This window comes from Halichoerus grypus, chromosome X, assembly GCF_964656455.1.
Source record: "Halichoerus grypus chromosome X, mHalGry1.hap1.1, whole genome shotgun sequence".
Classification (NCBI taxonomy): Eukaryota; Metazoa; Chordata; class Mammalia; order Carnivora; family Phocidae; genus Halichoerus; species Halichoerus grypus.
In genome coordinates this window covers 128,738,816-129,890,077 of record NC_135727.1, presented here as the reverse complement: position 1 = coordinate 129,890,077, position 1,151,262 = coordinate 128,738,816, and the positions used below count along the sequence as shown (strand labels likewise).

Below are 1,151,262 nucleotides of genomic sequence, written 5' to 3'. Positions count from 1 at the left end.
AACTGGGATCAGGCAGGTGAACACTGCTGAGTTGGGAAAAAATAAGAAATGCCAGTGGTTTGGAACCGAAGTCATCTCAAGCCCCAGTGCCCTGAAAGGCGGAGCTTTCTGTGGGAAGTTGAAGGAAAAGTTGTAGGAATGCAGGTTTCCTACTGAAAAATGGTGCACAAAATTAAGTGATCATCGTGTTATATTGCTAATTGCCTTTAGGATTAAAGAGGTGTGTGGGGCTGCCGCCGGCATAGAGTTGGTGGACCCCAGGGATGTTGCTCAGCGTCCTGCAATGCACAAAACAGCCCCCACCACTAAGGACTGTGTGTCCTCAAATGTCAATTGGTGCTGAGATTCAGAAACTCTGATTAATGGGTATGTATTTCAAGGTTTGGGTTTCTCTTTCAGTCCATATTGATTGAGTGTAGCTGTTTCTTTCTTTCTTTCTTTCTTTCTTTCTTTCTTTCTTTTTCTTTCTTTCTTTCTTTTTTAAGTAAGCTCTACACCCAACATGGGGCTTGAATTCACGACCCCAAGATCAAGTGTTGCATGTTCTACCAACCGAGCCAGCCAGGTGCCCTGAGCGTAGCAGTTTTGATAAATTGCTCTAATGGTTAATTTTATGTGTCTGGGTCATGAGGTGCCAGATATTTGGCTAAACATTATTTCTGGGTGTGTCAGTGAGAGTGTTTCTGGATGAGATGAGCATTTTCATCAGTGGACCCAGTAAAGCAGATGGCCCTCCCCACTGTGGGTGGACCTTCATGAAATCTTGGAGGGTCTGAATAAAATACGAATGGTGGAGGAAGGGAGGATTTGTTCTCTGCCTGATGGCTTGAGCTTGGACATTGAAATTCTCCTGCCCTTGGACTGGGACTTACACCATTGACTTTCTTGGACTCAGACTGGAATTGACACCACAGCTCTCCCCGGTCTCCAGCTTATAGAGAGTGTATCCTGGAACTTCTCAGGTTCCACTAGTATGTGAGCCAATTCCCATAATAAATTTCTTTCCATGACTGTCTATACGTATTGGTTGCGTTTCTCTGGAGAACCTGATTACCTATTTTATTCAAACCAGAAGTGTTTCTTGAGGGGATCGGCGTGCCACTGTCTTTCTTTATCCTTTCCCTGCTGACTGGGACATCATTAATCCTTCTGCCCTGGCCACTCCAAGCCCAGCAGGACATTCATTGTGTGGATCAGGTTTTCAACGATGAGCTTATGAATCAAAGCTGATTCTTAACTTCTGAAGAGGTTGTGTGTTCTGATGATAATCAAAGCATAGCTCTATCCAAAGTTCATTTCGAGGATCTTCAGCTGGCATTGCCAAATTCTGCTTGGGAGCCTGGAACATACAATTCCACCAAGGCAAGCCATGATTTTACGTATCCTTTCAAGACAAGTTGCTTGTACTCTCTGGGGCCCTTCTCATTGTCCCTTCTGAGAAATTATCCATGCTAAATAAACTGCCTTATGTCCACTATTAAGGGCTCCCAAAGGCAGTAAGTATTGCTTGGCTAGATTGTCTTGGTTTAAAATTATAGCCAAATATAAACCTAATTAAAATTTCCAACTAACATTTTGCAATGTCATTTTTTCCCCTGATATTAGAAACAGCTGAAGTTTTTATTGTTTGCTGCATCATGGATTTTTGCAGCAATTTACTCAGGTAGAAGAAGCCAGGAATTTAATTGGAGATAATAAGTTTATGGGTTATGTTTATAACTGATAAACATACTATTTGGCCATCCTGAGAAGAGAGAACCAACTTGCCATGGTCTTGATGTCCATGTGTTACTTTGGCAGCTCGATCTTTTCCATTTATGGGTTTATGAAACAGACATTGTCCTAACAGTATCAGCCATCACGGGCCTGGGAGTGATAGACACATGGGATGTCAGGATGAATGCCTTTCTCTGCTTTCACTGAGCTGTGCTTTCTAAAGCAGAGAATTGGTGTGTGCACTGCTCTGTGCGTGTATTTCTCCCCACAAAGGGGAAGCCAGATTGAAGGAAAACTATTTTTACAACATTCACACTGAACTTTATGATAAACACCAGGAACACGTAAGCTACACTTCACTGTGTTAACATGACAATAGAAGCCGCAAGGCATGATGAAGTTTGTGTCGTCAATGGTTAAGGGAGATTGACATCAAAATCACTCCATCTTCGAAAGTTTTATCTCTGTAGATCACTGCAGCGAATGGCTGGAGAGTGTGCAGTGGGTTCCATTTCCTCTTGGAGTCGAGAGAATGTTTATCAAGAACAGACATTAGGTGGCAAGATCTATTTTTTTTTTTCTTTTTTGGAAATGGGAATAACAAATATAAATGTTGGCTTTGGAGGTTAGGGTGGTCTGTCTGGAGACTGTGGTGGGCTGGAGGTTTTGCTGAGTGGTGGCTGGTGAGTTCTCTTTCATGGAGATTGACTTGAATTTGCTAATGAGCATTCAGGACCCCACAGCCACCTCCCTGGTCCAGGCAGAGCAGACGGGAAGCATGGTGGCTGCAAACTAATGACACCGGGACCTAACATTCCAGAGACTCCATTCTGACTGAGGAGGCTGATGTAGAAGTGAAATTTTGACTATACTGTGATCAACCAAATGGGGTTCTTCACCTTGGCACTGTGAACATTTGGAGCTGATGTGGGGCATCCTGGGCACTGTAAGGTGTTGAGCAACATCTCTGGTTTCCACCCACCTGATGTCAGGAGGACCCCATGCCAAGGCTTGACAACCAGAAATGTTTCTGGACATTGCCAAGTGTTCCCTAGGAATAAAATCACCCCATCTGCAAATAACTGATATAGATGGAGGGCTGGCTGGCTGGCTGGATAGAAGATATAGGGATGGATGGATAGATAGATAGATGATAGATAGATGATAGATAGATATGATAGATGGATGGATAGACAGACATAGGGATGGATAGATGGATGGATGGATAGATAGATAGATAGATACATAGATAGATACATAGATAGATACGTAGATAGATATGATGGATAGATGGATGGATGGATGAATGGATGGATGGGTGAAAGGACAGACAGACAGATATGATGGATGGATAGATATAGATAGATAGATAGATAGATAGATAGATAGACAGAATGGATGGATGAATGGATGGATGGATGGATGGATGGATAGATGGACAGACAGCTAAGGCAGCAAGAGTGACCTCAGCAATAGTGACATTCAGGGATGGATTTTTCTGTGTTATGTGGGGCATTCTATGCATTGTAGGGCATTGAGCAACATCCCTGGTCTCCAGCCATCACATGCCAATAACACTTCTGCCACAACAAAAATGTGTCCCCAGACATTGCTCAGTGTCCCCTGGAGGATAGAGTTGCCCCCACTTGGGAACCACTGAGCTAGAATTAAGCCGACCTGCTATTGGAGGGCAGGGGAGCTTTTACTAGAGACTGTGCTGAGTCATATCAGAAGCAAAAGCAAGCAGAAAAATCAGTAATGTGGATGCTGTTGTTATTCAACATTTTGATATCGTTCTCATCATGGATTTTTTATTTTTTATTTTATAATTTGTTTTGATTTCTTTAAATGTTGCATTAAATGTTATTTACTCAGTGTTTGCATTACATTTCTGTGTCGTTATATTTACATTATATTATTTCTTATGTTTGTTTCCTTCTTTATCTTTTTACTTTTAATTGTGGCTCAAAAAAACTCATAAAAGTGACCATCCTGACCCTTTTCAAGCATATAGTTTGGTGGTGGGAAGTACATTCACATTATTGTGCATCCATCTCTAGAGCATTTCCACCCTAACAGACTGAAGCTCTGTCCCCACCAAATGCTAACTCCCATCCCCCTCCCCAGCCCCTGGCATCCCCCATCCCACGTTCTCTCTCTATGGATGATGGGAGAGTTAGCTAATCTTATTGTGGTAATCGTGTGCAAAACATTTTGCAACATAAACTTTTAAAAAAATGTGTTTTATTTAAATTCAATTTAGTTAACATAGTGTATTATTAGTTTCAGGAGTAGAATTCAGTGATTTATCAGTTGTATATAACACCCAGTGCTCCTCATATCACATGCCCTTCTTAATGACCACCACCCAGTTACCCCTCCCCCCACCCCTTCCCCTCAGCAACCCTCAGTTGTTTCCTAGACTTAAGAGTCTCTTATGGTTTGTCTCCCTTTCTGATTTCGTCTTGTTTTATTTTTCCCTCCCTTCCCCTGTGTTCATCTGTTTTGTTTCTTAAATTCCTCATATCAGTGAGATCATATGATAATTGTCTTTCTCTGATTGACTTATTTCATTCAGCATAATACCCTCTAGTTTGATCCACGTCATTGCAAATGGCAAGATTTCATTCCTTTTGATGGCTGCATAATATTCCATTGTGTATACATACCACCTCTTCTTTATCCATTCATCTGTCGATGGACATCTTGGCTCTTTCCACAGTTTGGCTATTGTGGACATTGCTGCTATGAACTTTGGGGTGCACGTGCCCCTTTGAATCACTGTGTTTTTATTCTTTGGGGTAAATACCCAGTGGTGCAATTGCTGAGTCATAGAGTAGCTGTATTTTTAACTTTTTGAGGTACCTCCATAGTGTTTTCCAGAGTGGTTGTACCAGCTTGCATTCCCACCAACAGGGGCAACACATACTTATATGAAATCATCCCATTGCACGCTCAACACATACACAGTGTGATGTGTCAATTATATTCCAATAAGACTGAAGCAAAAAGAACATAGCTCCCTACTCTATAAAAATGGATCAACCTAACATAATAATAAAGAAAATGGATCATCCACACTGATTGTATAGCCAGGCAGGGAATTTTAGATAAAATGAAGCGCTATCCTCACAAACGTGTGCGTTGGATTTCTTTTCTTTTTTATTGCAAGAGATTATGGTTAGAAGTGTCAGCACTCACAGTGGTGTTAGTACTATAATTGTCATGGTAATGTGCTTTCATATGAAAGTGTTAGACATCCAGGTACAGCTCAACATACGGATTGATGTTGTTTTAAGGGATCTGATGCATTGCAAAATACAGCAGAACCGAAAGGTAAAGAGATTAATGATAAACATCTTCATAGCGTGTGTGCATTTTGTTCTAGTTTATTCACAGTGTATGGATAATGATGGAAAGATACTCTAACTTACAATTGCTTATCCTCTTTCTGTCCTGATGCATAAAAATGCTCACATATAAGGAGCCATCAATACTACTTAATTCTGTTTTCTGTAATGAAAGAAACTGTCTCAACGCCTATGTCGCTGATGAGTATCATTGATGTATTTCAGATTTAACTCTTTTTGGGGGGCAGGGGCAGCATTAATATTTTTACTCTCAAATCCAGCTAAATTGCCACAGTGTTCTTTTTTTTTAAAGATTTTATTTATTTATTTGACAGAGAGAGACATAGTGAGAGCAGGAACACAAGCAGGGGGAGTGGAAGAGGGAGAAGCAGGCCTCCCGCCGAGCAGGGAGCCCGATGTGGGACTCGATCCCAGGACCCTGGGATCATGACCTGAGCCGAAGGCAGACGCTTAATGACTGAGCCACCCAGGCGCCCCCACAGTGTTCTTATTTGGGATCCTACTGAGACTCAAAACTTAGTCTTATCACAAATCGGAGAGAAAAGGTGGTCAGACCGGCTGTCCGGCTGGCGTGGTCTTGATGGTTCTACCACATTCTAATCATCCATGGCTCCAAAGGTTTTTCCAGGAAATGCTGGTTTCTTTGCATGGGAGAGGGGAGACCGTCTTGATTTCTCTTTGTGAATATTCTACTTCTTTGTAACAGATTATGGGTCTTTATCGGTATCTGTAAGTAAGTTAATACATCTCCTGTTTAACACATCTAGATTGATTTTAATCATTCAGATTGATCTGAAGTTGGGATGTGTTGTTCCAATACCCAGTGTTGCTTACGTGCATTCCACATGAGGTCATTTAAACTTGTGCAGGACTGATGTCTCTGTCTGTAAGTGGGGAAATCAGGGGTGCGTGAGTGGCTCCATCAGTTAGGTGTCTGACTCTTGATTTTGGCTCAGGTCATGACCTCAGGTTTGTGAGATTGAGCCCCAGGTCAGGCTCTGTACTCATCAGGGAATCTGCTTGAGATTCTATCTCTCTTCCTCTGCCCCTATCCCTCCCCCATTCTCTCTCTCTCAAATAAATAAATCTTAAAAAAAAATTAGATGAATCGAATACCTGCTTTAATCTAAAAATCCAGACTTATTTTCCTGGGTAGAATCCATTTTATACTGATTTTTGTTCCTCTGGCTGCTTTCAGTTTGTATTTATGTTTCAGTTAAAATATTTCTATACCTGCCGAAATTGAAATGGTCTCTGGACATTTGTTTTTTCCGGTAGTGACGATGGAGAAGTTCCCATAGGCTACTATCTAGATGGGACCACTTTTTGTAAAGCATCTGCCCACACTGTCGATGCTAACACTTTACGTTTCCACAGAATGATGTTGCTTATTCTTATGGGAAGGGGACAGCTTCTGCTCACAGTGGCCCTCATGGGCGGGGTCCTCGGTCCTGTCTTGAACGAACATCCTGAAAATGACAACTGGACACCAACAGATAGCTTTGGAGAGGTGGCGTCCACGTGGCGCTGATGGAAAGTGTCTTTTGGAAACCATGTCGTGTGCAGAGTGATATAAATGATGAGATAAACAGTATTTCCCCTGGAGACTCTGCCTTTCTCCGGCAGACAAAGCGCCCAGGCAGCAGTGAATGCAAACCGTCCTCGGCAAACTGCAAGGATTTCACAGGTTGCTCTGTCTAAAGTCTCCTTCATCTCTACTATAGACTCCTCTTGTCCATGAATCTCCTTTGCCCAGGAGGCCTACCTGGAGTCCAATGGAAGACTGAGGGAGGACATTCAGGGAGACCCACCACCCTCAGAAACTGCATGGAAAATGATGTCTATAATGAGCTTTTTAAAAAGGAGGTCAGTTAAGGCTGCCCCTGATTCCCAAGGAAATCCACGATCAAAATTGGAAATAAAGAAGGAATCTCAACGTATTTTAGAATTTGTATGTGCAATGTTGATGCATTGCTCGCCAAGATCTTCCATAAAAGATGGATATTTTTGCTTCTAAGGGATGAGAGAAATTTTTAATTTTTTGAATGATTGATATCTAGGAAAATGTTTTCAAGGTGTGGCATAATACATAGTTAGGTACCGTTCTTATTGCAAAAGTTTCTTGACATAACATGTAACACTGGCTGCATTTGGAGCAAACATTTGTAGGCTAATTAGTGGGAAATGAATCATTAACAAAGGTTGTGCTGTTTTTCTCTGCTTCTGCCCTGGGCAGAATACATGGAATTTGCAGGCAGTGTAAATGGCCAAGGATTAAAGACATCAAGACCCTACAAGAGAGATTTGAAACAGGGGAAAGATATTTTAGTGTGTACACATATCTACAGATACATTCAGGGAAGTCTTAATGCAGCAAAGATGCTTCATGTGGGAGGCAGAATGATGCCCACCAATGATGTCCACACCGTAAATCTCCGGACCTATGAATATGACCTGTTGCATGAGCTGTGCCATTTTGTAAGAGTTGCCAGAACTGTCAGAGCTTCTGTAAACTTCTTCCATGAGTTGGAAATAATAATACTTGAAACAATATGGTCTAGATGTGTGAATATTGATGATGCATTGCTGTATGACCAACATAGTTCATACAACTGTTGACCATTTACTTATAGAGGATACTTGATGTCCAACGCTCAACTTGTGGGATGGATAACTCCACTGAAGATCAACATAATCCCATGTCACTCTAGTGTTCTTTGGAAATTTCTTTGGAAATTCAGTTATGCCAGTTGGATCATCCTTGGGCAAGGACCATGCGAATTTTCTCTGTATTGTTCCAATTTTAGTGTATGTGCTGCCGAAGTGAGCTTGAGGTATGACAATTGGAAAGTGATAAAGCACATCCCCCCAAAATTGCCCTTGCCTCTGAACCAGCTGAAACTTCAAGGGGGTCCTTAAAGACCAACCCCAGTTCTGGAAAATTTCCAGAAGGACTCATAGAACCCCATGAAAGCTGTTACACTCAGAGTGATGGTTTATTATAGAGAAAGGAGAGATTGAAATCAGCCAAAGGAAGTGGTGCCTGGGGCAGAGTCCAGGAGGGGTCCCAACTTAGGATTTCTATTGTTTTCTCTTGGGACTCATGGATGGTGTCACCTCCTCCCAGGTATGATGTGTGAGAACACATGCATGACATCGCCAACTGGGGGAGCTCGCCTGAGCCTTGGTGTCTGAAGTCATATCACATTATATGCCTCCCTGGTTGACCATAAGTCTCCAGTCTCTGCTGATACCTGTGTCCTTTGGTTCCTGTGCAGGTTGGAACCGAGGTGGCAGAGCCCAAATCCCCCAACATGAGTCACATTATAGACAGTGCCATGTGGTCCAAGGTGGGAGGCCAAGGAAGCCACTCTCCTCAGGGGCCTGGGAGTCACTGTCCAGGAGCCAAAAGGCCAGGCTTGTCTTTAGGTCAGGTCAGCTCTTCACCACAATAAACTCTATCAATTCTCTGATTCTTAAGTCCATTTTGAGATGTAGTTAGGATGATTGCTCTTGAAGAAACTATTGGAGGATCCAAACCCATGATGGGACCTAAGTCTTGCAATATACAAATCTTAGCTAAATGGCCAAAATCTTTTTGTGAGTACCAAGCTGCCTCTATTTTTCTTTTGCAAGTCTTGATAAAAAGTGGAGGGATGCTCCTTCAAGTCTAAGCACTTTGGATAACAATGGGAACGGTGCTACTTCTATGTGACCGGTATTGACGCGGTGCTCCAATGAAAATCATCACATATGCTTGTGAGCTATGCCATCATTCCCCCAAAACTCATTTAAAATCTGCTCCAGAATCTGTCCTCACGGCCATTCCATGATATTGGTCAGAAAATAAAAATTGCAATCATAAAGTAAAACGGGGTGGGTTACGTATTTCCGCACCCAGAGTCTCCTGGATGCTACGGAATGATGGCGTTCATCAGTGCACTGTTACAGAGACAAGAAAAACCCCGTGACTCAGGACAAGCACCTAACGTTGGATGGGTCTGCTTTCTTCTAATTGGGATATGCATGGCTGACACCTGTGTCCAAATGAAAACCAAGCTCCCAGGGTGATTGGGAGCCGGCTCGTCTCTAAACATTAATCCGTTGCCTGTCTGGGGTCTGACCGCCAGCACCATGCCCTTGCTTTTCCCTGAGCATTATTATGTATCTCTCAGGTACACCTCCGTGAAGGTCATGGGTTTCTTAATTCCAGAACTTTTGACACCCTCACTCAATTTTGTCACCAGGGATGTAGTTGATATTCCAAGAAGCGTGCACTTGTGAGTGCTGAGAAGTAGCCAAAAGTGTGGAGCTTCCGAATCTCAAATGCTTTACTTGGGCTTTGTTTTTTTAGGGAACAGCAAATTGAAAGGAACCTACAGAGATTCCTCTGTATCTTCTGCTCATCCCTTGGCCTCCCCCATAATCAACGTCCCCCAGCAGAGCAGTGCATTTGTTACAATCAGTGAACCTACATGGACATGCTGTCCATCACTCAAAGCCCATACTTTACATCAGGGTCACTCTTGGTGACCAAACCATTCTATGGGTTTGGACAAATGTATGCTGACATGGATCCATCATTATAGTATCATACAGAGTGGTTTCACTGCCTTAAAAATCCTCTGTGCTCCACATGTTCATCCCTCCCTCCCCCTAAACCCTGGTGACTCTTAATCTTTTTACTGTCTCCATGGTTTTCCCTTTTCCAGAATGTCCTAGAGCTGGAGTCATAGCATTTTCAGATTGGCTTCTTTTACTTAGTGATATGCATTTAAATTTCCACCAAGTATTTTCATGACTTGATAGCTCATTTCTTTTTAGTGCTGAATAATATTCCATCGTCTGGATGGGCCAGTTTATTTATCCAGTCACTTACTGAAGGGCATTTTGGTTGCTTACAAGTTTTGGCAGCTATAAACAAAGCACTCATAGGCATCCACGGGTGGGTTTTTGTGCGGACATAAGCTTTCAGCCCCTTTGGGTGGATACCAAGAAGCACATAAGTCCACGTGGTATTTATGTCCCTATATATCCCATCGGTTCTGTTTCTCTGGAGAACCCTAACTGATACTCCAGCTAACTGGCCTAGGAGTTGTTGAAGTTATAACTCTTCTGACCTTCAGTGGACACATCATTAAAATAAGGATAAACACACCTATGTCCTGTGGTTGTTAGGAAAATGAAATATGGTAGTTTCTGGGACACACTGGTGTGTTCCCTGCAACAGAGAGTGTGCTGGAAAATGATAATTTTTGTTTTTATTTACCAGTATATTGCTGAGAACTGTATTGTTAACCTGAACTGTCCCTCACCAAGGACACCAGGCTGCAGGGGAAAGGAAAAGTTTGTGCTGGCTGAAAGAAAGCTCTTGGGAAGCTCCTGGCTTTGCAGCATTGCTAATGAGCAAATGAACCATGTCTGCCTCAAAACTTAGCGTGAGATGAGCCCAAGGCACACGCGGTGGGCTCAGCTTCTACCTGTTGCCACTTAAGTGTCTATGGAGCTCAGACTTACAGTGGGGAGTAGGTTGATCCCTGGGCATAGCCCCTATATGGGCTTGAACACGCTCTTAGCTTGTGAAGGGATTTGGAAAGTCAGATTCTGTAAGCAACAGGGCGTGAGTATGTTGGGTGATTTTTGGTTTTAGCTCATCTACTTTCTAGCTCTGGGGCCCTAAACAGACTGTGTCCTCTCTTGAAGCTCTCAGATTCTCCTTTCACTTGTGTACAAGCAGTATTGGGTGAAATTTGTTGGTGCTCTTGAAAGAGTTTAGATGGGAAACAAAACAAAAGTAAAAAAAAAGAAAGAAAGAATATGGACTTTGGCATAAAGTGTAATGCCAACACCTACAGGATCAGAGCGACCATGTGCACATTCACCGGAGAGATTGGTTCTCGGGTACATAAAAATTTAGCTTACATTGTGTTATGTTACGAAAGGTAAAAGAGTTGTCAGGGATTGAATCACAGAGACGGGAGGTGCCCAGGGCAGAGCCCATCAGCATCCATCCAAAATACTATTCTAAGAGTGACAGACTCCAAAGTTGATGGTGCTTTTTGGATATGACAGCCAGAGATGAGATACCATGATGTGATTGGATATTGGGATGTGCATCCTGACTTGGTCTGTTCTGTGTGCAGAAAGCAACATTCTAATTATACTTTGGTTTCCCACATAGGTTAGCTTGTATGCATTTTCTGGTGTGTATGATTATCCTATTTCCCATGTGGGAAGGGGAGGGAAACAGCAAAAGAAACAAAAGAAGGAAACAAAATGCAAATTGGCATTTTTGTGTTGTTCATCCAACTTACGAGTTTGGTTAATGTCACTCCATTGCTGAATGCTGCATTCAGTCTTCATTTTTGAGCTTTAAGAGACTAGACACTGGAGCATGATTAAATTCATCCAGATGAGATATTTTGGGCTGTTCAGGCATATCCTGGTAACCTCCTTCTTAAGAATTCTGTATCAGGTAACCATACTGCATAACAAACCATCACAAACTTAGCAGCCTAGAATAACAAACATGTATGATGCATTTATTCTAAATGAGTCAGATGTCTGGATATGGCTTCTTGAGTACTCTGCTCAGGGTTTGGCTGAGCTACAATAGAGGTGCCTTCCAGGCTGTGTGTTTTTTCCTGGATTTCAGGGTTTCCTTCCAAGCTCATGGGGTTGTTGGCAAAATTCAGTTCATTGAGGCTAAAGGACTGAGGTCCACATTTTCTTTTAATTTAAATTCAATTAGCCAACATATAGTACATCGTTAGTTTCTGATGTAGTGGTCAATGATTCATCAGTTGCATATAACACTCAGTGCTCATCACATCACATGACCTCCTTAATACCCATCACCCAGTTACTCCATCCTATGACCCAGCAATTGCACTCCTGGATATTTATCCCAAAGATACAGATGTAGTGAAAAGAAGAGGCACATTTTTTTTTTTTTTTTTTTTTGACTTCCTACCTGTGCGGCGTCTGTTGGTGTTAGAGATGTTTCTCAGTTCTTGGGCACATAGCTGTGTCCATATGCAGCAGCGAACACTGTAGCTCACTCTTCAAAGCCTATAGGACAACCTCTTACTCAGACTGCTAAGACAGAGTCCCATATCACATAACCTAATCACACAGGTGACATCTCATTGCCATGTTCTGTTGGCTAGAAGCAATTCACAGGTGCCATCTGCACAAGAGAGGTGGGGTATATACAAAGACGTGTCTCATTGAGGGTACTCCTTAGGGGGCATCTACCACACCCATCTTCTGTATCTTATCTCAGTGGATTTCTGGTCCAGTGGCAACGTTTAATCAAAATAGGGTCATTAAGAGGTCTGAAGTCTATGACCTACGGAAAACCACAGGCACATCACAGACCATGAGTCTGGTATTCTTTTCCATTTCCGTGTGTGTTCCTTCTCAGGATCCCCTACTAGCCTGTTAGGGAGGATACGCCAAATATTGGTAGTAAATAGCAAACTGAAGTAACCCCTCACATTCCATTCCCCACATCTACCCAAACTTGGAATAAGTCTACTCAGGCAAACCTCAGCTGCAGACAAAAAAAAATTGAAAGCAGCAATGCTTATTCTGTTTGATTTAGCACTGAGTCCCAGGTAAGGATGTGGTCTTCCTTCTCTTCCTGTGAACTGTCTATCAAATCATGCATCCTCACCCCTGATGTGTCGGGATCCTTGTTTCTTTGATTTCATGTAGCATCCTAGCACCAGGAACAAATCCTATTTTTAATGCCTGATTAAGGATAGGTAGGATTTATAATGTGAAATTGTCACTGTTTATGGCACCAACGAATTAGTGCAGAACGAGACAGGCTGGCATCAATATGTTAACCCTAGTCTTAAATGCTAGCCTTATTTCTTTCAAGTGAGTGTTCTGCCCACTGGATAGGTTTCTTTTTTTTTCCCCCTCTAAATAGTCCATCTTACATTATGAATAATTAAAAGGTCATTTAAATCTGCACCCACAGTGACTTTGCTCTCATTAGATGAACTAGGTTATCAGATTTATTTTGTTGGTGAAGCCCGACTGGGTTATAATGGAGGACGAACCTTATTATTTTGTTATATAGAGGCTGGGGAGTCTACAGACGCAATTTACAGAATTATAGGAGCATCGCATATGTCGGCCAGATTGTAATTAAAGTTGTGATGTCCTTGGTTTCAGAGTCTTTTGTATTGTTAGCTGTGTTCTTGAGGATTTTTTTTATGCCAAAGGGTGCAGCATGAATTAAGATCATTACCCAAACTAGGTCCGTGTTAGTGTGTAGTACCTGTTGGTAACGATGGGCTTGGGTGGAAAGTTCATGGTGCACCTGTAATCATGACTACTGTCTTCCCTCCCCGCCTCCAAGTGAGCTGTGCTGCTCAGGGAAGCAATTCTTCCAGTTAATTGTACTTACGTTTTCCAGGATCCACTAATATCATCTTTTTTTTATGGATTCCCATTACCAGGGGTCAAGCACGTTTCTTTAGGTATGTCCCATAGTTTATTTGCAGGAGTTCTGCTGCGTCCAAACTAACTTCCACATCCACTGGACAAAGGAGATGTCTCAAGATTCCTCATGCACAAATCCTTCGTGAACAGCTCATGACCCCTCTCTGTGCAAAATTGTTTGTTGGTGCCGTTGCTTTTGGAACCTGCAGGGAGCTGGCATTCCCTGGGCCCTGCCACAAGCACAGACGACTTTGGCACATGGTCCTTGGATGAGATGGAATGCTGCTGGGTTTTTCAGAAGCCTCCTTTTGCCAAAATGACCCTGTGGTTCGTGCAGAATTGAAGAGAGTCTCTCTTCTGAGCCATACTTGACCAATACGAGTATTGTCATGGCTCAGTAGAGACACCTGAATCTTACAGATTGCTAATGCAGATGACCCCTTTGGTATTTTGCACGGAGGACCTTTTGCTGTGCCCTGGTCCCGGAGACTCATTCATGAGTTCCTGGATGCAAGACGGACAACACGAGTCTGGGACATCATGGTCTAGCAAGAGACGCCTTCCATGACTGAACACGAGACCTGGCCATGCTTCTTCCAGTTAAGTCAACGCTATTCTAAGGAACCTTTTCTGGTCTGTTCCATATGTTCCTCTTGTGTGTCTGACACATCCAGGGATCAACTACAGACACACCTGGGGCCAAAGGGCACATTCGCATGGCTCCGAAGGTAGACAACATTACTGGGTTTTCTCCAACCTTCCTCAGTGGTCTGCGTGTGTTATGAGTCCGCCATGTTGCCCAAGTGTGTGTTTTGGACACCCATCATTGCATCGTGGGTCAATGGTTATGACACAAAAATATGATGCTTGATGGATCATGCAGGAGAAACTTTTTAAATATTTAATGGAACCCATGTTCTGCTCCATTTATCCAAAGCACAAAAGACTCTTTCCTACAGCTATGCTTCAAATCAGACACTAATAACACATGAGATACTGTTACCTGTTTGGGGGGGAAAAGCCAGTGGCTGCTTAGGTGGGAAGAGAATCTATTACTGACCTTCCGTCTTTCTTTATGGCTCCTAGAGTGAATTCAAGGTCTCATCTGCCATGCACAAGACACATGGGTAATGCTTAATTGGAGTGAATAAATTATAGGAATTATATCCACATTCAGGCCCCAGAGGGTTCTGGTTTTTCTTCCATAGAAGCGACTGACCTCATGCTCAACTAATTATCTCCTTGGCCTCGGTTAGTTAATTGAGTTAAGATGTCAGAAGATCTTAAAACCAAAATACTATTCCTAACTTGGGTTTTCTCATCCTCATTAATTTTCAGAAGTGTGCTTCAAAGTCAGAATATGGCATTCTGCCTCGTTTTGAAATCTAGCTAGAGAGAAGGAAGAACTGCAGTTGGGTCAGAATCAGACTTTTTGGAAATGGCCAGGGACCTTCCTTCGAATTTCTGCACATTCAAAAAAAAATACGTATTTTTAAGGAGCATTTCCTTTACTGGGCATGGCAGACAGGTTTTGACTATACTCCATTTTTCTTTTGGGTGATGCCGTTTCTCCTGAGCCTTGTAGGAGAGGCCACAGCAGTAAATCAGAGTTCTTGCGGCAGAACCAGGCACATATGGGCCATAAAATACCCAGATTGGAGCTGATTGGGATATCAAATTATGGGAAGATTACCCAGGATGACAACATGATGGGTTTACTTGGCCTCAGAAATGGAGATGTTGTTTCCTTCGCCCTTAGCGTGACATATTAATGAGAACGCCAGTGGACGGGTGGGTTTGCAGCAGGGGAGGAATGAGGAAACACTCTCCCTTCAAGGGCAAGTCACAGTTTGATTTTTTTCCTTTTCCCTTTAAGAAAAGGAAAGCAGGCAAATTATGCCTCCACCAAGCAGTATGGCAATTTGCCAAGCATTTGATTCTGAATACAAGGCTGAGTGGAATGTGAGGAGTAAGATAGGATGGGATGGGATGGATTTGAGTACGGTACCCTTGCATCCCCTCCCAGAAAGGCAGCTGGGGAAGAGAGGACAGAATCAGGTGCTGCTTTTGCTTCCTTTGTTTTCTACGCCTTGGCCTCCCTGGGCTTGGCTGGACTGCAAGGAAAAAACAAATATTTGTGCTTTGTTGTTATTTATTGCCATTGGATGCAATGATGATATTTTAGAGGGGTGTTTGGACTTCTCACCTCCTGGGGCAGTTTGCATGATGAAGCAAAGCCACACAGATCAACAGTGATTAAACAGCAAGCCAGCTCCCCACCACATGTGACCAGGAAACAAATTCAACACCGTCAGAGCCTACAGACAAGAGGCTTGGAGTCCTGTTGATTTCATGAATATTCTTAGGGCGTGGAGGACCCAGCGGGGGCACAGAGCGTGAAGATGATTATGTGAACTTGCATTGCCAAAGATCTTGTTGGAACAAAGCATGCTTCATGTGTCCCCTGGGAAACTGGGGCGTGCATGAAAGCCTTATCAGAATTCTCAACCAAGGCAGGGTCTGACCTCCAGAAGGCTGCACCTTGGGGATGGATGAAGATTCTCAGGAGAAGTATTCTGTAGAATTAAAGTCACTCTTGCTCTGTAGGACTGGACTTTGGGGGACATATGGTAAAGTTCCTAAAGGATTTCATGCTGAACTCTTGGGTCGTGGGGGTGCACAGGCTCTGGTGGTCCCCATGATCTCTACGTCCCGGTGTTCATGCCTTTGGAGAATCCTCTCCCTTTGAATGAGTGTAGGATGTGTGACTTGCTTCTAACCATTTTCTTGCCAAGGGAATATGGCAAAAGTGATGAGATGTTGCTCCTGTGATTATGACGTGTTATACCAGACTCCATCTTACCAGCAAGCTGTTTGTAGAATCTTGTTCTCCTTGCTGGCTTTGAAGATGCAATGGCCTTCTGCCCTACAGGTGCACAGAAATGAATTCTGCCAACAGAATTTGTAAGTGGACCCTTCCCCAGCTGAGACCCCACAGATGAGAGCTCATCCATTGATGATAGCCTTGCCAAGGACCCAGATAAGCTATGCCCGGACTCCTGACTCCCAGAAACTTGAAGATAATAAATTGAGGTTGTTTGAAGGCTCAAAGTTTGTGGCCATTTGTTATGAGGTATAGAAAATGAATGTATTCATGCATGCTAGCAAACCTGAATACCCACTATTCCCATTGCCCTCCATGGTTCCTATCCAAGGCTCCTTCCATCTACCCAAAGCCATCTAAAACCAATGTCAAGTGGCACCTATCCACTTTTTGGATAGGAGCCCAGTTTGAGGGTTCCTATCCAAGGCTCCTTCCATCTACCCAAAGCCATCTAAAGCCAATGTCAAGTGACACCATCTCATGTCTACAAGCCCATGTCTACCTCTCCTGTCTCCCATTCTTGTTGGTGATGCCGCACACACAAACGTCCTTTAAAGGCAACTGAACTCTTCATTAGTATGCAATTCTATCACAGTATGACATGGCTATCTTAAATTCTGTCTTCTTCATGGATTGGATGCCATGTGCATATCTTCCCCAAGAAAATCTTCATTCCATCATGTTATGGGTTATGTTATGAATTTTCCAAATGGCCCACTCTCTCAACTCCCTCTGCAACATTGTGTTTTCTGATCCAGGCATTCTACAAACTCTCTTAACCTGCTTCAGCATGTACACCAGAGCCATGTCATCCTCCCGCAAACCCTTGCTGATCCTGAGTGTTAACTAAATCATTACTTTGTCCGTTCATCACTTTGGAGAAAATGCAAAAAAAAAAGGAAAAAAAAGAAAAAAAGGGCAGCACTAGGGAAACATCTTTGCTTGGTAGTTCATGCTCCATAAGCTCACCTGGATCTTCAGAGCTACTTGGCCACTCGTTAATTCACCTCTAATTGAACATTTTCCACATCCGCGTCTACAAGTATTCTTCATAAACACATCAAGCTCTTGAGCTTATTTTAACACTTTCCTTAAAAGCAAAACAGATTCAACTTCTTTAAAGTATAATTCACATATAACAAAATGCACCCTCTTCAAGTGAACAGTTTGATGTGCTTTGACAAATGTTTATCCAAGTTTAGTCACTAAAACAACCCAAAATGTACCATGTTTCCATCAGTCTAAAGTGTTCTCTTGTGTCTCTTTGAAATCAATTCCCTTCCATCAGCCCCCCGTCCCCCGACAGCTCCCTGGCATGCACTGATAGGCTTCTTTGAGTCTAATTTTGCATGTAGTTGTGTTTTTTTAGATTTTAATAGGCATGGGATTATGCACTTTATATTCTGATTTTTTTCCCCTTGGATTTATTTTTCTTAGAGTTATGTTTTAAGACGTGTCTTTAGGTGCCATGCAGATGGCCCAACCAACACCTCCCACCCTAATAAAATAATTGGTTAGGATGTCTAAAGTAATGATACCATATGTACCAACAGGGTATGAAAGAATATATTATTCACATTATGAGACTTTTATAAGGATAGCAGAAGGGACAGGGGCTGGTACAGAGGCACCTGGGTGTCTCCGTTGCTGAAGCATCTGCCTTCAGCTCAGGTCATGATCTCAAGATCCTGGGATGGAGCCCTGCGTTGGGCTCCCTGCTCAGCAGTCAGTCTGCTTCTCCCTCTGCCTCTGCTGCTCCCCTGCTTGTTCTCTCTCTCTCTCTATCTCTCTCAAATAAATAAATAAATAAAATCTTAAAAAAAAAAGGTGGTGCAGACTGATTCAAGCAAAGGAGGGGCTGGTGACTTTGGAATTTTTTTTTAAGGTTTTATTATTTTTTAAAATTTTTTTAAGTAAGCTCTACACCCAATGTGGGGCTTGAGCTCATGACCCTAACATCAAGAGTCACGTGTTCTACTGACTGAGCCAGCCAGGTCCTGCACCCTGACTTTGGATTTTTTATTGTTGTTAGCCAGGACGGGCTGGGGTTTGCGTGGTTTGAACTACCTGTTAAAGATCCTACAGCACACAGGACAGATGCACAGCAAAGGATTGCAGGGACCAAAATATCACTGGCACCAAGATGAGAAACCCTAGTTGTTTGGTATGCTGCCCAATGGCAAGTTCTGTCCTATAATTTGATATTCCTCAATGTACCTAACAAATGACACACCAAGAATAGTTACTGGACAATATGGAAAAGTCAGTCTTATTATTTAATCTTATTAAAGGAGTTGATACTTGCTGATTGATTAACTAATTGGTTAATTGAAGCAGAGATTAACCTTTTCCATTTTATGCAGGCTTTTTGAAGACATAAGTGGGCAATAGGCCAGAAAAGATATTTTCCTCCGCTCTCATTTTTGGAATAAAATCGGGTGAAATCTGTCTGATGTGGTTCATCATTCCCTCGCGTTCTCAAGTCTACATCAAATTAGAAGTGACTCCTGGGGTATCTCCTCTGTCTACGATACCCTTCCTTACTCAATTCAAAGTATGAGTGAGAAGCTTAGTACAGAAAGTTTTACCTGATTTTTTAACGTTTCTTGATTCTAGATGATTTTTGTCCAAGTGAAACATGGTACAAAAGGGATGACACAGCAACTATTTCAGATGAAAATAAATCTCAGAGCTGTGTCTGAGATGGGACCCATTGGCCATTGATGGGGATATAACTCTGCCTTCTCCATGTGGCCATATGGGCAGAAGTAATCTTGCTTTTATTTATTCTGCCATGATCTGGAAGACTTGAGACACAGGCAGATTGCTGAGGGAAATACGTGTCTAGGTTTCTCATATACTTGAGGGGCAGCAGGTGAGAGGTGTCACTGAGAGCTGTCAGAAATCTCACCGTCTAGACAGAGAATGAGCAACTCCATCCTAATATTATATCCAGTGTGGGGATGGCAGAGGGCGCCCCATCTAGTCCACTGGGCCAGGGAAGGTTTGCCCAACTAGAGGGGGTTGAGCGGTGTGAGGAAGGTCGCGTGTGTAGCCAAGGGGAGAAGCAGAGTGGGGAAGTTATTTTTAAAAATAAAAATTCTTTATTTAAGTTCAATAAATTAACATATAGTGCGTTATTAGTTTCAGAGGTAGAGTTCAATGATTCATCAGTTGCATATAATACCCAGTGCTCATTCCATCAAGAGCCTTTCTTAATGCCCATCACCCACTTACCCATTCCCCTACTCACCTCCCCTCCAGCAACCCTGTTTGTTTCCTAGAGTTAAGAGTCTCTTATGGTTTGTCTCCCTCTCTGATTTCATCTTATTTTATTCTTCCTCCCTTCCCCTATGATCTTCTGTTTTATTTCTTAAATTCCACATAGGAGTGAATTTATATGGTATTTGTCTTTCTCTAACTTATATCACTTAGCACAATACCCTCCAGTTCCATCCACTTCCTTGCAAATGGCAAGATTTCATCCTTTTTGATGGCTGAATAATATTCCATGGTGTATATATACCACATCTTTTTTTTTTTTTTTTAAAGATTTTATTTATTTGACAGAGAGAGACACAGTGAGAGAGGGAACACAAGTAGGGGGAGTGGGAGAGGGAGAAGCAGGCCTCCCACCAAGCAGGGAGCCCGATATGGGGCTCAATCCCCTGACTCTGAGATCATGACCTGAGCTGAAGGCAGACGCTTAACGACTGAGCCACCCAGGCGCCCCACCACATCTTCTTTATCCATTCGTCTGTTGATGGACACCGAGGCTCTTTCCATAGTTTGGCTATTGTGGTCATTGCTCCTATAAACATTGGGGGGCAGGGGCCTCTTTGAATCACTGTTTGTATCCTTTGGATAAATACCTAGTAGTTCAATTGCTGGGTTGTAGGATAGTTCTGTTTTTAACTTTTTGAGTAACCTCCATACTGTTTTCCCACGTGGCTGCACCAGTTTGCATTCCCAAGATGAAGCTATCACTAAGCTATCAGAAACGTTTGTCTATGAGAGAAAGCACCATTTATTTGCAGAACAGGTGCGTCCCATATGGCTGGTGCTTCACATGAAAGGCAGGGTGGGAGGGAGGTAGTATGGGAATCCTGACATGACAGCAGCAGGTATTCAGGGAGGGAAGAGATAAGGAAAGGCATGAAGAATTCACAGGCAAGGTGATGTGGAAATGTTTCACTTGAGAGGGATGTAGTCTGTTTAAGGTTTTGGGAGGTTGAAAGTGGATACACAGTGTCGACTGGTTTGGAAAGGAAACGGGATGGTGAGAAGAGTTTGAGTTCTTTCCTTGCATCCACCTCCTTTCTTTTGAGCTTTGCAACATTCCTGTTGCATAATGGAGATTGGTGTGGGTGTGTGTGTGTAGCCGCAGGGTCTTGGGAAATGGACAAGGAATTTACCAAGTGGCATTGACAGGACATGCAAGCCCATAGGATGTCTGCAGAGGGAGCAGAGCAGATTCACGGATGATTCCTAGATACTTCTGGTATGGACAGTGAGTGGTGGTGACCTCAAATGGTGCGACTGTCACCAGGGGTGAGCTGGCAAAGAGGGGTACATCGTGCATTTAGGACATCCAAATTAGGGTATCCTCTAGGTGGTAGAATATAAAAGTAAGTTCAGAAACTGCACCTTGGGGTCTGAGAAGGATCATTGGCATTCCCCTGCTCTGTGCAGAGTCCCATGTTTGCTCTAAGGATGCTCATTGCCTTGGGAGAAGAAATCTGGATTTTCCAACTTCCCAACAAAGTACTTGAGCTTGAGGAAGAAAACTGGAAAACATTGGTTGTTATTTCTCATGGTGGAAACAGACTTGAAACAGAACCCCTCTGTTTTACACTCATCCTCCTGGAGCGGCCAGTTCGCGGTGCTAGGATCAGCCGAGGTAGCCCCACGATTGTTTTGATAAGCGGGGCTAGATGTCTTATGTGGAAGGCAGGTCTGTGTCATTAAATTGACTTTACCCATTCAGCGATTATGTATTCTATTAGGCCTGTATCTATTGTACTGTATGTTCTCAGGAAGATATACAAATATCCTCTCCAAACAAGCTTTGCTTTCTTGAGACCAAGGTGTTATTTTGTATTTGGATAGGCCAATTTCCCAAAAAGTAGGCACTGTACACATTTTGACTGCAAATTATCTATTGTTTATTATTATTTGTTTCTGGAGAAGTGTTTTGAGTGCCTTTGGAGGGCAATGCACAAAATCATACTGACATCATGCTGGGTTAGTCTGAGCACCTAAAATGGGAAAAGGGAGTCTGGAGTTTGCACTCCTCATTTCTAATTCTCAGATGGGGCAGAGAAGACAGGAGATCAGGCTCTTGGAGACTGGATCATTCCCCATGGTGGCAGAGTTGTCCTGTGCATCGTGGGGATGTTTAATAGCATCCTATTGGATGCCAACAGCACCTGCCACCCTAAGTCTTAACAACCAAAAATACCTCCAGACACTGCTAAGTGTCCCAAGAAGATAACGTTGCCAGGTTTAGCAAAGCAAAATACTAGCACACCCAGTTAAATTTGAATTTCAGATAAAGAAGGGATAATTGTTTAGCATGAGTATGTCCCTTGCAACATTTTCTCTGGCTACCCTACCCGGGGGACAGACATTGCTCCCGTTTGAGGAACTGTTTGCTGTTCTCACTTAATTCCTCATGAATTTACAAATGTCTCCACTGGGATCTTTAGTCTTGGGACTGACATGAGGTTTTGCATTACAAGACTATTCAATATGGTTTTACCTGTGCATCTTTAGGGGAAACCGCAAGATCCAGAACAATCTGGTTGAGACACCCACATTTTTCCCATTTTTTGTTAATTACATATTTTCCACCTCATTTCATCTACAAAAGGGAGAGAGTGTTAAGTACTGATGTGTGCTAAACTAATCTGTTACTTGGAAAGAATGCTCTCCTTGGAGTTCTCAGTGCCCCTTGAGAATCCCGCTTGGGGGAGAAAGGACTGAACGATCCAATTATGCTTTACCAGTTGGATGAATGTCTCCTCTGTAGCACTTTCTAACACCCTGCCTCAGGCTATTTCTGCTGGAGAATCTTCAGTTGGTAAAAAATAAACTGTGCTCTTCTGCCCCACGAATCTGGGGGCCTTCATCTTCCAGCCTGTTGGTCCTAATCTAATTACCCAGTGTCAAGAGTCATTTGTTGGTAATGGCAAATGCCTCTGCTGCCACTGGGTAGCTCCTCCTGATAACACCAGGCAGCAGGCCCACAAAAGGAAAAGGCAACATTTTACAGATGATTTCTTGGAAGTTTTAGAGCGGATGAAAAGCTCAAGTATTCTTTATGTGGAGAATAATGCATAAAGTGGACACATAAACATGTGCAATTGATTTATATGAACTCCCAAGGACAAGGATCTTTGCTTGCCTTATTATTTATTTATTTATTTTTGGAATAACCTTCATTCCATTGGACTTTGCCCATGGAAAGTACTCAACAATGCCCGTTGCTAAAGGGAAGTTAAAATAGAACACTTCTACCTTTAACTGGAATCTTGTTCCCCCCCAGCCTACTGAATCATGTCACACTACACACTGTCTCCTGTTTTCTTTCCACAAAACAGATCACCCTCATCTATGATGATGATGGTGATGATGGAGGTGGTGATGGTGATGATGATGAAAATGATGATGGTGATCATAGTGGTGATGGTGATGATGGTGGTGATGGTGATGATGATGATGGTGGCGATGATGGTGATGATGGTGATGATGGTGATGGTGATGGTGGTGATGATGATGGTGATGGTGGTGGTGATGATGTTGATAATGGTTGTCATGATGATGATGATGACAGGGATATTATTGATGATGGTGGTGATGATGGTGATGGTGATGGTGATGGTGATGATGGTGATGGTGGTGATGATGATGATGGTGGTGATTGATGATGGTGATGATGTTGATGGTGATGATGATGATGGCAATGATGGTAATGATAGTGATGAAGGTGGTGGTGATGGTGTTGATGATGTTGATTGTCATGATGATGATGATTACAGGAATGGCGATGATGGTGTTGATGATGGTGGTGATGGTGACTATGGTCTTGATGGTTATGATAATTTCATTTCTGTTCCCACTTATCTATTCAAACATCTAAGAAGCTTTTCCTCAGTATTCTGCTGTAAAATTGTGAGTGACCTAAGGCTTCCGCATACACAAATCTAAAATCTCCTTCAGGGGATAAGACATCATATAGACAAAAAGATAAGCAATAAGCAACACTCTGAATATAAATTATTATAAACATTCATAAAATTTATATTATACCATATAACAATCACTGATAATGATATATTGTTATATTATGAATATGAATTATGGTAACTATAAATAATTGAGAAGCAGTGTTGTGGCCAAGAAGGCAAAGCCAGGTAACTTTTCTACAGCCTGGCTCTATGAGAGGTACCAGCATTTGCCATGTTATGTTCTATCCCTGGCATTATTATTCCTCCCCCAGAGTCCATTCTTTTGTGTGGTCTGTTCTTTAATTGGAAACCACTCTCCTCTCTGTAGTTGTAATGACTTTGCTCCTTCCCCACCCTTATTTAAATCCTGTCTATCTTTCCATATGCCCCCTCAACATCTGCCTCCTGTGATTTCTGCAACCCTCACGGATCTCCCTGCCCCAATGATGATACTCTGAAATTGGGGTCTAGTGTGTGATTGGGTCGCTAACTTTCACGGCTACTCAGCAATTCCACAAGCGTACACGTTATTCTATCTAATGGAACTTGTGCAAATGGATGGCCATAAAATCAGAAAAAGGAAAGATCTGTGCATTTGTATTTGTAACTTTTAATCAGTGGAGCTAAACAAACAAACAAACAAAACCTAAAAAAAAGTCCAGGCTTAGAAATAAATACGTTGTATAATACAGTGGAAACGAATGAAAAACTATAATAGAAGAAATGCCCCTAAAAAATGTCCACACAGATTAACAACTTGTCGATTCATTTCAATAATTCGTTTGAGCAACTTACATGGCTACGTTCATCTTTTGACCAAGCAATCCTTTAATGATGTAATGACAGAAAAGAGAATATACTTATGTATTGAATCTGGGAGGGGGGCAATTAAAACACTTTAGCTGGTGAAATAATAGTGGTGGTATTTTAGAAATGAGAACATTTATGTTGCACAGAGTTTCCTAACAATGCAGGGGAGACAGGCAGTTCTTGCAGGGAGAAAAACCATGGGACAAAATATGAAAATGTGCTAAAAACAAAATGGGACAGTATAAAAATAACTTCTACCACTGATTTTTATTCTCTGAAATCTGAAAAGAGGTATTTTTCCTACTATGAATGCATCCGTCAAAGGTATCTAGTTCAAAGTGATTATAGCCATGCTGTGCTTTTGTAAAGGAGGAGAGAATAAAGTTTTAGTATTTATTATCGGGGAAATTCCCAAGATGCCCCATTAATGTTTAGAAGCTGCAAAGGAAAATCTGAGCTTTTATCCTTGATTAGTTCAAATTATGATGAAAGCCACAAAATAAGCATTATTTCTAAAGATCTTTCCCTAGGTAATTTTCACTCTAAATTAAAATATGTTGTAGTAAGTTAAGGATGCATGTTTTAAAATTAATCTTGAATATAAATTGTGTGAATCTATATTCAAAGAGCAGTATCTTGCTCCTGAAGTTGGTATGTCTATATTTTTCATACCAGCAATACATAGCTTAGTGTAGTAAGAATGAGTAATCAGATTTGCTTTTCTTTATAAATTACCTGACAAATTTATTGGACAATGAGTACCTAAGCCTTTATTTTCCTAACCTAAATGGTGGCTTTATTGTAAAAATAGATCACAGTTGGTAAATGCCATACAACACAAAATTCTGCATGTCTGAAACCATACTGTGACTACATCCTAAGTACTTTTTGTTCAGGTTGAAGAGAAATGTACATGAAGCAGAATTCCACCCACAGGCATCTCCAGTTGGCTTGTTAATCTTATTCAATGTTTAATATGTTGAAACTGTCATTTTGGCTTCAGGTTAAGTCTGTGGATATGGGACACCTTGACTCAACAGGAAGACTTTAATCAAAGTCCCTCTGGGCAGCACATATGGCTGTCATAGCTGATCCTTTTGAATTGGAGACTTTTCCAGAATTTGTCAGATTCTTCTAACAGATATAATGCAACTTTATGAAGCCCAGTGCAGTGAATCAGATCACTAAGATGTTATTCTTAAAACAGAGGTAAGTTACGCACTCATAAATTGGCTTTATGAGCTCGTCTTTAAGAACAGAGGGAGAGCCAGCCCTAAATGTGGACAGCCAAAAGTTGGATGATTTGTGGCTGGTACTCAGATATCTGACTGGCTTTCAAATTTTGTCAGTAACTGCATCTCTTGTTCATTCACGGAGTTCCAGAAAACTTGCTTGTCTGCTCTACCCCCAAACTCCAAATGGCTGCAAACCTCTGACCTCTGGGTTTATCAATGTCAGTCACAGGTAAAAAAATGCATTCCGAAGACTTTATCTTAATATTCAGAAAGAAAATAAAAACAAAATGGCAACAGCAATAAAACAAGATGCCCCGTTAAGTTTGAATTTCAGATAAACAATGCATTCCCAGAGGAACCGATCGCCAGGTCAACTTATCTGGGATCCCTGGCGGCAGATACAGCTCCGCCATATTTATGCCATGAGCATATCTAACTGGGTTCAAGAACCAACCAAATTCACTAAGTGGTCAGACATGTGACCATGGAGGATGCTAGTTCCAAAAGTCCCTTGGGGGAGAAGAACGAGTCAATCTGGACCATCTGGTTTTCAACCATTATTGTATCTCTACAATATTACCAGTTCACCCAATAAGGTTCAGGAAATCATGGAGCACGGCTGGCAAAACTGGATACTTGGAAGAGTGGGGAAAACATGCAAAGCTATGGGTTCTTTTAGCGTCTGTGACTGTATCACATGGCAAGAGGTTATTTCTCATCAAAGGCAGCACAACAAATTCATAGATAGGAAGATGGAGAGAACACAAAAGCAGAAATTGCAAGAGAAAATGGAATGCTACATTCAGTGTAATATTAGGATGGAGTAAAAGGTCATCAGAGAAGGAAGCAGGCAAGGTTCAGAAGATAGACCCATGGTATTTAGAGGAAGGGATCAAGAGAATCAGATTATTAGCTCATTGGAAGACAGGAACACACACACACACACACACACACACACACACACACACACACACACACTGCACACCAAGATTTTTTTTGGTTGTTACGTTCTTTGCAAGGGAGGCCAAGTGTGTATCAAAAGTAGAGATTCATGATTCAATTGGAAATAAATGTATTCTTTGATGACATTCTAAAGGGCACTAGAGAAAACCAGCTTATTTTGCTATAAAAAGTAAGTGGGCTTGTGGATATTAAGGGAGTACACTGTCCTTTATGTATATGGCAGCTTCTATAATCAATCTTAGGTCCTAGAAGGTATTTCTGATCAGTTACCTAAAGCTGCTTTGTTTCTATTATTTTAACTTCACTGGCTTTTTTTTTTTCCCTAGGCAAAAAGAAAGCGGTGTCTCGGATGCTGTGGTGATCAGTTTGCCCCGGTCACACCTTACTTGTGGGTGAAAAAGCACAAATTTGAACTAGCTCTAATTGGATTGCGTTATTCAAATGCCTTCATGCTGGGGGATACCTGCATCCAAGCTGATCTGAGAAACCGCGAGCCTTTAAAACACTAACTTTGAAGAATTGAATGCCCTACTAAAATGCTGACACGTACTCTTAAATCAAGATATACTATGAATTCCTATTCCCCCAGTAAAAAATGCAACTTTGGAGGAAATCTGGTGTCTATTTATTGCTCTTTAACAGTTGTGATATCCCTTCAAATGATGCTGGGAAGAACGCAACAGTGGTCTCCCAGGTCCCCTGCAGGCCAGGGTCTTTAAACTCCCTCTCTGGTTACATTCAGGAAAGAGTCTGGTATAATCACAGAGCGTAGTTTATGATTCATTTCCCCATGTTGAAATCACATTTTTCCTCATGACATGATACCACAAATAAGGTATTTTGTGACTGTAATACCTAGACCAGTGGTTCTAAACTGGGCCATTGGCAATATCTGGGGATCTTTTTGGTATTGCATTAGTATGGGGGTGCTACTGGTGATTACTGGTTGGGGACCAGGGATGCTGCTGAACTTCCTAGAGGAAGTGCACAGCACAGCTCTCCCCCACAATGGAGAAATATTTGGTCCCAAATGTCAATAGTGCCAAGGTTGAGAAACCACACTCTAGAACAAGGGTCATGATGGAATGATGCTGCAGGGGTTTCTGGTCTACCATCGGGACCAGCTGTGATCAATTACATATTTTGATACAATGTGGTTGCATTACATTCATAAACTCATGATGCTAAATACCAAATACAAAAAAATAAAACACGTCTGCAGCCATTCCTTGGTGAACTTCTAGAAGCATGAATGGCAAAGCATAGCCTGGTATTTTCAGGGATTCAAAATGGGTATGATGTGGACCCCACCGTCGATGAACTGATAATATATTGGTGGAGGCATGCCTGGAAATGGATGAATTTAATATAATGTGGAAACTTGGTCAGGACAAAATGGAAGTCAGATGGTATTATTAACATCTACTGCTTTGTGCATGAAGATGAATTGTGTTTAATAAGAATGATTTGACTTTTTAGATATGCATATAGATATAGATGATATGGAGATATAAATCTAGTTGATTGATAGAGATGTACGTATAGATGATATAAATGCAAGTATAGATGATGTTGCTATAAATGATAAAGATAGGGATATAGGTGTAGTTGATAAAGTTACACATACAGATGACATCATCTAGAAGTGCATGTGTGTATAAATAGTAATAGTCATAATAAAATGACAATAAAATGTAGGAGATTTCCTTAGAAGACCTAAGTACTCTGTTGGAAAACTCCCTTTTCCTTGTTCTGTCTCATCTCACAGCCCTGGGTTATATGTATTTGGTACAGTTTTTAAGAAAATGTTAAGTCAGTTAGGTGTCTGGCTTTGGCTCAGGTCATGATCTCAGGGTCCTGGGATTGAGTCCCACATCGGGCTCCCTGCTCAGTGGGGAGTCTGCTTCTCTCTCTTCCTCTGCCCCCCCCCCGCTCATGCGCACTCTCTCTCAAATAAATAAATACAATCTTAAAAAAAAAAAAAGAAAAAGGATGATACTGTAATTAGATGAGCTAAGCAAACCTTTTCTTTTTCAAGTTGGAAGGAACTTATGTGTATTGTTGCTCTGGGGGAAAGCAAGCAGGTGGACAGAAAAAAGGCAAAATTACAAGCAAGAGAGTGTGACCAATGACATTAGGAGCTGTGAGACAAGCAGTTAGGAGGCAGAAATCACAGGTGAGGGAGGTAATATGGGTAGGGGGGTGTTTCCCTCTGAGATTGTGTTGAAAACTAAAAGGAGAAAACTCAACAGGAAATCCATAGCCTAAGTACCTCCCATAAAAAAACAAACATTAATAAAAATAAATGGATTAAAGATTCTGCTCAATTTGTTTAAAAGGACACAAAATATAATTAAAAAGACAGAGAAGTAAAACCTTTTAAAAATGTTATATCAACTGATGAATCACTAAATTCTACCCTTGAAACTAATAATACAGTATATGTTAACTAAATTGAATTTAAATAAAAAATTGCAAATAAATAAAACAATGTACAAAGGAATGACTTAATGACCCATTAAGGGGCTGGTGTTTTGAGGAAATAAAACCAAAGTGAGGTAAACAGTGAATCCCCTGTCTGAGAGAACAAAAAAACGTCAACATAAAAATTCATGAAACACAGAAAGGAAGCAAACAGAAAGTTTTATTGACTACAAAACTTAAGGACTAAGGTAAGAACAGGTTTTTTTTTTCCCTCTTGAAAATAAATGAAGTGGATTGATTGCTTAATTAATTAATTAGCATCTCCTTCCTGGAAGAGTCTGCAGTAGACTCTAGGTTTGGAAATGCAGTATTAGGATGGAGTTTCTTCTTCTTTTTAAAAAAGATTTTATTTATTTGAGAGAGAGAGAGCATGGGTAAGGGGTAGGGAGGGGCAGAGGGAGAAACAGACTTCCTGCTGAGAAGGGATCCCGACACAGGACTCAATCCCAGGGCCCTGGGACCATGACCTGAGCCAAAGGAAGAGGTTTAACCTATTGAGCCACCCAGGCACCCCAGACCGAGTTTCTTAAATGTGGATGTGCAGCCTAGTCTCTTGGGGATTCCATCCAGCACAGAGTCTGATTGTGCAGGTCCTGGGTTGGTGCCTTCATTATTTTACGTTAGCATCATATCATTGCTAACAAGCCCACGGCTGAGGGTGGTACTCTTCTTGCAGGGACTGCACCTGGAGGGCAAAGGTACCAGAGGATCAAGTAAGAAGCAGGGAGTACAGGAAATGAGGGCAACACAGCTTCATCCAGTGTGTTAATTAGTCTTGATTGTATCCTCCAGGTGATGGGAAGATAGTGAAATGTTTAAAGGAGTTAAATAATCACTCTCATTTTTTAAGGGTGGCAGCTGAATGGAGCATAGATTTGAAGATATTAACCTGTGGGCAGAGACCCCTGTAGACACCTTTGTAATGGTCTGGTCAAAAGCAGATGAGAGCTGAGATCAGACAAGGCCATAGTGGGGAGTAGAGACAGCTTTGGGAAATTTTAGAAGTTGTAATCAGCAGAGTATGAGGAGGTAGTGGATGTGAAGGGAGAGACATATGGATGGGGCTGGCATTTCCAGATTGGGGGATTGATTGGTACATGCACAGAAAGAGAGAACATAGTTGTAATGGCAATGTAGGTGGAGAGATGCTGAGTTCATTTTAGACCTGTGGAAATTCCTGAAGAAGGAGAGAAGCTCAAGGAAAATAGATGGGCATCATGGCGTCATTACGGAGGGTCTGTTGGAAATCTTGAATCTCTGGGTTGACCTCGGACTGTGGAATGGAATCTACTATCGAACAAATTCTAACAAGTGCACATTGCAGGGTGGAAAATCCCTGAAATGGAAAGCATTCTAGGGAGAGGCTATTACATGGGTTTTGAAGGAATTGTTTAGGAGGTGGAACAGGAGAGAAGATGTTGTCCAAACAGAGGCTGACATGGTTATGCTGAAGGGCAGCTAAGGTAGTTGGACATTCGTTGTTATATCTAAGTCTGGGTGATGTCAGATTTCTTTTAAAGATTTATTTATTTACTTTAGAGAGAGAGCATGAGCGGGAGGGGCAGAGGGAGAGGAAGAGAGAATCTCAAGCATGTTCCACACTGAGCATGGAGCCCAACGCAGGGCTCCATCTCACGACCCCGAGATCATGACCCAAGCCGAAACCAAGAGTCAGGTGCTCAACTGACTGCACCACCCAGGTGCCCCAATGTCAGATTTTCTCAAGAAGTTTCCAGCCACCCTGACATGAGCACAGAGATGTCAAATCTAGTGCAATGTAGGGCTAGGGTTTTTGCACAAGAAGAGACAGGAGAATAATGAATTCAGTGTGCTGATAAGAGGGTTGTTCAGACGCTCAGCCAAGAGTTTGGAAGAAAACCCTTCAAAACACTTTTGACTTGGGAACCATGGAGTTGTTTCTGGGCCACCCCTAGACCAAGTACAGGCAATAGCCTGAAGATATTTTGGGGTCAGTTTTAGATTGACTAAAGTACTACAGTGAATGTTGCCATAAAGCAAGGCACATGAATTGTTTGGTTTCCCAGTGCATATAAAAGTTATGTTTCCACTATACTGTAGTCTGTTAACATCCAATAGCACTATGTCTAAAAATACAATGTGCCTATCTTAATTTAAAAATATGTTATTGCTAAAAAAAAAAAAAAAATGCTAACTGTCACCTGAGCTTTTAGTAAAGTCTTTTTGCAGGTGGAGGGTCTTGCCCGGATGTCATGGCTGATGACTGATCAGGGTAGTGGTGTCTGAAGGTTGGGGTAGCTGTGGCAGTTTCTGAAAATAAGACAATGAAGTTTGCCACATCGATAGACTCATCCATCATGAATGATTTCTCTGTAGCAGGAGATTTTATTTGATAGCATTTTACCCACAGTAAAACTTGGAAGTCAAGCCTCTTGAAACCCTGCTGCTGCTTTATCAACTGAGTTTATGCTACCCACAGTGAAGTTTGGGAAACGAGTAAAGCATTCCTGTGGCAACATCATGAGATCTCAGGAATCCTTCTCATTTTTCCACTTGTCATTCTGCATTCTGCTTCCCTGCTCGGGAGCTGTTCAAGGTGGGGGGGTATCTCTCTTTTTTTAAAAAAGATTTTATTAATTTATTTGAGAGAGAGAGTGTGTGTGAGAGGGGGCAAAGGGCAGAGGGAGAGAGAGAAGCAGACTCCCGGCTGGGCAAGGACCCCAATGCAGGACTTGATCCTAGGACCCTGACATCATGACCTGAGCTGAAGGCAGACGCTTTACCAAATGAGCCACCCAGGGGCCCCAAGGTGGAGGGTATTTCTAAGAATATGAGAAATGATGTTGGTAGTGTTGAAAGAGAAAGAAAAATGTAACCTTCCAAATTTTCAAAACATCAGTCGAGGCCATAGGCACATGGAGGTCAGATTCCCTGGGTTCAAATGCTAGGACCATAAATTACGGGATGTGAGTCTCTGAGTGAATTACTTAAATGCTTTACACCTGTTTTTCTTTGTGCATAAAATGGAAATAATTATAATATCTACATTCTTTGGTGGTTAGGATTAGATGTAATGTGTTCTTCAAATGATCGACTGTTAAACTTTTTGTTGGGGTTACAATAAATGGTATTATAATAATAGTAATAATAAATTGTATAATATATGATTATAATTAGAATAATAATTATAAAGACCTACCAACTCCCCCAACAGACCCCATGGGGCTGGAATTTTACAAAATCACTGCTTTTAGGGCTAGGACTAAGGTACCAAATATGATACTTAGGGCATTTTTAACTTGGAAGGGTCTTCCTATGATCCTTGAATCAGAGCTGTGCTTTTGCACAGAAATATGAAAAAATTGCTTTACACTCATCCTGAAATGTCTAAACACAATAAGTAATACGGTTGACCCTTGAACAATATGAGGATTAGGGGTGCCAACCTCTCACACAGTTAAAAATATGGATATAGCTTTTGACTCCCCCCCCCCCCAAACTTAACTATTCATAGCCTATTGTTGACCGGTAGACTTAAAGACAGCATACACAATTCATTCACACACACTCTGTCTGTCCTATGTATTACATACTGAATTCTTACAATAAAGTAAGCAAAAAAAAAAAAGTCATTAAGAAAATCATAAGGAAGAGAAAATACATTTACAGGACTGTACTGTACTTAAAAAAAAATCTGTGTATGAGTGGAACCATGCCATTCAAACCCATGTCATTCAAGGGTCAGGTATATATTGTAGGTGGAAGTGTGGTGTTTTAAAAGGGCTGGTAGAATAAAACTTGGGGGAATAACTGAAATAGGGTCTGAATTCTCATAGCAGGAAAGCACATTTTTTGTTTGGAAAGTGCATTTTTTAAAAGTACCAAAAGGAGACTGGAGTAGATCTGGAAATTTCTCCTGCTCCCCAGCTGTTAACCTGTGTGGAGCCCACGACACCTGCTGCCATTGTCGGGTTCTCTGATCTAAGGCTGATCCCTTTTTAAAAAAATTAAATAACCAAAAAAAAAAAAAAAAATTAAATAACCTTTTATTATAAAAGCAATGCATATATTATGGAAATGTAAAATAGAGTAGAAATAGAGAAATAAAAACATCATTTTCTTTTTAAAAATTTTTTTTATTAACATATAATGTATTATTTGTTTCAGGGGTACAGGTCTGTGATTCATCAGTCTTACACAATTCACAGCACTCACCATAGCACATACCCTCCCCAATGTCCATCACCCAGCCACCCCATCCCTCCCACCCCCCTCCACTCCATCAACCCTCAGTTTGTTTCCTGAGATTAAGAGTCTCTTATGGTTTGTCTCCCTCTCCAGTTTCATCTTGTTTCACTTTTCCCTCCTTTCCCCTATGATCCTCTGCCTTGTTTCTTAAATTCCTCATATCAGTGAGATCATATAATTGTCTTTCTCTGATTGACTTATTTCACTTAGCATAATACCCTCTAGTTTCATCCATGTCATTGCAAATGACAAGATTTCATTTTTGATGGTGCATAATATTCCATTGTATATGTATACCACATCTTTTTTATCCATTCATCTGTCAGTGGACATCTAGGCTCTTTCCATAGTTTGGCTATTGTGGACATTGCTGCTATAAACATTGGGGTGCATGTGCCCCTTCAGATCACTACATTTGTATCTTTGGGGTAAATACCCAGTAGTGCAATAAAACATCATTTCCATACCACCAGTGATTACCACTGGTAACACTGTAATGTGTATCCTTCCAGATATTTTCATTACAGAGAAGCATCTTTTTACCAAAAGGGGATCATACTTCCCATTCTGCTTTATGATCTCTTTTTTCTAATTCAATAATATCCACCTTTCCATTTATAGTAAGTTCTACTCACTCCTTGTATTATCAAGGAAATACTCAAATTCCCCCAAGTAATCCCCACAATGTTTAGAGTTGGTTTGTCAGAATCCCAAACAGGACCCCAAATGATATCTGATTATTATATGCATAAAATTGTATAATATGTTTCATCCCTCCCCCCTTTTTTTGCCACCATCCCATTGAAACTTCAAGATCAGTTGGTCTACCGAACATGCCAGATTTATCTGGCAATTTCTTTGTGCTGCTGTCTGTCTGGTTTGGCTGTTTATGTTTAAATTTCTATTCCCTCCTTTAGAAATGGCAGAAGTTAAATGCCTAAAGGGTTTCATTTCAAAGAACAGACATTCGTGCTTTTGGCATAGCATGTGAGGAAGTGGGAGAGGCAGAACACTCACCTTTGGAAAACCCACTTGAGGATTTTTCTTGGTGGCACCATCTAACTATTCAAGGTCTTTGTATTGCCCTCTGATCATGTGAAGATTTATTGGCTACAAATGTAATGAAGACCAATGCCTCCTGTCTATTGACCCTTTAATTTCTCCTTTTATTTAATTACTGAAATTTATTTATCCATCAATTTGTCTTTTATTGGCTTCCATAATTATAAGGAGCCTTGACATGTAAATGGGATGGTGTCCATATCACATTAGCTGTCTACTAAAGGGCACACAAATACAAATATAAAGTTTTCTTCACGATCCATATCAGTTTGATTCATTAGTCATTCCATTCAGCTTTATCCTCCACTAAGTTCTGTGCAAGGCAGAACAAGGAGAAAAAAAAAAAACCTGATTTCCAACATTAGAGATTATATTTCATATTTGGAAAAAAGCATCTGTAGTTTTACATTATTTCATTAAGAAATTAAATTAATTTCATTAGGAAATTAATGTTTGCAGCCATTGTAAACACAGTTAATCTTTTTTTTCTCAAAGAATGCCCTGCTTCATAATTTAATAAAATTTTATTGAGTTGCAATTCATGTGCCATGAAACGCATACTCTTAAACTATATGTTTCGATGGCTTTTGGTAGATCCACAGTTAGGCATCTATCCTTGCTGTCAACTTCAGAGTATTTCGATCACAGAATATTTGTAGCAATTTCAGAATATTTTTATCACCCCTCAAAGAAACCCTCTGCCCATTGGTAGTCACTCCCATAATGTTTTCAAAGTTAAGCCACACTGTAGCATGGATTAGCACATCCTTCATGTTTCTAATTGAATAATGCTCCATTGTATGGATAGGCCACTTTTCCTTTATCCATTCATCCACTGATGAACATTTGGGTGGTTTCCTCCTTTGGCCTCTTATGAATAATGCTGGAATACATGTTCATGTACAAGTTTTTTCGTGGACCTTCATTTCTGTTGGGAGTATACCTAGGAGTGAAGTTGGTGGGTCACGTGGTGACTCTAACTGTTGAGAAACACCCCCACTATCTTCCAAAGCGGTTGAAGCGTTGGACATTCCACCAACAACGTCTGAGCCTTCCGATTTTTCCACATCCTCCACAATGCTTGTTATCGAAGGCTTGTTTTATTGTTTGGATTTTAGCTGCCTAGCACAAATTTAGCCTACAAAAGTTCAGGTTTTAACAACTGAATTGGAGACTTGACTTCCCACCACATAAAAATGGTTTGATTGATGGAAGGACACATGACCGGAGGTTTTCCTTAAATGTGTTACTTTCCGTACATTTAAAAGGCTGCTTTATACACATACGAGCATTTTCAGAAATAACCATCTTAGGTTTTCAGCTAGACTTGTAACTTGTAATATGTAGGATATACTGATTCACAATAATGAAATCAGCCCTAGCAGTAACTGCCCTTTTGTGTCTGAGAGCATCCCTCCAGCGGGATGTCGGTATCCTCATACTTGTGAGTTCCTCCTGCTCAGAAGATGCTCACAGGGAGTTCACTAATGTCCCAAAGACCTGCTAGAGTTTCCCCATTGCAGTGGCCAGCCCTGCACTATGCCCATGAGTGTGATCAGCTCTGATCACAGCATCTTCTATCAGGAAGGTGACCCCAACCCAATGACCAGGAAAACCTCCCTTGCGTATCTCATTTCTGCTGTTTTGTTACCTTTGTCTTTTCAGATGTGGGACATGTATGTTTTCCCTACCAGTTGGTCTTGGTGCCATTTTAGAAGGCTGCTAAGAAACCTAGAGCAGATGAGCCCTGGGTTGGATCAAAGGAGACTTGGGGTGTAACACTCAGAACATTGAATGCAGACCAGTCGTTCATACAAGTGGTGCATATGATGGAAGTCTTTAAACCTTTGGTGTCTAATAACTGTAGACCTTTTCATGTATGAGAGAACCAGAGCTTTCCCCATGGGAGCAAACAGCCATGCATCTGCTTTGTGCCGGAATTCTCTCTTCATCCCGCATTATTACAAAGACTTATCTGGAGCTTGCTCTGGGTCAGGCGTCCAATGGTACAATGGGGGATGAGTAAGGATAAAACAGTCTTTGTGCTTAAACCGCTATGGTCTGTGGAGAGGCAGACCCAGGATCTGACCATTTCACTAAAGGTGAGATGCACCGTCATGCTTTTCGGACACAGGACCATCCTGCAATCCAATAAGCTCCCACGGAATCAGACCCAGAGAGAAATTCTGTCTCCTCCTGGAAGACAGGCTGGGTGGGAGCACCTGTTAGTTCTAGAAGGAGTCACATTGGGGGAACATCATATGACAGGGAGGTGTCTGAGTAGGAGGGGCAAAGCCTGGGAGCAGGAAGCACTCCCCAGGTGACAGCTTACTGACTGAGCTGGTTTGAGCCCAACGGACACACAAGCTTTATACCTGCCCTCTGCTAACTCAGCATCTGCCTAGCAGACAGAGTATCCTGAATACGTCTCTTTGCTGAAAGCCCTTTCCAGCCTGCACTTAAGACTGATGAATAGCCAGTTTCAAATCCTTGGGGTTAGTCTGTGTCATGGGGTTGCTGTTTTCTCAACAGGCTGAGAAGCAGGCTGCAGACAGGTACCTCTTAGCTCCCTACAAGTGATTCTCCTGGACACTCAAAGCATCAGTGTATGTCTTATGGATGACTTATCAGGAGGGTAATTTCCTTTTCCTCATGAGCCTGTTGGGCCATATGTTGCTGGCAAGCTCTCTTGGTGCGTGCGTCATCATAGTTCAGGCTACATTCTGGGGGGTGGCATTCCCAGTGTCCACATCTCCTTCAGACCCACATCATCAGTGTGGCCCTGAAAGTGGCCCTTACCACTTTCAAAAATGGGAGAAGAGAGCCTGTTCTGTTCAGCATGAGATATGGTATGTGGCCAAGTCGTCTTATTTTTTCTATATTTATGGAGTCCTGTCAGCAGAGCCTGCCTTCTGATGGACAGCCCGGAGAATTGGAGCTGTGTTCCTGTCTGGGCATGGTCAATCATTCCCCGCCAAGGGTCCCCAGGTCCTGACACCGCATCAGTCAAAGTTTGCCAATCCTTCGTCGTGAACAAAAAAGTCACTGTTCTGGCTATGAGGAAAAAGGACCAATGAAAGTGATGGCATGGTACCTACTCTTCAGAAATTTAATTTTATTAGGTGGATCATCTACCATAGAGAGTGGGTGGTGGGAATAGACTGAGTGAAGAGGTGCTGGAAAAAGCCTCGAGAAATGCTCTTAGCAGTCAAAGGACTCAATTTTCTCATCCTTAAAGTGGGGATTAGATGAGATTATGTGAGTAAAAGAGCTCTTTGTGATTTTAAAATGATATGAAATTTTAATTGGCAGTGACTTTGCTGTCTAGTTCTCATCCTGTCCACTGCCTAGTGGGGAACAAGCATGTTGTGGCTGCAGAATGCAAATTTGTTTGATGAGTAATGTGTCATAAAGAGAGATAGATGGATAGATAGATGATAGATAGATATATGATGGATGGTGGATGGATGATGTAGATAGATAGATAGATATGATGGATGGATAGATTGATAGATGATAGATATGATGGATGGATAGATAGATAAATGATAAATAGATGATAGATACGATGGTGGATGAATGGATAGATACGATAGATAGATAGATAGATAGATAGATAGATAGATAGATAGGTGATAGATGGATCATAGATAGATAATAGAGAGATAGATGATAGATAAAGGGAGAAAGAGCTTTATTTCTCTACTACTAACCTCTCCAAAATGTTAAGAACCTAGCTCAGAGGATGGCATAAAGAAATACGTGAAATTAAGTACAACATGCCCCAAACTTCAATATGGGGAAAAGTCCAACTGACAGAGCCCCACCTGGGATATTATGGGAGATTAATAGACAAACTACCTTGATTTCCATTCAACCTATACTGAAATTAGTAGGATTTAATAAATTTCAGTGATGTTTAAAGTTTTATAAGCATTGTGTATAATTCAACACATAGCCGTTATAAAAAACAGAATGCATAAGATTTTATTTCTTTCAGAGTCACAGAGTTTATCCCACAGAGAGATTTATAATGCTTGCCTCTGAAATATCATCTGGCCAATGACAGCTTGGTGCCATTTTTCAAAACGTGTATATAGATTTGTTCTATTAAAGGAGTATATTCTGATTCTTAGAAACGGACTCAAGACCTGCCAGCTCCAAATATGTTTGGTTTCCCTTTTTAGGGGAAGATTTAAGGTCAAAATAAAGATCTTTGGAGAATTTCCCAGGCTCATACTAAACACGATAATTCTAATAGATAACTCCCCAACAAAACTTCCTTTGATCTTAGCATTTTTTTTAAAGGAGAGGATGTTCACCAATCAAATTTAAATTTTAAAAATTTAAGAATCTGGCCCTCTAGAATTTAAATAAATCATTGTCAGGCTCATGTAGTTTAGCAGTTTAATGGGTTGGAAAAAATAAATTTAAATGCTTAAAGTTTAGAAGGTTTTTTTTTTAAAGTATAATTCACATACCCTAAAATTCTTCCTTTTAAAGTAACCAATACAGTGGCTTCTCATATCCTCAGGGAGCTGTGCAAGCATCACCATATTTTCATCATCCCATAAAAACCCTGTATGTGCTACGTGGCACTCCTCATTCTCTCTGCTAATCTGCTTCTGATCCCCAAAGCTCTCAGCCATGGTCATGCGCCATAAGTGATCAAAACAGTTGAGTTCAAAGAAGACCTAAAGATGACTGATTTGCTCAGTTCAGTGTCTTGATTATTTGGAGATGTTTTTACTATAACAGGTCCCCGTGATCACAAATTCATGTCCCCCTTTAACCCAACGTTCATCCAACACAAGAGTCCCCTTCTCTGATCCTAATGAGGGCTTACAAGCAATTAGACTAGTTTGTCCAAAGACATTCTCATTCTTCTCTTTGTGTAAACTCAGGAGTTGCAGAGTCTTGACTGGGGACAGATGTCAGCTGTGCGTGGGCTGGAGAGCTTCATTCACTACCCCAAAAAACCCATCTGTACACCGCGGAACCCTGGCATCCTGACCCAGTGTGAGACGGGGGCTGTGAATGCCACCCTGGAGACAGAAATAGAACCAAATTCTTAAAAGACCAGATACCGAGATGGATGTGAAATCGTCCAATCACACTAAGTTAACTTGCTCAAAATTTACATTATCTTTTCAAAACCACCCACTATCTTCATTACCCAGTTGTGTGAATCTATGTGACATGTGATGGTGATGTCATGCTTCTATGGATCAAAACCTCCGGGGATCTGGTAACCAGGTAAGGCGTGGGATGTAGAAACTTTTCTGGAAATCGGATATGGGGCACAAAAGACCAGATACTAATATAGATATAAAACTGTTCTGTTGCCCTATTTTAGTCTCATTGGGCTGCTGTGACAGAATACCATAGACTTATATGGTATGGGGCTTATAAACAACAGATGTTTATTTTTCACAGTTTCAGAGGCTAGACGTCCAAGAACAAGGCACTGACAGGTTTTCCTGGTTCATGGATGGCTGTCTTCTAGCTGGGTCCTCACATGGAGGAAGGTTCGAGGATGGTCTGGTCCATCCCATTCATGAGACTCCATCCTCAGGATCTGATCACCTCCCAGAGCCCCACATTCTAAATCCATCTCTATGGAGGTTAGGATTTCAACATACGAAATTTGGAGGGACACAAACACTCAGTCCATAGAATGCTCTAAGTTACTTGCTCAGAATTACTATTTATTTTAAATTCCTTGGGATTTTATCACCCTATTGGGTGAAACCATCAGGCATTAATCATGGCGGTGCCATTCTACACCTTAAGCCCTCAAGTGCATGTTTGAATGTTTAAGAAGAGTGGTCACAGAATGAACCCCCTTATTTGTCTGGTGAGGAGACCACACTGAAAATGTGGAATACAGACGCTGATTGAATCCTAATAAATGCTCATAATAATGGGTCCACACTGAGATTTCAAAGACATTCAGTAATATTTTGGGGAAAAAATAGAGACCTAGTAGACTGACTGTCTATTATTACCATATATTAATGAAAAAGAGAGGCTATTTCCAACAACAAAAAAACAAGTGGCGGATTGAAGAACACTCTTGTAAAGAGAATTCCATCAACATTTTCTGTGTATTTTATCAAGTGCGTGTGAAGACTTTGCGGCCAGGCCCTGGTGTGGTTCTTGGGAAGGCATGAGTAAAAACCAAAAAACAACAAAACAACAAAAAAAATAAGAACACCTTAGGTATTAATAACAATAAATTATTAATATTAATAAAGTAATAAGTTCTTATTTGCATTCACAATAAATTTCTTATAAATAGAATTAATGCTTTATTATTTGTTAATTAAATTAATAATTTAATTATTAATAACTAATGCATTGGTCATTTAGTATTAATAATTTAAATACATTATTATTTATGATTAATAAAATATCGGGGCTCCTGGGTGGCTCAGTCGGTTGAACGTCTGCTTTCAGCTTGGGTTGTGATCCAGGGTCCTGGGATTGAGTCCCGCATCAGGCTCCCTGCTCAGTGGGAAGTCTGCTTCTCCCTCCCCCTCTGCCCCTCCCTCTGCTTGTGCTTTCTCTCTCTCTCTCTGTCTCAAATAAATAATAAAAAATAAAAAAAAAAATAAAATATCAACCGTCTGATTACTTAACATTAATAATCCAGGTTCTAGCCAACTAGAAAAATTACATGTGGAGGGACACCTCGGTGGCTCAGTTGGTTAAGCGTCTGCCTTTTGACTCAGGTCATGATCCCAGAGTCCTGGGATCGAGTCCTGCATCAGGCTCCCTGCTTAGCAGGGAGCGTGCTTTTCCCTCTGCCTCTGCCCCCACCCCACTCATGCTCTCTCTCTCTCTTTCTCTCTGACAAATAAATACAATCTAAAAAAAATTACACATGGAATTCTGTGATATGCTTACTCATCTTACTAGAATAAAATCATCCCCATGATTTGCCCAAATGTGCCTCTGTGTGAGCAAAACATCTCCTCTACTATCTTGTCTGATGCCATCCAAAATAGCTAAGATACTTGTCTTATGACCAAACGAGTTCATCGATCCATCTGGCAATTTCCCCGCCGTAGGTGTTAAGTTATTTTTCTTACCAAATCATGAAACACAGTGCCTGAGTTTCCAAAGCAAAGTGTTTTATTTTCCTTCCTAAATAGCTTGTTTTGAGGGTAAATCAATAGGAACATATAGGGTTGTAGAAACGTTTCCATGCTGGCTTCTGGAACAAATCAGACCCAAAAAGCATCACCTCACCCCTACATAAACAGGAATTCCAACAAACCTTTGTCAGGGGTGATGCTTAAAAACAACAACAAAAACCACCCAGTTGATATTTTAATTACATTATGTTATTTTGGACTTAGGAGCCACCATTGGAATCAGAATGGTGCCTCGGTAAGGAAAATGTATGCCAATCTTTCAAGAGTTATGGCTTCCCCCAACACTGAAGAGTTAGTTCACACTGGCAGGTTCTCCATCCTTGGGTTCTTTTTAAAAATTTTATTTTAATCCCATTAGAGTTAGCATACAGTGTTACAATAATTTCAGGGGTACAATTTAATGATTCAACACTTCCATACATCACCCGGTCTCATCACAACAGGTGCACTCCATCTCCAGCCCCTGTTTCCCACATCCCCCATCCCCCTCCCCTCTGGGGACCGTCAGTGTGTTCTCTAGAGTTAAGAGTCTCTTTCTTGGTTTCTCTCTCCTTTTTCCCTTTGTTCATTTCTTTTGTTTCTTAAGAAACATCTGTGGGTTCTTTTGATGAGAGTTGCAGGGAGGGCGCTAGAAAGCTTTTCAAGTACTATATGGAAACAACACTGCAATCCCATTAATAGCCTGTTCTGCATCCCAGAGATCTCTGGTGAATTTGGGCGAAAGCTGTGGGAACAAAGAGGTAGGGTTATTTGAATACAATAGCTTGTCCTTTATAACAGTTTCGCCTCCTGTTTTTATGTCCCAATAATGTAGTATTTTAGATGCTTTGTAGACATGAGCTATGCAAATGTAAGAGAAAAATAAGGGTAAATTTGAAATATGATATTGCTGGTGTTCTTTCAGTATTTAAGAATGAGTAAGTAACAGAAAGTCTGAAATTTCTAAATCAGGTCTATCAAGACCTGATTCGGAAAATAAGCTGTTCATAGATAATTCACTTCATAACTTTTCAAGAAGACCAAAAAACACACAGAAAACAAGGAAGAGACTCTCGTGCAGAAATCACTCGACTCTATCATGTGTGATAATGTAACTTCTGCTCCTGGAAAAGATTGATTACAGCAGTTGCTGCAAACGAGCTGAATGAGATAATCTAAGAATAATATCCGATATATTTGAATATGAATAATAGATTACCCGGAGAATAAGCGCCCTTGTGTTGTGAGCTGTATTTCTTCACGATGTAAAATTTTACTGTTTTCCGCACAGTGTGCCGGCTTGAGTTAAGCAGCAAGGAGCATGATTAAGTATTGATAAACGTATGCTCATGATTATGCAAATCCCGTGCGGCTTTTCTTCCACTCCGTCTCCTGTTCATTGTGTTACTCTACATGGGCAGCACTAATATTCCTGGAATTGGTAAAAACTAAAAATGAACACAACCTAATTCAAAGTCACAAGTGAATAAACAGTCATTAAATAGGACAATACTCAGATTAAAAATAGAAAGGAAATCCCCATAAGGAGATAAGGCACTCGAGAGAGAAAATATTTGAAGACTTCATTCTTTTCAACCAGGCAACCTTATAGATGTTCCAAACCGAAAAGTTACGACTTTAATAATATTGGAAAGCACTTCGCTTACAAGGACTAGAAACTTTTTTTTGTTGGTTTTGGCTTAAATTTTCCCCCATGTTCATCCTCAATTTTTTTTTTTCTCCTGATTTAATACAGAGATTTTTTTTCCCCTTTGGAAGAATTTAAAGATGGGGCAGGTGCTAGACGCTGTATGGAAACGTCGTAAGTTCTGGATTATAGATTTGTATTCTTTAAATCTCAGGTAAGAGCATGGTTGATAATAGATGTTGCCTGTGCCAATTTTTTTTTTTTTTTTTTTGCCTTTTTCTTTTCTGTTCTGTCTTCCCATGTTCTGGTGGTTGCCGGCCATCCCCGGTGTTCCTGAGCTGCCTCCCGAACGCGTCCAATCTCTGTGTCTATTGTGACATAGTCTTCTCCACTGTCTTTGTGTTTCACTGTTCTCTTTCTTTTATAAGGACACCTGTCCCTGCATTTCAGGAGCACCCCAATCCAGTATGACCTAATCCTCACTTGATTACCTCCAAAAAGACTCTGCTTCACAAGAAAGGTCACATTCACAAGTAGCTTTTTTTTTGCAGGGGACACAGTCTAGTCCCCAACATCTATGATGCGATGAGACACCATAATTCATGGGCCTCCAGAGAGGGTCACAGGCACAATAAATGTTATAAGAGATTATTCTGCCATGCTCATTTGAGCAGAGCCCCCTCATAATCAGTGTGGGGTCGATGCTTATTGCTCACTAGTTCATGATGGGAACAAGGTTTTCTCAAGGGTCTAGGTCTGTGGAGATATTTTTAGGGTCATCCACTGGGGGACTTGCCCAGGCTTAGCTCTGGAGAGTCCTACATCAGGGGAACTGCCTCAGTCCCAGGTTAACAGGGAAAATTGGTCCCCATAGAGTATGACATAGTTTCTCTCTTGTCAGAGATGTAAACACACAGTGGGTGATGTGTGAATGCTGTCCATTACCTTGGGCAGGACAACAGAGCCATGATCAAAATCTTATGACTGGTCTCCATCTATTGTACTATCTTGCTCAGGAAGACACCTTCTATTTGTCAGGTCATAAGTATATAGTGTAGTTCTTAGCTACCTATCTACTACCTATCTACCTACCCATCCACCTACCTATCCATCTACTTACTTACTTACCTACTTACCCATCTAATGACCTACCTACTTATCTATCCATCCATCCATCCTTCCATCTATCACTTATTGATCATCTATTTATATCTATCTATCTATCATCTATCTATTATCTATCTATCTATCATCTATCTAATCTATCCACCCATCCACCATCTACCGATCCATCTATCTATCATATCTATCTATTCACCTATCCATCTATCCATCACCTATCAATCATCTATTTATATCCATCCATCTATCATATCTATCTATCATCTATCTATCCATCGCTACATCTATCATCTATCTATCTATCTCCATCCATCCATCATATCTATCTATCATCCATTTACCTCTCCATCCATCCATCATATCTATCTATCATCTATCATCTATCATCTATCTATATTATATATATCTATGTACTTATCTACCTCCTTACCTACCTATTCATGGGAAACATGAATCGTAAGAAGAGAATCAATTTTAAAAGTAAGGCCCCCCCAAAATAAATAAATAAATACAATAAATACAATAAAATACAATAAAAAATATGGCCTCCATCCCTGCTGTTATTTTGCTCAGGATCCCACCTGGATAAGTCTTGTGTCCCGTTACCAACCCTCTAGCAACATCACATTCTCTCACCCGTGTTCCCCACGGAGGGAATGCCTGGCTTGGGCGGGATGGCCACACTGCACCGTGGCCACCCTCTCTGGCCTCCACCCCACCGCTCAGCATCCCGAGTCCTCAGGTCTGTTCACCGGTATCTGCCCTTTGGGCTCAGCAGCGCCACGTCCACCTGTTAACACCATAGGGCTCAGATATCAAACACCTCCATCACTACTTAGATACCTTTTCTAAAATCCATACAGGCTTTGATACTTTGATTTCCCTTAAAAATTTCAGTATGTGGTTTAAATACACCAGCAATTTAAGGAAAGAAGTAACACAAAGCACTGCATTGTGAAATCAGACCCCATCGAGCCAGAGATGTTGCCCAGCGCTGAGGTGTACTGTGAACCCTGGAGACGTGAGGAACAGAGCAGTTCAGGTGGAACAGGATGAGGTCCAGGACCTCTGACATGACTCCCTAGGTGACGGCTTCTCATGGTGCCTAATTCTGGCCCAGGCAACGGATGAGCTTTCTAACAAAGATGCATGGGACTTCACTTTCACAGAAGGAACATCCAGGATCATGAACACATCTCCTTTTTATCCTCAACTGTGTAGCTCAGGGGACATTGTCTGGGGACAATGTATGCACATGTATGCATAGGCGCTGGGTTCCCTTTCCATCAGGCAATCCTATCAGCTACCTGGATCATAGGAGACCAGTCCACAGGGAAGGACTGTCTTGCTGGCTTGTGTTTGCCTGCCCAGGTCTGCAAGTAGGAGAATTAAGTAGGGTGACAGGGCATCTCCTGCCTTCTTCCTCTCCCTAGAGATCTCTCACCTCCTCACAAATGGGGGCAAAGGATGGGACACCTACTGCTTTAACCACTGACTTCCCAGGTAAGATGTCCAAGGAAGAATTTCATTCATTCATTCGGACACACAGACATGAACCCAGCACTCACACTCATTCTCAACTCAGTCAGCTTTAAATCTTCCATGTCTGGGGGTGCCTGGGGGGCTCAGTCGGTCAAGCGTCTGCCTTCGGCTCAGGTCATGATCTCAGGGTCCTGAGATTGAGCCCTGTGTTGGGTGCCCTGCTCAGTGGGGAGCCTGCTTCTGCCTCTTCCTCCCACTTGTGCTCGCTCACTCTCACTCTCTCTCAAATAAATAAATAAAATCTTTAAAAAAATAAATAAATCTTCCACATCAGTAAAAGTAGAGAGAAAAGCTTAGTCCATTGTAATGTTAGCAAATACTCGTGCTTTATATCTAGGATATAATTGTGCAATTTTTTCATCATTCAAACAATGACAAAAAACAGCTAATCCTTCCTAAAAGATGAAGTCTAAAACTATCATGGAAAGGAAATCGACTTCTTCATCTTAGGAAAGCTTTAGCAGCCTATTCTAATAAACAATAAATAATAAAACGCCACCCCTGGAAGCTTTCATTATTGATTATAAATGAAAAACGAATGTGTGGTTTGTCAGTGAAAATAGTATGAAAGTGAGCCATAAGCTGTTTTATTTTTAAACTAGTCACGAAAGGTATGTTTTTTCTACATTTTCTTGACTTCTGCTACTGAGCTGTTTGATGTTTTATGGATTGTTTGATATTTGCAATTGTTCAAAAGGAAAAGCAGAAGGTGATTCTCCTCTGAATGTTTACCTGAGCACCTCTGCATCCACTTAAAGTTGATGTGTGAATGCACATTAAACATGAAAGTGTGTGTGTGTATGTGTGTGTGTGTTTGCCACTGGGTTAAAGATCTCCAGAGAAACAGAACCCATAGGATGCATGTGTGTGTGTGTGTATGTATATAAATATATGTATATTTATAAATATAAATGTATATTTGTATGTATATTTATATTTATAATTTTTATATAAACGTATTCTGAGGAATTGGTTCTATTATAAGGAATTAGCTCACATGATTATGGAGGTTGGCATGGTGAGCCAGCAGTCTGGAGATCCAGGGAGAGCTGATGGTACATGTGAACTCTGAAGGCAGCCAGATGCACAATTTCGTCCCTGCCCTTGCTCGGAGGGGCTGGTGTTTTTGGTCTAGGCTGGCCTTCAACTGATTAGGTGAGGCCCACCACTTTGAGCGGGGCTATCTGCTTTATACAAATTTCAGTGTCCTCCTGGCCCCAAAAGGGCATCGGAGTGTTGGATTTTGACCTGAAACCTCTGTAAAATATAACCGCCTAAGTTATAAGGACCCAATGGTGGCTTGTAACCTCCATATGCAACGACAAAGACCTCCACAATTAATGTTGCTTAATTTCTTGCCAACCAGAAGAGGGGGGAGGAAAAGGCAATAAAAACTGATGACTTATTTTGTTTCTTAAGACCTTAAGCCTGGAAATATGAGCCCACGCATGGTACACAAGCCTTGAATAAATCCGGGGAAAGATTTTTCATTTAAATGACCACGGTTCTCTTTGTTTGGCCTTTCTGATCTTAGTAAAAACTGCCATTACCCTCTCCAATAAATAAAGTTTCGGGATTATGACTGTTTTATTTTGATGGTCTCTTCCCTTAGAAGAGCAGGGCGGGTGCCAGGGAATGTCTATTTAATTCTGGGACTCGCTGCGTCTGGATTTAACTTCCAGCTTTTGATGCATTTTGCTTTTAATTGTGTTTAGCGGTTGATGGCGAGAAACAAAGCCCGGTGATAATAAAATTCATCTACCATTGCATTTGAGAGCGGGGTGCTCCAAAAATCAATTTCAGTTAGCTAAAACATCATCAGTTGCATTAAATAGATCACTCACTATAGATTGGATTCTCCTTCTTGCGGTCTTGTCCCAGGACATTGTTTGGAAATGCAAATTCAGACCTTTAAGACTGTGATCTGGACAGAATGAGTATTTCAAACCTGAGATCCTAATATTCAAAATACGGCATTTCGAGAAACTTCACCGAATCACCAAAGGGGTGGAAGGAGAGGTGAAGCATATTGACTAGGAAAGAGCCAAGCATCTCAAACTTCCTTCCCCAGTGTCTGGCAAATGGTTTTAATGTTTCCTACCCTGTTTTCCGCCAGAATAAAGAATTCCGTACCTTCGGCGATGGGTGTGCCCTCCTTACTAAGCCCCACAATAACAGGCAGATTATTAACCTCTATGCCTGACTTCGTTTATCTGTAAATAAGATCACAGTACATCTGTCATGAGACTAAAATTAGGAGGTGTGGGTAAAAAGCATGGGCGTACCCGGTACAGAGAGAGGGATTCCTCAAAAACATTGGCCGCCATGAATATCTCTCCTGCGTGCTACACTTTTCTGGACAGAGGTGGGATGAAATCAGCTCTCCCGGCGTCCAAATAATTCAATGGCTGAGGCATTGATGTTCTAGATGAATGGCAAAGGTTAAGGAGAGGCGGTTAAGACACCTATCAAGTGGGACCCACCGTCCATTAAGTGCAGGTGGAATGTAAGCACCTTGATGGATGTTGGTTCCTCGGTGGACTGGTAACTATGACCCTGGTGGGATTTACTCTGCATGCATTCCCTTGTTTGCAAAGGAGGGAACGACAAGACTTTAAGGTTATGCCAAAAGGGTGCCCAATTGCAATGCCAATGGGCATTGGCTGATCTCTTTCTTCATTCCCCAATTGGAAAGTAAGGATTGAACATAGCATCATGTTGTAATAAGGAAGGCTGAGTGCCAATCCCTAGCTCTCACTCCCCTTGTCTCCAAGGGCTATGACAGAGCTCTCCAAGATTCGTCACCGGAAGAGCGAGGATCCAATATTTGTCCCCCAGGCCTCCTTGGGTTACTGTGAATATACTGGGGGCAATTGCATGTTGGATGCTTATATAAACCATCAGGAGCCATGAAATGTCAGGGTCCTGCATTTGCTCCAAAACATCCTCTCCTTGCTTAATATAGCTTAGATTTCCTGACCTGAGATCTCTCCTTTTCAATCCCCCTTCTGCACTTTCTAGATGGACAATTAGCAAGTCCCAGACCTCACTGAACTTCGTTGTCCTGTGACTTGAGGGTGCTGGAGAAAAACAGTCCACATAGCAAATGATCTGACCTTAAACCATGATGACTACTCTCACAGTAAATTGTGGTCCTTCCTCCAAATCTATGTTCTCCTGGGTAATTCACTCTGGCAATCCCCGGTGAGACTACTTTGCATTTTTCTCCTTTCTGATCAAACCTCCAACACAGGTGACCTCTGCGCACTTGAGCAATGGTCTTGCTTTTATTTTATTTTTTTTCATTTGTCTGAAAAATAGAAGCATATTCAAGGGAATGAGTCCACCATACTCCATGCAGATACACCTGCCTTACGGAAAATGTTACTGTGGTGCGTCTGATTTACCTACTCAGTTCTTACTGATGTCTGTGGCCACCAGGATGACCCTCTATCAAACTTAGAGAACAAAATTAGCAGAGTGTGTGCCTAGTTCCTGAGTCATGATATTGTCATCCTATGTGCCCAACGAAGTGGGTTAAGATTTACCAGACTAATGACATCGTTTGATGGAAACGTGAAGATTTACAATGTGCTTCTGGGGCTGAGTCTGGGCTCGGCTCCTAGAAGGAAGTGGGTGGGTTGGTCGACAGTGTGCCCCCAGGTGACCAGCCCCCTTGTACAACCCTAGAGCCCACGGCTCACGGTGGGTGCTCATTGTGCTGATTGTGCATGAGGTCAGAGGTGGAGGGAAAGCATGTCCATGAGCAGGAGAGGAAGGGGTCTGAAGACTATTCTAGTCTTCATCTGTGGATATCTCTTTCCTGCTCTTCTTTCCCAAACCGCTCCCTCTGCTTGGACACGAGGTTCTATGCCATCCTACCCAGGCAAGGACGAGCTCTGTTGGTACTCCGTGTATCTCCTCAACCAACAATCTCTTCCTTCTGTGCCATTACCCCGCCAACATCAAACACGCCATTCCGATACAACCACATTACAATAAAACACCCCATCAAGACCCCGCAAACCTCCCACCCCTCTTTCAGAAACGCCGACGATCTCGGCTCAACCGTACTCACCACGTGGGCTCCATGTCCTGACGTTCTCTGTGAATCTCTGTCAGTAACATGGTGCCTCATACCGTTCTCATGCAGGGCTCTCTGCTGACCCATAACATTGTCATTGTTCTGTCCTCTGCTTGGTTTGTGAGCTCGGTTAGAAGCAGCTGATCACCTTCCTGACTTGCGCCCCAGATCACTGCTGTTATCCGGACGTCCTTGGGGCTCGTTCGATGGTCTTTTTGCAGAGTTCTTGATGGTTCTTCCATGTTCTCTTTGCAGGGTTCCCGGGCCAAGTCTTAAAATGAATTGTTCTTTTTATACACTCCTTCCATATTTAATCTCATCCTGTTGTACAGGCTTGCTAAAATATCATTTATTTCCTAACTCCCAAATCTGTATACGCTGTATTCGTTGCTTCCCCAGAACTGTAGACAAGTCTAAACTTGCATATCCTACCACCAACACATCACAGACATCCTCAGGTGTGCACGTGAAAAAAACTGTGGAGTGCCTCCTCCATCCCCACATCTGGTCCACCCCATAGTCTTTCTCAGGTACACAAAACATTATACCACCTGCTAAGCAGGTGTGTGCATCAACAATCTTCAGGGATTTCTTCTGACCCTTTTATGTATGACTTGCATCGAACTGATCGGTATATTCCGCTCGTCTTTGCAGACATGTTGGAAAACTAAACCTTTCCCATGACTGTACATCAGTCATTCTATTCCATGCACCAGTCCGTGTTCATCCTTGTCTTCCTCTAGTCTGGGTTTGGAGCGAGCATGTGAAGACCACGTCTGGGCTGCCTGTCTCTCCCCCAAAACCCTCTGATGATTGCCGGGTCCTTCAAAGTAGAGTCAACTTGTCAGAAGCCCTACCAGAACTTCTTCCCCTTTGCACCTCCTTGGTTCTTCCCATTTCTCTCTGTCAACCCCACTTTTGGTGGCTCGGCCGACTCTTGCCTGCATCCTCTGTAGCTCCTTCAAATTCAGGACTACCAATGCCCTGGTCATTGTTGTTCCTTTTCTGTCCCATAATGTGCCCCAGGCTGGGTACCTGACTTCCTCCAAGATGTAATATCTCCAGAGGAACCTCTCGAATGGCTCTGTGCAAAACATTTCTCTCTCTACTACTCTACTCCCAGTATGGGGATTTTCCTTTCTAGCTATTACCATCCCCTGACATATTGCATATTAACTTCTTCATTATCTTTTTCCCCCCTCTAGGATGGGAGTCCCATAAAAGAAGGGCTTTTTTCTCTCTCCGTCTTTCTCTGCTTTTTTTATTCTGCAGTGCTGTCTCCGAAATGCTTAGAAGGAGCACTCAACGTCTGATAGGTACTCCGTAAATATCTCCGAATAAGATTCAACGGGATCTCGAATTTGCTAATATTTAAATCTGCATGGGAAGGAAAAGTACAAGTTTTAAGGTTAAGTCGTATAATTGCTTCTGCAACAAATGCACAGGAATTTGCCTCTGCTAATTTGCTGTCAGTAGAAGCTAAATCAGGAAAGTGGTTTCTCTCGCTGTGCAGAACACACAATTTCTCTTCCAAGGGGACGCAAATGGTATATTTTTATTTCAGGCTAAGATTATCACAATGTTTGGTGCCGGTTGGTCATTCTCACGCTATGACAAACCAAACCAACAATAAAGCGAGCATCTTTCCCAGTATGACCTACTTTCTAATTGTGGTTTCTCTCCAGGGGGGTAATCAGAAACTTTGCTAGCAGAAGAGTCACAGATTCATTGTAGGATCTTTTTGGGGTGACGGTTTCCCTTTTATCCCCAAGTGCTTAAAATGCTAGAGGTAGGGGAGAAGGTGGCTACCCATGCCATTTTCTTTCCCTTGGTTATCACTTTTATAGAATGCTCTTTATGAATTAGAATCCCAGACACCTCCCTCAGTTTTGCAACCTGAGCAAAAAGGCATTTATCATGAAGAACTCTGCAGAAAAATAGAACATACCACACGTTGTATTCAGAGTTAGTAATAATAAATTGATTCGTGTGGGACGTCAAATGCATTTGTAATGCATTATTCATTATTTTTTATTAACGACAGCCCCCTTTTCATACAATCGGATTATTTTTAGGGCTAACAAAATGACCACCAAGGTTATAATTTCTACTGCAGTTTATTAGTACCGCCCTTCTGTCTGGAGAATAAAATGGGACTTTCAAAGTGTTCTGTATTTTTGTGGGTTTGGGAGTTTCAAGCCCAGCACATCTTTGTGTATGTTTTTAGGTGACTTTTATACAGCTAATACGTGAAATCACCATCCTTTTTAAAAAGCACCCCATCATTCTAGCGGGCATTCTTCCTTTCTGGGCCATCCGAGTTTTCAATAGAAGGCTCGCATTGAACATTAAAATTTAAGCATAATGTATGAGCTGACGGAGTTGGAACACCACGTACCTGAGTCTTAGAGGAATTGAATGAAATGCTAATAATGCAGAAGCCTGAACCCCACCACATCATAAAGAGAAGTCTTAAAAGCCTAAGTGTTAGGATTTATAGTATATTGAAAATGTGTTCTCCCAATGCAAAATGATAATTTGTCCTCTCTAACTGTGGAAACCATCTTCCTGTTTATGCCAGAGTTTCTGTAAAACATCCACACTGAAATAAACGTCTTCAAAAATCAAATTTTGCTTATGGACTCTTTTTTTAAAAAAAATTTTTATTGTTATGTTAATCACCATACATTACATTTTTTAAAAAAATTTTTTATTGTTATGTTATGGACTCTTTTTATTTATTTTTTATTTTTTTATTTTTTTATTTTTTTATTTTTTTATTTTTTTTTTAAAGATTTTATTTATTTATTTGAGAGAGAGAGAATGAGAGACAGAGAGCACGAGAGGGAGGAGGGTCAGAGGGAGAAGCAGACTCCCCGCCGAGCAGGGAGCCCGATGCGGGACTCGATCCTGGGACTCCAGGATCATGACCTGAGCCGAAGGCAGTCGCTCAACCAACTGAGCCACCCAGGCGCCCTGGACTCTTTTTAATAGAGATTTTGTGGTATTGTAATATGTCTTGGAGATAAAAATCATCAAGGTCGAATTAATCTTATTTTTGTCTCTTTGCAGTTGAAGATACTGCTTCTCCTTTACTCCTCATTGCTGGCCTTTGGTTTATTATGTTAATGGGAAAAAATGTTTTTCCCTAAGTTTATTGGGTTGGAAGAAAAAAAAAACCCACCATTGAATTTAATGTAAATTCTTAATATTCTTACAGTTATAATTGTTAAGCTGTTTCTATATGAAGCTTTTTGAAAAGCTGAATGGGCTCTTACTTGGGTTCCGGGTGGTTGGATTTGCCGTGCGCAGAATCCAAAGAGTAAAGCAGCAAGATTAGGAAAAATTTAAGCGACATAAATTAGAACATGCACTGGGATGCGAGTGGAGATAAACAGAAAAGAAGGTGGAAATTGGAAATGAACAAAAATGCAATTGTGACTGTATTTACACCATGAGGAGACCACATCATGAAGGTGAGCTTGGGAACAGCAAAAGAGGGGGGAAAATCAGTGCGACGGCAAAGGATCTGGAAGAACCGGGAGACATGGTGAGAGGAGGGAGAGATTCTGAGCCCAGTGAGCTGCCAACATCTGTTTCCAGGACATCCATGCTTGACTTGATGGAACAGAGAAGTTGAGTGACTTTCTCAGAGTCACACAGCTTACATGCGGTAGAGCAAGGATTTGAACTGAGGATGAATCTGACCTCAGGAACCATGACTTGAATCACAACACAATGATATTTTGAGCAACATCCCCAAACTGGTTGGTGCAAAAGATCAAAGCTTCTCCGTAAAGGGGGTCCCACCCTGATATTGTCCAGGGATATTTGTTCTTATCATTTTCACTGTGCATTGTATACAAACAATGCCTCGAAAACGTTATTTCGAATTCGGCCCAATCCACTGGCTATCCACTTTAATATTATTCTTTTAAAATTAAAAAAAAATCAGTTACATAACAAGATAAAAATATTACATACCCCTTAGAATATGGTAAAAAATAAAATTTGTTACATTCTAAGAACGGATATTATCACCTCCTACACACACACACACACACACACATTTTTTTACAGTCAAACTACTGGACTGACAATCACAGGCTCCCTTTAAATTCCTATTGCATGTAGATTGTTACAGTTTGGTGATTGCCATTTTCTATCTATTCTCATGTTTTATCCACTATTTCTTCATCCGATTGCATGGTACACACATGCATATGTCAGACAATGTATGTTAAATAATTATATTCCACCACCCCTCAAAAGGGAGAAATAAACAAGAAATAGTATCATGTTCCGTTTCCCCGGGATTTGACCTTGTTTTGGTTCCTGAAATGAGTTCTGCTGGAATAACGACTTCTCTGATGAAATCTGAACTTCCCTCAATGAGATCGCGAGTGTGGATGACGTTCCTTTTTAATGCGGGAAGTGCAAAAGAAAGTTAGTTTCTATGTGAAAAGCTGGGAAGAAAGGAGAGTGGGGATCAGATGGCGTCCCGAGACGCCCACGATGTACAACGAGATTCATTCCAGGCAGCTCCCCATGGAGAGCGGGGCCAGGCAGCCAGGCTCCGAGGGGCTTTGCCCATGACTGTGCCTAAAGCAATTTTTCACAGTCTGCATAGATTATTGAAATGATCGCAATGACGGAATTGATTGGTTTGGCCCTAAAACTGATTTAACTGCTGACGTGTTAATATTGTAAAAAATTTGCTTTGTACACAACCCCCAAAACCTTAAAGGAAAACTAGCAAAATCAACCTTGCATGCCTTGGCTTCCCATCTTTCCTTTAATTTCTCAATATTGCCTTTCTTCATGAGGGATCCTGATTCCATATGGCAGGATGTTGCTGGTGTGAGCAATGAGTTGCTTCATCCTAAAACAAAACAAAACAAAACAACAAAACAAAACAAAACCCTTTTTATTCCCATACAAGTTGGGATAAGTTGACCAAGCACAGCATTGTCTATAATCCAAACCATTGCCTTCTTCCTTTCTTTCGATAATAGGCTTCACATTATTTTAAGAGCAAAACTTGTCCGTTTCCACCTTTACTAGAAAACCAATTTGCTTTATACGGTTTGTTAAATAGTCTGAAGCAAGTCGTCCTTGCTAGGTTAGCTCATTTACACAGCGTGGGTGTTCTTATGGCCCCTGCCAGGGTTTCATGCCCATGTATCCTTGACAGGTGATCTGAATGCCCCCAAATCCCTAAGTGGGTCATTGTGAGTGGTGGGATAAACGTAGTATATATAGAAATCATTGCTAACTCAAAATGCTCCTAAACTAACATTTGAATTAACGGGCGTCTACATGAAAGTGATAAAAGAGAAGCATGATATCAGAAGCTTGGGGTGGATTAGAAGTCATTTTCCTTCGACTTTAAGGATGTGAAGACAATAAAAAAAAAAACGAAAAGAATTTGAATCATGTCATTATACCCAAAGACAAGCTAGCACACTACATATCTAGAGAGTTGTAAAATGATCATGCATAGAATCGCTTTCAAAGACCAATATCTGCGATGGAATTGTAGTTTCCACACATCTGACTGGGATGCATTTATCTAGATTCATCTAGATCTATCTCGGGAGTCAGGGAGACTGGGCAAGGTGGTATCCCGACTTGGAGAAGGTTGATGGGTCATCTTAGGGACTGCTATGGGGTGCTCATTTTGAACCAGGCTCTGAGAGACAGATATTTGAGTGAATGTCACACTTCAGCGGCAAGAATTCACAAAGAAATGACAGGAGCTGTTCAAAGAGCCACCAAGAGGTTCAATTCGGGTGGAAAAGCCAACACTGAGTTCCAGAAAGTCCTTACACATGTCCAGAGGCAGGAGAATTTTTTTTGCAAATTTTTTGCAAATCCTGCTCAATCTGGGTGTCTTAATTCATATCCCCGTCCAGTTGAAGATGGCTGAGATTTCCTTCTGACATCATTCATCCGTTTTTCCGCCATCGGGAGAGTTTTGCCTGTTTGTGGACCACTGGACTGTGTGTGCACACGTGTGTGCGTTCTGTTCTGTGGACGGATTCCGGGTCCGAACGGTAGCTTGGCCACATTGATGTTCAGGCAGCAGAGACAGCGGCCGCAGAAAGCAGAGTCTTGCCTCTGGCCAGTCCTGAGGCACAGACATTGTTATGAGCAGTAAGAATGCTTCCACAGAGAAGTCACCCTTTGACGTGACAACACGTGACATTTCTATAGCTTGGAAAACGTGCTTTTCTACAAGGACGGTCTGTCATTTTTAGAAGGGCTTGCAACGTTTCTCTTTCCCATCCGCCTGCTTTCAGAGTTTAAATCGAGTGCTAGCAGCCATCATCTGGATGCCTGAGGTTACAAATCGACAGGATTGAGTCATTTGGAAAGGCGTCCGTTGGCCCATCCACGGGGCTATCCTGATAAGGTCATGGGTCTGTCCCCAGGTATCCTGTGTTGGACTCTGAGATAATATTTGCATTCCTGTGGCCACCTGTGACCCAAACTTCACCTGGGACCGGAAGGAAGGGGATTGTCTACTGCAAAATGCAACCTGTCCAAACCTACTGCCCACCCATGTCAACCCCAACACTAACCATCCACAGGACCATTATGCAATCTCTCACATCTTACTGTTCTCATCTGTGAAATGGGAATAGTAAGTGCATTTATGCAGTACATAAAGATTCGATGGAATAATATGCAAAAACTGCTCAGCACAGGAATGCCATAAACATTACCTGATATGATACCAGCCCTGAGTGAAACACTAGACATAAGGGGGCACAGGGGAAAAAATGGGTGCATACTTTTCACAACTGGAACAAATAAATGACAAAAGCTTAGAAACTGTCCCTTGGTTGGGTAGGCTCATTACACAGTAATTGATCTCGACTGATCTATTCATTGCTGAGGTCACCAGAGTTTTTTTTTTTAACTTAAAAAAGATTTTTTCCAGTTTTATATCATGTACTAGTTTATATACATATAATGTATTAGTTTAAGAGATGTAATGTATTCATATAGTAATATAGTATGTACATAATATAATATATTAGTTTAAGGGATACCATATAATATGTTAGTTTAAGTGATATAATGTATTAGTTTAAGGGACATATAATGTATTAGTTTAAGGGATACCACAATAATGTGATGTAAGTAGATATTGCAAACTGATTACCACAATGTGTTTAGTTAACATCCCAGAATTTCAAAGTAATGTAAAATTATGACATTTTATTACATTATAATAAATATTGTTATTTGCAATGTATTATCATTGACCCTTAAACAACATGGGTTTGAACTGCATGGGTCCACTTACATGCAGATTTATTTTTTCGAGAAATATAGCACAGTCCTGTAAATGTACTTTCTCTACCTTATGATTTTTCTTAATCACATTTTCTCTAGCTTACTTTTTTTTGTAAGCATACAGTATATAATGTGTATAACATACAAAACATATGTTCATATGATTATGTTATCAGTAAGTCTTCTGTTTAATAGTAGACTATTGGTAGTCAAGTTTTGGGGGAATCAAAAGTTATACACGGATTTTCAACTCCATGTTGTTCAAGGGTCAACTGAATCACACTATAATTTCTATAATTGTATTATATATGTAATATTATATTATAAATACAACAAATACAACAATATTTTCTATACATTATATTATGTAGATAATATATTAAATTTTTAATGTATTTCTATTTATAATATCATAAATTATAACATAAGAAATTGATGTCCCTTTTTAAAATTGATTTATTTTAGAGAGAGAGAGAGTGAGGGGAGGGGCAAAGGGAGAGAGAGAATCTCAAGCAGACTCCACGCTGAGCACAGAGCTGGACGCAGGGCTCAATCTCATGACCCTGAGATCACGACCTGAGCCAAAATCAAGAATTGGAGGCTCAACCCACTGGGCCACCCAGGTGCCCCATGTCCCTAATTTTTGAGAGTGCATAAGAATGCAATGAATCATGATAAACCAATCTCTTGACTGGTGTTGCTGTGATCGGATATTTGTATTAGCTACTCTATTGTTCCATCTTCCAAGGAGAAACCTTCCAAGAAATATTGTTATGTCTTGCAAGGTTGAATGATTGATGCATTTCGTTACACTTCTTGAGTATGAAACAAAAGCCATATATCTATGGCCAGATGCTGGAGATCAGGCCATTGGTTAGACTGACTATGTCCTGTCGGGTCCTGCTGGGAGTCACGGACAACGATGTGTGTGATGATTACATTTGCAAACGTGCGCTGACCCTGTGCTGAGTGCTATGGGGGTCCCAAAGAGCACTGGGGATGCAGAGCGTTTCCATTTTAGTGGGGAGATACGCAGCCTTTGAAAAAGGAGGGGATGCACCTTGCCATTTATGTCCGGGGTTTTTTGTTGTTGCTGGTACTGCGTTGTTAGATTCGTGTCATCCGTGTGAGTGTGATATCACTACAGTGGCTGAGCCAAGAATTTGCCAGATGTTCCCACTCCAGACGGTGTTCCCCTCTATGGCTGATTGAACGGTTACTCTCCAATGCAGAGGATCCAAAACCCAAGCTTCTCAATGCTCTGAGAATAAAAATAAATCTATCACTTTGCACCCTAGAGTGAGCCACCATCGTAAAGAATGTAGGTATATCGGGGGAAAAATCCCAAACACGGAACTAGGGCAAAAGGATGCATTTGTATCCTTTTCATGATATGCTGGGATGTCGATCTAACAGGACCACCGAACTTTAAAAAAAATTGCTTTAAAAGCAAATGCTTTTCTTTGACTTGCAGATGGTGAATTAAGGCTTGTGTATGTGAGGTCACCCCCTAACATGTAAATGTGTGGTAAGTTGCAAAGGATATGTGACAGGGGGCGCCTGGGTGGCTCAGTTGGTTAAGCGACTGCCTTCGGCTCAGGTCATGATCCTGGAGTCCCAGGATCGAGTCCTGCATCGGGCTCCCTGCTCGGCAGGGAGTCTGCTTCTCCCTCTGACCCTCCTCCCTCTCATGCTCTCTGTCTCTCATTCTCTCTCTCTCAAATAAATAAATAAAATCTTTAAAAAAAAAAAAAAAAAAAGGATATGTGACAGGTAGGAAAACGTGATGCTGCAAGTTATAGTTCTATTGCTCAGGACTTTGGCTTGCATCTAATTCATGCAAATTATTTCAACATATTTCCCCTGATTTTATACAAATATGTGTACCCCAGAGGCTTGTTGGAAACCACTTTCTTGTTCTGCGGCTTGGCTTGTGAGTTCAGTACCTTGCCACCGTTCCACTCACCTCTTATCAAGCGCTACGACCCAGGAAATCACTTCCGGAAGCTCTCTTGACTCCACCCAAGTAAGAAAGGTGGTCTACTCCTGGATGTTGGTGTTGACAGTTTATGGAGAAACAGAGAATAGGTCGCTGGTTGCCAGAGGCCAGGGATGGGGGGGGGAATGGGTCAACAGGTGCAAACCTCAGTTATAGGATAAAGAAGCCCTGGGATGTCATGGTGACCATAGTTAACAATACTCTGTTGTGCATTTGAAACTTGCTGAGAGAGTAGGTCTTACAAGTTCCACTGGCAAGAAAAAATACATTGTAACTGTTTGAGGTGATGGGTATTAACTAGATTGGGGGTGGTGATACTTTTGCAATACACTCATGTATCAAGTTGCTGTGTTGTACACCTTAAACTAACACAATGTTATGTATCAGTGATATCTCAATAAAGCTGGTAAAACTTGAGAAAAATGTTGTGTTCTCACCTTTAACAAACTCAAATCATACAATTACTGAACCAGAAACATCGAACGTTCTGTAAATCGGTTGGAAAATTCTGTACCATACATACTCTTAATGCCTGTATAATATTCCACTCTCTAGGTTTATATCTTAAATTAGCCAATATCTCAATGTTCTAAGACATTTTTTTTTAAACTGAAACAATGGAATAAACATTTTGAAAGTTTCTTTAAAGTTGCAATGGTTTATATAGGACAGCTTCTCTGCAGCCAAATATTTGGGTTAAAGATTAAAGATGTAATTCTGTAAAAGCTTCAGAAGCCTATGTGTGAGTCTCCATCCAGAAAAGGAGCAACCACTTATAATTCTTATATCTGTGCATGGGATTGTCTGTTTGCAGTTATCTTCAACAAAATTTTATTTTTGGGGCTTGAACTCAAGATCCTGAGATCAAGTCCTGAGCTGAAATCAAGAGTCGGATGCTCAGCCGAGTGAGCCACCCAGGGCCCTCCTAAATTCTACTTTTTCATGATTGCTAGTAGGCACAGTTTTGCTTCTGTGAAAGTTTCTGCTTTATAACATGTCCTGATTTTCAGTGTCGTTTTTGTTTTCAAAAATGTCTTTGCTCACTTTTCGTTTCCTGTGGTTTCCACAACGCATTGATGTTGGAGGTTTGCCCTTCCAAATATTTGGTAAATATTTGTTCTGGTTTTCTGTGCATTTATAGTTGCTTCTGTGTATGGATTCATAATTATACTTATTTATACATCACTGTGCTCCATAATAAATACCTAAATCCAATTTTGTGCTAAATCAGTAACCAAAGGCACCAGTGAAAGTTAATAATTCTTGAAGGAAGTGTTTGTCTCCAAGGGTATTTCTGTGGGAGGAAGAGAAGCAAGGCTTCCATCAGGAGGGCACGAGGGAAATTAAAGAAGGGGGCCCTTCCCCAGGGCCTGAGTCCCATGACTTTTAATACGAAAGTGCCTCGCTTGCCCCTCCCACCCTGCTTTAATCAAAAGAGTACCAGGGTGCAGTAACACATGGCTGTTATTTCCATGGTGGTTCCTTCGGTTTCCTTGCAAAGGTTCTTTCCCAGCTTGAGAGCTGACTCACTGCACCGTCTTCCTGAATGAAGGACCTCTTTTCTCCCCTGTCCTTTTGCATAATTCGCAGAGAGGCCTCCTCCCCCACAGTTGCTGCCGCTCGCCTCCTGAGGCCCAGCGAGGGGAAGCCCTCCATAGGAGAAACTCTCCTGGTAAAAAGAGGCCCAGATGGGCAGGTTTCAACAAAGCCCAAGGCAGCAGGGGGATGCATCAGTGAGCGAGAAACGGCAGGAGTGTTGGTGAGACGTCTCTGACCCTAGGGCTGGGGTACGGGGAAGAGAAAAGCAATCCCTTTGCAAAGATTTTTTTTTTTTTTTAAGAGTAGATATTTTCAGTCTCTGTGATACTAAAAGATGGTCACCACTTCTATCTTTGCAAATGTACCAAGATTGCAATGTACCTCACTGGGAATGTGAAGTCCTTCCAATGGAAGGATTCCTATCTCCAACACCTAGTATCTGTCCTTTGGAACAAGTTATTTAGCATCCCACACTGATTTAGGAATAACAGTAGGGCACGTGGAAGCAATGTGAGGACCATGTAGTGGAATATGAAGTAAATGAGTTTCATCTTTATTACCTCGACCTGCTGTTGCATGGTGGGACCCCCACCCCCAAGTGCAGTCCAGGGATCAAGGAGGAGTTGCTTGAATATGCAAAATGCATATAGTAAGTGACATAATATTTACCATGGTTTTTTTATACGTGTATTTCTGGTCAGAAAATTCAAAGTACTATGCAGTTTTCTTGTTTATATATCTTACTCCTCTCTCTTCCCCATGCTCTGTAAGGCTGGGCACATCTCCCTACTTGATGAAACATGGTTATTTCTGATTAAAGCATCATTGAGCATCATTTGCTCAGATGAACAACAGAATAGTGCACAGGTGTGTATGAATGCATACATATCATATTTAAATATGTATGTAGATATTTCTATAACCATATCCAGAACAATACAACAGATTGAGTGATGGAAAACTGTCTTTATAGCCATGTAAATCAAAATGTTGTTTATATTATCTACAATAAAACAAAGCCAAGCTTTGCATTTTTGAAAATAATTTTGTCTTTGCTTTGTCCATTTTCATTCTCATTAATGTTGTTGAATTCGGTAAATGCTTACCAAGGAGTGGGAATGTTATAAAACATATGAAAACAAACAAGATAAAGCCCTACCTTCCATAAACAAACATTCTAGTGCCTGAGACTTTTTAAAAAATGCTTGTTCTTCAACTACATTATGCATTAATAGTTGTCTAAAAAGGTAAAAAGAGTTTCAATTGCCAATCTTATGAATTAAATATGTGTTTGTGGTTTATTCTTAGGAGACAAATAACATGAATTTCCTTGATGTATTTTTTTCCCTGAAAACAACAAAATGAGCTTTGTGCTGTATTTTAAGAGGGACATGTCTTTTTGAGATGCATTTCCAAATAATATTTTCCATCAATTAAGGAAAATGGCAGAACTTTTTGCATCTTAAATTTTACTTTTCCACAATTTTAATTTTACTTTTACAAATCCACTGTAATTGGTTCATCTTATAAAATCGCCTGCTTTGTAAACAGTAGAATGTAAATGGCTTTGCCAGTTTTGGAGCTCAGCATTCAACATTTTGTGATGAACTTACCAGGTGACCCAGTGAGGTGTTTCTAGAGAAAGATTCTCACTATGGTGGGTTCATTGGGCTCCTATATCCTGCACTGTTGTTGCTCTAAATTTTTAAAAAATTTTATGTTATTTAAATTCAATTAATTAACATATAGTATATTATTAGTTTCAGAGGTAGTGGTCAGACATCAAAAAAAAAAAAATGAAATCTTGCCGTTTGCAATGACGTGGATGGAACTAGAGGGTATTAGGCTAAGTGAAATAGGTCAGAGAAAGACAAATACCATCTGTGGAATTTAAGAAACAAAACAGAGGATCATAGGGGAAGAGAGGGAAAAATAAAATAAGACAAAATCAGGGAGGGAGACAAACATAAGAGACTCTTAACTCTAGGAAACCAACTGAGGGTTTCTGTTGCTCTGAATTTTGTTGAAGTCCCGAGTTGCCTTATCAAGTCCAAGAAGAGTCACGGCTCATGGAACTCATCCAAGGAGGAGACCAGAATGAAGAAGGAGTCGAGGAGGTGGGATCTCTCTGATGGACTTCACTCCTGAGTTTTTCCACTGGGCTCTGGTTTCAGTCACTGGCCACCTGATGCTTGCGTAAGTGGGGAAAAGATCACCGTGGACTCTCCGGCTGGCTGGCGTTGTGAGGGCTCATTGGTTCCATGGTAATCTACTTCTGTGTTTTGGCTTCATCATTTATGACCCTTGCATGGGCCTTCCACAGACCCACGATGAATTCACAAGGCCTTCTTTACCAAATTCAGTCCCTCTTACAATTTTCTGTGTTCTGTGTGGTAATGGGCTTCCTAAGCTGACGTCAGGTTGCCTAAGTGGGGACAAGTCCTTTAGCCGCTTGAACATGAATGCTGTCAAAAGAAAAGAAAGAGAGAATGCCCTTGGCATATTACATTGTTTCAAGGTCATTCTGTTTGTCCAAGGTCAGGTGTCGGGTTGTGACTGGAGTCCAATTACAAATCCAGACCTGTCCTTCAAGATAGTGCATCTGGGGAGAAGAAAGGGGAGGCAAAGAACATCTTGGTTTTGAGGTCATTAAGAGCGGGATGCAGATGGATTCTATATGGAAAATAGAATGGAGGATGATGAATGTGAATAGGTTTGCCTTCCCCCCCCCACAAATCCAACTATGAACCCTATTTCAGAGAGGATCGATACTTTATTTGGCATTCTTCCTGTGTTGTAAGATGTGCAAATGTGTCTTGATAATGTCTTCATGTTTTTCCAGGGGTTGGGTGTGGAGGTGGGCTCCAAGCAGGTGCAAATCACACACTGTGGGAGCATCAAAGGGAGGAAGGCATGAGGTTGTGTTGCTGCGTTCTGGGAAGTCCACTGCGGTCCTGGGGCACAGCGCAGTCTCTAAAAACCCACTGTGATTTCCACCTTCCAAGCTTTTCTTAATCTAACGCAGAAGTCCACAAACTTTATAATAAAGAGTTTAGGTTCTAATGGGCATAGAGCTTCTGTCACGAGTGTTCAACTCTGCTCTTGTGTGAAAATGGCCATGGAAGGTATGTCAATGAACGTGCATGGGTGTGTTCCAATAAAACTTTATTTATAAAAAGAGGAGGTGGTAGACCAGATGTCAGCCACAGGCTGTGTTTTGCCAATGTCTGGTTTAATAGGGGCAGTGTGTCAGACTGGCATGAATGGAATAAATACATGTCTCATAGTGCGCTGTGGAATGCAGAGAAGGATCAACTTTGAATCTGAGGCCCCCCCCAAAAAAACACCATATTGAACAAGATTGCACACATATACCCTTCTACTGGAGTGTGACCCACGTATCCAGGCCCCTCTTGTATTCCTCATAAACCGTTCTATTTCTCTCCGTTCAGAGTTTATCTCTATATTATGTAGCAAATTGCAGCATCGTTTAAAAAAATTGAGGTATAATTGACATGTAGCATTTTATCAGTGTTACACATGCAAACGTGATGATTCGGTATTCATATATGCTGTGAAATGATCACCACCGTGAGTCTAGCTAACATCTGTCACCAAACATAATTACACATTTTTGTCTTGGGATGAGAACTTCTATGATCTACATTTGTAGCAACTTTCAAATATATAGTATAGTATTATCTACTATATTCACCATGCTGTACATTACATCCCCAAGACTTAGGTATTTTTATAACTGAAACTTTGTTCCTTTTGACGCTTTCCATTCATTTTGCCCATGCCTTATCTCCTGCTTCTGGCAACCACCGATCTGTTCTGAATTCTGTTTTTTTTTTTTGAAGGGGGGTTAGATTCCACATATAAGTGACATCATATAGTATTTGTCTTTCTGTGACTTATTTTCTTAGCATAATGCCCTGGAGGTCCACCTATGTTGTCACAAATGGAGGAATTTCCTTCCTTTTATGGCCAAAAAATATCCCATTATATGTAGATACCACGTTTTCTTTATCCATTTATCTGCTGATGAACACTTACATTGTTACCATGTGACATCATGTTTGTTATTAGAAATGTTTAATGTTGTTTCTTAGAAATGTTCCAGTGGACATTCACACCATGGCAATTCATATAATGCTAATGAAAAATTTGGGTCTTCAGTAAATGTCTGTTGAACAGAATCACATGCAAATGACTTATCAGAGGATTCTCGAAAGATAGAACAAATGGTCAGCTTTGTTGGTCTTCCAGGCAACTGGAAAAGATGTTCAGTGTGTTATACGCAATTCATGAATCATTGAGCACTACATCAAAAACTAATGATGTATGGAGCACTGGGTGTTTTATGCAAACAATGAATCATGGAACACTACATCAAAAACTAATAATGTATGGTGACTAACATAACATAATAAAAAAAAAACTAATGATGTACTATATGTTGGCTAGTTGAATTTAAATAAAAAAATATTCAGTTTTATTGACAGACAAAAATAACACCTTCATAGACACAGGGAAATTCCATGTGTGTGTGTGTCCAGCCTCATGTGTCATGGCATACTTCATATAATATTCTCACTCCACCCACATGTGAATGTTGTGTCTCCTATAGGAAATAAAAGTTTCAAAGTTACAGGATTGGGGGAAAATGAGAAAGGGACCATGTTTATACAATAGTAATGCTGGTGATGGGGCTCATATGAGTTTGTCTGCTTTGGACAGGGTGTTTTAGAAGATGTTAGTGGTGCCAATCATTTGGAAAATTACTAAAAATTTTTTTAACTTTTTTTAATTAAGTTTCTATTTAAAAAGCAGAGGAATTCTTTCATCATTATTTTTTTTCTGAAAAAATGATGCATCTGTGTGTATGAGTATGTGTGTGTGTGTGTGTATGCATGTAATTTTATACTGTACTGATAGCGTATTAATTTTTGTTATAGACAAGAGCACCTTAAACAGATATAAATTAAATAGGTGTATATTTTCTTTGGATAGGCACGTCTGACAAGCACATCTTTGGATGTTGTCTTTGGTCTCCTATGTTCTGAGTTTCCTGAATTTCTCTTCTTCCCTCAAGTTAGGGCAATTGAGATGAATCGCCAGGATCCCCACCAGTCCCTTTAGAGAACATTCATAATGGTTGGATGGGAAAGTGCTCTAGTCCCAGTGGGGGTCTCTCTAAAAACCCTCTATAAATCTCCTTCTGTTCAAGAAACCAACCATTTATCACAATAAATAAGTAAATAAGTAATCCTCTTAAGATGTGTGTGTAATTCAGTGGGAACTCTACAGTTTCTGCCTTCCCATACATACTAAGTTTCTTTTTTCATTTTTCTCCTTTTCATATATAATCTCAAGGGGGTCTGTCCCTAGATCAAGACAAGTTTACCTATTTTACCACTAAGTTAAGCCACTCACATGTAATCAGAATAAGTAAAACTAGGGGAAAAAAATCTTTCTTACTAAAATGGTGCCTTCTATTTTGTTTCAATTAGATAGTTAATGGCATCAATGTTAGCTGTGTTGGTTCCTTTCCAGGTGTGTTTTAAAGTGAATTCTGCATCACCGTGAAGCTCAGCATTAGAAACCCAAAGGTCCTCTTCAATGAACACTTATTATTAGATACACAATGGATGCACTTTTAAAATTCCTATTTATGCCATAGAACAATCTACTTTCCGATGCTAATTTTAAACACTTAGAAAGGCCCTTTATAAATTGCTTCTAGAAAGAATGTACTGAAATAATTCCTCTGGGGCGAGCTACTTCACTCTCAGTGATTTTTTTTTTTTTTAGGGTAAGTTATGGACGGAAGAAATGGAAATGTGAGCAGTCTGGAGTGGTATTCCATGAGGGGACACGCCCAAGGTCATGACTATGAGGATCATCCACTTGTGCTAAAAAGAGGACAGGGATTTGGTGTTTGCTGTTCACTTGTCAGAACAGTGAAATTTGACAGAAATATTGGGATTTCCATTACTATATACGTGGAGCACATTTTTATAACTTCTTACCTTCAAGACATTTCAATATTTCATTACCACATTGAACCTCAGGAAAATGATCCCATCACTTTTTTCTTAGACCATTTCATTGTTTCACACACACACACCCTATTTTTTTCCCTGTGAACAATGAGGTTGAAGTAGGAACATTTAATTTTCAGCCACCCAAAACTAATTTTATTAAATGCTTGTTTACAAAGGTTTTGGTTAACAGCTATTCTAGATCATTGGCCATGGGTGTGAAATGCATTTGAACACTAGCTGATTTTTGTAGAACATATCCCTGTCCAACTTGGATAATCAGTCCGTTGTGTGCTATCCTATATGGTAGCCAACCATCACACGTGACCACACTCTAGCTACAATGAAATACAACAATACACCCCAGCTTCAATGAAACAAATACACATTTATTTCGGTGAAGTAAAAATACATGACATAAAAGTATAAATGGAATAAAATTACCTCAAATGTAAAACCCAGTTCCTTGGCCACTCTAGCCACATTTCAAGTGCTTACTGGCCATGTGTGGTCAAGGACTGGCGTTCTGGAAAGCCGAGGTGACATATTTCTGTCATTGCAAAAATTCTGCTGGACAGTGCTGATTAAGAGAAGGGAATATTTTGTGCAGAATTCAGTAACCAAAGAGCTTTAAAGAAGTTTTTTTTTTTTTTTTTTTAAATCCCTACTGGATGTCCTAAAAGTCCAGTATGCTGCAAACCAGAGTATCGCATGATGTGGGATCTTTGTGCAGATTTACCTAGTGTGTGATGTGGATAGGCACTTCTCTCTATGGAATAGAGGTGGTAGAAATCAAAGCAGGAAACCAGTTGAGATATCTACTCCCTGTAAAAGAGCAGGTGGATGGCATGAATCTTTTAACCCTGTAAAATCTTTCCAAAGGAACTTGTTTTCCAATTTACTGTGTCTGTTAATCGCCTATATTAGTTTCCTGAGCCTTCTGTGACAAATGATCACAACCTGGATGTCTTAAAGAAACCCAGAAGTTTATTCTCTGTCAGTTCTGGAGGCCAGAAGTCTGAGAGCAAGGTGTGGGTCTCGCTGGTTCCTTCTAGGGGCTCTGAGGGAGAATGTGTCCCCCGGGCCTCTGGGGCTGCTTGGAATCCTTGGCGTTCCCTGCTTGTGGATCCATGTCATGTGTTTCCATGATCCCATGGCCTTTTCCCCTGTGTCTCTCTGCATCCAAATCTCCCTATCCTTATAGGGACACACCAGTCCTCCAATGAGGATCACGCTAACCCACAGTGACCTCACGTGAACTTGATTTGATCTGCAAAGACCCTATTTCCAAATTAGGTCACATTCTGAGATACTGGGGTTTGGGACTTGAACATATCTTTTTTGGGGGTAACACAATTCAAGCCATAAGTATTCCTTGGCTTTCCACTTAGACAGTGAGTATGAGTTTATGATTGTTGAATTGAAGGAACCAGAACCCTTTGAAACAAATGGAAGGCCAGAAACTCTTGACACTTACACTCACGCCTTGAATGAAATACCTGGCTGCATCCTCCAAGATATGTATTATTGGCCACCCCATTCTGAAAGTCAGTCTTGGGTATTAAATGGGTTGTTTTGTTTTTGTTTTTGTTTTTTTCACTTCCCCAGCCTAAGCCTGATTGCAATTTGAGACAGGATGGAATCAGTCCACACAGTCCTAGAATTCAAGTAACTGCTCTGAAGAACCATTTGATAGTCTTCGATGGCGAACACACGCTCTAACTACGGATTCACACAGAACCACGAGGCGGGAGAGACACAGAGAATAATTTTTACAGCTCTCACTACAGGCTTGGGAGTCCAGTGGAGCTGCTGAAGACACATCCATTGAGCGCTGGCATTTTTATGGACATCAACAAAATGCGCTGGAATGTAGGGTTGTCACTCAGAATCCCTGGTTTCTTTGGGGAGAGGGGGAAGCTAGGTGCTCAGGGACATGGGAGTCTGGTCCTGTGAAGCAAATCCCGGCTCCATCAAGAGGGAAAGTGAGATCCCAAGGACAGGATTCAGAAATTCAGGACCTGGGGCTTCTCAAGTTCAAATTTACACTCGTCTGGGTCTGTTGACTTAATTTCTGTTTTTATGGGCAACGTCTGTTTTAGTTTTCTGGGGCAGTCGTAACGAAGTACCACAGAGTGGTTGGCTGACAACAATAGAAATTTATTGTCTCTCTCTAGTCCAGAGGTGAGAAGTCTGAAATCAAAGGGTCAGCAGAGCTGTGCTCCCTCTGAGACTCTGGGAAGAATCCTTCCTTGACTCTTTATGGTTTTGCTGGTGTCTGTGAATCCTTGGCATCCCTTGGCTTAGAGATACATCACTTCCATCTCTGCCCTCAGTCTCTGTCTGCACATGGCCCTATTCTCAGAAGGGTACCAGTCATATTGGATTAAGGACCCACCCTCCTCCAGGATGGCCTCATCCTTAACTAATTACAGCTGCAAAGATCCTATTTCCAAATACGGTCACATTCTGAGATACTGAGAGTTAGAACTCGGACATATCTTTTTATTGGGGGAAGGGGGTACACAGTTCAACCAGTAACACCCTCCATATAAAATAATCTGATAAAATTTGACCAAGTTTTGAAGCTTTGAGTTTCACTATCCCTATACTGTCTTCCCCAAACACCCCAGGTCATATTCCTACGCTGTTTTTCAGAAATACCTGTACAATCTAATGACCACTTAATGTCTAATCATTTCCTGTCTATTTGTTTTATTCTTTGATATAGAATGCAAACTTTTTAAAAAGGAAAAAGCTTTTCTTATAAGAGTTTTATACTCCCTTAAACTCTAAAAGCCCTTAGTTATTAAAGAAAGGTGGGTTGAACAACCACTTCTTTAAAACAGTCTGTTTATGCTGCAGAAAATACAATGCAATATCCTTCGATTGATTCATTCGTGGCCCTCTTATGAGATTGGAGGGTACTTTCTCTTGTATTTCATGAGTAGTTTTATTTCTTAAATGACAAGTTGTTTTTATAAGTGCAGAACGAGCACTCCATAAGACAATTCTCAAAGAGGGACGATCTCCTATTTCTTCTTCCTGCTGTTCTGCTATCTGATGTCTCACGTGCTCAAACTGGGTTCTCTGGACATCTGCTTGCCCCTAGTTTCTCCTCAAAGGATGTAGTCATCGTTCCCGGGAAGACAAGAGTTTTCACCTCAATCGGTGCATCCAGAGGGAAAGCGGATACTTTGCATCCCCGCCGAGTTCCAAAGTCAATGGTTTTCCTTATCTTGAGTTTGACAAGAGTTTCTACTGTGCACTTGGCAAATATCTACCACGGGGATAAGCACAGTGAAGGACACCTACATTTATGTTTTGTTATCAAGGAGGTGACACCTTGGGAAGGTGGTCACACATAGCATTGTGTGATGGGAGAAGCCAGAAGGAAGACGGAGTTCTGATCCAGAAGGTGGTATTAACAGGGAGGGATCACGCATGGGCAGATCCTCAAACCATACATATTCCTGTATGTGGATCATAGTTCCGAGTGCCTTGCCCAGTGACACGTTTATGAATTGACAACAGAGCCCATGAATGGTGAGGCCAGGAAGTATCAAGGGGTCTTCTGTTGAACGCAGTCAGGTGTACATACACCTGCAGCAGACACAAAGGGTTCATTCCTCTGCCGAAAGTTCCTACCTGATGGTTGCTGGGTGGCCCCAGCCTGCCAGCACCAAAGCCTGCACTTTCAGGGACAGGTAACTGCTTCCCTACAATGTGTTGGCAAAATGGCGGGTCGGCCACTGATCAAGAAGTTTTTGCTATACACCTGCCCATGGTTTTGCATAGCATTTTGGAATTTTCAGGCCAGTTTCCAGAGGGAGTTGGCCACTGATAGGGCATAAGCCTGGGCTGAGAACGGATTTGCCAGGTAGCCCTACCACCCATTCCTTCTACGTATTTCCAGGTGTTGTCTGGCCTGTGTCATCAAGATAAGGACTTTCTTCCGAAGGGGCCATTTATCAGAAAGCAAATGAATGCATTACCCTCCATCCCCTATTTCAGGGCAAATCTGTAGACTGTGGCTGGAACTCTGCTCCTGGCATGTGGGTTCATTATTTAGCTCCTGGGCTCCAGTGAATTTAAATGGGATGGGGCACAACAATACTCAAATGAGGGACTATCTCATCCCCCACGCCGCAAATCTTGATCTGTTATGGTGTCTTCCACCTCATGCTTGCAGGTTCATTCCGTCTCTGTGATTTACAACATAGAATGTTCCAGGAACATGTTTCTGAGTAGGCGCCACTGTATGTGACCAGTAGAAAAGCAGGGGAGTTTCAATGAGGTAGTAAGAAGAGAAACAAAATTATCATGGAAACTAAAGGCAAGAATTTTTTATTTTTTGTAATTGAAGTATGAAGAACATAATAGATGTCACAAATATGAATGAGATGAGTCTTTTGACCATGGAGAGGATGAGAATGGCCAGGAGTGACACGGGCACCAGGCAATGATTCCTGTGTTCATATACTGATTCCTACTCTTCTTCAGTAGACACGCATCAGCGGACTGTTTACTGGGTAGTAATTACAAGAGCAAATAGCCCTAATGTGGCAAGGGGAAGAGCAAATAGCCAAGGAGCCAACAGTCTTGTATGGGAGGAATGGTCCCGAAGCTAAATACTCCAAACACAAACGCTACATCCGTCATTGCTATGGCCTCTGGCAACTCAAATGTCTGTTTTTGCTCATGGTGGGAAGCATCGTTAGCACTTACCCGTCTGAGAAACCAGGTCCCCCCCCCCCCATGCCGCTGATTGAGGAAGATCACAAAGGTGTCTTTGAAGAAGACTGAGCTGGATTGAAGATGCCCCACGATGTGTGATGCATGCACTGAAACTAGGCATTTCAGTATGAGTTGAGTATGAGGTCATTACATTCAATTTATGGCACTCACCAGCCTTCCCAAGCTCATAGAAGTGTCACTGTGGAAGCTGAGAGGTAACTTTGAAGGTGGGAAGGGGAGCATTTTATGGAGAGTAATTACAACTTGTAAAATCTGAACCCATCAACCCACTCAACCCATGACCCGGAGAAATGTCAGGCATGGAGTCCTCTGGTTTCATTTCTCTGGGCAGCCAGGCTGACAGCTTTGCTGTGAACTTTGGATCTTACCTTGATGGCGAGGTCGGGCCATTTCAGAAAGTCAATGAGAAGTTCAGCAAGAATCAGCATCACAGTGTCAGATGCTACTTAAGAGACTCACAACTAAAAACTCAATCTTTAACTGAGTCAGCATCATAATCACATAAAGCAATGAAGTTGTTGTAAATGAATTTGCAAGTTATAAACAGAGATTCTAGAGACCTTTCTGGGTAAGAGAGTGGAAGGACATGTGAGATAGTATAAGAACACGTATCTGTAGACTTAAACGTAGAAGATGAGAACAAGTAGGTTGGAATAAAATATAATGTAGGACAATATGATATAATGCAATATGTAATATAACATAACATACAACATATAATAAATATAGCATAGTATTATAATATTAATATAATATAACATAATATAATATATTCAGTTGTATTGCAAATGCATACTTTTTGCTGGGCAATTATCTAGGTACTGATAATAAAAGAAAAAGATAGACAAAAGTCCCAGCATTGAGCATTAGTGAGATAAGACCCAATAAGCAATAGATATATTACATGATTGGCTTGTACACGATGCCAACAGGTGATCAGTGCTGTAGAAAAGAGAAAAGCAGAAGGGGATAAAGGAATTTGGGATGCTGAAGGCGTAGGCTGTTGTAATATGAAATAGGACCACCTACAATTCTTTGAGGCCCCAGGAGATACTGTGGATGAGCCTCAGAACCATGATGCTCAGGGAAAGAAGCCAGACACCAGAAGCCACGTGTTGCAGGACTCGGTTTATAGGAAATGTGCAGAACGGGCAAATCCATGGAGACAGAAAGCCTACCATTTCCTTTTCTACCAATGTGATTAGATCAAGCTTATGACATCAGGAGGAGAGTTAAAATCAGTATCTTCAAATACAACTCCGTCAGCTTCACTGCTAAGTCTGTTTCTTTAGAATGTTAATGATGGATGCCCCTATACGTATTCACATTTGTTTTTGTTGCTTGCGCTTTTGGTGTCATAGCTAGAAAAATTGTTGCCGAGACCAATGTCAAGGAGCTTTCTCTGGACTGTTGTCTTCTCAGAGTTTTGTGGTTTTGCATCTTCTGTTTAAATCTAAGTGCCCCTCAATGGATGAATGGATGAAGAAGATGTGGGATAGGTACAATGGAATAGTACTCAGCCAGGAGAAAGGAAGACATCCTCCCACGTGCGACGACATGGATGGACCTAGAGGTGTAGAAAGTCTTTGATTCTTAGGCACAATGTCCAATGGGCAGGCTAATGTACAGACAAAGGAAAATATGTGTGGTCTTCGGTCAGAGCAACCTCAAGAATGTTACCCCTGCCTGAATGTGGAGACCCGTCTTGTGTGGACCAACCATGAAGGAACTGGGCACCAGTGATGTTTGCCCAGAGCAGCTACCTGAACAAATAAACAAAGAGAAAACCATGATTTTGTTTTGCCAACAGTTGTTGGGAATCTCTGATTCCCGCTTGAGTCTAAGCAGTCTGGCAAGTTTCTTGTGTCACAGTTTCTATATAAATGGCAGCATTATCTTAGAATCTCTCCTTGGAATGGTTCAATACTCCATTTTGAATGCTATTTTTATTTCAATCTCTAATTGCTATGGGGCATTTACAGTTCTGGATAAAGTAGAGAAACACACTTTAGATTCTCTGAAGGCGCCAGGGGGCATATGACGCGAGACTAGTTGGAGCCAGCAGGTGAAGGGGTACATACTTGGCCAAGATTAATGGAAGGGTGGGAGGCGGAGAACGTAGGTAAGAGGAAACCATCCAAGCCTTTGGGGCTGGGAGGGCCATTATCAAAATAGAGTTTTAGAATCAGACAGGGCAAAAGTGTCGGTTCTTTTCTCCATTCCCAAGCAAAGCCCGAGACCAAACTCACCACAGAAGAAACATAGCATTATCATAATTGCATTTGATTTATGAATCTAAAGTCTTGGCGGTCATGTTAAAGTAAAGTATTTTCATATTCAAACAAATAATCTTAAAACTTTACTGATAGAAATTCTGTGGGGAAATGTGGTGTTTCCTCCCTCCCTTCCTTCCCTCTTTCTTTCCTTCCTTCTTCCCTCCTTCCTTTCTTCTTTCTTTTTTCTTCTTCTCTTCGTTCGTTCATTCCATCCTCTCCTGCCTCCTTTCATTTTTTTTGGAGGGGGGGTGGTGGGTAGAGGATAAGGGTAAAAGGAATTCAAATACATCTCAAAACTGCACAGTGAAAAGTTGAAAGGTTGCAAGCCCCTTGCTGCACAGTTCCCATTACCGACACAGGCACTTCAAAGTGAGAGGGGAAACCCAGATTGGATGCCTCCCAGGAGATTCGATTTAGATGCATTAATATTTCAAGGTTTGTCTTCAGAGGAGTGAGATGTGACCATCAGCACACACATCACCCCCCATTTATTAATATGTGATGGATTGCTTATCTTGCACCTTTGAAAAATGCAGCGCCAAATGCTTTTTCACTTTTGCCCCTGCATGGAATTTTAAAATCTTTCCATAGGACACAAGGTATTGACAAATTTATTTCTCTTAAGAAATAATAACTTACATAGGTAAGCACTGTACAAAGTACCTACGTATATATTATTTTATCGTAATAGTCTGGTGAGATAAGTGAGTGGAACACTGGATTTTAGGTAGGAAAAATGACGCATTTTAAATTGATTTGACCCACCTAAATTTTAAGAACTACTGAATGACAATGTAGAGGTCAATAACCAGGGTTATTTTCATCACACCACAGAGGGTATTATTACCTCATTCAAGCAAAGGGATTCCTTATGATTTTTTTGTTGTTGTCAGTTTTATTTTGGATTATATGTGGTTTCTCTTCTCATGCTCGAGGATTCTCATTGGAATAGTTCTTGGTTCTGTTTTCCCTCCCCTATCTGTAAAGCTCTAATTAAAAAGAGCTTAGTTAATCAAAGACTTTCTGCTATTGTGTACAAATTGCAAAGTAATTAGGCAAAAGGAGATTTTTAATATAAAGTGGGATCAAAATACAATAGTTTCCATTAGCTGGGATGGCATTTAGAAGGACTGATAGCTCACCACGGCCATTAGGACCACCATCCCTGGGGCATCCTCGACTTATCGCCAAGTGCCAACGCACAGCCAATATTGTTACTCATTGTCACCATCACGCCGCGAGCCTGCATTTAATTTTTTAAAGTTGATAGAGAACCATGTGAGTTTATAGTCTAGGAAAATTGGACTTTACCCATTGTGGAGTCTTAAACTTTAATATGCACAAAAATCACATGGTAATTTTGTTCACATGCAGATCCCAAGTCAGCAAAGGTCGGGGGCAGGAGGTGGTGCACTTTTCCTCAAGCTCTTAGGGATGCTAATGGTGCCTTCCAAGGACCACACTTGGAGCAGTGAGATTCTTTGCTAAACGCCCCTCGTTGAACACTGGAGGACTCTCATCACCAGACCAGATGGTGCGCAGACAGCTGCTTTCAATCGTTGCTTGACTGTAGAGCACTTCTACTAACTCTATGTCCCTTCCCAATCAAGCTCTGACTCTCAGGTATTGATGAGCTCTGACTCTCAGGTATCGATAAGCCTGCTCGGTGTGATTGTAATGACGAGATACATACAAGCAAGATAAACACACAGACACACATGCATATATCACAGTGTTTTGAGAAATATATATTATATTAATTAATATGTTATAATATATTCTATGTTATGTACACATACATACATATATATGTATATATGTACATTTATCACAACATATTATGAGAAATGGATGCATATCTATTACATGCATTATATATACTAGTGGTCTACTTATCTATTATCTATCATCTATGTATCATCTATCTATCCATCCATTCTATCTATCCGTCCACCATCTATCTATCCCTCCATCTATCCCTCCATCTATCTATCTATCTATCTATCTATCTATCTATCTATCTATCATGTATCATCTATTCAACAAGGAATAGGTTCTCGCTGCATTCTGATTTACTTTTAATTACTACAGCCTCCCTCCTTTCTTTTCTGCTTGGCTGGGAGCTCTTCCTTATAAACTATTTCTCATTCCCCAATTACATCTATTCCCCTTATGTACAGAAAAGAAAGCCACTGTTTTCTTTTTTTAGTGGATATCTCTACCTCTTATCTTCTAGTGATATTCTGGGCCATTTTTGTTTTCTTCATTAACTTCCACATAGCTATGCAAAAAGATTAGCAGTTTTCAACCATTTTGTTTTTCTGGTAATAATGGGGAACAGTGATATGGATACATAAAATCTCATTTTGGAGGAAGATTTTTTTCCTGGTAAGAGCTGTCTGTAACATGCATCTCTAGCTTCTTGGCTGAAATGAGAATCGTTCCTTTTTTATATGCCTCAAAACATACTTTGAATACAGATGCCGATTCAACCACCTTGACTCAAGAAAACACAGGTTCACCTCCTTTACATTGGACCTTGTGCTGTTCCTGTTAATATCTTTGCTATTCTCGTAGCCCACCTTCTTGTTTTAAGAAGTCCCGAGGATCTTTATTTTTAAGCAAAAAATGCTAGAAATCTAGAAACCGTTGGCTTTAGAATGAAATTTCCTCTAGAGGTGTTAATTTTCTCCCCCTATAGTATGACCTTGTAGTGTATCCTCACATTGCTAATAATTTTAAAGTGAGCTCTTGCTAGTCACACTTGCTTTGACCACTATTGGGCAGCTGTCTTCCCAAAAAGGAGGGCTGTGGTTCCAATTATGAAGACATATACTAGTGGTCTACTTATCTATTATCTATCATCTATCATCTATGTATCATCTATCTATCCATCCATTCTATCTATCCATCCATCATCTGTCTATCCCTCCATCTATCACAAATGGTGGTGACCCAAAGGTAGACACGAGGATGGTCATGTTCTGCCTGTGTTCGTCTAGCTAGGAAATCTGTCCTTAATGGCATAAGAATCAGACTCTTTTCTCTTTTTGATCTCTGACTGCATACAACAACACTGTGCAGTCCAACTTTCCATGATGGTGGGAGTGTCTCTCTTGCATCTGGGCTGTCCGGTGTGGTACTGTTATAGTTACCTGTGGCTGTTCAACACTTAAATGTGGTAGGTGCAACATGAGGAAATAATTTAAATTTTTTTTATTGTGCCGAAAAGAGCCATACATGAAATTTGCTATCTTAATTATCTCTAAGTGCACAGTTCAGTAGTCAAGTATATTCATATTGTTGTTCAATAGATCTTCAAAATGTTTTCATCTTGCAAAACAAACTCTATACCCATTAAACATGTCCTTATGTCCTTCCTCCAGCTCCCAGGTTCCACCATCTACTCGGTCTCTGTGGCTGTGACTCCTTTGGGAACCTCATATAAGTGGAGTCATACAGTATTTGTCCTTCTGTGACTGGCTTATGTCACTCAGCACCATGTCCTCAAGGTTTAGCCATGTCATGGCACGTGTCAGACCATCCTTCCTTGTCAAAGCCGTGTCATATTCCGTTGTGTGGATGGACCACATTTTGTTCATCCATTGACAGTTGCTCATCTGTTTGGGTATTGTAAATAATGCTGCTCTAGAGCATGAGTGAACAACGATATCTTTGAGTTCTTGCCTTCGGTTCCTGTGAGTATATACCCAGAAGAAGAATTATTGGATCGTATGGTAAATCTACGTTTACTCTTTTGAGGCACCACCAAACTGTTTACCAGAGCTGCTGCACCGTCTTACCTTCCCACGAGGATCTGAATTTTTTATTGTAATCAAATTTAAATAGCCACTTGTAGCTGATGGCCATCATATTGGGCAGGATAGTCTTAGTGAGTAAAATAAAAATTATTTTCACTGATTACATACAGATAAACAAAAGATAGAGGTGGGGACCTGCAATGATTACAGTAATAATGATGGCAAATTTTACTTTAAAAATATTTGGACTGATAATCAGTCTTCTATTTTGCACTTAAAAAGTAGAAAAAGCTATCTTGAAGTTTTAGGTGTCCAAGTATAAAAACGTTGCAATTTGAGTAAACTAATACTGACCATTAAGCTAAAATTTGTGCTGGTACCATCTTGAATTGAGTATAGAGATGGGTATCCTGGCCATACCTGCTTGCAAGACCACTACAGGTGAGGCTGTATGTGAAAGTTCAGAGGATACACCTTGCTTTGATGACTCATTGTTCCCCAGGAACTGGGGAAGTTTGGGAGAGGACGTTTTCCAGAGATACTGACTCCCTTGGGTCACGATGACTTGTACTTAGGAAAACTGATCAGACAGCCCACACAAGGGCTCTCCTTATGGGATGGACTCAGGATGGTAGAATGCGCTACATGGCAGCTCAGGGCTCCAGATGAAAGTATCCCAGGGGTCAGGAAGATCATCACCGTGTTAGGTTACTCTGGCTGCTGTAATAAAACACCACACGCATGTGGGTTCTGGCTGCAAGAATTCATTGTCCCCCAGTTCTGGAGACCAGAGTCTGACATCCAGATGGGGCAGGGCCACTGAGATCTAGGTGAGACAGGGCCATGCTCCCTCCAGAGGCTCCAGGGGGAGGGGGGGCAGTCCCTCTTGCCTCTTCCAGCTTCTTGGAGCTCCAGGTGTCCCTGGACTTGTGGCCACATCTTTCCCATCTCTACCTCCATCCTTGTGTGGCTTCTCCTCTGTGTCTATGTCTCCTTTTTTTCTCTTCTAAAGACACCTGTCATTGGATTCAGGACCACCCACATCCAGGATGAGCTCATCCTGAGATCCTTATATTAATTACATCTATAAAGAACTTTTTTCTAAATAGGGTCACATTCACAGGTTCTGAGAGAGAAGATATGGACATGTTCTTTGAGATACACAATTCTATCCACTGAAGCTAACTTCTGCAACCCTCTCGACTGAAGCCACCACGTACCGTCCAGACCCCAGAGGAAGGGAATTGAACTCCATGTTGTGATGGGGTGTTTTAAGGTCACGTTGTAGAAGATCATTTAATTCAGGAGACAGCGGTGTGGCCTGTTTTGAAAATACAGCCTTCCACAACTGTGACCACATCAATATGTGACCTCGGTCCAAGGCAAGTCCACTGGCTTGACCTGGTAACAGGTGTTGTGGCACTACCTCTCTTTTTTATTATGGTTGACATTCCCTGACTACGTTCAAAGTGAGCAGACACGGCGATGGCTTATGTTCCTTTGGGCACTCCTGTGCTTGGAGGTAAAAATACGCTCGCTATTGGTTTTTTAACAGGCTGCGTTTTTCTAATTGAAGTGAACCGATCAGTTCATAGCTATTAATAGATGGTTCTGGGTCTTAGTGAGTGATTTAGCATCTTGATAGGTGAAATATAAGCACATGTATGCATTATCCTTCTATCCATCCATCCATCCATTGATCCATCCATGCATCTATCTGTCCATCCATCCACCCACCCACCCACAGACCCATCTATCCATCCATCCAACCGTCCATCCATTTTTGCATTCCAATATGTTTTTACACACACACACACAGGGAGAGATTGATTGACAGTGCTTTCCACCCTGATAAGTTTGTTTCGAGAGGCTTCTTTCTGCATTTGTAAAGCGCTTGATTCAATGCTGATATGGAGAATTCGACATAGCCTAATTGACTTGAAGGTCATGGCCACATTTTAATAATATGTGGAAGAGAAGTCATCCAGCTGATCAAACAGCAGTAACACCCATTTAAGAGGGAAAATAATCCCCTGTGAAAACAAACCCGTACTGAGAGCTCTCTTTTGTGAGTCCTCTGCATTCAAATTGGTTTTGTGTGAGCAAAGATAAACATGGCTGGCCTTTCACTAACACAGAGATGCTTCTGAAATCATGACTCTTGTCGTAAATGACCTAACAAATATTAACGGAAACGAGATGATCCTCGATCAGAATGCAAATTTCTCCAGATGGTGCTGCCTGCAAGAGCCCTTACTTTCATATTTGCTTCTGTTTTGCTAGAGCATGTAAATCAAGGAATTTTCTGGACAATACCATCTCAGTGAAGTTAAGCAATTGCCTTTTTGTTCTTACGGCCGTTTCTTTCAGGACAAAGAGAACATTGAATCTATGGTGGACGCAGGAGTGTAGAGGTGTCCCAGCGAGGTCTCCTCAGGTGTACGCAGATGAAGGGAGATAAAGCGGCCCTGGCTGAGGTTGTTCAAATTAATTCTTGATGTGTGTGGTCCAGGGTTGGGCATAGCTTTGTTAGTTTGCTAGGGCTGCCGTAACAACGTACCACAAACTGGGTGCCATAAACACCAGGGATTTATTCTCTCCCAGTTCTGGAGGCTTAGTGTCTGGTCCTTCCTTTCCTGGTCCTTCCTTTCCATGGCCAGGGTGCCAGAGTTGTACAGAAAGAATAAAGATGAAGTTTCTCTCCTCATCCTTTTCTCAAAAACATACTTACTGTCCACCCAGGCTCTAAAATATCCATAAACAGAAGAGACATCATGCTCCCAGAGAGAAGACTGAAAGCAGTTCAGTTAGTAAGGTCAACAGCTCAACATGAAATAGAAGCACAACTGGGATCCTGAGGAATGCACATATCTCATACCAAGGATGTATCTGAACTTCTGCACGCTTTATAAACATGTCTTCGAATGTATGATATGGACAAGTGTTTATGTGCATCTATCATCTATCTGTCCATCCATCATATCTATCTATCATCTATCTATCTATCCATCCATCATATCTATCTATCTATCTATCTATCTATCTATCTATCTATCTATCTATCTATCTATCATCTATCTATCTATCTATCTATCTATCATCTATCTATATCTATTCAATCAGAGCTCAGTGCAGAGCTGAACCTACTGGTGTGAGTGTGCAATGTGGTGGAAAACCCTGATCTGGGTTGCATGTGACCTTCTTCTGGAAGCTCCCTGCACACGGAGATCCTGGAAAGATCCACATTTTTCTTACATTTATGCAGAAAGTGGAAGCTCAAAACAATGGTTGAGCACATATGTAAGCTGCTTGCCTCATTGCTCTGTTTTGATTCTCTCCTCCCTGTTAACCCGGGGCCCTTGTCTCATTGAGCAAATTCTTTCTCTTCCGGTGCATTTATTAACCTTCCAAAGAAGCTAGCAGGTCATTATTCTATTAGTATCGGGACCTGCAGCCTGAACTTCCCACCTCCTGGTGACATGAATCACTCCAGAGGGGCAGTCTGCTCCATTTTTCCTACTGATAACGCACATCCTTGAGTTTGACAACAACCCTCTTTTTTTATATTTTATACTTTGAATTGGGCATTCTCGCGCAGTGCATCTTCCCACAGCTATGTTTTGAAAATAATCAGCAAAATTGTCACCATGGCAAAACAATTCTTTTTAAAGAATAGGGTATTTCAAATCCATTTGACTGATTGCTCTCTTAATCGAAGGGTTTGTTTATTCAACGCTGTGCTCAGTGAACCCAGAGTACTGAACAGAGAATGTATTGGCATGAATGATGAGCACTTTCCTCCGTCAAGAGCTTCCTAGCAGATGCTAACAAAGGACTGTTAACTGCAGATTGCACATGGATGTTAAGGTGTCAGATTTAAATAAACCACATGACTATTTCACATGCTCCAAATAGCCCCGTGTTCTCCTAACTTCTGCACTTCACGGCATCTCCCTATGTCCCTTTCCCAGAACCCTGCATTGTTAAACTTGCATGTGTGCATTATGGGTTCAATTGTGTCCCCGCATAGGATGACGCCTTAATGCCTGGTACCTGTGAATGTGACCTTCTTTTTTTCAATTTTTTAAAATTTAAATTCAATTAATTAACATATACTATATTATTAGTTTTAGAGGTAGAGTTCATTGATTCATCATTTGCATATAATACCCAGTGTTCATTCCATCACATGCCCTCCTTCATGGCCATCATCCAGTTACCCCATCCCTCACCCCCCTCCCCTCCAGCAACCCTCAGTTTGTTTCCTAGACTTAAGAGTCCCTTATGGTTGACTCCCTGTCTGATTTTGTCTTATTTTATTTTTCCCTCCCTTCCCCTATGATCTTTTGTTTTGTTTCTTAAATTCCACATATCAGTGAGATCATATGATAATTCCCTTTCTCTGACTGATTTATTTTCACTCAGCATAATATTCTCTAGTTCCATCCATGTGGTTGCAAATGGCAAAGTTTCATTCTTTTTGATGGCTGAGTAATATTCCATTGTATATATGAACCACATCTTCTTTATCCATTCATCTGTCGATGGACATCTGAGCTCTTTCCATAGTTTGGCTATTGTGGATGTTGCTGCTGTAAACATTTTTGGAAATAGAATCTTAGGAGATGTAATCAATATAAGATGAACTCATCTTGGACATCCTGATATTTCTGGAAAGTTAAGTTCGAATTGTGTGTCAGATTAAAATTTATCATATGTGAATACAAGCATTAGTATTATTTGTATGCTTAATACACAATAACTAATTGGAGCTGAGAAGAACTGGTTTTATGGTTTTAATCCCAAACCTTGAAGAAAAATAGATGTTTCTTATAATATGTTGATATTACAATTTAAAATTCTATGATGATAATATAGTTAATTCTTCATCCCCTGCATCAGTGGAAGTACAGGTTATGTGGATAGAATCTTAGATAAATAATAGAAACAATTTTGTAGTTGGCAAAAATACATATGTACTTATATATCACATGACATTATATTAATATAAATATCACTCTACACACATATTTTTTATATAAATACATATATAAAATACATGTATAATGTCCACAGATACATATTTATGTGTGTATATATAGCATACCACACACAGAAATATATATATATATAATGAATAATATATATTATTTGTGTCAGCCCATGGTAATACACATATTTATCTATTTTAATATATTACCTTATATTACATACAATATTATATTTAACATTATATAATAATCATTGTCATCATATATTATATAATATTATATAATCATTGTATTATAATCATTGTATATTATCATATATTATATGTAATATTATATACTGATCATCTTATATTATCATATATTATATAATACATATTATCATGGACTGAAACAAATAATTTTATTTCCTAAAACAATGTCATACAATTTAAAAGTAACAATATCTTATTTCAGTTATCTTTAGAGCATATCTTTAATTATCTTTTTATTTTGAGATAATGTTAGAATCATGTGCAATTATAAGAATGAATACTGAGGGATTCCTGTGTCCTCCTGTGTCTTAGACACTGCTGGCATCTTGTTGTTGCCATCTATTGATTGCCCCTTCTTCAATTTGAGGTCTTCCTGGCTCTTGGTGTGACAAGGATTTTTGGTTGCAAGCTGGGCATTGTGGACATCGTGATGATGAGACTTTGGGTCTTCGTTGACCTGCCTGTTCTAGCAGCATCATGAAAACATGGGGGTGGGGGTGGTGTCTAGTTCCTGCCAGGTGGGTATACAAGTCCAGATTCTCTGCTCAGCCCCCACTGACACGTGAGGGAGAGGGTCCACTTGTCACTGGTGTTTGGACATGGAGACACCTGCTGCCCATTAGCCTCCAGTGATGATGCATCGTTGCTGCTTCCCAAATGGTGTCTGCTTACACTAGGGCCGGGGGAGTCCTCATTACTTCTGGCTGGTGGTGAAATTCTTGACTCTCCAATAAACTTTTTAATTCAGAAATGGATTCAAGGTTACTTGTGTTTTCAGAAGTTCTCTACCACATTCGTAAGGGAATGTCTCACACCTCTTGGATGGAACGAGAGTGTCAATGATCTTCTTTGGAAAACAAGACTTTCTGAGGCACTGGAGTGGCACACTGTGTCTTTCCCATGTATGCCCCTTCTCTTCTGAGAAGCAGCCAAGTAATGAAACCCCTCGTGAGTTCCCACAATGTTTCGACAATCAACATGCTGCACGCCCTAGTAGCAAGCGTTTCCTTCCAGAGCTGTTTCTTATTCTTGAGTCTCAGATTATATTGATTTATAAAGACTCTCAACTTCTAATATTCTATCCTCCAACTTCTAAAGAGTCTGTGTGAGGGCCAGTGCTTCCTGCTCAGACTGTTGTAGAGGCAAATATATCATTTCAGCTTGTTCACTTCATCCCGCTGACTTTAAGAAAATGTAAATTCTTGGGGCACCTAGGTGGCTCAGATGGTTAAGCGTCTGCCTTCGGATCAGGTCATGATCCCATGATCCTGGGATCGAGGCCCACATCAGACTCCTGGCTCAGCGGGGAGCCTGCTTCTCCTTCTCCCTCTGCCTCTCCCCTTGCTCATGGTCTCTCTCTCTCTCTGTATCTGTGTCTCAAATGAATAACTAAAATCTTAAAAAAAAAAAAGAAAATGTAACTTCTCTCTTACCTCTTTAGTGGGAAGAAAAGAAAATAAACCAGGCTCATTCATCAGCAAGAGATTTGGGCACCGAAGGAGGGAAAGACAAAGATTTATTGAACAATGCATACTTCTTTTTCTCATCTAAAATATTCACATTTATGTACTTGTCATTTTTTAATGACCAACCTTACATATTTCAAAAGAAATAAACTCTTGAGGAAACATTTGTAAAGAAAATCAGGATGTTATAAAAACTACAAATCTGTGATTCAACAGTCTTGCACAATTCACAGATCTGTACCTCTGAAACAAATAATGCAATATATGTTAAGAAAAAAAAAAAGAAGAAGAAGATAGCAGGAGGGGAAGAATGAAGGGGGGGAAATCGGGGGGGGAGACGAACCATGAGAGAGGATGGACTCTGAAAAACAAACTGAGGGTTCTAGAGGGGAGGGGGGTGGGAGGCTGGGTTAGCCTGGTGATGGGTATTGAGGAGGGCACGTTCTGCATGGAGCACTGGGTGTTATGCACAAACAATGAATCATGGAACACTACATCAAAAACTAATGATGTAACGTATGGGGATTAACATAACAATAAAAAATAAAAAATTAAATAAATTAAATAAATTAAAAAAAACCCTACAAATCATTTATAATCACACCAACCTAGAATGAGCCCTATGAACCATGTTGTCTGTACATTTCCACTGTCTGTGTCTTTCAATATCTCCCTCTGTCCACTTTCACATGGCAGACAGAAGGCCATCTTGAGAAAGGTAAACATTTACTTGAAATAATGAAACAGAATGATGGATCTGTTGTGACAGAATTCTAGTTCGTTTAAAAAACTACATATATATTTACATATGTAAATTTATATAAATCTGTACATATATTACATATGTAAATATATAAACATATGTATGCATATACATTTATAATATATGTAACACAATATATTAAATATAAAAATGTATTTAATACATAATATATTAAATATATGCATGTTTAAAATAAAAATAATAAATATAAATATATATGTTATATATTTCCAGAAATAATAATCTTTAAACACAGTGGGGACGGGGGTGTGATTATATGATTTACAGTCTCTTCTCTGGCTTAGGAAGTGAATTTTTAGCTTTGGATACAACACCCATGTAGCTTTCCCTAAGGTAGAACAAATATTATTTTGAAAATAATACAGGTATGCAAAGCACCAGGAGTACCTAGTGGGTCCATCCTGAATCTAATTTGATTGTTAGCTATGTGCATTTAAGCATGTGTTTGAACCAACAAACTTCCCATTCTGCATGGAGACATATGTACATTGTTCTGAACTTACATGGCACAGATACCATGTGCACACGCATACATACACACACGTTTGCATATATACACATACTATAGATTTCCTTTCATGCTATCTCAACGTGCCAGAGTCTGATATTAACACACTCCTTTCATAATAAGAAAACGTTCTCTATTTACAAGGCACCTGGATGCACAGAATGGTGTCCATTTTCCAGTATCTGTTGAAGCCAGGAGGGCTGGTGGGACTAACTTCCAGCCCGTAAGATGTGGAGGAAGGAAGGCACCCCTCCTCTCTTCCTTCCATGAGAGAGCAATTCTCTTCTTTCTGGCTGGACAGTGGCCATCGTGGTAAGCCTCCCTAGATCTGCAGACAAAAGCAATATCTGAGAATAGAAACGTAAGATCAAAGTATCCCAAATCCTTCACGCCTTGAAGCCATTACTAACCTTCCCTGCAGAAGAGGGGACATCTCCATGGGGTGACATTTTCACAAGCGTTATTTTTTTTTTAAGATTTTATTTATTTATTTGAGAGAGAGAATGAGATAGAGAGAGAGCATGAGAGGGAGGAGGGTCAGAGGGAGAAGCAGACTCCCTGCTGAGCAGGGATCCCGATGCGGGACTTGATCCCGGGACTCCAGGATCATGACCTGAGCCGAAGGCAGTCGCCCAACCAACTGAGCCACCCAGGCACCCACAAGCGTTATTTTCAAATAGTTCCCAGAGCCATTCTTGGGTCCTCACTAACTCATTCGACATCTATTTTTTTTTTTAAGTGAACTTTATAGTAAAATCATTTATTGAGTTCTGGGTTCTCCTAAATTCCATTTTCATGACTAATTTCCCCTGAATGAGTTTTGTTTTCCCTGAATCTCCTTCCCACTGCCTTGTTCTAAAAGCTTATCTTAGTCCTGCATTGATTTTCAATAATTTTTGAAATGCTATTTTGTTTCTTTGGGCAAAGAAATTGCCATTTGTCTCCCCTATCTTATACCAAGATCGGGATTCTAAAAGTACTTATCGGCATTGCACAGATCATGTTTTGTGGGTAGCAGGAGGGTACATGTTGAACCTGTGGCTTCAAGGTGACACCCTCTGTTTTTCACCGAAGCCAAGAAGTCCTTAAGACCCCAAATGGGCAACCCAAGAAGATGATATATCCAGTTAGAAATAGTCACACCTCTTCTTTGATGTGTCCCTGAAGTTTTATCTATAATCCTAGCATGGCTCTTATTTCAACTTCTCTTACAACATTGCTGGATACTGACCTGTCTATTCCACTCATTCAGACACTGCTAATGACAGAATTAAGGTTTTACTCATCCTTTTAACTCTCAAGTACAACACCTGTTGTTATACAGATGGGTTTGAATTTGGGAGTTACGTGGCTTTCCATCTTTTGAAGATTACGAGCAAACTCGCGTGCTTATTATATTTGTCCAGGAAGAACCTGTGGTTTTTATTAGATTGATAAAGTTGCTTGAGATTAAAAAAATTAAGAGATGGACCTTTCCACATAGTATGTGGTCAGTAAATATCGGCTAAATGTAAGTTAATTGAGAAAGTGAGGGTGTAGATGTGCATAGAGGTACCTTTTGAGGTTTCTTCACATACTTTTCCTACTTCTTATTCTAAAACCTATGTGGATGTTGAGACATCCATGAGGATTTTCACCAGCTTTATGCAGGTCTGTCCCTACAATACCTGACCTTATATTTTTTACTTCCTTCTAGGGTTTTTCTGTCTAGGGAGAGGTGCCTAGAGGTGCCTCCTGATGAACAGGAGACAGATACCAATGGATAAATGGAGACATGATTCTCCCATCTGCCATGATCATAGACAGCTCTGAAATATATCTCATAAAGTCCCTCAAACAGTCTTGTGGAATGAAACACCAGTTGCCTGTTGATTGGTGAACTCCTGGAAGCTTCTTTATTTTTTGCATTAAATTTTTAAGCTTTACTGAGGTATAATTGATATGCAAAATTTGCACACATTCAATGTACATATCTTGATGAGTTTGGATACGGGAATACACCCATGATACCATCACTACAATCAAGGTACTAAACATATCCACCACCTCCAATAGTTTCCTGGTTTTCTCTTTTTTCTGTATGTGTGGTAAGAACATTTAACATGAGATTTATCCTCTTCACATATTTGGAAGTGCACAATACCATACTGTTAACTACAGACATTGTGTTGTATACCAAATCTCTAGAACGTGTTCATCTTGCATAACAAAAGCTTTGTCTATCAGAGGAGTTAATATCTAAACAATATAAAGAATGTATACAACTCATTAACAAAAGAACAAATAACCTGATTTAAAAAGGGCAAAGAAGTTGAATAGACATTTCTCCAAAAACATCTGAATGGCCTGTAGGTACATGAGAAGATGCTCAATATCACTAATCACCGTGGAAATGGAAATGAAAACCTCAGTGAGATATAAACTCATACCAGTTGGAATGGCTATTTTTTTTTAAAAGGTAACGATTTTTGTCGACAGTGTTCAGAAATTGGAACCTGTCTACACTGTTGGTGGGAATGCACATGGTGCGGCCATTATGGAAAGAATATGGTGGTTCTCAAAAAAACTAAAAGTAGAACTACCACATGATCCAGCAACTCCACTTCTGGGTAAATATCCTCCTGAACTGAAATCAGGATGTTGGAGAGATGTCTGCACCCCTATGTTCATTGCATCATCATTCACAGTAGCCAAGCATGGAAACAACCCAAATGTGCATCGATGGGTGAGTGGATAAAGAAAATGGGGTATACACATACAAGGGAATACTGTTCAGCCTTAAGAAAGGGACATCCATCAGGCATCTGTGAATGGATCTTCTCGCCTTCCCTCTTCCACTTGCCAATCTCTCGTTATTCCCGGAATCACACTACTCAACAAACTATCTACAGGAATTCCAGAATCACGGGAATGCACAGCTGTACAGATTCCTCACGATGTCTCTGCAACCCCCATGCTCTGTGTGATATGTGACTGTGATCTGTCCCTCATAGGATGGACTGCTGCAAATCATATGGAGGTTGTGCATGGAGTGGTGTGTTTCTCTGAACAACACCCTCTTGGGTATGACTTGTGCACAGTGAAAAGTCAGTAAATGTGAGTGTAAAGAAATGACAAAAATTCAATAGGGTTGTTTAAAGAGCCTCCGGGACCTGAAAAATCCATTTCTCCATAGCAATTACCCCAACCTGCTATCTACAAAACAAATTAAGTTGCTTCTGAGATCTCAAAAGAAGAAAACAGATCATACTATATTTATATGTCCTTAAATAATATTTTCTGCCTCCCAATTTTTTCTCCCAAAAAATATCTGGGAAATGATTTCCACTTTGAATACAATGTGTTATCTGGTCTGTTAAAGACATTTTCCACAGAAAACTCTTGGAGGTTAGTCTATGCATTCAAAATGATGCAGAACAGAGATCCCAGAAAAACCATGGGGCCCTTTGAGGCTGCAATTAGAACCCAGAATAAGACATCGACACAAAGGTGTCCAGTGTTTGGGTAAGTCATGCATGCCTTATGCTCTCATTTCCTCATGACCAAAGCAGGTTTGTTGTTTCCATATTTGGTGACCTAAGAAAGTCAATATATCATGAGGCATGGAAGAAAGTTTTCCTGTGTAAATTGTAAGCACGTGGTTTTTTTGGGGGGTGGGAGTGGGGAGAGGGAGAAAAAGCAATGTGGCCACAGGAATACAGCTTTGAAGACTGTACATTTTCATGCAGAAAATTGTCACATTTTACTCTAGAAAATTGAAGGTTGAATACAGCAATGTTCCTGGAAATGCACTAGAAACAGAGATTTCTGTTTACATCATTACTTTTAAAATATCACCTGCCTTTACAGGTGTAAATAAAAGCGTGCTTCTGTCTCACCCTCCCTCCTGGGTGATAATCATCTGCCCTCTCTCAAATGAGGTAGGGAAAGAGAAATATGACTAGCACATGACGAAAAGGAGGGTATGTCCTACACTGTTGGTGGGAATGCAAGCTGGTGCAGCCACTCTGGAAAACAGTATGGAGGTTCCTCAAAAAGTTGAAAATAGAGCTACCATACGATCCAGCAATTGCACTACTGGGTATTTACCCCAAAGATACAAATGTAGGGATCCGAAGGGGTACATGCACCCCAATGTTTATAGCAGCAATGTCCACAATAGCCAAACTATGGAAAGAGCCAAGATGTCCATCGACAGAAGAATGGATAAAGAAGATGTGGTATATATATACAATGGAATATTATGCAGCCATCAAAAGGAATGAGATCTTGCCATTTGCAACGACGTGGATGGAACTGGAGGGTGTTATGCTGAGCGAAATAAGTCAATCAGAGAAAGACATGTGTCATATGATCTCACTGATATGAGGAATTCTTAATCTCAGGAAACAAACTGAGGGTTCCTGGAGTGGGGGGTGGGGTGGGAGGGCTGGGGTGGCTGGGTGATGGACACTGGGGAGGGTATGTGCTCTGGTAAGCGCTGTGAATTGTGTAAGACTGATGAATCACAGATCTGTACCTCTGAAACAAATAATACATTATATGTTAAAAAAAAAGAGAGAGAGAAGATAGTAGGAAGGGAAAAATGAAGGGGGGGCATCAGAGGGGGAGACAAACTATGAGAGACTATGGACTCTGAGAAACAGACTGAGGGTTCTAGAGGGGAGGGGGGTGGGGGGATGGGTTAGCTTGGTGATGGGTATTAAAGAGGGCACGTTCTGCATGGAGCACTGGGTGTTATATGCAAACAATGAATCATGGAACACTACATCAAAAACTAATGACGTAATGTATGGTGATTAACATAACATAATAAAATAAAATTTAAAAAAAAGAGTCAAAAAAAAAAAGAAAAGGAGGGTATGTGGCTTTGGGCAACATGTCCTGGTTGACCTTGACCTTCCCTGCCACCATATTTGGCATAACTGGGGAAACCAGTGGATAAGTCTGAAATCTTTAGCAGAGAATGTGGTAACTTCCTTCCACGTGCAAAAACTTAGTTAAACAATGCAGTGTAATATAACACGGAGCAAGAGTGTTAAATTAGCTATCACTACATTAGATATATCTAAAAATGGTACTCAATTCCCAGAAACATATTTATGAAAACCCATGAATAATCATTGGAAAAGCAGCATTGTGTGAAATGTCTCAGTAGTTCAAAGACATTAGGTATTTTGAGAGATTCATATGTTGCTAGAAACGTCAGTAATGTTGAGGGTATCTAGAAACATTAATAATAATGTGGTGCTTATAAAATGCACTCAAGTAGTTTACTTCGTTAAAAAAAAAAAAGAGCCCTGAAATTTCCTTTTTATTTTCACACTAAATGGCACATTGACATGGCTACCAACTTGAGATTTCACATATGCATTACGTGTGATATTCCGGCTTCCCCAAGAGTAAAGCCATCCTCTCTGTTTGGGTCTCCATCTTGAAATAAAGCATAATGATGCCCTTCAGACATGGCTGAGTTGCCTTGTTTTAAATTTAGATTCCACGGGGAATTAAATAGGCAGACGAACGTGTGGAGGGTGATTTTTATTAATTGGGTAATTTCTAATTACTTCTCTCAGCCATGTGTTCACTTTGAACAAAGATCGGGCAACTAATCATTCGGTAGTTTCCAGATCAGAGACTGCTGATGGCGGAGGTCACTGTGAGGATGCGTTCTGGAGGTGGCAGATGCACCAGACGGGCCTCATCCAGGTGCTTGGCTGCTGGCGCCCCGTTTCCCTAAGCCTTAGCTGTTGCGAAAATGCCAGCTGCATTTTTGAAGCAATATTTTCACTATTTTTTCAATGTAGTATTCTATTTTCTTCCTTCCTTCCTTCCTTCCTTCCTCCCCTCCTTCCTTCCTTCCTCCCCTCCTTCCTTCCTTCCTCCCCCCTTCCTTCCTTCCTCCCCTCCTTCCTTCCTTCCTCCCCTCCTTCCTTCCTTCCTCCCCCCTTCCTTCCTTCCTCCCCTCCTTCCTTCCTTCCTCCCCTCCTTCCTTCCTTCCTCCCCCCTTCCTTCCTTCCTTCCTCTCCCCTTCCTTCCTTCCTTCCTCTCCCCTTCCTTCCTTCTTTCCTTCCCCCTTCCTTCCTTCTTTCCTTCTTTCCCTCTTCCTTCTTTCCTTCCTCCCTTCCTTCCTTTCTTCCTTCCCCTCTTCCTTCCTTCTCCCTTCCTTCCTTCCTTCTCCCTTCCTTCCTTCTTTCCTCCCTTCCTTTTTTCTTTCCCTCTTTCCTTCCTTCTTTCCTTCCTTCCTTCCTTCCCTCTTTCATTCCTTCCCCCTTCCTTCTTTCTTTCCTTCCTTCTTTCCTTCCTCCCTTCTTTCCCCTTCTTTCTCCTTCCTTCCTTCCTTCCTTCCTTCCTTCCTTCCTTCCTTCCTTCCTTCCTTCCTTCCTTCCTTCCTTCCTTCCTCTTGGAAGCTCTTGCACCTCACTCCTTAGCTGTGAAGGACTGCCCTCTCTCTGTACATCAGTTTATAAAAACTTTATTGCGTCCATTCCCCTCCATAGCCCCATAAGTATGTGTGGATCTCACATCATTTGGGGTTCTTCTTGGTGTTACCACAGGAATGAAGGTCTCTCGTTTCTTCTCACATCCGAAACCAGAAGTGGAAAACTAGGGTTTGTATTTGCTAGTGCATCCCATCTCAATAGGCATGGCGTGTGTTGTAGTTTGTGCCCCCTAGAAGCTTCAGGTTTTGATGAGAAATGAGAATTCATACGCAGGTGTTTTTGGTAAGAAACTGACGCCAAGATAAAGCAGTAGAGAGCAGAGGGTGAGTTGTACTGAGAAGGGAAGAAATGGAACAGATATATAGTTTCATCACTTAAACTCTTCAGGACAGAAGTCTTTGAACTACAGCCAAGTTGGGGTGCCCCTGGAGGTGTGCATCCTGTTGTCACTTAAAAATGGGAACTCTGTGTCTACAGTCATGCAAGAGCTCCGTGCCTTCGCCTCCGAAGACCCACGGCGGCCTGTGAACCTGAACATGTTACATACACTCAGAACATGCTTTTCCCCTCTAAGATGGAGTTGGTATCACCACCCGCCTACCTCTCAACGTGGGCATGAACACCAGCAAGTGTAAATCATCCGAAAGTTCTCGGATGATTCTACGTGGTGATGCCGGTGGAGTTTGTTCTCATTATCACAGAATGGGAATTGAGATGAAATTTCCCAATCTCCATGGTTTTGGGCCAAGACGGACAAGTACTGCTGTGCTATTGAACGCAGATGAACAAAGCCATCCTAGTTGCAGAGAGCTCCTTGGTTTTACTGAGCACAGTACCTCTGCCTTCGCTAATAGGACTCAAACAATGAGGCCACCTGCAACTGAGTTCTCTGTCCTGCCACCTTCCATGCCCTGGAGCTTCCCACACGCCGGCTTTATCCCCCTGCCAGAGATCAGCTCTTGATGTGCTAAAATATTTCACACTTGCCCCCGCTCCAGCTCGGTGGTCTGGCCGTGCCCTCTGAGCGCTGTGGTCGGGGTTGTGTAAGGCGACAGTAGCGTGTGAGAACAGCTCAGGTGACGGTTGGACCTTTGTCTGAACTGCCCTGGGCCGCCTCATTAGCTGGGCTCTCCCTGCCACTCCAGGGGACGCTTCCTGGGTCAGCAGCTGCTCCCTGATGGAGGACCTCCAGATGCAGGAGCGAGCGAGCACCACCCGCTCTGTTCTCACGATGTAGCATCTCTTTGAATTTCCAAAAGAGGCATCACACCGATGGCCGTGGCCATGTACCGCGCACAGGGCCACCTTCGCAAAGGTCCTGACTCTCTGATCACTGCAGGGCTCTCAGAAGAGAAACTGAGGCATTAAAACCCCGGGCACGGGAGGAACGTGGTGGTGGGGGAGGAAGGGATCAAAGGAGATGAGAAGTTTTAAAGAACCACAGTTCTGGAAATGCCAATGTATTTCCGATTTCCGTGTGTATAAGCACTCCAAAGTTAGAGATTCGTTGACATTTTCAGAGCTATGGTTTCTTAAAAATTCTTTTTCCCTTTGACGCCCCCGAGTTCTGCCTTTGATGAATTTTCAATGACAGTGCATCAAGATTTCAGGCTAATCATTGATTATTTATCTATATCTATCTACACCTATACCCACACGTATGATCTATATTTCCAGCTACATCCATACCTATAGCTCTGTCTACATCTATAGATCTATAGCATCTATCTGTAGATAGATTTAATCATTGATTTTCGATATGCACTGATTATACACACAGATGTAGACATGCCTGTATGTATAATATCAACGATTAGCCTATAATATGGAAAACATACATGCATCTGTGTGTATGTACACATGTAATCAATGATTTGCCTTTAATTCCTCATGGAAACCCATCATGTAACTATGACAAGTTGACATCTTTTGCTTATGTTTTGGGAAGCACCATGCTCCTTGTTTGACACACATAGTTTCTGGCTCTTTGTGAGTAGGACAGGACTATGGCTAATGCTCTTGTTAGGGTCGATCATAGCGTCCATCATGATACCTGTCCCTCGTGTGACTGACATTGTGTTATCTCTCTATCCAATAACCTTCTGTTTGCATGTATATCTGTTATGGTAATGCTTTAAAAAAATAAAAAATAAAATAAATAGTAAGGTGTTATTCCTTTTCCATTTTTGCCTGGGTTCATAAATAAAAGCAGACGTGTGTTTTTATGTAATGTCATGTTAGTTACATAAACTGAGAAACAGCCCTGGGGACCTCTAAGAGGTTATAGGCAGGAGGTACAAAGTATGCTCATGTAATTAAACAAAATTAAGAGGGGGAATTAAATTCTGATGGGCAGAAGTAGGATCCGGGAAGCTTGCAGACCCGAGGGAGAGAGATTCAGGTGCCTTTCCTGAATCTCAGGGCTGCAACCAGCAAATTCTGATTTTCACTCCTAGAAGCTGGTGAAGTGCAGTCTCGTAGCTGAGACGCAGTGAGGCTCAAGTGACGTATCTAAAGCAATATGTGTTCAGTTAGAAATAGGATTATTATGCACTTTTACGAATTCAGGTTTTCGGAGCACTGAGTTACCAGAAAATTGGAAATCAAGATTAAATTTGTCATGCTGTATTAATTTGGATGACGACCAAACACAAACCAGCAAACTAGCAATAATGTAAAGGTACTTTCCACATTAGTAGCTGTGAATAAAACACCCCTATAATGTGTGCAGAAGACGCACACGCCATTTCAATAGCGGGTAACAAATAATGATCAGTTTTGAAGAGACGTTTGAAAGCCATGGGTTTCCTGCAGACCACGACATCAAACACACTGCAAAGAAATATCACATATCGTAGTCCCTTCCCAGAGATCTTTCTTTCTATAATAATCATGCATTAAACCTTAGACTTTTATAAACTTTATACTTTCCTCTCACTTCTAATGTAGAAAAAAAGGCGATTGCTTTTTTCTGAATCACAAAGGCTCACACCTTTGAGGTATGTTATTAAATTGCAATTCATGATACTCTGTTTCTATCCCGTGCATGTATTTGCCTCTTGGTATGACATTAAATCTGTCCATTGGGCAATGTTAATCACACTTGAATAGGAGCACATTGGTTCTAGTGGGAGATAAAAATTCCAAGCTGAGCTTTCTCTAAAATGGATGTAGTTTGAAATGATGGTTTCTATGTGAGGTCACGTCCGTGCATATTCCCGTGTTTACTGCCGACCCACTAACACAAAATGATGGGCTACTATTCATTCTAGTTTACTTTCGAACCATGAATGGTATCCATTTATATAGACTAGAAATGGCACACTCCTTCGGACTTTTTAATTTACTTGGTCTCATTATCCCCACAGTATATAAATGAGAAATGACAGGACTGATGAACTAGAAAATCCCCACACAGAATGCAAATTATAACTAATTGTTCACGATGCGTTTCCTTTATGTTCAATGACATGGACTTTTCGGGTTATTTAAAAAAAATCAGCATGTAAATATTTAACACTCACAAACATCCTTTCCATGGAGGAAGGATGGAAGGGGCCCTGGGTAACGGGTGAGCGTTATCCCGATTACGGTAAAGGGCTCAAGGTCGAGGACATTCTATCTCTAAGGTTGTTCTGTGTTTGAAAGACTCACCACTCAATAAACATTAATTGAGCACCTACTATGTGCAATGAGCTGCACTAAGATATAGGATCCCCACGCCCTGGGCCTCTGCCCAGAGCTCCTGAAAAGGTCTTTATTTGCCCTTTTGCCTTGCTGGCTTCCAGAAAATGAAAGTTGGTAAAACCCAGAGTAGGAATTTTAAAAATATTGTTTGTTCTCAGCACATAAGTCTCTGAGATCAGTTTCTAGTATTTAAACGGCAAACAGTTTCGATGTTCACATTGCAAACACAGTTTCACTCTCCAAATCTAAAACAGTGTCTCAATAACCCATCACTTATGGAAATAGGGGTTGGCTCACATCTGCTGGTAGGAGAGCTCATCTGTCCCTTTGTTTTTGCACACGCAGGCCTCCTGCAGCTTCTCAGGGATCAGGGAGAGGAGGAGGGCTGTCTTGGTCTCCACCTCATGGAAATTATCGTGTCTTACTTTGAAAAGCACCTTCTTCCTTTGTTAGGTGCTTTATAAGAGTATCTTGAAACTAAATATACGTTTGACGTGACAAAATGTAGTATGGTTTCCCTTTCTATGGGAGGCAGTAATACCAGAAGGAGGTGAGACAGAAAAGACAGTCATGTGTCTTCAATATTTGGGATCACCTTTATCATACAGGACCTGTGTCCTATTCTTTCTATAGCCTGCAAATTTAGCATCGTGCTTGGAAATGCACGCATTTTTTTTTTTTTTTTTAAAGGAAAGATGGCGCCAAAGCCTAGGGTGATAACCAAGTGTTGTTGGTTGAGCATTGGAAACAAAAACGAACCCCTGGATTTTTATGTCACCATACAATCTATTAGGGAAACCTTGTCAAAATGTGAAATGCTTTAAATTGCAAACACTCCTGTGCTGTACAGATATTTCCGTGTGTGTTCTACTTTGCATGTAGGTGTGGACTTGGGTGTTTGCATGCCATCGTCCCTTCCAATGAGAAGGGGTATGTGAGCCTCCACATAACCCCAAACATGTTTTGACCCTATCTGTGTGTGTGACACAGGGTGCGTTAGGACATCTTGGACTCAGTGTTCTTTCTTCGGGCTGGTTGCTAATGATCACATTCAACAGCGTAGTTTAGACTTTGAGTATAGTTTCCAGTCCTTGCAGTAAATGTTGGTGGAGCCCTACTGGCCAGGGTCCCCTCTCTCCACACCCACCCTGTTCTGTGCTCTATGCACCTGCCGATGGATTCTTTCCCCATAATGTTTAATCTCCCCAACACCTGCTAACATCCCAAGTTCCTATTCTTTCTGAGCAAATGGTGTGATTTGGAAGGGTTTGAACATTGACATCTGCATGAGGATGGACCAATGTGGTCATGCCCTTTGGAAGAGGAACTGGGGGTGCTTTGGGAGAAAATGGTCAGTCGATGACAGAGATGGGGTTGCCATGATTACCTTTATCCATGGGGGCAGCGGATGACCCCAATGGGTACCGTGACCATGTCAGTCCAGGGAAAGCAATCCGTGCCTGAGATGGAGGGTCCTGAGAAATGTGCACATAATCGTTCTAGTTATTAATGCCTGCCTACCAAAAAATCCCATGTCTAAGAACATGTGTGGTATGTGAATGTATCTACTCTTAGGTCTCTGTGATTTTGATTTTCTGCATTCGGTCACTGGGATTGAATGCACGTCCGATTTCTGGGAAGGCTCTTTTTTTGTGGTGTTGACTCTGCCCCGTATTTGTCTCCCTGTTTAGGAGAATCTGCGCTCTGGAGTTAATTGAGGTCCCTGGCACAGGATTTGGCATCCCTAGCTGGTCTTCTGCTGAATGGCCAGCAGTACCTGCTTGCTGTGTCCGAGGTCAGAGACTTCTCGTCTAGCCAGACACGCAGCAAAGGGTTTCGTTCTGCGAAAGTGTCTCCTTCATGCCTTGCTTTTGCAAAACCTGCAATCTACTTTAAATGGAGTGCAAACATAGGTCTGACTTTTTAAGACATCCTCACCTTGCTGCACAAGGCACATGACCAGGACCCAGCAGTCCCCTGCTCTTTGCTATACGTCCTGGAATGGGTTCTACTGACATTCACAAGGATTCGCCTGTCCGCTCACACCCAGAGGGACGTTTTGTGGTAGAGGATCCAATTTAGAGATGGCCAGGCTCTGAGCAGTAACAGGAGAACCTCGGGATGTCGGAGACAGCTCCAGCATGTGAGCTCGCCGTTTCAATACTTGCTTCACGGTGGGCAAGTCAAGGGCGAAGAAAAAAAGAGAAGAACAGAAACAAACAAACAAACAAAAAGAATGGAATCTGGAAAACACGTTTTCTGTTGAGCCAATGGGAAGCATTTCTCTGAAGGGGAATGGTAGAAATCGAACACTCGAAGGTCGCATTTTTATGCGCTCCAAATGCAGCCCGTAATGAACCCAACAAAAAGAGCCATAATCACCTTTACCGGGCTCTCAGCCAGCCGTGTACCTCATCTCTCCAGATTGTGCACCTAATTCCCCTCAATTAAATATGACATTTCTTTGGAAGTCTGCAAAGGAAGAGAATTTTGGCAACGTAATCTAAGCGGTGATTGAGAATCCCCAGGTGACCCATGGACCTGAGTTTGAGGATGACGTGTGACCACGGCCTTACCCACAAGAGATGATTTCGTTTGCATGGCAGAATGCTAATTCGATTTGCGTTTTTTACCGATTTAGCTGTTTTCTTCCCGCAAAAGCAGGCTTTCCTGCGACCAAGAGCCAAGTTTGATGGCAGAAGTCCCTTCTCGTGATCAGCGGCCCCAATTTCCCCCCCAGGTGTCTTGTTTACCTGTTGGGGAAGCCACAGACGAGATGCCTCCCAGCATACGGTTGGCACTGAATAAATATTTGATGGATAAGTGAGATGTGTTTCTCAGTGAGACAACACATCCAGAAAATAGAAACGTACTCTTCCTATATTGAAAAAAAACATCTTCATGAAATCACTGGCAAAGTTTCTTATTTCCTATAATCATTTTTGCAGGATTTCAAGGCGTGTTATTTTTTTATTTTTATTTTTATTTTTATTTTTTTTCCTAGATAGGCTTTCTGGAAGCACAATGGCTCTCAACGTGTGGTCTATACATAGAGCTCTGGGGTCACAGAGACCCATTCAGGGTGAGTGTGAGGTCAGTGTTTTCATGACAATACCCATAAGTTATTTATTTACTTTTTTTCATTGAGTTGACATTTCCAGAGATGCCGCAAAAGATAATGCTTGGGCGTAAATCAGGTTAGTGTCACGGGGTGTGAGGGGATGGGTGTGTTAATTCACTTGATTATGGAAATTACTTCACCGTGTATACAATATATCCAGTTATCACGTTCTACACTTTAAATATATACAGTTTTATTGGTCAACTATACCTCAGTGAAGCTGGGGGTGATAGTGGCACTGGATTATAGGGTAATTCTATTTTTTATTTTTTGAGCACCCTCCATACTGTTTTCCAGAGTGGCTGCACCATTTTGCATTCTCACGGACAATGCAAGAGGGTTCCCCCTTCTCCACATCCTCGCCAACACCTGTTTTCCTTTCTTCCTTCCTTATGCCCCTCCTTCCTTTCCTTCCTTTGGTAAAATCCATTCTAATGGGTATGAAGTGGTATCTTATGCATTCCAAACTTCCAGAGGGTGGGTATCCTATAAAGTGTTCTTACGGTAATAAAAGAAAAAGAAAAAGGAAAAATGAAGAAGGAGTTGCACTCAGTCATACAAATCATCATCATACCCTTTGCGGTCTTGCACTAACAGTTACCGAAAGTCCTACCTGGGGATGTCCTTCACGGGACAAAATCCTTCACTTGATGACATCTCGACCCTGGAGTGCACATCTTCTTAAGATGGAGCAGTGTTTTTTGCTAGAGCGAACACAGGGAGTGACAAACTAGAGTTCTACAGATTTGGGTGTTTGGCAGATCTTTTCTCAAAAATGAATGAAATGGCTCTGTCTCCCTCCAGGCAAACAACTCACGGTATTTGTGGACAATGATCAATTTGGACTCACAAGAGAACCAAAGGATTTTTTGGAAAACTTGTATGCAGTGCTGTAAACAGCCTCTCCTTCCTTAAAGATGGTTTCTGGTCCCATCAGGGCTGATTATTAACATAGGTGGTTTTGCTACTGTGATAAAATGTGTCCGGAGGTGGAAGATCTGCACAAGGCGGGGGACCACTATTTTCCAAATGAACAGCATTTGGTGTTACTACGAAATCATGCATGGATAAAAGGCCCCCTAAAATGCAAGCCATAACTGATGCAGTTCCTGATTGATTGTCATAGAACAGGCTAGGAAAATTTCATGGGTGATGTCTTGACATTCCATATGGCAAGTCACATTTAAGTAACGACCGTTTGTTGGGTTCTGGTGTAATTTCAAACCACAGCAACCTGCAAAAGGCTCTTAAAATACCCCTCTCTTTTCTAATTACCTACCTCGTGAACGCAGATTTTGTTCATCTGCCAACCACAAAAACATGTTGCCACAGATTGGATGCAGAAGAAGGTAGGGGAATCCATGTGTCTCCCATTAAAGCCAGACCTTTAAAACATTTGCAAAGATGTGAAAGAATGGCATTCTTTTTTTTTTTTTTAAAGATTTTATTTTATTTATTAGAGAGAAGGAGAGCGAGCATGAGCAGGGGGAGAGGCAGAGGGAGACGGAGAGACGGGCTCCCCGTTGAGCAGGGAGCCAGATGCGGGGCTCGATCCCAGGACGCCGGGATCATGACCTGAGCCAAAAGCAGATACTGAAATGACTGAGCCCCCCAGGCGCCCCAAATGTATAAGGTTTTTATAACCTAAAACTCCCCAATCCTCTCACCGAAAAAGAACATTTAAATAAATTCCAAACAGTGTCTGAAATTTGACAGCAGTCTATTTCCAGTTATAAATAAATACACCTTTGAATTTATAGATACTTCTTTCATTGGCTAACTTTTCCTTATGTTGATTAAAATTATTTTATTTTTTTTGTTTTGCTGTGCATGGCACTGTTTGATCCTGTTGGCTTTCCAACTGAGGTGAGAGGCATCCAGCTTTTCCAGGCTACAAAGCAGGCTCAGCGAAGGTGAGGGACCCTGCCCAGCACCACTGAGCTACCAAGATCCTTCCCTAAGCCAGTCTGCATTCTTGATGGTGGTGCTAAGTACCCCTTCCCCGCAGGAGACGCTCTGCTTTCCAATTAATTACAGGTGTTTTTACGTTTCGAATATTACACATGTAAACGCATAACTTATTTATACCCCTTGCTGTTGCAAATCGGGAGACGTGTATTATTCGAACGTGCATGGAAACTCATTAAAATGCTCTTGTTAAAAGGAAATCCTGAAAGGATCCCACTCTCCAAAAGGAAACTCAATTAAACGTTTTATTTATATATATATATATATATGCATATATATGTTATATATATATTGGTAATGAGCACTTCAACCTTAACAGATGATCTTAAATAGTTTAGATGCATTAGAATCCGTTTCTGTTTTTTTTCCCCTAAAATATGGGAAAAATTAGTACACCTTTTCTTCCTTCCAATTTGTGCTTTTGTATGACACTTTCACATTTTCAATTTTTTTTGGAATGTAATTAAGTCCTTTGGGCTTCATGGTTGGTTGAATTCCAAAAATGTTCTAACTCAATAAAAGAAAGTATTCGAATATTATGTAAATATTATTCATTTAAACATTTTAATTGGATTCACAGAGATGAAAATGTATTCTTAACATCATTGAAACTTTGCTGCTAAACAAACACACTTCCAAGTGTCAAGGTCTTCTGGATTCTCTAATAATTTTCTTTCAGCTTTCATTTCTTCTTCTGATTTGGTGCAATTTCTGGTGACCTAGCTTAATATTTCCTTTATTTCTTTTCATTCTTAATGATCATATTTTAAATTTAAAAAGTGTGAATGGGGGGAGGGAAAGGAAACATTCTGGATTCTTATATTTTTTAAATGTTGCTCTAATCCTCGTATGTTTGGCTTCTTACAACATTTCTGGGTTAAGATAATATGTTTTTTTTCCCTCTTCAGCTAATTAAAGGCTCTGATTTATTGTCTCCTAGCTTTCAGTGGTTGACTTGAAAAGCATGACATTCAACTGGCCTTCATCAATTCTTAGATGTTTCCTTTCTAGAAGGTTCTCCAACTTGTAACCAGGGAGAGGGGCTTTTGTTTTCAACCTACTCAATTTTTGTTGGAGCATTCATGTTTCTATTTCAAAAATTTCTGCAATTCAGGGGGCGACTGTTTTTTATACATGGATATAATAAATAAAATAGACACGTGTACATGTTTACATTTTATATAAATATATATTAGACATGATGTATATTATTTCACTAAGCACGCACAGGAACCCATGCACACGCGTGCCCACCTGCTTTTATAGGGACTTTTTCTTGTTTTCTGTCTGGATTCTTCTCTTTCTTTCGATGGTGAAACTTGAGAGAGAGAGAGAGAGATTGAAAGAGAGTTATCTCTCTTCTTAGCATTGTGCCTTTTCCTGTACGTGCATATGTCTGATTTTATTTTATAACTGGCAGATAGTAAGTTGTAAACATAACCTTCACTTATGCTTAAATACTTCAGTGTGCATTGTTTTTTTAAAAAAACAAAACAAAAAGCACAGATATTCCCTTAGATATCCCTGGTGTAGGACAATACTCTGATCCACAGACCTTGTTCAAACTTTGCCAATTGTCCCACTATTTTGCTTTCTAAGAAAAAAAAAAAAGCAAAGGATCATATGTTTTCTCATCCAGGACACACAATCCAAGCCCCAGTTCATAGTTCATTCTCACGTCTCTTTAATCTCCTTTGATCTAGAAGGGCTGCTGGGCTTTCTTTGTCTCTTACGATGAGAATGGAATTATTTATTGTTTTATTTATTTATTATTTCTTATTTATTGTTAGGATGCCCTTGATTTGGATATGATGGATGTTCCGCGATCAGATGAGGTTATGCATTTTCGACAGTACCGCAAAATAGATGTGATGCTTTTTCAGTGAACCACATCAACAGACAGGCACCTGGCCTGTGTTTATCCTATTTCTGGTGAGATTGGGGTCCACGGCTTGGTTCAGGATTTCTGTGGGATTCTCCTCTGTAATGGTACCAACCTTCCCTTTGCAGTTAATAGATATCTTAATAGATATCTTTACTCTGAAGGTAAATATCCTTCTTTGCACCAACTTTTACCCGCCAAGTTGGTTCTTTCCTGAAAGGATGATTTTTATGATGGTTGACAAATAACATTTTCCTGATTTTCAAGCTGTATCATTTCTTCCATGTTTATTAAATTGGCTTTCTTTTGCAAGAAAGCGTTTTCCCTTTCTCCCTATTCACTCCTTTTAGAATATGTTGATTATTATCCATTTGGATGCCCACACTGTCCCAGATTTTGGCCAGTAAGTGTCTCTGCAAGTTGTCTGCTAAGTTCTTTAAGCGTGTCCTACACATTCTCTGAGCACTGTCTTACCTTCCGGCACAGCAAGGTGATCTTGCCTAATCTGCTTCTTTCATAATCCCAGCACCGGAATCAGCCCTTTGCCCTGGTTCCTTTTAGTGGGGAATGGTGACTAGAAACCGTGGTCTAGGTGATGGGTGTGCTCATTGCTGGTGGGCTGTCTGGGGCTGTCATTCTTGTCGATCCTCTCATGGAACATAATAGAGATTAATATATAGAACTAAAATATGATATAAATATAACATAAACATAATAAGTACAAGATAATTACATACAATACATACAATCACATACATACAATATAGTACATGCAATACATACAACACATAAGATAATTTCATACAATACATCATAATAAGTACAAGATAATTACATATAATACATGCAATTACATACATACAGTACAGTACACACATGTAATACATAAGATAACTACATACAATACATGATAAGATAGTATGTAATAAGATATTGTATGTAATAAGATAATTACATACAATACATAAATACAATAATAAGCATAAGATAATTACATACAATACATACAATTATACACATACAATACAGTATATACAATACATGTAATACATAATTACTTACAATACAACAATAACCATAAGATAATTACATACAATACATACAATACAATAATAAGATAATTACATATAATACATACAATTACATACATACAATATAGTATATGCGATACATACAATACAAAAGATAATTACATACAATACATCATAATAAGTACAAGATAATTACATACAATACATACAATTACATATATACAGTACAGTAATACATGTAATACATAAGATAACTACATACAATACATAATAAGATAGTATGTAATAAGATATTGTATGTATTGTATGTGATAAGATAATTACATACAATACATAAATACAATAATAAGATTAAGATAATTACATACAATACATACAATTATATACATACAATACAGTATATACAATACATGTAATACATAATTACTTACAATTCAACAATAAGCATAAGATAATTACATACAATACATAAATACAATAATAAGCATAAGATAATTACATACAATACATACAATTATATACATACAATATAGTATATACAATACATGTAATACATAATTACTTACAATTCAACAATAAGCATAAGATAATTACATACAATACATAAATACAATAATAAGCATAAGATAATTGCATACAATACATACAATTATATACATACAATACAGTATATACAATACATGTAATACATAATTACTTACAATTCAACAATAAGCATAAGATAATTACATACAATACATACAATACAATAATCATAAGATAATTACATACAATACATACAATACAATAATAAGATAATTACATATAATACATACAATTACATACATACAATATAGTATGTGCGATACATACAATACAAAAGATAATTACATACAATACATCATAATAAGTATAAGATAATTATATACAATACATACATTAATATATTATATATAGTATGTAATACTAGATACTGTATACCATAATATATACTTTATAATGTATTTATATATAAAATATACCATATAATATGTAGCATTTGTTATACTTTATTATCTTTACTATAATATATATTAAATAGATAATATCATACATACAATATATATGAAATCTAATTCATGTGTTCCTTCTAGCTTTCCCCTTTTGTATCTTTTTAAACTCTATTCTCCAGCAATGAGCACCATGATTTCCATTATCCACAAGATATTTACTCACTTGTTTTTTTTTTTTTAAGATTAATTTATTTATTTTAGAGAGAGAGAACACAAGCCCAGGGACGGACAAAGGGAGAGGGAGATAAGCAGCTTCCCGCTGAGCAGGGAGCCCCAAGTGGAGCTCCATCCCAGGACCCTGGGATCATGACCTGAGCCGAAGGCAGATGCTTAACCGACTTGAGCCACTCAGGCGCCCCTTACTCATTTGTTCTATCCAAGAATATCCATTAAGCCATTACAGAATGGCCGACCCATAGCAGTGACAACCAGTGGTGTCAAGGGGAGTTGGACATGCATTCAGATCCCTTCTATGTTTCACCCAGGTAGACAGTCGGCATTCTGTGCAGAGATACATTTCTGTCCGCCTTCTCTTCAATGTGCTCGTGTGGCTCATTGGAAATATAGTTGGGTTCATTTGTATTTGTTTGAATTAACTTTTATGTTTTTCCCTCTCCATCCTTTTGATTATATATCTATTTCTGAGCATGTGATGCATAAAAGTCACAATTATGGGTCACTGCCTGGCTCAGTTGGTAGAACATCCCACTTTTGATCTCAGGGTTGTGAGTTCAAGCCCCACATCAAGCAAGGAGCCTACTCAAAAAAAAAAAGGAAAAAAAAAAAATCAAAGTCACAGTTGTACAAAAAAGGCATACTCAGGGAAGGGTCAATGTCCTGGGTGCCCTATTACTCATCTCCACTTCCCCGATCTTTCCATCCTGTTTATCTGTCCCCCCAAACAAAAATATCAGTACTTTCTGCTTAACTCTTATTGTATTACTTTTTATACAAATGAACCTTTTTATTTTTCACTTTACCTTTAGCTTTTGTGTGTGTGTGTGTGTGTGCGCACAAGAGAGAGACTAGGATACTCTTCTGTATTTTGTGTTTTCACTTACCAATATTATCTGAAAATTCTCCATGCTAGCTCAAAGAACCTTTTTAAATTTCTCTTTGTTTCAGTTTTCCTAATCCCACGTTGTGGGTATTCACCATGGTTTATTCAAACCCCCTCCTATGTATGGACATTTCAGGGTTTTTTTCACCAATATTTTGCAGTTGCAAACAATGTTACAGTGACTCTCCTTTGGGGTGTGTGTTTTTATACTGTCGGAAGCATATCTTCAGGGTAAATTCTGAGGACTGGGATTGATGGCTTAAAAGTAAGTGAATTCACAGTGATTCTGTTGTTGTTTGCTGTTTTCTTTGCTTTATTGTTTTTCAGATGGTGCCGAATTTACCTTCAAAGGGGTTATAAAAATTTGGGTTCCCTGGGGACCCTATGAAGACTGAAGTTTCCTCAAAGCCACAGCAAATTTTCATAAGTTTTAGGAGACAACTGGTATCCCAGTGAAGGTTTAATTTTAGTTTCTGTTTCTCTGAGGGTGGCTGAATATCTTTTTCCTCTATCAAGGGCCATATTTTATATATATTGCCTGTTAATGATTTTTTGCCAATTAAAAAAAAAGTTTTCGTTATTTTTTTTAATTTACAGAAAAATTTTATACATGAGGTTTATGTCGCCCTTAATTTATGATGTGTGTTGCGAATATTTTCCCTATTTTTCTCAGTTGCGTTTTGACTTTATAGTGCTTGGGTTTGGGTTTTGTTTGTTTTTTGTTTTTGTTGTTGTTGTTTTGCCATTCAAAAACTTATTTTGAATGTAGTCAGAATTTTTAAAAACTGTGACATATAAGGAATTCACTCATGTTATCTTTTGGCACTAATATTTTTCTTTTCTTTTTTTTTTTTTTTTACTATTTTTCTCTTAACATTTAGTGTCCCCATCTGAAGTGTAGTCTTCCTCTGGTGTGAAATACATAACTAATGTGAATTGTTTTTCTGTCTACCCAGTTGTCCCAACACTATGTAATAGAAAGTAAATTTCTGCTCAATCATTTGAGATGCTGTTTTATGCACATTCCCATATATATTTGAGCCTAGTTATGAACTTTCTCTTTGATTCTACTTATTTATTTTTTTATTATATAAAAAAGAATAGAGACCCTGTACTATTTAAATGTCTGGTAGGGCTAGTTCTCAATCACATTGGTTTGTTTTGTGTGTGTGTGTGTATGTGTGTGTTCTAATTATTTTCACACATTTTTTTTTCCCATATAAACTTTAATAATCCTCCTCCCAAGCTCCATAAATATAGTATGGAGTTGCATGGAATGTATTTATTGTCACAGGGAGAATCGACATCTGGAAATGGTTACTGTTCATCCTGTGCCCAATATCCTGTTTTTAAAGACCCGTCCTTTTTGCCCTTTGTGAGATCCCTATTCAGATGTGTTAGGCTCTGCTTTCTGTCCGTATCCCATCATTAATCATAGTTAGAAATCACTGGGAATACTGCAGAAAGACTAATCCCTCCATGTAGCCCACGACACGAGCAACAGATTTATCATGATTGTCGAAACAATGACCAGTTTCCCCATATTTTAATGTCAGTGTCTGAGACAGTCTTTGTACTCGACCAGCTCAGAGAAATGGGAGAGAGGTCAAATGTATTCTTTTATTGCTGTACTAAAGATGATATTTCAGACTTGTTTTCCTTTGCTAACTTTTGTTTTTTTTCCTTTGGCCAGAAAAAAAAAGTTAACAGTTTTAGAATTCATTCCAGAGAAGCCTTCCTTTAATCATCCACATTAGCTGCACTAATTGGACTTTTTGGTACTCGGTGTTTCCAAACCTCTGAGTAGAATTACCTTCAAGTGTTATTTGTGGTGTGGCATTAGCATTCCAAAGCTGTTGTGTAATTCTGCCAAACTCCTGAGATTTTATAGCTATAATGTCTTTTATCTGACTTTTACTTTCTTTCAATAAAGAAACTGAAGTAGTATTTTCTTTGAGATGTCTAAACCTATCCAAATTGATAATATCTGAATGACACAGTTCTAAGATTAATAAAGACCAGTGGCTGTGTTATCAAAAACCTACCAAACATATTTATCTTCAGAGACTATTATTTTACATAAAAACCCAGCACTGACTTTCATAACTTTTAGGCATATGGGCTGGGTTCATTAATATGCTAACTTCTTCACATTATTCATAGGAGCTCTTCTGATTAGATGTTAACATGGGACATTATCATTAAATAGCACAGAAAGAGCCTTTATTTTCCACAGAGTCATGAAGCCAGCTGGTCTTTCCCTAGTTTTTCCTTAGCATCAATTTTGTATGTTCAAGAAAACCATTATTTTGAAATATTTAACAGGCACGGAAGAGAGTAATCGAAGAGTTGAGATAATTTAGCCTGAAGAAATAAAACCTGAGGAATGATTAGACTTTAAAAAAAAATGATGCAGAGAACAACCATTTCCGAATTCCTTAAAGACACTGGCATTGGAAGCCAGCTAAGGTTTGGGGGGAAAGTTATGCATTGTAGGAATTTTATTAGAGTACCTGGTGGGGGGGCATATGTGTGTTTTAAAGGGTGTGCTTGTGGGGTGGTTATTATATCTTCCCATTAGGGTGATTCTAAAACCTTCAGCTCCTTTTTTTTTTATTTTTGGATTTTATTTATTTATTTGAGAGAGAGTGAACACAAGCTGGGGGACGGGCAGAGGGAGATAGAGAAGCAGACTCCCCACTGAGCAGGGAGCCCGATGCAGGACTCGATCCCAGGATCCTGAGATCATGACCTGAGCCAAAGGCGGACGCCTAACCGACTGAGCCACCCAGGCACCCCCCAGCTCTTGACTACATTGTTCACTCATCCAGTGGGTCAACAGATGTTGCCAGTTTCAGCCAATAAAAGCACAGGGTTCCCAGCTGAATATGAATTTCAGATACACAGTAAATATTTTTATTGTAAATGTGTCCATGCAAATATATGGCAAGTATTTTTTCCAGTAAAAATATACATTGTTTGTCTATGTTTCACATTTAAGTGGGCATCCTGTATTTTATCTCTGCAACTGTAGACCTATGTCTGGAGAATGCCATGTAGCTAAACAGCTGAATGAGCCCTAATTGCCGTGTTAAGTCATGTGCTGGCTTACCAGGGTGGGTGCAGACATATTTTTACAAATGCAACCATGCTTCAAGGAAATAATACGAAAATACCTGACCACGTAAAGTAGATCAACATCAAACATCACTCTGGCCTCATTGGAGGGTGGAGGGTTTATCGTGGCCTGGGATTCAACATTGAAACCTCTCTCCTTGCAAATGGTAAGGTATGGAGTCCCACCACACCAATCATGGGGAATTTTGTGTGGTAGCACACACTGCCATTTTAAATGGCGCACATCAGTGATGCTTGGGCTAATTCACAATATATTAAGAAAAGTTAACTCTGAATACAACATATTCACATGTATTATTCTTATACAGTCTAGGATTATGCAGGTCTCCTGAAGTATGGAAATGGGAGACAAAGAATGTATGTTTCATCTTATTTTATTATTATTTTTTTAAGCAGTCTCCACAGTGTGGAGCCCAATGTGGGGCTTGAAGTCACCACCCTGAGATCAAAACCTGAACTGAAATCAAGAGTTGGACGCCTAACCAAGTGAGCCGTCCAGGTGCCCCAGGAATGTATATTTTGTATGTGCATTAAATACCTTCTCTGCTAAGAGAACATGTGATCTGAAGAGAAGGAAATTCAATACAACATTTATTAAGTACCTACAACTGAATTATGCTAGAGATTGTCGGAAATAAATCGATGAATAAAAATAGTCATTGTTCTCCAGAATTCATTATCAGGGAAGGGAGAATGCTTTGCATATAAATAGCTCTAATACAAGGCATATGGAAATAAATGGTTTTGCTCGTTTTGCAAGCTTCAAAGACAACAGGAATAATGTGTTTTATATAACTTCCACTTTCAATTAAAAAAAAACCAAAATAATCCTCATGAGACGTGAATAATCCTATCAGCACGGTTGACAGGGGAGTATTTCCTGATTCTTTCTATGTATAATTAATAGAGTCCTTCTTGATAGAGAGGAGAAGCTTTCATGTGGGGACGTCTAGAATGTTGATGGTTGTAGGTAAGAAAGATATTTCAGGAAAGTGCAACAATATTAGCAATTATTTGCTGTTCATTGAGTTTGAAAATTAGGTAATCGGAAAGCTTAGCAAACGTGGTGTCTATGCCTTGATCATGTGAAATCCAGATTAAATCGGGTTAAGGCATGACTTCAGGGTCAGTGAATAGCAACGCAGAAAGGAGACAGAATGGCCATAAGGAGATGAAGCCACGATGTTGAAAAATTATTATTATTATTTTTATAGTTTTGAGGCAAATATCAAGGATTTCAATTCTCTCCCATGGCACAAAAGCTTGGACGCTCTGCCTGATTTTTAAAATGTCTGATTTATGGTGCATGTTTAATAAAAGTATTCGCAAGGATGACAGATGCCCCCAAATATCTGAACAAAAGGGAAGATACCCCTAACCTTTGAAACTAGGTCTCTTACATTCTCTGTTGAACTGGTAAGGAATGTTAAACATCCTATTATAAAGACTCAGAAACATTCATTTTGTTTTATTTTATTTTATTAGATTTTATTTATTTATTTGAGAGAGAGCACACAGTAGCAGGGAGGGGGAGGAGCAGAGGGAGAAGGAGAAACAGACTCCCCGCTGAGCAGGGAGCCCAATTTGGGGCTCGATCCCTGGACCCTGAGATCATGACCTGAGTGAAGGGCAGATGCTCAACCAACTGAGCCACCCAGGCGCCTCAACACTCAGAAATATTCAAATCCCTCTCATTTGACCATATTTGGATAAATATTTTTAAACCACCTTTTGGAATGATCTGTCCTATTTAACAAAAGGTTTTGCTAACCCTTTAACCCTTGTTTAGACATAAAATGTGAGGGTTGTAATATTGCAAACCAAAGACCATAAAGTTATTGATATGTTTCTAATACCCCAATACGGTGTATGTCCTTAAACTTTACAGGTGTCCCTCGGAGATATTGCTGGTTTGGTTCCAGACCACCTCAGTAAAGCTGGTGTTGGAATAAAGCGAGTCATACGAATTTTTTGTTTTCTTGGCGCATATAGAAGTTACATTTACACAATACTGTAGTATTGTTTTCTACTTCAAGATGGATGGGGTCATGCATGCCTCTCTCTACATATATGTCTCTCTCTCTATGTATATATGATGATTGGCTATTGCACCTTAACTAACAAATACTTTATGGCTAAAAAAAATGCTCAGTATTTAACTAACAAATATTTGATGGCTAAAAAAAATGCTCATCATCATCAGAACTTTCTGCGAGTTATAATCACTGATGAAAGATAACAGTTTATATTGATGTATATGTGTGTTTATATGTATCGTTTATATGTATCTATATAGGGAGAGACTTGCATGACACCAAACATCTTGAACTAGTAAACACATACATATATATCACACACATGCATGTGTATATACACACGTTATGTACTTGAATAAATAGAAAATTATATAAATTGTATAATGTACATTTTCATGGAAGTAAAAATAATCCAAGCAATCTGTCTACTTTTCTCAGTTAAAACTTAAAAAACCAAAAACAAGGAGATCACTGCGTGCAAAAGGCATCTAATGTATTCGTAAAGATATACAAGTAAGTTCTTTATTGTTTTTATATTTTTACATAATACAGTGTTTGACTTTAGCCAAATGAAAGCAATGCAAGGGGCTCCTGGGTGGGTCATTTGGTTAAGCGTCTGCCTTCAGCTCAGGTCATGATCTCAGGGTCCTGGGATTGAGCCCTGTGTCAGGCTCCCTGCTCAGTGGGGAGTCTGTTTCCCCCTCTCCTTCTGCCTCTCCCCCAACTCATGCCCTCTCTGTTATTCTCTCAAATAAATAAATAAAATCTTTAAAACAAAAGCACAACACAAACCTAGATAGACTGCAAAAAAAAAAAAAAAAAGGTGGGGGAGAGGATAATTAAGACAAATTCATGTATTTTTAAAGGACACCATGCCCAGTTCCACGAAATGCTAGTTTTAATGCATGCCACATTTTACAAGCCCGAAACCCCGCTTACATTTTGGAAGCACAATTACATTTGCAGGAGGAGTAATGCTGAATACAGAATGTTCTTTTCTTTCTGCTGAGCAGAATATAAAGTGATAGCGTACTCTCGGGACCTGCAGCGTCAGACTTAGTCCATTAACAAAGGACCCGATTGGAATTCATCAAATCCTCCTGATTTTTAAGCCTCGCTCTCAGAAAGATTGGGTTTAAGATAGCTGCACTGAAGTTTGCACTCTGAGAACTTTACGTTTCATGTTGGCTCTTATGCGATTTGAGTGAATTAATCAATCCTTAAAACCCCAACTAAAAGCATTTCATCAGAAACACTGCTAATATTATTCCCCTTACATTTCACAGATCTTGCTATAAAATGCTTTTAAACAGCATTGGTTGAAGAGGACAAGATGTAATGTGGGATGTGTTCCTAGAAAATGGCTCCAAATCAAGATTTACCTTATTAAGGGGGAGGATATGAACACAAAAAGCCTGAGTGAAAATAGCAAAAATTCGGAATAGATCGGCACTGTTATTCTTCACATAATGTTGAACATATCCAACAAAGAAGTACAAAGAGCCTCAGGTTACTCGTGCATGGACTTCCTGATTATTAATCAAAACAATATTTATCAATGTATATTTCTGAAAGTAGATTACGTAGAATCTGTTTCCCAAAATCAGTTGATCAATGTCTGCTAGGGCTGTATTTTATTTTCATGAGTAAGTGCCATAAATGTGAAATTGTTCCAGACTCAAGCCCTTGACATCATCCCAAGGAGCAAGGATGATTACAGAATCACAGAGTGAAAAATCTTTAAGCTGGAGATTTATTCAGAAATTCTGAACATTGATTTTCGTGGTCTCTTCCCAGTGGCACTTCTTGAACGTGATAAGCAATGTGTTATATGTGTGTATATTATATATATTACATAAGTTATATATCCATGAATATATGTGTGTATATATATATGATTGTCTATGAACTCATCAGTTTTATGTTATTTCAACATTTATGCTCATGTACATATATATAGTATATATAGAGTATATATAATATAGACTAATTAATTAATATATAATAAAGTATATTTAGATTATATACTGTATACTATAGTGTATATATAATATTCTATATAATATATAGTAATATACTATTATTATCATATTATATTATATAGTATATATAGATTATATAGATTAATATATAATATAGTATATATAGTCTATAAAAATAGACTATATATTATAGTGATATATAGCATATATATGTATGGTATATATGTATATATCATATATATATATATGCTATATACTATATATACTATATACCATATATATCCTATATCCTATATATTATATCAATATGTAATAATTAATCAATATATTAATAATTAATAACAGTAAATATAGTAATATACTATATATGCTATATATTATATTAATATATAATAATTAATCAATATATCAATTATTAATATTAATTAACAATCTAACAAATTTTATATTGAAATAATTAAATTAAATTTTAATATAATTAATGATTGATATATAATATTAATATGCTATATACTTTACATACAAATATATAGTCTATATATAATATAGTCTCTATATATTCTGCATACAATTAGAATGCTCTCACTCTAACATTCTTTTGACAGATACAAATGTCAAGTAAATAAATCATAGCTATGGCACACTCAAACTCCAAAATTCTCTTGCAATCTGCAGTGTCTTTTCAAGTTCTGTCCTTGATGTTCTTCCTGGAATGTTGCAGGCTGGTAACTAAAGTATTAGTTATCACAGACACCCCTGAAGCTGTGTAGGTCCCCATTTTTCTGGTTGGAGGCATCCTCCACCCCTCTACTGCATGTGTGAGGTAGACCAGATACCTCATTATGCTCTGGTACTCAATCCTATTGTGTTGTTCTGGGATTCTGCAGCTGACAAGTGGATCGTCCCGCTGGCCAGTGCCATATTTCTTTCAAAGGATGGCTTGAAATTGGGCTCCTCTCTCTCTAAAAAAACACCATGTTTAAACTACAAAATCATCTGTAACTTGTTCCTTTCTACTTAGAGGACATTCAGTGTGTTCCATTGTCAATGATGAGCCCTAACTAACACATTATGGAAATGCCTGCAGTAATGGACCATCCAGGCAAGGGGATTTCTGGTAGGTTATTTTTATTTGAACTGATGCTTGAATGCTATGGTCGAAGGCACTTGAATTATTAATCGCAATGCAGGGCCTCGTGAAGCCATGGTTTGGCAATCCACGTTAGGATGCAATAAACCATTTTAATTGGCTCACAGGCAATAAGAACTGTGAAGTGTGGTAGATTATACCTTACTGTGCTACGGATTTTTTTTTTTTAGATTTTATTTTTAAGCAATCTCCACACCCAATGTGGGGCTTGAGCCCACAACCCCGAGATCAAGAGCTACATGGTCTACTGACTGAGTCAGCCAGGCCCCCCATGTGTTATGGATTCTTAAAGAAAGAAAATCCTTGATTCAATATGTTATTTCTCAGCATTACCAGAAAAGAAAGGATTGTCCTATTTACCTTCAAAATAGGCTCTGATTTTTTTTATGGGCCCAGGGTTGATATATGTGAAATTTAGATGGGGTTGTGCTACTTGGTTTCAACAAAGCATGATGGGCAACTTTCCTCGGTCTCTAGTCAAGCTGATGGGGAAGATGTGATGACACTCCTAGGGTTACTTTTTTTTTTAAAGATTTTATTTATGTATTTGAGAGAGAGAGCATGAGCAGGGGGAGGGGCAGAGGGAAAGGGAGAAGCAGACTTCCCACTGAGCAGGGAGCCCAATGCGGGGCTCAATCCCAGGACCCCAGGATCATGACCTGAGCCAAAGGCAGATGCTCAACTGACTGAGTCACCCAGGCACCCCAAGACACTCCAAGGGTTGTAATGGGAACATTGCAGGGCATCCTGATGTGGATGTTCCCTCACTCATAAATACTCAGGGTACTTCAATGAGGCTGTGCCCACCTTGTTGGAATGCCTTGTAACATCCTCACCTGACATGTCATCTCACCTGCCATGTCACCTCACCTAAGATGTTACCTCCCAAGGGACTGCCATTTTTCTCTATGCCCCATCTTTTTCCTTTCCTGTGGTCTCCAGAACGATCCCAAAAGTCAGATCCCAGCTAGCCCTGGGGCCATTTGTATTAAATGAGTCCAGGGAGAAGAGAAGCATGCACTACAATGAAGGCAATATTTACCTATTTTTTTTAATCAACAAATCCTAGGAGAATATCTGTGGAAATGGGGAAAGATGCTGCATGGGCTAGTCAAAGAAGGAGGAAAATTGTTAAAAATTAGTTTCAATTTATTTTTATGGCTGCATCTGCTCAAGAGCAGCTGGGAGGCCCTTTCAGTGTTTGGTGTGTTGATTGAATACTGAGTAAGGTGAGATGTCACAAAGTCCCTGGAGGGATGTGAAATGGGGAATATGAAGGCTTTGGGCACGTGTGACCTGCCTGTGTTCTCCGTGAGGGCTCAAGGTTCTCTCCCTTTATAAGACCACTGAGAAGTATATTGATAAGCAAATCTAGCCCCTGTTAAAAATGCTGCATTATATGTGTGCAAGATGCTATGGACTGGTTTGTGTTCTCCCCAGATTTGTATGTTGAAGCCCTAATTTCCCATGTGACTGGATTTGGAGATAGGGCTTTGTGAGGTAATTAAAGTTCAGTGAGGTCATAAGGGTAGGGTTCTAATTTAGTAGGACTGGTAGCCAAGGGAAAAGCCATGTAAAAACAGAGGAGGGTGGCCTTGTCTACACACCAAGCAGAGAGTTCTCACCACAACCAAGTCTTGCCTATGCCTGGATCTCCCGCTTCTGGACTCCAGGACTGGGAGAAAGGAATGTCTGTTGTCTAAGATGCCCTGTCTAACGCAGGTAGCGTGGCCGAGCGGTCTAAGGCGCTGGATTTAAGATGCCCTGTCTATGGGATTTTGCCATTGTGGTCTTCACAGACTCAGACACAAAGGATGAGAATTGTGTTTTGTGGCATCTGAAATGCGCTCACATAATCACTGGGGAAGGAGAAAGTGAGTGACGTCCACAGGAGATTGTTTAAGCACTCAACGTCATTAGAGGTCATGGATGATGAGGCTTCAGGACCAGCAGCAGAACCGGCAGGTTTCACTCATCTTTGTTGAAGGCTAATTCACCACAACATCTTCAGGGCCCAAAGAGGAAAGCTGTCTGTGTTATGGTCCAACGCTGGGAAAGTACATGGTTACAATGAGTGGGTACTTATCTTGTGGTACGTGGTGCCTCAACTGTACCCAGATCTACGTTATTTCCAGCCTGGGAGTTGTCCAGGAAGGGCCCTCAGTGAGCCAACACTATTTACAAAACTAACGTTACGTGAGGAACAAAAGATACCAGACTTTTGAGGATTTTGGGGTCACTGGCTCTGAGTTAGCACACATCCCCCGTGGCTCAGAATGCTTCTCTGGTAACTGAGAGTGGGGACTTCTCAGGAAAGGGGTTCACTTAAATGGAGTCATGATACAAACCTATCTTATAGGTCTAAGCCACTATGTCATGGTTTCTCCTGTTTCTAAATATATGTATTTTGAGTCCATATACTTAATACCTAGCAGGGACCTGAACATTGGCTTTGTACCTTCAAGTCAGGATTATAATGGCAGGACCTGTCATGTTACCTCTTTTTACCAAAATGGTAAACCCACCCAGCAAGAAGTCCCTGGGAAATGCTGGAGATTAGTGCTGTCTTTAGAGTCTAGCAATATGTAGGGATAGTGGTCCTTTATGTATGCTTGTTATGAACTGAGTTGTGTCCACCCAGAACTCACATGTTGAAGCCTTAACCTGCAGGACCTCAGAATGGGACTGTTATTGGAAATGGGGTCTTTGAAGAGGGGATTAAGGTAAAATGAGGTCACTAGGGTAGGCCCTGATCCCATAAGAAGAGGAGATGAGGAAACAGACACACAGAGGGATGACCACATGAGGACACAGGGAGAACATGTGGTCTACAAGTCCAGGAGAGAGGCCGCAGGAGGAACCAGCCTCAGCCCTTCCTGGATCTCAGATGCCCAGCTTCCAACACTGTAAAAAATAAAAGACTGTGGTTTAAGTCCCCCTATCTGTGGTATTGAGTTGTGGAAGCCTTAGCAAACTAAATCAATGCTAATATAATGAGCCTGTTGGGCTTGGCTGAGGACTGGCAGGTTGTAGAGATTTCCTGGATCATGGTGAGCTTACTTATATGGTGATGCTGATTTCTTTGTTGTTCCACAAGTGGTTAGTGTCAACCCTGGAACCTGGGAAGCACCCATGGATACGGAAAATGCTTTTGTGTCTCTTTTCTTATCATCAAAGGTCAACAGTCAGAGGGGGGTAGTTCAAGAAGCAGGGACGTAACAGGAGACGCCATGTATTACACCGACTTCCCTCAAGGAGCTATCTTCATCAGGAGGGTATTTGATCCCCAAGATACATCAGGAGACAGGCATGTCTTAGCACCCAGTTTTGATTATATCATGGTGATAGGACCTGCTGAGCAAGAAGAAGCAACTACCTTGAAAGCCTTGGGGAGAAATGTTAACCAAGTGTAGTAAACAAGTATCACAAAAATATTAAGGGATTGGCCACTCTGGAGAAATTTTTGTAGGGTCTGTTGCTTGTGACTTGTCAGAACACTTCATCCAAAGTGAAAGAAAGGGTATTTTCCACCGCTGCTTTGGGGTATTTGAACATATTGCCCTCACTATGTTCGTTAAGTTATCTGAAGCACTTTGAAAGAGACCCACATTAAGGAAGGGGATTTTAGCAGCTCCAGGAGGCAGAGCAAGCAGCGATATGACTTGGCATTGATGACCTCATACCACCTGTAGAGTCTGCCAAATCAGAACCTGATAGGAGCATCTACAGCAAGACAAGAGTCAAGTTCAGGGTTATGAAGCAAGTGTGCCTCCTTAAGCACAGAGCCAGCCTCCTGGGGAAAACCAACTTCAGGATTGCCTTTTGAGCCCCAGAAGATAGAAAGAGAGGCTCAGGTAGAACTTAGTGACCATGCATCTCAAGGTCCCCATCGTGAACTGCCCATCCACATTGCCAGGAAGTTGGTGTGGGCATCAGCCCTTGGTCACAATTGGGACTGAGCTTCCATAGTTCCTGAGGGTGGAAAACAGGACCTAAATGTGAAGGAGCCCCAGTCTGACAGTCTGTGATCTCTATTCTGTTGCACCGCCTGTTCTTCCAAAACCTACACCTAGTGGCCTCACGGGGGGGGGGGGTCCCCATGACCACTTGATGGTGGAGGCAGATCACTGCCTGGTTTACTGACAACTCTACAGGAGCTGTTGGCACCAGTAGAAGAAGACAGTGTAGACATGTGGCCTGTTGGTGGCTTTCAGGTGCCTAAAATGGGGAAGGGGACTCAAGGAGGAAAGTAAGTTCCCTGGTGAGAAGAATTTCAAGGAGTTCCACTTGGGGTCCACTTGCTGAGGAAGAGGGTTGGCTACAATGATGGATCTACCACTTGTACCAAATACCTCTCTTTCCATTTCCCCTGCAACTTCGCGTTGGGTGTTGGTAGGGTGACCTCACCATTTAGCTTATTTTGGAGATGAAGGTGAGGTTGCCACTTAACTAGAGGGGGGATTGACAAAACCCAGAGATGTTCTCAGTGATAAATGAGATTCTGATTATTCTCAATCTGGGAGATTATTATGTTAAGTAATTATGGGTTTGATCATTGCTGTTTGGGGTTCAGTAATGGGAAAGAGAGTTTGTAAGAAAGTAGAGCAGCCCAAGGAAGGTTCTCAGACAGAAGCTCCCCACTGGCCCATCCTTCATCAAGCCCAGTCCCCTCCTAGATAAGCTGCCTTTTCTGGAGTTTGGAGATCCCTCCTCCTCTTGTGGGTAGGTTCCGCCATGTGCCCCATATCCCACCAAGCAGATGCACCCACGTGGGACTTGGAAGGTGGCAGTGAGCAACATGAGTGGAAGAAGCATGAAGAACCATTCAGTTTTGGGTTGAGGTGTTTGTTTTTCCTTGGGAAGCTGAGGCAAGGTTTTTCTTTGTGTTCAAAAGTAATTTGGTGGCAAATGCCCTAAGGGGTGGTTAACCATCTCCTCTGGTCTGATCCTTTCTACATGATCTTATTGCTTGGTTTGTCTACCTTCTCAGATATTCAGGAAGACAAGTTAACTACCACAGGAGAGTCTTTTTAAAATCAAATGTAGTGATCCGAAGGGGTATGTGCACCCCGATGTTTATAGCAGCAGTGTCCACAATAGCCAAACTGTGGAAAGAGCCAAGATGTCCATTGACAGATGAATGGATAAAGAAGATGTGATATATATAGACAAGGGAATATTATGCAGCCATCAAAAGGAATGAGCTCTTGCCATTTGCAACGATGTGGATGGAACTCGAGGGTGTTATGTTGAGTGAAATAAATCAATCAGAGAAAGACATGTATCATGACCTCACTGATATGAGGAATTCTTAATCTCAGGAAACAAACTGAGGGTTGCTGGAGTGGTGGGGGGTGGGAGGGATGGGGTGGCTGGGTGATAGACACTGGGGAGGGTATGTGCTATGGTGAGCGCTGTGAATTGTGTAAGACTGTTGAATCACAGATCTGTACCTCTAAAACAAATAATACATTATATGTTAAAAAAAAGAACATATTAGGAAGGGAAAAATGAAGGGGGGGAAATCGGAGGGGGAAACGAACCATGAGAAACTATGGACTCTGAGAAACAAACTGAGGGTTCTAGAGGGGAGGGAGTTGGGGGGATGGGTTAGTCTGGTGATGGGTATTAAAGAGGCCACGTTCTGCATGGAGCACTGGGTATTATAGGCAAACAATGAATCATGGAACACTACATCAAAAACTAATGATGTAATGTATGGTGATTAACATAACATAATAAAATAAAACAAAATAAAATTGTTTAAAAAAATTAATCTTGGGACCAAGCAGAACATGGACATCTAAATCACTAGTGGGTTGTCCAATACTTCTTAGTAGAGTATAACTCTGATATTATTGGATTCATAAAGATGTATAAATGGAGGCAATTAGCTTCAGACATTCCTCCTCTGGTATGCCAAAGGGAAGGGAGCATGTAAGGTAGATGAACACGTTTCTACTGATTTCACGAAAGGCACTATAATGCAAGAAAGATCTAGATGCACAGTCTGCAGGAAAGGTGGTCTGGGGAATGTCTCAAAGAATAATGATAATAATAAAGAAGGTAAGAGGGAGGGAATACATGGGAAACAAGAGCGATAGCGGTGAATCTCCAAAGGGCTAGTAGAGGAAGACCAAGTGGCTTCCGCTGGGATCCTCCCTGGTTGGGACACAGAGCACACGTTACTGGGAAAAGCAGCCGAGAATTGCACACATAGTTCTGGGGCCCATTGCAGTGATGAAAGAGAAAATTTTCTACATAATCCCTCTGCAGGAGCTCCGACCCCACCCCGACGGGGCAGGAATTAAGGGTTAGAGGCAACAGAAACTAATGCTTATGGAGACCTCAGTTGTGCCTCTGAAGAGACAAACAAAATAAGCCTTCTGCACACAAAGCAAAGCATCTCCAGGCTTTCTGTAAGGAAGCAGAGATAAGCGCTTCTTCCCTCTCGGTAGACACCGAGTGCCGGAGTTTGTTTATAAGAACGGCAAGGAGGGAAGTCAAGTAAACACTCTTTTTTATGAAAATGTATATAATGGAAACAGGAGCGCGGGGATGGCTGCAACAATTAAGACAGAGTGACAGCCCAGATGGACCCCGCTATTCACGGAGAAGATAAGGGGAAATACTCAAACCAGAAAAGAGCCTTTCCTAAAGCAACTAGTCGAGCAGAACATACTTAGAGAAAGGCAAACACATTCTAAGCATCCGGCTCAGTGACTCATGCTGAAATCCAAGCTAATCTCTACAGGAATAGGGACGGCAGCTTCTGCTCAACATGAAGGTGATGTAGGGTGTGGGGCCCCAAGGGGAGGGGATGGCTCAGCCAGTGATGAGGTGGGATTTCCTCAGTGCACCATCAGGCAATGAGGTAGCTGCAATTCTCTGTTCTGCAAACCCAAGGGAATCTGGCAGAAGCTGAGCACCAAGACTCACCTGCAAGAGGCTGAGCACCAGGGCGCACCTGGCACTGAGAAAGAAAAGTGGTGCCCTCCCCAAGGGTTGGTCAGAATACCTACAGCTCAGGCAGTCTATCCAAACCTAGCCCAGGTGCCAAATACAAGTCCCCCCTTGCAGTCATGGGGGAGCATGTAGAAGAGAAGTAGCTCTTTCCTTCTTGGGTATTTGCAAGTGGTGCCCAGCCTTGGGCAACACTCAGTGTGGTGATTGACAATCAGAGGTGGCAGGGATAGAAAACCAGGGATGGTGCTATGCACTGCATGGGCTATGTGATGACCCTGGAAAAGAACACCAGATGGCAGGGCAAGCATGAGCACCAAGGCTCCATGGGCTTCTGTCCTCTATCACGCTTCTGAGGACCTGGTTCTGATCCTCCTCTGTCCATGTTTCTCCATGCAAGGAGTCTAGGAGATCAAGGACCTGGACTCCATCTTAGATCCCACTCTGGATACCTGGGACCCTGGACATCTCTACCTCAATGGCTTTGCCTGCATCCACTTCAGTGCCTGTGTCTTATTCCATAAACCACACACCCAACAGTGTTACTGTTCTCGCAGGGTGATCATGTGGCTGCTGTAGGAGATGGATGGAGTATGGACGCCCATGGAGGACAGGGCTGGAATATGGATGTGTGTTAAGTGAATGGTTGGAGTATGAATATCCATGGAGGGCAGGGCTAGCATATGGATGTATGATAAGGGGGTGGATGGAGTATGGACTCTCGTGGGTGGCATGGCTAGAATATGGATGTGTGTTAAGTGAATGGATGGAGTATGGATGTCCACGGAGAGCAGGGCTGGACTATGGATGTGTGTTAAGGGGGTGGATGGAGTATTGATATCCACGGAGAACAGGACTGGACTATGGATGAGTGTTAAGGGGGTGGATGGAGTATGGATGCCCATGGAGGGCAGGACTGGAATATGGATGTGTGTTAAGGGGGTGGATGGAGTATGGATGTCCACGGAGAGCAGGACTGGAAAATGGGTGAGTGTTAAGGGGGTGGATGGAGTATGGACGCCCATGGAGGGCAGGGCTGGAATATGGATGTGTGTTAAGTGAATCGATGGAGTATGAATATCCATGGAGGGCAGGGCTAGCATATGGATGTATGATAAGGGGGTGGATGGAGTATGGACTCTCGTGGGTGGCATGGCTGGAATATGGATGTGTGTTAAGTGAATGGATGGAGTATGGATGTCCACGGAGAGCAGGACTGGAAAATAGATGAGTGTTAAGGGGCTGGATGGAGTATGGACACCCATGGAGGGCAGGACTGGACTATGGATGAGTGTTAAGGGGGTGGATGGAGTATGGACGCCCATGGAGGGCAGGACTGGAATATGGATGTGTGTTAAGGGGGTGGATGGAGTATGGATGTCCACGGAGAGCAGGGCTGGACTATGGATGTGTGTTAAGGGGGTGGATGGAGTATGGACACCTGTGGAGGGCAGGGGTGGACTATGGATGTGTTTTAAGGGGGTGGATGGGATATGAATGTTGCGGGGTAAATGGAAGATGAGTGTGCAGGGTGCGATGACCACGTGTGGATGCTAAAGAAGTGAAGACCCAGAACTGGAGGTGGAAAGATATTGGGGCAGGTCTCAGGCAGAAGACCCTCATTGTACCCCCTGCCCCATCCATGTTCCCAATTTAGATCCTGTGTTCTAAGCTATTATAAAGCTATGTCATGTTAAAACAGGAACAGAGAAGGCACAGATACACATTGCTGGTTTTCTTGATTTAATTTTATAATATCTAACTGAAGTATTTCGGCAGTTTCCTTGTAAAAGTAAAAGGCAGGTCTGCTCAGGATCCGGGTCCAAGACCCGCTCCCTGCCCAAACTTAAGATCTCTGTGTTCTCAGCCAGTCATCCGTGCCTCACAGAATTGATTGGAGCAGAGTAGAAATGGTATTGGGAAGATAAAAGGGAGAACAAAAAAGTAGATTCATAAAGGGATAGGAATAAGGTCATCAGTAGGTTGTTACATGATGTTAGGCCATGTGCTGTCATGTACGTTCTGGAACCCATGTCCTGTGATGCATACATTATGCATGTCATTTTGATATGCAACATATGGTGTGTTAAGTGGTTGACGTCATGGGCATTAGGGTACTTACGTAAAAGGATTATTTGAAGGAGCATTTTGCGTTCAAGTGGTCGAGGAGAGGTGGAAATGTAGGAATGCTCCATAGAAGGAAGAAAAGTAGTGCTCAATACAGATTCAGGGATTCATATACCTTCTGGGCCAAGAGCTAGAGAAGCGTGTTTTTGTTTTGTTTTGCAGGAAAATCACATGGAGGGAACAGGAAAAAGTTTCATTTGTGACATTATAAGGAGACACAGGTAGTATTTTCTTGCAACGGATGAAGAAACCCAGGGCTGCCCACAAGAGATAACTTTATACATAACAGGACACAGACTCGGGGAAAGAGGTTGAGGCTCAGAAGTATAAAAATGCACGGGCTCAGAACAGAACAGAGAAAATCAGCAATAATGGGCAAGTTTTTCTCTTCCATGTGTTCATGGACAAGGGAAAATTGACACAGTAAAGGAAGGCTGAGAAAAGCAAAATAGGAAGTGACACCTATTAAGGAAAGAGATAACCTTTATATAGGTGAGACGTAGGGGAAGTAGACACGTGGACAGGGGTGGTCAAGGACAGCTTTGCCATAATTTTATTCGGCATCCATGTGCAACAGTGATGGTGACAGAAAGCAGGTGTCTCCGGAGATCGTTGAGACGCAGGCACAGTAAATTCAGGAAGGCGATTCAACGTACTTTCATAGTTAAATATTTGAAGACTGTTTAAATTACGTCATGGAAGATGAATGTGTGAATATAAATGCTGGGATTTCGGGGGGAAAGAAAACGGGGCTCGTGTCCTCTGACTCAGGGTAGCAGGCAGAAAATTAAGGACTCCGTGATCCGTCAGATGTCGAAAGTATGACCACTACGTGGGCTGATGAAATTGTCTCTGTGGTTGGATAGCACGGATTAATGAACGACATTAATGAACGACATTAATGAATGACATTGCAAATGGCGCGGTTGGGTTTGTGTTGACTTCCACGATACCTCCCGAGATCACAGAGTGGACGTTCTTTAGTAAGTGCACTCAGGAATACGCTTGGGTAGAGTTCTTTGTAGGGTTTCAGTCGACAAAGAGATCAAACCCTGTATTTAGGACGGGACGTTGGCTTAAATCCCAATCCTCGCTTTATTTCCATTTCCTAAGAAACCAAATGGTTCTGGTGGATTCTGCATGTCTTGGACATGAGCGGAGTAAAAAAGTGAGTGAACCAGACTTCAGACGATACTGAAATCAGAGTTCTTCAAAGCACTGCAGCGTTTTCTCTCTTTTTTTCCCCTTCCCAGAGAACAAACAGCATTAAATAGTGTGTTATGAGCTAAAAGAATGTCACGGAAAGTTTCGGGATCTTTCAAGGCTCAGTGGTTGCTCATCCAATTTCTTTCTACCTTGGCAGAACGACAGCCCGGCTCATTATTTCCCTGCGTATCCCTGTTATCTTCTGATAGGCAAAACAATTTATTTTTAAACAAAGGTCAAACAAATTATCAGCTTTGGACTTTTCTGGTCAGGCGGAACATTCATGTGGCTGCATACACACGTTGCACAACACCTCAAAGGCAAAATATTTGGGGCAACCTGGAAATGGCAAATTTACTGAAAAGGGTAGCGGGCTTCTAATGACATAGCAGATGGTTTTTAAAATGCGTGTAGTCTGTGGTTTCCTAAAGGTCGCTATAAAATAGGGCCGATGTTGGGAGCCATTGATCCACGCGTGTCTGGTGACGAATAGGATGTGGACAGGTGAAGGCAGTTTCAGGACGGCTCAGTCGCCCACCTGTGAGCCCCGCGTCCCTGTCCCCTGAGGGAGGCGCTGTCTCATCAGTTTTTTTCCTTTTCCCTTTTATCTACACAGGTCCTTACAGCACATGCAAGGACAAGAGGGAATGAACAGGTGCGGACGCTCACCCACCTGAGATGCACCTGACACACACACCTGCCCTCCCTCGTAAGATACATAAAACGTCAGTGAAGTTGCTCATTGGCACCTAAAACCCCAACAATCCAAACTGGACCATCCACAGCCAGTAAGACCCACCTCTGATTTTGCTTTTTTTTTTTTTTTGGTTGCTGTTGACATTTTCATCTATTTGTATCTTTTTGAGGGTTACTAGATATTCCATCTTTTTCTTCACCAGCAGACAGTAACGCTTTCTTCTATGTCTGCATCATTTTCAATGACTGTTTATTATTTATTATCTTTAAAGCTGGGAAGAAGGGAAGGGGAGTTTTTAAAACACATTAAAATTCATTTCCACTATTTTTATTTTATTTTATTTTATTTATTTATTTATTTTTTTATTTTTTTTTAAGGTTTTATTTATTTGACAGAGAGAAAGACAGCCAGAGAGGGAACACGAGCAGGTGGAGTGGGAGAGGGAGAAGCAGGCTTCCTGCGGAGCAGGGAGCCTGATGTGGGGCTCGATCCCAGGACTCTGGGATCATGACCTGAGCCGAAGGCAGACGCTTAACGACTGAGCCACCCAGGTGCCCCTTTTTCCACTATTTTTAATATCACTTTCATTATTTGGAAATGGACAAACTCTATATGCAAAGGAAAAAAAGTCAGCACTGATTACCATCCGGGATGAATCGTATAGTGAGGATATACAAAATGCATCGCACATCCATTTAAATTTAAATCATGTTATTTATTTCACTGGATGACTGCCGCATGATTTAATTATTCCCTGTTGTGGCACATTTAGCTGGTTTTCTCTTCATTCTTCACTTTCATTTAAATCATGCTAATAACAAGGCAAAAACAAGTATGTAAGTATGTGGGGACTCTAAACCTTATCCAGTGGTTTTCTTAACTCCATTCCCATGAGCACTGTGACTGGATAAAATCACAGTGTTTATTTTGGAAGTGATGTTGTATGATTCAAATAACTATTTTCTTAATTGTCCATTATAACCAAATTGTGGTTATCCTAGGAATGCGCGAATGGTTGATTATCTGAAAATATATGCACAGGACTCAATCCATTTGCAGAGTAAAGGGCAAAAGTGTTTTTTAAAAAGCGTGTAACAAATGTTAATTCATGATAGAAAAAAAACTTTTAGCAAACTCAAATTTAAAAAAAAAAGAGCCCCTATATCCTGATAAAGTCTATCTTTCAAAAATTAGACAATCACTCCCAAGGAAAGTTTTTTTTTTGTTTTGTTTTGTTTTTGTATCACCAGAACTCAGATGTCTTGTCTGTAAAACGAGGTTGTTGTATTAGGCCAGGTTTAGGTGGGATTTATGATAAATCTGTGATCGTGCCTGCTTTCATGAACGGCATTTTTCTATCAGTTACAACACAGGCTGAAGTGCATTTACGGGGGTCCTGTGGCTGCTGGAACAAATGACTATAGACGAGTGGGTTTAAAACCACGTGAATTCGGGCTCCTGGGTGGCTCAGTTGGTTAAGCGACTGCCTTTGGCTCAGGTCATGATCCTGGAGTCCCGGGATCGAGTCCCGCATCGGGCTCCCTGCTCAGCAGGGAGTCTGCTTCTCCCTCTGACTCTCCTCCCTCTCATGCTCTCTGTCTCTCATTCTCTCTCTCAAATAAATAAATAAAATCTTAAAAAAAAAAAAAAAAAACACGTGAATTCATCCTCCTCCCAGCTCTGGAGACCAGAAGTCTGAGATCCAGGAGGGGCAGGACCGCTGAGATCCAGGCGGGGCAGAGCTGCTGAGATCCAGGCAGGTCAGGACCACTGAGATCCAGGAGGGGCAGGACCACTGAGATCCAGGCGGGGCAGGACCGCTGAGATCCAGGTGGGGCAGGGCCGTGCCCCCTCCTGAGGCTCCAGGGGAGGGTCCTCCCTGCCTCTTCCAGCTTCTGGGGCTCCAGGTGTCCCTGGGCTCGTGGCCACGTCCCTCCCATCTCTGCCTCCGTCCTCACGTGGCTTCTCTGTGTCCGTGTCTCCTCTTCTGTCTCTTACAAGGACACCTGTCCTTGGATTTAGGGCCACCCTGATCCAGGATGGTCTCATCTCAGATCTTTCCCTTAATCACATCGGCAAGGACCCTATTTCCAAATAAAGTCATGTTTTAAGGTACCGGGGGTTAGGACTTCAACATATCTCCCCCCGCCCCCATAAGGACGTAAGTTAATCCATAACAGTATTGTAAACAGATGTGGCAAAGGGTTTTCCTCTTGGCTGCTTGAGAGCGATGCCATGCTCCAGAGGGGGAGAGTAGAGGGCAAGCAGGTTGCTTCAGAAAGGACCTGAATTTGCCTCCAGCATCTCTCCTAAATGTAATGGGCCAGAAATGAGTGTCGCAGCCATGCCTGGAACCAAAGGAGTCCGAGGAAGTGTTTCAGCCCACAGCCCTGTGCCCAGAAACATCCCTGGAAGATGGTCTTCTAAAAGCAAGGAGGGATGGATAAATTGCACATCCACCCAGATCCCTCCCCACAGACTGTGTGAAGAAAGAAAAACCCAAAAGTACTGGAACGGATTTTTAAGCCATGCAATTGCAGTGTAGAGCTGGTGCCTTTCAAAACTGTGTCTGAAGATGGGACCTTTCTTGGCCCAGAATTTTCCAGAGTCAGGATTCTGAAATGCTGGGGCTTTCTTCTAATGGATTCACTTATTTTGACGAGCTCGTTTATTTTACTGTTTGATCAATGGATGGATTCTTCCCTATTGTCCCCTCCATGGAATGGCAGGGAAAGCAAAGTCTTGGTTTTTGTATTCTTTACAAAGTCAGCAGAATTGTAAATTCTGTGTTTCCCCCTTTGCTAGAGCAGAGGAGGAACATTCCAGAACTTTCCAGAAAATTGTGCCAGAGGCAGAAAGGTGTGTGTCCAGATTCTTTGGCCTTTTTGCCCCAGATTAAAGGTTCGTAGAAGCAAACTAAAAGTATAAGGGAGTACATTCTGGTTTTCTTTGTTTTCCCTAATATTGACCTTATTAGTATGCTGTAGTTAAAAAGTACTCTTTACATTAAGTGGATTATTTAATCAAAGGGGAATATGGGCCTCAGGATAGTTAGTTTAATGTGCTATATTTTGTGTTATTTTTCCTTAAAGACTTAAGTTCTCATTTGATTAAAAAATATAGATTCCAAAGGGCGGGGGGGTCTTAGTCCTTTCAGAAGGAATGAGAGTTTTATTTACATAAAATATATAAAATATAATATATATGATATATATAAATATATAGTACAACAATATATTATATATAAGTATTTAACACAATATATTTCATGTAATTATATATTTGTATAAATATACACTATATTTCATATTAATATAATAGGCTACATAATATATGTAATATAGTAATATAATATACATACAGATATTCTTTTTAAAAAAGCTTTTATTTAAATTCTCGTTAGTCAACATACAGTACAATATTGGTTTCAGGAGTAGTACGTACATATATTCTTAAATAATATATACAGTATTTTGAAATACTCCAGGCAGTTCTTCATATTATACTATCCATCAGCATTCGAGACCATTATAGGACTTAGGAAATTCTGTATTCTGAGCCCAAATCCGTTAATGCTAACCTACATTTGTGTGACACTTTAAAATTCTCACTACTCTCCCATTCCAGATTTGACTGTCACAAGAAACCCGTGAACTCTCCAGGCCTATTATTATCATTCTTCTTTAACACGTTGGAAGCATGGGGCCAGGTTTTTTTCCAAGTGAAGCAGTCACTAAAAGGACAAGTCTTGTCTCCTAAAGGCTGCAAGTTTGCTGGCTTTTTTCTTCCTCTTAATCTTTCAAGTGACCTTTTTGGAAAACATCCATCCCCGAACGCCTTTGAAAGCCCGAGATATCGTTTTCGGTTTCCTTTGCAGCTGGGGTGGGAAGCCTGGTAAAGGGGATGAACCACAGGTTGGGGGCCATGGGGGATGAGCTCAAATCAGGAGGAGAAAAGCCTCTTACAAAATGTGGAATCTCAACATAATGCTTGGGGTGACAAACACTGGGTCACATGGAAATTTCACTCAAGGATGGGATTCTTGTTCCCGAGCACAGAGGAGGCATGTTTCTGAGTTTAACTGGAAGGAGCCTCAGAACAAAATAGCAACAACCGGACATCATCCCCATAGGGGGCTGTCCTGTGGGGATGCATCCAAGGTCATCTTTGCAAGAAGGGTCTTTGCACGCCACGGGTAAGGAGCAGTGGGATGGATGCGTGCCCCAGACCTCAGGTGCCAGAATTCTGATTTCAACCTGAATTCTCAGAAATAAGTCTCAGCCCCCTCGTTGGCCAAGACGAGCCAGGAGTCTATTACTCGGCATACAAGGATGTGAAAGAGACAGATTGAGGACACCAGAAGGACGTGAGGACGTGAGAGGAGGTTTTTAACATTTATGGAGATGTGCTATTGATGTGGTTTTGGAATATCAGTGAGGTTCGGTGGGGTGGGGTCCGGAGCTGATGACCAGGAAAGAATTCTTGAGACGTCTCTGGTGCAAAATGGTGGTTTATTAAAGCACGGGGACAGGACGCATGGGCAGAAAGAGGTGCTAGGTTTGTGCGGGCTGGCTGATTATATACTTGAGAGTTGGGGGAGGTAAGGAAAAGGGAGGTTTTCAAAAGAATGTTCATCTCCTAAGAGGACCTACAAGGTACGGGAGGCCTTGCCATTGTGAAGTTAAGGTTGTTTTACCCTCTAGCAAGGCATTAACCTGAAGATAGTTGGGAGCTTCCTGGAGGAATGTCACACATGTCCCACCCGGAGTGGGGGGTAAGAGGGGTGTCAGTTTCTGCTTTGTCCTCAGCTAGTCTTCTGTTCCCTCATCACTATCAACACCTGATTTTTTTTTTTTTGTATTTAAAATGAAGCCCTTTTGTAAGCATGTGGTGCTGTTCCTGAATGGGAGACTAGATTCTTCTATTTAGTGGATGTATGAGTGAGGTTGCATTACAAACACTGTTGGTATTTTCTTCTGTGTCTCAATGTCTTATTTCTTAAGATCTGTACCAACAGTCACTCCAACAATAGCATATGATGATTTCAATGTTATGGGCGGAATCGTGTCTCCCCCAAAATTCATGTGTTAAAATCCTAACCTCTAAGACGGCAGAATGTGGTTGTATTTGGAGATACGGTCTTTTAAAGAGGAGATTAAGCTAAAATGAGGTCATTAAGGGGACTCTAATCCAAGAGGACTGGGATCCTGATAAGAAGAGGGGATGAGGACACAGACACACACACACAGGGATGACCATGTGAAGACACGGGGAGAACACGGGGTCTACACGCCCAGGAGAGAGGCCTCAGGAGGAACCAGCCTCAGCCCCTCCTGGATCTCAGACTCCCAGCCTCAGCCCACCTGGATCTCAGACTCCCAGCCTCCAGCCCACCTGGATCTCAGACTCCCAGCCTCAGCCCCGCCTGGATCTCAGACTCCCAGCCTCAGCCCACCTGGATCTCAGACTCCCAGCCTCCAATCCCTGGATCTCAGACTCCCAGCCTCAGCCCTGCCTGGATCTCAGACTCCCAGCCTCGGCTCCTCCTGGATCTCAGACTCCCAGCCTCAGCCCCGCCTGGATCTCAGACTCCCAGCCTCAGCCCCGCCTGGATCTCAGACTCACAGCCTCAGTCTCACCTGGATCTCAGACTCCCAGCCTCAGCCCCGCCTGGATCTCAGACTCCCAGCCTCCAGCCCCGCCTGGATCTCAGACTCCCAGCCTCAGCCCCGCCTGGATCTCAGACTCCCAGCCTCAGCCCCGCCTGGATCTCAGACTCCCAGCCTCCAGCCCCTCCTGGATCTCAGACTCCCAGCCTCGGTCTCACCTGGATCTCAGACTCCCAGCCTCAGCCCCGCCTGGATCTCAGACTCCAGCCTCCAGGAGGAGGAGGGATAAACGTGTGTTGTTGAAACCCCCTACTCCACACTATTGGGTTATGGCAACCCCAGGAAACTAATACAAGACACTTTACAATATGATGAATATATCCTATTGGTTCCAGTTTTTGAACCCCTAATATTTCAACCTATAGATGCAAACATTGACAATATTCACCAGCATATACAATTTCTCTAATAAAGGGTCTTATATGAGGTAGGAGACACGTTAGGTTTCGAAGCTGATGACCCACAAAAAATTCTTGAGACGTCTTTGGTGCAAAAAGGTGGTTTTATTAAAGAACGGGGGCAGCACCCATGGGCAGAAAGAACTGAACCAGGGTCATGAGGAGTGGCCCATTATATACTTTAATGTTGGGAGGGGGTTAGGGAGAGCGTAAGTCTCCAAGGAATTTTGGAAGCAAGGTTTCCAGGACCTTGAGGGGCTAGCTATCGTTGGGGAAAGGTCATTTATTACCATCTAATAAAACCTTAGTCATGAGACCCTCCGGATGTCTGTCAGTGGGCCATATGCTCGGGGGATGATTGCCAATACGTATCTTGCGGGTTTAGAGATAACGGAAATTTCTAAAGGAATTTTTATATGTTAAAATAGACTTACAGGATCCTGGGGTTTGGAATAAGGTTGCCTTTTGCCCTCAGCAAAGTATTAACATTGAGGCAGCTGAGTCCCTGGAGGAAGGTCACTCTGCTTGTTTCAAGGACTTGTCACTGGGCTGTGAATAGTAAGGAAATTTAATAATTTTTCTTCTGCCTTTGTTTCCCACATCATTATATGTTTATGCATTAAATTTATACACTAGCAGTCTTACTTACTTGATAAAAATGAAAGTAAAGAGAAAAATAAAAGATGTTCTGCATAGATTATACTATGCATGTGTTAGTATTTTTGTGTGGCTTTGTTTTGCATTTTTAATGGAGTTGTCTTTTTTATTACTGAGATGTAAGAGTTCTTTATATATTCTGGATATAAGTCCCTCATCAGATCTACGATTTGCAAATACTTTGTGAAGTTTAAATGGCTCCAAAGTCTAGAAAATACTTCAGCCCTATTTCTGTGTCTAATATAAATGGTAGTGAGCCATACAGTTTCCATTTAGCTATGGCTGAACTTTCCTGAACCCAATTGGTCTCCTGAAAGCACCACATTTTCCATAGATTTGCGGAGGTCTTGGACTGACCTTGGGGTTAACGTCTGCCATTGGATATACCGATCCACCTTCTACCAAGTGACTAACGAGAACAGAGAACAAGGAACACCACTGAAATATTTTTGTGATTTTTAAACGTCCTCGTAAAAGGCTGGGATAGCTGTCAAAATGTTTTCAAAGATGGCGTATTTTCTGTCAACTAGACATAGAAACGTCACTGCAACAGTGCATCTAGGAGAATGAGGCTAGCTAACGTTGACTTAGCGAGTGATTGAAAGAATTGTTAGTATATGTATATATCTGATATATATATAGTATATAGAGTGTATATATATTGTACTATACAATATATGTTATATATAACATATATATGCTATATCCATATATTATATATGTTATATATAATATATATGTTATGTATAACATATATATTATATAATATATATTATATATTATAAATAGTATAAAAATATACTATTTTCATATTTAGCAAGTGCTTGAAGAATTGTCAGTATGTATATATCTGATACAGTACATATATCGTGTGTGATATATAATAATTATGTTATAGTATATGTATCATTATATATTATAATTATTTTATATTATACTATGTATACAATATATACTAATGCACTACTATATATAATATGTATAGTACATATAGTATAATATGTATAAAATACATACATGGTATATGTTTAATATCTATAATATGTATGTAGCATATTCATTATTCCCTTGTTTAAAGTCTATCAAATATTTTAACAAAGCTGCCCGTGTGCTAAGAATGACTGTGTAGGGTTTATTCTTTCAGTTGAATATTTTTTTTTTTTTTTTTTAAGATTTTATTTGCAAGAGAGAGAATGGGAGACAGAGAGCATGAGAGGGAGGAGGGTCAGAGGGAGAAGCAGACTCCCCGCTGAGCAGGGAGCCCGATGTGGGACTCGATCCCGGGACTCCAGGATCATGACCTGAGCCGAAGGCAGTCGCTTAACTAACTGAGCCACCCAGGCACCCCCTTTCAGTTGAATATTAATAAGAAATGTACGTTTGTGACTTGGGAATATTTTTATTTCCCGTTCTGCCCCATCCTTTAGAGAGCAGAACACACTTTGAAAGGAATAATTAAGTAAAATATGGGTAATTACCATCCTATATTTATGTTCCTCTGTATTAACTAAAGACTCTTCCGATCACATATGTAGATCTGTCCTCTGGAGGTTCAGCATCTATCCGAGGAAGATGCTGACATCTTTGCACACGGTTTCCTGTGGCTTTATTTGGAATCACCAAAAGCTGGAGCCAACGCAGCTGGGGAATGGACACAGGAGATGCGATGCATTCATGCAACACAACAGGACAGGGTGACAAGATCCTGGGGGACACGTGCAACAATACGGATGCATCTCAGATGTTTCAAGCTGAGCGAGAAAAGCCAAGATCCAAAGGCTGCAAAGTGTATGAACCCAGGGGCAGGACATTCAGGAAAAGACAACACTATAGGGAAGGCACTGGGGTGAGGACTGGAGGTGTGCGGAGGGTCTGACCTCAAAGTGTAGAGATGGACACTGTGGGGGCATGAAAAGATCGTGGATCTCGGTGCTGGGGGTGGGGACATGTCTGTATGCATTTGCCAAAAGAGGCAGAACGGATACATTTGTGTGTCTTAAAAAAAAAAAATCTGAAAAAATTTTATGGGAAAAATGTTCCTTTTCATGCATGAAGCAAAGACAGAGGAAGGGGTGACAGGTCAGGGACAGCTAGTTTCGAATATAAGTCACCTTGAAGTGTGTAGATTTTTGTGGAAACGTCCCACCAGGATGGCAAAGCCCTGAGCTCTGGATAGCAAACCCTTTTGCAAGGGGGAGACGGCTCAGACACAGTGTAGCGTGAATTCCGGGACGTGAATCAGGAGCGCCTCTTAAGGTTTCAAGAAGAAAATGGAATTTGGGTCCAAAGTAGGAAAAAGACCTTTTCTCTGAGCTGGCGTCAGACCAGTGCATGGTTACATGTTAAATGTGCAAATTTAACTAATATAATGCATTAGTATAATAGACACATAGAAAATATGCCATATGTTAGTGTAATGTATGTATAGACGTTGTACTATGTATACATATTATATGTTTGGTTAAACTAAGGGTTACAGTAAATGATCTGCAGAAACCACGAATGAAAAGAGTGTGTCCCACCCAGGAAGTGTTAGGTGAGTGTCCTGCCTCCCATTTGGAGGGAGAGAGACTTCCAGTGTTCTTGCTAGGCTGCAAATTTCTGAATGCAGATGTCAACGTACCTGGGTGTCTCTGTCGAAAAATCTTCCTCAAGGGACGCCTGGGTGGCTCGGTCGGTTAAGCGTCTGTCTTCAGCTCAGGTCATGAACCCAGGGTCCTGGGATAGAGCCCTGTATCGGGCTCCCTGCTCCATGGGGATCCCGCTTTTCCTTCTCCTTCTGCCTGCCATTCCCCCTGCTTGTGCTGTCTCTCAAATAAACAAATAAAATCTTTTAAAAAAAAAGAATATTAAAAAAAATCTTCATCAGATTTAGCGTCTGCTAAACATTTATGAATTGGAAAATGGGACCCCCAAGGCAGACTTCTGGTATAAATTGATATGAACACAGCAAAAAGAAAATAAAAAAGAGGAAAACTGATGATTTAGAAGTCTTGGGGAATCCATGCCTATTTAATTATCTATCATTGGGTCAAAAGTTCCCCCCAAACTAAGAAAGAATGAAGGCTGATTAGCTTGCAGTTTGAGCCATTAAGACAGAAAAGGGAAAATACTGGATATTCCCCTTTACTGTTGTGGTCTTGAAAAAATAGTATGAAGACAGAGGGATTTGACAAAGTACCATGAGTTGTGCCATGCATTAAACCAAAACCTCAGCATATTCATAACCAACTTCAAAAAAAAATTAAGTAAATGTTACCAAAGATAATGCAATGAAGTGATACATTTCAACATCAGAGAAAAATAGAAACCAGAACTCTCTGTGCTAGGGAAGTTCCTAGCGCCATCTGAAATAACGTTCAGGTTAACCGTTAAAACTGTGATCATAATTTCGGCCAGTTAGGGAAAAAACTAAATAAAGACAAGCGCACATCAAAAGCTCTGTGATGAGGCTAACCTAGTATTCTGGGAAATATCAGCGGCCTGAAACATTTATTAGGAATTGAAAAAGAATGAAATCCCCCGGATTAGGCCTTGCCGTTGGGGAACCAGTAACGAGTGAAACAAAAACCAAAGAAAACATGAGAAAGGATTTATGCAAATAAAGGAAGAAAATGAGAACACGATTGTTGAAGTCTTTGGCGAGAGGATTTAATTTCTTCCGCAAGCCGAGACTGATTCCTCAGAAGCTGAGCTCCTGATGGAGCTGTACTTGTGTTCTGCGGTGATTGATGGATACACAGTGATGATTTTCTGGTGGTTGGGATGGGATGGGAAGCAGGAGCAGGTAGATCTGTGCTACCTGGGTGTGGGGTCTGCAGTGGGTTCCATGTGTTTTAAATCCTGCCTTCACCCTTAATTAGATATGGACACAGTCTCACGTTTCTGGACCTCTGTTTTCCTGCGTAAAAAACTGGGGATCCTCACTGCACCCACCCACAAACTCACAGTACATGGTGACATGTCTCTATAATGAGTAGCCATGGGAGTGCAGGGAGAGGTCGATCAAGGTGAACTATTATATCGTGATTTTAAACATGAATGTTCCTTAATGCGGGCACGCTTCCGCCGTTTTGTAAGACCGGGTGTCAGTTGCGCAGACGAAGATGATTTCCATTCAAGCTGAAAATCCAGCATTCGATGAGTCAAATATCGTGGAGAGGAGAAATGGAAGTTCTGCAGCCTGCAGGAGAGAGCTGAGTGTGATTTAAGGAGAAGCATAAATGCGGGCCCACATTTTTACTGGGGGAATTAATAGGAAGAAACAGGCTGAAAAGGATGACCTGCCCAAGGCTATAACCTCCAATCCAGAGGTAAAGAAGAAGCAGATTTCCTTGGCTGCAGAAGTGTCCGTAATGCTGCAAATATATGTCTCCAACCTGCAGGCTGCTTTAATGTCTGAATTAAATGACCTTTTTATGACTTTTGTTTTCAAGGTAGTCACATGAACATATCTCTGGAAATAAGTTCTATAAAATAAACCACGTAAGGTTTCCTACCCGGCAAAACTTTGTAGTCCATATTTTACCATTTTGTCCACATTAAGCAAAAAGGATTTGAAGTCACTCAACCAAAGTTAAAAATTAGAAAGGGGCTGAGATCTTTGTAGATGCATAGAAGAAGGAAATAATATCTAACAGTGAAATAACTGTAAGTAATAGATGCCTAAGTCATTTTGGCCCATCTGTATTTTGACAGAAAGTTGCATTTTTGTTGCAAACAAATTTTACAAAGTAGCCTATGCTCCAAAATAAAGAGGGTGGTTGAGGATCCTTGCAATTGGAAAATGTCCTGTGGGCTTTTCATGGGGTCATATAGAGGGCGTTGGCTCTTGGAAAATAGTTTTTAAAAAGCGGTGCTCACGTTTGCATTTCTGACAGGACCTCCCCGATTTGCTCTCCTGACCTGCTCTCTGGCTGGCTCAGTGGGTGGAGCATGGAAGTCTTGATCTCAGGGTTGTGAGTTTGAGCCCCATGTTGGGTGTAGAGACGACTTAAAAATCAAATCTTTTCAAAAATAAATAAGTAGGGGCGCCTGGGTGGCTCAGTCGGTTAAGCATCTGCCTTCGGCTCAGGTCATGATCCCAGGGTCCTGGGATCGAGCTCCACTTGGGGCTCCCTGCTCTGCGGGGAGCCTGCTTCTCCTTCTCTCTCTGCCACTCCCCCTGCTCGTGCTCTCTCTCTGAAATAAATAAATAAAATCCTTTAAAAAAAGTAAATAAATAAAATCCAAGAACAGCAAGAATATTGTAAGATACATTAAGAGAAAACAGATTTATAACAACCATGTTGTAAATTGTTCAACTGAACGGTATTCCCATGAAGATGTCGCCTCACCCACTTAGGATGGCAATCCTCAATAAAATGGAAAGTAGCAAGTGTTTCCGGGGTGGAGAAACTGGGACTCTGGGACACTGTCGGTGGAGATGTAAAGTGGGTCAGCTGCTGTGGGAAACGGTTTAGCCTTTCCGCGAAGAGTTGAAACTGTCGTGGCAATAAAACCCAGCAACCCCACGGCTGTGTTTGCGCCCAGAGAGGACCAAGAACGGGCACCAACCCAGACTTGCACGGGAAAGCACAGAGCACCTGCGATATTCACCATGGCCACAAGCTGGAAGCCACCGAAATGCCCGTGCATGGATGAACGGATGAACCAAACGTGGTCTTGTGCACACGAGGAAATAGCGTTCGGCCATAAGAGGGAACTGAGTTCTGATACCTGTTACCACGTTCGTGCCCGGGCCCTGAACACACGAGGCTCAGTGAGACAAGGTAGGCAGCAGAGGACACACCGTGTGTGATCCCATTTATGTAAAATGTGCAGAACAGGCCAATCCACGGGGACAGAAAACAGATTCATGATTGACAGGGGCTGTGGGAGTGGCTGCTAATGGGGACTGGGTCTTCCTTTTGGGGCCGATGAAAATATTTTGGACCCAGATAAAGATGAGGGTGGCATAACATTGCAAATGTCCTAAAACAACACGTTTTTTAAAAGACACATGTAATGCAAAAGGTCTTGCATGAGTTTACTCTGCTTTCCCTCTTTCCGAAGGAGGCAGCCTAAGTAAGTTTAAATATAAGGAAAAGTGAACACAGGTAATAGGGAAACATCTTCAAGGCGCAGAACAAAATGATAGGAAGAACCCAGAGAACGCTTCACGACCAATAAAGCCGCTGCTTTTAAGGGGACGCAATCACTCGGACAGAGGTCAGAAAAATATTATTGAGGGGATCGATCTGCTTTAAACTCAGAAAGCAGAGCTTGGTGGTTGTCAGCTTAGCAATGGGCCCTGATGAAGGGGAATCCCAGATCCCAACTTGGGAGCTGAAGTGTGGATGAACAGCCAGGGAGAGGAGGATCAATGAGAAGCGGATGCCTTCGGACAAACACGCACCCACAGAGGCCTGCCACCACTATTCCAATTCGCCCCACAGTTCCCATTTTCCTGCTTGCAGAGTCAGCAGGGAGGGCTCGCGTGGACGTGGTCCTGCTGGGTCGGGGTGCGTTATGGAGGACCATCGGCCGGGCTCTGATGTGAATTCCAATAAAACGCACAATGGCCAATAACCCCGTGCTGGGGATCGGCCCGCTCGAGATATTAATTCAGTAACAGCACAGCCCTGCCTGTCAATGCAATGAGTCAATGACAAATTTCCCCGGCGGCGCGTGTTGCTTGCTCCTAAACTTCTTGCATAAATAGCAGATGCACATGCTTAGTGAGTTCACGCTGGGCATGCCGCACCAACGGCCGGCCGTGTCGGAAGGCTCAACACAGAGACACGTGTCCCCGCCAACAGGTGACCCGGCTCCGTCCCAGAAACATGAAGATGCAGGAACCCCTAACGTGCATATGCACGGTGCAAAGAAGCAGATTTCTCTCCTTCTCGAAAATGATCGATTTCTGTGCCTGCATCCATTTCCAATTTGACCCCGTTTATCAGAACAATAACTCGCTAGGTAGGTTTTCCAGCAATTGCAATGTTCATTTCCTCTATCAGGGATGGAATATCTCCGTGCATTAGCTCCGGATGCATACAGGAAAGCTACATGAAAGCTGCGAGTCAGGATGCAAAGTGTCATTGTGTGGAAACATTGTAAGGTATCTGTTTTGCTCTTGCAAAGGCCTTACACTATTTTCCACCTGGAAAAGAGGACAATTTGACCCCTCACTCCACCTATGTTGTATTTTCAGAAATGCAACATACACAGAAAAGTTTTGCTTGGTCTGGTCACCATCCCTAGACACTATCCACAGTTTACCTCCCAGAGGCCAAGGTCACCCCGGGGGGGTGGGGAGGGGAAGAGGCAGAGAGTAAAATCATCCTTTGATCTGGTCGTGTAAACAAAAGAGAAAACTATTCTTATAAACAGCGAAGTTTGCTTTTCTGGTTCCGAGTTTCCATGCGCCTGAAGGCTTGGTGGGAAACGCTGTTAATGGGAATTGAGCAGGGTTTGGGAAAATCCAGATGTTATATGGTGGCAGATTTTTTTTTCCAGGAGTTGCTCATTTGGTTCAGGTATCAAAGTAAGTTGAAAAAGCCCGTTTTGCTCGTAAGGACTAAATCTTCCATATACGTGGTTCTAAATAAGTACGTGGATAAAGACAAAAGGTAAGCTTAGACATTTGCAAAAACCTTTGCAGGGATGCGTAAGGTGTAACAGATCAGCAGATCCCAGACTCTGGTTCCACGGGACTATGCCCAAGGTTTTGCAGAGAATTTCCCCTAAATTTAATACATTTAAATTGCTCCGTAATACAGATGCTTGCCCTTAGAAAAGCAAAGCCCACAGTCAGATGCTTACAAAATCATTTTTCTTGTCTTGACTCTATCAGGCATGATTCTTTACCTCAAGCTCTCAGGATCCCCACTGATTTCCCACTTTGTATAACATCTACTTTCTTATTACGTGGTTATCATTGGAAGCTAGTGCGTTTTGGATATTGTCAAATTGCTACGATGAAATGATGCTACCTGGAAGTCACTTTCCAAGAGCTCCAGAGAGCCAAGCTGTTTGGATGATTCAGCGTTCCCTGACAATTAATGACTACAAATTGGATGTGGTTATTGCCCTGCCTGGTGATGTTTTTGGTACGCACTTTCTTAATGAGCTAATTACATAGGCAATTTCATGGGGGGAAGCAGAGATAGAAACAAAATAGCCACGTGAATATTTTATACACCAAAATATATTTCCTGGACATCCTACACGAATTATGGTAGGTTTTTGTAATATATTAAAAGTGTTCGAAGAGAGGAGGACCTCAATGAATTTAAAAGGACGGTTCACTTCCATTATATGCAAGCAAAATAAGTTTCAGTGCTTATTAAGACCCCAGATGTGTGAATGGCCCCAAACTGCATTTCTAAAACCATTTTTTCATTCAATGTCCATTCAAAGTAAAAAGATGTCGCTGTGTAGTACCTCGTTTTGTGACTTCATGTGGATTGTCTATGGGTCCCTCTGTCCCCTAAAACGGGCGGCCCACTTTGTTCCCCGGCCAAAGGAATTCTGGAAAATCGGGACCTTACATACCCACTCCAATTCACCTATGCAGTAATTCATCCCCTTGTTTTTTGTTTTTATTGGAGGCAGATACACTTTTCTGATCCCCCGTCAATATATACTATCAAGTCACTGTAATGAGATTGACGGTATCAATGCACAGACAGATAAATTGATAAACGTGGAGGAAAGCAACAAAAAACAGACATGTGGTGTGAAACTGCACTGTTTCGTCCTTGAGATGAGTACGGCCAACACCACCTGCAAGAACGTTAAATGGACCTCCGCTGCATGCCACACACATACGGAGCTCCCAGGTGCGGGGAAAGCCTCCGATGGAAAAGGCTATTGAAGAAAAACCTCCTAGCTAATTTAGGGACAGAGAAAGCCACAGTTGAAATTGTTTATTTATTTATTTTTTTAAATAGAAGTAGTTGTAAAAGAAAAGATGGGAGTGCTTAGTAAAAAAAAAAAAAAAAATGCAGGAAAGGCCCCACGAGCATCATTTGTACATTTGTGTCACATTTCGGTGACATAGGTAGACATACCATAAATGCTTTCATTTGACCGAAAACACACAAACACATCTTTGGGAAAGGGCTGAGGCATCTTCCTTGTGCTGGTTGCTACCTGTAATTTGGGGTGGACTTTTTCTTCGTACATCACTGTCATGATATGTTATATTTTATACATTTTTAAGATGCTCCCTAAAAAGTAAGGTTGCTTTCGGATACCCCAAACTTGCTGCACCCTGTTAATAAAGATAAAATGATTGTAAAAAATGAGCAGATATCAAGCCTCTTGGTTTTTTTTCAGCAGCATCAAATCTGTAGATGACTGTTTTGTTCTTGGAATGAACATTTCTCTCGGATTCCCTACAAAATCCATCTCCTCGGTTTCTCCTCGCGTGCAAGCCACTCTCTTTGCATATTGTTTTTTTGTTCTACTGGCCTTGTCATGTCACGGGTCCTTGAGGTTCTTCTATTCTGGGAGAGTTCCTCTTCTTTCATTCATACTGATGCGTTTTTCGCTAGTGATTCAATATTTATAAATACAACTGCAACTTCTCCCCCGAAGTCCAGTCGGGAGCGGCTCACGATCTGCATTTAGATTTCTCACCGGCACCCAGCTCTACCAAGTCCCCAAACCTGGGGTTCTTCTTCATTCCACGTTTGATTGACAGGTGCACCTGCCCTTCCATAGCTCTTTCTCTCCCTTATTCTTCTTACCCCTTGAATAGATGCAAAAGCCAAAAATGAACTCTGACCATAGACAAGAACTAATTAAGAAGGGATCACGGGTCTACTTGTAAAACCCCAAATTACAAACCTTCTGCGAGCAAACGTAGGAGAAAAACCATGGCCTTCATTTGGGCAAAGATGTTTTAGATAAGACACCAAAAGCACGATTTATACAAATGGAAAAAGCAACAATACAGAGGGTTCCTTAACATTCTTTAAATGTCACTTTCAAAATCACGACTTATTTTATTTTACTTTTTTAAAGATTTTATTTATTTGTGAGAGACAGCCCAAGCAGGAGGAGCAACCGAAGGAAAAGCGGGCTCCCCACTGAGCATAGAGTCCGACACGGGGTATCACATTCCCCTCTACTCAGGGTCTCAGTTGGCTACATGTAGGACCTCGCAGAGAGTTCAATGAGATAATACAGGGTGCATAATGACCAAGCCCCCCAAAGCCACTAGTGACTATTTTGCAAAACACATCTCCCCGTCCCCTCTCTGTTCCTCCTCCAAGAGAAGCCGCCTTCTTTGGAAGAGACGCTGGGTTTATTTTCCATAAAAAAACATATAAAATTGTCACTGGGAGGAGCTTTTTATTCAGTAGGCAAATGCTTAGCTGGTTATCTGGAGATATCCTGACTACTTTCACTGGTGTTCTTTGGATGGTACTGAGTGACAGAGTCAGAAATCCAGAAGGCGGGAATAAGTATCTGAAATAATTGAAATAATTACAATATTTCAATCAGTAAAATTAATTTTAATTACATAATACCACGTATTTATAACTTATTTAACGATGTTAATGATGGAATTTGAAATTAGTTTTAATATTTCATTTCCTATTAATAGTACTGTCATTTTATGATTTCACTGATTTGATCATTTCATTAACATATTAATTAAAATATCTTTTTTACATAATAGTCTATATATTAGAAAATACTTATGTAATGGGAAAGTTATAAAACTATGGGATTATAATTATGAAAATACATTAAGTGATTTTAATGATTAAAATATTTACTTGTGTGTTTATTTTTTAACATGGTAAAATAGACGCTTTAGAATGTACAATTTAGTGGATTTAAGTCCATTCACAATGCTGTGCATCTATCACCACTAAATCCAGGGAAACAATTTTTTAATTAAAAGGAACATTAGGGGCGCCTGGGTGGCTCAGTCCATTAAGCATCTAACTCTGGATTTCAGCTCAGGTCGTGATCTCAGGGTCGTGAGATCCAGCCCCGTGTTGGGCTCTGCACTGGGTGTGGAACCTGCTTGAGAGTCTCTCTCTCCCTCTCCCTCAGTCCCTCCCCAATATCTAAAAAAAAAAAAAAGGAACATAAAAAAAAGGAACATTGAATTTTTAAACTCAAAATTGCATTGAGTAATAATCAGATTAAAAAACAACAACAAACAAACAAAGGAAAAAAATTAGATATTGCCTTCGTTAGCGTTTTTTAGTTGGTGAGATTTCTTTTGCTTCACACATCTGGACAGAGGTGGTCAGTTCTGAACTTGGTCTCTCCCAACTCCTAATGTAGGACTGAGGACAAAGGTGCATTCCTGTGAGTCATCAATGACCAAGGGTCATCAATGGCCAAGGACAATGACCGAGGTCTCATTAGGAGTCAGGTCACCTGACTCCCAACTTAGGCTTAATGACCTGGAGGGCAGCTCAAACTTTCCCTCTTTTGGGACAGCAGGAGGTGGGGATTGATTTACCGTCCAAAAGAAATCTTAAGGAAGGCCAAGCGTGCACAATGTCTTACGATCAAGAGAAAGATGGCAGGATGTTTTGGAAAACATTCCATGCCTTGCCTCTCCGAGTTGTAACTTGTTCAAATGATCGATGGGGAATAAAATGGTCGACATGCCGTTAGAGTCACTACATGGTGTTTCAAGACATTGCTTCACAGATAAACAAAGGGAGTGGCCAGAAACCTTATTAGTACGCGAGACTTCCCAAGTGTCCCTTGACCTGCTTGGTCAGTTTTCTTCAGAAAAAAAGGCAATGAAAACATTTATGTTGAAAATCACATTCCACTAAGAAAATGAGCATATTTCCTGGAGAACTGCTTCACTGCTTGGCTTTACATAGAGATCTATAAATTTATTTCTTGCTCTTAAATTGGAGACTTACATGTCTCATCTTGCTTCAGTATACATTAAAAAGTAATGACTATGTTTAAATTTTGAATATAGTGAATTAGAGGACATTGGAATTGTATGTACGCTGGCTTTCAGCTTTTACGTGCCGATTCACAGCAATTAAACCTTCCTTATTTGACACTGTTCTAAAGGACTAAAGAATGAAATGTAATTGTATGAAAAGTTTATAAATTAAAACACATAGAAAATATCAAATTATTTTTTAAGATTTTATTTATTTATTTGACAGAGTGAGAGAGCACAAGCGGGGGAGCAGCAGAGGGAGAGGGAGAAGCAGACTCCCCGCTGAGCAGGGAGCGCAATGCGGGGCTCGAACCCAGGACCCCGAGGACATGACTTGAGCCGAAGGCATATGCTTAATGGAATGAGCCACCCAGGCACCCCAGAAAATATCAAACTATTAAGATATGTTTCATATTTTCAAAAAATTGGTTTTCTTCTAAAGTATATAAAAATCTATTAGAAGTAAAAGATTCAGCAGAAATTCTAGTTCCTACGTATTAAATCTTTTATAACTTAAGTTGTTTAAGTAAATTTAGGACTTCCAATCCATGTTTGCAAAATGAAATTTAATCTACCACTGAACATTGACCTGGTGGCTAAAATAAGGAAAGATAATCAAAATCCCAATGTAATGTATAGAAATACATATATATGCATATTAGTAGTATACTAAATATATACATTGCATATTTATGTATATTATACATATATTATAACATATAATATATATCATATGAGTATATAATGTATACTTTAAAGATATAGTATATCAAATATATTAAACAACACTTAAAAAATCAATATATATAGTTTGATACATATATATATCATTATACATGTATTCATATACGTATCATTATACACATATTCAAATAAATATCATTATGCACGTATTCATATATATCATACATGCATTCATATATCTATAATTATGCACATATTCATGTATGTATCATTATGCAGTACATTTATGTATCATTTTGCACATATACATATGTATCCTTATGTACATACATACATGTATCATTATGCACATATTCATGTATGTATCATTATGCAGTACATAAATGTATCATTTTGCACATATACATACATAGTCTTATGTACATAAACACATATATGTAGCATTATGCTCACATTCATATATGTATCATTATGCAAGTATACATATATGTATCATTATGCACACACAGTACATATATGTATCAAACTAATGATACAAAATATAATTTTTTAAAATACTGAGATCATTTTCTATGTATCGTACTGCATCCATAAGTATCCTACATGTCATATGTATAGAACTATATATCCATGTTTTTTAAAAATGTTGTATCATGCTTGCTCTAACATGTTTCTCAGTGGCCACGCCAACTTTTGTGAACATCACTTATAACAGTGAGAACATCTGGCAGCACAATTTGGGAAATGAACAGCAGGGAGGAGTGCATGCTTGGCAGTGCTGGGAAATGATACTTCAGACTCAACAATCTTCTGCATCAGGGGTTGGCAAGCTTTTTCTGCAAGGAGCCCGGGAGTAAATACTGCCAGCTTCAGTCTTGGAGGTAAAATCGAGGATATTACGGAGGTGTTTATACACCCGTTGACGGTGTAACCATCTACCAATGGAAAAGCCACTCCTAGCCATGGCTCGCAGACCCTCATTCTGCATTCCCTCTGTGAGGTAGGGTTGGAGAAATTAATGCATTTTTTCCCGCTCATCCAAGCAATTCTGCAGCTCAGATTTGTCCGCACCTCAAAGCAGCTTCTGCTTCATAACGAGCAAGGCTGTAACCCACAGACCTTTGGGGGCATTGGGACAAGTCACCTTTGAGTTCAGGAACAAAGGTCAGTACTTGGGGAAGTTTCTGGGGACATGAAAGGTGTTAGTTGTGGGAACAGATAGGTCAGGCTGCATTTACTCTCTGCCAGAGGCAAGCCCTAGATCCCGTGGGACAGAGTTCCCACGTGTCCCTTATTAACCCCATGGTTTATTGATTGACTTGTGTTTGTCATGCAGGAGACCCCTGATGACATGGACCCCAGGTCAGGGGTCTCTCCTATGCAGGTGCATGGACTGTTTTGCAGAAAGGGATTTAAAAGCATAAACCACAGTTACAAACATTTTTTGTCACTATTCCTTGGCTCTTAATTGTGTCTAAATTTCTTCTTCACTCATTTTTTATAGAAATTTTTTTAAATATTTTATTTATTCATTTGAGAGAGAGAGCACAAGCGGGGGAGCGGCAGAGGGGAGGGAGAAGCAGGCTCCGATGTGGGACTCCATCTCAGGACCCTGGGATCATGACCTGAACCTAAGGTAGACGCCTAACTGACTGAGCCACTCAGGCGCCCCTATTCACTTTTTTAAAACAATATTTAAAATGAGGCAGCACTCCTTCATGGTAGCTCTGAAGAGTAAATGATCTAGCATGAGAGCCTTTTTTCTATCCCTGAGCAAAGAGGGCCTGTGACTTCACATAAATTTTGGAAATTGAGAATATAAGGGGGGTTGGGGCCCAGAAGGCAGCATGAATAAAGAAGGGATTTGTGGGGGAAAGAAGGACTTTATATTCAGGAGTGAGATTCAGGGAGCTATCCAAAGATGAGAGAGGAATGAAATTGGGGGTAAGTTCTCATTTACAATTCTCCGTACCTCATAAGCACTTAACAGATGCTTTCTCAATCAATCAATTAATCAGTCAATCAAACATCGATCAACCAATACATGATAAATAAGATAGTAGACATAATGTCACCGGTAAACGTGCAGTTGCATGAAAGTTTCAAGCTGGGAAACACACATTGATATATATTTCAGGACATAATGTTTATTGGCGGCATCTGGGAGGTTTTGCTATAGACTTGACAAGCAGCCAAAAGCTCTGACTTTTGGCACTGCTTTGGGAGAGGGTGAAGAGGGGCAGGGGGCACCTGGGTGGCTCAGTCGGTTAAGCATCCAACTCTTGGTTTTGGCTCAGGTCATGATCTCAGGGTCGTGAAACTCAGCCCACCGTCGGGCTCTGTGCTCAGCAGGGATTCTGGTTGAGATGCTCCCCCTCTCCCTTTTCCCTCCCCTGCTCTCTCTCTCAAATAAATAAAATCTTAAAACATAAAAATTAAAATGAACAGTTGGTTTGCATATGAATATTGACCTTGCATTTTTGTTGATACATCATGGAACCCTTGCCCTGAGTCTTTCTGCACATCACTCCATGGTGTTTTGTAGAAGTTGCTGAGATAGAACCATTCAGGGGCAAGGTGGGTGGAGAACAGTTTCCCTATGCTGACATACGTGACTTCAGTCCATGATGCCTAGAGCCTAAAACCTTACTGCACCACAGCATCCCTCCTGGAAGGAAAGGAGACAGTTGGACTCTTGGAAACCAGCACCCAGCAGTGTGAAGGATGAACTTTGTTAACCAGAGAGAGAAGGGAAATGTGAATGATCCAGACAATATCCTGAGAAGTAATATTGCTTGTGTGGATAACAGCTTTTTGAGCTGTGAGTCTTTTCTGGCATGGCTATTTAATGATCCAAGTCACTCTGGACGTGCAAGCGAGACAATGAGCACACCCTGTCGGGAAGTGAGGGTGCCGAGCAGTCCCGTTTTAGAGCACATTGGTTTTCAGCCAGGACGGCCTGTGTGACGGCGGGCTTTATGGGAGTCATTTGTCTCTGGGGCTCTCTTGGCGCCGGTCCATAGCTGGATGGAGTTGATATTGCCATGCCAGCCATCAAAGGCCCTGGCATCTCAACTCGCTCTGGAAAGCGTATTCTACTAAATGCAACTTAAGAGGATGTCTGCCAACTTCCTAAGTAGATGTTCCGTGAGAGCATGAGAAGCTCTCTCCTGCAAAAGAAGAACTCGAGAACGTTATGCCTGTGCTCTCGGGAGGCGGAGGACCGAGGGTGAGATCGTTTGCATTGAGTTGAGTGAACGGGCACTCCATCAAATTCTAATCCCGTACAGTGCCCAGAGTGCAAAAACACTATTACTGTTAGCAGTGTTCTTCTCCCATCAGAGTTTTGCCTTCCCAAAGTTACGACTTCTCACTGTGGTTTTAATTTAAATGCATGCTTAAAAAGTGAAGTCTTGAAATAGCAGGGAAGGAAGACATATTAAAGATTGACATCATGTGTCTAAGAACGTGGACAAATCCCCCACTCATTGACACATGTGGATTACGGCTTCATCCAAAGTTTGAATGGCATACCCACAAGGTTATAAATCAGATTTCTCCAAGACCCCAGCTACTCCCAGAAGCGGAAGGCAGTTGGTGATAGGAGAGCACAGAGGTGGAAACATGCAGGGTGAGTTTCTAATATTCACTGAATTTAATGGGACACTGGCCCCTGGTGTTCCATCAAAATTTGTATTAGGGAGCACTCCTTGGCTCTAGCGAGGAGCCCAAACCACAGATTGGATGAATCATAAATCTCTTAGCATGTCATGTTATGATCTTGTTTACAAACCAACTCCGTTCACCATATTTATGGCTTTCTTTAGTTAAATCTCAGAATCACCCCAAATGCAACCCCATAAAACAAACACCACCCGTAATGAACAAGATTAATAAGTTTATGCTCTTGACATTTGTGTGTGTGTGTGTTCATTGTTGCTGTTGTTAATTAACTTATTTATCTTTTGCTGTTAATGTATAAGACCTTGTCCACACTGTTTGTCCTCAGCCACCCTCTGATCTATTCTGTACCCAAACGCAAACGCTCTGCTGAGGCTCGTGTTCAGTGTTGCCATCCCTGATTTTGTCATCTTAATTGAAAAATGTTATACCTGTGTGTATGTTAATGAGCATTGGTTTCCATAAAGTTTTTCTTTCCCAACATCTAACAGTGATGAGGAATATTGTTAGAGGTCATTTATGTGTTAGATTGTTATACCTGAGTTTGTCTGCTCCCAAATGGATGGATATTATATAAATACATATTAAAAATATATATGTATAATGAAAGGAGTATTAATGGAAGGAGTATTACAACAGATGCTAATTTGGAGGGAAGTGCTGTGGGTTGAATTATGTTCCTGCCCAAAAAGATATGTGACGTCCTAACCCCCAGTCCTTGTGAGTGCAATTTTATTTTGAAATAGGGTCTTTGCAGACATAATGATGTTGAAATGCCTTCATCTGGGTCGACTCTAACCCAATATGACTTATAAAAAAGGGAATTCTAGACATAAGGACAAAATTCTGGACAGAAATATTAAGCTTAGGTAAGTTTTTGGAGTATATTATGTATTCTTCAACAAGTAAGAGTTTGGGGAATGTGCCAAAATCCAGTAAAATCTTAAAAGAAAAAATAATAAACAGAAAACATGCTGATGAATGGACAATTAAGAAATTAAGACTGGGAGTCACATTCCTGAGTAACTTTCCAGTTCTGTCCGTTTCCTTAAATTAAATTTTAATCTGTGCACGAGCCTTAGTCTCATCAGAAGGTAGAGTCGAACACTTCCTTGATTGGTTGTGTGAAGCAAAAAGTTGGCGTCATCCCGTCCAAAGGTGGTAAAACGTATGAATTCTGAGAGATTGTTTACAATCAACAAATTTATTTCCACATTCCCCACCGCTGCATAATTCAAAGCCACTCTGTGCTCAATTGGATATTTTAATCTTTAAAGCGAAGAGGGAAAATATAACCTTTTAGAAGCAAATCTTCAGGTGGGAATGTTAACGTATGTGCCTGAAAAGCCACTTTTTTTTCTCCAGCAGGCAATTTACAGTGGGAAATCATTTTCATTTCAGCCGGGAGATTGGAAAATGAAACTGTCAATAGGGGTTTTTCACTTGGGAGTCCTGGAGGTGGGATGTGGCCACAGTGGGGGCAACGGGATGATATTTTGGCCGCTTTTGTAACCCGGACCTCATTTGCATGGGATGTGTTTGGGCTTTGTGCCATGAAGCTCTGTGGATCACAACTGAATCAAGACCCATCTTCCAACAAATTTAAATTTTGGTTTTGTGAATTGCACACATTTTTTTTTCTAATGGCTCCCAGATTACTCAACACTCTTCAAATATAAATGGTAATCAGTTTATTTCAATCTGAAAGGAGTTAATGTTCACTTGTGAGCATCCTGGCTTCATTGGCGGGTTATCGGAACACGACCATGAGTCTGCCGGAGGTCCAGAAGGGTGCTGTGTTTGGCTCTGCCGTGTGAAATAAAATTCCATCCAGCGGTTCCTTTCTGGAAGGTACCCACTAGCGTATGTGTAAATGGAATAACCACTTTGGTGCGTATAATTTGCTGTAGGAAAAAGATTGTTCTATGTTCATACTGAAATCTCTTTCCCTCTGTTTTCTTCAAGGCATGCACCTTACTAATTAATGGTTTGAAATATGTTGAGAACATTTGTCAGAGTCAAACTTTGAGTGAGAAGAAAGGAGCCCTCTGGTCCTCTGGTATGGGAAGGACATGCCTTTGAGAGTTTTATGCAGCGATGTTCTTTGAACCTACAAACATTTACCTAGGGAACATGAGAGCCACCATGTGCAGTAACAGCCAGCAGCTTAGTTTGCAAAGAGGACCCCGCGAAGCCAATGAAGTAGGAAGACGTTATTCTGAATCTCGAGAGTCTTTGCTCCCGGGCAAGATGTTTCACATTCTCTAAGGTTTAAGCTGTGTTGGTTGTAAAAAAAAAAAAAAAAAACGAGATAAAATATTGAGATGTGCTTCAGATAGTTGAATTTCTACCGTAATAAGTTCTTTTTTGGGATTGCTCTTCTGAATTCACAGAGGACGTGAGATGGTCAGGATGAGTAAAGGCTCCTCCTGGGCAACATCTATAAATTGGCTGCCCAACAGGACTGAAGTTCAAGTGGACGCTCACTAGCCGGTGAGGATCTGGAATTTTCTGACCGAGAGCTGATTTCGAGGCTGCATCATTTTTTTTTTAAAGATTTTATTTATTTATTTGAGAGAGAGAGGCAGAGGGAGAGGGAGAAGCTGACTCCCCACTGAGCAGGGAGCCCAATGCAGGACTCGATCCCAGGACCCTGCGATCAGGACCTGAGCCAAAGGCAGACACTTAACCGACTCAGCCACCCAGGCGTCCCCGGGGCCGCATCATCTTGATGGCAGGGACAAAGCAGATGCAATAACTCTCTCTCTCTGTCTCTTTCAAATAAAAATAATAATTGGCAGGTAACACTGAAGCACTGCTTCTCTTCTAGGTCTTGGAGACATGGCTATGAGTGATTGGACAGGATTCCCTGCTCTTCTGTTCATACAGTATCTTCTTTCTGTGCTATTATGCAAGGAAGAGTCTACATTCCTTAAAATTAAAGCCTTCCCCTTGTGCATATATATGTGTGTTTAAGACTTAAAGTTTTTTTTGTTTTTGTTTGTTTTTGAAAAGCAGCAATTCATTGACAACGAAACAGAGAGGCAGGCAGGGAGAGTTTCCCCAGGCCGCCTCCTCCCACAGATGCAGAGCATCCCCCTATGACCAGCATCACTCACCAGAGATGGTGCTTTTCTTATTTAACCAGGGATGAACCTATATTGACACATTATAATACCCCAAGTCCACAGTTTACCTTCAGATTCGCTCTTGGTGCTGTGCATTCTGTGCGTTTGGACAAAGGTAGAAGGACGTGTATCTGCCGTAATAACATCATACAGAGTACTTCTACTGTCCCCCAAATCCTCTGTGTTCTGCCTGTGCAGCCTCCCTGCTGTCCCCCAACCCCTGGAGACCCCTGGTCTGTTTACCATCTCCATAGTTCTGCCTTCCCCTGAATGTCAGCGTTGGAATGTGTCTCACCCAATTCCTAATATTTAAGATGGAGAAATGGCTGAAAGGATGGAGACAAACATAGGACCAGTAAATGCCTTGAAGGCGGGTGTTTTTGGTTTTTTTTCTTTGAAATGTATTCATATCCACGGTGACTAGCACATGTACGGCATATCTTAGACGGGTCCTATATGGCTGATAAAAAATATGATCTGGCAACATGGTATGTGCAGTGGAAGATATTTCAAAATTCCACACATTTATAAAAAAGCATGCAGTACCATACAGAATCTATCTGACCTCTGCTCTAGATAGAAATGTTGTTGTTTCTAACGTGCAATGTGAAATATTCGAGGACAGGTCATTCAAATACGTTAGGATGTACTGTTTCACCCGTGGATGTCCACCTTGGATTTCTGACTCACCGGATTCGTTGCTCTTGATCATCATGGATACTATAATTTTTAATTAGCCCCTTCAAGGACGTTTATGCTATAAATCCAGAATTTAGCAAGCTTGCAAGAGAAACCGAATATGCATGATTTGATGTTTGGTCCTTCTCCCCCAAGATGAGTAGATGATTTGCATTTGACCATCTCTTTTGAGACCACACAAGACCCCTGACTGTTGGGTTAGTGCCAGAGATATATTTCAAGATTTCAATCCAAGTGAGGACAAAAGGAGCAAGGGCTTCTAATGGTCAAATATGTTTTCCTCTTGAATCGAATCCTGGGAATCAGTTAGGAACCTTTGAATTTAACCAGTGAGATGTGCTTCCAAATTAACAGCTTACACTTTGGTCAAAACACGACTAATGAAAGGGAATGCTGAGACACTTAGGTAAGCATTCGACGTTGTCAGTAAAATCCATCGGTCCTTTTAAACAGAGGGCCTTGGAGAATTTCTCTTATCATATTTGCAAAAAATACGTTCCCTGCCATCAACCCGGGCACATTTCGCAAAGCGGGAAGATACTGTATGTGAATTGACAGGCAACAGAGGTCTCCCGTCGCTGCCTTAAGATTGCTTTTTAGAACTTGGCTCCCAGCCACGTTGGCGATCTCTCTAGAGGCAGACCCGATGAGGCAGGGGGACCTCACACCGAACCTGAAAATAGGAGAAGGCAGTCAGAGCAGGGCTTTGAGCCATCAACAACATTATGCAAAACACAACCTGGATTGCAACAGCACGTAGAAAATTAAATGTCAGCTTGTCCATGCAAAGGGCTCAGGCATCTTGACCAAGTGCGATGCATTTAAAAAGAAGGAGCCACTGGGCACACAGGGTCCCTAAACCAAAGAGCTCTGCCATTCAAAGTCCCTCCTCCTTGGGGAGGGAGCAACAGAAGGGTATGCACACAGTTTGTGATGAGTGGCACGCTGCCGGTGTGCACCTCTCTTCAAGAACGGGGAGCTCTGTGGGACTGGGGGTGTGCAATGCTGAGCTCTGCAGCAAGGGAGAGTCCCCCAGCCACCACAGCCAACGTGGAGCTGAGCAGTTTCCTTTCTGCTCATTCAAGTGACAAATGCACACACAGCGCAGAGGACTGTCCTACGGAGGAGATGAGCATGGACCCATGCACGTGTGTTGCAGGTGCAGGATGGATCAATCACTTGGGTGTTGCAGAAGACAGCATCTCATGCCCCTGCCCCACCTGCCCTGCAATATATGCCTACACATGAGCGGTGAGCTGCTCTCTGGTTCATCAGACTGAAAGTTCCATCGATCCCTCCTTTCTCTCCACTGAGGGCTTCTCCCCACCTTTCAAGGCTCAGGACATGTATGACCTGCCTGGGAAGCCTTTTACAAAATTTGCTCTTGCAGAGGTGGCGTCTTTTAAATCATTAAGGACTGAACAAAGATGTATCCTCTACAGAAGGTGTTTTATTGGGAGGGACGTTGTATCGCCATGTGGTCACACCAGCAATGCCCCGTTTCTTGCGGACCCAATCAGGCAGGGGTCCCTTACGTTCTCTTCAGACTTCGCCAGGTTTGCAAAGAGGGAGCAGACCCACTCGCAGGGTTTGCTATATAAGCACACAGATGTTTCTAAGAACTTTCTTTAATGCAGGCCCGGCAACGATGTGTTATTTCCCAAGCGTGGCAAAAATTGTAGATTTTAGAAAAAAAGATCATCTGGAATGTGGAACTTCCTATGCAGAGAAGAACAAGGAGTGAGTCTGTCTTTCCTTTATTTTCATTTAACCACACGCCAAGTGTTTGGAGGGACAGGAAGGAAAGTCATCGAAACAATAAAAAAAATATCAACTTGACCTTTTACTGAGGACTAATCTATGCAGCCCAAAGAAACAAGCTCAGTGGAGTTTATTTTCATTAAACGAAATTATTCGATCATATGAAACAGTCAACCTTAATATTCGTTTAACCTTTTTATGATTTTCTTGCCTTCTGGGCATGCAAGGGAAAATGCCAAATGCACAGAAAAAATAAAAGGGTTAACTTTGACATGAAGCAACTGGTGGATAGCGTTTGATGCGATTATGGAAGGGCCAAGAGCCCAGTCATGTTATGGGGGAAACCATGACAATGTCCACCCAGAGCTAATTATTTCTTAACAATGGAAAGATTCTTAAAATAATGGTGCTTCTATCCTTCTAGCCATTGCTTTGCACTCAACAGGTGAGGGGCTAGATGTCTTTCACTGTCTTTAAAACAATGAGTACATTGAATTCCCATGTGGAGGTGGTTTGCCCATGTGCACTGCTCTTCAAGAACGGGGAGCTGCCCCAAGTGTTGAGTTGTGCATGTGGGTCTGCCTGTTGCGGCGGCTGCTACGGAAACAAGCTCAAGTCACCATGGCTTCACCAACAAGAATCTTGCTAACGTCATGGTCTTGCTAAGCTCATGGTTTCTGGCTAACCTCATGGTCTACCCCATGGGGAGCTGCCCACACTGGGGAGAGACAGGTTGTTCTTCAAAGACAAAGAGGGGCTTTGCCTGTTCAAGGCAAGTCGAGGTCACCCTGGCCGTTGGCGTTCTGTCATCGGACAGGATGAAGGAGAGGGCAGGTGCATGGAGCTTGTCAATGGCACCCACTGGTCTTGCCCAAAGCCCACGGATAAGAACCAGCCCCGCATCTTTGTGTAAAGGCTGAGCTGGGATGGGAATTTCGGGGGGTGACAAGGACCAGGAGACAGGGGACACTGTGAAGCCGAGCAACCAATTTCTGCCACGATCGTACTCAGTGATTGGCCCCAAGTGATGCAACACTTACTGTATTTTGTTTTTATCTGCCTATCACGGTGAGATGGCAAAGAGAGTGACTTATATCCCCCACTCTGTGCCCTGTCTTAAGGTGCAAGACCCATTGGCCGTGACCCCAACCCTGACCCCTGCTCTCCAATTCTATTAAATATCTCTGCTGGATTTCTCTCTCCCTAAATGTAGCCCAGCCTTGTGGCAGTCAAGAATTGATATTTCTTTGAGATACAAATGTGTATCAATGAAGCCCGATTTGCATTCAGAAACCAATGTTTATGACAATTGAAAGAGGAAGAAGAGGCCCAAAGAGGAAAAGAGGATACATTTTTAACAAAGATGGGTCCTCCAGTTTATCAGGAAAATGCCTAGCACCATGTTAAATAACTGGTATCTTTACATTTTTTGTTAAGATGATGATGAAATCCTTGTATTATTAATTCTACCTGGTTGTCATTTAAATTTAAGATTATATAAATACAGAGGTAGAATATATTAATGCACAATAATATATTAATTTTGTAGTGAAAAACTTAACTTTTTTCCTATTGCCAAAAGAATTACTTCGGATAGTTATGGAATATCTCATTTATGCAAATATATATACATGATATTGTATTTGTCTTCCATAAGTGGGAGACATGTTTCTTATGTTAAATTGCTTTAGTTTATGTTTCTTTTTTAAAATTTAAATTCAATTAGCCAACATATAGAACATCATTAGTTTTTGATGTAGTGTTCAATGACTCAGTTGCTTATAACACCCAGTGGTCATCACATCTCATGCCCTCCTTAATGCCCATCACCATGTTACCCGATCCCTCCACCCCACTTCCCTCCAGCAACCATCAGTTTGTTTCCCAGAGTCAAGAGTCTCTCATGATTTGTCTCAGTCTCTGACTTCTTCTCTTTTCTTTCTTTCTTTTTTTTTTTTTAGTTTATGTTTCTTATGTTAAATTGCTTTAGTTACTATGTCCATAACAATCTTCATGGTGTGATGGGGAATGTTTTTTCAGTCAGTTATGTTTTATGGGAATGTCTCAAATTTTATTTTTTTATTTGAAAATAATGATGCAATTCACAAATGTCTTTGCAGAACCTATGATGATACATTTTTTCCTCTCTGAATTATTAATCTGGAAAACTGAATTTTTAAATTTGTTTCAGAACAAATTATTCTTTATTTCTGGCATGAAAACCCTACTTCATTGCGTGTATTTTTTTAAATGTCATGCTGTATTATGCTTTTTTGATGTTTTACTTAGCACTGTTTGTAAGAGGGATTTCTCTACAGCTTTCTTTATAGAACGCCCTCACATCTTTGTATCTAGATTTGCATAAAAATTAATTTTTCTCCATTTTTGGCATCTTAGAATAAGTTAAAATAGCACTGGAATTATCCATCTCTGTAGGGATCAGTAGAACTCAACCTAAAATCCACGGGCCATTGGGAGTATCACAACTTGATTCTCAGACAGCTTGATTCCCTGATGGCAATGATTTTGTACAGTTTATTCTGAATTCTCCTGAAAGTCAGTCTAGAAATTGAAATAGTTTGCAGTCTCATGATGTAGAGCAGAATCCTGCAACATAGCTTTCCCATTTCTGTGATTTCTACTGCAGTTTTGCATGCACTGGTGGTGGAGTTGCTTTCTAGTTTTATTGGCGATGAGATTCCCAGCTCTGTGTCCCATGCACCTTGGTGGTTTCATCTTCAGGGAGGTGATGGGTCTTCAGGGTGAGAGACGAGTGAGTTCACCCACCATCAACTGCCCATTCCTTCTTTCCAGAAACTTCACTCCCTCTGTCCCTTGAACATACACGTTTCTTGCTTCTTCCACCACGGTGACTGTTAGATGTAGATACACACATTAGGGAAACCATCCATCATGGTGCTTGATGTTTATCCAGTAGGACTTTCCAAATACCAGCATTTCCCCCAGTTCTGGGGCTGACCCACCACCCCATCTATGCTAGATGCCTCTCTGCAAGAATCTCGATCAAAGCACCAGGGACTGACCTACCACCAACATCACCATGATCCCACCACGCATCCATACATTTTCCCTACCCTGAGCTTGTTTGTTGGTTACATTTGCTTATATCCCCACTGAAAGGGTGAGAAACCTTTATTAAATCAGTTTCGAATCCCCTTCCTAATATGTGCATCTTCCTATAACACCCCCAGATGGTACCAACATATCTCTAAATTTCCTTTACCACCTCAGCTTCAATATGATCACCAGGTCAATAACCGACAGTCTGATGTTTATACAACTGGAGGGGTGTCTACAAAAAAAGCATTTTTTTCATATGCTGATTTTCTTTCTTTATAACATTACTAGGGAGGAAAATCAACGGAATTCCATAGCACAGTGGATCTGGCAAACAGAGGTTTGAAAATTCTGTGATCTCGGTGGAACGCTGAGATTAGTTTGGTTGTGTATTTAAGATTACATCCTTGTTTATCACAGGAACACTCCCAAGAAGGGGGGCTTGATGAACAAAAGGTGTTCTCCAGGAAGCTTCCAAGTTTATTTTGAAGCAGGAAAAGGCTTTATATTTCACGTTACCTTTCTCAAGAATAAGGTTTCAAGGAAATTGCAGTTTAAGACTTTTTATGGAGATATGTATATATTTAAATTTACTTATATATATAACGTGTGTCTATAATGTATATGTATTTAATATATATGTATACATGTGTATTATATGTATACATATATATTATATGTATATAACATGTCATGTGTATAATGTACATATTATATATAATATATAAATGTGTATAATATATAGTATATATGTATATATCTCATACACATATAACTAATATGTATAATATAATTATGTTACTGTATTTGGTATATGTTTATATATAATACAATGTATAACATATAAATATGTATTACATGATTGCATTAAATAATTGTTATAATGTTATATGTATTTCATATATATCAGTATGTGATGTGTGTATATAATTATTATAGTATGTAATAGTTTACATGTGTAAACATTTATAATAAATTAAATGTTTTAGTGATTTAAAGTTCTTTCATATACAGCATTGCACAAACCCATCTCCAGCATACACTGACCCAGGTACCAGAATTAGACCATCCCAATTAGATGGTCGACAAAGCAGTCGGCCAAGCTAGGACATTGCTGAGCTCTCCATGATTCCACTGTCCATTCTGTTGGATTGGACCACATCAAAAGATACAATTTGACTTGTACGTATTAGCAATCATTTTCTAAAATTATATATATATAATAATGATATATATAATATATATAAAATAATATATATATTGTTTTAAGAGAGAGAGAACATGTGAGTGGGGGGAGGTGCAGAGAGCGTGAATCTTAAGCAGGCTCCATGTCCAGTGTGAAGCCCGTTGCAGGGCTCGATCTCAAAACCCTGACATCATGACCTGGGCCAAAATCAAGAGTAGGATGGACGCTTAACCGACTGCGCCACCCAGGTACCCCTAAAATGATATATTTTCTTATTTGGCAAGGAAATCTTTTGGAAAGAAATATATGTTCTCTCCATACGATTGCTATGTGTCTTCTCTTCCTTCTGTGTTTTGCTCTGTAATTTATCATCCACTCCTGGACCTCAAGGCATGAAGAGTAAACGGGTGTCCCATTTGTCCATGCAGACAAAATCCTATTATTCCACCAACTGTTGGACAACTCTTGGGAATATTAATTCTTTGTAATCGTAACAAAACTCAGATCAGCAAATAGAAGAATATATACGTGCCTCTTAATGGCAGAGAAGACATTCTGGGTAAGTTTCCAGCCATCAAGCAGTGATTCTATCACTTTTATAAGATAGAGATTACAGAAGGAGATGAAGAACTAATTCCTTAACTGTACTGTGATTCAAGGGATATTCAGAAACCCACGAAAACTCCTACAGTCTATTTTCAACAATCACGAAAGCCAACACAGGTCAGGACCGACGGCAGGGTGTGTCTTCTGTCTTGTAGGTATAGATGTAGGCTCCATCTCGAATGTACCCTATGTTATGCTAATACTGTTCTGTGTTCTTCATCTATGAAGCATCATTCTATCATATATCATTTTCATATTTTCTTCATTTCAAAGAGCCTGCATTTTTCTCTCCACATTTAATAAAGCCCATGCTTAACTTACTTCCTAGATGTTCTTTGGATGGTGGCCCAGATCCTATGAGAAGAAAAACAATGTATCAACATGCCATTTCCACATGGAATGTGAAATGGAATTTCCACATGGAATGTGGCAAACTGATTTTTTTTTAATTCTATTTATTTATTTGAGAGAGAGACAGAGAGAGTGAGCAGGAGCAGAGGGAACAGCAGAGGGAGAGAGAGAAGCAGGCTCCCTGCTCCCCGATGTCCCAGGACTCATAGCTCATGACCCGAGCCAAAGGCAGACGCTTAACCGACTGAGCCACCCAGGCACTCCTAAACAAACTGATTTTATCTAAGCTCCTTCCTGAGGCAAAAACCCATTCCAAAATCATTGCAAACACCACCATTCTCAGGACAACCAATCACTTTAAAAATTAACGGGCTTTATTTTTTAGAAATTAGAAGTACGGAGTTCCCACCTATCCCTCTGCCCACTTACACAATCTACCCTATTAATAACATCTTGCACTAGTGTGTTATATTTTTTACAACTGATGAACGAATATTGATACAATACTATTAACAAGGGGTATGGTTTACATTACTGGTTCCATCCTGGTTTTGTGTATTATGGGTTTGGACAAATGCATAATGGCATGTACAAAATAGTGTATTATGGGTTTGGACAAATGCATAATGGCATGTACAAAATAGTACAAAATAGTTTCACTGCCGTAAAAATCCCCTGTGTTCCATCTGTTCATCCCTCCCTCCCCCAAGCCCCTGGCCACCACTGATTTTTTTACTGTTTCCATAGCTTTGTGTTTTCCAGAATATCATAGAGCTGGAATCAAACAAGCTGGAGCCTTTTCAGATTGGTTTCTTCTCCTTACCAGTATGCATTTAAACTTTCTTCATGTCTTTCTATGGGTGGACAGCTTATTTCTTTGTATCACTGAATGGTATTTCATTGCATGGAGGCAGACTAGCATGTTTACCCATTCACCTGTTGAAGGGCATCGTGGTTGCCAATTCCATTCTCAGGCAGGTAAAACTTGCTGGCAGCTTTAGTCTGTTTTCTGACTCCTTCCCTACCTGGCCGCCTAGAAAAAATCCGAAGCTCATAGTTGGGATTTTTCCTTTCCTGGTGTAAACTTATCAACCTGAGTTGTAGAACATGAAAAAAATAATGACAATTCTCCCAGTAAAAATATCCTTCTCCAAACTGCCCATCCTCTTCCATGTGGCTAAAAGAGATGAGGTGTCTTCTTCTTTGTTAGAAACGAATGAAAATAGGAACCTCCATACTGTTTTCCAGAGTGGCTGCACCAGTTTGCATTCCCACCAACAGGGCAAGAGGGTTCCCCTTTCTCTGCATCCTCGCCAACACCTTCTTTCCTGTCTTGTTAATTTTAGCCATTCTGACCAGTGTGAAGTGGTATCTCATTGTGGTTTTGATTTGTATTTCCCTGATGCTGAGTGATGTGGAGCATTTTTTCACGTGTCTGTGGGCCATTTCGATGTCTTCTTTGAGAAATGCCTGTTCATGTCTTCTGCCCGTTTCTTGACTGGATTCTTTGTTTTGGGTGCTGAGTTTGATAAGTTCTTTATAGATCTTGGATACCAGCCCTTTATCAAATAGGAGACTCTTCTGTCCACTTTTATTGTAGCCAAAGGCTTAGAAAGAGGGTGTTTTCGGTCCTCCTAAAAATGAGAACTTATTATCTTGTGAGTTACCTGCGATTCTGGACCTGAGTGATTTCTCAGGTCGTGTCAAGAGCCCACTACTCTGAGTCATGGACTCTTGCTTGCGGAGTGAGAATTTCCCTATCATGTGGTTTTTAAGAAGGAAATAAGTTTGGTGTTATTGTATTTGATATCCTACAAATCATAACAGATGCCCGGATTTCTCTGTGTATGTTTGTGTGTGCCAACTATGTCAATTGATAAAGAGTGTAAAGAGTGGGGAGAAAAAAATGATCAGAATTCATTGAACTGATGACTATTAATTCTGCATTTGTATGGTGATGTTGGAAATTCTTGCCTGGGAAGGGAATGTGGGCAGTTAGCTCCGGTTAGCATGGAAGTGTCTTTCTAAACTGCCAATCTTGGGGGGATGGAGAAATATGTAGGATGGAGATGGAAATGTTTCTGTATTCTCATAAAGTAATGAATGAGCTGTCATCATTAATAGCCACAGGGAAGGGTTGGCAGCTCGAGCAGAATGAGTAAGAAAAGAGCATGATAGTCTGTCCCTGCCTAATGAAGCCGAGAGATTAAAGATACTCAATCATAGCATTTTACCAGTACACCTGGATTCTCTTTATTAAAAAGGCATTTATCTAATGATCCATGGCAAGCTATTACCAGAAATGGAGAATGGTGTTACTGATAGAAAGAGGATAAAAAGCCATCGAAGAAGGAATATTTCCTCACTGTAATAAACCTTGATAAAGTATCGATCTTTAAAGGAAAATTGTTGGTTTTGCGTTTTGCACTGGGCTGTCAAGCTTAGTTATAGAAAGAATTATTTAGCTGAATTCCCAGCACTTAGTGTTAATGAACTCAAGAGGTTTTATTTTTTTTAAATCAAGTAACTTTTATGCAAAATTGTGGTTCGATGATTGGGACAATGGTGAAAGAAAATTCTGCGTTATTAAAAAAGGAGATAGTATTACTCTGAGATAATCCATTACCCAATGGATACCTTATTCTAGATTTTGTCAATGCATCTGTTTAAAGTGATCAGCTGCAATTGTTAAAATCTTGCTCTTTTCCACCACCATTGGGAGGACGGGACAGGGGAATTCATGCATCAAACTAATTCATAATCCTCCTAAGCTGTTACTGGATTTTTAAGCAATTCTGGAGAAAATAAGCACAGAATGTCTTGGTGGTGGCATTTACGCTTAATAGAAAAACAGAGAGAAGTGAGAAAACATGAGAAAGAGAGCAAAATAGACATCTGGAATTTGGTTAGAAAACTTGAAATGTGCTTTGGTTTTAGTCTCTGTTAGTTCATTGCTGCAATTACTGTACAGAAGATGAAATATAATATTCTTGGAAGCCATGTTCGAAACCACAGAAGCCTACTGTGATGGTCATGAGTAACCTTCAACCGTGAGGTTTGAGGAAGTGTGATTCTAGCGTATTAGCTCAACATAAGGAGTATCTATTTCTGTGATGCACACAGAAATTATACATACGGTGTCCTGCAGCAGGGGTGTGGTCCTAGCATCCAGGTTGGAATTATCCATAATAAGACATATTTAAAATACAGTAAAGGAAACATAATGTGAAGTGAAAGCAGCCAATCACCAAAGATACAGTGTAGGAGTCCATGTATATCAATTGCCTTGAATATGCAGATGTATACAGAGAGAGAAAGTAGATTAGTGGTTGCCAACTGGAGAGCTGGAAGTCAGCAGGGACTAACCACGTGTAACAGGTGTCCTTTGGGGTGATGAACATGATCTGGGATAGGCAGTGGGGATGGGTGGACAACTCTGAATATACTAAACACACACACACACGCACACACACAGACACACACACACACACTGGCTTGGACACTTTCAACAATGCATTCTACCGTATATGAATTACATCCCAAACAAGCTGATAAAAAACATGAAAGGATTCCGTACCCTGGGTATGATGCCGAAGTGTTCAAATGGGTCCATGTCAATAGGTGGAAACCAACAGGTGTGTCTGGCTGTGACCATAAAACCTTTAAAAACTGAGAATCTAGGTCCTTCTGCCTCGGAGAATGGTTCTTGAATCAACCACCTTACAATGTCGTGGCTGTGAATTCCATTGCAGAATCTCAGGGGCTGAGTCAGAATCTGCATTTTAGCAAAATCCCAAGGGGGTGCTATGCACACTCACATTTATGCAAGATCCCCGGGGGTGGTGTGCATGCTCACCTTTACACAGATCCAAGGGCTGGTGTGCACACCGACATTTACACAGACCCCAAGGAAGGTGGTGTGCATGCCCACATTGAGACAGATCCCAGGGGTGCTGTGTGCACGTTCACATTTACGTTTATGGAGTCCTGAGATACACCCCATGCCATGCAGGGATCGTTCTGTTGAATTATTTTCTTGTGGCTGGAACTCAAGTGTTTCAGGTTCATGTTTGAACTAGAGGCACCACCTTTAAGAAATAGAACCGGAGACCCTGTCTTTCGCATTCAGAACCCCGGCCACTCTGTAACACCAGTTGTATATGTTAACTCAACTCACTTCGGAGGTGAGTAGGTGTTAATAACCCTGACGGGGAATACAGTCTTAAGATGACGTCAGTGGCACTTTGTTATGCAAGTGTCGTGTCATCCATACAGCTAACCGCATGTGTAACATTGGAAACATGCATTTTACGTGTCCATCGGGGCAGCCACTGTGGAACACCGTACGGAAGTTCCTCAAAAAATTAGAAATAGAATGCATGTGTCCCTTTGAGTCGCGTTGTTTGTATCCTTTGGATAAATACCTAATGTTCATAGCAGCAACGTCCACAATAGCCAAACTGTGGAAAGAGCCCAGACGTCCATCGAAGGATGGATAAAGAAGATGTGGTCCATATATACAATGGAATATTACTCAGCCATCAGAAAGGATGAAATCTTGCCATTTGCAACGATGTGGATGGAACTGGAGGGGATTGTGCTAAGTGAAATACGTCAGAGAAAGACAAATTCCGTATGATCTCACTCATATGTGGAATTTAAGAAACAAAACAGATGAACATCAGGGAAGGGAAGGAAAAATAAAACAAGATGGAATCAGAGAGGGAGACAAACCATAAGAGCATAAGAGACCCTTAACCATAGGAAACAAACGGAGGGTTGCTGGAGGGGAGGTGAGTGGGTGGATGGGGTAAGTGGGTGATGGACATTAAGGAGAGCACTTGATGGAAGGAGCACATGGGTGTTATACGCAACTGATGAATCACTGAATCTAACTCTGAAACTAATAATACAGTAAATGTTGATTAAATTGAACTTAAATAAAAAATTTAAAAAACAGTAACACCACAATACATTATTTGTGACAGATGAAGAATACGCGTAGCGTGGGGAGCACTGACGAATGTGGAGAATTGTTTAATCGATATGTTGTACTCCAGAAACTAATATAAAATTGCATGTGAATTATACGTCACTAAAACAACGAAGTAGAACCTTTAAAAACACAGCTGTAAGAAAACCGTGAAGAGAAAGACTACCCCTGATGAGCTCAAACACATGCCTGGATGCACGTTATCCAATGGAAAGGCGGCAAAACTACAAACTTGTACAGAGATGGTATAAAATGATTCTAGGGTATGTCTGTGGTTTCTGTCTCTCTCTCTCTCTCTCTCTGTGAATTTGACAAGTTTCAGTATTTATGAGCCCCCATTAGTCTTCTGCAGAATAGAGATAATGCCTGTGGCCTGTTCCTTCAGAAAGACTTTTGATCAAAGAAACTAAGGTATGTGAAAATGTTCCATAATTCTATTATGACGTAAAGATGACTCATCTTTTATCAACAAGGCTGCTGTGTTCCGAATTTATAGTTTCTTTGTGGCCAACACTTCGGACAATGATCTTGCGCTCACTTGGAAAAATTTCCTGCCCCTCCTGCTACAATTAGTTGGGGACACAGAGTCTCCTTTCCGTATGTTTGTTAATTGGGATTATGAATTACCACCTTGAAATTTATTTTCTCTAAGGTTTACTGCCTCATTTTTCATTGTGTTTACATGCTCTATGGCATTTAGCTTTTCTTAGCTATCCCATGGGCTGGCTTTGGCAAAAAAGAAAAACCATTTAAGTGAAGTGAAAAAAAAAATCCTCGTTTTGAATATAAAATCACTACCTATAACCACCTTTTTCTTAAAGCTGGAACAATTCATCTAGTTTGCTTTTCCACCTTGTACCAAGGTCTTTATTCTCAGCTTTTCCTGTTGCACGATTTAATCCACTTTATTCTTATGGTGTATTTCCAGTTGCCCAAATGGGTTTCTTCAAGGCGTCTTGGATAGATTATCTTCATAAATCCTATCAATTCTATCAGCAAATGCGAGCTTGCTTATTCCTGAATATCATCAGCCCATATTCATGGTGCATCCAAATATCAAGACAGCACAGATTCTCAGAAGGGTCTATATGATTTTATATCATGGGAAGTAGTACGTATGATGACGTTTCTTTCATTTATGCTTCCAGAAATATTGCCTAAGCCCATAGTGTGAAGTACAGTGTCTGTTCTATTCTGAGAATACACAGGCAAACAGGAAGGATGGAACCTCTTCTGTTTTAAAGATGAATACAGATAAAAAAAAAATCCAGGGGTCTTTGTGGAAAAATATATTCAAGTGCAATATATTTGTGAAAAAATTCAAATGTGCAGAAAGCATAAAGGAAAATCTGAAAGTCTTGCAATGCTCTCTCTCTTGACATGCATCCATTTTGCAACAGGACAATTTCAGTGAATAATGAACGACATCCTTCTGTGTCAGCACATGCAGAAAACCCTCACTTTCTTTTATGGGATCACGATCATACTCTTTCAGGTATTTTTAGACAGTAATTTGACTTTTATAAATTCCTGGCATCATGGACATGACGTTTCTGTTTTAGCTTCTGGGAGCTGAGCACAGATGAGGGTAGATCGGTTCATGGTGGAAGAGGTTATGCAGGCTGAGATAAGTGCATGACAACGTTCTCAGGACCTGGGGACGAGGGCAAAGGGATGTCCTGCTAAATGCGATGTTTCCAGTCTACAAGCCTACATGACTTTGGTGTTATTTACCCTGAAAGGGTAAGCACACAAATGAGGGTCTGGATGCAGAGGTTAATTTTGCACACGTTCTTCAAGAAAAGTCACAATTTCTCATGTTCTTGGAACCCAAGAAGATATCATCGTGAGTCCCTCCACACGAGGCAGCCATAGAGTTTGATGTGTCACTGAGGGTGGGGTAGGAAAGGGAGGCACCAGGGCACGTGGGCATCTCTGAGAAGCCTGGAGGGCATAGGGGGTGGTCCTGATTGGGTGGGAGAGTCCCCCTCTTATCACTCTGTCCCCTCGCGACCTTCTTGTGATTGACGTTGGAACCCTGTCTGCTTCCCAAATCTGCACTGATGGTTCATGCTGAAGGTGGGAATGTCGGTCAAGTTGCATCAGGGTTCAGCACGCTTGAACTAAGCCCCGAGCCACCTGCATCTGAGGACTTGCTAATCCCACAGGGACACTGGCACCGGGAACCCCTGGGTTCCAGGGACATAGCACCCTCTCTTGCATCCCCATCGTAAGGGCACTCTCCCTTCGATCCAGCCGTTCCTGGAACTCTCTCTCTCTGCTGGCCCCTATACACATGCAGGTGTTTTGGGTGTATGCATATAAAATTTAACTTTTTCACCATTTTTAAGTGGACAGTTTGCTGGTGTGGAGTACATTGCCATTGTGTGCAACCAGGCTGACCCTCCATCTCCAGAACGTTTCCATCTTCCCAAAGACCCCATGACATGCTAACTCCCCATCCGTGTCCCCAGCTCCTGAGAACTACCCTTCAGCTTTCTGTCTCTATGATGGTGACTTCCGTAGGTTCATTGGAACTGGAATCATACAGAACTTGTCCATTCATAAGGGGACTATTTCATGTACCATAATGACCTCAAGGCTGATCTGTGCGATTGCATGGCGGGACTTCCCGCCTTTTGAAGGCTGAATCGTATGAGTCACCACATTCGACTGTGTGAATCAACCACATTTTGCTTATCCATTCCTCTGTTGAACTTTTGGGCAGTTTCCACCTTTGGGGCCTTGTGAATAACGCTGCAAGGAACGCTGGTGCACATGGGTTGATGAGTCCTGGTGTTCAATGTATTTGGTGATGAGTCAAGGAGTAGAACTGCTAAGTCATATGGAAGCTCCATGTCTAAATTTTGGAGGAACTGCAATGACTGAAATTTATGGTTTTAAGAACGTTTGGGGTAGGAAAGGCAAATTCTTCCTTAAAAGTTCTGAGGGAGCTGGGGCACCTGGGTGGTGCAGGTGGTTAAGCATGTGAGTCTTGGTTTTGGTTCAGGTCATGATCTCAGGGTCGTGGGATCAAGCCCCGTGTGGGGCTCCGTGCTGAGTGCGGAGTCTGTTTGAGGTTCTCTTTCTCCCTCTCCCTCTGCCCCTCCCCCGAAGGACGTTTGCAACCAAAACATCAAACAGAAACAAAAAGGTCCCCTAACTCAGCCTCAGGACAACCAGCGGTTGGTTCCTGGAGAGCAGCACCATACAGACCTCGGGTGGAAGGAGGGTATGATTGGGAAAACCACAAAGATTATCCTACCGTATAAACCATCCACAAACATATTAAGTGACTTACTTCTGCACATTGGAAGTGTTCTTGCATTTCAGTGGGCACTGAAATATATTCCAATTCTAGAATAATTTTGGCCTTTCCGTCCAGTTTTCTAAGTTTCACCCTGGAATCTCCAAAGGGGTTTGAAACCAACATCGGCTCTTTTGACCATGGCTACCCTCCCATACGGTCATAATTCGATGTTAATTGTGCTTCCATACAAAAGCATTCGGATATCGCTCTGACTGCCTGCTCACTATCGGGTCTTGGTAGTTGAGATTATGGATTCTGGAGAAAGAGTAACTGGGTCTCCATGGCTTGCTGCCTCTCACAATACGCTGCGTACCTTGTGTGGATGTTTGGTGTGCATCGCCCAGCGGACAGCAGAGAGACCGAGGCACTGAGCGTCTTCTGGAAGCTGGATCCCTGATATTTCCTGTCTTTTCATTCTTGCTACACAGCCGCCAGCAGCCAGACGTGAGTCTACCGATATTGAGCAGATGTCTTACAAATCAAGTTGCTGGGTCCTTTTTTGTTTAATTCACTCTCCTTTGATCGAACCGTTCAGAAATTCTATTTGAGAGGTTGCTTTTGCTGGTTGCCATATGCTGTCACATTTCAAAGGAGTTCAGCAAATCCAGCTGGGCCACAAAAGGCGTATCTCTCCATGCCAGCTCTGATTGTGACACATACTTAATATTCACACTCTGAGTTGGGTTACTTCATGTTACACATCACTGACTACATTGGAGTAGTAGCTTCTCCATAAGCACGTGCGTATGTGGCTCAAGAAGTTCTTCCTTTCTTGTGTCCATTGCTGCCTGAAGAGCAGCCATCATGGAACCCCATCGTGCTTCTGCTTTTCCTATCAGGGGTCTTGCAACAGATGGTGAGGTCCTCAAGTACAGAGAGCCTTTATTACTCATCCCTTGACTTCCATTCTCTACAGAAAGCTTTATAGGAAGAATGCATCTGTGCACATTGCATACATGTAGGGATGAAGAGGGGGAGAGAGGGGAGGAGAGAAGAGGTGGGGAGGGGTACAGGTGGTTTTTATGGAGCAGCATCAAACATCTTACAATACATTAGAGGAGTATGCTGGTTTTTCACTGTTTGTAAGCCATATAATTGAGCTTGTTGAAGCCAGTTGTGACATTATTCTGCCTACCAAGTTTGTTCCCTGAAAAGAGGGGCCAGAGCTCATCTGATTGATCTCTTCTTTCCCCATGCCCCTTAGAAGGAGTCACTGGTTTTGACAAAAGGGTGGATTCGGCTTGCCTCGCTGCAGGGGGGGTTTGTCATCAGGAGTGGCTCTAGCTTCCCAGGCGACAGAGTCCAGAATGCATCTCAAAGCCATGGGCTTGGTGACCCGAATGGCTGGTGTGAGCTCTAGCTAAGCACTGACCCAGTGAGATTACCCACCCTATCACCCTACAGCTGGTGTCTTCTTGGCCTTTTGGGCTTCAGTGCATTGGGAGACTGGGGTACTCCATGGAACTCTGTTCTACAACTGGTCAACCCACATGTAGAGGATGCCATGTGGTACCATGCACTCCACTTCTTGGCAAGAACATCTCCAGCTGTCAGCTCCTGCTGGGTCCACAACACTCATGAGACAATTTTGTCCATGGGGTGATGGGTGCCAGGCGTTGGCATGGTTGATCAGCCACATTTGTTCTTCTTCCTGATCCCAGGCAGGGGAAAACCTTTCTCCTCCTTTTTCCTTTCTTCTTACACACTTACATCTGAAATCTGTGATCGTAGTCAAACTGAATTTACAGATTTATCTAACAGTGATGTCTCTATAATTAGGAGAAAGAAACCGTTGTGTTACTCAGGCTTCCCTAGAGAAATGGAACCTGTGTATGCACTGCAGGGTTGGGGAGGATGGTGGGATGAATAGGCAGAGCACAGGGGAGTTTTAGGGCAGTGAAACAGAGATTACTCTGTAATTAGATACAGTGCATACGTGTCCAAAGTCAGAAGGTCCAACACCAAGAAGGAACCCCAATGTATACTATGGGCTTTACATGATGATGACATGTCTCTGTGAGTTCATCGGTTGCAACAAATATCCCACGTTGGTGGGGGATGTGATTAATGGGGGAGACCATGCATGTGTGGGGATGGGATGGGGTGTATAGGAAATCGTTCTATCTTTTTCTCAGTGTTGCCATAGAACTAAAACTGCTCTAAAAAATAAACTCTTTCAAAAAGAAAAGTACAAAAAAAATAGAACAATTTATTTTTAAAATATGAAGGGCATGGATTTTGGGCATTGGAATGAATTATGTGCCCAATCCTTGTCATTCTGACATATTTTTTCCAAAGTTACTCTTCATGCCTGCTTAACTTAGTCATTTATGCTGTAGCATATTTACCATAAATAAATATTCTCAAGCCACACCCTGGGAAGTGGCATCCATAGACTTTTGCTGGCCTGTTGCAATTATTCCATAAAAAAGTTCTGAAGAATTTTAATAAAAATTTGGCAACTCCAAGTTTTGACGCAAACTGTCCCTGTGATTCGACAGTGAGTATGGTTATCATGTTAATGGCCATGTTAAAATTTACAGTCGAATCCTGGTTATTTTGTAATTCACTGTCAACAAAGTCAAAATAAAATCCTCTGTTTCACATCACGTGTTTGTGTTCATGATCAACCCCCAAGACAGCAAATTAAAGGGCTTTCTGGAATTTTTGTCATAGCGTCTGAAGCTTCAAGTCTAAATTAAAGGCTTCTGAAGAAGGAGCATCTGACTAAAACTAAAACTAAAGAAAAAAAAGAAAAGGAAAATAAAGCCTTTAAAAAGTTCAAGACAATTTCAAATGAAATTCCTTTTGGTAGATTTTCTAGAAGTCAGTTAAATTTTATTGTGCACATTATCATCTTTATAGAAGTTGGAAAATCTCTAGAGAAGTGAATTAAAGTTGGTTCTTTGCTTGTAATAAAATAAAGAATAACCTATTTTACCTAAGGGGATGTCTTCGAAATGACTTTTAAAGTAAAAATCATAAAACTTAAATAAAAAAAAAAGGAAAAGAAATCCGGGGAGACTGTGTACATCATTCTTCCTTTTTCTTCCCCCTGCCCTAAGAAATTACATAATTAATGCTGTGTGATAAATCTTGGGTACATCATTTCTTCACCTTTCGTGGAGAGTATGGTGCATCCGATCACAGATCAGAACAGATGTCGAGTCAGAAATCCACGGTGGGCAGCTTGCACGTGTGTTTGCGAATAAGCCGGTTTGCTGATAAGCCAGTAGGCACGGTGCTCCCATGTCATTCCCAGCACACGAAGGGTGAAATCCCACAACTCCTTCCCTGACTCATTCACAGAGTCCTTACCCAAACAGCCCAAACCCCCACAATTTGTAGGCTCTGCTTTAGCTGGCTAGGATGGAAATGTAGCGTATAACTGTCATTTTTAGGTTCAGAGCTGGGACTGTGGGTAAAGATTGATTTCTGACGGTTTGCCTGGCACTGGTCAATGTGTGGTGTTCCATTTTGTCACACCCCTAATGTCTGTCCCCGCAGCCACAGAAGAGTGGGAGTGCCTTGGTGTCCTGAGCACTTTAGAAAGACTGGCTTACTTGGATCTCCCTTGCAACGCTTTCCTTGAGTTATGATTTTTCTCTGCAAGTCACGATGGAATGGTTTTAACATGGGGGCGATATCGGCTGGTGTCTCTGGATTCATTGATACCCATCAGGTGAGGGAATAAACATTCATTTACTGGGGGGGGGGGCGGGCACCTGTGAAAACAGAACCGACTAGTGTAGAGGGTTAATGGTGTTTCTTTTTCGGTGTCTGCTGGGATTTGCATTGTTGGCTCAAATGTTACATGGTACAAGAGATGCAAACTAGGTTTGAACCTGCTTGATGTCTACACCTATATCGATGGCTAGTGGGGTGAGGCTGGGCTCACATGTTAAAGACCCCACATCACCAGGAACCCCTGCATAGCATACCTTCTCCTCCCAGTTACCGATCCCTCATCCTGCTTATTAACTTCATGCTGTTTATGGTGGTGTCCAGTGGTCTTACTATGTGTTTTTCTTCTTGCTTCCTGCCAGTCTCTGACCTTGAGTATAAACTCAATGAGCATACAGACCTTCTGTATTCGGCCTCTTTGCCTGGGTAAACCCTGGTAAGTAGTCCATACGATTAGATAAAAGAAAATAATATATATATACACATATTGGATACACTGTTGCCTATTTGCCTGTGTAACCCCTGGTAAGTAGTAGGTAGGGTTGGATAAAAGAAAGTATATATATATAAATATCGGATACATGGTTGCCTGTTTGCCTGTGTAAGCCCTGGTCAGTCGTTGGTACACGGCTGGATAAAAGAAAAATATACATATGCATATTGCTATAGATTGAATGCTTGTGTCCCCCTGACCCACCCAATTCGTCTGTTGAAATCCTAACTCCCAAGGTGATGGTGTTAGGAGGTGGGGCATTTGGGAGGGGATTGGGTCATAGGGTGGAGTGTCTATGGTGGGATTAGCGTCCTTATAGAAGAGACCCCGGAGAGCCCCCTCGCCCATTCCTCCGTGTGAACACACAGTGAGAACATGCCGTCTACGTACCAGGAAATGGGCCCTCACCCGACACAGGATCTGCAGGTGCCTTGATGGTAGACCTCTAGTCTCCAAAGTGTGAGAAATAAATGTCTTTTATTTATAAGTCCCCCCGCCCCACCCTGGGCCACGGTATTCTCTTATAGAAGCTGGAACAGACTAAGATGTATATAAAGTAGGTTGTACTTGTGGATGATGTATTTCCTGATTTCAGAAAGTGCCCGAAGGGAATAAAGTAGAATTATCTCAAAAGGCCAGCTGTGGTCATATCCGCAGAGATTATAAGGGAATATTAATAATGTTAAATGGTGGGTCATGGAAAATGGAAATATTAGGGAGCCTTGTTTCCATGTTCTGAGGCTTGCATTCAAGAGAGAACATTTTATAGAGCTTGACCCAAAGGTATTGTTATATTTCCTGAAAACGTAATTCAGCAAAATTTCCACTCCCATTTATTTGCCTTAGTCTTTTGAACAGTCTGAGGGGTAGACTTGAGCTCAGCCAGTTCCTAGAATAAGGAACTACATGGAAATGCCTGCCCCTCGTCATTATATCTAATTTTACTGCGAGAACTTGGGAATGAAACAAAAGGAAAATTGATGCCAGTTCCTGAAATATTTAATCTGGTGTCCTTGCCTATATGCTCATACTCAGTCAATTCTAGAAGATGCGGATGCTCCACAGAGTGTCGTGCTAGGAGCGGGAGTCTTGTTGCAAGTCCTACAGAACATATGGGGTGCCCGAGCTCTTCACAGGAGACACTTTTCATGATATAGGTTACGAGTTTTAGCTTCTACAAGGTAGGGGGAAATCATGGGTGCAGTTCTAACTCTTTTGTCTTTCAAAAGGCCACTTTTGCCGGCTAATTTTTCCCCTTCCATGTGCTAGCATGACTATGTGATGGCACAAACCATCTTCACACATCTGAAGAAGACACCTTTCCTTTCATGAACACGGTGCAGCAAGACGAGGGGACTATCCTGGATAATTCTGGATGAATGCGAGCGCAGGGCTTTCATTCTTCCAAAACACCCAGCCGCTCAAACATTTAAGCACGAGAAAAAAAAAAAGTTTCATCTTGGTCGATCCACTGTTGTTTGGTCCGTGGACACACATAACTTCCAAAACTATCTCATGATGAGTCATAAAGAGAAAAGTCAGACGATGTGTTGAAAGAACACAGGGACTGAAGCATCAGGAACACACAGAAGGGTAGTTTCAGAGTGGATTAGGATAAGAACCAAGATCAGAGAGGACCCGGGAATTAGCTGAGCCCTAATGGTTAACCCAAACTGTATACATATTCATCTAGGCAACAGGGATGTCATTAATCAGAAGGAGAAACTGATTTCAGAAAACAGTGTGCCCTTTATACTTCTGGGTTCTAAATGTGTATGATATGCTCTTATCATATAGCGTCTCTGATTCTGCACTCACCCATTTGCCATCCTATTTAGAGATCTCTTCAAGGTGTTCTGAGACTCGGGGAAAACTCTGCACCTAGCCACGGAATGCATGCCCAGGGATGTGGGCACTGGAAATAGCATTATTATCTATGGAAGTTGTAGGCAGAGCAAAAAGGAACATTTTTTTCCCCCTAACAAGAGATTTCCCCATATATTGAAGTGATTGTTTTGATGTAAGGATTTCCCTTATCGATATTTACTGAGGGGTTTTCTAAGCAACTTAGAGCAGACACGGGAGGAGCGTGTCTCGGCAAACTGACTCGGCATGTTCTGCACACCTGCTCTTCCGTGGCTGACTCTGTCTGAAGACGCAGGAGCACCGCTTACCACACTCCCCATGAACGCGAGAGGTTCGGTTTTGTTATCATGCCATCAACCCTCCATCATTTGACTCCCTGGGGGGCTTCTGCAAAGAAGCTGGGTCACTCCGTGAAAATGTTCGCAGTGCACTATGCAGGAGGGTGCCCGTTAACTGTGAGAATCTCACTGTAAACGAAAACCACACATTCTGAGATGTGGAGGGGGGGCTTCTAAAATCGTACCAAGCCCCTAAATGCCGAACTGGAACAAGGCATGTCCTCCTAAGAGCACCTGATTCCCCGCAGAGCTGACATCACTGTGTGTCTCAGTAAGCCCTCGAGGTGCGTGGGGAGATGGATCTGCCTGACTGATGGCATGGTGTGTCTGTTAACGAGACGTCTTAAGGTAAATAGGCTCCATGCTCTTCTGTTTGCTGCTATTGAATGTAAATAACAAAAAAGGAGAGAGGAAATGCAATCTGAATCGCCATGTGTTAATTTGTCAGTCTCCGTGAAGCTCAGGGAACACTTTCCTTACATCTGAATGCCTCTCCTTTGAAAAGGGGCGTTAAGACATAGCCCATGTGTTTAAGATAAGGAAAGAGGGTGCATCTCCTTAGCCTCACCTTTGTAAAAAATCTGCAGTTACCGAATTCATGCAGAAGATCAGAACATTTATCACAGGTATGTGTTAATCTTGTTTCTATGGCGTCTGGGACAGTTTTTTATGAAAGGATACTCAGGTGTTCTAACAAATGGAAGGCCTAAGGACATAGTATTTAGAGGCTTTCTTAAATGCGTATCCTTCCCTGAACGCGTATTTGAATGTACAACCTGTGAATATTCTAAATCTCCTCTGCACTCAAAATAAACTAAAAAAAATAGTGATAATTCAGTAATTTGCTTATGGTTTCATGTGTCAATTTGTGGCCAAGGGAATCTGATGTTATTAACAAATAAATAAAATGCAGGGCTTCACTCCATATAAAAAGAATAAGATAGATCTCAAATTGCACATGCATCAGAATATGTTATAGCTGAATTCAGTAAATCAATCCAACGGTTTTATCTAATCCATAGAGAAGCTGCTTATGCATTGCTCAGCCCAGGAGAATTGAATAAAAAATATTTATGGTTTAGTTTTTTTTTTTTTTCCATGCCCAAGAGCCAGTGGGTTTATGACTTTTCTTTCTATTTTAGAATATATTTTAGAATGCATGGTGAGCCTGTTAATCAAGATGGAACTTACATTAAAATTTGTTACACTTTAGAATGAAAGTATAAATTGCAACTAAATGGGTCTATGAGCTTTCTCATGAATGTTCTGTGTTCATGGAGAGTGTAATTGACAGGTACCACTTTCTGCTTGGGTCAAGGTTCTCAGTGTCCCATCTTCAAAAATCTGAATGTTTTTAAAGAGATGCAGAAACAACCAGTGGTCAGAAAAACCCAATGTTTTACATTATAAGTGATTATTGTAAACTTTGATAGAAAAGGAAAAAAAATGATTCCAGAGTTGCCTCAAAGAAGATAGGAAGGAGCATTCCCTAAATAAGAAAGCCAGGAGGAAGAGAGTTTCCAGCCACTCTGAGGGAACTCACTTGGGATAAGGCTCCTGACCTTATCCCAAGTTAGTGGATGCCATTAGTAAAAAGTGGATTGTGATCGTTATAGATCGATGACTTTGAAATGGTTCCTTGGAAAAATTCTGGAATGTGTTTTCAAATGCATGGATGATGAGCATGTAGAGAGACTGTATCTCTAGCAGTCAGTAGGAACTCCTCCACAAAAATTAAGATATGCAAGTGAGGTCAGACCGACCTCATTTCCCTTTTCTAAAATAAAGTTGAGAAGTGATCCCTTAAAAAAAAGAAACTAGGAAGGGATTCAGATCCTTCTGATCTGGATGGAGGTATGAGTCATTGTCATTATGATCACTTTCAATATGATCAACTTATGCTTATGAGACAAGAGGTGCATTTTTTAAAAGATTTTATTTTTTATTTGTCAGAGCGAGAGAGCACAAGCAGGGGGAGTGGCAGGCAGAGGAAGAGGAAGAAGCAGGCTCCCCGTTGAGCAGGGAGCCTGACGTGGGGCTTGATCCCAGGACCCTGGGATCATGACCTGAGCCGAAGGCACATGCTTAACCAACTGAGCCACCTAGGTGCCCCAAGAGGTGCATTTTTATTTCTCATCCATGTAAGGACCTGTCTCCCGTATATTGAATATATACATCTGTATTTAAGACTGTCGTTATTAAAATTTTACCAAAAATTTTATAATGCATTTATAATTGAGAGAAGGGAGTGATGGGTTGGACTTTGCCATCCAAGAGTTTCTTCTATCAAGATGTACAACCGTTTTTTAAAAAATCAAACAGGTAGGAAAAGCAGTACAAACAGCTTGATAAAGAAAAGGCTTTAAAGTATGTGGAATATGCCCATCAAGATGAGAGAGAAAGAGAGTGAGGGGAGAGGCCAGGGGAGAGAGAGAGAATCTCAGACTCCCTGCTGTGTGCAGAGCCCGATTCGGGGCTCAATGTCATGACCCTGAGATCATGACCTGAGCCAAAATCACTAGTCAGATGCTTAACTGACTGAGCTACCCAGGCACTCCAGAAATGTGATATTTAAATAGATACATAGGTATAACACATACCTACAGAAATACATTTGTTATTGTTACATGCAAAGGTATGATTGTGAATGGATATTATATACTATAATTTTACCTTTATATGTAACAATAAATGTAACAAATATACAAACTTCAGTTACGACACAATGTAATTCTGGTATACATAAACCTAAAAAATACACCCTGTGTGTAACAATACCAAATGTATTTATGGCCTCTTCCCTTACCTGCCAGGCACTGAACAAGGCTCCTGAAATATAATTGTAACATGCAGATTCATTCTTTCATATTTGTCTGAACCACAGTAATACAGTTTTTTTTGATAAAGGATATTTTGAAGGGCATTTTTTTAAATTAAAAAAAACTATTTTATAGAAATGTTTGATTTTCCCTGTTGTGTAAATGCAGTATTTTCATTTTGCATCACAACTATTTAAATACCATAATACCTTCACTTCCTGTCAGGTGCATACTTTTTAAGCATGTTTGTATTAAATCTTGGCTTCATTTCTAAATAGCTGTGAAACTTCTGGAGATCCACTTTATGCTCTGATTCACTTCCGGTTCTTCATCTGAAAAATAAAAAATGGGAACAGATATCGTGGAGTCGCAGAGGAATTAAAAAGATAATGCATTGAAAAAATGTCCGTGAGATCAAGAGCTCTGGCAAGGACAAGTGTTAATGTGGACATCCTTGTATTTGTGAAGACCCACCAGAAAATCAGCGTAAGGACAACTAACACTTATTGGGGGCAAAATATATTCTGTAGGAGTTACAAGCTGATGGAGCCCTGACGATGTGCGTGGATGCTGACTCAGCATTTCACATTCTCCCCCCCATAAATACAGCAATCCAATGGGATTAAGGATGAAGACTTTCAAAGGCGAAGGCACGTGTCTTAATGACATTAAAACCAAAATTAGAAATAATTAGCTGAGGCATTCAAACCCGAGCAAAATAATCCATGACACTCTTTGCACAAATGTCCCGTAGTGTAAAAATAGTGTAAAAACTGCTAAGATTTTACTGGCCGTGGTATCCTCCGACGTGGGCAAGTAGCAATCAGTGAGAGATGGTGAGTGATTGCAGTGGGAACAGCTCTTTATCAGAAAGAGTGAGTGTTTGAGTTGACCTTGAAGGGCAAGTCGGATTTGAGGATGTGGATATGACGGGGGCCGTTCTTGGTAAATAAAAGGCCATAAACACCATTCCCTGAAACTCTATGGTCTTGACTCAGTGGAGTACAAGTAGAAATTATAGAATCGGGAAAGTGAATTTGAGTCCAAGTGTGAATCATGTTCAGACTCAGTTACAGATGACTGAAAGGAGATTCTTCCCAGACACGAAGAGTCTCAAGTAGCAGGTTAAAATATTTTTTTTCTTTTATTTTTTAGAGACTTTCTTATTTGAGAGAGAGTGTAACAGAGAGAAAGAGAGATCATGGGTCACGGGGGTAGAGGGAGAAGCCGACTCACTGCTCAGCAGGGAGCCGGATGCTGGGACTTGATCCCAAGACCCCAGGATCATGACCTGAGCCGAAGGCAGATGCTTAACTGACTGAGGTGCGCATAACAGGTTAAAATATTTTGAGTTTGAGCGCACAGGCAAGAGGCAAGGAGTAAAGGTTTGGGCAGAAGTGGCAGACGCAATCACCACACATCTCACTTGGGGAGTCTGAGCTCCCTAAGCAGAAAGGGGAGAGTAAAACACATGTGCTCATTCAGTGCATCACAATATAAAACAAAAAAACAAAAAACCCTGCATTTATAGAAAGTAAACTGGGGACATCTGTTGAGATACTCCAAACCGAAAAGCAATGATTAAATTTTTCATTTGCAACCTGAAATGGAATTTTCAAACTCATTAGAGAAACTTAAATAACATGAGAAATGATAAAAAAAAAAGTTGGCTGTTCAGCAGAATTGGAATTATGTAGCTACTGTTATTATCTTGAAGATAAAAACTAACCGTGAAAGTGACAACCAGTTCTACTGTGAATTTTATGAAGCTAAGTAGAGATGTTAGGCTTACACAGTAAGAAATGATAAAATTCATTCTCTCTTTTATTAGCCATTTAACAAATATTTAGTAAGAGTCTTCCATATGCTACAGAGTGTGAGAAAGAGCAAAATTGATCAGCTTTGGTCCCAAAGAGAATAAAAAATTCAGCAGAAAAGACAAAATATCCCAATAAGCGAAATAAGCCGAACGTCAAGCATCCATCTCACGCACGCGTCTATATGTTGGTTGCAAGGAGAAAGGATATTTGTTCTGGTGGCTGGAAGTGATGCAAAGAGGGAAGAGTTGGGTTTTTTTTGAGATTTTACTCATTTATTTGACAGAGAGAGAGAGAGCACAAGCAGGGGGAGCGTCAGGGAGAAGCAGGTTCCCCAGGGAGCCCAAAAGGAGACTTGATCTCAGGACCCTGGGATCATGACTTAACAGACTAAGCCACCCAGGCATCCCAAGAGTGTTTTTTTTTTTTTTTAATAAAGTTTGTCTTTGTTAAGTAAATAAATTAAATAAAGCAAATGAGGCGGGCAAGGGGCTGCCAGCAGGTCTGACGGAGAAAGGGAGTAAATCAGTGGTGATGCGGATAATAAGGGAGACCAAGAGATGACAGATGGATTTGTGCTCAAGGAGACTGTTGGAGAAACTGTCAAAAAAAAAAAAAAAAAAAGGCTCAGCAGAGTCATGAGGACAACAGCTGGGTAGGAATGGACTCCAGAAAGAACAAAAGAGAGAAAAAGGAAGGTAGTGCATTTAAACAAGTGATTGGGGAATTTTTCTGTGAAGGCGAGCAGAGAAAGGTGGGGAAGGTTACATTGGAAACTACCTTTAAAATGAGAGATGGTCCAGGAGCGCCTGGGTGGCTCAGTCGGTTAGGCGTCTGCCTTCAGCTCAGGTCATGATCTCAGGGTCCTGGGATCGAGCCCCACGTCTGGCTCCCTGCTGAGTGGGGAGTCTGCTTCTCCCTCTCCTTCTATGCTCGTGCTCTCTCTCAAATAAATAAATAAAAATGCAAGATGGTAGTTTGTGTGATTGCAGGGGTGAATGATGAAGCACGGAGGAGTGTGTTTGGGGCGCCCAAGTCAGCAGTGAAAACTGGTTCAGCCCCTGGGCTACTGGTTGAGTTGCAGCAGAGAGGGGACCTCCCTTACCGTCCACAGAGGCCTTGTTCACCAACTGAGAAGTGCCACATCCAGGCTGGAGGGGCTATGAGGAGAGGAGAGAAAAGCAAAGGGACCACCAAATGCAGAGTGAGGCAGACACATCTTTGGGAGGACCGCAGGGATGGTGGAAGTGGGGGGTGGTAAGGAAGGGTGAGGGGGGGAAAGGAGGATGGGCAGGAGAGAGAAGGGGAGGTGATTATGGAAAAACAAAGAAGAAGCACAGGTGGACGAGGAAGAGGTGAGGAAGAGAAGCAGTGGGAGGCAGAGGGAAGGAGGAAGAAAAGGACAGGATACAGTGCAGGGGAGCAGAAGAAGGAGGGTGGGAGGAAGAAGAAAAGCTGGCATGGAAGGGCGTGGAGGAACACAAGGAGCAGGAAGTGAGGGCAGTATGCACGACAGCTTGGTCAGTATCAGCCCAAAGGATTCCAGCTGGACTGCGAAAATGACGAAGGCACGAAAACAAGAGGGAACCTGGTGAGCAGCATTGGCATCGGGGATGGATGATTAATGAGTTTTGAGACTCGTTTGTTGACATTGAGGGGCTGGAGGGGCACCTGGCTGGACACATCAGAGAGACCTTTGGAGATGTGAATCTGGGGCAAAGAGGAGAGGTCATGTTGCAAATATCTGATGAGGGAATGACCGGGAGGCAGGTGATGATTCAGGCTGTAACAGAAACCAGACACAAGCGGGCTTCAACACAAGACGCCATTTATCACCTGAGCCAGCCGGGAAGTCCAGCGGGCCAAGAGAGTTTCAGGCGGGGCTAAATGCAGGGACTCAGGGCCTGAACCTAGTATGGATTTTCTATTCTCTTGTCTCACGTCTCTGTTTTTCTTCTTTATTCTGCTTCTTCCATCTCCTACTCCTCCAGCAATTCTGGAGACAAAAGTCAAAGCTTTGTCTTTGGGCTTGGTAAAAATGGAGATCTTGTGGGATGACAAACTTGGGGAAACCAAAAAGTCAACTGATTATATAAGATGAGAGTTTAGAAAGGAGGACCTTGGGCATGGTAAATTTTTTTTTTTTAATTAAGTTCAATTAGCCAACATATAGTACATCATTAGTTTTAGATGTAGTGTTCCATGATTCATTAGTTGCATATAACACCTAGTGCTCATCACAACACATGCCCTCCTTCATGCCCATCACCAAGTTACCCCATCCCTCCACCCACCTCCCTTCTGTGACCCTCAGTTTGGTTCCCGGAGTCCAGAGTCTCTCACGGTTTGTCTCCTTCTCTGATTTCTTCCCATTCAGTTTTCCCTCCCTTCCCCTGTGTTCCTCCATGCTATTCCTTATATTCCACGTATGAGTGAAACCATATGATCATTGACTTTCTCTGCTTGACTTATTTCACTTAGCATAATCCCCTCCAGTTCCATCCATGTCGATGCAAATGGTGGGTATTCATCCTTTCTGATGGCTGAGTAATCTTCCCTTGTATATATGGACCACATCTTCTTTATCCATTCGTCTGTTGAAGGGCATCTAGGCAGAGTAATTTAAAAATTAATCAATATAGAGATGGGATGTAAGGTGTGAGGACAGATACAGTTACCTAGAGACAGAGTACAGTGAGGGAAAGGCAGGGAAGTCCCTAACGAAGCCAGTCGAGCTCCCCAATGTTAAAATTTGGAAAGAGATGCCAAGGAAAGAGATCATATAGATGAACCATGGATGAGATAAGAAAATGAGTTCCCACTCATGGAAGGAAGCCAAGACTCAAGGAGCTAATGGACAGCTGGGTGGAATGCTCCTAAGAAGAGACAAGTCCTATGGGTTTGATCCACAATTATCTTTGGAGACCAAAAGGCAATGTAATATCTCAGTTAGTGGCAGGAGTTAGGCTGATGTGGGCTGCTCTGGAATGATTTGTGTTTGTAAAAGCCATGTAACGGATGACTTTCTCAAGAAATGTAGACATGGTTAAGAGAATTGGGGTAGCTGGCTGGAAAAGGAAAGGCATTCTGGGGGGAATCATTTTATTTTAACTTTTCTTAAATGTGTCTGCAATATGTTTAGCATATTAAACCTCTTTATATGTATACATTGAATGAATGAGCGGATGGGAAATAATCATTTAGGGGGCAAGTTTCAAGAATCCCTCTCAGTTTTCTATGACTGCTACATCAAATCACCACAAATTAGCAGCTCTGATTGGCAGTCATTTATTATGCCAGAGTTGTCGTGGGTCAAAAGTCTGGGCACAGCATGGACCAGCTGGATCCTCTGCTTAGAACCTCACAGGGTCACCATTAAGGTATTGGCAGGGCTGTGCTCCTTCATGAAGGCTTTGGGGAAGTATGGCTTCCATGTTTACTCAAGGTATTGGCTGAATTCAGTGCCCTGCAGGTGTAGACCCGAGCCCCATGTTTCCTTCCTGGCTGTCAGTGAGGGGCCCAATTCTGCTGCTAGACACTAGCCATATTCCTTCCTCATGCTCTGCATGTGGCCTTATCCACTAATGGCAGGTTGAGTCCTTCTGATGCTTTGGGTCATTCCAATTTTTTTTCCCTGCCATATCTCTCAACCCTCTAACCAAAAATCGGGGGTTCTCTGCTTTGAAGACCTCACAGGATTAGACTGGATGGACTCCCACAATCCAGGACACTCTCCCTATGGAAGAATCCCTAAACTTAATTCCATCTGCAGTCCATCTCTTTTGCCATGTGATAGAACTTACTCACAGTTTTCTGGGATGAGAGCATGGACATTTTTGGGGGGTCATTCTCACTATTATTACAGCTAGGGAAGAGTCAGTTTGCTTCCAAGCATCCCAATGCATGTACTGTTTAGAGTAGAATGCATTTCACCTGTAAGATATGGCCAAGACCGTCCGTACTTGTTCTCAGAAGGCAGCCCTTTGAGGATGAACAAAGACAAAGGGGGCACAGCTGGGTCCAAAAAGTCTGTGTTGAGGTTCATCCAGATGGTATTTGTGGTCTTTGAGGTGGTATCACAAAGGAACATGTGTTTTTCCCTAATTTCCTTACATGGTTAAACTGTCTATTCCTTTATATACATACATATCTTCTCCTTTAAAAAAATATATATACATAAATACATATACATACATATTATATATATATATACACACATATATAAACATTTATGTATATAAATATATGTTTTATATATATAAATTTGGTAGGGCTGCCATAACAAAGTATCACAAGACCAGGCAGCTTCAACAACATATCTATTGTCTTAGTCCTGGAGGCTGGGAGTCTGAGATCCAGATGTGGACAGGCCTGGCTCCTCCTGAGGCCTGTCTCCTTGGTTGTGTAGATGCCGTGTTTTCCCTGTGTCCTCACGTGGTCGTCCCTCTGTGCGTGCCTGTGTCCTCATCCCGTTTTCTGATAACACCGGTCCTATGGGATCAGGGCCCATCCTAATGACCTCATTTTACCTTAATCCCCTCTTTAAAGGCCCCACCTCCAAATAAAGCCCCATTCTGAAGTCCTGGGGAATGGCACTTCAACATATGAATTTGGGGAGAACACATTTAGGCCCATAACATATCCTTACTTCAATTAAGGAGAAATCATTGAAAACTTTTAAAGATGTTGGCAAAAATAGCCATCTGTTATCAACTCATTTGTCTTTTTCACATTGTACTTGGCAAACTGGTGCTCAATGAAACAGCTAAAATACCCTATTTCTCAACTTTATATAACCAATTTTAGCCATTTTTGTGGTTGACTTGTTATCTCATATTTCTTGAGCATATGAGGAGCTGTGTCCAGTGGTGAGTCATGAGATTAGGCGTAAATCTTGAAACACTGCAACCATTATCCATCAAAAAAAAAAAAAAAAAAATAGAGCAATAGTGGGGTAAGATTTCTCTGGGCTTCCTTTTCATATCCCTACTGTTTTGGACAGGATTCCAAACATTGAGCATGAATGGTAAAGTCTGCCAGATTTCTTGAAAACCAACGCAACCAATTTTTATCCCAGTCAAGGTATTTTGTTTCTCTGAGCTATAGTTTGACTCATGCATAATGTGGCATTAAGATTAACAGCTCCTGGGTAGAGAACAGATAAACACGTAACATTTTTAAAGGTGCGGTAGATGTTAAACCATGGTGGTCATGCACGCAACACATTTTGTTAAGTACAACTCTGTCTCATCCGTAAGACTACGAATTTGAAAGCCACATTCGATCTTAGTCTGACTTTTATGGAAGATCCTAGCTGAAGAGAACACCTTTCATCACGTTGCTGGGAGCAATGCTGCTAATTCTCCTAGGGTACAAGGTGACATCTTTTTTCACCCAAGATTACTGACTTCTTCGCTGTAGCCATAGTCAAACTTCTCCACATCATAAAACTTCCCTGCCTCAAAGTCTTAAATTTTCTTAAGGCAGTTGGTTCCCTTGACATGTCTTTTTAACAGATGATTATGATCCAAGCCCATGCAATTCTGTCACTGTTTTCAAAGAAGAAAGTTTAATCTAATAACTTCTTATTAAATTTTTAGTTCTCAGAGTAGCACATTTGAAGGATATTCAAGGTAAACCACCTCACATCACAATTCCACTGCTGGATACCCTCATCCTTCCTAATGAAAATTTATTTCAGGCTAATAACAATTCTGGTCTTTGTTATATTGTTGAGGATTTCTGCACATGAGCTTTTTTGATATGCTAAGTTTATAACCAATAGTTTATGCTTGCCTAACTTATTTTCCATTTAAAATGAATGATAAATAGATAAAGCCTTAAAGAAGAAAAATTGGATTTTAAATCGCTCAGTTGTCTTATTAAAAAAAAAAATAACCCGGCAATGATTTACAGTTGGACTCAGACCAGACATGTATTCAGTCTATTAAAGATGGAAATCATAATGCTCTTTAAGTGGACATTTCTTTGCTGTCTTGCTCTGTCTCCCCTAGGTAAATTTAGATTTACAAAATTATTGAGTGTGCGAGCACTCGATCCTTTGCAGTGTTTGGCAATTCAAATCCTTTTAGAGCCAGGAGTAATGATAAGGGAAATGGCGGGGAATGCAGGGTTCTGGTGAACGTGTCTCAGGCTTAAAGTACCTATAGGTTAATCGTTTTTAAAAATCCATTTTGCAGGCCAAATGAAATATACTTGTGAATTCAGATAGCCCATGTGTCTCCTTCGCTGGCCCCAAGTTCAAGCTCTACCTAAATCATCTCCCTCAGGTTTCAATGGCACGTTCCTAGGATGTCAAGGGTGAGACAATGGCCACTGGGGGGATGGGCATCCTTTGAGTGAGGGGTTACCTCCAGTTCTTACAACTTGTGTCAAAGGCACAATATGGTGGTTATATGGCACAATCAATGTGGTAAGTGTGAAGCAGCATATGAGGTGACATGTAAATGCCATGTCTTATCCACCGCCCACACTGCATTCTTCTTGCCACCCTCCACTCTCCCTTGAGATATCCTGGAGCAATATTTGGGAATTCCATCCCTTATGTATGTGGGGTTCTCTCTGTTCCTCTGTTGAATGGCTATCTTGGCTCCTCACTCAGTGGCCACGTTCTCTGGCTCACTGCGTCACACCTGGCCAACATTCCTGATCTCCGTTACATACGCACACAAACACACACACACACACACACACAACCAAAGCAAGAACAGCAACAAATCTCCATTTTTCAGAGAGAGGACTTGTAAAGACACTGTCTCCAATTCACATCTTGAAATGGACATATGGGGAGATTCATTTCTTCACTGGATGTGGTTTTCCGATCTCAGGAGAAACACTCCCCTGGCCATTTCACAATATGGCACAAGATAGACGCAAAGGCCTCGTGTAGCATAAATTACAAGCTGATCTCCACTACGAGTGGCAGGGGCAACTGGATGCAGCCACTTCTGAGAATATATGCATAAGGCAGGGTGTGCTCTTGTGCCTCGTTCTTGTTTTAGGTGTGTTTCTGCTAATGTTTTATTTTTTTCCTCCACTGTCAAGAATCGTGGCCTGATTGGTACTTTTCCCATCCATTCCTGTCTGTGCCATATTGCATGGACATTCCTAATATCTTATAGGTTTAGGTCTTATTTTTGTCCCCCCAGTGCTGACAAATATGGCCTCCTAATTTCACATTTCTGTGATTACATCTGTACGTATTTGCAAGGTAATGAGATTAAATGAAGAGTAAACGATTGTAAAGTGCACGAACACTTACAGCAAAAGAGAAAGCTCCCCAGAAATGGACAGTGTTGTTAGATTTGGAGAACAGTTAAGTTAATGGACTCGTTCCAAGTGATTGATCTTTGAACAAGATGGCATTATTGGGCACCATTTTATCTACCTATCTATCATCTATCATCTATTTATTCATGGAAAAGACAGTTCCCTATGATTTACATGTAGTTACTATCATTTCTAGATATTTCCCTGTGATGCAATAAACCGTGGTTTCAGACCCGTCGCTGCTCCCCCTGCTTGTGCTCTCTCTCTCTCAAATAAATAAATAAAATCTTTTAAAAAATAAAATAAAATGGAACCTTCTGAGTCTGCTCAACAACATGACCATTTTCAAACGACAATTTAAAATTTGTCCTTGATGTCGCTTTGGGATTTTTGAGTAAGTCCTACAGCTTTCCGTAGGTGTTTTTTCTTCTTTACTCTCTTTCTATCATGTTCCTGTTGTGGTAAGATAGTCGGCATTAGAAAGAACCCATGATTATCACAATTCAGAAATTATACCAGCCAGATAATCCCCATCAAATCCTCAGTGTCAATTTTTTTTTTTTTTGCACCATTTCTGCCCAAGATCCTATGCTCCATTCTTTTGATACAAATACCCAATTTTGGGCAAAACTTACTTTCTGCCCTGACCTCTCTCCCTCCTATACCCTTGACCGGTTTTTAAGTGTCCTGTTCTTAGATTTTTATCACTGTTAATATTTTTAAAAAATCAAACTTAAGTTTAGATCAGCAAAATGAGTTACCCCCAATTTTGGCAAGAATCTAATACACTCTTAGGGTGTGTGCTTTCATATAATAAATATCAGATAATATGTGAAGAACTCTAAAGTACTAACCATCATTCTAATACCGAGGAATCTCATTTTTAAAAGATGGAATAGTAGGAAGGGAAAGATGAAGGGGGGGGAATCAGAGGGGGAGACGAGCCATGAGAGACTATGGACTCTGAGAAATAAACTGGGGGTTCTAGAGGGGAGGGGGGTGGGAGGATGGATTAGCCCGGTGATGGGTATTAAAGAGGGCACATTCTGCACGGAGCACTGGGTTTTATATGCAAACAATGAATCATGGAACACTACATCTAAAACTAATGATGTAATGTATGGTGATTAATATAACATAATAAAATTAAAAATGTAAAAAGAAATAAATAAAAGATGGAATATGGTTTTTATGTCCATGGAGTCTGTTTTCAAAGTAATTCATATTGTACAGTAATTTTTAAAATGTAATATTGGGTGTTGTTGGGTAAGGCAGTTTCATTGAAATTGTACAAATCCCCCGTGCAGAATATAATTATGTCCACTTAAGTTTAAACCAGGAATGCTTTATTCTCTTATCATTTGTATCCCTCTGCCCCCACCCCCAAAGCCACGGAAAACACTGACGACATTTATTTCCTAGATGAGCAAACACAAAAATCAAATATGGAGATTTCAGGGTTACCTTGACTAATGAGTTGGTTTGTCTTAGGACCTGTGGGACCAGACACATCCTACAAGGAAACTAGGCTGTGCGCACAAAGGTTTTGCACATGATAAGGCATCTGTTGTTCTGTTACCAGCGTCAATAAGGAGGGTATGGTGGTAACATGGAAGGGCATGGCTCAAGAGAGTCAGTTCAATCATTTCTGGAAGAAGGAAATCATAAAATAAAATATGTTTGAGTGTTTCAAATCCCAACCCAATTATTACCCCTACAGAGAACGCCACAAGACCAAAACCTGGCTTCATTCAACGGAGTCTTTTTCAGATAATGTTGATTTGGAAGCCACAAGTGGAAATGCAAAATATTTCTTAAATAGTGAGGAAAAGTCTATGAAATCCCCTTCTGGTGGCTTGGGTGAGAAAATGCAAGGGCAGAATTTGACTCTTAGTAATTGACATTTCCAATATACAAGAAATAAATGGAAACAGAACACAGAGGTTCTTTTTTTTTTTAAGATTTTATTTATTTGACAGAGAGCACAAGCACAGGGAGTGGCAGGCAGAGGGAGAGGGAAAAGCAGGCTTCCCTCTGCAGGGATCCCGATGAGGGGCTTGATCCCAGGGTCCTGGGACCATGACCCAAGCCAAACGCAGTCACCTAACCAACTGAGCCACCCAGGTGCCCTCAAAGAGGTTCTTTTTAAGGACAACTTTTACATTTTAGTTTAACGAGGTCACTACTCACTGAATGGTGTGGCCTTGAAGTTACTTTGGCACATCAGAAAATAGTTTGGATATCTGTGAAAATACTCCGGGCACCATGAAGCTTCAGGGAGTATCTTTTTAGAAATATTTAACTCAGATACACAGATGAGCAGGCCAGCAAAAATTCAGCCTACAATTAAGCTTTGCATTTTGAAATTCTGGAAATATTTAACTCAAATAAACAAATGAGCCAACCAGCAAAAAATTGACCTTTCAATTAAGCTTTGCATTTTAGAACTTGAGCTGGGAATCTCAAATGCTATCAACATAGGACTTTGCACTGGGTCTAATATGATTTTTTAACTACATTTTCAATGGCTGAGACAAGGGTGGTCTAAGAAATCTGTTGCCAAGGGTAATTTTGGCATTATTTTTGTTAGTTTGACAAGGATGATTCTTCGAACCCTGTTCTGGTCATTTCTTGGCTTTTCCTGCTGACGGTCCCTGCGTCTCAAGGAATGTTTGTGCACACACCCTATTCTGGTCAACCCTCAATTCTTGCAGCCACCTTAAGAAATCAAAACACACCAACTCCTTCCAAGGCTCCAGAATAAGTCTGCAGGACTTCTATAAAACGACACATCGGGCACTTCATCATCCTCAAGATGAAATTCACTCATTTTGTGTTCAAGTTTTTGAGAGGATTCTAAAACTGTTATTTTAAAAACCACATTCTAATCTATTTTATTTAGTTAGACTATCATGATGTTATGTTCCTATCATTGTGCATGGAAAGTGTTGAGTATCTTATTCTTTTGGAGGCAGGCTAGAGAAGTGTTTTAAGGGTTGTGTGGGAACCTTGCCATTATTGATAATGTTGCTTTGCAGAAACAAATTATTTTATTTTCTTCTGAACAAATGACTTAGAGTTGAACCTAGCAGGCATTGCACAGAAACAAAACTTCAATTAAAACTATTAATGATAACAATAAATACATGTTAAAACATTTATTTCATAACCACCAACACTGGCTTTATTTTCAATATTGATTAACGCCCTATCGTAGGATGCTTTTAACAGGCTTAAAATATTATGTTGTGACAGATTTTGATGACAACCTCAGGCACTATATTTTTAAAAGTTCTTGCCGTATTCAACAATTTGGTCCTCTGGTGGTTCAGAAATCAAGTGAATCCATTTGGGTCTAAGCAAAATGAGAGAATTATGGCTCTCCCACAAATAATTAGATGCTAAAATACAGGGACTAAATTGAAGATTGTTATTTATACATAAATTAATGAATTTTTAAATGAAATATCCCACAGCTTTAAAAAGCTGTGATTATCTAATTCTAATTAATTTTCCACATGATTACAAATAGCTCAAGCTTTTCCTATCCACAATTATTTGGATGTCTTTCCCCGTACATTTCTGTACTATCAGACAGCCTTAAAAATTAATTGAAATACATGCACGTTGCAGACAAAGGTCTAAGATAGTCTACGACTCCTTGCCGTCTGTTTTTATAAAGCATGTGTCCTGCGAGCTTATTTATTTTTATATTCATAATGTTAAACTAAAGAGGCTGCTCCCTGCTTGCCAAGGCTTGGAACTGGAGTAAGGGAAAGCTAGTCCACACATTGACGTCTGGACACGTTTCTCTCCATTGCTCGTTATGCCATTCTGTTTGAAGCAGATGCTGGTGGCTGTCTGGTGAACAGATCTTCCTTCCTTCTTGGTTTTTAGGAGGCTCATATTCTTTAAACAACATGCCCTGGAAAGCTCAGCCTCTCCCCAGCCCAGAGCATAAGGATCATTTGTGTTGGCCAGGAAAAAGACTCTCATTTTCCTTTGGTTGTGAATCATTTAGGAAAAGCTATGAGATGGATTTCTGAAGAGAGACACAGGAGAAAGTCTCAAGTGTCCTGGAAGAATTTGGGCCTCTGACCTGAAAATGGTCACGTCTATTTTCGGGGTCACCCCACAGAGCTGGGAAGGGTCTGCACCCCCAGATTTGGTTTGGTTGTTGAGATGGATGACTGCACACAGACACCAAGAGGGTAGGAAGAGTTTATTGCCCCCATAATGAGACGTTCTGGGAACAGCAGAGCTAGAGGGTTTTAGCTCATCTGTGCAGGGGCTGAGGGCAGGCCGTCCCAAGATGGGCCACTTTGCCATGAGGATCATGTTGACTTAAAAAGCAATCAAAACCCACTAAATTCAAGAAAGATTCTTTACCTGCCCCATGACTGCCTAAGAGGAATTCAGCTAGAGGACCTGCTCCAGGCACAGAGCTATTAGTATGGATAACTACACTGTGCTAGGACCAGTGCACAGGGAAGCTTGTTGGATCAAAGTCGTCTCTATGTCCCATTGTTTGTGAGTGGCTCAGCAAACACCCATTTACCAAACATTTACTTCTTCATCTTCCTGTGAACTGCATTCCTTCCCTTTGTAGTTCCAGGCCCCTACCCCCTTTTCCTCAATTCAGAATTACATATATACCTCGTTTTGCCTGTCTTTGGAATTTCCATGTCTGTGTGAGTTCCCTGTACATACAAAAGTAAATTTGGTTTCCTCATGTTAATCTACCTCATGTCAATTTGATTCTTAGTCCAGCTAGAAGGATCTTGAAAGGCAGAGGAAATTCTTCCTCCCCGACATCTGAAAATGCATAGAAGGAACCCTGAAAGAAGACAGGTTTGGGATTTTCACTGGGCTAGAGCTTGGTGCTGGGGTAAACCTCTCAAGGACACAAAAGAACAGAGAATGGGGCTTTTTTTACTAGTTTTCCCTGATGTGGAGCAGAAGGAGACAAGAGAGGCATGCAGCTAAAAAACCATAAGGGGTATAACAGTGAATAAATGGAGTCCCACTTTTTATTCCAAAGAGAAAAGAATTACAAAATATGATCACGCAAGACCTGTGTGCAGATTTCTTTCAGTATGCGAGTTGCATATCTGTGATTTTAATGAAACTACCAGGAATTGGTTATTACATAACATTTGTGAAGGTGCAAATAGTGTGATTATTTTGCATGACACATCATACAGGTTTATCATGAACGGAACAATTAACAATCCCTACGGCAATGAGTAATAAAAATAAAGGTCACCGCGTGTTCCCATTGAGAGTAGAGGTGAGTTGTTGCTGCTGTAAATGTATCAGCTAGGTGGGTAAGGTAGAAATTCTAAACAAGGAGGAGAATGACCTCTCCAGTGTTTGTGGTCTCACCCACGATGCTGCACTCTAGAATGTGGGTCTGGGCATGGGTGCACTCAGTCATCGATGCTGACGCCTCGTGCAGGCTGGGCACTGTATAGATGGAGTCTGAGGCCATATGGAAAATGGAGTGTTTACTGATTTGGGAAGGGTCCTCCATCAACATATGGCTGCACACCTTGGTTGTTTAAGGTGACTTCTCCAACCACTGATCCCTGAGATCATGACCTGAGCTGAAATCAAGACTGGGATGCTTAACCAACTGAGCCACCCAGGTGCCCCTGCTCCTGGCAATTTAGAGACTGACCTGTGTTCCACCTGGTCTTAAGGGTTAACTTGCTTCAACTGAACACACTCCTTGCTTGCTGACCTAAGGCCCTTGATCTGTAACAGAACTAATTTACTTTCTTTTGAGATTTGCAGACCACTGGCCTTCTGTTTGAAGACCCTTGGCTTTTTGATTAGCTCAGCAATCTTTTAGCAAAATGTTTTTCTTTTTTAAGATCACACAAATGACTTTACTGACCAACCTTTGTGTATTTGTAGACCTTGCCCTCCTTTGCAGTAAGAACAGAGTACTCTTGCACAATCCCTGCAGACCAAGGAACTAGACCTTCTTGCACTACCACCCCCTGAGCACCAAGGAACCAGACCTTTTTCTTTTCTTTTTTTTTTTTTTTAAGATTTTATTTATTTATTTGAGAGAGAGAGAGAAAGCGTGCGCAGGGGGAGGGGCAGAGAGAGAAGGAGACTCCCTGCTGAGCAGGGTGCCTGTCACAGGGCTAGATCCAAGGACCCTCGGATCATGACCCGAGCTGAAGGCAGATGCTTACCTGACTGAGCCACCCAGGTGCCCCGACACCGGACCTTCTTGCACTACCAACCCCTGGGCACCAAGGAACCAGACTTTCTTACACAACCTTGAAGCACCAAGATAACTTTAGCTGGCATCACTGAGTCTGCAGGTAATGAAGAATTGTCACAGACCACTCATTGCTCTCCCTTAACTGATTAAACCCCTTTAAAAATCTCTAGGTCAGGTGGACAAGTGTCTGCCTTCGCCCCAGGTTGCTGGTCTCCTGAATAAAGGTTAAGTTCCTTTCCAATCAAAAGTCATGTCTTGAGTATTGGCCTTTTGAGCAATGGGCAGCCAAACACGGGTTCGGTAACAAATACTTCACATCCTCGGAAGCACTGGGAAGGGCAGAGGGCAGAGGGCAGCGGTGAACGCAGCAGAAAAGTACATCACAGCTTGTAGTGGGACATGCTCAGAGGACGCTGGGGGAGCATGGAGGGAGGGAGCGGGGATGTCAGGCTGGTTTGCTGGGAGTGCAGCGGGGTGTGCGGGGGCTGCTGTGGGGACCCTGCCTCCCCGTCCCAGAAGGACTGAATTCTAATAGTGGATGGGGACAGTTGCTGCTACTGAGGGCATGATCCACATTTCCATTAGTCTTTTGTGAAAAATGGAAAACAAAACCCTCTGCAATTTTGGGAGTTTTCCTTCTTATTCCTTGATTTGATTCAGATATTATTTTCGCCTAATACATTTTTCAATAAGATAAATCCACGTAGCTGAGAGGCTGTGTAGTGTTATGAGGGAAAGAATATTTCCGGAGTGCCCTGTGATGATTAAATGAGTTTATTTTTGATAAGCTTCCTGATGGCATCCTCGGGCATCTTACAGCAAAGTGCCCAAGAGTATCCAGCTCTCATTCAAAGAGAAAAGTGGAAAGGCACACAGACCACACCTCCCTGAAGCCTGGCACCAGTGGCTTCTTTCTTGCCTTCCAGACGTGGCTCTTGGTTCCTCCTTGGATTTTTACACCACAAGCCCATGAGATGGAGCTTCAGATTCAGAGAAAACATTTCCCAGCATTTTCTATCTGATAGTTTTCTCAATTTCTTCATCTCTCGATCATACAGCCATAGCATCAGTGCTAATCCAGATGGGGTGAATGCAGATGAGGCACAGCGTAGACATGCATCTTGTTCTTGAATGCACCAACAAGGGAATGAAACCAAGTTGCCTAGAACCAAGCTTTCTTTAGACTAGCCTAGAATGTTCCGGTTCTCCGGCCAGAGCTGCTCCCAAATCCCTTTGGGTGCTGCTTCAATTACAATTTTATCCTTCCTCTTGGTCTTCCTCAAGGCTAGCTACGTCCATTTGTAGTGAAATGTGTAAGGGATGAGGCTGACTTTGTAAAAATATGATTTACAATTACAAAAATGAAGTGAAATATTTCTAAACACAAGAAAAGGGAAATTATGTATTTTTTTTCCCTGAAGAGCAATGTACTTTTTCTTTCAAAATTACTTTTTAAGAGATTGCGGATGAGCAGTAAAAATAGTACCAAGACTTCCCATAACCCCTGCACTCAGCTACCTCTACTACATCTTACAGTTGCCACAATGAATGCCTCATGTGGACACTTTGTTACTAACTCAAGTTTGTAGTTCATTCAGATCTCCTTAGTTTTTACTTAATGTGTTTTTCCTTTCTAAAATTCTAGCAAGGATCTCACACAACGTTCAGTCTTCTTGTCTCCTTAGGTGCCTCTTGGCTGTGACAACCTAAAGTCTGAGGACATGCTTTTTTTTTTTTTTTTTTTTTAGTTTTCCAACTTTGGTTTGCAATATTCTTTTTTTTTTTTTTTTTTTGCCTTTTAGTTTCTTTTTTTTTAATTTTTTTATTGTTATGTTAACCCCCATACATTACATCATTAGTTTTAGATATAGTGTTCCATGATTCATTGTTTGTGCATAACACCCAGTGCTCCATGCAGAACGTGCCCTCCTCAATACCCATCACCAGGCTAACCCATCCTCCCACCCCCCTCCCCTCTAGAACCCTCAGTTTGTTTTTCAGACTCCATCGTCTCTCATGGTTCTTCTCCCCCTCTGATTTCCCCCCCTTCATTCTTCCTCTCCGGCTACATTCTTCTTCTTCTTTTTTTCTTTCTTAACATATATTGCATTATTTGTTTCAGAGGTACAGATCTGAGATTCAACAGTCTTGCACAATTCACAGCGCTTACCAGAACACATACCCTCCCCAGTGTCCATCACCCAGTCACCCCATCCCTCCCACCCCACCCCCCACTCCAGCAACCCTCAGTTTGTTTCCTGAGATTAAGAATTGAGGACATGCTTTTGGGTGTAGTTGTCCACACGTAAGAAGCAGGCAGTTACACTCAATATCCTTCAAGACTAAGTATTTACATATATTGCTTGAAATTTCTTCTGCATGTGAGATTTGTGTCTTATCCCCTTACTTTATCTAGCTATCTATGTATCTATGTTTGTATGCATGTATCTATTATCTATCTTCCAATCTATCTACCTATCTACTTATCTGTCATCAATCTACCTAATCCTACCAAGCTACCTACCTATTCATCTATGTATGCACGTATGCATTTTATTTTAAGCTTTATTGATATACAAAAAATTGCATACATTTAGTGTCGGCACCTTGAGGAGTTTGGACCTCTGCATATACCTGTGGTCCCATGATCACAATTAAGATATGAAACATACCCATCACCTCCAAAAACTTTATTGTGTTCTTTTGTGTGTTGGCTTTTCTTGGTAGTAAGAACACCTTCATCATGAGATCTATCCTCTTATTTTAAAATGCGGGAAAACTGTATGCCTTGATTTGAACATATATCTGTGATATTGGTCCAGTTCATTCACCATTCTTTACCTCTGTTCTCATGTCTCATGATGCTATGTGCTGTTAGATGAACGACATGTGTCATGTGATGTCTTAGTTGGTTTAGGCAGCTATAACAAAGTGCTCCAGACTGTGGTGCTTATAAACAACAAATATTTATTTCTGACAGTTCTGGAGCCTGGAAGTCCAAGACCAGGGTGCCAATGTGGTCGGGTGATGGGCATCTTCTGGGTTGCTGTGTCTTCATATGGTGAAATGGGTGAGGGAGCTCTCTGGGATCTCTTTTATAAGGGCCCTAATCCTGTTCATGAGGTTACCACCTTCATGACATGATCTCTTCCCAAAGCATCACCTCCACCTCCAAATAGCATCACCTTGGAGTTAGGATTTCAACATATGAATTTTGGGGAAACACAAACATTCAGACCCTAGCAGGTGATAACCCCAGTGCATGGTGCACTTATGCAAATAAAAACCAAGGAAACATATGAGTGCTTAATTTCAGAGACTGCTCTCCCTTTGAGCACACTCATGATGGAGACCAAGTCACAGTCAAGACCATTGGCAAGGATGCAATAATAGCAAGTCTAAAGAGTGGGTTGATCCTAACATCTTGGTCACTAATGCTGATCCATCTATCTTTCGTGATTTCCATGAAGAGTAGGAGATGATCATGGTCATGGAACCCAGAGTGTTCTCAATGATAATCCACTCTTCCAAATTCAATATTTCATTCAGGAAACTTTTATGGAGCCCACATTCAACATGAAGCCCTGTATTGTGAGTACATCACCTTATCCCTGGCATCTCATACTGGCCCTGGAAGGTACTTGGTGCAATAAGTATTTGATGAAGGGAGGAAGGAAGGAATGGGTAAGCAGAGTAATTTAATTCAGCTGGACAGTGGACAGGCAGGGAGGAGAATCACAGAGAGTCTTTCAGGTCACACTAATGAGCTAGCACCTTATCTTAAACAATGGGGTGAATGAAAGTTTTAACCTGGGACATTCCATTCATGGATGAGTTGTGTTTTAGCAACATTGCAGTGGAACTCATGAAAGGGAAGCAAAGAACATTTGTAGTGGTCCAGGCAAGGCTTGGACCGATGAATCACTGGAAGACAAACATGGAAGAGAGGAAGAAGAAATATCAGAAAGAAAATTCACAAGATTAAATGAGAGTGAAGGATGGGCTCCTGTAGGGGTGAAGGAGTATGCATATTGGGACTGGAAGTACGAAACATTTCAATTTGAGAATGAGCCAATGTGCCTCCAATTAAACAGGGCTGGAAGATATTTCCAATATCTTTTTGCTTTCAAGGGAGAGAGCAAAGATGATTGTGTGTGTGTAAAGAGGGAGAATTGTAGTCTTTTAACCCAGAGAATCAAGAAAAGTCCATAAAATATAGTGAATTGAAGAATAAACTGAATTTTCTTGAACAAAAGGAGTTCATTGAACATTATATCAAAAACCAATGATGTACTATATCTTGGCTAATGGAATTTAAATTAAAAAAATTAAAAAAACAAAAAAACAAAAGCGGTTCATATATAATTATAGGAAAAATTGGTCCAGGACATAGAAAATGCAGGCAAAAAGTAGGGTTATGAAAGACTAAAGAGTAGATAGAGCCTTTTGGGAAAAGCGATGACTTAACATTCCTGATGCATACACTCAGAGAATGACAGCTAAGGGGTAGGATAATCCAAAGGGTGTGGCAAAACTAGACCTATTTTTTTTTTTAATGCTGGCTAGAATGATTTCAGTAGTTTTATGAGGTTGTCAGCCAAAGGTCAGCTGACTAGAGAACACAGGTAGTTGGGAAGTAGGATCATCGACAGAATGCTTTTCTGTAGGTTTTAGCTAAGAGTGGGAGGGGTCTGGAGAGGTAGACCAAAATGAAAGATCCACACTGGGTGGACTACATTTGTTTTTGACTCTTTGTCATCAGTACAAAGTTCCTTGTTCTTAATTTAAAAGTTTAGAAATGAAATGTATGGTGTGTTTCTGTGCCTCATAGGAAAGGTCCACATTAAAAAATATAAAAGATATGTTCTATAAGTAAAAGAAATATCAGGAAAAAGTTAGTTCCAGAGGACATTTCACATAATTGTGGTAATATTGCTTTCACGGTTATGATAGAAAACAGCACTCGGGGAAGCTCAAAATCTCCCAGTGAAGTTTTAGTACATCTTCCAGAAATCCAAGCAATCAATTCTCCTCCTTGGTGGCATCCACTTAAAAGCCTAGCCCATTTAAAAATATATATATACCAACTGCCAAAGTGTCAGAATAATCACTTCCCAGGGCCCCTGTCCCTGCCATATTCCATAATAGCATTGAAACCCCAACAGCCTTTTTATAGCTGACATTTGCCTGGGAGAGAAACTAACTCAGATCAAATCATCCCGGTCCATTTTGTTTGACAAAAAGGTAGTCATAGCCAGGCGGGTCTCTGCAGGAGCCCAGTGTGAGCTCTCTTCCTCAACTCTGTGTAGACTCCGGTGCTTAGAATATTCTTCACCGATTAGCATGCAGAACCATCTTCTTTGCCCTACAGGTTGCTTCTTGTATTTATACATGTTGCATTTGAAGACTCTTATGCATGAATAAAGGCTGTTTACTGCTCCATATACGAGTTCTGGGAAGACAGAGCTGTCAGAGCACTCTTTGGAGGAGCGTCCGCTGGCAATTAAGAGCTGAGGATGGAAGGAAGAGCGGAGAGGAATGTCAGAGGCACGTTGAAATGTCTCATCCTTTCTGCGTCTTTGAAAAGTTCTCGGCATAATGGCTCTAAATTATTTGTAATTTTGATAGACATTCCTCCTCCTCAACCTTCTATCTGACACATCTCATGTATTAAATATCAAAATAGCAGGCCCTGGAGATAAAGACTTTGGAGAATACCATTTGAAAAACCATAAATTTTGTAATATCAAGAGGGTTTTTTGTTGTTGTTGTTGTTTTTGTAAATAAACGATTTTAAATCACGCATACCCAAGTCTTTAATAATGCTTTGCCAATGCTTAAACAAGGGCTGATATTTTCCTAGTGAAACCAGGGACAAACTTTTGCAAAAGACATCTCCATCTTTACTCGTTATCCTGGAAGGTTCATTTGCAAGTTAAGTAGTACAGTGGAGGGTTTTAAATAAGATAGCAATGTGGATCGTTTACACGGGGAATGGAGCTGATTTCTGTTGCTCTGATCTTAATTCTGGTTATTCAGGGTGGTATCAAGGAAAAAAAGTTTCCATTGCGGGAAACAGAAGATGCACTGTTCTCTCAACTCTCAAGATTCATCTTTCCAGGATCGGCCAATAATCATTTTTTGCCGGGTGATTACATGGATGTCACAGGAGATTGGCTACCCACAACAGGAACTCACAGCCCACTGTGATTCTAAATACATGCTTTCCTTCACTAGGAAATTATATATTATTGAAGTGGAGAGATGCATTTTATATCAATACATTTTTATGGTGAATTTACAATCTGTGGGGTAATTTGTTGCATTATTCCATCTCATCTTTTTTATAACCCTATTAACACTTTATTTCTATATTATATATTGACAAATTAGGGCTTGGAGGCACTCAGTAAATTGCCCAAAGACACAAAGCTATGGCATGTGAGGATGTCCATTTATGTCATCAGGGCTCTCAACCACAAAGCCATTGACATTTTGGACTAGATCATTCTTTGGGGGTGCACTCTCTGTAGGAAATTTTGTGGCATCCCTGGTCTCCACCTGCTAGGTGCTGGAAGCATCCCACCCTCACTCAAGGATGTGACAACTGAGATGTCTCCTGACATTGCCCGGTGTCCTCTGGGGGCTGAAATACCCCAGCTTGAGAATCACTACACTGGATTATTCATGTAGACTAAAGCATTTCCCAAAGTGTACTCCAAAGACCGGAAGCATCATTCTCCCATGAGAATTCCTGGTTCTTCAGATTCCCGGGCCCCACCTCAGACCTACGGAATCAGAATCTCTGGGGTGGAGACAGCAGTATGTGTCTGATACTCCCTGGAGTTTGAAAACCACTGGCTTAAAATTTAGGTTATTTTCTAGCTTTGCAACACACACACTTTACAGGGGGAGGGTAAGAAGGAGAAAGAAAGGAAGAAAATCATGTCAGTCCTCGCGCAACTACAGAGGCTGTTTTGGGTACCTTTAGGTAATGTGTACTCAATGAAAACTGCCCGGAAGGAAATCTCCAATTTATAACTCAGTGTGTCTTGTTTTCTTCTTCTCTGAAGTGTCATGTTGAGTCACAACAACTGTGAGATGCTAAGAACCCTGACTTGCATTTTAGTAGTCTTTGGTGGACATCCTAATGAAAAAATTAGGAATTCTCTGTTCCCTGGTTCTTCCAGTGAGGTGCCATTATCACTGGCTTGTTTCCTTAAGATGGATGTCTGGCCGATTGAATAATGTAAAAGGGAAATAATTTGCAAATTCCTCCATGGTGAAGGGGCAGCCAGGTTGGCCAAGGAGTGAGGGTGTGTGAGTTTTCTGTTGCTGCTGTAACAAATGACCATAAACTTGGTGTCTTAAAACAACACATACTTATTCTTTTACAGTTCTGGAAGTCAGAAGTCCAAAATGAGTCTTTTTGTTTTTGTTTTTTAAAGATTTATCTATTGATCTTAGAGTGAGAGAGAGACAGAGAGAGAGGATGGGTGGGGAGGGGCAAAGGGGGAGAGAGAGAGAGTTTTTTTTTTTAAGATTTTATTTATTTATTTGACAGAGAAAGAGAGCAGAAGTAGGCAGAGAGGCAGGCAGAGGGAGAAGGAGAAGCAGGCTCCCCACTGAGCAGAGAGCCCAATGTGGGGCTCGATCCCAGGACCCTGGGATCATGACCTGAGCTGAAGGCAGACGCTTAACCGACCGAGCCACCCAGGCGCCCCAAGAGACAGTCTTAAGCAAGACTTGGTGCTGAGCTCGGAGCCCAACACAGGGCCCAATCTCATGACCCCGTCAGGACATGAACTGAAAGCAAGAGTCAGTCGCTTAATCGGGCACCACCCAGGCACCTCCAAAATAAGTCTTGAAGGGCAAATATCAAGGTGTCCAGCAGGGCTGGTTCCTTCTGGAGATTCAAGGGGAGAATCCATTCCTTGCCTTTTCTAGCATTAAGAAGCTTGTGGCAACTTCCTCCATCTTCAAAAGACATTACCCCACCTCCACTTCTATGATGACATCTCCTTCTCTCTACTTTGACCTTCAAGTCCTCCTCTTGTAAGGACCCTTGTGATAACAATGGGCCCAACAGGATAATCCAGGACAATCCCATCATCTCAAGATCCTTAACTTAATAACATAGTCAAAGCCCCTTTTGTCATGGCTGCTGACCTATTCACAGGTATCAGAGATCTGGTTGTGGACATCTTTGGGGGATAATTATGGAGGGTCAGTTCTCTTCCTTTTTCTTTTCCCAGAAATAACCATGAGTCTGCTGTCCAGACCCTGACAGTTTTGTCTGGAGGCCACTGTCATTCCAAGGATGTGGGGTTATATGTTGTTTCCGAGTTACGCAGCACCCCACCGCATCGCCCAGCAAATTTCGGTTGTGTGGTCCTCTGGAAGAAGCACATCAGGCTCTCTTCCTGGCCACCCCTTAGTCCTACATGAAAGCAGGACAGGGGCTAGGAAGATGAAAGGAAGGATTTGCACATCCAGAAGAGCATTTATTCATATTTCCCAAGGACTGGCTCTCATTGGATGTGGGGGCCTCTGTCTGAACCACAGCTTCACTATTGATTATCCTACACTAGGTGCCCTCTTCTCTGTGGACTTTCTCTCATAAGTAAAATGAGCATGAGCTGCTTCAAGCACGTCATTGTAATGATTTCATGAACTATTGAAAGAAACATCCTTAACATGATGTCTGCAATACTATCGGCACTCAATGATCGATCATAACATTATTTTTTTTAGGGACTTAAATGCCACCAACTCAAGCCATTGAGTCTTTGCTGTTTTACTGTTTGCTATTTATTGTTAGTAAACAGCTTTCAGGTGCCTCCTAGATGGTAGGTCTCCAAGCACAAAAATATTAGCCAGTCTGGATCACTGACTTCAACAGCTACAATTCTAATCTTAAAAACTGGAGTAGATTTTTTTTTTTTTTTTAAGATTTTTATTTATTTATTTGAGAGAGCGAGAATGAGAGAGAGAGAGAGTACATGAGAGGGGGGAGGGTTAGAGGGAGAAGCAGGCTCCTCGCCGAGCAGGGAGCCCGATGCGGGACTCGATCCAGGGACTCCAGGATCATGACCTGAGCCGAAGGCAGTCGCCCAACCAACTGAGCCACCCAGGCGCCCAAAAACTGGAGTAGATTTAATTAGCAAATATTCATTATCTAGTCATGTCCAGTGGGCTTGTAATTGATTTGAGGGTAAGGGAATATATGGGAACTGTCATATTCTATCTATTGCATGTCCCCAACAGCTGAGCCCCTGAAGGGCTGGCTTCTTGGAATCGCATTTCAAATAGGGAGATTTAGGGCTCCTAATGTGTAAAATCACAACCAGCTTCCTCTTAATCCTACAGGCCACACCCCTATAGGGGCACCCCTTCATACATCCTAGGTGGGAAGGGAATGATTTTTTAAATTTTTAAAAATTGTTTATTTATTTTTTTTAAAGTAGGCTCTGCACTCAGTGCAAAGCCCAACACGGGACTTGAACTCATAACCCTGACATCAAGACCTGAGCTGAGATCAAGAGTCAGACACTTGTTAGTTGGTTGACTGAGCCACCCAGGAGACCTGGGGAATGATTTTTTTTTAAACAATGCTTATGTCTTTCCATTATCAAAGCAATACACATAGAGGAAATCTGTCAAATGACCATTACCAGGAAGAAAGTATATTTTTCAGTAATTCTATAATAAAACCGGTGCATTTGTTGACCCCATTTATTTTATTCATGTTTTACATTGTTTGTCTCATATTCTGCATAAAAGAGCCACGAAGGAAGGCCTGAAGTGGGAATTAATGATAGTAAAATCTCCTGGTGGTCCATTTGTCTTCTCAGTTACATTTATCCAGTGATGGAGGGCATTATAATATGGATTGTCCCATGGAAAAATTATGGCTCTACTTATAAATAGGAAGGCATCCTTCATGTTTAAAGATATGTATTCAGCACTCATGGGTGCCTACAACTGTTCTAGGTGTCAGGAACAGAGATAATTAATGTATTGGTTAGTTTTACAGGATAATTGGAATTGTGAAGCATCCAGTAGACTTCTTGGCTTCTGGGAAGCATTTGGGAAACGCCAATGAGTAACCGTTTCCAACACAAGCAACTTTTGGGACTGGTTACCATTTCTGCAGCAGAAATCACTATAGATTAGGGATGAGATCTGTTTGTCATTTTCCTCCTTGTTTTTCTCAGTTTTACCGTTTTCGTTTATATTCAGGGAGAGACAGCTGTTCTCATGTGTTCTCTCTATACCAAGAGTTTTATTTTTTATTTTTTTCAAAATCTGTGTTTCATATGGTGACTTTATTTTTTATCTGTTTGTTTGCTTGGGTCATCACTGCCTCACTTATGTCCAATGTAAGCCTTGTGATGTTCTTAGAAAATGATGTTTAACTTAATCCCCGTAGGCACAGCTCAAGGACTCTGCACCTGCACAAAGACATCTTCATCCACTTTTCAACATGTGGGACCTTTACATTTTTGATGCAGTGCCCCATCTTCTGTGGGGGGGTTCGTTTACTACTACAGTGAAATACACAGTGGTCGAAAGCAATATACCAGCCCTTGGCACAAATTGTAAGTGAAACCTTGTCGTATTTGAACTCAACGAAATATTATATGGCAATCAAAAGAAATCAGATAGGACAAAGGTTAATGATGTATGTGAAATTTTGCAATGTATTGAATGAAAGAATAAGTCCTAGAACAGTATGAGCTGTAGAACACACTTATTTTAAGACTTATAATATTCTCTTAAAGAATCCCATCAATATTAAGACAATAAAATAAAATAATATATACAGAATTAAGGTGACAATGCATTTAAGGCACTGGAGGCAGGGGAATGGAATGAAGAACATGTCGTAAGTATTTACGGGTTGTTGTCAAGGTCATTGTGTGTGTGTGTGTGTTAGGTGGTGGTGGGGAAAATCAAGATAATGGGAGGGAGGGATAAAAGAAGCAATTTGTGGACCAGTAATAAGAATATGCCATAAATCAAGAATTATTAGTTCATTTCCATGCAGTGAGTTCGAATTCTGAAAGGGGAGGTCAGATGCACAATTGAAAGCATGAAGTGATGGGAATCCTGATAGGAAGAAGGAGCTCAGATTGTGCAATTATCTAGTAGGTGGGATATTTTAGAAGTGTGGCTCTGTGTGGTAATTCATCACAATCAATGGATGGGAGGTGTTACAGCACAAAGAAATTGTCTCAGGAAAAGGAAAAAATCATCTAAATAAAGAGCTGTTTTGAGCAAACATGGTTTGACCTCTAGTTTGTGTGGGTGTCTGAGTGTTTATCTCGCATGTCCTTCTCTTCCTACTCCTACATATAATAATGTTCACATGTCACCCACACGCGTGTAGAAGGAAAGGTCGGTACACCTACTGTCTTTGTCTGACTTGTAAGACTATTTTGTCTGACTTGTACAAAATTATTTGTGAGATCTTTCCAATTCAACTAATTGCAACTATGTGTTTCATATTTGTAAGCTTTCTCCTATTACACTTTGTTCTTATAGAAATGTTTTAATTCATGTCTTAATTTATCTGCGTCTAAGCTTGTCCAAGGAGACGCAGAACGTCTTTAAACCTGTGTCATTAGACACATCTATTACACATTTTTACCATACGTAATTTATTTATTTATTTATTTGGTAAAGATTTTATTTTTAACTAATCTCTATGCCGAACATGGGGCTCGAACTTACAACCCTGAGATCAAGAGTCACACGCACCACCCACTGAGCCAGCTGGGCGTCCCAACCATGAGTAATTTAAATATAAAGCAGGTGTTTACTTCTCATTTGTATTTTAAGGATCCTTCAAATGCTAGAAATAGTTTTTCTCTTAACGCCATCATGGAATTTTGGAGTAAAGAGTGAAATTTCTCTTTGGATGTTGTGTTTTTGATGTTGGGAACTGCAATTAATGCAATATAAATATTTTAACCAGCCCCATGTGAGTTTCCATGTTCTATTTTGAGAAATCTGATTGACAAGCTGGTAATTGCATTGGACATGGGCTTTCAATCAACGTGGGCACACGCTGTGCTTCAGTCGTTTGCTGAGTACCATGATAATTAATCATCGACTTTCCCATAAGATAATACTCCGACAGCCCCAGGAGACACCTAAGTATACATCAACCTTTTCCTGGGAAGGGTTAGTTACTCAGAGAGCATAAGCCTGTAATTGTATCTTTTTGAATTTTACAAGTGTGCCCTGTCAAAGGCCTCCCCTACAGCGACTTTTCTCTTCCCCTTGGAGGAGAGTCAGATTAATTACTGTCCCATCACCTTCCTGCCAGGTCCCTAACATGTAGGGAGAATCCATCAGTGGAATTCTACTTAAACATTTTCTTCAAGCCACACTCAATCTGCCTAGACCAGTTTTAGCATTGACTTACCAAAGGTTCTCCAGAATAAATGAAGATATTATTTACGGTTACTCTGAATGGGGTGATGATGGCTGAGAGAAATAGAGGAAATGATACAGAACTGCTCCAGCGTCTCCCCTGTCGGGGACCGTGATAGTCTAGGAATGGAATCCTGGAACAGCAAAATCCAGAGCACAGATGGAAAGCAAGACAAGAGAGGAGAGAGGACATCCAGATTCACAGTGTTGCCCAATAAAACATGCTATCGATGGAGACAGAGGGAAATAGGATGCCAATTTCACCAGGAAACCCACCATTCTGAAGAAAGCGATAAGGTGGAGAAATGCGTTTGCAAACCAATATCCAGGACTGGGGTATGCATTGAATCCATTCATCTTTGGTAAGTATTCTGTCTGCAACTTTATGCATCATTCATCTGCTTGAATGGAGGGCTTTTGATTTGTTGCTATACCCACCCCCCACCTGCAGGCTTTGATGTCCATTAGGTTGACTGAATGATAACACTCTTTGTTAAAGTATTTACTCTTCGTCAGGCTTTGTGGGGAGCCATGCATATTTGTTACCCACCAAGAAAGCAAGTTTGAAGGAAATAGGGCATCTTCCTATTTTGACATCCAAACAATCCAAAGAGGTCAGGATAGTATATATTATCGTCACTCTATACATGACAGAGGTGTGTGCAGTTTCTCGGTATGTATTTATAGAAGGAAGGATGCAAGGATGGAAGGAAGGAGGAAGGATAGAAGGATGGAAGGATAGAAGAAGGAGGGAAGGAGAAAAGGAAGGAAGGAAGGAAGGAAAAAGGATGGAAGGATGGAAGGACAGAAGAAGGAAGAAGGAAGGAAGGAGGGAGGGAGGGAGGAAAGAAGTAATGTGGGAGATAAAGGCAGAAGAAAAATTATGAAATTTCCTTACTACCTACAACCCATTGACAAGTCCTTGAAACAAGCAGAGTGACCTTCCTCTAGGGACTCAACTGCCTTGATGTTGACACTTCACTAAGGGCCAGAGGCAACCTTAGCCCGACCCCCAGGATCCTATAAGTCTACTGTAACATATAAAAATTCCTTTACAAATTTCCTTTATCTCTAAACCCCCAAGATACATGTCAGCAATCATCCCCCAAGCATACGGCCCACCGATAGACCTCTGAAGGGTCTCATGACTCAGGTGTTATTAGACGGTAATAAATGAACTTTTCCCAACAATAGCTAGCCCCCTTAAGATCCTGGAAACCTTGCTTCCAAAATTCCTTAGAGACTTGTGCTCTCCCTAACCCCCTCCCAACTTGAAAGTATATAATGGACCACTCCTCATGACCCCAGTGCAGCTCTTTCTGCCCATGGGTCCTGTCTCCGTGCTTCAGTAAAACCACCTTTTTGCACCAAAGATGTCTCAAGAATTCTTTCTTGACCATTGGCCTCGAACCCTAACATCTTTCCTACATTGTCAGGACAGAAGGAAGGATGGGAGGAAGGAGAAAGGAAGGAAGGAAGGTGAGAAGGAAGGTGGGAAGGAAGGAAGGACTATCATGGTCGTCCAGCGAAAAGCCAGGAGAAAGAGTCACACTGGCAATCAGAGTAAAATGAGATGCTGGAAGGATCCACAGGAGCAAGTCAATGAATCAGCTGATTTTCTCAGACATGGGAAAATGTGGCAAACACGGTGGCTGGTCCTCACTACTGGCTGTGAGCAAACTGCTGGAGCACCAGTGGACGATCAGAATAAAACAGAGAGAGGAGGAAACTCCAGTTTCGTTCCTTGTGACTCACGAGCCAAGTGTCCTTGGGGACACGCGTTGCTCGGTACTGTTCCAAAAACCTGTTGAGTCGCTAAGATTTCCGAAGAGTTTCTTCGGCTGCTGACGGCCAGGTACATGTGGTTCGGGGACTCTGTCCGGTCAGGAATATTCCAATTGGAGGGGGCTTCATGACATGCCTCATCTTTAACCAGGCAGGCAGTTTCATCCTGCGAGGATCTGCACTGAGTTCCCACTGATTTGTCCAATGTCTCTGAAACAGGACACCATCTACGTACGGACTAACAGACAGGGACAGTGTCAGCTGAGAGACACATTTCCAGAAGAATTAGAGGTAAGTGACTATTTGATACATCCTACCATCAGTGACCTCACATATAACTCCTACTTTACACCCACACCTGCTTAAAATAATAACCATATAACAAGAGGGGGAGAGAAACAGAGAGAGGATACAAACTAAAAGCAAATATTTCTAGCCCTCGATCAACTGGCAATCCAAAATGTATTTGTGATTTGAGTTCTTCAACTGGATAATCACCATGAATCTGCATAATATGCTTATACACTTATTTTTTGATGTGTGAACTTGAGCAAAGAATGCATTGCATTCATGCTCCCTCCCACCAGCCCTGGGGCCCTCGCCTTCAGACCCAGAGTCACCGAGAATTATTTAGATGACGTGATACACCAAACAACAAGGGGCTTTTTCTGAAACGATCTTCTCCTCTTGTTTATTTCTCATCCTCATTTTCACACAGATTTGTTGCCGGTGCAAACATTTATCATAGAGGCGTGACTCGAGTGTTTTCTCTCTCGTTCTGGTGGCACAGATTTCCCCCAAAAGATGCACCTGTAGCTACGGGCAGAGGACAGTCACCTGAGAAATATTTTCATTCTATCACTGAACAAGAGGAAACAGGGGGAGCGGTGGGGGGCGGATTAGTTTTTAGAGTAGTTCGACGCCTAGACCTGTATGTAGAGAATTGTTTCACAGCGAAATATAAAATGTAAAACATGTTTTGCAGTATGCGTAACTAAGATGCACAGAAATTCCCAGCTCTGGGACTATTCACTGTGCTGCGTCTTCACGGGGGAAGCCAATTAGACTGTGGGGCTGGGGGATGTAATCACCGTAGTCATGTAGATCATCAAATATGCGGTCAAAGGAAAGGGGCCAGGGTGTTGTTTATTTTGTATTCTGGGCTCATATTGCTAAGGAGCTTTATGCATATCCATCAGATAGTTAAAGAATATTTGCTTAAAGATCGCTTTCATTTACCTAAATAAACATAGCCTGTGGGGCGGAAAAATCTAGTCTCTCCCTAAATCCTGCTGTGATGCTTTGAATTGTGCCATCTTCCCACCCTCTCCAAAATAATTGGTATTATGAAGCCCTAAGCCCCAGGACCTCAACATGGGACTGCATTTGGAAGTGTGGTCTTTAAAGAGGGGATGATGGTAAAATGAGCTCATTAGTCTGTGCCAATCCCATAGGACTGGCATTCTTATAAGAAGAGATGACTATGCAAGGGGTATGACCACGTGAGGACACAGGGAAAACACAGCGTCTACATGCCAAGACCAGAGGCCTCAGGAGGAACCAGCCTCAGCCCCACGTGGATCTCAGACTCCCAGCCTCCAGGCCCCTCCTGGATCTCAGACTCCCAGCATCCAGCCCATCTGGATCTCAGACAACCAACCTCAGCCCCACCTGGATGTCAGACTCCCAGCCTCAGCCCCACCTGGATCTCAGACTCCCAGCCTCCAGCCCCACCAGGATCTCAGACTCCCAGCCTCAGCCCCTCCTGGATCTCAGACTCGCAACCTCCAAACCCATCTGGATCTCAGACTCCCAGCCTCCAGCCCCTCCTGGATCTCAGACTCCCAGCATCCAGCCCATCTGGATCTCAGACAACCAACCTCAGCCCCACCTGGATCTCAGACTCCCAGCCTCAGCCCCACCTGGATCTCAGACTCCCAGCCTCCAGCCCCACCTGGATCTCAGACTCCCAGCCTCCAGCCCCACCAGGATCTCAGACTCCCAGCCTCGGCCCCTCCTGGATCTCAGACTCCCAGCCTCGGCCCCACCTGGATCTCAGACTCCCAGCCTCGGCCCCTCCTGGATCTCAGATTCCCAGCATCCTGGATCTCAGACTCCCAGCCTCCTGGATCTCAGACTCCCAACCTCAAACCCATCTGGATCTCAGACTCCCAGCCTCAGCCCCGCCTGGACCTCAGAGTCCCAGCCTCCAGGAGCAGGAGGGAATGTGTGTTGTTTAAGGTGCACCGTCTGTGATATTTTACTACAGCACCCCAAGCAAACTAGTACACTTGCTGACTTGCTCTTTAGCATAATATTATATGTAAAAAGAAATCATGTTTGTAGGGGAAAGATCACACACACACACTCACACAAACACAAAGCATGTCTCTCTCTGATTCTTCTTGCTTTGTGGAAAGACTGCATTCCAAGTTGGCAATGAAATGAAAGGGGAAGGGTGCTCCTCCCTGAATTTCCTTTTCTGTTTCGAATTAGCTGCATTTACGGGGTTTAATTTTTACAATTCTAAAGAGAGAGACACATTTTTTGAGAACCGTGTATCAGCAACCCACGGTAAATAGGAAGAAATCCCGTATCCATTTCAGCTTCTGCTTTCAAATCCTTTGACAAAATTGCAGAATCCTTTCAGGAGCTCCGAACATTGATGTATTCACAGACTGGTGCAGTAGGGCCACCTCCTTGCAATTCTCTGGGCACAATTACAGCTAACGCGACGACTGAATACAAATTAGCAGATGAAAGAGATACCGAGCCAAAGTTAAATTAAACTGAGCCAGAACCTTCCTGTAGGGGATGCTCCCGCACTCCCCACAAGGATCAGGAAGCTTGAACAGGGACGTGAAAAAGTGGTGGGAAGAAGACTGTCTTTCCTGCCCTTCCTGATTCAGGTGAAAACAATTAGAAGCACAACTGAGGATGCTCTCTGAGTTTCTATGGCGCACATCCATTCAAGGCTTTGAAAGGAAGTATGCTTTCAAGGAAAGTCTTTGGCTTTTCCAATTTTATGCATGAAGGCCTTTTTAGGGCATCATAAGCTAAATGATACCACGTTGATAACTATTAATGTCGGCTGACTGTTGAAATGTCTCGAAGGTGACATCTGGCATGCATAATGACGTGGGCTAACAAACATCACAAGCCACTCATGAAATAACTAGGTGTAAATGGGATGTTCCCATACAACTGAAACCAAAAGGTCACAGAAAGATGTGGGACGAATAAGACTCTGAAGTGCAGGGTACAGTTAGATCAGGAGATAGAACACAAGAGTCCCCCCTCCCGCGTCCATGCATATGCCGTTTTGAATTTTAAACCACCTCCTCTCTAATTAGGTAGGTATTCTGTGAACTAACCTGGCAGAGATAATTTTATATCCCTGGAGTCATGTTTTATGTTTATTCAGTTCTCATTCTTACTTCAACGATCTAGAATTTATTTCCTGGATAAAAAAATTTTTTTTAATTGCAGATGTTACAAATCAAGCTGTGCTGTTATTGCCATTCAATCCTGGGATTTTTTTCTTTGTTTGTTTTACATATATACACATTATATAATTATATAGAAATTAATATTCATATATTATATTATTATATGTAAATCATATTCACATATTATATAATTATATATAAATTAATACTTATGTATTATATTCTATAATTATATATAAAATATTTCTAGATTATATTACTATATAAAATTAATATTTAAAATACTTATACATAATTACATGTGTTACTATGATATATTAATTATGACAATATATAAATATATGTAATATATAATTACGTATTTTTGTTTTATATGTATATATACACTCTATACACATGCATATAGAGGAACTCACATGTGTATTATATATTTACATATTTATATACATAAACCCATCAATAGATACTTTTCAATGAAGAATATGCAATTCTAGGTAGTTCTTAGCTGTAACAATGAGTAGATGAACTTTTTGATCATGTCCCCAAATACCTGATACCTTCATCCCTAATAGACTAGAACTAAGGGTTATTTGAGTTGTTAAATTGAGCATGTGTCTATTCCAGGAAAATATGGTGGGGTTTTAATCAATAAAGCATGCATATGACAATGTACCTGTGGGGTTTTGGTCACATCCAGGCACAGATATTTGACACTGGATGAAGTCTGGGGTGAATCAGAATCTCAGAGAGATGTTGGGAATCTGATATAGTGTGGGAATAATCCTATCGAAGAGGTGATCATTCAGCTCGGTTGTTGCCCTGGAGACAGTCTGGAGAAGGAAGGGGGAAATGGGATGTGTACCTGCGGGAACACTAGCATAAACAAAGAAAAGTTGAAAAAAACCAACAAAGAAGCCATTGGGAGATGATGGGTCAGAAAGGGAACAGTGTAATAGGCTGAATCTGGAAAATCACAGTGAAGTTCTAAGGTAAAAAGTCACAGTGGGGGACAAAGACGAAATGCTGAGAGTGCCATTCTTTTCTATTTGAAAACTCCAGGGCATTAAATGTTATTTTTTTATTATTTGGAATAGTATTTATCTAGTTATTAGGGAATGTAATCATTTCTGTATATTCTTTATTCCAAATTTTCTATTATTACTTTGGCTACTCTATTCCCTTTTAATTCCCTTATATTGTTTCCTTTTTTTTTTCACTTTGCGTTTGATGTATTCTTTTTTTTTTAATATATTGTTTATTTATTTGAGAGAGTGAGTGCACAAGCAGGGTGGGAGGGGCAGGGGGAGAGGGAGAAGCAGATTCCCCGCTGAGCAGGAAGCCCAACATGGGGCTCAATTCCAGGACCCTGGGATCATGACCTGAGTCAAAGGCAGATACTTAACTGACTGAGCCACCCAGGCGCCCCTGATGTGTCCTATTTATTCCAGTTCCTTAATGTGGAAGTAGGGGTCACTGATTTAAGACCTTCATTCTTTCCCAACATAGTCATTTAAAGCTATACGTTTCTCCTAAGTAATGCTTTGCCTCATCCTACACATCTACTAATTGTACTTTCATTTTGTTCAAAGTATTTTCTGATTTCTCTTCTCATTTCTTCTTTGACCCACTGGTAATTTAAAAGTGTGTTATTTAGTTCCCAATATTGGTGGATTTCCTAGATATGTTTCAATTTTGATTAGAACTTAATACCACTGTGGTCAGGTAACATATATGAGTTCATTTTTTTTTTCAGTTTACAGAGATCTGTTTATAGGTCCAGAATAGGATCTAACTTGGTTAATATTCTGTGTCCATTTGATCACATATATCACACATCTTAAAAGTAATCTCAAAAAATACCTATAGAATACAAAAGTAGGCAATACCCAACAAGAAAATTTGACAATGTCTGGCATCCAAACTAAAACTTTCAGGCACAGGAAGCAGTTGGAAAATATAACAGGTAAGGTAGAGGAAAAGAAAAATTGATCAATAAAAATGGACCCTTAAATGGCAGAGCAGGTAGAATATGAACAGTAACATTAAGTAATCATTACAGCTGTATTTCATATGTTCACAAAGCTGGAGATATTAAAGACATATAAAACACCCACACCAAACATCCAGATGTGAGAACTACAATGAGATGACCAGTTCATTGAGTGGAATTAACAGTAGATTAGGCTCTGCGGGAAGATACGGTTAGTGAACTTAAAGATATGGCAATAAAAACTCTACAAAATAAAACAGAGAAAAGATTAAAAAAAATTAACAGAACTTCTGTGAGCTGTGGAAAAACTTTAAGCACCTTAATATACATGCAATTGAAATTCCTGATAAAGAGGATCACAGGAACAATACTTGAAGAAATAATCACAAATCATTTTCTGTTTTTGATATAAATTTATAATCCCAAACTTCAAGGAGTTCAGTCAACCCCAGTCACAAACATCATGAATTAAACTCCAATTTATTGAAGTTGTAAGATGATGTGAATGCGGTATTTCAGAGAAATGCATAGTACTCCATAATTGAGTGGCTAAAAAGTAGTGCTTAAGAGAAAAATCTTAAAGCATCCAGACATAAAAGACAGATTACATACCATGGGACAAAAAGAAGGATCGAACAGGTTCCCTGTGAGAAACAAGGCAAGCAAGAAGATAGTGGAATAACATCTATAAGGTACCAAGGGGAGAAAAAGTCAATCTGAAATCATATAACAAGCAAATATATCTTTTAAAATCAAAGAAGATGCAGACATCTCAAATATACAAAAGCGGAAAGAATTCATTAGCATAGATAGCACTGCAAGAAATATTAAGAGCATCCTTCACATAGGAAATATATCAGGTGTGATTATGGAAAGATGGATCTATCCAGTGGAATGCAGAACATCAGAAATTGTAACTACATTGATTAAGTGTAAGAATTATTTTTATGATTTAAATCTCTTTAAAATATAATTGACTGTTTCTTTAAAGACCTTATTTATTTACTTAGAGAGAGAGAGCACATGAGAAGGGGGGAGAGGCAGAGGGAGAGAGAGAATCTCAAGCAGACTCCAAGCTGAGCACAGAGCCTGACCCAGGGCTTGACCCCATGACCCTGAGATCATGACCCCAGTTGAAATCAAGAGGTGGACCAGTCAACCAACTGAGCCACCCAGGCCCCCCAAGATAACTGAATGTTTAAGCAAATATGATACAAACATGAAAATTATAACTATGCTGTTACATGTTTTTCTTATTACTTAAACCTTTTTATTTTTAAGTTTTATTTATTTATTTATCTATTTTATTTTTGAGAGAGAGACAGCATGCGCACGAACAAGGAGGGGGCAGGCAGAGGCAGCGAGAGAGAGAATCTTCATCAGGCTCCAAGCTGAGCATAGAGCCAGATGCACACCTTGATCTCACGACCCTGAGATCATGCATGACCTGAGCCGAAATCAAGAATCAGACGCTTAACCAACTGAGCCACCCAGGTGTCCCCTACTTACATCTCTTTAAAAGACAAGTGATTCTTTAAGTAAGCCTGATCTGGTACGAGGAAGAGAGAAATGCAAGTAAATTTTGGTAATATTCTCATACTCTATGGGAAATGTAATATCATTTGAGTGTGGACTGTAATAGGTTAATGGTATATACTATGAACCCTGAAGCAACCACCAAAATAACAAAAGAGTTATAGCTAACACACTTACAAAGGAGAAAAAAGAGAATCATAAAAAAAATATTCAAATAATATAATAGAAGGCAAAAAACAGGAAAATGAGAACAACAGCAACGACAAAAAACCCAAAATGAGACAAAGAAGTAGAAAACAAATAGCAGATCATGTTTTAGACCTTGCTACATCAGAAATAACCTTAAATGTGAATGGTCTGTAAACTCCAATTAAAAGCAGGGTTAACCAAGATGGACAAAAGCAAGACCAAGCTATATGATACGCTGCCAACTACATATGCTGACTCCGTTTCTTGTAAAACATATTAAAGATAAAGACACAAGGAGGTTAAATTTGGTGTGGCAACATTTCTATCACATAAAGGATGTTTCACAGCAAAGAATATGACCAGTGATAAGCATTATTTCTTAACAATAAAAAGGCCAATTTATTAAAAGGATGTAAAATCCTAAATGCTTATGCACCTAATAACAAAGCCTCAAAAAATGCAAAAAACGTAAACTGAGAGATATGCAAGGACCACCACAGAAATTCACAACTTAAGTGAGGGATTGAAATAGCCTTCTCTCAACAACTGATAGAAAAAGGAGACAGAAAAATTAGTTAAGGATATCAGATATTTGTTCAACATGATCACCAACTCGTCTTAATTGTAATAATAGAATAATAGTCCACCCAAGAACAGCCAAATAGACGTTTCTTTCAAGAGAACAGAATGTATTTAGCATATTAGACCATATTCTGGGCCATAACACTTTTCTTAATAAATTTAAAATGATTTGTTGATCTCTATAAGATTTTAATTTTAATAATGGAGAGATTCCAGAAAGCAATAAAGGGGAAATACTATCTTTTAAATTTGTTTAGAGGGTTCTTGGCCATCTGTCATTGTTTTCTATATTTAATTTTACATTTATAATACAATTTATAAAGATCAAAATCAAAGTTATGTATTAAATATTTTCAGTTTTTAAAATGTTTGCCTTTTATGTAATAAGTATCATTTACCATTGTAGAATAAAAATCAAGTGAAATACATGGCTGTTCCTAAAACCAGATTTTTGAACCTTAGAATTCCATTCCTACAAAAATCCAAAGACTCTTTATTCTTGTTCTTAAGATACAACATCCTGAGGTTTCATTTGAAATTTCAGGCATGACCAATAACTATCAGAAAAAAAATGTTTTTAAAGATATTATTCTCTAGTAAGCATTAATGACCACACGTTTAACAAGTTGTGTTAAATATGTAAAATAAAAGCTAACAAATTAAAATAAGTACTAATTATTTTTAAAAAACAAAAAAGCTATCAGAGGCCTGAGCAATATCAGATTTCAAAGGACCCCGAATAAGAGCTTTGCTCCAGTAACAAAGGATCAGGGTTTGAATTTAGGGTGCAGAGAATCGTATATTAACAGAGCAGAGAAATATCATATGAATTCTGACACGAAGAACACAGCAAACTGGAGCGACGAAGTGAAGTCTGAAAGAGCTGTGCATGATATTGTTATTTATAAGGAATATGTATTTTGTCTTCCACCCCATTCCTAGCACAGAGCTCCTGAAACCCTTGGAATTTCCTAAGGGATGAGAATAATAAAGATGCCCTTGTAATGTTAATGAGATGACTTCGGTTAACTCTCCGAAGGATGGGGGCTGGTTGCCAGGGGAACCACCCACTTGATCAGCGGGTTGGAAATTTCAGTCCCACCCTTCCACCTCTGGGGAGGAGGGGGGAGAGAGGGGCTGGACGTTGATCAGTCATCAATGGCCAGTGATTCAATCAATCATACCTAAGTGATGAATGCTCTATAAAAATCCAAAAAAGACAGGCTTCGGAGAACTTCTGGGTTGTTGAACACATGGAGATTTGGGGAGAGAGGCTTACCTGGAAAGGGCATGACAGCTCTGTGCCCTTTCCCCACACCTGGTCCTATGCATCTCTTCCATCTGGTTGTTCCTGAGTTATATCCATTTATAATAAACCGGTGACCTAGTGAGTAACATGTTTTTCTGAGTTCTGTGAGCCCCTCTAGCAGACTAATCCAACCCAACTAATCCAGGTTAGAACCTGGATTCACAGCCATCCAGTCAGCCATTCTACCAGCATCTGAAGCTGGGGCACAGCCTTGTAGGCCTCGAGCCCTTACCGCGTGGGATCTGACCGTATTTCCTGGTAGACAGTGTCAGAATTGAGTTGGATCGTAGGATACCCAGTTGGTGTCTCAGAACTGTTTGGTGGTGGGAAACCCCCACACATTGAAACTGGGTGCAGAACCCGTCCTGAGAAAGGATGGATATGTGCAGCTGGGTAATACCCCTGTCCACCACTTAGGGACTTTTATAACAAGCCATTAGTGAGGAAACCTGTAATCTGCGGAAAGGATTTTATATGAGAAGGTTATTGATATGAGGCTCTTTGATCAATCTCTGGTCATGTAGGCTTTAGTAGCCAATAGGATGTCTGCATTTTGGAGCTTGCCCTTCTCAGGAGTGTGACAGGTAAGACATCAGTAAGAATTCATAGTAGCAGAGACTGGATGTTGAAGAGGGGAACTAATTTATCTCAGCTGCTCATGGTTGCGGTAAAGATGTAAATAGAAATCAACTCAGAACACACGACTTTTTTGACGGTGAATATGGTGTACCACATAACACAACTACAACTTTTCTACCTAAGACCAATCTAACATTTTATCTAAAATGCAATCCTACTGTTTCTTCACCCAGTGAAATTGCTTTTGTCTCCTCGGTACAGGCAATAGTGAATGAGCCAGCATTTGGTTTGCGAGCATGGACTTACCCTGAGCAGTTGAGGGTCCTGTTAGACGAGTTAGCACCAGCCTCGGGAAGAAGCCTGGTCCTTAAAGCTATTCACTTTTAGATACGTTTCTGTTTGTTTGTTTTTCTTTTTAGAACAGGAGCTGTGCATGAAAATTTTACAAGATGATAAAAATTTCAAAACGTGTTTGCAAAGATTTCCCAATGGTTGGGTGTTTGAAAGGACTGACCAGGCTCCATGGAGTTTTATGTATCTAGAAGCTTCATTTAAAGGAAAAGGATAAAGTGAGAGAGAGCTCACGTGTGAGAGCGAGAGAAGAGAGGGAGGAAGGAGAGAGATATAGAGAGGGGGATGAAGGGAGAGACAGACACTCGGAGAGACAGACACTCGGAGAGACAGGAATGGAGCAGACGAACATCAAGCCCCAACAAGAGACATTCGAGGCACAAGCTCCCTGGGTCTTTATTCTCATATCAACTGTGCTCTGTCTCAGAACTAGACCAATATTTGGAGGGGAGTCTTGACTTCTTCTTCCCAAGACGCTCCCAAGAAGTTCCCAGCAAGCTTTGACTGGCCTGTGGAACCAAGCCAGGCTGTCTACCTGGCAAGGCCAGCCACACACCATCGGGATCACCATGGGAATTCCAGACTTTAATACATATCACAAATCCCACTGCCTTTATCTTGTCCAAAAACCAAGAGAAACAGATAACAGATTTTGCACTCCACCTGTAAATCAACCAGATTCTCTGTAATTTTTACATCTGTCTGGGGGGCTATGTATTCAGGACATAATTGAGGGAAGAAGATGCATTTATTGGTCAAACACTTGTCTCCACAAGGTCACATTTGACACTTGGGTGCAAGGAGGGAAGTACCTTTAGGTTTATCAAACAAACATTGCAAAGTTCCAGGATACAATGCAGTATTATTAACTATATTCACCAGGCTGCATATTAGAGGTTTGGAACATAGTCATCTTATAATGGAGAGTCAATTATAGCTCAATAAATCTGGAAAAAAACCGAAACATTTCAGTTAAGACTTGAAACTCATCTACTTAAGCTCCTCTGTTTCAAATAAGGACTAGAGTGAGTGGCTTTACTAAAGCCACTTAATTAGCAGCTACTTAGGGAAATATCGTAACCAAACAACAGATACCATCAAAGTGATTAAAAACAAAAAAATCCAAACACAAGAGGTTTAACTCCTGGGACTTTTTCTTTGTTTATCCCCTACAAGAGATCTGCCCAGGTTAAAGGTCAGGTCCCTCCCACAATAAGAATTTTGGTCTTTGGGGATGGTCCCTGAAGTCACATACGCATAACTCCTGGGGTCTACAGGTCAGGGGATGAAGTGGTTGCATAAGGAGACTTTCTCCAAGTGTTACTATGGTTTTACCATGAGAAATATTGGTTTAAGCAAACTCAAACAATTTTTTCATCCCCTCTCCCCTCCGCCGGGATCTTCAGTGTATTCCTGGACAACCTCCCAAAAAGGTGAGCTGGAAAAAAAGGCATCTAAACTTAATTTGACCTCAAAGACCTACAGCACCATCTACTCCCTCTTTCCCTCATGGAAAATCTCATTTTGGGAAATAGTGACCACATGCAAGAGTTCTCAAGCCTGGTGGTTCTGTAAACATATCTAAGGAGCTTTTAGAAAACCCACATACCTGTTTGCAGCCTAGATGTTCTGAAGCAGAATCTCCAAGGGGATACATGTGCCCTGGGCTACCTCTTCTAGCAGTTGGGGAGGTAGGAGGGCTGCAGGCATTTCTCTCTCCTTGGGAATATATACATTTCCCAGAATCCTTTAGATTGCAATTACACATGTTGGTGAAACACCATCAGCATTTGGATTATGTGTCAAAATAATGCAAGTAGCAATTCAACCTTTCTTTGTCCTTAGATTATAGCTAAACGGTCCCTTTTTGTTTTCCTCTCCCTTTTTTTTTTTCAATTTGAGATTGACATGGCTTCCATTAAGTTCTGCCAGACCTCCAATCCCCCTGCCTGTCACGGCATCAGCCTTCTGTTACAAATGATTTACATGATGGTGGCCAGACAATTTGCAGAAGTCAGGCAATTAATCAGGTAACTAAAAACGCTTTTGCCAAAATAGTCAAGTAATTGAAACATCCCTGAGAAGCCGTAACTGATCTACTTATTCCTGAGAAAATTATATAAGCAGGTCACATTTCTCCCCCCAAATTTAAAACACTGGGGTACTTCCGGATATTGGGATATTTTAGTGTTATCATCCTTTCATCAGACCCTCAAAATTTCACCCCTTTCCTTCCTCTCCTCAAAAGGAAAGTAGAAAATTGGAATGAAGTATCAACACAGGAAGCCATTTTTTTTTAAACAAAATAAACAAGCATCTTTTATTGAAGATCCATAGCTTCTAATGTAATTTTCCCTGAGGAAGGGATGGAAATCTGAGTTTGCATTTAAAATAAAACAACAATATAGGAGTTCTCATTGAAGACTAAACACATATGGGTTTACTGATTTTTTTTCAAATTAGAAATAGCACATTTGGAAACATTTGGGGGTCTCTTAGGGTAAATAAGTGGGATGGGAGATAGACTTTTCTAAAACTCCAGATGCCTTTTGTACATCTTAAATATGATCAAGCATTCTTAGGAGAGCAGGATGACCCCTCACGGGAAGTGAGAATGTCTTCAGAGTGTCCTTATGGACAGACCTTGCTGCCAAAAGTAGATGGGAGTAGACACCTTCTTAGTTCTGGAATGTTCTGCACCAGTGGCAGGTCTATATTGAATGGTACCTGGGACTTCTGAGTCTTTACGTGTGTGTGATCAAGCCCTTTGGCCCAGCTTACAACACAGAGTTATAGCAGGGATTCCTTCAGCTGCCCTATGTTGTCCTTCTTGGGATATCCCTCCCCATGGTTTTTATAAAATCAGGCACTAGAAAGTAGAAGTTTCTCAGAGAGCATGCAAAAATTCTACATTTAATGGTAGCACTTATGTCACTAAAGCCAACGCAACAGCATCAGGCTATCGTGAAAAATGTTACCTCTATGAAACATATTTAAGAAGCATCCAACTACACTATGAGACTATTTTACCGGATCGTTTAACACGTGTCTATTTGCTATTTGTATTTGCTGCATCTCTGTTGAATGATGGTCAGGAAAGCAAAGACTGGGGACCAAGAAAATGGAGTTTCAGAAAGAGTAGGAAGTGCTTTGTGCCTTAAATTCTAGTAGCAGAAAATCTATGTACAAAATCACAGAAATGCAAATTAGATCCCCCCCACACACCAAGGTTCTGAATGACCCATTGGTATATATAACTGTTCTTGTGTATTTGCCCTTCCACACTGTAGATGATTCTAAGCATTTCCAAAAAGCATCACGATTCTAATTATCTCCAAATCATGTGGACAAGATGGCCCTCTTTTACCTGATTTTTCTTCGAATAAATAAGAGACTTTATTATGAAGCACAATGCCTCTTAGTGATTACAGAGTGGTCAGTTTTTCCCTTATTCTAGGGTGTTAGCAATCCTAACATCAATGGGGGACCTCACCTACTGCAAAAAAAAAATAGAACTCATACATCATGGCTATTCTGTTTTTCTTTTGTCTTTGGGTTGTATGCCTCCATGAACAGGCATATAAAATACTGTGTTTTGCTTTAATAAGCAGTAAGGATTTGGGTTCAGGCATGGCTAGACTTGGGCTGTTGGCCGACTGGCACATTCACATTCATACTCTTAGAATAGCTGCCACCATGTTTTATGCTTCTGGCATACAAACTGCAGTGTGAAGGGAAACAAGGACAAGGACAAAACTTTACTGTGGTAGGTGGGCACCACAATGTGGACAGTGAGCCCTACCCTATGTTCTGAGCTTTTGTCAGAGTGCATGGGGACAGGCTAACTTGGGTGTTCATTTAAGGAAATCTGGGACTTGCATGCAGTTAGTAGAGCTACGGATATAATCAGGGATGGGTCAGATGTGCTCTTTACTAGAAGAATAGGAATAGCCCTTGTCTAGGAGTAGACATGCATTCATGCAGGGTCCCATCCTAGCTGTCAAGTCCCAGTGAGTGCTGCTCTGGTCCAGCCATTGTCACTGCCACTGAGCTCATGTACGCCAAAGACCTACTATACATGCCACACTACCCTGCAATGTGACCTCACACCTCAGCTAGTGTGAGCTGCTCAAGAAGAAACTCTAGGGGCACCTGGGTGGCTCAGTTGGTTAAGCGACTGCCTTCAGCCCAGGTCATGATCCTGGAGTCCCAGGATCGAGTCCCGCATCGGGCTCCCTGCTCAGCAGGGAGTCTGCTTCTCCCTCTGACCCTCCCCCCTCTCATGCTCTCTCTCTCTATCTCATTCTCTCTCTCAAATAAATAAATAAAATCTTAAAAAAAAAAAAAAAAAGAAGAAACCCTAGTATTTTTTCGACTTGGTTTTCCCATCACTTGGCACAGTCAGAATAAATATTTAGTGTCTTTGTTTTAGATGGATGGGTTTTGGGAAGGTAGGTCTACATGGGTGGAAGCAAGACACTCAGAGTGTAGAATTTAGATACAGAGGATCTTGCATGTGAAAATGATAAATGTGTCTTGGTTTCAAAAGCACTGCAAGGGCAGATACCTTTAAATTTAAACAAAAGAACAACAGAGCTAAACAACCTGTAGCTCATCACTGTGGTGCCTCTTCCAGGTATCTATCCCTGACTTTTCAAGGCCATGATGGGCGCCATATTGGGAAAGATCATGGATTAGAAGACCTACAACTCCAAGTTGGTTTTGCAATTTTCCAGCAGGAAGACATTGGGGTGGATCCTAAATACAGCCTGAGTGATTTTGAAGGAGCAAAGTGAGGATAAATACTTTCTTTCTGTAATGTAGCTCTATGGCCAGAATGAGATGGCATGCAAGGACTGTGGATTAGAACACAGATTTATGAAAATGCATTGTAGTACCTGGAGAAGACTTGTATATTTTTGGAATCTTTTTTTTTTTTTAAGATTTTATTAACTTATTTGTGAGAGAGAGAGCACAAGCTAGAGGAGCAGAGGCAGAAGGAGAAGCAGGCTCCTGCCAAGCAAGGAGCCCGACGTGGAACTTGATCCCAGGATCCTGGGATCATGACTGGACCCGAAGGGAGACGCTCATCCGACCAAGCCACCCAGGCATCCCTATTTTTGGAATCTTGACAGGACCAATGGAAAGAGGTTTTAACTTCCATGGGGAACCAGTATGGTGGAGAACATCCATTTGCATGTGTTAAGTCTACTTAAAGTAAATCTACTTAAAAACTCATCCAATATATTTTTATTTTTAAAACATCATTTTTATGCAGAAAAAAAAATGAAAATCAATAAATTAGCTCCCCAATGAAAGTGGCCACCCAATATTTTACAGAGACCTTACATCTGGAGAGATCAACTCTGAAATCATAGGGCCCATTCAGAGGTCGATGGTGGTGGATACAATCTAATGAAAGGCAAGACAAATTTGGAATTAAAAAAAATAGATTCCCATATATTATTTTGCATCTGAGTTATTTCTATACTTTATCTTGTTTTATTACTGTTCAAACACTAATGACCTAGTGTTGGCTGAAAATATCTCAATAATTTACATGTGTGTTCATATTATATACTTGCAAGTAATTATTTGGAATTGATTTTATAGTCACTCATCTTTGGCTTTTTAATTATAAAAATATTAAAATAAATTTACTCATGATTCTCCTCATGCGATTCCCCATTTCTTTCAGATTATGTGCTTCTACCCTGTTGAGAGATTCTATGATTCTTCCCTAAGGAATGCTATGGTTTTTCCGGCTTGAGATTTAAAAAGTAAAAAGCGTGTTTAAAAGCCAGAGAAGGGGTAAAAAAGAAAAGGTTAAGACAATAAATATAAGCACCTCATAATGCTGCCAGCTAATTATACATGTGATCCCCGGGAAATGAAAAGGGCAAATCATCAAGGAGACAGTTTGTTTTCTCAAGTCTGTAAAGTAAGCACCTTCATTTTCAGGGCTACAGATGGTCTGTTCACGACAAGCTAACTTGATTCTGACCGTCAAATGCTTGTGGTGCAGACTGGGCATCTCTACCCAAATTGCTGCCACGCGTTTAGGCGTCCGCTTGTTTTCTTGGTTAGTGTTTGTTTTCTTTCAGCTTTCAGAGATTCTTCGCGCTGTCATTTCAACACTAGCTGTGGAATGCACTTTCTGATGGAGGAAGTTTTAGCTGCCCTGATGTTGTAGATCGGAAGACTGGTCTGTGAAAACGTAGAGTCTTTGATAGCAATAGCAGCAGAAGAAGCCCAGAGGGTGCGGGGAGCAGGGGCTGACTTAACACCCTGGGGACTCTTCTGGGCAACCTGCTTGGGGGACTTTGGCAGGTAGGCAGACCAGGAAGATAAATTGCATAGGTGTATGTGTGCAAAGGTGTGGAGGTGAATGGTATGTTCAGAGAGCAAGATGTGGGTCTCCTACAGCTGCCAACTGCCTCTGCCCAGATCAATCTTGAAGAGTGCCGGGGGGCAACAAGGAACAGAGTAGATAAAGCCAGCCCACATGTGGCTGGGGCTGTCTGAGAGCAGGTGTGTCAGCAGGCAGGGTGCAGAAGCTGATGGCTGCCTTAGCCTAGGGCAGCCCTACCTGTCTGTGAGATTGAACTAAGGGGTGAGATGGACTTCCACTTTGTCGCTGCCATGGTCTCATCTCCTGAGTCAAATAAATGTGGTGGCATGGAAACTGGACTTTGTGAGAAGCTGAGAAAAATAGGCATTGGGTGGACCTCCCAGCAGTTGAGCTGTGTCTCAAAACTGCCCATTTGGGGATGAAGAGAGGAGGCATTGTGTTGGCTGCCATCATGTACCTGCCAAACCTGGCCCCTGATACATCTTGACACCCTTACACACCCTGTTGGCCCAGAGAGATCGGGAAGTCTGCAGCTTTGCAAGAGTGTGGGATTCTGAAAAACAATTTTGTAGTAGTGCACAAAAATGTCCAAAAAAGCATGTGGGTGTCAGAGAGACCATTCAAAATACATGTCTCTCCCTAAACACTTTCAGACCATTACAAATGTTGACCATGTGTTAAGTCATAAGAACCCTCAACAAATACCAAAGATAAAAAATCTTGGAGACCAAGCTTTCTGTCTACCTCTTACTTCATATTATACTGACATGGGTGGAGACTAATTTATACATTAATAAGAAGGTAGGTAATGAATTTTCACATATTTAATAAAACATACAAACATGCATATGTAAATAAATCCTGGGTTACAGGAGGCATCATAACTAGAATTTCAAAGTATTGGCATGCCTGGATGGCTCAGTCAGTTAAGTGTCTGCCTTTCAGCTCAGGTTGTGATCCCCGGGGTCCTGGGATCGAGTCCCACATCCCACATCGGGCTCCCTGCTCAGTGGGGAGTCTTGTTTCTCCCTCTCGCTCTGCTCCTCCACCCACTTGTGCTCTCTCTCTCTCTCAAATAAATAAATAAAATCTTTATTAAAAAATAGAATTCCAAAGTATTACTAGAATTCAATCATAATGGTTGTACTGCCTATCAGAATACTATGTTGAAATAAATTGAGGGAATTTATATGTAAAACAGAGGGAATTATATCTTCAAAAATTTAAATTAGAAACACTATCTCAAAAGTGATGATCTACATTTTACATAAAGATAATAATGAGAAGAGTAGCATAAACCTCAAGGATGTAAAGGGAAAGAGATAACATAAGAGAAGAAATAAACAGTAGAGATTATAAGAGTATTATTAGGAAATTCAACACAACCAAGAGTTGTTCTTTGAAAACACAACTAGAAAAAGATGTGTGTCTCTGGCAATACTAAGAGATAAGGGGACAAAATACAAAGAAGTAGTGATGTATGTCAATTATTTCTCAATTAAGCTGGAGAACAATACAAAGGAAGAACATTTTAAATATAGGAGGGGTCATCACTACAGATAACGCAGAATTAAACGGAGAGGAAACGATTATCACAGCTTCCCGGACTTTGACATCTGGGAGGAATGTGAAAGCAAAGTTTAAGAATTATTTTTAGGGCTGGCTTACAAAGTGGTCACAAGATTGAAAACTGTATGTGTTGACAGCACTACAGCCGTGGTTAAAGGGCTTCCAACAGAGAGGACATCCATGGGCTGTTCAAGAAGTAGATCATTCTAGTTTTATACAAAAAAGACAAACAATGGAAATATAATGACCCCCATCCTACTTTTCAGGCTGATGTGAACTTAACCCCAAACCTGACAGACAATGGGGGGGGGAACCAACCAAACAAGAAATCCATTGCACTTACAAATTTGGTTTCAAAAATCAAAAGGCATTACTAACACGTTTTATCCAACAGGGTACAAAATAAAAGAGGGTGCTATGACCTACTTGGGGGTGTCCCTGCATGGCAGAGATTTATGATTAGAAATTCTGGAAATGCAATTTATCATGGAGTTGGATTTTGAGAAAAAAACTATAATTATCTGGATGGAAGGAGAAAAATCAGTGATAATATTTGAGTCTCTCATTTCAAAACAATCTGTAATTAGGAATCAAATGGAACTAACTTAGGGGATTAAAGGAATCTATAAAAATGGCAGAGAACACACCATCTGAAATGGGGAAGTGCCGTTTTTATATTGGATGGAGAAGAAGATGCATGGCTTGAGATGATTTTTATTAACCCTCCCGAGCTTGGCAAGTATAAATGAAGCCGAGGATATCAAGCATAGGTTTGGATGTGAACTGAAAACATCCCTCATGCATTGTGGGTGGGAAGAGTGAACTGGGAAAAATGCTTTGAAAAACAGGTTAGCCTGACCTAAAGCAGAACGTGGGCAAAGCCTGAAGGGAGCCTTGCGCTGTTCATATGCAGGACTGTGAATGGATGGTAGATTTCTAAACTAAAACCATGAGTTCCACCAGATGATAGACCACCCATTACCCTGATTTGCAAAAGGCAATGAAAATAAAATACATATGCCTATTCAAGAACACATGATCATGGAACAAAAGTTCATTTAACTAAAGGGAGAAAACCTTAAACAGGTTTCGTGGTGATGTGATGTTTAACTCAAGATGGGGAGATACGTTCATGAGGAGCTTGTTAAATAAATTAATGTTTGTCACGGTCCTCGATTTTGTTTGGTGTGGTGGGCTGTGGATGCTTACAACGTATAAGCAAACAACTAAAAAGAATGGGTCAAGGAGGAGCATACACAAGCCAGGTACGCCGGGGTCCCTAAGTATGCTTGAAGTGGTGTGTGTGTGTGTGTGTGTGTGTGCATGTACCCCAAGATCTCAACAGTACAGTCCATGGGTACTTGGAAAAACAAAGAGAAATTGAAGGTATCTGATATAAAATAGGATGTTGTTTTCCTAAAAACTCTTCTCTGGGAACCATATTGCAGATTCTTTTTTTTTTTTTTTTTTTTTTTTTTAAAGATTTTTTTTATTTATTTATTTGAGAGAGAGAGAATGCGAGAGAGAGAGCACATGAGAGGGGTTAGGGTCAGAGGGAGAAGCAGACTCCCCGCCGAGCAGGGAGCCCGATGTGGGACTCGATCCAGGGACTCCAGGATCATGACCTGAGCCGAAGGCAGTCGCTTAACCAACTGAGCCACCCAGGCGCCCCGATATTGCAGATTCTTAATGCAGCATTGTCTTCATTGTGTTGAGAGCAGAAATGATGAATGGTTGGACCTCAGGAATACAGATGCTTCCCACATCAACAGAAGTACATAAGGGACAGTTCCCTATCCTCAGCCCTCCCATCTGCCACTGCCACACAGATGACATACATTTGATTCAGGTGAATCGTCAAGTCTCCAGTATTGTGCCATTTGTCCCCATCTGGACATCCATGAGAAAGCTGGTTTTAAAAAGTAAGAATAGGTTGCCTTGTCAGTGCTGAATTCATTTACATGGCTAAACAAGCCTCCCCAAACGAGATCTTTGGAAATGAAAAAAAAAAAAAAAAAAAATAATAAGACAGATCAACTAGAAAAGCCTTTGGGAAAAAACATTCTGAACCCACACTTTATTGATGTTATATTTAACTTGGATGTTGGTGAATATTTTCTAAACTTGGTATTTTCAAAATAATATGCACCTCAGGCTTATAAACTGGAAACTAGCAGAGGATATGAATCTCCCTGGTTTCCACGGGTTTACTTTTGTATGGGAAGAGTTTATTAAAGACACAAAGATGACTTAATTTAATTAGTAGTCTATCTAGCAATTAGAAAACTCTAACCACAATGTTTAGACTGTTTTTTCCCCCATATTTTCCCCAATGGTGTTATCTGTGCTATCTTTAAACAAACTTGTGCACTGAGTATTTAGCACAGATATTTTAAAATGTGGCAGGTTGGAAGAAAAGGAAAATGTGAATCAGGTATACGTCAAATCAAAGCAGGCAATAGGTGGTCAGTGAAAAAAAAAATCAACATAAATATCTTTGCACCAAGTCTAGGAACACATTTTCCTTCATGCCTCAGCCAGGAGTGGAAGGTCTCCTCACAGGGTTTACAAGTGAAACAATCATTTTAAGTAGAAAGCTGCAGTTTGGAAGCCTCTGGGTGTTTACTTATTTTTTAGTAATCTTGAAAGCCTCTGGATGTTGGTGAGGTGCTGACATTGGTTGCAAGACCAACAACAGGCTGGCTCATTTCATGAGCCATACTTCTCCCACCAGCCCCCAGCACATACACTAGTGAGCTGAAGGAGGTACAAAACTTAGCATTTAACTTCTGTCAACGTTTTTGTTTTTGTTTTTCAAATGCTGAACATAGAAGGCTTGTCATTTGAGTTCTGACAATGTTTTTTTTTTTTCTTCCAAATTTAGCATTCACAATGCCGTTCGTTTGGGGAGCTTGATGAAATTGTTTCTTTGTTCCATTCCAAGAGAATAAGTCGCTCTGTGATGGCGGGTGGGCAGAGGATGCTCTGGAGATTTATAACTTCAGCAAGTGCCCTAGGTGAACTGGATTCTGAGGGGATGGGCAGTAGTCCACACCACTCCAGTGCTCACACATCTAGAACATTCGACAACAGCCTCCCAATATTCCCTGGGAATGGCTCTGCATCTAGCTGAGTTGGGTGGGAAGAATGGAGGTCGTGGGGAGAAAGAGAGTCAGCAGGAGCAAAATGACATGGAATATAATTGGGGGTGTTCTAGATTTGAGTAAAAAGCTGTCTTAATTCCCCCTCCCCACCCCATACTTAGGACCAATTTTGAACATTTGGTGAATGGTATCTCTGTCTTTATTCATGAGGTCATGAGTTCCCCCCAACTGGGAGCTGGGTTCCAGCAAGCAAGTGGATATGAAGCTCACACAGTGACTTGAAAGATGCCGTGCATTCTCCAAGACTGAGATACCTTCTCAGAAATTAGAAAGTCCTCTCTCATGGGGACACATCCCTGCCATGGGAGGTTCCACAGAGGTGTTAGCTTCTGCAAGCCTGATCAGGCTCCACTGAGTCATCAGCATTCTAATAGATGCATATATTTGTCCCGAGGCTTTGGACAGAGGTCATAACCACATATTATGCACATTCTCTCTAGGAGGAGACATTTCACTCAGCCCAAGATTATTATTTTGTCATTAGCAAATGTCTGTCATTGCTCATGAGCCCATTTTAATATCCATTTTGTGTATGCCATTCCATTTGGCACGAAGAGAAGAGAATACTGAATGTTGTTTTAGGGCAGATGGATTAATCTGATAGAGAGTTTTCTTGGTTTTGAGGTGCCAAGTTTTATTGTTTTTCATTTCAATCGTTGTACAAAAAAGAATTATGTCTATGCCTTTATGAGATAAGATACCTGCCAGGACACACATAGGCATGCACACACACACACACATGCACAATCCACCATCTTTGGGGGGAACAGAAATTGGGGAAGAATATGAAAGACCAAGAACCCAATGGGGAGTTATTCTGGGATATCATTATTTGAAGATGTAAAGATATCACCTGAGCATATCCCAACTAGGCATGACAGCAATTCATATAAGGGACCCGATCAATTCAATAACCCATAAACACCTTTCTCCCAGACAACTTGATTTTTTGTTCAAATCTTCAGCACCTAACACAGTATCATCAAAATTATTGGATGGATGAATGCATGAGTCTATTTCAAGTCGTTATCACTGTCCTCATATTTTTTTAATTGAGTACACAATATCTGACACATAGTGCTTTGTTTTTGGTTCATTTGAAATCTGAAATGAGCTCAAAAGTAAGGCTCAATGAGGTTGGCAACTTGCCCATTGGTTTTGGTTGGATCTTCCAAAAAGCACATGTTGGGGTAAACTTGTGATTGCTAGTGGTTAATTGGGGGTAAAGTCCATGAGGGCATTGAGTAAGGAAGTTCTGTAGAATATGACACAGATGAGATCCCCATGAGAGGTAAGGGGTAGAAGGAGAAGCAGGATTGAACAGGGAGAGCTTCAGACAGACATGGCAGCCTGACTCAGGCTCTGCCAGCCCAGGGGCCAGGTTCTGAAGGATAGATTGCCCACTAACTGAGTCCCACACTGGGAAGAGATGGTGAGAACCCTATCTTGCTCAGCCGTTAACTGGAACTTGACCCCAAAGACACCGAAGCTGGAAGCTCTCAGGCAAACATACTCCTTGCAACCAAAAGGCAAGTTCATGCATGGATGTTTGAGCTGTACTCTTTGGGGCCATCACACCTGTGCTACCTAGCAGGAAAAGAGCAGACAGAAGCAGGATTCAGCCCTTAAAACTCCAAACCCTTGGCTCTTTCCAGGGGGTTGCAAAGAAAGATGAGAATAATGAGATTTTATTTTATTTTATTTTTTTTTTTTTTTAAAGATTTTTTATTTATTTATTCATGAGAGACAGAGAGAGAGAGAGAGGCAGAGGGAGAAGCAGGCTCCCAAGGAGCAGGGAGCCCGATGTGGGACTCGATCCCAGGACCCTGGGATCATGACCTGAGCCGAAGGCAGACGCTTAACCATCTGAGCCACCCAGGCGCCCCAAGAATAATGAGATTTTAATGCCCATGTAAACCACTGTCTCAGGTGTCTACTTTGAGCTACTTGTAGTACGAGGCCAGATGCAAGCGGCTCTACTGAGAAGCAAAGGTTGCTTGGAAGAAGAATCAGAAGATGGACTAGAACTTCAAGTACTGCAACCACGAGCTAGCTCGGACATGGAGCCTTTCTACCCGTGCTCTTTTCTCTTCATTCCTTGAAAAACATCTAGTACATATCAATTCTCTGTTCAGAAGTATCTAACAAGGGGAGTATACACCCAGGAAAACTTTTCCTTCCACACATCAGATCAAATTCACTAATTTACTTGGATGCACTGCCAATATGCTAAAGCTTAGGAGTATGAAAACATAATTTGCTATGGGTTTTCAGAATAATAGAAATTAATGAATGCAATCCATTACTCCCCTCTATCTGTATGTTGACTATTTCCATCAATTATTTCTAGACAACTTATTAGAGGTGGTGGGATTTGGAACAGGTTGAGAGGGTTAGACGGGGCATTTGGATACTTTCCGCTTTACAATTGTGAAAATAACCACCATGAAAATCCTCAAAATGTAGACTTCTCATGTAAAATTCACTGTACTTCTTAAATGCAGCTACACATCAAAGCTTTGTAGGTAGTAGGGAAGGGAGATTGGCAATGTAACATTTAAAAGAACCTATTAAATGTCTAAAATTGCAAATTAGATGTCTGTAGGCATATCTTATTGTTCATCCACTTCTGTTTGTGATCAAATAAGCATTAAGATCCAAGCAAAATAAATTAGTCATTCTGAGCAGAAAATGAGGTTTGATTTACGACATGAACATCACACCTTGCACAGCCTGAAACTCTTTTAATGTTTCTTAAAATTGAGATTGACCCTCTTTTCTCAAAGAATGTAATTTGAAACACCTTACAACCAATTATCCCCAAATTAAATTATTTAAAATGTACACAAGACAAGGTGCATTGGTTAATATGTGCCTGGTTCATTTGCTAATGAAGAGTGAAACAATTTCTGAAGGTGTTTATAGAATTACCAATATTTATTCAACAGAAATCTATTGAATTGAGGGTAAAAGTAAGTGCTATAGTGTGTCTTTCTTTCAATTTGTTTTTGTTTGCTCACTTTTAATTATTAATGAGGCTCACAGTACTACAGATGAATGTTAACAGACACAGTAAGATGTGACTAGATACAAAGAAATTGTCTTGAAAATTTATTGGAGGCAAAAAAAAGATTTACTTTATATTTTTTTTTAATAAAACGTAAGTACTTCCAAGCATTAAAAATATTTCTGGGTCCTGGGTTTTAATCGCTTTCAAAAAAACCTGTTGATCTCTTCAATGGAATGGCCATTATCTGCTGCCATCTTAATCTGAGTTTAGAAAGAGAACCTGCCATGTTGTGCTTGTGCTTCTGTCTATGTCCTGAAAAGAGTATCATCCTATGTGGCCCTTCGTGGGAAGACAGGTGCTCACGTGGAAACCATCATGGTGGGGGCCGCTTCAGAAGACTTGCATTCTGCTCACCTCTAGTCCAATATGGTTTCCGTACCCCAAGTTAAGCAGAACCCATTTCAAGAAATTGGTGAGAGAACCAATTCCATTGTCTACATTGGAAATTATTTAAGAATATTCCTTAAAGAGAAAATACTCCTTTCTTTTCTGTAAAGCATTCTTGACATCTTGATTTGGTCTTAAATTTCTCTTTATCCATAGCAATGTGGTGTGGTGTGGTGTGGTGCGGGGTGGGGTGTGTGTGTGTGTGTGTGTGTGTGTGTGTTTTCTACTTCCTCTTCTCCAATCAAAAACACCAAAAATTCTGTTTGGAGAACAAATCCATTACAGAAATTTGAGAGACTCGGCCTTAGGAGCGGGACTCAGAATCACCCATGAAAGACAAGAAAAATATCCCTAGAGGTTGCTGGGACAAAACATGTTACATTTTCAATGACTAGTATTTTCAGCAAAATATGCTTTGGATTTCAAGTGGTGCTTTCATCATAAAATTGAAAACTGTGGGCTGGATACAATATTAACAGAATGGATTATCTGAGTAATTTAGCCATCTGTCAAGAAGCCCCAAGAGCTGACCTGCTCAGTTCTCTTACAAACTATTGCTTCTAGAGGTCCCGGACTTTGGAGGACATGTTTATATTTATGCAGAATTTGGGGATGCACACTCTCAGACTTCCTTCCTACAGTCCTGAGAAGTAGGCATTAAAGGTACATGTGAAAACAAGCTGAGATCTCTAGTGCTGCAAATACTGCTTTACACCAACTCTTCCATCTTCGTCCAGCGTGTGGCCATGGAGATCCCCAGTGGTTTGGTTACAAAGGAGAGGTTGAGTAAGTTAAAGTCGATATTTGTGCAAGAGACTATTTTACACAAAATCCTTTAGGAAGGAAGAGAAATACATGAGAGATGATCTCAGCAAGCAGACTCTACCTCAATCTAGGAGAGAATATTGGAAGGACAGATTTCACTGTACTCTTTATGGACAGAAACCCTTGGTTTATGTCTGTGAAGATACCTGGCTGGAACAGATTGTTTTCCCCCTCATAAAATCTGCCTGTGTTTGTGTTTATGTTGGTGACCTGCTGTCCCATTTGGGTAAACACCTACGCCTTTATGCCAATTCATTGGTGGTGGTTGTGGTCCAGTAAATGCACATAGATGAGTCACGCAGAAAACTCTGAATGCCCCATCAATTTCAACAGTCTGGGAAATGCATAACACTCATAGGATTTAACCTTCCTGGGGCACCTTGAGATTTCAGGTAAAGAAAAGGAACTTCCATTGGGTAATATATTAGTTGACATGAATTGAGAGATTTTTTAAAGCTATTTTTGTTGCAATATCTGTCATTATTGAGCTGTCCACATAAAGTAAACCCTAGCCCAAGGATTGTCCATCTGGAGGACACTACCAGGGTTAGAGACAAATGTGAGGACTATATTAGAATACGTGGAATTGATTTTGTCCAAGTAGGAGTGCATTTGTTCTCAGTTTCAGGAGGAAGACCCAAACGCAAGAACTAGTGGAGCCACAAAGCCAGATGTAGGAAAAATACATAAATGCAAGCATGTGTGTGTGCATATAGCAATACCTATAGGGATTTCTCAGGAGACCAGACAAAAGGATCACCTCTAAGACCAGACAGAAAGCAGGTAAAGGGAAGGCAGAGATTGGAGGGGGCACCCCAGGGCAGGGCATTGCAAGAAGTCCTAAAGAGTAAAGGAACAGGGCACCACTGAAGTTACAAAGGAGAAAATAAAATGTTGGCTGTGGGGGCGTGGGCTATTACACAACAGGAGAATCTGGGGTCAGAGATCTCCAATTAATCTCATTCCCTTGCATGAGCTGGATTAGATCAGCAACATTGGAAGGGGTTGCTTCCCGGCGAGACCAGCGAGCATGGAAACTTGATTTGGAAACTTGGCAGCAGCTAAGAGAAATGAAGAATCTGGAGACTGGCATCCATCCCCTCTGCCAGGGGATACCGTATAAAACCTATCAAGAGCTAAATGCACATCCCTTCCCAGGCAGAGGAAACAAGGGCTCTATCAGATAGGTAACAGAATCTCAACTAAATGGACAAACATGTACTGCACCATCAACTAACAAAATGAAATAGAAAGTATAAAGGATATAGGAGATGCCTCTTGAAGCAATTTTAGGAAATTTAATATAGGCAAGCTTACTCCCTACTTTAATAAAGAAGTGAATTCCTAATCTAGGGGACGACAAACGTTTTCTGTGAAGTGCCAGACAGGAAAGAGAATGACTTTACAGGCCATATTGTCTCTGTTACAACTACACAACTCTGCCATTGTTGTGGGGAAGCAGCCACAGACAATACATAAAAGAATGGGCATGGCTTGGTGCCAATAAAACTTTATTTACAAAGACATCAAGTGGGCCAGAATTGGTCTTTGGGCTGTAATTTGCTGGCCCATGTTTCCCTTGCTACACAGAATCAGCATTTCTTGGGAGATTAGAAACTCAGCCCCAAGACCTATGGAAGGGGGAAGCTATATTTCTTTTTGTTTTTTGAGAGAGAGAGAGAGAGAATGAGAGAGAGAGAGAGCATGAGTGGTGGGAGGGAAGAGGGAAATGGAGAGAAAGTCTTAAGCAAGCTCTACCCTTACCATGGAGCCTGACGCTGGGCTCAATCTAACAACCCTGAGGTCATGACCTGAGCAGAAATCAAGAGTCAGACACTCAACTGATTAAGCCACCCAGACGCCCCTAGGAGAAGCTGTATTTGTTTTTTTTTTTTTTTTTTTTTTTTTTCCAGGACCCTGGGATCATGACCTGAGCCAAAGGCAGTCGCTTAACGACTGAGCCACCCAGGCACCCCCATTTTAAGTTTTTTTTTTTTTCCACTTTGTTTTTTTATTTTTTAATTTTTTTATTGTTATGTTAATCCCCATACATTACATCATTAGTTTTAGATATAGTGTTCCATGATTCATTGTTTGTGCATAACACCCAGTGCTCCATGCAGAACGTGCCCTCCTCAATACCCATCACCAGGCTAACCCATCCCCCTGCCCCCCTCCCCTCTAGAACCCTCAGTTTGTTTTTCAGAGTCCATCGTCTCTCATGGTTCTTCTCCCCCTCCGATTTCCCCCCCTTCATTCTTCCCCTCCTGCTACATTCTTCTTCTTCTTTTTTTCTTTCTTAACATATATTGCATTATTTGTTTCAGAGGTACAGATCTGAGATTCAACAGTCTTGCACAATTCACAGCGCTTACCAGAGCACATACCCTCCCCAGTGTCCATCACCCAGTCACCCCATCCCTCCCACCCCACCCCCCACTCCAGCAACCCTCAGTTTGTTTCCTGAGATTAAGAATTCCTCATATCAGTGAGGTCATATGATACATGTCTTTCTCTGTTTGACTTATTTCGCTCAGCATAATACCCTCCAGTTCCATCCACGTCGTTGCAAATGGCAAGATCTCATTCCTTTTGATGGCTGCATAATATTCCATTGTATATATATACCACATCGAGAAGCTGTATTTGTAACAATATGCCCAAGTGAACATTATAGAATGCATTGCAGATCATTCTGTTATGCTCTGACACCTTATAAGATTCAGGGGAAGTAAAGTTGCAATGTGTGTTGCATGCACTCAGGTACACATAGACACATGCCTCGCACACATGGATATGTGCGCGCGCGTGCGCGCACACACACACACACGATGTTTGAAAAGCACTGCTCCAACCCTTGGTGATTAACGGTGTTAATTATTAACAGTACCAGTAATTCCCGCGCCAGAGGAAATGTGTTCATTGTTGATATGACTTTAAAAGGCTATGAAAATCTCAAAGGGAGAAAAGCAAACCAACTCCACAAGGAAACAATAGGAAAAGGATGTAAAGAAGAATCTCTGTTGTCTCCAGTGAGTTGTGACAGAAAGGCAGGGTCATCCTTCCAGACTTTCCATGAATGTAGGGTCTTCTGTGATAGGACACCGTCAGCACTGGGGTTATTTAGGCTGCCAGGCTCCCACCACTCTTGGATCGGGAGCAAAGAGGGGAAGGCTGCACACAGAAGTTGGCAGCAACCATGCCTAAGAAGCCCCAGAAGTAAGACAGTGGGTAAATGTGGGTCCCAGAGTATCCTGGGGGAACCCTAGCTGCTCAATGAGGTGAAGAGCCCATCTCAGCATCCCCAAACTGCAGGATGAATGAACAGAGAAACTCATTCTGGGTAAGCCGCACCTGTGGCTCTATCCTCAAGGAACCGGAAAGCCTTAGCGGGAAAATCCAGCACGCCATTTGTTATTGCATGGATGGTGAATGGCTCAGGCACGGATACAGATGTAGAGTTTAGATACAGATGTGTAGACCATAGAGATCCAGTAGAGTAGATTTAACTGTAGATCTACAGACACTGATGCACATGGAGGTATAGATGTACTTTTCTATGTTTGGGTCTATACCTACTCCCATGTCAACGTCTATATCTCTACCGCTATCTTGGATGGGAGCTACCTTCAAAGAACTCACTCTCATGGAACTTCACACTTGATGGCCTTCTCCAGGTGCACCAGAATGTTCCACCTACATGATTAACCACAACACCCCTAATCGCCGGCTCCGAAACACTCCCTGCTCTGCATTACCCAGAGAAGAAATCAGTTGCAGGACTCCCAGTTAAAAGGAAAACTGCACCTCTTACCATAAGTTTTCATGACTCCCGTTCATAGAGTTATGGACCAGAACGTAACTTGCACATCCCCAGACACTGAGCTTTGGGTAGAAGAGGAAGAAATAGTACCGAGTGGAAAAAATAAATAGCTTTTATAGTCATATGACTATACAATAATCATAATTACTGAGTAAACTGTATCCCATGTGGTGTGTTTAGACACATGTACCCTTCTCCTTCTATGTGAAAAGCTTTGTTCCTGTGTGCTTGAGAATGTTTTCTTCTCTAATCATGTTTGGGAATCAGTCCCATTTGGATGGTTGCTCATGTCTTAGAAGTGGAAACAAAGAGGAATCTTTAGGAAACATTGAGAATCTGAAGGGTGGACCCTCCTGTTATGCAATGTACTCTTGTCAGATGCAGGAGGAGTAACTGCAAGTGTTCATTGTGGCTACAATATATTCTTTCTGTGTGTTGGTATGTGCACATGCATGCTGTGCGTGTGTATGCATACACACACACACACACACACACAAAATGTCATAATCCTACACATCCCATGTACCTAGAACAACTGAGCTTCCACAACCGTGCAATAAACAAATAGTCCCCTACCTGAATACCATCATCCAGCTGATGAGTGAAAATTCCAGTAAGAAAAAAATATATATCCCAGTCCTTCTTTCCTGTTGACGATTTCTAACAAAACTAATGAACCTAACTCAACCAACACAGCAAATAACAAAGTGAAAAATAAGGAAAGTTGGTGGTATTTCCCCGACAATCTTCCTTTACCAATATACACCAAAATACACCAAAAATACTTAAAAAGTAAGACTTAAAGAAATGAGTGCCTCTCTCTGCAAATAACCTCAATCCTGTTGTGTTTAAGGCAAGCATGTGGTGAAGAAGGGTAAAAGGAGAAAGGAAGATATTATTATGGAATAGAATTAAGACCATAATTCTCCTTAAATTGGTGCATTGGACAGGGAACATATTCAAGTGTCTGGAGCTCTCCCAAACCGCACCTCTGCATACCCATCCATCACTTAATGTTCTCTAAAGACACATCTTAATTTTTGTTCATTTCCTTAAAGACCCTTGCTTCTCCATGCTTCTCTCTGAGCAACTACCGAAAATGTCATTGATGTTTTCAACAATTGGCCTATTGCTGCTAACCTCCTGGAATAAGGCACAGCACCTAGGTTATGGGACCTTACTGCTATGTGATTATATCCCCTCAATTCCAAGTGAACGAGATTAGCAAAGTCTGCTTGCCAGGTGTCAACACACAGTGGAGGAAGCCAGTGTGAGATGTACATATTTGCTGATCAAGCGATGGAGAAGGGGGATGGTGGGTCATGTCAGCATCACCTTGTCCACCTGACTAAAGCATCACCGTTCTCAAGGCTGTGCAATAGCACCTTGTCACAATTCCAAGAAATGGGGAGAGCCCTAGGTGCGCTTTACTCTGCCTTACGTTTTAAGCATCCTTGTGCTTCTCTTGGGCTCCCCCAACCTCTCAGAACGCACTGCTTTCTGACGCTGCCTGCTGTTCATTCACTCTGAGAACCTGCCAGCTGAACGCTGGATTGGGTAATTCATAATAAAGTATATTAACTTAAGGATTTGCCCATTCAAGAATTATTTGCCTATTAACACAACATAATCCCTTAAGACTAAATACCAATAGTTAAATTTCAGGTAAATGTGCTTGAAAGATTTTGAGGCATGATCTCAATGTATGTTAAAATGTTTAAAAAAAAAAACCCAAAAACCTTAGCCTTACTTTAGAGAATCAATTCAAGTTCCAATCAATGTTTGATAAAATCTGCATGCACATTTAAACCCTAGTTGTAGAAAGAAATAGATCAATGTGGAATAATTTAACAATGATTATTTTTATTTAAATATATGTAATAGATCTCTACACAAATTATATCTAAAATTTATGTCTTACCCGTACAATTTAATTCAGAACATGCGAACAGAATATGGATGGTGATGAAAATTTAGAGAGAAGGGGTACCATTCCTGGTTTTCTCTCAAAATGAGGTTTCAAACCAACAAGCTTCAGAAGCAATCACTAAAACCCCTGCATTACACACACACAAAAAAAAAAAAAGAAGAAGAAGAAGAAAAGAGAAAAAAAAAGAACTCACCTACACAGTTATGGTAAGGCCTACAGAGCTTGTATGTGGAATAAAAATTTACTATAAAATAGCATCAATTATTAATAGCATTTTTTGTATTCTAGATGGAAACACAATGCATTTTTCAAGAGGAGATGCTAAAATAGATACCAGTAATGTTCTCTGGCAGAATAAAACGTTTGCTAGCAATATACAGAAATAGGTATGAAATGGTCACCTTTAATGCATTTTGCTGCATATATGTGTTATGTAATGGATGCTATTTTACACCCCATCTTATTTTGTTGGGGTTTAATTCAACTGGGTCCTGACCATCACTGAGTAAGTGATCTTAAACACATACCTCAGTCTCTTGCAGCCTGTTTCCCCATATATAAAAAAGAAATAAACTAAATTGGATAAATACATGCATTGCAGAGCTCAGTTGCAAGGCTCTTATCTGGTCAAAAGAGGAGAAGAATGAGATGTACAAGGTATGTCCTGTCTGGAAAATGGGTAATCACAAAAACTCCAATCTTGCCTGTCATGAGGACCCTCAGTCCTTTCCTGAAGTCTGTCATATGAAGAACAGTTCTAGGGAACACTCAGGCAACTAACTGGACAAGCCAAGGAGGTGGTTTAGTATTTTTTTCCCCAGAGAAATATAAGTCCATACGGGTTGGAGTCAAAACTTCCCAGGTTCGTGCCAGCAAACTGCCTGAATCTCTCTGATATGGGGGGGTAAAGCAGATTTCTTTAATGTGTCATGGATGACATTCAGCTCAACAGTGATAAATAGATGGTAAATGGATGGATGGATGGATGGATGGATGGATGTATACGTAGATAAGAGATAGATAGCAGATAGATAATAGATGATTGACAGATAGATGATAAATACAGTTGGTTGAAGATACATGATAGATAATAGATGATAGATGATGAATGGATAGATGATAGATCTGATAGATCTGATAGATGGATGGATAGATAAACAATGGATGGATGGATAGATAGGATAGATGGGTGGGTGGATAGATGGATGGATGGATGATAGACACATAGATAAATCTGATAAATGGATAGATAAACAATGGATAAATAGATGGATGGGTAGGTGGATAGATAGATAATAAATGATGGATGGATAGATGAACAAGGATATAGTTTGTTGATGATACATGATAGATACATAGATAATTATAGACAGGTTATACATTACATGTAGTAGGATGGTAGGTAGATACCTATGGTAGATGATTGACAGATGATAGATTAGGTAGATAGATAGATAAGACAGAAAATATACCAAGTCAGACATGAAAGTGTAGTGTACAAAGTAATATAGATTGAAGTACAGTGTACATACAACAACCGCCCCCTTTTAAAATGTAATGTTCCATTAACTGTAAAATTTGGGGTTACCATGGCCACAATGAAGACATAAGCATGCTAACAAGTTCCTCTATCCCTCTGCAGCCAACCCTTTCACATTATTTCTGGTCCCAGGCCAACACAGATCCATGCACAGTCCATTAGCTTTGTCTTCTCTACAACTTCATGTAAATGGCACCATGAGTGTAGACAGACATTTGTGTCTCCCTTTGTTCACATAGCGTAGTTTCTGAAATTCATCTCTGTTGTTGCATTTATTAATGCTATGTTGCCTTTGATTAATGAATACTATTTATTGTATAAATGGGTAAACAAAATATGTTCATGCATTCAGTAGTTGATGGACATATGGCTTGCTTCCATTTTTTTTCCTATTTTGAATAAAGATGCTATGAGTTCATGCGCAAGTCTTGTGTAGACATGTGTTTTCACGTCTCTGGTGGATACCTAGGACTGGCATCGCAGGGCCATATGATTAGTCTATGTTCACATTTGATACAGCCTCAATGGTTTCCAAATGAGTAAAATAGATTAAAAATAGTTGATTTCTTGAAGTTTGTATTTTTAACGCTTGATTACAAATGTTAGCAAATGGCGGTGTTACTATTAAGATTTTGCTGGTCTAAGAAAAAATGTTATGTGCTTATTTTTAAATTAGAATTTTATTACCTGATGGGTTATATGTCCTTTTTATATATATGACACTTGGTTAGTCAATGGTTAATGTAAGAATAACTGTACACAAACATTTAATTTCTCCCAGGACCAGAGAATTCCTTAGAATATGTAATTCCGAGTTCAGAGACTAATACTGCAAACATACATCTCCAATAGATGGCATGTCCTAATTTACCACCTTATTATCTATAAAAATTCAGCATATATTTAACAGACATTTTGAAGACAGATGGTTTTTAAAATTTATCCTATTTGATTTTAGATCACAGCATGTGTGTCAGAAGAACACAAACTCAATAATCGTCACCTCTGGAGTTAGTTTCTCTGTTCATGCCCTTGAAGTGTAATAAATAATTTTGAAGAACGGATGACTAATTTTCCATGCATCAATTTCCTTTTCTCCAATTTTTCTCCATGATGTTCTGATTCTTTTCATTCATCATGATAGTGAATAAGACTCTCATGGACGGTTGTAAACCAGTGAGCAGGGACACAGTTTGGGTATAAGATAATTTTTTTTAAAAGGTGTCAGTTTGCTCTGTAAGATAATTTAAAATGAAGAACAATTTTTTTAAGTGTGTGCTTTTGCAGAAGGCAGAGTTCAGTGTTCTTCAAAATGATTCATTGATGAGACTCATTATTTGCCTTGGAGTATGACATCTTCATGGGGTACCAATTTATTGTGGGAGTGTTTGATGATAGATGATGGTCTAACTAGACGCCTTGAAAAAACGTTTAATTTCAACCTCACTCTGTGGTGTAAGTATTTGTTGATCCTACTTAAGACTGCCCACGTGGTTACCTGCTTTCAGAGGTGGCCCAAAAAATATCCAGATGAATAATTACATATTTAAGCACAACAGTTATGGTGTATTTGCATGTCGATCTTTGCCCTCGGTTGAAATTCAATGTAATGTTTCACGACATTACCCAAAGTGACCGTAATGATGCTTTCCCTTTTGTAAGGCAAATTATATTCTGTTTATCATTCCTGATTGAACAAATTAAACCTAACTGGGTCTTCTTTAGTCAAGGAATGATTATCTTGCGCTTTCTACAGGAGCATATTTTTCCTGGAAAAGCAAGGTCAATATCAACTATTCAACGAATTAGTGTTTGAATATGTAATTTCAAGGACTCTTCAGAGAATTCTCAATTTAAGAAATCCCCCATGGTCAATTGTTGAAGAATATTCATAAGAACCTCAAGCTTCAAGGACAGGACTAATTTCTTCATTAAAACAGGGCAAGAGAGAAATGGGGGTTTAGAAAATAAGCACCCCATAAAATATATTGATGTGCAAAGCTCCTTTGATTTGCTTGAAAAAAAAAAAATCTGGGCTTTTGAATATATGTGGACTTTCCATTTTAAATGTGTTTTGTTGTTTCTCTTATCAGTGGATGGTTAGTTGAGTAAGATGTTAACTTGATCTATTTCCTCACTCAGGAATTGGCTTCTAATTCAGAGGATGGTATAGCATTGGAAGATCACATGCCACTAAACAAAATGCAACCTTGTTGGATAAATTCGTTGACCCGTATATTGGAGATTCAAAAGCTGGACTTGCAGAAATTTGTTATTTTTGTTTCTAAATCCATCCTTCAAGACTTAGGAAAGAATCCACAGATGGAGTTTATTGAAACTTGTTTTCCCCTAGTAAGATGGGTAGCTTCTTTACAGTGGTGAGTTGACAAAGGGATGCCCAATATTGCAAACAGAGTTGAGGTTTTAAGAAGTAATACTGATTTATGCATGCTCATAGGCCATGTGGTTATCAGCAAAACACAATTATCCACCCAAATAATTCAGAGAAAAAATGTTTTGCTTCAGAGTAGATTTATGTTTTTAACATTGAATTTAGTTGTACCTTAATTTGGGGGAATTTACTTAACATTATGTAACCCTGGGCCTGAACCCATAACCTTGAGATCAAGACCTGAGCTGAGATCAAGAGTTGGACACTTAACTGACTGAGTCACCCAGGTGCCCCAAAACTGATATTTTTGATATCAGTTATGTCTATCTCATGGACAGAGCTCGGGTATCTGGTCCCCTGTTTCTTCTCTCTGTACACACATTCATGTATATGTATTATATATGCATAGACCTAAGATTCAGATCTACGTATCCGAATATTCTGGGCATTGGAATACATACTCATTTCCAATTGTAAATTATTCTACAATAATATTTGTTTATTTTTAAAGATTTTATTTATTTATTTGAGAGAGAGAGCAGGGGGGAGGGGCAGAGGGAGAAGCAGACTCCCCGCTGAGGAGGGAGCCCGATGCGGGACTCGATCCCAGGACCCTGAGATCATGACCTGAGCCAAAAGCAGGCGCTTAACTGACCGAGCCACCCAGGCACCCGTCTACAATAATATTTAAACTGAAACCTTATATACACATCTAATTATATATTATTTTTTATGATTTATAAATATGCATGTATATGTATATTTATATCCATGTATTTTAAAAATTTTTCCACAAGAGGTGTCAGCCCATACATTTTGTTACGTAACTTGCCTTTTTCTCTCAACTTTGTTTCCGAGGTATATTCTTGTTGAGGCATGTGTGTATGTATCACGTACGTGTATGGGTACACATGTGTGGGGAAACGGGTATCACTTATTTCTAAACACTGTCTGAGACACCTCTATATTAGTAAGCCATGAAGTCTTTTATTTATCACCCTATTGTTGAATAGTGAGATCACTTCTTGCCTGTCTTTCAGGATATTCAAACTATTTTTTAAAATATTTTATTTATTTATTTATTTTGAGAGAGAGAGACAGCGTGAGTTGGGGGAAGAGGCAGAGGCAGAAGGAGAAGCAGACTCTCCGCTGAGCAGGGAGCCCAATGCGGGACTCGATCCCAGGACCCTGGGATCACGGCCTGAGCTGAAGGCATATGCTCAACCAACTTAGCCACCCAGGCACCCCCAGAATATTCAAACTATTAAGTAGAATCTCCAAGTATCTCCCAAAGCATAGACTGATGTTGAGTGCTTTAGTGTGAAAGCTTTTGTTTCTATGGGAAATGCAACACATCAAGAAGAAACAGGGCTCAGATTTTTTCTTTATGGTAATTCCAGAACTCAAGCACATGGCCCACAAATGACCAATGCCGGATACCTGGTAGATGCATGTCCTGTTTTTGTGAGCTGTCTTGAACCATGAATGCCAATAGACGTCGGTGCCATCTTGTTCCTATGATCGCAGAGCCCCTTTCCCCATCCAGGCTCCATCCAGAAGAGCAAGGATGAACTTCCCACACATGGTGAGATGCAGCTCAGGAGATGTCTTATTTTTGTCCCCATCCCTCACTCCCTGCAGCCACCAGAAGGGGATGTGTCCTCTTACTTCCTGGGAGAAGCAACCTGGCCATTCCTCTTCTCTCCACCTGGAAACACGCAATCTTGAATTTCAAGCACGGCAGCCCCAGCCGCTCACAACCATTCTTGTTGCAATCATGGACCAACACCTTCAGGGTTTGAGGGACTGAGTTATGGCAGCCAAAAGAAAACTGCACCAATGGCTTAGCAAATCCCTTTAGGATTGACTCACCGCCTCTGGGAAATCTTTTCTGACCCCGTGTCATCCTTATCAAACATTATTTCAGAGATGTATGTGGCATAATGCAAGATCAATTAATGTCATTTGATGGACTAATTGATGAAGTTAGTCTTTTGTAATAACCCCACCAATAAACCAAAAGTAAAACTCTACCACCATGGAAAACTTTGCCATTTTGCCATGATTTTCTTCAGAATGCATGGGGTTCACACTGAACGTGCCCCTTCTTACTACCATTATACGGCAGCGAGCAGCGGATTAATATTTGTTGCATTGAAAGAATGCGTGAGTATTTTGACTGTAAACTTGTGATGTTTCTTTTTAAATGTATTTCATATATTAATAACATTTCTTGTTCTGGATTCCTATTTATATCAGTACAAAAGATTGCTTCTCCCTGAAATTGCTAATTCTTGCCAGTCGAACCTCCTTGTTGGGATTCACAAGCCCATTATTTTTTAAAATGCACCACTGTTCTACTTTTGATAAACTCTTAATGTTTTCAAATCGCTGAAGATTCCTTTATTGATTTTTTCCCCCTCAGTGGAAATTATCTTCCCATTTTAAATTACATGCGAGTAGAATTTTGACAGGCAAATGCTAGTTGATATGATGATTCGTGCCATCACGTTCCTCCTTCAAAAATACACAAGGCTATAATCTTCAGTGTTATTTCACAATGTGCCTGTAGGAATCATTACATACCTCCATGAACATTTACTGCTTATTAACACGATTCCATATATTTCCCTCACAGAACACCTGAAATAAATAATACACTATTAATATTTAAAGCATTCATGGTGACGTTAACTTTGTTTTGCTGTTTTTTTTATTGATGCGTAGTTGGATTTGCCGATAGCAAGTGTTTTGTGAAATAGCGCATCTTTCAACACCACCCCAGTCCTAGGGAGTTAGGCTGTGTGCTGGGAGTTGGCAGAATCCTTGCTTGGGTTCAGGTCTTGGGTGGGGATAACTTATGCCAGGCAGGTGCATCAGGCAGATGTGTGAAGGGTGGATGAAGGAACTCAGCCCCTGTGGTTACCAAGGACATGATGGGGACAAATCTGATGATATAGGATATGATGATATAACATATATATATATACATACATATATATATCTATATCTATCTCATATGATGATACCTATCTTAAGGGTATTAATAAAAGGCAGTCTGCTTTTAAAACCTATTTTGGTGCATGCTTCCATAATTTTTGAACTGAATTTCCAATCCATATGATGATGGATTGGAATGTCCACATATCATATCATCATATATCATGTTATCTATATCATATATATCATATCATCACATATCATATATATATATATGATATGTGACGATAGGACATATATATCATATCATCATACGGATTGGAATATCCACCTACCATATCATCATATATCATATGGTTATCTATCTATCCATCCATCCATCTTATCTATTATCTATCCATCATCTATCCATCCATCCATCATTTATCCATCTATTCATCCATCCATCATATCTATCTATCATCTATCTAGCTAGCTATCTACCTACCTACCTACCTATCTTTCCATCCATCCATCCATCCATCCATCCATCCATCAATCTATCCATCCATCCATCCATCTAATCTATCATCTATCTATCATCTATCTATCTATCTATCTATCTATCTATCTATCTATCTACCTATCTATCCATCTATCCATCCATCCATCTTATCTATCTATCTATCTATCTATCTATCTATCTATCTATCTATACACACACACACATATATATTTATATTCTAGTCCTGGCTTGCATCTCTTGCTAGGGGTTTTCATGGGGACCGCGTTGTGGTCTCCCTGGTTGTTTTTCCTGCCCACGTCATTTCTGGTTCTGAAATATCCATATCACTCTCTAAAGCTCTTACAAATTCTATTAATTAAGGGCTTCCCATTAATGAATCCATTTCTGTTTAAACCAGCTGGAAGACTTCTTTGAAAAATGCTGATCCTGTAATAGGAGCCTGATCCTCCTAGCTTTAATTAGTGTTTTGGTTAATGATGTTGCTAGTGAGCTCTGGGACGCAAACCTTCCCAAGGAGTCCCAGAACATCTCAAAGGCATGGGAAATGTTTTCCAATGCTCCTACCCCTTCGCAGTCCCCAATTTCCTCCATCCTTGATTTGTGCCTGTTTATTCGCATGTTCCAGAAAGTGGCACCTTGAATTTAAAAGACAGGTCACTCCATACAATTTTGAAATGAATGAATTAGTGTAAAGAAAGACACATTCATCTCAAGGGTATTAATTAAAGGCAGTCTGTTTTTAAAACCTATTTTGCTGCGCGTTTCCATATTTTTGAACTGAATTTCCCAGCCAGTGGAGGACTCCTCAGAACTTGACATGAAGCCCCAACATCTCATTATACCTATGTGTTCTTTCAAGAGCAATCCCTCGGAATATCTGAGGGCACCTCCACGTTAAATCCCTTTACCTATTTTAGGGCAGTTTTCGCTTCCTGTTTTTCTTCTTTGCTCCACGTTGGAAGAATCTCCAGTGATTAGTAAACTTTCCCCAGGATAATACTCCCAGGTGCCTTGCAATTCCAGCATCCTTCTCTGTCAGTAACTGTGATTGTCTGCTTTTGAATACGGGTCCCAGGCTCGGAACAAAATCGTGTATATTGATCAAGACTTGTGACATAGATGGGCCTTCGATGAAGGTGCAAACAATGCAGTCTTCCTGGATTAGCTTTTCCAGCGATCAATAATAATATTCCTCACCCACTGGGAGCTTAGATCCAAACCCAACCATTGGTATTCTTAATCTGGGTATCTGAAGAAAGGAGCAGATTTTAAAGAAGAAACAAAACATCCGCGAACCTACCGAGCAGAAATAGTGTAGCCCTGCAGTTTCTACTCCTTCTGTGTATGGAGGGAAATCATTGAAACATTTGGGATCATCTGTAACTTGCTACTGTGTGTTCTGCTCATTTAATACTGTTTCTTATTTTTTCCCCCAAATCATTCCATGTTATGAGAGGTGTAAGAGCTTTAAAAAAACCTGCAGCAGGCATGTGCTCGTGTGGAAGGATGCTCATTCATGCCGGGAAGACAAAGGGGATGTCGGCAGAAATTTTTCATCAAGAAAATTGCAAAATGAAGGCGGGCTTAGCTACACCAGTGAGTTGACTATATTTTCATAACTGCAATGTTAGGGGTGAGAATATTCCCGCTTGATAGTGATGTAACGTAACCTGGTTTTGAGATGTCTGCATGACAGGAACCTACAAAGGGCCTATTATTGTGTTTTCATCTTTGAAACCTCTATGGGATGAGAAGTGTGTAGCTCCCCATTTCCCTGGGAATTTCTGATGACGAGCCATGGGATTTTTCTGCAGGACTCAGTAGATACACTGGTATTTCCCTTCGATCGGGTTCCCTACAAGCTAATCCAGAAGGAAAGGTTCTTGGTTCAGAAGTGTTCAGAAGTGTTCCCAGAAGAAACTAGTAGGAAAGTGGGGGAAATCTGATGGGGTCATCTGTTTATCTTTTTTGGTAAGGAACTGCGAAACTATTTTCCACAATGGCTATGCCATTTACATTCCCATCAGGAAGGATAGGGTTTCCAATCTCTTGTATTCTTGCCAACATTTGTTTTTCTTCCTTCCTTCCGTTCTCCCTCCCTCCTTCCTCCTTTCTTCTTTACTCTCTCCCTTCCTTCCTTCCCTTTTCCTTCCTTCCTCCCTCCCTCCCTCCTCCCTTCCTTCCTGAGCATAGCCATCCTACTGGGTGTGACATGATGTGGATGGACCTTGAAAACACTGTATCCAGTGGAAGAAGCCAGACAGACCCCACATGCTGTAGGATTATATGAAAAGTCTGGGACATGTAAATCCATGCAGACTTAAGGTAGATACATAGTTACCCAGGGTTGGGGAGCGCATGGCGAGTAACATCTAATGGGATAGACGGGGATGGTTGCACAACTCTGAGAATGCACTAAATGCCACTGAGTTGGACATTTAAAAAATGGTTAGAATGGTAAAAAATAAACAAACAAATAAAGCGCTTAGAATGCTAAATGTTACGTTGCGTGCATTTTATCACAACGAGAGACTAAAAGAATAAATCTAGTAGTGTACAGAATTGTTGAATCATTACACTGCACACCTGAAAGTAATACAACACTGTGTATTTGTGGTACTTAAATTTTTAAAATAGATAAAAATTTAAATGAAATAAGCTTTCACAGCACTTCCAGCCTACCTAAAATGTAGCCAGAACAGCATTCCATGGTGTATAAAAGTTTCATGCAGCTGGTTTTAAAAAATTACAGTGTTGCTGGCTTAAAACAATAGAAACTGATCTCACAATCCTGAGATCCAGGCGGGGCAGGACCACTGAGATCCAGGCGGGGCAGGGCCGCTGAGATCCAGGTGGGGCAGAACCACTGAGATCCAGGCGGGGCAGGACCACCGAGATCCAGGCGGGACAGGGATGCTGAGATCCAGGCGGGGCAGGACCGCTGAGATCCAGGTGGGGCAGGACCACTGAGATCCAGGTGGGGCAGGGCCGCTGAGATCCAGGTGGGGCAGGGCTGCTGAGATCCAGGCGGGACAGGGATGCTGAGATCCAGGCTGGGCAGAACCACTGAGATCCAGGTGGGGCAGGACCACTGAGATCCAGGCGGGGCAGGACCGCTGAGATCCAGGCGGGGCAGGGCTGCTGAGATCCAGGCGGGGCAGGGCCACTGAGATCCAGGCGGGGCAGGACCGCTGAGATCCAGGTGGGGCAGGATCGCTGAGATCCAGGCGGGGCAGGGCCGCTGAGATCCAGGCGGGGCAGGGCCGCTGAGATCCAGGCGGGGCAGGGCCGCTGAGATCCAGGCGGGGCAGGACCGCTGAGATCCAGGCGGGGCAGGACCACTGAGATCCAGGCGGGGCAGGACCACTGAGATCCAGGCGGGGCAGGGATGCTGAGATCCAGGCGGGGCAGGACAGCTGAGATCCAGGTGGGGCAGAACCACTGAGATCCAGGCGGGGCAGGACCACCGAGATCCAGGCGGGGCAGGGATGCTGAGATCCAGGCGGGGCAGGACAGCTGAGATCCAGGTGGGGCAGGGCCGCTGAGATCCAGGCGGGGCAGGGATGCTGAGATCCAGGCGGGGCAGGGCCGCTGAGATCCAGGCGGGGCAGGGCCGCTGAGATCCAGGCGGGGCAGGGATGCTGAGATCCAGGCGGGGCAGGGATGCTGAGATCCAGGCGGGGCAGGGCCGCTGAGATCCAGGCGGGGCAGGGCCGCTGAGATCCAGGCGGGGCAGGGCTGCTGAGATCCAGGCGGGGCAGGGATGCTGAGATCCAGGCGGGGCAGGACCACTGAGATCCAGGCAGGGCAGGGCCAAGCTCGCTCCAGAGGCTCCAGGGGAGGGTCCTTCCTGCCTCCCAGCTTCTGGGGCTCCAGGCGTCCCTGGGCTGGTGGCCGCATCCCTCTCATCTTTGCCTCTGTCCTCATCCCATGGGCTTGTGGCCGTGTCCCTCCCATCTTCCAATCTTCCAATCTCTCTGTCCTTTTTCCTCTTCTGTGTGTGTTTAAACTTCTATGTGCCCTCCCTCATATAGGGAGCCCTGAGATGACTTTGGGCTCGCCCAGATGACCCCAGATACTCCCCCAATTTCAAGATGTTTCATCCTATCTGCAAAGTCCCTTTTGTCCCATAAGGGAACTTATCATGAGATTCTGGGGATTAGGATCTTTGGGGTTGCTTTCAGCTTACTGCTTGGATGTTGAGGGTTCTCTCTTGCTGCACTATTAATACCAACTCCCTTTTCACCTGCATATGCCTTCCTGGTGGTTTTGGACTACACGACATTGATACATTAGCATCGAGAAAACCCAAAGAACAATAAACACAAGAGTGGCTATATCTCTTTGATATCCTATTTCCATTTTCTTTGGGTACATATACGCCCAGAAGAGAAATGGCTGGATCATATGGTAGATCTAATTTTGTTTTTTTTCCTTTTTGGAAGGAACATGCACAACATTCTCCCTACAACAGCAACGATATATATACACAACATAGTATATATATATGCACCAAATTAACAAATGGTACCCCTTAAACCTACATAATGTTATATGTCAAACATAACCAATAAAAAACTGAATAAAAATTTTAAAAGCAAGTTAAAACCAAAAATCAAATACAGATACCATTTTCCAGGTAAAACTCCTGGAAGGCCAATCCATCAGTGAAAAAGCCCTTTTATTTTCCAGCACTCTTTAGGCTCCAACTATGTACACGAGGCCAGCCAAGAAGCTGAAAGCATCTCGAGATCGATTCCTGAGGGCCATGCTCGTGGTAGCCATATGTGGGTTATGGTCTGTGCCTTGGGTTTCCTGTGAACAGGAGGTCGGGTCTGCCTGCCTTTATAATGATGTGCATGGAGGTTCCGTATCTTCTACCAGGGACTAACAAAATTAATGTAAATGATTTCAATCTACTGCATGGTAGTTCACTGGTCAGAGTTTAATAATTCGACTGTGAGGAGCTGGAAATGCAGAACCTGGGCTTTATATTTTTCCAAAGTCCCTTTGACTGAGAGTCATACATTTCAGGTTGTCCCAGAGCAAAGAAAGGATGCCTCGGAGGGATACTTTATCATCGTTCTGCATGTGCAACGGATTGCATTGGAAATATATTTTTTTCCCTACCAGTTGAAATGAGCTGTAACTTTTATTTCCAGCCCTTTATGAAAAAGCATAATCTTTAAATCCAAGGTTAAGTAGGACAAGAACAATCTTTGTAAAAAAAATTTTTAAATTTCACTTGGTAAGGATTGGTCAAATTTCATTTTCCATCCATCAGAATATCTCTGAAATCAGGGATTGTGTATGAATCACTGTTATGTATCTGAAGAAGAAAGACAAGGAACTTCCAACAAATTCATTCCATTTAATGTCTCAGGTAGTCTCCTATTCCCTTATGCCCTCCTTCCTCCTCTCATCATTTATTTATCAGACGTTTATTGAACACCTGGTCAGCGAAAGGAAATCAAGACGTCTGATGCGTATTGAAGAGCTTAATGCAAAGAGCCAGACCTCTGAAGAATGAGAGAGACCCGAATGATAAATAAATGGCTGCTGTGTCCATTTCTAGCACAGTCAATAATGGGGGAAATGCACCTTTGAGAGTGCCCCTAGCCCAGTCGATTTGAAATCAGGACACTGGGTTTTGGGAGACCTCAGCACAAAGCTGACAAACATGCAGTGTTGCTAGAAATACCTGGACCACTCGGGCCCCACTTGGAGGCAAATGAAGGGCATCCCTGTCCCCGGGCAAAGCTCCCTGAGGATGAGAACGTTCTCATTCCCCCCTTTTCCCCCCTCCTCTCTCCAATGTCTGGTGATAAACAGAGATATCTAAAATATATAATGCTGCCGAAATCAAAGGTAAGCTCCTCACTTTGGAGATCTACTTGGCCGTGATTTACACGGTTACGCATACAGCTTGCCGGCAGACTGTGAGCAGTTAGCAAAAGTCTGAGCACAATAAAGCACGGGTACACTCCTACGGTATCTGGGGGGAGAAAAAGCATATCTCTAGACCTAAAAAATAATTCCAGGATTTTGCAATGAGAAGTGTTCACGTAGGAAAAAAAAAATCAATGGACTTATTGCACATATTATAAAATCTTGAAGACGCACATATATGGAATTGCAACTTCTTATAGTAAATCTTAATCTGAGAATGATTTCCTGTGTGCCCTGTCCCCCCTGCTAAGGCTGGATACGTTGAATTTACAGCAGTCTTGTTTGCAATGTGTGTGTGTGTGTATTTAATAGGTAGGATGTTATTTAAGGGATGAAGCTACTTCTTGTTCATATTTGATTATCCCAGTGTGCTGGGTGGATAATGTGCTTGATAAGTGTTTCCTTCAGACTGTGGATGAATCCATCCCATCCTCCCGTGTGCCTGATGTAATAATTCCGATGTCCGTGCCATTTAAAGTGTAACACATTACAGATCTTAAGACACTTTGCACAAGTTCCTTATTTCATTTAATCTGCCCACAAATTCCTTTGAATTGCTACTGTTTTGTGTTTGGAAAATCTGGGTATCCAGCAGGATAAGAAATGTTCGTGACCCCCCACCCACCCACCCACCGCCCATCGCCCAAGAGAATCGGGCTAAAAAGCCTCTAATTTCACATCATTTGTTTAAACCCACATGAGGCACTCTGAGGGGACTTTTATAAATTCCTGTACTGGTAAGTAGCTGTTGGATATTTTGCTTAATTTTTTCCTTCCCTTTGTTTTCTTACGTGTACATTTCAGAAACGAAAACAGGTCATTTTATGGTCATTTTTAGCTGTGAACTTTGTTCTACTGCAAGTGTTTTTAGTCAGGGGAAAAGTCACGGTGCCTTGTGATGCTCAGTGAACAATTTGTGTTTTTTTTTTAATGAAGCAGAGTTGGTTCAACGAGTATGGTTTATTTAGAGAATTCTCTATAATACTGAAAATTGTTAATGGCCTGATGTTCATGTCATCACGTATGACTTTTGTCAAGGAACTAGGTGCTCTGAAGAGCAACGATTAGGATGCACTGACCGAGGCTGACTTTCATCTTTACGGTCTTGGTTTTCCCCAGTGACTTTGCAGCAAAGAGAGATCAGCAGCACTTTGAGTCATTAAATCCCTTAAGAGAACACGCAGCTGGGACCCCCTTAAGTAAAAGGGAAACAGAAGCCAACTTGAGCCTGGACTGGACTCATACCAAGCGGCTGTCATTCCCGGAAGGTCCTAGAAATGTTCTGATGCCAGTTCGTACTGCATTGAGGTTTCCAACCCTGCTTTCAATGGCAACACTGTGACTGGACATCTGACAGTGTAACCCACAGTTCCAACCTCCACATGGTTCTCAGCCAAGCCTTATAGTAGGGAAACGCCGTGTGGGGTCTGTAAACTTAGCTGCCCACCTGGAAAACGTGTGAAACCACAGAGGCCTACGTATTGCCCTCGGAGGCCTTTCTTTGATTGCTCTGAAATTCAGTAAGGCTCTTGTGATATTTTAAAGGTTCCGGGTGATTCTTGCATATAGGAACGTCCGAGAACCAGTGTTCTAGGCATTCCTAGCCAGGAAGGTTGGATTGTCACTCATGATGTCTTTTGCATGCGTAACTACTTATGTACGTGTATACGTATATATGTGTGTATATATATATATATGCTTTATATTTATGCATATTTATAAGTATATATTTATATATTTATATAATTTATATAATTTATTTTTTATAATATAAAATTTATAATATAAAATATAAAATTTATATAAATATAAATTTATATAATTTATTTATATAAATTTATAATTTATAAATATATTTTATATATTTATATATACATATATACATTTATATATGCTTTATATTTATGCATATTTATAAATATTTATATTTATTTATATATATTTATTTATATATAAATTTATAATTTATAAATATATTTTTATATATTTATATATACTTATATACATTTATATATGCTTTATATTTATGCATATTTGTAAATAAATATTTATAAATAAATATAAATATATTTCTTTATATTTATATTTATATATTTATAAATATATGTATATTTATAAATATATAAATATATGCATATTTATAAATATATAAATATATATTTTATTTTATGTTATATATATATTTTTAAATATTTTATTTATTTATTTGACAGAGAGAGACACAGCGAGAGAGGGAACACAAGCAGGGGAGTGGGAGAGGGAGAAGCAGGCTTCCCACCGAGCAGGGAGCCCGATGCGGGGCTCGATCCCAGGACCCTGGGATCATGACCTGAGCCGAAGGCAGACGCTTAACGACTGAGCCACCCAGGCGCCCCTATTTTATATTTTATTTATTTATATATAATATAAATCTATAAATATAAATATGTATATTTATAAATATAAATAAATATAAATTATAAATATATATAATATAAATATATATAAATATATATATAATGTAATATATATGTTTAGAAATACACAAAATATATAAACAGACAGAATATCAGTGTTTTAATGCATGCATTGTGCAGGAGACTTCATCAAAGCACGGCGCACATGCTAATAGGCGCTGTGATGGAGGGAACTTTACTGTTCAACAAGAACAGGTGCTAAGCATCCCCGGGTCCCTCTCCCGGGTGCATGCAGTTCCAAAGGGCGGCCAGCCGGTGGCGATGTTGATCTGAGTGCTGAGGACAGACCACTCTGAGGTTCCTCTGAGGGACATGGCAAGTCTTCCTTAAAATCTGGCATCTTCCCGCGACCCCCTCAAGGGCTTTGCTTTGTTTTAACTACACCTGCAGCTGCTGATGCCTGGAGAGAGTCAATTATGCATAATTAGCGTTCCTCCCTGATGTGCTGAAACCACACTTTGTACACCGTTCCCGTCCAAACCGTATTAATGCGTGCACGGTAGGTCTTTGTTGTCTGTTTCATATGCGATGGGAAAAAAAAAATAGATACGTGTGCATTCTTTCCACACAGATGTTTGATTACGGATGTCGATTCCAGGAAAGGCTCACGCTGCAAGAGAGGACGCAAAAGGAGAGAGCAAGGCAGGATTTGGGGAAGACACGTTTTCTCCCCATGGGTGACACAGACCAAAAGAACCCACTTGAAGCTAGAAGTTGAATCTAGCTGATGCATTTAGCCTCATTAAGTTAATAGACCCTTCGGTGAGTTGCACACCATTTTTAGTTCCCATACATTAAAACATGAATGTTGTGATTCATGAGGTTGAGTATCTTTTCAAACACTTATTGGCTGAATATCATCTTTTGTGAAATATCTGTTCAGGTTACACACCCAATTAATTCACCAAGAAAAAAACGGGAGAATGGAAGATTTCCACCCACCAGAGATGAACCCATCCTGCAAATAAAACCAGGTCACACCTGGGATGAAGAAAGAGGGCTGAGAGTATTTATGGGGCATGAATGTAAGTTTTCACATACAGTGATTATAGACAGCACCGTAAATCCTACTGGCTAGAGTTTTCGTCCACCCGCAATATTCCAGGCAACACACTCATCATTTATTCATTGATTCATTCACTCATTCATTCATTCATTCATTCAAGGTGTCCTGAGCACCTAGTCTGCACAAAATAGTGCCTGGGTCCTGTAGAGGCCAAAGTACATAGCTTCCAGTTCCTTCTAAAAGTTGTTTTTCTACTTTTAATGCTGGTGCTATGGTGAAGTACATATAAGATAACCTCCACTTCTCCCGTGGATACAGATTACAGATGTCTGGCCAGTGCTCAAGGTTGTGGAGGTCTTGCAAAGAGCAGGAAAAGTTAATACGTGGCCACAGAGAGAGAGAGGACGTGGAGACGGGATGAATAAGGACAATGCAATATCCTAGATGAGATTCTGGAGCTGGGGTGGGGGAGGGGTTTACTAGAAAAACCAATGGAATCTGAAAAATGTCCGGAGCTCAATCATGATATACCCACACCCGGTCCTTAGTTTTGACAAACATACCACAGATAATTAATAAGATTAACACTAATAATGGGGAGCACTGCGGATTCTATAAATTATTTGATGACCTGGGTGTACACCTAAAATTATTTTAAGATGAAAAAGTCTCTTTTTATTTTTTAAGAGAATTTATTTATTTGCAGAGAGAGAGAGTGCAGAAGCAGGGGGAGCAGCAGAGGGAGAAGGAGTTTCCCCACTGAGCAGTGAGCCAGATGTGGGACTTGATCCCGGGACCCTGGGATCCTGACCTGAGCCGAAGGCAGACACTCAACCTACTGAGCCACCCAGGCGCCCCCCTTTTTTAAGAAAAAGTCTACTTTTAAAACTCAATAATAAGCAAAAAAAAAAAAAAAAAAAAAGCAACAAACCCCCCAAAACTACAACCCAATCCACCAAATAAACCATCTAAAAAAAATTGGGTCTGTAACCTGAACAGATATTTCACAAAAGATGATATTCCACCAATAAGTACTTGAAAAGATACTCAACCTCATTAGTCATTACGGAAATGTGATATAAAAGTATAACCATAGGGAGATGCTACTATGTCCTGATAAGAATGGCTAAAATATAATCAATAAAAACCCAAAAACCCTGATAATAGTAAGGGTAGGGAGTATGAGGGGTAACAAGGAACTCTTTTTTTTTTTTTTTTTAAGATTTTATTTATTTATTTGAGATAGAGTGAGTGAGAGAGAGAGCACACAAGCAGGGGGAGCAGCAGAGGGAGAAGCAGGCTCTCCACCGAGCAGGGAGCCCGATGCGGGACTCAATATCAGGACCCTGGGATCATGACCTGAGCTGAAGGTGATGCTCAACTGACTAAGCCACCCAGGCGCCCCAACAAGGAACTCTTATACATGGCTAGCGGGAATGCAGAATGGGGCAGCCACTCTAGAAAATAGTTTGGTGCCTTCTCATAAAAATTAAATCCAGTTACCATATGAACCAGAATCCCCTCCTAGCAATTTGCCTAAGGGGGGGAAAATAAAAAACTTATGTTCGTTCACAAACCTGTCAACAAGGAGCGTTTATCATGGCTTTATCTGTAATCACGGGCGCAATGGAAACAACCCAGTTGTCCTTCAGTGGATGATGGGCAAGTAGACGGTAGTATATGTAGAAAATGAAACAGAGCCAAGCAATCAAAAAGGACTTAAGTACACATACATGGAACAGCCCTATTGAACCTCAAATGTGTGCATCTAAGTGCAAGAAGGCAGTCTCCATACCCTGCATATGGTTTGATCCATTCATAGAACATTCTGGAAAAGATCTCACATCTGTGCATCTAAGTGCAAGAAGGCAGTCTCCATACCCTGCATTTGGTTTGATCCATTCATAGAACATTCTGGAAAAGATCTCACATCTGTGCATCTAAGTGCAAGAAGGCAGTCTCCATACCCTGCATATGGTTTGATCCATTCATAGAACATTCTGGAAAAGACCTCACATCTGTGACTCTAAATGAAAGAAGCCAGTCTCCATACCTTGCATAATAGTTGACCCATTCATAGAACATTCTGGAAAAGACACCACAGAGGCACAGGAAGACTGACAGGTCCTGGGACAGAGCTGGGGCAAGGCATTGGCCACAAAGTAGGACAGAGTGGCTAGAACTTAAGGAATTATGACCTAGTTATGTTGTCAGTTTGACAACTGTGCGTTTTCATCAAAACTCCCAGGACCCCACAAGAACAAGAGTTTTACTTTATGTAATGAGAGTGACCATTATTATAAAACTCATCATCGTAAGAAAAGACGAGCACGTGCACTGATCATGGGACATGCGTGCCAGGCTTTGGGAAACACCAAGTCAGAACCACTGTCTCCCGATGCCTTCCTGAGTTAGACACCATGATTATTTCCAGCATCTACCGGGGAGAAGTGGAGCTTCAATGGGTTGAGCTCGTGTCCTCAGTCACACACCTGGGAAGACCCTGAACACGGATTCAAACCCAGACCAGACCAGCTCCCAAGTTTGTACCTGTGCAAGCATGTTTCACAGTTCCGACTTCCCGGCACAACTGTAAAGTCTCCAGGGAGGAGGACGGGAGGCAGGGAGGTTGAGAGGTGGCAGAATGCGCGTGTCCTAACTCACTTGGAAAGGTAAAGCAAGGTAGCACTAATTTCCCAAATTCCAGAAAACAGTCACATAATAGCTCTCTTTCTAAATTGAGTCAGGTTTGAGAGTCACTCCCAACCCAGATAATGATACACTCAGTAACACAAGTTTTACTCACAAGGATAGCTAATCAGTCGTCATTGCACAACACGGTGGAATTCCAGACTATGGGTGTGCTTGACAATCACAAACACAGTGACAAGCTTAATGAAAATGAACATACATTGGATGGTACCTATGGTTTTGAACGGACGTTGATGTGGCCGCTCAGCAAACTGACCCCAAACGTCCCATTTCAGGGGACACCAACGATCTTAAAATGTTACAGGGTCCTAACTTTGAACTTCTCCAAATGGTGGGACTGTCATGATTTCTCTACTTCTCCAGAGATGCTAGTTTGAGACACCTGTTTCCATGTGTTCATGGCACATGGACGAAAGTTCATTTGAGACGGTTTCCCCAGAATGGGTTAGTCTTCGCATAGCTGTCTTCTGTATCTGTTGGGGGGACAGCCACTGGCTGAGGTTGAGGAGAGAACTTGTTTTGAAATGAGAGACCCAGAACCCCAGCCCCTGTGTGTCCTGGTGATGGTAGCAGGTGCATTCAGATGAACGATGTACGGTGGAGGATTTTGTTGGTTGCCATCACTGAAATGGGTGAACACCATCCACTGTAGGGACTCATTTAGCTTCCAGCCTTTATACACAGAGAGTCTTACTCTAAAATTCAACTCTCCTGGCCCTTTAGCTTATGCAAAAATAAAAATAAAAACCAGCCAGTCTTTCTGGAATCAAAACTAAAACTCCCCAAATAATGAAACAGGTTTTGACTATACTTAGAATATTTTTCTCAACGTTGGAAACTTGCAACAAGAAAACCTTCACGGACAGTCTCATTCCAGGGCTATTTTCCCCTAGGCTTTGTGTTCCATCAGATTCTTATTTGGAACTTCGTTTAAATTTGTGGCTCAACGAAACTCAAAAGCAAATGCAATTCTCTTCAGTAATAAGCGTTACGGGATTTGGCTTCCCATAAAGAAGCTAGTACTTACATAAAGGTGGCTTAAGAAGAATTACAAAATTTTTAAACATCACTGAAAGACACCTTTCAGTGGCTCTAAGAGGATTCAAATTCAAGATTAAGAGCTGGAACACATTTTGTATATGCATATGTTGTGGAATCTGATTCAGCCAAATGTGAAAAAAAAAGTCTCTGCAATTTCCAAAAATAGCGCCCCACGTTAACTGTCCATCTGTGCAATTAGTAAATCTGATTCATCACCCTATCCCCTTAAGATGTGTGCACTTTATTGGCTATTAGTTATACCGTAATACTAAAGAAAATATTCAAAAAATACATCATCTGTTAATAGTAAAAGTCTGTCTGAAACCCCAGGATCTTTTCCAGACTTCCACAGGCCAACTTGGAAATGAGAGAGGTTTCAGCTCAAATTGTGGTCTTCCAAATATTTGTGTTGGGCTACGACCCTATTTTGAATCTTTCCTGCGAGTGCAGCTTATTTGAATTCCTAAGGTTTCAAAACATCACGTCCTTCTGGATTTCATTCATCATCCACTGGGATAGTTTCACATGCTTATGGAATGTAAAGTTTTTATTTTTAAAAATAGTTAAAATTACAGAAAATAGAACAAGGATAATGCAATGTGGGTAGCATCCATCTACCATGAATAGATTTACGCATTAAATTTTCCTTTGAATTTTTTTTTTAAGATGTTATTTATTTATTTTGACAGACAGAGAGACAGCGAGAGAGGGAACACAAGCAGGGGGAGTGGGAGAGGGAGAAGCAGGCTTCCCACTGAGCAGAGAACCCGACGTGGGGCTCGATCCCAGGACCCTGGGATCATGACCTGAGCCGAAGGCAGACGCCTAATGACTGAGCCACCCAGGTGCCCCTTCCCTTGAAATTTTTATATTAGAAATCGTTCTAGGGGCACCTGGGTGGCTCAGTCAGTTAAGCAATCTGACTCCTGGTTTCGGCTCAGGTCATGATCTCACGGTCCTGGGATCGAGCCCCATTCTGGGTTCAGCATGGAGTCTGCTTCAGATTCTCTCTCCCTCCCCCCTCTACTTCTACCCTGCTCATACTCTCTCTCTAAAATAAATAAATTTAAACAAAAACTTAAAAAAATCATTCCATGAACTATCCCTTATCCTTCTGACAAAATCTGACCCCGTGCGTCACTAGACAAACATTTTCATGCATCTGTTGGGCATGATTCACGCCCACGGGAGCCCATGTGACTGCTCATAGGCATCGTGTGATTGCTAGATAGTATTGTTGCTTTACACACTCATGGGAACTTGTCACTCTGCATGCATCCTGTTCACACAACACCAACCCGTATGTATTTACTTCATTCATTTCAATTGCTGAGATTAATCTATTTCTTTCATTTTTAGGCCTACTGTTAATTTTGTCATTTTTCTATGATGTGATGTGTATGTTCTTCTATCAAATTTTCTTTTTTATATCTGTTTTGTGGCTGCCTCTCGGACCGACAAAATTTTTTTTTGTTACTTTCCCCTCCATTGGCTTGTAATTCTATGCTCATTTTGCATTCTTCAGTGTTGAATCCTACAATTTTAATGTGTGCGTATAAAACATATAGGGCTAATCAGTATCTCCAACTTTCTCCTGAAAAAGTCCTCAAATACGTTAAATGCTATTTCAGCGCTCACGTTCCATGTATTATCTCCTGGTATGTTAAACACAACTGCTTTGCGTATTCCACGAAATTAAAGTTATTTTGAGTACTGGAGTAACTGCTTTGTGGAAGTGCCTTGCTTATTACATGATGCCGTATTTTACTTCTAGACCCGGTTGTCATATTCTTGATGAATATTCTCTGGAAATTCTTTTATTTATTTATTTATTTATTTTTAAAGATTTTATTTATTTATTTGACAGAGAGAGACACAGCAAGAGAGGGAACACAAGCAGGGGGAGTGAGAGATGGAGAAGCAGGCTTCCCGCAGAGCAGAGAACCCGACGTAGGGCTCGATCCCAGGACCCTGGGACCATGACCTGAACCGAAGGCAGACGCTTAACCGATTGAGCCTCCCAGACGCCCCTATTCTCTGGAAATTCTTTTTGCTGCAGTCATAAGTAACACATGCTCAAGGGCTTATCTGCAAACATTGCACTGGGTCCCCGGTCTTGAATATTTTAATTTGGCGTTGAATTCTAGGTTGACATTTATTTCTATGAAAATCTTTCAAGATACCTACCATGTTCTGTAATGTAGCATTGACAGAAATTATGTACACTTTTATTTCTTCCTAAGTGATTGGCTTTTTGCACAAAGAAGTTTCAGTTCCCCACAACAATCTGGATGGTGTTGTAGTTTGCCTTTCTTCCCTGTTGGCATTTGGAATCCCCTTGCTTTTTTTTTTTTTTTTTTTAAGATTTTATTTATTTATTTGACAGAAAGAGAGTGAGTAGCAGTCAGAGGGAGAGGGAGAAGCAGACTCCCTGCTGAGCAGGGAGCCCGATGCGGGACTCAATCCCAGGACCCTGGGATCATGACCTGAGCCAAAGGCAGATGCTTAACCACTGAGCCACCCAGGTGCCCCTCCCTTTCTTCCTTTTGAGACCAGTTATGGTTTAGACTTGTTCTTTTTTTTTTTTTAAATCCAGGATGTGTGTATTTTATGGCTGTGGAAGGTATTTCTTGCATCGATCAGGCAGGATGTGATATACTGCTAATTTAAACTGAGATTATGATTTGTGTTCTTGTTTTGTTTTGACTTCATGAACATGAATCTGGGCATGGGTACACCATATATGCATGCACTAATAATTAAATCTGTGTTTTTGACGCGATGCAATCATTTCTAGGAGGTTATAAACGGAATGCATTGATAGCAAAGGGGGATGAACCTAACCTCTGGCACATACTAAATCCTTAGTAAAATTAGCAATTATGATTTTTTTAAAGATTTTGTTTTTATTTATTTGAGAGAGAGAGAGCACGAGTGGAGGGTGGGAAGGCAGAGGGAGAGGGAGAAGCAGACTCTCCACTGAGCAGGGAGCCCAATGTGGGGCTTGATCCCAGGGGATCCCAGGACCCTGGGATCATGACCTAAGCTGAAGGCAGGCACTTAACTGAGTCACCCAGGCACCCCACAACTATGATTTTTGAAAGTAGAGATGTTTGAGCTGAGTGGTGTAGCAGGAGAGAATGACAAGTCAAAAAATAGGAGTGTATTGATTGATGAAGTCTGTGAACAGAATCATGTGTGAAAGCCTAGCAGTGGTGGGCAAGGTAGGTAAGCGGGAGGCTGCTAAAGGTTGGGTTGCTTACCAAATTCCCATGATTTTCCTGAAGCATGGGACCGACAGGAATAGTACCTGTGAGCCTCAGTGGGAAGACTGTCCTTGTGTGGCAAATCATCTTATTATAATACTTATCATCATGTTTGGATTTATTTGCAATTTCCAAGGGCTACCGCCTTCTGTTACGTGTTCCAAAGGAACCAGTGGGAGACGTTTACAGCAGAAAGTTTGGAGGATATTCACTTCCAAAAAAAAAAATAAATAAATAAGAGTTTCAAGCTTCTGCATTGTTGAAAAGAACGTGTCTCTCCCCATAAGCACATACGTGCATGGGCGCGTGCACACACACACACACACACACACACCCCAGGGATGTTGCCAAAGTAAGGTGTATAATATCTCATGGATGGGTGATCAAAAGACACTCCTGAATTGTCATTTTCATTATTTTTCCAGGTGTGAACTGGATGGTAAACATCTCTGTAAGACTAATTGTTTCCTTCAACACTGCGGATAAAAATTCTCATTCCTAAGTAACTGACATACGGTAGCTTTTCAGTTAATATCCCCTATCGAGTGTTAAAACCAAGATGAGGTAATTCTTTAATTAAAAATTTAATGGGTTTCCGGGACGACGGTCGAAGGAGTGTGTGCATAATTTCTGGCGACTTCTGAATCCCCACACGTGAACAGACCGTGCAAGTAAATAGCAAACAACAGAACCCACAGAAAATATTTTAGCAAACATAGATGACAAGGCATCCCGAGGACCACAACCAGCATACAAAATGGGTGCTGATGAGGTTCCACGCTTTTAGAAACGAAACCCCACAGTCATTAGTATGTGTCCAGGATAACACACTTCCCACAGTTGCTTGTTGGATTCTTTAAACCAGAGCCAGGTCTGCAAACACCCAGATTTTAGTCATGGGCTAACTGATTTTAAAAATACAGTAATGATTTAAATCACAATCCCCAATATCTATCTCCTATATTGAAATGTTTGCTGTCACTTTATGATCGTATTATACAATATTACACAATAAAGTATGTAAGATGCCTCCCCTAGAGCTAATTTTTATTTTTTTTAACATGTTAACTATGTGGGTAGACCGAGTGTTCGTTGAGAGACATCCCACAAGTCCACTCCACAGTGAAAGGACCTAACATTCCTCAATGAAAAACTGCCAAGCAGCCCTAGGGGATTAATATAAAGTGATCAGGGTTTATTTTTCTAGAGTAATCACTCTCACTATGACAAAAGTATTCACTGGACTGATGAAGTGCTCATGGGAGAAGGCATTATGGATTTCTGGATACGTACAGACCCCCAACAGGGAGCTCTACAGGACTTCCAATTGCTGTGTATCTATGGTTTCTTTTCTCTGAATTTGCTTCACTAGTGGGGGAGAACAATTTTAGAAACTGACCAAGAATGATTAAAAAACCAAAAAAGTATCCATCAATGAAAATAAGGCACTTTAAGACTTTGCTAAAATTGGTTTTGTAAAAAAGTTAAAATTGGTTGACCTAACTCACCTATTAGCAACTTATTATTATTTGAAAGACAGAAATAGTCACCCAATTGGTAAAGAAATGAGATGTCAATGCTTTCATTACGTGTGGGCTCACTGGTGATGGATAGGGAGGCGTTTTAGCTCTTGGAGGCAAATACAGGAATTTATTAGATTTATCAGAATGTCTTTTATAGTTGAAGAGACAATAGCAACTGGCTTTCAGAAAGCAGTGGAATCAGGACATGGTGGCATGAAAGCTTCAAAACCATGACCGTAGATGGAGTGATATTTGTCAGAGAAGAAAGAGGTGCAGCGTTGCAGAATGCTTGGGAGGAGATGGTTGTGACCTTCTAAGTCCATCCGTGGAAGCCCTCAGCCCCAGTGGGATGGTAGTAGAAAGTGGGCCTTTGGGAGGGGCTTAGGGTGACATGAGGTCATGAGGGTGGAGTGCTATGATGGGATCAGGTGGTATTGAGATGAAGAAGGAATGTAGGGGCTCTTCTGGTGGGTCTTTGAGTGAACTGGGAGATGAGGGATAGACACGGGTGGATAGAACATAGGTGGGCATTATTTTAGCCGTTGGAAGTCTTACAAGTAGAAGGTTTTCTGATGAAGGAAGTCAGGAAAGGTTGGGTCAAGCTATAGCCAAGATCATTGTGATTTAAGGCAATCAAACTCTGACATCCCAATGGGTTAGAATTCCTGCCCCCGAGTCCTGGGATGAACTGCAGTCCTACTTCTGACCCAGATACAACTTGGGAGACACCAAAGCTTTCACATAGCTCTCCTTCTGTTTCTAGAGAATCTGCTCCTCACAAAGGTATTGAAATGATCTTGGTGACATCACTCTTCTGCCCTACACCTGAAATGATTCTTTAACATTTTGAAAATAGCACAGTGATGTTTCTCTTCTACCTGAAATCACTCATGGGATCCCCACTGTGTCTGATATAGAACATGAGCCCCATACATGCTGGCCACCAACTTTTGCTCCTGCTTTTTTCTATTCCTGGATCATTCCCAAATAATTCCACTGTTTAAACCCCCCCAAATGCATGGTGTCCTTCAGCATATGCGATCCTCTCAGCCTGGACTGTCCCATGCTCTTTTGAAATGTACATGGCGGAAAGCAAATTTTTCTTTGCATCCTAGTTCCCATGCTGCCTCTTCCAGCAAGCCTTCCCTGAGCTATGGGATAGACTCTCCTTAATCCCTCCTCTATATTTAAGTCTGCTCTGGACGTACACGGTGATTGCGCTGTTTTAGATGCATGCCTCTCCCGATGGACTGGATTCCCTTGAATTTTGTCTTCTTATTGAATTTTGTGTCTGAAACATGTGACATTTCTTGGCCCACAGAGGGAAGGGAGGGAGGGAGGGAGGGAGGAAGGAGGAGGAAGGGAGGGAGGGAGGGAGGAAGGAAGGAAGGAAAGAAGGAAGGAAGGAAGGAAGGAAGGAAGGAAGGAAGGAAGGAAGGAAGGAAGGAAATAAGAAAGGAAGGAAGGAAATAAGAAAGGAAGGAGAGGAAAAAGAGGGATAAAAAACACAACAGGGGAGGTTTTCCTTAAATGGCATAAATTATATGGAAGGGGAAGGAAGTTGTAAGATCTATACTGAAAACTAAAGTAAAATGGTTATGTCATCACCCTAGCAAGTAGAAATGATCCAAAACATACGTAGAGTCAAATACTAACAGATTTATGGGGCATTCAACCCCACTTCTTAGATTTAAAGTTTAAGTTAGAGGTCATGACCATCTTCTGTTGAGGGTGGCTGTATATACTTACTTTTCCATATATTCCCAAAGATAGATCCAAAGTGAAAAGAGCACCAGTTCAATTTTTTATGTGTGATCCCTCAGCTTCCCACATCTTCAAAATAGTCTGCACCTTCTGACACCTTTCTCTCTCCATTTTGGATTTGCATTTCTCATGTGAGCCTCGCACATGGCACCCGTGATCTCCAAAACCCTTTGGTATGGAACTGTACTCCTAAACTTGCTTACGTTGGTAAAACAAGCTAATGAATTCTTGTTGAAATGAATTGAATACTTATATAGGAATTTTTATTAGAAGATTTTATAACAAGATCTACAAATCACTGTTATTATGGGTCATTTACTGGGGTGCAGGAATAGCTCCATAATGTAGAAATGGATCTTATAATGATATCTTTTCAAATGATGCTGAGTCTTTTATTTCTATATAATATCTCTCATTGGGATGAATTTTACTTGCTTTATGAATATAAAATGAGGACATTTGAGTGCCAAAGAGCATGAACTTTTAAAGTCCACTGACCATGTTCAATGCTGACTCTATCTTCAGTGGATTGTACTCCTGCTCATGACTATTCCTCTGAGCTTCAACCACCCCATCTGTAACAAAGGCGATAATGCTGGTGAGCTCATGGAAATCACCTCAACGTTAAATGAGATATGATTTCCAAAATCTTGATTATTCAGTAGGTTTAGTCCCCTTCCCTGTGCTCCCTAAGTTATAGATATCCTTATAATAATGTGGTAATTTTAATGTTTCTACACAACCAATATCATCATGTTTCTTGCAGAATCCCTTGTTCTAGAGGACACTGCTCTCATAATTGTTTCAATTGCTTGGGAATGTATTCTTATTAGTTTGCAATTTTAACTTTATAAAACAAACACTATTTAATCATCCTTGCCTTTTCTTTTTTTGAAATTCAAATAAGGATCACCTCCCATCAAATGTTGCTTCCTTATCCTAGCTGTCTCTTAAGAAATAGCTATTATCATCGATACACACACACACACACACACACACACACACACAAACACACAAACTTGTGTGCTTTTGCTGATAATATTACATGTACTATATAATATAGCTTGGGGATGTAACATAGTACATACAAATAGATACCATGGTTATCTGTGCTGTATATTATAAATAATCATGTTTATACAACTATCTCCCTACTAATAGACATTGAGGTTGTCTAAAATATCTTGCTATTATACACAGAGCCCTATATAAACAGCCAATTAAAGAACGATTAGGTTTCTCCTTGGTCACCTGCAACAATTGATTGCCTTCTTATGGTACTCATTAAATGAGATTTTGTTTTTAATTGCAAATTTCAATTGCTTGTATAGAGTAAAATAATTGGCTATATACAATAATCTCTGTCATGAGACTTTGTTGCAATCCCTTATTAGTTCCAGAAGCTTTTGTTGTTATTGATCTTTGGCATTTTCTGCATAGACAATCATGTCATCTATTTAAGAAAAAAATGACAGTTTTATTTCTCCTTCCCAAACTGAGCTTTTATTTTCTTGTCTTATTGCATAAACTTGGACCTCCAGTATGGGTTTATGTAGGAATGGTGGGAGGGGACATACTTTGCTTTGCCTTCTTTATGAGAGTATCCAGTTTCTCATAAAGAAGGCTGTTTGTAGATACTCTGTATGAAGTTAAGGAAATCTCACTCTTTTCTTCGTTTGCTGCATGTTGCTATCGTGAGTTAGATTTTATCTAACGATTTTTCTGGGACAACTGATACAATCATGTGACTTAACACTGTTGATTATGAATATTTATTTTCAAGTGTGGAGGCAGGTTTGCATACAGTATACATCTTGCTTTATCATTTTGTATGTTTATTGTTACATATTACAGCAATCTATTTGTTAATATTTAGGTTGAAGATTTTTGTATCTATGTCTGTGAAAGACATCGGCCCATGGTTTCCCTCTGTTGTCATGTCTGTATCTGATGTTTGTGTTAGGGTGATGCTGGCCTCACAGAATGAGTTAAGAAGTGTTTTCTTTGGGGGTACCTGGGTGGATCAGTTGGTTGAGCATTCATGACCCTCAATTTTGGCTTGGGTCATGATCTCAGGGTTGTGGGATCAAGCCCCGTGTCAGGATCCACACTCAGTGGGGTCTACTTGAGATTCTTTCCCTTGCCCCTCATCCCACTTGTGCTCTCTCTAAAATAAATAAGTAAATCTTTTTTTTTTTTTTTAAAGAAGTGTTTTCTTTTTTGTGGAAGAGATTTAGAAAATTGGCATTGTTTGTTTTGTGCTGAATTGGTTGAACTCCCAATGCCCAATACCTGTTTGTGACTATATTTGGAGGTAAGGATTTTTATGTGATTGAGTTAAAATGAGGCCATTGAGGTGGTCCTTCAACCTATAGGACTGATATCCCTTTAAGACTAGATGAGGACACAGACATGGACAGAGACTACATGAGGATACAGGGAGAACACGGCATCTACATGCCAAGGAGAGAGTCCTCAGGAGAACCCAGACTTGCCGACGTCTGGATCTCAGACTCCCAGCCTCTAGGACTGGGAGAAAATAAATATCTGTGTTTAAGCCATCCGTCCTGTGGTACTTTGCTTGGCAGACCTAGAAAACTGATACATTTTTATCCCTTAAAGGTTTGCTAGAATTCTCTAGTGAAATGGTGTGGCCTCATGCATTTTTAGGAGGGTCATTAATTATTGATTCAAATTCTTTAATGTAAATAGGCCTATTCAAATTACATATTTCTCCTTGTATGAGTTTCAGTAGTTTGTGTCTTTCAGAGAATTGGTCCTTTCCATCTAAATTGTCAAACTTGAGGGCTGAGAGTTACTCATAATATTCCTTTGTTATACTTTCATGTCTATGGGATCATTAGTGATGGCTTTTTTCCATATGTGGTATTACTAAATTGTGTCTTCTCTCTTTTTTGCTAAGTTTGCTTGCCTTGGGGTTTATTGATTTTATTGATCTTTTCAGATACCCTGTTTTTTTGCTTTGTTGATTTTTCTCCATGGGTTTCCTGTTTTTTAATTTATTGATCTCTGCTCTGATTTATATTCTTATTTTTCTTCAATTTGCTTTAGATTTAAATTCATCTCCTTTCTATACTTTCCTAAGGCCAACACTTAGGTTATAGATTTTGCATTTTTTTCTTTTCAAATATATTATGCATTCAATGCTTTAAAATTCCCTTGAAGTACTGCTTTTTCTACGCTCCACTTGTTTCAATAAGCTGGTCCCCCCCCCCCCCCCCCGCATATGTTGTCCAGGAGTGTGTGGTTTAATTTCCAATTATTCGGGAATTCTTCATCTACCTCTTACTGGATTTGTAATTCAGTTCCATTGTGGGCTGAGAACATATTTCATATGATTTCTGTTCTTTCAAATTTGATAAGTTGTGTTTCATCATCCAAAATGTGCTCCAGCTTGGCACATATTCCATATGAACTTGAGAAGAATATGTCTTCTGCTGCTGTCGGGGTATTCTGTAAATACCAATTAGATCAAGTTGACTGACAGTGACACTTCAACTATGGACTCATGGATGTTGGGTCTCCTGGGTTTATGGGTTACTGATGAAGGTAAGTTGGAGTCTGTAACCATAGAATGGATTTTCTTATTTCCATGAGTTTTTATAAGTTCTGTAAGTTTTTACCTCAGGTATTTTTAGAGTCTGCTGTTTGGCAGATACAAATCTATGCCTGATGTGTCTTCATGAGGAATTGTCCCCTTTAACATTATGTATTGCCCATTTTTATTGTTGATAATTTTCCTTGTGAAGTCTGATATGTCTGAAGTTAATATATCTACTCCAGATTTATTTTGATTAGTGCTAGCAAGGCCTATCTTTCTCCATCCCTTTATTTTAGCCTATCTAAGATTTTATATTTAAAATGGGCTTCCTTTAGACCACACACATATATATGTGTCCTTAAAAAATTAAATACACTGTTACAATTTTTTAATGTCTCTATTCAACATTAATGATTAATTATTGATATAGTTGGATTAATAGCTAACATATTCATAACTATTCTATTTATTGTACTTGTTCTGTTTTTATTCTCTTTATTTACAGCACTCTCATTTTTTTTCCCCTTATTTTTCAGCCCTCTCTGCTTTTACTTGAGGATTTTATTTGATTTGCTTATTTGGGAGGGGAGGGGCAGAGGGAGAGGGAGAGAGAGAATCGTAAGCAGGCTCCATGCTCAGACAGAGCCCAGCATGGGGCTCAATCTCACAACCCTGAGATCATGACCTGAGCTGAAATCAAGAGTCAGATGCTTAACCAGCTGAGCCAACCAGGCACCCCTTTACTTGAGGATTTTAAATAATTCCATTTTGTCCTTCATCTGAGTGCATAAATTATACTTTACTATTTGCCTCAGTATTCTCTATTTTTATCTAATGTAACTCCCTTTCGAATGCCACCATTTGCTTCAAGAGTCATGTAGATAGATACCTCATCATGAAGATAGGCTGGGCTAACAACTTCTGCAGAGCAAGGTTTCAATGCTGAAGAAATCCAATTCACAAACTGTTTTTTAAAAAAAATATGAAGTAAAATCAAGACACTATATTCTACTACTTTCAGGTATGAGTTGTTTCTTTTGTCGGTGCTTTTGGCATCATTTTTTGCTCTAGATCCTAAAGATTTTCTCCTATTTTTTTTTTCCAAAAAATGTATAGTCTTATGTTTTACATTTAAGTTGAGGATACATTTTGAGTTAATCTTTTTTCCTGGGGGAATATAATTTTACTTCAAATCTACATTTTCTATCAAGTCTTTAAAAACATAGGATGATTACTCTTCAAAATGCAACTGTTTTAGGACACCTAGTGAAATAAAAATAACTTTTCCTTTTTAATTTTTTTATTTTGGTAAGAATATTTAACATGAAGTCTACCATCTGAGCAGGGTTTAAATACAGTACACTTATCTATAGATTCATCCATGTTGTCTTATTTTGCAGGACTTCCTTCTTTTTGAGACTGAATAATATTCCATTGTACCTACCATCCACATTTTCTTTATCCTTTCATCTGCTGATGGTGTTAATGTGAAGAAGACATCTTATTCTCTCCATTATTTCTTATGCATTGCATTTATTTTATTGTTTTTTTCTTAGCTTCATGTGTTGTTGTTGAGTCCATTTAGAAAATCTTTTTTGGGTTTAAAGATACATTTTGATATATATCTCACATCCTTTGACTTAGAGTACTTTTGATGTCCTCTCTTTTGATTTCCACCTTAAACTACTGAGCATTTAAAAGTGTAGTTTTAGAATCCAAATAAGATAGTATTCAGGTAGATTGGGTTTTTCAATTACTATTTTATTACATTAGGTTTAGTAAACCTGATACGCATGGTATGAATATGTTAAAAGGCCCTGTAAGCTAGAACATGGTCTGTCAATGTCATACATGTTTGTTCAGAACAAAAAATTCTCCTTGCATCATGCTTATTTATCTTTAAACAGTTTTTATTTTTATTTTTTAAAGATTTTATTTATTTATTTGAGGAAGACAGAGAGAAAGAGAGCATGAATGGAGGGAGGGGCAGAGGGAGAGGGAGAAGCAGACTTCCCGTTGATCAGGGAGCCCGATGCAGGACTCGATCCCAGGACTCTGGGATCATGACCTGAGCCCAAGGCAGATGCTTAACTGACACAGCCACCCAGGCACCCCTGTATCATGTTTATTTATTTATTATGCTTACTAATTTCACTATGTCCTTAGTCTTTGACCTATTGGTATATAGGTATTACTGTGAATTTTTAATTTCTTCTTATAAGTACTTGAGCTTTAAAACTATAACTTTTTCACCTATTCCCAAGTTTTCCATGAACCACCAGAAATAGTCCTCTTTATCTGTATGAATTCTTTTCACCTTGTATTCATTTTTTCATATTTTAATGTTAAACCAATTTTCTTTTTGGCATATTTATCTAGGATATATATAATACATGTAATATAAATCTAGGATATATATAAGTCTAGTATACATATACATATTATAAATTTTCTGCATAATTTTGCTCAAGGCATATCTTTTACAATTGGCACACATGTGAATATAATTTGTTATTCAAAATGGGGATATAGCAAATATAAATAAAAATATTGATTATAAAAGACTACCTTACAATAAAGACCATCTGTTCACCAAAGGACAGTATTAAATGAAAAGACAAGCTGTTTTGTAGTGGGAATAAATATTGAAACCAAAAGCGATCCCCCAAGTGTATAAAGAGAGTGAAAAGATTTCCATTAAATGTATTTCTGATGTAGGTGCCCACTCTAAAATCACAATTATTACCTCAGATTAGATTTTCTGTTTATACAAAAATGTACTAAATCTGTTTAAGATTTTCAAAGTTAATTTAACTTAGCTGTTACTGAGTAAAGAGCAGGTCTTGGCTTTTTAGCGGATATATCTTTTATATTTTTAAAGTTAATTTTTATAAGAATATGTAAGTTTATCTGTTCCTGAGTAAACAGTGTTTGCTTTAACTTGCTGGTCTCTGGACTCCTAACACGACCATAACAGGGAAGTACTTTATCATTATCTGTCCTGGCAGTTTGCCTAAATTAAATGCTCTTCAATTAAATCTTTCACTAATTCAATAACATTTAAGGAACTATGTGTAAATTTCAGACATTTGTTTAGCTGTTAGGGATGCATCACAGGGGAGGAAAATGACAAAGACCCCTGCGTTTATGGAAATTGCTTTCGAGTTAGTAGACCCACAGAGTATAGTAAATACATGACCTAGTATTTTCAGAGGAGGAAAGAGCTAGGGAAAAATAAAGAAGACAGAGCAGGCTATGAGCGATCAGAAACACAGGGGTGAGGAGGTGTCAGATTTTAAAATTGGATGATCAGAGCAGGTGTCTCAAAGGTGGAGGGTTTTGAGCAGGCTTTGGAAGCAGTGAGAAAGCTGAATATTGCTCTGAGAGGGCTGATATTTCTGGGAAAAGGATTAGTTAAGACAAAGCCCTGAGGTGCAAATCGTCCAGGCATATTGGTGCAACAGCATGGAGCTCTGTGTAGCTGACCAAGTAGAACTGGGTACTCAGAAGAATCACTTCCAAATGGAAGTGGGGTTCATACACAGAAGGGGCATCAGAGCTGTGGTCACTTGGAGGACGTTGGCTGTTACTCTAAATGAGAAGTGAAGCCCTACAACATTCTGAGAGGAGGGACAGAGATGTCCTGTGTTTTCCCAAGAGGAACACTGGCCACAGTATTGGGAATAAAAAGAGATAAGAGTGAAGAGAGAGAGGCCAGTTAGGTTGTCACATGAAACAAGTGTAGGAACAGATGGATGGTCCTACCAAAGTCAAGCAAGAGGGCGTCCATCCTGGATATGCCTTTAGGGGTGAATAACTGAATGTAGTGTGCAAAAGAAAATGGGAAATGAGCAAGGACCTTGAGGGTTTTGGCTGAGCATCTGAAGTGAAAGAACAAAGAAGCATCAGAAACATGGAAACAGAAGAGGTGAAAAAGTGACAGAGTTGAGTGTAGGATGTCCACTGGTCAAGAAAATGGAGACATGGAGGACACAGTTGGGCTTACAGCTGGCAGTTGACAAGGAGAATATACTAATCAAGAAAAGTAAATGGGGGAGAAGGTAGCATGCAAACACCATTTAAAGACCCAATCCTTGGTGAGATGGCCAAGTAAGGGAAGATACATAGAAAGAGAGGAGAAGAAAACCAGAAGGAAAAAAAGAAGAAGAATGCAATGTCCTGGACATTACATATATTTGTTTTGTTCTTCAGGAAATTTGGCACCTAGAGGCATGTGTTGCAGGGGTGGGGACACCATATATACTTGTTGAATCAACATGAAAAAGACAAATTCGATGCTGGAGATTAATAAGGGCATAGTGATATAGATTAGAAAATGCAGAGCTAATAGGTAATTGCCAATGACATTTTAATTGTATTTATTTCCTGCACAACTTCAGGTGCATGAAACTGTTGACATATGTATGTAATACATTTGAATATTTTATTCCCCCACATTAGTCTAATGGTCTTGAGATAATACCTTCTTGATCACATGGCTAAGTAGCTGTGCTACTTAAGATTCAGTCACAGGGCATAAGAAACCATTCCGAGCTTTATGCCGGTAGCTGTGAAATAAGGATCGGCAAGCAAGCGTGAAGGTCAAAAGGCATATCTTCAAGTCTACTGAATGCATTCAAATTTAATTTTATTCTTTCCTTTCAAATCAATGCAAAAAAGAGCTCTCGTATCTTGTAGGCTAAAGGAAGGAAGGGTTTTGCTTTCACTCATGCTAGGATTCTTCATGAGAGTGGACAGTTCTTGAAGGTCAACCTCCTTGTAGTTGAGCCAAAGTAAAGATGCCATGGCAACCAAGAACAGCTCGCAGCTCTCGGCGCTGGATAAATAGCATCCTTGAGAAACGCTGTCTGCTGATTTAAGAACTCTGAGACAGAAGTAACATAGCAAGGATAAAATTTCCAACCAGATGCCCATTAAACGTTGCATTCCTACAGCCACTAAAGATTGCCAGTCTTGTGTTACAAACGTGTACCTGGGAACTCACAAAAGGAGAGTGATCATAACTGATTCCTATTATTGCAGATGAGTAAATGTGCCTAATAGATGGGAAATCAAGTACCCAGAGGTTAACAGTACAAAGTGCAAGAAAGTCTTGGGATTAAAATCCATGCGTCCTCATTTTGCCTTCAGCAGGCAGCTTGTCACAACTTTATCTATATTCAGAGCAAAACTTTGCTGCAGAGAAAGTGAATGAATGATAACATGTATTGCAGAGCAAGCCAGTAAAGAAAAATTATCTTCTTGCACTTCCAGAAAAAAAAAGAAAGGAAGGGACGGAGAGAGGATTTCAACAGTACATACACATGATTTCTGAATGATTGTTGAAATATGCAAAATATTCATTCGGTACAAAAAATAGATCGGTTCCAAATTTATTATAAATTTAAATGATAGCAACATTTATGAATAAAGCCATTTTAGGTACTCAGTTAAATTGGGGATGATCGGAAGTCAGCATTAAATTCATTCAAAGATAAGTATGAACTTTCATCAACCATTGATGTCTGGTAACATTAAACTCAAGATAGAAGGACCGCCCTCACCAAAAGAGCCAAGTCAGATGTTGCTGAGCCAAAACTCTGAAAATTTTTTTTTTCTTTTTTTTAAAGATTTATTTATTTATTTATTTGACCTGAGCCGAAGGCAGATTTGACCTGAGCCGAAGGCAGATGCTTAACCGACTGAGCCATCCAGGAGCCCCAAGACACTGAAAATCTTAATGAAGACATACCTTTGATGAAATAAGAGTCCTCCAGAACAAAGTAAAATAAAAATTTTACTCAGCTAATACATTTAGTTGTAGCAGACTGATACATCACAAAATTTGTGTGACAATATTATTTGTAAATAATGATGTGAAAAACCTAAAAAAAAGGCTCTCTATTTGACATAAATTGTACATTAATAGTATTAGCCATGTGATCAAGAACGTATTATCTCAAGACCATTAGACTAATGTGGGGGAATAAAATATTCAAATGTATTACATACATATGTCAACAGTTTCATGCACCTGAAGTTGTGCAGGAAATAAATACAATTAAAATGTCATTGGCAATTACCTATTAGCTCTGCATTTTCTAAGATTCTTTTATATCACTGTCTTTCCAAAATTTTCTCAAATGTAATTTTTGGTGCACCATAATCCTTTAGAAGGAAACAAAATTTGATGATATCAAGGCAAATTAATTAACGAGTTGGTTTCTGTTCCATGCACAGTTTGGTGGATATTTCACATAAAATAAAGCATCTAGAAATTCATGCTGAAGTATAAAACAAGTTAGTACATGATGGACTTCTGCACATTTGGATATGCATAATGGCAAATGAGTAACCACTTAGGAAAAAGAAATGATTCCTACCAATGTTCTCTCTATATGTCAATCAATAGGTAAATCCAATAGATCATATATTTCTTTTTTTTCTTTTTAGATTTTTTATTTATTTGTCAGAGAGAGAGACAGAGCACAAGCAGGGGGAGCTCAGGCAGAGGGAGAAGCAGGCTCCCCACTGAGCAGGGAGCCTGATGTGGGACTCGATCCCAGGACCCTGGGGTCATAACCTGAGCCGATGGCAGATGCTTAACTGACTGAGCCACCCAGGCATCCCTAGGTCATATATTTCAAAGGAAAAAGGAAAATAATACAGTACCAGAAAAAAGGTTGGGAAATTTTTGGTTAAATAATCTCAGAGTGACAATTGCTTTTTTTTTTAAAGATTATATTTATGTATGAGAGAGAGAGAGAGCATGGGCACTAGAGGGGCGAGGGGCAGAGGGAGAGGGAGAAGCAGACTCCCCACTGAGCAGGGAGCCCAAAGGCAGGGCTCTATCCCAGGAACCCGAGATCACAACCTGAGCTGAAGGCAGATGCTTAACCAACTGATCTACCCAGGCACCTCAAATGATAAGTGTTTTTATAGCATGGAACTGAGTTATTTTAAAAGATAGGTATATTAGACTACATTTTATGCACTGCATGGAAAAATGCCGTAAACAAAATCAAAAGATAAAAGAATAAGTAAAAATGATTTTAGTATACAAAATACATATAAAGTGTACTTAAGATATACATATATAAATTAATAACAAGAAAAGCCCAACAGAAAAACATGGATGACAAGCATAAATAGATCATTCACAACAATGTTAATTTATGAAGATATTAAGAGAAATGTAAATTAAAATTAAAATATTTGCTCATTAGATTAGAGAAGATGACAATGTTTGACAACACTCACCAAACTGATGAGTAGATGGAGAAACACTCTCTACATAATTGGTGACAATGTAAATCATTGTGACGTCATCAGAAGCATTGCTGAGAGACCCATCACAATTAAACATGTGCATGCATTTTTTTTTAAGATTTTATTTATTTATTTGACAGAAAGAGACACAGCGGGAGAGGGAACACAAGCAGGGGGAGTGGGAGAGGGAGAAGCAGGCTTCCCGCAGAGCAGGGAGCCCGATGCGGGGCTCGATCCCAGGACCTCAGGATTATGACCCAAGCTGAAGGCAGATGCTTAACGACTGAGCCACCCAGGCGCCCCGTGTGCATGCATCTTGATCTAGTAATTCCAGTTTTAGAAATGGTTTTAATGACAACTGTGTAGGGATGCCTTGATTTCGGCTCAGGTCATGATCTCAAGGTCATAAGATCGAGCCCCGTGTTGGGCTCTGCGCTGAGCATGGAGCCTGCTTAAGATTGTTTCTCCCTTTCCTTCTGCCCTGCCCCCCCCCATTTGCATGCTCTCTCTCTCAAAAAAAAAAAAAAAAAAAAAAAGAACTGTGTAGCAGATCAGCTAAGCCAAGCAAGACCTGTGTCTCTTGGGATGATTTCTGGAAGCTATGCCCGGCACCTGCCACTCACGCTTCGTTGGCTGGGATGAGGTTCAGATGGGCATGCCTAGCTATTGGGGAATCTGAGCAGGTGAAGATTTATATATGGACTTATTGCTTTTCCAAATAAATTTGGTACTGCATAATGGTTTCTCATTTGGATCCATTAAAAGAGCAAAGAGAACAATAAGCAGTGTGTAAATAGTGCACACACATGCTCACATATCCATGACAAAATGAATGAATGTATGAGAAGACACTTGGTAAAGTGAAAAAAAAATCTCATTCCAACATAAGCACTCAAGTTATTCAATGAAATACTTTTATTTGTTTTGCTGCAAAACGTGCTTCAAATGCCAATTCAAGTAAAATTCAGTATGCCCCAAAGTTTAAACGGAAAACAAAATCTCCTCACCTGTCAAGTTTATCCAGGCAAGGTGATTAGCACATGGCTCAGAACTTGTTGGAAATGAAAACCATTTTAATTAGTGTATAATAAACATTAAAAGTGCTCCCATGTGGAAATGCCTTGATTAAGCCGAGGCATACTTATTAATTAGTGTCTGGATTTGAATGTTGACTCTGCAACATTTCCCTTCTTTTTTGTCTCCAGATTCACAACATTTTCTGGGTTCTGGCCCTCCTCTCAAAGCAAAGAGGATAGACAAAATGGAAACCAGGAGTAAAATCTGGTTTTACAGTTGTAGATAGGGTGGAAATATCCACGTCGTGGTTCAGATTTTTATGCATGGGAATTGGTCTTTCATGAACCAATGACTCTACTTTTTCTCAATTGTCTACATTACTATTTAAATGGGAACATGGATAAGGTCCTTCACTCATAGAGAATGCAACAGGCAGGAAGATTATATTTCTCACTTTACATCTCCACCTGGGGAAGTCCAAGGCACTGATAAGCTTTAGGAATCCAGCGATAAATAAGATGCTGTTTGGGCACTAAGGGGATATCATTAGCACAAATTTCAGAGGTAACTTGGGAGGTGGAATGAGTAGCAGCATCACAGTTAGGTTGAAATGCTGGTCTGCCATGTGAGTCATGTGAGTTCATCTCTCTGAGACCTACGTCCCCTCTTTTTGAGGTGAGGAGGATTCTGGTATGAGAAGTACTTCATAGGATTAAGCAAGGAATTGGTTGTGAAGCATCCATACTCATGTCTGACACATGGTATGAGGTCAACAAAGCCCCTAGTTCCAAACATGGTATGACGTCAACAATTTTTCCTTTTCCTTAAAACACAGATACTAGGATAAGAAGAGTGGAAAGTTTCACAAGAGGAAGATGGTGTCAATGACTGTGCATGACTGTGCAGGGGGCAGGCCAATGTTCACAGGCCTTAATGAAGTCATGAGTGCCCCAGGGAGGGTATTACATAAAAAGGATCGTACATCTGAGCCGTCAGCAGGGAAATCATGAAGAGAATTCCAGAAGGAAATCGAGAACACAGAAAGGAGACACGAAAGAACTCTGAGATGAAACAAAATGATTCAAAGAAGAAGAGTAGCTAAGAAGCCACAAGGGATGGGATTTCCATGAAAAGAAGGTGGTCCAGGTGTTCTAATGCACGAGGCACCTGGCTGGGACACCATCTCCGACAGCCGGAGCACGCAAGACTCATCCCATGTTGCCATTCTGATAGGAAGCAGTCAACAAAGGAATGTCGATTTTCTTACTCCCAACCCATCTGGGCTCAATCCTAAACTGAGCGCCGCTGAGGGCCGTGGTTACACCATGTGGCCTTTGAGATCTGCTCTGCAAATGCTGAGCCCACCTCACTTTCCTTTCTGCCGCATTCCTAGATGGCACTTAGCGCCTTCGCCCAGTCTTCTGGATTTCTGTCAAGGTGAAGTTGTTACAGGGGTAGTTCAGAGCTTTGTTTGACATCATCATCATATACTTGGCTCTCTCACTGGAGATTGTTGAGAAAGAGCAAAAAGCGTGCTGCCTCCTCCTCATCTCAACCTTGCAAAGTGAGTCCATCTGCTTGGTTGACAACTGCCCCGGATTCTAATTTGTCTGCGTACGTCTGGTCAACACTGTTCTACCAGGTACTGTTGTGTTCTAAGAGTCTTGAATTATTCTCCAAAGGAGCAATGCTACTCATTTTGCTGTGAGTGCCAGAAATAATATAAACCAGACCCGATGAATAAGGCATGAGCTCTGATTTCACATCACGGTTATTTCTGGCACCGAGTGTCTGTCTGCAAATAGCATATTAAGAGCAGGTACATTTTGGGTTGTTGATAATCATGATTGAATGATGAAAAGAAGAAGTGGCATTCAGCCTTGGAGATTCCTGGCTTAAATGTAACATGCATAGGTCTAATACTTTAAAAGCATAGACTGGACAAAGTTTAGTGGTTTGACAGAAAGACGCCTGGCTCTCTCCTTTATGCGTGTCTGGTTGTCTTTGTTTAAATAAGATGTGTTGATCGTTTTGGAGATGACAGTCTTGCTTCATGGCAGGTGACTGAATAATGAGCAGTTCCCTAAGAAAGCATCCTGGCTTTTTCTGAATCTTTTAATGTAGGGTAAGAACCACCACTCCTGGAAATAGCCGGGACTAATGAGCTATCTGTTATGATAGCTTAGTTCATACCGTGGTGAGAGGTATTCTTCCCCATCAAACGTGGAGGGTTTAGCAGTAGAATTTGCAAGGAAATCTCTGGATTGCAGACGAAGTCTGCAGGTTAGTATTCTAATGCCTTTCTGTCCCAACTGGTATTCAAACAACAAGGAGGATAAAGCCTGGGCATGGGCGAAAGCTGTACCACACAGAGCTGAATGTCTTCCAGCGTCACATAAAGCAGCCTTCGCTGGACGTTGGAATATCCCCATCAGTATCAGAGGGTTTTTGATCTTAACGAGCCCCCTATGCTTCCCAATCATGCTGTGCATTTTTTTTTTTTTTACTACATTCTCTCCTCTTTATTTTTTTTAAATTTTTATTAAAATGCAATTTAGGGAACATATACTGTATTATTAGTTTCAGGGGTAGCATTTTAAGAACTTTCATTTTGATATCTTCTATCGTGTTGACTTTTGATGAAATACTCCTGGTCTCTTCCAGGTTCTGGGAGTCCAGGCATCCCTGGGCTTGTGGCCGCATCCCTCCCATGTCCTCCTCTGTCTTCATGTGGCTTCTCCTCTGTGTCTGTGTCTCTCCTGTTCCCTATAAGAACACCAGTCATTGGATTCAGGGCCCACAATAAATTCAGAACGATCTCATCTGAAGATCTTTAATTCTATCTGCAAAGCCCCAATTCCAAATAAGTTTCCATCTGGATGTTCTGGATGGATGTGGATTTAGGGGGACACTCTTTGACCCAGTAAAGTTATAGAGAGGAGTAACCCTCCAAGCAGACAGGAGTGCCCATTGTCTAGTGGGGGAAATCAGGAGAGAACGTTCTGATTCATGGCACCGGTATCCATGTGCACCCCTCCTTCGACAGAATAGAAACCAAGGGGATTTTAATTTCTGATTTGGGCCGCTGGGTATCTTCCTAGTGGCACTGAGTCATGATACATATTAAGTAGCCTATAAAGCATGATTGAAACATTCAGGGCATGGGGCACCTGGCTGGCTCATTCGGTAGAGCACACAGCTCTTGATCTTGGGGGTAATGAGTTCAAGCTCCATGCTGGGTGTGGAGATAAGTTAAGAATAAAATTTTTAAAATGTAGGGTGGAGAATGGACAACAGTACAGAAAGGTATAAAAACAAAAGTAAATGGTCAATGCCATTTTGACATTAAACTAATTTCTCCAAGATTTAGTAGGGGAAACATGAATGTTCAAAAGGAATGAACTATATATGAATCCTTTCTCAAATGCCATTTAAGGAAAGACAAGATTTTACTCTCGATTCATCTAAAACCTGCAGTAGTTCTTTTTTTTTTTTTAAGATTTTATTTATTGATTTGAGAGAGAGAGAGCAAGCATGAGTGGGGGTAGGTGTAGAGGGAAAGAGAAGCAGGCCTCCCACTGAGCAAGGAGCCCAATGTGGGGCTTCATCCCAGGACCCTGGGATCATGACCTGAGCCAAAGGGCAGACGCTTAACCGACTGAGCCACCCAGGCATCCCTAAAACCTGCTCTAGTTGTTATGTTTCTGTTCCAAAATCTGTTTGGGGGACGTCTGCTTTCCACGTCTTTTCCGGATACGAGTTTAAGAAAGCAAGCATGCTGATGAACTCATGGTGAAATGGAGAACTGTATTTAAAACATTCTCAAAAGGAGAATTAAGAATTTATTAAAAACTTCCAAAGATTTAATCATCACCACACATGCCACTTTTGATTTCCGGTGGATATTCTGTAAATCATGACCAGTTATTGAGCCAGATCATCCATATTGTATCATAATTGATCTCCCGAGGACTGTCCTTCTATAGTCAGTTTAATGCAGCTCATTTGGTAAGCCTTGATTTATAATCCGGGCGTACGTTTTTAATGAGAAAGTGCAGAACATTTGTCGACACCCTAAAAGACATACCTCATTAGAGAGACAGGAGGACAGAAAAGCAGTGGTTAATCAAATATAGATATACATTAGCTACAATAATCATTTTTTAATTAAATATATTCAAAACGAAAGGACCAATGTCAATCCTGACATAGATGACATAATTTCTAATGAAGGAAATTATATTTATTAAATGACCTTAGTAGCCTGGTGTTTGAGTGATGGGATAAGAAGTCTCTTGGTAGCGGAGACAGAGAGAGAAAAGATATATGCCAAAATGAAAAGATAAAGTGGAAACATGTTTTGTTTTGAACATGTGGAGATTTGGAATTGAAGTACCAAGTGGAAATGAGTAGATAATGTGCATGCGTTTAAGATGAGGCCAACTTCCCTCCAAGCCCATCATCAGAGTTCGTAATTGTGGTGCCCGATTAATTACATTGAATGATGCATATAATGGTTGGTGTTTAGAGGGGTCACTGGTGCATCTTACAGATGTATGAGTTTAATTACCAATCTGTCACTTTTATAAAACAAATTAAGCATTACTTAATCAAAATACTCAAACAGAAACACCTAGGGATGTTCATCTGAATACGTTCACACATAAATACATAAATATAGAAAGTATTGAGTACATACGTGGTGGGAGTTCACAGAATTTCGTGAGTGAGAAAGGGGGGCATGCTAATGTAATACCTCAGCAGGTGCATGGTTGACTATATGATCTCTCAGGATTGCATCCATATTTCTGCAACGTTATTGGCTATGTATTGGGTACCAGTGACACTAATGATTTAGTTTGTTAATTCAAGAAATTAGACCTAACATGTACAAGAAGAAAACCTATGTTATATTCATGTCTGATAATTTCTTTAAGTTTTAGGCCCCAGGTACTATGGATAATAAAAAGTAAATATTTCTAGAAAATATTAAATGATCATCTGTAAAAATAATCCATTTTTTATCTTTATTTTGTTTTAAAGATTTTATTTTTAAGTAATCTCTATACCCAACACGGGGCTCAAACTCACAACCCTGAGATCAAGAGTCACATACTCTACCAGCTGAGCCAGCCAGGCGCCCCTGAAAAATAATCCGTTTTTTAAATATGATTCCCAAATATTCTCCACACCTTTGCTTCATCCACTGCTCATTTTAAGACTACAAGAGCTCAGAACCAGCATTACACCGAATTACCCCGTGAGCAAGCAATTCTATGCCAAGGAAATGAAAGGACTCACTCAAAACCTTGGGCGTGCATGATTGTAGCGGTATTACTCATCGTAGAAAAAAGTGGAGATGACCCACGAGTGTTCAGATGAGTGGATAAAGAGAATGTGGTCTCTTCCTACCATGGGATATCATTCAGCATAAACAAGAATAAAGCACCAGTACACGCAATGGCGTGGATGAATGTGGAAAGCACCATAGTGAGTGAAGAAGTAAGACCATGTATTGTAGGATACCGTGTATAAGAAATGTCTAGAGGGGGGGGCATGCATAGGGACAGAAAGTAGCTTTGTGGCTTTGCCAGGGTCTGGGAGGAAGGTACACGGGCAATGAAGGGCTAACAGGTATGGAGCATCTTCTTGGGGTGATGCAAATGGCCCAGAACAGAACCGCGGTGCTGTATTTACACTTTATGAATATACTAAAAGCTACTGACATGCACATTGCAACACAGTGAATTTCACAGCATGCGAATCAAATCTCGATTTAGAAAAAAAATGCACGATGATATAACAGATTGGGATGAATTAAGTTGAAGTGATTTTGCAAGGTTAGAAAAGGGGGGGATTACTCATTTATATTGGCCTCAGTAAGTAAAGAAAGCATATTTTAACCTCAGAAATATCTTTTTTTCCTTTTTTTGTGGGGGGGGGGGCAGAGGGAAAGACAGAATCTCAAGCAGACTCCATGCCCAGTGCAGAGCCTGAGGTGGGTGGGGCTCGATCTCATGACCCTGAGATCATGACCTGAGCCAAAATCAAGAGTCTGAGGCTTAACTGACTGATCTGTCCAGGAACCCCTGACCTCAAGAACATCTAAAGAACAATAAAATCCTCTGTAACAAACTAATGGATGGCTGGAAAAATATGAATATTGATTTTAAAAAGATGACAATTAGTGATAGAACATATGGCGCGGGAGGAAAAGGAACATAGAACAGGCATAAAAAACAGTTAACAGTAGAGTATGTTTGCTCTAAATATATTAGTTACACTAGATGTTAATGGTCTGAATATTACAATTGCTATTAAAAGAAAACTAGTTTCAGACTACATTAAAAAAACAAAATCCAATTATATGCTGCTTACCGTAGCAATGTCTTAAATAGAAGCATAACAAAATATTTTAGATTAAAAAAAAATGTTAACTGAGGCAAAAATCCAGCAAGGCAGGCTGATATAATTATTGTAAATGTCAGACTACATACAGTTGAAGACAGAATTGTGAAGAAGTAAGGAGATTTTATAAGGAAAAAGGACCCATGCAGTAGAGACGTAACCATCTCAGATTCACGAAATGACGGAGCTCTGAAAAATACAAATAGACAGAAAGAAAGGAAAACATAAAAGATATCGAAAGTCAGAGCCCGTAATTTTACAGCACAAATCACAGAAACTAATGCAGATTCAGGAGAAAAACAGTAAGTATACAGATGATTTGGACGATATATTAATACAAGTGGTCAGATTGATGGAAACAAACATGCATCATGTGCTTTCTCCTTAAATCCACTTGGAACGCTCGCCTGATTTTAGGAATCAGCTGGAATACAAGTCAAGCCTGCACAATTTGTAAAGCACTAAATTTTACGGCAAACATTCTCTCTGGTCTCAGCAAAATTAGGTTGGACACCCACGGCAAGAAAATAAACACAAAATTCCCAATGATCTGAAAACGGAGCAATGAGTTTCCAAATAAGGTATCCGTCAGAGAAGAAATCACGACATAAATTGGGGGAAAATGTGAACCGCCTTGTAACGACAATAGAGTTTGTGAAGGCAGGTGTGATGGAGTTCAGATGGAATTTGCCCAAAATGTACGGATACTGGAACATAGGCCAGAAAAAGAGAAAGGTTGGTAAACAATTTCTGAGTTTTCTTTCTCAAACCAAAAGCAAGATCCCAGGACAAAACCAAAGAATACAAAAGGAAGAATATATGTTATAGTTCAGAGACATTAATCAGGTAAAAATAAAATGGTTAGAAAAAATTAGAAGGAATTAACAGTGCCGAGAGTAATTTATTTGCAAAAAGTCGTATAATTCATGAACGTTTCAAGAGACTGTATCCAAAGATAGGAAAGGGGACACCGTTACCAAAACCAAAGGTGACATCATTACCTAGAATTAAAGGTACAAGATCCTGAAATTAATATATCACTGTGTGTTCATTACACTGGAATTAAAATCAAAAAGAAATAGAGTGAAAACAACATTAAAGGTCTATTAAAGGAATACCATGTGCAAAGTTATTGTCATTTAATTCAAAATTTAGGTGACATTGGCGGATTCATTTCACAAATGGCAAAAATGGACAACTGAAGGACAGAAACTCAATAATCCTATTAACACTTAAGTGATTCACTATTTTAAAAACTTCGACAAGAGAAATTTCAAACACAATGGATACAATGGTGAATTCTTGAAAGTATTTTGTGAAAACACAACTCAGTATTAACAAAGTCTTGCACAGAAGACAGAGAGAGAAAAAACATTCCCACTTATTTATGAGGACTACGTTATCCTAATACCAAATTTGAAAATGGCATTAAATAAAGTTTCCCTCATGCACATAGAGGCAAATATTATAGATAAAAACTGAGCAAGGAGTATATGTTTAAGGAGGGTTTGTTCTAGGAATGCATGGTTAATTTAACACTTTAAAATGCTTGACACAACAAAACAGAAATAAAGATTATGTGATCTTTTTAATAGATTAACAAAAAGCACTAGATAATATCCATTACTGATTTTTAATAAAACTCTTAATTAACTGGGCTTTTGAAATATGTTTCTCATCAGACAAAGGTTATTTCCAACACCTATGTAGCTAAAATTATTCTTAATAATTTATTATTGAAGCTTTTCCACAAATATCTGAAATGAGACAAGGATATTTATTATCACAATTTTATCATTTCCATTTATCACTGTACTGGAGATTTGTTTTTATAATTAGATGTTTTTAAAGCAAACATTGAATGCAAATATATGTATGCATTAGTCTGAATATATGCACATGTATTATTTTAAATGAGATATATTATTCATAAAAGTCATGATCATCTACATAGAAAATTGGACAGGATCTATAGATACGCCATCAGAAGTAGTAAGTTCATTTAGCAAAGTGTCCGGATACAAAGCAAAATGAAAACATCTATTTCTGTATGCCAGAAGAGGAAAGAAAAATAAATTTAATAACGGAACAGTTAAAACATCCAAATATCAAATATTTTAAAATAAATCTAATGAGATATACTAGTTATTGACACTCTCAAATGCCAAACATTATTATTATAAGAAAATGAACATCTTACTTAATGCAGGAATATGTCCTGTTCATGAATCAGGATGGTGTTTCTCCCCTAATTTACAGATTTAGCCCAATTGCTATAAAAAAAATCTCACCCATTTATTAAATACATATTGACAGGCTGATTGCACAACTCATATGGAAATATAAAGGAAAATGCATACCTAAGTATCCTGAAACTTAAGGACAGCACTAGAAGATACACATCACCAGATATTGCTAAGTTACTACCATTCAATCAGGTTTTATTTCCACAGACGTAAAGTCATGGACCGATGAAACAGGACGGAGAGGGCCCTGAAAGAGATCCTACATATGCAGCCAGCCGACCTATGACAAGTTTGACAGCAAAGTGCAGAGAGGAATATCGGCTGTATGACACAGGGTGGAGAACGTGCACCTTCACTCTGATTTAACATCATTTCTATAAATTCATTCTAGATGTATGGTATATGCAAATGCATAATATTAAACCATGCTTTTAGGAGAAAGCTGGAACTATCCTCATGACATGGATTGAACCAAATTCCTTAAATAGGACACAAATGTGCTAACTATGCAGGGACATGTTGATAAATTGCACCACAATAAAATTCAGGTCTTGTGTTATCAATGACACCATCACAATATTGACAATGCAACTCACTAAGTGGGAAAATTTAAGTTTAATAGATCTATCCAACAGAAGAGTCTATTATCTACCAATCCATCCATCCATCCATCCACCCATTCATCCATCTATCCATATTATCTATCTATCCATCCATCCACCCATTCATCCATTCCTATATCTATCTATCTATCTATCTATCTATCTATCTATCTATCTATCTATCCATCCACCCACCCATACTTATCGATCAATCTATCCAACCATCCATCCATTCATCTATCCATCCACCCATCTTATCTATCTATTATCTATCTATATCTATCTATCTATCCACCCATCCATACTTATCAATCTATCCAACCATCCATCCATTCGCCTATCCATCCATCCATCCATCCATCATATCTGTCTATCTATCTATATCTATCTCTCTATCCATCCATCCATCTATTTATCCATCCATCCACCCACCCATACTTATCTATCAATCTATACAACCATCCATCCATTCATCTATCCATCCATCCATCCATCCATCCATCATATCTGTCTATCTATCTAGCTAGCTAGCTAGCTATCTATCTCTCTATCCATCCATCCATCATCTATCCATCCATCCATCCATCCATTAATCAATCTATCCTATCTATATCTATCTATATATACATTCATTCATCTATCACTCCTTTTAAAACTTCATGGAAACACAGACATTCCAGCATATGTGTACCACTCAAATGCCACCAGAAATATGAACAGGCTCTCAGCATCACCTGTCATCAAGATAATGGTATTAAAAACTCAGTGGGATACTACTATACCCTTATCACGATAGAAGAATAAAGTGGCAGGGAATACCAAGTGTTAATGAGGCTGTAGATAAAACTGAAACTGTGTTATACAACCAGTGGAATATATATAATACAAAATCTTTTGTTGCATGGTGTGCTGTGGGAATGCCGCTGGTTATATGCATATTTTCCCCCCCAGAAGTACATACCTACCTTTCCAGAAAGCATCCCTGAGACTGTGCTTAGGAGCACTTGTTCAAAAGATCCCCATCCCAGACAGAACCAAGACACTGGAAATAATATTTCCAATCAATTTCAGAATAGAAAAATTACAAGTAAATTCATATACTGGAATTCCAAGTGCAATAAATAAATACCCAATTGCATAAAACATCATGGGTGAATCTTCACATAATCAGAGAATCCACTTACCAAAAACAAGCATATTTGGTAAGGTTCCAACTTTATAACATGTTAAGAACAGGTAAAAGACCACGTTAGTGTTAAAACTCAGGCTAGCGGCTACCTAGGGGGTTGGACAGATACGGAAGGTGAGAAGCCTACATGGGGGGTGCTTTGCAAGGGAGCTCCCACCCACTGGAAAGAAAATGTGAAAAGGAGCGCAGTGTTGTTTTGTAGGACTGGTTCATGCGAGAGAGCCCCTTCCCTTCCGGCATGCAGTAGTTAGAGGTAACAACCCCAACCTTAATTATTAACATCAGGCCACATTGGGATGTCAGTCTCTGTTTTGCTGCCCTGAACTACATCCTTTAGGGGTTCCGAATCACTGCGCCTTCAGATGCTGGTGGGACAGCCCTCGCTGACCCAGCACAGAGTAAGAGGGAGATGCAGTGTGCTTACTCCCACTGACCTAGGGGAGCAGCTCACGTCCCGGAGCCCCCAGCGGGTTCTTGTAGAGGAGGTAATTTTAGCACCTGCACGAACTCGATGCGGCCAGCAGAAGGCCACCTGGGCCACCATCCATCCACCCATCTGCCACCCCAGTGGTCACACCCATTGCTCATAAGACACCTTAGTGGCCTGAAACGCAAATGCATCTCTCAAACTGCCTCATCTAAAAGGACAGAGCCATATACCCAAAGAACTGGGTTCACTGCTTGCCTCCCTTCTTTTTCCCACAGAAACAACCGAAATATCACGGTCACTTGCTATTCACAAAGGGCTCTTGGCGAGCTGACATGCGGTGCCCGAAGCTAATGACATGGGCTCCAAGTGAGTGGGAATTTTAAAACCGAGCCTAGAGAGAAACGTGTCCACACTGGGAAAATCAGAACGTGGGTCTGGCCTCCACAACCAGCTGCCTCCACCAGCCTGTTTGCTCATGTCCCATTTGGAAATGAGCTGGCAACCCGTGAATCCTCTGAAGGGGGCAAAAACGGAATAATGTATTTGAAAGCATTTAGCAAAGTGCATAACACACAATAGGGGTATCATGAGAATGTGCAAGTCTGATCAACTGGGTAGGTATTTCTGAGTACTTCCTGACAGCCCACATCCCTGCTGTCTCTTTTGGAAGAAGTGATGTGATGTGGCATCTGTCACAGTGGTCCTCAGGAAGGGAAGACTGGGCCATTTTAGTGGTCACAGCGCAGGGGGAGGGTGCTATTGGCATCTGGGGGGAGGGAGGAAGAAGCGACAGAGACCGCTGCTAACCCTCCTACGGTACTCAGGACATACCCCCGAACCAATAATTCTTCTGTCCAAAATATCAGCAGGTCCACTGTTGAGAACCCTGATCCCGCAAATGGTATTATACTCGGTCATTTTGGAGGCTGCTGGAAAGAGAAAGACAGAGAGACAGAGAGAGAAGGGAAGAGATAAAAGTAGAGTTTTCAAGTCGTTGGTTGAGAAATGTCCTCAAATGGGTGCTTTGTACCAGAATTAGCCAAATATGGCGTTCCTTTTGAAATGATAGTTTTAGAAGAAATCTTGGGACCAAGTTGATCTAGGCAAGTAGTTTCGATTTTTTGGAATCTCTTGAGTCTGTGCAAAGGATATGCAAAGCCAATCAGAGAATTCCAATGTTTCCAACGCACGCTAACCTCATGTTTGCTTATTATTAAGGCTTGCTTCGAAAACATTAGCACGTAGCTGAATTTACGGGTCTAAGAGCAAGAGTCTGGCTCAATCACTAGGGGTGTTTTATTTAGCAACAGGGAAATATTTTCCTGAAATAGCTACTCATCGAGGTCATGGAGATTTGGCTCTTGGAGGATGTTACTTTGTGATCCATCATGGCAGACCACCGAAGTCAGCGTCTTGATGTTATGGCTTGAACTGTGTCCTCCAAAAGGTATGTTGAAGTCCTCACCCCCAGCGCTGAGAATGTGACCTTACCTGGAGATAGGGTCTTTCAGGATGTGATGACGTTCAGATGAAGTCACATTAGGGTGGGTTTTCATGGAATATGGCTGGGGTGTTTATCAAAAGAGGGAACTCGGACCCGAATATGTACCCAGAGACAATGCTGTGTGATGGCAAGGCAGAGATTGGAGACGAGTGGCTGTAAACCAGGGAACGATTCCTGGCAGCCACCAGGAGCTAGAAGACGCGAGAAAAGATTCTACCTAGAGTCTCAGAAAAGCACAACCCTGCCCACCCTTGGACTTCAGAATTCTGTCCTCCAGAGCTGGGAAGGAATACGTTTCTCTGTCTCGAGCAATCCAATTTGTCATACTTGGTTACTGCAGACTTAGGAAAACTAAGGCACTTGAAAAATTAAATGTTTCGTCCAGAAAGCCAGTGCTGTTTTGTGACCTTAATTTTATGACAAATATGCATCCGCAACGGAATTCTTTAAATAAAGAAGTTAAATGTACTCAGAGATTATGGCAAATACTTAGGTTTTAAATTCTGCCTTGCACGTAGATTTACTTCCAGCCATGGTAAATTTTTAATAAAACAAAGGGAGTTCAAGATTTAATTAAAAAAAAAAAAAAAAAGGTAAGTGTGTAGTACAATAATAATTTAAATCTGTAACTTCGAATGGATAAATGCAAAAGAGGAAGAGATGCCTATATTGCTAATGTAATTTGCAAATATTTGCAAGCAAATAGAATCATGATAGAATGGTATTGTCCCTAAAGCACTCCATAATGAATTTAGAATTACAAAAATGTTGGTAGTAATTCCCTAACCCCAAATACAAAATTAAGACTAAACAATATCAGGAAATCTAATGCAAAACAGGAAGGCAGATGCTTTGTAAAATTTGAGATTTATCTCTGTAAAAGCGCAAATAAGAATAATCCTCCAGTGATAAATGTTTGCATTGCTGTCTCCTGAGCAAGATTTAAAGATTTAAGCATGAGAACTAAAAATGATGGAAGCTTCCTTAATCCTAGGATCTCCTTGGAAAGCGAAGCCCAGAGATCAAGCCACTGCTTGATAGACTCGAGTCTGTTCTGAAAGCAAATGTGGGAGACAAGCTGAAAAAAACACGTTTATAAAAGAATGTGCTAGAACGCACTGTGCCATGCCCAGAGGCTCAGGCTACTCACTGTCCAAGGTGGGTTCAATCCACTCATTTACCTTATCGTTACTTGAGAGCAGAAGCCTAAATGATATGTTTATTAAATTTGTATTTATGGATTTATTTATTTCTCTATGTTTATGATGATGATATGTGTACGGAAAAAGAAAATACACCAAATCCATGTTAATGTAACTGGGAAACTGGATGCCAAACTATGCAAGCTTTGAATGAATGCTTCCCTGCAAGTTCTCTAAATATGTCATAAAATTTAAGGCGGTTGCACCCTGAATCAAAAACATTGCTTGCTCTCTATACGCCTTACCTTTGGGATGTCATATTAATGAGGTTTTTGTTTTAGTATTTGATGACAATAATGTTTGTAAAGTAGACTAAATAATGGGCGCAGGTTAAAGAGCAACCCAGACAAGTGGATTTTCTGATTCCCATATTCTGAGAGTTCTTCATTTGATTATGTCCCTACCTAATAACAAAGACTTTTTGACCCAAGAGTAGGAAGTGTTAAGACATCAGTAGAAAGATAATAAATGATGACAAAGAAGGTCTCTATCTTACAAAGTTATAAAGGTAAACACACAGCCACGGATTTTGTTAAAACTACCTTTAAGCAGTCATAAATTAATTTTGGCAAATTTATGATAAAATGGTTCTGAGGGTTAATTTTAATGTGTTCCCACAGTCCTCAGATATTCAAACACTAGTTTATATTCTGCTGGGAAGGTATTTTTTTAAGATGAAATTAAGATTTAAAACAGTAATCTTTGAATACAGAGTCCTCCAATGTGTGGTGGGCCGCATCTAATCAGTTGATGGTTGTAGGAGGAAAACGAACAGAGGTCCCCTGAAGAAGAGGAATTTCTGCCCCCCGATAGACTTCTCACTCAAGCTGCAGCATTTACTCTCTCCTAGGTTTCCAGCCTGCTGGTCTACCCTGTAGATTGCAGATATGCCAATCTCCACAGTCCTATGAGCCCGTTCCTTCAAAGCAACCTCTCTTTCGTCATCTCTGTCTCTTTTTCTCTTCCTATATATGTCTGTTTGTGTGTATTGTTTCTCTGGAGAATCCTGACTAATACAGCGGTTAACAATCAAACTGTTAGTATATGACGGGCTATAGTTATGAAAAGGACTACAGCAAAAATTCCTGTATTGACTAAGTTACTCTCCATAATTGACCCCGAGATTGCCAAATTCATCCGGCAGGCCAAACCCATTTCCCAGAGGAAAATGTGCTACCGATGATTCTGCACTGATTCATTACAGCTCATTCTCCAGCCTTGGTGACAGTCGTCCAGAAATATAAGTAGGCAAATAACGTCCTTCCATAACCAAAGGTGCTGCTTGAAAGTCATGAGAATTTGAAGTTGCTGTATTTGTTTTCCCCATATGGTAAAGCTAGCCTGAGGCATTTTATAGTGTGCGTTTGACAACAAACTCCTTTATCAATCAGAGATTAGTTAACTGCCACGGTCTCTTGTCACTTTGCAAGAATCCTTTTTGGGGCTGCAGGGGAGCCCGGTTAAAGGGTAAACTCTTGAGAAAACGTCTATAATATTCTAGGTTGGTAAATGCAAATCTTGAATTCAAAGAGGTGGAACATGGATAAAACCTACTGAAAAGTTTCCATGAAAACTGGAGTTGTATTTTATTTTTCAATTGTTTAGTTGACACACTGTTACTTAGTGTCCGAGTCGATACATTTGCCTGTGCTTCCCAGAAGTGTAGCACCATCTGTCCCCATGCAACCTTATTACAATACCATCCACTATATTCCCTCCATTGCGCCTTTCATTTACTTTTAACACTGTTTCCACTAAGCCCCACAAACAACAAAAGGTTTCATTGTGAACACTTGGTAGGAAGTATTCACCAATTGTACCTTTGACCTCCTCTTAAGAATGCTAATGTTCCCAGCATTAAACATATTGGTATAGACATACTGCCCCCATGTAACCTGAGGACAAACAGGGTTGGGTTGTTTGTCTGTTTGGGGGGGTCTGTCTGACTGTTTTCGGTAGAGAATTAGAAGCGCGGCGGGATCAACTCTTTTCACGGAAGCATATTCAAGCCGAAGTAAACTTGTCAAAAGAAGACATTTAAGCAAAGCGGTGACATTTTGATTTTATTTTACAGAGTGCTTTAGGTGATTATGCACATTTTTAGGCTTTGCTGGAAAAATGGAAAGAGAAAAGCATAAGCTATCTTAGTTTCCATAAATATTTGCAATACAGAAGGGAATGGATTGGCAAAGTTTTTCTTTAAAGAGCCAGATAGTAAATATTTTACACACTATAGGTAGTTTGTAATGCTCTGAATTTGCGAGAACTAGTCTCTCTGAAGGGCAAAGTGTATGTGTGTTTAATTTTACATTTTGAAATCTGCAAACTGTTCTTGGCTCACAGCCTCATTTGTCTCTCCGGCTGCTGCCTGGGAACCCAAAGAAAAAGGCATGCACACATAAAAACGAACAGAGAGCAATGTGCTGGTGACAGGGACCGTGCTTCAGCCACACAGATGGACAGGGGATTCCCTGTGCTCAAAGCACCACATGGGGGCAGGGGAAAAGCAAAGAAGGGGCATACTTTCCTTGTTCTCTTTTAAGGAAGATCTCCTGCTATCCACACACCATGGATTGATGGTTATTGCCCATTGCAAGAATTAGTCATATGACCTCAGCTACCAGCGAGGAAGGTGGGATGAGTGGTTCTCATTTTGACCTGCCCTGTGCCCAGCTAGGAATTCTGTGTTTAGGGGAAAATGCAGAACGAAGGCCCATGCCACATACAAAACCCTTTCTCGCAGATCATGATTTGGATTTTTATACTCTCCTCTCCAAACTTACACTCGTTTGGTAATGAGTTTCTTCTAATGGGGAACCAACTTTCTAATACATTCTCACCACTTTTTCTGCCCAGGGGAGCCCGCATTCAGTAGCTGGCATTTGAGAGCGGACGCTGATTTAATATTCTTCGCAGGTTCATAGGGGTTATTTTGGTCTCAGATTTCCTTTTCTCTCACATAGACAGAGTGTATCAAAGAGACTTTTATTCCTGCGGCCACTTTTTGTTGGCATTATCTCATTCTGCTTTTTTGCGACCCTTATCTTTTCTTTGCAAACGTTAAGAAGCGAAATGCAATATATTTCCTTTTTACAATCCTTGTGTTCACTGCTATCTACCTTAAGCTATCTTTCCTTGAATGAGATTTGAGGGTTTGGGGGAGAGGGGGGAGAAAAAAAAGGGAGCGAGGCCTATCTTATTTCTTTGCCACGGTCTAAGCGTGGTGCGCTGACATCCCTTCATTTCCATGACCTTTCAAATGATCGTGCAAGAACGTGTCTTACAATGAACAATCTGTTCTACAGAGGAGTAAGATCCAAGAGCAGCATTTTTACGGAGTTAATTTACCCCGTGCTACACCTTTCGACCAAATCTCATATTATAACGACCATGGGTTACATTACAGGAGTTCAGTTAATGCTGACCATATTGTTTTGAAGACCTATAGGAATGAGGGAAGACAGATACCATATCTCATCTTGAATTCCAAAACGGCCCTTGGGTTTGTCATTACTACTATTACTAGGATGATTATAATTTCTTTACCAAACCTGGCACCTTGACTCGGCATTGTCCAAAAAAATGGAAACGAAATGAAAGCTGGAATTGGAGTTTGGATGCAGGACGTTTACCCTGAGTTTCCAAACCATCTTCCAATGGATTAGATGTCTTTATCCCATTTCTGTGTTGGGAAAGAATTGCAAAACAGTGGGAATGCTAATAATTTCATGTTTCCACTTGTCATCTTGTTGATCAAATTCCAACTGAAGGAAATTTCCTTGGAGCTGACAACTTTACCTCTTCTTAAACTTCTTTCTAATTCTTTTTAAAAATATTATTTGCTAATCAGGTTTAGGTTTTTTTATAAGTAGCCTCCACGCCCAGTGTGGACCCCAACTTGGGACTCGAACTCATGACCCTGAGATCAAGAACTGAGCTCAGATCAAGAGTCGGTCACTTAACCGACTGAGCCACCCAGGCGCCCCACTCATCAGGTTTAATTTTTAAACGTCATTGAGTTCCAAGTAAAGAGAACTCTTCTATAGACAGGACACATCAAGATAACCTTTCTTCTCATTCTTTTTTTTTTTTTTTTTTTTTTTTGGTGTTTAGGGAGAAATGATGGGGACAAAATTTCTGAATATATTACAAAAACCCATTTTAGGCTAAGACAAAGTGAGGGAAAAAATCCCCAGGGACAAAGATATAATGAGATAGGAGACAAAGTTTTCTTACTTAAAAAAAGGGGGTTTTAGAAATAAATGCATCTGTGGAATTGAGATATGGCTTTTGACCCAGCTTTGTTCTTCATCCTCTCTGTTGGAATAATTCACCCTCACAATCGCCTCTCAGCCATTTGGCTAAGATCAGGTGGGGAAGTCAGTCTCACTACCTCAGAGAAGAGCAGGAATCCAGGGGCTCAGGGAAATCATGATTTCGACCTCCCCTGTCCAGAGGCAAGGGGACTTTGTGTCCAATGTGGTTGCTCAAAGAGAGAATGTTCACACTCCCTTGATCCATGCTATCTTTTTCTATAAAAAAATGTTAACCAACTTCACTAATGAGTAATTTATGGACAATAAAACACACATTTAAAATTTGCAATAAAAATTCTAGAACTTGATGGATTCTGAGAAATACATATAGATGTGTAAAGATCATCCCAACCAAGGCGTAGACCATGTTCCTCATGGAAACGGTTTCATTCTTTGAGACTCGTTCATGTTACGAATCTCAGTAATCTGTTCTTTTTTTGGGGGCGTGGACAGGGAGGAGTGATCCATGTCATGGATACACAAACATCAGTTTACCAGTTGGGAGACATTGGCGCTGTTTCCCATTTATGGTCATTATGACTTAAAATGACCTGGGCTATCACAGCATGCCCAATGAGTACAAATAAGTGTTTAATCCTCTCGGATGAACATGTAGGAGATATGTAGGAGAACATGGGGAAAAAATGTCAAATTATTTTCCAAAGTGGCTTTCTAATATTGCATTTCCACCCAGAACGTGAGACTTCTGGTTCTTCCACATTATCGCCAACAACTTGGTATGGCCGCTTGTTTTGATTTTGGCCCCTTGTGGTACCTCGCTGTTTTGTTTGTTTTTAAAGATTTTATTTATTTTATTTGAGAGAGCACCGAGGGAGAGGGAGAAGCAGATTCCCTGCTGAGCAGGGAGCCCAACGTGGGGGCTCGATCCCAGGACCCCAAGATCATGACCTGGGCTGAAGGCAGATGCTTAACCCAGTGAGCCACCCAGGCTCCCCAGTAGCTCACTGTTTTAATTTGCTTTCCTAATGACCAATGACAGTGATTACACCTGATGTGATTATCGTTCATCTCTATATTTCTTGGATAAAATGTCTGTTGAAAGTGTTTGGGCACTTACTGGTTTTAATTGTATTATTTTTCTTCTTACTGCTCAGTTGTAGGAGTTCTTCCAATACTCTGATTTAAAAAAAAAAAAAAAACTTTATGTGTTACTTATTTTGTAAATCTTCTCTCCTAATTTGTTGGGTGATTTTATCACATTGCTAAGTGTCTTTTTAAAAACAGAAAATTCAAATATTGATGAAATACAATTATTATTATTACTTCCTTTGTTTTTGTGCATCTCCCCTCTAGTAGATATTTTCCTAATCGAACATGATGAACAATTTCTTTTAGGGTTTCTTGCAGAAAAGTTATATTTTTAGTGCTTATATTTGAATTTTGTCAACTGCTTCTTCTGCTCCATTTATTCATGGCAAATGATTCTTATCGTACAGATTTTCATTTTTATTCTGTTAATATGTTGACTCATATTGATGGATTTCTGAGTATGACACTAATCTGATATTCCTGTGTTTCAACCCAACATGGCCAAGACATAGAACCATTTTTATACAGTGCCGGATTCTATCTCCTGATAATTTGATAAGGATTTTGCACCTAGATCCACTAAGGATATTCATCTGTAGTTTCTTTCTATTGTAATATCTTTTTTCTTAAGGTTGTGATAATACCAGCTTCATAAAATGAGTTGTAAAGTATTTTCTCTTGTGTTTTCTAGATGATTTTACATGTATTTGGTATTCTTTATTCCATATCTTTTTTTTTTTTTTAAGTTCCATCTGATAAACCTTCTCTTCTTCAAGTTTTCTTTGGGGAAATGTGTTTTATTGCAAAGCTGTTAAATATCCACAGGGCTGTGTAGGTTATTGTGTGTGTGTGTGTGTGTGTGTGTGTGTGTGAGTGAGTTTCAGTAATTTGTGTCTTTCAGAGGATTTATTCACTTGATCTATGTTGTCAGGTTATGTTGTTCATGATACTCATCATTATATTAATATTTGTAAAGTCTTTAGTAATGTCTCCTATTTTATTTATTTGTGTCTTTTTTTTTCTTGGCCACAATGGCTAGAAATTCACCAATTTTATTACGCTTTTTAAAGGGCCTGCTTTTGATTTAATTGGTTTTTATCTATTTAACTGTTTTGTCTCTCATTGATTTTTGTTCTTAAATTTACTATTTATCTTTATTCCATTTATTCTGGATTTAATGTGCTCTTATTTTTCTGGCTTTTAAAGCAGAGGCTTAGATCATTTGTCTGAGACTGCTTTTCTAATGCACGCACTCAAAGATGCAATTGTTCTGTTTCCCTGCGCACCACAAATTATAATGTGTTTTGTTTCCATTTTTATTTTGTTGAAAACACATCTCACATTACAAATTCCATCCAAATGCACTAAGGTTTATGAGAAAAATAAAGAATGGAAAGATGGATAAATATGAAACAATAAAGATAAATGAAGATTAAATAACTAAAGAATAAAACATAGAAAGGACAAAAAAAATACTAACGCCTTGGGTATTTTCTGCAAACTCTTAGCTGCAGCTCGTGTGCAAGAAGATGGTCATTGATGAAGACTCTGAAGTCTCAGAAGGAGCACACGGGGAGATGGGCACGGGGGTCACATTGAAACACAACATTCATTGGCGCACATCCACCGAGTGCTCAGAAGCCCGTCTGAATCTCTTCCTTTTACCTGGTATTGTGATTGCTGATCATCCGGAAACAGGAAGATAAAATTCCAAGTTGGCGTTTCAAGATTTAAACTGGGTTTGAGGTTTGGCACACACAGAAGAAATATTTCCCCACTGGGTCCCTCTCTGCTTCATTTCCTCCCCACAGTTTAGAGCCGATTCATGTGCTCTGAGAAGGATGGTGGTAATTACCCTATCCCGACGCTTCACTCGGTTATGCAAACAAATGTACGCACTGGGGCAACGGGGGACGGAGACCAGCGTGGGGTCCCCTTCCCTAATTTGTAATGTCCTGTGTCCAAGACCGATCTGCGAGTCTAGCCGGGGAGGGCTTTCTGCATGTGTCTGCATGCCATGAGCAGATCTTCATCCATCCCTTAGGATTGTTCTTAATTACCAGCGGAGATTCTCATGGATGTTCAAGTAGTTTAGTGAATATTTTTCTAGATATTTGTATCTACTTAATGTGTTTTAATAAGGCCAAAAAAAGAAAAAAAAAAGATCTCCTATGTAAGACTGGTAGGCATTTTAACAAATGTATCACCCTATAAATAATTCAATCTGGCCATAGGTTTGTTACAGGCCTGGTAAAAAGGGGTGATGCCCACAAGTGTGTGGTGTATGCCACAGATTTCAAGTTCAAACTGTTCTAACGCACCTATGAATCCCTAAATCATTTTTAATGGGTGGTCTATCCTTTATTAAAGTGAATTACTCATAGACTTGGCTCTGATACCAATTCGTGATTGGAACAATCAACAGTGACAAAATCTTTCTCCCCATCAAAATCTATTTTGGTCATATTTTCAGACACCCTCCCTCTATATACTACATACAGTAAAAAAGGATTATTTTCATGGATACCAGTCATTTGATCACAACAAAGAAAGTCATTAAAATTTCGTGTTTGTGTACTCCTGTGGAAATCACATTTATGTGTGTTGAAATAAAAAAAAAAACATACCCAGCAATTCTCGTCCTAGGTCTACACCCAGAGGCTGCAAGTAGGTGTTTCAGCAAACACATGTACACAGATGATCGTGCAATTACTACGGACAGTAGCAAAAAGGTGGAAACAGTCCCAATGTCCAAGAACAGATGAATGGATGAACACGATGGGTTCTATGCATTCAACAGAATATTGTTTCAGTGCAAAAAGGAACAAAGCTGTGATACACTCCCTCGAAAACATCTACTCAGTGAAACAAGGACACGAAGCCACAGAGCGTATGATTCCATTCACGTGAACTGTCCAGAATTCGGGTATCTATGGAGACACTAGGCAGAGGTGTGGTTACCAGGGGCCGGCAGGAGAGAACCCCAAGAAGTGACTGCTTAATGGGAGCTCGGTTTGCTTTTAGGGTGATAAGGAAAGTTCTGGAACTAGATGGTGGTGATGGTTGTACCATGTTTGTGAATATACTTACTGGCACTGAGTGGATAAAGATGTGGTAGATAGAGACAGGGATAGAGATAGAGATAGATAGATGATAGATAGATACATAGATAGATGATAGATATATAGATAGATGGTAGATTAATAGATAAATATGGTATATAAATATATATACACAGTGGAATATTATTCAGCCACATAAAAGAAGGAAACTCTACCATTTGCAGCAAGAGGAATGGACTGTGAGGGCATTAGGCTTAGTCACATAAGCCAGGCAGAGAAAGACAAATACTGTGTAATCTCACATATACATGGAATCTAAAAAAGAGTCAAACTTGTAAAAACGGAGAGTAGAATGGCGGTTGTCAGAGACAAGTGGGGGGCGGGGAATGGGAAAATGTTGTTTAAGTCTACAACTTGTAAGCGGTACATGAGTAAGACCCACAGATCTAATGCACAGCGTAGAGATTACAGTCAACAATACTGTATTATGGACATCAAAACGGCTGAGAGACTAGATCTTCAACGATCTCACCCCAAGGAGAGAAACAGTAATTATGTGATGGATGCAGGTCTTATTAGCTCAGGTTGTGGTGTTCATCATAATGCAATGTATCAATGTACGAGATCGTCACACTGTAATACCTCAAATTGAGACAATGTTCTATGTCAATTGTATCTCAATAAAAATAAAGGTCAATGGGACACCTGGGTGGCTCAGTGGGTTAAGCGTCTGCCTTCGGCTCAGGTCATGATCCCAGGATCCTGGGATCGAGTCCCACATCGGGCTCCCTGATCAGCGGGGAGCCGGCTTCTCCCTCTGCTGCTCCCCCTGCTTGTGCTCTCTCTCTCTGACAGATGATAAAATCTTTAAAAAAAAATAAAAGTTAAAAAATAATTAAAACATAAAAAAATAAAGGTCAATAACTGTATACTTTCACACTGTTAAAATTCTAAAGTCTATGCTCTGTGTTTTTTACCAATATGAAAACATTGGAAAGATAAAGAATTATAAATGGTAGAGAACAGAATACTGAGGTATAGAAAGATGTGATCTGTCTGAATTCACTAAATGAATGATCAGCACAGCTGAACCTAAACATATTTTCCCCCGGTGCCCATCCTTGTTGGATTTTATAATGCAGACAGGGAAATAATAATAATAATACACCTATCTTCCTTAAACTGAATTTTTTAAAAGCTCTTATTTGTAAGCAATTTCTACACCCAGTGTGGGGTGTGAACTCACAACCCTGAGATCAAGAGTCACACGGTCTCCAGACTGAGCCAGCCTGGTATCTCTGCCCTTAACTAATTCTGGCATGAAGGGTAATAAATAACCCCCTAGGGATTTTTTTTTTAAAAGCCCAATTTGGGGGAAAAAAAGAGGAAGCGGTGGCTTGAAAAATACTTCTGCCTATTTGAGAAAAACATAAGCATGAGAGATTGGAAAGGTGACAGAATTTTAAAACAGGAAATTTGAGTCCTAATAAGATAATTCATTTAAAGTTTTTGGTCCTGACCTGCCTTTGTTTATGAAATAGGGATTATTTAATGCCTGGGATGAACGGGTCAACCCATATTACCCCTTTACTTGGTATGAGACATTTTTAAAATATACAGTGTGAAAATTGTTAAATAAAAAAAAGTGGGAACATGTCTTAGCTTTGCAACCACAATTAGACTGAATATATCTGGAAACTGTTGCAGAATTGAAAATTGCAACCAAGTATTACTTTTCTCTTTTAACTCAGGAGAAGGGAAGATAAGATGTTTTTTTCTTAATGTTGAATGAATATGGATACAAATGTTTCCTGTTATAGCATTTACCCTTTTGTCCTGCCTCGGTAAAAGGTTATAAATTCTGGTTTGTTTTCTTCAAGTCACTGAACTCACTGTCCCTGGAAATGCACAGGCTTAGGCTGGACCTAATACATTGGACAATAAATTGGTGGAATGTTGGAAAAAATGGTGGAGCTAGGAGATACTTAGACCAGATGATGATTGACTGTCCCTCTAATCCCAGAAATAATCTTTTTCTAAGTATCCACAGTCTTGCTAGAATAGATTACAAATGTGGTTCCACTATTCAAGAACATGATTTTTCCAAAATATATAAATAAACCTGTTGATAATTGACAGAAAACACATACACACACACACACAAATTTAATGTGAATAAAACTGGAAGATTAGGACCTTTGAAAATAGACAGATATTAGCCCTTTTACAAATGTGAAAGGTAGGAGAATACTCCTTATGGTTCCAACTAATACAATCGATTTTGTGTTTGAAAAGGAGAACAGGTTTGCTGAACCTTAACTCTTCCCCCCCACCCCCCTGGAATTTCTTAGGAATTATTTTATATATCAGTTGTGCTAGCGGCCTGGTTTGGGTTGGATTTCCATCACCTGTTTCCCGGAAACCCCAATGCTGGTGATTCTCCAGCACCCACTGACATTCTGGAACCCGTAACGTCTCAATCATATCCATCGTCACAAAGGACGGGGCCTTGTCCAATCTCTCAGAAACCATCCAAAAAATATGTATTTGGGAAGACTGGAGAAAAAAAGAAAATCCCAGCGACTCACCTCAGAACAGCTGATGTGGAAACTCTTATTTATCGAAGAACACTACAAGGAGATCCTTGAAATTGTACTTCTCTTACTAAATTCTGCGATAGCCATGGTCTTTCACAACATTTGGGGAAGGGAGAAGTCCGCACTGCATAAAAATATTCTGCTACTCTTGCCCTTTCCAAATAGCCCCATGAAGAGGACCCGGTTAATTTAATTTAATTTTTTAAAAAATTAATTAATTTGGGCACCTGGGTGGCTCAGTTGGTTAAGCGACTGCCTTCGGCTCAGGTCATGATCCTGGAGTGTCTGGATTGAGTCCCGCATCAGGCTCCCTGCTCAGCGGGGAGCCTGCTTCTCCCTCTGACCCTCCCCGCTCTCATGTTCTCTCTCTCATGCTCTCTCTCTCAAATAAATAAAATCTTAGAAAAAGAAAATCTATTAAAAAAATTAATTTATCCACCCACCCACCCGACTTGGTTAATTTAATTTTGTTATTTATTTATTTATTTATTTACCCACCCACCCGGTGAATTTTGTAACGTTACACTCAACGGCTTCCGCTAAGATCCTGGATGTTCTGAAATCTACCCAGAGCAGGTGTAAACTATTTTTTTTCATGCCAGGCGGAAGCAATGAGACATGGCCTTCATTTGGGGGGGGCATGCATTGCCATGTATGATAAGCAACTCATGCTGGTGGCCACCCAACCTGGCACCCCATCCTAAGAGCACTGAAATCCTGGGGAGTCTCAGTGATGCTCAACCAGGCTCCTCCCACCCCATGGGGGCAAGCTATCCCCCCATGGGGGGGATGTTCATGGCCTCTTCATCCATGCTGGATCCTTGGTCTGTGGGCAAAGCTCCTTGCATTCAACGGTCGCGTTGCCATCATGGGTTAAAAGAGGGGAATGTCCACATTCTGCCAGTCATTGACTAAGTGAACCCAGAATGGGGAAGAGCTCATCTGTTTTGTGTGCATGTCTGCAAAGTGAGCAGGACAGGGAGGGGAGACACTGTAACTATGCTCCCCAAAGAGGTGCAAGTGGGGTGCAGACAGCGGATCTCTACTCTGGCTTGCCCTCGACCGTAGCCCTGTCCTCAGAACCAGCTCCACATGCCAGCACAAAATTGGAATCCCTTCCAGTGCCAAATGCATGATAATAAGTTCTACACGTGTCCTAACAAAGCCCGTTGCAATCCCATCCAATTTAAAGGACTTTGTGATATAACGTAATTGCATGATGTTCTCGTCTGAATCGGAGTTTATAAAAAAAATATGTTGTAGACGCTCAGATATTTCAGGATCAAACTTTCTACAAAGGATGTTTACTTAACTCACATTAAAGTCCCTGTGAAATAAAACCCAACGGAATTATGCATAAATCATGAATCAGTTCATCAGAGAGAAATACTCAAGTGTTTTGTGTTATAGGTTTTAATGAGAATTCCTCTTTCATCTCATGGCTTATTCCCATAAACAGGAAAGAAAGTCTTACACTTACAAAAACAGAATGAACTGCATTTTAAAATATTTTCAAATTCCACTGTAATTAAAAGGAGAAGAGTGAATTTTTATTTAATGTAAAGCAATTTGAACAGTTTCTTGTACAGATCTACTAAATATATGTGTCTCATCCTAAGCGCATTGGCACTGATTTTCAAAGTTTACTTTTAATGCGTTCATTTTATTGAGGTGAGGAGCATTTTGTACTGTGAAAACATAGTTAATGGTTCTTGAGGGTACTCTGGATGCCATGCAAAAATGGGGAAAACACACACACCCACACACACATTTTCCAGTTCCCTAGGAGATCATAAAGTCTGCAATGTTATGGTAGAAACACAAGTTTCCCTTTCAATATTTGATCTAATGTACATGTTCTAATTTATGAGGAATTCATTTCTCTCAGTTCGTTGGCACCATGGTCTCTAGACTTTGCAGCCACCGCTCTGTGTTCAGATCACCCAAGAAAGCCCCTAAAAAATGACAACGGACTTCCCAGGTCTGGGATGCTGCGAGATCTCCAGGGAGACATGACCAGGTCCAACCTTTCAGCAAAGCCACGTGGGTTTTGTAGGAGCTCTGGGTTGAAGACGGCAGGATGAGGCGGTTATTATAAAAGGTCGTTGGAAAAGAAGGTGAGGGAATGGGGTGAGAGAAAGGTGTTATTTATGGGGTCGGACGGGAGCTGGAGCTACTGGGACATCTTGAGAAGGAACCCCGGAAGGAAGAGGGTTAACTAACAAAGGAATCGGGTCAGTACATACTGAATGTAGGCTATTGGATGTGCTTCTAAATCACAGATGGTTTTTAGGACTCGGAGATGCAGGAGGGCAGACCGAAGGTAGAGTGTGTTACACAGAGTGATTCCTACGGAGAAGGTGTGCAGAATCAGAGTGAGACCGGGGAAGCCTTCCTGGGGGATGCCCCTTGAAGTTCGGGGAGGTTGGAGAAGGTTCTTGTCACTGTTGCCATCCTACAGCATTGCTAGGACTGTGGATCTTGTTAGTTAGATGGAAGATATTCACAGATGGGAATATTCATAAGCGCAGCAGAAGGACAGAGCAAATGATGGAGTGAGGGTGAGGTGAGCAAGAATGCAGGGAACAGCAAACCAGGCCAAGGGAAGAGCAAGGCTCATTTTATCCAGTGGCTTTCATGCACCAACTTGTCATAGACTTTTCTCTGTTCCTTCCTTTGATCCGGAGCTCAAGGGAAAATTCTTAAATGTCTGGAAACAAGACTGTGTGGTCCCCGCCCTCAGCCTCTGCCAAACGACCCCGTTCGAGGGGCGGAGGTCCTGCTGAAGTACCTGACTCTATCTAACACGGTGAACTACGGAGGCCCCCGTGAATTTAATTGATGAGCCTTTAAATCAGTGCAAAAATGCAAATCTTGGAAAAGTGGCCATTATACTGAATTACACAGCACACATCCAGGGGCAAAGAATTTTGAGTTGGGGTCAGCAATATGCACGTTTACTCAATCTGTCTTGAGCCAGAATTCTTCTGCAGTATATTCTTCACGGGGGCAAAGAAAACGCTATTTGTTGCTGGAATGAACGAATCTGTCAGTTTAATGAGAGGGAGACCTTGTAACTGAAAGTGAAATATTAAGGAGCATCTTTAAGCTGAAATTAAGTACTGTATGTTAGTAACTAAGCTTATTTTATGGAGAAATCATTCAAGAGGTGATGTCTTTCTTTATAAATTCTGTGAGGTTGATCTATTATTTAAAAGGATGGATGGAAATGATTAGAGTTTGAGGATAAAATGCCAAGATTTGAAGTATGTGAAATGATATAAATGAAAATCAAATCATTGATGATTTCATTGGGGTCTTCCTGTACAAATTGCTATTCTGTATAATTCCGCTTAAATAATAAGGTCAGGGTGAACTGAACAAGCAACGCCTATCCATTTATACTGGAAGTGTCTATCACTACCGAAATTACTACTGGTTTAGTTCACAGAAAACAAAAATTGGAGTATTTTCAATGAAGCTTATAAATTAACCTCGAATATTTTTCTTTGCATCTGAGACATTATCATCGCATTTTTCACGGGCCTCGAGAAACTCTTCAAAAGGAAACAATCCGTTTATCAAAGTTATCCCAATTCTTCCTTCACTTCTTTGTGAGACACGGAGCCAAAATTTATTTTTCAGACTATCTGCCTTTCTCATTTGGACCGGCAGGGAGAAGGCTGGCCAGCATGCTGATCCCTGACGTTGTAATGTATTGATTACCCATGTGCTGACTTTCTAAAAGTTTCCAGGGTAAATGCAGTATGATATTTTTAAGGCAGCTGACCTTGTAGGTCAAATATATAGGAAAAATATATAGGCAAAATATATATATTTTATATATATTCCAAATATATAGGACAGAGCCTGGGGCACAGCGTCCTTAGCGGGGTGTTGTTGGTCTGGGATGTTTTCAGCAACAGAGCGGAAGCACTCTTTCTGCGTGCCGAATTTACTGAGCATGGAGCAATCGATCCAACATATGTCAGGGCCGAGTCTCCAAACATGGAATCTTTCTTCAGGAAAAATATGCATTTTTGGTTTTGTGGTCAGCATTGCCCTCCACCTAACTGCAATTTATACACTTGATAAGAAGAGGGTTTTTTTTTTTTGAAGATTAAAATTCTGTAAAAGGATTCTTAGCTTTAACTCTCCTTAATGCAAATATATATATGTATATTTGCAAATATTATTACATTTATATATATTATTAATATATAAATATTATATATAAATATTATATATTAATAAATAAATATATAAATAATATATAATTAAATAAATAATAAATTAATGATATTAAATAAAATAAGTATATAAATAATATATAAATAATATATAAAATATATAAAAATATAAAAATATAAATATATATTAATATATATATAAATAATATATATGTTAAATATATATTATATATATTTTTTTGCCTCCTCTGAGTAAGTAAGCGGTAAAACTCTGCTTTCAAGGTAGACTGGGAAGTGTTGCTGAGGTCAGAGAATTTGAGGCCAGCTATCTGATTTACGGAGTAAATATAAACTCCCAATATCTTACTTCCATGCCCGTTACATTCCTTTTGAACTGGGTTTATCGCATACCTATGCTGCCCCAGATGGGAGGATGTCTGAAGATATAAAACCTTCAGGAAGAAACATGTTCCAACCCCTTATTAATGTTCCGAGCTCTGTGTATTTTTCATGGCTGATGCATTCTGAATGTTAGGAAATGAAGGTATGAGGGAGAGGAGACAAAATTATCTCGTGCTTGATAGATACATAAATCAAGGTTTGTGGTTGCAGGTTGAAACGGCGCACTATTTTTAGGGAGACAGCTCTGTTGGTTGGCAATCATGTTTACACCTGTCTCTAATTGTATTAATTTTTCAGGTTGGCTTTAATCCATTTGCCCAGGCTTGCCCGGAACGTTCCGCACCCAGAAAGCAGTTGGGCATTCAACTCATTGTTAATGAAGCTGTCTTTTATATTTGCTACGCTTTGAATGCGAGACAAGAAAGGCTGTAGATGGTTTCTGTGAATATATACGTGGATGGCTTTGAGGTGGTTTTTTATCACGTTTGCTGGTTATAAAAAGGAGCAGTTTTCTCCTGACAAATAGAAATAATTATCATGCTCCACAGTGTGCATTTATGCAACATAAAAGTCATCTTCTTTATAAACCTACAGAAAAATGAGAAACACACACAAGCACACACACATCAGCCGCCCTTCCCAAGATTCTTCATACACCATTAGCATGGAGGGTCAATGCAGTATTCAACATTCTCTTTCTCCCCCATGACAACCTTTCCCACTCAACATGTTGAATTATAAATTTCCCAACAGCAAGATTTGGGGTTCCATAAAACATCTGCCAAAAGAAAAGTTGAAAAAGAATATATATTCTATAAGTTCTCTTGATACGGCACACAATTTTATAAAACACCTAATGAGATGTTTATGAATTGCCTATATTTAGAAAAAAAATCTTAAGAGAATGAACTTCAATACCTAGTTCACTAAAAGCCTACAAGCCAGACAAGTGGTAAATGAAGGAAAATACAAAATGATTGCACCTGGAAGATCCAATGTTATATTTTGAAAGCAAGAACCCTGATACTTGCACTAAAGTCTAGAAAGAGCAGGTAGTTGGTTGAATAGTTGGGGGGAAAATGGAAAGAATGCCTTCAGATGTTCAGAGGCAAACAAACTATGATCACTATCTCAAAACAATTAGAGTCCACCAGCAACTTCAGTTTTAGGATGTGATATTACATGGTATTTCACGTAGGATACTGCTAGTTGTTTTTTTTTTTTTTAATAATTATTTATTTGAGAGAGGGAGGGGGAGAGATTCTCAAGCAGACTCCGTCCTGAGCATGGAGTCTGACGCGGCCCTGGATCCACGACCCTGAGATCATGACCTGAGCCCAAATCAAGAGTCGGTCGCTTAACCAACTGAGCCACCCAGGTGCCCCTGTTAATTTTTATTTTTAATGTTCAGTAAATTAAAATCATCCATATATGTAAACTATACACATCACTGATCAACAAATATTTATACAGATCTAATTGGTGTGATAGATTGTATGTATTCAGCAATTCAATGGGTATGGGCCTTTGAGCTGTCCCTGAGCTGATTTGTGATCAAAGACATTGACCCAAAATGCGCAACAAAAGTAGACATTTTCAAGTTTCTTCATGTTGGGAATAAGGCCGTTCTTTGGAAAAAAAAAAAAAAAGTCACATAATCAAAAATAAAGAACACTAGTGGATAGAAATGCATATATATTTTTATTTAAAATGAGACATTTGGTGACTGATACCTGTATATTTTTCATACTGAAGAATAAGTTGCTGGCTGGTTTCTGGTAAAACTTAGAGCCTTGATAATTTGGTTTCAAGTAATTTTCCAGTACAACTGCCTATTTCTTCTTTATTTTACATACGCAGAAACTTCACTGCTGACGTGGGAACAGAACATCATTTAGCTGACGCTACCTTCCTGCAGATAAAACCAGAGAAGCTCGTTCACATTTCTGTTGAAGGACCTGAAGACGCTAGGCTGATGAGAAGCATGCTGAGAATTTAGGCAGCATCTGTTCCAGATTTATTTATATTTGTGACAATGCTTTATTCCAGTTCACACTCCTTCCCTGAACATAAAAAGTAAGAATTGAAGACAATTATTAATTGGCCCAAAGTCTTCAGAGCTAGCAAGGGAAATGGGTTCTTTGATTTCAGTGTGATGATCTTCCAGGAACCAAACCATCACCCGTAATGAAACAGGAGCTTACTGAGCTTCCTACTAAAAATAAAAGAAAAACGGAATTCGAAGGACGATCTTTGCATACACGTGTAAAAGTGAGCCTGGGGAGACATGGATGATACTTGATTTGCATCCAGCAAGCCTTCCGAGGGATGGATACCTTCAGCTTTGAAGAACCATCATCACATGAGCAAAATTTTTGGAAAATACTAAAATTACGTATTTTCCCATTCAAAAATATACTACAAGTAAAATGCCTTCAAAATTGTATTTTGGGTTTTTTTTTAATGATTTTATTTTTAAGTAATCTCTACACTTGAAGCGGGTGGGGCTCAAACTCACAATGCTAAGATCAAGAGTTGCATGCTTCGCCAACTGAGCTAGCCAGGTGCCCCTCAAAATTGAATTTTTGAACACCGCAGTGAAATGTGTAGAGTTTCCATGATCCAGGCTACTAATACCCACCATTTCCAACTCCATCCCAATTCAGCCTGATTCCATTCAGGTTGGGGTGGGGAAGACACAGGTTTGAGGGGAACCATTTCTTTACCTGCCCCATGTCTGCAAGGGAAGGACGAGACTTCACCCTCAGTCGGTCAGGAAGAACGTAGTCCTACATCCACAATGAACCACCAGAAAAAATAAAATATAATTCAACAGAGCAAATTCTAAATATCTTCCTTGTTTTAGTCAAGGATTCCTGCATGGGGCAGCAGGTGGGATGGAGCTCGGAGGAGGCATAAAGAATGAAAGACTTATAGGCAGAGGGGACGGGGAGAGAAGGAGGTTCTATTAGCAAAAAGTGGATTGGTTGTGGCAAGGTCCCCTTCTTTTCGGGGATGGCAGGGGTCTACCAGGCAGGTGACCTCACTAGGGCTGACGAGGTGATTTCAGATTGCCTGGTTTAAGATGCCATTCCTGCAAGACGCTGACACTGTACCTAGGTTGGGTGTCAAGTCTCTGTTTGGTGATATGGGGCTTTGGATTTGCACAAGTGATTCTGTGTTGGGCCTCTTGTCTCATTTTTGATCCAACAGCTCCATCCAGGTATCAGCCTACGAGGGAAGGAGAAATGGTTTGTGCATGGGCAGCTCTTTGGCCAAGAAGGAACGATGTGTTGGATGAAGGATCTGAATGCGGGAAAACACTGAGGGTACATTTAACTACATTTTTGATATTCAAGCATAATAAGGTTATTATAGCACGTGGACACATCTCTTCTACAAAATATTATGATCATACTATAAAAGGTCTGGAAGAGCGTACTTGTCGGTAGGTGGTTGGTGCAATGTGCAAATCTCTGGTTCAACCTCCCTGAACTTTGGAGTAATGGTTCTGTAAAGTCTGTCTGTGTACATAGGACCACAATGGAACATCAGGGAGACATCTCCCCTTTGAAACAGTATTCAGAATGAAATGCCTTGGATTTTCAGCTGTTCAGGAGGATTTGAGGACTTGAAAACGTGGTTGCCATTTACAAAGCACATGGCTTACAAAATGAATTGCAAAACGATTCCCAATACTGCAATTTTACCTGTGGTTCCTTATTTTTTTTCACTCTAGCAAAGACCCCATTTAGAAACATTGCATTGAGTTTCCTGCTTACCAAAAAAAGTGTGGAAAGTTCTCTACCAAGTTGCTTAATAGTGCGATCTCTTTTTGTCCAAATATTTTTAAATGGAGTTCCTCTGATGTGTTCCTGCCAAGTGCTATGGAGTCTTATAAACCAACTAGAATAGGTTTCATAAAAATGAATAATTTGGCTCATTTCTGTTTTTTCATTTCTTTAAAGCCTTCTCTCAAAACAATATATTATCTTTAAAGGGTAAGCAAAAATAAATTAAGGTCCCCCAAAGATGGGGACATGCTTTTTTTGTTTTTAAATGGGATTATTTTGCCCTCTTTGTAGTTGATAAGAAAGTCAATTCTTAGAAGCTGCACCTACTTATGTCAAAACTATGTTTCTTGTGCAAGACAGACCGTGAACACCTGAATAAAAGCTCAGAGTTCCTATCTCCTTTAAAGATACGATCTGTTTTATTCACGTGTTGCACAGTGCTATCTCTTTATGACACAATCTTTGAGGAATTATCACTTTTATTATTAAATTGCCCTGAGGAAAGCTACTAGTCTTGCCTACCCTTCGTCTTCTCCTAATTCCTTTGCAATCCACGATGAGTACACACCTGCTGAGAATCCTTCAAAGGACATGGCAAACGCTGAAGTCGCTTGCTCTGTGCGTTTCACGAGTCTCCACTGAACTATGACCTCGCCTGAGCGTGCAATTCCAAAGCTATACACCCTGCAACCAACAGAGATCTGTCACAAGGTGCGTTGGACCCGCGAGGCTGGAGACGGTTTCTCCTTACGGAGAACACAGCCAAGAATGTGACATCATGACGACGTTCCCCTCGTCATGCTGACTTCAGTAGGAAAGCGCATACGTGCAAGGAGTCAAGGGCCAATAACTTCCCAGTGTCCACACTTCCTCAATGGGGACAAATGACCTCTGATTTGGTCAAGGCAAGGACACCGATTTGGGAAGTCCTCCCCTGTGTCTCGGCTTCACAGAAATGGAACGGCAGAGAGTATGTAGAAGATGCATACACTGCTGGCTGTTTATACAAGGAAAGCAGAAGGAAATGGACTAATTTCAATGTGAAAATAAATCTCTCTGATAATAATTGGCCTGTTCTGCTCCTAAACCTTGAGTTATGGAATAAAAATGAATGCTGAAGCTCCCTATGAGACTTGCAGATTGCTTTTTTTTTTTTTTTGCCTTTGCATATTATGATAATTAAGATTTATGTGGACTGCAAGTTTATGGCTGTGGTTGAATCTACGAGATGTCCTTGTCTCCAGAAACCATCGTTTCTTGAAAGAAGATAGTGATGATAGGTAAAACTTTTCTGCTATTTCAAGGAATTTTCGAACGCTGGATTCAGGCAATTTAATGTAATAAATACTGATTGACCTAACATAGCCAGGCTGGGCTCCAGCCCCAGGTATATTCATATATAAATAGGATATAGCCTTTGGCATCATCATACTTGCTATCTAATGGCGGGATCGTGGATAAAACATTAGTTGTCTACAATGGAGATATTTAACAGGGGGTAATTTTGCTTCGTCACCCCAGGGGACACTAGGCGCTGTCTGGAGACATTTTTGGTTGTCACAACTGAGGATGCTTCTGCTATCTAGTGGTAGAGACCAGGGATGCTGCTGAAAACCCTATAATGCGCAGGGAAACACCACTCCCCACCCGCCCGCCTTCCCATAGCAAAGAATTATCCAGCCCCTCACGCCAAGAGTGAAGTTGAGAAACTTTGTTTTACAACTTCAGGAAGAATAACACATGAGCAAAGTGGACATATAAACCCCACATGGCTGTGAGTACCAAGGGAGGGACAAGGATTTGAGGGCTTTAGGAAGAGTCTGAGGATGGCTCTAAATAAGAAATCCAACGGTATTTGTATCCAACACTTACATCCTTTGAAGAGTAGCTTGCATTTCATGTAAACACCAGTATTTAAAGCAAGGGAAGCTGGAGTCAGACTCCATGGACAGCCGTCCCTTACTGTGAGCAGGGAGCCATTCACACCGTTTGAGACATCATGGTGGACGGACACCAACCTGCTTCCCCTAGTCACACCTGACCTGAGCGTGTGGCCAATGGGAAGCTACAAATACAAGGGAAACGTGGCATGATCGTCTTCGAATTTAACGACAGGCTTGGGTCATGTTCCAACTTTTCGCTATGCATTTCCAACTACAGGTGTGGAGTTAGGACATTGTTAATATTAGAGTCATCGAACAGTGTGCTTTAGACACAATGAAATCTGGTCTGGGAAAATGAAACCCTGCAAACTTCGCCCCTGGCCTCAGCTAGACAGAAGTCCAGACATGAATATCAGATAACTAAATTTATGTTTTACTTCTCCCTAACACAGTAGGTAGAATATCTGCTGAACAAAAATGTTTGAATATATGTGGATTTCCCTTGTCTGGCATATTCATTTAGGATTACTGGTGTATTATTAATGCCATGTCAAATGCCAACGCTCTTCAAAGTAAAGAGGTACACTTGATCATCAAGTACCCTGAGATTTATGGTAAGAAAAGGAAATGTTAGGTCAAACAGAAGGGATATCCCTCTATCACAGACTTGGGCTCTTATTTTGGGAGGACTGGAAAGGATGCAAGAAGCCATAGGGATTAATCTTACTGTCTATGAAATCATGAATATCTGCTCCAAATTGGTTTGAGGCAGGACATTCCTTTACAAAAGACATGCTATCCATAGGACAGCAAATTCTGGAAAGTTTTGTCACGGTCAAAGGGTACCCTCAGAAGACAGTGGATTCTCAGTTGCTCAGGGGTCCAATGCACCTTAAAGCAAAGCCAATCTCTGTCTCCATGTCAAATCCTAGACAGTGTGTATAAGCAAAGACATTCTCTGCTTAGGTTCATCTGTACAATTATTTATAAGGCTTTACATATAGTCCACAGAGTGGGTTCTGTTTAATCAGCTAATATACTTAAGTGTATTAAGATTCTACGCCTAATGTTTTGAAGACTGGTGTGAAGAGATTCATAAAATGGGAAGATGATAGTTCTCTCCTACACACGCCTGGTTCTTAAGACTTGCAGCCTAGCTTCGAACAATTGTAAATGTGAATATATGTATGAGAAAGTAGAGATCCTCACTTAATTAAAAATAGGTATTGCTTCTCCTTGCTACTTGTAATTCTGAATCACAATACTAAGTGATAAGACATACAGGATATAACAGTTATGTTATATGTTCTTATGTTGCTATATTTGCGTATTGCATACAATCTCTAAGTTATATCAATATGTCTTTATGTTGCTATACTTGCAAAAACAGGATATAAATTAAAAGAATATTGCATACAATATATGACAATTATGTCAATATGTCTTTGCTGCAAAAAAAAGAATATAAATTAGCTCTTGATTTTCATCATATCATAGGATATCACTTGGTACTACCACTGAATGTACGCGATAAAATCCTAGGACTGTGTATGGCCCCAGGGTGGTAATGGAGAAGCAGTTGTGCTTAAATGGCCCCAGGGTGGTAATGGAGAAGCAGTTGTGCTTTCTTAAACAGGGGCCTTGTTATGTGGCCTCCCATTCGGGGTCCCAGATTCTTGAACTGACCTTTCTTTCAGGAGTCACCCAGACGGTGATCCGCTTTTAATGACACATGAGGAAATCTTCCTACTTAGCTTTGACTCCTACTTCATAAATAAACAAATTCACTGCCTGTGCTAGAACCCACATAATTGATATAAACCATGTACTTGTTTATTTAAAAAAAATTGTTTTAATGTGTGGGTATCTCATCAAGTCCATAGACCGCTGTGTACACAGCAAGAATGCTTTACCTAAGTGGGGACCGATTACGGGATGAGCTCGATTTCAGTGTCTTCACAACTGAGAATTACAGAAATACATTGCCCATGTGACGAAGGAGGATGTTTCTGGTCTGGTCAATGTGACAAACAGAAATGTCATTGCTCTCCTTCAAATGCTCTGCTTGTTTTCCTATTGGTCTTTGGCATTGACTTATCTTTTGCGCAGGGCCTGCATGCCCGTGGCTTGGATGAGACCAACACCATGGGATGACGACAGTGAGCTTCACTCTATTGGTCAGATTGGTATTTTAAGAGCCTTTGCTGTACGTAGGGTAATCCAGGGGAGGGAGGCCATGAGAACGACATCTTTGGTACAGACCCATCACTACATCAAGGGACAAAAATGATGTTTCAGATCTTCTAAGCATGGGGCGAGGGCATCATAGCTTGACTACACAAACAGCCTTTAACTTATCATTGTTGGCTTCATGATACACTTCTGATTTATTCTGAACTGAAAATAACCCACAAAACTGGGGATTGTCATCCCATTGATGCTTACAAATTATCCCTCCTTGCAGCAAAGAAGTCAGCAATTTTGATGGAGAACACGGATGTGGGGGTGGCTTGCTGGACAGAAGGTATTTATGCGAAATGACTTTAAAACATTCCACGTAGGATTTGATAAAGATGAGGTGTTTGTTCGAGATGACTGGACCCAGGAAAACACAGGTGAGAATGGTAGGCATTTTGTTACACTCAAGACACTCAAATTCTACACCTCTCTTTCTTGGGGAGACAGTGATCATCTTCTAGCATGGAAGGTAAGAAAAAATTTTATTCTGGGTCAGACCCTAGAAGGATGTTCATAGCCCACTAATATTAAATTATCACACGATGTCTTTCTTGCCAATTATTTATTTAATAAATAATTTTTTAGCATTTAGTTTCAGAGTATATCTTCTAAGTGCTGCTAAATACTTTTATAGAATTAAACAATGATTGTGTGTGTGTAATTTTTTCTCCTTGTGCTTTGCACTGATTTTACTTTGTCAACTCTGCCTGTCTAACCCTAAGAGCTCAGTCTCCATAGAACGGAGAGTCTGGAAATGGGAAATTAAACTCCTTAATCCCAAGTGATGTGGCTTCCCATGAGAAGTCAGGTAGAAACCGTTTCCCACATTGTACAGAATCACAGCATCCCTATTTCTTTGTGTCTTTGTATAATCTACGAGAAAAGGTATTTAATGGCACTAATGAGGATCTGTTTCTGAAACCACTGTAGGCCTACTATCGTGAGATTAACTGACATTTAACTGCATCTCAGACGTCTTGGTACAAAGAACAATTTCTGTTTAAGATCCCACGGGGAGCGGATTTCTCAGTAGAATAAATTATCAAGACTCCAGTGCTGGTGTAGTACATGAACTGGACATTCCAGGAAGAGTTGACGTAACAGATGTAGAAAGGAAGACATTTGAAGATACTTAAGGAAAGCGCAAGACAATGAGAGAGATAATCTACGAAGGTGGGAATGATTAAGCCACATAGTTTCATAAGAAGCGTAGGTGAGGACAATGGAAGACATACAGAGATCTCATTTATCAATGAGCTTGTATTGTAAAAGAAATACAGTCCTGTATGTATTTGAAAAGATGATCATCAGTCAACAAATAGGCCCACAGTTGTTTAGTTGACCAGAATTCTGGATGGATTGGGAGGGGGGCGTAAAATACTTGGTGCCATAGAACTTAGAAGCATTTAAAATTTAGGAAAATGTTTTCCCCAAGCCCCGCGTTGTTGTTAATGTTGCTGAGAATGATGCTACTTTAATTTCTAGAAATGGTAGACTTGTCCTCAGAGGATGTTTTGTTTCACAGAGTATCTTAAGTGTTCCAAGAGCCCTTAGCAAAGGGTGCAGAGGGAACAAGGAAATCAAAGGCTGCCATAATGCTATACAAAATAATTGAATGTGGTTTGGTTATGGAGGAAGGATGGAAACTGGGAAGGACAGATACAGATAGAGACCAAATCAGGGGGCTACAAGGGCAGCGGGGTCAACTCCACACCTGGGAGACACATTATCAGTGTGTGTGGGGGGTGCTGAGGGAGTTGGTAGGGTAGTTATTTCCAATGGTATTGACTTTATATGTTCTGTTGGGATGTCACAATTCCCACCCAGCACAAACTTTCAGTACAATGTACACAAGGACATGCATTATATGGGCTGTGTCTGCGCTCCCAGGGGTAGCTGTAACAAATGACCCCAAAGAGATGTCCAACAGGAGAAACACGGAAGGGCAGAGGGGACTCAGATACTACTGTGACATCTTCACTCAGGGCTGGAGTTAGATCTGTTACTCAGATCTAACATGACCACTGTTACTTCCAGCCCTTGATTTCTGCTCTCTTGTAGGGATGGGTTTGTTGTCTGTTTCTTGTAACCTATCTATAATTCTATCTGTATGTTGTTATCTATCATGATGTTATTGTATTAATTCTTCTAAAATATTTGCTGGAATTCACCAGTGAAGCCATCTATCTTATCTATCTCTCACCTATCTGCTATCTTTTTATCTATTTATTTATCATCTATGTATTATAATACGCTTATCTATCTGTCACCTATCTATCATCTATCTGTGTCTATCTATCCATCTATATCTGTCCATCTATCTCTCTATCCATCCTACCATCCATTCATCTACCCATCCATCATCTATCATCTATCCATCTACCATATCTATCATCTATCTATTATCTATCATCTATCACCTATCTATCTACCTATCTATCCATCATCTAATATCCATCCATCATCTATCCATCTATCATATCTATCACCTATCATCCATCCATCATATCTATCATCTATCTATATATCTATCCATCCATCCATCCATCCATCCACCATATCTATCAGCTATCCATCCATCCATCCATCCATCCATCCATCCATCCATGAATCTATCTACTTTCTTTTTGTTCTCTTACTGAATTACCTAGGACCCACCACTCTTCCTTCTTTTTTTCTCTCTCAACGTTAGCAAAATATCCCACAAGAACAAAAAAAAACCCTAAGAATTTATCAGCAGACCAGAAATAAAGGAAATACTAAGTTGATTTTTCAAACAAATGGAAAATGTTTCTAGATGGAAGCTCAGAGATGATTGAAAATTTCACTACTGACAGTTTAAGATGTGAGCACTGTGGGCTTCATACAGTGTAGTAATAATGCTTCACAGAGGTGTGTGTGTGTGTGTGTGAGAGAGAGAGAGAGAGAAAAGGAAGTTAATACAATCAATGAACACACTAGAAAGAAGTAAATGAACACAGTAGGAAAGAAGGTAAATGATGGTAAATGATGATAAAGTGTCCCCATAGGTTCATGACATTGTCTGTGATGCTCATTTGCACAACACTTGAAGAAGGCATTCATTCATTTTGTATCTTCCAGAGCAAACACCAAAGTAGAGTTAAAAAGTAAACCACTGTAAGAGCAACAAAAAAGGTAGAAATGCCTTAATATAAAAATATTTAATCTATCACAAAATGTAAATACACCCCAATTATAACAAATAGTAGCATTCTAAATAGTACAATGAAAAATAACTCTCATATTGAATGGAAATAAAATCCAAATACATGCAGAGTCCATGAGATAAATCCTAAACACAAAAATAGGTAAAGGTTAAAATTTTAATTCTGGAAAAAAGTGTTACCATGAGAACACTAATGAAAATAAAGCTCATGCAGGAATACTAGTCTCAAACAAAACGAAACACAAGGTGGAAATCATGATGAAAGATAGTGTGGGGTATTTCATAATTTAACATGAAATGTTACATCCATGGGTGAATAATAAAAGACCTTCGAAATATTTATGGGGCGCCTGGCTGGCTCAGTCAGAAGAGCATGTGACTCTTCATCTCAGGGTTGTGGGTTCGAGCCCCACTTTGGGTGTAGAGATTACTTTAAAAAATCTTAAAAAAAAGAGCTTCCAAATATTGAAATTGAAATTTCACATATCATAAAGGAGAAACGGACATGTTCCTGATGTAGACTATTGTCACATGTCTACCGAAGTTGCTGAAAGAACAGGAAAGAAGTGATTAGAAATGATAAAGATTATATGAAAGCACAGGGCACCTGACTGGCCTCCCCAGCGTGACGTGGCCGGCAGCTACACGTTGCCCACTCTTTTCAAGTGCCCAACACTGACCATATGCTGCGTCATGAAACAAATGAACCGCGTTGCACAGGCTGCAATTACCAAGGACCCGTTATGTTCGTCACGGTGGGATTAGCAGAAGTTACAGAGCAAAAGGACCATTGGAAAAGTCCCCAGTGTTTGCAAATTAAGGGAAACACAATTAACGAACCCGCGGGACAAAAGAGATAAACACAATTAGAAAATAGTTTGTATTTAATGACGATTAAAATGCGACTTCATGAAAGCTTTGTGGGATGCGCCCGAACTTAGACGCAGAGGAAAAGATAAGCCTTAAATGTACACGTCTATCCTTTTGGTTAATGCTAAAAACTGATGCTATAAATGCTTGTCTGAGGAAGTGAGACCAAAAAACACAACCCACTGTACTCAGAGATGTCAGAAGAACGTAAATCGAGGTCAGAGCGGAAAGGAAAACAATGAAAACAGGACTGGCTTCTGAAATTGTGAAACACAGACTAAAAGTTTGCTCATCCATAGAAGCACTGAGGATGACAGCTTGTCAAAATTAAAAGACTCAAAACGCTGCTAATTCACGAAAAGCTTCCAACTATCCGCAGAGGGTGTGTTGAAGAAAGAGGGGTGAATCTTGGGAGGAGCATGAAGCCTGTGGTGCTGTCCGTCCGTCCACTCCCTTCCCCTCCAACAGCTTCCCAGGAACCAGGAGATCCAGCAGAGCTCCACAGAAAGGCCAACAGAACCTCCTGCCCGCATGCTGCCCAGAAATCCTCCATCTACAGGGCACTTTTTTTTTTTACAGGTGGACTTGACCGAAAGCTTGCCCAGTTAGAAAGCCTCTTTCCACACATTCTGGTCAAAGACAAAGAGCACATGTTTGCATTTGGCACAAAGGAATGCATGGTTTCTCAAGCACAGATGGAGCACATTGTTGGTTAGATGTGAGGAAGTCATACAGTGAGTCTCGGTCAACATACAGGGATAGACATTGGGCAAAGTAGGTCTCTGACCACAGTGGAAGTGAGGTGGTAATGCATGACACTGGGGTGTGGGAGACTTACAGGCATGTGGAAATCAGATGCACACTCATAAGTAAGCAGGGGAAGAGAGAATAAATCAAAAGCGACGTGGGAAAAGAATTTGAGATCAATATGGAGTGAAAACCGCACTCCAAAAATACATAGGATGTGGCTAGACTAGGGCTGAACAGGCCATTTATCAACGTAAAAATCTATACTAAAAAATAAGACAATCTTGGGGCACCTGGGGGGCTCAGTCAGTGAAGGGTCTGCTCAGGTCATGATCCCAGAGTCCTGGGATCGAGTCCTGCATCGGGCTTCCTGCTCAGCGGGGAGTTTGCTTCTGCTTCTCCCTCTGCCCCTCCCCCCTGATTGTGCTCGCTCTATCAAGTAAATAAAATCTTTAAAAAAAAATAAGACAATCTCAAAATAGTAACATCTCCATGCCCCTTAAGATCTAAGTTAAGAGAAGCAAATTAAACCCAGTCAGAAGGAAGGTAATTATAAATATTGAAGTGTGAATAGATGAAAGAGAGTATTGAAAAACAATACCGAAGTGAGATCTAAGGTGGGTTCTTTTAAAGATCAACAAAATTGACAGGATTTTAGTTAAGCTCACTGAAAAAAAAAAAAAAAAAAGAGGACTCAAATTACTGAATAGTAATTATGAGATTCCGTTAGTAATTAAACACACACACACAAACTCCCCATAAAGAAAATTGCAGTCTTGGTGCCTTCACTGGTGAATTCCAGCAAATATTTTAGAAGAATTAATACAATAACGGCATGAACGTTTCCATTACGAAAACAGGAAACTCTTCCCGATTTATTCCATGAGGACACTACGGTGCTGATGCCAACCAGGCCAGGATGCCACAAGAACACGACAACCAATGTCCCTTAGGGACATGGGCACAAAATTCCTCAGGAAAATCTTGCACATCCCATTCAGCAACATATAAAACGGATGATGCACCATGACCAAGTAACAGATATGGCGAGGTAAAATTTCAGAGACAAAGAGCACGTTTGCATTTGGCACAAAGGAAGAGCATAGGCTTGACTGGAAGGAGAGTCATCTTAGGAACAGAACTTTTCATGGGATGCCTGGGTGGCTCAGTTGATTTATTGTCGGCCTTCGGCTCAGGTCATGATCCCAGGGTCCTGGGATCGAGCCCCGCATCGGGCTCCCTGCTCAGTGGGGAATGTGCTTCTCCCTCTGCCTGCCACTCCCCCTGCTTGTGCGCGCCCTCCCTGACAAATAAATACATAAAATCTTTAAAAAACAAAATAAAAAAAAGTTTTCATATTCGTCACTGCAAGTCTCACTGAGGGCAATGAGATCAAGTCTGCAAACAGTCACGGGAAGGTCTCTCTACCTGTCCATGAAAACACTCCCCTACCAGGTCCACAAGCCCAGGTCACTATTCCCAAAGGGCAGTGTCTCCTCGAGATTCATTTTGCTCACGTGGGTACTGAGGTGAACGATGCAGAAAGCCGGCTGCCCAAATGTGCACATTATCTGTCTGAGATTGTAACACACAGTAAGGTAAGGAAACGAGTGATAAAATACAGATTCATACCACACATTTCATATGACCGGAATCTATAATATATGTTCAGAAAGAATCCTTGATCCCCCAAATCCACAGATATAAGAGAAAAAGAAGTTTAGAAGAATACCTTTTTTAAAAAGATTTTATTTATTTATTTATTTGAGAGAGAGAGTGAGCTGGGGGAGAAGCAGAAGGAGACGGAGAGAGAATCTCAAGCCGGCTCCATGCTTAGTGCAGAGCCTGATAAGGGGCTCAATCTCAGGACTATGAGATCATGACCTGAGCTGAACCCAAGAGTCAGACGCTTAACTGACTGAGCCACCCAGGTGCCCCTAGAAGAATACCTTGTAAACTATTTCAGCAAAACCAGGATTGTAACAGAGTATGGACATGGATACGTAAAAGCAATGTGAAATGGCCAACCCAATCAAAACATCTTGTAAAAGGTACACAGTTAATATTTTATTCATAAGCTAATAGAGTCATATAGTTTACAGATAAATGTTTGAGTTGAAATTTAAACCACTAACTGCATTTAAAAGTGTACCCCAAGATGGCTTTTAATCATGAAAATATTCCATCCCACATGTAAGAGAGATGTAAATATTAACTACACATATGAGATTCTGAACTTTGGAAAAGATAGAAACTTTTTTTTTAAGTGAGCTTCTATTTTTTTTAAGATTTTATTTATTCATTTGAGAGAGAGAGAACAACGGAGGGGTAGAGGGAGAGGGAGAAGCAGACTCCCGGCTGAGCAGGGAGCCCGATGCGGGACTCGATCCCAGGACCCTGGAATCATGACCTGAGCTGAAGGCAGACGCTTAACCAACTGAGCCACTGAGGTGCCTGGGAAATATAGAAATGTTTTATAATGCGCTGGCAAAAAGCTTGGGGAAATTAAAAAAATGACTCTCCCTACATTTTTGGATGACAGCATTGATTGATTCAACCCCTGTAGAGGATGCTCCCACAACATTTGCAGAGTTAAAATCACACCATTATTGTCCCCATGATTCCAATGGTCAGAATTCACCCCTAACAACACATGTTCAAATTTGTCCCAAAATGTTAGCGTACAGATAAACAATGCAGCATTGTTTGAAGGACCCACAGGTTATAATAAGTTCAATTTCTGCATGATTAGGTTAAATACATGCTACCACACCAATTTTATAGAATAGTATGCAGACCTTAAAGAAAAAGGAGGGTGATTTGTATTAGTTGATATAAAAAGATGTTCTATGGGTATAGACATCTCAAGGACAAAATGGAAATATATTGTGAAGAATGTGATATAATATGTGGATAGATGGCCAAGGACATTTTCCACATGATTAATTCTTAGGAGGGGCCCAGGGGGCTCAACAAACAGGAGCAAGACTTACTTTTTATTGGGAATCACTGTATTTTCTGCTTTAACACACTTCATGCATTAATTATTTTTTAAAAACCCATATTAGTCCAATTTCCAAATTAAAGGGGAAATGTGGGTGGGGAGTAAGGTGTGAATATAATTTGACCATACTAAAACAATATAAATAAGGAAGTCACAACAGCCAAACATAAACACTAGACACATAAAGTAAAAGATGAAAAAAAAAATCAAATATTCCATCTCAGCTATCCCAATAAATACGCAGAACATAAATTTTCCTATCAAAAGATACACTGTCGGGTAAGATAATAAAGATAAAATCTATCAGCATGCTTTTAAAATGACCCTCACTAAAATTGTTTTCAAAGGAAAACAGTAAAATTAAGGAAAGATTCAAAGCCAATGCAAATTGAAAGAAATGGTGAGTGGTAATATTAGTAACAGACAAAGCAGAATTGAGGTTCCAAAGGAGGACCCTGGGACAGGTGTGACTTCTGAGGTCTGCAGGGCTCTGTTGGGTGCCTCCTCACCTAATGGTTCTGGCCTTTTTCTTCACATCTGCTGGACATTATCCCATTTCAGAATACCACTTGGAATCCCAATTTAGAGTGCGTGAATACCACACACTCGGCTGACAGTTTTGAGGATGCAACCCATTCTGGTTCTTTTTTTTTTTTTTTTAAGATTTTATTTATTTATTTGACAGAGACACAGCGAGAGAGGGAACACAAGCAGGGGGAGTGGGAGAGGGAGAAGCAGGCTTCCCACTAAGCAGAGAGTCCACTGCGGGGCTCAATCCCAGGACCCTGGGATCATGACCTGAGCTAAAGGCAGACGCTTAATGACTGACCCACCCAGGCGCCCCATCCCATTCTGGTTCTTGAGGCCCGGGAGGTACATCCTGGGAATGTCAGTGTTGAATGAAGATGAGATAGAAGATAGTCCATGAAAAAAATACAAAGCACATTTTTGTGCACAAAACAATATATCAAATGGATAACACCAAAATCTGCTGTTTCCTGGTTTTGAACATTGCATGGAAGGATATATGATGCTCAGACCCACTGCAGCCACTTTGAGGACAACAGAATCCCAACCAGAAAGGCAAGAGCATCACCAAGACGCTGACCAACATCCCTGGATGGTTGAGCTGCTGAATTAACAGACCCTAGAAGTACCTTCTTGCCTCTTCCTCCTTCCGTGAGAAACATCAACCCCTCATCATTCAAGTCACTTTTATTTGGGTATATTTTTAATTGTGAAAGCTTCTTTACTGCCATATTTATCTTTTGGGGGGGGAAACAAAGCATAGTCCATAAAAAATATATAAAGCATATTTTTGTGTACAAAACAATTTATCAAATGGATAACACAGAAATCTGGCTGAAATAAACACAAAGATGAAATGATAAAAAGAGCTTGAGATATTACACATCTACTGATATATTCAGGAACTTGAATGATGTCAAGGGCATTGTGTTGAGTAAAGAAAAAGCCAAGCTCAAGAGGTCATATGGTCTAGGACTCCTCTTACAAGGTATTTTCAAAGTGGCAACATTATAGGGAAGGGGAAGATATTTGTGATTGGAGGGATGAAGGATGGCAGAGAGGGTGTGGGAGGTTGAGTGGCGGGGGGACAGTTCGGTAGCTTGATGGCAAGGGGAAGATATTTGTGATTGGAGGGATGAAGGATGGCAGAGAGGGTGTGGGAGGTTGAGTGGTGGGGGGACAGTTCAGTAGCTTGATGGCAAGGGGAAGATATTTGTGATTGGAGGGATGAAGGATGGCAGAGAGGGTGTGGGAGGTTGAGTGGTGGGGGGACAGTTCGGTAGCTTGATGGCCTTGGCTCTTCCATCCACTTGTGTGAACAAAATGGCAGAGAACTAGAAACACAGTGTATCAATGCCACCTTGTTGGTTTTGACAGTGAGCTATCTTTACATACGATGTCACCAATGTGGGATCCAGTGAAGGGTACACAGGACTTTTCTGTACTGCTTTTGCAAATACCTGTGACTCTATACTTATTCTCGAATTTAAAAAAAAATTAAATGCAATATGAATAAAAGACTGTGAGGTGTGTTGTATCTGGTCAGAGATTAAACTTAATGCCCTAAACAATGCATTTTTCTTGTCATTTTCTGATACCACTAAAAAAGACATTAAATGTAATGGCACACTGTGTTACTTTATAAACACTTTGATGCTTTTTGCTACACATATTTGGCTTACTTTTCCCCTTTAGGTATTTTTAAATGTTTACAATATGTGACACTTTGGTTTACACTTTATGCTTCTCTTGGAAATAAAATTTCAGATTCAAAAGAACTAACTCACTAACTCATTAACATTATTGTTTATATTATCACCTGCAATTATGAAAACAAATTTTCTCAATGTCACCCTTTTCGGGATTTTTTCTTTTTTTCCTCTCTCTCAGATCAACCAGCTTCTGATTTGCTTTTTTTGTTTCCCATCCTCCGGAGCATCTTTCTCTGCTTCATCTTCAAACTGTTTGGTTGCTTTTATTTTTATTCTTCTCTAAATAATAGCGAGAGGTCATATATCTGTGTTTGCTCTTTTATGTGTCTAATGATTTTCCTGATTTAACACCTCAGCATGACTCAGCAGTCTGGAAATTAAAATACCCGCTAACTCTGTGAATTGTGCAAGACTGTTGAATCTCAGATCTGTACCTCTGAAACAAATAATGCAATATATGTTAAGAGAAAAAAAAAAGAAGAAGATAGCAGGAGGGGAAGAATGAAGGGGGGGAAATCGGAGGGGGAGAAGAACCATGAGAGACGATGGACTCTGAAAAACAAACTGAGGGTTCTAGAGGGGAGGGGCGTGGGGGGATGGGTTAGCCTGGTGATGGGTATTGAGGAGGGCACGTTCTGCATGGAGCACTGGGTGTTATACGCAAACAATGAATCATGGAACACTATATCTAAAACTAATGATGTAATGCATGGGGATTAACATAACAATAAAAAATAAAAAAAATAAATTACCCGCTAACTTTAAAAACACAATCAACATAGAGTTTTATGGTTCACAGCAGCAACACGGAATACAAAAAATTAAAAAAAACAACAACATATTTCTTCAGAGTAGAAACATTTTGAGAACCTAGCTTTCTTTGTAACATTTAAAAGTGGCATAAACATTATGGGGAACAGGGCCTGATTGAGTTTGTATTTAATGTTCTAGAAGAAACTACTATATATAGCTCTCTAAAATGTCTTCATTAGGGGATAATGTGAAAAAAACCTTCCAAAAAAAATAGAAAATCTTGCAACTTTATTGCTGATTAACTATCTTAAGTAAGTGGGCAGCACAATAAAATTCAATTTAGACCACTATTAACTCTGGGTGGAATTTAATTGGGAAACAAACTAAATCCTGGATTATTGTTTCTGTCTAAAATATGTGAGCTCAAAGATGGTACTTTTGTTAAAATGTAAATGCACTATGGCTTTTATTATTTTTTTAAGAGCAGAAAAATAAAAATCGAGAAGCACAGATTTTCAAGTATACAGAATAAAAGTTAATCACAAGCAGGCATATTTTTCTTCTCCAAATTAAAATATATTCCTAGAAAGTAAAGTTATTCTAATGTTTATTTAATAAATACATTATGATAAGCAATTCTTTATGAAGCAGGCGTAATAAAGAAAAATAGATTACATTGCTAACTAAATTTGTAGTTTTCTTACACTTATTTTAAAAGTACCCTTTTCTGGGGCGCCTGGGTGGCTCAGTCGTTAAGCGTCTGCCTTCGGCTCAGGTCAGGATCCCAGAGTCTTGGGATCAAGTCCCACATCGGGCTCCCTGCTCAGCGGGGAGCCTGCTTCTCCCTCTCACACTCCCCTTGCTTGTGTTCCCTCTCTCGCTGTCTCTCTCTCTGTCAAATAAATAAATAAAAATCTTTAAAAAAAAAAAAAAAATCTCAACTCAATGGGCTGTGGATGCCAGCCCATCAGGCACTCTTAATACTCTCAAAGTGGGGGAGTTCCCTAATCCCCGTGGCTGTAAAAGAGACCTGTCCAGGTAATTTTGGGGCCTATAGAATTAGGAGTAGCTGGGGCATGGAGGACTTGGATGGATCTTTAGTCCCACTGCCCTTGCATGCTCCCAGGCCAAGTTTGGGAGTCCTGGCATCCAGTGCATCTGGGGAACAGGTAGACCCCCAGAGACCGTTTCTTCTCAGTCTGAATGAGTGTGCTAGTGCACCCTCAAAGCTAAGAAGCCAAGAGGGAGATGGACACAGGTTGATTGTTCCTTAGGCTAAGTCTGGAAAAGTGTGAGGACACTTGGGAACACAGAGATGTTGACCAGGTACACCTGGAGACTAGAGATGCCACTAAAATCAATTAGCACATCAAAATGTGATGTTTCCTAAGTAGGGTTACTATGAATAATGTCTACATTTGAAAACCTGTCAATATAATCCATTAATCCAATAGAGGAAGAAAGCCATACGATTATACCAAGAGACATGGAAAATGTATTTGAAAATAATTATGCAGCCAATATAAAAAGGATATACTAAAAGGATACATAAAATAAGCAAAAACAAACAAAACTTAAGTAACAGAAGCAGTCTTCTTTTTTTTTAAGAAGATTTTATTTATTTATTTGACAGAAAGAGAGAAAGCATAAGCAGGGGGAGTGGCAGGCAGAGGGAGAAGGAGAAGCAGACGCCCCGCTGAGCAGGGAGCCCGACGCATGGCTCGATCCCAGGACCCTGAGATCATGACCCGGTCCCAGGACCCCAAGGTCATGACCTGAGCTGAAGGCAGATGCCCAACGGACTGAGCCACCCAGGCACCCCACAGAAACACTCTTCTAAAACCAATACTAGTAGGAGAGTGCCTTCCATTTGCATTATTATGCAACAATTTTTTTGAAGATTCTTGAAAATGCAATGAGATGAATAAATGTAAATGTGTTACAACCACTGGAAAGGAAGAGATGAAATGGGAGCTCTTTAGTTGACAGCATCACTGTGTCCCTGAGAAATCTATTAAAAATCTATGAGAAGGTATAAGGTAATTTGGTAAAGATGCTGAATACAAAGTAAATAAACAAAAATTCTTAGTTTTTACCTCTACTGCCAGTAATTAAGTACCTAGGAAGCAATGTAGACACACTCTATTCTAAATCCAATAATTATAAAAAAATATTGGAAGTGCATTAAATTAAAAAAAAAAACATTAGGAAGAAGCATATCACATCTTTTTTTTTTTTTTTTGAAGCATATCACATCTTACTGAAGGACACAAAACAAGATCTGAGCCAACAGAAATACACACTATATTCTTTTTTTTTTTTTTTTTTAGTAATCTCTACACCCAATGTGGGGCTCGAACTCACGATCCCAAGATAAAGAATCACATGCTGTTCCAACTGAGCCAGTCAGGCTCCCCAGTAAATACCATATTCTCGTTAGCTGGTATGACCTATGTCTGCATTGCATGTGTCACTCAACTAAAATGTATGATCGCTCATAATATTTTCTCTCAAACCTTAATAAGATGTATGAACAAACTCCCAAATTTAACTTTTCCTGTTTCGTTCAATCTGAAGTGAGCTACAGAGGTTAGCTCTGACATGGGAGGGCATAGTGGTACCGAAAACTCAGTACAGAACCAGGACAAGCCCTCTTTCTTCCTTTTTGCCAACTGTTCCTCCATCTTGTCTTCCCTCCCTCCTTCCTTCCTTCTTTCCTTCTCAACATTAACAAATCCAAAAATAGGAATAAGCAAAACCTCAATAGCTAAGCTGGCTAATTAAACAATTTATGCAACAGAAAGCCTAAAATGAAGTTAAGTTGAAAACAGAACATTGGAAAAAATGTTTTAGAATAATTGGTGCATTTTTGTTTGTTTCTATAATCTTCTTGCTTTTTTCTAGCCTTCTTTATTTTTTTCTAAATTGAAATATAGTTGATATGTAACGTGGTATTAGTTTTAGGTATACACCATAGGGAGAGGAAAAGAGAGACTAAGAAAGAAAATCACCAAGAGATACTGAGACGAGACGAGAAAGAGTAAGAGCAAGCCATTGTGGAAAGAGAGACATGTATGCCATTAAACAAAGCAAAGAAAAAGAAAGAAAAGTCCTCTACACCTTTACATGTATACACGGGACAGGAGGATGCAGACCGTGAGTTGCCCATCTTAACTTGCTCAGGTTCCATCTTACAAAAGACATGCACTGTTGTTTTTTTCTATCATTGTTTTCATGGAGTGGAGATTCCACTACACGATAGAAACATGAACCACTTGCTTCAAATTCATTTTCCATGCAATTATGATATCATAGTGTGAGAGTAAAATCAACAGGGTCCCACCACCATCCATCTCTTAACTAGCTAATTAGCTAATGCCCAAGCTAAATCCAGAAAATACCTAGACAGGACCGGAAGGCATACTGCAGGAAATTCAAATGCCACAATGCAGGACACAATGAATGAGCTGCTCGTGCTCAGAGTAGCCGGGTGGCTGGCCACCTGCATGTTTATGGCCATCCTCTCTGACCTGAGTGAACACAGCAGCTGGAGAGGATTTTGAATAAGGAACTAAAAGAAATTCCCATGACCCTCAAAGTCCTTGAGAGAGATTGCTCAGTTCCTTTGAGAACTGCCCTCGTGAAAGCTCAGTCTGCTCGAGCTGCCCTAACATATACCACAGACAGGGCAGCTTAAACAGCACATATGATCTCACCATTCTGGAAACCACTGGTTTCCGTGTGGTGTCTGGGGAAGGCTCTCCTCCTTCTAGCAGTGTCCTCATGTGGTGGAGACAGGAAGAGAGAGCTTCCTGGTATCTTTTTTTATAGGGACATTAAACCTATAGGATCGGTGCTGCCCCATTATGATCTCCTTTCTCCTGAATTATTTCCTTGGAGGTCCATCTCCAAAGGAGCCACACTGGGGGTTAGGGCTTCAATATATGAATTTAGGTGGGGGCACACACATTCTGTCCATAAGACTCGTCATCCCACCATTGACGACAGATTTTCCATAGGTAGAGACATAATGTAGCTTTTCTACTGTTGTGCATACACAGGGGCATACGCATCAATGTAGGCACTGATGTAAAGGATGCCCAAGGAACGGGCAGGGTGCAGAAATAACCGTAATTATTCTAAACACCTTGGAAGAGGAGGGACTTTGGTTCCCTCCAAAGAGAACACGGACACAGGTGGTCAGTGAGCACAGCAGGTGGTACTCACAGAGTTATCACAGGATGGATTCAATGAAGATACGCTACACAGATGAACCAAAGTCTTGAAATAGGACAGCTAAGCAAACGGGAAGCATGTTTTCTGCAGCAGCACTGCCCAGTGTCTGGATGAAATGCGTTTGGTGTCACAGATGCACATGAGTGAGGACAGGCGCTCCACGGAAAGGCGCATGAGCCAGTCCGTAGGTTCCAGGGATGTTCGTGCCTATTTTACAAGTCAACATGGCGCCACGCTCTCTATGCATTTTATGGACGTCTATACTGATTTACTTAAGATGATACGCTTATTGAGTGATATACTCCCCCCTGTCTATTCTCTCATTACCAAATCCATGCTCTGAGAAGGAACCTATATTAGTGGACACAAATTTATCTGCATTTGACTCCAAATTCTTTTGAGTAGTTAGATTCAGCACCTACCATCTTCCTTTTGCTTTTATTTTAATTCTCTTTTGAATATCATCCTTTTATGTTTTACCAAGTCTGCTCCTTAGTTTTCTTTCCAACAAGGTCTTTGAACAGGAAACAACAGAATAGCAGAATCCAAGTACCACCACACTTTCTAGGAAGTTTCAAATATTTGAATCATCATTCGCAATTAGATAAAAAAATGTGATTGAGAGAAAATCAGCCTGCTTTGATTTGTTCTGAATCAGGAGTCTCGTCTTTAAAATTAAACTATAGAAATGGTTCCAGGGGTTCATGTCTTCATCATTAACAGGTCTTCGAATAATTCCAGGATGGGTGAGTTGCAGTGTTAGGGACATGGGTGTCAATGAAGCATGCAAGATTGTCGACATCCTTAACAGACTCACAAAAAGGCAAGGGGAAGTACCGTATTTGATAACAGAAGTAGCATCTGTGGGCACACAAGTTGACACAGAATAAGGAAGGAATCTTAACTATTTGCCCACAGACGTTCTAGGGTAGAGTTCTACAGAGGAACCTATACATGGACACTAAGACAGGATGGGCTGCTTTCCACCTGGTTATTGCATGTTCCTGTGTCCACCTGTCTGCATGTGTGCTTAAGTGTGATGTGCATGTGTGTGCGGTGTGTGTGCATGCATGTTTGTGTACATGTGGAGTGTGTGTGGTATATGTGTGTGTGCATGTTTGTGTGTGTATGGAGTGTGTGTGCATTTGTAGTATATGCGTGCATGCATGCTTGTGTGTCCAGGTGCATGTACATGTGGAATGTGTGCATTTGTGTGGTATGCATGTTTGTGTGTACATTTCCATATGTGTGGAGTGTGTGTGCATTTGCAGTATACGTGTGTGGATGTCTGGGTACATGTGGAGTGTGTGTGGTATATGCGTGCATGCATGTTTGTGTGTGTGCACAGTGTGTGCATGTGTGGTGTATGTGTGCATACATGTTTGTGTATGTGCGGAGTTGTGCATGTGTGGTATATGTGTGCATGCATGTTTGTGTAGGTGTGGAGTGTATGTGTGGTATATGAATGCATTCATGTTTGTGTACGTGTGGAATGTGTGTGCATGTGTGGTGTATGTGTGCATGAAATCTGTGTACATGTGGAGTGTGTGTGTGATATATGTGTGGTGTGTGTGCATACATGTGTGTGCACATGTGGAGTGTGTGCATGTGTGGTGTAAGAGTGTATGCATGTTTGTGTATGTATGGAGTGTGTGTGGTGTATGTGTGCATGCATGTTTGTGTACATGTGGAGTGTGTGCTCATGTGTGGTGTATGTGTGCATACAGGTTTGTGTACGTGTGGAATGTGTGTGCATGTGTGGTGTATGTGTGCATGAAATCTGTGTACATGTGGAATGTGTGCATGTGACATACGTGTGGTGTGTCTGCATACGTGTGTGCACATGTGGAATGTGCATGCTTGGTGTGTGTGTGCATACAAGTCTGTGTATGTGTGGAGTGTGCTCATGTGTGGTGTATGTGTGCATGGGTGTTTGTGTACATGTGGAGTGTGTGCGTGTGACATACGTGTGGTGTGTCTTGCATACGTGTGCACATGTGGAGTGTGCATGCTTGGTGTGTGTGTGCATACAAGTCTGTGTATGTGTGGAGTGTGCTCATGTGTGGTGTATGTGTGCATGCATGCTTGTGTACATGTGGAGTGTGTGCACGTGACATACGTGTGGTGTGTCTGTGCATACGTGTGCACATGTGGAGTGTGTGCATGTTTGTGTGTACACGTGTGTGCACGTGTGGGTATGTATGTCCACACGTGTGGCATATGTGTGTATGCTTGTTTGCACGTGTGCATGCACACGTGGAGACCAGTTCCATTTATACCTGACAGAGCAACACATTACGTTCTTTCTGGGAAGAAAAGCATATAAGCAATCCTACCATTTGTGTCCTTGTTGCTGCCTGGCCTCCCTCCTGAGCTGCTCCAGCGTAAGCTCCGCTAAGAGCAGGGCAGATGCAGAGTTACAAGCCCTATCACACGGCTCTTCCCTAAATGTGCACAAACTATGGCTGAGCCAGTGGACTCACGCAAAATGACCATTTTGTTGTTATTGCTCTGTTTTTTTTGTACCTCCTTGACAGGTCCCTTCTGGACTTAAAGTCCAATACGTTCACTCATGCTGCAAAACATTCACGGAAAGTTTGTCTATGCAAAAGTGATCTGCTCACTTAAATGATAAATTGAAAATATAGAAATGGAATGCACCCTCCCTTGAAATAATCTGCCATCTAATGCGGGAGACAAGCATGACCAAGTCTCCGTACCTTTCAGAAGGTTAAGTGACGGGGGGGGGGCGGGTGAGCGGAACAACATTCCTTTATGCTTGTGGATTATGAGGTTGGAGGCGGGGATTGAGTGCGTATGCTGGGCTACGGACGCCAAGAATAATCTCTTCTGTGTTAATGCTTGCTTTTGTTTTTTGTGTTTTTTTTTTAAATCACCACTGAAGAAACCTGAAGAAGCAAGGCATTTCCATCAGCCCACTGTCATTTGTTTTAGGGGTGATGTTGCCGGTGACCTCACAATGCTGAGAAAACCTCTGGCCAGCAACTGCCATCGGATGTGTGAGTTTGCCAGGGCTCTGAACGGCTGCCATCAGAAGCTCATTCTGGCTGGTGAAGCAGAGAGATGCTGATTGAAAGAGACTGCACAGATCCCGAGATTTTGGGAAGGGCCAAGCACCAGGTTACAGGAAAATCATCCAGGGATGATATCCAATGTAAGCTTACGAATTGGTCTGGTGGAGACATTGCCATAGACACTTGGCGGGTGACTGCTAACTCGGATGCCACCCACTCTGGGATGCCATGCCTTAAGTCAGAGTTCTGACTGTCACTTTGGAGAGCTGGACACCACTCCTGCCATGGACGCCCATAAAAATCCCTCTGATTGGAGGAGGCTGCATCACTGGTTTGGGTGCCTGCTGCAAGGGAAGCTGGAAATTTGAAAGTTAAGGATTCATCCTGGAATAGATGAGACTCATAAAGCAAGAAATATGCCAGACACAGCCAGGGAGCACCAACCAAATCAAGAATCCAAAGATATGAATCCTCCATGGAAGAAATTTGTGCCTGCACTGGGCAATGCCTTGACTGATGAATGCCTTCCCTCCTGCTGCAGAAATCCAGTCTGAGTTATAGTTGGCTCTGAGGAGAATGCGTAGATATGAACAGAATGGGAAGAATAATCCCAGTGTTCGTTTGATGATGACAAATGAAATATAAGGACCTGCCCATCTAAGTAGGTTACTAAAGAATGATCCCCCAGGTACCATGTGTTTATCAGAGAGCTGCATTTAAACATGACTTATAAGCAAGGCGTAACTGCCTAATACGTGGAAGAAACAAAATACATTCAAAGATGTAAGTGGTCGTCCTACTGGAAATATAGGAAGAAGGGACTAATTTTCCGCTAGGGGATCTGCAGTGGAATGAATGTGGCAAGATGAAGAAAGAAAAAAAAATCTACTTCTCTTTAGATAGGAGTGAAGCCTTTCATCCTGAGCCACGATGAAGTGGGATGTTTGCAAGAAAAATAAGAGTCTTCCAGATTAAGCAAAAAAGCAACTCATGCAATTTCTCGGCAAACAGTAGCCTCAGAGGGAATGCAGCTAATGTTATTCGGGGTTACGTTCTTTTCCTATTTGCTTAAACTACTACTACTTTGATAACATCGGATGGCTTGTGTCCCGGATCCCAGGGCTCACCAGCGAAATTTCCTTGAAAACAGGGCGATGAGCGCTAAATCCCTATCTGCTCAACTTCTCTTCGTCAAGAGTTTTTCTGAGCGCTAAATCCCTATCTGCTCAACTTCTCTTCGTCAAGAGTTTTTCTGCCCTCCATTCTAACTGTTGGAGGAGAGAAGCCAGATGCTAGCACCCATTTCTGCCATATGATTTATTGATGGTTAGGGGGCTCACTGGAACCACAGACTATCACAGTTACCGCCTTGCAAATGACTTGGGTTTGCTGGTTCACTCTGTGCAGTAAAGAGGGAAAAAACAACACACTTCTTCCACGGTTTGACTGATTGCAAGGAGCCCAGCTCCTCCCGAGGCTCCGTCTTTCGATTTACAGCTGTTCACAGACAAACACTCAGCGGTCCTGACCTTGGCACTAAATCGTGTGTCTCTCACATGTCTGCAGGTGCTCGAGCGTCAGGACTGCTGTATGATGGAAACACGCCACGATTCTGACAATGCACGTGCCGCCCCACTTTCTCCAACCCCCACATCCTCCTGGTGTGTCTTGTGCCTCCTGAATATCTGTCCCTGTCTTTGTCACGGTTGCACCCACAGCCTTGGTGCTGACCTGACGTGTCTGGCTCCAGGCCCCTCTTGCCCCGGGTTGGGGCTGACGATGCCAACAAGTCACAACCAAGCACTCGACTTCCCCACGCACTGCTTCTTACAAGGTAGCACGCTTTAACCGTTTTCGGATGAGGGTATTGGTTCTTCAGAGATGGTATCTGAAACAGAACCTTGGGCTCCACTGAGCCCAGTCAGCTGTGGGGCTCAGGGTCCTCAGCTCTCAGATCTGTGGTCCTTGTCATCATAAGGGATGCCCATCACCCCGGAAGACCAAGCAGCCCGCGGTGTGAAAAGGATGCTCCTGGGTCAACGCCCCCCAATAGTACAAGGGGCACCTGTGGTCATTTACATGGGCCACGTTGAAACAACGGGAAATGATAAAGTCAGACTAACTTTAAAATAGTCTGGCTACGGTAACAGATTGTATTAAAAATGTTATCGTTTTGTCACGTAGATAATACATGACAAATTATTAATGAAATAGTTTGCTTTTTTTTCATACTTACTATGTAAGAGTAGGATTGTCTTAATGTCAGAAAAGGGGGCGCCTGGGTGACACCATCCGTTAAGTGACTGACTCTTGATTTCTGCTCAGGTTGTGATCTCAGGGTTGTGAGATCGAGCCCCGAGTGAGGCTCTGAGCTCAGCAGGATGTTTGCTGGAGATTCTCAGTCTCCCTCTCCCTCTGCCTCTGCCCCTCCCCACTGTCACCCACTGTCAAATATTTCTCAAATAAATAAATAAATCTTTAAAATAAATAAATAAATCTTTAAAAAATAATAATAATACTGCCAGAAAAGAGCCATTGTAAAAAAGAAATATTTCTCCTTCACTGGCAAAGATATGCTTATCATTGCAGTGTTTTAATTTAATGTTATAAAACTGTAGTTTTAAAGTATCTTTGATTTTCAGAAGGTCAGAAACGTATTGGGGAGCGGGGTGTGGAAAAGCCAGGAGGAGGGAAGGAACACTTTTAGGAAGTTGAGATGGGTCATGTGTTAAAACCAGATATACATACTTTTCATGGAACGATAACGTTGTGAAGTGGTGGTGTTCTCATGACACATGAATTTGAGAAAATACAGTATACCGACTATTTAAAATTATAATTTCTGAACATCAAAGGCAAGCTCATGGTGGAGATTTTTATAAATGCAGAGCAATATAGACACTGAAATTCAGAGGCTCTTTGCCTACATCCTTAAACAATAGCTCCTGTCATTTGTGTATTTCTAGACTTACGTTACAGATATCGAAGGGTAGGATTATTTGTAATATTTTTAAAGAACGTTAAATAGAGCATCAGGATCTAAATAAGTGTTTAGAGGCTGAAAAGAAACAAGTATTCCTACTTGTGTGATGCATGTTTAAAGAAAAGAATCAATTATATTTTAAGACATTCAACAGAGGCATTAGCAATTCATTTAGTGCTGGCTGTGGATGGATCATTTATGTTTTGCAACAATTACATGTCTGGTACACAGAGGGATGAGGAGAAGGAACTGTTAATGAGTCATTTTTTATTTGGGGATCTTGCTCTACTAAATTCCATAAGTAGAATAACAAAGGTTTAATTGTAGATAGTCACCATTGGAGTAACGAAGGTTTTATTGTAGACTGTCACTCAAGCCTTAGACCAATAAATTAGCACTTACCATGATTCCTATCACAGAACACTTCAATGACCATCTAGAATGGAGACTTCCTGCCATTTTAAGAGTCCCAAGCGACATGGCTGGCCACGTGCAGAGAACAGATGCCAAAATGGCCAATTGTAAATATGGATATTTTTCGGAGACCTGTCCTGAAGAATTCGTCTAGGGTTGGGAAGGTGCATGGGGCTCGAATGGGCCATCATATCAAGGTATTTCCACTGTGCTTGCTCATGTTGGTCCATCCAGTGGCACTGAATCCTTTAAACTAAGGCTCTGTTTGTGGGAAAGAACGTCATCTTTTTGTGTTTCTAATACCTTCTACATCTCCCCATTGCAAGGTGGCATGGGATTCAAACGTTTATTACATTGAATCTTAGTTTTGTGCTGACTAGATCATGCAAGCAATAAGTATTTCCAGCCATTTTTTCTTCTCCCAAAACCCACCAGTCTGATCTATAACACAGCCTGAGTGTGTTGTTTTTAAACCTCTGCAATCCTGTTATGCTTCCCTGCTTTTCTGCCTCACTCCTGCGAGGTAGCATCAGAGCCTGATGCAAATCTATGTTTCAGGGGCCTGTGGTAGGTGGAATAATGGCCCACTCTCCCAAAATGTCCATGCCCTACTCCCCAGAACCTGTGAGTCAGCTAGGTTAACATGGCAAAGCAGAAGTAAGGCTGCCCATGGAATTAAGGTTGCTAATCAACTGGCCTTGGGATTGAAAGAGAATCCTGGATTATCTGGGTTGGTCCATTATGACCATAAAGGGCCTTAGAGTAGAAGCTGGAGGAGTGAGAGTCGCTGATGAGCAGTCATGGTTGTTGCTAAAGATGGAGGAAGGGACTCCGTGTCAAGGAATGTGGCGCTCTCTAGATACTGGAAAAGGCAAGAAATATTTTTTTCTGCTAAAATGTGAAGAAGAAACGCAGCATTGTGGATGGCTTAATTTAGCCCGATGAGAAATGTATCCAATTCTGATCTCGAGAACTGCATTCTAGAGTTTTTTAAAGGCACTCAATTAAGTTGGTGGTAATTTGTTACAGCAGCAATTGAGAACTGATACATACTAAAGCTTCCTCTGACTAATTCTCCTGTTGACTTTGACTAGTCCTATTACATTTGACATGTGTTCTAACTCCCTTCTTGGACTTTCTTAAAAAAAAAAAAAAGACATCCAGATTTACTCATTCTCAGATTACTCGATGTTTATACTAAATGTGTTAAACAGCTTAACTGGCTAAAGGTTGTTTTTCTCATTACTTTGTGGTAAATGAATAAATAAATTATATTCATCACTGACTTTTTTTGAATTGGTAGGATGCCTGATACTTAGACAAAAACTAAAAGCTTATTTTATCATATAGAGGCAATGCTGTTTAAGACAAAATATAATATTTAGCCCTGATTTATGGCAATATACTTTTTATTTTGTCCCTGTGTTCACTGTTCCGGTACTATTAAAAAAAAATCAAGCTAAGTCCAAGAAAACAAATTATGTAGTGCATTAAAACATGGGACATGGAATCCTGCAATACTTATTTGGGGGGCGCCGGGGTGGCTCAGCCATTAAGCGTCTGCCTTCAGCTCAGATCGTGATCCCAGGGTCCTGGAATCGAGTCCCACATCGGGCTCCCTGCTCAGTGGGGAGCCTGCTTCTCCCTCTCCCACTCCTCCTGCTTGTATTTCCTCTTTCACTGTCTCTCTCTCTGTCAAATAAATAAATAAAATCTTTTAAAAAATACTTATTTGGACATTGCATAGGTTAATAGGTACAGAAATTGTCAATTAAAGAATTTATTTGCAAATTAAGCAATTTTAGTGACTTGACTCTTTGAACTTCAAAGCTGAATATGCTATGCATATCATTCACATTTTAACAATTTTTGTGGGTGTAATATTAAATTTAGTGTTTTTAAAAAATCACATAGGGCGCCTGGGTGGCTCAGTTGGTTAAAAAAATCACATAAAAATACAACACCAAAAGCATTCTTAGAACTTCTAGCTAATACGCCACTTTGAACGCTGAGTGTCAGACTCTTAATGGCCAAATGTCTATTATGGATCAGACAAGCACTCAGAAGCCTCTTGACAGAAAGAGGCAACTCAGCATAAAAGGAATGCTGTTTTCAGATCTTAACGAGCAGCTGTTATTGGCCTGAAAACTGTCAGATGCCGGCAGAGGCCAGATGACCTCTCATTTCGGACTCTTGATGGTAGACCTGTCATCTTCTAACTCATTTCTGACTCTTGCGTTTTAAAACTGTATGGCTCAAAACGACAGAAGGGAGAAACCTTGGCACAAGGTGTGAGTTGATATTTGAAGCTAATTGTATGTAGTTGAAAGCCAACAAATACCCCATTTTCAGGTGCCTTTGAGTGTCATTTGTTAGGATCCTAAGGTGGGTCTTAGGTTGTATGTGTTATTCCATGTGGGTTCATTCATTACACGCAAGCATGATCGTACTGAATGCACAGAATGACTTCCCAGGTCACAGTCTGCGGACAGTCATGGAAAAATAGGACATCTCTTCTCATGTACTGTACGCACATGTTGCTCATAAAAGGATGCATACATGCAAATTTTCCACGAGTTGAGTGGGGAACGTACAGGAAGTGGGCTGTGAGCACTCAGTGATAAGAAAAGCACTGCATTTTAGAAAGTGTCTCTATAGAGGATGTCTCCCGGCTGATGTCACCTGAGGCCAGTCGTCCATCCAGAAGTCAGGGGTACCAGGGTGATGTTACCCTTTTATTCTAAGGCCACTTGAAGGGCTGGGCATCACTCCTTGGAATTCTTACCTGGGATGATTAACTTTAACTGAATCATGCCTCCATATACAATTTCAATTTTAACAGGAAATAGAGGGTGAAGGGGCATGTGTGGGCTCCAAGAGACACCATCACATGCATCCAGGCTACGGGAGGGGTGTTCTGCAAAAGCCACAGTCTCCCCTCAAACAGGTATAAGGTATCAGAAAAAAAAGAAAGTGGAAGACTGTGCCAGAGTAAAAGAGACTTAAGAGACATGACTATCCTGTGTAAAGGAACATGTATTTTCTTCAGATGCCACTGAAGAAATGTGAATATAAATGATGGAATCTTATGATACCAGAAAATTTGCTTTATTTGCATTAGATGTGAGAAGGGTATCACTGTCCTGTTGGAAAATATTCTTTTATTTTTGGAGGTGCACAGTAAATTATTTTGGGGAGAAATGCTATGATGTCTATATTTATTTGAATTGCTTATGATTATATACCCATAATACACCATATCTACCTGTTTATATATTAATATTCTATTTCTAAAGTAGGGGAGATTCTCCCTCCAGTGGGCATTTCTAACTGTCTGGAGATAGCAGGGGTTTTTCTTGGGGTGGGGGTGAGGTCCCTATAGGCTTCTAGTTGGTGGAGGCCAACAAGAATGCTGAATCCCCTACAATGCACAGGATGGCCCCACACAACAGACATTTATAGGGCCTCAAATGATGAGAGTTTGTTTCCTTCATCTGTCTGCCTATCTATCTATCATCTATCTATCTATCTATCATCTATCTATCTATGTATCTATCTATCTATCTATCATCTATCTATCATCCATCCATTCTATCTACTTATCTTTTCATCTATAATCTACCCATCCATCCATCATTTCTATCTATTCATTATCTATCTATCCATGTATCCATCCATCCATCTACATATACATCCATCCATGCCATCCATCCATCTATCCATCATCTATGTACCAATCATCTATCTATGTATCTACGTATGTAGGTATCTTTCTATTCATCTATCTATCTATCCATCCCTCATCTATCTATCCATTAACTATCATCTATCCACCCATCTATCATATCTATCTATTCATCATATCTATCATCTATCAATCTACCTACCTACCTACCTATACACATATGTATGTGTGTCTTTGTAGCAACTAGGATGGAATGTTAACTTTTTCTTAAAATAAAATGGTGGGTATTGAACGTATGATTCTTTCTACGTTTATCTAATTCTGAAAATTTAATACAACAAATAAATAATTCAATACCGGGTTCCAGAAAAAGAAACACTTATTTAAAAATGCATACCATTATGAGAAACTGTAAATGTAAACTGCAGCAGAAATAAGTGTTCTCTAAGAAAAAAAAAAAGATTATTTTGGATAGCTGACTACTGATCACAGTAAGAAATCCAGGAGGCCCAAACTAAAAACAAGGCATCATTATTTAACCACCTAGAAATAAAAATAACTACCATCTTTGTCATCATAAGCCAGACTACAGAAAGAAGGTCACATAAGAACTTGATGGATATTTCAATCAAATTGTACCAGAAATACGACACAGTAGAGTTATCATGCTTCATTTGGGAGAGAAATTCAGTAACGTTTAGATGGGTAAGAAATGAGGGATATAGATCGAGCCTGATAAAAGCAGTCTGCTTCTTTTCATAGCAAAGGGTTGAGAGAAGCACCTGGGTCCAATGGAAGATACCCTAACAGAGCTTCAGGCACAGAAGTATACAGAAGCCTTTTGGAAAAAGACTTCTCCTGGAAAAGGAAATAGATCTAAACTTATTTAGTGCTGTAACTTAAAGCAAGACTACTCTCTACTACTATAGGAAGAAAAGATTCCAAGTCAGAACAGTTCTGTGAGTTACGTTGCTCAGGAGAAAATAGGATGAACTTAAAGGTGTCCCATAAAAATCAAGTGAAGCCTCTAAGATCCCCGAGCATGAAACTGGAGACACTCCCAACTCTGGCACAGGATTAAATTTTTGTGAACTTCTGTGTATTTGGATTCTCCAGTACCCTCGGGGTAAACTGTGATTGGGTGACTATGTTTCCTGTATTAGTGAACTAATGTGTGTATTCATTGATTTATACCCTATGGGGCTATAAATAGAGCTATTTTTTTTTTTTTGGAAATAAATGTGCATAAGGGAAAATTATAGATTTTAAATCTACAGTTCAATCAGGATTATCAAATATGTGTGAATACATCATATAGGCATCATCCATACAAGTACACATGTCCAAAGCCAAAGGAAGTATATTCCCACCACTTCACAAAAACCACATCTGGTCAACCCATGCTATCCCTAAGACATGACCACAGTTCTACCATTCAATACTATAAGGTAATTTTGCCTCATCTTGAAACTTGAATGAATGGAATCATACAGTGCATGTTCTCTTTTTCTCTGCCTTCTTTGACTTCACATATGTTTTGGGATTGACCCATTTTGTTGTGTTTGTCCACCATTTTTTTTTTTCATATTGGCTATTGAACAGCCTCCTGTTATATGAAAAATACTACAGTTTGTTTGTCCATTCTCCTACAGAAGGACATCTGGCTTCTTCTAGTGTGGTGCCATTAAGAATAAAGTTGCTACCAACATTCATGGATGAGTCCATTGGGGGTATACACTTTTGTTTTTCTTGGGTAAGTGTCTAAAAGTAGAATGATGTGGTCATGGGATACGTGGGGATAATTTGGTAAGAACTACAAAACTGTCTGCTCTTCTTGACCATTCTTCAGTGGCTTTTTTTCTTTGCCCATTTGTATATTATCCATTGTGACATATCTGCACAAGTCCTTTGAAAAATTATTTGTATTTGTTAAAATATTTAAATTCATACCAATATATATTAGTACAAATAATTTATGCTCTATATGTATGATAAATAATTTAAGTACATCATGAGTTTAAATGAATATTTATGTATCTCTATATATTTATTTATCTGCTCCTAAATTAGTCTTGATAAAATTCATTTTATCGATACATGAGGTATGGATATCTTCTCCCAATCTGTGTGGGATAATTAAAACACAGAATCTGAGAGTTTGTGGGATGTACCTAATGCAATGACAAGTAAACTTGCATCGTATTGCGTATATATATCTTAGAAGACAAGAAATGTGATATATGAAGGATCAAATTTTCCAACCTAAGAAACTAGATAAAAAGAATGAGTAAAAACCAGAGAGGAGCAAAAAATGGAATATTTATATAACAAAAGGAGCTCAAGCTAAATCAAAGTAAGTAGAAGGGAAGCATACACTGGCAATCCACTAAATATAAAACAATAGAGATACTTTACAAAATGCAAATGTTGTTTCTCTCAGAAGATCTGAGTGTTAGCACCTATGAATTATCCCTGCCAAAGTCCCCACAGTCAGGATAAAGCACATTTCCATTATCTGAGACAGTTGCCTGATATTATGGGGGGGGTTCATTCCCCTCCATCCTTAACCCCAACTGATCAGTATCAGTCCGTATCAGTTTTGGCTAGAACTTACCAATGGAAGGATACGGTGTGTGCTCATTTGTGCCCTGCTTATTCACTCAACACTGTATTTCTCCCATTCCTCCAAGGGGACGTAGGCACCAGAAGGTTCTTAGGCTTTACTTTGTTTTCTTTAATCAATTGTAGTTTCCCCAGCTACACTGATATATAACTGACAAATAAAACGAGTAGCTGCTTAAGGTGTACGTCATGATTTAATATACATATACATTGTGGAATTACCATAATATGAAGCTAATTAACACGTCCATGACAACACATGGGTAACGTGTGTGTATGTGTGTGTGTTGGTCCTATCTTGATAATTTTCAAGCACACAATACAGTGTTCCTAACTATATAGTCACCGTATTGTGCACTGGATCCCAGAACTTATTCATCTTATCACTGGAAGTTCATACCCTCTAATGTCTCCCCATCTCTCCTACCCCCCAGCCCCTGGAAACTGCCAATCAACTCTCTCCTTTTATGAGTTCAGCTCTCTCAGATTGCACACATTAGTGACATCATGCAGTATCTGTCCTCCTGTGTGTGGCTCAAAGTCATTCAGGGCCGTCCAGGCTGCCATAAATGGCAGAATCTTTCTTTTCAATGAACATACACTATTCCGTTGCGTATGTATGTGTACACATCATCACATGTTCTTTTATTATTTCTTAAATTGTTATTCAACTATAATTAGCATGAAGTGCTGTATTAGCGTCAGGTGTACAAGGCAATGATTCAGCCTCTTCTATACATTACTTGGTGCTCATCGCGATAAAGGGTCCTCTTAGATAATCACATGTTCTTTATCTAGTCATTCAGCAACGGACACTGAGATTGTTTCCAGGCCTTAGTGACCGTGCATAAGGCTGCACCAGGCATTTCCTGGAAAGGGGGCTGCAGGATCCATTACTGGATAGACTATATTTTTGCCTTTCCATTCACCTGCTGATGGTTTCTGTAGGTGCCATAAACATTCATGCACACATTGTTGGGAAAAAACATGCTTTGATTTCTGAGTAAATACCTAGGGGTAAGATGTCTGTGTCGGGTATAAAGTTTATATTTCGCTTTATAAGACTAAGCCAAAGCTTTTTCCGAAGCCATGTAATCATTTGCATTCCCACCAGCAATGTATGAGAGCTATCTGCCAATCCTGGGATTATCTAACTGTAATTTTATCCCTTTTATTCAGTGTGCATTAATATTTGTTTTTGGATTTAATTTGCATTTCACGAATAAATGATGTCAAACAGCAATTAATGCGCTTGACATTTATATATGTTTTGAATTGAATTTATCATTTATGTCTTTTTGGAATTGAATTTTTTGTTGAAGCTTGTTGTTCTTTAGGCCATTAAATTTTTTTTAAATGTATTATTTCTCTTCTTATCAAGTTACGTTTTTAAAACATTGATTCTATGTATAATCTGTTTGCTAACTATACATGTTGCAAATATTTTCTCCCAGTCTGTGACTCATATTTTCCTTTCAAAGATCATAATATTTTAATTTTAATGGAGACTATATATTTATTTTCTTACCGTGGGTGTGTACAATTTAAAAGATCTTTTCCTACTTCAGTGACACAAAAACCTTTCTCTTAAATTTAATTTTAATGTTCTACACTTAAAAAAATTTTTTTTTGAAGATTTTATTTTTAAGGAATCTCTATACCCAATGTGGGGCTTGAACTCACAACCCTGAGATCAACAGTTGCATGGTCCTCCGAATGAGCCGGACACGTGCCCCACATTTTATACTTTTAAATGTAACTGTATTTATGATCCATTCAGAATTCATTTTTCTGCATGCTATGAGGAAAATTTGAGGTGGATCATTTTTTCCCCCCATTTGGGTTCTCAGTTGCTAGAGCAGCATTTGAAAAGCATACCAAAAGCACAAGGATTACACTTACCTACTGGTTTTTGAAATATTTTGCATAAGATTACAAGAAAAAAAATTTTTTCTTAAATGTCTGATAGAAGGCATCAGAAAAATTACACGGGCTTGGAGTTTTCCTTATTGAAGATTTTTTTTAAAAAGATTTAATTAATTAATTTATTTAGAGAAAGAACACATGCAACCAGGGGGAGGGGCAGAGGGAGAGAGAGAAGAGAATCTCAAGCGGACTCTGCACTGAGTACAGAGCCCAACGCGGGGCGCGATCTCTCGACCTTGAGATCATTACCTGAGCCAAAACCAAGAATTGGATGCTTAACTGACTGAGCCACCCAGGTGCCCTGAAGCTTATTCAAATTAAAATTCAGTTTTTAATATGTACTTAAGCCTCTTCAGTACTTATAAAGTACTTTAATATGTACTTGAATACCTAATTCAGGATTTCTTATTCTCCTATGCCACTTTAGGTAATTTGTGTCTTTCAAGAATTTGTCTATTCCAAACAGGTGGTCTACTTTATTGGCGTAGGGCTGTTATTCATGTTTCACTATTATTTTCCCCATGTCTGTATGGTTGGAATGCTGATCCTTGATTTATTACGATACTGGTAATTTTTAAAGCTTCCTTTGTTATGAGGTCTCATTACAGACCAAACTTAACTGCTTTTATAAAGAATTTATCTTTTCTAAAATATGATGTGAGATTCACAATACGCTGTAACAAAGACATTCACTTGTATCTTACCCCGCTTATGCAAACTTCTTATAAACTATGGTACAATGTCATTACCAGGACTTTGAAATTGATACAACACTTCAGTTAACCACAGACTTTATTCAGATTTCACCACATTTTACATGAACTGTGTGTGTGTGCGTGCGCATCTGTGTGTGTGCAGGAAAGAATCAGCTTTGGACTTTGGTAATGATTCAGCTTCCAATTTCAATGATGTATTCAATAATGAATTTATTTTGTCATTCCTTCTACCTATTTTCCATTAAACTTGCTCTTTTTTTACACGAGCGAGGTGAAAACTTAGCTGATTTTGTATAATTTTATATTTCCGTATAAGTATTTAAAGATAAGAGTTTTCCAATGTGCTGTGCTTTGCGTGCAAGCAACAGATTTTGATACATTTTTATTTCATTGTCTGTCAGTACAAAATATTTTTTAAATTTCCTGAGACATTTTCTTTTGACTAATTCAGAAGTGTGTGTGTTGTTTAATTCCTAAATATTTGCAGTTTGCCTACATATGCAGTGTTCATCAACTTCTAATTTAATCCCACTGTGATCAGTAATTAAGTGGAACACAAGAAAATATTTGATTAAAACGAAGAGCAGAGGAAGGAAAAATGCTATTTGAACTTGATGAAAGATCATGAGAAAAATTCTCAAAAGACTGTTTTGAAAAATGTCTGGCTAAGTTTCTGATGCTTTCTTACACAGAATATGGAGAATTTTGAGCTTGATCATGGTATAAGCAAATTATTTTGCAGTTGGTTGGGTGATGATCCTCAGAAAGTGCCTAGGAGTGCTTCTAATTATCAAGATGCTGGGAGTTCCTTAGGGCCACACAAAAAAAGGACATTTCCCCTGGCTCTCTCCGATCTCACAAGATTCTCCCAAGCTTGCAGGAAGATATAAATAGCACGTTCATTCCACACGATAACTTGCTTGGAGCACTATTTTGCATTGTAGAGAAAATTAAAATGACCAGCCAAATGACAATGAAATTTAACAGAGAAAGGGTAAAATCTTGCATTGCCTTTTTTAAAGGCAGGGTTGGGAACTCCTCGTTGATCCACTGAACAGAGGCATGATGTCATGGGAAAGGTGTTCACCAACTCACAATTCTGGGTAGCTTGTCCCTGGGTGTCACAAGTCATTCTGATGGTCATATTTTAAGACACACGCTAAAGGATTCCATGTCTTGGGTCTCAGAAAAGGAGTGTGCGGGGTGAGAGGTGCTTTTCGGTACTGGTTATTAGAAGAGCGGACATCTGGAAGAGGGGTGCGTGCATTCACCAGGAAGGAAAAGAATGGGTGAGTAGAAACTGCAGGGAGAGGGATGAGGCTTTACCCAAGGACAGATGGTACGGTGATGAAAATTGTTCTTGGCTAGACAGAACCGTCTTGTGAGCCCATCAGCTCCCTCTACTTGCCAATGGAGACAGAGGGGAGGCAGAAATGTGGAGTGCATGTCAGCATGGATGAGTAAACAGGTCAGTGAGTAGGACGCCAGTTCTTATAGCCATTCTGGGATTGACGGATCTTGTGTGAAACGGACAAGGCATTGGAGAGAACACAAATGAACCCAAGGAACCCAAGACCCAAGCTGGAGATTGAGATTGCTGTTTCTGGCCCACCCTTCTTGGTCAGATTGAAGGATCTATAATGCCACATCTCATGGGGCCAAGTCCTGGTATGAGCATTACCACCGGTGTCCCAACAATCACCACCAGCTACGTCTAAGCAAAGGTGGACAATGTCCCCAAGATGCAGGCATCAGCCTCAGGTATCAACACTCCCAGGGGCCAGTGGCGGAAATACAGCCATTTAGATATCGGGGGACACTTCCTTCTTTGTCCCTGCATGCAAGTGACAGTATCTGCATAATGTCATTATTCTTCAACTTTTTCACACGACTGCAGATCAGACTCCTTACTATAACCAACTCATGTGATACAGTAGGAAAGACAGAACTAATCAGCCTATAGTTCTTGCAGCGAGCATAGAAGTTACCCGCAGTGACACGGCTACCCTAGCTCCACAATGGATAAACATCCAGTGGTGTTATTTTCAACCGGAGTGCGTTTGTAGACCAGGCTGGGCACGGTGCTAAAGGTGGCGATTTGGGCTTGTGTAGACTGCACTTACACGCTAAAGCTTGTCCTCTGCACATATGCTATCTCCAGGGCTCCAAACTCCTTCAAAGGCATCTTATCGACAAAAAAAGGGAAAGTGACATTGAGAATGGAAGGTTGACTCTAAAGTTAAATAGCAGCACAAAGCAAGGAGCAGAGAAGCTCCTTGCACATCAGCATGCACACCTCTGATGCGTGTCTTTACTTTTCTATGCAAGACAACATTTATGTCTTTGTTTTCTTGTAACAGACTAGGTTGTTTTATAAAGTAGGTTGTCATATAAAATTACGGTGATAGCCCCAGAGTTATTAATGCAGGTGTGAATAAATTAAGTGCATGCCAAGGAGAAGAACCAAGGAACAATCCCCCATGTGTTTTCATTAAGAGATGCAAATTTATCTTTCCTCCTTCCTCCCTCTGTCCCCTCCTCCCTGCCTCCTTCTCTTCTCCTTTCCTTCCTTCTTTCCCCTCTTTTCTATTTCAAAGCAACAACTCTATAATGGGGAAACCCATTTAGCAGTATTTCCTTATAATTTTTAGCCTGTGGGACTTGACATCATTTCATGGAGTAGGGGGTTTCTCATCCTTAAATGACTACCAAAAAAAACCAAAAAGTGACTTCCTCAGGACTGGTGAGAACCCACCCATAGGAAGACAGTGTCTTTGGGAAACAGAACCGGGCAATGTGACTTGGGAATGGCAGGTCAGAGATGTGTGTGCTCACGGGAGTACATGAGCGAAGACAACTCTGGGGAAAACTCAAAGCAAATCACATCCCTCTTCGTTCCTTCTACTGTTTTTCTTTTTGTCCCTGCCCCTCTCCCCGCCATGAATCCAAGAGACATTGAAAGGAATGGGTCAATGACATGGTTCAGAAAACAGCCATTCTCACACTAGCTCCGACAGATTTTTATTCTAAAATGAGGTCCACAGGCTATCTAGCCAACAGGCCGACTCCCGCCCACTGCTTGTTTCTGTAGGGGTTAGAGGCTAAGACTGCTTTTACATTTTTAAATGGTTGGAAACAAATCACTCAAGAGAAGAATATTATTTCATGACATGCAGAAATTATATGCAATTCAAATTTCAGTATCCATACAAAATTACTGAAACACAGCCACACCCATTTATCAACATGTTTTCTATGGCTCCCTTTTGCTACCAGTGGAGTAATCGTGAGAAAGTATTCAATGCCTGGAATATTTACTACTGTCCCTTTAGAAAGGTTTTCGGAATGAGTTTGCTGATCCTTGCTCTCTAAACAAACAAATGTTTTCAGGGCATAGGATATCATGTGGGATTATTTGGTTCTATGGGGTCATGACTGAATTCAATGGGCTTTCCAAAATTATTTATGGCTTTAAATAATATGAATACAATGGGAATCCAATCAATATCAACAATATAATATTATTATTGATTACATATTATATATTATTAATATATAATATATAATAATATAATATATTAAAACATATATTAATATATATTAAAATATAATATATTATTATATATTATATATATAATATATGTAAAATATTCATGATGCTCAATAAATACCTTATAATTTTTCTTATATAGAGGGCAGTTCTTTTTCCTCCCCCAACCCCAAAATCTTGAGAAGTTAGGAAACCAGTAAATTGGCACAATTATTTGTCAGGTACAAAAAGTGTTCAGAAAAAGGGCATTTCCAAATTCCATAGGAAGGCATTTTTATTAGAGTCTTCCCTTCCCCCTCAAACGTCCTGGATTTCTTTCATTCTTCTAAAACTAAACAAACTGGACCGGTAGTGTTCCTTTTCAGAAGACAGCTGTCAGTTCTGTGCTGTGACTCAGCACAAAGTTACCAACCCCGGGTAGCAAAGGTCAACAGCAAAGGGTGGTACCAGAAAGGATCCCGTGTCCTCTCTCATCATTGAGTGGACTGCTAATGATTTGACCACAGACTTGAGAAAGATCTGCCTATAAAGCGAAACAAAGGGATGCTATTTTCTAAGAAGCTATTATTAAGTCACAGCCTATAACTGATGTGTTGTTCTTCACCCAGATGACATTTTTGCCATCTGTCCACTGAAGCAAGAAATGCTTTGCATTGAAGCCGCCTTAGGGGTTTTATTTTCCTTAAACTACAGGTCAAGCTTGCTGCTGACCAATCATGGCGTGGTACGTGAAAATGAATGCGTAAGGACGGATGTGACTTTCTATAGTCCATGGAGGCTGAATTTGGCATTGTGCTATTAAATTTTCTTTGATGGAGCCAAAGAGGGGGGGAAAAAAGTTCAGATTAAGGGGTGGGAGGGAATCTAGGAAGAGCTAAGCTACACTGATTGATGTAAATTTGCTATCGCTACCTCCTTTTACACAAATAGGTAACATAGCTTTCCTCCATAGGTAAGCACATTGTGGATTAAGTTCAGCAAAGTCAGCTAAAGTGATGAACCCTGGAACTTTATGGTCTTTGTAAAGAAATTACCTAATAAAGAAAAAGCAAAGCAAATAGCCCCATGGATGATGTTGACAAAACACACTGCTCTAAGTGAGGGCTCAAACCAAGTAGTAAATGGGGAATTAGGCTTATTTACGGATTCCCAAGAGCTGTTTCCTCAACATAAGGAAGGGTACAGTGATGGTCAAGTCCCCAGGGGATGGCAGAGCAGTTGGAAACAGATTTCCTCGAAAGCTGTACAGATGAGAGTTCAATGAAAAGACGATTTACAAAGATGTGGAAAAGAGTACACTCAACAATCTGCAGTTCATGTTTCCACTAGCAAAATTATTAAGTTTTAATAACTAGCCCAGGGGTGTGAAGGGGTAGGGGAGAGAAGGTGTTCGTCAGAGCCTGTGGAGCTTTGGAGTACTGCAGGTAAGCAGAACCATGGAAAAACCAACAAGCAATCTTAATGGAGGGCACCAGTCCTACCACATTAAAACATATTAACAATCTTCTCTCAGTAAAATATTGTTGCACATATACATACATACAAGTTCAACAAAGAGAAAGACCAGAAATCAACCCAACCACATATGAAAATGAAGTCAATAAAATAATGATACCACTAATCAATGGGAACTTTGGGGAAACTAGATAAGATTCCGTATTTCACACCATGCATAAAATAGAGTCCAAATGGATTACAGTTCTAAATGGAAAAAAAAAAAGGAAAATGTACAATTTTAGAAACAGAGATGAAATAACTTCTGTAAACCTGGATATAAATAATACTTTGAAAACTGATTCAAAGTCCAAATGCAATTAGACAGATGGATGATAGGGAAATAGATATAGATAGATAGAAAGATAAATGGATAGATAAGAGATAATAGGCAGATAGATATTGACATGGATAACACAGGAGTTATTTATATATTTGCTTTGTGACTTCCTTCATAAACACTAGATACGTTTAAATAAATCAAACGTTGTATTTAAGAAGGATTAAAGGAAAAAACATACTGTTTGAACATCCCACATAATGAATAGGATAAAGGAAATTTCTATCATCTAAATTAAGCAATCAGAAATACAGAAAGGGGGGCACCTGGGTGGCTCAGTCAGTTAAGCATCTGCCTTCAGCTCAGGTCATGATCCCAGGATCCTGGGATCGAGCCTCACGTCAGGCTTCTTGCTCAGCAGGGAGCCTGCTTCTCCCTCTCCCACCCCTCTGCTTGTGTTCCCTCTCTCACTGTCTCTCTCTCTCTGTCAAATAAATAAATAAAATATTTTAAAAAATTAAAAAAATACAGAAAGAAGAGAGAACATTGTATTGTGTACTTCTGTTAAGAGAATAGATCCCATGTTAAGTGTTCTTACCACAACAAAATAAAAATAAGTATTAAAAACAATAACTACAAAAAAAAGTTGAAAGAAATGAAATAAAAGGGGTACCTGGGTGGCTCAGTGGGTTAAGTGTCTGCTTTCAGCTGAAGTAATGATCCCAGGGTCCTGGGATTGAGCCCCACATCTGGCTCCCTGCTCATTGGGGAATCTGCTTCTCCCTCTGCCTGCCACTCACCCTGCTTGTGCTCTCTCTCTGTAAAATTAATAAATAAAATCTTTAAAAAAAATGAAATAAAATAAAATGTACTTAGGTTAACACACTGAATGTAAATGGATTATATTTCCTGTTAAAATGGAAAGTGCAACTTTGTAATTTTAAAATTACTCAAAAATTTTAGATTATTTATCAGAAACGTACTTAAAACGTAAAGTAAGGTTGAATATTAAGCGACGGGCAAAAAGGTACCAGCTGAATGCAAATAAAAAGAATGTAACTGAGGTCATTTGAATGTCATAGATGTGGAGTTTTCAGTTAAGCATGGTAACCAGAATCAAGACAACTTTTAATGAGTGAAAAGGGCATTTCCTTTTTTTTTTTAAATAAAGATTTTATTTATTTATTTAAGAGAGGAAGCACAAGAAGGGGGAGCAGCAGAGGCAGAGGGAGAAGCAGACTCCCTGCTGAGCAGGGAGCCCAATGTGGGACTCGATCCCAGGGCCCTGGGATCATGACCTGAGCTAAAGGCAGATGTTTCACCAACCAAACCACCCAGGTGCCCCATGAACATGGCATTTCTGATGCTGTGTCATAAATCTGTATATATTACCAACATGACAGTAACCATATACATGAGACGTAATCAGAAAATGATAAAAATAAATCTAAAGCACACAATACACGTCATTCAGGCTGAGCAGATTTAATACAAAATAAAAATAAAGAGAAAATGAGTCATAAAATGAACCACTTGCTCTTGTGTCCACATCCATACCCATGTGGAGGGATGTTTCAGTCCTCAATAAGAGAATTTACTGTTTAAGGCGTCAATGGAACTTTCATAAAAATCAATACTTAGATAATTTTCAGAGCAACATCTGTCTCCATAACTCAATAAAAGTAAAATGTCATCCAAATACAAGTTTATCAAAAAACGCATAGTCATTGAAAAACACATTTCCAAGTAATGCTGTCATAGAAGCAACCACCAATGAACCCTGAATTTACTATCTGCCCAGAGATATGTTAAGATGATGGTAGCTGTCAGTAGAGGGCCCAATGTTTCCTGAAAAAACAACACAGAACAAGAACAGATACGACCACACAACACCACCAGCCTCAACGGGACTTTACCGTCAGCCATGCCAACTCTTCAAGTTCCTTACTATGTACGAAAAGAAGAAGAAAACAAACAAACGCTCCAGTTCCAGAGAATTCCCTCATTGCTCTTTCATGGCTGCACGTCAAAGATGGACAGCCCAGCACTTCCCTTGTGGGGAAGAGACCAGAGAGAAAAGCTCTTCCACAGCGTGCATATTGTACATTGGGAATATTCTGAAGTCCTTATTTAAAACACTAACTACAATAAAAAGGAGATGATGTCCTAAAGCAGAAAGACTACACTAGAGTAAAAGCAATGGAACTCAATTCTTTGATTGAGTATTGGGCACATAATGTATCCTTCTGGCATTGGGACTCCTAATTTCTGAAATTAGTATATAGGTTGACTTGATTATTTTTTAAAGGTTTATTTATTTATTTGAGAGAGAGAGTGCATGCGCGTGCATACGTGTAAGTGGGGGCAGGGGCAGAGGGAGAGAATCTTTCAAGCAGACTCTTTAGCTGAGGGCGGAGCCCAACCTGGGACTTGATCCCATGACCCATGAGATCATGACCTGAGCTGAAATCAGGAGTCGGAAGCTTAACCGTCTGAGCCACCCAGGCGACCCTTGACTTCATCATTTTAATGCAAGTCCAAGGATTGTCTTCAAGGGGGTCATGTGATATAGATGTGCATGCCTGAATTTATTCTTTAGAGTCTCAGTGTTATATATGGCTCAGAAAAGCCTGGAAGTACTGTCCACCGGGACCCATCTGGTCCCTCTCGGTGCTAATGTCATCAGATTTCAGCAGAAAATAAGGGGGTTCTGGTAGAATCTGAGAATCTTGTAGAATCTGAGACAGTATGATTAGAATTATTCTCTATAGACAGTATTTGAGTTTGAAAATCACCAATTCAAATCATTAAATTATTTTCACCCAGGAGGTTTTCCTTTTTTTTTTTTTTTTCTGTCTTTGATAAATACTGCAAGGGCATTACGTCATTCTATAAAAAGGGGAGCATACATTCAGATAATCGCCTTCAGCCTACACAAATTCTCTTCCCTGGTTCCTGTGCAGTTTGCTCGGACTGCATCTTCCCTGCTGGCCAAAATGAAACGTGCTGCTTTCAAGGTATAAATGCTTACACATCTCAATTCAATAAGCTTAGACATTGGCTTTGAACAACCTAAAAAGAATAGCATCATTTCTGCTTAATTGTGCATTCTTTCATATAATACTGGAGTTCTCATAGCCTATTTGCCTCTTTACAATATTTTCTTAATATTTTCACTCCAGAGGCAAAAGAGAACTGAAATATAACCATGGAGAAGTGATCCAGCTGCATAATGACACAGTAGCTCAAAGCTATAACCAATAAATATGATTCTAAAAAGCTATTTTGCCAGCATAATATAACCCAGAGACAGTGCACCATGCTTTTAGTTTGGGGGACACTTAGGCACACTTCCACAGTGATTGCTCAATTCTGCAGGAAGCATCCTGGCAGTTAAAATCAAACCCATTGTTCCAGCTAATAAGGGATTGGAGACAGTGTGTTCTAAAACCTTCTCTGATATGTGGCAATATTACCCATTTTTGGTCCAATATGTTTAATTATAGGATCACCCTGGAGTGCTTTCAGATACTCAGCAAATTAGTTGTTCAAAGAAGGGGTCGATTTATAACATTGATCAATTGTTTATTACTAAATCTATGAATTCGAGGTGAAATTGGATGGCTAAATACCTCAATGCCACTTAACTGGTTCACTATACCTTTACTGATATTCAGAACATTAGAACTTCTGTCACTTATGCAAAAATCGGGGGCTTGGGGCACCTGGGTGGCACAGTGGTTAAGCATCTGCCTTCGGCTCAGGTCATGATCTCTGGGTCCTGGGATCGAGCCCCAGGTCGGGCTCCCTGCTCCACGGGAAGCCTGATTCTCCCTCCCCCACTTCCCCTGCTTGTGTTCCCTCTCTCGCTATGTTTCTCTCTGTCAAATGAATAAATAAAATCTTTAAAAAAATTGGGGTCTTGTTACTTATAATCAAATGCAAAGATGTTGTTTCTAAGGTACAACAACTTGGAATTTGTAACGGGAGGCATGGCATACATAATGTTATGGCATGAATTATTATGGTATAATTTATTCCTAAATACGTTTTAATAGATTCAAGTAAGTCTTTATACTCTATTTTCCTCTACCAGGAAGAGTATTAAAATCAATGTCAAAAGTTGCTTTTTTTTCATAGACTGATAAATGCAACACACATAAGTTGCTCATCCAGTTCACTTAAAAGTACCCTTTGATCATCATGCTACTAGTATTATTCCAATTTTTAGGTGAGGAAACTGAGTTTCCTAACTTCCAATTTCCTGCTAGCTAGTAAATTATGGTACTAGCCACATTTTCATCTAGCCAGTAAATAGTATCTCAAGTCAGGAAGTCTCACCAAGAATCCTGTGCTTTTAATCAATTGGATTTAGTTATATATGTAATTATTTTTTCAATTCATTGCACAAATAAAATCACTCGGACATAAACCAATTTACAGAAGGTAGATAAGGATGTAATACACCTCTAAGAAAGACAGAAAGGAAATGTAATTATAAACAGAATATCAAGGAAGGTCAAAGGCTGGAAGGAAACCAAGTTTGGGGTCATAAAGGGGAAAATACAAATGAAGAGCAGGTGATCCTTCCTGGTAAATCTACAAGGATCAGCTCTATTTAGATAAATGGAAGCAGTGAAATCTTGTCTTGATAAGAGAGGAAAAAAAATCAGTAAAGAAATGGAGGAAGTTTTGATAAGATCTGGGCTATCCAATATGGTAGCCATTAACCGTATATAGATATTTAAATTTCAGTTAATTAAACAATTAACAGTTGAGTACATGAGTTACACTTGCCACATTTCAAGGCTCAGTAGCCAAATGTGGCTAGTGGATACAATACTGGACAGGACAAGGTTAGAATATTTCCATCACCCCAAAAAGTTCTCTTGCACTGTGTCTGTCTCAGAAAAACAAGAGAATAGAGTAGTATCAACATGTCTCCATCAGCACTTAGCTTTCAGATAAATATGCAAAGACTAGGGAAAGTCTGAACTGATAACCTTAAACTTAAAAAATATAACTACTCAGATATATATATATATTTTAAAAAAGGACATTACTATGGATGAACTGCTTTAAAATCACGCCTTAAATTGAGTAACACACACCTTTTGTCTGATGTCAAACAATCATTCATAAATCATACAAGGATAGTAATTTAGGGTTAGGAAAAAAGTGCTTTGCCAAAAATAGGTAAAATGGCGTTAAACTTGAAATTACTGGTTCCTAGTAGAGGCCCTCTATTTCTAGATATTTTATTTTATTTATTTTACTTTTCCAAAGTAGGCTCCCAACGTGGGGCTTGAACTCAACGACTCTGAGATCATGACCTGAGCTGACATCAAGAGTCGGACGCTTAACTGCCTGAGCCACCCACGTGCCCCCATCTCTAGATATTTTAAAGGGATCTACAGAGTGTGCCAACAGAGGCAGATGACCACTCTGTCCCTCCTTCTTCTTCCAGTTTCTCAGATTATTTTCCCCTTTCTATAGCCTGCAATACCTAGAACTCGAAGCCATGTGCATTTCTGCTTCTCAATTCCTTCCAAATGGCTCTTGAGTTGTGTGAGCTCATATGATCTTCAGATTAAAAACACACAAGTACTTCTCAACTGCTACCAAACACAACACTGTGCATTAAAAAACAACGTCCAATTTTACCCAATAAAATTTTCTTCTCAACACATCCCAGTAGGTTTAAAATAGCATGAGGGATAAACGATTAAAACATGTTGATGGTGTGCATGAAAAACAAAATAAAGGAAAAATATCATCCCCTTCTGACTGTTGAAATGACATTCTAGGTCCCAGAGGGAGCTGCTCCCATCAGGGTATCATGTCATAAACCAGAACGGAGCAGGCTTCTGTGTCTTTGTATGTGTCCCGCGGGACCAGACACACAGGGTATCTGCTTGTCTAGTCTCCATGCACCAAGGGTGACCATGTGGCCCAGCCAGTCTGAGATGTTCTATTTGTCCCTTCCTCCTCTTTATTCTTGACCCTATAAAAGCATCCTGCCTTCTACCCTATTTTGCAGCTCACCAATGGATACTGTCTGCTTGGCAAAGTGTTCAAGTTCATTTGCATCCCCTAAATTGTCTCCATTTATCATTTTCTAACATGATTTTCTCTGCTCTCATTAGTTTCTGTGTTCTAATTTTTTTTAAAAGGGGCATCTTCAACATTAGGGTTCCTTTAAAAAGAATCCCTTATATAGAAGAGAATGTGGGCACAGCAGTGGATTTTGGAGGCAAATAATGAAACAAAACGAAAGGAATAAGATCAAGACTGCGATAAATTAAACATGAATAAAGCAAATTATACTAATGGTAATTGCAGACTTTTCAAAGATGTACAAATGAGAATCTTAAGATGTGTTTTCGCTGCCTTAAGAGGACCTTTGTGCAAATAAGTCCTACGTGACAGTAGCCAAGGGGTTGTTATGAAACGTCACTTTTCACTGAAAACAGTATGGGAAGAGTCCACCAGATCTTTAGAGAAATGTTTAGCCTCTCTCCACCATGGAGAACATGCACTCTCATCTGTGAGTAAAGACACACGGCTAACGGATGTCAGGGTTGACTGCACTTGACAGAAATTTAACATATTCCTTAGAGAAAATGACATTTCTAATCAGTTCCAGGGGAGAAATCTTGTATCCTGCACCGGTGTTTGCAAATGGAATCAAAATAAATCCTTCCTTCAGAGCAGTAAGATTGAATATCTGAATTTTGAAATCAACAGTGAACAACTATGCATATTTTTCTGTTGGAAACAATTCCCGGAATAGATGACGCTTCACCCTGGGCCATTAAGCAGTAGAACAACCACCGGCATTGACAGTTAGCACCAGAATCCATCCCATTTTGTAATGGAAAAAATCTCCATGGGAAACCAACTGTATTCTTGAAGGTGAAGATCCGATGGGTTCTCTACACTTGGACTCCGACATTCTGGATAAATGCAAACTTTTTTGTTCGAGTTGGGTGTTTTGTTTTGTTTTGCCATGTTCTGCAGACTTTCTAGTATAAACCACAGAACTGCTTTGCTTCACATAGTTGGGGGAGTACTGGGTTCTGAGGTTTACTAAACCAACAGACTTGCAATTGCTAGAATTTGATCACCCAAGGTGGTATGTGTCATCTTTGTCATACTCCCTGGAAGGAAGTCACTCCGTGCACCCCTTCCCAAAGGATTGAGGAATTATGTTCCACTTCCTTGAGGGTAGAGTATCTCCATGAACTATATGGAATTCCCCTGCACCGTTCACCATTATTTTAACTTGGGTAATCATACCTTTACCGATTTTAAACTTGGATAACACCCACTGGTGTATTTTATTTGGAAAAAGTTATTCAGTACATGCCTTCATTCCTCATTCCATTCACTATCTGATCTTTATGGAACAGATCAGACATTTAAAATCAAAGTTCCAATTGCAGTCCTTTAACTCTGAAATATTAGCTGTGCATTTCTATCTTTGGCTTGATTCTGTTCACATGGTCCATTTTCCTTTGATGTACAACAAATAGATCCGAAATTTCATGCTAGACTTTCTCTGTAGATTCTACAAAATATGCTAGTGATATTTCCTGCTACTTCTACTGAGGTCCCATTTTCATGCTTCATCTACTTGATTTTTGCGATAAATCATATTTGGCCATAAAATTTGGTTAACATCATTTAAATCTTGTTTTTACATTTGTAGGCCATTGCATGCATCCGTGTAGACCACCCAATGTGAGTACACAAATATGTCATAGTATTTCCATGTAGAGTATGATATATATGTGATTTAGTCCCCTGCCACGTACAGAGTTATTATAATCCACACTCCACTGCTAGGGCTACAGAGCATCACAGATTTCTGATTGCCTCCTAACAAAGATGCAAAACAAAAGAAATGGAAACGCAGCCTACCCACATTTCTCTTCTTTGGTGTTGGAAGCACACTTTACCTTTGAGGATGCCTGCTATTTTGTATGGAGAAATAATTTAAATAGGGATTTTGTTTATGTAGGGATAGGACTCAAAGCCCAAGTCTAGGATACAAGGATGAGTTTGAAATTGATTACAGTGAAAAGGTATCTTCCTCAGCAGAGGCATTTGCATATACCATGTAAGCAATTTTTGTCATCCTTGTTGGATGGAGGTTGAGGGTCCTGGTAAGCAAGAGAGAAGAGGCAGGGAGGAGAAGCCACAGGAACAGGCTGGCTTCCAGAGGAAATGCATCCCTGGCGGACTTCCAAACTCAAAATCTGAGTGATGGACATAGAAACCAGTAATGCTCAGGGTTGCCTTCCCCTATTTATATTCCTAGGGCTTGGGTTCTGCTCTTAAACCCTGTATGCTCTTGTGTTTGGTAAATTCGGGGAAGGTCTGGTGTCTAATTCTCTGACAGTTAAATCTCCTGAGGGCTAGACCAGGACCAAGGATCAGCAATAAGACACCTAACATGATTGAATCATTAGACCAAGCAGAGGTGTCCAAACAGTGACCAGAAAGATTCAGAACATGCAATACACTCTAGAGATTTGGAAGACTCCCCAAGGGCACTGAATATCCTGAAACCATGCTGGACTGGGAGGTGGGGGCATGACTTTTATCTAGATAATAAGTAAGCTTGAGAAGCAGAATTATTGTATCTCATCATCTTATCTCCTTCCCAAGCTGTCTCCTATTTAACAAAGTCTCAATTATGTCCTTGCTCTCACAATGCTATCGTTTAATGTGGGCACCGTGTGAAGCAACGCCAGATCATGAAAAATTCATAATAAACTCCACCTTTGAAACTGTACACATTGGAGGTCTAATCCAGGAAGTCAGAAATATTTACCAACCATCAAAAAGAATCCTACTAATCATCAAGTAAATCTAGAGTTGTGGCAATTTTATACATATCCGGCTAATCATAATTATCCCTATCCTTTATCTAATTAATAACATTGCCATACAGAAAAAGGAAATTGTGTTTTTCTGATCAACAAATGAGGAATCTCTTTTATCCTAGAAAATGTTGTTGGTTCACAGAAAAATGCTAATAATTAAAGTTGGGCATTTTTGAAATACCTTAGTGACTATAATTTTTATAATAAATTTGACTTTCATGTTATTGATAAAACAAGCATAATATGTTAAACAGCTCATTAGCCTAAATGACAAGCAATTTAGCAAATATTTACTTAGTGCATTGTACGTGCCAAGCATTTGAGTTAGCATTGAAAAATCAGCAGGATTCTGTCATATTTTAACCTAAGATTATCTCAAATTTCTTCTGGGTTTTCATGATCTAAGAGAATTAATGACCAGATTTTGCCTAACAGTCATTATGAAGCCAATCCTAAAAATCTAGTTTAAACCACCCTTTTGAAGGAGCTGAAACTCATGGGAAGTTTAACTGGCTATTCCTAAAAAAAATAAACTGGTCTTGGGAAAGTATCCCTCTCACTTAGGTGGGATGGAAAATAGAGCAGATTGTGATCACTTAAAACATCCGACTGTACAAATGGCATGCCAGCTTAAAGAATGGAATAGAATCACTTCTTTGGGCCAACAAACCCACAGAATTAGACAGGTCACTTTGCTGAAGGTCTACAACCCACTAATTGTTCTGGAAGTTCATGATTGAGGGCAAGAAGGTCTTTGACGCACGGTATTCCTTTCTTTTTAGGCATGTGAATGTGTGAGCATGTTGGAAACAGAGAGGAAGAAAGACAGAGACAGAGAGACAGAGACACAGAGAGATAGACATAAATTTTTATTTACAAAATAATCACCTTTATTCACTTGGAAAGTATTTCTGGACATCCATAGACATTCAAATTAAAGCTTAGCTCTAAAAAATGTGGTTTAGGTTGTATTGCTGCTCATCAGGCAAAAAGAGAAAAGCAAAGTATAATTTTTAGCTAACATTCATTAATCAAATATTATACTTTAAAAATACAGTATAGGGAAACATAAGATATACAAGATAAGACTAAAACTGATGTTTATTCAAATGAAGATAAACATGAGCTATGCAGTTGGTTAAGAAAAATCAGTAAAACTATATAACCTAGTCTAAAGAAATATATATACACACACACATGATGATCAAAATGGTGGAAAGAATAATTCTAAAATTTCACATATATGCAATATATGCCAGTAAATAAGTACGTGTCATTTGGTAAAGAAATGCAATGAAAAAAAATTACCAGTTAAAGATAAGACATTTAAGAGCTTCCCAGACAACAAAAACTCAAGGAGTTTGTCATCATTAAGCCAGTCCTGCAAGAAATATTAAAGGGGACTGGTGGGGTGGAGAGGAGAAACCCAAAGTGACAGTGTGAAGGCAAGAAACCCAAAGCAGTAACAATGAATATTTCTATAAAAATCAGTCAAGAAACTCACAAACAAAAAGGATGTAAGATATAATAACATACCTAAAACATGGAGAGAAGAATGGGTTGAAACTTAAACAACCATCTACTTAATATAGACTGCTATTTGCAGAAGATATTATATACAAACTTAACTGTAACCATATATCAATAAATCATATAACCAATAAACATGGAAAGAATAAAAAAAAAAGAATTCTGAATATATCAATAAAGAAAATCAGCAAAACATGAAAGAGAGGAAGACAGGAAAGAATCAGAGAAAATCTCCAGAAACAACCACAAAATAAGTAATAAAATACAAAAAATACATATCTATCAATAATTACTTTGAATGTAAATGGACTAAATGCTCCAATCAAAAGACATAAGATGCCAGAATGGATGGAAAAAACAAGACCCCTCTATATGCTGCCTACCTGAGACTCACTTTAGACTTGCATATTGAAAGTGAGGAGATGGAGGAACATTTGTCTTGCAAATGGACGTCAAAAGAAAGCTGGAGTAGCAATACTTATACTGGAAAAACTAGACTTTAAAACAAAGACTCTAACAAGAGGCAAAGAAGGCCACCATATCATAATAAAGGGGACAATCTAACAAGAAGATATAACAATTATAAATATTTATGCACCCAACATGGAAGCACCCAAATATATAAAACAATTACTAACAAACATAAAGAAACACATTGACGATAATACAATAATAGTAGGGGACTTCAATACCCCACTTACAGCAATGGACAGATCATCTAAGTAGAAGATCAACAAGGAAACAATGGGTTTGAATGACACACTGGGCAGGAAGGACTTAACAGATATATTCAGAACATTCCATCCTAAAACAAAAGAATACTTTCATTTCAAATATACATGGAACATTCTCCAAAATAGATCACATAACAGGTCACAAGTCAGGCCTCAACAAATACTAAAAGACTGAAGTCCTATGGTGCATCTTTTCTGGCCACAACACTATGAAACCTGAAGTCAATCACAAGAAAAAATCTGGAAAGACCACAAATGTTTGGAGGTTAAACAACATGCTACTAAACAATGAATGGGCCAACCAGGAAATCAAGAGAATTTGAAAACTACATGGAAACAAATGAGAATGAAAGCACAATGGTCCAAAACCTTTAGGATGAAGCAAAGTGGTCCTAAGAGGCAAGTATATAGCAATACAGGCCCTACCTCAAGAAGCAAGACAAATCTCAAATAAACCACCTAACCTTACAACTAATGGAGCTGGAAAAAGAACAACAAAGCCTAAAGCCAGCAGAAGGAAGGAAATAATAAAGATTACAGTAGAAACAAAGGATGCAGAAACTAAAAATAACAACAAAAAACAAAAATAAAAAAAAAAAACAATAGAGCAGACAACAAAACCAGGAGCTGGTTCTTTGAAAAAAAAAAAAATGATAAAATTTATAAAGCTCTAGCAAATGTATCAAGAAAAAGAGAGAGAGGATTCAAATAAATAAAATCACAAATGAGAAGACAGATACAACAAACACTACAAATACAAATTATAAGAGAATATTATAAAAAATAATATGCCAACAAACTGGACAACCTGGAAGAAATGGGTACATTCCTAGAAACACATAAATCACTAAAACTGAAATGGGAAGAAACAGAAAACTGAAATGGGAAGAAACAGAAACAGACTGATTACCAGGAAAGAAACTGAACTACTAACCAAAGAACTCCCAACAAACAAAATCCAGGGCCAGATGGCTTCACAGGTGAATTTTACCAAACATTTAAAGAGTTAATATGTATTCTTCTCAAACTATTAAAAAAACAGAAAAGGAAGAAAACTTCCAAGTTGATTCTATGAGGCCAGTATTACCCTTATACCAAACCAGATAAACATCCCAGTAAAAGAGAACTACAGGCCAAAATCCCTTATGAACATGGATACAAAAATTCTCAACGAAATACTAGCAAATCAAATCCAACAATACAGTAAAAAAAATCATTCACCACGATCAAGTGGGATTTATTCCTGGGATGCACCAAAATATTGCTAGAATTGCTACAGCAATTCAGCAAAGTCGCAGGGTATAAAATCAACATACGGAAATCTGTTGCATTTCTATACACCAATAATGAAGCAGCAAAAAGAACCCCAAAATGAAATACTCTGCCATATATCTAACAAAACTTCTACTAGAAGAACTATATGAGGAAAACTAAAAAAATTCTGATTAAGAAAATTAGGAGAATATAATACATGGAGAGATATGCCATGTTCATGGATAGGAAGACTCAGTATTGTCAAGATGGCTATTCTTCCCAACTTGGTCTGTTGAGATTCAATGCAATCCTTATAAAAATTCCAGCAAGTTCTCTTCTGCACATTATAAACTGACTTTAAAGTTTATATGACTAACAAATAAAATTTATACACCCTGCCCAGACACGTTACATTTCTAAATGTTTCCTTCCTTCCTTCTTTTCTTTTTTCTTCCAAAAATAAACCACATATCGGTGTTTGTTTTTTTTTTTCAATAGGAAAACATCTTTCCCCAAATGTATCCATGGATTTCTCTCATACTTAATTGTAGACTCTGTTGCTGAAAGTTCATGTCCTCATAGAGACCCCTGTTTATCTTATAATAAAATTTAAGCAACTGTAAATCTCTACACCAAGGGTTGGCAAACTATTTCTATAATGGTCAGATAGTAGGTATTTTAGGCATGATGGGTCAGGCAGTCTCTGCCACCATTAAAAAAAAAACATTTGTAGCACTTCACTGAGGTTTAATTTACACACACCACATTCTCATCTGTTGTAAGGCACAATTCAATGATTGTTGGTAAATCTATACAGTCGTGCAAACCCATTTTCTAACACTTATATCACTTCCAACAGTAGCCTTGCCCCCATGTGTGGTCAAGACCATAGCCCAGGTAAGTACTCAACTACTTATTTCTAGAAAAGTGATTTTTCTAGAAATTTTGGATAAAAGAATCATACAATATGTAGCCTTTTGTGTCCGGCTTCTTTCACTTAGCATCATGTTTTTAAGGCTCCTCCAGTTGTAACATTGTATCAGATTGTGTATTCCTTTCAATTACAGAATACAATTCCATTAGATGATGGAGCACATTGTCTTTATTCACCCAGGGATGGGCATGCGGATTGCTCCCAACTTCTAGCTATTATGAATAATGTTGCTATGAACATTGGTCAAAGTGTACAAATACCTAGTTAAATAAGTTCAGGGGATCTAGAGCTGTGTGGTCATCATTGTTAACAATACTGTATGATACACTTTTACAGTTGTAAAAAGAGTAGATATTAAATGTTCTCAACACACACACACACACACACACACACACACGGTAATTATGTGATGTATGGAGAGGTTAGCTAATCCTACCCTGGTCATTATGTTGCATTATATATATATATTGCATTGCAATTATAATATATATATATATATATATATATATATATATATATATATATATACATATACTGCATTATATTGCAATATATAAGTGTATCAAGTCAACACATTGACATGCTTTAACATGTCAATTATATCACAAACCTTAACTAACTCTGTTGAGTCAGTGCAAAAGCATCGATGGACAATATATAAATGAATGAGCACAAATGAGCTCCAGTAAAGCTTCACTGACAAAAAAAAAAAAAATGAGTGGTGGGCCCTAATTTTCTGGTCCCTTGTTTTCCTAAAATGTCTGGAGCTAGGGAAACCTGCCATCATACCATGTGTTTATTGGTTTATTGCCTGACCCCTGACATGACCTTCAGCTCCATGTGGACAGAGCATTGTTTCGTTTGCTGCTATCTTCCCTGTGACTTGCTGGCTCTTCACACATAGCCCGCACGTCAAATAAATATTTGTCCAAAACATGCTTGAATTTATAATTGAACACATGAAATCCCAAAGCACAATTAATAGCCAGGAATCAGGTCTACACCATTAGAACTGGATTCGACATTCATGAAACCAGTACTCTGAAGATAAAGCATCAACAGCAACAAAATATAATTCTTGTTTACAAGCTATCATTTCCCAAGGATTTAGAATCATTCCATAAAATCCAACCTGTTCACTATGTTTCCTTCTCTGATGTAAAGATCACAACTGTTAATTTTCCAAAATTACTCTACGGCATTCTTTTTTTTTTTAAGATTTATTTATTTATTTGAGAGGGGCGGGTAGAGGGAGAGGAAGAGAATCTTAAGCAGGATTTGCACTCCGGGGCTCGATCCCACAACCCTGAGATCATGACCTGAGCCCAAATCAAGAGTCGGCCGCTAAACTGATTGCACCACCTAGGTGCCCCTAGGGCACTCTTATAAATCATTCATATTTTCAGAATATCTTCAGAAAAAAATAATAAAGATGTTGATTTTTTGCTAGGAATAAGGAACTCTAGTGCCAGTCGATTTACATGACATTTTCTAGGAAGTTAGAGGAGATTTTACCATTCCCCTACTCTCTAATACAGTTAATATGGGCACATTAAACTCCTACTTACTCCCAAGAGAAAATTACTTCTCAAGAATACATTCCAACTACCAGATGCAGAAATTCTCTTTCAGAAATATACCCGTGACAAAGCAGCAATGTTCTTGCCATTTCAAGTAGTTTTTGAAAACTCAGTTCAGACCCTAAAATGACTGACTCATGGCTAAAATAAATGCAATAAAATTCAATTGAATTAATCTCAAAATTACACCCTGAAGGGAAAATAAGGCTACATTAGAATAAGTACATGTTGCAAAGTAGACAACTTCTAGTAAAGAGGTGTAATTTATAATCGGTATCAAATTGTTTCTATGGTATTTTTAAAGTTCAAGGTTACAAGTAAGATTCTATGTAAGCAGTTCTAACGCTCCATACTTTCTAATCCCTGCTACCATACTGATAATTCATGGTGATATTCAGAATAAAGGTCTTCCTTTTGAAGTATAAATAGGTTGGTCCTGTAATTATCATTCATCCTGGGACATATTTGTGGGTGGAAGGGAATAGTTACAATTATATGGGGACAGGCACCATATTCCAAGCATTTCCTAAGTAAAAGTAAATTGTCCTCAATTTAGTACATTCTGAAAATAAAAATAACCTTGCATTTACATAAAATAATGCCACCAGCTTAATGGTGAGAAATTAAGAAAAAAAAAAAAAACACCTCTTGAAGGTCTTGAAGGGTTGTGTACCCACTGTTGAGTTAGTAACATAATTTGTTCATAAACAATGAGTAAAAAAAGCAAACAAAAATCATTGATCATCATCTATGTGCCAGGATTGCTGAGGAGCTGTGGCCATTCTTTCGACGAATGTTTATAATGTGTCATTCAGGTCACCTGCAAAGCCACATTTAGGGAGAAAGAAATGAATCTCAGGTGTTCCCTAGTCCCTTGTTTAGGAATGCTGGTGCCTGCGGGAACCCATCACACCTTGAAAAATATAGATGGAAGGGTGTTAAAGAATTTGGATCTGTCCTCCTCTAACTTTGGATTCACTTTGGGCAAAATGAATTTATTTATTTATTTATTTTTAAAGATTTTATTTATTTGACAGAGAGAGACAGAGCGAGGGATGGAACACAAGCAGGGGGAGTGGGAGAGGGAGAAGCAGGCTTCCCGCCGAGCAGGGAGCCCGATGCGGGGCTCGATCCCAGGACCCCGGGATCATGACCTGAGCCGAAGGCAGATGCTTAAAGACTGAGCCACCCAGGCGCCCCGGGCAAAATGAATTTAAGCTACTCCTGTGATATCCAAATGTCTATGTCCCGGATACTTGTAAACAAAGGTCCAGATCTCAGTATGGAATTGTAGGCTGGAAATACACATTTGCAATGATTGGGGTGGATGGGTTTGACAATGTGTGTATATGCACTTATACATACATGTAAACTGCACACATCTATATACACAGATTTAAATGATGTCATTACGCATCTGTGTATACAATATGTAATTGATTCATATGGACTTATGCACATGTTATCTATATATGTACACATATATTATTATATATCCATATATATTAATTCCATCTTTTACATATGCATAATTACATAATTTTATATATACATATCTTATGAATGATTATAAAGATCTACAAATCTCTGTATCATCTATTATGTATCTATCATGTTGATCTACCTCTACCATCTATTTGTCATTTATCATCTATCTATTATACCTATCTATCATATGTATCCTATATCACATGTCTGTTCTATCTACCATCTGTCATATCTATGTGTAATCTATCCATCTATCTACCATCTGTCATATCTATCTATCCATCTATCTACTATCTATCTATCATCTGTCATATCTATCTACTATCTATCATATCTATCATCTGTCATATCTATTTATCATCTGTCATATCTATCTATCATCTATTTATCTATCATCTGTCATATCTATCATCTATTTATCTATCATCTGTCGTATCTATCAATCCACCATCTATCTATCCATCTATCATCTGCCATATCTATCTGTCCACCTATCCATCTATCTATTCATCTATCATCTATTTATCTATCATCTATCATATCTATCCATCTATCTACCATCTATCATATCTATCTATCATCTGTCATATCTATCCATCTATCTACCATCTGCTATATCTATCTACCATCTGTCATATCTATCTACTATCTATTGTCTATCTATCATCTGTCATATCTATCTTCTATCTATCATATCTATCATCTATCTATCATCTGTAACTTGTATCCATCTATCTATCATCTGTCATATCTACCTATTATCTGTCATATCTATCATCTGTCATATCTATCTACTATCTATCATCTATTTATCTATCATCTGTCATATCTATTAATCCACCATCTCTCTATCCATCTATCATCTGGCATATCTATCATCTGTCAAATCTATCTATCTACTATCTATCTCCCTATTTATCGATCATCTGTCATATATATCTACCTACCATCTATCTACCCATCTATCATCTGGCATATCTATCTATTAACTGTCTATACTGATATCTATCTATAATTATGTAATTTTGACCAGCAACATAAAGAAGACCAACTGCAAAAGTAGGACAGAGGCCCAGTTATGCGGTTCTTGAAAGCCCCTTAAATCATTTAGATCAGAAGGGACACCTCTAATGGAAGCAGAAAACATGTTGTCTAAGTAAGAGAGATGCTAGTGGTGTATTGAGAGACTCCAAGGATACCGTCTGTTACAATAACACGCAGAGAATAGACTGTCCTCAAACATTTGTTTCCACTGAGGTAGTGAGTGCTGAGGAGCGCTCAGTTGGAAGAATAACTGTGACAATCTTTATCTAAACAATAACTTTTCCTCTCTCAGACTGAGATAATCCGCCCCCTGCCACCTGGTCCTCTCAAACAGTGGGATTCATTGGTTCCCGAAAAGCCAAGGACAGACGTTTCTTAAAAAAAAAATAAACAAGCCTTCAGTTTGAAAAATATAAAAATGACAAATAGCACTGTTAATAAAGTCTAATCTGATGGGGCTTCCTCAGACCTTGCTGAATTTCCTTTTTTGTCAGGTCATTTTCTTGATAGGGTAGCATTGTTCACCCTCTGAAAGTAACTGTAATTGTGCACATCTTTCTAAGCAAGGAAGCGCAATGTAAGAATGCGGGTGGTGTCCAAACCCACAGGGTTTCTAGATCTCTCAGCTACTGAGGGTTTGGAAGGTGTGCCCATGGATAGTGACCACAATTTGATCTTGTTACTAGATCACCTAGATGTGGTAAGAGCCATCCACCAAGGGAGGTTGATCAAACGGAAGGAAGCTTTATCGTGCAATGCCCAAGTCATGCTGTGGGGAAGAGCTAAGAAATATCTCAGAAAATATCACCGAGTACCTGAGCTAGGTCTGGACATGCTCCTAACGTGGACACGGCATTTGTACGTAAACAGAGAAGAGAAAATACCTCTGTCTCTTTATTGCCTCACACTTTCCAATGACAGGTTCTACCCGATGAGCTCTTCATAGCAAGTAGCAGACAGAGGTCACGTTATCATGACTACCACATTCTACTTTATATCACTAATGCTATCATCATCATCATCGTCATCATGAGCATCATCATTCCTTCAAAAGTCTATCACAAAGTGTGCTAGGACAAAGCATTCCCCCAACTGAAAGGAGAGTTCATCTGTGGTCAGCAGAATAATGACCCCCCCAAAATATCGACTTATTTCAACACGTCGCCATAGACATAAGGTAACAAAAAACTTCAGCTTTTGCTCATAGATTTGCAACATACCCAAGACAACAGACTGATATATACAATAACCATACACAAGTCTGTATTTTATTCTCTAGCAAACACGGGTGGCTCCATAGAAAATTAGGCAAAATATATGAATAGACTGGGTTTTTTTCTCCCCTATGGAGAATGATGAATCAGTAAATGACAAGATCCTCAAAGTCACTGCTAAATTAGAAAATTGCAAATTAAAATAAAAGTGAATTTGATTGCATAAGTGTCAGTTTGTCAAGAATTAACGTGTCACAACACTTGATAATGGCAAGCCCTGTGGGGAGCTGACAATCCTCACTCACTTCTGATGGGAGTGTGTGTTTTAATAACTGAAAAAGAAGGTGTCTTGATCCATAAGGTTGAAAATGAGCACAACCCCTTAATCTGCATGTCTGCTTTCCATATATTCCTTGAGACTCTAGTGTATGTGTTCAAGGAGAAATGAGACAGGTTATCTGCTATAGTTTTGCATGAAATAAAAAATGAAATGCATTTAAAAAAACCCACAAACACTTGAAATGCATGAAAAAAAATAAAACACAAACACTTGCAGAAAACCCGAAAAGGACCAAAATGCCCATCAATAGAAGAAGGTTATGTATTATGTATTCCCATAAATACAGCACTGAATGCATCTTTAAAAATATAAACTATATCTACATGAAGTCACATGAATATTTGTCAAAAATAAATGATTATCTTGGAGAACTATATGCGTAACAGGATATATTATTTATAGATTTTACTTTAATTTTTTTTCTTAAGATTCTATTTTTAAGTAATCCCTATGTCCAATGTGGGGCTTGAACTCACAACCTCAAGATCAAGAGTTGCACGCTCCACCAACTGAGCCCGCCAGGCACCCCTTATAGCCTTATAGATGTAAAATGACACAATTTACTAAAATTATTATGGATATGCTCACATTTAGGAGAATTTTAAAAAATGCCAGGTTGGGGCACCTGGCTGGCAACTCTTGATCTCAGGGTCGTGAGTTCAAGCCCCACATGGGGTCCATGGAGAGAACTCAACAAAACAAAATAAACCCCCAAAACAAAAGTATTTTTTCTTTAAAGGCAGGGTTCTTCAAACTTAAGATAAGGATTCCTTCTGTGAGGCAAGAGATAGACAAAGCTCTTGGAAATATTCAAATAGTTCTAAAAAATCTACTAAAAGGGACACCTGGGGTGGCTCAGTCAGTTAAGCATCTGCCTTGGGCTCAGGTCATGATCTCGGGGTCCTGGAATCCAGCCCCACATCAGGCTCCCTGCTCAGCAGGGAGTCTGCTTCTCCCTCTCCTTCTGTGCTTTCCCTCGCTCTCTCTCAAACAAATAAAATCTTTTTAAAAAGAATGTAAATTAAATGCACAATAAAATACAAATATTTCCTGGATGTACTTTATTTTTAAAGATTTTATTTATTTATTTGACAGAGAGAGACACAGCGAGGGAGGGAACACAAGCAGGGGGAGTGGGAGAGGGAGAAGCAGACTCCCCGCTGAGCAAGGAGCCCGCTGCGGGGCTCGATCCCAGGACCCTGGGACGATGACCTGAGCCAAAGGCAGACGCTTAATGACTGAGCCACCCAGGCACCCCCTGGATGAACCATTTTTTTAAAAAGTCCCAGAAAGCTGGTGATAGACATGGTGGGAAGGTCATTCAAACACATTATGTGACGTTTTCCTTCCATTGGAGTCCAAGGTCTTGAGGGCATGGGGCCATGTGTACGCACTGTATTTTATCAACAGCACCGAACGCATTTGGCCTTTGCTCACCTGTTCCCTGCTTCCCTCTAAGGCCGGGCTGCCGATGGAGGAGAGAGGTAAGCAGTGGATGCTGGCTGAGAGCCTGTATTTGGAGGTGAACCTCTGGGCAAATGAACATGGGGTGCCATGTTCTCCCTTCCATCATCACAACCACATGTACCAGCGATGACTCACCTCCATTTATCGATTCAACGTAGAATAAAAATCCCCGAGACCTTAACTCTAAGCCACTGGTTTCAAGCGAGCTTTCCACCACAGTTGCGCATGGCATGACTACATCACACAACCGTTAGGTTTGGTTTCCACGCCCTCTGATCCCTTATGAGTACAGTTCTGTCCTGGACGAGGCGTGAATGGCAGGATTTCTACCCCTGGAGGTGGTGGGATCTACCTCCAATGCTGTTCCACAATCTTATCTGCATGTCTAACAACCGGAGCGTGGTAGAAATTCAACAAATATGTGATGACAGAGCCAATGGAAGCCAAGTTTAGATGAAAGCCTATGCATAGATGGGACGCCATTGTATTCAGCTGCTCTGAATGGCTTGAGGTCCAGAAGCCGCGGGGTAGAAACTTTTATAAGTTGGCAAAAAGAACAAACAGCTAGCAAGACCACAGACAATGGGAATTCCTTGTACGATATTCTGGACCCCTACGTATGTGTCTGTCTAGCGCTCAGGAAAATGAGCATAAAATGATCACTTCCTAGATCCGTAGCTGGGCAGGGGAAGGCTGGTTGTCTCGAGTGTGGTCCAAGAGAGAAATCTACCAAGCAACCTAGGAATTTTTTTTTTTTCCGTTTGCGTGACAGAATGTTTCAAACACACACACGCACGCACAACATACTTCAAGGAAAAATGCAACACACAGTTGACTCTCTACAGAAATGAAGGTGCAGGAGAGTTCAATGAAGAACTGAGGCAGACATTCATGAGTGTTTCCTGCCATTGACAGATCATCTGTCAACAAGGGAATAATCAACCTAAATAAAAGAAAATCAATAGCCACAGCAACAACGGGGCATGCGGATGGGTGTGGAAAATCAAAGAGGCGTAACAGAAAGCACAGAGGATTTTCATGTGGTCAGAGACAGTCCCGGACAAAGGAGCGCCCAGTTCATAGTGACAGGCATTTGTGTCCAGGTCATGAGTCTACCCCATAATCGACCTGTAGCTACTGAGTGCTGACTCTCTGTGAGTCTCAGGCTGTATGTGGGAAGAGTGCCCACCTCTGACAATGACCAGGATAATCCAGGGACAAGATGCATGGCGTGAGTCTCATGACACCAAAGCAGAGCTGTTTCCCTCTTACGTACAGACATCCTGTGTTCTTACCTGTACACATACCTTCGTTCTCCCCCCTCGCCCTTTTAAAGTATCTTCGGTTGACAGCGGGACAATTCAAGTGTAAATACGAATATAGAAACTCTCCATGTATCAGTACTTTACGACCAATTAGCATCATAACCACGTGAACAAGTATCAGAAAGAATGGCCGCTCATAGTTTTTTAACCCCAGAAAGCATGCAGAACGTTGATACGTCTATTCCATACTGACTTAATAACCCTTCTCAATCCCACGACACTGTATCCATGCTCAAGGGCCAACCAAAAAACATTGGGATTCTTCCCATCCGTGCGTCAGATTTTAATAATAAACCTGTATAGCCACAAAAGATCTATACTTTGTACGCTCTACGTAAATACTGTGGAGCCATTTGGGCAACTTTTTACTGGGTACATTTTACATTTATCAAGGTTCGTATCACAGACCGTAGCTCAGTGTCTTAGCCGCTAATTGTATTCTGGTCTCGGGGAGCATCTCCATTGCTTTCGCTCTTTGTTAGATCAGCACACTCATCATGATGGAATGCCACTCTATTTTTCTATGCCTTTGGTGCCAATGAGCGAGACTCTCTGTAGGTTATATATGTAGAACGAGAACAGCAGCATATTCCAGTATAAGCGATCCAGTTTCGATCGCAGGAGACGTGTGTGTGTTGGGGATAAGTCCCACGCCACTGGGAGATGCAAAGGGAACCACGCCATCATGTCTCCATGGCAGAGAGTGGGGGTCTCAGCAGATTCCCCAAATGGGAGACTTCTGGGCTCTGGAAAACCAAGGTGAGACAGCCGGGGAGGGTATTGCAGGTGAAAAGTATTGCAGGGGATGCTAAGGACTTTTTTGGGACATCGCTCCAGGGTTACCGTAGTGCTGCTCTTGTTGGTAACCTTGATTATTTGATGAATTATGGTCTGTGCGGCGTTGCCTCTGTAAAGTTATTATTTATCCGTTTGCAATTACTATGTATCTGTGGGAGATATCTTGAGACCATGAAAATATTGTCTTTTTCCTCAACTCTGCCCAATAATTTCACCATCTATTGGGGGATATTGGGTATAATAATTATTGCTGTGGTAGTTTGGGTAATGCTGATTTTATATTAGCCTCATCCCTTCCATAGCTGTTAAGAGAAACTCTTCTCTAAGGTAGAGCTGTCCCTGCTCAACCATTTCTTCATTAAATTATAGCCTATGGCGGCATGAACTCCATTGATTTCCATGTTACCCCATGGGTTATCATTCAGTAGCCGTGTTATTTTGTTGTCCGTTTTCCCACCTTTTGATACGAAAAGCTCCTTCAGTTTGACGATGGTGTCCTTCCAACAAAACATCAGACAGATGCACATTGAGAGATACTCTAGAAAACAACTTACCATTATTCTTCACAAGTATACAGGTCACGAAAGATCAGGAAAGACGTAGGACCTTCCCCACACAGGTGGAGAGTAAGCAGCCATGACAAGTAGGTAACATGGGATCCCACATTGGATCCTGGAACAGGAAAAAAAAAAATACATTAAGAAAATGTTATTTGGGTCCCTCGGTGGCTCAGTTGGTTGAGCGTCTTGATCTCAGGGATGTGACTTCAAGCCCCATGTTGTGCTCCATCCTGGGCATGGAGCCTACTTAAAAAAAAAAGTGGTATTTGCATTATGTGTTTAGCTTAGTAATAGACAGCATTGTCCGAAAGTTAATTTCTTACTTTTGATCAATGTATCATGATTACACAGATGTCAGTGTTGGAGGACGTGGGTTGAAGCCAAGATCCCACGACCCCATCAACCTGTCCAAATCAACACGTCCAGACTCTGTTTCACCAATCTGCTAGGAGCAATTTCTGAGATTTGTTTATCTTTGTGGTGATCTATGTTTTCTATCTTTGCACCAATAACTGGGTTGATATTTTAAATTAAATCATACGGATCTTGCTGAAGAGTATTGGAAATTAAAATCTACTCAAAATGTTGGCTCTTCCAACCACATACAAATATTGTGACACTGTGTGGTGAACTATTCTCACAGCTTAAATAGCAAACATTTTCACTAACAAAGTGAACCCCCCTGAAAAAAATTTGCAAATATTTTAAATTAGGAAAAAAAAAATCAAGAAACTTTGAATTCTCAAAAAAAAAAAAAAAGAAAGAAAGAAACTTTGAATTCTCAATGCACTCAAACACAAATACTCAAATACACCCTGGAAAATGTATTTCATGAATGCGTTGTATCATGAAGCTCTTTGAATTCAGATTTATAGGATCACGTGGCAAATGTCTCTTTGCCTTCGTTTTATAGTGATCCGCATTCTCTCGTGGTAAGAACTGTTGGGATTTGTCTCAATTCATGCAGAGGTGACAGGAATGTATTTGGTCTCTGGGCACTTCAAAGATGGGAATGGTCAGTTCCTGCTTCTCCTGTTTTCAGAATTCAGGACAGCAGCCACCAGGCAAGAAAAGGAAATATTTGAAGAAATTGCACTGGACACCTGGGTGTCCTTGGGAAGTGTGGGACCCTGTTCATTTCCTGCTTCAATCCACTATTCCAAACACCTGTACTTGTCATGTTTCCTTCCCAATACAGCTGTTCCAAAAGGAAAGAAAATTCAAGACTGTCCCCTTCGTTTTGATTCTTTATTGCACGTGTTCTTGGTTTCTTGCTATGCCTTTGGAGTATCCCCTCTTTCCATTATTGTAATTTTTATTGCACGGGATGAAATCAAATAGTTGATTACAGAAGCTGCTTTCTTTTCTGCACATGGGACTTGGTTAAGGATTAAGCATCTATTTATTTATCCAGTATGGTCAACGTCAAAAACACTTGCAGACCTGCCTGCTACAAGGTCTGCTCTTGAGGAGTGTGGGGGATGTAACCGACCAGTGTTCAGGAACTTAAGGCAGGATGCAAACACTTACAGGGTCAACACAAGTGACAATTTAAGGGAAGTTGATCAAAACAGCCCTAATAAAATGGAGCACCATTAGTACAAGTTACCGAGTCTCAAAAGTGTTACGAGTATGATTTAAAGGAATGCGTTCGTTATCATGCAACCTGTCGCGCAAGTTAGTGAATTTAACGTTCAGACAATGAGATGATGCACAACAGCTCAGCAACGGGGTTGGGCATCACAAAAAGGAACAGAAATAATGTGTGACGGACACAGGTGGGGTAGAAAGTGAAGACAGGTGCACAAGAACGTGGGTAAGAGGTTGTGAATTCGTTTTTTCCTCGGCATGCCCTGGGGCTGGGCTCCTGGCCAGGAACACCTTGAAAAACTGATCTATTTAGATTCAGACTTTCCTGTTTTCTGTTCCTATTTATTAGAGATGGCTGTGGGGCTTCTCAAGTGCCTTTTATCACCTGGGAATTAACTCAGAGAATAGTTTGAGGCCATATAACATTAAATCAGTGCCATCGCCTGAATGAAATATGACCAGGATTCTTAATTCCTGATACTCACGGCAGGCAAAAATTGGGAGACAAGAGAGAAGTGTACACATGTCCCAAGCCTCATCTTCCCACTGTAAGAACCTGATGTTCGGGTTATTCCTTGTATCAAACCTTTTTTTTTCCCCCTCACACACGTGGCTACACAAAGGAAAACACATTCTGCTTTCTACATCCAAAACCAGTTGGAAATGATGCTCCCTAAATTTTGTTCTCCTCCCCCAACAGGACAGACTTGATTCCTCCGTTCTCTGGTTATTTGCTGATTTTTGCAGGAGTCGGGAGTTCTTAGTTTCCACCCAGGTGTGAACACAGCAGTGGACAGACCATCTGGAAATCAGGGACCCTGGGTTTATTCCTGGTTCTGAATCCAGCGGGATTCAAGGAATCTCAAGGAATTCAAGGATTCAAGGAATCTCCCCAGGGGAATGAAGTGCTCAGGTTAGCATTCTTAGTAAGGATGTTCACCGGCACATCCTATCTGGGAGACTCCGTAATTGTAAGAAGATTCGGGCAAGCCATTAATCAATGACAGAAGTACACGTGTCCGATGTGGTCCACCTCCTAGACATGTCTAACTCACTCTCCTTTATCTTCTTCTCCTTGTAGATAAGGTTTTGCCAACTGCAATATTACCTAGTTATTTCTAGGCTACTAAAATTTACTCTGGAATGAAAGGGAACACAATCTCCATGCAGGACAATATTTTTTATGTGTAGTAGAGGTGGGGAAACTTTCCTGCTAATGTGGGGCGTATTTTCACCAAATGGTGTTTTTATTCTTTAAACAAATATTTACTTTCCTCTTAGCAAAGTTTCATAAAACATGGCCCTACGTTTTATGGAAATATTGACCCTTGACGGTGAAAAATCTGAACCTAAATAAAGCTAAATTTGTTGACAGGTACTTCTGAGATGTTTTATCTTGGGACACATGATGAAGACAGACCACACTCAGTTTTCCCACTGAATTCCCAAAATGAAATGCATACTTTCTTATAAATTTTAACACTTTTTTGAAATGATAGATTGCCTAACTGCAAATAAAAACATTTTGTGTTTTGATGGTCAGGAGGGACATATTGTAAATTAAAAGAACTGACAGGAAGCCTGGACCAGCAAGTAAAGAAATACCTTGCAGATGGCTCAAAATCTTCTTACATACGTATAAAATTGTGTGCAAACTAACTTTAATTTGCCTGGATCAATACATGACAGATTCTGCGATTTCAGGGAGACAGTCATGATGACAAGCACTTCTGTCTTTTTAGCCAGAGGCTTTAACAATTCATTTCTTCATTACTACCTTTCTCCGAAGCCAGATTGAAAAGAAACCTAATGTTCCCTGAATTCTAAATTAGACTGTGGAAAGCGTCTACCCAATATCAGTTTGGGTAGATGGTGACATGGGTGGGTGGGGACATACGTCTTCCAAACTGTCCGTCATCCCAGAAGAGACTCCATCTGTGTTCAGCCTGAGTGTTACTAACAGAGATGGGCTGCAAAATACTTCAGCATAAGAGCCAGATAAAAATGCACTGTCTCACTCAAAGTGGATTTCTTCCAGGAAAGGGAGGAAGACATTTATCCCCATCCTGCAAAGTTTCTTTATACCATTTCGCTATCTTTAACATTAGGATTTCAGAAATTCTCCAGGACCCCTAAGATTTCTCTTCCTATCCCTCCAAATTACAAAGTCACTTGTAACAACGTTCTTTTATAGAGATTTGCTTGAGCGCCTTATTTTGGTGTGTGATTTGGCTTCCCCACCACATTCCCCCCAAAAGTCTCCTCATTCGTGTGCTTTTTTTTTTTTTCTGTTGCAGTGAGAAGCTCTGCTTCCGGACTGCTCCTCAACCTTCCTGCCAATCAAACTTCCCACTCCCCGGGAGGTTAGAACCCAGGAGACAGACTCTTTGAAGGCATGTGGTTTCTTGATTTTTTCGGGTGAAATCTAACCGCAGGAGGACTTGGCTATTGGGCTGACATCCAAGGAGGATGGCCAACAGGTCTACCTGATGCTCATCTGCAAACCTTCAATGCACCTGGGGAGCTAGCCTGGGCCTGGCCTGAATTCAGCTTCTCTTGGTCACTTTCCTTCACTCCGTCTCCGTCACTTTCTAGACAGTGAGTGGGCATTGCAGGGAACCCGAGAGTTAGGAGGGCGGCAAAGGCATCCTGCCTCCTGTTGGCCGCCACCGAATGGCGGAAGGTTCCAGAAGCTTCCTAGAGCACTCCCTCACACAGGCTCAGGGGCACCAGCCACGGCAGCAATGGTGTGTCCGTGGAGTCCTGCCTGAGCCACCTTCATGAATTAGCCCAGTCCTGCTGAGGACAGCCTCTTCCTCTGGACATTACCCCAGGCGCCCCAGGGGCCCGTGTGCTTTTTCCAGGTCTGGAGCATCTCTCTATCCACCTGCCGTATCGAACCCCGACTGAAGCACACAGTGAGATCTGTGTGGCCCTGATTGCATCCTGACTAATGCGTCTGACCGCAGGTCAGCAGACCAGGTGGGCCAAGGGCATAAACAAGTATTAGACACATATCAGTGAAGATAGTTTATGGTACATTATATTATGCTATATATTATATATTTATATTATATACATTTATTGTGTTAGATTGTATCTATCATATATTATGTAATATTTAATATATACCTATATATCAAATATTAGATTACATGTATTATATTTATATATTAGATATTTATATTATGTATTTACACATTACATATTTATGTCTATTACAAATATTATGTAGCTTTATTTATGTATTTATGAAATAGATTATATCTATATTATATAGCTTTATTTATATATTTATATGATATATTTATGTATTTATATATTACATTATACTTTAATAAGATTTATATGCTATATATTTATTATACATATTTATATATATTTTATACATATTTATATTACATTTTATACATGTGTGTATTATATGTATTCATATTATATAGTTTATATATTTATTATATATTTACGTATTTTATGTATTTACTTATATATAATACACATTTATAAATATATATATATGCTATAAACTGCAACTCAATAATTTTTTTTTAGGTATCTCTGCACCCACATGGGACTCAAACTCACAACCCTGATATCAAGATTCACATGCTCCTCCAGCTGAGCCAGCCAGGTGCCCCTAATTTTGTCTTTTTTAAAAGATTATTCAGGGGCACCTGGCTGGCTCAGTCGTTAAGCGTCTGCCTTCGGCTCAGGTCATGATCCCAGGGTCCTGGAATTGAGCCCCGCATCGGGCTCCCTGCTCCGTGGGAAGCCTGCTTCTCCCTCTCCCACTTCCTCCTGCTTGTGTTCCCTCTCTCACTGTCTCACTGTTTCTCTCTCTGTCAAAAATAAAATCTTTAAAAAATAATAAAAATAAATAAAAAGATTATTCATATGCTGGTTAACTGAACATAATAAAAAAATAAATAAAAATAAAAATTTTAGTTATAATAAATTTAATACACAAGAGGACTATAAAAAATGAAAAGATTTTTCATGCTTATTCCATTTTGGAGGATAACAATATTTCAAAGAAGAATGTTGGATGACTTTACATAATTTTAAGACAGACTTTACAATGAGACAAACCTAGGGGCCCCTAGGTGGCTCAGTTGGTTGAGCATCTGACTCTTGATCTCAGCTCAGGTCTTGATCTCAGGGTCGTGAGTTCAAGTCCCAGGTTGGGCTCCATTCTGGGCGTGGAACCTACTTAAAAAAAAATGAGACAAATCCATATAGTAGTGTTTGCCCAGAGAGATCAGATATGGACCCAGCCATACATGGTATATTTCCTTCCCATAAAGGAATTAATTACTAATTAAAAGTTAATTCTCCATGAACCAAACCATGTGTATGGAGAAAAAAAGTCTTTTAAACAAGTAATAAAGGAACAACTTGATATACTTAGGAGGAAATGTGTGAAGCAACTGTCCATATTACATCAGTGGGAAAGCCAAATATACGCACGTATAGAAAAATAGATTTAAATGTGGATATAGGTAGATCTTTACTAAGAGGTACTCACCAACATGAATCAATGAATTCTATTGTTACCACCCAACTGAATTACTTGTGTCCACTTTAAAATTACACATTTTCTGAGTCTATATATTTAAATAATGTTGAATATAATGCTTCTATCAAAAAAAAGCAGAGACTTGTAACCCACACACAGTTTAACTACACATTGTATTAAAATGCAACTTTTGTTTGGGCAGGAAAACTTCACTTTCTTTTTTTTTGAAAACTTCACTTTTTTTTTTTTAATTTTATTTATTTATTTGAGAGAGAGAGACAGCACAGGCACGGGGAGTGGCAGAGGGAGAGGGAGAAGCAGGCTCCTTGCTCAGCAGGGAGCCCGATGCGGGGCTCGATCCCGGGACCCCGGGATCATGACCTGAGCCGAAGGCAGACGCTTAACGACTGAGCCACCCAGGCGCCCCTGAAAACTTCACTTTTAATCGCTGTATTTGAGTGATTCTTCTTAGGCATACAGTATAAGATTTTTGGCTGCATGAACAAATATATGAATACTTCATCACATACTTTCCCTTGTTTATTCCATATATTGAACCAGAGAAATCCCAAAGGGCAAATCTAAATCTGTTTCTATATCTATCTATATAGTATTTACATATACATATAATTTATATATAAACAAAAATATAAATAATATTTTATATATTTATACAAATAAAAATATATAAAATATTTCTATATTTAACTTAAACATTATATAAATATAATTTATATTAAAATATATTATGTTATATTATATATTATATAAGTTTATGTATAATGTATATGTAAATATGTATATTTATATATAAATTTATTTATAAATAAAATACTACTTATAAATAATATTATGTTTAAATATCTATATATAAATATTACTTATATATTTAATTTATATAATGTATGTAAAATTTTATATAAATAAATAATATATAGATTTATGTACATGAATAAAGAAGTGATAGGTCATGGGAGTGCACGTTGGACATTTCCTAAGAACTGATTTTATTCTATTACAGACGCTGGTCCTCAGTCACGAAGATTCAGAAACCCGAGTTTGTAAATGCAGAGTAAAGCCATCATTACAGAAGAAGAAAATTCAAAATGACTGAGATGAGCAAGAGTGATACACAATGTTAGGATGCCAAAATATGAATTTGTAATGCCTGCCTCTCGCTGAAAGTTGAGTATTAAAAGTAGTACATGGTCCATGAGTAGGCAGATTTCAGTGGCTAGCAAAATGATAATCTGACTTTTCTTCCTTCATAAACACAGAGTTGGGTAGGTGAAAGAAATTCTCTTACGAGCTCTGATTCCGATCATCTCGTGGAGTCTCCTGCAGAATGTGGGGTTTGGTAAATGGGCCTGTGACGTGTGACATGGTTATGCTGACGGATTCTGTGTTCTTTGCCTATTTCGTGCAGGTCTTCTTTCTGATGGGCACAGAACACCCCTAGGCAGGTTAATACGCCAAATCTAGTGACAGATAGAAACAGGATCATCCACTGCATTTAATGGGAGGTCATATTTTCATGTTCTTTCGTGATTCTCAGGTCTCGTTTCTGGAGGACAACCTTTTCCCCCCATCTGAGTTTCCTAAGTACTTGGGGGAAAATCTCACTCCTCAATCCGTGGAGCAGCTCCAGCTTGTAAAATGGCCTCATGCATATCCCTGACATTTGTGCATTTAAACTGTTTTTATTCAGTTCTCCGTCTAAATTGTTGACGAATCTGGTTGTGCTCTGTTAAGCAGATGACACATTTTAGTTGTATATGAAACGACCCTCATATTCATTTGTAGTGGAGGAGTTGTTAGGCACTTTATGATCCTTCTGGATGTAAGATATAATAAAACTGGAGGTCATTATCATTATGAGGATCATCTTCTCTTTTTGGAATGGCTCACGGCATTCCGAATTTGTAAGCAATCCTTGTAACCTTCCCTCCAACCACAAAGTCAAGTACCCATCCAAGGGTCCAAGTCAACACACCATTAGGAAAAAACTCTTGTGCTATTTAACTCGATCAACAGGATAGAAAACTTGCAGGCATCATCACATGTATGCTATTACACATATTTTAATCAGGTGCGAAGATTAAAAGGATCCGTGCTGGGGAAAGGTTATGTTTTGCTGTCTGCTGATGTTAGAAGAGCAAACATCCACTTGTCTGAGATGGGGACAAAAGGGAGTAGGGGCGCCTTCCGTGATAGAGCCCAGGTTGCTGTCACCTGAGGTGATCACTGGGACCAAAGAAATACCTTTGCAAGAAAACCTACATCGTTCTGCAAGACCAAGAATAGGGAAAACTTGGAAGATGCTGTCTTTCATCAAGACCTGCGGTTAGGGAAAGGGAACAGGGATCTCAAACATAGTACCTTGGGGAAAGAGTCTCTGCTGGTGACCCAGGTGCAAGACGAGGGTCTACAGGGTTGGGAAAGAGCTATTTTGAGAGGAGTTTTTGGTAGACACAGAAGGATTTATATTCAGGTCTTGGTGTCTAGGGATGCTGACTGGGGGTCTGTGCCTCCCAGAATAATAATGAAGCCACAACCTATCAGTCTAAATTGAGTATATACTTCAAGTAGCACAGAGACAATTGCTGAACGCATGGATCAAAATCCACTTTCTTTGCCATTTGTCATTTGCAAGAACATGACCTTCGTTTTCTTTTTCTTCTTTTTTTAAAAACAGATTTTTTTTTAGAGCATCTTTAGGTTCATGGCAAAATTGAGGGGGAGGTAGAAGGATTTCCCAAACACCCCCTGCTTGCACTCATGCAGAGTCTTTCCCATTGTCAGCATTCCCACCAGAGGGTGCATTTATTACAACCGATAAACCTCCATCAACACGTCATCATCACCCAAGGTCCGTCATTTCCATTAGGTTTCACTCTTGGCGTTGTTGAGTTTGGACGAATGCATAATGGTGTGTATCCACCATCGTAGCACCCCAGAGACCTTTTCTTTAAAAGCTGTGAAGAGTTTTCACAGAGAAGACTTAATAGCAAAATACAGAGCTTCATGCTGATGGATCTCATGACACTGAGCAATCATTGGAAAGGAAGGGAAAGATCTCTATGTTCCTTCAAAAATGGTGAAGTGAGTCATGCATATTAAACAGGTTATTATAAAACCTCCCATTTTGTGGATAGTTGATCCATCAATTTTAGAGAAGTTAAAAATTGCTCAAGTTGGTGTCTTTAATTTCATTATTTCTGTTTATAAGGGGCACAGCCACCATGTTGGTCAAACCTCTCAAGAATGTAATGGGACGCCTGGGTGGCTCAGCCGGTTAAGCGTCTGCCTTCGGCTCAGGTCATGACCCCCAGGGTCCTGGAATCGAGTCCCACATCAGGCCCCTTGCTCAGAAAGGGGCCTGCTTCTCCCTCTTTGCTCTCCCTGCTTGTAGTCTCTCCCTCTCTCTGACAAATAAATAAACAAAATCTTAAAAAAAATGTAATGGTCTATCTCTACTCCCACATTTTCCTAAGTGCCATATAGTGTTTCTATACTAATAGTCAAATGCTATATAGTATTTCTTACCTAAAAAGTAATAGATGCTTTCTAACATCTGTTATTTATATCCTGATGGTCTAGCCTAGATTTTGTAGTTGTTACTTGGTGCCTAGAATCCTGTTTTATACTTACTACTGCTCCCTGAGATTTAAATATGGGGGGGATTAAAATTGCTGCCTTGGGGATTTGTCCAAAATGCTAATGGAAGTTCATCTATTTAGGGATTTTTGCACCCTGAGCTATAAAGGTTGAAAAGTTAACCCAATCCTTGACCTAGGGATGGCTCAGCTCCAAAATTCTAACTCTAAACAATTCCTCCTCTCAACTGTCTTTAAGAAATTCAACCAGAGGGCAAAATTATTAAGAAGGATGAAAACATCAGAGATTTGCCGGAAGAAGCTGTGACTACATCACCATAGACCTTTTGCCTTATAAGCATCTTGATAGTTGGACAGTTGTAAAAACAGAGCAAAGGAAATACAAAATAAGTCATTAAGAATAGTACAGAACACAGCTATCCCTTATAAAAATAAACCAAGCCAACATAAAGGTCAGTTGATGTGGTCCTAAAAGTGAGATTTTCATGAATTTCTGGTAAAAGGCCAAAATTAGGTTCTCTTTCATTTTTTGTGTTTCTTTCATAAGTACTTCATATATATATATACATACATACATATATATATTTCTATATCACATATAGATACATATATAGAGAAACAGACAGAAGTACTCCAATGAGAGAAACACAGACAGAGAGAAACCATCACAAATCATGATCCAGCTAAATGTTCTGCTTGCTTTGAAACCTATGAATCCCTGATACTCTGAAAGGACTTTACAATTTACTTATTTATTTCAGTTTGTGCTGATTTCATAACCTGTGTGTCCGACGAGTTAGTTTTTAACTTTATGGGGCACAACTCCTGTCTTAGATTTAAACGTGTAGATGATGAGTATTTCCAAAGGACTACTGGTGTTGGGTCATTCCTCAGATCAAAAGGTGGCATTATGGGTATGTGTACTTACAGAATCTATCAGCACAACCCAATGCTTTTCACTAACACTGGAGTCTTATCATAGTAATTAATTTATAGTCTTGCAAATCTCTGTTGAACTTGCTTCTGGATCTGTGAATAATCTAACTATGCACAGATTATTTCCCTTGCTAAATTTGCTTATAATTTACTTGCAATCACTTCTACAATACAAGACACACAATATTCTATGTATTCTACGGACCGCTTGTTATTTAAACGGTCCAAAATTCCTTTCTACATAGGCTCATGCATAAACATATTAATCAGCACATCGATATGTGAGCTAATAATATGTTTATATGTATCATGTTATGCTATATATCAACATAATACGGCAATACCGTAAATAGGTTAACATACATATTCTATATATAAATACAAAGCCAATCACAGCTTCTCACTGAGATTATGCAAGACCAAAACGCAGGAATTTAACATTTTTTTACTCCACATCTTAGCGCGTTTGAACATTTTCTTTTCCGTAATGAGTTACTGAATCTCAAGTAAATTGTTTAAGTGCTCCAAGATTGAATCTGAGCTCCAAGCCACTCTTAATGTATCACCATTTATTCATTTTCTATTTCAATTTGGGGGCACTTGTTTAGCCGTATTAACTTTGAAACTGTGACACAGAATGAAATGTAATTTTGCCACAAGTCACGACTGAACAAACTGATACTTTCAACACCAAGAACCATTTGCTAATCCGCATAGTTTATTAATGGGATTCTGATGGCGGCCTTTTCATGATCATTAAGAACAAATTTTATTTTAAAATCCAATTCCCCACCACCATCTTCGAAGTCAACTTTGGAGAAACCAAGCAAGTGGTAAAACAAAGAAAAACCACCTTTGAATGCTCTAGCTATAGGGCAAAAGGATATGGAAGAAGGAGGGAAATAGTGCATAGTCTCTTCAAGGAGGCAGTAAGAGACTCTGGTCACCAATTCCATTGTGGGGAGGGGGCTTTTCCCCACCACCCCCGATCCCACTCGATTCTGACACATCTACACAGAGATAGCGTCTGGAGCCACAGGTTAGGGCTCAGTCCTACAAGACTCCCCCCCACCCCAGTTCAGACACCGATCTCAAATCCAAGTTACCACCTGGGCTGCTGGCCCACCCAAGAACCCCTCCTCGGGTTGAATTAATCTGCTAGAGCGGCTCCCAGAGCTCAGGGAAACATGTTACTCACTAGATCGCTGGTTGATTAGAACAGGATGTAACTCAGATGACGAGATGCAGAGGGCCAGGTGGGCACTTCTTTCCCCAAACCTCCACGTGTCCTCCAACCTGGAGGTTCTCTGAAACCCCTCCTCTTGGGTTTCTAGGGAAGGTTCATAACAGAGGCAGGAAAGATTCATTGGCCAATGGCCACAGAGTCACCCTCCACCCCTCTCCCTCCGTAGAGATCTGGGAATGCAGCAGAAAGTTGCAACCCTCCGAGGAGGGGGTTGGTTCCCCTGGCAACCAGCCCACATCCTGAAGTTACTTCATTAACTTAACAAAAGACACCTTTCTCGCTCCCACCACAGGAAATTCCAAGGGTTTTAGGAGCTCGGTTCCAGAAATAGGGATGGAGACCAAACACAGGACTCTTATAAATCACAGGTATTTACTCTGCCAAGTCCCCTCTTCCAAACCCCATGAGGCCAAATTCAGGCAAATGCTTGTTATTTAAAGAAAAAAAATATGGCGAAACATGCTTGCTTAAAATATTTGAAGGTGCCTATAAAAATAAACCCTCATCATTAGGTGAGGAGCAATGATGTCCTGCTGTCCAGTAAAGTTTGCTCCTTTATTATTGATAGTGAAGATTAAGTTACTTGTAGGGCACGCACTCGAAAAATCTTACCATTGACTAAAATCGTCTACCACTAAACGTACAAAATTCCACTACTTGGTGTAAAGTGCCATATGCTATATTTTCAGAAAAACAACTGTAAAAACCTAATGACAGTCAACAATGAATCGAACTTTTATAAAGTCAATAAGAAGTTTCATACTTTTATAAATTTAGTCAATAAGTTTCATACTTTTATAAATAAAGTCAATAAGTTTCATACTTTTATAAATTTAACATATTAGCTCCTCTACGATGTAGGAGAGACGTTAGGGTTCGAAGCTGACGTCCAAGAAGGAATTCTTGAGTCATCTTTGGTGCAGAAAGGTGATTTTATTAAGTTGGGAAGGGGTTAGGGGTAGCGTCAGCCTCCCAGGTATTTTGGAAACAAGGTCATTTGGAGGTATTTTGGAAACGGGCTAGCTATTGTTAGGAAAAGGTCATTTATTACTGTCTAGTAAAACCCTCAGTCATGTACACCCTTCAGATGTCTATGGTGGGCCATACGCTCGGGGGATGATTGCCAACACGTATCTTGGGGAAGTAGGGATAAAGGAAGTTTCCAAAGGAATTTTTATGTTACAATAGACTTACAGGATCCTGGGGGCTGGGCTATAAGATTTTAGCCTTTTGCCCTAAGCAAAGAATTAACATCAAGGCAGCTGAGTTCCTAGAGGAATGTCGCTCTGTTTTCAAAGACTTGTCAGTGGGCTGTGAGTAGAAAGGAAGTTTAATTTTTCTTTTGCCTTTCTTTCCCACATCATCCTATACACCATCTCTATGATATACTTCTTAATATTTAACAATGTTTGCATGGGGTCCTTTATCTTATTTTTACATTCTTACCATCAATTGTAGATTATATATATTATACATTAAATATTGTAGATTATAGATTACATATAGATAATATATTATATAGAGATTATATATTATTATTATGTATTATATATTTGATAATTCTCTTGTGTAGAATATCTCAGAGCCTTTGGAAATTCTCAGTTTAATTATTATTCCAAAAATTATTTCAATTTAATTAAGTTTGGCTCTTAAAGTTTGTTACTTAATTTTTCTTTATTTGGGTATCTTTCCCAACTTCTTGAATTGTAGTTAAGGTAACTGATTCTCAGCCTTTCTTATTTGTTATATCCTGGATGTCATAATTTTTTCTCAAAGTACATGAAATAGGTCTTATTTTTTTTTATTATGTTATGTTAATCACCATACATTACATCATTAGTTTTTGACGTAGTGATCCATGATTCATTGGAATAGGTTTTAATGCAGTTTTATTATTCTTCATTTCTATAGATTTTTAAATTTCCATTTTAATGTCTTACGTGATCATTTTACTTTAGCAGAGGTATTTCGAAATTCCAGGCAGGTGTTTATTTAGTTAACATTTCATTCATTCATTCATTCAAATTTATATTTGTTTCTAATCAATGTGGTTTGGAAGATACTTGTACTCGGGTGTATAGAGACTTGCTGTGTGACCTAATTCGTAGTCAGTTTTAAAAATTGTATCTCTCTGCTTGGAGCAAATTATACTTGTGGTTTTATATTTATAAATTAGACAAAGCTTGTGAATCAAGCTGGGTTTTTTTTTTCTATTTTTTCCAATTGGCCTGGTAATAAAGGAGAGTCTGACTATGTTGATTGCTTTGTCCACATTTCCATGGAGCTGTATTTTGTAGCTGTATTATTTTTTGTAGCTGTATGATTTGTTGCATGCAAGTTTAGATCCCACATAAAACATCATTTTACATCATTATAGTAACAGCTACCTCCTTTATCTTAAAGTTATTTAGCTGATATAATTATACTCATTTTGCTTTGGTAGCCATTACCTTTCTACTACTTTTATATAAACCTTTTGGGTCCTTATATTTTAGGACCCTTATATTTTAGGAGCCTGTCTTTTTTTGTGTGTGTACAAGGCATGTAGCATGATATTTTTGTCTGTATTTTATTCAGACTCTTCCATGCGTCCTACTTTTAGTCTGCTTTTTTTCTGTTCCTTTTATATATTTTGAATGAATAAATAGAAAGTAGGTGTTGTTTTTTTTTTTTTTTCCCTGCAATCCCAATGGGAATTCTTAATTCTTATCTTCTTGAATCTAGAAAAGAGCACTTTTACAATTCCAGTATGGTCCCTTTAGATACTGTCTTTAATACAATTCCATCTGTAATGTTCCTCAATTTCAATCGAAGTGTGTAAGACCATTTCTTAACAATGCCTGTACGTTTTTAGATCTTTAGCTTTTCATAGGGAGTTCAGTATAATTTCTTCAATCAAGTTTCCAGAATTCTAATACTCTTTATAACTGAGTCTATTCTGCATTTTAACCCATCTTTTGAACTTTAATTTTTATTTTTTTTATTTTTTATTTTATTTTATTTTATTTTTTAAGATTTTTATTTATTTATTGAGAGAGAGAGTGATAGAGAGAGAGCATGAGATGGGGAGAGTCAGAGGGAGAAGCAGACTCCCCCCCAATCAGGGAGCCCAATGCGGGACTCGATCCCGGGACTCCAGGATCATGACCTGAGCCGAAGGCAGTCGCTTAACCAACTGAGCCACCCAGGCGCCCTGAACTTTAATTTTTAAATATTTATGTAATAATATGAACACAGACAACTGATATCTACTTATAGACAATACTACTTATAGATCTACTTATAGTTCAACAAATCTATTACAATAAATAGTTGTTTACCTAATTACCATCATTATGGCAAATAAAATGGCAAAATAACTATCTGTCAGGTTTTTGTTTTTGTATGTGTATATATTTGTTTATATGGAAATGCTGCCCTTTTTCTCATTACTTCATCAAATAGGACAGAATACTTTTTTTTCAAGAATAAGAAATTTAATAAATAAATTTAAACATCAACGGAAGAGCTTGTTAAGAAAAGTAAGTGCTTCTTTTTACATAACATTACTCTCAATGAAATGCTCTTTCTTCTTTTACCTCAAGTTAGATTAATAAATTCCTTGTTCTGTATTATACCCTAAAAATTACCATACAAAGTAGAGAAAATTTTTGAATACATATCAAGAACAAATTGTAGCCCTTACTTAATACACTATTACCATACATTCATATAAATCAGGTTCGTTGTTTTATTAACAAAGTAAGCAAAAATGCTAGCACACATAAAATATATATAAAAATTGTAGGCTGGGGGACCGTAAGGGGGGTTCCAGGAAGATTTTGGTTGGACGACAAGCCCGTTGCCCTCTTATGATTATTCGTTGAAAACTGTCAAAGTAAAAATCATGCTTCTGTGGTACCCTTCACGCTGAGATCTACAATATAATCCGAATTGATTTTTGTGCATGGTAGGAGATAGAAGTCCATATTCTATTTTTTGCTTTTTCTATATCCAAATATTCTGTCTTTGCTCCTCTCTCTGGTGCCACCTTTGTTATTCAGTGAGTGACAATATATGTCTGCATCTTTTTCTCAATGCACCATTATTTTCCACCGATCCGTGTCATTTTCTGCATTGATAACACATTGCTGAAATATTGTAATAATCACTCGATGGTGTAAATTCTCCATATTTTTTATTTATGACAATGTCTTACCAATGCATAGACTTGTCATTTCCATTATAGTTTATCATTGACATCACTTTTTACAGAAACCCTGCTTTAACTTTGGTTTTTGAATCCAGAGGTAAATTTGAAGAGATTTGACTTCTTTATATAGTAAATGTTTAAATATAGATATTAAAGCTCAGAATGAGCAATAGATTGTTTAACCCACTACACATCATTCAATGCACTGTTTTAGAAATTAACTGAGATTTTAAATATGTGGGCTAGCATAATAAAATAAATGCACATTATAAAAGAGGTTTTATTCTGGATTCATGGGATATTATCTATAATTTTCACTTACTTGAGTTTAGTAAAAGATTCATTTTAAATCTGCTTTGTTAAAACTTTTTTTTTTTTTAAGATTTTATTTATTTAAGAGAGAGGGAGTGAGACAGAGCACAAGCAGAGGGAGAGGGAGAAGCAGGCTCTCCCCTGAGCAGGGAGCCCCATGTGGGGCTCGATCCCAGGACCCCGGGATCATGACCCGAGCCGAAGGCAGATGCTTAACGACTGAGCCACCAAGGCGCCCCTGAGAAACCTATTAATCTTTGTGAATTTCTAACCAACAAGTGGCCATCCACTGACATGGTCACCAAATTACTAATCCATGCATTTTTTTTTTCTTTCCTTCAAATATGTGAAGGTATTACAGCAAGAACTTCAGACAGGTATGAAGAATTTGGGGGGTGGGGAAGTCTTGTCTTTTGTTTTAAAGGACTTCCAACATTATTTTCTTATGCATATATTGATTTATATTTATATTGACTGGCTGTCTCAATCAGTAGAGCATTGTGACTCTGGATCTTGGGGCTGTGAGTTCAAGCCCCACAATGGGTGTGGAGTTTACTTAAAAAAAATTTTTTTTAGATCACATATTTTAAGTAATCACAAATAATGCGGAGACAATATATTGACATTACATGAGCATAAAATTTAAATATTCTATCTCAAGGGAGATGGTCAGATTTAGTATGTAAACAAATAAAAATCATTATTGTTCCCTTCATTTTTTTATGCCATTCCCCTAGTTGATTTATCGTTGTGACAAATGATTTAGCTAATTTTTTGGAATCCACATATATTCATATAAATGCGGGATTTTTTTAACTAATATTTTAAATTTAAAATAGTAAAGCATGAAACTTATTGGCTTTATAAAAGTTGGATTAAGTGTTGACTGTCCTTAAATTTTTACAGTTATTTTTCTGAAAATACAGCATATGGTACTTTATACCAGGTAATGCAAGACTTTCTTCCTTTTTATATTTTTTTTTCTGTAATGTTTGTAATAAAATATGTGTCCTGTGATTTGCTTTTTACTCTCAAAACAGCTGTACTCTATGTTTTCCTTTTTCTCTCTCTACATTCCCCTGGGCAGGGAAGGTTAGTCTGGGTTCAATCTGGCATTTAATTATTCCTCCTGTAAACTTTATGATCTCAAAGTTGATTAGGTAAGTTCATATAGCAAGTTTTAAGTGTGAAGTTGTAAATAAGTTTAGGGTCCATTAAAGTGAGTTGATGTGGTATTTTTCCAGAATCCATGCTGGGAAATAGTCTGCATTTCTGTTTTGTGTTTATTTTCCCTAACTTAAATCTTTACCATATTTTGTATTACAAAAGTAATATATATTCATTAGGAAAACATAACAGAATAAAAATAGTCAAATATTTTTCTCACATATTTTGATGAGCAGAACCTATGTGATCCAACCATTATACACTTTTATGTCTATACAATATATTTCTGTGTCAGTTAATATTTACACTATTTTTTTTAAATAATCTCTACCCCCAACATGGGGCTCAAACTCACAACCCCGAGGTCAAGACTCTCATGCTCTACCAACTAAGCCAGCCAGGGGCCTCAACAGTATTTTTGATTAGTATAATTTGATATGAACATTCCGAACTCATTAAATCAATGTTCCATTTTGGGGCACCTGGCTGGTTCAGTCAGAAAAGCAAGTGACTCTTCATCTTAGAGTCGTGAGTTTGAGCCCTACTTGGGATGTAGAAATTACTTAAATGAGTAAAACTTTAAAAGTAAGTAAATAAAGGAACGAATAAAACTCAATGCTCCATTTTAAGATATCTTATGTTGTTCCTAGTTTTGGCTATTATCATTAAATGGAAATGAACTACTTGTTTGCAAAATGGTGGACATTCTTACTTCTTTCCTTGAAAGAATTCTTGAACTCCATGCATCACGAAGGGTAACATGGACACATTTAATTGCATTAAAATTAAGAACTTTCAGAGGCACCTGGCTGGCTCAGTCTGTAGAAATGCGACTCTTGATCTCAGGGGTGTGAGTTTGAGCCCCTTATTGCAGGTAGAGATGACTTAAAAAAAAATTAAGAACTTTCTTTAACAAACATCATGGAAGAAAGGAAAATACAGCCATAGACTAGAAGATATTTGAAAACGGTTTTAAAATGATGTATCAACATGTACAGTGTTTAAAAAATTAAAATATTTAAGAAAGGGATAACTTTATGTATGATTATTCTTAATATTTCTAATGCTGACTTTTATAATGTGAATCTACTAAAAGTCTAACAATTGACTCAACCACTTTAATACCTCATCTGTTTGCTCTTCAAAACATAAAAAATTAAATAGTAGACACCTTCAGTTTTTTTCACTTCTGGTGGGAATAAGTAAGTAATTAAAAAATTTTTTTTAGATTTTTATCATTGTCATTGTATTCTATAAGTATATGTGTCTCTTTTACATTTTATCTAAGTGTAAAAACAAAAGTCAAGAGCACCCACACTGCTTAGATAAATGAAACTGTAACGTTGATGGGCAATTGTTTGGTTGAAAATGTCATTTTAATGCAGGTGCATGCTTGACTAAAATTTTATCATCAACAGATGCGGGCAGTGAAGTTTCTTAGTCACTGCATCTCGCTGTTGACCTATCCTTCATCGATTGCATATAAAATTCTAAGGTAAAAACTATGTTTTCTGAGATTTAGGAGGGCATTCCACCTTTCTCTTCTGGTTCTCCATGTGTGTTGGTCATTTTCTTTATGTGAAATGCCTTTCTCACTCTTGTCTGTGGATATTTCGATGTTCCTGGGTCTTTTGAAATCGTCGATATCATTACTATTTAATAAGTCTTCCTCCCCACCTCCCTCCGTGCTTATTCTATCTCTGTATCTCTGTACTTTTCTTCTCTCTCTCCTACCTCCTCTCTCTTGCTAAAAATTCAATGTTAAAATCCTAATATTTCCCAAGGACTTCCTGCATCTGCCTTCCTGCCTCTTCTTATTTTCCCCACATTTTCAAAATCACTTTTCTCTTTTTGACATACAGAGTGACAGATGTCCTTTGTTTTAAATCATTTATTTATTTTGAGAGAAAGAGTGTGTGTGAGTGTACAAGCAGGAGAAGGGCAGAGGCAGAGGGAGAAGGAGAGAGAGCATCTCAAACAGACAACATCCTGACCAAGGAGCCCAATGCAGCAATCGATCTCACAACCCTGAGATCCTGACTTGAGCGAAAATCAAGAGTCGGAAGCTAAATGGACTGAGCCACCGCAGCGCCCCAGATGTCCTTCATTTTGTAAAGAGGTCTAATTTATGGTCTTTTTCAATTTCCTCTGTATGGAAGAAGAAATAATTACCAATCACATTTCACATTTCTATAATTGTTTCTTGGTTTCTTTTTTTAATCCCTGTGATTTTATAGAAAGCTGTACCTTATTTTATTTTTTTTTTAGGATTTCTTTTTAAGATTTTATTTATTTATTTGACAGAGAGAGACACAGTGAGAGAGGGAACACAAGCAGGGGGAGTGGGAGAGGGAGAAGCAGGCTCCCCACTGAGCAAGGAGCCCGACGCGGGGCTCCATCCCAGGACCCCGGGATCATGACCTGAGCCGAAGGCAGACGCTTAACTGACTGAGCCACCCAGGCGCCCCTTAAATGCTTTTTAACATCACCGAACTCCATGCTCTGTGATTTAAAATCATGGCATTTTCTGCCAGAGTTTATATTTTCCTTTATTGTATCTATCTGCCATGAGACCACGTCATCGTTCACAATCATCATCTGCAACCAGACTTACTTTTCCTCACTGCGAAATGTGGCCCATTTGGAAACTCTGCAGGGAAAGTTAATTGTGCTGATTCCTGGAGATCATATTTATATTTGCATCTGTGAACAGGGCCACACCTATTTGCTCATCGTATGTGCTCAATAAATGGCTTTAGACGAATAAATGTGAAGTCGGTATATAACGCTTGGAAAGACCCATTTTCATTTATTTCTGGGAATTAAAAAAACAAAAAGGAACTAACTGGCGCATTACTAATTCCATTGGAAAACATGAAAACAGATTAAACTCTTAGGTGCTCTACTGCACAATTTTGCATTCTCTGGAGGGTTGTAAAGTGATCCACAGCTGTCTTAGAAGGTTATAGGTGATCAGAGCTGTCTGTTATTAGAACTGCTTTAATGCATACCTGGAATCAGTAATATCATGAATTCCCTTATGCACAATAGATGCTTAACAATTAATGTGTTTTCTAAGTATTCCTACTCGTTTATTCAAGCATCATCAGGTTCCCGCTTAACTCACACCTTGAATGCTTTCAAAGTTTTTGCAGGGACGCCTGGGTGGCTCAGTCGGTTAAGCATTTGCTTTCAGCTTAGGTCATGATCCTGGGGTCCTGGGATCGAGTCCCACATCATCAGGCTCCCTGCTCAGCGGGGAACCTGCTTCTCCCTCTGCCCCCCCCCGCCCATGCTCGCGCGCTCTCTCTCAAATAAAAAAATAAAATCTTTAAAAAAAGAAAAAAAAGTCAGGGTGCCTGGGTGGCTCAGTCAGTTGGGTGGCTGCCTTCGGCTCAGGTCATGATCTCGGGATCCTGGGATCGAGTGCCGCATGGGGCTCCCTGCTCAGCGGGGAGTCTGCTTCTCCCTCTGCCCCTCCTCCATGGTCGTGCTCTCTCTCTCTCTCAAATAAATAAATAAAATAAAATAAAAAGTTTTTGCAGTGGCTGTGTATTTCCACTGAATCCAGAGTTGGAAATTGTAGATGTACATCCAAAATTGCAATCGTCAGTAAATTCATTCAGGGTGAATCTGCCTACTGACAGCCACCTTCTAGCAATGAAATTTGCCTTGGATCAAGAAATGCTTTTGCAGGGGCACCTGGGTGGCTCAGATGGTTAAGTGTCTGCCTTCGGCTCGGGTCATGATCCCAGGGTCCTGGGATCGAGCCCTACGTCTGGCTCCTGGCTCAGTGGGGAGCCTGCTTGTCCCTCTGCCTCTCCCCCGCTCGTGCTCTCTCTCTCTCTCTCTATCTCTGTGTCTCAAATGAATAAATAAAATCTTTAAAAAAAAAAGAAATGCTTTTGCATTCCTTCCCTAGTGTTCAGTTACTTTTCTGGCTGACTTTCCTCTTTTGGGCCTTGTGTTTTGTGCTCATATACCAAGTTTACTGAGCCTGGCCATAATTTAATCTATTATCTGATATAAGCAGATCATATTATAATTCTCTCACTTGTGAAGAATGTTTTATAGACAGGCACATAGCGTTCACAGGAAGATACCCATGAAAGGGTAAGACTGGTATACACTGAATTGCATTGCTGTAAACACACTTGAAATTATGCCATCGAAAGGGATTCCTACATGTCATGCACTTAAAGCCAGATCAGGTTGCTAATTGTTGCAATTAAAAGAGGGATTGTAATAACAGTATTTTCAATTTATTTTATAGTTATCTTAAGGGCTCCATGTAAAAGAGGGTTGAACATAAGGCTCTAATTACTACAGTAAGAAAAACGAGCCATGATCCTTTGTTTTGTCTCTTAAATTCCACATATCAGTGAAATCATATGACAATGGTCTTTCTCTGATTGAGTTATTTCGCTCAGCATAATACCCTCTAATTCCATGCATGTCATTGCAAATGGCAAGATTTCATCATAGGGGAAGAGAGGAAAAAATAAAACAAGACGAAATCAGAGAGGGAGACAAACCATGAGACTCTTAATCTCCGGAAACAAACTGAAGGTTTCTGGAGGGGAGGTGGGTGACGGGATGGGGTAACTGGGTGATGGGCATTAAGGAGGGCACTTGATGTAATGAGCATTGGGTGTTATATGCAACTGATGAATCATTGAACTCTACCTCCGAAACTAATAATACGTTATATGTTAATTAACTGAATTTAAATTTTAAAAAATGTTAAAAAAAAATGAGCCATGAACTATTAACCAAATGCAAGCGAGATGGTGAACTCTACTGACAAAATATTCTCTATCAGATCCAAACGGTCCCGTCCAAATTGTGTTTTGTCTTTACAGATGACCCTTGAACGTCAAGGGGTTGAACTGTGTGCCTGATGTCCCCTGATAATGCAGACTTTTTCTGATAAATACAGTGCAGTACTGTAAATGTATTTTCCTTGTGGGTTTCTTAATATTTTCTCTTCTCTAGTGCACTTTATTGTACGAATACAGTATGGAATACATAGGACATAGAAAATACGGGTTAATCGGCTATGTTATCAGTAGGGTTTCTGGTCAACAGTAGGCTCTCAGTAGTCAAGTGTTTGGGACTCAAAATTAATACCTGCACTTTCGACTGTGCAGGGGGTCAATGCCCCTAATCTGCACTCATTCCAGGGTCAAGTGTATTAACTTTCTTCTCACTTCCTAGTTATACTGTAAATGAATATACATCTCTGGTGCTGAACCCAGAAAATGGATTTCCATCTGGGTTCATTAGGTTGCAACACCTAACCTCTAGACACTTCACTATGTATTCTCCCAAATTCATTGTTTCAGCAGAGAAGAGGATCGTAGATAACTTTAGTTATTACTTATTCTGTGCAAAAAATATCTGTAATGAGTTGGCTTTCTTTTCTCAGGAAGTCTAATTTCATTCAGAAATCACCAAGAAGGAAGCTATTGTTTCTAAAGGACAAAAAAAATCATATAATCTCGGGCATCTGGGTGGCTCAGTCGTTAAGCGTCTGCCTTCGGCTCAGGTCATGATCCCAGGGTCCTGGGATCGAGCCCCACATCGGGCTCCCTGCTCGACAAGAAGCCTGCTTCTCCCTCTCCCATTCCCCCTGCTTGTGTTCCTGCTCTCGCTATCTCTCTCTCTGTCAAATAAATAAATAAAATCTTTAAAAAAAAAAAATCATATAATCTCAGTGACGTCTATCCTTGGTAGGTTATGGATCCCATGATACTACTTTTAAATGGTGGTTTGAGAAATTCCTCTTCCAAATCAACAGCTGAGATTAATCTTTGGATACAAGAGAGAGGTTAGTAGGTTCACTAACTCACTATAGACTCTGGTAACAAGCCAATGTGTATCATTTTGTGCAGGGCATATTCATCTTAGGTTTCAAATGGTCAATGTTTCTGGACTCTACGCCGTGAGGACTTTTCACAGATATCACATCATGGGACTAAAACTGCAGGAAAGACCTTCCTCACACACACACACACACACAATAATGGGAGGGGAGGTATCCTAATTATTATTTTTAAAGCTTTTTTTTTTTATTTATTTGACAGAGCAAGAGAGCACAAGCAGGGGGAGTGGCAGGCAGAGGGAGAAGCAGGCTCTTTGCTGAGCAGGGAGCCCGATGCTGGGCTCCATCCCAGGACCCTGGGATCATGACCTGAGCGACAGGCAGACGCTTAACTGACTGAGCCACCCAGGTGCCCCAATGTCCTAATTATTTTTTAAACACACTATAGAGACATCATGTAAATCTGTGAATGCAAAGTGAGTTTCCTGCTTCCAAAGAGTTTTTAGAAATCGACTCCATCAAGCTTTGCTGAAGCTTGGGACTCTGAGACTCATGAGTGGGACAAAGAGTTGGCAAGAAAGCAAATTCATGCTCATCAACCAGAAGGAAAAAAAAAAGAAAGTTAAGGGCAGTGTGTGGGCTTCCATGTCTGAAACAATAAGAAGCCTGCAATTCAGCTTAATGCACAATGGCGGTCACCAACTGTGGTGATTTTGCCCCAAAGAGACACTGGTGGTCTTGGAGATTATTTGGTGATCTCAGCTGTCACCTGGTGGGTGGAGACCAGGGACACTGCTTATCATCTTGTAATGCACAGGACGCTCCCACCGTGGAGAATCATCCTGCCCCAATACTGCCCAAGTCTACAAGGCCCTCAGTTGGGTGAGCCCCTAGAAGCACCAAGTAGAAAATCAGCGGAGGACACGGTATATGGGAAATGTGAAATTATAAATCACCACTGCCATCTCCTTTTAAAAATTATTTATTTATTTAAAATTTTATATATTCATTTTAGAGACAGAGAGAGCATGATTGGGGGGAGGGGTAAAGGGAGAGGAAGAGAGAATCCCAAGCAGACTCCATGCTGAGCACAGAGCCCAACACAGGGCTTGATCCCAGGACCCTGAGGTCATGACCTGAACTGAAATCAAGAGTCTGATGCTTAACTACTGAGCTACCCAGGTGCCCCTACAACATAAAAGCACATAAAGGCACTCACAGCTCCCGTCTCCTTGATCATCCACATAGTTGGGCTGTTGTACGAAGCCCAACAAATTGGGCACATTGGGCTGCAAGGACATTCTTCTCTAAAATTAGAAAGATATTACTACTCATAGAGCAGGGTCTAGTAATGATTTGAATGATGGTAAACACTAGTTTACAAACTGAGGCAAGCTTGGTGTTGCTCAGAAAAAGTGTGTGTCACGGAAAATGCATTAAATTATTGTGTGCCAATGGGCACCTAGCTGGCTCAGTTGGTAGAGCATGCGACTTTTTTTTTTTTTTTTTTAAGATTTCATTTATTTGTTTGACACAGAGAGAGAGCTAGCGAGAGAGACAGCACAAGCAGGGGGAGCAGCAGAAAAAAGCAGAGGGAGAAGCAGGCTTTCCACTGAGCAGAGAGCCTGACGCGGGGCTCGATCCCAGGACCCCCAGATCATGACCTGAGGTGAAGGCAGACGCTTAACCCACTGAGTCACCCAGGAGTGCCAAGCATATGACTCTTGATCTCGGGTTTGTGAGTTCAAGCTCCATGTTAGGTATGGAGATTACTTAAAAATGTATCTTTAAAAAATTATTCTGTGCCAAGATTTTTTATTTTTTTTATTATTTTTTTAAAGATTTATTTATTTGAGAAAGAAAAAGAGCAGGGGAGGGGGAGGGAGACAAACAGACTCCTCACTGAGCGGGGAGCCCGACTCGGGGTTCAATCCCAGGACCCCAAGATCATAACCTGAGCCGAAACCAAGAGTCGGACACTCTGACTGAGCCATCCAGGCGCCTCCGTGCCAAGATTTTTTAAAAGTTAGTTATACACACATGCATACACACATGTATACATACATGTGACATAAGCACATACAATTTGTTTAAATATTGATGTAGAGAGAATAGATGCATAAATCACTAGATAGCTAGACAGGCAGACAGATACAAGAGATGATGATAGATAGATAGATAGATAGATGATAGACAGATATGATAGATGGATATAGATATGATGAATGGATAGATAGATAAATAGATAATAAATGATAGATATGATGGATGGATAGATAGCTATGATGGATGGATGGATAGATAATAAATAGATGATAGATATGATGGATGGATGGATGGATAGACATAGGTAGATGGATGACGGATGGAGAGAAAGGACGGAAGGAAGGAAAGAAGGAAGAAGGAAGGAAGGAAGAACTTGCCCCAGGATGCCTTATGCAATACCTTTTGAATATCAATATTCAACTATTAAAGAAAGAGACTTGTTATGAAGTGTTTCTTCTTCCACACCATCATTTCTATAGACTTTGACAAAATGTCAACGGAAGCTTCATGTAAGTCTCCACAATTAAACTCAATTATCGCCCTCTCCAAACTCGATAAAATGTGCTCTAGTGAAATCTGGACTCTAGTGCACCCAGTCTCTGAGAAGTAATTTCTGAACGCCACTTCATTTGACACAGGGGATAATGAGTGCGCTTTAAAAATCATGTGTCAGAGAGGGAGTTCGAAACGATTCAAAAGGCATCTTGGTGATGTGCTTTAGGGGCACTGTGACCTGATTTGCAATTGTAAACCTAGAAACTACTGCTATTCTCCCCAGAGGGTTTTCAAAGAAAGTTGCAAAGCTGTGTGGTTTTATCTGATTTTGGCATTCCACTGTCCATTATTTTCAGGGTCCACTGCTTTCCACGCCTTGTTTGAAAAGCAGCCAGTCTGATAATTTGCAGACACATACTTAGTGATACACTTTCATTGTCTGTTTTCAAGGAACACATACTAGTAAATTAACCTTTCTGTAATGGGTAGAGATTTGGGGACATATAATCCTCCAAGAAGTTCTAGTTTTGAAGACCATATTTCTCTTGAGTAAATGCCGTCCACTCTCTCACTTCTCAAAGTGGGGGACAAGCAACATTGAGTTACATGTGAGCCTGAGACCTACTGAATCAGAATCCGCCATTAATTAGATCCCTATGGGATCCTGAGACATAAATCATAAGCAGCACTCTGAAAACGTCCTGCATCCATTTTCTGTCTTAGATTTTGGCTTCATGACCAGGAAACGAATATTCAGTTGCCTTGGTTGTTAAAATATGGAAATACTCTCCAACTGATGGATAAATACCTCACTCCTGACGCCATCCCTAGCTTTTGAACCGTGTCTCATCGTGTATGTTGAATATCAAAGTTCGTCCCTGAGAAATTAACTATTGGGTAATTTGCAGAAGAGCTAATCAAGTGCCCAAGTCTGTCCGGAACCTGCCAAAATACTCGATCCAGAGTATTTAGAGGAGGTCCCCCCAAATTCAGGAAACAGGAAGAACAAGTGGACAGGTTCAGGATGTACTTAGCTAACATAACTTTCTACCAAGACTGGGTCAAGGACGGCATGCACCCATGTAACTTGGATCAATTGTATTGAAGACTCTGGAGTCAAAGACCACAAATGCAGTGTCTGCAAAACCAAGCAGCTGATGTGCAGAGAAGAGTGGCATTCACAGACAGGGAATGATGGGAGGGTGCACGGCATCTCTCACCCACCAATAAAGTGACAATGGCAGAGATTTCCCTCCAAGACTTTTGAAAAGACGATCTTCCAGACCGGACCCTCCCCATGTGCTAGCAGCCTGGTGGGGTAGGGGAGGTGGACCTCTTTCTGGCTATTGAGATGACAATACCCGGCCACACGCAATCCAATCAGAAATCCACACCAATCCAATCCAGTTGTTGACTAGGAGTCCCCCCATTATCCCCACTGAAAGGGGGTCTGTCTGAGTCGTTCATTTTGCTTGTTTGTTTTCTGGGGAACGCAAAGCAATAAACCAAAGACAGGGCTGGATTAAAGTCTGTGTTGGTGATGTAGGATATGATCTTACACGTTGGAGGGAAGAGTGTTCAGGGAGTTTTATTTCAAGTGTCTCATATGGTGTAAATGAAATTCCAGATCTAAGGGATATAGATGGATGGATATATAGTATGTATAAACATACATATTTTATCACGACATAATATATATGCTTATCTACTCTTATATATAGTATAGGCAATAAATAAAATAATATTTTTATAAAGGTACATACTATATATATTATTATATATTATGTATATAATTATATATCATATAACTATGTGATATATAATAATATGACATGTTATTATATAATATATTGTATACATTATGTATTATAATATATATGATAAATATTATGCATACTAATATATTATATGATACATATTATGTATATCAATTATGATATATATTATACATAAAATATTAAACATAATAATGTAGTCAGATTTTATCCAGATATTATATATATATAAATCTAGACACATTATATATAACATATATATTGCATAATATAATAGATAATGTAATAATCTAGGTAGATTTTATCCAGTCTTCTCTTTTGGTTTATATAATGCACATAATCTATTTATATATATGTGTGTGTATATATATATATATATATAACATATAATAAGCGTGGAAAGGCGTGGAAAGCAGTGGACCCTGCTTAATTATAACATATAATATAAGACAGATTTTATCTAGTCTTTGGTTTATATAATGTATATAATCTATTTTTATATAATATATATTAAATGTTAATGTAATAAATACATATATAATATATAGTATATTATTGTACTAATTGTAATAATTTCTGTAAATGTATTATACAATTTACAATTACATAAATTATATAGTATATAACATATTTATTATTATAAAATCATATAGTGCAATTTATACTACATATAAGAATAGATAAGCGTATATGTGTGTGCATGTATATACAAACATACAAATCAACCAAAAGTCTGGTTACTGTATTACTGATCTGATGAGGAGTACCACGAGCACTCATTTTGTTATTCCTACTACAGTAACACGGAGACGTCCCAGAGCAAGTCTGGATCTGTTTCTAAGGGATATAACACCCTATGAGGATTAGATTCTTTCTTCTGCAAGCATTGCTTTCTCCAATCATTAAACTTATTTGTTCAGCGGTAAATTTTCCACAGAAGTGAATGCACATCAAATATACCACGGACTAATAAATATCACCGCAGTACAACCTTAGATGAAGACTTTTCCTAGAAAGTGTTGTAATAAAAGGCTTCTCAGGAGACGTGCAGATATGAAAATGATGTGTCAACATCGAACAGATTTCCTTAGAGAGCCGGGCTGCATAAATATTTTTGAAAGCAGAATATCAGTGCCCCAATAAATTTTAGAATCAAATTCATTTTGTATGCAGGTGAGGATAGAATTTGTTGAAAATAAGCTGCAGAGAATTTTTTTTTTCCCCCATGGCTGGCTGGAATAATCAGTGGGTCACAGAGTAGCCTGGGTTTGTGCCAAGAGTTTGGCGGGCAGGTGTGTGGAATAGAAAAATGAACTGTTAAGAAAACATCTGAGCACCACACAATAAAGCTCAGGATCCTTCTCTGATCTGTGGATGAGTAAGAATGGAGAAAAGAGTAAAAAGGAAAGTTGCTCTCTGATATGAAAGACCTATAGCGGAAAGGGGAAAAAAAAAAAACCCCACACATTTGAGGAAAAAACGGTCGAAGAAATTAAAAATAATTTAGAGGGACAATGAAGTTATAAGCATTCAGAATCTGAAAAATAGTTGTTTTCCTTCTTAGTTGCATTAGCTGGATCGTTTTCTTTGAGACACAAGAAAATGGACTGTTTGGTCTTAGTAACAGGGTTTGAAGCAACCACACAAATTTATGCAAAATACAATCTAAATGCTTACAAAATAAAGCACTAAACTCTGGATCACAAAGTTTTACTTGAAATTTGCATTCCGCTTATTGGAAAATCATTCCATTCTGAAAATAAAATGATTCTAAATAAATACCTAACACATGCACATCAATATTTTTACTCTTTTAAGGTTAAAACTATGTCAAATATAAGTAGCTTTGGTGTACTGTGTTTGCTCAAAATGAAACTCAAAATGCTGGTTAAAAATTCATATATTCCTTTGAACACAGGTGATTGTTCCTGGTGGTGTATTTTTTCTCTGTACGTCGTAGATCTGTGTTTCAGGTTTGCAATGTGAGACCCCACAACCTGTCAGAGAACTGGACTGTTTGCATTCAAATTGCCACCCTGTCCGTTACCAGCCTGAGAACCTGCAAAAGTGACTCGGCCTTTTGGGGATACATGTCTCCAATTTGTACAGTGCCGAGAAGACTGGTGCCTGATAGCCAGGGTAGGTGGAGAAAGTAAATGAGAATATTGTAGTTAAGTCATGGCAGATGACAAGTGATTTAAACAGCAGAGCCAGTAAGAGAGGTAAAAATGTACTTTTTTTAAAGATTATATTCATTTATTTGAGAGAGAGAGAGAGAGAGACCAGCAGAGGTAGAGGGAGAAGCAGACTCCGTGCTGAGCAGGGAGCCCGATGCGGGACTCGATCCCAGGACGCCGGGATCATGACCTGAGCTGAAAGAAGATGCTCAACCGACTGAGCCACCCAGGCCCCCCCAAAATGTATTTTTTATTGAAAAAGTCTGTAAATAAGAGCTTCTGAGGACTGAGATGTGGGACACACAAAGGCAGAGTCCAAATTACCAATATGTTAGAAAGAAATATTATTGAAAATCTCATGGGGCTGGATATAAAGGAAACTATAACGTGAATCGGTATAAGAACACATGAATGAGATACTCAAGAGCAAGATCAAAAGACATCATCATGTAAAAACAGCTGACATATAAGTAACTTGGTAAATATGGCTGTTAATACTTTTTTTTTAAGATTTTATATATTTATTTGAGAGAGAGAGAAAGAGAGTGAGCTGCAGGGAGAGAGAGCGAGAATCTGAAGCAGACTCCACACTGAACTTGGAACCCCACTGGGGGCTCAATCCCACAACTGCGAGATCATGACCTGAGCTGAAACCAAGAGTTGGCAGCTCAACCAAATGAGCCACCGAGGCGCCGCATGGCCGTTACACTTTTTAAAAATCATTCGAGAGCAGCTGAAAGAGTGTCTGAAATTCTCCATGAGAACTGTGCTCTCTTGTATTCCAATATGTGAACTGTATTTGAAAGACAGGGACATGGGTTCTGTTTTATGACCATGACCAAGCCGGTGTTTGTCACCTGACCATTGCGACACCAGTCAGCACCAGCCTTTCACTTGCAAATTTACAGAATATCTGAGAAATCGATGGGTCATGGCAATGGAACCAAACGACCACATTGCTGGGAGGCAAGACAGCATGCTAATATTTCAGCAAATTCTGTGATTTTCCAACATGGACACAAATTGCATCTGTATGGAGGAATTACGGATCTTATTTGCATATTTTTAAAAATGCTCTTTGCTTAGGGGCACCTGGGTGGCTCAGTGGGTTGAGTGGTTGAGCATTCGACTCTTGATTTTGGCTGAGGTTGTGATCTTGGGGTCGTGAGATGGAGACCCACATCGGACTGTGTGCTCAGCACGGAGTCTGCTTGCCCCTCTCCTTCTGCTCCGCCCCCCATGCTCTCTCTCTTAAATAAACGAATAAATAAAATCTAAAAAAAAATGCTCTGTGCTTAAAAACAATCCACTATCGTTTCCTGTTATAATCCCATGTATAAGTAATTTACATAATAAATCCTACGTTGTATGTCATAGATTAAAGTCCATACTTCTGCACCCTCCCCACGCTCTGGCTATCCTCAAAGCCGGTCTGCCCTGAATGTGTCATCTTCCCTGTCAATCAACCAGCACAGCTCATTGCAACCCTTTCTCTTTTTTTGCACATGGTGTTCCTGCCCCTTGGTGTTCTTTTCCTCCTGCTCTTTGAATGATGGAACACTTCCCAGTGTGTGAGTCTCAGCCTTCACGCCACCTTTCAGGTTTGGGTTTCCTGCAAAGTTTTACAGGTTTGTGGCAAGTCCGTTACCAAACCAGAATGCCACATCCGCCCTCCCTGGTTGTCCACGCCAACCAATGGCCTCCCAAGCTCTACACGTATTTCCGAAGTTTTGTTTGTTGATTTGCTTATCCGTGTCCCTTTGCCCTACGTGAGTATGAGCTGCTGTAGGGAAGACAGTGTGTGGGACGGGCGGTTGCATGCGTGGAAGGAAGGCACAGCGATCCACAGTGTCATTGTTTGGTAACTTGTTATGGATTGAATGATCCATAGGATCCATAGGATCATCCATAGGATCAGAAGAGGGAAGAGTTCCTTATACGTTTTTGGGACTGGGCATTTCTGCAGGTCTCGTTAGAGCTGTGGGCTCTCTTTAGAGGAATAGTGTATTTGCACGTGTGTGTTATTACACGTGCATATAACAAAAGTGCATATTTGCACGCGGGTGTGATTGCACATGCATGTAACAAGAGAGTGTGGTTTTGCTTGATCAGATGCACACTTCCCTTCACTGAGATGGATTCCCAGTTGCAGGAACCTCCAAGAAAGATGCACGGGGGCTGGGTTGTTTCCCGTTGTGCTGCATAATGAATTACTGTGCTCAAACTATTTCATGTGAAACAATCCAACGTGTTGCATTTATGGACTTTTTTTTTCCTACACGTCTTACTGTTTCACTGGTGGTTTTGAACATTTTCTGCCTTCCCGACCTCCTACAACAAACAGTGGATGCAAAGTGGATGAGCTCATTTGAATGCATTTGACAATAATTTCAATAATAAAACAAATGGCATTATTACTAATGGGTACTCTCTACTATGGTGTTTTCTATAGTGGCTAAGGGAGCTCTTGCACTTGCTCTCATCGATTCCACTCCTTCCCCTTTTGAGGTCCCGTTCTTATCCACCATATTACCTGAGTCAACTAAAATAAATTACCAGATTATTTCTATCACATCGCCAAGATGAGAGAGTTCTTTGCAAACTTTAACTAAAAATAAAGGTTAATTGTTTTGGGAAATGGGGGTTCTAAATACTTTGCAAATGGGTGAAAATCCTTGAGGCAATGTTAAAGTATTCAGAATTCAGACGCTAAATTTGCTTAATCATGTTTTCCCAATGTCTATTTTTCTGGAGAGCCCCTGACTTCAATTTAATTTTAAAATAGAGGAGGTAGGGGCTCCTGGCTGGCTCAGTCTGGAGAGCATGTGACTCTTGATCTCGGGGTCGTGAGTTTGAGCCCCATATTGGGTGTAGAGGTCAGTAAAAAAAAAATAAACTTTTAAAAAACATAGATAAGGTAGATTTACTTATAAATTATTTCAAATTAATTTTGGTAATGTGTGAGGAAAATTTATTTATAAATTTATTAAATTTATTATAATAGTTTTCATTTTTTATTTTAATATTAATTTCTATTTTAATTTAAATTTAATTAAAATTTGTAAAAGTCTTCTAAAAAAGTTGCATGTATTTCTTATTGACACTAAACCCTTCGTTAGATATACTGTAGATAAACAATATATTGTATATTCATTCATTTGTATATTGTAGATAAAGTGTTACATAGCAAGCTTTTTATATCAAAATGTATTTTTAAGTCCTAAGATTATTAGATCCTTATTCTTTTTTTTTTAATTTTTTTAAAAAAATTAAGTAATCTTGGGACACCTGGATCCCTTTTCAGTTAAACACTGAAATGATGCCAGTTAAGCGTCTGCCTTCGGCTCAGGTCACAATCTCAGGGTCCTGGGATGGAATCCCACATCAGGCTCCCTGCTCCGCAGGGCGTCACTTCTCCCTCCGCCTGCCACTCCCCCTGCTTGTGCACTCTCTCTCTGACAAATAAATAAATAAGATCTTAAAAAAATTAGGTAATCTCAAAATAGAGCTACCATATGATCCAGCAATTGCACTCCTGGGTATTTACCCCAAAGATACAAAAGTAGGGACCCGAAAGGGTACGTGCACCCCGATGTTTATAGCAGCAATGTCCACAATAGCCAAACTGTGGAAAGAGCCAAGATGTCCATCAACAGATGAATGGATAAAGAAGATGTGGTATATATATACAATGGAATATTATGCAGCCATCAAAAGGAATGAGATCTTGCCATTTGCAACGACGTGGATGGAACTGGAGGGTATTATGCTGAGCGAAATAAGTCAAACAGAGAAAGACATGTATCATATGACCTCACTGATATGAGGAATTCTTAATCTCAGGAAACAAACTGAGGGTTGCTGGAGTGGGGGGTGGGGTGGGAGGGATGGGGTGACTGGGTGATGGACACTGGGGAGGGTATGTGTTCTGGTAAGCACTGTGAATTGTGCAAGACTGTTGAATCTCAGATCTGTACCTCTGAAACAAATAATGCAATATATGTTAAGAAAGAAAAAAAGAAGAAGAAGAATGTAGCAGGAGGGGAAGAATGAAGGGGGGGAATCGGAGGGGGAGAAGAACCATGAGAGACGATGGACTCTGAAAAACCAACTGAGGGTTCTAGAGGGGAGGGGGGTGGGAGGATGGGTTAGCCTGGTGATGGGTATTGAGGAGGGCACGTTCTGCATGGAGCACTGGGTGTTATGCACAAACAATGAATCATGGAACACTATATCTAAAACTAATGATGTAATGTATGGGGATTAACATAACAATAAAAAAATTTAAAAAAAAATTAGGTAATCTCTACACCCAATGTGGGTCTGGAACTCAGAACCCTGAGATCAAGAGTCATAGGCTCCACTGACTGAGCCACCTGGGCACCCTAGATCCTCATTCTCGGTGGTGGTGAGGAACACTGATTTTATCAATAGTACACTATGCTCATGCAGATCTGTCTGGTACCTCAGAGGAGGTGGAAAGGAGAGAAGTTCATAGCAAATATGAGTTACCTCGAAACTGCACCCTTACATTTTTGCATGTTGCAGAATAAGCATTACAATATATGTTTCATTATGTTCTCATCAAAAACATAAAACTTTAGATAATTACAATAATTGTAAACACTATTTCTAGTTAAATAAAAAAAACTAAATAAAAAAATTAAAAAAATTAAAAAACAGCTTCTTTAGCAATCGAAGTAAACTCTGACACATGTGGTTTGGGGGTACTTTTTAGGATTTCCTCATATGTACTCCATACACAGCATAGGAAAAAAAATGAAGCCTAGATTTGCATCCATCATGAATTCTCCAATATTATGTACAGAAATGGGGAAAACTGTCTCAACTCAGGAGCTCAACTGCATGCTTTGACAAACTGCAAATCCAAAATCCTAAACAGAGAAGTAATCTTGGAACAGAGAAATATGCAAATTGACCTCAATCTCCAATTAGCAGAGATAACTGCCTTTTCTCCAGAAAGAAGAGTTAACAAGGGTGGTTACCATTTAAAAGTGAATCCCCCCCAAACATTTTCTAAATAAAAGATTATTTTTTTGGAATTCTACCAAGAAGCATTATATCATTGCCTCGTTTTGAAACCTAAGCCGGTGGTTGTTTTAGATCACACGCATGTTTGCTCCTGCAATATGGGGGATGACAAAAGCAAAGGCCTTGAAGGTTTATGAAAGAGTTTCCTTCTGAAGACCAGTGGGAGACAGGGCATTCAGATCGCCTGCCTATATAGAAGCAGCGACGTCTGACACACTTGCCTTTGGCTCTCCACGGGAGATATCCAGAAGAGATTAACCTAACTAGCAATCCAAAATTGTCTTCCTCCTTGCCTTATAGGAATGTCGCCAGAAACCCATTGTATTTAATCATGCAGATGACAGACACAGGGTGGAGGAAGTGGAATGTTTGAACTTCTTTACAACCTCAGCAACTCCCTCCTTAAAGCCAGGAGAAGCAATGCAATATGGTTTTTAATTCTGCATGCAGGATTTGCATCTTAAATTGTCCAGTAATACTATTTAAAAATCTTTAACAGTAAAGGTCGTTTGATGGGCACACGTGTGGATTGAGTGGTAAGAAGCTGAAGTTATGGAGGTATTATTTAGAATATCATGCCTGATGGGGTCTTTTCTGAATTGTAAAGTATATTTAAAGGGCATGCATTGGTGGACCCTTAAGAAAACCTCAGAAATCTTACACATTCGTTAGTGATCAATGTTTGTATGAAAAGCTCTCTATGGGTCAGGATTTATTGGGATTCAAATAGGGTACAGAGAAAAATTGCAACAGCAGAATGTTAGAATTTAGTAAAACTTTAGGCAACTCATAACTATGAGAAGATTAATACTTCATAAGTCAATTTTTCAGGACAGTTAAACATGGCTAATGATTCTTCACCTTTCAGTTCTAACAAAAGCACCAGGTAGTATTCTGCTTATACTTAATTATTACCTATAACGTAGCTTAATGGTAGTTTATTATCAGTTATTAGCTATTAGAAAGGTGAAAAAAATGAAATCCAAACAATGCATATTGCCCAGAAGTCAGTTTATCATAACTGAACAATTTATGAGAACAAATGTTGAAAGAGGTAACAGAACCATTTCTACAAATCTCAAAGCAACACTGAAATATTGATTTCTTATACGATACCAAACTGGAGTAGGTATTAAAAACTATTAAGAGGAAACCAGTATCACAATGGTCACTTAAAGCTACATCTCTTAACACAGTTAAAAAAAAAAAAGAGTTCCCAAACTACAACAACACAGAACAACCCCAAATAACACCAAGAAAACCCACGCCTACTGCATAACTATATGAGAGAAAAGACTACAAACTTCAAATAACCTATTAAAATAGAAATGTGAAAACCAGAAAACAATTTCCAGAAGAGCTATTTCTTGAGATCCCACATCTCTGCAAAAAAGAACCGGGGGCAGGGGATCCTAGGTAAAAATGCCACAGAAATGAGAACAGGAGTAACAAGCCAAAGATGGGCCTATTGTATTCCTAAAAATAAGAAATCCACACTAACTGTAAAAATATTCATAAGAGTGTTCTAGGATATCAGACTGTTGACCAGAGAGATGGACATGGAAGATTTATAGATTTCATGATGGTAGACATGGAAAAGTATCAATTCTTGAGAAGAAATCAGATGAAAACAAGGAGTGAAATGTTTTTAAAAAAATTTTTTTTATTTATCTCCACACCCAACATGGGGCTTGAACTCATGACCCTGAGGTGAAGAGTTGCACGTTCCACCAACTGAGCCAGCCAGGAGCCCCTGAAATGGTATCTTTTGAGCATGGGTGGTATCAGGAAGCAGAAGAAAGAGACATATAGAAGCTTGCAAGAAAAAAAAAATACTGAAGGACACATAATCCTACCTACAATTATTTCTTCTCTTCCCCACAGCTCACAAATTTAAAAAAAAACCCAAATCTGTCCATTCCCTCCCCACAAACAACAACAACAACAACAACATAGAGAGCAGAGTAAAACTTCAGCATAACACTCCAAATTAACTTGAATATCCAGACATATGCTTTTGAACATGGTGGAATACCAGGCTGGATATGCTCTACCACTTTACAAAATGGGAATGCCAGACAAAATTATGGGATACCTTTCCTTTTCAGACATTGGATGGTAGGCAACACAAGGTCGTGATCACTGGGGGAAGAAACACAAATTAAGTATGCCCTGTGAGCATCCCAACTTCCTGATGCTCAGGGCATGCAAACATAAGCAAAGCTCAGGGGTATCTTTCTGATCCTGGGGCAGAGGGTGAGGTTTGAGGCAGCAAACGCAAGTAGAATTTGAACAGCAAATTAATGCAGAGAAGGAACCAATTAGGTAGGAGCTCTGCCAAAGGAGCCCTCTGAAAATTGAGGGAATGAGGGTATGTGCAACAGGATGTGGACAAGAGCCAGGATGCAGAGGGATTAGCTGGAGCAACCCCTGGAGCTCACACAGAGCAGAGCATAGTGTACTGGCCTCATCACCAGAGTGGGATGACCTAACACAGGGGACCATCGACAGTGTTCTCAGGGTGGCATCACCTAAAAGGTGGGACCAAATGAGCTCCACATGGAAGACTTCCCTGTGCTGCGCCCTCAAAACTCAAAATGAAGACCTGAATGGGGAACTGAAGGCAAATTAACTACAGCCGAAGTACAAAGGAAAAGCACATCTAGAGATATGTTTAAAAAATAGCACCGAGCACTATATAGAGGACAGTGGGTGGGCATTCACCAAAAACCTTAGTGGGGATGAAAAGAAGAAGGAAGAATAGGAGCCAAGCAGTCATCACACCTGGCGACTGGCATAAAAACAGGATGGAACGAGGAGAACAGGGCTTTGACGACTCTCCATACTCAAGGAAACACAGGAAAGTGCATATAGAAAGGAGACATGTGAGTGATTACAAAAGGACAAAAAACTGGACTCAGAAAGGAAATAGGCTGTATCTGAGATGAACAATGAAAAATAAACCAGATGTCATTCACAGCCAGGTACACACAGCACCAGGGAAGGCTTATGAACTCTGATTCACATTAACAGAAATTATGTAAAATTAAAGAAGGAAGAAAAATAAGCTGCATTGGGGCTTATGGAATCATGGCACATACTGTAATTTGCACATGATTGGAGCCTGAGAACCACAATGAAAGGGACAGAGAAGAAAATCTATTTTTGAAGAAATAAACTTTATTTTGAAGTAACTTGATAAAAAAAAATTATAAACCAGAGATACAAGAATCGCAGTGGTTCTGAAGCAAAAGAAACATAAATCCCACACCAAGGAACATCATCATCTATTTGCTCAAAACCAGTGATAAAAATAAAATGTTAATAGGAGCCAAGGAAAACAAATGTGTCCTATCCAAGGCAGAGATTAGAGGGATGGCAGTGTTCTAGTCATAAACAATGCAAGCTAGAAAAGGCTGGAGGAACAGCCTGTAAAGTATAGCAGAGAGGAACGTCATACAAGCCACAAAAAAACCAAACCAAAACAACAACAAAACAAAAAAGAAAACAAAGCAGAAACAAAGGGGAAAGTGTTTTTGCTGCCACAAAACAAAAATGAAAACAAATACAAAAACAAAATCCCAGAAAAACAAAGGGGAAAGTGTTTTAACTGCTAAAAATTTAGTGTTTGGTTTGCATGCGCTTATAGCTTTGCTCACCCTCCTCAGACACACACTGAATCATCCATATAGCCAAGTGCTCACGGAATAACGTCTTAGTCTTTGTTAGATTATGCTGGGAAGCCTACATTTCCCACACTGGGAAACTGCTTTATTGTTATAATTTTTTTTTAAAGATTTATTTATTTTACGATGGGGGAGAGAAGGGCAGAGGGAGAGGGAGAGGGAGAGAGAATCTTAAGCAGACTCAGCTCAGCATGGAACTCGACATGGGGCTTGATCTCACCACCCTGAGATCACAACCTGAGCCAAAACCAAGAGTAGGTCGCTCAACTGACTGCACCACCCAGGAGCCCCTAGTTATAATGTTTTATACACATAAAGGAAATGTAAGTCACATTTAGGTGACAGTGTAGGGTATGATTGGAAGTAGGTCTGCCGGCAATTGCCACAAAAGAAATGTCTCCAAAGTTGGTGACTTAAAATACTAACCACTGGTATGTCGAATGGATGGGTGCACAGTTTAGGTCTTTCTGGCCAGAATGAGTAGGTCTTGGCCAGGCTTCTTCATGTGTCTAAGGCGGGTTGGCAGTTGACCGCTGGCTGGCTGGCTGACTGGTGTGGGATGGCCAGCGCTGGGATGGCTGAGCTCTGCTCCATGTGGTATCTCATGGTCCAGTGATGGGATCCCAGAGAAGACACACAAGTGTGTGCTGTGACACCATGTGTCTGCAGCCATCCTATTGTCCAAAGCAATCACGAGCTCAGAGCACAGTCAAAGGATGGAGAAACACACTCCAACTATTGATGGGAAGAAGTGGAAAGTCATCTGCGATTCTCAGGGGTGGAAAATCATAGCTATTTATGCAACCAATCTATCATATCGACTTTGGAAAATGCACCAAAACCCCGAATGACATACTTCTAAGATGTAAGCGAGAGTGGTTAGTTAGCTTGCAGGTGAATTTTTCTTCTTTCTTCTCATCTGAATTTTGTATGATGTACATTTTCTTTATCACTTAGGAATCTACTTAGAGACTACTGTAGGGGAATCCACTGACATTTTTATTTCTGAATTACCAATGCCCTTCTTAATACCTTATTCAACAAAGACTTGATGATTGAATAATGAAAAAAATAAGGAGAAGTACAAAACAGTCTAGGAACTTTAAAAAAGGGAAGTAGATAAATTTAGAAGAGATAAAATCAGAGTGTTGCTGCCCATGTCAAAAGCTGTTTGAAGAGCCAGAGTCTGCTGCTAAGCAGAAAATAGGAATCTGTTTCTCAAGGGGAATTTTGAGGATATTTTCAACAAGATTGTGTCTTTAATGACCCTTGTTTAGGGTAGAAGCTGCAATTAGCTTCACAGCAGGAACTACACTGGCTTCCAAAGAAATTCAACCATTTCTAGATACCAGCAAACAGAAGTATCGAAGGGACTAGATTAATACAAAGTAATCTGTGACAAAAAAATCTAATTTGCAAATAAATCTCTAAATTTATTGTGCTGTCTTATATTAAAAACATAGCACCTACTTTGAGAAGAGTTATCTTTGTATTTTTTTTAAGTTTTATCTTAATCTCTGTTCAATAATGTCATTATTATAATGTTGCAATTCATTGATGAGGCAGTCTATTTAAGTACATGGTACAAGACGTGTCTTGAGAAATTTTTTTTTTTTTTGAAAAACATACCTATTATATGGAGATAATTAATGTGTTCTTTAGGAGTGCCTGGGTGGCTCAGCCCACTGAGTGTTCAACTCTTAATTTCAGCTCAGGTCATGATCTCAGGGTCATGAGATCGAGCCCTGTATTGGGCTCCATGCTCAGTGGGAAGTCTGCTTGAGACCCTCCCTCTCTCCCTCTGTTCCTCCCCCCTACTCGTTCTCTTTCTCTCTAAAATAAATAAATCTTTAAAAACATTAGCTTTGGGGCGCCTGGGTGGCTCAGTCGTTAAGCGTCTGCCTTCGGCTCAGGTCATGATCCCAGGGGCCTGGGATCGAGCCCCGCATCGGGCTCCCTGCTCTGCGGGAAGCCTGCTTCTCCCTCTCCTACTCCCCCTGCTTGTGTTCCCTCTCTCGCTGTGTCTCTCTCTGTCAAAAAATAAATAAAATCTTTAAAAAAAATAAAAAAATAAAAAAAAATAAAAAAAAAAAAATAAAAACATTAGCTTTGCAGTTATACTTAAAAGTATATAGGATTGGGGTACCCAGCTGGCTCAGTCATTAGAGCACGTGACTCTTGATCTTGGGGTCATGCGTTCGAGTCTCATGTTGGGCTTAGAGTTTAATTTAAAAATAAAAACAACTTTAAAAAAGGATTTTTTAAAAAGTATGTAGGATTTGTTTTATGAGTTTCAGAGAAGTAGAGAAGAATGTACAAAAGTATACATTGTACAGTAGGATCATTTATTTAGGTGTTGTGGGATGGAAAGCAGAGAAGGAGGCAAGGGCTTGGTTAAAATCTCACATTTTGTTTTCCTTTTAAACAGATGTACATACATGTACTTTTTAGTACCTTCAGGGAGATAAATATCCCTCATGGTTTAAGTACTATTTTTGCCTATCTGGGAATCCCAAAGAATACCTGGAATGGAATTGTTGAATTAATGTCAGTTTAAAATCTCTTTATTTCCAGTGTGAAGCCCACGAGAAGTGGTTGGCATGGACATTTCCCTTTCATTCATTTCCTGTACACACTGAATGTCCGCATGTCTTTAGGAAAAAGTTGACATAAAAAAACGCGATTATCAGGGCACCTGGCTGGCTCAGTTGGTAGACCCTGTGACTCTTAATTTTGAGGTTGTAACTTTGAGCCCCACCTTGGGTATAGAACTTACTTAAAAATAACATCTTTTTTAAAAAGAGTCATTATCATTTGTGGAAGTAGGATGCAGTTCTTTTTATATCAGAAGTTAACAATTTAGAGACAAATTTTTCAAACTTTTAATAACAAAATGTTCCCCCGCATTGGAAGTGGTGAAATAAGACTATTTTAATAGGGTGCTAAAAATGTACCACTCTATAGCTTGTCCCTTAGACATAGCTAGGAATGCGGGAATGGGAAAAAGCATCTTAATCAGTGGACATCACTAGGATCAAGAACTTCTTAGGTGTCTTCTGGCCTTGGGGAAGCAAGATAACTTCTGTAGGCCAGGTGTCAGGGACACCTGTGAAGGGCCAGACAGAAAATACTTGTAGTTTATCAGGCCACTCATCTCTGTCATGACTGTCAGCTCTGTGCTGAAACCATGGAAACAGCAATAGATAATATGTCAACAAATGGGTGAGTCTGTGTTCCAATAAAACTTTATTTATAAACACCAATGGTGGGCAGAATGACGTCCTAGGGTGCCAACTTCTGCTGTTCTATACCTCAGTAGTAAACATGTAAATATTTCCTTAAAGGAATTGGGTGAGGAAAAAATGTGAACATTTTTTCACTTAATGAGCATTCAAAGAGGGTTATTCATAACGAATCCAATTCTGAGGACTACAATTAAACCCCAAAGAAGCCTTCTGCTCTTCTCATTTGAAACAACCAGTAAAACAAATGTTTGTTCAGAAGGCAGGGATTTGAATACGTGCTAGCTTTTCTGATTTTTCTTTTCCTGAAAGGGGGAAGACTGGCTGTCTTCCTGGATCTATAGGAAAATAGGAAAACTAGGACATCTTTTTTGGAACAAATGTGTTTTTCTCCCTGTTGACATCTAGTCCTCAAAAAGGATGCTCAGGGGACACATGGCTGGTTCAGTCAGTAGAGTATGTGAGTCTTAATCTCAGGGTTATAAGTTTGAGCCTCATGTTGGGTGTAAAGATTACTTAAAAAAGATGCTCGGACATCTTTTTTGGAACAAATGTGTTTTTCTCCCTGTTGACATCTAGTCCTCAAAAAGGATGCTCAGGGGACACATGGCTGGTTCAGTCAGTAGAGTATGTGAGTCTTAATCTCAGGGTTATAAGTTTGAGCCTCATGTTGGGTGTAAAGATTACTTAAAAAAGATGCTCGGGATAATGGCTTGATCAAGCACAGCAGAGACAGAGCACCAGCTAGAGAATCTTAGGAATATTTTAAAAGCAGGAGATCAAGGGACGTTATTGATAGCATTTGGAGGTCTCACTTCAAGGGTTATAAGATGGCCTTTTGATGTGGTTGTCAAATTGAACGGGGGCAGGCTTGGTGCATAACAGTTTGGGGTTGCAGTGCCCTGCAGGGCTCTGGACTGAGTCTTGCAGAGTGTTGATGTGATAAACAAGAGTGTTTACCCCTCTGAGCAATAAATGATTCTGAGGGAGGCTGTTTATCCAGAAGAGTCATCTAACTTTTGAATGAATAGATTATTCCAGAGAGTCCTGAATCTCACTATGAAATTATTTGCTGTTTACATCCTTACATTGGTGTCCAATCACTGCCTGGAAGAAAGGGTCTAGTCAGGTTGATGTAGTCTTAACAATAAGTCTGTGGGATATAGCACCTCAACTATATCAATCTGGAACAAGGGATGCAAAACTATGGCCCATGTGTTGACCAACTGTTTTTGTAAATAAAGTTTTATTAAGACACAGTGACGTCCATTCAATTTATGTATTTTCTGTGGCTGATGTCATGTTACAGAAGCAGAGTTGAGTAGTTGAGACAGAGACCACTTAGCTCACCAAGTTGATAATATTTATTCTCTACTCCATTACAGAAAAAGTTTGAAAATGTTAAAAGGAGCAAACATTTTCCACAAATATATAGGTTAGTTTAAGACCAACTGCACCATTTTTCATTTTTTTCCTTATACTTGCTATCATCTTACATGTGAACTTAAACTCCTAATTATTGGGGCGCCTGGGTGGCTTAGTCGGTTAAGTGTCTGTCTTCGGCTCAGGTCATGATCTCAGGGTCCTGGGATCGAGCCCCACGTCTTTGGGCTCCCTGCTCGGCGGGGAGTCTGCTTCTCTTTCTGCCCCTCCCCCCTGCTCATGCTCTCTCTCTCAAAAAAATGATAAAGTCTTAAAAAAGAAACTACTAATTACTTTCTTAATGTGTTTGTATAAACCTGGTATTGTGGTTTCTCCTCCACCAAACAGCCTCATATTTATACAGACACAAATAAGTTCTCCTACTTCCAAAAGTTACCTTATGTGCTGTCTGGTAAATGAACTATGTCCATTTTAAGTGAAAGAATACTGTGTTTCTTTGTACTTAAACATGATTTGTGCTTCTTGTCTCTCCACAGAAAGGAATATTATTCAAAACGGGAACATTGGCCTATAATATGAAATGTCATGATTGAGATTTATTTTAAATTAAAACAGAATCATAATAACTTGCATGTGCATATATACTTATGATTTTAAAATTCCCTTTAAATATATGTATATTTATAGTATATATATTTATGCATATGTACACATATATATACATATTTATATATAATCCTTTTTGACAGCAATGAGCAGGACAGATAATATTTTCTTCATTTACTAGTTGAAGATTTAAAATTTCTAGGTTTGTTTTGGTAAAACAGCAAGTTTTCAAAAATGGATGGAACACAGCATTTTTAAAAGAAAGCTACTTGAAAGAAACATAGGTAATGTAAGACAGAACCAAATTGAGAGGGAAAGTAACGTGCAAAATAATTCACTTTGAAATGTGAATTAATTCATGGTCATCATGCTTTGACATTTTTTTTTTTTTAATATTTTATTTATTTGACAGAGAGAGACACAGCGAGAGAAGGAACACAAGTAGGGGGTGCGGAGAGGGAGAAGCAGGCCTCCCGCGGAACAGGGAGCCCGACGTGGGACTCGATCCCAGGACCCTGGGATCATGACCTGAGCGGAAGGCAGACGCTTAACGACTGAGCCACCCAGGTGCCCCATGCTTTGACATTTCTTAGCCAAACGTTAGTTTATACATTTATACATTTACTTTATACATTTTCTTTAATATTGTCAAATTTTTAGGAGGAAATTACATATATATATATATTCAACTGTATATATAGTCAACTACATTTGAATATATATTCAAATAAGATGGTCAGTTGTTTTAAGAGTTTAGAAAGGAACCCTTTCTTTCCACAGACATTCTTCCCCCACTTTAAAGGAAACATCTCCCTTCCCTCCATTCATCCCCTAAATATATTCAAGGAATAAATGTTATAATTCTCAAAATTTTAGACATCAAGGGGAGAAGTGCTGAGAGCCTTTCAGAAACACTTTCATTAACATGAGCTACGTATCAAGTAAATGAACTACAACATGAATATCAGAACTATCTTTCTGAACTAAATTCAGAGCAGAGTGGATTTTATGCATGCATTCGATGAGCTTCCATGCAATTTAAAGTTGAAGAAAGAGCAAAAAATTATCCCGAGGATCAAGAGAGAACCCCTGGGTCTTTTAAGTGCTAGGATTTCTGAGCATCATTTCCATGAATACCAAATAGGAAACGGTGTGAAGACTGGTAAGCAAACTTTTTTTTTGCTGTGTGCTAGTATACTTGAGAAGGGGTGGTTTAGTGAAACACACCATCTTGTACCACTTGGGCCTTTGCCGTTCACAGACAGAGACAAATGTTTACACATGGGACACCCTACTCATTCTTCTCAATGTGTTGCTGGGGGAAAAATATGTACCATTCAATTTGGGCAGAACATTCTTTGGTGCCAAATACATGTTTTTGTCAGAGACCAAGTCCCTTATTTATGTATTAAGACTTATAATGTATGAAAACAATTTTGAAAGAACATGCAAAATGAATTTCAGGAAAGGGGACCTGAGTCTGAGAATAGCAGATTATGAAACAAGGCTACATTATCCTATAGAATAATTCTCATTTCAGAAAGTTGAGTTACCTTCAGTCTTGGGTATGACCCACTCAAGATTAGTTATGGATAAAATATCCATCCTATGAGTTAGAGGGACCGACAGATGGAAAGTGATTAAAAAACTAGTTATTTGGTTAAAATAAAGCAAGAGTTTAAATATATTTGTGTGAATCTCTCAGTTTGCCCTTCATACCGCCTTCCTGTCCCTTTTCTCTGACTTCCTCCTTATGTCCTCCTCCTCTTTTCTAATTCCCTTCTTTTCTTAAAAGTAGTAGGTCTCCTTAATCAAATGTGTCTATTCAAGTCTCCTGAGCAAACATGAAATTTCAGGAGTCAAGAATTCATTTGCCTTCCCAGCTAGAACAGTATAGCCCATCCTTCTTGCTGCTTCTAGAATGTCAGTTTCAAACTTCTACTAAACCACATATAGGAGGATTTGACAATTTTTCCTCAGTATCATCTAGCCTGGGAGGTCTCTGAGTACAAATGATGGGCTCCATATCCTCAATACCACCCATGTGATATGGAAAACATTAGGTACTCAGAAATGCTGACAAATAAACAATGAATGAGGGAATAAATGAATGAATGATTCTGACAGTGGCCACAGAGAGTGCAAAGAAGATGTTGTGTCACTTGTCTTTGAGATGGTGTGCAAGTTAGTCTTCTCTGCTATACAGATTCTGAGATTGAATTTAACATGCCATTATTAGGAACGGTCTTTGGGATCAACACGTGTGGAGAGGAATGGAAGGGTATAGGGAAACACATAGATGAGATGGATGGATGGATGATGAATGAGTAGGTAGATGAATGGATGGATAGATGGATAGATGGGTGGATGGATGGATGGATGGATGGATGATGAATGGGTAGGTAGATGAATGGATGGATAGATGGATAGATGGGTGGATGGATGGATGGATGGATGATGAATGGGTAGGTAGATGAATGGATGGATGGATGGATGAATGAACAAATGAATGGATAGATGGATGGATGATGAATGAGTAGGTGGATGGAGGGACAGATAGACACGTGTATGTAGACATACATATATGCAGTATTTTTTATCATATGAAATATAAATTTGCTGGTATTGAATATGTCTAACTGTAACTTAAAATATGGCAATTTCATGTGAATACTGTATACACATATATACATAATCATAATAATATAACACATATGTGTATATATATATATTCATTAATACTTTCATATTTTTATTTACATGTAGAGATTTACATGCAGAAATTATGTCCATATGAAGGGAAACAACCTTCAACCACATAAAATATATATCCTAGCAGCAAAAAGGTAATTATACAAACATATATTAAATATCTAGAGCACTGTCTATAAACTGATTTTATGTATTAGAGTAAATTGTTACTTTTTTTCCTAATCTAACATGTTATTTATCCCCACAAAAAGCTCTTGTTGGGGAGCCTGGGTGGCTCAGTCAGTTAGGCGTTTGCCTTCGGCTCAGGTCATGATCTCAGGGTCCTGGGATTGAGCCCCTCAACAGGCAGCTGCTCAGCAGGGAGTCTGCTTCTCCCTCTCCCTCTGATCCTCCCCCCTGCACCTGCTTTCATTTGCACTCTGTCTCTCAAATGAATACATAAAAAATCTTAAAAAAAAAAAAAAAGCTCAATGCTCTTGCTCTCTAAGGAGATGCTCTGGTTCCCAAGACAGCAGGAGTCTCAAGAAGAGAGCCAACAAACATCATAGATGTAAGGATGAATGGCCGTGAATTTTAGCAGGTAGCCAGCCTGCCCCTGTCAGGTGTGCTGGGGAAGAGCTTGGCAGGAATGCAAAGACCATCACTGGAACCACAATGCACACAAACTGGGGATCTTCTGAGCCCAGTTCAGCATCTGAAATGAGGTAAAAAAACTCCCAGCATCTAAGGTCAGGTGTCCCTTCAGGTCTGGTTTAGATAGTCCAAAGGAAAGTTAAGGAAGTTTCCTTCTAGTTCACTGTGTGTGCTCACCCTGTAGGCCTGAGAAATGCAATCCTGCATTTACCAGTTCCCAGATGAAAATGAGAAATGTGTGTGTGTGCGTGTGTGTGTGTGTGCGCGCACGCCCTGGTGATTCCATTCTACTTTTCTTCCAGAATTAGTGTGGTTCCACTAGAGGATGCCCAGTTAAATTTGAATTTCCAATAGACACCAGATTCATTATTAATATAAGTTCATTCCAATGGCCGTACAGACATACATATATGAAAATGTATTTGGTGTTTATTGGGAATTGAAGTTTAACGGGGTGTGATATTATTTTTTTCTGCATAAGCTAGCAACCTGATGCAGAAGTGAGGTGGTCCTGTAGAGGTTTTGAAAATAGGTAAATATCAAATAAATGCAACATCTTCAGATGGCACGATGAGTGGAAATAAATTTATGATGGTATTTAATGAAACGTAAGTACTGTGAATAAGTTTCAAAACTTTTACTCAAACCTGGACACAGGGCACGTAACCTTTATCAGTTTGTGTGAGGTGGGTGACAGGTGTAAGGAGTGCTCCACCAGATCCCTCCATTTGCTTATCTACTGGGTTCATTTTTGGTCTGACTGCACTAGGCTCTATGCCGCAGGTGCGAAGGCCTGTGATAGCGGATTTCTTATTTCAAATATTCGGGAGTGGAACAAAAGTACGCTGCATGGCCCTGCCTTAGCCTCCCAATCTCTTCTGAGCCTCTCACTGACCTGCGGCAAGGAACATCATCACTAATATTAACGAGGATCTGATTTTCTCAAAGGAGATCATCTGCTCCATAAATAGGGCAGTTCTGATTCCAGGTATCAGCGTGATGAACGACAGCAGCAGGATGCGATGCTTCAGTGTGTCACAAAGTTTTTGGAAAACCTACTGCAGTATGACACCAATTCTCAAGAGGCAGAAGGAAACACAGAGGAGGGGACTGTAGGTGCTTGAGGACAAACAACACTAATTACAACAAAATCGCATGAATGGCTGGCACTTTGGGGAGAGTTTCCCTAACCTGCTTCTATGCACTCTGTACTTTTTTTATGAATAATGCAAAAGGTGGGAACACCATGTACAGGAACTTTGTACCTCGCTTTGTTGCAATTGAGTGAAACACAGCAATCTCAAGAAAAACTCAAACCACACACTTTTGTATACATCTGTGTCAGTATGTTACTTTAGCTTACCTTGAATTTTTTAATATAAAAAATATCTATTCATGTATCTGTCTACCTATATGTATCTATCATCTATCTATCCATCCGTCATCCATCCAGCATATCTATCTATCTATCTATCTATCTATCTATCTATCTATCTACTTACCTATCATCCATCCATATTTATCTATCTATCCATCCATCCATTCTTCCATCCATCCTTCTCTATCTATCCATCCTATCTATCCTCTTATCTATCTATCATCTATCTATCTATCTATCTATCTATCTATCATCTATCTATCTATCATCTTACTGTCCATCTACCTATAGCCATCTTTCATCTAACTATATATATGTATCTATCATCTACCCATCTATCAAAGTATCTGTCTACCTACCATCTATTTATCAACCCTACCCATCCATCATCTATTTATTTTGTAAGCTCATGCTTCTCCCAAAACATAACATTCTCTTAGAGAACAAAACACTAAACTCAGCATAATCTTTTAATTTAAATAGACTGTGTTCATTTTCTATAAACAAAACTACAATAAGTGTTTTATTTTTGTGTACGAGTTTTAGTATTCTGACGTAATTTAGTATTATTACCATCAAAATGTCAATAAATTTGAATCTCTAATACGCATTTGTGTTTCTTTTTAAACTAGGGTTACATTTTTATGTGTCAAAAGAGTGACATTTTAATGTGCAAACTGAATGAGTATTTTGATCCTACAATATTGATTTTATTATAGACTTAATTTTTTTAATTACATGTGATTCAAGAGAGACACTTTTGATATTTTAAAATGCTGAATCCTATGAAACATGCCATTTTTTATCTCAACATAGAAAATGGTGGGATTACACATATCTGTTGTTTTTGAGGAAGTTTGTGTAAACACAGTCTTTTTCGCATGATTCTGCCCATAGGTGCACTTAATAAAAAGGGAGTGAGCAATGCATCGAGCCTTCTGACTGTATTTTCATGGTGGTATCCCATCTCCAGAATCATAGTGCGTCTACTCAGTAATAATCTGACTGCGAACCGTGAGAATCATCGGAAGTGACAGCTGAGGGTGAAGGGAGATTATGAACGCATCTGTGAGCGCAAGCGGAGGAGGGAGCCGTGTCTGGGGGGCTGCTGCAGGAACACGCCAACACACCGGGGTGTTCGGGTCACCTGCTGTCTCACAGAGAGGTCTACCAACAACGTCTTGAGATGCATTTCCAGGTGAATAAAGACTGGACGTGGAAAGTCAGCAAAGAAGCGTTCTAAGAGGATTCAGAGGCGATGTCATCAGCGTTCCCAGAGAGAGGAAGTGACACAGGCAGGTGTCCATGGAACCGTCTTTAACACAAAATACACCAATCCACAACAGGTCTACATTTCAATCGCACATTACTTGGCATTCCCCAAGAAACCAGACTCTCTTACTGTATGCCATTCTCAGAGGGCAGAAGAATTAAAAATTACCATCTACATGTGGGAGGCAGGAAAGAGATGATGTTCAGATCAGGCTTTAATGAAGGGTTGACACTGTTATTGGTCTGGGTCTTAATTGGACAGGCATATCTCCCCCCACCAAAAATGCTATTTTTATTTAATGAAGCTAAATAACAGTCTCTGGACAACGGTGTGTCCACAATTCACATTTACTGCAGGAATGGAAATAGTCCTGTGTGTATATGAGGGATACCCAGTTTTCCAACGCTCCCTCCATAGAAAGGGATACTGACGTTCCAATGGGAAACATCTCTCTGTGGGCACTGGAGATCACGTGCACCTCACGGAGGAAGGAGCCATGCAATGGAACTAGCAATGGCTGGAAATAACAGCACAGTTAGAATGGGTGAACACATCCCTGCAGACGGAGCAGATTCTGTCCCATTACCATATGCAAACCTTCAAACGACCTTTCACAAATGGGATCTTCCATTGTCTTACCTTCTTCCTTCCCAGAGAAAATATCTTGGGCTGTAGATTTGCAGACTTCGGGAGCAACATGAATGGATCAGAGACTATGAGACTCAATTTGGCTACTTCTCTAATGGGGTGGGGAGGACTTTGGTCTTATCTGTGGTGGTGTTTTAGGAACACATGTGGCTGCGTGCACGATTGAAGAAGTGAAACATGAAAGCCTCCAAAAACTGTCTACAGTTTGTGAATCAGGTGCGATTCACAAGTGTCCCATCAGAGTTCTTTTCCACACTGGTGTTTTTCCTTAATTTTTTTTCCAAATTGTACTCACTTTGCTCTAGAAATTAGAGTTGATGTTAGTTTGGTTTTCTAAATGAAACGTGTAAACACCCACGAAGCTCCACAAAGTGACTTTTACTCTGAAATATTTCTCTGTAAACTTTTCCAGAGTTCTTTTAATTACCACACTTACCCCCGACCAACAAATCTTTTTATTTGTCTATGGGAAAAACAGTAATTGCTTGATGTATGGAGATTTCCTTGTGAATTAACATATTGTGAATGTGGATTCCCAGGGAGAACACACAAGGAGAGTGGCTGATAAGCATATATGTAGCATCTCACTTTCCCAAGTGAGGATGAAATATGGTGTTTTTTTTACTTGTCTTTACAGATACATTTGTTTACTTAACAAAGGCAGCCCCTCGGTGCATTTGCTTTTAAGTTAGAAATGATAGATAAGTAGTTTGAATCATCCAAATATCTGAAGAAGCACCGAGAAACAAGGTCTCTTTTCATGAGGGTCCAACTATTGTAGAGATCATTGCTGTGATTTTCTTTTTTTTTTTTGTAAGTTTTACTTCTAGGCTACCTTTACTGTCCATCTACCAGCTCATGCTGCCATTTTAAAAAATATTTTATTTATTTATTTGAAAGAGAGAGGGCACAAGCCGGGGGGGGGGGGGTGGGCAGAAGGAGAAGCAGACTCCTCGCTGAGCTCAGAGCCCGACGTGGGGCTCGACCTCACAACCCTGAGATCATGACCTGAGCCAAAGTCAAGAGTCAGACGCTTAACCGACTGAGCCACCCAGGTGCCCCTGCTGTGGTTTTTTTATAGCTAAATTCCGCACAGCGTGTTTCAAATATGGATCATTTGTTAACGAAATCGTTGATGACTCATGCCTTTAGTATTACTCTTTTGCATACTTACAGTTTATTAACGTCAGTAACTGAATAGTTGAGAGTAATTGTCATAGTATGTTTTAAACGACCAACTACTGCTCCCACCGAGCACATTGAAAGCTATGTCCGCCACGTGAGGGGTGTACTTAACACAGGATAATGACCATGAAGAAGCAATAACGTATTAGCCTAAGCAAAACCGCACTGCTTTCTCACACATGAGCATGTGTATCACAGAAAGGAGATTTGTTTTCAGTGTCCAATAACCTTCGGGCAGGTGGTAATAAACGGTGCCTCTTCGGCGTCATCGTATTTCATAAAAATACAGGACAGTATCTTCCCTCCCACGGCTGCTTCTTTTTCTGAAAGTTTTATGATGGTTTCGTTAAGAATACATTTGTAACTTTTTACCACCTTTTCCACCCAAAAATCTTTCAACACACGACACAAAGTGTGAAACAGGAGTGATTGAGGGAGCCCTCCAAGGTCTTCGCCACCGTTGAGAATAGTCAACAGGAGGCCAAGGCATGATTTGTAATGCACTGTGATTTCCCGGGATGCTTACTCCCCGCCTCGGAAAGCTCATTGCGGGATGGATGGGTAGGGAAGGCGCAGGACCCTGCGGGATAAAATAAGGTGCCGCCACCCTCGTTATGTCCTACAGATATTCCTTATGCTGCTGTAGTATGATGTTCCCTCGGGATCAATTCCTTCTTTGAAAGGAGGGGGACCATGGAAGAGGCCGGGTTAAAGTGCAAGCTCTCATCACTCGCACCGGGCGCGTCTGCAACCTGCCTGAATTACACATGTCCCCGCATTGGCCAGAAATACCCAAACAGGAGCAGGAACGGGGCTGCGGAGGCTCCTCAGTGTGACCCGCGGCCCACAGGTGCTGTGATGAGAGTGGCCCCCAGATCAAGGCATCGTGAACAAGAGGTGCCACTCTCTGAGAGAGCGTGGGAAGAGTCAAAAGGGAGTGAAACACGATGAGGATGGCCTGCAGGGCACAGGCAAGGTCTCTGGAAGACCTCCCTCCTCCCATCTCCATGGACAATCTCTGTGCCACCTTCCCAGAGGGAGTGTTGAACATTCTATTCAATGTTTCTTGCTTTTTCTCTCATTTTCTGGATTAGATTCTATGCTACACTAATCTCATTTGGTCATTTGTCATTGTTGCTGTTGGGGTATAGGAATGAAGCCCCGGGTCAGGTGTTGTAACTTCTTATTCAGCTTAGCTACTGCGTTTTGCAGGAAATATTTTCCAATCACACTTAATGTTGGACGCACCACAGTCCCTGGTGGGATTCTCCTAGAATGAGAAAATCATTCCCATGGTCTCACCCCTACTATTTGGTGGTTTTCATGGAGGCTTTGGAGAACAGGTTCCTCCATCCCCAGAGTCGAGTCATCCAAAATTGGTGGCTCCCTAATGTGCCCGTCAGTGGAACGGCAGGCTCTAGAGAGCGAGAGGTGCTTAGGAGGGTTGCTGAAGATTCCCTAACAGAATGTCAGGAAAAGAAGAGGTGAAATGACATGCATAGATTCAGCACCTCAGAAATGAGAGTTTTGCGGTATTGGAGTAGAAGATTTGACAATGGGAGGAGACTCATTTTGGTGCCACCCATTAACAGAAGGAATGGGGGAAGGAGGGAAGGAGGGAAGGAGGGAAGGAAGGTGATGTGGTTTCGGAATATGGGTGAGGTTCAGTGGGGTGGAATCCAGAGCCAACGACCAGGAAAGGATTCTTGAGACGTCTTTGGTGCAAAATGGTAGTTTATTAAAGCACAGGGACAGGACCCATGGGCAGAAAGAGGTGCTAGGTTTGTGAGGGCTGGCTGATTATATACTTGAGAGTTGGGGGAGGTAAGGAAAAGGGAGGTTTTCAAAAGAACGTTCATCTGCTAAAGAGGACCTACAAGGTACGGGAGGCCTTGCCATTGTGAAGTTAAGGTTGTTTTTCCCTCTAGCAAGGCTTTAACCTGAAGATAGTTGGGAGATCCCTGGAAGAACGTCACACATGTCCCACCCAGGAGTGGGGAGTGCGGGGAAGTTGCAAGGTGTCAGATTGTGCTTTGTCTTTGGCTCCCTCATGGAAGGAAGGAAGGAAGGAAGAGAGGGAGGAAGAAAGACAGACAGGCAAAGGGAAGGAAAGAAGGAAAAGGGAAGGAGGGAAGGAAGGGGAAGGAAATAAGGAAGGAAGGAAGGGAGGAAGGAAGGGGAAGGAAAGAAGGAAGGAAGGAAGGGAGGAACAGAGGAAGGAAGACAGACAGACAATGGGAAGGAAGGAAGGAAAAGGGAAGGAAGGAAGGAAGGAAAAGGGAAGGAAAGAGGGAAGGAAAAGGGAAGGAAGGAAGGGAGAAAGGGAGGAAGGAAGACAGACAGGCAAAGGGAAGGAAAGAAGGAAAAGGGAAGGAAGGAAGGAAGGGGAAGGAAAGAAGGAAGGAAGGAAGGGAGGAAGGGAGGAAGGAAGACAGGCAAATGGAAGGAAAGAAGGAAAAGGGAAGGAAGGAAGGAAGGGGAAGGAAAGAAGGAAGGAAGAAAGGGAGGAAGGGAGGAAGGAAGACAGGCAAAGGGAAGGAAGGAAAAGGGAAGGAATGAAGGAAAAGGGAAGGAAGGAAGGAAGGAAGGAAAGAAGGAAGGAAAAGGAAAGGAAGGAAAACCAAACAAGCAAGCAAGTAGGAGTTACGAAAAAAGAATTCGCAGGAAATATAATTTTGGAGGAATGTGAAATAATATTTCAGAACTCACTTTCGGATGACACAAATAAATTAAATATATTATGGTGTCTTTGAAATACAGTCTCATGGACACAATGCCTGGGATCTGAGAAGGAACTGAAATACCGCAGGAGAAGAAGAAAACCCGAAACACACACCCGCTGAAAAGTTGATCGCAAAGTAATGCTGTTGTAAAAGCAAAATTGATATGTGGAGCAATGTACAATAGAGCAGAAGACCTGAAAATCGTACAGATAGATAGAGCCGGGGGTTCGATTTCTAAGTCCCAAGCTGCGTGAGATGAAGGACAAAAATTCAACATCCATTAGAGCCGAAATGCTAGCTGTCTCGGGACAGGAGATGGGGCGAATATATGCATAACTCGTACTCCTCTGACGAAGAATGACTGATGCACAATTTTTATTAGTGGTACGGTGCCCTGAAAGGTAATGCATCCAAGATCCCTGGGGCAGGTCATAGAGATTCACGCGTTTCATACCCAGAAACATCGTCATTCAAGTGTAAATGTAAGAGAAAGGTATTTTCAAACACAGGTGAGCCTGGGAGTCCTAAAGGAGCCTGTCTTCCGTAAGAAATAATAATACGTGAATCCAAACCCAGCCAGTCGAGGGAATGCACATCAAATCCATATTTAACAAATCAGTAATGCTAAAAGGTGTGGGGGCAGGTGTCTTCTGTTATTCAAATGCAAAACAGGGCAATAAAACCACTAATAGAAAGGAGTGGATGGGGAGAGCCTTCCAAGTACAACTTGAAATACATCTCCACTGTCCTTTTCATAGAGAAAGAAAGTGGCTATCTTAAAGATGATATATTTTGATAGGGGCTTCTACAGATTATTAGAGAGTGTGTAGAAATCCCTTGAAACACTAGAAATAATACAATACTGAGTTCGAAATGATTTATGGGAAGGTAGCAGGCCGATTACTTTTTTTGTCTTAACCAAATCTTTTTTTTTTTAATTTTTAAAAAATTTTTTTATTGTTATGTTAATCCCCGTACATTACATCATTAGTTTTAGATATAGTGTTCCATGATTCATTGTTTGTGCATAACACCCAGTGCTCCATGCAGAACGTGCCCTCCTCAATACCCATCACCAGGCTAACCCATCCTCCCACCCCCCTCCCCTCTAGAACCCTCAGTTTGTTTTTCAGAGTCCATCGTCTCTCATGGTTCTTCTCCCCCTCCGATTTCCCCCCCTTCATTCTTCCCCTCCTGCTACATTCTTCTTCTTCTTTTTTTCTTTCTTAACATATATTGCATTTTAACCAAATCTTTTTGAACAGGAATCAGGTGTATGTTGATACATCGGGATGTGATTTTGAATACATTAATATGCACTTTAAAGTGTAATCACAGATTACATAAGTTCCGTGTTTTGGAAGGAACATAAAACGCATGAGAGAGAGAGAGGAGACCCATCTGTAATGGTCGGACTTAAAAAAAAACAAACATTAAAAATGAAGACGAGTTTTCTTTTGGCTGATGACCTTCCCTGCCCCTGCGGACTGCCTTAAAATTAACTGTGCTTTTCGAAGTTGGATCTGACAACAAGGGGTAAAGGATTTCCCCTGCTTTTTCCTAGTGGGTAAAGGATTTCAGTGCTGTTTGCAAGCAGGAAAAGTGTTTATGGGAAAAGGAGGAGAAAGGGGGACATGTGAAGGTTGAAATGCCCCCACCCTGGGGGTCCAGTGTGTCCAAAGTCCAGAAACAACAGAGGTAAAGCCAATAAATCTGTGAGCAGCGATCGGCATGAGTTGATCGTGCACACACCAAGAAGATGGTTTGCAAAGCGGGAGCCCTCAACCCAAACGTGGAAGGAGGCTCAGGAGTATATATATAAATATATAGTTGTAAACCAGCTTCTTCGGAAAAGACGGCGTGGCTGTTGATTCTTCACGCTGATGGGTTATAATCGAACGGTTAGAAGATTAGAGTTTTCGTAAATGATAGGGGAACTGGGGAGTGTCCGCCTTGCATCACTCTTGCAAAAACAGCTTAAGTTTTGCTTAGGACTTCCAGAGGCATAAGGAAGACGTGAACCAGGACCAGCCAGGCTTTCAAAATAAATTAAGCCTTGCCTGTATGCATACATTTTGTCAGCTCAGGGGGGTTTTCAAGGCTGGTCTCCATTTGTTTTTGTTTTTGTTTTTTTAATTTTTGCAAGCATAAAGGACGAAGGTTCGGAGAGACCGAATGCCTGTGTGTCCCCCAAATTCCTATGTGGGAGCCCCAACCCCCCAGTGGGATGGTGTTAGAGGTGGGGTCTTTGGGAAGGGATCAGGGTTCCATGAGCTCATGAGGGCAGGCCCCAAGACGGAGTTAGTGTCCACGGAAGAAGATCGAGAGAGCTTGCTTTCTCTGTCTGTTTCTACCATGTGGAGACAGATAGACAAGGTGGCCCTCTCTCTACCAGAAAATATCTTCTGCAGAACCCACCGACACGGTCACCTTCACCTTGCACTCCCCAGCACCCCTAACAGTGAGAAACCAGTTGAAGACCCCCGAGTGAGTCTGTGGTGTTTGGACTAAGACGGTCTCCACATGGAATGAGTGGCCTCTTGTCAGAGTGCGTCAGGATTCCAAAGATGAAGAATCAGCTCTATTACTGGTAATAGGATCCATAAACGACTGGAAAATACAAAGTGTGTCCTACTAGGAAAGACCAGTATTTTTCTCTCAGGAAGGAAAGGAAGGTAATCATAACAGGAAAGAGAAAATTTTTTGGACATGCATCCGGTGCATGTAAAGTATTCTCTGGTGGCGTAGAATATGGATGAGAGGGGTTGACTTCGAACCTACGTTGTTGGCACCGATGTGGAATTCTGCGGCATCGGGGGGACGAAACGTTCCAGCCTAGCAACATCATTGCTTTAGCTGTTTAGCACAGTCTTACTCACTGATCCAGGTATACGGATTCTCGCCCCAGATCTGAATACAGGGTCAGGGGTCTAGAGAATACACAATCACAAACATCATCGATGCCAAGTGAAATACTGGAAATGCTCCCAAACAAGCAGGGGGAGGTGTCACAGAAGAAAGCAGCAAGGAGCGAAACTGTTATCACATGTCAGGTAATTCACTGTCGGATGCTATATAAGAAAAGTGGGGGCGCCTGGGTGGTTCCCTCAATTAAGCATCGGACTCTCGGTTTCGGCTCAGGTCATGATCTCAGGGTCGTGAGATTGAGCCCCGCATCGGGCTCCATGCTCTGTGCAGAGTCTGCTTGAGAATCTCTCTCTTTCCCCCTGCCCCTCCCCATTGCTTCCCCGTGCTCTTTCTCTCTAAAAAAATTAAAAAAAAAAATAATTTTAAAAATTAAAAATAAATAAAAACTAAAAAAAATGAAACCTAGATGAAATGACTTTCAGAGGAAACAAAAAACACGCAAATAATGACAAGATATATAGACTACGATCGTGTAATTATTGATGACAGGACAGAAGATACATAGATGATGATCGTGTAATTATTGAGGACTATATCAACGACTTTTTTTATTTTTATTTTTTATTTATTTATTTATTTTTTTAAAGATTTTATTTATTTATTTGACAGAGAGAGACACAGCGAGAGAGGGAACACAAGCGGGGGAGTGGGAGAGGGAGAAGCAGGCTTCCCGCAGAGCAGGGAGCCCGATGCGGGGCTCGATCCCAGGACTCTGGGATCATGACCTGAGCCGAAGGCAGACGCTTAACGACTGAGCCACCCAGGCGCCCCTCAACGACTTTTTTTAAAAGGCAAAGCGTAAATGTTTCCTCCTACAAATGTTACTTAGTGTAATACGCTTTTTTGAAGCTATGTAAGCTGCTTCAGATTGGGGATATAGACGGAAACTGTCTAAAGCATTATTCTATTTATGGGTTTGCCATCATTGAACACCAACGCCTAGAGATTAAAATCATTTATGATTAATGACGCAAGTTTTCTCCAACAATAGCAACTGGATCGCAGTAGGAATGCAAATGACATGTTTTCATGACCTGAGGGGGCTGATTCCAATAATGCCAGGATGCTCTCACAACAGAAATTGATGTGTATTTTATGAGTAGGAGTATAAATTACGATTTTTCCCCCTACAAAGTAAAACTGAAGAGCAGTTGCATAAAAGGGATCTTGAATAAGGACAAAATGGCGACACAGGTCATGACCATGGAATGTGAGCCTCAGAGGACATGAGTCAATGCAAGTGGGACCCAGTTGAGTTCCCAGGAGCTGGTGGTGTGATGAGGTCGGGGGCAGGAGTCGGGGGAGGGGGTGTGGGAATGGAGGGTTTCAGGTGTGCACACAGAGGCAAGGTGGGTCCCGTGGGCACGGGGCTGTGGATGTCTCTTCACGGATGGGGGCGTCACTGAGCAGAGTGCTGGCCGCCTGTCCACGGGCTCTAGAAATGACACTAGACTGTGTCCATTACACCTCAGGTACTTAAGACGCTCACTCATTTTTTTCCCACACGGATCAAGTATTTGTGTCCCCCCTCACTCGTTTCTTCCAGGGGCAACGCAGAGAGACAAAACAGAGGAAAACCCTATAACATTGCTTGGAAAGTTTAAGTACACACAAACTCTGCAGCAGATTTCAAGAAAATACTATACTGAATAAACTCATCTATATAAATAACTTGTAATAATGTTTTCAGAAAAGGATTCAAGTCCTATTAAGCATCTTTGGTAGATGAAAACATATAGTTCACAGATATATGGGGTTGATCATCTTGTCCTTGGATCATGCTGGCTTAAAGCAGAAATAATGCGGAATTGATTTTCCCAAATCAAAACAAAATGATGTTGTTATACCCTGGCGTTTTCAGAAAGCTATTGGTATGGAAATCCCAGGCTTTTCATACTTTGTAGGGAGCAGGGGAGAAAATCAAGTAAATAGGGAAAAAAGACTATGTTTAAGGATCTTTCTTTAAAAAAAATTAATTTAATTAATTAATTTAATTAATATTTAAATCATACAATTTAGCCATTTAAAATATACAGCTCAGGAAACATGCAACTCTTGATCTCGGGGTTATAGGTTCGAGCCCCATGTTGGGTGTAGAGATTACGTAAAAATAAAACCTTTAAAAAAATAAAACATAAATAAATAAAACATACAGCTCAATGGTATTATATTTCTTCAGAGTTGTGCGACCATCAGCACAATTAATTTTAGGCCATTTTCATTAGTCCCTAAAGCAACCTTGTGCCCATCAGCAGTCCCTCTGTATTCCCCCCACTGCTCCCAGACCCTGCAAACCACACATCTACTTTCTGGGTCTGTAGATTTTCCTGTTCTGTGTATTTTATGTCAGTGGAATCCTACAACATGTGATGGTTCGCAACCAGCTTTCTTTGACTTAATGTTTTCAAGATGTATCCACATTGTAGCCTCTCACACAACTTCATCCATTATTTGTGATAATATCCTATTCCCCGATGGAATGGACACACCCGTTTTGCTTGTGCATTCATCTGCTGATGGGCATCGACATGGCTTGCGTTTTTAGCAATTACAAACAGCGCTACTATGCACCTCGGTGTGCGGGTTTTTATGGGGAGGTGCACTTCCATATATAACTAACTCACACTGAAATTGCTACATCACAGGAAACATGTATCCTAAAAGATCGCCGTGCAACTTGATCTCCAAGAAAGCGCAAGGCTGAACGAGAGGGTCTAAGAAGGAGTACCTCTATAGCATAGACCAGGTAGGTGAAGTCCACGCCCCCAGGTGACCCTACGTCCATCATCTGATGTACATTACCTTGACGTGTGTTGTGCATTCAAGCCATCTGGATTACGGCCCTTCCATTTCTAAACAGGATTAGTGCTCGTAAGCCTCTACGAATTCTTGTATTCCTGTTGATGGAACATCTTTTGAGAAAAGCGAATGCAAGACTTTTCCTCAGCTCCCACCCAAAGGGGTTTCTTTATTCTCAAGAATCCCACCTGCCATTGTAATTTGCTTTAGAAACTAAACAACAACAATTCACGAGTATCACAGAATGAGCATGGGAGGAAGAATCAGTGGGACTCCATCTCCCCTTCAATGACCTAAGGTCATCAGGATTCCCTTTCTCCCCTCCCGTTTTTTTTAAAGATTTGATTTATTTATTTGAGAGAGAGAGAGAGAATGAGCATGAGCAAGGGTGAGGGGTAGAGGGTGAGGGAGAAGCAGACTCGCTGCTGAGCCGGGAGCCCACTGTGGGACTCAATCCCTGAAATCATGACCTGAGCCAAAGGCAGACACTTAACAGACTGAGCCACCCAGGTGCCCCTGGACTCCCTTTTTCCTATTCTGACATGACCGTTTTTTCTTTCAATTAATTTTAGAGTTCGCCTATGAAAAGCATGGGAGACTCTGAATGCTATTTATGCTATTTGTTTATTCTTCTGGTTCTTGCAATTCATGAACATCTTACAATGGAAATAATTTAAAAGGGAATTAATTTTTATAGTCACATGATGCTAACTGGGGTTTTATAATTGGTGGCAAGAAAAACACAAGTTTGGAATGCGGCCAGAGTGAGATAATGATCTGCTATCTCTAAATCTTCCCAGGCTTTATCTCCCACCCTCTGGAGCGTGCATTTGCCCATGACTTCTAGCTCTTACCTGTTGGTATGATGGCCACCAAGGTGTTGGGTCCATGTGATGTTCTGTGGGATATCCAGGCTCTTAACACTATATTATTATGGAAGGTGAGAAATATGTGTCCTTTGACTAAGCCACCCAGTCTGTGGTACTTTGTTAGGGCAGCTCTAGCAAATGAATACAGTTACTTACAGCCCCCCAAAATCCACTGGCGTTAATTAACAGTCTTGATTATGCGACAAAACCCCGGGTTATTTCCAAGAGCCACAAATCTGCACAGTACATTGTGGCATTTGCCAAAGTTACAATGCCCGTGACTTTGGGTAGATAAGAGCGATGGTCCACAAGGAAAATACTCTCTAGGCAATGATTATGGGTTCCTTGGGAAAGAACCAAAGTAGGTAATACAGAAGAACTGCCATTGGATTTCTCAAACACCAACTGCAAACTCCAATGCATGCCATGAGACCTATGGCCCCTAAGAGTCATAATCAATTAATGGCTGTAAGAAGCCCAAGCCGACACGACCCTTCATTTTTTTCATTGTGTTAGAATTCAGGCTACTCGCCCTGCCTCATTTTAGTGCACACGCTAGTTTCTGAAGGCGTGTGCCTTCTACGAATCCATGCAATCAACAGATACTCATGTAGTTTCTAGGTTGTGGCAGCCAATACTGCAATGATAAATAGACGAGTGTGTTGTCCCTACAAAGCCCACCGACAAGGGAAAGAGAGAGGGCATCCATAAGCATTCAGAGCGTATCAGAAGACACTGATGAATGCCAGTAGGTACACCTTCTCATCCAAGTTAGTCCCATCTAAACGGTAGAGTGAATATTGCGTTTCTTTGTTTCTGCAGGTCAACTGACATCATGAGTCTGAGGGCTCATTTCAACAAGCCGATGAGAAAATTAGACTCAATCTAGTTCACGTTGCCATGGACGTGCCACGTGTCTGGGGTGGGTTTCTTTGTGGCTCATTTCCTCATCCATATGTGTCTTCAGTGTTTAGCAGCTAATGTGCTTCTGTGTTGTGTTTCAAACAGAGACATTTGCCAAGGGAGAATCATGCAGCTATTTCAGATTTAGGAATGAGAGCACAGCTAGCCTCCTTGCCTGCAAAACCAAAACACCATACCTGCGATTTCTCCTCCACTCTCTGAAATAAACTCCTGGAGGTTTGGTAAATTCCTTCCCACCTTTCCAGTTTATGCATCCCTCAGAATTATCACTCTCTAAGACACCCAACATAATTTCCCAGAATTGTTTGCTGGTTTTAAAAACACAAAAATCAGACAATTGACTTATGACAATTTCTTTTTTCTTCCTGGCCTCCTATAAAAATTTCCTGAGCCTAGAAAGCTTTGTACCTAAAACATCTTTAAATGAGGGAATGAAAACATAAATACTTAGTATCTCAGTGGCCCCAGGGAGATAAAAAGTGGATTGCTTGAGAATGATAAAGGGCTCACAAGTGTTGCTGGGAGAAACAGATACGAAAAGTCCACTGAGTGAGGTATCATGAGAGCTGAAGGATGAAATATGGTGTTACTCAGAGGCGGAGGAGAAACGGGGATTCTGTCAGGGGTTAAGCAGTACATACAGGCGAGGAGAAATTTAAAAAACGTGTACATGAAATTCAATAGAATGGATACATTTGAGAGTGTGGACAGGGAATGTCTCCTGGAAATAAGTGACAAAAACAATAAAACAAAATGAAAGGGGAGGGGTGGGCTGGAGGCTTCTAGTGATCAAGGATGGTGATATCAAGCCATGAACTGAGAAATGTAATCGATTCAACTGAAAGCTAAGAGTTGCAAAGTAAAAGAATATTTGATTTGTAGTTATCTATCTACCCATCCATCCGTCTGTCCACCGTCTATCATCTGTCTATATGTCTCTACTTATCTGTTTCTCTATCATTTATTGATCTATCTTGATCAGTAGATCAATGGATGGATGGATGGATGGACACATGGATGGATGCATGAATAGATGGATGGATGCATGGATGGATTGATGGGTGGATGGATGGATGGATGGATGGATGCATGGATGGATGTATGGATGGATGGATGCATGGATGGATGAATGGGTGGATGGATGCATGGATGGATGAATGGGTGGATGGATGGATGCATGGATGCATGGATGGATGTATGGATGGATGGATGCATGGATGGATGGGTGGGTGGATGGATGGGTGCATGGATGGATGGATGTGTGGATTGATGGATGTGTGGATGGATGGTAGATGGACGGATAGATGGATAGATGGTAAGATAAGTAGATCATACATAGAGATAAGTACACATATGTAATGTTAACTATGTACACAAAATATAGGAGATGAGGGACACCTGGGTAGCTTAGTCAGTTAAGCATCTGCCTTGGGTCCAGGTCATGATCCCAGAGTCCTGGGATCAAGTCCCACATTGGGCTCCTTGATCAGCGGGGAGCCTGCTTCTCCCTCTGTCTGCCAATCCCCTGCTTGTGCTCTCTCTCTCTGTCAAATAAATAAATAAAATCTTAAAAAAAATATATAGGAGATGATAAGCAAAATGCAGAGTTTCCCTGCAGTTTTAACCCTGAGTTATTGGTCAAATTGTCCACCGTTCCCAAGCCCCTCCTCTTCAAGAAGTGGGGAGTGACACAGCTTTCCACAAGGGAGAGAATGGGTCTGGTCTCTTGGTGCTGATGGTGAGCACAGAGGTGATAAACTTGCCCTCAACCCCCGCTTCAAACCCCTGGGCTGTTTCCTTCCATATTGCCAAGTCCAGAAAATAAAACATTCTTTCTGCATTTTCCTTGCAATAAAGATTACATATACAGTTTAGACCCTTTCTGTTCTTTCTTCATAAAGCTTTTTTGATGACATGAGACTTGCATTCATAAAAAAGGCTGAACAATAAATGAGAGGCTTTCTCTCACCCAGAAAGAGCACCTTGTCAAGAAACAGCATTGCCGGGACCTCCAGGCTCTCCCCAGAGCATGCTCTGCTTTCCCTTGGGTGACCTCTATCTGGAATCCCGTAAGAATTGCTTCCTTGTTCTTTTCTGAACCTTGATGCCTACGAGTGCAAACTCTGGGTTTCATATAAACGGACAAGTGGTGTATGCAGGGTTGCACCTCTGGCCTCCTTCACGTGATGTCACATAATGGGATGGATGCATCTATTGCAAATGCCTTGTGCTTCATTTTGTTTCTCTGCTGTCTACTGTATTATTATTATTTTTATTTAAATTCAATTAGCCAACATATAGAACATCATTAGTTTTTGGTGTAGTGTTCACTGATTCATCAGTTTTGTATAACACCCAGTACTCATCCAATCACATGTCCTCCTTAATACCCATCACCCGGTTACCCCCTCCCCCCACCCAGTCCCCTCTAAAACCCTCAGTTTGTTTCCCGGGGTCCATAGTCTCTCATGGTTCATCTCTCCCTCTGATTTCTTCCCATTCAGTTTTCCCTCCCTTCCCCTATGGTCCTCCATGCTATTCTTTACTTTGCACATAGGAGTGAAACCATATAATTGTCTTTCTCTGCTTGACTTATTTCACTTAGCATAATCCCCTCCGGTTCCATCCATGTTGATGTAAAAGTTGGGTATTCATCCTTTCTGACGGCTGAGTAATATTCCATTGTAGATATGGACCACATCTTCTTTATCCATTCATCTGTTGAAGGGCATCTTGGCTCTTTCCACTGTTTGGCTATTGCGGACATTGCTGCTATGAACATTGGGGTGCATATGGCCCTTCTTTTCACTACATCTGTATCTCTGGGGTAAATACCCAGTAGTGCAATTGCTGGATTGTAAGGTAGCTCTATTTTTAACATCTTGAGGAACCTCCACACTGTTTTCCAAAGTGGCTGCACCAGCCTGCATTCCCGCCAACAGTGTAGGAGGGTTCCCCTTTCTCCACAACCTCATCAACACTTGTTTCCTGCCTTCTTAATTTTTGCCATTCTAACTGGTGTAAGGTGGCATCTGATTGTGGTTTTGATTTGTATTTCCCTGTACTGTATTATTCCAAGAAGACGCCACAATGCATTGATCCATGCTACGGCTGGCAGGTGGGCTGACTGATTCCCCTCGAAGCTCTTTAAACAATGCAGCTGCTGACATTTCTTTGTTGTGTTTCCTGGTTCCCAGAAAATATAATGACGACTAGAGTTTCTGGGACCTTCCGTAATCTGTGCTCTGTGGGTTGCATGCACTTCTCAGAAGGCTTAAGTCTGATGTCTCCTGTTTCTCACTGGAAAACCCAAACACAGAGCGTTTGTTTTATGTTTTCGGCATTCCCGAGTTCCCGAAAGATGCTCCATGAGCATCATGAGTGCAGTGTCAAGCACTTGTGTTTTGGGTTCACTTGGAGCTGGGCACAGAGGCCCAGGTACGATACTGTCCCAGACAGGACTCAAAGAACCGGATGAGGGGATTTAATTGGCCTCAGGTGAGTCGAGGTTCCCTCAGCTCCCAAACCCAGCTGAACTGCGCCGGATGCCCTGAACCGCCTGTGCTTTTCATGGGATGAGCTAATCCTGCTTACACGCAGCCTGTGCATGACCACGCTTGAACTAGTGGCTTTGCAATTAAATCCGAATATCGGAAGGCCCTCCCCGCCCCTGCCCCTGCCCCCCGCCCCAAAAGGGCCTCCCTGCCTCCGGACACATGATTAAAATCAGACCACAGGAAGCCGATTAAACTCAGTTCCAGGAAGACAAATGGAAAGACTCATCCGGGAAGAAAGAATATATGACCAAGGAAACAGGATGAATTTACAGCCACGCAGAATGGGACCTTCCATTTCAAGGGAAATAAGAGACCTCTCTAGAAACGCTGAATATGTAAATGCACGGAGAAAATACCAAGCAGTGTCGACAAAGTGAAAACTGCAACCTTCTTCGTAAGGAAGGGATGGACTATGTCAAACCTTTCACTATTTAACACAAATTTGATCTGTTTTCATGATTTAGGAACTTTGGGGCATGTTTAAAATTCGTTTACTTTTAATGCACACAAAATTAGAATCACATGCACACGTACATATACATTCAGATGTACGGCTATTGCACAAAAAATATAACTTGAGTAAAACTCAACTCACAGCAAGTACAATAGTTATGTTAGTGTTCTGTGCAAACAGTGGTCTAAGAGGACCCTAACGGTAGGTTTTAAAACTTTGGAGGCAATAAGAAATGTTAATCTAAGAGGTTCTTTGTCTAGCCTAAAGGATCATTTTTTTTTTTTAAGATTTTACTTAGCAGGACTCGATCCCAGGACACTGAGATCATGACCTGAGCCGAAGGCAGATGCCGAACTAACTGAGCCATCCAGGCGCTCCCTCTATAAACCCTTTTAAATTCAGGGCATTCCTTAATTTACATTCTTCCCCACCCCGATAAATTCAACATGCACATCTAAGAGCATGGACATTCTGAGTTAGAAGGCTGATTTTATTTTTTACAAGCAATATTGTTTCAGATATTTCTTTGCCATATGTGACTGCAATTGATTTTCCCAAATAACATTTCTTCACAATCCAATTTCGAACTAAAAGCAGAGGGATCAATTGCTCTCGACTCATTTTATAATTTGGATAATTCCTATAATTGATCATTCTCCTAAGCTCCGTTAATTTACAATGTCATGTGATTTCATGTAACTGTAAAGTTTATATAACATTTATGGTTTTAAAATTCCGTTTTTATTGTATCGTGTCATTTCTTCTTTGTCATGGGTGGAGATGCTAACCATGGGGCCTCGAGTAATAAACCGGTTTACCTTAATGACCCTGATATTTCCGTCAAGTCAGTGTTTTTAAATTGTGGCATGCGTGTTCTAAGAATGCGGCTTAATTTTTTCAAAAGGCAGTAAACCATCTCTGTTCCCCATGCTTTCTTGCTTCGTTTTTAGGGGAAAGGCCAAACAGAATCAAAATTCCCTATTAACGTGATTAAAACTTTTTGACGCCAATCACAAGTTCTCCACTACTTAGAGGAGCATTTTTCCAGGACCAACAAATCTCAGAATATATTTGAGGGTTAATTTATCCAGCTGAAGCACAGGGAATTGTCCCTTCTGACCTATAAAAACGGCAGTTTCGTGATTCATCCTCTTATAGCATTGTAAGTATAGTCTTTGTACATATGAATAATACAATGCATCAAAGATGATGCATTTCTAATCTTATTTTTATTAAACCAAACGAATTGCAACACATGGTTCCTAATGCAACAAAATATCGCTTTTGTAACATTTTCCCAGAATGGGCTTTACAGATGCTCCTAGCTGATCCCAGCCAATGGTTAATGACTATGAAGTGTACCTGTAATCCATTTCTTTGTGCTATAATTTTTGAAGGACGGGGCACAGAGAGAAATGCTTTTAATGCTACCTTTATAAACTCTTGTCTAAGCACCGTGGCAAGGATTTGGAACCCACACAGAAACATAAACTTCACTTCCTAGTTTGCAAGTTAAACATTTAAACCCTGAGCAGGTCTAGGGAAGTGCAGGTACATTTGTGTTCCCGTAACCTGATATCATGTACAAAAATAATGTTTTCGTTATTTGGGAACTAATAGCCCCGAGCCACCTTGCAAAATGGCAAACCAATTATGTTGACAAAGCGTGGCGTATTAATTTACGGCATGCTCTGTGATTATGGAAGTTTACCCATGGATGCAAATTGTTATGCAAAGCACATTTGGGCACCATTTGTCTCGCCAGGAAGGAAAGAAGGTTGTATCTTTTACCAGGTATCATCACAAATATTTTAATGCCTGATGTCTTGGACGCTTAATTAGAGTCTGTCGCTGGGACTCACCGAAAAGCATGATGGAAACATATTGGGACCCAAAGGCAATTTAATTATATTCTAAATGGAAAGATGGTGATACCTACAGCCATGGAAGCAAAAAATAACCTTCTTTCTACATAAAACTGTGTTGTCTAACTAGGTAGGGCGTGGGCATCCAGGCAGGACAGGATCTACACCTTCTGCCAGTGCAAGTTGGGGACGGTACCCATCACATTTCAGAAGGCTACACGGTGGCTTACTACAGGTTTGTAAAATATTTGATGCTTTGACAGGAGTGGTGAGGTTTCTCCTCAGAGGGGACTGCAGAGTAGGAAGAAAAATAGGACTTTTTGGTTTCGAGGGTTATAAATGAAGTGGCGGGACAGGAGAGGATGAGCGTGCTGGAGATTTTTGTTTTCATCAAATGACTTCAGAGTTTTTTCTCGTAGTTTATGAAAGCGAGTCCCTGAAGAGAGAGGGGCTCGTCCGTATTTTATTTCGGCTTGGGATTGTTTTATCTCCCCTCTTCGGGGGCGTGCAGAGACGGTGGTGCACTGGCCCTGGGGATTTTGGTGTTTAGATCTGCCCCCCGCCCCCCTGCTCCAGGAGTAGTGAGAGAGGGTCATTTCTTACGGATCCTTATTCTTAGGTGTTGCTGGACTTCTCTTTATATCTTAGGAGCAACCCACGTGCCTAATACAAAACCACCTTCTTCCCTGGACGGTCACATCTGGCACTTGCAAGGTTTTCTACACAAGCTAGATGTTTGGGTGGCGTATGTTTTATTTTCTGTCTTTTAACCTTCCCACATGTTATTGAATTGTCTCTAATACTGGCTTCTTCCTTCAAGACTACTCATACGGGACCCGAGACTTTAAAAGCATGTTAATCTGGAAATAATTTATTTCTAGTCCTGTGGCGACACTGCTGTAATTGACATTACTGGTCTGTTACACTCATTTGCAGAAATTGTATAGGACTAGATTGTTTAAATATAATTTATGCACATAACTATAATTGGATGCAGATCCTGGACCTTTAATACGTATAATATAATATATAATATTTATATTTACATACAATATAATGCAATACAACATATTTAATAATACAATAGTAGGTGTATACTATATATAGTATATATAATTATAATATAGTATATAGAATATATAGACTATATGTACTAGACTAGATTATTTATTTTTTTATTTTTTTATTTTTTTTAAAGATTTTATTTATTTATTTGACAGAGAGAGAGACAGCGAGAGAGGGAACACAAGCAGGGGGAGTGGGAAAGGGAGAAGCAGGCTTCCTGCCGAGCCGGGAGCCCGATGTGGGACTCGATCCTGGGACTCCAGGATCATGACCTGAGCCGAAGGCAGTTGCTTAACCCACTGAGCCACCCAGGCGCCCTAGACTAGATTGTTTAAATATAATTTATGCACATAACTATAATTGGATTCAGATCCTGGACCTTTAATACATATAATATATGATATTTATATTTACATACAATATAATGCAATATAATATATTTAATAATATAATAGTAGGTGTATACTATATATAGTATATATATAATTGCATATATATAATTATAACATAGTATATAGAATGTATATACTATAATATATATACTAGACTAGATTGTTTAAATATAATTTATGCACATAACTATAACTGGATTCAGATCCTGGACCTTTAATACATATAATGTAATATATAATATTTATATTTACATACAATATAATGCAATACAACATATTTAATAATACAATAGTAGGTGTATACTATATATAGTATATATATAATTATAGTATAGTATATAGAATATATATACTATAATATATATACTAGACTAGATTGTTTAAATATAATTTATGCACATAACTAAAATTGGATTCAGATCCTGGACCTTTAATACATATAATATAATATATAATATTTATATTTAATACACACAATACAATATAATACAATGCAATGTAATATATTTAATAGTATAAGCGTAGGTGTATACTATATAGTATATATAACATATTATATATATTAGAATATATATACCATAATATATATACTAGACTCTATTGTTTAAAGATAATTTATGTACATAACTATAATTATACAGATATATGTGTGATTATATGTACATGTATGAACATTTATGAACATGTATATAGGTTTCTTATGTATTTTAATAAATACATATTTATAATTTATTCAATATACTTACTGTAAACATGTATTTATGTTTGTTATATATGAACATGTATTTATATCTGTAGGTTTATTATATATAACATATATGTGTAAATGTGTACATTATATGAATGATATAATACATGTATTTATTATGATATATGCTTATTTATATATACATAATATACATTTTAATTATATATTTTATATTATATAATTATATATTATACAATCTATAGAACAGAGATTGCAAATTATATTGTATAATTTTAATTATATACTATATATAAATATAATGAGCTATAATAAACATGAATAATATATATTCATAATTATATAAACATATTTATATGGGTGTTTATTAGATATGATATATACATCTATATATGTATATATATTCACACGTGTATAAAATTATAATTATATGCATAAATTATATATAAATAAAATACAAAACAGTTATACAAATAAAATACAAAATAATTATATATAGACAAAATATATTGTTTGTGTATCTGTGTGTATATGTGTATAGAATATGTGTACATGTATGTCTCAGTCAATAAATATGACCGTGTGTACTGATGATGGGGAGATCTTTTTAGATACCACTGGGATATAACTAATAATTACCAATCCCCGGAAAAATGACTTCACAAATTCATAATTTATACTGAGCTCATTTATTAACATGAGTGTGGTTAACGTCTGTTTTTGTTCTTGTTTTTTGTTTTTGTCAGAATTGTTGAAAAGCCATAATGGAAAGCATTTCCTCACCAAGGAAACATGGATGCAAGGTAATTTAGATCAATGCATGGACCCTGGGGGCGGTTTCAAAATCAATGTGCAATTAAAGGCAAACCTCACAACGTCTTTATTTGTCCTAACTTTATGAATCAATAGGTACAGGTGTAGAGGGAACGAGGAAGAGAAAATAATTTGCAGATGGGTAACAGGGTGCTGGAGTCTCCAAGGGGGTTTGCCACACCTACAAAGGAGAGCAGGCTTTATATATAGAACTACGGCCATGACATCTAACCAGGAAGACTTCTTCGTGTATTCTTGGGAGGGGTCTTTCTCAAAAATATTTTTGAGAAATTTTAATATTGAGAAATATTATTGAGAATAAAAATATTTTTATTCATGTGCATATTTCTAATGCATGAGATTCTGTCATGGTTTTGGATGCTCAACAGATGTTTCCAAAATTTTCTCCTTAAAAATAGAATTAGGGGCGCCTGGGCGGCTCAGACCGTAAAGTGTCTGCCTTCGGCTCTGGTCATGATCCTGGGGTCCTGGGATCGAGTCCCACGTTGGGCTCCCTGCTCAGCGGGGAGTCTGCTTCTCTCTCTCCCTCTGCCTCTCCCCCTGCTCATGCTCTTTCCCTCTCTTTCAGATAAATAAAATCTTAAAACCATATTTCTAAAATAATCCAAAATGTATATTCCCACTAGCCTTCATTCATTACTGGAAGAATTATTTCCCAAGACTGGGGAAAGGGAGCACAGGTGTCACAGATCCAGAAAAATGATCTGGATCGGATTCCAACGCTGATAGTTGATCCTTAATTTATTCACATGTGCTTCAAACTCTGTGGACTTTACAGGGTTCTTTGACCTCAGGCCACTATTTAAATCATTCTATTGCAAAGAGAGGGAAAAAAAGAAAAAACCCAAATGGGTGGAAACCCACTTTGCCACCTAACGTATGTGAAAAATCTCTTGGTAAATTATTGCAGTTCTACACATAAACGGACTGCCATTAATTAGATTCAGGCTCGGAATGAAAAAAATCTACTACAATTTTGCAGGTAGTTGGGAGGGCAGACCCTTCCAGGTCTCCCACGAGAGCAGACCTGACTTTTTCTTTTCCTCCTTACGTAGGTCCTGAACCTTTAGAGTTCTGTTTTGAATAAATGGTATGGGTATACAGTATTCAATGGCTGTTAAAGTGGTATACTGCTTTGGTTGCCGAATTATCCAACATTCTCTCCATCTCTCTCCTCTCTCACTCACACCTGCGCACACAGGGCATTTGGGGTGCTCATCCACCACCATCTGGTTTCCTCCCTCTCTTCTCCTATGCAGCAAATTGTTGCCTCTACCATTCTAAACATGGTCCACAATTGACGACCTAAAGCAAATGCTTATGTCAGCAGACACTCACCCTTGATGGAGATGCTCCCTAGCCTACATTTGACACCCCCAAAACTTACCTACTAATAGCCGCCTGTTGACCAGAAGCATTTCCAATAATATAAACAGTGGAATCACACATATCTGTATTTCTCTAAGCTACAGAAAAGAAAATGGTATTGAGAAGATCATAAGGAAGAGAAAATACACGTAGAGTCCTGTACTGTACTTATCAAAAAAAATCCACATGTAAGTGGACCCGTGCGTTTCAAACCCATGTTGTTCAAGGGTCGACTATATATGTACAAATGAGCAGAGAGAGAGTTTGTATGTTGTTATAGCTCCAGATGCCCCACACTCCATGCTTTCTGTGGAGGGGTCCTTCCCTGTCGTTTGTCACACAAACATCCTGGGACCTCATCATGCCTTAACCGCAAGCAGCCATGACGTCGTGTCCATTGGATAGACGTTCTACTTTTGTTGTCTGAGTTCAAGGATGTATTACTTAAAAGACAGTACCATAAAATATCACCATGTGGGGTCCCTGCAAAATTATGACAGATGGAAGTTTTCTGACTCCTTGCAAGCCCATGCGTCTAGATTTTACTCTCTCGTTGCCATCTATCTTACCTGCATTTCTATAATCTGCTTGAAATCAATCTATGATCAAGCCAGTCTATTAATCAGAAAACTGGCCAATTTCATAGGAAGCAGATGGGAAAAATAAGAGTTAATCATTTGCTTTATGTCATGAAGACAGCGATACCTAGAATCATACCATCAGTTCTCTGTGAAAACTCTAGTAGTGTAATGCAAGGCCTCATTTTGGATACAAAAACTGGAATATAGATCTATGAAATGGGCGGCCAGTTTAATGCAGATCCCACAGAGGAAGCCAAGGCTGGCCCTTTACTCTGTTTTATGATCGCTTTCTAAACTTCTGTATTGAATCTCCTGATGACAAGTGTAGACACCTTTCAAGCTGATAGTTAATTAAAGAACATTTGCCTTAAGTAAGCTTGATAAAATAAATGAACAGTAACACTAACTCAAAGAGGATATTCTGATAGGATTATATTACGCTGCTGTATTTTAGCCGTAGGGATGATGGTTTTCATCCTTTTTTGTTGTTGTTGTTAAATAGTAAGATTGCATTTTTTCCTTCCAAATTCATGATGTTGACAGTTAACACTGCTTTAGCAGGAATGCTACTGTAGGACATACACAAACGGGAATATGACAACGATGCAGGCTTCACCAAGAGTTTTCAAGAAAGGACTGGGAAGATAGGTGGGAAGCACAGTCTTGCTCTAAATGGGAAGCCCAACGTATGGGAAGGCAGAAAGATGTCAAGGTTTAATAATCCTAACTGGGAAACCCAACGTATGGGAAGGCAGAAAGATGTCAAGGTTTAATAATCCTAACTGGGAAACCCAACGTATGGGAAGGTAGACAGGTGTCAAGGTTTGATAATCCTAAGAAAAGGAAGCAAATTTAGGTGTAACTGGACAGGTCAGCCTGATTTTATGAAACAAAGACCAAACCAAACCGTAAATAACAGTGAAATCCTTTGCCTTTTCAACGCCAGAGGAGTGAGGCAAACCCACATTTCCATTGGTTCTGACCAAGGGAAGCTGAAGGCGTCATAATGCATTACATCACACTCAGTCGCCCTGGCAACACCAGAGAGCCTGAGGGCTCCATGACAAGCTGGTTCCCAAAGGCCCTGGACGCTCATCCGGAGGTTGGCTGCCATCCCTGTCAGTAACCAGTCAGTCTTTCGTGAGTCTTGTCTGATTCCTCAACCCAGCTGATCCCATGTGCGAGGAACTGAACCCCTTGGGAAGACGGTAGGTAAAAAGGGAGCCAACCAAAAATATTTGGTGACTTCTCAATGCGATTTGCAGTAAAAAGGGGTTCGTCATTATACATCAATCCATAATTATAACTCAGCACATAATCAATGTCTTTATGAAAGTTGTCATTGATTCACGCCAGAGTACGGCTCTCAGTGCAGATACACATTGATATAACGAGATCAGTCTGTTCTTATGACCTAATTTGGAATATTGCAGAGAAATAATCTATTTGACACCATTATCCTTTGACTTCACAAGTATTTGTCTTTACATACACACCTTTAAGAGCTCATTGATCTTTCTGTGTTTTTTTTTCTGAATTTACTTGAGCCTTCTAATTTATAAAATAGTTAATATCATTACCTATTATCACCTAATATAATCCACTCACTGTATTTCTCTTATTTGTAATTTTAACACTCTTCCTTCATGAGAGGTGTTTTAGTTGTTATTTTTGAGTGGCAGAAATAAAACTAGCAAGTGAGAAGTCATCTGAGAGAAAACTTGCAAATCATTCTACAAAATTACACAGCAGTGTTCCTCATTGCTGAGTTTTTGTTTTTTGTTTTTTTGTTTTAGTATGTTAACACTTTTTTATTAAATGAAGCATAATCAAGTGAATATTTAAAAACAGCTGAAAAAAAATAAAACCAGCTGTGTTACGGAGTCCATATTTGCATCCCGTGCAAATTTATGTATTAAAATCCTGATGGCTCAATCGGTATTGGGAGGTGAGGCCCTTCGGGGCTGATTAGGTCCTGAAGATGGCTTCATGAATGGGATGAATGCCCTTGTAGAAGAGATCCCAGAAAGCTCCCTTGCCCCTTCCACCACGTGAGGACACAGCGAGAACACAGCCACGTATGAACCAGGAAGTACCGTCTTATGAGACATCAAATCTGCCAGCAACTTGATCTTGGACATCCAGCCTCCAAAACCATCAGAAATAAATGTCTGTTGTTGATAAGCAACCCAGTCTGTAGTGTTCTGAGAAACAGACTAAAGCTCATCAAACCAATAACTATTTGCTAATACGGAATTACAGAAATACGAAGTGGAGGAATGTGAGATTGTGTGTCTAATATCTACAAGAAACTTGTATCTGGAAGTCCAAAAGAAACTTTTATGAAACTCTTAGATAAACATTTCCAAAAGAAACTTATCTTGAAGTATCACTGTGAATTTGGGGAAAGAGGTGGTTAAAGACTAATACGAATCACAAGCAGAAACATGATCAATGTGTCGTTTTGTAGGAAAACATGACAGTGCTTACATAAAATTCAGTGTCTTCATGACATCTCAGGTAACCATTAGAAATAGCTAATGTATCCCACCTCACCCCATTCAGAATGGTTAAAATTCACAACTCAGGAAACAACAGATGTTGGAGAGGTTGTAGGGAAAGGGGAACCCTCTTACAGTGTTGGTGGGAATGCAAGTTGGTGCAGCCACTCTGGAAAACGGTACAATGTTGCAAAGGATCACTAACAACAAGAAACACCCCACAAGGACAAGCTGCCGCTGCCAAGGGCTGGTGTGGACGCAGAATAGATGGGACTCTGATTTGTGGCTGGTGGGGTGCACAGTGCTAGTCTGACCCGTTGCCTGGCAGTTTCCGGTCAAGGTTTGCCTATCCTTAGCATCTGAGTCAGCAATCCCAAAGTTTATGCAGAAGTGCACAGGATGGGAAATAACTCAAATGTCCACAAACCAGTGAACAAAGACACAGATTTTGGTGCATCTATACACTGGTATATTATTCAACAATTAAAAAAAAAAAGCCTAGCAATATACGTGATGTGGGAGTCACATCAGGACAAGGGCTTTATTTGGGGTGATGAAAGCCAGTCTGCACGCAGCCTGATTCCCTTATATGACATTCTGAACAATGCAAAATGGTAGCAACAAAGATCAGCTCAGGGTCTGCCACGGACTCTGGTTTGGGAGGAAGTTTTTTTTAATAGCTTTTATTTATTTATTCAGGAGAAAGCAGGAGCAGGGGGGAGAGAGAGGGAGAAGCAGACTCCCCGCTGAGCAAGGAGCCCCATGTAGGACTCGATCCCAGGACCCTGGGATCATGACCAGAGCCAAAGGCAGACGCTTCACCTACTGAGCCTCCCAGGTGCCCGTCAGAGAAAGTACGAGTATGAAAAAGCACAGAGAAAAATTTTGAGGTGACAGAATTGTTGTGCATCATGATTGTGCAAATGATTATCAGAAAATATTTAAAAACCCAGAACTAAAAAGAATGATGGTAATTGCATAGAATATATGTATGTATAAATATATATGAAAACATACATCAGTAGACCTACTAAAAACACATACTCGCAAGGACAGCAGAAAATACAGACTTCTACTCATTAATTAATCCTTATTTTTCTCCCAAATGCCTTTTTAATGAAACAGGAATTAATCAAGAAATAGTGATGTTCCCATCTTCCAAATAATCCTTTATGATTGTGTTTCAGCAAAATAAAATCTTGTAATAAATGAGGCATTTCATTAAAAATCCAGATTAAGATTATAGATGTAAAAACAAATATAAACCCGTTTTTTTTAAATAAAAAATCTGGGTTAAAGAAATGAAAAATAATCATAAACACCCATTTGAGGTTTTGACTTTCACACCATATAAATATTTCATATTTATATTTATTTTGTATTTATTTTTTATATGTTGATAAAATTAAATCCAAGAGTTTTTTTTTTTTAGACCAAACATTACTACTACCAACAACAAAACCAGGAATCTAACCTTATATCAGATTGAGAAAACAATGTTATGTTGGCAACAACACAAAGTGATATAGTGATGTCATGAGGAATGAAGGCTTTCAGTGTAAGAGAAAACAAAATACAAAATAATTTAAAAATACTGTCATGCTAAATTTCAAGGAAAAATGTTAATACGAACTCTTAATTTGTAAAAAAAAGACTATATCGTAACTCAGTACAATGGAAAGAGTTAGTAGCAATGATAGTATGGCAGAAATCAAACAATGAGACCCAAATCTTGGTTTCTGACTATTACTGGTGTTATTAAAAGGAATGTCAGGCTTCTGGAGACAAGTGTTGATTTATGGCGTGGAGAAAGGTTAAGGTGAGCCCACGATACCCTGGTTGTGCCTGAACCATAGGAAAGTCTAGGGTGACCAACTGAGGACACGTGCAAAGGACCCAGCAGTGAATTTATTAGTTTATTTCTGCCTCTTTGATTCAAGTGTCAACTTGAATTTTTGAATAATTTTGAATTTTGATATAACAAAATAATTTTAATAATTTTGAATTTCCAGTAACAGATTGTTTTCTTTTTTTTTTTAAAGTAATCTTTATGCCCAACGTGGGGCTTAAACCCATGACCCCGGGATCAAGAGTCTCATGTTCTACCGAATGAGCCAGCCAGGTGCCCCCAATACATGGTTTTCACAGACAGATATTAATAATGTTACAGGGAACACATATTCCTCTCAGATAGGCATACATAGTGAGCAAATGATGTCAACCCCTGTCCGTGCAACTGATTCACAGATGAATCTTCAGCTAACCACTCCGTGCTCTTGGATATATTGTTGGATGAGACCTAATGCACCACAGGGATTCACCTGCTACAAATGATCACAAGTGACATCATACTGAAGGAGGGAAGTCTGAAATAAGAGAACACACCTGCGTCTACATGGTTCTAATCTTGGCTGGATTTAAACGATTTCTCTGTAAAACCACCCGTCTGAGTTTTTGCCTTATGGACTGGCTTCTCAAAACGAATAACCTGGATTCAGTGTTCAGTTTCCATCAAGGGAACAAGAGTGACACATAAAAATGAATACGTTACAAAGGAAAATTCATTCATGTCAGGTAAAGCACACAACTCAAGTGTAAGAGAGCTAACCTGCAGACTCGGGGTTCTTTTGTTTATGCACTGTATTTGTATTCTTCTTTTAAACAAAGACTTTATTTATTTATTTGAGAGAGAGAGAGTGCAGGAACAGAAGGAGACGGAGAAGCAGGCTCCCTGAGCAAGGAGCCTGATGCGGGACTCGATCCCAGGACCCTCAGATCATGACTGAGCCAAAGGCAGATGCTTAACCGACTGAGCCACCCAGGTACCCTTGTATTTGTGTTTTTAAAGTGAATTTCCTGGTTGAAAAATACAGTAAACATGAAACAAATGAGCTCTTGCTTTAACAAAAAGTGTAGTCGTGTTTTGAAAGTGCTGTACGAAAAAGTTATACCATTTCAATGCACACTTCTTTTCTTGGGTTCGTGATAATTATAGAATTCAGATATAAATGGTCATTCCTTTTCCAATAGCTTCTGCTTCCTGTGAAATGAGTTCACTTATGAAAGTCAAGTTCAATGATGTATGAATACTTCAGTAAACATGATAAAGAAAATGAAATTGTAGATTGCCCCAAATTCAAATATCCTTTCCCAATGACTATATAAAATAGAAGAGTTGTATTATATTATTTGTGTTCTCTAATATTCACTTGAATATCTTGGTTACAATTTTACAAAAACAAATTCGTTTTCTCATCACTTTTTTTTCCATTTGGGAAACACAGTAAGTCTTATTTCTCAAATGCCACATATCATAATTTTCTCAATTGTATTAATATCTGTAGCCAGCAGCTTTACCTGTGGTTAAGAAGAGCAAGACAATGTCTCACTTATTTGAGTGGCTGTGTGGCATGTTTTGAGGTCAGCAAATCTGTTTTCTGTGAATGCCATTCCACAAACGTGGGGAATATTGTTACAAGATGTCTTCAAGAATGAGAAAGGACACACAGCTACGTTGAAGGAATATTTACTTTCTTCCCTCCAAAAATCAGACTGCAAAAGTCTTACATGTTTTGGATATTTAACCTTTTTCTTCTGGAGGTCTATCACAACTAAAATATCTCCACTGTGGCATTATTTATATCCATGTGAGAAGACACATTTTTCCTTTGTGTTATTTTCCAGTATAAAATACGGAATATGGAATTTGCAAACACAGAAAGGGAGAAACAATAACAAAAAAAGGAAATCAGATATATTTGTTTTAGTGCTTTTATAAGGCATTTACTTGGTCCTTGTGCATTTTTTTAAACTTTAGGCAGCAAGATACACATGCATGTGAATTTGCATATTTTGTTTCATTCAAGATAGTATTGGGGTTCTTTTCTCTGTCGTTATTCTTCTTTCAAGTATTATTTTCTATCTGCATAGATTCCACAATGAGAGTACCTTTAGTGGTTCGCCTCCTATTAGAAAGCCATGATATTTCCTGTCTTCCCTTATTTCAACTGTCCCTAGGAGAATCTTTGCATACACACCTTACTCTATAATTTTGATCTATCATTATAACAGTGTCCATTAAGTGTAATTATTGTGACAAACAATATGGCATTAAGATCATTGGTTCACAAAGCCAAAGGTTTTTTCTGAGAAGATAATCTTCACAATAATACTGCCAACAACATTCTGTACAAATTTTTTGTTGACCTGCATTTTAATCATCTGGAGTTGTCTTTAAAAAGAAAATAGACAGTAATTTTACCATGAAAATGTCTGCCCCATTACTTAAAGTGCACTTGGTACTAAATGTTACTAAGGAAGGAATACCATTTTGTCATCTTCTTCTTATTGGCCTTGCATTGCTTGGAGTTGTCCATTGGCGAGGTCTTTTTTTAAATTTATATTTTATATATTTATATTTTTATGATATATGATTTTATATAGTTTAATTTTAATTTTATTTTCATTTTAGCTTAAATTTTTGTATTGATTATTCAGCGTGCTATGTTGAGAACACTGACCCTTCCCCCTCTCTCCCCAGCGGCTCATTCGTGGCCCGCGGACACTGTCTCGGCATTGCAAACCGCAGATCCGTGTAGACAACAGAGAAAAGAATAGCTCAGTGTTCTCCATCCCTTGGAGAGTGCTGGCCCATCTGTTTAAGGACCAACCCACGTTTGTTGAAATTCCTTGCCATAGAACCCACTCATCAATCAAGGTTTCCTGTCCCCCATGTATAAAAGTGATGGAGTTTTGGTTTTCCCATCATGCAGACAGCATAGATGGGCCTGAAGGCTGAATAAACCCAGATTATCAATCACTTGACCTTTTTGCTGAGTCAACCAAAATATAGACTGTAGCCGACATGTTGAGTTACTTTAAACTGTTGGTGGTAAGCTCCTGACTTAACTATTCTTGCCCAAATCTCGAGGTTACAGAATTCCCTTAAAAGAATCAGGGCAAGCAGTATTTTCTATGTTTTAAAATTTAGGTTTTGTTTAAAAAATTGGGTTTGTTGACTTAGTATCTTTAAGTTGATAAATCTATGTTCGTAGGTCATTGATCTTCACACATGTATAAGATATATCAGGCAGAAAAGAATAGCTACATTCACTTCTCAGGAAATCTGGAATAAATTCCAGATTCCCAGATGAACCAACTACAGAGATTTTGCTACCAATTAATTGTTACTGAAAAAAATAATTGGAAACTAGAAATTCCCCTCACTTAGAAAGCCTGCATTTTTACCTTCCTTTGCTTCCATGCATAGTTAATGTTTTAATGTTTTTTTTTTTCTTTTTCAGGTGATGTAGTTGACAGAGAAAAAGGAATAAGAAAGGAAAGAAAACAGAGCAGAGTTCTTGGGGCAAACGGAAGAGAGAACAGAGCCCCCTGTTACAAGTACACTCTCCTTTGCAGGGTGAGGCCCCTGGGAGCCCGAACTGGGGTAACAGTGAGTTGTTGGAAGCCACTTTATTTATGGGTCAGCCTCAGATTCCATGAAAGAAAGTAACATTTCCTCAGTGGGTGCTCACAATCAGCAAAAGGGGTCAAGTGTCCCCAGGCGGCGCGTACTGGGATCTGGATGCTGTCCCATGCACGGCCTACTCTGATCCCACGGTGGGACAAAGACGAAGGAGGGTCCTGTGTCTAGTCTTGTTTTCCAGACCATGACTCAGGCCCCGGGAAGCTCACTGCCCTGGTCACAGAGTGAAGAAGTGGAGAGTTTAAATTCCAACAGCCTGGCTCCCAGAACCCGGACTTGAAACCAGGATCTCATACAGCTTGCTCGGTGTAAACATGGTGAAAACACACACAGACAGACACAAACCTATGATCAGATCCAAAGAGTAATGGTTTGAATACTGAATCTGTATTAATGGGGAGAACTTATTTTAGGGAAAAACAGTCCTATTTTATTTTAGACATAATTATTGGATTTTCGGTGGAAAACAGAAGCATATCAAATATCAAAATATACATATGCATAAAACATATTATATGCATATATATTTATATACTTGCATTATAAAAATATATATGAATAAATATAAATATGTGTATAAATACATTATGTAAATATATACACACATATAAACATACACACATACAAACATATACACACATATGCATATAAACACACACATATAAGCAGATACACATATAAAAATATATAAACATATATTATACACACATACATATAACCACACAAACATATACACATATGCATATAAATACACATATAAACATATATAAATATATACGTATACATATGTAAATATATATATACACATATGCATATGTTTTTATATACATATACGACATACATTTTGATGTTTCTCTTTCTACCCCTCACACCTCTTTATTTTTTTATGATTTTTAAGTAAGCTCTACGCCCATCGTGGGGCTTGAACTCATGACCCCGAGATCAAGAGTCACATGCTCTGGGACGCCTGGGTGGTTCAGTTGTTAAGCATCTGCCTTCGGCTCAGGTTATGATCCCAGGGTCCTGGGATCGAGCCCCTCATTGGGTTCCCTGCTTGGCCAGAAGCCTGCTTCTCCCTCTCCCACTCCCCCTGCTTATGTTGTGTCTCTCTGTGTCAAATAAATAAATAAAATCTTAAAAAAAGAAAAAAGAGTCACATGCTCTATGGACTCAGCCAGCCAGACTCCCCTACTCATGCCTCTTTAGTACATTGGTTGGTGTTTGTATTTTCCAAGCATATGGCCCTTTTTTTTTAAAAAAAGCTTTTTTTAAAGATTTTATTTATTTATTTGACAGAGAGAGATATAATGAGAGAGGGAACACAAGCAGGGGGAGTGGGAGAGGGAGAAGCAGGCTCCCCGCTGAGCAGGGAGCCCGATGCGGGGCTCGATCCCAGGACCCTGGGATCATGACCTGAGCTGAAGGCAGATGCTCAACGACTGAGCCACCCAGGCCCTTGATGAAAACTTCCACTCAGCGCTTTGACCCAACCGAGATTGTACGAGATGCATCCGTCAGGAGGCTGGACAGCAGGTCCTCAATGTTGCATAGAGAAGGGGCCCTTGGATGTTTTTGTCTACTTCAGAAGAAGAGCGTTTCATTGCCTTACAAGGAGGGATAAAGTGGAGCCCTCTCTGGGCAAATTCAGAGAGATGTCTGCAGGTGCTAAAGCCACTGCATTTGTCCCACTGGAGAGGGAGATGCCTCACTAAGATGCTCCGGGAGTCCCTGGCAGAGACAAAACAGAAGGAATGAGCCTTCTGCGACAGAAACCCTCTCAGCCACCCCTTCTCCTCAGGACACACCCTCTTATGGAAACACAGCTGGGTTCCTGGCACGCCTAAGATTTTACCAAGACTACATGCAAAATAATCATCATGGACAGGATGCCTGCTAGGTATTTCTTGCCCATCTCAGAGATTTCCAGTTTAGAGAGGTAGCATTATTTCATGCATACATAAATCAGAGAAGAGGTGTTGCAACTCTGTCAAGGTGACACGGAGATCTGAGTGTGCATCTAATAACAAAAAAGAGACTCGGGCCTCGTGTTAATACGAGGAATTTCTGAGCTGGGGTGTGCTCGCTGCGCATGGACAGGCTTCTGCACTGAGGGGAGCAGAATACAATAGGGAGACAGCTCTCCTGTGTTTGCAAGTTGATTTCATAATCCATGTCCACCTCGTTGAAACTCAACCACCAGCTGTCTTATACTCACAGGATCCATTTGGTGCAACATGTATCTCTAGAAAAAAGTGCATACCGCCATCGGCCCTCTCCTCCAGAGTCTCAACGGGCAACACGTAAAAAGCATGACCTTGTTTAGCCCAATTTCTGTTGGGAAAGTATGAGCCTCCGGGGACCGAACCAAGCCATGCGGGGATCCACGTTTTCAGGGAAGCCTGTTCCGCTGATTCGAGAAGTGAGCACGGACAGGGCCCAGAGGTGCGTCAGTCAGGTTCTCCAGAGAAAGAGACATAACAGGATAAGTAGGTAGAGACCCAGGTACAGAGGCACCTACAGGTACACATAGAGCTGTGTGTAGACTGACCCTGAGGAACTGACTCTGGTAATTCTAGAGGCTGAAAAACCCTCATGTGATTATACACTGTAGGCAAGCCGGGGGTCCAGGAGGAAAAGCAGAGGATGTTCTAGACCAAAGGCTGGCCGACTCGAGACCCAACATGGGTCAGAGTTTCAGCTGGCATCTGAGGGCAGGAAAACACAGATGTCCCAGCTCCACAGTCAGGCAGGAAGAATTCCCTGTTACTTTCTCGTTTCTCGTTCCGCCGGGTGGCCACCTGATTAGGTGCGGCCCACCCAGAATGGGGAGGGCAACGTGCTTTACTCTACCAATTCGAATGCTAATCTTGTGCAGACACATCCTTAGAGACCACTAGGAACCACATCTGACCAAACACCAGGGCGCCCTACCACCCAGTTCAGTTGATGCACAAAATTAAATATCACAATAGGCCCTAGAAAGTTAACCTTGGTGGGAGTTTTTCTCCATTAAGAAAACAAACAAGCCCACTGGAGAATTATTTAAAAAAAAAATCTCCAGTAGATTGTCCCTCCTTTTCACTCTGCTATCATTTAATTACATCCCAGATCCTAAGATGTTACCTGTTAATTTGTCTTATAGGAAAGTGAGCCTCAATGTTAATGGTTTTTTGTATCTAACCCATGAATTTTATTCTAACATTCTTCTTTTTTTTCCTGATGAGGATTTTCCAGCCTTCATAATTCCTGGAGTCCCCTAAATGCTCTTGGAGCTGGCTCTATGATTTAAAAGGTTCTTCCATTAATTTATGAATCCATCAACTCATTTACATGTGTTCCTTCTTTATTTCCTTGACTCAAGTTTTCAGCTTTTTAAATATTCTATTTTGCCACAGGAAACGCAAGCAATGAAAAACACAAATTCAACGTTTCTGAGGCCCAGAGATAGAAAGGAGAGGGGGTGTAAGTGGGCTTTTAATGCAAGTGCTGAGATATTGACTTACTTCAGTGAAGAATGGGGAGGGGCCATTCGATACTCAATAACTTGAAAGGGTCAGAAAGTAACATTTCAGGAAAATTTAATGGAAGAATGGGCAGGTGGGAACAGGGCACTAAGGAAGGAAACTGGTGTAATGACTCTGATTTCATTAGGGGGACAGTGGGGAGAAAAGTAAGTGACTTTATAAAATAAGATTCAACACACATTGAGGACGTTTTGATGTGGTTGGGGTATTAGTTTTCTAGGGCTGCTCTACGGAAGAACCCCCTTATGCAATGGTACTTTACACAATGGAGATTGATTCTGGAGACCAGAAGACCAAAATCAAGGCATCAGCAGGGTTGGTTCTAGGGGAGACTCTGTCCCGTGTCTCTTGACTAGCTTCTGGTGGCGTCTGTCCATCTTTGATATTCCTTGGCTTGTAGACCTAGCTCTCCAATTCCTGCCCACGTTCTTCTCTTGGGGAGTGTTTGCGTCCCAATGTCTTCTTCTTATCATGGACTTGGGTTAGGGCCATTGGATTAGGGTCCTCCCTAATGCAGGATGGCCTCGTCCTAACAGGATTATATCTGTAGGACCCTATTTCCTGAATAAAGCGACGTCCATAGGTTCTGGGTGGGAATGACTTTTAAGGGACACTTTTCCATCCATTACGGTTGGCAAGTTGTCATCAACTAAGGAGTAAGGTGTTTGATCCCCGACCTCTGCAAACTAGTCATTCTGTACATCTGTGTGTACGCAGGATCTTGGCAAAGCTGTTTCCTCTCATACCCTCCTAGAGCGGGGTTCATCAGGAGGCTGATTTACCAAGTGATGGGTCTCCCCGGGGTCCGCACAGCAATGCCCGTGCACTGCTCACATCTCGCATATGGCCGTGAGCATCTGTGTTCTTGCCACCCCATGGGTGGCAGGGTTTTGAAAAACGTACAGTAAAATGTGGGGCATGGAAGCAGTTTCCTTGTGTTTCCGTGTGAAGTCTTCAACCTTCTCGGGAAATGCCATCTATATTCAGTTGCGAACCTAGGCTACCAGATGTCCCTACTCAGCAAGGCAGAGTTTTCAGTGCGATGCGTCTGCAGACTCTTATGGTCCAGAAACGTGGGGCAGCTGGGTATCAGCACTCCAGCCTGTCACTTAGCAGAGCTGGGTGCGGGCAGCCTGCAGCTGAGGATGTGCAGAAATGGTGAGCTGGTTAAATCGACGAGGTCTAGGTCTCCTAGACAAAACGGGCACAGTGAAGACCAGAGAGTGCCTGATCATATCACATTGTGGGGCGACTCTACTCAACAGAAAGTACTGGGCTGCCTGGGTGGCTCAGTCGGTTAAGCATCTGCCTTTGGCGGTTAAGCATCTGCCTTTGGCTCAGGTCATGATCTCAGGGTCCTGGGATCGAGTCCTGCCTTGGGCACTCTACCCAGTGGGGAGCCTGCTTCTCCCTCTCTCTCTCTCCACTTCCCACCTGCTCGTGCTCTCTCTCTCAAATAAATAAATAAAATCTTTAAAAAATATATTAGAAAAAAGGAGGGAATGCCTCGATACCTGAATCCAGTTTGTTCACCTAATTATAGTTACCATGGTTCACAGGGGGGACGCCAAAGGCTCTAAGTACTTACAGTTCAGTAGGTAACTTTTTGCTTAATGGTGAGGTTAAAGGAATAGAGTAGACAGGTAGATTCCAGAATATAAGTGTATTCGGTCCTTGAAATGATCAGTGGGCCCATTTCTTGGCCACATTAGTGAAACTAATTACTGAAAAAGTGGAATATGAAACACTATTGCTTGCGGATTATTTCACTTCTATGACTTTTAGTGGGTTAATATAGAGGAGTATTGAAATCAAGAGTGAAAGGAAAAACCTATACATCACAGTAAGAATACTGTAACAGTAATAACGTTGATTAACTTGTATCTTAAAGATATAAATGTAAAATTGATAAGATTATTTAAATTATCAAACACATCCTAAGTAATGCCAAGTGATTTAGGGCAAAATGGGTTTGGTTTTTTTTCTCTTTCCAAATTCTTAATTCTCCCGAATCTGAAAAAGCAAAAACAGAAACCTCAACAAATGTGTTATAAGAAGGCAGAACATTAAGGAAAACAGCATGCAATTTGTCGTCGTCAGAGAAAGCTATAAAGTGACCCCAGTGTATGGACTACATTTTTTATTTTTTATTTATTTATTTTTAAAGATTTTATTTATTTATTTGACAGAGAGAGAGAGAGCGAGAACAGGAACACAAGCAGGGGGAGTGGGAGAGGGAGAAGCAGGCTTCTTGCCGAGTAGGGAGCCCGATGTGGGACTCGATCCCAGGACCCTGGGATCATGACCTGAGCCGAAGGCAGACGCTTAACGACTGAGCCACCCAGGTGCCCTGGACTACATTTTTAAAAAAGATTTTATTTATTTATTTGTCAGAGAGACAGAGAGCAGGGGGAGGGGAGTGGGAGAGGGAGAAGCAGGCTCCCCACGGAGCAGGGAGCCCGACGTGGGGCTCGATCCCAGGACTCTGGGATCATGACCTGAGCCGAAGGCAGACGCTTAACTGACCAAGCCACCCAGGTGCCCCTGGACTGCATTTTAAATTCATTTTTGTGGAATAACAGAGATCATTCTCCTGCTCAGACCCAATGCACTATTGAGCTATGCTCGTTTGTTGTCTGAAGTCATTTTTCCTGTAGGTTTGGAGTCGTTCCACCTTCTGATAACTTAAAATTGCTGCTCACTCTGCAGGGACAGGGGTCCTCCTAATGTAGACTTCTCCTGAGCCCCAGGACTGCCTTTATCCCATTCCCCATTTCTGGAGACTGCCTCTCCTTCCGGTCCATGGGTTTTGGTCTTGCTGTCTCCATTCATGTCTCATCCCCTTGAAGACCTGGGTTCCACCTTCACCTTGAACCTTACAATCTACACTTGGCCACAGCTGGGCTGCACGTACCTGTGAATGTGACAGTGTTTGGAATAGGGTCTTTTCCGTGGATTGGCCACAACATGGATTAACACATGACAGCATGTAAATGGTACTGCAAGGACTCCTCATGGGGTCGTGGGCTGGCCCGTTGGGGGCCGCCATGTTCCCATGGCCAGCCCCATTGTGGTGAGCTGGCAGCTACACCTCCTTTAGTTTCCCCGGCCTCTGCGTCGCTGGCTATCTAGGGGATGCAGGAGCACTGGAAATCGGGTGAGCATCTGTGAGGAACAAGGAGGGCCTCCGGCAGGTGCCACCATGCCCTTGGATCCCTCAGGGGCCCATCCATACATATGGCTTCTTTGCAGGATAGCTGTTCAACCCAAGTCACAGCCATCCTAAACGCAGCCTGAGCGGTCCTACTCACCAGTCCTGGAATCCAGTGTGTATTCGTTTGCTAGAACTGTTCAACAAAGTACCATAAAGCAAGTGACCCAAGTTCGCCAGCTTACCGTTCTGGAGGACGGACGTCTGAGGTCAAGGTGAGGGCAGGGCAGTCTCATGACCCGCCTTATAAGCTGAGAATTTTTCCGTCCTCTGCTTTACTATAAAACAGTTGACCAGGGCGCCTGGGTGGCTCGGTCGTTAACCGTCTGCCTTTGGCTCAGGTCATGATCCCAGGGTCCTGGGATCGAGCCCCGCATCGGGCTCCCTGCTCCGTGGGGAGCCTGCTTCTCCCTCTCCCACTCCCCCTGCTTGTGTTCCTGCTCTCGCTATCTCTCTCTCTGTCAAATAAATAAATAAAATCTTTAAAAAAAAACAAAAAAAACTGAAGTAAAAACATAAACTTTCCTTAAAAAAAAAAAAAACAGCTGACCAACACTTGCTTTTCTTCTTTCTCAGAATTTCTTTTCCAGAATAAACACTTAAGGACCAGGGTGTAGTTTCAAAGTTAATTCACTCATATTTTGCTACACTTGTCTGTTCTTTTCCTTCGTATAAGGTGATTGAACACATAGTTTGAACTTTATCCCACTGAACTATAAGGTTCCAAGGCTTCTACAAAATAACCTTTCCTTGTGGAGGAAAGCATTTTGTTTCAAATGGCATACAGTTGAGTCATATCTTTCAGATGATATAATAATAATAAATATATATAACATATATATTATATTCATTTGTGTGTTAATATCATATATATCATATTATATATAAGGTGTTTGAATTACAGTACTCATATGCAAAATATTATATTATATATATTTGAATTATAGACTTTGAGTTATACCTTTCAGATTATATTATATACTAACTTTATATATGTATATATCTATATATAACATATACATATATATAATATATATATAACTTTTTATATTATATAACTTTTTTATAGAAAACAATTGAAAAGTAGAAAGCTTTATGGAGTGAATGTCTATGTACCAATTACCCAGCTTTAATAATTTTCAACTCATGGCTAAACTTTGTTCATCATTATCCACCCCCACCCCCCTATTGACTCTCTCTCCATCCAGATTATTTCATTTCCTTTATTTGTTCATTTTCATCCAGATTATTTTAAAGCCAATATGAGGTATAATAAACGATAGCATTCATTACTCATATGTAAAAATTTTGGTATATAGGACCCATTTAAAAATAAATCTGCAATTCCTTTACATCCTTAAACTATTACACATCATACTTAAGACCAAGAATGTCTAACGTTTAATTTCCTAGATTGTGTCATAAGTTATTATTATGACTATTACTAATAGTTTGTTGGTTTGAAATAAGATCCTATTTCCATGCATTGCAATCAGTTGGTATCTCTCTTTTCTTTTATATAGACTTTCCCTGTGTGTCTTTCTTTCCCCCTTATAATTTATTTGTTGAAGAAATGGGTCTTTTTTCTCCATATAGTTTCCCACAATCTGACTATATATTCATGAGCCCTTATCATATCCCACAGTTTCCTTGTGAATTCTGTCTCCTTGTGAATCAGTAGTTGATCCAGAGGTTTGATCAGATTAGAGTCTGATTGCTTCAGCAAGAATATTTCCATTGGGAGGTACAATTACATGCATTTCTTTCTTTTTTGATATTAAGTGTCATCAGCAGTCGTTAATTAGAGGTTATGAAATAATGAGTTTCTACCTGCCTCATTCCATTGCATTGATTAGCTGGACGATTTTTGTGAAGACAAAATTCCTTTCATCAACTATGTGGTTAAACTGAGATAGATTTTTATTTCAGAAAGTTAGGTTTTTATTTAAGAAGCTTGGTTATTTTGTTTTCTTTATGAGGTTGCAAATTAGGTTTGTTTGAATGGAATCGTGCCGTGGACAGGTGCGTATGAAAACTCTCAGCTGAATACCTGGGCTCCACATCGCTCATGCTCCTTAACTGATGAATATGTGATCCTCACATTTCTCTCACATGATGCACATCTGGGAATATCTATTACTCAGAAGCAGACAGGATACTTTTTACACGTCTCAAAAGCTCCCTTGATGGTGGAGTGTAATTAACTGAAAAATTACATCTAGAAGCACTGACACAGGCCTTGACCAGTGAGGCAGACAGGCCCTTCCTCCTGGTTTTCAGTTCTGCATCTTTTGGCTATTTTTCACCCTCCCTCAGGATCGATGGGGCAGGGTTTGCGGGTGGGTCAGCCCCTCTGTGTCCCACCTGGAGAGCTTACATCTCACGCAGTTCTGTATGTCCCCACATCTGAGCAGTGTCCGGCAAATGCTTAGCTGTGCATTGACTTGCCTTCACGTCTCCAAATATTCGGGGGATGCGCGAAACACTCACAAGCCACCCAGAACAAGAAGAGGAACTCTCATCAGTTATCACAGCCAGGCTTTCCCTGTTCATTACAATCCGGGAACCCCTGTCCCCACAGCTGTCTCTCATCAGCATCTTCCTCTACTCTGATCAGGTCATGGCCTCTACCCTTATCCCAAGCCCGTGTCCAACCCCCCGGACGTTATCTATTTTTACACACTCCTCATCTGTGATCGGAAGTGTCGGCTAAGTTACCAGCTCTCCATAACTTGCAAATTGAGTTAAGAAGTTTTGGATTTTATCCTGAGGGTCTTGGGATACCACTAATGAGTTTTACTGAGAAAATGACAGGAAGAGGCTTTGGCTTTAGAAAGTTCATTATGGTTGCAGGATGGAGAGGGGGAAGAAAAACTGAAGATGAGCAAGGAGTCAGTCAGGAGCCTATTAATTAAAGATCTAAGGGAAAATGGCTGTGGAAATGGTATGAGAAACATATGGGTGGACTGTGGAGTGATTTACAGAGATATCAGTAGCAGGTCCTGGGAAGGGATGAACAGACAGGGGAAGACACATTCTCTGGTCACAGGCAACTGTTGGCATGAGGGTCGGTTGGTGAGTTTGCTGTTTGATTAAAATGGGGACCACTGGCTGCAAACAAAAGGGCTCATCGACACAGAGATGAAGAACTCAATTTGAGACCTAGGAGGCTGAAGGTCTTTTGTGGGGTAGCTAAGTGATGGTTCTCATGGGTTGTTGAATTTATAACCATGGGTGAAGACAAGACATCTGTTGGAGGTATCAACTCGGAAGGCATCATGGTGCCTGACGGATGGTCACGGTGCCAGGTGGTCACTGACGTCATGGTAGGGGACGCACAGCTCATCCAAGAGAAGACCAGTACACAAGACACACTCCCAATTTGCAGATGCAGGTATAAAAGTGAATTCCCCCCTTCCAGCATGGTCTCCTGTGTTAGGTCAACATTGCCACCACTGTTTCTGTGTATGTGGGGGCCTGCCATACTTCGGCACTCTACTTGTTTTAACAAAGGGAACTTAGCAGCTTAGTACAAAGATCAGAGCCTTTGGCGCCGAGCAAACTTGAATGCAAATCACTGATGGAAACCCAAGACTCTAGATGGTCAAGTAACCACTAATGGTCTTACCTGGCAGTCTCCTTTTGCTTAAGGGTTGAGCAAGTTCAGCGGAAAGAGGAAGAGGGTTGAGTTGGGGACATGGAGATTCATACCCTAGTTGCAACTGCTTGGGTGACCTTGGGCAGGTCATTCCATTATTTAACAGATTCATGTTGTCCATCCGTAAAATGGGACAAAGAAGGTGTCTCAAGTAGGGTTGGTGAGGAATAAAAGAGAGAAGACACATGAGCAGACAAAATTGGACGAATGTCTTCTGATACTTGAACTGACCCCAGAGTGCATGCTTCTCCAGGAGAGGAGAGCTTTTTCTAAGAATAGGGTGATTCCCTGTAGAAATGCTTAGGTTTCCACCCCAGCCTTGGTCTGGCAAACAGCACAAGAGGAATTTGACCAAAGTGCAGAATATCACCTCACACTCACGGATGTCGAACAGACAACGTTAATGCCCCTGTTGAATGGAGATGTGATAGAGAGTCATGCCCTTCCCAAAATCCACCCAACAGCCTTGGGTCAACAATATTTTTTGGAAAGCAAAGACATGTGAGCTGTTGTAAAAGGAACTATTTGGGCAAATGGTGAGATGAAGAGCAGACGCTAAGAATTCTGTGCTGTTTGTAAAATGGAAGCTGCATGCAAGAAGAAACCCATAACAAACATGACCAGAGAATCCCTGAGAACTTTCAAGGATTGGTGGTATCTGCGGAAATTTCATCAGTTTAATTTAAAACCTCAAAGGGCAATGGCATCAAAGGCTGGATGAAGTGGGGGTCTCTGGCAGCTGGGGCATGGATCACAGATTCTCAATAAATACAACTGCCATCGTGATAGTACTGAGTCACTGATGTTATCACAAGTAGTCCGATTAATAATTCTAGACATATTATCTTCCCATTTACTGGGTACAGTCAATAGGAAAATCTTCATCATTGCAAACACACTCTTTTTCTTAACGGATATATCTTCGGTATTACATTTGTACTAATTTCCCAAAACTTCCACCTGAATTCTCAGCCAATATCCAGTTGGAAATCAGAAGACTTGCACGTGTGCTCAACTGCCTGTGGCCTAAGAACCCCAACCGGAAACCCAACTCTTGTTCTGCAAAAGTAATTGGAGCATTTGTTTTGAGATGCCATTGTGATTGATAGTCTATAGAATCAGCGGGTAAGTCAATAGGGGTGATGGAAATGAGGTTCTATTTGAGAACCAGAGGGTCCGAGTCTGATGTCAGTTCCAATGGTCATGTCTTACATCACTTTGGGAAGTTGCTAAATGTCTTGGGGCTTTGGTTTGCTCATGGGTAGAATGGAAGAAAACTTTGCCAAGGCCATGAGTTCATGGTGACCATCAGAGTGATACCCGTGTGCCCAGCACTACATTTCTCTAAATGGGAATTCGGGACACTGTCTTACTGAAGGATGCAAGAATGCCCAAAGCCCTCAGAGGTATATTTGGATTAGGGCATGAGTTAGAGCACCATCTTCCAAATCTCTCTTTCTACTGAATGTGATCAACAGGGAACTAGGTGACAACTTTTCCCTGATTTGGAAAAGTTCTCGGACTTTGCCATATGTTCTTCTGATTATTAATTGGGGAGGAAGGATGTCAAGTCCTCACATGTTAAGCTCCTCCCCAGAAAGCCCCAACTCAGATGAATGAACTCAAAATCACCAAGAGTAGACCAGACATTTCACTTTTTGCAAAATTCCCTCAAGTGAGTCTCATATGCAGGACGGTTGAGATGCGCTAAGTAAAGGTGTAGACGGATGTGAATTCAAACTACATCTAACTCTGGAGTTCTCTGAAATCTAGAAAAAGTGTTTGAATCCCTAGCATATCCATGAACCCGACTCCCTGACTCAAGCACTAGAGGGATGATAAAGAAAGCAAGAAAAGTAAGTATCCATAACATTAGAAAGTAAAATGTATTTGTCATGTGTTGTGTGCAATTGTGAATTTTATAACTTTAGATTTATGGAACTGTCAAGGAACTCAGGAGGAAAGAAATAGGACATATGTTCAGCCCTATCAGGGAAAAATTCGTGACATTTCCCAGGTTCGGGCTATTAAAGAAATTTTTGGGAGGGAAGGTTTCTGGAGTAGAGTCCAGATGGCTCTGTGGTTGGTGGAGTTATTAATGTGACAGAGAGATTTTTCTAACATCGTTATGTTCCATAGAGTTGTCAGTGTTCATTAAGAGGAAGAAGTGTCCTGAGGTTCATTTAACACTATTAATGATTAAGTTTTTAGCAGCCATAATTAAATTCCAACATAAATCTTATTGTGAATCTAAAAAAAAAAACCCAGAAGATTTAAGGTTAAAAAAAATCAGCTACAAATAATTTAGGATGACAAACGGAATTTCCATGTAATATTTAAGGGGTTTAGAGCATGCATATAAAAATCAAATTTCCATTAAATTAGCAGGTGTTGAGTATCCACTCTTTGTGAAATACCTTCACATTCTTATCATTTAATGTTGACCGAAGCCTACTGAATTTTATTATTTAGAGTTCACAAAGGAAATGAATTAAATGTTAATTTTTTGATCCAGGGTATAACATAAGCACATCCAAAATGAATGCATATAGTTGGAATCAGTGTTGTAAAAATTGCCCTTGAATATCCTTTCATATCACTCAAGAAATATATATGACATATGGTTTGGGGACTATACCCCATACACAGAAATCTGCACACAGAAATTTGAGCACCACTATAGAAAAAGGAAAAAAAAAAAATCAAGTGTTTGCCAATGCTTGGTCATTGAAAATATTCCACTGAACTCGCTTCTTCGTGTCGCATATGGGTACACATAATGAGCATCTCATGGTGGCTGATGGGATGGAGGGTGAATTTTGGACTCGGCATGACCCCCAAGCAGTTAGCTGCATGTTTGAGCTGTGCACGATACACAAAAATATGATGGGCAAAAAGGTGCTGACTCATTGTTTTAGAGAAAGCTCTGCGTATTTGGGATGCATATCAATATGGACATTCTGAAACAGTGTGCTCATTTTCTAAAACATGAAATTAACTCAGAATTTTTTTTCATGGGCAGTCACAGTGGCGTTGGCCCATTATAAATATACACCTTGTCTAATTTCATTACCACGGAGTCTAGTGCAATAAAGTGTGTCCTGAAGGAACTACAGTATTTTTATTCCAACACTCCTACCTCACCCAACAAGACCACCCTATCTTTAAAAACCTACTACCATGGATTGGGAAAAGATCCAGAATCTGCTAGTTTTGTTGTTGCTCATTTTTAATCAGCACAGGAATTCATTCTAAATCAAATGCTTTTTTTTTTTTTTTTAAAGGACAAAGTCCAAAACTGTTTTTTGGTTCTATTGAGTCCTAATTACTTTATCTCTTGGCTTGCATTGCATATGCCAATCTTGACAACCTCACCAACATTTAATGAGCTGTGAAGTCCAAGCGTTTACCAACCCAAGCGTTTACAAACCCAAGCGATGGAAATGCTTTAAACGATTGGAGATTCTGCCTAAGAAAAGGCAGCAGGACTGTGGGAAATGATGTATTTATTCCTGGGAAGTACAAATTGACTTAAGCAAAGACAAATATTTGGGTTGTGTAATTGACTGAGTCCAGTTGGCTCTGGAGGAGCCCGTCTCCCCTCCTGCTCTCTGGCCCAACTGCCCGGTCCCACAGTGCGCACTCTCATCACTGGGCTGTCTGTTGACCAAATTGAAAGATAAACGGGGTATTAAGAGAGCCGGAGCAGCTGAGCCTCTGGAGTTGAGGCCGAGCTCTGGGGCCGTCGGGGGCCTTGGGTAAGGCTGACACAGCTTGGGCTGACAGTCTCCACTATTTCTCGGTTACCCCTCACGACCCAGGGATGGCTGGACAGATTCTGGGAGAGCAGAGAATGCCCTTGGCAAACGTGTTGGAGGAGAACCGAGGAATGATTTACGGCACTTGGCTTCGGGGGCTCATTTGGCAAGGTGCGTGCGGAGCAGGTTTGTGAAGGAAAACACTGAAATTCGTTAAGAGGCTCTTAAATATTAACAAGCCCTAAAAATAACTCCAGGTGGGAGAGAAGAGCAATCTCCGAGACCCATTTTCCACTCCAGCGGAGGCCTGGCTAGCCGAATGGAAGGCTGGTTTCGTAACAAAAGACATCTTCTGAAGTTACCCGAGGACTTAGCCTATTGGTGTCTGCAGGTGCGTGCCTGGTGGGGTTTCCGGAACCTGCCGTACCTGCATGTGGCGTTAGAAAAAGCCAGCCTCACTGTAGGACGAGGGGCACAGATGTCTCCCCTCCTGCTGGTGGCTGAGGGTTTGTCTTCGTTGGGTCTTTTGAATAATAGCTATAAAAAATGTCTTTGCAAAACTCTTTTTTCTTTCTTTCTTTTTTTTTCTCCCCCTCCCAAACGTCAGGGGCCTGCATGAAACGTGAAAGAGATCAGGATGTTTTAATATATATGCCTCTTGGATATGTTCAAAGGCTAACTCTCAGGACGCTGTGGCTGCCGGCTCTCATGTCCAAGGTGTGGGCATGCGTTGGAGGAAGGCCTTCACTTGCACTTGATCAAAGCCCTTCGGGCTGTCGCACATGGGGGGAGCTCGTCCTCCCTGTGCCAGCCGACCCGCTTGCGGGCGGAGCAGGACCCCTCCCCTCACAAATCTGATCATCACGCCAAGTCCTCCCTCTTGCTACCTATGAAGGGAATATTTAATGCATGTTCATTCCCAGGATTCCTCATTAGGATATGAGGATATAACCAAGTAAGAGGTACCATTTGAATTAGAGTTTGAATAATGTGATCCTCGTCAATGAGTGCACACCATGTCACATCACATGTGATAGCATCTTCGGGCACACGTGGAGAACCCAAGGCAGAAAACAGAACGCAAGGGACACCTGGGTGGCTCAGTGGGTTAAGCATCTGCCTTGGGCTCAGGTCATGATCCCAGGGTCCTGGAATCGAGCCCTGAGTCAGGCTTCCTGCTCAGTGGGGAGTCTGCTTTTCCCTCTCCCTCTGCCCCTCCATCCACTTGTGCTCTCTCTCTCTCAAATAAATAAATAAAATCTTAAAGAAAAAAAAAAAGAAAGAAATTGAACCCAAGAAATGGAGCTTCTGTGGCCTTAAAAGAGGAAAATCAGACTTCAGCTGTGGTGGGAGGTTGTTGATTCATGAGTGATGATGGCGCTCCCAGCCCTCAATGTGGAACAGGAGGAGGATGGGACGGTTTTCACTTTGCTTTCGAGGATTTACATGTAAGGTTCAGCTTTATGTCATGGTCAGTCCCGAGGAACCCCTCAAGATTCAATTCCCGGCGAATGCCCCTGTGTTCAAACTCATTTTCAATTTCTGGGCATAAATATTTGATGGGTCCAGCCTTTCCAAGCTACCTTGGAGTCCGGTACAGAAAAAGTGAATGCAGTGCAGGATCACCGGGCAGAAAATCAGGACTGATCAACATGGCATAAACACACTGTCCCCTAACACCGGCTCTGATTAGAACTAAATCTTGCACAGAATACATAAACCAACGACATGAAGATGACTCCTAAAAGTGAGGAATAATGTACAGACTGGACAAGCAGATCAAGACCGAAGGAGAAGCCATACACCAGTGGGTGACTCTTGGTTTTCCCACCATTGCTCCTGGCTGGTATCCAGCTGGACAGTGAAATGAGGCAGCGCATATGGACCGAAAAGGCAGCAGGAACATGTCTCTGTTGCATCAAAGGATCAGGAAGAGGGGCCCCTGCACAGTGCAGCTCACAGCTCTCTCCCAGCTTCCCTCCAGTGAGCTCTAATAACAGAACTTTGGCAGCAACCGTGCAGGCTAGAGTTGCAGCCACATCCCCAAGCTCTTTTCCCTTGGCAGTTTGTCCATGGAATGCCTAGTCATGCAAAGCATACAGCAGAGCTCAGAGTCAGCCACGGGGCCAGGAAAAGGGGTAAAGTCAAGTAGAAGGAGCTGGAGTAAGAGAGCCTTGAACCCTGTGTGGACACTATGGCTGGACCCGAGCTCTGCACATGGGGAATTGATGAACATAGACATAGCAAAGGCTGTGGAAAGAGTGGGTATAATCTACCATCCAGAGAGCAGACTGGCTGTTTGGAGGTAACCATGTGGGAAAGACGGAAATAGCAAACTTAAACTGGAACTGTAGCCTGGAAAGGCAGGTTAGAATTTGTGATCTGAAATGAACCATGTGGAGCACCTGCCAAAGCTAAGAAATAAAAATGAAGAGATGGAAAAAGTAAAAAAAAAAAAAAATCCAGGAGGTTTTAATGGGATCTCGTGTTTCAGAGGATAATATTCAAAATGTCCAAGATCTAATCCAAAAGTACTTGACATATGAGAGGATATGGATAATCCCAATGACTCTCCAGAGATAAGACAGTCAACACACGCCAATTCCAAGGGGACTGAGAAGTTGAAAGTCGGGAGACAAAGCTTTTTTTTTTTTTAATATTTTATTTATTTATCTGAGAGACAGAGCGAGAGCAAGAAGGGGGTGAGAGGGAGAAGCAGACTCCTGCTAAGCAGGGAGCCCAATGCAGGGCTCGATCCCAGGACCCTGAGATCATGACCTGAGCCATAGGCAGATGCTTAACCAAATGAGCCACCCAGGCACACCTTAGACAAGGCTTTTAAAGCAACTAGTATAACCCCATTCCAAAAAATAAAGGTGAATATTCTGGAAATAATAGGAAAGATGTTAGTCATGGCTAAGAAACAAACCCAACAAAACAGAAAGTACAGCAAATTTCAGAAGGGAGCACTACAGTAAACACTCAAGTCATGCAACTCAAGAAGCTCAATGGCACAACAGAAGGAACAAGAGGAGAGACAGTGAACCTGGAGATCAATCAATACAAATCAGCCAATCTGAACAACGGAGAGAAAAAAAAGGACGAGGCAAAAACAAATGAATGTGCCGGATAATATCAACTTGTCTATGGTTCTTTTCCTTTAATTCTGGAAGGAGAGAAGATAGAAATTGGTGGAAGAAGGAGGAGAAGAAGCAGGAGGAGAATCAGAATTAGAAGAAGAAACAGTAGAAGGAGGAGGAAGAGAAGAAGAAGAAGAAGGAGGAGGAGGAGGAGGAGAACAAGAAGGAGGAGGAGAAGAAGAAGGAGGAGGAGGAGGAGGAGGAGGAGGAGAAACAGAAGAAGGAGAAGAAACAGAGGAGGAGGAGAAGGAGGAGGAGGAGGAGAAGGAGGAGAAGAAGAAACAGAAGGAGAAGAAACAGAAGGAGGAGAAGAAGGAGGAGGAGGAGAGGAAGAAGAAAAGAAATAATACTGGTAAATGTCCCAATTTTAGTGACAGACATATCCAAAAAGTCAGTAAACTCTAAACAGGATAAAATAATAATTAAAAAAAAGTACTTTAATCAAACCTTGCTAAATAACAGAGTAAAGCAAAAAATGTTGAAAGCAGAAACAATACATGACATTCAGAAATTGACTAGAACAAAAGCAGAGTTTTCCTCAAAAATCATAAAGACTATCTGTGATTGCTTATTTCATGTAGCATCATATCTTGAAGGTTTGTGTTCTCACAGATGGCAGGATTTCCTTCTTTGTTAAGGCTGAATATTATTCCATCGTATGGACATACCACACTTTCTTTGTCTGTAAACCTATCCAGGGACACTTGGGTGTTCCCACCATCTTGGCTATTTTGAATAGTGCTCCAGTAAACATGGAAATTGGGACAATCCCTTTGAGACCTTGGCTTCAATTCTCTTGGGCAAATACCCAGAAGAGGGATTGCTGGATCATACAGAAGTCCTATTTTTATTTATTTTTTATTTTTAAAGATTTTATTGATTGGGCGCCTGGGTGGCTCAGTTGGTTAAGCGACTGCCTTCGGCTCAGGTCATGATCCTGGAGTCCCTGGATCGAGTCCCGCATCGGGCTCCCTGCTCGGCAGGGAGTCTGCTTCTCCCTCTGACCCTCCCCCCTCTCATGTGCTCTCTCTCATTCTCTCTGTCTCAAATAAATAAATAAAATCTTTAAAAAAAAAAAAAAAAGATTTTATTGATTTATTTGACAGAGAGCACAAGCAGGGGGAGTGGCAGGCAGAAGGAGAAGCAGGCTCCCCACTGAGCAGGGAGCCCAACATGGGGCTCGATCCTAGGACTCTGGGATCATGACTGAGCTGAAGGCAGATGTTCAGCCAACTCAGCCACCCAGGTGCCCCCAGGAGTCCTATTTTTTTTTTAATTTTTTATTGTTATGTAAATCACCATACATTACATCATTAGTTTTTGATGTAGTGTTCCATGATTCATTGTTTGTGCATAACACCCAGTGCTCCATGCAGAACGTGCCCTCCTCAATACCCATCACCAGGCTAACCCATCCTCCCACCCCCCTCCCCTCTAGAACCCTCAGTTTGTTTTTCAGAGTCCACCGTCTCTCATGGTTCGTCTTCCCCTCCACCATACAGGTTTTCATAACACCTGCACCAATTTACATTCCTATCAAGAGTGTACAGGGTTCCAATTTCTGCACATTCTCACCAACACATTATCTTTTTTTTTTTTTAAATAATAGCCATCCCAAGAGAAGTGAGGTCATACTACATTGTGATTTTGATTTGCATTTTCCTGATGATACGTGATGTTGATATACCTGTTGGCCATGTGTGTATGTTGCTTGGAGAATACCTTGTGTGATTCTACTTTTCTGAGCCTACTGAAATAGTAAGACTCAGAGATGCAGAGCATAGGATGGTGGTTGCCCGGGGCTGGGGGTAAGGGGCAAGTGGGGAGTGTTATTCTATGGGAATAAAGTTTCAGTTATGCAAGAGGAGTAATTTTTACAAATGTGCTGTGAAACTCTGTGCCCACACTTAACTCAAAAGTTGATGAAGAGGAAAGATCTCCAATTTAAGTGTTCTTACCACAATAGAAAACAATCATAAAGACCAGAAAACACTGGAAGAACTTTTTTAAATTTCTGAAGGAAAATCACACAAAGTAGAGTTTATATGTAGGGGAAAAAATATCCTTCAGGAAGGAAGCCAAAGTAAAGACATTACAGTCGAGAAAAACTGAGATAAACTGTCACCAAGATCTACTTTTTTAAAAGAAATGCTCAAAGAAATTCACAGAGGAAAGAGACATAATAATAGAGGAAAATCTGGAATGTCAGAAATGGAGAAAAATAGAAATAGTCAATACTTGGGTTCATATAAACAGATCATTTTCCTCCTCTTAAATTCTTGCGGTAAAGAAGAACGTTAAAAGTTAAAACAATAACATTTTCTGCACATTTCAAAAAACTGACTTTATTTTTCAGAGTGGTTTTCAGTTCACAGCAAAATTGAGCAGAAGGTACAGAGATTTCCTATATGCCCCCAACTCCACAGAAGTAGAATTTCCCCTGTTACCAATGTCCCCACCAGATGGTGCATTTGTTAAGGTCAGTGAACCTGCTCTGACACATCATTATGGCCAAGATCCACAGTTTACATTAGGGTTCGGTCTTGGTGTTGTCTGTTCTATGGGTTTGCACAAATGTAGAATGGCAAGTGTACATCATTAGAGTATCACACAGAGTCATTTCTCTGCCCTAAAAGTCCTCTGAGCTCCGTCTATTCATCCCTCCCCCCCATCTCCTGGCAACCACTGATCTTTCACTATCTCCAGACATGTCATGGAGTTGGAATCCTATAGGATGTAGCATTTTTAAAAAATTATTTTATTTATTTAAGAGAGAGAGAACAGGAGCAGGGGGAATGGGAGAGGGAGAAGCAGACTCCCCACTGAGCAGGAAGCCTGATGTGGGACTCGATCCCAGGACCCTGGGATCATGACCTGAGCTGAAGGCAGACGCTTAACCGACTGAGCCACCCAGGGGCCCAGGATGTAGCATTTTCATATTGGCTTTTGTCACTTAGTAATACGCATTTAAGTTTTCTCCATGACTTTTTATAGCTTGGCAGCTCATTTCTTTCTATTGTTTCTATTCATTGCTTTCTATTCTCTGGATGGACCACAGTTTATCCATTCACCTACTAAAGAACATCTTGGTTGCATCCAAGTTTGAAGAATTACGACTAAAACTGCCATAACATCCATATGTAGGTTTTAAAACTCTAACACAAAGTACTTCCTTGCATTTTAGGAAAATAATTTGAACTATGAAAGTCTAGCAAGGCAGATCATACTAGTGTTTCTGATGAACTGAGTTCGAAAACCATAGGTCCGTTGCGTCCTTATTTTCTCTTATTTTCCATTAAAAAATTTATGGTTCTGCACAAGTGAAAATTTGAATAAATATGTCATTAGACTAACTACACCTGGAATTCACTAGATTCAAGGTCTCCTTGGTTCTATAATGAAAATAATTCCTTTGTATTTTGTTTGTAGAATTATTTTGCGGTGATGACAAATCCTTACTCTTGCTTGGTAATCTAATTTTGTTGTTAACATTCGCCAAAACAGATTTGGGTGTGTGTGTGTGGGTATGTGTGTTTCTGCTTACGCCTGAGTGTTAAAGCCAATGAGCAGTAAATAAGGACCATAAATACTCTTTATCATCTAGATCAACGGTGTCCTTTTGAATGATGTGTGATGAAATATTCCGTAGCCCCTGTAACCAATATTGCAGTACTTTATCAAGTACTTGACATGTAGCTTTTTAAAAGTGACAAACTGAATATTCAATTAATTTAACTTAAATTAATTTATATTTAAGTGTGAACAGCCATATTTAGATAATGGATGTTGTATTAGCACAGCTCGAGAGAATATTCCTATTGACTTACTGCCACATTTCCCACAGTAATGTTCCATTCTTGCTTGCATGCCAATCACAGAATTAAACATCACGCAGAACGTTCCAGCATACGACTTCAGGTGAATTTGCTTAAAATGAAAACAGCTCATGGAAAACACTTTATATATTACAGTTGGCATTAAATATGAAGATTTTTCTTAGTGACCTTGGCCACAGGAGTACAATAATGATGAAGTATATACACTGGGTTTCTAATAAGTTGTGTTTTTATAAATCCCACATGTTAATTTTCTTTATTCTTACTGAAGCATAAGTTGCTGCATATTGCACACGGTATTAAATGAAATCTAAATGAAAATATGTTTTTAAAAATTTCAATTCAAAATAGTTTTTTTTTAATTTTTCATTTTTGTGTCTGTCTTGAAATAAATGTCTCATTGACATAGCTTCCTTGTAATATTAATATTATGACAAGAGGATTAATATTATCAATTTTAAATAAGGAATAGTGTTAATATTACTATAATAGTATTAAAGTTAACATATTACTATTGTAATAATGATTTATATGCTACATATTATAAATAATATATTAGTGTATAGTATGTTGATATTATAATTATATTTTAATAATGTATAATTATATATTATATTATATTTGTTATATATAATATATTCATTATATTATAGATCTACAATTTTATTTTTTTATTTTTATTTTTTTTAAAGATTTTATTTATTTATTTGAGACAGAGAGAATGAGAGAGAGAGAGAGAGCACATGAGAGGGGGGAGGGTCAGAGGGAGAAGCAGGCTCCCTGCCGAGCAGGGAGCCCGATGCGGGACTTGATCCTGGGACTCCAGGATCATGACCTGAGCCGAAGGCAGTCGCTTAACCAACTGAGCCACCCAGGTGCCCAGATCTACAATTTTATAACTTTAATTAATAATATACTGTTTTATCAAATTAGGAGTCAAATAGTGCTGTGCACCTGAGCCCCTGAGTCCCTGGGATAGGACACATGAGAAAGGTGTGCTGGTATCCCACAGAAGAAGTACCACACTCCAGGCTAAGCAGGACTCAAACTCGTGTTTATGCAGACCTATTCACCCCTCTAAGGGAATAACTAGCAAGAGCTGCAGCTCTTCCAAACACAGGCTAATTTTGTAATTAACACTCCTCTCTAGAGCCAGAAAGTCTCAAAATCCTGCCTTTTGGTAGTGTTCTTTGCTCGTGCATTGCCACACTTCACTGTTCCATTCCACTGTAACCCTCATATAAAAGAGCAGCTCACCCTCTTAGAAAAATCACAGTTTGGGGTCTGTGAAATGATATTCATGCAAGATTCTACGCAGCCTCTTCAGTATCTCAAAGATCTGTCTACGGATTTCACTCAGGGTAATCGTGTATATAACCTGTACTCCCCTAGAGTCAAGAGCTTTGGGTGAATATTGCAGCAAGATTTCACTGCTGCACGTCCTTGAGTGCCTTGCCACTCAAAGTGGGGTCCGCAGACCAGCAAGTGGCCTCAGCATCATATGGGAGCTTGTTAGAGATGCAAAATTATCGAGCCCTTCTTCAGATCTGCTGAGTCAGAATTAGTGTTCAGTAAGCGGTAGCTGGATAACCATAATCACAACAGTTGGTATTATTATGGTAAGACTGAATGGTCTTAGGTTCTCTGCAAATTCACTTATCAGGGACGTGTCACCGTAATGTGTCTGGGAATCATGAAATTCCATGAGGCCAAGACAACAGCACTAGGAAACAGTCAGGATTCATCCAAGGATGAGCATTCCGGGTGAGAATGAGATTCCGGGCAGTTCTCCACATTCCGCCCTTTATTCTTTGGAGTTAAAATTCAAGCACCAACAATTCCACTAAAACAATCTATTTCTCCTTACGTATAAATCAGGCATGATTATTCTTAAATAGGAACAGTCACAGTGTATGGATAATCATTTAAATTGAGAGCTGAATAATGCATCTTGATTAGCAATACATTGAACCAAATGTGGGGGTAAAAATCAGAGTGCTTCTCTGTTCATTTTGTGCCTGGAATACTGGAAATTCGGTTAAATGGCACACAAATGTGTGCCCATTGAGCCCAGTAAATACCCCATTTGACTCAGGATTCTGTTCACCAAAGTACTCTTCCAGATCGTAGAAATCCGTACTAGTCTATCAGCTCAAAGAAAGAAGATGGGATATTGAATTCTTAATTCATCATACCATTCTGCAAGTATTTTGTAATGCTTTATTGTTTAGCCATTGTTTCAAAGGCTTATTAAAATCTCCACTTACCTACCCACCTTTTGTTTAAATCGATACTCAATGCAACACTATTACCTAGCAATAGCAAAATACCTGATGTGTTGTTACTACTTTGTGCTTGTTTGTTTTGAAACAACAATGTGTACTTGGTATAATAAAAACACTAATTGTTCAAATATTAACAGTGTCTAGATCATTTCCGTTGTATAAATTTTAAAGATGGTAGAATGCTATTTGTGTAGGGATCTAATTTGGGGGGATTTTAAAGTGTATTTATTTTGATGTTTAATATGTACCAGCAAGTCACCCATGATGCTGAAGAACAGCTACTCCATCTGCGTGCTTACCACAGATAAGGTGTTTATGCGCATATTGTTAGAAAGTGTCTACCTGTCACCCACAGTCTCTGCTTGTGAAGAGTGTTGCTTCTGCCCAGTGACAAAACACTTTGCAAGAAAAAGTAAGATGTTACGCAATCAGTATTGAATGCACGTTGAAATGCTGATGTGGGTTTGGAGAGGAAGAGGATGTCGTTGGGTAGGAGAAGAAAGGAAGATTGACTTGTGGGCAGAGTGAAGGACAATGTGGGTTGCATGGAATCAGGTACGAGGTGGTGTTTGCAGGCCAGGCTGGGGATGATGCAGGAGACCGGAGGAAAGTGGGGACGGAGCTTGGTTCCATTCAGGAAGGGTAACTTGAAATTAATATTAACTGAGTATATGAATTAATGGATCGTGACCCTACCAGGTGTTGTAAAGAAGGTTATTTCTAAGGCGGGGTGGGGAGAGTAATGGCAAAGGAAAGCCCTCATTCTCTGGGAGTTGTATATACACGTGGCTAGGAGAATGCATTAAAATTCACCAGTTGCCACTGAGTTTCATGCTTAGAATACTCAAGAAGAAAAAAAAAACTCAGTAAAAACCTTTGACAATCCTACACTACATACATATCGTGCCTCCTTATGGATTAAATGTTCCTATTAGCTTTACAAGGGCAACGAAAATCGACACGTGCGTGCGCGTGTGTGTAAATGTGAGTGTATTTAATCCACGGTATCCATGGTTCTTACTGTGAGTTCTTCTTATTAAATATGTTTCGTATTAATTCCAGTTCCAAAGGACATGTTTTGGGAAAGACTGTGCCAGCCTTTCAACAGCCTTGCTCATTATGGCATTTCAAAATATTATTGAAATATTTTGAACGTTAATATTTCCATCTGTCTATACTTCAAAATTGTATACATTTCAGTATTTTTTGAAGGTAACAGGAACTAAAATGAACACATTCAGAGGCCTCTGATCCCAATTAATTCTTAATTTGCTTTAAGCACATCTCCATTATGTTGTTTCTTCTTCTTCTTCTTCTTTTTTTTTTTGGTTTACTTCTAACACAGATGTGGAGGCTATTCACAATCTTGCCAGGGACGGGACTGAGGCTGTGGCTACCTGAGAGAATGGGTCAGAAGGCGAGTTACTAAAGTGCTGTTCACCGAGGAGCTTGACTGTTCAGTTTTCTAGCTGTTTGGGGCAGAACAGACAGAGCTCCAGGGGGAGGTCCATCCAGGTGAGGCTCTGCCCTTGACGAGACCTTGCCTTTCTGTCCTAGGTTCTGTCTTGCTGCTCTAGAAAATGCTGTCAGAATGCAACCTGATGGGATGAACGTGCTTGAAAACTGTGAATGTCATGGTTGAAGGGGTGAAATTCCAACAAACATGGTGGCTAACCCATTGATATTTATTCTGTTAGAGCTCCGGGGGCCAGAAGTCTCAAGTCAAGGTGGGCCAGTTGGGTTCCTTCTGGAAGTTCTGATGGAGAGTCCTTCCTTGCCACCCTCCTACTTTTGCTGGCCACCACCAACGCCTGGCCTCGGCCTCCACTGTCACTGGGCCATCGTCCCTGTGGCTCACGTGGTCTTTGCCCTGGGTACCAATTTCCCTCTTCATGGGAGAACACCAGTCATTGCATGGGAGCCCACCCACACTGTAACATGATTACACCTACAAAACACCCTATTTCCAACTAAGCTTACACTCTGAGTTTCCCTGTTAACATGGATTTTGGGGGGAGGGAGCCTATTCAACATGGCACACAAATTAAGTCCTTAATTTGACTTCAGAAGGAAACATCTTGCCATTTCTGTCATTGGGATGGAGGTTGGCACGCAGGAGGCTCATCACGGACGGCTTACAAGAAGGATGCTTATAAGCAATCACAAAAGGTAGGTTTGGGCAGACACAGAAATGCACAGGTGGTTATGCTTCCATTGGGGGTTTAACCTGTGCCTCATGGGGCTCGGAAGGAGGGTTGACACTTCAAGATATTCCGAGTTGAGGCCAAGGCCAGACCTTTTTTAGCCACAGCACTGAGCAGTCATTCCCTGCAACCTATAATTGAAAACATCAAAACGAACCCCGTTTCTTTGAGCATCAGAGAACCCCTAATCCAATTGCTGGAAAAACCCAAACACCGAGAATGATGTTTGCCAAGAAAACAACTGCATTCAAATAAAGCAACATCTCCAAAATATAATGATCATTGGGAATCACCAGGAGGAAATGCAAATGCAGCTAGAAGTAGACTATGGAATGTTATATCACTTTAGGGAGCATTTAGATTATTCCACCCCCCACACACACAAAAATAGCAGAGCTGGGTAGCATTTTGAAAGCCAAGAGAAAGTAGTAATAATCATAACATACAGTCTATATGAGAACTTGACAGTCCTAAAGCTGGGGACATTGTCATAACAGCTCTGTGATATCGCTGTGTTCCCCGTGAAGAGACAGAGACCCATCCTGCACAGAAGCATGCTCTTTGAATAATTTTGCAGAGACCCATCTTCCTCCTTTGTCCCTGACTCTACTTTCTGGAGCCAAGCCCAGAAAAGTCGCTCCTCTCCTGCACGTAAACACTTTTACTTGTCACCACTCCCCATCTCTGCCCTGCCACGTGTTCTTGTGTATTTGAACATCTGGATGGGACTCCTGTTCTCTTAAAAAGGTGCTCATTCTCTCTCTCATTCCTCCTGGGTGAATGAGCCCATCTCCTACTTTCTGAGGAAAAGACAGCTTGTTTAAATGGCTCAATTGTCATGTAGTACTACTCTGAAGCAGAACTGGTTTTCAAGAAAACACCTGGGATGAAATATCACCAAGGGAAAAACAAATCCCATCATCTAGAACTCAGTGGAGGGGATCGAATCCACTGTTAGGTGTTTTCAGCAGCACAACATTCAGGGTGGCGAATCTGGTGCCTCACCATGTGAGAAAGTGCAGGCATGAGGGAAGCTACCACTAAAACCTCCGGGCTCAGAGTTCCTGCGTGGGACTACCACAGATGCCTGGTCCGTGGCCGCACAGGTGGGCACTGAGCCTCGCACTCTTGCTGTGCTACACAGGACCTCCTTGAGCTAGTATACCAGCACAGAGACAGACCAAACTTGCTTATGGAGGGTCCTTACCAGGCATCTCCCTGCGGGGTCTGAAGGAGAGCAAATCACTGGGAGCACATAGATTTCCCCCAGAACTCTGGCTGGAAAGGCAGGGAGGGGAGGGCATACAGCCCACACAGCACACACGCGGACACCGAAGGTCTCACTCTACCTTAAACAGGGAGCCCCTTCATCCACTAAGCTCTGTACCATCATACGATGGGTGCTCCCTCTCTCTTCTTAACCCCATTTTAATGGATGATAAGGTGACAATTGACCACAGTATATTTTATATGAAATAGATAGGGTGGCATGCACACACACACACAAAACCCCAGAGGAGAGCACAGATGGTTATCAGTTGTAGTCCTGATAGTTGCCATGGTTTCCTGCCACCCTTCATGGCATGACCCCTTGTCCTCAGGATCTTCCGCTGTGGGGGTGCCTTGATCCTGTGGCATCCTGAGAGATCAGAACCCCTGACTCCTCTGCCCAAGTTGGGTAATTTTCCTCACCCTCTTGCTTCTCCACTAGATCTGACAGCATCAGGACTTAACTGCACGAGACACGGTGTCCTCCCGGTCGTAGCAGAAGCCTTGTCTCTTTGGGATATGCAGGGTTGATTAGTCCCACCTTTACCAGTCAGGGTTCTCTTCAGAGAAACAGAACCAGTAGGATGTATCTACGTATTTGTCATATCTATCTATCTATCTATCCATCCATACATACATCTATTTATCTATCATCTATCTATCATTCTATCATCTATCATTTTATCTACCTATCTTTCATTTCTATCTCATCTATCATCTATGTATATCTATCCATATCTATGTATCCATAGGTTTATCTGTCCATCATCTATTTACCATTTATCTTCACATTTCTACATATCTATAGATATCTATCATCTATTTATAATATCTATCTATGTCTCTAGCTATGTATCTACCGATCATCATCATTTATCTATCTATGAACCATCTATCTATCCCTTGAATTTTGAGGAACTGGCTCATACAATTTGTGGAATCAAGCCAGCATGAAATCTGTAGGACAGGACTGAAAGATGGAATAGTTGAGGCTATACTCTTTAGGCAGAATTTATTATTTCTCAGAGAAACATCAGTTTTAGCTTTGCCAAGTGGACACCAAAGACGGACCCTTGCACCACCCCAATACAGGGACCACCATGCTGCCTTTATCCCATTTGCACATGGGCACGAGAAACTTAAAATCACGGGTACTTCCAGTTCATTATGGCCTTTTTGGTGCCCACGGTGAAAAAATGTCTTATTATTATTTTTTGCTTCTACATTCTTGTTTGCATTTTCAACTATGCTTCTCCTTTATTCTGCTTTATGAAACCAACATGATACATTTTTTTGAACTGGAATTTAGCTTGTTAAAACAAGGTAAGGTTACATGATATTTTCTTTGTTTTTATTAAAATCACTCAGTATAAAGGGAAATTGCTTCTTAACAAATTCCTCTATCTTGCCAAAGTTTTCACTATGTAAATTATTAAAAAAATGCAAAAGCTTCACTCAAAAAATAAAAAAAAGTTTAGTAGATTGTCCAGCAAGTAGTTAATATTTATTGCTGACATGCAAGCAACAATACATGTGAAAATATTTTGTTCTTCTTTCATTGCTTAGAGAGAAAGAATGATGATAAAATTCTTGCAGATAAACAAATTCCATAACATTAAAACATATATTGTGCATTTTTCCTTTGTTCCAGAAAATAGTCCGTAATTTTCAGTTTGGTTCTTTTCAGAATACAAGCCATCATTCCTTTCAATCAAACCAACTCACTTTGTCATAAGACCCAGCTTGTGAAATTGTAAGAAAAAGGTACCTCTTACTGGATTTGGAGGAACATTCTATTGCACTCAAAAAATAATTTATACTGTGCTAAGAAATAGCAGCAGGACAAAGTGCTGTCCATTATATTTTTTTGTATTATTACAAGTCCACACAAAACGAAGGAATAAATGCTCCCATTGTATTTCATAAAATATGTGCAAATGTGTGTATCTAAGAACTAGAACACCATTTCAGTGCTGGAGGGAGTAAACCAAAACATCACCAAACAAAGCGTCAAAACTAAAATGAATTATGAGAAAGTGCCAAATGTCTGTACAATTATGAAATAGATAATGATCAATCAATGACAATTACCTCATAAACCACACAACCTAAAGAAGATATTGATTCACATTTTCCCATCATTTCAACCTCAGTCAATAAAATTGCAAGAATTACTTGTATTTACCAAGCTGTTCATCCAGATATTGTTATGCATCTAGTGAAAAAAAGCTATCAAGTATTTCCTGAACAATTAGGCTTTTGAACTTTTATAGTGTCCTTTTATAGTGTCCCAAACAATCAAATATATGACAGATCATCACAATTCCAAACATATTTTGATTTAAATGTTTTTTTCATTTTTAATAAAGGTATAAATATATTGTTTGAAATTTATTATAAAAAGTGATTGATTCAGTGACTCACAGTGTGTTTTTATTTTCAGGTAGTAACATATTTCTGTGGTGATTACATTTGATTCAAATTTGCTTAGATAATACTTTAGGATCAATTTCTCCTATCTATAAATATTTTCAAACTCATGTCTATCATACGCGTTTTTACCAATTTTAATTTTTCCCATTTGATAAGAATGTATTCTACATGACACAGCAGCAAATGTACGGATATGTGTTCAACGATTTTTAAGGAAGATAAAAAGTAATGTAGCAAATTATTACTAATAGGCTCTTCTTTCCCTTAGAAGTGTCTCTATCCCCATGAATTCAAGTTGTGTTTGAAATTGTTCTACCACCAACACCCCCACCACACCAGCCCGACCAGTGGCAATCACACCATAAAAGTGAACAAAAAGTTAAACTTCAGTGTCTATAGCAACTCTCCTAGTAGCCAATTTTGTGGCATTATAAACCATTTCATGTTTGAGGATAACATATAAACAATGTCAATCTAGTCAAGGACAATAATGTCAAAGGGGATATTGAGAACTCAGGTCTTTATAAACTATGAAATTGTATCTGTCTTGTAATTTTTTTTGTGTGTGTGAAGTAATCTCTATACCCAGGGTGGGGCTCAAACTCATAACCCTGAGATCAAGAGTCACACACTCTTCCAACTGAGCCAGCTAGGCACCCCTTCTGTTTATCATTTTTACTACGTATGGAGAAGGATGAACTTATAATGAGGACTATACTGTGGAATTTCCAAATGTGTAATTTCACAGTAGTGGTCAAGTGCTTTAGGCAACAGATGCCTTTGAGATCATGTGACTCAAGAAGAACCGCTAGTCCGGTTGGGTTTCTGTGGTTCAAGTACTCCCTTGATAAGTGAGTTAGGACACTTGTCTAAGTGGCATCGAGAGGCATCAAGAATTCAAAGGGGTTATTATCTTGGATGTAAGTACACGTGACCGTTGAATGACAGGCCACTGACCCCGAAGCAGTCGGAAATCTATGTATAACTTTTGACTCCCTCCAAATTTAACTACAATAGCCCACTGTTGGTTGATAACATAAACAGTCGATTAACACACACTTCGTATGTTATATGCATTCTATCTGTATTCTCATAGTAAAGTAAGCGACAAAAGAAAATGTTTAAAAAATCATAAAGAAAATGCATTTACGGAAGTGTATTGTATTTATTGAAAAAAAAATCCACCTATAAGTGGACCTGCACAGTTCACACCCACGTTGTTCAGGGGTCAACTGCAATTAGGAGGTGGGCCACCCGTGAATACAGACAACATGGAAATGGCACTGAAGTGAAGACCATGTGAGCTTGTACTGGTTCCATCCATACTGATCTCTTACCCATGAGTAGAATATTTGGTACATAAAATGTAGCCTACAATACCAAAGGACCTTGCCTAAATAATCATGATATACATAAAAAGAACTATTTTCTGAACAAGAGCGTGGAGCAGCAAGAACTCTCATTTGTTGCTGGTGGGAATGTAAAAAGGCGCAGACATTTTGCAAGGTACGCTGGTGATTTCTCCTTGGTGGTGTGTCCCAGACTCCAAAACTCACCCTTTCTACCTTTTCATCCGACAGTTCATTTGTACTCTTTGTAATATACTTTATAATAAATGGGTGATAAGTAAAGTGTTTCGCTGGGTTCTCTGAGCCACTGTAATGATTATTAAAAACCCAGGAGGCAGTTGTGGAAACCCCATTTGTAGCAGATTGGACAGAATTGTGGGACCCACTAGTTTTGACTGGCATCTGAAGCAGGGGCAGTTTTGTAGGACTGAGCTCTTAACCTGTGGGGTCTTTAGTAACTCCGGGTAGATAGTGTCAGAAATGAGTTGAATTGTAAGACAGCCAGTTGGTTGGCGTCTGTAGAGAATTGCAGACTTGCTTGGCATAGGAAACCCACATGCTGTCCCACCACCTGTGGCCCATTTACACACTATGCATGCATCCTACACAGCACCATGACACTTAATTCACTGGTTTTGTTTACATGTTCTTCTCCACCATGATTTCTAACTTTAAATAAAAAAGCTAACCAATCAAGCAGCTAATTTCTTACGTGAGGCTCTGTGATATAGGAACTATATTAGCAAATCCTTTATTTTTTATTTTTAAGAAATATTTATTTATTTATTTGAGAGACGGAGAACAAGTGGGAGGAGCAGAGCGAGAGGGAATATCAAGAAGACTCCACGCTGAGTGCAGAGCCCACGTGGACTCAGCGTCATGACATCAAGATCATGACCTGAGCCTAAACCGAGAGTTGGATGCTGAGCCAAATGCGCCACCCAGGTGCCCCTCGCAAATCATTTATTAAGCAATGTCTGTGAGTCTGGTGGGCAACATCATAAGGGATCCAAGATAAGCATGCTGAACACATTCAGTTGCCTTCATGAAGCTCATAGTTGAGTAGTGTGGCAGACACTGGTCAAGAAGCAAAGAAGCATAGAATTACAGCCATGACAGATGACCTGGAGGAAAGGTAAGACATGCTGAGTGAGAACGGTGAGCAGTTCATGCTCATCTCTCATCTGAGTGAGAGGCCAACATCCTCCTCACCTCTTCCTGCAGGCACTGGTGCTTTCCAGGGAAGATGCAAGAGAAAAGAAGCACCAAGCACACATCAGAAGCAGCAGTCTTGGCAGTCTGCATTACGGATGGAAGAGAACCCCTGACGGACAGGTAGAACAGGAAGGAACTTCAAAACACACAGGGGAGCAGAGATCTGGAGACCAGAGTACAATCAGGAGACAGGTGTCTTTGAAGACGAGGGGAGCGAATGCTCCCAGTTCCTGGGAGTGGATGGGAGTGTGAACTATTGACCAAGAATCCAAAAAGGACTGGAAATTTTCTACTAGATTTACCAATGTAGGGGTCAAGGGGCTTTGCACAAAATCTACTTAAGTGGAGTGATGAGTAGCAGAAGAAATGGAATAAAGCAAATGAATTCAGGAGATCCTTAAGAGCAGGGTCTATATCCTTATTTACACAATACCAGAAAGAGAGTAGGCATGCAAAATTATGTGTTAACTGGACGCATAAGCTGAGAGGTGTTTTGTTTCTTTTCTTGATGCCTGGTCCTTAAGGTATCAGAAAGCTAGATCCCCTCTTCTATTTTAGTCTTTCCTTCATAGGGCTGGCCACACGCAGGATCCCAGTCCCATGAGCCAGCCAGAGACGTCTGTCTGCCTGGAACTCACCCACCTCCAGCAATCTTCCAGATCCTAAAGTTCACGCCTCATGGCATGCGCATGAGGGAGATGAAATGATCCTCTCCCACCCAACAAAAGTGACTGAAGACTTTTGGATAGGTCCAAAGAATTTCAGGTGAGATCCCAAGATGGCTGGGAAGATACATCTTTTCTTGCTGACTCTGTCTTGCTCTCAGCCTTACCGTATCTTTAACCATGACCCAAAAATAGTTAAAAAAAAAAAAAAAAAAAACCACACCAGAAATGGTCTCCTATTTAAAAGCAATGGCTCTGAGTGCATATTTTTAATACATGGCATATGGACTCACCCTCTGCCAGCTTCGTCTGAGAGTAACGATTGGTGGGTAGTGAAGAAACTGACATTAGAAAATGATTAAGTATTACAAGGTTAGTCCAAATTACACATATGTCCACACACATCCCAAATGAACTCCCAATTATGAAGAGCATGTGGGCTTTCTATTTTTCCCCCCAAATCCGTTCTTCATTCAATAATCTAAGACAAGCAATGCACGGTTTCCTCCAACTGTTTAATCCCATGAAAAAAGTGGTTAGGAGTTAGAGGAATAAGAAAAAAAAAATTAAACATGGAAAAATAGGATTTTATAGTGGAAATGATTCGTAGAGTACACTGAGATTCAATGATCCTGGAGCTCATTCATATGTCTGAATGTGAACACATTAAATGTCAACACGGTTAAGTGCTGTCAGAAGGAAAGTGTTTTTTGGAGGCTAGGTTATTATACTCCCAGAGCAACAAAAGTTGTTGAGGGCTTTTCACGGTTCTGGTAGAAACCACATCACAAAGATGGGATTAGGGAAGAAAGGAGATCGCTCATGACCCTGCCATTCCAAAGTGATGAGCTCATGGCACAGCTTTCCAAACACATCTCTGTGCTCATTTGCAGAAGATGTGAATATTTTACCTTCTTAATTTTTTTTTTAAAAACTTTTCAGGTGAGATGAATTTAAGGATCTGGAGATGGGTAGGTTTTCCTGGATTATCTGGGTGGATCCAATGTAAGCATAGAGGTGCTTAGAGAAGGAAAGTGGGATTATCAGTGCTTATAGTAGGAAATCTGAGAACATAAGAGGCTGGAGTGAGGTGAGGAAGAGGCTGTGAACCGAGGAGTACGGGCAGTCTCGGGAGCTAAAATAGGCAAGGGATGGATTCTGCCCAGAAGCCCACAGAAGGAACACAGCCGTGTCAAAACCTAGATGTGGACCTCCAGGAATGGACGAGAACAAATCTGCATTGTTGTACGGCACTAAAGTTGTGTTAATTTACTACGTATCAGTATTGAGAAATTAATTTTGAACCCAGTTAAAAGGAAATTAATATCAATTTAATGTTAATATATTAATGTCAGCATTTTAGAATATGTTTCATAGATACGTAAACTTATGTATATTAATTTAAAATATACAGTTTACATTTCTGGGTTCAGTAGGCATTTCTATTTACATATACTTATAGATGTTTAAAAATATATATATGTGTGTATGTATGTGGTTATATGTATGGATATGTATATATTCATACACATTTATGAATATATGTGAGATATAAAGGAATTTATTTAAAGGAAATATTTAAAGGAAAATATTATCTACATACATTTTGAAAACTTTTTCATTGAAGTTAGTATCTATGCAGTAAAGCACACAAATAAAAATTGTGTGGTTTAAGGAATTATCACCACGTGAACACCCCCTGTGCCACCAATTAAGAAATGGAGTATTTCATTCAATTCTGGAGTATTCTTCATTCAATAATCTAGAAAGCATGGCCATTCTCACCAATGACTGCCCTTTCCTCTGCAGGATGCCTACACTCTACCACCAAAGATCTGTTTTGCCATATTTGATATTTATTTTTAAGACTTTATTTATGTATTTGAGAGGGAGAGAGAGCAAGAGCACAAGATCAGGGAGAGGGAGAAGCAGACTCCCCCCTGAGCAGAGAGCCCGACGTGGGACTCGATCCCAGGATGCCGGGACCAAGACCTGAGCCAAAGGCAGATGCCTAACCAACTGAGCCACCCAGGCAAATATAAATATTTGATATTTATATAAGTAAATCGGAAGAATGCATTATGTTGTGTTTGACTTACTGCGCTCATGGTTATGCTCACGGGATGCAACCATGTTGTGCTGTCTGGATGTGACCCATTGACTTCTGGGCTCTAGAGAATTTGCAGATTCAAACACTGATCAACACGTGGGCTGGCTATTACAGTGATGCTATAAATACACGTACACGACAGCTGAGCACACAGATCCCAGTGGTCTGGGGGGTATAGACACAGGAGTGCAATGGATGAATCAGGCTGGTGCAAATTTAGTTTATGCGTTACTGCCAAACCAGATTTCTAGATTGCTCACAGAAATTTATATTCTTCACAAAATGTGTAAGAATTACAATTATCCCATGTCCAAATCCACACTAAGAACTGTGTATCTTCTTTAATGTGGTTTGGTTGAGTGTATGGTATTCCGTAGTGGCTTTAATCGATCAGCTTATCACTTCTCTCACTATTTAACAACAATAATTATATCTGCTGTAATAATATATGATATGATAATTATTATAATGTAATTTAGTAATAAAATATGGATGTTATATATATCTATAATATAATTAGTAATAAAATATGTATGGTATACATATATAATATGTGACTAGTTTGTATTGTAAATATATTACATATGTTTATAAAACAGGTTGCTTCTTTATATTTTATGCATAAGGGTCTTGGGTTATGTGAGTTGCAGATATGTTCTCTTTTTGCCTGTTAATTTTTTAAAAAGATTTATTTATTTATTTTAGGGAGAAAGTGGGGGAGGGGGACAGAGGGAGAGAGAATCCAAAGCAGACTCCCTGCTGAGGGGGGAGCCCGATGTGGGGCTCGATCCCAGGACCCTGGGATTCATGACCTGAGCCGAAGGCAGACGCTTCACCGACTGAGTCACCCAGGTGCCCCTTAATTGTGCTAAGATATGCATAACATAAAATTTGCCATTTTAACCATTTTTTAAGTGTACTGTGCCGTGGAATGAAGCATCTTCACGTTGCTCCCACCCATGCGTCTCTAGGACTTTGTCATCTTCCCAAACTGAAGCTCTGTCCCCATCAAACACTAACTCCCCAGCCCCAGCCCCTGGTGCCCACCATCTAATTTCTGTCTCTGTGGATGGGACTCCTCTAAGGACCTCATGTAAGTGAAATCATATAGTCTCTGTTCTTTTGTAACTGCATTATTTCACTTAAAATAATGCTTTCAAGCCTCATCCATGTTCTAGCACATGTCAAAATGTCCTTCCTTTTGAAGGCTGAATAGCATTCCATCACATGTATGGACCACATTTTGGGTATCAGTACATCTGTCAATGGACACTGGGTTGCTTCCATGGATATTTCTCTAAAGAAGAGATAGAAATAGCCAATCAGGGGCGCCTGGGTGGCTCAGATGGTTAAGCATCTGCCTTCTGCTCGGGTCTCGATCCCAAGCATCTGCCTTCTGCTCAGGTCTCAATCCCGGGATCAAGCCCTGTGTCAGGCTCCCCATTCAGCAGGGAGTCTCCTTCTCCCTCTTCCTCTGCCGCTTCCCTTGCTTGTGCTCTCAAATAAATAAAACCATAAAAAAAAAAGAGAGAGCCCATCAGTACATGAAAGGATGCTCAATACCACTGACCACTAAGAACATGCAAATCCAAATCACAAGCAGATGCCACATCACCCCATTAGGATGCCTATTAAAAAATAAATAAATAAATAACACAACAAAAACTCCAGATGATAACAACGTGTTGGTGAGGATGTGGAGGAACCAGAAATGTGAGTAGCTGGAGGGAATATGTGAAATGATGTGGCTGCCATGGGAAACAGTTTGGAGATTCCTCAAAACATGAAACAGAGCTGCCGTCTACTGCAGCTTTGGGGTTTTTACCCAAGAGAAGTGAAGGCAGAGGCATGTAAAAATATTGTTCACAGCCACCACTAATTGCGTTCTGGGTGGTTAGTTTGTACCTGTGTCCTGTTCGGGTGCTCACGTTTGAGAATGGCTACAGTTTTCAGACAAAAAAATTGTAAATTTTTTTTCCTTTGTTTTTTTAGTGTTGGCAATATTTTTTATTCTTTTACATTAACCAGTTTGTATTTTAAGAATGCGTCTAGGAGATATCACAGCTGTGTAACAAATGACCCCAAATGCTCAAGCGTTCTGCAGCAATGAGCCCAGGCAGGGCGCAGCGCACTAGGATATTGGGACTTCAGTCGGGAAACCTGGGGATGGGGTGGGGGGGGCGTGTGTCCAGATTGCTCGGTGTAGGGTAATTGGGAGGTTTATTCATTCACATGTCTGGGTCCTGGGCTGTGATGACTTACATATGAGGAGCTCCTACACGTGACCTCTCCATGTGGCGTGGTGACCTCACAGCATGGGCATTCATGTTTTTTGCACAAGGAGGCTCAGGGTCCAAGTACAGCACTGCAGGGGGGCACACATGAGCCTCATGGTCTTTTATGACTTGGCCACAGATGACACATAGTGTCACTCCTACCCCGAAAACTCTGCCTGAGTGTAGAAGGGTGGAGAGAATTTGATTCTCTTATTTACTTATATATTAATTTCTAGGGGTGCCCGGGTGGCTCAGTCGGTTAAGCATCCAACTCTTGATTTTGGCTCAGGTCATGATCTCAGAGGCATGAGACTGAGCTCTGTGTAGGACTCCATGCTCAGTGAGGAGACAGCTTGAGATGCTCTCCCTCCCTCTCTCTCTGCCCCTCACCCTGCTCACACACTCTTTCTCTCAATAAATAAGTAAAATCTTGAAAAAAAAAAAAAAAGTAATCTATACACCCAACCTGGGCTCAAACTCATGACCCCAAGATCAAGAATTGCACAGTCCACCAACTGAGCCAGCCAGGCGCTCCTTGATTCTCTCTTGACCAAGGTGTGAGAGGGCCAGATTGTACAAGACAGCGTGACATGCAACACGTTGTTGAGGGCACTACGCAAAATGTAATTTCCCAGAGTCTGACATCAGTCTTGTTTAACGTGGAGCACTAAATCCATTTGTATTAGATTTAATTATTGATATACTGATTTTAAATCTGTCATGTTAATATTGGCATTCTCTGTGTCTCGTCCATCTGCCTCATTCCCTCATTACTTGACGTCTTTGGGACAATTAGTTTTTTACGAATGTGCATATTTTCATTTTCACCTTCATTTTTCAAGAGTTAACATTTTTAAAGCAGTTTTATTTTTAACACTAAAACTGAATGGAAGGTACAGAGATTTCCCAGATACTTGCTGCCCATCCCGCACCCCATGTGCACAGCCTTCCCGTTACCAACGTCCCCACCAGACTGGGACACTTGCTAGAGCGGATGAACCTACACTGACGCATCGTAATCACGCAGAGTGCATACTTTACAGTAGGGTTTGCTTTCTTGTTTTTTTCTTTTTTAAAGGTTTTATTTATTTGACGACAGAGAGATAGAGAGCACAAGTAGGCAGAGTGGTAGGCAGAGGGAGAGGGAGAAGCAGGCTCTCCGCTGAGCAGGGAACCCGATGCGGGGCAGGGTTTGCTCTTGATGTGCATTCTATGGGTTTGGACAAATGTACATTGACAGGTCCCCATCCTTATAGTGTGATGCAGAGGATTCTCGCTGCCCTGTAGATCCCTTGTGCTCTGCCTATTCATCCCTCCCTCCCAGCTAATCTCTGGCAACCCCTGATCTCTTTACCGTCTCCATGGCTTTGCCTTTTCCAGAAATGTCACAGAGATGGAATCCTACAGGATGCTGCCATTCAGATGGTTTTTTTTCAGTTACTAACATGCATTGAAATTTCTGCCATGTCTTCTGATGGATGGACACGTCATTTCTTCTTAGCACTGAGAACTATACCAACAATTAATATTTACTGGCTTATTTTCCCTGCTATCACTTTAACAGTTACGCCTTTTTGACTATTAAATGATTCTTTTAGTGTTTGTTGTAGATAAAGGCCAAGTTCTATTGGTGACATATTACTTCTTCCTGCAAGATACAAGGATTTGGGGGCAAACTAAAGACATTAGTTTGTTTACACTCATTTTTGTGTAGTTTGTATTTTTGTCAATTGTGCCTATAGTTTAAAACCCAAATGTCATTATTATTTTCTTACTTAAATATTAATGAACATTTATATATCTATATCTATCCATCCACCATCCATCATATGTATCTATCTACCTACCTATCTATCCATCCACCCACCATCCATCATATCTATCTACCTATCTATCATCTATTTATCTATCCATCCACCATCCATCATATCTATCTTTGTTTCTATCTATCTATCTATCATCTATCTATCTATCCATCCACCATCCATCATATCTATCTTTGTTTCTATCTATCTATCTATCCATCCATCCACCATCCATCATATCTATCTTTGTTTCTATCTATCATCTATCTATCTATCTATCTATCTATCTATCTATCTATCTATCCATCCATCATCCATCATATCTATCTTTGTTTCTATCTATCTATCCATCCATCCATCCACCATCCATCATATCTATGTTTCTATCTATCTATCTATCCATCCATCCACCATCCATCATATCTATCTTTGTTTCTATCTATCATCTATCTATCTATCTATCTATCCATCCATCATCCATCATATCTATCTTTGTTTCTATCTATCTATCCATCCATCCATCCACCATCCATCATATCTATCTTTGTTTCTATCTATCATCTATCTATCTATCTATCTATCTATCTATCTATCCATCCACCATCCATCATATCTATCTTTGTTTCTATCTATCTATCTATCTATCTATCTATCTATCTATCTATCTATCTATCCATCCACCATCCATCATATCTATCTTTGTTTCTATCTATCTATCTATCTATCTATCTATCTATCTATCTATCTATCATCTATCTCAATACTTCACCTATCAAAATGCTTTATTTTATGTGTCAGTTTCACTGGGCTAGAAAGTGTCCAGATATTTGGTAAAACATGATTCTCAGTATGTCCGTGAGGGTGCTTCTAGATGTCTTTGGACTTGGAATCACACTGGAACTCATTTTCCATTGGCTGACCTGGTTCTCAGCCTTGGGGCTCTGGATGGGACTATTCCATTAGCTGTCCTGGGTCTCCAGTGGGCTGATGACAGACCCTGGGACTTGTTAGCCTCTTAGCCACTTGAGCCAATTCTTCATAATAAGAAAATATATGTATTATATCTATATCTAGCACATCCTTATTGGCTCTGTTCCTCTTGAGAACCAATCCAGTTCGTTCATCTTTGAAATAATGTGAAGGAAGGGGCAAGTCTCTCTATCTATAGACACAGACAAAGATGTAGATGTGCAAACACGTAGACATAGATCCATTGGTTGTTTCTCTAAAAAGCCCAGACCAATTCATGCATTGTTTGTTTATTTCTACCATCTAGTGCACGATGACGGTAGGCATTTGTTCATATCTGGTGCCTTCAAAACTGAATAGAATCACCCCTAGGGCAGGTGCCTGATGAGTAACTGAAGGACCATAATGTCCCCAGCATAATTTAGATTATCCACAGTCTATTCCTACCATGATGGAATGTAAGGTTATTCATTTTATAATTTAAAAAAACACACTGTGCCGTTGGTACAGTTTTAAGTAAGAAGAGCGTTTAAAAATTTCCAAAAGTCACCCAAGGTGTTCGTGAAATATGAGCTTTCTTAGTTCACTAAATGTTCACAGAACACATATAAACTGTGGAAGGAACAGTGTGAAATCAAGTTTAAATTAGAGTGTATAAGTTGAATGGTACCAATCTCAAATTAATATACAACAATTGAGAGGCAATGAATCATAACTATAAAGGACTCTGATTTAGTCACAGATTTTGTATTGTTTAAAGAAAAGTAAAAGTTTCTTTCAAGGCAAATACATATTTCCTCCCCAGTCTCTGCCACCCCCAACCCAGGTAAAGAATGAGAAATTCAGTGGGTTGCTGATTGCACACATCAACAGAATTTGCCTCTAAATGTGTTCACCATTTCCTTTTCCAGGTCACTGAGACTATTAACTTTTTCTGTTGCATCTTCTCTTTGAACATAAAGTACTGTTTTCCATTTTACTGAAGATAAAAATTGGAATTCTCAGATAGTACTGTGAAGAGCAATGTCAAAATATGCACCAAAAACCTGTGTTATTGCTCGTATGTTTAAACAAGTAATTCCAATTCATTCATTCTGACATGATGAATTGGTGCACATTTTGGAAAGATAATCTAAAAACCAGATTTATCCATAATCCTTTCACTGGGCGGGGGGTGGGGGGGTGGGGGAGGGATTTGGTGACAGGAAACAAGGTAAAAGTTTAGAAATGGAATGATAAGGAATTTTGTATGTAAATTTGCCACGACTACCTCATGGAAGAGTATTTAGACATTCAACTGGTGCAGAATACCAGAGAAAATAGTTTTGTATTTAATACAAAAGCAGTTCAAATTGGGATATGTACTGATATAGACAAGAATAATACTCATATATATGAAACAATATGACTCATATATACGTAACTATGTCAAAAAGATACCAGGTGAATTCACAAATGTATAACAGTTTCTTTGACTGATGGCAGATGGATGATTCTTAGGCTGTATGCCAATTTCTCACTTCTCGCCAAACCCATTGTCTCTGCTTGAAGCATCTGCTCAACCTTCATCCTGACCTGTGTCTGTCTCATTGGTTTTCCAATTTCTGTTTTCATTCCCCTTACTAAAGTGTATAATGTTTTATTAGTTTCAGGTGTACAACACAATGATTCGATATTTGTATATGTTACAAAACGATCACCTAGTCCAAGTCTAGTTAACATCCATCATCACACATTGTTGCATTTTTCTTTCTTAGACAACGTTTAAGATCTACTCCCTTAGCAACTTCCAAATATGCGATTTTTTCTTAGACAACGTTTAAGATCTACTCCCTTAGCAACTTCCAAATATGCGATTTTTCTTTAGACAACGTTTAAGATCTACTCCCTTAGCAACTTCCAAATATGTGATTTTTTCTTAGACAACGTTTAAGATCTACACCCTTAGCAACTTCCAAATATGCGATACAGTATTAAAATAGGTTTATTAATAAATGCCTAGCAATGAAGAACATGTAACTTGTTAAATTATTTATACACCTTTCTGTAACCTAAATTAATTAAAACAGATGTATCAGAAAGACACCCTGCCTTGTTTGTGATGTGATACCACAGGTGGGGAAAAGGAAAGGTGTCTGTGTATCTGTTAAGTTTCACTGCTCAGAACAAGGATCTGCATGTTGTTGTTGTTGTTTTTTCTCTAAAGGGCTAGATAGTAATTCTTGATGGGGTTTATGGGATATATGGTCTCTCCTGAAACTGCAGACTCAATTTGGCTATCGTTATCACAGAGTAGGGACAGACAGTCAATGAAAGGGGACGAGCATGTTGCCATGTGATTTTATTTACAAAGACAGTTGGCGGAATGGATTTGGCCCATGGGATGATGTAGCACGCCAACCTCTGGCTTAGACTATTTCCCTCATCCTTGGTTTTTTTTTTTGGGGGGGGGTGACTTTAATATCTGACAACAATGTCTGGATGTGACTATTATCTTCAAATAAAGTACAATAAAGAAAAAATATTTGCCTCCACAAATCCAACAAAGAAGAATATGATATCCATATGCGATCCATAATGATGACATTAAATCTACTGCATTTCATCATTGTTATAATCGAAATCACCTCCACACTTAGACTCTTAGAATACTTTCAGACCTTTCAAGCGTGTTCTGTATCTTTACATTTTATATCTCACATGGGTATATCTCAGCCTCCTCACAGAAAAGATACATACATTTGCCTTCTGATAAGGCCATGGAGACGTTCTTTAGAATAGAATCTAGCGTTCCAAAAAGCGATCATTCAGAATGTAACTCAGACGGATGCAATGGACGGTCCCGAAAAGTAGATGAGCTTTCTCACAACTCAAGCCCGGAAGAAGCCCAATGCATAGCAGACGAATGGAGACAATTAATTTACGGGAGAAGTTGAGAGTCTTGTGTGCTTTCATTTCTAGATTGTTAGGGTCAGATCAAGTCTGCACACACATTCACAGACAGATTCAAGGGTTCTCCCTTGAAGCATCACCTGCTTCAGAGACGAAGCTAAGTTACTGCATTCAAAGCGACATGGTTACTGAGGATGTAAGACCTCGGTTTACAAAGTTTGGTGACCCGTCAGATACGCTGGTAAGAGCTTTTGAAAAATGGACACTCCAATTCACTAGGTATGTGGTGGGCTTTGTATTTACGCAGTTCAGTTACTCTAGGTTGGGAAACTGTTATAGACAACCAGCTAACACAAGGCTCCCTTGTGTTTATAATTGGACACACTTCCCCTAGTTGTAGGATCAAGTGCTCAGGCTTTATTTCCTAATTAGAATAATAGTTTCTGTTTCTATATCAGCAGATGGAAAGAGGGCAAGCACCACTCATGCATTTGGAACTGTCAGTGTTAGAGAGGGTTACTCTCTAAGTGATTGGGATACTCATGCAATGGGACACGCTTATTTAAAATATCCCTGCAAGGGGGCGCCTGGGTGGCTCAGTTGCTTAAGTTCTGCCTTGGGCTCAGGTCCTGAGCTCAGGGTCCTGCTGATTGAGCCCCACGTCAGGATCCCTGCTCAGGCAATCTGCTTCTCCCTCTTCTTCTGCCCCTCTCCCTACTCCTCCTCTCTTACTCTCTCTCTCTCAAATAAATAAAATCTTTAAAATAAATAAATAAAATAAAATATCCCTGCAAGGTTTTCATGGTGAGGTAACTAGACCACACACAGGCTAACGTTAAGTATATCACATATATGCTAATGCAACCAGACCACACATGTTCATTTTGGGGTTTTGGTGTTTCACGAACACAAGGTTGTTCTTATTAATCACACTCTGCCCTGTATCTTGTAAAATTCATTTCCAAAATAACAGATTCTCAGGGGTTATCTGTACCCATGAATTTGTTGCTGATGCAATGCATAAAGCCACGGAAAACACAATCCTATCCAACACAAGCATTCAGTGTAAGTTTACGTATAGGCTGTGGGTGTCCAGAATTACAGGTAATAATGTCTTGGGGTGACATACGGTTAGACTATTAATATGGGATGATCTAGTAGGGAACTTTACACCTATTCAGATGTTCCCCCATGCAAGGCTGCGTTACGCATACAATCCAGTTTGGTTTTAAAACAACGTTTATGGTTTTTCATCAATGGTTTATCAGATGTTCTATTGGGGCATTAAAACACAGTTTATGAAACTTTTCATAAACCACGATTCCTAAAAGCTATTAAGGGACCATAAATACAGCCCTATTATCGCCACCAGTTTTCAGAGTAGACACAAACCAATTGTCCGCCATCCAGCGCTCAATGGCCTGATCTTGGAAAATGTCCTTTTTTGTGCCTCCTTTGCTCTCCACTCTGATTTGACCACCATAAAAAGGGACAAGCCCTTCAGAAGCTATTGTTAGGAAGGCCACCTGGACCTCTGAGCTCTCTGAGGACCCAAAATGCAAAGGAAACGCACTGGGGGGTCAAGCTGGAAACAGAACGCGCCAAACAGAAAGAAATGTTCAACTACGTGTCTATGAAGGAAATTATGCCACTGTTGTAAGAAATTTAATATTCATAAAAATATTGCTGCATTTAAAAAATGAGATAGACACTATTTTTCTTAACTTTATAGCCAGCCCCAAGTTAGCATGTTTGTACCTCAAAAATACAGCTCAGTTTAAAGGTTTGCTTACAGGTAGACAAATGATGCCTGATAAATATTTATTGTAATTATAAGATTCTAAACATGTAGTAATTATATGCACAATATTGTATGCACAATATATAATATTGAATATTATATACCAGTCATGTCATTGTTTTCTTAATAGAGTATGTGTGTTTATTTTACATAGATGATATAGATTTATATGGAATCTTCTTGTGGAAAAGCCTTTAATTTTCTTTTTTAAAAGATTTTATGCTTAAGTAATTGCTACACCCAATGTGGGGTTCAAACTCACAACCCCAAGATCAAGAGTTGCATGCTCCAGCGACTGAACCAGCCAGTCACCCCAAAATCCTTTGATTAAAACTCAAAACCTGATAGCCAGGGAAGTCTCAATAAATTTGATGAAAACTGTTTTGCATCTAAAAGTAATGATGTAATGTATGGGGATTAACATAACAATAAAAAAAATAAAAAAAAAACTGTTTTGCAATAGTCTTTATAGCAAAAGACACATAAAGCAAGAGAGGGACACTCTGGGAAAATGTTTGCAAATCACATCACAAAGGGCTAATTTCCAAATATATAAAAATCTGCTGGAAATGTGTATGTACACATAAAAACATGGAGATGTAATCTAAAAGAAGGATAATGAAAATTATCCAGGAGTTGATAAAAAGTGAAATAGACATTATTATTAGTCATATAAAATACGCACAACCCATTAATAAAAAGAGACATTAAGAATTAAAAGTACACTAAGGTCATTTTTTTTTTTTTTTTTTTTTTTTTTTGCCTATCAGTCTTGGCTGAACTGTGAAATCTGACTTACACTTCTAATCACAAATCAGGAATGTCTTCACACTTTTCCAGAGGGACCTCAACCAGTTACCATTGAATTCCTACAAAGCAGGATTTGTAAATATCTCCAACTCTTACAAATGCATCTACAATTGACCCAGAAGTCCCATTGCTAGGAATTTATCCTGCATACACATCCACACTTTCACGAAAAATACGCGTAAGGTAATTTACTGCTGCGTTTTTTATATGGAATGAGATGCTCCCTGTATGTAAGAAGGAAATCTAGGTTGCCACACACACAAAAAACCATATTTAGGAATTGGTCTATGTGCATTACAAGATGGTCAGGATATATGAAGTAAAACAAATTTTAAACACTGAAGAAAATAAGTCAAGGAAAGAAAAGGATGCTAAGACATCTCTTGTGCAAAGAAATGTGGAAAATGAACCCCTGTGTGTGCAGTTGCTGACGTTTGCACACTGGAATTTTGGGGTTGGTAAGACAGGAATATGAATGCCGGTCCATGTTCTGTGTTGAGTCAGGGTTGAAGGGGAACCCATGGAGCCCTCGTGCGGGGGTAAGTGAGGACAGTTGAGTAAAGGGAACAGAATCAGTAAAAAGTCTCAGGATCAGTAACAGCAAGATGCAGAAACCAGAAGGGGCAGAGAAGGAAACAGCCGTAAGAGCAGTCTGCAGAGAGGAGCCCCAGCTGGTGCAGGGGCTCAAGGAGCACTCTGGGAATAGAGGCTGCGGGATCATGCTCTCCCCAACCCTCCCACCTCCACTGGCCAAACCCAATAGGAAACCAGAGGGCAGAAAAGCAGGTGGTGCACGGGGTCAGGCTCTGGGAGCAAAGACCAGGGTGCAGAAGGACGAAGTGTGCATCTTGGGGGGCCAGGCAGAAAGGGCTGCAGGTTGGGGTCCAGGGGATGGGAGGCAGTGCATGGGCACAGTCAGGGACCAGAGTTTACACTGTCCGCCATTTTAATACCACTTCAGGTAAGGAAGCATGTCTGTATTCTCCACTCCACAATCATTGACGATGCCCCAAATCATCACTTCTTGTTATAATGATGACATGATCACCATTCTTTTAGCCAGTGTTTAAAACGGAGCATTCTCAAAGCTCAGTAATATGTTTGTGGAAAGAATTCACCTCCGAAAACAAAACTGACACATGAACAGGGTGGGCAGCCCATGCCGTGTTCAAACAGATTTGCAATCTTGTCAACAGGGAAGGCCTCCCTCAAGTGATTCCGCTGGAAACTACTTATTCTTTCTGTAATTTGCTGTATTCTTTTCCGCAGATTCTTACTCAATATGCAATATCAAAACTATTATTCCGTTTACCAGCAGCAAATGCATGCTAAAAAATTACATTCGTGTATATATATACATATTTTTGGAAATTACTATTCATTTGATATTTTAATTAGATATCCAAGAAGCAACTATTAACCCCCTACTACATACCCAACTGTTTTGATGACTAGAATCACAAAATTGAATAATTTTTTTATTAGTTTCAGAGGTAGCATATGGTGATCCATCAGTTGCATACAACACCCCATGCTCATTCCATCAAGAGCCCCCCCTTAATGCCCATCATCCAGTTACCCCATCCCCCACCACCTCCCCTCCAGCAACCCTCAGTTTGTTTCCTAGAGTTAAGAGTCTCTTACGGTTTGTCTCCCTCTCAATTTTCACCTTATTTCATAAAATTACATTTGTATATTATTATTTACAGCCAATACCATGGCTGCCATGCCTCTCGTGGTTTTCCATTAAGCTTATAACACCCAGCCCCCAATATTAATGATTCCCTTGATCGTGAATAAATCTCTTGAAGAATGCTTGGATTTGGGCAGGACTGTATTTTGTTGCATCAATCCTAATGCTGAAACTTCACTAGTAAATAAATACTAGAGAACATTTTCTTGAAGGTAAAACATACTACTTTTTCTCACTTTAATCTTATTCACTCAGTGAAAATGTGTATATAAATATACATTAGGCATTTTTTTTAAAAAAGGCATTTAATAAGAGGTTTAGAATAAATGATCAATTTCCAAGATTTATCCTTGCTCAATACATATTTAACTCCATGCCACTGGAGAATACCTGCCCAATTCAGAACCTGGAGTATGTAACGTAGGCTCCATTCACTAGGCAAGAGCAGTGTAGAACATAATTTGGGGCGATTTTAGCTCAATGGTGATTTACAGGGAATGGCAACTTGATGAGTAGAAAGGTAAGCAAGATAAATGTCTGTGTTCTGCCAAAAATTCTGCCATGCAACAGTCATAAACATGTGCAAAAGCAGGATCAAAAATACCTTTTTTCCTCTGCACTTCGGGCAGATGCTACTGTAAATACGTAACTCTACAAAATGGACCCATTTATGATGTAGAGTCCCAAATCAATTTTTGCCAGTGTTTTATTTCTCTTTGTGAGAATCCCCCAAATTATTCAATTTGAGACGTGGCTAGGTCTAAATGTTCCCACATAATATACAGTTGCATCTACGAATTGCCTTTCCCTCTTTTACGGCATGCCTCGGAAATTAGAAGTACTGAATTTCACCTGAGATATTTATACGGGATTGTTAGAAAGGAAAAAGTAAAATGATCCTTCACAAAGAGGATGCTGTTTCCTTAGCCAAATTTACAGGTATGATTCACTCTTTGCCGTATTTTTAAAAAATCAAATAAATATAATTCAATCAGGTATAGGTATTTAAACAGTTATAAAAAGACAAAATAGAGAAGCCCACACATTAATGCATTACAGACAGTCTTTGCTAAGTGTATTATATGATAAATCACATCATGAATTCATCTAGTTTTCCAGCAGGAATGAAAATTTCTCTAAGGTGTTCAATCACCAAAGAGTAGGAAAAGCCCAGTGGCTTAATTCCAGAGTTTGTTGTTGTTGCTGGTTTTTTTTTTTACCCCAACTAATTACAGTGCTTTTGTCTTACAAAATATATGTATTTTGGTGTAGTTGTATTTACCAATCTATGCTTTTATAGAAGGTGTTGCAGTATTTGGCTTAACATTATTTTCTATGGTGATATCAAGGTATTTTCCAATGTTTTTTCTTTCTTTCTTTCTTTCTTTCTTTCTTTCTTTCTTTCTTTCTTTCTTTCTTCTTTCTTTCTTTCTTTCTTTCTTTCTTTCTTTCTTTCTTTCTTTCTTTCTTTCTTTCTTCCTTCCTTCCTTCCTTCCTTCCTTCTTTCTTTCTTTCTTTCTTTCTTCTTTCTTTCTTCCTTTCTTCTTTCTTTCTTTCTTTCTTTCTTTCTTTCTTTCTTTCTTTCTTCCTTCCTTCCTTCCTTCCTTCCTTCTTTCTTTCTTTCTTTCTTCTTTCTTTCTTCTTTCTTTCTTTCTTCTTTCTTTCTTTCTTCCTTTCTTCTTTCTTTCTTTCTTTTTTCTTTCTTTCTTTCTTTCTTTCTTTCTTTCTTTCTTTCTTTCTTTCTTTCTTCCTTCCTTCCTTCCTTCCTTCCTTCCTTCCTTCCTTCCTTCCTTTCTTTCTTTCTCTTTCTCTCTCTCGCTCTCTCTTTCATTCCAGATTTTATTTATCTGAGAGTGAGAGAGAGCACGAGTAGGGGCAGTGGCAAAAGGAGAGGGAGAAGCAGACTCCCGCTGAGCACAGAGCCTAATGCAGGCTGATCCCAGGACCCTGAGATCACGATTTGAGCCGAAGTCAGACATTTAACCCAAGTGAGCCACCCGTGAAAGTCTGAAGTCTCTGCTTTTCCCATTGAAGTTTTACTTTCATCTGGAATTCAATTAGTTAATGTAACACGGCCATGTTTCTTCTATATGCTTCCCCCATACCATCAGATCTGTAGCAATGCTCCTCCTCGACATCACGGTATCCATGCTCTTCTTCCCCACAGCTCTTTGGGGTGTTCAGAATGATGGATATTCACAGCTGCATATATTTTTCTCTCCAAATGCTTTTGCAGCTAGAGGTAGCTATGGATTGCAGTTCTAGGAAATTCTATGTGGGCTCAAGTCAGCTGGGTGGGTTTCCAGAATAAAACCACTCTCCTCCTAACACAAGGATTTCTCAGATATAGGAGTTTTATCCCCTTTCTTCCTGCCTGTAGTCACAAAATTGCTTGTTTACACACAGCAGCCTTCTTGGAACTGTAAGTCGAAAATCCCAGCTGTCGGGATGATAGAGAAGAACACTGCAAAATTCTGGGTGCAGAATGACTTTTTTGAGTGCTGCATCCTCCACACCCCCGAGTTAATTATTATTTCAGAAAAGTAAAGTGCTGTCTGATTAAGTCACTGATAATATCTTTCAAATAAAGCTGAAAGCAAAAGTAAAGGATACAAGAACAGTTATACTATCATTATTTATCTCGTACGTGGCACAGCTTTTACCGGCCTCTTGATGTACAAACTTTGTAAGACGAAAACTGTCATATGTCCGTATCGAAGCGTGACAACTCTAAGTTTTGGCGTCCAGGGGGAGACATCATAACGACTGACCCCAATCTTCTTCAAAATTCCGTTAGGCCTTTCTTCACCCATTATATTTCCATATACGTATTTAGGAACAATTTGTGAAGTCAAGAAAATATAGTTAGAATAAGCTAGAACTTGAAATCAACTTGGTGAATTGTCACCTTCTACACGAATCTGAAGAACTGACACATTTGCCTTACTGAGTCTACCACATACCAAATACTGATAATCTCAATTTATTGAAATGTTATTTCATGTTGTTCCTAAACTTTTTTACATAAAGTTCTTGTTTATTTTTTTTTTATTACATGTGTTTCTAAGATTTTATAGATTATTTCCATTGGGATTGGAACTTTTTAACAAACAACAGTCACATTTGGTTTCTGGTGTAAATCAATGCTATTCATATATGTGCACTGATCTTTTACTGAGAATACTTTAAAAATTATTAAAATTCATGTGTTATTTGTGAATATATCTGTGTAAAAAATGCTTAATTGGTAACATCTGCCACTATTAGCTGTTGCTTTCACTTCTTTTGCAATTTCTGCACTGGTAAGACTTCCAATTCCAGGATGAATAAAACTGTCACAAAGGGCATACTGTCTTATTATTGATTTATAGGGAACAATCCTAATATTTCACCATTAAAGTAAAATTTTCCCATAATACTGTGTTAGATCCATTTTATCAAGAAGTCCCCTTTCTCGTCCTAGTTTTGAAAGCTCATTTTATCATGCCTTTTTGAAGTTTACCAGCTAATTCCTGAATCACATAAAAAAAGCTAATATCAGACCTCCTGATAAATGGAGTGATCAGGTTGGGCAGCGAGAGCCCTTATTAATGCAATGTGTTTAGCAAGATGTACCAGCAGCCTCTACTAGGTTTGCTTTGGTAAATCAACATAGGGTCTGTGTGTTTTTAGAAAGCATTGCTTTGTGGAAAAGAGTACTTAAACTATGTAATGAACAGAGTAATGAATAAAACAGAATAAAACAGAGTAATGAAGATGTTTCGGGACCAAAAGAGCAGATTTTAAAATAACTTATATTCCCCCATGCATGGCCTAGAAAGAACTTGTACCTTAAACTTTGGGCAGGTAAGCTCTACCTCATGCAGCAAAGATGCATCAATGCAGAAGTGTTGATTCTCTAGGACCTCTTGATTGTGTGTGTGTGCTAAAGCCCATATCCCGGAAATCATTATTACATTTGGAATTAGGCAACTCTTCTGATTTAAAAATTTTTATAATTTCAACTGCAAGGTTATTTGACAAATGAGCTATTTAAAATGTTACTGTTTAAATACAAGTGGTTTTTGAGTATTTTAAAAATGTATTCCTAATTTCATTAATTCATTTTTAGAGGAAATGGTATACTTAACCATTACTTTTTTTTTTTTTAAGGATTTTCTCCAGAATTGGACTTAATAGATTTAGCAAATAACAATACAGGATGCCTGACTAAATTTGAATTTCAGCTACACAACAAATAATGTCTTAGTAGGACCATGTCTAATGCAACCGTCAGGGCATATGTCTACTAAAAATGTGTTTGTTGTTCAGGTAAAATATAAATTTTATCTTAAACTTTTCAGGGCAAACCATGCATGATAAATGTTTATGAATGCATAGAAGTTGTAACTAATTTCTTTATATTTAGATTCAGGCTTTTTAGACATTCTGTAAGATCAGTTCATAGATTACAATAGTTGATATAACACATATCTTCTTGATTTTACTAATTTTTGTCAGCTACATATGTTTCTGAAAGACGCATGATAAAATCTCTCATGACAATTGTTCAGTTTCCAGTTTCTGATTCTATATATATATATATTTTTGGTATGGATTTTGACATTGTAAGCTAGGACGGGCAAGTTCAGAATTGCTCTCTCATCCTATTGAGCTGTTCTGTTAAACTCTGTTTTAAATCATATTTTCCCTCTGGGTTATCCTAATAACACAGCCCTTGCTACACATTTAAGGTTCTTTTTATTTTAATAGCCCAATAAATATATTTTGTCTTGATCCAAGTATATACTAACTCCTTTTCATGTTTCTGCTATTTTAAGATTCCTGAAATTGTCAGAAAGGTAAGCATCTATTAAATGCTATGTAAAGTCTTCACTAAGAATCAAAAATGTGTGTAGCTGTTGCTTGCCACTGAGTCCCTTGGACATTTTTATTCCAAGTGTCATGCCCATGCTCACCACCCAGTTTGGGGAAGCCTTACTTATATTCATAATATGCCTCATTTTCTTTTTGTGTTGACACTCCTTAAAATCTGACCACCTTGATTCCCATTTTTCAAATGCAAACCGCCAGAGAGGAGTTGAATTCATACAGCTGAAACCAGGAAAACTGCACATGACAGGTATTTCAAACAGAGGACTTAATGATAGGGTTTTGCTTGTACAAATAGAATCAGGAATGCTGCAGGAACCACAGAGAAGACTAAAGGGCACAGGGGAAGCGCAGGGAGGAAGCGTGTGATGTGTGCACATCAGGAAGCCACCATCGACCCCAGGACAGAGTCCCAAGCCCTACACCTGCTCCATCAATGGTAGAGACCTGCTGACTCAGGAACCGCTAGCAAGGTCCTTCAGCATCAGCAGGAATTGATGGCTTTTGCTGAGTCTGCAGGTGCCAGCCCAGACTCACACGCCAGCTACACAAGAGACTGCCAACATCGACCACGGATGTTCTCCCTGAGATAGCCGTCTTCTTCCTAATATCTCTGCCATCCAGGCAGAAGTTACAGGGATGACAGCCGGCCAGGGGTCTGGGAAAGGCAGTTTGTGGACTTCCAGCCCCGGTGACTTTAGAAAGGCTGGTGTAGAGCATAGGGATGTGACCAGGTCCCCAGATAACACGGGTTAAACCTCTGTGAGGCACAGTATGAGCTGTTGTAGACACACTTTAAGAGGAAAACACGCAGGACGAGGAATCAGGCTCATTCTATCATTGGATGATCCTTTGCCCTTATGCAGAAAATAAACAATCTCTCTTCCCTGATCTAAACCGGCTCAGGGAAATAACCATTTTTTTTTCTTTTTCTTATTGAAGTACAGTTGACACACAACGTTACATTAGTTTCAGGTGCACAACATAGTGATTTGATAAGTCTACACATTATGCTGTGCTCACTGAAAGTGCAGCTACCATGTATCACCACCACACAACACAATTACAATACCACTGACTATATTCCCTGTGCTGTGCCTTTTCTTCCCATGAAATAGTCATCCTATAATTGGAAGCCTATATCTCCCACTCCCTTCACGCATTTTGCCCATCCTCTCCCCACCTCCTCATCACCATCAGCTTGCTCTTTGTATTTATGGTCTGTTTCTGCTCTTTGTTTATTCATTTGTATTATTTCTTAAATTCCACATGAGTGAAATCATACGGTATTTGTCTTTGTCTGTCTGACTTACTTCACTTAGCATAATACTTTCTGGGTCCATCCATGTGGCCACAAAAGCAAGATCTCATCCTTTTTTATGGCTGAGTAATATTCCATGGTGATGTTCCATTCCATTCCATCACCACATTCCATTGCGATGTACCACATCTTCTTTATCCATTCATACATCGATGGACACCTGGGCTGCTTCCATACCTTGGCTATTGTAAATAATGAAATAAATAGAGGGGTGCATGTATCCTTTTTTTTTTTTTTTAAAGATTTTATTTATTTATTCATGAGAGACAGAGAGAGAGAGAGAGGCGGAGGGAGCCCGATGTGGGACTCGATCCCAGGACCCTGGGATCATGACCTGAGCCGAAGGCAGTCGCTTAACCATCTGAGCCACCCAGGCGTCCTGCATGTATCCTTTTGAATTAGTGTTTTCATTTTCTTTGGGAAATACGCATTTTCTTACTCGTGGTCGACAGGGAGACTCCTAAAATATTGTCCTAAAATTTCCTGTAACCTTTATATGTCCTCCAGGTATAAGAGAGTAGTAATGATTCTGCACTGAAAAGTTAGCAATTTCCAAGAAACACATTGCCCCAAAGTTCAGCAACATTCTTTGCAACCATAGCACATACTCTTTTATTTGCTTTTATTTGTCATTCTTCATATGTGTTCTGTTGGTTCCCAGCTATGTGCATGGAGAGGAGGACAAACTGTAAAGGCATACCAAGGAACAATAACCTTCCCCTCTTCCTCCTGGGTACTCAACGTAATTCCCGTATGCCAATGTGGAGGGACATTTTCTCACATGCGGACTCTTGCTTATAACTGTAGTTATGTTTGAGTTGTATTTACTCATGGGATTTTAATGATGAACCATCTTTGAATTTCAGAGTTGATTCCGTACAATACACTTGACCACAATTCAAAACTTTTAGTAATACAACCTGAATTCAGTTATATCTTCATATTAGTAAGTTTACAATTTATATTCTGATTAAAAAATAATAGAACAGAAGAGCAAATTTATATTCCTAATTGGAAAGGTCATTGCATATTTCAGCACTGATGGAATTGCAATTATTTTTGAAATTATTATGACAACTAATTTTCTCTTCAAAAATCTAATTATTATTATTTTTTTAATCCAAAATAGCAAGGTGGAGTCACTGTCATACAGCTTATATTTTTCCTTGTTAAGGATGATTTTGACCTATCCTAAGGATCTTGGAGGCTGGAGTGTTTCTGATACACATTTATCTTATGTTGATACAAACTTACGTTTAGTTTCCAACTTATGCAACTGTGTTTTCATCTTATGTTTTTACCATACGCTACAGTATCCTGCTTAAGTCAGGAGATACATCTATTATATACTATTATAATTATTATGTACTATTATTTTTAATATATGTATTTTTTTCTTATCTGATTTCTTTTCCTTTTGGCTATGACTAAAATCTGGTGTCTCTTATTCCAACTTGTTTGGAAGCAGAAGTTCTTACCCTGCCATTTTAATAATGCAAACTGTTTACAGATATTTATCATAATAAAAATTGGTATTAGGAGCAATGAGGAAAGGTTTAATCCTTTGGAACTGACCATCGGAACCATTCTTTATCCTTGACATTTCTTCCCTTTCAGAGAGATCTTCCCCTCAACATCAGTGACAGCTTTCAGCTTCACCACCACAAATGTGTCTTGTCCCCAAACTCTCCATGTCTGTTAGAATTTTGTTCATATTTCTGTTAGTGCAAATACAAGTTCTTTGACGAGTCCTCGCCAAGCTCATTACATGATGGCCTTATTTCAGGCAAAGGATGCTTGTTCTGTATAATACCTGAGTCCTACACACTGACTAGCACAAACACTTTATATGTATGGTAGGAATGGAGGAGCAAGAAGGAATTTTATTATGATCCAGTGCCATTAGGAAATATCCAGAGCATTTAGAGATAGGAATTTGATTTGGAATTTGTTGCATTATCTTAATGAGTTTGGAGAAAAAAAGCTGAGGATAGTGATGACATTCTACTTGGTGAAGCTGGGGACAAAAGTTGCCCTTGGGTTGTCCCTATGATCTTTCTCATTAGAAAGTGTTTCTTTTTTGGTGCATGACTAAGGTACATTATGACACTTGCTTTCAGCTAGCAAATGCCAAGATCAGTATGCCTTTTATTACATATCAAAGCAGTTTTTGTTTACATACAGTATGTAGAGAATCAATCAATATGAGCTGAACCAATTAAACATCTAAGAAATATAATATGAGCAATAGTTAACTTAAAACAAGTAACTTTTGGAGGCACCTGGCTGGCTCAGTCGGCAGAACATGCAACTGATCTCAGGGCTGTGAGTTCATGTTGGGTGTGGAGCCTACTTAAAAATAACTTTTACTTCCAACTGGGTATTGGATTTTCCTGTCATTTCTTTTTATTTTAAGATATATTTATTTTATTTTAGAGAGAGAGCACAAGCACGGGAGCAGCAGAGGGAGAGGGAGAGAGAATCCTTGAGCAGACTTCCTGCTGAGTACAGAGTCGAACTCGGGGCTCGATCCCATGACCCTGAGATCACGACCTGAGCAGAAATCAAGAGCTGGACACTTATCTGACTGAGCAACCCAGATGTTCCTTTCCTGTCATTTCTGTAGATTTCTTGGGTGTTCATGAATCCCAGTGTTTTCTTCTGCAGCTATGATATTGTGTAAGTGTTGTTTGTAAGAGAACAGGAGGAAAATACTTCTATGCTTTGCCTGCACTGGGCACTCACAGTTTCAGCTCTTTGCCGCCCCTCGACACACTGTTTCTGATAATAAAACACCCTCCAGTTATTGAAATCCCAAGAGTAATCTCATTTCAGGAAACAAATATCTAGGCTCATGTCATAGTCAATCAGGAATTCAATTTATCTTTATATCAAGGTGGCCATCAAATACAATTTTTAATACTTTTTTTTTGGGGGGGGAGGAAGAGGTCCAAGAAAGCTGACATGCCTCAGCCCGCAGGCACTCTGATGCGTCCTTGGACTCTCCCACCAGGCCCTAAACTTCTACCGTCCATACCTGTATCTCATTCTGGCAAACATTTTTCTCTTTGGCTCATGCTACTTTGTTTATTCACTGTAATTCTCTTACCGGAGAAAATCGTTTGGGAGGAAAAGTGTGCTATCATTCCCTCTTTTACACTTTCCTCTGCACAGAGAATAGCAGCATATACTAAATGTTCAAAATGTAGTTGAGTGAATGATGTTGAAATATTGCCAAGGGCATTCACTAATGAAGAACTGCATACATGCACACACAGAATGTTCAAGTACCATGGGAATTTTAAGTGATATGAATTATGCAATCAGATATCAGTATATAAAATTATCACTGTACTTGTGAAATTGATTGAAGAAGAACCGAGCTAAGTTCTGTGGAAATGGAGAGAATTTTCTCAATTATTTTAGGTGGAAATGCTATCATAACATGAGATCAATGACTCAGAAAAGCATGTATGAATTCCATTTCACATGCCTTAAAGATAACTAATATAAATAAAAAAGTTGTGGGCACCAATTTTGGGAAGTCCATTATAATTTATCCTGTCTAGACATAAGGTTTGTCAGTTTCCCATCAATAATCTTAGATGCAATCAATCAAAACTCAAATTATTGGATCAATATACAAAAGTATCCCACTTATATAATAATCTACATTCGTGATTGCAGAATAGCCTCACTGGTAATGAAGGAGAAGCAACTGACATTATTGACTTGTATGGTAAAAAAATCAGAATGATTTATGGTCTTCTGCAAATTTACACTTGAACCAAATATACGATTAGCTCCAGTTTTGTTTGTCTTTTGAAAATAATAAAAATAATACTTGAAAATATGAGGCAACATGATTCTACCTGTTGGCTAACCCTTAAGTAGTTACATATATTGGTTAAATGTAGACCGAGCTTTTAGTCATTTCTATTTCCAGCAACAATAAATATCTCTTGTTGTGATATTTTTTTCTATGTGATTTGCAGAATTTAGAATTTAAATAGCCATTGTGTTCAGTAAGAACAGACTTATAATGTGATTGGTATCAATGCTTTGTTTGCTAATGTTATATCCATCCCCAACACATGCTAATGGGTTTATGAAGGGCATATCTTACACCATTTCAGCGGGAGATGCGTTTAAAAGAAGCACAGCAGCAAATCCGGGGCTTTGATGGAGAGCTGATCTTACTTTGTATGGGATTCATAAGGAGTACTTGGCTAATGCAACATGTAAATTAGAGAAGGGTGAGCAGATCTGTAAATCACTAGGTCCTTACGAGAGATTACATGTTACAAACTGCAAATTATGTTCACTTCAGCTTTTAGAAAAAAAAAAATTCTGTTAACTCATGGCAGGGGGTATTTCCTTTTGCAATTATCTTGGAGTAGGTGCCAGATTTCTCCTGACAATGTCCAATTTTCAGGGAATTTACAGCCATTCCTTTGACATCACCTACAGTTCATTAAACAATCTCGTGATACGTGATTTACCTCATTCTGATGGCTCTGCTATTCAGATTCTATTAGGAAGAAATAGGACACTGTGTTTAAAAAACCCTCAAACACAGTCATCAATATCTGAACCACGGTTTGTGCTATTTCAACCCTTTGCTTCAGGAGTGACTAGTATAATCTTTGGTGTATCATATGGAAGCTCCAACATGCTCCTTACTCACTAAGCTTTCACTTAAAACCACAGGCTTGGGCTTTCTAGAAATACTTGGGTATGTCTATAGAGTAAAAATATGGATCAGCAAAGTACTCACTTTGTGAAACAAATGTTGACATGTTAAGATGAACTATTAGACTGGTAAATATATTTATGATAGCTTCCATAAAACATCTCATAGTGTGGGCATAAGAACTGTGTTTTTTAAAATATTCATGCAACTGTAACAAACACGATCTCTGTTGAAGGAAAAATGGTTTATTCTGTACGTGAGCATAAGGATTCTATGGGGTTCTTTCACTGCCTTTGAACAAAAGCCAATCTTGAAATAAATGAATGGTTACCCTTCAGTACTGATATGACCAACTATATGTCCTAAACAGATAAAATAATGTGTGGGCAATAAAAGGAATGGGCTGTCTCAAACCCAGGATTTTAAAGAAGGGTTTGGGAAGGAAGTTAGGATACATACCAAAGGGGAAAATGCTCAGAATGAGTGTCTTATTGCCAAGGACAATTACCTGGGTTTTTGATAGAAGTGTGAAGAAAGAAGCAGTGCCATTTAAGAAAATGGAAAGGCATAATGTCAGTTATAAACCATTCAATTCAGGGAAAAAATGATATCATCAAGAAAAAAAAGAGAGAGGACACAAATAAAAATCAGAAATGAAAGAGAACAGACACCATAGAAATACAGAGGATTGTACAAGAATACTACAAAAAATTATATGCCAAAAATTGGACAACTTAGGAAAAAATGAGTAAATTTCTGGAAACAATCTTCCAAAACTGAATCAGGGAAAAATAGAAAATCTGAACAGACAAATTACTAGTAACAAAATTAAATCAAAAAACTCCCAACAAGGGGCATGTGGGTGGCTCAGTCAGTTAAGCATCTGACTCTTAATTTTGGCTCAGGTCATGATTTCAGGGTCGTAAGATTGAGCCCTGTATCAGGCTCCATGCTTAGTGGGGAGTCTGCTTGGGATTCTCTCTCCCTCTCCCTCTGCCCCTCCCCCTGCAAAACCTAAAAAAACAAAAAACTCCCAGCAAACAAAAGTCCAGGGTGAGATGGCTTAATAGATGAATTCTACCAAATGTTTAAAGAAGAGTTAATACCTATTCTCCTCAAATTATTAAAAAAAATAGAAGAGGAAGGAAAGCTTCCAAATTTATTCCACAAAACCAGCATTACCCTGATACCAAACCCAGAGAAAGACACCACACAGACAGCAAACTGTAGGCCAATATTCCTGATGAACACAGATGCAAAAATCCTCAACAAAATATTAGCAAACCAAATCTAACACTATATTAAAAAAATTATTCACCACAACCAAGTAGGATTTATTCCAGGGATGCAAGGGTGGTTCAATATCTGCGAATCAATCAGTATGGTACACCACATCAACAAAAGAAAGGATAAAAATCATATGCTCATTTCAATAGATGCAGAAAAAGTATTTGATAAAATTCAAATCCATTCATTATAAAAACTCTCAATATGGGTTTAGAAGGAACATACCTCAACATAATAAAGGCCATATAGGAAAAAAAATGACAGCTAACATCATCCTCAATGGTGAAAAGCAGAACATTTCCTCTAAGATCAGGAACAAGACAAGGATGTCCACTTTTATCACTTTTATGCAACATAGTACTGGAAGTCCTAGCCTCAGCAATCAGACAAGAAAAAAATAAAAGGCATCCAAAGGAAAAATGGATAAATATGGATTAGATGAGGTCAGAAAATATAAAGGCTCGGAAAAAATAAAAGTATAAGAAATATAAAAACATTAATAGCATCAATGAGTTAAAAACCAGAATTTCTAATAAACATACCTAAAACCAAGTGATAAAACTAAAAAATAAATAATAGGCGGGAAATAAAGTGTATGAATGATAAATATAGAATTGATAAATATGTATGAAAGGAATCATCAGTTACATATTTTGAGCAAAAGAAAATATTTTAATAAACCTATAGAATTAAATTTTAGTGTTTGGATTTCTAATCTTAACAAATCTAAGCAAAAGGAAAAGGTAAGCAGCATTATGAGCAATAAAACCAACATGCATATGGATAAAGAGAAAAGGAAAATCTACATAAATCCTTGTATCACATCCCTAGAATACTTGTGGAAAAATTTAAGTCTGTGATCATAAAAATACTCATAAAATGCAAATGTGATTCATTTGCTTATATTTAATTTTTTTTAAGGTATTTATTTGACACAGAGAGAACACAAGCAGGGGGAGCAGCAGAGGGAGAGGGAAAAGCAGGCTTCCCACTGAGTGGAGAGCCCGTTCGTTCCCAGGACCCTGAGATCATGACCTGAGCTGAAGGCAGATGCCTAAGCGACTGAGCCATCCAGGCACCCCTAATAATTTTTAATTATGCAATCAGAATATAATCATAAAGGATTGCCAAAGTATTGTTTACCAATTAAAAAACATTTCCCTACATAATCTTTTGATCAAATTTCTTACATTAAATTCAGCTGAAAGTTGAAAAAAAAAGATGTGTATCTTTTATTATATGCCAAAATACACGGCCGACTATATATAAGTGCAGATTATACAGCTGTAAATTCTATTAAAGGAAAATATTCAGAGTGCCTGGGTGGCTCAGTTAGTTAAGCAACTGCCTTCTGCTTGGGTCATGGTTCCAGGGTCCTGGGATCAAGCCCCACATTGGGCTCCTTGCTCAGCAGGGAGTCTGCTTCTCCCACTCCCTCTGTCTGCCATTGTACCTGCTTGTGCTCTCTGTCAAATAAATAAAATCTTTAAAAAAAATAAAGGAAAATATTCAACATTAGGAACAATGTATTCCCTTGAAGAAATTACAGTGGATCACATAATAAACAAATTTTGGGCAAGCAGTATTGTTTAAAGTAAAATTGGAAATCGTTAAATAGAAAATAATAAATAGTAGCAATAATGTACAAGTGCAAAAGCCAGTTCTTTGAAAAAACAAAACAAAACAGAAATAAGCTATATTTGTAACAGATTTAGGGATAAAGACGGGGAGGGCACAGTGTGAAGTGTTAGGGATAAGAAGAAAGGACAGGCAGAGAATTATAACTTCCAATTACCCTAAAAGAGATTTGAAATGTTATTATACTGATTTCCTTTATAAAGACTTGCAGAATCAGACAGTGTCAAAGACAAATTCTTTTATTTTCTTTTTTAAAGATTTTATTTATTTGACAGAGAGAGAGCACAAGAGGCAGGGGAAGGACAGAGGGAAAGGCAGAGGGAGAAGCAGATGGATCCCGACATGGGGGCTCAATCCTAGGACCCTGAGATCATGACTTGAGCCAAAGGCAGACGCTTAACCGACTGAGCCACCCAGGCACCCCAAAGACAAATTCCGTATGATCCTTGAAATATACAAAAATAAGCAAACAAAACAGATGATTTTAATTCTACTTAAAGAATTCCCTGATTGAGTTATTACCAAATCTAATAACAATAAAAGAAGTAATTACAGATCAATAATTAATCTATATGCCTGAATACATTTTAATAAGTCCCACTCAACAATATGCTGACAAAACAATACATCTTGTCTAAGGAAAAGATATTATTGGAAATTAATGGTAGTCCATTTAAATAAACTATTATATCAACAAAACTCTGGAGAAAAAAAAACCCATACAATTAGAAACTGATAAAGAAACTGATCAAATTAAGATAAAATGTTAATACTTTCTATACAATTAAAATGAGAGGCTATACACTGGGAAAGGCTATAGCAGTATTTATAATGTAGAGACGTCCCTTATCATCATTATTGTTCAATGTTGCTTCAGTGGTTCTGCGTGGTACTCTAAGATAGGGAAAATGTTGTAAATGTAGAAAAATCAAAGGCAACACTATTTTTACTTATAAATGGGCATATAAATGTTTATGCATGTGCCTGTGTCTAAATTAATCTATTAATGACTGAGAATATGTGAAATGCGGAAGTTACAAGAAGTTGAATGGGAAAAGACATTTATTTACACCCTTTGTGGGATTATGGAGTGCTTTCTTTTTATTTTTCTTCTTGAAATTGCTGTGATGACAGGGGAGTATCCTCCATACATGAATACATATACACTTTACATGCTTGCTCATCTTTAAAAAGGTTGCAGCAAAGGTGTTAATTCACTCATGATTTTGACTTTTCTGGAATAGGTTCATGAAAGCATTCCAGAGGAAACATTATTTAAAGGTCAAATGTGAAGGTAATAGGATGGATGTGCAGTGGGATTTTCTTCCTGTTGCTTGAAAACTGATGCAGAATTCTCATTGAATTCTCCGCTTCGCCAAGCTGCCCATATCTCTTCTTATAAGGACCCAGGCACTCAATTAGGGCTCACCCCATCCAGTATGAGCTCATGGTTGCTTGATGGCATCCGCCCAACCCTATTACAAAATAAGGCCATATTCACAGGTTCGGGGGGTCGAGAGTTCAACTATCTTTTTAAGGAACAACTCAACCTACAGAACATAATGGAAAAGTTGGATTCAGACTCAACTTGACAATCATTAAATTGGCCAGGAAGCAATGGGATTGATCAGACAAGCCTTTACGGGATGGAATGAATTATTATTCAAGGTGATCCAGTTGGAGATGGAATTGGAGGGGAAAAAACGATTCATCTTTGTACCTGCAACATTGGGACTTTTCAATGAACTGGTCAATCTACTGATTTCTGGAAGTTACGCTCATTTAAAAATTCTTTCCTTTCTAGTTTCAAGTAGGAAGAGTTCCTTGAAGCTCGATGATTTTGACTAGTGAGTATTATCAGATATTATGTATGTAAAGAGAGAGCTTCTTTCCCGTTCTAGCATGGTAGAAACCAGGGTGGTTTGGGTCATTTCCCCTAACAGTCCAGGCTTCTGGGCTGAGAGGGTATAGGGATAAGGACAGATAATCTGTTCAGGTGTCCACATCTTTTATTTACCCTACTCTACTACACTCCCTCTAGTCTTGCATAATGTAAGATGTGGTTGCTGCACAATTTGGTGTTCCTGAATGATATTTTGATGTGACAAATTAGCACAAACATTTCATGTTTCTGCACATGCACGAGAACCTAACTAAAATTTAAATGTTAGGAAATCAAAATGCATAAATGCACTCCTCAGTCAGACCTGTTTCGTTAATTCTGAAATCATTACACGTGAGAAATATATACATATACTAGCAATCCAAATTTACTTTTTAGAGTTGCCATGCAAGCAGGTGTTTACTCAAACACATTTATTCTCTCTTCTTCCCCTCAGGTTTTCAACTGTACCATGTGGAATAATTTATTCATCTTTTTAAACATGACTGTGTGTGGATGGGCACACTTTTATCTGCAATTGCCTTTGGGTAGCTTCGTGGGAAGCACACATATTGGAAGGAGATACTGTCATATGATGGATCCCCTTGAGCAAAACTAGAAATGCCATCCCCAAAGGGGACAAAAATTTGAGAAGGGTAACTTACAGGCCACTCCAAATTATGCATCTTTGATGGAAGGATTACTTTGAGCTGAAGGCAACTGCGAGTGAGGCACAACAGAAAAGCTCCCTGAACTTCTGCTATTTGCCTAAAAGTAGGACATGAATTTGCAAAGGTGCTTTCCCCCATCTCTACCTGGAGGGGCCAAGGTGAATCCCTGGAGAGGACTTTAGAGCCCACTGGCCAGAAATGGCACCAGAGGAATCCACATGAATGTCACTAACTAGACCTTGTCTACCGTCTATCTCTTCCCACAGTCTGCCACCCTTGGAAGCCCCAACCTGCTTACTGTGGTCTGCTATGTCTACACAGGTTTATGGTTCTATGCAATTCTATATAAAATGGCCAGCTTCCCATCCAGTTGGTTGCATTCATGAAGATGCTGGACTGAGTTAAAGATTTTAAAATATATTACCCAGATAATTGTACAGAGAATATCTGCAAATGGTTGTACATAGAAATTTTTAAAAACACTCAGATTTTAAAAAGATCTTGTTTACTTATTTGACAGAGAGAGCACAAGCAGGGGGGAGTGGCAGGGAGAGAGGGAGAAGCAGGCTCCCCGCTGAGTCGGGAGCCTGATGTGGGACTTGATCCCAGGACCCCAAGATCATGACCCGAGCCGAAGGCAGACGCCTAACCTACTGAGCCACCCAGGCGCCCCCCAAAACATTCACTTTTAAGTAACTTAGTACTTCACTATAACAGAAATAAATGAAAACCCTGTCACTTAAATTATAAAATGAATGGATATTTTTCTGAGTCACGTGATTATCAAATGAATGCTTTTAAGAACATTTTAATTGGTAGCATCATAGATCTGACAAGGAACTTCAAAATTCAGTTGCTTGCCTCTTATGGTTCTAATTAGAAATTGTTCAAAGCAACTCCAAATAATAAAAATGCACATTACTTACTTGGAGCTTTCCTGAACCAGCCATTTCCTGATAGTCTTTATTATTATTATTGTTATTGTTATTTATACCATTATTTAGCTGTGACATTTATGTACCGTAAGAGTCATGGTAAAAGGCTCTATATACTCGCTTTGAGAAGATACAACGTAAAAGGGTAAATTTATGCTTCTTCCCTTAGAATCATGAAGTTCCTTGCTTCATATTCAAACTAAAGACAAGGACATCTGTAACTCAGGGCATGAATCAGTAAAAAAATATTCACTGGAATTACATGGACTGTTGTCGCCGATCACGTCTGTGGTTGGGTGGATGGAAAACCCTTTGGCCACTTTCATTACTCAGGTTCTCAAGAGAAAAAAGCCTCTCCTGAAGAGTGAGAGAATGACCTGAGCTGATTACACTCTGGTTTACGACAACCAATTAAACAAAGGAATCACAGTTGCAGACTGTTGGCGCACACCGACCTAATTTGATACCTGTTCATCACTGACACAAACCAACCCGTTCCCAGGACGCATTTACACTGGACAGAGGAACAGGAGAGGAGCCGTCCAAGAAATGGTCTGTTTAACCAACAAAGGCGAAAATACTCCACAAAAACCAGCAGTAGGCATTACTGAATTTTGGTCAGGTGACACAGAAAATGAGGATCGGTCCATCAATCTGTAAGATGATGTTTCCACTCTTTGCTCCCGCTGCTGTTTTCCACAGGTAGACATCTTTTAAAAAAAAATGGTATAAAATCTAACTACTGTGTGTCCAAAGAAATTAATGTCATGATCTTAAGTGACCTGAACTATTATATGTTGACTGTCTCTGTATGAGTGAGGGAAGGAAAGCAAGAAAATAAATAAAACACCCGTGAGCAATAACACAGTCACTACTGTCACATGAACAGCAAATATCTTAAGTGGGAAACATTAAAATTAATTTTAATTAAAAGAACAGAGTAGAAGAAGATGCCTACTGTCAGCACTATGATTTGACATGCCCTTTTAAGATTTTAGCAAATAGAGTAAAACAAGAAGAAACCCATAGTGTGAACACTGTCAAGGAGGAGGTAGAGTTATTTTTTATTTCCTGGTGACATGATCATCTACACGGAAAACTCTGAGTAACTCCGTAAATAAAATAAATACTAGAATTGATATCAAAAGTAAGAAAACTAGCTGGGTACAATTAATCATCTTTAAAAAATCATATATTTCTAGCCCTGCAATTAAAGTGAAAATTGAAAAATAGTAATGACTTACTGCAAGTAAACAATAAGCCTTATTAAGAGTTATGAATAGAATATGTGAAAAGATAATTTTTGATGGAAAAAGTAAAGCTGAAAATTGTGTGTGTGTAAGACTCTATCCAATTCCAATCCATGGGCATTCTGTCTACATGGGATTAAATGATCATAAAATGCATTGGAACAATAAATCTATACAAATGGCCAAAATGCGGAAAGAGAATAATAGACAATCATATGTGGGACAGAAGGTACGCCAGTTATGAAAACATACATCATGGTCACCATACGGAGATCAATACAGGATGCAGGGAGATGTTTTCGTGGACTACAGGATGGGAATAAGACCTCAGGGTGGAACTCTTCGTCTTTTGGATCTTCGTGGAAATGTATCTGCTTCTCCGCATTAGGCCTGCTCCCTTCTATACCGTCAGTATGCTGTACACACAGAGACCCCACTGGCCACCACAGGGAGCGCAGCGGTCATTAAGTCACAGCTCATCTTGCTCTGGGCAAGATGCCCATACCTAGTGAGGGTTCCAAGGGCACAGCCTGACTGTAGTCTTCCTTTGCACTTGGACTAAGTGCTCTGCCGCAGCTAAAAACCCACACAACTCTTGTACTTGTACTTAGCCTTCAAGACACCAGCCACTATTATGTCTTCCAAATGATTCCTCTTACTGGAAGAACAAGTTGCATAGGAAAGAGGAATACGTCTGTTCTATTCACTTTGGATTCCCAGTGGCTGGGACAAAGGTGGCATGGCTTTCATTTTCTGAGTTTAAAAGATAAAAAGGTGAACTCATCACAAAATAATGTCCATAATGGTTGGAGTTTCAGATATGTCTATGGACCTCTGTCCTCTTTGGCCTCCCTACCTAAACCTTCTGCCCTCTTCATGGACTTCCCTAAGTCTGTGATGATTTCAGATAGAATCCAGCCAACATTCCAGACTCCCTTGGACATCAGCTGTAGACAAGGTGACACGGCTGATGATTAGTGGACATCCCAGTGGTTTGAGAAGTGACTTGGTGGCAGGGAAATCGGGGTCTGGCTCTTCTTGGGAAGGCATTCAGTTGTCCAAATGTGGCAGGGTACCCTTGTGGTGTTCAGTGACAAGGGTGCAGCCCATGGTTGATGCTGTGGAAGCTCCCATTGGCTGGTTGGATTTTGTTCCAACTGCATAAGGCTTCAAAATCAGGCTCCCTGGAGAGTCTCTGAACTTCCTAGCAAGAAAATCCTTCTCTGCCTAAGCCAGTTGGTGTGAATTCTACTCATGACACCAAAAGAGGGCAGCATGCACTGTGCTGCACGGCTGCCATAAGACAGTGTGGCAGATGGAGTGACTTAAACCACAATTTACTTTCTTACACTTCTGGGGGACAGAAGTCAGAGAGGAGGGTGTGCCCGCAGGGCCATGTTGTTTCTGAAGGTTCTGGCAGAGGATCTATGCAGGTCTCTCTCCTAGTTTCTGGTCATTCCTTAGTTTACAGTGGCATATTCCCAATCTTCATGTGTTCCTCCTTTGTGCATGTTTCTGGGTCCAAATTTCCCCTTGTAAGAGGGACGCTGGTCATTCTGGATTAACACTCCACCCTATTGCAGGATGACGTCGTCTTCACCTAGCTACCTGTATCTGCAATGACTCTATCTCCAAATAAGGTCCCAACCTGAGTGACTAAAGGTTGGCACTTCAATATATGCATTTGGGAGGGACAAAATTCAACACGTACAAAGAACGATGGATGCAAATATCATGAAGGCATGTGATGACTGGTGTGGAGAAGATAGTTTCTAGCAGCACCGGCTCCTCCAGCCTTACCTCCTGTCTTAGATAATGAGGTCTGCCTTCTTTACAAAGACTGTCCACTGGCTTTCAATTCCACGATGGTCTAAGTGTCCACTCCTACCATGAGCAATGCATACTCTCCTACATGTTAGAGACACAAACTTGACATCACAGGACCTACACAGTGTTCTTCAAGCATAAGATTCTTCTAAAGAAACTTGCTATCACAGGGCCATTGTGAAGACATCCAAATGCCTGTAAATCAATGAACTCATGAAGTGGATTTTCAAGAGTAATCTCCAAAGATGATTTCTCTAGACGAAATTATGACACTTAGGGTCTATTGTTCTTGCCTCTTTGTGGTTTGTAGAGTGGCATCATGCAAACTGGGATATTCTTAGAGTGGCTGAGTAAATGCATTTTGCAGTGTCCTAGATTCCAGCTGCATGCACTCCTTTGGATGAAATCTCGAGTTATTGAGCATTCATTGTGTCTTCCAAAAATAATGCATTATTAGAGGAACTACCTAGTTGCCCTCCTAATGAACAAGCAGGGCAGCAAAATGAAGCCCGTTTAAAATATATTACCTATGGCTCCAATGACCATTAGGACCACTTAGGCTTCTCAAATGGCCACGTGCATTTCAATCTGTAACACAAATTAGCTCCGTGCTGCAACCATGCACGTCACCAGTCCTGTCTCCAACGAGATCCATGTTTTCAGAGTAACGAATATGCTTGATTAGTTTCTGTGCAACGAGGGGGCGTAAAGTTGGAACATGAGATTTGTTAAAGGTCTCTAAATGAAGCCCAACAAGAAACAGAAAACCAGGAAAATGAAGTGATTATGTGGGGAATCTTTTAATTTCTACTGCCAGGAGCTAAAGGTGGCTATGAACACATTAAGGAGGGAAGACGCAAATGAGCCTTCCAGGGTTTCTCAAGTACGGGCTAATAAAAAGTTTATAGCAGCCTTAGAGCACCATATATATTTATTTATATATATATTTTTGGCTTCCCTTACTTTGCTCCGTTTGCGATTGTTATGCAGTTGGCCTCTTCCTGCTCCCTTAAAAATGCTTCGTTATTATGTACACAGAAATGCTGCAGGCCAGGGCATTGGAGGAGTGTGTATTTAAAACTGGATTGCACGATGATTCGGCATTTCAATGCTGGTTGAAGTAATGAACATGCTGGCAATAGCCTTCAAGACCATGTGGGTACATACGCATACTGGCTATGGTCTAGGCTGGTTATCACTGAGCAGAGGCTAGATAACATAAGGGAGACATGGTGCCATTCTTGTAGAAGATTGGAAGACTGGGATTCTTCTTTTTATTTATCTTATAAAAATAAGAATATTTTTCTTATTCTTTGATGGAATGGTCTAATTCCAAGTTCTCAAAGCAGCTGCTTTAGCTTCATGAAAATTATGTGATCTTTTTCAGTCATCTAATTATATGATGGAGTTTTGCCCCTATTTATGAATATTTTGCCCACATTGTAAGCACTATGGCCATACGCTCTTCAAGTTCTATAACTCTGGTTAATCCACAGATGATTTTTAATACTTTCCGGTAATTCTTTGAGGTTATTGGCGTTCTTCGACCATCATATATGCAATCTATCTCTAAACATTTATGGGTACTGCTGAGAAGGAATGTGTTAAGACTACACCTGTGTTCTTCTCACAGTTACAACATATAGATGGTTATATTCAACAACTAATTATCTGTGCTTGGGATTTTGTATCAAGAAACACACGTTTTTTAATGCCTTCATATTTATAAAAACAACACATTATATAAATTATTTATACAAATCAATATACTCTTTGCCATTAGGTCAAAGTAACCCATAAAAAAACACCATGAAACATGTTTCATATTCAAAATAAGCACACATAAAAATGTGTGGATTGGACCAACGTAGATACACTTGTGGTGAGCAGAGCATAGCACAGAGATCTTGAATCACTATGTTCTACACCTGAAACCAATGTAACATTTTGTCAATTATACTCAAATTAAAAAAGAAAATTAATCTGCTGATTTAATTATATTTAGGATGGCTTTCAGGTTGATAGTTGTTTTTAGAATTTTAAAATGGTGACAGATGGTACCTACACTTATTGTGGTGGGCATTTTGTAATGTATATAAATGTCAAATCAGTACGTTGTATACCTGAAACTAATACTATGTTGTAACTATACTTCAATTAAAAATATATAATAAGTAACTGGGAAGTCACTATTTGTGATGGAGAAACCCAAGGCTGGCCCGCATCACCCCACCTCCTGGTGGTCCTATCCATATGGAATGCTCTCCCCTTAAGCATGAATGAGACCTCTCACTTGCTCTAACCAGTAGAATATGACAAATATAGTCACAGCCTGCCCTTGATTAGGTTGCCGTCTATGGTAATTGTGATGGGGTATGACTTTTATGATGTTTTTCCTTACATAAGACTTGATCTTGCTTGCAGAATCACGATGGAATCCTCTGTTTCCCCTTTCTGAGTTCTGTATTGTGAGGATGACTCTGGGAAGACCGTGTGACCACAAGGTGCTGTGCATGGCCTCTAGAATCCCGGAGTGGCCTCATCTCACAGTCAGCAAGGAGCTGGGGCTCTCAGTCCGACACCCACAAGCAAATGAATTCTGACAACAACCTAAGTGGGTTTGGACCTAGATCTGCCCCACACAAGCTTTCACATGAGAATGCAGCCCCGACTCACACCACAATCGTGACCTTAGAGAGAACTCAGCTATGCGGTGCCTGCACTCCTGACCTGGAGAGGCTGTGACCTGATAAATGGTTGTTGGTTTGAGCTGCCGAATGTGGGATGATATCTAATGCAAATTAAAAACCCACACTTTTGGGGCACCTGGGTGGCTCAGTTGGTTAAGCATCTGCCTTTGGCTCATGCATGATCTGGGATCAAGCCCCGCATCAGGTTCCTTGATCCTGTTTCTACCTCTCCTCCCTGCTTGTGCTCTCTCCTGCTGTCTCTCTCAAATAAATAAAATATTAGAAAAAATAATAAAAACCCATACTTTTGGTGCATGACATTCTCGTGATAATTGGCACATGGTACCAGTGCCATTTGAGGGAATCATATGCAGATAGCGGACCTTGTGTCTTATGAATTTACCACCATTACATTATTTGATCTTTTTATACTCCGTTTTAAATTTGCTTTCCTGGTTTCAGGTGGGAGAGGGTTAACACTACGGTAAGACATGTTTTTGAAGATGGTGTCAACAGTTCCTTCAGAATCAGGCCGATGTGCATACTTATTTATTGACAACACCACACTATTCAAATTGCTAAATATTTTTTCTGCATGGAAGTTGCTTTTTTATCTGTTTATTCTTCAAGTTCAAATTTTTGGGGGTATTATTGCATCTTAATATCTTTCCTCATAAATTTTAGAACAGTGTGTCAGTTTCCACAAAAAGATGTATATTTTCTTTGTGATGATACTGAATTTGGTTTAAGAAGATCTATCATTTTTAACAATATTGAGTTCCCGTATCTACATATACTTTTTCATTTTTAACAAATTTTAAACAGGATTTATTTTAAACTTTCTCCCCAAAGATATTGTATATTTTGGGTATAATATTAGCTGATTAAGAAAATATTTCAAACATAAAAGGTGAAAACAGTAAGAAGTGAGTAATTTTATGCTTCATACGAACATTATAAATAAAGCTAAAAAATTTCCCCACCACCTAACCCCGCTTTCCAGATGTTGATGCATATTCTTTCATCTATATATTTTCTTGATTTACATTTAGTGATGTATGTTAAGGGAAACTTGTTTGATTTCAAATTGGACATAAAATAGTTCACCCTCTTTGTATACTTGCACATGTTTTTGCTATTTAACTTTTTACCTCAAATATATGCCTCATCCATTTATTCTTATTGGCAGATGTAGACCTAAGGTTGCTCTGATGAGGTTTTTATTCAATTATGTGAATAAACTATAATTTATTTACCCATTCCTCTATATATTCAGGGGTCTCTTCAGCCTGCTTAGTGTTTCACTGTTTAAAACCAGAAGGAAATGAGCAACTTCGCTGTTGGAGAGCAGATGTGAACTTGGAGATTGGATTTCTGGGTGGAGAATGTAGTATGTTGGATAAAGGCATGCGTGTGGTGCTAGCTGGGTGGCTGTAGGTCCAGGAAGAGCACAACACGTGCACTAGGAGGGTCGGCTTTCCAGATGTGCATGCACACACACATATATGGTAAAGTGACTACGACTTCCCTCTTGGTGAATTAACTATAAATACAGTGAGTGTCCTCTTGATTTCTAGATTAGATGCATAAGGAGAAATGGTCAACTTTTTGAATTTCAGGGATATTTTCAGTTATTTGATTTCATTTGTATCCACCACCTGTCAAATGTTTTATTTAATCAAACTAGCCTCTAAGCTCTTTTAGGCTATATATTCCACCGCATTTTTGTGGCAATGAATAGCATGGTACTTTCCACCTGAAATGCCCCATCCCCATGCTGTGTGTTATAACACTTTTCTTCATCATGCTTTTCTCATTATAATAGTGAAAGAGGGAATTAACTCTATTTTTTCCTATTATTACCATGTGGTGCACGGTTTTTATCATCTTACGAGTTACAAATATTCTTTCTACATTTTCACCTGTTTTATAGGTCACTCCTACAGAAAGGGAAAATCAAGTATTTCTCCAATGGCAACAGAAATTCAGAAGGTTTTATTTTTAATATGTCTTCAATTCTTTCTCAAGCATCAGACCAGACATTCAACAAAATGAATCATTTCAGCATTTCAGAGAAAATTTTCAAAGAAACCAACTGGGAAGCTGCCAAATGGATCAACTGCTCTTATTTTCAGGCTTGGACTTTTGAAAAAAAAAAATCTTTGTAATAAATAGATAGCTCAACAGTCTTTTAAATCATTAATCTCCCTGTCAGCTTTCAAGAAAGAAAAGATGTATGAGCAGTGGCCATGGTGTCATGGGGCATGCTCTCCACTTTGCACGCATGTTTGTTGCTTCTCATCTTGGTTGACAGCACACCCCTCACCATTGTTCACTGTCAGAATCTGCCCACAGTAGCCACAACACCCGCAGGGGCTGGAGATCACATGAGAAAACGTATTCCTATTACCTACCATGGCACCTTCCCCATGAATCCGGTCCTAGGACCTTGAGCATGGAAAGTGATTGGATGGGAATGTTTAAGGACTGTGTTTGAGCTACGATGGTTTTCCTGCTTCCCTGGGGTGCTTAGCTGTGTCCCCGCCGTGAGCATGGTTCCCATGCCACTCCATGGGCGGGAAGTTTTGGTCTCTGTTACTCAAGGGCACTAGAACTTGTAGCTGACTTTGTTTGTTTTTAGGAAAAGACTCCCCAGGGGTGCCTGGGTGGCTCAGTCCATTAAGCATCTGAGTCTTGGTTTTGGCTTCGGTCATGATCTGGCCATGATAGGATTGAGACCCACGTGGGGCTCCGTGCTCAGTGCAGAGTCTGCTTGAGATTCTCTCCTTCTCCTCCCCCTGCTCTTTCTAAAATCTTTAAAAAAGAAGAAAGAAAGAAAGAAAGAAAGAAGAAAGAAAGAAAGAAAGAAAGAAAGAAAGAAAGAAAGAAAGAAAGAAAGAAAGAAAGAAAGAAAGAAAGAAAAAGAAAGAAAGAAAGAAAGAAAGAAAAAGAAAGAAAGAAAGGAAAAAGACTCCCCAGAGCCCTTCACGCTGCAGCTGAGCAAGACACCCTTCTGCACCTGCTCCGTGGGACATTTATTTTGGGATTTATTTAACTTACACCTTCAATTTTTTTTACATGTTTTACCTATCAGCACTCCAAAATGGAATATGTGATTATCATTTAATGAAGTACCAGAGGAAATGAATCCTTTTCAATAAAACTACTTATTTTCTTCATGAGATATAAGCATTATATATCCCTACATTGTTTGATTTTGCATTAGCTGCATCAAAAACTAAAAAAAAAAAATCTGTATTTCATAATACAAATTATTCCAGTGAAAGAATGTTCTTTTCTTCTTTAAAGTAGGCTCTGCACTCAGCATGGAGCCCAATGTGGGGCTTGAACTCATGACCCTGAGATCAAGACCTGAGCTGAGATCAAGAGTCAGACACTTAACCGACAGCCACCCAGGTGCCCTGAAAGAATATTCTTTACTCTATACTAGTTTTATTCTAATGTTGTAGTTGTGCTCTTTTAGACTATGGCTAATTATATAAATGAGATCCCTCTGGATCTCTCTATAGAAAATATATATTCTTACTCTACATGTATTATATAGTATATATTCCCATATATTTATAGTATAGATGCACCTACAAATATAAATGTATGTGTGTACATAAATATATATGTATATAATGTACATAATATATACATATATTTATATAATATATACGATATATACATTACATATGTATATGATGTACACATATATTTTTGTAAACACGTTGTATTATTGTATACAGTATTGTATATGTACAATGTATATGTATACAAATACATAAAAATATATTGTATACAATATATTGTATAAGGTATACGTAAATGTATATAAATATACACAGACCTGTGTATATTTTCTTTTGTGTGTTTAGGAAAAAATTGATGTTTGTACATGACTTGCTAGAGCTTTTGTTAAATTCAGTATTAGAGGATATTTCTTTTTCAATAATGGTTTTTGATGATTCAAATAGCTTATCAATCATCAGGGTATCTTACTAATACCGATCCATTTACTAGGTGATTTTTTTTTCACTTTTGTTTTGCTGATTCCCTTCATACTTATTGACCAAAATCCTCTGCAAAAACCGTGAATTCCCGGGACAGAGTGATCGCCTCCCCAGCACGTGAATAACTAGCATTGCCCTACATGTGGTTTCTCCTAGCAGGTGCACTACTAAGCATGGTTATTCTACCCCCTTACACATTTCGGCTGAAACAAAGAAAACAAAAGATTGAGATGCAATGGGATTTAGCACTGGAAACACACAGACAGGACTCCACAACATGAGTTGGACATACTAACATGTTTTCTCTTTTTTCCCACTGGCTGAGTCAGTTGAACATATTTGCTCATTGACTGTTGTTCATATGCCACTTTCCCGTATCTCTTAGAATAAAGACTTAGAAAGTAACAGTCATATTTTTCTGCAAATGAAATGGAAATTGGCTCTTTTTAAAAAATTATAAAGAGAAAAATCTATTTTAAATAAAATTATATTTGATTGCCTTGTTACAACTGTAATACTCTGCTGCACAATTTACAACAGAACAAGTCAATATAATTCTATGATAGCTATAAACACTTCAAAGAATGTCCTTCATGCAGTAAAGATGCAGCATTTTAATAGTGATGTTTTTATAATTGGAAGAGATGAAAGCAACGTGTCTGCATTGAATATTTTGTTGTTGGTGGCATCTCATGGTAAAATTTTAGGGTTATTCATCTTGACAGAGTACTAGGTTATTTCTTTCAAATCAAAGCCTCTCTATATAACCCTCTTTCATATCCAAGGATATTACTGATGGTTTTGCTCTTTGATGTCAATGATTGATAAATATCATCAGGCTGCTGCTGTTACCCAGAGTCCTCTGCAGAATAAACTTTGAAGGCTAACTTTTTTCTGATCATTACACCAACTCTGCAGGGGAGCCGGATCCCTAATACTGGTTCCCTTGCTTATTTCTGGAGGGATCAATTTTACAATGCACTGTTTTGATAGATTCTACAAGGAATTCTGCACTATAGGTCTAAAGTTTCTGTCTCAGAAACTCCAAATCTCGGTTGCAATCTCCTCATGGTTTTAAGATAGCCCTCTCTATTCCAAATTCCACAGGTTCCAGGAGAGTCCCCTGGTCCCTTGGTTCAAATCCACGTTGACAACAGCATTTGCAAGTTTGGGTGCCAGATAGGGACACATGCCAACTCCCTGCGGAGGCACTCCCAAAACACTGTTGTCATTTTACGTGCTGTATTCCCAAGCCTGCACATTTGCTTAGCACTCCATTCCCTCAATGAAGTTGGACAGAGTCTTTATCCCTATCTTACTTGGCGGGAGTCCTGAAAACCTAATCCTCACCAGCAAGACAAGCACAAGAGTCAGAACCTTACTCTTCTACCAACTGCTTTATTTGGAGACTGTGGTTTCCCTTCTCCATCTTTCTCCACGACCACCAAGATTTCTGTCTCCCCCCTACTGTGGAATGCATTCAAGGCACCTGGGGAGCTTGTTAAATGTGCAGGTATATGCATATCATTCTCTGACCTTCTGGTCTAAGTCTGAGGTGAAGCTCTGGGGTGAGGCTCTTTAACAGCCTCCAGGTGATCCTAAACACAAGTCATCAATAAACCACACTTTGAGAATGGGTGGTACACAAAACCACTCACGCCAAAACTCTGAAAACCAACATTGACCAACATACCGTTAAACTTCACCATATTCCATAATCTCGATGAGTGCCTCACTCCCTGCAAAGTAGGAATTCATTTTTCATTGATAAAGTATCTCCAAATTACGGATTGTTCCTCATGTTCTTCTTGGCCATTGTTTAAATAAGAGAGTTTTGGGTACTTTTCAGCTCTTAGTAAAGTTGTTGTATCTTTGAAAGTACCCATCATTTAAGGGGAAAATGATTCTCATAATCTAACACATAGGTTATGTGCAGAGAACACTTCGGAACACTCCGGAAGCACAAATATAATTCCCGAATATCCACAACACCCCTAGCTCAGTGGTATCCCATTGGTGCCTTATTGCCCCAAATAAAGTTTAGGATGGCATGCTGCCTGTGGTCTCTTTTAGGACAGGAGGTACATGAGCGTCAAATGAAATGATATGGCCGTGGTTACTTCCACAATCTTACACATTTCCCCCAACTTGGGCCAAATGCTAGTGAGTGAGGAGAGAGAGAACATCTACTCCTTTATGCACAATTTACAGATGAAAAAGTTCAAATTCGATGGCAGCACCAGATGCACCATCCACGGTGGGGTGAGAGGGCTGATTCTGAGATCACTGGGCATCCCGTCCATGAGGTGGACATCATACCCAACATCCAGGCATGATGCACTGAGTTGAGACTCAAGGTCTGCAGGGGTTATGGAAGTTCTCATCTTCCCTCTGGCTGATGAGTTTGGGCTGCTGTAGACATCGTGTCCATGTTCTTTTTTTTAGATTTTATTTATTGATTTGAGAGAGAGTGAGAGCATGAGAAGGGGGAGGGTCAGAAGGAGAAGCAGACTCCCCACTGAGCAGGGAGCCTGACTTGGGGCTCGATCCTGGGACTCTGGGATCATGACCTGAGCTGAAGGCAGACACTTAATGGACTGAGCCATCCAGGTGCCCCCGTGTCCATGTTCTTGAAGAACTTGTGCAGCAGGACATAAGGTTCATATTTATCGGCCTGTGGCAGAACACAGCAACCAACCCTTGACTCCCAGGAAGACCACCACTGTGGCCGCATGGAGAGAAATCTGGCTGCATCAGCACAGAGAGGATGCAATGCTTGGTACGCAAAGATTCACGGCTTTTACTCAAACACTTCTGTAGAAATATTTACTCTAGTTCCCCCCGAAAATCAAACATTGAGAATGTTAAAAAACTTACAAGCCTACACACACTTTCTGATATTCATATCTAAAAGCCAAACTGAAGCCCAGATCATCACTTTTTCCTCAATAATGATTCTTTATATTAACTGTGCAGTGTTTGCAAGTTCAGCAGAATGCTAGCAATTAATTTTCTGGGACGGCAGTAGCACATAGCCTTTTTGCTATTCATATTTTAAAATTCTCTCTCATTGCAAAAAAACAAATAGAAGGTTGCTATAGACTACGAATTTGTTCCAGGAAGCCTAATTGAGGCTGATGGAATGCTGAGACACACATTAAAAAAAAGCCTTTCTTAATAATGTGACCAGTTAACCACTGATGTTAATAAATTCCTCATCACTCCTCTGAAGAATAATTAGTGTTAAAACATTATAACATAAACAGGGTATTTGTTTCAACCAACTGTTCTAATGCCATGCTGTTTTCTGCTTCTCCTGACATATACCCCAGATAAGGCCAAATAGAGGATTTTAGTAAAATCACATTCCCCACCACCCAGATTCCAGGAGGACAGTTTCCTTGAATACTGTCCAAATTTCTAAAATTCTGAAGGTGTATTTCTCAGGTGTATTGTTTAAAACAGCTTGATCATTTAAGAAACCTAATCATGATTCTGCTAATAATGAGCTCATTGCATTAGTTAGCTTGATGGCAAACCCCTTGGGAATCAGAGTGAAAAACTTCTGAATTACCTTTATGTTTCCAGGTAGAGTTCTGCACAATTTACTTCCCTTATAGCATTTATATGCACAGATCATATATATTTACTGCGTATACCTATATATGTACTTGCATCTATATTGTAATAGCAATATAACTATGTTAACTATTTTTTTTAATTTTTAATTGTTTATTTAAATTCAATTTAATTAATATATACTGTATTATTGGTTTCAGAGGTAGAATTTAGTGATTCATCAGTTGCATATAACACCCAGTGCTCAAAACATCACCTGCCCTCCTAATGACCTTAACCCAGTTACCCCACCCCCGCCACCCCTTTCCCCTCCAGCAATCCTCAATTTGTTTCCTAGAGTTAAGGGATGTCTCCCTCTCTGATTTCATCTTATTTTTCCTTCCCTTCCCCTATGTTCGTCTGTTTTGTTTCTTAAAGTCCCCATATGGGTGAAATCATATGGTACTTCTCTTTCTCTATTTCGCTTAGCGTAATACCCTCTAGTTCCATCCATGTTCATGTAAATGGTAGATATTCATCCTTTCTGATGGCTGAGTAATATTCCATTGTATATATGGACCACATCTTTATCCATTCATGTGTTGAAGGGCACCTCGGCTCCTTCCACAGTTTGGCTACAGTGGATATTGCTGCTATGAACATTTGGGGTGCAGGTGCCCCTTCAGATCACTACTTCTGTATCTTTGGGGTAAATATCCCTAGTAATGCAATTGCTGGGTCATAGGGTAGCTCTATTTTTAATGTCTTGAGGAACCTCCATACCATTTTCCAGAGTGGCTGCACCAACTTGCATTCCCACCAACACTGTAAGACGGCTTCCCTTTCTCCACATCCTCACCAACATCTGTTGTTTCCTGAGTTGTGAATTTTAACCATTCTGAATGGGGTGAGGTGGGATACATTAGCTATTTCTAATGGTTACCTGAGATGTCATGAAGACACTGAATTTTATGTAAGCACTGTCATGTTTTCCTACAAAACGACACATTGATCATGTTTCTGCTTGTGATTCATATTAGTGTTTAACCACCTCTTTTCCTAAATTCACAGTGATACTTCAAGAAAAGTTTCTTGAATAATAATAATAATAATAATGGTGTCAAATAGATTATTTCTGTGCAATATTCCAAATTAGGTCATAAGAACAGACTGATCTCGTTATATCAATGTGTATCTGCACTGAGAGCCGTACTTTGGCGTGAATCAATGACAACTTTCATAAAGACATTGATTATGTGCTGAGTTATAATTATGGATTGATGTATAATGACGAACCCCTTTTTACTGCAAATCGCATTGAGAAGTCACCAAATATTTTTGGTTGGCTCCCTTTTTACCTACCGTCTTCCCAAGGGGTTCAGTTCCTCGCACATGGGATCAGCTGGGTTGAAGAATCAGACAAGACTCACGAAAGACTGACTGGTTACTGACAGGGATGGCAGCCAATCCGAATGAGCGTCCAGGGCCTTTGGGAACCAGCTTGTCATGGAGCCCTCAGGCTCTCTGGTGTTGCCAGGGCGACTGAGTGTGATGTAATGCATTATGACGCCTTCAGCTTCCCTTGGTCAGAACCAATGGAAATGTGGGTTTGCCTCATTCCTCCAGCATTGAAAATGCAAAGGATTTCATTGTTGTTTATGGTTTGGTTTGGTCTTTGTTTCATAAAATCAGGCTGACCTTTCCAGTTACACCTAAATTTGCTTCCTTTTCTTTGGATTATCAAACCTTGACACCTGTCTACCTTCCCATACATTGGGTTTCCCAGTTAGGATTATTAAACCTTGACATCTTTCTGCCTTCCCACACATTGGGTTTCCCAGTTAGGATTATTAAACCTTGACATCTTTCTACCTTCCCATACATTGGGTTTCCCAGTTAGGATTATTAAACCTTGACATCTTTCTGCCTTCCCACACATTGGGTTTCCCAGTTAGGATTATTAAACCTTGACATCTTTCTGCCTTCCCACACATTGGGTTTCCCAGTTAGGATTATTAAACCTTGACATCTTTCTGCCTTCCCACACATTGGGTTTCCCAGTTAGGATTATTAAACCTTGACATCTTTCTACCTTCCCATACATTGGGTTTCCCAGTTAGGATTATTAAACCTTGACATCTTTCTGCCTTCCCATACGTTGGGTTTCCCAGTTAGGATTATTAAACCTTGATACCTTTCTGCCTTCCCATACATTGGATTTCCCATTTAGAGCAAGACTGTGCTTCCCACCTATCTTCCCAGTCCTTTCTTGAAAACTCTTGGTGAAGCCTGCATCGTTGTCATATTCCTGTTTGTGTATGTCCTACAGTAGCATTCCTGCTAAAGCAGTGTTAACTGTCAACATCATGAATTTGGAAGGAAAAAATGCAATCTTACTATTTAACAACAACAACAAAAAAGGATGAAAACCATCATCCCTACGGCTAAAATACAGCAGCTTAATATAATCCTATCAGAATATCCTCTTTGAGTTAGTGTTACTGTTCATTTATTTTATCAAGCTTACTTAAGGCAAATATTCTTTTAAGGTGTTAATTAACTATCAGCTTGAAAGGTGTCTACAGTTGTCATCAGGAGATTCAATACAGAAGTTTAGAAAGCGATCATAAAACAGAGTAAAGGGCCAGCCTTGGCTTCCTCTGTGGGATCTGCATTAAACTGGCCGCCCATTTCATAGATCTATATTCCAGTTTTTGTATCCAAAATGAGGCCTTGCATTACACTACTAGAGTTTTCACAGAGAACTGATGGTATGATTCTAGGTATCGCTGTCTTCATGACATAAAGCAAATGATTAACTCTTATTTTTCCCATCTGCTTCCTATGAAACTGGCCAGTTTTCTGATTAATAGACTGGCTTGATCATAGATTGATTTCAAGCAGATTATAGAAATGCAGGTAACATAGATGGCAACGAGAGAGTAAAATCTAGACGCATGGGCTTGCAAGGAGTCAGAAAACTTCCATCTGTCATAATTTTGCAGGGACCCCACATGGTGATATTTTATGGTACTGTCTTTTAAGTAATACATCCTTGAACTCAGACAACAAAAGTAGAACGTCTATCCAATGGACACGACGTCATGGCTGCTTGCGGTTAAGGCATGATGAGGTCCCAGGATGTTTGTGTGACAGACGACAGGGAAGGACCCCTCCACAGAAAGCATGGAGTGTGGGGCATCTGGAGCTATAACAACATACAAACTCTCTCTGCTCATTTGTACATATATAGTCGACCCTTGAACAACATGGGTTTGAAACGCACGGGTCCACTTACATGTGGATTTTTTTTGATAACTACAGTACAGGACTCTACGTGTATTTTCTCTTCCTTATGATCTTCTCAATACCATTTTCTTTTCTGTAGCTTAGAGAAATACAGATATGTGTGATTCCACTGTTTATATTATTGGAAATGCTTCTGGTCAACAGGGGGCTATTAGTAGATAAGTTTTGGGGGTGTCAAATGTAGGCTAGGGAGCATCTCCATCAAGGGTGAGTGTCTGCTGACATAAGCATTTGCTTTAGGTCGTCAATTGTGGACCATGTTTAGAATGGTAGAGGCAACAATTTGCTGCATAGGAGAAGAGAGGGAGGAAACCAGATGGCAGTGGATGAGCACCCCAAATGCCCTGTGTGCGCAGGTGTGAGTGAGAGAGGAGAGAGATGGAGAGAATGTTGGATAATTCGGCAACCAAAGCAGTATACCACTTTAACGGCCATTGAATACTTTATACCCATACTATTTATTCAAAATAGAACTCTAAAGATTCAGGACCTATGTAAGGAGGAAAAGAAAAAGTCAGGTCTGCTCTCGTGGGAGACCTGGAAGGGTCTGCCCTCCCACCTACCTGCAAAATTGTAGTAGATTTTTTTCATTCCGAGCCTGAATCTAATTAATGGCAGTCCGTTTATGTGTAGAACTGCAATAATTTACCAAGAGATTTTTCACGTATGTTAGGTGGCAAAGTGGGTTTCCACCCATTTGGGTTTTTTCTTTTTTTCCCTCTCTTTGCAATAGAATGATTTAAATAGTGGCCCGAGGTCAAAGAACCCTGTAAAGTCCACAGAGTTTGAAGCACATGTGAATAAATTAAGGATCAACTATCAGAGTTGGAATCCGATCCAGATCATTTTTCTGGATCTGTGACACCTGTGCTCCCTTTCCCCAGTCTTGGGAAATAATTCTTCCAGTAATGAATGAAGGCTAATGGGAATATACATTTTGGATTATTTTAGAAATATGGTTTTAAGATTTTATTTATCTGAAAGAGAGAGAGCACAAGCAGGGGGAGCAGCATGCAGAGGGAGAGAGAGAAGCAGACTCCCTGCTGAGCAGGGACCCCCCCCCAATGTGGGACTCGACCCCCTGACCCTGAAATCATGACGTGAGTCAAAGACAGATGCTTAACTGACTGAGCCACTCAGGCACCCCAGAAATATGGTTTTATGGTCAAAGTTCCAAAGATGGCCTTGAATCTTATAATTAACATTACTGATGCATATATTCACTAGATAATGCATGCACGTTTGCGTTGTTCTCCAGAGAAAGAACAAAAATGATGTTGGTAAATGCAAACAAATTATTGAGAAATTTACATTGGCATGCTTGTTTTTAAATTTTAACAATATCAATAAATTTTACACTACACATTTGCTGTCAAGTTTTAACTTGTGTCTGAAAGCCTAGCAAAGTATATGCTTTGTTGTTTATCATATCCGTTTGGCTTGAATAATGTATTCCTGATTTAAGGGGATGCTGGTAGATCTTGCTTGGCCTGGGATAGGAATTCCTAACCAACTTGACACGGTTATTGTTGGGATCCAGAGAACTGGGTACACTCTCTGTGCTAGCTCAACGCAAGTCCTTTACTGCAGCCAACTTACAATGGTATCTTATACACTTACAACTATAACATCACTCGGATCTCTTGGGGGAAAGCATTAGTCACTTGTGTTTAGCCGTAAAGATAAAGAAAGCTGAAAAACAAACCAAAACCCATAAGAAAACACAGACTTTTTATCTAAGGCCTTCAGAGGAAATCCCTCTAAAACAAGATCCGGTCTACACTCTAGGGGCAATGAACGCACACAAAGGGGATGTTTGTGGAGTGTGGGTTACACGTGTCTTCATTCTGCCCAATTATACGATGAAGCTAATAATGCCCAGTGACGTCACAATGCTTAACACCAGTAGAGAAACCCATCAACACAATGATGGATGCTCCTTGGTTCTCATGGAGATGTCTTGGTGCCTGGCCGCTCAGTTTCCAACACAAACCATGCGTCAACATCTAACTTGATGTCTGTGTAAAGCCCACTTTTGGTTGAAGGGCTTAGTCTGAACATCAGTTCCAGACAGGAAGAAACGCATGCATGCAGGGACCAGACCCAGGCATGCTGGGCATTTACCGATACTCTTTGTGTGTTTCCCTCTAGGGTCTTTCCAAACAGCTCAGGGAGCCTATGCAGGCCAATATTAGGAAGTGGGGCAGAGAGCAGTCCAACGTCTTCTGTCATTGGAGAAAGAACCCAGATCCCAAGATCTGGAACGTCTCAGCTCGCAGACATGCCAGACAATGAGGGGTCTGAGCACAGCTCCTGATCATTATGGCATTGTGCCATGACAAACCCCAAGACTCATCCCATGCATTAATCTACATTCCCAACCCCCACAGAAACCAAACACAGACCCCTGTCCCTGATAGAGACTCCATCCGTACCCGTAACTGGAGTCACACAACTTCCTCCACATAACTACCCAGTCTTGCCACATGTCCAAAGCCTCGCTGCAGTTTCGCAACCTCAGCACTATTAACTTTATGAGCCAGAGTGAAAAATCTGTGCATTGCGAGATGTTCAGGACCTACCCACTCCATGTCCCCAGCATTCCTTCCCAGTGGGGACAACCAAAAATATGCCCTGACTTTGCCAAATGTATCCTGGGGGTGGGGTTGCGTGGTCCCTGGCCCCTGACCCCATTCTTACACTCAATAAATCAAGATTCTTGGAGAATCAAAGTCCAGAAGCTTGGACTCCCTAAAATCCTTGGAAATAAATACCACACCCTCTACCAATGGGAACTGACTTCCCACTGCCTTTTGTCAGCACTGAAACCTAGAGGATTTCAGCAGAGGGACAGGAAGAAATCAAGAACGAGAGAGACGTGGATAGAAGAGCCCCGACGCATCCCCTACCAACCAAGAGCAAAGACCCCAAGCTACACAAAGTGAGCTGGTGTAGGAACTGCGAGACAGAGCCCCATGCCAGCGTGAGTGGACACATAAGGTCAGGCGACACAGGGCTGTCATAATCTGTAGGCACGGGAATTAGGGGACATAAAGTTTAGATGGATCTCATCCCTTCCCTGAGTTGTTGACATCCTTGCTATTGCAGGCCATGTTGTGGGGAATGCGGCTTATTCCCAGATGATCCAGCAGAATACTTACAGTATTCACATCATATGATACAAAGTCATTTGCATTGGTCTAAACACCAGTTTGATATTTTAGCCACGATAGACCCCGATCCGGTCCAGTGGAAAACTTGAAGTGTTTCTTAAAACACTGGGGAATAAAGATTTCTCTCTTAACCTCTCCACATGTTTGTTAGAGATATTTTGCTGAAGAGTCTTGAGAAAGCACACTGCGTTCTCTAAAGCACTCCTGAATTCTTGGTAGGAAATAAATTTCCTCATTCTCATTCTGGGGGAGTAAACTTGATTTGAAACCCTGCAGCATCCCCGGAACCACTGGGGAAATCAAGAACCACATCAGCTGCTCTGAACGCAGCATGCCTGATAAAAATTAGGGACGGGATGGAGCTTGGCTCATGCAAATGCATCTTTAATAAGCTTAAAGGATATTTGCAGGGTTTCTAAAATGTTGATAGTAAAATTACTTTCTTCTGATTTATATTTGCTGTGCTTCCTCAGGAATTCTGAAAAAATTTTTTTAATTTATTAGGAAATGCTGCTACTTAGAAATGTAGTAAAAATGTTTATCTTTGGCTTAAATATAATGAAGAAGATGCAGCGATTGTGCATATATATGTGTGTCTGTGTGCACATACATACAAAGAATAAAATTATATATAAAGAATGAAATTACATACAAAGAATAAAATAATAAAATTGTGTGTCCAAATATACATGCATACTATGTGTATATACTATAACAAATAGTATACTATAATTTTGATACACAGCAATATACATTTATACCTATCACATATAACATATACTAGTGTATGATACATTTTGCTTTAATATAGTAACTGTTATATTGTATACTTCATACAAAGTGAAATATACATAGTATGCATGTGTTATATGTATAAACATACTGTACACTTCATTTTTTTGTTCATGGTACCCTGACGGGAATAGCCTAAGAGAGAGAGGCATTTGTCTTTTTGTTACATGCAAGGATGTTTGGCTTTCAAGGTTTTTCATCAATTCAATTTGAAGTGCTCTCGAGCACCGTAAGGGAAGTCCCTAGCAACTGTGAACGGCCGAGTGGTACCACTAATGACACGGGGGTAGATACTCCATCATTACGTGGTCACGAAGAAGTCCGAGCTTTTGGTTCACAAAGCATGGGCAGGTGATGCATGAAACAGCTCCATCATTACCTGGAATGCTCAGAGGACTCAAGATGTGCTTGTGGAAGGAAAGAATAAATTATGTGAATGATGTTATAGGAAACTTGTGTAGAAATTCCTGTAGGGGGAAAAAAGGTGTGAATATGAAAGGGAAATCTAAGATGGTTTTCAAAGCCACCCAACTGAGTTTAGCAACGAGAGAGTTTAATACAAAGGATGAGGGACGGGTGATGAGTGAAACAAGGAACCGATCTGAAAGGTCTGAAGGGTGACTCAAAGACAAGGGGGATAAGTTGTTTAAGAGGCTTCAAGGAACAGAGCAATTCGAGGATGGATAGAAGATCTTGTCTGAGGAGAAAGGAGTTGCTGGTGTGAATCGGGCTGACTGAGTTTGCCCGGTTGTGATGCTTCCTGGAGTTCAAGATGGTACCTGGGATGGAAAACCAATTGGCTGTGTTTCCAGTCCCGGGTTGACAGTGTCGGGTAAGCTCATAGGCAATGTGTGTGTGTGTGTCTATATGTGCGCATGTGCGTGTGCATGTTCATCTACAATATGGTGGCTCGTAATAGCACCTGACTCAGAGCACTGCACAGCAAGTTCAGATCCACAGGGTTTTTAGATCAGATTGTCAGGATCCAAAGTTAAAGAACACAGGTTTTGGCAAAGTTGTTGGGAGAGGAGCACCCTCTCTCATATGTTTTTGGCAGGAGGGAATAAAGAAGTGCAAGATCTCTGGGATACAATATGGAGAAACCATGAGAATGACAAGAGTACTTGCCAACTGAACCAACGATCTTCCTTTGAGCACTTAGCCTTTCGATACACATGCACGGGTGTGAAGTAATAGGGTTCAGAACGCACTACCCCAATCAGGGCACTGAAGATTTTCAGCTGAAGGGATGTGGGAAATGGCAGGTGTGGGAAGGACTCCCTGACTTTTCCCTGAAGCAGGTCGTGATACCCCCAGGCGAGAGGTGCCCTCACGAAACCCACAAGAAAGGAGAGCATCCTTGTACACAAGACAGAGGGATGGCAAGAGGAATCCAAAAGAACCAATCTTGCTAACTTTCCCTGGATTACTACACTGAGCTCATACCTTGCTATCCTACTGCCATCTGTCCAAGATTGTCCACTCTTCATCAAGCTCAGGATAAAACTGTCTCTGAGGGTCTTCACTTCCTTACAAAGGTTCCCACGTCACATAAAACTCATAATGCATTTGTATGATTTTCTCTTGTGAATCCCTCTGCTGTTACAAAGACACAGCTGAGACCCTGGAAGTGTAGCTGGAGAAGATGTTTTTCTTCCCCTCTAGAAGTGACGTGTGCATGAGCACACACTTTCTGCTCTGGCAAGAGCCTGGACCCTACAAGGATCCATCTAAGGCATGGAATACTACGGGGGTGTGAAAAAGAAAAAGAAAAATCATCTTACGAAGGGATCTGAAAAGACGGTCACGATAAACAATTACTTGGGGAAGAAAAGTCTTAAGTGCACATTTGAATTTTGAGTGAAAAGGATGAATGAAAAAATATATATATATTTGTACACTTATTTGTGCACGCTTATTTAAATATACATTTGTGTTTATTCTATTTGCATGTATATTTATATTTGATTATAAGTACATAAAAATACTGGGACAATATATGAAAATGAGCAAAATTATCTAACGGGGTTGGTAGGACTATCTGTATGGGGCTCATACAGAAGCAAGGCTTCCCAATGTTTATCTGTTGATACACTTGTTTTTAAATTTTGAAACACGGAAGTATTGCCTACTGAAATAAATTTTAAAGACATGTTTTATGCAGCGACACAAGCTTAATAATTTTTTGGATGTTTGTAATTTTAGATTTAGGGGTTCTACACTAAAAAAAAAAAAAAAAAAATGAAAAATTGCCAAATGGCAATGTTTAGAATTTAGAGTTTGTAAGTCCCAAGGCCATAAAATCCTTCTGTGTTTAGCATTTCGTAAATACAAGACTAAGCAATTAGCAGTCATTGTGTGTAGGTGATACTTTTCAGTTTGACGCGCATGTAACTAGGTGACTGTAAGCTGGTAAATGATTTTTTAAAAAAAGTTAATCGGTGCAAGCAAGAGTTTACCAACCAATTACTCTTATTACGAAGCTTTTGGTGGATGAAATGATCACGTGTGAGGTTCTTTAAAATTCACTCCCAAGTGTGTAATTGAGTGAACATTTTCCTTCTGCAATTTGGAAACAAGATTTACAAAGACGTTGTGAATGGCTTCACGGAAGGAGAGCTTCATGGCATTTTATAGAAAGACAAATCCTACAAAATGGGTCCCAAATTATTCCTGTGTGATGACCATGTTTAAGAAGCATGGCCATTTATTTCAAAGCGACATGCCTTGTATGAGCAGCTAAAATACATGTTATTCTAAAATAATAGAATGTTTTGCTCTACTTTGCCCTCCAGAATTGCTAGGTGTTTTGTTTCAGCGTTGGCCAGGATGCTTTGTGCAGAATTCCATTCAAAAAGGGCAATTATTGCTCAAGACCGAGTGGTCACCATTCTGCTAGCATGACTTGACTGAACATTGGCGCCCACTACGAAAGAAGGCATCTGCTTTAATCCTGAGAACATCTGCTTTAAAATGAGTCAACTTTCTACTAGATGATTGGGGGGAAAAAATGTGTTTTCTTTTCTCATTTTTGATTAAAGGATACATTTTATCAAAAGAAACCATTCTGATTAAAAACACAAGAAATCAGTATAACATGCTCTGGACTTTTTACAAAAATGAGAATGTATGAGCAATGTCCAGATAAAGACAGAGACCATTATCAGGAACTCAGAAACCATCTCTGAGCCGTCCCCATCACTACATGTCCCACATGGTGAACATTGTCTAGACCTGTCTGGAGGACAGAAAGCTCTTGTGGGTTTTGGATTATACACAGGCTCAAATATGTAAGCCTGCAAAGGGAATTTTTCTCTGATAGGTTCCTGGAAGAATTCTCTGCATTGTTTAAAGTTCCTTCCTCGATGGATGGGAGCTTTGTCTCTGAATGTTGCAATCCCACACACTTGCTGATTGCTATGGTAACCTGTGACCATCATTTTATGGTCATTCTTGATAAAGCGACTGCATGAAGAAAATCCACAGACAACAAGCAGAAATTCAAAAGTATAAAGAATAAAGCAATTTTTCTCACATTTTTAAATCCAATTTTGTCATTTCCTCCAAAAGTTGCAAAAAGTCACGCAAAGTTTTTTCCCCACACAAATTGTACATTGTTATCATAAACGATTTACATTAAAAAAAAAGCATTGAATGATTTTCTGCTGTCAAATAGGAAAATATTTATAATTTTTATGATTGTATTGATCTGAAATCAAGTAATTGCTGAGTTATTGATTGATAACTGTTTCTGTCCCTTTTTTTTTTTGACTGATGCATCAGTTTATCTGTGAAAATGTTCATGCTGTTCTTCTTATACTTTGTATACTTTTTCCCCCTGCGCTGAACGTGTATCAAGATAACAGATATGCTTCCTTTGTTCCAATTTTGAAGGGAGAGGTCCTCATGTTGCATTATCAGTATGATTATGAGGCCAGATTTTTGTAAGTATATTTATTGAGTTAGGTGTTTCCTTCTATTCCTGATACTTTGGTTGATTTTCTTACTTTTACATTTAGGAACAGTATGAAATTTTAATCAATAATTATGCATTTACTGTGATGGGTATTCTGATTTTGTTTACTGTGTTAATGTTAGGAAACATTCTATCCAATACATAGTGTGGACGCTTATTTGTCACAAAATATCTGCTCAGTAATATGAAGATGAGAATAAAATATGATACATTTGGCTTTGTTCCTTGTCAATTTCTTTAAGATCCACATTATGTTATAAAAGAAGAGTACAATTGCATCAACTAGGATCATAAGGAAATCCTGGAATTCATGCATATCCTTAACCAGGAAAATAATGTTAAATAAACAGTAATGTACTTAGGCCACTGAGTAAAACTGCATTAGTAAATTACATGGCAAACAAAGCTATTTCTTTTACAGTAAAAATATATGAAGAGCAAGAACTCATAAAATATTTCTCTTCACAAAATGAGCCTGAAAAGATAAAACTGCAGAGAAGTCAGATCTCAAAATTCTCCTGTTTGAAACTTAATAAAGTGATTAAAGGAGTAAAAAAAATAATAATAACATTAAAAACACACTGGCCAGGATAATATTTGCAACCCACAGATCTGGCAAAGGACTAACAGCTAGAATATATATAAGAAATTCTCCAAACTTGGCACACGTGGGTGGCTCAGTCTGTTAAGCGTCTGACTCTTGATTTCGGTTCAGGTCATGATCTCAGGGTCATGAGATTGAGCCCCACATGGGGCTCCATGCTCAGTGGGGAGTCTGCTTGAGATTCTCTCTCTCCCTCTCCCTCTGCTTCTCCCCCTGCTTGTTCTTTATCTCTCTCAAATGAATAACTAAGATGTTAAAAAAAATTCTCCAAACTCAACAATGAAGGAAATCATGCGATTTAATCAGAAAATGGGACAAAGACAGACATGGAGGCTTATGGATGGCAAAGGGGTGAAAAGAGATTTGCTGTCATTGGGCATCAGGGAAATTGCAAATTAAAGCCACTGGGAGATACCACCACCCAGCTGTGAGAATGACCGAAATAAATAACAAAGTGAGGACACGAAATGCTGGCAAAAGTTGGGCAGAAACCGGGTCATGTGTATGATTCAGTGGTAACATCAATGGAACTGTCTCTCTGGAAAACAGTTCGGTAATTTCTCTAAAAAAGTAAATGAGCAGCTACTATACGACCCAGAACTTTTGGGCATTTATGCCAGAGAGATGGATACTTGTGGATACATAAACTCTTGTACGCAGATCATCCTAGCGGCTTTATGCACATGGCACCAAAACGGACACGGCCGCTAAGTTCTTTAGCAAGTGAATGATGTACAACTGTGATGCATCCATATGCAGGGTCCTCCTCTCCCCCACCCCATCCGCAGTTTCTGAAGCCGATGCTCTTCCTGATGGATCGTCAGAAGGTTGACAGTAGCCTCACGCTACATCACAATGCCTACCCGCCTCACTTCATCTCATCATGTGGGCATTTCATCAACTCACGTCATCACCAGAGGGACAAGGGTGAGGACAGGACAATATTTTGAGAGAGAGGGAAAGCACATTCACATAACTTTTACTACAGTATGTTGTCATAACTGGTCTATTTTACTATTAGTTATTTGTTCATCTCTTACTGTGCTTAATTTACCAAGCAAAGTTTATCATAGGTATGTGTGTATAGGAAAAAAACAGAGCATACGTTCCATAGGTTCTTCTTATTTTTTTAGATTTTATTTATTTATTTGAGAGAGAGTGAGCAAGACAGAAAGAGCAGGGGCAGACAGAGAGGGAGAAGTAGACTCCCTGCTCAGCAGGGAGCCCGACGTGGCGCTCGATCCCAGGACCCTGGGATCATGACCTGAGCTGAAGGCAGATGCTTAACCCACTGAGCCACCCAGGGACCCCATAGGTTCCTTACTTATCCATGATTTCAGGCACCCACTGGGGGTTGGAAACATAGTCCCCATGGATAAGGAGGGACTTCCATAACATGAGAGTACTCAGCAATAAAAAGGAATGAATGACTGATACCTGAATCAAGTTAGATAAATCACGAGAGAATAATTGACTGGATAAAGTAAATCCCCAAAGATTACATGCTGTCCAATTCCGGTTATGTTACATTCTTTAAGTGAAAAATAAATTATGGAAATAGAGAATAGATGAGTGGTTTTTAGGTTGAGGAAGGAATAGTAAGGTGAGGAAGGTACATGCTGGTCTAAAAGGGCAACATAAGGGTTGGGTTCTCCAAACTCGGCGCGCCTGGGTGGCTCAGTCGGTTAAGCGTCTGACTCTTGATTTCGGTTCAGGTCATGATCTCAGGGTCATGAGATTGAGCCCCACAGGGGGCTCCACACTTAGCGGGGAGTCTGCTTGAGATTCTCTCTCTCCCTCTCCTTCTGCTTCTCCCCCTGCTTGCATTCTCTCTCTCTCAGAAAAATAAGATGTTAAAAAAAAATTCTACAAGCTCAACAATGAAGGAAATCATGCGATCTAATCAGAAAATGGGACAAAGACAGACATGGAGGCTTATGGATGGCAAAGGGGTGAAAAGAGATTTGCTGTCATTGGGCATCATTGGGCATTGCAAATTAAAGCCACTGGGAGATACCACCACCCAGTATCCTTTGTGAAAGATCTTTTACCATTCCATTTACATTTGGGGCAAAGGATGTGTTAGAGTTTCAAGAAACCATTTCCATACTCTTTTCTAAAGGAAACCAAGAAAATGACAAAGTTGGAGCTAAAGCATAAGTTTGATCAAGGCTATATTTATGGCAGAATATGTAAAAATTTCAAAGTTAATGTTATATTTCAACATTAATTTGCATGATTATTTTCCAGATCTTTATTGTCAGACAGCTGTAAGTTTGTATTCTAAAAGATGATGTGGGTAAAGGGACTGAATATGCATTTACTTCAACTCATTTCTTACACAGTTGACCCTTGAACAATGCAGGTTTGAATTGTGACCATCCACTTACACATGGATTTGTCTCAATAAACACAGTACAGTCCTGTAAATGTACTTTCTCTTCCTTATGGTTTTTTAAATAACATTTTCTGGTCTCAAGCTTACTTGATTGTAAGAACACAGTATATAATGCATGTAATATACAAAATATGTGTTAATCAATCATTTATGTTATCAGTAAGGCTTCTGATCAACAGTAGACGGACAGTAGTTAGGTTTTGGGGGAGTCAGAAGTTATATGCAGATTTCAACTGCATGGGGGTTTGGTGCCCTTAACCCTGTGTTGTTCAGGGGTTAACTGTATGTAATTTTTTTTTTTTTTTTTTTTTGGTGGGTTATGGTAGATAGAAGAATCCCTAACATTAGTCTTTTGTGTCTTTCTCCAGGAAAATCAAATGCAGACATGACATTATGGTCAGGTGGGGATTTTTTGTTTTTTAACATTTGTATTCCTGCCTTTTGGACTCAGTTCCTTCTCATCCAAATTGCTGTTTATGGTTAAAGAATGACAGAACATTAATGAGTGAACTTCATCTCTAAAGAGTAAAATATTTAGTTTGACCTGAGAAATGTGGGGAAAAAATTCTGACTGGAAAATATATTTCAACCATCAGCTCAAAGTAGAGTTATTAATTCATTATCCTTAGAAATATCACAATATAATCATTTCTGAATTTGTATATAAGTATAAATCATAAAGTTGAATGTGAGCACTATATTTTAACTTTTACCGTACCAGGCTCCCAATATTTAAATAAATATTATAGTCATATTTAGAGTAGTCAATCCTAAATTCCAAAATAATTTTTAAAAGGGATTATTATGTGCCATGGAAAACAGTGAGAATGCCTTACTTTTCTTGGGTTAGCTACCCAAAATCAAGTCTTCACCAATTCTATTTTTTTTTCACATTAATGCTTATTCCTCATGTCTTTCAAACATTCTTATGTATTGCAAGCCTTATTTTAAAATCAGGGTGTCTCCTGAAGCCAGTGGTCTATTTGGAGTAGTGTTAGTAGGAGTAGCAATCCTCTTGCTTTAAGACATAGGTTTGAGATAAGTCAAGATTCAAGTTACAAGAGCCACTGTGCTAACCACAAAGACAGTGAGTCACCCCAGCAGTTGATTTTTCACCGAACTCTTAAGGGCTTGGTTCTGGCCAGGATCAAGGAAGCTCCATTTGCCTTTTAGTAGGACACAAAGTTGAGCTATAGTCTTAGTATCCGAAGTGCACTTAAAATCACAGATAACAGAGCTTCGTCAAGTGGAAGACATGCATTCAGAGCGAATGCTGGTCACGTTGCTTGCTGCGTGTAGAGGGGAGGAAATAGTCTCCCCTTGAAGATGAGCTGTGGAATGCTGTCGTGTTCTTCTCTGTGCCCCCTGGTTGTGTGTGGAGGGGAGAAGGATGAGGAGAAAGGGGATGTCCAGAGATGAGTGCAGAGTCGAAGGCCCAGGTGTGGGGTGTGTTGACCCAGAGCAATGCGTCAGGCTCACTGGGGCTCAGTGAGTGACCAGCAGCATTCCATTACATGGTCTGCTCAGATGGCCCCTCCAGAATGGTCCAGAGAATGAAGCTACCTGCATAGGAGCTACCTTTCGTTGAAGACGGCATGTTCCATGTGCCAGATATGGAGGAATTTTCCCTAAGTCCATGGTGAAATGAGGAAAATGTAGGCAGCATAGTCGATTTATGTTTTTGTTCTTAAAAAATTAATAGACTTTATTTAGAGCAGCATTAGGTTGACAGATAAATTGTGCAGAAAATATAGAGTTCCCACCCATCACTCTCCCCTGCACAAAGTTTGTGAGATACAGGGTTATTAACTGATGCCTGGGGTTTACTCTCAGTGGTGTACATTCTATGGGTTTTGACTATTTATAATGACATGGATCCATCATTACTGTATCATATAGAATAGTTTCAATGCCCTAAAAATCCTCTGTGTTCTATCTTTTTGTGATGGATTTTTGTTTTATTCTTGGGTCTTGACTGTTCTTTATTATTCTAGATACTAGTCCTGTATTGGATATGAAGTTTGTGAATATTTTCTCCCAGTACGTAGCTTATCTTTCCATTGTCTTCACACAGACTTCCAAATAGCAGAAGTTTTTCATTTCTATGAGACTGTTTTCTCATAAAATAACAGGTTTACATTTGAATCCAATGTTCAACTTTGAGTTAACTTTTGTTCAAGATTTGTGGTTGAGGGTTTTGTTTCTTTGTTTTGTTAGTTGGGTGTCTGTAGATAGAAGTGCAATTGTTCCAACTTTATTTCCTGAAAAGCTATGTTTCCTACATTAAATTACGTTTGCAACTTTGACAGAAATCAGTTGAAGTGTGGGTTGTGGGGTCTGTTTCTGGTTTCACAGTGTTCCACTGAGCACAGTGTATCACTCCAGCAATACCCTACTGGCTTGATTACCACGAGACTATGGCAAGACTTCATATATGGTAGCATGACCATCTTACTTTCTTCTTCTTTTTCAAATGGTTTCCATTGCTCTAGAGCTGTTGTCTTGTCTTCTACATTTTAGAATAAGCTTGTCTATATCTACAAAAAATTTGCTGGGATCTTCATAGGAGTTGCATTAAAATCAACACATCAATTTGGTGGGAATTTTACTGTTGGTGTCTTTGGGTGAGAATGAGAGTCTTGGTGCTGTCAGGGAAGGAGGGTGCCTCCTCCAGCCACATATTGTTGGCAGGACTCCACATCAATCCCCTTTGCTGGTGGTGCTAGGCTTACCTGGTGTTGTCAGAGGGAGTCAGGGAGGGAGGGAGGGTTTACCTGAGCCATCCTCTGTTGGTAGCATGGAGGTTCAGAAACACCAGGTCTGAGTATTCTTTTTCTATTGGGTATGGCACCATAAGACACCTGCTGCTAGGTTGTTCCAATAATTCTGAGATCCTAAAGCAATTTGCCTTCTGCTTTTCACCTTTCAGAATTATTTGGTTGTCCGTTGCGTTATTTCTAGTTGCTCTTAGTGGGGAGGAGCAGGGAGATATGAATCAAAACCATCTCGTATGTATAGGAAGTAAATACTCTTTTTATTCCCCCAAATTGCACTATTGGATCAAATTAAACATTTTGATTCTATCTGCCGCACCACGACTAGCAAGAAATTCTCATCCATGCAGACTGAAGAAAACTGGTTATATATAAACAATTATGAAGTGATTGACTTGGCTTTTTAACAGCCAGGTAATAAATCAAATATTTGAGTTACATGCAGCAGTGTGCTGGTAAATATTTAGCAAGTCCCTCTAAGGACAGGGAAAAAAAATATCTGAGTTATAGCCATTCCCAAGTTATTTGATGTAAATATCCTCTTCACTGCCAATTTAAAGCACCTAAGTGATATCAAGCAGCTCACAAAATTCTTGAAAATGTAATAATTAGCTCTCAAGCCAGTGTGAGCTGGCCCCGCACCTGACCAACTCTGTGCCAAAAATTACAGGTCATGTCTTTCAAAATTACTGAAGTGGGTCTAAATGCTGCGAAACAGTAAGGAGCACTCTGGGTTTTCACATTCAGCTGGGTTGTTGGCACAGTTTCAACACAGACTCCCTTGAAGATGTGCAATGAACGTCTTTCGGATACACCGAATGGGTGATTCTCCCCTTGACAGGAAACATGAAGGCTCACTTCTCTCTTCTTCCTTCACACAGATGTGTTTCTATGGAAGCCTCACTAGAAAATCAAATGCAACCATCATCTAAATAGAAGGACCCACTGGATTTTTTCTTTTTTTGTATGTTAGTCACAGAAATATGATTCTTCTTGGTGTCACTGATTGACATATGTAGGAAAAAAGACACCTCCTGACACAGTGAAAATTTGACATCAAAATCTCAATCTCTGCTTTTTTATCGTCTATAAATGGCACCAACTGATACCACCATGTGAGAATGCTTTATATAGAGATACCCTCTGGTTTGAGGAGAAATAAGCTAAATTACCTCTTTCAAATTAGTTTTTTAAATTTTAATTCCAGTATAATTAACATACAGTGTTATATTTGTTCCAGATGTACAATCTAGTAATTCAACACTTCCTATATAACACTCAGTGCTCATCAAGATAAGTGTATGCTCAATCCCTTCACCTGTTTCACCCATCCCCCCACCCACTTCCTCTGGGGTCACCACCAGTTTGTTCTCTATAGTCAAGAGTCCGTTTTTTGGTTTATCTCTTCTTTTCCTTTGTTCATTTGTTTTGTTTTTAGATTCCACACATGAGTGAAATGATACGGTATTTGTCTTTCTCTGAATGGTTCATTTCAATTAGCATTAAACTCTCTAGATCCACCCACATTGTTGCAAATGGCAAGATTTCATTCTTTTTTGTGGCTGAGTAATATTCCAGTGTGTGTGTACCTACATATGTGTGTATATATACTTATACACACACACATAACACATCTTCTTTATCCATTCATCTGTCGATGGGCACTTGGGCTGCTTCCATAATTTGGCTACTGTAAATAATTTGGATATAAACATAGGGGTGCATGTATCCCTTTGAATTATGTTTTTGTGATTTTTGGGTAAATACCCAGTAGTGCAATTACTGGGTTGCAGGGTAGTTCTATTTTTAACTTTTTGAGGAACCTCCATACTGTTTTCCACAGTGGCTGCATCAGTTCGCATTCCCCCTAACAGTGCACCAAGGGTTCCTTTTAATCCACATCCTCATCAACACTTGTTGTTTCTTGTGTTTTCGATTTTAGCCATTCTGACAGGTGTGATGTGATATCTCATTGTGGTTTTGATTTGCATTTCCCTGATGATGAGTGATGTTATCATGTGTCTGTTGGCCATCTGGATATCTTCTTTGGAAAAATGTCTGTTCACGTTTTCTGCTCATTTTTAATTGGATTATTTTCTGTGTGTGTTGAGTTGTATGAGCTCTTCATATATTTTGGATACTAACCCTTTATCAGATATGTCTTTTGCAAATATCTTCTCCCATTCTGTAGGTTGTCTTTTAGTTTTGTTGATTGTTTCCTTCGCTGGGCAGAAGCTTTTTATTTTGATGTAGTCCCAAGAGTTTATTTTTGCTTTTGTTTCTCTTGCCTCTGGAGACATACCTAGAAAAATGTTGTTATGGTTGACGCCAGAGAAGTGACTGCCCGCACTATCTTTTAGGATTTTTTATGGTTTCAAGTCCCATATTTAGGTATTTAATCAATTTTGAATTATTGTATGTGGTGTAAGAAAGTGGTCCAGTTTCATTCTTCTGCATGTGGCTGTCCAGTTTTCCCAACACCATTTGTTGAAGAGACTCTCTTTTTCCCATTAGATATGCTTCCTTGCTTTGTCAAAGATTAATTGACCATATAATTGTGACTTTATTTCTGGGTTTTCTATTCTGTTCTGTTGATATATATGTCAATTTTTGCACCAGTACCATACTATATTGATCACTATAGCTTTGTAATATAACTTGAAGTCTGGTATTGAGATGCCTCCAGCTTTACTTTTCTTTTTCTTTTCTTTTTTTAAGATCTTTATTTATTTATTTATTTGACAGAGAGACACAGCAAGAGAGGGAACACAAGCAGGGGGAGTGGGAGAGGGAGAAGCAGGCTTCCCATGGAGCAGGGAACCCAATGCGGGGCTCAATCCCAGGACCCTGGGATCATGACCTGAGCCGAAGGCAGATGCTTAATACTGAGTCACCCAGACACCCCTGCTTTTCTTTTTCAAGATTGCTCTGGTTATTTGGGGTTTTTTTTTGTGGTTCCATATACATTTTAGGATTGTTTGTTCTAGTTCTGTGAAAAGTGCTGTTGTTATTTTGACAGGAATTGCATTAAATCAACATTTGTTCTTCCAATCTATGAGCATGGAATATCTTTCCATTTGTTTGTGTCATCTTCAATTTCTTTCATCAGTGTTTTATTGTCTTCAGAGTATAGGTCTTTCACCTCTTTGGATAGGTTTATTCCTAAGTATTTTATTCTTTTTGGTTCAACTGCAAATGAGATTGTCTTCTTGATTTCTCTTTCTGCTGCTTCATTATTGGTGCATAAAAATGCAATGGGTTTCTGTATATTGATTTTGTATCCTGCAACCTTACTGAATTCGTTTTTCAGTTCTAGTAGTTTTTTGGTGGATTCTTTAGGATTTTCTATATACAGTATCATGTCATCTGCAATAGTGGAAGTTTTATAGCTTCCTTACCAGTTTGGATGCCTTTAATTTCCTTTGATGTATGATTGCTGTGGCTAGGTATTCCGGTACTATGTTGAATAAAAGTGGTGAGAGTGGACATCCTTGTCTTGTCCCTGACCTTAAAGGAAAAGCTCTCAGTTTTTCCCCATTGATGATGATGTTAGCTGTGGGTTTTTCAAGATGGCCTTCATTATATTGAGGTATATTCCCTCTAAACTTACTTTGTGGAGGGTTTTTATCATGAACGGATGTTGTACTTTGTCGAATGCTTTTTCTGTATCTACTGAAGTGATCATATGATTTTTATCCTTTCTCTTATTGATGTGGTATATCACGTTGTTTGATTTGCAAATATCGAACCACCCTTGCATCCTGGGAATAAATCTCACTTAATCATGGTGAATGATTTTGTTAATGTTTTCTTAGGTCAAATTAATTTTTAAATGTATTTTCAGACTGACCTAATATATCTTTGCCTGTAAATATATAGTCTGGATATTTTTTACATGTCTTCAATCATTATGTTCATTTTATCAACCAAAGGTTTTTGATTAAAAGTTATCTTTTTCTCCAAAAATAACTACTGTGATCCAAGGTTGGCTCATTTTTAGTTCATGAATAGTTTCATAGATTCAGGGTGAAGTGCCTTCGGCATTGCTATGGATTGAACTATGTCCTTGCAAAATTCTTATGTTGAAGCTGTGATGGTATTTGGAGAAGGGCCTTTGGGAGCTCATTAGGGTTAGATGAGGTCGTGAGGGCGGAGCCCCCATGATTGGATTAGTGTCCTCACAAGAAGAGACATCAGAGAGCAGGCTGGGCATGTGCAAGTTACAATGAGCGCTCTCTCCAGCATAGGACCATGCTGGCTTCCTTGATCCATGATCTAAGACTTCCAGGCTCCAGAACTGTGAGAATATAAATGTCTGTCTTTTAAGCCACCCCCTCTGTGGTTTTTTTCTTCTGATGGCCCATGCTGACTGTTAAAAGCATTGTGACCTGGATTTCTACATAACTTTGGGGAAGATCATTCTGGTAGCAAAAACTCAGCAGCACATATCATGAATTTGGAAGATGCAGCGGGAAGAATTAATATACTACCGGGTATTAATGCATTTACCCATAGCCGCTTGCCCCTTCCTTGAATCATTTCACTAGATTTGAACAAAAATACAAATACAAAAACAAACAAGTTTCAGTGCAAATATCACCTCTTTTAACATCCCTATCTCCTCCTGAAGGTCTTAGCCATCATGGACCCTATATTCATTGCACACTACACATAGTCCTCTTGGAGCTTGTATGGAATATGGGTGGCATGCATCACTTATGTGCTTATCCAACTACTAGAATTTGAAATATCTGAGGACAGGGACCACATGTTTCAATGAGTATTTTCCTAGTATCTAGCACCATCCTTATTCCATATTCCATCTTATTTCATAACCATCATAGACTGTTAATATATATTTGATAAACAGATGATTAAGTGAATGGAATATAAGAATATAATAAAGAATGTCATCTCATGATGATGAAGAAAATTAAACATGTCATGGTTGATAATATTTTTAAGCGTTATTTTTTTTTGCAAAAAAGAAGGAAGCATAAGGAATACAAGACACAGTGTGGGATAATTCAAATAGGAATGTCTGTAATGTACATGTAGTACTATCTCTATCTGTCTCTTGCAAATACACAAGGGCGTGCTCTGTCCTGCAGTCCCATTAACCCCTTCCCATAATAAAGATGGTGGGTGTAAGCCTACCCATTCTCCCTTGAAACACTGGTCTTTACTCTCCTTCAGGAAGAAGACATAAATTCTCATAGAAAGACAAGTGTGTGAAACAATTATATTAGATTCCTTGTATTGATGTAATTCATGTTCAAACGTTATCGCCACCTTTTAATTTCTAATTGGATTAATTTTCCTTCCCCACATACATTATGTAAATAAAATGTTTTCTTTTGGATTTGGCTTCAGGATGAATTCTGACCGGATACATTTGTCATTTCATGGGAAAAGACTCATGGCAGAATGGCCATTGACAGGTGGAATCGATATGTAATTACCAGCAGAGTACTGGAGACTTTCAGCAGAGGAGAAACTCTGAGCACTGCTTTCTAAGGAAATTCCAAGGGTAGACTCAACATCATCTTGAGCATTAATTTTGTCAGTCATTTGCATGCTGCTATTTATAAGGATTTCTCCCCTGTAGATCTATTACTAGTTTTCCTACAAGTCAGCAATCTGAAAATGACCATTTAACATGTTTTGTAATACAATTCAAGACCAACAGCAGTCCCTGGGAGCATGCTAATGGATAGAAAGAATAAGAGGTGGGTTAGCAACATTTGACTCTAAAATAACCAAAGCATGATTCATGGGAGGAAGAATTTAAAGAGAATGCTGATGTCTCAGGCCCCAAACACATGCGCAAAATGATATACTTACTGTTCAATAATGACCAAAGTTCTGTTTGTAGCCTCCACTTGGCCAAAGGGCTGGAAATTTATTTTTGTTAATTCAGTTCCTTGCACTAAGCACATTTTCTATGGTTTTACCTGCTTATTGGAGGAAATGCACAGGGTAGGAGCTGAAGGAACATCTGGTTTTTGGAGTTCCCTTTCTACAAGAAGGCATCCTTTGAGATATGCTAATTCCCATCAGGTCTTCAGGGGGTGGGCCTGTGCTGGACAGTGCCATATATCTTTTTGGCCCCGTTGGGTTAAACTCATCCTCTGCCATTATCCACATGTTCCCTTTGAGTGGGACCATTTTGACCATCTTGTGCCATGCTGGATCACAGCCCTTTCTAAGATGCCATGAATCCTTCTGCCTGGACATGGTCATCGCTCTTAATCTATAATGGATGGGGCAACAGCAACTCTAGGATTTTGGAATTTCCCATGAACTGTATTCTGGATACAGGAGTACAAAGAACTGATCTGGTTCAGAGAGCCTGAAGCAAGACTCCTGATCAGAAAGAACAGTATCTCAGCTTTCCTGATGGGGTCCCTAATTCGCCTCTCTTCCTGCAGTGTTGGAATCTCTATGTAGCCCGTGAAGAGTGGAGGAACATTCATTTTCGACCTGTGCTCATCCAACTCACTGGGCTGTTCCAGGGTGTCTGACACTCCATAGCCATGAATTCACTTCATTATTATCTTGCGTTCTGTGAATTATCTTTTCTTAAGTTCAAGGAATGTGCATGCTTTGTAGGACTGACAGGAGAAGGGTAACTTACACTGGGAAACATGTCTGGAAGGGTAGAAGAGGAAATCACCACTGGTGTCACTCCTAAATAGTATTCTGTTCCATCAGAATCTCTCTGAATGTCACCTTAGTGAATCCCACCTTTGTTTCCAGAATAGCAAAACTCTTCTTTCTCATCCCTCCTTGGGAATCCTTTTTGAGTGAGATCTTCTCCAGAGAGTCTATCTGGAGAATTCTGTACACTTCATGTTTAATGGTCTATACTCTTGGTATATGCCACCTGTGGGGGACATCCACTGACATGTCATCCAACCTGCCTTGTGTGGACCCCTGCTTCCCACACCCATGTGGCTATTTCAGTAGCTGCTGTGTCCCTACTGTCCCTACAACCCTGCTGGCCAGTTTGTTGACCCTGGGATGGGCACCAAATTTGAGTTGCATTATTCTGCCCCTTGGAACTGGGCCATGGGACAATTTGTTTCTCTTACATCATAAGTTAGAAGCAGTCCTGCCCTTCATTTCTTTTGTGTTTCCTGGAATGTCAGCAAAGTGAGAGAGAGCAATGGAATGTCTTTACTTGCATGCTTCCTCCAGGGACAGCCAAGAAATATTCCTAAGGGAGCCCCAAAATAGAGAAACTTCTACCAAATCCCTACATCCTCCCCAGCCTTCTGGTCAACCTTTTTAGGCAACATCTCTTAGAATTTAATAAATCTCTGAATCAAAACAATAAGAACTATGGATCTTCATCTATATACCCAGTCATTAGCGGCATTTAAAAAAGAACATATACTGACCTTCTAATTACAAGTCTTTGACAATTCTAAAATACAAAATTAGAAGTCCTCAAAATTTTAGTTTGCAATAATTACCTGGTTTGGACATTTCTTGAGCACATGAATGGGTGCTGAATGGATCTGTCATCACTGACAGAAACGGGATGGTTTTTCTCAAATTGGCAAAATTGCTATCTAAAGTCTAATGTGTGTCCCCTGTAACATACCCTCCTTGAAATGCATGCATATGTAATTTTAAAGATGTATATTCATATGAGTTATCAGGAATGTGGTGAATATTCACGAATGGGTCATTTTTACCTTACCCTTCATCACTTATGGATTTAATTCTGACAATAAAATAATTTAATTTGTAAGAATCATCCTCGAAATATCAATACCCTAGTACACATATGTGCTAAGTGTCTGCAAAAAAACAATAAATCATTAACATTTAAAATATAATCTCATTATCTGTGATGTTGCAGGTGAAACAGTCTTACAGAAATAGAAAGTTTAAATTTTTATATTTCTCTATAGTACAATGTCTTTGTTATATGTCCATGGTACAGTTCAATTTTAAAAATCTTGTCAATGGGATCAAGTTTCCAAATTTCTAATGTAATGTAAGCCGATTATAAATATTTCATAGAATCAGTTTGCGGTTAAAGAGTATTTGGGATCTGAAAAAGGAAACTTGTCATCTGTGAATGAGGAATTCCACCAGAGTGCAGGGGAGATTATCTTGGTTTTGGAAAAGAATGGGTAGTCATATTTTGATGTAGAAACTGCTGTTTGGAAAAAATAAAAACTGATCTTGTAGTGACCAGAAAGACTGTCACAAAGACGATTTTCTTTTCCTTATTATCAATATGGTTTATCCTGAGCATTACATACAATCACATCCAATCTGGCATAGCATAAGTATCTTCTGCTCAGAGCTCATAAGACTGAAATTCAGGCATTGATCTGTGCTCTTTTTTTTTTTTTTTTAAGATTTTATTTATTTATTTGACAGAGAGAGACAGCGAGAGCAGGAACACAAGCAGGGGGAGTGGGAGACGGAGAAGCAGGCTCCCCGCAGAGCAGGGAGCCCGATGCAGGGCTCGATCCCAGGACCCCGGGATCACAACCCGAGCCGAAGGCAGATGCCTAATGACTGAGACACCCAGGTGCCCCTAATCTGTGCTCTTGTTGAGCTCAGAGTCCTTCTCCAAGCCTGCGTGGTTGTGGCAAGATCCACTTACTTCCTTGTGGTGGTAGGACTCAAATCCATTTCCTTGCTGGCTTTCATCACGGGGCTGTGCTCTGCTCCTAGCAGCTTTCTGCATTACTTTTCACGTGGTCCTGTCCATCTTCAAAGCCAGTAGTGGGGAACCTCCCTCTTGTAGAATTCCTTCCAGGCTTTGAAGAATGTCCTTTTGAAAGCCTAGCTTGATTAGGTCAGGCCCAAGGAGGATAACCTCTCTCTCTCTTAAAGTCAACCATGCCTTCTTAAGATAATCTGATGATGAGAGTGATAGTTAAGCAACTCCTCAGGACCATCTGAGGATGAAGGCACCCAACGGTCAAGTATAGCTGCCCGTGTGTTGCCACCAAGAATTCACCCACTATAGTTCATTCCCATGCAGACAGCCCCCAGCCCTGAGATGAGCCTATTCTGATACTCTGGGCAGGACGGGAGATTAACAGAAACTTGATGTTTGTGCTTCACTCAACTTCCTTCTTTGCTCTTTCTTTTCAGAAAGCAAACCCCATTTCTTTTTGTAGGACCATGGTATTTAGAGTTTAAATTTGATTGCTCACTGTGGCAGATTAAGAAAATTACATTCAGAGGCCATCTGAAAAAAAATCAATGACACGAAGGTGTTGATGGGAATTAGCTATTTAAAATCCTTTACCCAACTGGGGCTTCAGGGAACGGCCGGGGCAAAAGACAGTCCCTGCATTCCATATTATGTTCCAGCCAGCAGCACTCAGCAAAATGAAGTAGTAGCATAAGAAGTCGTTTCACCAAGGGCACATATGTTGCAGTCCTTCCTAGTACTAGAACATTCCTTTGGAAACCTGAACTCATGTGTTAGAGCGAAACTTTCTCATGCACATAAAATCTACCCTGATGTTTTCTTTGTTTTTCAGTAACTCAGCTGCAAAGATAGGAGATAATCATAGTTCACTGGCATCACTGGTCTACGTTTTTTTTTTTTTTTTAATACATCATCCACCTGTCTATCTATCCATCTACCTACGTATCCATCCATCTATCCACCCACCCATTCATCCATCCGCCGGTCTGTCCATCCAACTATCCATCTATCCATTCCAACTACCTACCCATCCATCCACCCATTTTTAAAAATATAATGATTAGGGCACCTGCTTGGCTCAGTTGGTTAAGCAACTGCCTTCAGCTTAGGTCATGATCCTGGAGTCCCTGGATCGAGTCCCGCACCGGGCTCCCTGCTCGGCAGGGAGACTGCTTCTCCCTCTGACCCTCCCCCCTCTCATGTGCTCTCTCTCTCAAATAAATAAATAAAATCTTTAAAAAAAAAAAAAATAAATAAAATAAATAAATAAATAAAAATATAATGATTACCTATAGGCTCGCAAGCCAAGAGAAGAATAAGAATATAACCAATAACTTAGATCAATTTACACGTTATTTCCTTTACCCATCTGCCCACCTCAATATAAGTAACTAATATCTTGAATTTTTAAATTTATTTTATTAAATTTAATTTTATGAAGTTATATAATGCAATATAAATTACTTTTCAAAAAATTATCGAATAAATTGAACATGTAACATTGTGTAAGTTTAAGGTGTATGGCCTGTTACTATGATACACTTATATTGTACTTTGATGGTGGATGTAGTGATGTTTTTCACACTACATACTTACAGTACAATACTACTGTCTATATTTAGTATATTCCTGGTAACTACCATTCCACTTTTTTTTAGATTCCATGTATAAGTGATATCATACACTAATTATTTTTCTCTGACTTATCTCACATAGCATAATGTGCTCAAATTCCATGCATGTTTTCACAAGTGGAATGATATCCTCCTCTCTTAGGTCTGAATAATATTTCATTGTGTATATGTACCACATCTTTATCATCCATTCATCTGGTGATGGGCATTTGGGTTGTGTCCATATCTTGGCTATTATGAATAATGCTGCAATAAACATGGCTTGCAGATATCTTGTCAAATCCTGTTTTCCTTTCCTTTGGGTATATACCCAGAAGTGGAATTGCTGGATGATATGGTAGATCTATTTTTACTGTTTTGAAGAACCTCCATATTGTTTTCCCTAGTGACTGCACCAGTTTACATTCCTGCCAACAGCATAGTTTTCTTTGCAACACATCCTCCCCAACACCTGTTGTCTCTTGTCTTACTGGTGGTAACCATTCTACTAGGTGTGAGGTGATATCCCACTATAGTTTTGCTTTGCATTTCCCTGATGATGAGTGATGTTGAGCATCTTTTCATGTCTGTTGGCCATCAGAATGTCTTCTTTGGAGAAATGTCTATTTAGTTCTTGTGCTCATTTAAAAAAATTTTTTAATTAATTAAATTATTTATTGACACAGAGAGAGATAGCGAGAGCAGGAATACAAGAAGGGGGTGTGGGAGAGGGAGAAGCAGGCTTCCCACTGAGCAGGGAGCCCGATGTGGGACTCGATCCCAGGACCCTGGGATCATGCCCTGAGCCGAAGGCAGACGCTTAATGACTGAGCCACCCAAGCACCCCTCTTCTGCTCATTTTTTAAACACATTGCTTGTTTGTTGTTTTGAGTTCACAGAGTTCTTTATATATTTTGGATATTAACCCCTTATGTGATATGACTTGCAAATTTTTCTTCCATTGTGTAGGCTGTCTTTTCTTTTTTTTTTTTTTTTAAGATTTTTTTATTATTTATTTGACAGAGAGAGCACAAGCAGAGGGAGAGAGCGAGAGAGAAGCAGGCTCCCTGCCGAGCAAGGAGCCCGATGCGGGACTCGATCCCAGGACCCTGGGATCATGACCTGGGCTGAATGCAGCCACTTAACCAACTGACCCACCCAGGTGTCCCATGGCTGTCTTTTCATTTTGTTAATCGTTTCTTTGCTGTGCAGAAGCGTTTGAGTTTGATGTAGTCCTACTGGTTGATTTTTGCTTTTGTTGTTTGTGCTTTTGTGGCCATGTTCAAAACATCACTGCCAAGACTTGTATCAATAAACTTCTTCCCAATGTTTTCTTCATGGTATCAGGTGTTGTGTTTAAGGCTGTCCATTTCAAGTTTGTTTTTTGTGAATGGTGTGAGGTAGGGGTCCAATTTCCTTGTTTCCTGTGTGTTTCTCCAGGTTGTCCAACACTATTTGTTGAAGAGACCATCCTCTCTGCATTGGGTGTTCTTGGCTTCCATGTCCGATATTAGTTGGCTATAAATACTGGGATTTGTATAAACCATTATTGACGTCACTTGGTTTTGTTTGTGTTTAACATTTAAAACAATGGTATTGTGGGTTAGAGGGACTTCTGAAGCTTTTTTTTAGGCTAGATATTAAGTAGTTAGGACCCACCGCCGTAGCTGCATGTAGCTACAGCACATCCAATTTTCTGCTGTATCTTATTTTTGTGATCATTTCCGTATCACTGATGAGGAATTTAGCAGGGATTTATTTCTATTTTATTGTGTGCCAAAGTACAATGAGACCTGGCTAACTATGTGTGGAGTACCGTTTTTACTAAATATTTAAATCTTCACACACTGCCTGAGAGATCAGCTATTCCTTCTCCAAGTAATAAAGATTACATCTGTCTGATAGTATTAAGCCGGTTGCTATTGAGTTGTGGTGATTCACAGGAGAATGAACCCAAAGGAGACAATAAACCAGTAAAATAAAACCAGTCTAATGTATTTTAAAATCCCTAAAGTTTTAAAATACCCTGGTAATTCCAGGCAACATTACAGGAACACAGATCAAACAAGTTCTTAAAAATGATTATCCACGATTGATGATTCTTCACTTCACATTTGGTTAGTGGGGAGAAAATACATGTACAGTACAAGGTGAGATTGTTTCTTCTAACGTCTCAGTAATTCCCCAAACATATTTCCCTCGTACTTAACGAAATTATTGATATTTTGGACTTTCACTGTGCCTTTTACATAAGATAAATCACCACCGCATTAGCTATTGAATTTCTCTGAAAAATGTTTTAAAGCTTTGAACACCAATTCCCAAATATATTACATATTCTTCTAAAGGAGAAGAACACACTCTAATTGACATGCTTTAGTTAATCTGGGGATACAAATAGTCTGCAATGTATCAATTCCTTCTCAATAATCTCATTTCTTTTCCTTCCTCCCCTGCATAGAGATGGCTCTGGAGAGGGCTGAGAGAGACAAACCACCTTCCCACAAAGAGTCTAAGTTTTACAAGCGGCTTAATGACAGAAAAGCAAAGTAGAAAGAGGGTCAAGATGAAGCACTGGGATATGTCCACACTCCTCTGAGCGGAGGGAACACAGAGCCCATTCTGCAAGCCCGGGGGGTGTCAGCAGGGGGAACGACAAAGCAGCAAGGCTACACGACATCCCAGCTACCACCAACAATTTGAGGTCTCCCCCCAACCCCGCCACACTGCAGCATAGTGGGTTTACCTGCCATGTGACTTCACAGAGCGGGCATTTGGCAAAACCTAGGAAAGCTTATTGACTCACCCCAAAGAGACAGGGTTAGCCTGAAAGGCACCAGGACACTTTAGTTATCAATGTAAATATCACAGATGTGTTGGGTTTTCCGCCAACCAGTGGGAGATGGGCCACTGGAAAACGTATTAATTTGGCAAGAGAGAGGAGACACATTTCGCTAAGCTTTGGCAAAATCTGCTCTAGTAAATTACTTAGACATACATGTACTGATACAAATGTATGTGTGTATTTTTATACATAAACACACACTCTACATGTTATGCTTTTATATGAAGCATATAATCTATGATCTTTGACAAATAGGTCCAAAAAACAATGGGATGTGGATCTGGTTGTCTTTAAAAAAAACAAAACAAAACAAAATTCTAATACCTTGTATTGCTACTTAAAAATACATGTTAAAATGAAATGTATGCATGACATCGTAATGCAGTCACAGTGACATAAAGCGGGTTACAGGACGGTGGGGATGATGACAAGAAAATGTGTCCCATTAACTTAAAATGTATCCAGAAATGATACTGGGTTTGGAAACAAAACCAGTGCATTTTTTTGTCTCTATCTGCCACACTTAATAGCAGAACCACCTCCTAAAACATGGGCAAAATAGGCACTTTACTTGCAGAGCATTTTTCCTTGATTACATTTCTGGCCTAACATTGTCTAATATTATGATTTCAAAGAAAAAGCCATTTTAAGAATAATAAAAAGGATGCTTGGAAAATATTACCAGAGCACTAAGACACAAAGAGCATAAAATTATCATCCAATTCAACTGTCCAAAGGCATATCCATTATTTGGAGCTGTGAGCGGGCTCTCATGACATGGCTCTGGAGGTCCGTGCTTCACTGGATTAAATAGATTTTCACAAGCACAGCGTTATTACTGAATTTCCTTCTTTTGTAATGAATTTCACCCCCCGTGCTCTTTATTCCGTGGCTCTGCTAATCATATCGATGATTTACATAGGAAGCTTCCACAGATCACCACAATCTACAGGGCATTGAACGCACAATTTTTCTGGGGGCCACGAGCTGCTCTCACTGATTTTCGCCAGGCATGTTCTCCACTAGGAATGTGGACCCAGCCACATAATCTACGGGCTTTCAAGATCCTTGATTAACTGTCCAGCGTGCCCTCAGCCAACTCCTTGGCAGAAACACCTTGGTTTTCAATATTCTTATCTTTCTGACAAGTATGCAGAAGGAAAGTCAGATTTCAGCTTCTGGGAGAAAAAACCCAACTGAATGCACCAGGAAAAAATGGGCATATTCTAGGGCGATCAATAAATATTTGCTCTAGGTGAGATTCTAATGTATTAATACAATTTAACTCATGGAAATAAAGTCATCCCACATAAGGAAAGATGTGGTAGGAAAAATAAGGGGAGAGCCCAAGACAGGACATGCCTGTGTGCGTGCATACATATGTGTGTATGTATGTAGATCTATTATGTGTATCTATGTTTCAATGTACCTGCTAAGATATAGTAAGACACAGGATGTCAGGCGTCCTCACTACAAATGGAATTTATTTCATATGACCCAAAGTATGATGATATTATTCCTTGATAGCTCCTACCTGAAACCTCTGGGAGGTTGAGGATGTACCCCTGTTGCCTGGGGCCTGATGGGATGTGACTTCAACATAGGAATTTGGGGGGACACAATTCTGCCCATTACAACTGTCAAACATCCTGACTACAAATGAAATTTGTTTCACGTGACCTAAAGTATAATGTTATTCCTTGATACCTGCTACTCAAAACCTAGGTCCTAAGACTAAACCAGTCACATCTTGGAGTTGCACAAAGAGCCAGATCTGGAGCAACGATTAGGTTTGTAATTGTCATTCTAGTATAGTCAACATCCAGTGTTACATTAGTTTCAGGTGTATGCTTGATCATTTTCTGTGCCTGGTTCCCACAGGTCCATCTCAGAAGCGTGGGGAAGACCGACATCTATCATAGAGACTTTGGTAGCTTTCCGTGAGCAGGGTCAGTGCAAAAACAGATGATGTCCAAATCTCAGAGAGTTGACACAATAAAGGTTTATACTGTATTTGTCTCATATGGAGGTCAGAGAGGATGGGGGCTCAGTTTCACCAGGGTACTCACGACACGGGCTGCCTGTGGTACGCAGCTTCCCTATTCCCTGTGGTGTCAGTGCTCTTGGCTGGGTCCAAAAGCAAGAAAAGGTTGAGTCACCCATCAAAGGAGAACGTATGGAAATGGTACAGTTTTCACTGCCATGATTGAGTGATGTCATACAACAAAGGGGACCTTCAGTTATGCGGATCATTCCATGGGTTTAAGCTCATGAACATACCTCTTGTTCAAATATTAAAAGACCAGAGAAGAAATGGATATTATGTCATGTACATTTTCAAATAGAGAAAGTAGAGAAACAAAATAATGGATGGATATATATATATTTTCATATATCCATATATCCATACATTAGACGAGGCCACCGTGTCACCACAAGGAGTTAAGACAAAGACCCCTTGGTAATCATGTCTGAGCACAGACAGACCAGGAACATTGTCCAGATCACAGCATCCAAAACAGCCCCCTCCTCTTGCTGATCTGGTTGCCGCTTCTTTACCAAGAGGCAGCCTCTTCTGCCCTCCCTACAGATGACAATTACCGAGATACTCAGCCATAGAAATATCCCCACTTTCCAACAGCGTCCAACCCAGACGACAGCCTCTTCATCCTCAGAACCTCCCCACATCACCCACCCACATGCAAACCCTGCCACAGATTTGTTCTAACACTGTCCACTGGAGATGGCCAGCAGCCCCTGTGGTTTGCGTTTTCTCTTGCCACAATGAGTAATTAGACCAACCTGCCCGACCACAGGTGTGTTCCTGGTGGCCTTCCTATCATTTACCCAAAGATCCCATTCTTTTTTCAAAAAGTGGAAATACTTTAGAAATTTGCCTTGAACAAATGACTTCGGATCTGCATTCCACAGACCACGTTCTTCCAACTCAAGATAATTAAGTCAGAAAGACACAGATGCCATTACAAAGTAAACATGTGTATCTATTGTCAATTAGAAAATACATTGTATATAAATAACCCATTCTTCAAGCAAAAATCATTGTGGGCACAATCCTTCAGTATATTTAATTTCAATAAATTCAAAAGGATATGAAAGTATCAGCTGCTAAGTTTTTTGGAAAGCAGATAAATGGTAGGTCACTAACATTTAGATCCCTAAGGCTTATAAGGTGAACATGATAAATTAGGATCATAAAATAAAATCCTACTATAAACATCAATTGTCCCCCACCATCATCAGGATTCTGATAATCATAAAATTTGCTTTAACTGATTTTCTTAGAAAGCTAACCCCACTTTTCCTTGCCATTTGGGTTATTGCAAATATATCGTTTCATTGGGCACACACCTTGATTGTCTGCAAATACGGAGGCAAAGAAAGAGAACTAATGGGAGAAAGATAGTTATGGCGGACCCAGTGGCATGAAACCAACAAACACCTTGGTTGTCTGCAAATACAAGGCAAAGCAATAGAACTAATGGGAGAAAGACAGTGATGGCAGACCCAATGGCATGAAACCAACAAACCATTCGTTGTCAGTACTTTGTTGAATACCAACCTTGGGATAGGCTCTTTTGTAGGCGATACGGATGGGTCTCGACTAGGACTAAATTGTATGTCATGCTAGGTAGACTTCCATCAGCTTTTATACTCAGATGATGACATCTCCAAATTGAAGACCCCCTACCCTATGAGGTATTAATTACATATCACTGGTTCTAAAACCTACAGATACATCTCTTCTGCAGATGTATAGAGAAATAAAACACCATTAGATTTTATGTTCTCTTATTGGTAACTTTGTGTTTTGGATTTTCTTTTTGATAGAAATGTGGTCAGAGTCTTTTCCCCATGGCTGAAGTGTATTTCACGTACAATAAACTCACCCGTGCAGCCTGCGAGAAGAGCTTCGGTGACAGATGGCTCTGAGCCTGATCTCATCCTGTATGGTGCAGTGATCTGTCTGATGTCAGTGGTATGGAGAGACCCCTGCGGGAAAGAAAACAGGCTTGTGACAGCAAACCGCACCAGGCGAAAAAGCAACTACACATACGACTTTGTGGAAACGATGCCTGATTATCCTAAAGGGAAAAAAAATGATTACATCAAATGTTCTTTTTTGACATTTATCTTTTATTTAATGTCAGTGCTGGCTGCAGACTTTTTTTAGTAAAGACACATTGCATAAAACTGCATGGCAGATACATTTTGTTTTCCAATTGGAAATAGTTCTTTCCAGTGCCAATGCCAACTAATTAGTTGACTGAGCCCTTACATATTAAAAATAATTTTTGTTTTGCAGAAATGTGCTTCTGGCATTTACTAACACCATGTGGTTCAGATACAAAGGCAAATATACAAAAGACATAGGGAATTTGTTGGAGGTGAGGCTCCCAATTGAGACCTGGAGATTGGATGAGTACATTGGAGTCATGCCATATTGCTGAATGTGGTATACTCAAGGTGAACCTTTTTACATTTTCTTTTATACGGGAGCACCACATAAAAATGTCTTGAAAACTGTAGTAACGTACCCTCGAATGGAAAAACATCAAATCTTCCACTAAGTCCTACCCACTGAGAGAGTATAATCGTGTTGTGTGTGTGTAACATAGACTCTTGGATAAAATATGTACAGCTGCGGTCTATACAATTTGGGGGATTTTCTAAGTTTTAATTCCATTCCCCAGTGTAATGGCTGATGTTCCCCTTTAGAGTGCTTTGAATCATTCAGGAGATAGTTTATCATTTCGAGATATTTTTATCATTTCTGGGATATTTCTACAGTCCAATCCAAATATGACCTAATGGATGTTTGCATTGGTTTTCTGATGCTTCATAACAAACTACTCCACACACAGGAGCTTAAGACAACAGATGTTTGTGATCTCATGGCTTGCGTGGGACACCAGGCCAGGGCTTAACTGGGTCATCTGCTCAGGGCTTCACTTGGATTAAATCCAATTGTTGGCTGGGCTGCATGCTCATCTGGAAGTTCTGGGTATTCGTTTTCTTATGGTTGTGGAAGGGAGGTCCCGTTCGTCTGTCAGCTGCTGGAAGGGAAGCTCAGTGCCTAGAAGTCACCCCTTCTCAGTTCACAACATGACCATTTGCTTACTTCCTGGTGCCCTGCAGGGTGCACCTGCTTATCTCTCTCTTAAGACCACATGTGATGAAGTAGTTCAGGGCCACCGGGAACAATTCCTCTTTGATGAACTCAGAGTCAACTGCTTAGTGTCCTAATCAGGGGAAATAAATCCCATGGTATCCACATTCCCACCCATACTCAAGGGGATTAAATTATACAAGGTATGTACCACCAGGGGGCAGGAATCTAGCTGGCCATTTGACAACCCCACTTGCCACAGCATCCTTGTATTTTATACAAACCACTATTTTTTTCCTTGCAGTTTTTATTGAGAAATAGAGCCTGCATTGAAAGGAGTAAAACCTCCTTCTTTTCACATTTACTTGCAATCCCATTCAGTCCTACAATTAGTCTCAATATACTCATGGATATTACGCTATCTTTGACCCACCGTGCAACAATACACTGGTGTCCGAATGACTATAGCTTTACAATGATTTTTGAAACACATCCATTGCGCAAGACTTCCCACCTATAAATTCAGAAAGAGATACTCTTTGGGGCTCCTGCACCCAATTCCAATGTGTGTATGCATGTGGAGGCTTCCCCACATCAACCGGCAATTCTCTGACCCATGTTGGGTGTCCCTACAATTCAACTCAATTCTGACACATCTGTTTGGAGAAAGCATCACATCCCACAGGTTAATGACCCCCTCCTTAGGTTTGATTAATTTGCTAGAGTGGCTCACAGAGCTCACAGAGCTCAGAAACCCGTTTCTTCAATAGATTACCAGTTTATCACAAAAGATATTAAACGATATGAATCAACAGCCAGATGAAGAGATACATAGAGCAAAGTCCTGAACAAAGGAGCTTTTGTCCCATACAGTTTAGGGTCCAGAACAGAGGCATTCTGGTTCCCCAACCATGAAGGCCTCTGAACTCTGTCCTTTTGGGATTTTATGGAGGCTTCATCAAACAGGCATGATTGATGAAGTCATCGGCCATTGGCAATTGATTCAACCTCCAGCCCCTCTCCTTTTGGGAGGTCTTGGAGTGGGACTGAAAGTTGTAATCACCAGGCTGGTTTCCCTGGTGCTTTCTTTAAATCACCTCATTCACACAACAAAAGAAACTTTGATCTCTCTCATCTCAGGAAATTCCAAGGGTTTTAGGAGCTCCCGGCCAGAAATGGGGCAAAGACCAAACATATACTTTTAAATCACAATTATCACAGACACTCACCTTTTGGAGCTCATCCCTCCTTATTTACACTGTGTAGTTATTTTATTCTCTCAAAGCTCAAGCCGGCATCAATCCCTTTTCTGATACTGCTGGTCTTTTTCTGAGCATTCCCTGATGTAGTGTTTCAATGCTGGTGTTGGTGGGGTGAGGTCTGGAGCGCAGACGGCCAAGAAAGAGTTCTTGAGACATCTTTCGCGCAAAAAGGTGGTTTTATTAAAGCACAGGGACAGAACCCGTGGGCAGAAAGAGCTGCTGCACCGGGGCTGTGAGGAATGTTTCTATACTTAGGAGTTGGGGGAGGTAAGGAAAAGGGAGGTTTTCAAGAGAACTTTCATCTGCTAAAGAGGACCTACAAGATAACAGAGGCCTGGCCATTGTCAAGTAAAGGTTGTTTTTCCCTCTAGCAGGGCATTAACATTAAGACAGTTGGGAGTGTCCCTCTGGAACTTAGGTTATTGATAAGAATGCTTTTTTCTTGTAAATCACTAAGACATTTGTAAACTGAGGGAGACTCGAGTCTTGCTGGACTGTAAGCTCTATAATTTAACCATTTGGGTTTTTTTTTCCCTTCCCTTTGCTTTAGGGCAGCCAGGAGTCCCTGAGGAATGCCACACAGATCCCACCTGAGAGTGGGGGTGGGGATTGTGCGGTATCAGCATGTGCTTGGTCTTCAACTTGCCTTCTGCCCCCCTATCATTCCCCACATTGGTATCAGGGCATGGGTGCATCTAAGATTTTGATGTGTATTTTTCCTAGTATTTCTGTTCATGATCACATTGGCCCAGACGCCTGGTCAACTGTCTCACACAAAGTGGGTATTTCGGGGCGCCTGGGTGGCTCAGTTGTTAAGCGTCTGCCTTCGGCTCGGGTCATGATCCCAGGGTCCTGGGATTGAGCCCCACATCCGGCTCCCTGCTCCGTGGGAAGCCTGCTTCTCACTCTCCCACCGCCCTGCTTGTGTTCCCTCTCTCTGTGTGTCTCTCTCTGTCAAGTAAATAAATAAAATCTTTAAACAACAACAACAACAAAGTGAGTATCTCAAAAGTCTTCTGTTCTGTCATGTCCAAAGACTTGTATCTCGATTTCCAGCAATAACGTCCTTCCTACTCTGTCTTTATGGAATGAGATTCTCTAGGGAAATAAAACCCCGAAGAAAGGCAATAGAGATTAAGCTCAAAGAGGATGGGTCAAACATAGAAACCAGAATTAAAATATTGCAATCAATGAGTTATATGAGTTATATATGCCAGTGTTGAGGGTTGAGTTCTGTTGTTCCAAAGGACATGCTGAGGCTGTTAACACGCAGTCCCTCAGAATCTGACCTTATTTGGAAATAGGGTCATTGAAGATGCTATTAGTGAAGACGAGGTCATACTGGAGTAGGGTGGGGCCTGAATCCAACATAACTGGTTTCCTTATAAGACAGAAGGTCATGTGAAGACACAGTCACAGAGGAGAAACCTCGTAAAGACGGAGGCAAAGACGGGAGGGAAACAGCAAAACATAGTTTTAAGGCACTACACTGTGAGGACAGTCATGGATAATGGGTTAAGAATCATCATTTTCAAACTGTTGGATAGCTGTTTCATAGAAATCTGCCCATAGCTGGATTTTTGGGGTCCTTTTGTGGCCCTTCTTTGTCTTTATAAGATTGTTTCTCATTTTCTTTTGCTCTCCTTTTCTTTCCACACCCTTCTGCTCCATTCTTTCCTTCCCTTCCCTCCCATTCTCTTCTCTGCCTTCCTCCATCCCTCTCATGTCTAAACTCCTACATAAGTAGCCGGAAGTACCCAGCATGGCCACCATCAGTACCAGCAAGTGCAGGATTAGCCAGTCTACTACCTGCAGAACCCAGAGCTGGGATTCACCACACGCAGCAAGTCACAAGATAGGAAGACTAAACAACATCAGACAGAATATTAACAATTCCTAGTGGGGCCCTGGGGATGCAGCCTCCAGCCTGACTAGGTCAGCCTGAAAGACAAAGGTGCATCATAGGAACTCATGCTATTTAACTCCCACCAAGTCCTGAGAGCTGAGGTCTGAGAGCCAGGAAGTGGGCAGGAATGACTATAAGCCCTTGCATGCAGGACTCTGCGTCAGCGATGGAAGAGAATGAACAACGATGAGCTAGAAGGTGCCAGAACTCAGGAGGCCTGCCATCCGGCTGCACTCACCACACATAACTGTGCCAATCAGAATATTCTACCAGGGCTTTGTGCTGCAAACTGCTTCCTCAGATTTTTTTTTCATAACACATATACTTGGTTTTGCATGTGTCTGTTTCTTTAATTTCCAAAATATTTTGGGAGCATCTGCATAATCATCACTGGTTGAATCCATTTGTGTTCGAAATTTGTTTAAAACATGCTTTTGACTTCACAACCAGCTGAGTCATCATACGGTGCTGATGCATAATCAAGCTTCTTGATCCAATTTGATTTGAATAGTAAAGTATCTTGATTTTTTTAACCTTATACTTCACTTGATTTTTATATCATTTCCATAAGGATAATGGTTGAAGTAACTTTTTTTCCTTGAAAGAATTTTCCATCCTATGAGTGCCTCAGTTTTCATGGAAGGCTTAACCCACATGTACACATATTTCTTTGTTTTATTTTATGTATCTATCATCTATCTATCTATGTATCTACCTTATCCATCCATCCATCCATCCCTATATCTATTTATCTACCCATCTATCTATCCATCCATCCCCATATCTATCTCTCCATCCATCCATCCATCCATCCATCCCTATATCTATCTATCTATCTATCTATCATCCATCTATCCCCATATCTATTTATCTATCTATCCATCCATCCATCATCTCTCTCTCCAAATCTCAATTATTTTTTCCTCCCTATCCTTATCACTGACACTTAACATTGCGTGGAAAAGCCACCACTGGTAAATTCCACACATCTGAAAGGCAGGCACATAGAAAGCAGAAACATGATTCCTGGTGTTTTTTTTTTTTTTTTTGATTCCTTACAGTAAACACGTCTGTAAATCTACTGAACAGGACAGAGAGAAACATAGGAGTCACTCACATAGACACCATGTAAATTTGTTACATGTTAATAAGCTGTCATCATACTTCGGACTGTGTATATATATTACTCAGCTGTCTCTATATAGAGATGTCATATTATCATAAATACAAATACATGATATCTAGATATATCAGATCAATATATATTGATCAGAGAGAGATGGATCCTCAGCCACTACCTCCTTCCTTTCTATCATTCTCCAGAAGTAATCATCATTATGAATTTTATGTGCACCTATCTTGCTTCATTTTATCCAAAATAAGCTGGATTTATTTACGTTAAAATAAAGTCTGCAGAGTTCTAAAAAACTAGAGACTACCTACAGTATATATCCAGGGGCCTTTAAAAATCCTACTTTAGGACTGCATTTTAATATTGGTTTTAGGTTACTATCCAAAATGTGTGCCTGATTTTCATTAATTTCTTTGTAAAGAGTGCAAGTAACAAGAGTAAAACGTGCTTATACTTTTCATAAATGGAGGCCACCCTATGTGAAAAAAAAATCTGGAAAACTTAGATATGCAATTAAAGTTTCAGACACATTTGCCCCTTTTTACAATTTTGAAAAATAGAGAAATTGGGATTGTTTCGTCTGTCTTAGAAATATCTGCTCCTCCATAATTAGCAACAATGCATTGCGTTTAGTGTCTGAGAGCCTGACTATGTTTATTTGAAGTTTTAATGAAAATTTATGAGGAACCAAATTAACTATAGTTTCACAGTGGTTAAATTGTAATGCTGTCTGTGGAGGGAGGCCCAGATTAAATAAAATAAATCAATTCTAGGCTGATGATGGTATGATATCAAATCCTAAGTAAATTTAAAAGTTTTATATACATATACATCTCCATCAGGAACAGAGTCAAAATCAATTGTGAAAAGATGGTCAGTAAAATATAATGAGGCAGAAAATTGAAATGAAAAATGCTGAAGGGACTCTAAAATATTAATGGAAATGCTCTTAGATGGAGCTGCTTAACTATAAATAGAAAAAGCTAAGGAGAATCTGATTAGCTGTTTCTTAATTAAATATTTACTTTGCTCGGCAATCTCATCTCATTTTTTCACAGTTGCAGAGCGTGTTTGCCAGAACGGAGCTGATTAGCTGTGAAGATGCTTTCTGGTGACACACACACAATGAGACTACGGACTCCAGCAAGACAGGTGCTAGGATATTACCCGGACATGCAAGCCCGCACATCACAGAAGGCTCATTTTTCATTAACACATTAAACACTGGCAGGGCCCGCCGTGAGTGGCTGGCCCTGGGTTCAAATCTGGATGTGCCAAATGAATCAGATGTACCTGCCCTCCTGCAAATGCAGGTCTAGGAGGAAAGGCGTATGTGTAAATTAATGTCTTCAAGGTATCATATAAAATACTATGACCTGAAATGAATGTAATATTGTGTGTCGATATACTTCAAATAACAAGAAAATTACTATGACCCAGACATAGAAAGGTTTATTGGTCACATAAATGAGGAAGTTTTTAAATTTACTCAAGAATAATTTAAATACTAAGACATGATGAGTGAAAATTTGGCAGGGAAATTAAACAAAGCAAGACTGAATTACCATGCTTTGTGCAGAATATCTCCCCATCTCCACTTGAGTATGTGTAACTACTACGTAGTCAAATCTGTTCTGTGAAAACTTCTGCTTTTGTCTTTTTAAGAGTCCCAGTAGAAAGGAATTTGAATAAATTTTGACACCTACCCTAATCTAAATAGGTATCAATTTAATAGATTTGCATAGTTATTGTTTTTTCAATATTTTTTCAGTATTTCAATATTTCAAGAAAAGTCTGCAGGGCTTGGCAAGAATTGAGCTATTTCCTGTGTTCTTGACATTTGATATACAATTTAAGAGGTTCTTCTTACCTTATTTAACTCTCTTTTTTTATAGTCAGTAAAATAACTTTAATGTTTACTTCTTTTCTTGTAACAGCTTTATTGAGATATAATTGATGTACAGCAATTCCTGTGCATGTTTGGTATATACACTTTGATGAGTATGGACATCTTGTTACAGCAGAATACCATTACTACAATCAAAGTAAACACATCCATCACCTCCAGAAGCTTCCTACTGTCCCTACTCTGTGTGTGTTACTGAGAACACTTCACAGGAGATCTACCCTCTTCACAAAATTTTAGGTGCACTGTGTTAGTAAATAGGGACAATGTTGTACAGCAATCTCTGGAATTCATGCATTTGGTGCACCTCTAGGACTTATCATTGAAAGTTTATACCCTCTGAGCAACAAGCCCCAGGAACAGTCACCTGGCACGTGACTTGGAGAATTCTGCCGCCAGGTGTTGAGGCTGGTGACAGAACTGGCATGACACAGGTAACCTGGGGATGGAGCAGCTTGTACAATGGGCTCTGCTTGTACAAGCACATGGACCCTCTACGCCCATCCTGCTGTGATGAGCTTGTGGGATGTCAACTGGGGGTGATTTTGCCCATAGCGGGCATTTGTCAAAGGAAAGTGACAGTTCAGGTCACAAAAATGAGATTGGGAGTGCAACCACAGATGTTGTTCGATACCCTATATTGTTCAGGACAGAGTGTTCTGGTCTAACATGGTCATAGGTTGAGGTTGAGAAATGGTGCTTGAGAGCAACATGTGTATGACCAAGCGAACTAATTTGGTGAGAAACTGAAATGGAGAGAGTCTGAGAACAGAAGAAACACTAATAAAGCTTAAAGAAAACTGACAGAGGAGAAAGTGTAAGTGGACTGAAGAATGAAATTCTAAAAAGAGTACACTACAAAATACTTGATTTAATTTAATTTAATTTAATTTTCTGTATTTCTTAACATCTTATGATATCTTAGTTCTAATGAAGAGAACCTGGACGCACCAGAGGTAAATATTCTGACTCTTGTTGGAAGGGAGCCAAGAAGACAAAATCCCTGTTGTGCAATGGACTTGATCATATACAGAAAGGGCCTGATTAAAATAAGTCACTCTCTTCCTTGTAAGTAGGAGGAGACTCACACACGATGGACACATTTCTATGGAGTCTTTACCCGTTCTGCTAAAGGGGATGCAACACATAATGGCAAGCAATCCATCACCTCAAATGGATCTGTCCAACCCCGTATCGATAAACTTGCTAACATGTCTTTTAATTATGCCCAGACAATGACTTAGTTGTTTCCTGCAAGTAAACGCCTCTCAGAAATGCAACGTGTTTGTTAACTAGGTCAAATGAATACACTCTCCAAGACATTAACTAGATGTGTGTCCATTCTTAGTTTCAAATGTTTACAATACAAACAAATGCTATTTAAGTTGACTTTGTGACACGTTCTACTTTGTTTTAATGAAAAATAGGATCTTATAATCTGAGAATGGATTATGTTTCAGGGAACATTTGCCCAAAGCTGTGTATATAACATACTTTTCATATTTGTTGCTAGTGATGGTGGAGATGATAATGGTGTATGTGTGTGTGGGGGGGGGGAGGGGTAATGGTGAACACATTACCTAATAAAACTTTTAAGAAAATAATAGTGATTGGTACTATTTTTGTACAAAATCCCTCAATTTCATTGTTAGTACTGTCTGTGAGGTCTAAGAGTTACTCCTGAAATATCTGGAAATTTTTATATAATTTTTATAGAATGTATATAAATTCTACAAAGCTGGGAGTATTTTAGAATCAGTATTACTTAATGAGAGAAAGTCACTTATCATCTGTAATCGGAAAAAAACCATCAGCTATTTAGAATTGACACTTTGAAGGAAACAATCAACAAAACTAAAAGGCAGCCTATGGAATGGGAGAAAGTATTTCCAAATGACATATCTGATAAAAGTTTAGTATTCAAGATCTGTAAAGAACTTAATCAAGCTTAACACCCCAAAAAGCAAATAATCCAGTCAAGAAATGGGCAGAAGACACGCATAGATATTTTTTCCAAAGAAGACATACAGATGGCCCACAGACACATGAAAAGATGCTCAACATCACTCACCACCATGGAAATACAAATCAAAACCCTGATGAGATATCACCTCACACCCGTCAGAATGGTTAAAATCAGCAACATAAGGAAAAACAGGTGTTGGCGAGGATGTGAGAAAGGGGAACCCTCGTGCACTGTTGGTGGGAATGCAAGCTGGTGCAGCCACTCTGGAAAACGGTATGGAGCGTCCTCAAAAAGTTGAAAATAGAGCTACCCTACGGCCCAGAAATTGCACCACAGGGTATTTATCCAAAGGATACAAAAATTCTGATTTGAAGGGGTACATGCACTCTGATGCTTACAGCATTATTATTATTAATAATAGCCCAATTATATCATTGACGCTTTGAAATGTTCTGTCTCATTCATTTCCTTCTTTCTAGGACCAAGAATCATTTTACTTTGTGGAAATAACTAATCTTTTTCTCTCAATATTTTGTTATAAAGCTTGTTTGGCTTGTGTATTTAGAGCATCAGGGTCTTTTTCTGCATAAACAAAGTTTAACAGGGAAACAAAGGTTCATACTGGAGAGGTCCCCATAGGGCTGGATTTTCTTTCCCTGCCCACGCTGCAAATCAGATGATGTACCAGTCTTTGGATGAGACACAAGGAAGACAATTCTTTCAAAACTGATACCGTAGGAAAGATAGCAACCTTCTTCACAGACCAGTTTTCACAGAGATCTTCAATAAAATCCAGTATCATTCTATTCATGTGAGTAAATATTTATAATTGAAATTAAATATTTATTACTTTTAAGTTAGATAAACTCACTTTAGAAACTAGGAAAACACAGAAAACTCAGAGAAAAGAAAACTTACCTCATCCTAGAGAAAAGAATTATTACTATTATTTTATATTTTTCCATTCTTTCCATAGATAGGTGATAGCTAGATAAATGACTAATAGATAGATAGGTGATAGATAGATGATAGATGATAGATAGACAAGATAGAAGATAGATATGATGGATGGATGGATAGATAGATGATAGATAGATAGATAGATAGGAGATAGATATGATGGATGGATAGATAGATGATAGATATGATGGATGGATAGACAGATATGATGGGTGGATGGATGGATAGATGAATAGATAGATACATAGATACACAGATACATAGATATGATGGATAGATAGATGATTGATAGATGATAAATAGATAGATAATGATGGGTGGATGGATGGATGAATAGATACACAGACATGTATGTGAGCATAAACATACATATTAAATATATAATATAGGAAATGTTCTAAAAACATTTAACAAAATTATATATATATATATATATATATATATATTTGTGTATATAAAGTATCATACTCTACATTCTCTATTTGACCCAACTTCCCACTGTTACATTTTTTATTTTAAACTAGATGATTTTTTTTTCCTGCTAAAGCTTGGCAGAGAAAATGTCTTTATTGATGGGCAAAGAGAAATGGTTTTGAGTAAAATAAAAGCACCATCAAGCCGTACAACTGCATTAACCCTTCTTTCTGGCCAAATCACTATCTTTCAGTTATGTGCTTTCTATAAGTAATTCTTGCAAAATTCTGTTGCTTTAAGTTTCAAACTGAAAAAAGGGACAAATGGCATGATTTGAGAAGCTGAAATAGTATTTTCAGTTCTATGATGGAGCAGGTGATGAAGGTGCCTAGAACATATCGGATACATACAAAGGAACCATTCATACATAACAAAGATTCAATAATTTCTAGTCAATAAAGGTGTTCAAAATCCCCAAATACCCCAATCTAGAGGCAGAATTTTGCAATATTCACAAGTGAGAACATGTTAATATGCATAACACATAAAGGAATCAAGTACATTTTTTAAAAAAGGAAAAAAAATCAATAGCAAACAAATCTGAAGGCATTAACAGACATTTCATAGAAAAAGAAAAACTCTGGCCAAACAAGATATGAAAGGCCAGTCATCTTTGATAGAATTAAGGAATCGGAAAAAGAGTACAGTAAGATATGTGTTAGCGCCGGCAGATTGGAACAATTAAACTGTCCCATGGAAACAGGTGTTTTGTGAGCTGTGGGTCAGTGGGAACACAGCACTTTGGGGATAGATAGATAGATTGATTGATTACATTTAGATGGGTGAGTCCTGGGGCCTAGCACCTGCTCTCTTCAGTATCATACTTAGGACCAGACTACCTCTGGATGAAACAGAGTGGGAGGTCTGTATGAGAATCCCCCAACCAGTTCTGATTAAGAAAAAAAAAAAAAATTAGGAATATAAAACTGAAAACAATGCAGATGTTCCAATACAGGACAACAGACAAAGCTTGTTCTTTTCATATAGCGGAAATGTTATATGTTGGTGAATATCATTTAATTGCTCCTATGTGAAGTTGCATTTATAAGCATAATGTTGAGTAAGAAATGCAATTAGCATAGGTTTCTACAGAACAAGGTAAATTTATACAACACGCAAACCCGCAACAGACATCAGGATATCGTGTTCAAGGATATCTAAGTACACAGAAAAATGATAAGCAGGAGCTAAGGAACAATGGACAAGAATCCATTGTCTTAACTGGCAGGCAAAGGGATATGTTTTCTGGAGTAGCCCCACATGCACTGATTGCTCAGTGTTTATTTTAGACATAACAGGGTTAATTTTCCCAATTTCGGTGCATATTAGACATACCATACGTAATTTCACACATTAAATACTTCAAAAATATTTAGCTGTAATCACATGGATTTTTGTCAGGTACAATCGATAGCTATGAGCTTTCCTTAGTCACCATCTCGACTTCCAGCCAAAATGACGCGACTTTCCTTCAATTTCCACTGTTTCTGACCTCTAGCTGGAGCTGACACTAATTCTGAGACTCTGGGGCTGAACATATGCCAAGTGTGGTCCAACAGAAGCCTAAGAATTTTGCAGAGAAACTGGAGAAAGAAAATCTATTGGCACGGGATTCGCTTCCCCTTGAGCGGCTTTTCGACAAAGTTCTGCTGCTCCCGAGGGAAGAACCCGAGTCGTGATAAAGACAGAAACAGAAGCAGAAAAACAATTTGCAAGGCTCCTGTTTATTTTACGGGATGGGATAACCAGCCTCATACTTGGAATTTCTAATAGAGAAGTCAATGCTTTACCCCATTTTTTTGTTTTGTTTGTTTGCCCTTCACTGGTTTGAGCTTAGTGTTTTCATGAGAAATCGCCTTCACTTGTCCTGAATATTATGTTAAACTCACCGGCTCCCTAGCAACCCGATGCTTCAGATCTTGACATGCGATCAATATCAATCAACTGAAGCAATAAGATACTTTAGACATTTTACCTACTCAATAGGGCTTATTCCATAATTGATGAAATATTTCAAAACCAGCAGAAAGAATTTTAAATGTACCCTGCTGTTGGCATATTTAATAATGCATGTGAGGACTAAAGCAAAAAAAAGATTTTTCCCTCCGGGATGCCACACACACTCAGAAGGTTCCTTTTCGTGATGAGAGGACATAATCCATGTGCGTATTAATTTGAGGATCACTGAATTCACAGCCCGATGGTGTGTAGGATGTTGACACATGTTGTAACAGCAGTTCGAGACCTTTGCGGAGGTCAGGCTTGTCAACAGATAAAACAGTAACGGAATTCAGGTATCATGTGGGTCCTTTCCTCCAAGAACAACTGTGTATCGCTCAAAAACCATAAATGTGGGATCACATTGGGAAGGGTCATGTGAATAACAGGGAATTTAATACAAAGACTGGTAGGAAGACAGAGTTGAATGTACACATTACATGTTCAATTTTAAGCAATCTCTTCCCAATTAAACCTTTTAAAAGGGGGATACTGTGAAGAACTTATGGGAGTGACCATGTTTCTAAGTAACTGATACAATGGTTCATGTGGTAATTGTGGTCACTTCACCCACCAATAAGCAAGTGGTTCTGTCTGCCCATCTGGATTCCTGAGAGCGCTCCTGAGAAACTGAATCAATAGTATGTGTATATATAGAGATTTATTTTAAAGGATTGGCTCATGTGATTATGGAGGCTGGAAAATCTGAAATGTGCAGGGTGGTGGGCAGGCTCCAGATACAGAAGAGCCCATGGTGCAGATGAAGTTCAAAGACCATCCGCTGACCAATTCTCTCTTAGCTGGGGAGGCCAGTCTTTTTGTTGTATTCTTGTCTTCGACTGATTAGACGAGGCCCACTCACGTTACGAAGGGCAATCTGCTATCCTTAACGTCCACCCACACAAATGTGAATCTCATCCAAAACAGCCTACGAGTTGACACATACAATTAACCATCACATCACATCAAACAAAATGTGAGGTGAGGTGTGTTCTTCCTCATGCCACTAATGTTGGACAGGGCCACATCATTTTTCTTGGCCAATGGGGGTGTGTAGAGGGACACTGTGACCTGCTTATTAACCTATAGATTCAATGCAATTCTGATCACAGCCCAACAGGCTACAGGTAGAAGTTGGCAAGTTGATTTTAAGATTTATATCTAAAAGTCAAAGGACCTGGAATATCCTTAAGAGACTTGAGGGAAAAAAAAAAAATTTCAGGACTTATGCTAACTGACTTTCAGAATTACTACGGAGCTAGAAGTCATGAAGCAATATGGTACCAGCATAAGGATCAATCAGTAAATCGATCAACAGAACAGATACATAACTCAGAAATAGACCTGTACGTTTTTAAATTTAAATTCAAGTTAGGTAACATATAGTGTATTAGTTTCAGGAGTAGAATTTAGTGATTCATCAGTTGAACATGACACCCAGTGCTCATCACATCACGTGTCCTCCTTAATGCCCGTCATTCAGTTACCCCATCCCGCCACCCACCCCACCCCCTCCAGCAACCCTCAGTTTGTTTCCTAGTGCTAAGAGTCTCTTATGGTTTGCCTCCCTGTTTTTATTTTATTTTATTTTTCCTTTTGGATTTCGTCTATGCTGAGAAAGCAATCCCCTGAGCAGAGGCTGGGGTCTACTCCATTAATGACTGCAGAATAACTCATTGTCTTTATGGAAATAATAGAGCTTAGCCCCTGCCTCACATTGCAAATGGAAATTTTAAAAAAAATTAGAGGTGGATTGTAGATCTGAACATAAAAGATAAAATAAAGATTATCTCCATGAATTAAGGAAAAGCAAAGGTCATAGGTGCCAGGAAACGATAACGATAAGGGAAAAAGGTGAACGAATTAGAAAACAAGCAGATCATCAAAAGTCATCACAAAGAAAATGAGTAGGTAGGCCACAGATAGTCTGGGATGAATATGCATCTATATGCTGTATTGTATATGTGACTGTCTCTATGGTAGACATTCTATATGATACACATAATCTTATATATTAAGTATATTAGATGAATGTAGGCAGATATGAGATAGATATATTGGCAGAGGATAGATAAATGCACAGATAGATGATAGATTACACAGATACACAGATGAGTGATGATAGAAAGCACAGTAAGAATGCTAATGGCTGAAACCAGGTGGGGTGTATAGGTATTTACTGTAGAAATGTGTCGGCTTACTGGATGTTTAAAATTTTTATAATAAAATTCGGGGTAAAATAATCCACTTTAGCCAATACTGTTAGGTAACAGCAAAAGAGCAGATGTCCTAATATGTTTTCATTATCCAGCTTAATTTGGATAACAAAGCTTTTGAAGGAAAGTATTAAAGAGAAAAATTAGAGGCCACAATTTTCCATTATAATTGGCAAAATTCTATGCAAAACATTTTCCAGGAAATATATCTTAATATGGAATTCTAATTTAGTATTTTTATTCATAATTAATAAGATAATTCAGTTTTAACAGAATAGGGAAAAAAATCACAATTTAAAATTTGTTACCAACTCCTGATAAACTAGAAATATACTAGAATTTTGAAAAATGATTTCATCTCAAAATGATCATTTCAAAAAATGGTCAATAATACATTTTTTTAAATATCTATAATAAACCTCATAGTCCAGAGTAAAATATTAAAAACTTTCCTTTTTAATAAGGAGCAAGTTAAGTATTCAAAAAAACACATTCTATCCAACATTATACTAGTGGTCATTTCCTGGTTGGTTAGACAAGGAAATGTGATATGACATAAAGTACAATATTTGTACTTGAAATATAACCCCAAAGCAGGTAGGGATATAGTAATATAATTAATAAGTGAGTTTAGTAATGGTGTTAGGTACAAAATCAACAGAGAAAAATCAAAGCAATAAAGGAGAAAACAAAATATAAAAATAATGCTATTTAAAATAGCATCACAATAGTAATCACCTATAACAAATATAAACAAAATGCTGTGAAAGAAGAAATACAAAACAAATAAAATAATCACGCACAAGAGAAATGAATAAAAAGCTCAATGAATGGAGGTTTCTAATCCTACTATGAATTTGAATTGTCAATACTGTAGAGGTTTGAATTTTCCACCCATCTACAGATTCAAAGCCATTCCAAATGACCAACAATCCATCAAATTACTAGGGAATGTAACCAGTTAAAAACTATCAAAGTTTTGTCTTGATGGAGAGAAATGCGGGCATGTGTGGCGTATTCCACACCAACAACTAATTCTGCATGGTGAAAACAGACTCTGGGGGTTAGCACAGACCCTAGAGGGCAAAGGCTGAGTCCCAAAACACTGCCCCTGCCCCAGGTTCAGAAGCCAATCCCAACTCTGAGGGACCCCGTCCTCAGGCATAACATTGTGCCAGCATCCCCATGGGTTCACTAATGGGAACTCTATTATTATTTACAGGGTTTTATGGAGGTTTCATTCCATAGGTCTATTTGGTGATGTCATTGACCATCAGCCACTGACTTTAATCTGAGCCACCTGTCTTCCTCCCAGGAATTTGGGGTGGTGGTGGTGGGGGGGGGGTGAAGCGAAATGTTCCAACCCTCTAATCAGCTGGGTGGCCTTTATGGCAACCAAGCCATCATCCTGAAGCTATCCTGGGCCCCCCTCCCCACCAAGGGTCACCTCATTAGCCTAAACTCAGGTATGGCAGAAAGGGTCTCATCATGAATTTAAACAGACGGCCTTATCACTGGGGACATTCCAAGAGTTTTAGGAGGTTTGTGCAAGAGCGTCATTGCTTTATTGGATATAAATATATATTAAAATAAGAGTTGTTCAAACTGTACGGTAGATCCAAATCTAGACCAATGGAACAGAATGGAGAGGGCAGACATAGACCCATTATATATGGATGGATACATAATTAGCCAACAATGTCGAGGATATGAATGTGAAGTGTGGAACTGTAAGACATCTATATATAACTCCACTATCCCGTAAGACACCACAAGCCACAGACGCCTATCCAAAGATAAATTAATTAAAGTAAATTAAAATGTAAATTCAGTTTCTTAGTCATACGTGCCACATAGAATTGCTCATAGCCATCTGTAGCTAGAGACTATCCACTGGGCAGCAAAGATCAGAACATCTCCATCATCCCAAAAGTGGTACTGGACAGTGCTGGTGTAGAAAATAAGATTATAGGATATTTTATGAGCTCAGGGTGAAGTGAGATTTTAAGCAAGACTCAAACAAGGGCCAAATATTAGAAAAACATTGATAAATTAGGGGCATTACTTTTTACAACTGCTCTTCACCAAATGTAACCATGAAGCGTGGGAAACGCAGACATGCGATGGGGTGAGGTATTTGTCACACATATAACCACAAAGGGCTCATAGAGACCACCTTAAGATTGAGAGGGAAAAAGACACATGAGTAGCAAAAATGACATGGTTCTCACTCAAGAACCTCACAAAAGAGAGTATCTACATAACCAATAAACATGCAAAATGGTGGTCAACGTCATTGTGCACGGGAAAATAGCAATTATGACACCAGCAAGGTCTATGAACATACCCTCTGGGGCTAAAGAGAAACAATTTGACAATACCCAATGCTGTTGGGGACTTGGGGGAAAAGCAAACTTCCACAGTGCTGACAGTGGAAAGTCAACTGGTACCCAACTTTTGAAAAACAATTGGACGTTACCTCAAAGAACAGATGAACCAGGATTTCCATGCCTTGAGTATATAACAAATTGAAACGAGTGAACGATGTATACCAAGAACTGTATATAATATATACACTTGCCGGTGTATTTTTCAATCCTCAATCTGGATAAGACCCAAAGGTCTACCATAGTGGGAAGTAACAGCCGTAACACTTAGCAGGATAGTGTTATTTTTGCAAGGGAATACTAGAAGCATGGATGTTTGAGAGGGGTCAATTTCGAAGGCAGCAGTGCCCTTCAAGTCTTATTTCTTGCTTTTAGCAGAAGTTAAAATGGTCTTCCCTTGGCGTAATAAATCACCAAGGTCTATGTTTGTGTTTTGTGCACTCTTCATGCGTGTTACATTTCATGATAAAAATTCACTTAAAACAGAAAAGAGCTATGGATTCCACAGCACTACGTGTAAATATTTCCATGTGAAGTTCATTTCCACATCATCACTGAGACACAAAGATTATACACAAGCGCTGGCGACAGCAGTAAACATTCATTCTGGACCATAAAGCACAGATTTACAATATAATTTCTCACTCGTTTTTGTTTCCCACCCCCTCATCCCTGCTTCAGCTGCCCCAACAAAGAAGACTCATGGCACATAACCCTCAACCTTTTCTTCTATTTCTCCAAATATTAATGGTGGAAAATGTAAGTTCTGAATAGAAATTCAAGTGTTTTGAGTCCTCACTGGCAATGAGAAGCTACTGGCCATGCAATCTTGGACACACTTGCAGACGTCCACAGGGATCAAGTTTACTCATCGTTAAAGCATAACTGAGTAAAATCATCTGTAAGACATCTTTACAGTTTTAAACTGTTTTGCTTTCAATTAAATATATGGCCACAAGTGTGTCCAAAGACAAAAAACAAGAAGGCAATATTCCCTGGACATTTGGACATTTATTTATAAATGCATTTCTACTTTCAAGGAATTGCCACAAACAGAAGATGTTATGCTTGAGCATAATATTTAAAAACCCCAGCAAATTATCAGCAATGGCTTGTACTGATTAAACTGATTAGTTCAGCATTCAGAAAAAGAGTAAAATTATGCATGTGGACCACACAGAGGGGATGTGTTTGCTATGAGGAAACTAGATGAAAATGTCCACTAAGGATCTTCCGTGAAATAGCTGTCATATCCTGAGACATGTGGTGCTTCTGCATTTTCAACAGACACAATTCTCCTTACAAAGTAGACACATTCTCCTTACGAAGTAAGTGAAGCACAAGTACCGTGACCCTGACAGAAGAGTTTCAGAAACTAATTAAAAAGGAGCCCCAAGGTATTTCCCAAACATGCCAAGTACGCCCTTCTGGCACTGGAATGTTCCTAGGAGGGTTACTCACGGACTGTCTCCCTAAGTGAGGAAAATGCCTTGTCGATTCTCCATGGAGGGCTTGCTAATTAAATGCTGATTCCACGAGAGATGGAGGCTCTGTATTTTCTGCTTAAAGGAATCGCTGGTGAGCCGGCTACACTTGGCAGGACTAAGTTACTCAATAAGGGAAAATCCTCTGGGAAGTTGGGATGAACCCCGTGGAAGAGTTCCATTCATTGAGACTTAATCTTCTTAGTGCTTTAATGAATTGGACACAGGATCACAACGTACAGAAGCCACAGAACGTGGCTATGAAGAACGAGGCGGATGGGTGGGCTGGACTCTTGTTGGAAAGTTGGACAAGATAGTGTTGGTGTCCACTTCAGTTTTGGGTCTCCCGGGACTGATGTCCCATTTCAAAGTCTTGGATACCCCAGGTGGTGCATCTATATGTTTGTATCAAAATCCTATTACCCCTTAAAGAAGAAGGTTCTGGTACATGCTAGGACACAGACTAACCTCGGAAACATCACACTAGGTGCACAAAAGGCCACATCGTGTATGATTCCATACGTGGGAAATGTCCAGAATAGGTAAATTCTTAGAGGATGGGGATTTAGTGCTATTAGGTACGGAGTTTCTTTCTGGGGTAATGAAGAAGTTTGGGAACTAGACAGAGGTGATGTTTGCACAACATCGTGAATGTACTAAATGCCTCCTTAAAATGGGTAAGATGGTAAATTTGACATTATATGTGCATGATGCCACAATTAAAAAAATATGTATATATATATATATATATATATATGTATATATATATATATATTGCTATGCACAGGAAAAGAAGCAGAAGGTGTCCAGGTGGTTGGCAAGAATAAAAATTGGAAAACATTTAAGTTAAAAGACGTCAAAGGTGTTTTCCATGAGGAAGAGTCTCATGCTTTTTCATGTTACCAATATTATGATTGTCCCAAATTGAACTCTCGTCCTGAATGCAAGGCTTGCATCGGCAGGGATCAATTAGGCTTTTCACACTTGATGGTGAACGTGATATATATTTACAAACTCCTGACTTTTCCTTTGATACCTACTTTCCCAGTCGCCACCATATGCGGGAAAGCGAACCCAAGCTCCATGATGGTTTTATTGGACACTGGAATCCACCGAGATTACAACACTGTCCAGCACTGAGTTGGTATTCGAAAAGTAATTGCTATAACATAATGGATGGGTTTTATACAAAATCATCTATATTTAGTGGATATCACTTTTCCCTTAATCACCAAATAACCACTAAATATGGAAAAAAGAGCAGTATCTAGGCTTGGAAATATTGAATGCTTTATCGACTATTCCCAATCTGGAAACTGTTTATCCAAGGTACAAGACACAGAGGATTTAAACGTATCCAATTATGTTGAAGACAATATTAAAATTCATGTTGAAGACCATAATTTTGAGATTTCCAAGTATTGTAAATGTATTTTCCTCTTATCTTGCCATTGCTCTTATCAGAATTTTTAAAATGGAAATACTGTAGGCAGAATGCTAATAGATCAAATCATGCCATAGGGCAGAAAATATATTCTCTGCGCACTACCACAGTTCTTGGACTCCCTAACTTGGGCGTCAGATGCTTTCTCCCTGTCCCTACGGAGTGGTTCATGCCCCAATGTTCTTCCGACATCCCTTTATGCGGATGTGCTAGCTGTTGGTTTCTCAAACACCCTCTGTTACCCTCGGAGACTTCCTAAGTGCACAGGAAAAGGGGATCATCCTGACACCCGAGCGTCTATGGCGAGTTTTGTCATGCCCTATTAGATGGGAGAGTTCTCAAAGGCCTTATAAAGGAGGGTGTTTGCTCAGCTATTGGAAATGAAGCCAACGCAGAAAGCCACTCCACCCACCCCAGAGCCTAGATCCGAAGCTCTTTGTGCACTTATGTGGAAATGATCTCTGTGCCGTTGCGTTGCGTTCACAAGACAGTGAGCCGTAGGAATGCAGAGAATATGGAGCCGTCCTGCCTGGAGCCTCCATGGCTGTCTTCTCTCTTCATCTTCCCAGGCAAGACTGGGCTTGGCCATATCTCTGTGATCTGCTTCTTACCTGTTCCCCTTTCACAGTAAGACTCTACAACAATTTTAAGGCAATTCCGCTTTCAATGCCATTGTTAGCAATTTACTCAAGATGGGTATGTATGATGATGAAGGATCTGGAACTATTTTGACCCTTGCTGCTTCTGGTCAGAACAGCTGTTTTGAAGGACATTCCTTTTTTTTTTTTTTTTTTTTTGAAAGATCCATTTGCAGCAATTCATAAATCACAGGTTGCTTTAAGGTACTTTTTCAGATAATAGCCTCCCTGAAATTGCATGAAAGAATATAGTATATTCATCTCTTGGGTCAAGTTCCTGCCATATGCTCAAAACTCACCTGAATCTGCTTCTTACCTGACCTGCAGTGAAGTTTTAAGGGAGGAATAAACTATGGAGTTTCCAGTACCCTAAATTACATTATTCTTATTTTTTTGTAGGATGGGACACCATATAATCATCAACAGTGAACTCAGTATTCCGTTGCCTTAGTATTTTCGTGTTATGGAAGCATTGTTACTTCAAACAGAATTTACTTGCAACCTATGTAGAATTTACTATTATTTGCTCTTGAAGAAATGTTTCCCTAGTAAAGAACTTTAAACAAAGTATCATTTTTTCCTGAATGTATACAGTGAAATGTCTACCTTGACAACTCAGTGTGTATTAGAATGATGCAAGTCTTCATAAGTAGAATGGATTTAGTTTCCACACTGAATTGTTATCAATAGGTCTTCTCATTTACATGTGTGTCTGGAAGGATATCTGAAGTTAGTGAGGTGAGGGGACAATTCTTCATATAAAACTCTCCTGTGTTGTATCAAAATGCCTAGCACATCTGGGCCCTGCAATCAGAAAAGAGCCCACAATCCTTGTGACAGCCGCAATGGACCCATGGACTTCCAAAATATTAGTGATTACATGTGACTCACAATTGCATTTTTTAGTTTAAGAAACCTTGATCCTAGGGTTTTCCCTGTATTAGTCGTATTGGTCAGAGTTCTCCAAAGAAAGAGAACAAATAGGAGACCAGACAGATAGACAGGTAGGTCGATAGATGATAGATAGATAGATAGATAGATAGACTGACAGACATAGAGATATAAATAGGTAAATACAGAGACATCTATCACCTATTATCTATCTATCTATCATCCATCCATTCACCTATCCTTATATCTATATGTATGTATCTATGTAGGTATGCATGTATGCATGTATATATCTATCATCTACCTATCTATCCATCCATCATATTTATCTATTTATCTATGTATCCATCCATCATATCTTTTTTTTTTTTTTAAAGATTTTATTTATTTATTTGAGAGAGAGAGAATGAGAGAGAGCAAGCACATGAGAGGGGGGAGGGTCAGAGGGAGAAGCAGACTCCCCGCTGAGCAGGGAGCCCGATGCGGGACTCGATCCAGGGACTCCAGGATCATGACCTGAGCCGAAGGCAGTCGCTCAACCAACTGAGCCACCCAGGCGCCCCTCCATCCATCATATCTATCTATCTATCTATCTATCTATCTATCTATCTATCTATCATCTATCTATCTCAATCATAAGGAATTGACTCATGTGATTATGGAGGCTGCGAAATCTTAAGATCTGTGGTTGGAAAGCTGGAGAACCAGGAGATCTGATGGTGTATTTGCAGTCCAAGTTCAAGTCCAAAGGCAAGAGAAGACTAATGACTAGCTTGCAGAAGGTCAGGTAGAGAGAGAATGAATTCTCCCTCTACTTTTTTGTTCCGTTCAGAACCTCAATGGATTGGATCAGGTTCATGTACATTGAGAAGGGCCATCTGCTTTACTTACCCCTTTCTGCACATGCTTGTTATCTCTTGTGTTTTGGGTAAAGAAGATGTGATACACACACACACACACACACACACACACACACAGGAATATTGCTCAGCCATGATAAAGAATGAAATCTTGGCCATTTGCAGTAACATGGATGGACCTAGAGGGTATTATACAAAGTGAGATAAGTCAGATAAAGAAAGACAAATATTGTATGGCTTCACTTATATGTGGAATCTAAAACAAAAACAAAAACAAAAACAAAAACAAAACAACCAAAAGAGAAACAGACTCATACATACAGAAAACAAACTGAGGGTTGTTGGAAGGGAGAGGGATTAGGGGATGGGTGAAATTGGTAAATGGGATTAAGAGGTACAATCATCCAGTTTTAAAATAAATTTTAAGGGGTGCCTTGGTGGCTCAGTTAAGCGCCTGCCTTTGGCTCAGGTCATGATCTTGGGGTCTTCGGATCAAGCCCTGCATTGGGCTCCCTGCTCAGCGGGGACCCTGCTTCTCCCTCTCCCTCTGCCCCTCCTCACCTTGCTCATGTTCTCTTTCTCTCTCAGATAAATAAATAAAATCTTAAAAAAAATAAAATAATAAAATAAATTTTAAGACACAGGGATGTAATGTACAGCATGAAGAATACAGTCAATAAAATTGTAAAAACTTTGTATGGTGATAAATGGTAACTATGCTTACAGTGGTGACCATTTTGTACTGTATATAAATATTTTTTAGAAGATTTTATTTATTTGAGAGAGAGAGAGAACAGAGGGAGAGTGAGAGGAAGAAGCAGACTGCATGCTGAGCAGAGAGCTCGATGTGGGGCTTGATCCTAGGACCCCAAGATCACGACACAAGCCGAAGGCAGACGCCCAACCAACTAAGCCACCAAGGGGCTCCCTGTATATAAATATTGAGGCACCATGTTATACATCTGAAACTAATACGATATTATGTGCCCATTATTCTTCAATAAAAATTAAAATAAAATAGCTACATTAATACATTTGGCTAAAATAATAAAATAGCCCATTTGCCTAAATTTCTTAAAAATAAAACTGCCAGTATAATTATTTGATTCAGGAATTCTCTTAATGGAATTAATTTCAAACCAATTAACGAAGAAAAGGAATGTAGTTATAATAACAGTATCCATTACTTGCACGTTACTTATATATCATTGTGAGCCCCCCAAAGACTTCTTCGAACAGCTTTTGCAGACAAATATTATGTGATAACCCCAAAACTCCATGTGGTATGATGCTGTAACTTTTGTCTGGGGGAGTATTTCACATCTGGTTTTGGATGTAGAAGCCGTAGTCACTTCCTATGTGGCCCAGTATTTTGGATTATGACCTTTATTGAAAGAGACTTTTTTATGTTCCTCCATAAACAAATTATATATAATAAACTATATAAAATTAATAATTATAAATTATATAAAGTATATAACTAATTATATGATATATAATTGTTAGTTACATTAAAGCATGTATATGCATGTAATATATATATTATATACATGTAATAAAGTATCTTTATAATTCCTCAAAATATTAACAAATGTGTCAAGATGGTCCATCTTTGCTGGTGCGGAGGTTTTACTGAAATTTTGTATTTTTTGCACTGTATCTGTGATGGTGACCTCCCTTTACAAGCATTATGCCTTCTTATCACCCATCATGAAATCTTTCTCCTTGCCATGGTTCAGCTCAGTTGCCTGAAAATCTTCTCTGATTTCCATTCTAATGAGTACTGCTTCTTGTGAGTTTGGAGGTAAATATTGTCTGTAGTCTCTATAAAGCCCTGCCTTATTTTGTAGCTGAGTGTACACGATTCTTGCTCGTAAGACATCATTGGATCTCGGGGCGCCTGGGTGGCTCAGTCGTTAAGCGTCTGCCTTCGGCTCAGGTCATGATCCCAGGGTCCTGGGATTGAGCCCCGCATCGGGCTCCCTGCTCAGCGGGGAGCCTGCTTCTCCCCCTCCCACTCGCCCCTGCTTGTGTTCCTGCTCTCGCTATCTCTCTCTCTCTGTCAAATAAATAAATAAAATCTTTAAAAAAAAAAAAAGACATCATTGGATCCCAATGGCTCTTCCTACTGTAACTTGAAATACGAGTGTGTTGATAAATATATATTTTTAATATGGCCAATTTGTACCCTAAAAACATATGTGCTAAGTTTGTTTTCCAGCTATGATTTCGTTATTTTTTTTAAAAAGGTACCTGCTTTCTAGAATTATTCTCAAGATTATGGAGATAATTTTTTACTGACTAAAAGGACCCCTGTCCATCTCCTACTCTGTGAATATAATTATTAAGGTTATTTTAGTATAATCACACTAAAACACAGCCCATGTAATATGAACTATAATACTGGCTTGTAATACAATTTTTAAGACTTTCCCTAATTGTCTAAATTATAAAAACTAATTCCAGAGGTTCGATAGATTAGATTTCGGAATTTATAAATACAGTCCTATACAGCAAACACTAAATTCACACAGATAACATTTTAAAACTTAAATACCTAGTTCATGGAAAATTAGTATACGTGGGCCAATCATTTCAGCTTCATGCCTGGCCCTGACATTTATTAGCTGTTTCACCCTTAACGAGCAATTTGTTTTTTCTGCATTTTAATTCCATAGCTATAAAATTGAGGAATGATAAGATATTTATTTCCTATAGTTAAGGTTATGAAATGAGCATATATATTAGTGGTTTTCCTATAAGAGAATGAGTATGACCTATTTTTCTAATTTAAAAGTTGGCCGTCTGCTATAAAAACTACCTTATTCCATTTTTTGATATCTTCATTTTAGAAAAGGCAGAGTACACCGTATGCAGCATAATTCAAAAGCTGATAAAGTATGTTGACTAGCTTAAAATTGTATTTTATGTTTGGTTATTTCACAATGAACCTCAGAAGAGAGAAGGGAGGCATATAATTTATGAAGCAGAGATTATGGGGTAGGTAAATTGCATGAACTTGTCTGCAAAGCAAGTTTAATTGTACGATTTTGTGGTGATATTGACAATGTCATTTAGACATCAGCTCCCTGAAAGTCATTTTGCTCAAAGAAATTTCCTAAACAGGAAAAAAAAAAAAAAATTCCAAAAGACTCTCATAAAAAACATAATCTTTGTTTATATTCAGTTTGGATGTTTTGGGGTAGAGGTGACATCTCCTCTTTCCCGTCAAGCAGTTAATCTCTAGCTGCTTCATTTCAATCTCTGAACTCATTTGTGATAATTATGGAACATCTCTTGCTTCAGTCTTTTGTACCTGTGGCTTTTCCGGGTCAAGGCCATCAAAAGAGCAAAGCATGATCCCAGGACCCCGGGATCATGACCTGAGCCGAAGGCAGATGCTTAAGCCTGCTTCTCCCTCTCCCACTCCCCCTGCTTGTGTTCCTTCTCTCGCTTTGTCTCTCTCTGTCAAATAAATAAATAAAATCTTTAAAAAAAAAAAAGAGCAAAGCATGTGTAAAGTCAAAACTTGGCACACACAAATCTTCCTGTGTCACAGAAGAGGATGTTTCAAGGTGGAGAACTGTGTATATCCCAGAGCATCCACACACAGATCCATTTGCAGTGTACACGTATGCATGTCTCTCTATGCATACACATGCATGCACATACATCAATGTGTGTGTCTTTTGCTAATTAGGCTTCTTATCATGGTACATCTCACAAGGTGGGACAAAATCCCTGCATCCTGGCTTTGTGCCCTCTGCAAGAAGGTAGACAGACAAGTAAGAGAAATGAAAAGTCTTATGTGGAAAGCAACACATGAACAGGCTACTCCTCAGCAGGTGGAACGTAGATGGTTCTGGTAGAGGGTTTATGATGTACAAGATGCAAATGGTCCTATGACAAGGCATCTTTCACCCTGAGTTCTCTCTCTGTCTCCCTTTCAATATTAAAGCAAGGCTGACCCCATTTGAAGTTAAGTGTCATAGGGAGAACACATGGACACCTGCTAGGGTGGCCTGATGTCTTATCTCTTTACACTATCACAAGTTTAGTTTTTTTAAAGGCCTAATTGTAGGTTTACAGCAAAATTGAGAAGAAGGTGCAGAGATTTCCCAACCCCCCCCCCCACCTGCCCCCAATCATGCACAGCTTTTCCCGCATTATCCACATCCCAACCAGATGGTGCATTTGGTACAACTGATAAATCTGCACGGACACATTACCATCACCAAGAATCCATACTTTACATCAAGGTGTAGGCTTGGTGTTGTACGCACTCTGGGTGGGATGAATGCTGAACGAAATGGATCAAAGTATCAGAAGCAGAATGACATGTATCATAAAGTATCATAAGCAGTGGGTCTGCATGAACGCAGAATGACATGCATCATTATGTGTAGTATTTTAAGTATCAATATAGTGTGATGGTATATTATAGTAACATAATATCACACTATCATAATAAAGATTATAGTATCATTATATATATATATATATTACAGTATCATAAAGAATAGTTTTCCTGTCCTAGGAATGCTCTATGTTTTGCCTCTTCATGCCTCCCTCCACTCCTAACCCCTGGTATCTGCTGGTCATTTTACTGTCTCCCTAGTTTTGCCTCTTCCACAATGTCCTAGAATTGGAGTCATACAGTAGCCGGTTGGCTTTTTCCCATTTTGATTACCTTTTACATGGGGGGGGGGGCGGGGAAGTGGGTCCACCCGGGTGGCTCAGTCGGTCAAGCATCTGACTCTTGATTTCTGCTCATGTCATGGTCTCGGGGTCATGGGATCGAGTCCCGCGTTTGTCCCTGAGCTCAGTGCGGGGTCTGCTTTAGATCATCTCTCCCTCTCCCTCTGCCCCTCCCCCATCTCACACTCACACACTTTCTCTAAAATAAATAGATCTTTAAAAAAAAGTGAGGAATGTTACCTACTCAGAGTAGTTTGATCATTTATATATCCTCACCAGATTCAAACTGACTTCATGTCTGGTTCCCTGGATATGTGGAATTTGAGTTGGCAGGAAATGTACATAATAGAGCTACAATAAATATTCACATGTCATTATCAAGCGCTATTGGTTAATAAAATTAAGGCTGAGTTGGAGACAGAGACAAGGCCAAGAATCTCAAAAAAGGGATTAAATTCTTGCAAGGAAAACAATTACAGAGGGAAAGAAGAATTTTATTTTTATTTATTTTATTTTTTTAAAGATTTTATTTATTTATTTGACAGAGAGAGACACAGCGAGAGAGGGAACACAAGCAGGGGGAGTGGGAGAGGGAGAAGCAGGCTTCCCGTGGAGCAAGGAGCCCGATACGGGGCTCGATCCCAGGACCCTGGGATCATGACCCGAGCCGAAGGCAGACGCTCAACGACTGAACCACCCAGGCGCCCCAGGAAAGAAGAATTTTAAAAACAATGTCTGAATCACGGTAGGTAAGGATTTTTGAAGTTAGTTCATTCGGTCTTGATGATGCCATGAGGGCATCGTGGTAGCACGCTGTTGCCTATGAGCTTGATGAAATTTAGAAAGTGCAGCTCTGTAGACCTGAAACCCAGTTCTGCCTGATTTTATGGAAAGATGTGGATTTGTCAGTAAACCCCTTTAAATTGTACGGCAAACGTGTGTATGTTCAACTGTATTTTTTGGTAGAGAGATAATCTGGAGATTTCTTTCCAAAGGGATCCTTGACTCTCGACTCTATATGTGAATAGTTAGTTGCCTATGACTTCTTACACATTTTACTTTATATAAGGGTATCGAGTAGCAGAGAATATTGAACGGGCTTAATTTTAAAACTTTTACCAGTGAAACATCAAAACGTAATGGGACTTTAAAGGTTTAGTACAAGGCAAGGCTTTCCTATGTTTCAAGAACTCTATAATCTTCGACTCATTAAGTCACAATAAGTCATTTTGATCAATCTTCTGTAAGAGAATGGAGGCATTAGAATCTCCCACTGTGAAACATGGCTATAGTTTGCTCTATTGTTATGGTTACCCACTGAAAAAGTCACAGGGAGACCTATTAACCCCGAAAAACAGTTCCATTGGCCTCCCTTTGTGGCCTGGAATATTTTCTGGCCCTCCAGTGTGTTCTCAAATTTTATATCTGTATTCGAGTGCGGTGTTGGAAGTCTGCATTGAGCATAAGCCAACCCAGCCTATTGTCATTCTGCGTGGCAGGCAACAGTTACCTGGGCATGCATTTGTGCCATTATCAAAGCCAAGGTAGTTTGACATCAATGGACTCAGAAGAGCTCCAGCAGTCTACCGTCCATGCTAACACACAGTGCTGGCCTCCCTAGGCCCTCTAGAGATTAGAGACAGAGACACATAGGGTCTGTGACTTTGCTTTGTAAATAATTCCATTTTTTATGGAAGTCTATTTTCTTAAAAAAAAAAACGGGCGGTAGTTCTACTTTCTCATAAAAACACATTATAGTCTTATTCTTACTAGCTCGAACTCAAACTGAGAGTTTTCTACAAGCTAGTCTCTTAAATCCTTGGTTGATTCATTTGCAAAACCTTTGCATCCATATCTCTGTGCTGGGTCATTTGCAGATATGGTAGATCGACGAATGGGTCCCCTTAATTTTTTTCTTTAGGGAAACAAAAAGAAACAAAGCAGAATAAAACAATAATCCTTCCGTGTCTTAAGCTGGATCTGGGGCTGTTGAAAGGACGCTACTGTTCAGCTTTCCTTGCAGCTAGGTGTGGGTCATGCCTGGACAGGAAGGCACGAGCAAAAGGGGAGGCAAGAAGCTCCCGGGAAGCCATTGACTGGATGTGTGGGCAGATGCCCGGTGCACGGGCCAATTCCTTCCTGGCAGCAGAAAGGCAGTGAAGTGAGCATCTCAGAATATGCAAGCAGGTAAAGTCTAGGTGTGGGGAAGGCAGAACAGCAAAAGAGAAGAAGCCTGGGTTCCCACACCACGGATCTCTTCTGTCAGTGTGGAAGCCTTGCATAAGAAATAAAGTTCTCTTATCTTAGTGGCATTATTGTGTTCCTGGTGATTATTCAATCAGAAAAAAACTTGTTCCTAACTCAGTGCTTCCCAAACTGCCCCCTCTCCTCATCTCAGCACACATAACACCAAAGATGAGATTTCTCCATCAAACAGGTATACGCTGGTGAGCTTGTTGACGTCCAGAAGCTAATGGGCTGGAGACAAGACCCTGACTTGTCATTGCAAGGACTAAACCAATAGGTGATCAATAACAAAGAGCATAAATGACCCCGCACTGTGCCACCAACAGTGTTTGGAAGCCAAGTGTTTAGAACCCACTAATAAGACAGCTCTTGTTAGAAATTCTACACCCAAGTTGTATAGCCTACAGTAATTAGCCAAACGTGAGTTTGGAAAAATAGTGCAGATCCACATAAGAATAAATTTTTGTTTTGGAATAATAGAAAAATATTGAATGATTCTGACCAAGGGACTATGATGAGAGAAAGCTTGTATTTTAGGAATACAAAAGTAACAATAACACGTGGAAATACTTGAGACAAGAAGGAATGAAGTCTCTTTTCAGATAAGTGATAAGTTCTGAGTGTCAAAGTTGTGTACATATAAAAATAAGATATATGTACATTTTAAATGTACATAAAGGACATTTTGATTAACAGACAATAGATAGATGAATGGATGGATGGATGGATGGATGGATGGATGGATAGACGACAGATAGATATGATGGATGGGTGGATATATCATAAATAGATAAATGATAGATATGATGGATGGATAGATCATAGATAGATAAATGATAGATACATAGATGGATAGGTGGGTGGGTGGATAATGGATGGATGGATGGATGGATGGATGGATACATACACAAACAGATATGGATGGATGGATGGATCATAGAAAGATAAATGATAGATCATAGATAGTAGGTAGATATACATAAATATAGCTATAGATGATAGATGACACACAGATACAGATAATAGAGAGATACATAAATCATAAATGAGATGGATAAACAACAGGTAGGTAGATGAACAGACAGACGGATGACAGAGATCAACATGGGGCAAGCAAATATAATGCAGGACACCTTATCTACTGTTACATAGAATTGTATTACACCATGTACACGTTCATAGAAAAGTATAAAAGGAAGTTCAGTGCACCATTAGCAAGGGATAGACTCTATGGTGTGTGTTAGGAGTGAACTGTTTGCTTACATTATCTGCTCCTACACTTCTCAAGTTTTCTCTATCATACACATTTATTATTTGAGGCTGACAAATCAATAAAGTACTTTTTAAAGGAACGTGTCTTTTGCCCATCTTTCATTTCCTCTTTGTGACAATGAAATTCAGCCGTATACAATATTAAGTTCTAAGATGATTCTCATTAGAACACATGGATTATAATTTCTTTCTTTTTTTTTTTTTTTTAAGGGAAGATTTGTCTTACACTGGCTGCACTGAGTTCCGATATTGGAAAACATCCAAGCGATAATGCTCCTATTCTAGTAAAATATTTCCAAATGTCATTAACAAATTAACTGTACTTAAAGATTCATCATATTAAGTAAGCATGACATTTCATTGGTGCCAAGTGAACATTACTTTTTCAAGGCATAATCTCCAATGGGCCTTTTTAAAGAATTATGCATTTTAGTGTATTGTTCATCATCTCAAATATTTTTAAAAGATTTTTTCTAAATGTATAATTTCCTTTTACTGTTTCCACGTAACCAAAACTATACACGAAATGATGCATTTTTCTGAGATACTCATCACATTTCCTCGATAGCCTTTACTGAAGCATAAAGCTACAAGAATAAAGAACTCTCGTATCGGGGCAGGTTGGATTGGTAGGAATGCGTATGTTAATTTTGTTATTTATAGGAAGAAGAACTTTCCCATTGGACAACTGGAGAAGCATAAATACTTCCTTGTGTACATTGTCTGACCTCTCGTTAAAACTTGGGACTTAGGGGGCACCTGGCTGGCTCCATCAGAAGAGCATGCGACTCTTAATCTCAGGATCGTGAGTTCGAGCCCCATGCTGGGTGTAGAGGTTACTTAAAAATAAAATTAAAAGAAACTTGGGATATAGTAGTTTGAACCTGAAAAGGCTACAAGACTAACTGAAGAAATTATGTATAACATCAAATCAAGAAGTTCTACTTTACTCTTTTCACACATTTTCTAATATATATTATTTTATATTTTTATGTATGTATACTTTTGTATTTGTACCATGTGCACAAGTATACATACAAATGTACATATATGTACAGGGGCTTGTGAAATTTCATAAATACATATTATAGTGTATATACTATAGAAACATATATAATTGCATAAATATATATTATACAATTGCATAAATATGTTATAGTTTATGTACTATAGAAATATATACAATGTAATATGTTATCATATATTTATATATAATTTAAATATATATTTTATGTATTATAAACATATAAAATTAATTTAATTGACATATTTATATATTATTTATGATAATCAATAAATTACAGTATGGTTTAAACACCATAACATAAATTGTGATGTGTCAATTATGCAATAAACATATTAGTAAATTATAAGTTCAATATATGCATTTTTAGATAAAGTGAGGCTAAATGACACGAAAGGAGGGAAGCAGACAATATGGAAATGCATTCCTGGTACGATAGAATCTAAAAGGTTTACTGGCTTAAGTTAAAATGTGAAGCTAGGAAACCCAACCCAGCTTATTTTGTGTCTAAAATGATAAAGTGAGGGGCGCCTGGGTGGCTCAGTGAGTTAAGTGTCTGCCTTTGGCCCGGGTCATGATCCCAGGGTCCTGGGATCGAGTCCCGCATCCCGCTCCTCACTCAGCGTGGAGTCTGCTTCTCCCTCTTCCTCTCTCTTTCCCTGCTCATGCTCTCTCTCCCCACCCAAGTAAATAAATAAAATCTTAAAAAAAATAAATAAAATGATAAAGTGTAATGGGTAACCTTTATCATGTTCTGATTTGTCAGCAGTGGGGGGAGACACAGGCATCCCACAGAAAGAGTTCAAAGCGAGATGAGATCATCCTCTGTACATGTGTTTTCCACTAAACTGCAAGACCTTCCCAGCCGTAAGGTCTACCAGGGTGTACAACTGTGTCCTGCAGGGAGTGGGTGAAGACACCCAGCGAGGTCACTGAGAATAAACGGAACAATCCCTCCAAGAGCAGCCAGTCGTCGGGGCTAATGCTTCCTCTGTCATAAAAAGCATGCTCGTTTCCTTCCTCGTTTTCCTTCCTTCCTCCCTCCTTTCCCTCCTTCCTCCTTCCCTGCCCAGCTTTATTGACGTAAAATTGACAAATGAAAACTGTGTGTGTGTAGGGTGCACGAGGTGATGTCCCGATCGACATGTCCCCTGGGAATGGATTCCCACAATCGAGCAGATGAACATGTCCGTGACCCCACCTGCTATGGAGGAGGTTCCTCATGCCCCCCTTTCTCATCATCAATGGCTGACGAGACCCCCTGGTACCAGCGAGTACTGGAATGAGTACTCCAAATGTCCTGATTCCTGCCCTTCACGGGTTTGCTCACTATCTCAGCCACAGACTGGGAGATCTTCTCATGCGTCCATCAAGTTGAGCTCTGGGCTATGGACATTTCTACTTTTCCCCCTGGCAAAGTCACCATTACATCCTACATGGTGTTTATGAGATGTTTAGGTCTTTTAGCTTCTGAAGAAGGAAACAAAAGGACAGCTGGAAATATCTTAAAGATGTATAAGTGGTGATATTCATCTCCACCCCTACCCCCCCACCAAGCAGGTTACTTCCCTCGCCCTGGCTGTATGAAATTCGTTTCACAATATTTATAAAATATGATTTCTTTGCTGTACTTTCTAAATGATGTGAAACCCAGCTAACACATATGATTAATAACATCGTAGGTCTTTGGGGAAAAAAAAATTACCGTATGATTCTATAAGAGCTTTTTTCTCCAAAAGCTTTTCTGATTCCCAAAAGCCCCTATTAATTTCCCAAATTTTTTTATAGCAAATAGGAATTTCAATCAATGGGGAGAAACACATGAGGCATAGCACTATTTCCTTGCTAAGGGCATCCAGGCAAGAATATAATGTGTGAAAAGAAAATTGTGTAATTACTGTAATTGGTTATGTCCAGGTGGGAACTGGACATTTGGAAACAACCTTTGCTGGTTTTCCATGACCACAGAACAATAATTCAGTTTGAAAGGTAAAATAAACCCATTCCTCACTACACATATACATACTCTTTAAGCTTTTTTTTTATGGCTGTTTTTCATGCATGTTATTAATTTCCTGGCTGAACCCCACATCCACAGGTGAGACTACGTGTAGACATAAGGTGTCCACCAGTAATTTCAATGTCACCGATGTGTGTGTGTGTTTACAGGTCTTTATTAATACCTCTCTCCAACATGAAATGACATTCAAGAATACTCTTAGTGATGTTTTCAGGGGAAAAAAGAGTTTCAGTTACTGAAGGAAGAGTCTACTGGTTTAAAGGAGAATAACCGGGGAAAGTTAATTGTTCATACATATAAGAGAACCTTTTCAACGGATGCTTTGTGAATCATTGGCTGATGATGACCAAGTTAAATGAAATAGAAACTTACTTCAAGTTAAGAGAGGTAGGTCACCAAGAGAACTTAAAAGATACTCAATACAAAACTAAGCACACATTTTAAGGGTAAGACAAATATATGAATAGGTAATATGATTTCTTAATTTTACCATTCTAAATAAGGCAGCCAGTCCGATGAGAATGAGTTTCACATAATCCTTTTGATAGTCCTGAAATTGCCTTGGGGGTAATTACAAAAGCAGGAGTACAAGTCCATTTTCATCCCTAAAATATGCATTAGGAATATGGTCACAGTCTAACATATAGGCACGATTTAGAAGAGGCAAGATATGCCCAGGGTGGCAAAACGTATGTGCTCATCCCGCCTCGGACGTGAAGGGGTAAGAAAAACAGCAAAGTTCACAAAGACCTCCATTTGGAAACCAATTTTCCACTTGATAGATCAGTCTACTTGGACGAGCACATGCCTAAGTTTGAGACGATGAGAACCTAGACTTAGCAGAGAAGAAAAAAAAATTGGAGCTTTTTGGGGGCCTGAAGAGGAGGAAAGGGTGTTCTGCTGCTGTTGTCTCTATAGGAAAGACATGTTTTCATTTTGTGACCTCATATTTATAAACAGGTGTTTGCCATTCATACAAACTCCGGTGATCGGGAAGCCTGCATCGATGCAAACACCGAAGCAAACAAACTCAACATCGATTTGCCAGGCAGGACACATGGCAACGGCAGAAGGATCATCTGTAGAATGGGACCTCAGCTATCTCTCATTAGCATGAATGATTATTCCCCGGACTCTTTCCTGGAAGCTCCAATCCTGTCTGTTTCTGAGAGAGGATAAAATCTGCCCATTCAACCTATCTCTGAAGAAGGAAGGGGAAGCATTTCCCTAATTACAACACCATCCATCCAACTCATTACTCTATAAAGACAGGACATAAGGATTGAGTGGCGTGAGGTCACGGGAAAAGCGTACGCGTAGATAACGCCACTTCATCCCACAGAAAGCGGATTGTGAGTTAGGAACATCCCAGTATCTACCGTGGTTCTTTTCCTTCAAAATCTCCACTGACCTGAATTAAAGGTGTCTGCACCCAAGGACACAGTGACGTTTTCTTTTCTATTTCAGTCTTGGGTTTGTTGTTGTTTTTTTTTTTTTCATTTTTAATCATGCATCAGCTGTCTTCATTTTAACATGTGTGAGCTATGGGTTTAAATGTTTTTTTTTTTTTTCATAAATGTGGAAGCATAATTTCAAGGACCATAGTTGTGAGGAATTCATCCTTTTTACACTGAAATGTATGGTGAAATACAAAATAGTTGTGAAAAGTAAAGAAACAAAGAAACAAAGAAGAAAACACAGCCTTTTATGTCTACTGCTTAGAAACAATTATTTTCATATTTTCTTGTATTTTCTTCCAGTATGTTATAAGCAATTTCAGGAATAATTCAGATCTTCCTGTATGTCACCTAACGTTGTTACAGCATAAACCTACTGTTTTCTAAGAATTTTTTACCAGGAGGACAAATATTTTTTCCACATGTTGTGATTAGAAGAGGCTGGTTTTAATTTAACAGCTTCATAATATGCCATCAATACACACGTGGCTGTTTAATTATGTTTTCCTGATGGAGCAGAGATTTCTAGATTTGTTTAGCATAATCCAGTGTTTGTTCTAGGATGGATCTTGTCCACGTCCTCTGGATCCCTTGCTCCTCATCGTCTGTCCGATCAGACCAGACCCAGCGATGTTCTGTGGGGTTACGTTTCCAGGCTTCTCAGGGGGATCTGATACAAATCCTCCTCCTCCAGGGCCTTTCTTCCTGGTTATGAGCTCAACAATCAGAGAGTCTCACGTGTGGCTATGGACCCTTCCTTTGAGTAACGACGCTCAGACTCCGCGGGAGGTTGTAGGACCATCTCCATCTGGAGAACTCCATACTTCCATAGTTCTCATCCTCACACCTGCTTCTTCTTGGACAAATAAAGCCAATGGGCCACATGGTCAAATGGATCTCTCCATTTCCCGATGTCAACGGGACGTATTCAACACTCACGTGCTCCGAACTCTGAATTAGGGGCGCCTGGGTGGCTCAAGTCGGTTAAGCATCTGCCTTCAGCCCAGGTCATGATCCCAGGGTCCTGGGATCGAGCCCCGCATCGGGCTCCCTGCTCCGTGGGGAGCCTGCTTCTCCCTCTCCCTCTGCCCCACCTTCCTGCTCTCTCTCTCTTTCTCTCTCAAATAAATTAATAAAATCTTTAAAAAAAATCTAGAATGCACGCCTGATTCCTTTTCTGTCCATACTTGAAATACAAAAACAAAACCAAAAAACAAAGACCAGCAACAACTCTCACGCACAATATCCCTTCTAGCTGAAAACGACATGCAGAACCCACGGACTTCGGACACCTGCTGTCTCTGTGTCCCACCATCAGCTCGTTCTGGGCTGTTGGAACAGCTAACATTGGACCCCTGCCTTCCTGGGTTCTGCACTGGGTTCTGTTTGTAAAGCATCCATGAGAAGATGATATTCTACGCCACGTCACCCGTCTCTCAGGATTGAAACCCTACAAGTGTCTAATACACCGTTCAGAATAGACTGCAAGGTTCCTCCATCACGTGGTCCGGGCACAACGCTGCATTAACCCCATCCCCCAGCCTCCCATCAGAATAGACAGACCACCAACCAGGCTGGTGTTCCTTCTTCTTCTGCTGCTCTGCAAAGACACGCACCACCCTCTCTCCTCCTCTCTTTTGGGGAGGCTCTTTCTTCAAAGCTCAGTAAGTTTGGACCCTTCTTGTTTTAGTCAAATACAGACTTGCCAGACGTCCTACTACAAATGAAACGTTCACACTCACTAGTGTATTATACTCTACAGGCTGAAATGAAGAATGCAGAAAAACTACGCAATGCTCCCCGAATATTTATTTTTTCTTTATGTTCCTTGAATCATAGCGTCTCGTGGGTTGGGGGCGTCCAGAAATGCTTGCTTCTTTACATTCCATTCATCCTGACTTTTAAGTCAAAATGATACATTTTTGGTTTTTTTCTTCTACACATTATGTCATTTGTGAATTTGTACTCCCTGCAGGAATATTTAGTGAATATTTCTTATGTGCTTGAGATACTTCAGTCATTTATCTCTATTATGTTATTTCTCAAAACAATCTTCTCCGTACGGCAACCACTTTCCCTGTATCCCGATGGAGGAAAAGAGGCAACTGAGTAATCATCTGTCCACATCACAATACACGAAATCATCAGCATTGGGAGTGCAAGTTTCACCGAGGCCATTGATCATGACATCAGGGGCAGGCACAGAATCGCTCGAAGTGATAGTCTGGATTCCGGATGGCCAATTAGCTAGTAGAAATTCCCCGCGGCGATACTCTGGATATGGTTTCAAAGAGATGGAGCCTCAAACTTATTCCAGGGGAAAGAGACCCTGATGACTTTGGTCTGTCAAGCATGACAATCTGTGTCCTTTGACAATAGGACCTTCTTTCCAGCCATGCAAACGGGAAACCCTCAATCAAGCTATTTTTTGGTAGAAGAAATTCTACACCACTCTATCCTGGCATACTTTCTTTTCTTTTTCTTTTTTAAATATTTTATTATTTGTTTTAGACAGAGAGTATGAGCATGAGGGAGAAGCAGAGGGAGAGGGACAAGCAGACTCCAAGCTCAGCGCGGAGCCTGATCCCATGACTCAGATCATGACCTGAGCCAAAATCAAGAGTCGGATGCTTAACCGACTGAGCCACCCAGGCGCCCCATGCTCAGGTGCCCCTATCAGGCATATTTTGAACAAGTAAAGCAGAAGGCACTTGGTTTAAGTCTAAGACCTCTTGTTTCCCAATGTGTACATCTCCGGGTTTTGATGATTGAATTTGTGATCACCAAATCTTGTTCATTTCCGTTAGAAGCGTCAGCGTAATAATAATGATATGTTTGCATTTCCTGATTGATTAGGATGAAGCACGCCTCAAGCCGTGCGCTATTCCTATCACGTCATTTTATCTTCACAAATATCTTAGGATGTAGGTTCTAAGATGTCCATTTTATAAATAAACAAGGGTTTAGCCAAAGGATGTTACTGAAACTTCATAGACAGAATCTGGATTTACAGAAATGAGACAGGATATTTCCTCTGGATGAAATTCTACATAATTTATGTAGAATTCTTCTCAATACGTAGCAAGCGGTTGACGGGTGTTCAAACATAGAGGCCAGTGTGACGCATGGGTAAGAGAACATTGTGACTCATAAAAACACAGAGCTAGAGTCCTGGGAGGCAAGTAATAATATAACTAGGCTCAGCAAAGAATGTAATAAAGATACAGGGATACATTACAATAATAAGTCCATCTATACACCCACCATTAGCAAGTAAGGATGGTTCTGGTCATCTAAATAGAAGCCGTGGTCCAGTGCTCATCATATGATTGTATAAAATCCTGATGATTAACCCATCAGCAAGCCTGAGAAATTACACCAAGCTAACTGCACGTGTATTTCTATAAAGTGCCTGTAGAAGAATGGTTTCTTCTGTACTCTCAATCGCTCCTCGGAATTACGTTCTTATTTATTATTATCGATGCATTAACCGTGTATCTACATCATCACTGAAATAAAAATATGTTCTCCACAAATTCTCTAAAATACCTAAAATGTTATATATCTCTGCACTCACAACACTCCAAATTAATGCTAAGTCATCCTTTTTCTCTCTAGGAAAGCTATGGGCATCTAACGCCCTATAAACATCTTCTTGGAATAAGTTGTCTCTTCAGGAATTCTTCATCGAGTTCCTAAAATCTGTTCCTTCTTTACTTTTCCTCTCAAATATAAAAGGATACTTTTTTTTACCATAAAGATGAATGGCTCCATTCTCAAAGCAACAGGGGAATGCAGACAATAAACTTTGACTTAGCCATTCTAAATCAGAGACTTTTTTTTTTTAAAGGTGAAGTAGGAAAAAATGTTTTGTTTTTTTTTTTTAAGATTTTATTTATTTGCGAGAGAGAGAATGAGAGACAGAGAGCATGAGAGGGAGGAGGGTCAGAGGGAGAAGCAGACTCCCCGCCGAGGAGGGAGCCCGATGCGGGACTCGATCCCGGGACTCCAGGACCATGACCTGAGCCGAAGGCAGTCGCTTAACCAACTGAGCCACCCAGGCGCCCAACACATATGTGTACTTAATTTTGCATTTTTACCTGGACAAGAAGGCATAAATAATGATGCATTTGAAGTAGTACTTCACGTGTATTCAGGATTATATAGGCTTTGGGGATTAACAGTAAACCTAATGACCATTTATGATACGGTTTTTTTTTTTTTTAATTTTATTTATTTATTTGAGAGAGAGAGCACATGAGACAGGGGAGGGTCAGAGGGAGAAGCAGACTACCTGCTGAGCAGGGAGCCTGATGCGGGACTCGATCCAGGGACTCCAGGACCATGACCTGAGCCGAAGGCAGTCGCTTAACCAACTGAGCCCCACCCAGGCGCCCCAGGAAAAAATGGTTTTGCAACAGATAAAAAAAGACTATCCCCAGCTCAGCCTCTGGCTAGAGTTTTAACGACAGAACACTTTTATATCATTAATGCAGATGAGAAAGTAAAAGAGAATAATCTAAATATCAAAGGGCTTGTGGTGACAGTAATGAGTGTGGGTAGTTCTAGGCATTATAAGCGCACACCAGGACTCGTGCATGGGCTCGGCAACTATTATATGTTGTCAGCATGTAGCTTTCCAGCAAGTAGACCTCATCCCCCTTCCCGTACGGTGTTTAATAATAAAGTTACATATTATACAAATTCACAACATAATTATCTAAGTGTCCTTGGTTCTTACCTGAAAATGTGACTTAAAAAACTCTGTCCTTCTCTGCTAGGGTACTGAGAGCCTGGCAGGTGGCTGTGGTTTTATTTTTCTTTTTCTATTTAATGATTGCTTTTGAGATACTGAACGTGTCATTGGAAATATGTGCAGCCAACAGGGTAAAATAATGTCGGACTTTCCATGAAGATAAAGCAAGGTACTTTTAGGAACATGGGATGTAGGGCATATTCGTTTAAAGGTTTTGAGTAAAATGAAAGGTGTGATTCTGACCGGGGTATGTTACGAAACCCGAGACATGCAAGATCACACGTTTTAAAAAAGAGACCACCTTGACTCCGTCACGTACATGTTTGCTGGTTTTCTGATGTTCTCTGCTAAAATGCAATCCCCAACATGAAGAGACGCTGTTTGTCTTGTGCACGTGACCCAGGTTTTGGAGACACCAGCTGACGCAGTTGGGGCTCCGTAAACACATAACCAATTCTGACTGCTTTGTTGTGTCTGAGATAACAGAATTAAGAGGAAAGAGTCAACAAAAGTTCCAGCGTTGGAGGGCAGGCAAAGCCCACAGTCCCTGGAACTCGACCCTGCAGGGGAAGTTTTCTGACAGTGGAATGTCATGACTCTTGGCTTGGTGGTTTTGGTTTGGTTTTCTCTCTGTGACTGTTTGTGTGGGGGTGCACGGCTGGCCCCAGGACGGGCAAGGCAGAAGCATCGCAGCCAAACCTGTGCACGCAGCCCTGAGTCACCGACAGGCAGGGAGGGCGCACACTGACACTCCCACCTCCCCGCTCCTGGGCTGCGGTCATTCGGGGAACCCCCTACACTAGATCCGACGGTTCCGCAGGGACAAGAGCTCGACGTTTACCCACAGTGGTGAAGGACACGAAGACCGAGCCATTATTGGCTCGCTGTCCCCCCAAGTGGTGTTTCCCAAGGTGATTTCTCAAAGTACATGGGCAACGGATGCCGTGACTCCGGAGAGTTCTCCGTGAGGCCCGAACGAAGACCTTTCCACAGACTGCTGGTTCTTAGGCTTCCACGGGCAAAAGCCCAGCATCTCCCGTTAACTGAAGCACACTTCGTAGGAGTAATAATGACATTCATGAACTATGTCCCGTATCCAACTCATCCCTATTAGCAGCAACGATACCGTCTTACACTTTAATCACTAAAATGGGAAATCCTGGTTTCTACCTTTGAGGACGCACACTCAGTACAATAACCATACTTTTAAAGCAGAATTGCATGCACTAGGACATCCTTGCAATCTTTTTTTAAATTAATTTTTTAGAAAATTTTAAGGTAATGTCTACCCCCACTGTGGGGCTTGCACTCACAACCTTGAGATCAAGAATTGTATGCTCTGCTGACCGAGCCAGCTAGGTGCCCCTGCATATTTTGCAATGTTAGCACACAAACCAAGCACAAAAGGATGGCAGTTTTCTCTAGGGTACTTGCAATATCTACAGAACTTTCCTTAAAGTTAAATCATCACTTTCATATGCAGGGTACAGAATGCACCTTTATAATAAAGTCATATCTCTGGTTGGTTGCTTGCATTTGTCAAGTGCTGGTATGTATGTTTTACGTTGATAAATGCATGCACACAGAGCACATTCTCATTAAATAATCAAAATAGGATAGTCTTGTACCAAATATTTGAGAAATGTCATTTATAGATGGCGACTAAGCCCCTTGAAAATGACCAAGGTTTCCCCAGAATAGACAGCGAAAGTACAGGACAGCTGACATTATAGAGTCCAATGCTCGATGTAAACCAAAGTTTTTGGGGTTTTTTGTTTTTGTTTTTTTGTTTTGTTTTGTTTTTTGGGGAATGGGGTTATCGCAGAAAATTCAGGATGCCCAGTTAAATTTGCATTGCACACTACAATGAATAATACTTTAATAGAACTATGTCCCAAGAATTTTTAGAGACATATTTCTATGAAAAATGATCTCAGGTTTATCTATCTAAAATTCAAGTTTAATTGGGTGTCCTATATCTTTCTTAAAGTAAAGTGAAGTTTTAATAGCAAACAGAACATGACTTTTGTGAACTGGGAAGGTCTTTTCTGTAATATATTCTGAACTTCAGGAAACTACTGTAATTTCTCTGATTTAAAAAATATGACACAATGCTTAGCTTGATTTTGGAAATCGGCTGTGACAGTGAAATTAACCATGGGATGAGATCCTCTTCCGAAAGTTTATCTGGAAAATGTCCTGAGGACATTTAGCATACCATGGGGCTAAGTCGCTCAGGAATACATCTTAGGCGAGCATCCTTACAGTCATGGAGAAATTCTGTGTTTTTTTGTCGTGGAGTTTGGCTCTGCACCTCGAGTCCCAGCTTAATGATTCGGTCCCACAGGCGAAGCCATTTACTTACTTAGCTAATATGCTCTGATTGCTGGCATTTCGATTTGGTTTTCAAAACCTTCTCTTTTTATCATGAGTGCTAAATAATGCTTGTGGTCATAATCTGTTTCGCATAAGGAACCTACTGCTCTTCGACATTCTAAGAACGGGGAGTCATCAATGACTTTTCCAGCAATTCCCTTGAAATGAGACACAATTTAATATTTCAATTACATTTCAGAGGGCTCACTCAACTGATATATTTAATGCATTTGATGTGCTCCGTGATGATGCTTCCTGAGGCACAATGATATCAGTGGGAGGGAATACAGTGTTTATTTAGCACTTTTTAAGGAATTACCTGGCTCAGGCAAGGAGTTATGTCTCATCATCTTTGGGATCAATTAACATATGTGTTGGATCAAATGTCATTTTGATTTCTTTAAAAATTATTCTAATTTTAGATTTCTTCATTTATTAAACCAAAGGCTCTCCAGCAAAGGTCCCAGGACCAGCAATGTCAGCATCATGTGGAAGGCCGTTAGAAATGTACCCTACAACCCAGGAATTTCACTCCTGGGTATTTACCCCAAAGACACAGATGTAGTGAAAAGAAGGGCCATATGCACCCCAATGTTCATAGCAGCAATGTCCGCAATAGCCAAACTGTGGAAAGAGCCAAGATGCCCTTCAACAGATGAATGGATAAAGAAGATGTGGTCCATATATACAATGGAATATTACTCAGCCATCAGAAAGGATGAATACCCAACTTTTACATCCACATGGATGAGACTGGAGGGGATTATGCTAAGTGAAATAAGTCAAGCAGAGAAAGTCAATTATCATATGATTTCACTTATTTGGGGAACATAAGGAATAGCATGGAGGACATTAGGAGAAGGAAGGGAACAATGAAGGGGGGTACCTCAGAGGGAGAGATGAACGATGAGAGACTCTAGACTCCGGGAACCAAACTGAGGGTTTCAGAAGGGAGGGCATTGGGAGGATGGGGTAACAGGGTGATGGGCATTAAGGAGGGCACATGATCTGATGAACAACTGATGAATCAATGAACACTACACCAAAAACTAATGATGTACTGTATATTGGCTAATTCAACTTAATTAAAAAAAAAGTGCCAGTGCGTAGGCACCACCCCAGACCAGCTGGAGCCTTTCATTTAATTGTCTAAGCCATGGGAAAGGTCCACCTTCTTCGAGGAAATTCAGAAATATTCGGAATGTCTTAGATAATGGATTCGATCTTGAATCCTATCATCTGAGTTTGTTGCTGCAAGTAGTAAGCAGGTGTGATTTGAACTCTTGATTTTTTTTCCACTAGACCCTTAAATATAGGTGGTGATAATCAGGATCCTGATATTTGGAGAAGATCACCTTGGGGCTATTGCCATGAGCCACCAGCTAGGGGCTCACCTTGTAGACAGATTTATAGATCAGCTCTACCAGCTGGTGTGGTTCACAAGAATCAGGAAGCTCTTGGGAATCCACTGAATAGGAATATGGGACAGAATACAGGAATGGAGGTAACTGGTTCAGGACTGGGGTGGTTTTCAATGTGGAGAAGTAGAGTCTTTGCTGTTTTGGTGTCAGGAGCAGACACGCATCAGGTGTGTGCTGTAGACAGGCCCATGAGAGGAGTGCCCCCCCCCCATTAAATCAGTACAGCAAAGGGGAGTGCCTGCTTTTACTGGTGGCCTGCGTAGGGCTGGGGGCCCCTAGCACTGCCGCCCTTTGAAATCAAAAGGTAATTGGAGGGACTCAGAAATGTGCTGGTTACAGATATTCACTTCCCATTACGCACGTCCTGGAATGTGCTGTCACTTGATCTATGGTGTGATGATGTGGAGGTGGGATCTACGGCGGGGGATAGGGTCGTGAGGGTGGGGCTCCCTGAACGGAATCAGGGCCCAGGGAGAAGAAACCCCACAGAGCTCCCTGGCCCCTTGTGCTGTGTGAGGACACAGAGAGAGAATGGTGTCTACCAACCAGGAGATGGGCTCTCCAGACACCAAATCTGCCGGCACCTTGATCTGGGACTCCCAGCCTCCAGAACTGGGAGAAATGTCTGTTGTTCATAAAAACACCCTCCCCAGTCTAGAGTACTCTGTTATGGCAGTCCGAATGGACTAAGACAGTAAGAGTCCGAGAAACTGTGAAGTCCTGGTACTTTGCCCTTACCATGGGGAACGCCATTGCACCTTTAGTTTACCTTCCTGACTCAGGAAGACATGATCGGGACACATTCAAAACACCGAACACATTCATGGTGTGTGTTCCTAATCACACCCCATTGGGGTAAAGAATCCTCCAAACCAATGTTTACCACAAGTGCCTTTTCATTGAAGTCACCCTGTGGTTTCCGTTAGGAGACTGATTCTCCACAGACCCCCTTAAGGCAAGCTTTTACTTTTTTTTAAAGATTTTATTGATTTATTTGAGAGAGCGCACACAAGCAGGGGTGCAGGGGGAGGGAGAAGCAGACCCCCCACTGAGCAGGGAGCCCAATGTGGGGCTCGATCCCAGGACCCTGAGATCCTGACCTGAGCTGAAAGCAGATGCTTAACCCACTGAGCCACCCAGGGGCCCCATAAATGTCTTTCTCTACAGTGGATTATTGACAAATATTTTATGTGTTCATTAGTCTGTATGAAACACTATGTGAAACATATCTATGTATTCATACAGATTCTCAGATACCTCCAGTATTTAATGAAAACTCTCCAATGACCTTTATATTTAGAATATTTCAGAAAAGTTAGTCAATCAATGAACTTTTGCTTAAATCTTCTTAGGTTTCATGACTGCTTTATGAAAATAATTCCAAATGAGAGGCATCTGGGTGGCTCAGTCGGTTAAGCGTCTGCCTTTAGCTGGGGTCATGATCTCAGGGTCCTGGGATCAGTTCCCGTGTCAGGCTCCCTGATCAGTGGGGAGTCTGCTTCTCCACCTGCCCCTCCCCACCATGTGTGCTCTCTTGTTCTCAAATAAATAAAATCTAAAAAAATAATAATAATTCCAAATGAAGCGACATCTCATATATTCATTCCAGACTTGGTATTGTCAGAATGCATTCAACACCCTGATTTCCAGGTATCATTTTATAAATGGGCTTCATCCAAACTGTTAATATTTTAAACCTGTTCACTCTTACCTCTGCATCTGACTTTGAGACCCAGAAAATGAAACGCTTTGACTAGGGACTTGGATATTTGAAAATGTTTACATCAAAACCAAAAGTACACAGAGGGGAGTAATCACCAAAATCAGTACCCACTGAAACACAAGAATCAAAACAGGACATCACCGGGTGTGGCTATTTTGATTTCCTTAGAATTGTGTACATGTATGATGGGAAACAGTACCTTTTGAACAAAGAAAGGACTGCACATAAAATGAAAACACGTTTTAAACACTCCTCCCCTTATGCTATGTTGACCCCATTACCCATACATCATTTTACTTTATCAGCGCAGAAATATTAGCAATGGATTGTATTTTCCGTCATGAACTCTGTCGGACGCTTCTTTTGGGCATTTCATTTCACTGCCGTGAAATTTTGTTACTATAAAGATGAGAAGGTAACAAGGTAAGAATGAGAAGAAACATCTTAACACGATGGGTACATTCCCGAGAGCATATTGTTATAATCTATGTTTCCCAAATCACACCGTTCCCGCGACCAAGAGGCAGTTTCAATGAACATGGCGGTTTCCCTGGAGCATGAACGTCATAACGAAGATACACCGCCTGGCACTGAAGCTTCCAGACTTTCCTTGAGCATATCTTCCTGCTGACCTCAAAGGTTTCTGATTCTTGGTGACTGATGCGTCCCCCGTCTGTGATTTGTAGGCACGACTTCACTCTAGAGGCACCAGTCACTTCAGCTACTTTAGCTCTTGCAATCATATTTTTTAAAAAAAATAAATAAGTGTGGTTTCCCTTTAAAAAGGCAATTAAAAAAACTTAGACATTTTAAGAAGTATTATTGCAGGGTCTCCCTGTTGCAACCTGCCACCTTTTTGTTATTCTGTATTGAGGAAATTCTTTGTAAGAAGCAGGTACAGATGAATGCGCTACATCAAGTTGTTCTAGAGCTTTTAACCACTACGGTATTTGTTTCGTAACTATTGATTGCCTCCTAATGACCAGGAATATAAGCTCATGAGCTGCCGTTGTAAACCATGACACGCCGTCTGTCCCCATGAACCTTACATTCTTGGGGGGGTGGTATTAAGTGTGTTGGACACAGAATGTCCCTGCAGCTCTTTTGATTGTTTTGGCTGATTCCTTCTTTCCGAATGGAACACCTAACCAAATTCACATTTCCTGTCTGGATGCTGAGGAGCCACCCAGAACCTAAGCTGAAACCTAGGGCTTCGGTGGTACTGGCCCCTGTCTCATGAAGTCCTACACACAGACGGTTGCCTGTCCAGGCCTCAGCTTGGAAGAGATCCACGCCGTGATGCATGCTCCTGGTTTCCCCAGAAACAACCAAGGGGCCAGACCTGAAGTGCAGAGGTGAGCTGTGGGCAATGGGAAGCAGGGGATGGGACACACATGGGCAGGAGGATGGGACCTCCTTTCTTCCTTCACAGTATGGTTTTCGCACAGCAGGAGATGCCTCTCCCCCTCCGAAGAGGTCCACATCCTAATCCCTGGAGCCATGTTAACATGTCACATGTCAAAACGGACTTTGCAGGTATGAGTCAATGAAGGCTCTAGAGATGGGGAGAGCAGCCTGTATTATACAAGTGGAACCAATAGGAGCCACAAGGGATTGATCTGGGAAGGAGGGAGGCAGAAATTGGAATAATACACCTGGTGGCTAGAAGGGGACCGCAAGCAAAGGAATATGGGCACCCTGGAGAAGGAACAGACCAGCTGCAGGAAGCAAGGAGAGAGAGCTTTTTTTCTTGAGCCTTCAGGAATAGCACAGCTCTTGCGATGCCTTCATCTTAGTCTAGTGAGATCCACTTTGGACTTCCGACCTCCAGACGTGTAAGATAATACATTTCTGTTCTTTTACACAACCGTGTTTGGGGGAATTTGTTACAGCAACCACAGGAACGTCAACAGTGGCCCATCAGTATGTGTTGAATAAAGGAGAACACAGGACTCAGTTTATGAATTCAGACATGCAGAGGTACGTCTGCTCTCCTGGAACCTACGGTCTATAGGGGGAGGCTGAGCAGCACTTTGTAGGGCGTCTAATTGTGTGTTTAGTGGTTATTACACAGTCTACAGCTACGGCTACTGGACCGTCAGTCCTGGTTTTATATGTTGTGCTGATGTTGTGCATGTTGTGTTGGATTGAGGGAGACAGATTTCACTCCATCTTTATCAATATTTGGGTGGGAACTGGAGAGACTTGTCAGGAACACCAACAAGCCATTTCTCCTCGATGAGGAACACTGGAGAGTAGGCAGGCTCATCACCAAGATGGATGATAAATATCTGCACCTGGATGATTTAGAAATGTTCTCTTCTGCTTCATGTGCCTCAAGATGTGTGCTATCCATGTGGTGATTTGTTTCAGCATCAAAACGGTTCTTCTTTTGTGTGGCAGGGCCAACACACAACTGCATAGTCTCTTTCCATATGTTGCTTTGAGGCCATGTGTGAAGCAATATGCAAAATGGTAGCATGCGGCTTTGCACGGCATGCTTCATGTCTTTGCTTACCTGGTATCCTTTTCCCTGACCGTCACCATGGAGGGCTGACACCGAGAAGATGTCATTACTCTCATCTGTGTGCTGGGCTCTCCTTCTTTGAGGTCCCGAAGCAAAACAAGGAGAGGACATGGACAAGTGTCCACGTAACTGGTGCATGGAATAAAATGGACATGAGCGATATGAGAAAGTTAGAAGAGCAGAGACCTAGGCACAGAAAGGAGGGTTCTATCTTGCTCAAGTGCTAGGAGAATTCTAATACGTGTGTCTGCAAACAAGTGAGCAACAGTGTCATGAGGCTTGGGGGCAAAAATGGAAGAATTCCCGCGAGAGCTGAACACAGAAGACGCGGAAGAGGCCGAGTTGGAGAGATCCTATAAAACCCTGGAGGCTGTGTTGAGGGCTTCGATGGTATGCCTGTCATAAAACAGTGACCCCATTAGTCTGCTCGGGGCTGTCATAGCCAGACGGGGACTCCGGACGGGGTGGTCTCAACATCACACACTGGTTCTCTCACAGTGCCGAAGGCTGGAAGGCCAAGATCCAGGTGCGGGCAGGGCTGGTTCCTGGTGAGGAAACTCGCTTCCTGGCTTGTGGATGGTCACCCACTCAGTGTCCTACATGGCTCTGCCTCGGTGCTTGCAGACAGAAACAGACAGAGACAGACAGACAAGAGAGAGAGCACTCTGGTGTCTCTCTTACTGTAAGGATGCAAACTCTGTCCTTATGACCTCACTCAACTTTAACTATTTCTCAGTCTCCACCTACATTCACACTGGGGCTTAGGGTTTCGACATATGAGTTTTAGGGGGACACAACTTGCCCATAACAGACACAGAAAGAGGGAGACCCATCTGGATGCTTCTGCGTATGTGCAACCTTGAGACAGTGGTTGAGTTGGAGACTAAGAATCAGGTGGAACCTAATCACTGGTAGATTAAGTGGGGGGCAGGGGTGGATAAGAGAAACGAAGATGGGAAGGACTCCATGATTTGGGGCATTGGTACTAAACTTGTATTAAATGAGCATTACAGATATACGCTCACCACATGTTTCTTTGAGACAGATTTAATTGGATTTAGACTAATGACTTCCTCCTATCAGTGGTGACAGAGTACAGAGTGTTCACCTTCTCCAGTCATGCACGCTGTGGGTTACTGCTCTTAAGTATCATCTTCCTGCTCACACTGCCTCCGTTTCTGTCCTAAAATTCCCATTCCTTTTTATTTTTTAGATTTATTGATTTATTTGAGAGAGAGAGAGTGCACATGAGCAGGGGAGGAGCAGAGGGAGAGGGAGGAATGGAGCAGACTCTTCGCTGAGCAGGGAGTCCAACATGGGGCTCCATCCCAGGACCCCAAGATCACCACGTGAGCCAAAATCAAGAGTCAGATGCTTAATGGATGCTTAACCGACTGAGCCACCCAGGTGCTCCTAAAATTCCCATTCTTAATGTTTGCATTCCCCTTGGCTAACATCAGTGGGCAATTGTGAGGCGCTTTGCCCCGCCATCCTAATGTCCTTCCACTTACGATTTAGGGCTACTGTTCCATGAAATACAGCTGACTCTCCAACAACACAGGTTTGCATGTGGGTTCATTTATATACGGATTTTTTGGGATACATACAGTATAGTCCTGTGTTGTTTTTTTTTTCTCTTTCTTATGATTTGGTTAATATATTTTCTTTTCTGTGACTCAGTTTATTGTAAGGATACAGCGCCTTATACACAGAACATACAAAATATGTGTGAACCAACTATTTATGTTATTGGGAAGGCTCTCCAGTCAACAGTGGGCTGTTAGTAGTTAAGTTTTGGGGGAGTCAAAAGTTGTCTGTGGATTTCTGACCACGTAGAGTGTTGGTCCCCAACTCCCTCATGGTTCAAGTGTCATCTCTCTTTGTGCCTGGAATGTAGACAGTCACTCTAGTTCTTATGCATTAATTATTATGCAGTCCTTTTGATATTGTGTAATCCATCAAGAACGATCTAAAAATAGGATTATGTCATGCTTGTCTTCTATCAAATGGACACACCCAAAACAAAAAGTTAGCAATGGGTAGAAGTAGAATATTAGCAGGATAGGAGTTTTTGTTGGTGTTGTGTTATCACGTTCAGCGTTTCTGTTAATGTAGTCTTAAAGGCATGAATCGCTTTACCTGAAAGCGACTAAAGCAGCATATGCTTTTATAGCAAATAGAGATCATTGGCATGCACTCTGACCCCAACAAGAGCTAAGTACACAGAAGTCCAAAAGATGACCTGCCTTGCCCGTGGCCATGGATGCTGAAGGACCCTGTGCTCTTCATGTAAGTATTAAGCTGTTCCAATTCTCACCATGGCATAAACTTCTTAATGAGCATTGTCCAAATGATTCTGTGTCCCCAAAATTGCTTAGTTCTTTCCCAGTTTATTCTTAGAACGAGCACTATTTCTGCACCCATAAATACTCTTTTCACATGTCTACACCTGAGCTTTCCCTACCCTAAAATAATAACACCTTCACATACAAGTGTATAATCTCCTTTTGGTTAATAAAGCATAATAAATCATGCAAGCAAATTAAACTACTGGAGTGAAGTATTACCATTTCCATTATTTCTAGTAATTGAGTCCATATTGATTGCATACGTGAGTATAATAATGACATGTGGCCAAATACAGTACAGCTGCTCTCTGCCTAAATTGTCCAATTCTGTTTATCATTTTAAGACCTAATTTGAATAGCTGCCTTAGAGTCTAATTTATTCAGAAGAATATTTTAAATGGGATTAAATATAAATTAGGTAGCCTGCCAGAATGTTGAAATATTTTAGACTTACACAGTACAATGTTAATAAAATGCTATTTTCAACCCTTTCGCCTCTGAATGCCAACTTATATTAAATTTGATATTGCTTGTAACCGTTATATGATTAGATGCTGTATTTTGTAATGAGTGATGTTATTGCAGTAAATTTGTGTTACTTCTAATTGAAAATTAGAGGTTCAAAGGTTCTTATTGATTAGATGGTTGAAAAAAATTAACAGTGGATATTCAGAGCATTATAGAGCTTATTTGCATTATGGAAAGCAAATTCTTCTTCTGTGCTCATATTTCACTTTATTAAATTATTAAATTTGATACTCACTATTTTGATGTTTTAAGTAATGGTTGTGAAGCAAAGACAAGAATTTATGGGAAGCAATAAAAATTGGGGGGATTTTGTATTCCCAAGAAGAATTAACGCTGCAGGTCACCTGGGGAGTTCCTTCCTTATGAATATCCCAGACGTCATATTTCTGGACGATGACTGTCATAATTAACGTCTGTGATGGGACAGAGAATGTCGTATCCACCAGGTGGACTAGCAGGACATGAATACAAAGCCAAGATGATAAGCTAAGATGACTTTTTCATGATTGCAGACAAAGAGTGAAATCACACCTTGAAAGACCTGGGTCTTAGTCATGTCTCTCAGGAGACCGATACTCGACACACGTGAGCTTCCTGCTCATCATCCAGGAGTGTGCATGGTGGTTTATGCATTTATAGGGTTCAAAATATTTTCACATACACCATCTTGTTAGATTCCCACACGTGTGGGCACGCACCCATAAGCATGTACATGGTACACATTAGCAGTGTGACCTAGTTTTTAAAAATCGACTAACACATCAGAAATATAACTACGCATGATTATGAAATTGATGTAAACTCTATTTTCCCAAGGAACTTAATTTTCGCTTTGCATGTGTATCTATCAGGTAAAACTTTTCATATACAAGTCTTTGACGAACTAGTCTCTGAATGAATAAAATTGTTCACATAGGAAGTTAATAGGAAAGTCTCTGTTAAAATTTTATTGTATATGGTAAATTTCCTTTTTCACCTAATTACTTCCTTTTGTTTTCAGATTTCAGGTTTAATTGGAATTTACTCCATATGGCTTAGGCTAGCCTGAGTCAGTTTTTCATTTTATTTTGTGCCTCCTGCTTACAAAACTTATGTCCATCTTAGAGGGATAATCATTATTCATTGCACGTGGCTTTTAAAATATTCCTTTTACTTAAACAGCTGTACTTGAACTTTGGAAAGAAATCTGTGAGGAAATTAAGCTTTATTGATGTGAGACACAAAGGCAGAAGAAAAATTATTAAGTTTCCTTACTACCTAAAGCCCACTGACAAGTCCTTAAAACAGCAGAGTGACCTTCCTCTAGGGACTCAACTACCTCGATGTTGACACTTGGCTAAGGGCAGGAGGCAATCCTAGCCCGGCCCCCAGGATCCTGTAAGTCTACTTTAACATATAAAAATTCCTCTGGAAACTTGCTTTATCTCTAAACACCCCAAGATACGTGTTGGCAATCATCCCCCGAGCATACGACGCACTGATACACATCTGGAGGGTCTCATGACTCAGGTTTTATTAGATGGTAATAAATGACCTTCTCCCAACAATAGCTAGGCCCCTCAAGGTCCTGGAAACCTTGCTTCCAAAATTCCTTAGAGACTTACACTCTCCCTAACCCCCTCCCAACATTAAAGTATATAATGGACGACTCCTCATGACCCTGGTGCAGCTCTTTCTGCCCACGGGTCCTGTCCCCATGCTTCAATAAAACCACCTTTTTGCACCAAAGACGTCTCAAGAATTCTTTCTTGGCTGTTGGCTTCGAACCCTAATGTCTTTCCTACGTCATAAGGACTGTGTAATAGTCTGTGGTACGTTTTTGTCCATTCATCTACTGATGGACTTTTGAGCTGCTTCCACTTCTTGGGATGCTGTAAATATCAGTGCATTAAACATGGCTATGCACATATATCTGCACGATCCTGCTTGAATTCTGGGGGATATATACCCAAAAGTGGGATTACTGGTCATATGATAATTCAATTTTTCATCATCTGTGGAAGATCCATATCTCCTTTTTCCATAATGAGCTCACTATTTTTACAGTCCTCATCAACAGTGTGTGAGAGTTTCCAATTTTGCATGCTCAGTAACATTTGTTACTTTCTTTTTGTCTAAAGTCGCCATCCTGTTTGGTGTGAGGTGCTGTCTCACTGTGGTTCTGATTCACATTTCTCTGAGGATTAGCAATTTTAAGCATCATTTCTTATGCTTATGAATGATTGCACAGCTTCTTGAGTAAACACGGCTCTGTTCAAGCCTTCTGCCTATTTTTTTCAAACTGGGCTCTTTTGTGGCTTTTCAGTTGTGGGAATTCTTTATACATTCTTGACAATATCAGCTTTTAGATACATGATTTGCAATTAAGTTGCCTCTTCACTCTGTTGACTGTTTCTTTTGATGTGCAAAAGTTTCCAAAGCTTGGTGTGGTCTCACTTGTCCAGTTTCATTTGTTGTCGCCTTTGGTTTTGGTGTCACATCCAAGAAATTTGGCAGCCTTAAAAAAGGCACGCCTGTCACATGCTAAACCATGAGTGAACTTTGAGGATATGACACTAAGCAGAATAAGCCAGTCACCAAAGGACACATACTGTGGAATTGCACTCATATGAAGTATCTGGTCAAAATCATAGAAACAGAAAGCAGAAAGGTGTCTACCAGGGCTGGGATGGGGTCGGGGGCGGGAATCAATGTCTACTCTCCTGGCTCTAGAGTTTCAGGTTTGCAAGACGAAAACGTTTCAGAGATCTGTTGCCCAGCACTGTCATTATACTTAACGCTGCTGAGGGATACACATGGACGAGGTTAGGATGGTCCATTTAACGTTTTCCTTAAAACCACGATAAAATATTAAGCTTTAGAGAAAAAAAAACTTGAAAGAAAACACACAAAAAATTGGAAGTAGAGCGTGCCTCCTTTTCTCATTTGCACTAGATGCAGATTTCTTGAAAATCTCACAGGGGTGTCATCATCATACACATAAAATACAAAGGATATCCATCATCCTAATGGGACCATTCTCAAGGACATTCCTACGAAACATGATATCCAGACACATTTAAGGCACTTGTACTAGTCGATTTTGGTTAAGATTGCCATAGCAATGGTTAGAACACCAGAGGATAAAGTGCTCGGTGAAATCACTTTCTGCGATAACAGCCTAGCTCAGTATATTAGACAAGGACGTGAACTTATACAGTAGTTAAAACAGGTGCATTGTTTTATCAAAGAACAATCATTTGATATTAAATTGCCTATTAGCAGATATTAATTTCCACTTTTAGATTATTGGTGACTGAGATAATTCATTCTTCATTAAAATAATAGTCCCATAGAGAACATTAATTTATATACAGATTTACTGTCTCACTTGTTTTATAATCTTTTAAATGCCCGCCATCCTTAAGACATCTATTCTGTGACAAATTTAGAGATATACGTAATAGAGATATACGTAATAACCAAAACACACCTAGGCATAAATGTGTGTTGTGTGAGGGTTTTTACTGGAGGTGTGAGTTATATAATCGGGCAGCTTTTAGCAGAAATTTATAGCATGGTGTGTTCTTTAATCAGCAGGATATGCATTGTAAGAATTTGCAAAATGCAAAGACATATTTATTAATCATCAAACACCTGTGATATGCAAAAACCCTACTCTGTATGTATCCAATGACAACATTCCATGTATAAATAAGTACTGGATACAGAATCAGGAGGAACCAAGTCAGCAAGCACAGTGAAAAATAGAACAAAACAAAATAAAATTCATTTGCTACTGTTTGGTGTTAGGTGAAGACCTGTATCTGAATGGGTCACAGGATCCAGTGACCCCAAAGTGAATGCTAGGTTCTTGAGGAGGCATCTCAGTAGTGACTAAATTTCATAATTGTAGGCAATCATTGGATGAGATGTTAATCTCTCACCATTTTTTAAACTACAGATTTTTGTAAAGTAGAACCTGACAGCAGGTTGTAGACATTTAACAAAAAGGGAGCTTGGTCCAGATAAGTTAAATTACTTTGATTATTAAAATCACCCATGAGTGGCACAGCTAGATTTTCAGTCACACCATTTAAATTAAAGCAAAACCCAGAAGTCAAGTAACTTCGTTAGAGCTCGTAAAGTATCCTTCCATTATTGAGGACAATCCTGTCAAAAATGCCCTCTCTAAGGAAAGAACCAAATTAGTCAGTGATGGTTGACATTTTGAAAGTAAACAAAATAGACACTGAGCAGTTCTTGAAATGTCTAGACTTAAAAAAAAAATGTCGGCATAGATAAACAATAACTTGAATGAAACAAATCCTGTTTTATTTCTTTTCTTTTCTTTAAATACTACTTACCGTGAATGGAATCCATCTATAGACCTCGAAACGTCAACATAAAAAAATTAGGTAGAAAATACGATGGAACAGTTTCCTTTCATATCCTCAAATTTTTGATGAACGATAAGTCTTAAGGCTGCCTGAAAACATCTTCAAATTTCCCCTTGCAATTCTTATACGAATACATTGCTAAATAGACTTTCAGAACATGATTTCTAAGGAGCGTTCCCAGAAAATTTCTGAGGTTCCAACCACAAAGAGTTTCTAGAAGTGTGTACCTGGCTCAAGAGGGTCTTCAGTCGAGGATGAGGTCTGTGGGTCTTCAGTAGCACCAAGTTGGATATGTTCCCTTTTTCAGGATACATGGTCTCATTCTGTGATTAATTCCTGCAAGAGACATGCAGGACAATGAAAGCCATATTAAGGTTTCAAGGTTGTATCCATTTATTACTCAAATTCTCTTCTGCTCTCTCCTAGAGTATAAAGTAATTCTGATATTCCAGTTAATTTGTAATGTTCCTGAATATAAATTGAATGTCTCCATTCCTTGTGGAGTCTCCATTTACTGAATGTATGGTGTATGTCAGGCTCTCGAATGAACATTTTATACAATTATTCTAAATTGATTTCCACAACCATTGTTGGAGCAAATGCTAACAATCTCCAGTATGATGTCGGGAAAGACTAAAAGTCTGAAAGATCCCAGAACGTATCCTATTCCACAGGCCTATAAGGTTTTTAAGGCTGGTTCTCAGTACAGGTTTAAAGCATTCCATGGTAGAGGGTCCTGTCTCAATGATGACGCCTTTGAACCAAATTTTAGTCCTAACTTTTGAATAGCATCAGTTCCTTTAGTATTTCCAATTCTCCATGTACTCTTGTTTGTGGTTATTCGTTTCTGCTACTGTTGTTGTTGCGTGGTGTGTGTGTGTTTCCGTGTGTGTGTATTCATCTCTCTGGATGAGAACCTTCTGTGGAGATATGATGACTTCACGTCTCAGACTGTGTCCCTATTAACTGCAATTCTCACTACCACACCGAATATTGCGTGGTATTCTTGCCATCTATTGCAAAAGGACTTCTTTCGTGTTCTGTATATGGTCTTTACTGGTATATCTGTACATATACATACATATGCACAGATAGAAATATTTCAAGTGTTTGTGTCCATGATTGGATCTCTGATTCTGGAATTATGCATTACCTCTGATTGATTCCCTGCAGCCTCTGTGCTGTTGAAAGTTTTTGTTTGTTTGTTTAAACTTTTATTCATTTATGTATTCATTTAATTTCTCAACCAGTGATCGTGCAGATCCTCTGGCGGGTGCATGGTCAGTAATGAATTTGGCATTCTGTGTTTGCAGGATTCAAACTACTATTCATCTGCATTTTGCACACAAGGGAACTCTTACTAGTTCAAGTTCAGCATCACCTACAGGGTCATATATGACAGTCCTTCAATAGCAAGAATAATCACAACAAGGCTGCTGATTGCATCAATGAAAAGTGGCATCTGAATTCAGATTAATATCCCTGGCAAGAAGCTACGGCTTCCATGTCACACACAGGGGTAGTGACATACCTCATTACAAAAACTTGGTTTCTTTACGTATTTTTTTTAGGGAAGAACATGTACCTCTTCCATTGTGCATGTTTCAAGATATTATAAAGTCCTCTGCATGAATTTAGGAAGTAAAATTATGGATATCAAATAGTTGAATCTACCCTTAGGGGCGCTGTTTGAGTTTACACACTCAGTTGGTTCCCAAAAGAATAGGTGACTTGCACTGAGATTGATGGTTGGGAATGTTTCCTGCCCATTTTGTTCACAGCCCAACCCATGGTACATCAATGCTAAATGGATTTTAAATATAAAATACGAATTTACAGAAAATAAAGATATAATGAAGACCCCTCCCTATCTTTCTTGCAATTCACTCTTGAGGTTGCTCATAGATTCTGAGGGAAAACCTACCCCAGCCTCAGATACCAAGAGTTTGGACAAAGAATGTGTTGAATGGAGTCCAAATGGAGATAAATGACTGGTAATGGGCTTAAGGGCGCAGGAAAAGATAAAGTTAGGTAGAAGGCCGCTCTAGCCTGAAGAAGGAAAACCAACTCAAGAGTCAGTGCTTCCTACCGAGAACAGAATAAATAAAACGTGCAGATGGGAGCTTTAAAGATATAACTTAAAATGTTTAGGAGTTGTGTTTAGTGAATGTCCTTTTCAAATTACTATGCTCTAAATAAAAAGTGTGAGTAGAGGTTGGTACATAGGAAAATGGACATCGTACCAGAAATAAAATATTCTCGAGGACTGCATGCAAGGATTATGATAGAACCCAGGGAAAATATGTACAGTTAACAACAGGATGTAAGGAGGTTCAGCCGTGAAGATCTTTCCTCAACAATTAAAAATATCCTAACTAAAAAATATCACTGAATTCACTGAAAGGGATTCATTCTTAACACTCACTTTAATGACCTGGACAATCAAACGTGAATGTGTCTCAATACAGAGAGAATGTAATAAAGAAGAATGATAAATATAAGCACATAAATCTAAGCAATCTAATGAATGAGCTAGGCAGCCGCTTCAAGAGAATTTTTTTGTTTTTAAATATTTTATTTATTTATTTATTTTTTAGACAGAGAGAGAGCATGTGAGTGGGCGGGAGGGGCAGAGGGAGAGTGAGAGAGAATCCCAAGCAGACTCCACACTGAGCGCGGAGCCCAACGTGGGGCTCGATCCCACAACCCTGAGATCATGACCTGAGCCAAAATCAAGAGTCGGACGCTTAACCCACGGAGCAACCCAGGTGCCCCTAAAAAAGAATTCTTGAAAGCAAGAACTGTACTGTAAGGAAATTATAATCATTGGACAGACTTGATTGCCCAAAACTGACTGAGGGAAAATTTAAGAACTGGTGGGGGCAAAAGTTTTATTATAAAACTTTATAAAGTTAGTTAAAGATTATAAAACTAATTTTATTGACAGAAAAGAGAATACGGGTAGACAGTTTTAGTGAAACTCCAACTATAAGTCATAAGTAATTGGGATTGTATTCATAAATCCTATTTGTTAAATAGATTTGCAGAGAGGAAGGGATTACCATCAACTGATAGTAAAAAAATGAAAGAATTTACAAATTAGCAAGAGAAAATATGGAATGAATTGTACATAAATCAAACCAGCAAAGTAGAAAGAGGAAGAAGGGAATTTCAGGTTAACTATATGGCCCATTACAAACATGACTTCTTCACCAAAACCCCCAAGGAGCTAAAATTAAGTAATCTGTAAAGGCATTAAACTGTGTAGGGAGGGGCGCCTGGGTGGCTGAGTCGTTAAGTCGGCTCAGGTCATGATCCCAGGGTCCTGGGATCGGGTCCCTCATCGGGTTCCCTGCTCTGCGGGAAGCCTGCTTCTCCCTCTCCCACTCCCCCTGCTTGTGTTCCCTCTCTCTCTGTTTCTGTCAAATAAATAAAATCTTTAAAAAAAAAAAAAAGTGTAGTGAAAGTGTAATCTACAGCATTAGGATAAAATATGTCCAAACATTTGCCAGTAGGAGATGTGCAGAAAACGCATGCCTTCCCCAGAAATGAAAGACAGGCCCTCCAGAAAACAAGAATAAGTTTTAAATTTCCAGCATATTGGGGCGCCTGGGTGGCTCAGTCGGTTAAGCATCTGCCTCAGCTCAGGTCATGATCCCAGGGTCCTGGGAGTCAGGCTCCCTGCTCAGTGGTGAGTCTGCTTCTCCCTCTCCTTCTCCCTCTGTGATCTCTCTGGCTCTCCCTCTCTCTCAAATAAATAAATAAAATCTTTAAAAAACTAAAATAAAAATAAATACATTTCCACCATATTGAACGAAATAGACCCAACCAATCTATCTTGATGAATTTTCTGAGACACAGGCAAGATCACTTCTTGCAAAAAGATTGGCTATATTGCTAATTATTATATTAACAAAAACTGTAATTCAAAATTTTTTTAATTGGATGCTGTGCATTTATTGCTAGTTTATCTTCTACGAACTACAGTTTGAATGAATTTAATTGTGGAAATTGTTTCAATAATATATGGTATTTCTAGTATAATTTTTTTTTAAGATTTTATTTATTTATTAAGAGAGAGAGCATCAGCGGGAGGAGGGGCAGAGGGAGAGAATCCCAAGCAGACTCCATACAGAGCACGGAGCCCCACACAAAGTGGGGTGGGGGGGGCTCGATCCCACAATCCTGAGATCATGACCTGAGCGGAAATCAAAAGTCGGATGCTTAACTGACATAGCCACCCAGGCATCTCTCTCTAGTACAACTTCTAAAGAAAACCTGAGAGATAAATGACTGGTAATGGGCATGCACGGTAATAGTATTTTTACATGTAGGTACAAAACAGGTGGGAACATGAGTTATGGCTTGGTTCATAGTAGGGCTGTAGTTGATAAATTCATGTATCTATGTATCTGGGTCGAACAAAGAGACACAAATGTGCCCCGCCCCGTAAGACTTTATTAAATACAGATAAAATTTCTGTTTGCGGTTATCAGGAAGCAAAAAATAATTCCTACAGTAGAATAAATGTAGAGTGGCAAAAAGCCACAGAAAGCATACTCATCAACAGGCATTCTTTGGAGATTCCTTAAAAGCAGCAATTACCATCTCAAAGTTCATTCAGTAAACTGGTTTCTGTATTTGTGGGTGGTTCATGGACGCTCTCTACTGCTGCTTTGCATGCACCGAAGAGCCATGCTTTAGCTTTTTCTAAGATACAATTGGTATTAAATTATTTTTTTCCCACTATGGAATATTAAAATTCTCAAACGTAGGGAAGTTTGGAAGAGAAGTCCACCAAACCCACGTAACATCTGCAGAAATGCACATTTTACTTTAGTTGGTTTATCATACAGCTACCCATTTGTTTATTCCTTTTTCCATTCAACCTATCTTTTCATGTATATATTTAAAAATAAGTAGGGGATCCTGGGTGGTTCAGTCGTTAAGCGTCTGCCTTTGGCTCAGGTCATGATCCCAGGGTCCTGGGATCGAGTCCCACATGGGGCTCCCTGCTCAGTGGGAAGCCTGCTTCTCCCTCTCCCCCTCCCCCTTGCTTGTGCTCTCTCTCTGACAAATAAAATCTTTTAAAAAAATAAGTGACATAGCGAGTATATAATAAACACATTCCATTGCTAAACTCTTTAGTGTGTATATTATCATTTGTTATTAGGAGTATTTATTGTTGTTGTTGTCGTTTTATTTTAGGTAGAATGTGCATCCCTAAGGGAAATGCACAATCCTGAGCATGCCTGTCTAGGCCTCTTTTTTTTTAAAGGTATTTTTTTAATTTGTTAAATTTTTTTATTTTGAGAGAGAGAGACAGAGTGCAAGCAGGAGGAGGGGCAGAGGGAGAGAGAGAATCTCAAGCAGACTCCTCGCTGAGCAGGGAGTGGGACATGAGGTTCAATCTCACGACCCTGAGATCACGACCTGAGCCAAAATCAGGAGCCGGACGTTTAACCAACTGAGCCACCCCAATGCCTGTCTACACATCATGCCAAAGGCATACACCTGCATTCCTTAAGCCAGTCAAGATGCAGAATTCACTCACAGTAAGCTCCTCCAAGAATCCAAACACTTCACGCCTCTACCCAAAAAATCAAGAGCATTCTGATTTTTTCCACTGTAGATTTATGTTGCTTTTTCTCAAATTTCATATAAATGGAAATATATAGTTTGTATTTTTGCATCTGGCTTCTTTCCGCATCGTTTTTAGAAAGATCCATCAATATTACTGTGTATATCAGTGACCCATTTCTTTTCATTACTAAGTAGTAGTTCATTGTACAAATATATCACCTTTTTTTTCATTCATTCCCCAACTGATGAAACCCTGGACCGTTTCTCAATTGGGCCATTATGAATAAACCCGATAGGAGCATTCTTGGGCAAACATCTTGTGGACATATTTTCGTTTCTCTTGGCTAAATATTTAGGAGTAGGGCTGCTCTATTTTAACATACGAACATTTGCAGAGTTATAGGAAACTGCCAATTTCCCTCATTAAAATGTGAAGGTTATCTTGTAACTATGTGTTTATGTAACTGTCTTTTATTGTGCATACAGAGTTCTTTCACGTTAAACTCTCCACAATCTTTTATTACCTTTTTCATATCCACAATCCTCTGTTTTTTACTAGGAAATTCATTGTGACAGCTTGCTGGTCACTTCACAACCTGGATATATTATAATTAACTTTGTTTTGTTTACACCTTCTCAGCCAGTTTCATTTCCTGAGACATAATTTTATATACAAGCCAGTTAATGCTTTATACGTCAGGGGACATATCAAGTTTATTTTGCTATTGAAGAAGGATATTAAGCTTTTCTAATTTAGTACAGACAGGCTCACTTGCATTTTGTTCTGTGATATCATTTATGGAATTATATAAGTTTTGACAACATTATAATATAGCCTTGTTTGAAAGGAGTCATCCTTGTGAGCTATTCAATTTATTCTCCCATGTTGGAGGGAAAGCTTTTGCAAGACATGAGTTTGAAATATTTTCAGTCAGAGAAACAGCACTATTATGAAATGTGTGTGAATGAGTGTGCATGCACATATGTGCAATACAGAGAGAGACACACCAAGAGAGAAGATCCCATTTGACTGAGTGGTGGTAGCTTTTTGAAGTGAGGAAGTTTCTCTTACTTGTCATTATACTTCCAATGCTTCGCCCAGTTCCTGAATGATTTGGTAAATATTGCTTAAAACCACATGGTAGTTTGTGTGACATAAATACACCTTCAAACCAGTGTCATCTTGAAAGATTAAATGAAGACAACATCATCATCAGTCCCCATCATCAAAGAAGCATGGAAAAGCTATACTCATGGAGATGCTCATCCATGGAGATGCTCACTCATGGAGAGGTTCACCTATGGACGTGCTCACCTGTGGAGAAGCTTACCCATGGAGAAACTCACTCATGGAGAAGCTCACCCATGGAGAAGCTGATCCATGGAGATGCCCACCCATAGAGATGCTCCCTAGTGGAAGTGCTCACTCATAGGGATGCTCCATCATGCAGATGCTTACTCATAAAGAGTCTCACTCATGGAAAGCTATACTCACGGAGCTGCTCACCCATGGAGATGGTCACCCATAGGGTTACTCTGTCATGGAGATGCTCAATAATGGAGAATTTCACTCATGGAGGTGCTCCTTGGTGGAAGTGCTCACCCATGGAGATGCTTACTCATAAAGAGGCTCACTCATCGAGAAGCTCACCCATGGAGATTCACACCCATGGAGATGCTCCCTAGTGGAGATGCTCACTCACAGAGGCACTTACTCATAAAGAGGCTTACTCATAAAGAGGCTCACTCATGGAAAGCTATATTCATGGAGGTGCTCACCCATGGAGAAGCTCACCCATGGAGATGTTCACCCATGGACATGCTCACTCATGGAGTTACTTATAAAGACGTTCACTCATGGAGAGGCTCACTCATAAAGAGGCTCACTCATGGAAAAGCTATACTCATAGGAGTGCTCACCCACGGAGAAGCTCAGTCATAGAGAAGCTCACCCATGGAGAAGCTCATTCATAGAGAAGCGCACCCATGGAGAAGCTCACCAATGGAGAAGCTCACTGTGGGGTTGCTCACTCATGGAGATGCTCACTCATGGAGGTACTCACTCATGGAGAAGCTCATCCATAGCGGTGCTCACTCATGGAGATGTCCCTAGTGGAGATGCTCACTCATAGAGATGCTCACTCATGGAGATGCTTACTCATAAAGAGGCTCACTCATGGAAAAGCTATACTCATGGAGGTGCTCCCTAGTGGAGATGCTCACTCATGGAGATTCTCATCCATAGAGGTTTTCACTCATGGAATGCTCCCTAGTGGAGGTATTCACTCATAGAGATGCTCACTCATGGAGACGCTCACTCATGGAGGTGCTCCCTAGTGGAGGTGCTCACTTATGGAGATGCTCACTCGTGGAGAGGCTCCCTCATGAATCTCACCCATGGTGAAGCCCACTCCTGGAGATGATCACTCATGCAGAAGCTTACTCTCTGCCTCCTCCACTACCAGCTACTTCCTCTCCTCTTTTCCCCTTTTTATATTGAACACAATATGTAGCAAGTGCTTCTTCAGCTTTTCTTCTAATTTCATGGGGGCCTGAAGATTTGATCATTGGTCAGTTTTCCTTGCATTGTTAACTCCAGGGATTGTTGGGTTTTTACAGTGGTATGGGCTAAACTGGGTCCACCCAAATTTACATATGGAGGCCCTATCCCCCAGGACCTCGGAATGGGACTCTACTTGGAGATGTAGCCTTTAAAGAGGAGAATAAGGTACAACTAGATCACTTGGGGGCGCCTACACCAACAGGACTGTTGTCCTTATAAGAGGGGGTGAGAATCATTATATTGCACACCTGAAACTAATATAACACTGTATGTTAACTACACAGGAATTAAAATTTAAAAATGTAAAAAAAAAAAAAAAAGGAGTAGATTAGGACACAGACCTACACAGAGGGAAGACCAGGTGAGGACACAGGGAGAAGACAGCATCTACACGTCAAGGAGAGAGGCCTCAGGAGAAACCAGCCCTGGCCCTGCCTGGATCACAGACTCCCAGCTTCCAAGATGGTGAGAAAATATATTTCCGTTGTTTTGTCCCTTGGTCTGTGGTCCTTTGTTATGGCAGTTCCAGAAAACCAATATAACCAGGTTCTAACTGCCATTATCATTTAATTACCGATGTTTGACAGGCATTGATGTGCCACTGACATCTGTCTGAGAAATCAGTTTAATTGAACGTACTGCAGGACATACAGAAAACAGAGCACCACCACATATTCCAGCCACTTACACAAAACCTGTGAGGGATGCGTCCTCCTCTACCCCATGACCCCCACACTATCTGCTCAGTGAATTTAATTCAAGCCTTTAGTTGACCAAACTTTCTTTTGATTTAAAATAAATTTAGCACACGCAGTTATCAGTAGATGAATCAAAAGATGCGACGTGCATGCTGTGTTTGTGTTGTGTGTGTAGGGTTCACATTAACAACTTTTACTACTTCAAGGCAGATCCACGAGATTTCTGTGGCCCAAGATCAATTTTTTCCTATAGCTGCACATGCAGGAAATGCCAAACCACAAAAATTGGGTCATTGTTGCTTCTGTTGTGTATTTAGTTAATATGCACAACTCGGACTAAAGGAATGTTCAATTATTTTTCAAGATTTAAATCCCTGAACACTAGATTTCAATAAGTGTTTCTCCAAACATTTGTACTGGAGAAAAGTTAATAGTAATGAAAAAAAATATCAGAAAGTCTAGGTAATAAAAAATAAGATATGGAAATACATCCTATACTTTTATAACCTTTGAAACCGTCCAAATGGGTGAATATCCTAACTTTTTTTTTGTTGAATGTCATGCCCCAAGTCAATATATATGTCATGTCAAAATTCTTAGCTTCAGAAAAAGGTTTAAGAAAATGATTTTCGAAAAAGAATGCCCAAGGATATGCAGAAATGACTTTCTTTGCCCTACAGAATCACAACTGGAATATCAAAGTCATAAAGTTTCCATCTTGTTCTTTTTTTTAATAACTTAAAAATCTTATTTAGAAAAGGTGTGATGGAATCAAGATACAGAGTATTTTTTTTAGCATATTTTCTTTCTTTCTTTCTTTCTTTTTTTCTTTTTGTATTTGGCTTCCCTTTCTACATATTATGACAAAATAACATGTCCCCAAATTTATTGTAAATGCTTCCATTCTATCATAAGCCAAACATACGGAAATAACAATGTGAGAGAGAACAACAAATAGGCCAACTACCGCTAACTTTTATTCTGTGTCCATATAGTTAACAAGCTGTCCCTATTCCTGTGGCTGAATAAGCTAATAATTCTTAAATTTGGCACAGTAATAATCTCTAGGAATGAAAATTTTAGTAGGATGCATGCAACCCGCCCTCTTTCTATTATAGTGTCATATTAATTCAAGTGGGTCTTCAGTTTGGCACATTAATAAACCTAGGGATGTATTAGGAATTAAAATGTATGGACCCTACCCCAGACCTTCAGATTCAGGTGCTTTGGCTGGAATCTGTGTTTTAACAAGCTTACCATAACATTCTTACCTAAAGTCTAAGAACCACTATTCTAGTGTGTTATACTAATGTAGAGAGGGGGAACAAAGTGATAAATAATACTGCAAACAAGAGAAGGATGATATTAAACAGACCCAGCAAGGCTCTCCCCAGGAAGATGCATCAAATTTGAGACCAAATGTGTTGGGTAGGCATTAACTAGGTGAAGGAGGGACAGTATCGTAAGAAATGCACTAGAGTGAAGACCGGGCATTTGAAATTATAGGTGGCTTGTTTAGCCACATCTTTCCTACAAACACCAAGGATTTTTATTTTTATTTATTTATTTATTTTTTTAATGAGATAGAGAGAGAGAGAGAGAGAGCATGAGAGGGGGGAAGGGTCAGGGGGAGAAGCAGACTCCCTGCTGAGCAGGGAGCCCGATGTGGGACTCGATCCCAGGACTCCAGGATCATGACCTGAGCCGAAGGCAGTCACTCAACCAACTGAGCCACCCAGGTGCCCACCAAGTATTTTTATTTATAGCACATTTGGTAAGTTAATTCAAACTGCTCACCCTTTACTTTAAAAAAATATAGGCAGTGCCCAATGCACAGGACATAACTCTGGCTATAAGACAGTTGGGTGAACAACATTCTTTATATGCTCACATGCAGACTCTTCACACGAAAATGAATAAATTAAGGGGTGCCTGGGTGGTTCAGTTGGTTAAATGTCTGCCTTCAGCTCAGGTCATGATCTCAGGTTCCTGGGATGGAGCCCCACATCACACAGGGCTCCCTGCTCAGCGGGGAGTCTGCTTCTCCTCCTCACTCTGCCCCTGCCTGTCCTGCTTGTGTTCTCTCTCTCAGATAAATAACTAAACATCTTTAAAAAAATGGAGAAAGAAAATTTGGGAGAGGTAGCTCTGCCTGTCCACCTGCCTTACCCCAGGATAAAGGTAACTAAATGGTGCTTTGACCGCTTGACAGAAATCATGCAATCGACACAACTAAAAGATTAAACATAGAATTGTTCACAAATTCAGAACATGCACTCAAGGAAAACATGGGCACACACAAGCATATGCCTAATCCCCATGCATTAATGGAGCATTAATTTGTGCAGGAAGGTGGTAGTACGTGTTGGATTTAGAGAGCTATTTATGAATGACTAGGAAGTCTGGAACATAGAGGAGTAACTATGTTTTTGGAAAAATGTGAAGCAGGCAATGAACATCCCTACTGAATAAGAGCAATGTGCAGATGTCGAATGACATTTGAATTCACATGTAAACAGACATGGAAGTAGAAGAACATTATCTCAAATTTCTCATGTAGAAAATATGTATATAAACTTATTTTAAATATTAAGAGTGATCATCTAGCTAACTATATGTATCATTTTGCACATTTAATTCTTGTCAATAAGTTATACATCTTAAGGACTGAGCCATATCCTTGAAGTCATGCCATGCATTATCTATGCGCTTTAGTATACAGATCCACAGCGGTATGGGTGTACCATTAAAAGCCATGAGGCTGATCTTCCAGAATGGATGAGGTCATCATCAGCAACTGTGTTATGAGGTAAGCATCCACTTAATTACAGAGAGCATCACAACCTGACACATGGATCAATCAGTCTTGTAAGAAATCCATGCATAAATTCTACATAGAGACTTCAATATTTGAGATGAGACTCTAAGACTTATTTTTACAAAGGGTATTTTTATTTTTAAAAAATCCATGGATGATTTGACTCTTTGGCAGGTTATCGAAATAAAGAGTCCTGACATCTACTCCATTGTAACATTCCTTATTATGGAGGTGCTCAACCAACGGATGGTACTTATCAACATATTCTCAGTCTATATAAACTCAATTGGTAAAAGTGAAAATACAAAATAACCACCTGTGGTGAAAGAATGACCTATTAAACAAAGTAGGTTAACTATTCCTCAAATGAACATTTTAATGTAATAACTAAACAGGAGAATCACCAGCCCTGCACAAGTATTGTTCCATTAACTTCCAGATTTCTGTAATTGACAGATCCCCGAAGCAACCTGGTGTGTGTAGATAATAAAATGTTAACGCAGGAACATTCTGTTCACGCTCGGCTGCTTTTAGTTCCTGAAATAAATACTATTTCACTGGGTCCATTAGGTTTATTCCCCTTCTGCATGAAGCATTGCTTCATCGTACTGGAAGCAACCACTGAGATCATCTTATTTTCTAGGAAAATGAGGCATTTAAAAGAAAAAGGACTTGCCTAAGGTCATTGATTTAGCATTGCAGTAGTACAAGCATTCTGTATGCTACTTTAAAATTCCTTAAATAAGACACTTTCAGATTTTTCTCCCTCTTTCAAGTATGATTGTAGAGTCAGGGAAAACTTATTTATCATTCTGAGAATTGGCTGGAAACCAATAAATGAATATTTTTAAGGTTTCATTCTTACTGGCATATTTAGGGAAAAATCAATTTCTTATATTTGTTTGTTACAAACATTAAAAAAATGACACAGGTGTTGAAAAATTGGTGGACTGTTGTGTGTTATATGGGATACTGCCAAAATCCATTCAATGAAAATGATGGTAGGATCCCAATGGCCAATAAAGATTGTTTAGATGTACAACTTTCTTTACACGAATATTTTTTAATGAAATCTTTCTGGTAGACGAGATGTTAGAATGGGTTAGTTTAAACACATTCATAAAGAGAATAATTACAAAAGAAATCCCTCTCAATTCACTCAATTCACTGCACACTATGTAGTATTTGCAATGTACTGGACACTGTACTAGGTGGAGAATATGTGTGTAACCTTATGAATTCTACAACCCAATGGATTGAAAAAGGACTGTGCACAGATGGAAAAGGTAGAACCTGCTTCGGGATTCTCAGATTTACTGCAATAACTATTGTATTAACTTACTAACAATAGAGTTGGTGCTCACTAAATATCTGCTGAATACATGAATGAATCAATGAATGAATGAAGTCCCAGTGGGTGTTTCCAGTTGCCACTGTGCCTCTCATGTTTCCCAGAAATACGGGTTCAAGTAGATGTTAGGATATTTTTGCTGAGGCAGACATCTTAAATGTTAGAAGAATTAAATATCTTGAAAACATCTGTTAGCATGGCATGAAGTGTTTATGTGTCTTTCAACACCAGAAACTAGGGAAAAATGCAAGAGAAAACTGCGTTAATTCCAAAGCAAGGTATGCTAAGGCACTAAGTATAAAGGTGAGAGGAGCTGACTGTCATTACGATGGTAATCATACTACCATATGTAAAAGTATGCAATCAGTATGTTGCACAACTTAAATTTACATGTTCTATGCCAAATACATTTCAATAATAACAATAATAATAAAAACTGTCAGCATGTTACAATTAAAAAATAAAAAAGGAGTAGAGGTCCACTTCCAATTTTGGCTTCCATTTTTAATTTCCATATCGTTGTCTTATATTCAGATTGTTAGTATTTTCAGGTACATTTCCAAAGATTATACGTTCTTTCTGTTTTTAATGCTGTTCACCTTTGGTTAGGAATTAAAAATTGACTGTAGTAACATTTCTGAGAACAACTGCATAAAGATGATAACTGATGATATTTAATATTGTGAACTCTGAATGGCATAATGCAAGAAGGTGGACTTTGAACACGGATACATTATGAAATATCGAATCCACTGTTTCACGCTAAACCTCCTCTATATATGACATCAGCAACTTGACATTATCTTTCAAAACAGAAGTCTTGATTTTTTTTTTCCCTGCCTTTCCACAAAGTGCCCTTTTCCTTGGGTTTTTCCTTTTAGTTAATAACCTATCGTCCAGTTGGTTGATCAGCCAAGCAAGCTGATCAATCCTACATTAGTCCCAGATTACCATATTCACCTACCAGCACTCACACTGCACCCACTGTTCCATTTCCCATGCAGCGGCCAGAAGGATGATTTCAAAATATAAATCAAAGCATGACACCCTCTACTTCAAACCCCCAATGCGTTCCCATAACACTAAAGAAATTCCAAACTCACAGCATGTCTTACTAACCCTGAAATGGTGGTAACAGTGTATTTCCCTGGTCTCTAACCTTATCATATCTTCTAGACCTCTTTTATTCCTTGAAGTTACCATTCCCATCTCAAAGATTTTTTTCCCCGATTTTTTTTTTTTTTCAAATTATTTTCCTTTGTCTATGATACTTCTCTGCTGGGACTTTGCATGGCTACCCCAGACCTTCCTTTGGGGCTCAGCTCAGATGTCCCATTCTGAGACACTGTAATTCGTCTGGTCTGCATATGGTTTGTTGACTTTCGATCTCCCTCACTGGAATGTAGGTTTTATCAGGGAGCTGCCTTATCTTCTGTTTACTTTGACTGTCATATCTGGAACCCCTAAATGTACTTAGCATACACCAACCGATATAGGTAGGTACTTGCAATGAGCTGAATTGTGTCACCCAAAGTGCATAGGTTGAAGCCCTGATCCCCCCCAATACCTCTGTATAAGGCTGTATTTGGAGATATGGTCTTTAAAGAAGTAATTAAGGTAAATTGAGGTCATTAGGGGTGAACACTAGTCCCATGTGACTGGTGTCCTTATAAGAAGAGGGGATGAGGACACAGAAATGCACAGAGGGACATTATTCAATGTCTGATCTTCCAACGTCCTCCCACGTGAGGACATGGGGAGATCACGGGGTCTACATGCCAAGGACAGAGGCCTCAGGAGGAACCAGTCTCTGCCCCACCTGCATCTCAGAGTCCCAGCCTCCAGGACTGGGAGACAATAAATGTCTGTCGTTGAAGCCATCCCATTTGTGGTATTTTGTTTTGGCAACCCTAGCAAACCAACACAGTACTCAAGAAATACTGATCCATGTTCATCAAACCTTCCTTCTGTGTAAAGAAAAAAACAACTATTTCCAGGAAAGCTGACTTTTTTGGGAAGCTGGCTCTCTACTGCAGCTTCTTTAATGTGTCACTATCCTTTATGACATCGTGATTTAATGTGGACATAATTAATATCTACAAATAATGAACATCTGTAAGAAAACAGGTCTTGGGAAATCCTTTCTGACCCCAGAGTGTCACAGCCTGGGATGTTTATTCAATGTTTGGTCCTGCCACTGGTAGAGACGTCCGAGTTCCTGTAATATAAGTAGGTACAATCCAACCTAGAGAAGAAATACACTTTTCTGATTTTAATAGATTCTAACATCAGAAAGCACTCCTGTTAAGCTCCACTAAGATGGAAGCTTGCACATAAAACGGTTCCTGAGTTGCAGTAAATCTCAGGTTTTGATCACTGCTGATTGAACGTTCTCCAGGAGTGCTGGGAGGGAAGTCAAGTGACAAAATCCCATTTTTTTCCATCAGCTTAGGCTGCAGAGATGAGGTGAGTAATCGCCAACTTTGGGACTGTGAACTCGGGAGCATCTCGATGTGAAGTGAGGCAGACCGCGGGATGTTCCCAAGCAGATTAACTCGCCCCTGTGGGGAATCCTCTGAGTGCTGTGCTTAGAAAATAAATTTTTACACAACGTGTAATTGAGGATTTGTATGTCATCTTCTGTAGGTGACGGATTTAAATGTGACTCGTGGAAGATAGTTTAGGAGGCAAAGCAATGGACGTGCATCAGAAGACACGGGATTAAGTACCACATTCAACCCTTTTTTATGTCTGGGTGGACACAGGGTAAATCATTTCCTTTCCTTCTCTATTAATTTAGTTTTTATAAATGTTTAATAGAACGAAATTGGAGTAGTTTTTAAGGCCACTTACTGCTCTGCAGAACTAGGATTTTAAGTTTCCTACTGCCTAGTGGCTCATCTCAATAGACAGAGGTACCTATTTCACGGGTGAGGAAATTAACCTGAAAGGGACATTTCAAAACAACATGTCAGGATGCACAGCATAATTGTGAAGTTAAAAGAAAGATCTGTCCCCTTGTAGTGCGGGAAACAAAGGCAGAAGGAAATTAAATGATCTTATAACCTGCAGCCTATTGACAAGTACGTGAGGTTGGCAGAGTATAACGTTGGCCCAGGAAGCTCCCAACTGTCAATATTAATGAGGGGAGAACAACCTCAGCTGGACAATAGCGAGGTCTCCAGGTTCTTGAGAGCCTTCTTTTGCATATGAAAGTCCTTTGGGAAATTTCCCTTTGTCTTTACCTCCTCCAACTCCACAAAGTCTGTAATCAATTGCTTCTTGCAACCCCAGGGCAGCAGCTCTTTCTGCCCACAGGTCCTGTCCCCGTGCTTTAATAAAACCACCTTTTTGCACCAAAGACGCCTTAAGAATTCTTTCTTGGCCATTGGCTCTGAACCTCGCCATTTCAAACTGCGTTATTTGTATAAATGAACTCTTTCATCGATACTCATCTAGCTGATAATTTGCAATGTATGATGAAGCTGATGATGAGCATGATTACAATGATGGTGCTGGGGGCCGCGGCTTAATAAATATATGAGGGTCAGATATTTTGCTCGGACGGTGGTTTCCAAACTTCAGAACATGCAAGAATTGCCTGAGCCTATAAAGAAGGAAATCACAGGCCGCCCTTGTACAGATTATGAATCTGTAAGTCTGTGAAGCCCAGAAATCTCTCCATCATTATGGTGGACATAGTAGACGGCCTTTCCATAGAGATAGTCTCCAGAAAATATTCCCTGATATCCTTTTGACTATTAATAATTAATATAAAGGATACTAGTTGTTTATGGGAGTGAACATAATTCAGCTCTACTGTTTCTCATATAAAAGAGATCCTTCCTCGCTCCTTGTAAATACCGTCTCAATACAAAGGAGACTGATCTGTCCAAATTTTCTCTCTCTTCTCTTCTCCACATGAAGACCAGAGTGATGCTTCTAAAGTGTGGTGGCTTTAGTGATGTTCAGATAAAACCTAGCAGAATTACTGCACCTAGAAGACACTGTACAAGATGATTTGTTAGGAAATCCTGTCTTAAATACATAGCATTCATTTTTCAAATGGGTATGGTGCAGCGTCCAGAACCCAGACCTAGCGATCACAGTTTCCACCTCACAGGTAACAAAAGAGAAAGAATGTGTACAAAGATCTTCATTAGCTAGGAAAGAGATATTCACCCACATGTCTTTGGCTAGAACTCAATCATATGGCTGCACCAAGTTGTAAGAGAAGATGACAAATGTGATTTATTATCTGTGTGCCCAAAAGGTGGAAGAAATGGGTTTGATGTTTCTATAGTGAAGCCTGACAGAGACGGAGAAGATTGCGAAACAGAAGCACCAGCTGAAGTAAGACGTGCTGATGTGGAATGTGCATGGTAGGTATTTTATGTCATTCAACATGACTGGGGTCTGGTGTGCATGTCGGGGGGGAGGGGTGCATATAAGTCTAAGAAATATATGGAAGGGACAAATCACACAGCCCCTTTGCATGTCATGTCAAGTAGTATCCCTTACATTCTGTAAGCAGAGTAAGAGCAGGGAGTAAGAACATCAGTCTTGGCATCAGATCTGTACTTTGAAAGAAAATCCCACAGAGCGTTTGGAGGGGCCCGTTGGAGGACTCTGGGGGCACAAAAGTGGATTCCCCGAAGAGGCCTATAATACAGAACAAACGGACCTTGCATAAATTTCTACAAGCATGTCTTTTAACAATCGCTAGATTTCCCAACAAGCAAAAGAAAATCCCAAGGTATTTATCCAAAGGAACGGAGATCAGGATCTTGAAGAGATATTTGCACCCCCATATTGATTGCAACACTATTCACCAGAGGCAAGATGTGGCAACAACCTGAATGTGTACGGGCAGATGAACAGATAAAGACGATGGGTTATATACACACAGCGGCATGCTCTTCAGCTTTAAAAAAAAAAAAAAAAAAAAGGCAATTCTGCCCTCTGGACCAGCAATGCATGAACTTTGAGGACATAACACTAAGTGCAATAAACGCATCACAGAAATCCTGCATGATCCCACTTTCATGTGGAATCTAAAATAGTCCAATTCATGGAATGAAAGATGGGAATGGTGGTTGCCAAGGACAGGGGAAAGGGGGCAATGGCAAACCATACATCAATGGGCAGGACGCTTCAATTAAGCAAGACGAGTAAGTTCTAGAGATCTACTGCATAACATTGTACAGTATAGTCAATACCACCTCAGACACTTAAAAATTTGTTGAGAGGGCAGCTCTCTTATCAAGTGTTCTTACCACAATAAAAGAAAACTTTGTAAAAATAAGCAAGTTCCAAGAACCGCAAGTAATGCTAAATCAAAACGGTGACGACAAATAAACATGAAAGCCAATGAGTCAACACCAGACATGTAGGCCGTGGAGAAAATCAAGGGTTGGGAGGTTTTGCTTGTTTACTGGAGTTATATGCCAACACTAGAGAGGGGACTGGGAGCTTCAAGCTGGGGCCCAGCCAACACGCAGTGGGGACTTGAGAATCCTGTGGAAGGCACAGCACTTGGCAGGAGCTAATTTGCCTTAGGTCAGTATTTATCTTTGCTCTTAGCAGAAGCAAAAGCAAACATCTCTGGAGGAAAAGAATTGCCCTGGAGTGTACAGATGCCACCGATTATGGTGAATCAAATATGAGATCACAAAATGAACCAGCAAAATCAAAGTGAAGAAGCCTCTCTGAGTGACAAAAAGCAAGCACAACCTTCAGGACCCTAAAGCCATCCTATGTTGGGGATTATCACAGAATTATATCAAAGAATATAAAAATCTGGTCTGAAATGTTTCAAAACGTTCAGAGGGTAATGAAAAATTCATCAGCAAGCACAAGATTATTGGAAGTAATTAGCATAATGTGAAAAAGGAACGACAGTGAAAGTTTAGAAACAAAGTCTTTGATTTTAAAAATCCAAAGGATGAGTAATGATCAATGGATCCACAGATTACAGGAGTGGAAGCCAAAACAGGAGAACAGTTGGAAAATACATCAAGTGCAGAATCAAGTCAAGATCTTACATACATCTAACCCGTCAGAAAGCAAAAAATAGGCAAATCAGGACAACAGGCAATAAGTAATGTTTCTTTCTGTAAGGGGCTGATTTTATCGGTTTACCTTGTATGCACTCGTAATCAGGAAACACTTGATTAATGATCTTTCATTAATATCCTTATTCTGTATTACTTTTTCTCTACTGTGTGAGGTATTCTGGGAAGCATTTTCTGTAGCTGGGCAGTTTTTGATTGTCCCTTTTGATTTTATTATTTTATTATTATTTTTTAAAGATTTTATTTATTTGAGAGACACAGCGAGAGAGGGAACACAAGCAGGGGGAGTGGGAGAGGGAGAAGCAGGCTTCCCACAGAGCAGGGAGCCCAATGCGGGACTTGATCCCAGGACCCTGGGATCATGACCTGAGCCGAAGGCAGACGCTTAACGACTGAGCCACCCAGGAGCCCCCGTCTCTTGATTTTATTCAAAAAGCAGCTTCCTCTGAATGTTGTGTCCTGTTTTTCTGCTCATTTGTCAGTGGTGTTTAATCTCCTGGTACCTTGAAGAACTGGTGTTCCAATGTATGGGGTTGGGGCAGAGAGGTTTTTATGGTCACCAGGTTTTTCTACCGAAGGGCATCTTCTTAGCTTTGTTCAGTGAAGTTCCATCTTCCCAGATGGCTTGGGTTTGGTTTGGTTTGGGTTTTTGCTTGTTTTGTTTTGCAGGGAGAGTGCCAATGGTGGGACGGTCTTGATTCTGCAGGAATGATCATCTTTACTACTTGCTTCTTGGTTCGGTTCTTCCCCCAAAGTACCCACTCCACAAAATGACAGTATCTACAGTCACTTGCATTTTGATATAAATATATAATTGAAGAAAAAAAATAGACACCATCTGCATTACAGCAGAAAAAAAAAAGAAATACAGAGTATCTTGGGTTTTGTTATGAAAATGAATGCAAAAATTTTTTTAATGGAGAAAATGTTAGTGTGTAAGGAAGGGCAGGACTATCTGGCACAGACACATCCTCAGGGGTCTGTGGTATTTAAGGCTCCTGAGAGATTTTTTTTTTTTAATTTTCTGTTAGGGTTTTTCCTTCCCGAGCGTGCAGCTCTCTTAGTGAAGGGGAATTTTGCAAGCACACCTTTGAGGGAAAGGGAATGCATTTGAGTTCCCCGACAACACCCTTGGTAGAATCAGAAGACAAGAACCTGAGATTCAGAAGCACATTCGTGTGCAAAGGAAAGAATTGTTGGATTAGGGTAGAGCTGAGGTGGGAGGTGATCAAAGAGGATGGGAGAGAATTCAGTCGGCAAAGCCGAGCTGTGGGTCCCAGATGTTACTCCCGCTTCCCCCCGCCCCCTGCCCCCAGCCCTGCACTTCTAATTCCAAAGGTACGCTCAGCGCTACGTGGGTCCTGGGTCCACTGCTGGGCCAGAGTTGAAAGAGTGAGGATCTGTCCCAGCGCCATGTTTTCAACCTTAGGCACAGAACGGGGCCGAGTAAAACCCAAAGAAACCAACGGTTCTATTAAAAGGATAGACGTATATCCTGTCTAAATGAGACACTGCGGCTGCCTGGGGATACTTAGTATCGAATGAGACTACGGATGCTGCCTGAGAAAGAAAAATGCTTGATGTAGAGTGGAAGGTAGTTTGTATCATGCTGACTTGCATTATTTCATTCATGCCCGATCGCCGGCAGATAAACAGAAATTCTATGGCCCCCATTGCCTTCTGTGGTTTCTAATCCACCTTGAACACCAGCTTCCCTAAGAGACGTATAAATAAAAACTAAAGAATGAAAGCTGTCAGCCTGACATTATCAAATATTTTATCGCACTGGCATTTCCATACTCATGACACTGAGCTTTCCTGTTATGTGTGTTTTCAGTGAAAGGAAACAGAATGTGATTGGTGGTGCCAACGACGCTCTGGACCCAGGGAAGTACCTCAAAACAGAGGTCACACCTGTGCGCTGATGTGCATGTTGTATTCAGTGGTAACCCTTGGAGTGAGAAAACTAATGGTCAGAGGGACATGATTACATCATTTCTAAAGATTTCGGAGAAACATGGAAAACAGAATACAATAATCTAATGCCGCCTGTACTTTAAATATCTGTTTAAACACATCAAGCTTTGTATTGGCTTTGAAGTCGAAGGTCATTTTTTTTTAAAGGCCTGGTTATTCTTTGACATTTGTTGCCTGCTTCTTCTTCTGCTGCTCTTTTAAAAATCATGAGCATCCTTTAGAGATAATCTTCTATAACTGAAACTGGAAACTAAAAAACCAGAGCCTGCAGAGCTGGTCTTCCACATTCAATGAGGTGAGCATCTTTACAAGTGTGCACCTCACAGAGCACCTGCACACACCTTTATCCTTTTAATTATAATAGGAACTGAGGGGCACTTGGGGTTGCAGTTAGTGAAGCATCCGACTCTTGGTCATGATCTCAGGGTCGTGAGATGGAGCCCCACAGGGGGCTCTGCCAGTCCGCTTGAATTTCTCTCTCCCTCTCCCTCTGTGCCTCCCCCCACCCCATGTTTGTTCACTCTCTAAAATAAATAAATGTTTAAAAAAAATTATGAACTGGAAGTCACAAATATTTACAGATAATTCTTTGTTAAATTGTAATTATGCATACCATTTTATATTAATATTGTGTATTATTAAAATATGTTGTTATATATTATATAATAAATATAATATTACAGGTCATTGATGTATATTAAAATTATATGCAATATGAAGAATACTATTCCTATACATTGATTATACTGCACACCATGTGGGGGGCCACAATATAAAGCGATATCCTAAGGTAACAGGCTTTCTTTTCCCTCAAATCACCTACAAACAAATGTCATGAAGTGATATTGTTCCTGAGTCCTTTACTCAGAACAGATACATACAAGGTGGCTGTCGTCAACATAACAAACTGTAATGTGTAACAGTCATACACAGAAAGCATCTGATTTCATCCATCTCCCTGACACATGCTTCTGGATCTTCTTATAATCAGTGTAAGGTGATTTTCTTCTCACTAAAACTGTGTTCTTAAGATGAAAACTGTTGTTTCATTTCTATTCTGTTCCACATTATTGCGTTGCTGTCAGGACAGTTTTGAAACACGGGGAAAGTAGAATTAGGTGAAAGTGATAGAAAAAAATAAAGGGCCATGAATGAGCATGAATATGAGCAGCTGTGTGTTATGAAAGCATTTGCCATTTGGTTCTCGAAGTCACAGCAAAGCCCATCTCTATGCTCTACGCACGCAAACACAATCAGATGTGAACGCGTTGGGTGCATTTAAAAATGTGAGCATATATGCATTTTTTCACCTCAAGGCTCATTTTTCACAACAATGTCATGAACACCTTATTTCTGTTCATGTAGTAAGCTGTTATAGACGCAGAAGGACGACCAGGATATAAAATGTCCTGGGTTGAGGGGACCCCTCTACCAGAAAGCCCTGCTGTGGCTCGGCTTCATTTTCCTAACTTCAGGACTGCCCCCCAGGCATGCTGGAGGCCCCTCTGTCCTGCCCTTTTCTGACATCTCCCTTGTGAGCAGATCCCAGCATTGTGATGTTTTTAACCTTTGGGCCACTGGCCATGTTGCCTTCCTGAGGAGGTCCCAGTTGGGTTGATAATTTTGGGTGATTTATCCTCCCACTGAGGTTTCTTCGAGAGGGCACAGCTTTGTTGTATAGATGGAGGGTGGTGACAGGGCCACAGAGCCTCACAGGTGAGCCCCTGTTGACAATGCACAGGTGATTTCCTGTGACAGACCACAGACATGGCGGTCTCATTTCCCATGGTGGACATCACACTTTGATCATGGATTCTGTGGGGGAGAAATCTAGACAAAGAAAGGTCCAGTGTGGGTGGGCTTGTCGGTGCTTGGGCAGACTCCAAGAGGTAGGCAATGGTCTATGTACAAGATGGCATTTCCACTCCCATGCCTGGTACTGCAACTGTGTTAACTCAAAGCAGCGTTCAGGTGGGAGGATGTTGACCAGAACACCAAAATGTGCTTTTGAAAACCGTGGGATTTGAGTTTCTCATGGAATGATGGACTGCATCCCAAGAAGCAGCACCTCATAAATGAGTGTTGTGTAGAAACCAGGTGGAACCTGCAGGTCTTAAATATCTACACAGTGTCATTATGCCATAACCAATTGGTCCAAGAAGACACAGGCCATCTCTGACTCACAGGGAGGGGATTTCCACCACCTCCTATCTGATGTGGTTGATGGGAAGGAATTAATGGGCACTTTTTACAGTTGCTATACAGAACCACACTCATGGGATCGCCCCTCTACAGTTTAACATCACAGCAAATAAAAGCGCTCCTCAGCCCTGCTGGAAACAATGACCTCCAAAATTCATAGCACTCCTCAGTGGGCTTCAGGAACCCAATAGGGAACTGGGCAGGTACATGGGAATAGCAGATCAAAGGTACTAGGAATTACTCTAGCACAGCCAACCTCAGGCGGGCTGTTCTCCAGTGTCTTGGATGCTGAGTATTTCCACGAGTACGTGTAGGAGGGCAGACAAAAGACTGTGAATTGTGCAGTTTCCTTCTAGGAGGAAAATGAGAATATTCCTTGCATCACTGAACATGAGTGGGTCTTGGTAACCCTGAGGATGCACATGTCAACCTAGAAGGTATATTTGTGGACGAATGCCTCCAAGGATGGGACTTTCTTGAATATGTATTTTCCAGTACTACGTCATGATAAATACATGATTCCTTAAGATTCCTTGCTTTCAGAACACATTCCCTATAGTGTAGGATACATATGCAGATTTCTTGATTTCGAAAGATTTCAGTTGTAGCTATGATGGGAAAGGGCAGGCCATCCTATTCCCTCTCTTACTCCAACCGTTGTGGTATTTAAATCAAGTAAGTTGCCATACAGAATTATTTTTCCTTTCATGTCTTCTAAAAGGAAGTCAATTGTGAAAATAATTTATAGTGTTAAGTTTTACTTCCATACTGCAATGACATCAACACCGTAACTAATCTCTAGGAGACCCAGATTTCGCACATGTTAAATTCTGCAGATTTTCCATGAATATACACTGTATTTAAGGGTAATATTTTGGGAAAAGAGAATCATTAAAATGTCTGTAAGCAGCTATGCAGGAATTAAAAAAGCACTCTTAAATACAAGATTTATCCCTTATTATTTTTTTTTTGCAAATGAAATATGAAGGCTACTTAGGATAGCATGGTTATTACTGACTGGTCGTAGAAGGACACGCGGGTCCCTGAGTTGTGTACCCGTGACTGGTCATAGGAGGACACGTGGTCTTTGAGTTGTGTATGTATGTCTATAAACACACACACACATATATATTGATGTACACTTACCTACAGACAAAACCTGACTCTGTGTATACATATAACTATATACATAAAACTTTACAGTAAGGTACATGACACTATAATACTAAGCTTTCACTTGATTTTAGACTTTAATCTGTTGATGGACAACTTGGCTTGGTGAAGGAACAAACGTTATATGGTATTCTCCCTTTCTGTAAGGACTTTGTAGACACTTCCTTGCCCTCACCTGCGAATGAGGTCACTCTGGGCACACGTGAGATGCATTCTATTTCATCTCTTTTTATGAGACTTGATTATCTTTCTCTTGAATGCACATTTGAATATTTTTGTCATTTCTTAAGTCTTGCATTTCAGTAATTTCATAGTGGATATTTTAGAATTGTTGTGTTCTTTTCTGTTGGAACAAAGAATTTGACCATTTTTATTTCTGACATTATTTTTAAGTCTGTGCTATTTTCCACTTAATTTTGCGGGTTTCTATCCTGCTTCCCCGTCTTGTCTACGGTGGCTCTTCCTTTGTGCTGTATTTATAAAACCTACATGTTTTCCCATAATGTTCAACTGCACCTTCCACGTCTGTTCTGACCTGTCTCGGTTCAGTTTGCCCCTCTTCTGGGCCCTTAAGGTTTTCCTTTGAAACCAGTCATGTCATTTGATTATCGGAAGAAGATCACACCAAGTGTATTTTATTTGAGTGGGTGGAGAGCAACTTGGTGAGCTCTGTTTTGTTATAGAGTTGACCCTTAAACAACACGGATTTGAACTGTGTAGATCCACTTTTTTACAGATTTTTTTCAGTAGCACAGTACAGTCCTGTAAACGTATTTTCTCTTCTTTATGAGTTTCTTGTAGCATTTTCGTTTCTCCAGCTTACTCTGTTCTAAGAATATGGTCCATAATACATATCACACACAAACTCTGTGTTAACTGACCATTCACGTAATCAGTATGGCTTACGGTCCACAGTAAGCTATTAGCAGTTAAGTTTTAGGGGAATCCGAAGATATATAGAGAAGGGATTTTTGACCGCACAGTGGTGGGCGCCCCAACCCTTGTGCTAGATCACCTCGCTATATAGTTTCATGTGCTTTGGGGACTGTGGTTCTAGATCTCTGGGGAAATCTGAATTCTGGCTGAGGTTTATAGTCGCTTCTTACATTGCTTCCTTCCCCTACATCTCAAAGCCTGTAACCAACTGGGCCTGCTGTGACCTCTGTGACTCATGGTGTCCACTCTTTTTTTCTTTCTGTTGGATTCCTAAGAACTTTATAGAAAAGGAAAGGCAAAAACCATGTCTCATTTTTCCTTTCTTAAAGAATATATGTTTTAATCTCAGGTTTTCTATGAAAGCAGTAAGAAACAAAAGCACACATTTGAAGTCCTAAATAGCTGACATGTTATAACTACAATGCTTTTCTTTGTAATTTTGTTTTTGCAACATCGGCTAAACCAAAAAATAGGACACACGAAAAAGAATAAATTAAGTAAAAAGTAAAAACTAAAAAATAGGACTCATGGAGTGCCACGGGTTCTCACTGGCACTAAAACAAACACTTTCTGGAAGAGGTCATTAGAACTGTGTCTCTCCAGTTCCAGCAGGTCCTAATACTATTTTTTGTTATGATTGGACATTTTCAAATCATACAGCACGGTCTATTTCTAATCTTTATACACACTTTCTCCTTTGAGTCCCCACTGCTTCTATTTTTCTTTTCTTTCCTTAGTTAAGCCTTTTACCTTTTATCTGAGACACATATTTATGTTGGTTTCTTTTGCTCTCAAATAATTATCTTGAAATAACATTCTTTTGTTGTTGTTTGTTTGGTTTCTTGCTTTCTTTTCACAGACTTTATATTTTAGAGCAGTCCTTGAGGTTTGCAGAAAAATCGAGGGGAAAGTAAATAATGATCTGGGATAAACTTAAGAATTACTAACTATTAAGAATTACTAAAAGTGACGCTTTGGAATAGAAATAGGTATGTATTTGTTCACCATAAATCTGAAATTTTAGTCTTTATTTTTTTTAAAGGGGCTGATTTATCTCTTTACAAAGCAGAAGAGTGCTACTTTTATACTTTTCTCATCAATCTTAACTTCTCAAGATTTGCAAAATGACTGTTGTTAATGATTCAATCTGTTTCTTCCCCTCCATTAAATCACATTTTGTATAAGTAAATATAGGGGTTGCTAATAACTTTGTTTCTCAGAGGAAGGTAAACCCTACAACTACTACATATCTGAAATAAATGCGGGCTTTATTTCCTCAGTACATCTCTGTATGTAGCATGATTTTCTTCATCCACCTCTGCCCCATGACTGGCAGAGTCTGGAGTCATAGACAAAGGACAGTTACCCCAGCTAGACTCTTGCTTCATGGAACACTCAAAGAAGATCCATGTTCCTCTAAACAAGTACCATGTACATGTGTCTGCCTACATAGGTTTGGGTATGTTTTTCAGTGTTCTCACCTGTTCCTCTACCTTATTTTGCTCAACACTGGTCTAACACCAGTAATCTAAAGCTTGCATTATTAAGGCATTGCTCTATGGTCAACATCTTGTTCCCCTAATATCCCTATAGTTATACTTTCTTTTTCAAAGGTTCACAGGTCATTCTTGGGTTAGTGTATTGCATATTCTGTAGGAATTACTCTGTTGGTAGTTTTGATGTAAAATTTGTTTTTTTTTTTTAATTTTTAAATAAATGTATATTTTATATAATTTATGGAAACCTTCAAGAAGGACCTATGTCATCCTACTGCTCAATTTCTCCCTCCCTTAACCCACTATATGCTTTTACATTTGATCAAGGCTACTCTCTACTCCCTCCGATCTATTTCTGTCCTATCTATATTCTGGATATGTTCAAAATTTAAACTTTCTGTTGTTATTATAAAGTAGATCTTATCTTCAATTATATATCCTAAATTGTTATTGCTTAAATAGGTAAAAGAAATTGCTATATATACTTGTGTGTGTATAATCTATTTTAACATTTCTTTATAATATGTATTCATATTGTAGCACCTTATCTATGATTTTACACATTACTTGTTTAATATTATTTAATAATGAGCACGATGATCTAGAAGTCTGTCGGTCCTGCAGGACCAAAACTCCGCGTGGATTGACCAGCACCTCTCCATTGCTGCTCCTCTCCGCCCTTCGCTGCCACCTCTATGTTCTGCTCCTGTGCACTGGACGGCTGTGGGTACCTTGTGTGAGTGGAATCATGCACTATCTATCTGTCCTTCTGTGACTGGCATATGTCACGTAGTATACTGCCCTCCAGGTTCATCCCTGTTGGTCTCATATCACAGGATTTTCTTCTTTTTTAAGGCTCCATAATGTAAATGCCGAGAAGTGGGATTGCTGGATCCTACGGTAATTCTATTTTTAATTTTTTGAGGAGTCTCCACACTGTTTTCCGGAGCGGCTGCCCCAGCTGGCATTCCCACCAGCAATGCACGAGGGTTCCCCTTTCTCCACATCCTCCCAACACATGTTGTTTCTTGTCTCTTTGATTTTAGACATTCTGACAGGTGTGAGGTGATATCTCTTTGTGGTTTCGATTTGCATTTCCCTGATGATGAGTGATGCCTTCTTTGGAGAAATATCTATTCATATTCTAGTCATTCAAGTCCTTTGACTATTTTTTAATCAAGTTGTTTGGTTTTTTGCTATTGAGTTGTATGAGTTCCTTATACTCTTATTACTTTGCATTGGCTATTGGCATTCCTCATTCTTTTAACGGATGGTAAATATTGATGCTAGTACTGAGAATAAGCATTTTGGGATTTCCTTCACATTCATGGATAATTCCTTATCATTTCCTCTATAAATACACGATACCTTCTGGGCTAAAAAAATTTAAGTTGGTATCATTATTTTGTTTGTGTAGTTGGTTTTCATTTTCATTTAGGTTAGCCAAATATTTATATATTTTTCCCATTTAAAAATCAAGATTTAATTTGGAATGTATTGATTTTTGCGTGACTCATTTATGATCAGTTTTTATTACTATTTCCCTGTGTTGTACATTAATATTGCTTTGATATTTGGTTGAGTTTTTTTTCCCTGATATTTAGGAAGGTTTGCATGGATTTTCCCTTTGACCACTTAGGTTTTGCTTAAAGCATGCACTGTGGAAGTGCCCACAAGACACGTTCATGGTTACATTATGTCATCAGTTTTTGTTAACTAAAAATAATTTTAGTTATCTTGACACTCAAGACACAGCAAGCTGGATGTAAAAAGCATTTGGTTTCCACTGTCTTACTTGTATTTTGTTACCTACTCTGATAGGGCACTGATTATCGCTACAGAGAAACTGAGGCCAGTCTAAATCTCAATCCTTATTGCTCAGCTTAGTATTTTTGCCAAGGATACTTTGTACTGTGTTCAATATTTTTTCTAATGTATGGCTGGTTAATTACCCCTGACATGACCTGAGCCTCTTCAAAGAGTGATGTTAGGTGTTGTGTTCTCAGATACATAGTTTTGAATTTTATCTGTAACATCCAATATGGAGAACATGGTTTTGGTTCTCAGTTTCCTGACCTCCAAGTTTTTTAGAAATAGCTTCTCCAACACTGCTTAATGTCTTTTTTGTTTATACTTAATTGAATTTATTTTCATGTTTTCCTTGCAGGCTCTAGTCTTTCTTGCTTTTCTTTAATTTCATCTCCCATCCTGTGACTTTTGTGCTTCATTACTGAGTTCCTCCCACTTATGATCCATATTCTGCTGTATTTTTTCCATCTCTTTCTTGAGCTATTGTATTTTGACTTTCCTTCCTTCTTTCATGGAAGGAACTTCTTTACTGAAGATGTTGAGTGGTACAGAAAGCAGTATATATAAAATGTATTGTCTGTAAGAACCTTCGACCCTTTTTCTGCAAATATGAGCTCAAATCCTTGCTCTCAAGAGTTATATTCTACAGGGGAGAGTGCGACCACGCACTTCCTTCAGACTTCTGACATTAGGTCCCATTATTATTTGTAATTTCCCCCTGCCTCTTTTCTGGTTAGCCTGCTACCGCGATTCTCTCTCTAAAATGCCCAGAGCCATCCAGCACGGTCAGAGTCTACAGGATCTTTACGATGAAACCCAATGAAGTTATGATTCAGTGGTCAAACACCAGGATATTTGAAAATGTGCTGCTCACACAGTTGTCAACGTTGTTTTCAGTGTGAATTAGGAGCAGAATAAATAAAAAGGAAGAGACAGTTTGCAGGGTTGAGTTATCCATTGGGTGAACTTCACTTTCATATGGACAACCTGGATTAAATTCACATTGCGAGCCCCCCAGAGTATCAACGTGGTTTACTGAGCTGCTGTTGCACCTAATAGTCCTTTGCAATGGCAATTAGATGTTCTCTACTTCATGTTCCTGATTCCGGACTGTTCTAAGTATAGTGTAGTTTTGTTCTAGTTGACAAATACAGCACATTAATATCTCTGTCACTCATTCAGCCATTATCATTTCAATGATCAATAAAATGTGAGCATTTATATAATGTCTTATTTTAGGCTCTCAAGTAAGAAATCTAAGAGGTCTGGGGTTTCTGCCCTCAAGGTCTGTAACCACATGCTCAAGCAAAATACTTATTTCATGACAATACTGATATATTTTTGTGCTGGATGCATACACATAGAGAGGGCTACATAAGGGAGAATAAAGTATAAGGGAATATTTCTGAAAGAGATTACACTTGACCCAACTCATTGAGAAGGACACCCAGTAACCAGGGAAGGATGGGTGGTTCATTGGGCAAAGGGTACAGTGTGCTCCTTGCCAAGACTGCTGGAGACAGCAAATCACACTAACAAAGTTGCTAATAACTCGAGAAGCCAATGGGCGCCACGGCATGGGTATGAGCGCAAGGACAAACATGCAAGCAAAGGCAAGGGGATAAGAGTAGCTGTATGACTTGCAAAATAATTCACAGTACGTCTGTAGTCTTTGAGTGACCAAACAAAATAAAACAAGATTTTAAATCAATGTGCCAAAGGCAAGAATCGGTGATTTTGGCAGGAGAAAATATAGTTGTGTGGCGGGTAAAGAAGAACATTATTTTTTTTTTTTTTTAAGGGAGAGAGTATGCACACACCGTGGGGGCAGGAAGAAGGACAGAGGTAGAGGGAGACAGAGAATCTTAATCAACTCCACACCCAACACACAGCCCAACATGGGGCTTGATCTCACAACCCTGAGCTCATGACCTGAGCTTAAATCAAGAGTCTGAGGCCCAACCGACTGAGTCACCAAGGCACTCCAAGAAGAACATTCTTAAGTGGGCTTGAGGTGTAAAGGGGGTGGGCAAATTGCTGCATGAGACACAGGTGGCTGAAGACCACCTGCCAAGAAAAGGAAGGAGAGGGTTAAGGCGCAAGTTGGTGCTGGGACAAACTGTGTTGTGGATGGCGCGGTTTGGTTTTGAGGGGGTGGTGGTCTGAAAACAGACAGGATCCAAAAAAATATGTTTAGCAAAAATGGGTGGTGTGAGATTCCAGCATTTGGAAAGATGACAACATCTAGATTACAGAGATGATTTCTGAAAACTGTAAAGGTAATTTGAGGGTAGAGACCATTTAAACAATTGAAACAGAACTAAACACTGGACTTGGCCATTAGAGCTCAAGTCCTGGCTTGCAGGCATTAGCGGAAGTGAATTGTTGAGCTTGCACTGGCCAAACGCCGTCTGAGTAATTTGCAAAAAGGGCCATTCTCTGAAAGCAACGGTGATGAGGACGGACAGCTTTACGTCTTAGGGTGTAAGGTATCCCAACATCAAAGGGAATTTTGGAATACGTATCTCTTTGAAGAAACAAGACTGAGATATTAGGAAACAAAGTATGACAAGTGAATAGGGTATAAGTTAAAGATTATCTAGGTAGATAAACTACAGGTAGACAATGTATAGATGGAGAGATGTAAACGAAAAATACATATATATGAATTTATATAAATTATAAAATTATATTTGTATAAATATACACATAAAGAGTGAAAGATCTCCCACTCCCCCTGCTTGTGTTCCCTCTCTCGCTGTGTCTCTCTCTGTCAAATAAATAAAATATTAAAAAAAAAAAAAAAAGACTGAAAGATCTATCATGTTCTCTTATTGGAAGACTCTAATTCAGAAAATGCTAATGAAGATGTAAATTACTGCTGATTTGAACAGACTAAGAGTATATATAATTTTTTAAAAAAATTTACATTTTGTGGGGTGCCTGGTTGGCTCAGTCAGTTGAGTGTCCGACTTTTGATTTCAGCTCAGGTCATGATCTCAAGGTCCTGAGATGGAGCCCACATCGGGCTCTAAGCTCAGTGAGGAGTCTGCTCTCTCCCTCCCCCTTTGCCCACCCCCTCCCCCGACTTGTGTGCTCTCTCTAAAATAAAGAAATCTTTAAAAAATTACATTTACTAATGTACATTTTAGCTTTCTCCACGTCTTTTCATGGCTTGAAAGCTCATTTCTATGTGGCACTCAATAATATTCCATTGTCTGGATGGGACATAGTTTATTTATCCATTCACCTACTGGAGGAGATGTTGTTGCTTCCAAGTTTTGGCAAGTACAAAGATGCCAGAAAAGCTACACACTGTCCAACCCTATGACATTCTGGAAAAATGCAAAACCACGGAGACCATAAAAAGATGAATGGTTGCCAAGAATTGGGAGGGCAGGAGGGAGGAAGAGGCAGATCACAGAGGACTTAGGGTAGTGAAGATACTTGTATGAGTCTGTAATGGTGGATGCAGGTCGTTGAACATCTGTCCAAACCCACAGAATGGACAATGGCAAGAGTGAGTCCTAATGTGAACTGTGCACTTTGGGTGGTCCTGACGTCTCAATGCAGCCTCATCAACTGTAATGAATGCACTGTCGGGTGGGTAGGGGATGTTGATAACAGGGAGGCTGTGCATGTGTGGGGGCAGGGAAAGAATGTGAATTTTTTTTTTTTAAAGATTTTATTATTTGAGAGAGAGAAAGATAGCACGAGAGGGAGGAGGGTCAGAGGTAGAAGCAGACTGCCCCCTGAGCGGGGAGCCCAACATGGGGCTTGCTCCGGGGACTCTGAGATCATGACGTGAGCCGAAGGCAGATGTTTAAGCGACCCAGCCAACCAGGCAACCCAGAATTCGAAATTTCTGTACCTTCTCAGTTTTACTGTAACCCTAAAAGTGTCCTAAAAGATAAATCTTACCATACATGTCAGCAATCCCTCTCCTAGGTACTTACTCAAGAGGAGTGGAAACCAAAAGACACACAAATATTTATTCAAGTATATTCAAGGCTGCTTCAGGTGGAAGGAACTTGGCCATGCAATGAAATGGGGCCAGACAAAAATGTGATTTACATAGACAATTACGAAGAGACTTATGTTCAGAAATTATTGACACACTGATATTTGCAGCTGCATGGAGGACTCTCAGAACCATACGCTGAGCCCAAAAGACAAGGACAGAAGAGAACACGCTGTCTTGTTTCCTATATCTGACATTTTGAAAAATGTGCAATTGAATTTACAGCAACAGAGAACATACACTTGGTTGTCTAGAGCTTGTTACAGAAGGAGGATTTGACCGGAAAGGGGCAAGAGGGAATGTTCTGGGGTTATGGGGACGTCCTTCGCCTTGATCATAGAAGGCATGGGGTTATGCTGATGTGTATATTTTCCCAAATTCACTGAACCGTACACTGTAAATGGATGTTGTTTATGGTGTGGGTTATACCTCAACAAGTTAAAAACAGAAATGACCTAGACATATGAATCCCATCTATGTAATACAGGGACTGGGTGACAATTAAAATCCACCATAATGCTATTGTAAGATATGCATATTAATTATAAGAGTGCCATACATATGATAGAGACTGTACAGTAGAGATTGATATAAAAGAGACTGGTTTTAGAAGTGTGCATAAATCATAACAGTGCAAATTTTTACTCTTGCTTAGTGATCATCAGCAAAGACTTTCTAATGGTAATCACCTTCTCATGCTCTTCTCTAATAGAAACACATTTTGCTATAAAAAAAAAAGAGTGCCATACATTCCAAATTAATGAATGGCCAAGATATAGTACACAAACCCCGGTCCTAAGAAAGCTCAGCTAGTTATGGGAAGAGCAGACAGAGTGGATTTCAGGAATATATGAATATGGGCATAAGAAAGGACATCTCCTAATGATAAATGGGTCCAATCATCAAGACAACAGAAAAGCATTAAAAATGTATGCAATTAATAACAGAGATTCAAAACAGACGGAATGTGATCTAAAGTCAACGATGGGTGAATCCTTAAGGACAGACTCAGTGTGCAAACGTCCTTGTGAGCTGATAGAACTGTACATAGAGTGTAAATTACTGATCATATAGTAAATAACTGATAGAACAAAGAGATAGAGTGTAGATAAGGGTAGGTATGGCGTAAGCCCAGCCCGTCACATGGTCGAAGGGACTGACCTTCATGCACCCAAGAGCCGTGGAACGCAGCGCCATTATCTTCAGGTGCTCATGGAGTGTCCACAAAGACAGACCATCTGCAGGGCCTGTAAAATAAATAATGGGACATTTTAAAACACTGAAATCCCATCAAGTATATTCTCTGATCAGAAGAGATTTAAATTGAAAATCAATGAAAACAATTATCTGGGAAATCTCTGCATATTTGGCAGTTCAAGCCAAGTATTTCTGCACAGCCCATGCGTCAAAGAAGAAAGTCTAGGAAGTATTAAAAACCCTATTTAAAATGTGTGGGATTCAGCTAATGTGGTCGTTAGAGGGATATTTACAGCTTTATAGGTGCATATTAGATTTTTTTATAAGGATTAAAATCAATGTTCTCTCTATGAAGCAAGGAAAAGAGAGGACAAATTAAACCCAGCATAAGATGAAGGAAGCACTAAACACATGAAGTAATATATCATTGAAATAAATCAACAGAGAACGTGTGGGATTTTCAGAATCATTGTTTAAGTGGTTTTTGCTTTCCTTAGGGAGAAGCCTGGGGCCTGGGACATCGTAGCTAATTTTAATCGAGGTAAAACAGGTGCTAAGGGAGCAAGGGCAAAGAACAGAGTTCGTGATGAATAGGCAGGATGAGGGTTTAAAATATACAACAGAAGGTCAAATTAATTATGCCGTGTTCATTCTTGGTAACCCACAAGTTCACCTGAGACCCTCTTGAGAAGCCAACAGGAGTTGTCCGCTTGTGGGACCGAGGGAAGGAGAAGTTTCTTGAGTCCAGACGGCTGCAATCCTGTGTGGATGCACCATGAGAATGCAGGGAGAGCATGGGGACATGGTGGGGGGCCCCTCTGAAAACAACAGATGCACACAGAAACGTGGAGAAACAACAACATGCGTCTATTGACAGGCACGGGGACAGACTGTGTTGGGAAAGCTTAGATGACCTTCTCCTTGGAGGCGGTAGGTGGGAGTCAGGCAAACAAGTAAATAACTAAGTGTTATGTCAGGTGTCGATGGGCAGCTGTGTCCTAAGAAGCACAGAGAGGTTGGCTAATGAGCCTTGAACAACAAGAGGAAGCCCAACCCAGACAGAAAGGCCCACACACATTAAAAGGAGCATCAGGATGCTCCGCTGGGAATGGTTTGCAGAAGAACAGAAGAGAGTCCCACTGGGCAAGCCACCGGGCTGTCACTGAAGGGCTCTACCATGGTGGCTGCAATGCAGAGGTCCTGCAGTGTTTGATGAAGGATGACATATGGGGCAGGCAGAGAGGGGGAAGTGAAGGATGGCTGAGGAATGTGGGGGACCCCAGTCGGACCTCCAGAGGCTGGCAGACAAGCTGTCCCTGGGAAGAGTCTGGAATTTTGCAAGTGCCAATGCACGTCTCCAGATTTGTCTGTGGTCAGTGGTCGTAATGCTTGGTTTGTTTGGAATTCCTGTGTCCAGGTGACACCTTCACACAGAAGTGCTCTGGAAAGTATTGCACAGTCTACAAAAGTTACGCCTTTTCCAGAGGCGTATCTCTACGCCCTTTGCCCTTCGGCCAGGCCAAACCTTTCCATGAACACATTATGGAGAAATTGGAAATTCTTTTTTGTGGTCTGTTTTATGTAAACTATGAAGAGAAATCTCTGGAATATCTATTTTAATAATTATTTTTTTCTTTCTCCCTTTCAGAAAATAAACAACAGTGTTCAACTAAGTGCTCCCTCGTTTGAAACAACAGTCTTGGCCATTTGCTGTCTCTCACTAAAACTATTAAGTGGAACGCTGACAAAATGTTTAAAAGAGACTTAACAATTTGAACGTATTTATATTGTACACATTGAGCTAACCTTTAAATTATCAGAACGTCTGCTATACAAAGAAAACAACATAGTCCCTGACTCCCGGAATTTAATATTTAAGATAGTGATGATTTGGGCAGGTTTATTGAATTTGTATATAATATTGTCCTCTTTACCAGCAGTACACGGAAATGCATTTCAAGTGAGATCTTGTCATTCTGTTCCTTTTTATAACCATAAACACCCATGGAAGTAAAGTAAAAAATAAACAGTCTTTTACCGAACTACATTTTATAGGGAATGGTTTATGGGAAAGTTTTGTACACGCAGAGAGTTTCATTTAAAAAAAAAAAGATGTACGCACATATTCAGGAGTATTTGATGCAATGAAGACAATCACCAAAAATGCAATTTCCAATAGAATGAAAGACAGAAATAGAAATTTGTCTATTTTTGACTTCTCGAGGAAAGAGGATTTGAGAAGGTATTTGAATCACAATAAAAAAAGAGACTTAAAACTTTTTTTTTTTTTAAAGGAAGCCATAAGAATAAGCCCAAACAAGCATTTGGTGTGTTTGTAAAGAAGTCTTATAAAAGTGGAGGAGGATTTATTGAATGAAGTTTGGGAAGCCAACTGCTTTGAAAAGAACATCTTGCCTCGGGAGTGAGATTTAAAGCAGCTGTGTCTTACTGTGAATTCTCTGGTAATGGTGATGTTCTTGCACTGAAGATTTTCATATTCGTTCTAATCTAGAGGTTGCAGGGAGAACTCAGGAAATTAGGAAGGGGGGCGAGCTTTCGCCATGTTGTGTTTACAGACTGTTATTCCGACTCCGGCATTCTGCCCCCAGAGTTACGGACATAACTGCCCATATGATGGACCCTTATGTTTGTGTATATGTACACAAGGGATGGAGATGTTCAAAGGATTTTTCCAACTGTGTGGAAACTTAATATTAGGGCCTACTGAGCCATCGCAAGATATGTTTGCTTGATCCTAACGCCCAACACAAAACAGCAGTTTTATGGGGTTGGAAGTTCTTTTTTTCCGCTTGACAAAGAAACTCAGCCCCAGCGTCTTGTTTTCAAAGATAATTTCAATCCACATGTTTGCATATTGCTGTGTAGAGAGGTTTGTTATGCATATGCTCAAATAACACCAAACATTGTTCTACTCTTACTGGGATCAGGGCAACCAAATGGGGCCTAAATATACATTTCGTAGATAAATGGAATGTTTGTCATTGAAATGGGAGATTATGCACTCTTTCTAAGTTCCACAGGAGAAAAATTTTCTTATAGGTTTGAAGTCAACAATCTCACTGAAGCTAATATATTGTTACCAGAGTAATTTGTTATATGTACAACTGGTCAACCCTTTAGGCGCCCCTCCTTCCAGACAATCTATTAGCCCTATACCGGTGATATTTATCTAGTTGACTTCTGCCCAACTTGAGGTTTTAGCTTAAAAAATATCACCACCCATTGTTTACTGTTGATTTAAGTATTTTAGGTTTGCAAAAATAAGGATGTGCTTTACAAAATATGTTCCTGCTATGTTTGATTATTTCAGTCTCCTGAATTATGTGTTTCTGTTGTGGTACTTATTTATTTTGACCTATTCCTAACTAAAAAAAAGAAAAAAAGTTTACTTAGTGTATATTTCTGTCCAAATACACCATGATTTTTAACTTCTTACAAAATTTTTCAAGAGAGTTGACCCATGGACTCCTATTTCTCCTTTCCAAATCTCTCTTGAATTCACTCCAATGCCTATGAGGCTTACACAAGTAAGTGAGCTGAAATATAAAGAAAATTTGCCCCATGACTCACCAGGGTGTGCCCACATTTCAAGGACCTCCCATGGTTAAATGCAATGGATAGTGTCATGTTGTTACCGTAGGAGATGTTCTGCAGCAAGCATGCCTAGTACCACCCCTGAGAAGAAATTTTAAACAAGATTGTGGGGATCACAGCTAACTCCTGTTCTTTCCCTCTGCCATGAGAATGGACACATGTCACATAAAGAGCTATTCCTCAGCTTGTGCCCTACAATAAGAAGACATGCACGGCTTGCATGGCCATGAGATCAAAATAAAGATTGAGTAACAAAAACCACTGCTGACACTGGGTGTTTGATACACCAGCCAAGTGGTTGATAAGAACGTCCAATATATTTCTCACACGTGAAGTGTCCAAACGTGAGCTCAACACCATGTGCCCCAAGTATACCCACATTTAGTGTCTGAGTATGAGAAGTCTCCAAACTTCCAAATCTTGTGATGCTCCTTAACTATTCTTCATCTCTAATGAGTTCTATGCAAATGTAAGCACATCGTGAGGGGTGTACTTGAAAGTGTTTGCAGAAACCAGAAACCAGTGGTGAGAAGCATCATTTCCTCTCAGCTGCGCTAAAACCCTCACTTCCATTGATGTGTGGTTCAACAAGACCCCGGAGCGGTCTCCCTGCTGCCCCCTCCACCCTGCCCAGGAACCGTCAAGAAATTATCTGTATACTTTTGTTAAAGTTTAAGTTGAAGTATGGCATATCTCCACTCAAAACGCATGAGTGGCTTTCAATTCTATGGGTAAAGACCAGAATTTCCAAAGTGGTTCCACAATACTCCTGTGTGTACCTGATTTCACAGATGTAAAGTGAAGCCCTAGGAAATTACAACCACTTATTGTTTATGTGGCTTAGGAATGGCCCCGATTTTTTTTATGATGGCTTTATGTACGTCTTACCCAACATTAACAGCTGTGTTTGATCAAGTGACCTAAACTTTCTATGCATTCTTTCCTCACCTGTCAATTTGGAGGTATTTAGCCCACCTGCTCTAAAGGGCATCTATAGAATCTAAAGAGATAAGTATGAAGCATTTAGACCAGGGTTTAATTTGTAGGTTTTCATTAAATTCAAAATATTTTCAAATGCCCGTGTAGTTTTTCTTGGATGCATTTTTTTTTTTTTAAAACACGTATTTCCAAATTCCAAATGCAAGAACATTTTCTAGTTCTCTTCTTGGCTATGATATACTACTTGACTGCATAATAATCTGTATGATTTTACTCTTTTATGGTTCTTCAGACTTCCGTTAAGTTTAAACAGGTAAAAAGTCCTGGTTTGTCTTTTGAAGTACAGGAGTACTTGCACTGTTCTGTGCAGTGTTTTAGATATATTAATTAGTTCAATTTGATGGATTTTGTTTTCCATATTTTCTCTATTTCTAGTGATATGTTAGTGAAGTTGTCTCTCCTTCCTGAAACAAGTGTGGAAAAACCTCCCCATTCCAATTATGAATGCATGCTATGGTGACTTCAGGAGTTAGTGTTCATCACATTCACTTTCAGAATTGATATACGTTCCTGGTGTTTTTCATCTTTTACTGTTTTCCAGTGTTCCTTTTTTTTTCCCCTTTTGCATTTTTCATTATTTTGTCTGATACTGCTATAACCATAGGAGCTTACTGACACTACTTAGTGTTTTGGAGTTTTTATCAATTGTATCCTGAATGTGAACACAAGGTGTTATGATTCAGAGATGGATTTCTTCTTGAAAATCTCACAGCACATAATAAGTGTGTCCTCACCTTTTGCCCCCAGCCCTTATCTGGTGTGGATGCAATGAGAAACAGGTCAATTGTACAAAGTGAGTAGCCTAACACCCTATAGCCTAGGAAGTAGGGAAAAATAGTTTTCTCTGTGTAAACAGGGGGAGGAGGCAGCTGTGAGGGGTCCTCTTACGACAGCTCTTTGGATGTAAATGAAATCTCTTCAGGATTTTGGGAGACCCTGACAGTTTTATCACCTACAAGTGGCTATAAGGTCATGGGATTGTTCCTCCTTGAAGTGTAAACAACCCAAGTGACTCCAGTGCTCCAAGAGCCTCGGGGCTTAATCTAGAGATAAATCTGTGCTGTAATCACTTGCTTTTGGGGTGATGAGAGAAATTTTATTATCCTATTGGGTTACATCACTTACTCCTTTCATTACAGAAAGAAATGGCTACATATCTAAGCTTATGGTATATGGAAATGTTTCTAGGAGAAGTGCAAGCAAACATTTCCTAATTTTATATCATATACATTTCAGTGTCCCAGGGGGCTAGGGCTTTGGTTTTTGTTTGTCTGTATGTTTATTTTTATAGGAACACTGAGAAACCCAGAGAATTATTCCCCACAATATTTTTATGATTTTCATGGCCAATGCTTTCCCAGACGTTCTTCATTTTTGTATCTAAGCGGTATATTTGTAAATAACATGTATTGGATAGTTTTCATCCAGTCTGATTCTCTCCGTATCTTACATGGAGACAGTGCTACATTTTAATGAATTTTATTACTGTGCATATATATATACGCACATGGATGGATGGATGGATAGATGATAGATAGATAGATAGATAGATAGATAGGATGGATAGATGATAGATAAAGAGATATAGGGATGGATGGATAGATGGATAGATGGATGGATAGAAGGATAGATAGGTAGATATATATGATGGGTGGATGGATGGATGGATGGATGGATGGATGGATAGATGATAGATAGACATAGGGATGGATGGATGGATAGGTAGATAGATATGAAGGATGGATGGATGGAGGGAGGGATGGATGGAGGGATGGAGGGATGGATGGATGGATAGATAGGTAGATGGATGGATGGATGGATAGATAATAGTAGATAGTTAGATGAAATGTAGGTACGCCATATACTATAATATATAAAATTTGATAGGGTTTTAAATACACATACATATACATTTCAGTGATTATCTTTGTTCTACCATTTTTTCAACTGATTATTTTTCCACCTTTTATGTTCCTTTTCAATGAGCTCTGATATATAGACTGTTATTAATTTCTCTATTTTAAAAGATTTTATTTATTTGAGAGAGAGCCCATGAGTCAGGGTGGGGGGAAGGGAGGAGCAAACAGAGAGGGACAAGCAGACTCTGTACTGACCATGGAGCCCAGCACAGGCCTCAATCACACCACCCTGAGATCGTGACCTAAGCGGAAACCAAGAGTTGGGCGCTGAACCAACTAGCCACCCAGGGACCGCATCCACCTGCAACCTTTCATATGAGATCCACTTCTCTGCCTCCATTTCTCTAAGTATTAGCACACATATGACAGATTCTCTTAGTTTTTGATTGTCTGAAAAGATCTTTATTCCTCTTTCAATTTAGTAAGACAGTTCAACAGTGGAACATTTTACTAGATCATGACTTCCATTGTGTCTGTAGAGAATTTAGCGGTTCATCCTGTTAGTTCCTTCTCTCAAAGCAATCCACTCTTTTGCGCATTTAGTGTTTGGTTTGGGGATTTTGCTCAGGTAGGTCTCTGTGTGGATTTCTTTTTGTTTGTTCTTCTTGGGCTGGGCAGTGCTTCCTGAGTCTCTAGCATAATGTCTTCCTTCAGTATTAGAAAGTTAGGATACATTACTTTTCAAATACTGCCTCTGCAATATTTGAGACTCCCTCTTTTTCTAGTATATTACATACTTACATGTTGAACTTTAAACCAAATCTTTTTTATCCCTTTTATTCTCTACCACGTTCCCGTTCTTTGGCTTCTTCATGTTTCATTTTGTCCACAGTAGTGTCATTCACAACAGCCAAAAGGTATCCATCAATGGGATGAATGGATAAACAAGATGTGATATACATCCAATGGAATATTACTCAGCCATTAAAAAGGAAGACTATTCTGACACCTGCTAGAACATGGATGAACCTTGAAGTAATTGTGCTCAGTGGGATCAGCCAGACACAAAAGGATGGATCCTGTATGCTTCTAATTCAATGAGGAACTTTCCTGAAGCAGTCAAATTCATAGACACAGAAATTAGAACAGTGGGTGTGAGGGGTTGAGGGAGGGTAATGGGCAGTCGGTGTTTAATGGAGACAGAGTTTCAGTTTTTCAGGATGACAAGAATTCTGGAGATGGTTGCATAACAATGGGAATGTACTTCCCAATACTGAACTGTATGCTTAAAAATGATTAGGGTGGTAAATTATAAGTTCTGTATATTTTACCAAAATTCGTATTTAAAAGAACATTGGAGTTACTAGTCCTTCCTTCTGGAATCATTTTACTCAGATAACTGCATGACTTTCTCTTTCCTCTCTTCGGATCTCTGCTTAAATGCTCTTCCACCACTCCCTGCCTGACTTCCTGTGTTATGTTTCCATGTGCATCAATACTTGCAATTTTCTCCATTGAGGGTTTATTTATTTCCCGTTTCCCCTCATGTAAACAGAAGCTCTGGGAATCATACCTGTGTGGGTCACTGCTTTCTCTGCTACAGACCACCAACAATGGTCTTCACTTGGTCTGGGCTCAACAGGGACCCACTGATTGCACACCAAACACTTGCTATGAGCACTTGTGAAAATACACTTTATTTTTGGACGGCATACATGGGGGTAAATGACTACATTGCTCTCATCAAGACTTTATATGAAAAGTGAAATGATATGTAGAATATCAAGATGTCTTTTAGACGTTTACCTTTTTCTGTTCTTGGCATGTAGTGAGGCCAGTAACTTAAGGGTTATGTGGTGTCAGCCTTTCAGGACAGAGTAGACAGGTGTCTGTTTAATACTTTACCCATGAATACGTAGATAAGAAAATGCAAAAGGCAAACAGAAGAGACCTAGGCTCCTAGAGATAATCCTAGAAAAGATAAGAATATTGAATTGATTGCCAGAGTCTTGACGGATATCCAAAGAAATGCGAGAATTAGAAAGCAAAGAACATGGCAGGTGGGCAAGGTGTGGGGTGTGCCTTGTGTATTTGAAGAGTCGTCTCAGATGTCTAAAACAGTTTGGTTTTATAGGAGAGGAAAAGAAAAGGGAGAGCTAGAGTCCTTTGAATATTAATAATTGAGCCTCCACTGCACCATATCTGTTGTACTTTAGTGTGCACTGAGTGAATATACCTAGGTAATTTATATAATTAGGACCCAAATGGCATGTTGACGGGAAGTGAAGTGTATTTCAAGGGAACCACAGAGGACAACATTCAATTAAATATTAAACTCAATCCCCATGTTGACTGATGACAGAGTAGTATCCATCTCATAATGCTCAAAATGGATGAGGGTGGACAGAACATTATCAGATACAGAAATGATAGCCCTCTTTTTCATGCAAGAGGCAACCGATATGGGATAACCCACAGAGGGGAATACAAAACACAGAAAAGTAACAATCGCTCCAAAAGCACAGAGAGAGACAAATGAAAGAATCCAATTCAATGACCCAAACTGACCACTTTTAGACCTTAAAAGGAAGCAAAAGCTCAGCTGAAGAAGCAGGAGTCCTGAGATACTTTCATCAAAAGGTGACAAAATGTCAAAGCCCAAATGAGAGACAATTACTCTGAAGAAATGACTGTCTTAAACAGAGTCTTTTGAGTCCATGCTATGGGCAATTAATTACACTCTTCAGGCAGGGAAGTCTCTCATCGGTTGTCTTTGTTGCCTTTTGTGAGAGAACAGAAAGTATCTTTAGAATCAGTGAAAAATAACTTGTGAAATCAACATAGAACAGAGTGTCCTGTGCCCAAAAGCATAACCAGATCTCTGGAGGAAGGAAGACCTCCCAAGAATGTGAAGACCACATGGTCACTCCAAAAAAATAAGTCAATAATTTTAACCTGTCACCGTTTTCAATGTCGATAAAAAAATGTGAGGGAAACTAAAAAACAAGGAAAATCCATTGTTTGTCTTGTCCTTTATTCGGCTGAAGGTGCTTAGTCATTTGTAGGAATGATCTCCTGACACCTTCGAAGCAGCTGGTGTGAGAACTGGAGCTCTCATGCCCTACTGAGTTCTTAGCCTCAGAGAAAAGAGCCTCTTCCATCCGTTCACTGGGCTCAGGCAGAGGTGGAGGGACTTGGCAAGGAACTTAGCTGTGTGGCCTAAGTCAAAGTTGATCTCAAATCCTGAGTGCTGTATGAGTCTGCCATGCTGCTGTAGGAACAATCAATCTATCAAACTGGGTGGCTTAGAGCAACAGAGATGTATTACCTCAGAGATGCAGAGGCCAGAAGTGTGAGACGGGGTGTGGGCAGGGCTGTGGTCTCCGTGAAGGCTCTAGGGGAGGGTCTGCTGTATCTCTGTCTTCTTGCTGGTGGAAGGTTGCTGCTTTGTGGCAGCATGACCCCATGTGCTCCAAGTACACATGCATCCAAATTTCCCCTTTTGGAAGGACACCAGCCATATTGGATTAGGGGCCCACCGCAGTCCACCATGACCTACTCTGAACTAACTACATGTTCACAATGACCCTATTTCCAAAGTATATCCCATTCTGGGGTTCTGGCAGGTAGGACGTCAACACATGAGTTTGGAGGGGGACACAAGTCAGCCTTTCATGAGGGATTAGTTCCACAGACTGGGTTTTAGAACATATTAACCCTGGTCTTATCATATTTAAAAAGATACTCATTTATTCTGGACATTCCAATCTTTCTGTTCTTATCCCACAGCCCACTTATTCTCTTCCATAATTGACCAAATGTGAGCAAGAGGATTGCAAGATGCCTGTTTCCTTGTTGTTTCATTTTATGAGCCTGTGAGGATGAGTGGCAAGTTCATTTAATGTTGAAGAAATTGACAGTGGTAACAGCTTCCTAAAAGACTCTTATTTTATCGACTGATTCACTGTTTTCTTCAAAGATATTAATAGCAATTTAAGACCTGTTTTCTCCGAGCTAAACACTCTCTTATGAGCTTTCCATAGATACATAATTATCTGATATTCATAATAAGCTCAGAGGGACACACTCAGGACTCTGTATAGCTTTGTCTGTGAAGAAGTTCTAAAGTGGTGTCACCCCCAGCTTGCTCACCCCCTTCAGAGACTGGGAAAGAGGAAGACCAGATTTCTCCACGCTTGCATCTTGGCATTTGCATTTATGAGTTGGCTTGTGTCAAAGCCCACACATAGACTTTTCCAACTTTCCACAAGGAATAGGGAACAGTTGTGCTGGGGCAGGAAGGTGATTTCCTTGAAACCCATCTGATGAAAAGGGAAGGAGACGTTTCTTTTTTCCAAGAATGAATGATCATCCAATGTGATATGAGATATGCTGGCTTGATCCAAACAACGCTATAGGCCAACCGAGCTTTTGAACATCTTTTCTAGAGGCAATGCCCCTGATCTCACAGATCTTTGGGATACATCACTGCCAACCAGGATGTTTTCAGTGTTGTGCAATGATCTCTTACAAAGAATGAGAAGTAGACAAACACTGCCACATCGACAGACACATACTGTATAAAGCGGTGAAAATTCAGAATCTCATCAACGGGCAATCCGCTCTGAGCTTCTCCAGAGGAGGAACCAAGAAGTGGCAGAGACATGAAGATTCTACTGTTGTCTCTTGTACTGGTTCTGGTTTGTGATGCTTAGCTACCCTTACTTCATGAATTGAAACAGGTACCAGGAACTGGCTGACCTCACAAGGAGGTCTTTATGCGTATGTGTATGTGTGTGTGTTGTGTGTGTGTGTGTCCTTTGGGGGTTTTTATATGTATATCCAAATTGATGTGCACCAAGCTTAGCCGTCTACCTGGAAACTCAGAATCCCTCTGTTAATAGGCTCCTCGCACATGTCTACTGTATGTCTCCTATGGTCTAGTAACTGGCCGTTTATACATTTCTACTGTACTTATAAAAGAGAATGTGCATCAGTCAATGAGCTGTTGGGGTTGAGGTCTTGCATTTGATAAGAATGGGTATGCTATTTTAGGAATATGTCAATTTGTCGTTTTGCTGTTGACTTGGGTTTTCCCAATAGTTTATAAATCCTGTGTTGTTCAATAAAGTTAGTTCTGTGCTGATGCAGAAGAGAAGGGAAAACCATACTGGATGATGTTGGAGAAAATAAAAAGAAACTGAATGAAGTTACTGATGGGAACTTTGCTTTTAGCTTCCAGGACAATGGAAGATGATATATTTGGCAGCCAGCAACTTTGACAAGATCAATGAGAATAGTCCATTCAGGGGTTATTTGAGACACGTCAATGTGGACATAGCAAGAAGGAAAATCTTATTCAATTTTTTTATCAAGTAAGTAAAAATTGCACAGAGCAAAAATGCCTGTCAATGCCTGACCCTCAGAGGGCATCTGAGCTCCACGTTTGCAGGGAAATATCTGCATGATATTAAAGAGTGAGACTGAGTTCTTTATAAATTGAGCACACCCTTCTTGCTTTAAGGAGATGGTTCTCATGGAGCTTCTGGGAATGCAGGGTTCCTGCTACTGGCTCTATCATTCTCTCATCTGAAGAACTCACAAGTAGCGAATTTTAATCATCATTTAATTGTGAAATTCACCAAAGCCTTTGCTACTTCAAATATTATTTATAAAATGCTCACTGTACAATAGGCATTTTATTAAGAACTCAAAAGACGAAGGGAAGATAAGCAAACTTTTTATTTTATTTTTTTACGTTCACTGGTCAAAATAGAGTCCGATACAGATTTATAAACTAGTAACCATACCATGCCTGAAATTCTATCATAAAGGTAAAGTCTAGGTGAAATGAGAGCACCAGAAAATGACCAAAGATCCCATGCCAGGGGGTCTATGAAGTGTCACACGGCACAGGGCATGTGTAGGATGCTTTGGAAGGTGGACTGGGATTCTCAAACAAAGAAGGAAGAAACAGGACAAATGTTGGCACACAGATCAATAGAAAGGGCCTTAAACTGAATAGGAAAATTTGAGGACCTGCAGACATCTATCTCTCTGTCTCTATCTCTGTCTGTCTCTCTCAGACACGCACACACACCCTTGAATTTTATTGCTATGCTGGAGATAACTGTAGCCACATATTGATGACTTCATCTGAAAATAACAATAATTTCCACACCAACCTTTAAGTTTCAGCAGAAGAATCTGAGGATAACAAAATGAAGCAGGAGGAATTATTTAAATCAAAGAAATGTAGAGCATCCCAAAGCACCGAATCATGCAAACAAATCCACAGCCTGTAAGATTAAAACCTGTATTTACATTGTAGGTGGAAAATGAATTGTTAATTTTTACTGTTTGCAGTCCTTCGAATCCAGATAGAACTGCACTGGGAATGGATGATGGCTTAATAGTTCAAAAAGCTGGCGGTTTAAAGGAAAGAGAAACTTTGCGAAGGCGAGGACGTGAGGAGGATATGAAAGAAATATTGCTAGGTTTAGAAATACGTGAGCAAACTTACTGGCTGGAGGACAGACATGAGTAAAGGGCTGAAAATAAGGAGAGTTAGGAATTGGGAAGAAATTGGAACGGGAGTAAAAGGGAGGATGATTTTTCCAAAGATAAAGGGATTCAGAACATGTATCAAAAATCATGCACTATAAAAAACTGAATGAAGTCTGTTTCTGAAGACCGAATTTCTAAAGCTTTAAGTGGGAATCCAAGAATCTCTCTCTCCACTTTCACACACACACACACACACACACACACAGACATGGATTCTGAAGAATAAAAAAACAAAAAAGATGAGCATTAAGAAAGTAAAATAAGAGGGTTATGTTTGGAGAGATGGGTTTATAAATACACAAATGTAATTGATGATCTATTATAATTATATAACATGTTAGATATTTATAAAATGTTATACAATTATAGTATGTAATAATATATAGCAATCATAATACATATATATGCCTGCAGTAGAGTGAGCATTCCATTAATAATATTTGAAGGCTTTCTGAAGTTAGTAATGCTATATATAATATACAATAATAATAATAATATATGTAATGTTATGTAATTGTATAATTATTATATAATTGATTATGTATCATCTACAGTATGGTTGGTTATATGTCATATACACATAGCATCAAATTGCATACACATCCTATCCCAAGAGATACACAATTGCTTATGTATAATATATAATATGGTTCGTTATTTTATATATACATATAATCAAACTACATACACATTCTATCCCAAGAGATACATAATTGATTATGCATAATCTACAATATGGTTGGTTATGTTATATATACATATAATCAAATTACACACACATCGTATTCTAATAGATACACCTGTCAGTTTTCAATATTTTCTTAAAGAATGCATTATGATCTTTTTGGGTCATTTTTACAATTTTTGTGTCTGTCTGCATTTAGCTGACTTTACATGTGGCCCCTCATTCTGCAATCAGGTTTACTGAAATGCCACGTACGAGTGATCATAGGCATCCACGTGAAGGCATAGTTCAGTGAGTTTTCACATATGGGGACATCTATTCACCATTGCCAGTCAAGATATAAAACATTTCCATCACCGCAAAAAGTCTGCTTCTTCCCCTCTTCATTAAATGTCTGCCCATGTGGCCACATAGAGAACACCTGACATGCTTTTTTCTCCCCTGTTCCAGAACGTCACACAGTGGAATTACGCACTATGCTTCTCCTCCTGCTTTTCTCACTCCCCTATGAGGCTTTCAACATTTATCCACATGGCTCCCCGGACAAATAGTCACTTTTTTTCATTGCCAAGTTAAAGTACTTTGTGTAAGGAACAACGGGTATGTGTTCCAGGTACTGGATAATGTTTCCACTTTGTGGGTATTTTGAATCGCTTTGATAAGCGTAGCTCTGCACGCATGCTTGTGTGGACATATATGTGCAGTCCTCCTAGGGTAGCAAGCGACTTCTGCATCACGGTCTCTGAGCATCTTCAATGACAGGAAGCTTAAATTGTTTTCTAAGTGACGGCACCCTTTGGATTATCGCCAGGAATACATCAGATATTCGATGGTAACACATTCCTTCTAAATCTTGGTACTGACTTCGTCTGTGATTTTATCCGGTCCTGTGAACGTGAAGTGGGGTCTTGCTGCGGGTTTACGTTGCATGTCTCCAATGACTCATAGCTGTGAGCACGGTTTCCTGTGGCCCCTCTTTTGTGACATATCTGTTCAATGAATTGCCCCATTTTGTTGGGTTATTTCTTCTTGCATTATTTGTGCTGTGTGTACTCTTCCTCTTTTTCCAAATGCACATTTTTTGTCACATACACACACAGAGACACACAAACTCTTTTGTTATATGTGACATATATAATTGTTGTGTATAATATGCATATAGTTTGCACAGATCACATATGTGTATCGTGTGCATTTGTGTGTGCTTGTGTGTGTGTGTGTGTGCAATGTGTTTACATACATATATGTGGCCTGGAGTTTAATTTTCTTGGTGATGTTTTTATAGAAGTTTGTGGTTCTGATTAAATTAAACCCATATTTTTTTTTTCTTTTTGGGGGGATGTTTTTTGCTTATTATATTATGTAAGAAATCTTTGCCAGTGTTGGGAGAATGGCTAAGGCCTGCCTTGATAGCTATTTCTGTTTCCAGAAAATGTTTAAATCGAGGGAATGTTCTTTTTTTTCCTTCTTTTCTGGTATTTCATATTTTTTCATGTTTACTTGACTTTAAATATGACCCGTTTTGTATTTGCTCCGTGTCTTTAGAACTACTGGTCTGATTCCATGTGTATACAATGACATCCTTCACAGGTGATATTTGATCGCGGAAAACCTATTTCTTCTTTTTCGAATGTCTCACTCTTTATAGGCACTCAAATGATGCCTCATAGAGGGTTTTGTGAGGTTGAAGAAAGAAAATGTTAATTATGGACCAAAGTTTGATCGTTTTCATCCATCCACTTAAAGCCATTTTATTTTTTAGGGTTGATGGACAATGCACAGAAAAATCTGTCATAGGAACAGCAGGACAAAACAATGCTATCAGTGTTGATTGTAAGTATACGTGCTTTACTGATGTCTTAAGGGTGACATCTTAGGCTCAACTTCTTTCCCGAACTCTGTATACCTGAATTCTAGTTTGATGAATGATTAGAAGAATGACTGGGCACATGTCCCTAAATTTTCCAAGCACTTTATTTTGTTGTGCACAGACTGTTCAATGAGAGGACATCGGTGGCCCCTTCCAATTTTGAGTATTACTCAGTGAGTGAGGAGAGCGTGTGCCTAGAACGTTTATTTCATAAGGTTCTCAAGTGCATGAAAATGTTTCCAGATAATTTAAAATGACCTTAGGAACTAAATCTAATGGGTCTATCCTGAGTTTGCATACAGATGTCATTTTGCTTTAATGGGATCCATTTTAAAATAATCATCTTAAAGCCTCTTACTCCATTCCATGTATGGGTGATTAACTTAAAATCCAAGGAAATCAGAGTGATTTCAAACACCAGGCACATTTCTTCATAAGCTCAGCTTCTGTCTAAAGCAATGGGGATGTTGGTTAAGATTTAGATCCTTAAGCTCTTTCTTTTTTTTTTTTTTTTTTCTTAAGCTCTTTCTAATGATCCTAAACAACGTTCCAAATTTTAAGTGGCCTAATGTCTAAATATCTGATTAAAATTTAAATGTGTAAATCTGTGGTTATAGCCCTTGTCTGAGATAAAAAATTAGCACAATGGGTATGTAATTAAGTGAAATATACGTAAATAGAGTGAATTATATGCCTGCCATTCTGCCCTACATATATTTGTCACTTTTATATTAGCAGTAGATTTTTTAAAATTACGATTTCATTTTTCTTACTTGTATATGATTTTTCCCTTTGCCTGAGTCATCAATATTCTCTATCACCTTTTCTTCAATTTTCTCCATTTTTGTAGCCCCTTTTAACTAGGTTTGGACATGGCAATTTAAGAAGGGAGAGAAACAGGACGAGCTAGACTTACTGTAACAGGCGTTTGGGAACCAGGAGTTGTAACCTACCCAGCTCTGTTCTGGAGAAAGAAAGGCACAAAACTAGCCCTCGCATATTTAATCCCACCGCTTCCATAATCTGCATTACCTTTATAAACCTACATAGTGAGATTTTCTGCAAAGCCCTCCTTTATAACATCATCATTCTAAGAATCTGAAGAGATGCACAAAATCTTACTGAAATTGTTCCAACATAACCCAAGACTCAGGGAGCTAGATTAGGCATGGGCAAGACTCAGACACTTGTCTGGGACACGGTGAAGTTCCGTCCAGGGCTCCTTGGCCTTTCGCCATGGCAGACTAATGCTAGTTCAGTGGGACACACAAACTGGCAAAGTTTCAAATAAAATCCCAAGGAGTGGCTCAAATAAGGTGTTACGTACATTTTGGTCAGAAGAGAGAATGCATGTTGGAAGGTTTGGTGATAATGCGAGGTCCATCAGTGCTTTTTCTTTTTCGTATAAACATGGCGGGATGGATGGGCACAGCCAGAGAGGAAGGTGCCCCCTATAGGTGGGATCTGAATCAACTGTTGAGATGTGTTCACAAGTATAATCCTATGAATAAAAATGGACATGTTCGTGGCAGCTATAAATGTGTTAAGTAATACACCTAGATTAAGGGGCTGAGGGAATGCAACCATTAACACCAAAGGCCCAGAAGGTTGCCTGATGCAGGGGAGGCACTCAGTATACGGTTATGCACAGTTTTGAATAGCAACTGGACTTCGGTCTAAAGAAAAATCAACTCCATTGCTGGGATAAGGCCAATATGAAGAGATTTTAAACTTGTATCTGATAATATGCCATATAACCCCAAGTTGTATTGTTTAAAGCAATGTTGGTGTCGTTGCAACACGTTTTAGAGAACATTTTAGTAAGACTGGGAGGTGTGAAATGTTTAATTGCATAAGAAGGTGGCACTAAGGAAAAGTGTTCCCTACCCTCCTTGTTCTCATTGTCATAAGCAATGTTAATGTTCACTACACTGCCAGGATGACACAGAGACCAATACAAGAATGTTACTACCAATACATTAACTATGCCATGGTAAAGCCAATCTACAATAAATTAACAAAGGTAAGACTTTATATACATATATAAATTTTATATAAGTTTATATAAATTTTACATATATATATTTCTTCTCTCTCACAGATGAGGGGAACAATGATTTCCAAATTGTCGATATAACCCCAAATACTATGCTAGGCTATGATGTCAACGTGGATGAAGAAGGAAACATCACGGAAATAGTTCTATTGACTGGTATGTATTACATCCTGACAATTGTCATGGCCATATAATATTTCCACTGTCAGCATTTTCATTGAGAAGATCAGTCATATGGACATTATTAATGATTCTCCAAACAAGCCCTAAGTCTTTATGTGCATTGTGTCAAGGATCCTGGAATGATTCAAAAAAGAAAGGTGTAAACAAGAGCCAGTAGAAGTGGGAGGTATTTAAAAATAATTCCCATTTGTTAAAATGGAAAATTTTTAAAAAAAATGAGTTTTATTAAAAGTAGTTTCCTGACAGGTCAACTAATTTCAAGCCTCAGCTACCTTCAGGTTGACCCCAATTCCTTCAATTTATGGCCATTTTTTCAAATACACTCTACAGCCTTGGAACTGAAGCTTTTAAAATAAACTTTCACCACATTTAGTCCTTCCAATGCATTGTTGTTGTGAATACTGACTATTTCAACCCCTGAATAACCACACAGGGGCATTGAGATGGGTGCTGTAATCTCTGGGATACTAGGTTTCGATTTGGAAAAAGGCATTTGAGAACTAGGGAAAAAAAAAAAAAAGCTGTCTCTCATTACTACATGTGATGGGGCTGCTATCTGTCTGGAAGGTGAGAATCATGCTTGCAGTTTGGGTACAGAACCAGGCGTGCATGTCAGATATAGATTCTGAGGCATAGGCAGAGATGCGGTAGATTGGATATTCTTGATGGATTGGGTCCAAGATTCATGGAGTTCCTGATGCATCCCTGGAGTCCTGCACTGCTGGACAAGTTCATGGTTATGCAACTGGACAAAGTTTAATGGCTCTTATCCACCTAAGTCAGAGAGCTGACATTCAGACAAGGTCAGTGGTAATTGTTTGAGACTTAGTCAAAGACTAGATTTCCCCATTCATGTTTCTCGTTCTGTATTCAGAAATTCCTAGGGGTTCTAATGGGCAATTTGCGCTTTATGCATTGTGATTTTCAGGCAGAGGACATCATGTTGATGAGGAAACCATTGAAAAATTCAAGGAGTTGACTAGACAAAAGAATATTCCAGAAGAAAATATTGTAAAGGTCATCGATACTGGTAATGTGACTACATATATTTTTTTTCCTGAATATATCCCTCACCTGATATGTAAATATGCTATGAGGAAACAAACTGATTCATTTTGAATTTTCTCTTCCATGAATTATCTTTTATAAAATCCATTATTTAAAAGAAGAAACCATGGGGCACCTCGGTGATGAGGTTGGTTAAGCCTCCAACTCTTGAATTAAGCTCAGGTCATGATCTCAGGGTTGTGGGATGGAGCCCTGCATTGGACTCCACACTCAGGATGGAGTCTACTTGTCCCTCTCCCTCTGCTCCTCTCCCCACTCACTCTCATTCAAATAAATAAAAAAAAAATTTCAAATTCAAATCAAAAAAAGAAGACATCCTTACAAATATTGGGAAATGGTCATGATTGGTTGCTCATTTTCTCACCTTTTGTATTTGTTTTGTCCCCAGACAACTGTCCCATCAACGAATAAAAACAGTGATGCCAACTCTTCCTAAATAATGTAAGTAAGAATGACCCTGTTGTGAGTGTCACTATGTCAACTAGCCCAATAATTATGTCAGTAGAGAACTTTTTCTGTTTCATGAGGTTATTGTGTTTACCCTGAGTCCTATGAGATTGCAAACAGGATGAGGTAATTCATGCCAAAAAGCAGTTTTGGTGACAAAGCATTATCATGCAAGAATCATACCAATGATAGTTATTCAGAGAGAAGCAGGAGACGCCAGAAGTTGGCGGGGAGTTTTCCATTCAGATCTGAGTTGAGGGTTGTCCGTACGTGTCACTATTCCCTCTGCACTATTCCTGCACACACCAGGTGTAATTTTGTATCATTGCAATAGCCATGTTGGAGACCCCCCAACAATGCTATGTGACACATGCCTTGAAGGTATGTTCTCCTGCAGAAGGAGATTTCCTTAAAGTGTGATTTTTGAACTTTCTAAAGTAAGATAAGCCTCAAAGTATGATGCTGGTGTAGGCTAAAGTGCACCTTTTGTCACTGTTGTTGGGAAGAAATGGAGGAAAAAAGAGCAAACAGAGACATTAACTTCCAGGCTGACTATAACATCTTCAAGCCACAGAGCTTTTAGAATTGGAAGAGAAGAGTGTAACTCCAACAAAGATCCTATAAAATCCTTTTTGATGGACCGTCCGCATGAACATACGTTCTGAAACTATCAAAGTCCTGAAAGGGATCGTAATCATGAAAGGTCCCATCATATGTACGCCCATGGAAAAATTCCAGTGGGTCCTCCCATATCGTAGGGATGGAGAGTCTGACATTCCCTGTGGGACTTGTGTGCTGGATTAACTAAAAGCTCCTCCAACCCTTGACATTATACTTCCTGAGGCCCACCCCAGTCAGGCTATCATACAGTCAACTCAACTCAACCTTCTGTCCTGTTTTCTCCACCTATAGGTGTGTCACAGAGAAGCAGGCACATTGTCTTCTGCATGGAATCAGGATCAACAGTATGAAGAAAACCTTCCTTGTTTCTGCTTGACTTCATCTTTCTCTTTTCATAAACATGCTTCCTTTTCCCATTTCATTTCTCTCCCTCACCATTTAGTCCCATTTGGTGTTACTGGATTTCTGAATGATTAAATAAATTGACTAAATATGTATCCTGTACCTGTGTGTTTGTGCAGAAAGTCACTTAATTTTAAAAACACATAAATATCCACTTTAAATACAACTATCCAGGAAAGTACGGCTATAATAGGATCAACATCCCATCAGAGACAATTTACATTAGGATTAAATGTGCTATAGATGTGTCACAAAGAGAGGGAGAAAAAGGTCTAAAGCATCAGGGGAAAGAGGAAAGGCTGATGGATATTTTTACTGTAATGGGATGAGGCAGTGTGGTCGAGAAAAAAAGTCCCTAGAAGCATCTTATCCACAAGGAAAGGAGCATGTGTGCATCTCACTGAGATTTATGCAGAGACAGTCTATGATGCCATGAGTCATAATCGAAGGGAAATGCCTACTATTACAGCAACATCACTCATGAAACTGATGGGAAGAACTACTATTTCTTTACAAAAAGATCACCAGTCATCCAAGATGGGGCACCAGCTGAGACTTGGTCAACCCACAGGGTGATGAAGTCAGTGTAGTTCTTGCACAAACAACCAGATTGAGAGCTCAACTGGGAAGCTGTTAACACAGTATATAAGATCTAAAGTGTGCCATTCCATTATGCGTCAAAGAGCAATAGACCTTGGGATTTCTAAGGAATGGCCATTCCCATTGTAATAGGCAGAACACATTGATCACCTATCCATGATAACCCAGGTGTTCACCACCGAAGAGATCACCACTCTGGATGCAGAACTTATTCCAATGGTTGATACACAGTTCAGAGATCCAGTCCAGGCTCCAGGAAAATAAAAATAAAAAATGTCTGAATTATTCTTCTTGATTAAAAGAGTGTATGCACTTGGAGTTCTGACTCCTGTCATCACAGTGTGTCTGGAAATGCTGGAGAGTGAAGCAGGTGAATTCAACTTCAGTCTCGTAAGGCATGTTAAAAGGTGAACCCTGGTATAAATGAGTTTAAAAAATTGTGAAATATGACACACACACCCATATATGATTGTGTGTGTGCATGTGCGTATAATATATACACGTACACATCATGTTATAAAAATTACAGAAAACTTATAAGAATCTGTGTATGTTTTGCCTAATTTCTTTCTTTCATAAATGTGTGTGACCAATGTTAATAAGGGAAGGGGGGGATTGTCACCACAGATGTTACAGACATGAATAGTCAGAGAAAACTATTAACAAAGTTATGCCGGTTTAACACTTTTGATGGAATGGATACATTTCTTGAAAGATAGGTTACCAGAGTTGACACAAGATGAAAAAGAACATCTCTGTAGTCCTTTATCTGCTAAAGAAACTGAATTTGCCATCATAATACTTTCCATAAAGAAGCCGCTGGTCCAGAAGATTTCAGTAGTGAATCCTTTCAAACATGGAAATAACAAGATCACTCAACTTACATAAAGTTTTCAGAAAGACAAAAGGAAGACAACTGTCCTACATTTTATGAGGTCAGCATAACCTAAATCCCCATATATGGGTGTGTGTGTCATATTTCACAATTTTTTAAACTCATTTATACCAGGGTTCACCTTTTAACATGCCTTACGAGACTGAAGTTGAATTCACCTGCTTCACTCTCCAGCATTTCCAGACACACTGTGATGACAGGAGTCAGAACTCCAAGTGATACACTCTTTTAATCAAGAAGAATAATTCAGACATTTTTTATTTTTATTTTCCTGGAGCCTGGACTGGTTCTCTGAACTGTGTATCAACCATTGGAATAAGTTCTGCATCCAGAGTGGTGATCTCTTCGGTGGTGAACACCTGGGTTATCATGGATACGTGATCAATGTTTTCTGCCTATTACAATGGGAATGGCCATTCCTTAGAAATCCCAAGGTCTATTGTTCTTTGACGCATAATGGAATGGCACACTTTAGATCTTATGTACCAAAGCTCACAGACATCGACAGATATATGAACATACAAGTTCATATGAAAACATTTCCCTTACCAAAGTAGTGCACATTTAGAATTCTGATGCATACAACCAAGTTAACCTCCCAAAACACCTTTGCATTTTGTATTGTCAGTTCCCAGCATGTTCTTCCCACAGAGAGACATTTAACTTACTCTTCCAACTACCGTCAGAGCTTTGCTCAAAACCCTTCCCTAGGGAACAGTGTCTCCTTCCAAAATAAGACCCCAGCACACTCCATGTGGCTACCAGGCTTTATTTTTCATCCTAGAACTTAGGAACAGGTTATATATTTGGCAATTACTGCTTTAGTTTATTTGTGTTCTCTCACCTTTCACAGGAGGATAACTCACTGGATCATGAGCAGAGTCTGATTCCTACTGAATTTTGAGGTTTGGGCTGTTGTTGGCACATCACACACACTAATCAATATTTACTGAACACAGTCAAACACTGGATAGGAGGAATCTTACAGAAGACACGTTCTTTATAATGCAAACTTGGGTAAAAGTTTACAGTAGAGGGGAGCCTACATGGTTCAGTCAGTTAAGCCTCTATTGGTTTTGGCTCAGGTTGTGATCTCTGGATCATGGGACTGAGCCCTGCATCCGGCTCCGCACTCAGCACAGAGTCTGCTTGTCCCTCTCCCTCTGCTCCTCCTCCCACTCACTTGTTCTCTCTCTCTCAAATATAAGTAAAATCTTAAAAAAAAGTTTACAGTGTATTGGACTATATTTTCCAATATGTTCCTGTAAGATAACAAAATAATCAAGTCAGTTTATAGATAACTAACAACTAACTCTTCTTCTGTGACTGAGTGCATACAACTTGAGAAGAGCTAGTGTATGATTCACTGTTGCTGCCATTTGCTTTTGCCTTGACTATGGCAATAAGTAATAATCACCAATAACTCAGGCAGTGGGGAGGGTGAATAAAAGAAATTCCTGTCTAGCTGACATTAAACATTTTGATGACAGACTATGTCCAGAAACTGACAGATTAAAATGTCATCAGAGGAGTCAAGTGTCCATCATTTAGTAAAAGACACAAACACAGTGAAATTAAGACAAAGAACAAACAGAAACCAATACAGGAATGTAAAAGCAAAGGTAAACAGTGGAGAGAGACACGGGGATCTTTCTTTCTGAAAGCTGTCCTCTCTGAAATTTATGGGATATCATTCTAGTCCTGTCCATGTCTATTTGCATACTTAAAGTTTCCAGAAGCTTACAGAAGGATTAGGAAGGTCTTGGAATATGTCACATTTTTTTTTTTAAGTTTATTTAAGTAATCTCTACACCCAACATGGGGATTGAACTCACAACCACAAGATCAAGAGTTGCACACTCTTCTGACTGAGCCAGTCAGGCAACCCAGATTTCTTTTTAATATGTCTGTTTTCTTCTCCAAATGGGTGGGTTTGAGGGATTCTCAATGTCAAGTATGGACTCAAAGGATGCGCCAAGGGGTGAGAATTTCTAGTGAGAAAATCTGATATAACGTGCAAATGTCACCTCTCTTAGTGTTCCTCTGTTCTTGGCCTGGGCTGTTTTCCTCTTCAGAGTGTCTCCAAACAGCATGACCCTTCATGGGAAACTGGCGATGCTCTCCAGGGTCAGACTATGAGGCAGCCTTGGAAGATGGGCTAACATGTACTATCTGGGTAATTATTTAATAGAGGCATTGCTGTTCTCTGTTAAACTGTTGCTAAGTGGGGACTTTCCTAGATAGCAGTTTGTATGTCTTTCTTCCTTCTGCACATTCCTGTGTGTCTTACTGAACCCAGCGTGACTATCCTTCCCTTTCTCTGTATGTCTCAGGTACAACCAGTCACAGAGCAGAGGATGCCATGTGATTCCTACTTCCTTGTAGACATGCCTTCTAGACCGTTGCTTCACTGTCCAACTGACTGTGAGGGTAACAGATCCTTCTATTGAAGCCATACTCCAGTGAGCTTAATACAAGGACTCCTGGACATGGCTCTGGATTCTAGGTTCTTAACAGGTACTTTGGTATTTCTGTTCAACAAGAAATGCTCCTCTTCTATACAGCAGTATGACCCAAATTTATCCAAACAAAGACAAATCCCCAGGGACACACACAAATTCATTCGTTAACCAATTGTAGGCACTGAGGATGCAGCCAACACCAAAGTCCAAAGACTAAGACATGGTGACATTTACTCCTTAGTGAAGGCAGACTGCCTATAAGAAGAAAAAGGGTACCTTCACCATTACTTGCTGGGTTATAAGGTGTGAATGTGTAGGAGGGCTCTGTTCTTATCCATCATTTTCTTACCCACGTTTTGAGTAATATTAATGAAAGACAGCTGGGATCTAAATGTCATCCTTTAAGATGAAAATAAGAGGATTAACAGGATCCAAAGACCAACCTGTTGCAATAATCTTTTACAATAACTTGCTATTTAATTTCTTGTGGATTGGCAGTTAGAATGAGCTTCCTAAGCTGGGGTGATCTTAGGCTGCATTCCCAGGGAACACGTGTTGGTAGGATCCAGTAAAACACAAACCAACCAGGAATGTTAGAGATACAGAACAGCTACAGAGGATAGTAATGGGTGGAACACGACTTTAGCTGGGATCATTATCCAAATCAGGAAGGCAACAGAGAAAGTATGCTGGGATGTTATGAGACATGAAAACTGTCTATTTCAAAGCTTTCACAACAGGAGGTTACAGAGAACACTAGACAGAGGAATATGTGAAAGAAAGCAAGAAATAAAAATAAAGATCCTGGGACCCAAAGAGAAGGGGACAGAAAGCAAAGGAGACGATCCTATGGCACGAATAGCATTGGTCTGCTCTGAGCATGAAGGCAAGCGCCCAGGGGGACACCCATGCTGGGGACTCGGTTCAGTCATGGTCTGCTCAAAGGTCAGACACTGAGCCAAGACCCTGGAGTGGGCAGTAACCAGTCAGTCCTCGGGGTGTTTTCACTCCCATGACATGGACACCAGGAGTGCCCTTATTTGTTCATTTTTATTGTAAGAACAAAATATATCTTCAAGCTATTTATCTGATAAATTTCTAAGGAAAGAAAGTAAACATCCATGGAAATGTGGATCAAAAAATCCTCCCCCCACCCAAACAAACAGAAGAGGTTCTCTGGCTGTTTTGATGTCCTTGAAAATCACCAGATGTACAGAGATAGGAGGAAATTTATTTTCTTCCTTTCAAACTTGTAAAAATCAGGAGCCGCAATCCTCAAGGTGGACTGAGATTCAATATTGTGTCACCAGTGGTTTTCTGGCAACATTTAGGGTCAGGAGATTAAGAGAGGTTTCGTTTATCTGTTGTTATTAAGGATTAATGGGACGTGCGCAACGCACAGAGCACTGACAAAGAGAGAAGAAAATGATATTTACGGGGTGGATTGCGAGTGCATGACCTTTTCAAGTGAGGGCATGTGGTCCGGGCAGAAATGTGTTCAAATGCATGATCTCCGCTGTATCCAAGACATATACATGTCCGGATCCTAGAACAAGATCAACATGACACAGAGGCCATGCTGGTAAAGAAACGGGATTTTCCAAAAGTTCATTCTGTCACACAACGTCGACATAAGGTCCAAGCGTAGAATGTTGCTATTGACGGTCTGTGAGAACAAGTCCCAGAACATTGATTTCGTATGTTCCTCAGGCATGGGGAAGCACTGAATGCCGCTGAAAATGATACCAATTCTTTCTAAATTTTTCTGTCGTTCATTTGGCCAACACCACTTGAGTCTGCCTTTAGCTAAACAAATTTCTTAAATATTAAATGCTGTTTTGTGAAATGAAGTGTTGGAGAAGTATGACCTGATTAATTGAAATCCCCCAGGTGAGTATGAGAATGGTTAAATTAAGTGCAAAACTTTCAGAGCCATTCCTACAGAATTTGAGCTTTCGTTGAAAACAATGAGGACGTCAGAACAGAATACTATATGCACGTTTTATACTAACTAACTGCAAATAATTTTCCAACCCCAATGCTGTACTATTCAGTGGTCAGATGCCCACGTATTTTTACAGAAAACAAGGTACAAGGTAGTGTCCTCATGTTGATCTGGCAAGTTTGTTCTTAAGTAGCTAGAGGATCTGGTTGGAATAAAATTACAGATTATCTGTTCAACAGTCTCAATGGCACCTCCCTTGTGACTCTGTACTAGGAAGTGGTATGTTTTGATTGTGTGTTGACTTCATGATTTTAATATGATTTATTTAGATGTCAGTTTACATAACTGGTTTTAATAATGGCTGTATTTGACAACGGGGTTGCACAATTCTTGAAAATTTAGCCATGAGCTCTCATGAGGAGGTCTGAGAGGGCTACCGTATACCTCCAAGTACTGCAATAAGGAAGTCTGCTATCATTGACAAACTGTTCGTGTCGAGGGGAAATCCTGCACACGCTTAGCTGGGTTTGGAAGAACGTGAATCTACATCATCTGAAGAAGATGAAGATGTACAAAAAGTCCCTCCACCTACTTCAGCAGCTCTCTTCGTGGAGTCTCACACGTTGCAAGGGTGGTTCGTTAGACAAAGACTCTTGTTTTTTTTTTGTTTTTTTTTTTTTAAAGATTTTATTTATTTATTTGACAGAGAGAGACACAGCCAGAGAGGGAATACAAGCAGGGGGAGTGGGAGAGGGATGAAGCAGGCTTCCCGCTGAGCAGGGAGCCCGATGCGGGGCTCGATCCCAGGACCTGGAATCATGACCTGAGCCGAAGGCAGACGCTTAACGACTGAGCCACCCAGGCGCCCCATAGACAAAGACTCTTGTTAAAGGGAATGCAAAAAATAAAATACAGCGAATCACATTGAGTTTAGAAAATGCTGCTTTTTCTATCACTGTCTTGGGTGACATTTATAGGCAAGTTATTGTTCAATCAGATCACATCTTGGTAAATTATGTTGGAAATAAATGTTGATCCAGAAGACAAACTGTGCATCTGAGTAAAGTCTTTGGTGCATATTGTAGCTTATTCTGTGCAAATTAAACATGCTAATATTACCTATATTATATTTATTAAAGAGAAAAGTAAGTATATGTGTTATTTTTTATTAAGCACACTGGTGCAGAAATGCGTTCACACATAAGAATCCGAGTTCTGGTTGACTGAATGAGAGATACTGAAATGAAGAAAGGCATCCACAATGGGCCCTATCAAATGGCTTTTCTAAAAATTATACACAATTAGACCCAATAAATACTCTACGGTGGCCCCTGAGGTTACTGCCAAATATCACACATCGGAATAGCCAGGTTCCTAAGTGAGTCCAGATTTAGAATTTGCATTCAGCAGAGAAAAACCAATGTCCAGTTGTGACTGCGAACACCTTAAGCACACTGCTTGATTTTATCACAGTTGTTAAAATGGCACCTAAGATGTGCATGCATTGCTCTGCAAGTGAACACAGAATCGTACTGTATCCCGCAAAGGAAACACGGAATCATACTGCATCCCACAAAGGATACGCGGAATCATGTATCCTGCAAATGCAGTTGTCTCAGACAAGTCGGTCATTCTTACATCTGGCTGACTGCACGAAAACCCTGCAGGTGCATCACATACCCAGATGGGATTCCATGATATCGGTGGACTAGTCTACACAGACCCAGCAGGTGCATCACATCCACGTGTGGGGTTCTGTGACATGAGTCTCTTATGAGAATTCTTCACTATGTTCCCAAGCAATTGCTTTGTTTTTCTTTCACATTCTCGGCGATAACTTTTTATTAATATCAATCAGCTCAGCTACATTTTTAAATGTTTTATTTCCAATCTTCAAGAAGATAATGATGTCAGGAGTATAAGCAACATCATCATCCCCAACACATCAGAACTATCCACATGAAAATAGCCTTTTCTTTCAATTCAGAATTCCTTCTGTCCCAGCAGTGCTGATCTTGGCCTCATGGCCTTCCTTACACTCACCTTCCACATCATTTTTGATGTTACTAGATTCCTAAATGATGAAATAATTCATTAAAACACACCTGTGTCTGTGAAGAACGGTATCACATTTGTAACGCATGGAAATAATTCCTGGAACAAAATGATCTGTGATATTGCATCAAGAATGAGCCGGGAAATAATTGTGCTTAGGACTGATTGCACAATTCCTACGAGTATCTAGCTGAGAGGGGAAAATATGATCTAAGACATTATGGATGGTACTTTTACCATGTGATAGATTTATATCACATCTACCCCCCTCCCCACGTCACTTACCATATGGGACTGGATGGTCAGACTACTTCAAAGAAGAACCTCTGGTTTCCTAACTGACACCAGAAAACATATGGTCATGACATCTTTTATTTCTTTCTCCCTTGTAAGTAAATCACATTAACCCCCACAACACATGAGGAAGAAACAGCACTTTTGAAGGAAAGGAATATACATTTGAGCAAAAAACTGACCAAGCCTGTACAATGAAGGATGTAGCCAGTGAGGACTGCCTACCAAGGACCCAGAAAGAGTTACGAAATTTTAAAATAGCCAGAAGCAACTGGAACTAAGAGAAAGTGGGAGGACCATTTAAAGAGAAAAAGGAATTAAGGAAAGATACAAATATAAGGGAATTGGATGTTGATGACTGTCCCAGGTTGGTTTTCCCAAGAATCTGCAGTGAAGATTAGTGTTTGGAAAGCTTGCTGGGTATTTGGGAAGCCAACAGTGGGAGCCCGGGCAAGTCAGAGAGGCAGGTTTGAGCAGAATGAGAAGCCTAACTGTGATGCAATCCTAACAGGGACCCGGGACAGTGCCACAGGGACCTCGGAATCTGAGGTGGCCATTCAGTTGTCCCAAGGTTGGTTTTTCAGAATAGTCTAGGGTAAGTCGAGGGTGTGTTCCTCATCCTATAGAATGTGATCCCATTGATAAAGGCATCATGTCCAAGCCTCTGAGCTACATCATGGTTCATATGGCAGAAAATAACTCATGACGCACAGCGGAGGGGAGAAAGTGTTCCCGGATGCCTCACCCCCAGTTGTTAAATCTCTATATGGGATGTGGAGCATGTTGGCCGCCGAACAATGCAGGAGTTAGCAGTCCAGACCCACACACACACAGATGAAAATCCACAAATAACTTTGGACTCCCCCAAAAAAACTTAACTAGGAATAGCCTACTGTTGACCGAGAGCCTTACCAATTACATAAACAGTCAATTAACACATTTTTTTTGTATGTTGCACGGATTATATACTGTAATCTCACAATAAAGTAAGCTGGAGGGGTGCCTGGGTGGCTCGGTCGCTTAAGCGTGTGACTCTTGTTTTCAGCTCAGGTCATGATCTCAGGGTTGTGAGATCGAGCCCCACATTGGGCTCCATGCTGAGTGTGGAGTCTGCTTAGGATTCTCTCTCTCCCTCTGCCTCCTCCCACCACTTGCATGCACACACTCTCTCTCTAAAAAAAAATAATAAGTAAGATAGAGAAAAGAAAATATGATTAAGAAAATCATAAGGAAGAGAAAATACATTTACAGGACTGTGTTATTTATAAAAAAACAAACAAACATGTATAAGTTCACCCACGCAGTTCAAACCCGTGTTGTTCAAAGGTGAACTGTAATTTTTTCTGGAAGGTGCATAATTCTCCATGGCAGATAGAATACCCTTACCCCAATACCCAAACGTTTTATGAAATGGTTCTCCTACCAGGGCTTGCGTAAATTGCACACAGGTCTTTTCCCACACAGATAACATGAATGTCATTACCACCCCCAAGCCGTATTACTCAAACTTCGAAGTCCCTGGCACTGTGGCATGATCTACTGTAAAGTCTTTATAGTCAACCAGGTAGCTTTCACTAAGTCTTGGGGTGTGGGTCAAAGTAATCAATCAAGTGAGGAATATGCTGGCTGCAGAAGCCCTATTTTGAAATGGGACAATTTCAGTGGAATGCAATAATGTATCAGTTAACTTGGAGGGGATATTCTCACACCCTCCAGACACGTGGATCCATAAAAGCGTCATTGGCTTTGCAAGCCCATGAGTTGTTTTGGTGCTTATTCTCCCTCCCACTAGAATGCATATGTCTTACAAAGCCTCCAATGTAATAGTCAGTTCTTGAGCCACTACTCTGAAGAGTATGATGCCATGGGCCTAGCAAACTCTTATGATGACTGGAGCCATATCCACAGACCTTGCTATACCGGGGGGCAGGAGAGATAACCATGCACAGGGGACAACACTGATCTCTGTTCCAAGTGATGCAAAGTCATTTTAATTCTTCACTGTGATAAAAAAAAAAAAAACTAATACATCCCACCAAACAATAGTCACATAGCGGGTAACCTGAACGTATGACATTCTGCTTTCAGAAAAATACCTCTCCTGTCCCCAGAGTTGTAACTGAACCTAGTAGTTGTTTGGGTTTGTGTACTGCACGGTCCTCCTGCAGATTCACCTGACTTTGATAGGGCATGAAATGTGACATAAATGGGAGTACAAAGAGGACAACCACCCATGAAGTCTTCAGATCTTCAAGAAGGGCACGATGTTTAGAACTCTACCAAAGTCATATTAGTGCCCCCATTCGGAAATGTGGCTGAACGTGTAGTCACAGATTTGTGAGAAAGATGGAGTGGTGTTTTATTTTTTTTTTTGGAATGGTGTTTTAATCACCAGAAATGAGCTTGAGGAATCAGCTCAGTTTCAATGGTCTCGGCTTTATTCAGTTTTCTCACTAGTGAAATTGACTTATTACCTCACTGCCTTATTATCTGTAGAATTAAGGTTGTTATATAATGAGATTTGATTGTCACATGGATAAACTGTAATAATACATTCAAAAATTATCCAAAAATGATACCCCGAGCAGACTGGGAACTAAGGATACTTTACATAATTGCATAATCAACATTCCGAGGTGTTCTAACTTAAAACTGAAGTCCATGCGACTCCCCTGAAACAACTCAAGGAATTAAAAAATATATTTTGCAATGTGCCATACAAGTAGATAGCAGTTTTAAAATTTGTTTTGTAATATTCCATACAACTAAATAGGTCATGTTTCTTAATAAATGTTTCAGCAACATTAGCAAGCATCTTATGGAAATACTTGGATAAGATTTTCCAATATGAATTTGGCAGTGCAAGAGGTTGGCAATGAGATCGTCCTTTCCTGGCTCAGCAGCTCTCCTAATCGATTCCAACATTTCCTTTGTAATGAGAGTCAGGCAAAGAACTAGGAGATAGTGATAATTATGGGTTAAAAATAAAAATCATGATAAAGTTAATATGAACTGAATAAAGTCAACTAAAATGCATTTTTTTTTCTTATGGGGTTAGGCACAAATTCACATGCGTTAATTCAAACAGAAAATGCTGTCTGCAAAATAGACGCACTGGGTGTGGGTAATGAAGGTAAGGACATCCATGCGACCACAGTCTTTGATATCCCTTGAGAAGCACGCATTGTTTACACTATCAATGTCACTACTAACAAGACTAGTGCAGACTGGCATAGTTGGTGAGTAAGGAGGCCAGGGAACAAGATGTGTACCCACAAGGCAACTAAGATGCTTTGGTTTAGTTGACCAAGAATCCTAGGAACTAGACTTCTGAGAAAAGTGGCATAAGTGATCAATGACATGTTATATTTTCCCGAAAAACTTTTATATGTTTATATATATAACCTTTTAATATGTTTATAAAACTTTTATATTTATATAAATACACATAATTATTTATAAATAAATATTTATGTATATTTACATATAAATATATAATATATAAATAACTAAATACATGTATTTATCCATATATATTTGTATATATAAAATACATATATATACACATACATATACATATATATATGTGGGAGGGTGAATAGGCATATATGTGTGTATATATGTTTGTATATGTATACATATGTACATATGTATAAACATATACACATACATACTTGTTCTGGAGATTCTAACATATACTCTAAGTCATGTGTATTTATTGTATGGATCACTCTACTGGGACACCAGTATTATAGAGGAGAATGAATTATACTATTTAACTGATGTTGGGATTGAAAGTAGGTCTGTTACTAGAAATAACAATGAGCCATCTGATTTCCTGTCATAATGGCTCAAATATATACATATATATACCTTGCTCTAAATCACTGAACTATAAGACAGTAAACTGGCTCTTCCATGGGGACTTTCAGCATTCTCACACGTGGTGGTGAACTCATGGTATTTTATCTTTCAAAGACAAGGTTCCATCGATGATGCGAATGCTTCTGTCATCACCATGAGTGAGACCACTATAATTCCTGGTCTATTTACTGTCTTATAGCTCAGCTGGTTTAGAGCATGGCATGAACTGATTCTAGCAGTAGGCAGAGAACAGAGGCAGGTTTACAAAATCTGAAAACTCAAGTCAATCCTTCATGAAGTCCTTGGTGCAAACTTAGAATCCTGAAAACTATTTCAGGAAGCACAATATCAGAGATTTAAGTGATCTTTAATTTCCTCGGTAGTGTTAGGCTCAGAAAAATGCCAATGGCAAGAATGGAAAATGTTAAATATTTGGTTTCTATCAAAGTGTATCACCTGAGACCGGATTTCTACTTGCCCAGTTATCACTCGCCTATCTGGAATGTCTTAAGGATTCTAATGGACAACCCACTGCATTATCCCATGAAAAATGCATTAAAAGGAAATAGAAAGAATAAGAAACAGAAGATTTTATGACATGAACTGAGGATAAGATAATATTTTAGAAGCCATCAAAATAGGAAAAGTCACTTCACTTTCCTAAAAGTATGCATATGTAAAAAGAATGACAGGAATATATATATTTTTTTAAATTCAAGTTTCCTTACCTACAAAATATCTTTGAGAAAGCTGTTTAAAAAATTAAAGCATCAGAAAAATCTCTAAACACATGGTAATTAAAAATCACACTGGTTAAAAGAAGAAATGTGTAAGTGATATCTCATTGTTAAAAGAAGAAATCTCTGGTTAAAAGAAGAAATCTCAAGGGAAATTTTAAAAAATACAACGCTAAGTGAAAACAGAAATATCATATATCAAAATTTATGGATTGCAGCTACAATGTGGCTTAAAGAGAAATGCATAATACCAAATATTAACTACAAGTTAAGGAAGTTCCCAATTAGATAATCTGTTTCAACCCCCAAAAACCTATTAAAATAAATAGCAAAATAAATCCAAAGCAAGTAGAGTGAATGAAATAAAATAAAAGCATTGACATAAGAAAGACAAATTGAAGGCTGAAAAGGAAAAGATAAAATAATCATGATCACCAACAATACTACAATCAATACTATCAATATTATCAAAACTATCACTATCACCAATAATACTACTAACAATACTATCTATTTTTTGGTAAATACTACTGATTTCCCAAAAAACAGGATCCTGGATCTAGTGAGTTTTACTCTAGCAGGTTGCAGAATTCAAGACTGACACAAAAATCCATCCTATTCCTTATCCTAGCAATGAACAACTGTAAGTAAAGGAACAACAACCAAACACAGTACCATTCACATTTTTCCAAAAGGATGAAATACATAAGAACTTGTCTAACAAACATGAACAAGAAGTGTATGCTGAGGACAACAAAATCCTGATGGAAAAATTCCATGAAGACCCAAATTAAAGGAGAGGCATCTCCTTTTCAGTGGACTGGAAGACTCAAAATAGTAGAGATACCTTCTCGTCAAACTGCTCTTTAGATTCAACACAAGTCGTCTTCTATGGAGTTGCCAACAGTGATTTTTGCTCATCTAGACAAGTTTATCTTACAATTTATATAGAAAGCAAAAGAACTAGACTAGATAAAGAGCAATGTTGAAAAGGACAGATGAAGTTGGAGGACTCACGTGACCTATATTTAGACTTTCTGTAAAGCTACACTAAATAATAGACTATGGTATGGTGGTAAACAGACATACACATCAACGGAAAGAATAGGAAATGTAAAAATATACTCACACAAATATACCCAACTGCTATTGAGAAAGCAAGTAAAGGAAAAAATAACAGACTTTTTCAACAAATTCAGGCACGGCGACTGGAGCCAAAACATTTCTTCTCAATGCAAAAACGACTGAGCCACCCAGGCACCTCTAAAACCAATATATGTGAGCTATATTTCAACTAAATTTTTTTAAAAAGTAAAAAAAAATAAACTCAATAGAGATCATAAATATGGTAGTAAAACAAAACTATGAAATTTTCTTTTATAAGGAAACGTGGAAGAAACCTTATGACCTAAGGCAATTCAAAGAGACTGTAGAATTAACACCAAAAGTCACAATTTATAAAAATTCTACAAAAGATGGAAAAGAAATTTAACACTTTTGGTATGTGAAAGATACTGTTAAATGAACGCAAAATAAGCAACAAGCTTGAGAAAATATTTGCCCATCACATAACTGACAAGACTTGTCTCTTGAATAGGTAAAGAATTCTCTAAACTCAACGAGTCAATAAAAAAACCCAATCAGAAAGTGGGCAAAAGGCTTCAACACACATTTCATCAATATATATAGTGTAGGAGACAGCCACTCACCACAATGAGATATCACTTACACATCTATTAGAATGGCTAAAACAGCAAATACCAATAATACTTAAAGCTGGTGAACAGGCATCATTGCTGGCAGAAATCGAAACTAAAACAGCCACTCTGAAAATTAATTTAGCAGTTTCTTGGATATTTAAACCCAAATATATTATATCTTCTAGCAATTATACTCTTGTGTGTTTATCTCAGAAGAGGGACACTTAAGTTTATACATAAAAAAGACTAAGACATTTAGAACTCTGGTAAATAAATCAGAAACTCAATGAAAAATAATATAGGGGGTGCCTGGGTGGTTCAGCCAGTTAAGCATCCGACTCTTGATCTCAGCTCAGGTGTTGATCTCAGGGTGGTGAGTTCAAGCCCCGCATTGGGCTCCATGCTGGGTATGGAGGCTACTTAAATAAGATAAGATAAAATAAGATAAAAAGAAATGAAATAAAATAAAATAATAAAATAAAATAGAAAAATAAATAAATAAATAATAAACAAAATGATGTGAATGAATGCCCTCCAAAGATTGTGATTTTAAGTATATGAGTTAAAACACCTATAATGGGAAGAATATTCTCAAAGTAGTATTACTGATGTAGGCTCAACCTGGGATCAATTAGCAAGATATGGAATGTACTTAAGCCTGTTGACTTCCAAAATGAATGTAACAGTTTCAATATTCAAGATATTTCATAATTATCCATAAAATTTATAGGAAAGGGTTGAATTACAGGCGTACTATCAGGAGTTTTTTTTTTCCTCAATGTAATAAATATTTGTCTTTGTGGCCATCAGACCACATGCTCAGCAAGAAAGTAGTCACAGACAAAATGCATGTGCATCATTTTATTGTACTGTGTCTGTGGATGTCCATCTTGGTGCATTCTGAAACTGATACTTATAAAATATCCCATAGGATGGGCACCATCAGAAAAAATTTCAAGTGGTGGAGAATATTCCATGCAGAGATAGACATTATAATGTTCCACCAGAGAATTATTCACCTATATTCTCTAAGGGTGACTCCCAAACTTTAAAACATTCTTTCTCACCATTACCCCATGACAGCCATGGCGACAGTCAATCTAATATTTTTTGCCATTTTGTTCACATGCTTACACATGAGAATGACATCAAGAGAACCGCAACATCATCTTCTCCCTCACATCAGAATTATTAACATGGAGAAGAAACTGCTTATGTTTTCACCCAATTTCTCTCCTAGAAAGCCAAAGTTTGAGGCCTTACCATTCCTGCTCGTCATATTACCTCTTCTGCTGAAGTGTTACTGAAAATTGAAATGAATTGATATAATATGCACTCCACACATGTGGGCTTATGCAAAAAGCTGCCTCCTTTTAAGGTAAACTGACATTCTCTTGATATACAGCTATCTAGAAAAATTATGGGCATAATTTATAAATTGGCATAATTACGCCTGTAATTTTTCTAGATGGAATCAGTGGACCATTGCAGCAATTTAGTACGGGTTGATAGCAGATGTAGTGGACAGAGAGGAGATACAAGCCAAACGCTATGGAAGCGTCTTCATTATTTTTTGTAAATTTTTTTTTAATTTTTTTATTTTTTTTAAAGATTTTATTTATTTATTTGAGAGAGAGAGAATGAGAGACAGAGAGCATGAGAGGGAGGAGGGTCAGAGGGAGAAGCAGACTCCCTGCCGAGCAGGGAGCCCGATGCGGGACTCGATCCCGGGACTCCAGGATCATGACCTGAGCCGAAGGCAGTTGCTTAACCAACTGAGCCACCCAGGCGCCCTATTTTTTGTAAATTTTTAAGCTTGTGTCACATTTGGAAACAGCAAAGGTGGTTGTCTATCTCCATAAGACATCTGAGTGTTTCTTAATGTCACTAAGAACTCTGGGCAGCTACAGACATTATGAGCATCATAAACATGCTGGTGTTTGGTAACAGCTTAAGATAACCCACTCATAAGATTTTATGAATTTGGGGAGATAAATTTTTTTAGATAATAGTATAAGGAACTATCTTCTTTAAGTCGGTGGCTTGGAGTATGACTTTGTTTGGGGTATCTTTTGTGATATCAAAATTTAATCTAATTCTTTTTACTATATTTCATAGCTTGTGCTTTTAAGGAGAGAAAAGTCTCTAAAGAAACCCAAAAGGTACACATCTGCTATCTTCTAAGAATTACTATCATTTTGTTTTTCACCCTTAGCTCTTCAAATCACCTTGAAGATATTTTGGGGTATAATTTGAACTAGAATCTACTTTTAAAAATATGGATAGTCGACTGTACAATCCCAGTTATTTCACACTCTAAGCTCTTCGGCCATGGCCAAGTATTTCCAATACTGTTTCACTGACCTTGCAAATCTCCTTTTTTTTGGTAAGTTTTTATGTTCTTTATTGTATCCCCCCTCTCTCTCTCCCATGACTACAGAGCTCCTTAACCAGATATTAAGGAAGCTGAAGCCCTAACTTCTTTACGATCTTTGCTTTCTTAGCACATCTTATTAATTGCACTTCACACACATTTGATAAAAGTGAGAATCTGGTCATTCTACATCCACTCATTCTGAAATTTTTTCATGCACACACATATTGGCATGAGACATACTATATTCATATATTAATAGTTAGTGTTTCCCCATTTGAACATGATTTACATGAGAAAAAGACCTTGATTCTTTGTGATTCTCCATTTAGAGAATAAAACAGGGCATGCTGGACTTATTTTCTATGAGAAGTTGTTTACATGGTAAAGACTTCTGAGCAGAAACGTAAAATCAGTTGGACAGTCAGGCATGTGCGCATCTTGAGGAAGGCTATCCTGGCAGAGTGAAGAGACCCTATGAAAGTTTGTTTGAAGGACAACATGGTGTCATGAATCAAAATCAGAAATAAAGCTATACTTTAATGAAGAATTTCCAATCGAATCTCAGAATAGCTAAACTAGGTGGTTACAGAAATTTGGAGCCATTTGGTAGAGGAGGATGAAGAAGATCTGCAGGCATTATCTGAAGCTTTATTGGTTGAGATGATAAATTTACCATAGCTGGAGGTGCCCTGGAGCAACATGCATAGAAAATGATATATGGAGTTAACATAGTAAGATCTCTGGAAAATGTACCAAACAGGACAATACCACATCAAGTGCCTGGATAAGAATGGTGAAATTATCTCCTGGTGAATTTCAGTCAACTCAGGAAATGAGAGTGATCAATGTTGGATCATTTCCTTCCTCTTCCTTACAACTGGCGATGGCATAGATAAAAATACAAAGGGTATCTTAAAAAAAAAAAAAAATCTGAGGGGCGCCTGGGTGGCTCAGCCGGTTAAGCATCTGCCTTCGGCTCAGGTCATGATCCTGGAGTCCTGGGACTGAGCCCCACGTAGGGGCTCCATGCTCAGCTGGGAGTCTGCTTCTACCTCTGCCTCGCCCCACTCACGTGCTTTCTCCTTCTCACTCTCAAATAAATAAATAAAATCTTAAAAACAAAAAAGTCTGAGTCTGAGAGCAGATGAAAAGAAAATTAGAAGGAAACAACCAGAATGAATATGAGACTTGGCATTTTGGACAGTAAGGGGACAAGGGATAAATTTAAGCAGGGCAAAACATTATTATTCTGTTTTGTTCTTTGTCTTAGTCCTCTCGGAAGGTCAGAAAATAGATGCATGGAGTGATTCCAAGGCCTTGATGACTCTTTGGAGGAGGATCTTGTGTATGTCAATACTGTGGAATCCTATCCTCATTTCATTTGGAAATTATTCCTCATACAACCATGTCCGTTTCTCACTGAGGAGAGAATGAAACGCTCTTTGCCCGATACTACATGAGACAAAAATAAATAAATAAGCAAACAAGGGCATACAAAAGTAAGGCTGCAAATTATTCTTTTTTTCCAGTTTCCATTAATCCAACTTGATCTAGAGATAGGGCGGATATTTCTCCTCTTTTAACTTTCAGAAATTGGGGCGATCACACTGCTTTCCATGGTGAGGTGGGCAAAGAGTTGAGTCCATAGTGAGTTGAGTATATAGTGTGTTACAAATTACAGAATCCTGTACAGATGTTCAGGAAATAGGAACATCCACAGAACTTGACTGTATTTCTCATTAAATTCAAAAAAAGTGATGGAGTATATGGTGGCAGTAGCACCCACGTGACCCCAAAGAGGCTGCTTTGGAGGAAGAAAGAGAACTGTAAATCTCTTCTCCTGAGATCATAGCCTCAATGTAATGATCAAATTTCCTGCATTCATTCAAGACATCTCCAACCTGGGCGAGATGTCTCAGTCTTGACTGAACTGTTAAGGAAGGGAATGGAGAACGCATGGGAAATCATGGAGATTCGTCCAAAAAGTTGGCCATAGGGAACTCCAAGTTTTGTGTTTGTTTTGTTAAAAATGATAGTCACTTGGATTGAGAGGCCTCATCCTCCTATTCTTCACGTAGACTCAAGAATTCTTTCCTTACATTTAATACTTGTCAAAGCATGAGTAAAGAATCATAAAGACACTTCGTCCTTTTTAAGAGCTTGTAAGGCTGAACAGTAAGCTGATTTATGTGGGAAGAAACGGGCATCCGGGCTTCCCCGAAATAACTTTGTTATTCTTAGAACTGGTTTGCTGGCTTTCCTAATAGAAAATATGTAGCTTTTAGAGCATTTTCTCTCTGCCAAGCATATAATCTTTATATTAACATCGGAACTAAGTTATATGAGAGTATACTATATATATATATATATAGTCTTGGCATTTTGGACATATACTATATATATATATATATATGTGTGTGTGTGTGTGTGTGTGTGTGTGTGTGAACTCATCTCGAACAAAAACAATTAGAAAACCAGGTTTGGGGCCAAACAGAAGGTGGAAACAGAGGCAGGCTTCAACAGAAGGGTCCCCAAAATATCATCTCCAAAGTAGCATACGCTTGGGCAAGCGTCACACTCTGTTCTAACCGTGGTGCATAACTGCAGACTACCTGCTGACTCCCCAGGGCCTCGGCATGGCTGCCTGAATCTGGATGCTGTTCTGGCTCAGGGCATTCTCCGTTGTGTGTGCCGTTGAGCCAGGAACATAAAGGAGGTGGGCTGAGGCATCTCTCGTTTGTCCACTAAGGTCGTCGGCCTTGAGATCTCTGTCTTGAGAAGGAGTGGAGGGGGAGGTTTGTCAAAAACGGTGTGTACCCATCTTGCTGAGGCATGATGGAATGAGCAAGAACTGTGGGTGTCGGCTGAGACATGCAGAGTCGTTTCCAGCCCAGGATGTGGCTCTCGTAGCAGCGACCAGGTAAGAGACTACTCCCGGAGTTAGGATTCTGCAGTGGTCACACAACAGGGCATACTGGAGTCAGCTTCACACGCGTGTTGTCTCTCAAATCCTAACTGACCTGGATGCTGGAAATGTACCCATGTGTTGAGTGATTTGGCATCCCTCACAAAACCTTTAAATTTCTACGCCATGGGTTTTCTTAGCTATGGGGATATTGACCTTTGGAGTTGAACAATCGTTTGTTGGGTTTTCTGGGCAGTGTAGAATGTGGAGCAGCGTGCTTGGCCTTGACCACCAGATGCCCACCGGTGGCAACCAAAAACGTCTTCGGCCATGGCCAAACATCTCCTGGGAGATGGGCACTCTTGCCCCCCCATTGGAGGACCCTGCTCTAGTGTCAAACAACGCAGTGTGGTAGCCTGCATTATGGATGGATTCTTGACAGAACCAAGTACCAGAAAACAAAGTAAAACAGAACATCTCTGTTAACAGAGAATAAGATCCAGGGCACGTGTACATGCCATGATAGTCTTGAGAACACGGACTAAGCAGCCGACTGGGAGTTTCGTGTCTGGCTTTCTGCGAGGGCCGACACGCCCCTATCCCGTGGTGAGTGGTGAGTATGAAGGCTGCGCACGGGAGCCCTGTGTTCTGGGCTTCGGAAGACCACAGGGGATGGATTGTTGGTGCCTCCTTTCTCACCCAGGAATCTCTTCACACGCAGCTCGAGCTTGCCTCCCCACCCTCACCCCAACTGCAGTCCGTCACCGTTCCTGCATGGACCACCGTCTCCACGTTGGTTCTGTGGACAACGGTTTTGATTTCTACCATTCGTCCTGTTCCAGGACTGTTTCTGCAGCCAATATTGTGCAAGCTGCTCTCTTTCCAAAGAAACAATGAAACGACGAAAAGCAAATTCAGTTTTTGGATTCTAGTTGTCTAAATGGTACTACTCTTTACCCTTGTTATCAGTATACAGAAGACTCCAGCACTGAGATCTCCGGTGGGATAAACAAATCTGGTCACTGCGTCTTTATATGACCTTTTCTCTCTGCTCATAAATCCTGGGTGTCTCCTTCCATTTCTTACAAGTATGCCCGCCATATTGGATTAGGGCCCCACCCTCTGACCCTATTTTAGCTTACTGTCTCACGGGCTCTATCTCCACATATAGTTACTTTGGGCATTAGACAGTCAGCATATGGATTGTGGGGGTACAGAGCTCAGCCCGTTGCAGGTGGTCTGTGACAAGCCCATGGTCAAGGAGGAGTCTCTACATGGAATTGACTAATTCCTGGGTGATACTGGGGCAAACTGTCGAACTATCTTCTGGGAAGTGAATGCCCCTGCTAGAAACTTGTCACTCTGGAACTTACAGAGTGTCGCTTCTTCAAAGCTAGCAATTCAGAGAGACAAAGCAAAAGGGAGAGAGGGAGGGAGAAAGAGAGACAGACAGAGAGAAAAGAAACAGCAACAGAAAAACCTACAAAATTGTACAATAGGAACATGCTTGAAAATAAGTGAGGGACTGGATTGGCCTTTTGCAGTTGCAAAAAGGATCTTGTCTAGAAAGGGATGATTTTCTTCTTCTTGCTGTTTTGTACAATTCTTGCTCTCTCCCTGCCCCAGTGGTTTTGCATGTGGTCAATTATTTTTGGCTCTGATTTCTGTGTAAAACTGAGTTTCAAATCTGGGAGAAGAGTGAACAAGCCACTTGTGCTTTGAATGGCATTTTTCTCAAATCTGTGCGATATCGACACCAACATCAGACTTATTCTAAAGGTTCGGGAGGATGATACAGGGCATGACGTGTTGATTGGTGTAACCTAATGACATTTTCATGGTTGTATCTGACCGTGAACTTGGATCGGCTTTGTTTTCTGGGCACCTGACACGCGGTCTGGAAAGGGGCGCAGAGGTAACCGCCTAGGAGGCCGAGCGTTATCGTGTTACCGCCAGCTGTGAGTGCACGGCGCAGACGGGGAAGGGCTTCAAACAGGCATCTGCATGGTGGCGTTCCTGTCCAATTTCTACTGTGAATTACAAGGACTAATGCTTCTGGCACAAGTCCCGTAATCTTCCAACGACTCATGCTTTCTTCTTCCTTTTCAGAAGGGTGAAGGACGTGACCATTACAGTCCTATGATCTTATTTACTCTGAGTCACTAAGAACATACTCCAGCATAGTCATTTCATTTGATCCTGTGACATAAGATAGAAGAACTTAAAGCCACACTAAATTTTCCCATAATCTAAATAACGAGTCATGTTTTTTCCCCTTTCATCACGTAAAGAGCTATTACACTAGAAGCTGCATTTTAGGGTAAAATACGGAAGGAATCACTTGATTATTTTTAAAGCTTATGATAATCTTAAGAATATAAAACACGTTTTATATGTATTTGGCACTTTAATAAATGCAATGAGGCTATTAATTCAATCTTTCCATCTTTGGTATAAAGAAGATGTAATTATTTTGTGTATATTTCATGGCTAAAATAGCCAGGTCTCTAAACACGTGATAGAAAAAATTCGAATGTGTGCAATGGGAGGTAGCAATCCTTACCACACATAAGAAATTTTAAAAGGTGAAAAATACGCAGAAAATATAGAAAATACATATAAATAAGAGGTATGTCTGACGTTTTGCCGCCTCATCGTTTCATTACATTAAGACCGGTTCTGTTTTCTTATCACCCAAACTACAACTTCACTTCTGTTTTGGTTTCTCCTGTTCCTATATTATATTCATACATATATCATATATTATATTCATATATATATCATCACCCTTGTTTTAAAAACCATCTATAGATCCTTTCTCTTATTTTTTCCTCCTTTATCTGGATTTTTGACAGCAATGCAAGGAAGGATGAGCCAGACAATTAGGCGGTTTTGTAAGATCTTGTAAGATCTTTGTAAAGATCTTTCTTAACTGGGAACTGCCAACTCCCCAGATCTGTTGGGGAACACGTGATATGGATGAGTAAGCTACTCGAACTGAGTCATTGCTGGTAAGAACCCCTTCCATGGGATCTGCCCTCCTGTCGAATGTTCAAGTGCACAATATTGGTAACTGTACGCACGGAGTTGTAGAGCAGATGTGCATGGAGCAGGCTACACACCTGCTCATCAGCAGGTACCCGTTTCTGTCTCCCCCCTGCCCGGTCCCTGACAACCACCGCTGTACTGGAATCAGGGTCTCTAGGAGATCTGTGTCCAGTGCAGCATGACTCACAATAGCCAAGAGGTGCTAACAACGTGAGTGTGCCTTGTAGGAGGATAAAGGAAAGGTGCGTACGCACACGATGGTGTATCAATCAGCCTTAAAAAAGGAGATGTTTCTACACATGAAGACATGGATGTAGCTTAAGGACACGATGCTCCAGTCAGAAGGATGGATTCTGCATGATTCCACGTACAAGAGGTATCTAGAAGAGCCACCAATTGCTGTGATTTGTACCAAGATACTGGCCAGATCCAGCTCCATCCTGCCCATCGAATCATTTCTTCTAGCATCGGTCCTCCAAACCCTGTCCTCTCTTAAACCATAATCCTCGAGTGTGCATGTTAACATCCCAGAAATTCATCTAAACTGAGGTCTTAGGTGTGCCCAGAGTGTCTCTAGGGACAAAGACCCAGAATGTGTTTGCACGCAGTCTTTATGCGAGGTTGGGGGGTGTGGAAAACAGACGTCATGCTCACATACTGCTTGTTGAAAGGATTTCCGTGGAATGAGAGATGGGGGCCCGACTGAAAAGACAAAGTCCAAGGGCTGATCCGTTCAGGGCCCTCACCGTGTGACTCAGAGAGAGACGTACAATGCAGTTGAGAAAGTCAGAGAAACGTTTACCCTCCCATTGCCGGGAGGCAGGTGGATAGCCTGGGTTTATGAGAAATGCAGAAGGCGCTTCTTGTCCCACCCTGCAATACACCCACATGTGGGGAATCGGGAGACTGGTTCCAATGCCCCAGGTTAGCATCGTCAGAAACAAAATCTGCTGAGTACCTATGACCTGATGCCTTCTTTTTAAGCAGGATATTTTTAAAATTTTTTAAAAGATTTTATTCATTTGACAGAGACAGAGAACACAAGCAGGGGGAGTGGGAGAGGGAGAAGCAGCTTCCCGCTGAGCAGGGAGCCCGATGTGGGGCTCGATCCCAGGACCCCGGGATCATGACCTGAGCCGCAGGCAGATGCCCAACTGACTAAGCCACCCAGGTGCCCCCTAGCAGGTTATTTTTATTTAAGGGTAAGTGCATTGTCTGCATTGAGAAGAGAACAAAACGTGGTGTCTTGTGAAGACCAGCACACCGCGTGCTTGCCGGGGCACCGCAGTTCTGTTGCGTTTTCCATTAAAAACATACAAAATACTCAAAGTGTCACTATATAATATGACATATAAACAGGACGTTCCTGGATGCATAAAGAAGCACCTGAACACAAAAGTCGCCTAGCTGGTAACTAATTGCTGTCCTTAGAAATTCTAAGACTTTGTGGAGCATCATCACTCCGTCTGAGTTATGGAGTCACATCATAACTCCATAAAGTTAACGGGATTCCGAGGAGCGCCATCCGAGGCTGGGATACTGAAACAATGCCTGATGACTCGGTGTGTCTGAAAGCAAGGGAGACTGGTCACCAAAAGGTTAATGGGGCCAATGGCAGCCCCAGACTTTCGTAAGCTCGTCTGCAAGTCTCTACCCAGATAATTTTCCTTCATCTTTCAATCTCCCTGACCCTCGTCGGTGGGGAGGCGGACTTAAGGCGTGCCCTCCCCTCTCCTGGTTTGGCTGCCTCTGGAATGCACCCTTTCCTTGCTGCATACTGCAGCTCTTTGTGTATGGAACAAAGTTGGGTTGGCTTGTAGAATGGCAGGTCCGAACTGTCCCGAGACATAAAGCACATACGGTCATCAGGAAAGCATTACACACAGCGTCACGGGCATTTGTGAGTATGAAGAATTCAGTGACGCAATTTACAGAATCCTAACTGATATCTGTACCATATCCTCGGGGCATCAAGTCCTTGCCTCTGTCCAGTGGGTCATATATAGGCTCCTGTTCATATATTTGGTTTCTTGCTGGACTGTATACAGTTTGCGATAAGGTTCACTGGAACATATCGATATCCTAAGAGTAGAAGTTAGAAAGATCATGCCTTTCCCTCCATAACAATGATTGACTTTGGTATTGTTTTCATATAAACACTTTTTTTTTTAACTCCTGAGAGCTAAGTTTATGTCAGGATATTCTAACATATTCTGGCATAATTAAGCATATTCTGCAGGAAAACAATTCTGTAGGATGCTCTTCAAAGAAGTGGCCATTGGTCAAACTCCTCTGGGAAATTCTGTCTATCATATCCCTGGATTGGCCAGCATTCGATCTCTAAATCCTCAAACCCTCAATTCATAATATGAATTATTAGTACATTAGGAGCCTAAGTGTACTCCCAAGGCAGCTGAAAGTTTTTAATCTCCTGATGTAATTTTCCGACGACATGAAATAGGGTAGCTTTCTGTATTTCGAAAGATCATTCTGAGACTCGGAAAACAGCGTTACGCCGACGTCTTCTCGGTTCCTGACTTCATGTGGAATGAAGTAAAGGGATGGCCGAAACACAGAGACCCACGATTGTCTTTTCCCCTATACTTTACATCTCTCCCGCCCAGTTCGCACAGGGGCGTGTGTTCTGTCTTGCTTTGCTGTCCTACACGGTATAGCGAGGTCCTCCGACTTCCCTCGTGAAGTTACGATGTAACAACTTACTAGATGCTTAAGCTCCAGATAGGCGACCTCACCTCTTGTTCTGAGTCCAACTCAGGGCACTGGGAATGCGACAGGTAAGTGCTCCTACTGAGTTAAAGGTTTGATTCTCTTGTACCAGCAATTTGTGCATGACTACAAGTGAAAAATCCACTGCAATTTAAATAGAAACAAGGAATCCACAAGTGGAGACAGTTTATAGGATCTGTTTCAGATTCAAGTATTAACGAATGTGTGTAGTCCTACAGATCGCATGTCTTCTAACAAGTGTCTTATGAAAATTTATCAGAGTAGTGACTTTTGTACTTCTTTAGGACGTGTTTTGCATAAAAGGAGAAAAATGCAACGTGTGAAACTCTTTAGACTCCCGATGTGCTACCATTTCTATCTATTATGGACGCGAAGATAGAAAATTCAGGCTGCGGGTCAGACGTACAACTGTGTCTGTGTGGAGATCACCTAACAAGGCAACACCACGCGTACGTGGTGGAGCATCTCCCCCCTGCGAACCGGGAGGCTGAAAACTGGAGTATTTTGTTAAAAGACAATTAAACTCATTACTGAGTTGGTTTCCACATCACTGGAGCAGGCTTGCAAGCTGTTAGGGATTAAATCCGCAGCGGATTTTTAGAAACATTCTTGCAATGGTACTGACGTCCTAAGAACGCTTGAGATGGTGATTTATTTATTTATTTATTTATTTTATTTTTTTGGTAACTCTGGCTTAAGTATTTCTTCCTCGTTGACTTCAGCATTGTTTCTGCTGTAGGTGAATAGAAACAAGAGATCGAATATATGGAATATACATGTGTACAGAGGAGAAAACTGCCCAGGGACAGCACCGAAATTTTTGCGTTAGCAAACGGGGATTTGGTGTTCAGTGTTTCACCTTTTGGGGGCAATGAGCAGAATCAGGGTTAACCAGCAAAAAAAGGCTGAGAGACTCACCTAAGTGCAGAAGTCTACAACTGGCCACCTGAGTGAGGCAAATATTCCCAAAGAATTGCCATACTCAAGGATGATAGCAGACCTCGTGTCTTTGTGCTGGGGTCCTACAGACAGGCAGACACCCTGTCCGGGAACTAGGGGCTCTTATTTCTCATATCACTGAACAGGGAATCAGAGAGGCTGAGCCAGAGTGACAGCATGAGCCAAGTCTATGACCAGGGAAGCCCCCCTTCCCCTCCCACAAACCGTCTTAGGTCTTGTCACCAGGAATTTTGTCAAACGTAGCAAAAGGAGGAGTGGATTATACACCCCATAGAGTGAACAGTGTCATCCACAATTGATTATTTCTAATTAATAATTTTAGCAAATTCCATTGCCCTTCTATCATCTTTTCTGCAGGGGTTTTCCTGTGTTAGAATTTCAAGCAACCGTTGCGGATAGTTGTGTGAAAGCTAAAACTACTTTTAACCAACCGGATCTATTCATTGCAGCTCACTGTCTGCCACGGATTGACTTCATCATGAAGAGCTTATCACATTTACTTCACAGAGAAAAGCAGATGCATTGCCCACAATAAGTGCTGAGCTCCTACGTTATATGCTCTATTTGAGAACTAAAATGACCCATATGTTCAACCTCAATTTCTGCCTCTAAGAAGTTCTGCCCCTTATGCTCTTGTTTTCTCTGTAACTAAAAAGTATTACAACACAGGATGTCAGCCGTCTCTTACTCTACACTGCCTCTGAATGGGTGAGGTTAGCACAGATTTAAACACATTAATTTATCAGGTTGTAGAGATACAGGAAAAAAGAAAGGTACTCAAATAATAAGAATACGAAAGATATTTGAATGGGAGTCTGAATAGTCCAGGGATCAAACTTCTATTTTAAAACTAAGCAAAGTCAATATCATAAGCCATTCCTTCAAAAACGATGTTCAAGAGATACACTGAAGTACCATGAAATCTAAAAATAACTTGGATAAAAACTGATGAAAATAAAATACATTATTGTACTGATGAACTGAGATATCAAAATATTACTATTTCACACATCTTGATTAAAAGTATTATAACCCTGGGGCACTGGGTGGCTCAGTTGGTTAAGCGTCTGATTCTTGATTTCGGCTCAGGTCGTGATCTCAGGGTCGTGAGATGGCGCCTCAGTGCTAAGCATGGAATCTGCTTAAGATTCTCTCTCCCCCTGTCCCTCTCCCTCTCCTCCCCCACTTGCATTCTTTCTCTCTAAAATAAATAATCTCCCTCTTTTTTTTTTTTCAAGATTTTATTTACTTATTTGAGAGACAGCAAGCGAGCCCACGTAGGGGTGGGGGCACAGGGAGAGGGAGAAGCAGACTCCCCGCGGAGCAGGGAGCCCGATGCGGGGCTCGATCCCAGGACCCTGGGCTCATGACCTGAGCCGAAGGCAGATGCTTAACCAACTGAGCTACCCAGGCGCCCTCAAATAAATAATCTTTAAAAAATAGTATTCTAACCCTAAATTGTAACCTATGTAGAATTTTAAATGTCCCGAATGATGTCAATCTCTGGCATTTTGTGCTGCAAATCCACCGACTTCCACACTCAGAGACTGTGTTTTCCACCAGATAGAAACATATTTTCAGTTCAGATGCCACCCACACATTTGGGTAGACTTCTTCATGCTTTGCGGGTCGCGTCTTCTTCAAATGCCATCTTGTGGGTCTTCAAAGACACGCAGCCCTGCATTTATATGTGGCTTTCAATTGTCCACCGCACACAGGCTGATGATTGCTCTTAAGCTGAGCGACATATACACGTGTGATTCTCCACGCATGTCCTCTCAGCAACAGAGTCTCGCCAGATTTGATGTGCTTTGGGCCATTCTTCCACCGACCCAAACACTTGTTCGCATTTTGTTTACAGTTGCTATCGGTGGAATGAAACATTTCATACAAGCGAAGCTACTCTTAACCACTTGAAAGACTGATTTCCATTTCATTTAAAAAAAAAAAAAGCAGAAAGAGGGGAAAATGAAAAAAAAAAAAAGAAAAAAAAAAAAGAGGGGAAAATGAAGATATGGCCATTTCTACAATGTGAGAAGATAATGATAAAATCCAACAGCCATTTATGATTTGAAAAAAACAAATTTTAGGTCATGGTGATAGAAGACACTCTCCTTAATGCAATAAAGAGTGTCTGCAAAGTTTGGTATTCAGATAATTGCAATGAATGGAGAAATATATTTTTGTAAATCACTAAGAAACGGTGAGCCACTGTATTCATCCATTGATCTAGACACCCTTCTTAATGAAAGAATGCATGGAAAAACCAGTGCTATCCATATATATTAGAAAGAAACATATAAAAGTTTCACTGTTCAGATGACATTATTCAGTACATAGAAAATTTAAAAGAATCTACAAAGTATTGGAATTATTAAGGATTCTGCAAGATTGTGAATAAGACTATATTTCTATAACCCAGGGAGAAACAATGGGAAATTTCCAAAGATCCATTTACAACAACGACATCAAAATGATCCCGTGGCTGAGAATATATGTGATAATTCTGAAAGAGCTTAAATATTAATGTAATGGAGGGAAATCCTGCAGTTTTGGGTTTGGGAGAATGAACTAACTTGTGCCACAATCTTTATAATATATGCATATATATATATATATATATAGTGGACATGTGTAAATATATATTATTGTATGTATATAAATATATATAAAATATATTCCAGGCCACCAGAGTCACTGACCAGGGAAACAAGGAGGGTCCCTGAGGATCAGTGTTTCTAGAGACAAGATTCCTGCTTCTGCTCCATTTTTTTCCTTCCGGTGCAGATTTTGCTATTTGGAACAGGAGGAGACAGAAAAGTCCGCCTGGCACGGGCTGTCCGCCTGAACAGTACGTGCATCACACACACCGTGAGCTCGTGCCACCTACCGGCCACCGCCGGAGAGCAGCCCTTCTCAGAACTGGCGCCAATGCAGAGAAGCTTGCAGGATGCCCAGGGGAGAACGCAAGCAAGACCTCCAGGACTTGAGAGCCACACTCCGGAGCAGGAGACTCCGCGGCAACAAGATCTACAGCTGGCACGGGATTCGCCATGAAGGAATCAAGCCGAGGACCCCATTTTGTATCTGGGTTATGCAGCAGACAATGTTTAGTGACAAATGCAAAAACGTATGCTTGGAAAATTCTGTTAAGAGGTCCACATACAGAGTTGCAAAAGAGACAAGACAGAAAGGACAGGTATACTGAGATTTCAGAATAAGGAACGCATGTATTGACACGGGAGGCTTAAAAAATGAACTTTCTCAATCTCCTTTTAGAAATAATGAAAACGGGGAAACCTGGGTGGCTCCGTCGGTCAAGCGTCTGCCTTCGGCTCAGGTCATGATCTCAGGGTCCTGGGATCGAGTCCTGCTGTGCTGGGAGTCTCCTTCTCTCTCTCCCTCTGTGCTTTCCCCTGCTTGTGCTCTCTCTCTCTCAAATAAATAAAATAAAAATCTCAAAAAAAAAAAAAAAAGAAAAGTAATAAGGAAAGCAACACACATGAAAGCAACAGAATGAAGGTGATAAGCAATGTGACGGGACTTTCTAGATTAGTCTGTAAAAGCAGATGCACCCTGTACCCTTTCCATTTGCAACTGGATTCATTTTAGAGTTTGTGACTCTGTCCTTTTTGCTGGTGGGGATATTTCTCAAAAACGGTAATTATATCTCCATAGCTACAACCAGGCTCAATAACAAGGCAGGTGGTAACTAAATATGTGTGGATTGGGGTATCTCCCCAGAAACATCCTTTCATGGCCCTGAGGATGCACTTATGTAAATGCTCTTTTAAAATATTCTGCAGAACACTAACCTCTCCATATACTCTGCAAGAAAATGTGTCCAAATATATATATGTTTAGATACCCTGCATAATGTATACCCAACATGGGATTTACTTACGTCACTTGACAGACTGAAAGTCCAGAGAAGTTTGTAATTACAAACCTGTTATCACTGATTAATACTTCATTAAAAGCACTTACCCAAACATAGAATGCTATTAATACCCACTCATTTCCCAGATCCTTACATTTCATTTACCAGTAATAATGTTAGTGTTGCTGGGACAGTTCTGTAAATCAAATGAGTCAAGGAACTACTTGCAATTTTTAGGTGAGCTGTAATTACATCTGTCATATATGTATAGCACTTACATTGTATTTCCTAGTGTTCACTGAAAGTCAGCTTCAAACTGACATTATTAAATCGTGATCTATTAAAGTGTCAAATGCTTTGCATGGTTTCAAATCGCCCGTACACGAGGGGGGTCAAAACTCCTTACTAAATTCTCTGTAGTGAACATGACTCTAATTCCTTGAGTAACTACGAGGAAAGCACTTTTTGTGAGTGTGTACCAATTGTCTCCGTTTTGGATTAAAAACTATGGGGACAATTCTGTGGTTGGTGGAAATCGAAAGTTTGAAATGAAAATCACGCACAGCAAACACACATGGTCCACTTTAAAGACGGACTAACGCGTGATTTATGAAGGAGGGATTCCTTCCCACCACAAAGGATTCAGACGTTCTTACACTTGCTACCATGTGGTGAAAAATGTTGTCACTGATACTATAACGGTACGTCCTTGGCAAAAAGGATTCTGCAGAACATTTGCCATTCCTGTCATCGTATTGTGCTACTGAGTTTTGCAAAGGAAAACCGTGTTGATTATCTGGGGTCTAGTAATTACTCGAAATGCAGAATATTTTGAATTCGAAAACATATTCAAATGCTCGGAGAGGGGACGGTGGCCCCACATCTCCCGACTCTGAAATTGTTCTCCGTGGAGAAGGGGCAGATAAATCGCTGAGAGACATTGGAAAGTGTGTTCCACCCCTGCAAGGGACTCTCTTCCAGCACACGGATTTGAGGAGGTCTTCTAGGACTCAGAATTGAAGATAATATGGGGCACAAAGGGTGTGTGTATGACTGCATCCTGTGACCTGCCTTCCTTCTGTGGGTCCTCATCATTATGGACACCTGTATTCCTCTTTGTCCAGACCCCACACTACCGAGTCTTCCCAACTGTCCTTGGGGATTAGTCCTGAATGTCCTTGTGAGTCCCTCCGGCTTGGTCCAGCGTGCTGGGACGTTACACGGACTATATGACCAGGACTCCTGTGCTTATGAGGCCCCTCATAATTCTCCCGCCAGAGACCCTATTACATTAGTCAGCAACCGCCTGCGTTCTTGAAGGCCTGACTCACTATATTCAGGTTCTGGGTGCACACGTTGTGGCCGATCCCACTTGCTGACTCCTATCGATCATAGCTGCCTTCCTCGGGAACATACATACACACGTACATCTGTATTATGTAACTATTGATATTTACACTTCCCTATATTATATATAAATATGTATGCACTTATGTGATGACTCTGTAAATAATAGTTACAATTATGCTTATCAATTAATAGATTACATGTTTGATATAATCTTATCTCAAATATCCTGTTTATCTAAACACATTTGACGTATTACATATGCTCTCTCGATTCATACATGATAATGAGTATTAAATACATTAATAAATTAAATATACATGACAATGAGTATTAAATAAATCTCTAGGTTTATACGTGATAATGTGTATTAAACATACCATGGAAGGGGAGCCTGGGTCGCTCAGTGCGTTTAAGTGTGTGACTTGATTTCAGCTCAGGTCGTGATCTCAGGGTCATGAGATTGAGCCCCGTGTCAGGCTCCATGCTGAGTGCAGAGTCTGCTTGGGATTCTCTGTCTCCCTCTGCCCCTCCTCCCCCTGCTTTCTTTTACTCTGTCCCTAAAAATAAATAAATAGATAGATAAAATATACCATGTAATATAGTATAATTTTATGGTATAAGCAATTATTTATAAATATTTAAATTAATTTATATACAAATTGCAATGCATACTTGTAAATAATATGTTATAAATGTGTACACAGTTGTATATATGCAATCAATACTTAATGTAATAACAATATATAATCGTACTTATATATACCTAATGTTTAGTTAATTCTGTATGATTAGGGGCAGCAAACAATTAAATTCATTTAAATAAACAAATACACCTGTGCGGGTTTATATACTTCATGCAACTTGTAAATAAATATTTATTTATTTTAAAGGTTTTATTTATTTATTTGTCAGAGAGGGTGTGAGAGCACACGCACCAGCAGGGGGAGCGGCAAGCAGAGGCAGAGGGAGAAGCAGACTCCCTGCCCAGCAGGGAGCCCGACTCGGGGCTCGATCCCAGGACCCTGGGATCATGACCTGAGCCGAAGGCAGATGCTTAACAACTGAGCCACCCAGGTGCCCCGTAAGTAAATATTTAAATGTATTTTCCATTCATGTATTACACAGCTGTAGAGATAATAGTTATTGATAGCATTATATATGGAATATGGTTTACGACGCACCCTAAATTTGTCATGTATTATATACAGAGTATCACGCTATTTCCAGTGAGTCGCTAAAGAGAGGGCAGGAAGAGTGACATCCATTGTACTTGTCACTCCGAGAGTCTGATGCCTAAAGAATAACCCGGTCCCGCGTCACTGAGGCCAAAAGAAAGGGTTTGAGCCACAAGCAAAAGGAGGGAGGCAGGAGGGTATCCAACCACAACAAAGCCTCATATAAAGAACTGAGCAGCCCGATTCTGAACACCGCACATCTCAGGTGGTTCCCCAGGGTCCCACTGTCCCCGTTAGACAAACAGTAAGTGCGGTTAGGAGAGCGTCCTCTTCACCTCTTCACCGGAAGGAGGGGAGGACCTACACCTGGAAACCAGAATCTCGGTGACGCCCTCAGGCGATATCTCCTCTACAATTAAACGCCATGCCTTCGCTCTACCGAATCGAATAAATATCCACACAACAGACTGACCCGTAGGCTTAGTGATACAGCACACGTTGAGACTTTTGGTTCCAAAGCCAGGTGAGCATGGTCTAGTGCATCATTTCCCCTCAGGCAATAAAGAACAAACTTGTACAGCCTTCTTGCCCTTAAATTGAGAAACACTGATGCCAACCTATCTTCTGGACCTCGTTCTGTAAGTCACACCACACTTTTGCCTGCACACAAACTATCCATCCCGCTCGAGTGGACTGAATACTTCATTTACTCTTTGCCTGTTGGCACCATGTTCTTCCGTGCCGTGAGCAATGCATTCTTCATGTCTCTTGTAGCATCTTATGTGTAAATTTTTCTAGTTTCTGTCCTACACAGACTACACATTTCTTAAGGTGAGGAATAGTGTTGTGGGTTCTTTGCTTAATCAAGTTTTCTCAATGAGACGGAATATTTCAAAGCATTTATTTATTTATTTATTTTGCAAGGGAAACAAGAACATTTAAAGTATTCATCGGAACAGAATAGGAGTTTCTTCTCCGTCACTGTCAGCGGCGCCTTATTAATGGTCTGGGATTCCTGCTCTGAATTTCCGTTTCTCAAGCTATGCCTATTGTCTGAACATCATTCTTTCGGCTGGAGTGGTCTTCTTCAAATGGAAATCCACAGCAACATTTTAAAATTTAGCATTATGCACGATTTAATTAGTGTATGATCCACATCAAATGCAAAGTACTTTAAAAAAAAAAAAAATCCAGCTAGAGATGCAAGAAAAAAGTGTCCTCGCGCTTTCTGTCTGTCTCATTATGGCAGTCAAGATTGAATGGGGGAGTACACGGAAAAACCAGAAGAATTTCTGCAACTCAGAAGTAACCTTGTCAACAATGAAATCTTGTTTTACTCCAAAAAAAAAAAAAAATCCAGAATTTGACTTAGGTATCTATGTGCTGTTTTATTCCCTGGATACACTTTGCTGGCAAAGTCTATAGAAACATGTGTACCTTGCACGGTTCCTATCTCTGAGGTCTTGGATGAGGCTGTGCACCCCCATCATTTGAAATCAAAGCCTAAAGATAGGACGCAATAGGTCACAGGAGAAATGTAGCCCAAACCACAGAACCTAATAACAAATAATGAAGCTTTGCTGATTGACTTAGCTGTGGCCGTGCGAACCGAACCAGAATTCACGTGTTAATCGTAAGCACCGTTTCATTTTGTCTGCGAGCTGGTTCCTCATTAAAATAGCGCATGCTGTCATTCATTTCGTGGCAAGTCCATCCTGGCTGCCTCTTACCACGTTCTTATCACTTCAGAGTTCATCAATCAACACTGAGATAAACTGAACCCAGGTGCAACCGATATCTCTTCTCCAAAATGTGATAGATATACTGTCAATTCAAGGAAGGTCCCTGCAAATAATTTTTGAAGATAATATTTTTCACATGGTTCAGCATCCCTGCCATCTTTAACCATACGGTGTCCAAGGTGGATGTGGTCACTCAAACAGCAACCATATCACTTAAAATCCTTAAAACTATGGTAAGGGCTTGCGTCACTGGTAAACTTACAACCATTCTATCTCATCATTTAATACCAACTATACAAACCATGCTTTCACTCAGAGAAAGGTAAATCCCCAGTGCAAACACTTTGAATCACGTGTCTTCCAAAAATCCTTTAAGTTTTCTTTCTTATATCTGTTCATCATAATTGAGGCCTCCACCCCAAAAATTCTAAGTCTTCCCTACCTTTTAATAGAATTAAAAGTATTCTTCCACAGCTTAAATTCAATTTTCTTTTCCAAGGTTTTTGTGTAGTTTCTCGTGTCCCTGATTTAAGCCTTCTAGTCATACATACATTTTTTTTTTTTTAAAACCTCTAAATTACCATGGCTGTCCTCTGATATGTTAACAGTCACTGTATGGGATTCATTTTTTTGTAATGTAGGCTTCTTTCTCTTTTCTTATACCTCCGCCCAGGTTTATTGAGGTATAACTGACCAGTAATACTGTATGCATTCAAGGGGTATGACATGATGATTTGATAGACATCTACACTATAACATAATCACCCCAATCAGGGCAAATAATACAGGGACCACCTCACACCATTACTTTGTGTGTGTGTGATGAGAATGTGTAACATCTACTCTTAGCAAATTTCAGCTGAACATGCAGTACTATTAATTATAGTTACCATGATCTTAAACTTGTAGAAGCTTTTTCGGGTAATTACAATTTGAAAAAAAAAAAAAAAGTGGGTTTTTTTAATTGAAGTCACGGTAAACTATTTTTGAAGCTGAATGTTTGCTTATGTGGGGTACTCTGCACGTCCTAGGCCGTGACCCCGCAATGATTTATTAGAACCTGCCGAGTTGCTCTCACGGTGGGTATCTCGACTACGTGGCTGCCTAGAGAATGCACCCTCATGCAAAAACGATGACAGTTAACACGATAGTCTGACAAGTACTCCCCTGTGCTTTCCATGTGATCTGCACGTCTCCCAGAGTCTTGGGGAAAAGGCTGTTTGCAAGAGGGTGACCTTGGATCTGGCTCAAAAGCGTAGCAAAAATCTCATCTTGGTGTTTCTGATGGCCCCTTGGAAAAACTCCGTAGGAATAGATATTGTTACAATTATCTACACATGTGTCAGCTGTATCATTTCCACAAGTGTATGAACTATAAACAGTTTCTGTCTTTGACACTAATTTGTTGAAGGCTGTTCTTAGCATGTCTCAGGAAATTTATATTTTCCTCCTTAAACGTCAGAATTGAATAAATATTTTCTGATACAAGGCTAACTGATCCATTCCGAGGTCAATCTTCTAGAGGCATTAGCTCTCTATTCTAACAAACCAAAGACATCTAATTACAAAATATCCCATTTAGACGTGTTCTGGTGTCTCTTAGCAAACGTTTCCGTTTGCTTCACATTCTCCCCCAACCATTAACTGCTTGTCTGGTTCAAGAGCAAATAAGACTCTGTCAAAGTCCATTTGGCCATCTACTGCAGCTTAGCTCCTTCTGCTAAGTGTCCTCTAAGTGGCGTGTAGAGAAGGCAGTTCGGCAATTAAATTAATAAAAAGCTCCCCAACTTTATAATCCTTTGTGCAGAGCACAGAATCAGCCCGTCAACAGCCGGGATAAAAGACACAGGTTATTTTTTCATTTTTTGTTTTTTTGTTTGTTTGTTTAGTAATTTGTTATCTCCAGGGTGACCACTCTCTTCCCAGGGTCGTAATAAAGAGAAAGTCAACGAAGAACCAAAAAGACAACAGTAGGTGCTTGATATTTCAAATATTAGTATCCTTGCTTCCTCCCCGCTCCCACCCTGAGTCTAATTTTCAGTAGCTCCTTGCATTGAAGTCATTGAAAGATATAATTATTTTTAAAGATTGGAAATAACAACAAATGTTTTGTAAAACATCTCCACTGAAACCTAAAAAATTAGTTTTTATAGGTTCTCTCTCTCATGCTCTTTGTACTAAAAAAAAAAATGCTCTTTCTCGATAATTACAGCTTTCTGAAAAATCAAAATTCCTTTAAATTTCTATCAAATTTCCTGACTACTTTATTTTAATTCTGTAATAAGTCTAGAAAAATGAAGTTCATACAAAGTCAACTGTCACCTACAGGTGCCTAATAAGTATTAGTGCTGACTTTTCAACGGAGTCAATTTTAGTTAATTAGTGCTGAATTTTCAACTGAGTTACACAGACTTTTGTGTGTGCGTACAACACTTTTCTTTCTATTAGTTTCAGAGGTAGAGTTTACCTAGTTCATAAGGTCCTAATTTCCAGGAATGCATCAAGGTCTTAATAAACCGGTCTTCCTCAAGTGAAAAAAGAATGTGATACTAGGCAAGCTAGTGTCAGACGATGGAACGTTTTCTGTTCAAGTGATTGGGTGAAAACACTTCTACTTAAATGTTCTGCATTTTTCTATTTACGTAAAATCGCTTCAAAAATTTAGAAAGAGTCTCTACATCGTTCCGTAAATCGTGAGTACACTGAAAAGAATTAAAAGGAAAAAAGTATAAAATCTGTATGTGTGTGTAAATATGTAAGAGACACAATACATAGACTTATATATATATGCAGGAACAGATAAATGATACATGCATATAATACATGTGTACATACAGGAACGTACATAATATATGTTCTAATATATGTACATATTTCTATCCCTATATATGTATATATTTATATAGATAAAAAGTAGGTATTCATATATACACACAGACATAATATACACAGAAATACATACATACGCATACATATTCCTGTCAAAAAGGTTTAGAATTACACTATACATATAATTTTCCTAAGTTTTATATACTTGTGAAAAGAAGATTTAATATTTAAGATTTATTTTTCATAAACATTATTTAAACATTCCCCGAGGTCATCTTTATTACTCTTCTATTGAGTTCAAAAAACTCGAGTCAATTGAATACCATACAGAAGTAGGCTATTCTCAAGAAAAATACCATAATCAAGTGGTTTCTATGTAAATGTATGAGAGTTCTTGCATGCATTCCTGTAATTTTAAATAACTGAAACTCCTGGAATTCAAGAGAAAGAAACACATCAAATATTGTGAATAGTTATGTAAACTATATTGTTGCAAGCTGGAATTTATACGAAATTACTAAACTCAGTTGATACAGAGAAATATCAAGTTCTGGGTTGACTTAGAAATAAAGTATCCTCCAAAGTATAGAAAAAGACACATATTGGCTCAGTGTTATTGGAGGTGAGGCTAAGCATGGTGGCTGGGTCTCCTGCATACCGATGAGTTTTCAACGGCACCGGCCGCCGGGGAAGAACCTACCAGAGTAGAGAAGAATCTATTATAAATGAGAAGAATCTGAGAAGAGAGCATAAGCTAGGACCTAGGTCACACGGAAAACCTGCTTTCATGCCCGGTTCCAAAGTTTTCGCCACGCTGAAATCTCAGGGCAGACCAGCCCCTATAATACTCTTCTTTGTGAATTAAGGGACCTGTCCAGTTAACAGACTTTCACCCTCGACACGGGAGGTACGGCGGGGAGCAATGTTCACAGGGGGAGCAAAGAGAGGAGACGTGGTCAGGAGTTCATGCAACAGAAGAGAGAAGACGCGGTCAGTTCATGCAACAGAAGAGAGAAGACAGTTACACTGTCTGATTCCAGTCACCTTCACAGATCACAGATGCGGACAGAGGGCAGGGGAGTGGGGATGCTGCTGGAACCATGCACAGGGAGCGGGGAGGAGGGTCTGTTACTAGAAGCAGGGATGCTATAGTGACCGTGCAGAGGGGGAGGGGAGGAGGGTCTGTTACTAGAAGCAGGGATGCTATAGTGACCGTGCAGAGAGGGAGGGGAGGAGGGTCTGTTACTAGAAGCAGGGATGCTATAGTGACCGTGCAGAGGGGGAGGGGAGGAGGGTCTGTTACTAGAAGCAGGGATGCTATAGTGACCGTGCAGAGAGGGAGGGGAGGAGGGTCTGTTACTAGAAGCAGGGATGCTGTAGTGACCGTGCAGAGGGGGAGGGGAGGAGGATCTGTTACTAGAAGCAGGGATGTTATAGTGACCGTGCAGAGGGGGAGGGGAGGAGGGTCTGTTACTAGAAGCAGGGATGCTGTAGTGACCGTGCAGAGGGGAAGGGGAGGAGGGTCTGTTACTAGAAGCAGGGATGCTGTAGTGACTGTGCAGAGGGGGAGGGGAGGAGGGTCTGTTACTAGAAGCAGGGATGTTATAGTGACCGTGCAGAGGGGGAGGGGAGGAGGGTCTGTTACTAGAAGCAGGGATGTTATAGTGACCGTGCAGAGGGGGAGGGGAGGAGGGTCTGTTACTAGAAGCAGGGATGCTGTAGTGACCGTGCAGAGGGGGAGGGGAGGAGGGTCTGTTACTAGAAGCAGGGATGTTATAGTGACCGTGCAGAGGGGGAGGGGAGGAGGGTCTGTTACTAGAAGCAGGGATGCTGTAGTGACCGTGCAGAGGGGGAGGGGAGGAGGGTCTGTTATTAGAAGCAGGGATGCTGTAGTGACCGTGCAGAGGGGGAGGGGAGGAGGGTCTGTTACTAGAAGCAGGGATGCTGTAGTGACCGTGCAGAGGGGGAGGGGAGGAGGGTCTGTTACTAGAAGCAGGGATGTTATAGTGACCGTGCAGAGGGGGAGGGGAGGAGGGTCTGTTACTAGAAGCAGGGATGCTGTAGTGACCGTGCAGAGGGGGAGGGGAGGAGGGTCTCATTACTCAGAGCAGGACAGACATACTTCCTTTTAATGGTCCTTTAATGGTATGAATACTATGGCGGCAAAAGGCAGACTATCCACCCTGCATATCGTAATAATGACATCTAGACAGCCAGGATGTGGGCAGGAAATGCAGCTTTTTACCTCAATCTTTCATTTTTCTACTCTCATCAGTGCATATTTTGTTTCAGAGTCACCCGGAGGTGAGTTAAAGTGAGTTTCAGGAGAGCTAGATAAGAGATGAAGACAGAGAGAGAAACACAGAGAAGGAGAATATCAAAGGGAGGGTCAAGTGGAATGTTTTTTGTTTTTTTTTAAAGATTTTACTTATTTATTTGACAGAGAGACACAGCGAGAGAGGGAACACAAGCAGGGAGAGTGGGAGAGGGAGAAGCAGGCTTCCCGCCGAGCAGGGAGCCCGATGCGGGGCTCGATCCCAGGACCTGGAATCATGACCTGAGCTGAAGGCAGACGCTTAACGACTGAGCCACCCAGGTGCCCCAAGTGGAGTGTTTTTTAAATAAACACTGTTCTTCATGTTTTCCAGGTCATGAAAAAAAGCATGTTTTTGATTGCAAATGTATTTTTTTCTTATTTTCTTGAATTAAAACCACAATATTGTATTATAACTCCTACCAATATGACTCATTCATATGAATTTGTCCTCATTATTCCAAATTCTTCATTTAAAGTTAAGACACGCTATTTATAAAATACCTATAGACCATGCCTTAGTTATAGCCCATTATAACAATTTTTAAAAATATATTTTATATGTTATATGCAAACAATGAATCATGGAACACTACATCAAAAACTAATGCTGTAATGTATGGTGATTAACATAACAAAATAAAATTTAAAAAAATTATTTATAAAAAAACATATATTTTATAGATAATCACTACTGTAGCATTAATATAACATTTCAGATGGACTTTTCCCCTTTCCTTTCTTATTTATTATAAAATAATATAGGGGCGCCTCAGTGGCTGAGTCAGTTAAGCATCCCACTCTTGATTTCGGCTCAGGTCATGACCTCAGGGTCATGAGATGCCATGGGCGGGGCTCCAGGTTCAACACAGAGTCTGCTTGAGAGTCTCTCTCCCTCTCCCTCTGCAACTCCCACCCTCCACTCAAGCACACGTTCTTTCTTTCGCTAAAAAATAAATAAATAAAATATTGTTTAAAATTTAAAAAATAAAATAATATATACCTTCTTTGCATAAACATAAAAGTCACGCAACTGTAAAGAAAAAAACAAGAGTCTTCCCTGCTCTAATGTTCTCAAGTCCATATAAACTGTGGCTGTTTGTCATCATACAGATTGGAGAGATAGGGACAGAGACGGAGATCATAACGGGTATTTAAATTAAGATTTCTAAACAGATATATATATATATATTTAATGATTGCAGTTTTACTCAAGTAAACATACACAATGTAGACACACACAAAGATACAGTATGGTAAGTAAGTATGGTAAAATCTGATGAAGATTTTAAATAAGAAACCAGTCCGGTAAAATCATATTTAGGAAGCATTAGGACGGATGCCATAACGTTGAGAGCTATGATCGATTTAAAGGCAGGAAAAATGAAATTTGAGAGTCTATCAAGGCCACCAATGAAGGAGAGGATAAAGGACGTGTCAAGCAATTCAGTCAATGCAAAGTTATGAAGTGACATTTTTCAACAATCTTCACACAAATAGTTCAACTCATTATTAAAATATAAAAACCATACTATTCTAATCCTGCCTGAAATTCCTCTGGAGCAAACCTTAGCTGTCTTTGACAATGGACTCATTGTCATTTGCAAAGACCCAAGTCCACACTTATGCATTAATGCGCATATTAAATACAGCTTGGGTGATGTTGGAAAATAAGGTCATGCATGCCCTTTACAAATCTTGCAAGGTAGTGTCTTTTTATTTTTAATTGAAGTATAGTTGATATAATATCATATTGCCTTCAGACAAGGTACCGTCTTGAAAAAGAACATGCTCATATCTCTGAGCCCCTAGATTTATTCTTTGTAGCTTAAAAGGTGTGAAAAACAAGTTTTATCAGCACACCAAAATTAAATATTCTGTAACATCTTAATATTATTTTTTCTCAGTGACCAAGACGTAGAAAGGACTTCATGTTCAAGGATTAATGGCACATCTGATGAAAGCAAATTTTGACTCAAGATGCTAAGTCCATTGCACGGTATTCTTTAAATACCATTGAAAAAGAGTATGCTATTGATTCATTAGAAGATTTTTTATTACACCTTTTCTAGACGTGAAGTGACACATTTTCTTTAGTCCAAGCCCTTTAATCTTGAGCACAGCACACATAAGACAAAGGACAGAATTATAGACTGTTTTCCTGATCTGGGTATGCAATGAAGCTTACAGATCTCAGACTAAAGTATGTTTAGAAATGTGGTTATGTGTTAGGTTTATGCTCTTTCATTTTTAATCCTCTGTAATATCGTACCCCCTCTTCTTTGTGGATAATTATCTTTTTGCTGGGTATACAAAATGTGTCAAATTCGGTAGATAGAAAATGGAAGAGATTCATAATGAAAGGAAAAGTACTGCCCACAGGCAGATCTACGCCAGAACGTAGATACTTACAAAATTTATTTGTAAAAGATAAAACACCAAGTATACATTGTTAATATTTAGAGGGACATAATCTCTTATGGATTTTTCATTAACGTCTTATCAGTATGCAAGCAGGGAGAGGATTATGTTTGAAATTAGAAGATAAGGCATTTATATTTGCTATACCAAGATGATTTTTTTTTTTTGATTAGACTAATTTCAGGTATAGAAGTTCAGACTAATCAGAGGAAATGTGCATGTTTTGTAGTCTCCAATAAAAATCTAAATTTATCCTCACAAAGCAAGAATAATGCATGTGGTTTCCAGTACATCAATTATGTACACGCATTCCAATTCTGGTCTTGATCGGTACAAATGAGATAATTTATGTTGCACGTATTCATTTTTTTGTGTGTGTCACACTGCAAAATTGGTATGTATTATTTGTTTCCTGCTTGGCTAGTTACAGAATGTCGACTATATTCCTCATCTCCAAATAAAGCAGTCACGCCCGAGGGTGAGATGGATTTCATTTGTCTTTGAGACCCTGTATTTCGGGGGCCACGGGAAATAGTCAAGATCCACAGTGTAAGAATTTCTGAAACGGGCTCCACCAAACCTAGCTTCAGAAAGTGTATCATGGGGAGGAAAAAGGGTGCCATGCACAGATATGCTGGGGAAACACTACACTCCAAATTCCAACCTTGAAGGGCCTTGATGTGTACACCTGACAATAAATCCCAAAGCATCAGAGAAAATAAGCATGTCTGATGGGCACAGCTTGAACCGGTGTTTCCCAGACCCATTTCATTACAAATTACTGAATTTTTTTTCCTAGTAGTATCTATTAACATCTGCGAACACTTTAAGAAACATTGCTTTAATATATTAAATTTTCTAAACTTGGAGTTTAAGTCAATGACATTCCAGTGAGATTAAGTCTGGAGTTTCTTTCCTGCTTCCCAATGCAATTCAAACAACATATGTTTGGAGTATTTCTTTTTTTTTTTTTAAAGATTTTATTTATTTGAGAGAGAGAGAATGAGAGAGAGCACATGAGAGGGGGGAGGGTCAGAGGGAGAAGCAGACTCCCTGCCGAGCAGGGAGCCCGATGCAGGACTCGATCCAGGGAGTCCAGGATCATGACCTGAGCCGAAGGCAGTCGCTAAACCAACTGAGCCACTCAGGCGCCCCTGGAGTATTTCTATCAAATGTCATTAAACTTGAAATTATTTTTACAACTTCTCAGCAGGGAGTGAGTGATATGTGAGCCCTGGAAGTGGTATAATGTTTACATATACCAATTTTTTAAAAACACAGATATGTCACTAACATGACAAAAAGGCACATCTTGTTTAGTTTACGATTTACGCTGATTTTGTGCATGTATGTGAAAATAAACATACACATATGCATACATACACAATTATGGGAAATAACTGTCAGCAAATTCCTAAGCTATATTTGTTCCTATAGCCCTGTTCTAAAATATCACCTTAATTCCCTTTTTATGTCTTGTGCTTTCATGACAAGGGACAAGGCATTAAAATAGTAACTGAAGGTGGAAATTCAGTAAGATTTTTCTGTCATTCGTAACTAGTATGGGCTGAATTGTGTACCCCCCCAAATGTGTATGTTGGTGCCCTCACCCCCAGGACCTCAGAATGGGACTGTATTTGGAGACGGGGTCTTTAAAGAGGGGATTATGGTAAATTGAGGTCATATGGATGGGTGTTAATCCCATCTCACTGGTGTCCTTGTATGAGGGACATAGATACGCACAGAGCCATGACTACCTGAGGGCACAGGGAGAACACGGCATCTACAGGCCGAGGAGGAAGGTCTCACCCCACCTGGATCTCAGCCTGCAGGACTGGGAGGATGCATAGGTGTCTGTTGTCTGAGGCACCCAGGGTCTGCTGCTGCTTATGGCGGCCCCAGCAAATTCACACGGTGGATATAAAGAACCATTAAGGAAGGAGACAATGTTTTAGATCAAGACATTATAGTAGGCTTGTGTTGGGGTTCCCCGGGAAAGTCTCTGAGGGGCACTCTTGGATACATGTGAGCCCCCAAGCAACACAGAATCGGGAAGACAGAGGACTCTGTAGAAGCAGGTTTACCAGATGCCCCATCCAACATTATTAACTCTCTACATCTGGAACAAAGCCCCCCAAGCTGCTGGTAAGGTTCATCATCACCAACCTCGAGTGGTCCCAACACAGCCACCACCGTGTGTGCAGCGGTACCATTCTTCCAAGATACCGTGCATTGCTTTCGTTTTAAAAGTCTATGATCCTGAGTGTCTCTCCGTAACATCGTTCACATTCTAAGACTTCCCTGTGTTGATCACAGAGGGTGGAACCCCTTTGTCAAGCCAGCGGGGAGACCGTGTGTCTCCCTTCTCCCTGGAATGCTTCTTTGAGAAGGAAGCTCTATCCCATCTCGCACACAGGGGAGTGCACGACCATGGTTGACAGCGTCTCTGTGTGACACAGCAGAGACTCGATGCTCCGCCAGCCAGTTTCTCCGTGTGCAGAGAGAAGGAAGAAGAAGTACCACTAGATACAAGATCCATGCAGAGCATTCCGGCACTGCGCTCCCACTCTGAAAACGTCTTCAGTTTCCACTTAAAATGAGAGCCTCTCAAGAACAGAAGCGGGGAACAGTCCTGAGATCGTCTTCCTGCATTGCCTAAGGTAAAACATCCACAAAACAGGATTCCGCACGTCTGAGGGGGTAGGCTCCTGTCTTATCGCCATGGCTTTGGTTCACCCTACGCATGCCTCTAAATACTGCCCTGTTCTGGAGCGTGGCCATGTTTGATTCTCCCAAATGCCCCAATACAGATGCTTGGCCACCACTGTCATCCGAGTGAAGATGCTGATATAAGCCTAAGCGTCTTACAGGTAAACCCTTCTATGTACAAGCGCTACTTGGCATTTTCAAATGATTACAAATTACCCTGAACAAGCTAACCACCAATTTTATATTCCAGCAATCTGCCTCTTCGTGTTTATACAACATCTGAAATAATTTTTACGAGACGGCTGAGTGGTTCCTCATGTTAGGTCTGTGTGGGTCACAGACTCGTTTTTGAGACATTTACACTGGCAAGAAATTGCAGTCTACCAGAAGTTTCTGCCAGCACAAGAAAGAACCAATATTAATTATCCTTCCTTAAGATCAACAATTTTTAGTTTATTAAGAAATGTAATCAGATTACAGTAACCACTGGCCAGCAATTAGTTCCAAACATCGCGTTTTCTGCATGTAGGATGAACGGAAGCTGGGGATATTTTTAGTATTTAATGGAGCATATTTTCGTGGTTCTTCAGTTCGTAAAGTTCACGCAGACGTTTGCACGTGTGAACAGAGCGTCTGGATAGCGTCAACAAACGAGCCTGTGTATTAGTGAACATGAGTGGCCTGTTCACTAACATTCTCATGTGGCTGTTTTAACCATGCGTCGGAACTGGTGAATTTAACCAATTGACGTAATTTGTTGAGTGTCTACCGTATGCGGAATGTTAAATAAATAGAACCAAGCTATGGTCATCTGGGCTGAGTACACAAAAATACCAGAGAGAAGGAGCATTGCCAATTTCACCGTAGGAATTTCTATTCCCAAACTACAAGGTTCACAACTAGCACATTCCATTGGCAAAGCAAAAATCTTCATGCTCTTAAGCCTTTCTTCTTTAAGGGATTCTTAGGGGAGCCATTATTCTAAAGGACAGAGGGCTTCCAATTTATTTTTCAGAAGGGACTGTTTCCAAGTCATGGTGTGAAAAAATAAGCATCCTTTCTTTTCCTTAAGCTCTTGTTTTTGCTACAAGATTATAATACTCTCTTCAATATTAAACATCGTTTTCTACCCCAAATTAAGAGGATTTCTACCATAAAGTTAAGTGAACCTATTATTCCGTATTTACGATATTCCAAAGGAGCCCAAAAAGAGTTGGAACCACTATCTACAATTTGCATTGGCTCTAAATTTTAAATGGTAATCCGTTCTTTAAAAGGTGGGTCCTTAAACGTCTTACAGAGTTTCTGTATATATTATGTACTAACTTGCGTGCTGAGGTTTGGAACACACGGGCCAATGCACGTTATCGCTATGTTTCTTGTGACAGACTCTTTGCGTAGAGGTCACAAACACCATGTGAGGGAGTCCTGGGGGTGTCCCGTCCCTTCTCCTGAGATTTATGCATCTACGTGTTGCAAACTTTTATCTAGTAGTCTCTGATCAGAGTAAAGGATGAGGATACACATTTTCCCTTTCTTTCCAGGAGAACAGTGCTTGTTAATACTCTTTGAGACAATGGTCCTCTGTCAATGGTGACTCCCAGTGTCTACGCTGGGAATGATTCATCCATGCAGTGATTGAATACAATGAGAATTGTGAACGGCGCACATGCTCCGTCGTTTGCGTCAATGCCAACTCTCCCCCCCACCCCCCAATTTCCTACAGTGCTAATCCATTGCCCTGTGGGAGTGTAACCCTGGTATTACTTTCTGGGGAGAAGAATCCAGTCACAATTTCCAGTCTCTCTCTCTCCATCTCTCTCTCCCCATCTTTCTCTCTCTGTGCATTTAATCTCACATCTAGAGAAAAGAAATGATCGCTACGCTCTGTTTCATTTCAAAATAGTATAGAAGTTACTTGTTTTTAGAACTCCTGCAGCATGGAGCTTGAGATAATCATACATGAGAGCCCATATGGATTCTGAAATATGAACACAGGACCTTAAATTCTTCCTGCTCCAAACCCACATCAATTCATCCACAACCAACTTCATCGTTCCTTTATCGTGTCTCCGAAAATAGGAAGTGGCCCAGTTCTAGAACCAACAATTTCAGACAAAACACAAGACTTCCTAAAAGAAAGTTTTCGAGATTATAAAAGAACGTCTTCTCCCTGAGCCTCCTTATTAATGAACCAACACATGCTCACACCCACCCCCGAAAGACAATAGCTAGCAATACTGAGTTTCCAGATAAGATGATGTGCAATTTAGAAACCTATCAGGCCAACCCCTTTTATCATAATTAATTTTAAATTAGACAAGCACATCCATTTTTAAACCTTAGCTCATTTCCATGCAGATCATATGTATATATATGCAGAATATGTATTATTTCTTTCCACTTCAAATTCTGTTAATTTATAGCAGCATATTTCACTAAGCTAGACTTTTTTTACTCAAAGAAGAGCACGATTCAATTAAAACTCTGCTCTACTCCTCACTAGAATAAGCTTTTGAAAAGCATCCTAAAATCATTCCTACTTCCACTAGGAAGCTAATAAAATATGGATCCAAGACAAACACACACACATACACACACACACATACACACACACACACACACACACACACAAATCTAACAAGAAAAATGCTTTAGGAGGAAAAAAAATGTATTTTTATTACTTTTTGATTAGATTTAATTTCTCCCCTTAGAAGTAATAAAGATTATTCTTTTTATTCATTTTCAAATTTATTTTGCTTTAGAAAAGCACAGACTTCTGTATTTTCATGCCAAGAAGAGATCTTGGTCAGTTCAAAGTGTCATGCAATACAAAATAATTACACTGCATTTGGAGAAAAAACAATATTTATATGATAATCTCCTACCCCGAAAATTCAGCATAAGGAAGACTTCATCCCACTAGCTGCAGGCATCCAATTTTGATTTGGGGGAATAAGCTATTACAGATATTGTCACTTATTCCAATGAAAACTTTTTACAATCCTATTATCTTTATTTTTTCCTTATTTCTCTGTGTTTAAACTTTCAACCTAAACTCTATTCTTGTATTCTTGAAGACAATAATGGTTTAACAGTGCATTTTTTTTTCCCCCCAGAAATCAAGTTGCTCTGAGCAGAAGGTCGGGTCTAAATAACCTGTTAGACCACATGAAATAGAAGAAAACCTACTGTACTGGGATCTTAGTTCTGTCTGTTCAATACAAAGGATTATCATTTTCCAGACACCACTAACAGGAGCTCATGCTCCAATAGGGTTTATCTCCAAAACTGTGTACAGTGCATTAATATATTCCATTACCACCTGACCACCCCCGATTTCATTTATAACTTGATATGTAAAAATAATATGCTTGGTAATAGCATCATGCCCAAAGAAATTTATTTTGTAGCTCTAGTTCTTGAAATACATGGACAGATATAAGCTGCCTGCTTTCTTCTGGAAGCTCAAAATGAACTCCTTTGATTACACGTGAGAATCAGGATCTGACACTTCATTTCAGTCAGCACTCATCCACGTTTAGCATGGATGCTACACTTATAGAAGGAGAGTCAATAAAATGAATATATGTTTCTGGTCCACATTGTAAGAACTATTTTGTTATGGAGGGGGGCAAGAGATCTATACGTTTTGTGTTGTCTGTTTAACAACAACAACCAAAAAGGGGTTAACCCAAATTACCGTGGGTGAAAAGGGATTACCAGGTTTAATTTCAAGAAATTATGAAATAATGAAGGAACAAATTGGGAAGGAAATTAAGATCCAAGAATATGCATATATTGCATATATTGTACATAAGACATTAAATTTATTTTATTGATAAGTTATAAATATTTATAATTCATATTTATACATTATATCATATACAATTATATTATATATTACATATGCAATATGATATAATGTAATATAACAGTGTAATGTATTACATATTATACTTCTAGTAAATATATTACATATAACATGAGTTGTTTGATATACATTATACATATTATATATAATACATGTGTTATATGACATTATGTGTATAGCAACAGGTATATGTACAACTGTGTGTTACAGGTTATAGTACATGTTACATATTATATGTTACATGTTCTATATTGTGTAATAATACTCTATATTATATATTATATGATATATAATTACATAGCCTATATGTTACATATTCTATATTATGTATGTTATGTAATAATATTCCATATATTCCATATTCTATATTATGTAAGATTTTATATATATTGTTATATGATATATAATTACATAGCCTATATGCTACATATTCTATATTATGTATGTTATGTAATAATATTCCATATTCTATATTATGTAATGATAGTCTATATATGTTATGTTATATGATATATAATTACATGTAATTACATAATTATAAATATATGATTATATGTTACAACTACAAATTCATTATAAATATATAATACATGATCTAATTATATATATATTGTATAACATACATATGTTGGAAATGTTTTCTGCCTAGGCCTGCTGTCTATCCTTTTTATACAAAATTGACTGATAAGTAATAATACAATAAAGTTGCAGTCAAAGAGTTCGGGACCGTAATTATGCGATAGAGTAAGGAACCGTTTCTTCAGTCTTCTATTACGACGAACATTACAGCAGACTACTACTCTGTGTTGTCTACTTGCTCTGTGTGCCTGGAACCCCTGTCCCATGGCTGTATGGTGGGCTAGCTCCTCCTTTTCCTATGGATCTGTCCCAATCCCACTGTCTACATTTCCGTGCAAACATCTCCCCTCCAGGACTCACCAGGCCCTGCTCTACTTGCCCCTTTACTTAGCACACGTGCCCTTCAAAAACGTGGCTATTGATTACTTACATTTGCTAGAGTTTATTAGCTATTCTGATTTTAGAATTGCATTCCAGGAGGGCAGAACTCTTGGGTTTCTTTTATCCACTCATGACTCTCAGGTTCCAAGAATGCTTCACTACAGTAGCTGTTCAATAAATAACTGTTTAATGCATAATTACAATGGAAAAGAGTCAGTTTCCAAAAACGCACTTGTGAGTAAAACAGCATGCAGAGAGGATTTAAATCCTCACTGCCAATGTTAAGTTCAGGGAATTGGGGGGAAAAAGTCAAGTGCAATTATCACTTGACTCTAGATAGTTCTCACTTTATTTCCTCTGTAATGCATTCCAGATTGGAGTGCGCCAACGTTTTCTCCATTTTCAGTAGTTCTTCATGTTATTTCAGTTACCCGCTTAATAGCAATGCATATAGGGCTTTCTTTGGTGTCGATATAGCAAGCCTCAGTGCACACACTTCTGTGAGCATGAGCACACTGGTGGTCTCTTGTCTAGCTACAGTTGTACGGCAATCCCCCCCACTACTCAAAGCACTAAAGCTGCTTCTGGGGTGTTTAGACCAGTCTCTGAAATCACGGATTTGCAGGTAGCTAAGTCTTATGTGTCTTAATTAGATGGATATTTCCATGTGAGCACAAACAACGTATCTGAAGAGTAAAACTACTTAAAATGTATATAAAATATACATATATTATACATAATATAGCATAATGCAGAACAACGTAACTAAATATATATATTATATAAATATAAAATATAACTCAATATAAATATAAAATAAATATAACTAAACATATACATATAATATAAATATATAATATATAAAATACAATATAAATATATAATATATAAAACATATAAAGTATGTATTTATGTATATATAATAACCCTGACTTCTAGGCCAACTCATTATTTGATTCATTTTTAAAAGTTGTAGCAATTTCCCCAAATAAACTCATACCTCGATTAAAGAAAAAACAAATTCTGGTATCTAGGAAGATTTATTTCCCAAGTTAAAAACTTTATAAAGATGTTTTCATCTAACAGGTAAGTGGGGTGTAACGGTATAAAGTTGCAGTTATAAGATGAGTAAGTCCTGGGGATGTGACGGACAGCGTGGTGACCACAGTTAATAATACTGTATCATATACTTGACAGCTGCTGAAGGAGGAGATCTGAAACCATAAAAAGATGAGTCATGGTGATGGGGCACCTGGGTGGCTCATTTGGTTAAGCGTCTGACTCTTGATTTCGGCTCAGGTCGTGATCTCAGGGTCGTGAGATCGAGCCCCGTGTCGGGCTCCGCGCTCAGCACAGAGTCTGCTCAAGATTCTCTCTGTGCCCCTCTCCCTCGTTCTCTCTCTCTCAACACGTAAATAAATAAAATCTTTGAAAAAATAAAAACTATAAAAGGGACGAATCATCATGAAATTAAAGCTGAGTGAAGTAACAGAAATGGGCATATATGCGTATGAAAAGGCGTATATGTAAATGGTCATGGCAGCAATATTCGCAAATAGCCCCAAACCTGGAAAAACTGAAATGTCCATCTACAAGAAAAGACAAATCAATGTGTGATGCCTTCATAGAACTGGAGACAAACCATGAGAATGGATGATAATTAGAATGCACTAAAAATACATATATAAGACACAGATGATTCTCAAAAGGATCAAGATGCATCTATGGTGGTGAAGATCGAAAGTAAGGTTACTAATGGGTAGTTGCTCAGGTGGGAGAAAGGGGGTTTCTCAGAGAGCCTTACTGTTGTGTTTCTTATCTTGGGATGGTTTTGTTTCATAGTTTGGGTGCTTTTTGCTTTGTGAAAACTGCATTCCCTGGTACATCGGTCCTCCCGGTTCAGTGGGGACGATTTCCCTGTTTGCATAGGGTCTCCATGACGCCTTTGAGGGTCTTGTGCTAATGTCGCCTCTGGTGTTTTCTTTCCAGAAGCCAGAGACGAGGATCTGCGAGCGAAATCATGGTGCCCTCCAGGTGGAGCTTCACACCTAAGTACCATCTGAGTTTTGTTCTCGAGCCTGTTTTATTCCTCTTTACCTTGGCTGTCCTCTTCAACACTGAACCTACTCATCTCATAAATGCCACTGGGCCCCACGGTCCTGCGGCCTGATTTATTTCTTCCTTTTGGAAACGGACGGCGTTGTGTCACATCGTGGCCAAGTGGAAGTTCATCGTGGGGCAGTTAGATTTATTAGTAATTAAATGTAAAAACAGAAACTCAAATCAGCTCATTATAAATGGGAAAAAAAGGGGGAGAATGAAAAAAAAGATCTCTCACATATGCATTCAGAACACCATTTTCTCCATTCAATATTTTTATGATGTTTATATTCTTTTTTTTTTAAATAAAGAGTTTGGTTTTTTATTCAACAAATGATTTTAAGGTTTACTGATTTGGGTAATTACCTCATTTGTTATTAACTGATTGATCCATTTGAACTCCTTTTATCTATTTATGTTTTACAAAGACACTGCTTTCCATGCCAAACTTGCTCCTAACAGAGCTGGGGACCATGACATAAAGGATGTTCCTATAAAGGACGTCCTCAGTCTGGGCCTGGATAGAACCATCACCAACTTTCGCAAGAGACAGAAAAGGCAGTGAACCAATGAACTGAAATTTGTGCATCGCACTTTGTGTAGGAAGTGTTCAGCTGGCTCCAACGTCATATTTTTTTTTTCAATCATGAGTACATTACAGCAACAGAATAAGTTAACCACCAAGTATCAGCATCATATCATTAAGGAAGGCTTTTCTTTCTTTTCTTTAGTGTCTTCTAAAAAAAAAAATACAGCTACATTTTGAAAAACAGTTGCTTTGTAGAAGGGATATAATGGACGACTTGCACTCTCCACTGTTTCAACGTGGAGTGGGAGCAAGGAGACCATGTGCCAGTTCAGAGGGAACAGTAATGCTGACTATGAGGGGTTTTGTGATGAAAACGTATTCTGCCTTTGAAAGAGCACAGTGTGTTTCCTTGGAAACATTAATGCTCATAAGCAACTGAACGAGGGAGGCAAACCTTGTTTTAATCATTTTAATTCTCACTGTTTTTGTTTTGTTTTTTTTTGTGAATGTCTCCTAATTCACTCAAGGGTCGTGGGGATGGAACACTGGTGGCTTCCCAAATTATCTTCGCGGCCAACCTGGGGAGACGGGTTTTACCTGCAGTTTCCCCATCTCAGGATGCTACAAACAGCTCAGCGTGACACAGCAAGAGAAATTTCAGTCTTAAAAAAGGCACCCGTTGCTGATCTAAATACACACAAAAGAGACTTTTGGAGAAATATGGAAACCACACGTCGAGAAGTGAATTTAGTTGGTTTACCATCCTTCAGAGCATCTAGTTTAGTAGAACGTGAGCTTCTGCCCTCAGTTATGTGTTGACTATTCATGCCTTTCGGGGAGTCTCTTGCTTTCCACCCTATTAACATTTCTATGTGAATTCTGAGCAAATGAGTAGGAAGTATCTCTTGTGGTTTTGCATAACAGTGGCTATCTTGAGGTTTTGATGGAAATAGCATGAATCTAAGCTATATGGTTTTTCATTGATTCGTTTTTCTTTTCCTGAATGGATCATTCATGCACAAGTTAGCAAGTTCCTACTCCATTCTCAAGGCTGTAGTGGGTTTTGGGGTTCTATCAGTGAAGCAAACTGTCAAAGACATCCATCTTACAGAGTGTACATTCATGGGGATACGGACAGAAGAAAAATAAAACATCAATCAAGCATGCACAAGCTGACAAAATTATTAACTGCTACCAAAATAATAACAATAATCTGGCCTATCCTTGGATCCCGTAATCATAAATTTTTGTAATTTTTTCATAATTTTGTAACATAAGGACAATTTGTGAAGTCTAACATGATACAATCAAAGATTGCTGATACTTCCTATCTTAAAACCCTAAAATGTTTCCTGATAAGTGAGATATGTACCTTTAGAACTACTAGAAGCAATAAATACTACATTAAGCATTTTTTAAATGGAATCCAATTCAATGTCCACAGTAAATGAATTAATGACAAGTTAAATTGGCAAATTTACTGTTTATTAATCAGAATTAATAGAGAGTTAGAAATAGTGCCATAGACTAAATGTAGCTATTCCATCAGAATTGATGTTAAATCCTCGTGCCAAATGGGATGGGAGTAGGAGGTGGGGGCCTCTGGGAGGCGATTAGGTCCTGAGCTGGAGCGTCATGAATGGGATGAGTGCCCTTATAAAAGGCACGCCGGGGAGCCCCCTCACCCCGTGTACCACGTGCGGACACAAAGAGAAGTGGGTCATCTATGAATGGGAAGAGCCTGCCCTGGCCGCTGAATCTGCCGATGCTTTGATCTCGCACTCCCGGCCCCCAGAAGGGTGACACATTGATGTCTGTTGCTTAGAAGCCATGCAAGTCTAGAATATTCCGTTACAGCGGCCTGAACGGACAAATGATGCTGCTAACATTGTATTGCATACTTAAATTAGGATAGGAAACCAAAACGCGCAAGCTGCTTGCAGCTCTGATTCCATACACATGTTTAGATGGTGTAATCCACGTTATTGCACCGTTCATTTTCTTTAATGTACATGCCAAGAGTCTCTAAGAAGATGCCTTCCAGCCTTAGTGAGACAGAATCCCCTTAAAAACAGCACGTTCCCAGGCCATCTTCCAGATGCTCTATAGGGTTGGGAAATAGCATACATAATCCGGAAGGGATGAGAAAGCCAACAATGGATCCTTCCAAATCTCACACTCTGGACCTCATCTGGAGATCTCATCTGGCATCACTGACTGCCAAGCACCCACATTTTCAAGCAGAGATTTTATTTTTAATTGGATACGCCCCACACGTAGACCCAGTGGATTTCACGCGGGATTCCCCCGTTCCCCGGCTCCCACCGCGAGCAGTGACCAAATCCTGTCCATTGTGCACAATCTGTGTCTCTAAAGCCTGACGCAGACCTGGGCGTGTGACTGCACTTGGGTCATCTGCACACATTCTGGGAGATCTGTGGGAACCTGAGACCATGAAGGCTGTCTTTGCACCTGACAGTTGAGCGGATATAAAGCTAGAGGTGGTCATGTCACCACACGCAGTTCGGAACAGCTCACCAAAAAAGTAAAGCAAACGCTAACAAAGTGCAGACAGATTGACAGGAATGAGAGACGAGCATATTTTGGGGGCCACTGGGTGGACCACACATGAATCCAGTGGATTTATTCTTCTTGGTTTGGGGAGGATATCCTCTCTTTCTCTCTGTCTCTGTCTCTCTGTATCTGTTTCTTTCTGTCTCTGTCTCCAGGTTGAGTGCCTTTTCCCATCCCTGCAAAACCGTCCCGATTAGCCCTGACTGCCATGCACGAGGCCACTCCTACAGGGTGTTGCGGGTAATGCAGGGAACATTGAAATACATGGTAAGAGACGGTCCCTGGCCACAGAACATACAGAGAATGAAGATGTCACATCTGCCTGTCACCCATCTGAAGACGGAGGCAGCAGGCAAATCAATCTCAGTGCGATGAAACGGTGCTCAGAGGAAGAAAAGCATGTCATGCTAGCAAGGAGGTAGGAGTGATCCACTCTGCCTCAAGGAATCATAATTAATTACATTTCTCCATTTCCATGACAACATTAAGAAATTATCGAGCCCAATACAGAGCCCTCGAAATAATATTAATTCCTTTGTAATATTTTGGGAAAGAAGGAAGCATTTTTCGTTATTTTAAAGGTAAAGCTCACGGAAGAATAGTACATTATACATATAATACATTCCATATGCATGCATATATGTGCATATATATATTCTGTAATCCACATTTTTGGACCATTCATTTTCTTTCAAGTGATGCACATGAGCTTCGTGAAACATGAGACAGAAGGTCTCCACATAAGGAAACGTAAAGTGAGGTTTCTGCAGGATGTAATGTTTTGCACTGCAGAATGCATATTCCATTCCATGTACCAGCGAAGAAGGTACGGCCAGTTGGATGTAAATGGTTCCAACCGCGAGAAAAACAGAGCAACAACTACCTCACAGATTTCCTTGCAGGTGTGGGGACTCGTGTAACAAAGTGATTATGGCTTGCTTGCAGAAAAAACTAGCCCTTGCTACGGTCTGAAAGAGGAGCCTCTGGTCAAATACGGCGCATCTTTCTTCTCGGGGCCACGCCAGAACTAGGAGTGGTGCCCATCACCGCACCACCCGACGGGCTAGCACGAGGCTAATCACTCAAGAGGAGGCCAGGACATCACGTCCCTCACACCTCCTTCCGTGACTCCAACAAGACCTCGGCAAACAGACTTTCTAGAAATCATCGGCATTCTTTCTCCTGACCTTAGTGGCTTTTTAGGTGATGGATAAAACAAAATAACATGGGTTTATTTCGTATAAAAAATCATCTAAAAATAATGATTGTATCCTTATGACAGGCTATATTATTCTATCAATATGTTACATGCTATTTATTAATATGATAATGGAATCATTATACTATACGGTTGACCCCTGAACAACGTGGGGGTGAAGGGTGCCAAATCCCTGCACAACAATCCACGTATAATTCTAACTCCCCAAAAACTCAACTGTGAATAGCACACTGTTCTCTAGAAGCCTTACCAATAACAAAGTTCGATTAACACATATTTTGTATATGTATAAGATACTCTATTCTTATAATAAAATAAGCTAGCAAAAAGAAATGTGATTAAGAAAATCATAAAGAGAAAATATATTTATAGTACTATATGGTATTTATCAAAACAAATCCATACATAAGTGGGCCGAGCCGTCAAACCCATGTTGTTTACATGGTATTGTTTTTTCTAAGTTTATTGATTTTTAAATATTGATAACAGAAAATATTGATAACAGAAAATAACATGGATTTACTCTGTATAAAAATAACTTTTAAAATAACATGGATTTACTCTGTATAAAAATAACTTTTAAAATGAGTATATCTTTAATACAGATTATATTATATTATTAAATTATGTCAATGTATTAACATTATATTAAAATATAGATATTGTGTATAATATACAATATGTATTAGCATACAACATACTTATTTTAGCATATGCTATTTCTGTATTACTGTATTTCCACACTTTTTTTTTTTAAATCCGCAACAAAGTGAAATGCCCTTTTTTTCGGACTTACTTGTTTGAGAGACAGAGCAAGAGAGAGCACTCAGGGAGAGGGGCAGCGAAGAAGGGAGAGACAGACTCTCCAGCAGACTCCGTGCTGAGCATGCAGCCGGGTATGAGGCTCGATCCCAGGACCCTGAGATCATGACCTGAGCTGGAACCAAGAGTCAGATGCTTAACGGACTGAGCCACCCAGGTGCCCGTTAAGTGAGACGCCTTTAAAGATGACGACGAATGCCTCGGGTTGCAAACACGTTCAGCATCACTGTGTTCTTAATGCCCGTGCACGTTAAAGAAGAAACTGTTGCTACGTCTCTGGAGGGAAAGTCCCTGCAGGGATGGGTTTCTGCAGCAGCCTCTTCTGACCTGACCAATGCTAACTAGTAGCAGTAAGAATGTGGCCAGCGCCCGCAGCTTAAACCTGACCAGACACCTCTGAGTGCCTTCTCAGGGAAGCTCCCACCTGCCCATGACCGGCGTGTGGCCGAGCTACATGCCTGCTCGGCCCAGAGACAGACAGGCAGAGAGGTACCGGCTGTCTTGTAGCTGATTATGTAGGAGCTGGGGTGCCGGTTACACAGCGGGGGCTGGCCATCTAGGGAGGCGGAGGACTCAAAATCCCCACTGCTACCTCCAAAGTCCGCCCCGTAACCTTTCCGGGCACTGTTAAGAGTACGCGTCTGCATGACTTCTGGGCATCAAGGATTGGTGTGTTCCATCCTCTTAGCTGTGCCAGGAGCAGGCGGAGTGTAATATTTAGGTCCCCTCCACCCCTCCCCGCCTTCCTCTTCCCTCCCCTCCTATCCTGTGCATTGCCCCTGCCTGCCTGCCTTCTCCTCCCTCCTTCCTTCCTTCTTTCCTTCCTTCTCCTCCCTCCCTCCTTCCTCTCTTCCTTCTTTCCTTCTCCCCTTCCCTTCCTTGCCCGTCTTCTCCTTCTTTCCTTCCTTCCTTCCTTCCTTTCCTTCCTTCCTTTCCTTCCTTCCTTTCTTTCCTTCCTTCCTTCCTTTCCTTCCTTCCTTCCTCCCTTCATTCCTCCCTTCATTCTTTCTTTCCTTCTCCCCATTCCTTGCCCCTGCCTTCTTCCTTGCTCCCTCCCTTCCATCCTTCCTACCTACCTTCCTTCCTTCCTTCCCTCCTTCCTTGTGTTAGGGTTCTATCTCTTGATAGTTCCTTCCTTCCTTCACTTCTGAGACTGAACTCCCTGAATCGAGATCTGTCCATAACAGTTGGAACCAGAAGATAGGACATTCCATCAAACTATGTGGATTGGAGGAATGGAAATCGCAGGTCTGGGAGGGATATACAGAATGAGACAAATATAGAAATACAGAAAATTCTTGGCATAACATTATGCCAAAATATTACACTGAGAACGAAAATCGCTATGTCATGTTTCACCTTGCCATGTCTCTTTGGTCTGCTACATTTTAATTTCATGTGCTAGTGGATTTTATTTTCTGTTATTAAAACAGATGTAGGATTTGCTTTACCAGCATTTCATGAAAATCAGTGTAATGAACATTTGCATGCATTATTCTGGTTGCTTTAAATATGTTAAATTATTTAATCCTTACAAATTTCTGATACACTGTTGTACTTTCAGAGAGAGAAGACTGGCCCAGTGAGAGGGACTACGTTACCCAAAATCATACCTTAGTAACAACACTTCAAGTCAAAGACGGGATTCCAGAGCCCGTGTTCTATTTCACTATATATACATTTTCCCATTATTATACTGCAAATATAATCACCAACATGTAAGCTTTAGTTCAGATACTAAAGACAAATTTACACATATAAACCTACATATATGTATATATGCAAACACATGATAGATGCATGTTACATAATCAGTGGTTATGAATTTTTTAAATATTTTAACTCACTTAAAATTATTGATGACAACCCAAAACCTTTTCTTTATGTTAGGGTTATATTAAGTCTTGATAGTCACCATAAATCACAAAAACTAAATATATTTTCCTTAACTCATGTACACATAACAGTAAAAACCCATTACATTTCATCATTTATAACATATTGTTTGGAAAACAACCACATTTTCTCAAATAAGAAAAAGTAGTAATAACAATGGTATCCCGTTTCACTGTGTTAATCTCCTTACTGTTTGTCTTAAGAGAAGACAGTTGAATCCTGCTTCTGTGTTCAACCTGTTGCACATGGTTTCTGGAAAACTCCAGTGATAGAACTAGATTATAAAAGGCAAATAACATCATTGTGCAATCATGAAAACAGGCATCAAAGAAGTATCTGGGGTGATACTTCCCAGAGCAAATAATCCACTTTGAGAATTACTAGTTGATTGATCTATCGATCTCCTTATCATCAACAAATATGTCTGTCTAGCTATCCATCTATCCCTCCTTCCATCCATCCATCCTTTTATCCTTTCATCTATCCTTCCATCCATCCATCCACCCATCCATCCTTCCATCCATTCATCCGTCCATCCGTCTGTCCGTCTGTCCATCCATCCATCCATCCATCCACCCATCCATCCTTCCATCCATTCATCCATCCATCCGTCTGTCCGTCTGTCCATCCATCCATCCATCCACCCATCCATCCTTCCATCCATTCATCCGTCCATCTGTCTGTCCGTCTGTCCATCCATCCATCCATCCAACCATCCATCCTTCCATCTATCCTTCCATCCATCCATCCACCCATTCATCCACCCATCCATTCAACCGTCCATCCATCTGTCCGTCTGTCTATCCATCTATCCATCCACCCATCCATCCTTCCATCCATTCATCCGTCCGTCCGTCTGTCCGTCTGTCCATCCATCCATCCATCCATCCTTCCATCTATCCTTCCATCCATCTATCCATCCTTCCAGCCAGCCATCTACCTACATACTGATCTCCCCATCTAGATCTATGTAGTTATCTATCCAGCTATTCATCTATATCTCTCATTACAATGATATTCACAATTCTGTTTACATTTAAATGTGTATTTACCATAATATTGAAAGGAACTTTTAAAAAATGAAATTCCAAAGGGATAATAGAGAAGATCCATGGTAAACAAGTAGGCCCACTCTTACCTTTTATCAATAGAGTATATTCTCAGAATTTCTATCCTTTCCTTTATATTTCTCTTCTAATCAGGAAGCTTCTGCAAAAAGTACTGAGGAAAGGTTCCTCACTTATCTTGACACTATTTTGCACTTTTCTCCGAACATTGTGCCTACTTAAAATGTCACAGATTGTCTCTTTGGTCCAGATATGTGAAGTAAACAATTTGATGTGCACATTAACCAGTGTAATTCTGAGCCCAGGGGATTATGAGCATGGTGAATACGTTCAGATCTATTCCTCTCAAAGCATTCAATTTGAATTTCTTCTTTTATTTACATGCTCATTCTTTTGCCCGTAATTATTCTGGCCACTGTACTTTTTTCTTGTAAATTCATGGGAATTTCCTATATATCTAGGCATTATTTTCTTGGTTGTGAGGTTAGCCAGGGTAAAAATGTTCCATCCATTGATCAGCTCTTTTATCTTCACCCATATTTATCCCATATTTTGATGGTAAAAATATTGGTCAATTTTTCCATCGTATACTTTGCATTCTTTTAAAAAAATACCTCCATAACCACAAACCACTTGGATGTTTTCCTGTTTTCCTAACCTTTTCACATGCAGACCTATCTGTTTAGAATCCAAATATGTCTGTGGATACAGAGAAAGATGCACTATAATTTCTTACACAGATGGAGCTAGTTTTCCCAGTGCCACATACTAAATGGCTAGTCTTTCACTGTCGTCCACGATGCCACCTGGACTGCATGTTACGTTTCCATATAGTCACAGTTCTGGAAATTTCTGCGCTGCTCTATGAGTCTATTTCCAATCTTTGGACCATTAACACAGTGTTTTTAATGTCATGTGTGCTTTATATAAAATATTTGTCTAGTAAGACAGCTCTATTCATTCTTAATTTTTAGTGTTAACACACCTATCTTATACTTTCTATTATCCATATAAACTTACTGTATAAATATGTTAATAATTTTGTTTAGTGTTTGCCTTGATAGTATGATTACATTTGGAGAATTTATATTAACATATTAGTCATGCTAATCATCTCTCTTGATTATTTTCCTTTGTTGACTTTGCATATTCTTAGGTAATTCCTAGATTTTTAATATTTTCAAATTGATGTCTCAATAAATGTTATTTGCATTATACTTCGAACTTCACTACCATGGAATAGAAAAGAACTACTGAATTTTTAAAGTTAATCTCATTAAGTTAATCTTTTATTTAATAATCTTGCCGGGCTCTCTTATTAAATCTGAGTGATATATTTGTACATATATATTTTTTCTCACATAGGTGATGACAGCTTCTACAAGTAGTAGCAGTTTTAACCGTTCCCTTCCAATCTCTACTCAGCAAATTTTTTTCTTTATAGTACTTTATAGTACTATAGATTGATAATATAACATGCAGTAATGATCTTACGTCTGGGCGCGTATCATGACCCATGAATATATATAAAATATTTATGATGAACCATATATGTGAAATCCCCATACGGTGAATACCCTTAACATAAAAGTCATACCTGTGAGCATTTAAGCCTACACAGAACAAAGTGGATCAAAACAGAATTCTGAATAATATGTAGGTGATCATATTTGGGTAGGCGTTGATAATCAACAATAATCAGGAGCCATAAAGAAAATAACTGATTTATAGAACTATGTACAAGTTAATTTAAAAATTTCTCTGTGGCAAAAGACCCCAAATAAAACTCAAAAGCAAAGATGACACCCTAAAAAGTGCTGGGAAGGTTTGTCTGTAAAGGGCCAGATGGTAAATATTTTAGAATTTGTGACCATATGTTTTCTGTAGCAACCAAACTCTGTCATGATAGCTTAAAAACAGCCACAAATAATATGTAAAGATTCAGCAGCGCTGTGTTCCAATGAAACTTTATTTACCAAAAAAAGGGTTCGTTTGTGGACACCTCCGTTAGAATAAAATGTTTGGGACTGACATAAAGCACAATGGGTGGATAAGGTTAATACTCTAGGAAATGTTCACAAAGTGATCCAGTACAAAATTCGCCAGAGGATATGATTTAAGGGAATGTCCATTCTTTTTATATATGAATACGCTATTCTTTCCATACGAGTAGGAATGCACAGTGCAAGATTTTAGTGTCTCAATATTCGGGTGACTGTCAGAAAATATTGGACCTTATGACAAACTCTCTGTTTTTATTTTTTGCTTTTTCTTCTCATTTGCTTTCGGTTACTTTTTCTCTTAATCAACCTGATAAGATCTGCCTAGGTACCAAAACCTACAATATGTCATCTTAGTGGGGATAAGTTTAGCAATGCAATGCGGGAAACCAGCCCCCGTTCACGGAAGCCAGTTCATCGTGTGTTTGGTGAGCACGTCCAAAGTGTGGGGCACATGTCCTTCCGTCTCGTGCGGAGTCAAGCTGACAGAGGCTTTCCATCAAATCCCCACTGCACACGACAGGTGTGATGAAGGACCCCGAGTCAGCTGGGGTCATCAGGGGGCAACATTCACCCGCAGCACCACTGGTCTGCTCACCTGTTGGACCTCTGCAGGTCTCGGACCTCTGCCCGTCTGGGTCTGGGGCACACCACTGATTTCGGTCCATTTGTCTTTCTTTGGGCTCACATGGTGAGCGTGCCATTTGGTTACTTGGCACACACACACGTGAAGTTTCACGTGCCCTGGAAGGAAGTGTTTCCCGATATCCCCTCCGTGAACCTGCATCCTGCACCGCTGAGGAGTGGGCTGGTGAACCAGATCCTGTGCCTGGGCTGTTTCTGGGTGTGTGGGAAAGGTCGAGACCTCTTAGGAGCAGCTATGAGACATTAGAAACCAGGAGTCTGTGGACCGATAGCATCACAACGCTTTCCCCTCAGGACCCCATGCTTGTCCTTTAATATAGACTTCACCAGGCTGGCTGGAGTGTAACCACGTGTGTTTGCTCTCAGAGAGAATAAAGTTAGGAATACAGATGAAGAGTAAAAGGGGAAAGAAGGATTAGAACGTCTGTCTTCATTATTACGTGGTCAGGCCCCTGAAAAGTATAGGCACCTGTCTCATTTATTTTTTAAAGCTACAAGTATAGCAATTATTAGTATTTAATTAAATGGCATGAGAGTTAATTCACATGATGTATAAACTCAATCCACGCATTTAACATTTATTTATTCTGTTGCTTTTGGCGATGTATTACTTCATTCTGACACTCTGCACTTTGCTTATTATATAAAAGCACGTTCACCCTCAAACTGTTTATTTGCATGGAGATACAAATGTCAGTCCATTCCGTAAATTGATTTTAAATGAGAAAAATCTAAACAGACGGGAGGGAGGGAGGCAGGAGCAGAGGGAGGGAGGAAGAAGGCTGGAGGAAAAATAAATCAGGTTTTGATTTGTTTTTCAGAAGAAAACAAATGGGGGCGCCTGGGTGGCTCAGTCAGTTAAGCGTCTGCCTTCAGCTCAGGTCATGATCCCGGGGTCCTGGGATCGAGTCCCGCATCCGGCTCCCTGCTCAGTGGGAAGCCTCCTTCTCCCTCTCCCTCTGCTCCCCGTGCTTGTGCTCTCTCTCTAATAAATAAATAAATAATCTCCAACAAATAACAAAACAAAACAAAAAAACACAAAGAAAACAAATAGAAAGAAACATCACCAAAAAGAGGAGAAAAGGCCTAAGAAAGTAGAAATGTAACGAGCAGGATGGAACAAGAGTTCTCCTCCCCTACGTACCATATTTGTTTTCAGGACTTGCATCCTACATTATAACCCACGGTTGCGATGTGCGCATTTCCCATTTCTCTGTGAGACCACTGATGGACACTGGAGCCTGGAATAACAGGGGGGCCGACCCCCAGACACTCTAAAGTCTGCGCATAACCTCGGACTCCCCCAAAAACTTAACGAGCAACAGCCCACAGTGGACCGGAAGCTTTATCGGCAACGTAAACACATATTTTGTATGTTACACGTATAAGGTACTGTGTTCATACACTCGAGGAAGCTGGAGAAAATGTAAGGAAGAGAGACTACGTTTATAGGATTGTACTGCGTTTAACAAAAAGAACCCACGTCTAAGTGTCCCTATGGTGTTCAACTGTATTTACGTGGCACCGTAACTAGGTCATCTAAGCCATAAAAAGGAGCACTTTGCAATTCTGGGCACACACGCTTTGTGAAAGAGTATCGTGAGCCATGACCCCCCAAAGACGGCTGCAGTCTGGATGGTAGCAGGACTCGGAGGGCGAGACATGGGTGGTCGTCTTACAGATGTGACTACCATTACCCTGTTTTACGGACATTACACCAGCACACTATTTTGGATGCATGCAAATTTCTTACGTATTCCTCGTATTTAGGTATTCAGGTTTCTGCTACACAATTCAGCCATTTTCCTGACAATCCATAATTTTATAAAGGTGCATTACATCTAAGAAAAAAACCCATTTAAGATGACTTTAACCCGTTGTGGATTTTCAAATCCTAACCTTATGTTTTAACTGTGAAGTTTAAGAAAATAACTGTAGGGGCGCCTGGGTGGCTCAGTCGGTTAAGCGTCTGAGTCTTAATTTCGGCTCAGGTCAGGATCTCATGGGTTGTGAGGTCGAGCCCTGCACTGAGCTCCGTGCTCAGCATGGGGCCTGGTAGGATTCTCCCTGTTCCTCTCCCTCTGCCCCTCCCCAGTGCCCCACTCACATGCATGTGCTTGAGTGCTCTCTCTCTCAAAAAATAAAATTGAATAAAAATAAATAAAAATAAAATTAAAAAAACTCCATTGCAATTTTGATGAAAGAATTTAGCATTTTTTTTAAAGATTTTATTTATTTATTTGACAGAGAGAGAGACAGCGAGAGAGGGAACACAAGCAGGGGGAGTGGGAGAGGGAGAAGCAGGCTTCCCGCGGAGCAGGGAGCCCGATGCGGGGCTCGATCCCAGGACCCTGGGATCATGACCTGAGCCGAAGGCAGAAGCTTAACCACTGAGCCATCCAGGTGCCCCCGAATTTAGCATTCTTAAATGTTATCTCTGTATAGAAGCCTAATAAATAATTACTTTAACTGAGGTGGTTAATTGACGTAAAACTGATTAATGTATTTGGAGGATAAAATTTCCAAATCAACATTATTACCGAGCTATTTGTTTTCGTTAAACTGTGATAAGTATTTTCACTCGATGGAATTAAAATGGCATTTTCATTTTGAAAATGTCTTGGATCTGGGATTCCGTTTTTGTTAATATCACACTTTTGCGGTGCTCATATTTAAACAATTTGTTTATTCTATGTCCACATCACCAAACTGAGTGTGAAATGCACTCGATGACGTGCTTTGGTATTTTTATGGCATGTGTATATAGATATTAACGTTTGCCCCCTCCGAGGGCTGTGTGTGCGTCGGGATCAAACGCATTTTTATGTGCAAAGTACCCGGCATGTGGTCAGCTCTATGTAAGCTTTGCTGGTGTTATTATTATCCTAAGGAGCTGACCAGATACATGTCCATACACGGCCATGCTAAAAAAACACAGGAACACTAGGTACGTAAGCCTGACTTAAGGGGGCGCCTGGGTGGCTCAGTGGGTTAAGCTTCTGCCTTCGGCTCAGGTCATGATCCCAGGGTCCTGGGATCGAGCCCCACATCGGGCTCCCTGCTCAGCGGGAAGCCTGCTTCTCCCTCTCCCTCTGCCTGCCGCTCCCCCTGCTTGTGCTCTCTCTCTGTCAAATAAATAAATAAAATCTTAAAAAACAAAAAAGACTGACTTAAGATCTCATGACACGACTGAGCTTTCTGTGTCCCTTCTCGGGCTTCATCATCAGTGACGGGTTGTGAGGTCGAGCCCCACGCTGGTCTCCATGCTGCTTTGCAGGATACGAATGGAAAGGCAGAAAACAGTCTTCCTGTGTGATGAAGAATCTGATCCTTAGTCGTGAACTCGCTCCCTGGAAAGTTGACGAAGACAGCGCTGTCCTCAGAGGCCGCTTCGTTGAGGTAATGGGCACCTGATTGGAACAGGGCCTTGGGCTCTGAAGGATGAGGGGGGTAGCCTACAGGGGCCATGGGCCTGGAGCTCCCCTGAGGGTGTGACTCCAGGACTGAGTGGGGTCCCTGTAGGATGCACTGATCCTTGCGTCTGGGATGGCTACAGGGAATATAGGTTCCTGTGGGGTAGGATGTCCCTTCCAAGCTAGGAGGAGAGGACATGATGGCGCCATGGGCGTGCCATGGTTCTCGTCTTGTGCTTGTCTCAGTGAGCTGCTGACAGCGTGTGTGGTGTGTGTAGGGTCTGCAATGACTTTTGTGATGCTTCCCCATTCGGGAGCACCGCTAACCCTGCAGAGACGGCCCCTTCCAGGCCTAGCCGATGTGCAGAGATAGCAAACAAGTCGCTCCAGACTGAACTGTTCAAACGCCAGCCAAGTAGGGCAGAGCGTACACTTCAACCACCATGTCTGTTGGCTTCTTAAGATTAAGGCCGCCTGCCTGAATCTCCCAGAGCCAGATACTCAATAACTCAGGACAGCCTCAGTATCCTCAACCCCACAGGCATGATTCCAACCACCCATCCAAAGCCGGCCTCGCCCGTCCCTCCCCATGGAAACCACAGTAAACGCTCCAGCCCCCGAGGCTCCTTCTGCGTCCTGACCAACCCTGGTGCTTCTAAGTGTGGCCCGCTGCGGCGTGTCCCCTCCTCTCGTGCACCGTGGGTAACAAATGACCTTTGCAATGCTGGCCACATGCTGTCCTCATCTCCATACCTAAAATGTTCTACCGATAGGTTGTATTTTAAAATACAGCCCCGGTGGGTTTTATGAATCAGAATGCTTTGGGGACTCCAGGAGGCCCTGTGGTTGGCAATATCTGGGGTGACTGGCAGGTTTCAGGGAGACAGACAGACAAAACTGCACCTGCCATAACTCCTGACTGAGGGCAGTTCTCCAAAAGACAGACTGAATGCACCATCCAAACAGGCAAAATCTGATTGCCTGGACACTCAGTCTTGCTCGCCTCCAGCCCCGTTCCGGTGAGGTGACTCTAAGCATGAACAGAAAAAGGGCGGCACGTCTCTTCCTTCTTTGGGGCATAATTACAATAAAACCTCAGACCCAGTTGTGTCCAGTAACTAGCCATGTGCTTTTACCATCCATCGGTAGGAGGGCAGGGCTGAATGATGCCCTCCTTTCAACATAAAGGAGGAGAATGGTTTCCACAGTCCGGGCTGGGCATGATCAAGAATTCTGCAACATATTCAGTTTGAAAGGGCAGGTTTCTGGGATTCGATCTCTTCCATTTTCTTGCCTTGCAGGATTCTGGTCATGTTGAGAACAGCTATAAATACCAGTGGGTTTTTTTTTTTTTTTTTTAATGCAAATGCATGCCTTGGTTTTTAAAGGTCCCTTCTCTGCTCGTACGATATTTAACACAGTGCATGTGAGCAGCTTGGGGATTTACAATCTCATCCTACTAATCGCCCTATTTTGATGTATTTAATAAAACTGTGATGAATAAAATATTGCCTAATATCAGAGAGTTGCAAATAGCTTATTTCAGTAGCAGTAAAGAGAAGAGGGAACAGGGAAAAGGGATATTCACACCGAGTTTACCTGTGAGGGCAAAGAAATAAACCCAGGGGGTTGATAATTGCCTGACCTCTCTGGGAGGGGATCTAAGATGCCGAGATGGGGTCAGAGGCTCTTTGAGGGGTTCGCTCTGTTGCATACTGAGGTGTCCTTGCATTCAGCTGTGCTGCAAGGTGGTGAGAGGGACCAGGGCTGCCAGAATGGGAAGCGGAGACAGACACAGAGTGCCACCCTCCCGGACACAGTGACGTCAGCAGGTTCTGTTAACATAGCTCATTTAACTGTGTGCTTTAATGCCCACATCCTTTCCTAGCCGCAAGGATAATCCGGGCTCTCTAAATGTGGAAACGGCCAAAACGACACGGGGGACTGCTCTCCAGTGCACAAAACTAAAGAGCGGTACTTTCTATCACTGCAGCAAACCCTAACCCTCTGCACAATTAACTATGTCTGCGGAGGGCAGTCTTCAGAACATTATATTATGTTTAGGGTCAGTTGGGAAACTTACAGGGACTACACAGAGGGAAGAGTGAAATTACCTCTTTGAGAGAAAAAAAAAATTTTTAAAAGAAGGCATATCACTAAACAGATGCAACTGCATGCGGAAATGCAGCGTGAACTCTGATTTGGTGCTTGTCAGTATTCATGCTCGGGCCTCGGGAAGGGCAGGGACCTCGGCCCAGGCGTCCACGGGGAGGACTCTGTGCACTGCCCTTGACAATGAGTCCTGGGAACTCCTTTCACCCACCGGATACCCAGACGCTATCTTGGCTGCTTCTCAGAGTTCTCTTATTTTTGCACGGCCTTGAGAGTCTTGAGGAATAGTGATGCGATATTTTGTAGAATGAATGTCCCTGAGCTGGGCTTGGCCTGATGTTTTTCTCATAATTAGACTGGAGTTGTGGGTTTGGGGACGAAGGGCACATAGGTGATAAGCCAACGTAACGTGACAATCTGCAACTTTTCTGCATGGGAGAATTCTCATTGTTGTTGTTGTTGTTTTAAAGATTTTATTTATTTGAGAGAGAGAACACGAGCAGGCGGAGGGGAGAAGCAGGCTCCCCATTGAGCGCCAAGTCCAACGCAGGGCTCGATCCCAGGACCCTGGGATCATGACCTGAGCTGAAGGCAGACGCTTCACCAACTGAGCCACCCAGGGGCCCTAAAATAAATAAACACTATTTTACTAATATGAGGAGCTTCACATTTGTTTCTGAAGATGGGTCTAATTCCCCTGCAAGAGGGGATGATGAAAGGCAGACAAAACCAGACATGGTAGTGGGGAAGGGGTATCCCAGAGTTCTAGGACACACAAAATTCACAAATCCACATAATATAAAGATCACCCGACTTCAGGTTCTGTGTTCTGAAGCCCCATTAAAGTTATTTTATTATTTTAATGCTGTAAATAATGAATGAATGTCAGATTCAGAATAGGGAGGTAGGTAGATCACTAATGAATTATTGATCAAATAGGAGAACCGGCTTGGATACAGCCAAATGCATGATTAATCGAGAAAACGTTTCACTTCTAGATTAAGAGAGATGACAGACTTTCCACCCTGATTTTCTTTCAGACTAGTAAAGGTTTTACAGAAATATAAAGTTACAAGTTGCACTATTTTTTTTATACAGTAGGAGATGAAGAACGCTAGCAAGACTTCTTTACATCAAAATTTATCACAACGTGGCTGAAAGAATTTCCTAGTTTGAAGACTACCAGGCTAAAAAAAGTGGTTCCTCATCACTCCAAAAAAAAAAAAAAAAATCTTTCAGGCAAATTTATTCTTTCTGAAAGGGTTTAATGCTGTAGAAGACAAGGCAAGTAAAATACATTTGTGAATGAAATTGTCTAAAACACTTCAGTAGGTTTTGTTTTAATATTGTCCGACCATGTAGGACAATAAACCTAGTAAGACTGCACCTAGTTAGGTTAACCCTATTTTGTGCTTTACAAAACAGAGATTAACACAAACTACCAAATACAATGTAGAACAGTAGAAATATGATGGGATTGTTTTCTCCCTTAGGAATAATAATTGCCGTTTGGAGTAGTTTTTCCCAAAGAAAGCTGTCTACTTGATTGACTGATTACTTACAGGTTAAAAAAGCAATAACACTGTTCCTTCTGTTCACTGTACCATCAGAGGTGGACCCCTAAAAATATAAATGACGGATTTCTAGTATGTCCACCAATTGGTGCAGAGAACTTTTATAGAAAGGTTTTGTAAGCTGTGAAAGAAGGTGCATGATTTTCAGAGACAGAAAATACATGTGTTAATTCTTCTTAATGAGAATTTTCCTAACTTGCCAACACTAAAGCCGTTATTAAATAGGAATATCCTGCTGGTTCCCTCTGCAAGGGGAGGGTTCGCACGCACTAAGAGTACTTAACATAAACAGCAAAGAACTAACCGACATGCATTGTTCTCTCCGAGGATGCAGGACGGGGCACGAGGGGATGACAGAAGATGCCCAATGCCTCCAAAATCCATGGCGGGGAGATTCTGGATTTTCTCTGCCCTCAACCCTACTTTTTCATTCAAGGGTAAATGAAGACTAGGTCTTCCAATCTTCTCCTCAGTCCATTACCTCTTCAGATCCCATTGCTAAATGCTATCCAAAGCCAAAGAGACTTCTGGTGAAGCAGAGGGTGTGGAGGGAATGGAATGTCTGGTTTTATTTTGCTTGAGGGAGTGTGTGTTTGTGTGGCGTGCATGAGTACTCGGGCACCAGCTCTCGCTATCGGTGGAGAAAACCATGAAACGGCCAAGACCAGATGCAGGTCATAGGGGATGTGCGGAAGCAAGTCTCTGGGCTTGTTTCTATCTCAGCTTACTGCTCCCACCTGACCCGCCACATACACCAGGGTAGGCGAGTTCACGGAAATCTGGTAAGGAATCGCCCATTCCCCAAATGGTCTTCAGTGCCCACGGACACACGGTTGGGATGCCAATACATCACAGCTGAAGGCATGTTTTATTTTCTATAACTTTCAATTCTAATCCTTCTAGAACATGACTGACAGTCTAGGTTGCTTCAGAAATCACAAAGCGACAACACGAATCTGGTCAATTTGCTCTTTGGTCTTTTCGGAGTCAGGATGTCACTGATTGAGTAAAGAATAAGTCACCTTATTTTGTTTAGCAACTTCTATGAGTATTAAGGATACACTGAGCACTTTTGTTGTTGACCCACCTAAAACATTAGAAGTATAGACACTGGTCTTATAAAATGGACTTGTTTCTATTGAATTAATTTAGACATTCTAATGCATGGAAAATGGTACTAGTTTTAGATAAGCGAAAGTCAGGCCACACTGAATAGTATAGAGAATGGACTGCTATATGCATTTATGGAGAAAACTAAGTAATCATCTCAAAAACATAATTTATTTTTAAAACTTTATTTCTTAAAGTAGAAACTTACCCATTAATCAACCAGCAAATAATTTTGCATACATTTAAATCAGAACATAGCAAGTAAAATTGATAAGGTATGGTTTTGTCACTTGCTTACTAATTTAAAGTAAATATGCTACAAAAACATTCTAAAAAGTAAGTTTTAAAAGGAAAAGTCGGGAGTTTTAAACATTTTTTTTAAGCTGTTTCAAGTTACATTTGTTTTTATAACATCTCTCAAATCTTTCTCAGTGGTTGCACAATCCCATTATTATAATTACATATAGCGAACTTGTTTTGTACAATTAGGATATAAAACTACTGGCCTGTTTGTTCATACTCAAGCATTTCCGTCACAACCCAACTAAAACTCATTACTCTTTATGTATCAACGTTATTTTCCTCCAGCTATAAAATAAGGGTGGTGAATAAAATGATCACCAAAGTATCTTCCGTTTGCAACATCCCTTAATATGGTAAGGTCCAGGTGCATTCACACGCTTTAGGGGATGGGCCTGAGCTGGCCTTCGCTTAGATAGTAAAATGCAACAAAGACAGTACGCTCATTGTGTGAAAATGTGAACTGAAAGTATTTGATTACCCTAAAATCAAGAACCTTAGGAAGTGGGATTAAGTGGTTCAGTTGGAGAGCTCCTTCCATCCAAGAGGAATATCCAGCACATAATAATAACATATTAACATAATAACAGCACGACGTCCTGTTTCTTCCCTTAGCTCTGTTTTGAATGATATCTAGTATGTTCATCAATTGGTGCAGAGAACATTTATAGAAAGGTTTTGTAAGCTGTGAAAGAAGGTGCATGATTTTCAGAGACAGAAAATACATGTGTTAATTCTTTCCCCTTCCACACGGCGCAGCACTACATAAATCCCCATCCCCATCCCCATCCGCTCAGGAGGGCACCCGGTAGGTTTTTGCCAAGTAAGCAGAAGGTGCTCTCGGCAGACACTGCGAATGTTGCACCAGGCAATAGACGAGGGCTTCCATGAAGATGGGAAAGAAGCAGTTTCTACACACAGGACAGAGAGAGACCTTCGCTCTGCCTGCCCAACATGACCCCTCCCCAGCAATGCGATCTGTCCTGGAAGCTGGAAGCTGCAGCCTACGCCCCGCACTACGCATTCTCTCTGCTCACCGAACATCAAAGCCTCAGACCCTTGCATTTCAGGAGCTACTGAGTGGTTCATGTTGTTGCACATACACAACTAGGGATTTTTTTTTTAAGATTTTATGAATTTATTTGAGAGAGAAAGAGAGAGCACAAGAAGGGGCAGAGGGAGAGGGAGAAGCAGGCTTCCCGTGGAGCAGGGGGCCCCATGTGGGGCTCGATCCCAGGACCCTGGGATCATGACCTGAGCCGAAGGCAGACGCTTAACGACTGAGCCACCCAGGCGCCTGCAACTAGGGAATTTTAAAAACCTAATACACACACTATTACCTTAAAAATAATTATTAATTTCAGGGCACCTGGACGGCTCAGTCAAGTTAAAAGTCAGTCCGACTCTTGGTTTCAGCTCGGGTCATGATCTCCGGGTTGTGAGATCAAGCCCCCACATCGGGGTCCCGGCTTGAGATTCTCTCTCTCCCCCTCTCTCTTCCTTTGCCCCTCCCTCCCACATGCTTGCTCTCTCTCTAAAACAAATAAAATCTAAAACAAACAGAAAACCATTTAACAAAATAATAATAATTATTCACTTCAATCATCAACTCCGTTATAGAGAAACTAAGCTTCCAGAGAACACTTTAACACTAACTTAACACACGTTACTTTTTTCGCTTAATTTTTCAAAGTTTTAAACACTTGTAAGCCACGTTTTTATATTTTATATGAAATACTGAACTTTGTTTCTGATTGAAGACTATTACATATCCATGGTGGAAATGCTGGACAGGTGGAATAACTTAATTAGGAAGGTAAAATATAACCAAAATCTTTATTCAGAAGCAGAATCAGTACCAATGATATATTCCAATGTCTGCTCTCCGAACTGCAACAATATATATGGAGTATTTTACCTCCTCGCTGCTCCATATGTTAACAACAGAGCAAAACTGAAATGGCAATCTACACTGTCATTATATTTTTAAATCACCATTTTCCTTTATGGTTTTATCTTGTTAAAGTGAGCCTTTCTTTTCCTAGGTCCTGTGTGTATTATTCATAGACTGTTTCACACATCTTAATTTTGTTCATCATGTTTATGTTACTAATGCACCGGCATTTATTTTAACATATGACATGTTACACTGTTTCCATATGGAAGGCGAACGGAGACAGTGTTATTTCCTGCAAGTATCTAACCTGACTGAGGTGGAAATATCCCACAGGGACCTCTTCCAAAATGGCAGCCTCATCGGTCTCCTGGGTATGTGCAATACAGCTAATGTGACTAAATATACCGAATTTTTAAAAACGCATTTATTTTTAATTACGTTTCATTAGCTTCTGAATGTTTATTTACACGGTTTGCACCTGAACAATCTGACAGTGGTCTTCCTCTGTGTGCGCTGTGACTCGGCTCATGATTAAATGCGTGATCTGCTTGAAAAATTGGAAATCAGTATAAACCAATGCATCGTCGACACAGTGATGCTCGCCCTTCCACGGCAAGCAAAAGCATGTATTTGTTCAACTTCAGGCTCACTCTGGTAATTGTGTGACATATTGGAGGGACTTGATGACTGACCCAGGGCCAATGGTTTTACGGAAAGACAGTTCTGGGAAAAGCAGAGAGCCCTATTTTAGGAAATACATCGTTTTCCTTCACAACAGAACAGCGACTGTTGCTCAGCTCAATTAATTTGCTAAGTTTTTTTTTTCTTTTCTCTCTCAACTGACTCACACTGATTCTTATATATGGCACTTTCACTTAAAAATGTCTTTTTGGGCAAGAGCGACTTCTCCATTCTTAATGTTTCTGGAGATAAGAAAGTATCATTTAAAATGATAGTGTCTGGGGCGCCTGGGTGGCTCAGTCGGTGAAGCGTCTGCCTTCAGCTCAGGTCGTGATCCCAGGGTCCTGGGATCGAGCCCCACATTGGGCTCCCTGCTCAGTGGGGAGTCTGCTTCTCCCTCTCCCGCTCCCCCTGCTTGTGTTCTTTGTGTCAAATAAATAAATAAAAACTTTGAAAAAAATCAAATGATAGTGTCTGATACCACATAATACCATCTCTTAAAATATTAGAATTCTCCTTCTCTTTAATTGTGTCTACATGTATTGAAAAAATTAAAATGTTTTGACAAAAACAGCTTTGTGTGCAGATATGGATGTATGTATGAATATAAATATATATATATACACACACACACGTGTGTGTATATGTATATATATGTGTATATATGTTTGTACATGCATACTTTTTTCCGGTTCATGAACTTTATAACTGTACAAATGAATGGAACCTGGTGGTACCTTTGGTCACAGGGAGGTTTCAACTCAATATATCAAGAGGTAAAATGGGAATGCTGCTGATGCACTTTCTGGCATGGAAAACATGTTTCAGAAATGCCCCTCTGATAGACGCTGGATGCATAAAGATGCGTAGAAATACTAAAAGGGATTGCCAAGCGAAACACTGTAAGAACCTGGGCATAACCAAGCCAGAAGGCAGGATGGCTCGAGGATGCTCTATGTATCACGGAGGGCGATGCGGTTGAACATCCCGAGGTGTGGATGGCGAGCTGTCACCCGGGGGACCCACAGCACGGGTCTGCCTTACAATCGCACAATTAGCAATGACTGCCATTTGGAATGGGATCCACAGATAGTAAACTAAGACAGAGAGGTGGCAGATCTCTCACATTTAACCAAGAAGCAGGACGACAAATAAAGAAGGAATTCTGCACGTCTAAGGAAGAAGTTTGTTTGCCAGCCCGCGGGGCGTATACAAGTGCTTGTGAGCTCTTTTGTTTAAAACTGGGTCGTGTTCTTCAATCGCATTGCTTATGGAAGAATACTAACATTTGTAAATACAATAGCTAATTTTAACACATTTATTTATTTATTTTAAGAAAGCATGCATTTTTATCAGGATGAATTCTGGGTGGAGAAAGCTATGGAATAGAATCAATCAATGGGGAAAAAGAAAATCCTCAGATGTCCTAATACCCGTATGTCACATAGCCACAGAACCTCAGGTCCACAAGGAGCTGGGACGGGGGCAGCGTGAGCTCAGTGGACTCTGCGGGTGAAAGTGGGCTTCAATTATTCAAAGGTCACCTGTGGGGTGACGGCTGGTTTGCAGGGGGGCCCGGGGGCCGGGAGCCCGCAGCACTTTTCTTCCAAGAGGAGCAAAAGGATTCCTGCTTGGCGTTGTGAGAACAGGCACGCATCGCTCCACGTTGGGAAGCTTTCTGTACGCGGGCCTGGGGACATCGGTCAAGGGCAGAAGGGCTGCTCTCTTCACGGTCTGTCACAGGCCAGGCAAAAGGCTTCCCTTGGAAGGCAGACAGGTTTCTGTTAGGGCTGCGTGTCTGCTCGCAATCCCCTGCCCTTGCTCGTGCTCCCTCTCTCACTCTGCAGGAAATAAATAAAATCTGAAAAAAACATTTAACAAAGTAGAGACGCCTCACCGAATAGATATGGTTGATGCATCAACAGGGAAGTCAGAGGCAAAAGCGGCGTAACTCAAGCCTGAATGAAGCTTATCTAACGCACATATGTCCTGCGAACAGCACATCCCAGACTCCTTGCACCCAGGATCACGCGACAGCGCTTTAGCACCACGCTTGGGGGCTGTTCTGCACAGTGCCCTCCGCTCCCCACCGCCCCCAAAAAGTAGAGCAGCGGGAAATATGGGGCACTAGAGGGACCTTGGAAAAGATACTTGTTTCCAGGAGCAGAGCTGAAACACAAAGACACTGTGCAAGCTCGGAGGACTACGATGTTTCACCGCTCTGCACCTGCCCTAGACGGACGGACGGAGAAAATGCAGTATTGCTTTGGGGTTCCAAGGAAATGGCAGCAAGTGAGCAAAGGGACAAACTTGGAATCTACAAATAAGGAGGACGGAGTATATAACATGGCCTCAAAATGATTTCGCGGCGGGGACGGGTGTATCCCCACGCCTACGTCCATTCTTATCTCTGTATTGTTGTTACAAAATGGTTTGGAGGCCCAAAGACTCAAAACTTTGACACTGAGGGGCACCTGGGGGGCTCAGTCGTTAAGCATCTGCCTTCAGCTCAGGTCATGATCCCAGGGTCCTGGGATGGAGCCCCACATCGGGCTCCCTGCTCAGTGGGAAATATAAAAATATAAGAACAGTGGATCTTAAATGGCACCAACAGGAATTCAGACTAGTCACATCTGCTGGACTATAAATGATGTGCTAACCTTTCTTGGGAACGGTGCTCTCCTAAGCCACCCTCTTCCAGAAATTCGGCTCAGCAACAAAACCGGAGTTCTTCTCTTGAAGAGCAAAAACCCCAGAAGTTAGACCCATGGGACACAGGCTGCCCTTAACCCAACAGCACACACTGGGGACGGTGTCATACGTGCAAGGTTATTAGAGAGAGGTCACAGGAGATACGGACCACAGGGACACATACTCGCCCCCCCCCCTTGGCAAGGGGACAAGACAACCAAGTTTGTATTAATATGCATATTTTCCCATGCACTCTTCCTTCCTCTCCCTATCCACTATCCTCCATTCTATTTTATTTTAAATTTTTTTTTTTTTTAGATTTTATTTATTTATTTGACAGAGAGAGAGATAGCAAGAGCAGGAACACAAGCAGGGGGAGCAGGAGAGGGAGAAGCAGGCTTCCTGCAGAGTGGGGAGCCCGATGCAGGGCTCGATCCCAGGACCCTGGGATCATGACCTGAGCCGAAGGCAGACGCTTAACGACTGAGCCACTCAGGCGCCCCCATTCTATTTTATTTTAATTTAATTTTATTTTTTTGAGAGACAGCGCATGAGAGGAGGGGAGGAGGGGCAGAGAGAGAGGGAGAGAGAGAGAATCCCAAGCAAGTTCCACACTCAGTGGAACTCAGTGTCAAGTTCTCACGACCCTGACATCATGACCTTGAGCTGAAATCAAGAATCGGACACTCAACCAATTGAGCCACCCAGGCGCCCCCATTATCCTGCGTTTTATTTTATATTTTTTAAAAGATTTTATTTATTTATTTGTAAGAGAGAGAGCACAAGCAGGGAGAGAGGCAGGCAGAGGGAAAAGCAGACTCTCCTCTGAGCAGGGAGCACGATGCGGGGCTTGATCCTAGGACTCCGGGATCATGACATGAGCCGAAGGCAGACAGTTCACCGACTGAGCCACCCAAGCGCCCCAAATCCAGCATTTTAATCACATCTCCAAATATATTTGACGATAATGCTGTGCCTTATTCCTACCTTGCCACATAAACTAATTTGGAAATGACTTAACCCATTACCCTATTCATATTCCCTTACTCGTTACTAACCATCTTCCAACCTTTATAATTTTTGTGAAACTCTAAACACTAAATATATTTGGTCGTATAGATATATATGGTCATCCAGCTTATTTGGTCATCAAATGCCAGCAGTAAAATAAAGGTAAAGAAATGTCAAAATTGCTTTCCAAAAGGATGAGGTCGTTTTTATATTATTTGATGTAATGAATAAAACAGCAGAGCTGATTCAGTAGCCTCACTCAGAGAGCAAAGTTTTGAAAACCAGTGAGCAGCGTAAGAAATCCTTTCCCAAATCCTACTATCTTACGAGTGGGCTTGTGCCCTAGTTTTTAATTGAAATGAAGTTTTAGTTGAGGTATGTATTATTCATGAGCTTGGAGTCCTCGCTACAAATCATCGTAATAACGAGGCAGGAGGGAACAGAGATTTCCTATTATGTGCTTTTACGGGCCACATTTAAACTCCTTTACCTTTACATTATTTAAAATATAGTAGCAAGAGTAATTGTGAAACACAATCCACCTATTCCAGCAACGGCGCCAAGTGACATTTGCATCCGCTCAGGTTCTTGGGAAAGCGGAACGGGTGCAACAATGAGTCATTGTTCCGTTTCAGAATGCTCATTAGGGGCTGTCCGGCCAGGAAGCTGAGGGCCGGGCTGATGGGCATGCGGACATGGAAAAGTGAGCCAATTAATTACCAGGTTTCGTAATGATATAATGGCACCGAACCAGGGGAGAACTCTCTCTCTCTCTCTCTCTCTCCCTCTCTCTCTTGCCCTGTCTTTGGTCATAAAGATTTTTGGTGCCTCCTCATGTCAAATTTGAACGGGGGAGGTCATGGGAAGCTGTAATTATAGAAAAAAAAAAATTTTTTTTTTAAAAAGAACATTTTTTTCTTGGATGAGTGAAAGTGTCAGCTGGGTAAAATATGAGTGATATTGCAGATGTTGTTGGAAATTCCTTGCAGTGTCTCACACTTGGTTCTATGGATATTTTGGACGGGGGTGGGGGTGGGGGTGCTGTCCTGTGCCTGTGGGATTTCTAGAAGCATCTCTGGCCTCCACCCATGAGCTCAGCAGTACCCACTCCCCCAATTAGGACAACTCACTCCCCCAATTTTCCAACTATCTCCAGAGGGGCGACATAACCCCGGTTGAGAACCAATACCAATGATAAGATGAAGGATGGAGCTTTCAATCTATAGGATACCTGATAATTCATAATTCTACATCCTCACCAGGCTACTGTTGTAGCTATGCTAGATATTCTGTGCATCTCTATGTGGGTCTTTAGTGTAATATATATGTATTACTATATATATATATACTCTGTACTCAGATAAGACTGTGCTTCGACAATATGTTAAGAGGCAATTTTTAAATTTGGAGGGAAAACCATGGATATTTTTACCACAATAGTCAATATGTGAGAAGAGTCTTAGGGACTTGTGAAATGAGAACCAATAGGATTTATCCATTTTTATGGACTGAATTGCATCTCTCCTCCCCAAAATTCACACGTGGAGGCCCTAATATCCTCAGCACCTCAGAATATGACTGTATTTGGACATGGGGGTTTTTAAATAGATGATTAACGTAAAATGGGGTCCTAAGGGTGGGCCCTAAATCAATCTGACCAGTGTCCTTATAAGAAGAGGACATAAGGAGTCGGACAGGCACAGAGGGACGTCCACATGAGGACACCGGGAGAACACGATGTCTACACGGCAAGGAGAGAGGCCTCAGGAGGAACCAGCCTCGGCCCCACCTGATCTCAGACTCCCAGCCCCCAGGACAGTGAAAAAAATAAATTTCTGTTGTTTAAGACACTCACTCTGTGTTATTTTGTTGTGACAGCCCAAGCAGATTAACATACCCGTGTTCCACATTAACAATGCTATTTGATAAATTATCTGGGCTTAATTTGAAATAAATCAGAGGGGGAGACAAACCATGAGAGACGATGGACTCTGAAAAACAAACTGAGGATTCTAGAGGGGAGGGGGGTGGGAGGATGGGTTAGCCTGGTGATGGGTATTGAGGAGGGCACGTTCTGCATGGAGCACTGGGTGTTATGCACAAACAATGAATCATGGAACACTACATCTAAAACTAATGATGTAATGTATGGGGATTAACATAACAATAAAAATTTTTTTAAAAAAGAAAGAATACAATATTTTTTAAACATAAACATCTATTTCCTGTCTATCAATGATTCTTATGAAACAGATAAAACACAGGCATAAGGAAGTATTCTTGTTCATGTTATGTTAAATTTAAATATATCTGAATTAATTCACGGTCCCGATAGTTCAAAATACTTTCTCTTCACATTCACAACTGAAAGAGCGTTCCCTCCAAGTAAAGCTGTTCCCATTTCCTTCACACCCTTTATTAATCATGTTTAGATTTGGTTCCTGTCTCTAGTTAGCGATTGTAAAAGCTCGCTGACAGGATGCCAGACAATCGTATTTCAACATCCTAATAGAAAAAGACTTGAGCTAAACATTGAACTAAAACCTTCATTGACTTCAACTCTCTTTGTGTTTACGAATTCTGCCCGTAAACAGTTTAGAAAACAAATGTCTATACGTGTTAATGGATTTCATTTACACACATCATGTGCTTGCCGTGGTTTAAGTCGATAGAGTTCTTTTCACCTTGAAACATGGAAATGAGTGTCAGTTTAGACTTTCCTAGATGAGGGCCATTACAGGCTCAGGAAAACAGGAAGATTTAAAGGATGTTAATGTCATGTTTATTATTATCAGACAAGCAAAATTTAAAAGAATCAAACATCTTCCAAAATGTTCGTGTAGCACTAAAAATCTGCATAAACCCCATAAAGTAATGTATTGACAGAATGGAGGGACAGAACAGAGAAAAATAATGCCCAAGTCATCATGCTAGAGATTTTCCATTTTGGAAGCATAAGCGATGCAAGGAGAGGGAATTCCCTTTATCGTTGTAGAAATTAAATGCTTTGTGAATACCTATTGGAGTTTCTGGTGAAGAGTGCTTTATAGTAATTAAAAAGGGAGAAACTATACTCAAGTCAATGGATTTGATCAAGATATAGAATGTCTTCTACATCCTAGCACACTGGGGCAGAGTGGCAGAACTACTCTATCCAATAAATTGGTAATTGAGATAAATGAGTATGCAAAATAACTTAGTGTTTACGCATGGCACATGGCGGATTTTCTACTTTGTGAAGGGAGATTTCCTCCAGGTTGTCAATATACATGTGAACATGAGTTTGCCAACGAGTCAATGGACATGAGCCATCCTGTCCCCACTATCACAGGAGAAATATTCATAGGGAACCCCACGGTACCGTCCGTCAGTCATTTGAATGCGTGGCAGAAGATAATCATTTATGTTTTCTCGAAGTCAGTGTTTGGTTTTACTTGAGGTCACTGGAGATTTTAGTGAACTCCAAAGTTCTGAGTTGACTGTCCTGTTGTGGGTTTTAGAGACCACCCTCAAGTTTGATGATTTGCTGGAAGGACTCAAGGACCAGAAAAGCTGTTAGAGGCGTGGTTATGATTGATCACAGTGAAAGGATACAGATTAGGTAAAATGCTTAGCATCAGACTAAAAATTAAGGAGAATCAGATTAATACGTTAATGAATAGAATCAGCAGAGTTCAGAGTTCAGGAGAAATCAGGTGCACATTGCCCCCTTTCAGGGGAGTTGTATGGAGAGCGCTCAGTGCTTCCAGCAACCATGTGTGTGACTAGACCAAGGCGGACTGCAACTAGGGTGACTCACCCAGACTCACGGTGTTGAGTTTTGTTGGGAGGCCAGTCATGTAGGCAGGGAGAACCTACCGTGAGCTGTCCTGCTGGTTCTCTGGCCTCTTCTCCTGTGTCCCCCAGCCCCCAGCCTCCCTAAGCATCCAGCATTTGCCAGGAGGCATGTCTCACCTGCACATCTCCTCACGCACCATTCCCTCTGCTAGGATGTTATTACAGTGGACTCTCCACCATCACACTCGGCATATTCCCTTCTGAGAACAAGTTCTTTGGTGCTTTCTGGAGAAACCGTGCTCCCACAAGCTCCTTGAAGGAACCTCTAATGCAGCTGTGTCAACTGTTAATTGACTCTCCACCCTGTCCCTACCACCAGACGGCAAATAACTTGGAGATGAGATTACGTTTGACTGGGTCTTGCATCTACTTTAGAGTAGATGTTCCACAGGTGTTTGCTGAATCAATCAGTATAATCAGAAACCTTCACGTGCTTTTTGCTTTTCAGTCCTACGTCGGGGTTCACATGTAAAACAAATTTATTTCTGAATATTTTTGTCAGAGATCACAGTAGACCGCCATGTTGGTTTTTCTCAAGTTTGGGGTTCCCCTCTTGAGGACACATTTTTGCCAGCATCGGCACCCAAAGCAGTACTTTTAGGTGAGTCTCTTAAAGATACGGCATGGGAAAATTTTCAGACACATGGTACGATGTGACCCCTCCTGACACTCATGGTTTCCCTCATGATCAGAATCGCAATATGAGTATCAAGCGTGGGGTTAGGTGATTCTTCAACATCGGTAACACTCTGCCATGGACTATCCTTACCCAACGTTTTTGATCTATAGCATGTTTTATTAATTATTCCTTCACGCGCTCTCCCTGTAAACGAGCTTCAGTCTTCGTTCCCTCGTTAAAAACACTGTGATTAAGGCGGCTTGCATTAGTGCTTTCCTTGGCCACAGCCGGCCGTGGCCCTCCACGTATATCATCCGTGGACCGCAGCTGTGCTTCCCAAACCTGAGCGTGCACCAGGGTGGCCTGGGCAGCGTGGTAAACCACAGGCTGCAGGACGCCACCCCCAAAATTTCTGAGGGGTAGCTTTGCAGGAGGGCTGTGAATTTACAGGGGCTCAGCACCCCGTAACTTTGCAGCTGATGTGATGTGGGTGGGTTGCAGAGTTGTGTCCCAGGTGCCACACTTTGTCCCCGCCTGGACGCTGTTTCCTGGCAGACTGAGGGTCCAGGGAATGTGTCTGCTTGTCTCGCTCTACGTTTGAGACTCTGTGCTCACCCTGGTGGTGTTGGCTTGCCTGCCTATGGGGATCTCGTCCCATGCCTTTTGTAGGCTGCGGGGTTTGCCGGCTCCATGCCAGTCAGTCTAGCGTCCCGGCTCTGACATTCCTCGGTGTCCGAGGGGCTTGACTTCAGCAGGCACCCCAGGCTATGTCCTTCTCTGTGTCTCAAACATGGACTATTTATGCAATTGAACGGCTTTGTTTGTTGCTGCATTGATGGCTGAGGCTCATTCTTTCCCCTTCTTGGTTTCTCTATGTATTTCTAGACCCCTCAAGCCCAGGCTCCATCTCTGTCCTGCCCCCGAGACTAGGTGCTTTTTTCACATTCCCTGTAGGGTTCCTTTCCTGGTAAGATCATGCAGCTGGGCTGTAAGGGTCTAGTGCCATCTGGGTATGTAGCTTAGGTCAAGTAAGTAAACTGCAGTCTCCTTTGGAAGCCTGGGTCACTCAGGTCTCAGGTCTTGTTACTCAAAATGTAGCCTGTGGGGTCACAGGGTTCAGCCTGTTAGGGGAGCTTCTTAGAAAAGCAGAACCTCAGGCCTCACCTCACACTTCCTCAGAATTAGAATCCAGGTTGTAACAGGAGCCCCCGTTGATTTGTAGGAAGGAACTCACGGATGGCATAGCTTGTATAGGATGAATCGCCATCACCTGAGACGAATGCTGCCTCAGGGTCTTAGCATGTCCCTACTTTCCACAACTTATAACCGCGGATGATCACTACGACCCTGTGTTGGGTGAGTTTCCAACTGAGACCATGAACGATGACTACCTGTGATTCTGCAGGGAACCAGAGACTGTGTGTGTGTGCTTCTGACATTTGTCGTTTCCCGGGACAGCTCTCTGGCAGGCCATTTTCAACTATGTCAACATGAAATCTTTCATGCGTGCTTTCTGCCATGATCTTCTGTGGGGTTGGATGAGAGGCAGACTGAGGGTCCAGGGTACATGAACGCCAGGCTCAATATTGTATTCCAGGTACTTGTTATAATGCTGGCCCATGGGAGGCGACTGGACATCTATCCCCACCATCATCATGGGCCAAGTGGATCCGGAATGCGTGTCATGGGCCTAACGGAGGGCCTCAAGCAGCAGATCCTTCATTAGTAATTGCTGTTCTGCTTGCTAGTATAATTAGAGGGACTCCTCTTCTTCTTCTGTGTGCATCGGAACTCAGGGCTCTTCCAGGTTCTTGGAATTCCCAAGCTTAGCGGTAAAGCCCATTCCGGCCTGATTGGCTGGAAGGTTGGGCGGCTAGTATGCTTTCTTGCCGGCCAGGGTCTGGGGGGAACGGGGCATGCGTGCTCAATGCACAAGTGTGTGTGGTTAGGTAACCGCCAAGGATTATTAATGTCAGCTGGACAGCAGTAAAAATCACGGAGAGCTCGTGTGGCGCTCCTGGTCATCGGGAAGGCTGCATTCTACTACATGTGGGCTGCTTCCCCAACATGAGGGGACCCTTAGCTCTAACTTCTAATAATAAGTGGTTATCAATAGCCAATAGGTAGGACTTTTAATTCCTTGCTCAATTTGATGTCGTCTGGAAGTCAAAATAGGGTCTTGGGAGACCTTCTAACAGAAGTTAGAGCTTCTAACTTCTAACAGAAGTTAGAGCTAAGGGTCCCCTCATGTTGGGGAAGCAGCCCACATGTAGTAGAATGTGAACCACATGTAGTTCTCCTGCTTTTTCCTTCTACTTGACGTCTGTGGTTGTTTGACAAGTAGGTGTGTTACTCTGGGTCTCAGTCTCTGCGTCTGTATGTAGGCAGAATGAATCCGATGCCCCCGCAGAAAACAGGCAGTTCAAATTCTTGGTGGTCTTTCTGCTGTAGGAGGGCATTCAGTGGGAGTCCTCTGTGTTACTTTTCAGGATTGTGTGTACTATTAAGTGTGGCTATTGAGAGACGTATGTCAAAAGTCAAGGACAGCCCAGCCTATGACCTCTGGTCTCTAGGCAATCGGCGAGGTGGGTCCATGGTCACATCAGAGACAAACATCAGCTGAGTCCCATCCCTGGTCTGGAACAAGCCCCTCAGATGTCAGGAGCAACCAAGCTGAAAGGGACGACTGATCCGTTTCTGAACAGAAATCCTACAGCTGAGGGTTTAAGTCTGAGAGCAGATCAAAGTGCTTTGTTTCGTGTTTTGTTTACAATTCTTACATGTGCAACAGGCCTCTTCATGAGCAGGCTCTGCCCGTAAGGGATGTACTTTGCTAGTGAAATTCCCTGTATGAGCAGCAGAACCATGTGCCAATAACAGGAGACCGAATGTCCCCCGAGGACAAGCTGGAGGCCCTTCAGGTCTTCTGGTGCCCAGTGCATCTTACTGGGGATGCTGTAGAGACAGCTCTGATTCGTGCTTCTCATTCTCGAGCTGGTGCATCACCATCACCTGGAGTGCTTGTGAACTCCTGAGCCCCATCCTCAAATTTCAAGCTTTCATGGCATCTCCAGCGAGCTCCCCAGTGATATGGGTGTGGGTATGTGGACCCTGTGTGTGGAACTGTTTGCAGTGTCATTTTCTATAGGCTCAGGGTCCTTCAACTTCTAGTGGCATAGTGTACACCAGTCAAAATTGGTCGTCTTTTTCCCTTAAGTGCCCCCCACTAAGGTAAGGGATGAAAGTCAGCCTAGAATGGGTTTATTCCTTATGATGGAGGTCCCATGGCTTGGATGCCTTTCTGGACAGGTACTTTTGGTCATGGAAAGTGAACAGGCTTGTGTATGCCAAAAGGAGTCTCTCCTAATACCCTGGAAGCTAGGGGAACACTTCAACAGACACCCCAACAACCAGATACTTTCTTGACTGGTTACTCTCTCCTGGAATCTTTTTGTGAGACCCCAAATTAGGAATTAAGAGTGACAAAGCTCAAAATTCAGTCCTGCAGACTTTCTCTTCCAGATGGATCTCCACCTAGAGACACAGCTGGTGCTGCCCTAGTGGGAGCTCCCAGGTGGGGTGGGATTGAAGGCTAAGGAATAGGCCATGGTGATGCTCACAGCCATGAGCCCTTGGAGAGGCCATCTCCTGAGGCCCCCAATGCATCAGTCTGGGAAGATTCCTCACTGCCTCGTGGTTCTCTGTGGTTAGCAGATTCCAAAAGCAAAAAACGTGGGCCCTAGAGTTCAGGCACCACTTTGGATGGCTTGTGGGACCTTGGACTGATGTATTCATCTCATAGGCCCCATTTTCTCCGCACATTCTGGGTCTCAATCTGAGCCTGGGTGTTAGACGCCTTCGTCCCAAGCAGACACGGAGAAGGTGAGCTACAGGGAGATCTGCTTCCTACCTGTCCTGTGTATCTCAGGGCCAAGGCATTGTCTAGCCCCACTGTCAGGGACAGAAGTTAGAGCTAAGGGTCCCCTCATGTTGGGGAAGCAGAAAGCCTGAAGCCCTGTCTAGTACAGGGGGAGGTTTCTGACCATGTGTCCTGTCTCCAGAGGACAGCAGCTGAGCAGACCCAGCCAACTGGGGGCAAGTAAGAAGAGCATAGAAGCTCTGGGATGCTCGGAAATTTCAGAAGCCAGAACTCAAGGGGGTTCTTCCAACCTCGCCCCACCCCCACTGAGATCAATACTTCCAAGAGTTGTCAAATGTTTTAAAGACCTGTTTAGGTTGGCTCTGTCTCCCAAGACCCTATTTTGACTTCCAGACGACATCAAATTGAGCAAGGAATTAAAAGTCCTACCTATTGGCTATTGATAACCACTTATCAATATGGATCTGTCTTGTTTCAGGGGCTTTAGATTCAATTCCCCAGACTGGGTTTACTTATGTCCTAAGTAACAAATATTGAACAGATGTTTTAAACAGCTTTTAAACTTAAAATATTAATAGGGTGATTTAAATATAGGAGTATATTTAAAAGAGGACTCTGGATTTTGTTCCAACTGTGGTGCAGAAATGGATCTGTACGTGTATGTTCTGATTTTGATTCTGTCCTCTCCTGCTTTTTCCTTCCAAAGACTACTTTAAAAGGAAAGAATTTAATCCCAGGATGTTAATGACACGTGGAATTAATACAAGCCCATGACACTCCTAATTTGAGCACAAGATAAGGAGTGAGCAGGACTGGTTGAAGAGCCATGGGTAAATCTAGTGAATGGCTGTGAGTCTAACCTTTAAATGAAGCTCTATTCTCCAGAGATAGTGCTGAATCGATCTTCCAAAACACATCGAGAGAAAAAGGTAAGGATACGGCAAAAGACCAACTTCCACTGGGGGGCAAGACCTAGGAGAACACTAACTGTTCTCTCACTGCCCACCCACTGCCTTCTTCCCTTGCCTATGCTGCTCCATGGCTTGTGCAAAATAGACAAGCACGTGCACACAGGTACGAAAATACCATCATATGGAAATCTGTCCACATTATGCAGGAAAGTCATGGTCAAGCTACATAATTCCTTATACAATTCTTCATAAATTATTTGCTTAAAATGTGAAGACTTCTCCTTAAGTACTCAACGACCAAAACCCACACATGTGCCCGTGAGGTGGGTCCTATCACAAATTTTTCTTAAATCAAGGGCTAACTTGTATTGGTTTCAACAACTCTAAATGTTTAGGGGGCGCCTGGGTGGCTCAGTCGGTTAAGCATCTACCTTAGGCTCAGGGTCCTGGGATCAAGCCCCACATTGGACTCCCCACTCAGCAGGAGCCTGCTTCTCCCTCTCCTCCACGCTCATGCTCTCTTCTCGCTCTCTCCATCTCTCTCTCTCAAATAAATAAAATCTTTAAAACAAAAAAACAAAACTCTAAATGTCTAGAGATTTTCACGCTTGGAATCCATTCTTATGGTCTAGATCATATGCTCTGTGGGGGTGACATACCCAGTTTACAAAGTTTAGAAGATTCTGTAAGAAATCCCATTTTTAAAAAGCTGTATTGAATACTTAAGAGTGGGAGAAGCATTGGGACTTGAAGCTCTCCTAGCAGGGGCCACCTGAGTCTGTAGGTTCTGACTGTCTTGCTGCCACATAGCCTGGGTGTTAGGGGATCTACAGGATTGCCTCTCTGATCTGGGAAGACTGCTGGTGGTCTCCAGCCTGCCTTAAGGTAGAATACTGCATAATTGCATGTGATCACTAGAGTGTTCCCAAGGCTTCCTGAGTCCACCAGAAGGCTGTTTCTTTCTTTCTCCCCAGAATTTACCACCTTCCTTACATTTTTAAGCTGTATCCCTGCATTTTAGGTATTGGAATCCCTCTTATTCCCAAAGCTCAGACATTATCAAAGTAGCTGCTAATACCTTCTCTAGGAACGTGTACTTTATTCTGTGCCAAGATCTCCTATCCTTACCATGACCTGTGACTTCTGTCTTTGGATCATTTTGGTTCTGAGGACTTATTTAAAAAGTCTTTCCTAAGGGCACCTGGGTGGCTCAGTCGGTTGAGCATCCCACTCTTGATTTCAGCTCAGGTCATGATCTCATGGGTGGTGGGATCAAGCCCCATGCCGGGCTCAGTGCTCAATGGGGACTTTGCTTGAGATTCCCTCCCTATGCCCCTCCCTCCACTCATGCACATGTGCTTTCCCTCTCAAATCTTAAAAAAAAAAAAAAGTCTTTCCTAACTAAAATCAACTGTCACTTGTCATTCTGTAAGTTTCAACATCCAGTCCTTCAAACAAATCTACATCTGTCTCCTTGTAGCTGGTTGGTCAGATCCAAGGAATTAGTAGGAGACTACAATGTACCTGCTGTTTTTCTGGGGTAGAGGGAGGAGAAAGAGTTTCCTCTATGACCAGACTATGGATTTTTGCTACTTTCATTCACTCATGCCGGTCTGCATCAGTGCACTTGAGCCTTTAGCCCTCAGAGTTGCATCCTGCTCCTGTTTACCTATAGCCCATTTTCCAATGGAGAGAGCCCAATGGGAATGGCCCACCTCGTGATCTATGGCTGGAACTCCAGATCTAAGCGTGCAGCGTGGCTACCCACCCACTGCCCTCTAGAAGTCTCACTATCTTGCTGGCCATACTCCCACTCTTGAGGAGTTGCCTGCTTCTAATTCCAGAGTGTGAATCCAATAATTGTTGCATAAAAGCTGTATTTGACGTCCACAGAATCCTGCAAGCTGCCAGACGCTGGACGGCAGACCTTTGCCTCTTACTTGTGAACTCATGGTGGTCCCTCCCTTCAAGCTATTTTGTGAAGACCAACCCATCCTGGGGACTGGGGTAGAGAGAAGTCTGTTTTCTTATGCTCTCAACCATATTTTTTTTTCCTTTTAATAACTAGAAAAAGTCTTTAGGAGGGAGATGCAGGACTTAGAAAAGTAGGCCTCCTATATATTCTCAGTACAAGTGGGAATATAAACTGGTATAATGTTATCTGGGAAGAAATGTGGCAATCACCCTATCTAGTAATTCCTTTTATTTTAGCATCTTGTCATAAAATTCATATGAATAAAGCTATCTGTACAAGACTGATTGTATAAATAGTAAATAGTCTAGCAAGAAACAATTATTTGTTGCTTATGAGGAAGGAAGTGGACTCCTGACTCTCTCCTTGTCCATTCTCATGCTTTTGCTGTATGAAAATACTCTTGGAAGGTCTACATGGAAGGAGCACGCAGGAGGCTCAATAAGATGAGCAGAAACCAACTGCAGACTGTGTTACAAGATGTGCCGCGTATGTTCACTTTCCCCACCCTGCACTGTGTCCGCAAAGGGGACCTGTGTGTATCCACATAATCCTTCGATTTGAGTTCCATGTGCACTCAGTGGAGGAAATCTAAGAGAAGTTTAAAGGGTGTAGGAGTTGGAGGGTAGGCATCTGCTTCACTGGCCGGGCTAGCAGTGTCCCTGGACCAATGGTCACTGGCCCTCTCAAGGTGACCATTACTACCTAGCCTCTTAGTTATGGGTTATTGGTAGATGACTCCTCTTGGGTCATTCATGTGTTTGCATGTCTTGTAAGCAAGGCAGTAGCTCTTGTGTTCATTTTTCTAAAAGGGTATTTTATAGAGAACACTTTTGGAAGGTAGAGTAGCACCTCCCTATAGGGAAGATTACAGATCTGTTTGCCATCCAGGACAGTGAGCATAACCTCTCCTTCAGGATAAATACATGGAAGTGTCCCTGGAGGGTATCTTGTAAGAACGGGCATTTCCTAAGCTTGGTTCTTAACTTGTAACTCAACCCAACTCTGCAGCATCCACCTGGACCTGTCCCCTCATGGCCACCAAGGGATGTGGGACTTGGGCCATGTAGAGCATAACCAACTACGGTGATGAAGTCCTTGGTCTCTCAAGCCTTCGGTCTTCTGCCAGCTACTATGAAACTGGCTGGCTGATGCGTGAGCTTGCAAGAAGGGTAAAACGTCACACCCTTCATGTTTCTACACCATAACTACTGCCTCCCCTCATTGCGTTGAGCCTGAGAATGGTTTTGTCTTGACCATGCAGAGAACCCAGGATTCCTGACCAGCTCTTGGAGTTCCCACGCCACCGTCTAAATGAACCTTGTGTGTAATATTCTGACTATAAGGTTTCTCTGTCTCTGGTTGTACTAGCTGATGATACAGATATAACATTGCATGGACCTTTAGCGTCCTGATAGAGAGCATGGAGCAGAAGGAGCAGATTCAGGGGTGGTAAGGAGGCAGAAGTAAATGAAGAGTAACAGGAGATGAGGTACGAGAGCTGTCAGACGGGGTCACAGAAGCCGTGGGACTCTGACCGGGAGAAAGGTCGCACCATCGACTGGGTTTGGAATGTCAGAAAAGCCGTGCAGGTTGAGGGGCAATCCAGGGATAGGTTTGGAGCACAGAACATACGTCATGTGGGCACAGCCTGGTGTAACTCCAAAAGCATTCTCGTTACACTGCCATGCACACGTTTTATTCATGAATACAGAGTTAGCATTCTTTTCCTCAAGACATACTTTCAGTGATTAGTGTTTTAACCCTTCTAATGAGCTAGGGACTAAGAGAATCCTTTCTAAAATTTTCTAAATACCTTACATATTATATGGTTTATTACCTATGTGGTTTATACAACTGAGAGGTCTCTCAAATATGTCAAGCCACAACAAAAACTGGCATGATGGTTTCCTGACCTAAGTTTATGTTATTTTTTTAAAGCCCCAACGTGGGGCTTGAACTGATGACACTAAAATCAAGATCTGAGCTGAGATCAAGAGTTGGACGCTTAACCAACGGAGCCACCCAAGTGCCCCCATAAGTTTATTTTAAACTAAACCCAAATGGATGAGGACAGAAATATCCTAAAGCTGTCTTTCCACTATAGGAAAGGGGAAGGCAATAACTATATTTTGAATTTGTCTTTATGTGGAGCCATTTTTAAAAGCCTGGTTGACAACTTTTAGAAATAAGAACAGATACCACCCTGATAGCTCTGGACACTTCGGGCAGCATACAAGTATATAACCTGCACCATTTTAGTAAAAAGTCATCAAAGAGAATGCAAATAAATTGAGAGAGTCCATTTTGGGGAAAAATAAAATAAAAATTACACACTTCATCTAAAAATTGTAAGGATCTTTTAGCAAACGGAACACAGAAAAAGAAATTTCGGCCAGTAGTATATATATGCAATGGGTTAATTCCAACAAATAATAAACAACAATAAAGATCCCTCCATTTAGAGAACAATCAGATACCACCGCACACATTTTGAGTGGCCAAAATCTAGAACCAAGACCAAGAGGATGTGGAGCACCAGGAATCCTCATTCACTGTTGGTGGGAACACAAAATGGCGCAGCCACTTTGGAAAACAATTTGGTGGTTTCTGACAAAACTAAACATCTTACCACAAGATCCAGCAATAGTGCTCCCTGGTATTTACCCAAGGGAGCTTAAAATGTATGTCCACACAGAAACCCAAACACGAATGTTTGAAGCAGCTTGATTCCTCACTGCCACGACCTGAACACAACTAAGGTGTCCATCAGCAGGTGAATGTATAAATAAATGGTGGTCCATCCAGACAATGAAATATTATTGAGCACTAGAAGGAAATGAGCTACCAAGCCTTGAAGAGACATGGAGGAAACTTCAATGCACACTACTAAGTGAAAAGCCAACCTGAAGATGCTACATCCTGTAGGATTCCAACTCTATCAAATTCTGGAAAGGGCCAAGTTACAGAGACAGCAGAAAGATCAGTGGCTGCCGAGGGTTAGGGGGAGGTAGGGATGAATAGGTAGAGCACAGAGGATTCTTAGGGCAGTGAAACTACTCTATGTGATAATTATAACAACGGACACCGGTCATTATCTATTTGTCCAAACCCAGAGCATGTACAAGTGGGGAGTAAACCATCATATAAACCGTGGACTCTGGCTGATATGTCCGTGTAGGTCCATCAATTATAGCAAATGTGCAACTCCCGTGGGATAATGATGGGAGTTCATCCATGTGTGAGGGACAAGGCATATATGGGAAATCTCTCTACCTTTCAAGTTTGCTGTGAACCCAAAACAGCTGTAAAAGAGTCTTAAAAAAAAAAAAAAAACCTCCACAAACATGCCCCAAAACTTAGAAATCATAAATATCCTATTTAAATACTAATGTCTTTTTAAAGAGACCAAGATAACTAAAACAGACAATGATTTATGGTGTGGTTGTGAGCATATGCCACTGCAAGGAGGTGGGGTGGAGACCTCGAATCCCTGAACATGTTGTGTGTGTTCAAGCCTAAAGAAATGCGGGCAGAGTGAGCTGCCTTATGGCATTCCCTCAAAAAATTAAAGATTGTGTCACCATGTAATCACTTGCAGGTAGGCACCCACACAAACGGAAAATAGGGACTGAACAGGTATTTGCACACTCACATTCATAGCAGGATTTACAGCAGCCAAAAAATACGAGTGTTCACAATGGCTGAACAAAGAAACAAACTGTGGTTCGAGCATACCAATGGAATATTTGGCCTTAAAAAGTAGGGACGTTCTGACACCTGCTACAATGTGGGGGAACGTGGAGGACAGGATGCTGAGAGAAATTAGCCAGTCACATAAAGTCCAGGATTCAATGTAGAGGTACTTGGAGGAGTCAAATTCATAAAGACAGTAGAGAGTGGGTGCTGGGAGCTGAGGGGAGTAGGCAGCGGGGAGTCCGTGATTAACGAGGACAGGGTTGTAGTTCTGCAGGATGAAAAACTTCTGGAGTTCAATGGTGCTGATGGTTGCACACAATATCAATGTGTTAAATGCTCTTGAACTGTACACCTTGCACTGGTTAAAATGACCAATTTTAGGTTCTGTTACAATTTTTTTTTTTTTTTTTAACATGAGCTGCCCCCCAGGGATCCAGAAGTCTGAGATTGTCAGCCCCATGCAGTTACCCTGTCTGGGGACGGGTAGATGAGAAATAACTAGGCTTCCAATCAAACGCCCACAGAAGGTATTTCAGACATAGGGGGACTTAAAAATAGATATGCTGAAAAAGATATATTTTTACACGGGAGGTTGGCTAAAAAAAGACTCACTATAAAAGCTTTATACCTTGCTCTCCGTTAGGCACGAAAAAGGTCACGCGTTTAAAAGGAGGAAATGCCTCATTAGCATTTCACTGGGACTACCCTGATTATAATTGCCACAGCACTGGTTCTTTTGAGCAGTATATTTTATTTAATGTTATTTAACTTGCTAAAGCTTCACCAAACCTGTGGTCACTGACCTACAAAAAAATTGCTTAATTAGAAAGTTAACCTAAAACAAATGTTAAGGAAACCGTGTGAGAAGAACATAAAAACATTTCCTGTTGTATTCTAACTGAAGCAGGTGAGCCCATTAACCAAGTGTTGCAATATTTCACTCAGGGTGTTTGTGCAGAGAATAAATTGTTGTGTGCACTGCATGCTTGTCCACGTGGAGGTTTTGCCAGTGGGACAGGGACTAAATTAAGCCTCTTTAACAGCCAACGTTATTTCCTTCCTTTGAGTGACAATATGAGGTCTTGTCCTCTCTCGCAATGGTAACAGGTCCCCTCCTTACGATGCAGGCAAGCCTGGGGTCTTCGTGCAAAGCAGAGATGACCACCATCATGCCCAAGGCAGAGTGGAAGTTTGCAGGAGGCTAATTTCAGACCGCCTTCCAGAGGAACGGTAAAGCAACTATTGTGTTTTCCAAACGCTGGTAGAACAAGTCACACATGCAGAGTGGCTTTCAACAACAGAAATGTTGGTTCTGGAGGTCAGGAGTCCAAAATCAAGGTGTTGGCAGGGACCTGCTCCCTCTGAAATGTGGAGGAGGGGATGCTTCCTTGCTGCTTCTACCTTTTAGCCAATCTCTGCCTCCGCAGTCCTTCACAAAGCTCTCCTCTCTCCTAAGGCATCACACAGTCTTCCCTCTGGGCAATCTGAGTCCTAATCTTACAAGGACATCAGCCCTATTGGAGTAGGGTCCCACCCTGATAAGCTCATCTTGATTATACTGGCAAAGATCCTATTTCCAAAAATCAGCATCCTAAGTATGAGGAGTTCAGACTTCAACACTTTTTCTGAGGATACAATTCCATCTCTAACACCACCCATTAGCAGCTTGGGAGGGACCTGGTATAATAACTTGGGATCCTGCTGCCCTATAACCAGTGAGTTGATTCAGTGGGTATGATGCTATTCCAGGCTCATCCATGAGGGAACTGGGGCACATCCTTCAAAATGTCGTCTATACAAGAAAGGGCAGCACTGAAGGATAAGGTGGGATTAGTGGAGAACACTGTCCTTGATTTCTTTGACTCCTACCGTTTCCTTACTCTCGTCCCAGCCCCATCAAATCCTCTTCTTATCTATAATTTTGATGCTTTGCTCACCATGGATTTCTCTGCATTGATTTTTGCTTCTTGCAAACGTTGCTTTAAGGTATTCATCCTGACAACGGAGTATGCAGAACCCCCTTGAACTTTGCTTCCCAGAGGATGCCTCCTACCCTTTCACCCCACCCTAGCCCTGCAAATGGTTGACAAACCTCTCCCCTGACATAAAATACAAGCTCTGTAACCAACCCAGTGTGGTGCATTCTCTTCTCTTAGAAAACATAAGTCCTCTCAAGGCTCAAATCTATTGGCTGTCTTCTACCCACAGCAATTTACAATCTGCTTCCACACATGTTTTATTAGTTCAAATAGATATTTAAATAATTTAAATCGGCATCTCAATAATTCATTGAGAACCAGATCACTGATAAGGGGCAAAGGAGAAAAATCAGAGACTTAGATCCTCTTCTGTATGATTTCATTTTTCTTCCCACCTCAGCATGTTGAGCTTCTTCTAAAACAAGAGGGTGAGGAGTTGGAGGTCAGCCCATGAGGATGTTTTCCTGAACCCAGAGGGGTCGGGGAATTGACATTTCATGTTTAAAATTTGTAGTCTGTCTTCAAGGCACAACTGTTATCTCGATCGTAATTCCTTTCCCATCTCTGGAAGAACTCCCAGTCTTGTCTGTACCGTGAGAGTTCGGTTGTTCCACAACACTGACAGAATAACAAGGAAGCCTCATCCGATGTAGGGCCTCCACAAGCTGTAAGATGCTCTAGCCCACAAAAACAAATGTCCCTTAGGGAGGACATACCGTTCAACGAATCCCAATACATGTATTGCCCATGTGAACTAACACAGTAGTTAACAAGGAGGAATGCTCAATAAATTATCGATAGATGAACCATCAATTTATGCAATTCCAGCCCCAGAATTAACCAGGACCTCTTTCTGCCCAGCAATGAAGGTTTTTCTTCAGCTGTGGACTATAAATATGTGAGCAGGAACGGTGATGCATATCAGAAGAGGGGACATGGAGAAAGCATTTTTAACCGGTTTGAGGATCCGTTCCATTACCTTGCTTCTGAAAAGTGCAGTCCACGGCAAAAGGGGAAATAAGATTTGGATGGTCTTTGGCTAGCTTCAGGTGTTCTGAGGTTCAACTTCAGAATTTAACACACTTGTTTCCTACCCATCAGATGCTTCTGAAGGACAATTTGGAAGCTTGTGCCCTGGGAGCTGCTACATGACTCACTTCTGTGACTTTGTAGGTCACACAGAAGCAAGTAGAATGATTAAATATAATTATGCTTCCATACAGTGGAATGAAAAAAGAGCAATCACTGTAACCAGTTTATGGTTTTCAGAGAGGGTTTTCTATTGTCACATAAAGCTTAATTCTGAAGCTCATCTTATTTATATTGCAATGAGTTGAGATGTTTTTCATAATATAAATGTAATACAAGGGCATTCTGCAGCCAGCAAAGATGCATCCCAAACTGAATACGATCTGCCATTTCCCCAAATGGTGAAAGAAAAAGTGTTTGGAGGTTCATGGTACCATTTTAACTAGAAACAGCCTGAAACCTGCATGATGCAAAGGAAAACTGGAATGGTATCATTTGGAAAGGTAAAGACTTTTAAAAAATCCCTTTTGTCATAAAAGAATACTTGCAAAATTTGTCAAAACCCATTATTTAGGACCATTGAAATCAAAGCTAGCAATAGTCCATGGAGCTTCTATTCAAGAAAAATAGATGAATCTTAGTAAGAACAGTAAACTGCAAGGTCTCAAATTGCCTATTCTCATCCCAAGTTCCATGATTACCTTGATGACCAAGCTCCCACAATCATGGGGAAAACCAGTATCCTAAGAGCCACTTTAGAGACCAGAAGCCCCGTCTGCAGATATTACATGATCTGTCTGGAAATTCCCTGGAAAATCCCACTCACAAAGTTGTCATTATTTGGCCTGACAGAGCCCACCCACTGGAAGGTCCCTTTCCCTGGGAGAATTAGTAAAAACACAATCAGAGGCAACTGTTTAACAGTGCAGCTGCCTGATGCAGTGAAAAAAGGCTGGGGCAAATGATCTATTGAAAACTTCTTAAAAGCTGGAAAATCAGATGTCCTCGGCAACTTGTAAAAGCTCTGGCATGGTCCTGGCAATGCAGGTCTTGTGCACACAGTGTGCACGCATGCTCAAAGATGTACGTGTGCAGAGGAAAAACCTAAGAAGGGCCTAAGCTCCCATGACCTTGAAGCATTCCACTAAGAGGAACTGAAAGCTAATGCAACAATGCCAACTAGCCCTGGAAATTCACAAAGATTTGCAAGAACAGAAAAAGGATGTGCTCAAGAAAAAAAAAAAAAGGCTGAGGACTCTGCCTGAGTGTACAGATATACACCAACAGGTTCAGGGAGCCCCTTGCCTCCCCAGGAGTTTCCAGTCGTTTAAGCAAACCTGTCTGTCTTATCACTGGCTGAACACCAAGCTAATAGAGCAGAGACTTCAGTGGAAAAACACAACAGGGAATACAGGCTTTAGAGAATTAGTTCAGGAAATTCATTAAACAAATGGCAGCAGCAGAAATGACAAAGAGCAAGCCCCAAGGAGCTAGGAGAATCTGATTTTCACAGTAGCTGAGTTACGTAAATTGCCCAGTTTTCAACAACAAAAAATACGCAAGACCTAGAAACACAAAATAGGATCATAAATGTCACCCCATCAAAAGAGATCGGCAGAATGGATGCTAAAAAAACCAGTAACAGGCTACTAACAAGAGATTCATTTTAGTTCCCAAAATACAAAGGATAGCTATAATCAAAAAGACAATACAAGCGTTGGTGAGGATGCAGAAAAATTGGAACTTGGTCAACAGTGGTGGCATTATAAAACTGTTCAGTCATTTTGCAAGGGAGGCTGGCAGGTCCTCAAAAGGTTAAAGATTGAGTTACCAGATGACGTAGCAACTCTGTTTTTAGACACAGATGTAAGAAAATTGAAAACATGTCCACACAAAATCTGTACATGAATTTTTATAATAGTATTATTCATAATAGGAATGGCTAACAGTCCAGGTCTCAAATCAATAAACAAAATTTATAGCGAAGTATTATTTACCCACAAAAAGAATATAAATCTATGCTACAATATGGATGAACCTTCAAAACCTGCTAAGTGAACATATCTAGACATAAAAGTCCATACATATCATAAAAGTCCATTTATATTCAGGGTCCGGAAAGATAAATCCATAGAGACAGAAGACAGATCAACGGTTGCCAGAGACTGACGACAAAAGTGGGGAGTAATGGGTATGGGTATCTCTTTTTGAAGTGACAAAATACTGTGGGAATTACACATTGACAATGATTATAAAATGTGAGTACATGAAAAGCCACAGAACTGTATACTTTAAAACTATCTGCATTATACCTTACTAAAATAAATTTTAAAAATTCCATGATGAACAAAATCAGCAAGAGTGTAACAGGACACCTTGAGACAAAAAAAAAATAATGAATAATGATGATCCTGTCATTATCTGAAATGCCCATAATTTGTTCATCGTCGATTTTTTTTTTGCAATAACTTTGATTTTTTTTAAATACGAAATTTTAAAATTTGTTTATTCGAGTTTAATTAACATTCCGATGATGCAACAATTCTATACATTTCTCAGGGCTCATCAAGATAAGTATACCCTGGGGACGCCTGGGTGGCTCAGTCAGTTAAGTTTCCGACTCTTGATTTCAGTTCAGGTCATGATCTCAGGGTTGTGGGATCGAGCCCCACATAGGACTGCACACTCCGCTTGGGGTCTGCTTGAGATTCTCTCTCTCCCTCTGCCTCTGTCCCTCCTTGAGCACACTCTGTCTCATAATAAATAAAATCTTAAAAATACAAAGATGTGTACCCTTAATCCCCTTTATTTCACCCATTCATCCACCCATCCACCTCCTCTTTGGCAATCACCAGTTCTCTGTATTTAAGAGGCTGGGTTTTTCTTTCTCTTCTTTTTTTTTTTTTCCCCTCTATTTTCATTGTTCATTTGTTCTGTTTCTTAAATTCCACATATAAGTAAAATCATATAGTATTTCTCAGCTGTGGAAAAGAATAAAATCTTGCCATTTGCAACCATATAGATGGACCTAGACTGTGTAAGACTAAGTAAAATAAGAGAAAGGCAAATACCTTAAATTATCATTTATACTGAAACACAAAATTGTGTTGTGAATGGCAGGACAGTGCCTCAGTGATCCTAAAGTTACTGTTATGTATAGGTAAATACATGCAATGGCTGTTTTTGGCTCATGATTATGTAGAACCCAGGATATTACTAGTCAGAAGGGTATAAAAGTGGAAAGTCAAAAGAAGGACCCCTTCCGTTTCTATTCTGCTTCATTAATTAAGGAAGTGAGTATTTGATTGGTTCCCTCCTTTCTCCTTTTTCTCCTCTGTTTCTTTCTTTGAATAAAGTCCTACTTAGGTGCCAAGTGCTGTCTTGTGGTATAAAACCCAGAGTGCTTCTCACTAGAGGGTGATTGTTGCTATATCTTGCACTCAGTGTGGGGGAAAAAAATCTAAGTTCACCTGCTCTTGGCCTTAGGAATAAGAACTGATACAGACAAAACTTGTTCTATGAATGATATATATGGTTTTCTTTTCCATTCAAGACAAGTATGGTAATAATAAAAATGAGACAGTAATGCTCCTGTCCATGTCTGTCAGACAAAGATTCTCTGGCTCCCACGTGGCCACTGTTGACTCATGGAAGAACAGAACAATCTATGGTGGGCCAACCATTGGGTGGAACAAAGTAATGTTAGTGGCCATAGGTCCACAAGGGATTCTTTCAACGTTAAAAATAGAGGTACCCTACACCCCAGCAATTTCACTACTGGGTATTCTTTTTTTTTTTAATTTTATGTATTAATTTAGAGAGAGAACATGAGCGGGGGTAGGGGGAGGGAGAGAATCTCAAGTGGACTCCATGCTGAGCATGAAGCCTGACAGGGAGCTCTACCCCACCACCCTGAGATCATGACATGAGCTGAAACCAACAGTCGGATGCTTAACGGACTGAGCCACCCAGGCGCCCCCTTTCAAACTCTTACATCTGAAAACATTGGAAGATGCAGGAGAAATTTTAAGTGTATTCTATTAGGCTCCTAGTCTCAATAGCTATGTAGTTTTGTGGTAGAGAATGAACATCTTCACCAATGTATTAACTCTTCTTTAAATGTTTGGTAGAATTCTCCTGTGAATCCATCTGGTTCTGGACTTTTGTTTGTTGGGACTTTTCTGATTACCGATTCAATTTCCTTACTAAAAAAAGGTATGTTCAGGGGCACCTGGTGGCTCAGTCAGTTAAGTGTCTGACTTTAGTTCAGGTCATGATCTCAGGGTCCTGGGATTGAGCCCCACATCCAGCTCCCTACTTGGTGAGGAGTCCCTACTTGGTGAGGAGTCCCTCTACCTCTGACCCTTCTTCTTGCTCATGCTTGCTCTCTCTCTCATAAATAAATAAAATCTTAAAAAAAATTGGTATGTTAGGATTTTTTTTCTCTATTCCTGATGCAGTTTTGGAAAATTGTATGTTCCTAGGAATGTATCCATTTCTTCTAGGTTTTCCAAATTGTTGCCATATAATTTTTCATAGTATTCTCTTATAATCCTTTCTATTTCTGTGGTGGTTACCTCTCTCTCATATCTGATATCACTTGGGTCCTCTTTTTCTTTTCTTATTTAGTTTTTAAATTTTTTATTTAAATTTTAGTTAACATACAGTGCAATATTGGTTTCTGGAGTAGAATTCAGTAATTCATCACTTACATACAACACCCAGTGCTCATTACAAGTGCCCTCTTTAATACCTGTCCACCATCCAACCCGTCCCCCACCCACCTCCCTCGATCAGCCCTCACTTTGTTCTCTAGCCTTAACAGTCTCTTGCCACTGCCCAGGTGGCACAGTTGGTTAAGTGCCCGACCCTTGGTTTCAGCTCAGGTTGAGATCTCAGGGTTGTGAGATTGAACCCAGCGTGGGGCTCCATGCTCAACATTAAGACTCTCTCTCCCTCTCCCTCTGCTCCTCCCCTCCAAAATAAATAAATAAATCTTTTTAAAAAAATAGTCTCTAATGGTTTGTTTCCCCCTCTCCTTTCTTTTCCCCTTCCCATATGTTCATCTGCTTTGTTTCTTAAATTCCACATGAGTGAAATCATATGGTATTTGTCTTTCTCCAATTGACTTATTTCGCTTAGCATAATACATTCTAGCTCCATCCACATCATTGCAAATGGCAAGATTTCATTTTCTGATGGCTGAATGATAATCCATTGACTAAAAATAGAACTACCCTATGACCCAGCAATTGCACTACTAGATATTTACCAAAAGGATACAAAAAATACAGATTTGAAGGAATACAAGTACCCCAGTGTTTATAGCAACATTATTAACAACAGCCAAACTATGGAGAGAGTCCAAATGTCCATCAACTGAAGAATGGATAAAGAAGAGGGGGTCCTCTCTTTTTCTTGAGTCTAGCTAAAGGTTTATCAATTTTATCTTTTCAAAGAACCACCTCTTAGTTTCATTGATCTTTTCTACTGTTTAATTTTAGCTTCTATTTCATTTATTCTTTCCTTCCAACGTTTTTAATTTCCAGTATAATTAACATACAGTGTTATGTCAGTTTCAAGTGTACAATATACTGATTGAACACTTCCATACATTACCCACTGCTAATTATAAATGTACTCTTAATCCCCTTCACTTATTTCACCCATCCCCCTACCCACCTCCTCTCTGGTAACCATGAGTTTCTTTTCTATATTTAAGACTCTGTTTTTTGTCTCTTCTTAAATTTGTTTTGCTTCTTAAATTCCACAAGTGAAATCATGGTGTCTTTCTCTGACTTATTTCACTTAGCCTTATTCCCTCTAGATCCACCTATGTTGTTGTAAATGGCAAGATTTCATTCTTTTTGATGGCTGAGTGATATTTAATTATGTATAGATGTATATACACACACACGTATCCATACATAGGTATACATGTATATATATACATATATCCATATATATGTATACCACAACTTCATCCATTCATCTATGGATGGAGACTTAGGCTGCTTGCATAATTTGGCTGTTGTAAATAATGCTGCAACAACACAGGTGTGCATTTATCATTTTGAATTAGTATATTTGTATTGTTTGGTAAATACCCAAGAGTGGAATTACTGGATCATATGATATTTCTATTTTTAATGTTTTGAAGAACCTCCATACTGTTTTCCACAGTGGCTGCACCAGTTTGCATTCTCACCAACAGTGCAAGAGAGTTCCTTTTTCTGCACATCCTGGTCAACATTTGCTGTTTCTTTTGTTTTTGATTTTATCATTCTGACAGATTTGAAGTGATATCTCATTGTAGTTGTTCTGTTTTTTTTTTTTAATTCATATTAGTTAACGTATAGTGTAGCTTTGGTTTCAGGAGTAATATTTAGTGATTCATCTGTCATTTTGATTTGCAATTTCCCTGATGATGAGTAATGCTGAGCATCTTTTCATGTGTTTGTTGGTCATCTCTGTCACCTTTAAAGAAATGTCTGTGCATGTCTTCTGCCCAATTTAGTTGGATTATTTGTTTTTATAGTGTTGAGTTGTATAAATTCTTTATGTATTTTGCATGTCAATCCTTTATTTGGTATATCATTTGCTAGTATCTCCTTCCATTTAATAGGTTATCTTTTTGTTTTGTTGATCATTTCTTTTCTGTGCAGAAGCTTCTTATTTTGATGTAGTCCCAATAGTTTATTTTTGCTTTTGTTTCCCTTGCCTCAGGAGACATATCAAGAAAAATGTTGCTATAACCGACAGAGAAATTACTTCCTGGGCTCAGTTCTGGGATTTTTATGGTTTCAGGTTTCACATTTAGGTTTTTAATCCATTCTGAGTTTATTTTTGTGTATGGTGTAAAAAAGTGTCCAGTTTTCCCAACATCATTTGTTAAAAAGACTGTCTTTTCCCATTGCCTATTCTTGTCTCCTTTGTTGAAAATTAAGTGACCATATAATCATGAGTTAATATATGTGCTCTCTATTCTGTTCCATTGATCTGGTCTTTATTTTTGTGCCAGTACTATACTGATTACTACCGTTTTGTAGTATATTATTAAATCTGGATTATGATACCTCTAGTTTTGTTCTTCTTTTTCAAGATTTCAGTGGCTATTTGGGGTTTTGTAGATCCATACAAATTTTAGAATTATTCTACTTCTGTGAAAAAATACTGTTGGTATTTTTGGTAGGGATTGCGTTCTGTATATTGCTTCAGATAGTATGGATAATTTAACAATATTGGTTCTCCCAATCCACGACCATGAAGTATCTTTTCCATTTGTTTGTGTCGTCTTCAATTTCTGTCATCAATACTTTATACTTTTCAGAGTGCAGGTCTTTCACCTCCTGAGTTAAGTTTATTCCTAGGTATTTTATTTTTGGTGCAATTGTAAATGGGATTGTTTACTTAACTTCTCTTTCTGCTACCTCATTAATGTAGAAATGCAACAGATTTCTGTATATTGATTTTGTATCCTGCAATCTTACTGAATTCATTTATCAGTTCTAGTAGGTTTTTGATGGAGTCTTTGGCATTTTCTATATATAGTATAATGTCATCTGCAAAAAGTGAAAGTTTTACTTCTTCCTTACCAATTTAGATGCCTTTTATTTCTTGTCTGATTGCTGTGGCTAGGACTTCTGGTACTATGTGGAATAAAAGTGGGTGAAAGTGAACATTCTTGTCTTGTTCCTGATCTCACAAACGAAAAGATCTTAGTTTTTCACCATATAGTATGATGTTAGTTCTGGGTTTTTCATATATGGCCTTTATTATGTTGAGGTTTGTCCCCTCTAAATCTACTTTGTTGAGGGTTTTTATCATGAATGGGTGTGGTACTTTGTCAGATGCTATTTCTGCATCTACTGAAATGATCGTATAAATTTTATCTTTTCTCTTATTGATGTGATATGTCACGTTGATTGATTTGCAAATATTGAACCACCCTTACAATCCAGGAATAAATCCCACTTGATAGTGCTGAATGATTTTTTTTAATGTATTACTGGATTTTGTTAATATTTGGTTGAGAATTTTTACATCTATGTTCATCAGAGATACTGGCCTATATATATATATATTTTTTTTTTTTGGTAGTCTTTTCATCTGGTTTTGCTATCAGGATAATGCTAGCCTCATAGATTAATTTGGAAGCTTTCCTTCCTCTTCTATTTTTTGAATCGTTTGAGAAGAATAGCTATTAATTCTTGAAATGTTTCGTAGAATTCAACTGTAAAACCGTCTGGTCCTGGACCTTGTTTGTGGGGACTTTTTTGATTACTGATTCAATTTCATTGCTGATGAACCATCTGTTCAAATTTTCTATTCCTGATGGAGTTTTGGGAGGTTACGTTTCTAGGAATGTATCCATTTCTTCTAGGTGTTCCAATTTGTTAGCATATAATTTTTCATAATATTCTCTTATAACCCTTTCTACTTCTGTGGTGTTAGTTATTTCTCCTCTTTCATGTCTGATTTTGAGTCCTTTTTTCTTTTTCTTTTTGAGTCTAGTTAAAGGCTTATCAATTTTGTTGACATTTTAACAGAACGGGCTCCTGGTTTCATTGATCTGTGCTATGTTTTTCATTTTTATTTTATTTCTGCTTAAATCTTTACTATTTCCTTACTTTTGCTGGTTTGGGGTTTTCTTTGTTCTTTTTCTAGCTTCTTTAGGTATAAAATTGATTGTTTGAAATTTTTCTTGCTTCTTGAAGTAGGCCCGTGTTGCTATAAACTTCCCTTTTAGAAGAGTTTCTGCGGCATCCCAAAGATTTGGGACCACTGTGTTTTCATTTGTTGCCATGTATTTTTTTTTTTTAATTTCCTCTTTGATTTGTTTGACCCATTCATTGTTTACTTAGCATGTTATTTAACCTCCATGTATTTGTGTTATTTCCAGATTTTTTTCTTACGGTTGATTTCTAGTTTCAGTGTTGTGTTCAGAAAAGATGCATGGTATGATTTCAGTCTTTTTTAATTTGTTGAGATGAGTTTTGTGATCTATTATGTGATCTCTCCTAGAGAATATTCCATGTGCACTTGAAAAGAACATGCATTCTGCTGTTTTAGGGTGAAATGTTCTGAGTATATCTGTTAAATCCATCTGGTCTAATGTGTCATCCAAAGCCACTGTTTCCTGTTGATTTTCTGTCTGATCTATCCACTGATGTAAGTGGGGTGTTGAAGGACCCTACTATTATTGTATTACTATCAACTACTTCCTTTATCTTTGTTATTAGCTGCTTTATGTATTTAAGTGCTCCTATGTTGGGTGCATAAATATTTAAAATTGTTATATCTTGTTAGATTATTCCCTTTACAATTACATAGTGTCCTTCTTTGTCTGCTATTACAGTCTTTGTTTTATAGTCTATTTTGTCCGATATAAGTATTGCTACCATGGCTTTCTTTTCACTTCCATTTGCATGACAAAAGCTTCTCCATCCCTTCATTTTCAATCTGCATGTATCTTTAGGTCTGAAATGAGTTTTGTAGGCAGAAGACAGACGGGTCTTGCTTTTTTATCCATTCCTTCACCCTGTGTCTTTTGATTGGAGTGTTCAGGCCATTTACATGCAAAGTAATTATGGATATATATTTATTGCCATTTTGTTACTTATTTTACAGTTTTTGTAGCTCTTCTATGTCCCTTTTTTCTCTTCTCTTTTATGATTTGCTGGCTTTCTTTAATGCTATAGTTTGATTCCTTTCTCTTCATATTTTGCATTCCCGTTACTGGTTTTTGATTTGTGGTTACCATTAGAGGATATAGAGGAATATGTCCCAAATGAAAGAACAGGACAAAGTCATAGCAAGCAATATATGTAACAGCTTATGCATACAGTCTATATTAAGTTGATGGCCACTTAAATTTAACCCAATTTAAAAGCACTAACTTTTTTTACTCCTCGCCTCCCAATGTTTTAGGTATATGGTGTCATAATTTATGTTTTATTTTGTGAATCCCTCAACTGATTTTTACAAGTCTACTTAATTTTAGTGCTTTTTACTACTTACTTTTCTTTTTTTTTTTTTAAGATTTTATTTATTTATTTGACAGAGAGAGACAGAGTGAGAGAGGGAACACAAGCAGGGGGAGTGGGAGAGGGAGAAGCAGGCTTCCCGCTGAGCAGGGAGCCCGATGTGGGGCTCGATCCCAGGACCCTGGGATCATGACCTGAGCCGAAGGCAGACGCTTAACAACTGAGCTACTCAGGTGCTCCAACTACTTACTTTTCTTACTCCTGCTAATGATGTTTCCTTTTCAAACATTTCTTGTAAGGCTGATTTAGTGATGATGAATTCCTTTAACTTTTGTTTGGGAAACTTTATCTCTCTTTTTGAATGATAACCTTGCTGAAGACAGACTATTCTTGGCTGCAGGTTTTTTCCTTTCAGCACTTTGAATATATCATGCCACTTTCTTCTGGCCTGCAAAGTTTCTGCTGAAAAATCCGCTGATGGCCTTAAAGGGTTTCCCTTGTATGCAACAGTTTTCTTTTCTTTTACTGCTTTTAAAGTTCTTTATCACTACTTCTTGCCATTTTACTTATTATGTGTCTCGGTGCGGACCTCCTTGGGTTGATTTTGTGGTGACTCTCTGTGCTTCATGGATTGGATTGCTGTTTCCTTCCCCAGATTTGGGAAGTTTTCAGCTATTATTTCTTCAAATACATTTTCTGCCCCCTTTTCTCCCTCTTCTTTCTGGATCCCTATCATATGAACGTTACCATGCTTGATGGCGGTGTTGAGTTCCCTTAGTCTATTTTCATTTTTTATTATTACTTTTCTCTCTCTCCTTTACAGCTTGATTACTTTCCATTATTATGTCCTGCAGGTCGCTGATCTATTCTTTCACTTTCTCTAGTCTACTATTTATTCCATCTAGTGTATTTTTAATTTCAGTTATTGAGCTTTTATCTCTAATTGGTTTTTATCTCTTTGTTGAGGGTCTCATTGAGGCCCTCCACTCTTAAGTCCAGTATCTTGATGACCATTGCTCTAAATTCTATATCAGGCATATTACTTACATTTGTTTTATTTAGCTCTCTTGCTATGACTTTGTCCTATTCTTTCATTTGGGACATATTCCTCTATATCCTCATTTTGTCTAAGTCTCTGTTTCTGTTTCTGTGTATTAGAAACATCAGCTACATCTCCTGCTCTTGAAAGTCGTGTCCTTATGAAGAAGAGGTCCTGTATTATCCTCTGTTCATGAGAACGTGGTCCTTCAGAGATGTCTCCTATCTGTGTTTTGTGTGCCTTGCTGTTGTGGCTGAGCTGTGTTTGCCTTCAGTTCAGTCATCTTCAGTGGCTCCTTTTCCCTGTTGTGGGCAGAATTTGGTCCCCGTGTTGCCAGTGGGCCAGTCTGGGGCCACTATGGCCTTGAGTTGGGTCAGCCCGGATGTTTGCAGTATCACTGACCTACAGGATGTTTTGCCTGTATTGTCCCACAGGGTCTATTTCCCTCCCTACCACATCTCCACCCTTCCTACCCTCTTTGATGTGGCCTCTTCCCCACACATACCTGTGGTGAATCTGTTTTGCCAGTCTTTAGGTCATTTTCACTATTTACACCCATGTGGGTGTTACCTAGGTGTATCCATGGTGCAAGATGAGCCCAGGATCCTCCTACTCTGCCATCTTCCCTGGAAGTCCTAAAGTCTTCCTTCTTCTAACTTTGGACTTTGCTTATTCTTTTCTGCCTCTTTCTTATAAGAATCACTTGAACTACATGGGTCCACCTAGTTAATCCAGGACAATACCCCCACCCCAGTGTCCTTAATTAAATGTTATCTGCAAATTTCCTTGCTCATGGTTTCAGGGATTATGATGTGGACATCTTTGGGGAATCATTATTCTCCCTACCCATTGTGACTTAGCATATGAAAATCTTAGCCATTATTCTACCAACCAATAGTCATGCTGCTAAAGTATCAGTCAATAAAAATGCTGCCCAGTGAGTCAGATTCAACTGGATCATGTAAAAATTGCTGAATCTTATTTAATTCCAAAGCATTTTTATAGAGAGTCTATTCTTTTATAGTAAATATTTTGCTTTTATTTATAAGCAGTCCAAATTCTATAATTGAACTCCTTTCTGGCCTAAGTCATAAAATCTTAAGTAAACATTTCCTTTCAGACATTCCTTTATCATATAAATGATCCTTCATATGTGAAGTACGGCATTCAAATATTTGATTGCCAACATCCAATACACATAAGTTATTTTTAAAGGCTTAGTTCTGAATCATTTTCTTTTTTCCTGAGGGCCTTTTCTCCATAAAAGAAATTCTTTCAAAGTTCTCCTTCAGCAATTGAATTTCAGGAGAAGGTAGTTTTAAACTGCACTTACTTATACACACAGTGAATCATTTTCAGTGAAGTAACAAAGTTCTCTGATCTTGATATGTGTAACTCAGAGTCTTGTTCCACCTCTGCCTCTAAGGAGCTATCTCTTTCAACAGGTGTTCTCACCTGTAAAATAACAGCATTGACCTGAATACCCTGAATACCATGTACCACCTTTTCCATCTCTCATTTTCTTATGAAGTAGTATTCGGATGATTCAATGACTTTTCTGTCATCTTCATCTGTCCTATCACATTTCACAAAAGGGAATCTTCAACGATGAATTACATAATGCCTATGCTTTTCAAGGTCACTGGGGAATCTATATCATAAATGCAAATCAAGACCACCCATGTTTTACTGTTAACTAAAGGGCCAGTCAAGTGAACTTTCCTTCCAACAGTTTATGACTTTCCAGTGTTTCCCTGACAAATTCCAGTAGTTCCTTAAGAATGACTGCCTGAATATAGGCCACAGTATTTTTCAGTTTGCTATTTGTGTGACTTACCCATTTATGTAGTTTATTGTTCAAGTCACTGAGATGAGACATTTAGAATCATGCCCAGGGTTTCAAGTTTACCATACCCAACACGGTGCAAGAGTTCACAAAAACTGCTCTGGGTCTCCTGGATACAGGGTGTGGTTTGGAGGTGGGATGAATTTATATGTCAATGTTCTGAGCCTACGTGAGTGTTAACAGTGACAAACCTCACGTTCTGCTCCTGTTGTGTTCTAGTGCCATTTCGGGACAGATGGCTGATTTATTCTGTCTCATTGAGGGCTTTTGGGAAGCAGTTGTGCAATCCTTTTCTTAGGACCTTTTGTCCAAACTGTCTTACAGAACTGGCAGAAGCACAGGCTTTATTTAATTATTGTGAAATTGGGGAGCAACACAGAGCTTTATCATATAGAAAAGGAAATGCTTCTGAGCAGACAGGCATCAATTCTGCAAAGGTCAGGGTGGCAGGTAGCAAAAGATCCATTGTGTTTTCACCATCCTCTTGGCCATGCAATTTAGAAATCTTGAATAAATCTCCCCATCCTGGGGCAGCCATGTCCACTTCTAATCTAGCTGCATTGAGGGGGCTGACAGCTCTGATCGGATAGCAGAGGGACCTGAGATTCATTATATTGAAAGAAATGTTGGAACCAGATGCAATTTAAAAAGCAGAAGAATAACACCCAAAGAGACCCTCAAACACACAGAGGAATCCACACATAATCATGTCATAAAAACACTGTATTAAACTTTTCAGATCAATCTATATTTGTCAGAAGAGGAAAAAAAAGGTGGATTTCAATGTGTCTGATACATATATAGGATTAAATAGATACTTTTATACATATATATTAAATAGCCTGATAACTCAGGAGGAGGAGATCAACCCTATTTTCCTGATCAGGCAGATGAAAGCACCAGCTAATTTTTTATGACTTACCTAGATAATTCTCACTCATGTTTATTTCTTCCCTCTGTGTGGACACAGCCTGACGATGACAGCAGTAGAACCAAGAGTGCAAGAAATAGAAGGGTATTGTTTCTGTAACATTGAGTTTTCTTGTTTTAAATAACAGGTTAGGTCAGCGCTCAGACTATTCCCTATGTGAAATTCACTTGCCTTCAATAATAAATGGTACATGGGATTTCTTTTTTGTTTGAAAGAAGGGGTATAACATTTCATCTGATGAGTTAAGAATCATAATTTTACACAATAATTCTCATGCTAGCAATATTGCCAATTCTCTGCTTTTTGTCAAGAACTGTATCCGTTCAGTGGGATCATAGCGATAATGTCACACAGGCTAGGGTTTTTATCTTCTATTTTATATACATTTCATAAATAAAGCTGAAACATTAGTGTTTTTGCTTTGTATCTAATCACCATCAAACACTGAGCACAATGAACAGAATATAAATAAGTGGCCTTGAGGAAATATTTTAATGCACGCAACATAGGAGGTTTTAGAGTCAGTCTGAAAACATCACATATCCCAACACAAGAGTTTATAGTTGCATGCATATTCTCAAATAATTAAATATTACCAGGTAGAATTTATGTATTAGTCCACTGAACCTATAAGTGTAAAAAAATTATTTTTGAGTCCAACTTAATTTCACGTGTTATATAAAACATGCTTCTGGATAAAGTGTAAGTTTTCAAAAATCCTGAAATAAATACACTGAAGAAATCCTGTTTTGAAATCTGATTCTTTGAGATCCTTTAACATGAAATAAAACTTATTTAATAAAGAACCAGACTTAAATGAACAACAACAAAAGTAAATAAATATCAAAAATGACAATAGAAATGAGTAATAAAAACAGGCAACGTGATTTAAAGATTTACCATGTGCCTGGCAGTTTAAAGCGTCATGCAGGAGATTAATCATCACAATTAGCTTATTATGGAGATACTTTTTTTAAATGTACACTTTATATGTTTATTGTGGCATAACTGACATATAACATTAGCTTTAGGTGTACAACGTAATGATGTGATATATTTATGTATTATGAAACAATCATCACAAGTGTAGTTCACATCCATCACCATAGTTACAGAAAAAAAAATATTTTCCTGTGATAAGAACTGTAAGTTATACTCTCTAGCAACTTCCAAATATGCAAAAGAGCATTATTAATGACAGTCACCATGCTGTGACTTAATTATCCCATGACTTAATTATTTTGTAACAGGGAAGTTTGTACCTTGTGACTCCTTTCACCCGTTTACCTCACCAGCCCACCACCTGCCTCTGGCAACTACCAATCTGTTCTCTGTTTCTTTGAGTTCATTTATTTTTGTTTTGTTTTAAATTCCATATATAAGCAAGATCATATGGTATTTGTTTTTCTGTGTCGAACTTATTTCACTTAGCGTAATATCTTCAAGTTCCATCCATGTTGTCAAAAACGGCAAGATTTAATTCTTACAGCTGAACAATATTGTGAATATATACACCACATACTCATTACCCATTTAACCATCAACGGATGGTTGGGTTGTTTCTGTATCTTCACTATCATAAATAATGCCGCAATGTACATGGTGTGCATATATCTTTTCAAATTAATGCGTTTCCTCAAATGAATACACAGAAGTGGAATTGCTGGACCGTAGGGTATTTCTATTTTTAACTTTTGGAGGAACCTCCATACTGTTTTCCACAGTGGCTGCAACAATTTACGAATATTCCCACCAACAGTGCAAGAGGGTTCTTTATATCCTCGCCAACACTTGTTTTTCTTATCTTTTTGATACTAGCTGTTCTACCAGGTGTAACGTGGTATCATTGACTTTGATTTGCGTTTCCCTGATGATGAGTGATGTTGAGCATCTTTTCATGAGTCTTTTGGCCAATGATATGTCTTCTATAGAAAAATGTCCATTCAGATCCTCTGCCCATTTTTTAATTGGGCTGATTTTTGCTTGACTGACTTGTATGAGTTCTTTATAGATTTCAGATATTAACCCCTTGTCAGATACATGATTTGAAAATATTTTCTCTCATTCAGTAAGTTGCCTTTCATTTTTTTGATGGTTTTCTTTGCTGTGCAAAAGCTTTTTAGTTTGATGTAGTCCCATTTATTTTTGTCTTTTGTACCCTTTGCTTTTCATTCGGATCCAAAATAATCATAACCAAGACCAATGTCAAAGAGCCTACCACCAATATTTTCTTCTAGGAATTTTATGGTTTCAAGCATTACATTCAAGTCTTTAATCCATTTTGAGTTAATTTTTGTGTATGGCATAAGATAGTAATAGTCTGGTTTTATTCTTTTGCATGTGACTGTCCAGTTCTCCCGGTACCATTTATTGAAGAAACTGTCCTTTCCCAAGTATATTCTTGCCTTTCTTGTAAATTAATTGACCATGTGTGTATGGGTTTATTTCTGGGCTCTCTATTCTGCCCCATTGATCTATTTTTATGCCAATATCCTACTGTTGTGATTAATATAGCATTAACGTATAGTTTCAAATCAGGGAGCATGATACCCCAAGCTTTATTCTTTATTTCTCAAGATTGCGTTGGCTATTTGGGATCTTTTGTGGTTCCATACAAATCTAAAAACTGCTCTATATCTGTAAAAAGTGTCATTGGAATTTTGATTGGGATTGCATTGAAACTATAGATGGTCTGGAGTAGTATGGACATTTAACAATATTCTTTTGATTAATGAGCACACAGTATCTTTCCATTTGTTTGTATCGTCTTCAGTTTCTTTCATTGATATCTGATAGTTTTCAGTGTACAGGTCTTTCACCTCCTTGGTTAAGTTTATTACTAAGTATTTTGTTTTCGGTGCAATTGTGAATGGTATTATTAATTCCTTTTTCTGATGGTTCATTGTTACTATATAGAAACAAAACAGATTTTTGTGTATTAATTTTTGTACTCTAACTTTGGTGCATTCTTCAATAGTTCTAAGTTTGTGGTTGAGTCTTTAGGGTTCTCTATATCTAATGCCATGTCATCTGTAAATAGTGACAATTTTACTTCTTCCTTTTCAATATGGATGCCTTTCATTTCTTTTTCTTGCCTAATTGCTCTGGATAAGGACTCATAATACCATGCTGAATAGAAGTAGTGAGAGTGGATGTCCTTTTCTTGCTCCTGATCTTAAAGGAAAAGCTCTGTTTTTCCACCATTGAGTATGACATTAGCTATGGGGTTTTCGTAGATGGCCTTTATTATGTTGAGGTATGTTTCCTCTAAACCAATTTGGCTGAGAGTTTTTATCATAAATGGATGTTGAATCTTGTCAAATTCTTTTCCTGCATCTCCTAAGATAAGCATATGATTCTTATTCATTTTGTTAATGTGATGTATCATGTTGACTGATTTGCAGATGTTAAACTATGCTTGCATCCTTGGAATAAATCCCACTTGATTGTGATGTATGATTCTTCTCAACTATCGTTAAATTCAGTTTGGTAATATTTTGTTGAGGATTTCTGCATCTATCTACATCACAAATATTGGCCTGTACTTTTCTTGTGGTGTTCTTCTCTGGTTTTGGTATGCGGATAATGCTGGCTTCATAAAGTGAGTCTCAAAGTCTTCCCTCCTCTTCTATTTTTTGGAAGAGTTTGGTCCTGGACTTTCGCTTGCTGAGAGGTTACAATTACTGGTTCAGTCAGGGAGCAACTGATTCTGCTAAATGTAGAGAAGAGGAAATGGAGGAGATTGTGATCTCACCCCACCTGGGCAGCAAGGGGACAGCTGGATACAGATCTCTGTATTCAAGCTTCAGCCTCCTCCCCCATCATCCACACCACACTGCCTCTTAACTGGACACTTAAATCCATGAACAGCTTTTCCCAGATGGAAGAATTAGAAGAGTGACATCACAGAGTTTGGTTTTAGCAAATAAAAGTGAGGTTAGACCAAGAAAATGAGAAAATAGACCTGGCCAAATTCACTCTTTTGCTTAGACCCAACCCATTCAGTGGGTCACTCCAAAAACGTCCACATCAGAGATCACGTTTTCCATATATCTTAGACACTGTTTTCTTATTTTTGGTTTCCATAATTACATTACATATTTATGTCTCCGTTTTTCCACAGTAAGATTAACAACATCTTTACTCACCAATGCAATGCTATAAAACCCACAAATAAGGGTCTTGCCCATGTTTGTTCACTGTTGTTGTTTTTTTTAACAACTTTATATTTTTTGATAAGTGATCATAGTTGACATAATTCTTATACATATTTTGACATATTGCAGAGAGCACTGGTTTTGGTGGTTTGTTTTTTTTTTTTTTTGATAAATATTGATGCTGCTTCTAGGTTAGGCAGAAAGCATCCTCCATGAAAAAGAAAATCTATTTAAAATCAGTGTTCATCACTTATATTTTCCTTACATTTTTTCATTATGAAAATGTCACTGACCATTTTCTCCCTGACATAACATTTCATACTTATTTCATATTATCTCATTAAGATCAATCCCTGAGTTTGGTATACGAATTGGCAATAGTCTACTGAGACAATTTATCAAAGAATGGAGAAATTTCTTTTACATAAGTTTCACCTGTGGGCTATATAAAAATACAATATAATAAATCTTGGGTAGGCTCAAGGTTTGTATCATGATAACCTTTACAGGAAGAAATTTTGATATAATATGAAAAATGACCACTATTTCATGGTTGTACAGATTATTTATTCATGCATATTTTTTCCTGAGCAGAATATGAGGATATAGCAACGGGGAATTTGAATACTTAAATCACCTGCATGTCTCAAGGGAATCAATTTTTCTGAACTACACACACATGCACTGGTACCAACTGTCCTTGTCAAGGATATCCACAGCAATGTCTCCCATCTCATAGCCCCTTCTTATAAAGTGACCTTAAGATGCCTCACAGACAGAAGAGATCCCTATAACCCCCCCTCTTGAATATGGGCAAAGTTGTGAAATGAGAAGTGAAGCTCTATATCCATGCTGAGGCTGGATCTGAGAAGGTTATACCGTGCCCCTTGGCTTTCTTGGGTGATCTGCTTTTGGAACTCAGCCACCATGCAGTGAGGAAGTACAAAGAGCTACATGGAGGCGCAATGTAGAACTATTCCATCTGAGAGCCCGGATAGGTCCCAGATGACTGTTGGCTTTCATCCACACGCAGAGGAGTGAGCAAACGTTGAGCTCATTCTAGCCCCGGCCATAGAGCGACCCCCAGCCTGTGTAAATTCCCACTTGAGGTCCCAACCATTGTGAGAAAAGACAAGCCACACCCAGTGAATCCTTTTAGAATTCCTGACCCACAGAGTCCATTAGCATAATAAAATGATTGCTGTTTTCCAAAATTAAATTAAAAGTGACCTGCTACACAGCAGCAGATAGACACCCAGCGTACAGAGACCAATGCTAAATTCAACTGAAGCCAAGATTAAACAAGGTATCCAGTGTATGAGCAATTGTTTGCAAAACTATCTTAATAGCATATTACCAAAAATTCTTTTCTTGTTTCTTAATACATATATATATATATTTTTTTTAAAGATTTTATTTATTTATTTATTTGAGAGAGAGAATGAGATAGAGAGAGAGAGCATGAGAGCGGGGAGGGTCAGAGGGAGAAGCAGACTACCTGCTGAGCAGGGAGCCCAATGCGGGACTCGATCCCGGGACTCCAGGATCATGACCTGAGCCGAAGGCAGTCGCTTAACCAACTGAGCCACCCAGGTGCCCCAATATATATATATTTTTTAAAGATTTTTTTTTTTTTTTAAAGATTTTATTTATTTATTTGACAGAGAGAGAGAGAGCAAGAGCAGGAACACAAGCAGGGGGAGTGGGAGAGGGAGTAGCAGGCTTCCCGCCGAGCAGGGAGCCCGATGTGGGACTCGATCCCAGGACTCTGGGATCATGACCTGAGCCGAAGGCAGACGCTTAACGACTGAGCCACCCAGGCGCCCAGATTTTTTTTGAGAGAGAAAGAATCTCCAGCAGACTCCGTGCTCGGCACAGAGCCTGACGCAGGGCTGCGTCTCAGGACCCTGAGATCCTGACCTGAGCCGAAACCAAGAGTTGGAAGCTTTACCAACTGAGCCACAGAGGTGCCCCTTAATACATGTGTTTTTACATACACCCTGTGAATCAACACTCCTAGATACCATTCATGTTTATGGTGTAAACTGAGCAAATTCACGGTTTCTAAAAAGAGAAGATTTTTTAAAACTATATAAGTGATTATAATTTATGTCATTCAAATTGTGTAGGTGGTAATCCAAGTGGCGTTCCTCACAGTTATAAAGCTTTTCCTCCTGTGGTGTGAACACTCAGTATAATACTGAGCAACCTACTTTGAAACAAGTCTGGCTCCTTCCGAAATGACATATTCCAGCAAGGAACTTTTCAACCATCAAAGACATTTTTTACTGACAACCATGAGAGAAACTAAAGAGTAGGTGCTATGTCATGGCAGCATTCGACTAAGCTAAATGAGGCTTTTCAGTGCCTTGTTCCTACATTTTTGCAAATATTTACTATTTCTTCTGTGAATCAAGCTGAGTGTCTAGTGGAATATCAACATTTAATTAGAAAATAAAAGTGTGCATCACTGTCAATTTGCTTCTTGATTCCAATACTCAGTTTGGAAAAAAAACAAAAACAAACAGTAAATTGAGGTGGATGACAGGAACATCTGCCCCTTGGTCTTAAACAAAAAGCCTAATTTCCCCAAATGAGGAAAATCTGAAAGATCAGTAAACCCACATATATTCTGATCCACTAGAAATGAAAACTTACAACAATGAAATGGAACTTCACAGCCACTAGTTTAGCAAAAATTTAAACATCTACTATATGCATTGCTGGGAAATTGTAGCAAAGGGGAATACTACAGTATTCTGAGAAGCAATTTTGCATTTTCTAAAGAGGAAAACCTCTCATCCTGGCACTCAGCAATACTCTTCAACATAAAAGCAGGACATGGTTAAGTGCTGGGTTTTTTGGACAAACTGAATTTGATCTCCACTTTTCTGCTGGCTAGCTATTGAACCGAGAACTCCATTCCTGGGCCTTCAGTTGCAATTTATAAATCAGGAAGACTGGAATTTTGCTGAGGACATCTGAGTGTAGTATTTACAAAGATCATGAAGGAACTAAATATCCCAAAGAATTGCCTCCATAAAGGGGTGCCTGGATGGTTCAGGTCCTGATCCTGGGGTCCTGGGATCGAGCTGGAATTGATCTCCTTGCTCAGCCAGGAGTGCTTCTCCGTCTCCCTCTGCCCCTCCCCACTGCTCATGCACACACTCCCTCATATAAATAAAACCTTAAAAAAAAAAGAAATGCTTTCATATGTACACACCAAAAAAGAACTGACAGCGTGTTCCTTTCCATATCATTGTAAAGCATGGAAACAGGAAAAGGACTTAGATCCATAAGAGGAGTGAATACGATCCAATGTTAGCACAGGTGTACTCCACTCTAGTTTAAAAGAATTGGCTGGATCTACGCATAACAAAAAAAAGAATAAAGAAATTTGCAAAAACATGCATACATTAATGTACTTCCAATGTGAATTTTAAACATATTCACTACATACTAGACAGTAATAAAATTGTATTTTAGAGATTCCATGAGAATTCTCTCTACCTATCTACATATTTTATTAAAACTGCTCATTCCTGTGGATATTTATCACCAACCCAAAAACGTACACATTGCACCATGACAAATTATTTTTTTTTTGGTGTAGTTGACACACAGTATACAAAATAGTGCTTCAACTTGTCTGTGTGTTGTGTCATGCTCACCCCACTTGCAGCTACCATCTGTTACCATACGACCCTATTATAATACCCTTAACTATATTCCCTATACTATGCCTGGTGTTCTATGATCTCTGATCTGTGCCTCCCACTCCCCTCCCCCATTTTACCCATCTCCTACATCCGTCCCCTCTGGCAACCATCAGTTCTATTTATGGGTCTGTTTCTGGGGTTTTTTTAGTTCTTTTGTGTTTAAGAGTCCATGTGTAAGTGAAATCATAGGGCGTTTGTCTTTGTCTCTCTGATTTATTTCACTTGGCATAAATACCTCTAGGTCCATCCATGGCGTTGCAAATGGCAAGATCTCATTGTTGTTATGGCTGAGTAATGCACACACGTACACACATAAAATATCTCTATCCAGTCACTAACCTTGCTTCTGTATCTTGGCTATTGTAAATAATGCTGCTATAGACATACGGGTGCATATATCTTTTCAAATTAGTGTTTTCATTTTCTTTGGATAAATACCCAGGTGTGGGATTGCTGGATCAGCTGGTAACTCTACTTTTAATTTTCTGAGGAACCTCCATCCTGTTTTCCAGAGTGGCTGCACCAGTTTGCATTCCCACCAACAGTGTAGGAGGGTTCCCCTTTCTCTGCATCCTCGCCAACATTGGTTGTTTCTTGTGTTGTTGATTTTAGCCATTCTGACAGGTGTGAGGTGGTATCTCATTGTGGTTTTGGTTGGTATTTCCCTGATGATGAGTGATGCTGAGCACCTTTTCATGTGTCTGTTGGCCATCTGGATGTCTTCTTTGGAGAAATGTCTACTTTTTAAAGCATCGGACAAACATCACCTCTGCAGACGGACAGAGTTGGATGGCACTGAGCAAACTTCAATTTCATCAATAATAATCTGACTCAGTGAAAAGATCTAAAGCATATTTGATCTTTTAAAAATTCTGAGCAGTGTATATAACTTAAAAAAAAAACCCACTAACAGTGCATATCTTTTAAACATTTCCCAAATTAAGGTCTATTCTCTATCCTATCCACCTATTTTCATTGCATCCTGTTTGGCTTCCACGACATTCAATTGCAAAAGGAAATATTTTCAGTTAAGTTAAATAAGCACCTTAAGGGAAAAAGGTGTCTTTGGGACAAATGCAGAAGTTATATACCAATTAGTGATTTGAAAGTAACCTATTATATCTCCTTTTGAAATTGCAAATCTATAAAATGTGTCTTGTGTCGCTGGCGGTTTAGAAATTACCAAGACAAGACTGCCTAGATGCTGACACCCTATTCAGAATGCCGCACCCATTTTCTGAAATTCTAAAATAGAAATGAGGTTTTGGGTTTGAAAACTTGAAATACAGAGATGACATATAAACATGAAAACAGCATTAAGATTGTACCACAATTCTACTAAACACAATTACGTACAAAGATATAATTTACAAATGGTTGTATGTATATATACTTAACATATACATTTATGTATATGTGCTGTTAAGTTTTAAATGTACATTTTAAAATCATAGTCATGTTAGAACTTATTTTTGTATTTCTATTGAGCTTAGTAATGTTATAATCTTTGCACTGAAAAAATCATGTGTGGGAATTCAAAAAAGGGGACATCTATCCTAGACAGCCACATCTAGCCACCATACATATAGTAAGAGTTTATTTATGGGCACTTTGGCAATTTCAATGTCTTTTTTTAAGATTTTATTTATTTATTTGACAGAGAGCAGGGGAAAGAGCGAGAGAAAGCACAAGCAGGGGGAACAGCAGAGTGAGAGGAAGAAGCAGGCTCTCCACTGAGCAAGGAGTCTAATGCGGGGCTCCATCCCAGGACCCTGAGATCATGACCTGAGCCGAAGGCAGACGCTTAACTGACTGAGCCACCCAGGAGCCCCAATTTCAATGTCTTGTAAAAACATTCCAGGAAGTGTTGGATTGTTTGTTCTGCTCTAGGCTCTCCAATCTCTGAAATGGGCCACCATTAAATCCCCTTGCAGATGACACAGCTTCCTTTTCAGTAAGTTGCCCCAACAAGACTTTCTTGGAAAACGAGATATACTGCTTAGAAAAATCCATGCTGTAACACCAAAGAGCTCGCAGAGAAATTTTTGGTTCAACTGGAATTTCCTTGTAGAACCAGAAACCTTTCGGAAAGAAATAATTGGCAGGTACTGTGAGAAGAAATGTTCTGTAATCCTGCGGGGAAGTCAGAACATAATTCTTCCATTGACACTTTCATCAGGGCTGAACTCCCAGAGAAAGAAAAAAAAAAGAAAAAGCGGATGCCCCCTATGGATCGAGTTTTACACATCCATATGTTTTACTCTTGCCCGTAGCAAGAGGGAAATGCTGCACTTGGCATGGAGATTTACTATCCTGAATCCACTCTGCATCAAATATTCATGGAACACTGCGCTATTCCTATTGAGCCAAAGTGACAAGAGGAGGAAATGCCCAGATTCTGTAGTTGGAGGGCATGAAACATTCATGCCACTGGCAAGAACTCTGGGTGGCTTTCTCAGGTCTACTTTAAGGCCCCAATTCTTGGAGAGTGTAGCCCATAGTGATTGGAAACCGAAGTGCCCCCTCACTACAGCCTTGGTGTTTTCTCCTGGCCCCGCGCAACGGGCAGCCTGAAGACAGGCGTTCCGATCCACACTGGACATACCTGAGCCAATCTTCATCTATAACATCTGAAAATGTGGGTGTAAACGACATCTACAATTACTATCAAACTTTGTGCAAATGCTCTGTGTCCCCGCTGAGCAAGGAGCCCCATGTGGGACTCGATCCCAGGACCCTGGGATCATGACCTGAGCCGAAGGCAGACGCTTAACTGACTGAACCACCCAGGTGCCCCTCGATAGTAGATTCTTTACCTTAGCATATGCAGGGGCTAACTTGGACCAAACCGTGCCCATTATCTGTTTTTATAAATAAAGTTTTATTGAAACACAGCCACACCCATTCATTTTTGTATTCTGTGTGGCTGCTTTTGTGGTACAACGACTCACTGCAATAGACTCTCTGTAACTCACAGGGCTGAAAATATTTACTATCTGACACTTCCCAAGAAGGGGCTGCCAACACTGTTAGTACTGTTAACATGACTAAAATAGAAAGCTTTTTCCATTCTTCTGTCTCTCAGCTTCCATGGCTTTTTTTAATTTGCTATTTAATGTTCTAATTAAAATACTTCATCGACATGATTTTTATCTATACATTGTAAAACACTAGCTTTAAATTCCAGTATCAGATCATTTATATTGTATTCAGAATCACTGGAATTACATGATCTGGATTTTCTAGCACATGCCTAGAATAAATATTTCACTCTTACAAAAACCATGGAAACGCAGTATAAGACGAACTCAGCTGATTGTGTTTCACTTCTTGATATAGAAATGCTCTACCAATACTCTACATTCAACTTACTGGTGAGTAAGGAAGGATGAAGTAAAAAGGAATTGTGGGTTGCCTGGTGTTTGCCTTTCCTTCTACATCATCATCTTTAGTGTAAGTAGACGCCGGCTGCAAAGAGTCACACGAATATGGAGATATGATAGTCTTTTTTGGTTGTTTGGATTTCTTACAATCAAATCTGGTTCCAACAGAGGGCATGGCCACTCTGAACTGCTCGAGTACCCCTTAGTCACAGATATAACATGCTTACCCTGTTTTCACTTTGATTCTCACCAAAATCCATACATTTAGGGTCCAGACAACTACTGTGCTCATTCATAGGGCACCATGACCCATAGATTCTAGTGCAAGACCTAGCAAGGATCTTGCCAGAAATGCATGTAGCATATAGCTCCTCTGATCATGGGTATGGTTCATTTGCCCATTAGACTCCCCTTACAAAACACCAGTTCAAAGTTTGAATTTTCCAGGGTTTTTAGACAAACACAGTAGAACATTCAAGTCTGAGTACCTTCTGAGAAAGGGACCCTGGATACCCATGACAAAAGTCCTGACTTAAGAAATGCAACAAGTTACTGAATGCCAACAATTTCTTCTTATTTTGTTTTGTTGTTCCTCATTCCAGTTACAGTTATGTTATTTTCAGGTGTATAATTCCATAATTCCATACACTACTCAGTGCTCATCCTAAGTATCCTCTAAATCCCCTTCACCTATTCTACTCATTCCCCCATCCCCCTCCCCCCTGCTAACCATAAGTTCTCTATATTTAAGAGTCTGGTTTTCACTCTTCTTTGTTCATTTGTTTTGTTTCTTACATTCCACACATGACTGAAATCATATGGTATTTGTCTCTGACTTATTTCACTTAGCACAATACCCTGTGGAACCATCCATGTTGTTGCAAAAGGCAAGATTACATTTTTCATGACTGAGTAATATTCCATAATGAATGATTTTTTTTTTTTTTTTAACGTATTGCTGGGATTTGGTTTGCTAATACTCTGTTGAGAAGTTTTGCATTTATGTTCAAAAAGATATTTTGCATTCATGTTCATAAAAGATAGTTTTCATTTTCCATAGTGTCTTTATCTGGTTTTAGTATGAGGGTAGTGCTGGCTTCACAGAGTGAATTTGGAAGCTTTTCTCCTTTTTCTAGTTTTTGGAATAGTTTGAGAAGAATAGGCATTAACTCTTCTTTACATCTTTGGTAGAATTTAACTGTGAAGCTGTCTGGTCCTACACTTTTGTTTATTGAAAGTTTTCAATTACTAATTCTATTTTATTGCTAGTAATGGTCTATACAAATTTTCTATTTCTTCCTGATTTGGTTTTGGATGGTTATATGTTTCTAGTAATATATCCATTTCTTCTACATTGTCCAATTTGTTGTCTGATTAATTTTTCATAATCTCTTATAATTCTTTGTATTTCTATGGTTTTGGATGTTATTTCTCCTCTTTCATTTCTGATTTTGAGTCCTCTTTTTTTTTTTTTTTTTTTGATGAGTGGTTAAAAGGTTTATCAATTTTGTTGATCTTTTCAAAGAACCAGCTCCTGGCTTCACTGATCTGTTCTATTGCTTTTAGTCTCCATTTATTTCTGCTCTAATATTTTTCTTTCATTTTTTTTTGATGAGTGGCTAAAGGTTTATCAATTTTGTTGATCTTTTCAAAGAACCAGCTCCTGGCTTCACTGATCCATTCTATTGCTTTTAGTCTCCATTTATTTCTGCTCTAATTTTCTTTTTTTCTTTTTTTTTTTTTTTTTTTTTTGATGTCTGATATTATTTGTCACTCTTAGAAAAGTCTCATTTTTGACTGGACTCAGACTTAGAGGTAGAAGCTCTCAGAGAGGACAGCCTCTGTCTCTTAGTAATCTGTTCCTGGCATTTTTATTTGGCCTCCTTCACTCTCTTGGCCAAAAGTTTAGCATATTCTGCAGCCTCTTCCTTATTTTTCTTAGTGTGCTGCTTCTTCAAAGCCATACACCAACATTTGTGCTGGAGGACACGTGGAGTAACAAGATGCTGAATCTTAGGCACTTTGGTTCTAGGTTTCTGACCTTCTTTGTTTAGGGGCTTTCTCACAACATACTGGCAGACATCATCTTCTTTAGAGAGACTGAAAAGTTTGCAGATTCTGCTGGCTCTCTCGGGCCCCAGGCGACAAGGCACAGTAATAGTGCATCCAGGAATATCTTTCCCCCCTTTTTTTAACAATGACCAAGTTGAGAACATTGAGATTGGCATCCACATGCAACCCTCTAATATTTATTTCTACTGGCTTTGGATTTTATTCTTTTTCTAGCTTCTTATGTATGAAATTAGGTTGTTCATTTGAGATTTTTCTTCTTGTGGTAGGCCTGTATTGCTATAATCTTCCCTCTGAGAACAGCTTTTGCTATTTCCCAAAGATTTTAGACCACTGTATTTCCATTTTCATTTGTCTCCATATAGTTTCTGATTTCCTCTTCGACTTGTTGGTTGACCCATCCATGTATTTATGTTCTTTCCAGATTTTTTTTCTTAGAATTTCTACTTTCATATCGTTGTGATTGGAAAGAGATGCATGAAATGATTTCAATCTTTTTTTAATTTGCTGAGAATTGTATTATGGCCTAACATGATCTATTCTGTAGAATATTCCATGTGCACTGGAAAGGAATATGTACTCACTGTTTCGGAATGGAATTTTCTAAATATATCTGTTAGGTCCATCTGGTCCAGTATGCCATTCAAAGCAACTGTTTCCTTGTCCATTTTCTGGCTAGATGATCTATCCACCGATTAAGTGGGGTATTAAAGTATTATTGTATTACTATTGGTTTCTTCCTTTATGTCTGTTAATAGTTGCTTTACATATTTGGGCACTCCTATGTTGTGTGCCTAAATCCCTACAATTGTTATATTCACTTATTGGATTGCTCCATTTATGATTATGTAGTGTCCATCTTTGTCTCATGTTACAGTCTTTTTTAAAAGTCCATTTTCTCTGACAAAAGTATTGTTATCCTAGCTTTCTTTACACTTCTGTTGTAAAACTGTTTCCCCATACCTTCACTCTTAATCTGCATGTGTCTTTAGGTCTGAAATGAGTCTCTTGTAGGCAACATATAGATGGGTCTTGCTTTTTTTTTTTTTTTAAGATTTTTTATTTATTTATTTGACAGAGAGAGATATAGCGAGAGCAGGAACACAAGCAGGGGGAGTGGGAGAGGGAGAAGCAGGCTTCCCGCTGAGCAGAGAGCCCGATGTGGGACTCGATCCCAGGACCCTGGGATCATGACCTGAGCCAAAGGCAGACGCTTAACGACTGAGCCACCCAGGTGCCCGGGTCTTGCTTTTTTTATCCATTCTGTCACCCTATGTATTTGATTGGAGATGTGGTCCATTTATGTTGAAAGTAATTATTGACAGGTATGTATGCATTATCTTTTTAATTTATGGTTGTTTTTGCAGTTTTTCTCTATTCTCTTCTCTGGTGGTTTTATAGCTTTCTTTAGTGCCATGCTTAGATTCCTTTGTCTTTATTTTTTGCATATCTATTACAGGTTTTTGATTTGTGGTTACCATTACATTGATATATAACATACTATGCAAATAACAGTCTATACTACGTTCATAGTTACTAAGTTTGAACCTATTCTAAAAGGAAAATTTTTTACTATCTCCCACATGTTTTGTGTATATGATGTCATACTTTACATCCTTTTATTTTTGCAAATCCCTTGGCTCTGAATCTGTTTTTATAGATGATTCATCATACTGCTTTTGTGCTTTAACCACTGCACTGGTTTTATAAGTGATAAAACTACTTTTGCTTGTACTTATCTGTGAAATTTTTACTTTTCCTAATTTTCTTACTGCTGATTATGGCCTTTTCTTTCCAAAGAATTCCCTTTAAGGTTTTTTGTAAGGCTGGGTAACTGAGAATGAACTCCTTTTTAATTTCTGATTGTCTGAGAAACTCTTTACCTCTCCTATTCTGAATGATAGCCTTGTTGGATAATATTCTTAGTTGCAGGTTTTTTTCCTTTCAGCACTTTGAATATATCATGCCCTTTTGTCTCACCTGCAAAGTTTCTGCTGAAAAATCAGCTGAAAACCTTACGGGGTTTTCCTTGTATATAACTGATTTTTTTTCTTGCCGCTTCTTAAATTTTCTTTATCATTATGTTTTGCCATTTTAATTATTATGTATCTCGATGTGGACATCCTTAGGTTGATTTTGTTGGGGGCTCTCTGTGCCTCTTCTATCTGGATGTCTGTTTCCTTTCCCAGAACTGGGAAGCTTTCAGCTATTATTTCTTGAAATAAACTTTCTGCTCCATTTTCTCTCTTCTTCTGGGATTGCTATGAAGCCAAAGTTATTACACTTGATGGTGTCACCGAGTTCCTTAACCTATTCTCAGGTTTTCTCTTTTTTTCAAAGTGGCTGCTTTCCATTCCTGTCTTCTAAGTAGCTGCTTCATTATTCTGCTTCCTTTAATCTACTAATTCCCTCTAGTGTGCTTTTAATTTCAGTTACTGAGTTTTTCATCTCTGATCGGTTCTTTTTTATATTTTTCTCTTTGTTGAAGATCTCACTGAGATCGTCCATTCTTTTCTCAAGTACAGTAAGTATCTTTATAACCATTACTTTGAATTCTTTATCAGGCACATTCCTTTTGCTGATCTTCATTTCATTCAGCTCTTTTGCTGTGGTTTTGCCCTTTTCTTTCATTTGGACATAGTTCTCTGTGCTCATTTTGCTCTGCTTGTTTCTATGTATTAGGAATGTCAGCTCCATCTCCTCTTCTTGAAAATAGTGGCCTTATGAAGAAGAGACTCTGCGGTGCCCTGCAGTGCAATTTCTCCCTGTTCACCAGAACCAGGTGGTCCAGGGGCTTCTCCTATGTACGTTGTGTGCACCCTACTGCTGTGGTTCAGATGCGTTTCCATTCAGTCCACTTGTCTGCAATGGCCCTCTTTGCCTTTTGTGGGCAGGTTTTGGTCCCTGTGCTGTTAAGGGGCTTGAGGCCGCCTTGGGCTTGAGTTGGTCAGACCACCTGCCTGCCCTCCGCCCTTCTGCCAGGACTATAGGGCAGTCTCCCTGCATTGTCTTGAGACGTGTTCATTGGTGGGTGGTACCTTCAGTCAGATAACGTGTACCCTCAGTCCGTCTGCTGGGGCTGTAGTGACCTGGAACTACAGGGCTATCTGTGCTGCCCTCTGTGAGGTTTCTGTTGTGGGTGGGGCCAGCAGTCAGATTAGGTGTCTGCTGGCAGCCTGCTGCTGGGGCTGTAGTAGAACTGGTGTGTGTGGTTATCTTCCCCTCTATCCAGAGCGGGAGTCACTTTTGAGTGGTGCTGGCCCCTATCAGGGCTGCTTGCAGAATGAAATAAGTCAGGCACTGCTTTGGAGAGACTCCACCCTCGTTGGGGAGGGTTGCATGGGACAGATCTGCAGGAGAATGCAGGGGTGAGTTGCATGGTGTTAGCAAAATAGGCGCTGGTCCCTGGTCACTACTGGGGCTGCATGTAGGATGAGATCTGGCCAGAGCCAATTTGGAAGGACTTCTGCTGAATGGAGCAAGTTGGATGGATTGGATTCACAGGAGAACATGAAGGGTGGGGTGCTCAGTGTTAGCAAGCTAGGTGGACAGTGGGCTGGTTTATACACGTATCTGTGTGTTTACCTGGGGGTGTGGGAGCAGGGAGGAATAGCACCCACCAGCTGTTTCGTCTTAGAGAAGTCTCTTAAATGTTCCCTGCCCCTCAAGCACACATTCTGAGATGAGTAGTAAATCCTCCTTCCCATATACCCAGGCAATTTTTAGACTGCTTCTGCGCTGTTTCTCTGTGGGGTTGTTTGTTGTGCTCTTTAAGGGCAAGGACTCTTTCCTGTTGCCCTCTTGGCTCTCCCTGAAAGAAGCCTGCTGATTTTTAAAGTACCAGAGTGAAGCCCCACTGATTGTAACAACATGAAGTTAAGCCCCACTGGCTCTCAAAGGCAAATATCTGGGGACTCATTTTCCCAGTTCTGGTCCCCCATGACTGGTGGGCCTGGTGTGTGGTCTACCTCTCTCCCTTCTCTGTGCTTTTTGTGTCCCTCCTGTTTGTGGTTGTTCTTGCCAGAAGTCTTGTTTCAACAGAGTATCTGCCCCTCCTACCATTTTCAGTGTCACCTCCTCTCTACAATTAACGGTGGAGAGCCTGCTCTGCCAGAGTTTGGAGTGTTTTCTGAGTTACTCACACTGATGTGGCTGTCATTTAGGTGTATCTGTGGGATGAGGTGGATTTAGGATCTTCCACTCTGCCATCTTCCCAGGCTTCCCCACTGAATTATTTTAGCCAAATTATTTTCCATAATCGGGGGATACCACTGTCCTGAATTGAGAGCTAGGTTTTCCAGCATTCTGTTGTTAGGAAACATGATCTCAAGTGTTCACTGATTCTGAATATTATACAAAAGAACCATACTGTGTATGTCCTCTTTTGGTTTTTTAACATTACGTTTTCAAAGACTAACCCAGGATGATTTATACACATGCAGTTTATTTTTCTTTGCTGTAGCATTTCTTTGTTTTAGTATGACACACTTTTCAAGCATTCTGCTTTACTTTCACATATTTTTTTCTTTATGGAAGTGCAGTTGAACGCACGTTGTTACATTAGTTTTAGGTGTACATCATACTGAGTCAAGTTTGTATATTCTGTGCTCACCACAAGTCTAGCTACCTTCTAAAGTTGTCCTTTTATTCCCATGACTTACTCATTCCATAACTGGAAGCCTGTGCCTCCCACATCCCTCCACCCATTTTACCCAATTCCCATTCTCCTACACTTTGGCAACCACCAGTTCTCGGAATTTATGGGTCTGTTTCTCCTTTTTGTTCATTTATTTGTAAGATCCCACAAATAAGTGAAATCATCTGTGTGTCTTCTTTGGGAAAATGTCGGACTTATTTCACTTAGCATCATACCTTCTAGGTCCACCCATGTTATCGCAAACGGCAAGATCTCACCATTTTTGTGACTGAGCAATACTACATCCTACACACACACACACACACACACACACACACACACACACACCCCGCCATCTTATCCATTCATCTAATGATGGACATTGAAGTTGTTTCTGTATGGTGCCTATTGTAAATAATGCTGCAATAAACACAGGGGTGCATATATCTTTTCCAATCAGTGTTTTTGTTTTCTTTGGGGAAAATACCCAGTGGCAGAATTACTGGACCATATGGTATTTCTAACTTTTTGTTGAACTTTTTTTTTACAGTGGCCACCACATTTTACATTCCCACCAACAGGACATAAGGGTGCTTTTTTCTCCACACCCTTGCCAACAAATTTCTTTAGATACTAACCATTCTGACAGGTGTGAGGTGGTATCTCATGGTGGTTTTGATTTGCATTTCCCTGATGATTATAATGTTGAGAATCTTTTCAAGTGTCTGTTGGTGATCTATATGTCATCTTTGGAAAAATATCTATTCAAGCCCTGTGCCCATTTTTAATTAGCTTATTTGTTGTGGGGTTTTTTTGGCATTATGAGTTTTTTATATATTTTGGATATTAAGCCCTTATCAAATACATCATTTGAAAAATATCTTCTTCCATTCCTAGGTCACTTTTTCGTTTTGTTGATAGTTTCCTTTTGCTCTGCAAAAGTTTTTATTTTGGTGTAGTCCCCATAGCTTATTTTTGTTTTTTGCTCCCTTGCCTGAGGAAACCTATCTAATGTTTCTAACACTGATGTCAAAAAGATCACTGCCTTTGTTTTGTTCTAGAATTTTTATGGTTTCAGTTCTCACATTTAGGTCTTTAACCCATTTTGAGTTTATTTTGTGTATGGTGTAAGAAAGTGGTCCAGATTCATTCTTTTGCATGTTGCCAGCCAGTTATCCCAACACCATTTGTTGAAGAGACTGTCTTTTCCCCATTATATACTCTTGCCTCCTTTGTTATGGATTAATTGACCATAAAGGTGTGGGTTTATTTCTGGGCTCTCTATTCTGTTACATTGATCTCTGTGTCTGTTTTTGTACCAGTCCCATACTGTTTTGAGGACTATAGCTTTGAAGTATGTCTTGAGGTCTGGGATAGTGATATCTCCAGCTTGGTTCCTCTTTCTCAAGATTTCTTTGGCTAATATTTTCAGGATTATTTGTTCTAGTTTTCTAATAAATGCTACTGGTATTTTGATAGGGATTGCACTGAATCTGTGTATTGCCTTGTGCAACATTTTAATAATATTCTTCCAATCCATAAGCATGAAAAATCCTTTCCCTTGGTGTCATCTTCAATTTCTTTCATCTGTGTTTCAGTTTTCAGAGTACAGGTCTTTCGCCTCTTTGGGTACGTTTATTCTTAGTTATTTTATTTTTCTTGGTGCAGTCGTAAACAGGGCTGTTTTCTTATTTTCTCTTTCTCTACTTCATTATTAGTGTACAGAAATGTAACTGATTCCTGTTTATCAATTTTATATCCTGCAACTTTACTGAATTCATTTCTTATAGTTTTTTGGTGGAATCTCTATGGCTTTCTCTCTATAGTGTCATCTGTAAATAATGACAGTTTTATTGTTTCCTTACAAATATGGATGCCTTTCATTTATTGTCTGTTTGCTGTGGCCAGGACTTTCAGTAATATGTTGAATAAAAGTAGTGCAAGTTGACATCCTATTATGTTCTTGATCTTAGAGGAAAACTTTCCACCACTGACTATAATGTTAGCTTTGGGTTTATCCTACATGGCCTGTATAATATTGGGGTATATTCCCTCTGAACCCACTCTGTTGAAATGATCATATGGTTTTCATCCTTCATTTTGTTAATGTAGTGTATCATGGTGACTGATTTGCAAATACTGACCATCCTTCCATCCTCATAATAAATCCCACTTGATCCTGGCAAATGATCCTTTTCATGTATTGTTGAATGTGATTTACTAATATACTGTTGAGGATTTTTGCATCTACGTTCATCAGAGATATTGGCCTATAGTTTTCTTTTTTTTTTTTTTTAAGATTTTATTTATTTATGTGACACAGAGAGAGAGATAGCGAGAGCAGGAACACAAGCAGGGGGAGTGAGAGGGAGAAGCAGGCTGCCCGCTGAGCAGGGAGCCCAATGTGGGGCTCGATCCCAGCACCCTGGGATCATGACCTGAGCCGAAGGCAGATGCTTAACGACTGAGCCGCCCAGATGCCCCCTGGCCTATAGTTTTCTTGTACTCTCTGCCTGGTTTTGGTATTAAAGGTAACGCTGGCCTTGTAAAATGCATTTGGCAGCTGGTTCTATTTTTTTTTAGTATTTTAAGGAGAATAGGTATAACTCTTCTTTAAACATTTGGTAGAATTCATTTGTGAAGCCACCTGGTCCTGGAATTTTGTTTGGGGGATTTTTTATTGTCACTTTAATTTCATTCCTACTAATTAGTATTCAGATTTTCTATTTCTTCCTGATCCAGTTTTGGAAGACTATATGTTTCTAGGAGTATATCCATTTCTTTTAGGTTGTCCAATTTGTTGCCATATAATTTTTCATAGTAGTCTCTTCTAATACTTTATGATAGTGGTTACTTCTCTTCCATTTCTGATTTTATTTATCTGGATCCTCTCTTTTACTTGAGGAGTCAGTCTAAGGCTTTATCAGTTTTATCTCTGCAACGAACCAGCTCTTTGAGCTTTTCTATTGTTTTTTTTAGCCTCTATTTCATTTATTTCAGCTCTGATCTTTATTATCTTCTTTCTTCTACTAACTTTGGGCTTTGTCCTTTTTTTAGTGCTGCTCAATGGAAGGTTACATTGTCTTTGAGATTTTTCTTGTTTCTCGAGGTGGGCTTCTATCATTATAAATTTCCCTCTCAGAACTGCTTTTGCTGCATTGTAAAGATTTGAGTCATTTTTTTCATTTTCCTTTGTGTCCATTTATTTCATCTGATTTCTTCGCTAACCCACTGGTTATATAGTAGCATGTTCTTTAGCCTCCATGTATTTGGTTTTTTTCCACTATTTTTCTTATCATTGATTTCTACATTTATACTGTTGTGGTTAGAAAACATGTTTTATAGGATTTCAATTTTCTTAAATCTACAGAGACTTCTTTTGTGGCCTAACATGTGATCTATCCCAGAGAATGTTCCATGCGCACTTAGAAAGAATACGTATTCTACTGTTTTCTGGGTGTAATGTTCTGTATATATGTGTTAAGTCCATCTGGTCTAATGGGTCATTCAAGGACACTGTTTCCTTGTTGATTTTCTGTCTCGATGATCTATCTACTGATGTAAGTAGGGTGTGACAGTCCCTACTGTTGTTATATTATTGTCCATTTCTCCTTTTATGTCTTATAATTTTAAGTCAATTTTTTTCTGATGTAATTGTTGCTACCCGGCTTTTGTTTTCCATGTACATTTACATGGAATAACTTTTACCATCCCTTTACTGTCAGTCTGTCTGTATTTTTAGGTCTGAAGTGAGTCTTTTGTAAGCAGTGTATAGATGGGTTTTATATTTTTCTTATCCATTCAGTCACCCTATGTCTTTTATTAAAGTATTTATACCATTTAAATTACTACTTGTAGGTATGTACTTCTTCCTGCTTTGTTTTTGCTGGTTGTTTTTGTACTATTTCTGTTTCTTCTCTTCCTCTTTCCTTGTTATTTACCTTTATTTCCTCTTTCCTTATTTATTGATGACTTTCTTCAGTGTTATACTTGGCTTTCTTTCTATTTTTTTTGTGTATCTGCTATAGGTTTTGAGTTTGTGGTTACCATTTGGTTCTTATATAACACCTTTTATATACATACATATGTATGTATATGCATAGCAGTCTACATTAAGTTGATGGTCACTCAAGTTCAAACACACTGTAAAAGAACTTCATTTTTACTCTCCCTTCTACATTCTATGTATATGTTGTCCTACATCTTTTCATTTCTAGTCTACTTAACAAATGTTTAGTTCTAGTCTACTTAATAATTGATTTTACTACTTTTGTGTGAAGCTATTATGAAGGTTAAAATACAAGTGATTGCTATTATACCTTTACTGTATGTTTGGTTTTACACACGAAAATTTTCCTTTCATAATTTTCTTCTAGTTATAGCCTTTTCCAGTTAATATCCACCCTTAGCATTTGTTGTAATGCTATTTAGTGTTAATGAACTCCTTTAACTTTTGTTTGGGAAACTCTTACTTTCTCCTTCAATTCTGAATGATAACCTTGTTGGATAGAGTATTCTTGGTTGGGGACTTGACTATATCATGCACTCCCTCCCGGCCTGCAAAGTTTCTGCTGAAAAATTAGCTGATAATCTTACAAGGTTTCCCTTGCATATAGCCAGTTGCTTCTTTCTTGCTGCTTTGAAAATTCTCTATCTTTAATCGTTGACATTATTATGTGTCCTGCTGTGGGTCTCCTTGGGTTCATATTTTTTTTTTTTTTTTTGGAACTCTGCGCTTCCCGAACGTGGATATCCTTCCCCAGATTTGGGTAGTTTTCAGCTATTATTTCTTCAAATTGAGATCCCTGTAATATGAATGTTTCTTTGCTTGATGTTCAAGAGATCCCATAATCTATCTTCATTTGATAATTTTTTTTTTCTGTTCAGCTGAGGTGCTTCACATTACTCTCTCTTCCAGATCACTGACCCATTCTTCTCATCATCTAATCTGTTGATTCCCTCTATCTTCATTGTATTTTTCTTTTTAGTTATCATATTTTCAGCTCTGATTAGTTCTTTTTTATATTTTCTATGTTTGTTCAAGTTCTCATTAAGCTCATCCAATCTTCTCTCCAGTGGGTGAGCACACTGTAATCATTACTTTAAACTCTCTATCAGACATATTGCTTATCTGTTTTAGTCCTTTTTCTGAGGTTTTGTCTTGTTCTTTCATTTGGACCATATTCCTCTATCTCCTCATTTTGCTTGATTTTGTGTCTGTGGATTAGTTGGAATAGCTCCTTCTCCTAAGCCTGAAGAAATGTCCTTGTGTATGTTCATCCCCTGTTAGAGTATGTGTGCCTGGTGACTTTTGCTGGCTGGAGCTGGCATGGGCTGTGGGTCCTACAACACTCTGTGCTAGGACAACTTTGATATGGAGATAGTGTAGGTGCAGGGCAATCCTAGGGCTCTCCACACACACAGGATTTCCTGATAGGACAACTAAAGCTGAAGTGAGTGCAAGCCAGGGCATCCCAGGTCTCTCTGTGCAGAGGACATCTTGGCAGGAAAGCTGAAGCTGAAGAGGGTGCAAGCTGGGAATCTGAGGGGCCCTGCACAGGAGATGCCCTGGCAGGGCAGCTGGGGCTACGGCAGGTATGAGGCAGGGAGGGCATCTTGGAATACTCCACACAGGATGTGCCCTGGTGGGGCAGCTGGAGCCAAAGTTGTGCAGGTGTGGAGTGTTCCGTGGTGCTTTGTACCTATGTCACCTTGGTGAGACAGCTGAAGCTGTAGTGAGCACTGACAGGGGGAGTTCTGGTGTGCACCGTCCTGTGGTCACCTTGGTGGGATGGCTGGAGCTAGCGCAGAATATGGGCACGGGTCTCACTGAGGTGACAGGCTGGATAGGGATGCCTGGAACATCCTCTTGTCCACACTAGGAAGGTGGGGGTGGGGAACCTAATCTGTGGTGCTTGCAAACCCCCCTGACCTGGAAAGAGCTCCAGCAGCTGTCCCACTGTTGGTAAAAGAGCCAGCCCTAGAACCTCGCCAAAGGAGTTGCTCGTTTACACCATGGCTTTCCTTCTGGGCCCCAGATGAATCTGCTCATGGTCCCTGCATCCTGTCCCTCCCTACTACAGTTTACAACACCGGGGTGGGGGTACCCTTCATTACCGTGTCTCTGTCTCCCTTGCCACTCGTTGTGATCTGTTATTGTGCAGAAGCTGTTCAGGCAGCTCTCAGGTCTTCTTTAGGGGGAACTGCTCAATAATAAATAGGTATGGATCTGGTGTGTCCACGAGGAGTTGAGGTCAGGGTCTTCCTACAGCACCATCTTGCACCAGGACTATCTATATCACTTTTGCTAGATGTATGTGTGTTCCAGGATTTTGCTCTTAGAAAAGCTGCTATAAATTTCCCTTTAGGTACTTCAGGGTCTCCATATCCCTGAGATAGCTATGCTATATGCATTCAAGCAGAACTGTGGGTTTGTGAGTAATTCTTAACACTAGATTTTCTGCAGTAACCCCAAACTGTATTCTGAAAGCATGATGACAATTCATAATCCAAGCAAACGTGGGCAGAGTTTACAGTGACTCACAGCCTGACCTTTACTCGCTATTTTAAGTACACTGTTTTGGCCAACTTTACGGGTAAGAAAGGATGTCTCTTTAAATTGTTAATTAAATTTTTATTTTACTTATAGCTCATATTTTATGCTTTAACTTAAAAACCTTTCATGTTTGAGTTCTAAATAATTATCTCTGAGCTACCCCATTTCTAATTTTGCCCATTTATATACTGCAGTGTGTGCATGTGTATATTATATGTTTTTATATTTGCTGGTTAAATAGATTGAAAATTCTCTGAAATAGATTCTTCATTTAACTACCTTTAGCATAGAATGGAGAGAACTCTTTAGTTGAATGAAACTTATCTTTCGTTTTAGTTTTTGATGCATTTCATAATCCTGTCTCAAAAGTTCAAGAGTTTTTATATTTGTCCTTAAATTCTTAAGCCTGTAACTATCTTTAACTGGTTCATGAGTTTACAAGTATAATTTGCACACAGTCTGTTCAAGCACAAATGTGAATTTTATTGAGTCAGTGGGTTAATTAGGAGAGAACTAGCATCCTTATTTACGGAGTTTTATATATATTATGACAAGGAAATAGCTTTGATGTTGCCACTATAAACTACATGCTTGTTCACATTTTCTAAATGATTATTACCATTTCACGGAAAGAAATTGACTTTTGTAAGTTGATATTGTACCCACTGGGTCTTTGACCAGCTATCTGTAGAATCCTGTAGGTTTGCTGTGTAGTATCACATCACTGATAGGACAATTTTCCCTCTAGTCAATTCATAAAACTTATTTTTCCTTTTCTAACCAGCAGAATATAGAGCAGAGGCGATGACAGAAGGAATCGGGATTTCTCCCTTTCTAAGTATCATAGGTATATTATTTGCTGCTGGTTTTCCCACTGCTCCTTTCCCTTGTTAAGAAAGCGCCTTGGAATTCCAGTTTCCTGGGAGGATCTGTTCATGAACATCTGTAGAATTTTATTGATTTTTTGCCATTTACTGATAAAAGCATCAATTCAGATGACCATTTATTAACGAGGGAGAATTATATAAAATATTCTAGCATTTGAGGATATTATGCTTTCCTACAGTGAACCCTAATTGACCATAATGCATATTTTATGCAATCAATCTTTGTGTATGTTAATTGTACATCTATGCTGATAAGTGAGATTAGAATAAGCCAGAATAAGCTATTCGGCCACACTCTTTCTGAGTGATCCTGAATTTCACAAACGATATCTCAACCCAGCACTGCAAACTCTCACAACACACAGCTGGGGCAGATATTAAATGTAATTGAAATTCTAAGCTGGTGTCAGAATAAATCATTTCTAAGGTTTCCCCTTAAGTTGCTCTGATTCTTGATACATTTTTAAAATCAGTGTACTCAGGTTTATTATTGTCATCATGACTGAATTTGTACGTTTTGTAAAATAATCCATTTTGAGACCAAACATTTAACAGTGCAGGTTGGTTTATTTCAATTATACTTCAAAGAACACTTTATAATACTTGCTTAAGGAATCATTACGTAGGGAGACTGTTGATCAATGTTCAGCTGACCTTATATGATTTTCTATTAAAAAAAAAAACTATTGGTGCTTTGGTTTACCTTTATTTCAGTGATGACCTCTCAAAGATTTAACAGGTGTTGTTCTAATTATTACAGTCAGATCCAGGGATGGGTCAGTCAGTAAAGGTGAAAATTTTGTTTATCTTTTAGTGATTAGGGCAGTTTTAGGCACAGAATATAGAATGCAGACTATGTAAAATCTTCTTGAACTGAATTCAACAGAAAACTTTTGTGTGTGTGATTTGATACTGAACTCTGGGTGTTTCCCAATTATGGAGGCCCTGTGATTGTGGGTTATGAATTATACCCCAGATAGTTAATACTGTCTTATTTCCATCAGCCAGGAGAATATACAAAGGTTAATAAATAGCTCTTTGTAACAGCTCTACATAGAGAGAAAAGGGACATTTCAATCTCAAAATAGTCTTCTTTATTGCACTCTACATTCTTCCATTTTTTGTCCTGTGTGTGGGTATAGCTTTTCTCACTCTGAAGGTTCCGGGGACCAACGTAATTCTTATGACTCACTGCTCACATGGAGTAAACCGTGTCATTTAATTAAAGAAACGACTAATACTGATGGGAAATGCATTGAGATGTAGAGAAGAAAACATGAAAATCTAGCTCTAAATTATAGAATTAACGGTCTACACCTACTTCACCATCCATGTAAACGTGCCAAAGCCCTGATGAATGTCACATACTGAAGTTACGTTTGGTGGAGTGAGTCAGAAACTTTACATTAAGCTTTCATTGATGTACAAAGCCTCTATACATCTACATAAACATTCAAATGATGTTTACATGTATTGTAAATAGATTTGCCTCACATAATTTGGTGATTCCGGTTCACTGTGAAGTCACAAGAGCGCTTTGTTTCTTTATGTCAGATGGTTAAATGGTTTGAAACGTGTTCTTGTTCTCAACTGCTAGGCAACTTTTCATGGTAAAAACAAACCTGAAACAGTAGTCTTATGAAATAGCCCGATATGGGGTGCCTGGGTGGCTCAGTGGGTTAAGCGTCTGCCTTTGCCTCAGGTCATGATCCCAGGGTCCCAGCATCGAGTCCCACGTTGGGCTCACTGCTCAGTGGGGAGCCTACTTCTTCCTCTCCCTCTACTCCTCCCCCTGCTCATGCTCTCTCAAATGAACAAATAAAAAAAAATCTAAAAAAAAAATTAATAGCCCAATACAAAACCCTGGGGTACTGTCTCAAGTCCTTAATGTCACCCCTAAGATTTTTTTAACATAGTAAAGGTAAACATCACTGGGTCTCAGCTTCCTCAATCATTAAGTAGACAAAATTACCAAAGTACAGAGTTGTTTTAAGATTTAAAAAAAGCGTAACTGTTCTTTGTAAACAGATGTGAATTATGAATTTCACTTTGGATAGATCAGTTTATTACTTCAGCCACATGAACTTTAGATGATGAATAAAGATTGAGACAAGTATTTCCAATAGTAGTGAATCTGTGCAATTCTTAAAAATGTAGAACGCACTCCAGTCGACGCTTGAACAGCACAGGTCCCCTTATACACGGATGTTTTTCAATAACTAGAGTACCGTAAGTGTATTTTCTCAACATCCCTTCCCTAGCTTATTTTAACAGCACAGTATATAATACATATAAAATACAAAATCTGTTCATTGAAAATTATTGGTAAGGCTTTTCAACAGGAGGCTGTTACAAGTGTGTGCTTTATAGATAGGTGAAACTCTATATATGGAAGTACAGCTAACACAGATTAGTTTCAGGTGTGAAACATAGTGATTCCACAAGTCTGTATGTTATACCATGGTCACCACCGGTGTACCTACCATCTGCCACATACAATGCTCACTAACTCTATTCCCTATACTGTACCTTTTTTTTTTTTTCCAAGATTTTATTTATTTGAGAGAGAGAGAGGGAGAGTGAGAAGCAGACTCCCCACTGAGCAGGGAGCCCAACACGGGGCTCCATCCCAGGACCCCGGGATCATGACCTGAGCCAAAGGCAGATGCTTAACCAATTGAGCCACCCAGGGGCCTCTGTGCTGTATCTTGTATTTTGTGACTTCCTCATTTCATAACTGGAAGCCTGTGTCACTTACCCCCTAGCACCTCCCCTCTGGCAACCATCAGGTCTCTGTATTTACAGGTCTATCTCCGCCTTTTGCTTATACATTTGTTTTGGTTTTTAGTTTCAGTGAAATCACAGGGTATTTGTCTTTCTCATTTCACTTACCATTGTACTGTCTAGGCTCATGGAGATCATAGCAAAGAGCAAGATCTCTCTTTCTTTATGCTTGAGTAATGTTCCATTATGACTGTGTATCAGTCTATATCCATTCATCTATGGATGAACACTTGGATTGTTTCCATAATTTGGTGATTATAAATATTGCTATAATCAGCACAGAGGTGACTATATCTTCTTAAATTAGTGCTTTTGTCTTCATTCCATAAATACCCAATAGTGGAATTACTAGGTCATATGGTATTTCCATTTTTAACTTTTTGAGGGAACGCTATACTGTTTTCCAGAGTGGCTGCATCAGTTTGCATGCCCACCAACAGTGTAAGAGGGTTCCCCTTTCTCCACATCCTCGCCAACATCTGTTGTTTCTTGTGCTGTTGATTTTAGCCATTCTGACAGCTGTGACATGATCTCTCTTTGTGGTTTTCATTTGCATATCCCTGATGATAAATGTTGAGCATCTTTTCCGGATGGCCATCTGTATATTTTCTTTGGAGAAATGTCTATTCAAGTCCTCTGATCATTTTTAATTGGATCTTTTCTGGTGTTGAGTTGTATGAATGTATATATTTTGAATATTAACCCCTTATCAGGTATATCATTTATAAATATCTTCTCCCATTCAGTAGCTTGCCTTTTGGTTTTTTTGATGGTTTCCTTTGTTGTGCAAAAGCTTTTTATTTTGGTGTAGTCCCAAGAGTTTATTTTTCCTTTTGTTTGCCTTGACTAAGGGACATATCTAGAAAATGTAGCTACAGCCAATTTCAGAGAACTTACTGCCTGTGCTCTTTTAGGATTTTTATGATTTCAGGTCTCACATTTAGGTCTTTAATTCATTTTGAGTTTGTGTATGTTGTAAGAAAGTGGTCCAGTTTTATTCTTTTGCATGTTGCTGGCCAGTTTTCCCAGCACCATTTGCTGAGGAAACTTTTCTCCATTGCATATTCTTGCCTCCTTTGTCACAGATTAATGGGCTGTATAAGCATGGGTTTATATCTGGACTCTATTCTGTTCCATTGATCTATAGGTCTATTTTTGTACCAGTACCATACTGTTTTGATTATTATAGCTTTCTAGTGCATCTTGAAATCTGGGAGTGGCACATGTGCAGCTTTGTACTTTCTCAAGATCGCTTCGGTCATTTGGGGTCTTTTGTGGTTCCATACAAATTTTATGATTACTTCTATGAAAAATGCTGTTGGTTTTGATAGGGAATACACTGAATCTAGATTGCTTTGGGTAGTACAGACATTTTAATGCTTCCAATCCATGAACATGGAATGTCTTTCCATTTGTGTCATCTTCAATTGCTTTCATCAGTGTCTTATACTTTTCAGAGTACAGGTCTTTTCACCTCCTTGGTTTATTTCTAAGCATTTTATTCTCATGCAATTGTAAATTTCTCTTTCTGTACCTCATTATTACTATCTAGAAACACAACCAATTTCTGTATATTTATTCTAATAGTTTTTTGGTGGGGTATCTAGGATTCCCTATGGATAGTATATCATCTGTAAATAGTGACAGTATAAATTCTTCAGACAAGAATTCCTTGTCTGACTCCTGGGGCTAGGACTTCCAGTACTATATTAAATAAAAGTGGTGAGAGTGGACATCCTTGTCTTGTTCCTGATCTTAAAGGAAAAACTCTGATTTCGCCACTGAGTACATGATATTACCTTTGGATCTGTCACATGGCCTTTATTATGTTGAGGTATGTTCCTTCTAAACCACTTAGTTTTTATCATGAACAAATGCTGAATTTTGTCAAATGCTTTTTGGATCTGTTGAGAAAATCATATGATTTTTATCCTTCATTTTGTTTATTGAACCATCTTGCATCCCTGGAATAAATCCCATTTGATTATGGTGAATGATTCTTTTAATGTACTAAATGTGGTTTGCCAGTATTTTGTTGAAGATTTTTGCATCTATGTTCATCAGGGATATTGGCCTGTTGTTTTCTTTCTTTGTAGTGTCCTTGTCTAGATTTGCTATCAGGGTAGGCTTGTGGATGTAGAATGTGTCTGGAAGTTTTCCTTCTTCTTCTTTAAACATTTGGTAGAATTCACCTGTGAAGCCATGGGGTCCTGGACTTTTGTTTGGGAATTTTCTGATTACTGATGTAATCAGTATGTTCAGATTTTCTATATTTTCCTGATTTGGTTTCAGAAGGTTGTATGTTTCTAGGAATGTATCCATTTCTTCTAGGCTGTCCAATTTGTTGGCATATAATTTTTCCTAGGAGTCTCTTACAATCCTCTGAATGTCTATGGTAGTAGTTGTTACTGCTCTTTCATTTCTGATTTTATTTGGATCTTCTCTTTCTTGCTGGGTTTGGCTAATGGTTTATCAATTTCATCTTTTCAACGAATCAGCTCTTGTTTCATTCATCTTTTCTTTTCTTTTTTTTTTTTTTTTTAAGTGTCTGTCCCTGCTCTGATCTTTCATTTCCTTCTACTAAACTTGGGTGTTGTTTGTACTCCTTAACTCTGCCCCTAATCCCTGCACTGTTCAAAGGCCAACTGCACTTATTTACTACCATACAAGTTAATACAGACAAGAGAGGCTCCCTTGTATAAAGACAGGATCACTGGACTCTGAGTCACCCTGCCTTTATGATCTGCTCTAAATTAGTAAGCGAGGACCAGCTGTTATGGGAAGGGAAACTTAGACTACATGCCTCACATTTGCGGACCTCATTGATGATATATTAAAATGCTTGCAATGAATTGTCTTTTCCTGTGCAGAATTTATATTTTTTCAGAGCCCCACAGGGGTACAAAGCCATTTTCAAGAGGAGTTTTCAGAAAGAAAAGGAATAACTAAGACCCATTTAGGTAAATGAAATTTAAAAAGTAGGAAGAATACATCTCACACTTCAACATATCCAGGTAAATTTTCTGGACACCACACAAAAAAGCCTATACATTCTAGGAGTATTCACACAGAAATAAGAATATACAAAACTCTTAAACTATTAAACATTAGTTATAATGAGAATCAGTTGAGACAGAGCTTGTGATTTAAATCTATTTTTTAAAAAGACAGTGGAAGTTCAATAGCTAGAATTATATAAGAAGCTAGACACTCCTGGAAGGTGTCAGAAAACACTTAGCTCTACCAACTCTATTATCCCCACTGTTTACATCTCAAGGATATACATGGACAAGAAGTTAGTCTAATAGTTATGGAATATAGGGAAATAGAAGTGCTTCACAAGGAGTGATGAAGAACAAATCTTATAATGTTAAACTAAATGTGTGAGGATAGAATGAGTGGGACTTCCATAAAGGCTGGAGAGGTAAATATGAGAAAGGGTACTCACACGTACACCTTCCAAGTCCAGATTAAGAGAGGTGAATGCAAACCAAATAGAAATGATGAATCGCAGAGAATGAACACAAAATAACAAAAAAAAAATACATAGTCTAAGATTGGGTATTCTCTATAAGAAGACAGATTTCCATAGTTGTTAAAATTTAAATCAGGCTCCTCTTGAACCTAGGCAACAATGCTGTTCCCTGCATAGCAATCAGTTTTGAGAGGAAGGCTCTGCATTTTTTTCCATCATGGGAGAGAAGGTAGACTATAAGAGAAACAGCCCAAGCTTCTGGAACACGCTTTCCATTTGTACCATAGATGGGACTGGCTTTCTGCCTTCTCATTGAGTGCAGGAAGAGGCTGTGCTTGCAAACAGAAGACTCAGAAGAGTTAAGATTACCCTAAAGCAAAATTATTAGGAAAATGCCAAACAATGTTATGGATGTAAGTGCAAATTTCAATTATATGCTGTTGAGAAAAGAAATCCCCCAACAGCCTTTGAGTGAAGAGATGATCCAAGAGATGGTGCTTACCTGGGCTCTGCCAGGATAGTCCTATTGTTTCCCCGTCCCTCTTACAGTTGTTGTTGGTGGTCTCTGGGTTCCTGGACACAGAGTAAGATGCACTGCATCTTCACAAGGCTGTCACCTGCCAAAGCACCAAGTGGGAGCTTTGCTCCGTGACTTTGAGTCATTGCCAGGCACCAAAGGTTTGAAGATGGCAATGACGCAGGCACAGACCTCTTTAAATAAATGGATGGTGGGAGTTCAATGGTAAAACATCACAGAAAGTAATGAAGGGGAGCCTAAAAATATTCCGAATGCATACATCGTTGACTCAATTTTATTGAACCCAAACCAGTAACAATGTGTGTATATCCACGCATGAACAGAGATGTATACAGCTTATCTCTATTCATGTATCGTACTTTTTCCATCTATTCATCCCCCCACTATCCACACACACACATCGGAGATGCAGCATATCCAGAGATTAAGGATTTTCAGGTGAAAGGGAAGAGGCAGAAGTTCGATGCCTTTTTCCTAGAAGGACCCTCCCAGGACTTCCCACCACACCTGTTTAAACATAACTGGGTGACAGAGCTGCAAGTCAGGGAAGACTGAGTGTTTGCAATAGTTTCTTTCAGAAAGGAAGTGAAAATGGCTGGAGACTAGATTTAGCACAGTCCTTCCAGGGTGCCTGCCAAACATACTAGTTTAGCTTATATAATTTTAGTTGCATGGTTTCATCCAATATATTCTCAAGTATTATTATTTTTGGTTGCATTTTTTTTATTGTACAGAAATGCAGCCCTATGACTTTACTGGAAGTTCTAGAACATAAATTCAGTAGAGGAAGAATAAAGGAAAGTATTGCCTTTTTCAGCCTAAGTCTAGGCTACATATTACAGGACAATTTTCAGTAATTTTACTCATTTTCTGAAAGAAGCCTAAGACAAACTACCACATGCCTTGGTTATCCATCCATTATTTCATGGTATAAAGATCATTTTCCTTTAAAGATAAAATGATTGTAATTCTGAGACATGATGGAAAAACTCAGATAAAACCTATTTTCATGAGCAAGGAAAATCAAAACATATAGCCTAAATAATTCATTTTTCTAAAGTAGCTTGATATTTTAGATCAATAAAATTATGCCAACATCTTGATACGTGAAAGCTGAAAATACACTGTGAATTTAATGCATTGTTTCAAAAACCCCATACTTAAAGAATTGTGCCTTGGTCATATTTTTTTTTTTCCATACTAAGTGATTGCTTTCACATACATCCCAGCCATGTCGATGACTGCCTGTGTATGTTTTCCACACCCATCTTCAAACCTCAACTGCCAAGATTTAAGTGCATTGAGAATCATAGGAACTACTACTCCCCTGTATTTGAAGGAGATTTTCCACCCTCCCTAATTTATTTTTGGAGAATTATTTGAATGGAAGAATTATGTTAGGGAAAGAATACAGCTTCATGGACACCATATACTAGGTGATCACTGATTACGAACTTTCACATCTTGTTTGGAAAAGAGGGTGCCAGAAACTGGTGACCACAACTGCCATTTCAAACATTTTTGTCCTGGTTGTCCCACCTATGTATGGTTTGGCAACTTAGCAGACCATCCTTGAGCAACTGTAGTCTTGACATTTAGATGACTCAGTTGTTAGGATTCCAACAAAACTTTAAAATCCTCATCCCCTGAATGGCTGACATCAAAATACTGCAAAACTTCTAGCCAACTCTAGAAACGAACAGTGGTGACTTTCACCAGAATTTCCTCATTATCCTGGAAAGTGATTAACATCCTTCCTCATGGGACTTAATACTCAGATACCCCCTTTTCTACCTAGGACAAAGGCCACATAGAGACCCTCCAAATTCCCAATGTCTCAAATGATTAACTGAATTGTTTTCCCCCCACTCATCAATGGAAACAAAATGCTTGTTAAACTTTGGTAAAAAGTCTTTGTCCTTCCCGTAGTCATGAACTCTGGCCCATCATCAGTCTGAGCTAGCACACCCCACCTCTTTAACTGTCCAGCCCGAAGAATAAGCTGTTATCAGTATAAAGCATCCTCTGATCTACTTGTTGGATCGGTCACCATTACATCCCACACCTCCCCACCCAGTTAACTCCTCCCTATAAAAGAAAAATTCCTTCCTGCCCAACCTCTGAGATGCATGCAGATGTCAAGGGGAGAAAGGCTGTTGCAGTAGGTAGAACATTAACCCTATCTCAACAGAGTCCCCCTCCCCTTTCAATCACCCCCCAGGAAATAGTTCATCTCCTTCTCCAATATGGCTCCCCCATGCCAGCTCTTGGCCTATGTCTTTCGTTCATACACCATCTTGGGGATGGACCATTTATAAGATATAGTAGTTAAAGCTCTGCACCACTCTTTTAGCTGCATTATAATTCTCCCCTGATAATCGAGCCATCTTCTTTGGCTTAAGATGGACTTAGAAGGACCTGGTTTACCCTTCTGACTGAAACAACTAAAGCAACAAAGCAGACAAAATACACCAGAGCCTGGATTTCAAGACCTAACTAGACAATCCAATGACACAGACAACTTCTGAGCACTGGGTATAACTGGTAAGAAGATAAAACTGTTAACGAAAAACCTCATGATCAGAAAACAGTAAACATTGAGTTTTTTTAGGTCAGAACAAAAACAATGAAAGAAGTTACTCCAAGAATGGAGAGAAGCAAAAGGGGATTGAGTGCACAATCAGCTTGTGTGAGGACACATGAAAAAGTAAACAATGCTCAAAGCTCTCAGGAAAGAAAATGAATTTTCCCAAGTACAGATACATTATTTTCCAAGAAAAAATAAAGCTCAACCTACATTAAACATATCTTTATATACAAATATCACAATTATTAATTTATATATAAATTATATTAAGATATGTTTACTGTTTAATGTTAAGATTATATATTTGGGCATATATGTGATATATATTTTTATAATTTATAAGTATGTATTTATAAATATATGTAAAGCTTAAATACAAGTTAAACTATATAAACCTAAGTGTATATAAATCATATGTATTACACTATATATAAACATCTTTGGGGCACTTGGGTGGCTCAGTCAGTTAAGCATTTGACTTAAGCCCAGCTCATGATCTCAGGGTCCTAGGGACTGAGACCCTAAACGTTAGACTCTCTGCTCAGTGGGGAGTCTGCTTCTCCCTCTGCTCACACACGCTGTCTCTCAAATAAATAAATAAACATCCTAGAGACAGATGAGCATCGTGGCCACCATCCCTCTATAAATCATCTAATCAAAACACCAACAGGAAAAGTAACTTGTGAAAAATACCACAGCCAACCAGGAGAAAAAGCAAAATAATTTACAACTGATGAAAATGTCCTTTAAAGAGGCAGTGAACTTTGGATTCACTGAAATAACAGAATTTAAACAAAGTACACATAATGCACCTTTACATAATTTGGGGGTGTGAGTGGAGAAATTGGGAGAGGTTTTAGAGTTACCGCTTTGTATTTTTTTTTCAACTGGTGTAGAACAGAGCCTAGTGTTGGGGGGGAAAAAAAAAACAGCCAACTGTCGTTCAGCACAAAGTCATGTCTAAAAATGTTACTGACATTACTGTGCATTACAATCATATCTCAAAGACGTGTCCTCAGAGTCTGAGTAGCTGGTCTCCTGAATTGGAAAGGGCTGTTTTCAGCCACCTCCAGTGGTTTTCCTTTGCCTCTTTTTGAAACACAACCACATGAGCCAAATCCTTACTATGGACATTTCAATTACAAAAAAAAAAAAAAAAATTTGCATACACCCCCACCACCACTCACACACCCAGAGAGTCTCAAATAAAGCTGGCAAATGAGGAAAAGATCATAATATTTAAAGTAACCCAAGACCGCATCAAAATTTGACGCTTTCTCAACAAATGAACTTTAAACTTATAGACTCAACATATCTAAGTCCCCCCTGTCAGAGTTGATAATTAAAGGGCAAAGCCTTTGTGAAAATAGAAACAAAATTAGAACTGGCAAGAGCAGGCAAATATGAATCAAAGAAAAATATCATTGAATGGAAACCTTAAAGTGCAAAACCATCAGGGCAACAAAAACACCAAAGGACATAGAGCCAACTTCCCTGGGAATCCATGATGGTTCCTCATTTCATTAACGTGCTGATAGGACCCTGAATCTTGGAACGCACAGTCTGTCTCCTCCTGAGGCAGAGCAATTTGCTGAGCTCTTTATTTCTGCTGGTAGGTTTTACCAACAGGGCTCCTGTCTTGCTCTCAGGCTGGTGCTCCCCATCAGGACTCCTGAGCCCCAAAGGCAGAACTTGCAAAAGCATACTTGATGAATGGCAGATGGGATTAAAGAGAGTTTGGAGGTCAGGCTGCCAGAGATGGGAGCCAACTCCAGAGAGCGGTTTCCGAGCCGTGAACATGAGACGTGAAGTAAATACAAGATTACCGTTGATTCTGGATAGTAGGACGGAGCAAACATCCTTTTCTCTATGCCTGACCCCCACACACAGAATCAGGAGAAACCTGGGGGTGCTGGGACAATCAGGAGTCTGGGACTTACAAGGATGGATGTTGCTATGATCTCGGAAAATAATCCAGATGCATACAATGCATCATAATGACTGCTGACAGTGGTTTACTTTGGAACACAGCACTGAGAGGCTGGGGAGAAGGCATTTTCTTTCTTCACCGATTGCCTGATTATACCTTTTTAAAATTATCATGTGTATACTAGCATTGAAATAAAGATTTTAATGTTTTGAATAAGTGCATATTCTATATCATTGTGTGCCTATCAGCCTATGATTTGCACAGAACCCACAATGAAATTGTTGGGAATATAATTCACGTTGTAAAGCCGTTGAGGAATTAGCAGGTTTCCTTCTCTCTCAGAAAGAGACTTTTTTTTTTTTATCTTAAATCAAAGCAACAGTCCTTGAAAGTAGTGCCCTCTGAACTGATAAATGCTGTTGTTCAGGAGAGGCCAAGAATGTGAGCAAATTAAAGAAAACAGTTAAGCAGGTGCCGGGCCTCACGGAGGTACAAAGGCTAAATTCTATACATTCTTTAGCGTGAACTCTCGGGAGAGAGGACACAAACTCTCCGTTTCTACCACCTATCATCATGGCATCTGTGGTCTGGGGCAGAAGCACTGATTACGAAGATGACTTTGAAAACCAAGTCCTGGGAATAGATCATCTACAGCACGGTGACGACACTGAATACTGCACATCTGAAAGTTGCTAAATCTTAACAGTTCTCATCCCAAGGGAAAAAATGTAACTCTGCATGATACCTGATGTGAGCCAGCCTAAGTATGACCACTTTGCAAGATGTACCAATGCTGAACTCCGTTGTACACCTCGAAACTAACGCTACGTGTCAACTAGGCTTCCATAAAAAAATAAAACGTGACTCTGGTTACACATCAGGACGGTCTTGCAAACCAGAGAACCGGGAGGGCTAAGGGAGAGGGAACATCTTTTGGAGGCTGAGCACACAAGTCATTAAGCACAGGGATGATTCTGATCCTCACAACGGCAGACGTGTACTCATGATCTCCTCTTTCACCACAAGAACAGGGAGTCCTGACAGTCTTTTGGAAACTTGCTTCTATGAGGTCTTATAAATAGCAGGACTGAACCTGTGTGGTAGGCGGAATGATTCTCATTCCCGACCCCCACCCCAAATGTCCACATCCTCATCCCTGGAATCTGTGAATACCTAACCTTAATGAACTTGGCAGATGTGATTACCTTCAGGGTCTTGGGATGAGTAGACTATCCTGGATCATCCAGGTGGACCCAGCGTAATCACAAGGGTCCTTTACTGTAGAGGAGTGAGGCAGAGGAGTTAGGACCATAGGTATGGGTTTGTGGGGAAACATCTGACCAGCCATGGTCAAATGAAGGGTGTCCCATGTGCCAAGGGACAGTCTGCATTGTCTCCATGACACCATGTCAGATTTTGGACCACCAGAGGAGTAAGAATGGAAGTCTGCGTTGTTTTAAGCCACTAGGTTTCTGGTACATGTGGGTCAGTTCCAGACCACCAAAATAAAGCAAATATTGCAATAAAGCCGGCGCCTGGGTGGCTCAGTCGGTTAAGCATCTACCTTCAGCTGTGGTCATGATCTCAGGGTCCTGGGATCGAGCCCCATGTCAGGCTCCCTGCTTAGCAGGGTGTCTGCTTCTCCCTCTCCCTCTGCCCCTACTCATGCTCACTCACTGTCTCTCTCTCTCTCTCAAATAAATATTTTTAAAAATATTGCAAAAATGCCAAGTTTCCCAGTACATATAAAAGCTTTGTTTATGCTATATATAGTGTATTAACCGTGCAACAGCCCTGTCTAAAAAATACCATTATCTGAGTCCTAATAACAGATCACCAAAACAAAAATATGAGAAAGTCTGAAGATGTGAGAATTACCAAAATGTGACCCAAAGACAGGAAGTAAGCACATGCTGTTGGGAAAAAATGGCATCAAAACCTCTTTACGCTGTGTTGTTACAAACGTTCATAACAACAAAAAGAAACACACTATCTGGGAAGTACCATAAAGCAAAGAATAAAACGAGGTATGCCTGTAATTTGTTACAGCAGCCATGAGAAACTAATACAACCAGACAAAGAGATCCAAATCCCATGCAATTAGAACAGATAGGCTGGTGTCTCCAACGGACTTTGGTCAAAAAGTGGTCAGAGAGTGGAATCAAGGAACGGCGGAGGAGCCCTGTGTCTGTGGGTAGGCAGGCAGCTCACAGCCTTTTTGTATGGCAGAAAGAGGAGCCTCCTGACAGCCCAGAGAATGGAGCAATCCCCATGTCAACTACGATCCTGGAATCCATAGAAATCTATAATGCCCAGAGTAAGGCTCCTTCCACACTGGGAATGATGATGAAGGATTCTGAAATCCTTCAGGGCTGACAGAGAGCAGGAAAACATCAACTGTTGAGAGTTAAGTTACTGTGCAAGAAGTAGTCCTCATTCTGCCCTTGTAAATCCCGTGGATTTTACCATTAACTGAGTGACAAGATGACCATGAAGTCATTGACCTGACCAAAAGAAACAGTGGTCATCCATACCATGGGGTACTGTTCAGTGATAAATGAGAGAGTCATCAAGCCCCGTGAAGACATGGAGACCACGAAGCCATTGATCTGACCAAAAGAAACGGTGGTCATCCATACCATGGGGTACTGTTCAGTGATAAATGAGGGAGTCATCAAGCCCCGTGAAGACATGGAGACCATGAAGCCATTGACCTAACCAAAAGAAACGGTGGTCATCCATACCATGGGGTACTGTTCAGTGATAAATGAGGGAGTCATCAAGCCCCGTGAAGACATGGAGACCATGAAGCCATTGACCTAACCAAAAGAAACAGTGGTCATCCATACCATGGGGTACTGTTCAGTGATAAATGAGGGAGTCATCAAGCCCCATGAAGACATGGAGACCACAAAACCATTGACCTGACCAAAAGAAACGGTGGTCATCCATACCATGGGGTACTGTTCAGTGATAAATGAGAGAGTCATCAAGCCCCGTGAAGACATGGAGACCACGAAGCCATTGATCTGACCAAAAGAAACGGTGGTCATCCATACCATGGGGTACTGTTCAGTGATAAATGAGGGAGTCATCAAGCCCCGTGAAGACATGGAGACCATGAAGCCATTGACCTAACCAAAAGAAACGGTGGTCATCCATACCATGGGGTACTGTTCAGTGATAAATGAGGGAGTCATCAAGCCCCATGAAGACATGGAGACCACAAAACCATTGACCTGACCAAAAGAAACGGTGGTCATCCATACCAAGGGGTACTGTTCAGTGATAAATGAGGGAATCATCAAGTCACGTGAAGACATGGAGGACCCTTAAGTGCATATTTCTTAGTGGGAGAATGCAGTCTGAAAACACTATAGACTATAGTTCCATCTATAGGACATTCTGGAATCAGCAGAACTTTAGGTGGGTAACCAGGTTTGGGGTCAGGGGAGCTCTGAATAGGTGAAGCACAGGAGACATGCTTAGGATGGTCTACGTATTCTGTATGACCCCGTAACAGTAGATCAGGACCCTGTATGTTCATTAAAAATCACAGAACTTCACAGCACAAAGACTGAATGTAAGGCATGCAAATAGAAACAACAATAGGGATTTAGGGGACCCTGGGGTGGGATGCACAGTGTGACAGAATGAAATAAGCACGTACAGAAGTGTGAAGCCACCTCAGTGGAGGGAGTGGGTGTGTGGGGCAGTGCTGACCGAATGTTACTTCACATGGCAGCGCATCTATAAGACTAGAGACAAAGGAATCGCCCATAAGCCTGTGCTCTGGTTGATAACACGCTTCCCACAGGACTCTGAACGCTATGCACACACCCTGGAATGCATCGGTTAAGTACATGCACAGCAGATGGTCGGTCAGGGCCAGTTTTGGTCACTGGTGGAGTGGGAGTCAACGCTGCAATGATCCCAGTGGCAGTGGCTTGGGGATGGTCATCCTTGTGTGGGATTTATGAGAGAATGTTGCAAAAGAAATCAATTTTTAATGAAGGATTGGGCAGAGTGTTGCTATGAGTACCATGGAATGCTTTACAACAGATAAGAACGTTGAACCAGGTCCAAGTATATCTTGTCATTGAGTGAAAATGTGAAATAGAAGATGATGCTCAACAGAATTCTATCATTACAGGGGAATGTTTGTTCAGTCAGTATATAAAAATGCAGAGGGGGCACCTGGGTGGCTCAGTCAGTTAAGCATCCGCCTTTGGCTCAGGTCATGATCCTGGGGTCCTGGGATGGAGCCCCACGTCGGGCTCCCTGCTCATCAGGGAGTCTGCCTCTCTCTCTCAGCTCCTCCTCCCTCTCAAATAATAAAAATCTTTAAAAAAACATAGTAAAGCAATAAAAATGCACACATAGAGCACCTGGATAGCTCAGTTGGTTGAGCATCCAACTCTTGATCTCAGCTCAGATCACGATCTCAGGGTCCTGGGACTGAGCCCTGCACAAAGCCTGCTTGAGATTCTCTCTCTCCCTCCCCCCTACCCCTCCCTCCTGCGCTTGCTCTCTCTCTCTAATAATAAATCTAAAGAAAATGCACACATAACTATGTAGCAACTGCTAGTAAATAGTTACCTCTGGGAAGTGTGGAAAACATTTAGTTGATTTCTATTTTGTTTCTTAAATGGTTTGGAAAATGTGTAACAAAGTGTCCCATTACCTAGTCGCTGGTCACAGGGGCATTTTTATATTTTAATATTTTTTTTAAAGATTTTATTTATTTATTTGAGAGAGAGAATGAGATAGAGAGAGCATGAGAGGGGGGAGGGTCAGAGGGAGAAGCAGACTCCCTGCTGAGCAGGGAGCCCCATGCGGGACTCGATCCCAGGACTCCGGGATCATGACCTGAGCCGAAGGCAGTCGCTTAACCAACTGAGCCACCCAGGCGCCCTATATTTTAATATTTTATGTGGTTAAGATATTTTCTAGATTAATTTAAAAATTTTAATGAACAGAGAAGGAACTGGGCACAGGGTGAAGAATGGCGATACACCAGCGGAGTAGGGTGCATCTCTGTGAGTGAAGATCTCTCAGAAAGGAAGGCAAAATAGTTGAGTTTGGGTTTATTCTGCTGCAGGAGGTAGTGATTTGTAAATGCTCATTTGATAGAAGGGAAGAGGGAGTGAAAACATGCACGGAAGCTCTGGGGACAGGATCAGTGCAGATAACCATGATGGCAAGAAATTCAAGAGAATGGCTTCAAACACTTCCACCAGAGTGCTGTGGGTGAAGGACTCAGCCAGGGATCGTGAAAAGTTGGCGTCTGACGGGGTCGCCTATGATCCTGGAAGTCTCGACAGGCTTGCTACACGAACACCAGGTAAATCATCTAATTTTTTTTTTTTTTAAACAGTGTAACAGTCTGCTGCTTTTTCAGTTAAAGATTTTCTGTAAGAGTTTATGGGAACACCTACAAGACATTAGAGAAAAGTTTTATCAGGTGTTTTAAACATAATAGTATAGAAGATAGTTACATAAAAAAGAAGAGAAAAAAAACAAATTTAGTGAGGGTGGAAGGAGATAAAGCAGTTAGACAGCAAAGAGTTATCTTTTACCATGTTGCACAATTAGGTTTTCTCTGTTATTTTAAGACGATATTGTAAATTTTCCGTGTCTCTCAGAAAAATGTCACTTCAAAGTTATCTGGCTGACTTCCTCTTTTTGTATCTCACGAGACACACACAATAAAGAATATAATTAGCCCAAGACAAAATCTCAGATGAGATTAGCTGTCATGAACTTGACAAAAGTAACATATTATCACGTAGATATTTATCAATTAAATGGACTAATTCACTGTCCCCACATACACTAGTAGAAGCGATCTGTTCCAACGGACAACACAACTTCTTTTGTCACTATTTTTAAATGCTCCTGCTTTCGACCTAGGACTATTTCAAAGCATAAACTTCCCCCAGATAGCATAGCTCTGTTTCCCTGGACAAACTTGATACAACACAGCTCATCTTATGGTGCTTATTGTTTGTTTTTTGTTTGTTTTACAAATTGAAGGTTTATGGCTAATGCTGCCTCAAGTAAGTCTATGGGCTTATTTTCCTAACACCATTTTTCTAACGCCAAGTGCTCGTTCTGTGTCTCGGCATCATATTTTGGGAAGTCTCACGATATTTCACACTTTTTCACTATGATATTCGTCGTGGTAATGTGTGATCGCTTGCTAAAAAAAGCTCAGGTGACGGTTAACATTTTTTAGCATTTTTTTTTTTTAAAGATTTTATTTATTTATTTGAGACAGAGAGAATGAGAGACAGAGAGCATGAGAGGGAGGAGGGTCAGAGGGAGAAGCAGACCCCCAGCCGAGCAGGGAGCCCGATGCGGGACTCGATCCCGGGACTCCAGGATCATGACCTGAGCCGAAGGCAGTCGCTTAACCAACTGAGCCACCCAGGCGCCCCATTTTTTAGCATTTTTAATTAAAATATGTACACTGTATTTTTTTTAGACATAATGCTATTGCACACTTAATGGACTCCAGTGTGGGATACACATAACTTTGGGAAACCAAAAAAATTCCTCTGACTGGCTTTATTGCAATACTCGCTTCCTTGTGGTGGTCTGCAACCGAGCCCGCGCTATCTCCGAGGTATGCCTGTACGAATAAAGGATGATGGAAATGCATGCTGATTACAGTTCTTACACCCTGCTTGATCACCAAAACCACCCTTCTGGAACTGACCTATTAAAGGAAGAGTGGAATCTTTTCCTGACAAATGGGAAATGGCTCTAGATAAGTCTTCCTTTTTTTAAAGCCTGGTTTTTACTGCTAGTTTCACTCTGACCCAGGAAATCACTGAAAACAATATTCACTCTTAAATATAGAAACACCCAAAGCCTCAGTTTCTTCGTCTGTGAAATGGGGTAATGACAGTGACACCTAGTTCACTGGGTTAATATGAGACGCGGACAAGAACACTTACAGAATGCTCAGAATTCAGTAAGAAGGGCGCCTGGGTGGCTCAGTTGGTTGGGCGACTGCCTTCGGCTCAGGTCACGATCCTGGAGTCCCTGGATCGAGTCCCGCATCGGGCTCCCTGCTCGGCAGGGAGTCTGCTTCTCCCTCTGACCCTCCCCCTCTCATGCTCTCTGTCTCTCATTCTCTCTCTCAAATAAATAAATAAAATCTTTAAAAAAAAAAAAAAAAAAAAAAGAATTCAGTAAGAAGCCAAAGGCAGGCATCCATTGATTTTTGACCAGTAATAATCGGCGGCTTAGTGAGATTTTTTTTCGATAGCTGTATTTCCTATTTCTGTGTTTGTACAGGTTGAATGCATGTATGTCTGTCGTCATCAGGGGTCAGAATCAGTGGGGAGTCGGTTTCTCTGCCCACGGTCAACGCAAGAGCAGTGGAAAGTGAAGCATGCTTGGAGCTGGCCACGGTTTGGGAGGACGCTGCCGAGTATCTATGTCCCTGTCATTCACCACACTTAAGTATACGCTACATGTACCCCTTATATTAAAAATCGTAAATTCTCTTATGGATTAACTGCCATGAAAGCGTTTGATAAAACCAACACACGAGAACGTCCCAACAGTGTCTGGGAAAATACAATAAAGCTGCCAATATGGAATGAAGCGTGCTGTGTGCTCTGAGGGCTGAACGTTGTTAATAAACCAATTTGAAAATTTTCGACCGCCGTAAGAAAATTACTTGACCTCTCCTTAAGGTGTGAGTCACCTCTAAATGTCCTTATCAGTTATCGCAACAAATTTAAAACTAGGAAGCCAGCTAGATGATACTCTGTTAGAATTGTGTGAGCTTACAGTTCTGTGCCTGAAATTTTGTATTTTTGCTCTGACGCAACTACATTCTTGACCATATATTTATCTGTCAAATTGGGGCCTTTTCATAAAGGAAAACTGTGTCTTCAAGACCCCGTGGGACAAAACTGGTTCCATTATCTCGGTAACACTTGGTAATTTATTGTGAGGGCAGGAGTCGTCATAAAACTGGGGGATGCAGTGGAAAAGAGGAAAAGTCAAGTAATAAGTTACTGTCTTATAACAAAACCTAAAAAGGAGATGCGTGAGGTTGATCAGACTTGTTTCTATGTATACATCCCTTATGGGGTTACTGCATCTCTTCAGCTCGGTTATCATTACTTATTCCTGACTCTGGGCAGTCCTTGTCTAGAACAATGTTTTGTTAACATCCCCACTACGTACAAACACAGCATATTCTTTGAGTCCTTTTCTCATATGTCCTGGATCGTGAATACTTGCTTATGCAAACTGATGGCAAAAACAATATTTGAATATTTCAGAAGCAGTTATGAAAGAATATTTTAACAGCGGTACGAGTTGATCTGGAGACTACAGTAAATGGACAATAGAATCATGATGGAGAATAACCATCTTTAGAATCCCGAAAACTAGAACACGTGTATGAGGTTTCACTACAGACCTAATTTAGCAAAATATGAAAGCTTCACCCGTGTGCAGGCTGCCTAAATGAAAATAAATACTCTGCAGACGATCTCTCACGTTTCCGCCCGGTGCCTAATGCATGGAAGTATAGTTAAATGCAAATAATGACCTGAGAATTAACATATTCTCAGACAATGCGAAAACAGTATGGTCAGGCAATTCTGAACACTGAGGTCTTGAAGGAGAATTTGCTATTTACTCCATTTGCTCTGTTTTAACATCATTTTTCTTCTGAGAAAGTGGAGAATTTTGCAAATCTAAAGGTACATTATAAGATGCATCAACTGTAAATTATAAGTCCATGCAAATTCTACCTCGGTGCACACACATACTCAAATGCCATATGTGTATGGATGGATGCATACAGCATTTGACGTATCCTCCCATTTCCTTTTTGATTGGTAATAAACATGGTAATCATACCATCTACAGAATCGGCATCTCTGTGATTTGTATCACCATAAGCTCTTGACCTCAAATTCGGGACCTTGTTTTCATGGCCATCAAAGTGATTTATACAAGGATAACAGGAGGGTATGGATGCTTTGGGGCCAACTGATGAAGGTGACTTTGTCTGATGAGCTTCAGAACGCTTTCCGTTGGTGGCTGCCCGTGGCATTTTGGGGAAGCTGCCCCCCGCAGAATCAGCAGCTCCTGGTGCCAACAGGTGGCAATTCACCGCTTGGCCACAGTTCTGAGGGAGAATTCTTGCGGCCAGTTTTGTCCCACAAAGAGCTGATCCCGTGTTCTGCTGATGAGCATCTCCAACGTGTCTGAGATTCTATCCAGCTTGGTATTCAGTTTAATTGAAAAACCAGGGAATCCGCGCATGGGATGCCATATTCCATGCAGTACGGGGTTTAACTTTTCCTTCGATGTGTATATAAACACGGATAATGCGCTCTGGGTGGCACTCTACAGTTTGCATCTTCGCCGAGATCATTGTCCTTTTCTTTGTTGTATCGATTTATACTGAAAAGTGAACTGGACGGGTTCTGACACATCAGAATAAAACTATGTTGACATCATTTATTCAAGGTGTGTGGATCCTAAAATAAAAAAGCGGGAAGAACTTGGACGCAGGCCAAGAAAGAAAATCCGGCAATTCTTGCGTGGCAACCAAATGCGAGGGGGCTATCATCCGGAGGGGGTACGGGGAGGTACCGAGAACAGCGTCTGCACAAGTTATTGGGGAAAATCTTGGGGCGCTAGTTAGATGTTGCCGCTGTGAGATCATGCTGCAGTGTTAATTTGAGGAATTCAGACTGGGGGTCGTTGCTGATGTTTGTCTGGTTTGGTTTACTGTGTTTCCACGCCATGTTTCACATAATTCTTCCTACCACTTGTGGCCTGAATCTTCACCATCTGTGTGTTTTAGGTGGCGTGGCAGCCCAGAACCCCAGGCAGGCGCTTGCCACCACATGCAGTCTCATCCCTGAAACGGTCTATAGGTCCACTGTTTGGACCCATCTCCCTCCTGTCCATTTTTTTATATTCTTCTACGATGCAGCCAAGCTCTGGGATCTTCTCGTCACTGCCTGCCCTCCGTTCAGAAGTTCTGTTCCTCCGCAGCCTTGGACGATGCAGGCTGGGGAGTGGGGAAGGGGGGGAATGCACTGCCTCAGAGAATCTGCACCCAGGGCCTGGGTGAATCTGCACCTGAGACCGGGTTTGCTCTTAGCCTGGCTCTAGGGCTCCTCGGGCCATCCGCCCATCGGGTTTCACAATCTTCCCAGAGGGAGACATCATTTTCCTTCTTTTGCAATCACATTTCATCGTATCGCTGCGTTTCCCAGACTCCCCAATCAGTGCCTCTCATGACCCAACACCGTACCTCCTGCTTTATTGTCGTGATCTCCGATTCCAAATGCTCCTGAGCTAATTCTGGATATTCACACACACTCAGCTGATCCTTTCAACACACTTACCCCATGGTCGTCTGAAATCTTACTGCCCCTGATTTTTCTCCCTCCGCACTAATTCCCTACACGTTATTATTTCTAATATGCACCGATCCTGCACCAGCTCAGTTACTCCCTCCCAACATATTACCACAAATCATTCACTCCCCAGCATCTCCAATCTACTGAACCTACCAAATATTCACTGAAGTGCACCTTCTTTTTCCTGTCTCCCCACTTAAATCCCATGGCAAAATGTCCTACTCACTCCCATGCTTACTTCCTAAAGTCCTGGGTCGTTTTGTCGTACGAGCTTGGAAAATGCACAACTCTGAATACATACGATTGTACCTGCACCGTCCCCCACTCAGGCCTCCAAGAATGTCAATAACCACATCAACCATTCAGACTTTCCATTTTGTGCTGGTGAATTCCAAGGGCGGCCTCCAGGCACTCCTAGGATGCTTCTCCAGGCTATTATTCATCCTCAACTCCCGTGGATAGATTTCTGCAGTTTCCTCCCCTGGAACTCAGCACTCTGCCCCAGTCAGCTCACCAGTTTGCATGCAAGCAAGGAGACTGAGGCACCCATGGGATTCCCCCTGCGTGCCCACCACCCAACCCACTTCTGCACCCTCATATTCTGCCTCGTGGTCTGTTCACGCTGATGGATGACACATACTGCCGTCCTACCAAACACAGTCCCTCCACATCATGCAAGGAAGGGTTCCCTTGCTTCCTGCACTCTCAAGAATACAAGCACTGGACCGATCCCCAAGTGGATCCTTCCCATCCACCAAAACACTGGCCATTTTCCCACCATCAAAAGAAATCTGCTCTAGACCTACGTCCCCAAAAGGTTCACGGGTAGCTGCCGCATGCAGCAAAACTGCCCTGAAAGACGTCCCTCCTCCCCACGCCCCTGCTCTCCCACCCGCTCGCTCTCTCCGAAAGATACTCCAGGCAGGGTTCTGCTGTTCTCACTCTCCCGAGCTTAATTACCTAAAGGTCACTAATAGCTTCACGGAGCCGAAGCCAATATTCCGTTCTCTGTGTCTGTCTCCAGACAGTTCACCTCTTTTGTAACTGGGCCTTGAGGACAAGGGCTCCTTTGTTTGGTCGTGGAGGCTGCTGGTGACGCGTCTGCCTGGCCTCCCAAGCCAGGGCCTGTTTCTCACACCCCGTATCGATCGCTTCCCTCTCTTTTCCCTGCCCTCTGAGTATCCTGAGGTCCCAGGACCCCGTCTTGGGGCATCTGTGCCCTTTGCCGGCCGTCATTCCTCTGGCGATCATAGTCCCACGCCACTGGATGCCGCATTTTCCATCTCGGATTCCTCTGCCACAAACCTCCCTTCCAAAGCTCCGTCTCTCAGAACTAAGCAACGGTATTTAAAACTATCACATTCAGCGCCGTTTTCCCCCACCTCTGAAAAAACGCGCTCTGCCGCATTTTCATTGTTTTCTGGTGGAAATACTTTCTCACTTCCGTGTGGCTTCATTGTTTGATCAATGAGTGCATGCCAGTTTTATCTGTCAGTTCCGAATATGTAGGATCTCCTAGTTGTGTCTGTGTGTGCATCCAGAGACGTAAACTCCGTGTGACTGTATTCCTCTGAAAGTGACTGAAATGTGCTTTATAACAGCCCAGCATCTGGTCTATTCTGGTGAGTGTTTCGGTGTGTCCTTCTAGGGGATGTGTATGCTAAGACAGGCTTTCCAGGTGACAATTAAGTCTCTTCGGCTAATAGTGTTTTATGATCTTACCTGTTTTACAGCCTTCTGATCTTGCATCTGCCGGTCAGTGATCGAGAGAGGTTTGTTAAAATCCCCAGCGGTGGTCAGGGACTTCTCTCCTCCTCCTGTGAGCTTCTGCAGATGAATTCCCAAAGTGCTCTAGTCAATTCAGAACCGGGGTAACCTTTCCTGTTAAGAACGACACAATGCTGCCGATCCTGATCCTTTCAAGGAAGGGCAGTGGGGTACGAAAAAGGGAACATGCAGAGAAGCAGCTGAGTCTTTGAGGAGATGGCTCCTCCATGGGGAGATGGCCCGTCCCCAAGCAGGTCGGATCGCTGAGGTTCCCCGCATTGCACAATGGAGGTGGAATCAATTCAGGGGATGTGTGTGAAGTTGCTGGCACCGAGCATGACACAGTGTACGGGCTCTTAAGCTCGCTGCCGTTATGTTCATAACGAGAACCCACAACCTCTGAGTCGTGCGGATACGTCACATTTCCTTGCAGGAATTTCCCTGCAAAGACTCAGAAGTGGAACGAGCTGTACCTTAAAATTCTTCCCATCACTGGCTGTTATAGATGTATGCTATCATGTTTTTTCTCCTACATTTCAATGCAATCCATTTCTCCAATCCTTTCCTTCTATTCCCCCAGCTAAGACGCCGTGTTAACGGACACTCCTCTCTCTCAGAATTCCCACCCTTAGGGGCAACTGGTTTTGGTTCATACCCAATCTTCTTTATGGTCATTTTTCTACATCTATCTTTTCAAGCAGCACATTCATAAATGCTCTTGTCAAATAACTGTATATTTTTACTTTAATCACCTGTAATACTCGCATTATCATTGTTTTTCTCATGCTTCCTGTAACTTTAATAACTTTAAATAACTTTAAACTCCATAGGGCAGAAAGTAGTATTTCTTGTAGTCATGAATCCTAGCACAGCATGATGGCCAGTGAAGGGTGTTTCACTGGACACATTTTGGACAACGCCATGTTTACAGAACATTCTTTACAGACAGCCTCAGGAACAATGCATTTTTCCATTTTATGGGTATTTGTTGAGCACCTACTATGCATCTGCAACCTCCCCAATTTTCTCTGGCTGTGACACCACCCTAAGAAAGATAAAGCAAGTGACAGAGATGGGCAGGACGCAAGGACTGTCAGTAACATTTCCAAGGGAGGTCAGAGGTTATCACGGGAACAATGTGTTACTTGAGCTGACTGGCACTTCTGAGGGCCAGTTTTTAAGTTTAAATTCAGTTATCACTTCCTCTTACTTGCATCTGCAAACCATATCTATAAATATATATGCATACCTATCCGTCACACATATTATGAATTAACCACTCGGACAGCTGTTGAAGAAACAAAGTAATTCTAGAAATAATGCTGCAGTGGTTCAGAGTGAGGAAAATGTAAGTGAAGAGGTCAGAATGCAGTTATATGGAAGGAGGAAATGAGTCTCGCCTACAGAAGAAGTTCACCATCGCGAGAAACCTCCAATCACTTCCCCCCACCTGGGATTTCATGTCCAACAGAGCCGACTATCCTAAGCCAGGGAAGCTTGGATTTTCAGCACTGCTGAACATCTGTAATGATTTATGTCTAAGTCATGCTCATTTAAGCGGAAACAATTTAGAATATTAAACACCAGCATCTACAAGTATTTTTGTAAATAACTGTGAGATACGAAATTATGCGCCGCGTGTCTGTGTTGTGAGTATGCAAGCTCTTCTGTGGATAGCAACGACAATATTTATTTACCTAAATCCCCAGTCTTACACTTCATCTTCTTTGAGCCCTGGTAACTGATTTGCATTGACAATTCTGTCTACTTCTCAATTATTCAGGAGGTTGTATCAGGACACAGAAGCAGAGAGGATTCTGCACCCAGCTAGAATCAGTTATTTCCCGAAGACCTATTACTCTCTGCATTACTTACGATATTGTGTAGCAAGCCTTCTGGACACAGAACTTTTATTGTTTTAAATAATGAAACTGTAACCACCTTTCAGGAGGTCTCCCAGCCTGAGGGCTGCCATTTCCCCAGCTATGTGTTACAAGGCCTATTAGGGTAGGAGACTTGGCAAGCAAGAAAACTCCCAGTGATTTGTAATAAAAGGCAGACAAAATTCACCAAAATTCTGACCTTGTGTGCACCTAAGGAAATAGAAATGCAAACACACACAGAGTGCCAAAAGGAAAAAAAAACTGGCAAATCCAAAACCAGCGTTAGATTGAAATCTAGGTCTGAAATGGTTTTAGAAAACAGATGTGGATACAAACTCTAATATTCAAATGATTATACAGATGGAATTTTATAGAACACTGCATATCAAGAACAAGTGCAAGTATTTTGCACCAACCATAAAATCCTAACACATACCAACAAAATTACAAAAATACGTGATCTGACAACACTGAAGTAAAATTAGAAACTAAGAACAAAAAGTCAGTGAAAAACATGTCATGTACCTGGATCACAAAACACACTTCTAAACAATTCAGGTGTTCAAAAGAAAAATATCACGGGAATAAGAAAATATGCAGAATTCAAAGACAAACATCATCCACATAGCAAGTCAGGTGACTAAAGCAGAATTTTAAGGGAGAAATATGAAAGACAAAGATAAGGAAGACTCAGAAAACCCACATTAAATGCAAAGACAGTAGAAAGAAGGAAGTAAGAAGCAAATATAGCAAAAAGAGTAAGTGGGTGGTTTGCAACAGAATGGTAGAGAAAATCAATATAGCAAATAAAATCTAGAACACTGGCTAGTGAGAAAAGTCCTATCATGGAAAACACACTGCCAAGGCTGATCAAAGAGGCAGCAGAAATGGTCAATACTATACTGAAACAGGACACGGTATCTCCGACCAGAGAAAATCCTAACGGAATAAAAGGAATAATTGTATCTCACATAGAATGGGTCTTTAGCTAATAGCCTAACACATGCAAGAGGATAGTTTAGCTACTGAAGTCTATTCATTAATGACCTTCAATAATCAGCTAAAATATATAATGCTATCGGGTGGGGACAGCAGAGGAGGGCAGAGTTGAGACAGACCAGCCCTAAGCTGATAATAATTAAAGGTGGGTGGTGAGTATACTGAAGTTCATTATACTACTCTCTCCCCTTTTGTAAATGCTTAAAAATTCCCATTTTCCTGGGGCACCTGGGTGGCTCAGTCTGTTAAGCATCCAACTCCTGGTTTCGGCTCAGGTCATGATCTCAGGGTCATGGGATGGAGTCCTGCACTGGGCTTCGTGCTCAGTGTGGAGTCTGCTTCAGATTCTCTCTCTCCCTCTCCCTCTGACCGTCCCCTTGCTCGTGTGCTCTAATATAAATAAATTTTTAAAAAGAATCTCCCGTTTTGTAAAAAAAAAAAAAGAAAAATTGTGTCCCCAAAAGACACCAGTCCCTCACCAGTTTATAGGAACATTTTATCAAACACTACGAGGGGGCATCTTTTAACTTTGTTAAGGATAACTTCTAAACATTCTGCATGAATCAAAAGCACTCAGAAAAAAGGATAATCCTGCACCCATTCAGTATTATATTTGAGGACATACCTATTCTGCAAAATGGCAGGAAAAAGTACTATAAAGATGTGAACTATTAGAACTCATAAATAAATTCAGTAAAGTTGCAGATACAAAATTAGTATTCAGAAACCTGTTACATTTCTAGATGCTAATAATAAGGTAGTAGAAAGAGAAATTAAGGAAACAATTCCACTTACAATCCCACCCACCCCAAAAGATGAAATACCTAGAATTAAATTTAACCAAGGAGGTAAAAGACCAATTCTCTGAAACACTGATGAAATGGAAGATGACACAAATAAATGGAAAGATATTCCATGCTCATGGATTGGAAGCATTAATACTGTTAAAATTCCATACTACCCAAAGCTATCTACAGATTCAATACAAAATCCCTATCAAAGTACCAGTAGCAGTTTTCACAGAACTAGAAGAAATAATCATAAAAATTTGTATGGAACCACAAAAGGCCCTGAATAGCCAAAGTAATCTTGAAAAAGAACAACAAACCTGGAGGTATCAGGATCCCAGGATCAAGCTATTTAAGCTATTTAAGCCAGTTGGTCATGTTGATCCTAGGAAACATTTTTTAAAAAAAGGAAAATTGTTGCAACATGATCATGAACCTGTGTATTGGACAGAGCGAACCCCAGTGCACAGCAATAAAAGTCAAAAATGCAGATTTTTTCTATTAGTGAGTGCCGGAAAATTAGCAAATGAAGTGTTCAGGCAATTATTGCATTCTACTCTGGGAAAGAAAAGGGCAATTCTTTTGCAAGTTTGTTATGTTGCCTGCCTGCGTTGTTCTAGACTCTGAGACATTTTCCCTTCTGTGTGGAATGACCTGTTGCTTTGTTTCCTCTAATTGCTATCTGTGTTTTTGTGTTTTAAACGATGTAGTTGATAACAGATCTGATAGTCCTATGGTCCAGTAGTGCTGTGCAGCTCCCAACAATCTTATTTAAAACAGAGTTTGTTTGGATTGCTACATGCTTTTTTCTCCCTAGATGGTTCCCATGCTCATGCATCGTCTTTACTCTGCTACATTTTTAGGCTCCCTGTTTTTGCTGTTACTGTAACTGCATTAGAGCTCATGTACTGGGCATGAGCACTGTATGAAGTAACTACTGCTGACAACTAAAAGAACAGAACCACAGATGGGAGCCCTGGGAAATCACTGTTTTTTACTGTAATAATTTATCAGTGTTTTTTAAAGATTTTATTTATTTATTTGAGAGACAGCACGAGAAGGAGGGGCAGAGGGAGAAGGACAGAGAATCTCTAGCAGACTCCACACGGAGCCCGAAGTGGGGCTCGATCCCACGACCCTGAGATCGTGACCTGAGCCAAAACCCAGAGCCAGACACTTTCCCGACTGACCCAGCTAGGCGCTCCAATAATTTATCAATTTTAATTGAATTCCACTGCAGCCCAGCCGACCAGGGTACGGGGATGTGCATACACTAAATCCACTTTTTTCACTGTTACTCCTACAAATACAGAACACAGAGAAGCACACCAAGTTTTATATTCACCCCTGAGTTTATACATTTAATAAAACATAATCAACTCATTATGGTTACCTACTCATCACTTTAGTTACACAAGAAAAATCCTAGAGCACGGAAAAGAAAAGAAGAGGTAGAAAATCGCATTAGCATCCACCCCACAGGAACTGGGTAACGAACCCATACAAATAATTAGACACAACGGTACTGAATTTCACTAGTAAAAGTACTGAAAAGCATAACTGTCAACATAAATGACTCTCAGAAAGGTCAAATGAGATCATCGAGGTGTGGGCAGTGGGAAATGAATGAGATGAGTCTTGCTATCAGGAGCCTACCGTTCTAAGGTTCAAGGGCTGGAAACAGCTCTGGGGGAGACGGCTGACGCCAGTCTTTGAGATGCAGTCTCTGGAGACAAAAAGGCTGCCTCAACCAGGATGCTCTACTGTGGGGTTTCACCACCATTATTTACTTCACTACATTCCCCAACGCTGGATCTCCAGTCCTGTAGGGACTCCAGGGTATGACTTCCTTTTACTAGAGAAGGTTGAGCTCTTCTGGTCTGGTCCTTGCAGGCGGGAAGCTTGAGCATATACGACTTCTGAGTGTGGCCCATTTCATGGAGGCCAATCCTCCTTCCAAACAGCAAAGTGGCCAACGGTACAAAGGACACGTAGGCAGGTGTAGATGATCTTGCCATCTCCTCTCGCCTTATGCCTGTCCCCAAGAAATGCAACCTACAGCCTGGAGAACCGTGACACGCAAGGACATCTGCACTCCCAGGGGAGGCATGGGATGATTGCCGGCATCGTAACGATGCTGTCCTTTTTTATAGGCATAGGTGTTTTTTCTTAACGAAAACAAAAATGTGATCCCCTGTGTAGTAAGGCACAACACGGTTACATAAAGGGGACAAAAGAAGCCTGGCTAAAATGCCTAGGGATGACCTAAACAATATACCAAATGCCAGAGATCCAAAGGGAGATTAATTCTCCCAGGTCAAGTGATGCTCACAAGCTAGGATTCAATTACACGTCAGGACAGAATGACCCTCAAAGTATCTGAAACGATTACTGGAAATGGGGGTGTCCCTAGTATCGTGATGCAAACCATGTCACTTATCTAATTTATTCCAGGAAAAAGAAAAACAATACCTTTAGTTAACTCAGGACGCTGCAACTCAGTTTAGTAGAAGAACATCTAATTTTAAACTGCACTGAACATTTTTTTGCCACCAAATTAACCAATTCGTTATTTCCTCTGGCTGGGTCATCAAGCGTTTTAAGCCAGTTGGGTCATGTTGATCCTAGGAAACATTTTTTAAAAAAAGGAAAATTGTTGCAATATGATCATGAACCTGTGTCTTGAATAGAGTGAACCCCAGGGCACAGAGGATCCCTCTTTGCATGCATGTCGGCCTCATCCAACATCCTTCATTTGTTCTCCAACGAATCTTACAAACCACCACCTTCCCTCTCTTGCTTGCTCGTACGGAGAAAACCATCAGCACAAATATAAAGCGGCACATAAGTCCTGTTTCCCGTTACTGTTTGCACCCCTACGACTTTTCCGGAGACCACCGGACTCTGGAACGAGCTGCCATTGTTCTGGTCCTATCGATGGCCGGATGGAGGATGCATCCCCAACCGTGCGTCCTCAACTCCTTGAGTCCTGGACCTCTCCCCTTGCGGCACATGCAGGCCCCTCGGTTACTGTTTCTGACAAACTGCCTTGTTTCCGGGAGTGGAACACTCACGTTCAACAAGAGAGAGCCTGTATTTTTCAGTGATTTCTAAATCTTTATTTTTATTTATTTATTTTTAAAGATTTTATTTATTTATTTGACAGAGAGAGACACAGCGAGACAGGGAACACAAGCAAGGGGAGTGGGAGAGGGAGAAGCAGGCTTCCCGCTGAGCAGAGAGCCTGATGCGGGGCTCGATCCCAGGACCCCGGGATCATGACCTGAGCTGAAGGCAGACGCTTAACAACTGAGCCACCCAGGCACCCCTCTAAATCTTTATTTTGTATGTTCAATTCCTTCCACATGCTCTGTTTTGCTTTCTCTCTTTGACTTTGGGATCATGTTTTTCTTTCCTGTTTTTCTGCACTATCACAGATTATCCTATAATATATATATATTATATATATTGGACCCTCTCGTTTCTCTTCAGTTCCTGGAACACACTGAGGGCACTGAGCGGTGTGCAAGCGACTGATGGATTGCTTTCCCCCTCCACACGGTGGCCCCTTGGTGTCCAGCCTAAATGTCTGTCTCCTCTTCAGTAGAACCTTCTCTTAACATCTGGCATGCTCAGTCTCATTCTCTTATTTCTCTGGATGGCACCTGATACCAGCTGACTTTTTCATATCGCACCTCTGCTCATTCTGAAGAGAGAATGAAGAGTTTAAGTCAGAGAGCAGGCTTATCACATCAGGCATGGTACGCAAATAGAAGGGCCTTGGATTTTATAGTCTGTGTGACGGGAACCCAGAGTATTAAATCCTCAAAAAAAAAAAAAAAATATATATATATATATATATATATATATATTTGCAGAACATGTTTTTTTTTTTTTTAAGATTTTATTTATTTATTTGACAGAGAGAGACACAGCGAGAGAGGGAACACAAGCAGGGGGAGTAGGAGAGGGAGAAGCAGGCTTCCCGTGGAGCAGGGAGCCTGATGTGGGGCTTGATCCCAGGACCCTGGGATCATGACCTGAGCCGAAGGCAGACGCTTAACGACTGAGCCACCCAGGTGCCCCTGCAGAACATGTTTTAATTGAGGTCTGGATGTACACAATATTTTTTTTTCCTTCTCCTGAAGATCCCAAGAGCCTTCACACATAAATCCCGACATTTCCTTTCCAATTTATAAGCAGGTACTGTTGTATATATTTAGCTACATCTTATTTTACTTTCATTTCCATAAGACACTGTTCCTTTCATCTAATAAAGTCAATGTTTGTTCAGATTTTAAGCTAGGCATTTTACCACTTTCAATATTCCTCCTTTTTCTTGTGTCTCAGACCTTTCATCGGAGATTGAGCTCCTTCGTCTGGAGACTTTGCCACTGTTATTAAAATAACATTAAAAACCTCTCTGAGACCTAGTTGCCTTCATGAAGATAAATTCTCAGGTTATCCTGTTTGACTTAAAGCATCTTCATTTGGTGCTTGGTCTTGGATATTTCCACCAGATTTACAATGGTAGGTTTGTGATATTGCTGGGAAATCTGATGTCAGACGCACTCTTCTTGCCTTGTTTGGTTGGTTTTTTTCTTTTGTCATGTTTTTTTTTTTCTTCTCTTTTCTTGTATCTTTTCCGACTATCTGCACATCTTTTCTCCGCCTTGGTATTCTGAACTGATCATCAGTGTCTTCTCCATCTGAGTCTGTTTGGACTCCTCGTACTTGCCTTTTTATAAAAGCTGAGATTTGTAGCTCTCAACAATCCAGCAAAATCGTGAGGTGATACCTTGGAAGGATAGCTCCATGCCCATCCTTGGTTTTCTCACTTGTGTCCTTCATATTCCTTAAGCTCACTGTTTCCACTGCTCTCTTACCGAAGCTGGGTAACATTCAAAGATCACTTCCACGTCATCATTCTTCAGATCTATGGAGCACAGTTATATTAGGTTTCCCGTAGGATCCATATGCAAAATTCCATATTTGGAGTATCTGCTGATTTGATAGGTTATCTTATTTTATTAACTTTTCAATCAAGTCTGCACTGTCTTTATGGATTTCACCATCGACTCAGATTCAATGTTACTTTAAGTTCGTTGAAAACGTGTGTTAAAGGTGGATTATTGATACCAGCTAGCATGCCAGGAATCGGACGACAGTAACAGCTAGGGACTCGGCTATTTTAACCTAAATTGGAGCACATATTCAAATAAGGAATATAGAGTTTGGGCTGCAACCGTCCTGTGCATTGACTTGTGGTCAGGATTACTCCAGACTTACCCTTCAATTTACTCAGCCCCCTGCCCCAAGGAGAAATGCTCCTTTCCCACGCAGTTTTGGAAGTTGCTGGGTGGGGTGGGGGAGGACGGAGCTCCTGTTAGTTAACCTCCCTTTGTGTGATATAAAATCCATTACACCCCAGAGCTTAATACTACTGGGTTCCCGTCACACAGACTATAAAATCCAAGGCCCTTCTATTTGCGTACCATGGCTGATGTGATAAGCCTGCTCTCTCACTTAAACTCTTCATTTTCTCTACCAGCACGCTGTGCTTTGGACCCTCTCGTTTCTCTTCAGCTCCTGGAACACATTGAGGGCACTGAGCTGTGTGCAAGCGACTGATGGATTGCTTTCCCCCTCCACACGGTGGCCCCTTGGTGTCCAGTCTAAATGTCTCCTCTTCAGTAGAACCTTCTCTTAACATCTGGCATGCTCAGTCTCATTCTCTTATTTCTCTGGATGGCACCTGATACCAGCTGACTTTTTCATATCGCATCTCTGCTCATTCTGAATCATCTGTTGCCAGAAATTAAGCCATCAGAACAGACACACGTGGAGGAAATCCCTCTGTCCGTGTACCTTTGATGAATCTGTGGCCAGCACACGGCGGCCACTCCACAAATATTTCTGCAATGAATAAATAGCGGATTTCCAGAGTGGGAGGTCAAACCTGAAATCACTGACTTGTACCTACGTTCTCTGTACAACACAGAGACCAGTAATTTCTGGAGATTCAGTCCAGCTCTTAAAGAAAAGGGTACATAATTTGCTTCCACTATGAACAGAGTCCTTCCTGAAATGCGTTTGAATTTGTATTCTGCTCACGCTCTCTATGCTTCTATTGACTCTAGGTGAAAGTAAATAAAGACAGATATGTTGGCAGAAAAGAGAAGGATGCATTCGCAGAAAAGAGGGACTCCAGAGGGTCAATTCTTTCCCATTAGGCAGTCAATTATTGTGAGCAGGCTGTATTCGCCCAGAGTCTAACAGAGTGTGCTGAGAGGAAAGAGTCTGGGACTAGGGGCTAGACTACCATCAGAGTAGTTTTTGGTCTGTTTTGATCCACTTAAGAAAAGCATTCCCCCCCATCCAAAAAAAAAAAGAAAAGAAAAGAAGGAAACACACACACATCAATAATTTAGTACCATTTTAGGTGAGTTCCAGCACACTGGGTTTTAAAAGTGGAAACTGCAAAATGCACCCATTTGAAATGGCTGAATAAAATCCTTGCAAGATGTGTGGATTCATATGTGGTGTGAATGTCTACAGCATATTTAAAAAATTAAATGGTGCTCCTTTTTCAGGGGTAAATGTGCCATCTTGCAAGTATGTTTAATGCAAAGGCATACAGATAAAAATACAAGGAGGATGAAAATTTAAAAGCAGCAAATGTTTTTATGCACAGTGTCTTTATGCATATGAAATTATATAGACATATATATAACATATAATTTACATACTGCCAGAGAAAGACGCAGGCACACACAAGAGAAAGAGAAAACACCATCCAGAGACAACAGAGTTCTTCGTACTCTTCAGAAAGAAACAAACACATTAGATACAATATTTGCCTTTTTTTTTTCCTTTTTTTTTAAATTTTTTTATTGTTATGTTAATCCCCATACATTACATCATTAGTTTTAGATATAGTGTTCCATGATTCATTGTTTGTGCATAACACCCAGTGCTCCATGCAGAACGTGCCCTCCTCAATACCCATCACCAGGCTAACCCATCCTCCCAACCCCCTCCCCTCTAGAACCCTCAGTTTGTTTTTCAGAGTCCATTGTCTCTCATGGTTCTTCTCCCCCTCCGATTTCCCCCCCTTCATTCTTCCCCTCCTGCTACATTCTTCTTCTTCTTTTTTTCTTTCTTAACATATATTGCATTATTTGTTTCAGAGGTACAGATCTGAGATTCAACAGTCTTGCACAATTCACAGCGCTTACCAGAACACATACCCTCCCCAGTGTCCAACACCCAGTCACCCCATCCCTCCCACCCCACCCCCCAACACCCAGTCACCCCATCCCTCCCACCCCACCCCCCACTCCAGCAACCCTCAGTTTGTTTCCTGAGATTAAGAATTCCTCATATCAGTGAGGTCATATGATACATGTCTTTCTCTGTTTGACTTATTTCGCTCAGCATAATACCCTCCAGTTCCATCCACGTCGTTGCAAATGGCAAGATCTTATTCCTTTTGATGGCTGCATAATATTCCATTGTATATATATACCACATCTTCTTTATCCATTCATCTGTTGATGGACATCTTGGCTCTTTCCACAGTTTGGCTATTGTGGACATTGCTGCTATAAACATCGGGGTGCACGTAGCCTTTCGGGTCCCTACTTTTGTATCTTTGGGGTAAATACCCAGTAGTGCAATTGCTGGATCGTATGGTAGCTCTATTTTCAACTTTTTGAGGAACCTCCATACTGTTTTCCAGAGTGGCTGCACCAGCTTGCATTCCCACCAACAGTGTAGGAGGGTTCCCCTTTCTCCGCATCCCCGCCAACATCTGTCATTTCCTGACTTGTTAATTTTAGCCATTCTGACTGGTGTGAGGTGGTATCTCATTGAGGTTTTGATTTGGATTTCCCTGATGCCGAGCGATATTGAACACTTTTTCATGTGTCTGTTTTGCCTTTTTTTTTTTAACAAAAAAAGATGACAATTCCCCAAGGAAAATGAAGTAATCTGGGAGGAAATTAAGTTCATGTCAGAACAAGGGATCAAATCAGTAAATACAGGATATGTGAATCTTGACTGTTTTTGCTCTAATAAAATTAGACATTAGAACGATGTAAAAATCACCCCATTCCTGCGTCCAGTAGGACTTATTATATATTGTATATCCTTGGAGTTAAGTATAGATTCCTTGATTAATAATAACCATGACTGGGGCGCCTGGGTGGCTCAGTTGCTTAAGTGTCTGCCTTCAGCTCAGGTCATGATCTCAGGGTCCTGGGATCCAGTCCCGCATCAGGAACCTTCTCCCTCTCCCTCTACCCCCACCCCTGCTCATGCTCTCTCTTGCTCTCTCTCAAATAAGTAAATAAAATCTTTAAAAAATTTAAAAAAAATAGCCATGATTTTTGTAGGTGAAATAATTAAGCACAGTGTCTCCATATTCTAAAATGGAGCTACATCAATTGTGAATGGTCCGTAAATAGTTGGCACCTAAAGAACATTATCTTGAGTAAATGTCTTTTGATAGTGCACTGTCCAGCTGATTTGCCATACAATGAAGCTTTCTGACTATACAGTTTCTAGATGTTCTAAGAAGGTCTGTCCAGTCTCGGTGATCTGTATTCACTGCTAACGCCATAAGCACACAAAAGGGTCAATATCAATATAACTGAATAGGGGCATATGGGTTCTCTTTTGCTCTGCACCTCAAACACTGGTTTTCCCTTGGCCACAATCCTGACTGTCCCGCAGACATACCACCCAATCTCCTCCAAGGGAACTCAGGGAGGACTTCCCAATTTAAAGATCATTTCATTTCTTGAGCTTCCTACAGCATATTCTACCTCTAACCAGCCTGTGCTTCTTCAAACACCGTGATGCCTTAGCAGTCATGATATTCACCTGCTGTCAGGTCTCCTACCTCTATTCTTTCCGATTTGGTATCATTTATGCTCCCCTTCTTCCTCTTAACAGCACGTGTTGGAATTCAGCCTCTCATTGTTTTATGTTCTGTTACCAGCTATACGTTTCCCCCAGAAAAATTCACTCCTAGAGGTTTCATGGGCATTTCTGTGCTGAAAGTCATCCAAACCTGGGTCTCTAATAAATTTTTCTTCTTTAAACTTGGATCCATGTACCCATGGTCCAGCAGACTTTCTTTGCTACCTGGATAACTCAAAGCCAGCTCCACATCCATCCATGTATCCACACTTCGCTGCTCTTCTTCCATAGGTCATGGGTGAGCTTTAATGAGTCTGCAACTCAGTGACAATGAACAAAACATAATATTGCATCCTCAGGAAGTCAGTGCATGCACCAATCTTTTACAGTCTCCTGGCAGCTTTCCTTAAGAGTCTCTCTCAAGTCCTCCATCAGCACGCACCTCTTAGTTCAGACCACCACTGTCATTCCTGAAGACCCCGGAAATTGTTTTCTTACTGGTTTCCCCAACTCCAGATTTTGTCATGGAAGCTCACCACAAAGAAATCAATGTGATCGACTGTTCAAGAATCTCCTGTGCTGTCCAGTGTCCCCAAGAAAAAACCCATATTATTTAACATGGGCTTTGTGTGACTCTACCCTTTTCCACCCGCCATACGCTAGACATGTGTGTTTGTTTCCTATTTGCTACCGTGACAAATTACCACAAACCTAGTGGCTTAGGACAACACACATTTATTATCTCATACGAATGCAGTTCAGAAATCCAGCACCAGTCTCACTGGGCTAACATCAAGGAGTCAGCAGAACCTTATTCCTTCACAGGGACGTGAAAAGTAAATCTGTTTTCTTGCCTACTGAGGTGCCTAGAAGCCATCCCCATTCCTCGGCTTATGTCCCTGTCCTTCAAAGGCAGCCATGGCTGACATGTTTTTCTCACATGGCATCACAAGGACCCTTCTCCTTCTGTCTTCCTCTGTTAAGGATGCTTGAGATTACAGTGCACCCCTGCCCCTAATAATCCAGGGTAATCTTTTCATCCCAAGGTCAGCTGATTAGCAATCCTAATTCCAAATGCAACATAGTTTCCTGTTGTTCTGTAATGTAACACATTCCTGCTTCTAGAGATTAAGATGGGAGCCATGTTTGTCTGCCACACCTGAGGGTCTTCACTCCAATAAAAAACGACCTAACAGTTGACCACTACCCTCCACCTCAGGAAGGCTCACATCTGTTTTCTTTTACCGTGACATATTCACATACCTTGCAATTATGTTTACTAATTCCAGTTCATTCTGGAGATCCCATTCAAGAGGTCAACTCTTGAATTTCCCTCCTCTGATTGATCAGTTCTCTCTGGCCATACTTAAGAGTTCTCTTGTGATCCCTGTTGGGGAAATCCTTAGGAAAATTTCTGATAATGGTTCCAAGGCTCCTGATAGCACCTAAGTCATTTTCCTTCTATAGGGGGCTGATAAGATCAACAGACTACGTCACTGTCATTCTCTAGGTAAGATGGTAGCATATGTGCAGAAGGGAGAACATGTAATGTGTCTGAAACTCACAGGGAAAGCATGTCTGCTTTTGCTACAGAGTGGGTGGAAACCTGCCCCTCAATGTCCCAAAGAAAGTAAGACAATTATAAATGGATACAAGCATGGACCCATTAGGACTTCCCAGACAAAAGTGGTATAAATGCCTAAGAAAGCCTCATTCCCAGTATATTAAATTAGTTGACATATATAAAGGCTGCCCTTCTTTTGTCTACTGTCATGGCATACCAAACACCTGAGGTCTGCGTTCCAGAATCGCTTGAAAATTTAAGTTGCCTTTCTTTAAATAAAATGCCTAGGAGCAAAGCTAACCAAGGAGGTGAAGGACCTGTACTCTGAAAACTATAAAACACTGATGAAACAAATTGAAGGCAACGCGAACAAACGGAAACGTAGCCCACACTCACGGATTAGAAGAATACTGTTAAAATGTCCATCCTAACCAAAGCACTCTACAGATTCCATGTATTCCCTTATCAAAATACTAGTAGCATTTCTCATAGAACTAGAATAATCCTAAAATTTGTATGGAACCAAAAAAGATCCCAAATAACCAACACAATCTTGAAAAAAGAACAAAGCTGGAGGTATCACAATCCCAAATTCAAGATATACTACAAAGCTGTAGTTATCAAAACGGTAAGTTACTGGCACAAAATACACTCATAGATCAGTGGAACAGAAGAGAGAACCAGAAATCAACCCATGCTTTTCTGGTCAATTAATCTTTGACAAAGGAGGCAAGAATATCATCTCGTCAACAAATGGTGCTGGAAAAACTGGACAGCCACATGCAGAAGAATGAAACTGGACCACTTTCTTACACCATATACAAAAATAAACTCAAAATGGATGAAAGACCTAAATGTGAGACCTGAAACCATAAAAATCCTAAAAGAGAGCACAGGCAGTAATTCCTCTGACATCAGTTGTAGCAACATTTTTCTAGATACATCTCCTGAGGCAAGGGAAACAAAAGCAAAAGTAAACTATTGAGACTACAAGGAAAAAAAAAAAAAAGCTTTTGACAGCAAAAGAAACCATCAACAAAATGGAAAGGCAACTTCTTGAATAGGATAAGATATTTACAAATGATTTATCCCACAAGGGATTAAGATCTAAAATATATATAGAATTCAGACAAGTCAACACCAAAAAAAAAAAAAAAAAAAACCCAAATAATCCAACTAAAAATGGGCGCGGGGCCTGAAATGACACTGTTCCAAAGAAGATATCCTGATGGCAAACAGACACTTGAGAAGATGCTCAAGATCAGTCAGTCATAAGGAAAATCAAATCAAAAGCACATGAGGTATAACCATATACCAGTCAGAATAGCTAGAATCAAAAAGACCAAAAATAACAAATGTTGGTGAGGATGTAGAGAAAAAGGAACCTTCATGCACTGTTGGAAGGAATGCAAAAAAAGCACTGTGGAAAACAAGATGGAGGTTCCTCAAAAAACTAAAAATAGAAATACCATATGACCCAGTAATTCCAGTATGAGGTATTTGCCCAAAGAAAACAAAAGCACTAATTTGAAAAGACATATGCACCCCTATGTTTATGGCAGCATTAGTTACAATAACCAAGATATGGAAGCAGCCCAGGTGTCCACCCACAGATGAATGGATAAAGAAAAAGAGGTGTGTATATACAATGGAATATTACTCAGCCATAAAAAAGAATAATTTCTTTCCATTTGTGACAATATGCATGGAACTAGCGAGTATTGTTAGGTGAAATAAGTCGGACAGAGAAGGACAAATATCATATGATTTCACTTATATGTGGAATCAAAAAAGAAAAACAAAAAACAAAAAGCAGAAATAGACCCGTAAGTACAGAGAACTGATGGCTGCTGGAGGAGAGGGGGTGGTGGGGGGTGGGGAAAATCCTGAAAGGGAGTGGGACATGGGGGCTTCCAGTGATGGCATGAATAAGTCACGGGGAAGGAAGGCACAGCCTAGGGAATGTCGTCAATGGCATCGTAATAGTGTTGTATGGGGACAGATGGTACCTATAATCATGGTCAGCATAGCATAGTATACACAGAAGTTGACTATGTTGTACACCTGAATGTAATATTATGTGTAAACTATACTTCAATAGACTAAGTAGTTTAACTAAATACCCATCTTTAACCATGAGTGGGAAAATGCCGAGGTCTGCTGGATATTGGAGATGTACTTCATAGGCTAACTGATGTGCTGTTTCAAACTTGGTGCCACTAAATAAAAATAAAAGCAAGTCTGGGAGAACAGGGGGAAAGTCTTTATTCTGGCAGATTCTAAAGCATTTAGTTGACTAGGTTCGTATTAATGTTAATATTTTCAGAATTGTCTCTTAGTGACCTGTTATAGCCCCCCAAACTGCAGTTTTTGCTTTTCAGTAGGCACAGAAATATTTGCTGGAAGAAGGAAGAAAGACTGAAAAGAAATAGATACATCCAGCATAATGAGAAAAGAAGGCATCTGACCCAGTCCTATTAGGGTGACACCAGGAAAATGGATTTTGAAAAAATGCATTGTTTTAAAACACAAGAGCGATTGGATTAACACGGTGGTTCTCAACTGGGGGCCATGTTGCTTCTGTGTCCAGGTCATTTAGCAATGTCTGCGGATCATTTTTCATTGTCACATCTGGGGGATAAGGGAGGGCTACTGGCATCTGAGAGCAGAGACCAGCGATGCTGCTCAACATCTAACAGTGTGTGCAGGATGGTTTCCATCACAAAGAATTATCTGGTTCCAACTGCAATAGGGTCAAGACTGGGAAAGCCTGGATTAATGACAAATTTTCAGTGAACACTGGAAGGTTTTCTCCGGTGATTTACGGCTTAAAATATATGTTTGAGGTATCCTTTGGCTTTATCCGAACACTGTGAGGTGCTTTGTTATAGTGTAGCTGTTTTCACTTCGGGGAACTGTCAGAGTATTTAGTGGCTAGGAATAAATGTATCACGCTGCTCCCTGTGAGTGGATTTTTTTTTTATTGTTGTAGTTAATTTAACAAAATTTCAATTAGACATAATACTGAGTTTCTATGTGTAAATGAGTAGTTTCCAATAATAAATGTACTAAATGTTTCATGTACCATAATAAGTATATTAAATGTCTTATGTAGACCATAAATGTAAAAATCTTGAGGCTGTGTCATGTAAGGTTGATTTTTAAGTATTTTTGTTCTAGTCTCTGCTTCCTACATTCAGCCTGATGAAAATCATCCCGAAAACAGAGCCAGACTGTATTAGACACCTGGCAATGTCAGAGGCAATCCCCATCTTGGTTAAGCAGACCTTTGTTCGTTTCAAAATCAGCAAATGAGGGAGAACCTTCAGGACCCCATGTGAATACAAATGAAGCCCACCCACCCACCCACCCACCGTGGATTAGGCAGTTGCTTCTCTCTCCTACAATTCACCTGGGTTATTTTCTTTGCTCTGTCAATGTTACCACACCACTTTCTGTCCTTGTCTTTGAGATTTCCTCCTCTTCCCCACTCCCAAACAAAACAAAAGCTCTCAGCATGACTGGAGAAGGCAGAGGGTTTCAGTTCTGCCTGCTTGTTCTCATTTCCTTTGGGTTTGTGTGTAGAACTGTCTCCAGGCAGCTGTGAATGGCAACAGTCTGCGCCCCCAGTCCTCACCTCATCAGACAGACGCGACCGTCCGGCCTCATTTTTTCCCTTGGAGGAACACCAAGGAAGAATTCACCCTGGATATTTGACAAGCAACTGATAGAATAGGGAGATTCTTTTTTCCTTGATAAAATAATGTTCACATATCTTGATATGTCTAACTTGAGACTATTGAGACAATAACTATTATTGGTCCTTTTTTTTTTATTATTATTTGCTACTTTTCTCTGTTTTGTTTTGTTTTTGTTTTTGTTTATTTTAAGTGAAAAACTCATGGGGCCCCTGGGTGGCTCAGTCAGTTAAGTGTCTGCCTTCAGCTCAGATCATGATCCTGGGGTCCTGGGATCAAGTCCTGCACTGGGCTCCCTGCTCAGTGGGGAGCCTGCTTCTCCCTCTCCCTCTGTCCCTCCCCTTGCTCCTGCTTTTTCTCTGGCTCTCTCTCAAATAAATAAAATCTTTTTTTAAAAAAAGAAAAAAAAATCATGATACATATACAGAGATTTGGTGTAGGGCATTTCGGGTTGACATGGAGGAATTCAAACAAGCTACCAATTTAAGGAAGCTTGCCATTGATTTTCCTTGTTTGGATATATTTGAAATTTGGGCCAATTTTGTCTTTCATTCTTTGTATTGTTTTCTTGTTTTACTTCTAAGGAATATACCAAAAAGAAATGGATCCAAATAATTTCATCATTGACTAAAAACAGACTCGGAAGCAGTACATATCTACATTTCTCAAACTTTGCTCAAATCACAAACAGAATTCACATTAATGGTGACTTGGGGAGGGTGCTAATAACCTATATTTAAGTTTGTACACTAAATAGAGCACAATGGAAAGGAGGCAGTCCTTCTAATTTTCTTTAATCTCATTATATGCCACTCCCTACCTACTGGAATATTAAAGAAAATGGGGGATCATTTTGTAAGCAAAGTAACATCGTGAACACACACGTCAAAAAGTAAATAATTAGGCAAGCTTTGTGCCAGTGCTTGCGCTAAAAGAAGACAGGAAAAAAGGGGTAAGACAGAGTTCTGACTCACAAGATCATCAAGTCTTGAGGAGGGCACCTATGCCCCCCCAAAACACGTGGTCACCATTTCCAAAAGTGCACTTTGCTTTGTGCTTTAGAAGAGCAAGTAAGTTGACCAAGGAGCTTGGGAAGCCTTCATTAGGGAAGAGAAATTATAGGCTAGATCGCATGGGACAAAGTCAAAATTAACTTTATAGTCAAGAGGAGGAAATAATGCTTCCGGAAAAGGAAGCTTGTGTAAAGGGTTATGCTGTTGTGAAGTCAGATTGTATAATCAGGGAAAGATAAGTGCATTTTGTAATGAAAATGCAAATCTACATTTGCAAGTGTACATCCACTCATATGTTAAAAAATTTTGCAAATATTGGTGCTTAAAGTTTTCTCTCATGTAGACAAACTCTAAAGTGTGGTCTTAGTATCAGTTGAAGGTAACTGGAACAAAACAAATTAGAGGAAGCTTAGTGCTGGTTTACAAATTTATGTCCTCGGGCATTACTGAATTTTGTGCAGTGTAGTCAGGTTATTTACTAAGAGAGCACACAACATAATAAGATGCTAGAAAATCCTCAAATAAAAATTATGACACATATGCCTGATAAGAAACATTAAGAAAAACAACTTATTTGTGATCTCTCTCCCTTTTTATGTCATGTTATGAATTAGTTATAAAATTGGTGCCTTTGCTTTTAAAGTTTATGAATAACATAAGGAAAAAACACAAGAGATTATCTTTGCAACAAAACAGTGACAAATCAAATCAAACAGTGATGTTCATCAATAAATACGAAGCGTAAGCCAGCAGGCTCTGCAAACTGGAAATGGGAATATGGAGAAAATAAAATAAAGTGAACACACTGCTTCATCAACTATGCAGTGAGTGGATCTACCTGAAGTTAGAGCCACTTCAGTTCTGAGCATTATTAATCCAAGGACTGGTATAAAAAGGACTTCTTTAATGATCCGACAGCAAACAGATGTGCATCAATTATACTTAAATGCCCTTTATTAAAGTAAAATATTAAAGGGGCAAACAAAAAAACCAAAAAAACAAGAACCATTCCTTAAAAGATCTTTTAACACAGGATTGTATCTAAAAATATTAATTTCGGCGCCTGGGTGGCTCATTTGGTTAAGCATCTGCCTTCAGCTCAGGTCATGATCCTGGGGTCCTGGGCCTGAGTCACATGTTGGGCTCCCTGCTCCGTCGGGAGTCTACTTGTCCCTCTCCTTCTGCCCCTGCTCTTGCTCGCTTACTCAAATAAATAAAATCTTTTAAAAAATAAACAAATAAAAATAACAAATTTCATGGGAAGTGTCATTGCTCTATCTGATACCATATTCTTGTAATTCATAGCGCTAACAGACCTACTCGACTGCATGAACAGTACCTTTGTTTTTTTTTTTCACGGAGCTTACATAGAAAGGTTCAATTCCGTACCTTACACATAATTCTGGTATGAATCGTAAAGGAATTGGCTTGCTCACTGATAGAGTTGTAGATTTCATTTCAAATCCAAAAGGGTGCAGAAGCTTTTTATCTTGATGAAGTCCCAAAAGTTCATTTTTGCTTTTGTTTCACTAGCTTTTGGAGAAGTATCTTGAAAGAAGTTGCTGTGGGCGATGTCAAAGAAGTTACTGCCTATGTTCTCCTCTAGGATTCTGATGGATCCCTGTCTCACATTGAGGTCTTTCATCCACTTTGAGTTTATCTTTGTGAATGGTGTTAGAGAATGGTCGAGTTTCATTCTTCTGCATGTGGCTGTCCAATTTTCCCAACACCATTTATTGAAGAGACTGTCTTTTTTCCATTGCATGTTTTTTCCTGCTTTGTCAAAGATTATTTGACCATAGAGTTGAGGGTCCATATCTGGGTTCTCTATTCTGTTCCATTGGTCTATATGTCTGTTTTTGTGCCAGTACCATGCTGTCTAGGTGATCACTGCTTTGTAATAGAGCTTGAAATCGGGCAACGTGATGCCCCCAAGGGTGCCTGACATTAACTGTTGAAGACAGCATAGATATTAAACAGAACATGAAGAAAAACTAGGCATTAATGAAACATGTAGCTAAATAATATCCCAAATTATGGATTAAAATCTTCAAAATATTCAAAGGCAGTATATTGTATCTAGATCTAGATATTTGTAACCATATATGTATCTATATCTAGATACGATTTATGTTCATCAGATAAGCTTCTTAAAAAAATCACTGGAGGGCGCCTGGGTGGCTCAGATGGTTGAGCGTCTGCCTTCGGCTCAGGTCATGGTCCCAGGGTCCTGGGATCGAGTCCCGCATCGGGCTCTCTGCTCCTTGGGAGCTTGCTTCTCCCTCTGCCTCTCTCTCTCTCTGTGTCTCATGAATAAATAAATAAAATCTTAAAAAAAAAAAAAAATCACTGGATTATACTGCAAGGAGGAAAAAAGTATTATAAGCTTGAGTAAGGAATTTGGTGTGTGAATTCCCAACACTTTAAGGAGTCCATATTTATTTTAATATCACCAATAGCACAAATTGGCACATATCAGAATATCAGGAAAACTCGCTATGCAGATGCCAAGCCATATTAATGTGGGTGAGCCATATTAATAAGACATGATAAATCTGGAAAAGAATCGAGTTCTTCTTTACACTGCTTTGTGACTCAGCCTTGAAATAATCTCAACATAGCCATCTCCCTCAAGGAGATGACTTTCAAGGCAACTCCGTACACAGACCACGTCAGATAAGCACTCTGAGCAAATTCAATTTTCGATGTTTTCATTTTCAGGCTTTGAGATGGAAATTCTCAGCCAGATAACTAATAGAAATTATTAGGTTCCACTCGATTGACTGACTGCCCTCGCAGAGAGCTATTTTTCTCTGGCATAGATCTAGGACGCTCTGGGGGTGAGACGCTCAAAGAGAAGTTTATGGCACTCCCACTGCTATCCTGATTGGAGCTGTAATTAAAACAGAATATGGAATGATAAATATGCAAAATGAGCCACAGATGGTTCATTCTTGCAGGCCCACCCTGTTCTGAATCTCAGAAAGTCAAACTTCTGCTTTTCCTCAGTGTCTGATGGTAAAGTCAGCAGCACTGAGGCCATGGGACTTGACTCTTCCTTGAAGAGACGTTCTTGATTCACTTTCCTACACATCTGGATCCAAAACTCCCAGGAAATAGCCACTCACTTTGACTTTGTTGAATATCTCTACCATCATGACATGTTTAGGGAAAATACAAATGTCAAAGAGAAACTGCCCCCCCCCCCCACTTTTTGTCTCACTTTGGGCCAACATTCCAATTTTACATCATCCTGTAGGATTTGAAGCCATGTGCTAACTTCCCCACTGGGTTTGGGACTTACTGTTTTTTTTAAACTTGGTTTTGTCTTAGGGTCTACTGGTGTTATTGCGGCAGATGTTTGGGTGAACACTGACAAGTCACTCTGTAAACTTGTGTTGGATTTACACATGGCAGGGAACGTAGAAAACTTGTAACAATCAAAGTGAGAATCATCCCGTATTTAAGTGTAACTCATCGGGGCTATCAATACATTGGATGCTGATTGGAAGCAATAGGCTGGCCAAGAATCTGGATATTCCACCCTGTTCCTGGGTATGTTTCTAGTCCACTTTATCATAATCATAGCCTGACCAAAGAGTCATTGTTGATATCTGGGTATCAGGACCCCCTTGCACACTCATGACTCACAACAGATATGTCAAGTCATAATGTTTTTATGGAATGCAACCACTGCTCATTCATTTGTATCACTCATATACGGAATCACTCACCTGTTTTGGAAATTTACTGTCATTCCCTATGAACACATCCTCATAATCAGAACAGGGAAGCTGTCACTTCCTCAATCCTTGTCCCCCCACCTCATTCTCCCTGCTAGCTGGACATGTTCTTCCATTCCGCCTGCCTCCTTAATCCTAAATTCAGTTTTATCACGAGACCCGCTATTTCACAAGTCATTGTCAGAGTTAAGGATTATACACATTCAGCACTAAGAATGGCGGCTGGAATATCGTACATACGTGATAAATACTGGCAATTACTTTACGATGCAATTTTGTTGAAGTTCTAATTAATATTCATTAATTCCTGGTATTAATCATATAATCTGTTCTCATATAATCATGACTCAGTAGAAGCCATTTGCATATAAAATATTTCAGAAGGTGCTTAGGACTTTAGGGAATTAAACATTTTTTTAAATGCGTTCTTCATATCTAGCCTTACTCGCTGCCTCACCTGTCTGGTGCCATTGCTTATTGATGACTTGCTGAATGGCTGAGTAAACGGTGGATCTATGTCCTAATGCTGAGGCAGAGCCTTACGGAGAGATTTTTCACCCCATGAAGTTCTGAGTACTTCATAACACATGCTACCTTCCACATCCTCCTCTACCTTGTATACTTTTTAACGTTGCAGGGAGGGAGAGAAATTTAATCTTCTTGATGTTAAAAAAAAAAAAAAAATCCCATTTGGAAGAAGGGAAAGTCCCTGGGTTCTTACCCATCAGAGTGTGAATGAACAGGTGGGAGAGAACTGTCACAACCCACTGCCCCGCCCCCCCAACCGCGTGCCTGAGCAGACAAGACTGAACACAGCAGTTCTAAGACTGCGACCCTTAGGTTTCTTCTTGGTCGCCATTGGGGAGCTTGGATTCCAGCTACATTCCCGACAGTCCGTAACTAATTAGGGTGCTTCCCAGTGCCTAAACCTTTTCTACATGCCATATGGGTTGTGTTTCACCGGAACTTTCCTTCTGGGCGTCTGGTACTTTGATATGTGCAAGACAGAGTGTGCTATCTGAGCAGCCCCCCAATAAAATCTTTGGGCACTGACGTCTAACGAGCCTACGTGATGGACGACACTGTGCAAGCGCCGCCAAAATCTGATACTGGAGGGAGTCAGCATGTCCACTGAAGACCCTGGGAAGCTTGCTCCTGGTTTTGGAACCGAACTGATGTGAGTTCCCTCCTTGGTGAGTGGCAGGTAGAAACTGCACCAGGTGGAGTGGTACTGATGTGGGAAACAGAGGCAGAAGAAAAATGATTACATCTCCTTACTACCTACATCCCACTGACAAGTCCTTGAAACACGCAGAGTGACCTTCTTCTACGGACTCAGCTGCCACCATGTGGACACTTGGCTAAGGGCAGGAGGCAATCCTAGCCTGACCCCCAGGATGCTATAAGTCTACTTTAACATATAAAAATTCCTCTGGAAACTTCCTTTATCTCTAAACCCCCAAGATACGTGTTGGCAATCATCCCCCGAGCATATGGCCCACTGATAGACATCCAGAGGGTCTCATGACTAAGGTTTTATTAGATGGTAATAAATGACCTTTCCCCAATGATAGCTAGCCCCTCAAGGTCCCGGAAACCTTGCTTTCAAAATTGCTTAGAGACTTACGCTCTCCCTAACCCCCTCCCAACTTGAAAGTATATAATGGGCCACTCCTCATGACCCCGGTGCAGCTCTTTCTGCCCACGGGTCCTGTCCCCGTGCTTTAATAAAACCACCTTTTTGCACCAAAGACGTCTCAACTCAAGAATTCTTTCTTGGCCATAGGCTTTGAGCCTTAATGTAATTTCCTACATCAGTCACACAAAGGAAAGGACTTGCAGCAAATAAGTAAACTGAAGGGAGTAACTGCCAAAGCTGTGACTCCCCGACTGGGGGAGAGTGGCTTTCTTTTACTTAGGGTTAGGATGAATATGTGCAGAAAGGGGAGCTTTGTCCTCGCGTGTAAAGGCATAAGGCCGGGCAGGTGTACTTAGAACACCTGCCTGTAAGTACATCCTATGTTATGTGAATGAAGCTTGCGGTCCTCTCCGGGCAGAGAGTTGAACATTATAATGAAGCAGAGGTAGCTGAGGACAAGGGGCAGGGCTAAGGGCAGGCTCCGAGAGCCAGTGTAAGCTGGGTGGGGTCTTGGGCTCACTTCTCTTGGGTGAGGAATGCGGGGGGCCTTGCTTACTTTTGAAACAGCACTGGGAGCTTTACCACTGATTAATTGTCTGTCTTGTGGTTAAGCTGTTTCCTGGCCTGGTAAGGACTGTGCATTTTTGCATTCCCTTTGTTCCCTTAAAATCCTTTAGCGACTGAGGTTTTTGCATTTCTTCGTAACTCTGACACCCCCTAGGAAGTTTTGCAAGAATGTGCTAGGGTGAGTAGAGCCCGCAGAGTGGAGCTCAGGGAAAACAGCTGGGAGCGCGCAATGACATCTCTTGCTGGGGACCCCCAACTCTTCCTGCTTATAATTTCCTCTGGACTTCACCCCGTGCCCCTTTCCCTTTGCTTGTTTTGCTTCGTATTCTTTTGCTGTGATAAACCAGAGTTCTGAGTTGGATTACATGCTGATTTCTCCTAGTGCATCAGCCAACCAGGGACTGGCCTGGGGGATCCCTGACACAACCCCCGCTTTGAAATAGGAACACACATTTCCAGGCAGGGAAATCTCTCCCTAATAAGCTCCTGTGTATTCCGTGACTTTTTAACTCCCAAAACCTGACCCTTAACTCAAGTTCCAGTAAACTTACAAAGTCCTAATCAAGCTGAAGTATATATTTTCTGTATTCTCCAATATTTGTTTTGGGATTTTTTTTTAGTCCAATATGTGTTTTATATGTGCACGAAATGATGTCTATTTTCTTTTTTTTTTTTTTAATTTTTTTTTTTTAAGATTTTATTTATTTGCGAGAGAGACAATGAGAGACAGAGAGCATGAGAGGGAGGAGGGTCAGAGGGAGAAGCAGACTCCCTGCTGAGCAGGGACCCTGATGTGGGACTCGATCCCGGGACTCCAGGATCATGACCTGAGCCGAAGGCAGTCGCTTAACCAACTGAGCCACCCAGGCGCCCATGATGTCTATTTCCTAATTGATGGGCATACTTCCTATATATACCCCTTAAATCAAATGCATTATTTTTTTCAAAGCCTTAATGTCTTCACTGGTTTTCTTTAAATGATTGATCTTCAATGACAAAAAAAGGTGTGCTAAAATCTAAAAACGGTACTTTGGATTTTCTCACGTCTCCTTATTCATTTTGTTTCCTAGACCTTCACCATGTGATGGCCTCATTCACGGACTGAGGGAGAGAGAATTTCGTAAGAAAAGACAAGCTCACGTCCAGGGGATGCCCATCCTTGACATCTGGGCTTCCCACTGGGGCTGCCACATTCCATGGCCACTTGATTCTACAAAGCTTGCAGGAAGGGAACTAGATTCTAGGAAAGCACTGAGCTCTTATGCTTGCAAAGCGCCCCTAATCATTCCCATGTGGGGAAGAGGCAAGCTATCCTACCCACCTAGTCACCTTTCCTATAATCTGTTAGTTAGAATCAGGACAGTGGTTTCAGCACGCGCCCAAGGAGAGGGGATTCCATAGGCATAGATTTCCGGAGGTGAGAATCCTAGGTCGGGGGTGAAGGGGGTAATGCGGATTCTCAACACAGGACGCACATCACAAACGTGGCTTTTGTCATTACTGCTTAGTTGGCTAGGTGTATAAATCATGGAATCACAACAGGGATTTTACAGAAGGAATGACAGTTACCATAGTCACGCAGACAAAAAATGCGAGAAACAGGTACAACAGTTAAAATTTAACTTCAGTGCTCACCATAGCACATACGCTGTGAATTGTGTAAGACTGTTGAATCACAGATCTGTACCTCTGAAACAAATCATACATTATATGTTAAAAAAGAAAAAAAAAAAGAAGAAGATAACAGGAGGGGAAGAATGAAGGGGAGGAAATCAGAGGGGGAGATGAACCATGAGAAACTATGGATGAGAAACAAAGTGAGGGTTCTAGAGGGGAGGAGGGTGGGGGGATGGGTTAGCCCGGTGACGGGTATTAAGGAGGGCACGTTCTGCATGGAGCACTGGGTGTTATACGCAAACAATGCATCATGGAACACTACATCAAAAACTAATGATGTAATGTATGGTGATTAACATAACATAATAAAATAAAATTTAAAAAAAAAATTTAACTTCACTGACCTCACTGTTGTATCAGGGGACAGGACCTACCAAGTCTTCAGCTTCTGTCTTGCATAAAAAATATAGGCAAGGCTCTCTCCTGGGACGATCTTGTTGCTTTGTCCCCCCTCCGCCAAAATTAACAGGATTTCTTTCACTTATTTCCTGTTCGCATCTGATAAATCATCAGCCCATTTGAAGGAAAATTCTACACCCTGAAATATTCTCTAGTCTCCAGATTCTCAACATTTATAACATGCATCTCGGTGTTATTTATGCTTTGAGAATTAAAACAGAAACGGCACTGTTCGAATCTATGTCACAAAGAAAACAAAATTGTAAAGTATTGGTTAACAGAATAGATCGAATCTAAAACAGGGCTTAATGAGTCAAAAAATTCAAACAACCCATTTGAAAGCTAATTACGGTGCTGAAAGCCTCCTTCAGGCCCCTTTCATTAAATCCATGTTTTGCTTTATGATGGAAAAATAAAGGGCCCTTGAGGCTTTCTTTGTAAAGTAATTATTTCTAAGGGGAAAAACTTCAACAACATTTCAGTGACATGATTTGAATATCACATGCACGCGTTCAGCCTGTTTTTCTTTTCCTTTGACATTTTTATAATACAATATGAAAGAAAAATGGATTTATCAGAATAGTGGAAATAATTAGACTCAGATTATCAAAAAAGAAATCTTTGATGACAGTTCTTTTGGAACTGCCAGAAGTGGTAACAAACCCCTCTCCAGTGATCATCAGGATATGTGTGTAAAAAGTTGTCTCTGTTGGGCGATGCATGACATCAGCCTGACCAAGAAGTTGATACTTATGTATTGCCTGAAATTTTTTACGGGTGAGAGAGAAAGAGAAGGAAGGTATTTTATGGTTTGGAGAATTTTTCCTAAATCTGTGATAATCCCACATAAGCAAGAGTTCTGTGGGTAATAGGAAATAGATCTGAGAAGTCTACGTAGCCAGTTACCTTTTGTCTTTCAATGGGCAACAGTTCTAGGATATAACAAGTATCAGCAATGACAAACATCTCCTACGATGATCTCTAAATTCGATGTTCTATTCCCATGTCCGCCTATAAAGAATTCGTTCTGTCCAAAGATTTCACTCGCAAATTATACCCTCTATCACTAAGGCACTCCTGAACCAAATCATCCTAAATAGCCAGACTTAGGTGCCCAGAATCTCTGTTCCCCGTATAATTGAGAATCCAGGTAGGAGTGATCTATTGTGACAATATGGGCAAGAATGTGTGTTTAAGCAGGAAGGTAAGTTGCAGGGTGGTAAACACAGTGGGAAGACATCAGAGTGGGATTGTAGAGATTGAAGGAGGACTTTTATTTTTCTTGCTTAAATTTGCTAGGAGCAGATTGAAGGAAGGGCTTTATTTCTCTTGGGTAAATTAGTTACAGGCAGGATACTGTTTGGTATTGGTTTTAAATACAGAAGCATGCTGGGAAACTGGATTACGGTGCGGGACAGTATCCAGTGTTTTCGAGTAGCGAACGGATAACACACAAAGACACCCAGATTCACGGAACACAAAAGTAAGTGAGGATCTACACCCTTCTTCCATACAACATGATTACCAGTTACAGAGGATCCAGAGTCTCCGAATACATGAAATGTCCATGATGCGATCAAAAAAACACTTGCCGCCCTAGCAATACCCTGGACTATCAGAGCTTGAATGAGAAAACGTAATCATGAGACACCAACACGGAGATGGGATTATCTGACGAAGTTTGAAAGCAACACACACATAAAAATTCTTCAGCACACAATTCTTCCGACAAACTGAAGAAACAAGAAAACCTGAGCCAAAAAGTCAGAAGATATATAAAATGTAAATTACAGAAACGTAAAATACAATGCCTGAAATAAATGAAGCTAAGATGCTTTGTGAAGACTTTGCCAGACTTACAAAAGTCAAAACATTCATCATCATACTTGCCAAGCTAAGGAAAGATAAAGGGCATCCTTGGGGCAGATGATATACTAAGGAATTCTCATCTACACAAAAGGAATAAAGAGCAATGAGACTCACAACTGAGTGGATCTCAAGACAGACGTTTTTCTTACCATTTAAATGTCCTTTGGTGATAACAGACACATCTAAAAGCACTGATAACAGTGTATTGTGGGGCTTGTCACATGCAGAAGTAAAATTTATACCAGCAATCAAAGCAGCAGAGAAATGGCGGGGTACCCTTGTAATCTCTTCTAGTATACAAAAGTGGTACAGTACCACGTTAAGAAAGTAGGTTTATTTTCTATTTTTTTATTGTTTTAAAGAATTCATTTATTTGAGAGAGAGAATGAGATAGAGAGAAAGCACGAACGGGATGAGGGGCAGAGGGAGAAGCAGACTCCCCGCTGAGCAGGGAGCCCTGGGATCGTGACCTGAGCAGAAGGTGCCCCAAGAAAGTAGGTTTAAATTCAACCATGTGAATAACCACATTAAACATGAGTGACATAAATACCCCAACGAAAAGGCAGATATTGAGCGCCTGGGTGGCTCAGTTGGTTAAGCGTCTGCCTTCGGGATCGAGTCCCACATCAGGCTCCCTGCTCCATGGGGAGCCTGCTTCTCCCTCTGCCTCCCTCTCTCTGTCTCTCATGAATAAATAAATAAAACCTTAAAAAAAGGCAGACATTGGATTAAAAAAAAAGTAAGACTCAATTATATGCTTCCTAAAAAAAATCATGTGAAGTGTAAAAGCTCAAATAGGTTACAAGAAAGGAAAAGGATAACCTTGATGACATTAAAAAAAAGAAATATATAATAGATAAATTCATATCAAAGTAAGTTTTAGAGCAAAGAATATTAGCAGGGATAAAGAGGGTCATTCCATAGTGACAGAATGGTCCTTCCCTCAACTGGACCTAAGAATCCTGAAAATCTATAAACTCACACAGCGTCACAACACATGAAGAAAAACCTGAGCAGACTTCAAGGAGAATAGACAGATCCACAGCTATCATAGAGCTTTTACTACTCCTCTATCAATAACTGACAGAAGTAGACAGAAGATCAGGAAAGATTTAAAGAAAACAAAATGGCAGGAGGCACACCGTGCACCCCATGAGACCTAGTACGTCTTCAGAGAGGAGCTGACCCACAGTAGCAGAATCTACAGTTCATTCCGGTGAACTTGAGAACATCTGCCAAGGCAGAATATATCCTGGGCCCTAAGTATTCAAGACGTAAATAGGATGTTCTCTGACCATATAGGAGAATTGTGAAATCATGAATAGAAAGCTATCTGGAAAATCCAGAATCATTTGAGAACGATGTCCTAAACAGCCTATGGGTCGAAGAAACAAAATCAAGAGAGGAGTATTTATGTGGAACTGAGTGCCCATAGGAGCACAACTTATACACATGTGTGAGATTCATCTACAGCAGTTATTAGTGGAAAGCGTATGGCAACAAATCCCTATATTAGAAAGAAAAAAAGTCTCAAATCAATGACCTCGGCTTCCAACTTAAAAATAAGAAATAGAGTAGAAGCAACCAATGTTGGCAGGGATGTGGAGAAAGGGAAACCTTCTTACACTGTTGGTGGGAATGCAAGCTGGTGCAACCACTCTGGAAAATAGTATGGAGGTTCCTCAGAAAGTTAAAAATAGAACTATGCTACGATCCAGTAATCATATTTGCCCAAAGATTATGAAAACACTAGTTTGAAAGGATATATGTACCCCTATGTCCATAGCAGCATTATCAACAATAGCCAAACTAAGGAAGCAGCTGAAGTGTCTGTCGATAGATGAATGGATGAAGAAGGTATGTGGGGGGTGTGTATGTATATATATGTGCGTGTGTGTGTATATACCTACACGTATGTGTACACACCATCGAATATGATTCATCCGTAAAAAAAATGAAATCTTGCCATTTGCAACAACATGGTCGGAGCTAGAGAGTATAATGTTAAGTCAAATAAGTCAGAGAAAGACAAATATCATATGATTTTATTCATATGCAGATTTTAAGAAACAAAATTAAAAAAAGAGAGAGGCAGACCAAGAAACAGACTTTTCTTTTCTTTTCTTTTTTTAATAGAAGGCTCCAAGCCAAGTGTGGAGCTCAGCATGGAGCCCAGCGTGGGGCTTGAACTCACTACCCTGAGATCAACACCTGAGCTGAGATCAAGACTTGGAAGCTTAACCAACTGAGCCACCCAAGTGCCCCCAAAGACTCTTAACTCTAGACAGCCAACTGATGGTAACCAGAGGGGAGGTGGGGAGATGGGTTAAACAGATAAGGGGGATGAAGGAGGGCACTCGTCATGATGAGCACCAGGTGATGGATGGAAGTGTTGAATCGCTACATTGTACACCTGAAACAAATATAACACTGCATGTTAATTATACTGGAATTAAAATGTTAAAAACTTAATGAAAAAAATAATAAAGGAAAAAAGTAAGCCAAGGAAGGAAATAATAAAGACCAAAGTAGAATTCCATAAAATAAAAACAGAAACACAATATAGAGAAAACAAACGCCTAGCTGGTTCTCAGAGGATAATCAATAAAATAGATACAATAGTAACTAAAGACATTAATAGATACTACACATAGAGTGATGATATCACTAAAAATACTACAGATACTTAGAGAATAATAAAGGAATACTAAAAAAAAGTTTTGAACAACTTTATGGCCTTATCCAAGAAAACTCAGTCTTTCACTATGAAATAGGATGTTAAGTACAGGTCCTTAGACCCGCTTTGTCGTGTTGAAATAGCACATGTACACAATATCATTGACATATGTATGGTACTAGATTCATTTGGATAATCTTTTTAAATAATTCTGCATTTATGAAAAGGGATATTTTTCTGTGGCACTTTCTTCTCTAATTGAGCCATGATGGTCTGTCTTTTGATATCAGGGTATATTTAACCACCTTGAATAGACTGTAAACGTTCCCTCTTCTCTCAGTTCCTGGAACAATATGTGTAGAATTGGTATTTTTTAATCTTTTAAATGGTTAGAACAGTTCCCCAGTGAAGCCACCTGAACCTGGTGATTTCTTGGTGGAAAGGCTTTGAAAAACAAAATCAATTTATTCAATAAGTACATAGCTATTGCTGCCTGAGCAAACTTTGGGACTTTCGGGAAATGTGTACATTTAATCTAAAGTACAGAATCATTTCTCTTATACTTGTTTTTAATTTCCCCATCATCCTTTTAATGCCTGCAGATCTGAAGGGATAATGCGTCTTTCATTTCTGATACTAGTAAAGTGATGGGAGTTGGGCTAACGGTTTGGTTAAACGTTTAAGAACTGCATCGCTGTCCTCAAAGAACCATCTTTGGTTTCACTGATATCATATGATATCTATGGTTTAATCCGTTTTACGGGTCATGGTTTCTGTTTTATTACTATTCTCCTTCTCCTACTTATGTTTGATTTTCTAGATTCTTCAAGTGGAAGATTAAGTCACTGATATAAGGAAGTATTTCCTTGGTAATAAGTGTTTGTAGTATAAATATCCCTATAAATACTTCTTGAGTTGCAACCTACATATTTTTTTCATAGCGACTGAAAAATTTTTTCCAGCTTGAGGTATAATAAGTACATAAAAACCACATATGATGCATGTATACAATGCGATGAGTTTGGACATATGGATACACTCATGTTACCACCACCACAATTCAGGTAACAAACATATCCATCACTTTCTGATACATCACGTTTCTATTTTCATTCAGTGAACAATGCTCGAATTTCTCTGTAATTTCCTTACTAACACATGTATTATTTAGAAGAAGCCCAATGCTTATTTTCCAAATATTTGGAATATTCAGATACTGTTATCAATTGTTCATTTAATCCATTGTCACCAGAGAACATGTATGATGTAAACCATTCTAAATCTATTGAACCTTGATTTACGACCCATATATTCTCTATCTGAATAAACGTCCAGTGTGCACATAAAAAGAATATATACTCTGATGTTGAGTGTTCTATAAATGTCAATAGTGTTCTTTGGGTCTTTATTCTTATTGATTTTCTGTGTCCTCGTTTTATTAAAAAGGAAGAGATATTTCGAAAATGGACAATTATGAATGTGTCGATTCTTGTTTTCACATTATTTTTTGCTTCGTGTATTTCAAAGCTTTGCTATGAAGTCCAGAGCCGTTAGGACGGTGATGTTCTCTGCAAGTTAGCAACAGGCCATTGTTAACCACAAGTCTTTATCTCTTTCATCAATCCTGGCTCCAGATCCGGCTCAGTCTGCTATGAATCAAGGCACTCCAGCTTTTGGTAACTTAGTATTTCCAGTACATTCCTTGTTCTGTGCATTTTAACCTCTCTGTACTTTTAAACTGTTTTTGTAGGCAGCTTAGAGTTGGACCTTGCTTTTTTTTTTTTTAATGCCATTTCTCTGCCTTTAAACTGAGGTATTTAGGGTCCTGGGATCGAGTCCCCAGTCGGGCTCTTTGCTCAGCGGGGAGCCTGCTTCTCCCTCTGCGTGCCTCTCCCCCTGCTTGTGAGCTCTCTGTTTCTGACAAATAAATAAAATCTTTTAAAAAATAAACTGAGGAATTTAGATAATTTATATTTGATTACTGATGTGTAGGTTTTAAACATAACGTCCTACACACCTTCCTATTTGTTTTCTCTGTCTCCACTGTTCTTTATTACCTTTTCATTTTTTGCCTTCTTTTAGATTTTTTCCCTCATTATCTGTAACTTTTTCTTCCTTCAGAATTTTCCTTAGTGTTCACATTATACACATTTTACTTATCACAGTCCACTGTGAGTCTTCTTACACCCTGCCACATGGAAGAACCTTATGTTCTACATTCAACCTTTGTGCTATGGGGTCATAGTGTTTATTTCCACATATGTAATTAACCACAAAATGGTTGGTGGGTTTACTCTGCTTTAAGCTGTCAACTCTCTTTTCCAGGGTTTTAGGAAATGCACCTTCTTTTTTTTTTTTTTTTTTAAGATTTTATTTATTTGCAAGAGAGACAATGAGAGACAGAGAGCATGAGAGGGAGGAGGGTCAGAGGGAGAAGCAGACTCCCTGCTGAGCAGGGAGCCTGATGTGGGACTCGATCCCGGGACTCCAGGATCATGACCTGAGCCGAAGGCAGTCGCTCAACCAACTGAGCCACCCAGGCGCCCTAGGAAATGCACCTTCTTTTACACGTACTATCATATGCATCATTTCCAGCATGCTTCATTCCCGTGTGCAGATCCGGATTCCCATTACGAATAATTGTCCTGCTGCTGGTAAGGATCCTTCTTCGTTTCTTACTGTGTTGGTCTGCTGCTGATGACTTTCAGCTGGGGTGTCGGAAAAAGTCCGTATTTCAATTTTATTTTCAAAGGTATTTTCACGCCATTGAGAATTCTAGGATGAATGGGACTTTCAGTTCTTAAAAGATGGCACTCCGCTATGTCCTGGCTTGCACTGTTTCTGATGAGAAAGACGTGGCCGGCCTTATGTTTGCTCCTCTGTAGGTAAGGTTGGTTTCCACTGGCTTCCTTTGAAAGGGTCTGGATGACTACTTTATGGTCATTGCATTATAATGCATCTTGCTTTCATTTCTTTCAATTTTCTTCCATGTCATACTCATTGGACAATTTTTTTTTTGAACAGATGTACAGTCTTCATTAAATTTGGGGGGGATGGCATTATTTAAATATTTCTTCCCCCAGAAATCAGTAACAAGCATATTATTCTGCTTGCTATTGTCTCAGAGTTCACTGGATCTCTGTTTCCTTTTTCACTAGCCTTTGTAATCTTGACACTTTGCATACTTTTTAAAAATTTTGCTTTTCTTTTACAATATCCATCTGCTGTTCATTCCTTTTGATAGCATCTTTATCCCAGAGATTCTATCTTTTGACTCTGGTCATACTTTTCTGTTCTTTTGCACGTTAGTAATATTTCATTAGATACCAGTCTTTGTTAAATGTTCCCTTTTCAGGGACAGACTGTGTTCATATATATATACTTGACCTTTGCTCCGGAATACTTTTATGTAACTTGGAAACGCTTTGTTCAAGTCTTGCTTTTAAACGTTGTTGGGAGGAAGTGGAGACTTAAGTCTGAGACCGGACTACTAAAGCAATACTCTTTTGAACGTGCTCTACTCTTCTCTCCGACTTTTTATGGGGCGAAATACATACAACATCCCATTCACTATGCTCCCAGTTGTTAAGTGTATGGTCGAGAGGTATTGAGTACACACATACTTTCTAACATACCATTTAATTTACACACATACTTTTTAACATACCATCTCTTGCCTGCATCATGCCACAGAAAGTTAAAATCTGTGATGGCGAGAAATTTGAGTTAGATTCAAGCCAGGATGTGCTCATCTAGAGTCTGTGAGTGTTTCATAATCATTTTGTGAATCAGTCCTTTTGTTCAATACTTAAAAACCACAACAATAAACATTTCACTTGTTTCTTCTTTTAAAAACCACTGCTTAATGGTAAGACCTCTCTAAGAGGTGAGAATGTTTCCAACCACACCTGCGTAACTTGTATGTGACCATCTCTCCCCCTCCCCCCAATCAGTGGAGGGACTGAAATTTTGTGTAAAAGATAGTTATCTTTCTATGGACAGATATCTTTTATTTTTTCCCATGTATCTTTAAAGTGACATGCATATATATCCTTTATATTATTTGAGAACTCTTATAGTAATTGAATAAATTGGTGAGAATGACTTCACACAGCATAAAGGAAAGATGGATTAATTTCTTTACAATGACAAAGCTGTAAATCTCTCTCCTTCTATTTCCAGTCAGGAGATGAAATGGAATCAAAGAAAAAATACAAGTATACATATATGAATATAGGTAACAGTTCATTTTCTCCAAACAAAAAAAGAATGCAAGCTGTTTCTTTCCTGATTATTAAGATGATTTTACTACCATGAAAAACTGGGAATATATAGGGCAAATATCCATGTAATTTAAAAACAGTAATGTATTTCAATCAGAGAAATAGTTTAACAAATATATTTTTCCTAAATAGAATGAAAATCTCTACTTGGAGGAAAAATATTGACCTGCATCAATATTTTTGTTAAATACTAGTTTTGGGTTTTTGGAGTTTTTTTTGGTTTTTTTTTTTTTTTTCATGTTTTTTTTCCTTAAGTAGGCTCCACGCAGAGCCCGATGCGGAGCTTGAACTTACGACCCTAAGATCACGACCGGGGCTGAAACCAAGAGTCGGACGGTCAACGGACTGAGTCCCCTGGGCACACCTGGTAAACGGTAGTTTTGACTGAAATGATTTCATCACCTTATATGAAGCCACAGTTTCAGATTTAACAGTAGATATTTTGCAGTTATGTTGTGTCTTTATCATTGAAAACATTTTAGTTTATACTCCACCAAGGTCAATAAAACACATCAACCAAATAAAAATAAAACTCCTTCTAAAAGTTAAGCAAAATGGATATATTTTTGCAGAGATGGTAGTTTGATTACATTTCCAATGAAAAGTAAAAGAGAAACATGTATCAGAACCATTCAGAGTTCTAAAAACTTGGTTTGATTAATGCTAGCTTATGTCTTTTTCCCCCAGTAGAAAAATACGTAGGCAAGCCATGTCCTTGAGAATCCCTGACACTTCATCTGTATTCTGTTCACTAAAACTTCAAGATCTGCTTCCAAAATTTAAAGCCTGTCAACAGGGTTATGATTGTAGAAAATGGAAAATAAATATTTTCAAAAATGTTCCAAACATGTTACGATGCACACATGGGTTCAGGTAACATATAACTTAATCAAAATATGCAATGAAGATAGCGATCATTTTGGTGCATGTTTTCAGCATGGATATAATAAATAGATTTTAAGAATCCACAAAAAAACAAAAATTAATCAGTTTAAACTATGGTTAAAAAAGTACATTTGCCTAAGACCAAAACGAAAAGTGTAAACTAATTTCGACTTTACTTGAAATGAAGTGCAGGCCATAAACAGTTCTCATTTCCATCCACCTGCTATCGTTAAGCTCAGATGAAATGTTGCACGGACTTAAAACCTTAGTGAGTCGAGCAAACTTTAAGCAAACTATTCCGGGAGATGTCCTTCAACTCAGGGAGATGACCATAGTCCTGCAGCGGGTGGCTCGATCCCAAGCAAGTCTCATGGAAACTCAAAAATAAAGCAGCATTCAAGACAGAGGTTGGCGAATGTTTAGAGACACTATGTACTTTATCCACCTTTCTGCATTTCACAATTGAGATTATTCGGGCAAAGTAGAAATGTATACTTCTCAAGGCAATTTGAGTAACATTCATTTCTATCAATTGGGTTTATAGGTTTTTCCAAGTTGTACTAAAATAATGTGAACCAAACTATCATTTAACTATCACACAACATCCTTTCAAGGAGAACCCAATGACTTTAAAGAACTTGGCATGATTCTGAAAAAGGTATCCCATGTTCTGGGTAGGCACTCTTCGAGGGCATGGCACGGAGATTAGCAAGCAAGGTAAAGGGAGATTTCAGCCAGGCACTCCTTTGAAATCAACCTCCTCCTCAACAGGTGAGCAACCCTGCCCTCGAGCTATCGTTCGCATGATCTGGGGCCCATTGGAATTTCCCAGCACAATGGGACCAAGCAGGGTCACAGGATTGCAGAGCTAAGTCTGGGACAAGGCTCATAGCTCTGATGAATGAATGATAGAGCAAAGTCCCTGGCCCCTGCCATCATAATGGTACCCAGGCTCAAGGTGCATCGGCCAGGATGAAGCAGAGAAAAGACAAAGAACAGTATTAGCTAAAGACATGAATTCAGAAGAGTAGCAGATCAAGTACATAGTTCCCACCCACATGTCCCATAGTGGACAAAGGGTGACGCCACAGACCAGAGGGGCTCAACATGGCACCCAAACAACCATCTCCCCCCTATATCCATGAGTCCAATGATGTCCCTCCTCCACATCTTAGGGAGAGAAGCAAAGGAAGAAGGCTGAGAGTCGAGACTTTTATTTCTTTTCTTTTTTTTTTTTTTTAGACTTACTTATTTGAGAGAGACAGAGAGCAGGGCAGAGGGGCAGATGGAGAGGAAGAGGGAGAGAAGTAGACTCCCCGCTGAGCGTGGAGTCCAACGGGGGGCTCGATCTCATGACCCTGAGATTATGACCTCAGCTGAAATCAAGAGTTGGATGCTCTTGAGCCCCTCAGGTGCCCCAAGAGTCAAGATTTCTAAGAAATTTTATCCAATAATGGATTCAAATTACGTAATTAGACCAAGGTTTTAAACCATGTCAGAGAGGTAACTGATTTTATTTTCCCTACTAATGCACACTTGGGACTTGAAGGAAGGGCAGAATTTTTCCAAACTAAAAGAATTCCATTTTCTCTACCCATCCAAGTGATAGCATAAATTAAATCTGACATTCTACTTTGTATACACATAGTATATATCAAAGCATTCACACACATGTGTAGTCCTACATGCCTAAGAAATGTCTAATCTTTGCCCATCTTCTTTATATTTTGATGTGGGAATTCTCCCAAGAACAAGGGAGCAGTGAATGCTTACTTGTAGAACAGCTTTGTCACCACGGGGAAGAAAGGACCACCAGAAGGTTGGGCTTGGCGGGATAATTTAAATGTCACGGCTTTATTCAGAAGAGGGGGACCTTCCTCATTAACCGGGGCTGGTCACAATTGAGTAAAGATACAGTCCCGAGTCCCTCCGTGCCATCCCAGCACTGCTTCTCGTGATGTATGAGAAGTTTATGTAACAACTAACTTCATTTCACGGAACCTTCAGCCCCAAAGGGGATCCATTTGTTAAAGGATCTGCATCGGACAGAGTAGACTAATTAGATTGTTCTTGCTGGCATTGATGAAGCACCTGGCATGGGCACTGAGGAAGCTTACCGCTAGAAATAAGAGGAGCATCTACATTAGAGACAGGGAGCCTGGCGACTTCCACTGTGAAGTCACGATCAACCCAGAAGAATCAAATCTAGCCACGGACAGATCGAAGGCATGAAGACTTCCTGTCTTCTCCCTCTCCTGGAATCCCGAGCCCCGCATTTAGGGAGACACGTGGAATTCCATACTTTGAGAATCTGCAGATTACGGAAACATGTGAAGAGTAACTTGAAGGACAGGGAAAAACCTATCACAACTTCAAGAATCATTTTACTCCAAGACAGATAGTTGTAAATGTCATGAAACAGTTATAGCTAAAATGAATGAATATGGGTTGTATTGCCAGAAAGAGAAGATGTCACAGATCTTTATGTTGGAGGAGAGCAGGTTTGGGTTATGGCTACCAGGTTTCCCTTCCAATTTTTTCTCATGCCCAGTGTGCCCACAATTGTGTGTCGGAGTGTGTCTGCTCCCTCTTAACTTATTGAGATGAAAAGTACCAACAGTGGAATGCAGATGGTAAGTGTGTGCTTTAATATTTTCATAATCCCATGAGTCTACCACTTCGACAAGAGGCTGAGTATGTCCATCACCAGAAAAAATCCTCTTAATGCTCCTTCCAAGATGGAAAACCATCATTCTGTTTTGTATCACCATGTTTTTTACTACTTGTTGAGCTTCCTATAAATCTAAGTTCAGTATATAAATATGAACTTCTTCTGTGTTGGTTACTTTTGTTCAACCTCACATCTATAAGAGCAACCCATCCTGTTCATAAATAAGTACCTGATTTTTCTTTTTCTGCTATGTAGTATCACACTGTGTGAATATACCACCATCAATTCTCCCATTGAGTTTTCTTGAGTTTATTCAATATGCTCTCTTGCATCTACTAAGTTGATTATATAGCTTTCCGTCTTTATTCTGGTAACAGAGATAAACACTGATAGATTTTCCATGTGAAATCCACCGTATGTTTCTGGACAAAACACACCTGGTAATGATGTCTGATCCTTTTTGTATATTGCTAGATTTGATTTGTAAAGTTGGCCCTTGACTCAAGGAAATTCTCCAAAGGAACCTCCTCCTCCACTTGATTATTTAAAGAGAAGAACCCTTTTAATTATAAACAATAAAGTGTAGGTTAAACATAATTTTAAAATTATTGGACAAGAAAGAAAAAGCCTATTAGATACTTACTAAATACAGAGCACATAATTAAGTTATTAACCTGTTGTTCTTCCCTATAAGAGTTAATCTAATTGTCTCTACCTCAAGCACTTTATATTTTCTAGGTAAAACTCCCTCATAGCTAACAGAGAAGACAAAGAGCAGGAGCCTTCTCTTGAATCTTGGATCCATGATGCTTTCTAGAATGTGTACCTCTACGCCTTCAATAATCCCAGTCCCTGGGACTCCTATATCTGTCATAGACAAATCCGTTACATCTTAGAGGCCAATGTGCCAATTTAGGTTGGCACTTTCACAGTTATTTGTAATTATAAGCTGACAATACATTATGAGTGTATCCAATAGTGTAAGCACCCAGAGGTAGGCTTACCAGGTTCATACTTTTCCACTTGAAAATTCTGTCTGAATATATTTTACTTGGTTCCCTCCCATCTCAAACTACACTGGGCTTATCAACCACTCCCCATTTTTAGAAATACCTTTTTGAAAGCTCTCGGCAGGCTTTACATCTAAGAGTAAAACATGAACCTGGGTAGACTCTCTTAACTCTGCCTTTCTCTATATTTATTGAGAGTACTGCCCAGAATCCTTCACACACATATGATGACTCTTAGATATTGATAGGAAGACCATCAGGTTCTGTTGAACATGAAAATGTGCATCTTTGCCATATTAGGGCAAGAAATTCAACAGATCATTAACTTGTGGTTTGTCTACCTCTTGCCCTCTCTCTCACATACATACAGAATGATCCCCAAAGCAACTAAAGTGCAATGGTTCTGCTGAGCAGATCTGAAAAGAGAAACTTCCGAGAATATGAATCACGCTCCTACCTGATTATCTCATACACTGTGCGTATAGAATGAAACACACTTCCAAAATCAAAAGAGAAGAGAAAGGTGAACTTGGATGGGATGCACGATGTTTTCTTAACCCCTTCTTCCGCGTTGGGTGCAATGTTTTATTTTGTTGGGCTTAAATGTTCTAAAGAGCAGATGTGGGAGACACAGCATGGTGATAATGAAGCTCAGGGTGGTGGCCCTCTTCAGGACCTCCAGCATGCCAATGAAAATAACACTTGCAGTTCTTTAAACCCTACAGCCTTGGGACGCCTGGGGGTGCTCAGCCACTGGAGCGTCCGCCTCTTGGTTTTAGCTCAGGTCATGATCTCAGGGCTGTGAGATCAAACCCCACATCGGGCTCCACACTCAGTGCAGAGTCTGTTTGGTATTCTCTCTCCCTCTCCCTCTGGCCCCCCTGCTCATGTTCCGTCTCTCTCTAAAATAAGTTAATAAATCTTAATTAATCTAATAAAATCTTATTAATTAATTAAACCGTACAGCCTTTAATATTATTACCTATCACTGCAGGCTGTGAAGCTCATGTTCAGAACGTGGGTTTATGCTGTGCAAACGTCAATACAAATGCATTTATTTTTAATTTAATTTATTTATTAGAGAGAGAGCAAGCACAGAAGCAGAGGGAAAAGCAGATTCCCTGCCGAGCAGGAAGCCTGATGCAGGGCTCGATCCCAGGACCCCAAAATCATGACCCAAGCTGAAGGCAGGTGCTTCACCAACTGAACCACCCAGGGTCCCCGATACATATGCATTTTAAACAGCTATACTCTTCGTAAAGTCACAGTGACTCAACTGTATTAAAAACCTCCAAGCAAAAGGGGAACCCTCCTACACTGTTGGTGGGAATGCAAGCTGGTGCAGCCACTCTGGAAAACAGTATGGAGGTTCCCCAAAAAGTTGAAAATAGAGCTACCGTACGATCCAGCAATTGCACTACTGGGTATTTACCCCAAAGATACAAATGTAGTGATCCGAAGGGGTACGTGCACCCTGATGTTTATAGCAGCAATGTCCACAATAGCCAAACTGTGGAAAGAGCCAAGATGTCCATCGACAGATGAATGGATAAAGAAGATGTGGTATATATATACAGTGGTCAAAAGGAATGAGATCTTGCCATTTGCAACGACGTGGATGGAACTGGAGGGTGTTATGCTGAGCGAACTAAGTCAATCAGAGAAAGACATGTATCATATGACCTCACTGATATGAGGAATTCTTAATCTCAGGAAACAAACTGAGGGTTGCTGGAGTGGTGGGGGGTGGGAGGGATGGGGTGGCTGGGTGATAGACATTGGGGAGGGTATGTGCTATGGTGAGCACTGTGAATTGTGCAAGACTGTTGAATCACAGATCTGTACCTCTGAAACAAATAATGCAATATATGTTAAGAAAAAAAAAAAAGAAGAAGATAGCAGGAGGGGAAGAATGAAGGGGGGGAAATCGGAGGGGGAGATGAACCATGAGAGTCGATGGACGCTGAAAAACAAAGTGAGGGTTCTAGAGGGGAGGGGGGTGGGAGGATGGGTTAGCCTGGTGATGGGTATTGAGGAGGGCACATTCTGCATGGAGCACTGGGTGTTATGCACAAACAATGAATCATGGAACACTACATCAAAAACTAATGATGTAATGTATGGTGATTAACATAACATAATAAAATAAAATTCAAAAAAAATAAATAAAACCCTCCAAGTGTCACCGGTAATGACAAACCATATTTAAGGACGGATTCACTGAGCTCTAGTTCTCACTCATCTTTCAAGACAGCCATTGTGTTCCCTCTTTTTCTTTAGGAAAGAAAAAAAAAATTACATGCAAATACTTTAATTGGCTCCAAGAGAATAAGCAAGCGTGTATCTAGAGGAGAAACACGTTGCAGTGAACTTACTTCATCTTGCACGGATGGTAGTCCACTTCCCGCCTTGTACGGCAGGTCTGAATCATTCAACAACACCTGACGTGACAGGTCTCACTCTAGCACATAAAATGGTAACAATAACAGGAATAACATGGGAGGAAGCAGAAGGAGACGCAGAAGCAAACCGAGGAGAAGGAAGGGAAGAAGAAGAAGAAGAGCAGGAAGAGAAGGAAGAAGGGGGTTACGGTTCTAGCTGCAAATCGGGAAGAACAGTAACTGCGGGAATCGGTTCTGCCGGCTCTCAGGTGTAACGGGGTATTTTACAAGCAAGCAGGAGAGGGGCAAGTACGTTTGAATCACACGGCTGCAGTAATAACCCTCCAGCACTTAAAGTTCATGTGTGTAATTACATCCCCGGGAGTGAGAACCAGCTCTGTGAGGAAAGGTCACGCATCACTGCCCAGGGCTCACATCTCAAGCAGGTAGAAGGACCAAGAATGCATCGCCGCAGCATCCCGCATCTGTCCCCTTCCGGACGCTCCCCTCGCGCAGCCAGGGACTCAGATATAAAGCTATCTTTACTCCTTCCTTGCTTCTCAACTGACAGGTGTTTACAAATCTAAGGATTCTGTTATCATACTGGAGTCTGGGAGGAAATTCTTCTCAGATTGTGGTGATACAGAACTCAGATGAAACAGAGGACAGAAACACAACAAATACGTCGGTAAATTATACCAAGTTAAGAAGTATGTGGTAACGATTAAGTAAATACACTGGGCAGAAAAACCCTTCCAGTTGACTTTCAAACTCCTGTCTTCTTAATATCAGTTTACAGTAATAATTCAAGACGTCAACTATATATCAGAACATGTTTTCTAGTGACAAATTTTTTTAACACATCATTTAAGAAAGATGGAAAAAAGACAATTTTCACGTTGAGACAAAGTTCCAGGGCAAATTATGGAAAATGCTACAACTGTGCAATTTGTCAAGGTCATCTGAAGTCTTTTAAAATGTGTATATAAGCATGCATTTAAAAAATATCTATCTCCAGTGCTGAATTGGGCTCCCTGCTCAGCGCGGAGTCTGCTTCTCCCTCTCCCCCTGCCCCTTCCCCCTTCTCGTTCTCTCTCTGCCTCTCTCTCAAATAAAATCTTTTAAAAAAAATATTTAAGAATGAGTCACCCAACTCGTGAATTAAAGACAGAGATTGTACACATGACTAAGAAAAGGTTAAAATACAACAAAAACTTCTTCCTCAGGAATGCAAATTCTCAGCCCAATGAGCCACAAACAAAACAGAACAATCGACTGTTTTTTTAAAGATTTTTTTTTTAATTTATTTGTCACAGAGAGCCCAAGCAGGAGGAATGGCAGAGGCAGAGGGAGAAGCAGGCTCCCCGCGGAGCAGGGAGCCCGATGTGGGACTAGATCCCAGGACCCTGGGATCATGACCTGAGCCGAAGGCAGATGCTTAATGGACTGAGCCACCCAGGCGCCCCTGCATTTTTTTTCTTTAGCACGAACTGTAAATATAAATAAGTGGTTTTCACAATTGGATACTCAGAACGCAGCTTCCAAATACTATAGACAAGCACTTGCCTTTACAGAGCCAATATCCATGAAGTTGAGGTGCTTAGATTTTTAGTTTCATCCATAACCAAAGATTCAGTTTTCCACCGCACTCTTACTAGGAAGCTCTTACTTTCTTTTTGTCCGTTTTGTACTCGTGAGGAGGAACAAGTTAGTGAAGTGATGTTTAGGAGTTAATAATAAACCTGGAATAAAACCTGCTCATCTAGGGGCGCCTGGGTGGCTCAGTCGTTAAGCGTCTGCCTTCAGCTCAGGTCATGATCCCAGGGTCCTGGGATCGAGCCCCGCATCGGGCTCCCTGCTCCGCGGGGAGCCTGCTTCTCCCTCTCCCACTCCCCCAGCTTGTGCTCTATCAAATAAATAAGCAAAATCTTTTTAAAAAAAAGTTACCTTAGTTCTTTTTGCGCCATTGTATTCAACCACCTGTAAGCCCGCTAAAGATTTGTTTAGAACGTAAATGCATGTTTACAGGGAAAGCAAAACCTCTCTGAATGCATTCCAAGTTCAATCGCTGTGATTTCTGCATAGATTTCCTCAGCCACTTTCAACCCTCCAATCATCTTTCCTTTTCCACTTAAACAACCACAACCCGAGGGCTGATGTCCTAGTGACACTGCAACAAGTCACTTCATCTTGTATTCACTGCCCACACATCAGGGGAAAATATTTTTTAGGTCTTACAGCCATCTTCTCTGCCCCCGATTTCTCAGCAGCTTTCCTGGGATTTTACTGTTGGATGCATATTTTTATTAGCCTAGCAACACAGTTTTTATTTTGTTAGAATGGTTGAATCTTAACAACATAAAGATTTCTATACCAGCAACAGATTGAAAATGCATAATTTTAAAAAGAAACAGTGTATGTTAATTTTCCAAAAGTTATGATTTACATTAGTATCAAATATATAGCTGAATATATGTTATAGAGATATGAATCTATACGTCATATATGTGTGTATATGTACTTGGATAAACACATTATGTGTACATATGAATGCATGCATATGTGAGTGCAGAAAATACAGTTAACGAATGAGATAAAATAATTTAAGAAAAATAAGATACTGTATTGCACAATATTAAAAATATACGCACGCCAGGAGCGCCTGCCTGGCTCAGTCAATACAGCATGTGACTCTTGATCTCAGGTTTGCAAATTCGAGCCACACACTGGAAGTAGAGATTACTTAAAAATAAAAAACTTCAAGGGGTGCCTGGGTGGCTCAGTGGGTTAAGCGTCTGCCTTTGGCTCAGGTCATGATCTCAGGGTCCTGGGATCGAGCCCCACACCGGGCTCCCTGCTCAGCGGGGAGTGTGCTTCTCCCTCTCCCTCTGTTCCTCCCTGCACTTGTGCTCTCTTTCAAATAAAATCTTTTTAAAAAAATATATATGCCAATTACCGGCAATACGCACATATAAGGAGACTCTTCATTAGTATCTTTATCAGTTCCACAAAGGTGCAATCAAATGCCTCACTGCTCTCTTTGTAAATGTAGACAAGTGGTCTCAAGACAATGAAGATGGGCTCTTTGTCCCTTGCATGATTCCAGAGCTTGCCATTTAGGGCTGGCACCTGGACTCCAGATCCACCATGTAGCTCTAAAGGGGGTGGGAAGGTTTCTCTGAGGTGGTTCAATATTTTGGCCAATAACCTCCTATAAGCAATTCCCCTCTTAAACTAGCTGGTGAGGGGGGGGCTCTGGTTGGTGAGCAGACCATGAATGATATACTCCATATGATGGATTATTTTCATGTGTATACTTTACATGGTTGATTGTCCAGCAGACACAATCCTATATGACCCGGAATCGATTTGGCATGTATTACAAAGACCCAGGGCATCCTGAGAGCTTCCTCTATCACCAGTGATAACTAGTTGTCTAGACCAATGACCTGTCCGTTTATCAACTTCCCAGAGACAATATACTTTTGTGTAGATAATGAGTAACGTTAGTATCGAAAACCTATAATACTTGAATGTCTACAACTCTTTCTGTCTAGATTTAGGACTCCATTGCAACAAACAAAAATTATGGTCATTTTAAAAATTCCAGTAAACTTCATGGTCACTTAGGTGTTAATGATGTCTTGACACACATGTGTTGACATTTTAAGAATTACGAATTTTACTTAAGTGAGTCTTTGATGTGACGGCCGTTGTCTTGCCAAAAACTGAATTAAAAAAATAACTTTACAATTTCTAGTTAATTCATCATTTGAAAAATGTATTAAATTCACATTATGTCTTAAGAATTAAAGTTTGAGTAGATAATATAACTCAATTTCCCAGGAAATAGAGGAGTTAATTTCCTTAAGGAATTATCTCAATATATAAAACAGAGTAGAATTTCAGGATGCCACCTTTTATCTACATTAAGATTTCTACTTGTTTGTTAGTGAAAATAATCAGATCTCTTTCAAGCTTCATAAATATTCAAGCGATGCTCTGAACTCTCCCCTTAATTTTGTTTACTCTTTACTGACATCAGCAATGCCGATTTTATATCGTGGGAATTAACCCACTGATTTGTGCATACATCTTTTCCAATGACTCGACAGGAGTAAAACCCTAGGCCACCAAAAGGAGGTTGCACTAATCTTTATAGATGAATTAAATGAACATTCTTCTAACATGTGTATTTTGAGCATTATTGGCGGAGATCTAGATTTCAAAAGTTGACTAAACAGTTTTCGGTTCTAGAGCTCCAGAGTGGAACGGAACAGTATCGTGAAAAACAAATTGCAATGTAAAGTTACATGGTGATTTTTAAACTTGCATGTCTCTGTCACACGCCTTACATTATACATATGAATAGCAACTGGGTCCTTTGCAATATGTCTATTTGAATATTTTAGGCTCCTCATGAGCTTGCAAAATATTGGCAAGCACATTAAATCTTAGTCATCTTTATGGAGCAAAAGAACTCAGCATCTAACCTTGCTCCCTCCAAAGTTTCAAACAGGAGCCCATCATGTATGGAGTGTGCAAAAAAGTAAGAAATCTGGAAAATAATGCACTCTGTGGGAAGAACCCAGAAAGTGGATTCAGAAGAAATTGATCGGTTTGGAAATAAGCAAGTTTAATAGGTTTTGGCGGGTCCTGCTGAAATTCTTTCCTGACCCTCCCCACTGCCCAGAAATTTAAGGTAAGAAAGGAAATTATATCGTGAAAATCTCAAGATTTATGTGGTTTGTATCAGGCAAAACTGCTGTGCAGACGATGAGCCAGAATTTAACAGAGAGAGAAGCTTATCTTTGGGATTTAGTTAGCCTATATGGTTCCAAGAAAATTTACTTTTTCGGATGACTTAGCCTAAGACATGGGTCCACTCCCTCGTTCTGAAACACTGGCTTTGTTAGGTAAAAATTTTTGGTTTTCTCTGAGATTTCTAGATATTTCTTCTTGGACTCCAACACAGGATCGTCTTCCTCTGCCCCGCTCTCACAGCTCCCTGTTCTTTACAGACATTAATAGGTTCATAGTCTGGTCGTATCCAAAACCAGCCTCACCGAGAAGCTGTGTTCAATCATTTCAAGCATCATCTAAAAACTAGTGACTTTTCTTTCTACAAACCTCACAAGCCACACACCACTTAATTCTCTCCTTAGATCTACAGCTTGCATGGTCAATGGATTTGCATCTTGTAGAGACAGCAAGAAGTTGGTCTCACAATTTCTCTCTTCTTAATAAGTGTTTCTACCATGTTTATTTTTGTAAGTGACAGGTTAGATTGGTTTTGCCCCCTTTTTGTTCTTCTAAAGGGTTTGTCTGTTTTATTTAAATATGTTTTTCTTTTGAATTGTGTCTCCTAACCTGTTTTTCCTCTTCTGGTCCATCCTCCTTCAGATAATCTTTATGTTGAGACTCTCATACTCCTTATCCATCTTTTTATTTTTCTCCTTTTTTTCTTTCATTTCATTTGCTTTGCTAACACAACAGGCTGAGCCTCTTTGAGCTCACTTAGAAGTCTACAGACTAAAATTGCACCTCTCAATTCATTAAAGTGAAAAATGAAATACCCCCTTTTATAAAGAGTGAAGAAATTAAATTTTCATTATTTGAAACTCTCATTTTAAATATTTTCACATAATTTTGCTTATCTTTTTTGCATAATGATATTTCTCTTTGGAGATAAAACAAATAAATCCCCTGCTATAAAGACATGGCCTATCATAATTTAGTTTTTGTGAACTTTTATTATTTTACAATCTCAGTTTACTGACTGTGATATTAGTGTATTATTGGAATAAAAAACAGAGTGAAGTTAAGGTTAGTGTATTATCAGGATGAACCAATAAAGGAAAATCAGCAATTCAAATTATTTAGGCTCTCAGGAAAAAAACAAAGGGAAGATTTGCGTAAATGAGAATGTTGCATAAATATTTGACATTAGAACAGATGAAGGCCAATAACCATTTATAAAACAGATTAAGTATCTAAATTTTACAAGAGACATCTGGGTTAAAGATATTATACCAAATTTATTTTCTCCGTAATACATATCAAATATTCTAAAACATAAAGGAGGAAAATACCAATGTCCAATTTTTAGTTGATTCTTATAAACTATTAACCAAGTATATTAAATAAACTCATATTTAAACTGTTTTTCTTTGTGACTTATGGGTTTGCTCAAAAAAATAAACACCATACACACATATACATAATATATGTAAGGAAGCAAAATATTTAAAGTATAAGGAATAACAGGTCTTTTCTAATAATCAGAATTTTCCTTGTTCAAATATATAAACCCTTATTCATCTCTATAAGCCAACCAAAGTACCTGATAAAATTTTAAGAAAACCTATGTAATTCATTAACTATTTTCAAAACTATTCTAAATACAGCATTTTCCCCAAAATATTTCAGAGTAGTAAGTGGAATCCCTTTTGCCAAATTCCAACAAAAGCTATGGGGACTCAATTTGGATAAAGCAGCAGGTGTATGGTAAAAATAGATGCGTGGGGGGGGGCACCTGGGTGGCTCAGTTGGTTACAGGAACGGGTATTGATTTCCGCTCAGGTCATGATCTCAGGGTTGTGGGATCGAGCCCCACATTGCGTTCTGCACTCAACGGGGAGGCTGCTTGGGATTCTCTCTCCCTCTGTCCCTTCCCCCACTCATGCACTCTCTAAAATAAATCTTATAAAAAAAAAAATAGATGCATTGGTATCTCTGAGAAATGCTGATTAAAGAAGCTAATACACACAGTTTGGCCCCACCTGAAGTCGCTTCATGGTTACTTTCTGAAGCTGCCAGGCCACTCTTCTGTCCATGAGCATTATAATGAAGGCACGGGTTTTCGGGAGTTTTTATAAAGGGCTTAACTGACTTGCCTGTGGGGAGTTTGTAAATGCTGGTTTAACGAGCTGTCGGCGCCCCTCTTTTAAGAAGTATTCATCTAATTTCTAAAGACACTGGTTTCTCCTCTTTCATTTCTATGGCGTCATTCCAAGATTTCTGGCATGACCTCCATTTACAAGTATTTAATTGTTGAGGTTACTCACTATATATATCAAAGACCATTCACTGAATGTTAGGGGGTTGGTTTTCTTTCTGGGGAAGGCTCCCCATACGTGCCATAGCTTTATCAGAACTGAGAGCTTCTCCTGGACTGACCGCATATGGAGACCATCGTTGGTCTAGGAATCCCATCCTGTAGACGATCGTTACTGCGGCCACAATGAGCAACCACGAAACGTGAGGCTTAACGAAGGAACGGGCTCTGCAACTCGGGATTAGAGGAACGCAGGCTCGAGCCGGGGCAGGCCTGCCCGCACGCACAAACACAGGGTGGCGTGGCCACCAAGACAAAACTTGGTCCCTACTTCCCATATTCCCAAACGGCAGGAAATACCAACATCCTCGAGGCAAATACAAACGCAGCAGATAACCACATTCTCTGCGACCTTAAATAGCCACTTAACCCTAGGGGTGGAACACAGCCAACAAACTGAATCCAGTCCTCTACGACTACCACCAGTGTAGACACCACTTGGAACCACACCCAGGAATACATCTGGCCAAGAATCAGATTCTCAACCCAGAGCCAATACACTCCGCCATTTAACGTGAACTTCGACGATGAGCCTGAAGAAGGTGACCAGACATTCAACGGGTACAAAGACAGGTAAAGAAAAATGAATGCTCACCTGTGTCAGTGGGTGGCCTCGAAAGCAGCTGCTATCGATCCATACACACACTCCCTTCTTCCCACTTTCTCTGCCCATCTCTCCCCTGCATTTTCAGTTTTTACCGCTCTCCCAAATCATGGTCATTAGCCTATAAACATGCTTTCGTATCAAAAAACCATCTGAAAACGCTTGCTAGGCTCCAAAGCCCGGAAACAGCGATGGACTCAGTTCCGTGATTCCCTACATGCATCTGTGTGAAACAGGATCAAGGTTTCATCAGCCTATGGTGTGTGTCACTGTGGCGTTTCATACACTTACCCCAGGTGACGTGTCACTGCTCTGTGTATTCCGATGTCATAATACTCCAGTGATGCCCACTGACGACCTCAGCCTGGACCACTTGCCAGGGTTCCAGGGTCAAACTGGCCAATTTCCCACCTGGATGGGAAGTGAGAGAGAGAACCGGATTTGAAGTAAAGATCACACCACCCCCCCCCCAGGTGAAAATCATTGGTTGGTGGGACAGGTGAGGAATTCAGGGCGTGGTATGGGGAGGAAGGGGAAGATTGGGTGGTGAGGAGGGCATTAGTGAGGATAAACAGGCTACTGAGGGGTTGTTCTTCATAGTCTCGAAGAAGGGAACGCTCCTTGGGCAAGATGGTAGCTGTAGACCTCCGGAGGAGTGAGAATCAAGCTGTATTTGGATGGTCGACCTAACAGTGATGAGTGGAGAAGTGGATAGGAATGTAAAGTCTCTCTTTTTCTTTCTTTTTTTTTTTTTTAATTTGGCAGAGAGCTCACAGCAGAGGGAACAGCAGGTGGAGGGAAAGGGAGAAGCAGGTTCCCAGCTAAGCAGGGAGACCAACGTGGAGCTTGATCCCAGGACCCTGAGATCATGACCTGAGCCGAAGGCAGACGCTTAACTGACCGAGCCCCCGAGGTGCCCCAAGGAATGTAAAGTCTTGTTTTGATTCGGGTAACGTGGCAGATAACAAGGCCACTGCGTGGGATGCAGAAGCCTAGAAAAAACAAGCTTGGGATTTGATACATTTCATTCAATAGGTCTATTTGAGGGCCAACTTCCGTTGAATCATTTAAAGCCTAACTTGGAAAAATGACTGTTTAAAAAAGTAAAATAAAAAGGAATGAAGGGATGGAGGGTAAAGTGAGAAGGGAAACAGGGAATGATTGAATTGCATGTTGTATGGATCTTGCTGCTTCTCTCATATCCCGTTCCATCCTCAAGGTAGAATCTTGGGCGTTCTAGGAAAAGCACCGTTATGGTAAGGATTTTCTCGACTAGCACAGGGAGTGATCATTTGTCAGTCCCTTAGGAAAGGGGAGAGTTAAGGGGCGCCTGGGTGGTTCCGTCAGTGAAGCGTCTGCCTTCGGCTGGGGTCATGATCCCAGGGTCCTGGGATGGAGTCACGCCTCGGGCTTTGTGCTCAGCGGGAAATCTGCTTCTCTCTCTGGCCCTCCCCAAAACTTGAGTGCTCTCTCTCAAATAAACAAATCTTAAAAAAAGAAAGAAAATGGGAGAGTTGCGTCCTTCCTTGTTTGACTCTGGGGTTTACGGTCCGTCTGACATTCCATCCGCGACGGGAGTTTCCTTGTGTCCTGATTTTTATTCTTACGGGGTTCAGAAATGACGGTAACTAAGGTAAATGGGAGTTTGCTCCTCCAGATAACTCTGTCTTTTAAACACTTAACTGTCCCAGCCTTAAAGGGAAATTTATAGCCTTTTTGGAGTGTGAATTATTCTCCATTCATGTTTCTTTAACTCCGTAGATAAGAATAAAGAAGCACATTTCAAGTTAAATCCTAAAGCTCATCTGTTACTGCACGTAATAGCATGAAATTAAAATGTTCCCTTCCTCTTCTATTTGGAAATAGCGAGGCCTAATGAATTATTCTCTAAATCAACTATTTTAGGATCTCATTTACGGCCTCTCCTGCCGGCCATCCCCACTCCAGGCAGAAATCATGTTTTTGCTCCCGGCCTTCGCAGGGAACATTCTCCCATTTGTAACATCAATGGTTTGACTGGGAAACATTACCAAATCAAACGTTACTGCTCCGTGATTAAAATGACCTTAAGGACAATAACAGTAGAAAGCTTCCGACTCCACTTGGACTCCAATTTCACCAACCTTGAAATTCCACGCCAGCACCCGAAATCATTCTTGGGGAAATCTTTCTCTTTTTTTGCAAAAGATAGAAATAAAAATAAATAAAAACGAGCAGCGCCTGGGTGGCTCAGGCAGTGAAGCGTCTGCCTTTGGTTCAGGTCATGATCTCAGCGTCCTGGGATTGAGCCCCACATGAGGCTCCCTGCTCAGCGGGGAGCCTGCTTCTCCTTGTCCCTCCCCCCGACCCTGCTCATGCTCTCTCTCATGCTCTTTGTCTCTCAAGATGAATAAATATAATCTTTAAAAAAAGAAAGAAAGAAAAGAAAAGCATAGGCGCTCCCTTTCACCTTGTAGGATGAGGGAGCGGAGATGCATCATCCCAGCGGCAGGTGCACGGCATTTGTCAAGCACATAGAATACTATTCAGAAGGCGACCCCCGGGGCTCCTCCCCGGGGGAAACGTGCGCTTTGGGGACTAGAACTCATAAAGCGAAGGATGCGCAGCACGACTGAACCCCCAGGGAAGGGGTGGGGGGGCCGGTAATTCACGGAGGTGCCAACAGGTGCAGGAGAGGCGGTGCGGCGCAGGGTTCACAGGTGCCCTGAGGCCGGGACAGCTAACAGCCACGCGCTTTGAGGCTGTTCCCGCGGGAGAAGGTTCCAGAAGCAGGCGCCGAGGTATCCTGGGGGCGCCTTGGGACACCTGGCCGTTGCAGGTCTGCGGGCTGCGGCCGGGGGGTCTCGCACAGGTGCCCTGGGCCTGGATGCGTGTGGTCCTGCAGCTCGGGCTCCGGGAAGGCTCCGCAGTGGCGGCCCCAGCGTACTCACACCTGTACGGGCCCGGCAGGTGTCGCGTGCACCGCCCCTGGGCAGGGCCTGGTCCCGGCTTGGCTTCTGGCCGGGGCTGGTGTGTCCGTGAGGGTGCGGACCGGACGCGCAGGGGCTGGTGAACCAAGCTCCTTCCTCAAACACAGCGCTGCGACCGCGAGCGAGCGCCGCACCTGGACGCCAGGTGTTCTCATCCCTCCCTCCCAGGCATCCCTGCGGCCTCGGTCCAGAATCTCCCGAGGTCTCGGGAGACCCAGCTCCTCCCCAGAACGCGGTCCAGCTCCTGTTTCACCTGCCTGAGCCCTGGCGATGCTCCTTCCGTGATTCCGGGAAATTAACGTGTCACACACCTTTTCCTTAAAGGGGCAGCTGCACGATTCCCCCCCTTTTTTTTCCTTTCAAGATTTTATTTAAATTTAATTTTGTTAAACTGATAAGAGCAGATACTGCAGTATTAGTTTCAGAAGCAGAATTTTTTCTTTTTCTTTTTTTAATTTAAATTCAATTAGCCAACATATAGAACATCATTAGTTTCAGATGTAGTGTTCAGTGATCCGTCAGATGCATATATCACCCAGTGCTCCTCATCTCATCACCTGCTCTCCTTAATGCCCATCACCCAGTTACCCTATCCTTCCACCCACCTCCCCTCCAACAACCCTCAGTTTGTTTCCTGGAGTCAAGAGTCTATGGTTTGACTCCCTCTTTGATTTCTTCCCATTCAGTTTTCCCTCCCTTCCCCCAGAATCCTCTACATTATTCTTTATATTCCACATATGAGTGAAACCATATAATTGTCTTTCTCAGAGGTAGAGTTTAGTGATTCATCAGTTGCATATCACACCCAGTGCTCATTCCATCATGTGCCCTCCTTTATGCCCATCACCCAGTTACCCCATCCTCCCACCCACCTCCCCTCCAGCAACCCTCAGTTTGTTCCCTAGAGTTAAGAGTCTCCTATGGTTGGTCTCCCTCACTGATTTCATCTTTATTTTATTTTTCCTTCCCTTTCCCTATGTTCATCTGTTTTGTTTCCTAAATTCCACATATGAGTGAAATCCTGTGATATTTGTCTTTCTCTGACTTCTTTCCCTTAGCACAATACCCTCTAGTTCCATCTACATCGTTGCAAATGCAAAGATTTCATTGTTTCTGATGGCTAATATTCCATTGTGTATATGTACATACGTATACACCACATCTTCTTTATCCACTCATTTATCGATGGACATCTCAGCTGCTTCCATATCTTGGCTGTTGTAAATAGTGCTGCTATAAACTTTGGGGTGTATGTATCCCTTTGATTTAGTATTTTTGTATTTGCATAAATACCCAGTAGTGCAATTGCTGGGTCATAGGGTAGCTCTATTTTTAACTTTCTGAGGAACCTCCATACTGTTTTCCAGAGTGGCTGCACCAGTTTGCATTCCCACCAACAGTGTAAGAGGGTTCCCCTTTCTCCACATCCTTGCCAAAATCTGGCACTAAGAAGTGTCTTATCCGTGAAATGATAACAGCCCATGATAATTTGTGGGGGACTCTAATTTTGCAAAGACAGCAAAGTGTGTTGCTGAAGAGGATGAGCAGGGTCTGCCATAGAGTTCAATGTAGGACACTGGACACAAAGTGTCTTGTTGCTCCTAAATAGGATTGGTCAGAATACTTGCTATTATTATTATTATTATTATTATTATTATTATTAACATCAATTCTTGCCCATGTTGTTTTTAAATCCCCTACACGGAAATAATTGAAACATTTTTCAAAATCTTTGATTGCTCTAAGTTAAATGTATTACCAACAATAATGAAGCTGAAAGTCATCATACATGGAAATGCCAAGCTGTATATGGTGCTCACGAATGTCATCCACCTGATTAGTCATTTTTCTGTATCTTGGACATTAAGGGCTGAGCATCTCAAGATGGAAATGAGCAACCCCATGACCTCGTGGAGCAGGTGTGGTGCAATCTATTAAGAGAGAGAATGAGTATGTAAGCAGTTAGAATGTGTTAATTAGTATAAAAAAGAGAAATAGACATGTTGTCATAGGAACAGAAACGAAGTAAGGTAGCATTTGCTTGGGCTTATGTGGGAATGTTTACCAGAAGAAGTGATGAAGAATGGCCTGATTCTAAATGATGGGGATGACTCCATCAGTGGAAAAATACACAAAGAACTTCCCAGGCACTAACAACATCTGTTACAAATTCACAGCTACGCTAGGTGGTAATAGGCAGACATCAGGAGGCATTAATTTTTTTTTTTCCAGGTAAATCTGCAATGCGCTGATGAGGAAGCACTTTATGTGCTAATAATTACAAATGTGTTCCTTGATAAACAGAGAAACGTGATCCATTTTCAACAAGGCTTTGAGCATGTGTATGGGAGGCTATATCAGATTTGGACAAATTGTTTCACAGAGGTAGAGACATGCATTAGCTGACTATAATTTTTAGTCTAGGCAAGGGATGACAAAGTTTGAACTAAGGGTATGTTTGAAGATAGGAGAGAATGGGTGGGAGTAGAGAGACAAATGAGTAAGGCTTGGTAGACTTGCCACATCACTGAGTAAAAGATCTTAGCCAAAACAAGACTTAATGACTCCAGTAGCTTTCCACTGGGTGGAGAAGGAATGAGTTAGCTAGTTTCAGGGGAAGCTGATTGCTGAAAATTTGTATATGTTGATTGTGACATGCCATGAGCCAAGCCAATAGGTCCGGATGAGTAATATGATATTGGAATAAAGATGAGCTCCTCTGTGTTCACACACCGTCAGTATAAGACAGTATGGGGATGCCATGGTCCTGAAGGTCAGCACCAGGAGAAACAGAAAGGTTTGAGAGGACTGTCGACTGTGTAGGTGTACGTAAAGAATGCGGAGCGATGAAGACCAGTGAACAGTAACAATCGGAGTAGGATTAAGAGAACCCAAAGATAAAGTTTCAATATGAAAGGGAAAATAACCAATACTTGGAGTGAATGCACATTCTCAAATAGAAATAATGTTGCCCACCCATGCCCATCTAAAAAGTTGAGTTTGGAAGGGAAAGGATTTTTGTTTTCTTATTGCACACTGCAGTGTTCTACATTAATTTAACGCTGTTAGAAGGTGTTCAGTTAACATCTGTTGAATGAATGTGAAGTCAAATGAGATGTTTGGCAGACAAATCGAGAATATTGTACAATCATTTTTTGAACATCTACTAATTTATAGACGCCATATGCCAAAATCACCAAGGCCCTACTTTTGAAGATTCTATTTTCTATTAATTTGGGTGGGAGCCAGGCAGATGCCAATTCATGGTATTCGAGAGGGTAATGAAAGGTTAAGGGGAAAAAAAGAAAAAGAAAAAAGAAACAAAAAGTAGAAATTATAAGTGCTGCTATAAAATTATTTGCTGTATACACTGAAAAAATCGTAATTAAAACTATGTATACATATAATCTCTATATTACATAGATCATCCATATGGTATGTAATGTACTATATTATGTGTTAAATAACATATGGAGAAATGATATCTACATATTAATCACAGATATGTCAGTACATTTATATTATAAAAGGTGGTAGTGAAAAATATAGGAAAATCAATATAGAGAAGAGCAAGGATAATTACCAAAATGATACATATAAAATAAAAAATTCCAACCTTGCCAGAATGTGGAGAGGTCTCAAGAATGTGTGAGAGATTTGAATAAGTTGTTTGACTTAATCCTTCTCATTATTTTCTCTTAGTATCAACTACTGATTTTTCAGAGTTTGTCTGAACAGTATTGGATGATATTACACTTATACACATGGAAGTTTGCAGTAGAAAATGTGCTTTTCGGGGATCCTAGTTGGCTCCCTTGGTAGAGCATGCAACTCTTGATCTCAAGGTTGTAAGTTTGAGCTCCATGTTGGGTGTAGAGATTACTTAAGAATAAAATCTTTGAAAAAAAGAAAGAAAGAAAATGTGCTTTTCAATCTTCCATAACCACCTTAAAGTTCACAAACTCCCTCTATTTCCTTTTTTTTAGGACAATAATCCTAAATGCTACTCTGCTTTAATTAATGCTCCACACACTGGGAAGATTTCTAGGATCTCTCAAAGTATAGAGTCTGCCAGTTTTCATGGGAGATATCATGAAGATACAAGTACATGAAATGCAAGTCTTGGGTGAACTGAATTGTAATAACAGACTTTGCATTTGTTACGTTCTGAAACTAGCTTATTCAGGTTTTGTGGAAATGTGGTCAGAACAAACTCGACTCCTAACTGGATTCCTCAGTAGTCGATAATCAATACTGATTCTCAAGGACCTTTTGGAGGTTGTTTTTTAATTAGTTGCAGCTTCTTGATTTCAGCAGATAAAACAATTTTCGAGACAGTGAAAAAACAACACAAAACATTTTGCAGCGACAAGCCCTGGTAAGTTTATCTAGTGTCTGTGCATCGATCTTATTTCATTTGTGGACACAAGGGTGTCATAAGGAAGGAGTTTTTTATTAGGGTGGAGGAAGAACACACAGAAGCACAAACATACATTCACAATTAAACGATTTGGATCACCAAAGAGACAGAGACGTAGCTCCTCTTTGGAACAACGTGAAAGCTGGAAGTACAACTTCCACTGAAGGTTTTGCATTTATTTTTCCACTTTCAAGAATCCCTGAGGACGTGCTTCCCTACCTTCACTTTATCACCTAGAGGGGTTCTCATCTCTGAGAATAAAGCTATTTAAACTTGAAAGATTCCCAGCAAGTTGCAACTGTTTTGTGCTCAGTGACTTTAAAGTTTCCCAAAGGAGGATCTGTGTAAAAGGCTTTTGTTCACTAGAGTCAACTATAGAGACTTGAAAGCTAATAACTCTTATTTTATTTCCTGAACTCAATGTCTTGGGCTCCACAGCATCCTTTAGGTCAATGATGAGAGTTGGCTTAACTTCAAACATTTCCCTTCCTTCACTTTCTTCTCGGAGATTCAAATGTTTTGTCCACACTTAACACTCCTATCACCTTCTGATGATTTATTAATTCTTTTGGATTTTGATCTTTTATATTGTCCACACCTCCATCATCCAGTGTGTAATTTCTTGTCAGAAAACAGAATAGACCTTCTTCAAAAAATTAAACATAGAACTACTAATATGATCCAACCATTCAAATTCTGGGTATTTTACATGGAAAAATTAAAAGCAAACAGAAAGGAAATCTTAAATGCAGCATAAGTACTCTTGGTTTAGGAAAGAACTTGGAAATATTTAGTTATATTACCTGTGTGATAATAATAAAGCTACAGAACACACCAAGATAAGCTAAAACATCACTGTTGGGAAAGTTTTTCTTTCAGTTTTCTTGATATAATCGACGTAGAGTGCTACCTAAGTTCAAGGGATAAAGCATAGTGACTTGACTTAATTTGTTGTGAGATGAATATCACAATAAGTTAGCATCCATCATCCCACAGAGGTAGAAGAAGAAAAATGTTTTTTTGTCCTTGTGATGAGAATCTCTTACTTGCTGGTTACAAACAAGAACACGAAAGTGGGGAAAAGAGTATCTGAGAGCATGTCTGCAAATATATGATCATCTAAACTGCGGCTTCAAATTCTCACCTAGCAGGAGCATTCAAAGCTTCCAACACTTCAAGTTGCTGGAAATTTCATGGCATGAAATCAAAAATCAAAAATTGAAGGTTGGTTAAACAGTAATCAACATGATCATTATGTACATATTACATAGCCTATTCCCAACCATTAAACTATTTTTTTTTTTTGTCTTTTGCAAGCTTTTAAAAAGCAAGGAAAATCATTCACAAAACTATTCTAAGTAACATATCGAAGAAGTATATTGAAGGAATATATTGAACAAATTCTGACTCATTAAGATGTCAGAGGCAGAGATGTATGCATCTCTTCTGGCCTTCTACCATGATTATATTCTATAAACGTGGACATGAAGGAGTTTGATTTTCTACCAACCTAGATGGGGAAGTCAAACGACTTTCCTATGTTTTTGTACATTTCCTCACTACTTTCATCATCAGTTATTCCTCAAATATTTTGTTATTACTAGATTGTTAATAGTGGCACTATTTCTCCTTCTATGTGACCAACTTTTTCCTAAATGGATTCACCCAGTTGTAAACATGACTTTTCTGTCCATTCTGCAAAGCTATAAAGGCATTTGTGTGTGTGTGTTGAATAAAGAAACAAAAAGTTGTTAGAAATCCATGGGGCTGTTTCTGGCCCAGAAGATTGGTGCAAAATCTCCTTCTCTTGATTGAATCCAATTAGCTCTGGGATTCAAAATGTCTCATGTAATTACTGAGTTTTCCAATGGAGAAGTAAGTTCAACATACTTAACGTTTATTTATGTCCAAATGAAAATGAATTCAAGATACACTTGAGTCCAACAAATTGAATATAATCAAATTGATAACTTCTGACCAATATGGTGGAATGAGATGATCAGGGAGTTGATTTGCTCTCATTTCAAACAGAAACAGAGACTGAAAAAAATAAAATAGGTCATCGACTCAATATCAAGGAGGGAAAATCTGTGGTTGTTAGACATTCAGAGAACTCCAAGCCAAAGCGGTAAGAGTGAGCTGAAGCAAACAGACTCATGTAAGGAATGGACAATATATACGTTTGTTAACAGGTGGAAGCTGAGACCTCACCACCACATAGGGAGGGAGTTCAGGCCACACGTCCAAGAGCATGGAGATTTTAAAAAATTATTATTTATTATCATTGTTATTATTCTGCATTGCCTTGAGTTCTAAGGAGCTTTTCTGTTGACCAGCCTTAGAAGGAGGGAGAAATGTTAAAAGACTTCCATTTGAAAGTATCTGAGAAATACCAAGATGGTGAGGATTACAGAGACCAATAGAGGTTCGCTCATCATCTGGCACAAACTCAACCTTCAAAGCATTAATGATTGTGGCAACTGAAACAAGCATTGGTTGAGAGTCTGAGGACCTGAGTAAAGCCACTGACATTTACCCTGTAGGTTCAGGACAAAGGCGACATGAGAGCCTGCCTTGAGCAGGTGTCTGGTAAAAATCCCAAGCTTCATTTTGGAGCCCTGATGGGCTATATCCTAGGAGTAAGGGTAAACCAGAAGAGGTGAACAAATGAGTCTTGGCAATGGGTGAAAACTAGCTTTAGATCTGTCTATGTGATGCAATTAGTTCAAGAAAAAAAAAGTAAACCTTCTTTGAAGGTTTGAAGATAATATTTATTATCCATTATTTTATTTTTCCATTTTGTTTGTCAAAAGAGCATTTTATTTCTCAAAATTATTTTAACATTGCCAGCATTTTATCAAAGAGTACCAGAGGTAAGAGGAAACAATAAAAAATGGCCAAAAGCCAAGATAAACAGAGAGACAGAGGATACAAAATTGTAACAAAATCCAGCTATCACGCTTATCAGAATAGGATTGAAAATGTCTGTGATTAATACAGTCAAAAACTTAGATGCTAAGGAATATCAACAGAGCAATGGAGAGCATAATATACTAGGTAGAAATTCTAGGATTGAAAACAAAACTAATGAATTGATAGGTGATTAGTGATAGTAGAAGACAGAATTATTACTGGAAAGAAGCATCCACAGACAAATCAAAGGAAAGCAGAGGAGGAAAAAAAAAAGGATGATTATATATATAATGACATATATATATATATATATATATATATATATATATATATATATATATATATATCATAGGGAAAGGGGGCAAGGGGAGAATCCAACTGGAAAAGATAATCTCTGAGAATTTGTCAACACTTAACTGAAATCAAACACACATCCGAGAAGCCGTATGAACCCCAGGAAAGTTAAATATACACAAAAACACATAACAAAATTGGGTTGAAAAAAGACAAGATGTAAAGATGCTGTAGGTGGGAAACGATGTTATCTCTAAAAGAAAATAATAAGACATGAATTTCTCAGTAAGATAGTGAATTTTTTGACTGAAAGATGGGCAGGAAAAAATGGGAAAATAGTTGTGGGTAATGAGTATACAACAAAGATTGGAGCACAGATCATAAGGAAAGCAAGCTGATTTAGTAAATCAGAGGAATATTGGGTACTTCTACAGAAAAAACACAAAGAAACAAATAAATGAAACAGCTACCTCAAACCACAGGCAGAAAAAAAAGTCTACTTTTTAGATGTAAAGAAACAAATAAATGAAACAGCTACCTCTAACCACAGGCAGAAAAAAAATCTACTTTTTAGATGTACACATGAAAGCTAGCACCATATTATTGTAGAAGATACTGCAGAATGTTGTTTTCTTCAACAAGGATTAGATAAAGATTTATCAAAGAAACACACAAAAAAAGGTTTTGGGGACATGCTGTTCATACAAGAATGGGGTTTCAGTCAGTCCAGATGAACACGTTCTAGAGGTCCACTATACAACATTGCTCACAGTTAAAAATACTGCACTCTACACCTAAAGTTTTGTGAATCAGGAAGATCTCATGTTATGCATTTTTTTTTGGCCACAATTGAAAAAAAGCTTTATAGAAAAAGAAAAGTGACAATTTTGGTTTTCCCACTGTAAAATAATGAAAACACAAGGCACTAAAAAGTAGATTATATTTACAAGAATACCTAATGCTAGATATTTTCAGCAAAAGGCTCATAGCCAGTATTTAGGAGAACGTATTATTTTATATCAATTAGAAAAAGGCTACTTGATAAAAAAAAATAAGTAGGCACTTCACTAGGGAGGATTATCAGCATGCCATCCAGAGTCATCTGCATGTTTTACATGAAAGCCATACTCAGACCCAATCTTCCAGGGTGCCCAAAATTAAAAAGACTACTGATCTCAAGGGCTGGCTATGATAAAAATGCGGAATCACTAAGCCCCTCCCATGCTTATGTTTTACAGTCCAGTTGGAATAACCATTTTAGAAAACATGTTAGCAGTGCCAACAAAAGTTGGAAATGAGGGACACCTGGGTGGCTCAGTCGTTAAGCATCTGCCTTCAGCTCAGGTCATGATCTCAGGGTCCTGGGATCGAGCCCCACATCGGGCTCCCTGCTCAGCGGGGAGCCTGCTTCTTCCTCTGCCTGCCGCTCCCCCTCCTTGTGCGTGTGCTCACTCTCTCTCTCGCTGACAAATAAATAAAATCTTTAAAAAAAAAAAAAGTTGGAAATGAGAATATCCTAGGACCCTGACCGTCTGTTCCCACGTAGCTAGAATTACAGATGTTGATGCGCATAGGGATATATGCTCCTCTATATTAGAATTTTATGTTTTACATATAAATATGTACCCAAACACACATATACACACAAACTTACTGAGAATATTGAAAATATAAAGATTTGTTTATTCATTTTAGAGAGAGAGTGCAAGGCGGGGCGGCAGAGGAAGAGAGAGAATCTCAAGCAGACTCCACGCTGAGTGTGGAACCCGAGGTCGGGGCTCAATCCCACGACCCTGAGATCATGACCTGAGCTGAAATCAAGAGTCGGATGCTTAACTGACTGAGCCACCTACATGCCCCGAAAATATGCGGTTTTTATAAAGACACATATTTCAATTAAAATTAGACACCAAAAAATTTGCAAAGTCCAAAGAAATGATGCCTTACAGAAATATTATCTGATTCCTATGCCATTTAATTAGCATTGAGCAAGAGCACAATAACGGTAAAAACTAAGAAATTCAAACACATTTTCTCCTAATAGAAATGAGTGGGAAAAATAAAATAACTACAATTTAACTTTGAGTGTACAATATATACAAATTTAGATCAAGTGGTGATTAGAAGGAAAATATAAATCTATGAACAGCTACAAGGAAAGGGTAATACTAATTTAAAACAAGTGGAGATCAGCATGTCCGTTTCATAAATTGCGGCATTTTGTTGAGCTTATCTTGTTGTAATTGGAAATACGTCGCCTCAGTTTCATAAAGGACACCTACAGGAGACAATAGAGGAAACTCATCTTTCAAAAATTATATTTAATCCTTAGAAAATTAAGGCCGTGAGTCTCCCTTGAAATGGACGGCATTAGACATTCATTAAACCGTCGGAGAAGTGTGTATATACATTAAGTTATGGCCACATTATATTTGCAAACATAATGACTATCGTGTTCTAATGGTCGCTTCTAGATTATGCATATGGCCATCTGCCCCCAAAAAAGCTGAACTGCTCAGTGATCAAGTTGGCACTAATTGTACTCAAGGTAAAAGGAAATGACCTCTTTTTATTTAGCAACATTTTGCTGTTAGGTTTAAGGGATATTGAGTTTTGTATATAATGTTCATCTTAGCTACTGACAATTATGTAAATGTCTATTTTCTATGTCTCTTTTCTATGTCCATCACTTTTGTTCTAAACAGAAATCACCAATAAAAGAAACGCAGGTATTTAAACCGTTTTATTTACTCCAAGACGACTCTTCGGTGGCCAGTCAAGATGAGTACAAAAGGAGATGACGCGAACTATGTATTTGAGAGATCATTTTAATAAGAGCTCTCAATGAAGAAAATAAGTTTGCAACAGGAACTTGTAGATTAAACCACCTGTCACCGTTCTCCTGACATTTCATGCACCCCAGATCGCCCTCTGCTAGGAGAATATGGGGACCGACGCCAGATGCTGGTGAGGATGCGGAGCGACGGGAACGCTTGCTCGTCGCTGCTGGGAATGCAAAATGGTGAGGGCACGTGACAAGACGGTGTGCTAGTTTCTTACAAAATGAAACCTGCTCTTATAGTAGGAAATCCGGCCGTTGTCACTCCATGAGATTTATCCAAGGGAGTTGAAAACTTATGTCCACACAAAAACCCATACAGAGATGTTTCTACCAGCTTTGTTCTTAACTGCCCAAAGTTGAAAGCAAACATTATGTTCTTCAGGTGAAGGCGTACACAAACTGTGGTCCATCCAGACGATGCAACAGTATTCAGCACTAAAAAGAAACGGGCTGTCAGGACAGGAAAACACGTGGAGGAGCCTTAAAGACACATACAGAGTGAAAGAAGCCAAGCCGGAAAGAAGACATACTGTAGGATTTCAACTCTATGACATTCTGGAAAGGGCAAATGGAGTCTGCTTCTCCCTCTCCCTCTGCCCCTCCCCCTGCTCATGCTCTCTCTCTCTCAAATAAATAAATAAAATCTTTAAAAAAAAGAACTATTCTGCATGATGCTCTAATGGTAGATATACGCCATTATCCATTTGTCCAAATCCATAGAACCTACACCATCAAGAGTGAGCCCTGATGTAACGTATGGACTTTGGGCGATGGTGATATGTTGATGTCTATTCATCAAATGTTGACGTTGCCAGTGGGGAATTCTGTGCATGTGTGGGGATGGGTGGCATATGGGAAATCTTTGAACCCTTTTCTCAATTTTGCTTTGAATTTAAAACTACTCCAAAATAATAAAGTCTGTTAATTAAAAAAAGAAAGGAAAGAAACATCTTGGCTAAGTACAATCCTACCTCATGCCCAGAAGGAGAAACAAAATCAATGTGAGGAGTTCAACGTTAAAACTTGGTCCACAAGCCTCAGATTCTGACTGTGTCCCGCTTAAAGGACTTTTCCAGGTGATTGGAGGTGCTTTGGGAGGTAGCAGAGTACATTTTGGGGGGTGCCTATTATGACCCCCAACCCAGCAATCAGTGGTCCTGCTCTGAAGCCCTGCACCTGTCCTCGGGGAGGCCACACACTACGTCTGCTCTCCCAGAAGGACGCATCCCCACCTGCTGCGTCCCTGGCCTTTAGTGCTCACCTTCCCACCTATATGAAGGTACCAGATGTCTTTGCAGAGGGGTGTGGCCTCTGAGGATGGGGCTCTCTGAGCTCCAATATGGACATGGGCTCCCGAAACTATGTGCCCAGGACTTTGGAGCCCTTATAACAGCAGATGTCCTGCATATCCATACCACCCGGGGCCCACTGGCCTTCCTCTCCGCCAAGCTGGTTCTGCCTTCACTTTCCATAGGTCATTCCAATGGATGGTGTCCTGAGTTGGAGAGGGAGTGGCATGAGCTCCTATGGGAAAGATGGCCAAGGTTGTGCGCACTTTGCAGACAGAGCTCGGAAACCAGGGACCCCAAACATTTAGTAGCAAAACCCCAGAAACATTATGCAGTGAGGCTTGTTCAAGAATGTGTGCAGAGTTACTGGTCTGACCCTCATGGGTCCAAGGCCAAGGCCACTGGGGTGCTAGCCACTGCATGTGGGAGACCTGCCCTGGGCTCAGCGTGTGCCCTGCAACTGGACCTCCAAATTGCCCGTGAGCTAGTCGTCCAGGCTGGGAGACACAGGGTAGCCTCAAATACTTGCAGCTCCAGAGTCCTGTGGGACAGATACGCCTTCAGGAATGGATGGCTGCAGGTGCATCACCTGCTGGTAGTTTCCTATCACCAGGACATTGCACTGTGCCTCTCTGAATCATACTGAAGACAAAGGTAAACACTTCAGAGACACTAACTGTGAAAGCGGTGTTATCGATAACTTCTGCTTTTCCTCGACGTACATCTTTACCTTTGCTTCAGGTAAAATTATGAGATCCGTGTATGTCGATTAACTTTTAGAGTGAACATATTCTAATGGGTGAGGGAGGCTCCTTTATCAAGTTAAATACTCAGTAGCTCGAAATCACCACAAAAATCTCTCTAGTATGTTCTATGTTAAATGTGGGAAGTTTCACATAGGCTGATGGGCTCACAGAGTTACACACAAAACTGTAAAACATGACAACTGCCTCCCATCGCTATGGGAAGATGGATTAATTATGAAAAGATTAACACAATGCTTCTTTTTATGAGTAAATACTGGGGATGCACTATTGAAATTCATTGTATCTATGATTTACGGTTCTTTGCAAGCTCAGCCTCTCCTGAGAAGGACGTTTCTTGGTCTGAAATAGGAAACGCCAAATGCAGTTTTGGTTAAGAAGGAAAACCAATATCCAGGTTAGTGTTTAAAAAGAGAAAAGGAAATTGACGTACAGCTCTCCATTCATGAGGATTGTACCAGAAAAATGATACAAGTAAACATGCATCATGCTAGGGATGAAACTCAAAAAAAGAACAGGTGAAACTTTGAAGTAGCCAAGTGTTTTTGGATACACCTTGCAGGATTAAAACAGCTGCAAGGCAATCCCAAAAGCTTCTCTCCATCTGCAGGCTAACTTGGATGCTTTCAAGATCTGGACTCGTCTTCCGAGGGTGGAAACAATAAATACTTAGACACGTGAAAAAACCATAAGGGTAGTTCTAAGGATTATTCCCTATAATTAACACAATTATAAGATATAAATCAAGTTAGCATTTCATACTGGTGTAGATGAGAAATCTATTCTGTGATAGACATCCTATGAGAAACCTATTTCTATCGTGATATCCAATATCCAAGGGCTCCTGTGGAAGTTTGCATGTGGTCTCCAGTCTTCCCTGTAAATTTAGAATGGATTTGGCTGAAGCACGATCAGACCTGATAATTTTATGTCAGGCATTTCCTCAACATTAAATGGACTTCCTGTTATGCACGAATATGATGTGTTTCGTGATGCTTTTTCCCATCACAGTGGCCGGATGGAGCTCATCAGTCTCCTGTCAATGTGGGAAGTATCTGGGGGATCCTAAAAGTTCTCCTGTGAACATATAGCACTCATCACAAATGGCTCAAATAATGGCATTTCCAACTTATGTGGCTTCCGGTGTAGATTGGGGATTATTTCCTGCCCATCAAGGGGGAGACCAAGTCATGGTATCAAAAAGGACAGGTCTCTCCACAGCAATAACATGACTTGAAGCTTGAGGCTGGTTGCCGTTTGTCCCCAAGAATAGAGGCTTGGTTCCATTAATGGTAGTTTGCAGAGTAGGAAGCAAATTTAATTCAAGAAGCTCAGATAGCACCGTACGGTTGTGTACGCTAAAACAAATTATACTTAAATAAAAATAAGGAGAGAAACTGAATGGACACTTTAGAAACTCAGAGGAGATTTGGGGGAAATGTTTGTGGGGGGAAAAAGAGATTGTGGTTGTCTGGGTGTGCAAATGCATTTGGCAAGGAAGTTTAGAAAGTTCTGTGGAGGGGCACCTGGGGGGCTCAGTCAGTTAAGCATCTGCCTTCAGCTCAAGTCATGATCCCAGGGTCCTGGGATTGAGTTCCACACTGGGTTCCTTGCTCAGTGGGGAGAGTGCTTCTCCCTCTGCTTGGTGCTCCCCCTGCTTGTGCTTTCTGAAAGAAAGGAAGGGAGGAAGAAAGAAGGAAGGAAGGAAGGAAGGAAGGAAGGAAGAAAGGAAGGAAGGCAGGCAGGCAAGCTAGCTAGCTCTGTGGAGTGACGTGCCGGGGAATCCATATGCATTTCCTCTAGAAGGCTTAAATATGAACCAATATGGTTTCCTAATGCTTGGGAGTCGAATGTCCATTTTGTCCTGGACACAATTACTGCTGTGATTGACTATCAGAGCGGTGGGCATTTTCACTCAGGTTATAAGCCCGAGAGTATGCTCCAAGACCAAATTAGCAAGGACAGCAACCTTGCCATCTGGGGATGGGTGAGTGCATCCTTGCTCCCTCACAGGGCTGCCGCGAAGGCTGATTTGGAATCAGATAACCCAGTGTTCTTCTCTACGCAGGGAAACAGAGCTGTAAGTTCTCCATCCAAATTGCCGAAACTGCGGGACTCAGCCTGAGTGCAGAGGTGGGAAGAGAGGCAGTCCTATCCTGCATGGTGAACGCATAAATCTCGTTAGAACTAGGTTTACAGAACCCGAGTGATCATCCGTGGAAACCAACGTAGATTATTCTATAGAATCCCCAATTTTCCCCGTTTTCCTCAACCAAGATCAGGTGTCTTGAGTCTACCATGGGACGACTGAGAGAGAATCTAATTTAGAAACACATCGGAGACATGCCATCAAATGGAATGATGAGCAGATAGATCTGGTAAATAAGATTTTATTTATTTATCTGACAGAGGGAGAGACACAGCTAGAGAGGGAACACAAGCAAGGGGAAGGGGGAGAGGGAGAAGCAGGCTTCCCGTGGAGCAGGGTGCCTGATGCAGGGCTTGATCCCAGGACCCTGAGATCATGACCTGAGCAGAAGGCAGACGCTTAACCGACTGAGCCACCCAGGCGCCCCACATTTGAGGGACTTCTTGAGGGAAGCAGAGATGGAAGGAACAGGGTGACCTGAGAAAGAAATCAGGATCCCCTTAATCTGTAACCAGAGGTATATATAATAAGACCAAAGTCTCATTATTTTGATTGTGATTTTTGCACATTCCCCCAATCACATATATGCAGATTTTTATAAACATACATGTCAGTGTTAAAATTGAGCAAATTTAATTGTTTTAGGTGGTAAAATGCAAGTGTGTGGAATATATACCACCCCCACCCCCAAGTGGGCCTGCGTTACTGATAAATGTATTGCACTTTTTGAGTTTATACATAGTTGGAAGGACTACGTTCCATGGCCGCATCTGGGTTCCAATAAAACTTGACAAAAACAGGCCGTGGGCCAGATTTTAAGGATGCACTGGGGTTGATTGATGCCCGCTCTGCAATAATGCACAATCAGGGAGAGAAACCTAACTGTGAAGACGTCACCTCAAAAAATTACGCTAGGAATTTCAGTGTTTCCAATCCATTCGTCCCAGCAGGTACATATGAATGAAGGCTCACTTTAATAAAATAGATTCTGGTGAGGGAACCTGATAATGTTGGGGATGTGTGGGATTTCACCGAGTTTCTGATTTATTTACCAGAGTTCTAAATGTCTCAAAAAGGGATGAAAAAAATGAATGTAGGTTTGGATGGACGGAGAACTACATGTATAAGGTACGTCTTGTGTCCCTCGTTATGTAGGGATTATAATTCTCTGTCATTTCCTCTACTTATGCACAGAATAAGGCTCAAATATGTCCCTATTCTTCATTGCATCTTGCTCAAATCAGAAGTCAAAGTCATACCTCTGTTGAAAAAAGCCCCGGGTCACTACTGAGCTCTCCTGTATTCCTTAGGTAGAATGGAGCCTCTTATAAGCATTATATGCACCTGCTTTGCTCCCACAAATCCAATGACTCACCAAAGCGGGCAACATATTGGAATTACCCTTAGCATTCAATGGATTTTATGCCTGCACCGAATTATAATACCGATTAAAGTCGAGGGTCTTGTGAAACGCACACATTTTCGGTGACGTTAATTCTTCATCAAACCGATTGACTTCTCTAAGGCGTGTGGTGTCCAAAAGAAAACCTCCTCTACACCCTGATTTCAAGCAAAGCAAACTGTTGGGATCTTAAATACTAATAGATCTTAAAGTATTCCCCTACCTTGCTCTCTTTGAAATTTTGTATGTTCTCATTTCTAAAGCTGGCAAGGGACGTGGATCTTGGAATCCCACAGAGGTTAACTTTGCTCAGGATGAGTAATTTAATTGCTATCTTGGTGAGTTAAAGGTCTCTCATTTGGTTTGAAAATGTGGATTCCATCATTACTAGACTTCTCCCACGGAGACTGATCAAAACCTGGCGTGGTTTAAAGTCCAGAGGAGACACTAAGACTTATTGGGTATTATTATTTTACTTACATCGGCGTGTTCCCGCTCTCTCAAAATCAGTAAAATCAGCAAACTGTGATTATTTTTTCACACTTACTCAATTTCAGTCGAACGAAATGAGTGTTTTCCTCCAGCCAATTTTCCAAGTCAGCCAAAGAGAGAGCAAATGATGAAAACGTGCAGCCTCATTTTAATCATTTCTTGACCCTCCCAAGTGTTTTCTTACCAGAACCTGAGGTTGTTTTTACTTCTGTGGTAATACTATAAAGATATAAAGTTGTAGAAATACACATGCATTAAATGTATCCTGCACACGTCTGCAAATTTAAGGGGATACTATTTATCTAAATCGTGATTTTACGCCATGCTTCCAGTGAAGGAAGGGTATGGTCACATCTCTGAGGGCTGAGTTTCACAGACAGGGACTAAATGCAATTTCGCAAACAATTGCACCCATCTGAAGGAGAAAATTGACTTACTTTCCGCTGTCATAATCTTGTCCTTTCTTGGCTCTCTTTCCACTTCCCATGCCTTCATCAGACATATTTAGCCCAACCTTGGAGCTTCTCAGCAATGTTTCCGTATACACACCGAGGTAGAGAAATCAATCCGTGGGGATTGCAGGTCTCCATGATTTTATGTCCCAGTAGATGATGATGGTCTCATTTGGGGCAAGTGGTATCTTGGATCTATCTTGATTTTCCACTGTGTAGCTCAGTATCTGACACCTGTTAGATACCCAATAGATGTTTAGTAAGTAAAATCATCAATTTGATCAAATAAACCACAGGGAAAAAATAGGGAGAAAAGGAGATAGAAGATAATTTATATGTAAATGTAACTATTGATCCTTTTGGTTGCATTTAATTTTTTTTTGTATTCGAACACCATTATGATTGCTACAGGAAATGATTCAGTATGTTTTATTGCTTTGGTGTAGTTTCCTTCTGTGATGCACTATGGATTCTCGGGCTGATAAGAAAGTTCAATTGTTAAGATTTTAGGTGACAACCGTCATTAGCAAGATTGTCAAATGCATGACTTGCCTTTTGTGACATGAGCAACTGTGTCTTCCTTGTTGTTTTTCTTAAAACGTGTTAAATAAATTAATCTATCCATAAATGACTTCTCAGGGAGAGAGAACATAAAACAGAACTATGACTATCCTTCCCGAATCTATGTTTAAAGTAAAGGTGTTATATAAAGATTTGAGAAAGCCAGAAATATAGGATTTATGGAAAATAAATTTGGGGCTTGGTGATACACAAAATTTCCCAGATATTTATCTGAATGCATTTTCAGCTTTTGAAATTCAGTCTAGATAAGTGTGAAGTCTACTTATAGAGTGAACCAAGTTTTGTGTTTTTAGTGATACCGCATCCTCAAATGAGCTGTTTGCTAGCATTTGGGGACATGTATTAACTGGGTAGACAAAGGTTTGCAAAAACCCATATTCTGGGTTCTTCTTCCCAGTAGAGTATCTTGAACATTGTTTTTGATAGATGGCATTAGCATGCACCTCGTGACATATCATGTGTCCGTGTTAACATTCATATCAAATTGTTAATTGCTATTTGCACACACATACATCCCGTGAAAGAAGCAAAATGAGATATTCTTTGGATGTCCTTTATTGTTACGTTTCTCATGTAACATACAGGATTGGAGAGTTACTGTTTGATGACCATCACTACACATTCTACCTCTTGCTATTCACCAGTGATTATTTTTGGACGCTCAGTGCTACCTGGAGAATGTTGAAAAAATCTAGTACACATGATCCTGTTAACCATAGTATTTGTGAGCATCAAAGACCACTCAAAACGCACCCTTTGAGAATGTTAACCTACTATCCCCAAGTAAAATTTTAAAAAATTGAGAGGTATTCCACAAAAATAAAAGAATGTGAAAACAAATGTGTTTTTCCTTATACTTGACATCGGTTAAGTCATGTTAATGGCCTCTACATGGTTACATGAGGACTGCGTTGTGGGTAGTTTCAACTGGGGTCAATGTTAGCTAGAATGATAAAACTCACGTCAGTATATGTTTGAATTTGCACAGCAGCATAAGAGTCTGGTAAAAACACAGAGTGAAAACTGGCTGTTCCTTCTCTTCCAAGAGTCTTAATCCCTCGAGATTCAAATCTTTCTATTTGAATGTCCCATTAGATCACATCCTTATTTCCTATTATTAATTGGTCATTGAGCTCCCAGGTTTCTTGTTGGTTGATGATTTTTGCATGGGATTCAAATAATTATCTAGGATCACTTTGAAAGTCTTAATAAAATCCTGGGTTTTTTTTTTTTTTTGGCAAGACTTGAAATTGATTTGCAATATGACATCAATGTTTAGACACCTATCAGTCCTACAGAAGCCAGTTGATTGAAACAGCTGGATGGATGGTCTGGGAGACTCGATGCTGTAAAGAAATAAGCTTAATTGGAGTAAGTAAAAATTCTATAAGCAGCCAGTGCACTAGGGAATTCTCACATGAAATGAGAACTCCCCCATAACATGCACAAGTGCACTTTTCATTCAGACTCCCCATAACATTAGGCACGTATAATCACAATTCCAAATCAAAGTCCGTATGACAAATATATCTAAGAAAGTCAGGATTTGTGGATTTATCTGTTCACCTTTCAAGTAAATTCAGAATACTTATTTCATATTTCTATTCAAATTTCAAAATCTGAAAAACCCAATTAGGAAGCACCAATACATTTATTCACTCAGATTCTAAATAAGACCACGGTACTTAGTGGATCAAATTATAATGCTAACTAAACATTGCAAATAACATGAGTGTATTTATTATTTCAAATTCTCCTTCAAATTTCAGAATCCAAATAATAGAATAAATACCGGTACTCCTATTATTTGAATTCCAAGTAACACTGCTGTACTTATTAATTTATTTTCTGATCCTAGTTTCAATTCTATATTAATATGTCTCTAACAAACAGTAATGTATTTATTAGCTTAAATTGCAGATTGCACCTGTGCTTTTATTCATTTAACTTGCAATTCAAATTCTGAAATATAAATGGCATTTGTACCAAGCGCTGGAACTATTATTAGTTCTAGTTTCAAGTAACACTGGTGTGGTTATTAGTTCATATTTCAAATAAAATTCTAAAAATCTAATAGCCGTGATAACATGCACTGTCACTCTTGTTAGCTCAGATTCAAAATGACACTGATGTACAGTTATGTTCAAATTCCAGTTCCGTATCCAGTATTTCAGTAACTCCTGTTACAATCAGTGGTGTACGTATTAGTTCTTATTTTTAAAATCAAATTCTAAACTATAAACAGAACTAAAACCAGCACTGACACACTTAATACTTGGAATTTCAAATAATGCTGTTGGAATGATGAGTCGACATTGTTACTCAAAGAATTGTGATAACAGTCTGTGACCTTGTGTTCAAATTCCAAGTAGCACCCATGCATTTAAGAGTTCACATTGAAATTCCAATTCTAGGGGCACCTGGGTGGCTCAGCCAGTTAAGCGTCTGCCTTTGGCTCAGGTCATGATCCTGGGGTCCCTGGATCGAGCCTGTGTTGGGCTCTCCCTCTGCCCCTCCCCATCGCTCGCTCATTCATTCTCTCTCTCAGTTCACATTTGAATTCCAATTCCAATACCTAAGTATCTGCATTACAAGTACTGGTAGAGTTATTCATCTAAATTTCAAATAATACATGCATACACATTCCAATTTCAATCCCAAATGACAAGTTGACTTATCGGGTCCAGTTCCAAGTCAGGCTGATTTACTTATTAATCCCTACCTCAATCCAATTCCAAAATGCAAATAAAACTGATAACAAGCTTTAATGCACTTACTACTTCAAAGTTCAAAGACCGCTGATGTGCATATTAGATCATGTGTGGACATGTAGGTAACTTTGAAAACAAGCTCAGGTGAACTTATATCTAAAATGCCATTTCAATTTCAAAGTGTAAATAAATCTGATTATAAGCCTTGGTACACATACAAGGTTCAAATCTCCATTAGCCCTGCCATGCTTATTAGTTCATATTCCAGTTGGAATATCCAAATATCTCAGATTCCAAGCAATGGCATAATTATTGGTTCAAGTTGTAAATAACACTGGTGCTCTTACGAATTCAAGTTTCAATTTACAATCCAAACTCCAAATCATAGTAATAATGAGCACTGGTAAATGTGTCTGTTCTAATTGCAAATAACATGAGTATAATTAAGTTCCAATTAAAATTCCAAAAAATAAAAAAAAAATAAAAAGTAAAAGGATGACAAGTACTGGTGAACTTAATAACTAATATTTAAAGTAACATTGGTGTAGTGAGTAGTATATACTCTAATTTTTAGTTTAATATTCAGTTAGAATTCCAATTCCAGAAATCTACTGATACACTTTGTTGTTTAAATTCTTAACACTGGCCTCGACTCAAATTCAATGTAAAATCCCCAATTGAGGAATCCAAAAAATAAATGCAAAAAATAAATCCCCAAATCCAAATAACACCCATAACAAGGACAGGTACACTTTCCTCCCAATACCAAATAACACTGCAATAATTATCAGTTCAAATTTCATTTAAAATTCCAATATATGAACTTTTCCAGTAACAAGCAATCATTCCACTTATTCAAATTCCAAATAACACATGCACACACATATATATACGTACATTTATATAAAATGTATATATTCAAATTTCAGATAACATTAGTTAACTTGTTAGATCAAATTCAAAATAACAGTGGCTTACTAATTTTGATTAAAATGTACTAGTACATTGATTAGCTAAAATGAAAAAGGACTGTGCTCTATTTATTCAAATTCTAATTCAAACTTCCCAAATGAAAAAATAAGAACAAAAACACCAGTGCACATATTAGCTGAAATTGCAAATGACTTCATTTTCTTACTAGCTGTAATTCCAATAACAATTTTAAAAGCCAAATAAATTTAATAACCAGCAGGGCCAGATGCAAGTATTTCTTTAAATTCCAATTAACAATAGTATATATTTACTTGAAATTTAAACTCATATTCTAAAGTCGAATAACCTGAGATGTGTTGTTATTCACATTAATTACAAATGACTCTGGTCTCTTTAGTGCTCAATTATAATGTAAATTTTAAATACCAGGTAACAGACTGGAATTTCCCATGGAAATTTCCAGTTGAAGTTTCAAAATGCAAATAACGCCCATAGCAAGTACTCAGACACTTATTAGCTCTAAGTGTAAATCACGGTGATTAATTATTAGCTCAGATTTCAATTCAAATTTGATAATTCAAATAAATCCAAGAACACATACTTGTGCCCTTGCTGGCTCAAATTAAAATAACATTGGTATACTTACTGATCTAAATTCAATTTGAATAAAAAGCAAATAGTCCTTTCTAAATAACTCTAGTGCATTCAGTAGCTGAATTCCAAATTAAAATTCAAAAATATAAATAAGACTGTAAGTAGGATTGTTACGTATATTAATTCCAATTCCAAATAACACTGGTTTACTTATTAGCTCATATTTCAAATAAAATTCCAACATTCAACTATCTCTGTTAAGAACTGTTGCACTTATTAATTCAAATCCCAAATAACTCTGATGCGCTTATTCACATTTTCAAATAACAATCATTTACCTAAAAATTCTAATCCCAAATAACGCTGCTTTGTTCATGAATTCAAATTATAAACCAACTTCTAAGATCCAAATAACTATGATCACAAATACTGGTACGCTTATGACTTAACATTCTATACAAAATCGTTATTTTTATTTGTTCAAAATTTAAAACCTAAATACCTCCTAAAACAAGTACTGATAACACGGATTGTTCAAATTCCAAATTACAATGGTGTACTTACTGATTCAAATGAAAATACACATTCAAATTTCCAAGTAACACCATGTTCTTCTTCGATTAATCCTCCCCCACCCCAAAAAAAACCCACAAATGAACTTAGTTACAATTTCAACTCAAACAGAAACTTGCTCCTAAGACAAACTCTGGTGCATTTAGCTCACACGGCAAATAACGCTAGTGTACTTATTTGTTCAAATTCAAAAATCGAAATATCTCCTTGAAAGCAATGGTACACTTAATAGTCTCACTGTCATACATACTTCTCAATCTATCCATTTACATCTGAAAATACATATAGCTCCATTAAGACATACAGGTCTGTTTGTGCAAACACAAAACAACAATGGTGTTTTTATTTCAATATTCTCTCAAATTTCATTGTCTAAACAACTCTGAAAATGAACACGAGTGTACATATTAGTTTAAATGCCAAATCTACTGAATGTAAAAAAAATCTCAAAAATGTGCACTTATTGATATATTGTGATATTATTGTATTAACTGTTGTATTAATAATTGTACTTACCAATTTGTACTCAGGTAAATTCCAAACTCCTAATAACTCCGATAGTAAAATTTGAAAACTGCATCCAACTTTCACACAGGATTTTGTGGTATTATCTTTTCTTCATTTTTATTCTTAAAATGTGTTTATTGTTGCCTGATTCAAGGGTATCCTGGTTTCATAGCAATAGAAAAGATGGGAAAAACAACTTAGAATATGAGCAATATATCGCACTAAGATTTTCCTCTAATATTTTTTTAATGAAAAAAGTCATCTGTGTCAACTAAGCTAAAGAAGAAAACTTTTTTTTTGACCTTATAGGAATCAAACAGTATTGCATTTGTGCTCAGTATTCATTATTGCACGCGAATAAGTACCAAATATTTTTATTAAAATCTTAATAAAGCTTTAGCATTCATAACCAAATAAACATCATTAATATTCAACATAATATATTAACTAAATAAATTAAATACTAATCATGCAGTAAAATTATAGGGAAGAGCATGTTCCATTTATCTGCAAACATGTATAAGTGAAATATTATCATCAAAGCTAAAACACAACGCTCAAAATGTTGAAAGACGTGTACACATATGTAAAAGAAACATTTCTGAGCGATTGAATGCATCCATGAGGAAAGTAGCAAAAGGATAAATTTGCTTCAGGGAGTATTTCAGGAAAAGGTTTATATAGTAGCCATTCAGGAAAGTAAATACTACAATAAGTTTGCTAAGTTTGCTACAAAATTGGTGAGTGTAGCATAAGCCAATAACAAAGGTAACATTAGATTTATCTTTTGTACTTACCAGAGTTAATGTGCGTCTATGGAAAATGGAAATTACATATAGCCTATCAATTTTCTACGGGATAATTTTTGATAATATTGAGCTTGCTCTCAGATTCACAGGGGACGGTAACGCAAACCTAATTATAGCCTACAGGTGGGTACACAGGACTCAGGTGGATTCTTTAGTGCTCTAGCATGACTTTCAAAGGGCGCACCGTGATCTTCTCCCCCCCTAATTTCAATTTTCTTAACACGGACATATTGCTAATCTCCTTCACACAGTATCTCATTTTGACTTCATCGGAATGACAAACCCTTGGGGGAAAAGTACCACAGTAATGTTCTTTAAGTAACTATCCCTTAAAAATTAAACGACTGTTTATAACACGGCCATCATTACTTCTGATACTTTTCTTAATAATGATAACATATTGCATACTCTTAAATTAAAGAAAAATGGTGACCTTGTGCAACACAGGTTGGGTTATTCCAGGGAGTGGCAGAAGGTTAGGAATAGCCGGGGCATTATGGTGTGATGTAAGAATAATCGTTGCTTTGCATTAAGCACTCAAAACATTATTTTATCCCTAAGAAATACGTTTCCCAAAATGTATTCATTTAATAATACTTAATTATTATTAAATATTCTCTTCTCCACTCTGCTGCTATGAAGTTGGGTGAGCTCAGGCAGGGAGGCAAAGTCTCCCTGAGCTCCCAATTTCTTAGCTGGGATATGGAGTAACCCACTCATCCAATCTCCTAAACTTGTGATGATTAAATGAACATACACACAAGAAATCAGTTAAGTGACAGCACAAGAAATAAAAGCTACCTCAATGTTAACAAAAACACTGTATATACATTACCGTGTTTACGTTGTCTTTTATTTCCTATGACAATGAGGTGCTTTATTAAGAAAATGTTGTTTTGCAATCACTAAATTCTACACCTGAAACTCATATTGGACTGTATGTTAACTAGCTGGAATTTAAATAAAAACTTGGGGAAAAAATGTTCTTCTGCATTGTTTTATTACAATAAATAATGATACCTCTTCGATGGAAATGACATAAATATAGTTACTATGCATAATTCTTTAATAATTAAAAGTGATTTAATTATTAAATAATAGCAGCAAAATGATAAATACAACACAACGCATATTTATGTTTTAAAGTATTATTAAATGAATACATTTTGGGAAACGTATTTCTTAGGGATAAAATAATGTTTTGAGTGCTTAATGCAAAGCAGCAAAAAACAACGCGTTTGGCAGCAAGAATTTTATTTCTGCTCAAAGGAAGTACAAAACACCAAAAATGTATGTGAAAAGATGAGGATTAACTGTAAGTAGAGTATTTTATGACATAACAAATCATAGTCGGAGTTCCTATTTCTACCACGTACAGCAATGAAAGATAACTTTTCCCCTTTAACTTTGTAGGATTCATTATCATACTTTGCAAAACACCTTAGAGCTGTTGTGACCCCACACAACATATTTTAACTCGTGCAACCATCACTGAAAAGCCACATCACACCTTTTCACTCCTAATTCAAGGCAAAAGGGCTCTTGTGACCTTTAAGCCCGACATCATTTTTCCATGACATTCGATAAACTGTGTTCCCTTCCTTGAATCAATTAGCGGACATCCATTCGTTTCAGTGGGCAGAAGGGGGAAACATTCTTGCAAGGAAGAAATACATACCGGTATGTGTTTAAGCCCACGATGCAACACTGTTCAGTGTAGACTCTACGTCACTCAGTAGGCTTCTGGGACCTGATCCCATATTAATTGCTCTTATCACACAATTGTTCTTATCACGTCACATAATGATAAAGTGGGCGGGAGAAAACTTTTGCAAGTGTTGGGAATATTCAAGGCACAGATGGTGGTGATGGTTTCACGGGGATAGACTTGCCGCCCAACCCATCAATTTGTACACACCATGTAGAGCTTTTTGTCTGTCACTCACAGCCCAATAAAGTGGTTTCAAAAATACTAAAAAAAATGAGATTCCTGGGTGGCTCAGTCAGTTAAGCGTCTGCCCTCGCCTCAAGTCATGGTTCCAGGGTCCTGGGTTCGAGCCCCCCATTGGGCTCTCTGCTCAGCGAGGAGTGCTTCTCCCTCTCCCTCTGCTGCTCTCTGTCAAATAAATAAATAAAATCTTAAAAAGAAACTAAAATGTAAAACAGATGTGTTTTAAACAAAGAAAAACCTCTCAATAATTTCTAATATTTTTTTCCTTAATTCCTTAATTCTCCAAGCTTTCTTGCATGTACCTAAAAAAGGATATTGGTAAAAATATATGGTATACATAAAGAAAAAAATCTCCAGTAAAACATGAAAAAGTAATATTTTTCATACTATTTGGGTAATGTACTACTATTACTAACATACTACCCATGCATGCATACACAAAATATGTACGGGTCTTACTTATATTTGGTATGTTCTACGAAGAAAACTTTACCCAAATATAATTGTAAAATTAAAATATCTCTGTACAGAATTTAAAATTCAATTTGATTTGAAATACAAGTGATATTTCTTCCAAGTCAGCTCATGAGTTAGAGTTTTTTGAATGGTTGCTTTGGGCTAACCTTTAAAAACCAATTTTAAAAAAAAATAACCCAGATCTTATGTTTGGCAGTTCTCTGATAAATAAGGAAAAAAAAGTAAAATAATCCTAAATAAAATTGAGAAGTTTTGGCATCTAACTTCAAACTCAATCACTGATACTTGAAAAAACAACAGCATCTAGAGGGTCGTTTCATTTATATAGATTTGTAACGTGTTTAAAAGGTTCTCGAGTGCTTCCTTTTAATTCTGTAATAATACAGGCTCATATTTTATGTAATTACTTAGAGTTAATGCATTTATATTTATAAGCAAGTTAAGCTAATATAAAATTAAAATATGACTAATACGTCGTTCACCTCACTTAATAAAAATAGTTGACCTGAAGGTTTATGAAATGATCTATCGGGAGCATTTGTGAGTGAGCACCTATACAAACCTCATTTTCCTAAGACGTGGGACAGTGATTCCAAGCAGATCCATAATCTGAATGATTTCTTTGTAGGATGCCTGTGCACCTACCTTACCCCTCCTTTTTTATGCTTTGGGTGCTGTCACTCACTGGATTATCAGATTCGAGAGGAGCCGTCTATCACACTATAGCATTTGCTTTTTCCCTAGCAACTGGGCAATGCCTGGAACTCGGTAGAACCTCTATAAATGTTCTCTTAAAATGTCTGTGCTGCTTTCTTACACATCATCCTCACAATACAAAAGCTTTATTAAACCACCCGGTAAGCAGTCAGGTTTGGGCAATACTCTTCAAAAAAAAAGAGAGCGAGAGACAGAGAAACAAAGTTTTGTAGAAGTATTGAAAGCCAAATTGTAATGGTTATGTATATTTTATTGTTTGATAAAAATCAATATTATATATTTAACTATAAAAGCCCTCTTTCTCTTCAGTTGGCCTTTGGATCATGGGTGCAGAGCATCCCAGGATTTAGAGATCACAGATCTTTACTGCATTAGGGCTGACTCACACAGGAGAATTCACTTGAATGGTATGTAGATCAATATCCAGGTTCTTTGTAGCCAAATATCCACTTCTCCATCTGTATCATGATCATTGGCTTTCTTACTGTAAGAGCTATAAAAAAAACAATTCTCTCATTGGAGACATTCATTTAATCGATGTATCTATCATCTATCCATGTCTATTCTCTATGTATCTATCTGCCATCTATCTGTCTGCCTATCCTTTATTTACCAACATTTGCTGGATACTCTTGCTGGAGAAAAGCGTGTATGTCCCAAGTCATCCACCCGCATGAGCAAGTGTTATTAGAACTCACTTTGAAATCATCCCAGTTGTACTACTGTTTTGGATTTGGGGGTCAGGTTCCTGGTACTCTTGGTGATACTCTATTCTTCTGCTTCAACGTCCGTACCCAGTATGACAGTTGGGTGTTTATTTTTCACCTGTTTTTTTTGCCATCTTGCATAGACTTGCTAGATGGATAGCAGCCCACATCTCAATGACATATCTGCATCTTCCCTTATCCCTCCACTTTCCCCTACGCTTGTTCTACCTTCTTCAGAATCTATTTGTTCTCTAACCCAACGCTCAGAGTCTACTGCCCAGCATGTTAGAACGGTTTCACAGAACACCCCAAGCAATTAAAATAGGCCTTGACTTCTTTATAAGACTTCACTTTCCTTTACCTAGCACAGAGCTGCTTTCGAGGAAAATTAAAGCAAGGTCTAATAATAAGTATATATGAGTTAGAGGAAAATAATCCAAGTTTTTCATATCGTATTAATTAAACACACCTAAAAATACCAGCTTGCTCTCTTAAGTACATGTAACCTGAGACATGGAAGGACCTCCTGGGGACAAGCTGCATATCTTCATCCAGAGACAGGTAAGCTTTGATGCATTATAAATTCATCCCAGTTAGGAAGCGCCTGGGTGGCTCAGTTTGTTAAGCATCCGAGTCTTGGTTTCGGCCCAGGTCACAATCTCAGGGTCATGGAACAGAGCCCTGTATTGGGCTCTGTGCTCAGTAGGGAGTCTGCTTGAGATTCTCTCTCTGCCTCCTCCTTCTGTCCCTTCTCCCACTCATGTGCTCTCTCTATAATAAATAAATACATCTGAAAAATCAATCCACCCTGTCAGTACAAACCATCTTGAAACTACAACTTTGTCTGGGAGCTACCAGGTTGCCATTCAAAGCCCAGGAATTAAAGTTGGTACAGTGAGCACCATTTGGAGGTTTGGGGATGGGTAACATTTTTGCTGGACAGCTCATAATTTAGGTCAGAAGGGGGCCATTTATATAAAACCTATAAGGACTGCACAGCAGAGATTGAAGGGACAGCAGAGTGGGGATGCGTGCTTGTCCTTGTGCATTTCCAACTCCCCGTTTCTTTTCTGAGAAGAAGAAGAACATGTCACAGAGCTCCGCTAATTGGTATGATTGCTTCCAGCGCTCTGATTCACGTCTGACTTTAAAAAGCTACATAGCGAAATAAGGAGAACTGGATTTGGTATTAAATTGTCAAGAATTGAAAAGCTTTCCAAACTCTCGCTGTTGTGAATGCGGCATGTTTTATGAAACCTTCCTTCAGACAAATAATTTCACACACGGCCTCATATTTCGACTCGATGTCCTTGCAACAAAAAAAGGTAAAAATAAAAACACCTTCCTGTCTTTAAAATACTTGAAGTGCACTGTCTTGGTTTGTGAATGAAACGAAATGATGAATTCCTTGTACTGAAAAATGTATGGCACTTGGAGATACTTTGAGCACAGCAAACATAACCGAGATCCATTTGTTTGGAGGGATAATGGTTAGCTTCCGTTCAAAATATAGAGCTCATAGCAGCACAGCCAAATAATGAAGTGCCTCTTCTTCATAATGCAGCTATGTATTTATTCAGCACATGGGTGATGAGGAAGGGTTTTGGTGGGAGAAAAAAAATACATATGTGCGTGCACACACACGCACACACACACCCTCATATTCTGGTTTTTTTTAATGTCCAAAAGAAGGAAGGATTCTAGCTTGCATGAGAGACGAAATCAGAAAGACTAAGACATTTTTAAGTGGGTCGCAAAGGAAAGGCGTTTGATTTTAACTATACATATTTGGACAAAGGAGTTAATCCTTTGTCTTTTTGTACAGAATGAACCTACAATCTATTGTACATACCAGCACATCCGTGGAAGAAAAAGAGGGTGTATCACTTCTTATACAGAAATAACAGCTATAAGACACAGTTGTTCCAGGTACACGGGACATAAGGCTAGCCAAGCTCTATGTCTTAATTCTCAATTGTAAGAAGACATCTTAAAAAAAAAAAAAAAGATTTTATTTATTTATTTTAGAGAGAGAGGGAGACCACACATGAGCAGGGCAGGGCAGAGGGAGAGGGAGAGAGAGAATCTCAAGCAGAATCCCCACTGAGTGTAGAGCCCGATGTAGGGCTCGATACCACGACCCTGAGATCATGACCATGGGATCATGACCCTGAGATCATGACCTGATCTGAAACCAAGAGCTGGACACTCAACCAACTGAGCCATCCGTAAGAAAGACATCTTGAGGAGAGAAGGTGCAGCATTTGGTCTATATACAAGAATGATGGTTGAATGAATGAATGAAGGCAAAAACGAAGAGTGAAAAACAACGTGTCTCCATTAGACAGTTTCAGAACACAGAGCTCAACATGGTTTCATGCAGAACATCAAACTCAACAGATACAACCCATATTCAGTTTGCAAATATATTTTCCTCATTCTGTGCTCCATGATTTTGTACCTTAATGTTTGCTCCGTGTACACATAGCCCAGTGCTGAGGAAGATCAGTATAAATGTGCCCTTATTCAGTCCACACTTTCGAAATACATGCATCAGGGATTACAGAGCTCTCTATCAAAAGACAATCTCTTTTATGCCTTAGATTTTGTGGCTCCTTCATGTGACCAATGGGAATCTAGCTACCAAGACTACTTGCTACTTCTCTGTAAGGGATCTGCCTTTCTCCTTGGATGGAGGTGGGCTTAATTCAGCTCAACGAACAACACTCACTTGTGCTTCTGAATTTCCATTCTGTTCCGACACTGCATGAAGCACCATTCCCCCTCTCACGTCCCATCACTTTGGAGTCCTAATGGGACCCAAGGGACCATAAAGAACAGTAGATGCAGATGGTTTTGGCATGTCATGCAGCGTCCTATGTCTGCAACACCCAAGCATGTCTTTACTTTGTCAACTGGTCATAGGTTTTTGTCCGTGAGGCCATGACCTGGGCATGTGAACAATTTCCTCCAGGACCTGCTTAATCCCAGCCTTGTTGATGCGTTATTTTGGGCTCCTTCACTCAGTGGGCGGGAGAACATCTTGTTTCTGATACATAGTTCGACATGTATGGCTGTTGGACTGGGATGATGATGGGAACCCTTGCTACTACCAGGACTTTGTACAAAACAAGCAGCTCTAATTCAAAATGAGAAGATTTTGTAAAGACGGCATGATGTTTCCCTACATAACCCTAACATTTCGCTATCATTATCTATAGGGGCATTCTATAACCTCGTCAGCTCCATGACCTGCTACATATACTCCAAGCAACAATACACGTGCTTGGTGACAAAGCTTATAGGACAGTGGGGTTTGCAGATGAACCCGATGGAGAGCCCTTGCTCCTACAGTCACCACTCAAAGCTAGCCAGCACGTAGAGTATGCATATGTATTTTGGCTCATTTTTATTTCAAGGCAAAATGAAGAGGATGGTGTCTGATCGTGGATAACCAGACATTCCACAGAGGATTCAGACCCCTTTGTTTCATGGAGCTTCCTTCACAGATCAGATCCTAAAAAGGTAGGGGAAGCTTGATCTTTGTGGGGCCACCTTACAAAAATAGGGTCTGCAAGGCTGGACCTATGGCTTAGCAAATGTTGGTTGGACAACTTGGGTTTAGCAAGAAAAGTGAGGATGTGTAGTTTGGGGAAAAGTTACTGTAAAAGGCCTAGTAAAGCAGATTTGGCATTTCAGGGGCTCACTTAGCATTTTCCAGAAGGTCTAATAGATAAAGTGGAAAATACACTTAAAAGTCAAAAACGTTTCCTCACATTGCAAATTAATCATTAGACCACACAAAAGGCATCTTCTTAAAAAAGGCATCTTCTTACACAAGTTTTACATAAATAAGTTTCGAAATGGTATAAGTTAAAGTTCTCTTTTTTGAGAGATTTCTTCTCCATGCACAACATAGAAATCTAAATAGTTAGTGCCTTCAGTGTGAAAAAAAAATTTTTAAGCATGCAGACCCAGGTCTTAAATCAGAGCACTGCCTTACATTAAGTAATGTAAAGGTGATAAAAGGAAATATCTTTGTTTTCTTTTGCTTCCATGACTGTTATGATTATATATAATGATTTTTTTAAGATTTTATTTTTAAGTCATCTGTACACCCAGTGTGGGGCTCGAACTCATAAACCCGAGATCAAGAGTCGCATGCTCCACAGACCAAGCCAGCCAGGTGCACATCTAAAGATTTTTATACTAAATTAACTCATTGGAAAAGTATAGATTCAATGCACATCTGATGTGTCTAGCAATATATAAAGAGGAATACAGTTTGCATGATCTAAGATGATGCTCTATAATTTTGGGATACGTGAGCGTGTGTCATGAAAACCTTCCTGCCCCTAGTAGAAATCTCACAGATTGTTGGCATATGAGAACCAGAAGGCAAGACCAATTTTTAACTCTTTGTCATTTTCCACTTTGTCCATACCTGATTTTCACAGTAATGCAGGGGAAATCATGTCTGCAGACAGGTTTTCTTTCCCTTCTATTTTTGAGGCTGGTATCCGTCTGTACTCTATCCCTGACCAAATGGTCCATTACAACAACATGAAAACTGGACACTATCAGGTGAGTTTCTGCTCATGAAGTTAATGGAAGAATAAAATTATCAGTAATTATGTGGGCAACATATACTTTTAGCACGAATCGAAACCGAAAATTACAGCTTACTATCCAATTAATGAAAATCTAAATTAAAAACAGATGTTGAGAGGGATGTCTTCTAAATTTCGATCATTATCCAGTTGCTGTTATACACCTTCATTAGTCATGGCCTTTGACATGTGAGCAGAAAACCTCCTTTCATGGAATTTTAAATTGAGATCTCCAGTGAAATGGAACCTGTAAGCCGCATGTTACCATCAAACGGAAGTGACCTTGTTTTTCTCGTGGTTCACACAAATCTGTTTGTCACAGGGTTGTCCTGGCTGCTACAGTTGATGTTAGTGGTATTTTTTTCAAGCAGAGTAAACTCTCATTATGTAGTCACTTTGGGTAATTAATTAAAAATCACACTTAATTCAAATCATGTAAGGTATCTAAACCTTTAACACTAAGAAGCATGTGAGGCACGTATCAACGAGTTAATACATGTTTTTAGAAGTGATTACTTTCTTATTTGTTGGTTGGCCAAATTGGCTTTATGATTACTCTTATTTTTAAAATACTTTTTAAATGCTATATTTAGTATAATAGAATAAGGCATTAAACAAAACATGTACATGAGGCAAATACCTGGTCCTTAGATAATTCCAAATTTGGCTCACGGAGAGCAAAGGGTAGCTGTGTAGACAGCTCAAGGAATCAGAAGTTGCCTTGCTCTGAAAGACTCCCAACAACCAGCTTGGATGTTTTAACGAAAAGAAAAGGTAACTTTATGAAATAAATAGGGTGAGTCTGTCACCTACAGAGGACGTGTGGCAAAATCTGGGGACATTTTCAGATGTTACATCTGGAAAGGAGGGTTTGCCATTGGCAGTGAGTGGGTCGAGGCAGGGATGCTGGTAAACAGCCTACTCAGCACCAAACAATGATCCAACCCCAACGTCAACAGAGCCGAGATTGGAAGACCTGCCTTAGCATGAAAGACCCCGCCTGTCAGTGCATTGGTCTATTCCAGCGGTTCTCTACTGGTGGTTAAGAAACCCTCAGACAGAGACAGGACACTCCATGGAGACTGCTAGGGAAAGTGTAGTTTTATTTTCATTTATTTATGTATTTAAAATCAATGAATTAACATATAATGTATTATCAGTTTCAGAGGTAGAATTCAATGATTCATCAGCTGCATATCACACCCAGTGCTCATTCCATCATGTGCTCTCCTTAATTCCCGTCACCCAGTTACCCCATCCCCCCACCCACCTCCCATCCAGCAACCCTCGGTTTGTTTCCTAGAGTTAAAGAGTCTATGGTTTGACTCCCTCTCTGATTTTGTCTTATTTTATTTTTCCTTCCCTTTCCCTATATCCATCAGTTTTGTTTCTTAAATTCCACATATGAGTGAAATCATATTTGTCTTTCTCTGATTGGTTTATTTCACTTAGCATAATACCCTCTAGTTCCATCCACATCATTGCAAATGGCAAGATTCCATTCCTTTTGATGGCTGCATAATATTCCATTGTATATACATACCGCATCTTCTTTATCCACTCATCTGTCGATGGACATCTGGGCTCTTTTAGAAACACAGTATCAATGTCTAATTCCTACTGTGAGACTGACCATTTTCCAAAGTTACTGTATTCATTTCCTAGGGCTGCTAGAAACAGCACCATGACAGTTCACGGCTTTAACCAAAGCACCACAAGCCAGGCGGCTTCAACAAGAGAAATGGATTCTCTCCCAGTTGCAAAGACCGAAAGTCCAAGATCAAGGCGTAGGCAGGGCCGTGCACTCCCGTGAAGGTGCTAGGGAAGGGTCTGCTCCAGGCTTGTCTCCTGGCTTCTGCTACTGCCCTGGCTTGTGGCCACAGAAATCCAATCTCCCCATGGTATACGTGAGTATCTCTGTGTCCAGATTTTCCATGTGTATCAGGACACCAGGCAAATTGGATTAGTCCTCACCCTTGTCCAGTATGACCTCATTCATCTTAACTAATGACATCTGCAGTGACCCTGTATCCAGACGGGGCCACCTGCCCGACGGCACTATTCCATCAAGCATAGACAACGATTCCATCAATTAACCATCATTACTTCATGCATTAAAAAAAACACTGATTTCAGAGTAACCATGATATTTCTAGGAGGAGCAGAGGTCCCAGTGATATTCTCAAATTTTACAACAAAAGTGAGAGACTATGGCAGAGAGACGCCAACCCTCTGAGTAGACAGAATATCTGTAACCTTTCTATTCTCGCCTACAGTTTTAATACTACTATCAACCTAAAATAAATATCTTCATGCCTACTCAATTATATTTTATTCCCAGAAAAGTACATGCCCCATATTCTTTTTTTTGCTAAACTTCTTTTAATATTTTCAAAAATCCCATAGTTTTCCCAAGAAACAAGTTTGAAAGGCTGACTAACCGAGGCAAAAAGAATAATTTTGTACCTGCATATAGAGAAAAAAATGCAAGATGCTTCAGTTTCTTCCCCATGGGCTTAAGAGTAAGGGTTTGAGTTGACCTGATATATAATCTTCTCCAGTGACCTAAAAGGAAATTAAATGTACACTTGTGAGTGTTGTATTTCAGAAAAAGCAAGAGGTAAACTACCCACAAAAGAGCAGATGTCCTTGTTGGATTTGGAGCAGAGTAAAACACAGCCACATGCTACAAAGAAACTCCCAAAGGACTGATGAGATTTGCAAAATTTGAAGGAAGAAGAATGTTGAGAAGTGCACTTTTATGGAATAAATTTCAGTTTGCAAACTCTTAAAGTGCTTTAAAAAATAGAGTTTAAATATATATTTGACATTGGCTCCTTTCTTCAAATGTATGTCCATTTTCCTTTTAATAGACTTCTCCAACTGGTTGTCACGTTGCCACTTAAAAGGGAACTCTTATTCCGACAAATAGTAAGAGAAGATGTGGATGGAGAATGGATGATATTTAAACTCAAGAAAATAATGCATTTTCTCCATTTGTGAATTGTAATATCTTATTTCAATAAGAGCAGGAACCAGGTCAAGCTGTTGCTGGAAAACATTCAAAGTCAAGGAAGGACTTAAATGAATCTTCTTTGACCAACCCTAAGAGAAAATAAATATTTTTCTTAGATTTCCATTCACTCTGAATTTTTCCAGTGGTCTTTCCGTTCTTTTTTTTTAATTAAACTTTTTATTTTGAAATAATTATAGATTCAAATGCGATTGTAAAAAGCATGCAGAGAGACCCCATGTAGCGTTTGCCTAAGTCCCTGCCCACCCCACCCCCTGGTAACATCTTGCAATTTCCCAACCAGGATATTGACATTTGCACTCAAGATACAGAACATTTCCACCACCACGTGGATTGCTCATGTTTTCCTTTTATAATCAACCCACTTCCCTCCCACCTTTCATCCCTGTCTCTTAACCCTAGGCAGCCACTAATTTGTTCTTTATAGTTGTCTATAATTCTACCAATTCAATGGAATCACACAAAATGTAACTCTGGGAGACTTTTTTTTCACTCAGCCTAATCCCCTGGAGATTCCATAGTGTGGATGTATCACAGTTTGCTTTGCCTCTAAAATAACTTTTAAGATATGCTTAAAGATTTTTAATACAGCATAGAATTTTATTTTTTTATTTTTTAATATAACATAGCATTTTAAATACTATAGCATTTTATTTATTTATATGAAAACTGTGGCCTATTTCTGCTCATAACAGTTCTTTGTATATGCAAGTATATTATGTGCATGAGTGTGTATACAATATAGTAATTTCTATATATAATATAGTAATTTTGCAAAAGTTACCTCTTTATACTACAAGATAAAGAATGGGATCCCTTGCATTTTTCAGGGTATAGTAAGCCTAAAAATACCTCATACAAAGGCTAACACATTGGATATTTAAAATGATTTCTTGTGTTCAATGATAATATAAGTTGTCATGTAGATAGTATAAATCCTATTATGAAGACCTTGCTTAAATTATTTCTAAGTTTCTCTTTATTTGAGGATTCAATCTATAACTTACTTTTTATTGTAAATAACACTAGGGACTTTATACCATTAAAAGGAAGTAGTGATGATAACAGCAAGGAATAAAACCTCTTAAGGAATAAGAGCTAAGAGTTCTCTGGGGCATCTGGGTGGCTCAGTCATTTAAACGTCAGCCTTCTGCTCAGGTCATGATCCTGGTGTCCTGGGATCGAGCCCTGCATTGGGCTCCCTGCTCAGTTGGGGAGTCTGCTTCTCCCTCTGCCCCTCACCCTGCTCTTGTGCTCTCTCTCAAAAAAAAAAAAAAAAAGTTAAGAGTTCTCAATGTCCATAGATATCTCGATATCACAGGATTTTTTTTTAAATAGCTTTATAAATATTATGTGAACTAATTCTCATCACAGCTTTGAGGTGGGTATTGTTAATGATTGCTCCATGTTATAGATGGGAAAAGTGAGGCAAAGAGAAGGTGAGTAACTTACTTAAATCCATAGGAAGTAGTAGTCCAGATTGCTGCACATTTAGGCTTGAGATTTGCAGCTCTGCATCCTGCCACCAAACCGATTAAATTAGAATCTTCGGTGGAAAGAGGTTCGCTGGTTGGACCTCCCAAAAGTATCATCAGATCTCCAGCGTTTGGTATAAATAGCTACATTCTTGTGCTAGAGAAGGTGCAGATCTCGGACCACTTTGTTTGAAATGCAGAATTAGCCAAGACCTACTGAATCTGAACCTGCATTATAACAGGATCCCAGGCGATTCTGTGCTCCTCAGAACTCTCCAGAAACACTATTCTGTGTTACTATTCTTAAAGATCCATCACATTAGCTGACCTGCCTGTTCTTTCCAATAGAAGAGTGGTTTTCCCCTGGAGTATTGACATTGAATTGCCAGAAATGTTGCCTCTTGCTGTTATGTCAGCATAAATCCTGGGGAAGTGCTGGGATTGGCTCTGGGGGCTCAGGGGATTCAGATAGGAACAAGGAAACACTGATGGGTGGTGAGGTGGATGGATTTAAGAGCACAGGCTTCCCACTGGAGTGGTGTTAGAGACTGAAGTAGGTCCCCACTAAAAGTTATATGCTGAAGCCCTCACTCCTGGGACCTCGAAATGAGGTTGCATCTGGAGATGGGGTCTTTAAAGATGTGACCAAGGTACAATGAGTTCATGAGGGTGGGCCCTGATTCCATAGGACTGGTCTCCTTATAAGAAAAGATGAGGACACAGCACGTAGGAGACCCAGGGAGAGACGGTATCTACATGCCCAGGAGAGAGGCCTCAGGGGACAGCAATCCTGTGCACACCTGATCTCAGACTTCCAGCCTCCAGGACTGTGAGAGATAAATGTCTATTGTTTAAGCCCCCCAGTCTGCACTGTTCACGGTAACTCTAGCTGACTAATACAAGTCAAAACAAATCAAAACAAACAAAATTAATTTTTTAAAAAAATTTGTTTCTTCTCACATTTTCTGTTTTTTTGTAGCAGTAATAAAGTGTCAGGTGACTTTAGAGTTACCAAGATTCTAAACAAATATTTTTACACATGAGAAATGATGTAGCATGAGAGAAATACCACATATTAGGAGAAGAATGTGATGAGCTTATTAGATACACTTTGCCTGGTTCCAGAAGGGAAAAGAAATAGCCTATGACAGTCATACAGATGATGGAAAGTGAATCATTTTAAGTTCCACCAAGAGAGATTCAGATTCTATTTTCTTAACACAGAACCACGTTGTTTGGGATAGCTGCCATCTAAAACAATGCTCATTAATTGTGCATGAGGTAACTGCTAGCACCTATTTCTAATTTATTTCCACAGAACACTAGATGCACATAAAATTCTAGGTTATAGGCCGAGTTTGAGAAAATGATCTAATATACCATTTTAACATTTTAACGCTTTCAGGTCATAAGCAAGCTGTTTCGTTGTTTGCAAACATTACAATTGATTGCACATTCTTGGTTGAATAAATGGCAGAACATTTGGTATTAAAAAGCACAAGAGCAAACTATTATTTGCAATCTTATTAAGTAAGCCATATGGAGAAGGGGTAGGGATTTTGGTGGTGAGCACAAGTTTTATGCTGCGAAACTCTCATCTTTAGATATTTAACTAGAAACTTATGGGTATATATTAATTAAAATGTCATTCGGCAGTGCTATAGAATGGTAACAAGAATATAAAGCCCACCCCCTCCAGATTTGTCAGTCACAGTGGAGAAGTTTTTAGAATGGTCTCTATGGGTATTTGTAACCCCCCAAAATCACCTAGAAAGAAATATATATATATATATTTATATATATATATATATATATATATATATATATAATCCAAACAAATCACCTAGACAGGGGAAATGATTTTATTTAATGGCATGGCTGTTCAGTCTCAAAATAATTTTCATGGAGACTCTAAATATTGATGAGTAGCGAGCATCCTCATGCCACCTGTCTGCCTGCTGGGTGTTATAAGCAAATTCTGTGTCTGCTTGACAATCTCTTTGCTTATGTGATCAGTGACTATGCTGGGGCCACTTGTGACATTCCACCTGAGAAAAACTTGTTCCCAAACTATGAAGGTAATGAGGTCGAACTTTGTTCTTAAACTTCCTGAGACAGAAACAAGGAGTTCTTCCTCTAACCCAGTTAGTGGGATAAGTAAGATTAAAAACAAATCTTTGCAAAGGCACATGTGGGATTAAGAGTTGACAATGGGAAGTCAGACGGGATGTAGTGTGAGATGAGTATTATGGAAGCTGAGTTATGGCAGAGAGAGGCATGATATGTTAGGGGCAAGCGCATGTATCCTATGTTTCATGGGACCCTATAAACCTTCAAAGCTCATGGTTGCAGCTCCCGCAAATATTTCTCTTCTGTTTCTTTCCATCACTGTCATTGATGGTTCTTCCTTGAGGTAAGGGGTCGGAGATCCTTTGGGGAGGGCTTTCCAGGATGGGAAACGAGTGGTAAGTACTATCAATGTAGCATAATTCTACAGAAAAGCAATTAGAATCAGGTCATTCCATGCATCTTTCTGGTAAAAATAAAAAAGTTACTCAAATTACAGAAAGTTTGTAACATGCAATTTGATCAAGCACAGATTCTCCCTCGTACTCTTTGAATTCAGTAATGAAAATACCAATATTGAATTTATATATGCAAATGTGAACACAGAGAAGAGAGGAGATACGTTCCACTATTCGATGTCCATCAACAATATCATCTGATTCTTAGCTATTATGCAAGCAAGTCTTCATTGCTTGTGGGAGCGATATTTGGAAGTATATACAATGATTGACATTATTCTTATAGTTAATACGCTTTTTAAAAGATGACATTTCTGTGTTTCCTTTCCACATATACTAAAGTGTCACATCTGATGGAAAATTGAGAAAGACTTAAATTATAATAATTGGTCATAGGCATGCAATTTTAATTTACGCCATTGTCAGAAATAGTCAGTTCCCTACGGCCATGTTTCTTCTCTCTCCTCTCATCCACACATAATTTGGTTTGTCTTAATTTACTTATTTAAATTTATCCTAAGAAGCACAACTTGAATATCTACTCTGTGTCCTCATGACAGCCACAAAATGCAGTGAAATGTCTACATCTCTTCATAGCATTAAATTAATAACGATCATACCAGTTCAAGTTGTTTAGGATATTTAACCTAAAACACATTTAGGATGTGTGTTTTACATATCCAAGAGTCGATATGAATACTATTAAACACATCTTGCCCAGCTTTACTCTACAAGAAAGGTAAAGATCAAAGGATCCAATGCATTTTATCAAGGCATAAATTTTGACCGTTTAGAATTTTAGTGTTTTGTGTGTGCAAAAAAATCAAATTGCATATTAGTGTTTTTGGCTTCTACTCATTATATTGACTCTTTATCTACAGTGTATTATGTTTTCTGCTCATCCAGATGCATGACAGATATTATATTTTAGGTAATCAAAATTTGTATTAATTAAAAATAAATGTGATATATTCTGTCATAATTTTTTTCTCCAGATTCACCAACTTTATCAAAACGATATTTACATAGGCGCAGATCTGGAAAGGGTTGGCAGAACCATCATATTATTAACATCCTATTAGCTGATAGATAATGTTGGCCTTGTTGGCGATTATGCAAGTATCGACCCTTTCCCAGCAAAATAAAATTAAGCTGTGCTTTCTCTTTCCATAAATGAATTCAGAATTCTCTTCTATTTTCCACAAATGCAGTATTCCAAAGTTAAGATGAGGCGGCTTAAAAATCAAGTTAGATTGAACACCTATCATTCACCTAGTTTAGATAAGGATGTTAGGGATATTCTTTAAATACTAGAGACAAAATAATGCACATGGTATCCAGTGAAAAACTCTGGGCTCTTACAGCACACACTGCAAGATCTTTAGTTTCTTATGAAACCTGAAACCTTGACAAAACAGTGAAGGTATGCTTGTTTCCAATCAACAAACCACACTCTCCCACTGGCTCTTGAGCAAAGCGCCATTCAAGAGTGAAATTCTTTGCATTCTTTCAACAATTGAGGAAGACTCCTTTCTTGTTTCTTGACCTCTCCCCAAAACATTCTTGCAATACACTTGGTTTCTTCTCTTAGGCACCACTGACCAAATCTTGAAAAGCTAGCTTTTCTGCTAATATGAGCTTGATTTTAATTCTGGAATATATGGAAATTTTCTTTCCTGAATTCTTAGCCAAACAGCTTAACTGCCCACCACTTTTTCTCAGCCCATTCATGAATATTGATGAACATTTAAAAAATGACCACTGATTCAGAAAAAAAAAAAAAAAATTCATCTATTAAACAGGTGTCTCACTAAGCAAATGTCAAATGTGCAACAGGAAGTCGTACTGTGGATGTCAACAGACAAAACCTTTCGGAAATCTTACACTTACAAGGATTACAATAACAGCAGTAGGAAGTGCATGAATGTGTAAGTTAGTGTTATAAAGTCAGTCCAGGAATAAAGGATTTCTCACAAGATGGGGGTCTTGAGGAAGGAAGTGGTAGGAAAAAGCTTTATGGTAGAAGTGAGCAGCCTAAGCTGGATTTTAGTAGATCATGATCATTTCAGAAGCAAGAGGCAAGGTGAGGTTAATTTAGGTAAGACAACCCCATGGGCTGACTTCATCATTTTTGTAGAACGTAAAGGATAAGGATCTATAACACTGGATTATAAGGGAAATGGAAGGCTTTGTCCCTTGGGAGCCGTGAAGGAGATTTTAACCAACCTACGGATCAGAGAAAGAACATTTAGCGTATCTTAGGCAATTATAATAAATTGAATTAGGTTTTATGGTGATAATAACTAAAAATTATTAAATTCTAATGGTGAAACCCTGATATGTTTCACGTGTATCATTTCAGTATGGATTTCATTAAATAAAAAAAGTATGAGGAAGTACTCTTATTCCTATTTAACACAATTTTTAGTTTACTAGCACAGAGCATGCCGCTTTTCAAACCTGAGTTCTGTTCTTGTTCTATATGTTTAAGATTCTCTGACAAGAGGGGAGAATGGGTTCAGCCACAAGAAACAGAATCTCTTGCAATAATCTACAGATAAATGAGAATAGGAGCTGGGAGTGGTATTGGAACAGAAGAGGTTGGATATAAACATGTCCACTAGGGCAGAAAAGAACTGGACACTGGTTACACATGGACATAAACATCTCAAAGAGGTAACAGAATATTTCTTCCAACTTACACTCCCAACTCATAAAAACAGAAATCATACTAAATATTTGAATGTCGCAGGATTTCTAAGTTCCTTCATGATTCTCCTTGACTCAGGAAGATCAGGTGTGAAAATAAAATCAATAGAAACAGTGATAGCTTTTCTACAAACATGTCAGAGAAAGCTGAACACTGATAATTAAAAATGTTTACATTGAATAGATAAGATAGAGGACATGAAATAGCGTTCATTTGTGCTCTGATTTTTATTTTTTATGTGTGTGGGTTTTTTTCTTTGTCTGTTTCGGTCTCACTTGCTGCTCCCTTGGGAGACCCTGCCAAATGAACATTAAGTGTGGCTTATGGAATTTACATGTGAGAGGCATATAAATTTACAGCGTTGTCTCTGGAGAGAAAGGGATCCTTCCCAGGTTGGTTCAGTAACTTATAAAAGATCAAAAGTAAAAACTGTAGATTTCCAACAATACCCATATCAGTTCTATGCAGATAGTTATTTTGAAAGGAAACCATCAACAAAATGAAAAGGCAACCTACTGAATGTAAGATGTTTGCAAATGATATAACCTATAAAGGGTTAATATCCAAAATATATAAAGAATTTATAGAACTCAATACCTAAAAACCAAATAATCTGATTAAAAATGGGTAGAGGATGTGAACTGACATTTTCCAAAGAAGGTATCTAGATGGGCAACAGACACATGAAAAGATGCTCAACATCATTCATCATCAGGAAAGTGCAAATCAAAACTGCAATAAGATGTCAGCTCACACCTATCAGAATGGCTAAAATCAGTAACACAATTAACAACAAAGTGTTGGCAAGGATATGGAGAAAAAGGAAACTTCGTGCACTGTTGATGAGAATGCAAACTGAGGCAGCCACTGTGGAACATAATACGGAGGTCCCTCAAAAAATTAAAAATAGAAATACCATGTAATCCAATAACTCCACTACTTCTTTGGGCATTTACCCAAAGAAAACTAAAACATGAATTTGAAAAGATACCTGCACTCTTATGTTTATTGCAGCATAACTTACAATAGCTAAGATATGGAAGCAGCCCAAGTGTCCACTGATAGATGAATGGATAAGGAAGATGTGGGGTGTGTGTGTGTGTGTGTGTGTGTGTGTGTGTGTGTGTGTGTGTGTGTGTATGAATGGAATATTACTCAGCCATAAAGAAGAATGCAATCTTTTTTTTTTTTTTTTTTTAAGATTTTATTTATTTTATTTATTTGAGAGAGAGAGAATGAGAGAGAGCACATGAGAGGGGGGGAGGGTCAGAGGGAGAAGCAGACTCCCTGCTGAGCAGGGAGCACGATGCGGGACTCGATCCAGGGACTCCAGGATCATGACCTGAGCCGAAGGCAGTCGCTTAACCAACTGAGCCACCCAGGCGCCCAAGAAGAATGCAATCTTGACATTTGTAACAATATGGATGACCTATAGGGTATAATGCTAAGTGAAATAAGTCAGACAGAGAAAGACAAATACCATATGATTTCACTTATATGTGGAATCTAAAAAACAAACAAACAAAAAAGCAGAAATAGATCCATAAACACAGAGAATAAAAAATGGTTGCCAGAGGGAAGATTGGGGAATGGGCAAAATGGGTGAAGGGGAGTGGGAGGTCCAGGATTCCAGTTATGGAATGAGTAAGTCATGGAGATGACAAGGTACAGCACAGGGAATATAGATAGTGGTATTGAAATAGCATTGTATCACGACAGACGGTAGCTACACTTGAGGTGAGCACAGTATAATGTATAGGCTTGTCGAATCCCTATGCTGTGCACCTGAAACTAATGTAACAGTGGACGTCAACTCCACTTCAATAAAATTTTTTTTTTAAAAGAAAGGAAACTAACACATGACATATTTTCCAAGTGTTAGAGACTTATTTATCATTCTTCCCTGTGTCCTCACATGGTTGTCCCTCTGGGCATGTATGTGTATTCATCTCCTTTTCTTTAATTTTTAAAAAAGATTTTATTTATTTATTATTTACTTACTTACTTACTTATTTACTTTATTTAGAGAGCCGGGGAGAGGCAAAGGGAGAGAGAGGGGGATAAAGAATTTCAAGCAGACTCTGCGCTGAGTGAGGAGGCTGACATGGGGCTCGATCTCACAACCCTGAGATCATGATCTGAGCCAAAATCAAGAGTCTGACACTTAACTGACTGAGCCACCCAAGTGTTCCTCCTCCCCTCTTCTTATAAGGACCCCACGTGAGTGACCTCATTTCACCTTAAACACCTCTTTAAAGACCCAAACTCCATATATGGCCACATTCTGAGGCTTCATTGTACAAATTTTGGGGGGACGTATTTCAGCCCATCTACCCATCTACCTTGATCTATTTTACAAATCAGAAATGGATTTATGAAACATAAAAGGATTTTCAAGAATTACACAAGAGAAAAACTAACATAGGATTATTAAATACAGATCTGTGTATAATCCAAAGTCCTTGTCATTTCAATATCTTATATGCTTAGACATTTAGACACTTCATCCATGTCACAAGACTATGTAATATCATAAATATAATCAATGATTTGAAGGCAAAACAAAATAAGGGATGATGTCTTTAAACCAAAGGAGAAGAAATAGCACTAGCTAAATATGGTTGTTAAAAAATATAGTTTTAAAACTGTCTACACACAGACAGCGTTTATCAGACTCTCCAAAAATGGATCTCTTGATAAATACTGATGTTTTAAAAGTGACCATGTATTCTCACATGCATGGACATACATTTTCTCCTGTGAATAATTTTACTGATTTCTAGAACATAAGTAGAGAAATGTCTCTGTAGATGGTGCTTTCAGAAAACCTGGATACTCTGCAAATACGTACAAGTACACACCAGATGGAATTGAGCCCTTTACCACAACATTAACCACATAAATAGAACAGTTCTCTATCATGAAACAAATCTTTCAAAAAAATTTGTTGATAATATGTGAATGTTGAGAAATAATTTTGAAATACGAAAATGAAGCCTTTTGTGATATCTATTTTTAACTCTATATGAACAGAATTTGATCATACATATTATTCTATACCTTATGTTTTTATGGAAAAAGATAACTTTGAGATCTCAACTGATATAAATCTATCCCATTCTTTTGAATTTCAATGATACGTCCCTGTTCTAATATACACTCATGTAATTGAGGTTATATGGATGGACAATAGCTTCCAGTTTTCAGTGCAAGTGACTGTTTTTTATTTGAAACAATATTATAAAGTCCTTTTTGCCCATGTAATCATCTATATATTCAATCCTGGCATTATAACCGCTGGGTGGAGGGTATGTGAAACTAAGTTACCATGTTTTTCCAAATTTTCTTCAAAAAGTTTTATCAACTGTGGTTCCTTCCAAATCTATAAGAAGATATCTGAATGCCAGTCTTCTCCAAATCCTTGCAGACTTGAGCATTATGATTAAGCTTGTAAAAGTATACCAAAACAAATGATAAAAATTTGTATTTATTGTTTCGATTATCATTTAAGAGGAAAGTTGATCAATTTTGCATATATAATTAAATCCTGCTCTGATTTTCCTTACTAAAACCATTAGTTCTCATCCAAAATCCCCACATTGGGGAAATAAATGAAACAAAATAAAATAAATGAAATAATGGCATACGTAAATGTTTAAAGATTATGTTGAGAAAACTTCCCAGAAATAAGACTTACCTCTTCAAATTGATAAATTGTATTATTCCCAGAAAAACGTAAATCTGAAATATTTCCTGAAAGTTCCATAGATTCCAAGGTAGAAAGAATCCTTAGAATAGCATGTCACATATCAACTCACCTATGTGAAAATAGGGTACAATAGGCAGACTTCAGTTTTCAACTCAGAAACGCTCAATGTCGGAAGACAGTATAATAATACATGGAAAGAACTGAAAGAACACACGTAGTCTAATCAGTTTACAGATGGCCATTCAAATATAGGTTTACACGGGAGGAAATGCAAACACGTTTATGATTTAGACATTGTAGTTTCTGTGAATTCTGCTGGAAAAAATTTATACAGGATTATATTATTTTCTATGGTTGCCATCACAAATAACCAACATTTTATCAGCTATAAACATACTCATCTATTATCTTGCAGTTCCTGTGGGTCAGATGTATGAATATAGAGTGTCTTAGCTGGTTTTCTTCTTAGTGTCTCATAAGAACAAAATCAAGTTTCGGGTAGGATCGCATTCCCCTCCAGAGGCTCCTTCAGGTTATTGGCAGAATTCGAACACTGAATTCTGCTCATTCCCTGGCAATTAGCCTGGGATGAGTCTCAGCTTCCAGAGGCTGTGTTTCTTTACTTATATGCCCTCTTTCCTCAGCTTATGAACCTACCACCAAGGTATCATGCTCTCTCCCACTTTGAATTTCTTCCATCTCTCTGAGTGACTGTTTTGGTTTTTGTTTCCCATTCAGGTACCCTTGTGATTTTACATTGGTTCCCCCCAGGTAATATAGATAATTTCCCTATCGTAAGACCAGTTGATTAATATCCATAATTAGAATATCAAGGTGTCCTCACAGTGGTTCCTAGATTAGTGTTTGGTTGAATAACAAGGGGGTACAAGTCTTGTGGGTATATCTTTAGAATTCTATCACAGTTTATCTTCTGGCCCCAAAGACTCATGACCCTCTCAAAAGCAAAATATATTCACCCCATCTGAAGATGCTTAGATGTCTTATCCTATTTCACCAACTCCAAAATCCAAAATCTCTTTTATAGCCCATCAGTTCAGAATTCCCAAATCTTATCATCTAATTCAGGTACAGAGGAAATTCCTACATATAATACATTCTGGTTCATATTCCACAAGTCCATGGTCCCATGAAATGAAAAAACAAAACAAAAAACAAACAAAAAACCCCCCACAGTTTATTTGCTCCTAACATACAATGATTGGGTGTGCATAGAATAACAATTATAGACATTCTGGTTCAATCAGTGGGAGTCGGGGGAATGGAAAGTATCCTGGGGTCCCTGGTCCAGTACAGTTTAGAAATCTAACCGAGCAAACTCCATTAGGTTCCAAGGTTCCAAGGCCTGGGCATAACATTCTGATTCTCAGCTCTAACCCTCTGGGCCACCATCCTGCCATTTGTAGTCTCTGTCCATACTAGTCCAAACTGGCATTTCTACTGATACCAAATTCTGGAGAACTTTGTGGGTCTCCAGTGCATATCATAAGGACTGACTCATACCACATCTTTCCAAGATGATTTCTTGTCTGTTTTTGGCTTCTACTGAGAGTGTGATGAGATAATGCTCTTAAGTTTTCTAGGTACTCTTTGGTTTGATTCGGGGGATCTAGAGTCCCACCCTCAATCTCCCCAAAGGGCCTTTTGTGTAATAACTTAGCCTTTTATGACCACTTGCCTTTCAGACAGGCAGAGAATTGCCCACATCATAGTGATGTGGTTCTATTTTGTTTATAGTTCTTAATTTGTCTCTTTCTGTACATTTTTCTATTAGTAGCAGAAAGAAAACAGGTGGAAACTTCCACCTTTTGCTTGAAAACATCCTCAGCTAACTATACAAAAATGTAAATAAATATGCAAGTAACATGATTTCCTCTTTTTTTTAATAGCTGAGGTTCACAATTATTTATATATGATCAGCATATATTATACATGCTCGGCTGTGTTAGGATTCAAATATGTGACTCACGTTCAATTAGGAAAATAATACAATCAAGGGAAATCAGATTGGTGAGGCATGTGAAAAGGCAAAGGAAGTAGAATTTTCTTTATCATTTTTCATGGCAGTGATTCAATAGCATGCTGAAAATAGAGGATTAAGTAAAATATACACGTTAGGGAAAGAGAAGCCCTCAATGCAGAATATATTCATTGTATCAACACGTGTGAAGCATCCAGTTTTATCTATTGTCACAAAAATTGTTATCCAAGAGAAAAAGAAAAACCCAAAGGGACTCAGATAATGAAAACAAAAGAATGGGCAAAATCTGACAAGAATAATGGGGAAAGGAAGGAAGGAAGGAAGGAAGGAAGGAAGGAAGGAAGGAAGGAAGGAAGGAAGGAAGGAAGGGAGGGAGGGAGGGAGGGAGGGAGGGAGGGAGGGAGGGAGGGGAAGGGAAGGGAGGGGAGAGGAGGAACGAAGGGAGGAGTTTCTGTTGTGAACCTTGGGAAAAGGTTAATTTAGTGAAAAAATAAAACAAACCCTAACAAACAAGACGAAGAACGGTACTTTCTAATGACCAAAAATGATTCCACAATAAAGTTTTAATTGTGAGTATCTGGGCACCAAATACCACAGCATTAGCGTATATAAAACAAATGCTATAAAAGATAAAAGAAGGAAATATTCTCTGACAATTGATCTCTGTGATGAACTGGTATCACAGATCTCTGTGATAACTGAATATCCCTTGAAATATATAAATCATCAGCAGAGATTCAAGTTTGTCTTTGTTCCATGAAAAGTTTTAAAAATGATATATGAATAAAATATGCTCCTTTCTATGTCCTATTCAGTCTATGACATATAAAGTGGACCAAAAATTTAAAAAAAATTTTTTTTAAAGATTTTTTATTCATTTGAGAGAGAGAACACGAGCAGGGAGAGGGGCAGAGGGAGAGGGAGAAGCAGGCTCCACGCCGAGCAAGGAGCCCAACACAGGGCTCAATCCCAGGATCCTGGGATCATGACCTCAGCCAAAGGCATAGAAAATGGGGTGTGTGGGTGGCTTAGTTGGTTAAGCAGCTGACTCTTGATTTCGGCTGAGGTCATGATCTCAGGGTCCTGGGATTGAGCCCCACATCAGGCTCCCTGCTCAGAGGGGAGTCTGCTTCTCACTCTCTCTCTAAAAAATAAATAAGTTTTTAAAAAATGTTAATAGACAACGATTTATAAAACCTAGAGGACCACTAGACAAATCTGTATAATAATGGAATATCCCTTGAAAATACGGTATAAAACAGTATAGAGATTCAAGTTTGTCTTTGTTCCATGAAATGTTTAGAAATTACAGATGAATAAAATGTGTTACTTTTTAAAATATTTTAACTTCATACAGATGTGCTTTTGCTATATTTACTGACCGATTTTTTCACACAGCTGTATTTTCCAGAATATCTTTTATACCGCTAGGTGTTTTTTATGCTTTTAGTATACAGCTGGCCCTTCAACAGTGTGGGGGTTAGGACATTGATCCCTCCCCATAGTTGGAAATCTGCACATAAATTTTGATTCCCCCCCAAAACTTCACTAAGAATAGCCTACTGTTTACCGGAAGACTTATAACTTAATAAAGTTGATTAACACACACTTTGTCTGTCCTATGCATCACATACTGTATTCTTAGAATAAAGTAAACCAGAGAAAAGAAAGGATGATTAAGAAAATCATAAAGAAGGGGGTACCTGGGTGGCTCAATCAGTGCGGGATTCTTGGTTTCGGCTCAGGTCACGATTTCAGGGTCCAGAGATTGAACCCCGCGTCAGGCTCCATGCTCAGTGTGGAGTCTGCTTGAGATTCTCTCTCCCTCTGCCCCCCTCCTACTCATACTCTCTCTATAATAAATAAATAAATCTTTAAAAAAAATAAAAGAAAGCCATAAGGAAGAGAAAATACATTTACAGGACTGTCTCCTATTTATCTGCATGTAAGTGGACCCACACAATTCAAATACATGTTGTTCAAGGATCAACTGCATTTATCTTTTTAGATATCTTTCCAGGAAGCTCACTTTTTCCTCCTGTATTTGTCTTCCCATTCCTTTTATTGACTTCCTGCTCCCAGGGAACATAGTGTAATTATTTTGATCCAGTATTTAAATATGGTGTTTCTTTCTATAATACTTTTCTTCCCCCCCCCCAAGGTGTTTTCTTTATCTGATTTTTATGTTCTTTCTATTCCTGTTCTCTTTGGGGAGAGGGATTGCCTGGATTTTTTGATGGAGCTATGAAGCTGTTGCTTACAGTTCGCAAGGATAGAACAAATTCTTGGCTCACCTGGGCTCTTCAACCTTGGCACATGAAGCCTGATTTTTGCATTTCCTTTCGTTTAGTTGATTTCATTGCGTTTCACATTACTGTTTTTAGAGATAATAATATAAACGAAATCCCATCATTTCATCATAGATTTCGGCTTCCCTGATGCATGTGTAGGCTTTTATGTGTTTTCCCCCCTCAGGATTTCTACTATGTATGCTATCATCTCATTAGTCAGGTTGTGATCTTGCATGGATCGTAATTATAGTCTGTCTCTAGCCCTTTTTGTGGAAGACTCCCCGGGGCTCTCCTGTCAACTAATAAAGCTCAGGCTGCTAGATCATCTGATGGCACTATGGGATGTTATTAACTTCACTTTGTAAGGTATGCTCCTTACAATGTCAGGAAAGCATACTAGTCTATGGGTGGGCATTGAATCATCTGCGTCCTTATGTTAAAACTCCTGAGGGGCACCTGGGTGGCTCAGCCGTTGAGCGTCTGCCTTTGGCTCAGGTCATGATTGAGCCCTGCATCGAGCTTCCTGCTCAACGGGAAGCCTGCTTCTCCCTCTCCCACTCCCCCTGCTTGTGTTCCCTCTCTCGCTGTGTCTCTCTCTGTCAAATAAATAAATAAAATCTTTTTTAAAAATTATAAAAAAATAAATGAAACTCCTGAAAAAAATAAAGACATTGTTCTTTGCATTAAACAATGCTGAGGAGGACATCCGCCTCCAAGAAGATGCTACGAAAACCACTGGACATTATATAAAATATACAAAGACTCTGAAATGCAGAGAAGGCAGATCATCGAGGGGACCTGGAACCTAAGGACTAATAATGTGGTGAGTCTGTGTCTTGTTCCTTCCTCCCTTCTTCCTCTCTCCTTCCCTCCCTCCTTCTCTCCTTCTTTCCTTCTCCTTCCTTCCATCCTTCCTTCTCCTTCATCCTTCCTTCTCCTTCCTTCCATCCTTCCTTTCATCCTCCCTTCCCTCCTTTCTTCTCCTTCCTTCCATCCTCCCTTCCATTCTTTCTTCTCCTTCCTTCCATCCTTCCTTCTCCTTCTTTCCATCCTTCTTTCTCCTTCCTTCCATTCTTCCTTCTCCTTCCCTTATATGTCCCACACTGAGAGCTGAAGCAGATAGTCATCCAGAAAAGGAAATAATACCTGATTTAAAAAAAAAAAAAGTCCCCCATGGCCTTCTCTCTAGTCAGAGGACCAGGGAAGGAGGAGCAGAGCAAGATAATACTTTCAGAGAATTATCACTCTATTCCAATCAAGCACCCCATGAAAAATGGTGGCTTCACCCCCAACCCGTGCCAGCAAATCTCGAGTGAGGAACAAGCCCTGCTGGGCAATGACAAAGCATTGCCACCCAAATGTATTGTTTTTATATAATATTTTTGAAATGCCAAAATTATGAGACTAGAGAACAGATTAGTGGTTTTCAGGGATTCAGAAGGTAGTTGGGCAGAAGGGGAGTGGGTGTTACTGTCACTGGGGAACAAGAGAAAACCTGGCATGCTGGACTGCACTGATATTAATTTTCTGGATGGGATGTTACAGTCAAATTTTGCAAGATGTTACTATTGGAAGACCAGATAAAGGGCGTGTGGGATCGCTATCATTTCTTACAAGCGTGCCTGAATCTATATTTACTTCAAAATAAACTGTGCATTTAAAAAGTCTCCTGAAAGCTATAGGCACCCCATGTTTATTGCAGCATTATCTACAATAGCCAAATTATGGAGGCAGCCCAAGTGTCCACTGATTGATGAGTGGATAAAGATGTGGTATACACACACACAATGGATGGGTGGAGAGAGTATAATGCTAAGGGAAATAAACCAGTCAGAGAAAGACAAATGTCATATGATTTTACTCATATGTCAAATTTAAGAAAGAAAACCAACAAACAAAGAAAAAAGGGACAAATAAAAAATCAGATTCTTACCTCTGGAGAACACACTGAGGGTCACCAGAGGGGAGGTGGGTGGGGGGATGGGTTAAACAGGTGTTGGGGATTAAGGTGGGCACCTGTCGTGATGAGCACCGGGTGATGTATGGAAGTGTTGAATCACTATATTGTACACCTGAACCTAACATAACACTGTATGTTAACTACACTGGAATTAAAATGAAAAATAAGTAAATAAAAAAGTCCCCTGAAATTCTTATGAATGATACTATAGTCCATTTTTATTTCCCCATGCATAGAAAAAGCAATATAAGAGAATAAACCAAGAATAAGATAACAATTATCGTTGTCGGCTTTTATGGTCAATTTAGGCTGCAGTTTTGGAGGGGTGGTTTATCACTCTGTGATTTTCCTTCATATTCCAAATTTTCTACAGTGAAAATGCATTTTTCTCAGAAAGAAGAGGCACAGATTTATGAAGTAGGATGTTAGCAGACATTTAACATTATCTCCCATTTATTTCCAATCTTTTCCTATGCCTGCTATCTTTTGTGATATGCAAATATTTGAGGCATTTCCCCTCCTCACTCAAATACTCATTTTTTTCACTAAGGCTGAGGGATAGAGGAGAAAAATGTTTTTGATTTTAACCTCTATTTCTTAAATGCGATCATAAGAGCTTTCGTATTTCATTAATATAATAATCTTGAAAATTTGATAGTATCTTCTTTCTACAGATGTGGACAAGGAGGTGGAGAGATACTAATTGGGTGCCCACCGCACAGTGTTGGAGATTGAACACATATTCCCATACCTGACCAGGCACCAAATCTCTGTTATCTGATACATCCACAATCGACAAAATTTATTTGACTTTCTCTTGCCCTGAAAAGTGTGGAAATCATTCCAAATATTCTCAAAATACTCCCCAGTGACTTGCAAGAACACTGCCAAAATAAAAGAACATAATGTCCTAACTATTTCCATAGGCTACGAAGCATAAAGCCTGCACAGGGATCCCAAGGACTAGTTATGGAAATGTGGAAGGCTTGAAACCGTTCTTAATAGTTTAGGCAAAAGATACCTTTTTCTACTTCTGCACTCACTTGGTTATTGATGAATTTATTGTTGGATGTTTTAAGAGCATAGATGTAGAGTTCTGGACTGATTACAGCTTGGCCTGTGAGTGACGGTAAATTGAAAGGTTTACAGCAACACCTATCAGCAGGATCTAATAGTTACTCTGTTTTGACACCAAGTGGTTAGTGGAAATTAGTAAAAATCAAAATAAGTGTGGTAGCATTCCCAACCTAAAAGGGTGTATTTCAGACCCATACAAAGCATTTACATCTGTGAAATTTGGTGCTGGAAGGGACTGTGGGAGTCACGGTCCCCAGACACTCCCTTTGTTTTAGGAAAGGGAACATCGCAGATTGTGAGACTCCTCCTAGCTCATTAGGTAGGTTATTCGCAGAGGTGGAAACAGAAAGAGGGGTTAGATAGTTTTGGACCCACACAGGGATATAAAAATTGTGTTTGCCTCCATCAAGAATCTCTCCTCAATAAAAATCTGTGAATTCTCAAGATGACTGCTAAGGGCAAGACTGCTAAGGGCAAGGCAGGATTCTAGTGGTTTTCCAGGCACTGAGCACCTTTATTCTTAGAAGTTGTCTTGAAATACGTCAGAGCCCAGGTCCAGACCCATGTGAGCGTCCAAGTACTTTGTTTGCCCTTCTCATGTGTATCCTTTCGTCTTAGGATATTTGTGTAGAGCAAGGCTAAGGATCACGTGGGAAAGGAGCACAGACCTCAGCCATGCTATCCTCCTCCTTCTCCAGTAGCTCCCTGCACTGTGCATATCCACTAGTGTGTCCCTGCTGGAAAGTGAAGCCCTCTGATTAACCACACGAGGTTGCAAATCATAGTCATATGCCATTTGCACTTGACCAACTCTCCAACCAGCCCAAGTAGATCATGGAGGCCCAACCTCCTTTCACATGTGCTTTCCCAGTGAGGTGTCCAGATAAACTTCATTTTTTCCAATAGCTTATTTCCAACAGTGATGCTAAATCCATCCCTAAAGACTCTGGCAACAAGTAATGATGAAGTGGCTCCCCATGGACCTGCTATTCCCATGTTACCCAATATCCTGGGGGCGGTAGGTTTGAATCCAGGTGTAGGCGCACATGGGTGTATGTGTTTACTAAAAACACAACAAAAAACAATAATGCCAATAATCAGCAATTTCAGGATTAGTGTCTTTTGATCTATTTGATCTACTTTTATTTATTCCCTCAGGGTTGATGGAGAAACAAGTCCTCGGATACCTTGTTAACACTGAAAGAGCACGAAATCTCTAAGAGAGGAGCTGGGATGAGCGTGAACCATACATACCTGGATCCATTCACAACTCTTCCCGCATTACACCATCCATCCTCCTCAGGCACTGATCTACCTGCAGCTCGAGAATGCAGAATGAAATCATGTCTGGCCTCTAACATCAGCTGAAATGTACAAACCTAATTGCCCAGGGACAAACTGAGTAATACATTGGATCTGCAACCCTTTAAATTCAAGATCAAGGCACCTACTGCTAATTTGGCAGCTCCTGACGTTTTCCAATCTCTTTAACGTCACGCGAATGAAAAAGTAGATGTGGGTAGTACCGAGCCTTAAGGACTATGATATTTAAAATGATTTCAGCAGATGGAGTTATTAACAGCCATTCATAAAGAAACAGCCTTAGTGACAAAAGGAACTTTAGCGACCCCATGATTACTCAGTTTTGGGGAAAGATTTTGAAAGGAAAATGAGATTTTGGTAAATCTGCTAACAACCATCCATGTGAAAAATTTTAAAACTCAGAAATATCATAATAGATCTCTCAAGGAGAACTTAAATACCTAAAACATTTAAACTATTATTGATAACAATTAGGAGAGGGAAAATGGCTTTTCAGTTCTATCTTATAGTAATATATTGCTTTTAAAAAAATCTCAGGATCACTTTTAATTAGTCTCACAGTGGTCCTTAATGATTTTTCTTTTACTAAAACCTAAAATATGCCCCATTTTGGCTTGATTTATCTGCAATGATGTTCAAAGGTGACTTCTCTCTTCCTTGAATTCCCTCTTCCTGTGGCTTCTGTGATATTTGCCCCATTATCTTCCTACCATTGTTTTTAAATAAATTTTATTATTATCATTTGAAAATAGTTTTAGATTCACCAAAAAAAAGAGGACAATTGTACCGATAGGCTTATCTACCTAAACCCGTTTCTGCTATCACATTAATATAGAACATTTGTTATAATAAACAAAATAATTTTGATACATTATTCTTAACTGAGGTCCATATATTAGATAGTCCTTAGTTTTTACAGTTTTTACAAAATGCCCCTTTTGGGGGGGAGTTCTAGGACCCCACATTACATTCAGTTGTCACGTGTCCTTCGATTGCTCTAGATAATTTCTCAGACTTCCTGTGTCTGTGATGACCTTGGCAGGTTTGAGGAGTCCTAGTCAGGTGTTTTGTAGCATGTCCTTCTATAGGGATTTGTCTGGTGTGTTTCTTATGATTAGACTAGTGTTATAGGTTTCAGGAGAGACCACAGAGGTAAAATTGCATTTCCAATTGTATCACGTCAAGGGTATGTACCCTGAACTTGACTAACTGATAATGTTGGCTTTGGTCGGCTGGCTGAGGTCATATTTGTCAGGATTCTCCCCTACAATGTGACTGCTTTTGCCCACTTTCTATACAGTATTCTTTGGAAGGAAGTCCCCACACAGTTCACATGTAAGTGGTGAAGAATAATCCACCTCCTTGATGGTGTAGTATCTACATAAATTATTTGGAATTCTTCTGTAAAGGAGATGGGTCTATTCTCTCTAATTCATTTATTTTTTTTAATCCTGCGTTTATATCAGTATGGGCTAATGGATATTTAATTATCCTTTGGGTTCTAATGCAATAGTACTTTGGTCGCACAGACTGCTTCAACATGTGCCATTGGGAATAAGCCCTTATTTTCTGGCCCTACAAGAAGTTTGGGCTCTTCTTACATGTTTCCTGTTCCAGTTCTAGAATCAGGTATTTCCCCGAGGAAATGATGGTTGTCTTGCTACCATTTTTGTTGCACGTTCTTGGGGTTCTACCAGAGCTTGGCAGCCTCTCTTGGTCAACAAATGCTGGAGGGATGATCCAAAGACTTCCAGGCTTGTGTCTTTTCAGTTTTCTTGTCTATACCTACTCTGATGACATCAGTATGAGACCATTCATGAGAAAACCAAGTCCCCCTGTTGGCCACCTCACCCCTCAAATGTCCATATTCTGCAAGGCCAACATGATGCCCTTTCTAAAATCCAATTCTGATCATTGTACTCTTACTTAAAAGCTTTTCATCGACCAATCTATCACATCTTCTATAGTATAGTCACATAGGTCTGAATCCCATTTGTGTACATTTTAATATGTATAATATTCAAGAATTATACATGAATGCAGGGAAATAGTATATAAAGACAGGTTCGTATGTCGTGATATGTGTCCCCAAATTTTACTGGTGGCCCTGAAAGTTGGGAGAGCACCAACATTCAGAGTGAATTAGCCTTCAGTACCTTATTGTTCATCCTTCAGGTCTCTTCAGCCTCTTTAACATAATTTGCTAATAACCCCATCAACGCTTCTTCTCGACTTCGAGACACCGAAAAAAGTTGCATGTCCTCAAATATACATGTGCACGCCTTCACACAATCTTCCTTTTTGTTGTCTTTGTCCAATTTCTGCCACACAGTTACACAGCCATATCAATGTTTAGTGGGTGTTCTCTCTTCTTTAGGATCCTGAATCAACTGAAATTTTTAGAACCCTTAGTATCTAGTTGTACTTGCCATTAACATCAACTGTCTATTTGTGTCTGAATATATACACACTTAAGTTTTCTATTTTCCATTCATCATTTTTTGGCAGAGTTTCATCAATATTCTCCAGACTTTACAAAGGATTCTTTGGGGTGCCTGGCTGGCTCGGTCAGAGGAGCGTGTGACCTTTGATCTTGGGGTTGTGAGTTCGAGCCCCACATTGGGTGTAGAGATTATAAAAAAAAATAAACAAACTTAAAAAAAAAACCCAACGAATTCTTCGTCATCACATTCTTGTTAATTCTCTAAATTGCATACCCGAATCCTATGCCACTGACATGATTTCTACTTTGTCTGCTTACCATTTCAACGGATACCTAACCATCAATTTTAACTTATTTTTAAGACAATTATTTTAGGGTGACTGGGTGGCTCAGTCGGTTAAGTGTCTGCCTTCAACTCAGGTCATGATCCCAGGGTCCTGGGATCGAGCCCCGCATCAGGCTCCCTGCTCAGCGGGAAGCCTGCTTCTCCCTCTCCCACTCCCCCTGCTTGTGTCCCCTCTCTCACTGTCTCTCTCTCTGTCAAATAAATAAAATCTTAAAAAAAAAATTTAAAAAAAAAAAAGACAATTATTTTAGACTGTGTGTTTCCCACTAATGATTATTTCAACCAGTCATTTTATATACATATGCATTGATTCAAAACATTTTATTTTATGGAAAAATGCAAAACATGAGTGTTTATTTAATAGTCTCCTATCTCTATGTCTGTAGGAAAATTATTAAAAATGGAATGTGTAGGTTCAATAAAACACTAAAGCTGTTTAGCTCTTGCTAAAACACCATGTGGAAATGGACATTACTATAACAAGTAAGGGGGGCAAATTATGACAGTGCATTTAGACTTCTTTCGCCAGAAATTTTGTTGTTACAAAGATGATTCGTTAATGAGAACCTTGGCGTACTCTTAACTTGCTTTTTGGGCATGTGACTGAACATCTTTTTACTCTTTAAGGGGCATATGAATCTCCTTATTAACTTTGCTTCAATTATTAACCAGTTTTGGTGTGTTCATCCTTATAAGGCCAGGTTTGAGTCATTTATGTCCTTTCCCTCCTTCATTGTGGATGGGGCATTTCAAAGCCTGTGAGGAGGTGTGGTATGCATTAGATGCTTGGAGGTAGTGTTACAAAAGCAAAGAGAAGTCCTAGACTCCTGGTGCTTCCAACCCAAGGCCTTTTAGAAGAATTATAGACAACCATTCCTGGGGCACCTGGGTGGCCCAGTCAGTTAAGCATCCAATTCTTGGTTTCAGCTCAGGTCATGATCTCAGGGTCATGAGGCTGAGTCCCGTGTGGGGCTCTGCATTCAGTGTGGAGTCTGCTTGTCCTTCTCCCTGTCTGACCCTACCCCCTACTTCCTAGCTCTCTAAAATAAATAAGTAAATCTTTAAAAAAAATAAAGACAACCACTCCTACAATGTCTCAACTTATGAAGGGTTCAATGTGATCACACTCTCATCTTGGCATCCTATAAAAGGGTTAGAGTCCTTTTCAAGCACACACACATACACACACATATGCTTCATCTTCTAGTATTTTTTAGACACATGCTTAACCATGTGTCTTAACCATGCTGAATGGGAGAAATCTGTCCCAAAACAGATCTATAGATGACTCATCTTTGGGAATTATGACAAGGAGCTTAATATAATTATTATAAATAAAAGTGCAACAGGAAAAGGTAAGTATGAGTGATAAATAGGGAAATTTCAGGAGAGATTAGGGCATCATAGAAAAGAAAATATTCAGGTGAAAAAAATATGTGAAGTCCATTTACAGACTAGAAATCACAGTAGACTATATACAACAGAAGGATCAATGAACTTGAAAAGTCATTTAAATTGAAGCATAAAAAAACAGTAAAACTGAAAAGAGCTACATATAGAACTCTATATCCAAATTACTTTCACCAATAAGGTGAAATAAAGGCATCTTCTGACAACTGACGAATTTGTCTGCAGACCCAGCTGGAAGAAGTTGACTAGCTAGAGGTCAGTTATAGAAGATGAAGTGTAGACCCGCAGAATGCAATGAGAATCACCAGAAATGTCGATATGTAGGTAAAAAGCACACATTATTTAAATAAACACAGCCTTGCTTTAAAACCATGACTAAACAACATAAAATATATTGTAGGGTCTATGACATTTGCACAAGTGTATTTCACAAGCGCACCAAGAATGGCTTAAGGGAAGTAAATACAATTATACTCTTACGGGTTTCTTATCTCGCATAATAAATCACATAGTATTTTTTTTTCCAAGGTTAACCATCTAAGATGGATAGTGCAATCACTGGATTGACCACTGAAAATTTTAGAAATAGCTAAAAATAATAAATGTTGAAAATGGAATAGCAAAATTATGGTCAAACTCAGAAGAACGTAGAAAAGAAATAAAAGAGGCACAAAGAACAGATGGGACAAACAGACAATGAATGTCAAGCTGGTCCATGGAAATACAACCATATCAGACATTGCATTGTGTGAAACGGAATAAACAGTCCAATTAAAAGACAGATTATCAAAATGATAAAGAAGCAAGGCCTTGCTATATGCTCTTTATTTTTTAAAGGTATTTAAATAACAAGACACACAAACACAAAAATAACAAGACACAGACTGAAAAGTATTAAGGTGGAAAAAATGGGCATAACAACACAATATAAGGAATTGGAGTGGCTCTTGGAATCTCCTAACAAGTGGATATAAAGATAAGGACTCTTGTCAGAGATGAACACTGTGTCTTATTGGAGAACAAAGAGTGAAATGAATGATCAGGAAGGCATAATGATTTTTATGTATATGGGCCTATTTACAGAGCTTCAGTGCATATGCAACAAGCCTGGTTGCATTCAAAGGAGGGAGGGAAGGGGAAAGAGAGATTCAAACCGTCATTGGGGATATTAAGACTGCATTGTCAGGAATTGATTAAACAAGTCCACTTTCACAGGTGAGATTATGTTAAATGTAACATGTATGTGTATGCTATATGCTCAAGTGATTTTACCATTTATACTCCATAAAATTTCCAAGTTCCTTTCAAGGTTCTACTACCATCTAAAAAACACTGGAATGATGTTTTCTGTAAATGTTTGGTAGACTTTTTCTTATAAAATCATCTGGGTAAACTGCATCTTTTGAACTGGTGGAGATTCATTTAACCAATCTTTATATTATTCAAACAAAAGGAGTTACAGATTATATGTGCTTTTGGATCAACTTAAACCAGTTTTATTATCCTAGCATAGTTATTACTTTTAAATGTGTTGTTTGCTTGCTCTGGAACATGTCACTGAATTTCTTTTTTTTTTTCTTTAAAGATTTTATTTATTTATTTGACAGAGAGAGAGAGACACAGCAAGAGAGGGAACACAAGCAGGGGGAGCAGGAGAGGGAGAAGCAGGCTTCCCGTGGAGCAGGGAGCCCGATGTGGGGCTCGATCCCAGGACCCCGGGATCATGACCTGAGCCAAAGGCAGACGCTTAACAACTGAGCCACCCAGGCGCCCCATGTCACTGAATTTCTTATATTTCTATTTCCCCCTTGTCATTTCTTAACTGTCACTGTGGCTTTTTCCTTTTCTTTTATGTATATGGTGAGAACATCTAGGTTTTCTCCAAAAACTAAACTTGAGATTTACTAGGTCCTACATTATCTTCTTGATAGCAGGTTTTTTTTTTTTTTTTTCTGTTTTTGTCTTTGTTTTCTTCAGGGTTGATCAACGATACTAATTTTGAGTTTCATGATCAATACACAAATTGCTGTGCTTTGATTTAAAGTGCCTGAAATAGAGAGGGAGTAGGAAAGGTTTTCAAGGGCTGGAATTTCTCTGGAGGCAGAGTAACGGGAAAGAGTTAGGAGTCCCACGTGGTTTTGTCTCCTTGTTTTCTGGACCAAGACTGTTCTGTGTTTGGCGTGTGTCACTGTGAACAACTGTGTAGCTGGTGAATACAGCATCTAACACCTCAGGGTTTCTGCAGAGGAATTTTCCAACTCTGGAAAGATGTCCTATAGAGATGGTCATGGAAAAGCAGAAGCGATGTCAAGCCAGTTGAGTGTCCTAGGACATGGTGGTCCAAGCATACACCTCTTGATATATAGAGAGGATAATTATTATGCCCCAAGCTAACAACACAAACAGAAGCTAAGGGATCAAGGTACCCACCCACACTTGCTAGAACATCAGATTCGCCTACAGTGAGCTGCCATGTCACGGGACTCATTTTGTCCTAAATGTCACATTCCCTGCCCAAACTGCCCGTTTTGCAGAGGAAATGGCTTGGCTACTGGCATGGAACCTTAACCAGTCTGCAAGAGAAGCCAAGACCACCAGCCACCTAGAAAGATCTCTACTCCCATCAGAACAGGTGGTGCCTGCAGCCCCAGCAAGTGACAGCCAACCTTCCTCCCAACACCTGAGAAAATGGGACATACAACAATCTAATGACCCCTTGATTTCCCAGGCACTAGATATGGTGGCAGATCCAGCAAGCACCCCAAAGCATACTCTAAGAAACATGAACCACAAGCTCTTAATGACCTCCTCAAAACAGGTTATGGAAGAAGCTCTAGAAGTCAAACAACCCTACAATTCAGACACATAGTGTATACAATGAATACTCCTGCTATAAACAGAAAACACAGGGCACGTCAGTAAGAAAATTCTGCTCTTAAAACATAGCCAATATGGGAGCCACAGAAAATTAAAAGAGGTCACCAACTGATCAGACAATATGAACCCCAGAAAGATGCCCCAGACTTGGGCCCAATGAGACCTCCCTAGCCTACAACAAAGAGGGTAGACAAGAGCAGCCAGTATGTAATCCCAGGTACGCCCCCGGTAGAACCACTCCATCAGATGTGAGGAGTGCTGGAAGGTACCAGAGATGCCATGGTCTGGGTACAGGTGACATTTCAGACAACAGAAAACACCAACTTTGAGACAGATTTTTTCCAAGATCTGAGTCTATGCTGAGTTTCAGGAAGCGTCTCTTCCAACCATTTCACAGAACTCAGCGGTTACAAAAACTCCCGTTAGAATAAAAACATGCATGCCTTACCGACGATCAGGAAGCTGCCTAAGGAAGCAGGCTCACATGCTGACCCCAAAGGAAAGCTAATGCCTTCTCCACCAGCTCGCTAGGAGATCTGGATTCCTTGCCTTGCTTCCAGTTCTTGTGTGGAGTCATCTGTTTGATAGAAGCCCAGTCAGAAGCGGATTTCGGACCCAGGGGACTATAGGACAGACTTTCTTATTTCAGCTCTCTGCATCTGTCTTAACCTGACCCTTCGAGCTCCACTGCCCAGGGAGAACGAGGAGGAGAAGGTCATTGGCTGCAGTCAGGGCAAGGATAAGTGAGAAAAGAAGGCTTTCCAGGTATTCTAATGCAAATCACACATTTCTGATGCCATAAAGGATGCGGTCCAAGAGCAGCCTCAAAGAGAAAAGGAATCAGGGTCTGTAAGGGGTACAGACTAGGTAGTAGGTAGAAGTAAGACTCTGCAGTTGAAGAAGAAAGAGGCCACCACGTTGTGTCTGACTTCAGTCCCATACCCACTCCACCTGCAGGATATTGGAGGCTCTGGGTTTCTCCCTTCCTTATAACCAAAGTAATGAGTGCCCACAGCTGTTTCTGGGCATTGTCAGGGCAGGAAACCACCAGGTGCTTATTGTATAATGTACGTTATATACTCCAAGGAGGGGTTAGCATGCATAAGCACCCAACTGAACCATCACATGCACCCTCACCTCCCAGTCCATCCTAGTGGAAAGCCAACAACATGTCAGTCATTATTCTCTTGCCTTGTAGGATGACCTTCGTGGGAACACAAAGCAAAGCATAGTCAGAGAGTGAAATGAACAGCCCCTTAAGGATGAGGGATCCATGCTTCTCAAACTGTGATAGGTGATCACCTGAGGACCTTGATGAAGTGTAGATTCAAATTCAGCATGTCTAGGATGCGCCCTCAAATCTGTAGCTCTGCCAAGTCCCACGTGATGCTGCGGTTCTTCACACCACACTTTTTGAAAAGCAAGGAGTTGAATCAGTGGTTCTGAAGCCTGTCTGGTGTCAGTTGCCTAGAAGGCATGTTCAAGCTCCACCCTCCTCCCCGAGTTTTTGAATCATCAGTTTGGGAAGGACCCAAGAATTTGCATCTCCGACAAGTTCCCAGGTGTTGCTGGTGTTCCTGTTTCTCAGCCCAAACGTGGAGGACCATTTCAAGGACCAGAACAGGGGTTTTCAGTCTTAACTACTTAATAGAGTAACCTATAAAAATACCATGGAGGGAGGCTCATCCACTGATTTCCTGAATTAACTGAGCTTGTAGATTGTAAACAATTTCAGGTGATGCACATGTGCAGGGAACACTGTGAATCACTCTGTTGGACTTTTTTCTTGGTTTAAGTGTCGTGAAAGTTCATCTGTATCTGACCAGCTGTGTGGGAGACTGAAGCCAGGATCAACTTGCGTGGACAGGAGGGCCCTGAGGCATCGCCCACCATGGCTACTCCTGGTCCCCGCTTCCTCTGTGTCTGGTCCACCAGCTAGCTCAGGGACAGGTTCTATCCTTGCATTGCAAATGCCTCCAGTCAAGTGGCAATCTGTCTCCTCCATGCCCCAGTGCAATTTTGCATCTAGATATATTTTTAATCCATTTGGAGGTTTGAATCAGAAAGAAAATATATTTCCAATTTCCCCAGAGTCAGTTCTTTCTCTGTTGGATCTATAAATTTGTTGCCTGAAAATGAATTGCTGGTAAAGTTAACTTTTTTTTAACAATTGCAACATTTTCCTTACTAACATGATGGTCTTTGTCCTATACAGAGTCCCTAAATTTACAGGCAGGGTCTAGGGAGACTTTTCTTCTTCACAATTCTGTGAATGTGGACAGTTTTACGACATACTGAATTTCAACTGTTTCCTTCTCCTTCTTCTTCTTCCTCCTCCTCCTCCTCATTTTTTTCCACATTTGAGAATGGCAATGACTGTGCCCGACTTGCAGTGTGTGAAGTTAAAATGAGTTAGCAAGCTCCAGTTGTCCCCGCATTGCAAAGGGTCAACAAGTGAGAGTTGTTGTCTTGCGTTCCTCTGCTCTTTTAAAGGATGGATGTGATGTTCTTTCTTGCAGCAAGTGTGACTGATCTCTTTCTGTATAACCGAGGTGAGCTTGTCTGGCATCTGGAGTGTGAGGCACTGTCTCCCGTTCTTCACGCCATCTTCATTCCTCAGCTCACAGCTATCTGGCTTTGACCTCTGTCCCTTCACAAAATTCGCAAAGACCACTAGGTTGATTACCTCCTTTTGGCCCTCTTCTTGTCTGATCGCTTGGTTTTCCTCAAATCTTCTACTGCAAACACCCCACACAACTGGCATCATTCTGACCCATCTGGCTCTTCTCACAACATGCACCTTGGTGGAGGGGGGGAACACTCCTTCCTTTAATTGAAGCACTTCTTGCTCCTGGATCTTTGCAGCTGGAGTGGGAAGGAGGACAGTTGTCAGGAGAACGTTGGCCAATGGAAGTCATGGTGAGCATCTGAGCCCCTTTCTGGTCTCAGATTAGCCAGGCTGTCTCAGCATCACAGAGTTCAACCTTGATTGTAGGCAGTTGTCATTGTCCTTAATAGAATGAAGTGATGACTTTAAGCACTGTGAAAAGCCAAGGAATATTCCTATGTGTGGAGAGAAGCAGAGAAAGAATGATTAGTCCCTAATACAACAATTTGAGCAGAACTAAGCATTCCATTTTAATAGAGCTTTGGAAGCCAACTAAAATCCTTACCTTCCCATTTGCCATTCCCATTATTCAGCCTTCACAGATTTGTAAATAATACTCAAAGGTATAGCATCAAAATGGCTTCCAACCGGTCTCTGCTTCTAACAAGCTGAGGTCTCCCAGATTTCTTCATTACTGTTAATCATGTTCAACTTGTCTCTGCTTGCTCATTTCCATAAGTGAGGGCCATCTTGATGATTTGATGCCATTGGATCTCCTGGGTTGGCGCTTTCCCCAAATCAGTAAAGTCCTGTTTGATTCTCGATGGCAAGGACACGATGCCTCAGCTCCAACTTGTTTTTTCATTCAAAGCATGGCTAGCCTCTTTGCCAAGGAGCCTTGATTTTTCCTTCCTGGGCACTGAGGAATGATTGTTTACACAGTCCTCGTACTTACTGGTAGGAGATGGGAGACCACAGAAAAGCTGCAGTATCTCCAAGACAAGAGTTAGGAATCTTTAGCATTCTCTCTCTCACTCTCACTCTCTCTCCTAATATAAGCCAAGTGCTTCTTGGTTGATCTGCCCCAGTGGTTCTCAAACTTGAGCATACATCTGCATCACTGGTACAATTCACTAAATTAGAGATGGCTGGATTGCACCTCCAGGTTCTGGAATGGAGCCTGAAGCTCTGCATTTTTAGTAAGTTCTATGGACTGTACTTGGAGAATCAATGATCTGTTCCCTGTTTTCAGTCAATGACTGTCACCTTGGCTCCTCTTTCTTACATAAAACTATATGGTCTGTTCTGCATAATTTAGCAAGGTCGGAATTTTTTTGTCAATGCTTTGCAAAGCTTTGGAAACATTCAAATATCAGCATGCGTCTGCTCCGTGGTATTGAACCTTTTTTGAGTGACGTTGTACAGGCTAGGTCTGTCTGTGACCATGTATTTGGTAAACGGGCCTGCGTCTTCAGGGTTTCTGAATTTAATTTCCTCATATCCAGTAGCAATTTCCACATCTAAAAGATTCACAATACTTGCTTTGATGCCAGTAGAACTCAGTCTTTTATGTCTTCCTTTGCTAAGACAAGAGAGGATATTTTCTTACTGAGGTGATCTTCATTAAATAAATTCCTAAAACAGAAGTACATACAAGAAAGGTCTACAAGCCAAAAAGTAACTTATGAAATAGCCAATTTTTATATTCCATGCATGCTATGAATCAAAGGCAAGCAAAAATTACACTGGATCATTTCACAAAATGTGTGCATCCATGAATGGCTGTCTGTATTCCTACCAGAATCACATCATGAAGTATTATCTGTGCTCAAAGCTGTACCACTGATGATAGAATTTTTTCCCTCCTACTTGTCTTAATGGCACACAAGCCCCAATATCAATCAATTACTTCTGGCACTTTGAAAATGAAACTCACTTCCTAGCATCAGGGTCAGTTTTGCAATAATCTCCAGCTGTGTTTACAGAGTTGTTGGGATCACAAGAGTTCCCTCAGCAAAAGTTGGGTCATCAAGGGTTGTTCTGAGGAGGAGGAGGAGAAGGAGGAGAAGGAGAAGAAGAAGAAGAAAAAGGAGAAGGAGAAGAAGGAGAAGAAGAAGAAGAGAAGAAGAAGAAGAAGAAGAAGAAGAGAAGAAGAAGAAGAAGAGAAAAAGAAGAAGAAGAAGAAGGAGGAGGAGGAGGAGGAGGAGGAGAAGGGGGAGAAGGAGAAGGGGGAGAAGGAGAAGGGGGAGAAGGAGAAGAAGAAGAGGAAAAAGAAGAAGAAAGAAGAAGAAGGAGAAGGAGAAGAAGAAGAAGAAGAAGAAATAGTAGTAGTAAGGGAGGAGAGGGAAGAAGAAGGAAAAGGAGAAGGGGAAGGAGAGGAATTAGAAGAAGAAGGAGGAGGAGGAAGAGGAAGGGAGGGGAAGGGGAGGAGGAGAAGAGGAAATATACAGAAGAAGAGATAAGTGAATAAAGTAAGCATAGAAGCACAGCCATGTGGGGAGATGTAGCAACCATACACCATGATACTTAGTCTCATGGCTCCAAATTCCTAGGGCCATACATTCCTCTTATCCCCAATTTCTATCAGATATCTCTTTTCAATAACAACAAATTTCAATTTTTACTTAATAGGTTTTGACTGATGAGGGAAAAAATATGTCCTAACTAATGCTCTGAATGCTGGTTTGCAGAGCCTGTGGTTGTGGTGGACAGATAAATTGGGCATTTTTTCCTCTTACCCTGAGAAACAAAGTTGTCCCCTGGCACATATGTAAAGCCCGGATGATGGTGAGGTTTTGTGATCAGTGTGGAGTAGGAGAGATACTGCCTTGTGCTCACCAAGTACTTTTCTTCCCGATACACATTCCCCCAGCCTCCTTGGAGAATAATTTGGGACCATGTGACTGTTCCGGCCCAAGGAACTTGTGTGGATGGGAGTGTGCCCCATTAGACCTGGTGGACCCTATACCTTTTCCCATGTCAGGGTCCTTGGAGGCCACATGCTGTGGGAGAGAGAAGATGGGAAACTCTTGCATCCCTGAGCCATTGCTTAGAAGTAAGCCATCTGACAAAAAAAGCAAATGGGAATTTGCTTGAGCATAAGAGATCTGATTGTGGGAGGCCAAAGAGATTGTTAGTACTGTTTGTTACCACAGCTAGCCTTACAAGTAGTGACTGATACAAAGGGTGAAATGGGTAGAGGTTTTCCTTATGTTTAAACACGTTACAAACCTAGGATAAATAGAACGGAATACGTAGGGTAGAACAAGACAGCAGACCTGGCCCACTTTTGGGGAGGATCTTGAGCAACTCTGCAAGCCTGGAGTTCCAGAATTCCTTCATCTCCTGGCCATCTCCCATTTCATGCTTATTCTCTCAGTGGAAATCAGGTCAGCAATTAGAAACGTGGGACGGTGCTTTAATCTCCACTGCTATACCCTGTGAGAGATGCCAGGTTAAAAAAAAATAGAAGGTCCAATTGGAACCTTGGTTCTCGGTGCTGACAGGGAAGCTCTCAGTGTATGTTTTCCCCTGAGGTGTTGACTTGAAGCTTCAGTGAGGACTACCTAAAAGAAGCTCACTCTTTTCTGTGCTGCTTTATTTATCACCAAGATCCCTTTACTAAGTTATAGCACCTGTAATTATGCTAGAGCAGCATGATTGGTTGTAATGGGAAGTTTATTACCCAGAGCCTGAATCAGCAGTGAAGCAAATAATGTATTATCGACGTACTCGCATGTATATTAAGATGCCGGTTAGCTGTGATTTCATTAGACGAGCTGATGTGGCTTAAAATATATGTGAGGGCAACGCAAGATATTAGATTGCAGTCTGGTACATTTATGAAAATACACTGAAATTTCATGTCACCGTGACCACCTCTGTGCATTAAGGCCTCTACGCGTCATTTCTGTGGACTTAGGCTTTTTCCACACGAACATAGTTTGGAGTCTTTCTAATCTTTTGTAATGAGGTTGGCCCATTGCAATCAATGGATGCTCAAGGATAAAGCAAGATTATTAATATCTGTGGACTTAGAAGGCTTCTGTATTTAGCATATGTGCCAATGGATCATGAATGAATATTATTCTTTTTTTGTTTGTTTGTTTGTTTTACCTGTCAGGGACTCCTAAAATTCTCAAATGGAAATAACTGGCTGCAGGCTTTTTCCACACAAACATAGTTTGGAGTCTTTCTAATCTCTTGTAATGAGGTTGGCCAAGCTGTAATCAATGGACGCTCAAGCATGGGATATGAAAAAAACTGGGCCACCGCAGGGTGTTAGCTAGCTTCTCCTTGTCGCATTTAAGTAACGCAGTTTCTTTCTTGCAAAAGCTTAGAGGGTTAAATTTTATTTTACTTTTCCCTCAGACAACAGTATGATTACAATTAGAAAAGTCTTTTATGTTATTTTAATTTTTTTGGCAATAATATACATTCTGAGCTTGAACCCCTCTCCCCCCAACTCTAAAAGGTATGTTGATAATGGTTGTTTATGATTTTGCAGAGCATAACTGCTCTATGGACCTCAATTCGGTGGAGAGCAGACATGCATGAAAGAAATCCTTGAAGTCAGAAGATAAACAGCTCAGTGAGATTTTAAATAATTGGTTAATAGCCGACACATCACCTTATCCAGTAGCACGCTGAAATAAAATCATTAATCTATTTTTAGGGTTATTTCCTCTACGATTTGTACAAAGATTTTAACTTTCCCATGATCCTTACATAGGTGATTCAGTGGCACACCATTAAAGCTAAAAAGTCGACAATTCTCTTAGGTATATATTGTCATATTTTTTCATCCATAGTTTCAAATCAGATCCCATCATAGGCAATGATTTCCCAAGAAATAGTATCCAAAACCATGTGTTCACTTTAAAGAGTCTATGCAGCACATTCCAATACATTCTTCCTCTTGACAATAATAGCATCTTGTTTGCATGAGGGTTAGGATTATACTTTATGACGATTATTCCACTTAATTGATGCGGACATGAAGATGGGAGAAATTGCGTTGCCCTCTCTCTGCCTCCAGCCAGTTAGTTCCTGTTATTCCGCAAGATGGGAATACAAAGCACCACTTTGGCTTTTTATCTGTCCTTGGGATTCGTGGACAGGTTGATTTGCTGGCAGCGAAGACATTCTGAGAGATGGTATCTCTCTGCCCCATGGCTTCCTCATGGCTCTCTCGTCTTACATCTGGTGTTGGGGTGTACGGAGGGGTTTACGGAATTCTAAGAGACCATCCCCAATGATTTCCTTCGTCTCCCACCTGTTTCTCATGTTTCGTGAGACCTCACAATATTTCCGTCTCACAGTGAAGGAGGCAGTGTTAGGTTTCGCTAGCCAGATGCTAATTTGAAATAAAAAAAAAAATACAGAAGGTATTTTTGAAGAACACCATACGTTTCATTGCCTTGGATGTCTCTCTTCTAAATATGGCATTACACTCTCTTTCAGATGTGACATTACTTTCACTTTATGAAGGAATAGTTAGTCCGTACTGATCACAGCAGCCTGTGGGATTTTCACTGACGGATCCTCAAGTTTCATCTCACCTAAAGAAGATTGAACGCCTGCACTAAATAGTAATATTTTGCCAGGGCCCTCTTCCTCAGAGTGGCTCGAGATTCATGACCGCAGAACTTTGCTAGGTGCCGCCTTGCACGACTAAAAAATGACAGTCATTTTTCTCTTATTAATTGAATGTCAGTTTATTAAAAAAGAATCATTCTGGTTATCAGAATTCATTAATATTAATACCGTATAAAGCAACAGAAACAGCTGTGTGAGAATGTGGTGCAACCTTGCCATCAGGGTTGAAATGACTGCATCTTGATTTGCTCAAGTCGGTGATGGAAAAAAAAAAAAACGCATGTAATTGCTACCAATGAACAGATTTCCTGTTTCCACAGTTTCTTAGAAAGATATGAGTGGCAGTTCTGTATTTAACTTTATGCATCTGAACATTTGGAAGAATTGAAAATAGAAGCAATTTTCTCCTCTCTCCTTCCTTGTTATTACAATCAAATTACCTAAACAATTCAGATAAGATGTAATTCAGGGTTTTGAGTTATCCAAATAATCACATCAATTTCCCAAATTTATGGGATTGCAAAGACAATTCCAAAAACTCGAGAGAAAAGCATTTGCCAATTCTTAGGAAAATCAAATGAATCGGTGAGCAAACATGCATGGTTTTGGGGTCGATATTAATCGATATATTGCTCTTTCTAGCTAGGCATATAAACATTTACGGGTGAGCTCCCCGATCCATGGGACCACATGTGGGCACCCATGTGTGCATGCATGCATGACCACGTGTATAAATATTTGTGGCTAAATCTGGGGAAGAAGGGATGCTTTAGAAATTACAGACATTAAAATCACCACTTACATGATTTCATTTCATGTCAAGGACAAAGCAAGCATCTGAGCAGTTTGGCTCAAAGACAATTTCCTCTCTAGTGTCATTCTTTTCTTAGAAATATCACAGGACACCACCTAGAGATAAATAGATGTCCATTTAGAAGGAAAGAATAAACAACGGTCTCAGGGGAGTAAATAGCCATGAGGAGTGAGTTTGATCTCCTGGAGATGCTCTCTCTGTTCTGTGTGTGTCTGTGGAATGTCGGGTCTCTGCTCCGTGGGGATTGAAATGGCCCCTGTAGGTGTCATCGAGGGAAGTCGCGATTGTAATCCACTTACGCCCACAGTGTCTTCAAAGTTTACCCCAGTATTCTTTTCCAGGAACTTAATTCTGAGTAAAGAGGTTTTCATGCAAAATCACATTGACAAATACTTCTCATTAGTGTATATTTATTCATGTTCTTCTAGTTGTTTTCACGGTAAGATTTTGGAATAAAAGGCATGCACAGCCAGCTAGCGAGCCTATACAAATAGATGGAAATAAAGCCCCATCCTTGCCTAAAGCACCTTAGGAAGGATTTGCAAATGCCCGTCATGTATACAGCTCATAAATGAAATCCTGTGTCTTCTTCAAGTGAAATCTGGCTTGCTTTCTCCTTGGATGTCTTGTTAGAGTGAATCTGGACATGATTTGTGACAAATATTCTTGATTTACTTTTCAAATTCCAGAATGTTCCACATGGGAGTTTCTCACTTTGCATACATATATGCAATATGTATTGTAGATCTTTTAATATGTATATACAACATATATCAATATGTACACGTAAATATGTGCATAAATAATTGGTAAGGAACGTATATATCATAGTAGACACTGAATGCCATTTTTTGCAAATGTTATGTTATTGGGGTGTATATAATGAGGCTATTTCCATGTCTGAACATATGCTCATAGTAGCAGTGTTTTGTTGATATGATTATAAGCTAATGGTATAATTTGGCAAGTTTGATATAAAAGTGCTTTGGGGGGTGCCTGGGTGGCAGATTTGGTTAAGAATCTGACTCTTGGCTTCAGCTCAGGTCATGATCTCAGGGTCGTGAGATTGAGCCCCCTGTCGGGCTCCAAGCTCAACGTGGAGTCTGTCTGAGACTCTCTCTCTTCCTCTCCCTCTGCCCTTCCCCCCCCACTCCCCCTCTCTCTCAAATAAATAAATCTTAAAAAAAAAAAGTGCTTTTGTTTTGAGGGGTTTTATTTGACTGGGGGTGAGGGGATAGACTAGCAAGTTGTGGGAAGTGCTTAGTGAGGTCAAGATGAGACAAGGTTCATTTAAAATCATGTTCTGTTACTGGGCACCCAAATGTAAGCTACACTAAATTAGAACAAAGTAGCCCAAAGCTGTACATTGGCTCTTTGTTAAATGGCTTTGAATAAGATGTATCAATAATATTGTACATGACACCTTTGCCTTTGACTTTCTTTGAATCTGGCCAGCCCATTTACTCTTCTTCTCATTTGTTTTATGATGAGAGTCTTCTGTCTCCACTCCTTGATATATGTACAGACATCCAAATTCATATGTACATTCATGTGGGGGGGACTTTCCAATATACATTTTAGGTAAAAAAAAAATGGACAGAATTCAGGAGAATGTTCTTACAGCTGCCTTTTGCATGTGCTCTGTTAAAACACACACATACACACATACAAAGGATTTCTTTTTTTTTTTTTAAGATTTTTTTTATTTATTCATGAGAGAGAGAGAGAGAGAGAGGCAGAGGGAGAAGCAGGCTCCCAAAGAGCAGAGAACCTGATGTGGGACTCGATCCCAGGACCCTGGGATCATGACCTGAGCCGAAGACAGACGCTTAACCATCTGAGCCACCCAGGCGCCCTACATAGGATTTCTTTATTGTAATTTTGCAGTGATTCACAACAGATGAAATCGTGCATTGTTTCTGGTACAAAATGGACGTCAGGGACCTCGAGTGGGAGGGGCAATTAATTTTCTGTAGTGCAGACTCAAAACCTGATTTTAATTTTAAGAAATGCAATTGGAAAGAATACATTGTTGACTTTGCTGCCAACAGTCCAGTTTTTATGCATATTATAGATTTAGCTTTAACACACTACATGCACATTAAAAAAAAAAAAAACCTTAGCATATTATTTTAAATCAATATTACCTAAAATTTTAATCATGTTTTCATGTTTCATATTTCATATTTTTCAATGTCTTCCTATGAATGCTATACATTCCCGGGTTGCATTACATCTGTCTTTAGCCATTTTGGTACACATGTCCTGAACTTTACATGATGTGTCATTCTCATTCCTAGTTGTGTTCAACTAAGTTTTCCTGACTAGAATTCTAATTGATTCACAAAGTTGACTAGGCTTTTCTGAAATCAAGATTTATTACAGGAACTTGTGTAGCGAAGCCCTCTCCCCTATCCTTCCTCTTTAAAAAAATTAATATAAGGAAAAGTCATAAAATGGAGAAAGGAGCATGAAGTAGGGTCAACATTGTTTTTCTTAACTCCAAAAGAGCATGATTGTAAGCTATGCTTGGTGCCTACAGCAAACACCTTGCAATTTTACTTGTGATCGTTGCTTACAGTCCATGAGATTTAGATACCCCATGACTTAACCAGTAGGAGCCAGCATGAAAACACTGACAAAGGCTTTCCTGTTTTTCTGGGAAAAGAAGCTAATTGGCTGGGACTCCAATTAAGTAGCTTCTGGTACTCAGTCGAGTTCCTTCTTGTTGGAGAACATAGGTAATAAAAATTTGTAACGTTACAGCTTACACACATATTGAAGATAAGTTCGCACAACTTCCTGTGACAGAACAAGAACTGAGACCACCCCGCCCCCCTGGAAGGAGCTAAATAATTGGGGGAAGATCACTTAGCAAATAATTAGTGAACCAACAGAAAATAATCAAAATTATCAATCTTGTTCTAATGTTCTTCTTATGTGGCTGTGACACAAAGTTAGGACAGACTAGGTTATGGAGAAGAGGAGGAAGAGGAAGAGGAGAAAAAGAAGAGGAGAAGGAAGAAGAAGAAGAGGAGGAAGAAGAAGAAGAGGGAGGGCAAGGAGGAGAAGAAGAAGAAGGGGGAGGAGAAGGAGAAGGACAAGGAGGGGGGGAGGGGAGGAAGAGGAGGAGGAGGGGGACGGGGAGGAGGAGGAGGGGGAGGAGAATGAGGAGGGGGAGGAAGAGGAGGAGGAGGGGTGAGGAGGGGGAGGAGAAGGGGAAGAAGAGGAGGAGGAGGGGGAGGAAGAGGAGGAGGAGGGGGAGGAGGAAGAGGAGGGGGAGGAGGTGGAGGAGGAGGAGGGGAGGGGGAGAAAGAGAAGGAGAAGGAGAAGAAAAAGATGAAAGAAGAAAGAAGAAAGAAGAAAGAAGAAACAATTCCCAGTCAGGAATTGCTTACTGGGTCAAATTTTGTCCACTGTTTAACATATTTTATTTACATTTCTTTAACAGTTCTGTGAGAGATAAGATTATTGCCTTTTGACAAAAACAAACCGTGATATAGAGTTGACTTATCCAAACACCCAGAGGTAGAAACTTTTAGAGGACAGAATAAGGGCAGACTTCTTTCACTTCAAACGTGAATATTTAATTAGTATGAATCCTATCAAGAGAGTCAATACTCTGGCGGCATTTTATGGAGACAGACTTTGTCCTGGATATTGTTTCATGTCTAAGAATTCCAACTTCCATTATCCTGTGATTTTTTTTTTTAAGATTTTATTCATTTATTTGACAGAGAGAGACACAGCGAGAGAGGGAACACAAGCAGGGGGAGCGGGAGAGGGAGAAGCAGGCTTCCCACCAAGTAGGGAGCCCGATGCGGGGCTGGATCCCAGGATCCCGAGATCACGACCCGAGCCAAAGGCAGACACTTAACGACTGAGCCCCCCAAGCGCCCCATTATCCTGTGATTTTTACCGTTATGCACAAAACGTGTACATTATTTTATTCTTGTCAACCTATTAAATATTAATGAAAAATTTTCCCTCCAACTCATTTGTAAGTCTTCATGTACATATATACCTTAAAGATTCTTGGATAGTGACAAATCGTGTCCTTCACATCGGTAAATCTAGCATCCCTTCAAAAGTCAATTTAAATTTACTGGTTGAACCACCTAGCGCATATTCGTCCAGAAGATGTTCACAGAGTGACTATTCGGTTCCAGCTCTGGACTCTGCAGTGTGCATGGAAAGTCTGCTGTAACGTAAGCTTATCATTGCCAGTGCCATGCTCTCCGTGAGAAAGCGGGCAGTTTCTGGAGGAGCAGTATGGCACGCAGGTGTGGATCGGGCAGACTTTCCAGCGTGCCACCGGTTGGTAAAAATGATTCACTTTGTGAATATGTGTTGAGACTTCACCTCGTCATTGGCCATCAGAGGTTATGACAAATTGTTGTGGATGCCTGCTTAGAGCCTGATGCCAATCTTCAGAAAGTGAGGTGGATGTTCTGCCTGTCAATTCAAGTTGTCTTGGGCGGGACTCAGCAAAACACTGTGCTCTTCCTTTTTACCACACAAAGCTGCAGGATCACTCCCGTTTGCAGGATGAACGCATCACAGATGCATCTGTCTTCAGACTTTTCTTGTGTTTCCCTTGGACATCGTTTGAAACCCCCATGAGACCATAACTTCCCATAGGTATGAAGTGTTTTTCCCTAAAATATGTTAGTATGCCCCTTACTTTAAGGTAAATACATTTCTATGACTAGTTACCTTAATGCACATGCCAGTTCATGAGTTATTACCTAGAATTTTTTTTTTTTAGATTTATTTATTTATTTGACAGAGAGAGAGACAGCGAGAGAGGGAACACAAGCAGGGGGAGTGGGAGAGGGAGAAGCAGGCTTCCCACTGAGCAGGGAGCCCGATGCGGGGCTCGATTCCAGGACCCTGGGATCATGACCTGAGCCGAAGGCAGACGCTTAACGACTGAGCCACCCAGGCGCCCCTATTACCTAGAATTTTAGGCAAACACATTTGTAAGTGAAATCCACCCCCCATTTTTTTCCTGGATATGACAGCTTCATCCTATTGAGAAAGGGAGTTTAAAAGCATTCAATATTATAGTTTTAGAGTGAGTTGTAGACAAATTAATGTTAAATACGTCATGTAGTTCCAGTCAAAGAGATTAACGTGGACTTTGACAGCAGCTTGAAGTTAGACAGAGAGCAGTTGAAGAGGGCTGATGGAGCTAGGGGAGTAGAGCGAGCTTGTGTTTGTGAAATTCTCTGCTCAAGCCCCACAGCAAACAGCACTGGGGAGATGCTGCACAAAGCCCAAGACTCTTGCAGGCGAAGAGGACTCAAAGCAGCCACGAAATTCAGCTGTTCTGTGGGCACCACATCAAATGGTTTATCAGACAAGGCTGCCAAAAATGGGCCGCTTTTATTGACTATCTCACTGCAACTCCTTTTCCTTAAACATTGCATAATTAAAAAGTGACACGTATTTCAGGCAACTTAAAAAACTGCAAGGAAAAAGTACACATCTACTCATTAGAGGTAACACCATGAACATTTTGCTAATCTCCTTCCATGTTTTCAAATGTACAAAGATACACACACGGTTGGTTTATTTTTTACATAATTGAAGTAGCATTATATATTTTAATAAGATGTATACAATTTGTATATAATTGGACAATTGAACATATGCTCATTGGGTTTATCAGCTGTGATCGGCACCTACAACAAGGAATAAAACATCAGCACTGTTTTAGAAGCTTACCTCATGCAAACTCCTCATAGATATTTCTACTGTCTGCCAAAAGACAATGTTTTTTTTTCTGATACTAGACACCAAAGCCTAACCTGGCCACAGTTTGAACTTTTTGTGAGTGGAATGATTCAGCATGTTCTCCTTATCTGGAGCTTCCTCTGCTCAGTGTTATGTTGGTGACCTTAATCTGTGATGCAGAATATAGGGTAGGTGACTCCTTTCCTTTGTTTTAAAGATTCCCTTTCATGAATAGCTACAATTTATTTATCCATTCCCTTGTTAATGGACACCTGGATTATTTCCAGTTTTTAACAATTACCTACCTATAGGCTATAAATGTTCTTAAAATAATTATGTGTCTGTGTGTGTGCTTGCATGTGCGTGCAGACATGTGAACATACATCTTTGGGAACTGTTGGATCAGATTTGATTTCTCTCCTCAGCTTTGGTGAAATATCATCAGAGAATTTTCCAAAGATGCCGAACCATCAAAAGTATGAGAGATCCAGTTGCTCTAATTTTCTCCAGCACTTGATGTTTCTTGACTTTATTTCATTATAGCCAATCTGGTTGGTGTGGGGTATTAGCTCATTCTGATTTAATTTTTAATTTCCATCATGATTAATGAAGATGCATTTTCTCACATGGTAATTGGGAATTCGGGTATGCTCCTCTGTAAAGTCTTTTAGGCCCACCACTATGTTCAACTATCTGCTTTCTTCATACTGATTTGTAAGAATCCTTAATTATTCTGCATACAAGTCTGCTGTTATATTCAGAGCAATTTATGTATTTTGAGACATTATACATATCATGAACATATTCTCCCATTCTGTGGTGTGTATCTTCACTCATTCAGTGATGTCTTTTGATGAATGACTATGTCATCGTATGGTCCTTATAGATATCATAAATATTTTCTCCCATTGCATGACATGTATGTTCACTCATTCAGTGGTGTCTTTTGATGGATAACTATTAGTTATGTTATGGTCCAATGTAGCTGTCTTTCCTTCATTTTTTTTTTTTTTTTAAGATTTATTTGAGAGAGCATGAGCAGGAGGGGCAGAGGGAGGGAGAATCTCAAGCAAACTTAATGCTGAGCATGGAGCCTGACTCTGAGATCACGACCTGAGCCTAAACCAAGAGTTGGATGCTTAACCGACTGCACCACCCACGCATCTTTTTTTTTTTTAATGTACATTTTAAGAAATCTTTCCTACCACAAGATCGTAAAGGTAATTTCCTATGTGAACTTCTAGTTTTATTGTTTTACTTTTGAAATTTAGACCTACAATCTGTGTGAAATAGAATTTGTATACGGTGTGAGGTACAGATCTTTCTCCTTTCTACATAGTTACCCAGTTGAGAAATACTATACACTGAAAAGATTGTCTGGTAGTGTGTGACAAGGTTTTGTATCAAAATTCAAATATCTTTATGAGTGGGTATATGTAATGTCTCTATTCTATTAGATAATTTAGTGTAATACCATATTGTCTAAGCTATTGTAACTATATAATAAATCTTAATATCTGAAAATGTAAGCCCCCGCCACACAAAGAGTCCTCCCTTTAGAGTCTCTGAGATGTCCTTGATCTTTTATATTTCCATATGCATTATAGAATCTACTTGTGGATTTATACACACTAGGATTTTGACTGAGAGTGTAATTAAGCCACAGATCATTTTATCAAAGTTTGATATTGTAACAGTATTATTAATGTAATTTTATTTTATTTTTTAATGTAATTTTAAATATACTCTTTTGCAAATTGATTTTCCAATCTTTAGTTCCCAATCTATTGCTATATAATTTATATTAGTGCATTGATCTCTTATGCAGTGACTGAGAAAATGTCAAATATTATTTCCAGTTTCTCATTTTTTGTTAATGTAATGATTTACATTAAGATTTTATTTATTTGAGAAAGAGCATGAGTGGAGGTAGGGGCAGAGGGAGAGGAAGAGGCAGACTCCCTGCTGAGCTCAACATGGGGCTCGACCCCAGGACCCTGGGATCATGACCTGAGCCAAAGGCAGCTGCTTGACCAACTGAGCCAACCAGATGTCCCTTACATTGATTTCTCTATTTAGCCAATCTTACATGTAGGCGATAACGCGAATTTTGATTTTATATATATCTCTGAATTCAGTTTGTTAATATTTCAGGATTTGGGATCTGGGTTTACAAATGGTGGATAATAACGGATGCAGGTTAAATCCCCTTACTTGTCACTTGTCTTTCTTGCATTGCCTTCTTCACATCTTGCCATCAAAGAGGGAACTGAGAAGCTACATTTCCTACATGACCACACTGTTTCGCTTTGTTTTTTTTTTTCTACCAACTGTTTTGAAGAAGGCAAAGAAACTCGGTGCTGCCACTCAGCAAAGACTGGGTTTTCTCTTGTGACACCTTTTTTAAGGTTGCAAAAAAATCAGCATGTATGAATGTCCTGTTGGAATGCTGTCATGACCCATGTGTTCCTACTTCAATGGGAAGTTGATGGGGATATAACCTGCATCCGAAGGTATCACAGGTGAATTGTAATGATGGCTTGTCTCAGCAAAACTTGCCCTCAGCCTACGTCACTCAGATCAGTTCATAGTTTGAGTCTACTCTGTGCAGCTTTGACTCTTGCAAACTATGTACTGTTAGGGAAGGTTACTTTGGTTGCAAGCAACAGAAACTTGCTGTTGACAGCTTGGGCACCAAAGGGAAACCCATGGGAAGGATACTGGTGTGTTTCTCCCATTGTCAAAGAATGTGTTTAATTGCAAAGTCCCTGTAAAGGAGTTGACCAAGAAAGCTCTGGAGACTTCTGAGTGGGAGTTGTTGTACTTCATCATTAGAAAGCTATCTGCAGGTCCACCTCATTTCAGATGTCCACTCCTGGACCAATCAACTGAGGCCATGTCTTGGGCTCTTACTAGGAAAATTATGGATACACATTCTGGGATGGATACACATCTAGAGATGACAAGAGGTGGGTGCAAAGCAATTTCTAGAAGATGTGGTAAGTACTGAAGCTAACAAAAATGTGCCAATCCAAGATAGAAGCAAAGTGTTGAGAAAGGTAAATCACATCCTAATTCATTCCAAATGGGATATTAAGAGTTAGAGGGGATACCATATATTGCCAATGTGCTATTTATCTCTTTTGATCCCTTTAGTGGTTGAGTTTTACAAAACAAGAAACAAAACACACACACAGGGTTATTCCCAGGCTGTATATAAAGAGACATGGGCTATGGTCATAATGGGAGGATTTGGATTGCTAAAATGCAAGGTTTACTACTGGACATTCCACTGAATGACAAACATCCCCGAAAGGGATATGTAAGGGCATGGATCATCCTCACCTAATCATGGGAGTCAAGCAATAGAATGCCGTCTGCACTGTGCATAAAACATAACAGTGCAATCTTGCTGCATCATCCACAAGAGGAGAGCAAACACAGTCGCTGGGACAGCAAAGATGTGACATTTGCAGACATCCCTGTGGCACTGGGAATGGAGGATTATTTTTCAAGAGTGCTATCTGTGATGTTGGGAGCAGATTTCCTCATTCTGGTCCTGAGGACATGTGGTCGTGGCAGGTCAAGAGGGAAAGAAGACTGAGCTGTTCTAGCCTTAAGTCCTGTAAAGGTGAAGAGGAAGCCATGACCATCACTTTAACAGATAAACAGATCACCCTCTTTGGTATTTTCACTATGCATTTCATAAGTCACTATCTTGATGTGTGTAAAAATCATGACTGATTGTACAGTTCACATATTCCTACTAGTCCAGAATCAAACTATTTTAATATAGATCTTAATATGTTTCTGTCAGCATGAATACTAATTTGACATTCCAAATTATGTTTCAACTATCTCAACCTACATGAGACTGAATGGTGTTTTTGTTTCGCTCTCCCCAGTGAAGTAATGCAGCCTGCAAATTTAGCTCTTTACAAGGATTTATGCAAATTGAAATTCTTTGTGCCCCAAACAATATTGTTTATCCTATACCAGATGATGTGTAGAAAGATACAGTGAGCTCATCTAAACGATATGTGAAACACTTTACCCATCTGTATTTATTTGCTACATAGAATCTTTCACAATTCATTCCAAAATCAAATTTCCATAGTAACTATTTTTTAAAATGCACTGACCCATCAAGTTGCAAGTTCTCAGTCATAATCTGGCAGCTGCCCTTAGGGGAGCTAAAAATAAATCATGCGTTTACGGAAGACACCCATGTAAAACTATATTCCATTTTTACAAAATGTGTTTTTGAAATAGATGTTTCAATACTATCCTTATCAAAATGCTTAAAATTTATCATATATTTGATGCTGAGTAATTTTGTGATATCAAAAATTCTCTAAATTTTAGAGATTTTTGTTGCTCTAGTTCTGATGTTGGCCAACATAAATTTCCATTTTCTGTAGTTGGTAGGATCCATTTCAGATAATTCATGATGTTGTTGTCCCTGAAATTGCCTGTTTTATAAGCTAGGGACTGAAAAATAAACTCTGGGATTCTTATCATAGGTCCATCCAATAGATGATCTGTTTGTAGTTCAGGGAGCCTTTAGATTGAGCTGACACCCAGATGTTCCTGAATGGATGCTTGTTACCCTCCATGGATGGATCACTTCAGTCAGAAAATCTCTTCCATGCCCCATGCACACTTGGCCTAAAGTCGTACATGCAAGACACCTGAAGCATCAGAGGTCTGTTGGACTTTCCCGGACACCTAAAAATCTCCTGCAGGTATGAACCTGTCATTTGCAGATGGCATGGATTTGAATGACCACACTCTGGAATGAGAAATATTCACTAAATTGATGTATTTATTTCATAAAAGCAATCTCATTTCAAGCACTCATTGTGGGATTTTAAGAAAACTAATGGTGGTCATCACTGGGACTTTCAAATTCCAAAGGTTGGGGGGGGGGGAAGAGGTTACGGTGCTACCCAGTCTAAAGTATCAATCTCCAGTAGTTGATCTACATTGGTCCCACCCAGAGATGTGGCTAAGGGATAAATTAGTGTTTCTCAGTGGGATGGGAGGTGGGGATGAGATGTGGTATTGTGTACTCCTGGGGACATTTGATAATGACTAGACACATTTTTGGCTGGGGAAATACTACTGGTATCTGGTGGGTAGAGATCAGACATGTTCCCAAACATTCTAATGTGTACATGACAGCCCCGTGACACAATAAAGAGGTATATGAGATAATAGAAAATATTTGTACTGGTCTCTGCCCTGGATCCCTGCATGGGGGCTCCTAAAACCCTTGTAATTTTATAAGTGTTAAGAGCACTAGGAGCATCTTGTTCCATTGGGGTGCTTCTGGTTGGGCTCCTGGGTGGGGGCTGGTCACCATAAAGACCAAACCATGATTAGAAGCTTGGAATTTTCATTGCCTTCGCCATCCTCCAGACATGGGAGCAGGGCCAGAAATGGAATAATGGATCATGCCTAAGTGAGGAAGTCTCCATAAAATCCCAAAAGTATAGGGCACAGAGAGCCCCCTGATTGAATAGTCTGCTTGGGGTTTGTGATGCACCCCGATTCCATGGGGATAGAAGCTCCAGTGCCTGGGACCCTTCCAAACCTCGCCCTGTGTATCTCCTCATCTGGCTATTCATCTGTGTCTTTTACCATCTCCTTTAATAAACTGGTAAAGGTAAGTGTCTCCTTGAGTTCTGTGAGTTTCTCTAGCAAATTCATCAAATGCAAGGAAACCTCTGATTCATACCAAGTTGGAGAGAAGTTGTGGGCAACCCGGGGACCTGCTACATGCAACTGGTGTCTGCACTGGGTGGGGGGTGGTCTTGTGGGGCTGAGCCCTTAGCCTGTGGGGCCTGATACTATCCCCATGTAGATCGTGTCATGATTGAGTTAAATGTAGGACACCCAGCTGGTGTTTCAAGAGTGAAGGAGACAAACAAAGAGAAAGACACGCAGGGAAAACTGCAGGTGTTTCCGATTCAAGTACATCTCCAGCCCCAAGTACCAGTAGTGCCAAGGTTCAGAAAGGTGGTTCCAAACCCAAGGGAAGAAACTCTCCTGCTTCTACACCTTGCCCTGGTCTAGAAGACCATGTGTCTTCATTCCAACCTCCCTTAATTAGAAGCATTGCCTTCCCACTGGGGATCCTACCGTCTCCCCTGGCACCTTTGATAAACCTGCTAAATTACTATCTATTTTACAAGGATTTCCCACCTCTTCCAATTGCACATGACTTCCAGCTCCCCACATTCAAACCTTGCTCCCTTGTCTGGTGCCCGAAGAAACTTTAGACTCTAACAAACTGTCTTTCCTATCACTTAGTCTTCAGACTGGTGTCTGTGTATTCCAAAACTCTTTCTCTGCTACTCACCAGAACAAAACCCTTCACTTTAACTGTGTGCACAATTGAGTATAAAGTCCACTCTATAAAACAGTTTCAAAAGAGGAAAGAATGTACAAACCAGAATATTAATAGTAGCATACTAAAAGTCGTGGCGTGAATGTTATTTATATAAGCTTCTCTATGTTTTTAAATTTTTCATTACAAATATTTGCTATTCCATAATAAATTATAATTCTTTAAATTCCTGTTCTCTTAAGGAACATCTTCCATCTGGATGGCACAAAGTTCCCTACTTATTCTCAAGCTTAGCTCATGTGAATGCTAATACTATTTTTTATAACGATATTGCAGTAATTATACATATAACAAATACATTTCTTACAATCTACTTACAGGATTGTATGGACATTTGCATTATGTTAGACTTGCTTTATAAAAACCAGCAAGAATTACATAACTGCATTCACCAGATCTATTGCTAGCATAATTCATAACATGAGCATATATTTCCCCAAAGCATTAGTGGTATGTTTGTTCAGATGTTATGTGTCTTCAATTACATTAAATCTAAAAACATTCCCAAAAAATAAGCATAGTAATTGTGTAACTTCCTTTGTTTTGTTCCTCAAGGAAACCTGTGAAGCCCTAATTGCATCCTGTTCTCTGTTGTTCATTGCTAAACGATCAGAGGAAAACAGGTCTGGCAGCTCAGAAAATTGTACTATAAAACCCCTTGAGAAGAACACCCTTCAGTTCATTGTAAACCGGAGAACTCAGACCAAACTTCTCATTGAAAGAAACTAGCAAAGTTGGACAAAATCAAAAGTGTTGCAATGGTTACCAGGTCAATATCTGGGGAATTTAGTGCTGATTTTCTTTTAGGGTTGTCTCCCAATACTTTCAGAGGCAGTGAGAAACTGAGCAAACTTTTCAATAGCCTCATTGATTTAGAGGGAAAAGTGCCCAGAATGCCCAGAAGCACCAATAAATCTCCATGCTTTAGATTGAGACCCCTAAATGCTTTACCCTAGGAGTAAGTATAATCTACACCAAGTCTGGCTGGCACCAGAACTAAAACCCAGTGAGTCTCATGTAACACTCTATGATGATCTGGGGTTGGCCATGCCAACTAGCCAGCTTTTTTTTTTTCTGAATGAAGATAAAATCATTTGAGACCTAAAATTATTCATGTTTTGTCACAGATAATGTCTGGCACTGAATTAGAAATGACTAGGTACTTGAAGAGATAAAACCACATCAACTCAAACCAAGAGGAATAATAGAACAAAGAGGATCCACCCCTTTCCGTAACTGGTAAAATAGGAACACACAAAAAAATAAGTTTTAATGTAGAGAAGTTTTGAAAACGATCAAAACAAAACTGACTGAATTAACATATGCAGGATATTGCATTCGAAAAAAATAGAGACTATGTGTTCATTTGAAGAATATGTGAAATACTAACAGAATTTGCCATATTTTGGCTGGACAGCAAATCTCAACAAAATTAAACAGATTGCAAGCATGAAGAATATATTGACCATAGGCTAATTCCTAGCCATCAATAATCAAATACAATGAGAAAATTAATATGCTCGAAAAATAGGAAAGCATATTTTTAAATGCTATATATCAAAAAGAAATCAGAGTATTTTAATAAATGATAGTGAAGCCTCTATCTTCCTAGAATAGAGACTTCTATCAGTGCACAATTACTTTCTTGTGGTTATGTGCTGATATGTGCTATTTTGGCTAAAAGTTTCCCTCTGTTTCTGCATTAAAGACATCCAACACTTTCTCTTTGAGTTGAGAATAAGCCCTGGTAGCCTTTTGTCAATATTTCTATGCAAGCTTTTATAAACATGTGCAAAGACAATCAAAAAGAATGAAGGATGTGAAAATTGAAATATAAAACTGTCACTCACTATTTACAGATGGTGTGGTTGTGTATGTAAAAAAACCCAAAGTAATTTACATAAAAATGATAAGTACAAATTAATTTAGTGGAGTTCCTCAATACAATGCAGATGTATAGATTTTACTAATTTTAACTATATACCAGCAACAAATGAAATGTAAAACATATGGTATCTATATATTAAAGTATTGAATATGTACCTATAATTCTAGCAAAAGATGGCAAGATTCCATGATTTCTACATGGATTCATATAATATTAAAGTAAATGATATAAGAAAATAGATATAATGAATGCAGTGTGCATGGGTTGTAACACATAATACAATGTAAATATCAATGTTTCTTCCAGTTGATGTATAGATTAAATATAACCTTATATAAAATACTAGCTGGAGATGTTAAAATTTGTGTGATCTATATGATTAAGAAAAGGAATATATTCTTGAAGGAGGAAAAAAAGATGGTGAACGTACTCTGCCGTATTGTAAAACTTAGTTGTGCTATAAAAAGGCAATTTGGTATTGGCAAGAGAGATTAAGCAGATCGATGGAATAGCAGAGAGTTTCAAACAGACCCATGACGGTTTATGATCAAAGTGAAATGGCAGAGCCATGGAAGAACAAAATTGTCAAGACATGGTGCTGGTTCAGGTGGACCCCCAAAGAGAAGGAAAGGAATATTGATCTGCACAGCACAGAAGAAACATCAACTCCTCATTGATTCTGGCACTGGTTATGGACAATCACACAATATACCTTACAGAGTAAAACATGAAAAAGATACCTTCATGAGATTTGCAAAAGGAAAAAAATTTTAAATGGGACTCAAATTGCATTAACCATAAAGGAAAAGGTTAATAAATGAAGCTGGATGACAATTAAAAATTTCTATTCATCAACAGTCATTATTAAGAAGAGGAAACGTCAAGCCACATAGAAGAGAGAGACAGGTAGTTGACAGATAAAAGATTGATAGATGAATAGAAAAATAGAGGATTGAGAGAACAGATATGGATAAACTTCTATTATTCACAGAAAGAGTATTTATTTAATGTGGGCTGTACAGTTGCCCCAAAAGTTTGCATCTTTATCAGGTTCAAAGGAGTGATTATTTTTTGAGTGTATGCGCCATTAACAATTTGAGTGTTTTTGAACTTTTTAAAGTATATTACATATGCAGCAAATCACAAAAAAAGGTAATCAATAATGCTCAGTTATTTGTATTAAAAAAAAAAAAAAAAGCAAAGAGGGACACCTGGGTGGCTCAGTCAGTTAAGCATCCGACTCTTGATCTCAGCTCAGGTCTTGATCTCAGGGTTGTGAGTTCAAGCCCTATGTTGGACTCCATGCTGGGCGTGGAGCCTACTTAAAAAAAAAAAAAAAAAAAAAAAAAGCACAAAGGACCATGTCACCCACAGCCTAGGTCAAGAAAGTGAACATTTCCCAGAACCACAAAGTCGTTCTGTGCCACTTCCCATGTAATCTTAGGCATTTTGTTCCTCTTGCTCATTATTTTATTTGTGAGATTAATCCATATTGGTACATGCAACGTTGCTTTATGCATTTTCATGGCTGAACTGCACTACATAGAACACAATGTATTCATCCATTCTACTGTGGATGGACTTTTCTCCCATTTTGGAGTGGTTACAGATATCACTGAAACACATTTTTCAGGTACATGTGAGTATTTTGGGGGGGTGTATATGTAACCAGAGAATTTCTAGATCACATGATGTGGTAGATAGCATAATGTCCCTGAAAGATGTCCATGTCCTAATTCCAAAACCTGTGAACCTGTGAATATGGTCCCTTCTGCCTTCTTTGACTGCCCTGCCTTCCTTATAAGAGTGCTCTGATTACACTGAGCCCTTCCAGATAATTCAAGATGGAAAAAAACCCAAAGGTTTAAACCAGGCTTTAAAATGTTTGTTCCAACCTATCTGCAAATAACCACAGAAAGTTCTTATAGCCTATTTATACATCACTGGACTAATTAAGGGAAATTGTCTACTGTTACCTTTTTTTTGATCCAGGTTTTATGAGCCCTGAGTCTAACAAAAATAAGTGAGACAGGCATTAGTCTTCCAACAGTAGCTGCCATCTGAAGGGGTCATCATGCTGTACTCCACAGAAATTAGCTCTGTGCACTGAGCACATGGTCAGCATTCTTGGTTCTAAGGGCCTCAGCAGACAAGTGGATATTTTCCTAATAATGGGTCAGGGAGAAACTCATGTGAGTTTTACAAACAGATGGATGAATGTCCTTTGCAAACACACTTCAAAAGAGGTTCTTCCGTCTAATTGGTAAAAACTGAGCATGACCCAGCATTACTGTAGACCCAGAAACATTTAAAAATACAATGTGCATCTTTTATGTGAGTTCTAATAAAAATGTACACTCTTGACAATGGGTAGAACCATGAGAATTCCTAGATTTTCACTTTCTCAAACAGAAATCTTCAGGGGGGAAAAAAATCACTCTTGTTTCAGGAGGCAATTAATACAAACATCAAACTAAGTGTGGAATCCCCAAAAGAAAAAAACAAACTATAAAGATTTCTAATTTAAATGGCTTACTCAGTCATTTTATCAGATTATCACTTAGATTTATGACTAAATTATTAGACTTATCTCTTAGATTTACATTGAATATAACTGTATATCATTTCACTATAAAAATCTGTTATATGACATTCCTTTCACATTAAGGGTGAATATAAAAAATCATTTAATATGGTTATAAGTATTTAATATATGAATATCTTAGTATTTAAAGATCTCTGGAGGTTTTCCTTTTACCCCTATTCATGTTCATCCAGGAAAATGACCACAAGTCCCTTTGGGTAAGGCTTAGGGGGAGTTTTGAGTTCTGCCACACACCTATTAATTAATTATAGGGTCTTTTCTCAAGCATACCTTTCCTCCATTGAAAGGTTCTGCATCTGTGAATTGCCATGAGTCTGGACATTAGGTGAGACATTGTGATTCCCCATTATATTGAGTTATGCTTTTGCCAAATAGATCTAGGAAATGTCTTCCCTTTTCCTACATCAATTAGCATCTACTAGGCTACTGCATTTTCTGAGGTCCAATGATCAGTTAGCCATTGTTAGAGAATTTCAATTCCTACACACTTTGACTTTGTTATTCTGTCCTGGGGTATTGTTTACCCATTTTCCCATAAGGGTAACTTATGCCCTGCAGACTCCACTCTCCCAGGACCCCTTTACTCACATTGAGATCAAGAACTGAGCATGGCTCTCATTTAAAAAAAATCTTAGAAAAACTTAAAAGCAAAATTTGGAAAGATCAAACTGTTTTCAAGTTAATGTAATTGTGCCCCAGGCCAAATTCAACAATATTTATAGAAATGTTAATAACTAAAACAAACACTTGTCAACCTAGAAATCTACACCAAGCAAAAACATCTTTCAAAAAACAATGAAAACTTTTTTCGGATGTACAAAAATCAGAAATACTTTTCATCACAAGCAGATCTGCAGTACAAGAAATTTCAGTCCACAAAGAGATTATGCTAGATAAAACTATGGATCTAATCAAAGCAATTGAGAGCTACAATGATAAGTATGTGTGTCAGATTTTTCCTTCTTAATTGTTTTAGGAAATAAATGAATAGGTAAACAAAAGTTAAAATGTAGTTTGTGGTTTATAGCATATGTAAAATTAAAATGCATGACAAGATGGCACAGAGATCAGGAGAGTAGGAATGGTCATTAACCATTCTAAGGGAACAGAAGAAAATTATTCTAATGTTCTTACATTATTCATGAAATAATATCACTGGAAGGTGAATTTATGACAACTTAAAGATTTACAATATAAACACCACAAAGAAGGTCACTTCACAATAATAAAGGGCTCAATTCACAGAGAACATAACATTTCTAACCATTTACACAGGTAATAGAACTTCAACATACCAAATACTAAAATAAAAAATACTAGAAGTAAAAAGTAATAGATTTGCAATGAGTCAGATTTCAATTCCCCTCTTTAATAACTGATAAAATAAGAAAATCAGTAAGTATATGAAAGTCAATAGATGATCTGAGCAAACCTGAAGTCAGTATGTCACAGTTTATTTTCACAAGAGTCCCAATTTTTGGAACATGTTGAGGTATAATTGACATACACTCAATTGCACATAAAGTACATAATTGGATATTTTGATATATGTGGACAGCCATTAAACAAAACCCCCAATTTTCCTCCTTTTCTTGGTAATTTCTCTTGTATGCCTCTTCCACCCCCCCCCCCCATAAATGAGCCTTGATTCAAGGAGGCAATCACAAGGAAAACTACAAAATATCTCACACTGAGTGATGAGAACACGAACACATGAACGTTCATTTGGAGGATGCAGGTAAGGAAGTACTAGAGGAACATTTATAGCTCTACATGCTCTTATTAGAAAACATGTTTATTGTTATCCACCCAAACTTCCCTCTTAAGAAGGTAGTAAAATAAAAAATTAAAAAAAATAAAAGGAAAGAATTAATAAAGAGAATAGAGGCAATTGACTCCTCATTGTTCATGGAGTCTTGGCAAAGCATGACAAGGACACGATGATGCCTATGGCAGCGTGTCTGCTGCTAATTAAGTGGCAGAATGAAGGCTAAAAAAAACTTTCCCCCCTGGGGCGCCTGGGTGGCTCAGTCGTTAAGCGTCTGCCTTCGGCTCAGGTCATGATCCCGGGGTCCTGGGTTCGAGCCCCGCATCAGGCTCCCTGCTCAGTGGGAAGCCTGCTTCTCCCTCTCCCACTCCCCCTGCTTGTGTTCCCTCTCTCACTGTGTCTCTCTCTGTCAAATAAATGAATAAAATATTTAAAAAAAAATAAAATAAAAATAAAAAAAAATAAAAAAACTTTCCCCAACATTACAACACATACATGCACACGCTCCAAACTATTTGCATCCCAACTAAAAAGTCCTATAATAGTAAGTGGCAAAAAATTATTCATGAAAGGCAAGGAAGTGAACTACTTTCCCCCCAAAGACTGCATAAATGATATGTTTTGAAAGTCACCAGAAGATGGGAAGATAAATGCATAAAACTAAGTATATAAACTGGGGGAAAAAAAAGGGATTTTGTCACATGAATTTCCCTGATTGGCTATAAGCCGCTGCTGGAGGTCGTAGATTCCTACTCATAACGGGGACTGAAAAAAACTAAAAAATAAGGTATCTGCTTCCTCGTTTTCAAATCAACAAACTCTAACATGCTAGCAAGCATATAATATAATCTAGCAATAGAAGGCATGGTATTTTTCAGATAAGTTTATAGTTGAAAAGGAGTTAATTTGTTTTTGTTTTTTGTTTTTTTAAGAACCCCATTTGAGTTCAGCATTGCAGCCTGCTTAGTACTTCTCTCCATAAAATATGTGAAGCTCATAAACATGTTAACTTTTTTTTCAATTCAGGTTTATTCCTTCGAATGCTTAAGTATTTCTTTAGATGCTTAGGAATATTTACAAATAATCACTATATTTCAACTCTATATGCCAAGCAGAACAATACTATCTCAAATTACTTCTATTACATCAGGTTTTATATTTAACTGTTAAAATGGCATTCACGTACATTACTGTCACAACCACCTGAGCCCTCAATGAGATGCTTTGAAGATCACCACAGAAAATACATTTACTTCCCATTTTATCTCCTTTCACTTGTTTTGTGCCTCTAATCTCTAGGCATTGAGTAATGCTATTTTGTCTGTTTATTCAATCTTTATCAAACTGAATTGTGCTGATAACACAATTGACTTTGGAAATCCTGCTTCATTAGTGGGCTGGGGCAGGCAGTGATTTGCTTCAGGATCTTGAAGCTTTTCATCCATTCGTTACAGTGACAGGCTGGTGGCCATGTCCACAAATCCATCCCTGTCAGAACAAATCTATTCATAGACAACCCTGAGCATGAAAAGCTCTATCGCATATTTGTAACCTATTTTTCGAGGCATTTCCAGCTTCCTTGCAAAGGATCACTATCTACACAGTCTACTACCCAGAGAGAACTTGCTTATCATTTCACACATTATAGATAGGGCTTCAATTTTCTTGGCCATTTTCCTTAAATGGAACATTTTAGAAGCCGAGATTTTGATGATAATAGTATCTGGTAAGAAATAAGGCAAAAGACCATGCAAAATATACATTTTAAAAAACACTAGGGTGTATACTTTTCATCAAATTTTACATATTTTTAACTTTTTAATGATGAAAATCATGTCTGATGAGGGTAAAGAATTTCAATTAATCCAGGTAGCCACATAATGAAAAGTCACTCACTGGTCAAAACAAACAAACAAAACCCAAAACAAGCCCACTCCTTTTCTGCTCCCAGAGATAAATGCTGTTAAAACATTCTCAGAGTACCTGGCTGGCTCAGTCAGTGAAGCATGTGACTCTTGAGCTCGGGGTCATGAGTTCAAGGCCCATGCTGGGTATATAGATTACCCAAAAATTTTTTTTAAAAAGTAAAAAAAAAAAAAAAAAGGCATTCTCATCTACTCTTTCAAGATTATTTATATGTGACCATATCTACATTTCTGACAACTAGGTGAGTTCTGCAATGCATGACATACCAAGTAGGTGGTTCTACTCTGGCTGGTTGGGACATTCGAGCTCTTAAAGTCATGCTCACATCTTTCTTTCCCATGCTCACCCCCTTTGCACCTGTTCGATGGGATGTACCATCTCAGTCATAGTCAGAGACTCAAGGACACCCTCCTAGATTTTAGACCACCTGCATGCACAGCTCCGTCATTACATTGCCTGGCCCACAGATTCTAGCCACAGCAGGTGCTAAGAATTCAGACAAGTGCCTCTTCCACTCAAAAGAATCACCTTGCTCTTCTTAACCACCAGCTCACCAGGAGGGAATTTGTAGTTAGGCAGAAAGCCAGGCTCACACAAATTCCTTTTCTTAAGCACCCACTATCTTGGGTGCCTATTGACCAATGTCAGAAAACAGCTAGTATATCTTGTCATTTTTACAATTGTTTGGTAGAAGGGTACCTCCATCATAGTTGGAAACAGATGTCCTAGCATCTATTCTGTCCATTCCATGTTAAGTGTGGTGAGTGACGAAGAGCCTTCTGTTTCCAGAAATACTATAGATGAGTTTTTTTTTGGTACAAACGTGCACACTCAAAACACCTATAATACTGCAACTCTATAAATTGAAATGCACGCCTAAGAAATCACACATGTAAGAGAAATCCTTGAGGGTCAGAAAACCAGTATGTTTAAACCAAATAAGTCACTACAGGGATTGTGCTTAAAGCATCTGCTGTTCCTGGTGTAGAATTTGCTACCTGTTTTTTGATAATGTTATACTGCACATGAAATTGTACAATGGTCATACCCTCATTATCATAGCGTTTAGTGACGTGGGTTCATGACTTTCTCATTTCAAACTTCTAGACCTGAAGTTAATACCATCATCTGCACTCTTACACTTTTGGCATACACTGGATCTACTGTATTTTCATCACTTGTTTATATGTACTGTTTACTCAACTCAGAAAGCTAAGTCACTTGTTTTGCATTGTTGTGTTTTAAACTGAAGGTAAGATTCTTCTTATGAATCGTGAGTAAATCTTATCAATGGTCACGGGTGTCTGGGAAGTTTTCACCATCTTGTGAAGGAGTTACATAAGAATATTCTTCATGAGAAATGCTGACTATGGGCGGTTTCCTCATTGCAATCAATTTCCTAACAACTGAAATATGCTATAATTTAGGAGGTAAATAGTAGTTCCATGAAAACATTCCTAAGGTCTCTTATATTTGGGAAGATTTGGAGCTAAACAAGGATATATCAACTTCTCTATTTAAAGACACTTTAAAACCAATCACATGCTAAAGATCTTACTTCATGGAACACATCCAACTTATTTGGTCATAACACTGCTTTTGTTTTAATCATTCAGAATTATTTTCAAGACAGGGACTCAAGGAGGACACTTAGGTGCAGATGCCAAAATACTGACCTTATATTTCTGAAAAATTAAGGCTCTTTTGACTTCCCCTTCTTGGCAAAGGAATCTTAGACTTTAGACATGTGGGGTATGAAGTCCTTTCTACAGACTTAGGAAAGCTCTTTAAACTTCCTTGAGACATGAAGACAATCAGTAACCACAATTATTAAAGATAATTATTTGTCTTCAGACTATTTTTTCGCAGACTAAGCAATATTGCAACTGCCCAATGTTTCCTAATTTTTATCATCTAAAACGTAGTCTAAATGTGCTTGATAACAGTGACTATTTTTCTTATGTTAGTTTTTTTTTTTTCCAAGTATTGGAGAAATGGTGTGTCCCCTGTTCTGTCAGACCTATAACAAAATCTATCCTGTGTGTGTCCTTTGTATTAACTACCTCACAAGTATTAAATATGCTCTGAGACACAGCCCTAGATTTCTCTACTGGTCATCAAAGCTCACTGCAAGGACCAGCTCGGTTCTATGTGGGTCTCTCTCATCAAGATGCTGTTCTCTCCTTGGCAGACGATCACCATTCCTTCGCCATATCTGGCAGCTGTATTAACACCTAGGATGATCACCTGTGAGCTCTCTAATTTCCTGTCTGTAAACTTCAGAGGAAAGAGGGATACATTTCAGGGACACAGAAGAACCAAGATTTGCTGAGTGACACTGAAAACATCTCTTAACCTCTTGGGTGGAAACTTGCTTATCCAAGAGCTTATGAACTCCGGCACAAGGTCTTCAGAAAACTTCCATCCATGCTGCTAATAAACAGTTGACCACCGATAAAGGGATTCAACTATCATTTCAGATAATTCTTATTGTGCAAGAAGGAGCCATAACCAAGTTACTTTTGAAAGTAGAGCAAATGGTTTGGTTCCTAGGATGAAGTCAGATATTTCTGTAACGCGCCCACATGCCGAGTAGAGAAGGCGGCACAGGTGGTGTTGTTTAGAAAGACATAAGAGAGTTGACAAGGGATTAAGCTGGAGAAGGTTATGGTCACAGCCTTTTATATGCTGTGAGGGCAGATCACACAGGATGCTTTTATTGCAAGAACCCCTGCAGACGGTCTCTGTTCTCTTTAAACACTCGGCAATAAATTAGGCTGGGCAGGATCTCTTCTCGGGCAGCCCTCCATTTTCAGCTTGCTTTGCAATGCTTTTTCAGAAGCAAAGCTCAGAGCACCCATGGAAAACATCAGATGCCACCGTTTCAAGCACAGCTGGGGAAGTTGGTCTGATTTCCCCAACCTCGTGACCTGCCATTCATCACAAATGAAACGTTTATTTTTTTCCCCTTCCATTAAATGTCACCAAATAAAATATCACATTTAAAAGTCATTTGTTCTATAAATGTACAAAATATTTTATTCATACCAAGAGTTGAAAGCGTGGCAGGGGCACTTGGTTTCTATTTGATGGCACGCAAGTCCTTCTGAATTTTAAATCTGTTCAGAACGGCTCAAAATGTAGCTAAATTGACAGTCGTCGAAGCTACAAGGCTCTGGGGGAAATAAGAGAGGCTACTGATCAACTGGGCATCAGAAAGTGTATGAACGCAGTACTAAGTCTGACCATTACAAAGATGTGTACACATACTGAAAACATCGGTAAGTACTTCAGGAAATCCCTTCCCTGACCTCAGGCACCAGGCAGCCTTGTAGATTCACCATCCATAACTAACAGAATGGCAAGTGAACTGGAGATGGAAATGCAATGCAAATCCATATGGTTTGGATTTTGTCTGGCACGGATGTGATTAGAAATATATGGACATCAGGGTGCCTGGGTGGCTCAGCTGGCTGAGCGTCTGCTTTCAGCTCAGGTCATGATCTCAAGGTCCTGGGATCGAGCCCCAAGTTGGGCTCCCTGCTCAGTGGGAGTCTGCTTCTCCCTCTGCTCCTCCCCCAATTCATTCTCTCTCAAATAAATTCTTAAAAAAAAAAAAAAAAAAAGGATGGACTTCGAGGGCAGAAGAGGGGAACTGAAGATTCTTTCCAATGGGCAAAAGTAAAAACAATTATTCAAGCTGTCTATGTTTTTATAGATATCAACATTTGTCAGTTTGAGACAATTAATAACTGAACTTTTTTGAAATAATATGCCTACCCACGACCCCCCTGCCCTGCCTTTTTTAAAATAAGAAATTGGTCTGGGGCGCCTGGGTGGCTCAGTTGGTTAAGCGACTGCCTTCGGCTCAGGTCATGATCCTGGAGTCCCGGGATCGAGTCCCGCATCGGGCTCCCTGCTCAGCGGGGAGTCTGCTTCTCCCTCTGACCCTCCCCGCTCTTGTGCTCTCTTTCATTCTCTCTCTCAAATAAATAAATAAAATCTTTAAAAAAAAAAAAAAAAAAAAGAAATTGGTCTGGTTCCAGACTAATGCTGGCGGTTAAGGAGCTGGCCCTATTATAAGAACCCTTATTCAGACAGGACATAGAAACAAGTCAGCCCTATATCCAGCCCCAAAGTGGCTGTGCGGATATAGGATAGCCAGTGCTGAAATTAAAAGAAATCATTTTTCTTGTTTGCCCCTTCTCTATGCCCCTCATATGGCTTGCCCTGCTCAAATCAGTGTAAAGAATAAGGTAATACAAACTAATAGACATGGTAGGTACAACAATCCTATTGGTTTTTATTTGAGGGAGTCCTCTAAGTTTGCTTTTCTACAGAGTATTTCATCACACCCCGTTTGGATTGAATGGCCGAAGACGAATCTATGGGGAGGATAGGAGGATGGCTTTTTGAGGTCACTGCTAACGAACACAAGAAACGTCACCTTGGTTCCTGACTTGAGAAATGAACAATTCCAAATATACACACGCTTTTGTTTGAACAACAAGCTATAATGAGTAGAGATGATCACATAGAAATGCTGGGTGTGCATTAACCTGGAGCGTGTTCACATAATGCTTCCCTCACCCCCATGTTACAGTTCTTTAATTTTCAAAGAAAGGTCATACTTTTCATATTACATCATCTTGAAATTGAAGCTTGACAAAATAGCTTTCTTTCTATAATCAATATTTCGTCCTAGAAAATTATATTCTTCTCTGGCAAGAACTGAATACTGCACTCCAAATCTTGTATTTGAAAAGGGAAATATTGTAAATTGCATTCGAGATGAATAGATGGTTACATTGATATATGCATTAATATTGTATCCAAACCCATTAAGGTATAAGGAAACAATTTCTTATTCTGGCAGCAAGAGTATATAAAGCAAATGGAACATAGTATACATACTATATAATATATATAGTATATAATATGTATACATAATATATTAATATATTTGCAAGTGTATACAATAAAACATTGTACATAATAAACTGCCATTGCTTTTATTATTTCTTGATGGGGCTTCTCTCCTCAAACTTGATGCTTCATTCCCATGGGAATATTTGCGCAGCCCACCCTAGTAAAAATCCCCTTCTCTCAATTGGATGTGTCTGCTATTTTCCCTAATGGAAAATATTTCAACTGAGCCAATTTACAGTTCAACAAATGTCTGAGTTGGTTCCTAATATGTACCACCACTCTCCCCAGCTCACATTTATAACAACTCTCCCTGAAAGACTGACAAATTAGGGAGGCCAATGATTTTCATAAAATGAGATCTAAATGGATGTTCTTGTAGTATCTTACGCCCGAGTGACTATCAGAAATATCAGCCCCCATCAATTACTTCATTCCCTAAATCCTGCCATTTCCAAACTTACTTCTGGATTCCACATTTGATTATAATAGATATCAAGGTCTATATGGCGTTTAATCATTTTTAATTTCAGATTTTGAATATGTTCATAGGATGTATATATGGCAGCGTATCTAGTCACCTTTCCTACACAGATGTTTCTGCAGCTGGGCAAAGCCATTGACAATAACCACTAAGTTGACTTTTCATTGGATTTCATATCAAACAAAAAATATTTCTATGAAGTTAGAACTGTAATCAATTTAGAATAACATTACTTCCCAAGTAGAGCTAAATGTGAGGTTGAAATGTTTCCTATCCCACAAAATAAATCTTTAAGATATGCTAATATTTTGGTAGGTTTTCTTTAAAAAGTTGTCTATTGTGATATAGTTTATCATTTTTCCATATTCACATTATAGCAATGTTTGAAGAATGTTGAGTTTCAATTTCTTATTTTTCATACCTATAAAGCTTTTCAAAGTAAACAAAATGGAAAACAGCATGCAAATGAAGAAATCAAACTGCAATTATTAACATTCTAAAAACTGCAAACAATTCATTTCTCAGGGCTCAAAATATATTTGCAACCATATTCAATAAGCTGTCAAAATATATTTAATAAAAGTCAGTGAATGATGTGAGAAATTATTACTGTGTAATTGGAATAAAGGCTATTGGTTTAATGTTTCCTTAACCCATATAGAAAAATTGGGGATCTTCAACATCATAAAATCTCAATAAAAATTCTAGCAACTTTGGTCCTAACTTTAGCTTCCTCTGCAAATTAGTATTTTATAAAATACGTGTATTTCATTTATGAAAGGTTCATAGCATTTTTCCACATACTGCATGGCTTTTTTGGAGTTGTAGATTCTTGAAAAAAGACTTCTAAGAAGGGTAGTTAATATTCTCTTATTTAAATCTTAGTTTTTAAAAAAAAAAAGACTATTGGAACACCTGAGTGGCACAGTGGGTTAAGTGTCTGATTCTTGGTTTCGGCTCGGGTCATGATCTCAGGGTCATGAGATTGAGCCCCTAGTGAGGCTCTGTGCTCAGCACTGAGTCTGCTTAAGTTTCTCCCTCCCCATCTGTCCATCCCCCTGCTTGCTCTAAAATAAATTTTAGAAAATTAAAATGTAAAAATAAAACCAGACTACCGAATACATGATATCTGACTTTCCCCATTTTTTTGTGACTCAGAAAGATGAAATGCTTTGTAAGTTATTTTATGTTCTTTAAATTATCTGTAAACATTTATAGGATTTTAATCTTTGGATAAATCTCAAATAATCTTAATTATTCCAATATTCCATCTGTGCATGAAAATTTGCTGACATATTAAATGAATATGGGCTATCTTTTTATAACTTGGCAATGTATAAATTCAAACTTAAGACTTATGTAAATATTATACATCTATATATTACATATTTACATTATTTTAATTTGCTAATTGCATACATTAGCTTCCTTTTATTTTTTTTAATTTAAATTCAATTAGCCAACATATAGTACATCATTAGTTCTTGGTGTAGTGTTCAATGATTCATTAGTTGTGTATAACATCCAGTGCTCATCACATTATGTGCCCTCAAAGCCATATTAAAATATATTCCATTTTGTGTATGAGAATATTTTTCTTAGGAGATAAAACAGCGGAAGTATTAATGGATCTGTAAGCAGAGAATAAGACAAAGCAAACATGATGGACACCTTCTACTTAAAAATAGGTTTTCCAAACTATTTGGACACATTATGTAATGCCAAAAACATCTTTTAAAAATGTAAGCTGCATAGTGCATCTGAATGGTTTCTCAGATAAGGATCTGGAACACTAATTAAAATACCTGCCTGGAAATGTAAGCGTGCAGCCTCATGGTCATCCCACAGAGAGTGAATAAAAGTGAATTCACAGGAAGGTCATGACTTTACATTACTGGAGGTTTCTGAGGATACTCGAGGTCTCTGAATATACTTGGCTCCCGAATCTCACTGAGATCACCTGCCTGAGTTACTAGTTGGCTGCTCCACACTTTTGTTTTTAAATCATTTCTTTCATTAACCTCGTGAAGGTAATTAAATGTTATACTGTGGATGTTAAAGTATTTCTCAGTGAAATGCAAAAATGAACAGGCTGACCCCGTGTTACTATGTTGTCATGGGGTGGGGGAGGGGAAAGGGTGGAAATGAAATTAAAATTTTGTGCTATTTGGTAGACTACTGTCAGGTGATAGGTAAGGATGCTATGTGATAGCCATGTGATATCTATGTGATAACTGAGGATGCTCATAATTTTATCTGCTAGAAATAACGCTTTTGTCATTTTCCTGAGTCTTATATGAAGACACAAAGACTTGCACAATTCTGACGGCTTTTAGTTAGCTTAGCTATGGGATGAGATGCTATTTTAATGAATTACCACCTGTTCCCTTTTGTTCAGCTACTCTAGGATTGCTGCTCTTATTCAGAGCTGTGTTCAGCTCATTGGGTAGTACTTGGAAATGTCTTAAGCTGATCATATTTTTATTTTAGTTCTCTTTAAGCATTCCACACCTTACCTTAAGAAAAAAAAAGGTTAGAAATGGTCCTGAAGATTTTTTTCCCCACTAGGTAATTCATATATTTTCAATAATGATTGACTATGCCTTATGAGTACATGGGTCTATTTTTTGAGCAGGAAATCGATCCTTTGAAGGCTAAAGTATTACTAAGTAAACTTGGTTATCCTAGTGCTCGCTTCAGCAGCACATATACTAAACTTGGTTATCCTAAATTTGCTGAGAGTAGTTAAAACACAACACAAATGGGTGAATTTGAAAATTAAGATGCCCAAAGGTATTGAGTATACAGATTGGCAGATGTTGAAAAGAGTTTTACCCAATTTGGGATAATCATGGATTACACAGTACATAGAAATTGAGTAATTATCTGACACTGGAAATTGGTCAATGTATGGCAAGAAAAAAGGAAGACCTAATAGTCTTTCTACTAATACATATTTCGAGGCAGAGAGGAGTTAATTGAGAACAAACTGCAACCACAGAGAATCTAATAAGTGACAGTAAAGAGCTCAGTTCAGCCAATCATTCTTCAAGAAAGTTCTGCTAAGTCAGTCTCCAGATTTTTCCTTGAAGACCTGGTAAGAAGGAATTCTCACACCTCTCAGAGGTAGCCTCCCCTCACTGAACAGGTCTTCCGGCTCTATGGGACATCCTGCTTCCTCTTACTTCTCCTTCCAGAAGAAATGATTCCCAGAAAAACAATCTGATCATCTTAGAAACAAACAGGACTCAAATATTTGGAAACATGATACCTAGGGTCCCCTTTTCACCAGACTCAACCTCTCTACCTCCTTAGAGTGGTTCACAAGTGAAATGATTTAGATTCCTTGTCTTACCCCATTCAACATCTCTGAATGCTTTTGTCTACCCAAACACTTCTTCAAAGACAGAACCCAAAACTAAAGGCTATAATCCAGGTGTCATTTGACCAATGCAAAAGAAAACAGGTTGACAACCAACTGTGGAACATTATCTGGAAGGATGCTTTGGCATCTCTCATCCACCAATCCTGCACAATATCACTAAGTTAATTATAAATTATGTTTTCTACCATTATGCTGAAGATTTTTGGACTTAAGTGCAGAATCTCAATATGTAATTTCTATCTATCTGGATCTTATTCTGTCAATTAATGTAATGGCTAATACCTTCAAACTTCATAGCATCTTCAAATTTTCACTATATGCATTACATACCTTTAAGTCATTGACAGAGGCGTTGAAGAGGCTGTATAAATAAGGGCCTTGTCAATTTCTCCCCCAAAAGTTGTCTTATTTGACATGGTTCCATCAATCACCTCATTATACACCAATATTTAATCCATTGCAATTTTGCATCTCTACCCTTTTTGGTGTTGTGGTACTGCACTGATTTTCTGTATGTTATGATAACTACTATTTTCATATTTTGCCTTTTGAGGATTTCTCTTCTTTCACTGACCTATGAAATATTAGTGTCCCCCACATTTCTATGCTCACCCACTGGGTTACTCATGCCACCAGCCCTGGATGAGCACTTGTACCTTTAGAACGAATACCCAACTTTCTAGAGTGTATGTCTACCTGATAGCTCATAGACAATGACCTAAGGCAGGTTTGTCCAGATAGGCCAGTCTCCTGCCTCTGCTGTTCCCATTAATGAGCATTCACAGAATCAACAAGCTTACAAGTGGAGAGCTTTTTAGGGCCTTCATCCCCACAGTTAAATATCATACCATGCTAATTTATCTCCAGGATATTCTAACTCCTCATCTAACAAAATGTATCCTCTATCAACCATCAATCCCATTAATCAATTCTTAACTCCATTCTTTTGAAATGGGTTATAAACTTTCTTCTTGTGCTCCTACCGTGTTTATATAGTGTCATAATTACCAATGTTGAGAAAAGGGTTTATTTTTTTTCCATCACAGTAGAAACAGAATAGAGCACATAGGCATTCATTTTTTTTTTCTTAAAGGAGAGATTGGATTCTAGATCAGGAAAATTTACCACATGCCATTGTGGAGATACAGAACAGCCCACAACAATAGGAGTTAAAATTTAATCCTTAAGATAGGAGCACAATGAATGCCCAAATACTGCTCCTGGCTTCTGACAATGGTTATCCATTTTATTTTTGCTCATCTACACTCAGTAAGTGTTGGTCAACAAATGTAGCCACTGGGTCTGTGGTATTTCGTGACATCAGTTTGTGGACGAAGACAGATATTGGTACCTGAGATGTGGGGTGTTGGTGTAACAAACACCTGAAATCTTGGAAGCACCTTTGGAACTGGGTAATGGATAGAGGCTGGGAGAGTGTAGAGGTATCTGCTAGAAAGAGCCCACATTGCCAAGGACCTTTAAAGGTAATTCTGCAGAGGACTTAGAAAAGAAAGACAAGCTGGAAACAGGGCTGCCATCTTCTTAGTGACTCCCCAAGGGGCCATGAGCAGAATGGTGGTAGGACTATGGATGGTAAAGCCATTTTGATGAGGGCTGAGACAGAAAAGAGGACATGGTCTTGGACACCAGAGGAATGGTGATCCTTGCTCTAAAGTGGCAAAGAATTTGGCTGAACAGTGTTCATGCCCTCGTGTCTTGGGAAAGGTAGAACTTGTGAGGACATTGGATGTTTAGCTCAAGTGCATACTAAACAAAGTGTTGAAAGAGCAGCCTGATTCCATCTGACCGCTTAGCCCAGGATGGGGAAAGAAAGGATTAACAGAGGATCTTGTTCTTCAAAAAGGAAGCAAAACTCAAAGATATGGAAAGTTCTCAGCTGGTCCATATCAAAGGGGATGAGAAAATATGTTGGGGAAAGAACAAGGGTATGGACACAGGACCATCCGATGAGGAGATAGGCAGCTGTCTCAACAGAAGCCAGGACTGTGGTCCAAGACCATGGAAGACGGACCATGAAAGCAACTCAGACATCATCAGGGTTAGCCCTCCCATGGCAGGCTCAGTGAGCCCTGGGAAGCAGGGAAGAGGAGGGCAGAATGGGGCCACCCTTCTTGGCTGCCCAAGGTGCAGCTCCAACAGGACCAGGTACAGCACAGGCTGTGCCCATAAGAGTTCTAGGTCTGTGGCCACCTCCACCCAGAATTCAGAGGATGCTTGGCAGCATCACAGGCATGGGACTCCAGGACACACTAAGAACCACTGCAGGGGTGAGGCCACTCAAGCCATGAGGGCAGGTCCTACTAGAACCTTGGGAGCCCAAACTGTGCCTGGCAAAGCTTCAGGGGCAGGGCCAGGACCCTAGCAGATCTGAAGGGCGGAGTATGGCCCCAAAGAGGATTAGTCTCAAGCCTTAATTAAGGTCTAATGGAATTTGGCCCATTGGGTTTCAGACTTGGCTTAGGACCAGTTACCTGTTCTTTCCTATTGCTCCCTTTTGGAATGGGTAGGTCTGTCCTATGTCTACCCCAGCACCCCCTTTTGCAAACACATAAAACTTGATGTCACAGCTTCACAGCTGGAGAGGAATGGGTTTCAGGATGACCGGTACCTTGAGTCTCACCCAGACCTGATTTAAGTGTTTAAGATCTAGAATATGAAAATCACTTTGAGTTAAAGAAAACGCCAAAAAAATAACACTCTTTGGAACTTTAAAAAAATAAATATTAATATTCTGCCCTGGCAGGGTCCACAACCACCTGTCATTTATAACATTTCAAATCAGTCATAGTGCCAGTGCTTTTAATATGAATAGACTTCTAGGATCTGGTTCTAAATGAAATATTTAGATGAAAATTCACAGCTGGTAGAACTGCTGCCACCCTTATGAATTATAGTTACTGAATCCCGCAGTCATTATAATTAAATCCCAGTAATCAATGTTGACTGACTGTCACTGTCCATATGGTAAGGTACCATTTTACTACATTAGCAAAAGTATCACTAAAATATTAGGAATATTAAAAGCTTCCTATATGGAAACCTTTCTACTCTTAATTATGTGTAGTCTTCACAAGGTAAATTCTATTAAAATATTTCATGACATTGTTCTGGCTTCAGGGAAAACAGTTAGTTATATTGTTGGAGGCTGCCCTCCCATAAAGACATTAGCTTTGAATTTTTTTTAACTCTGTATATAATTTTCTGAAAATGCATTTTTAACATGTTTGGTTGAGTATTACATAATGGAAGCACTGTTTATTGCACAGAGAGAAAATTAAAGTTCATTAAATGCAAATGGGAATCCTAGTACCATCAGATGAGCCTACTGTGTTTCCCCTGGTCTGCGAGAGGAGTGCTTCACAATTTTCTTCTCACTTTGACACACTCAACTCCTCCCCACCCCAACTCCTTCTCAGGTGAGGACTCGAGGACAATCAGGCAATCTAAAGAAAACCAGCAATTAGATTTCCCAGCAAATTTACCACATATTGTAACCATTGCTATTATAACCAATTAGCCTAAACTGAGGAGCTTACAAGAAATAGGTCATCTTACATTTCTGGAAGTTTAGAGTCCAAACTCCATCTCAAAGAGCCAAGGTCAAGTTTTTAGCAGGCTGCCATTTCTTTCTGGAGACTGCATGGGAAAATCTGTTGGCTGGCTGTTTCCAGCATCTAGAGGCTCCTGCATTCTTTGGCTCAAGGGGTTCTCTATGGCTAAAGTGAATTCAACTCTTTTTTTTTTTTTTTTTAACACCTTCAATTATTGTATCAACATGGAAAATAAAACTTTGAGACATAGGCTGAGAGTCTAACTTCATCCAAACATCCTAATCATTTGGAAATGAAATGAATGTTCATAGGACCAAAAAAATGTAAATAAACTTTCAAGGGCTTAAAACATTAAGAATATAGTCAACCTTTATAATGGACGCTTCCTTATTCTGCATTTTCTAAAATACATATGGCATTTCAGCATTATCTTCATAAGTTAGTGGAGAGTCTTTTGCACATAGAATGCATTACTAAGTCACTTGTAATTCTTTAACTGCATTAACAGTGTTCTAGGATTGCCAGAATATTTTAATAACATGCAAAATCCAATATCAGCATTGCAGAACCCCAGGTAAAAACATGTGATGTCAACCTTGCAAAATGCAGATGTGAGTTTGCAAAAAAAAAAAAAAAAAAAAGCAAAAGCAAAGGCTTGCACAGTGGAGATCTTTGGAGAATATATTATACAGGTCCAGTTTAAAAAGTAATATTCTACAAAGGTCTTGAAATGCACATCTTCTTGGACATTTATGAGGAAAACTTTAAAATGCATTTAACATCAGCATCTAAAAAAGTTAATTTTTAAAGATTTATTTTGGGGGGGTGGAGGACAGAGGGAGCGAATCTTCAAGCAGATTCCCGAGAAGTGGGGAGCCCGAGGTGGGACTTTCTCTCCCGATCTAGGAGGTCATGATCGGAGCTGAAACCAAGAGTTAGAAGCTTAACCAACTGAGCAACCAGGCTTCCCAGGATTTATAAAAATGGTCTTTGGCTTCTTTGCTATGGTTAGGATTTGAGATAAATTAGGTACCTATACAGCTTAAGTTCCATGAAACCGTGGTTTCCTCTCAGTAGTTAACTAGAAAACCCACTTTAGTATTGGGCGGCACATGCTCCCATTTCCTTCCCCAAGTCCCGTACCTGCTTCCAAAGCTCAGGAAGGCATTAAAGCCTCAGCCGCCCAACTGCCTGGGTGCCCGTGGTCTTCCATACATATGCAATGAAGGCTGATTTTCTCCTGTTCCATCTCCTGTCCATTCTTAGACCAAAGAAACCTAAGGGCGTAGAGGAAAAATTTCCCTCCCCATCAATGGGAAAACATGAAATCCAAGGCCAGTGAACTCAGAGGAGACAAGAGGCTAAAGCTCCCATCCATCTCTGGGTTTTGCTCTCATATGCACGGTGTTCTTTCCAGCCCCCCGCAGGTCACTAATGCTCTGAATCTCTGCAAAGGCCGTGCATCACACGTCCCTACAACACAGCTGCATCTGCGGGCAGCCCCCACAGGTGATCGCCTACCACGATTTTCTTGGAGGAAAGCTAATGACAGTCAATACAAATTAGAGCAATTTCCTCAGGATGAGAAATTAACCTGCTAGACTCTTGCCAACAGGGAGGGGCTCGGGGTGGTTATAGGTTTTGAAGAGCCCGAATCTTCGAGACATTAAAAATAGGCTGCTGTAATTGGTGGGGCATCCTCTTACTGCTTTTCCTATTTACCCTGGAATAGGTTGGAGCTGTTTATTCAACTCATTACCGAACTACAATTCACACCGAATTACAATTATTTAGATATAAAAGTTTCAGAGGCTGTATCACATGTGTACGATTTGCTGTTTTCATGTTAAAAAGGCAGGCATCAAGCTATGTTTATTCAATTCAATACAGTCCCCCTGAAGAGCTCTTGGAGCAAACAGCCTAGTGTGAGCCCAGTGAACAGAGCTAGGACCTGAGGAGATACTCGGAGCAAGAAAATACTACTGAAATTGATAACATTCTGCATCTATTTTGCAAGAATAGAGCAGAAAACTATGACACATTAAACATTGCAATGATCTTTTTATGCAAGTTTCTCCATTGTGCTTGGCATTTCTTGATGGAAGGTTTTTTTCTTCAATCCCAAATCTGCTGCACAGATGTTCAGCAAAACTGGCAAGAAATCAGGAAGGAATGAAGGAAGGGTGGAAAGGACAGAGAGGAGAAAGAAGGAAATCTAGTAGGATGTTCAGGAGGAGAACGGGCATTAACTAGGTATTGGAGGGTTTAGTGAAGGCTTCGGGGAGGAAGCATTTAAGTTCTGGCTTTAAATACCAGCTGACTTGCTGTTGGAGAAGAGAGGGATTAAGAAAACTCAGGAACAAATCAATCCCTATCTTAGGAAGAAAGGATACCATTTGACTTGATTTTGATGGAAAGAGACAAACCCTGCACTGGGGTGGGGATACATTTTAGGCAGAGAGAAATCAGAAATCCACCACCCGTGGTCCATTGTGGCATCCCTGCTGTGTTCATTTGCATTTATGGAGATAGGAAATAATGTAAACGGTCTACTCAATCTATCTTCCTAGTCCTAGAAATCCTTCAGTGAAAGAAGGCATCTCATTGACGTCACTACCCTGCCTCTGGCACAGGCTTTCTGAAGCTCCAAGACCACCAGACTGAAGTGCATGGAAGTTGGGTTGATGGTAACTGCCATCATCCTAGTCTCCTAGAAGGAAAACCTGAGATAGGATCTTTATACGAGCATTGATTACTAACGGACTTTCCGGTGAAGTAGGTGATGGGGGAAGGGTAGGGCAGGAAGACAGGAAGCAGAAATATAGATTATCTGTAGATTATCTTTAACCTGTAGCCATGGGAGCCTGAACGCTTTTTGAGTTCTTGTTCTCAACATGGAGGGGTCCCCCATACTCAACACCAAGCAATTCTCTGGACACAACTAGAGTGTCCTACATTTCAACCCAATTCTGACACCATCTTCCCAGAGATAGTATCAGGGTCCACAGGTTAAGGGCTTAGTCCTACAAGACTGCCCCACACACCACTTCAGAGGCCAGTCATATACCTCAGGCTGTTTCTCGTGCTCCTGACCGAATGGCTATAGATTGGAGGTTCCCACAAACTCCTTCCCTCAGGTTCAATTAACTTGCTAGAACAGCTCACAGAACTCAGAGAAACACTTACCTGCATTCACCAGTGTATTACAGGATAGGAGACAGGATGTGAATCAAGAAGCAGTTGCAGAGATTCATAGGGAAAGATCCGGAACAAAGGAGCTTCTGTCCTCCTGGAGCTTGGCTCCTGGCTGGGCAGCGTGAGAAAGTGTTCTAACCCCAACAGACTGTGGAAGCACCCAGAAGCGCTTGTGTTGGGTTTTTATAGATGCTTCATTGCAATGTCGTGAGTGACTGGTTCAACCTCTAGCCAGCATCAGGGGGTGGAACTGAAGGCTCCAACTCTCTAATCACCTGGTTGGGTCCTATAGCAACCAATCTATGCCCATAGAGGGGGGTGGGGTCTAAAAGTCACCTGCATTAGTAACAAGACATCCATTTCACCTTATGGCTCTGAAGCGTTTTTCAGGAACCATGGATGAAGATCAAATTCAGCTAAGAAATATATTTTGGTCATGTAAATAACCAAATAGGTATTTCTTTTACATCGTTATATCACTCTGACACGCTGGTTCTCCAACAGAGTGAGGATCAGAATCACCTGGCAGGCTTGTTAAAACATGATGGCTGGCCCCAACTGCAGAGTTTCTGATTGATGAGATGTTGCTTGCCCAGGGTCTACACAGCAGAAACTGCTCTTGTGGAGTATAAGTTACATCATCAAATTAATCCCAACTGGAGGAAGACTGGGCTGAACTTTTGCGTCCTCTATCGGTCCACTGATGGTTATAGGATATCCCTGGGTCAGGGGATGGCAGAACCTCCTAGATTCGATGGGCCAATTAAAGCATAAAACCAATTCTCCAGGAAAGGAGTAATTTCTATGGGAACCCTTAGGCGTCAACATATCACTGCTGGGACTGGGTATTGTAATTACATTTAAATTTCTTTATTATTATAATGATATAGGGTCGAAAATACAGATGTTCGTATTTGTGCATGGGAGTGACCCTTTTACGTACCCGTTTTTGTCCTGAGTTTCTGTTTGACTTGCATGAATTCCCACTAGTTTTGAACATGGTTTGCAATTAGTGGTCAGCTTGTTGTCAATACTTATTGAACTGAATTGCCTGTGGTAACCAGAGTTTCTCAACCATGGATCTTTTTCTGTGGGCTCTCTTTTTCAAACCCTGCAGGAATATCACAGTGAGTTATTTTCCACAGACCTGTGGTACTTTGGGATGTCTGGTATGTTGGACAAGTCGGTTTTATGGAGGTATAATTTGCCTGTGGGGACTTTTGGGGGGTGAGTAAAATATTTTCTATCTTGATTGTGCTGGTGGTTATGCAATTGTCTTTTGTTTGGTTTTGTTTTTTTGATAACATAGCCTCCGATATGCTAAAATAAACTCTCCAGCTGAGATCTGAGGGACGGCCCACAAAGCCAGCAACATCCACATTGCAACGGGCACAGACGCATCTTTGAAGGGAAGATGGGGACTGTTGCATTTCAACTATCCGGGCTGTGCGGTCAACAGTGGTGAGCCAGAGAACATCGCTTCTCTTCACAAAGAGCTTTGACCCGCTCTTCCTTTTGGCAACGACCACATGAAGCAGGAGGGTATGACTGCATTTTTCAGATGAGGAAATCGAGGGTCCCCCATAGAGGTGCACGGCTCACAGGACCATAAGTGATGGAGCTGGTGGGACTCCCGGGGCTAAATGAATGACACAACATACAAGGAAGGTTAAAGCAGCTATGTTTTGGGATGTTGCAACCCAAAATGAGAAGTGATCTTTTAGGGCTAAAATGCCAATACAAAGGCACTCCTTATCACACTTAAATTGTGAAAGTCAAAAAATCTGAGCCCAGGGCTCACCTACATATAAAATCGTTCTATCTACTCTTTCAAATAATGCTTCACCTGAAGGTCACTATTATCTTTTCATTCATGCCATCTGTTGATTACTTTGGTTTAAATTTGAGAGGAGACACCTGTCTAGTGAATGGAAATGTGAAAACGTAAACACCTAAAATCAGGGAATCCAGATGCTAATTTCACTATAGTTTATCCATATGATTACGGGTGAGTTATGTAATGTTTCTTCAGCCTCGAGGTCTGGGAAAAGATGTGAAATTATTGAATGAAAAGTGCTCCCTTGAGGACTAAGGAAGGAGATGGGTTTGGAAGCAACTGGCTTATGGTGGCATTTACGATTTCCCGCTTTTTCTTGCAGGTGGCATCCAGGTACTGGGGGCTGGGTGGAGGGGGTCTTGTTGACACTTCCCATTAACAACATCTTACTCTCACCTCTATATTTGAACTTGTTTTTTCTCCTCTTTCTTTCTTGTTCTCCTCTTCTGTTCTCTTTGCTCCAGGCTGTGGTTGACTTTCCATTTTGCCAAAGTCAGCAACATTTACACAGCTCACCTATGCACTATTTCTGGGGTTTAGCATTGAAGTTACCAGTCTAAAGCTACAAACAAAAGCAGTGAGCAAATTCCTGTGGATATCGCCTATCTTTCATAGTTTCTAGTCTACCTGATTACCTTGACATTAATGTCGCCATTATATTTACAAATATTGCATAGTATATACGCTCGGCGTTTACAGGTGTCTACTTGCCAGGGACAAAGCATGTCTCAGGCTACAAGGACCCACAGGTGTCCTGAATTGGGAACGCATCCTGTTTACACTCGCCAGACTTTCAATTGCTGCAAGACACATGACACGTCATGTCTTGAAGTTGATAGAAAGGATGTTCATTTAACAAGTGCACACTGGATGATGTCTTAGGACATAGATCACAGGTGGCAAAGATGTAGTTTAATTTTTCAAGCATTGGGTGGGAGACTTAAAATGATTCTTGGATTCTTCTCAACGAGGCGGAGTTCTCCAGATAGGACATTGCTTTATTTTACGAGGATAGTCTGCAAGCTCCCAAGTCATGCACTCTGTTTTCTCAGAATGCGCTGTCCACTGTGCGGCTACTGGTTTTATGAAACGTCTGTAGGAGCATCCTATGTTTGGGGGAATAGAGAAGGTTTAGGAAATTTCTCCCTGTCGAAGACCGAGACACAATAGCACACACATTCACTGCTCATTGCCGAGGCCCGGAATCTCTCCCTCTGCAGCTTAAACAGGTGTGTGTGCACACACGTGTGGGTGTATGTGTCCACCATTTTCAGTAAAATGGTTTTACTGAAAATATTATTTTGATTGCAGAGAGTGTTGTATATTTTAAGGAGAGTTTGGGACTCTGGATATTGCCATTGAGACAAAAGGAAACATTTTTGGTTAAAATATGTCTTCCATTTCAGGCAAATCAACTTCCATGTTGACTCTTTTTTTCATCACAACATCCATTTGTGTCCAAACAAAAGTCTCCGGTTCTATAACTATTGAATTTCCCTGTACGAAGAGGACAATGTAAGGGGTTTATTTCCATCACACTGAGATGTGCCTTGTTTAGACTGGATTAAATATGTTTTGATTTGATTAAAGTCCTTGCATTGAGTACTGCCTCAGAGCAAGGGTTTGGGTAGATAAACCCTACGGGTTTTATAAAGATGGACTTACAGGGTCCTTGTTTCTGGGAGCTTGCAAGGCAGCAGGAAAATCATTCTCACTTCCAAAGAAACCAACCTCGGGTGAGTTCATCTTTGTAATGTCTGTGGCTTGCTTTCTTCCTTGCCATCTCCCGCCTCCTTCCCCCCCACCTCCAACGGAAATAGGACTCCCTACGAGAAACTGCATCTCCTACGTGCCATCTGCCATAAACCAGCTACACACCTTCGGTTCCTTGTCAACTGTATTAATATCCAAACAGACAGGACTTGGCATTCTGCTCTCTCTCCAGTTGTCCACACACCTGTGCTCCAGAGATTTAGCCATTCGCGATGAGGAGCATATCAGCAGAAACTGTCTGATGGGCCCCGAAAGCAGCCAATTAACGACTGTGGTGCTGTGTTCATGGCCGCAGCGTTATGTGCCCTGGGTTTCAATCAACACCTCAGGGAAACTTCTGCAGCTGCTGGGGCGGGAAGACGGGCATTGCTTTTATCCCCAGCCAGTGTTTGCTGACCTCATTCGACCTTCAGCCGTCTTCTGTCGCCAAAGGGATGCCTGCTGTTCATTCCACTGCAGAGTTGTCCCCGAGACTAGAGAGGACACCAGGATGGAGGGGACGATGCAAGGGAGGGGACCTCTGGTGAGGTTGCCCTGGGCAGCACAGGGATGGCAACCTAACGTTTCCATCGCTTGTGTTCCTTGGCTGAAGACCTCGTGTGAGGGAAGAATCTTCAAAGCAGAGGGAATAAAAGGAGGCTAGGAGCGTTTGCATCCTTTATTTAGGAAGGCTTCCCTTTGGCTGAAGGTGCACTCACTTCAACCACCAGCTCCTTCCAGATGTTTTCCTGTTCGCTGTCTATTTAAACATTTGGACAGTACAGCACAGTGTTTAACAGTATGGGTTCTGAAGGCACCTCGAATTATGTACATTTTGACATACGTAGGTCACTACAAAGTGGAGTACACGTTCACAAGAACGTGGATGGGAAATAAGAGTCCCTCCTTAAACTCTGGGGGCGTCAAGGGTAAACTTCCCTGGGAAAGTGACATTAAAGCTGAACTCTACACAAGGTGGCTGGAATTAACGGGATGAAGAGAGAAAGGTGAGCAAGTGACGATTTGGGGTGGGATGGAGATTGCTCATGTTTCTAGGTGATGGTTTGAGGTTGCAAGAAGGGATCGGGGGCTGCAAGGAGCCCAGGTGGAGAGTGTGGTGTCAAATGCGAAGGACTGCCAGGTCAGCTGGAAAAGGACAGGCTATCTCTTCTGCCTGGTGACCAGATCCAGCAGAGAGGAGAGCCCAGTCCAGCCATGGAAGGCTCCAGAAGGAGAGCAGGAGCAGAGAAGTTGCTCTTTGCCAAGATCCCCGTGGAGCAGAAGAACCTGCAGATTTCCCTCCCAAGCAGAACCAGAAGCTTATCTGGGATAAATCTCCGGAGATGGAGCCAAGGAGTCTGCCTCTAGAGGAACATCCTGGATGATTCTTCCTCACACTCAGTTTGACAGCTGCTGAGTCAGTAAATAGGAGATGGGCATCAGGTTAGCAAAAAACAAAACAGAACAAAACAGGTTCTGTTTCTCTGGAGAACCCTGAGCAATACAATCTCCTGCCATTAACCCTTCCCCATTTTATGTACAGTTCGGGCTCTTCTGTTTTCTCATCAGACACTAATTGAGATAATGTTTCCTGTCCCTAGATAAGAATTTATGTCCTGTTTCTTATTCACTTTGAAGAATCTAATAGTATGGATGTGCCCTGATTGCCTTGACAATTTTCACAGGGATGGAAACTGGATTCCCATTTTTAGCAGTAACAAACAATAACAATAAAATATATATGCAGTTGTATAAAATCTGTTGCAATAAAATCTGCAGTTATCTCCTATATTCCAGCATCACCAGGGGAAATATAATGTGAGTTGTAGAGGGAAGGTCAAATTTTCAAGTAGCCCCATTTGGAAAAAAAGGCATGGCAGAGATTAATGTTTAAAATGTAATTTAGTGAGCCCAGTGCAGGAAATAGTAGAATTTCAATAATCAGTATGAAGCATCGTGAATGGGATAGTCCATATTCTTTCTTCCCTAATAATCCCGTGATATTTGGTGTGTATTTTAGATTAAGAGCTGCTTTATCACATCATGCATGGACTTTATACATATTCTGTGTACACCCTTTTCATGGGGGAGCATCAGTATTCCAGAGGACAGATTCTTAAAAATGGAAATCCAAAATCTCACAGCATGGAGACTTTTTTTTTTAAAGATTTTATTTATTTGACAGAGAGAGAGCACAAGCAGGAGGAGGGGCAGAGGGAGAGGGTGAAGCAAGCTCCCCACGGAGCAGGGACCCCGACACTGGGCTCAATCCCAAGACCCCAGGATCATGGCCTGAGCCAAAGGTGGACGCTTAACCGACTGAGCCACCCAGGCGTCCCAGCATGGACCCTTTTAAGACTGATATAACTCAGTGTCTGTGAATGTGCAAATGTATGCTGAGCATTCTATAAACTTAGAGCTCACCGTACTTCCTGCTAATGTAACCACTTCATGAAGCTTTGGTGGGATATTGTCAAGGAATAACCTTGGGGAAAGAGTACAGGTGAGCCTGATGAATAAATATCCCCAGATCTATGAACACTGGAGCAATCCAGTACCTCTTCTGAGACATGGGGCTTTTCGTTATGGCTGAAGGCAACACCAGATGTTGCATTTACTGTCAATGTAGGCATTACAAAATTGGTCATTAAGATGTTATTAAAAATTGACTAGGAAAGAATATCCCACGGTCACATACTCAGGAAATTCTAAAACCACCTCCCCTACTCCACCGCCGCTCCATTGCTAAACTCCCCTCAGGTCTCCAATGACCTTCAGTAGTTAATATTATTAATATTAATATTGGATAAGTCTTTCAGGTCACAGAACATCCCATCTTATTTTAATCAATGAAGGAGGAACCACTGCGAGGATGCTCCCTTATGGAGAGAGAGAAAAATAGACTTGACTTCATCCCAGTGAAGAGAGTGCAATTAAGCCACTGGACTTCAAATGAACAGAAGTAATTAATTTGCCAAAAAGGGCATCAGAAATATCTAAGGAACCTTATAAAAGCCCGCCTTATTTCCCATCTGCAAACAAGGCCATCATTTCCCTAAAGAGGACGTTAAGGATGATCCTAAACTTGACGGAGTTAACAGAGCTATGCTTTTCCCAACAGTAGACCTGATGGAACTGGGCAGCAGACTACACAGGATGCCCAGTCTTTGCACGTGGGGCTCACGGCATCAGAGCAAAGCACCTGTGCTGGACAGCCTGTGAGCCCGTCAGAATGAGGGCAGTGCATACAGCCCAGTTTATGAAGCACCTGTCTACCTCTGGGGCACCTTCCTCTTGTCATTTGAACTTCCCAGTGAGTCATCATGGGATTGGAGGGATGGCAGAACAGAAACGTGGTACAGAAAGAAGACAAGTTATTGACCACAGTCCACCATTCTTGGTTCTTGGAAGACATGAGAGTGTGGTTCATTCTGGGAGTCGGGGGGAAGGTGGATATTCTTGTTTTACGAATTCAAAGGGAAAAGATAAAAAGGTGAAGAGACAGTTTTGCTGGTTTGGGGACGGTGAGGGATTCGTCTGTGACAAAGGACTTGCTTTGCTGGGTTTCTGAAGCAGAATTGCCTTGGAAAAGGTAAACTTCAAGGACACACAAATCATTTATTTTTGTAATTTTGTTGTTTTTTTTCAACTGTATTGAGGACTAATGGACGAGTGTAACTGCATATTTAAAGTGTACACTATGATGATTTGGTACATACGTTATGGAATGATCACCAAGACGAAGATAATAAACAGGCCAAATACCTCACACACCTAACCTTTTTTGTGTGTGTGGCGAGAATGCTTACCATCTATTTTCAGCAACTTTCTTTCTTTTTTTTTTTTAAGATTTTATTTATTTATCTGTGACAGAGAGAGAGCACAAGGAGGGGGAGCAGCGGAGAGAAAAGCAGGCTCCCCGCTGAACAAGGAGCCTGATGTGGGACTCGATCCCAGGACCCTGGGATCATGACCTGAGCTGAAGACAGATGCTTAACCCACTGAGCTACCCAGGCGCCCCTATTTGTGTTTTAGATTCCACGTAGAAGTAAAATCACAGGTATTTGTCCTTCTCTGATTTATCTCACTCAGCATAATGCCCTCGATGACCATCCCTGTTGTCCTTAAATGGCAGGATTTCCTCCTTTTTTATGGCTGAATAATATTTCTTTTTATATATACCCTATCTTCTTTGTCCATTGCCACTGACAAACACTTAGGTTGTTTCCATGTCTTGGCTAATGTAAATATTACTGCAATGAATGGGGGTGAGGGCAGATATGCTTTCAAGATAGTGATTTTTACCGTCTTTGGATAAATACCCAGAGGTAGGATTGTTGGATCATATGGTAGTTCTGATTCCCCTGCCTCCTTCTTATGAGGACTCTTGTCCAGTGACATTGAGCCCACCTGGATCAGCCAAGGTAACCCCTCTGTCTCAAAATTCTTGACATAATCACACCTGCAAAGTTCCTTTGATCGTGTACAGTAATAAAATCACACATTTGCAATATTAGGGCATGGACATTTCCGAAGGGCTATTACTCAGCTAGCCAGAGGGAAATCAGATAAGATCTCATTGAAGGAAAGAACTTGATGTTGCCTTGAATAATAAGAATTATGAATAAGCAAGTGGAGGAGGATGTTAGCCAAGGCCATGCAATTATAGCTATAGTGATGGGGTGGGTACAGATTTTAATTTTTCCTGCTTTATAGCATTACTTATTCCTTATTGCAGCAGCTATAAGCTTTCAAAATATATAGTATCATTCAATTTTGATATAATTCAGGCTCTAGAGAATCACTGTGGATTCCTTTTAGAGGTGAAGAAAATGAGCTTCAGGAATTTTAAGTATTAGGGCTTAATGAGTCATTAAATGGGAGCCTAGTTTTGGGAGCTCTTTTTCTGTCCCGAGACCCAAAGAACCACACAGAGCTAGCGGGACAGGAGAGAGTCAGTACCTGAGTACCATGCAGGGCAAAGAGGGGGAGGCTTTGAGAATGCAGAAAGTTCTAGATCACAGACGGGAGTCTGGTCCACGATTCCTGACACACGTACGAAGATAAGGAGAGACCTGGACCATGTATGGTGCCTTTTCATCATGCCCTTTGTGCACAGGACTAGGACGGTTTGCCCCATACAGGTCGAAGTTAAAATTCACGATGTGAATCCAAGTACAAACACACAGAAGGAGAATGTTTACACGGAACATGCGGTCTTAGAAGTATCAAGTGTCTATCCAGAAAACAGAGCAACCAAACGCATTCCCCTTTTTCAGAGCATCCTTGACGCTGAAACAGCTTTCCAGGTGTGACTGCATGCATGTTCATCCTCAGGTGAGCAGGCTGCCAGCTGGAGGCAGGGACCTAGGTATGGAAGCTGACACCTTGCTGCTAACAGAATTTCAGGGAAGCTAGGGGGTGTGCGAGGCTGGGGTTTTCTTGGGGCGCTGAGGGATCATGAAGACATGGGCTACTGTGTTCTTTTTACAACTACTAAATAAAATGTGGCATTTGTTTTGCTGGAATAGATCGAACAGCTTCTCATCCGAGCACTCTCAAATGTAGTCTCCATACTAAAAAAATCTCCAATCCCAGCCTGGGGGGCAGACATGCAAACAGATCCCTAAACTTCAGTGTGACGATTGGGGCGTACATAATAAAGGAGGTACACGCAAAATATTCAATGTTGGCAGACTTGTGAGCTATCCTCTCATCCTGATGAATGAGAATAAATTCAGCTCCATCCAGCATTAGACTGACTTAGTTGACTGCCACCACATGCTTTTTTCTGTGACTTTGGTCTTGCACTGTTTTTATTTCGCCCATTATATTTTTCCAAATATACGGTGTGACTACTCCTGGATGTTTATGACCTAGAAATGACTGAGGCATAGGCTACCAGTGTTTCTCAAGTGTAATGTACACACAGAGCACTGTTAAAACAGATTTTGATTCTCTAGGTCTCTTTCTACCAGGGTCCTGTGTGATATCAAAGTTTCTGTCATGGAAGAGAGGCAAATGGGTAGATCAACTGGAAGAGATGACATTTGAAACTGTGAAGAGACATTTCTCTGTAAGATTGTGTGGAGTGGCATTGTATAGTGGAAATGGGTATTCAAACATTCTGGCTCTATAGAGTTGAAACCTTGGGGTTCCAGATTCCCCCAAATGTTGTAATGCAGATGATAAGTAACAAATCCACCATGAGAAAAGAGGAGAAATCAAACTATCTATCTTTCCATCTTTCTATCTATCCATCCACCATCCATCCATCTAACCATTCATCATCCTTTCACTCCAACCATTCAATTCTCTATCTATCCATCCAACATCTATCCATCATCCATCCAACCATCCATCCTTCCCCTTCCCTCCATCCATTCAATTTCCTATCTATGTAATCTATTTATCCAACATCTATCCATCCAATCATCCATCATCTATGCATAAATATATTTATGTATACACACATAAACCAAACTATAATAGCCCATAATCATATTCCAAAGAAAAAATTTAATTTTGTCAAAGAGTTGAGAGAAATGGAAATAAATAGAATAATAGGAGAGTTTTGTTAGGATGAACCTTTGGTACCTGCACCAAACATGTGTCTCTTAAATATGAGGTGGACAGCCCTTCAAGCTCAAAACACATGTGCCTCCTGCCTTCCCACCACCCTTTATAAAAGAAGTGAGAGAAAGTGCCTAGCCACTCTAGACTGGCTCTGGACTCCTGTTAGATGGGTAGCCATGGACTATAACAAGGAAGAGAACTTAAAAATTAAACTCTACATGCTTTGTTAACAATGCTTTCTCCAAAATGATTTCTCAGAGTGCACAACACGCAGACGTCTTGTAGGTTCCTAATGCACAAAGAGGTGGGCACCAGGACTGCCTGGTACAGGAAAAAGATGCATGCACATTCCTATCTCCCAGTTGTGTTCTGCATGCTTGCTAATGATCACTACACCAAAAAACATTCTTGGTACCACACTGTCCATAATCTCATTTTTTTTTTAAATCTCTGGACATCATCCTTTTGAATTCCTACACACTTTCTCTGAATCTTCTCCCCTTTTGGTATGTGGATTATTTCAGTATCAGTTAGAACTTTAAATACTCTGTAATGTTTCATTTCTGTTAAAGAGGTACATTTAAAATAATTTGGGTGACAGGGGCGCCTGGCTGGCTCAGTCAGAAGAGCACATGACGCTTGATCTCAGGGTCATGAGTTTGAGCCCCACATTAGGTGTAGAGGTTACTTAAATAAATAAAAATTTTTGGGGGTGCCTGGCTGGCACAGTCAGTTGAGCAACTGACTCTTGGTTTCAGCTCAGGTCATGATCTCAGGATCCTGGGATCATGCCCCACCTTGGGCTCCACACTCAGTGGGGAGTCTGCTTGAGATTCTCTCTCTTCCTCTCCCTCTGCCTCCCACCCCACTCTCTCTCTAAAATAAGTAAATCTTAAAAAAAATGGAAAAATAAATAAACTTTTAAAAAGATGAAGGTTTAAAAATAATAATAATTTGGATGACAGAAATGGCCAAAATTCTATTACCAACACTTCCTGAAAAAAAAATTAAAGTGCAGAGACTAATATTCAGTTAACTGATCTCATACAAAATCTGCATTTGTCTTTCAGTGTCTGTACAATTCTTTAAAATATAGAAAGCTTTGATGAAATCTAGGAGCCATCGATCTAAACACATCTTTTATTCTATGTAAAATATATAGTTGGTTTCCTCAGTTCTTTATGGCATTTATCAAGGGCACGATTCACTGGGACCCTCATGCCCAACGGGTTTCTGTGGATAGAACTGCAGGTGCTAAACTATAGAGCAACTATCTCTGTTGCATGCAAATGTTTGCACCTGAAAATGTTGAGGCGTATTTTTAGACGTGTATTTAAAACTTAACATTACCATTTCATGTGCTCCCCAAGATTATCTGAATCTCCTCTCCTTTTTTCAGAGGGTATATTCAAATGTTAGCTCTAACGGTGATCTTTGGATACCAATATTATTTCCAATGATTTTTTTTTTATTAATTGAGGATAAGATTTGGCTATAATATATTTTTAATGTTCAAAACCCCCTCCCAAATATCAAAGAAGAAAAAAAAAAATCATGTGTGGGTTAGAAAATTGAAAAGTACTCAAAACATGTGTTTCAGGCATTTTCCTCGCTCCAAATATTTAAATACTCTATGCATGTTTCCTAATAATAAATAATGAATCATGTCCTTATCATTTTTAGGATGGTCAATGCCTTCCTTTATAAGAGTCCAAGGATGAATACAAGTGTTTGAAATATAAGCTGATGTATAGGAAGAGCTTTAAATAAAAAAAGACACTTAAAAGATGAGAAATATTTTCTATGATGGAGAGTAAAAGAGGCAATCATGTCAGTTACTGCTTGATCAAACAGGAGGGAATCTCAAGGGTCTTACGGGTAGGGTTGATAGAAACATGCTTTATTAAGAGTGGTTTGACACATTTAACTACTACTAACCCTACCACCACACCATCAGGACTACTCAGGTTATTATTAGTGGCATTAGTACTGGTCCCACAATGGGACTAACCTTTCTATCAGGTGTCACTCCCAGGTCTGTGTCTCCAGTAACTCATTCAGTCCTTGGGGCGATCCCGTTGTAAGCAGTATCACCATCCCAATATTATGGATGAGCTTACCACTTGTGGTGGAACAGTCACCTCTAAAACGTGCTTGTGGCTTTCTGTTGGTCCTTGCTCTCTCCCGCTTCACACGCACCTGCTCATTCCAACTGCTTGCCCTGTAGACGTTAAGAGACAGCTTGGGATGGGAAAAAATGGCGGCCTCATAGGGTTTGCTAACCTGCTCTCATCCTTGAGGAAGGTCACACCCTGGTGCTGCCTGTCTGGTTGTACCCTGCCTGATACACCACCTGATCGCCAAAGAGATGGTTGACACCCTAGATGGACTAAATTGTAGCTGTTAAAGTCATGGGATGGAAGAAGTTTTAGTGACATGAAAAATCAGCATGATGTATATTTAAAAAAAAACTTTTAAAGTGCAGATTGTACATCTAAAGTAAAATACAGGGGTGCTTGGCTGGCTCAGATGGTAGAGCATGCGACTCTTAAACTCAGGGTGGTGAGTTCAAGCCCCTCATTGGGCATGGAGACTAGATAACTAACCAAACAACTGAATGAATGAATGAATGAATGAATGAATGAATGAATGAATGAAAATATAATCCTTATTTTGAGAAACAATTTTAAAAACACAATAAGCATGTATTTCAAGTTATGGACAATTTATGCTATGACTTTTAAAAATTCACTGAATATTTGAAAGTGAGCATGTTTTACAGTCATAATCAAAATATATTTAAACTTCCAGACATTTATGTTCGATTTGCACTGCCTTTGGTTGTGGGCACAGGAGTAAATGCACCAACTTCCCAAATTTCTCCAATCCATTTTAAACCAAATGATTTAAAATTCCTAACTTACCAAAAGATTTTTTTTCGGTGTACTATTATACTGATAGCTTAACTAATTTTCATTGTATTTATAATGCCTGAGTTCCCTTTAAAAAGGATATCCATGAATGAAATAAAAAAGAAATAAAAATAAAATAAAGTGCATGGATATCATATCTGCTGGATAAAGGAAGCCATTAATGAAACCAGCAATTCTTCAAAAATAGGATACTGACAGCTGGTTTGTTGAAAAAGGTGAGTCCTTGCTCACTTGTGTCTACATATCTTAGGTTGAATATTATTATGCACAAAAACAGTTTTATTTACCCCTTTATAAATGCCTTTTAAATTTTTCACACTCCTTAGATGACTTTGCTGGTGGAACTAAGAGCTCTTGAAATTATAGCAGCTTTCAACTGTGAAATTTAAATGGGTTCCAATGGCAATTTTTCATTAAACTTTTTTTTTCCGCCTGGTTTATAGATGACTATTTATTCTATATTTTGTTACCAATGAACAAATTCCCTTAACTTTAGTAAAGAGATTAATGAGTATTTTACAGTGTTATAAAAATTGTCCTTGTATTTATTCAGCCAGTCTATGTACTTAATAAATCAGTAGGTTCTCAACTAGCAAAGGAGTTTTTTTTTTGTCCTTCACACAGACACATTTTAGTATATTTTAACTTGAGTAATATGAAAAAAGATGAGCAATGTGACCCATATTTTTGGCATGTTATCAAATGTTCAAACCCAAATGCTTTAGCTGAGGCATAGGATTTTCTTGACAGAGAGGGTAACTTTCAGGAGCAGAGAAATAGCTTCTCCCAAGCTGTAAATTTGTGTGTGGTCCTGGGAGATGTATGCATGGCTTATACCCATGGAAATGATTATCCGATGGTGTAGCACGATTTTATAAACATGTCCCTGTCACATGTTTCATTTACAATTTCCTATATATTTTAATACATATTTAATACATTTTATATGTATGTTTTCAAATTCTTACAGGATGCCACAGAATTCAGGGGAACTCTGAATTCAATGTCAAAGAAAAGACCTTGATCACTATCTTTGAACTGTTGCTATGAATTCATCGTCGCTTGCCCGGCAAGTGCTTTTCAGTACAGACAACTATGTACTGAAACCTCCTTACAATAGAAAAAAATAGATGAAGAGTCAATACAATTTTCTAGGTTGTTGTTCTGTTTTGTTTGTTTGTTTTTCTTGTTGCATTATCCAGATAAGTTGATTGATTTTCATTTTGTTCATACAGATTTGGTTTTGGTTAAAATAGATATATTATTTTGAAGTTATTAGGGGCAGTCTTTTTATTTAAAAAAAAAAAAACCTGATTCATTCCACCTGCATAGATTATTTCTTCCAACCGGAGGGTTTTTTGTTTAAGTAGGTGCCATGCTCCAGGTGGGGCTTGAACTCACCACCAGGAAATCAGGGGTTACGTGCTCTACCAACTGAGCCAGCCAGGAGCCCCCTAATTAGAAGTTTATAATCTAATTTTACACTGTTGTTGTTGTATTTGCTTGATTATTATTACCCACTAGTTTTGCAATATACTTTTGCCTTAATCTCCTTACTTACAAAAGTTCTTTCATTTGTAACACTGGAATAATTAAAGAATAAGCAATGTTGGAAACTTTCTTGATATAGTTTAAGTAATAATTTTAGTTTAAAAAAAAAGGCAACCAAACCAGAAATAATATTAATAAGCCTTTTTTTCAGAACAATGTATCTACATATTTTCAAGTATTAATAAAAAGCCAATTTGCCTCTCAAATACCACAAATGATATTTAAATTTCTCTTGAGAACCTCTCTCACTAGTTTTGTTTCAATTTAATTAAATAGCAAGGTAGCATTGATCTCATCAATCTTGGAATCAAAGCTCTCCACGATACAATTGAAGAGGATTGTTAAAGTAAGTATAACCCTAAAATGCAAGGGGAATATTTATTATGCTTTAAAGTGAAATACTTTTATTTGAATTGAGTAACACAAAATTGCAATGACACCTATGATTAAGCTACTGATATTTTACAAAACTAACATCCCTTCGTGTTTGAAAACTATTGATTTCAAAGGGATCCCCGCACAGAGTGTTATACAACTGTGGGCCTTGAATTTGCCTGTGAGCTCTTGAAATTAAGAACCATTCACAGGTTTGGAAAACTGTGGAGATCTTCCTGTCTACTCCCTTTGTTTCATATCCTACATCTAATCCATTAGATGAATCCCTTTGGCTAAACAGTTAACAAATACCAAGAATCAGGTACCACTTTTGACCGAATTCCAAGCTCCCTCCTACTCTGAGCCGCCATTTTTGTTTCCATGAATTTCTGCTGGCATCCTTGGTCTCCACTCTCGGGCACATCCCCAAGACTTTTCTCAACACAGACCAATTGGTCTACATCAACTCTTTCAAATAACACCTGCTACTCTAGTCTATCCTTCTAAAATACTGTTTATTTTATTTATTCTATTCTTTATTGTCTGTGTCTTCTACTAAAATACAGGACCCCCAACGGTAAGGATCTTTGTATTGTTCATCATAAAACTATACTCAGCACTCTGCCCGAAATACCTGTTTACCAGAAAACAGATATGCAATAAATAAAGGAAAACATGAACACAGCTCCTACCATTTCTATTAAAACTGACTTAACTCAGTATTGCAATACACCCATATGGACTAACAACAAAGTTTTGGTTTTTTGCATGCCATCTGATTACTAAAATAACTACTACCATTGATTACAAAGCTTTGTCCCATTTCCTATTTTGTCTGAATCTCTAATACAATTACGAGTCAATAATAGATCCATATTGTGACTTTCTAGGTGGAGAAGGAAATATTTTCCAATGGTGTCACAGCATTAGATGAGGCCGAAATTCAAACAATACCGAGACGAGAAAGTGGCCTCTATTTTTTGATTATGTCATAGCTTTTTTTGTATTTGGTGACTGATTTCATGAGAAAAAAATCTAAAAGGTCCAAAATATTTAATCATGAACTTAATAAAATAAATAATTATGATATATAGGATTTTTACTTTGCAGATGCCCCTAAGAAAAAAACCTATTATGTTTTGTTTATTTTAGGCATAATAATAAATTTACAAAACTCTTAGTTTCATTGTGCCATGGAGGTCTTGACTACAGATAGGGGAATAATATATGTGCTGCCGAAGCGAGCACTATAAATAGGGGAATAAAAGAATTTCCTTAGTTTTGAGAAACTGTGATCCTACCATAAAATGTTATTCAGTGAAATTTATTCTGAAGTTTAGAATTCTCTTAGGTGAAGTGCTGTTTTTAGTCCTGAGAAACGGCAGGTGTCTGCCATAAAACAGGCATGATTTTGACAAGCCCAGTTCATTTTGAAACACTGTCAGGAAGTATTACTTTTGGAAATGTTAAAAAAAAACAGAATCACTTTTGAAGTAGAGAGAGTGCAGGCGTTTGTTTCTTTGATCTTTTAAAGACACCAGAAGTAGTAACATTTGTGTACTGGGTATTCTGTATTTTGGCTGCACAGAATTAGGTAGAAATATAAAATGGCTGGTATATGATTAATACAGCAAGACCTTTGGTATTTATTGCTATTGATACTGCCCCTATGTTTATCTATTTTTTATTTAAATTCCAGTTACTTAACTACAATGTAATATTAGTTTCAGGTGTACAACTTAGTGATTCAATACTTCCATACCTCAGTGGGCGCTCATCACAACAAATACCCTCCTTATTTCCAACGCCTATTCACTTTTTTAAGTAGGCTCCACTGCGGGGCTTGAACCCATGACCCTGAGATCAATACCTGAGCTGAGACCAAGAGCCAGATGCCTAATAGACTGAGCCACCCAGGCGCCACATCCCACTGCCTATTTCACCCATTCCCCGCCCCCCACTCTGGTAACCATCAGTTTGTTCTCTAGAGTTAAGATGCACATAGCATGTTTAAAATAAAACATTGTACTTTTGTATCTCTCTACAAAAATAATATTGTTATCCAGATTCACTTAGAAGCTCAGGAAGTAGAAACCACCACTAGATTTTCATGGTTGAGAAATATGTATATATATTCAGAGTGAAAAAGAAAAGTATTATCATATCAATACATACATTTGGCCAAATCCAACACCAATTAATGGTAAAAACTCTCAGTGAACTAGGAATAGAAGGGAAATTTCTCAACTTGGTAAAGAGCATCTATGAAAAACACACTGGTAACATACTTAACAGTGAGAAACTCAAAGCTTTCCCACTAAGATCAAGAAACAAAGCAAGGATGTCTCCTCTCACCACTCCTTTTTAGCATTATAATGGAAATTCTTCCGGATGCAGTAAGACAATAAAATGAAATAAAACGTATCTGGATTGTGAAGCCAGACATAATACTGTGTTTGTTCACAGATGACATGATCATCTATGTAGAAAATCCAAATTAATCAATAAAAAAACTTCTGCAACCAGAAAGCAATTACCACAAGCTTGTAGGATACAAAGTTAATATACAAAGTCAATTGTTTTTCTATGAACCAGTGCAATTTAAAATTAAAAACAAAAACCACTTATATTAGCACTTCAAAAATAAAATACTGAGTATAAATCTAACAAAATACGTACAAGATCTACATGACAAAAAAGCACAAAGTTCTGGTGAGTAAAATCATAGAAGTAGATAAATGGAGAGCTAGTCCATGATAATGGATAGAAAGACTTAATATTTGTCAGTTCTTTCAAACTTGATCTATAGGTTTAATTTAATCCTGGTCAAAGTCCTAGCAAGTTATTTTAGGGATATTATTGACAAACTGATTCTAGAGTTCATATGGAACAGGAAAAGACCCAGGATAGCCAATACAGTACTGAAGAACAAAACTGGAGGTTTCATGCTATCCAGCTTCAGGACTTACTATAAAGCTACAATAAAGAAAAAAATAATAAAAAGAAACAACAACAACAACAACAACAAAACAGTGTGATGTTGGTGAAGGAACAGACCCATAGATCAATGGAACAGAATAGAGTCTAGAAATAGACCCTCATGAATATAGATCAATTGATCTTTAACAAGAAAACAGAGGCAATATCATGGAGCAAAGACAGTCTCTCCAACAAATGGTGCTGGAACTTCCACATGCAAAACAAATGAATCTAGACACGAACCTTACACCCTTCATAAAAATTAACTCAAAATAGATTATAGACCTAAAGGTAAAATGCAAAACGATAAGACTCCTAGAAGATAATGTAGGAGAAGACCTAGATGACCTTTGGTGTGGTGATGACTTTTCAGAACTCATATTAAAGACACAGTCCACGAAAGACAGAATTGATAAGCAAGACATCATTAAAATAAAAACCTCCTACTCTGTGAAAGACAACGTCAAGAGAATGAGAACATAAGCCACAGACTGGGAGAACACATTTGCAAAAGTCACGTCTGATAAAGGACTGTTTTCCAAAATATACTAAGAACTCTTAAAACTCAACAATAAGAAAACAAAAAACCCGATTAAAAGATGGGTCAAAGACACCTCACCAAAACAGATTATGCAGATGGCAAATAAGCATATGAAGTCATCCTCCAGACCATATGTCATCTGGGAAATTATGCAAACCAAAATAACAATCAGATACCACGACACACCTATGAGAATGGCCAAAGTCCAGAACACTAATAGCACCAAGTGTTGGTGAGGATTTGGAGCAACAGGAACTTTCAGTCAAGGATGGTGGAAATGCAAAACGGTCCAGCTGCTTTGGGAAGACAGTTTGGTGGTTTCCTACAAAACTAAAGAAACTTTTACATAATATCCCACAATCACACTCCTTGGTATCTACCCCAAGAGTAGAAAACATGTCTACACAGAAACCTGCCCACAGATGTTTATAGCTTTATTCATCATTGCCAAAACTTGGAAATAACCAAGATGTTTATCAGTACATATGATTTATGAGTGGATAAATAAGCCATTCCTGTGCTAGATGTCAACAATGGAATATTTATTAGGGCAAAAAGAAATGAGCTAACAAACCATGAAAAGACATGCTGGAATCTTAAATGCATATTACTATGCATGTGCTGTATATCAAGTTTAGATATACACCTGAGAATAATCAATATTATTCTCACCTGAGAATAATCAATATGCCAAAGGGACATCTTTTGGGGTGGTGTGTTCTGATTCTCTTCTGTATGTTCACCAAAAGATAAGTACAGAATGTTATTAGTAATAATCAAAAACTGGAAGCAACCTAAATGTCCATCATCAGTAGAATGGGCAAATAAACTGGAATATTCATACAACGGGATACTATACAGCAAGTAGAATCGACAAATTAAACACCCTCAATGGAAGAATAATGCATAAACTCCTTCCTGGAATACAGAGGGCTCTTATGTCCTCACATCTGGGCACTTCTCAAGCCTCAATTCTGTGCCCTTTGTGCTTATCACAAGGTCAAGGAACACAAAAATACTTGTGGTACCTCCAACTCCACATCATTTCTGTATCCTTGATTAGTTTGTAGCTTCATCTACTGGGAGTGCAATTCCGTATCGCCTCAATTACTGATTTTCTCTCAATAGTCATTGACGATATCACTTGTTCCTTCCCATCAACAAGTAGCTCTTCTTGAAAACCCATATTGCATTTCTTTAGCTCTCTGTTTACTTTTCTATCTAACCCATAATATTAATAAAAAATTCTATCTTTATGCCCTCTTTCTGCCACTAGTAAGAAATCTTTTAATGCAGTATCAAAATTTTAAATTCATCTTTATTCTTTCAGAACATATTTAGCTGGCCTACAGAGGGCATTGATAAGGAACCTCAGTCTTGGACCAGGGAGATGTCTAATCTTCTCAATTAGAGAAGTTTAAAAATAAATTTATGCAATTTGAATATGTAAATATTTAGGGAATTAGATGAAATTTTAGGATCCCTAATTAAGTAACATGCATTTAAATTTAATATCAAATAACATCTTTAGAAACACTGCTTTATCTCCTTTGCATTTCATGACATAATTTCATGCATAGTTTTGTTTCTTTTTTTTTTTTTTAAGATTTTATTTATTTATTTGACAGAGAGAGACACAGCGAGAGAGGGAACACAAGCAGGGGGAGCTGGAGAGGGAGAAGCAGACTCCCCGCCAAGCAGGGAGCCCGATGCAGGGCTCGATCCCAGGACCCTGGGATCATGACCTGAGCCGAAGGCAGACGCTTAATGACTGAGACACCCAGGTGCCCATAGTTTTCAATACATTTTAAAAACAATGTCTTCTTCAAAACAAGGATAACCCAATACAGTTGTTCATAGCACATAAAATTTATATCCATCCAAGGAATATTTGAAGTCAAGCAGATTTTCATCCCCACATGATGCTGTTGGTGGAATTTTATTGCAAGCCACAAAAGCCCATTTCTATAGCATTAGGACTTTATTTTTCCATTCTACAAACAAAGCCTTTATGGTGTGACTTTTTATATGGATTTAAAATACTTAAAAATCACTTCGGTTTTTTCATGCCCTCAGGAAATAACATTAATTATTAAATTAGTTATTAGTTTTTAGTGGATATATATTAGTAGTTTATATAGTACATAGCATATATATTACTACATATGTTACTATATTATATATTACTAAACATACATAAATACTTAAGTATTAGTAATATATAATAGTATATATTACTACATATGTTACTATATTATATATTACTAAACATACATAAATACTTAAGTATTAGTAATATATAATAGTATATATTACTACATATGTTACTATATTATATATTACTAAACATACATAAATACTTAAGTATTAGTAATATATATTAGTATATATGACTACATATGTTACTATATTATATATTACTATATGTATTACTAAACATACATAAATGCTTAAGTATTAGTAATATATATTAGTCACTAGTAATGACATATGACTATATATATTATATACTACTAAGTATACATATATACTTATATTATTATGTATTAGTAATATATATTTGTCATTAGTAATGACATATGACTATAATCATATATGCTATGTATAATACATATAAGTTAATATATATTTGTTATTACTAGTTATGACAAGTACTATTAGTTATTAATATATACATATGCTTATATTGCATATTTTTGCAAATAGCAGTATATTAATATATTAAAATATGAAATATTTTGCATATAGTAATATATATTAGTAATCATGACATATGACTATAACTATATATACTAGATATGCCATATCATTAATAACTAATATACATATAATTATATAATATACAGTATATTATGTACATATAAACTCATATATATTATATATTAGTAATATATACTAGTTCTAAATAATGATCTATATATAATTGTATAATTATATATGGTATATCTACTATAAATAGTCATAACTAATATGTATCTATACACAGTTATCTGCGGGATTCATTGGAGGCTCATGTAGCTTCTTCAGAGATTATATGGGGATTCAAATTCAACCAATCATCAAACACCCCTACCTTGACACCCCAATCTGTGGATTAAATATGCATCCCAGACCAGTCTGAGAACACCATTCTGCCTTGTCCGATCGCACCATAGCTCCTCCAAGGCCAGTCTAACTGCTAAACCTTGACCAGATCTCTTCAATTTTTCATTCTTGTTTGCAGCACGTTGGCTGGGAGAAAGAAACAGGGAGGCATGGTGTGGATGTGCTTCTCTTCCATCCACTTTCATCTTGTTATCCATGGCAGTGTGTGCTCACTCTTGGTTTTCTCACATAGTCTGCTTTCTACATCTCTGGGAGGCATCTGCTTCAAAGTCCATGTCTGCAGCAGCGTGAAATCTTAGTTTTACGAGCTGACCTCAATATTGATTTACAGACTCAGGGACTTTTTTTTTTTTTTTGAGGGCTCACTATTCACAGCAATCAGCTTGATTAGTTTTATTGACATTGGTGCTTCCAGTATTGGCTTTGAAAGCAGAAATGGTTTGGAAGAGTTAGACCCCAGCAACAGCTGCATGTGATCTGCACAGGTGAGTAATGGAGCAAACTAATAGGGGTTCTCCACTCCTTCAAAAGCAAACCCTCGGATGACTCCATAATTCTATTTTACAGTGATTTTTCTAAGTGTTGAGACAACCCATATCTTCACCAAAGAATGAGAACCAGATACGTGGTCTCGCAGGCTATGTGCATAGCAACATATTATATTAGATGCTTATTACTGTGCCATTTCTGCCCTCCAGTTTCAGCATTCTGTTCTCTTACCATCCTCCAAAAAGATCTGTAACGTGTGTTTAAGAGATTTTTTAATAAAATCTGTTAGTGACTGCATTGCAAAATTCACCATGTCACACAAGATAAGCTTTTAAAATTTAAATAGAATCAGTGAAACCAACACTTTCTGGACTCTCATCCCAATGCTTTTATTCAAGAGAAGTATTTACAATAGGAATAAATGAAAGCATATAAACAATGAGTGTAAATGTGGAAACAACCAAGTTGTCCTTTAGTAGTTGAATGGAGAAGTAAATACACAATGGAATGTGTCTGTCCACACAATGGAATGTCACTCAGCACTAAAAGGAAACAAGCTATCAGGCCTTGAAAAGATATGGAGGAATGTTAGACGCATGTTATTAAGTCAAAGAAGCAGATCTGAAAAGGTGAGTTACAATATGATCCCAACCAGATGACACTCTGGAAAAGGAAAAACTATGTAGATGTGAAAAACATCAGTGGTTGCCTGGGTTTTGGGGAAGGGAGGATGAATAGGCAGAGCACAGAAGATTTTTTTTTAAGATTTTGTTTATTTATTTGAGAGAGAGAGTGAGTGAGCGAGTGAGGGTGCGGGGAGGAGCAGAGGGAGAGAGACAAGCTGACCCTGCGCTCACAACCCTGAGATCATGACCTGAGCCAAAATCAAGAGTCCCGTGATTAACCAACTGAGCCACCCATGGAGGATTTTTAGGGCAGCTGGTGGATACATGACATTATACATTAGTATAAACCCATAGAATGTGTAACACCAAGAGTGAAGCTGAGTGTAAACTATGGAGTTTGGGTGTTATGAGCTATCGGTATAGATTCATCCATGGTAAAGATGTACCATTTTGGTAAGGGATGTTGCTAATGGACAAAGTTATGCATGGGTCAGGGTAGGGAGTATCTGGGCAATCTCTGTACCTTCCCCTGAATTTTGCTGTGAATCTAAAGCTGCCCTAAACGTATGACGTCTTTACAGAAAGAAGAAGTCTAGGTTGCGTACACCTGATTCACAGCTTCGATCCGAAGAGTGTGCTGTTTGAGCATCCTCTCTAGGTCGTTCTGCAGGTTTGTGCTGTGGGTGATATGTTAGCGTGTGCAAGTCAAGATCCCAACATTTGCTTATAGCTCTCCCTTTTCTCCAACACGGGAAAATGAGTACCATGGAAGTGCAAAATAATGATGTTTTTTAGGGTGATAACCTTGACCTTGCTCTAATTGCTGGGGAAAACGTTGCCACATTGACTTCTATAAATCATTAAAAAAATGCTTGCAAAATTGTTAGCACAGACGTGGAGATGGTGCGCCATCGCTGGATTTGAAGGCACAGGGGGCCAATGATTTCAAGTAAGAATTCTTGGACAGCTTGGCACATGTATTATAAGTGAGGAATAGCTTGAATACATAAGTATTTGAGGAAAAAAAAACAAGGATAGCAATGTGTTAGAATGAAGGTTGTATCTTTCTTCTCTGAGAATTATTCACTGGGCTATATATAGATATAATTTATATTTTCTTCTGTGGTAAATGGGTACATAGTGTTCAATTCTCTGGATTAACCATGTCATAGGACAATTTATGGTTCTCTGTTCTTAGTGCTTTGAGGGTAACAATGGGGTAGACCCCTCTTTGGATGAAGCCCTTAGAATGTGGGGGAATGGAGATAGTATAAGGTCTTCAGCTTCCTTCCGTGGAGAAGTCAGTGCCATGGATATAATGCTTTCTTCTGTGAAGTTTGCTTGATAGGTGGAAATTGTCTCAAAGGGGCATGCTACTTCACATCCCTAAAAAACTGAGTCATGAATCCTTGGTTTTCTGTGCCCAACGCCTGTGTAATGCATCATGTGTTTTTCTGTATGCAATCTTCATCATCTGTGGCTGGATTAAGAGGAGAATGTTATAGACACTGTGTATGTTAGTATTCATGTACATTTTACCCATTTGGAAGCAAAGTGTGAGAACCCCCCCCAAAAAAGCATTTATATCAACACAAGCTAAATGTGATGTGATGTAAATTGTTTCAATTATCTCCCCCCACACACAGCACACAGATTTGTTTTTAACCACATTTTTAAAAAGATTTTATTTGAGAGAGAGCACGAGTGGGGGGAGGGGCAGAGGGAGAAGCAGACTCCCCGCTGATCAGGGAGCCCGACGTGGGGCTCGATCCCAGGACCCCAGGGTCATGACCTGAGCCGAAGGCAGATCCTTAACCAACTGAGTCACCCAGGCGTCCCTTAAACACATTTGTATAAACCATGCCTTATGTTTTTGTGCAAACCATCTGACAACAGTAATAATAAAGCAAGGAGTTGCTTTCTGTGTATCAAGACTCAGTTGATCCTCCAGTGGTGATAGGAGAAGGCTTTTCATTCATTGTAACTTTTAGAATGTAAAAGTTTGCAAGCTCATAGCGGCATGTGTCCCAAACATGGGGATGCTTAGCTTTACAGTCATGGTGAAGAAGCCTTGTCTCACACCTGCAGATACATTGTTTCTGCAACAGTATCCATATCCATCCTCCAAGGACTGTTGCAAAAAAAAAAATACTTCTTGTAAGTCCTGAAGTCATGTTCCCCATTAGTCTGTGGTTGTTTTCATTTCAGATGAAAAATTGACAGGAGGAGATTTGGAAGGTGAAGAAAAAAAAAAAAAACTTAATAGGTTTTATGTTTTTGTGTGCAATCTGGTTTTGTTAAATTATGTTTACACATCAATTGTTCTGTTTGTTTTATTTTCTTCCGTTGGATTTTAAGTATGGGTTTGCACAGGTCTGCTAAACATGGATGTAACTGAAACACGGAGATACATACAGCAGAGTAGAAAATGTATGAAATAAGATGATTATCGCTGAGAGCATATTTTCTTATGAAAAGTAAAACTTCTCATCATTGTGTACTAGCGACTGCCAAATTCACCTGTCCACCGGACTGGAGATTCGTATAGCCAACTGTTTCTCACGGTAGCTCGCTTAACAAACTTAACAGTGCTCACATTACTCCTATAAGTCTGCCTGTCTGTCTCTTGGAATAACACATCAGCATGTCCGAAAAGGATCAGACAGAAAACCATGTGTCACCCATGACTCCTGTCCTTGTCTCAGGCTGCATGCTACACCTCGATCAGTCCTTGGTCTGTAGTATGTGCTCAATTAAATGCCTGCAGGACGAATCAGCCTGGAGGTCTGAGGGAAATGGCAGAGACCACAGACTCTCCAAATTCTGGGACACGTGAGATAGGATATTACAAATGGTTTTTTTCGGGGAGCAGGGGAGGATGACCCAAGTTGTAACCGCAGGATGTGCATCCCCAGAGGCCAAATCCAAAAGAAGAAACATCGAGGAGAATTCATAGAAACAGCAGTTGGGAAAGTCTTGGCCAGAAGCTTCGTGCATGCAGGGTTCGGAAACCCTGTTGGCTATTTTGTATCCCCTTCTTTCTGTATTTTTCTTTCAGGGTTTGATCTTTTCCTTTACATGGAAAGTCCCCTTTCCAAGAGTTGGACAATTCAGAAATAGGAAGAAAATAAATAATTCTAGATGTTAAAGAAAAAAATCAGTGCTTAAAAAAATAAATAATTCTAGATGTTAAAGAAAAAAATCAGTGCTTAAAAAAATAAATAATTCTAGATGTTAAAGAAAAAAATGAGTGCTTAAAAAAATAAATAATTCTAGATGTTAAAAAAAATCAGTGCTTAAAAAATAAATAATTCTAGATGTTAAAGAAAAAAATCAGTGCTTAAAAAAATAAATAATTCTAGATGTTAAAAAAAATCAGTGCTTAAAAAAATAAATAATTCTAGATGTTAAAAAAAATCAGTACTTAAAAAATAAATAATTCTAGATGTTAAAGAAAAAAATCAGTGCTTAAAAAAATAAATAATTCTAGATGTTAAAAAAAATCAGTGCTTAAAAAAATAAATAATTCTAGATGTTAAAGAAAAAAATGAGTGCTTAAAAAAATAAATAATTCTAGATGTTAAAAAAAATCAGTGCTTAAAAAATAAATAATTCTAGATGTTAAAGAAAAAAATCAGTGCTTAAAAAAATAAATAATTCTAGATGTTAAAAAAAATCAGTGCTAAAAAAATAAATAATTCTAGATGTTAAAAAAAGTGCTTAAAAAATAAATAATTCTAGATGTTAAAGAAAAAAATCAGTGCTTAAAAAATAAATAATTCTAGATGTTAAAGAAAAAAATCAGTGCTTAAAAAAATAAATAATTCTAGATGTTAAAAAAAATCAGTGCTTAAAAAAATAAATAATTCTAGATGTTAAAAAAAATCAGTGCTAAAAAAATAAATAATTCTAGATGTTAAAAAAAATCAGTGCTTAAAAAATAAATAATTCTAGATGTTAAAGAAAAAAATCAGTGCTTAAAAAATAAATAATTCTAGATGTTAAAAAAAATCAGTGCTTAAAAAAAGTGGGTAGCTGGAGTTGTAGGGAAATTTTTTTAAAAATGCAGTGTCTTAAATTGGGTTTTAAAATAGCTGACACGCCTCAGTGAGAACCCTCTATCTATGACGAGAATGTAGATCTGTGGGGGCACCTGGTCTGGCTCAGTTGGAAGAGCATGCGACGCTTGACCTCAGGGTCATAGGTTTGAGCCCCACATGGGATGTAGAGATTAATAAACAAGTAACAAAACTTTAAAAAAAGGATATACTTGATCTCATCAACAATTCTATCACTGAAACAGCTCAGATGGATGCATTGGTATTAATAATACCGTTGCCCCTTGTTTTCTGCCGGGGATAATTAGATTAGTAAAAGCTGATTAAGTAGCTCCTATCAAAATTGCCAGCCGGGAAGAAAGCTTGAATGAATTCCATCCTTACACTCCAAGATCACATGCCTTGTGTTGCGTAGTACTTCACCAGAACACCGAATGTCACGCTGGTGGGTATATAAAATATTGGCCAGTTCCCCAGTGATGTTTGCAAACAGTGCGAACGTGCGTAAACGTGAGGTTATTTGGGGGCTTCTCATTGTGGGCACATTAAGAATCTATTTTAAATAATTTTGAACATCAGGTGGTAAAAGCTTATCCTTCTCACATAAATTCGATCAGGGTCAAAAGTACTTTCATCGTGAAGGCTTTTCTCTCTCTTCTGTGACATATAAAAGCATTATCGACTGACAAAAAGGGATAAATCAGGTCAAAACAGCAACGTGTTGCAAAAGGTTCAAATATCCATTGCAGGACAAATGTGCTAATGCGTTCTAGAATACCATCAATCACTTCTTTTGGTGCTAAATCCATAGCATTCTGAAAATAAATTGTCAAGTAGGCTGTCCTATTAAGGCCAAATTCTGTTTCCTTTAGAGTCGGGTATTCTGCTTGCTGCCTGCCTCCAAGGAAAAGCCTGTATTCTCCAAGACAATGAAGACTTGACACAATTATGTCACAAGTGGGTGGCAAAAAATTATTTCTGTCTATTTCCCCGTTTAAAATTTTTATTTAACATCATTGCATTATTTATAAATTATAAGCGTGCAGTTAGGCTTGGAGTACCCGTACTATGACTGAATTCTCATCTCCATGAGGCCGGGTAGACGTAAAGACAATCAGTGTGGACTACATAGGACTAGAGGTTAAATTTATCCCAGGGAGGTTTTCCTTGTGGGTTAATGCAGTAAGGGCACCATGCATTTGCAGAGAGCTGGAACTTGCCGATCGCACTTGCTGATTTCACCGCACACCCCTTATGTGGGCAGAGCCCGTAGGATTTGCATCCAACAGCCTGGGGCTGGTGGCAGGGATTTGGTTAAACAACATGGAGAGTGGCTGGCAAATTTGAAGGCAGGTTCTCAAGTTTCTAGGAATGCAGGCTGACTTCTTTTTTTAAATTTTGTTTTTAAATAAACTTTTTACTTTGGAATGATGTTTAGATTTGCAGAAAATGTCCAATGACAGTACAGAATTCCCATGTGTAACCTGCAACCAGCTCCCAGCTGCGTGAGTGTCCTGCATACCCATGGTTCTTTGGTCGAAGCGAAGATGCAAACATTGATGTCCCCTCATTAATGAGTCCAGTTTTCTCGGATTCTTGCCATTTTCTTAAATAAAGAGGTGCCAGGCATCTGTTATATGCCGGGATGGGGCTGTTTTATGTGCATTTTCTAAATAAATCCTCATAGTGCTAGATGCGTTATGTTGAACCTGAGGCTGGTGGGTCTAAATGGATTTTCTCGAGGTTGCACTTGACTTACCTAGGGTGGGAAATGAGGACCATCTCACCAGAAAACTGTATGAGTCTGATTTCTCTACTGTGTTGACATTTACCTTCATGAGCAAAATACGTTTGCTCCTGAAACTGTTTTTTTTTTAATTGTTCTTCTTCCAATTTAAGCCAATTTATATGTTATATTTAAACTCCACACAAGCCATAAAGTGCTTCACCTATGGAAACTCTCAAAATGGAGCAGGTTGGATTTGAACAGCAAGAAGCTTACGAGGGATGTTTACTTGTTCAGCTGAAGCAAGCATCCTTTCTAGGTAAACTTTAAGAGAGGCAAGAATACTCTCTAGGTCAACTTGGAGAAACCATCAGAAATGACTGAAATCATTGAACAATTTACACTAACTCTTCAGAATCTAAACACTTTGGTGTAAAATAGACACCAACCCAAAGTAACTTTCAGCGGCCCTAAGGTAGATGCTGTTGGCGGTGGTTGGTTGCTGTATTGTGGTGAGTAATGGCAGGTTTCTTTGGGGGAGTTTTATAAAACCGAAACACACCACAAAAAATGGCATTTACAGATTACATATTGATAGGAAAAAGTGTCTATTTTATTGAACTGTATTTTTTAAAGGTGATGTTTCTCCGACATCATAATTCAATATTTGGAAGACAATACTGTTGACTTTGATCTATAAGGATTCCTTTCCTTATAACCAAGGTGAGTAGATGCTTATCACAACGCAAGTATGTAGCTCGCTAAATGTCACCGGACGGCATAGGCATGAAAATCTACGGCTGAGGGTCAATCTGTGGGTCACCTCCTAAAACTGACAATGATTGAGCCACCAGATTTACCTTATGAAATTCCAGCAACCCACTCTTTGTTTAAACTTTAAAAATCATCATTTTCACAGTATCAGTCTGATCTCTCACATAATAAAGTTCCCTAGTTCAGGATTATATATTTGAAACATCATCTCCTATTAAGATATTATAAAATGGGCACCTGCAATACTTTTTCCAACTATGTTGCTGTGTTGGTAAAGATACATTGTTAAAAAATACCAGAAACTCTCTCGAGATGGACTAAGGAAAACGGACGATGAATGCGTCTTAGGGAATCACCGATTTCCTGTCTTGCCCTTCACGAGATCGACGATGAATGATTGGTCTTAGAGATTGCTGCACCCATTACAAATGGTGAAGCCAACACAAGGACCCCCAATTTAAACTTATTTGACAATAACTTGATCTCTTTATACCATTTGCTCAAGTGCTATCGGGAAAATCGATGGCTGCATTTTACTTGTCACTTACTTGCTTTAGAGTCAGGTCCTATGCCTTTGCCCATCTATTCTCTTTTTTTTATTCATATTTACGGTGTCATTTTATGACATAATAGTCCCGAGGGGAATGTTGAATAGTATCTCAAACAAAGAACAAATGCCTGTCTCAGGTGATTCAAATTTTTGTTTTTAGGTCATCTCTAGAAAGGCTGGGAGAACCACAACGAAAAATCTGCTTTGGCGATTTTTCCCCCCTTTTTGCACATTTGTGGAAAGAAAGCTGATTGTTTTTGCAACTCCTAGAGAGCACCTAATGGCCAAATCTCTGGCAGAAGAAGAGCCTTTGCTGATAACGTCCGCCCCTACCTGGGGAGGTCTGGGCCAGCTGATCTTCTCAGCAAAAAGCCCTTCCGAAATGCAGCCAAAATTAATTATTCCTTGTTGTCAAAACGTACCTAAAATATCTCACGAGTTGTCAGCCTGCCGCCGTGGAGAAGTGACACGTTTTGACAACTACCTATTTGTTGGTTTTGGAATTTACATTGCATGTGACAAGTGTACTTTAAGATATAAGTTCTGACTGTTCTTTCTTCTGACTATTTCAGGTTTCTGCACGAGTTCAGTTTCTGGTTAAGGTCATTGATGCCAGATTCTGGTTTGGCCTCAAAACACGGAATGCAACAGAGTGGCGGGTGGGCCAAGGCCGAGGGTCTCTACCCACTTTAGTAAGTGGGAAAGCAGGTTACAGCACTTTAGCACTCTCCCTGGAACCGGAGACCATCTGCAGATACCGGGATCCATGGACACGACACATTCTGACAGTCGGCATTCTTTAGAATTGGTAAAAAAATGATTGTATCAGAAACACGCCTAGATAATTCTAGTTGCAACAGACTTAGAAAATATCTCTCTACCGTTCAGGATATTAGGTTCTCATTGACTATCAGATCCCTGACGTTACACATACTAGGATGACCCATTTTTTTCTTTTTTTTTTTTTTTTTTAAGATTTTATTTATTTATTTGAGAGACAGAGAATGAGAGAGAGCGAGTACATGAGAAGGGAGAGGGTCAGAGGGAGAAGCAGACTCCCTGCCGAGCAGGGAGGCCGATGCGGGACTCGATCCAGGGACTCCAGGATCATGACCTGAGCCGAAGGCAGTCGCCCAACCAACTGAGCCACCCAGGCGCCCTAGGATGACCCATTTTTTTCTTAGAAGTTTTGTCCTTTCCATGCAGACTCATGGTTGGTGTGTTGGAAGATGGAGACAATGTCATGCTCTCCTACACACCTAATCTTCGTCTACTTGGTTAATCGGTAGGGCACGGTTTTCTTTCATCCATGTAGGAAATATGATAAATCTAGGGTATTGATACACACACAAATTATGCTTTACAATTGTATGAAGTCATATTATTTATCCTCATGGTGATAGAGTTCATTGATCATATCTTGTGCTCTTCATATATTTAATATAGGTTTGAGAAAACCGTTCATCATCAAAGGCAATGCACATAATTTTATTTTTAAAGATTAGTTATTTGAGAGAGAGAGCAAGAGCAAAAGCACAAGGGGCAGAGAGAGAATCTCAAGCAGACTCCCCTCTGAGTGTGGAGCCCAACGTGGGGCTCGATCCCAGGACCCCAAGATCATGACCCGAACGCAAACCAAGAATCCGATGCTTAACAGACTGCACCACCCAGGCGCCCTGCAATGCACATAATTTTAATTGGCACACCCCCTAGATGCTTCAAGTACAAACAATAACTCAGACATGATAAGAATTCTTTTGAAGTAACTTCCTTATTGGTGTTCACTTCAATTCCTAGTTAATTTTTCTGGGCACAGTCGTCTCAGTCAACAGGAAAGGGAAAGTTATGGGTTTCTCATCTTTCCTGAAAGCAGGGATGACTGTAAGATGTTCAGTAAATCACCAGCTCAGCAGAGACACTTGATCAGAAAAAAAGAGAAAAGACATTCAATCAGCCCGATTTTAACGAACACCTACTCCATGGTCCTGCATTACAGTTATAAAGAAAAGAGAGTGTATCCGTAGACATGTTTCTCTCAGCAGCACTGGTCAGGTAATCAAGGATAAGGAACCCCAGTAGGATAGTTGGGAATTGCAAGGGCGTGTTGGCTAATGCAGAGGCAATGAAATTAGGATACCCCAGCCGCTCTCTGGAAGAAGAGTCTTTACCGTCGTTCATCTGGCGCTTACGTCCTATTTTTCTTGGGAAAGTACGTGGTGAGCTTTTACTGTATTTGAGGTTGACTCTCAGCTGCTCAGCTTTGGGGTCTGGATGAATCACGTTTTTTGGAAGTCGGGCATGGGGTCACAGCGTGTGAGTGTGAAACGTTGTCTTCTGCTCCCATTTCTGAAATGAACAGCACTGTGATTCTTGCTGTGCCCCGTTCCCTGCGGGAGGAAAGGCAAAGTGAGACCATCTTTGGCGGTCCTTTCAAGGTTAAAAACCCTCACGGAAGACCGAGCTGCCTAAAACCGGTCCCTGGATGTGGAGAAATTTATAAGCCGCTGAGCATAAATAATACAAACTGACATGAGAGCAGGGGCCAAAATATCTCTCAAGCTGGTGTTAAATAGAGGTGAGAGGTGTGTGCTCACATAGACGTGACGTTCTGGAAAAAAGGTGTGAAACAGAAAATGATATCGATTCAGGAATGTAATGCAAGCCTCAGGCTTTTCTAAAAAAGAAAACAATGCAAGTTTTAAATTACTTTAGATAAACATTGTGTAGCCAGATTCCTTTTAAGGAGGGAAAACTGTGTAAGTTCTTCAGCTATTTGGACTTGACAGTACTAGAGACTTTGATCGCCTCTACAATGAGGCCGTGATCATTGTTTTCTTTGATCTGTGACTGTCTGGGTTTGCTGATGCTCTTTCTTCTGTGGAGGCCACAACTTGACTCAACAGTGTGTGATTTTGGCTCCTTCTCAAAGTTTTTTCGTTGGTCCCCAGGGGCACCCATGGTCTGACTAGAGTAATCCATTCAGATGTAAATTGTTTCACTCCAGCCGGAGGGAAAAAAAGTTTTTATTCTAGGGAAAAAAAAAAAAAAAGAGCATCATGGACACTGAGATTGGGTTTAATCATTTAAAACGTAGTCCATAGTCCCTTAAATCTTAGGTCACAAATTGAAACAAACTGGGTGTTTTATAACAACTTCTTGACAAGACACAAGAGGGGAGGGGTCGATGGCATTGACCATCCCATTACAAATGAAATGGAAAATATGGGACTATAACAACTATTGGCTAATGATATCTTTCGGTGGTGCTGGTTAATTTGAGGAATATGGGGAAAATTCTGGAAACACCCAGTTATTAATTATGCTCACTAAGAACGAGGAGCTTATAATCATTCTCTCTTACCCAAATCAAAAACAGGTCAGCCAGAATGGTGGATTGAGAGTACTTCTGGCTCACATTCATGGGAATAATAACAGTGTTTTGTGGGTTACAATAGGAACCCTATTCCATGTCACAGGCACCAAGATCTTTCTGCAAGACAAAAGTTCTGGGTCCATCAATTGAGGAACACTGTCCAATCTCATGAGCATGAAAGGGCTGCCTTTGCATACTTCATACTAGTAGGTGTAACGCCAAAGCCACTCAAGTGCATTAAGGGTCCCCACAGACATAAATATTTGTGTTGAAAATTATTTCCCACTAAGCTTGGATGTCTCCCCGAATACTTTGGACCTGATTTTGCAGGTAATGCAACATGACAAGGTAATGACCTGGCAGAAAGAATCCAGTCAAATCAAAACTTGAAAGACAGTGTTTTATAAACCTGTTTTTTAAAACAAGCCATGCATCTCTTTAGATACTCATGGCATGGTATACTATTGTCTTTGTGATATAACAAAAATAAAGTAAAAAGCTATTTCTAAGCTGTCTGGAGGTGTGTGATAAATATATACAGAGAGATTTCTAAACCATAGAGACACATATGTATACATATAGAGTATATTTGTGTATATATGTACTCATGAATACATACCTACATATAGATATGTATATATAAAATTATAGATGGATGGATAGGACACCCATATTACATATGACTCATGTTGCATTATTAAGGTTCCCAGTTTTAACCCAAAAGTGAGTTTATCGCTTTCAGGAGCATATATTATATATAATATAATAAGATATTACAATATATTTATATATCAAGAATACACACATTATAAAAACACATATGTATGTATGCAATATATATGTATACATATATTTGTAATAAATGTGTAGAACAGAAATTAAGGATACCCATATACACAGTGTTAGAATATATAATACAAGGTATGAAAGCAGAATTGAAGGTATGATTTTCTCCATTTCTAGTGGAAGAACTTGAAATGTAGCTCTTTAAATGTGTTATGAGTTGTTATAAAAGCTGTAAAGAATATAGCCAAAACTTGCTTCTGGACACCCAAAACCACTATCTGTTCAATAAAACACTTACTGTTCCCCAAACCCACATATATTTCAAGCACTTTTACTTTTTAAATTGTACCTAGAAAATTCTAAGTCATTTGTAATAGTAATAAATAGCATACTTCTTCAGGATGTCAGAAAAGGCAAGTAGATCTATAAAAAGAGTTATGGAGCGCTCCAATAAAAAGAATCATTATTAATCCTGTTCCATCAGTGAACTACATACTAAAATGGGAACCCTCTTGGATTACATAATATAAAAATAATCCTGGGGCACCTGGGTGGCTCAGTCAGTTGAGTGTCTCAGACTCTTGATTTTGGCTCAGGTCATGATCTCAGAGTCATGAGACTGAGCCCCGCGGTGGGCTTCACATTCAGTGGGGAGTCTGCTTGGGATTCTCCCTCTCCCTCTGCCCCTCCTGCCACTCATGCACTCGCTCTAAAGTAAATAAATAAATCTTTTAAAAAATAATTTTTTGCTGTTCTAAGTATTCAGCTTTCTTGTCTACCTCCTTTGGTACCGCTGACAATTTCCCACTTCATTTCAGGCTACATTAGGTAACAAGACACTAAAGTTCAGCGGAGAGCAAGCAAGGATATTTAGAGCTCTCCATGTGAATGGAAACAAATATATAGACACTTTTTTCATAGCCTGTCCATAATCTGGAGAGTTTAGATCTGTTGGTTTTGCCACCTTGGCGTCACAAGAAGTTAAAGAGCCAGCGCAGTGGGCTGCAGATCACAAGGCTTAGCGGCGGCTTTGAAAATGTGCGTGAGCTGTGTTGTCTCGAAGCAACGGGAAGGCAGGCAGATAAGTGGCCGAAATGCATACCCTCAAACTCTAAATAATCTAGTCAGGGTAAGTGTTCTACAAGGGACTACAAATCAAAAATAGTTTGGAGAAAGGGGCTACCACTCAGTGTCTGGAAAAAAAAATACCCCCAAATGCTCAGAACTCTGCTTATAGGTTAATGTGTCCACGAAGCAAGCAAACTGCCCAATATCTGGGAACAGTGAAGGTCAGTCCTGGCAAACTTTCAAAATGGAATTTTTATGGGGTGATTGATGTTAATGTGGAAATATGGTTTCTGGTGTGAGGTTGGTCAACGACAGGCTTGCTTTCCAAGGCACGGGGCTCCATGATTGGGTAGGTTTCAGGAGCATTGTTCCTGATGGGATGCTGACATTGATAGATTGGGGCACTTTTGAAACCAGTTGTGGTGTTTCATGTGGCTGGAGACAAGGAATAATCAGTCTCCCCCTGCTGCTGAATTTGGAGCACAAGATCTTTATATTCTCATAAATTTCCAGTGCAGGACCACATATACTCTCTTACCTTGATCCATTTTACCTGCCAATCCTCTGGTTCACATGTTCATAATCTTAAATTGTCTACCTATATTCTGTTTGACCTACACAACTTCATCTAACCTGTGTGGTTCTGCTTTCAGATTTTCTCAAAGTACGCCTTCTTGGGTATATCAATTTTTTACACAAGAATATCAGTGGTCCTATGGTCCTTTGCATGAAATTCAAAATGCAATAGGCATACAGCTATCTACAAAAAGACCAAGAAACACAAAAACCCCATAGAGATCTAGTAACTGAGAAATGATACTGTTAAGATTCCTTACATGTGTGGATAGCCAATCACTCCTCTCTCTAGAAAATATTTTGCTTGTAATTTGAAGATTGTTTTTAAGTTACGATTTTTATGGTATTGCTGAGATATGAACTTTAATTAGCCTTTCTATGTCCCCCAAAACCATATTCATTGATATCTTTTCTGGCTTCATTTCTTATGGTGAATATGGATGAAATCCACATGGATGAATGTGGGAATAAAACTTCTAAAGGCAGAAGGGAAACAAAAGTATTTCAAAAACCTCTTTTCATTAGGAAGACCACAGATTCATATGTTGTTTGCGTTTCTGATCCATATTTATTCAAGAGAAGCTTGTGGTTTTCTATTTAGAAATGATAAACAAAACCTCCGTTGCACCGCAGAGCAGAGACTGCTAGATTGTCCTCAATATCCATGTCACTCTTCCTCTTCAGTTAATGAACTGAATTCTTTGTCGGGCCCTGGCCAGTAAGAGCATAGGCTACATTTCTCAGCACCTCCTGGGATTGCGCGTGGCTGTGAGACCGCGTTGAGGACAACGCAATGTAAGGGTGGGTTGTCTGAGCGATATCCAGGAAACATCCTAACAGCAGAGGTGTGCTTAAGGATCCATCCGGATCCAACCAGATCCATCCAGATGCATCTTAAATCATGAAAACACAACGGAGATGGAAGAAGGCAGAAGAATCCTTGACTGCTGATGCCATCAACAACTATGTAGTCCCAGAGAAAATATCTCTGCTTAACGGTGATAGACACTATTCTCTTACATCCAAGCCACGGAATAAGTGGCTTTTCTTTCTTTTTTTTTTTGGATTTTCACTACCAATCTGAATTGTAAGCAATCCAAATCTAGGGGGTTTTTTTAATTCCTAAATTATTGTCATTTACCAAATCTAGTTTTAAATACAGTCTCTATCTTAAATGGTAAAAGGAATTCTCCTGTGTACTTTTTTTTTTTAATGTTTTATTTATCTATTCATGCGAGTCAGAGAGAGAGAGAGGCAGAGGCAGAGGGAGAAGCAGACTCCCCGCCCAGCAGGGAGCCCGACACGGGACTCCATCCCAGGACCCCGGGACCATGACCCGAGCTGAAGGCAGACGCTTAACCATCTGAGCCACCCAAGCGTCCTCTCCTGTGTACTTTGATCCTTGAACAATGACAGCAGTATGGCCACTTACTCCCTGTGCAGTCAAAACCCCATGTATAACTTCAACACTGCCAAAACTTAACTAGTAATAGCCTACTGTTGACCAATAACAGTCAATAAACAAACTCTACATATTATATGTAGAGTATATCACATTCTTTTTTTTTAAAATTTTTATTTATTTGACAGAGAGAAAGAGCACAAGCAGGGGGTGCGGGAGGCAGAGGGAGAGGAAGAAGCAGACTCCCTGCTGCGCAAGGAGCCTGATGCAGGGCTCAAACCCAGGATCCTGGGATCATGACCTGAGCCAAAGGTATACGTTTAACCAACCGAGCCACCCAGGCACCCCGAGAATATACTATATTCTTACAATAAAGTAAGCTAGAGAAAAGAAGATGCTATAGAGAAAATCATAAGGAGGAGAAAATACATTTACAGTACTGTACTGTATTTATAGAAAAAATATCCACATATAAATGGACCCACGCAGTTCAGATCCATGTTGTTCAAGGGTCAACTGTATTTCTTGTCTAAAGTAATTTATTATTGCCTATGTTTCTATGGTTACACTTCAATAAAAGTGGTCTGACAATAAGAATTTCACTCTTCAACATGCATGTGATAGCCACATTGCATGATATAATGAACATAATGCATATTTATGTAAAGACAATCATCCCTAAAATTTTTGGAATCCGAATGTTCCATTGTGGGAGATCTATTTTAAAAACTGACTGCAGTTCAGATATATTCTATTTTCAGAAACAAAATTCAAATTGTACACTTTGTAACTTCTTGCTTCTGTAATTGATATTGGCAATGTCAACTCTTCAAATATTTGTGTAGGACAGGTAGGTAAATGTTTGGGATTTCATGCCAGGTAGTATCAGGTATGCAGAATGAGATTTTTTTTTTTTTTTTTAAATAAAAATGGGCTTTTGATGCCATACTGGTCTAGAGTAGAGAAAAAGATGTTCTTCTTATACATGCAGCAGTGTTGCTTTGCTTAAACTATGTCAATAAGCAGTGTAACTGGACTGCCTTTAAACATCAGGTCTAAAGGATGACAAGGATTTGAAGTTGTTCAACAGACTAGAGGAAGCTCAAAATGTTTCTCAGAAGCCAAAAGGTGGATACACACAGGATGCCCAACTTTATAAAGGTTCAGTTAGGGGCGAGAAGGTGGTAGCAATGGAATGTGGTGGTACAGAGCATCTGTGTGGCTTCAGAGAGAAGGTGGCACATAATCATGTCTGGAAGAATAAGTCCACATTTGCATGGCATTGAACTTGTTCAGCCAATCCTTTTTCTTTCAAATGCAACGTGCTCTCTCAGCCAACTCCTCACTGACTCCAACTCAATTGCTCTTATTACTACCTTTGCTTTGTATTCATGGAGGATAAGGGATAGACATCCCCAGGAAAGGGAAGAGAATGAAAAGATGCACTAAAGAAGGACATATGTGTGTGTCCCAAAGTGGGTGGTTAATGCATATTCATGACGTGATGGAATATGTTAATTAATTGATTATGCAAGTAGTTAGTGGCAAATATTCCACTGTTGCCCTGCATGGGCTACTTTGAGGCATTACACGGGGACCGGATATGAGTGCATTTGCAAATATCTCGTTAAACATAGCAAATCGAAAACTGTTATTTCCCATAAACCCACTAAAAAGACAAAAAAATGTGTAAGTAAGAGGCAAAATTTTTCAAGACAGAAATAGGAGAGCAGATGACCACATGTTCAAGATTTCAACAAAGTAACACAAGCAGATGGATGAATCCCAATGTATCCAGATCAGAGAAACTTGGAACATCTCATCCTCAGGGGAGTAAAACCAGGAAATAGGACAACTCTTGGCCTCAAATACCAGAAATACTTGGGAACTGGTAGTAGCCACAAGCCACAAAGCCACAAGCAGCCTTTGGTGGTGAGGTCCCAGGTGGGGATAAAGCAGGACTTCCCTGAAAAATGAAATCTCCCAGCCCCAGCTCATCCCACATGGCTAGAGAATCGCCTCCTACTGGACCTGGCAGAGGACCCACTGGAAATCATGTCTCTCTCGAAAGGACTCCATCTTTCCAGACACCAGCTACAGCTAGTGGGCAGGGTGGCATCATACAGAAAATGGGAGCATTAAAGCAAAGTCTACACACTGCGTGTTGAGAAGCACAGCCCACTTTCCATGCTGGATTCTAAAACTTGCTAAGAGCAGGGGTTAAAATATTTCTCTCTAGGAAAACTGAGAAGTGCAGAGAAAACAGAAACAGATACTGATATTTACATGTCCCCATTGAAAACACATGGCCCCAATTTAAGGGTAGGCAGAATCTCTCCAATCACATGCAGCTTCCAGTCTGTTTTAGTGCAGCTGAGGATCACTCAGCTTTTGACACGGTAGTCTATTCAACATGAAACAGACAAAGGGACTGCTAGAACACTGTTTCTCAAAGTGTGGCCCAAGAGTACCTGGGGTTCCACAGAATCAAAGCTCTTTTCATAAAAATAATGGGACTTGACTTACTGTTTGCACCTTTTTTACTTTTATATTTTTAAGAGTGTACTGTGATGTTTACCACAACTTACATACCTTTAGATATCACAACAGGCAAAATGCAAAACCAAATAAAAGGCCCCAGCTGTGTTTCAGTAAGCTAGACATTAAGGAGAGCTGCAAGAATGTAAGACATTGCCTCTATTATATATATTTTTTAAAGATTTTATTTATTTGACAGAGAGAGAGACAGCCAGAGAGGGAACACAAGAAGGGGGAGCGGGAGAGGGAGAAGTAGGCTTCCAGCAGAGCAGGGAGCCCAACGTGGGGCTCGATCCCAGGATCCTGGGATCATGACCTGAGCCAAAGGCAGACGCCTAACGACTGAGCCACCCAGGTGCCCCTCCTTTATTGTATTTTCTGAAAGCATACTTCTTTCTAAAAATTATTCCACTTTTAAGATTATTTTATTATTTTATTTTTTAGGTAGGCTCTATGCCCAGTGTGACCCCAATGTGGGGCTCGAACTCATGACCTGAGATCAACACCTGAGCTGAGATCAAGAGTCAGATGCTTAACCAACTGAGCCACCCAGGCGCCCCCCAAATTATTCCTTTTTTTTTTTGATGTCCAAATTTTTATTGTTATGTAAATCACCATACATTACATCATTAGTTTTAGATATAGTGTTCCATGATTCATTGTTTGTGCATAACACCCAGTGCTCCATGCAGAACGTGCCCTCTTTAATACCCATCACCAGGCTAACCCATCCCCCCACCCCCCTCCCCTCTAGAACCCTCAGTTTGTTTTTCAGAGTCCATCGTCTCTCATGGTTCATCTCCACCTCCGATTTCCCCCCCTTCATTCTTCCCCTCCTACTATCTTCTTCTTTTTTTTTACTTAACATATATTGCATTATTTGTTTCAGAGGTACAGATCTGTGATTCAACAGTCTTGCACAATTCACAGCACTCACCAGAGCACATACCCTCCCCAATGTCTATCACCCAGCCATCCCATCCCTCCCACCCCAACCCCCCACTCCAGCAACCCTCAGTTTGTTTCCCGAGATTAAGAATTCCTCATATCAGTGAGGTCATATGATACATGTCTTTCTCTGATTGACTTATTTCGCTCAGCATAACACCCTCCAGTTCCATCCACGTCATTGCAAATAGCAAGATCTCATTCCTTTTGATGGCTGCATAATATTCCATTGTATATATATACCACATCTTCTTTATCCATTCATCTGTTGATGGACATCTTGGCTCTTTCCACAGTTTGGCTGTTGTGGACATTGCTGCTAGAAACATCAGGGTGCACGTACCCCTTCAGATCCCTACATTTGTATCTTTGGGGTAAATACCCAGTAGTGCAATTGCTGGATCATATGGTAGCTCTATTTTCAACTTTTTGAGGAACCTCCATACTGTTTTCCAGAGTGGCTGCACCAGCTTGCATTCCCACCGACAGTGTAGGAGGGTTCCCCTTTCTCCGCATCCCCGCCAACATCTGTCCTTTCCTGACTTGTTAATTTTAGCCATTCTGACTGGTGTGAGGTGGTATCTCATTGAGGTTTTGATTTGGATTTCCCTGATGCCGAGTGATGTTGAGCACTTTTTCATGTGTCTGTTGGCCATTTGGATGTCTTCTTTGGAAAAATGTCTGTTCATGTCTTCTGCCCATTTCTTGATTGGATTCTTTGTTCTTTGGGTGTTGAGTTTGATAAGTTCTTTATAGATTTTGGATACTAGCCCTTTATCTGATATGTCATTTGCAAATATCTTCTCCCATTCTGTCAGTTGTCTTTGGTTTTGTGGACTGTTTCTTTTGCTGTGCAAAAGCTTTTTATCTTGATGAAGTCCCAATAGCTCATTTCTGCCCTTGCTTCCCTTGCCTTTGCTGATGTTTCTAGGAAGAAGTTGCTGCGGCTGAGGTCGAAGAGGTTGCTGCCTGTGTTCTCCTTTAGGATTTTGATGGACTCCTGTCTCACCTTTAGGTCTTTCAACCATTTTGAGTCTATTTTTGTGTGTGGTGTAAGGAAATGGTCCAGTTTCATTCTTCTGCATGTGGCTGTCCAATTTTCCCAACACCATTTGTTGAAGAGACTGTCTTTTTTCCACTGGACATTCTTTCCTGCTCTGTCAAAGATTAGTTGACCATAGAGTTGAGGGTCCATTTCTGGGCTCTCTCTTCTGTTCCATTGATCTATGTGTCTGTTTTTGTGCCAGTACCATACTGTCTTGATGATGACAGCTTTGTAATAGAGCTGGAAGTCCGGAATTGTGATGCCGCCAGCTTTGCTTTTCTTTTTCAACATTCCTCTGGCTATTCGGGGTCTTTTCTGGTTCCATACAAATTTTAGGATTATTTGTTCCATTTCTTTGAAAAAAGTGGATGGTATTTTGATGGGGATTGCATTGAATGTGTAGATTGCTCTAGGTAGCATTGACATCTTCACAATATTTGTTCTCCCAATCCATGAGCATGGAATGTTTTTCCATTTCTTTGTGTCTTCCTCAATTTGTTTCATGAGTACCAAATTATTCCATTTTTAAAAACACATACTACAATTATTTTTGTGATTTAAAACTGAATAAAGAAAAGAAACCTTTTTTAAAAGTCTTCATTCTAATTTCTAATAGGGAAAATACCAATAGATACAACTCACTTGTACAACATATCTGCATGGTGCACAGCATCATATATACGTATCAGAAAGGTGGGGAGTGGTCGTGTAGGTGGTTCTTTTCACTTACCCAGTTTTGCTGTTTACATCCTTTCACCTTATAGAGACACAAACCTCTTCTTACTTGGTAGGAATGTGCTGGAGAAGTCTGTCCTTATTTTAAATTTAGTAATTTCCCTTATACACATGCCTATATATATATACCATATATATGTAATATATGTATATGCATACATATATATCCATGGGAAGAGACAGATAGATTGATGATAGACAGATAGGTAGGTAGATACATAGGTAGGTAAAGATTAGATAGATAACAGATGATAGGTAGATATGTAGGTAGGTTGGTAGACATGATAGAAGAATAAATGGATAGGTAGATAGATGATGATAGAAAGATAGGAAGATAGGTGATAGATGATTTAGGTAGATAGATGATAAATGGATGATGGGTATAATTTCCATCAGATCCTGTTTCCTCCTCAAAAATGTCTAGGTAATTTTATACAAAGGGATGTATTATAATAACATAGCATGCTTTAGAGCAGTTTTCCCCTGAAATGTCTCATGTATTACCTCATTTGTTCCATTGGCTAATTTCTCCTTAACCAGTGATTTGGCAACTCTTGGGTCTCATCTCTGAAATGTGCAAGAACAATGGTGAGCACATAAATTAGGCCAGCATCTCTGTGTCTGAAAGCAGCGTGTGGGTGGTGCGTTAACTGGTTCAGAAGAGAAGGATGTTAGCTCTTCCTCTTACGAAGAGTTTCCACCATCTGATAACTCTTCCAAACCTTTGTTTTCAAGTAATCTTTTCCCCAGTGTATTATGGTATTTCCAAACCCAACCCTTGGAATCAAACCAGGAGTGTCCCTCTTCTCCTCTCTTAAGGTACTTCCCTGCCTAGCTCCCAAGATTGAGATCAGGAAACAAACACATTTCTCAGTTAGAAAGCACAATGCAATTTGAAATGTAGAACGGAACAGGTTCCAAGACTAAGACATTAATGCCCACATTCAAAGGCACAAAGTAATTATTTTCCAAAGAGTGTGCCTGCTAATACATAACTGCCAGATGCACAGTACTTTAGCAAGAGGTATGCCGTAGAATGAATATCAAACAACTCTTCTTTGTACCTATGAAATCCTGCTCCTGTCCGAAATCGCACAATGCCACACTCCACAAACATCACAGGAACTCTCTTAAAAAAGCAGACCCAGCCACACTTCTATCTATTCTAATTCAGCCCTTTATTGCTTCACCCACCTGCTATGGTTTTGTCTGTTTATGTTCAGCTTGATTGCAAAACTGGGAACTATGGCTAGGAATCAGGAGCTGAGAAGTTGCATGAAAGAGACAAAAGAAAAATAATGTGGAGTTGATAGGAAGATACACGTGAGCAGAGAGACTTGCATCATGTTGTCCTCTCTCCATATACATGGCTGAGATTCTCACAGATCACTTCTATTTCCAGGTCCCTAATGGCTAATGCAGGCTCCTTTAGTATCTGGTTCTTTACAGTCAGATGGTGCAACCAGATTACCTTTAGGGCTGGTACACCGTATCCAGATGGTCCTATTCTCACCCGTACCCGTTTCTGAATGATTGCTCAGACATACACAGGCTTGAGAGATTTCCTCCCTTTACCTACACCCAATGACTGACTGATGTAAGCTATAAGAAGTTAGACCTCTCGCCTCAAGCAGAACAAACTCTGAGCTGCAGTCCACACTCCTGAGCTCCCCGTGGGGCCAGGCTGGGATGCCTTGGCCTCTGTCCTGCCCATTCTGCCCCCATCACTCCCTGACAATATTCTGCTGAGACCACACCCTCCACAAAGCTTGGGCCCTGTCTCAGCTTCTGCTTCTAGAAGGACTGACCAGTGTTTCAACATGAGGATGATTCCCGGAGGCTGCTCCAACAGCTCCCAGAGTCACCTTGAAGATCTAGCCATCGCCTCTATGTTCCCTCCAGCTTTGTGGTGACATCAGTGGAGAAAGCCAGGGAGCTCAGCAGGGATGCTGTGCTGTTCTGTCTTCTGCTGCCCCACCTCCTGTGGCACCGTGGGCTTCTCAGGACACCCGACAGCAAGGCATGCGTCTCTGAACAAGCTCCGTGGAGACAAAGCCAAAAGGGATGCTGCAATGGGGTCATGCCCAGCCCTGTTCTCCTGATGGCTCTCCTACTCTCCATTCTCCCATGGAAAGGGAAAGGAGTCTCTGTCTCCGATTCTGCTACACTGATCTGAAAATACTCTTGCTCTTGGAAGCACTGGCCAGGTGTTCCCATGCTTTATACTCAGGAACTGGTCAACGTGCCAGGTGGGACGTATGGCTGTTTGGACGGCTTGCTCTCGGTACAATGTGGGTGCTTGGGTGAGTCTTTTCTCAAGAGCTCCTAGCACTCTGATGCAGATTCATCCCAACTGGGACTCTACTTTAGCGAGAGATTTCTAAAGATAGCAAGTCCTTATGGCTAAATCAAAAACAATCGAGCTTCTTACGAGAACCAGGGAGCAGCAAGTGCAGTCTCCAGGAGAAAATAATAGTGAAGAATAAGTGTTCTTCAGCCAGTCGCTGCCACTGCACAAGACATGGCCCTACCCATTCTTTCTGTAGCATGGTGGGGGGTGACGGAGTCAAGTAGACATAGTCTTCTCCACCCGCCCAATAGACATGCCAAGAAAGCATGAGGTCCTAGGGTCAGCCAGCTTTCTAGGCAAGCTGCGACCTCTCTTCTGCACTTGAGGGGCAAATAGCAAACATGAATTTAAACCCAGAGGCACAACCCTCATTTAAGATGCCATTTAATAAGATATTCAAAAATATAGATAATATAGACACCATATTAAAATATTTTATAAGGCACACCTATCCTAAGAAAGTTCAGTAGAACATACAAGGGAATATTAGGAAAGATAGCATGCCAAGTCAAAATCAATAAACAAAGTAAGATACCAGGAGATAGGTATTGGTATTGGGGCTACATGGTCGTTATCTGCAAGTGTTCACAAGTGTTTTAAGATGCAAGTCAACTCTTTTTTTTTTTTTTTTTTAAAGATTTTATTTATTTATTTGAGAGAGAGAGAATGAGAGAGAGCACATGAGAGGGGGGAGGGTCAGAGGGAGAAGCAGACTCCCTGCCGAGCAGGGAGCCCGATGCGGGACTCGATCCAGGGACTCCAGGATCATGACCTGAGCCGAAGGCAGTCGCTTAACCAACTGAGCCACCCAGGCGCCCGCAAGTCAACTCTTGACACAAAATAAGGACACATCTTCTTAAAATTGAGTCCAAAATATGATCAATTCTCATGAATAAACAGTGTAATTCAATGAAGAATATCTGAAATAGGAAGCTATCATATATGAACTGACTCCCCGAGGGCCATTCCTCAGAATGTTCTCCACGTCATCTGTCACAAGTACAAAACATGGCTCATGAATGAAATGATTCAGAAGCCAAGCTCATATGGAATATGCTTCCCTGCAGATAATTCTTTCCAGGTTGTCTTTTAGAAGAGTGAGAGCTAACAAACACCTAAATGCACACACACATTACACACATACACACACTATACATACACACATTACACACAGATTACACACCTATACACATTACACACATATTTCACACACATTACACACATACCTTATATACACATTACGTACACACACATACACACACATTTGGAAATCTGTAGTTGTGCCTTTGGGAAGATACAGGTGGACACCTCTGGTTGAGCCGCAATGCTTTTGAACAATGAACAGGTTGTGCACCCTCAGAGTGAGCTCTGTGAATTTGTGATAAATAACGCACGACGATGCGTGTGAGGTCTCAGTCCTTGGCAAAACCTCAAATACAACTGGTTTATGTTTTAGGTAAGCTGTAACATTCCGTCTCCTCCAGGAAAAACTAAGATGTTCATCCATTTAGGAGAGCTGATAGTTTATTCTAAGATAAACAGGCATCCTACTCTTCACCTAAATAAGGGAATGATTCCATTGGATGCATAGCATTCTATCTCTATGCCAGGGCAATGAGGTAGACCTGGTGTCTCTTCTCCACATTAGCAGTGGTTGTGGGTGTGGATGTTACAGGTGTTCTAAGCTTGACACAGGACTCAAAGGTTCTAAAGAAGAAGTTTCGTATGTTTGCACCATAAAAACATACATTTCTTGGATCTGGCATAGCATGTGATGAAATGTCATGAAAATAAGATACATTAGAAACACTTGAAAGATGCTATCAACATAACATGTATATATAACTCTATTAAAATAATATCAGTTTTAGGGGTAGTTCTCATTATTTTACAAAACAAATGTAGTCATTGTGATGAGTAAATGAAGAGTAAATGCCCATCTCCCTGCATAATCAAAAATTTATATTTTCTTTTTCTTATTTTGCAAATATGATAACCTGAAATGTTGGTTTCATGACTGGTTTTTTTAAATTAATAGTGTGACTAGCCATTCGTATATGTTCATTGACCATTTAAATCTTTTCTATGAATACACTTTTTTATATTTTAAAATTATTCTTGTGGTCCAATTATCTTATTAGTATATATTTTTCTATTTGAAGCACTCATTTCAAGAAAACACTAAAATGGGCTCTTTGCTCCTTCTGGGTGTTGAAATGATAAAAGAGAAACGATTACGATTTCGGTTTTATTTCTTTGTTTACAGTTTCTAGCTTTTACAGAGTCAATATGGTCCTTGAGATCATGAATTTTGACATCTAATATCCTGATTTTATGATTCTCTGCAGTCACATAAAGCTTAGGAAGGTTATGCCACTCCCAAATCTATAAAAATACCATTCCTCTTTTCTCCTCATGATATTTTTTGTTTTTGTTTTCGAGGTTTTTTGTGTGTTTTTAAGACTTAAAATCTTATTTGTGCAGGTGGAGGTCTATCTGTATACTACTCCCCAACACCCAATAGACAGCCAAATGTCCTAACACTGTTTATGGAAATGGCTCACTGATTGGATCTGACCTTCTGATGTATGATAAACGCCTCATATACATGGATCTGCCTCTATATTTTACATTTTGTTCTTTAATGCTGTATTTCTCTCTCTGCTTCACTTACCCACTATTTCCATTACAGTTAGTAGAGAAGAATCCATTAATATCTGACGGAGCAATATTTCTGCTTTATACTTCTGTCTCAAATATTTTTTTCTTAATTATCATAGCATATTTCTCAACCCCAAAATGTAAGACTCGGTTTGGTAAGTTATGCCAAACCTCCCGTCCATTTGTCTGAACCACATCACATTTATAGATTAATTTAAGATGGATGCGTATCTTAAGCTTAGCCTTTCAGTCAGAAGAAAAAAAAGAAGCAGTGGTTTAAAATAATAAATACCCCCAAAGAATTTGGTAAGAGCATACTGTTTACACTTCCAATACAAGATCCTCTGGACTGTGCTCTTTTCCTGAATTATTTTTAAGCCATGGAGGCCATAGGATATTCTGATGATGCATGGTCTCATGAGGGAAGCCAAATTTTGCATGGGCTGCTTTATATCAGACCTAAACCGGTAAGATTTAGTAACTGATCTTGCAAGGAAAGAACATTATGCATTAATTGACTTCTGCAGGCTTCTCATCTCTGCGTCTCTGTTGCAAACACCTGGTACGGGGGGGGGGGGGTACTAGAATGTGTACAATGGTAGAGACTATGAACTCAAATTTTTCCTAAATAAAACAAATAACAGTAGATACCACAGATCCTAGCTACCATGGTCTAGAGAGACCACTTAAAATTATGAAAAAGGCATGCTCAAATTTAATTCCTTGGCTCTCTACAGCTGATTTTGTCTTATTATCAATATCAGATTCCAAATTAATCAGTATGGTTTTCTCTTCAGCACACATAAACTGAACTGATGGACCACACGTACATAGAAAGCATGAATGATTTCCACGTGCATGTGGCTGAGAACCAGGTCTCGGGACGGCTTTGTTTTCTTTTCCCCAATCTACTGAACTTTTATTCTCGCTGGAAACAAAGAAGTGGTGGGTAAAAAACTAAACAAAACTAAGACACTTAGGCAAGGGTGTGGTTTTTATCTAAAGCAAGGGCTCCATCAAATTCCAGAACATTGCTTGATTTGGTGAGTGAAAGAAAGCTCACAAGGATTGCCAGTCTTCCAAAATGAGTATTTCACTTTGAGTGTTAATAATAGTGTCAAGTTGTTAAGCCTCATTTTGGTAAACGGATGGTGAGTGAGTATTTTTTGTTTGCTTTCTGGGGCCACAGCATGTTTTTCTAGATGTCCATTAGAGAAGGCCACAAAGTCGGGATCTTCATTTGTGGGAAATTTGTATATTGCAACAAAATTTATGCAAAGGCTACCTCCTCATAAATTCTAAAGACTCTGAAGTAATGGAGGAACATATATTTCTGTGTTCAGATGGCCAAGGTCAGTGATTCAAAAGACTATGGTAGCTGGTTTGTTCTAGAGTATTCTATGATCTCCAAGGACACACACATCATGTCTTCCATATCATCAGGTCACTCATGTGCTTCTCATCCACATATTTACATTGTGCGCTGTCAACTCAAATAAAAACACACAGCTACCAATGGCGATGATGGGTCTGTTCCGTCCATTGCCAAGGTGGCAATGATACTATATCCATGTTTACGTAGCATCCCCAGAAATCTCTCTCTTTCCCTCTCTGTTCAACCATTCCCATGTCACCCTGTCAATCAAAACTCACATTGTCTCTGGATGCTGAGAGTTTTTCCAGACCCTCGTCTGCATCTTTTCCTTGGCCATGAGCTATCTGAGCTTCTTCTACCCCCTTTGCTGTGTCAGCGATGTGATTGCGTTGTGAAGACAGATTTATAAAGATAAATATAAATGTATAAATGTATAAACATAAAGCTGAAGTTAGTATAAAACGATGGGCATGGGACATAGGAAACTCCCATACTGCAAATACGTATGCAATTGAAAACAAGAAATACTAAAACAGTTCACGTCACTAGGAAAAGAAGATGCTCCTTTTTCATTGAAAATGTTCAGAATATGTCTCCTTCCTTTTCCTACCTACATGTATTTCACAAGCAAAGATACTCCTAAAGCTAAGATTATTACCTCTGATTTTAGTTTTATTTTTTTGTTTTGTTTTGGAGGGAGGAGGAAGATCTCAGGCAAGAAACTACTCGATAAATGGGCTTAAATATAATTGCATGCCATTTTAATTGAAGCTTTCATAATCACTACAATAAAATTACTACTTTACCAAATGTAAACTATATATTCCAGTAACTATCAATCACACTGACAACCTCTGGAGGAAATGCAAGAATTTATCTATTTCATCTCTCCCTGCAATTCTCGCTCTATTTATAGAGGCCCCCGTGGCATTGATTAGGACCTGTTTCAGGGAAATTTTCTCCAAATCTCTTGTTCTATCCTCATATATTTGTTTCTGCTTTTATTTCTTGGTAATGGTAGCTTTGTTTTTAAACTAGAGCGTCCGCTCTGAGTTACTTGAGAATGAAGACATGTAGTAACACTGTGTTACAGCCATTTAGCCTTGGTGAAGTTTTAGCTACACATAATTGCCACAATCATGAATGCTGATAACATTGACAATATATGTGAATAATGGCTTATCAATGAGAAGTATAGGTTGATTCTTTATGGATTAAGTTAAAGCAACATTTTAAAAAATGACTTTATACTCCTTAATGGGTCACGAGGAATTAGCATAATATAGTTCTGGCTTCTCTCGTGCTTTTCCAGCTTATGTTATTGGGTAGAAGAGTCTTTGTGGCAGTGACCTGAGTGTAAATATTTCTCATCTGGACCCGCGCCACCCGTGGCCCTGTCATTTTTCATTCTTCTCTCTTCTGTATCTTTTGTGCCAGAGTCATTGGGATGTTTTAAGATCATATTAAATCCTGTTGATGCAAAACACTAAAGCTTTTATTTATTTAATTTTTTTGCAATGAAGAACATAAAGGAGTCCCTCCCCTTAACTATAGGGGACCGGTTCCAAGATCTCCAGTGGACCCCTGAAAATACAGATAGTAGCAAACCCTATATATGCTGTGTTTTTTTCCTATACATATCTATGGTAACATTTAATAAGTTAGGCACAGTAAGAGATTAACAACTGTTAAATAATGATAAAATATCTCATTGTGCCATACTCCTGCTTCTTCTTGTGATGATAAAAGACCTACACGATGAGATGAAGCGAGGTGAAGGACACAGGTGTTGCGAGATAGTGTTAGGCTACTGACCCTCTGAACACACCTCAGCAGGAGCATCTGCTTCTAGAATGCTACTGAGTGCAAGCAACCGAAATCATGGATAAGGGGGGAATACTGTCTGTCGATATTGTACAAAATTGGAAAGTAGAAACACAAAACTATAAATGTGATCAAAATCATCTCGAATCTCATGAGTCAGGGATAACCACTCTTAGCGAGTTCTATCATCCTGCATTCTCTATGTCTTTAAATATCCACACAAATTTTTATTTACAAAAATGGGATCTCCCATGCATCTCATTTTTAGTATTTTCTGCTTTTCCTTCAGCCACTTATGCTGGACCTTTTTCCAATTCAATATACATGCACTGACATCATCATTTTTTAATGGCCAAGGAGTCTATCCATTCATTGGTACTCCCAGGTTTAGATGGTCAGAATGTTTCATCTTGATGGCCATGCTCAAGGTTCAGTTTTCAAGGTGGTAAATGGAACACACTTACCAGCTAGTCTTTGTTAGTTCACTGAGCTAGAAATCAAAAGAAATAGACGCTCTGAAATGCTCAGAAGAACACATGACTTGCAAATTCCCAGTGGACGATGCATAAAACATCAGATGAAAGAAGAAATCAAACCTGAAGACATGATCTGAATTCTGCTGCGCAAGGTGAGAACAATGCTATGTTTCTCTAAAGAACTCAGCTTCTAGAAGTTTCAATCTCTGAATACAGTTGACCCTTGAACAACGTGGGTTTGAACCACTTAGGTATATGTGGATTTTTTTCAATAAATGCAGTGTAGTACTATAAATGTATTTTCTCTTCCTTTAATTTCTTTTTTTCTTCCTTTAATTTCTTAATCACATTTTCTATTCCCTAGCTTACTCTATTGTAAGAATACAGTTTATAATACATATAGCATACAAAATATGTGTTGATGGACTGCTTATTTATTTTATTGCCAAGGTGTCTGGTCAACAGGAAGCTATTAGTAGTTAAGTTTTGGGGAAGTCAAGAGTTATACACAGATTTTGACCTGCACACAGGGTAGGTCGGCAGCCCCGACTCCCACATTGTTCAAGGGTCAACTGAATTTTCATCTTGTGCAAGTTGATGAAATCCAACATCTTGGGAATCGATTTCTAACAGTAATCCACAGTGGAAACATATCACTGACTAATACTATTTAGGATGCATAAATATTTAACATGAATAGCATCATTTTATGAAGCAGGTTCCCTACAAGCATATTTTGTATTCCATTGTACCTACAGGTCATAGTTGGGGATGGTAACATGTGCTTTATTCTCGCTCTTTTTTTTTTTTTTTTTTTGCGAACGACCTGAATCTAATCTAAATCAGGAGATCTTTCGCAGATAATTAGTACTGGTATACTTTCTATAAATTTTGTGATAATAAATAACAGAGCAGAGAACATCACTTTGCTAACTGAACACGTGACTCTGTGCAAACACAAGTGAAATCGGAGGAGGAGATGTAGTGGTCTGTTAGGGAAGGAAGTGACCTCCTTTCTCCACACGCATTTCAGAATGAGACTAAATTGCGCTCTGAGGGAGCACCTGCAGGAAACCTTGCCTGCAGCCTTAGCATCTCCTCCCACCCCTCTGGACTCCTGCCCACCCTGGGCTGCGGATTCCGCCCCAAGGCTAAGACAGCTGCGAGAGAAAGAACGCTCATCTTCATGAAAATAGGCTTTGAAGCCCTTTTGCAGATAAACACTCTTCATTTGTTAACGACTTAATCCTTTAATTAAAGCTCACTTTGTTAGGTGGCTTGGCTTTCAAAAACAGCCCAGGCAGATATTTGCATGAGTCCTTTAAAGACCATCGGACCAAGGGAGGTGGTTAAAAATATATTGTCCCAGGCTTACGGTAAACCGATGCAATCTATCCTTACCCGGGATGGGAAAAGAAGGGAAAAGAAGCCTTTCTGTTGAATTAGGTTTCCTGAAATGTAACTCTGCCTTTTGCAACCATCTGAATTTGATACGTGTGGTTGTGTAATTCACTCTTTAATAACTCACCAACATTAAAGTTCTTTCCTTTTCTTTTTTGGTTGAAATTGTAGATGAGTGAAAATGGATACATGGAATTAGTAAACCTAAACAGTCTAAAACCTAAATTGAATGGGGTCGCTAAAATATTATTTCACTGGAAATGGGGGCTCTGGTGTATTCTTGATTCAGAAAGGCAGTTAATTGGAAGCACAGTCCGGATGGTGTGTGAAGATGTCATTCCTGCTGCGTTTATACTGTTGGTGGGTCTTTTAAGCTTTAGGGATTGAACTAATAATATCGATATTTTAGTGTGCTACACCAAATGGGAGCGGCATTGTTTATCGTATATCCGGAGAGAGAGAGAAAAGTTATAAAATGCCAAAGTAATTTTCAAGTTAGAAGCCAACTCACATTTGATGACCTAGTTCTTTGGGGGAGGGAAGGGGGGCAATCCCCAGAGATGAGCAATCACATATAAGCTAAAATGCAATGAGACATGAATCCAAACAGAAAAATAAAAACTAGGAGAGTTAATAAACCCATTTAAGAAGGTGGACAAATAAAATGTGAAAATATCAATATCTTTAAGTGTGATGGGGCCGCGGTGAGGAGATTGAAAGCAATCACATTCCCCTCACGTAAAATGAGTATTTTTAAATCCTCTGTAAAAGTATTTGTAGAGAAATGGGACTATTGTAGCAAGGTGCCACATTTTAAATTAAAAATACGGAGTTAAAAACAGGTTGCTGGCCGCAATGGACTAAGAGACATGCTTTAGCATCCCTCACGAAACCATGAGACATGGAAGAAATTGAAGGAAAGGCAGCTTTCAAGAGAAGTCTTCAGGAAACACAGAGCAGTGATCTTTGAGAGATGCAAGACCGACTAGCTGACACCCAGTATCGCCCCAGCTTACTAACTGCCTTGAGCGTGTTTCCACACCATGACCTAGGGTGAGAGAAGACAAGCAGAACCCAGAAAACTCTCTGAATCTCGGGAGACCAGAGTAGGTAGGGTTCCTAGGACAGAGTACCAGAAAAGAGAGTTCTTCACTCAGAGAGAAGAATGGAGATCTGTGGAGAGTCCTCCCCACACTTTCAGTTGAGTAAATATCAATGAAGAGACCACGACGAAGGATGCTTAAAGCCAGGGAAGTAACCACCTAAAAAATACAGTAGGATCTACACAAAACAACATGAGGCCAATGATGTGGGACACAAGGGCAGAAGAAAAATTATTAAATTTCCTTACTACCTACAGCCCATTGACAAGTCCTTGAGACAGGCAGAGTGACCTTCCTCCAGGAACTCAGCTGCCTCCATGTTGACACTTTGCTAAGGGCAAAAGACAATCCTAGCTCTCTCCCCACCCCCAGGATCCTGTAAGTCTACTTTAACATATTAAAAATTCCTTTGGAAACTTCCTTTATCTCTAAACCCCCCAAGATACATGTTGGCAATTATCCCCCAAGTATATGGTCCACCGATAGACATCTGAAGGGTCTCATGACTCAGGTTTTATTAGACGGTAATAAATGACATTTTCCCAACAATAGCTAGCCCTCTCAAGGTCCTGGAAGCCTTGCCTCCAAAATTCCTTAGAGACTTGTGCTATCCCTAAGCCCCTTCCAACTTGAAAGTATATAATGGGCCACTCCTCATGACCTTGGTCCTGTCCCCATGCTCCAATAAAACCACCTTTTTGCACCAAAAACATCTCAAGAATTCTTTCTTGACCATCGGCCTCGAACCCTAACACCTTTCCTATATCAGCAAGGAAACAAACCACCAGAGGTGAGAGGGAGTGTTTCCTGGAGATCGCCCACGACCAGGAACAGCTCCTGTTCCAACCAGCCATCCTGGAAAACTTCATGGAGCTTGGGGGTAGTGGATGAGCTGCCCAGAAGGATTTTGCCTCAGTAGGAGATGGTTTGTCTGGGCCTGACAACCACTGTGGTCCAGACTAACCAATCCTAACAGCAAGATATGAAAGAAACAAACTCTGTGTGGTGTGTGTGTGTGTGTGTGTGTGTGTGTGTGTGTGTGTACATGTGTCCCAAAAGAAAGGCCAAGGATATTATAGGAATACAAAAATACCCAACGCCCAAAGATGTCAAATGTTTGACGTCCCATCAAAAAAGATTGCCCAAGATGTAATCAGTGTACAGAAATCAACTGTGTTTCCATATACCAGCTATTGGAATGGGAACTGAAATACCATTTATCAAGAAACACTTTTCACTGTACCATCAAAAATACAGAATGCACAGGGGCAAACCTGACAGAAGATTGTAGAGACCTGTACACAGTCTACCAAAACCATTCCTGAGAAACTTAGAGTATTAAGAGTCAGAAGACTCAGTATTGTTAAGATGTCAATTATCTTCAAATTGATCTATACATTTAAAAACATTCCACCTCAATTTCTAGCAGGCTTGTTGGGTAGAAAACGCCAAGTTGAATTTGACAAGTTGATTGGAAATGTAAAACACTTAGACTGGTCAAAACAACTTTCAAAAACAAGAATGAAATAGAACATGTATTACCTGGCTTCAAGTCTTATTTTAAAGCTACCATGATCAATAAAGTAGACTATCATGAATGATGTAGGAAAGGCATTAGGGTTTGAAGCTGACAGTCAAGAAAGAATTCTTGAGCCATCTTTAGTGCAAAAAGGTGATTTTATTGAAGCACGGGGACAGAACCCGTGGGCAGAAAGAGCTGAACTGGGGTCATGAGGAGTGGCCCATTATATACTTTCAAGTTGGGAGGGGCTTAGGGATAGACCAAGTCTCTAAGGAATTTTGGAAGCAAGGTTTCCAGGACCTTGAGAGGGCTAGCTATTGTTGGGAAAATGTCATTTATTACCGTCTAATAAAACCTGAGTCATGAGACCCTTCAGATGTCTATCGGTGGGCCATATGTTTGGGGGATGATTGCCAACATGTATCTTGGGGGACTTAGAGATAAAGGAAGCTTCCAAAGGAATTTTTAATATGTTAAAGTAGACTTACAGGATCCTGGGGGTGGGGGGAGGGCTAGGATTGTCTTTTGCCCTTAGCAAAGTGTCAACATGGAGGCAGCTGAGTTCCTGGAGGAAGGTCACTCAGCCTGCTTCAAGGACTTGTCAATGGGCTGTAGGTCGCAAGGAAATTTAGTAATTTTTCTTCTGACTTTGTGTCATCAATCTACAACATAGACAAATCGATGGCACACCATACATGGTGGAGAAATAGACACACAGAGATGTGAACAACTGATTTTGGAAAAATGGTTCAGCGGCAGCTTAGTGCAGGAAGGACAGTATTTTTAAGCAAATGATCACAGAACATATATAAAAACCAAAGCCAAAAAAAGCCCACAAAAAAACAAAAAACAAAAAAACGACCTCAGTACTTTCGTTGCATCATATTAAAGAATTAACTCAAAATGAACCATAAGCTTGAATTTAAATTGAAATTGAACATCTACATGTAAGAAATTTCTAAGAGACACAAATGCAACATTGGGTCAGCCAGTAATTTCTTAGATGAGACTCCAAAATCGCAATGAAAAGAACTTTAAAATTTGAAAGTACCTGCTCTTCAAAAAATGCTGTTAAGAGAATGAAAAGACAAGTAGCAGAAAGAAATCATATATCCAATAAAGAAGTTGTAGTCAGAATACACAGATAATTCTCAAACAGAAAACAAACTACCTAGTTTTTTAAAAATTGGCAAAGATTTGAACAGACACTTCAGTAAGGAAGATATATGCAAGGAAAATAAGCACATGAAAACAGGCTCACCGTATCAGTCATTTGGGGAACATGATTAAAATTAAAATGTGCTTCTACCAGTAGAATAGCTCAAATAAGAAATCGTCACCATACCAGGTTGGGGGAAGATATGCAAGAATCGGGGCCACCTTTCATTGCTGATGGGAATATTAAAGAGTGTAACCAATGTGGAAAATGGTTTGGCAGTTGGTTGTAAAGTTAAATAGACACCTACCATACCACACTGACTTTTACTTCTGTTATTTACTCCCAGAGAAACCAAAGCATGTGTGTCTACCAACACTTGCAAGCCAATGTTCATAGATGCTTTGTCGCAATTGCTAACTGGAAACAACCAGATATCCATCAGGGAAATGGATAAAGTATGGCATGGAATGGATTGCTGCTCAGAAATAGCAAGTGATGCACTACTGATACACATAAAAATGTGGATAAAATAAATTGTGTCAAGTGAATACGTCACACCAAAACCAAAAACCCAGAGTAAATACCTTATGATCCCATTTACATACATTTGTAGGAAATGCAAAGGAATCTCTATGCCAGGGAAATGATTACTGTTTCCCTGGGGATGGGGCGGAGGTGCTGGGGACCAGGAAAGGTGGGAGGCTGGGTTTGAGGGGTGTGAGTAAACTTTTGAGGGCAATGGGAATGTTTGTAATCCTGATTATAGTGATGATTTCACGGATGTGTATAAATATATATGTGTATATATATATCTTTCAACACTAAACAAGTAGTAGACTTTAAATATGTGCCCTGTGTCAATTTCATCTCAATAAAACTTTTAATACATTGACGGGTTGATTGAGTTGCATTAATTGGGTTTTGAATGCTAAACGAACTTGACATTATAGGACAAAATCTACTGTGTTGTTGTATGCTGTATTTTTGTCCCACTTCTACATTTCTTTAACTTCTTTACTTTCTTTTGATTGATGTATTTTTCAGATAACATCTACCATATCTTTGCTCTTCTAAGTGTTTCTTAAATCTGCAAGGATCTATAAATATCAAATCTGTAAATATTACCTATTATTTTTAAACGGGGGGAGAGGATCTGAAATAACTATGGGGTAAAACATTCATGTGTGCTAAATGTAGGTTACTGGCTTTTGACCTTGAAATATTTCATAATTTAAAAATGCAAAAGCAAAATACAGAAAGTGAACAATAGGCTAAGAAAAACACTAGAAACAGTTATGTGGGTATATGACAAAATTATCATCTAAATAGCATATCGAAATTCTGTTGGGAGAAAATACTAAGATAGCAAGAATTTAACCTGTATATTATTGTTCAACAAATTGACAATCGTTGAGTCTAAAGGGGTAAAAATAAATCCAGCCTTGCTCATAATAAATATACTCAATTTTAACATGTTGCTCTATTTCTTGTATTAATTTTCGATTGCATTGTTCCTGCCTGGCTTGAATATTGTGCAACTCTTCCTATCACATTCATGACTTTGTAAGGGTAGCATAGATTTGGAGAAAGCAGTTTGTTAATCTGAATGAAAAGCCAGGAAACGATTCACGCACTCTGATCTGGCAATTCAATTATTGAGGAAGTATACTAAATATCTCCTCGAAAATACTGAACAATCTGCAGTTCAAATGTGTTTGAGATAATTTTTTATTATGTCAAATTGTTGCAAATAATCTAATTCCTGCATGCTCTTATAACAACATGGAGCTTAGCAATTGAGGAGGTATATTCTAACAGCATGGGGAATGCCTTATTATGATAGCATGTTGAGTGGAAACAAAATATAGAAAAATAGATGTGAAAAAGACAAGGAGACATAGTCAAGTTGCATAAGTTAAGAGCCTCAAGAGAAATACCCATAAAATGAATAGTGAGAGTAGTACATTTATATTAAAATTTTCTATGATGGGAAAACATTTTTATAACTAAAATAACAGACAGGTATAAGCAAATATCTTCATAACTATTGGGCATGGAAATAAATCATAAACTAAATTTCTGAATGTGCCTTGTAGAGACAAACTGATGTTCAAAGAGAACTTGGAATTTTGAGTGGCACCAAATGAAAGGGATCGGTATTTTTTAAGAAAGGACAACCTGAATGCATTTCACGATGACTTCTACAGAAGAGCTTAAGACATGATAGGGATGCTGGAAGGAAACATCCAGGTGTGGAAAATTTTGATATTTTGGATTTGGCAATGGATGCTTTTGTGCAAGGACACGTCCATCAGGTCGCTGCAAATTTCTTACACTTAAAGGAAAAGACAGAAGTGTTAATTTGGGTTTTCATATTTTGAGGCTCTGGGTTCCCCAAGTTTGATCTGTGTGGGTCACAGAAGCAAGAGGCTGAGGAACTGATAGGGTGGACAGTGCCTGTGGGTGTTTGTGTGTGTGCACGGGTGTGCGGGAGGTGACGGCCTATGTGAGGGTGGCAGGTGGTGAGGAAAGAGCCATGGAGATTCTGAATGTGCCTTAAAAATCGTGTCTGCAGTTGTTCATGTGTATGAAACAAAAGCACACCCTTTCTCTTGTCACCACGTTGGTCCTTCTGTTGTCCTTTGGGCAGGCAGTCCTCACAGAGGACATAAGGACTCAAATGTTTGAGGGACATTCCCCTCAGTTCCTCGGAGGCAGCAAAGCCAATAGATGAGTTTGGAGCAGGGTCCCAGAAGAGCAGAGAACAGAATCCGTCATTCGGACACCGAGCCAAGCCTTTCCTTGCTCCCTGGTGACAGCATCTGGGTATTCTGCTAGAATTGTCACTTGTGCTACAGATGTCTCGGTTATTATGCAAACAAATCACAAATCTGTTGTCTCTCTCTTCTGTGCACTCGATGTCTCCCAGCTTCCATCTCAGCTGTAGGCTTCTGGCAAGCCCATAAAATGTTCAAAAAGCATCCCATTCAGTGAGCTGGCTGCTTACAGCTCATATCCGCGTGGATGCTCCCTGAGGATAGAAACCCTTCCATCGGCACTGTGGATTCCAGAATGGCCCCTGATTCAAGGCTATTCGTGCTTTGCTATCTGTTCACCCCCACCCCCACCCTGGTCATCTTCAGCTTGTGCTCACTGGATGAAATTCATCCATACCAGGAACCCTCCCCAAATATTGTATCTGCCCAAGTATTTGTAATTGGTTGACTTTCACATACGGGCATATGATACTGGGCATTTTGAGCTTCCTCTTGGATGGAACTATGGATGGAACTTGGATGGAACTATCATACTATGACTCAGTATAGCCATTATTCAAGTGTGTGGTGTTCCAGGAAGAGGGAAGAGCATTGGTGGCACGGGACTGAGGAAAACTTTCTTCCTACCAAGGTTCCCCTGTGACTTTCTCTTAAATATCAGGTAATAAAGGATTGAGGTGGAGGGTAGTCACGTAGGGATTCCTACCATCTTAAGTGCTCCTTAAAATGGTAATATCTCAACAGCTGCTGGAACACCTCTATAGCAGAGAAGCTTAGTATTCCAGGAAAACCTAAATTTTTCCTTCCAGAGATTCAGAATGGCTTCACTGGTTTTAAATCTGGTAGAGGAGATATAGCTAAAGCCAAGTCATATACTGCCTTCCCTACTCAAGTCTCAATGTGAGATATTCTCTTCTACTGTGGAGCCAATGGGATTTGAATATTTCAGATCCATTGTCCCCCATTTTTTTTTCACCACGATGTTTAAATCAAGTGAGTAATGTCTTTCCCAAATTCAGGTACCATTTCTTTTAACATGGCTCCGTAAGTCCTTTGGGTATCATGGATCATGGACCCTTTTATCTTATTAACAATCCTGTGTAGTTGTTACAATCTCCTGAGCAAACTGCCATATTGACAAAAATGTGTTCTATATGTAGATGACATCAGCTCAGAACAAAGAGTTGACTGGAATAAATGCATGCTGATACATATAAATATTTTCTAATTATACACGTCAAAAGATTGTTCTCTATACTCACACTTAAAAAAATGGATGCAGTAAAAGATAACTGTGTTCAAGTTATATTGTCAGCAAGATTAAACCCAAGCAAAGAACGAAAATGTATACTATAAGTCTACCAACATGTCACCCTTCTTCATATATCATTAGAAAATTTCACAAGGACCTAATCATCTCCATGCACTTTCAATTAGAAAACTTAGAATCAGCATATGCATTGCTCATTCACATTAAAGCTGCATCCCTCCTCATGAGTAAAACAAATAAATGGATGAAATATCATTTTTATACTAGATGCTACCTTATGTAATTAATTTAGAGATGTAAGCAGATTGACATAATTAGGATATTGAGCTGAATTAGTATTTGTGTGATGCAAATAATAATAGCTATTGCTAATAACTAAGAATCTGAAAATGCTAATTTTTACACACACAGAGTAATAAGCCAGCCATTGGACTAAGAAGAGAATGTCAGCTGTGACTTAGGATAGTAGGCATTAGATCTTGTATATTTTTTAAAGATTTTATTTATGTATTTGAGAAAGAGAGGGAGCAGGGGGAGGGGTAGAGGGAGAGGGAGAGAATCCCAAGCAGACTCCCCACTGAGCGTGGAGCCAGATGTGGGGCTGGACATGGGGGCTTGATCTCATGACGCTGAGATCATGATCTGAGCTGAAGTCAAGAGTTAGACACTTAACCGACTGAACCATCCAGGCACCCCAGTAAGCATTAGATCTTGAGAGTACAGAAATATAAAGGAGATACTACTAATATATATTTAAAAAATCAACTAGCCATGCAATTGCCCTCAGAGGTAAGGGTTTGGGGGTAACCAACATGGCTCAGAGCCGGATGAATATGGCAGAAGGAAAGTTACCTGGTGGCTCACTGATTCACATTCAGTCATTAGCTCCAATCAAACTCTGGGCTTAACATTCCACATTGAGATAATAAATATCAAATTTCAGTGTCACAAAATCCCCCTGGTAAGTTTCCATAAAATGTTGTTTCCACTGGATCAATAACACCATGTTTAACAATCATCCTCAGGAACATTAGCAAGTCACATGGATCATGGACAATATTTGTGAAGACTATTTATGAGGAGGGAGAGAAGAAGAAGGAGGAAGAGAAAGTGGAGGAGGTGAAGGAGGTGGAGGAGGAGGGGAAGGGGAAGGAGAAGGAGAAGAAGAAAAGGAGGAGGAAGAAGAGGAGAAGAAGAGGAGGAGGAGGAGAGAGAGGGGTAGGAGGAGGAAAAGAAAGAAGGAAAGGAAGATAAACTGACAGGCAATTATATTTTAACATTTCCTCAACAGAGTATAATTAAATTTGGGACCAACTGCTTCTAAAAAATAATATTTAACACTATAGTAGAAAAAATGGTTGCTAATGATTAGCTTTCTAACAACAATAATCAAGATGAATTACATATATTCTAGTACAAAAGGCACTATACCACATGCCCCTCCAAATCCCAATTTACCAAGTAGAATATTAAATAGAAACAAGGTGAGAATTTGTAAAACGTGGTTTGCTAAAAATGTGATGCCATAAATATTTCAATAAGCTAGACTTCAAAATAAATGCTTTATAAGCATTTCTTGAAGATAGTCTTCATTTTGTTGGAGTAATATTGTAATAATTGATAGTATTGGGGGGAAAGAGGTTCTTCATATACTCAATCATTTAACAGAAAGGTGCTCCTTAGGGAAATGTATACTCTGAGTAAGTGTTAATAATTATTTTTTCCCTAACTTTTTTGCCTCCTTTCTTATTCCCAAGGAGATAAATCTTGCATAATGGGAAAGGCAGTGAAAATTCGTTTAAAAGACTCCACCGCCAGGTGAGTACATGAGGAGCATGCTTCTCGGAAATGTAACAAAGTGGAAGGCGAGGAAATAAAGGACATTTTCATTTTATTTTATCCTCAAGTGAGGTTGACAACCCTTCCGGAATCTGCCCATGAGTCACTCACTGAGTCTATTGTGTTCGATCCTGAAGCAGTTTGTTTATTCTTAGATGACTAACACTTACTCGAAATGCATGAAAAACGGCCACTTATCTCTGAAAGACGTCTCCACTTTTTTGTGTGAAATGTGATACTTTCCCCTGAAAATCAAGTCCATGGAACACACGAATTAAGTTAGTTCTGAAATATGAAGTTAGACCCTCGAAACCAATAACCAGGCTATTGACTGCCCCAGTACCTTGGCTTATAGAGGTTTAATAAATGCCTTCCAGGGCCTACTTAATAACACTTTATTGAGTTTTAGGGGGAAAAAAAAAAGATAGGCATCATTTTTCACTCTGCATTAAAGTGACGAACACAGAAATAATAAAACATACAATATGATAATGCCACCACATTTAACTGATCTTGCATGAAAAGGTCATCTTTTGAGCATTTTTGCTAGATTCAGATGAAGTCTCCAGATACACAAGATAGATATTGAAAAACTGACTCTGAAAAAAAATCAAAGGGTACCAGTTCTCAGATAAAGAAAATCTTGATCTTAGTTCAACTGCGCTTCCATATATATTTTGTAAATTGTGTAATTATTTAAACGTCACTACATAATGGAATTTGAAAAATGCATTTTGAAATAATTACTTTTAGTTTATAAAAGATGTGATGATATTGAAAGTTATCAATGATTTGCCTTGTAGAAAGAGAATGCTCTTTCTCTAGATCCTTTAGACTAGTACTTTCTGATAGAACTTCCTGCAAGAATGGAAATGCTCTACAGCTGAGCTGTACAATTGGTTATATATTGTCAGTGTCTACATTGATCTTAGAGTCAAAGGATGAATTCCATACATAAAATTCCACCCATTTCATATAATCCCATGTAAATACAATACTTGAAACATCCTTTAAAAATATCTCCACAGATTTTAATGCACCTTGCAAGAATTATACATACATACTGGATTATTTCCAGAATTACATTAACATATGGGACTCTTTCTTTTGATGTTTTTGGTCATGAGTTTGAAGGACACTTGGATCTCATCTCAACCACAGCATTTTGGACAGAATGTGCCCTTTTATAATAAAATATCTGGGGGCGACTGGGTGGCTCAGTCAGGCTCCAACATGGAGCTCACTTTAAAATAAAATAAAATAAAATAAAATAAAATATCTGAAGAATTTAAGACTGCAATGAAACAATATAACTTCCCTTTGATGTGAGACCCTAAATTATAATGTCAGAGATTTAAAAATACATTTTTATGATTACTGATTATTAGGATACTGATTGTCTGATTATTATACCTTTTTCTTTTTTTACCCATAAGTCTACATTAAGTCTCAATGGATTCTACAGAAAGCAAACCTAAGTTTCAGTTGAGGAAGTGCCTGGTTCAAACAGATAAACTTGGGAGTGCATTCATGTGGAGGATGGAGACGTATGGATGGGAAAGACTCGGTTGTCCATCCACAGCTGCCTCAGCTCAACTAGCCTCTTCTAAAGAAAGAAGGAAAATGCATATAACAGGGTAGTGTCCAGACTCAATGTGTAGAACAGCTACTGTATGTTGCCTCTGCGCCTAGTTTTTAATATATTCATCCTCTCTGCTTAGATCTAGAACAAGGAAGGAAAACTTTTTCTGTAAAAGGTCAAGGTCAATATAATAAGCCTTTTAGGTTTTGAGGACCACTGAGTTATTTCTCAATCAATGCTGGTTACAAAACCAGATGTCAGGCTGGAGTTGGTCCATGGCCATAGTCTGCTGACCCCTGATATCCAACTCTGGCAGACTCAACACTCACTAATAATGTTCTCATGGCCAATTTGGAATGTTGTCCTCTTCTTTTGTGAGTATGTACATACACACTTCCTTTGGCTTTAACAGAAACCATTTCCCCCACACCCAAGCATGGAAGCATCAGTGGGTTTGCTGGTCATGATAGGCAAGGCCACCTTGCTTACAAAAAAGTCTTTAGATATCCCACAGACTCCTAGAAGAACTCAAAGGGGTCTTCAAAGCCTCCAAGGACAAGGGGATATACACCCACATTACAGTTGGCCTTGTTGTAATTATCTGAGAATTGGTTGGATGTTGAATGGGAATAGCTCCACTGACGTAGCACCATGGATTTATCCATTTAAGCCTAAGGGAGATGAGTACTCATTGTGGTGGAGCATTTAGAATAATATAAAACACTGTGAGAGCCCACCATCTGTTGGCTCTGTGACAGCAAGGATCCTGGACAGTTAAAGCTTTAGTACAATGCAGTGCCAGGGGAGGGGAGAGAGAGACAGAGGAGAGGAGGAGGAGGAGGGGGAGGAGGAGGAGAAGAAGAAGAAAAGAAGAAGAAGAAGAAGAAGAAGAAGAAGAAGAAGAAGAAGAAGAAGAAAAAGAAGAAGAAGAAAGAAGGAGGAGGAGAAAGAGGAGGAAGAAGAGGAGGAGGTAGAAGAAGAGGAGGAGGAAGTAGAAGAAGAGGAGGTGGAGGAAGGGGAAGAGGAAGAAGAAGGAGCATGTTGGGGGCACAGTTGGTTGAGTGGCCAACTCTTGATTTTGGCTTAGGTCATGATCTCAGGGTCCTGGGATCCAGCTCTGTGTCAGCTCCATGTTCAGTGGGGAGTCTGCTTTAGGACGCTCTCTCCCTCTGCCCCTCCCTGGGCTTGCTCTCTCTAAATAAATAGATGTTAACAAAAAAGGTGGGGGACGAAGGAGGGGGAAAGGAACGAGGAGGGGGAGAAGAAGGAGGAGGAAGGGGATGAGGAGGGGGCAGGAGAAGGAGCAGAAGGTGAGGAGGAAGAAGAGGATGGAGAGGGGGAAGAGAAGGGGAAGGGAGAGGGGAAATTAAGCACAGCCTATCTCTACAATTACTAAAGATAGTAAGCAAATAGCCCCACCCCCCACAGTTTTCAAATACAAACCAACCAAAGTGAGACCCACAACCCAACCCTCCTGTATGGGGCTCTCACACTGCGGGTTACTTTCCCCACCCCACCCCCCGCCCAGGGCCAGGTACCAGATAACCAGAGACAGCTCTTGTGCCCCACAGGCCACCGAAATTATTCAAGCCAGCCAGTGTTAAGCCTGCTCACCTCTTCCTTCCTGTGGAGACGACAGCAAAGGCCCCTGGCCACGTTTTCCCTCCTCCTCTGCCTCCCCAACCGCCCTGGGGCTTCCCCACGGGGCCCTCAGGGTGCGGCGCGCCCCCTCCCCTTGGCAACCGTGCGTCACAAACTATGGTTTCCATGGCACCCATCTCCTGATCTGTTGACCTTACTGGACCTCAAGTGTTCTATTAATACATGATATTATGAAACTGCACATATAATATATATACATGATGTTGTACCTTATATTATAGATTGATGTTTAGGTGTATATTATATATGCTATATAAGTTCATACATGTATTACAAATACATCATACTATGAGTGTGTTTATGCATTTTGCATATAAATACATGTAATATTTACATATAATATATATAAAATTCAGAATATTGGGATACTACAACATCTAAACCAAATTTTATATATTTATAAGCATATATATACACCACACATATATTTACATATAATGTAGAGTAATATACATTTACATATAACGTAGTGTATGTAATACACATTTACATATATGTGTGGTGTGTGTATACATATATATAAATGTTTTTTAAGATTTTATTTAAACTCATTTAGTTAACATATAGTATATTATTAGTTTCAGAGGTAGAATTTAGTGATTCATCAGTTGCATATAACACCCAATGCCATTATATCACACGCCCTCCTTAATGTCCATCACCCAGTTACCCCATCCCCCCACCAACCTCCCCTCCAGCAACCCTCAGTTTGTTTCCTACAGTTAAGAGTCTCTTATGGTTTGTCTCCCTCTCTGATTTTGTCTTATTTTATTTTTCCTTCCCTTCCCCTATGTTCATCTGTTTTGTTTCTTAAATTCCACATAGGACTGAAATCACATGGTATTTGTCTTTCTCTAACTAACTTATTTCACTTAGCTCAATACCCTCTAGTTCCATCCACATCATTGCAAATGGCAAGATTTCATCCTTTCCAATGGCTGAGTAATATTCCATTGTCTACATAGACCACATCTTCTTTATCCATTTATCTGTCGATGGACATCTGGGCTCTTTCCATAGTTTGGCTTCTCTAGACATTGTAGCTATCACATACTACAAGTTAATGAAAGCCAGACCTTTATTTAATAAATATTCATGACCACCCACCCATACTTGTCTCTGTACATTTACTGCAAGTTCCTTTGTTCTTTTTTTTTTTTTTAAAGAATTTTATTTATTTATTTGACAGAGAGAGACAAAGCGAGAGAAAGAACATGAGCAGGGGGAGTGGGAGAGGGAGAAGCAGGCTTCCTGCTGAGCAGGGAACCTGATGCGGGGCTCGATCCCAGGACCCTGGGATCATGACCTGAGCCGAAGGCAGATGCTTAACGACTGAGCCACCCAGGGCCCCAAGTTCCTTTGTTCTTATATTTTTGTCAAAATTAGTGAGACTTCCCCTTGCACACAAAGACAACTGTTCCATGATGACCCTATTCATGGTGGTGCCATCCATCATTTCGAAGTGAAATGAAAATGAAAGTAATCATGGGGAATAGTCAACAGAACTAACGAGAGGCATGGTTTACCTTGATGACTCAGCTAGAGCTGGTATAAGTGTTTTGAGCTGTTTTGGAAAACCCAAGTTTTCCATCCAGACAGTGACGTCAGTGGTCGCCAGGGATTTGCAAGAACAACGTCTGGTTACAGAAGAATGTACCATCAGGGGCAACAGAAGGACAAAGCAGTGGGTTCAGTGTCGCACCCAGGAAAGAGGTGTGGATTCTCTGCCTGTGCAGAGATCAGTGAGTTGCACTACCACGAGTAATTCCTTATTTTAAGCCTCTTATTGTCCCTTTGTGCATGAATGTTACACATATATTCTCTTATTGTAATAAAATACAACTTCCCAGAGTGAGCCTTAGCCTTTGTAGATTCTCGCTTCCCTTCACTGGGACCTGTGAGCTTTTGGAGTGCAGAGTGTTCTCTGAGGTTAAAAACAATAGCTCCTAAACTAGCAAGCCAGCAGAGGTGTTGAGAAAGTCTTTGTCTCCCTTTATAATGCTGTTATCACCATCTGCTTTCCTGAATTTTTGGCCCACTGTGTTATTTTACTGATGTGTTCATTGCCTTTCTATAATGTCTGGAAACGCATACAGCTTTGTTTGAGGTGGGAGGGAAATGGACAAACCCACTTGAAACACGGACTGACTAGAGTCCATATCATAAGAACGATAGATTATATTTAGTGCTATCGACCCAGATGAAGAAAGGAATATGATGCAGGGCTCATCAGGCCAGAGAAAATGACAAGAAACTTTTCTTCATAAATTCACTGTCTTGGGATAATGTTACATCTAAAACCAAGTCCGACACCTTCATCAGGCAGGCTGGTGTCACCAGCTTGTTTTAAGTGTCCGCTGGAGATGAAAATGAATGCATGCCAGTCTCATAGGCTCTCTGCACAGGAGGAAAATCCTGGTCATAATTTGCACAATGTTGTGATTTGCTCACAGAAATCTGCTCTGAAATTTAGAGCACATAGAATAGGGAAAAGTAAAGCAACACACCACATTACCAGCTAGAAAATGCTTTTCAAGTCTACCAAAGAATGGGCACTGAACCACAGTGAAAAGATATTAAATATGCCTGAGTATACAAAATTAAGCTTTTATATTGGTTTATAGACAGATATATTAAAATTGGAAAAAAATATTTCAACCATTCATGAATTCCACATGGCAAATATAAATGTGTGCATCCATTCTGACAGTTTAAGATGACCTTATACTTTATCAATTGGGGATGTGTTTTCTCAGAGACTAACCATCCATGATATCTCCACAACAACCGAGCAAGAAAGTAAAGGTAGGTCCAAGTGTCCATCCATGGAAGAATGGATAAAGAAGATGTGGTCTATATACACAATGGAATATTACTCAGCCATCAGAAAGAATGAAATCTTGCCGTTTGCAATGACATGGACGGAACCAGACGGTATTACGCTAAGAGAAATAAGTAGAGAAAGATGAATACTTTATAATTCCATTTGTGTGGGATTTTAAGAAAGAAACAAACAAAACAAAGAAAAAAGAGGCAAAAGAACTGCAGACTTTTAAATACAGAGAACATAGTGATAGTTGTCAGAGGGGAGGTGGGTAGGGGGATGGGTGAAATAGGAAGGAGATGAAGGGGATGAAGGAGTGCACTTGTGATGAACACGGAGTAATGTGTGTCAAATGGTTGAGTCACTAGAGTGTACACCTGAAATGAATATAACACTGTCTGTTAATTATACACAGGATAAAAAACAGAAAATAAATAAAACAGAAAGTGGGGGTAGGGATTCATGTCATTCCTAACATAGGAGCCAAATATGGAATAAGAAACGCAGGGTTCTATAGTCTGACCCAAGCGCTTTGCACCGTCCCACGCAGACTCTGTGTCTTGACAATTATGGGGTAAACAGAGAATAGGAATCAAAGGTGGGGAAATAAAAGCAGCCAGCCAGGCAGGCAGTAAGTCAGAGAGTGGAAATGCAAGGCGAAGATTGAGGAGCGAGGCGTAGAGATACAGGGACAGATACTCACTGAAAGACAAAGACTCAAGATACAGGTGAAAATAGACAGTATTCACTTCCTGGGGCTGCAGTAACGACTGTCACAAATGGGGTAGTTTGCAACGACAGAAATGCACTCTGTCCCTGGTGTAGGGTTTATGTTTGGATTGCAGGTGACAGGGCCATGCTCCCTCTGAGTGTAGGGAGAAAATCCGTTCTTCCCTCTCTCCTAGCCTTCTTTGACTCATCCCTCTGATCCCTGCCTCTGTCATTACAAGACGGTTTCCCTGTGTGTCTCCTTTGCCACATGGAATTCTCCTCTCTGTGTCTGTCTCTGAGTGTTTCTCCTCTTCTTGTAAAGATACCAGTCACCTTGGGTTCAGAGCCCACCCTACTCCCCTAGGACCTGACCTTATCTGACATCCTCATTACACCTGCAAAGACTTGGTATCCAAATAAGATCAAAGTCTTAGGCACTGGTGTTGAGGACACCGACTTCAGGGTTCAAGTCACAATATACACAGTAATAAAAAATGGTTTTAGAGATAGTAAGAGAGACAGACTTTAAGACATGAGGTTTTTGCACACAGGAAGAAGGTAGAATACCATACCCATGTCACAGGGAAACTCTGAAATCAAGTATAAACAACACTGAACACACACACAAAAAGAACAACAACAACAAAAAAAAACTGAACAAAAGAGAAATACCAATCTTTCTACTTTGATGGTAAAATGTCCCCATGTGATGATCTTTTCAGTTTCTCCATGCAAACAAGTAGGATGGCACTGGTTCTCTTTCCTGCACTTCTTTCCATGTCTGCCTCCCAGTTGTTAACGTGGCTGAACTGGGGGCCAGTTCCCTACACAAGACAAGGGCAGCTACTCAGCCATGTGCTGCTTCCTCATGAGCTGCAAACAGCGATTTGCACACTCCATCCTGAATGATTATTCAAGCTCCTGCTGGCCCTTAATAGCCCCTCAATAACTTGTCAGGAAGTTAAAATGACGACATTGGAGAAGGCAGAGATTTTCATTTTACCCTCCAGCACTTAAAAAGAGAATGGCATGTTTACGATGTAGTCCAGTATAAAATAAACAAGGAATTGGGGCATACATAGGTAGACCAGTACGCAGATTTGTTAAATACAGGGTATAAAAAAAGAATAAGGAAAGCAAGAGGTTGTAGACATGTATTTTCCTTTGAAGATCTGCAAAAACATGCAAAAGATATAAAACCAATGAATCTTGCTCAGAAAAAGGCTGAGGAGCACAAATACAATAAAATCCTGAAAAAAAAGCTCACAAGTTCGGGAAAGTTCTCTCTGCTCCTCAAAGCCTCTAGTTAGAGAAGCCAGATCATTCTCTCTACACATCTGAGGGATATTTTTTTTTCAGTAATGTGACTCAGGCCATGACAGTTTGACAATAGCCACATTGGGTGTCGGTCAAGCGTGCCCCCAGCATCCCACTCGCTCTCTCAATCCTATCTCAGAGGACAGTCTGCTAACCTTCTGTATTGAACGTTTTTCAAGTTTCAGCAACCACTCCACCACCAACAGAACTGATAAGCCATTGGAGGGTGAACAGCTTCTGATGACATAGAAATACCTGCGGTACCCAAGTCTTTATCTGCTTGGCAATGACAACGTCTCGGTATGTGCACTTTTCCAATAAAACACGTTGTGGGTCCCAGTCCTGGGATAAAATACAAAATGCAGCAGTGAGAGAAAGAAAAGTGTCGGAAGACTGACGAGATCACCTCTCTGTGAGCATGATTTGATATGAAATAAAGAGAGGGGCACCTCGCTGGCTCAGTGGGTGTAGCTTGGGCCCCTTGATCTCGAGGTTGTGAGTTCGAGCCTCACATTGGGTGTAGAGATTACTTAAAAATAAAATCTTTTAAAAATGGGGGGGGGGAACTGATATTAAATGAGTCCAACAATGGAAGCAGGAGTATTCTCTTCTCTTGCCTACTACAGTTTGTACTAATTATTTAATATTTATTCTAGCTATGCCATTCTATGTTCTGGATTTCTTCTAGCAGGAGATTAGAGGGAGGAGCCTAGCCATGAAGTTGAGGAAGGGAGGAAGGGTGAATAATTTTAGAGAAGGAAAATTATAGTGGTTTTACTGAAATCAGTAGCCTGATTGGGAAAACAGGTCTAGCCTCTGAAATTAGATTTTATTTATTTCTGTTATGCCACCCAATTCAGAATTTGGAAATCCACAATAACAATGGGTAGAGCCTTCCAAAGAACTCAAAAAAAAATTTTTAAGGAACTCTTGTTTATTTTCAAACAATCACCATGGGGAAAAATGCCAAACTGAAATTTATATTCTGATATTTATTTTGTGTAATAGTGTTCATCTTACAGAAAGAATCATATATTCTACAATAGTTGGACTATTTTAACAACAGTGTCAATCAACTGGCAAATATTTGATGGTGTGTATTCATCACTGTACAGCATCATTGAAAAAGAAAGCAGTCATCCAAATATTTGAATCCAAAATCACTGAAAAAAATTGTTTTTAAAAGCTTACATTTTTTAAAATCAATATGTCTTCCATAATTTCAGTTTGTGGAGTGTAAAATAAAAATGGAAGCCTCAAAGAATAACCACATGCAAATTCCAAAGGTGATATTTTGTCCCTGCAAAGGAAATTTAAAAAGTGTTGTTCATGCAAAAGAAACTTTAAAAAATTAAATAAAATGAAAAGGTCAGCTCTCCATAAATAAGTTGTGAGTAGTTTTATAGCTTTGGAAGTTTAATTTTACACACTAAAATGTATTATTAACTGCAATTCTATATATTAGGAGTCTTAAGTATAGTACGACACCATCAGTTATCTGCACGTGGGGTACACCAGCTGATTTCAGGTTGATTGGTCCTCAAGAAAAGATCAAGTTACAATTTAACCTCCTGTAGTTTGAACCTTTGTGGACAGGTGTGCCCACCTGCTCCAGTGTGTGGTAGAGTTCTACAAGAATGCAGTGTCAATCCTGGGGTCATGATACTTGGATAATTGTCAAAATCCTATTGAATTTCAGGTCATTTTATAGGATGTCTTCCACACAAAAGTATATCTTGCACATTTCTGTTCAAGCCAGAGGCCAAAAGTACTACAGGCAACTTGTTCATTTCTCATTAAGAAAAAAAAAAAAAAACCTGATATTTTTCAGGAGCAGAACTTATGCCAGGCAGAAGCAAACTGCCCTTTCTAGGAAGGACTGCTTTATTTGAGCTTTTAAGTGAAGCATAAAAATATCTGCTGTAATACCTTTCATCTTTATAATGCTGTGGAATTTACATAGTGCTTTTCATGCATTTTCTCTTTTTATTCTTGCAGTGCGGAAAAAAAAAATTGAGAGGAGGATAAGCATTATTAGCTCATTTTATAGAGAAGGAAATGTAACCCCAAATCATTGTGTGACTTGCACAAGATCTATCAGTTGGAAAGCAGTACCTAGAACTAGAACCCAGGTGTTCTGAGGCAGTTATTCTCCCTAATAATCTTTGGTCTCACTAACGAAACAAATGCCCAGGTGTATCCCCTGAATTTTAACTCCTGATCTATCACCTACTGCATGACGTTGGGTGAACATTCCCACTGGCAAGAATGTATAAATCTTTGATGCTGTGGAGTTACTGGAATGCTGTGTGTGGAGAACTAAGTCCTGGTGTGCAAGGACAGAATGTGTAGCACAGAGTGTTCGTCAGAGAGAAATTTTCCCGAGTTCATGGCTTTTTCCTCTGTCTTACATCATTGATATCTCTTGGGTGTCCTGAGACCTATAAATATGTGGCTTGAAAATAACCATAGTATGAGAAAATCACAATGACTGAAAAGTATTGGGAAATGACCTGTGTGCTGAAGAGGTGAATAAGTACCAAAACCATGAGTGGGAAAGTTCTAACCATAGAGTTGTTTGGGAGAATGTAACCAAGTTGTAATGATTCTGACCCGAGACTTCAACCCACTGGCCGGTACTTCCAAGAGCCTTTTCTAGGAGATGAATCTCTCCTGTAGAATAAAGGATGAGTGTCAAAATCAACTGAGAAAATTTCTCAAGCCACGCACACACCTGTATGGCCCCTGTTCCCATCTCAGTGTGTGTCAGGAGGGCAGCATGGAAGAAATTACAGTAGGGAGCAGAAATTTGTGTACTTAAAAAAAAATATCAAAAACATCCAATTTTTCTTCCTTTTCCTGAGTGTTTAAGAATGACTCCTTGTACTGACTGATCCCACTCAATGGATATTCTTTCTGAAGAGGGGTCCCAAAAGTTTTAGATAAGAGTAGGGTTAGTTAGGAAAATACATCCTGGAAATAATTTAAAATATTGTAGAGAAAGTGGGAATAAAATTGGAAGTGTGCAGATTGTTCATAGAGGTGGTAGTTTGCAGCCTTGAATACTGATGTTTCCAGTAAGGGAGACTGGGTGGGAAGGGGCATAAAGGGGAGGAGGTGGTGGGGACTTACAAACAAGCCCACTAGAGGAAAAGCTGGATTCACACATGCAGTCCGAGCCAATCCTAGCCATGTTATCTCTGGGAAGAAGATAGCTACTATCCAAAGTCAAAGAGAAGAAGTAGAGGAGAAAGATGACAAGACTTGGCCAAAGGAAATCATTGTTGGACTCCATGAATGCATTTTGCTGAGGTGTTGGGAGAATATTCCAGGATACAATGTTCAAAAAGAAGAAAGTGATAATGAAGTCATGAACTCTTGCTGGGTGGAGAAGGATGGGGGCGGGTTGGTTTGGGATGCAACATGGGACCTTCCCACAGAGCAACCTGGTCACAATGGAACCCCAAAGGAAGGATAGCGAGGAGAACATGGTGGCCAGTTCCCCCTGGTGTCCCCATTGGGGTGGATAAGACGAAAAGCACAAGTCTTGTTGACTTTAGAAGGAAGAGTATTTCCTTTCTCCTTTTCTTTCTTCTCTACATGTTATTGTGAACGTCTGTTGAGCCAGGGGCACTTGCTCTTTGGATAACTTCTGTGATTTACCTATTTATTGGCATTAAATGAAAAATCTTTGACCATAAAACAAAGGTTGGCTTGCCTAGAACTCTGAATAATGAAATTAAATGTAGGAACCTACTTATTCTCTCTCTCTTTACCCCCTCACTATGTGTGTGTGTGTGTGTGTGTGTGTGTGTGTGTGTGTGTGTGTGATTTAACGAGCAAGATCTATGCAAGGTGATTCGGGATTTGTTTTGAAGGATAATATAGGAATCGTTTTCTTGAAAACAAAGCTGAATAGAACAATGGTATTACAGGGTTTCATTCCTTAACTGCTTAAAAATTCAGTCACGTCCCAATGAGCTATTCTTTTTCTAGTATTCTTTTTTTTTTTTTTTTTGCTTTGACAGTCTCTTGGCCATTTTTCTACTTATTAGCACTTCCATCAAAAAGGAAGGAAAAAGAGATGAAACTATAATATGTCAATTTCAGACAAAGAGTCTTATATTAGGCCCATCACCACTGTGAAGTGTCTAGACAATCCTTGCTCCCCTGGGAAGATCCAAAGCCTCCAGCCCTACAAAATCTGTGTCCCTACAAAACAGTGGAGAATTCCAGCAAACGCACTCCATCCTTCTTATTCTCCTGTGTGATGATCACATTTCACACGTCACCCAGACAGACTCTAGGACACAATTACACTAATTGTGGGTTGGACGTAAAAGTATTAAAGAGATTGTTATCTGTGAATATGAAAATTGCCTTAAGAACATTCAGAATAGACACAGATTTACTTCATATGACTTTGAGTTTGAACATAAATAAACTGTGGTCATTTTTCTTTCTTTCGGCTAATACTGACTGAAAATCTTTAAAGAAACAATTAATGAATTAATTCTTGCTTTGGATAACTTGTATTGATTTTACAGCCATTTCATTTCCCTACTGAGTTAAATTATTACAGAATCCCACATTGTGTGGGATGTCAGTATTTATACTGACATTTAGATGTCAGTATTTATAGTCGATCTAGAATTATCACAACTTAAAACTGGCATGTACTGCACAGTGAACTAATATTTAGCAAAGGAGCCAAGAATACTCAATGGGGAAAAGAGAGTCTCTTTCATACCTGGTGTTGAGGAAACTGGACATTCATGTGCAAAAGAATGAAAACCTGAAACCATACAACTCTTAAAAGAAAGAATAGGAGAAAAGCTCCTTGACATAGGTCTCGGCAATGATTTTCTGGATATGTCAGCAAAGGGGAACCAACAAAAGTAAAAATAAACAAGGGGGTCCATATCACATGAAAAGGCTTCAGCACAGCAGAAAATCAACAAAATGAAAAAGCATCCTGAGGGATGAAAGAAAATATTTGCAGGTCATATATCTGATAAAGGATTACTATCTAAAATTTATAAGGAACTCATACAACTCAATAGCAAAAAAACCCCAAATACACCAAACACATGCAAATGGCCAACAGGTACTGGAAATGTGCTCCACATCACTAATCATCAGGGAAAAGCAAATTAAAATCTCCATAAGATATTGTCTGACACCTGTTAGAATGATTATTATCAAAAACACAAGAGATTACAGGTGTTGGTGAGGATGTGGAGAAAGGGGAACTCTCATGCACTGTTGGTGGGAATGCAAGCTGGTGCAACCACTGTGGAAAACAGTATGGAGGTTCCTCAAACAGTTAAAAATAGAGCTACCATGTGACTGAGCATCCCACTTCTGGGTATATATCCAAAATAAATGAAATCATTATGTTGAAGACATATCGGCAACCCTGTATTCACTGAAGCATTATTTATAATAACAAAGACATGGGAACAACCTAAGTGTCCACTGAAGGAGAAGTGGATAAGGAAACAGCGATGTGTGTTTGTGTGTGTGTGTGTGTGTGTGTGTGTGTGTGTGTGTTTGTAGTTCAGCCGTAAATAGGAATCATGACATTTGGGGTGATATGGATGAACCTTGAGGGCATTATTCTAGTGAAATAAGTCACACAAAGAAAGACGAATATTGTCTGATCTGACTTACAGGTGGAATCTAAAAACAAACAAAGAAAAAAAGCACAGAAACAGAACATAGATTGGTATAATGGATGAAGGTGATCAAAAAGTATCCACTCTCAATCATCAGATGGTAAGTTCTGGGGATCTAATGTATAGCATGATAACTATAGTTTATCAACAATGAATTGGATACTTTACAAGTTGCTAAGACAGTAGATCTTAAGAGTTCTCACTAACACAAAAATGTTTGTCGGGTGATGTGTTAACTAACCATTTTTTGGCAGCAATAGATATATATATCAGATCATCATGTGTACACTTTAAATGTACACATATGTCTATTATATTAAATTATATGTTACATTATATGTCAATTATATCTCAATAATGCTGGGAAAAATTTTAGAAATTAAAAAGTGACATCTAACGTGACTGTCCTACTTTTTTTTTTTTGGTGACTCAAGCTTTAATGTCATCTCTCAGAGTAATTAATATGTGGATGACACTAAACTTTAAGAAGTCTTGCTGTTAATGAGAATGAAAGTAGGGATTTTGCTTTTGAATAGGTTATTTTACAAGTTTTTAAAAATAACAAAGTAAAATTATGCTAAAATTTCAAAAAGCACATAATTTCCTCAGGGCACCACCTTAATCTCCAGTGATAGTTCTATTCACAGTGTCCTAATGCACGTTTATTGAAAAAGATTTGGCTTCGAGACACTTTCCATTAACGCTAATATGGGTAATCACGCTTCTTCAGTACAAAGTATTTTATACAGACATTGTGAAAGAGCTGAAGGTCACTATCATACTAGAAATCCATCTTGTAAGTGGCAAAATTTAACATTGGGCTTGTCAGCAAAGAAAGCTGGGGTAACATTCTTAACAGTAGCACCAAAAAGATTGGCTCAAATCGATGGTTTGGGTTCATGGAATGAACCATTCCTACTTCAGATTCAATGAAAAAGCCATATTTGAAACACCCTGGGATTCTTACATTTGTACATATGATGGGAAATCCCTAAGTTAAATGCAGAGTAATGGAAACCTAGAAGAATAAAGAAGAAAATGGAAATTTTGATAATGAAGGTTATAAATTTAGGGCAATAGTCAATGGAAGTAATAGATTAAACTTTTTATTGCCTAGGGTTCTACTGGCAAGACTCCTTTAAATTCTAAATAATGTTTTCAACAGCATATCCCTGCCTCCCTCACTCTTTTGGAAAACAATGCTGTGCTTAAATTCCTAAAGTATATAAAATTCCACTACTGTTTGCTTTTTTTTTTTTTTTTTAGTAACCTTGATCCCCAACGTGGGGCGAGAACTCATAGCCCCAAGATTGAGAGTTGCACAGTCTACTGACTGAGCCAGCCAGACACCCTAAATTGTACTACTGTTTGGTGGCAGAAATGCAGGCTTTTTCCTCATGCTCATTTTGGAGATACTTTGCGATACTTTAAGTAGGCTTAAAATTATTTTTATTTTATTTTATTTTATTTTATTTTATTATTTTATTTTATCTTATCTTATATATTTTTTTATTTTAAAATATTTTATTTTTAAGTAATCTCTACACCCAATGTGGGGCTTGAACTCACAACCCTGAGATCAAGAGTTGCATATTCCATGGACTGAGCCAGCCAGGCACCCCAGGGCTCGAGATGTTAAATAGTTACCTTTCAGAGTGCTATAGCCAAGAGCGCTGATCTCTGCACAGTCACACTGAGTAATTTATTTAGCCGTTTTAGGCCAGAAACTACACCAAGTCATTAATCCTGCTGAATGGCGGAAATGCCCTAAGGAAGCATTCTAACCTAAGTTGGATTTTCCAAGCATTATCCAAAATGCAATAGCACATGGGCGCTGCAGCAATTAGAGACAAATTAATGAAAATTAAAATTTTAAAAAAGGACCTAAATGAGGATAAAACTTAATGGAAATGCCTAGTATTGGTTCTTTGGTAAAAATACAATGTGGCAGATAAAGTGTTTAATATGATAATCATTAAAAGTGGGGAGAAAGCCCAAATATATAAAGTGAGAACTGATGACAGGAATCGCAACAATGAAGGAGATTAAGGAACCAAAACCAACTTGTTTGATCCATTTTGTGCAAATGCATTTGAGGACTCTGATGACATGGGTGATTTTCTGTACGTACATATTTTTTTCCCCCAGAAAAAATAGGAACTGGAAACTGACTAATTGTATAATCCCAGAGAGACCAAACCTCATTCCCTGCCTCACCCACTTTCTCCATCAAAGTCAGCATTTCCAGATGGCCTTACAGTTTTTTTCTTTGAAAATAAGATTTACTTGTTAATATTTACCCTGGTTGAGAACATAGAAAAGGAGAAATAGTTCCAAATTTTCACTGTGAAGCAAGCAAAGCACCGACATGAACTCCAAGAAACACAGCACAAACAACAACACACGGATAGAAATATTTCCAACAACTACCAAAAAGAATCCAGCTGATGTTTCAAGAAAAATTCACTGTGGTGACCTGAGATGAATTTCAATGATAAATGTGAATTTCCATTATTAGTGAATTTATTAAATGTGTTAAGATAATCACAGTCTACATAGGTCATTTCCATAAGAAATGAAAGGCATTGAATAAAAGTTAACGTTCATCTTTCATGAAAGAAAAAAACAATAAAAGAGAAACAGATGTGTATTATATATATATATATAATGTTTATGTATGATGTTAAGATATGTATCATATTAGTATAGATGCTATATACAATATATATACGATGTAAGGACATATAACGTAAATGCATATAACATTAAAGGTACTAGTTAACACAAGAGGTAAGAACACAAAGGGCATCCATATTTGAAGGAAGGAGGAGATTTTTATGATCATTGCAGATTTTTGATTGCGTGAGTAGAAAACCCAAGGATGTCAAGGAATGACAGCAAATAACAAGGTTAGTAAGTTAGAATAATGCATAGAATACATATTCTATAAATTTTGAGAAAAGGGTTAGAAACTATAACAGGAGACAGAATTTATAGCAGCACGGAAACGATATATATTTGACAAAATTAGCAAGGCTCATGAATCTATTCTGAAATGTTCTTGAGGTCAGTGTAACCCTGATACTAAACCCTAATAAAAACAATCAAAAGGAAGAAAATCAGAGTCCAATCTTCCAACAATCTTTCTTATTGATGCAAAATTTATAAAATTATGTATAATTATTATATATAGTAAGATGTATTCTGTGATGTAATTTATAAATATACATGTATATATATTCCAGTGATAAGTCAAAGGAAAATAGATCACATAACACAGCATTTTCAAGGAGGATTAATTTCGGGAATACAAGCATATAAAGGTGATTAAAATTTGAATCATTTGAAGTAAACAACCACATTAAAAGAAACAGGAAAATATATACATGACATCTCCGTAAGTGCAGAAAAGATATTTTAAGAGGAGATTAATTCCTAACTATAATTAATAAAATGTATTAGCAGCATGGAATAGAAGGGAGCTTCCCTAAACATACAAAGGATTTCTATGTTAAAAAAAGAAATCTCAACAGCACGTCAAACAGCATCTTTTGGGGCTGAAATGGTGAAAGAGTCCCCTGAGATCAGGAATGAGACAAGTGTACCAGACATTCTCCGGTCTCTCCAGGCGCACCGGGAGGACTGGGCAGCATACTCAGAACAGTAAAAATAATTGAAAATAATATGACTTGAAAAGGAGAGTCAAGCCTTTATGAGCTTAAAATCAGAAAAAAATTCTACAACTAAGTTATTAGAATTAGTTACTTTACTGGTTAATAAAGAAAGCCACCAATAACATTCCATGTCTCTATTGATTATTCCAGTAAAAAAATAAAATAAAATAAAATAAAATAAATAAAATAAAATAAAATTTTATTTTAAGTGGTAAGGTTTACAATGGCACGTTCACCATAATATCTTCCCACAGCTGTGCAAGACACGTACAGGGAGAAACAGAGGACACGCCCGTCAGTAGAGGGTTATACCGTGTTTGCAGAAGGAAATAGTGTTTACCGTAAAGGTGTTAGTGGTTCCAAAAGTGATCTGTGGAGTCAATGCAATGTGTGTATGTGTGTGTGTGAAAAAGAGACAGAAGAAGGAGAAGAGGTAGAAGGGGGAAAGAGGAGGAGAAGGGAGGGGAGAAGAGGATGAGGAACAGAAGGAGGGGGAGGAAGAGGAGGGAGAAAGGGAGACATAGGGGGAAGAGGAGAAGGAGGGGGAGGACAGAAGAAAGCAATAGAGACAGAGATCCCAACAGGGGCCATCAGCCACATTCTTCACGTGGACTTACTGACAATAGACGTTCATCATGGAGATCAGAGCCATAACTACCAGCAGGCTCTAACCAACTGTGTCCAATGACCAGAGAACACTGTAAAATAGAATCTTCCTAAATTACTCTATTTGGAAATGGGGTCACTGCAGATAGAACTAATTTAGACAAGGTCATGCCCCAGTAGGGTGGGGCCCTGATATGCCCGGTGGTGTCCTCATGAAAAGGGGAGACACAGACACTCATGCAGGGGGAATGTCATGGGCAGATGAAGACAGAGATGTGTGTTAGCCAAGACATGATCAACGTGGACAGGAAACCCCCAGAAGCTAGGAGAGATGCATGGAACATGGAGCATGGAAGCATGGAAGCAGATTTCCCCTTACATCCTCAGCAGGGACCAAGCCCGCCAACCCCCTGATCTCAGGTTTCTAGCATCCAGGACCATCAGAGAATAAACTCTTCATGATTTAATCCCATTCAGTCTGTGGGACTCTCTGACGGCTGCCGTCAGAAAGGAGCCCACTTCCTTTTAACAAATGCTTCACCCCGCTAACCAATCTCAGCGACTTTTAATGCCTTTATGATGAGTATCTTCTTCCTTTTGCCCTCTTTCCATTGACTGGTAGGCGACCCAAGGATTAAAAGTGGAAAATATCTACATGATCCCATGATTCCCCAGAATCTGTAAATCATCTTCCCTTCCTTGAAGCATTAAAAATATTTGAAGAAGAATAATCATAATCATAATAGGGGTGTCTGGGTAGCTCAGTCGGTTAAGCAACTGCCTTTGGCTCAAGTCATGATCCCGGGGTCCTGGGATGGATCCCCACATCAAGCTCCTTGCTCAGCAGGGAGGGTGCTTCTCACCTCTGCCCCCTCCCCCTCTTGTGCTCTCTCTGCTCTCTCTCTCAAATAAATAAATAAAATCTTAAAAAATAATCATCATAAAAAATGAGACTGGGATGGGCCTTGGCTAGTTGCATGTGCCCCTTCAATTTTCTTATAATGTCTATACTTTGGTTTAGCATACAGTGTGAACAGACATTAAAGTGAACAAAACTCTCAAATTTGTGTTTCTAAAAGTCTCGCACTTTAGTTATGGAATATAAAGTAATGATAAAGACAATAACAAATTTACTGAAGATTGCCATGGATTTTTCCATGATCATATGGAAGAACAGTGTATCATCCGTATTCATTTTGAATATATATATATATGGAAATCTTGGACACCACATTATTTCAAACATATGTGTCCCCATTTCCTCCGGTCCTTCTTGGTGTATAGAATTGAGGCCGATGGAGAGGTGGGTTTTCTTCCCCTCCTCTGGGGTTTGTCACTGTGATTGCTGGAGAGGAAGCAAGGAAGAAATGGATTAATTAATACCATAGGGAAGTTCCAGCTCCAATTCAGTAAACCGGACAGTATCCTGGAGAAATGCACCTTACAGGCAAGAGAGTTCCCAATTCAAATGAAGCTTCTCTGACACACCAAAAAAAGTAAAATAGAAATGACAAAGCAAATGAAAGTTTTATTTACGGCATATTTGGCTTAATAGCATTTACGCTGAGCCTCTATGCATTTACCACCATTGGGGGTAAAATTACCAGAATTGCATTTGCAATACAAAAAAAGAAAAAGAAAGATGCAGTTTATTACATTTTTTTTGTAGGAGCTCAACCCATGACAGAAATATGAATACAAACATTAATGAGCAAGTGACAGATACATTTAATTATTGCCATATGCATCTATTTTATAAAATATGATGTGCTCTCAGTTCACAAATGGCAAATGCACATAAAACAATTCTAAAGACTAAATAATGCAACTGGCTCAAATTGATTTATTTGACTGTCCAAGAATTCCATTACAGAAAGATTAAGGGATTTTTCCATGTAAGGTATAAAATAAGAAATGAAAGTCTGAATGATTTCGGGGGAAAAAAAAATCAAGCCTTCATACAAAGACATGATTCTGAATGAAATATGAATGAAATGCATCAGTTTGGATCTTTTCAAATAGCATAAATAGCTGGGGAAGGCATGATAAACTCAACCATTTACCAAGAAAAGATAAGGTTACTGAAGAGAAAAGCTCCTGTCTAGTTTTCATAGACTCGACTGGACTCATTTTCCATGGTTTCACTGAAATAATTAAAAAGAAAATCAGAAGAAGGAGGAGGTATCCAGAGACTTCCTTTTGTCATATCCATGCATTTAAAGTGAAGATTTCCAATATAAAAGTAAAAACAACCAAAGCCTTGTTTGTTCAGATAATTGCTGGTTTTTGTCTAAGTTTTAGGAAAAAAAATAGAGGGAAGACCCAAAGATCCGTCATGAACACATTTCTCTGGATGTATACCTTTCAGATGAACAGAAGGTGTCTCCAGTGGAGCTCATTCTGGGAGGAATAAAAAAGAAAAATAAAGTATGCTCTTTCCCCTTCACATTTTTATTTTGGTCTAACACTCATTTTGTCTTCACAGAAATAGCTATAAGATTAAGAAAAAGCAATAGATGCTGAGACAGATTTTTTTTAAAAGAATAAACTGTAAAATTTATGATATAAAGGGGCACGCAGTGATATATTTTGCTTTACCTAGCTATCTCATTATTCAGCGGATTCTCCCTCTTACCCAAGTTACCCCTTGGGATATTAGTGCATGTGTAATACGTTCACATTATTCAATGTATTTTGCAAGCTCATGGGGTCATAGGACCTTTGGAATGTTATTTTCTGAGATCTATTTGACTTCTGTGAAATGGTGTTGCTGAAATCATAGTCCCATAGAGTTCTTCTGATTTTGGAAAAAGGTAGAGAGAGATCAGGAAGATAGGAGACTGACAGATGTTATAAATTTGGTGAGAGAGCACCCTGTCCTGATTCTGATAAATCTTATTCAAATAAGAGATGGACAGAATAGATAAAAGTGTAGTGTGAATCCATGGGTAAACTCTACAATATGGACAGACCTCATTATCTAGCTCCACGTGGTTGGTTCTCTGCGAGGTAAATTCTGGAAACAATTCTGTCAAGTTTTTCATGTATGGACGAGTTCCCAATAGTAAAAAAAAAAAAAAATCCATCCTGACTTCCCTTTTTTTTCTCCCTCCCTCATACCTTCTCTCTCATAAACCAGCTACAAGATAACATCTTCCAACTGCACAGTGTTTGATCTCCTGACTGCTGGATTGTCTACACCTTAGATCAGAGTCCGTCAAATCTTGTAGGGGACTCTTCGCATACGCCATGGTTATAGGCAAACACAATGACCACAAAAAACGGTTTTTGGGGACTTGGGAAAGTAAATTAAGAAAATATGATGAAGGTCTTTGTCTACCAAATTAGGCTATTTGTCTTTTTTCCTTTTGAGCAGAAGAGCATAACTGGTTCTTTGGAATAACAAGATCGTGTCCACACATGTGTGTAGATGCTTTCCCAAAAGGAGAGATTGGTGGTCATAAAACCTTCCTGTGGACTGTGATATGTGCTTAGGCAAGTGGCAAGGGACATGTGGTGGAGTGCAGGCATCTGGTTGAGTCGGGAAGGGTTTACTCATAGCTTTCATTCCCATCCCTCGAGAGACACAGACCGACAGTTGGAGGCAAGATGAGCATGTAGTCACCACAAGTCTATGAAGTAAGTAGAAGGGGAAGTCACCAACAGGTGAGAAACCTCATAAATTTCTGGATGATGGTATGCAGGTATTCAACCATTAAACAACTTAGAGAAAGGTACCCCCCCAGAGGGTGGTAGGAAGAGATTCCAGAAGAGGTACCGGTGTCATATGTCATTGGAGGCTGGCAGTGAAGTCATATTTTGATGGGCCAAATATGGTGATTTATGTAAAAATATTGTATGTTTTGTAAAACGACCACCACTGCCAAGCAATAGAAACATTGTGAGTTCTATTTAAAAATTGTCCCCTTGGGGCACCTGGGTGACTCAGTCAGTTAAGCATCTGCCTTCAGCCCAGGTCATGATCCCGGGGTCCTGGGATGGAGCCCCGCATTGGGCTCCCTATTCAGTGGGGAGTCTGCTTCTCCCTCTTCCTCTGCCCCTCTCCCCTTCGTGCTATCTCTCTGTCCCAAATAAATAAATAAAATCTTTAAAAAAAAGAAATAAAATAAAAAATAAAAATTGTCCCCTAAAGTGCCTAATGCAGTCTGTGGTGAGAGCCAATTGAAGACTACCCTCATATGTTTTCCTCTGAGTTGTTCTGATAATTTTTTTTTTTTGGATAATTTTTCCAAATATTTTGCCTTCTTGCTGCACACAAATTTGTCCTGACTGGAGCTCTAGAATTTATATTAATATAAATATGTTCATGCAAATTAGTTATTTATATAGAATTCATTTATTCATATAAATAAAATTTCAATATATAAAATTTTATTTTTCTGCCTTGTTTTCACAACTGTTACATTTTTGTTGGTGATGTTGTTTGACCATTTGGGTTTTCCTTTGTATTAATTTCTTATACATCTGCTTTTTACACAAATAAAAGGAAATAGTTTGAGTTTTGACTGATGTATTCACCTGTATAATTGACATCCCTATCAAAATAAAGGAATTTCCATCACCTCAAATGCTACAAGACAAAAGCTATGTTACATTTTCCATATGATTCAATCCAAAATAGTTTTAATTTCCCTTGTGATTCCTTATTTAATCCTTGGGTAATTTTCCAATGGTCAACAACAAAAAATGATATGACATGTCATTCATATTTTAACATTATTACATCCTAACACAGTAAGATATTGTGTATATTGGGTTATATAAAATATTCTCTTATTAAAATTTTTTTAAGTAATTTCTACACCTAACTTGGGGCTTGAACTCATGACCCTGAGGTCAAGTCACATGCTCTACTGACTGAGCCAGCCAGGTGCCCCTAAAATATTCTTAAAGTTGATTTTACCTGTTTCAATTTACTTTTTGAAAGGTAGCTGGTAGAATATTTAAAAATACACATGTGGTTCAGACTTTGAGTTCACTTTATATTTCTTTTGAAATAGGACTGGATGAGGCCATTTACCTTTGATGCAGTTATGACTATTAAAAGAAAGGTATAAATCTGCCATTTTATTATTTGTTCTCTGTCATACCTTTCTTTTTTCCTTGGATTGGGTCTATTTTAGTATTCCATTTTAGCTCTGCTATGGCCTTTTTTTGGTGACTCTTTGCTCATCGGTTTAGTGCTTATTCAGTGGTCTACAGTATTTTAACTTATCACCAGCTACTTTCAAATAATTTATACCATTTTGTATATCATGTTAAGAACCTCATATTGGACACATCCTTATTCTCCTTTATTTGTGCTGTCTTGTCACACATTTTTTGGTATGCATATATTACATAATGCAGAATATATTTTTATATTGTTTTGTTTTACACAATGAATTATGATTTAATGAAATAAAAGACAGTTATTTCCTATTTTCATGTATAATTACCCTTTCTAGCCCTCTTCATTCCTGTGTAGATAGGTTTCTATCTGGTTTTACTTCCCTTCAAGATGATGCACATTCATTAGAATTTCTGGTGGTGTATGTCTGCTGGGTTGTGAATTTACTCAGCTTTGATTCATCTAAAAATATTTTCATTTTCCCCTAAGTTTTGAAGTATAATTTTTACAGGTATGTCATATTTCTTATTTCTTCTTTCTTTGGCTTTGGTAGTTTATATGTTTCCAACATCTTGAGCATGTCATCTATTTTATGGGATGTTTGGCACGCAATTGTTCATAGCATTCTCTTGACATCCATTTCATTTTGATAAGATTGATAGCAATGTCCACACTTTCATTTCTGATTTTAGTAATTTTGGTCTTCTCTTTTTTCTTGGTCTATCTAGGTAAAGATGTGTCAATTTTGGTCATTTTTTCAAAGAACCAACTTTTGGGTCTGTTGATTCTCTGTATTCGTTTTCAATTTTCTATTCTGTTTTTCCTCCACTCTGTTCTTTTTTTTTTTTTTAAGATTTTATTTATTTACATGAGAGAGAGAGAAAGTACATGAGAGAGAGCACAAGCAGGGGGGAGGGGTAGAGAGAGAGGGAGAAGCAGACAGCCTGTTGAGCAGGGAGCCTGATGCAGGACTGGATCCCAGGACGCTGGGATCATGACCTGGGCTGAAGGCAGACACTTGACCAACTGAACCACCCACGTGCCCCTCTCTACTCTGTTCTTTATGATTTCCTTCTGAAGGCTATTTTTACTAAATATATAATCCTAGGTAGACACATATGTATTTTTCTCCCTTGGAAGACGCTGTGTCGTTCCTAAAATAGTAAGTAAAAAATGGTCAAGATTTTAACCATGCAAATCCCTGAGGGAATGGCCCTCAGGAAGACATAGCTAAGACATATTTAAACTCAACAATTAGATATGCAGAAAGATGGAACTGTCCGAAATTTATCCTAAGGGCCAATTCTATGGACATGACATCCTGGAGTACATACACCACCATGAGATATGGAAAGCGAAGGATTTCCAGGTGGAAGAGCCTCAGCAGTCTCAGACAATGAGGAGAAAGTCAGTATTGATACGGCAAAATGCCATCTGCTTTTTTAGCTACAAAGGAGTTAGAGAATTTTGCCAATCCCTTAGTTTTGTAAATAGGGATTTTTTAAATCACAAACTTAGTTTTTAGTCTACTTTAGATATTATTTTATAAAGATCTACTCCAACTGGCTGCATAATAAATCAATGTGCTCTTTAAACATCTCTATTGAATTATAATTTACAACAGTTAACATTCAGCCATTTTAAGTGTCTACTTTAAAGACAGTAAATTTACAGAACTGTGATCATTTAATTATTTCAAACTAATCCTTTTTGGGCATTGTAAAGTTCTTAGCACCCCCCCTTCCCTCAGATTCTTGAATCAATAGATCTTTAGATAGGGCAGAGTTCCTAAAATATTGCACAAATGTGGTTGATATTCAACATGAATGGACAAATCAAGCAGTCTCAGTATAATAATAAATATTAATATAGTAATGGGTTTTTTTTTCAAGGAGCAGAAGGAAACATAAAATGGATACAGTATAAAAGAAACCATGATAACAGACTTTTATGGAAAACTTCTATGTGCTCCTGTCCCTCATTTGGTCCTCAAAGTAATCTTATGAGGTGAGAATTATTGCCTATGTCCTCCATACCCCAGAGATGACAGCTCTGGAAACTCAGCTTCAATGACTTATCAACTTCTGTGTAAAAAAACTTAACAAAATGAATTCCTCACTGATTCCAGGTTCATATAATCACACGTTTGTGTAATAGGGACCAAAAAAAAAAAAAAAAAAAAAGATGCTACTTTTCCCTAGCCATCTTTGTATCTTATGATTGCAAATCAAAGAATATGTCATAACAGCTCGCACCTGAAACTGATGTCCTCTTGCTAGTTTCTCCACACACGTGTTCAGAAAATTTTATCCTATACCTGATTCAGAATTGCTATGCATTCATAGAAGAATGATAAATTATTAGTATTTTATAGTCCACTAAACATAATGTATGTGTCAGTATTTCAGAATAATGGGCACTTTCTGGGGTGCCTGGCTGGCTCAGTTGGTGGAACATGCACCTCTTGATCTTGGGGCCATGGGTTCGATCCCCACATGGGGTGTAGAGATTACTTAAATAAACTTAAAAAAAACAGGAATACTGGGCACTTTCCTAAACCTCGTGTTCAGGCAACATACCACATAGGGATCACAGCATGCAACAAACAAGAATCAAAAAATACGTCTCACACGTGCAACCTTTGCTTTTGAAATGTGTAACGTGTAAGATTTGAACTTTTGTGAAAAAAATATAATGATCACTATCTATCGAATTAAAGTCTACTGTGCTATGGCGGGCATACGAGATGCCTCGAAAATATTCAAAGAGAATATGCCAAGTTGCAGGAATGGAAGAAAGCAATAAAGAGAATATAAATTGCTGCTCTCCTTTAAAGAAGTGAGAAGAAATTTAGTGACGCACTGAGTCCCACATTTCACCGAGGCTCAATGTGTTCACTCCCAAAAGGGCAAAAATAAAGATATCAGTCTATTGTATTCACTTCGTAGAGACCATGATGGTAAACAGTCCCTAAGCACACAGGTGGGGAAGGGGGCCACATGGGCTCCGCAGGTTAGCCAAAGGATTCAACCAAATACCCTCAAAGTATTTCCATCCCCCTTCCCTGCAAAGTGAAGCTGTTGATGGCTCCTTTTGGACTGGGTGGGCATGACTCTCCTCAAGAAAACTCTCATAATGACCTTGGTTTCCTTGGTAACTAATAGAAAAAAGAGGGGACAGGGACAGGGTGGACAGATTATAATCACATTTTTTGCAAGCTTAAGGTCAATATTTGCATTGCTGTAGGGAACAAGGAGCTACCCATTCCAAACATGACTCTGGTCAAACAGAAATGCCACAAACAGACAGTGACGTCCTGGGAAACCTCTGGATCATTTACTGGGGAAACTTGGAATATCCCAGGCAGGAAGCCTTGGAGTAAGATGCAAGAGCCCAAAGCAAAGAAAACGTACAGTGGCGTCAGCTCTCTCCGAACCACCACTGCTCACCTTGCTCTATGCATAGGGAGCGCATTTTTTGGGGGATTCAGCTCTTGGTGGAACCTGTTCTCCAGCCCTGGTTTGGGGACAAATTGGGAAATAAAATTGCATCGTTGTTTGACCTCAGATTTCTCATCTCCTTAATCAGGAGGATTGGGTATTGATTTATGAATTAAAGGACGCGTCTCATGAGTGAAATGTTCTCTTTTTAGTGGGTTTGTGCTCAAAAATTACCTAAATTCAGATATCGTTTTCTACAGTCCAGATTGAGTGCTTTGCTTGGGTCAAATCTGAGATCTCATATGCTGTAAACAAATGGGAATCTCCTAGTTACAATCTTCATGAGTATCTTTGCTTCCTCTTATTGCAAGGAAGACATACATTTGGAAAATTTCAAACAATCATTATTTGTGCATGCCCCTCAAAAGAATTATCAATGCACCATTTCAGAATTCACTTTCATGGCTATCCTTAATTCTTATTAACACATTAGATTACTATTTATTAGTCTTGAAGATGTATTAGTATTGAAAACCCAATTATAATATAAAATTAAAACACAATGATAGGACTTTGAAATTATCTTTTCTAAAACTGCAAGAGTAGAACATCTCATTTTAATAAATACAGGATTGTGATGATCACATTCATAACAGGTATAAATGTTGCGATCAAAAACTCAAACACACTGAAATTTATTTTGAAGCACATGAGGGCACATTTTGGTTGATTTTTATTTAATCGTTTTTTTTCCACTAGGGGTTTTAAAACACCTAGTCTGAACGACACTTTTACTAACACATTAAAAAGCACACGGTGACCTTCAAAGGAGCTATGTGTGCGGGCGTCCGATGTGCAATATGGAGTACAAAATTAAAATGTGAGATGTGAAAATACTGAGCAATTTATCTCCCCTGACCCATCACTGCGAGGCATCAGGCTTCTTAATCACACTTCTAAATTAGGATCTTTATGTAAGCAAGTCTGCCCATGAGGAAGGGGTAAATTAGTAACATATAAGGAATTCATTATTTCTCTCAGATAGCTCAAATCTACTTATTAATTACATCTGTCCAGGGCATTCATTAGCTTCATAGTAGCGTGGAAAATGGTGAAAAATCTCTCCCGATGTGTCCTCGAGGGAAATGCTCGACAGATCCCAGATCGATGCGCTGCCCTGAGAAGGTCAGACCCAGGTTCAAGTACAAAAGCCAAATCCGATGGAAATAAACCTTGATCCTAGATGCTTCAGCCTCAGGAGCTATTTCCAGGGAGGACAGAAAACATGCCAGAATCTTCTTGGCTTACCGGGTATCCAACAGGTACTAAGGAAGTCTGTCTCACCTTCCAGGGCACGTATGAATCCCTGGGGTATCTGGCTATAAAGCAGGCGCTGAATCTGAAGATCTTGGGTGGGGTGGGGCATAAGAACTACATGAACGTACATTCAGTGCAGTATTCTAACCAGGAAACAGCATTCCCAAATCTTCTGGGAAAAGAAAAGGAAAAAAAAAAAAAAGAACATAGTTGCTTGAGTCATCCTGAGTGCCCTGTTTGCACGTCACAAATTAAGACCCTACGTTTGATCCTTCCTTGATTTTTCTCCTGTTTTTGCTTTAGTGTATCCATGGTGACATAGCAAGTCATGTGTGACTTTTGGATTGCTTACCTTTACATTTCATCTAAATCTGAGCAACAATTTTCCACCAAGTTATCCTATGCAATTAGGGAGACCAGGTTTATTATGTGCATGGCTAAATTTAGACTCCGTTCAACACAGGACATTTTGTAGTTTGGCATGTCTCATTAAGATGGTGTTACAAACCTAAATGAGATCCTCATCCAAACAAACCAAACCTAAAAAGTCTATCTTAGGAATAATGTAACTGTTTTCTCTTTTTTATTCCAATGAAATGGTTAAAGAATCAGGAAGAGATTGAGCAATAAATATGAAATCATCGGAGGTTATAGTGTTTTCAACTTCCAAATTACAGGCTAATAAAACTCATTCTAAACCCCTTCTTCCTGAAATAGTGTTAAAATAGTCTTTCAAATAGGACAGATACGGTTTTGTTATTTCTAAAATTCATACAGCCATTAGGAAAATATTTATAAGTATATCGTATTGCAGAATCCTTATTGCATATAGTAAGTGAGATATCATCCATTTTCCATGCCTGGCTTGCTGAATGATCATTTGTGAAAGCAATCACCCTTTGAATATAGCTTCTAATAATCCTGTCCATCAATCATATTTTTTTTCTTAATCCATCCATGCACCATTTTAAATGCAAATAAAGATCACCTTCCCAATATCTATGAAAATTAAATCCCATCACAAATGAAAATTTACAACCCCATCTTATATTAGTTCATAGAGCTATATTCTCAATAGCTAAATCTCTCCAACACAGTCAAATAAAGTTAAGTGAGTAGTCTAATTTGGTGTTCTAATTCGGGTTTACGGGATTGACCTCTTTTTTCTTTTTTACTGTGTCATTGTAGAAGTCGTGGTCCCCTCCCCCCACCACCGGGCTCTGCAAACCTGCCGTGAACTAAAAACCACTGGTGGTCCACCTTGGCTGCTCACGTATGCTGAACTCAGAAGTGGGAGAGGAATTAGGGCAGGCAAGACAACCACCCTCAAGGATGCCCACATCCCAGTCCCCGGCAACCTGTGCATGTGTGAGCTCACTCGGTAAAGGGGACTTTGCAGAGGTGGTCACGTTAAAAATTCTGAGCTGGGGAGATGATCCTGCATTATCCAGGTGGCTGACTGTAGTCACAAGGGTCCTTGTAAGAGGGAGGAGGGACGTCACAGTCAGAAGAGGAGATGTAAAGATGCAAGCAGGGGCCAGCATGATGCACTCCGAAGATGCAGGAAGGTGCCCTTAAGCAGCTGGAGAAGGCAAGAATATGGATTCTCCCTTAGAGCCTCCAGAAGGAACGCAGCCTCACCAACACCTGGATGTGAGCCCGGCGAGACCCGTTGTAGACTTCTGCCCCGCAGAACTGTCCCATGATACATCCGTGTTGTTTTAAGCCACTAAATCTGTGACATATCGTTATGGCAGCCGTAGGAGACTCATCCAGGCTCAATGCAGGTCGCCTCCATTCGGACCATTGTAGTCTGGGGTGTAGACTTACCTGTTGAGGTGAGGTTGGTTCTGCCTGCTTTCCCAACTGTGACTCCATCACTCCTGACATGACATGCGGACATGGAAGGACACAGGAAAAATCTCATTGTACCTTCAAGCCCTAGACCCTTGGCCCTATCTATAGGGACTCAACCCGCTCCCCATTCCACAGGAGACAGGACAATGTGGAGTGAATGACTGAGCAAGAAAAAACCAACGCCAAACACAAAACACAAAGCATGAGAGAAAAGTAAGACCTTTGCAAGGTGTCTCGGGGTTGAAGCCTCAGGCAAGGAGTCATGCCCTCTACTCTGCTGCCCACGACCATCTGACAGGCAGCCTCACACGACAGGGAGACTGAGGCTCACGTGTGCCTGCCTCCCCGGTGAGTCCCTTAGAGCGAGCTGCATGAAGATTGATATTCCTTCATCTTAACTCAAGCAGCCTAATCACAGCCTGATGGGCGGTCACCCCCCTCTCCCCCCACCAATCCTTTACCTAATACCTCCATGCACCCCAAGGCAATTCAGTCCCTGGGCCACCTGCTCTGGCGTAATTACAGCCTTGATGAAGATAAAGCGTGTCTGGGTCTTTGCTACTGAGCAAGATATCATTCTCCAGCCACAAGGGGATCACTCTCCCGGGAGCCAAAGGTCAGTGTACATTGTGAGTGATGGATCTCTATTCTGCCGGCTGCAGGTGCTTTGCAAATATTAAATATCTAGGAACCTCCTTGCCTCCGATGGATGATTTCTAACTGCAGGGGGATGGGCTTCGGGATGTATATGCCGGGTAGAAAAAGTGCATAGGTAGGTTTTCTGCATGCTGAAATAATTTACAGCAGGGGGAAGTATTACTCAGAAATTATACATATTTTATTTTATTTTTTTAAAGATTTTATTTATTTATTTGACAGAGAGAGACACAGCAAGAGAGGGAACACAAGCAGGGGGAGTGGGAGAGGGAGAAGCAGGCTTCCTGCCGAGCAGAGAGCCTGATGTGGGGCTCGATCCCAGGACCCTGGGATCATGACCTGAGCCGAAGGCAGACGCTTAATGACTGAGCCACTCAGGCGCCCAATTATACATATTTAAAAAAATTACTAATGATAAATGCTTATATTCAGAGCCTAATCCATAGCTTCTTTCACAAGTGTCTGTTCATGGAAAGAAAGCATTGCACTCAAGTTAAATACTTTAATAATCAATCATGATTTTAAATGATATGACCAAAAGTTCAGTAAGCAAAATCTTTTATTTTTTTTTTTACCCTAAAAGGGTAAACTGCATAAAAATAATGTGGCTCTAAAAATATGAAGCATGTGAAATAAAACACACGTATAAAATAACCCATCGTTTTTAGTTTTTTTTTTTTAAGGAGAGGGTTGGAGAAAAAACTGATCTTTATTAAGGACTTGGCATGAAGTCAGTGTGTAACCCCGGGTATGTCATCTATTCTGAGAATATTCTCATTTCTACAATTCTAGTATTCTCATCTGGGAAACAATGGGTTTGAAATTAAAATGGGGACCACGACTTCTACAAAGTTCTACACAGTTTATGCAGAACTCAATATGACCCACACACTGGGCTGAGAAATACATATATTGTGACTATATTCTATAGAGATATACATTAATACAATGACATTTACATATAATACACATACGTTTATTTGTATATGGATAATACATGCACACATCCATATTATAGATAGTATATTAGTATTTGTGTAATACATTATATAAAATTTATATTTATATGATATGGTATACCATGCAATATGAATTAGTATAGCATATGAATGTATATATGTATTCTTTAACTTCATTCTATCTTTATATCAAGAGAAGGTGTTGTCATTTCTTTTCCCTATTCTACAGGTGAGAAACCGAGGCCCAGAGTTACGTGGACTTTCCAGGGGCATGGACGGGAATATAACCCCAAGATGGCTCTGGAGTAATGCCCGGTTTCATCACCTGCCTCAGGACCACCTGGGTGCTCACTCACACGCACCTGTCTGGGCCCTGCCCAGACCTACCGAATCAGAATCACTGGGCAAGTCCTGGGATGTGCATTTGGAGTGCATTTTACAAGTGATTTGTAAGTACCCCAAAGTCTGAGAATCGCTGCTTGCCCTGTGAAATTGGTTTCAAAGCCGCTTTCAGCTTTACATTCTCAGGACTTAGAAATTCAGTGACAGTTTTGCGATGATCTCCTGAGGTCTTTCAGCTAATTATACACTGTATTTTTCATAGAGCGATTTATAAAACGTGAAGAGTAATCCTCTTAAAACCACCACAGGGAAGATAAATGATAAGAAATGCATCACTGATTTGCATTGATGTATGGCTAAAGCAGGAAAGACACAATGTACATTCTGTGTAAGTTTGTATATAGTGAAGAACTTCTATTTCTTAATCAGATGCAAAAGTCCTCGTGATTATAAAGGTCCAATATGCTACCACTACTGTGTTCGTTTCCTAGGGCTGCTAAGTACCTCATGCTGGGTGGCGCCAGGTCCTGAAATTGTCTCTCGGTTCTGGAGACCAGAAGTCTGAGATCCAGGCGGGGCAGGATTACTCTCCTCTGGGTGCTCTAGAGGAGGGGCCTTCCTGCCTCTTCCAGCTTCTGGGGGTTCCTGGAAATCCTTCATGCTCCTTGGTTGGCAGCTACGTGATTCCCATTTCTACCTTTGCCTTTACAAAGTCTTCTTCCCTCTGTGTCCCCATCCAAATTGCTGTCTTCTCATAAGTACATCAATCACTGGATTGGGGCTCACCCCGATCTACGATGACCTCTTCTTACCTTGATCACATCTGCAAAGACCCTCTTTCCAAATAAGGTCACCTTCACAGGTTCTGGGTAGGCGTGAGTTTTGAGGGGGCACTCGTCAACCCAGTAGGGTGACCTTCAAGAGGAGAAGTGATTCACAGCACATTTGCATGATTTTAGACAAATTTGACCACATGGAGGATGGTGCTTAATCCACAGAGGTGACCATGGTGGAAAACACATCATCCCAGTTCTAGAGATTTCCTGTACACCATAGTGCCTACAGTTAAAAATCTTGTACTGGACCCCAAAACGTGTGTTAAGAGAATGGATCTCAAGTTAAATGTTCTTACCATAAAGAAAAGGAGGGTGGACAGGAGGAAAATCTTGGAAGCGATGGATATATTCATTTCCTTGGTTACCAGCGGTGATGGCATTAAAGATCCATGACTATGTTCACAGGTATCTAATTGTATCAAATTGTGTGTATTAACTATGTGCAGTTCTTTGAAAAACAATTATTACCTCAATAAAGCTGCTAATAAAAACAAGAAGCAAATACATATCCGCACAAGTCAGAAGTAAAAACTATGATGGAATCACTCAGGAGCAGGGGGCAATGTGTCTGTGCACGCTGGATTCCCATGGAGGCAGACGATTTATTTTCCACAATGCATCCATTTTCTGATTCTACGTACAATGTTTTCCTGGATGTTCCACTGACCTTTCCATAAGTCTGTTATTCCTCTCACATTCCTCTCCACAGACCCTTTTTTGAAAAAAAAAAGAAAAAGAAAAAAACAACAGTATTTGTAGAAGGAAATCTATTATACCTTCCTTCCTTTAACCTTTTCCTTTGGTGATTTTTTTCTCTTCCTTTGTTCAGTGTGATAGCATCCCTTCTCTATGTACAAACCATCAGAGGACTCCATGGCCAAGCCATTTACTTGGATGTTTATTACCTAACCAGTTCTACTGAAGTTTTGTGATTCTGCCCATCAGCAGAACTCCCTGAAGATTTAAGAATACAGCTAAATTCTCCTGTTTATTGCCTATTTTATTTTGCCTGCATCTGATGCTTCTATCTAAATATATTTGGCTTAATTTGTTTTATCGCAGTAACCAATTTGTTGTTGAGTAAGCTGGATGCACTCTGCCCTTACCATCTACCTCCCAAATTGATTTTCTAAGTGTGAAATTAAAATGTCACAAGAAGAGCGAACTTTAAACAATAGCTTGCCATGCCTTCTGACGGATGTTAGACTCCCACCACTAAATCCAGCTTCTTCCGTTATATTGGGAATACAATTAATAATGATTAACTTCGGAATATGGCTTACAACATCTTTGTATATTTTCTAGGGGAAAATTAATTCTACATACAGTAAAGTAAGCCTATCTGTCATGGGTTAAAGAGCTTGGATTTTGAGCCAGGATTTTGTTGAAAAATGTAGTCCTTTGGGGCCATGTTTTTTACCCTGTGATGGGAGGAAGTTACCTATGTAGGTATTTATGGAAGATATACAGGTCCATGAAAAGGTGGGGAGAAAGGTCTATAATGCTGGACATCCTACATCTTTATCTGTCCGCATGCGCACAGCCCTGAGCTCAACTCCACAGGGACGAGTAGCCTGCTGATAAGAATAGGGTCAAAAATCACATCTAGAGACCAGAAGTCTGAGATCCAGGCGGGGCAGGATTGCTCTCCTCTGGGTGCTCTAGAGGAGGGGCCTTCCTGCCTCTTCCAGCTTCTGGGGGTTCTGGGGGTTTCACTAAGGGTCTATTATACTAGTATAATATTTGCTCCCAAAACTTGATCCTGGCCGGCTGTTTTATAAATGAATGCTTTTGTTCACAAAGAGGGTTGGGCAAAAGAGAACAGAGAGATCAGGACCGGAAACCCCATTTTTACCACTAGGAAGTGACTTGGGTCAAAGTTTGCAGAGAGCTGGTAGGGATTTCACGTGGAATACATTGCTACAGAAAGAACATGGCAGCATGGAAAGACTGTGGGCTTCTGAAGGCTTATGGTACCCAGGGGCAGCCAGTTTCTTGGCTTAGAGAACAAGTTATAGAATAATTGTGATTTGGGGCGCCTGGGTGGCTCAGTAGGTTAAGCATCTGCCTTCGGCTCAGGTCATGATCCTGGAGTCCTGGGACGGAAACCTGCGTCGGGCTCTCTGCTTGGCGGGGAGTCTGCTTCTGCCTCTTCTCCCCTCTTCTGCTCTCTCTTGCTATCTCTGTCGCTATCTCTGTCTCTCTTAAATAAATAAAATCTAAAAAAAAAAGAACAATTGTGACTTGCTGCACCCACATCTTATACAATCATATCTGTAACAAAGATAATGACCAAATGCACTACCTTACATAAATTACTATGTAACGATTTAAGAGCAAGGGACATGGAATATCATCAACTGGATTCCCATCTTGACTATTCTGTTGACTACCCCTGGGACTGTGGACAACTGTCCATGGGACTCTGCTTCATTTTTCTGTGCCTCAACTTCTTCAGATGTTAAAAGGGGAACATGACACATAAATGGTAGAATACTAAATGCTTAGAGTCATGTCTGGAGTATTTTAAATACATACATATTTATTATTTTTACAGAGGAAAGCCTAGAAGTGATAGCTTCCATCATTTGTCAGATTTCTTAGGGACAAAACAAAAGTTGGAGGGAAAGAATACATTTCGGTAGTGGTGATCCCCTTAAAGGCAGATAAGAGAGATGATATTGAACCCTATCCAATTATACCCATGACCAACGGTTGTACTTGGAGCACAGAACTAGAATCCCTGTTATCATCAAATCATGGAAACACTTCCTATCATTAATTTTTGTTATTATGAATACAGTTCTCCCAAAGGGACGAAATATCACTGGAGAAGAAAGCTCCTATTATTTAGTTATAAAATAAAAATGTAAATGTGTGATTTGGCAATGGGCTTAAAGCAGTTGTTAAACATTAAAATTAAAAGGAAAAAAAATCGCTGTATCCAAATAATGATTCTTTCCAAAGTATAGTTTTTGGTTTGGGATTTTTTTTTTTTTATAATTGTTCTTTTGAGAGAGTGATTAAACGGAATCATGCTCAATACTTTGTAATGTTTCAGGGCGCCTGGGTGGCTCAGTCGTTAAGCGTCTGCCTTCGGCTCAGGTCATGATCCCAGGGTCCTGGGATCGAGTCCCACATCGGGCTCCCTGCTCGGCAGGAAGCCTGCTTCTCCCTCTCCCACTCCCCCTGCTTGTGTTCCTGCTCTCGCTATCTCTCTCTCTGTCAAATAAATAAATAAAATCTTTAAAAAAAAAAAAAAAAAAATACTTTGTAATGTTTCAATAAGCAAATAGTATTTCCCCGAAGGGCACTTGTGGGACTAAACTGTTTGTTCATAATTTGCTTTCAAAACACTTTTATACAGGAAAGCTGAGTCCTGTTTAATTCCCCACTTAAATAATTCTTGAATTTCTTACGAAAATCACATTACACTGAATTTTTACTCTAGCATTCAGATTTCGACACACACACCACAAGCAGGCACATGCAAACATTGGTTGTGATGTTCATTTTTACATTATATTTGACTTTTAAATATTCTTTCATGATTAGCATTGAAGTGCTGCAATGCCCCCTTCCCCCCGGGCAATCTGACCACTTAAATATTAAATGTTTAGCAAGGGGGAAAGGGACAAGGCATCACAATGTTAAATTGTGTAATAGTTATTTTTAGGGTGGTAGGATATTGCTAATTTTTTTCCTTTGTACATTTAGTGCAGGTGAAGATCCCCCTTCTTTTAACTGACATTACAAACTAAAAGATCCGTTTCTTCCCCCTCTTAACTCTTTGTCTTCATCTGGTAGATATAGGGTTTTTGTCATATTATGATCACTTGGAACTGATGTATTTTTTTCCCCTTGAATTCTTTACAGTATTAACCTGTACTTACACACACACACACAAATCAAGGCCAGTTTTTGAGCTAAATATAGGATATCCTATATCAATTAGTACGTCATTATTTACCTGTATTCCTTTCCTCTGTGCATTTTTTATATAAACTCTTCTTTCTCCTTAGCTCCCTCACACTTTGCAAAATGCCGTCTCATTTGCTTTTTTTTCTAGAATGTGCCTGGGAATATCTACCATAGAGAACAAACAGCCTTCCCATGAATTTCCAAGTCCTAATGAAAAAAACAATGTTTCTAACACATATATCCAGTATTCAAGACACAGCTCTCTGGATAGGCATAACAAAGACTTTATCTTTTCCAAGTTTATGCTGTGAAGGTATGAGAGGGACAGACAGGTGGACATCACATCCACAAACACCACCAAGAACCCGATGCCAATACATCTGGGATGAATTCAGAGGGGGCAGCAACACAAATTGTTTTGTGGCGGGAAAAAAAAAAAAAATCAAACAAACCAGAAAAGGCTACGGGCATCATCTTGTGACACAGAATAGGGATCAGCACGTTTTTCTACAAGGGGACAGATCATCAGTAGTCTTGGTCGTACGCATCAGGCGGCCCGTTCTGACTGGAGAGCACGAAAGCAGCCGTTGGCAAAATGCGAATGCACGGGATGGCTGGCTTCCTGTAAAACTCAACAAAAACGGCCACAGCACAGAACCCACCGAAGAAGGGTCGGAATAGGCTCCTCACCGTGCATGCAATGCTGGGGCTTGATTGAAACATACGAAAAATCACAAGGAAAGCAAAAGCGTGAACAGTGTAGGAGTTCTCCATCCGTCCCGAGCAGAGCGCTGGGTGGTTCTCCACCCAGACCATTTTGCACCTGTGTACGCACGTTTCCATTGCTGTTTCCTTGCATGCAGGGAGAGGCTGCAGGCTCTGAGGTTCACAGCAGGTCCTCAAACAGCATTTCCCAAATAGGATGTTGGAAGTGAGGGCAGAGAAAAGAACCCTCATGCCCATGCAGGCTCTGCATCTGGGTACGGTAACTTCAAAACACATTGATATCAGTTCAGCTCAGAAACGCAGGGAAACAGGATGCTCGCCCTGCTCTTTGGAGCAGAGAGGACCCGAGACTGTGCATGCCAGGCTGCCCCCCTGCACGGCCCCAGGCTGTCAAGCGGTGAGTTTTAGGGATTCCCCTCCTCCAGCCTGGGGACAACGATCTCGCCTTATTCCAGACGAGGAAAGGAAACTCACACACATAGATACAGAATAAAAGAATGGGAATGACAGCTAGAGCCTCTAAGCAAAGAATATAAATCTAAAATAGCTCACCGCTCCAGAATGGCAGGAAAAAGAAACTGCCTTAGCACCAGGGATCATTTGTTTAAGTGAAATCCGAAATGTGGAGAACAGACGGGGACCCTTTGTTCCCTGATCCGATGACTCTTTACCGGTGTCCACGGGGCTGTTCTACAACGAGGCTGCTCATTAAGGACAGGGCAGGTACCCCTGTGGATCACAGAGCACGAGGCTCGGTGCAGGACTTCCAGGCTGGGGAGGTAAGCAAGCAGCAACAAAAGTGAGGACGATCCAGATTTCTACGGGAGCAACCGGATGATGGAGATTCCACAGTCTCTGCTGAGATATAGCGGCTCCTGTCAGCCAAGAACAGTCCTTGGGCAAGCCGATGTCCCTTGCTCACGGCCCCTGAAGGGTTCCAATGAGCAGGAGACGGACATGGCTCCAGGTACCAGAGCTAACCCAGAAGGGAGGAGCATACGTTGTAAAGCCCAAAATCCACGTGCAGCCTGATAGATACATTCACTGGCGTGCATGGGAAAATGTTCATTGGACATGCATTAGGCACATTTTTACTGTGCCTAAAAACACGTTTTACTGTGTCGAGTAATTGGATGCGTCGCAACTTTTGCTCCCACACGAATAGCTTCCTTTCAACAGTGTTATGGAATAGAAATGACCATTCTTCCTAATTATCCAAGCAGATGCTCCCCAACTATGGAATCCAGCCGAAGGTATGTTATTCTAGGATAGCACGTAACGAAGCACGCGGGATGGAAGAAATCATAGACACAGGTCAGGTTTTAAAAATTAAATTTTATTTTATGGTTTAAGGGAAGCTAAACCAGCAGAAAATGAAATCCCAGCAAGAAAGAATTGGAAAATGAAGTTTTGGCCTCAGGGGAAATGTCAGAAAATGACTAATGTAAGGGGGGTGAAAAAAAAAGAAAAAACCACAGCTCAGACTGAGAGTGTGAAAAAAAAAAAAGAAATGGAAATCACTAATCAAAAATGCATGACATAGTCTTCAATAATAAATGATGTGGAAACACTAAACTAATGTGACGTGTGTACATTGTGGATTAAAACGAGGAAGAAAGAAAAAATCTGAAGGGTAGTACAAAAGAGGTGAAGCTATTTGCCAAGGTTGATGACATTGCGGCAGCAGAGGTGATGCAAGGGAAGGGTTCCTTTGCCATCGATGGAAGGAACAGACGGCCCCATTGGGCTGGTGTCAGGTGGATCCTGTTATGTGGGACTGAAAGGGCTCTTGCAGCAAAGGCTAATGATCTCAACAAGGAACACATATATCTCCTGCCACTTAGACCTCTCTCTTTCTCCTTCCTCAGAACTAACTGTCAAGCTACCTTGGAGCCTGGATACCTGGAAGACAGTTTTGGTAAGAGTAACATGAATTCAACCAAGTTATGGGTAGCTTTGGTCGAAGACTGCTAGAACTTCTTTTGTCTTGGTGATTGACATAGTGAATAGGTTGCGTGTTTCTTAGCTTTAGATAATCAGGTGGGAAACGTTTGGGAAAAGTCTTCCTGGTACTTAGGGCTAATCCTTCGAACAGCCCAGGGTGGGTCTGGAGCCTATTTCAACATTAATAACCATGAAGTAAGTGACCAGTCTTCAGATCCTTGTGGGGAATGGTCAGGCCATGAAATGGCCTTAAATTAGCATAGGAGGTTGCTTGGTGTTTAAAGAGGCAACTCGCTTTCCATTCTGATATTTTCTACAACTACAGATGAAATAATATACTATGGACAGTCAATGAATATATATGGAGTACTTTTGTTTCTCTTTGCTCCATTTCCTTGGAAAAAATATTTTCTATCCGTGGAAGAACTGGGACCAAGGAATCAACAGTGCACATCATTTCCCTTTTGGCCTAAAGTAAAACATTTGTAATAAAATTTAATAGTAACGGTGATGATTAACTTGATGCATCAACTTGAATGGGCCATGGGGTGCCCAGATATTTGGTCAGACATCATTCTGGGTTTGTCCATAAGGCTGTTTTGGGATGATTGTGCTAAGATCACATGTGAACATGTGAATTGGTAGACTGAGTAAAGCAGACTGCTCTCCCTGACTTGGGTGGGCCTCACCCAACCAGTTGAAGGCCTGAATCGACCATAAAGGCTGTCTCTCCCATGAGTAAGAGGGAATTCCCCTGTCTGAATGCCTTAGATCTGGGACACTGGTTTCTTCAGACTCAAACTGAAACATTAACTCTTCCTCGGTCTCAAGTCAGGTGGCCTTCAAACAGAAACTATGCCATCAAAATAATAATAATAATAGTTGCAGAAATCAAGAAAGAATGTAGAGTTATGAAAGCAAAGCATAAGCATTCCATTTCAGACCAATGGTCTGAATCTTTTAAATGCTCCACAAAACATTTCCTTCAACCATGGCTGTATATGATGGACAGATTTTGCCTTTCACAGAGGAAAACATTTGTATTTTCTTCAAAGATGGCATGACTTTTTGAGCCTGAAAATCCTTGAGTCCTGCTGAACCACATGCAGAAGCCCGGTACCTATAATAGATCACAGAAGGAATTACCAAGCTGACACCGTGAGGAACCTCTACATGGTATCCGGGTTCTGGAAAACACCACTTGAGAACCACTCTGTGTGACTGCTTATTACTAGCAGTAGGAAGGAAATGATAAGTAAGGGATCTGTAATCCATCCTTTCTCTTCCCTGGTAAAGAAAGAAGGAAGATAAACTGGTCAAATCTCCTGGAAAACATGCTGATAAGAAAAAGGGTGGCAAGCACTCTATTGTAATTTGTCAGAGGGAAAGTCTCTATGTATGGAATGCTTTGGGGAGGGTGTACCTAGCTTGGATAGAATTGCTTATGGAAAACAAACCTGGGCTCTAGGAATTTATAGGACATTCATCCATAGGGTACGTAACTGTGTGAGTAGAAACTGGAGATGTTTCATAAGGAAAATGGCTCCCTTCTGAGTGAGTAATGGGACTTCATTACATAGATGAGTGAATGCATGTAGGTCTGGCCAGAGCTTGTCCTCATACGGTAAGAAAGAACAGCTCTGGAGTTCTCAGATCATCTCTGCTTCCACTGGATCTCCTCCCGCCATTTGCAACAATATGCATGGACCTTGATGATATTACCCTAAATGAGGTAAGTCAGACAGAGAGACAAACATGGCATGATCTCACTTATATGTGGGGTCTGAAAAAAGCCAACTCATAGAAACAGAGAGTAGAATGGTGGCTGCCATTCTTTATCAATTCCTTCATGATAATCTTTTCTTTCCCTGCCCCCAAGTGTATGAAATTTACTGACTCTTTCTTACATATTTCTTATGTATGTTTAATTCTGATGATCAAGGTATATATTTTTAAAATAAGATCTGTGGTTTTTCATCCCAATAGATCTATTTGGTTTACTTCCAGATGTGTCATTTTTTGATTAATTTTGCCTTCTCCTGCTCTATCTGTTCCTTCTATTGTTTTTTTTTTAGATGAACCTCCTTAAATTAAAAAAAAAACTATTTTTAGTAATTAATCATTGTAATCTTAGCGACAATCCCCACCTTGCACTAGGATAAGGATATTTTATTACACCAATAAACATCTTTTGAGAACTTGACTCAACTCTGATTTTGCTCCCCAGACATAAAGCAGATTAAAAGTTGGGTGCGTAACTTTTTAATTTTAGTGTTTGATGCCTTGGCTAATGCTATTTATCTTACACTAGAATTTCTTTGCCCCATTGTCTATTAAAAATCTTCATTCCTCCCTACTTTTCAGATAAAATGCCCACATCTCTAAGAATCTATACCTCCATCCTCTAAGGTTTAGTTAATGACTTCCTTTCTTCCTTTAGTATCTCTGGTATAAATATCTATCTTTACAATTTATAAACTAATCATTCTCATACACCATCCTCACTATACATCACCTCATGAAGGGCGCAATCGCTATAGGTTTGTTCACCAGAACTTTGCACATATTAGTTATCCAAATGTTAGATGAATTGACTTGTGGATGTGGACTGTTTTGAAAATATTAATGTAAAAGTTCAATCAGATATGATTTCAACATTTTGAAACAGGAACAGGAAAGGGAACAAAAAGCACACTACTATTTTTTGGACAAATCTAAATATTTCTTCATGTAAATACATATTTTAAAAAAATGACTTAATGTATTTAGAAATATTCGTGTGGCAGAGACAAAGCTAGTAGCCTCCAAACAATTATAGTCAAGAAAGGTGAGAAATGAAGACTATATATATAAAATAATTATTTCATGAAATCGAATGAAGTTATTTAGAGACACTGAAAACTATATTGGGGCTTAAGAACACTCTTACTCCCTCCTTGCTTTATCTGATAGGATTACCCACACTGTGGATTTAAAACAAGGGCAGTTTTATTTAGAAACACTTATCACATTGTGCCAAGAGAGAAAAGTATGCAAAATGAGGACAACAGGAACCTCTTTGTACAGCAAATGGGTAATATTTTGGTTCAACCAAATCCCAGTTTCTAAAATATAAGGAGAGGACGTAAGGGACTAAAACATGGTTGGCAATAATTGAAAGGCGGTCAGTCTTCCAGGTACCATGAAAAGGTCCCATTGCACCAACATATCAACTATGAGAGGGAGAGATCTCTCTTCATTTCTGCATGGATAACAGACTAAAAATGCCCAGCAGTTGCCCAATCACACAACTAGCAAGGGGCAGAGCTTCTCTGGAAATCCAGGTCTTTCCCACGGGCTACCCACCAGGAGTCACACCAAATTCGAGTAGAATGCTCTTGCCTCACGCATCGCTTTGCTCTGGAAGGATGGTACCATTGGTTCTGTCCATCTGCTCTCTACGTTTTATTCTCCCCGCTTCCTTCCTCCCTGCTGCCTTTCAACTTTCATTTTAAGTTCTGTTTCACAGATTCCCAGTTCCCGATAGTAACACAGGATTCCTATATCAAGTATCTTCATGGTGATCATTTTTTTTTTTTTTTAGGATTAGCATGCAAGGCTTTCTTCCAAGACACACAACTATTAATTAAAATATTTCTTAAAGAACAGTTTTAATTTCTGCAGGAAACAAAATACTTATAATATGTATTCCTTCTCATTGTTTAGTCTGATGATAGTTGTATATGTGTTTTTTTGAACACACACTGATCAAACAAAATTTCTCAACAGAACTTATACCGAGGAGTTAGGGCTTGGTAAATGTTTTCTGCTTCTTGATGAGTTTTATAAGTTATGAAAAGGATACATTATAGGATTTTAAAGGACAGATTATTTGATCAACATATACCTATAATTAGCAACTTATTGGACATGTCGTGATTGGATTAAAATTGCTGTTAGAAGTTGTACTGGGGAAAAAGTGAAGCAGGAAATCAAGTTTCAAGTAAAAATTGAAGGAGCATTTAATGACGACTACACACCAGTGAAATTGTTATGTATGTTGTTCAGGTGGTACCAAATTATTTCTATTTTAAACAAAATCAGATGCAGGCATACACACTTGTTGTCACGTTCTAGGCAAATAATGCAAGAAACACACATAGGCCACCATAAGTATTTTATAAATAACATTGCTGTGATGTGTCTTCAAATTTATCTTTACTTTCCATGGGTGATTTTCCCCACTTAATTTCTATTGAATACTAATCTTTGGTGACAAGAAGATTCTTGTCTTAATGGTGATCTCTTTATTCATTTATTTCTTCCTTCATGGCAAAAATTTTCATTCTATAAGCATCTATTGGATATACATGACCATACACGGCTCTTGGTCTTGGGAAATTACCAGCAAATATTCTCATCTGATATTCTAGAGCTTAAGCACTCGGTAGACAGATAAAAAGGTAATAGGTATGTAGATTATAGATAAACATTATAGATACACATTACAGATATAGATTACAGATACATATAGATACATAGTATATAAATATATATAAAGACACATACGCACATACCTATAAATTCTAATTGTCGTTCACACGAACTGAAAAATAAATAAGCATATATAGATGTCTCCATCCACCCAGCAGATTTTCCATAAACACCATCAAATCCATCACCGGGACACATAGCGGCTTCAGTACATCAGGTACTGTTAACTTCTCTCTGTCCCTCATTTCACACTGCATGTCATCACCTACTCATGTACAAATTGTCTAATTGTTGCTAGATCATTTTCATACTTTGATACGTAAATATCTAGACCAGAGTTCAAAGTAGGTCTTTCTTGTACAGAAATGTGCTTTAGAGGTACTGCTTTTCACCAAATTTTGAATCGATTTTCCTTTTGTTCATTATAAAAGGTCCATGGATTACAAGGGCAGTGAAGGACATTCGAATACGCTAGGCAGGAAAAGCCTGGCAAAGATGATTTGTGCGCCCTTTGTGTTCATTTACGATGTTTATGGATAAAGATCATCTCCATGTGTGTTAGTAGAATTTTAAGGTCTCCTTGTGAATGCAGTTGGTGGTTACACTAAAAAAAATGACTAAGTACCCACACCGAGGTCATTATCTGCCTAACCTAAACATTTATTTAGAAGGTTATTTTTTAAAAATAATCGAAAACTGACAAATGGAGGGCAGTTAAGGAAGATCTGTAATATTACACGAACTTCATTTTTAAGCCTCTGTCTGCAGGTCCAGATAGAATCAAATACTTTTGCATTCTTTGAAGAATATAAATTGTTTCCATTGTTGGCCACTCTCTGGGACTTTCTTAGTCAATGTCAGGGATCAGAGATAAGGGCTGGGGTCTGAAGCCGATAGGAGAGAAATGTACACTGTTGATAAAAATCAGAGTGCCCTTCTGATAGCAAAGGCGCTATCAAGCAGCTCACGGATACAAATAGCTTTGCGGGCTCTTTGGAATCCAACAACTTCACTTTCTTAGGGGTAAGTAATTATCCTGTCTGACCTTCCTTCCACGATGGGGCCAGGCTTCCAAATATCAGGAAGCTGGCTTTGCTCGGGCTCTTAGGGGGCTTTCCTTCAATGCCTCCGGAAACTGCAAAGATTTTTAGGATTTCGCGTCGGAAGCCTGTCACTATCTCCCGTGCAGACCAGGAAAGAGTAAAGGAAGCCTTGATTGCTCAAGCAACTTCCTGCTGGCCTGTTCGCTGCATGGGGGGGGGGGGGGGGTTCAGGAGAAAATCTATGGGTATGGATTCCTTCTAAATCGTTTTTGCTCCACCAGTAACATGTTCCAGTTTGATTAATAATTACATGACTTACACAAGAACTTTCTTCCTTGTGGCCACTTCTGGTTCAAAGGCTCCTTAATGAATCAACCCGGAGCATTTTGGAAAACACAAGCAAGTCACTCTGGAAGGGCTATTTTAGCTCATTTCCCCGGCACTGGCCCTTGTTTCTGTAAGTCTTGTGGAAACATTGGCTTTTGTTCTATATTTACTTTCCCGACCCAAACGATATTATCATCCCGCTGCTTAAAATTAGTGATGCTATTCCATTAAGGATTCTGTAGCAACCTGAGATGAGATGCAGATTTAGGTATATAGAGACAAACATTAGGCTATACACACACAGAGAGATGTGCTCACGCAGTTCAGGCTGCACCACCCGATGCAGATGTCAGACATTCACCCGCCTGTCTTTTGTCAACAGCGTCAGCTCTGTTTTCCCCTCCAGCCCCATCCACAGAAACGCGGCCACGTCACTTACCTAAGGCAGGGCCGCTCACTATTTGCTTTGTTTCTCTGAAGCAGGGCATCCTTCCTTCTCAGGCTCCTCCATATATATGGTTCAGGAGGAGCTGGGGGCAAGAGAATGACAGCTCGAGTTCATGAGCTCCTAGAATTTAAGTGGATTTCCCATCAGAAATCACGAAAGCAGGAAGAGACAGAGTGACATATTTAGTGTTGAGAGAAAACAATCCCCAACATAAAATTCTATGTCCAGTGAAATGATCCTTTAAACATGAAGGAGACATAGATTTTCTCGTAGAAACAAAGGCTGAAGAAATCCATTGCCACAGACCTACTCTGCCAGAAATATTGATAGGGTGAAGGAAATTATATCGATCATATAAACAGGATCTTTGGATCTGATAAAGGAAGGAAAGCTTCAGATAGGGAATAAAATGAAGGTAGAATAAAATATCTTAATATTTTGTGCTTAATTGAGCTAATAGATAACTCCTTGTCATTATAACACTATATTGGGTGATTTCAACATACAGATAAATGTAATAAATTAGAGCAATGTTGTAATGGAGAAGAGAGGAATTAGGGACACTTTATTATAAGTTGCTTTCACTGTACATGAAATGATTCAATGATTATTGAAGGTGGATATGAATTAGTTTAAAAGGTATATTGAGAATTCTAAGGAAAAGAATACATTTTTAAAAGAATTATAATTAATACTGTAAGGGATGATAAATAGAAATTCTACAAAATGCATAATTTAAACCAGAGAAGACGGAAAAATAGGGGAAAAAGAAAGAACAAGTATAATGAAAATATTTATAAATATGGTAGATATTAATCTTACTACATAAGTAATCCCTTGAAATGGGGATGGTCTAAACATAGGATTAAAAGACAGAAATTATCAGAGTGGATAATATAAGACTCAAAATAGGTTGTCTCTAAGAGGCTCAATTCAAGTATAAAGACATGGATAAGATCAAAGTTAAGGGAGGAAGATATACCACGAAACAACCCAAAGAAAGCTGGAGTAGCTGTATTAATTTCATACAAAGCATACTTCAGGGCAAGGAAAATTGTCAAGGGTAAAGACATGCATTATGCAATGACAAAGAGGACAATTCTCTAGGAAGATGTAAAAGCATTTATTATGCATGTGCTGGGCAAAAGAACATCAAAATACACAAACAAACATTCACAGAACTGCAAGAAAAAATAGACAAATCCACTATTATAATTGGAGAACTTCAACACCCCTCTTTTAGTAACTGATAAACAGGCACGAAGTCAGTAAAAATGTCCTTGACCTAAACAAGACTGTCAATCAACTTGATCTAATTGATATTTATAGAATACTCTGTCCACCAACAGCAAAATACACATTATTTTCAAATTCAAATGGAACATTCACCAAGATAGACCACACCCTGGGCCATAATACACTCCCTAACAAACTTAAAATACCAGAAGTCATGCAGAGTATGTTTTCAGAAAATAACAGGAATTAAACTTGAAATCAACAAAAGAAAGGTAGTTGGAAAATCCCAAAATATTTGGAGAGTAAAGAACACTATTCTGAAAAACACATTAGCCCAAAGACAAGTAGCTCAAGAAAAATTTTACAATATTAAAAGTAAGTCAAAAGGAAAGGGAACCTGATCAAAATTCGTGAGATGCTGTGAAAACAGTATTTACAGGGAAATTTTTACCACTCAGTGCATCCTTTAGGAAAGAAGAGAGATCGACAATCTATAATCTAAGTTCCTGCCTTAGGAACCCAGAACAAGAGAACAATTTAAGTCTAAAGCTAGCAGAAGAAAAGAAATAATAAAGACGAAAGCAGAAATCAATGAACTTGGAAAAAGGAAATCAACAGAGAAAAATCAATGAAAGCAAAACCCTGCTATTCGAAAAGGTCAATAAAATAAAAGGCCAGACTAGAGGACACAGATGTTCAGTGCCTGTCACGTCTAGGATGTATGTCTATATGTGTTGTATATATTTTTGCATATACGTTTAAGTATATTTTGTACATAATACATATTGTAGACATCACAACATAAAAATATTTGTATACTTATATACATAAATATATGTTTATGTGTAATACATATGAATAGATGTATTAATATACATTATATATAATATATGCTTATATACATATGTTTACAGTGCATGAGTGCGATGAGGAAGCACCCTTGTGCTTGTAGGAGACCGTAGTCTTGTGAATAATAGGAGACAATTGCATTCTAACCACAGATACTGAGCATTTACATCCTGCTGGAATGTGTCAAACAGAAAGATGGAGAGAATATTAGGGCTAATCCCAAATTGTTCACAAGCTGGGGAGCTCTTCAGGAAGAGCCTTTCCTGTGTTGGGTGGATGTGCACAGGGATGGATTTCAAGGTGTGGTCGGGGAAGGATATATGACCTTAGTGATGGGAGGAAGACCTGAAGTGCCAAGTTAAACTAAACCAATAGTTATTGATGAAGGGTCTGCTATGAGCCAAGCATTTATATGCGTCATCTCATTCTATACTTCCTGTAACTCTTGGAGACATTATTATGCCGGTTTTACGGGCAAGGAAACAGAGAATTGACCAAGTTGGGACTCGGGGGTTGGTCCGTGGGGGCTCTTACTTAAATCCAGCTGTGCTTGCCCTCACTGGGACCATCTTCCCACACCAGTGCTCTCCAGCCCATGTTCCCCGGAGCCTTGGGGTCCCATGGAGGAGGGAGCCCCTGCAGCCACAGCAGGATGAGGAAGAACCTAAGCATACACTCAGATGTATCTGTTGCATGCATTTGGCTCAGCATAAAATTCAGCTGAGAGAAAATATCGCTGCTATGTTTCCATCTGGAACTCAACACACCGTTCAATATTGAAGCATGAGACACACATGAGATGTCCATGTGCACCCAGCTTTCTGCGCCCTTTGACACCTATTCAAGCCAAGCTCTCTGTATGTGACACCAGACTTTTCATCTCCTGAGAATATTTCTAATCCTTAGTGTGCCCACTCAAGGATTTATTATCAGTGAATCGAAATATATTTGTTTTACTTCGTTAGAAAATTTGAGACATTTTCCCAACCTAATGATCCAACGGACAAGATGCATAAGAACAATGTATGGGGCGCCTGGGTGGCTCAGTCGGTTAAGCATCTGCCTTTGGCTCAGGTCATGATCTTGGGGTCCTGGGATCAAGCCCCGTGTGGGGCTCCCTGCTCAGCAGGGAGTCTGCTTCTCCTTCTGCTTCTGCCCCTCTCTCACTTGTGCTCTGTCTCTCTCTGTCTCAAATAAATAAATAAAATCTTAAGAAAAAAAAAAAAAAGAACAGTGCAAGCCCAGAACAGATCTATTGAGCAGGTGTGTTCTTGGGAACATCAGAGAACACTCACCGTTACCCTCTTTGAAGCTGTCTGCCTCCAGATACCAAGAAGCATGGGGGCAGGGCTCAGAGAGAACCCAATGTCTCCTGGGAGCCAGGGTGTTGTCTGTCTGTCTCCACACTTTGCTTGGAGGGGTCTATTTTATAAAGTCTATGTCTTTGAGCCCCAAATAAACTGAAAGGCGTCACTGTTTTGTTTTCTGTTCTAAAGCAGAAAGTGCTCCTGGAGGGCAGGACAGGGAAGGTGCCAGCTTTCTTTCTTCGTGATATATTTGTTCAGCTCAGATGTAAGAGCTGTATTTCAAACCCACTTCCTTATTTGCCTTAGCCAAGGAGTGCCACGTTAACAAAAATACTCAAGGCATCGGAGTGGTAGCTTTTGAGAAATGTCTCTTTGCTCACTAGATACACATATGCTTCTTCATAGATTAGTATTGTCATGATTCTATGACCCCTGAGTTCCAACCCCACTCTGGAAAGGCTAACGACATATGATCCTCTTGAGAAACGGTGTAAATGTGCACCGTGGCAATGAAAATTGATCCCACAGATAATCATATTTTAATTGTTGGCTAATTGTACAACTTGGATGGATTTTAGTTTTACAGAAAATATTCCCTGGCTGTTCACCATCTTCCATGAGGTTGATTTCAGACGCTGCAAACAACATGCTCAGCACTATGCTTTTCCTTGGGAGAGTCACCTGCAGGGAACACCATGTACTTCCCACCATTGCCCCAGCGTGGGAGAACATGAATGGGCCCATGAAATCTATTAAAACAGGACAAAGAAAAAATGGATTTTTTCCCCCTCAAAAGGAATTCAACGCACCTAATGCACTTTTACATTCTCTTTTCCCTAGGAGATGAAGAGGAAGGAAGGAAAGAAAGGAAAAGAGAAGAGGTGTAGGAGAAGGGACAGAGGAGAGGAAAGAAGAATCTTTGAAAAGATAAACGAGGACAGAAAACAGGCCCACGTGTACATTTCTGTCCAGACGTTGCATGGGTCATTTGCCTCAGCTTTGTAAAGGAGTTTTCAAGATGAGTTTCACAAGTGTCCTTGTTTCCTGGGATTGGGCCACCATTCACACTCTATACTCCTAATGCCACCTGCCTATTGAGAAGAACTTCCATCTGTGTCTATGTCTGAAAAATGACATAACGTATTTTTGAAAAACACCAAAAATCTTTTTGTTTCATGAAAGGCAAGTTTTAAATCTACCCCAAATTGTAATTTCTAGGAATGTCAGTTAATTATATGGCTTTTTGATTCTTAACTGATTATCTCAAGAATTAAAGCATATAATAGAAATTTAAGTATATTATGTTATGGAATTATAAATATTTAATGGTGACATACAATTATATATATATATATATCATCTATCTATCATCTATCATCTCCATCCATCCATCATCCATCCATCCATCTATCCCTATATCTATCTATTATTATCTATCATCTCTATCCATCCATCCATCATCCATCCATCCATCCATCCCTATATCTATCATCTATCTATCTATCATCTATCTATCATCATCTATCTATCATCTCTCATCTATACATCTATTCATCAGCTATATGAATGTCAGGAACATATAGGCAATTCACTCTTGAAATGATTGTCTCTTTCTTCAGCACAAATGTATTCCAGGAAACATTTCCACCCATTTTGGAGAGTGTTTGAAGCATTCTTACCAAAACCACAGGGGATGTGGTGCACCAAGAAGCCAATGGGAGTGACACTCAGCTGTCTTTGCAGCCAACGTAGACACAGGGAGAACAGTCCCCCTTCTGGTAGGGAGCAATGTGCCCCCTTTTGAGATGCTCTGGCAGAGGGAACAAACAGGGGGTTCACTAGGAGCCCCAAAGGGCAGGGTTTCATTGGGGAGTGAGCTGTGATTCACGGGTGACTGAGCAGCTTCCCCCTCTGCCCCCTCCCTCTGCAGACGCTGCCTTGGGGAAAGGAGCAGCGGGATTTATTTATGAGGCAATGGTAAATGACTCTTTCGGGCAACGTTGGCATGGCTCGCTATCCAGTAAATAAAATGCAATCTTTCCAGACTGCCGGCGTTGCCTTGCAGGACTAACATCTACCTGGAGGCTAACAGAGTTCTATCCAATTTTGACCATGAGAAATTATATTCCAGATTGGATGATTTGAACATAGAATACTATAGTCTTGAAAGAATGGCCTGAGTTACAATGGTTTATGCTATAATTCTATCTCTCGTCGTTAAAAAAAAAAAATCTCCTTCCCAAAATAAAGATATAGTAGTATCAGATCAAATGTGGCACCGAACAGACAGAAATATGCTGGTCCAGGAACAGTGACAAATGAGCACAGGAGGTTGTTTAGAGTTTAGAAATACAAAGAGCTTGCTTATTGCAGAAACCGAACGAGTCACTTACTCCGGATGTCCGTGGGTCTTACAGCAGGAGATGACCCTGCAAATAAAAATAAGAAAGAAGGGGACTTCAGCCTTCATTTATTTTCCTCATTCAAGGGAGGGAACTTCTACATCGGTGAATCAAATTAGGGTGTTGTAAACCAGAACGTCAAGATTTATCATGTACCTTGAGACCTCTCGCATACCACAAAAGCAAACAGAAAGTTCAGCTCAGCCTATAAAACTAATTACTGGGAGATCTTTCTGCAAACCACCAGCTTGGAGTTTCTGACTGTGGAAAAATGGGCACTAGGGTGAATTTCAGCTCTATGGATACTAGTGTGTTTTCAGGTGTGACCACAAGCCCCTTGCTGACTTCTCAGGCCATCTTAGTATGCATGCACGTGAGCGCACACGCACACACAGAGACGGTAATGCATGTATAATACATGTACTTGGATCATTTCTGCTTCTGTCCTGAAATGGATGTTGGTCTTTAGAAACAGTCTCTGCATACTATTTGAACCTAAATGGTCAGGAATGACCAAAGTAGTGACCATATTTGTAGGAAATACTGTGTGCAATTCATTTGTAACAAAATCTGCACCTGTATTGTCCAGTGCCAAAATTAATGACCAATGGGTAGGGCCCTTTAGAGTTTGCAATGCTGTTTTGCAGTGCTTATGTCCAGAATTATTTCTCAAATATGTAGATCTAATGCACTTCCTATTTGTCATGGATCAGCCATAAGCCTGTGGGCGAGTTTTTCTATCCTTCTGATGTTGCCTGTTCTCATATGTAGGGATGATAGGTGGATGAGAATTGACACGAGCAAAATATGTGATGTACTATCTGGGGTACAGAGCCTATTAAGATGATAGTGAGGATGATGATGATGATGGTGATGATGATGAGGGTGATGATGATGATGATAAAGATGAAGAGGAGAAAGAGGAACATAAACATGTTGAAAGAGTTTGCTCTCTTGGCCTGAATTCCCTAAAAGCAGCACCTGAGGTGGGTGATTTATTGAGAGGGTAGTGTCTTCCCAAGAAAAGCTTGGAAGAGGGTAAGGCAAGCCAGTAGGACAGGGGAAGCAGTTAAGCCAAGTGGGTGTTTCAGCTGGAGTCCAGCCTCATCCTATTCCTACAGGGAGCTCTGGGTCTGAGGGAGGGCTCAGAGCTTTGTGTCCTCTTATTCAATAGTCATTGGTTAGGGGCTAACCCAGCAGAGAGAGGAGCGACCTCTTAGGCACTTCTAGGCAATGCAGCTCTCATCAGCCGAGGACACCATTTCTAAACCAAGGATGTGTTTGCCTACTAGCAGACATTTGGCAATATGTGAAGACACTTTTGGTTGTCAGCACTGAAGATGCTACTGGCATTGAGTGAGTAGAACACAGGGATCCTGTTAAACGTCATATAATGCACAGAAAACCCCCACAAGCATGGATTATCCAGGCTGAAATGTCAATAGCCCCAAGGTTGGAAACCCCAAAGGACCCGTTTCTGGAGAGGAATGAATCTTTGTGGGATTGGCAGCCAGTACTCACGGCAGCTGGTTTTACGTGCAATGACCAGATGAGGAGAATCGGAGGGTCAAACCAAGCATCCGCTAACATCGGTATGTCGGTATTAGCAACGATTTGGGAAGAAGAGCCGCATTTTATGTTGGTTTCAAACAAACCCCAAAGATGGCCATTCTTTCAAAGTCAGGAACTTATTTTGCTTTCTCCGTGAATGGTTTCAAAAGATAGATAGCAGGTTGATGCCAACCCAGGGCAGCCGGAAAGGACTTGTTACCAAAAGCAAAATTAATGTCGGTATTGCTGGGAAACTCTGAAGGGGCCAACAGGCCTTGAGGAGGTGGTGACAATCCTCTGCTGTGATGAGGTTTCCTTGCAAAGTCTGGATGTTTGATCCCCTAGTGTTTTCATTAACATAATTGAAGGGAGGATTTATTTTGTGCTGGTTAAGTGAACTTAAAGGGACTAATTATATGCTGCCCTCCTTGGAACATTAATTTCGTCTTGGCATTCTTAACGGCAGTGAGAGGACGTGCTTCAATGTTATACACAATAAACATCTTTGGTCGTCTTGAGGACGGGGGCCGTGGCTTCAGTGCATTGGAATGTCTAATGAATCCATAGCGTATTTCTATGTGTTTAAGTAATGAGACTATTTCCTGTTGGTCTTCATGATTAATAAATCAGAAATAGGAAGACATTGAAAGGCAAGGTATCTCTTGGGGAGATATTTTGGCAGTGATTTGCCAGAATGATGTGATGTCTTGGTTTTATGTGACTTGGAAAAGACACAATAGAATGTAGAATAGTATGTTGGGTTTTATTACTAAATGGTGTTCGGGTCAATTGTCCCTGGTATTTTGTGATTTCATTCGTTTCTAAGCCAACATGTTAATTAAAAAATATATATGTAATACAAAAATACATATATATGTTACATTATTCCCTGCTTCTGAGAAGGAACTGTTTTTGCAGAAATATATCAATTTTATTAAACAACCAAAATTGGAACTATCACTCTTGACTCTTGCTTAAGAGTAAAAAAGAAGTAAGTCAGCAGCAGATAGCATGGCCAGCAAGACATGGACTCTTCTTATAAAAGTATCTGTTGCAAACCCAGAAATAGAAATTACTTCAATTTCCAAAAGTTACTACAAAATTACTGTTTTTTTAAATTCATAAGATTTGGGTGATTTGTGTCTCTCGCTGAATGACCTGGCTTTTCTCAGAAATCTGGTTATAAAATGTTGAGTTACGGAGTGTCACTTGCTAGGATGGCCTACTCTAGGGAAATGCAGGAGTGGCAGGGATGCATCAAAGGTGATGTCATGAGGTTGCAGGAAAAATAATAATTCAGAAGAACTGAGCCAGGAGGGTCCGACGCAGGTGATGCTGACAGATGTATCCCAAGTACAGGTGAAATTCTATGAAAAGCAATTAAAAACATAAGCACAGGGAGAATGAACTGCTCAGCTAGCAAAGAAATCTTTCTGAAAGCAGAAGCACTTTGATTTTCACAAGTGAATTTTAACTACTTAGTAGCTGAAAATAATCTGCGGTCTTGACCCAAATCTTCATGTAATCAAGTGTCTTGATGGATGTTGTACTTAAGACGTGTTAATGAAGGTGGTTGGCATTTTAGGGAGTATAGAAGTGGTCACCTGAGCTCGGTGAGCCCTGGAGGGTCTGGGTCCTGAGTCCCAGATGGCAGGTCTAGAACACTGACTTCATTCATTCAACTGGACTTCACCAGATACCGAGGCAGGAGGGAGGGGGATTTGGAACACAAAAACCACAAACCCAAATGGAATGTCTGTCCCATGAACTTTACTGGTCTTCAAAAATCACTGTGGATTTAAAATGGTAGCCACATGTGTGTTTTAAGAGCATAAAATCCAAAGAGGGTCAGGTGGGACGGGCTATGGGAAATTCTAATTGGACGCTCCCCAAACTCTAATCATGTGTGCTTTGTGGGTGCAGGAAGCATGCTGATGTGGTGCTCGGCTTTATGTGAGATAAGAAGGTCAGAAGCCATTTGCTTATGGGCTTCTAGTAAAGAAAGTAAAATCTGCTTACAAAGAGCACAACGGTTTGTCCCATAATTCACGATTCTAAATAAAATTTATAGAAGTTACTGAGATAAAAGTTGAACACAACCCCGTTTTTATGGGTCTTCGAGTTAGACGAATTTTTGTGATGATAGGATAGCTTTGTGTTGTCATTTTCAAAGGCGCATAAAATCAGCACCACCTGTCGCAGAAAGCTGAGATTTATTTTCCAGGAATTTACAGTGTCAATCGGATTTTGCCTACTGGAATCCTGGTTACACACCAATGCAATCCACAGGGAAGAAAGCTTTTTATTGATAAAGATTCAGATCACATATTTCTTGGTTACTCACTAAAGCAATTATCATGGGAATCAAATTTTTCACATATCCCTCGAAAGTCACAGGATTCTGAAAGAAAGGATGATAAAGATGGAAAATCAGTAGACTCTACTAATTCCTTCCACATTGTATGTCATAAGACTAAGCAGTGGAGGTGAGAAGGAAAAATCTAGAGTCTAAGCTCAAGTTCTCATTCCATTAGAAACACCATTAACCCTCAGCATGCAGACAGGGATCCTAAAAGACATGCTAATTTGCCTCTTAGTTTTTATTGAAAATCTGTTATGGAGGCCATGCATTTACATCGATATGCTAATTTGAATGTGCTGGTCAATGGGTGGTTTTCTGTTGGGTGGGTCTAGTTACATGTTCCCTTGGACCCACTTCCTGGCTCTGGATGGTTGTGCCACTGGATAATTTATGCACTCATTGATTCGGTGGCTCAGATGCCTGGCTCAGATGGCCACCTCAAGGGGAAAAAAGGAGCAAAAGACATCATAAACACATAAGGATTACCCCCACCTGGAGATGTGTGTGAGTCCCTAACATGGGTGGCGTTGAGTGACTTATTTATTTTTTTCTAAGTATTCTAAAGCTAAAATCCCTCAAAGCAAATACTATCTGTAAATTGTATCTATGTTAGGGAAGTTCATATTATATATTTATTATTTTTGGAATATCTATTTATTATTCAAATGCTTCAACATCTTGGTGAGGTGCACAGACATGCAAGCCAAACCTTCTGGTTTCAAATTATGGATTCAGTGCATACTAGCAGGGACAATTCAAGTCACTGACTCCACCTCTTTCTCACTGTCCTCATCTATAAATTGTGAATAAAGTACTAACTACCTCATAAGGTTCTTATAGAGATTAGATGAGCAAATATATGGAAGGTCCATGGAAGAGTATCTTGCTCCTATTAAGTGCTATAAAAGTGTTATCATTACCTATAGACTATTATTACTGTTATCCTATTCCTAGCAGTAACCTCCTGCCTCAGTTCCAGATTTATGGTAGTTTAGGCAACACAGAAATATTTATTTTGCTGACATCTGCGTCAGGTATCATGCGTCTTTTTGGATCTAAAGGTAGAAGGTACGACAGACCTTGCCTCCTTGGCATGGCACTAGCGATATGCTTCTAATGAATAGAATATGGGAAAAGTGATGCTGTGTCACGTCTGAGATTAGGTTACCAAAGACCCTCTATATGTTCCTGAGTATCTATCGTAGCATCCATCCTGGGCTGGGTACCCAGTACACTTTCAGCCACTGACGGGCACCATTTTGAATCCCCATGCCCACCCCAATTTATTCTCTGGTTCACATATGGCACTGTTAGCTGATTTATCTTTCCATCCAGCTGGAATGTGCTGTCCTAAAATGTGTGTATTTGTCCTATATCTCTATGCTTAGCCAGGGGGCAGTGCTGAAAATTTGCTCTCTATATAAATTAATGGTTAAGACCATCCCCGGTGGTGGAGGGCCCGTTAAAAAGCTATGTTTGGGGATGCCTTGTCAAATCTCTGCTAACCCCCTCTCTCAGCCACAGAGTGATAGTTACACTTCAGTGAGTAGACAACTTGTGCCAAGAGTGTCAGCTCCATGAGCTCTCATTCTCATAGCGCACCCCCCCAAAATAAGTAGAGTTCAGTCAAGCAGCCAAGAGGTCACAGCCAACAAGGCCAGCATCGGGCTTTGAACCCTAGACCAGCTGGTTGTTAAACCTGGAGGATTGTTCTTCACACATGATTCTTTGGGGAGATATGAAAAGAATTGATTTAAAAATATATTCCTATACACGCAAATCACCATCTCTATTTAGGATGAAAGAGTAAGCCAACTATAAGGAATCAATGGGCCCTTCCTTTTCTTTCGATCCTGGCACCTGCTCAGACCGACATTTTTGGGACCCCGTTAAACCAGGTTATGCTTTGTGTGATACAACTAAATGGTGATTTCAATGTATAGGTGTTTAAATTTCCAAATCTCTTTTCTCAGTAGCAAATAGTAGTGCCCTACATAACAATAGTGACAAGTAGATTAAATAACCAGTGTTTGTAAAATACTTTATCCTGTTGCCTATTCCCCCACCCCCCAGCCCCCTTCGGTGGGCTTCCAGTGGAGAGCAGAAAAGATGATGAACTCTGGGAACACTGCCTGGAATATTATTAAATTACTTGTGTCGTGCTCAGTGATTTACAACCTGTGGGATGGCAGACCGTCAAGCCTTTGTGTTTCAGGGATATTCCCCAAATTCCACCATCGTATCTGCTTTCTTCTGATTTAAAATGTACAGTCGTGATAAAGGAGATTTCTTAAATATGTGGCACGAGCTGTAATCACCTTTATGGCGCATTTTGCTTCTAAGGAAATTAAAGAATGATCCTACTACATAATAAATGAAGCTGGAAGTTAAAATGATGATATCTGAACTTATTCCATTTGTATTTTAAGAGAGTTATTATAATTTATTTCATATTTATCTAATTTTGTCATAATTCATTTGATTCTTTCATCTCACCTATTTTGTTGGACTTAATTTATCTCATTTATTATTAGAGGCATTGGAATCATTAGGAAATAATTCACACCACAGGTAATGATGAGGCTTTAATATGCTCCAATAAATTATCTTTATTTCTTGTGAAGTTAAACTCAAAGATAGATACTATGTGACAACAGTCAGCAAAGTAAGAAAAATACTTTTTTCCAGGCACACAAAACACAGCCTTGACTAGCTCCTGAGGTTTCATGATAAGAAATAGCCCAATGGATTCTGTGCCATTGTTAGAATGCAGTGTAGTGGCTTTGGTTTTTTGGTTTTTGTTTTCCAGTTTTGGGGGGTTTTGCACATTTTTTGGTCTTTCCCTATTGTACCGTGAGCACAATATATTAACATGGATTATGTATCTCGTTAACAGATTTTTATAGAAAACCGAAGATCTATGTTTACATAATATGTATTTGCAGGGATTCAATGAAAAATTGCTTTAAATTCAATTTTTAAAAATTAAAATTCCATTGACTAACCTGAACTAGAGTTGTTTGGGTTTTTGCTCTTGTTTTTGGTTTTTGTTTAGAGTTTTTGATAGGACAAGTGGGATACATGTTTCTTTCCCTTTACTTACTAGTTTACAAAGTAATAAGCTGATTCACAAGTATTTTCTAAAGATAATCGATGTGCATATTTTTAGCATCATCATGAACTCATGCATTTAATAAAATTTGGTATGTTTTCATACATTTAAACATTACCTTTATTAATGGTCAGGATGTGTCACCTTTAGCCAGAGGGAGCCCATTCAAGTTGGCTCTTGAGCCCTTTCGACACCATCGTAGAAATCTTACAGAGTCTTGCTTTCTAGTAACCACACAGCTGATAAAGAGAATTCTTTAATAGTTGAATTGGAAGTGGACCATTAAGAAAGATGGGTATAAGGAAATTATCACTATTTTTCAGCCCCTTAGGAATTAATGTGTTTAGACAATGAACATCAAGGTCTTCCAACATCCCAAAGAGAGAGACAAGCATGCTTTTGCAGATCCTGGTGGAAGGACTGAATACCACTTATGAAACAGTCTTGCTAAATTCAAGCTAGTCTCGAATCTGGTTAAAATTCTAGACACTGAAATACAAGTGCAACAGAGGGTTCACACTACCTGATAGGGAGCTCTGGCACTGAACCCACTGGATTTCTCCCAAAATGAAGTAAGTGGCCAATGGCTTTGATCTCCATGCCAAACACTGGTCAAGGTCCACCACTTGGGGGATGTGTACCCTTGAAGGTAGGCAATACCCTGCAGTCTAGGGCCATTCTCACAAAGGGATGAAGCTAGGAGCAGTGAGCGGTCAACATTTCCAGCAGATCGGGATGAGCATGCCATTCTGACAATGGGTCAATTAGGATCACTGTAGTCTCCCACCAGTCCTTAATAACTCCTACACGTCAAGCTGTTCCACGTCTTTGAGATTTTCCTTAATAAACCTCATTGCCGATAACTCACTGGCAAATGCTCCATGCCAATTTAAGGCTACTCGGAAAGCCACATGTATGGAGCATAAGAGGTCCAAAGGAATATTAATGAACACAGACAAACGTGAGCCTGGGGAGTGATTTTTCATGTTAATAGGTTTTATGGTATAGTCTAACTTACTACTCACCTCTTTGTCATGTATGATATGGCTCTGCTTTTTCTTTCTTAGCTTTCATCAGGAAGGATTTCAACTGTGTGTCATGTTTTCCTCTCCCTTAGCCTCCAGGCATTAATGACCAGGAAGGCAAAATTGATTCCAAGAACTCCAAAGAAAGAAAGGATATCGTTGTCATTGCATATTACATTTTTTTTTAAAAGTAGGCTCCATGCTGGGCTTGAACTCATGACCCTAAGATCAAGACTTGAGCTGAGATCAAGAGTCAGATGCGTAACCTAATGAGACACCCAGGTACCCTGTGCATTACATTTTGATACACAATCCTAGGTTTCTAGCCCCACAATCCTATAGCTATGATGTAAATTAATCTATTTGAAAGACTGGCAATGTGCATTTGTAAATATACATTTTTTAATGTGATTTCACCATTTTGTCTCATTGTATAAACAAACACACACATTGTCAAAAAATCTGCATGGCTCCAAAAATCCTAAAGAAAAAAATGACCTTTCTCTGTTATGTACAGATTACTCTTAATATTTTGTTTTATATTCCTCCAGTCATTGTCTATGGATAGAAATACATAGTATATGATGTTTTACCATAATATTCACATGTTCTACACCTTCTTTGAAATATGCTTTTTTTTCAATTGGTAAATAATAAATAATACCCTTTGCTATGAAATATTTTTCTGTATTATGACAGTAATTGATGAAATACATGGATATATTACAAATCATTTATTCAGCCCTTTAATGCTAGATATTTAGAAAGTTGAAGTATCCTTTTTATAAGCTATGTGGTGGTAAATAGCCTCATTGAAAACCTTAAACACACCCCCATCATTTCCTGAAGAAAATTCCTAAAATGGAATCTTTTTAAATATATTTTTTGTTCTTTTTTATTGTTATGTTTTTATTTTTGTTATTTTTTTAAAGATTTATTTATTTATTTGTGAGAGACAGAGCAAGCAGGAGGAAGGACAGAGGGAGAGGCAGAGAGAGAATCTCAAGCAGACTCCCTGCTGAGCACAGACCTCCCCCACCCTGAGATCATGACCTGAGCCAAAACCAAGAGTCAGATGCTTAACCAACTGAGCTACCCAGGAGCCCCCATTTTTATTTTTCAAATGAAAATTGTGTTGATATCTCTTCCAGAAAGAGCAAACCGCCCCCCCCCCCAAAAAAGGTGCAATGCATTAAATTCTCTAAGCTGAATTGGGATGGCAAACTCTGGTGTACAAGTCTTAAGAAAAGTGCTTCAGGCTTAAAAAATTGCGATTTGTCAACAAAATGCACCAGATTTTGATTATTTGGAATGAGAGTAATATATACTATTTTCTTCTCTTTTATTATTTCGTGGAAGTTTGGAGAAAATGTCTATGTATTTAATGTGTTCGCACCTTAATCTTCCTGTGAACATTTAAAAGGTTAAAGACCACTTACTATGTATGAGTTTGTCTGCAATAGGAAAATAAGTACTCATGCAAGTAAGGCCCCAGCTTGGAGCTCTCAATCTGACTTTGAAGTGCTAATAAGACAAAATTACTCAAATCCAGGAAAGAAATTAAGAAATGTAAAATGTTCATTAAATTCAGAAACAGAACTAATGCGAACACCAGTGTGAAATGGAAATTAAACACGGGGAACATAAATACATATATTATATGTATGTTTAGATAGGAGGTAAAAACAACCCAAATGAAGTAGAGAATTACAAATTGATCTTTAAAACTGCATCAAGGGATTTTGGCCTACTTTTAATAAGTTCGGTGATGGTTTCTGAGAAGGTAAATAGGGAACCAATTACAATAATTGGGTTGGGGCGCCGGGGTGGCTCAGTTGGTTGGGCGACTGCCTTCGGCTCAGGTCATGATCCTGGAGTCCCTGGATCGAGTCCCGCATCGGGCTCCCTGCTCTGCAGGGAGTCTGCTTCTCCCTCTGACCTTCCCCCTCTCATGTGCTCTCTCTCTCATTCTCTCTCTCTCAAATAAATAAATAAAATCTTAAAAAATAAAAATAAAAAAAAATAATTGGGTTGGATGTTTCCTTCACAAAAATACAGTCCCATAATTACATCAAATTAAAATAGAAAATCAACTTATTGTCAGATGTCATTTAAGGGCCTTTTCAAGATGGAATTTGGTGGCTAGGATGATTGAATTATCCTTTTAGCTCCCTTGCAAAAAAAATGAGCATCATAATCCTAATTAAACAGAAGCTATGCAGGGAAGGTCTGTTATGTTATCCCCTTTAGGAGACCTGATCCAAAATAAAAGTTCCATAAATTTCCCAGGCAATCTGGATTGTGACAAAAATTCAGTGGACTAGGGACCCTTCCAAACTGGCTCTGTGCCTTCCATTGAAATGGAACCTATGAAGAGTTTCCTGATGATAGCATTGCATGTTTCCACTTTTTCTTCCCCTAAAGCAAATCTGGTTTTAACCTTCAGGATTGCCCTTTCCTTATTCGGGTTGCCCTTTCCTTATTCGTATTTTAGCACATGGTGAGTGGGAAGAAAATGCAATTCAAACCAATACATATATGCCTTTCGAACCTCCTACCACATATTTCTGATAAAAAATACGACTGAAGGTGATGCTGAATCATTTTTCTTAGATTTAACATTTAATAAGTTTAAAGATGCATTCAAGAGGTGATGCAGTATATCAATAATATTTCTTGACAAACGTTGCACCTTTTCAATATATATTTAATTTTTACTTTGATTTAGTATGTGTTGACCCTTAAGTTTGTGTTTATATCAGGAAATTATACTTGAATTAAAAGTATGAAATTTTGCTGTTTTATTTGTTTTCTTCTTTGGGGATATCAAATGTATGTGTGTGATAACCTAAGTGTTTCTCCTCAAGAATTTGTGTTCTCAATTTTTTTCATTGAGGGATAATTATCATATAATATTATGTTTGTTTCAGGCATACAACATAGTGATTTAATGTTTGTATACATTGTGAAATAGTATGCACTGTAATTCTAGTTACCATCTGTCACCTTACAAAAGTAATACAGTATCATCTGCTCTATTCCCCATACTGTTCATTACATCCCCATGACTTGTATTTATTTTATAACTAGAAGTTTGGACTTCCTAATCCCCTCCGACATTTTGTCGCCTATCCCTACCCTTTTCCTTCTAGCAACCATCCATCTGTTCTGTCTCTGAGTCTGGGTTTTGTTTTGTTGGTTGGTTGATTTTGCTTTTTAGATCCACGTATAAGTGAAATCACATGTTATTTGTCTTTCTCTGACTTATTTCACTTAGCATAATACCTTGTAGGTCCATCCATGTTGCCACAAATGGCAAGATTGTATTTTTTTAAACGACTTAGTAGTAGTCTTTTGTGTGTGTGTGTGTGTGTGTGTGCGTGCGTGCGTGTGTGTGTGTGTGTGTGTGTGTGTGTGTGTATCTTCTTTATCCATTCACCCACCCGCAGACACTTAGGTTATTTCCATATTTTGGCTATTATAAATAACGCTGTAATGAGCACAGGGTACAAATATCTATTTAAATTAGTGGTATCTTCTTTATCCATTCACCCACCCACGGACACTTAGGTTATTTCCATATTTTGGCTATTATAAATAACGCTGTAATGAGCACAGGGTACAAATATCTATTTAAATTAGTGGTATCTTCTTTATCCATTCACCCACCCACGGACACTTAGGTTATTTCCATATTTTGGCTATTATAAATAACGCTGTAATGAGCACAGGGTACAAATATCTATTCAAATTAGTGTTTTTGTTTGTTTGTTTGTTTTATTGGAATTGCTGGATCATATGGTACTTGTATTTTTAATTTTTTGAGGACCCTCCATCCTGTTTTCCAGAGCGGCTGCACCAGCTTGCATTCCCACCAACAGTGTAGGAGGGTTCCCCTTTCTCCGCATCCCCGCCAACATCTGTTGTTTCTTGTGTTACTGATTTTAGCCATTCTGACAGGTGTGTGGCTCTATCTCATTGTATTTTTTTTAAGATTTTATTTATTTATTGGAGAGAGAGAGAGCATGAGTAGGGGGCACAGAGAGAGAGGGAGAAGCAGGCTCTCCGCTGAGCAGGGAGCCCACTATGGGGCTTGATCCCAGGGCCCTGGGATCATGACCCGAGCCAAAGGCAGACACTTAACCAATTGAGCCACCCAGGAGCGCCCTCATTGTCGTTTTGATGCCCATTTCCCTCACGATGACTGATGATGAGCATCTATTCATGTGTCTGTTGTCCATCTGGATGTTTTCTTTGGGAAAATGTCTACTCAAATCCTCTGCCCCCTTTTTAATTGGATTGTTTGTTTTTTCATTAGTGTTCTCAATTTTTTATGTCCTATTTTTTTCTCTCATTTCCCTTTGGGACTATGATTACTGGTGTGTTACAGAAAAGTTGGCATTGAATGGTACTGTAAAGGCAGTAAATGATTGGAATGGAAAAGGATTGTGAGATATATATATATCTCATCAGTGAGATATGTGTAACGATATAGCAATGACAAATCTATATCTATATAGCAATGATATATATTTACAGCAAAAATATATGTGTGCTTGCACAATAGAGCGCTCATGACATCATTACGTTATTATGTGTGTCTTAGGAAAGTATAAATATATAAGTACAATCCATTTTTTATTCTAAAGCAGTGTACATTCTGTTTCCTATTGAATCCACTCTATGTTTTCTTGATATTAATGTTGTAAGAACAGCAGTATTTTAAACATTAAGAGTTAAGCATGCCTATACAAATTATATTCTAAAACTGGTGTGGGAATTCACACTGAAATTTCTGATGGCCCTTAATGAGTTTAGGGATTCCCATCTTTTTTTTTTTAAGATTTTATTTATTTATTTGACAGAGAGAGACAGTGAGAGAGGGAACACAAGCAGGGGGAGTGGGAGAGGGAGAAGCAGGCTTCCCACTGAGCAGGGAGCCTGATGTGGGGCTCGATCCCAGGACCCTGAGCCGAAGGCAGACGCTTAACGACTGAGCCACCCAGACGCCCCGGGATCCCCATCTTCTAAGGGCAATATGTAGGTCGGCCAGTCTGAGACAGAAAGGTGGTGTAGACAGAAAGTACTTCCTGTCGATTCCTCGGGATGGACCGTCCTCGGACATCCTCTGAGGGTGCAGAAATAACACAGAAAGCTGTCACTCTCCCAGGCAGGCTGTGATAGAGCGGGGGTATAACCATCCTTTCTAAAAGGCATTATTACTCAGAACTCTCATTTAAGGAGATTGTCTGAGAGACAATGGTGGGGGTAGGTCCTGGGGTCAAATAAGATGCACAGACTTGCAATATAGATTAGAGTATTAAAACCTCTGAAATACCCTGCAGGGAGAATCCTGCTCTCCTTTGTTTTCCCCTGCGTTTATAAAATGTGTATTTTTTTCCTCCGTACCCCGTATGGACATATCTCTTTGAGAGATACAGATAAAAGATGAAAAAAATTACTGAATTGGGAGTAAAAATAAAATACGATCGTTGTCTTTGGCTTCTTTTGTGTATATATTAAGTGAGTTGAATAAAATATTCTCTGTTTCCTTTTACATCTGAAGATTTCTATCTCATGGTAATAATTAACTGATACGAAAATTTTTTTTACTAAATCACAGCATAGACCCTTTCCCCACTTTATTTTCTGCTAGGCAGATACATGTTTGATAACAGAATATATTATCTGAAAATATAAGAATATTTTCTTTCTTTCACATGACCATAACTTCTTCCAGTTTAGTAAGAAAATAATGAAATATATCATCTGGAATATCTTCAGTTGAATTTGGAAATCTATGCTTGGCTTATTTTCGAAACTAATGCTAATTTTACCAGTTGCAATTTATACGTCACAAACACACATGTATATAGGGATCTTGAAAACATGCGAGACTGAAACATAGCCTTCTGGAAGTTGCCGAAAGAACATTGCTTTCAGTTTCAAATTTGCTTTTTTTTTCCTGGAAAGAGAAATCTGCTGAGGGATGGAACAGTCTAATTAACTCTTGGGTTTGTAGGAGACACAGGTGAAAAAAATAAAAAAAGGTGAAAGGTGGCACTTTTCTGTCTTCATTTATAACATGTCTTGTCATCCACATGCAAGGTTAGTTATTTCTAAATATCTCACCTCGAAAATGTAAGTGGGCTGTCACAAAAGTATGCGATGATACTCAATTTCGAAGTCATTTTTAGTTGAAGAAGTGGTTCAAGTTGGAGACACTTATTACAAAAATGCATAAAACCACTGGTTTTACCAAGCTCTTTATTCTACACTGCCCGAGACACTGATTTAGCCTGGTGACAGTAATAACCGAGTAACAGCTAACCAGGGTCCAAAGCAAGTCAACAATTCCAGTGCTTCGTGAAGGTTTGGGCAAACACTTAAGGGCACATATTAGGGGCAACTGTCCATTGTAGGAGAGCATTACTGTCACAGATCTGTATGCAAGGGCTGTATCATCTCATCTAGAAAAGTTGACAATCTAATGCCAAGTTGTTAAAAAGGAGTGGTGATGAAATCAGTATCTCAAAGAGGTAGCCGCACTCCTGTGTTCATGGCAGCATTGTTTGCAATATCCAAGGTATGGAGGCAGCCTAAGTGTCCAATGATGGAAGAGTAGATCAAGAAAATATGAGAGGGATAGATAAAGAGATAGGTAATAAATAGATGGATGGATGGGTAGATAGATATGATAGTTGGATGGATGGATAGATAGATGGAAGGATAGATGGATGGATGGATAAATGGATAGATAGATGATAGATGATAGATGGATAGATATGATGGATGGATGGATGGATGATAGATTATAGATAGATGATAGATGATAGATGGATAGATATGATGGATGGATGGATGGATGATAGATTATAGATAGATGATAGATGGATAGACATGATAGATGGATGGATGGATGATAGATTATAGATAGATGATAGATAGATAGATGATAGATAGGTAGATGATAGATAGATAGATAATAGACAGACACACAATGGAATATTATTGAGTTTTTAATCGAGCCCCATGCTCATTGTGGAGTCTGCTTAAGACTCTTCCTCTCCTTCTGCACCTCCCCTCTGTGTGCTCTCTTGCTCTCTCAAATAAATAAAATATTTAAAAAAATAAAAAATGAAAAATAAAAATGTTGAGCTCATAGAAGCAGCAGGTAGAATGGTAGTAGCCAGGAGCTAGGAGAAATTGGTGAGATGTTGGTCAAGGAATACAAAGTTTCATTTATGCATGGTAAATATGCCTGGTGATCTAACATACAGTTTGGTGACCACGGTTAATAATACTACATTGTATACTTGAAAGTTGCTAAGAGAGTAGATTTTAAATGTTCTCACCACAAACACACACACACACACACACAAATGGTAACTACGTGAGATGATGGACAGCTGATTGGCTGGATTGTGATTATCATTTCAAAATATGTACATATGTCAAAACACCATGTTGCACACTTTAAATATGCATAATTTTTGTCAATTATACCTCATAAAGCTGGAAAAACGGATTAGTATATTGCACCAGGGTATACTAGGAGGATATGTGTGTCACTTATTTATACCCTGAGATCATGGGAGATTTATAACCCACTGTCTGAAAAGTCATGTGAAGAAAAATCCCAGCAAGCAGAACAAATGGAATTTTATAGAATTATCAGGAGTTTCTGATATGATCATTTGGCCACTTGAAAGACATCAGCTCCACATTTTTGGATCTTTCATTGACTTGCTAAGTGACTTCCATAAACTCACTAAGCTCTAGGGGTCTCAGTGTCGTTATTACAATTTGCCAGATCCTCCCTCAAATCGTGAATCCTACTTTGAGATAGGTGAATCCTAGAGAGTCAAGTCATCCAGATGTACTTCCTCATGGACGTTTGATGTGAAGAATGTGGAGTCCCCAAGGTCTTATGTGATGAAGGCGAACTCAGCATTACAATGCTCGCCTTCCAACTGAAACCTGTGCTCTTTTCAAAACTTCTGTCTACCTCCCAGCTTCCATATTTGGTGTAAATGCATACTCTTCTCTTGTATATATCCCCTTTTTCTTCATATTAATTCATGTTTTTATGTCTGTGTCCATGGAAATTTTAGGCCAGTGCCTCAATCTTGGACATTTCTGTATCCCATGCTTGACTCGGCATACTTTACTCAGTGAGTTAATCCTAATCATATGTGATAGCCCTAAAAGAATAAATCTCTCAGGGCTTCAGTGTGTGTTTAACACTTGTTTATCAGTAAATAGTTTATTGGCCAAATTACATAAAAAATTGTTTGTGGAAGATTCAATAATCAGCCCCAAGTTTTGACTCCCCTGCTATGAATTATATATCCACAACCTTGCCATGTATTTGGGGGTTTGGGTTGGACAATATGACTTTTTTTTGGACAATAGAAATGAGCCAATATTATGTGAAGAAAAGACAAAAAAAAAAATGCCTGCACTGATACAGTTATCCTTGAGCTCCAGTGAGGTGTCTCTGTCCCTCCTGTCTGGGCTCCTGAAGAAATGTCCATGAAACGTGCCTGAAGTGAACTGTACCCTTGAGCCCAGCCCCAGGCAGGAGCAGAGAGGCTCAGACTAGTCCACGTCGACCATCCTTTTCAGAATTCAGAAGTGAGGTCACGTTGGAGAACTATTGGACCACTATAGTAGAGTGGCCATAAATTCTTTCTGGGGTAATTGACACACATTTCCAAGGAGTGGCTTTTTCTCTTGGTGCCTTGTAGAGAACATCAATCTGCACCTTTGCCCTAATAAGTAGGCACTTCAAAGCAGGGAAACACATTGGTGACCAGGATCTACAATTGTGTTTCCAGGAAATCTTAAGAGCTGAATTAATGTGTGTGTAACCTATCTGTAGTCATCTTAGCTCTTCAGCACATGTCAACCACTTTAGCTCTGGCCTTTATAAATATCAGGTCTTAGGAAAGAGAAGAGGTTATGTATTCTTTGTAAGGTACAGGCAGTAAATTGGTATAATGAGCTCACCTAAGTCAAATATTATCATGATTTCAGAACTATGGCCAGCACTAGATGTCATACTAATGTCCTCTTTCCCTCTGAAATTGACCAGCTGTTGGTTTCAGGCTCTTAAAGATATCATCAGTATAAAATTTAGTCTTAACATTATCTGAGAAAGCAAGTGGTAGATTGCAGCACCCACTCCCCACTTTTCCTTGGACCTAATCCTCTTTTCCAAGCAAGTGTTGATAAGAAAAAGGCCAGCTTCTCCCTAAGGCCTCCCCTCCATTCAAGCCCATCCTCAATCTGGCAGAGGCTTCTTGTCCATGACTCAATCCTCTGACCTACTTTGGATGCAAAGATCTGTCAACATTAGAAATTAAAATTGGATTCTTCCTACCAAATAAAAAGAGTATCTGATTCAACTCATTGTACGTTTAAATCAACCAAATCATGTATTTGAATGGCATGCACTTTTTTATTTTTCCAAGAGGACAAGAGAAGGGGCATTGAAAAATCTATAACAGAATGATTTACCTAATTGCATTCCAGGGAAGTTTGAATAACTATATCACAACTTGAAGAAATATTCTCCTCAGGTAGAAAGAAAGCACCCGTCCCGGGAAACAAAAGAAATTGTTGGTGTTTAATCTTGACTCAGCCATCAGCTTGGGTATGTAATGCTTCATCTATCAGCTTTTAAATAAGACCCAAATTGGCACTGAAATCCAACTGATTTCTCTTCCCCCCAGACACTACCTAGAGTCCATTGAAAATTGGACTTCACTGTCAAGTTGCTACTAGCAAATGAAAAAGCAATTGGGGCATATGGCAGCCCAGGCATGAGAGCCAAGGGTCATTTTGGGAGACTACCTTCAGCCCTTCAATAAATTTTAGGTAAGACACGTCAAGAAAGCTGGTGAGGCTACACCATCATACTTCTGTTTGATATGTTGTGGTTCCACTTTTATGCAACAATTATGCCCTGAGGAAATAGTCCTCAATCCACATGGTCAACAAGAGAGGGAATGCTTTCATTAACACAAACTATAACGAACTCATCACCTCCTGGATAGAATTTAAAATGGATACTCATGCTTTTTAACAGAAAGCCATGCAATGATCAACAGTTTGGTTTCACCAACTGAGGCAATACTCTGCTTTTTGGTTATGTATAAAGACAGAGTATCAGAATTGAGTGATAAGGCCTACTTTCCCTGTTGCCACTTTCCAATGACAGGGGCCAGCTATAATCTCTTCCACTCAGCGCTCCAAGCTAGCCATCCTAATCATGATTTTGTATTTAGTGAATGGGCTTCTCTTCTGGAAATTGTGCTCAATGGGAACATCTTGTTGGTACTCTGATATCTTAGAGGAAGTTCAATGTAGGGCAGGTTGAGAAACATGGACATCTTGGCAATTTGAGTCCTAGGTTGAGGAATAATCCTCTGATCAATAATCAGAATGTATGCAAATTTAGTGGCTTTTTTGTCAATTTTAGTTCTTTATTTGAGAGAGAGAGCATGAGTGGGGTGGGCAGGGGCAGAGAGAGAGGGAGAAGCAGACTCCCTGCTGAGCAGGGAGCCTGACGTGGGGCTCAATCTCAGGATCCTGAGATCATGACCTGAGCCGAAGGCAGATGCTTAAGGGACTGAGCCACCTAGGCACTCCAAATTTAGTGGCTTTCAAAGAACCAAGAGAGTGAAGCTACAAAACCTCCATAGGTCCATCTTTATTTTCTCCTTCATCCAAATCAGAGGACTGAAATTAGAGGCAGCAGTGATTAATAGCATCAAGTATCAGGTATGAAGTTCTACGATCCTGTGATTTACACACACTTAACAATTTATATCAGCAATGTTCAATAGATGGAAATGTTCTTTACAGAAAGTACTACTGGACATGGCTGGTATTAATAGTTTAGTGACATGTAAGTTACGTGGTAACCAAGCATGAACTGTGGTAAGTATCTCTGGAGACCTTGAGTTTTAATTTGTACTTAATTTAAACATATTTCACTTTCAAAGTAAATAGCCGCACACTGAATATATTGGACAATACAGATTTATGCTTTTTAATTTTAATTGTAGACTTCATTTTTTTCTAAGTAGAAATTTGATGGTAGGGATGCTTTTTGGTATATTTGGAAGAATAGATATAATTTTACATAAAGGTAAGGAACAAGTTCATGCACTGCATATCTCTCATTTTATAAATTTCTTTTCCCCAGAAAAATCTTTACTATTAAGTTTATGGGTTCCACATCAAACCAATATTATCCACCTGAATGATTCCATTTTAAATCATATATTAACTACAAGGTCATAATCACTGATTATAGGATTGTCCTTCAGATGGAAGCTTGCACACCATAAAATCATATTTGGGGACTAGTGGGGATATACATTTCATGCTGGGGAGAGGTGAGAATAAACAGGGCAATTTGGGATGAACCAGAGCATGAAAATGAGTCAGGAAGGTAGAATTAGTCAAGAATATCAGCTAGTCTCAAGAGGTTGGTGGATTGATTACAATATTGGCCATGGGTTTTCAGCGTTCTGTATATCTAAGTTCCAATATAGATTCTTTCTCTTGTACCTGCACTGTCCTCTGTCACCCCAGACAAGTCGCCCCATCTGAAGCCATCCTAGACCAGGGATCTCTCGGTCAACTGCCAGCCGGCCTCCAGGAAGAGAGCCAACAGGCTGACAAGGACAGGCCAGACCCCTGTGGCAGCCCAGCCCATACCAACAGAACCAGGCAGCTCCGCTCACCCTAATTCAAAGAACGGCAAGCTAAATGATCACACTTGCTGTCGTAACAGCAGCAGGTGGGGAAGACATGGGTATTTGGTGACGCAAGCTTGGTCAAAATGGGATGGCATTAGGTAATGTTTGTGTTAAAACAGAAGCATAAAGAAGATCCAGAATTAGAAATGTCAGGAAAGAGGCAACTGCCTGGTAGGGAGGTCAGTTCACCCTCTGGTCCTGAAGAAGAGGTCTTCTGCACTGTTTCAGTCTGAGTCAGGAGGGTCTGCTTTCTACCGGCTCCTAAATACAGAGGGACATAGAACCTCTAATTCCCAAGAGACTCTTCTTGAACAGAATATCCCTATTTCGTTTTATCTCCACTCTACACATGCATTCTCCAATTTAGAAAGCGTAATATCCCACATGCCAGCTTTGTAAAAATGTAATTATTTGAACTTTTTAATATTTGAGGTTATAAAGAACTGAATGCTTTCCTAAGATAGGCATTTTGAATAAAACCCATTAGAATAACTTTATGGAGACTTGGGTAAGTGGGGATTACAAAATGGTCTGTGAAACTGAAGAGTCTATTGTGGGAAACTAAGTAGCCATTTTCATCCATGTTGCTAGGTCATATAATACTGAGTGCAAATAAAAAGGTTCCCATTGTTGTTCTCAATGGTCAGACCTTGTATAATGTCATAAACACAAAAGACTTCACCAGATTCACAGGTTTGAATTTATACATAAGTATATGAGCATGTGTGTATGTGTGTATAACTATATACTATATATAAATATATGTATATATGTATATACTTATATAAAAGTATATATAGACTTACATGCTTATGTACACATATATATACTATATATAATATTATATATATACTGTACACTGTATATACACACTTAGATATATAAATATTTACTTATACCAAAAATATGCCAAAAAAGAAATATAAAACATAAGGTAAATATAAACTTATATTTATATATAAGTAAATATATAAATATAAATTTATATACAAATAAATATATATTTATATTAATATAAATACATAATATATAACAAATAAATATATATTTTATATATTATATATTTATTTATATATAAATATATATATTAATATATACAAGTAAATATATATTTTATATTTTTATATATATATATTTTATAAATTTTATAAATATATATATTTTATAAATATAAACATATTTACATATAAGTAAATATATAAATATAAATTTATATACAAATAAATATATATTTATAAATATATAATATATACAAATAAATATATATTTTATATATTTAAATATATAACATATATACAAATAAATATATATTTTATATATATATTTTATAAATTTTATAAATATATATATTTTATAAATATAAACTTATATTTACATATAAGTAAATATATAAATATAAATTTATATACAAATAAATATATATTTATATTAATATAAATATATAATATATATGCAAATAAATATATATATTATATATTATATATTATATATTAATATATACAATATATATTTATATTAATATAAATATATAACATATATACAAATAAATATATCTTTTATATATTATATATGTTATTTATATATAAATATATATTAATATATACAAATAAATATATATTTTATATATTAATATTTATATAATATATAAAATATATATTTATGTATTAATATTTATATAATATATAAATATATAATATAATTTTATATAAATATATAATATTTATATTAATATATATACAAATAAATACATATATACATACTTATAAATATATAAGCATATAAATATGTATATACTTATATGCATATAAAGTATACATATTTATATATAGTATGTATTTATGTATACAAACTTGTATATACTTACATACTTATACATACAATTATATAAACATGTAAACGTATATTGTATGTATTATATACATATAATATTATAATATACACACAAACACACACACATACACACATATACCACGACTGGTTACATGAATAGCTTCCAGCATTTGTTTTTTGGTAGGCAATTTAAATTTCATATTGGGTCTTCTGATTCCAGTTAGGATATAGAAAGTAACGAGAAGAAATCACTCTTACGCTATCAAACGGACTGGATACGGTACAAATCCTATTTATTATAAACACATCAGAGATTTGAGGAAGGCGAGAAACCTATTAAGTTAAATTGTAAAGGAGATGAGCTCTCTGTGAGAGAATAGCCCATGGCTGTTCTTACCCCTGAGGAGTTTGGTGGAAGGAGTAAGAGAAGGGGAAGGCAAGCAGATAAGGAGGAAGATTTTTGTCAAAAGCCAAAATTGAAACTAATTTTCCATAACTGCATAGGCTGGTGAGACCGATTAGAAATCTGAGGAGGGTCAGCCACAAAGGGGCTCTGCATTTCCCTCTGACTTCACACGAGATCTTGGCTAAATGTACAAAGAGCTCACACACCACTGAGGGCAGGACAAGAGAGTTGGTGTACATCCCCTACTAGGTTTTCAGGCCTCATCCAAGTGCCATGTAGCCACATCCTGAAGGCAGGAGCATGGGAGAAGAGCTAACAGAGATCCTCCAAAGCATTCCTGGTCTTCCTAGATTGTAAGACAACAGTGTGCTAAAATCTGGGGGAAGAGCATCAGTGCCGAAACAGGCCTCCGCAAAACAAATATTAGAGCAGCACTAGAGAATAAGGGGGAAATCCTTAACACACCAAAAAGCTGGATGCTGGGCAGTAAACAAAAAAGACCACCCATGGGATGAAATCATGCTAATGCTCAGCATTAAATTATGTTAAAAAAAAAAATCCCTAAAGCATACTCTCCAAACATTTGAAGACATTAGTGAGTTAAATCAAACCAAAGCTGTAAAAGACAGATTTAGCTGAACTAGAGGTCACATTGACACAACCCCACACTCTAGGGGCTTAATAGGAAAAAGGATATGTTTCTCCCCTGGGGTTAAAGATTATTTGGTTCACATTCTACCATTGTTTTATGTAAAATATCTGGTCTGCAAATCAAGCATCATGAGATATCCAAAGAATTAAAAATTTTATATGTGTAACACATGCTTAATAGAGAAATAGTCAAAAAAAGCAGACCCAGATGTGGTCCAGATACTGGAATTACCAGGCAAGGTATTTAAAATAACTATGATAGATAGACTGATAGATAGATAGATAGATATGATAGGTAGATAGATGATGATGATGATAGATGATAGATAGATAATAGATAGATATAGATAGATAGATGATAGATGATAGATAGATAGATGATAGATAGATAGATGATAGATAGATAGATAGATAGATAGATAGATAGATAGATGATAGATAGGTATAGATAGAAATAGGTAATAGGAGTTAATGTAGAAGATGAACAAAAGAACCAAGAGTGACTGTTTTGGTAAAAAGATGGAAATTCTAAAAAGGCATTAAAAAGTAATACTAGAAAGTACAAACTGCAGTATGAGTATGCACTCAACAGGAGATTGGAACAGCAAAAGAAAAAGTGTATGATCCATTGACATACGTCCATAGAAAAGTATCCAAACTGATAAAACTTTTAAATAAAATGTTGGAAAACAAACAGAATAGAGCACCTGACGTCTGATGGAAATTATCAAAAGCTAAACACATGTACAATTGGAGTTTCAAAAGAGATCTAAGATAGAAAAGGGCAGGATGAATATTTGAAAACAAAATAGCCCCCAAAATTCTAGAGTTGATAAAATACTTAACCCAAGTAAGGTAAGAAGTCTAACAATCCCAAGCAGGATTAATACAAAGAAAACTGTACCTGGCCACATCATACTCAAACTGATGAAAAATGAAGTTATACATAAGCCTTAGAGCAGTCAGACATAAAAGACACATTATATTTAAAACTTTAAAGCAGTCAGAGATGAAAGACACATTTTATTCAGGAAAACAACAAGAGGGAAAAAAATCCGACAATTTCCCCTAAGAAGGGGAGCCCAGAAAACAATGAATTGAAAACTAAATTGCTGAAAGAATTGTTCTCTAGAAAACTTTCAATATAAGAAATGTTAATGATGGAGCTTTAAAATGTAGGAAATAATTTAGTTTGAAAGGGAGACATTTAAAAAAAAACCCACCCACATTTATTTAGTAACAGATGGGAGAAATATTCAGTGAAGACAGGGAAGGTTTGAACAAATTTACCTAATCGAAATTTATGTAACAGTATATCCAGCAACTTTAGAATATACACTGATTTTCAAGTGCTCATGGAACATTCAATTAGATCATATGCTGCCCTAGAAATAAAGCTCAAAAATCACTAAAGGACTGGAATCATACTCAATGTATTCACTGACTAAAAGGATATTAAATTATACATTAATAGCAATTAAATAGGTAGAAAATCTCCAAGGCACTTTAAGAAAGCAAGAGGGGGTTTTGTGTGTATTCATGCATGTGTGTGTGTCTTGTGAGAGAGAGACAGACAGAAACAGAGAGAAACAGGGAAAACCTATATATTTGAAAATTAAGAAAACATTTGTAAAAACCCAGTGGTCAAAGAAAAAAAAAAACACAAGAGAAAATAGAAAATATTGACCTGCCCGCTGATGAAAAGTCCAACATATCAAAATATCAAATATGTGTGATGCAGTTAAACAGCATTTACATGCAAGGAAGAATATAAAATCAATAATCTAAGATTCCACATTAACAAGCTAGAAAAAGAAAAGCGAAATGAAACCAAAGTAAACTGAAGGAATTAATAAAATTAATGGAGAAATTAATATTTTAGAAAACATGTGAAATAGAAATACCAAGATTAGGTGGGTTTGGGGGGGGAATTTTAATAAAATTCTAAACATTTACTGAGGATGATAAGGAAAAAGACAAAACAGAAATTACTGATATCAGGAGTGCTCAAGGGACAGCAGATGTTAAAATGATGATATGGTCACACCATGAGTAACTTTATGATAATAAATGCAAAAACTTACATAAAAAGAAACATTTCCTCAAAAAGCACAATTTATCAATTGGATATGTATCAGTGGGTATATAACTATTACAATTCATTTGATATAGGATAATAAAAATAAAAAAATTTTATTTTTAAAAATTAAAAAAAAACCCTCCAGGTCCAGATCGATTTAATGGTAAATTCTCTAAAACATTTAAGGAAGATATGATACCAATACTGCAGAAACATTTTTAAAAAACCAAGACTACTTTCCACCTTGTTCGAAAAAGTCAGCATTAACTTGAAAGCAAAACCTGATAAACACATCACTAGATAAGAATATTAAAGAACAACAACTTCATGAATATAGATGAAAGAATGCTTAACAAAATATTAAGCAATTGAATCCAGCAACATATATAGAAAGGTGGTTACATCATGACTTTAAAAAAAAAGAACAAAAGGAGAATTTACACTATGTGATATGAGGATGCACCATAATACCAATGTCAGTATAATGTCATTGTGTCATTAGGGTGGACAAGTAGACCACAGAAAGAAATAGAATGCCCGGAAATAGACCGAAGCATATATAAAAATATTTTCAATAAATGGTGTTGGAATAGCTGGTAAACTAAAAAACATGAGGACCTACAATTCTGAATGATAACATCTAACAATTAATTCTATATGGGATATGTACGTGAATTTGAGAGAAATATTGAGGAAGAAAATATAGGAGCATTTCAATTTGACCATGAGGTAGCAGGGTTTCATAGAAAGGACACAAAAGCAACCAAATATGAAAGAGCAAATGGAAAAATTATACTCAATCAAAAGTGATAATTTCTGTACATCAAAGATAAAATGGATAAAATATTTAGGCTGACAATAGACTGAGAAAAACTCCATACATGTATATTTTGTTATGCATAAATCTCTACATATAGGCACATATATATCAAGACTCATATCCAGGATATACAAAAAATGCCTACAAATGAACAATGAAGGATGAACAATGCAATGAAATGGGCTAAAAATGGGCAATTCACAACTGAATGCGTAAAAATTGCCAATAAGCACGTGAAAATTTGCTCAACATTAAACTGAAACCATATCTACCAGAATGATCTAAATGACAAAGACTGACAATTCCAATTATTGGTGAAGACAGGGGACAAGTAGAATTTTCACACACTGCTGAGAGTACACAATTGGATGACGTTTTTGGAAACCTTGGTGAATCCTTATATACAAATATAAAATATTTAATATTTATATTGTATATTAAGTATAAACAGATTGGTAGTTTCTTATGGCACTAAACGCATATCAATAGTACAACTCAACAAGTCCTAACAACACACACACACACACACACACAAATGTCCATGCAAAGAAAGTGCACAGATGTTTACAGAACCCATATGTGTAACCATCTAAATCTGCAAAACATCCCAATATCCAACGTCTGGAGAATAGATAAACAACTGTATGTATTCGGTCAAGGGAGTACTAATATGCAATCAAAATGAATGATCTATTGATACACACAACACTATGATGAATCCCATCAATGTTATATTGAGTTTAAAAAATGAGATAGATGTACATAGTGTTACCAAATTAGTAAGAAATACAAGAACTGGGAAAACTTTTCTATGGCAATAGGAACTAAAAATGCTTTCCTCTGGTGTGGAGTTTACTGGTGGGAATAGGTTTATGGTGGAGGGGGGTGTCGCCTAGGATAATGGAAATGTTCTGTGCATATATTGAATAGTTCTGCACGCAATCGACAGAAAGCATCACGTTAAGAACTTAAAGATGAGTGCATTTTCTGTGTGTGAACCATATCTCTATAAAAATGTATAATATATTTCAACACTCAATGCATCTCCATAAAACCTAAGAGAAAATGACCTCTGTTGAGCTCAAGGCCATGAAAGAATAAAAGGCAAAAACCCTGAAGCAAATGATTTAATATTTAGCACCAATTCTATTTAAGACCTAGGGGTGCCCGGGTGGCTCAGTAGGTTAGGCATCGGACTCTTGGTTTCGGCTCAGGTCACGATCTCAGGGTCAAGTCCGCGATGAGCTCCCTGCTCAGTGTGGAGTCGATTTGTCCCCCTGTCTCTGCTCCTCACCCCTCTCACACTCACTCTGACTCAAATAAATAAGTAAAATCTTAAAAAAGACAAAAAGAACCAAACGTACAGAGTATCAAGTGTGATGCGTCTGAGTTTTTAGAATGAGAATTAGCCCACAAATATGAAAAGAAAATATAAAAAATCCCAGTCCAAACCCTACCAATCTTTGGGGATGTTTCCATTCTTTGCTGGGTTATAATTTTCTCCAAACGATGTATAAAACATATTCTTTTCTCTATTGGCATGCTCCGCTGTGTTTAAAGAGTAGGGAACAAAAAAAGAGAGAATGACCAGGGTTAGCGGTTCAGCCAGTAGCCAAAAGATGGATTGAATTTGTAGTAATTGGTGGGAGCAAGTCTAGTTCCAGATGCAAATTCTATTAAATTATATCCCATTTTTATTCAAGGAATGTCAGCTTCATATACTTTATTGTATTCTAATTTGATGCTAGAACGAACCGCAGAATTTAAATCTTTCTTGCTCAGTTTGTGATGACAAATATGGTCTCACTCATCATTTCTGAGTAAGCTGGGTGTTTAGACTCTGGGGAGAATGTATCCCTGACCTCCTTCTGAGTGTAGGCTGTAGCTGATAAAAATAACAGACCTGTTTACCAGTGGCAGACAAAAATGGCCCTGCAGTCCTAGTTGCAAATGTCAGAGAAAAATCTATTGAGACAAGAGACAGGCAGCAATGCAAAGATCATTAACTTAAAAGCCTCTGTCAGAATCCTCATCACACATTACTTAGCTCAGAATGTGTAGCAAAGCATTTCGGTCTCATTTGGAAGCATCGAAGTTTTCAGATTTAGCATGTACTGAGAATTTAAGGGGAAAAATACACCTTCATGAATTTTCATGAAATGAGTGGGCTTAAAAATGAACCCCTATCGATTTAACCCATAATATCACAGAATCCCCCAATTTAAAATGTGCTCAGGAGATCCACAATGTTACATTGTTTCTAAAGAGTTGGAAGCTTCACATTTTCTTCCCCAAATAATTTAAATTATTTAAGATGGCTACCAAATAGAAAAATATTGTTTCTAGGTTATCATGATCTTGTAGGTAAGATAATCACATGTGATAAACAACTGTCTATAAGGCCCATTTTGGTTTTTACTTTGATCACGTCATGGATTTCTAGGTGTATAGTTACTTGTGTCCATTGGAAGAATTAGTCAGTTACCTATTACCGCCAGAATGTGTGATGCTCGCAATGAAATTTAAGAGAAAAATTTTAAAAATATATTTTTGTAGCATCGTTATGAAACAAAGAAACCAAATTTTAAAAATTACCAGTCTGTTATTTATGTTTGTTAAGTAAACAGATGAAGGAAATAAAGAAACTTTGTAACATGTTTTGATTATTTCCTTTCACTGAAATTTACTCTTTTAGAATGAGTTTTTGGTGCAAATAGTGAAATTCAAAATCTTTACCTCATCTCTCTGCAGTAATGTGTCATTTATCAGGAATCATTCAGAAATGAGCTCTTCCACTCAAGTTAAGTTTGCCAAAGTGTAACCATTTTGGAGGAAAACAGTTCTAAAAAAAAAGCAATGCAAAGATCATTAAAAAAGTTATAATAATTCAATGTGTTCCTTAAGTATTCAGTGCCATTTAAATGAGAGTTTCCCAAATTGTGAGGTCAAGCACACTAGTCCCATGGGGTATTATTTGATATATGAACTGTATTGCCTTAACACCTATTAAAACCCTGTAGAATTGCTGCTTCCATAGATATATTTTAGCAGATGCTAACTTAATGTATTATCTTTAAAAATAATGATATTTCAATAAGGCATAATATAAGCACAACAGAGTGAATCCATCTTAAAGTACGCAGCTTCATGGATTTGGAAAATAGATGTATCCATGTGATCATCACCCAGAACAAGATATAAAATATTTCCATCATGCATCAGGAAGGAACGTTCTTCATGCCCATTTCCAAAGAATTCCTCATGTCAAGATCATGATGGGTTAGTCTTGCCCAACCTTAGACTTCCCATCATTGGCATCACATGGTACATACTCTTTTGACTGAGGCTTCTTTCGCTAGATGAAATGTTCCTGAGATCCGTGTATGCTATTGTCAAATCAGCAATATTTTGTTTGTTTAATGGAATTCCCCTGTATGAACACATTATTTTTTTTTATTTTATTGGTGGGCATTTAGATCTTTTTCCCAGTTTAATTTCGCTTTTACTTGATGACTCAGGGTTACAATCATGGAGATTGGTGATTGTGGGGTGTGCTATCAAACTTACGAGAAACAAAGTTATTAATTTTGAACCGCCATGCTAATCCATCTAATAGAAACTGAATTATCTAACTGCATTCGGTTTTTAATATTGTAAGAAAGTATAATGTGGAACAATTCAAGGAAGCAGATGTGAAATCAGAATGGTCCAAAGGGGAATCTTCTTAATATTATCTAAAATATACACTTTATCTATTGGTTGAATTTTTTTAAAAGATTTTCTTTATTTATTTGAGAGAGAGAAAGCACGCAAGTGGGGGAAGGGGCAGAGGGAGAGGAAGAGGGAGAAGCAGAGTTCAACGTGGGGCTGGATCCCAGGACCCTGAGATCATGACCTGAGCCAAAGTCAGACGCTTCACCAACTGAGCCACCCAGGTGTCCCTACTGGTTGAGTATTCTTAAACAGAATTTGGTAGAAAATCTAAACTCTAACACCAGCAACAACAAAAGACAACTTCTCACTCTGGTACCTACCAGGAACTGACTGAAAAATCCTTCAGCGTTAGATCTTACCTCAGATTTCTACCTAAGAAACTCCACCTTTAGGAAGTTGTGTTTGAACATTGAGAGTCGCATATTATTCTTGTAACATCTACATGAACACTAAGGCCATGAAGAATTCTCATTCCTGAAAATCACTCTCTTTTATGCGTGCGCATTTCAGGAGATTCTGGTAACATACCATTTTTATTGTGAATTTTGCTGGTAGTTATCTCTTTAAGTTCTACTTTCTCCCAAATTAAGAGAGGTGGCTTGTTCTTCCAAGGATAATTTACTTTCCGTAGGAGGCATTCTTAACCAGTGATCCATATGTGGGCTGAAAATCTCTGGAACGGTGTTATGTGCAAAGACACATGTAAGCATTTGTCTGGTCAAGGTCAATAGTTTTGATCAGATACTCACAGGTGTTTACAACTCAAAATATGTGAATAATTGCTATTTAAATAATGATACCTCATTTAATGTTGCTGACAGTCTTGAGAAATATCAGAAAAGAAGAATTTCTTATAATTTAGTGAACCAATCTGTCAGTTCTTAAAAGCCAGTGATTCCTGTTTTCAGATGGCAGCCAAGATTTCTATAAAAGCAGAGATTTCACCTTCTGATAAATTCTTCCAAGTTTCAGATTGTTCAAAAACTAAGAAAATTTAGGGGGAAAACAAACAGAGGGAAACAGACCAAAAGAGACTCTTAACTATAGAGAACACACTGAGGGTTGATGGAGGGAGGTGGGTGGAGGATGGGCTAGATGAGGGATGGGTGTTAAGGAGGGCACTTGTGATGAGCCCTGGGTGTTATATGTAAGTGATGAATCGCTAAATTCTACTCTTGAAGCCAATATTACACTATATGTTAGCTAACTAGAATTTAAATAAAAATTTGCAAAAAAAAAAAAAAACCTAAGAAAATTTAAAGAAAATGAAAACTTTTGCCAGTTTATTGAATCCATGCAATTACAGAGCATGGTTCAGACCTTCCAACCACAAAGAAGATATGGAGGTAAAGTGCATCCATAAAGTGATTTTATGTTGGGACAGGGTAGAAAAGTTATATTCATAAATATCCTTTTAGGAAGTCATAGAATCGTTTCATTAATATTATAATTTTATACTTAGAAAGGGGTATTAAAATACTTTTCAATTTAATTTTGTTTCTAAATTTACTCTGTTAGTGCACTGATTTAGAATGAAGGTAGTTAAATTTCAATCTGGTCTTTGCAAAAATAACAAGCGAGAACACTTGGGATTATAAATCTTATTTTAAGAACTGCACCAATTGAAGCTGAAATTAAATATGTAAATGCTAATGATTTATTTTACAAAATCAAACTCAAATAATTTCATATTAACATATGTACAAGCAAGTTGCTCTTATTGACCCTGATTAATTTATCAACTCATAAATGTTTAATCACTTATTGGACACACACACACACACATACTTTTTAATCATGGAAATATAAGGAGTCTTTGAATAAATTCCATCTGGTGTTAAAGAAAATAACTATGATTTTAATAATAAAATTGCATGTTTTTATTTCCTGGCAAAACAAAAAAATCTGAAAACCAGTATAACCTTGGATTTTTTTTTTTTTTTTTTTTGGTCATACAAGCCCCATGGGAGGAAGAATGGGTTGATTTAGCTAGAACATAAGTACTTATTTAGATTCTCCTAAGCATTTCAAATGCGTAAAAACTACGTGCAACGTTCACTTGTGAAAAGCCAAGTCTCCTTTGTCACCCAAAGCAAGGACACAAGAACAAGGCATCTCATTTTGGAATATCAAGCTCCAGATGTGGGCGCGCTTATGCTTCTACCCTTGACTTGTTCCCTTCTTGAGCAACCAGCTTATCCCTCAGCCATGCCTAATGGGCTGGGGCAGCAACTTCCTTCTTGGAAAGAATGTCATACTCACGGCTTCCTTCTCCTCAACTCACAGACATACCTTAAAATTCACCTTAGGTTCACTTTCTCCAGGAACTGTGCCCTGATCCTCTCTACCATCCCACCCCAAGGCTTGTTAGATGATACTTCTTTGTTACTGCTGTGACACCCATGTATACTTAAACTACAGTACTTTCTATCTTTGCTTCCGCTGTTTGTTGGCTCTTAAGTTTGACAACTGTAAAATTTAATCTACAACAATTGAAGATGGCTTGAAGGCAGGTCCTGTGTTTTCCACCCCTCCCACACTTACTCCCAACACAATGTCTGGCCATTTATTACATATTGTCAGCCATGAGTTTCAAAAAAAAAAAAAAAAGATGAACAATAATTTCACTGATATCTTGCCTAAGTTTAAGGACATTGAAACTATTATTTAATTTCTTTGGAATTTATTTTGTTTTTGGAAAAGATGTTCCTGCTAATCAAATCTATTTACTGAGTTGGGATTTTATCTGCATTAATAATTCTTGAAATAAAATGATCCTCGGCTAAATGTGTTTTGTTACATTGATAATTTGAGTTGCAACAAAATCTGAATTATAGATCAGATAGTTTCTTAAAAAACATATTAAGTCTTTGAATTGCATTAAAGAAAGACATATTTGGGGCCAAAAAGTTTTTTAATTCTTTTTCTTCCTTTCTCTGCTCTTGCCCCAGTCAATCTGCTTCATGGTTTCTTATTTTCTAGTGAATTTCCCCTACTGGTGTGCTTTCCATTTCATAGATTTGCATTCTATTTCACATTCTTGACATTTGCATTTTCGATTATTGCATAAGTGCTCTCACTTATCTCTCTGCATTGTATCTCACTCTGATTCAGTTAATCTCACATAACGTATTCCTTCTTTTTTTTTAACATTTTATTTATTTCTCGACAGAGAGAGAGACAGCAAGAGAGGGAACACAAGCAGGGGGAGCAGCAGTGGGAGGGGGAGAAGCAGACTCCCCACTGAGCAGGGAGCCTGATGCGGGACTCGATCCCAGGACCCTGAGATCCTGACTTGAGCCGAAGGCAGACGCTTAACTGACTGAGCCACCCAGGCGCCCCGAACGTATTCCTTCTAAGAGACACTCCAGTGCTTAAGAACTTTCATTAGTTCTTATTATAAAATTCCTTCCATTCAAGACTTCCACCAGTCTGGGCTCCACAAACTTGTCTCAACTCACCACTCAGGTTACCCATAACTCCCTTAATGGAACCTGTACAGATTGGAATGCCTTTGGCTGAAAGTAACAAAAATCTCCAGTTCAAAATGGCTTTAACTGTGAGAACCATGTGTGATTCCATGAAACATTAAACACCAAAGCAGAGGTACTCTCATGTGGACAAATCCAGTGATTCAACAAAACTTGCAAAGGCTCGCCCTCCTTCCATCTTTCCACTCTGCCATCTTGCTCTTCAAGCTAGCTTCTTTCCTTCCCCAAGAGAGCAGCTCCAGTCCTACATGTCACACCACACTTCACAGAACAAGACGATCAATACACAGTACAGACAGTAATGTCCAGTGGTAGAAGAGAATCTGTCTCCTCATCTCCTTTCCAGAAACCCCCCCAATAACATCATCTAAACTTTTCATTGGTTTGAACTGGGGACTTTCTCCCTCCTACTCAAATCTCAAGAAAGAGACTTGTGAGAATGGCTCACACCAAGCAAAATTATCCTGGAATCAAGGGATAAGGTCAAGATTTTTTGAGACATCTTGCCTTCATATCTGAGAAATACCAGAATTATAGAAAATATCTTTTATTTGACTTCGGTTCCATAGTCTATTCTGTTCTCTGTCCCTTGTGGCTTAACTGGATGGATTACATCCATGGGATCCTCTGAGAGCTGGAAGCCAGGTCGGTAATTCCAATGGGAATCTCTGGTAGGAAAAAGAGAGTTCCTGATTCCAAATTGGTGCAGTGATCCTATCATGGGTTTTCAAAAGGTCAGATCAAAGCTCCCTCTTTCAGGCACTGATAACCTGCCTTTGTCTTTATTTCTCTGGGCCCTAGGGGTGGTGACAGCCCCACTCCCACTAGTCCTGGGGTCCCACACTAATACTTGGGGGTTTGCTACACCCTACAATGTTTTGGAAAGAAATCCCCCTGGCTGCTCCTGGCAACAAAGTTCTTCCATGAAGAGAAAGGTGCATTTGCTACTTGGTAGGGCACTAATGTTATGATACATTTTCTGTCTTGATTTATAGATTCTTGATTTTAGCTTTCGTGTCTTCCCTACTGGACTGTAAATTGGAAATTCTCCATCTGAAGCCCATGAGTGTGCACAATTGTGTGTGTGTGTGTGTGTGTGTACATTTGGGCATTTTTCTAAAAGGCCACCTGCTTTTAGTTAAGGAATAATCATAGAGATATATGTACGCCGATTAAGCTCCTAGTCATAACATAGTTTGTATATTGTTTCTTAAAATTTAATACCGTGTTTGATAAGTATTTTAAAGTCATGTACATGTGTTGGATAGATTTGTTGGCAACTGGATTGGAGTCAGCTTTACTTAGAAATATTTATTTAGAAATATTCTTCACTGTTACCTTTAAACATAAATAAATTCCCAGTTTCTCTATTCCTGAATATAATTCAGAGTAATTACTCAATTACTATTTAAAAGAGTTTTCTGAGCTGCTTATACCATGACCTATAATTTAGATGTGGCATTTGTAAGGTATTACGAGAAGAAACATTGCTATATATTTGTATGAAAGATGTTTGAATGAATTAAGAGATTCCAATCAATAGAATTAGCATTCCATATAAAATACTCATTAAACACAAAGTTTAGAGCAAATGTTACTCCAAATAAATAAAGGGTAGTAATTAAGCTACGATAAATTTCCAGTCAAATAAATCAAGCCGTGATGCTAGAAAATTAAAAATGCAGACAACCTTATTTTGTGAGTAAATTAAGATTAACTGCAGTGATGACTATAATAGAGATAAAATGTATATGCTGCAGAATTAAAAGCCATACAAAAAAAATCTAAATACTGTCGTCAAGAGACATCATATAAAATGCAGCCAAAACAATTGATTTAAGGGCGTCGGATAATGTAAACTGATATGTTCATATAACCAAGACATCAGCTTTGGGATGAGAAAGATTGGAGAATATTTACAGAATATAAATGCTGGCTAAGGAAGGGAGTGATAAATGATTTGGGTGGCTTTGGGAAGAAATCACTTTTCAATGGCAAAAGCATCTGAGAAATAATCTCAAGGTTATTTCATGCCCTTTTCTTGATGATTCCGATATTTTAGAGGCTAGCTTAATGGTTACATTTGACTTGGTTGGACCCAGCTGTGCTTCTAGATATCAAGAAACCTAGTACAAAAACAACTGAAATTTATGTCAGTGTGACAAATCAGCCTTAGCTCCAGGGACATTACAGTGGACCCTTGCACAACTCACGGGTTAAGGGTGCCAAAGCTCTGCAAAGTAAAAAATCCACATATAACTTTGGATTCCCCTAAACCTTAACTACTGATAGTGTACTATCAACTGGAAGCTTTACAAATCACGTACATGGTCCACTAACACATATTTTGTATGTTCTAGGCATTATATACTGTATTCTCATCCTAAAGTATGCTAGAAAAAAGAAAATGTTATTTAAAAATCACAAAGAAGAGATAATCCATTTACAGTACGGAACACATATTTATTGAAAAGAAAAATCCACTTCTAAGTGGACCCAGTGTTGTCTAAGTTTCAGCTGTAATTTAAATGCTGCATTAATCAGACAAATGTGGGATGGGTCTTTGAGATACTGTGTTAAGTTTGACCCTTCCTCTTCTTGGGGGTTCCTTCTGAAATCCTGAGTTCAAAACAAATCACTCTATACGATCAATTAATGAGCTTGTGTGGATATTTTTCAAGCCTTTGTCCTTCAAACCAGGATTTTGTTGTACCAGAAGCTACCACCACAAGTTTGGACTTCACACTGGAAATGCCTTTTATCTAGAGAGCCATTGACAATCTTTCTTCTTTTTAAGTGGTTAGATAGTAAGTATCGCTGCTTTACATGAAAACTACTGAACTTTGCCATCATGGTGAGAAGGTAGTCATAGATAATGTGCAAATAAATGCATAGAGCTGTTTTCCAACAAAACTTTATTCATAAAAACAGGTGGTGGGCTGCATTTGGCCCAGGAGCCTTACACGGCAGAAGATAAAGAAGATGAAAGAAACCCTAATGCTGAGAGCATTTTGTTTTTATAAGGACTAAAGGTGGGACGGAGATTGCTTTGTTGATTAAAGGCGGTTGGAGCTGGACCCTGCTGACCAGCAAAAGGAGTAGAACATATGTCCAAAGGGGGCTTTCATACCCTGGGCAATGTGCAAATCATCTATGCTGACTGTCCTTAATTTCTGAAAGAAGTCTTTTCAATCCCAACAAAATTGCCTTCTGAAATCATCAGGTGTGAAGACTTGATTGGAAGTCCATTTGAAAAAGGGCCAGTGATAAGTGACCTGTGCTAAATTTTCACAATATATAGTAAAGACTGGATTGCATTCTCAGTGTATGCTGAAGACAGGGAGGAAATATAAAGCAGTGCATTGTCAAAGGCCAGGTCCCCCCACCCCCCACTTGTCACACTACTGCATTCTGAGTTTGCCAAGAGGCCGTCACAAAGTTCCTATAACACAACAGGACGAAACACTACATGATCTTTTTTTAAAGAAGGATGATCTGTCTTTGGTAAAATTTTATTTCTCGAAATGTGGTAGTTTGTGAGCTTAAGCGTGGAAGAAAAAAAAAGGGGCAATTACCAGGATCAACACTATCTTTAATATACCCCAGTTGGGAACATGTTTTTGATTTATGTTTTGTTCAAATATCTATCATTGGAAAATGTACTCTTTTTAATACAAAGATATTATCAATATTCTGTGGTAGCAGATACTAGGGCTGAGATACAAAGACCATTTGGATTACTTTTACCCTTAAACAGCTACGGTGCACCATGACCTATCTTGTGTGTGTGTGTGTGTGTGTGTGTGTGTGTGTGTGTGTAGTTCAACACCCCACTTTCCATAAACTCTTGAAATAACTGTGTAGGCTGCTGGGTCTCCACTCCCAAGTGCAGACACCTGGAGCAGCCAGGAGTCATGCCCCTAGGCTGACCATTAGCTCGCCTGACAGCCCATCTTCCTTGATTAAAACTAAGAACAACCTTGACTTTCCGTTTCAGATGTCCTGTGAGGTCTGGGGGAGTCTGGGAATTCGCCCTTTCTTCCCACCTGTCTATGACGTCACGACTCTCCCTTCTGGCCCCCTTGGGGGCACTTCCTCAATGTCAGACAGGAGTGGCCCTTTTGAGGCTTGAATCTTTGTTACTCCACTTCTTATGGTTAAATCAATAGTCTATGCTCTCAACCTAATGAATAAACTCAAGTAGACAACGAAGTAGGAATCACCGCACAGGGTGACGTTTGAAGTTTTCCGACATCAGATACCTTCGTGTCACTTTACCAAGCTAGTGGATTGTTTTCTTAGGTTAAAAGTACGAAGAATCACAATGCCAAACATTACCAAAGCACATTTTTTTTCCAGCTCTAGCTCTGGATTCCCTCTTGGGGGCGCCTGGGTGGCTCAGTCGTTAAGCATCTGCCTTCGGCTCAGGTCATGAACCCAGGGTCCTGGGATCGAGCCCCACATTGACCTCCCTGCTCAGCAGGAAGCCTGCTTCTCTCTCTCCCACTCCCCCTGCTTGTGTTCCCTCTTGCTGTCTCTGTCAAATAAATAAATAAAATCTTTAAAAACAAAATAAAAACAAATGCTGAGTGGTTGCCATTTCATGGCATTTTGAGGGGGAAAAATGAACTCAGCTGTTTTATGCAAGGGGCCCTTGTGCCTGGATGGTTTGAGGAAGCTGTGTCAAAAATGGTTGTGCCAATTTTAAACTCACTGCTCTTACACTGGTAAGATTTATGGGGAACAAACCTACCCTTCAAAGATATCCACGCCCTGGTCTTCAGACCCTGAGAATATGTTAGGGTCACCTGCCAAAAGAAGTTGACTTCCCTGATGGAATTAAAGTTGTTGGCTGATGGCTGATGTACGGAGATTATCCTGGATTATCTGCATGAGCATCCTATGATCACCTTCTTAAATGTGGAAGAGGAGGGCACAAGAGTTCTTGTCACATAGACAGCGGTAGGAGGAAGATCCGACTGGCAATTGTTGGCAATGAAGATGGAAGGACCCATGAGGCCAGGAATGCAAGAAGCTTCTAGAAGCTAGAAAGGGCAGGGAAACAGATTCTCCACCAGAGCTTCTGGGAAGAAATACAGAAGTACCAACAGCTTGATAGCCCAACAAGACATCGAGCACACTATAAGATTACACATGTAGTGTTTAAGACACTAAGTTTGTAGTAATTTGTTCCAGAGGCAATAGGAAACTAACCCAATCATCACTGAACCTCATCCAAAACCTCACCTACCCCTGCCCCCAGAGACAAAGGTCAATGATTGGATAGAGGATGATAATGGAATAAGATGGATGGAATGAGTGTCAAGGATGAAAGAGGAAGTTAAAGTTATTTCACACACCAGAGAATTTTCTTACCTTTTTTTTTCCCCCCTGGAATCATCCATCCACCTTTGGGGTTTCCATCTAGTTACAATATTTAATTAGGGATCTTTTCCCCTTCTCACCAAGGGTTGAGTGAATGACCCAGTTAGGTCAAGCAATCAAAGCTTTCCATCTTACACCTATTAAGTGGGGGCTCAATTAGTGGCAAGCAGAGAATGGACTGAATTAAGTCCACCAACCAGAGACAAGCAAACTCAGAGACAACTGTGAATGTCAGCTCTGGCAGTCCAGGGCTCCACCTAAATGTCACCCGGAGGAGAGAAATTCACATTGCCTGTGGGAGAAAGGCTGCTATTTGGGAAAAGACACAGGAGAGATGTTTCCAACTTCCACTGAGGTGAATGAGTTCAGTTTTATATAGATTTCAGGTAAAGGCAAAGCATTCACATGGAAATGTATTTTAGGCAGCAAACGGCACAGATTTGAAATTCGAGAGAATGCTGAGCATTTCAGAAAGAATCTCAAGTTCCTGCTGTTTTGCAAAGTGAGTACAACTGTGTTGAGTTGAGCTGGAGACATTCCTGGTGATATTATTTCATCTGAGGCGGTGAGTGCCTGCGATAGAAGTCAAAAGTTAGGCAAAAACAAAAAAATACGTCAGATTTAGTGCCTTTTCTTGAACAATAAACTATTAATAATTTAGAGAACTACTGTTTCTACTTTCCATGGGGAAATTATGGGTGCAACATATAGTTTAAAGCCAGAATTAAGATGTGCATCTATTTTTCAGATGCTCTTCATTTCCTTGCTTTTTTTTTTTTTTTTTTTCTTTAAGTAGTCCAGAGCCTCTGCAAAGGTTTATTAGGGGATATTTGTGAGGGACCATGGGGAAGCAGCCTGCAGGGACTGGGGGAACCATCAGACCATGATGGGTATCTAACTGGTGGTTCATCGGGGCGGGAAGGAAGGAAGGTGGTGAGGAAGCATGTTGGCTCAAAGACAGATCCACAAGGCTGTGGATTCTCAAATCAAAGTCACAAATCAGCTGCCAAAGGCATCCTGTGACCCCAGGGAACAAGCCTGCCTTAGTGTTCCTTCTGCTTCCAGGCACTGACAGGAAGCAGTCCCAAGAGGCTTAAATTTGGTTCAGATGCCGTGGTGGATTGCAGAGCTCAGCAGCTGGGCTCCTCAATCGATGATGCATTCAAAGATCTGCCTGGCACATCTTTATGGCTGCCAAGGCTGACTACTGCTTTTGGCTTCTCATAGCTCCTAGGCAACTAATTTTTATACTCTGGAAGCATGAGTTTTTGTGTTGCTTTGGATTGGAGTCCAAAGGGTTCGTTTGGATGGGCATCAGATTACAACCACTGATGAGAGTTCTTGGTTGACTGTCACTAAACCAACTCTTCATGTAGAGAGGACAGCATGAGAGATGTTCTCAGCAGCTCATTGGAGAAATCCTCCAGGATCATGTTGGTGTTCTAACTAACAAAAGGACAAGTGAAGGTAAAGGATACTTAGGTTACCCCTGTAGATGACTTGAATCTCCTACACCAGGGCATTAGCCTTCTTGAATGAGGCCCTGAGTCTCCTACCCATGGAATCATACACTGGGCATATCTGGATTCGAAGATTATCTCTAAGGAAGATTTTGGTAAAGAGTCTATAGCATCCTTTGTGATATGCCCTTTTGAACACAGTAGAAGAAAAACCTGGTTCTGTCCCTTTAAAAAAATCTTATTTTCCTTGTATTTGGAGAGGGGAAAGTGTTGATTAAATATTTGGGGGGGGGAAGATGGTTATCATAGTGCTGATGATGGTAATGATGGTGATGATGATGGTGATGGTGGTGATAGGGATTATGGGGATGATGGTGATGGTGACTGGGAAGGGACTGTCCATATATAAGAAGTGGGAATGAAATAAGTAGAAAGCAATAGCCAAGATAATTTTAAAAAGAAGGAGTAGAATGAAGGAGGGAGTGTCCTACACTTATAAATACTGCTTGGCTCCCAGGAGAGAGCTGCCTAGCTGGTGATAGCATGAACTGCCCCGTTAATGCATTATTTTCCTTCTAGTGTTTGGGCTTCTTGTTTGTCCGAGTACAAATACAATCTGCAGATGGTGGCTTGTGAAAATTTCCCTTCCAACCTCCAAACCTCTGTGGTTCCCAGAGTCACACATGTCTTGAAGCAAAGTGCTCATCTGAAATACAGGATCTCACAATATTCCTTAAGTGAATTGCTGAGAACTTGGACACATTCTCTCTCTTCCCATCATTTCTAATAGCTTCAGAGTTTTTGGTAACTTGCTCATCTTTGGGTTGATAAGGCTACTTGTAAAGGCTACTTAGGCACCTAAGAGAATATTAGTGTAAAAGTGCAGTAAATGATCTATTTTGATATACAGATTTGTGAGGTGAATACGTTTACATGACTCACACTCTCTTGGTCTGTTCAGGATGCTATGACAAGAATGCCACAGACTGGGAAGCTTAAGGAAGAAACACTTTTTCTCACATTTCTGGAGGCTGGAAGTTGAGGATCAAGGGGCTGGTAGATTTGGTGTGGTCAAAACCCGCTTCCTGGTTCATAGATGGCCATCTCCTCACCATGTCCTCCCATGATGGAAGGGACAAGGGGGCTCTCTGGGATCTCTTTTATAAAGACACTAAACCCATTCATGTGGTGTCCACCCTCATGACCTAATCACCTCCCCAGAGCCTTGCCTCCATACCATTCTCTTGGGGATTCGGTTTCAACCTATGAATTAGTTCAGTCTAAAGCACATTCAGTCTAAAGAACCCACTGAGCAGCTACATTCATATGGCTGTAATGATTTTATTATACATCAGGTGTGTACATAATATCCTTTTTGGCAAGAAGGAGTGACATCCTCATAAATCATTAATATGTCCAAAGAAATTGCTTCTTTCTCTGACAACAATGATTTCTTCAGACTCTGAGCTTTTCATTTGATGCCTCTTGTATTTTTCAGCATAAATTCATAAGGATCTAAGTGTGGCTTTTATGGTATGTATGGCTTCTGGTTCCTTCCTGTATATTATATATATAATTGTGAAAGTTTTCTTAAAATCAGCCATATATTAAGATTAGTTATTAGTATACAGAAGAAGGTATTAAAGTAAATCAACAGATCTAGCTTGTAGGTACCAACTCAGCCTTTGAGGATGCGTAGAAACTCTTAGAGCTCTAGTTCATCATGGAGAAACAAAGGCCATTTAAGTGGCTCTATATTCTGGTATTGGAATTAATATTTATCATGGACTTGAATGCAATATCTCTCAGGAGACTCAAAATGTACCCAGTAAGATCATCCATCTGCTTTACAACTTGAAACGTGAAACAATACCCAAATAATGAGGGAACAAAGTACCGTAGTAAAAACAGCACCAATTTTGAGGTGCAACAGATGCGAATATCAATCTCAAATTGGCCATAGATGAGCTCTACAGCTTCAGGACATATATCAATTCTCTGAACGCCTGTGATCTCAGATGTATGAGACACATAATAATACCAATATGACAATATGATAAGGACTGGATGTAAGTAAAGATTCAGGTATGTGACTGGTGCCTATTAAAAAGCTTTTCTTTTTATTATTGAGAAGATGAAATAGTGACCTCATCATGACTGTCCCGTTTATTCTGATGGCAATAAGGAATGGAAAGGTAAATCTATAGCATTACTTTAAACATCTTTTTAAAAATGTGAAGGAATTTTAAGGATTTGGGAGGACATTCATGCCATTAAAGATTCCTTGAGGTCATTCGTTGGAAATATAAATGAAAACTGAGCCCCTCATTGAATACTGGGAACAGATACAGATAATATTTCTTGCATTTCCTCAACATGTTAAAGAAAACATGTTATATGTCCCACACTGTTGTCTCATTGCAGGTAGACTGTGGACAGGCTCGATTATTCCATTACACAATCAGAACACCTTCACCTAGCATGTGATGATAGTGGAAATTATGTATTTATTCTTATCGGTACCTTTCTTTTTCCTTACAGATGCTTCAGGCTAGTTCAACAGATGAAGAGTCTACCGAGGGCCAGGCTGGACAAGGCTTTCAGACAAGACATTGTACATGGTGCATTTCACCTCTGAGAGGACCAAATCAAATATTTAGAGCTGATTTGCGACTCCGTGGTATTCTCTCTTACAACCCAATAGATTTCTTTTATATTTCATTTTATATATAACAAAAATGATCTACAGGAAAACCAGTAAATGTACCTCAGTTTTCTGTGGGCAAACCTAAGCTCACGTACTTCTGTGCAAGAATTCTCTTTTCATGCAGATGAAGAACACAAGAGGGCACATATTATGCCCAGCAGATAGGCTCTCTTTATTATATCATTTAGTAGAAATATACCCTTCTAAGTAGAAATTTTAAAACTTTGACATTTAAGTAGACTTCAAGTAATTGTACATGGCCAAGATGGAATTATGTTCATATTCATTATGTAGGAACAGAGAAGTGGCATGGAGGTATTTGAGGAGTTATAACTGACATGAAATTTACATTGATTAAAAGAGTGAATAATCACTCTAATAAAATTTATAAGAAAATGTGCTGTAGAATAATGATGAGACAAGGATTTTAGAGAAGGTGTCACTCTAACTTTATTTTTAACCAGAATTAACTCAGAATCAGGATGTCTGGTTATATTCTAATAGACTCAGTCTTCACTGGGAGTTTTACACGGAGAAGAATAAACAGTGGTTCTTTCAAGAGGAGACAGTAGGTAGGTATCGCTCCTTATTTTCTTGTAATAATTTGTAAATGTTTTTCTACCTATATGACTCTATGCATTCTCCTCTATATTTTTAGACACCATTAAAAATTAGAAGACCTTGTTTTTATTGGTATTATTAATAGCAACTTTCATAAAGTGTCAAATATTTTGAAACAATCACAAAGATTTTATCTGGAGAGGGCGAAGGACAGAATCAGTCACTTATTATCTTTTGTGAAAAGATTTTGGGTTGTGGCAAGGAATATGGAGGAACCCCTTCTGTAATCCTTGAGGCATTTTTATAGGGATGTGGTTAACATTCTTCAGATTCTGAATTCTACAATAAGTAGTTTGGAATCCACGATTTTCATATGTTCTTTGTCTTCTGGCATATGGAGATACCACCCACAGTGGATGCCAGGCTGAGAGGCAGACATGGACTAGAGGCATCTTTCATCTCTGTTCACGTCTGAACCTCACCCAGATAGTATAAAGCGGGATAGTCGGAGAGAAGCTCCTTGTAGAAGGCTCATTCTAAGATAGGCTCCAATGAGTCTCAAATCCTGGTATTCACATCTTTGCATAATTCTGTTTCGTTGAGTGTTGGCTGTCCCAGTGATTTCCTTCTATCCAAAGGAACAGGAAAGAAGTGATAGGATGTCATTTCCATGATTGGTTCCTAAAAGACTCTGACTTCTGTCTTGCTAACCCTCTTTTTAATCTTCTCAACTTATAGGCTTTGATAGAATAAGTAGCCATGTTTGAGAGGTTCACATGACTAGGGTATTGGGGGGCGCTCTGACTGTTATGAACTGAATGTTTGTGTCCCCCACAAATTCATCTATTATCACCCAGACTCCCAATGTGATGGTATTTGAGGTGGGGCCTTTGGAAATAATTAGGTTTACATGAGGTTGGGGGCCACCATGATGGGTCAGTGTCCTTATAGTGAGAAGAGATACCAAGCTCTCTCTCTTTCTGTTTTTCTCTCTGCATGCACACAAAGACGAGGTCATGTGAACACAAAGGGAGATGGTGGCCATCTACATGTCAAGAGAAGAGAACTCAGAGTAAAACCTTACCTTGTTGACACCTTGATCTTGGACTTCCCAGTCTCCAGAACTGTAAGAAAGAAATGTCTATTGTTTGAGTCACCCAGTCTATAGTACTTTGTTATGACAGCTCAAGCAGACAACAACACCAATGAAGACCCTTAATCCAACAACCCAGGAGGAACTGAATTCTGCCAACAGCTTGACTGAGCTTGCCAGTGGATCTTTCCCCAGTCAAGCCTTTGGATGAGATTGTAGTTAGGCCACCACCTCAATGGCAGGCTTGTGGGAGACCCTGAGACAGATGACCCAGCTCAGCCATGCCTAGACTCCTCACACAGAGACTGAGAGAGAAGTGTGTTGTCTTTAAGTGACACATTGCTGTGATTTGTGATGAAGCCATAGATAACAATTTATGAGAATGTAAGACCGCAGGTAGAATCATGGGTTTCAGTTGGGAAGATGACTAGTGCCAGATATTCTGGAAAAATAAATTCTAGCATATAATTTGCAGGGCAATAAATCAGAAGCAGGGAATGGAGTATAAGGAGGAAAAACGTGCCATGATTTGCTTGAACATCTGAGTCTCTTCCGTTCTCTATTTCGTTTCTGTCTTATTTGGCTCATTAGCCACACTATTGGCAGAAGTCAACCCCTGAGGTCAAGGAATCTTATTTGCCCTGTTGAATTCTGGTAGTCACATAGGATTCTTTTTTTTTTTTTTTTTTTTTTTGCCATCCCCTTGAGTCTCTATTTCCCATGCTCTTGCCAAAAGTTAGAGAATGAAGGGGGATAGTTTTGATGCTGGAACAAAGTAATGGGGTCCCTACCACTGTGTGTGGAAGATGGGTTGCATATAGGGAGGACCTAGAGGGAGCTGGAATGGCATAACTTTTGCCTGTGCTGGAAAAGACTTGCTGTAGAGTGCACATCCATAATTCACAATCTTCATCTGATAAAAATACTGTTAGTTAAGTCTTTCCAATCAACAAGAGGAGTCATTCATTCATGAGGCTATGAGTAAATTCTGGACCAAACCTAGGCAAATAGTGATTTTGCTCCTTTAATCAAATTTACTTTAGTAGGTGATAGCACTAAATAAAACATTACATATCTTCCTTTCTTCCTTTGATGTTCTAAATCTCTTGTTCATTATGGCAATAACAAGCTCAAAGCAACGAACTACATGAGAACCCTACAGAACTGAATTACGATGAGTAGGCTTAACTCACTTTAGTCCATTAAATAGCAAAGGGGACTCTGTTGGCATTTATATTTCAGTGGGATCTTTCCTTGGAGGCCACAAATGTCATCACTGACATTTAGCAGGAGGATGAGAGGAGATGCTAAGGAGGTGGAAGTGGGTAGTTTCTTTCGATTTCTATTGCAAAAGCCAGAATGAGGAAAACTGGTCTTAAATTTCAGGAGAAATGAGGGAAGCTAGATTTCATTTGAAAATTTGGGATGCAAAAGTTCTGAGTATCTTCATATGGCAGAAACAATAATAACCCTTTTAACTCCAAGTCTACATTAATTAAAAAAAGAGAGAGAGAGAGACATTGTTGCTGTTACTCATCAAAGACAATAGATGTTGGTTAAAAATTATAGACATAATTTTTCTATCACAGAGTTTTGGATTTCAGAATGTACACGGATAAAGCTGAAAGCAGACTTAGTTCACATTTCAAAGTTTTCGTCCAAGAGTGATCACAAAACATGGTGAAGTCTTATCTGACCACTCTTCCTTATGTCATTTCAATACATGGAGTAGAAAGATGATAAGAGGTTGGAAAATAATTGGAGAAATTAATTCCTATAAAAATATTTTTTTCTAGTAATTTTTCAACTTAAAA

General features: G+C 39.9%; 1 protein-coding gene, 4 long non-coding RNA genes and 1 other non-coding gene across 7 annotated transcripts; 3 read left to right on the top strand and 3 right to left on the bottom strand.

Annotated features, from left to right (window-relative positions):
* Positions 1 to 7,808: 7,808 nt before the first annotated feature.
* On the bottom strand, positions 7,809 to 7,916 carry LOC118544569 (U6 spliceosomal RNA). Its single transcript, XR_004921657.2, has one exon. It is a non-coding gene; the product is annotated as a U6 spliceosomal RNA (small nuclear RNA).
* Positions 7,917 to 282,616: 274,700 nt separating this feature from the next.
* LOC144380578 (uncharacterized) lies at positions 282,617 to 815,766 on the bottom strand. The gene is made up of 6 exons (XR_013444781.1): positions 815,678 to 815,766; positions 653,888 to 653,973; positions 620,253 to 620,361; positions 564,506 to 564,608; positions 372,134 to 372,251; positions 282,617 to 282,722 (listed from the first exon to the last, which is right to left on the bottom strand). It is a non-coding gene; the product is annotated as an uncharacterized LOC144380578 (long non-coding RNA).
* LOC118550158 (uncharacterized) lies at positions 536,486 to 559,083 on the top strand. Its single transcript, XR_013444828.1, has 2 exons — positions 536,486 to 536,733; positions 558,776 to 559,083. It is a non-coding gene; the product is annotated as an uncharacterized LOC118550158 (long non-coding RNA).
* Positions 665,021 to 674,395, top strand: LOC118550156 (odorant-binding protein-like). Its single transcript, XM_036114897.2, has 7 exons — positions 665,021 to 665,138; positions 665,632 to 665,771; positions 669,411 to 669,481; positions 671,620 to 671,730; positions 672,686 to 672,787; positions 673,214 to 673,266; positions 674,185 to 674,395. Exons 2-6 carry the CDS (start codon positions 665,650 to 665,652, stop codon positions 673,234 to 673,236), a joined length of 429 nt encoding a protein of 142 aa, XP_035970790.1. The 5' UTR covers positions 665,021 to 665,138; positions 665,632 to 665,649; the 3' UTR covers positions 673,237 to 673,266; positions 674,185 to 674,395.
* A 262,491-nt stretch (positions 815,767 to 1,078,257) lies between the features above and the next one.
* On the bottom strand, positions 1,078,258 to 1,091,934 carry LOC118550154 (uncharacterized). 2 transcript variants are annotated; one of them, XR_013444504.1, is made up of 4 exons: positions 1,091,124 to 1,091,934; positions 1,083,930 to 1,083,982; positions 1,083,478 to 1,083,681; positions 1,078,258 to 1,082,271 (listed from the first exon to the last, which is right to left on the bottom strand). It is a non-coding gene; the product is annotated as an uncharacterized LOC118550154 (long non-coding RNA). The 2 variants fall into 2 exon arrangements; XR_013444503.1 differs by having other exon boundaries at positions 1,078,258 to 1,082,268.
* A 15-nt stretch (positions 1,091,935 to 1,091,949) lies between these two features.
* On the top strand, positions 1,091,950 to 1,104,281 carry LOC118550155 (uncharacterized). Its single transcript, XR_004924423.2, has 3 exons — positions 1,091,950 to 1,092,650; positions 1,093,266 to 1,093,315; positions 1,103,865 to 1,104,281. It is a non-coding gene; the product is annotated as an uncharacterized LOC118550155 (long non-coding RNA).
* The last annotated feature ends 46,981 nt before the right edge of the window (positions 1,104,282 to 1,151,262 follow it).

Excerpts from the sequence above, each read along its gene's own strand:
- LOC118550156 (XM_036114897.2), top strand. The coding sequence starts at position 665,650 with ATGATATATTTGGCAGCCAGCAACTTTGACAAGATCAATGAGAATAGT. Across the intron at positions 669,482-671,619 it reads CAATGCTATCAGTGTTGATT|ATGAGGGGAACAATGATTTC; the intron begins GTAAGTATACGT and ends TCTCTCTCACAG. Across the intron at positions 671,731-672,685 it reads GGAAATAGTTCTATTGACTG|GCAGAGGACATCATGTTGAT; the intron begins GTATGTATTACA and ends TGTGATTTTCAG.